Source organism: Heteronotia binoei, chromosome 9 (assembly GCF_032191835.1).
Source record: "Heteronotia binoei isolate CCM8104 ecotype False Entrance Well chromosome 9, APGP_CSIRO_Hbin_v1, whole genome shotgun sequence".
Lineage (NCBI taxonomy): Eukaryota > Metazoa > Chordata > Lepidosauria > Squamata > Gekkonidae > Heteronotia > Heteronotia binoei.
Window position 1 is genome coordinate 18,949,001 of NC_083231.1, and position 1,153,433 is coordinate 20,102,433.

At 44.9% G+C, this 1,153,433-nt stretch overlaps 1 non-coding gene across 1 annotated transcript; it reads left to right on the forward strand.

Moving 5' to 3' along the window:
• The first annotated feature begins 55,943 nt into the window (after positions 1–55,943).
• TRNAP-AGG (transfer RNA proline (anticodon AGG)) lies at positions 55,944–56,010 on the forward strand. The gene has a single exon. It is a non-coding gene; the product is annotated as a tRNA-Pro (tRNA).
• The last annotated feature ends 1,097,423 nt before the right edge of the window (positions 56,011–1,153,433 follow it).

A 1,153,433-nucleotide genomic window follows, 5' to 3' on the forward strand; every position in this document is an offset into this window, starting at 1 on the left:
TTTGTGGATGTGCCCATTGTTTGGTGGGGCTTCCTGGAAGGGTAGTGATAAGGAAACTGGCTGTTGAATGTGATGATTGTTCTGTGTTAATTGCTGGGAGGGTTGGAAGGGGTTTGAAGATAAGGAAACAAACCAATTGCCCTTTCATCACACCCCCTCCAGCCTAGAAATAGCAGCTCTCCAGCAGCCCTGGCCCCACTCAATGCACAGCAGCCAAGAAGGTCTGAGCGCCTGCTCCGGCTGCAACGCCACTGAGGATGTTCTCCGCAGCTGAGAACAAAACATCTGGAAGGAAAACTTTCTCCAGTAGAACACGGCACTTGATCCCGAAAGATCCTACAAACCCTAACATATATATATATATATATATATATATATATAAATGCACATATGTTGAAGTCCTTCCCCTCCCAAGCCCCAGCTTCCCCAGGCTTTACTACCAAATTTCCAGGAAATTCCCAATCGGGAATCAACACTCCTGCTTTCTTCCCTACTCCTCATTGTCTTTCTCAGTAGGAGTAGTTGAAGCACATAGATCCGGGTGGGTAGCTGGGTTGGTCTGAAGCCGTAGAGCAAATTTTGAGTCCTGCGGCACCATTCAGACCAACAAAGTCTGATTTCCAGGTATGAGCTTTTGTGTGGAAGTGTGTGTGCACATGGAAGCTCATACCTTGAATAAATGTATGTTGGCCTTAAAAGGCGCCACAGGACTCGAAATTTGTTGCTGAATGTGCTCCCGTTTTTAGTCCACCATAAGAAGTAGAGCTCAACCCCTAAAACATGTGTGTCAAATGTCTGGCCCATGAGCCAGAACCAGCCTGCCCAGAGCTTTAATCAGGCCTGTGGGGCTTCTTTCTCCCCCCCATCCTCCCTTCACCTTTTGAAGCTTTGAGGCTGCCAAAGTTCCCTGCTCTTTCTGCCTTGCCTTTGCTGCCTGCAGCAGGAAGCAAAGCTGCAAAGATCATGCAGAGTGGATTTTCCATTAAGGTCTCTATGCTGAGATAGATAGTATATCTGTGCCCAGAGACCTTAATGGAAAATCCATTCCATGTTTTCCTTGCAACTTTGTGTTGCAATGTGTTTCAATGGAGTGGAACTCAGTTTCGCTTTTCAGCATTCCTATGGCCAGCTGAAGCTCATGCTTCCTGGAGTTGTATCCTTGCAGATAAAGGGTTGATGCTTTGAGCCAGCTTGTCTCTGCTGAATGGATCTGCAAAACTGGTGCCTAGTGAGCACTGTAACCTGGGAACCCACGGCCAAAAGGGAATATTATACTGGAAGGCCATAGCCAATCTAAGTAGACTTGGAGGGGAGAGACGCTTGTAATGCCCAACCATGTTTTCCCAGGCTCAGAGCACTTTATATTTTTAATTTCTGCTGTGATCCTTCTGCGTTTTCTTGATGTTTTGTTTTTAAAATTGCATTGCTAAATCCCAGTATTCCCCACTTTTCCATTTTAAACAAAATATTGCAAGAGTTTTAAGCATGTTTGCATTTTAAGTTAAAATAATATCATTAATTGTGTTTGTCTGTGTCCTTTATAAAGTTTATAGCCTGGCTACCTGGTAGGGTTGCCAAGTCCAATATCTGGGGACTTTGGGGGTGGAGCCAGGAGACATTGGGGGCGAAGCCAGAAGCAAGGGTGTGACAAGCATAATTGAACTCCAAGGGAGTTCTGGCCATCACATTTAAAGGGACAGCACACCTTTTAAAATGCCTTCCTTCCATAGGAAATAATGGATAGAGACACCTTCTTTTGGGGCTCATAGAATTGGACCCCCTGCTCCAATCTTTTTGAAACTTGGGGGGTATTTTGGGGAGAGGCACTAGATGCTATACTGAAAATTTAGTGCCTCTACCTCAAATAACAGCCCCCCCCAGAGCCCCCGATACCCGCGGATCAATTCCCCATTGTTCCCTATGGGATTCGTTCTCCATAGGGAATAATTGCTCAGTAGACATTCCCCCCCCCCCTGCTTTCTGATGACCCTAAAGGGGGGGGCCTCCAAACCTGGGGATTGGCAACCCTCTCTCTCTCTCTCACACACACACACACACACTTACTGGGTCTGGTTCCTCAACAACGACATCCGAAAAGAACAGGAGCTAGGCTGCTCCCTCCTTCTCTCTCTCTCTCTCTCTCACACACACACACACACACACAGTTGCTCTGAAACGAAAGCAAAACAAGCCGAGGGACTGTGTTCCCATGAAGTACTTCCTGCTCAACCTTTAAAGGCACAGAGACACACGTATTTTGAAACAGGTTTGCAGGTTTCTAAACCTGCCCAAGATCTAGAGCTGCATGGTGGCTGTGGGGGCAGGGCTCCGCCCGTCGGCCAGCTGGCTGGGGGTGGGGGGAAGCCTGTAGAACTGGGGGGAACCTCCATCGGACCTGGGGATTGGGAAGCCTACTACCTGGTATTACATTTTATGACTCACATGGCCTGGCCCCACATAGTCCTATTTATGTCAGATCCAGCCCTTGTAACAATGAGTTTGACACTCCTGCTAAAACACTGATTTAATGTCCCTAAAAGGACAAAAATAGTTTTTTTCCCCCTCTGAAAACACAGTGGCTCCCAAGAGCTCTTTATGCCTATGCAAGATTCCTGGCCAAAACACTGATGACGGGATCACTGATAGCACAATCCTATGTGGAGTTACTCCAGTCTTAAGCCTATTGAAATCAATAGGCTAAGGTTGGCATAACTCTGCATAGGATTACACAATAGCACATGTTGCTTTAGAACCTCATTTTTTTTTTAAAAAAAAACAAGCTAATGTAGAGTTAAATAAAGACTACATAAAAGCCATCACTGGGCACTTGTGGCTGTGGTATGACACTGAGTGGCAGGACAGGAGTGTCGTAGAACGCTGACTGTTTCTGCTTGTGAAATGCTGGAAGGTATAAAGTAGATCAGGGTTAAGAGGATCTACTCAGCAAATTCCTGCGTGTACCCTTTGACTGCTTCATAAAGCATCTCGTGGGCTCATATAGCATCAAGTCCTAAATTTGCAATGTTACGATCTCTAGGAACCCTATTTTGTTTACTGTACTATGAAACGGTCACAGGGAAAGGCTTATGTTAAATGACCAGTGCAGTCTAGGGAGCTACCCTTATCAGGGCAAAGAAAACACGCAAACAAACAGAGGAAAAGGAAAGAACTGCAGCCAAAGTAAGTCTGTTTCTATGATAAATGGAGTCTCCACTGGATGCCACTGTTGTCCTACAAAGCATTGTACCAAATGCAGTTTCTTTGGCAGCAGAAATGTTTCACTTGAAAAATAGAGGATATTTTCTTGACTCAAAATTCCTGCAGGGAACATGTCTGATTGTGATAGAAGGCGCTTCAAAAGGTGAACACTTATTCTTTTAACACAACTCGCATACAAATGGCGCTCATATACCAACGTTTTCTTTTCGTTTTAGCAAGTTCTCAAATTTTTATTTCCAATCTAGATGGCACGTGACTTTATCGTATCTCAATAATAATCTAAGTGTGCCTCTCTCTCTTTTTTTATAAAAATGAAGAGAACAGAACTGCATCTTCTTTTGTTACCACAAATATAATGTCTGTTACTACCAGTATTCCAACCACAGGAATTCATTTGAAATTTAGCTCTACTAATTTCACAGAGAGGCAAGGAAAGCAAACTTCTGGATTTAGAAAAGCTTCTAAGCCTGATTGTTATCCGTTCTGAAAACGTTTTCTAAAAGAATTAAAAATATGCAGGGCTTTTTTTGAGCAGGAATGCACAGGAACGGATTTCCGGCTGTCTTTCCATCAGGGGTGTGGCTTAATATGCAAATGAGTCCCTGCTGGGCTTTTTCTACAAAAAAGCCCTGTGCAAAACAATGGTGATGTCAGGGTGTGTGGCCCAATATGCAAATTAGTTCCTGCTGGGCTTTTTCTACAAAAAAAGCCCTGTGTGAAACAATGGTGATGCCAGAGGGTGAGACCTAATATGCAAATGAGTTCCTGCTGATCTTTTTCTACAAATAAAGCCCTAAAAATATGTAAAGGCATTTTTTTTTAAAAAAAATTGCAATAAAAACACAGACTATCTTCCAATTTGATAAACGTTACAGCATGGCTAGGAATGATTTGGCATAGGGCTCAGTGAAGCACTCTTCTGTCTGACCACACAGCAGGTTACAATGCTCTGGACATAGAATGATCCAGTCACTCTTCTCTCCTGGGTCCCAGCCTACAAATTAATCACGCTTAGAGCATTATCAGCTGGGATGGTGGGTGAAAGCCAGGGAGACACTGATTTCTTCCTGCGTTCTTTGCCACCCTGGCAATGCATGTAGACCATTTAAATAAAGAAATAAATAAAATTGCACTGGAGAAAGCTCCTGATTTGGATGAAGCAACTCCAGGGCGAAAGCATTTTTGGTGCCATACAACAAAAATGAATGTAGAAGATTTAAGAAAATGCAAAGCAAGACAGAAGTGACGGCGGTATGCAATGTAGATGATTACTTTAAAATGTGCACAGAGAAAGAGAGTATCTTCTGCCAAGTGTAGAAAATAGCCCTTTCTCATTATAGCTCCTGTTCCACATGGCTTGTGTCAGAAAAGCCCAGCAGGAGCTCATTGCATATTAGGCTACACACCCTGATACCATCATTGTTTTGCACAAGGCTTTTTTGCAGAAAATCCCACCAGGAGCTTATTTGCATATTAGGCCACACCCGTGGTGCCAAACCAGCTGGAACTGCATTCCTTGCTTAAAAAAAAAAGTGTTTCCAGGGCTGCCCTCTGTTCCCCAAGTATGCTCTTTCCCAGTGAGGTATCTTGCCAAGTGGTTAAATGCACAAATTCTTATTTTGCATTTATACCCCACCCTTCACTTGGCGTCTCATAATAGTTTACAATCTCCTTTCCCTCCCCCTTCCCACAACCGATATCCTGTGAGGTTGATGGGGTTGAGAGAGAGCTCTCCAACAACTGCTCTTGTGAGGAACAGTTCTGAGAGGGTTGTGACTGACCCAAGGTCATATTAACAGGTGCAGATGGAGGATTGAGGAATCAAACCTGGTTCTCTCAGATTAGAGTCCACACTTCTAACCACTACACCAAATATTGCTGGTCTAGTTGCTGGAGGAAGAACTATTGAATCACAGCCAACTTATGGAGACCTGTAAGCTTTGAAAAGAAAGAGACAAACAGATGTGGTTTAGCTATTGCCTGCCTCTGTGTAGCAATCCTAGACTTCCTTGGTGGGCTTCCATAAGAACATAACAGAAGCCACGTTGGATCAGGCCAATGGTCCATCCAGTCCAACACTCGGTGTCACACAGTGGCCAAAAAACCCAAGTGCCACCAGTGGGGGCAGGACACTAGAAGCCCTCCCACTGTGCCCCCCCCCAAGCACTAAGAATACAGAACATCACTGCCCCAGACAAAGTTCCAACAACATGCTGCAGCTAATAGCCACTGATGGACCTCAGCTCCATATGCTTATACAATCCCCTCTTAAACTGTCTATGCTTGTAGCCGCCACCACCTCCTGTGGCAATGAATTCCACGTGTTAATCACCCTTTGGGTGAAGAAGTACTTCCTTTAATCCATTCTAACCGGACTGCTCAGCATTTTTATTGAGTGCCCATGAGTTTTTGTATTGTGAGAAAGAAAGGGAGAAAAGTACTTCTTTCTCTAATCTCTCTCCCATGCTTTATCTTGTAGAGCTCTATCATGTCACCCCGCAGGCGACGTTTCTCCAAGCTAAAGAGCCCCAAGCATTTTAACGTTTCTTCATAGGGAAAATGTTCTAAACCTTTAATCATTCCAGTCACCCTTTTCTGCACTTTTCCCAATGTTATAATATCCTTTTTGAGGTGCGGTGACCAGAATTGGACACAGTACTCCGAATGAGGCCACACAATCGATTTGTACAGGGGCACGATGATACTCCCATTCAAGTTCTGAGCAGGAGCAGCCCTGCTCAGTTCCTGAGATCAGGCTATCCTGGGATACAGAAGTCAGGGCTGGTTACTAAACCCAGTATCCTGTTTTGCATCCCCAAGGCTGTGTTAGATTAATGTTTAACTGACAAATCTGGGATCTCATATTGTCCTCCTTATAAAGGTAAAGGCAGTCTCCTATGCAAGCACCAGTCATTTCTGACTCTGGGGTGACATTGCTTTCACGTTTTCACGGCAGACTTTTTACGGGGTGGTTTGCCATTGCCTTCCCCAGTCATCTACGCTTTCCCCCCAGCAAGCTGGGGACTCATTTTACCGGCCTCGGAAAGAGGGAAGGCTGAGTCGACCTGGAGCTGGCTACCTGAACCAGCTTCCGCTGGGATCAAACTCAGGTTATGAGCAGAGGGCTCTGACTGCAGTACTCAGCTTTACCACTCTGCCCCACGGGGCTCTTTGTCCTCCTTATAGGGACAAGCTAACTGGCATATTTTACAAAATCACTAATTTTTCCCCCAAATGCCCTATCATATTCAGAGAAGCCTCGAAAAGATCGACTCTTTGGATCAGTCAATATCTCTCTGTTACCTCAACATGATGTTATTTTAGTTAAGAGTTTATTTACTTTCCCACTTATTGCTGTAAGCAAAGATAATAAAGACAGTACTTGGCAATAAAGGGACACCTGGAGGGAGAGAAATTGCTTTTAATTTGGTTAGATGCTTTGGAGAATCTCAAATGCTGTTTATTTTAAGATCTATCAGATGTTATTTATCCCAAACGCTCTTTCTTCCAAACAAAATTGGCTATTTGTTGAATCCTCGAGGCTTCAGGCAGACCCCGTTTGCACAAAAGAGAGTGGGTGAAGTAATGGATCCTTCTGTTGGGTTTCCTAACGAAAGACATACCAGGGGCATGCATTCTGATGATGATAATAGCAGCAAAAAGCAGCAGCCTAGTCAACTGATGCTGATAGGAGATTCAGCAACATAAAAGGTATGGGCTGATGCTGAGGAAGGCGAGCATCTACTTGCTCCAAAGGCTAGAAGATGCAGTGATGGAGATCACCAGTGCCTACAAGGTCAAACAAAGGCATCAAGGATAGAAAAGACACCCAGGTGTTGGCCAACAGGTCAGACAACAAATTCCATTTGGATCTGGAACATCTAAAGAAGATCCAGGTGCATCAGGGTCTGAGTCACTCTTAGGGCTTGTGAGTGTCCATCTCAGGACTTTCCCCCCCTTTTGTAGCAGGAACTCCTTTGCATATTAGGTCACACACCCCTGATGTCGCCAATCCGCTTGGAACTTATAGTAGGCCCTGTACTAAGAGCCCTGTAAGCTCTTGGAGGATTGGCTACATCAAGGGGGTGTGGCCTAAGGAGTTCCTTCTACAAAAAGAGCCCTGGTCCATCTAAACACCATACCAAAATATGGGCTGTTGAATGAGAACCATTGGTATTTCAAAGAAGAAGTTACGTGCATATCATAGTGTTCTCTCCCTCTTAAAAAAAGAGAAGAGTATATATGTGAAGAAACAGGCATACACTCCTACTCCCCCAAATGAGCAATATGTTCTGTACAGATCACTCAGCTCTGCAAATCTTTGACATCCACTTTACTCGCCGCTGTGAAAAATGGTGATCACAACAAACTGGAGAAAATTTAACCCTTTGCAAATAAGCTCTTGGTAAAAATGGGTTTGGGAATTCTTCACTGTGGATAAAATTGCTGACAGTTTAGATAATAAACATTACCTGTTAGGTGATTGATGAGCAAATAGTTTCCATTCCTTGAAGCTTCTTTTAACCAGAATCCTATTGCAATTTCTTATATACCACAACAATTTCGTGATATTATAAATTACGGTATATGTAACTGCATTTCATTTGCATGTATATGGACATATCTAAGCTTGAATATGGACTGTAATTGCTCGCCTGTTCTATTTATAGTAATCTGGACTGCAAGATATTACTATTATTTTCTTATGCAAGCATATTCCATTATGAGTATAGTTGTACTTGTTAAAAATCCAGTAACATATCTTACTTAAAAAAATTCTTTTCTGCCTAATGGAATGAATTATAGGCTATTTCTCAGTTCTTAATACCTAGTGTATTATGTACTGGTTTTTTTGTAAAAATTTTTGTTATATACATCCAATGGTCTAAATTGGATTCTTGTCTGTTAGATTTATATTTTATTATATAGTTTCTCTTTGCTCCATTTGTATTGGATTAGATTTAATAAAATACAAATTTATTAAAATTAAAAAAAATGTTCAAATTCTGAAGCCAGACCAAGGCCACACCCTGGAAAGCTGCTCTCATCTTTCCCATATGATCCTATCCCTTTGTTAACCGGATTTGGGGCAGTGCCCCACCCAAGAAACAATCACCAGGCTGGAGGCTTTGTTGTTCAGAGAAAACCATTTTATATTCACTTCTGCAGAAGGAGAGAGACATAGAAATCAAGGCTGCCTCTCTGCCAATTTGGCCAAGCCCCTTGCCTTATAAGACATCCCCGACGTCACACATCCCTATCTCACTCTGAGGCTGTCTGCCATTGGTCAGAGCTCACAGTCTAGCTTCAATGGCCGATTAGGCTGAGGGCTTTAGCCGTATAAGGTAAAAGTTACAAATATCTCCGCCCAGCAACACTTCCTTTTGTCAGAACTTGTAACTTTATCTATATGCTTAGCTAAAATGGTATTCAGTTAGCACAACTGACTCCATATTTGTGAACTTAATTAACCCTGTGATTCTGCATTTCAAACAAACACTAACCACTGAAGGGTGACGGATAAACATTTGCAGGTGCCCTTTGATGTTTCCAGTTCTGACACCTCTTATCTATGCAATGCGCATGATCCAACTGAGTATACAGTTCTAAAAATAATTTTGCCCTAGTGGCTAATTATTTGTACCATATCTTACCCTACTCTTCATGCTAAATATCATAGATTTATAACAGTTTGGCTTGCTTAGTATATAAAAAGAAAAAAAGCATTTTTCTTTTGCAGGCTTAAGAGGCTAATGTATAGGAAAACGAGCAGGGAGGGGGAGTGGTAAGCTGCAATAGGAAATGGCCTAACCACCAAGCCACATCAGGAAGCTAGCAATTCGAAAATAATTCAGCTGTCAGACAGGTGTTGAGGAGAGTGTGGGGGCTTCTAGATTTTCTTTTCTATTGAATAAATGAATGTTATTATTTTCCTATCACCTTCCTAGTGGTTACTAAGGATCCCTTTAGATGTTCCCCTAGAAACTCAGTTATAGCTTCTTTTTCTTTCATTGGTAAACAAATGTCTAAATCCACACATGTGGATTGCCTTAATTAACGCAGCAATGATACAGGTTGCATCCCTTAATCCCTGGATGTGCATCACCTGGGTCGTTGCTTACCACATCTTGTATGCAGTTAACATAGGGCCAGCAAATACTGGGAGCTTTCCAGAGGTAGAGTCTTGAACAATGGCATCACAAATGCCATGTCATCATTTTGAGGTGAGATCTTTAATTTCATTAAAAGCCTGGTGGAAGAGCTCCATCTTACAGGCCCTGCAAAAGTTGAATAAGTCCCTCAGGGCCTAGATCTTCAGTGGGAGCTCATTCCACCAGGTAGGGGCCCAGACCGAAAAGGCCCTGGAACTTGTTGAAGCCAGTTAGGCATCCTTAGAACCAGGGATCACAAGAAGGTGTTGTGCAGCTGACCCAGGGCCTGGCAGAGTTTGTTTGGGGAGAGGCGGTCCTGGAGATATGCAGGCCCCAAGCTGAAAAGGGCCTTAAAGCTAAGGACCAGCACCTTGAAAAGATCCAGTACTTCAGGGGTAGCCAGTGCAGTGCAACACCGGATGCATCTGTGCCTGGATAGGCTTCAATTAGGCTTCCCAATCCCCAGGTCCCAGCGGGGGATCCCCTGTTTTTACAGGCTTCTCCTTGCCCCCAGCCAGCTGGCCGGCGGGGGAAGCCCCACCCCCCACAGTCACCATGTAGTTTTAGAGCTCATGTAGGTCCGTTTTTAAAATATGTGCCTTTAAGGCTGAGCAGGAAGCAGGAAACAGGAAGGGCTTTGGAGAACGGCCCCTCCCTTTGTTTTGCTTTTGTTTTCAGAGCAAGTAAAGTTCTGCAGGAACAAGACCCAGTAAGTATTTGTGTGTGTGAGAGAGGGAGGGGGCAGGGGATTCCCTGGTTTGGAGGCCCTATCTTCACTTTAGAAAGCATGGGGGGAGGGAAATGTCTACTGGGCACTCTATTATTCCCTATGGAGAACGATTCCCATAGGGAATAATGGGGAATTGATCCATGGGTATTGGGGGCTCTGGGGGGGCTATGTTTTGAGGTAGAGGCACCAAATTTTTAGTATAGCATCTAGTGCCTCTCCCCAAAATACCCCCCAAGTTTCAAAACGATTGGACCAGGGGGTCCAATTCTATGAGCCCCAAAAGATGGTGCCCCTATCCTTCATTATTTCCTATAGAAGAAAGGCATTTAAAAAGGTGTGCTGTCCCTTTAAATGTGATGGCCAGAACTCCCTTGGAGTTCAATTATGCTTGTCACACCCTTGTTCCTGGCTCCGCCCCAATGTCTCCTGGCTCCACCCCCAACGTTTCTTGGCTCCGCCCCCAAAGTCCCCAGATATTTCTTGAATTGGACTTGGCAACCCTAGCCTCGATGCTAATAACCAGGCTGCAGCATTCTGCACTCACTGGAGTTTCCGGAGCAGGATCAAGGGTACCTCCACGTAGAGTTGAAAGTTGATGGACCATACACCACCTCCAAAGCTCTAGAACTCCCCCAAATATCTGTGGTCAAGATCATAGAAACTGATGGAATTCCTAGAGCATAGCAGTAACCTGTGACATGGCTTCCAGGATTTCACCCAGAAATTATATCATGGCATCAGGTATGCTATTTTTTCTCTATCATCTATTGGCAATGACTCAGTGGGTGTGATGAGGAGGTGGCAGCGGCTGCAAGAATGGATTGGATAAACATATGGAGCAGAGGTCCAACAGCGGCTATTAGCCACAAGGTATAGATGGAACTCTCTATCTGGGACAAGAGGTGCTCTGTATTTTTGGTGCTTGGAGGGGGCAACAGTGGGAGGGCTTCTAGTGCCTGACCCCACTAGTGGACATCCTGATGGCACCTTTTTTGGCCACTGTGTGACAGAGTGTTGGACTGGATGGGCCATTGGCCTGATCCAGCATGGTTTTTCTTTTGTTCTTATGGCAGCTGGCAACCCTAAATTGATATGCTCATAACTATTTCAACTTTCCAACATGGCATGGACTGTGGGAAAAGCTATAACCATAGAAGTAAGGGACAGTGTAGGTTTAGAAGGATGTACTAACTCTTCTTGGGATTTCACCAAGAATGTTTGTTCTGGAGCAGCATTGGATGAGGACTTATAGCGAATCCATACCAATTCCATAAATAAAAAACCAGCCCTTGGAGGAGACTAAGAGTTGAACAGGACTGTTTGCGCTCCTTGCTCGTGTATGATAAGATCAGATCTATAGCTGATGTATAGTTGAACAAACTAGGTGAATCACGTTCAGTGTCTCTTTCAAGGGCATGGCTTTATATTCACCTGTTTTTGAGTGCGGGCTGAAACCTAGCAGGTCCCTTTAATCAGCAGCTGTAGTATTACTGGTGTATCATTTGCAGTTAGGGATTTAAGAAGCATTGTTCTTCCCAAGTAACCTTTCCATGAATGTAAGAATAAGGAGACGGTTAAGCATGGGCACATTAAATAGGTCTTTTTTCTTTTTTTTTTTTTGCAAGTCTTCTGAATTTTTTAAACCTATTAACTAGACAATATTGTTCCTGCTCGAGATTGCTGACTCTCTCAAAGACATATATTTCCTTTTAATCCCCACAGAATTTCAAGGCAACATGATGCATATTATTATGAATACGGGAAATGTAGCCGCTGAGATCATTAGTCGGTCACATTGAAATTAGATTAAATTCCTGCATTCCACGGGGGAGGCTTTGTTATTCTAACACCTCTTTTTTTAAAAAAAGTGTACATCAGCATTTCCCTTATCCTAAATTTAAATGATATTTTCACTAAAATGTCAGGGATCTTTCTATAACCTGGAAATCTCTTTCTGTGTGTGTGTGTGTGTGTTTGTGTTACAATCTTGCATTTAGATTATCACAAGCAGGGCTTTATTTGTAGCAGGAACTCATTTGCATATTAGGACACACACCTCTGATGTAGCCAATCCTCCAAGAGCTTATAGGGCTCTACTTACAGGGCCTAATGTAAGCTCTTGGAGGATTGGTTACATCAGGGGTGTGTGGCCTAATATGCAAATGAGTTCCTGCTACAAAAAAGGTCCTGATTACAAGGGTGATGCTGCAAGACTCATGGAGGGAATCTCATCCTCCCTTCCTTGCACCATGGCTCCTGGGCAGCACTGACAACAAACCCAGCATGGCTCCCATGCTCCTCCAATGCCACCAACAAGGTGTGTTCTCTGCTCTCGCACATAAACCTATCATTGCATTTTTTTAAGATGTCAAGATTTTTCTGCAAACTTAGGGATTCCTTGGCAATTGGAAGGGGAAGACATGGAAGTAGTGCTAGACTTCACATTCTTGAGATCCAAGATCACTGTAGATGGTGACTGCAGCCATGAAATTAAAAGACGCCTCCTTCTTGGGAGGAAAGCTATGGCAAATTTAGGCAGCATAAAAAAAAAGTAGAGACATCAAACTGCTGACAAAAATCCGTACAGTCAAAGCAATGGTATTTCCAGTAGTAATGTATGGCTGTGAGAGCTGGACCATAAGGAAGGCTGAGCACTGAAGAATAGATGTTTTCGAATTGTGATGCTGGAGAAGACTCTTGAGAGTCCCTTGGACGGCAAGGAGATCAAATGAGTCAATCCTAAAGGAAATCAACCCTGAAAGGTCAGACACTGAAGCTGAAACTCAAATACTTTGGCCACCAAAGAGAAGGGAGCACTCCCTGGAGAAGACCCTGATGCTGGAAAAGACTGAAGGTAAAAGAAGAAGGGGACAACAAAGGATGAGATGGTTAGACAGTGTTATCAATGCAATGAACATGAATTTGAGCGAATTTAGGAGGATGGTGGAAGATAGAAGGGCAGTTGTGATGTGGTCCATGGGGTTGTGAAAAGTTGGACTTGACTATGCGACTGAGCAACAAGTTTTCAGTAACGTCTGTTTGAGGTCAGTGTGGCCCCAATCTACAGATTTAGACATCCGCAGATGGGCGCCACACTTGAGAAATAATATAGATAATACCACAATTGATAGGAAGACTATTCAAGACTTTCAGATAGGCCATGCATTTGTTAGGAAACATCTCCGATCTGAGCTTCTCTCAGAATTAAGCCACAGGGGTCCAGATCAAAAAGCACTCCTCCTTGTTGTCCTCTCTTTTTTACCTCCTTGTTCTTCCATTGATGTGCCAGGCATCAGTCTTCCATGATAGCTTGTAGTCTCTAAGCACCAAAAAAACCCCCATGCAGAAATCATTGGTCTGAGGCCAGTTTTGCAGGAACCCAGCCAAAAAATTCCAAAGTTTTAAACAGTATGTGGTTGCCATCCTCAAGACATATTTCTGAGAGCTTGTCTCATCTTTGCTAACTCTATGCATTTGGGGGGGGGGGGGGTCACCACCAGTGTTCCCTCTAAGCTGAGTTAGTGTGAGCTAGGTCACGTATTTTTAGCCTCCAGCTCACGCATTTTTGTCTTAGCTCAGGAAGGATGACCCCAGAGCACAATAATTTATGCAGTAGCTCACAACTTTAATGCCAGTAGCTCACAAAATAGAATTTTTGCGCAAAAAACTCCGCAGCTTAAAGGGAACATTGATCGTTTGTGACCAACTCCAATCTCTGTTTACATCAATACGCCTAAAGGGGAGGGAGGGAAGCAACAGGGTTTTGCTTTGACCCGGTTTTTAAGAAGTGAGGAGGGAAAACGAAGCTTCTGTTTGCGGGAAAGAGGGAGCTTTCCCCCTGAAGCGTCTCTCTCCCCCCTCAGGTCAGAAGCGCCAGAAAAAGGGGAACAAGAAGAAGCCACATTACCGCAGAGAGCAGCTGAGGCTGAGCCCATCCCCTGGCCCCGGCAGCGGCTGCAGTTTCCTCTTTCTGCCCGGCCACGTCGGCACAGGCTGGGGAGGCGGGAGGGAAGTGCCTCCAGCTCACACATTTTTGTCTTAGCTCAGGAAGGATGACCCCGGAGCACAATAATTTTGGCAGTCGCTCACAACTTCAATGCCAACAGCTCACAAAGTAGAATTTTTGCTCACAAGACTCTGCAGCTTAGAGGGAACATTGGTCCCCACCAAATACTGATTCTGGCTGGCTCAGCATTTCCAAGCAATCAGTACAAATCAACTGCAGCTGGCAGTGTCTCGTACTCCTGCAGCTGTTATCAACTCCAGTCCCAGAATGGCCTCCAACACAAATGTGTTCGAAGAAATGGAGATTAAAAAAAACCTGTTGCTCACCGTAAGCAGTAAAACAGGTAGATAAAAACAGTTTACTCGTTCACAGCCGAGAGACAGTCCAAAGATAGAAGAAGAAGATATTGGATTTATATCCCGCCCTCCACTCCGAAGAATCTCAGAGCGGCTCACAATCTCCTTTACCTTCCTCCCCCACAACAAACACCCTGTGAGGTGGGTGGGGCTGAAGAGGGCTCTCACAGCAGCTGCCCTTTCAAGGACAACCTCTGCCAGAGCTATGGCTGACCCAAGACCATGCTAACAGGTGCAAGTGGAGGAGTGGGGAATCAAACCCGGTTCTCCCAGATAAGAGTCCGCACACTTAACCACTACACCAAACTGGCTCTCAGAAACCTCAGAACTGAGCCAATTCTCAAAAAACGTGAAGTGCTGGAAGTCCATATTCCTATCTGAGCTTATTTGGTTTAATATCCATGGAGGTAGCAATCCTGAGAGTATCTCATCCACATCTATTTTGCCCAGAACATGTACCGCTGTGCCACTAGAATAGTAAATGTCTCTCTCCAGGGCTTTTTAGCTAGAAAGAGCCCAGCAGGAATTCATTTGCATATTAGGCAACACCCCCTAACACCAAGTCAGCTGGAACTACGTTCCTGCTAAAAAAAAAAAAACCTTGGGTGGCACACAAATTGCATACACATGCTGAATACAGCACAAAAAAATCACTCAGCGTGTGTGAAAAGATAAAAAACAAGCATACGCTATACATAGATGGCAGATGCTGTCGTTTCATAGCTACAGGCCTTTCATAACTGACAAAGCAAGGTGTGCACAGTTCCCATCACATGCACTGAGATGCACACACTGGAGGGATCTACATGGCATTGGACACAGCACTATTGTAATCATTCCTCTTATGGATTTTCCTGCTCCAGCTGTAAAATTGAGGAGGTGAATTATTTTGTTGTTCAGTCGCACAGTCATGTTCGACTCTTTGCGACCCCATGGACAAAGTCACGCCAGGCCCTCCTGTCTTCCACCATCCTCCGCTCACATTCATGTCAGTCACATCAGTAATGCTGTCCAGCCATCTCATCTTTTGCCGTCCCCTTCTTCTTTTGCCTTCTGTCTTTCTCAGCATCAGGGTCTTCTCCAGTGAGTGCTCCCTTCTCATTTTGTAGCCAAAGTATTTGAGCTTCAGCTTCAGCACCTGACCTTCCAGGGAACAGTCGGGGTTCATTTCCCTTAGGACTGACTGATTTGATCTTCTTGCAGTCCAAGAGACTTTCAAGATTCTTCTCCAGCACCACAGCTCAAAAGCATCTATTCTTCTGCGCTCGGCCTTCCTTATGGTCCAGCTCTAGGCATTCTCTGCTAGTATCCTCATTTGATGACAAAGTTGTGGTCTGTGCACCACCCTGCAGTTCTGTCTTAAGGGCTGCAGTCACACACACTAAATAATCCACTTTCAATCCACTTTCAGTTCACTTTAGAATTTGATTTCACTGTGTGAACTGGCAAAATCCAGTTGGGAAGTGCATTGGAAGTGGATTATTTAATGTATGTGACTGCGGTCAAGAAGTCTTTTACATTAAAACGGAATGTTCCTTCAAACAGGGCTTTTTTGGTAGCAGGAACTCCTTTGCACATTAGGCCACACACCCCTGATGTAGCCAATTCTCCAAGAGCTTACAGGAGGCCCTGTACTAAGAGTCTAGTAAGATCTTGCAGGATTGGCTACATCAAAGGGGTGTGACCTAATATGCAAAGAAGAAGAAGATATTGGATTTATATCCTGCCCTCCATTCCAAATCTCAGAGTGGCTCACAATCTCCAAATATGCAATATGCAAAGAAGAAGAAGAACTGCAGATTTAAACCCGCCCTTCTCTCTGAATCAGAGACTCAGAGCGGTTTACAATCTCCTTTATCTTCCTCCCCCACAACAGACACCCTGTTAGGTGCGTGGGGCTGAGGGCTTTCACAGCAGCTGCCCTTTCAAGGACAACCTCTGCCAGAGCTATGGCTGACCCAAGGCCATTCCAGCAGGTGCAAGTGGAGGAGTGGGGAATCAAACCCAGTTCTCCCAGATAAGAGTCCGCACACTTAAGCACTACACCAAACTGGCAAAGGAGCTCCTGCTACAAAAAAAGCCCTGCCTTCAGATCTACCACCCCTCAGCTCCTCCAGAAAGGACTGTCAAGCTGCTCTCTGCCCGCACTCTCCTGCTTTCTTTACCAACTGGGCCTTACGACCCCTATGAGATGGTACATCTCTTTCTTCTTTTCCAGGGCTTTTTTTTTGTAGAAAATGTGACATTTAGAAAACGTTTTAAAATCTGGCCTTGCAAAACACTGCCCCTATTTTGTAGAAAAAGCCCAGCAGGGACTCATTTGCATATTAGGCCACTCCCCCTGACATTAAGCCAGCCAGAACTGCATTCCTCTGTGTTCCTGCTCAAAAAAAGCTCTGTTCTTTTCTATCCTTCCTCATATAGTTTCTATGCTTTAAAAAAAAAAAAATCTGGCCGTGCAAAACACTGCCCCCATTTTGGCATTCATTTTCCTTCATAGATAAGCTTTGTTAAAATAGTGTTTGTCTCGTTTTCAGCACCAGTAAAGGGAAGGAAGGACATAAGAACATAAGAGAAGCCATGTTGGATCAGGCCAATGGCCCATCAAGTCCAACACTCTGTGTCACACAGTGGCAAAAAATTTTATATACACACATACACTGTGGCTAATAGCCACTGATGGACCTGTGCTCCATATATTTATCTAAACCCTTCTTGAAGGTGGCTATACTTGTGGCCGCCACCACCTCCTGTGGCAGTGAATTCCACATGTTAATCACCCTTTGGGTGAAGAAGTACTTCCTTTTATCCGTTTTAACCTTTCTGCTCAGCAATTTCATCGAATGCCCACGAGTTCTTGTATTGTGAGAAAGGGAGAAAAGGACTTCTTTCTCTACTTTCTCCATCCCATGCATTATCTTGTAAACCTCTATCATGTCACCCCGCAGTCGACGTTTCTCCAAGCTAAAAGGAGGCTCAAAACAGCTTCTGTAGTCCTCTTTTTCCTCTTGCCCTCTTCTGCTGCCCAGTGGAAACCTGTTTTTTTTTTTTTTTTTGCTGCCTCCACCCAACAGTCTTTCATTTATAACCTTCTAGGATCCAGACAGCCCATAGCTACCAGAGAGAAAAGGTTAGTTTTGAATGATTTCTTACACACACCCATCCACTGTCATTACTCTTAAATGCAAAGATGTCCTGTCTTTAAAAAATGCAGCCATATTTCGCAGCAATGACTGAAGATGCAAGAAAAAAACACTGACAGACTAAACAGGGCTCTTCTTACAGGGCCTACTGTAAGCTCTTGGAGGACTGGCTACATCAGGGGTGTGGCCTATGACGCAAAGGGATTCCTGCTACAGAAAAAGCCCCGAATACAGCCAACAGGAAGAATGAGTCAGTTGCCCTTCTTATGCCATCGCGACACACATTGTCCAAAAGGTAGGTGTGTAAGAGCTGGTGTACACAATGTATGAAGTGGGGTCAAGTTGCTTTTGACTTATCGTGGCCCTGTGAATTAATATCCTCTAAAATATCCTATCGTTAACATCCTTGCTCAGGTCTTGAAAGCTGAGGGCCAGGGCTTCCTTGATCGACTCAACCCATCTTGTGTTGCATCATCTTCTTTTCCTGCCGCCTTCAACTTTTCTTAGCTTTATTGTCTTTTCCAGTGAGCATTGTCTTCTCACAATGTGACCAAAGTATGATAGCCACAGTTTAGTCCTTTTTAGCTTCTATGGAGAGTTTAGGCTTGATTTGATCTTGATTTGGGGAGGAACGGTGGCTCATTGGTAGAGCATCTGCTTGGGAAGCAGAAGGTCCCAGGTTCAATCCCTGGCATCTCCAAAAAAGGGTCCAGGCAAAGAGGTGTGAAAAACCTCAGCTTGAGACCCTGGAGAGCCGCTGCCAGTCTGAGAAGACAATGCTGACTTTGATGGACCAGGGGTCTGATTCAGTATAAAGCAGCTTCATATGTTCATATGATCTAGAACTTGGGTTGCCAGGTCCTCTTGCTGGTCCAGTAGGGGGAATTGGGGAGGTGTTCCAGGGTGGGTGGGGACATTGCAGAAAATCCGCAACATGATGTCATCACTGGAAGTGACATCACCGCATCAGGGATGTCACATGAGGGTACTTTGGTTTTTGGGCAAACTCTATGATATAATTGAGTTTAAACCATATAGTCTGCCCGAAAACCAGAATGTCCCCTGTGTAATGTCCCCAATGAAATGATGTCACATGGTGATGTCCCTGTTTAGGAGAGGGGTTTCCCCTGCTGGCTAGCTGGTCTGTGGCAGGCAGAAGTTCCCGAAACCAGGAGACACTCCCTGCCCCAGTACCCGGGAATCGGCAACCCTACCTGGTACCCACTTATTTGTCTTTTTGACTGTTCATGGTATTTGTAAAACTCTCTGTGGAGAAATGCCATTTTAGTCTATGGTTATTTGGGAAGTCTTTCAGGCTGGTCTCCCAGAAGGCTGCAGGAGGGAAAACCAGTTCCTGGTGGTGGTGGGGGAGAACTGGATTTTATATTGAAGATTTTGGGTGGGAAAGCCCTCAGTGGGTGCGGTCACACTTACCATTAAATCCATCTTTAACGTGTCTTTAACGCGTCTCTCTTATAATCCATTGCATCAGTTCCCCGATCAGACAGCAGTCGGGTTCCCATGCTATCCCATGTTGATCCCGTCGCTGGTCGATCAGAGCACTCCTCTTTTCAATAGACGGCAATCCGTATTAGCGCAGGCGCAGTGATGCGCGCTGTCGCTGTTTGGTTTCGGTAACAGGAAGTTGATTCAGCATTGCGGCGCATGCGCGTTTGCACATCAGACGATTCACGAACGATGGCGCGTTCAAACGCAGAAAATCCGCTCAGGAACCATTGCAAGCGTTCTGAGCCGGATTCAAAGCAGTATCAAAGTAATCCGCGATCAAGACACATCAGCACGGGACTTGCACGAGCTAAACACTGTTTGCAGATGCTGACGTATGGACGACCAGTGAAAATCCGACATGATTCCGGACTCCACTAATGCCAGTAGCGGGATATAATGAACGTCTGACCTCACCCAGTTAAAAGTTGTCAGGGGAAGCTGACAGTTCAGCTTGAGTTGGGCTTTGAGTTCAGTCAGTTGAGTTGGTGAGTCTATCTGTTCTGGATGGTATGGCCAGGGCAAGTATTATATTAGGGAAAGAAGGAGCGTTTTCCCTACTTTTATTTATTTCTTCTGTTCACTATTTTAAAATGCCTGTATATAGTTATAAATTTTAAACAAGTGCTTTGTCTTTTTAAAAGGTAGTCCCTCTGTACCACATAGTTTCCCCAACCTCCTTAGACCATGCTACTGCAAGAGGGGAGTCCAGGGAAGGGGGAAGGCATACAGTTGGCAAGAGTGCCAATCCTCCAGGGGTCTCCCAAAGAAGGACTTTGGTCTCTGTGTTGACCAGGTGCTGGCTTGGCAGAGGACTTTGAGGCCAGGCCTCAGAACTGGCAAGGGGGATTGGGAGTCCTGTTCCTCTCAGTCAGGAACCCCTAAATTGAGCAGGTGGTGGCAGCATGCCCTAGTGGCGGGAAGAAGATAAGCTCCCTTCAGGGGCTGGCAACTCAAAAGGGAGTTGACGGGACCGGGTCTGAAGTCAGAATCAGTCCTGTTCTGCCACACTCCCCTCCAAAACCCTTCCTTTCTGGGATTCTGTAAGCCAGTTTGGTGTAGTGGTTAAGCCAGTTTGGTGTAGTGGTTAAGTGTGTGGACTCTTATCTGGAAGAACTGGTTTTGATTCACCACTCCGCCACGTGAAACTTCTGAGTGACCCTGAGTAAGTCTCATGTTCTTGCAGAGCTGTTCCTCTCAAGTGCAGTTGCTGTCAGAACTCCCTCCGCCCCACCTACCTTATAGGCAGTGTTCCCCCTAAACTGAGTTAGTGTAAGCTAGCTCACAGTTTTTTAGCCTCCAGCTCATGTATTTTTGTCTCAGCTCAGAAAAAAAATGGCCCTCTAGCAAACTAATTTATGCAGCAGCTCACAACTTTAATGCCAATAGCTCACAAACTAGAATTTTTGCTTGCAAAACTCCACAGCTTAGAGGGAACATTGCTCACAGGGTGTCTGCTGCAGGGAGGGGAAGGGAAAGGAGATTGTAAGCTGCTCTGAGAGCCCTCTGGTAGCGAAGGGTGGGTCATCAATCCAATCTCTTCTCTCTTCTTCTTCTCCCCTGCAAATCCATGCACAACAAGCTGCTGGAAACAGTTGCCTGGCTGTACGGAGAGAGCACATACAGGGAAGAACCTAACTAGTTTCTACAGGACAGCTGTTTTCTCTAAACCAGGCGTGAGCGCTGGCATAGGAAGGAAGCTGACATATGAGTCAGAATTCGGGGTCTCTGTGATTCAGCATCATATTCGTTGCCCGGACTCTTTAATCCATCCTCCGCATTTAAAAAACGACTGCCTCTGTGAGCGAAGCTTTGTCGAAAATTGGACTGACGGCTGCTGGGAACACTGTTCCTTCCTGGGATGCAATTGTCTCCAATCGGCTGCTGCCCGGCCTCCGTCGGCTTTAACAAGACTTACGTGAGACTTCCAATCGAGTATAATTGAGGGTGGAAAGCATCTCCTCATTGGAGAAATCAAATTGGTTTTGTAAATCCACCCAAGGGCACTGCAAATAAGCTACTCAGGCACAGGAGGGGAGGAGGATAAAATGCGGCCGACTGCCAGGATGATAAAAAATGTCACTGCCGGGTCCTCTCGAAGGATGGCTGGGAGACAAATGACAAATGCTTGAAAACGGTGAAGGCTGGAGAGGCAATGAGGGCGTCTATCAAGGTCTGGTTCCGGCTGCATTTATAAATTGTTGGGTGCTGTGTTATCATTGCATCCCAGCTGTGATCTCCAGCATAGCAGCCATGGGTGTCATGGCCCACCAATGGCTTTTCTGGTGTGCCCACAATTTCCCCTTCTTTAAAGCTTCTTTTCCCCCAAAGCAAAGAGCTATCCCTGCCCTCCCTGGACCTCACTGAAGCGGAAGGTGCTCCGCAAGAGCCCAGGAGACGCATAACTTTCAGAAGACCGCTACTGGAGCCTTCCAACATTTTGTGACTGGCCCCAGATCCCATGGCAGCCATTTTGTGGTGAGAAGCACTGCTTGTTCCCAAAATCCCGAGTGTCCACATGTTCAACAGGGTTGGGGACCACAGTGCTATATATAGTGCATATTCGTGCAAGATTCATCTCCGCTATCAGCAGGCAGCTGACATTGAGTCAGGAGGCATGCACTTTGCTGCCTAGCCTGTAAATCCATTCTCAGCCTTCTTCTGTGGCATTCCAAGGGTGCACGGGATCCCAGAAAACAATGAGCAGGCAGCTGACCTTTGCCTGCTCAATTAGAGCTGAAGTCACGGCATGCCTACACCTCATTTTCCTGCTGGTTGGCTTCTGCCAATTCGGGGCTGGCTAAAAAGGCTAAACATTTGTCTGGTCTGCACAGGAATATCCTGTTGCAAATGGTTGTCAGTGTAATTGTGTAACAATTTCCAATTATGTGTAGATGCAGCTGCTGTTGATTTCATTTACAGGATCAGCATTGCTGTCAGATGACCATCTAGCCTCTGTTTAAAAACCTCCAAGGAAGGAGAGCCCACTATCTCCTGAGGAAGCCTGTTCCACTGAGGAACTGCTCTAACTGTCAGGAAGTTCTTCCTGATGTTGAGCCAAAAACTCTTCTGATTTAATTTCAACCCATTGGTTCTGGTCTTACCTTCTGGGGTAACAGAAAACAATTCCACACAATCCTTAATATGACAGCCCTGCAAGTGCTTGAAGATGGTGATCATATCACCTCTCAGCTGCCTCCTCTCCAGGCTAAACATACACAGCTCCTTCAGCCTCTCTTCATAGGACTTGGTCTCCAGACTCCTCACTGTCTTCATCACCCTCTTCTGGACCTGTTCCAACTTGTCTATATCCTTCTTAAAATGTGGTGTCCAAAACTGAACACAATACTCCAGGTGAGGGCTTACCAGAGCAAAGTGATATCATCAATTCACGTGATCTGGACACTATACTTCTGTTGCTACAGCCCCAAATTGCATTTGCTTTTTTAGCCACTGCATCGCATTCTTCACTCATGTTCAGCGTATGGCCCACTAAGACCCCTTGATCCTTTCCACACATAGTACTGTCAAGACAAGTCCGCCCCATCCTATAACTATGCACTGGATTTTTTTTCCTACCAAAATGCAGAACTTTACATTTATCCCTGCTAAAATTCATTTTATTGGTTTTAGCTCAGTGTTCCCGTTATTTCATTATTATTCAGTCCTACCTTTCTCCCACACTAACGTAGGGCTCAAGGTGAGTAATAGAGACAATTTTAAAACCAGAGAATATAAACTAAGCACATCACTCCACACACTAAACATTTTTTGTCCCCATGAGTGCCAGCCATATTGTACTAACTGGTTTGTTGGCTTCTGGTGTCAGGTTACAACATCTCTCTAATTTCCAAAGACAACAAAACTAGAGGAATGATAGATCTTAAAGGTGCCACTGGACTCTAACTTTGTTCTAAGGCCAGAAGAAGCTTCAGAAGTCCAGTGCTGTTATGTCAGAGGTCAGGTTTCCAGGAATAAATTAAGGCAGTGTCAGCAGTTCAGCATCTGATGTATGGGTTGTATCCATGCCTCAAAGTGCCTCTTGGGAGGCTTTATAGCCGCAAACCAAGATGCCATGCATCCCAGGAACAATCCTGCAAAGATTCATCTCCACTATTAGCAGGCAGCTGACATTGAGTCAGGAGGCATGCACTTTGCTGCCTAGTCTGTAAATCCATTCTCAGCCTTCTTCTGTGGCATTCCAAGGGTGCCCGGGATCCCAGAAAACAATGAGTAGGCAGCTGACCTTCGCCTGCTCAATTAGAGCTGAAGTCACGGCATGCCTACACCTCATTTTCCTGCTGGTTGGCTTCTGCCAATTCGGGGCTGGCTAAAAAGGCCCTTTGTCCTTTGAAGAGTCCTTAATATTGCTGAGCCCTGTCTAGTCCATGACACATATATCCTCTTAGGGGACCCAGAATTCTGCAGTTCTTCTAGGGTACTGCAGTCTAGGCTGTTGGGAGAAGCAATTCCATCTGAATATAGGCAGGCTCAGGAGCTTTTGCTGAATCTATAGGAAGGGTGTCTTCTGTGCTTCCCAGTTCAGCCTTTCCTGGCAAGCAGTTGCCAGCCTCCAGGTGGGACCTGGAGATCTCCCTGAATTACAGCTGATCTCAAGATGACGCAGATGTGTTCCCCTGGAGAAAATGGCTGCTTTGGAGGGTGGACTCTTTGGCATTATACCCCACCCGAGATCTTTCCCCAAACCCTGCCCTCCCCACGCTCCACCCACAAATCTCCAGTTATTTCTCATCCCAGAGCTGTTAATCCCATCTCCCTTTCCTCTCTTTCCCAGGGAAAAAGCAGCCTTAGTAGCTTCTGCTGGGCTCTGAAGACCACAGGTCTGAGGAGAAGCCACTCCTAAGCCTCATTTCCATGAGGGAAAGTGGTTTTGGGGCCAACCTTTTTATAGCCTTATATGGCCGAGGACCTGCCTACTTGAGGGACCGTCTTTCCCCATATGAACCCCAGAGAGCACCGAGGTCAGTTGGGAAAAATCTAATGACCATCCCTGGGCCGAAGGAGATTAAATACCAGAGCACCAGAGCACGGGCATTCTCGATCGCGGCCCCTACCCTGTGGAACCGACTCCCCGAGGAGGTGCAGGCCCTGCGGAACCTTGAGCAGTTCCGCAGGGCCTGCAAGACCGTCCTTTTTAAGCTTGCACACTCAGACGGCTAGGAAGATCAGTAATTAAGGAGCCGCCATTGTGGTTTGAAGATCTATACCACCGAATACTGTATTTATTGAACTGGTTTTTAATGTTATTAAGTTACTGTTGATGTTTATATTGTTAAATTTAAAGGCTTTTATTGTTATTGTATGTTTTTATAAAATGTTGTTAGCCGCCCTGAGCCTGCCGAGGTGGGGAGGGCGGGATAGAAATAAAATTTATTTTATTTATATATTATATTTTTATATATATAGCCACATCAAACCCAGCTCTCAGTGGAGGTGAGAGGCATAGTTTTGCTGTGACAGCAATCACCTTTGAGGGATAGGCCAAGGATTTCTGGCACATCCACCTGAGGCAGCAATCAGGGACCTGTAGAGGGGCATATACGAGTCACGGCAATTTTGTGATGAAAGGGGGCAGTTAGGAGTTACAGTGGAGATGAGGATTATTACCCCTATCCCAATACTCTCTGAAGAGTCCCATCTAGAAAAGCCCCTTCAGAGTTGTGTGGCCAGGTCACCTACTATAACAGGAGACCTCTTATTAGTCTGGTTCATTTTCTGCTAGCACATGAAGAGGAAAGGTCCCCTGTGCAAGCACTAGCCGTTTCCGACTCTGGGGTGACGTTGCTTTCACAACGTTTTCATGGCAGACTTTTTACAGGGTGGTTTGCCATTGCCTTCCCCAGTCATCTACACTACCCCCCCCCCCCCAGCAAGCTGGGTACTCATTTTACCGACCTCAGAAGGATGGAAGGCTGAGTCAACCTTGAGCCGGCTACCTGAAAACCCAGCCTCTGCTGGGGATTGAACTCAGGTCATGAGCAGAGTTTAGGACTGCAGTACTGCGACTTTAACACTCTGTGCCACGGGGCATGAAGTACCTGTAAAAAACACTGGAAGCAATAATACTATCACACTGTAATTGTGTAAATGAGTTCTTGTTTAGTGCAAAATAAAATAAGACAAGGGAACACATATTGTTTGAAGAGCAGATAGCAGATGTTGAAAGCATCTGTTGATCCATGTTATAGAAAAAAGTACTGTGGCTCTATGTAACATTGGAAGAAAAGGCTGAAGAAGAACTTGATAACCGAAACTGTGAGGATTCCTTTAATAAGGGGTTCCTTATTCTCTCCGTCTAAATCACGAATGGAACGCCAAAAGACTCCACCCATATCTACAGTTTATTTTGAAGAGGCAATTGCCAGTGAGAGACTGATGCAGTGACTTTGTGGGGATTTTCAAACAATACCTGTTCCCTTATTTTATTTTGCACTAAACAAGAACGCATTTACACACTTACAGTGTGATAGTATTATTGCTTCCGGTGTTTTTTGCAGCTCTTTCTGTATACACCAGTCCCAGTTGTTCTAATCAGCACATGAAGTAGAAGCTGGAGAAAATGGGAAATGGGTATGGTGCCCACACAATGGTAGTGTGCTGATGTTACTTTTGGTGAAAACCAAAAGTGAGTTCATGGTGTACTCTAGGATTTGGCAAAACTATGGTTTTACCATAGAGGTGTGTTTTTTGTTGTTGCAAATCCTAGAGTTCTCCATGACATCACTTATGGTTTTCACTGCAAGTGATGGTGCACCAGTCTCCATCTCCTAAATACTCCCAGCTGTGGCCTGATGACCCTGTTTAGAAGCTCTGTTGTTGACAGCAAGGAAGAGGGACTTTTCCATTCTTTCTGTTTGAGGTCTGTTTTGTAGCTTCTCTAGAAAATAAGCCCTCCTTATTTTCTCGTGGAGGTTGTTTCATGATAATGGGGGCAGAACAGAGGAAGGGGGGGGATTTAGATTCTGTCCGTCACTTGGAGCCTCAGAGTGGCTTACAATCTCCTTTCCCTTCCCCTCCCCACAACAGACACCCTGTGAGGTAGGTGGGACTGAGAGAGATCTCCAAGAACTGCTCTTGAGAGGAACAGCTCTGAAAGAGTTATGACTGACCCAAGGTCTTACCAGCAAGTGCAGGTGGAGGAATGGGGAATCAAACCTGGTTCTTCCAGGTTAGAGTCAGTGTACTTAACAAAGAAGGATGTCACAGAAACAGGAGCTGAATGCACCATAGCAGGGAAAATGACTGAGAGCAGCGGCCGGCTAAATGTAACTGTCACAAGGTTCTTACAGGAAGTCACGGTACTTCAGGTGGATGCATCCCAAGTTGTGCATTTAAAACAGTATCTTGAATTGAAACCAGAAATATATTTGCTATCAATGCAGACCTGTAGCCACTGAAGGGGGACTCGTGGGGACCCGGCCTCCCCACCAAAACCCCTCTTTGACCTATATGCCCCCTCCTGGCAGCCCCGCTCTCCCCGCTGCTCTGGCAGCGCAAGCTATCTTTGCTGCCATCGCTCTGGCAGCCCCCGCCGCCCTCTGTGATGCTTCCTCCTCTCTCCCACCCAGTGAAGCGCCAGCTCCTGGGACTCTTTCAAGGCCCCCCCCCTGCAGATCAGCTAATCGGCGGAAAAAGTCATGCTGAGGCTGGCACTCCTATGCATCTGAGGAGGGAAGTGGGGAGGAAGCAGCAGAGGCGGCGGGCGCTTTTTCAATGGCTTTCTGATCTGGAGAGCACCCGAAGGCCGGCATAGGAGGGCCGACCTCGGCCCGGCTTTTCCCACCGATCAGCTGATCGGTAGGGGGCCCTTGAAAGAGCCTCAGGAGCTTGTGCTTCATGGGGTGGGGCGGAGGGGGGAGGCGCCATGGAGGGCAGTGGGGGCCACCAGAGCGGTGGGGAGATCGGGACCATCAGAGCAGTGATGATGGAGAGACTGGGGGCTGCCAGAGTGGGGGCACCGCCATCGGAAATTTTATTCCGTGGACCCCCCCCCTCACCTAAAATTTCCTGGCTACTGGCGTGAAACAATGTAAAGATCTTAATGCAAGGGAACTTCAATCCAGGTAGCTAGACCCAGTTATTCAGTGCTGAATAACTGAACCAACTGAAATGTCCCATTTCTGTTCTGGAAAAAGCCTCACACAGAATGCATTATAATAGTGACACCTTGAGCCTTCTGCTCCATGGATCGCCATGGCCAGGTTGGCTGACTCAAAACAGGGAGGGAACCTCAAGGCATAAAGATTTTCATGGCTCTAATAATATTAGGTTAAATGTAAATATATATATATATATATATATATATATATATATATATATATATATATATATATATATATATATATATATATATATATATATATATATATATATATATATATATATATATATGTACACCATTTGTCTTGGAAGCATAGAAGCTTTACGCTGTTTCCCTGATCCTCCACATTTCCCGGTGAAGGGGAAAATGCTGTTCAAACAAATTACAAAGATCACCTGACTCCAATGGTAACAAGGGAAAGAAATTTTACTTTAAGAATAGATGCACCTCTCACATGACTTGTTCAAGTAGGTACATTTAACTTGTTGTGAAGAGATTTATTTAAAAAAAGGTTAATCTGCTGCAGCTCTAAGCCCAGATCTGAGAGAGAAAGAAGAGGGGGCCTATATAAGATGAAACACAGAAGGCAAGCAACTGCCAAAGAGGCTCAACAGCTAACCAAAGAGGCTCAACAGCTAACCTTTCCCTCCCAGATCCTCTTGCATGCAGAGCTCCGATATCCAACAAATAGAAGGTACATTTCATTGCAAAATGACTATGAACGAAGAAGAAGACTGCAGATTTATATCTCGCCCTTCTCTCTGAATCAGAGACTCAGAGCGGCTCACAATCTCCTATATCGTCTCCCTCCACAACAGACACCCTGTGAGGTGGGTGGGGCTGAAAGGGCTCTCACAGCAGCTGCCCTTTCAAGGACAACTTCTACAAAAGCTATGGCTACCCATGGCCGTTCTGGCAGCTGTAAGTGAAGTGGGGAATCATACCCGGTTTTCCCAGATAAGAGTCCACACACTTAACCACTACACCAAACTGGAAGAGTTCTTTGATCCCGTACCTTTCACCTATCCGTGTGCTGTCGTACTCTGCTTCAGAGGTGGATCTCTGTTATGGCGTACATTCTTATAGTGATAAATGGATCCAACCTGAGGTCTCCTCCCTTTTTCACATAGGGTTTTTCTTCCTGGAGGCATGTTCATACATTTCCGAGGTCAACGGGGCAATCAGTATTACCTCCCCACACACACAAACATTTAGCATTGCAGCTCTGGTTTCCCAGCAACATGCAAGTTATCCCATTAGGGACACCAACTAATGTCATTTGCCCTCTGAGGACAAAGGAAAGGTGGGATAAAGGAACACCTTTAAACAAACAATTTCCTCATGCACTAATGCGGCAGTTTTATTTAAAATTTAATGATTTTTTTTTTTTAAATCTAAGGGTTATATTTTCGCTGCAGCAAGCAAAGGTATACATAATTTATATTTTGTTTATGCGCCTAACAAATGTGTTTTCCAGAGATAAGGTGGGTTCTTTCTAATACCTGTTACTCTTCACACGGCAGAACTTTTTTTTTCCTATGAAAAGAAGTTTACGAGCATTACTTATTATGAATTTCTTATCGAATGCATGTCTCGTTCTTTACCTGGGGGCCTAGCCCCTATCCGGCCTGTGAAATGTGAATGCTTATGCAGTTCGCTTGATGATCGGCAAAGATCAGCAGGCCTTCAGAAAACCTACAAACCCAGCAGGGAACGCTGTATATTAGCACAGAATTGTAGATTTAAACGCCATTACATGAGAACCTCCATTTATTGTTTCTGGATGTTTAGGCACTGTGGGAAGTCGAGCATGAAAGCTCCTGGATACAGGATAGTACGCCTCGTTGCTCATTGCCGGCTTTATCTTTATATGTTTGAGGTGTCGTTTGACATCTAATGTTGAAGGGAAAACTAATCTAACAGACCACTGAATCCGATGGAACAGAATGCTTCGTAGAGGCGACGGTAGTGCTCTGGACTACAAGGTGATGAGGCAGGACGTTTGATTGGACCTCCATGAGAGCTGATCTGTACCTTATGGAGAGTGAAACTGTGGGTTGAGATGGTATGTACCTGTGACGGGGACAGGTGAGAGAGAGAACCCACTTATCAGAGGCCAGGAGGTGCTCCTTGTGAGGAGAACCCTGAGGCATGGCTGAAGCAGAAGGATACACCAGCAGCTCTGAGAAGGCATGACAAACCAAAGGTAGAGCTGGTGAGAACTAACAACTAGGGGTGTGCATTTGGTTCGACCAAACCGAATACAGTCCCGAAAAACAGTTGATTCAGCTGAATTCAGGCTGTATACAGCCGAATCAGATTCTCTGGTCTTATTCGGCTGCTGAATACCCTGATATGGCTGACTGGCCGCCCCACCCATTCCCAGCTGCTGCTAATGGCTGCCAGCTTGGCCTCTCTCCTAGGTTGACCCAGGAGAGAGGCCAAGCTGACGGCCATTAGCAGCAGCAGGGAATAGGTGGAACAGCCAGTCAGCCAAATCGGGGTGCTTGTTAAGGCAAAGGCTTAAAAACAGCAGGAATGGCAAGGGGAGCTTCTGAGCCATGATGAATACCGTCCGCTCCTTCCTTGCACTGTATGCAGGTCCATAGTCAGAATGTTAAATGCTGGGGAGCATGCAAAAAAGACAGGGGGCACTTAGTGGATCCCCTCCCCTGGCCACTGCTACCATGACCCAGGGCACCCGACTCATGATGCCTGACTTTCCATCCTGCCTGCCAGCATCACCACTTGAGTGCCCTTTAAATGGCATGGGAAAGGCAGCGGCTGTTCCTGGATACCTCTCCTATGAAATTTAAATCATGGGAGAGGGAGAGGCGCCCCTCAGCCTCTCAGCGTTTAACACCCCCCCTCCTGTGTTGGTGGCAGGGGAAGAGGTAAGCTTGAGGGCATCTGAGTCAGGGCACCTAGCAGGAAGTCAGGGGGCAGGGCCCCCATAGGCCACCCTGTAGTTACAGGCCTGACTGTATGCCTGAAGGTCCAAGTAAACCAGTTTGGTGTAGTGGTTAAGTGCATGGACTCTTATCTGGGAGAACCAGGTTTGATTCCCCATTCCTCCACTTGCAGCTGCTGGAATGGCCTTGAGTTAGCCATAGCTACCGCAGGAGTTGTCCTTGAAAGGGCAGCTGCTGTGAGAGCCATCTCATCCCCACTCACCTCACAGGGTGTCTGTTGTGGGGAGAAGATATGGGAGATTGTAAGCCGCTCTGAGTCTCTGATTCAGAGAGAAGGGCAGGGTGTAAATCTGCAATTCCTCTTCTTCTTCCTCTTCTTAACATCTGGCTGAACTGACCGTAGAGTCCTGCCACAGTACCACTTAAGATTGTGGGTGAGTAATTTTTTAAAAATTATTATTACGGTGTTCCCTCAATAAAGTAAAGTAGTATATTGAGAAGAGAGGCTCATTCACTCTTTCTCCCTGATGCTGGTTCTCCGTGTGGGTGAAGCTTTTTCTTTTTCTTTAAAAAAAAGTGGGGGGACATGTCAAAACACGGCATCACCGCCGCTATTTCAAGCAGAACAGATTGAGGAACAGACAGAGCTGTGGTGGCAGAGCATCAGCCTTGCATGTAAAAGGCCCTAGGTTCAGTCTCCTCCATCAACAGTTTAAAAAGGAGGAGGTAGTAGGTGCAATAAAAGTTTGCTTCCTGAACTAGTATCAGTCAAAGCAGACATTACCAGTTTTGCTGTACTTGTAAGATTTGGCAAACTTTTTAATATTTCCCCCCCACAAAAAATGGGAAGATAACCAAAACATATAAAGTGGACAGATGGAAATCTTCATCATGCCACTGTGGCCACATATGAGAAAGTAATTTCAAATGTATGAAGGAAGTAAGGTTTTATTATGACAATTGCAATTCTAGAAGCATTTTAAGGTAGATGCTGAACTGATATAATTGAATACGCCTTCCAGTGACGTCAGGGGTATGTGGCATAAGAAGAAGAAGAATTGCAGATTTATACTCCACCCTTCTCTCTGAATCAGAGACTCAGAGTGGCTTACAATCTCCTTTATCTTCTTCCCCCACGACAGAGACTCTGTGAGATGGGTGGGGCTGAGAGAGCTTCCACAGAAGCTGACCTTTCAAGGACAACTCCTACGAGAGCTATGACTGACCCAAGGCCATTCCAGCAGCTGCAAGTGGAGGAGTGGGGAATCACACCCAGTTCTCTCAGATAAGAGTCTATACACAACCACCACCATCACTTAACCATCAAAGAGTCTATACACTTAACCATCAAAATAAAGTGCACAATTGTATCATTTGGAAATCATGCTGCCCCCCACCCCCAACCCGGTCCATGGAAAAATTGTCTTCCACAAAACCGGTCCCTGGTGCCAAAAATGTTGGGGACCGCTGCTTTGGAAGATGGATTCAAGGATAACTCTGCAAGAGCTATGACTGACCCAAGGTCATTCCAGCAGCTGCAAGTGGAGGAGTGGAGAATCAAACCCAGTTCTCCCAGATAAGAGTCCACACACTTAACCACTACACCAAATTATGCAAATGAGTTGTGCCAATGAGTTTCGGCACCCCTTTTTCTACAAAATGACCCCGTTCCTGCCACAAACGTATCATTTCCCCACAGTTATGATCCCTTGCTAGATTTTTATGCTTCAGAGCTTCCAAGAGCTGGAGATTGGGACTCCTCCAGCACCGAGGGTTTTTTTGTTGCTGTTGTGAAAGAACATGTGCATTTTTACCTCACACTGGTATTTGATAAACACACATCCCTGCGCTCGCGGATTATAAACCTGACTGCCTTTATTTATTTATTTAAAAATTGCTTCCTAAACAAGTCCACTCTTGGTCTTTTCAATACTCGATGGCGCTGCTGATTGCACAGTTTTCAGTAATGGGAGGAAAATTACATGTCTCCCAAAATGTGAATTAATGGCATTATGACATTTATGGAACACGTAAAGTGCTTTACACATGTCTAAAAATACGTGACATCGTGAAAGACTTTTATTTTTGTTAAATGTCAGATGGTTGGAAGCAGAAAAACAGCTTTACAAATCTAATGTTGCATCCCTAATAGAAAATGCAATGTAGTTGTTACCTTCAAAACCCCCCATCATTCTTCACATTCAAGAGATGGGGAATCTATATTTTTGAGCCAATGCCCTAGTATATTACAGCCATTTTCGATATGTTGTTAAAGGCAGTTGACCAGAATCCACCCAGTCCACTAAATGTAAAATTTACAAAACAACCATGTACACCCAGCTTCTCTTAACCATAATTAATTGATGTTGTGATACTGAATAGGTGCTTTTTCCCCTTCTCATCTGTTATTTCTTTCAAGAATCCAGCAGTTATTTGTAGGTTGAACTTGATCTTCTGGACCAGAAATGCCAGTGATTGAACCGGGGACTTTTTGCATGCCAAACAGATGCTCTGCCACTGGAACCATAGCCCCTCTTTTGGTTTACCAGGGACAAGCCAGTGGTCCATTACTGGATCACAAACTATATTTATTTTAATATTTATACTCTGCCTTTGCTTTTGGCTTAAGGTAGTTAAGGAAGAAGATCATGGAGATTGTAAGCCACTCTGATTCAGAGAGAAGGATGAAGTATAAATCTGCATTCTCCTCCTCCTTCTCCTTCTTGTTATAACAAATGTAAAATATGAATGTGAGCAATGTATTTTTACCAATGTGTCCAGCAACTCAACAAAGCACCAGGATTGATACTGTACTGTCGATGGAAGCTCAGTTTTACTATACCATAATGAAACCGCATGGCTCACTAGAGATGGATAGACCTGTCAACTGTTCTGTAGTTTTGTCTGCTGATGCTTCCATTGTGGTCCACCGAACCAGGATGTACTTAGAACTTGGTATTTATTTGAGCGTAAACAAAAGCTGTTGTATTATTTCTTGGATCTTCTTCTCCTATAGGACCTGATGTTCCTCTTAAAAATCTCACCTCCAATGGAGCGTTTCAACTTTCAGCTCTCAAAAGTGAGAGTTAGGCAGTGAGAGGTTAATAGGTCAAATCCAGGGCTATCAAAGCCTTCCCCTGCTCTGAGAGAGATGAGACTTCACTAGAACATCAGTAGAAACGTGCTTGATCAGAGCTGTGTTGAATCTAGCTTGGTATCCTGTTTTCATACAGTGGCCAACCACTGTGTTTGTTGCTGGGGGGCCAATAAACAGGGCATAGAGGCCAAGGTCTTGTTGTGATGTTGCTTGTTCCAAACACAAGTGTTTGAAGGTTTACGGCTTCTGAATGTGAAGTTTCCATTTAGTTGTCTTGGCTACCAGCCATTAAGAAACCTCTCCTCTATGAATTTGTCTAACCCTGCTTCTAAAGACGTCTGTGTTTACGGCCATCACTGCATCGACTGGCTGTGAATTCCACAACGTGATTACTCACTGAGTAAAGAGGTACTTCTTTTTGTCTGTGAATTCCACGGTGTGATTACTCGTTGAGTAAGGAGGTACTTCTTTTTGTCTTCCCTAAAGCTGTTGTTAATTGGATGCCCTGAGTTCTAATATTTGGAAGAGAACAAAGAATACCAACTCTATCCACTTTCTCCAACCCATACATAATTGCATAAACCTCCCTAATTTATAAACTTCCCTATTGACATAGTCATTGGTATTCTTAACTCACACCACCAGGTTTTTGCCAGTTAGGTAAATCTGGCAAATTAGTAGCGATGTCAGCTCTGGGTTTGGAAATACCTGGCAATTTGGGACATGGAGCTTGGGGAGGTTTCCTCAACAGATAAGTAGCTGTGGCAAGTCTTCTCTAAAGGCAGACAAGTTAAAAACCATTGCTATAGCCCCTAGAAGGTTATAGAATAAGCTTTAAGTTATTGTCATTTTACTGAGGCCACCTCTGAACACTGCATGTCAGTTATTAAGTTTTCCATTGACAAGACAAGATGCTTTGTCATATTTAATTCTGTTTGCTCTTTATGGATGAGCTCCATGCTCCCATTAAACAATCGAGACGGTATATTATTGGAGACTGATAAAGTAGGCTATTGGATTTTTTTTCTGTGGGATCAAAGGGGATGAAGTGGTAGCTGAGGAGAGAAAATCATGTTCTGTTTCATTTTATCCATTTGTCCTTTATGGAAAGTTGTATTATAAACAGGGGGTTTTTTGTAGCAGGAACCCTTTGCATATTAGGTCACACCTCCCTGATGTAGCCAATCCTCCAAGAGCTTACATGGCTTTTATTTCAGGGCCTACTGTAAGCTCTTGGAAGACTGGTTACATCAAGGGTTCCTGCTACAAAAGGGTTCCTGCAAAGGAGTTCCTGCTACAACCCCCACCCCCCCGAGTATAGAACTGAACAGTGCAATGCAGAAAGTAGAAATACTTTACAGAGAAATGCCACATTTACCCAAAAGAAAGTTGACCCGGAGTATGATGATCCTCTTTTTTTTTTTAAAAAAAAGAGAGAGTCAGTTTGGTGTAGTGATTAAGTGCATGGACTCTTATCTGGGAGAACTGGGTTTGATTCCCCACTCCTTCACTTGCACCTGCTGGAATGCCTTGGGTTAGCCATATCTCTCATAGGAGTTGTTCTTGAAAGGGCAGCTGCTGGGGGAACCGGAAGAGGCAATGGCAAGGTTGGGTGAGTCGTTAGGGTGCTCTCTGATGACCACTCAAATTGTTTGTTTTTCGGGGGGGGGGGGGGGCTCAGATTCCTGTTCCCTCCTACGGGACACCAGGTAGAGTGTCCCAAAGCGGAGAGTTTTTTGTTGGGAAGTTTAGAAAGCCTTGAGGCATTCCAACCTTTTCTGTGCCAAAACATACAATCGCCATCTTGGCAACTCAGTCGGAGCCTCTGGGATTTGAAAGCTACGTGTAAGTGAACTTCTACTTAAAAGTAATTACAATCTGGAGATCTTTATTGTTTTATTGCTGCATGGCTGCTATAAATCTCTAAGTTGAACTCCTACTAAGCTAGATGAAGAGCTGGGATTCTGTACTTGCTGGTGGCTGAAAGGAGGGGGGAGAAGTTTTTCCATCACCCCTCCCCGAAGAAGTGGCTTTCCAACTAATCCCACAGGATTATAATGGTCAGATATTATAAAGTGGAATATGAGATAAAGTGGCAAACAGGTCAGGGACCGCCTATCTGCAGGACCGCCTTTCTCCGTATATTCCCCAGAGAGCACTGCGTTCAGGGACGAAAAATCTACTGTCCATCCCTGGACCAAAAGAAGCCAGGTTGTGTATGACACGAAGCAGGGCTTTCTCGATGGCAGCGCCAGAACTCTGGAACGCTCTCCCGGAGGCCATAAGGGCCCTGCGGGATCTGCCTACGTTCCGCAGGGCCTGTAAGACCGAATTGTTCCGACAGGCCTTCGATATCTAACTGAGAGAGAGCTGCCACTGGACATCATATAGAGCACCATGTAGAGTACTGGTGGTCACCACCGAATTTTCAGAACCGCCTATATTGTATTGTATTAATACAGCACCATGAAATGGTTTAAAATAATTTAAATAATTTAATATGCAATTATGTTTTATTGGTTTTAATGGTAGTAATGTAATGTTGTGAGCCTCCCTGAGTCCGCTTGCGGAGAGGGCGGGATATAAGCTTAATGTAATAAATAAATAAATAAACATTTTAGACAAAGGCTTCAATTCTATTAAGTTTGTTTGGACTAACAGCAGAGCGGAAGGGAGTTTGAGACAGATACTGCAGAGGGGGGAGCCAGTTTGGTGTAGTGGTTAAGTGTGTGGACTCTTATCTGGGAGAACCGGGTTTGATTCCCCACTCCTCCACTTGCACCTGCTGGAATGGCCTTGGGTCAGCCATAGCTCTGGCAGAGGTTGTCCTTGAAAGGGCAGCTGCTGGGAGAGCCCTCTCCAGCCCCACCCACCTCACAGGGTGTTTGTTGTGGGGGAGGAAGGTAAAGGAGATTGTGAGCCGCTCTGAGACTCTTCGGAGTGGAGGGCGGGATATAAATCCAATATCTTCTTCTTCTTCTTCTTCTTCTTCTTCTGTTAATTTTTGCATGCTTCATGTGAACAAAGGCTGATGGTGACCTTATTTGAGAAAAGTTCGGAGGCTGATTTATTGGGATTTAAGTGACTTTAATTTATACAGTGGGGATGATGACCCAGAAGCAGAAATGGTTCATCAAGAAGACTTCAGAGCTACTATGCTTTCACTACAACACGGAATCAGTCTTATAGTTGAGCTGATATCTGATAAGCTGCAAATGCTTTTAGAGGACTGCGAGGATAATGAAAACACGCAGGAGCAGGTCATACCATGAAGTTCAGGACTCTTCTAATGAGCTGGGAAAAATGAGTAGACAAGAGTTGGAAACAGTCCAGAATTTCTCCAAAAAGGTGACGCCATGTGGAGTTTTGGGGCTCTTTAGCTTGGAGAAACGTCGACTGCGGGGTGACATGATACAGGTCTACAAGACTATGCATGGGATGGAGAAGGTAGAGAAAGAAGTACTTTTCTCCCTTTCTCACAATACAAGAACTCGTGGGCATTCAATGAAATTGCTGAGCAGTTAGGTTAGAACGGATAAAAGGAAGTCCTTCACCCAAAGGGTGATTAACATGTGGAATTCACTGCCACAGGAGGTGGTGGTGGCTACAAGCAAAGCCAGCTTCAAGAGGGGGTTAGATAAAAATATGGAGCAGAGGTCCATCAGTGGCTATTAGCCACAGTGTGTGTGTGTGTGTGTGTGTATATATATATATATATATATATATATATATACACACACACATTTTTGGCCACTGTGTGATACAGAGTGTTGGACTGGATGGGCTATTGGCCTGATCCAACATGGCTTCTCTTATGTTCTTATGTTTTGCAGAAGGAAAGGAAACTTCAGCCTGTCAAGATCAACAAAAGGGGGAGTGACTTTGAATTGGCTACTGTGTTTCCCCCAGAACCAAGGAGTGACCCAAGGGGAATGTTTTTTGATTTTACAAAAATCCACAGGTCCTTGACGAGCTTGAAAAGAATCAAGACTTGAAAAACTTTTAAAAGAAAGGATTTTAAGGGTTTTTTTTCCCCTTCTTGGTATATAGCTGATTTTGGTATAAGACAATGGAACTGGTGGGCTTCTCGGGAATGGAAATTTGGATTTTTAGGCTCTGTTATAAACAAAATGCAAGCTTAAATTAAGGGGTTCTCACTATTAGGTGGACAATAAGCTTAAAAGAGGTAAAGGGGTGTCCAAGTTGTTTGATTCGACAATTGTTGGTTTCAAAATTACATGGAAGATGTAATAAATGGGTTTTGTTTTGTCTTTGGAGCTCTTTTTTCCACCCCTCCCTTCAGAGGTATTGTGATATTTAGATATACCTTACTCTTGATAATTATTTTAGATGATTAGAATAACCTTTGAAGTACATACCTCATTCTTAAGGACATATATTAATAAGGAGGATATATGAACTCTATAACTTGGAAGACTTGTTTGTTATTACCAATCAAGATCATTCCCGCCTTTAATCTAGCTAAAAAAAGGTGGGGGGATTCAGCGGAGGTGGGATAACAGTGTTTTTTCTCTTGGGAGAAATATATAAGTTGGGATGGTAGATTAGGGGTTTGTTTGTTTGTTTGTTTACTCTCTCCTTTCTATAAACAATATGATGTTTGGTTATATATTGGCCCTAATAACCCTTAAATAACTCTGAATAATTTTTTATATCTACATATTATTGTTGTCAAATTAGAGTAAGCCCGGAGATTATTTTACTTGATAATGTGAAAGATCTGCTTGCTATTTGCTATTCTCATTTAGCTTTGAAACTCTTTCTTACTACTATAGATAAAGCCAGAGGCTGAAATCAATTTGAGGCCCTTTTCTTTTGGTAGTAGATAAGCCTATATCAGGGGTGTCAAACATACGGCCCGCAGACCAGATCAGGCCCGCAGAGGGCTCCAATCAGGCCCTCCAGCAACTGACTGTCATCTGCTTCATTTTCCCTTGCCTGCTTTTGTCGGTCGCCATTTTGTGTTTCTCCCCGGATAAGCCAGAGCAGCAAAGCAGCCTTTCCCTCAACTAATCACCCTGCAGAGCTACTGAGACAAGCCTCTCTTAGAAACATAGAGTTGGAAGGGTCCTCTAGGGTCATCTAGTCCAACCCGTTGCGCAATGCAGGAAACTCACGAACACCTCCCCCTAAATTCACAGGATCTTCATTGCTGTCAGATGGCCATCTAGCCTCTGTTTAAAAACCTCCAAGGAAGGAGAGCTCACCACCTTCGGAGGAAGCCTCTTCCACTGAGGAATCGCTCTAATGGTCAGGAAGTTCTTCCTAATGTTGAGTCAGAAACTCTATGGATTTAATTTCAACCCATTGGTTCTGGTCCTACCTTCCAGGGCCACAGAAAACAATTTCACACCATCCTCTATATGACAGCCCTTCAAGTACTTGAAGATGGTGATCATATCACCTCTCAGCTGCCTCCTCTCCAGGCTAAACATCCCCAGCTCCTTCAACCTTTCCTCATAGGACTTGGTCTCCAGACCCCTCACTATCTTCGTTGCTGTCCTCTGAACCTGTTCCAGCTTGTCTATATTCTTCTAATAGTTGGAAATATATATCTCTTCTGTATGTCCTTTGCAATGTTCTAAAGTTCCAGTCATTATAGGGCTAACACTGTGCCTGATTCCCTATTGCCCCCATGACCTGGGAAGAAGATACTGACTGCTGTCAATCAAGGTCTAGAAGCAGGAAAACCTGTTTTGTCTGTTTGGTCAGTTAGTCAGGTGACTTCCTTTGTTCAGGCGGAGAGGTCAAGAAGAAGGAGGAAATAGTCTCCATTAAGCACATTATCTTCTAGTGTAAGCATGTAGTTCTATAGTGTTTGTATTTTCACCTCCCAGTACCCTTTCCCTGTAGAAATAAATACGTTTTTGCTTTTTCATGTTAAATGCCTCGCAATGATTATTTGATCCAGTCATCCATCGCACTGTTTGAGATGAAGAAATAGAATTTCAAACAGAATTCCCTAACACTAATGAATGGCTGAGGCTCTTCCCCCTCCTTGTTGTGCTCCCGGGGAAGGAAAGAAAGAGCCAGAGCTTCCTTTGCGCAGTCCCCACCATCAGGAGAGCTACATAGAGTGCTTTTAAGACTAGCAACGTTTCAGTGAAGGTATGAGCTTTTTGCCTTGCTACAGAGAGTGAGAGCAAGAGAGATACGTTGGGCTTGTTATGGGTGCAGTTTTTGATGCAATAATTCATAGCAAGAGGTGACATTTATCAGAGACTAAAACAAAATATTGCAAGCGTGCTAATATTTTAAGCATGTTTTATTTTAATTTTTAAAAAATCTTTAATTGTGTGTCTATGCCCTTTATAAAGTTTATATGCCCGGTACATGGTATTACATTTTATGGCCTGGCCCAATAAGGTCTCATTTATGTCAAATCCGGCCCTCATAACAAATGAGTTTGACACCCCTGGCCCATATGATAGTTTAAGTCCCCCTTCCCCTTTTTTTCCTTTATTTTTTCTTATCTCTTCTCCCTTCTTAAGTACTAAGGATAAATTGACTAGTTTTACAGAAAATTACAAAAGGTCACAAAGACTTTGCAAAATTATTGGTAACACTTAGATTAAAGGTGGATTCTGCATGAACTCCCAAAATAAGTTGATGAGGTAATTTATGATGATTCTTGCCGAGTAAAGTTATATTTTGTTTTAGTAGGAGCTTTAAAAGATATTGTTTATTGAATTTCTGAACTACAAGATGTACTTGCCGTGAATATAACAAGATGATTGATATGATGATATGAAATGAACATTGCACAAGTAGAAATACTACAAGCTTTTGATTCATGTACCTTACCCCTTTCCCTTCCCTTCGATTTCCCTTTTCCCATCCCCTTTTATCTGAAAATTCAATAAATCTATTAAAACAAGCCCCACCTACCTCACAGGGTGTCTTTTGTGGATGGGGGGCGGGGTAAAGGAGATTGTGACTGCTCTGAGATTCAGAGTATATGGGCGGGATATAAATCCAATATCTTCTTCCATATGGTTAAGGGTTTTTTTTATTACTGTAAATAACTGAACTTGCATGGATGTTTAAGATGCCCCCTTCTTTTTCTTGCAAGCCTATGTTGGAGGGGGGGATCTGTTCTTCCTTCTGGGTATATAAGCTACCTATCTACATTAGATCATTTGGTTGCTGACCCCCTTCATCTTGGTGGACTGAAACCACAGATCAAGATGCCAGAATAACATTAAAATCCATTGATTTCCTGTCATTAGTAAATATCAGCACTGATAGCATTCAGAGTATTTAAAGTTTGGGCAGGATTTGGGCTGGATCTCAATTAGTTATCCTGATGCACATTACTAATGTGGACTGGAAAAGTGTACAAGTGTGTAAAATAAAGGGGTTGAGAGAGATCAACCATCTTTGCTACCACCACACAGTCGAAGAAATAGTATGGCTGAAATCAAATCTGCACTGTTAACTGTACTGATGGCCATTTGTTTAGCTTGCAAAATACACAGAGGATGAGATATCTCTAGCATATGCAGGGCTTTTTTGTAGCAGGAACCCTTTCCATATTAGAATACACACCTTTGACGTAGCCAAGAGCTTACTGGGCTTTTAATACAGGGCAACAAGGTGCAGTAATTTGCATGAGAACTGACAGAACTTGAAATTTTTACATATCATTGCTTGCCTCATCTCGTAATTTAAATCCAGGAGGATTGGCTACACCAAGAGGGTGTGGCCTAATATTCAAAGGAGTTCCTGCTACAAAAAAGCCCTGTGCATATGAGTTATCTCTGGGTTGGAAAATAGCTGCAGATTTTGGGGTGGAGCCCCAAGAATTTGGGGAGGGGGGGATTTCAATGGGGTATAATGCCATAGAGTCCACCTTCCAAAGTGACCATTTTCTCCAGGTGAACTAACCTCTGCCCCTGGTCGGTAATCCAGGAGAAAACATGGGGTGTTTTTACACTGACAGTTTGTGACTCTCTATCACCGCATTGGAAACTCACCTTTTACATTACCTAACATTCTCACAACTGTTTGGCATTGTTGCTGCCCGAAGCATCTACATTTCTTTCGGTGAGATGGGTTCTGGTGCTGCTGCTGCAACGTTTTTCTAGAAACAAGTTTTGATCCGGTCATTTCTCTACAGGCATTTCAAACTTGTATTGTAGAAGTTTTCATGCGTTTTAAAAGACTCCTCCAAAAGCCACAACATGCAGTAATTTGCATGAGAACTGACAGCACTTGAAATTTTTACATATCGTTGCTTGCCTCATCTCGTAATTTAAATTTGTATTGTTTTTGCAGTGTTGACACAATTTCCAAGCAATCGTATACATTTAATTAAACATTGGTATTCCAGCTGCCCTCTGACCTGAGACACCCCCCCCCCCAAAAAAAAAAATGAAATGCTTTCAGCAGGCAATATAGAACTTTGGCTACGCAAAACGAGTAGAGTAAATCCACCAATGTAAAAGAAAAATAATTAAAGTGGAATGGAGGCAGGCGATTTGAAGACTCTAAAACTCTGGATCAAACAGAATGTAAAAACACCCATAGAAAAGGTATAACAAAAAAAAGACAGCAGCCTCTCCGTACAACAAGGCTCCAAACACTCTAATACAAGTTCTCTAATAAAAGTTTTTTGTAAACCTTTATACTGTCCCACTTTATTATTCTTGTTTCTAAACTGAAAAGTACCAGACTCTTAAGCCTTTCTTCCTAGGAAAGATTCTCCACCTTTTAAAAAAAAATTCAAACAATTAACAAACCATAAGCAACAATACAAAACAAGTAATTATTTACATTCTGACACATAATACATATTACAATACTTAACACAATACAAAACAGGATGGACTACTTATATCCTTTAGTATAATACATTAACAGTATCTAAGAGTGAGGCATATTCTTCCCTAGTCGATATATAATTTAGGAAGGGATACCATATTGGAACAAAGCTTGAGGTATACGGAACGAATCTTTGAAAAGAATATCATCTGTAATTTTATCCATTATGCAAAATTCACGTGCCGTGTTTAACCATTCAGATTCTATCAATTGTGTATTGCTTTTCCAAGTTTTGGTTATTGTAAACCTAGGTGTAGCTCATAGAATCTCAATCAATCATTTATTGGCTGGCTGGGTATGGTACTTATGGTGGGTGTTTAACAGCACTATATCAGCTTCCAGTGGCATTCAGAATGCTGTCATAATATGCATTTGCTTTAAGACGATAGCCCGAAATGACTGTATAAATTTAGAGTTCCACCAGCTATGCCAATATGATCCTATGTTGATGACATATAATATAGATTTTGTGGAGTGAGATAACACCCTCCTAATAAGAACATAAGAAAAGCCATGTTAGATCAGGCCAATGGCCCATCCAGTCCGACATTCTGTGTCACACAGTGGCCAAAAAACCCCAGATGCCATCAGGAGGCCCACCAGTGGGACCAGGACTACTAGAAGCTCTCCCACTGTGCCCCCCAAGCACCAAGAATACAGAGCATCCCTGCCCCAGACAGAGTTCCAACAATACGCTGTTGCTAATAGCCACAAGAGCCCCATGGTGCAGAGTGTTAAAGCTGTAGTACTGCAGTCCTAAGCTCTGCTTATGACCTGAGTTTGATCCCCAGCAGAAGCTGGGTTCAGGAATCCGGCTTGAGGTTGACTCAGCCTTCCATCCTTCCAAGGTCAGTAAAATGAGTACCCAGCTTGCTGGGGGGGAAATGTAGATGACTGGGGAAGGCAATGGCAAACCACTCCGTAAAAAGTCTGCTGTGAAAACGTTGTGAAAGCAATGTCACCCCAGAGTCGGAAACGACTGGTCGTTGCACGGGGGACCTTTCCTTTCCCAATAGCCATTGATGGACCTCTGCTCTAATCATTTTGGTTGCCCTTTTCTGTACTTTTTTCTAACTGTGCAATGTCCTTTCTGAGATCTGATGACCCAGAACTGTACACAGTATTCCAAATGAGGCCAAACTGTAGATATAAACAGGAGCATTACAGTATTGGCCATTTTATTTTCATTCCTTCTGCTAATAATCCTCAGCACAGCGTTGGACTTTGTCACGCATACAACCTACTGGGTTGACACTTGAGCTATTCACTCTGACCCCAAACTCTCTTTCCCGCTTGATCACTATCAAACCAGTCTTCATTAGCATATATTAAAATTAGGATTGTTTTGTTATCTTGGAAAGTTCACCACCAAAATGTACGTAGGCTTAACGATATGGCTTCCAGTTACTTCTCTTACAGGAAAACAGTTGGTCTCTTTTTAAAATATGTAAGCATCCCTAGACCGATTTCCCACTAGCCTTATGCGGCTCTCACTCTCCTCTTCTCTGCGGGGCTTCCGTTGGATTTCACACTATCTGCCCCAGGGCTGCAACTCGCTCCGCCTCTTTTGCGCAGCAAACGAGATCCTCTAAAAACTCGTTTCTGTTTGCCATGTGAAAAAAGCAAAGCTAGTTGCAGCCCCGGGGCAGATAGTATGAATTCTGACAGAAGCCCCGCGGAGAAGAGGAGTGTGAGAGCGGCATAAGCCTAGTGGGAAATTGGTCCTAGTGTTTGATATAGCAGAGAATCATCTCCAGTTTTGTATTCCTGTGAATGTGAATTTTTTACCACGTCCAACTGGGTTTTTTTTTTTTTGTATTTCCATTCTGCTTTTGCAAATTAAAAAGAGAGAGTTTGTTAGCATGCGTCCTGCATAGTACTCCCTTATTGTACAGCATATATCTTGCTGCTTAACGCGAACAATGAAAAGGCTTTAAGTATCCACTATGACATATATGGAATTATGCACAAAGAAGCAAGGTAGCTTCAGTTTTTTTCTAATCCAAATAAACTCAGAAGCAAGCATCACTTAAAAAATACACAATTTTTTTGCCTATTTGAAATTCCATATAGTTTGTCGCCTACAGAAGCAAAAAAAAAAAAAAAATCACTGTCACTTTAATCATCTTAAGAAAAGCTTTAAAAACATAATGGAAGCATTTCTTGGTTTTTTTCCTCCTGCTTAGGAACCTGTTCACTTAGCAGCCTGGAGGAATGTTATTACGCACAAAGAACCAGGTATATTTACTAGCAAAGACTTTAGGAACACATAATTGAGAACATTTTGAACTCCCCGAGCTTCACAAGTGCAAAATGTTCTGCACATTTTTAAAATATTCCCATAGCACCGTTCTTTTAAAATTTCAAGAGTGCTGTCAGACAAATCTAAGTCAGACGAAGACTGACTTCTCCACAGGGATGACATCTTCTATCATAAATGGTTATAATTTAATATTACTTATGTTAATACCGGGGCGTAGTGATCCCAACTAAAAGGAAAACTGTATTAGACACTGTGTAACCACATAGGTCTGAGGGCCTTCTAATGTAGTTGAATAAGAACAATTATTAGATCAGGATGTGACAGATAATGAACATGTTTCACATAAGGATGGGCATGAACCCACAAACAAACCCTGGTTTGAGCACAAACTGGGCTGGTTCATGGTTCCCAATCCAGGGGTTTGGGAGAATATGGACATATGAAGCTGCCTTGTACTGAATCAGACCCTCGGTCCATCAAAGTCAGTATTGTCTACTCAGACTGGCAGTGGCTCTCCAAGGTCTCAAGCTGAGGTTTTTCATGCCTATTGCCTGGACCCTTTTTAGTTGGAGATGCCGGGGATTGAACCTGGGACCTTCTGCTTACCAAGCAGATGCTCTACCACTGAGCCACCATCCCTCCCCATGTGCCTCTCATGAACCTTCCACGAACCTCCATGGAGGTTCATGAGGTTCAGAGAAGGTTTGTGTGGGCTCCCAAGGCATTTAAATATCTTCAGAACCTGACTGGAAGTGAGTTCCAAAAGTCATTTAAATGCCATCGGAGCCCATCACCAGTCCTGTGGCCCAACCTGAGTGAGCTTCTGGACCAGAAGTAAAATGTCCAACTAGAAGTGAGCTCTGTAGGCATTGACTGAGCTCCCAGAGCAAGTTCCAAAGGCTTTTATAGGCCTTTGGAGCCCACTTCTGGGTGGAGCCTACCCATATAAGGGTATATGAGGCCTATAAAAGCCTTTGGAGCTCAGTCAGACCAGCCTGAACTGGAGGTGGGCTTTGGAGGCATTTAAATGCCTCTCAAGCTCATTTGGGACAGGGCCGAACTCCCAAATTTGACAAACCACGAACCTGTTTATCCAATGGAGGAGTTTGTTGGAGGTTTGGAGTTCCACAAACCTCCAATGAGCCTCCATTTCCCTAGCTCATACACCTCAAGTGAAATTTTGTTTTTTAAAACAATTGTGAATAAGTGTCAGAAGAGGTAAGAAATACCACTTTGTCCCCCCCAGCTGGGTATTTTCCCCTTCTCCAGGCTCAGTTCCTAAAAGCTCTGGCTGTACCTGGATGACATTAGGACCAGCGGTGGAATTCTAGCAGGAGCTCTTTTGCATATTAGGCCACACACACCTGATGTAGCCAATCCTCCAAGAGTTTACAAAAAAGAACCTTCTAAGCTCTTGAAGGATTGGCTACATTGGGGTTTGTGACCTAATATGCAAAGGAGCTCCTGCTAGAATTCCATCCCTGATTAGGACTATAATCTATGAAACAGGTCCCAAGCCCTTCCTGGAGGGTTGTACTAAAGTATGAAGGGCAAGGCAAATTCGTTAATTAGGAAGGTCAAGGACCTTTCCTAGAAGGTGGTCCATGGGGTGATGAAGTTATGGAGAGAAGTACCAGGAATAAGACTGATGGTACCAGGGAACGAGGACTGGTTAGTACAATGAGCAATCCCAAGCAGGTCTACACAGAATTACTCCCAGGAAATTGTTCTTAGGTTTGCAGCCAGTCAAGGAGAAAATAAACAGGAGTCCACTAGAGTCTGAAGAAAAGGGCTCTAGTCCACAAAAACGTGATCTGACAAAATTTGGTTGGTCTTTGAAGGTGCCCCTAGACTTACATAGATTGTTGTACTGTATGGCTACACTTACAGAATTCTAGCCAAGGAGGTGTAACATGGAATGGGTAAGCACAGAATAGAGTCTGTGGTCTACACGGGAAAATGCTTCACTGCATTTTCAACTCTGCTGACAAGATGACAACGATGATATTGGCTTGATACCCCACCTTTCACTCTGAATCTCAGAGCGGCTTACTATCTCCTTTAACTTCTTCTCCCACAACAGACACACCCTGTGAGGTAGGTGGAGCTGAGAGAGCTCTCCCAGAAGCTGCCCTTTCAAGGATAGTTCTGTGAGAGCTATGGCTGACCCAAGGCCATTCCAGCAGCTGCAATATGATGGAAACCACATAGAAACAGGAAAAGGTGGCAACCAATCACAGTGGGAGGAGCAAGGCAAAAATCCCCTAAATTCACTTGGGTCCCTGAAGACAGTGACTTGGCTTAGTGTTTCCCAAGGATTTTTCAAGTTCACTGGTTAATCACCCTGAAAAGTCATAAATAGGCGTGCTTGTAGACTGTGGTGTACAGTTTCCCACAGCTTTCCCCAGATGTCGCTGGAAAAAAGTTACCCTGCAAGCTAAATATCTGGAATGCAGTTAACATATAATTGAATGTAATGGCTGTAGGAGCATTGAGGGGATGCTGGCAAGGAAATGAACAGTGATTTGGATGCTGTCCTTGCCCATTAGCTATAATAGTTCATCTGGGATATTCCTTGTCAGTATCTGTGTCCATCTGCCAGGCTGCAGCTTTCCCTCTTCTGTCGCAGAATACTCTTGAGAAACTCCACCTTACCTCAACTCTCCCTTTAGACAATTTTTCTCTTTGAAAGTAACCCCACATTATGGTTTACTCTTTGAAGTTGTAAGATGTGGCAGGCAATTTAGTGAAAGAAATGACGTAATTGAGCAATCAGGAAGAATCCTGGGATGAAAGTTGATCGCCTTTCTTTACTTTGTTTTATTCTAGAAAAAGCAGGAGGAGGAGGAGGAGCAGAAGAAGAAGAAGAAGAGGAGGAGGTGGTGGAGGAGATTGGATTTATACCCCATCTTTTACTACCCAAAGGAATCTCAGAGCAGTTTACAATCTCCTTCCCTTCATCTTCCCACAACAGTCACCTTGTGAGGTAGGTGGGGCTGAGAAAGCTCTGACAGAAACTGCTCTTGAGAGAACAGCTCTGAGAGAACTGTGACTGACCCCAAGTCACCCAACTGCTACATGTGGAGGAGGAGTGGGGAATCAAACCCAGTTCTCCCAGACTAGAGTCTGCATTCTTAACCACTACACCAAACTGGTTCTCCTAAGACCTTTAAGGACAATAGCTTTTTAGAAGGTTCTACATTGCAGAGAACCAACCAGTGTTTACCAAGTGCCCCTCATCCCAGCCTGGCATCCCTCTGTGACTACCCACCCTTAACTTCACCTACGCCATGGATTAGACCTGATCTACACATGCAAGAAAATGAGAGGGCTAGATTGTAAGTGAAAATCACATCCCCTATATTTTCAAATTCCATGTAGATAGAAAACTAGCGCAGAAAGGTTCTGCCCTTTCTTGGCTTACTATGGTGGTTCTCTATGTACACGGATACATATATATACTTAAGGCAAAGGATCATTAAAAACTGGAATCCCACCACCTGCAGTCTGAAGTGATGCACCTCATTATTCTACCACCTCATTCTCCTGCATGTGTAAACCAGGCCCGAATCTCTTGTGTGAAATGGACCAATGGCAAAGGATTCTGTTGACATTTCCCTCTCTTTCTGGGCCCTGTTGCTTCCATCGTTGACTCCTCTTTTGTACTTCCCACCTAGTGAGCCTTGTTGGTGATAGAGTCATAATAGGCCCATAAGCAGGGCTTTTTTTGTGGCAGGAACTCCTTTGCATATTAGGCCACACACCCCTGATGTAGCCAATCCTTAAAGAGCTTACAGGGCTCTTCTTACAGGGCCTGCTGTAAGCTCCAGGGGGATTGGCTACATCAGGGGTGTGTGGCCTAATATGCAAAGGAGTTCCTGCTACAAAACAAGCCCTGCCTAAGACTTCTTATAGACAGATTCATGGAGGGGAGGTCCATCCATCAGCGGCTTCTAGCCATGGTGACATGTACAGAGATGTTGCCTGAACCTCTGAATAGCAGCAAACCTCTGAATAGCAGTATGAGGAGGCCTTAGACTCTATGCCCTGTTTGTTTGGCCCTTCCAGGCAACTGGTTAGCCACTGTGTGAGCCAGGATGCTGGACTAGATGGACCACTGGTCTGAATCCAGCAAGGCTCTTCTTACCCAGCTGGCTGAGCGTCACACAATCCAATTGTACTGTGGAGTGGTGGTCTCTTTTAGACTGTGATGCTGTTGCAATGTAAGTTACTCTCATGAAAACCACCTTAGAGTCAAGGAATGTGATGAGGATGCCGCTCCTACAAGATGTTACTATTTCATATTGTGGGTGGGGGAATATGCTCTCTCATATGAAAACTTACCCTGCAAAGGGGAATATATCTGGGGGGAAAGAAAGTTCAGCTGAAAGCTTCTCCCCTGGCATTCTGGTTTATATATTCTTTAATATGTGGAAGTAAGAGCCCCGTGGCGCAGAATGGTAAGCTGCAGTACTGCAGTCCAAGCTCTGCTCACGATCTGAGTTCAATCCCAGTGGAAGCTGGGTTCAGGTAGCCAACTGAAGGTTGACTCAGCCTTCCATCCTTCCAAGGTTGGTAAAATGAGTACCCAGCTTGCTGGGGAGGGGCGGTGTAGATGACTGGGAAAGGCAATGGCAAACCACCCCATAAAAAGTCTGCCATGAAAACGTCATGATGTGATGTCACCCCAGAGTCGGAACCCTAGCTAAGAGTTGGAAGCGACTGGTGCTTGCACAGGGGACTGCCTTTACCTTTTAAATATGTGGAAGTACTAAGACATACAATTCCCCTAAATTGCAGTCAACAATGCTTCTCAGAAAGAGCCTCACTTCGTGATTTAGCGGAGGACCATGGCTCATTGGTAGAGTGTCTGCTTGGCATGTTGAAGGTCCCAAATTCAATCCCCAGCATCTCCAGTTAAAATAACCTGACGGCAGGTGATGTGATAGACCTTGGCATAAGACCTTGGATGGCCATTGCCAGTCTGAGTAGACAATAGTGACGTTAGAGGTGGGCTGTGGCTCTGGTAGAGCAGGTCCCAGATTCAATCCATGGCTTCTCCAGTTAACAGAATGCAGTAGTAGGTAATGCAAAAGTCCTCTGCTCGAGTCCCCAGAGAGCTGCTGCCAGTCTGAGTAGACAATACTTTAATGGACCAAGGGTCAGATTTGGTCTAAGGCAGCTCCATGTGCGGTCATTCTGTTGGTTGTGTAGCTTCAGCTCGCAAGTTTAACTAAACTCTTGGTACATGACCAAAACCGCATATGATCATAGTGAAAGGTGTCAGAGCAGATGATCGAAATGCTTGAATTCCTGAATTTGGCTTGTAGTCCTAGTGGGACTTTGCAAAGAGGCAACAATTTTTGAGAACTGCTGTCTCCATGAGTAATTTGCTTACTTATCTTGGTGACACTAATCTCATGAATGGACAAATGCTCTGGCGGTAACGGGGAGTTATTTCGCTGTGCTTGTACTTGGAAAAAAATTGAAAAGGTTCTGTTAGACAGAAGTCAAGCATCAAGGCTTTTGATCCTATGCTGGGGTAACCAGCCAAGCTGGTTGCTTGGAGCTTTTAGATTCAGCCAAGCTTTGAGTGTGGAAAAAAGCAGAAACTACATTCCAGCTGACCATTTTGAGTGAAATAAAATAAGCCTCTTGAGCGTTTGAAACTAAGAGGGTAGGAACCTCTGTTGATGGGCAAATCCATAGCTTTGATGCCTAAATCTCTTAGTGACAGAGAATTTGGTCCTTGTTCTTTTGTCCTCCTCTTGATTCCATGATCGTTGGAAAGTTAAGCACACAGGCAGCTTAGTCATGTTTCTCACTTGTTCTGTTGGCTTTCAAAATATATCACAGAATGATGTCCCCCAAATGCTTCTCCTAAATACTGGGAATACAGTTGCCAACCTCTAGCAGAGTTGCCTGAAGATCTCTTTTTTTTACAACTGATGCCCAGACAACAGAGAAGCAGAAGAAGATGGTGATATTGGATTTATATCCTACCCTTCACTCTGAATCTCAGAGTGGCTCACAATCTCCTTTACCTTCCTCCCACAAAACAAACACCCTGTGGGGTAAATGGGGCTGAGAGCGCTCTCACAGAAGCTGCCTTTTCAAGGACAGCTCTGCCAGAGCTATGGCTGACCCAAGGCCATTCCGGCAGCCGCAAGTGGAGGAGTGCGGAATCAAACCCGGTTCTCCCAGATAAGAGTCCATGCACTTAACCACTACACCAAACTGCCTCAGTATCCCTGCAGAAAAATGGATGCTTTGGAGGGTGAACTTTAAGTCATTGTACCCTGTTGAGGTCCCTCCCCTCTCTGAACACTGCCCTCTCCAGTCTCCATCCCTCAGATCTCCAGATATTTCCCTTCCCAGAGCTGGTAACCTTAACCAAGGATGATAAGGTATGGTGATTTTAAATGGGGAATACTCAGAGGTACATCAGAGTGTGCAGAAAGGGCACCCACTGCATCCCTTTACCAGGTCAAGTGACATGCTCCACTGGTACTTTTGTTCCAGTGAACAATACTCAGTGTGCATGTCTGGAAAAAATGGCTGCTTTGGAGGGTGGACTTTATGGCATTATACCTTGCAGAGGTCCCTCAAATCTCCAGGGTTTTTCCATCCTGCAGCTAGGGAATGTGGAGGAGCAGAGTTCCAGAACCTCTTTGTGGAAAGAAAATTCTTAAAAAATGTTTAAAAATTCATGAGAGGCACCAATGTGTTTCTCCTTCATCTCCCTCTTGAGAGTTCAGGCACCTCCTTCCCCGGGGTGGTGGTGTGGGGTAGTGTGGGAAGCCCTGGTACCTTCCCCATTCTTTGTTTTTTTGAAGAACCATCCCAGGTCAATCTTTTGGTGCTGGATAAATGCTTTGTAGAAATATCAAGAATTATTTGGAGTGGGGGAAGCCCCCATAGCTAATATTTAGTTGTCAGAAGGGCTTTTTTTTTGTGTGTAGCAGGAACTCTTTGCATATTAGGCCACACCCTCCTGATGTAGCCAATCCTCCAAGAGCTTACAAAAAGGAGCCTTGTAAGCTCTTGAAGGATTGGCTACATCAGGAGGGTGTGGCCTAATATGCGAAGGAGTTCCTGCTACCAAAAAAAGCCCTGGTTGTCAGGAGCTAGATCCCCAGGACAACTCAGATGCTCTTTAAATAAAATAGTTTGGTGCTACGTAAAATAAAATAGTTTGGACCTCAGGGTCCAAGAACTATTACAGTTTTTGATGGTCCAGCACAAGATCAACTTGTACATAAGAAATCAGCTGGGATGTTTAAAATGGACCCCTCTTGGAAGGTATATGAACAACGCCAAGCTCAAAACATGTGTACATAAGAAAGACTAACGTAGAGTTTGTGGTGGGGGGGGGGGGAACTGTGATACGAACCCATGAATTTTTGTGTAGCTCACTGGCGTGCATCCCATAAGATTCTGAACTGAAGGGGTTGAATCTAATGGCATTTTTGTTTGCTTTGGTTATTACATGTTCCAGATTCAAGATTTTATTGGCTGTCTCTTTTATAACACACTCTGCCTCAGCATCAGAGGGCTAAAAAAAAAATTGCAAGGAAGTAAATGCATTTCTGCAGATACAGTGGTGATAAGAAAAACCAACTCAACAAGAGGCAAGGAACACAGTGATAGGAAAGAAATAAAATTTCAAGCTTTTGTATCAATAAACCGAGGCTTATCTACTGGAAACCATGATTTCCTATTTTTTGGCTATGAGGTTGAGGGGGGAGGGGAAAAAAAACTTTAAAATGCCCAGCAAGACAAACCTCCACAAAAAGCTGAGGGAATAAAAGTTTCCGCAAGAAGAAACAAGCTCTGCTTCTCAGAAGTCGAAACGCAATTGGGGGCACAGTAGTAGATAGTTCATAATAATTTGGGGGACAAATTGCTTTGAGATTCTGAAATCTCTCAGGGAAACCAGAAGGAACGCTTGTTTCTCAAAATTGATGTGGTGAGTTAAACTCCAGAAAAATTGCAGCCACTTAAAAATAGATCAAGGGCAGAGCTTAAAATCGAGCTAAACTGGAGGATAATGTTTCTGAAACAGCTTTGGAAAAAAAAAATACGAAATGACTTGTAACAAATCTATCGTACGCGCAAACAAAAAAATAATTCACGAACAATGAAAATGCTTCCTCTACAGACACGAATCTCTGCTATATATTTAAAGATTTTTTTTTCGTTAAAAAAAAATCCTGTTAAATATAGCAGAAGAACTTTGGGAATCATTATAAAAGGCAGTGCTATAATAGATTTTGACATGTTAGCGGGATTGGAGAGGTGATCTATTGAATCTTACATCCTACAGTGCCTTCCCGCAGTAGAAATGCACACAATTTGTCTGAAGCTTCCCTTTCTATAAATACAACTGCACGGGTGAAGATATCTCAGCTACAGTCATTTAGAATGTGATACATGTGTACCTGAAGAGTTGTATTCCTGGTTACTCATTGTATGGTACAATTGCTCTCCCAAAGTATGCTAGAATGTATTCCATTGATTACACTGCCCAAGCAAGCACGTTGCTATGACAGATATTTCATTGAGGTCTAGTTCTTGAAAGGTGCAGAGGAAATGGGAAATTAGTGCCTGAATAATACCACTCCAGATTGTACATGGAAGCTCAGAACTTACTTATCCCTCCCTAACATGACGTGAAGACAAAATGGAGGAAGGAGTGATCCCCAACACTGTGTATGCCGATGTGTTTCCAGGGTAGGGTTCCCAAGTTCCCCGCGGCTTCTATGGTACCTTTTGTACCATAAGAGTTTTCCCTCTCAAATGGCTAGAGTGTCTGGGAAAACCGTAGAGTTTGCACAGAAATGCCTAGAGTGGCCAGTGAGTGATGTTGCCAGCGTGATGATGTCACTTCTGGGTGATGTCCTTGTTCCAGCAACGTCGGGGGAGGTTCCCCCCGCCGGTTCAATGTGGGTCGAGAACCTACAGGGCAGAAGAACCTCTGCCCAGGCCGGGGACTTGGCAGTCCTATTCCAGGGACCCAGTTCTTTTTCCCAAAGAAAAGAGTCAATCTTTGCTTTTTTCTACCTCATTAGAGAAGGACATCACCTGTGAGTCCAGGAGTGCCCAATCAGAAAAGGAATTCTTGGCTGGATTCATCCACAGCAACCATTTTATGACTGCAATTGCCTCCCATGGTAGACAGTTTGTGGTAGCACCCACCACATGAAAGAATTTAAAGGGCATAACGCTGACATACAAACCACAACAGTCACATGCCAGCTGGAGAATATTTTAATCTTCCAGAATATTTTATTGTGGACCTAGGAGCGGCAGTCCTCAGAGAAGCTTCAAGGGGAGATTATAATGTGAAAGGTCTCTTGTCTTAAAAACAAGTGCAGGTTGCCACCAAGTGGTGTATAATGCTAAAAGAGCTGCCAGACAATCTTAGGATCTGCTGACTATACTACACACACTTCCATATAATCATTATATGAAAAAGAGGAGCTCACTAGCACAACTCATTTGCATATGCTGCACACCCCTGACATCACCAGAAGGTGTGCTAAATTATATCAGCTCAGCATCTATCTTATAATGCTTCTTGAATTAAAATTAATTAAACCTTAGTCCCATCATACTTTCTGAATTACATTTTTGTATGTGGCCACAGTGGCATGACAAAGATTTCCATCAGAGCCAGTTTGGTGTAGTGGTTAAGTGTGCGGACTCTTATCTGGGAGAACCGGGTTTGATTCCCCACTCCTCCACTTGCACCTGCTGGAATGGCCTTGGGTCAGCCATAGCTCTGGCAGAGGTTGTCCTTGAAAAGGCAGCTGCTGTGAGAGCCCTCTCCAGCCCCACCCACCTCACAGGGTGTCTGTTGTGGGGGAGGAAGATAAAGGAGATTGTGAGCCGCTCTGAGACTCTTCAGAGTGGAGGGTGGGATATAAATCCAATATCTTTTTCATCTGTCTGCTTGATATGTTTGGGTTATTTTCCCAGTTTTTTGTGGAGGGAAATATCAGTTTGTCAAATCTTAAAGTTCAGCAAATTCTCACAGGGGGTTTGAATAATGGAGCCCAGAAGCAAGTATTTGGTGGGACGGCATAAGAAAGAAAGAGCACAATAAACTTTAGAGGTTCCAGAGCTCCACTCCTGTGAGCTCCTGTCCAAAATGAGGCCTGATCCGAGCTTTTTTTTGTAGCAGGGACTCCTTTGCATATTAGGCCCCACCCCCATGATGTAGCCAATCCTCCAAGAGCTTACAGGGCTCTTAGTAAAGGGCCTACTGTAAGCTCCAGGAAGATTGCCTACATCAGGGGTGTGTGGACTAAAATGCAAAGGAGTTCCTGCTACAAAAAAGCCCTGGGCCTGATCATTATTATTACATTAAGCATTATACCTTTGCATCCTGCTTCCTTTCTTTTCAACAGCCCCCACGCCTTCTGTCTGGGATTTGAAGACTCAGGTATCTTGTCTCTGACTTGGTATCTGACAAAGGGAACTTTGACTCTCAAAGCTACCCCCAAAATCTTGTCAGCCTCTAAGATTCTATTGGACTCTAACTAAGTCGGGGAAAGACCTCCAGATGAGCTTTTTGAAAACTCACTGGACAATGCTAGCCTAGATGGGCTAAAAGCCTAGCTCAAAATAAGGCTGCTTCATGGCCATTGTGAGCATCTTGGCAGCTCTACTTTGGAAAAATGTGGTCTTCACAGTTTCTTTTGTCATCACAGAGCCAGAGTGATGCAGTGGTTAGTTGCCAAACTGGGGGCTGGAATGGGGTCTGAATTCCCATTCTGCCATGGAAGCTTGCTAGGTAAACATGGGCCAGTCACTCGCAGCCTAACCTCGTGGAACGCTCTGCTAGAACTTGGTGGAACGCTCTGCCAGAAGACATCAGGGCCCTGCAGGATCTTTTACAGTTTTGCAATGCCTGTAAGGCAGAGATGTTCTGCCAAGCCTTTGCATAAGGACAGCGATGGTTGTCATGTTGGCACTTTTTTCCTCCCCACCCCCTCTTGATGGGGATCCTCCCACCCCTGATGTGATGCAATAACTGAATAAGAGCACTTTAAAGAAGCCAACAGGGTTTTTAATTTTTTATGTAATTGATTTTATATATATATGTATTTTTTTACTGTTGTACATTGCCCTGAGCCTGGCGCTAGTGACAACAACAAACAACCTACCTCACATAGTAGTGGTGGTGAGGCTTAAATGGAAGAATGGAGAACACTGTTATAAGCCATTATAAGTAGAAAGCCCGGTTTAAATCTCTAAGGATGGACATGAACTGGCTCACAAACTGAAGTTCATGATGTCTTTGGGTTGGTTCATGGTTTGCGAATTGGTTAATGGCAAATTTACTGGCATGAACTTTCCACAAACTTTCAAGCTGTTTGTGGTGGTTGGTGAACAGATACATTTGCAGATAAACTGTCTCCACTCAATCTAAATGTTTATCAAACTTCAAAGCAACAGGGAGGCAGAACTTAGATGGCATGTAGAGGAGCATCTGGTGGAGGTCCCCTGCGACTTAATGTCTCCAGCTTGCATAGGATACATTCTGTACACTCCTGAGCCTCCTGAACCTGCACCTGAGGGCAGGGACGGTGGCTCAGTGGTAGAGCATCTGCTTAGGAAGCAGAAGGTCCCAGGTTCAATCCCTGGCATCTCCAAAAAAGGGTCCAGGCAAATAGGTGTGAAAAACCTCAGCTTGAGACCCTGGAGAGCCACTGCCAGTCTGAGAAGACAATACTGACTTTGATGGACCAAAGGTCTGATTCAGTATAAGGCAGCTTCATATATGTTCACCTATTGAAATGACTGGTTGTCATTTTCCCAGAAAGCACTCTCCTGGGGTCACCTTCTTTGCGGGGCTGTAACACAGAGCTTGTAAATGCAATCCTTGTCAAACTTGGAGGGCAGGTAGAAAAGAGTCAGCTTGAGATTTTTTGGGCCTCTAGCACACTGGAGGGCATTCTACTAAGTCAGGGGTGGCCAACGGTAGCTCTCCAGATGTTTTTTGCCTACAACTCCCATCAGCCCCAGCCATTGGCCATGCTGACTGGGGCTGATGGGAGTTGTAGGCAAAAAACATCTGGAGAGCTACCGTTGGCCACCCCTGTACTATGTCACAAACCAACCAGTTCATTTTGCAGCTAAAAGTTCATGGTGGTTCGTGGTTCAAGAAGTGGGCATACTATGAACCATAATCTGAACCACATTTAACTGATTCATGCCCATCCCTATAAATATCTAAATAAAGAAAGAACATGGTTGTCCATGGCTTCATTTCCTATTGCTCAGTTCCTCAGCACTTGAGGACACATGGCTGAATATTTGAAGCAGTGTTATGGTAGTGGTATTTCTTTTTCTGAAATTCACTTTTTTTTAGAGAGAGCCATTGATTCCTCTTATTGCACCTTTGAGAAATCTGTGGGTACAGCTGGTGATACTTATCAAGGTTTCCCTTATTTCTGTGTCTTTTCTGGAGCGGATCCTGATCCTGGTATTTTTGTGGCTGTGGCTAAATTTCTGGCATCAGTGGCTTCTATGCAAGGATGGAAATAGTGGTAATTGAAAGACTGGTTCTGTCCAAAACCACTGGGTCATCAGAATGTTAGATAAAAAAAATTATCTTCTAAAAAGAGACATTTCTCTTTCCTAGCTATTTGATTTCCCTTTGTAGAGAAATCAATGGCTGAAGACAGACGGGCATTCTGGGGTGGCTGGAAGGCAGCCGAAAGCGGGGCAGCTGCAAAAGACCTGTCCGGGAGCCTCCACGTGATCCCCAAAGAGGCAGTCCCATTCTGTCAGGTAGCTGGGCATCTCTAGATGGGGAGGCACCTCAGAAGTTGCTGCTCTGTTTTTTGTAATGGGTTGAGCACTCATGCACACAAGTGTTTTGACCGGCTTGTAAAAGGGAAAAAAGCCGGAAATGGCTCAGGGCGGCTTGGTGCTTCCACAATGCCAAGTTGTCTTGTGTGCATCCTTCCCCTTCTGGACATCGAGAAGGAGACTGGTGGCCGGCCCAAACATTTGCTACCATTTTGGCAATGGTAGTTTTTTTAGCCGGGTGGATCGGCTTGGAAGACTGGATGAGTGCGGGACAGGGACGGGCGGCAGATGTTGCCATCTGGAAGGATTTTTTGGGCTGAATTCAGAGGCATCTCTGCATCGGCCCAAAGTACTGGTCTGTAATCACCATATGTGTCCTTTCCTAACTTCACCACCACTGGGTGGTGCTCTGATGAAACAGGAACATTTGGGCAGAATTGCCTGCCTTTGAACATCTATAGAGTGGAATTCTGAAGTTTAGCAAAACTGCTCTCCCTGCCCCTCCCAGTTTGGTGTAGTGGTTAAGTGTGTGGACTCTTATCTGGGAGAACCGGGTTTGATTCCCCACTCCTCCACTTGCACCTGCTGGCATGGCCTTGGGTCAGCCATAGCTCTGGCAGAGGTTGTCCTTGAAAGGGCAGCTGCTGTGAGAGCCCTCTCTAGCCCCACCCACCTCACAGGGTGTCTGTTGTGGGGGAGGAAGATAAAGGAGATTGTGAGCTGCTCTGAGACTCTTCGGAGTGGAGGGCGGGATATAAATCCAATATCTTCTTCTTCTTCTTCTTCTTCTTCTTCTTCTTCTTCTTCTTCTTCTTCTTCTTCTTCTGTCAGTGTGGACAGGGTTAAGAATGGCAGACTCTATTCAGGAGAACCGGATTTGATTCCCCTCTCTTCCACATGAAGCCTGCTGGGTGACTTTGGGCCAGTCACAGTTCTCTCTGAACTCTTCCATCCCTACCTCTCTCATAAGGTACTTGTTGTGGGGAAAGGAAGGACGAGTCAACATGGTGCAGCAATTAAGAGTGGCAGACTGTTATCTGGAGAACCAGGTTTGATTCTCCACTCCTCCACATCCAGCTGCTGGGTGACCTTGGGCCAGCCAATGTTCTCCCTAAAACCTCTCAGTCCCAACTATCTCACAAGGTGCCTGTTTTGGAGAGAGAAAGGGAAGGAGATTGTAAGCCACTTTTCAGACTCCTTAAGGTAGAGAAAAGCAAGTTATAAAAACCAACTCTTCTTCCCTCTTAGGAAGTTCTCTTTGATGAAATGGAATTAAGAAGATGAAGAGATTGATTTATACCTCACCCTTCACTACCCAAAGGAGTCTCAGAGCAGCTTACAATCTCCTTTCCCTTCCTCTCTCCACAACAGACATCCTGTGAGGTAGGTGGGGCTGAGAGCTCTGCCAGAAACTGCCGTTTCCAGAATAGCTTTTGACAGAGTTATGACTGACCCAAGATCACTCCATCTGGTATACGATCTGGTATTGCTCATTCACGTGCCACCTTTTGCTGGGCATGTGTGTGTGAATCAGCATGCCGATCTTGACTATTTGAGCCTTATATGAAACTTAGCACCCTTCACTCTCTAAATATGCTAGAACATGCTGTCCAGTGGTGTGACAGGGACCTAAATCTGGTTAGGAAGCATAAGGTATAACGGTTAGAGTGTTACACCAGGATCCGGGAGACCCAAGTTTGAATCTACATGCTGTCATAAAAGCTTGTTGCATGATTATCAGCCTATTTCTTTCTTTCAGCTTAACCTACCTCACAGGGCCGTTTTTGTGACAGTAACATGAAGAATAGGAAAACAATAAAACAAATAGAAAGACCTGGCAACCACTATATGATTGGTTAAGTAATACATGAAAAATAGGGGATTAAATAAATTTTCTACAATCTTTATAATCGGGGAGATAATAAGAAAAAGTTCATGTATATAAGATGTATATGATTGGAGAAAGGTACATCAGATAAGAGGTTGACGGGATGTATTGTAATAGTAGCAACCTGCAAGATGTAATTATAAGAAAGATGAAAACATGAACTACAAAAGAGTATTAAGAAAATGTTTGAATTATATAAGAGATGAAGAGGAAGAGCAAATATAAATGTTAATCTTATAAAGAGTATGAAATAGTAGTATTATTTTATCACTTATAATATTAAGTGATAAAATGAAAGAAAAATGTAAATGGAAAAGATATGTGCTCTCCCCCCCAACCCCCTCCTTCCTTTGCCCCCCATGTTCCTTCTTTCCCTCCCCGTAACTGAAAACTTAATAAAAACATTTAAACCGAGAAAATAATGTTGTAAGCTACTCTGAACACAAGTTGGCTACAAAGATCTAAACAAGTAAATAAGAGTATCAATATATAGATCTGAATAAGTAAATAAGGGTGAGGGATCTGGAGACCAAGTTCTATGAGGAAAGGTTAAAGGAGCTGGGCATGTTTAGCCTGGAGAGGAGGTGGCTGAGAGGTGATATGATCACCATCTTCACGTACCTGAAGGGCTGCCATATAGAGGACGATGTGGAATTGTTTTCTGTGGCCCCAGAAGGTCGGACCAGAACCAATGGGTTGAAATTAAATCCAAAGAGTTTCCGGCTCAACATTAGGAAGAACTTCCTGACCGTTTCCTCAGTGGAACAGGCTTCCTCGGTGGAACAGGCGATTCCTCAGTGGAACAGGCTTCCTCGGGAGGTGGTGGGCTCTTCTTCCTTGGAGGTTTTTAAACAGAGATTAGATGGCCATCTGACAGCAATGAAGATCCTGTGAATTTAGGGGGAGGTGTTTGTGAATTTCCTACATTGTGCAGTGGGTTGGACTAGATGACCCTAGAGGTACCTTCCAACTCTATGATTCTATGATTCTATGAAAAGCCCCTCTCCTTCAATATTGTCTCAATGATCTTCTATTCCAAGCAGGGTGCTTTCTCCCACAGCACTGTTGGAGAGCAGATGGCTTCCTTGGTATTTCAGGTGACAGTGGGGTTTCGATAGTGTGAGTATAAACTAAACTGTGCAAGGACAAAATGAGGGCTTCTTTGGAACTGATTGAAATGTCAGGCAGCAGGGTACGAAACACGCAGTATAAATATACCTTGATCAGAGTCGTTTGGTATATCGGCAAAATGATTGCACATCTGAAAAAAAAAAAAACTTTCAAAGGAGTGAGTGAGTTTCTACTCCCAAAACACAGTTTGAGACGTAACCAAAGCGCAGTAGGATTGGGGATTTAAAAAAAAAAATAGCAGCAGTAACCACCCCATGCAGTATCAAAAACTACAGTGGAAAGTCATCTCGATTCCAAAAACAGGGTTGAGATGAATTCTTTGTTTCCTTTAGGATTCCAGGCTTTCACTCCATGTTGCATTCCTATCTTCTTTATTCATGTTTGATGAGAAGAATCTCCAACATTAATTCTGCAATTGGAACTTTTCTGGCTTTCAGATCATTTGTTATGTCAAACTTTCCTCTCTCCGTTACCAATGTGCATCTGCACAACAGGCGTGGGATGCCCTGATTTTCTCAGCAAGCTATTCAGCCCTCAGACTTACCTTGTTCAACACTTGCAAATCAAACTGTGAGCCAATCCGTGATAGTTTGGATTGCATCGAGCAACTCTAATAGCTGGCAAACAGGTTCATAAACTGCCTGCTGGTCAGAAGCCAATACACAGTTGATTGGGAGATCAGGTGAGAATAGGCTGGCTATTTGCCTGCTAGTAGTTGACAAACTTCTGTGCCCACTGTTCTGTTTGGAGCCCTGGTTAGAAGCTCCGAAGCTCATAGAAATCCCAAGGAAACAATATGCATGATCCAGGTTTGCTTACAAGTAGATTTTTAAATAAATCATCAAACTTACAATAATAGCAGGCTTACTTCAATATACTGGGTCTCAAACATACATAGCAAAGCCAGCCCAAACCTGAGACAAGATATATAGCTAAAGCTAAAGATCTTATAGCCTAACTGCTGTCTGCAAGTTAATAATATTGTCATCAAAGCTACATTCTGACACTGAGAGATCTTGCACCTGGTACTCTGGTGGAGCACTCTGGTGGTTTTCTGGTGGAGAAAAACCAATCACCTGTCAAAATAAGAACTCAGGAGACCATGGATGGAAACATTCTCCTGGGAGCATCCTCCCAGCCATCCTCCCAAGTGATTAGAGGTCATGGACTAACAGAACTCCAAAATGGGGCTACAGAGGCTGTACAACTTAATTCTCCTGCCCTCAATAATTTGAGGAACAGGAGAAAAATTATGGTGATTGTGAGGATTTGCTTTTTTTCTTTGGAAGCAGAGCCTGGAGAAGATGGAATTTGGAAGGGGAGGGAGTGTTAGAAGAACAGACTGGCAATGTTTCTTGCTCAGTCCTCCAAGACTACAAACACCATAGAGCAAGCTAGAGAGCTAGGTTCATATCAGCCTCTTTCCTGTCTGGTTCTGCTTTCACTTACCTTCTCTAACCAGTAGAATGTAACTCAGGGAATTTCCTTCCTCCTTGTTCTCCTCCTCCTCCTTCTTCTTCTTCACTGCATTCATCAGGAGGAAAAGCATGGTCACTCTCTTCCTGTTCTGAATTAAGCCTACTATAATCCAAAGCCATCCAGTTAGGTAGAACAGTCACTCTTTCTCTCCACCACAGTTATATGTTATGTTTTCTTTAAATAAATCCACCAGTATTGATTTCTTAACTTAAAGCAAGGCGCTCTGTGGAATTTGTGAGATAGTGTAGTAACCAGTAGACTAGGCCATGCTGCTGTGCTGAAGCTCAGAAGTAGCACTCTGCTAAGTGAAGGTAAGGATGGATGCCTTACCAGTCCAGCCATCCTAAACCAGACCCAACAGGGAGCTCAGTGGGGAGATGATTTCATTCAGTCTACCCTCCAAAAATGCCATTTCCTGCAGGAGAACTGATCTCTGTTGCCTCGTTATCAGTTGTAATTCTGGGAGATCTCCAGCCACCACCTGGAGTTTGGAAACCCTATGTTTACCTGAAGACCCACAGGCTGCTAGAGGAACTAGAGGAGAGATCTAGTTCCTCTAGAGTCCAAGAAGAGACTGGAGGTGACACAAGAGGAAGAGATGAAGGTGGAACCCAATGTGCTGCCATCTTGACCCCTTTTCCCTTGGGCATCTCTTTCTGCCTCCCCCAGACACAGTGTATCTTCCTTGTGCTCCTCACAGGAGACAGCTCCAATAGTTCCTGTAGATTATGGACAGGGTGCCCTTACAACGCTGCAATCTGAAGCACTTCGAGGATGGATGATGCCTGTTTTGCACAGTGCCGGCTGTGTGGAGCCCAGATCCATGGAGGGATTAATATGCATGCTCTGCATGGCTCCCGCCAACAGCCGAACCATGGCATTCTGGACCGGTTGGAGTTTCCGAGTCAATTTTGAGTGCATTACAGTAGTCCAGTCTCAATGTTACTATGGCATTCAAGTGGCCAGGTCACCTGTAACAAGGTAAGGAGCCATCCTATGGCCTAGGCTGAATTAGTAGAGAACAGCTCTGAGAGAACTGTGTCTTGCCTAAGGTCACTCAGCAGTTGCATGGGGAGGAGTGAGGAATCCAACCCTGTTCTCCCCAATTTGAGTCCGCTGGATTAGAGTGGTTAACCACTACACAAAACCAGCAGGATGTAAATAAAAACAACGGGGAGTTTTGAAGGTAAGGCCAAGGAATCTATACCAAAAAGAATATGGCAAACAGAACTTGAGAGAAATTCTGAGAAGAGGAAATGATACATTCTTTGACATGGCATTCAATCCAGTGAACCTTGTCTAGCCTGGGCACTCAGTTATTTTTCAGTTAATGCACATTGGTGGCGGGGGGAAAAAACAAACTTTCTGGTGGATTGTGCCATGAAGTATTTTGCCAGCCTAGAATTTAAGTACTCTTGAGTTTCATATAAAGAGGCAGCCGTAATTTTGATGTCTTCCGTGTTCCTGACTGGCAAACGCACCTGTAAACATATTTTATACGAATTCATTTTGGAAGCGGAATTCTTATTGCCTTTCCCTCAAAATTACATTTTCATCTAATTGGCTTGTGCGCTTGAATGAAAGTAATGTTTTCTGTCAGTATCTTCATTTTTGGGGGGTGGGGGGTGGGGGGAGAAAAGCCCGAGAACGTTTTGAATACGAATTTGATTTGCAATAGAGGATCTAATCTTTGTCAGAAGGCGCTCTCGAAGCCTTGTCAGACAGCTGTGCCTCCCGCGGTCGCCTTTTAGAGCACATTTGGCTGCTTACATCTGATTTAGTTTCCTTTGGAGCATATGTAGCTCCTTGTTTGTATTCAGCTGTGACTTTCATCTTTCACTGTGGAAAGAATGGCCTGCTGTTCCACTCGTTTGTGATGGCGGAAGAGTTTCTGGATGGAGGATTGCCTTTTTTGGTCAAGATCTCCGCTGAGGGCTTCCTATCTCTGCCTCTACGGGGACCCTTCAAAGAATTCGGAAACCACTTAGGGTTTCAAATCTTCTCTTTCTTAGATTTCCTTGGCTCTTTCCCTTTCAGCAGCGGGGCTTTGAATGTTGAAAGGAAGTGTTGCGAAGTGAAAGGAAGCAGATGGCGGATGGAGAGAGGCCTGGAATGTTCTGGCAGATAGAGAATTTCAACAGCAGGAAACAGCATGGTGCGCGTCAGCTGCTCAGGACCCCAGGAGACCAAAACGGACCAGGAAATGTTCTCTGTAGTGGTTTTTATAAGACTGTATCTATGTTGGACATTGTACTTGCTGAAGTTCACACAGCTTGATTAAGTTAAGTGGATACGGATGCACTTCTTAAAGTAACGCCTGGAAGTTTCTTAGGGCAAATGCTTTTCTTGTTTGCTTATTCTGTAAGCATCGTGTATATTGACGATGCTGTAGAAATTATTATTATATATTATTAGCAAAAAATATCAGGCAACCTAAGGCGCATGATCTCTGAGCTTCCATTGGGGACTCATGCCTGGCAGCCAGACAGAGTGCACCTTATACATTATATTTCTCCAGTTTTTAAATGTGGACCTCATTTTGGCCAGGAGCTCACAGGAGCAAAATAACCCAAACATATAAAGCAAATAGATGGAAAAGGGGAAAATAACCAAAACATATAAAACAGGCAGATGGAAATCTGGGGCCACATAGGAGAAAGTAATTTAAATGTATGATGGGAGTAAGGTTTTATTATGACAATTATAATTCATTAAGCATCTTAAGGTAGACGCTGAGCTGATATAACTTAGTGCACCTTCCGGTGATGTCAGGGGTGTGTGGCATATGCAAATGAATTCTGCTAATGAGCTCCAGCACCTCTTTTTCTACAAAATAACCTCTGCATGGAACCCGATCTGTTGATGTAACTTTTCATGTGATGCAATGCACACAAAACACAATTTGGTGTGTGAGCTGGATTGTGCAGTCTTTTATCTGAATGCCTGTTGCTGGGAGACTTTGGCTTGTAAACCTTGGGGTGGGGCATTTGGTTGTCCACTGTTGTCCACAAAATGCCCAACTGGACACACGTTGCATTCTTAACCACTGCCCACCAGCTATATGTAGCACTGCTCACTGTATCCCATTCCATTGTCTGACAAAGTATTTGTTGTTGTTCAGTCGCAAAGTCACGCCAGGCCTTCTTGTCTTCCACCATCCTCCAAAGTCTGCTCAAATTCATGTTAGTTACATCAGTAACGCTGTCCAGCCATCTCATCTTTTGCCGTCCCCTTCTTCTTTTGCCTTCTGTCTTTCCCAGCATCAGGGTCTTCTCCAGTGAGTGCTCCCTTCTCATTTGGTAGCCAAAGTATTTGAGCTTCAGCATCTGACCTTCCAGGGAACAATCTGAATAAACCTTTGTTTGTTGGTCTTAAAGGTGCTATTTTGGACTTCTTCTTTGGGCAGACTTTAGATCTGGTTCACGAGAGCCCTTCTTATACTCCTCACTGTTAACTATAGTTCTGAAGTAGCAACACCATCAAACAAATGACAGCAAATCCAGAAAGCAATTCCCATTGTTCACTTTAACAAGATCTTATTATTATTTTCTTCTTTAGGGCCAGATATGAAGAGCGTTCAAGTCAGCAGAAGCCACTCGAGGGCCTCCATGTGCTTTTGATGAGCTCCTAAATATGTTTCCCCAAGAGCAAGACTCGTCGGCACCAAGAGACCATATTTTGAATTAATTATTTACACCATGCCAGCCCCGTGCATTGCATATTCATGAACAAGCAGGCTTAAGATGGCAGCCTTTCTACCTTCTTCGATGTACTTTCCACAAAAACATTCAGAGGCCCTCATTTTTTTTTTAAATGCCCAGACTTTTCCAGTCTTGATTCAAAGATACTGGCTAATATTTGTTGGGAAGTAAAAATGAAATGCACAGGAGGAAGAAAGACGCAGGCCTGATCAAATCCACCTTGAGCCTTTTTTGTTGAGATGGCAGCTGTAGGTGACCGGAACAGGGGGAGGAGGAACCCGACACAGAATCATTTCTGCGACCAAGTCACATCCCGCTCTCTCTGGAATAAAGGGTCAGTAGCGGCGCTGACATCTCCTCAATTAGGAAGGAGGACACGTCTAGCTTAAGCAGCCTTCCCCATCCTTTGCTTCGGTGAAGGATCTGCTGGCTGCTTCTAATTCGCTGTCAAAAATCTATGCCCTCCGAGACGCTCAGTGAGCAATTAAATGACACTCCTCCCACAGCAGAGTTAGAGGAGACTTGCGTGTCCTCCTTTCCTCTGAATCTCTTTCAGAACCTACTTTTGGAGGCAGGCGCTTAACACACTCTTGGGGAAGAGCAAATTCATTTTCAGATGATCTATTTTCCGTTGTCCATTTTTAAAAAAGAACGTGGCAAGTGGAGAGCTTTTTTGAAATTAAAAAAGCACAGTTTCCAGTAACTTTTTGTCCTTGTTTGTGTGCACGCTTGTGATATTTTGTTGTATATGTGATCTGAATTGTGACTATGATATGGAGTTCTTGCCTGGCTCATTGGAGCTTGTAGGGCTGAGCGTGGGGACTCAGGAACAATAGGCAGTAGGATCCAAATCCCTGCTGCCCTGCTCCAATCACGAGCCCCCTGCTGGTTTGAATGGTCTAATAGCATGCTAGTGCGGGACCTTTGAGTGTATATATAGTTGGCCCCATTGGCCCAGTCTTCAGTGCAGCGCTATACGAAGCTGTACCCGTGGAGCAGAGTGGTAAAGCTGCAGTACTGCAGGCGGAGCCCTCTGTTCACGACTTGAGTTCGATCCCAGTGAAAGCTGGTTCAGGTAGCTGGCTCCAGGTTGACTCAGCCTTCCATCCTTCCGAGGTCGGTAAAATGAGTCCCCAGCTTGCTGGGGAGAAAGTGTAGATGACTGGGGAAGGCAATGGCAAACCACCCCATAAAAAGTCTGCTGTGAAAACATTGTGAAAGCAACGTCACCCCAGAGTCGAAAACGACTGGTGCTTGCACAGGAGACTACCTTTATCTTTACCTTTTTACCTAATAAAAGAAGAAGAAGAAGAAGAAGAAGAAGAAGAAGATATTGGATTTATATCCCGCCCTCCACTCCGAAGAGTCTCAGAGCAGCTCACAATCTCCTTTACCTTCCTCCCCCACAACAGTCACCCTGTGAGGTGGGTGGGGCTGGAGAGGGCTCTCCCAGCAGCTGCCCTTTCAAGGACAACCTCTGCCAGAGCTATGGCTGACCCAAGGCCATGCTAGTAGATGCAAGTGGAGGAGTGGGGAATCAAACCCGGTTCTCCCAGATAAGAGTCCGCACACTTAACCACTACACCAAACCAGCTCTGAGCTATGATCACCACCACCTCGCCTCATCATGGCATGGAACCCACTATATTATATATTTTATGGGTGCCCTCTGTGCAATTTTTTCCCTTCATCATTGGACATGCGGTTCTGCTGCTTTTGGAGTCAAAATGGACGCTGCCTTCTTTTGACTGGGTTGTGTCCAGGTTTCCTGAACCCAGCTCTTGTTCCTTGCCGTCACCCAGCAGCTGCAGGGAATGACATTTTAGAGAGCAGAGGAGTCACAATTCGCCAAGAATTTTGAAGCTTTGCTCTTTCGAAAAATGTATGCTGGTATTATGAAGCTTGTTGAATCTCTTTTTGTGAAACGGGGAATTTAGTACAACCCTGTCGTGTTGCATTTGTGCCTTGCTGCACAGGGCTTTTCCACTAAAGTGATTGTGAAGAAGATTTGGAGCTTTGGACTCTGTTGAAAATTACACCTCTGCCAGAACCCGGACTACTGTGCCGTATCTATGGACGTTTTTTTCGCCTTATTGAAAGGGGGGGGGGGTGCGTGTGGCTTTCGTAAGTTGTGATCAATTTCACTTCATGTCGTCATATGTTTTTTTGCTTATAAATTATTCTTAGTTTCTGCTGTTTTGAGGCTGGTTTTTCATGGAGGTTCTTACCTTTTTCCTGCTCCATTTTTCCGCTTTTCTCTTTTTGGTTACCTTAATCTCCAGTTGGGGGGGCTGGGGATCCCTCTGTTTGGAGGCCCTCCCTTCACGTCAGGGTTATCAGAAAATGGGGGAAGGGGAAGGGAAATATCTGCTAGGCATGCTATTACACCCTATGGAGACTGATTCTCATAGGGTATAATGGAGAATTGATCTGTGGGTATCTGGGACTCTGTGGGGCTGTCTTTTGAGGTAGGGGCACCAATTTTCATCATAACATCTGGCACTTCTCCTCAAAATATCCCCCAAGTTTCAAAAAGATTGGATCAGGGGGTCCGATTCTATGAGCTCCGAAAAGAAGGTGCCCCTATCCATTATTTCCAAAGGAGGGAAGGCATTGAAAAGGTGTGCGGTCCCTTTAAATGTGATCGCCAGCACTCCCTTTGGAGTGCAATCATGCTGGTCACACCCTTGCTTCTGGCTCCAACCCAAAGTGTCCTGGCTCCACCTCCAAAGTCCCCAGATATTTTTTTGTGTCAGACCTGGTAACCCTGTTACCACCCCAAAACATCGACTCCAGCCTCTCAAGGAACTGGGGACTTGGGGTACCCTGGTAAGGCTGCCTCTGAGCAAGTACAAAGGGTGGAGCTGCCAAGTGCTTTATTCCCCCCCTGTCTGTGTGCTTGGAGTACAAGAGCAGCCTCCAGTGTGTGGGCAGGGTTTGAGAAACAGTTGTTCTTAAACAGGAAAGAAGCTTTATCACTAAAGATATAACTAGGGCGCATACATGGAAAATAGTTGTCATAGTTAAAAGATAGTTTAGTTCAGGGGTCGTTTTGTAGAAAAAACAGGTGGCGGAGCTCATCCAGGGATTGTTATACAGCTGCACCTACTATTCAATGGACAAGGTGGTGGAACTCTCAGAAGGAGGAGATGGCACTCTCAGAAAGGTTCAGGAGCTGTGCTCCTGTGAGCTCCCACTGAATCCGAGGCCTGGTTTAGTTTAGTTTATTCACAGCCTAAGCCAGCATTTAAAACAGTAAAAAAGGTAAAGGTAGTCCTCTGTGCAAGCACCAGTCGTTTCCGATTCCGGGGTGACGTTGCTTTCACAACGTTTTCACGGCAGGCTTTTTACGGGGTGGTTTGCCATTGCCTCCCCCAGTCATCTACACTTTCCCCCCAGCAAGCTGGGTACTCATTTTACCGACCTTGGAAGGATGGAAGGCTGAGTCAACCTGAAGCTGGCTACCTGAACCAGCTTCTGCTGGGATCGGTCAGGTCGTGAGCAGAGGGCTCTGACTGGTGTACTGCAGCTTTACAACTCTGTGCCACGGGGCTCTATTAAAACAGTAAAATCATACAAAATTAAAACTGAATGACCATAAAATCATACATAAAAAGACATAAAATACTGTTGTAAAACTACAAATATAACGGAATATGGCAGTTATAGCAAACAGATTGGTAAAGGTGTTTAACCATTTCCTGACTGAATTATTAGAGTTTTCCTTATTCTTGTGGCAAGCCAGACAAATTTTGCTAATTTGTATGCAGCCTCAGGGTTCTTAGTGTCAAGAAGATTCTTAAGGAGTTGCACTTTTTGACTACTGGTAAAAGGTATGGCCGTGGAAAATGGAAGTACTTCGTGAAGATCATTATAAGTCTCACAGTCAAATATGACATGGACTAAAGATTCGCTAACATCATTGCAGCAGGGACAATTCTTCTTGGAATGACACTTTTTTGTATCTCCCCTCCACCACTGCTGAAGGGAGAATGTTCCACCTCAAATGAGTAAACATTCTCCTATATTCCAATTCTTTGCAACCCCATGGACAAAGTCACGCCAGGCCCTCCTGTCTTCCACCAGCCTCCGAAGTCTGCTCAAATTCGTGTTAGTTACATCAGTAATGCTGTCCAGCCATCTCATCTTTTGCCATCCTCTTCTTCTTTTGCCTTCTGTCTTTCCCAGCATCAGGATCTTCTCCAGTGAGTGCTCCCTTCTCATTTGGTGGCCAAAGTATTTGAGCTTCAGCTGCAGCATCTGACCTTCCAGGGAACAGTCTGGGTTGATTTCCCTTAGGACTAACTGATTACGATATGGGGAAACAATTACAAGCCACTCAATTTCGATATCATCCATAACTTACCAACTTGGCCCCCAGTGGAGTGTACAGAAGTAAAGCAGCTCATTGATACTTTGAAGCCAGGAAAAGCCCCGGGCATTGATCTAATTTCACCAGAGCTATTTAAAATGAATGCAGAATTGTGGGCCTGTTTTGGCAGCTTTGTTTACACAAATTCATCAATTGGGGGAAATTCCCAAGGACTGGGGAGAAGCTATCATCATCCCCATATATAAAAAAGGTAACAAAGAAGATCTAAACAACTATAGGCTGATCAGCCTGTTAAGTGTAACAAGCAAGCTGTATGCTAGACACCTTCTGTGGAAACTTAAGAGACTGGCTTGAGAATGGTTTTTGCCTAGGTGAGGAACAGGTTGGTTTCAGAGAAGGTTGTGCCTTATTGAACCACTGCATGCTGTTGGACCACTTGATTGTAAAATATTTCTCAAACTCAAGTGTATCATTATATGCTGCATTTCTAGACCTGAAGTCAGCATTTGACTCCATCTCTAGGACCATCCTATGGGATAAATTAAGGCAGACGGTTAAAAGATAGAGATCTAAGGGGGGGGGGGAATGAAAACATCAGCCTTGCTAAGTTATATTACCAGACAGGTAACTGCAGACCACTTTCCTGTCTGTAAAGGTTGTGTCTATGTATATAATCCCCAGACGGGGGCAGAGGATCCCCTGGTTTGGAGGCCCTCCCCCTGCTTCAGGTTCATCAGAAAGTGAAGGGGGAGGGAAATTTCTGCTAGGACCTCTAGTATTCCCTATGGAGATTGGTTCTCATAGGGTATAATGGAGAATTGATCTGTGGGCTCTTCTTACAGGGCCTACTGTAAGCTCTTGGAGGAATGGCTACGTCAGGGTGTGTGGCTTAATATGCAAAGTGGCTCCTGCTAGAATTTCATCCCTGGTGACCAACCACAGTTATCTGGCACTGTGCACAAGTGAGGGCACTGGTAGAGAAGGGTGAGGGGGAAATTAAAACAGTGGATGATGATGGAGAAAGGAAAAGAGCAGGGGTCGTTTTGTAGAAAAAGAGGTGCCGGAGCTCATTATCACACCTCATTTGCATATGACACACACCCCTGACATCACTGGAAGGTGTACTGAATTATATCAGCTCAGCATCTACCTTCAAATGCTTCTTGAATGATAACCGTCACAATAAAACTTTGCTCCCCTCATTCTTTTTAAATTACTTTCTTCTATGTGGCCCCAGTGGCGTGATGAAGATTTCCATCTGTCTGCTTTATATGTTTGGGTTATTTTCTCAGTTTTTGTGGGGGAAAAGTTTGTCCAATCAGAGAGTTCAGCAAAATTCTCACAGGGGGTTTGAACAATGGAGCCCAGAAACAAGTATTGGGGGGGGGGGGTAAGAAAGAAAGAGCACAATAAAATTTAGAGGTTCTGAAGCTCTGCTCCTGTGAGCTCCTTTTCAAAATGAGGCCTAGAAAAAGACATCAAAACGATGTGAATGTTTTTCAAGCTGAGTATTGTGGCAGCAACTGAGCTCTCTTTTTTCCAAGTAATCTGTAATTGGCTGAGTTTGATTTCAGCAGTTTGGCTGCACTGGACATATAACTCCAAAACGAACATTAAAATTGGAGAGTATATACATATATATTTTTTTAAAAAACTGCCCTAGTTCTAGCATTTCTGCTGAACGTGTGCCTGTGGGCTGAAACAGATTCACGCGTTATCCTGCCCCCCAAGAGATCTTGTGCACATATCTTAAAAATGCTTTTGATGAAAAATTGCAGAAGTGGTCCTTAGAGTCACTGAATAAAAACTGCAACACTGGGGGAAAAGCTTTACTTAGACAGGGGCACTTCTGCAGGTGATAGACCACATGATTTGATTCCTTCACGTATAACCCCTCTCCCCCCTCTTCCATATGGAAAGTCAGACAGCGTAGACTAGCTTTACCCTAAGTAGGGCAAATTCAGATGAGATTAACACCCGTGTGCATTGGGTCTGAGGCACTGAGCCCTCAGCAAGTTTTGTTCCTGCCTGCTGTCCCTCAGAGAGGGTATCTCAATTATCATAGAATCATATAGTTGGAAGGGACCTCTAGGATTATCTAGTACAACCCCCTGCACAATGCAGGAAACCCACAAATACCTACCCCAAATCCATAGGATTTTCATCGCTGTCAGATGGCCATCTAGCCTCTGTTTAAAAACCTCCAAGGAAGGAGAGCCCACCACCTCCCGAGGAATCCTGTTCCACTGAGGAATCGCTCTAACGGTCAGGAAGTTCTTCCTAATGTTGAGCTGGAAACTCTTTGGATTTAATTTCAACCCGTTGGTTCTGGTCCTACCTTCTGGGGCCACAGAAAACAATTCCACATCGTCCTCTATATGGCAGCCCTTCAAGTACTTGAAGATGGTGATCCTATCACCTCTCAGCCGCCTCCTCTCCAGGCTAAACATCCCCACCTCCTTCAACCTTTCCTCATAGGACTTTGTCTCCAGATGCCTCACCATCTTCGTCGCCCTCCTCTGGACCTGTTCCAGCTTGTCTATATCCTTCTTAAAATGTGGTGCCCAAAACTGAACACAATATTCCAGGTGAGTCCTTACCAGAGCAGAGTAAAGCGATACCATCACTTCACGTGATCTGGACACTATCCTTCTGTTGATACAGCCCAAAATTGCTTAGGTCCTAAACATGAACAATCCATTGTGCGTTGGTAGGAATAATCCAGCTCTTCACCTAAGTGAAGTCCAGAAAACGGCCAAAATGGCAGTTCACATTCTAAATTTTTTGAGCCTAGGCCTGTGCAAAGCAGGACAGGGATACTCAGAGGACAGGGCCAGGTCCAGTTTTTGGGAAGCCCTGGGCAAAGGCCCCCTTTCCTCCTCTGCCCTCCATCAGGCAATCGTGCCCTCCTCTGTCCCACTCACTGCATGTCTCCTATCCACTTGTGTGTTGTCCTCATTTTTGCTCACAAGCCCACTGCCCATGCTCACAGCTGCCAGCAACCCTTTCTTCCATGGCAGTGGGCAGCATATATAGCACAGAGCATGGGTGGGGCAGGACAACCAATAGAGTGGGCTAGGGTTGCCAGCCTACAGGTGGTTGCTGGAGATCTCTTGCTATTACAACTGATCTCTAGGTGACAGAGTATGCTTGCCAATCCCCAGGTCCCAGAGGGGGATCTCCCAGTTTTTCAGGCTCCTCCCCACCACCAGCCAGATGGCCCGAGAGGGGGAGCCCCACCCCAACAGCCACCATGTACCTTTAAACCTCAGCGGGTTTAGAAGAGGCTTGCAACTGTTTATGTTTCTGAATGATACATTCAGAATGATACATAGGCCGTTTTCCCACTGAGCTTACCTCGGAGCGACGTCCCTCTTCACCACGCAGCGTCTGCGCGGATTTCCCACCAACTGCTCCGAGGCTGCTCCGAGGAACCAGGAAGTTCCCGACCTTTTGCGTCGCAAATGGAAACAGCTAAAAACCAGTTTACGTTAGCGACGCAAAAGCCGCGACTCTACTTGGTTACTCGGAGCAGCCTCGGAGCAGTTGGTGGGAAATCCGTGCAGACGCTGCGCGGTGAAGAGGGACGTTGCTCCGAGGAAAGCTCAGTGGGAAAACGGCCTATGTGTGCCTTTAAATCGGGCAAGAGGAAAGCTGTTGGGGGGGGGCAGGGCAAGCAGACAGAGCCAAATGGCTCTCAGTTCCTCTGTTTGTTTGGAGTAAAACTCCACACCCTAGGTTGTTCTTTCGTTTTTCTGAAGAAGTTGGTGGAAATACAGTAGATGGTTACATTCAGCAACGTGAGTAAACTGCTCTAGTGAGATCACAAAAGTGTGTGTTTGTTGTGTTTATTTTGGCTGCTTTGTATGTGTTGGGAGAGTGTGTGTGTTCATTTTCATTTAGTGGAAGTTTAGCTGCTTAGCTGCTGGGGGAGGAAATGAAGATGGTACTCAGGGGAACTGTATTGCTGTATGTTTTATTTATTTTAGGGAATGGGAAAGTCTCCCAGATCCACTCTCAAAATCCCCACATATTTTCTGAGTTGGATCTGAGTTGGCAACCCTGCGACAGAGATCAATTCACCTGGATAAAATCGCTGCTTTGGGAAATGGACCCTTTGGTATTATTCCTCAAAATCTGCCCCTCTAAGTCTCCACCCCCAAAATCTTCAGGTATTTCCCAATCCAGAGCTGGCAACCCTAGAGTGGGCAGGGGGGCAAGACGTCAGTCAGCCAGAAACCCTGGGCCTCAACAGCTGTGGAGCTGTAGTTTTAGAGGAAATGCGAGCAAATACCAAATAAAAGGGGGCGGGGACCACTTCCCTCCACCAAATTCATGGGCACGTTTAACTTCAAGAGGGCTGGAGAGAGAACTGAAATTAGAACTGGGACAGCTGTTGACGCTCAATAACAGAGGTTTGAAAAAAGCATACCCCAAACTCCACAATTCAATTGTGTGGAGTAGCAGATCTAAACACCCAGAAAGCAACCCCTATTATCTGTGTAATTCTTTATTAATAAACCTCTTAAAATGAGATTTTGCTGCTGCTTGTTTCTCTCCCTGTCTTATCATGTTCAATTAGCTTGTGAATATTAATGACGTAAATTGCAGGGAGAGCAAAGGCGTTGGGCTGAAGCGATAGGAGCAATCATACAGACAAATGCCGGGGCCAATCAGGAGGAGATTAAACAATCTTTGATAATTGCAAGAGTATTTTCTGAAATGTTTGGTAATGTTGCATCCAATACTTAATATCAATTTGTGCCTTTCTATTAGCTTTTCCATTTATTAGTGGAAATAATGCGCAACGGGAAGGAGAAACAATCCTTAACAAGGTGGCAAAGCCTTCCCTTCAATGTTTTCCAGATTGCCTTAATGTTCCGTTTTGATTCCCCGGTGACACTGCTGTTTTTTTCTTGTGCCCAGACAACTTTGATAATATCCCTGTGCTGTCCCAGTCTTTCCTCATTCCCCCCCCCATTCTTCCCAAAACTAGTTTTTTCCCCATACTTTTTCCCCCATTGCAAAATGAATTTGCAAGACAGCTTCTTGCTTGGAATCGGAACATATTTTCCACCTCATGGATTGCTACCCAAACCCAACCAGAAAGGGTGGGTTTGGACAGTGATTTTTTTAAAAAAACATTTGCATGCCAGTTCTTCAGTTTTTCAGTGCTGGAGGGAGCCTGAAATGAAACAAATAGCAACCCATTTATTTTTCCTCTGCAGTCTGGTCTATCTTAGAAAGAAACACACTCTCTCTGTTTACAAGATAGTTACATTGTGTAATGCAAACTGCATTCACCAAAACCACCTTGAATAGACAATACACTAATGCAGTTACAAAACCATCCCTTGCACAACGTATCTACTGTCCAGGATTCATAATGGTTTATGGTGAGTCCGATGAAAAAATAGAAGACGACGACTGCAGATTTATATCCCGCCCTTCTCTCTGAATCAGAGACTCAGAGAGACTTACAATCTTCTATATCTTCTCCCCCCACAACAGACACCCTGTGAGGTGGGTGGGCTGAGAGGGCTACCACAACAGCTGCCCTTTCAAGGATAACTCCTGCGAGAGCTATGGCTGACCCAAGGCCATTCCAGCAGGTGCAAGTGGAGGAGTGGGGAATCAAACCCGGTTCTCCCAGATAAGAGTCTGCACACTAACATAAGAATATAAGAGAAACCATACTGAATCAGGCCAGTGGCCCATCCAGTCCAACACTCTGTGTCACACAGTGGCCAAAAAAATTATATATATATATACACACACACACACACACACACACACACACTGTGGCTAATAGCCACTGATGGACCTCTGCTCCATATTTTTATCTAACCCCCTCTTGAAGCTGGCTATGCTTGTAGCCACCACCACCTCCTGCGGCAATGAATTCCACATGTTAATCACCCTTTGGGTGAAGAAGTACTTCCTTTTATCTGTTTTAACCTGACTGCTCAGCAATTTCATCGAATGCCCACGAGTTCTTGTATTGTGAGAAAGGGAGAAAAGTACTTCTTTCTCTACTTTCTCCATCCCATGCATTATTTTGTAAACCTCTGTCATGTCACCCCACAGTCGACGTTTCTCCAAGCTAAAGAGCCCCAAGCGTTTCAACCTTTCTTTATAGGGAAAGTGTTCCAAACCTTTAATCATTCTGGTTGCCCTTTTCTGGACTTTTTCCAATGCTACAATATCCTTTTTGAGGTGCGGTGACCAGAATTGCACACAGTACTCCAAATGAGACTGCACCATTGATTTATACAACCCAAAGTATTTCTAGAAGGGAAACTGAACAACTACACCAAGCTGGCTCTACTATCCTTCCTCAAGGGACCGTCTTGTCATATATATCGGAACAGTGCCAAAATTTCCTGGCTTCCTTAATAGGGTTGCCAATCCCCAGGTGGGGGCAGGGGATTCCCTGGTTTGGAGGCCCTCCCCCCGCTTCAGGGTCATCAGAAAGCAGGGGGAGGGGAGGGAAATGTCTGCTGGGAACTCTTGGAGATTTATTCCCATAGAAAATAATGGAGAATTGATCTGCAGGTATCTGGGGCTCTGGGGGGCCCCTGTTTTTTGAGGTAGAGGCACCAAGTTTTCATTACAGCATCTAGTGCCTCTCCCCAAAATATCCCCCAAGTTTCAAAACGATTGGACCAGGGAGGCCAATTCTATGAGCCCCAAAAGAAGGTGCCCTTATCCTTCATTATTTCCTATGGAAGGAAGGCATTGAAAAGGTGTGCCGTCCCTTTTAATGTGATGGTCAGAACTCCCTTTGGAGTTCAATTATGCTTGTCACAGCCTTGATCTTGGCCCCACCCCTAATGTCTCCTGGCTCCACCCCCGAAGTCCCCAGATATTTCTTAAATTGGACTTGGCAACCAAATTCCTTAAGTTTTTATTATTATTATTATTATTATTATTATTATTATTATTATTATTATTATTATTATTATTATTATTATTATTATTATTATTATTATTATTATTATTATTATTATTATTAATGGAACGCCTCTACCAATTCGTATCCAGCAGCAGAATGGATACAAATTAAGTTAGCCTAGATGCTTTGTGCTTTCTTTTAAGATTTATATGTAGGCTTCATTGAAGTAACCATGCCTCCACATGACAACTGGAGATGGGAGGCAATATCTGGCCTTCATAGCACAACTGCATTTCATATTAGTGCAGTTAACTTCCTTTTTTAAAAAAGGGTGTGTGTGTGTGGTGAATAGCCCAGCAGTTTGGGGCCACCTAATCACCTAGTTATGCTTTATGCTGAGTTAGATCAATATTGACTACTTGGACTGGCAGCAGCTCTCCAGAATCTAAGACAGAGGTCTTCCACATTACCTACCACATGACCCTTTTAAGTGGCGATGCCAGGGATTGAACCTGGGAACTTACGCATGCAAAATAGTTACTCTACCACGGAGCCATGGTCCTTGCCCCACTAGGTTGTGACTACGTGCTTTGGCAGATATTACCAAACTGTACAAATCCTAGTAGCATATGTGGAAGTACTGCTTTAGAAGAAGAAGAAGACATTGGATTTATATTCTGCCCTCCACTCAGAGTCTCAGAGCGGCTCACAATCTCCTTTGTTTTCCTCCCTTGCAACAAACACCCTGTGAGGTGGGTGGGGCTGAGAGGGCTCTCACAGCAGCTGCCCTTTCAAGGACAACCTCTGCCAGAGCTATGGCTGACCCAAGGCCATTCCAGCAGGTGCAAGTGGAGGAGTGGGGAATCAAACCCGGTTCTCCCAGATAAGAGTCCGCACACTTAACCACTACACCAAACTGGCTTTTATTGTTGCCATGCAATTGGATAACTCCATAGCACCACAGAGCCCCACCCCTTGAGATTAAGGGCCTGGGGTACAGGGGCATAGCCAAGATTTTAAAAGGAGGGGGGGCTTATTTATTTATTTATCTGAGATTTATATCCCGCCCTTCCCACTAGGTGGCTCAGGCGGCTTACAACATGTAAAATTAACATAAGATATAAAATTAAGCATTAAAATTAACATTACGTAATTTATAGTTAAAAATCTAAACATTTGTTATATACATAAAACATTAAAATCATTCAGCGGTCTTAAGCTACGCTCAATTCAAATTCGATGTTCAGTGTTCAGTACTCTATGCCAGTTGGTTGTGGGCCAGCCGGAAGAGGGCTGTCTTATAGGCCCTGCGGAATTGGGTGAGGTCCTGCTGGGCCCTTACCTCTTCCGGCAGCTGGTTCCACCAGGATGGAGCCATTACGGAGAAGGCCCTGTCCCTTGTAGCTTTCGAACGGGCTTCTTTTGGCCCGGGGACAACCAGGAGGTTTTGAGTTCCCGATCTCAGTGCTCGCTGGGGAACGTGTGGGAAGAGACGGTCCCTCAGGTAGGCAGGTCCTAGGCCATATAGGGCTTTAAAGGTAATAACCAGCACCTTGTACCGAACTCGGTAGGATATTGGCAGCCAGTGCAGAGCCCGAAGTCCCGGCTGAATGTGCTCCCACCTTGGGAGCCCCAATAACAACCGGGCGGCGGCGTTCTGCACCAGCTGCAATTTCCGGGTTCGGCACAGGGGCAGCCCCATGTAGAGGGCATTGCAGTAGTCCAACCTCGAGGTGACCGTAGTATGGATCACCGTTGCTAGATCGTCGCGCTCCAGGAAGGGAGCCAGCTGCCTTGCCCGCCTAAGATGGAAGAATGCGGACTTGGCAGTGGCTGCTATCTGGGCCTCCATTGTTAAGGAAGGCTCCAGAAGTACCCCCAGGCTCTTGACTCTATGCGTCGCAATCAGCGGCGCACCGTCAAAAAACGGAAGTCTGACTTATTAAAAAGTCAGAGGGGTACCCTTTTCCATCCACTGTGGGGATTGCCGCTTCTCAGGAGCTTTTTTCTGGCAAAAAAAGAAGAAAAGCAGGCTGCGCTGGAGGGGGCCCCCTGGAAGTCAGTTGGCCCTGCCCAGAAGTCAGGGGCAGTGCCCCTATAGGTCCCCCATGGCTATGGGCCTGCTAGGGTGCTGGAAGTCAGGGATCCTGTTGTTCTGGGTGACTTTGGTTGGGTGTGTGCTTTAAAAGCCTGAGGTGTTTAGTTACCTTTGTCTAATTTCTGGCAACCTCAACAAAGGTTTAGGCTCCTCGTGGGTCTAGTACACAAGTGGGGCTATCGGAGAACCTTCGTTTCCATTTCACTCTTTTCTTAAAAGCATAACTGTTGCGTTTTTAAAAATCGACTAACTCAACAGAAAATTATACCAGTTAACGTGGATAATTAGAGGAGACCAATTACATGAGTCTATAAAAGGATCTTAGCCTAAGACAAGCAGGTCACAAGCAAGAAGTCCCTTATAAGAAGACGCTCCCAATCAATTCAGCTTCCCATACTTATAGGGTTTTTTTTTTCCTTTAAAAATTTATCTCCTAATAATAGCTAGCATTCCCATTTGATAAAGGTGAACATTCTTGGCTAACTAATTATCTTATAACCTCAAACCTCACAGAAGGTTATCTGTACTTGAAATATGTATAATTGTTCCTTCAATCACACAACTTTTTAATCTTATAGTCTATTTAAAATAGCATTGACAGGTTTACATATAAATATATCTTGGTCAGGGGTGGAATTCTAGCAGGAGCTCCTTTGCATATTAGGCCACGCAACACTGATGTATCCAATCCTCCAAGAGCTTACAAAAAAGAGCCTTGTAAGCTCTTGGAGGATTGGCTACATCAGGGGTGTGTGGCCTAATATGCAAAGGAGCTCCTGCTAGAATTCCACCCCTGTATGTTGGCCCTCAACTAGTAGACCCTCATCTTCTGTGCCTTCACTTCTGTGAAGCTGGACTTTCTTGTCCTTCTCAGAGGCTTCTGCACCTGGGTCTCAACATGTAGTATCTATCAATATGGGTTTAATGGTTTCTAATTTACTCAAGAAGAGCCCTGTGGTGCAGAGTGGTAAGCTGCAGCACTGCAGTCCAAGCTCTGCTCATGACTTAAGTTCAATCCTGGTGGAAGCTGGGTTCAGGCAGCTGGCTGAAGGTTGACTCAACCTTCCATCCTTCTGAGATCAGTAAAATGAGTACCCAGCTTGCTGGGGGTATAGTGTAGATAACTGGGGAAGGCAATGGCAAATAATCCAGTAAAAAAGTCTGTCATGAAAATGGCACGAGTGGCGTCACTCCAGGGGTTGGTAATGACTCAGTGCTTGCACAGGGGACTACCTTTTAGCTTTTAATTGGCTTGAGGCCGTATGATTATGTTCACAAGGTTTACAAGACTCTGCATGGGATACAGAAGGTAGAGAAAGAAGTACTTTTCTCCCTTTCTTACAATACGAGAACTCGTAGCTATTCAATGAAATTGCTGAGCAGTCGGGTTAGAACTGATAAAAGGAAGTACTTCTTCACCCAAAGGGTGATTAACGCATGAAATTCACTGCCACAGGAGGTGGTGATGGCTGCCAGCATAGATAACCTCAAGAGGGAATTGGATAAAGATATGGAGCAGAGGTCCATCAGTGGCTGTTAGCCACAGCGTATTGTTGGAACTCTCTGTCTGGGGCAGTGATGCTCTGTATTTTTGGTGCTTGGGGGGACACAGTGGGAGGGCTTCTAGTGTCCTGGTCCCACTGGTGGACCTCCTGATGGTGCCTGGCTTTTGGGCCACTGTGTGACACAGTGTTGGACTGGATGGGCCATTGGCCTGATCCAACATGACTTCTCTTATGTTCCTTTTTTGTTTCTTGCTCGTCTCCTAGGTTACGCTATTTTAGGTCTCTAAACCCCATATTTAGTTGAGAAGCAACATCAATTCTATGTCTGGTTTGCAGAAATATCCTCTGTGTTCTTTTTGGTCCTGTCCAGCAACTGTCCCCATATATTCCTGGCTACAGTGACTTCAGTGGGCTTTATTGAATGGATGATGAACTAGTACAGACTTGGCCTTTGTTAGTCTTGCCTTATTCTGTGTGTCATGGAGGTTTGCTAGCTATTTTAATATGTCTTTTGGGATTAGGAATCTGACATACTGAAGAGGGGATTGACTATTAGTGCCTTGTACCAAATCAAAGAGAGTGGCATGATTTCTTTTGATACACAAGGCTACTTAGTTTAGTGCAGTCTCTATAGAGGCAGTTTCATTAGAGAAGCTTTCTGAAAAGTGACAGAATAATGCCATTGGGGTATATGATGCTTTCCATATCAGTAATCCCCAGCAGCAAGGGGAGATCTTACAGGATAATAGTTTGGTTAACAAGAAAGTTAACATCTGTAAACCACTGTATGAAAAGCCAGTTAAAGGCACTGTTATAAATAATGTGTTGCACAAAAACAACAGCATGCTGAGATGGTTTTAGGGAAGGACTGTTGTAAAAATTAACATGTACTGGACAATGTTTGAGATATTCAATAGACTTTATCATTTAAGTTAACATTGAATTATCTGTGGCGCAAAGTGGTAAAGCTGTAGTACTGCAGTCCGAGCTCTCTGCTCACAACCTGAGTTCAGACCCAGCGGAAGCTGGGCTCAGGTAGCTGGCTCAAGGTTGACTCAGCTTTCCATCCTTCCGAGGTCAGTAAAATGAGTACCCAGCTTGCTGGGGGGAATGTGTAGATGAGTGGGGAAGGCAATGGGAAACCACCCCGTAAAAAGTCTGTCGTGAAAACGTCGTGATGCGACGTCACCCCAGAGTCGGAAAATGACTGGTGCTTGCACAGGGGACTACCTTTACCTTTAGGACCAATGTTCTCTCTTAGCTGCAGAATCTTGTGAGCAAAAATTCGACTTTGTGAGCGACTGGCATTAAAATTGTGAGCTACTGCATAAATTAGTGTGCTCTGGAGTCATCCTTCCTGAGCTAAGACAAAAATGTGTGAACTGAAGGCTAAAAATCCATAAGCTAGCTCACGCTAACTCAACCTAGAGGCAGGCCCGGCGTGTGGGAGAAGGCGTGGTAGGTGCCACCTTGCCACAGGGGCGGGAGGCAGGGGCAGGTGCCCCCTCCTCATCCCTGCTCGTGCTGACCCTGACTCTGCCATGTTCTTTCTTTGCTCCAATCGCTCAGAACGAAGAAAGAACGAGGCGGCCCCTGCTCAGCTCCCTCCAAAGTGGGCAGGGGGCTGGGCAGGGGGCGCACGGAGCGTTCTTCCTTCACTCCAATCAAACAGTAACGTCAGAATGGGAGAATGATGGTGAGAGTGTCATAAGGTAATAAATGCAGTCTGTTAATTGGTCTATTGCTTGCAAGTCTGGGTTAACAGGCTAGATTTATTGCCTTAAGACACTCTCACCATCATTCTTCCATTTTGACATGTTACTGTTGTATTTGTTTCCCATGCAGATGCTATCCGGACCAAATGTTCTTTCAGTTTGTTAATTTCACTATTTTGCCATTGGATTCTAACTCTGTAGCACTTTGCATTGTTAACCACTGCCCACCAACTATAGGAAGCTCTGCTCGCTGTGCCCCGTTCCATTGTCTGATGAAGTATGCATGCACACGAAAGCTTCCGTTTTGAATAAGACTTTCTAGGTCTTAAAGGTGCTACTGAACTCCTACTTTGTTCTGTTGCTTCAGACCAACACGGCTGCCCACCTGGATCTATTCTCATTCAGCTTTCACCGGGAATGCAAAGCCATCGCAGCTGGCAAACTTTCATGCTCTAGGTCAAGAAGTACTATTCACTTTTATTTATTTATTTATTTATTTATTTATTTATTTATTTATTTATTTATTTATTATTTATATCCCGCCCTTCCCACCAAGTGGCTCAGGGTGGCTCACAACACAAAATCCAACATAAAAATATTAAATTTAAGCATTTAACACAGTTAAAACATTTAAAACATTAAAACATTAGGGATAGCCTAAATCTAGAAAAGCTACACTTAGTTTCCTGTGCCGGTTAGTTATAAGCCAGCTGGAAGAGGGTTGTCTTACAGGCCCTGCGGAACTGCACAAGGTCCCGCAGGGCCCTCACCTCTTCCGGCAGCTGGTTCCACCAGGAAGGAGCCATAACAGAGAAGGCCCTGTCCCTAGTAGATTTTAGGCAGGCTTCCTTTGGCCCAGGGATAGCGAGAAGATTTTGGGTTCCCGATCTCAGTACTCTCTGGGGAACATGTGGGGAGAGACGGTGCTTCAGGTAGGCAGGTCCTAGGCCATATAGGGCTTTAAAGGTAATAACCAGCACCTTGTACCGGACTCGGTATATTATTGTCAGCCAGTGCAGAACCCATCTGGGGACTTCTGAAAATCCTTCATGTCACACAGTTGTTTAGCTTCAGATATAGGAGAAGAACAAGAACAAAGCCCTGCCATCTGGGCACATTGTCTTTAGCAGCAATTTCTTGCTGTAGGATTCAAGCCATCCTTCGAAGCGTGATGAAATGGGCACAAATCACAGTAGATTTTAGAAGAACCTTAAGGGGACAGTGGAGAGACTGCTCGCTGCCAAGTTTCCTCACCTTTCAAAGAGGAAAAAAAGGTGGAAAAGCAGTAACTGCCATCTCACTCTTTAATCAAATTCATGTTCTCGTCCCACCATTGAGATTTTGGGCATAATTTCAGTTCAGTTTGATTTTTCCCAATTGCCAGTCCCGTAATATTGCACCCAAAAGGCCGTGCAACGGTATTACGCACAAGAATGCTTCCGTGATTTAAAACCGCACCCCCGCGCGCACACACATAGCCACTGATCTCCGTTAATCAGAAACAAGTGCAGGTGCTGATGAGGTCGAATTATGCATGCAGATTACCTTGGTGGGTTTGAACTATTTAAATGAAAATGTGGCATTTATCTGCAGCTCATAATTACAATAATTACGGTTCTCCCCGCAGTTGAAAACTGATTTAGAAACCTGATAATCCTCCGATATTAACGGCTTACAAATAGTCAAGAAAACTTGCATCACTTCTTTTTTAATGTTCACATTGTAGGCCAGGTTATTTACAGGAAATACAATAGGCAAAGATCATCGCCGCCTTGCCCAGATCCACTTGCATGAAGGCAGATCTACCTTAACCATCACAATATTTATATTGTCTGTTCATTTTCTTATCTCAGCCCCTTTGGGGTTCTCTTTCATTTGCAGATTGCAAGTAGGTTTGAGGAGGCTGCCTCAAGTTGAATTCCCCTTGGGGAATTTTGCAAATCCCGCAGGCTGAGGGCTTTTTTTGCATAACTCATCATATGTCCCAAGTGTATTCCTGGCAAATGCTCACAGTATAGGATTCTCTGCAGTCTATTCTTCATTTTCTGAAGAGAGCCAGTTTGGTGTAGTGGTTAAGTGTGTGGACTCTTATCTGCAGCCTTCTTCTTCTTCTTCTTCCCAAATTATATAAATGAATCCATTCTTTGGGGAGTATTTAATCAGTTTCTCGATGCGTTGGATTGGGAGGTTCCTGTTTCAAACCATCCATAGCGTTGGATCCGGATAACGTTTCCATGCAATCTCACCCCATTCCCCCCTCATTATACCCCCCCCCTCACATCTGGCTTTTATCCATGCAGGTCCAATGATCCCCCACACAGCCTTGTCCTGGTCAAAATGTACCCCTTCCTTCCATTTTCACCAACAAAAAAGCACGTTGGATCCAACCAATAGTCTCTTAGCTAATGACTAATCAGCAGTTCAATCTTAAACAGAGTACGGACAGCAAGGAGACAGAGAACACAATAAGGATATCATCCAGCCAAAAAGGTTTGACGATGTTCCTGCCAAATTATTGAAGAAAATATTTGAATCAAACATATCTTCCAAAGGCAAAAAAAAAAGTCTCAATTTATGGCAACCCCATAGGGTTTTCAAGACAAGGGACAAATAGAGGTGGTTTGCCATTGCCTACCTCTGTGTTACAGCCCTTGGCTTCTTTGGTGGTCTCCCATCCAAATACTAACTAGGGACAACCTTGATTGGCTTCTGAGATCTTACAAGATCAGGTTAGCCTAGACCAGGGGTGGAGTTCTAGCAGGAGGTCCTTTGCATATTAGTCCATACCCCCCTGATGTAGCCAATCCTCCAAGAGCTTCCAAGGCTCTTTGTCATAAACTCTTGGAGGACTGGCTACATCAGGGGTGTGTGGCCTAATAAGCAAAGGAGCGCCTGCTAGAATTTCACCCCTGGCCTAGACCATCCAGGTCAGGGCATTTGTGTATTTATTGTACACAAAGAAGACTAATGGCAAAATTCGCAATTTGTTTGAATTCTTCTTGGTAAAATAGGGTGTTTACCTAGTTATGAAGAATTTCTAGCTTTCTTCTATGCTGTTTAATATCGCAAGCTGGTTTGATAACACGTCTTTCATTGAAAACTGAGAACAAATGGCAACTTCAAATAAGTTTGACTTTGTTCCTCAAGACGTGAACACAAAGTACGAATGCTTTCTTTTTTGAACGGATGTTTAAGGTTTCATTTCAATACCAGGGTAATGTCTGCCCCAATAACATAAGATTAGCACTTCACAAAAATCTCAATATCTGAAAGTTAAGGCACTTTGAACATTTTGGGAAATGAAAGGGGATTATTGTGGGCAGCTATCTAAAGATGTTATTAGGTAGGATTAAGTCTCTCTCTCTCTTTTTCTTTTGGGCACAACTACTTCGGGTCACAATGTTCCAAATCTTGTGAAGTTACCTGAGGAAATACATAGTGTACTTTGACTGGAAATTCAGCCGTAAGTTAAAATTGGAGCAATGAGGCAGATACCCCTTTCAGTGTAGGTACTTTTCAGTGGCATTAGGACATTATTTGTAGGACATTATGAGAAGGCCAACAATTTGCACAAAACACTGCATGTACTTTTAGCATGCTCCTAAGGACTCCAGAAACTCTCTCCAGAATCCCCTCACCCAACCCAGATCCAAACAAAACATATAAAAGTAAACCACATGACCCACTCAGCTCCATGGACCCTCAGAATGACTAGTTCAGAAAAAGAGGCAGAGAGCCGGTTTGGTGTAGTGGTTAAGTGTGCGGACTCTTATCTGGGAGAACCGGGTTTGATTCCCCACTCCTCCACTTGCACCTGCTAGCATGGCCTTGGGTTGTCCTGGCAGAGGTTGTCCTTGAAAGGGCAGCTGCTGTGAGAGCCCTCTCCAGCCCCATCCACCTTACAGGGTGACTGTTGTGGGGGAGGAAGGTAAAGGAGATTGTGAGCCGCTCTGAGACTCTTCGGAGTGGAGGGCGGGATATAAATCCAATATCTTCTTCTTCTTCTTCTAAAGAGGGCAGGGTACCAGGTAGGAGATATATTCAGGGGTCATATTGTAGAAAAAGAGGTGCTGGGAGCTCATTAGCACAACTTAGTTGCGTATGCCACTTTTGTTGTCGAAAATGCCCAGCAGGAACTCATTTGCATGTTAGGCCACACCCCCTGACACCAAGCCAGCTGGAAATGCGTTCCTGTGCATTCCTGCTAAACCCCTTCCCAAAAAACCCCCCCTCTGCCGCACACCCCTGACATCACCGGCAGGTGTACTAAATTAGATCAGCTCAGCGTCTACCTTAAAATGCTTCTTGGATTATAAGTATCCTAATAAAACCTTACTCCCATCATCGTTTTTAAATGACTTTCTTCTATGTGGCCACAGCGGCACGATGAAGATTTCCATCTGTCTGCTTGTTATATTTTGGTCATTTCCCAATTTTTTTTTGTGGGGAAGAAATATTAGAAATAGGGTTGCCAATCCCCAGGTGGGGGCAGGGGATCCCCTGGTTTGGAGTCGCTCCCCCCGCTTCACGGTCATCAGAAAGCGGGGGGAGGGGAGAGGAGGGAAATGTCTGCTGGGAACTCTATTATTCCCTATGGAAATGTATTCCCATAGGAAATAATGGAGAATTGATCCGCGGGTATTTGGGGCTCTGAGGGCGCTGTTTTTTCAGGTAGAGGCACCAAATTTGCAGTGTAGCATCTGGTGCCTCTCCCCAAAATACCCTCCAAGTTTCAAAAAGATTGGACCAGGAGGTCCAATTCTATGTGACCCAAAATAAAACCCATGAAAACGTTGTGAAAGCAAAGAGTTGAAAATGACTGGTGCTTGCACAGGGGACTACCTTTACCTTTATCATTCATTATTTCCTAAGGAAGGAAGGCATTTAAAAGGTCCCTTTAAATGGGATGGCCAGAACTCCCTTTGGAGTTCAATTATGCTTGTCACAAACTTGCTCCTGGCTCCACCCCCAATGTCTCCTGGCTCCACCCCCAAAGGCTCCTGGCTCCACCCCCAAAGTCCCCAGATATTTCTTAAATTGGACTTGACAACCCTAATTAGAAAGCTCGTCAAATCTTAGAGTTCAGCAAAATTCTCACAGGGGGTTTGAACAATGGAGCCCAGAAGCAAGTATTTTGGGGGACAGTGGGGTAAGAAAGAAAGAGCACAATGAAATTTAAAGGTTCCGGAACTCTGTTGCTGTGAGCTGCTGCCCAAAATGAGACCTGGATATGCTAAATAATTTGGTGGAGTAGATGATTTACAAATCAGGAAGGTGAACTTTACACTTTTTCCTCACTATCTCTTATTCTTTGTTCTGTCTCTGCTCACCATTCTTTCTCCCTACCCTCTTTGCCCTTAACTCCACCTCATGTGCTCTCTTTTCTTTCTTAGTTGGAGCTGTGCAGGGCTTTTTTGTAGCAGGAACTCCTTTGCATATTAGGCCACACCTCCAAGAGCTTATAGCAGGCCCTGTACGAAGAGCCCTGTAAGCTCTTGGAGGATTGACTACATCTGGTGTGTGTGTGTGTGGCCTAATAGGCAAAGGAGTTCCTGCTACAAAAAATCCCCCTGCATATACCTGCAAGCTTGTGTTGTCTGCCAATTTCCATTTTGTATAAAAGCAGCAGTCCTGACTCAAATGTCTCTTTGACGTATCCTTGATGAGAAATGCCAACTGATCCCCATGATTTTACTTTGTATGTACATTCATCTCTAGAGAGAAAATTATGTTCAGGCAAAGCTGACGTTTGTGCCACTAAAGTATCAGTAAAGGTGTGAGAGGGGCGCTGTGGGAAAGATAATCTCAAGAGGTAATTTTTTCCCCCTGAACCAGAAGTTATCAAAAATGAAGAATTTATGTCCGTTAATAGTGGACTCTGTTTTATTTGATTGATTACGGAAATCAATGTTTAAGTGTCACCATTTGAGGGACTGAATGTTCTCTCAGGTTCATGAGGGAACAGCACAATCCCAAGCAGCTTCCCCCCCCCCCCCAAGCAGAAACTATTTTTAAAGGTGGAAGTAAATTAATATGTCATCAGTGAAATAGAATAAGTTTCCCCCTCTCAATCTTTCTATTTTTGATTATTTCCTTGAGCCTAGCCTCCGTATATTTCATTCTTAGCCAGGGAGGTAGCGGCAGGCGATGGTGGACCAACTCTCACGTTCTTCAGCTGCTTTCCATCGTGTGGAAATACTGCATAATCAGTACCGCGTCAGTAAATATTTTGAACTTTGCAAAGCCCAATCCTCCGTGCTTCCTCTTCCACAAAATGGCTTGTGATACGTAATCACAGATGGTCCCTTTTTCCTCCTGTCATCTCGCAAAGTAGGTAGATGTTAAAATGAACATTTGGAAGAACTTCCGAATTATAAGACTGATTCGGTGTTGGAACAAGCAGTCCACACAGGGTTACCCGGTCTTCCTGGGCCCCTGGTAGGGAATGAGGGGGTAGGCAGGGCCGGCTCCTCACTAGGCAAACTAGGCGCTTGCCTAGGGTCCTGGCCCTGGAGGGGCGTCAAATTGGGTGCCCCCACCTTTTGTTGAAAAAAATTCCTTCCCCTCCCTCCCCAAATTGCTGCTGTCTCCCCTCCTTGCTGCCACTTCTCCCTGCTTCCTTCCCCTCCTTCCCTACCTCGATTGCTGCTGTGTTCCCCCTTGCCTTGCCTCCACTTCTCCCCACCTCCTTCCCCACCCCGATCGCTGCGTCTTCCCCCCGTTACCACCGCTTCTCCCGCCTCCCTCCCTGCCCCGATCGCTGCTTCTTCCCCCTGTTGCTGCAGCTTCTCCTTGTCTCCCTCCTCGCCCCGATTGCGACTTCTTCCCCATTGCTGCAGCTTCTCCCCACCTTCCTCCTCACCCCGATCACTGCAGTCTTCCCCCATTGCCGCCGCTTCTCCCCACCTCCTTCCCCGCTCTGATTGCAGCTTCTTCCCCCATTGCTGCTGTTTCTCCTCACCTCCTTTTCCACCTCGATCACTGCTGTCTTCCCCTTTGCCGCTGCTTCTCCCCACTGCTGGGCTGTGAAGGGGCGGCAGGGAGAGTGGGGACAGGGGGACGGCGGATGGCAAGACTGCCTGGGGTGCTGTGAGCCCTTGGCCGGCCCTGGGGGTAGGGTTGCCCAGATCCAGTTTGGGAAACTCCTGGAGATTTGGGGATGGAGCCTGGGGAGGATAGGGACCTCAGTGAGCTGCAACGCCATAGAGTCATCCCTCCAGAACATCCATTTTCTCCAGTGGAACTGATCCCCATCGTCTGGATATGAGTTGCAATTGCAGGGGATCCTTAGGTCAACAGCAGTTATCTGTCAGGGTGTAGATTAGGTCATGGACTGGCTCTTTTGAGCCATTGATGGAAGGCGCTGATGATCATGCATCATTCCCGTGTTTCCCTCGCTGCAGTTCTTTTTGTCCCAGGAAAAGTTGATTTCTGGAATTGTGGGACTCATGAATTGCAAATGTATTTATTTCTTTGATTTGTATCCCGCTCTCCCCCACTATCGTGGGGCTCAGAACAGGTCACAACACGTAATAAGGAAATCAAAGCATAATTAAAACATACAAGTTTAAAACCCCCAACATTTACAGTTTATCAGATGGCTCTGACAACTGTCCCAGGGGAAGGCAGGGAAATCTATATGAGTGGGGATTCTCCTGACTTCACTTGTATGCTTGGCAGTACATTCCCATTATATAGGCCCTGTGGAACTATACCAAGTCCTACAGAGCTTGGATCTCACTTGGAAACTCATTCCACCAAGTTGGGGCCACAGCCAAGGAGAAGAAGATCCTGAATTTATATCCCACCCTCCACTCCGAATCTCAGAGAAGTCACAATCTCCTTTATCTTCCTCCCCCACAACAGACACCCTATGAGGTGGGTGGGGCTGGAGAGGGCTCTCACAGCAGCTGCCCTTTCAAGGACAACCTCTGCCAGGGCTATGGCTGACCCAAGGCCATTCCAGCAGGTGCAAGTGGAGGAGTGGGGAATCAAACCCGGTTCTCCCAGATAAGAGTCCGCACACTTAACCACTACACCAAACTGGCTCTGACTCTAGCTGAAGCCAGGTGAATACCCCTTGGTCCCAGTATTGTCTGTGGGTTCCAGAGCCCTTCTTAAGAAAATTTGGTTACCAGTTCTAACCTATCTGTCAAATCAGAAGGAAATCCCAATGGAAACATATTTGTATTTATGTGTGTCTGTGTGGGTGCTTGCGCACATCTGGAATCATGGTGGCCTCTGGCGACTGACCCCTACTGGGGACCTGGGGGATATTCAGAGAAGTGGCTGAATAAAACCTGCCCAACCACCCAACTGCTGGTATTCCTAGAGGTCTCCCATCCAAGTACTTGCCAGTGTTGACCCTGCTTAGCTTCTGAGATCTTACAAGATCAGGCTTGTCTGGGCCTACCAGGTCAGGGCGACGTGAGGAAGGCTGTTAACAATGTGATGTTTTGGAGGTCACTAATTCATAGGATCACCACCAATCAGAGCTAACTCTATGGCATGTAGTCTATCTGCTCTTTGTACTGACAAAGAAACTCCAAATCTTAACGTGACCAGAGTTGAGAGCCCTTGTGTCTTCTCTCTGCCAGCGTTTTGTTTGCTTCTAGCCAAGGCTGCGAGATTTCAGCATCCTACTCCTCATTATCATTAAATAACAGTAGACTTTTTGTTCTCGGGAGCCAGGAACGGTCTAACAAGCGTCGGCCTCATTATGGGCCATCTCTGTTTTGCTCCTACGAATGGTCTGTTTTGTTTTTCAGCTTCATCCAAAGCCAAAGAGAAGTTAACTCCAGCCCTCCTCCCCTGAGTCTACGGTTTTTCAGTATTCCAATAAATACCATGTGGGAATTGGACCAGCTTCTCTCCCAGGATCAGCAGTCAGCAAGAGCCTCTTAGTCCAGGGAACGTGCGTCTCCACCAGATTGCCAAGAAAGATTAACTGCTGCAGGTAGCACAGCTGCTGGTTCAAACAATTTTGATCTTTTTATATCTTGTGCTCATTTCCATTCCGCGTGGAATTGGCCCGCTTGTTGCAGAGAGCTGCAGGTAGAGCAGCTGCGGATTTAAAAGAGTCCCTTCCCTTCAGATCTTGGGAGCATTGTTTCCGCACAGCATCGGCCCAACAGGTTTTGGGAGAACCCCAAGGAATCTATTTTTCCAAAATACTTTGCTAACCTTTTCAAAACATTAAACATGCTGCTGTTATTCCTCCTCCCCTCCCTCCTTTTTTTGTTTTTCTTCAATGCAATGTTTGCCATATGTCTGCTGCCAAAAAAAAAGGCTCATGGTTTAAGAGGCACAGAATTTGGAAAGACAAAAATCCTTATTTTGCTTTTGTTGTTTAAATCAGGGGTGGCCAACGGTAGCTCTCCAAATGTTTTTTTGCCTACAACTCCCATCAGCCCCAGCCATTGGCCATGCTGGCTGGGGCTGATGGGAGTTGTAGGCAAAAAAAACATCTGGAGAGCCACCTTTGGCCACCCCTGGTTTAAATGTATTAAATTATGTTTTTGGAAAACTTTGTGTGTGTCGCCTGGTTGGTGTACACAGGGCTTTTTTTTTAGCAGGAGCACACAGGCACGGAGTTCTGGCTGGCTTGGTGTCAGGGGGTGTGGCCTAATATGCAAATGAGTTTCTACTGGGTGTTTTCTACAGAAAAGCCCTATGTGAAACAAGGGTGGTGTCAGGGGAAAAAAGGGGAAAGTCCCCTGTGCAAGCACCAGTCGTTTCTGGCTGTGGGGTGACGTTTTCATGGCAGACTTTTTATGGGGTGATTTGCCATTGCCTTCTCCAATCATCTACACTTTCCTCCCAGCAAGCTGGGTACTCATTATACCAACCTCAGAAGGATGGAAGGCTGAGTCAACCTGGAGCTGGCTACCTGAAAACTCAGGTCGTGAGCAGAGCTTAGGACTGCAGTACTGCAGCTTTAACACTCTGTGCCACATGGCTCTGTGATGTCTGGGGGTGTGGCCTAATATGCAAATGAGTTCCTGCTGGGCTTTTTTTTTACTAAGAAAGCCCTGGGTGCACATATTGCGCCATCTGTTTTCCACAGATGGCAGAATTTCTACCCACAGAGCATGACTTTCTCGGCTCTCCCTACAACTGCAGCCTAGGTGGGATCAATACTCCCTCTAAGCTTGTGGAGTCTTGTGAGCGAAAATTCCATTTTGTGAGCTGCTGGCATTAAAGTTGGGAGCTGCTGTGCTCTGGGGTCATCCTTCCTGAGCGAAGACAAGAATATGTGAGCCGGAGGCTAAAAAACTGTGAGCTAGCTCACGCTAACTCGGCTTAGAGGGAACACTGGGTGGAAGCATGAGTCCTTCCCTGCCAAGCCCTGCCCCCTGCCGTCGCTTAGCTGGCTGGTGGAGGGACTTACCAGGAGAAAGAGGAAGGTGATGTTGCCATGGATGCAGGTGATGTTGCCATGGATGCAGCATTGTCACTTCCAGTGCACATATGAACTGACATCATCACACCAGTGACATCCAGGTGATGCTCTGGTATCTGGGCAAAAATGATGGTAGAAGCCATTTTTACAATAGAGCAGGGGTGGCCAACGGTACCTCTCCAGATTTTTTTTTGCCTACAACTCCCATCAGCCCCAGCCATTGGCCATGCTGGCTGGGGCTGATGGGAGTTGTAGGCAAAAAAAAATCTGGAGAGCTACTGTTGGCCACCCCTGCCATAGAGCTTTTTGCCCAAATACCAGAGTGCTGCCACGATATTGCAGTGTGATGAGGTCACTTCCAGTTCACTCTGGAAATGATGTAGCTATGTCATTGAAGACATCATCAAGGCCTCCCTCCCACTTCTGGGAAGTCCCCCATCATCTCCTGCAGTTTGCCAGGAGGGGCCTGGCAACCCTGTGCCTAGGGTTGCCAACCTCCAGGTAGGGCCCGAAGATCTCCTGGAATAACAACTGATCTCCAGACAACAGAAATCAGTTCCCCTGGGAGAAATGGCTTCTTTGGAGGGTGGACTCTATGACATCATACCTGCTGCCTTCCTGCACCTCCCAAACGACTTCTGTCTCCAGGCAGCAATCCCAAAATCTCCAGACATTTCCCAACCCAGTGCTGGCAACCAAGTCTCAAAAATTCTTCAAAAGTTTAAAAATTCATGAGGGGCACCAGTGTATTTCTCCATTTCCCTCTTGAGAGCTCCAGCACCTTTCTTTCCAGGAAAAAAAACAAAGCTCTCCCAGGGGTTATTTTGTAGAAAAATAGGTGGCATTAGCATAACTCATTAGCATATAACACCCACTCAGCCAAAAGCACCTGATGCAAGGAAGGAGAGCCCTGGGTGAGTGAGGCCTGCTTGGGCTGGCTAGAGATCCAGCTCGCCCAAGCAGGCCTCACTCACCTGGGGCTTTCCTAGGCCACCCCCTCCCCCCAAGTCAAAAGGCCAGCAAGCCACCTGCCATCCCAAATCACATAAGAAGTGGAGAAAGGGTGGCATGGGCTTCTCCAGGGGTTAATGAGGGCTGCTGGGGGAGTTGCAAAGGCCTTGGTGGCTGGCTGGCTGCCCGCTCTCCTAAGCCAGGGACTATTATGCAGCTGCACCTACTATTTAATGGACAAAGTAGGTGGGCAGGAAGAGGGGGAATGCTCAGAAAGGTTCAGGAGCTGCACTCCTGTGAGCTCCTGCTGAATCTGAGGCCTGGCTCTGTCCTGTTTAAAGGTTAATCAGAAGGAAAAAAACAAGAGCCAAGTAGCACCTTAAAGACTAACAACATTTGCGGCAGGGTATGAGCTTCTATGAGTCACTGCTTTCTTCTTCAGAAACAGCTTTTTTTTACTGCTACAGAGAGTCTAACATGGCTACTCGTCTTGATCTAAAGGTAAATCGCAACTGGAACCTCTGCAGCTAAACGTTGTTGTTTTCATGTCGAACTTGTAATTGGGAAGATGTTAACATTTCCTAACATCTTTCCGAAATACGCCACCATTGGAATCGCAGAACCTTTTGAAGAGCGCATGATGAGCCTCATAAAAACGATCCATTTTGACAACTGCCTGTCACCCGGTGTGTCTGTGGGGGTGAAACAAATGCATTGGGGGGGGGAGGGGGGAGTCTGCGGTTGAAGCTGCAAAGTTCCAAATAGCTTTTGTGCAAGTGGAAGGATTTGGTCATGATAGAGGCATAAATTTAACAGAGAGCTTTTTTGGCAAGGAGTTCAGCAAACTCTTGTGGGGAATTAATTCTCACCTGATTGATAAAATGGCAGGGAGTTTATTTCAGCAATCTCGTTGCTGGGCTTCATTTATCTCTAGGAAAGAGCAATGTCTCTGTGGCCTGCTCTAGAAATCCATTCTGCCTTTTTTTTTTTAATGCTCTGACCACTGAAACAAAAAAAAAAAATGATGAAATTATTCATCCAAACTGTCACCCCCTCCCCCCCTCCAAGCAAATAACCGATTTAGTGCTTAGGCATTTCAAATACATTTCCCAATCACTCACATTCATTCTCTATGCTAATGGATGACACGATCCAGTTCCTAAAGCTATTTTACCTAGCCCCGTGGAATACTACCAAATTGTAGTAAAGGTCTGAGGGAAAAAGTAAAAAACAATGTTCTCAGCTTATTACAAAGAGATATTTCACGCTAATGCTGTATTTGTTGCTTAAGGTTTTTTTTTTTAAATGCTCTAGCGATTTCATTTTACTTATTTTATTTTATTTATTTAGCAGATTTATATTCTGCTCTCCCCCATGTTAATAATAATAATATAATAATAATAAAATTTTATTTGTATCCCGCCCTCCCCGCCGAGGCGGGCTCATGGCGGCCAACAACATTTCATAAAAATTATACAGAGTTTAAAATCACATTAGCTTTAAAACATTCCAATTAATCGAGTATTATACAAGTTTCCATGTTGGCTCAGGGCAGATCACAGGCATAAAAACAGTTAAAATACAACAATAAAATCAGTACTCTACAATTAAACAACACCACGTAATTTAGTAAAAATATAATACAGGCAGGACGGGTACATTTTGCAGATTAAACACAGTTATCGGCCCAAATGTCATAAATAGTTCAGGTGGTAAGTAATTACTGAGGTGGTAAGTAATTACTGAGGAAGGCAGTAGCAGTCTGGACAATAAGAGAAGAGGACGCCCGCTTGCCTCAATGGAAGCTCCATCTTACAGGCCCTACAGAATGGTAACAAGTCTGGTAGGGCCCAGATCTCCATGGGGAGCTGATTCTACCAGGTCGGGGCCAGGGCCGAAAAAGCCCAGGCCCTGGTTGAAGCAAGACAGATGTCCTTTGGACCAGGGATGGCCAGAAGATGCTGATTGGCAGATCACAACAGTCTTCAGCGCTGTTCTCTGCAGGTTTGTTGTTAAAAGATTTGTTCTACGCAGCCGTGGTTCTGAGGAGACACATAACCAGTTAAACTGTTGAACAAATCAGTCATGACTTAAAACAAGCCAACCCCCCCCCCCCAACCTATTAACAAGATTTAAAAAGACAATACAAACGGCTCAAGGACTAAATGTCAGCAGCTACTAAAAAGCAGAACGATCTGACAGGTCTTGTGGAAGGAACTTTCAAATCTCCTCACGGGTCTCTTTAGGGCTTTTAGTCTCCAGGTGGGGCTGGAGGTCTGCTGGAATTACATCTCCAGATTACAGAGGTCAGCTACCCTGGAGAAGATGGTTGGTTTGAAAGGTGGTCTCTCTTGCTTTATGCCAGCCCCGTAGCTAGGGGCTGTGGGGGGGAGGGGGCACAGGGTAACCGCAAGAAGCTGGAGAGGCAGGGGCTGCCCTTCTCCTTCCCCTTCCGCGTGATTTAAATCATGCAGGAGGGGCTTGTAGAAGCAACAGCCACCCCTCCTGTAAGACTTGGTGATCAGCGGGCCCTTTAAATCAGGGGTGTCAAACTCATTTGTTATGAGGACCAGATCTGACATAAATGAGACCTTTTCAGGCCGGGCCATGTGTGTACCTATTTAAGATTAGGAAGCAGAGAGGAGGCTGCCCAGGGGAATCCCTGCCCCTCCCCAAGAGTCCTGTCACAGCACGGTGTGTGCAGCACCTGGAAGTAATGTACGCACAAGGCATGTTGTGCAGGGACACTGTAGGAATTCCCAGAAAAACTCTAGCAAAAGATTAGCACTTTTGCAAAAAATTTCTTAATTGTTTCTGATAGCTGACACCTTTTGCTCTGAATTATTACATCAAAATCTGAAGACAGTGTCTGTGCTGTAGCAATCTTTACTAGGCTGTTCAGGTGTGCGTCTGTAAGTTGCAAACCTACTTTTGATTTATTGACATTCATAACAGAAATCTCATGGCCAATGTTTTGAGCTTAAGACCTGGGGAAAACATGAAGTGGCTGGGCATTGCGAGCTTTTGTACATAAATTACTTCACGTGCTGGTCAGCCAATAGAGGAAATAGAGGCTTTGCTCTGCAGCTCCTGTGCAGTTCAGCAAGCCTGGCAAAGCAAGCTGTGATGCAGAAAGAAGCAAGAGAGAGAGAAGAAAGCAGATTGCAGCCAGTTGCTCGGGGGCCTGATAGGAGCCCTCTGGGGGCCTGATCCAGCCCTCAGGGCGCACATTTGACACCCCTGGGTTAGGTATTTATAACATTATGCACACTGGGGAAAGAGTGAACAGGGAGAAACTTTTATCTCATTCCCATAATAGTAGAACTCAAGGACATCCACTGAAGCTGGATGGTGGGAGATCCAGGACAGGCAAAAAGAAGTATTACTTTACAGAGGATTCATGGAATTCACTCCCACAAGATGTGGTCACGATTGCTGACTTGGAAAACTTTAAAAGGGAAGTGGAGAAATTCATGGAGGGCTCCTAATCATGATGGATATCTACTTCCTCCAGTTCCAGACATAGTATGTCTCTTAAAATCATTTGCTGGGAAACACAGGCAGGATGCTATATGCAGTCTTCCTGTTTGTTGCTTTCCTAGAGGTAGCTGGTTGGCCGTTCTGTGATTAGAATGCTAGACAAGATGGGCCTTTGGTTTGAATGAGCAAAGCTCTCGGGGTCCCTATAGTGATTTGCCATAAGAGCGAGGTGCTGTTTTAATTTGTGACGCACTATAGTGTCCCACTGCAGGTGGCCAGAGGGTGGTATTGGAGCTACTCACTTAGGAGAGATGACACAAAGGGTCAGTTCTGGGTAGCTCATTGCTTGGATACAGATAGAGCTCTCAAGCTAACTTTTGCACCTTCTATCCTTTTCAGTTTCCCACTCCAGCTACCCTTACATGCCCAGATCCTGTGTTGTTAAATCAAGGAGCCTTCTTGTATTTGAGTGGGGAATCAAGCCAGGTTTGACTCCCCACTCCTCTACATGCAGCTTGCGGGGAGACCTTGGGTCAGTCGAAGTTCTCACAGACCTCTTCTCTCAAGAGCAGTTCTCCAAAGAGCTCTCTCAGCCCTACCTATCTCATAAAGAGTGTGTTGTGGGGAAAGGAAGGAAAGGAGAATCTAAACTGCTCTGAGACCTCGAATGAAGGGCAGGTTATAAATCCTCCAACTCCTCCTTCTAAACAATATGTGAAAACTTGAAAACCTACTTTTTTTCTTGAGGTGTAGACTGGAGCCAAATTTCTTTGAGGACCTTGAACTCATTTAGCTTCTCGCTCAGAAAAAAAAATGTTATATTTAGGAGAAGGGAAATTAAAACCTTAGTTCATGCATTTCTGTGTTGCTACCGATACTGCATTATTCAGTCCCTCCCCCCACCCAAGTCTGTTTCTCCGGCTGCAAGAAAATATTTCATATAATAAATGGGCCATATTTTCTTCGCAAATTGATTATGCCTAAATAAAGTGAGGATTGCATCTATAAATGATGATGTTGTTAAACTCTGGCTTCTCACGATTAAGCAAGGTTACCAAAGAGCTAAGAAAGAGAGGAAATGCGCCCAGTCGCTTTAGGATTTAATTCTTCTTGTTTAAAACAATGCTGAAGCCATAGCCATTTCATCACATTACACTAGCAGAATTGGTGCTTCGAAGCATTTCAGGAAGAGAATGGCTCAGTGGGGTGGTTATTGTTTTAAATGTCTTCAGTACATGGCCTTTCCCCCCCAAATAATTCGGTTTTTTCAAGCTTAGACGAAATTAGATCTTTGTCAATGTATTCTTTTCAGCAAACGCTAATTTCGGGGGTAGGGGTGCGGAACAGCCAAACAAACGGGAAGAAAAGAATTCTCTTTCTTCCATAAGGTATTTTGTGAAGAATCCTAGAACTTTTATTTGCTTATTTCAGCTGCCTGCAAGTCACAACTGCTTTACTCTAGAGTAATTGCATTTTAGAAACTGAGTTAGGAGTAAGTGGGTTGTAGATTGTACCTGGCAGCCACTTGAGAGCATTGAGCTGAGCTACGTTCTTGGCCCAAACCTTACGCTTATGGTGCATCGAAGGTTATGGCGATATAGCCGTGTTGAAAATTTCAACATTTATATGATTTGGCTATTCAGTGGTAAAGGAGGGAATTTTTTTAAAAAAAGTTAAAGGTAGTCCCCTGCACAACCACCAGTTGTTTCCGAGGCAAACTTCTTTACGGGGTGGTTTGCCATTGCCTTCCCCAGTCATCTACACTTTTCCCCCAAGCAAGCTGGGGACTCATTTTACCAACCTCTGAAGGATTGAAGGCTGAGTCAACCTTGAGCCGGCTACCTGAACCAGCATCCACCAGAATCAAACTCAGGTCGTGAGCAGAGAGCTTAGACAGCAGTACTACAGCTTTACCACTCTGCGCCATGGGACTGCCTAAAGAGGGGGGAAATAGGGGCCTGTAAAATCCGCCCTCCTCCCTCATTAACAGATAAGTGCCAGGATTTTGGCTTTTAAATACAAAAGGGTTCTGTACACTCAGTCCTGGCACTGAGACTTCACTGGGGAGTCGTAGTTCCGCATCTTTTTCTGCAATTCCTGATCCAAATATGAGGAAGCCAGTTTAGATGGATCCAGGTTTTTTGTTTTTGTTTTTTTTTTAGCAGGGACTCCTTTGCATATTAGGCCACACCCCCTGATGTAGCCAATCCTCCTGGAGCTTACAGTAGATCCCGTACTAAGAGCCCTGTAAGCTCCAGGAGGATTGGCTACATCAGGGGCGTGTGGCCCGATATGGAAAGGAGTTCCTGCTACAAAAAAAAAAAAAAAGCCTTGGGATACTACTTTGCATCAGGGCATCTGAAGAGTTGAAAAACATTATTTGTATCAAATATTTGTAACATTATTTGTATCTGTTGTGGGGGGGGGGAGATAAAGGAGATTGTGAGCCACTCTGAGTGGAGGGCGGGATATAAATCCAATATCATCATCATAACAAAAAATAAATCTGGGGGCACTATCCAGCCAATAGTAAACACTTTTAAACCCCAGTGGTTTTGATCAGAGGCAAATGATAAACTGCCAGTTCAGTCTGTGCCCTGGTCAGAGCTCCCAATCACGAATGGCTAATTGCCAAGCTGTACAGATGTGTCAGGAAAAAGCATTTGGATGTGCTCTTTTGCAAAATTAGATAGTTTTCTCATATTTGTTGTTCCTGGCACCCTTCCGTTGTTAAAAGGAATAAAGTTAAATGCACAATAATCCTATTTTAAGATTTTTTGAGTTGAGACTTACTCCTTAAGTAACTTTATGCGCCTTTATGATCTATCTATGGTAAGAATGCCAGCTCTGGATTGGAAAATTCATGGAGGTTTTGGGAGTGGAGCCTGAAGAAGGTGGGGTTTGGGGAGAGAAGATTCCTTTATTCGGGTATAATCCCATATAGTCCATCTTTCAAAGCGGCCATTTCTTCAGAAAAACTGATTTTCTTTCTTTCTTTCTTTCTTTCTTTCTTTCTTTCTTTCTTTCTTTCTTTCTTTCTTTCTTTCTTTCTTTCTTTCTTTCTTTCTTTCTTTCTTTCTTTCTTTCTTTCTTTCTTTCTTTCTTCCTTCCTTCCTTCCTTCCTTCCTTCCTTCCTTCCTTCCTTCCTTCCTTCCTTCCTTCCTTCCTTCCTTCCTTCCTTCCTTTCTTTCTTTCTTTCTTTCTTTCTTTCTTTCTTTCTTTCTTTCTTTCTTTCTTTCTTTCTTTCTTTCTTTCTTCAGTTGTAATTCCAGCAGATCTCCAGCCACCATCTGGGGGCTGAAACCTTGAGCTATGGGCTTTCTGAACTGGAAGTGAGCTCATGTTAGGGTTGCCGGGTCTGAATGACAAGCCGGCAGGGGACCTACCGGGATATTCCAGGGGGGGGGGGAAGGGAAGAAATATGCTGCGTCTATGTCAACTCTGGATGACATAGGCATGTGGAAGAGTTTGGGGATGATGCTCTGGTTTGGGGGCAAAACGCTGTGGTTTGAAGCTAATTCTACCATGGAGTTTTGCCCAAAAACCAGAGCATTGCTCCCTCCCCCTGATACCACCAATATGCCTATGTCATTTCCAGGTAGGGTTGCCAGGTCTGACTAAAAAAATATCTGGGGACTTTGAGGGTGGAGCCAAGAGCAAGGTTGTGACAAACACGATTGAACTCCAAAGGGAGTTCAGGCCATCATATTTAAAGGGACTGTGCTCCTTTTAAATGTCTTCCCTCCATTTGGAAATACTGGAGGATAGGGGCACCTTCTTTTGGGGCTCACAGAACTAGAATCCCTGGTCCAATCTATTTTAAACTTGTGGGATGTTTTGAGGAGAGGCATCGGATGCTATGCTGAAAATTTGGTGCCTCCACCTCAAAAAACAGCCCCCAAAGCCCCAGATACCCATGGATTGATTCTCCATTATACTCTATGTGAACCAGTCTCCATAGGGTATAATGGAGTGCCCAGCAGACATTTTCTCCTCCCAGCTTTCTGCTAACCCTTAAGTAGAGGGAAGGCCTCCAAACTGGGGGATCCCCTGCCCCCAACTGGGGATTGGTGACCCTACTTCTGGGTAATGTAGGCATGTCATACTAGCTGGCCAGGGACAGAGGGGGAAGCACTGGAAACTGGGGAATAATGGTAACCCTAGTTCAAGTAGGTCACATTGATGTGATACATGTCTTTTTTTTCCTGGCAATCAAGATTTAATTCAGGGACTACATGTGTGCAAAAATGACCTCAAGCTGCAACATGTATTTGAAGAAGAAGAAGAAGACGTTGGATTTATACCCTGCCCTTCACTCAGAGTCTCGGAATGGCCTACAATCTTCTTCCCGTCCTCTGTCTGCAAAAGACATCCTGTGAGGTAGGTGGAGCTGAGAGAGCTCTGAGAGAACTGCTCTTGAGAGAACAGCTGTTTCAAGAACTGTGACTGACCCAAGGTCCCACCGAAAGTTACATGTGGAGGAGTGGGGAATCAAGCCCAGTTCTCCCAGATTAGAATCTGCTGCCCTTAACCACAACACCAAACTGGCCTCTCTTTAACTTGTTCTTTAGAATCCACCTGTAAATAAATAGATCTTCTTTGTTATTGGCATACAGCTCCTGCCTCAAGTATCTCTGTGTTCTTGCTCACCGCAAAATTTACCTCATGGCAGTGAACCAAATGCCTTTACACCTTCTACCCTCATAATATCTTGTAACTGAGAGGAAGTTTTTCCAGTTCAAAACATATCAGTTTCCCCCCTATCATAAAAGGCTGTTTGGGTCCCTTCAGTTGGTAGCAAAAGCCTGTCACAGTCAGATTATTAGGCAATCATATTTGTGTGGAATTCTTCCATTCTGATGAGCAAATTAAGCATGTCCTAAAATCTTTCCCACTGATATCAAAAGCAACTTCAGGGTGGTTGGACTGAGGTCTATCTAATTTTTCCTTCTGAACTGATTCTGTGTCAAACTACCCACTGTGAAGTCCCTGGATACTTTATTTTAATGGTATATTCATGAATATGTACATTAGATTACTGTTTTTATGACAGCGCTTTTCAGAAAATCATGGCTTCTCTACTTGTGCTCCGAAATGGGCGATACAAAAAATGAAATAAGGTTGTGCTTGAGCCAAGTGTGAAAGTCATGACGTTAGCTGAGAGATATTCAAAGCAGGAAATTAAAAAGGAACCAGAATTTATACAAATCCGTTTCTGTAATCCAGTTTCATGAACGTGAAGGATTACCTCAGTGCTGTTTGTTTTAAAAATGTGATTGATAAGTTTTTCAAATGAACTTCGATGGAAGAGGTTTTAACTTAGATATGAAAAGCAGATTAGAACAAATCTGTTGTTATGCTGAATAATATTTTAGTTGCACAGAATTTAAAATAAAAAAGGGTTATGATCTTTCTAATCCAGTTTTATGAATGCAGATGATGTGGGTTTGGTTTTCTTCCATTGTTTATAAACGGTTTTTCTCCTCCATGGATATCCAAGTTCGAAAGAAACTTACAAAATTGTGGTCCCTTCTCTAATGTGACCAAGAGGCGCTGCCTGTTCATACAGGAGCACCCCAATAGCTAGAGAGAGAGTGGGGCTCCTATTCCTGGAAACAAAATGGAGTCTGATCAGAAACAGGCCAAGGAAATATTCCATTCAAAATGGAGTAGAACCAGCAGTGAGCTTGTTCTGGTCATCAACTAAGGCATCCTCTTGACATGGCCCTCTCCCCCACCCAAACGGAATGCATGAGGACAATGGGGTCTGCTGGTAAGTATGATTCATAACTTAATCCTCAGCTACTGATCAATGGTCTATCCTTCAGGCCCATTACTTCTACTCAGCCTTTTCCATTTACTTCTATGCTAATGCCTACCAAGTTGCTCAAGGTCTTTGTCTACTACACTGATTTCCTTCCTGGGTTCTGAAACCAAACCAGATTAAACCAATCAACTGCATCCTGACCCATCCTTCTAGTAATTACTGTGTAAGCACTATCTATGGTTACCTGGAGATCCATTCAGGTGACCAGAGTCAGCTCTGCTCATTGGCTTGAGGTGAGCACCCAATCAGGTACCCAGCAAAGACCCATCACTGTCCACCACAAGCCAACCCCTTTTCTGGGAGGGCCTCATCCCCTCCAAAGATTATAAACATGAGAGCAAGCCACACTTCTTTGTTCAGTAAGAGCACATGCAACCTTGTTCTAAGTAAGGGATCCCTCAGACACGGCACGATGGCAGTACATGTCTCTATCTTTAATTTCAGCACATCTGGATCAGGTAGTATTACCCTCCTCAATGACCCCTCAATTCCTCTATCAACAACCTCTACCCTTCCTAGCTTCTTGATTGCCTGTATTGTGTATTTGTGCGTGTGAATATACCCTTTTGCATATTTTAAGAAAACATTATAAAATATATTTGCCTTGAGTATTCCTGTTTTGAAAGCCCAACCTCCGTATTATTGAAGAAAAGATCCTTTGCTCCTAATTTGCTCTACCTAGTCTCCATATTGCTAATTTCCCCATTCTAAAAGGAGACTTAAGCATTTCCCATAACACCAACGCAATGTTACATTACAACTGCAACACCAACTGTAATGTTACATTACCACAACAACCTTATGAGGGAGGTTAGGCTAAACAAAAGAGACTAGCCAAAGATCACGCAGAAAGCTTCCATGGCAGAGTGGGGATCTGAACCCAGGTCTCTCATATCGCAGCTCAACCCTCTAACTGCTGTATTATGCTGGTTCTCATATCTGGCTACTTGCTTTATTTTAAATAGCACTTTCAGATTAGATATGGGTCTACATCAGTAAAACAGACTGAAGTAATCCAGCTGAAAGGGAAAATTTTTGTATTTGCTTCCACTTCGCCCCTTTCCTCAGCACCCTCTAAACTGATGGAGCTTTTATTCTGAGCCAAAGCCTTATTAACTTTGTCCATGTTTCTAGGAGAGCCAGTTTGGTGTAGTGGTTAAGTGTGCAGACCCTTATCTGGAAGAACTGGGTTTGATTCCCCACTCCTCCACTTGCACCTGCTGGAATGGCCTTGGGTCAGCCATAGCTCTGGCAGAGGTTGTCCTTGAAAGGGCAGCTGCTGTGAGAGCCCTCTCCAGCCCCACCCACCTCACAGGGTGTCTGTTGTGGGGGTGGAAGGTAAAGGAGATTGTGAGCTGCTCTGAGATTCAGAGTAGAGGGTGGGATATAAATCCAATATCTTCATCTTCTTCTTTTTGCTTCTTTCCCCAAACAGTAGGATCCCTGGGGTCAAAGGGGTTGGTTTTTGCCCTCATCTGTGATGCCACTGAATGTGCATCTTTTGGGGGTCATTTCATAGAAAAAGAGGTGCCGGGGCTCATTAGCATAACTCATTTGCCTATGCCACACACTCCTGACATCACCAGAAGGTGTACTAAATTATATCAACTCAGCAGCTACCTTCAAATGCTTCTTGAATTAGGATAGTCATAATAAAACCTTACTCCCATCATACCTTTTCAATGACTTTCTCCTATGTGGCCACAGTGGCATGACGAAGATTTCCATCTGTCTGCTTTGTATATTTTGGTTATTTCTCCATTTTTTGGGGGTGGGGTGGGGTGGGGGGGAAATATTAAAAAGTTTGCCAAATCTTAGAGTCCAGCAAAATTCTCACAGGGAGGGTTGAACAATAAAGCCCAGAAGCAAGTATTTTTGGGGGGTGGGGGTGGGGGGGGAGGCGGGGAGTGGAAGAAAGAAAGAAAGAGGACAAAATTGAGAGGTTCTAGAACTCTGCTCATGTGAGCTCCTGTACAAAATGGGGCCTGGTGTCTTTATATTGTAATGCACTTCTAGTATTCATTCCCATGAGGGTGGATTAAGTAATGTGCATTGAGGCAAAGTTGCTCAGACTTTAGTGATTCGATTCCATGGAAATATGGTTGCCAATCCCCAGGTGGGGGGCAGGGGATCCCCTGGTTTGGAGGTCCTCATCCCCCTTCAGGGTCATCACAAAGCGGGGGGGGGGGGAGGGAAATGTTTGCTGGGCACTCCATTACTCCCTATGGAGACCAGTTACCATAGGGAATGATGGAGAACTGATCTGAGGGTATCTGGGGCTCTGGAGGGACTGGTTTTTTATGATTGAGGCACCAAATTTTCAGCATAGCATCTGGTGTCTCTCCTCAAAACACACCCCAAGTTTCGAAAAGATTGGACCGGGGGTCCAATTCTATGAGCCCCCAAAGAAGGTGCCCCTATCCTTCATTATTCTCAACGGAGGGAAGGCATTTAAAAGGCGTGCGGTCCCTTTAAATGTGATGGCTAGAACTCCTTTGGAGTTCAATTGTGCTTGTCACACCCTTGCTCCCAACTCCACCCCCAATGTCTCCCGGCTCCAACCCCAAAGTCCCCAGATATTTCTTTAATTGGACTTGGCAACCCTACATGGGAAAAGCTTGTTTTCTACACCCATCATTTACGCATGTCGCATTCAGCATATGTTGCCCGGGGGGGGGGGAGGGAGGAAGAAGCAAACTGGCCCAGCCCTTGGTTTACACGTGATCACATGCACAGACTCCCTTCCTATGACTACAAACAAAAAGCAACACTCCTGATTGCAGAGATGAAAGCTTTTGCACCTACGCTTTCGACATACCCAGGCTTCATGTTTGTGACCAGGCCATGGTGCTTAGGTGGGGGGCAAGGCTTAGTGGATACATGCCCATCTTCCCTCTATGTGCATTGATTTCAATGCACACAGTGCCAGGTGCAGAGGGTTCATTTCCTTTGGTGCGCAAAGCATATAGGCTTTGTGCAATTCTCCTGAGCGCCTCTGCAATTTAACTCCCTCCCATCTACAAACGCGCCACCAGTCACCATGATTGATATGTCATTCGTTGGTCAAATGAAGAAGACATCAATACAGAGAGGGTGCTGTTGAAGGACCCAAGCCATCAAATGTTTATGTGCCAGGGTGGTAGAGAACTTTAAAAACTCCTAGGTGTCTGCTCTGAAATTCAGTAACATAGGCTTGGGTCAGAGATGTGGAGTCCCAACCTTTAACTACAATTCTGAAACCAGGATTGGGTTCGCAGATGATTGCTCAAATCCGGGTCTGCTTCAACAAATGCGGCTTTGATTGTAGGCCAGACACCTCCAGCCAGTGAATAAACAATGGCAGTCCTGGGGAACTAGCCAGGAAGTCTGAGATTGTGGAGTATTCCACAGAAATCATAGTTAATGACTGGGATTAATACAACCAAACTATAGTTTCAGATCATGACAGAAACGAACTAACCAAAGAGCATGGAATAATCCACATTGGGGAAATCCTGTTTGTGATTATCATGGTTTTGCATTGCATCTAAATTGAGCCATGCTGATGTTCAAAGTGGTGTTTTTTTTTTTTTTTTTTTAGGGATGTGACAAAATCCATAATTCTTTGGCTCGGAAAACAGATTTGCTCATAACACTCACATTGAGTCAAATGTCAGTTTTGCATTGGGGTGGGTGGGAGTGGAATCTGAATTGGCTCTCACTGCAAAATGAATTTCTGCACATGTTAAGAATGGGAGGTGTCTATGTCTGCTTTTTTTTGCCCTAGTCACAGATGCTAGTTTTAGCTCATAAAAACTTGCTCTCCAAACCCTCAGTGTGGAATGCATTTGCATAATGCAATTGCATTTCATGCTGAGACTTATGGGAGCAATGTTAAATTTTGCTTGCTTTAAGCAAAAATGAGCAACAAAACAGACTTGCAGTGGATAGAAAATACATAGAGAATCTTTGCATAGGTAAGAACTTTTGGGATAGAGGAAGCAATGTGTTACTTGTGTGGGGGGGTGGTTTCCTGTAATGTCTCTGAGCTTGACCACAGTTCTGTGGAGCTTTAGAAAAGACTCTTACAAAAAAGAGGCATTTGCTTAGCTCTATGCAAGCAGCAGCTTATGAGAATCGTGCCTCAGATTCAGCAGGAGCTCACAGGAGCACAGCTCCTGAACCTTTCTGAGGGTTCCCCCTCTTCATCCCCACCTACCTTGTCCATTGAATGGTAGGTGCAGCTGCATAACAGTCCCTGGATTAGGAGAGCAGGCAGGCAGCCAGTCAGTCGGGGCTTTGACACGCCCCCAGCAGCCCTTGTTAACCCCTGGAGAAGCCCACACCACCCTTTCTCCGCTTCTTATGTGATTTGGAGTGGCGGGTGGCTTGCTGGCCTTTTGACTGTGGGGGAGGGCAGCCAAGGAGAGCCCCAGGTGAGCGAGGCCTGCTTGGGCTGGCTTGATCTCTTGCCAGCTCAAGCAGGCCTCACTTGCCCCGGATTCTCCTTTCTTGCACTGGGTACTTTTGGCTGGGTGGGTGGTGTATGCTAATGAGTTATGCTAATGAGCTGCACCACCTATTTTTCTACAAAAGGACCCCTGATGAGCATCATTGGTTGCTGTGAATTTTGTGGTATATATATTCAACAGTTGAATATGCCAGTTCTGCAAACGGAACAGATCATTGTTTGAAGTGATCAGAGGTGAGCTAATCACTGGATCTGTAGAGGTTAGAACCAAACAAATGCCTACCTACCAGGTTTGCTGTGGGATTCTGAAAAACAGTGCCTTCATGAAAACGCTCTTGATTCAGACAGGTTGGCATTCATTGGATGTTGCTCTGGCCTATTTAGATGGACTCCAAATGGTAGGATTTAAAACCAACAGCAGAGTTTACTTATGACGGAGTAATGATTTGCCATGGTAGAAGACCACAGTAAATACACTGTAAAGGCAAGCTGATACATACAATAACCATTGCAATAGGCCATATCTCTATTCATTTATACAAGCAACCTTCTGTCCTGTTCCATTATACCACAGTTTGGCTGGGCCCAGACTGGCAGTTTGAGGCTACACAGATATGAACCCCAGATGGATTAAGAAATCAAGTCCAGATACGAACATCTGGAGACTGTCCTGCTCCCATACTCACCCTGTTTTCCAGCATTGTAGAAGCGCCCGAAAAAGCTACAACTTCCTGGAAAAAGAAAGGTCCCCTGTGCAAGCACCAGTCATTTCTGACTCTGGGGTGACGTTGCTTTCACGACGTTTTCATGGCAGACTTTTTACGGGGTGGTTTGCCATTGCCTTCCCCAGTCATCTCCACTTTCCCCCCAGCAAGCTGGGGACTCATTTTACCGACCTCGGAAGGATGGAAGGCTGAGTCAACCTCGAGCTGGCTACCTGAACCCAGCTTCCGCTGTGATTGAACTCAGGTCATGAGCAGAGTTTAGGACTGCAGTACTGCAGCTTTAACACTCTGTGCCACAACTTCCTAAAGGGTAGCAAATTGCCAGGGCACTTCCCTGCTGCCTCTCCTGGCTGTCTGAACAGCCGGGGAGTGCCTGGGAAGCACTGCTCAAAGGCTTGAGCAGTCTGACCACTCCTCCAGGGTGCATGAGGACCGTCCCTGTCCCAGCAGTAGGCCCCATGCTGTCTGACCACCCCCAGGCACTTCTCTTTCTGCCAGCTTTCTTTGGGATGGAAGTCTGCGTGCTGCCCCAAGCTGTCAGTCTAGACCCAGCCTTTGAATCCCTTTATAAGAATGTCATCCTGAATATTTCTATTTTGCACATTCTATTAAATGAAAGCAGTGCAGGGGTCCCGGGCGGGTCTCAGATTCAGCAGGAGCTCACAGGAGTGCAACTCCTGAACCTTTCTGACAGCTCCCCCTCTTCCTCCCCACCTACTTTGTCCATGGAATAGTAGGTGCAGCTGCATAACAATTCCTGGATTAGGAGACCAGGCAGCCAGCCAGCCACCAGGGGCTTTGCCACGCCTCCAGCAGCCCTCATTAACCCCTGGAGAAGCCCGTGCCCCCCTTTCCCCACTTAGAATGTGATTTTGGGTGGGGGGTGGTGGCTTGCTGGTCTTTTGACCGGGGGTGGGGGGTGGCCCAGGAGAGCCCCAGGCGGGCGCTAGCCAGCCCAAGCAGGATTCCCTTGCCTGGGGCTCTCCTTTCTTGAATTGTGTTGCTTTTGGCTAGGGTGCGTGGCATTGGCTAATGAGTTACGCTAATGAGCTCTGCCACCTATTTTTCTACAAAATGATGCCTGCATCCAGGCAAGCTGTTCTACAGAGTGGGGACTGCTACAGAGAATGCACATGAACCATCAGTTGCCCATCTTAGCCATTTTTCCACATGGCACATTCGGAAGGCTCAGATCAGTGAAAATGTTGTGGTGGAGCACAGCAGGAGAGGTGATCCTGAAGATACACGGTATGCTTTTCATGTGGCTTGGTGCTGGCTTTAGTGGAAGTCCAAAGAAACATGCAACTCCGATCTATCATTCCCTTAACCAGGGGTGGAATTCTAGCAGGAGCTCCTTTGCATATTAGGCCACACCCCCTGATGTAGCCAGTCCTCCAGGGGGTTACAAGGCTCTTTTTTGTAAGTTCTTGGAGGATTGGCTACATCTGGGGGTGTGGCCTAATATGCAAAGGAGCTCCTGCTAGAATTCCACCCCTGCCATTTCCAGGAATGTCATCCTCAGGGGTAGAATTCTAGCAGGAGCTCATTTGCATATTAAGCCACACCTGCTGATGTAGGCAATCCTCCAAGGGTTTACAAGGCTCCTTTTTATAAGCTCTTGGAGGATTGGCTACATCCGGGGTGTCTGGCCTAATATGCAAAGGATCTCCTGCTAGAATTCCACCCCTGCCCTTAACAAGTATGACCTTCAAACTGTGTGGTGTCTGTATATTTGGTATGGGGAGACAGGAAGTTGTCAGTTGCTATGTCCTGAATACTTTAACTTTTAAATCTTGTATTTTTAACTTAATATGTGAAGGCAAACTGAAGCTGAAAACAACTCTTTAATAATGTATCATCCTTAAACACATTATGGCATGTTAATTGTCAGCAAAATTATTTAATTTAAACATCCACACTTAATGAAGTAAATCAAACAAACAAACAAACAAAATATTCAACCCTGGAGGTGAGATTATGTCAAATGATGAATTCCGATTCAGTAGTTTCACACTTAGCTCTCCCTTTGAAGTTCTTTTCCTGGAGAATGTTGACACATAGAAAAATAACAGTGTTTTCATTTGTGGGTATAAACATTTTAGCATTGCCTGACTATTTTATTGGCCATGAATTACACATATTAGTAGATAAAAGCCTCAGGGGTTATCTATGGATACTGTAACAATTTTTTTAAAGCACTGAGTTGTATGAGAAACTAGTATAATTGCATTTCCATATTTGGAAGGTGTGAGAAAACAGAAACAAATTCTTATTCAGCAGGATGGTTGGGTAGAGTTGGAGGAAAAGCAAGCAAAACTAATCTTCCAATTTTTTAACTCATTCAATCCACTTTTCACTCCTTTTTTTTTTTTTTAATGCACCGTTGGTGTTTGCAAATGTTGATACAGTGTAAACCCCATGTCAAAATAGAACTTGTCTGGGGGAAAATGTCAACAGCACTTAGTGAAACCTGCTGTGTCTATAATAACCCAAAGCCGACTGGGCAGTTAGTATGATAGTGGATCTTCTTTGCCACTCAGTAGGTTTCTACTGTAAGATGGTCTGTCTTTGTGCTGATCATGAAATGATGGTGAAAGACAATCTTTGTAAGAAGGAAAAAAAACCCTGCAGAGCAAAGTGTAGTTTTTTCACTCCTAGAAGCGTTTTTTTTTAAAAAAATCTTATTTAAGAAGACGACGACTGCAGATTTATACCCCACCCTCAGAGACTCAGAGCGGCTTACAATCTCCTATATCTTCTCCCCCCATAACAGACACCCAGTGAGGTGGGTGGGGCTGAGAGGGCTCTCACAGCAGCTGCCCTTTCAAGGACAACTCCTAAGAGAGCTAGGGTTAACCCAAGGCCATTTCAGCAGGTGCAAGTGGAGGAGTGGGGAATCAAACCCAGGTCTCCCAGATAAGTGTCTGCGCACTTAACCACTACACCAAACTGACTCTCTAATGTGGTGTGGTGGCTAAAACTGTTGGGACTAGAATCTTGGAGCCCATGGGTCCAAATAGGCCTTCAGCCGTAAAACAGACTGGGGTTGCGATCAGACACATTAAATAATGCTCTTTAGATCCACTTTCAATGCACTTTCCAACTGGATTTTCCTGTGTGAACTGGCAAAATCCAGTTGGAAAGTGCATTGAAAGAGGATTGAAAGTGCATTATTTAGTGGGTGTGATCGCAGCCTGGGACTAGGTAATATTTGAGAAGCCAGTCATTTTGGATTGGAATCCTCCAGCTTTTGTAGTCAATTTCTACCAATACTCTTTCTTACTGTAACGTCATTTTATGTGGTTGCTGTCCACATGAGCCCCAGGATCCCCAGCATAGACCTTTTAAGGGCTTTTTTTTTTTTTTTTTGGTAGCAAGAACGCCTTTGCATATTAGTCCACACACCCCTGATGTAACCAATCCTCCTGGAGCTTGCAGTAGACCCTATACTAAGAGCCCATCTAAGCTCTTAGAGGATTGGCTGAATAAGAAGGGTGTGGCCTAACATGCAAAGGAGTTCCTGCTACCCAAAAAGCCCTGGTTAAGCCTCAGATGATCAGGGCACCAGAAGCAAGGGCCTCTGGAAATGACTGGAGTGATCAGTTAGGTCAACGGGCCTTGCTATTTTGGTGAGCCCTCTGCTCACGACCTGAGTTCGATCCCAGCGGAAGCTGGTTCACGTAGCTGGCTCCAAGTTGACTCAGCCTTCCGAGGTCGGTATAATGAGTCCCCAGCTTACTGGGGGGAAAGTGTAGAGGACTGGGGAAGGCAATGGCAAACCACCCCTTAAAAAGTTTGCCGTGAAAACATTGTGAAAGCAACGTCACCCCAGAGTCGGAAACAACTGGTGCTTGCACAGGGGACCACCTTTACCTTTTTTATATACTGAATTGTTCTTATTTCTTGGGAATATAGGAGAGGGTGAATGGTGCCTGCTTTGGTCTGGCTGTGTAACAATCATAAGTATTTGTTTCTGCCCAGTGGAGAAGATTGGAGCTGCTTTATCTCATCCCAGAGCCAGCTCAACCTGCTTATTGATTAGGAGGAGAGAGATGTTGGTGTGAACTGCACTGTGATTGCACTGATTGCTTAAAACCGATATAGCTGAGATTTTTGAACATCTAGGTTGGGACAAATGTGCCTAATTGATCTGTCCACACCATCCATGCCACCTTAACTAATATGAGATGTGGCTTAATTGTCTTAATTTTAAACTGTTTTAATTGTTCTTAAACTGTTTTGATTGTTTTATCATGTTGGAAGCCGCCCTGAGCCCACTATGGGAAAGGGCGGCCTATAAATCTACAGAAATAAATCAATAAAAATAAATAAAGGTTAACGCCAGGGGTGGAATTCTAGCAGGAGCTCCTTTGAGTATTAGGCCACACCCCTCTGATGTAACCAATCCTCCAAGAGCTCACAAAACAGACCCTTGTAAGCTCTTGGAGAATTGGCTACATCAGGAGGGTGTGGCCTAATATGCAAAGGAGCTCCTGCTAGAATTCCACCCCTGGTTAACCCTAACACCTTGAATTGGATCTGGAGACTAATTGGTAGTCAGTGCAGCTGCTAAAGAACATGGAGCTGACCATGATGTGCCAGTCAGCTACCTCGCCGTTGCGTTCTCGATCACTTGCAGTTTCTGAAACATTTTCAAGAGTAACCCTCTGTAGAGCATTTTGTAGTAGTCCAGTCTGGAGGTGACCATTGCATGGATCAATGTGGATTGCTTGGGAGCCTGAGGCATGGAATTGCCACACAGTCCAGTTCAAGGAATCATTTCACACTTTTTTGCTGCTAGCGATCCAGTCTTGTCTACTCAGATGGTGAAAAATCAAACGTGTGGTGCATATGCATCCATGAACCAAGCCTGCATTAATTTGATATTACTTTTAGGCCTTTTCCTTTTAGAACATTCTAAGGCTGCGATCACACTCAATAAATAATGCACATTCAATCCACGTTCGGTGCACTTTCAAAATGAATTTGACTGTACGAACTGGCAAAATCCAGTTGGAAAGTGCACTGAAAGTGGAATGAAAGTGCATTATTTAGTGTGTGTGATCGCTGCCTAAGGGTAGCAAAGGCTCATTAAATCTTGTCCTGGGTTGTTGTCTTTTTGGTGTCCCATTAGAAGGATCCACTTTTAGCTGAATGGAGTTGAATGGTTCAACCGAATCACCATTTGACATTCATAGGTTGCGATAACACACACTAAATAATGCACTTTCAATCAGTTTCCCGTACACTTTCCAGCTGGATTTTACTTGTGCGAACTGGCAAAATCCAGTTGGAAAGCGCGCTGAAAGTGGATTGAAAGTGCATTACTGAATGTGTGTGATTGCCGTCTTAAATCTATTTTCCCCTTTTAAAAAGTTCTTTGAAGAGGTTTTTTTTCTGGTAAGTTTCTAAGTCGTTCCTCTCCTAAATCAAGATACATGTTTCAGCTAGCAGGTAGCAGCTGAAGAGCTATGCTGGTTTATCCTTTATAGTTGTTAATGTTTTAATCCAACAGAATACCATTACTCTTTGATGTTTTTTGATTGCTGCTGGAATATACAATGATAACATTTCCTCTGCTGTTTTTATCAATAAAGTACGTACTGCAGCATTTTGTTTATTACTGTTTTATTTATAAGGTGCGCTCTCTCTTGGTTGCACATAATTAATCTGCTAACGATCTACAAGATAGTAACAGCACTCTCCATTTCACTTTAGGGGTGCCTCCCCCCAAACACCACATCCTGCTTCATGAAGCGGGGGTCAAGTCTTGTGCGGTTCATGTGTTTTAGAAGATCTACTGGATGGATATACTGATTCATGAATAGGGTCGCCAAATCCAATTCAAGAAATATCTGGGGACTTTGGGGGTGGAGCAAAGAGACTTTGGGGATGGAGCCAGATTGTGACAAGCATAATTGAAGTCCAAAGGGAGTTCTGGCCATCACATTTAAAGGCACCGCACACCTTTGAAATGCCTTCCAGCCATTGGAATTAATGAAGGATAGGGGCACTTTGTTTGAGGGCTCATAGAATTGGTCCTCCGGGTCCAATCTTTTTGAAACTTGGAGAGTATTTTGGGGAGAGGCATTGGATGCTATGCTGCAAATATGGTGCCTTTACCACAAAAAACAGCCCCCCCAGAGCCCCAGTTACCCACTGATCAATTCTCCATTATACCCTATAGGAATCAGTCTCCCTAGAGAATAATGGAGTGCCCAGCAGACATTCCCCCCCCCTGCTTTCTGGTGACCCTGAAGTGGGGGGAGAGCCTCCAAACTGGGGGATCCCCTGCCCCCACCTGGGAATTGGCAACCCTATTCCACCACATTCTCTTCTTTTAGTTATGATAAGGTTTTCTCTGTTTGAAAGCCAGCATGGTGTAGTGGTTAAGAGCAGAGGACACTAATCTGAAGGACCACGTTTAATTCCCCACTCCACAGGAATCCTGCTGGGTGACCTTGGGCCAGTCACAGTTCTCTCCAAATTCTCTCCACTCCGCCTGTCTCACAAGGCACCCGTTATGGGAAGAGCAGGGCTTCTTTTTTTTGTAGCAGGAACTCCTTTGCATATTAGGCCACACACCCCTGATGTAATGTGTTATGTACTGAATTTACTGATTCAACGCGGCTTCATGCGCTTCCGTTCAACTGTGGGGAAACGTGGGTCCCCTGGACAGATTCGAACTCTGCAAATGAACCAATGAGTGGTTGGGCGTGAAACCCAACCGCAGTGATTTGGCATGGACTCGGGGTTTGTGTGTGTGTGTGTGTGTTCCAGGGTGCATGCATATAAGCAGGGTTCCAGCCCTGCCATGTTACCTTTTAGTATGTAGTAGCAATAAAGCAATGAAGAGCCCCATGACACAGAGTGGTAAGGCTGCAGCACTGCAGTCTGGCCTCTCTGCCCACGACCTGAGTTTGATCCCAGCGGAAGCTGGTTCAAGTAGCCGGCTTGAGTTGACTCAGCCTTCCAGCCTTCCGAGGTTGGTCAAATGAGTCCCCAGCTTGCTGGGGGGAAAGTGTAGATGACTGGGGAAGGCAATGGCAAACCACCCAGTAAAAAGTTTGCCGTGAAAACGTTGTGAAAGCAACGTGTCTCCAGAGTCAGAAATGACTGGTGCTTGCACAGGGGACTACCTTTACCTCTCTCTCTCTCTCTCTCTCTTTTTTTTAGCAATAAAGTGTGTTCTGTGTTGAACTCCGCTGCATCAGACTCACTATATAACATATCCAGTCCTCCAAGAGCTTGCAGTAAGCTCTGTACAAAGAGCCTTGTAAGCGCTTAGAGGATTGGTTACATCAGGGTATGTGTGGCCTAATATGCAAAGGAGCTCCTGCAACAAAAAAAGCCCTGGGGAAGAGGAAAGGAATGAGATTGTAAGCTGCTTTGAGACTTCTTAAGGTAGAGAACACCAGGGTATATAAACTCAGCTTCATCTCTTCTTCCTGTTCTTATTTCTTTTATGTACATGTTTAATGACCTTATTTAACTATTTATTTCCCGTAGAGATTTTGTAGATTCACTTGTAGCGGGGTGTATCAAACCGCACAGTCCCTCTGACGGAACACCGTTTCTGTCCATGGAAAAGGGGGCGGTGATTTCAACAAATTTGCCTCTTTCAGTGCAGTTTCTGGCACTCAGGAACAAAATTTCAGGAGCTTTAGCAAAACAGAAAAGTGGAAAAGACCTGTTCCGTGAAGTCCATGAATGGTTGGATAACCTCAGTATATATATAGATTGTACAGGTTTTATATGCAATGTATATAGTGTTTCTATATATCATAGAACCACTTATTCAAAATCACGAACACACAAATAGAATTACAGAAGGCATATATTTTACAGAAAAAATTCTGTGTGAGTAAACAAAAATAGCGCAAAAAATCAGGAAGCAAAATCCAAATGAGGAAATTTAAGTCTAAACAGCAGGGACGACAATTTCACAGTCTCCCTACTCCTAATACCTCATTTGAAGTGTACTTACTACCTGTGGCATGGATTGTCTTATATCATTGCTATTTGGTGTACACCACTCCTGCTTGTTCATATGGATTATTGAATTCTCCTCCCCCACATTACATACTACTTTGCTTCTAACCTGAAGGGATGCCAATATATAAATTTATACTAGCAGTTCTTCTCTGGAACAAAGCCTGTTCATATGTCACAGTTTAAGATATTTCAATCCTGAATAATACAGTGGGATTGCATGATATGAAGTTAAGAAATAATGTTGGTGAGACTTCACCACTAATCACAGGAATCTGCAAACACTTGGGCAGACTAGAAGTAGTGTTGGGTGACACACATCACAAGCTAGCCGTTTGTGGTGCGTGGTCTTTGGAACGCCATTCTGCGATCCTAAAAACACCACCCTCATTGAACAGATCTACTTAGGAGTGGTCCCTAAAGGAGATTGGCCTGAGTGTTGTAGCTGACTTTTTGGGGTCAGGTTAAAACTTTGTTGTTTTGCAGGGACCTGAAAGCTACACAAGAATTGTTTTCATTGGCTCGGTCCAGGCGGGCAGCTTCGGGCACACTGGAGGCGCCCCAAACTGTGCTGCCCCGAACTGGCAAAAGCCATTGTGCATAGTGAAAATTGAGCAGCGCGCTTGAATTAAGATGTACTAAAAGAAGGACAAGTGGAGCGCAATTAATAAAGCTGGTCGGTGCAGTGAGATGCGATGTGGCAAGACAGAGGATGCCAATAAAGATGCCGCATACTCAAAGAATCCACATCCTTTTGAGAAAGGACCGAAACGGACTTTGCAGGCATTCCATACCGTCAGGGGACAAATATGTAGATAATTTTTGCAAGCACTGCAACTATATTGAAGTCACATGCTCATATAACATCATCACAGCTCTTTTGGAAAATTGTTTGTAACCATTGTTAAGTGTCTGTTATGCTGGCGTTATCAAAAAGCTGCTGTGTAAAATATGGAGGTGTTTATAAAACTGTAAAAAAATTGTATACTATTTCATAGACATAATAATTCGCTAGCACGGTGAGTTTACTTGATAGTGCGGATTTGTTACTCCCGTGGTTCCAGTATTTGTTATTGCTGCCCCAAACTGGAGTTGACAAAGAGGGATGGTGGCTCAGTGGTAGAGCATCTGCTTGGTAAGCAGAAGGTCTCAGGTTCAGTCCCCAACATTGCCAACTGAAAAGGGTCCCGGCAAATAGGCATGAAAAACCTCAGCTTGAGACCCTGGAGAGCCGCTGCCAGTCTGAGAAGACAATACTGACTTTGATGGACCGAGGGTCTGATTCAGTATAAGGCAGTTTCATATGTTCATCAGATGCTCTCGCGCAAGGTGCCTGTATCTCGCACATGGGGGTGCTTCAGTGCAGTCAGACGGTTGTTGCATACCACCCCTTTAGTTTGATTTGAGTTTCTTTTGTCCCTTACATTTTTTTAGTGGTCATGCGCTCATGCTCTCATGACCCAAGACAGGTTTTTTTTTTTTTTTTTAAAGAATACTGGTGAGCTCCTAGAGCGGATTGGTGGGTTCACACCTTCCTTGCGCTCTCCAGTGGTCACATGCCCGGAAAGGCGGATGGCAAAAGAATTAGGAAGTGGTACTTAGGAAGTGGTAGCTTTTTGAGCTGCCTCAGAGCCATCAGAGGAAGGGGTGAGTACAGGAGCCGGACGGGAGGCAGATGTGCACGGTTGGACTAGATTTTTAAGTCCGTCTGCCAGCTGTCCCTGTGTTGGCTTAAACTGCCGGTCTGGATCCAGCCGTTCTCTATTTATTTCTGGATTTTTGGATTTCATGTATTTCATACCATTGTTCTTTTCCAGGTGTTTTTTTTAATGAGCGCTATATTCATTTTTTAATTTATTTTTTCCCCCTGTTTCACTTATGCAGGAGAACTTGTAGATCATTTTGATGGAAAGGCAGCGCACAAATAAATTCGCTAAAATATTGCCAGTCTGAGCTCTATCTGAATGCTCATTAGTAAATAATCATTACTTTGCATCTGCTGGAAATGCTGAGGGGCAAAGCTTGCCTTCAAATGTTATCATGTTATTTATTTCAGCATTTAAAACTTCTAGGTATCACTTTATTTATAAGCAGCAGAATCCCACAACAAAAAAACAACTTTTTTTTTCTTCCAGGCTTGGAAAGAGGGACAAGGTGACTGTTTAGATGTATTATATCTGGACTACAGGAAGTAGGGGGGGTGCTTTAGAGCAGGGGTCCCCAACCACTGGGCTGGGGACCGGTACCAGGTCGTGAGCTGTTTGAGATGGGCCATGCAGCCTCGCCACCCCCCCTCCCGTGGTGCCTCCTCTTTCACTAGTGTTCACCATTTTAAGGCTGTGGAAGAAAAAGTCCCTTCCCCGGCCTTAAAATGGTGAAAATGGGGGTGGGGGGAGGATGTGGCAAGGCTGTGCGGATGGTGACAGTGAAGGAGGAAGGAGGAAAACGGTGGGGGGGAGACGTCGAGGCTGTGCCAGCAGCGAAGGAGGAAGGAGGAAAATGGAGGGAGGAGGAGGCTGCGAGGCTGCATGCGGTAGCGGCGGAGGAAGGAGGAAAATGGAAGGGGGGAGGCAGAGAGGCTGCGTGGACAGCGGCAGCGAAGGAGGGAGGAGGAAACAGAGGGAGGAAAACGAGGGGGGAGGAGGAGGCAGCGAGGCTGTGCGGGGGGCAAAGGAGGGAGGGGGAAACGGGAGGAAAACAGGAGGAGGAGAAGGCAAGGCTGCATGGGGACCAAAGGAGAGAGGAGCAAATGCCGTGGGGGGGGGGGAGATCAAATTGGGTGCCCCACCCTGCCGGCCCTGGGGCCGTGGTTGGCTGGTGGCCCTGGGGCCGGTCCCCAGGGCCAAAAAGGTTGGGGACCACTGCTTTAGAGGCCCAGTGTGAAAAGATACAAATTAAATAAAAGTTTTCTAGGCAGAGTAAGTAAGATTGTGTTATATAGTGCAGGGATTTCAAACATGCAGCCCGAGGGCCAAATCAGGTCCCCAGAGGGCTCCTATCAGCCCCCCAAGCAACTGGCTGTCATCTGCTTCCTTCTCACTCTCTCTTGCTTTCATCTGCATCACAATCTGCTTTGCCAGGCTTGCTTTGCCAGGCACAGGTGCTACAGACCAAATCGCTATTTTCTCCCTTGGCTGAGGCTCCTCCCTTGGGGAGGGAGAGCTTGCTTTGCCAGGCTCTCAGAATTGCACAGCAGAGCTACTGTGTCAAGCTTCTCTTAACAGAGTTTAGTGTAGTGGTTAAGTGTGCGGACTCTTATCTGGGAGAACCGGGTTTGATTCCCCACTCCTCCACTTGCACCAGCTGGAATGGTCTTGGGTCAGCCATAGCTCTGGCAGAGGTTGTCCTTGAAAGGGCAGCTGCTGTGAGAATCCTCTCAGCCCCACCCACCTCACAGGGTGTCTGTTGTGGGGAGGAAGGTAGAGGAGATCGTGAGCTGCTCTGAGACTCTGAGTTTCAGAGTGGAGGATGGGATATAAATCCAATATCTTCTTCTTCCTTCTATTGGCTGAGGCTCCTCCCCCTCCTGATCCCCTGGGGAAGGAAGGAAAGAACCAAAGCTTCCTTTGCCCAGTTCCCTGGATTGCACAGGGGAGATACAAAGAAAGCACCCTTAAGACCAACGAGAGCACCTTTAAGACCAGCATTTTAAGAATGTTTTAAGGGTTTTAAAAATCTTTAATTGTGTTTGTGAGCTTTATAAAGTTTATATCTCTGTTTCCTGGCATTACATTTTATGCCATACATGGCCCGGCCTGACAAGGTCTCATTTATGTCAGATCTGGCTCTCATAACAACTGAGTTTGACACCCCTGGGTTCAGCCAGCTTGAAGTAAGCAGGAACATCTATTGAACAAGAGCAGAACCAAACACAAACAGGCAACACCACTCCTTATGTACATTTGGGCTGAGTTAAACACGCCCCCTTATGTGGGCAGCAATCCACCCTATTGGTCTCTCCAAGATCCTTCATTTGCATTTCCTGAGAGAAATGCCTCACATCCCGATTGGCTGTTTCTAGAGAACAGCCAATTGGAATGTAGGCATCAGGGTCCTGGAGGGCAATGAAGTATGCTTCAAGGTCAACTAACAGACATAACCAGGCAGCAGTCAAAACAACCAATATGCAATATGATCAGTCAATATCCACCCCCCCCCCCCCCCAGCCAATTCAAATAGTTGTAAAGTTCATTATTGCCACAGTGGATCTAAGGCAGGAGATCCTTTCTTTGGGAACTGCTAATGCAATGGGTTATTCTGGGTAGGTGGTTAAAGCTGACACATCACCGGGAATGAGACCATAAACAGTGTGGCACCCTTCAAAGTCAATTGACTTCATAGCACTTTGAAGAGTATGCTTGGGATGCTTTGGCCACCCAATGAGAAGGGAGCACTCCCTGGAGAAGATCCTGATGCTGGGAAAGGCAGAAGGCAAAAGAAGAGGGGGACGGCAAAAGATGAGATGGCTAGACAGCGTTACTGATATAATGAGCATGATTTGAGCAGACTTTGGAGGATGGTGGAAGACAGGAGGGCCTGGCATGATGTTATGTATGTGGATTAATGTATGTACAGTGTGAAATGAAGTGGTGTTCCTGCCTGGCTCATTAGAGCCATAAGGACGGAGCTTGGGGAACTGGGAACAATGGGCAGCAGGATCCAAATACCTGATGCCATGCACCAATCACAGGACCCCGGCCAGTTTGAATGATCCAATAACGTGCTTGCGTGGGAACCCAGAGTTATATATAGTTGAGGCCCCGTTGGCCGGTTTTTCAGTCTTGTTAGTGCAGCCACCTACCATGCTGTACTCAATAAAAAGCTTGTTATCACGACCACCTCGCCTCTTCAATGCCTAAGAACCCACTATATTACATGTGACTTAGTTGCTGGGGTTGCAAAGAGTCAGACTCAACTGCAACTAAGCAACAAAAAATTCCTTGATTAGGGGCTTTTCCTCATTTTTTTTCATCAGTTCCGGCTTCAAACTGTTTCAGTTTAACTTCTGATTTCTACACCCTTTTTTGTGCCTGTAGTTTTTACTTGTTTAATCCCCTCTACCAGTTCTTCCCCTCCCTCCTCCATTTCTTCTGAGATGACATTTTTTCCAGTCTTTTCCTGGAAGCCAATTCTGAGTCGCTTTTTTGCTTATGTGTAACGTTTCTGGTCTTGATGTGACACACAGAGAGAAGAATTGCAGATTTATACCCTGCCCTTCTCTCTGAATCAGAGACTCAGAGCAGCTTACAATCTCCTATATCTTCTCCCCCCCTCAACAGACACCTTGTGAGGTGGATGGGGCTGAGGGAACTCTCCTAGAAGCTGCCCTTTCAAGGACAACCTCTGTGAGAGTTATGGCTGACCCAAGGCCATTCCAGCAGGTGCAAGTGGAGGAGTGGGGAATCAAAGCTGGTTCTCCCACATAAGAGTCTACGCACTTAACCACTGCACCAAACTGGCTACTGTCTGATCCAGATAGTAAGATGGGTAGAAACATGACAACAAAGGAGTATTTTGGCAATGATGTGATTGTACATATGATTTCATTGAGATTCTTTTTGTGTGTGGAATTGTACCAATGCACACGTGTGCTTTAGAAAGCATTACACATGCCTACAGTCATCACAAGTGTTTTGTGAGGGAGGGATATGAATAAACTGAAGGACCTAAAAGCTGAAGCAAAGAAAGCATGCTCAATGCCATGGACAAGAATTGGAAATAAAAAGTGGAACAATGGCAAATGCTTAGTGCATCACTTCCAGGAACAAGATCAGGTAATTCAAACCTCCAAAACTGAAGAGACCAGCTGTGCACTCTGGTATTTCATTTTTCTATGGAGTAATTTTCATGTACTAATGAATGTCGTTCTGGCCATTGTGCATTGCAAATATGCATCACTACGAACTGCTCTGCTCGTATTGTTTCATGTTCACAATGCATTTCAATAAAATGGCAGGGTCAAAGGAAGTTGACAATCAAAAGCTGTAGAGGAATGGCACGGTTCGCTCCAGGGAATTGTCATGAGGTCTGGACCGATTTCCCACTATCCTTAACCCGCTCTCACTCTCCTCTTCTCAGTGGGGCTTCCGTTGGATTTTGCAGAAGCTGCCCCGAGGCTGCAACTTGCTCCGCCTCTTTCACGCAGCAAACAAGATCCTCTAAAACGGGGGTGGCAAACGGTAGCTCTCCAGATGTTTTTTGCCTACAACTCCCATAAGCCCCAGCCAGTATGGCTGATGGCTGGGGCTGATGGGAGTTGTAGGCAAAAAAAATCTGGATCGCTACCGTTGGCCACCCCTGCTCTAAAAAACAGTTCCTGTTTGCCACTTGAAAAAGGCGAAGCAAGTTGCAACTTCGGGGCAAATAGTGTGAAATCCGACGAAAGCCCCACAGCGAAGAAGAGCGTGAAAGTGGCATGAGGCTAGTGGGAAATTGGTCCTAGTAGAATTACTTTAGAATGGAGCTGGAGATCCAGTAGAATTACTTTTGAATTTCAAAATTACTTTTCAAAGTGGCTGTTGATTTTGAGAACATGAATGGTGTGTTTTGACATTATTGCTATTATTTCTATTTGGTTTTGATAGTAGAATCAAAGTTTATGCAGGTGAGGTGATACATATTCACAGTGGGGGGGGGGGTTTGTAGCGGAAACTCTTTTGCATATTAGGCCACACACCCCTGATGTAGCCAATCCTCCAAGAGTTTACAGTAGGCCCTGTAAGAAGAGCCCTGTAAGCTCTTGAAGGATTGGCTATATCAGGGGGTGTGGCCTAATGTGCAAAGGAGTTCCTGCTACAAACCACCCCCCCCTGCATATTCAGATAAAGTTTTAGGGCTACCTCTAAAGCATCTAATGGAAACAAACAGAAAGTAACTAATGGGTGTTGGGATGGAGCTCAAACACAGTTAGTATATTATTTATTCAATATCTACATGTGCCCCCTCACCCAGGTTGCCCAGAGGTACTGGCTGGGTTGTCACCAGTATGTGGATGACACCCAGCTCTATCTGCTGATGGGCAGCCAGTCCGACTCCACTCTGGAAGATCTGTCCACAGCATTGCAAGCTGTGGCAGGGTGGCTCAGGCTGAGTAGACTGAAATTAAATCTGATGAAGACAGAGGTCCTGGACCTGAGTTGCCGCTGTCCAGGACTGGAGGTCCATTTACTGACCTTCAATGGAGCCCAGCTCACGCTGGCGCCCAAGGTTAAAAGCTTAGGGGTGCTCTTGGATCCCTCTTTGGCCCCCTTTTGCTACTGCTAAGTCAGTCTTTCACCATCTGCGAATGGCAAAGCAGTTGGTCCCCTGTCTCGAACGCGACGACTTGGCAACAGTGATCCATGCCACAGTCACCTCGAGACTGGATTACTGTAATGCTCACTAAATGGGGCTGCCCCTGTCCCAAATCCGGCGACTTCAGCTAGTGCAGAACGCTGCAGCCAGGCTGTTAATGGGAGTTCCTCTACGGGAATACATTCAGCCTGTGCTGAAAGCGCTGCACTGGCTACAGATAGGGTACGGAGTCGCTTCAAGGTGCTGGTCATTACCTTTAAAGCCCTATATGGCCAGGGTCCTGCATACCTTAGGGACCGCTTTTCCCTGCACATGCCCCAGCGAGCACTTTGGTCCGGGTCTCAAAACCTGTTGACAGTCCCCAGCATCAGAGAAGTGAGGCTCAAAACAACGAGAGCCAGGACCTTTTCTGTTGCTGCCCCTAGCTGGTGGAATGAGTTGCCGGAGGAGGCTAGGGCCCTGCGAGAACTTTCACAGTTCTGCAGGGCCTGCAAGATGACACTTTTCTGCCAGGCATTTACATGATGGTAACATCTGCAGCAACAGGACTGGCCCATAGGAACACCACCAATGGCGTACCTCACCACGCTGTGGCGATCCTGAGACCCCTGAGTGCAGCTAACCCCCAGAATTTAATCGCTGCCTGAAATCATGACTGTAGCACATACAAATGTTTTAAAATTGCTTTTGTGTTTTTTATTGTTGTTTATTTTATCGGTCACACTAATGCGCTTGTGTCGACCCTTGGTCCGTGAGCCGCCCTGAGCCGCCCTTCCGCAGGGAAGGCGGGCTATAAATTAAATAAATAAATACAGATATCTGGATTGTCCAATTTTGAAAGGCACCGTCTTTGCGTTGTCGTCACCTAGATGCACCACAGCTATAGAAATGGTTTTATTAATTATCTTTATTATAGCATATACATCCAAAACCATGCCATAATATGATTATTATGGTAGTCACTACTAAATCCCCCCCCCCTTTCCATTGATGTAACAATAAACAACGTGGAAAATGAGACAAAACAAAACATATCTGACTTTTCAACCCCAAGGCCTTCAAAGTGATCACAACAATTTTAAAATATAATTTTAGCCTTTTCTCTCTTGATGTACTTTTCCAATAGCTGAAGAAGAGGAGGTGGAGGAGACTGGATTTATACCCTGTCCTTCAGTTGGAGTCTCAGGGTGGCTTACAATCTCCTTTCTGTTCCCCTCCCCACAACAGACACCCTGTGAGGTAGAAGGGGCTGAGAGAGCTCTTTCGAGAACTGCGCTTGAGAGAACAACTCAGAGAGAATTTATGACTCACCAAAGGCTAGCCACCCAAAATAGGGAATCAAACCTGGTCCTCCAGATTAGAACCTGGCACTCTTAACCAAACTGGCTGTCATCAGAGGGCATGGATCTGCAGTGGCTCATCTCCTCTGACATCATATAATTTATCCCTCCATCACTATTACTAGTAGTTAGTAATAGTGATGGAGGGATAAATTATTAGGCCACACACCCCTGATGTAGCCAATCCTCCAAGAACTTACAAGACTCTTAGTACTGCAAGCTCCAAGAGGATTGGCTACATCAGGGGTGTGTGGCCTAATATGCAAAGGAGCGCCTGCTAGAATTCCACCCCTGGTAATCCCCAACATGCTTCCCCTGGGCACAATGGTGCATTCTGATGTTTACGCCAAAGCAAAGAGACATTTTTGGCTTTCCTCTACTTCATCGGAGCCCAAAAAACATCGGAAGACCATGGGAGGCATCACCTTTTCAGTCCCTCTTCAGCTATGGGTCTCCCCATTATAGGAGGGTGCTTGGCTCAGAACCTACAATCATTTTGTGATTGGTTCTGCCTCCTTGGTGGTGAGCCAGTTTGGTGTAGTGGTTAAAGTGCGCAGACTCTTGGAGGAGTGATTCCCCACTCCTCCACTTGCAGCTGCTGGAATGGCCTTGGGTCAGCCATAGCTCTCATAGAAGTTGCCCTTGAAAGGGCAGCTGCTGTGAGAGCCCTCTCAGCCCCACCCACCTCACAGGGTGTCCGTTGTGGGGGGAGAAGATATAGGAGACTGTAATCCGCTCTGAAGGGTGAAGGGTATAAATCTGCAGTCTTCTTTGTGGTGCCCACTACAGATTCTCAAAATTCCAGAAGTGTCTACAGTTTCATCAGTGTTGAGCTGATGAGACTTTTGAGCTCAAAAACATTGTTATCAGGTACACGTCTCCCCAAACTAACCAGTATCTTCTACTAATTCCAGTAGTGGCTTTGGAATGGTGCCTTCCTTTGCTTTTCATCCAAGCACTAGAGATCTTTCCCATAGATGAATGCAAACATCGCTCACCATGTTTATTTCTCATTCACAGATGCTTCTGTCGGATCCAGTCTCAACGCAATACCTGAAATCTAGCCCTAAGACTAATCTTCTACCCCAAGCTCCATTAACTTCAACGGGGAATAATGGCGACGTGATGTTTGTTGTGAAAAGTTTTGCAGGCTGTTTTAATGAGGCTCCAAAAACACATCTGCATGTTATCAATATGCATGAGAACAAATAACTTCAGTCTTTGCATATGTGATGAATATTCACACGGCCATTAAGAAATGAGTTTGAGGCCATTCATTGAAACAATTCTAATTTAACAAAATCATCCTTCTGGTTGTTTCTTAACCTTCTTATCTGAGGAAGCTTCACATCAAGATTACAACAGGCCCTCGATGAATAATAGAGACTGGGTTCACATCTGGAAGTCTTTCTGGAAGGTTTCATTCCTTCCTGTTTTGCAGCACACTAGCCAAACAGACTCAAGATGGACTGGTTTTAATCCACCAGTTCTTTTCTTTTCATTGAGCATATGACTAGCCAGTGCTCTCTTTTTGGAGAAAAAGCTCAGCAGGAGCTCATTTGCATATTAGGCCACACCACCTGGGCTGGGAGCATGTGGCTGTCTCATGGCGGTTCGGGCCAGCCAAAGCCCTGGCCAGCCCAGGTGGAACTGTGTTGTTGTGGACTCCGGCAGGAAAAAAAAAGCCCTGTGATTAGCGTGCATTGAAGTATCTGATTTAGGGTTGCCAAGTCTAATTCAGAAAATATCTGAGGACTGGAGCCAGGAGACTTTGGGATGGAGCCAGACTTTCCCATCCCCAAAATAAATACATAAAAATAAAGCAGTGCAGTTCACCTGAATAGTCGTCATTTCCTCATTGCCCAAAAGCTGCAATTCTAGTAAATGAAAGTGAATACACATAAAGCTGCCAGAATGCATAGAGTTTGCAAGCTCATATTTCACTCGAGCTCAGACACACACACCCTCTTACTGGCTCTACAAAGATTTCTGAAAAGTACAGGGGCTGTGCTTTCTTTCTTTCTTTCTTTCTTTCTTTCTTTCTTTCTTTCTTTCTTTCTTTCTTTCTTTCTTTCTTTCTTTCTTTCTTTCTTTCCTTCTCTCTTTCTCTCTTTCTTTCTCTCTCTCTCTCTCACACACACACACACACACGCACACACACACACTTAACTGGCTATGGATCCTCCACAACGAGGTCTGAAAAGTACGGGGGCTATGCTGCTCTCTTTTTCACACACACACACTTACTTCCTCTGAAATGGAAGCAAAACAAACTGAGGGACTGTGCTCTGATGAGGCTCTGCTGCTGACCCTTCCCCATGAAGTACTTCCTGTTCTTATTTAAAGGCACACACACACACATTTTAAAATGGGACCTATTTGCAGGTTTCTAAACCTGCCAGAGATTTAAAGGTACTGGTGGCTGTGGGGGGTGGGGTTTCCCCCCTGTCAGCCAGCTGGTGGGGGACAGGGTGAAGCCTGTAAAACTGAGGGATCCCCCGCTGGGACCTGGGGATTGGGAAGCCTAATCTGACTTGACTCCGTGAATATTCAGCTGGGTTGGCTTTTGATCTCAATTTGGAATTCATAATGGAATTCCATTGCCTTTGCTGATTGTGAGAAAGATCTTGATGATGAGTCCTGCTAGAAATCTTCCTTGCACTAGATGGCACATTTCTTTGTTGGTCATTTAATTTGAAAGAAATGGGGCTTCTACACAATAGGCTTATTCCAGTCTGATCATGGGCAGACTACTTCCCAATTCAATATTCCTATTTCTCCTGTCCTCCCACATATGCATGTAGATAGTTAATGTGTGGGGCCAGAATAGGGAAAAATGGACACGCTGGTGCTCTTTGAGGGTGCTGCTCTCCCCAGCAGCCAGTTGTATGGTGGCAGCTTGGGGCCCCCGAAATCAGAGGAATTTCCACCCCCGGTGGGAGGCTGGGAACCCTAGGGACTTTCCTCTTTCCCCACCATGAAAAAGTTGGGTGGATCCAACCTAGAGAGCACCCATAACTTCTTCCTACATATCAGTTTGAATAATATTGAATTTACCATCATTCCTTATAAAACAATTTTGTGAGTGTCATGAAGGCTAAGAGTTTCAAGCTAATTGGGAAATGCAAAATTATAAAATGTAAAATTAAGCTGTTGCCTGAGTAGCGCAAAGACGGCTATAACTATGGGCTGTTTTGCTCATGCAACCCAATCCACTTTAATTGACCCAGCGAGGGCATTGACCTTGACAAAATCACAGGAAACAGCTTGTCAGAAAGGCTGTACCTTCGTTGCAGAATTTAACTCATGTGAATTCAAGCATGCTTGTGAAAAAGGCGTCTGACATCACGGCCATCTTGCTCCTCTAGGGAACAATAAAAACATCCTTGTTTCCACATCAGAGTGCTTCTTTGGGCAGCTACAATGCAGCAGGATCTTATTCCAAGTTGCCTTTATTTCATCACCTCTGAAACATTTTGATTGCGATAGCTTTGTCACTGGGAAAGTCTCACACACGTGACTATAGTGAAAATATGTAAGATGAAACAGAGAGAGAAAATGTTGACTTTGGAATGGGTTGCCAGGTCCAACTCAGAAAATATCTGGGGACTTTGGGGGTAGAGGCAGGAGTCTCCCATTCCCTAAAATAAATAAAAATACAGCAGTGCAGATCCCCTAAAGTCTTCATTTCCTCATCCCCCAGCAGCCAAACTTCCACTGAATGAAAGTGAATTCACACACTCTCACAAAGCAACCAAAATAAACACAGTTAGCAAGTACACACTTTTGTAATCTCACTGGGGCAATTTACTCATGCTGCTGAAAATAACCATTTGCTGTTTTTCAACCAACTTCATCAGACTAATAGGAAAATGAAAGAGCAGCCTAGGGGATGGAGTTTTCCTTCAAACTAACTGGGACTGTGGATAGGCCATTGGCCTGATCCAACATGGCTTCTCTTACATCCTTAAGGCCATGGCAGACCACTTCTGCTTCTCACTGGCTTTGAAAACCCCTCGTTGTAAGTCAGCTGTGACTTGACAACACTGAATATACACCATAGGGTGTGTTGCCAATTCTGCATTTAGAAATTCTTGAAAAATTGAAGGTGGAGAATGGGGAGGGAGGAGTTTGCATGGGGAAGGGACCACTGTGCGGCAGGACACCATCCAGTCCATCCTCCATGGCGGCCATTTTCCCCGGGAAAGGATCTTTGTAGTGCGGCTATTAATTGCAATCCCAGGAGCTCTCTAAGTCCCACCTGGAGGTTGACACCCCTAGAAAACAAATTGGGGAGGTATATTAATAATTAAGTTGTCATCTGGGTTTTGTATAGCATGCATATTTCGGGAGACACCAGTTTCTCCCCAATATTGCTTAGGATTCTTGAAAGCTGCTCCAATCCCTTTGGCAAACGAGACAAGTTTTATACAATCCCATTTACTCCTTTGCAATATTTATAAGCAGCCCAGCAGCCCTAAACAGGAAATTTAGAAGACGAAATAATTGTAAAAAATAAATAAATCTGAAACTAGTAAAAGCGAGGGCTGAGGCACTCTTACATATTTAACTTCTGGGTCTACTGTTTATTGTCCTCTGGTGAATGTAAATAATGGGTGAAATAGAAGTATTATATTTCCACTAGATTTTATTGGCCTTGGGGTTGTTTTTACTATTTTTAATTAATAGAAGCGGGCCTTCTGTGGGTCATATGAGCTACAAACAAATGGAGGCTGTCAAGGAAGAAATTAATATATGGGGTTGAATCTAACCAGCTTTTCCACACGTAACAAAAGAGGAGGGGGGTCCCATCTGACCACTGTGGAGGTTCTGCTGAAGACTGTGGGATCTGCATAGACATCGGCCATGTGGGACATAGGCTAGTTTCACACTGTGAAACTGACATGATTTTATCCCATTGCGGAAAAATCCACTTCAGTTTTAACCGTTTCTGGGCTATCAGATAGCCCCTGCTGAAGTGGCAGGATCCTGGCAGCAGTCAATGGTTGCCCATTCACATGACTAGCCCGGCTCAACCACGGACTCCATGCAGAAAGGGTTGTCTTTTTTTAAAAAGGTCCCCATGTGCGCGCTCAATTGGAGAAGCGGAGAAGCGAGAGGGATTTAGGGGAGAGAGGGGTTTAGGGGGAAAAAACCCTGACTGTGCTGGAAACGGCTTGGCGCAATCACACAGCTCTTATTATATGAACATATGAACATATGAAGCTGCCTTCTACTGAATCAGGCCCTCGGTCCATCAAAGTCAGTATTGTCTTCTCAGACTGGCAGCGGCTCTCCAGGGTCTCAAGCTGAGGCTTTTCACACCTATTTGCCTGGACCCTTTTTAGTTGGAGATGCCAGGGATTGAACCTGGGACCTTCTGCTTCCCAAGCAGATGCTCTACCACTGAGCCACCATCCCTCCTTCCGCCTATGAGTTGCGCCAGGGCATTCAGACAGCAGCCAATTATGCGACCTACATGCGATTCAGGGGGGATGCTACTGGGAAAATCCAGGTAGCTTTTTGATGGGGATAGGAGGTGTCTGGAGACGGGGTGGGAACAGGTGCAGCTCGGAAGGCAGATGTGCTTGTGTGATTGTGCACTTTTAATCCGAATGGGAGGCGGGGCTAAATCGGGGCAAATCTCCTGTGTGAAACCACCCATAGTTTCTAATCAAGAGTGGAAATGGCCAAGCTTAGCACAGACAGAAGGTACCTTAAAAAACCCCACCACAGTTCCGCTCAAAAAAGGAACTCAGAAATGCCTAGATTACTGTTTCAGATGAAAGTGGCAACTAGTTCTTATAACTAGACCTGCTATGAGCTAATTGTTTCTTTTCCCACTCACCTTCAGTTACCTTCCCAATCCTATACACCATTAGAAGATGGCAGGGCTTTTTTTTTTGGTAGAAAAAGCCCAGCGGGCACTCATTTGCATATTAGGCCACACCCCCTGACAGCAAGCCAGCCGGAAGTGCATTTCTGTGTGCTCCTGCTTAAACCCCCCCCCCCCAATAAGATGGGGCAGTGAATTCTCCATTAGCTGAAACTTCCAAGTAGTAGGAGACCTTCCAACACCCGCACTCCTGATAAATCTTCATTTTTTTTGCAGTTAAAATACTTTAAGGGCGTTTTCCCACAGAGCTTACCTCAGAGCAACGTCCCTCTTCACCGCGCAGCGTCTGCGCGGATTTCCCACCAACTGCTCCGCATAACCAGGAAGAGCCGCGGCTTTTGCGTTGCTAACGTAAACTGGTTTTTAGCGGTTCACATCTGCGACGCAAAAGGTCTGGCACTTCCTGGTTATGCGGAGCAGTTGGTGGGAAATCCATGCAGATGCTGCACGCTGAAGAGGGACGTCGCTCCGAGGTAAGCTCTGTGGGAAAACGCCTTAAGTCTCAATCTGATCTTTTTCTAGCACAAAACTACTAGGGAAAAGCAGTGGCTCAGGGAAAGAACATCTGCTTGGCATGCAGAAGGCCCTGGGTTTGATCCCTGACACCTACAGTTAAAAAGCCCCAGGAAGTAGGTGAAATTCCTGGCGAGTTGACAGTGAAGCCTAGGCAGGGTGGAGTTTGGGGAGGGGGCTCAGCAAGAATGTGATGCCACAAAGTTCACGCTCCAACGTCCCCATTTTCTTCAGGGGCAACTGATCTCTGTAGTCTGGAAATCAGTTGTAATTCTGGGAGCTTTCCAGGCATCACCTTGAGATCGGCAATCCTGTTTTTGAGCGATAATTTGTCTTCTTGGAGCAAGTTTGAAAGTTACGAGTCAGATGTTTGAGTAGAAGTTTGAATGAAGAGTCAGAAGTTTGAAGCCTGGAAATGGCTGCCTTTGTTGAGCAGGCCCACCGTCACTCCAAAGCTGGCCAATGGCTTCAAAGAATCACAGAGTTGGAAGGGACCTCCAGGGTCATCTAGTCCAACCCCCTGCACAATGTAGGAAACCCACAAAAACCTACCCCACAGTCACAGGATCCTAATTGCTGCCGGATGGCCATCTAGCCTCTGTTTAAAAACTTCCAAGGAAGGAAAGCCCACCTCCCACCGAGGAAGCCTGTTCCACTGAGGAACCGCTCCATGGGCCTTTCTTTTCCTGTGTCATGTGAAGCTGCCTTTTCCTCTGTATTGTATGATATGGGGAGCCATCCAGGGACTGCAGGTCAGATGATGCCCAAATTGAAATATTCCAGTTTTCCATTTTGTAGCTTCAGCAAAAATAAATACATTTCGAAGCCCCTTACTTCTTCTGGCCTCAGTTATCATTGCCTGTACATAACGTGCCAAGAGGTACCCAGCCCTTTCCCCTGATGTGCCACACAAACACTATCAGGTTGAGAAGGGTGCTGCTCAGCAGCAAGGGCCCTTCCTCCCAGCTGTACCCTGTGGCACAACCAGTGATGGGCTGTTCCAGACATGCAGTCCATCACTGCTGATGCCTCAGGTTACTGAGTGATCATCCTTACCTATCATGATCAGCCTGCTTTATCCCGGTCACACAAGCTTAGTTTAACACTCCTTGCTGCTGACTATAATGTCCTCAATCTCAAAATGGCACTCAAAATGGCCACCTTCTCCCTTAGATGCCCTACTCAAAAACGCCACTGATGGAAAGTCATGAAATGGTCAGCCGGAGTTATATTGCCAAGTCCATCTAGCACGTGCCTCTCAAAATTCTGGATACTAGGGTTGCCAAGTCCCTCTGTCACTGTGGTAGGGGACTCCTCTTGTGTGCTTTGTGCACGCGGCACAATGACATCACCTGGAAGTGATGTCATCGCGCTGGGCACATCACACTGGGGATGCTCTAGAATATGCGGTAAAACTTTAGTGCAAATTCTAGAGCGTCCCCAGCATGATGTGCCCAGAGTGATGATGTCACTTCTGGGTGACATCACCATGCAGGGCATGTTGTGCAATGACGGGACTAATTGGGCATATGCCACCACCCCCCCCCCACGAGCCAAAACCAACCTAACACAAGAAAGGAGAACCCTGGGCGAGTGAGGCCTGCGTGGGCTGGCTAGAGATCCAGCCAGCCCAAGCAGGCCTTGATCATCTGGGGCTCTCCTTGGCTGCCCCCCCCCATCAAAAGGCCACCAAGCCACCTGCCACTCAAAATCACATAAGAAGTGAAGAAAGGGTGGTGTGGGCTTCTCCAGGGGTTCATGAGGGCTGCTGGGAGTATGGCAAAGCCCCTGGTGGCTGCCTGGCTGCCTGTTCTCCTAATCTAGGGATTGTTATGCAGCTGCACCTACTATTCAATGGACAAGGTAGGTGGGGAGGAGGAGGGGGCCCCGTCAGAAAGGTTCAGGAGCTGTGCTCCTGTGAGCTCTTGCTGAATTCAAGGCCTGTCTACAAGCATCTGCAACGATTGCTTGGTCATTGTGGTTTAAAAAGCAGATTTGTACATTTACTAGTTTGACTGCTAGTTGCTTTCTACAGACATACCACCTGTGGCATCAAACATAATAATGCCGCAAGGTCACATTAGTAAGCGCAGCACGAGTTTATTATTTCACTGTCAATATTTTGATGAGACGCACTTGTGTTGACTCTGACTAGTCAAAGCCTGTGTGTGGGGTTTTTTTTTCCTTTGAAGGGTCATGGCCTCATTATTTTTTCAGGCACAGCTAATAAAATTAGCCCAGTGCCTTTCCAATGGAAGACGGACCAATTTCAAGTCAATCAGCACACTACAAGTTAATTTTGTATACCCAAGGCCATCAAATGAAAGGACATTTTTCGGCTCTTCTCATATTTATTCCCTTCTCCACTTTTTAAAAAGTTCTGATGACTATAGAGGTGACATATATTTTATGCTTGGCAGATGAAAGGGGACAGCGAAAGGCAAGACGTGCTAATAACACTAAGGGCCGAATGAATCAGAAACGGATTGAGATACTGAGAGGAATCAAGAGGCATACTTCAATCATTTGAGTTTGTCATGACTGAGATTTGTTGGTTGATGCGCTGTCAGAGTTCTGAGACAGGAAAAAGATTTTAGAACAAACAACTGGGTTTTACGGGAGAAGAAGAAAAAAGAACCGAGCAGCGCAGCGATTCACTATAAAGCGAAGGAGAACAATGGTGCTTGCATCAAAGGGAGTAGCAAAGTCGATCAAGCCCTTTGAAACCACATGACTTTCAGAGAGGTATGGATCCGTTTCCCTTTCAAATAGACTGGAACTTCCCTTGTTCAACCTGTCAGTCTGATATATGTGTCTATCCGAGAGGTAGCTTGCAAGTCAAATCTGAGAGGAGATAATAGCACTCAAGGGCGCATTATGGAACGTACTTATGCATCCTTCCATGATTCGTGTTGAGGGTGGAATTCAGGATGATCTCAGCTTACCTAGTTATTTTACCCAGTTATTGTTATTATCCAGGGATCTCGTTATTTGTGCTCAGTTAACAGAATACCAGAGAAATATTGAGAAAATTAGATTTCCATATTCTCTCTGTATGTAGACTTAGATCCAACCTAGTATTTCCACAGTGGAGAGAGCTCAATTTTCGCCAATTCCCACTCCTGTGGTAATCTGCAATGCCCCCCCTAAAATACGGTTCCTGATGGACAGAGGACCATAGGAATATCTTGCAAGGGAGATTAGTCTCCCACGAGAGGGGGAAATCAGCAAAAATCACCCTTCCTCCTTGATCCAATAGACATTTAGGTGGAACTCAAGACATAATTATATGTATTTATATCTCTGTATAAAGAGAGTTGGTGCCTGGCCCAAGATTATCCATTGTTTCCACAGCCTAGAGTGGGGATTTGAAGTTGGGTCTCCAAGATCACATGAACATATGAAGCTGCCTTATCCTGGATCAGCCCCTTGGTTCATCAAAGTCAGTATTGTGTACTCAGATGGACAACAGCTCCCTAGGGACTCAGGCAGCATTCCTACACATCACCTACTTCCAGATCTTTTAACTGGAGATACCAGGGATTCAACCAGGGACCTTCTGCATGCCAAGCAGATGCTCTACCACTGAGCCACAGTCCTTCCTAATCTGACAGGCTAAGCACTATATGACACTGGGATCGATTTCGCACTCACCTTAGGCCGCTGTCATGTTTGTCTTCTCAGTGCGGCGTCCTTCAGATTTCCCACTATCTGCACCGGGGCTGCAGCAAGCATTGCGGTTTTCACACGGCAAACAAAAACTGGTTTTTAGCAGTTTCTGTTTGCCATGCAAAAACTGCAATGTTTGCTGCGGCCCCAGCGCAGATAGTGGGAAATCTGAAGGATGCCACTCTGAGAGGATGAACATGACAGTGAGGTAAGGTGAGCGCAAAATCAGTCCAGTTCTCATTAGAGGTGTGCATTTGGGTTTACCTAAATGGAAAATATGTCCCCAAACTTTTGATCCAACATGGCTTCTCTTATGTTCTTATAGATGGCTTCAAGGGGGGATTGGACAAACATATGGAGCAGAGGTCCTTCGGTAGCTAGTAGTCACAAGGTATAGATGGAACTTTCTGTCTAGGGCAGTGATGCTCTGTATTCTTGGTGCTTGGGGGGCAACAGTGAGAGGGCTTCTAGTGTCCTGGCCCCACTGGTGGACTTCCTGATGGTACCTGGGTGGGGTTTTTTTGGGGCCACTGTGTGACAGAGTGTTGGACTGGATGAGCCATTGGCTTGATCCAACATGGCTTCTCTTATGTTCTTACCTGTATTGGGAATTGTTTTTTTTTTCTTTTGCGAGGGGAATCCTGGATTTTTTTTTTTGGGGGGGGGGGTGATAGTCCTGAACCAAAAAATAAAGAAAAAAATTCACAACCCTATGCCAGTTTGGTGTAGTGGTTAAGTGTGTGAACTATTATCTGGGAGAACTGGGTTTGATTCCCCACTCCTCCACTTGCACCTGCTGGAATGGCCTTGGGTCAGCCATAGCTCTGGCAGAGGTTGTCCTTGAAAGGGCAGCTGCTGTGAGAGTCCTCTCAGCCCCACCTACCTCACAGGGTGTCTGTTGTGGGGGAGGAAGATAAAGGAGATTGCGAGCCGCTCTGAGACTCTGAAATTCAAAGAGGAGGGCGGGATATAAATCCAATTTCTTCTTCATAGAATCATAGAATTCAAAGGGATCTCCAGGGACATCTAGTCCAATCCCCTGCATAATTCTTCTTCTTCTTCTACATATATTAAAATATGTAAAAGAAGAGTGCTGAATATGATTGTGCTTCATGTAAACTCTTAAAAAGGCCTGTAAAGTTCATCACACCTTGGATAAGCTGAGGTATAAACAGCCTTTCCCTGTTGGTTCAGGAGGCTCATGAAGTGTAAATGAACTGGGAGTGGAAATTCACCTAATAAAGCTTGGTGGTTATCCTTCTGTGCAGAGCTTCTCTGCTATTCCCTTTGATTCTAAATCTAGCATTCTCTTTTCTGACTAACAGAGGCCAAGCAACTGATTTACCTGAATAATAGTCTCACTTCATTCTCCTCAATAGATCCCAACCTAGACCATCAGGGCTTCAATCAATTTGTTTTCACCCTGCAGTTTGTAATCAATTTAGTTGATGTATTTGTGCTGGCCATTTCCAACCGAGAGAAACTCAATCTCTCTCCTCTTTGATGTTTTCCCCCAAAAAAGTTTTTAAAAACTGAAGAGAAATATATATGCATGCACTTCTGAACCTGAGTAAAAGTTTTCTTTATACTGTTGTAACCTGCCACAAATACAACATAATATCAACTAGTTAAAAACCCGCTCCGAGGCAGCCCCGGGTTCAGAGTGGTAAAGCTGCAGTGCTGAATTCCAAACTCTCTGCTCATGACCTGAGTTCGATCCCAGCGAAAGCTGTTTCAGGTAGCCGGCCCAAGGTTGACTCAGCCTTCCATCCTTCCGAGGTCGGTAAAATGAGTACCCAGCTTGCTGGGGGAAAAGCAACGGCAAACCACCCCATAAAAAAAAGTCTGCTGTGAAAACGTTGTGAAAGCAATGTCACCCCAGAGTAAAAAACGACTGGTGCTTGCACCTTTACCTTTTTATAAGGACCATAGTTTCTGGACTTTAACCTGTGGGGAAGTGACTAAAATCAACACTAGAACACCATCAATACAGTATGTTAGAATCAATGCTTCCTCTCAGCCAGGGGTGGCCAAACTTGCTTAATGTAAGAGCCACATAAAATAAACATCGGATGTTTGAAAGCTGCAAGACACGAATGTCAGATGTTTGAGAAAAGGAATGACGAAAGGGAGGGAGGGAGGGAGAGAAGAAGGGAGGGAGGAAGGAAAGAAGGGAAGGAGATAGGGAGGAAGAGAGAAAGAGAGGAAGGAAGGAAGGAAGGAAGGAATGGAAGGAGGAAGGGAGGGAGGGAGGGAGGGAGGGAGGGAGGGGGAGGAAGGAAGGAAGGAAGGAAGGAAGGAAGGAAGGAAGGAAGGAAGGAAGGAATGGAGGGAGGGAGGGAGGAAGGAAGGAAGGAAGGAATGGAAGGAGGGAGGGAGGGAGGGAGGAAGGGAGGAAGGGAGGGAGGAAGGAAGGAAGGAAGGAAGGGAGGAAGGAAGGAAGGAAGAGAGAAAGAGAGGAAGGAAGGAAGGAATGGAGGGAGGAAGGAAGGAAGGAAGGAATGGAGGGAGGGAGGAAGGAAGGAACGGAGGGAGGAAGGAAGGAAGGAACGGAGGGAGGAAGGAAGGAAGGAAGGAAGGAATGGAAGGAGGAAGGGAGGGAGGGAAGGAGGAAGGGAGGGAGGGAGGAAGGAAGGAAGAGAGAAAGAGAGGAAGGAAGGAAGGAAGGAAGGAATGGAGGGAGGGAGGAAGGAAGGAAGGAAGGAAGGAAGGAAGGAAGGAAGGAAGGAAGGAAGGAAGGAAGGAAGGAAGGAAGGAAGGAAGGAAGGAAGGGAGGGAGGGAGGGAGGGAGGAAGGTAAAGCAAATAGATGGGGGACATAGGGGGAGGTTTTACACGGAGGCCAACCAGTTGACCTGGAGGGCCAACAAACAGGGCATAGAGATGAAGGCCTTCCCCTGTTTTCATGAATGTGATGAAATCTCTGAGACTTCAGACCACATCATTTGTGGTATTGTACAAGGCTGACAGCCTCAGGCCTTGAAGTTAATCTCTGAAGTCCTGTGTCCCTTAACAGGGACAAATTTGCACGTGAAAATTCACCTATGCATCACTGGAGATTATGCTAGTGTTATGTTACAGCAATCATCCCCAACTGGATACTCCTGTGCATATGAGACAACCCAGTGGAGAATGACTGATTTAGTGCAATAAAAGCACACTCTTCAATGGGGTCTGAATGCATCCTGACTTTAGCTAGCATATGTACATTATGTTTTCTTTGTTAGCATAATTCATGTTAATTAACTGGAATGTTAACATTCGATGGTAAACCATTTTTGCAAATGTATCACAAGTAGAGGTCTGTGGTTCAGCAGTAGAGCGTACAGAAGATCCCAGATTCTACCCTGGTGCCTCTAGTTAAAAGAATCAGATAGGTGATGTCAAAATAAACTCTACCCTGGAGAACCACTGCCAGTTCCAGTGGACAGTTGCAACCCTGATGGGTCAATGGTCTGACTCAACGGTAGAGAACTTTGCATGCAGATAGTCCCAGGTTTCAGTCCCTACTTGGCTTAATTGTTAATCCAGCCCTGCCCTGAACTCTCCAGTTAAAAAGGATCGGATCATAGGTGAAATAAAAGTCCTCTATCTTAGAGCTATTGCCAATGACAGTAGGCAGTACCGACCCTGTCAGGCCAGAAGTCTGATTCAGTATAAGGCAACTTGATGGCTGCTTACAGATGGGCAGTTTGGGGCCCATGGGTGGCATCCCAAATCGGGCAGGCTCAAAAAGAAGCATCTCAAACCGTGCACATGCTCCAGCGCAAGGCACCCCTGTCCCACCCACAGGAGGCCTTGGTGCAGTCAGACGGCTGTAGTGCACCATGCCCTTGGCACGGATTTGTTTCCTTTTTTTCCCAAACATTTTTAGTGGTCATGAGCAGGGCCCTTTTTCCGGCAGGAGCTCCTCTGCATATTAGGCCACGCCCCCTGATGTAGCCAATCCTTTTGGAGGTTACAGTAGGCCCTGTACTAATAGCCCTGTAAGCTCTTGGAGGATTGGCTACATCAGGGGGCATGGCCTGATATGCAGAGAAGCTCCTGCTAGAAAAAGAGCCCTGGTCATGAGCATATGCTCTGGGCAGCTTTTTTTAAAAAAAGAATACCAGTGAGCGCTTACAGCGGATTGGTGGGTTCACGCCACCAATCTGCCTTGCTTGAACGCTTCCATGTCTAGATGCCAAAGAGGCTACTGGCATGTGACTCAGAAATTTGTTTTTTGAGTTGCTCTGAGGATGCCAGAGGACAGGGTGAGTACGGGACAGAGTGGGGGGGAGCAGATGTGCAAGTTTGGATGGGCTTTTCTAGTTGGTTTCTAAGGTGTCTCTGGGTCGCTGTAAACTGCCCATCTGTAAGCACCCAATGTGTACCAAGTCCATATTGCTGCTATAGTATACAACGTACTGGAGTCACTTTGCTATTAGTCTTCCGTACTGGAACCGCTTCACTATTAGAGACCAACAGGGCCTTTTTTTTTGTAGCAGGAACTCCTTTGCATATTAGGCCACGCACCCCTGATGTAGCCAATCCTCCAGGAGCTTACAATAGGCCCTGTAAGAAAAGCCCTGTAAGCTCTTGGAGGATTGGCTACATCAGGGGTGTGTGGCCTAATATGCAAAGGAGTTCCTGCTGCAAAAAAAGTCCTGGAGACCAATCCAATATAAGAAATACAGAGCAGGAGGGTAGCTAACTCTGTGCTCAAGGCAGACCTATGAGTACTCTTGTTTCTTGTCAAGACGTGTCACCAGCTCCTACTGCCTATATCAGCTGAGCCGTCCGCGCTGCCCCTCGGCCATCCATGTTGGGCCTTGTGGCCTGGTTTGGTCTTCGGCTTCCCTCAAAGACGGAACGTTTTGCCTCCAGGCCTCATAATTTAATTTTCCAAAGCAATAAAGAGAGATCCACTTAGTGAGGCTAAACTGAAACTTACTGGCAAGGCCAAAATACTGCTATTGATCATTCTCTCATTTAAATTCAAGACTTGAGGAGCTGCCACCAATCCCTGATTTAAACTTTTAAAACCAAATTATATCGGTTGCTAAGTGATGACACATGCCATGATTCAAAACATTTACAACAGCAATCAGGAATTATAGTTCAGACTACAAATCACGACTGCACATTAAGAGGAAACCGTGATTCATTTGAGTATTAGACTTTGACGATCTAGACATACTTTTCGGTGGTTCTTGCTCATTTTAAAGCGCTGGCTGGGTTCGTTTGGTGAAAACATTTGTCTGATAACTGAACTCCATTTAGGAGTTTTACTCGTAATGTGGTATCATGGATAGAAGCCCTCCAGTGGTGGTAATGGCTGCAAGCAGGCCTCTGAGCCCGCTTCGGTGGGGTAGGGCGGGATATAAATCAAATGAAATGAAATGAAATGAGATTTTGGGTAGGAGCTCACAGGAACAGAGCTCTGGAACGTCTAAATTTTATTGTGCTCTTTCTTTCTTAGCCCCCCCCTCCCCCAAATACTTGCTTCTGGGCTCCATCGTTCAAACCTCCTGTAAGAATTTTGCTGAACTCTTAAGATTTGACAAACTTTCTAATATTTTCCACCCCACCCCAATGGGAAAATAATCAAAACATATCAAGCAGGCAGATGGAACATAAGAACATAAGAGAAGCCATGTTGGATCAGGCCAATAGCCCATCCAGTCCAACACTCTATGTCACACAGTGGCCAAAAAACCCAGGCACCATCAGGAGGTCCATCAGTGGGGCCAGGACACTAGAAGCCCTCCCGCTGTTGCCCCTCCCAAGCACCAAGAATACAGAACATCACTTGCCCCAGACAGAGAGTTTCAACAATATGCTGTGGCTAATATCTCTGGTCCATATATTTATCCAATTCGCTCTTGAAGCTGCCTGTAACCGCCACAACCTCCTGTGGCAGTGAATTCCATGTGTTAATCACTCTTTGGGTGAAGTAGTACTTCTTTTTATCAGTTCTAACCCAACTGCTCAGCAATTTCATTGAATGTCCACGAGTTCTTGTATTGTGAGAAAGGGAGAAAAGTACTTCTTTTTCTACCTTCTTTATCCTATGATGGAAATGTTCATTATGCCCAGGGCTGGCTCCCCATTAGGAAAACTAGGCAGTTTCCTAGGGCGCCGGCAGGGCAGGGGCAGCAAAATTGGCCTCCCCCCGCAACCGCCTAGTTTGCCCCTCCGTGCCTCTTCCTCCCTCCCTTTTCCACCACATGTTAATTTTGAAGCTGGAATGGGCTCTAATGCCGTGTTCTGGCTATCTAAAGCCCCCTCCTGCCTCCTTCTCCCACCTCCCTTCCCTGCTGCATGTTAATTTCAAAGCCCCCCCCCCCAAGCAATTGGAAAAACCGTGCCGCGAGGCCACGCTCCCAGTCTGTCAGAAGCAGCGTCCTGAAAGGGTGGTCCCATGGCTGCTGAGCTGACTCCTCTCGATCCATGAAGTGAGGAGGGGAGGAATCAGCAGCTGCGGGACTGCCTTTTCAGGATGCTGCTCCTGACAGACTGGGAGTGCGGCCCTGCAGCATGTTTTTTTCTGATCGTTTGGGGGGAGGGGCTTTGAAATTAACATGCAGTGGGGAAGGGAGGGAGGAGAAGGAGGCGGGAGGGGGCTTTAGATAGCCGGAACGCGGCACTAGAGCCCGTTCCGACTTTGAAATTAACATGCGGTGGGGAAGGGAGGGAGGAGGAGGTGCGGAGGGGCAAACTAGGCGATTGTGGGGGGAGGCCGATTTTGTCGCCCCTGTGCTGCTGGCGCCCTAGGCAATTGCCTAGTTTGCCTAGTGGGGGAGCCAGCCCTGGGCATAATGAACATTTCCATCATAGAATGTAGAAAAAGAAGTACTTTTCTCCCTTTCTCACAATACAAGAACTCGTGGACATTCAATGAAAAACAGTGGCTCAGGGAAATCTATATACAACTCTCGGTTCCCGCACAAGCATGCTATTGGTTCATTCAAACAGGCAGGGGGCCTGTGATTGGAGTAGGGCAGCAGGTATTTGGATCCTACTGTCCATTGTTCCCAAGTCCCCAAGCTCTGCTCTCCTGGCTCCACTGAGCATGGCTGAACTCTTATACTTCAATCCTATACATAATAGATTTAATATTCTGTGCTTCTGAAAAGCCTCTCTCTTTGGAAGGGAATCGCATTTAATGATTCTCTGTTGTTCATTCACGGCTTCTGTGAAAGAAGAGGCATTTACATTGGCAATGGAGAATCCACAATGGGATTTCCTACACTTTTTCTGGCAGCCTCTCATGGCTGATCTTAACCTCCCCAAACACACCTGAAGGAAAACTCACAATGGGATTTCCTACACTTTTTCTGGCAGCCTCTCATGGCTGATCTTAACCTTCCCAAACACACCTGAAGGGCAGGTGCTATAACTATAGTTATGTCTGGGCTTCCTTCTCTGCTTTGTCCTCGCAACAACCCTGGGAGATAGGATAGGTTGGGGGAAAGACTAACTGACTAAAGATCATCTAGCAATTTTGATGGCAGATTGATGACCTGAACCAAATCTTAGTCCAATAGTCTAACCACTACACCACTGTTATGCTGGGCTTGTTTTCTTGTGCCTTGCTGAATAGCGACTTACTGGGGGGGGGGGGGCATGCCTGGACTTGTTCTCCAAAACCCAGTGGGAGCTTGGAGTTTGGAACAATAGAGCACTAGGATTGTGGAATCTGCAGGCCGATTGGACGGGCTGCTACAGACAGCCAATAGGGTGCCTGGGGTCAGTTTAAACGTTCCAATAGTTTGGGGAGTGGGTAGGGTTTTAGTGTATATAAATCAGGCTGAGGCTTGTGTGTTGCATGTTAGTTTTGCTGGAATCACAATAAAAGGAGCTTATAGTTATGCTTGGCGTTCCTCCTCCTTCCTATCGAACTCAGTATACAGGGCTGGAATTCTAGCAGGAGCTCCTTTGCATATTAGGCCACACACCCCTGATGCAGCCAATCCTCCAAGAGCTCACAAGGCTCTTTTTTGTAAGCTCTTGGAGGATTGGCTACACCAGAGGTGTGTGGCCTAATATGTAAAGGAGCTCCTGCTAGAATTCCACCCCTGCCAGTAGATAATAACTATCATTGTAGTTGGACAGAGAAAACAGCTGCCATGAGAGGATGGTGGAAGTACCATAGCACCAATGTAGGAAAGTTGTTTGGAGGGCTTTTTTTGTAGCAGGAACTCCTTTGAATATTAGGCCACACACCCTGGATGTAGCCAATCCTCCAAGAGCTTACAGGGCTCTTAGTACAGGGCCTATTGTAAGCTCTTGGAGGATTGGCTACATCAGGGGTGTGTGGCATAATATGCAAAGGAGTTCCTGCTACAAAAAAAGCCCTGACTGTTATAATGTCATTATCATGAATGAACCTGGTGAATTTCTTTCTTCATTTTACTTAGTATACAACCACTGTGCAGAATGCTTTCAGTGTTACCCACCCATGTGGTGGTTAGCAATATTTCATTGTGGGAGCTGGTCAGATTATTCCTTTGTTCCCTTATCAGTTTTAGCGGATTAGATCAGCTATTGCTTATGGCTTCATTCTGTCAAACTGGAAGCATCGTCCCGATCAAGACACCTTTTGGCCCCCATCCAGTTGCAAGTTGCTGTGATCCTCACAGTTTTGGATGTAGCCAATCCTCCAAGAGCTTACAAGGCTCTTAGTACAGGGCCTATTGTAAGCTCTTGGAAGACTGGCTACATCAGGGGTGCATGGCCTAATATGCAACGGAGTTCCTGCTACAAAAAAAAAAGCCCTGGTAGTTTGAAAATGTATACCTTCCTATCCAGGTGGCATCCGATCTAGTTTGGACTGCCGACTTTCTGGAGAGATCATAATTAAACAGGGTCGGGGAGGAAAACCTGGAAAGTGGATGACTGAAAGATGTCATGTTGATGGCTCTAGTTTGAAACTTAAGGCCCTGGGGATGCAGTCCAGGACATTCAACAGATGCATCATCTTTGATATGTCAAAGGAGTTTGAATAAGTCATGCTCTGTTATTTCGAGGACGGGCGGCGGAGGCAATAATAACAAAACTCCAGCGTGTCTCTCGGTGCTTATTTCACTTTGAACGATCGCATCAGTTCTGAAAGGGGATCGAGAGGTATAGCCCTTCTCAGCGTCGAGACCAAATAAAGCACTTGAGTTTATCTACACTCCGGGATGTAACAGAAAAACAAAATCGAAAGCTGGTGAGACGAAATAGATGCACCGGCTGAAACGGTTTCTTCAATTAAAAGATGACGGGAAGGATAAAGCAAACTCCTCCAGAACTGGACGATTTGTTGGTGTTGTTTGTTGCCAGGGCTAAGCGATCGAGACTGTAACAGCAGATATAGCTAAAGAAAAAAGTTAAAGTAAGTTAATCAAGTCAGTGGTGGACTGGGATGTTATGAGTAAGGGTGCAGAAGGAAGACTGATTTGAGTTCTAGCAGGACTGGGTTAGAACCAGGCAGCTTTTCCACTTGTGAAAAAGGGAGGAGGGAGTTCCCGTTGATCGTTGAAAAGGGTCTGCTAGAACTGATAGCAGCCCCGTGGCACAGAGTGGTAAAGCTGCAGTACTGCAGTCTGAGCTCTCTGCTCACGACCTGAGTTCGATCCCAGCGGAAGCTGGTTCAGGTAGCCGGCTCCAGGTTGACTCAGCCTTCCATCCTTCCGAGGCCGGTAAAATGAGTACCCAGCTTGCTGGGGGGAAAGTGTAGATGACTGCGGAAGGCAGTGGCAAACCACCCCATATAAAGTCTGCTATGAAAACGTCATTATGTGATGTCACCCCAGAGTTGGAAACGACTCGTGCTTGCACAGGGGACTACCGTTACCTTTAGAACTGATAGGTGCTGCAAAGACAAAAGCCATGCGGGACGGAGGATGTAATGAGGAGGATAATTGGGCAGGATGGAATGGATAAGCTGGCTGGATACGACCCCTGCACATGCACACTTTTCTAGTACTGATGTCCACATGAACCATGCATCGTGCTCACCTGCAATCCCCTTGTCCCTTTTCACAGGCAACAACATGTAAAGTAGTGGGTTCGGATGCTAGAGTGACTTCAGCATAGCTCTTTATTAGTGAAAACACCACTGAAAAAATGCACGTGGCACCCTGCAACTATACACACATAACCCGTCACCAAAACACACTCCCAGAATACAAACCCACCAACAGAAATATCAGGCACTGTGGAATCCCCATTTGCTAGTGTCAAGCAGACAGATTCAATGACGAGTCGAAGTTGCTACAAAGACTACGTTTATTGATAGACCGTTACTTTGGCTCAAGCCTTGGCTTGAGAAGAATGAAACCAATACATTGATACATAAGTTTTAAGGTACACTTCAAAGGGATTCCTACGGGGAGGGGAAGCAGGGGGAGCATTAACACATAAGCTACAAAACTACATACGTTCCCAGGGCGTTATCAGACATTCGGCCTTGTATCACCCAGATGGCGCTTCCTCCGGCAAGAGGATTCATGGGAAGGTGCTGATTGCTTTGCTCTCAGTAATTACCAGTCATAAAACAAAGAAGGGCCAGGAAAGGATAATAAACCAGCAGCATTTGGTTCAGTGTGATCTTACCCAGGCCTGCTTGGGCCAGGCCAGGAACCCATCAGTTATTGATCAGAATCAGTCGAGCTTGACGGCTAGAGCATTAGTCTATAGAGGTTACCTGATTGGCTGACTCTACCAAAGCGGCCAATCTGAGTGCAGCTGCAAGGAGCCTCTCAAACAAAGGGTCTTCACTTGAAGCTCTCAGTACGCTACACAACCCATATGTTTGCTGTCACTTCACGGCAGAGCAGCTCCCACAGCACTAAAGCTGCAAAGGAAGGGAGCCATTGAGGGAGAAATAGACTGCGTGGCTGATTTCCTGGCTGAAATGGAAGAGTGTCTCATTTTGTTTTGCTGGTTTGTTGGCTGCAATACAAACCTTTAAAATGTTCCCCAAGGTTACAGGTCCTCTTGTGGATCAAAAACTAACTAGTTAATAGGAAGCAGAGAGTGAGTATAAATGGGCAGTCTTCACAGTGGAGGACAGTAAGCAGAGGGGTGCCGCAGGGCTCAGTACTGGATCCCATGCTCTTTAACTTGTTCATTAATGATTAGGAGTTTGGAGTAAGCAGTGAAGTGGCCAAGTTTGCAGATGACACTAAATTGTTCAGAGTGGTGAGAACCAGAGAGGATTGTGAGGCACTCCAAAGGGATCTGTCGAGGCTGGGTGAGTGGGCATCAACGTGGCAGATGAGGTTCAATGTGGCCAAGTGCAAAGTAATGCACATTGGGGCCAAGAACCCCAGCTACAAATACAAGTTGATGGGGTGTGAACTGGCAGAGACTGACCAAGAGAGAGAGAGATAACTCACTGAAAATGTCAAGACAGTGTGTGATTGCAATAAAAAAGGCCAACGCCATGCTGGGAATTATTAGGAAGGGAATTGAAAACAAATCAGCCAGTATCATAATGCCCCTGTATAAATCGATGGTGTGGTCTCATTTGGAATACTATGTACAATTCTGGTCACCGCACCTCAAAAAGGATATTATAGCACTGGGAAAAGTCCAGAAAAGGGCAACTAGAATGATTAAAGGTTTGGAACACTTTCCCTATGAAGAAAGGTTAAAATGTTTGGGGCTCTTTAGCTTGGAGAAATGTCAACTGCTGGGTGACATGATAGAGGTTTACAAGATTATGCATGGGATGGAGAAAGTAGAGAAAGAAGTACTTTTCTCCCTTTCTCACAATACAAGAACTCATGGGCATTCAATGAAATTGCTGAGCAGTCGGGTTAGAACGGATAAAAGGAAGTACTTCTTCACCCAAAGGGTGATTAACATGTGGAATTCACTACCACAGGAGGTGGTGGCAGCTACAAGCATAGCCAGCTTCAAGAGTGGTTTGGATAAAAATATGGAGCAGAGGTCCATCAGTAGCTACAATATTTTATTGGAACTGTCTGGGGCAGTGATGCTCTGTATTCTTGGTTCTTGGGGGGAGGGCAAAGTGAAAGGGCTTATAGACCCACTTGTGAATCTTTTGATGGCACTTGGTTTTTGGGGTTTTTTTGCCACTGTGTGACACAGAGGTCGTTTTCGCACTCACCTCCAGCCGGCGCGACCCCCCTCTTCACCGCGCAGGATCTGTGCGGATTTCGCACTAAATGCCGCAGAGCAGCCGGAAGAGCCGGAAACTCTCGGCGTAAAAGCCGCTCAAACGTAAACCGCCAAAAAGCAGTTTCCGTTTGTGCGGCTTTTGCGACGGGAGTTTCCGGCTCTTCCGGCTGCTCCGCGGCATTTAGTGTGAAATCCGCGCAGATCCTGCGCGGTGAAGAGGGGGGTCGCGCCGGCTGGAGGTGAGTGCGAAAACGACCAGAGTGTTGGACTGGATGGGTCATTGGCGTGATCCAACATGGCTTCTCTTATGTTCTTATGTCCTGTCCCAAGCTATGGCTGTCTTGATTGTGGCCACAGGCCATGCTGTCTGTAAAATATTGGGTTCAGTAGGGAAGAACAAGGACTCCCACACCGATTTCACACTAGGCTTGTTCCGGGTGGAGTGCCATTTTGCTCCCGGCGCTTCTCTCTGTTTTCGCACAAGCTGCCCCAGAGCTGCAAGTTGGCTTGCCACTTTTCCGCAGTAGGCAAGATCCTCTTCCAAGTGGTTTCTGCTTGCCGTGGAAAAGTGGCAGGCCAACTTGCAGCTCCGGGACAGCTTGTGCAAAAATAGACAGAAGCGCCGGGAGCAAAAGGACTCTCCCCCTGGAACAAGCCTTAGTGCAAGATCGGTCCCAGAGTTGTGATCAGCATCTTTTACGTAGGCTGTTTTCCCACTGAGCTTACCTCGGAGCGATGTTCCTCTTCACCGCGCAGCGTCTGCGCGGATTTCCCACCAACTGCTCCAAGGCTGCTCCGAGTAACCAAGTAGAGTCGCGGCTTTTGCGTCGCTAATGTAAACTGGTTTTTAGCGGTTTCCATTTGCGACGCAAAAGGTCGGGAACTTCCTGGTTCCTCGGAGCAGCCTCAGAGCAGTTGGTGGGAAATCCACGCAGACGCTGCGCGGAGAAGAGGGACGTCGCTCCGAGGTAAGCTCAGTGGGAAAACGGCCTTAGTGATTCAGCATAGTAAAAACAAGGCAAAACAAGCATGCAAACCTCAGGCTGTGGCCTGAATATATACTGAGAGACTCCACCCTGCTCCCCACCCATAGGTCCATTTAACTGGCCCAATTGCCCCCTATTGGTAGTCCCAGGCAACCTGACCAACCAGGCTGCAGATGTTTCAATCCGGGTGCCCATTGTTCTCAGGGATGAAGCTCACACAGCCTCTACAGTTTAGACATGGACATTACACTGACCCTTGCCATTCACACAGTACCTGTTGAGACTAGCTAAGCAAAAATGGGGCTGGCAAGTTTTGTGAAACATCTTCCTTTTTATTGAGTGACTCCCCCTTCCCAGAGAGCCAGTTTGATGTAGTGGTTAAGTGTGCAGACTCTTATCTGGGAGAACCGAGTTAGATTCCCCACTCCTGCACTTGATGCTGCTGGAAGGGCCTTGGGTTAGCCACATCTCTCGAAGGAGTTGTCCTTGAAAGGTCTTTTTCTAAACCTGAGATCTCTTGATTGTCTATGCCAGGTATTGAACCTGGGAACTTCTGCACAGCAAGCCACAGCCTACTGAATTGGGGGAAGGGGAGCTATACAGTTAAGCTGATTCATTTGTTGGCATTTTCAGGCTGTGATAATAATGATTTGCCCACACAATAAGTGTAAAACATGAAGGTAGCAGTTGCCTTCCTTGCTTTCTCAAATTGGCAGATAGATGAGCAGCTGGACAATCATGCCCACCTGTAAATTATCCCCCCCCCCCAAGTTAATTGGTATGACGTTGTAATGCAATAAAATTCAAGCCTCTGTGTCAAAAAAGAAAGAAAAGGTAAGGTAGTTGGGGAAAGGAAACTGTAAATATGTTGATTAGCATGTAAAATTTTAATGAGATTCTGTTTTGATAACAAAATCTTTGGAATGAGAGAGCTATGTAGCAGCTTCCAGCAAATATTTTGCTTAATTAATGAATTTCAATAATTGATAATAGTATCTAGCACTTAAGCTCCATTACTGAAACCACTTGTATTCTCTGCCTTTTTAAACGAGAGTGCTGTAAAGAAGTGGGGAGGGACGTTGGCTTAGTGGTAGAGAAGAAGAAGAAGAAGAAGAAGAAGAAGAAGAAGAAGAAGAAGAAGAAGAAGAAGAAGAAGAAGAAGAAGAAGAAGATATTGGATTTATATCCCGCCCTCCACTCCAAAGAGTCTCAGAGCGGCTCACAATCTCCTTTACCTTCCTCCCCCACAACAGACAGCCAGTGAGGTGAGTGGGGCTGGAGAGGGCTCTCACAGCAGCTGCCCTTTCAAGGACAACCTCTGCCAGAGCTATGGTTGACGCAAGGCCATTCCAGCAGGTGCAAGTGGAGGAGTGGGGAATCAAACCCGGTTCTCCCAGATAAGAGTCTGCACACTTAACCACTACACCAAACTGGCTCTCTTTGGAAAGCAGAAGGTCCCTGCTTGGGAAGCAGAAGGTCCCAGGTTCAATCCCTGGCATCTCCAAAAAAGGGTCCAGGCAAATAGGTGTGAAAAACCTCAGCTTGAGACCCTGGAGAGCCGCTGCCAGTCTGAGAAGTCAATACTGACTTTGATGGACCAAGGGTCTGATTCAGTATGAGGCAGCTTCATATGTTCAAGTGTGAACTTGTTTAAAAATAATCTCTCTCTCTCTTTCTCTCTCTCTCTCTCTCTCTCAAGGTCCTATAAAACACTTGTAACCAGGCCTCAGATTCAGCAGGAGCACAGCTCCTGAACCTTTCAGAGAGTTCCCCCTCTTCCTGCCCACCTACCCTGTCCATTGAATAGTAGGTGCAGCTGCATAACAATCCCTGGATTAGGAGAACAGGCAGCCAAGCAGCCACCAGGGGCTTTTCCACACCCCCAGCAGACCTCATTAACCCCTGGAGAAGCCCTCACCACCCTTTCTTATGTGATTTGGGGCTACCGGTGGCTTGCTGGCTTTTTGACTGGGGGGAGCGTGGCCCAGGAGAGCCCCAGACCAGCGAGGCCTGCTTGGACTGGCGGATTTTTAGCCAGTACAAACAGGTCTCGCTTGCCCAGGGCTCTCCTTTCTTGCATCAGGTTGCTTTTGACTGGGGGGGGGACATCATATGCTAATGAATTATGCTACTGAGCTCCACCACCTATTTTTCTACCAAATTTCCCCTGCTTGTAACAATCAACCACAACAGCAAATCTAGAGCAACATAACCAAACTTGGGGTGGTGGTGGGTGGGTGTGTGTGGAAATAGAATCATTGCATCATGATTTCGCATTCCATTTCAAATAACGTGATAGATGTTGGGACAGGCCTCTGGTGGTATCCCGTATAATATTTTGGCACTGAGTAGAAATGAGAATTCTTTCAACAGATCTCCTGGAGGTGTAGCTTGCTGGTCATAACTTTGCTGTGGATTGCCTCCAGGTGGAACCTGGAGACCTTCGACTTTTACAACTGATCTCCAGCTGGCAGAGGTCAGCTCCCCTGGAGAAAATACAATATACCCCAGGTCACACAGCATGTTGAGTCCGTGTTAAACTGACCCGGTTCTGTTCCGAATATCTTTGTTCCGGATATTATCGATCAGACTGCCATACTGCAATTCGAATCACTCCGTGGTGAAACCATCTTCTGCCATCTACATGACGGCACCATGCAGTTCTCCCCCCCCCCACTATTATGTGCATGCGCACATTATGCGCACATGCGTATAGGTTAAAACATTATGTGGTTATGCGGTTATGCGCATATCGCTAAGTAGTAAAAAAAATGGCAACCGTAAACCGGATGTCTGAGGCACCTTTTGCTCCGGGACAGCCTTTAGACATCTGGAAGTTGGTTAATATCACAGCAGAACTATCCAGACGGAGAAAACTATGAGGTGAAACTGGAGAACTCAAAAAACATCGCAAAGGAGCAGGTAACAAAATAATCCAGTTCCGAGAAGGATTGAGGGGGGAGCTACCACGAGTTAATACCGGGAGGCAGATGTTGCTATCTGATGAGCCACTTTAAATCCGGAAGGAAACAAATAATAGAAAGGAACAACAAGGTATCTGTACTCTGGAGAGCTGTCAGCAGAGGTTTAGAGCATGCGTTGATTCCGTGCTTGAAACAAAGTATCTGTGGCTCCAGGAAACGGTGAGAGAAGAGGCTGACAAAGTAGTGAACAGAGGGGAATCATGAGGACTCCTTTCTATACAGTCCTTTTTCTCTCCACTATGACATCACGAGCGGAACTATTAAGGACTCCACCCTGCAGCGCGCAACTATGGACGATGTTAAAGCTGGTTCCTGTACCAAAACCTTAGAGTGCATCGATTGGGGGAGTACAGATACTTTATTGTTCCTTTGTATTATTTGTCTATTTTTGCACTAAATCAAATGCATGTACACACACTGAGAGTGTGAATATTTTTATTGTTGACCAGTGGTTACTGTATAAAATCCCCTGAACAAAATGGCTACTTGGAAGGGTGGACTCTACGGCACTGTACCATACTGAGGCCCCTCCCCGAACCCTGTCCTTCCCAGATCTAACCCCAATTCTCCAGGTATTTTCGAAGCCAGACCTGGCAACCCTATGTACCAACTTAAAATGGGTTTCAAAGTCATCCTTCCTACTTCTCTCCTCAGGGAGTCTGAGAACTCTAATTCTGTGATGTGGAGACTATGCTTATCAGCACTCTCACCAGGGGTTGTTTTGTAGAAAAATAGGTGGTGGAGCTAATTAGCATAACTCATTAGCATATGCTGCCCCCCAGCCAAAAGCAACCCAATGCAAAAAAGGAGAGCACTAGGTGAGTGAGGCCTGTTTGGGCTGGCTAGAGATCCAGCCAACCCAAGCAGGCCTCACTCACCTGGGGCTCTCCTTGACCATCCCCCAGTCAAAAAACCAGCAAGCCACCCGCTACCAAAATCACATAGGAAGTGGAGAAAGGGTGGCGCAGGCTTCTCCAGGGGTTAATGAGGGCTGCTGGGGGCGTGGCAAAGCCCCTGGTGGCTGGCTGGCTGGCTGCCTGCTCTCCTAAACCAAGGATTGTTATGCAGCTGTACCTACTATTCAATAGACAAGGTAGGTGGGGAGGAGGAGGGGGAACCCTCAGAAAGGTTCAGGAGCTGTGCTCCTGTGAGCTCCTGCTGAATTCAAGGCCTGCTCTCACCAAATATAAGTTTCTATGACCTTTTGCGGAAAATCATGCTACTTAACTTGCCATTAATCAGCCTGAGTGTGTGATCCAGATGTATCTGTATAGTTCACAAAAGGCAATCCGCACATGCCCTGGATTTTCATCTAGTTTCTGAAGGCATTATGTAGTTTTGCTATAGAGTTATGGAGGTTGCCAGAGTCAGACTATCTCAGCAATGCATGTGATGTCACTTCCAGTTACATGGCAGCAACTGCTGCCTGGGGTGGTGGGGCAGGAGATGCCCCTGTTTCCACCCACTTATCACCACTAACCTGTGTAAGTTGCTTGAACCGCACTTAATAGCAGCTGATGAGGATGTTTAAAGGGTCTGCCCAAGGGAGCCCAGTACACTTGAGCCCTCAGGGGAGAAGTCTTTTCACCGGCCCAGGATTGGGCTCCCTTGTGCGGCCCAGTTTATAGGGTGCAGACTGCAGATGGACTGTTGTGCAGATGTCACATGAGCCAACTGTGTGGTCACACGGACACTCCTAACTAGGGTTGCCAAGTCCAATTTAAGAAATATCTGGGGACTTTGGGGGTGGAGCCAGGAGTCTTTGGGGGTGGAGCCAGGAGACATTGGGGGCGGAGCCGAGAGCAAGGGTGTGACAAGCATAATTGAACTTCAAGGGAGTTCTGGCCATCACATTTAAAGGGACTGCACAAATTTTAAATGCCTTCCTTCCATAGGAAATAATGAAGGATAGGGGCACCTTCTTTTGGGGCTCATAGAATTGGACCCCCTGGTCCAATCTTTTTGAAACTTGGGAGGTATTTTGGGGAGAGGCACTAGATGCTATACTGAAAATCTGGTGCCTCTATCTCAAAACACAGCCCCCCCAGAGCCCCCGATACCCGCGGATCAATTCCCCATCATTCTCTATGGGAATCGTTCATAGAGGTGCATGATGGCTCTGGGGGCGGGGCTTCCCCCGCCGGCCAGCTGGCTGGGGGAGGGGGGAAGCCTGTAAAACTGGGGGATCCCCTTCTGGGACCGGGGGATTGGGAAACCTACTCCTAACTCTTGAGACCTAGTTAATAAAGAGGCCTTTGGCCAAACAGAACGGAGAGTTTGTTTGCTCTGCTACACAAAAGCTTTAATAAAACTCAGACTGTGATCACACAAATGAAATAATGCACTTTCAATCCACTTGCAATGCACTTTGAAATGCACCTGGATTTTACTGTGTGAGCTGGCAAGATCCAGTCAGAAAGTGAATTGAAAGTGGATTGAAAGTGCATTATTTAGTCAGTATGATCACAACCTCAGAGTGTTTTTTCAGTAGCAACCAGGAACATACCTGCACCGCATGTGACAAATGACAATTAGCAAGACTAGTCTAGGGTATAAATATTTCAGTTAATACACAGTGCCTGCTTAATCAGCGGAAGCCAACCTCTACCACGTTTCATTTTGTTCAACTATTTAGTGAAGTATGGGAGAGAATGCAAGGCAAAGGAAACCTTAGACATTAAATATGAAAAGGTTATACTGCATGACATGCTTGTCAGTGAAGTGGAGGACATGTCATGTCAGATCACATCACGCAATGCTTTTCTGCTCCCAAATGATCATCTCCCGCTGCAGGAAGCCTTCCACATCACTGGGCCAAAAGTGCCATTACAGAATGCTGTTTTGGCAGTTTTGAGCTGGATTCTAGTAGTCTTCTGAACTGCAATCATGACTGGATGGTAATTCTAATTCCTGAGTTATTTCTATGGAGGATAAAACTGAGGATGTTTGTAGAAAAAACCCCAGCAGAGACTCATTTGCATATTAGGCCACACCCCTTGACACCAATTAGGCCACACCTCTTGACACCAATTAGGCCACACCCTTCGACATACCTTGAAAGCCAGTTTGGTGTAGTGGTTAAGCTTGCAGAATCTTATCTGGGACAACGGGGTTTGATTCCCCACTCCTCCACTTGCAGCTGCTGGAATGGCCTTGAGTCAGCCATAGCTATCGCAGGAGTTGTCCTTGAAAGGGCAGCTGCTGTGAGAGCCCTTTCAGCCCCACCCATTCCACAGGGTGTCTGTTTCTTCTTCCCAGCCAAAACTGTGTTCCTGAGCATTCCTGCTAAAAAAAAAAAAAAAAAAAAAAGCCCTGATACTGACTACGCTAGGAGACCCCAACCTTATGGAGTTTGTGAACACTTTTGGAATTTTGAGAATGGGCAGTCAGCACTGTGGAAGGGAAGGCAGCATGGTATAGCCCGATCTCACCAGATCTTAGAAGCTCAGCAGGGTCAGTACTTGGAAAAAAGACTGTCAAGGAAAGCACTACAGGGCAAGTCAATGGCAAACCACCTCTGCTTCTCACTTGCCTTGGAAGCCCCTTGCTAGGGTCGCCATAATGTGGGCATGAATTGATCGCACTTATGCTCATAGTTCATAGTGAGCACTGCAAGGGATTGCATCAAACACAAAACGTTGGGAGGCCCCAAGTGCCAATCCTCATCCTACGAACATAAGAGAAGCCATGTTGGATCAGGCCCATGACCCATCCAATCCAACACTCTGTGTCACACATATATCCCCCAGAGAGCACTGTGATCAGGAACAAAAAATCTGTTGTCCGCCCCGGGGCCAAAAGAAGCCAGGGTGTGTGTAATGAGATCTAGGGCTTTTTCGGTGGCAGCACCAGAACTTTGGAACACTCTTCCAGAAGCCATAAGGGCCCTGAGGCATTTGTCTGCGTTCCGCAGGGCCTGTAAGACCAGATTGTTTAAACAGGCTTTTGCTGTTTGATTGAAAAAGGGCTGCCGCCGGACATCTCATAGAATGCTGGTGATCACAGTCGAGAATTCAATACCGCTTATATTGTACCGAAGCAGCGCCGGTGTTGTGTCCTAGGTTCAAATGGAGAACTGTTACTTTTGGAGGGAACTGTTACTTTTGGAGGGAAGCTGAACAAGCCAAGCTTGTACTCCACACCAGGGTTCCAGAGAAGGCCTAAGCGTGCCCAATCAGGGGAAGGATTGAAACATAAGTAGCCAATCAACATCTAGGCTCATACTGTACCCTGATAGGCCCGTAGGCCTCTGTAAATAGCCAATCCATGTACATAGTTAAGGTCCAATCAGAAGGGGGCAAGAATTGTATAAAGGAGCGGGAGGTTTGAATAGAGCTCAGTCTGTGTTGGTGTTCCTGAAGTAAAGCTTGCTGAAATCACTCTCCGCCTCTGGTCTCTTACTGCGTCGACCCCAGTACTTTATAGCCATAGAATGGTTTTAAAACTGAAATAAGTAAATTATGGTTTTATATGTTTTATTGGACTGATTGTATTGTATAGCCGCCCTGAGTCCGCTTGCGGAGAGGGTGGGATACAAATTGAATGTAATAAATAAATAAATAAATAAATAAAAGTGCCATCAACAGTAGCATCTGTTCCTAAATGGACAATCCCTACAGACACAATGGTTATAACTCCTAGGCTCTTCTGAATCATCTTCTGTTCCAATATGGTAGAGATAAGCCAGGACTGACTACTTGCTTTGGGGAAGAGAGGCTTTGGGAAAGAAGGAAGCGGGCAGCAGAAATGGCATTGCTGGGTCCGATGGCATCCTGTAATTTAATTGGATTGGGTTGGATCGGATCGGATTTGATTTGATCTGATTTAATTTTTTAGATTTAGACCCCGGCCTATCCTGCAAGCAGGCTCAAGGCGGCTCACAACAACAAAACGACGGAGTTACAACACCACCATAAAAACAGACATTACACAACAGAAGCAGCACAATAAACAATCTTACAGACATAGGCAGTAAATAGCATGCGGCGGATGACGAGTAGCATAACACAACCCCATAATGGTGAAATGCCAGGGGAAGTGATGACTTTCAAAGGATGTCCACTGGATTAATTGAAAGCCTGGCAGAAGAGCTCCGTCTTACGGGCCCTGCGAAACATTGATAAGTCCTGCGGGACCCGGATCTCCAGCGGGAGCTCATTCCACCAGGTAGGGGCCGGAATCAAAAAGGCCCTGGCCCTTGTTGAAGCCAGCCGGGCATCCTTAGGACCAGGGAGTACGAGAAGATGTTGAGCAGCAGACTTCAGAGCCCGGGGCAGGGGGGTTCATATGGGGAGAGGCAGTCCCGAAGATACGCAGGCCAAGATATTGGATACATTGGTCTCGGCTCAGTAGATATGCAATGAACTTGTTTGTTTATTCATTTTAAAAAGGTATATGCCTCCTCCTCAGAGAATCTGTGCGTGGCAGTTTAGCAAGTACCTATAAAACAGCATAAACCCCATTAAAATTAATAAGAATAAAAAAAGAAATCCCAAGCAGGTCTGTGTAGAATCCCACTGAAGTCTATTCAGTGGGGCTTACTCATAGACAGGGGTGGAATTCTAGCAGGAGCTCTTTTGCATATTAGGCCACACACCCTTGATATAGCCAATCCTCCTAGAGTTTACAAGGCTCTTTTTTGTAAGCTCTTAGAGGATTGGCTACATCAGGGGTGTGTGGCCTGATAGGCAAAGGAGCTCCTGCTAGAATTCCACCCCTGCTCATAGGAAAGTGTTTTGAGGAGTACAGATTAAATATCTTAATCCAATAAGTATTTTTGAGATATGGTGCCTTTCCTCCCTAGCTGGTTTTGACAGTTTGTCTTTTTTTTTTTCCCCTGCTTTGTAATAAAGAAGTTTGTTCATTGCAATGTTGAGATTTGGGGCTGTTTTCTTCATCTCGAGTACATTCATAAGGACATTTCCAAACTATTTATTCTTTTACTAAGGTCAGCCAATCAAGTCTGCACAAAAAAGAGCAGCCTCAACCAGAGGGGCTGCATTCTGCGCGGGCGCTCGAAATAAGCGTAATGACCCGTGACTGAAGATGGATTTTGAGAAATGAATTACGTTTCCTTATGAGATGGCAACTTGGCTCCATTCTGCTGATAAAATGCAATTAATAATCTGTTTCTTCTGTCCTTTGAAAGCCTGAAGTTTTAAATCACGACCTAATTTCAAACGTCCTTGATGTCGCAACCATTTGCATTTTTTGTAAAAAGGAAAGGAAAAAAGCCACACTTTACTCCGACGGAACGCATTTTAAAAATGTACGAAATGTGGCAAAACATTTTTGTATGTACGGCATGCCTTTTTAGAGGATTAACAAAATGAGTCAAAATTACTTCCTTTTAAGCCCTACCAATTTCATGGTCATGCTTAACTACCTCACTGAGAATTCGCAAGACTTTAACTGTGCAATCCTAGGACTTTTTTTTTTTAAGTAAGAATATACAGGAACTCAGTTCTGGCTGGCCTGGTGTCAGGGGTGTGGCCTAACATGTAAATGAGTTCCTGCTAGGCTTTTTCCACAAAAAGCCCTGTGTGAAACAATGGTGATGTCAGGGGTGTGTGGTCTAATATGCAAATAAGTTCATGTGAGCTTTTTCTAAAAAAAAAAAAAATCAAAGGAAGATTAGAAAGAGACTGCTGAATTGCAAACTGACACTAAAGCTCAAAACAATGCATCCACCTGGACTGTATCAAGACCTAGGTTTCCTGTCTCATTACTAATGCTGATTTCCCCAGGCCTACTATCCCTCTGCATATCACACCTAATCCAATCACACCTGCTGTTTTCATTCACCTGCTGTTGCCATTTGCCTGCTAATATAATTTGGCATCTGAAATCACTCCACTTTTCGATAAATAGCTCAGATGGATTCTCATTCTAGCTGTATCTGAAGAAGTGAGAAGTAACTCATGACAGCTCCTACCCTGTCATAATTTTTGTTAGTTTTTATGGTGCTACTGGACTCTTACTCTTTTCTTCTGCTAGAGTCTCCCCTGGGTTAGTTACAGTCAGGGGTGGAATTCTAGCACGAGCTCCTTTGCATATTAGGCTACACACCCCTGATGTAGTCAATCCTCCAAGAGCTTACAAAAAGAGCCTTGCAAACTCTTGGAGGATTGGCTACATCAGGGAGTGTGGCCTAATATGCAAAGGAGCTCCTGCTAGAATCCCACCCTTGGTTACAGTACAAGACTGCAGGGGGAACTGGAAACAGGCTATGTAAGCTCAAAGAATATTATAATTTGTAGTAGGAACTGAACTCTAGCAGCTAGGCTAGTGCAGGGTCGGCCTGTTCACTAGGCAGCCCTAGGTGGCTGCTTGGGGTGCGAACCTGGGGAGAGTGCTGGTTTCACCCTCCCACCTACCCTTGCTTCCGGGACGAGGGAAATAGCCGGCAAAGGCGAGTGCAGCAGCAGCACGCCTGCCCCTCAGAGCATGCCCTGAGGCTGCTGCCGCTTCACCTCATGCGTCAGATGCTGGAGGCAAAGCGATAGCAGCCTCATAGTGTGCTTCGAGGCACAGGCGCAGTGCCGTTGTGCTTGCCATCTCTGAGGACAGGGTGGGGGCGGGGTGCCTGGCCTGGGGTGCCAGGCTTGCGGTGGTTCCATAGAGCCGGTGCTGGGCTAGTGTGATGCCTACTATCCTAGTTTATTTATTTATTTATTTTAGTTTATGGCAATGTCCTCCATGCTCGATAGCACTGAAATGAATCCTACATGGATGGTGTCTTACAGCACCAGTAAAGTCAGATGTATTAATCTGATAATGCTTTTATAGCTTTCATTTCAAAGCAGTGATAGAGTTTTTAATTAAGAGAAAGATGACCCAGTATTGTAAAAAGTTTTTACATCTAAGGCCGGAAATGAGTCCATCAGTTTGAGAAAGATCAATGAGTGCCTGATCTCCTCACTGTTGCTTCAGTACTAGTCTCTCTGCTTACAACCCCACCCCCCACCCCCCCAAAAAAAGAAAAGAAAAACCAAACATACTAAAAAAGGAAACAACAATGACAACAATAAACCCCATTCATTTTTGGAGAAGATATTGGATTTATACCCTGCCCTTCTCTCTGAATCAGAGACTCAGAGTGGCTTACAATCTCCTTTAACTTCTCCCCCCACAACAGATACCCTGTGAGGTGGGTGGGACTGAAAGGGCTCTCACAGCAGCTGCCCTTTCAAGGACAACCTCTGCCAGAGCTATGGCTGACCCAAGGCCGTTCCAGCAGGTGCAAGTGGAGGAGTGGGGAAATCAAACCTGGTTCTCCCAGATAAGAGCCCATGCACTTAACCACTGCAACAAACTGGCTCTCTGGGGCAAAGATGGATAGAATTAGTACCAAACCTTCATTTGCAACCATGGTTAGATGCAGGTAAATGTGATCAGGGGGGGAAAGCATTGGTACAGAGGTAACGCTAAGCATTTAAAGTACAAAAATGAGAGAAGACAAGAGTTCACCAAGGCATGGGGCACTCGCTAGATCTCCAAATTAGGAGGCTGAGCTAATAGTACACAGGGCTTTTTTTGAGCAGGAATACACGGGAATGCAGTTCTGGCTGGCTTGGCACCAGGGGGTGTGGCCTAATATGCAAATGAGTTCCTGCTGGGCTTTTTCTGATAGTACACCTGCTGTGATACAGGTGTACTATCAGAAAAAACCCCCAAAAAACGCTATTCCCAACCTCAATACGTTCATAATTAAATATTAGTGAACCTTGAGAAGTTTACTAAAATGTAGCAAATATTTGTTAAATACTCGTTTCCCTCTCAAGGTTTACTAATCCTGGGTATCCTGGCTTGCAAGGCATCTGTAATTTGAATTCATTGGAAGAGACGCTCTCAACTTCTCAAGAAGTACTCATACCTACAAATCTGTGTGCTTGTGCCCCGTTGCTAAAATCTCTGGTTTGTAAGGTATATTTCTGAGACTTTTACCCTGTCCTTCTCGGCAAGCAGGCCCAGGATAGCTTATGAAATATAATCCAACAATAATGTATCAATCAGTAAAATGGGTCAAGAGATTGCGGTCAAACACATCAAATGCTGCTGTCAGATCCAATAGCAACAGCAGTGCCGGCCCACCTCAACCCGGATGTATCTGGAGGTCATCTGTTAAGGGCTATCAGTGCATTTTCCACCTCATGGCCAGGGTGGACGCCAGACTGAAATGAGTCCAGGATAGAGGAGTCATCCAAGAACATCTGGAGCTGCTCAGCTACTGCTCTCTCAGCTACCTTGCCCAGCAACAGAAACTTCAATACTGGGTGGTAGTTGGCTAGGACCGTAGGGTCCAGAGAAGATTTTTTTTCTCCAAGAGTATTAAAAAGTATTTAAAAGTTAGTCTTCGTATGCAGAAAAGGCAGAGAAAGCTAATGGATTTTAAAACTGACCTATTTCTTGGGAAAACATCATTAGCAAACTCCTTGGCTTCGCACACAGACACACCTAGAATAGAGAGCTGCTAAATTAATTAACCTGAAGAAGGAATCCTTGTACAGGCATGCACACATGCGCAAAGGATTGCATTACTAAAAAAACCCATCTAATTAAAGGGGGAGAAAAAAATCCTTCAGTGTAAACAAAAGTGGGCATTTGTATAAAATTACAAAGGCACCAACCAAAATATAGTACTCAGCATATGAGACTGTGCATGGTGTAGTGGTTAGAGAATAGGATTCAGGTCTGGGAGACCAGCTTTGAATCCCATGAAAACTTGTTAGGTGACTTTGGGCCAGTCACACACTTTCAGACTCATCTGCCTTACAACATGGCTGTGAGGATAAAATGGAGGCGCTGAGAACTAGGTAAGCTGCTTTGGACCCCTGCTGGGTAGAATGGCGGTGTATATATCTACATTGAACAACTGGTCATCCTGGGGGCAGAGAAGATTTTGCTAAAAATGCATTGAGGCTGTTCAGAGAAGGCTCACATGGGCCTTTTGCTATAGATAGAGATATGGGTCAAGAAGAAAATCTGGATTGACTCCATCTCGCAAAAGCAGTTTACATGCGTAGATCCTATTCTTGGTGGATCAGAATTGTCTGTTTTCAAAAAGACAGCACTTAGTAATCTGGTAATGTTGCTTTTATGAGGCTTACTCTTTCAATATCTTTCCAATTGGCTTGCCAGTCCCCAGGTCCAGAAAGGGGATCCCCCAGTTTTGCCAGTTGAAGATCAGTAATAAAAGTATGTTTGTGAGAGGAAGCCAGAGAGCCCTGTCCATCTGTTCATTTTGCATTCCTTTTAGAAGCTGTTTGGGATAGTAAAGAGATAGTAAAAAGGGGGAGGGGGATAGTAAAATGTTAATTGGAACCTGATTATGTGATAGAGGAAAACTCCACCGCCTAGCCCTCTCTCCTTAAGCTGGTTGAAATACAACAGATTGTTACATTCAGCAACTCCAGTGAGTAAAGCTATCTATACTATTGCCCAGGGAAATCAAAAAAAGTGTGGGCATGCAAAATACTTTGGCTGCTTTGTGTGTGTGTGTTGACTTTCATTGTCTTTGTGTGTGTGTGTGTGTTCACTTTCATTTAGCAGCTACTGGGGAACAAAAAAAGGCAAAAAGAGAGAGGAGGAAATGAAGACTGTATTCAGGAGAACTGCACTGCTGTATTTTTGGTTGGGTCTGGAGATCTCCCACTTTTACTACTGATCTCCAGCTGGCAGAGATCAGCCCCACTGAAGAAAATGGCTGCTTTGAAGGGTGGTCTCTAGGGCATTGTACCATGCTGCAGTCCCTCCCCTCCCCAAACTCTACCCTTTCCCAGATCCACACCCAAAGTCTCCAGGTACTTTCCAACCCAGACCTGGCAACCCTACTGCAGGCAGAAGGATCCTAGTTCAATTTCCTGTTAAAAGGGATCATGTTGCACCCTGTGATGATGTGAAAGACTTCTGCCTGAGACCCCAGAAGAATGCAGCTGCCAGTAAAAGCTAAAGGTAGTCCCCTGTGCAAACACCTAGTCGTTACTAACTCAAGGGGTGATATCACATCACGATATTTTCTTGGCAGACTTTTTAAGGGATGGTTTGCCATAGCCTTCCCCAGTAATCATCTACACTTTACCCCCAGCGAGCTGGGCACTCATTTTACCAACCTCGCAAGGATGGAAGGCTGAGTCAACCTCGAGCTGGCTACCTGAATCCACTGGGATTGAACTCAGGTCACGAGCAGAGCTTATACTGCAGTACCCAATTTATAGAAATTACCACTCTGCACCACGCACTCCCTCTGGTGCTAGCATTGACCTCAGTGGATCTGTGTTCTGACTCAGCAAGGCAGCTTCATCTGTTAATGTGTATGTCACCAAAGTCCAACAGAAATTCATCTCATCTTCCTCTCCATGCAGTGAATGTGCGGCGGCAGGTTACAGTAATGATTTAGCAGAGCTTTCCATGGGGATTTTTCCTCTGTGACTGAACCAATGACATGCAGAACAATTTTTTTTTTTTAAATTTGAATTCACCCAATTGAGCCACTGGAAAAATACCATCAGCCAAGCACGCTATCCTCAGTAATGATATTTCTCATTGTTCCCCGAGTTAATCTGCTTGCAGTTTGCTGTTCTTCATAATGATCCCCTCATTTTGCAAAGTACAGCACTAAATATAAATGGCAAGGCCTATACCCATTTATATTACTAATTGGCAGATTTGTTGCCTTATAAATGAAGCTGGCTTATTCTTTCGGACCTCGTTTCCCAAAAAAGAAATGTATTTCATCGGATTAATCAATACGGGTCGCCCGTAATTGCCGGCGCTTGCAAGTTCCAGCCTTTTAATTAATCGATTATCCTGAGAGTAGCCGCTCCATTCTTGACGCTAACGTGCCGCAGCCGGGTTTTGTGAGTAGGTCAGCTGTGTGTGAAACCTAGGAGGTTTGTTCACAGTAGGTGGAAGGCTGCGGGGTGGGGAGGTAGGGGGGAGGTAAATGAACAAACTCTCTTTTTGAGTAGCTCCTTGCAACAGTGGTCCTGTTGAGCCAGCAGAGATCAAAATTGGAAACCTCAGCGCTTGGAGATTGTTCCTCAACTTGCTCGGTGACTCAAAACAAATCAGTTTCTCTAAAAGAGGGCTATTATCTTGATGTGCCATTTGCTGCACAGAGATGTTATAAAGTACATAGAACGGCGAGGTCATTTCGGTGAGTCAGCCGTACGAGTGTTTCAAACCTATAAAGACTCCCAATTTATAGAAATTCACCACTGGACATGGAAGCAGATCTGAGTTACATTCTCCTTTCTTTTTAAAGAATATTTTAATTGTGCAAAAACCTGAAGCTCATTGTCAAGTGTATTTTTTTTTAATTACCAGGACACTGTGTGCCTCTCCTTTCTGCTCACGAGAAAACTTTTTTAAAAAATAAAAACAAATGAGTTCTTAATTTTAAATGCATGTATTTTCTCATGTTGCCTTGCTTACTATTCATTTCTGTGAAGAAGAGCAAGTTACTCCAGGGAGCATTAAAATAGGTCTAAAAAATTAGAATTTTCGAACACATATGTTTAACTGACTTTGAATTGATCAGGAAATGAGAAATGTGGAAGAGAAAACTGCTCAAACGTACTGTTTCTTGCCTCTGCATTTGGTAATTTTTCCTTAAGATCCATTGTTCATTCTTACTCCCATTTATTAAAAACTGAACACTTTCCTAAAGTGTTGAGCTCTCTCTTTATGTTTTCTTCACTGCTGGTTAAAACATATAAAAAAGGTAAAGGTAGTCCCCTGTGCAAGCACCAGTTGTTTTTGATTCTGGGGTGATGTTGCTTTCACAACGTTTTCATGGCAGACTTTTTTTGGGGTGGTTTGCTAGTGCCTTCCCCAGTCATCTACGCTTTCCCCCCAGCAAGCTGGGTACTCATTTTACCAACCTCAGAAGGATGGAAGGCTGAGTCAACCTGGAGCCGGCTACCTAAACCCAGCTTCCGCTGGAATCGAACTCAGGTCGTGAGCAGAGGGCTCCGACTGCAGTACTGCAGCTTTACCACTCTGCGTATAGCTATTAACTAACAGGGTAAGTTACGGTGATGTTTTTGTAAACTGCTATGATTATTATTTTTTTAATCAGATGACTTACGAGAATGGCTCCTTAATAGCTTATGAAAGTGGAATGAGCCAGTCCCATCAGAAATGCATGGAAGATTCACACAAAGGTCAATGGAATTCCCCTTCCCATGTATGTATGCTTTTTGCCAGCAGAAGAAGTCACTATAGGGAATGGGAGACCTGTTCTGCCTCCCATATTGTCACCTCCTTTCCAAATTAGTCATGATTAGAGATGGTCACAAACTGGCTGCCAAACTAAAGTTCATCATGAATTTTGACCGGTTCGTGATGCAATGTTTGCAAACTGAAGAACCACCATGAAGTTTCATTAATTTTGATGCAGTTTTGTGGTGGCTTGTAAACCCCTGCTTTCTTCTCTTCATGAAAAAACTGTTGTTTTCTACTCCTTAGTGAAAAGCCACAGAAAGTAGAAAGCAGGGGTATAAATGGCTCCCAGCCATTTCATCCCCTGCTTTTTGCTCACTACCATGGCTAATCATGACTCAGCTGTTTGCTTAAACCCCTGTTTTCTGCTCCCCATTAAAAGCTGCATGGAGCAGACAGCAGGGGTTTAAATGGCTCCCCGAATTTCACCCATTGCTTTTTGCTCCCTGCAGCTTTTCACAGGGAGCAGAAAGCAATGGTTTATGGCTCCCAGCCATTTAAACCCAAGAGTTCAGTGGTAGGGCTGCCAGTCAGTTCTTTGGTTTAAATGCCCCCAGGGCCTAGGGTACCGCTTGACCTAGGGATGCCATGAGATGCCCCCTCTCCCCATGCCCCACACCCGCTGCCGTCCTGACTTCGCCAAGGCTTCCCAAGGAAGTTGGGGGGGGGCATGGCAGCGAGCATGCTCAGAGCTGAGCGCTAAGCATGCCCACTGCCATTCTGAACTTTGCCAAGGTCCAGAACTTTCTGGACTTTGCTGAGTCTGGGGTGTGGCAGCGAGCACACTCAGAGCCCAGCTCTAAATGTGCCTGCTTGGCAAAGTGGGGGGTGACAGTGACATCATCATGACATCATTGGTGCTCACGCACGAAGCGTGCACAAATATACCAATGGGGGGCAGAGGAATGGGGTTTGGCCAAGGGTGCAGGCACCTTAGCACTGGGCCTGAATGCCCCTCTGCTTTTTGCTCTCTGCGAAAAGCCACAAGAAGCAGAAAGGAGACGTTTAAACTTTAGATGGTTCACAAACCAATCTGAACCAGGGCAGTTCATGAACCAACCTCCCAGTTTGCATCAGTTCATGGACTGAACCACAAAATTGAGGGTTCCTCGTCATGATTGGACTTCCATTCCTGTTAAAGTACAACACACAAAGGTGTTTTTTTTCATTATTCTTTATTATTGAAAATTTTCCATATATTAAAAGAAAACAACTTTAAAAGGGGGGGGGGGAGAAAAAGAAAAAAAAGGAGAACAGGCAAGGAAAAAAACAGAAATATATCTTTAAAAGTTTGAAAAATTCGGAAAGTTTTTTAGTGACAATATCAGATATATTCACTTGTTACAATCACAATTACATGACCAATGTACCAACCATCCTACTTTTCTGATATTTAAAGTTCTCTTCACTCCACAGATAATCAAGTCGCTTTTTCATTTGCATGCAGAAAGTCAATGAGGGGTTTCCAGTTAGGAATAAAGGTAGATAATGTCTTGTCTTTAATAAAAAATGTAAGTTTAGTCATTTCTGCAAATTCCAGAACCTTTAACTGCCATTCTTCTACTGTGGGTATCTTTTTTCCCCCCAGTACAACACACAAAAGTTGGGGGAGGTATGACTTCGTGAAACCCTACGGGGGACCTCTATGCTCAGTTGCTGCATACATGGTGAAAAGCGAATCATTCCCATGGCATATAAGTTTTAAAAGCTGTCAAGAAGTGAGTTGTGAGGGTCTTTTATTCTCCCATGCTTCTGCCTCCTCTCTCTGCTGCTCCTTTCCTCCTCCTTTCTGTTCTCTGCTATAAACAGTAGCATTATACGGAGCTTTTTTTGAGCAGGAACACAGTTCCGGCTGGTTTGGTATTGGGGGTGTGGCCTAATATGCAAATGAGTCCCTGCTGGGCTTTCTCTCCAAAAAACCCTGTGTGAAACAATGGTGACACCAGGGGGTGTGGTCTAATATGCAAATGCATTCCTGATGGGCCTTTTCTTTTCTTTTTGAAAAAAAAGGCCTTGATTATTTATCAGGGTTGCTGAACAACCCCAAATTGGTAAACAATATGAGGAATATATTTACTCACGGTTTATGTGGAAATTACATTGTTTCCAATGGTTTCCTTATATTGTTTATCTAACACACCGGCTCCAGTTGTGTTTATCACAACCCCAAATTGGTGGCTGGGATGTTGCGATGTACTGTCATCAACTCTTGCTCTTTTTGTTGTTGTCGTCATTAATTTTGAGTTTTTTATATCCCCCCCCCCCTGTTTTTAAAGAAAAATCTCCTCAATCTGTGCATAACCCATTGTGAAGACTTTTTGACTCCATACTATTAATCCAGGTTCTGAATGAGATATAAATTTAGAAATTTAAATTTACTTTCTTTACAAATCTGTTACATTTTTGGTATCCCCCCTGTTTTCTGTTTCCCATGAAAAGCACCAAGGAGCTCCAAGGAGCTTGGGGTAGCATATACCATCACTCAGTTTCATGGGAGAAGAGGGATTTGAATTGAGGTCTTCCTGGTCCTAATTCAATACTCTACCCATTATACTGCGCAGCCTGAATATCATTAATGTATACCATGCTGGCTTTTACATGCTTACACCTTGACTTGTGGTGGTGGGAAGTGTCAAGTTGCAACTGAGGGTTTTCAAGCCAAAAGACTTTCGGAGGTGGAGGTGGTTTGCCATTGCTCCCACATCACAACCAATGTTCCCTCTAAGCTGTGGAGTCTTGTGAGCAAAAATTCTACTTTGTGAGCTTTTGGCATTAAAGTTGTGAGCTACTGCATAAATTAGTTTGCTCTGGGGCCATCTTTCCTGAATGAAGACGAAAATGTGTGAGCCGGAGGCTAAAAAACTGTGAGATAGCTCACTCTTAGCTTAGAGAGAACATCACAACCCTAGTATTCCTTGGAGGTCTCTCATTCAACTAGCCAGGGCTGATTCTGCTTAGCTTCCAAGATCTGATGAGATTGATGTAGCTTGGACTATCCGGGTTAAGGTATCCTTTGGCTGCATTCATACAGGAGATTTGGGCTGGCACAGCCACCCCACACCAGTGGGTTAAATGGGCACATTTGTACATGCACATCTGGGCCCCACCGCACACTTGCCCTTACCTTGTCTTCTGATGCCTCCAATTCACTTCAAAATGCCACCAGTTACTTCTTGGGGGCAAATTGCTGAAGCATTTCCCTGGTGTCTTTTCCCGCCATCTGAACAGGGAAGCGCCTGCCATGCACTTGAGTGGTGTGACCACCCCTCTGGGATGTGCGCAGCCTGTGCCCGTCTCAGCAGCCAGGGGTGTACCATCTGAGTGCCCACGGCACCTCAAACTGTGTCAACTTCTTTTTTAAAAAACTGAGAAGCTGCTGCTTGGAGCTTTTCATCTGAATCCAGTCCTTGATTGGGGCAGGTCAATATTAATAGTGACAAAAACTGAGCTTCTGCTCTGTTATGTTATAGAAGGGCTGCATCAGCTATCACCCATCCAGTGGTATGTTGAGGAAGATCAGGGGTGGAATTCTAGCACGAGCTCCTTTGTGTATTAGGCCACACACCCCTTTATGCAGCCAATCCTCCAAGAGCTTACTTCTTCACTCAAAGGGTGATTAACACATGGAATTCACTGCCACAGGAGGTGGCGGCGGCTACAAGCATAGACAGCTTCAAGAGGGGATTGGCTAACCATATGGAGCAGAGGTCCATCAGTGGTTATTAGCCACAGCGTATTGTTGGAACTCTCTATCTATCTGGAGCAATGATACTCTGTATTCTTGGTACTTGGGAGGGGCACAGCGGGAGGGCTTCTAGTGTCCTAGCCCCACTGGTGGACCTCCTGATGGCACTTGTTTTTTTTGGCCACTGTGTGACACAGTGTTGGACTGGATAGGCCATTGGCCTGATCCAACATGGCTTCTCTTATGTTGGAGAATTGGCTACATTCAAGGGGTGTGTGGCCTAATATGCAAAGGAGCTCCTGCTAGAATTCCACCCCTGGGGAAGACCCGATTTAGTGAAGACACCAAAAAAGACCAGTATGAATATGAATTTATGTACCTGATAATATTTGGCTGCCCTTACCAATACAACATCCTTTTCTTGAGAAGTTCTGCCCCCGCATCCCTTATTATCCACATGTGGAAAGGGTTTTTTTTTTATTATGATAGATCTGTGACCTACACCTGAAGTCTGTAATCATACATCTAACAAAGATTGTATAGTATGAGTACTGTTTACGTAGATAAAGGTTTGCTGGGTTTTGACCCTGACACTGAACAAATGGCAAACTGGAAGACCCCTGACTCAGAGGCTATGACAACATTCATGCTTTTCATCTTCGGTAGTATAAATGTTTTTTTTAAAAGGCAATAGACCTGCAACTAGAAATGATTTAAAGTCAATAGGACCGCCTGTTTAACGGCTACGCCATAAAGTACCTCAGCACTTTTATAGGACCTGAGGTGATGTTTGTCTTAATTACTGCTCACAAAAGGAATTTTTAAACAATGTTTTGCTGCCTTTTTAACAGAAAGTAGGAAATAATGAGAAAGTGACCTGAGATGCATACCAAAGGATTAAATTAGTTCATTTGAGTTAATAGGCAATTTGATCCAACCTGGTCGAGGGAGGAAGGTCGATGGCGTGAGGGCAGAGACGCCTCAAGAAGGGACAATTGTAGAAGGCTGATGGGAGGATAACCAGTGGATGAAATGATTTTTGAAAAAGGATTTGACACATTTGTAGAGAATAAGCCAGGACAGCTAAACGGAGCCTTTGTGTTCCCAGGCAGTTGAATAACAGATGTGGGGGACAAGCAACAAGGGGAACGAAATTTGGAAATCTGGGCCAGCTTGGAAAAATATGTTGTTCTCTTTTTAGGTATCTAGAAAAATTCAAAAGAGTGATATATAAACCATATAAAACTAATAAATGACCTTCAGACTGCGATCACACACTCTAAATAATAAACTTTCAATCCACTTTCAATGCACTTTTCAACTGGATTTTGCCAGTTCACACCGTAAAATCCAGTGGTAAAGTGCACTGAATGTGGATTGAAAGCGCATTATCTAGTGTGCGTTATCGGAGCCTCATTGTCCCATTTGTGAATACCGATATGCGTCTTGCTAGATTGGAACCTGAAATGCCTTCATTTGATCCGGTAAAAGACTACTTTCTATGTTATCTTGTTCTGGCTGTATTGAATAATAGAGCGTCAGCAGCAAGCCGCAACGATCTTAGCTCCAGGAAATAACTTCAGGAATCAAGTTCTGCTGCCTTACACTGACACAGTAGGATGCCAACTCCAACCTGGTCTCCAAGCATTAGAACGGCTTGCTGCTGGTTGGCATATTCTCCATGGCTAGTTGCCTGGAACGAGGTGATCCTGGCTGCCATTGTGCTTCCATTTGTGTTTTAGCTCTTCTAGATTCCTTTCCCACCAACTCTCATTCTGAAATACTCACTAGAACCAGAATGTGCTGAAAGGAAGGGTAGTCAACATTCAGGTGGGGGTTACAACGGATCTACAGGTGACAGTGATCATTTCCTTTGGAGATTGTCATGTACTGTGTTTTACTGGGGTTCTTTTTGCCTAAGCTTGAGACAGGCACTCCTTGCAAACCAGGATCCTGAAGCCTGGAAGAACTGACCAATCAGGATACTAGGCATGTAACAACTTGTAACAAAGAGATGCAAATGAAGGATTCTGGAGTGAGACAATAGGAGAAACTGTTGCCAACCAAAGGGGACATGTTCAGCTCAGCCACAGTATATATATTGAGTAGTTGCCTAGGTTGTTTGTGGCTGTTCCTTCTTGCAATAAAGGGTTCTTAGTTGACTCAGAGCTGACTGAACTCACTTTAAGAATATTAAGAAGATATTGGATTTATATCCTGCTTTCCACTCTGAATCTCAGAGCGGTTTACAATCTGCTTTATCTTCCTCCCTCAGAACAGAGACCCTGTGAGGTGGGTGGGGCTGAGAGGACTCTCACAGCAGCTGCCCATTCAAGGATAACCTCCACCAGAGCTATGGCTGACCCAAGGCCATTCCAGCAGGTGCAAGCAGAGGAGTGGGGAATCAAACCTGGTTCTCCCAGATAAGAGTCCGTACACTTCACCACTACACCAAACTGGTTCTCTGTTTACAACAGAGATAATGGCTGCTTTGGAAGGTGGGGTCTATGGCAACATACCTTGCTGATGTTCCTTCCCTCTCCAGGCTTCCCCCTCAGATTAGGTAAGCAGAGATTGCCTGGTTTGTTCTAGGTTGAAATTTTTTTGTCCCTCCTTTTTATGCCCGCACAATGATGTCACTTCCGGGTGATGTCATCCTGCCACTTGCCACAGTGCATGATGGAGCTCTTTGGGGGTGGGGATCCCCTGGTGGCCTGCTCTTTGCTGGTGGGTTGGGGGCCCCAAAACCAGAGGTACCCCTGCCCCAGCAGGAGCTTGAGAAGTCTACCGCTTGCTGTTATTGCCATGATGGCTTTAGAAGTAGAAAAAGCACTAGGCTCACGGCTAGTTACTGCAAAAAATAAAATGATTTATACACAGTAAACGTGAAAAACTAAACCACAGCAACAATTTACATGCACAAAATCTTGCAAATTCACAATGTTGACTCAAATCAAAAGTCATTCCATCGTGCCACTCCAAAGGCAAGAAGCGAACTTCCCAGTGATTTAAAGAGCAATCGCTCTATTTCTTCTCCTCTTTGCTTGTGTGGAGGCAATGGGTACACAGTTCCTAACAACAGATGATGCTTTCCAATACTGTTGTCCCCAAGGTGAAAACTAGTGCAGCGGTGAACCGGTAAACAGTCTGTTTCCCAAAATGCTTTGTCTGGCGCAAACACACTGAATGGGACTAAATTTCTAGTGATGCAATTGCACTAATTTTTTGAGTCAAACCTGCATAGCTGGCGTCTCTGACCACTCAGATGGTTTTAGAAGCATGCACTTTGGTGACAGATCTTTCACATCTGGGAATTTGCACCCTCAGTCCCTCATATCCTCCCTTGTCCTTACATTTTTTCCTGCCATGTACCCAGAAGGCTTTTTGTGTTTTTTCCCCTTTTTATATCAGGGTTGATAGCAAGAAAAAAGAGCCCAGTGGCGCAGAGTGTTAAAGCTGCAGTACTGCAGTCCTAAACTCTGCTCATGACCTGAGTTCGATCCCTGGCAGTGGCTGGGTTTTCAGGTAGCCAGCTCGAGGTTGACTCAGCCTTCCATCCTTCCGAGGTCAGTAAAATGAATACCCAGCTTGCTGGGAGGAAAGCGTAAAAAGACTGGGGAAGGCAATGGCAAACCACCCTGTAAAAAGTCTGCCGTGAAAACGTTGTGAAAGCAACATCACCCCAGAGTCGGAAACGACTGGTGCTTACACAGGGGACCTTTCCTTTTTCCTTTCCTGATAGCAAGAAAAAGACAGTGATGTGGATGGAAACCTTTCAGGCCAAAGCCAAAAATGCTCCATTCCTTCCTAGTATGCTTGGGCTGAATTCTTTCCAAAAAGACTGAAGTGAAGTGTGTTTGGGAAAGGGCATATCGAAGAGGAGGAAACAGGCCAATTACTGCAGGAAGTTGGATGGATGCTCCAGGAAAAATGGACTCCGGTTTGGAAACCAAGGTGGAGAAAAAAGTCCCATGTGAAAGCAGCCACAGTTTGAACGGGGGTGGGTGGGCTGTCTGGTGTCACTAGTCTGCATGTTCAGGTTTTAAAATGCAGCTGCCTCCGACATGTTTCTATTTTTTCTGGAAATTTGTATGTGTAAGCAGAAATGTTTTGGCCTGGAAGGAGAGACTCATGGAATCACAGAGTTGGTTTCTCTGATTCTCCGATTCTAGTGTAGAATGTCAGTTTGGAGACAGGGGTAAACTGGGCTTAAAAGTCTAGTGTGAAATTGGTCTAGAAGTGATATGCCTAGAAGAAACCACGATCAAAGGAATGGTAATGTTTCTTTCAATGATTGTAGATTTCTTCTCATCGAGTCTTCATTAAATAGGATATTGCTCTGTCCAAGCACGTGTCAGGGCTTGGTAGAAGTGAGTGCTCTCCCAGCTGAAGTTGGGAGACAGGTGTGTGTCTCAGTGGGAAGAAATAGCATATTAGATTCTAGCAAAGACCAAAGAGCAGACAGACAGTGCTATGAGTTGCCCATGTTACCTTGGAGATTTCTCTCTTCCTCTCTGGGGATCTGATGTGGGATAGCGGATCTGCTGTCCATAGCAATCTATTGTAAAATGAGTTCACTCAGCTCTTGAGTAAGCAGCAACAGTTTATTCAAGAAGAATGAGTCACAACACAAATGGGCAACATAAAATATATACAGTTGAGCTGAGTTAGACGCCCCGTTAGGTCGGCGGCAATCCTCCCTATTGGTCTCTCCAGGGTCCTTCATTTGCATTACCTAGGAGAATGTCCTGATATCCTGATTGGCCAGTTCTAAGAGAACGGCCATTTGGAATGTAGGCAGGGGTGGAATTCTAGCAGGAGCTCATTTGCATATTAGGCCGCACCCCCTGATGTAGCCAATCCTCCAAGAACTTACAAAAAAGAGCCTTGTAAGCTCTTGGAGGGTTGGCTGCATCAGGGGCATGTGGCCTAATATGTAAAGGAGCTCCTGCTAGAATTCCACCCCTGAATGTAGGCATTGGGATCCTGGAGAGTAATGGAAGCATGATGCAAGCTCAAGCCTACTAACAGTGAACACAGCAAATACATAACACAATCCCTCTTTGTTTCCACTTGTGCTCTACTGGTACATTTGTAAATAGGGCCGGCCCTAGGGCACATGGTGCCTTAGGCAGACCCGCCACCCGCCCCCTCATTGCCCTCTTCTGTAGCACTGTGCCCCTCTGCCTACATAGTGAAGTAGTGTGGGGAGGGCACCCGGGAAGGGAGGTGAATGCACACAAGGCTGGCTTCGCTCTGCCTCCCTTCCAATTGAAAGGGAGGCAGAGCGAAGCCAGCAGCTGTGCAGTGGCTGGCTGGCTTTGCTTTGCCTCTCTGCTGATTGGAAGGGAGGCCAAGTAAAGCTACTGTCTGCTGTGCAACTGGGGCATTTGCCTAGGCCACTGGGAGGGGGGAGCGCCCAATTAATCCCCTCCCAGCCCAGCAAACTAGGCAAATACCTAATTTGCTTAGTGACAAAGCCAGCCCTGTTTGTAAATAAGGTGAATACAATACTACAAAAATACCATAACCATCTAGCGTGCTCTCTTCCAGGGGTGGGATTCTATCAGGAGCTCCTTTGCATATTAGGCCACACACCCCTGATGTAGGCAATCCTCCAAGAGCCTACAAAAAAAAAAAAGAGCCTTGTAAACTCTTGGAGGATTGGCTATATCAGGTGTGTGTGGCCTAATATGCAAAGGAGCTCCTGCAAGAATTCTAACCCTGTTCTTTTCTATAGACTTGGGCACATAGTATGGCTTGACAATCTCACTACTTGGAGAATATTGTGGACTCAAATGTGGACTACACCTGTTCTTGAACTCTAGTGCAATATTGACAGAAGTATTGATCCAGCTAAATCAAAAGGTGCTTATGGAGCATGTCAGTTGTGGCCCGTTACGATTCAGTTGTGTCAAGGGAATTTAAGGACCTTTCTATGCACACAGGAAAGCAGGTGATAGAATTGTGAGTTAATAGGGTGTGTTGAAGGATGGTGTTTTTAAGTTTTTGTTTTTAATTGCTCACCCATGTAAAAAGGGCTGCTGCAACTTCTAGATTCTGGGTCGCGATTTTATTCTCCATGGAGTCAAACGGATACTTACATCTACTGCAAACAAGATTCCTATCAAAGTTCATGGAGCAAATTGGTTGAAAGTTGAATCTGCACTCTAGGAATTTCCCCTTATGATCTGAAAGAACAAGGGCCTTTGGCAGCAGTTTCTTCAATCTTAAATTGTCTGGAAAAACTGGATGCTAGAAGAACCTTGATAAGAGCACACAGAGTGTGCTCACCTTTATACTTAGGTCTAATGTTGTCACAATCTCTTCCAGCTTTTTAAAAATTTCCTGACAGTTCCACACTACAGGCGATTATTTATGCTGGCTAGATTGAATGCCATTCCATCAGGGGAACTATTGGGATGCTTAGACAAGGTGCCTTACTCTGAGAGAGTGTGCCAATGCATTTCTGGCCAAATAGACACCCTTCAACACTATTCATTTGATTGAGACCTGCTTAATGCTACAAGAGATACGTGGATTAAGCCTTATCTCCAGGATACCAGGTGTGAATCGGATAATCTGAGGTTTCTTTTAGCGAGGTGGTTTGCCATTGCCTTCTACATTTTACCCCCAGGAAGCTGGGTACTCATTTTACTGATCTCGGAAGGATAGAAGACTGAGTCAACCTCGAGGTGGCTACCTGAGCCCAGCTTCTGCCAGGTATGAACTCAGGTTGTGAGCAGAGCTTGGACTGCAGTACTGCATCTTACCACTCTGCACCATGGGGCAGTATTATTAAAGCAAAGTAAAAAGGACAAAAGTCTTAAAACGAGCATTTCCCACACCGTGCAACATTTCCACTTGCAGGGAATGATTAATGTAGGGGAACTTTGAGAATTGCAATTCCTCCCATGCAGCCTGAAGTGGTACAGTCCACTCTTCCACCTCAGTATTTTCCCACCTCATTCTACTGTGTGTCTAGACTGGGCCTCACAAAGGCTGTATGGTGGGGTGGGGGAAATTGGAGTGTCTGGCCTAGCCTACATCACTGACAAAAAATTTTGGCAGGCAGGTTTTAATTCAGTCTCATATGTTAATTGTGCTGCTGCGGTTCGGATCTTGATAAATTATCTTCCTCTGAGGGGAAAAGGGAGTCTGAAGTTCTGAACTACTACTTGTAATGAAAAGCAGACCCATTACCATATTGCCTCTTTGGAGTTTCATGATTGTACTTAAGCTTCAGACAGAGATTTATGAAAACGAGAAATATGAGCAATGGATCACAAGCTATCACTCAGCTTCGGTTCCTCCCAGCCCCCCCCCCCCAGCTGTTTGAGGATGCAGTAATTCAGCTGAGGGGAAAAATACTGTAAATAATAAATATAAATCACATACATACCTCAACTATCTTATTAAATATCACCTGCCGTCTTTCTGGGCCTCTGTTTAGTCTAACGTTGATACTTTAAGAATGTGAAGCGGCTCTGGTAGGGTTTCAAGATTTAATTGATCTTAAATAGCGGGTCGAGTAGCCAGATCTTTGGTACATAATGACTGTGATCACACACACTAAGTAATGCACTTTCAATTCACTTTCTGTTGTGTCCTAGGTTCAAATGGAGAACTGTTACTTTTGGAGGGAACTGTTACTTTTGGAGGGAAGCTGAACAAGCCAAGCTTGTACTCCACACCAGGGTTCCAGAGAAGGCCTAAGCATGCCCAATCAGGGGAAGGATTGAAACATAAGTAGCCAATCAACATCTAGGCTCATACTGTACCCTGATAGGCCCTTAGGCCTCTGTAAATAGCCAATCCATGTACATAGTTAAGGTCCAATCAGAAGGGGGCAAGAATTGTATAAAGGAGAGGGAGGTTTGAATAGAGGTCAGTTTGTGTTGGTGTTCCTGAAGTAAAGCTTGCTGAAATCACTCTCCGACTCTGGTCTCTTACTGCGCCGACCCCAGTACTTTACACTGGCGACGAGGATGGGATGCCAGTAAGAACCAGCAACAGAACCAGGAACACGGAAAGGTGGCTAAATCCAAGCCATCTGGGTCCGCACCTCCGCTCTGCGCACACCCCAGCTCGCAAGCCGCCCAGACACGCTGCCAAGAATGGAGGCTCCAGCCAACCTCCTACAGCCCTTTAGCATCGATCGCCCCGAGCTGTGGGACTCGTGGGTCGAAGGCTTCCAGTCATACCTGACCTTCCGGAAGATTACAGAGACTACCATGCAGAGAGCTCTGCTTATCAGTACGTGTGGCACAGAGACCGTGGACTTAGCCAGGGCTCTTCTCCAACCCAGGAAGCTCTCAGAGACGCCGGTGGACGACATCATCAGCGCTCTGGAGAAGTATTTCCAGCCCCAGCCAACCAAGCTCACCCGGCACTGGGACTTCCGACAAAGGACACAGAAGGCAGGCGAAACCACGATGGCGTTCTTGACAAGCCTGCGCCGGGTGGCAAGCCGATGCAGTTTCGCAGACCTCAACGAAGCCCTTCTCGACCAGTTTGTATGGGGCTTGAGGGACGAAAAACTAGTACAAAAACTCCTGTCCCTCTCCGAGTGCGACCTAACAAAGGCAATCGATGTGGCCACCAGCTGGGAGAAGGGCAGATCAGCAGAGCCACGGCTGACAAGACAGGCTGCGGCACACCAGATCAACCCTGAACCATCTACAGAGGACTCAGACGAGGACAAAGCTCTACAAACCGGCTATCGTTCAGCAGGAAGGAAGACCACCCATGCCCCACAGGGCATGAGACACAAGACACCACCTGCATGTGCAAGCTGCGGGGGCCAGCACGAGCGAAAGACCTGCCGATTCCGGAATGCCACCTGTCGACTCTGCAACAAGGAAGGCCACATCGCCTGTGCCTGCAGATCCACATCCCGAGCACGCGTCCCGCAAAGATCTGCGCACTCCGAAGGCCAGCCAGACTTCGAGACCGACGCTCTCCACGCCCACCCATACCCGGTACAGTACCTACCCTCGCCAGTCAGGCCCTCCAAAATCCGGGTCAATGTAGGGATCGGGGGGGGGGGGTGCCCTGCCAAATGGAGGTGGACTCTGGGTCAGCATCATCTATTATAGCGGCAGAGACATTTTTTAAAATCCCCACCAGGCTGAGGCCTCGTCTCAGGGACCCGGGGTTTACCTTAGTGGACTTCCAGAAGAATAAGGTGCCTATCTTGGGAGTGGGCCCGGTCCCAGTCCAATACAAGGAGTTCAAGGGCCAGCTACAAGTGCTAGTGGTCAAGAACCACCTTACAAACCTTTTGGGTCTCGACTGGTTCAAGCCCCTGGGAATAGAGATCAGGGGGGTCAATAAGACTGTAGGAGTGGACTTTAACAAGGTTTGCGAAGAGTTCCCGGCCGTTTTCGATGGCACCTTGGGCTGCTACACGGGTCCCCCGGTTACACTACACCTTGACCCCACAGTGCGGCCTATTAGGCTTAAAGCGCGGCGAGTTCCATTCGCGCTCAAGCCTAAAATTGAGGAGGAACTGGATAAACTGATTGCACAGGGAATACTAGAGCCTGTCACCCACGCAACCTGGGAAACTCCCATCGTGACTCCAGTCAAGCCCAGTGGGGAAGTGCGGATTTGTGCAGACTATAAGTGCACCCTCAACAAGGCTCTTCAGGCCCACGCATACCCTGTGCCTATCGTCAGCCACGTTTTAGCCACCCTAGCCGGCGCAAAATTTTTTGGCAAGTTGGACTTGGCCCAAGCTTACCAACAGCTGCTGGTGGATGAGGCCACGGCCAACGCCCAAACAATTGTGACCCACCGGGGGGCCTTTAGAGTAAAGCGGTTGCAATTTGGCGTGAGTGTGGCTCCGGGGTTGTTCCAGGAACTCATGGACTCTCTTTTAAAAGGACTTCCCGGAGTCACTCCATTCTTCGATGATGTGCTGATCGCTGCAGCCTCGCCTGAAGAATTCGCCGCCCGCCTTAGAGGAGTCCTACAACGTTTTGAAACAGCCGGCCTCAAGGTCAAACGGGAGAAGTGCCTCCTGGGTGTGGATCGGGTGGAATTCCTGGGGCTCTCCATCGATGCCCAGGGGGTCCACCCCTCCGACGCCAAGCTGCGTGCCATCAGAGATGCTCCAGCACCCACCAACAAGCAAGAACTCCAGGCCTTCCTCGGCCTCCTAAACTTTTATCATGCTTTTCTCCCCCACAAGGCAGCGGTGGCCGAACCCCTGCACCGGTTTCTAGACAAGAACCGACCCTGGGCGTGGGGCTGCCAGCATGCTAAAGCCTTCCAGGATATCAAGGGCCTCCTGATGTCCAACTCTGTCCTTGCCCATTTCGACGAGACCCTGCCCTTGGTCCTTGCATGCGACGCATCCCCTTATGGCGTGGGGGCAGTTCTGGGCCACCGACTCCCTGATGGGACCGAAGTCCCTATCGCGTACTACTCGCGGACCCTCTCGTCGGCGGAGCGGAACTACGCCCAAATCGACAAAGAAGGGTTGGCCGTTGTGGCCGGCGTCAAAAAATTTCATGATTACATCTACGGCCGGCCCTTTACCCTCTATACGGACCACAAACCCCTCTTGGGCCTCTTTGCATCAGACCGGCAGACCCCTCAGGTGTTGTCCCCACGGGTCCTCCGTTGGTCCATTTTTCTAGCCGGCTACACTTACACCCTAGTGCATCGCCCGGGCAAGGCAATGGGCCATGCTGACGCCCTGAGCCGCTTGCCCTTGCCTGATGTGGATCCCGATCCAGCCCCGGCTCATCAGATCCTACTGATGGACATGCTTCCGGACAGGCCATTGCTCGCCCGCGACGTTGCTGCCCGCTCCGCTCGTGATCCAGTCCTCTCCCGTGTCTTGGACTGGGTGGGGAGGGGGTGGCCCAAGGGCTCGACTGGGCCGGAATTTACTCCGTTTGCAGCCCGGAAAGACGAACTATCCACCCACAAAGGCTGCCTACTATGGGGCAACAGAGTTGTCATCCCCAAACCCTTGCAAAACCAAGTGCTTAGAGCCCTGCACGAGGCACACCCGGGCATAGTCCGCATGAAGGCTCTCGCACGGAGCTATGTCTGGTGGCCCGGCCTCGATGCAGAAATTGAGGCTTGGGTTAAAAGGTGCCCGACATGCCAGGTGTCAAGGCCTGACCCCCCACGTGGCCCAGTGCAACCATGGGAATCCACCAAAACCCCCTGGTCAAGACTGCATATGGACTTTGCTGGCCCCTTCCATGGGCGGACTCTACTCATACTAGTGGATTCATACTCCAAGTGGTTGGAGGTGGTCCAGGTGCCCTCGCCATCATCGCAGGCGACCATCACGGCTCTGAGGGCCATCTTTGCAACCCACGGGTTGCCGGAGACCATCGTCACCGACAACGGCACAGCATTCACGTCCGCAGTGTTCCAGGACTTCTTAGCCAGGAACCTCATCAAGCACATTCGCTCTGCCCCGTTTCATCCAGCCACCAACGGCCAGGCAGAGCGGATGGTGCGCACGGCAAAGGAGGCCTTGAACCGTCTGGGCCCCTCAGACTGGCCAAAAGACTTGGCGTGTTTCCTAATGGCCTACCGGACCACACTCACCGCCTCCACAGGTCGCAGTCCAGCCGAACTCCTCATGGGCCGCCGCATCACCACCCTGCTGGACAAGCTGCACCCTGACCGAGCCCCAGACAGGCGACCGGCGCCGGAACACCTTAAAGCCCCCAGAGGGTTCTACCCAGGTGAGACAGTGTGGGCACGGAACTATGCCACCACTGGCCCCGCCTGGCTCCCTGGAAAGGTGGACCACGTCACCGGACCGGTCTCCTATGCAGTGACCTTGGAGGGTGGACATCTCCTGAGGCGACACATCGACCAACTCCGTGGTCGCCTGCCTGCCGGGGAGCCAAGGTCAGAGGCTCCAGATCCGGACAACGTAAGTCCCCGTGAGCCTGACACAGAACAGGGTTCCTTAGAGCCCGCTTCGGCCCAGCAGGAGGAGACCCCCGACTGCGCAGCTGAACCCAGGTCTCCCGGGGCCGCCGTCCCAGATGTCTCCAGCTCTGCAGCCGCGGAACCACCAACCGAGTCGGAACGCCCAGTCCCCTCGGAGCTCCGACGCTCGACACGAGACCGCCGCCCTCCGGCATATCTCCAGGACTATGTCACCTGATAGCTGGAACTATGGGGGGAGGGGTGTTGTGTCCTTGGTTCAAATGGAGAACTGTTACTTTTGGAGGGAACTGTTACTTTTGGAGGGAACTGTTACTTTTGGAGGGAAGCTGAACAAGCCAAGCTTGTACTCCACACCAGGGTTCCAGAGAAGGCCTAAGCATGCCCAATCAGGGGAAGGATTGAAACATAAGTAGCCAATCAACATCTAGGCTCATACTGTACCCTGATAGGCCCTTAGGCCTCTGTAAATAGCCAATCCATGTACATAGTTAAGGTCCAATCAGAAGGGGGCAAGAATTGTATAAAGGAGAGGGAGGTTTGAATAGAGGTCAGTTTGTGTTGGTGTTCCTGAAGTAAAGCTTGCTGAAATCACTCTCCGACTCTGGTCTCTTACTGCGCCGACCCCAGTACTTTACACTTTCAGTGCACTTTGTAACTGGATGTTGCCAGCTCACACTGTAAAATCCAGTTGGAAAGTGCATTCAAAGTGCATTGAAAGTGAATTATTGAGTGCGTGTGACAGCAGCCAATCTGTGGCTGTTGAAGTTATTCCATGAGGCTACGGGGTAAAGCATTTCCCCCCGCCCCCCATTGTGTTACTGTAATAGAGGATGAGAAACAAAATATTTATACAGTATGTATCTCATATAGATTAACTCAATATAAGAAGCCACATCCCACAGATTGCAATACCTGAGTAAGACAGAGTAACGATATGGCATTTTGGATGTCATTCATTCATAATGGTCACTACAAGTTGGAAGCATGCATGCAACACGCACACACAAATCTGTGAGATATTTCTCTTCCTTTCTTTCAAGGAGCTGAGGTATATATAGTTTTCCCTTCTATCTTTTATCCTCGCATAGGAGGCTTGTTATGCTGAAAGTCCGTGACTAGCTTAGGATGTATTTCAGAATGAAGACGTGAATCTAGATTTCCAAGCTCTTAGTCTGACAATCAAACTACATAAGAATATAAGAACATAAGTGCCATCAAGAGGTCCACTAGTGGGGCCAGGACACTAGAAGCCCTCCCACTGTGTCCCTCCAAGCACCAAGAATACAGAGCATCACTGCTCCAGACAAAGAGTTCCAACAATACGCTGTGGCTAATAGCCACTGATGGACATCTGTCTGCTCCAGATGTTTATCCAAGCCCCTCTTGAAGCTTTCTATGCTTGTAGCTATAAGAACACTAGACCACCCTGTTTCTTTTAGCCTTCCTTCGATCTGCTTAGTAGGGATGACAGCCTCCAGGTGAAACCTGGGGATCCCTCAGAATTACTCTTCATCTTTAGACCACAGAGATCAATTTGCTGGAGAATATGGCTGCTTTGAAGGATGGGCTGTATGACATTGTACCCTACTGAGGTCCCTGTTCTCCCCAGGCTCTACCTCCAGATCTCCAGGAGTTTCAAAGCCTACAGCTGGCAACCATACCCCTCATTCCCTGCTGCTGGCTTGGGGACACCTAGCAACCCCGTTGTCAATGTGGAGTCCTTTGTCGACCTCCTGCTATATCCACTGCCCCTGCTCACAGATTTTCTTTAAATTACATTGCTGGTGATCAGGGGTTTTTTTGGTTGAAAAAGTCCAGCAGGAACTCATTTGCATATTAGGCCACACCTCCTGACACCAAACCAGCTGGAACTACATTCCTGTGTGTTCCTGTTTTTTTGTTTTGTTTTAAAGCCCTGCTGATGATGATCTCCTTTATTTTAGTTTATTGTGAGGTTCCTTTTCAGAACAAAGGACATAGATTATGTGCCCTGGGTTTACATCCCTGATGTAGCCAATCCTCCAAGAGCTTACAAAAAAGGGGCTTGTAAACTCTTAGAGGATTGGCTACATCAGGGGGTGTGGTCTAATATCCAAAGGAGCTCCTGCTAGACTGCCACCCCTGTTCCTGCCTTTCTCAGTCCCACCCACCTCACAGGGTGTCCGTTGTGGGGGGAGGAAGATAAAGGAGATTGTGAGCCACTCTCAGATTCGGAGTGGAGGGCAGGATATAAATCCAATGTATTATTATTATTATTATTATTATTATTATTATTATTATTATTATTATTATTATTATTATTATTACTACTACTACTACCATTATGACTACTACTACTACTGCATTGTTACATATAATGAAATAATTATACAACTCACAGCCCAGTTGCTAACAGACCGCGGACTGGTCCCAGTCCACGGACCAGGGATTGGGGACCCCTGCTCCAAAGCATCCATTTTCTCCAGGAGACTGGGTCACTGCAGTCTGGAGATTAGTTGTAATTCTGGGGGATCCCCAAGTCCCACTTGGAGGCTGGCATCCCTGCTTTTAAACATAGCCATTGGCATGTGGGTAATAGGTTTGAGTGGCTAACCCAGGGGTGGGGAACATCCATCCCGAGGGTCGTTTATGGCCCTTGAGATCACTTGGTTTGGCCATCAGTGATTGCTGGGCTGAGCTAAGCCACATGGAGGCCTCTACAAAAAAAAGCCCTGAAACTAGGTGTTTTCTAGGGTGGCGGGCCGGGTGTGTGTGTGCCAAGTTAGGCTCTCCCCAAATGGCTTCAAATAGAAAAACAATTATTTGTATTAATTTTGCTGGCCTGAATCATTCTCCCTCAGCAGAGCACTGTTTTTTTTTAAGTTGATAATTTTGTATGGTCCACAAATGATATTATATATATCCAAATGGCCCTTGGCAGAAAAAAGGTTCCCCACCACTGAGGTAACCAGTTTCTTTAAAAAGCAATAATTTTCATGGGAAAAATTCAAACTATTTAAAATTATATTGTTTTAGCAAGCGATTGATTCAGAAGTTCACAGAAAATCACTAGCAGCTTCCTTTTCAGACATATGTTCTTCAGACATATATCTCAGTCGTTTAAATTAACTTAGCCTTAACTGTTTTGTCCAGTAATAGCTTGTAACAGTATTATAAAACCAAAACCAAAGGAATTTCTCAATTAAGTTAGACTTCAGGGCAAATTTCCCTTGACGCCACCCTATTTTTTTTAACTTTAATTACTTCAGCTGCCTGCTCTTCCAACAGATTTGAAACAAAAAAAAGCTGCCCTCCCTTCTTGTAGGGCTACACATTCTACTCTTCCTCTATGAGCCATTTTCAAACCCATAGACTCCTACGCAACAGTTTCAAGATAACAGACAGCCCTATAATACTAAAGGTCTTGCTTCTCTCATTTGTTTTCTTGTTCGTTCTAATTTTGTTCAGGCAGCAGCTAGGTTTGACCCTGCTCTAGTGCCAATAAAACTTTCACCTTCTTACACAGGGCCATTACGGAATCAATCGTTAGTTCAGAAGGCAAACAGTATGCCAACTAAACGTTCCTTAAAGCATCGATAGCCCTGGTGATTTATTATTCTACCATACTGTGAGGGTGGTTATATGATTTTGCCCCCCCCCCCCCCCGTCGGAATGAAGAGGCTGACACAGTGTGTTGGGTATAAAAACCGGGCCGCTTTATTGAAACAAACTTGATCAAACTTATAACTGGCAGGGGTAAGGCCTAGCAGGACAAGCCCTGGGGTCAACCCCCTGACCCCGCCTTGTCCTAGGAGGGCAAGCCACCCTGCCCCCAGCACAAGCCCCCGTATTCTGGCTGGTGCTGAGCGGCTAGGCCCAAAGCCATCCTCCACCTGGGCTAGCATCAATCCCCCATGGAAAGATCTGCCCAGGTGAGGCTTTTCCGTGATCTGCATTCCCCGCACTGAGCTGTACAGCCCATCTGCGGTTCATACAGTCCACCCACACACCTGGTGCTGAGCCATAGGTGCTCCCCTGAAAACACTGTGGCCAACACATCCTCCAGCCTGCGACCGAAACAAAACTCCTACTAAACTCCCTAACACTAGGCAAAAAACAACTCCACATGGGCCAATTCTGTGAAGATGAAAAAATTCCTACCTGGCCCCTAATAAGGCGACCGGTGAAGACCTGTATTGCTGAAGGGGCGGGCGGGCGGGCAGAGAGCCCGAAGCAAACTGCATGCTTCTGTGCGGGGCTGGGGCTTATATAGCCCCGACGCCGCACCCAGAAGAAGCACCCGGATGGACCGGGCTGTCAGTCAGCCGCTCCATCCTTCCGAGCGGCAACAACGGCCCCCAGCCTGAACGCCGGCAATACCGGCTTGGCTGGGAAGGGGCCGGACCTTTTTTTAAAAAATATATATGTTCTAAAACATATTGCACAGCTTACGCACAACACTTTGGAAATAACACAATATCCTAGGCTATCTTCCCGATACGGAGCTGAGGTTGTGTTCTGATTTACACATGGAGCTCCTGTGTTAACAGAGGTTCTTTTGTCCTTTTTAAGAGACAAGACAGACCCAGAACAGTTACTTTTCCATGCATCGAACTTTCTTCTGTACTTAATATGTATTGGAGTGCCAGGAAGAACTGATAGTTCAAACTGTATGTATCGAAAAATTCTTATGACAAAATGCATATACTGTTTCGGGGCTTTTTTTTGGTAGCAGGAACTCATTTGCATATTAGGCCACGCACCCCTGATGTAGCCAATCCTCCAAGAGCTTACAGGGCTCTTAGTACAGGGCCTACTGTAAACTCTTGGAGGATTGGCTACAGCAGGGGTGTGCAGCCTAATATGCAAAGGAGTTCCTGCTACAAAAAAAGCCCTGACTGTTATAATGCCATTATCATGAATGAACCTGGTGAATTTCTTTCTTCATTTTACTTAGTATACAACCACTGTGCAGAATGCTTTCAGTGTTACCCACCCATGTGGTGGTTAGCAATATTTCATTGTGGGCGCTGGTCAGATTATCCCTTTGTTCCCTTATCAGTTTTAGCGGATTAGATCCGCTATTGCTTATGGCTTCATTCTGTCAAACTGGAAGCATCGTCCCGATCAAGACACTTTTTGGCCCCCATCCGGTTGCAAGCTGCTGTGATCCTCACAGTTTTGGATGTAGCCAATCCTCCAAGAGCTTACAAGGCTCTTAGTACAGGGCCTATTGTAAGCTCTTGGAAGATTGGCTACATCAGGGGTGTGTGGCCTCATATGCAATGGAGTTCCTGCTACAAAAAAAAGCCCTGGTTGTTTGAAAACGTACACCTTCCTATCCAGGTGGCATCCGATCTAGTTTTGGCCCCCATCCAATTGCAAGCTGCTGTGATCCTCACAGTGTTTGGCACTACTTGATTATTGATTATCGAATTCCTGTATTCACTGAACCCAAACATCTCCCACTTATGGTGGTGTAATCAAACCCAGGTATATCAGGGTTGCCAGCCCTCCCCCCCCCACTCGGCCACCAATAGGGGCTAGAGTTACCAGATCCAGGTTGGAAAACTGGAGATTTGGAGGTGGAGCCTGTGGAAGATAGGCACGTGCTGATGCTGTTAGATCTGTCGGCCGCGGTGCGGCGGTGCTGATGCTGTTAGATCTGTCGGCCGCGTTCGACACGGTCGACCATCGGCTACTGACCCACCGCCTCGCCGATATAGGGGTGAGGGGGTCTGCCCTACAATGGCTCTCCTCCTTCCTCGAGAATCGGGGACAAAGGGTGGCAATTGGTGGTGAGCGGTCCCGGAGGCACACACTGGATTGTGGAGTGCCTCAAGGGGCAGTTCTCTCACCAATATTATTCAATATCTATATGCGCCCTCTTGCCCAGATTGCCAGGAGATATGGACTTGGGTGCCACCAATATGCAGATGACACCCAACTCTATCTGCTGATGGACGGCCGGCCTGGCTGCGTCCCTGAAAATTTAGACCGGGCCTTGCAGGACATGGCAATGTGGTTGAGGGGGAGCGGGCTGAAATTGAATCCAGCGAAGACAGAAGTCCTTTGTCTGGGTCGGGGCGCCCGGGAAGGGGAAATACCTCTCCCGGTCTTCGACGGGGCGCCACTGAAAGCGGCGCACCGGGTCAGGAGTCTGGGAGTTTTACTGGAGCCTTCTTTATCAATGGAGGCCCAGATTGCAGCCACTTCCAAGTCAGCCTTTTTTCACCTGAGGCGGGCAAGGCAGTTGGCTCCCTTCCTAGAGCGCCAAGACCTGGCAACGGTACTTCACGCAACGGTCACCTCGAGACTGGATTACTGTAATGCCCTCTACATGGGGCTGCCTCTGTACCGAACCCGGAAGCTGCAGCTGGTGCAGAACGCAGCGGCCAGACTGTTGTTGGGGCTCCCTAAATGGGAGCACATACAGCCTGGGCTGCGCGAGCTGCACTGGCTGCCAGTTACATACCGGGTTCGTTACAAAGTGCTGGTCATTACCTTTAAAGCCCTATATGGTCGAGGACCTGTCTACCTTAGGGACCGTCTCTCCCCATACGAACCCCAGAGAGCACTGAGGTCAGCTGGAAAAAACTTGTTGACCACCCCCGGACCGAAAGAGGTGAAGCTGCAATGTACCCGTAACCGGGCCTTCTCCTCTGCAGCCCCGAACCTATGGAACCAACTTCCAGAGGAAATGCGGGCCCTGCGGGACCTTGAACAATTCCGCAGGGCCTGCAAGACCTTCCTCTTCCGACTGGCTTTCGCTGACGAAGAAAGAAATTGCTAATGATTACCGCCATTATAAAAGCACAACTAGCATTAGCACTTTTATCAACTTAATTAAGTGATTTTAAACTTATCAGAATTTTTAATGTTTAATGTTAATGTAACCTTGTCTTTTGTATAAGGGAAACTGAATGATGTTGTTAGCCGCCCTGAGCCTGCTCCGGCGGGGAGGGCGGGATATAAATAAAATTACCTACCTACCTACCTACCACGTCCAGGACTTTTTTTTGTAGTGGAAATTCCTTTGCTAATTAGGCCGCACACCCCTGATGTAGCCAATCCTTCTGGAGCTTACAGTAGGCCCTGTAAGAAGAGCCCTGTAAGCTCTTGGACGATTGGCTACATCAGGTGTGTGTGGCTTAATATGCAAAGGAGTTCCTGTCACAAAAAAAGCCCTGGGCACCACAGTGGGGTGCAATGAACACATGAAACTGCTTTATACTGAATCAGACCCTTGGTCCATCAAGGTCAGTATTGTCTACTCAGATTGGCAGCGGCTCTCCAGGGTCTAAGGAAGAGGTCTTTCACACCACCTACTGCCTGGTCCCTTCAACTGGAGATGCCAGGGACTGAACCTGGGACCTTCTGCATGCCAAGCAGAGGCTCTTCCACTAAGCCACAGCCCCTCCCCTAAGATAGCCATTAGACAACCCTCTAAAGCGTCCATTTTCTCCAGGGGAACTGATCTCTGTGGTCTGAATATAAGCTGTAAGTCTGGGGGATCCTGAATATAAGCTGTAAGTCTGGGGGGATTTTTTTTCCCCCCTGCAGCCACTGTGGCCGGACCTGCCTGTCCCGCATTGGTCTTGTCAGCCACCAGCGAGCCTGCAGCAGACGTGGACTACTGCACCTTTCTTAAATCTTCGTTCGCGAAGTCAAGCCGAGAGAGGGTGATCCTGGGGTCCCACCTGGAGACTGGCATCCCTGGGGTATATATTGCGATGGCAAGATAGATCAGGAACCTATGTCTTGCCTTATGTCATTAATATGTCTAGTATGGCCCCGAGCCTTTTGAGTTGCAATTATTCTGAGTTTCCGTTTTTATTTTGTTGATAAGCAAAGGGCATCCATTCTGCGCAGGGCATATAACATATCTGATGCTAGAAATGCTTGTCTTACATACTGATAAAATAATTGATGACCCACGGCGAGCTGTCGCCTGTGTGTTTAGAAGATAATGTAAGGTGTTTTTACTCCCCTTGCTCTCCAAGCCGGAAGATAGGAAGTAGAAGTTTCCTAATTAATTGTAAGAACCCAAAGAATAGTAGGCAGTTGGTCACTTATAAATAAATGTGTCTGACTCAGCCAAGAGGATTGTTTCTGTTCTGTTTTCCTACTCATTTTAAATCCTTTGAACTTATTAATCTCGAGGGTTGTACAGCAAAAGACTTTACTGCTCTGGTAAACCATAATTTGTGTCACCACGAACAGTAATTACACACACGTTACTCAGTTCAGTAGAGACTAATAATACAATACCTGTCAAATAAGAATAAGCTGCTAGTGATTTCACCTCACATAGATACAAAATGCAATATGAAAGGCATAGAAGTCTGAAGTCAAGGAGAGAAATTACAAATCAAAGTGAAAAATTATAGTTCCCTTCAAATTGCATGCATGTTTTGGGGTTCACTTGGAGGGCGGTTTCACACAGGAGATTTGCCCTGACCTAGCCCCGCCTCCCATTCATATTAAAAGTGCACGACCACACAAGCACATCTGCCCTCCGAGCTGCACCCGTACTCACCCTGTCTCCAGACACCTCCTATCCACATTAAAAAGCTACCTGGATTTTCCCGGTAGCATCCCCTTGAATTGAATGTAGGTCATATAATTTGCTGCTGTCTGAATGCCTTGGGGCGACTCATAAGCGGAAGAGCTGTGTGATCGCACCAAGCCATTTCTGGCAAGGTGGTTTTTTTCCCCCTCACCCCTCTCCGATGTGCGCTTCTCTGCTTCTCCAATTGAGCGCACACACGGGGGGCCTTTTTAAAAAGAGACAGCCCTTTCCGCAGCAGGTCTGTGGTTGAACCGGGCTAGCAGTGTGAATAGGCTAGCCCTGACTGCTGCTGAGATCCTGCTGCTTCTGCAGTATCTGTCTGATTGCTCAGAAATGGTTCAAACTTTAGCCGATTTTTTTCTGAGAACAATAAAATAGTGTCAATTTCACAGTGTGAAACCAGCTGGAGTTGTCAAGAAGCACCAGATTTGGTTTATCTTTCTCTTTCCCTTCCACTTAACATGGGACCCACTTCTCTTTTCCTTGTCTTTGCAAGGGCCACTAAAAACAAGTTTTGGCCTATTACCACAAAAAAGTGAAATGAAGAGGACCACGTCTAATCTCCTCAGACATGCTGTGGAAGAGAAGAAGAAGAAGATATTGGATTTACATCCCACCCTATACTCTGAATTTCAGAGTCTCAGAGCGGTCACAATCTCCTTTACCCCCCCCCCCCCCACAACAGACATCCTGTGAGGTGGGTCGGGCTGAGAGGGCTCTCACAGTAGCTGCCCTTTCAAGGACAACCTCCGCCAGAGCTATGGCTGACCCAAGGCCATTCCAGCAGCTGCAAGTGGAGGAGTGGGGAATCAAACCCAGTTCTCCCAGATAAGAGTCCGTGCACTTAACCACTACACCAAGCTGAGTCTCTTCTGTTATTGGGCCATCCAGCCATTAATCAAGGGTTCTTGATGATTAATCAGTGTGCCTTTAAACACAAAAAGATCCTGCCACATTAAGATTGTGTTAAAGAGCTCTGCCCACATTTCAGGTCATTAGAAGTAGGTCAGTTATACCCCAATAACACAATAGACTTGTTGGGTTTGCCTGCCCAGAGCCACAGATCTGTAATGCTATCAGACAAATATATATGGTGTTTTCCCTTGTATGTCTTTATTTAGAAGTTGTCACAGGGCCCTAAACAACCTACTGTACCCCTTTTACTGCTGCCAAGCCACCAGTGGGAGGGGATCTGATGCCTCTAGGTGCTGTTATGTGTGTGTTTAAAATGGAGCTTTGTGTACTTAGAGTGCTAAAAAATGCAGTTTTTAATCCACTTCAGTGACCGTTTGTAAGTAGATTTTGCCATTTCACAAAGTAAAATCTGGTCGCAAAGTGTATTGAAAATGGCTTGAAAGTGTATTATTTAGTGTGCATAAAAGTGCCCTTGGTGTACTTAGCACAGGTTCTTACTAGACATGATAAGAGTAGCTCCAGGAATTACCAGAAGCTATACGTGTCATTTCCAGAGGTTGCATTTAACAATAATTCTCCCACAATGCTGAAGAAGAGAGCAGTGACTCATGATAGCTCATACCTCACCACAAATTTTGTTAGTCTTTAAGGTATTACTGGATTCCTACTCTGCACCATGGTGCAGAGTGGTAAAGCTGTAGTACTGCAGTCCTAAGCTCTGCTCACGACCTGAGTTCGATCCCAGTGGAAGCTGGTTCAGGTAGCCGGCTCCAGGTTGACTCAGCCATCCTTCCGAGGTTGGTAAAATGAGTTCCCAGCTTGCTGGGGGGGGGGGGAAGTGTAGATGACTGGGGAAGGCAATGCCAAACCACCCCGTAAAAAGTCTCCTGTGAAAATGTTGTGAAAGCAACGTCACCCCAGAGTCGAAAACAACTGGTACTTGCACAGGGGACTACCTTTCACCTTACTCTTTTCTACCACTATGGACAAGCATAACTACTCATCTTGATCTAACCCATACTACTGCACCTTCCAACCCTCCCCCCCCTCCTTTGGCCAGTAAGACATTTCCAGTTCTTCCTTCCTCCTTTGGTCAGTAAGATGACATATTCTGGTTCTCTGTTCCTCCATCCCTTTTTCTAAGCCTGGACAGAAAAGGACCCCATGCCAGAATGTGTCCCCAAAGTACACTTGAGTTGGCCACATTCATGCAGTTACTGAAGTCCCCATAAGAACATAAGAGAAGCCATGTTGGATCAGGCCAATGGCCCATGCAGTCCAACACTATGTGTCACACAGTGGCCAAAAACCCCGGGGTGCCATCAGGAGGTCCATCAGTGGGGCCAGGACACTAGAAGCTCTCCCACTGTTGCCCCTCCCAAGCACCAAGAATACAGAGAATCACTGCCCAAGACAGAGAGTTCCAACAATACACTGTGGCTAATAGCCACTGATGGACCTCTACTCCATATGTTTATCCATCTGCCAAGATATCACATCAAACTCTCTTGTTTGACTGCCGTCAGTTCAGATTCTCTGTGTCAGAGATTCCCTTACAGCCATTGCTGCAGATCTCTAGTAAAGACTTTTTAGTTCGGTTAGAGCACTAGGAAGTCATTGCAAACACTTTCTGGACAGAAGGAATGTGGAGAGTACAGAATGTTTTAGGACAAAACGTTTGCTAAACCTTGCGACCAACTATAGCACCATAGGATGTTCTGATACTCAATAGTCTGATTCAAACTGAACTGGAGAGAAGAGACAATGGGACAAATATTCTGGCAATTTTTCCCCCCATAAGCTTGTGCTAAATCGTAAAATAGGTTTGGAGAAGGAACTTGGGAATTCCTGCTGTTTCTTTTATGAAGTGTCATTTTACTTCTTCCCTTAATCCCCCCCCCCCCCTCACCTCCACAATTTTTATCTTGCATGTTCTTTCTCTGTGCAAGAACAGGAGTATGTCGTTGACCAGGATTTGGGGAAGCTACTTAGAACCTGGGGTGAGGCCGCCGAAATAAATCCATTAAATTTATAGAACAGCACACCGCCCCCCCCCAGGTTTGAGTCACTAACATGCACTGTGCTCTGGATTTCTGATTTTATGTAAAAAGAAGCACTGGAAATGAAATATGTATTTTCTGTCTTTATGAGAATTGTCTGTTGCCAGCTTTCTCTCTTTCTGTAGGAAATTACTGTGAAATATTAAAAACAAGTCCCATGTTCTGTTAAATAACACATTTTTTGTTCTAAGTATTAAATCCTAATACTTTATTATAGATACTTTAATAAGAAATGTTAAGGTACCTTAATCGTTTTTGGTTAAATCCTTGTTTTGAGATTTTTTGAAGGAGGGGAGCATATATTTGAAACTTCCCCTTGTTAAGACTACTCCCAATTAAAGCTTACCTAAATATGCTTTAGTTTCCATGTTAAGGGTGACTACCGTCATCACCTGCGACTCCTTGAGCGCTTTCATCAGCGCTGCCTTCGCACCATCCTCAACATCCACTGGAGTGACTTTGTGACCAACACCGAAGTCCTCAAGCGGGCGGAGGTTACAAGCATTGAGGCACTGCTGTTGAAGACGCAGCTGCGCTGGGCAGGGCATATTTCCAGGATGGAAAACCACCGCCTTCCCAAGATTGCCCTGTATGGCGAACTTCCCACCGGCCATCGAAATAGAAGGGCACCAAAGAAGAGGTACAAGGACTCCTTGAAGAAATCCCTTGGTACCTGTTGCATTAACCATCACCAGTGGTCTGACCTGGCCTCAGATCGCAAAGCATGGAGGCACACCATCCACCAGGCTGTCTCTTCCTTTGAGAACGCACACATAGCTGGTCTTGAGGACAAAAGGAGATTGAGGAAGAATCTCACTGCTACAGTACCAACCCCAAATCAGACTTTTCCCTGCAGCCACTGTGGCCGGACCTGCCTGTCCCGCATTGGTCTTGTCAGCCACCAGCGAGCCTGCAGCAGACGTGGACTACTGCACCTTTCTTAAATCTTCGTTCGCGAAGTCAAGCCGAGAGAAAAAGGGTGACTACATATTTTTTGTGCAATTATAAACATTTCTTGAATATTTCTTGAATCTCTCTTGAATTGCATCAATATTCACTTTTTTCAATTCCTGTTCAGTACTTTCTTTTTTTTTCCTGATTCTTCATCTTCCGCATGATTTTGGCTTTTTACTCCTTCGTACGCATTTGGGAAGTTCAAATGAATATAATGAAGAGAGAAGGCAATTCTTCCTAGATCAGTCAAATGGGTGACCCTGACCTCTCATCGATCAAGCAGTGAGTGGGATGACATCACAGTGCTACAAAGCCAACCAGATTTAGAGCTGTGATCATGTCTTCCACAGCAAAAGGCTGACTTGGAGCAAAAAAGAAGGAACTAGACAATATGTTCCAGAATATCAGTATCTAGATTGGGCCTTAAAAACAGTTTTGTTTTTAAAGCAGGAACACACAGGAACGCAGTTCCGGCTGGCTTGGTGTAATGGGTGTTGCCTAATATGCAAATGAGTTCCTGCTGGGTTTCTTCCATAAAAGAAGGCCTGTGTGAAACAATGGCGACATCAGGGGGTGTGGCCTAATATGCAAATGAGTTCCTGCTGGGTTTCTCCCACAAAAGAAGCCCCGTGTGAAACAATGGCGATATCAGGGGGTGTGGCCTAATATGCAAATGAGTTCCTGCTGGGCTTCTTCTACAAAACAGCTCTTCCCAAATATCTACAAAACGGAAGCTCAGTAATATTGACAAGACATCTAAATATGAACACATGTGATATATAGTATCTAGCTAGATTGCATCTTTAAACTTTATTGCTTTTTTTATCAGAGGAAGTTACACCGTGGACTAGTTGCCCTGTTTGCATTGCGAATAATGGTCTGAGGGGACAGAATTTGGGGTTTCTTCTGAGAAACCAGAGACTTACCCTTCCAAGAGATGCAAAACATAACAGCTCTTCCTCTTTTATATTTTGGTGTGCTGCAGGGTATTGACGTGAAAGTGTTTTTTGCAGCCAAACTACCCAGAAGTAAAATCTGAGGTGAAGGATTCACATTTGAGGATTGTATAAGTTCAAGCACTGAACGTTTGAATCGAACCTTGGGACATTAAGCAGGTGAAGTCCTTGCAGTTTAGAATGATGGATTTTGGAATAATGGACAGGAGTCATTGAACTTTTCCAAACTTCATGGTACGATGCTTGATTGAAGTAGGAGGGGAATAAGTCCCCTGAACATTCATTTCTTTCATAAAACTTTTCTTTTTTTTAATCAAAAAAAATGCTCTCTGGACAGTTCAAAAATGAACATTCGCAGAGGCGTATTAAATGTTCTGGGCTTTGTTTAGAGCTTAAAGCAGCACAAAAGTGATTGGACATAGCCTTGCTGAGTTCATTCTAACTCTAGATGCTCAGTCATGTTATAAAGTACGACATTTTGATTAGTGTGGCAGAATTAGAGATTACCCTTAACTTGAAACCAGAGTTCTGGTTCGAGACATCATGGGAATCTGTATCCCTGTGATACATTTTGTCTCTCTCACAGCTACGTCAAACTGTAACTCACGGTGTGTCACAGTGTGTCCTGTGTGAGAGACAGTTTGGTGTAGTGGTTAAGTGTGTGGACTCTTATCTAGGAGAACCAGGTTTGATTCCCCACTCCTCCACTTGCACCTGCTGGAATAGCCTTGGGTTAGCTGTAGTTCTCATAGGAGTTGTCCTTGAAAGGGCAGCTGCTGTGAGAGCCCTCTCAGCCCCACCCACCTCACAGGGTGTCTGTTGTGGGGAGAGAAGATAAAGGAGATTGTAAGCCGCTCTGAGTCTCTGATTCAGAGAGAAGGGTGGGGTATAAATCTGCAGTTCTTCTTCTTTTTCTTCAAGCTGCTTTGGCCTCATGGCAACCTCTATGGCTTAACAGCCTCCAAAACATTGTGTCATTGACAGCCTTGCTCAGGTCTTGTGAACGGAAGGCCGTGTCTCTGTGTACTGAGTCAGTAACTTGAAATGATCACCAGTTTATCAGCTTCCATTGGCAGTTACTGTGGATCAAGAGTCATTCCGGACTGGGCTTTTTTTTTTTTAAGAAAAAGCTCAGCAGGAACTAATTTGCATATTAGGCCAGACCCATTGACATCACACTTGTTTCACGCAGGGCTTTTTGTTGAAAAAGCCTAGCGGGAGCTCATTTGCATATTAGGCCACACCCTCTGACATCATACTTGTTTCATGCAAGGCTTTTTATAGAAAAAGCCCAGCAGGAACTCATTTGCATTTTAGGCCACACACCCTGACATCACCATTGTTTCACACAGGGCTTTTAAAGGAAAAAAAAGCCCAGCAGGAGCTCATTTGCATACTAGGCCCCACCCCTTGGCATCAAGCCAGCCAGAACTGCATTCCTGTGCATTCCTGCTAAAAAAAAAAAAAAAGCCCTGATTCTGGGTGAACTAGAAAAGCAACCAATGAGTGAACTGTGGCCTTGCTTAGGAAGTATCAGTTCCAGAGATTCACAACAATGGCAGCTGGCAATGCATTGCACGTTGGCTTTGGAGAACAAAAGAGAACAAAACTTTTGCTTTATAGTGTGGCAGAGAGGTAGAAAACTAACAGTGGAGATACAGATCCCCAGTCCACAGATCATGGGTTGAGGTAGAAGAACGGATTTGTGCAGGGCTTTTTTTGTAGCAGGAACTCCTTTGCATATTAGGCCATGCCCCCCTGGTGCAGTCAATCTTCCAAGAGCTTGCAGTAGACCCTGGACTAAGAGCCCTGTAAGCTCCCGGGGGATTGGCTACACCAGGGGTGTGTGGCCTAATATGCAAAGGAGTTCCTGCTACAAAAAAAAGCCCTGCATTTGCAAATTTTGACTGATTGCCAGAATGCAGAGATCAGTTTTCCTGGAGGAAAGGGCAGCTTCGGAAAGTGGGCTGTCACAGATGTCCCTTTTGGGCAGGCTAGACAGGCCAGGAAGCCATCAAGCTATGCCATTACTTCTGTTGCCAGCCTTTAGTACACAAGAAATGGGGGAAAATTGATTAATGGGATTATTCTCCTACAGAATAAATTTTAAAAAAGAGGATCCGAATCACCACGTCTTTTTTTAATTTTTTTGGTTGTTTATTATAAAGGAAAAGGAAAGGAAACGTCCCCTGCACAAGCACCAGTTGTTTCCAACTCTGGGGTGATGTCGTATCATGACGTTTTCACGGCAGACTTTTTACAGGGTGGTTTTGCCATTGCCTTCCCCAGCAAGCTGGGTATTCATTTTACCGACCTCGGAAGGATGGAAGGCTGAGTCAACCTCAAGCCAGCTACCTGAAAATCCAGCTTCCACCGGGGATCGAACTCAGGCCGTGAGCAGAGCTTAGGACCGCAGTACTGCAGCTTTAACACTCTGCGCCACGGGGCCCTCACGTTTTTTTTATAAAAGCATATGTTAAAAATAGATAGCAGGTTTTCAGGGACAAGCATGGCTACAGCAGACTCTCGGGCCTCATTTCAGGCTCTTTGTCTCTCTAGCGGATCCCACTTCTCCTTTAAGCTAAACGTTCGTGAAATCTTTCCACAGGGCTTCACAGAGCACAATGCAAGGATGTTGTCGTGTATGTGGACTTTATGTTTTATGTGTGTGGGTAGTTCTTGCCAGGCTCATTGGAGCCTTTAGGACTGAGCTTGGGGACATGGGAACAATGGGAAGCAGGATCCAAATCTCTGCTTCCCTGGACCAATCACCAGCCCCCTGCTGGTTCAAATGATCCAATGATGTTCTAGCGCGGGAACTTGGGTGTGTATATAGTTGGCGCCGTTGGCCCAGTTTAGCGGTCTCAGTTCAACCATTGCCGTGCTGTCATCACAATAAAGACCTTTAATTCGCCGCAACCAGGGGTGGAATTCTAGCAGGAGCTGCTTTGCATATTAGGCCACACACCCCTGATGTAGCCAATCCTCCAGGAGCTTACAAGGCTCTTTTTTGTAAGCTCTTGGAGGATTGACTACATCGGGGTGTGTGGCCTAATATGCAAAGGAGCTCCTGCTAGAATTCCACCCCTGATTGCAACCAAGTCTCCTCAAGCATTGAACCCACTATTTAACCCAGGGGTCCCCAACCCCTGGTCCATGGACTGGTACTGTTCCATGTCCTGTTAGCAACCGGACCATGATTTGTATAATTATTTTGTTATATATTACAATGTAGTAACAGCAACAACAACAACAACAACAACAATAATACATTGGATTTATATCCCGCCCTCCAGTCCGAAGAGTCTCAGAGCGGCTCACAATCTCCTTTACCTTCCTCCCCCACAACAGACACCCTGTGAGGTAGGTGGGGCTGAGAGGGCTCTCACCACAGCTGCTCTTTCAAGGACAACCTCTGCCAGAGCTATGGCTGACCCAAGGCCATTCCAGCAGCTGCAAGTGGAGGAGTGGGGAATCAAACCTGGTTCCCCCAGATAAGAGTCTGCACCCTTAATCACACACCAAAATAAAGTGCACAATTGTGTCATCCCAAACCATCTCCCCCCACCCGTCCATGGAAAAATGGTCTTCCAGAAAACCAGTCCCTGGTGTCAAAAAGATTGGGGACCACTGATTTAACAGACGTTGTGAGTCGTGACTCCATTCGCATGAATGGCATTGAGTCAGAAGGCCAGTCTTCAGAAAAAGGCACACTGCACAGATACCTGTTCTTCGAAAATGCAGGCGTAGTTTGTCAAGCTGAAGACTGAACTGGGTCTGCCAAAGTTCAATCTGGAAATCCTTTGAGACCTAGCTGGGCTAAATCTGTCACAGGACTCAAGGGCATGATGTCCCACTGAGGTCCCTCCCTTCCCCATACCCTGCCTTCCACAGGCTTCAGCCCAGATCTCCAGGAATTTCCCTACCCAGAGTTATCAACCCTAGATGTCTTAGGATTTTGAGCAATTGCACTTAGATACTGGGCACTTTCACACATGCTAAATAACGCTGTTTCAATACGCTTCAGAGAGCCAGTTTGGTGTAGTGGTTAAGTGTGCGGACTCTTATCTAAGAGAACCGTGTTTGATTCCCCCACTCCTCCACTTGCTCCTGCTGGCATGGCCTTGGGTCAGCCATAGATCTGGCAGAGGTTGTCCTTGAAAGGGCAGCTGCTGTGAGAGCTCTCTCAGCCCCACCCACCTCACAGGGGGGTCTGTTGTGGGGGGAAGAAGATAAAGGAGATTGTAAACAGCTCTGAGACTGATTTAAAGAGAAGGGTGGGGTATTAATCTACAGCAGGAGTGGCCAAACTGCAGCTCAGGAGCCCCATGTGGCTCTTTCACCCATATTGTGTGGCTCTCAAAGCCCCCACCGCCCCACTGGCCAACTTGGAAAAGGCATTTTTGCCTTTAAATCACTTCTCCAAGTCAAGCCAGCCAGCGACTTGTAGAATGTGTTTAAAGTTGTTTTCTTTCCACCTCTGTCTCTCTCCTTCCTTCCTTCCTTCCTTCCTTCCTTCCTTCCTTCCTTCCTTCCTTCCTTCCTTCCTTCCTTCCTTCCTTCCTTCCTTCCCTCCCTCCCTCCCTCCCTCTGACATTCATGTCTTGCCACTCTCTAACATCTGACATTAATTCTGTGTGGCTCTTACATTTAATGTTTAAAGTTGCTTTCTTTCAACCTCCCCCTCTCTCCTCCCTCCTCCATACATTGGCCTCCCTCCCTCCCTCTAACATCTGGCATTCATGTCTTGCAGCTCTCTAACATCTGATGTTAATTCGGGGTGGCTCTGACATAAAGCAAGTTTGGCCACCCCCGATCTCTACTTCAGCAACTGTTTGCAAGTGCACTGTGCCATTTTGCGCAGTAAAATCCACTCACAAAGTGCATTGAAAGTGGGTCGAAAGTGCTTCATTTATTGTGGGTGAAAGTGCCAACTAACACCTCTGCTATTGTTCTAGGATAATTTCATTAATCATGGTCATAACGCAGCAAGAAACGATTGTCCCTCGCAAGCAGATCACTTCATCACCAGGGTTAGGACTGGCGTTTCAACCGTAAACAGTGTGTCCTCCCCGTTCTTTTGTGATTCCGTTGCTATTTATGACTTCTCAGCACAGGTCTAAAAGCCTCTGGCACAAAGTTCCAATTAAATGTGAAGGGCTTCTTTTGCTTTACTGAGGGATATGAGGAAAGGGACCCGCTTCGGAGTCATAAGGCAACAAGGGAATGAGAATTTAAGGGAACATATAACAACTGTACCAGCCGTAAAACAATGAGGCAAGTAAGCCAATTTCCCAGACCTCAAGTATAAAGGTAGAGCTTGACAAGTTTATTCTTTTATGTGTTATCCGATGCCTCCCATGGACTCAAGCTCCGCGGGAAGTGAATTTGACCTCCGGGTGTATTATGTGGGAAACTACAGCTATTCCCAGCCCTAAATCTCTAGTCTGGCAATGGGGCCGAGTGGTCTGGGTCACCCACCAGGACACTCATCATAAATTCAGGCTCAGGAGGGTTCTACATCAGCCCCCCATCCCGCCCCAAGTGGAAGTCTGTAAGTCCTTTTGCCTAAGCATACAGTCCCATTAGCTTCCATCACCAGCTGCATGAAATATCTGAACGTACTGTTTCTCTAGCTGTTAGTATGATTACAACAATAAATGACAATTGGAATTACTTGTATAAAAAGGTAAAGGTAGCCCCCTGTGCAAGCACCAGTCGTTTCTGACTCTGGGGTGATGTCATATCGCAACGTTTTCATGGTAGCCTTTTTATTGAGTGGTTTGCCATTGCCTTCCCCAGCCGGCAAGCTGGGGACTCATTTTACCAACCTTGGAAGGATGGAAGGCTGAGTCAACCTTGAACCAGCTACCTGAACCCAGCTTCCGCTGGGATCGAACTCAGGTCAAAGCACAACAGGAGCATAGCATTGAATTAGGTGTATGCTAGGGTCATCTAGCAGAGTGTGGCAACTGGAGGGGATTTGGGGAGGCAGGGATATGGGGGTGCCATCAGGCCAATGGCATGACTTTGTTTCCGGGGAAAACTCATGACTGACAAGAGTCCTGTGTTGGAACCACCAGAAATGCTGTGGTAAAACCACAGAGTTGCTGGTGATTCCTAGAGAGGACTGACATTGTCACACTTTTACCTAGGGTTGCCAGGTCCAATTCAAGAAATATCTGGGGACTTTGGGGGTGGAAGCTGGAGACATTGGGGGTGGAGCCAGGAGCAAGGATGTGACAAGCACAATTGAACTCCAAAGAAAGTTCCAGCCATCATATTTCAAGGGACCACACACCTTTTAAATCCCTCCATCAAAACAATGAAGGATAGGGGCACCTCCTTTTGGGGCTCATAAAATTGGACCCTGGGTCCAATCCTTTTGAAATTTGCAAACAGATCCCTCCCCCCCCCCTCCCTCCCTCCCTCCCTCCCTTCCTTCCTTCCTTCCTTCCTGTCTTCTGGCTCTCAAACATCTGATATTTATTCTGTATGGCTCTTACGTTAAGCAATTTTGGCCACTGCTGCAATAGAAGAATAATCAATGACAGCAACCTTGCAAGCCAATGTCAGTGATAATGCCTTGGATCCTACCTCTCTGCTGAGCAACATTTGAAGCCTTCCACCAAAGAAAGATCCATGTGAATTGGAAGAAGGTTCCTTAGGCTGAAGAGCTTCCTCCTCCCTGAAGTTCACCAGATGCATGCCAATGACTACAATGCAGTATAGTGCTTGAGCTACAACTGGGGAAACCTGAGTTTGAATTCCCTGCTCTGTCATGAGATTCACTGGATAACCTTGGGTCAGTTGCTCTGTCACAAGCTAATGTACCTCAGAGGAGTTTTGTGCAGATAAAATGAACTATGGGACAAGCCTGTAAACATACAGTATATGTCATTTGGAATTCTTTGAGGGCCTGTCAGAGATCATTTCCACAATAGCAAAATTCCCCAGGTCGATATTTTTAAAAACAGCACAGGGCGGGCTCTGCCACTAGGTGATTGCCTAGGGTGCTGGCCTTCTGGGGCACCAGATTGGGTGCCCCCCTTGTGACTAGGTGACATTATCAGTGAGGGTGGGTGGGGTGCCAGAAATTAGCCTTGCCTGGGTGCCAGATGGTCTAGGGCTGGCCCCAAAACTGCACTTTATGTGAAATTTTCCACTGTAGCTTTTTCCTCACCAGGTGCAAACCCAAAGTTTTCTTCTTCCTACTCTGTATTTTTAGAATACCCAGCTTTAACAAGTCCCAAAAATGCCAGGTAATAAGGAGAAAACTTTGGGTTCGTGCCTGGGGAGGAAAAAATATACTGTGGAAAATCTCACATAACGTGTAGTTTTAACATCAATGAGAGATATAGAATAGAAAAGAGGAAGAAGACTGCAGATTTATACCCCACCCTTCTCTCTGAATCAGAGACTCTGAGCGGCTTACAATTTCCTGTATCTTCTCCCCCCACAACAGACACCCTGTGAGGTGGGTGGGGCTGAGAGCTTTCACAGAAGCTGCCCTTTCAAGGACAACTCTTGCGATAGCTATGGCTAATCCAAGGCCGTTTCAGCAGCTGTAAGTGGAGGAGTGGGGAATCAAACCTGGTTCTCCCAGATAAGAGTCCACACACTTAACCACTACACCAAACTGGCTCTGAAATGAAATGAAGACAACTACAACTGTTCACATTTCCTCTGTGTTTATATTAGTTCTTTGTTTCAAAAACTCTATCTACTAGGCGTTGTACAAACAATCCAGCAGAACACAATCCCTGCCTGCGGGTCTACCATGAGCCCCTTTTGGGGAGGGCGGGATATAAATATGATAAAATAAATAAATAAAGTACCATCTGAATAATTGCAATATATAATTTGGTTTGGTTTTTCATGCAATACTCTCTTTGGGAGCAAGTTGAGGGGAACTTCAGTGGAAACCAGTGAGAAGCTCAGAAGCCTATTTAAGTTATTCAGTCTCTGTTTTACATCAGTTGAAGTTGTCAGTAAAATGTGGATTGTCTCCATTTTAAGTGTATGAGTGACATTCGGGGGAGGCTTATTACTTCTGAAAATGCCAGACCCTTATAACAGCTTACTAAATGTCCCTGCTAGTAGAAAGGTCAAGGTATAAGATGTGACTAATACCACTGTCACCAAGCTCATATATTTCAATGCCATTTTTTATTGTGCCTTTTCTTTGGCATATATTGGATGAAAGGCTCGTGATTTTTCATCCAGTTCAAAAAAAGAGAGAGAGAGAGAGGAGGTAATGGATAGCTCTCATTTGAAGGCACAATACTTTCATTAAAAGCATTTCAGCACTAGATGGATCATACCTATCTCTTCCCTTTCTGTTTCTTTGTGGTGAATTGCTTAGGGAAACTATAATAGTGACAAAGAGAAATTTCCAAACAAGCTAATGTACAGAAGCTTCAGGGTAACTCAAAGTATTTCCCGCACCCCCCCTTCTCCATCTGCACTCAACTGGGTTCTTTTGTTTTTCTTTCTCTCTCAGTAACCCACGTTTCAAGCAAAAGCCCCCTGTGATTGTTCATCACTGTCTCAGATTCTTCTGGCCTTTTTAAATCTTTTTGACGGCACTACCTTCAAGAGAGCCAATTTTACTCAGATGCTCGGTTGGAGTGAGTTGGCCACTTCAAAAGCCTGTGAGTGAAATTCAGATATCCGTCTGCTTCCGTTGGTGTTACAGTGTAGGTTTATTTCCGCAGCGGCTCAAGGGTCCAGGCACAGGGGAGGGGCATTCTGTAACCCAGGGAGGTTTTTTTGTAGCAGGAACCTCTTTGCATATTAGGCCCCACCCCCTGATGTAGCCAATCCTCCTGGAGCTTACAGTAGGCCCTGTATTAAGAGACTTGTAAGGTCTTGGAGGATTGGCTACATAAGAGGGGTGTGGCCTAATATGCAAAGGAGCTCCTGCTACAAGAAAGCACTGCTGTAACCACAAAGCCCTGCTGAAGGGGAGAATGGTGTGGTTCCTTTACTGGAAGGTATTGGTGGAGGGTGGCAAAGATACTGGGGCCACAGCTACACCACCACAAGGTTGTTTACAGGGCTGTTTTTTTTGTAGCCGGAACTCATTTGCATATTAGGCCACACGCCTGATGTCGCCAATCCTCCAAGAGCTTACAGGGCTCTTAGTGTAGGGATACTGTAAGCGCCAGGAGGATGGCGACATCAGGGGTGTGTGGCCCAATATGCAAAGGAGTTCCTGATACAAAAAAAGCCCTGGCTATTTAGCTACTGAATGAGTAACAGAACTGGGTGCCAGGATTGATTATCATCTTCTAAATCCATGCTGTTCAGCATGCCAAAATAAGAGATAAGTCTGTAAGAGAATCTTCTCTAATTGTGGGAAAGTTAACTCTGTGATGCCCATCTACCTCCCCTCATGTATGAAGGTAAGAATTGCTATAAGTTGTTCTAAGCCAGGGGTGGCCAAACTGCAGCTCGGGAGCCACTTGTGGCTCTTTCACACATATTGTGTGGCTCTTGAAACCCTCACTGCCCTATTGGCCAGCTTGGAGAAGGTGGCTTGGAGAATGAATTTAAAGTTGCTTTCTTTCCACCTCTCCCTCCCCCAATCTATTTTCCTTCCTTCCTTCCTTCCTTCCTTCCTTCCTTCCTTCCTTCCTTCCTTCCTTCCTTCCTTCCTTCCTTCCTTCCTTCCTTCCTTCCTTCCTTCCTTCCGGTTCTCAAACATCTGATATTCATATCTTGCAACTCTCAGACATCTGGTGTTTATTCTATGTGGCTCTAACATTAAGCAAGTTTGACCACCCCTGTTCTAAGCACTATACCAATATGTTGTGTATAATTTTTGTGTGTGTGTGACTTCTTCATGATAACAAAATCTTAATAGGCTTACCTGGTGAGTAAGATGCAAACTATTTGTTTTCAAGGAGAATTCTCAAAATCTCACTTAGCTGATCACAAAACCATGCGTAATAATCTATTTTACAATTTCCCCCGGCCTTTTTTTTTTTTTTTGCTGTCACAGGCAGGCTGCTTAAATAGGAGGCCCTAATGGATTCTTAAATAGGAGGCCTTAATGGATTTGGTTTTTCATGTAAAAAGAACCCTTCTGGGTGGTCCATCTAATCTAGCATCTTGTTTCATACAGGTGCCAACCAGTAGTCCTGGGGCGTTTTCGCAACAGACCTTAATCAGCAGCGACGCCCCTCTTCACCGCACAGGATCGGCGCGGATTTCGCACTAATTGCCGCGGAGCACCCAGAAGAGCCGGAAAGTCCCGCGGCTTTTGCGGCGCAAACGGAAACCGCCAAAAACCAGTTTCCATTTGCGCCGCAAAAGCCGCGGGACTTTCCGGCTCTTCCGGGTGCTCCGCGGCAATTAGTGCGAAATCCGCGCTGATCCTGCGCGGTGAAGAGGGGCGTCGCTGCTGATTAAGGTCTGTGCGAAAAACACCCCTGGAGTCCCACCATGGGGTAATAGAGCAAGACCCTGAAGCAGCCACCTGGTTCTGGTACTCAGAGGTTTGCTGCCTCTGGATGTAGAGATTCCTTTTAGTCTTAATGGCTAGTAGCCATCAAAGGGCCCTTCCTTACATAATTTAATTACTAGTTGGGTAAAGAACAAGTTTTAATCCTGAGTCTTAGTGAGAAAGGCATTACTACCTCACCCTCAGTGAGAAACATTATTATCTCACCCTTGGAGAAGGTTCACAATTTGCTTGAGGCCGTTTAAGTACGGTGTAAAAGGAAATACTGGAGGGGAAAAAAGCCACTGTAGAGCCGTCAAAAAAGGGGCGAGGAAGAAGAAAAACCCTCTTATTGCTTTGGACAAGAAGAAAACATTATACATAAAAAAAGAAGCTATTGCCTCCAAGACCAGAGACCAAGGCCCGACTGTAACTTTTACAAGGGCCTTTGTAAGTTAAAAGTTCTTGTTTGCTTGGTCTCCAGAGGAAACGAACAATCCCTTATTTGTCGGTTGGTTCTCTTGCCAGCCCAAGCTGTGGTCCTGACCCTAGGGTGGAAAGAAAATTGCTTAGTGCAAAGGTGTGAGCGTCGCAGAGTGCCAGAGGGCAGCTGTTTTGATTCTATTCTTTTCCCATCCTTCCCCCTTTCTCCTGTCAACATGCCTGCAGCTATGGCCCTTGGCAATAAGCGCCCTGGCCTACAATAGGAGGAAAGTATCATATCATATATTATAGCGCTGACACTTAGCAGTACCACAGTTATCCATTATAATCCTCTTTAATTCTCACTGCAGTAGCATAATGTCTTCTAATACAGCCAGAGAGAAGCCGTGATGGATGAGGAATCGTCTTCGTACTTATTTAAGCGACCCTATTCTGTTCCTGCCTTTGCTTCAGCTCTTATTCTTAGGGAAACAGACGCATTGTGCTCTTTTAATTCCCTATATTACTTTTTATGATTTCTCTCCCTTCTAGTGACTTCAGGCTCACATTTGCCTTCTGCGGGAGGTTGCACACCCAAGTGCATATTTTTATATTATGAAAGTGGGAACACTTAATGTTTGCCAACATAAAATTGCCTCATGATAAAGATGATATTTTGTGAGTTTCCTCAGATCTTGTCCCGGGCTTCCCTTCAATTTTTACATTATATTTTATATAATATATATTTTGTATTTTTATATTATGAAAGTGGGAAACACTTAATGTTTGCCAACATAAAATTACCTCATGATAAAGATGATATTTTGTGAGTTTCCTCAGATCTTGTCCCGGGCTTCCCTTCAGTTTCTGCAGAGGTATCACCTTAGAAGGAATCTCCACATTTTCTGTGAATGTCACTTTAGGTGGATTGTGGAGATACTTTAGGAATATGTAAAATATCTCTGGGAAGTGTTACTAACCTTCATGAAAACTCATGGAAAGTGTTATGTGAGAATAATAATAATAATAATAAATTAATTAATTTGTATCCCACCCTCCCCACTGAAGCAGGCTCAGGGCGGCTCACATAGCATAACATAAAATACAAACATTACAATGTTAAAAGCAAACTGTTTACACAACATATTACAATTCACTTATATATACTATTACATTGAAATCATCTAATTAAAACCATCAAATTCAGTTCCAGGAGATTAGTTTGGTGCTACAGTCTCGTTGTTACTAATCTTACAATTTTTCGTGACGACGGTACAATAGGTTCCACATTAAGAAAAAGCCAGCTGAAAGAGGGTAGTCTTGCAGGCCCTGTGGAACTGGGCAAGGCTCTGCAGGGCCCGCACCTCCTCTGGTAATTGGTTCCACCAATGGGGAGCTGTGATCGAAAAGGCCCTTTCTCTTGTAGCTTTCAGTTTGGCCTCCTTTGGTCCAGGGATTGTCAATAGATTGGCACTACCCAACGCAGTATCAACACCCGTCTCACCGAACACAAGAGACACTGTCGCTTGTTTCAGCCAGAAAAATCAGCTGTAGCTGAACATGCACTTCAAGAAGGAGACCACGTCATCCACTTTGAAAGAACCTACAAATTCATTTTTGCTTTTGGAATAAGCTGGTGACAAATGAAATCTGCCTGAGAAATATGGCTGATCTTCTTGATGCTGTTTTGACATGTGTTGAGACTTTTAAAAAATCCTTCAAAATTTCTCAAATAACATGCAAACTTGCTTTGAACCATGCTTTTGATGGCACTTGACAAATGAGACCACAGCAGAAGATGTAAAAAGTTGTAAGGGTAACTGAGTAATGTAAAAAATGCACTGGGGAGGAAAGAATCTACTACTACTATAAGAGAAATTGCTACACATTCTGTTCTGATGGACAAGAGTTATTTTCATTACAGAGACTAGAGGCACGGCCCTTCCCTCATGTGCTCTAGTCTGTTCTGAAGTCACATTCAAAGTATGTTTTCTGACAGGGATAAGAACTGGCATGTCAGGAAAAGTGTATAAAAGCTGGGATCCAGAACTTATTTAACAAGAAATTTCACAAATCTTGTTAATCCCCTTGGTCTCCTATCAGCCTTCCTCAGATGGTTTTGTTCCTACAAACCCTAAAAGTTGCTTCAAATTTTGATTTAGGCAAAAATTAATATATTGGAAGACCATTTGGTCTGGATAGCATTTTCAGGGGAAACTAATACAAGATAATAAAAGTTGCCTGTTAATTGCTCTTGCTACAAGTCTAGGTAGAACAAAAGGACATGTATTTCCTAGTGATATTCTTGTCCACCTAATTTACATTTTAACATATAACATACATTATAACCATCATTACAAACATAGAGCTTTCATTACCTTTTATTGGTTTCCCCTGCAAATGCTATCCAGATCAAATGATCTTCCAATTTATTACGCTATTTTGCCATTTTATCCTAACTTTGTATCAGTTTACACTCTTAACCCACTCTTAACCCACCAGCTATATATATTTTTGCTTACTGCACCTCATTCCCTCTTCTGAAGAAGTCAGCATGCATACCAAAGCTTACGCTCTGAATAAAACTTGGTTGGTCTTAAAGGTGCTACTTGACTCCTACTCTGTTGATACGTAGTCAGAGCTGGCGCGTGGGAGTCAGTGACCTAGGTGATTGGGCTAGGGCGCCAGTTCCCAAAAGGGGTGGGGGATGGGCGCCCCCTCCCCGCTTGCACCATCCTTGAGCCTCCAACTGGATGCTGAGGGGTCGGAGAAGCTGCCCCGGCTTCTCAGCAGCCAGAAAGAATGGCGCTTCCAGTCTGCAGCGCCCTCTGAACTTGAGAGCACCGAGGAGTGGAAGCGCAGCATGTTCATTCTGGGTGCTGAGGGGTTGGATGAGGTCCCTCAGCCCCTCAGCGCCCAGAAACCAAGTGCCCAACCTGTGGATGATATCATCACGCCCCACGCACATGCTAAAACCTCTTCCCGGGGGTGGATGGGCACGCATTGGGGTTCTGCCTTGGGCGGCAGAACCCCACGCACCAGGCCCGTACGTAGTCTCTCTTAGTTCTTTTCCTGCACAGTGAAAAGCAAACTCTCTTTTCTCGTTGTCATGGTTTTTTTCATGTAAATTTCAGGTAAATTCAGATCTCTCCTCCCTCACACATACGTACACACATGTATAGCAGACAAAAATAGCAGAGAAAAATGGTAAGGCAATAGATCCAATTTTTGGGTTATTCATTCTCTGAGGCTTCCCGAAATTATTCAGTGGCAACTTGCTGTGCACTACATCTTCAAGATTCAATGTACGATTATCTAGGAAAAAAAAAAAATCTCCTGTAGCCTCAGGAATAAATGGTTTGCAGTTAGAACAGAATTAGGTAAGAATGGATTTCTCCTCCCAATCAAATTCAAATACCTGCAGGGATGGGAAATACTGTCTAAGCAGCCTCTCAGGTTGGGGAAACACATTCACAGAGGGTTGAACAAATCACCTCTCTGTTTGGGACTATTTTGGCTGTCAGTAGAAACATCTCCAGCTGTTTTGATTTCAGGTGTTACCTTTAGAGAGCTAATTTCACTTTAAAATCTTCAGCCTTGCCTGTCAGTTTGACATTAGGTGGATTTTGCCCTTTCGGGCTGACATGAAGCAGTCTTCGGTGTCTAAAAATATGTGTGATGGAAGGCAATTGGGTTATCCACACCTCTCCGGAGGGTCAGTTGATGAACATATTTTTTGACATCTTTTCCCCCGTTTTGCTGCTCTTGGTTCGCAAATGAGCGTTCATATTTTCAAACATGTACTGAGTTACGTCTGGATTGCCCATCATGAATCTAATGCCATGGACAGAACTTTCCAAGGCAGATTAGTTAGAGTTGCCAACCTCCAGATGGGAAAACGGAGACCTCACAGGTATGAGTAAGGCATGTAACTTAGAACACTCCATGAGAGCTTTAACTAATGCATATATTGAAAACAAAATTTTCAACCACAGTATTTTTCACATATTAATTTGGAATTATTTTACAGTCCATTTTACAATATACATTTTTTTTTTCCGTTTGTAGGACTACCTGAAGTTCAACGCAGGTGTGATTGCAATTCCCAAACGGATGTGGCTGCAATTGGACTGCTGCTTCCATCCACTTTCAGAGCGAATCCTTCTTCAAGGTATACAGGGATGCAATTTCAGTTTGGCACTGCGCTGCTTATCTCCAAGGATCAAGCATGGCTCCACACTTCTATTTGTCCTTAGCTTCTCTTGAAAGGGCCGCTAAGGACTCTCTGAAAGTGGATGGAAGCAGCAGCCCAGTTGCAGCCACACCAATGTGGGAAGTGCAATCACACCTGCATTGGACTTCAGGAAGTCCTACAAGCAAAGAAAAACACTGTATATTGTAAAATGGACAGTAAAATAATTCCAAAGTAATATGTGAAAAATACCGCGGTTTAAAATGCTGTTTTCAATATATGTATTAGTTAAAGCTCTCACAGAGTGTTCTAAGTTACAAACCTCTGGAGTTTTTATGGAATTGCAACTGCTTTCCAGACTGAAAATAGCAGTCATGTGCTGGAAGATATGGAAGCCTTGTATGGTGGACGCTATACCAGGGATGTCAAACTCCTTTATTACAAGGGCCGGGTCTGACATAAATGGGACTGTGTGGGGCCGGGCTGTGTGTGTCATAAAATGTAATGCCAGGTAGTCAAGATATAAACTTTATAAAGGACACAAATACAATTAAAGAATTAAAAAAATAATACTTAAAATATGCTTAAAACATTAGCACTCTTGCAACATTTTATTTAACAGTCTCTGATTACTGACCCCTCTTGCTCTGTGGAGCCTCGACCAATAGAAGGAAGACAGGCTTGGCTCGGTAGCTCTGCTGTGCGATTGAGAGAGCCTAACAAGGCGAGCTCTCCCTCCCCAAGGGAGGAGCCTCAGCCAATGGAGAAAATAGAAGCTTTACTCTGCAGCTCCTGTGTGATTGAACAAGCCTTGCAAAGCCAGCTGTGATGCAGAGGGAAGCAAGAGAGCGGGAGAAAGAAGCAGATGACAGCCAGTTGCTCGATGGTCATGATAGGACCTCTCAGGCTGTATGTTTGACACCCCTGTTCTATACCATACAGGCTGGCTCTGGGGAGAAATGATTTATCTCAACAAAGAAAAACTAATACTGTTGGTAATAATTTTAGAATATATGCTATTGCTGTTGCTGTTTTACTTATATCGAGGGGTCCTATAATAGGGTTGCCAGCTCTGGGTTGAGAAATACCTGGTGGTTTGAGGTGTGTGTGTGGAGCTTAAGAAGAATGGTGTTTGGGAAGGGGAAAGACTTCAATAGGATACACTGCCATAGAATCCGGTGGCTGATTTTGTTTGTTTATTTAAATTTGTTTATTTAGCTGCCTTTCTTCCTCACAGAATTCAGAGGATAACAGTATGATTTTTTTTAATAAAATAAAATGGAGTATATCAAATAAATAAGACCCAATATTTAAAACCACAATTTGGGATTGTTTTTTTTTTTTTTTTTTTAAAGAGCTTTTTTTTGTAGCAGGAATTCCTTTGCATATTAGGGCCACACTCCCTGATGTAGCCAGTCCTCCTCTTCTTACAGGGCCTACTGTAAGCTCTTGGAGGATTGGCTACATCAGGGGTGTGTGGTCCAATATGCAAAGGAATTCCTGCTACAAAAAAAAAAAGCCCTTGGTTTAATCAAATGCAGTCCTAAGTAACCATCTTCAGCAGCCTCCTAAAGATCACCTAAAGTTCGGAGGTCAGGCACACCTCCCTGAGGTGGTTGTTTCATACTCATGGGGCTGCCACTGAAAAGGCCCTCTCTCATGTACCCACCAAATGAGCTTCTTTGATTGATTGATGGGACAGTCGGGACAACTCATAAGAGGGATACACTAAAACAACCCAGGGCAGTTGTGTGCTGGTGAGCAGGAGTCAGTCACGATTTTGACAAGTTAGGTGTTGTATGTTGAGGGCAGGAAGTTGGTCGCCAGGCAGAAGACGTTGGTGGAAAAGGTACAAAGAGTATGCGCTATGTTCCTGATATGAGCTCTGTCCTGGAGCAGAGAGTCACAAAATTACAACTGTGGATGAATTGCAACATTTTAAAATAGTGTGTGTGACATAGTAAAAAGCTTGCCTGGAGAAGTCCCTCCCCCACATGCACCATTTTAAAAGTGACACCCCACTTCTCTGTGTCTGTTGTTTATACCTAGCTTGTTTTTAATGGAATACAGCAAAGCTCTTGACTATGTGGATCAAGAAGAAGAAGAATGACTTCTATACCCCACCCTTCACTACCTGAAAAAGTCTTGGACCAGCTTACCATCTCCTTCCCTTCTTCTCCCCAAAACAGATACACTGTGAGATAGGTGGGGATAAGAGAGCTCCTCAAGAAGTGCTGTTGAGAGAACTGTGACTGATCCAAAGTCACCCAGCAACTGCATTTGGAGGTGTGGGGAATCAAACCTGCTTCTCCAGACTAAAGTCTACCACTCTTAACCACTACACTGAACTGACTATGGCTGGTATGAAAAAGAGCCTCGTAAGCTCTTGGGGGATTGGCTACACCAGGTGTGTGTGGCCTAAAATGCAAAGGAGCTCCTGCTAGAATTCCTGGCTACCGTTGACTGCGCAAAAGAAAAATAAGTGGGTTCTAGACCAAATCAAGCCTGACCTCTCCCTAAAAGCTAAAATGACTAAACTTAACTAGCATACATTGGTCACATTATGAGAAGACAGGAGCAGGGCCTTTTTCTGAGCCCAGGAACGCAGTTCTGGCTGGCTTGGCACCAGGGGGTGTGGCCTAATATGCAAACGAGTTCCTGAGGGGCTTTTTCTACAAAAGAAAAAAGCCCTGGATAGGAGTCACTGGAAAAATCAATAAAATGAGGAAAAACTGAAGGCAACAGGAAGAGAGGAAGACTGACTCGATAAAAGAACCCACAGCAAGACCTCATTTTAGGCTTCCCAATCCCCAAGTCCCAGAGGGGGATCCCCCGGTTTTACAGGCTTCCCCCCTCCCCCAGCCAGCTGGCCGGCGGGGGAAGCCCCACCCCCAGAGCCATCATGCACCTCCATGAATGATTCCCATAGGGAATGATGGGGAATTGATCTGCGGGTATCAGGGGCTCTGGGGGGGGCTGTTTTTTGAGGTAGAGGCGCCAAATTTTCAGAATAGCATCTAATGCCTCTCCCCAAAATACCCCCCAAGTTTCGAAAGGATTGGACCAGGGGGTCCAATTCTACGAGCCCCAAAAGAAGGTGCCCTTATCTTTCATTATTTTCTATGGAAGGAAGGCATTTTAAAAGGTGTGCTGTCCCTTTAAATGTGATGGCCAGAACTCCCTTGGAGTTCAATTCTGCTTATCACACCCTTGCTTCTGGCTCCGCCCCCAATGTCTCCTGGCTCCACCCCCAAAGTCTCCTGGCTCCACCCCCAAAGTCCCCAGATATTTCTTGAATTGGACTTGGCAACCCTACCTCATTTGTGTTCAGTTTTTAAAAGCAAACGTCTTGTCTCTGTCAGTTTATTTCTTCCCTCAGTTATCTAGGTTTGGGTAAATTTCTCCCCAGGACCAGGTTACATCTTCTTGAATCTTTATGCCTGCTGAAATTCCCCAGGCCAATAGGGAAGGTGCAAAAGTGAGAGGAAAGCCTATGGGGTGAGACTAGTCTTAGGAAACAGTCACAGTCATTCTCCCTCAGCCAAACCTTTGGGCTGTTGTGAAGAGAAAATGAAGAAGGGGAAGATCCAGGGGCTTTTTTTTTTTTTTTTTGAGCAGGATGAAGAAGACTGCAGATTTATACTCCACCCGTCTCTCTGAATCAGAGACTCAGAGTGGCTTACAATCTCCTATATCTTCTCCTCCCACAACAGACACCCTGTGAACGCACAGGAACGCAGTTCCAGCTGGCTTGGTGTCAGGGGATGTGGCCTAATATACAAATGAGTTCCTGCTTGGTCTTTAAAAGCCCTATGGCTTGGCTTGTATTGAAAAGAACGGGAGTTGGCAAGCCTCTCACACATCATAATGTGCAGATGGGGCTATGTTTATATTGGCGATTCAGACCTAATGAATCATCTATATAGACCTAATGTACAGACCTAATGAATCATCTATATAGCCGGCTGATGTTTTTAAATAAATTTCTTCTCTCTCCCCCAGCCCCCATTTTGGTCCACTACCTAGACGTTTCCTTTTTTTCTATTGGGAATCAAGCTTCCTCATAAAGGAGGGGTGTGTGTGTTTGTGTGTGTGTGGGGGGAATAAGCATTGCAATACACACTCATCTTTAGCGCAGGGCCTTGCAATAAATCTAATTAGCATCCAAATTAAATTCTGGGCATTATTATTATATAGTAATGTACTGTACTCTGCTCAGCAATGATTTATTCCAGAAACTGATCAGGAAATGAATCTCTGGTGCCCATTTATATATATATTTGTCTGTGCTCTAATTGTGCACAGGGAAAAAAAATAACAAGCTTCAGTAAAAATAAGGCTGAAAACAGAAAAGTAAGAAAAGGCATTCTTCATTAAGATAAAAAAGGCTCTCTGCAGCTTAGAACGGTGGAAGCCAGAGCATTGTGGTCATTTATCTTCTGTTGAATGCAGCACTTTATCAGCTTCTTTTTGCCCTCTGTTATTTTTTCTTTCTCCCCCCCCTCCCCCATTTTTCTTTCCATTGCATCTAGCAAGCCAACCTCCCTAAGGTATTTGGCCAGCGAGTGAAAAAATAACTTTTGTTCCGCTATCTATCTTGAGGGGAACATTGTCTCCATATCAACTTTACTCCTCTTCTTCACTTGTCCTAGTTCCCCCCCCCCTCCCTTCTTCTTCTTCTTTTTTTCCCTGTCCACTTAGATTGCTGTTAAAAGACACAGCAACAGGTTAAAAGTTGGCTGGTCGCTTCAATGACTGTTTTGGCTGGATTTCACTCTGTGTTGGCTGCTACTAATGATGGACAGAAATAGCATGGTGTCATGAGGAGCAGGATTGCCAGTTCCAGGTTGGGAAATACCTCGGGTTTCTGGAGTGGAGGCTAAGGAGGGCAGGGTTTGAGGAGTGACCTCAGTGAGACATAATTCCATAAAGTCCACCTCCACTGCAGCCATTTTCTCCAGGTGAACTGATCTCTGTAGTCTGGAGATCAGTTGTCATTCTCCAGGCCTGACCCAGGAGGTGGCAACACTATTATGATATCTGAACATGGCGTAAGTTGTATTTGGGGGATGCAGAACTTAGCATGAACAGCCCTCACATTGATAATTTGATGTCTCTTGCAATACTTAGATCTATCTATCTATCTATCTATCTATCTATCTATCTATCTATCTATCTATCTATCTATCTATCTATCTATCTATCTATCTATCTATCTATCTATCTATCTATCTATCTATCATCTATCGCCATCACCATCATAATCATCACCATCATCATCTATCCATCCTATTGATTGATTGATATATTACTCCAGTGCATTCTATCAACAGTGATCAGCAGTGTCTGTACACAACTTGAATTTATTACATGCACAGTTGATCGTTATGGGCCCCACCCACCATGCTGTTCCACTTTTTTTTTAAACCGCTGAGAACATGCCCAGTTTCACCCAGAAGGAGGATGAGGTGGACAGTGGTGGATTTTCAAAACTGAACTGGGAATCTGTGGCTGATTACAGACTGGCACTTTGGGTCAACTCAAGGACGCCTCTGAAGTCGACCCAACAAAAACCGGCTACACGGCAACATCAGCCGGCTGCCACCGTCCCGCACTTACCCCATCCTGAGAGATGATCCACCCGGCTCAAAAAGGGACCACTTTCCAAGTGGTCTCTTTTCTCTGGGGCAGCAGCCAGCTGTCTGGAAGCCCGGAGAGCGCCTTACAAGCACCTGGGGAGCCACGAGTGGGACGAGTGAGCATTCCACACGTTCTCTGGCTGCCCAAGGCCTCCCCTTCTTCCGGCACTGTCCGGAAGCACCGGGGCGCTCTTCTTTCAGCCGACTGTTATCAGCCTGAGATACTCTGTTTTAGGGTTGTCATCCTCCAGATGGGGCCTGGAGATATCCCAGAATTACAACTGATCTCCCAGCTACAGAGATAACTTCCTCTGGAGAACATGGCTGTTTTGGAAGGTGGACTGTGTGGCATCATGCCCCACTGAGTTCCCTCCCCATGCTCCATCTCCAAATTTGCAGGAATTTCCTGACAATCCTATGCTCATCCCCACCCTGCCCTGCCCCAGATTTACAAACTGTTTTTCATTTTTTGTAGCTTAGTCAGTAGTAGGTATGAACCTCAATAGTAGGTATGGACATCAATACTGTGCAAAACTGAACTACTGAAGAGGGCTTTTCCACACAAGTAATAGAGCTGCACTGTACAAAACAGTTTTACAAACTTGCTTGGAAATATTATAAGGGAGTGTTGTCTATACTGCTGTGTATAGGCTTATTGCAAGTAATATCCTATTTATATAATTTCTTTACCACAATGTATCACGTGAATACCCATGCTATGCTTCGGTTCTTCTTGATGGTTCTACTAAAATCCCAATGCACTAGCTATTAAGTGTCCCATATTGTTGATTGCACTGGCTCACTACGCATAATCCAGTTTCAATCCCTGCATGAAAGGTGGACTATAACAATTACATGAATAAGTAAATAAAAACTTAAGAAACTGTGATTGCGGTTCTACGGATGCTTTCCCTGGAAATGCCGATTGTATAGCACTGAATTTGTGTATGCGTAGACTTGCTGTGAGAGTTGGCCATAAGGAAGGCCGAGCACCGAAGAATAGATGCTTTCGAACTGTGCTGTTGAAGAAGACTTGGATGGCGAGGAGATCAAATCAGTCAAGGAAATCAACCCTGACTGTTCCCTGGAAGGTCAGATACTGAAGCTGAAGCTCAAATACTTTGGCCACCAAATGAGAAGGGAGCACTCGCTGGAGAAGATCCCGATGCTGGGAAAGATTGAAGGTAAAAGTAGAAGGGGATGGTAAAAGATGAGATGGTTAGACCACGGTGTCAAACTTGCGGCCCAGGGGCTGAACCAGGCTCTCAGAGGGCCCCTGAGCAACTGCTTCCTTCTCCCTCTTTCTTGCTTCCTTCTGCATCACAGCTTGCCCAGTTACTCAGAAGCTACAGAGCAAAACCTCTATTTTCTCCTTTGGTTGAGGTTTCTCCCTTGGGGAGGAAGGGAGGGAAAGGAAGAGTTTGTTTTTCCAGGCTCTCTCAATCACACAGCAGAGCTACTGAGCCAAGCCTCTCTTTCTTCTATTGGCTGAGGCTCCTCCCCCACCAGTCCCCTGGGGAAGGAAGGAAAGGACCAGAACTTCCTTTGCCCAGTTCCCTGGATCCCAAGGGAGAAATACAAAGAAAGCACCTTTAGAACCAAAAAGTGCTAATGTTTTAAGTTTTTTAAAAAAGTATTTAATTGTCTGTGTTCTTTATAAGGTTTATATCTCTGCTACCTAATCTTAAATAGGTACACACATGGCCTGGCCCAACATGGCCCAGCCCAACCCAACATGGCCCGACCCAACAAGGTCTCATGTATATCAGATCTGGCCCACATAACAAATTAGTTCGACACCTCTGGGTTAGACAGTGTAAACGATGCAACAAACATAAATTTGAGTGAACTTAGGAGGACAGTGGAAGATGGAAGAGCCTGGTGTGATCTGGTTCATGGGGTCATGAAGAATCAAACTCAACAACAACAATGGAACTCTCAACAACCCTCAACAGCAACAAGAAGAAGAAGGCTTGCTTAGGATCATTTCCCATGTGTTTCCCCTTTGGTGGTGTACAATAATGAAGCAGCCGTTCTGTGGCCGTAGCTCAGGGCAGGACACCTCCTTTTTGCAAACAGCCATCAACACTTTTCCCCTTCAGCAGAACAACTTGCTTTTTCCCTTTCAGGTCACCCCTCTCCTGCACTAAAACTTGAAAATTGCTTTTGCCTGCGTTGAGCCTGACTGCGTTTTTCAGCACTATTAATTATGGCAGCTGTACAGCAGGTTTGCAGCCCTGTGATTCATTAAGAGACATGCTGCTTTTCAACAGTGGATAGCTAGTGTCTGTGTCATGTCAGGACACGAGAGGAGTCACCCTCTCGTGACATGATAGAACAGATATATGCTTAAACTCATTTGCACTTTCTGTATGTTCACTTAGAACTTCCAGGAAGTGAGGTTTTTTTTTTTTTTTAAAGTAGATCCTAATTTTCTGGCAGTGTAATAGCTGACATCATGTAGCCTGCTGATGGAGGATACCCTTTTATAGGCTAATGTTGCCAGGTCCAACTCAAGAAATACCTAGGGACTCTGGGGGTGGAGCCAGAAGCAAGGGTGTGACAAGCACTACTGAACTCCAAAGGAAGTTTCCGCCATCACATCACACCTTTTAAATGCCTGTTTGTTGAGAGAGCCAGTTTGGTGCAGTGGTTCAGTGCACAAGCTCTTATCTGGGAGAACCAGGTTCAATTCCCCACTCCTCCACTTGCAGCTGCTGGAATGGCCTTGGGTCAGCCATAGCTCTTGCAGAGTTGTCCTTGAAAAGGCAGCTTCTGTGAGAGTTCTCTCACCCCCTCCCACCTCATAGGGTGCTTGTCATGGGGGAGGAAGGTAAAGGAGATTGTAAGTCACTCTGAGTCTCTGAGATTCAGAGTGAAGGGTGGGATATAAATCCAATATCTTCTTTCTTCCATTTGGAAATAACGAAGTATAGGGGCAACTTCTTTGGGGGCTCATAGAATTGGACCCCCAGTCCAATCTTTTTGAAACTTGGGGGGTGTTTTATTGAGAGGTATTGGATGTTATGCTGAACATTTGATGCCTCTACCTCAAAAAACAGCTCCCCCACCCAGTCACAGATACCCACGGATCAATTATCCACTATACTCTATAGGAATTGTTCTCCATAGGGAATAATGAAGTGCCTAGCAGATCTTTCCCTCTCTGCTCCCTTCGCTTTCTGATTACCCTGAAGTGGGGGGAGGGCCTCCAAACAGGGGGATCCCCTGCCTCCATTTGGGGATTGGCAACCCTATTATAGGTTGTGATCTGGGCATTTTTTGTAACAGGAATGCCTTTGCATATTTGGTCACTCACCCCTGATGCAGCCAATCCTCCAAGAGCTTACAGGGCTCTTAGTACAGGGCCTACTGTAAGCTCCAGGAGGATTGGCTATATCAGGGGCTGTGTAGCCTAACATGCAAAGGAGTTCATGCTACAAAAAAACCCAAACAAACCCTGGTTGTGATCCAAAGCCAGACATAAGTGGGAAACACTTCTGCGCATGCACATGGGGAAATTCATTCCAACAATAGCTCCTCATCTTTCTAGATGAGGGAGTTGAAAACAAGAGTGTGCAAGCAGAAAGTTGTGCATAGTACTTTGGACCCTAGCCATTGTACATTAGTAATAATGGGCAGGGACTACTTTGCATATTAGGCCACGCACTCCTGATGTAGCCAGTCCTCCAAGAGCTTACAGTGCACTAAGTTACAGGGCCTACTGTAAGCTCCAGGAGGATTTGCTATATCAGGGGTGTGTGGGCTAATATGCAAAGGAGTTCCTGCTACAAGAAAAGCCCTGGTAACAGAATACCCTATACCCAGTGCATTCACAATTGCTTCCAGTGTCTGTGTTTTCTGATACTTGGTCAGAGTGTGAGATTTACCATTCCAGTAAATCACGGGTACCATCTTTCAAAGCAGATGCTGATTTGAAGGCAATTACCTTCCCTTTGTATCAAAGTTTTTTGTAATCTATTCTTGGATAGAGAATGCCAGGCATTAAACAATTTCCCGGTAGAGCATCGGCCCGAAGGCAGGAAATACACAGGGCCCTGAAATAGCCCATCAACTCGATATCAACAGATCAGAAGGGCAGGATTTTTCATATCTGCCAGCTTAAACAGAAAAAGGACTTCAAAGGAACAATATTGTTTGATAGGAATTGGAAGGCAGAATTTCCGTCCACCTTTGAAGTTTCTTACAGCATGAGAAAATGCAGACATGCTGAGCTTCTTTTCTGGTGTGACTTCATTTCAGCTCAACAGATAGCCACCATTTTAACAGAAAACACTATACAAAGTTTAACTTCTACATAAACCCATATATATATATATGACTTTTGTTTGTAGCAGGAACTCCTTTGCATAGTACTTCTTTGCCAATCCTCCAAGAGCTTACAGAGCTCTTCTTACAGGGGAATATCCCTGTTATGAAGGGGAATGGCTTCTAGAAAATAGGATCGATCCCTGGTTTGTGTGTAAAGAAGGGTTTGGGGGACCTGTTTGTATATTCCTGCCTTCTAAACTTGTCAGTGAAATGCATGTCAGTGAAATTCAGAAATCTATGCTTGAGTGTTTAAGCAGAAACTGAAAAGAAAGCTTCTCTTTTCAAAGTATTGAAGACCTTGCTGAATAGGAGAAACACTTACTTGTTGGCAACAGATTATTTTGTGTTTGTGTGAAGACATCCTATACCTGATTCCACCTGACCTTTCCTCCTTCAACAAAGCAGGCCAGCTATGTATGGCTCTGCTCAGCTATGTATGGCTTTGCTCACTGTGCTGGATTCCTTGTCTGATGAAGTGTGCTTAAGAGCACATGAAATCTTAAGTTCTAAATAAAAATTGGTTGGTCTTAAAGGTGCAACGACTTCTGCTTTGTTCAGCTGCTTTAGACCAACACGGCTGCCCGCTTGGATCTTTCCTCCTTCAAGTTAAATACGTTTTATTTATTTTCAATTTTCAAAAGCCTCCCATGCAATTTCAAAAGCAGAATATAAGAAGGTGGTTTGGCTCTTCCCTCTGTTCCCTGGACTAGGCCAGCATCAACATATATGAAATAAAGCGACTGGGTGGGACAGTCATGAACTAAAAAATAAGAACAAAAAAAGTTAAAGGGGCTGCTCAGCAAGAAAGAAGACAGAAGGGAAAGTCCTGCATGTGAGGGAGGGAAGAGTGCAAGATTGTCATATCCACTATTATAATTGATCTCTAGATGACCAAGATCAGCTCCCGTTGAGAAAATGACTTTTTTGGAGGATGGACTATACGGTATTATACCCTGCAGAGACCCCCCCTCCCCAAATCCTGCCAGGCTCCACCCCCAAAATCTCCAGATATATGTCAACCCAGAACTGGCAACACTATAGTCTTCTACAGAGTTCAGCTTTCCCCCCAGAGTTTCTAAAGTACATTCTCTCCATGGGATGTGGATGGATATTATTCTTGTCTCTTGAACACACCCATGTAACGGCATCATGACACCATGATGATCACAGCCTATCATTTCACACATTGCAGTTGCTTAGGTACATTTTGAAGTCTTGAGAACATATTAATTAGCACAACTGTTTCCCCCCCCCCCCAAAATATATGTTTAATCAAAAGAACAAAACACCCATTTTGTCTCTTAATTGGTTCAAGATACATTTGTTAAAAGTAAACACAGGAAGAACAAAATATTCGGCAGTGTGTAATAGGTCAGGATGAGGGGATGGATGGACCTAGGACAGTGATCTTGGATATGAGAATGAGGGTGCAAATTTGTGAAATTATTTATTTATTTTATTGTATTTATACCCTGCCCTCCCCTAACAGGCTCAGGACGGCTAAATTATCAGTGAAATGCTAGAAGATATTAAAACAGTTCTTTGTAATCAGTTTCTAACAGAAATCATTTGGACTGAAGCAAGTTAGTGTAATATAACAACATCTAGCCATCGTATACATGTTTCTGAATTGTAGCACCTTGATTAATAATTTATAATGGTTAACTGTTTTATCTAATTTTTAACTTAATTTATAAATGTAATTCAACTGTATTTTAATCTGTTTTATAGTAATGATTGTATTTTATTGTAATCGTGGTTATACCATGTTCTGTGAGCCGCCCTGAGCCGGCCTTTGGCAGGGGAGGGCGGGATATAAAAATAAATTTATTATTATTATTATTATTAGAAGTCTCCTGCTTAGAGATGTAAAATTTCCAGCAATTTTGAAGCCCCTAGATAAAAACCATTGGGAATGGGGTCAGAAAATTTGGGTAAAATGAAACAAATTCCAGCATTTACTTTCTTATTAAACTTAATTATTATTATTATTATTGATTTAACAACATAAAATGCATCATTTGGAACTAGCACAAGGCTGTACTGCTTGGCATATTTATGGAATGCCTTCATCCGAGAGGCTGAAAGTGGAAAAATCGTGTAGTAAACTAAAAAATATTATTTTAAACAGAAAATCTCTCGTATTGCCACATTAGACATGAATATAAGCATGACTGGATATTAAGTTAAACAGCATAACACTGAAAACAAATAACTAAAGACAAGATTTTCATTGAGGCTTAAGTCTGCCAAGTTCCCATGGGGGGTGGGGGATCGCCTGGTTTGATGGGCTCCAACCCACCGGCAGGGATCCCACCCCCAGATGAGTCCTGCCACCCTGCGGTGCAATGACATCACTCAGAAGGGATATGTTGCGCCAGGCACATTGTGTGGAGATGTCTAGGAAAACATCGAAAACTCTATGGTTTTGCATAGAGACTTTTTAGCAATTCTGGGAAAAACTCTATGGTACCATTGAGTCCCCCCAAATTGCTAGAGCGTCCCCACATAAAACCGTAGAGTTTTCTGTGATTTCCTAGAGCATCCCCATGTGACATGCCCAGCATGCTATGTCACTTCCGGGTGATGTTACTGCACCACATGCATGTAGTGTGCACACAAAAAAGTTCTGCAGCGGCAGCCGGAGGAGACTTGGCAACCCTATTGAGGCGGTGGACATCACCTGCTATTAGGCCTCCCTCCCTTCATGCCATTGATTCAAGATCTGGCTACTGCTGAGAGAGAGTTCTTACATTTAGCTTTTTCAGTCTGATTTTTAAGATTTTGCTTGTATTTTTAGCTGTTTATTTTGTAATTCAGTATGCTTTTAACTGTCTTAAGTGTCCGACTTAGTGATGGAACCCGCCCTGAGCCTGCTTTGCAGGAAGAGCAGGATGTAAGTTCAATAAATTAAATTAAATTAAATTCTTTAATAACATATTCATTGAACATAGAGTGCACTACTTACTGCCAAATTATTTGCAGTTAAGCAAAAATATTGCTGAAAACGTTCTATTCCTACGTAGGGATTATCATTATCTAATACTGGAAACGATCAAATAAAAATCTGCACGCTACACATCTGTGGTACTTTTGAATAAGACCGATGATCCATTTGCTAGCTCTGGGTTGGGAAATAACTGGAGATGTTGGGAGTTGAGCCAAGGGATGGCAGGATTTGGGGAGGGGAGGGACCACAGCAGGGCATAATACCATAGAGTTCACCTTCCAAAAGGGCTGGGGAACCGATCTTAGTTGTCTGGTAAATAGCTGCAATAGTGAGAGCTCTCCAGTCGGTTGGCAACCCTCCCATCTGGCCCAACATCCTGTTTCACACTGAAGGCAACCAGATTCCCTGGGAATGTCCTCCACCATCCTGTCTTCAGTGGTACCCTCTGACAACCTGTGACACCTGACAGACATGACTAGGCCTGTCCTAAGCTAATTTGTTAATTCCTTTTTAAAGCCGTGAACATGTGTGGTTGTTGCAATGTGGAATTTGTACATTACTTGCTTGTTATTGATGGCTTTTAGCTTACGTGGTCTTAAAACATACATTCGTGTAAGATAGGTTGGGTCTTTGGGGATGGTGGCTCAGTGGTAGAGCATCTGCTTGGTAAGCAGAAGGTCCCAGGTTTAATCCCCAGCATCTCCAACTAAAAAGGGTCCAGGCAAGTAGGCGTGAAAAACCTCAGCTTGAGACCCTGGAGAGCCAGTCTGAGTAGACAATACCGACTTTGATGGACTGAAGGCCTGATTCAGTATAAGGCAGCTTTTTTGCACGGCAGACAGAAACTGGTTTTTAGAGGTTTCTGTTTGCTGTGAAAAAGTCAAAGCTAGTTGCAGCCCAAGGGCAGAGAGTGTGAAATCAGACAAAAGTCCCGCTGAGAAGAGGAGCGTGAGACCGGCATAAGGCAAGTGGGAAATCGCTCACAGTGTAGTCCTGTGTGGAACCACTCCAGAAAATAGTTCCATGACTTCCTGCGAGGCTTATTCCAAGTCAGATATGCATAAGACTGCAGTCTTTCTTTGGTAGTAAATTCTGTGGCATTCCCAAGCACCATCTCTCAGGAATGCTTTGGTTTTGGAATTCCTGCACTGGACCAGGGGATGAAATCGAGGGGCCTTCAAAACCTCTCCCAGACCAATGATTCTTTGAGGTTCAGTAGAGTTCCAAGTAAGTGTGAATAGGTCTGTAATATCTTAAGTCCAAGGACAACTGCAGTTGTTCAGAGATTGAAAGTGATTATTTCCCCCCCTTTCCTTCAGTGACTAAAGTTCTGTGCTCTCCAAACCACTTCTTCAATCTCTCGAGACAAGCCATCTTTCCTTAATAGCGTGCGCGACTTGCCTTTTGCCACCTCATTCCACTCTCGTATTTTTTTGTGCTGTGTAGCACAAGCTCCTTATCTTTCACCCCTCTGTTGTTTAATACTGATATAATGTATTATGCCACTCAGAGAAATCATTCGCAGTCTCTTTATGACTCTTCTGCATATGATAAATCATTCGGGATGACAGTTTCTTCCAGTTCAGAGCGGGGCTGTCCTCCATCTCTGCCAGCTTTATTGATAACCATCTTGGGACAGAGAGCTGGCTGCTGCCCAGTTCTGGGGGAATCTGAAATAGTTCTAAATGTAAAAATTGTTGTCTGGGAATAAATGCACCGTTTTCTCTTTCTGTTCGAAAGGTGTACTGACATTTAGGCTTCATTTGTTTTGTTTGAACTTTATTTTTATTGGAATTTTATATAGTGCCAGACAAAACACATTTTATATGTGAAAATGCTATAGGGGCAGGGGCGGAATTCTAGCAGGAGCTCTTTTACATATTAGGCCATACCCCCTGATGTAGCCAATCTTCAAAGAGTTTACAAAAAAGAGCCTCGTAAGCTCTTGGAGGATTGGCTACATCGGGGGTACGTGGTCTAATATGCAAAGGAGCTCCTGCTAGAATTCCACCTTTGTATAGGGGTATGTAGACAGTACATGTTCTCAAACCCAGTAAATCCAGCTACCTTTGTATTTGAAGGATAATTCCATTAGTTGAGTACCACTCTTCAAATTTCAGTCATTGGCAAAGTTGCCCGTTAACGTATCCTTCTAGATTAATTTGATATTTTATCATTTCATCCCAGAATCTAAGCTTCAAGGCCATGCTTAGAGATGTCACCTCTTTCCAAATTTCTGCAGGGGTTTTTTGGTAGAAAATGTCTAGCAGGAACTTATTTGCATATTAGGCCACACCCCCATTGTTTCACACAGGGCCTTTTTGTAGAAAAAGCCCAGCAGGAAATTTGCATATTAGGCCACACTCCCTTGACACCAACCCAGCCAGGTTTGTGTTCCTGTGTGTTCAAGCTAAAAATAAAACCCTATAGCTACCTAAGAGGCAAAGGAACATTGTGGGCCTTTCCTTGTCATCAAGAAAAGAATGAAAACGTGCTGGCCTGTGGTTAAATTATGAGAGAGACTGGAGATTTCCAGAGCCATCTTCCAAACTGGTGTTTTTAACACAAAGTATAATGTACCCAGGGGTCCAACTTCCTCCTCTGAGTTAGTTGACTTCCTCCTTTTAGAAGCATGGCTCAAATCTTTTTGCTTATCTTTGGTGGACTGGGAGAACCCTGGTAAGGCTTTGCTTACCACTGCTGGTATTGTGAATTTTTATCACTGAGTTTATTGAATTCTATGTTCACGGGACAATAATTTTATTGTTTTTGTGTGAGGAATTTGCCAGCTTCAGCAACACTAGATATTGCTTGGATGCATGTAATATTTTATTTTGCAATTTTGATACATTGCAGAACAAATGTGGTATATGCTGAGATATTATTTCCTGACGCGGGCTGCCAGCCCCCCCAATCAGCTGGCCAGCAGTGGGATTTACCAGCAGCAGGGGATGGCAACACCACTTCTAGCAGGCACTGGAAGTGACATCAGTGCATTGCTGGTAATGCCAGATACTCTGGTATTTGCACAAAAACTCTGTAAGATTTCACCCCCAAACTAGAACGTTCTGCATTGCTGGCAACTCGCTGACATCGCTTCCTGTGCATGCCAGAAATGATGTCACCATGTTACCCATGGCCTGCCGCTAGGTGATAACCTAGGGCTCTGGCCTTCTAGGGGCACCGAATTGGGTGCCCCCCCCATTTCTCTTGGTGATCTTCTCTGTGCGGGGGCTGCAGTGGGCTGGTGGGGAGGAATCCCTGCCTGACATCACCTGAGTGATGATGTCACTTGGAAGTGACATCATCACACCAGTGATGCTGTGTGCCGGCTGCTCTGGGCGTTTCCAGGAACACTCTGGTTTTTCTGGATGCTCTAGCAATTTGGGAGGAAAATTCTATGGTATCACGGGGGACTTGGCAACCCTACCTAGGGTGCCAGACAGTCGAGGGCCAGCCTTGATGTTTCCAGCCTAGGCCTTCCTAAATTGCCAGTAAGTTCCCCTGTCCCATCACAACATGATTTACATAATAAAATGCAAATTAAAAACCTGCAAGTGAATAGAGAGCCAGTTTGGTGTAGCGGTTAAGTGTGAGGACTCTTATCTGGGAGAACCGGATTTGATTCCCCACTCCTCCACTTGCAGCTGCTGGAATGGCCTGGGGTCAGCCATAGTTCTCACAGAACTGTCATTAAAAAAGGCAGCTTCTGTGAGAGCTCTCTCAGCCTCACCTACCTCACAGGGTGTCTATTGTGGGGAACAGGGGAGGTAAAGGAGATTGTGACTGCTCTGAGACTCTGAGATTCAGAGTATAGGGCAGGATATTAATCCAATATAATAATAATAATCTTCTTCTTCTATAGAATAAAAGTTAATAAGAGAGAAGTGGTTTGCAATGCAATCCTAAACACACACTGTGTTTACGGGGTCCAACCCGGGGGAGCCCTCAACTGGGGATTGGCAATCTTGTTCCCAAGCTCCACCCCCCAATCTCTAGGTGTTTCCCAAGCTGGCAACCCTGCCCCCTCCCAACTCCTGCCAGTGGCTGGGGGACGATCTGGCAGACGAGCTTAGCCCCTTGTTCTGTGTGCCAAAGTAGAGACATTTTCATTCAAGGTAGCATTTTTTGTGAAAATGTGCAGACAAAAAGGCAGGTGCCAGTTGTGCAATTTTGTTGGCAGGCTTTGTTTCAGAAAAGAGATCAGACCCTCCATGTGACATCTGACCACTTTGTTTTTATGATTAAACTCAAGAGGTGCTGTGTTCCAGCGAGGAATTTAAGAAACTGGGGTTATCGTGACCTCAGCACGATAAACACGAGTTCCTAGCACCTCTTCCCCCCAAAGATTAAGTATTTATATAGTTTCAATCATTTCTAAATATGTTATTAAACTACTAAAAAATGTATTAGTTGGAAATATCTCTAGACTTTTAGGAATGCACCAGATCCATATATTACAAACAACAATAACAATGGATCTGACAAGCCGCGATTTAAATGGGATTAATTTCCCCTCAGGGTTTCAGCAGAACCATAAACCAATCAAGTCCTCTTCTCGTGTTATATGATATCGCCCGATTCCAAAGCCCTCCGTGAAATTATTTCCCTGTAAATCACTCCAGCTCATCCATTATGCTGAAGAAATATGATTTTTTTTTCCAGAAGTGAGAAATATAGAAGGCCACAGACTTTCCTCTCACTCCACAGATATCTGTCAGAAGTTCTTTGGCAGCTCCAAGAGCTCCGGAGTTTTGAAAGCAATCAGGTCTTTGAAATGCAGTGAATGAATTTGACAGCATGTACTACAGCAAACAAACTTTTCACAATCAAATTATTTTGCAGGGGCCGAGAGAGAACGCACGCATGGCGTGGTGTTCTGCTTGACTGCTTAATGAGTGTTCCCCTTCCCCGTAACCGCTCTTTTGATGGATGCTTGTTTGAGTTGGCAATACACACACTACACATTTATACCGGCTTGGTTCCACTTTTAATCACCGTGTCTTCATCCAAAATATTTTGGGAATTGTAGTTTTGCCCCCACAGATGGAAGAAAGAGATGGACACAAAGGGTTGGGTAAGTAAAGGGCCACTTTTAACACAAGAACGGCAAGGATACTTAACTCAAATAGTGGCATGGGCAGGGCCAAAGGTCAAAACGACCTTCCCCCTGCCACATAATGGGCGAGCCACCTTTGCCCCTGGGCAGAGCCATCCGAAAATGGCTCATACCCAGTCGACACAGCAAACGGGCTAAGGCCTGGAGTTCCAACCCCCAGCCACAAGTCTGCCAGGGTGGATCAATCCAAGCAAACCCAAGGCAATCAGCATCCTCATTCAACTGGTCTGGGATGATTCAGCATGACCCCCATAAAGAGGGAGAGCTACTGGTGCTCACCAAGACGCATAACATTAACCAAAAAACCTGCCAACACATAAAGTGACCAGCCTATTTAACTGTTCCACCCTAGCCAATTCCACAATCCCTTATACCAGCAGTACAGGGTAGGTGAAAAACACCTCTTCAGATGGCCAATATCAAAAAGGTGAAATTCCTACCCGGCCCCCCTGTAATTAGGGCAACCAGCACCAGCTTGTATTACTTAAAGGGTGGGAGGGTGGGGCAAGCCCATGGAGCTGACAGAGAGGTGGGAGTGGAGCCGGCCATTAAAAGGCCAGCTCCACCCCCAGAGGCTCCCATGATCCCTAGCGCCCCGCCGCTCTTCCTCCTTTTCATGGGGTCAAAGGTGGCTCCCTGATCGCACAGCTGTTTGGCCAGCGATTGGGTGAGGAGCCGTGTTGTGAGGACACTGACAGCCCTATTACGGATCTCCTAGTCTCCTTCACAGAGCTACAACACTCAAGTTTCCTAAGAGAGAAGTAGAATGATGGGTAACTGGCCTGTCTCTTAACTGGCCTGGCTTAGCAAAGTTTGGTGCCTGGCTTCCACACTTCTGAAGATCTTATCTTCAGTTTTCTTCTGCTACAGAAGGAGCCTCGTAATTTGAAGGACATCACTTTAGGGTCGAGGAAGACTTCAACCTATGCTGAGTGGAACAGTGAGATACATGCCACTGATAGGGTTGCCAGTTCTGGGTTGGGGCATACTTGGAGAATTTGAAGGTGGAGATTGGGGAGGGTGGGGTTTGGGGAGGGGAGGGACCTCAACAGCTTACAGTGCCATAGAGTCCACCCACCAAAGGAGCCATTTTCTCCAGGGAAACTGAAATAAAGTGAGTTCAGCCAGCTCTGAATCAACCAAGAACACTTTATTGCATGATGAAACAGTCACAGAAGAACACAGGCAAAATTGCAACTATATACAATCAGGTCATGGTTAATCACGCCCCCCTAGCAGGCAACGGTTACTCCTGTTGGCTCACCCCAGAATCCTTTATTTGTGTTTCTTTGTTACAAGCTGTTACATGCCTAGCATCCTGATTGGCTTATTCCAGAATCCTTCATTTGCATCTCTTTGTTACAAGTTGTTACATGCCTAGCATCCTGATTGGTTCTTCCAGGCTTCAGGATCCTGGTTTGCAAGGAGTGCCTATCTCAAGCTCAGGCAACAAGAACCCAGTGAGATGCAGTACATAACAGGAACTATGTCGGTTGTCTGAAGATCAATTGCAATTGCAGGAGATCTTTAGAGGCCACTTGGAAGTTGTCAACCTTAGCCAATAGTTTTGAAAAGCACGACTTTAAAAATGGCTAGAAGGCTGAGTCATGCTTAAATGAGTAAGGAGTGTGGGAATGGGCACAGAGATAGAAATACTAGAGTTAACACACTTCCCCCTAGTTTTCAGCTTAATTTGGGAAGTCCATCAGTCACTTCCTGATCTGATCACTGGATGTGGCTGGCTCTATTTGCTGCAGCCACCCAAAAGCAGGGTGAGGGAGAGACATGAAATGGTGGGCTCTACCCCCTGACCTTTTTCAGGTTCTACCTTTGGCCCTGCCCTGATCCCAAACTACTTTTAGTTCAACTGTTGCTGATCCTATGTCTGGTAGCTACATGCAGGCCTCATTTTGGGCAGGAGTTCACAGGAGCGGAGCTCCGAAATCTCTAAATTTTATTGAGCGACCGATTGATTGTGCTCTTTCTCCCCCCACCTTCAAATATTTGCTTTTGAGCTCCATTGTTCACACCCTCTTTATGGGGGTCACGCTGTGAGGATTTTGCTGAGATTTGACAAACTTTCTAATATTTTCCCAAACAAAAACAAATGGGGAAATAACCAAAACATGTAAAGCAGACGGATGGAAATCTTCCTCATGCCACTGGGGCCACATTGGAGGCAGTCATTTAAAAAGTATGATGAGATTATAATTCAAGAAGCATTTTGAGGTAGATGCTGAGCTGATATGATTTAGTACACTTTCCGGTGATGTCAGGGGTGGGTGGCAGATACAAATGACTTATGCTAATGAGCTCCGGCACCTCTTTTTCCACTACATGACCCCTGGAGCCTACATGGAGTGAGTAGAGCACTTCTTAGGGAAGCTCTGTTTTCTCTAGAATACTTAGAATAATGACTAATCCAGCATTGTGGCTTCTCTACTGGGGGGGGGGGGGAAGGCAAAACGAGAAGCAATTTATTTTGCTTTGTGCAATGATACATATGCTGTACCAAATAAAAGGATGTAATAATCCTTCAAATGTCGATAAGAATTATTGAAAGGTAAAGGGTTCTGCTATCTGCTCTCTGATATTTTGGGTGCTTTTTTATTAAATTCATGGGAGATAATATTGTCTTCCAGATAACCTGCTTTGCTAGCATTTGTTCCAAAGTTTAATTTCCTAAACTATTCTTTTTCCTGAAAGATAGCAAGGGAAGCTCTCTATAGCTTGGCTTCCCCTTTCATTGCTCACTCTATTGTCTTAAAGCTGGACTAAATGTTACATCCACCATGGGAATGCCACTGAAAATGGCAGCTGTTTCTCAGCCACAAAATCTAGAATGATTGAGAGAGGCAAATAGTTCATTTCTCTATCTCCTCCTACTGGATCGTGACCAAAAGGTTCAGACTGCAGTATTGCAGCTTTACCCCTCTGCGCCATGGGGTAGGGTGGGGTATAAATTGAAGAAATGAATGAATGTCTGCTAAAGAATTAGCTCTGATTTCAGATGGGTTTCTTTCCAGTGGTGAAAACCAGTTCTCATTCTGCAGAACTGTTGTACAAAATGTACTACTTTTGGATTTTACCGCATTAAAGTGTCGTGTAAATGCAGGCGGTAGATTCAAAGGCACATTATTGTTTTGTTGTATTTTGATGGAAAACTCTAGAATTTAAATTTCTGGGTTTCCTGGTTTGGTTTCTAAAGTAGAACCAATTGGAATTCTCCATAGTTCCATTATTAATATTAAAAAAAATGTTTATGCAGTTTGCCTCAATTTTCTTTCAGTTAATTTATGGGTCTCTTCACCTCTGTGTTGCTAATCATATTGACAAAATATTACAACACCCTCCCCAACTGTTCTTGCTATAATCAGGGGTGGAATTTTAGCAGGAGCTCCTTTGCATATTAGGCCACACACCCCTGATGTAGCCAATCCTCCAAGAGCTTACAAAAAAGAGCCTCGTAAGCTCTTGGAGAATTGGCTATGTCAGGGGTATGTGGCCTAATATGCAAAGGAGCTCCTGCTAGAATTTTACCCCTGGCTATAATCATAGCAAGAGTCTCCCTTGTGTGTATTCATGCGGGTTTTTTTTTTTTTGTATGGTGATTTACTGATGCACATGGCTGGCCATAGGCTGCAGTGGAAAACACTATGGAAAAAGATTATTGATCAGAGATTCTAAATTACCTGCAGACAGTGATCGTGGCAACTGGTGGACTGCTTAGCTGTAACTGAATAGCTCAAAGAGGGTCCATTTCTGGAAGAAAGGTGACCACATATGCACAATGCCATTGTCCTTGGTGTAGTTTGGTGTAGTGGTTAAGTGCAGTGATGGTTATCTGGGAGAACCAGGTTTGATTCCCCACTCAGCAGTGGCTCTAGGTGGAATGCCTCCTCTGAAAGCAATGGGGAGCAGCCAAAACACATGTCTTCGCTTCAGAGTGTGCAGTGAGGCTGCTGTAGCTTCGCCCTTGCGTCTGACGCAGCCGACGAAGCAACAGGCGTGTGGCTTTTCCTCACCGCTTTTGCCAGTATTTCCCTTGCCAGAAAGGTGAAGGAGAGTGGAAGGATCAAACCTAGGGTTGCTAAGTCCAATTCAAGAAATATCTGGGGACTTTGGGGGTGGAGCCAGGAGACATTTGGGGTGGAGCCAAGATCAAGGCTGTGACAAGCATAATTGAACTCCAAAGGGAGTTCCGGCCATCACATTTAAAGGGACGGCACACCTTTTCAATGCCTTCCTTCCATAGGAAATAATGAAGGATAGAGGCACCTTCTTTTGGGGCTCATAGAATTGTACCCCCTGGTCAAATCTTCTTGAAACTTTAGAGGTATTTTGGGGAGAGGCACTAGATGCTATACTGAAAATTTGGTGCCTCTACCCCAAAAAACAGCCCCCCCCAGGGCCCCAGATACCCATGGATCAATTCTCCATTATTTTCTATGGGGATAAATCTCCATAGGGAATAACAGAGTTCCCAGCAGACATTTCCCTCCCCTCCCCCCGCTTTTTGATGACCCTGAAGCGGGGGGAGAGCCTCCAAACCTGGGGATCCCCTGCCCCCACCTGGGGATTGGCAACCCTAGTCAAACCAGTGTCCGCCTGAGGCCTACACCAGTACCCTTGCCAGGGTTGCACTCCAGGCAGCCACCTAGGCTGCCTAGTGAAAGAGCTGGCCCTGCCCCCACTGCTCCATATGCACCTGTTAATGTGATCTTGGGTCAGCCACAGGTTCTCTCAAAGCTGTTCTGCTCATGGGCAGTGCTGGGAGAGCTCTCTCAGCCCCACCTACCTCACAGGCAGTGCTCCCTCTAAGCTGTGTTAGTGTGAGTTAGCTCAGTTTTTTAGCCTCTAGCTCACACATTTTTGTCTTAGCTCAGGAAAAATGGCCTCGGAGCAAGCTAACTCACGCAGCAGCTCACAACTTTCATGCCAGTAGCACACAAAGTAGAATTTTTGCCCACAAGACTCCACAGCTTAGAGGGTGCATGAACCCTTACAGGGCTGTTGTAGGGAGGGGAAGGAAAAAGAAGATTGTAAGCTGTTTTGAGACTCCTTTGGGTCATGAAGGGTGGAGTATAAATCCAATCTCTTCTTCTTCTACGACTTTCTTTTCTCATGGCTGACATCCATTGCTTCCAACTTAAAAGGAGGATTATTAAAAGAACATGAAAGTAGTGTCTGATGATCTGTAATGCTACTTATTCTTTTACGCCTCTGTGTACCTTTTGAACTGATTGGTTGGTTGCTCCGGAAAGTTCTTTAAACAAAGGTGCACGGCTCACCGATCACCCTAAGTGATGAAACTTGCAATCAGTTCCTGTGATTGCAAGTGATGCTGCTCCAAATGCTGAAGTGAAAAAGCCACCGCAAGCCAATGCAAACTTCTCTGGAAAGATCAAGTGGCTGTTGAGCAGGTACAGAGCTGCTTAGCATGAAGTCTGAGATGAGCACTGAATGGCAACCCTGAAATGAGCTGGCGAGGGGGTGCAACTTACCGCGGTCAGGCCCTCCCTGATTACCAGAGCAGGGGGGAGTAGGGTTGCTAGATCAGGTTGGAAAACTCATGAAGATTTGGAGGGTGGAGCTTGTGGAGGACAGGGACCTCAGAGGAACAGTGTCATAGAGTTCACCTAGGGCTGCCAAGTCCCCTGCATTCTCTGGTGGGGGACATACATGCGTGTGACAGGATGATGTCACCTGGAAGTGATGTCATCGCACTGGCGACATTGCATACGGCCGCTCTAGGCGTTTCCAGAAAAACTCTATGGTTTTCCTGGACGCTCTAGCAATTTGGGAGGGAAAAGTCTATGGTACAATAGGTACCATAGATTTTTGCCCTCCCAAATTGCTAGATCGTCTGGGGAAACCATAGAGTTTTCCCGGAAACACTAGAGCGTCCACCCATGACATTGCCGGCATGATGATGTCGCCCACAAGTGATGTCATCATGCCAGCAATGTCAGGGGATGTTCCCCCCCACCAGCCCAATGTGGGCTAGAGGGTTGGGAACCTCCAGGGTGGGAGAACCCCCACCCAGCCTGGGGGCTTGTAAGTCCTAACTCCACCCTCCAAAACATCCATTTCCCCCAGGGGAACTGATCTCTGTAGTTTGGAGTTGACCTGTAATTCTAGGAGATCCTGGGCGGAGACTGGCATCCCTGGTTTAACTGGTGTGTAAATGCAGAGCTTATAAAATAAACTGGCTGATTGTGAATGTCTGGCAAAGAAAAGTCTTATTTCTGCCTACTGCTGGAGATTCTTTGAACCTAAGATTTTAGGGCTGGATCTGGGGTAAGGCATGTGCTAGGTCACTGAGCCTAGGCTTTTTTTTTCTCCAGTGGACCAGTCCACAATTTCAAGCAGGGCTCACTTTGTAGCAGGAGCTCCTTTGCACACACCCCTGATGTAGCCAATCCTCCAAAAGCTTACAAAGCTGTTAGTACAGGGCCTACTATAAGCTCTTGGAGAATTGGCTACATCCGGGGGTGGGGTGGCCTAATATGCACAAGAGTTCCTGCTACAAAAAAAGCCCTGATTGTCATGAACAATTCTAAAGCGGGCTGCTGCTAGCCTGGTGGCTCTCTTAATATTTATATGGCTCTGGGTCAGGGGTGGAATTCTAGCATGAGCTCATTTGCATATTAGGCCTCCACTCCCTGATGTAGCCAATCCTCCAAGAGCTTACGAAAAAGCATTGTCTCCCCACCACATCACCAATGTGCCTTCTGGGTGATGTAGGCATGTCTCATTTTCTTGCTTCTTGCCTGTGGGAGGGGTAATTTCTCCCCAGCAGCCAGCTTGCCAGCAGCGGAGAGAGGGAACCACACCTGCACCGGGGGCTCTGGCAACCTTATTACACTTCCTTTCCAGTCTATTTGTAGGGCATTGGGCCACTCGTTACTTTGTTTTTTTAGTTTCCGTGTGAATTGCCAGGAGGGGCAAAAGTCACCCCTGTTGGATCCAGGTTTGTATTAATTAATTAAAAAGGGACTATGAGGAGCATATTGCAAAAAACATAAAGACCAACAATAAAAATTTCTTCAAATATATTAGAAGTAGGAAACCAGCCAGGGAGGCAGTGGGGCCCTTGGATGACCATGGGGTAAAAGGATTACTGAAGGAGGATAGGGAAATGGCTGAGAAGCTGAATGAATATTTTGCCTCCATCTTCACTGTGGAAGATGAGAACTTTTTGCCCGTCCCAGAACCACTAATTTTGGGAGGGGTGTTGAAAGACCTGACTCAGATTGAGGTGACAAAAGAGGAGGTCCTACAACTGATAGACAAATTAAAAACTAATAAGTCACCGGGTCCAGATGGCATACATCCAAGAGTTCTGAAAGAACTCAAAGTTGAACTTGTGGATCTTCTAACAAAAATCTGTAATCTTTCATTGAAATCTGCCTCCGTTCCTGAGGACTGGAAGGTAGCAAATGTCACCCCCATCTTTAAAAAGGGTTCCAGAGGAGATCCGGGAAATTACAGGCCAGTCAGTCTGACTTCAATACCGGGAAAGTTGGTAGAAAGCATTATCAAGGACAGAATGAGTAGGCACATTGATGAACACGGGTTATTGAGGAAGACTCAGCATGGGTTCTGTAAGGGAAAATCTTGCCTCACTAACCTGTTACAGTTCTTTGAAGGGGTGAACAAACATGTGGACAAAGGAGACCTGATAGATGTTGTTTACCTTGACTTCCAGAAAGCTTTTGATAAAGTTCCTCATTAAAGGCTCCTTAGAAAGCTTGAGAGTCATGGAGTAAAAGGACAGGTCCTCTTGTGGATCAAAAACTGGCTGAGTAATAGGAAGCAGAGAGTGAGTATAAATAGGCAGTCTTCGCAGTGGAGGACGTTAAGCAGTGGAGTGCCGCAGGGCTCGGTACTGGGTCCCATGCTCTTTAACTTGTTCATAAATGATGTAGAGTTGGGAGTGAGCAGTGAAGTGGCCAAGTTTGCGGATGACACTAAATTGTTCAGGGTGGTGAGAACCAGAGAGGATTGTGAGGAACTCCAAAGGGATCCATTGAGGCTGGGTGAGTGGGCGTCAACGTGGCAGATGCGGTTCAATGTGGCCAAGTGCAAAGTAATGCACATTGGGGCCAAGAATCCCAGCTACAAATACAAGTTGATGGGGTGTGAACTGGCAGAGACTGACCAAGAGAGAGATCTTGGGGTCGTGGTAGATAACTCACTGAAAATGTCAAGACAGTGTGCGTTTGCAATAAAAAAGGCCAACGCCATGCTGGGAATTATTAGGAAGGGAATTGAAAACAAATCAGCCAGTATCATAATGCCCCTGTATAAATCGATGGTGCGGTCTCATTTGGAGTACTGTGTGCAGTTCTGGTCGCCGTACCTCAAAAAGGATATTATAGCATTGGAGAAAGTCCAGAAAAGGGCAACTAGAATGATTAAAGGGTTGTAACACTTTCCCTATGAAGAAAGGTTGAAACGCGTGGGGCTCTTTAGCTTGGAGAAACGTCGACTGCGGGGTGACATGATAGAGGTTTACAAGATAATGCATGGGATGGAGAAAGTAGAGAAAGAAGTACTTTTCTCCCTTTCTCACAATACAAAAACTCGTGGGCATTCGATGAAATTGCTGAGCAGACAGGTTAAAATGGATAAAAGGAAGTACTTCTTCACCCAAAGGGTGATTAAAATGTGGAATTCACTGCCACAGGAGGTGGTGGCGGCCACAAGCATAGCCACCTTCAAGAGGGGTTTAAATAAAAATATGGAGCAGAGGTCCATCAGTGGCTATTAGCCACAGTGTGTGTGTGTGTGTGTGTGTATATATATATATATATAAATTTGCCACTGTGTGACACAGAGTGTTGGACTGGATGGGCCATTGGCCTGATCTAACATGGCTTCTCTTATGTTCTCTTATTTATATAAAATGAGGCATATTGAAGGCACAGAAATGAATGTATAACACATACACACACACACACACACACATACATATTCATAGCTAATTCTACCACAGAGGTAGAATATATGCTTTTTTAATTTTTTTTTTAAATAAAATCCAGATCCAGCCTTCTTGATTGCTGCCCCCTATTGGTGGAATCAACTGCTGGAAGAAGCTAGGGTAGGGGTGGCCAACGGTAGCTCTCCAGATGTTTTTTGCCTACAACTCCCATCAGCTTCAGCCATTGGCCATGCTGGCTGGGGCTGATGGGAATTGTAGGCAAAAAAAATCTGGAGAGCTACCGCTGGCCACCCCTGAGCTAGGGCCTTGCGGGACCTCGCCCAGTTCCGCAAGGCCTGTAAAACCACTCTATTTCGGCAGGCCTTTAATCTGACATCAAAGGACTGATATGGGGTGTCTGAGATACATCGAATATAGACTGAACGCCATCTGAAGTGAGAAAACATAAGATACAATTAGCACCAGACTGTTTTAATTGTTCTTAACCATTTTAATTGTTTAACTTGTTGTATTGTTCAACTGTTAGATTGTTCTTATTTTGCTGGTTGTGAGCTGCCCTGAGCTTGCTTCGGTGGGGAGGGCGGGATATAAATCCAATAAACCTTAAATGTTATATTTGTATCCCGCCCTCCCCCGATGCACACGAAGCTGCTTTACTTTGAGCCAGAAGAAGAAGAAGAAGATATTGGATTTATACTCCGCCCTTCGCTAGCCAAAGGAAGATGAAGATGATGATGATGATATTGGATTTATATCCCACCCTCCACTCCGAAGAGTCTCAGAGCGGCTCACAATCTCCTTTACCTTCCTCCCCCACAACAGACACCCTGTGAGGTGGGTGGGGCTGGAGAGGGCTCTCACAGCAGCTGCCCTTTCAAGGACAACCTCTGCCAGAGCTATGGCTGACCCAAGGCCATTCCAGCAGGTGCAAGTGGAGGAGTGGGGAATCAAACCCGGTTCTCCCAGATAAGAGTCCACACACTTAACCACTACACCAAACTGGCTCTCCAGAGCCTCAGAGCAGCCTACAATCTCCTTTCCCTTCCCTTCCCCATAGCAGATACTTTGTGAGGTAGGTGGGGCTGAGAGAACTCTCCCAGAACTGCTCTTGAGCAAAACAAACTTGAGATAACTTGTGGCTGACCCAAGGTCACATCAGCAGGTGCAGGTAGAGGAGTGGGGAATCAAACCCGGTTCTCCCAAATAAGAGTCCGTGCACTTAACTGCTACACCAAACTGGTTCTCTTACAACTAGTCTGCCAAGATCAGTATTGTCTGCTCTGACTGGCCTTGATAGACTAGTGGTCTAACTCAGTATAAGGCAACTTGATGTGTTCAACTTAATATAAGGCAGCTTGATGTGTTCACAGGTTATAGGCAGACATATAATGAGAGGAGATATGATCACCATCTTCAAGTACTTGAAGGGCTGTCGTATAGAGGATGGTGTGGAATTGTTTTCTGTGGCCCCAGAAGGTAGGACCAGAATCAATGGGTTGGAATTAAATCAAAAGAATTTCCGACTCAGCATTAGGAAGAACTTCCTGACTGTTAGAGCGATTCCTCAGTGGAACAGGCTTCCTCGGGAGGTGGTGGGCTCTCCTTCCATGGAGGTTTTTCAACAGAGGCTAGATGGCCATCCGACAGCAATGAAGATCCTGTGAATTTAGGGGGAGGTGTTTGTGAGTTTAGAGCGGTTCCTCAGTGGAACAGGCTTCCTCAGGAGGTGGTGGGCTCTCCCTCCTTGGAGGTTTTTCAACAGAGGCTAAATGGCCATCTGACAGCAATGAAGATCCTGTGAACTTAGGGGGAAGTGTTTGTGAGTTTACTGCATTGTGCAGGGGGCTGAACTAGATGACCCGGGTGGTCCCTTCCAACTCTGTGATTCTATAATAGAGAATAACCCCAGGCTTCCTAATTTTCTATTAATTGTCTCATTGTACTTTATTTTGCATGATCTCCCCCTCCTCCCTCCCTCTTGATCTTTCAGTCTTTGAATTCCTAACTGGGGTAGAAACTCTTGTGTGATATTAAAGACAGATGTCTTGATTAAAGCGGGAACTGTTGCAAGTAAGCCGTGCAGGGAGCAGCCTGATTCCCAGAACCCTCTGGGAAAATATGAACAAGGCTTCTTTGAGCATCCAGAGCTCCTCACACCTTTTCATCATAAATTACTCAGGTGTGCCAGATAACAAACAAAGCTCCCGCAATTCCCTTCGCAAATACAATTCCAGATGATATAGCCCTAAAACTAGAACCAAGGCCGCTTGCCCATTTCTTGGCTACTCTTGGCAGATCTGTGCCTAGAACACCACCTTGCCTAAATCAACCACTCTGTATCACTGGAGAGCCAGTTTGGTGTAGTGGTTAAGTGTGCGGACTCTTATCTGGGAGAACCGGGTTTGATTCCCCACTCCTCCACTTGCACCTGCTGGAATGGCCTTGGGTTAGCCATAGCTCTGGCAGAGGTTGTCCTTGAAAGGGCAGCTGCTGTGAGAGCCCTCTCCAGCCCCACCCACCTTACAGGGTGTCTGTTGTGGGGGAGGAAGGTAAAGGAGATTTTGAGCCGCTCTGAGACTCTTCGGAGTGGAGGGCGGGATATAAATGCAATATCTTCATCTACCTCACAGGGTGTCTGTTTGGGGGGGAGGAAGGGAAAGGAGATTGTGAGCCGCTCTGAGACTCTTTGGAGTGGAAGGCGGGATATAAATTCAATATCTTCTTTTTCTTCACAGTCATCTTAGGGATGCTCATGCAGGTGTCTTCTTCTGGGATAGGAAGACTGCACTATCCTATTGCAGCCTGGATCTGGGACTTGAGCCAATGAAGCCCCAGATGGGGAAAAAAAGGCAATAATCAGAAGTTTCTCTACCAGGCAACCAGGTTCTGAGGCCTTGGTCCAATGCCATAGCAGATTCTAGATCTATGCCAAATTAGTCAAATAACAGACTTTCTCTTTCAGCACACGGGTAAATTTGGGCACAGGAAGGCAGCCCCACTCCTCCATCACCTCCAGAACCATCTTCCCTTGACACAAACATGGTGTCAAGAGAAAGGTGGCGTATAATTCCTTTTTTGAGAGCCAGTTTGGTGTAGGGGTTAAGTGTGCAGACTCTTATCTGGGAGAACCAGATTTGATTCTCCACTCCTCCACTTGCAGCTGCTGGAATGGCCTTGGGTCAGCCGTTGCTCTCATAGGAGTTGTCCTTGAAAGGGCAGCTGCTGTAAGAGCTCTCTCAGCCTCACCTACCTCACAGGGTTTCTGTTGTGTGTGTGGGGGAAGGTAAAGGAGATTGTGACTGCTCTGAGACTCTGAGATTCAGAGTATAGGGCAGGATATAAATCCAATTCTTCTTCTTCTTCTTCTTCTTCTTCTTCTTCTTCTTCTTCTTCTTCTTCTTCTTCTTCTTCTTCTTCTTCTTCTTCTTTCCCATTCTACCTTCCTCCCCCAGATTAGCCCTGTATATCCTTTTACTCATACACCTTCTCTTTGCTTCTCCATTCTCCCTTTAGGACTTACTGGCATGATAACTCGCCAGCTCTTCCAAAGAGCACTCTAGTGATAGAGACTCCTTCCTTTACACCTTAACTTCTGCTCCTGTCTGTCCTACTGCATCTTCTGGTCCCAGTTTAGATAAATGCTCATGGGTTAGTCCGCTTGGGATGATCAATAAGACCACAGTTTGGGGTAAAAGTATTTGGGTGACTAGCAAAGTCAAATAGCCTTATACAAGTATTGTGTCAAGTGAATTTATGCCCACCCCCTTCAGTTTCTGTGTTTTTTTTTCATACTGTCTCCCTTTTCTTATTTGTATCTTGCGGATTTGTATCTGGCGGATTTGGGGGACTTGGATTTGAATCCCCACTTCTACCATAGAAACTTTCTGGGTGACCTTGGGCCCATCACAAACACTCAGAATGACTGACTAAACAGGATTGCTGTTGTGAGAACATGCAGGAAGGGGAGAACAGTGTTCAAAGCTGCTTTGAGTCCAATAGTGGGGAGAAAAAAAGGATATAAATAAGCAAACACAAATGTTTCCCTTCCTCCTTTGCTTTGTTCCAAACTTTCTAAGCCAAGCTGAGAGCCTGATTGATAGCTTGTCCTTCCTGCGGAGCAGGTTCAGGGTGAGTTACATCAAAAATTTATACAATCAGCAATTAAAAGCAACTTAAGATTGTCATATATGCTGCTAAAGTTACAGATTAGTTTTAAAACAAATTTACAAACCCTGCCTCAACAGGTCCATCAAAACCTGGATCACTGGAATAGAAGGAAAGGAAAGGTCCTCTGTGCAAGCACCAGTCATTTCCGACTCTGGAGTGACGTTGCTTTCACAACGTTTTCACAGCAGACTTTTAATGGGGTGGTTTGCCATTGCCTTCCCCAGTCATCTACGCTTTCCCCCCAGCAAGCTGGGTACTCATTTTACTGACCTCAGAAGGATGGAAAGCTGAGTCAACCTTTTTTTTTTTTTCTAATATTTTTATAGTTTATTAAATTAATATATTGTGTACAAGCCCGTTACCATACAAAAGAAAAAAGTGTTATTAAAACAGAAGTCGAAGGCAGTGTTTTCACTAATTATATATACATTCAAATTCCATTATCTCTATTCACCATTTAATGCATTCACCTTCACTATTGCATTACAAATTAAACCCATTTATCCTTTTCACTTACACTAAAGGAAAACTCATTAAAGATATTTTATCGATGATGCTTGACACCTTACATAATACTTTACTTCCATACACCTTTAACCGTCTGTATGACCTGCCCCACTAATCTAACTATTTGCTTTGGCATTCCATTCAGCAGCACCATCCAATTATGTAATTTTGATAAATTCCATACTTTCCTAATAAATCCTCCATTTTTGATATTTCTTCCGTTTACGCCAATTTCTCTCTTGGTTATTTAAAACCTCTCTTGGTTTTGAAGTGAAATGCCTAATTATCCATAATATCTCTTTCATTTTTTTTATTTTTCTGACCTCTAGATCCCATAAGTTGCTCCCTTTCCCTTCTCCAAATTGCATCTTTGATCTGTTTCCTTATGTCTCTTGAATGTATTTCTCTAAGTGAACCATTCTTTTTTAAATTTAGAGATTTTAACCTATATATATATATATATATATATATATATATATATATATATATATATATATATATATATATATATATATATATATATATATTCAATTTCCCTCTTGGGTTTTTTTTTTTGTTCTTTTTCCAAAAGCTGAGTCAACCTTGAGCCAGCTACCTGAAAACCCAGCTTCTACTGGGGATTAAACTCAGGTCATGAGCAGAGCTTATGACTGCAATACTGCAGCTTTAACACTCTGCGCCACGGGGCTCTTGGAACAGAAGGACGGAAGGCCTAATTGCAGGTGATGCCCATCGCCTCAACTGAAGGCAGGTTCTGCTGGGCCTGGATCTCCAAAGGGAGCTCATTCCACCTAGTCAAGGTGAGTTGGATGTCTCTGGGGCCGGGAACCACCAGGAGATGTTATGTTGCAGTTCTTAAAGACGTGCAGGGCTCATATGGGAAAAGGTGGTCCCGGAGATATGCTGGCCTGGAGGTATGCTGTTGTGGAGGCAACAGACTAAAAATGCCCTACTCCCCTGTGGTTCATGTTTCAGGCTTTTTGCATGTGTGGAATGCTTTCGCATAATGGTCCTGATTTGGGGGTAACAGTTTTTTTTAATGTCAAAAATGGGAAACTCTGTGGAAATAATCCCCATCCCCGTTTCTCTCTTCCAGGTACACTACGAAATAAAAATTCTTACAGATCTAAAATCTACTGGTTTTGATCCCATGGTGTGAGTGTTGATGCTTCTGCTAGCGAATCTTTCCCAACTTCCCCTTTTGCCAGCAGCCACTGGGACACCGTGGAGCAAAAAGTCACATGACCCAGCTGGCTGCAGTGAAGAGGGTGCAGCGGGCGAAATCAGCTGGAACAAGAAGCCTTGGGAATGGAAGCATCTACAAGCAGTCCTATATATCAGGGGTGGCCAACGGTAGCTCTCCAGATGTTTTTTGCCTACAACTCCCATCAGCCCCAGCCATTGGCCATGCTGGCTGGGGATGATGGGAGTTGTAGGCAAAAAACTTCCGGAGAGCTATTGTTGGCCACCCCTGCTATCTATCCATCTTCATCCATCTTCTCTTTGTCATACACCACCGCCAGATTTGGCATCACTGATGAATATTAAAAGAGCACACACACACACAATACATTTCGGTTTTCTAAAGCTTTGGCAATAAACACTGGGAGAAAATATTGAGATGATTTTCAGCTTTCTGCAAATCACAAAGGAAAGACAGGGGCCACATTGTATGTCGCTCTCCTTTGTGTTTGTGTGTGTTTCTGTGAAAGCAGCGGTCCCATTTAGCTAGGGCTTAGGTCAACATTTGCAGGAGCGGCTACTCATTTAAGCACATCCGTAACCTTAGAAGACATGCGGTTACTCTTTTCATATTAAATACCATTAACTTTACCTTTGTCTCTGTATCTTTCTTTTTCTTTTTTTTCCCAACAGCATAAACTTTATTTTAACTTTAAAGTTTGGTGACAATATTCAAAGCTAGTAATCACAGCAGAAGTAGCTACAATTCTTGTTACAGTTATAATTACATATTCCTTTCAGGAATAAAAACAAAACAAAGGGAAAAAAGAACTATTGCTGTCAATAATTAAAACTAAAGCACAATGTGTATTTCCATCATTATTATCTATATTATTTTTTGTTTTAACCTTTCCAGAATAGCTAAAGTAAAAGAGTTTACACTTAATAGGACTAAAAATATAACATCTTTCTGTACAACATTCGACGTGGCAAAATGTTTTGTTCAGATAAGTAAGTTATCACCAGGTACCATGCAGCAATAAAAAATGTTTCATAATTTTCCGTCAAAGGGGTTTGAGTCTGAACAGAAATCTCAGACATTATGAAATATTCCCACAGCCTTTGTTGCCAAGCTAGGATAGATGGGGGATTTTTATCAATCCAGTGCGCCGCCAGGGTGGTGCGTGCTGCAGATATTAATATATGTACTCTTTCTGAATTTGTCTTATTTTTTCCAGGGTCAGTCCATTTGCCAAGAAGGAAGACTTCAGGTTTTAAAGGTTAGTTTATACTTGCAATAAGTGCTATATGTTGAATGATGTTTTCCCAGAAGTTCTGTCTGTGCTTGCATGACCACCAGCAATGAAAATAGTTGCCTATTTCCCCACACTGTTTGATACAGTTTGAACGTATCCTATTGTGCATGTGGTGAAGTATTTTTGGAGATAAGTACCAATGCATTAGCAGTTTATAGGATTGTAGCCTAATGGTGGAAATTTTAGAGGTATAAGATGGGAAAGACCATATTTCTTTCCAGTCGTTGTCAGAAAATTTTGTGTTACAATCAGTTTGTCATAATCTTTGATATTTTAAGGATGGGGTATGGTCTAAATTGAGCAAAACTTTACACAATCTAGATATGAGCTTAGAATCGTCAGTAGCTAGTGTATGTAATATATTTTCAAACTCTGCTTGAGGTCTGGCTAAGGCATTCTGTGTTAGTGGTATGGAGAAAAAACTTCTGATTTGAAAATAATGTAGCCAAAATAACTTAAGACCAGTTTTTTGTTCTAATTTGTTCTTTTCTAAAAGCTTTCCTTTGCTGAAGAAGTCTATAATTTGTGTAAGTCCAGCTTTATAGCAAGATGTCAGAATATCTGCAGTATGTGTGGGTGACCATTCTTCGTTCAAGTATGAGGACTGAATGGATAGAAAAGCGGTGATTCTATTTCTATATTTGTTCCATATTTTAATAGCAGTATGTAAGTAGCTTTTTGTAAGAGAAGCTTTTGGTTTCAACTTGTTAGCAGGAAGGTTCCATATATAGTCAAATAAATTTAGAGGCCGAATATCATGTGTTTCTATTTGTACCCAACCTAAGGTAGGAGAAGCTAAAACTCTCAATAAGGAGGCTAAATTGGATGACTCATAGTACAGTGCAAGATTTGGTATTTCAAGACCTCCAAACTGTATTGATCTGTAAAGAGTCTTTTGGTTAGTGTGTGGTCTTTTTTTTGCCCATAAAAATTGTAAAAGTTCTTTTTGCCAAAGGTATAGGCATTTCCTGGGGATCTCAATTGGGATGGTCAGAAAAAAGTAAAGAAATCTGGGGAGGATAAAGTGTCTGATAAGATCTAGTCTATCCGTCCAATACAGAGACATAGCATTCCAGTTTTTAATTGAATTTCTAATTTCTGTCTGCAAGGTGCCGAAATTGGCAGAAAATAACTGCGACAGATTTACAGGTATAGTCACCCCTAAATACTTCCAATTTTTTGAAACCCAATTGTAACGAAAAATTGTTTAATATTTTGAATATTAAAGTTTGACATATTAATTGGATATATATCTGATTTTGTTTGACTAAAAGACAGTCCAGAGACTAGGCTAAAATTATGTAATATCGATGTACTTCTGGCAATGTTTGGAGAGACATAAGACAATATCATCAGCACATAAGGATATTTTATGAGAAGTAACATCTATGTCTATTCCTTTAATTAGAGGGTTTGTACGAATTGTCTCAGCCAAAGGTTCTATGGCTATTTCAAAGAGGAGCGAGGATAGGAGACATCCTTGCCTCATACCTCTTTGCAGTGAGATTGATTCAGTAAAATAGCCATTTATTAATAGCTTAGCTGAGAGCTCCTCATATAAAGCGTGGATTGCATTGTTAAACTTAGTTTAACTTAAATTTATTATTAATTTTTATATTATTAATTTATTATTATTAGTGCCAAAACCCATACCAGGTAAAACCATTTTCAAATAGTGGATTTCAACACTATCAAAAGCCTTTGTGGCATCTAGTGATAATAGTAAGGCTTCACGTTGATTAGATTTACAATGCGAAATAATGTTTAAAATGCGACGTATGTTATCAGCAATGTTTCTTTTGTAAATAAAGCCAGTTTGGTCGGGCTTAATATAATCAGGTAATATAACTTTTAATCTGTTTTGTCAAAATTTTTGTAAAAATTTTGTTGACCACATTGAGGAGCGAAATTGGGCAGTTTGAAGCCAGATCTTGACGATCTTTATTTGGTTTTGGAATTGTAATGATATTGGCTTCTGACCAAGATTTTGTCATGGACCCGGACTCTAGAATATTGTTGCATAGAGTTGTTAGGGGACCAACTAGCTCTGCTTTAAAAATTTTATAATACTTGGGAGGGAGGTCATCCCTACCGGGTACAGTATTTGGTGTCAGCTGTTGAATAGATTCAATGACTTCAGTTGTTATAATATATTTTTTTTCCAGCAAGTGAACATGGGTAGGAGTTAGCTTAGGAGTTAGCTTGCTCACTTAAGAAAGTTTTTATTTTAGGTGTCTCAGGTTTTGTGGTGGAATATATCTCTGTGTAGAAATCAGTCATAATTTTGGCCATTTTTTGAGTTTCTGCTTGTTTGGATCCTTCCTTGTCCAGAAGTGAGTATACGTGAGAGGCTTGGCGCTTCTGTTTAACTTTCCACACTAGGTATTTGATTGATCTCGGGGATTTTTTCCAGTACCTGTTTTTAATATACATCAACTGTCTCTGAATTGTTTCAGTTTCCTTATCCTGTAGGAGTTTCTTTTCTGCCTCTAATTTCCTATAAATACGTGAGTTACCAGTTTGTTTATGGAGTAGTTCCAAATGTTTAATTTTTTCTTGTGTTTCCAATATTAATTGTTTCTTTTCTTTTTTCAAGCATATTGCCATAGAAGATACCAAGCCTCTTACGACTCCTTTAGATGCATCCCATAATGTATTTAATGAGAAATCATCTGTGTTATTTTCTTTAAAATAGTTTTGTATGCCTTGGGCAATTTGTTCTTTCATGGTTGTCATCCGATAATTTCCCCCCCTCAAATTTCCAGTGCCTTTCTGTTTGTATTTTTCTAAATGGTTTTAATGTACAAAGGATTGGTGTATGGTCTGACCAAATATTAATGCCAATTTGTATGTCTGATAAAAATTTCATTAAGGATTGGGATAGAATTATGTAATCAATTTGTGTATAAATGTTATGTCTTGCTGAGTAATATGTATAATCTCTCTCATTTTGGTAGGAATAATGCCATACATCATATAGACGATAGCTTTCAAGAAGGGAAGATAAACCTGTATCTGTGTTACCTAAGTTTCGAGGGTTGGACTACCTATGTGTTCTGTCTAAAGCCTTATTGGCTATCAGGTTAAAGTCCCCTCCTAGTATAACATTATCAGTTTGGAAGGCTTGTAGCTGCAATAATGACTGGTTTAGAAATTCCAACTGATTCATATTTGGAGCATATAAAGTTGCGAGTGTTAGAGGAAAGCCTTCCAAACTGCCTTTTACAAAAAGGAATCTACCTTGAGGATCAGAGATGGTGTCTTGTAGCGGATGTGCTTGGCAATTAAAATGGTTACTCCCCTCGATTTTGAGTTCCCAGGGACAAGGAGTTGAGTAACAAACCAGGGGGATTTCAAGACTGGGTGATCGTTAGATTTCAAATGTGTCTCCTGTAGGAACAAAATGTCAGGCTTATCTTTCATAATCTGAGAGAGTACATGTTTTTGTTTGATTTTGTTGTTTAAGCCATGTACATTATAAATAATAACTTTTAAAGGATTCATTTTGCAAGTTAAACACTCTAAATATGCTAATAATCTAGTCACAAAATTCTAGAAATGTGCTATCATATCCTATAAGTATTAAGGTCACCAAATACCCAGTGTAAAACTCTAAGTCTATACTACTAAAATTAACTTCAAAAATATCTATCTAGTTCCTGTTATTGAAATCTTAACTGGTAAGTTCTTATACTAAGCTTCACCTAAGTTTCACACTTATACTTACACTAACCAACAAAATAAAACAGCAGTTATAACACTATTAATACAGCAAAGAAGGCAAGGAAAGAAGAACTTAACCCCCTCCCCTAGCCCCATTCCCCCCTCCCTTTATACTCATAAATCAGGTATTAGGTATTCTTCATTAAAATCAGTTCTGACAGCTTCCACGTCTTCAATTAGAAAGTCAGCAGCAAATGTTCATTCAGTTCATAGGTTTCAGGTCTTTTCCAGGATGGGAATCTTGCATTTCTTCTCTGGGGTAAGTGAGAGCTTCCTCTTAGCTGTTTTCTTCAATAAGTCTGCAGGGACTTCCAAGAGTAGGGCCTTCAACATAGTAATTCCAGAGGCCAGATCCGTGGCTACATATTGTTTGCTAAGGTGTCGCACTTGTAATTTGTACAGCATTGTCCATCTGTATTTTATGTTGGCCTACTGCAGTTTGGTGGTGATTGGCTTCAGTGTTTTCCTGAGAGACAATACATCCTGAGGAAGATCTGGATAAATGGTAATTTTATAGTCCTGGTATTTTAAGTATCCTTTTTCTCTGGCTGTGTTCAGAAGCAAGGATTTGAATCGTGGATCAGGTATCGTAATTAGAATATCTCCAGGGAGCCTTCTGTTAGGAGACTTAGCATTCCCAATGGGATAAGCTTTATGAAGAATTAATGGAGAGTCATCAGTAAGGTTTAATTCTTAGGACAGCCAGGGTGTCAGGAAATCAATTAGATCATTAGAGGCTTCCACCTCCTCTGCAGAACCACACAGTTTAAGGTTATTTTGTCTTACCATGGTCTCAAGCTGAAGAATACGTTCATTTTGCTGAAGGTTTTCATCCTGTAAAGCCATGCCTAAGTTCAAGACCGTGTCTGCAGTTTGTGCAGGGTGTGAGAGATTTAGTAAAGTCCTGTGAACTGGCAGAGACTGACCAAGAGAGAGATCTTGGGGTCATGGTAGATAACTCACTGAAAATGTCAAGACAGTGTGCGGTTGCAATAAAAAAGGCCAACGCCATGCTGGAAATTATTAGGAAGGGAATAATAATAATAATAATAATAATAATAATAATAATAATAATAATAAGTTTTTATTTATATCCCGCCCTCCCCGCTGAGGCAGGCACAGGGCGGCTTACAGAACATGATATGGTATCATGATATAACAATACAGGTAAAATCAATCAGCAATATAAATACAAATATAAATTAATTTTAAAAAGCTAAAAACAATACAGTGGTGCTACAGTCTCTATTTATCCAGGCAGCGTAATATTCATTCTGGTTACGTCTTAAAGGCTTCTTGGAAGAGGGCAGTTTTGCAGGCCCTGCAGAACTGGTTGAGGTCCCGCAGGGCCCGCACCTCCTCCGGCAGCTGATTCCACCATTGGGGCGCTTTTATAGAGAAGGCCAGCTCCCTAGTTGTTTTAAGTTTGGCCTCCTTAGGCCCAGGGATTTCCAAAAGATTTTGTGAACTGGAACGCAGTGTTCTCTGGGGAACATATGGAGAGAGGCGGTCCCTAAGGTAGGCAGGTTCTCGGCCATATAGGGCTTTATAGGTGATAACCAGCACCTTGTAACGAACCTGGTATACAATTGGCAGCCAGTGCAGGTCCCGCAGCCTAGGCCGCACATGTTCCCACCGGGGTAGTCCCACTAGCAGCCTGGCTGCTGCGTTCTGCACTAGCTGTAGTTTCCACGTTCGGTACAGGGGCAGCCCCATGTAGAGGGCATTACAGTAGTCCAATCTCGAGGTGACCGTTGTATGGATCACTGTTGCCAGGTCGCCTCGCTCCAAGAAGGGGGCCAACAGCCTCACCCGTCTAAGATGAAAAAAGGCGGATTTGGCAGTGGCCACTATTTGTGCCTCCATTGTCAAGGAGGACTCCAGTAGCACTCCCAAGCTCCTGACTTCACGCAGTGGTACCAGTGGCATCCCGTCAAAAGCTGGAAGGGGAATCCCTCCTTCCAGGGCGCTGCGGCCTAGGCAGAGGACCTCTGTCTTCGCTGGATTCAATTTCAACCCGCTCAGCCAGTATCATAATGCCCCTGTATAAATCGATGGTGCAGTCTCATTTGGAATACTGTGTGCAATTCTGGTCACCGCACCTCAAAAAGAATATTATAGCATTGGAAAAAGTCCAGAAAAGGGCAATTAGAATGATTAAAAGTTTGGAACACTTTCCCTATGAAGAAAGGTTAAAACGCTTGTGGCTCTTTAGCTTGGAGAAACGTCGACTGCAGGGTGGCATGATTATGCATGGGATGGAGAAAGTAGAGAAATTGCTGGATAAAAGGAAGTACTTCTTCACCCAAAGGGTGATTAACATGTGGAATTCACTGCCACGGGAGGTGGTGGTGGCTACAAGAATAGCCAGCTTCAAGAGGGGATTGGATAAAAATATGGAGCACAGGTCCATATATATATACTGGATGGGCCATTGGCCTGATCCAGTACAGAGTGTTGGACTGGATGGGCCATTGGCCTGATCCAACAAGGCTTCTCTTATGTTCTGTAGCTGATCATTAATGGATTTCAATAATCCAGCCATTTGTGCAGAAAGTTTATCTAACAGAGATATCTCCATGGCCTGAAGTTTGTAAGGTGGCTTGAACGAATTCCTCCAGAGAGGCCTCGTTGTAGACTGTGCTTCCTTCCCTGTCGTCAGGGGAAGCTGCCATTTTTTTTTAATCACTTGTGCTGCAGTCATTACTTTGTGAGGATTTTCTCCCCAGGCTTTAGCCAGTCGTTCTGTCTTCTTGGGGGAAGGCAAGGTTGTTCCCCCAGCTTTTTGCATTGTTCAGGGCTGTAAGAGAACGATTCAACACTGGAACAGGAGGGAAATAGGGCCGCGGGAGTTAGAGCTCTCCTTTCAAGCGTCTGCCATGATCGCCGGCGATGCTTCGCGCCCCCCCCCCCCTTCTCTGTATCTTTCTGAACAGAACAGAGCGAAATGGATGTTGAAGTATCATTCCTGGTGGCTAGTAACAATGAGATACAGAAGGGCTATTTGTCCATTTACAGAATGTAGGCTTAATCTCAAAGAGGCTTTTTAAAAACAACAACAAAAACACCTCTTAACAAGTGGGGGATATTTACTAATAATCAAAGATCCAGGATAGCTTTTTCCTCCTTCACGACAGTACTGAAATCCTGTGAAAGTTGACATTAGTCTTCCTCAAAAATAATTTGTGCATAGTATACAGCAAATGTTTGCAGTGCTAAATATCGAGCTGAGTGAAAACCCTCAATTCTAACGAGGACTGTTTTGCTGGAGATAGGACTGCAGCTGTTGCACTACACCAACAGTACAAAAGTTATTAATTTATGCTATTTATAGATTGCTTTTCTCACTCAGACTCGAGGTGGATGACACAGTGTAAGTCAAGACAGTCGAGAGGAGGGGATCTCCAACATGCACTTTAATAGGTTTTGGATTGCAGAAATTTGAGATAGCTTTTCTTAACTGTTTCAGTCCTGTCACACAGCGTGACTCTGTAAAGTTCCAGGTTGTCCATTTTGCCACTGTACCTAACGCCCAAAGCTAAACTTACTGCATTTGTACCAATAGCAGTTTGGTGTCGTGTAGTGGTTAAGTGCGCAGACTCTTATCTGGGAGAACCGGGTTTGATTCCCCCTCCTCCGCTTGCAGCTGCTGGAATGGCTTTGGGCCAGCCATAGCTCTTGCAGAGCTGTCCTTGAAAGGGCAGCTTCTGTCAGAGCTCTCTCAGCCCCACCCACCTCACAGGGTGTCTGTTGTGGGGGGGGGAAGATAAAGGAGATTGTGAGCCGCTCTGAGATTCAGAGTGGAGGGTGGGATATAAATTCAATATCATCATCATCATCATCACCATCATCAATCATCATCATCTTCTGCTGCTGCTGCAATCTGGGATTTGTACGTTTAGCTATTGTTCTACACTCACGGCACTCATGAAATACTGGTGTGTTCCAGTAAGGTACTTCATATGTTCAGCTATGACTGTGCACCAGCTCTCAGAAGCTTCTTGAGAACACATTGTAATGACTGTCAGGTGACCATCTTTCCCTGATTCTCACGAGAGAGGGAGCCATTCTCCTTCACAATCTCTCTCCAGAGGAACTTAACCACAAGCCTTGTCCATGAAATCAGGAACCTTAGCCAGTGCTGGATACCGATTCTGCATACAACGGGACGTTTTTTTTTTTTAGCAGGAACACACAGAAATGCTGTTCCAGCTGGATTGGGTGTGGCCTAATATACAATGAGTTCCTGCTGGGCTTTTTCTACACAAAAGCCCTGCGTGAAACAATGGTGACATCAGGAGATGTGGCCTAATATGCAAATGAGTTCCTGCTGGGCTTTTTACATGCAAAAAGCCCTGGCATATGGGAGGATCAACGGTACATTATCACTTCCCCCTACACTCATTTGTTTTCCCTGGAAGTAACAACATATTAAAACCAACATATTAAAACTATTTGTTCGGCTCTATCTTCTCTGGCTGTTGGCAGCGAAACGAAAGGATGTGCCAGGAATTTTAACCTATGATTTTTTTTGTATGTTCTACCACTGACCCACTACCTTTCCTTCTACCAACAGGTAGATGCTGAGACCAGTATTTGAATTGCGTATATTACAAATGAACAGAGGAACATATAAATCTGCCTTATTCTGAATCAGACCCTCGGTGCATCAAAGTCAGTATTGTCTACTCAGACTGGAAATGGCTCTCCAGGGTCTCGAGCTGAGTTTTTTCACACCTATTCGTCTGGGCCCTTTTTAGTTGGCGATGCCAGGAATTGAACCTGGGACCTTCTGCTTACCAAGCAGATGCTCTACCACTGAGCCACTGTCCCTCCCTTGGGGACGGTGCTTGGGAAATCCAGTATAGCCAGCAAGGGAGATCAGCCTGATCTTTCAACTAGGGATGGGGGGATGCCCTTTGCTATGATCACCTCTAGTTGTATCTTTGAAAAGGAAACTCACCCCTGTATCACTACCCCTTGAACTGTATCACTGCCCCTTGTCTCACCGATCAAGGAAGCGGTGGATCCACAATGAGAAGCTGAACAGTTCTAAATCAACAACATGCATTGATGGCACGCTGAAAATGTCTCTTAAATTTTTACCTGAAAGCTCTTTAAAGGTATACAGCTCACATGTCAACACTCCTCCTGTGGTGTCCTTACAATGCAGCAAAGCCGCTTCCCTATATTCACTTTCCCCCTCGGTTTTATTTCCATGGGCAGCTTTGACGGGACCTTGATGAGGCTCCATTGTATAGAAGTCTTATCATGGCTGTGCAGCACCTCCTCATTAACATTAGCAGGGCACGCAAGAGAAGTCATGGCAGGAATACGAGCCAGTTATGCAGGAGGCATAACGTTTTATGTTCGGTCTTCAAACTGTTGGATGGGCAGATAATTTTCGTGTTGAAAATGGAGGCAAGCTTCAGGGGGGAGAGGGAAGAGGAAATATTGAGTAATGAAATGGCATGTTGTGCATGAGTAGGCTTTAGAGAGAGGGTCACAGCACTTGAGAAATTAATAAGAATGTAATTGTCTTGTACTAAAATAAAATTTCCAAAATTTCTTTAGATAGGTAACGGTAGCCAGGAGGAAATGCTGGCGGTGTGCTGAGGGCAGGGCTTCGGCCATGGGTTCATGGAGGGTTTTGGTGAGCCACTCCTCCACTTACAGCTGCTGGAATGGCCTTGGGTCAGCCATAGCTTTCACAGAGGTTGTCCTTGAAAGGGCAGCTGCTGTGAGAGCCCTCTCAGCCCCACCCACCTCACAGGGTGTCTGTTGTGGGGGGGGGGGTGAGATATAGGAGATTGTAAGCTGCTCTGAGTCTCTGATTCAGAGAGAAGGGCAGGGTATAAATCTGCATTCTTCTTCTTCTTCTTCAGCATTCAGTACAATCCTCCATGTATAGCGCTCCAATTTAGGGATACCTAAACCACCTTTTGATCTATGAATTCTTTTGTTTCATGATTTCAGGAAGTTAACTGTAGAAGAAAGTGGGAACACTACTAGATTTGACCCAGAGAACGTCTAGTCTAGCATCCTGTTTCTAACAGAGGCTGGCAAGATTCACAAGCAACACACAAACTTTGTAGCTCTCCTTCATAGTTTTTTCACCAGCATTCAGAACATGAAGGTTCCATTTAGTCATTATGTCAGATCTTACATCTGTCATCTAAGCCACTGGTCTTCAACCATGGGTTGGGACTGGGGTCGCTAACTTCCATGTGGGAGCTGGAGGAGAACTTCCGTGTGGGAGCCAGTTTGGTGTGGGAGCCAGTTTGGTGTAGTGGTTAAGTGTGCGGACTCTTATCTGGGAGAACCGGGTTTGATTCCCCACTCCTCCACTTGCACCTGCTGGAATGGCCTTGGGTCAGCCATAGCCCTGGCAGAGGTTGTCCTTGAAAGGGCAGCTGCTGTGAGAGCCCTCTCCAGCCCCACCCACCTCGCAGGGTGTCTGTTGTGGGGGAGAAAGGTAAAGGAGATTGTGAGCCACTCTGAGACTCTTCAGAGTGGAGGGCGGGATATAAATCCAATATCTTCTTCTTCTGGCTAACTGATTTCCAGATGACCTAGATCAGTTCCACTGGCTAAAATAGCTGCCTTGGACGGTGGATTCTATGGCTTCGTAGAAGGCTCCTCCCCTCCCCTCCCTGACCCCAGCCTCCTCAGGTTTCAGCCCCCTCAAACCTCCAGGGCTTTCTAAACCTGGAGCTGGCAATCCTCATTGGGACCCTCTAGGGCAGGGGTGTCGAACTCATTTGTTATGAGGGCCAGATCGGATATAAATGAGACTTTGTCGGGCTGGGCCAGGTGTGACATAAAATGAAATGCCAGGTAGCAGAGATGTAAACTTTATGAAGGACACGGGCAAACACAATTAAAGATTTTAAAAAAACCTTTAGAAACTTTCAAAAAATAAAACATTAGTTGGCCTTAAAGGTATTTTCTTTGTATCTCTCCCATGGGATCCAGGGAACCGGGCAAAGGAAGCTTGGGCTCTTTGCTTCCTTCCCCAGAGGACCAGGAGGGGGAGGAGCCTCAGTCAATAGAAGGAAGAAAGACTTGGCTCAGTAGCTCTGCTGTGTGCTTGAGAGAGCCTGGCAAAGCAAGCTCTCCCTCCCCCTTTCTTCCCCCAGGGAGGAGCCTCAGCCAATGGAGAAAATAGAGGTTTTATTCTGTAGCTCCTGTGCAATTGAGCAAGCATGGCAAAGCAAGCTGTGATGCAGAAGGAAGCAAGAGAGAGGGAGAAGGAAGCAGACAACAGCCAGTTGTTCAGGGGGCTGATAGCAGCCTGATTTAGCCCCCAGGCTGCTTGTTTGACACCCCTGCTCTAGTGGCTTGTGGTACTTCAACTATCAGGTTGTGATTCCCTCTAGAGTTGCCTTTTGGAAGCATCTGCTGTTAGTGCTTATGCACAGAGAACAAGAGTGCCACGGCTATCACTTCTTTTTGCACACCCAAGGAGAAGTCAAGCAAGGTAAATCCATGGTTCCGACCCTTTGCTTGTTCCTCATAAATGCACAGTTCAGTTATTACAACTCCACTTCTCTTCTCCCAAGTAACATTGTGTTGCATCCCCTTTAACATCAATAAAGTTTGAAAATTGAAACAAAACAAAACAAAATGAATCCACAGTTATGTTTCCTGCCCCTGGCTGTCTTGAACTGCTCCCCTAGGTCCAGGCCTTGACATCAGTGAGGTCATATTTCTAGCTCCTCCTCTTCATATCATGTGACTCTGATGCAACATGCTTGCAATCCAATCGCTGTCCTGGGTCTTGAAAGGCCGCTGTTCTGCACTTTTTTTGCTCTCTGAATCGATAGCCATCGCGATGTCTTGTGCTAAGGAATTCCATCAATTCATTACGTGCCGTGTGGAAGTCTGAATATGGTCTGTCATGGATTTTTTGTGTGGATATTTTCAAGACTGAGTTGCTTGTTAATAGGTCTTCTGTGGGTACCAGCAGATTTCTGAAATTGTCTTTAATAAGATTTGGCCAGCGAAGTGGAATGAAGATGTTGCTTGTGTGTGTGTGTGTGCATCTGTATATCTAGATCAGGGCTGGCAAACTGCAGCTTGAAAGCCATATGTGGCTCTTTCACACATGCTGTGTGGCTCTTAAAGCCCCCACTGCTAGCTGGCTTGAAGAAGGCATTTCTTCTCTCTTTAAATCACTTCTCCAAGCCAAGCTAGCTGGTGGCTTGTAGAATGCATTTGAAGTTAAAGTTGCTTTCTTTCCACCTCTCTCCTCCCTTATTTCTGCCTCTCCCTCCATCCCTCCTATTTGCCTTCCTTCCTACCTATCTGACATTCATGTCTTGCGGCTCTCAAACATCTGATGTTTAGTCTATATGGCACTCACGCTAAGCAAGTTTGGCCACCCCTGAACTAGGGCATTTTTTGAGCAGAAATGCACAGGAACGCAGTTCCAGCTGCCTTGGCATCAGGGGGTGTGGCCTAATATGGAAATGAGTTCCTGCTGATCTTTTTCTACCAAAAAAGCCCTGTGTGAAACAATGGTGACATCAGAGGCTATGGCCGAATATCCAAAAGAATTCCTGCTGGGCTTTTTCTACAAAAAAACCCTGTGTGAAACAATGGTGATGTCAAAGAGTGTGGTCTAATATGCAAATGAGTTCCTGCTGGGTTTTTTCCTACAAAAAAGGCCCTGTGAGTTATTAGCAGAATTAGAGGGTTATATAACAAGACACTGTTACAATTGAGTTTTTGCCTACATAGCCACAAACAAGACCATGTCTTTTCTAGCTTCGAATACCCCCCCCTCCCAAAATACTTGATTGAAAAGAAAGTATATCAAAAGCGTGCTGTTGAGATGTCTATGATCTCCATAAATATAGGAATGTTAATGATGAAATTATCAGTTTGACAGCTACATTGTAAATGAATGAATAGATGGAGTCTCTTGAAAGAGTTTTTTTAATTTAGATGGAAAGCAACTATAATACAAAACCTTAAATGTGCACTATTAGATGACATTATCTGCCATGGAACCAGTGAGCTGACAAAATTATATTGTGATTGAATAAAAACTCCAGGATGTCTGTGGGATTTTTTTAGAGAAGTGGGAAAATACAGGCAATTTATAAAGTACCCTGCTCATATAGTTGGTATCTGGACTGGATTTGCATGAATAGCACTCGGCAGGGGTAGAATTCTAGCAGGAGCTCCTTTGCATAATAGGCCCCACACCCCTGATGTAGTCAATCCTCCAAGAGCTTACAAGGCTCTTTTTTGTAAGCTCTTGGAGGATTGGCTATATCAGGGGGGTGCGGCCTAATATGCAAAGGAGCTCCTGCTAGAATTCCACCCCTGCCACTCTGCATGGTTGGTTTCCTTGTCAACCGGACCAAGAATAACCACTCAAATGCAGCCAAACAAAACAGAAAAACTTTACTTGAATGGGAACATGGGCCTTCGTACATCCCACTACCTCGTGGAGTGCTCCCAAGTAATTCAGGGCCCCAGTTCCCAATCAGTTGCCTTGACGATTTATGAGTCATGTTTCAGGGATGACCTTCAGAGTTAGCTTTGGCTGCTGGGACAGGTAGGTGGGGAATATAAGGGGTGTGGCACAGTAGTTCTCCTAGTGCATTGTGGGAACACACTCGAATTCCAAAAGATGACTATAAAGGACTATTAATATTTAATTAATTAAAAGGCAGGTGCTTGTTAAAAGGTAAACCAGGGCTGGGTCCAGACCGGCAGTTTCAGGTGCAGGGGAGCCCATTCAGATGCTCTTTTGCAAAGTGCCCATATCTCACGCAGGAGGCACTTTGATGCAGTCAGACAGTTGTTGCACACCATCCCCATCGTGTGATTTTGGGTTTCTTTTTTTCTTACATTTTACGTTTTTTTTACATTTTCAGTGGCTATGCACTCATGCGCCTAGTTTGCTGCAGTGGTTGGGTATAGAGCCAATTTGGTGTAGTGGCTAAGTGCATGGACTCTTCCACTTGCAGCCGCTGGAATGGCTTTGGGTTAGCCATAGCTTTCATAGGAGTTGTCCTTGAAAGGGCAGCTTCTGTGAAAGCTCTCTCAGCCCCACCCACCTCACAGGGTGTCTGTTGTGGGGGAGAAAGATAAAGGAGATTTTATTTATTTTATCAAAGATTTCAGGTTTTCATGGCTGGTAACATCATTAGGGTTTGTAGAATCTTTCGGGATCAAGTGCCGTGTTCTACTGGAGAAAACTTTCTCCAGTAGAAACGGCACTTGATCCCGAAAGATTCTACAGACCCTAATTTATTTATTTTATTTCAGTATATTTCTTTTCCACCCATTCCCCATAGGACTCAGGGCGGAGTACAACATATGATAAAACAATAAAATGCAATAAAACATTCTATAAACAGACAACTCAACAGCACTCAGATTACCATGTCACTACATATTGCCCAGCCTAGCCGTCTCACATCATGGCAGTTTTTATTCCATTTCCTAGCACAGATGACAGTGCTGACTGGAGAGGCCAACCAGATCAAGAATAGATGTCCGCAGCCTCAGCTAAAAGCCTGGTGGAACAACTCTGTTTTACAGGACCCGCAGAAGACTAATAAGCCAGGTAGGACTTGAATCTCAATAGGGAGCTGATACCACCAGGTCGGGGCCAGGATTGAAAAAGCCCTGGCCCTAGTTGAGGCGAGGCGGGCATCTCTTTGGCCAGGGACAGCCAACAGATGTTGGGAGGCTGAACATAACGACCTCCTGGGCATATATGGAAGGAGACGGTCCCTGTCCTCTGGATTGTAAGCCACTCTGAGTCTCTGATTCAGAGAGAAGGGTGGGGTATAAATCTGCAATGCTTCTTCTTCTTGAAGTTTTGGGGGGTTTTTTGGTTTTTAGTTTAGTTTAGTTTAGTTTTGTTTTTTTTTTTACAAAAAAAGAATACTGGTGAGTGTCTAGAGTGGATTGGCAGGTTCACACCACCAGAAAGGCATAAGAACATAAGAGAAGCCATGTTGGATCAGGCCAATGGCCCATTCAGTCCAACATTCTGTGTCACACAGTGGCCAAAAAATCCCGAAGTGCCATCAGGAGGTTCACAAGTGGGGCTAGAAGCCCTTCCACTTTGCCCCCCCCCCCCCAATCTGGCATCTGGCAGAAGAATTTGCTACCACTTCCTAAGTGGAAGCTTTTTGAGCCACCTCAGAGGTGCCGGAGGACAGGGTGAGTACGGAAGCTGGACAGGTGGCAGATGTGTGCGTTTGGACTTGATTTTTAATCCATATGCAAGCTGTCCCTGAGTCATCTTAAGCTGCCCCCCTGGATCCAGCCCTGGAGTTCCTCCATTAATTCTGTTCTTTTATGCTTGTTGAAGTTCTGCCTGTTCTTCTCTTTAAACTAAAGTTTAATTGGGAGAATTTCTCAAATCGGTTTGGCAACTGAAGTATGTATAGTTTGTTACAGCTTACAATTCTTTTTTGACCTGCCCCCATTCAGTATTATGACCTGCACATGGACCTTGAGAAAGCAATGGAAAAATATGTTCTTGAGTGTTAAGTTTGGTGTAGTGGTAAAGTGCATGGACTCTTATCTGGGAGAACCAGGTTTGATTCCCCACTCCTCCACTTGCACCTGCTGGAATGGCCTTGGGTCAGCCATAGCTCTGGCAGAGGTTGTCCTTAAAAGGGCAGCTGCTGTGAGAGCCCTCTCCAGCCCCACCCACCTCACAGGGTGTCTGTTGTGGGGGGAGAAGGTAAAGGAGATTGTAAGCCGTTCTGAGTCTCTGATTCAGAGAGAAGGGCGGGGTATAAATCTGCAGTTCTTCTTTTTCGTCTATGTGAGCAAGCATTATTTTTGTGCGGAGTTCTAGCAGTGCTCACACATGCATACCAAAGACTATAGTAAACAAACGTGATCCAATTACTAAGAGAGATTTTTAGTCAATAAACATAAATGATTTACTCAAATTCATATGTATCTACTTCTGTGTAAAAACACCACAAATCATTATAAATACAATTCATACCACAAATAAATGTGACAATAATGTCCACACTTTATACAAATATAAATGTATTGGCTTGATCATAGTCATCCAAAATCCTTTCTTAGGTATGGCAAACCCAATGGTATTGAAGGTGAACGTGGTTCCACTTTCAGACTTGCCGTTTAAATGGGAAAATCTCTATTCCAAAACCTCTTTATAGGATCGCCACAAATCCAGAAATGTGGTATTCTAATTGTTCCAATGGTGTCACTATCTGGAGTCAACCATTTCCCTTCTGCTTCCTCAGATACCGGAACAAAAGAACATTTACAATTCACCATCCAACATAAATATCAAACTTCCCATCGAGTCAAAATCTAACCTGGCTTCTTCAGACTGCATACCTTCATGTTAGTGAAACTCCACAGAAAAAGAATGTGGACACAGTGCCATCACATCAAGGTTGCTTTTGTGCTATGTGGAGCGCGTGCTGATAATATTCCCCTGATTGTCACAAAACAGTGAACCTGATGTTTTGTTTATATATTGCTTTATCTAATTGCCATTCTAATTGTACTCAAGTTATTCCCAAACCTCATTTCGAAGTCAAGGTCAACCACAGCAGGCCTTTTCTTCATTTCACTGCCATAATGTCATCAGTGGTACCCTGGAATTTCTTTCCTAGTCTATGTGACTATAGCTTGAATTTTGCTGGAAGGGAGATCCCTTTCCTGCCAGGTCAGCCCTAAGGCAGTGGTGGACTGGCCAGGGTGTCTGCTTGCCCAATGGCAAGTGGGCCCCTGATGAAGTGGGCCCCCTTAAACATTAGACAATATGTTAAAAATGTTAATGACCTTTTAGTAGAAAAGAAAAACTTTGAAGAAACTTTCTCCAGTAGAACACGGCACTTGAGCCCGAAAGATTCTACAAACCCTAATGATGATGCGAGCCGTGAAAACCTGAAATCTTTGATGACCTTTTAGTAGCTTGAAAATATAATAGACGTTTCAGTATCATTACAGTAATGCAACTAAAATTTATGTTGTATTTAGGGTTGCCAGTCTCCAGGTGGGCACAAGGGAGAATCACGGGGAGATAGCAAATCAAACAAAATACCGTGATGTGATTACGAAAACCATTAAAATGCAATAATATATATATCAAAAGTCTTAATTGTACCTTTTCCCCACTTACGTATTTTTGAAAATTTTATTTATTTCTTATAAAAATGAAACGATAGCCTTATAGTTGTGGGTGGGCCCCGTATGTCTCCTGGCAACCAATATTTTTAGACCCAGGCCACCACTACCCTAAGGGTTTTCTTAGGATCTAAGATGTCTTGGGGGTGTAAGAGAGGATTGTGCTTTCAATTTTAATTTAGAAGAAAAAGTGTGCTTCAATCCACGAAAAATTGGAAAAAGACTTCCTGTGCTGAATACTTCCACCCAATAAGAAGGAGATCCAAATCCGGTGCATTTGTTCTACAAATTTAGCTCAGTGCATCAAAATAATAGAGCACCACAGGAAGCCATTATTCGGCTTTATTGTAAATCTATGACTTTTCCGTTCCCGGGTAACCAAAGATGGGACTAGCCATAAAAAAGAACCTATTCCCTAACCACCACTTCATGTTTGATTCAGTAGAAATGTTACAGGCCTCCATATATACACAGAAGTGTTATTTGGAAGACTGGGGCTTGACTAGATTTACTAGAATGACAAAAATCCTGCTTTCTTTTGTCATAGGAGAAAAAATATTCATCCTACAGGACAGGAGGAAAGCCCTGCATAAAGAAAGTGAACTTAAAAATGAAGATTCAGCAGTGAAGTAGAGGCGCTAGGGCAGGAATTATTTTTGTAGTGAAGATGGACTTCTAATTTTTTTTCCGCTGGTGAAAGTGACTAATGGTTGTCTGATGGGATCAGTGAAGATGGCAGTGGCCCTTGTGAGTGATGGGCTCTCCTTCCTTGGAGGTTTTTAAACAGAGGCTAGATGGCCATCTGACAGCAATGCGGATCCTGTGAATTTAGGGGAAGGTATTTGTGAGTTTCCTGCATTGTGCAGGGGGTTGGATTAGATGACCCTGGAGGTCCCTTCCAACTCTATGATTCCCAAAACATATATTATTCTCGGTCATCTATCAATCAGTCAAATCTTTGGGAAGGCGGAAATCAGTGACACTCCCAAGTAATACATTTTTAAGTACCTGAAGCATTAATCTTTGACATTAATCCTTGGCACCGAAGACAAAGCAATTGGGTGTTCGATAAAACCTTCCCCGTTTTCCGATGCAACAAAATCTTGCCAAAAACCAAAGGTTTATGAACTTTTTGCATTTCTTTGAAGGGCTTCTAATTACTGACCAAAATACCACGCAGAGTTGAAATCAATGAACTTCAGCACACTTAATTTTTTTTTTTTGTCTAGGTACTAATGAGCCATTGGAGGATGGTTCATCAAAAAACACTTCAGACCTGAGGAGTCTGTTCATCAGAGCAGTGTAAAGCAGGAGCAGCATACAGAAAAGAGAGAAGGCATTGGGAAATTATGAGTTGTGTTTTACTGCTCTTGATCAAAAACAACGTTCTGTTGTGAATTCACTACTCCCGTGGGTACCTTGTTCAGAATTGACTTCCTGAACTTTCCTTCACTGGCGTTTTGCTCCAGTTTGGCTTCTCAACCACATCGGTTCCCCTCTCCCTTGCTCACGTCTTTGCTTGCTAGTTCTTATTCTTCCATTTTTTTCTTCAAGTTTTCCCTGTGATTTTTAGAGCACTTTTATGGGGAAAGCTCGGGGTGGGGGAATAAGAACATAAGAGAAGCCATGTTGGATCAGGCCAATGGCCCATGCAGTCCAACACTCTGTGTCACACAGTGGCAAAAAAACCCCAAGTGCCATCAGGAGGTCCACCAGTGGGGCCAGGATACTAGAATCCCTCCCACTGTGCTCCCCCAAGCACCAAGAATACAGAGCATCACTGCCCCAGACAGAGAGTTCCAACGATAAGCTGTGGCTAATAGCCATTGATGGACCTCTGCTCCATATACTTATCCAATCCCCTCTTGAAGCTGTCTATGCTTGTAGCCACCACCACTTCCTGCGGCAGGGAATTCCATGTGTTAGGAACATAAGAACATAAGAGAAGCCATGTTAGATCAGGCCAATGGCCCATCCAGTCCAACATTCTGTGTCACACAGCGGCCAAATATATATATATATATATATATATATATATATATATATATATATATATATATATATATATACACACACACACACACACACACATACACACTGTGGCTAATAGCTACTGATGGACCTCTGCTCCATATTTTTATCTAACCCCCTCTTGAAGGTGGCCATGCTTGTGGCCGCCACCACTTCCTGTGGCAGTGAATTCCACATGTTAATCACCCTTTGGGTGAAGAAGTACTTCCTTTTATCCGTTTTAACCTGTCTGCTCAGCAATTTCATCGAATGCCCACGAGTTCTCGTATTGTGAGAAAGGGAGAAAAGTACTTCTTTCTCTACTTTCTCTACTTTCTCTACTTTTCTCTACTTTCTCTACTTTCTCCATCCCATGCATTATCTTGTTAATCACCCTTTGAGTGAAGAAGCACTTCCTTTTACCAGTTCTACTCCGACTGCTCAGCAATTTCAATGAATGTCCCTGAGTTCTCATATTGTGGGAAAGGGAGAAAAGTACCTCTTTCTCTACCTTCTCTATCCCATGCATAATCTTGTAAATTAATGTCACCCCCTCAGTCGACGTTTTTCCAAGCTAAAAGAATATGCAGAGCAACGACTGTGCATAAGGCAATATTGTAAAGATAAGTTCTTAGTTCCTCTTTACCACCTTTACTTCTCTCTGAAACTCAACAATCTGTTCCTCTCCCCACCCCTTAGGAATTCGGAGTCAATCCCATTTTGATCAAAGAGAAATTCAGAGAGAGGAGAGGCAGGAGGGAGGTTTGGAAAATTCCATAAATTCTCATATTCCATAAATTCTCAAAAAACAGGCAATGTCTTTCCAAAACTTCCCCTAGGAGTGCCATCCCAATAAAACAACAGTAGTTGTGTAGTGGTTAAGTGTGCAGACTCTTATCTGGGAGAACCAGGTTTGATTCCCCACTCCTCCACTTGCAGCTGCTGGAATGGCCTTGGGTGAGCCATAGCTCTCGCAGAGCTGTCCTTAAAAGGACAACTTCTGGGAGTGCTCTCTCAGCCCATCTACCTCACTGGGTGTTTGTTGTGGGGGAGGGAGATAAAGTAGATTGTGAGCCACTCTGAGACTCTGAGTGGAGGGTGGAATATAAATCCAATTTCTTTTTTTTTTTTAAAGAGGCTGAAGTTACAAAAAGGTGCACTGGTTTCTCTTCAATGAGAAATGAAACAGATACCAGATACCCTTCTTTCAAAAGAGAAAAAAGAGAATAGGAGGAATCAGCAGGGTGGCCTTCCTCCAAGTAGCCTTCCTCCACCCTCTGGAACTTTCCTCCAATGTTAGTTGCTTTTCCTGCAATGGAGGAGCAACTTAAATTGGGCAAAGGTGTCTTAGATTGGAGGAAAGCTTCAAATTTGTTTCAAAAAGGAAAGGTTGGGTAAAAGTATTTAAATAGATAAATTTTGGTCAGTGGAATGTAAGGACAGGACAGGATCTATGACAGGGGTGGCCAAATTTGCTTAAAGTAAGAGCCACAAGACATGAACTTCGGATGTTTGAGAGCCTTATGAAGTAAGAAGAAGATATTGGATTTATACCCAGCCCTTCACTCTGAATCTCAGAGTGGCTTACAATCTCCTTTACCTCCCTCCCCCACAACAGACACCCTGTGAGGTAGGTGGGGCTGAGAGAGGTTTCACAGAAGCTGCCCTTTTAAGGACAGCTTTGCGAGAGCTATGGCTGACCCAAGGCCATTCCAGCAACTGCAAGTGGAAGAGTGGGGAATCAAACCTGGTTCTCCCAGATAAGAGTCTGCACACTTAACCACTACACCAAACAGGAAGGAAGGAAGGAAGGAAGGAAGGAAGGAAGGAAGGAAGGAAGGAAGGAAGGAAGGAAGGAAGGAAGGAAGGAAGGAAAATATATGAGGAAGGGGGAAGTGGAAAAGAAAGCAACTTTAGCTTTAAATGCATTCTCCAAGCTGCTGGCTGGCTTGGCTTGGAGAGTTGATTTAAAGACAGAAATGTCTTTTCCAAGCCAACCAATGGGGTGGGGTGGGGGACTTGGAGAGCTACACAGTATGTGTGAAAGAGGCTCATGTGGCTCCTGAGTCACAGTTTTGCCACCCCTGACCTATGGCAATAGCCATATCCAATAAAACTGATTTTCAGAAAAAGAAATTTTCCTCCCCATAACTATACTAGGAAAACCTAATGCAGTCAAGATGCCAAGCTGGAATAAAAACCATGTGGAAAAGTCTTCTGTGTTCTGCCTATTTTATTTATTTCTGTGGAAGGTTTGACAAAGTTAATACTGTAGGTAGTTACTACACCTGGATTGGCATCTACGGTATAGAGGAGGTTATTATTGGCCTAACCATCCTATTACATATATTATTGATGCGATGTGTTCAGTCCACTAAAAGTGCTATATTAATGTTGAGTGTTGTGGTAATGTTATTAATAAAAAGGTAAAGGTGGTCCCCTGTGCAAGCACCAGTCGTTTTCGACTCTGGGGTGACGTTGCTTTCACAACGTTTTCACGGCAGACTCTTTACGGGGTGGTTTGCCATTGCCTTCCCCAGTCATCTACACTTTCCCCCTAGCAAGCGGGGTTCTCATTTTACCGACCTTGGAAGGATGGAAGATGAAGAAAACATGAAAATACAATGTTTAAGTGCTATTAAGTTGGTACAGTGTAAAAGATTTTGTTGGAGTTGTTAATTTTTAAATTCTTCCTTTAATAAAGAAAGAAAATGCAAAAAGAAAAAAAGAAAAGAAAGAAAATTTACGGACCTCAGAAGGATGGATGCCTGAGTAAACCTTGAGCCAGCTACCTGAACCCAGCTTCCGCCAGGATTGAACTCAGGCCGTGAGCAGAGAGCTTGGACTGCAGTAGTGCAGCTTTACCACTCTGCGCCATGGGGCTGCCTAATGTTATTAATAGTGATCAAGTATAAGGGAGGAAAATAGCATGAGTCATTCATGAGGCTTCACTCCTTGCATGTAGGTGAGCCATGAAGAGATTCAGGTGGCTGTCACCTTCCCTTTCAAGCTTGAAATTGCTTCAGGCAGATGTCCTATGTCAGAGCAGGTGGAATTTGCCTAAAGCGTATCTTGAAGGTCCAGTCCAGGACAACGCCTGCAGGAATATCAAGGGCAATCAAACAAATTTGATACAATGAGAGAAATTTCTCAGGGGGGAGTCTCCCATGTAGATCAATTGGCACTGAATTTTTGCCTAAGGTAACATTCAAGGCAAATGTGTAGAGAGGGCGGCGTGAATAAACCACCTATGGGTATTCTGAGGGGAGATAAAAGGCTGGTGCAGTATCTCAGGGGCTTTCTCAATTTTCTACACTGAGGGCTCTGGCAGTGATGAGAGGTAAGCGGTTTTCATGTAAGTTTCTGGGCTAGGCTGCCAGTCCCCAGGTGGGATCTTGAAATCGCCTGCTTTTACAAGCGATCTCCAGCTGGCAGAGATCAGCTCTCTTGGATAAATGGCTGCTTTGAAGGGCGGGCTCTATGGCATTGGACCATGCTGCGGCCCTTCCCCACCCCTCCCCAAACCCTGCCCTCTCCCAGATCCAGCCCCAAAGTTTCCAGGTATTTTCCAACACAGACCTGGTAACCCTGCTCTGGGCATACCCAGCTTTAGACTTTGTCACAATTTTATGCAACCATTCCTCGATTTGGGCAAAGATTGTTCTGCTGTTCTTTTAGTTTCACAAACCTCCAAAACCTGGGAGGTTTCTACAGGGATGGACATGAACTGAGGCCTTGCGAACCATGATGAATTCCAGCTCATAATTCAGTTGGCGCCCATCCCTTGTTCAAGCCCCACACTCAGCCACAGAACCTAGTTTGACTTGTCTCCTTGGAGTTGTTGCGAACATAAAACGAAGGGGCAGAAAACCATACAGGCTGCCTGGAGCTTGTAGGAAGAAGGGTAGAGTTCAAAATGTAATTGACGGAAAATCCACTGAACACCGGCTTCTGACGTGCCTCATTGTAAACAGTGTTCTTTCTTATGCAGGCATGGTAAAACTTCCAGGTTGGGTTGAGTGTATCTATTCCATTCACCGAGGTCAGTCAATCCATGTATTTGCATTTGAGTGAAACCAGTTCAATTTCCACATAGACTGAAATTAATTTCGTAAGGCAACTCCAACATTTGCTTAAGTCCCAGACGATCTGATTTCCTCAATAAACAGAGACTCTCCAAAGATGGAGAGATGCAAAGATGCTTATTAACTGGGTATAAGCAAGACATTTAATTCTAAAGCCCGGAAATTGGCTGCCTTACAGTTCCTAATAATCAGAATACATATGAATGTTCGCAGATCCCAATACACTTCTCGTGAAACTAAATCTGCCATGGAGTCCATTAGTCCATACTGATATGCTTACTAATGCCCTGCTCATCCCCAACTCCGAAAAGATTAAAAGTTTCTCTTCCCTCTAATGCTCCCCCAAGCATTAATTTGGTTCTTTGACTGATTTTCTAAAGCTTATAATTGGGCCATCCACAGGAGCTAATCAGCTATCATGGAAATCCAGCCAGATGAAGATTGGAGAGAGGGGTTTATGACTGGAAAGAACAAGATTTTTTTTTAAACTTTCTTTTAATTTTTTTTTTTTAAACAATGAATAGTAAAGCCAGCAATTAAAATGATCACAGCGATTTAACTGTATGGCTTTCAAAGAGCACCGGATTCTTTGCTTAGGGGAAAAAAAAAACCATTGCAAAATCTTAGCAGAGCTGAGAGAAAGCTGCCTAATCCACAGACGATCTTTAGGAGGCACTGCAGTACTGTTAAGTCAGGATTTTTATCTGCATAAATACTGTTTTCTTTAACTACGGAATCAGCTGTTGTAGCAGGAAAAGTCCTGTGTTGTCCAATTAATAGTAAATCATACTCACAAACGAGGTCTGAGGCAAGGTCAGGAAAACAGCTTCTTTATTTAACGTGCATAAGCGCTCTATACACGGGCTCCAGACCCGAGGGTCTGAGCAATGATCACAGTTACCTGCCATCCCTTATAGGGGGCCTCCGCCCACTCACTACCTACTCACTACCTTAAAACATCCATGTTCTCCAGTCCCCTGGGAGGATGCCCACGTCATACTTCAATCACAATTCCGGTTGTTTTTCAGCTCTCTGGGCCCCTCTTGGAGCCTCAACTGGCCCCTTATTTCCATATATAGAAGCATTCTACACACACCCACACATACCTTCTTGCTCCACTTCCAGCACCTGTCATAGTTCCTCTTAGGCTTTTTTCTACTGTTTTCAGCCTGTGGTTTAGAAAGGTCAATGACCCTTCACAGTTCCCTTTCCCTCTCTGCAAGCTAACACTCCCTTGCTACACACTGCTATAGAAGATTATTTCTCAAAAGCACTGTTATTTAATCCTAGCATCGCCAAGCCATACATATTGATTAGGTATTGGTATTGATTCTTGTTCTTATCGATCCACCGCTATATTTCCCCTCTTTCAAACAGAGTTTGAATATTTATCATCACATCCACAAACCTTCATACATACTAAAATCAACCTATTAAAACTAAACATCAAAATCATAGGGGAGTCGTCTCCTGATGCCTGTGGAATCCTGCCATTCCCGGTAGGCCAGGATCCAGAGGGCGTTGCCTGTGGAACCTCACTGCTGCCGGTGAGTGAGGTCCAGAGGTCGGGCTTCAAGCAATCAGGTCTGGGAGCAAGGCTGCACCTAGAAAGCCTATCTAGGAAAACCTTGATTAAAGCTGCATAGCAAAACAATACAAAGTTCAAAACAAGCCTATAATTCAACATAACATTTCTTTCTGGGGCTGGGTTTTCTCATTTTAACAATTTTCCTAAGGGCCTTTCATGCATCACAAATCACAAAGAACTGGATCTTCTCTCTTACTTAAGCATCACAATATATGGCCAAGGCACTGAGCAATGTGTCAAGCTAAAACTAGCTTTGGGCACATTTTGACTACTTACCCCTAGGGACCGTCTTATTTTCTTCTCTTCTTCTGGGGCAAAACAAGTCTTATGCATAGAACTGCTGCCATCAAAGGAAAGTGGCTTCAAAACATTAAAAAAAAATCAAAATAACCCAGAAATTACTCAAAAAGGAACAAAAAGAGTCCCCTCTTTGTAGCTTCACACAGAAACTTAGCAAGTTGGACTTTCTTCCGGACTTTCTTCTGGACCCTCTCCCTGCTGGAGAGGCCCTTGCAGGCTCACACCTCGTTCTGGGACTGGGACAGCTGCTTCTTCCGCGCTTCTACCATTTCCTGGCCATCTCCCTCTGGCGCAATCCGGCTACAGCCTTCAGGCGCGGGACTTCCTCGATGCCAGTCAGTTCCCCTTTGTGGATCTGCTCGATCCTGCTTCGCTGCTGGGCAGCGTTCCTTCTGCCGTTCTCTCTGTCGACATCCAGGAGCTCAGGCATCGCAGACATCAGGACCTTCAGATGACCCTTGGTTTCCTTATCTGGATCAGCCCTTCGGCTAAGGTTTTCTCTCTTATCTTCGGCAGCACTTGCACAGGAAAAAGCTACTGAACCCACGGCTTCCTCTGTGGCCTTTCACTTCTTGGACCAGTTGTTTGGCTTGATGCCCATAGCCTTGCATCTTACTGGCTGAACATCAATCTTCTAACCTCCTTCAGGCTGGACTCAGCTTCCTGCTGCCTTCGCCTGATATCTGGAGCCGACTGTAACTTCGTGGTTGGTGGACAAAATAAATCTGGTGGACTTCACACAGACATCTGGCTTCCGGAGGATCTCTGCTGCCTCACACGCCTTAATGGGTTTGTGCCTGCCGGTAGAGCTTGTTGGCATTGGCTTACTAGGCAGATGGGAGCCTCCCTGTTGGCATCTCACTCGAGTGTTTCCCACTTCCGCAATCTTGGAGGATTATTTCAGGGGCACTCAGCAAGCACTTTAAAAGTCTCTTCTCCCTTGTGTCCAATGAATACCCTGTAGCATGTCATGGGCCAGGAGCTTGGGGGCCCTGGATCTGCTGGAGGGACATCACATGGCTGACGGGGATTTCCTCTGAGAAGGTAAGCTGACCAGAGGCAGGGGACTTGCTTCTGGAGTACTTCTCTCTGGGAGGGCCCATAGATCTGGAACTCTTCAGCTCTTAATCAATAAAGGGGGCGAGGGTGAGGTCTAAGTGGCAAAAGAGGAAGAAGCTGGGAGCCTTGTGTTGGGCTTAAAATCAGCTCCCCATAAGGGGCAGCAGAAACACTGCTCTATGTCTTGGCATCTAATTCCCAGGGGCTTCCTAACCTAAAGTGCCTTGTCCTGAGACTGAGATGCCTGTCCAGGGACAGTATACCCCACAACCATATACTACTTAAAACTACACATTAATGCACTTAAGTCAAATGGGAACCATATCAAAACACAAATGTGACATGATTAATGCTTTTAGGTGCTCTTTCACATGGTCTCACACGGCAGTATTATTGCAATCATAAAACAAAAATAAAGCACAGTTTTCCTGGTTAATAGATAGCATCTGTGGGGTCTCCAGGAATCTCCCCTGGGGCAAAACACATACATTTTGCAAGTTGCTAGGTTCACACTCGCACTTCCCATTTTTCTGAGCGAGGGTTATGCAATACTGCAGAAATATTTCACATCACCCCAACCAGCCTTTATACCCAGCTGCCTGGGGGTGCTGCGAAACCCGTCCGCGGCTTTCCACTGTTCAGCAGACAACTTCTCTGCAATTAGTGCAATTTGAAAAAAATTTCAAGAATTATGTGACCTCTTTGCCTCCAGCTTTCTAGTGTGGGTCAAAACATACCTAATCGTCACACCCCAAGTGAAATTTATAAACGGTTCTCTCTTCCACACAGTGATATATGGGCTTGTAAATTAAAGCTTGAGCCACTTGCTGAGCTCTTCCAGTAATGGTTACACAAGCAAAGGGGCAGAAGCTGCTGTGGCTTACTGACAGATCCACTATCGCTTCAATAGCAAGTATTGTCTCAGGCACACGTCATGCACACATCAAGCATACCAGACAGATATGTCACTTTTAAACCCACAATTTCCCTAGACAATAGACACAAAATTTCCCCCAATAATTCCCTATTGGTGGCAGAAGGGTCGATTTCGTCCCTTCCCCAGACAGACAGGCGAATGACATGTAGGCTCCCCCCCAGCCGCGTTGGTAGGGAACCCTGGTCTGTCAACTTCTCAAGGCAAGCACATCTTCCAGGGCGCTGGTATGGAGAGAACCACTACCCCTGCCAGCGGGCTGTACTAGGGTGCTGCCGGTGCATGCGGGTGGTTAGGCCGCCGGGATGGGCATCAGGCGACCCGTTTGGTCACCTACCCTGTTAGAGAGGTTTTATTACTGCAATCAGACTGTTTCAGGTGAAGGAAATCTATCACGTTGAGCACAAGGTCCTGTACTGTCAGGGCCCTGGGTTCAAGGCTCTCTACTTACACTCCGGAGTCTTCCAAGCAGAGCTGTTTGCCTGTTGCCCCCTCACCGGTCCGAGATTAGGCCATCGGTCAAAGGTCAACTGAAGACAGGGCGGGCAGATGACGGTCAGCCAAAAAGAAGGCTGGGAATTCCTACCGTGGATCTGGTCCTCCCCGCCAACAGCAGCACCTGGCCGGGCTAATCATCAGGGGCTAAAGGCCCCTGTCCCTTCGTGGTCGCCAAATTTATGTAGCAGGAAAAGTCCTGTGTTGTCCAATTAATAGTAAATCATACTCACAAACGAGGTCTGAGGCAAGGTCAGGAAAACAGCTTCTTTATTTAACGTGCATAAGCGCTCTATACACGGGCTCCAGACCCGAGGGTCTGAGCAATGATCACAGTTACCTGCCATCCCTTATAGGGGGCCTCCGCCCACTCACTACCTACTCACTACCTTAAAACATCCATGTTCTCCAGTCCCCTGGGAGGATGCCCACGTCATACTTCAATCACAATTCCGGTTGTTTTTCAGCTCTCTGGGCCCCTCTTGGAGCCTCAACTGGCCCCTTATTTCCATATATAGAAGCATTCTACACACACCCACACATACCTTCTTGCTCCACTTCCAGCACCTGTCATAGTTCCTCTTAGGCTTTTTTCTACTGTTTTCAGCCTGTGGTTTAGAAAGGTCAATGACCCTTCACAGTTCCCTTTCCCTCTCTGCAAGCTAACACTCCCTTGCTACACACTGCTATAGAAGATTATTTCTCAAAAGCACTGTTATTTAATCCTAGCATCGCCAAGCCATACATATTGATTAGGTATTGGTATTGATTCTTGTTCTTATCGATCCACCGCTATACTGTCACTGCTACCTAAATGCAGAGTACCTAGGGCCAGCATGCTTTCTTGATAAAAAGGTGAAGGAGCCCCTAGAAAAAGTGGTGAATTCATTTGCTATTTGGGGCACAACTGGATGCTAAAAAAGACTGCCACAGAACGAAAAATAGATCCAAGCGGGCAGCCGTGTTGGTCTGAAGCAGTTGAACAAAGTAGGAGTCAAGTTGCACCTTTAAGACCAACCAATTTTTATTTAGAATGTAAGCTTTCATGTGCTCTTGAGCACACTTCATCAGACGAGGAATCCAGCACAGTGAGCAAATGTATGGCTTTGCTCACTGTGCTGGATTCCTTGTCTGATGAAGTGTGCTTACGAGCACACGAAAGCTTAAGTTCTAAATAAAAACTGGTTGCTCTTAAAGGTGCAACTTGACTCCTGCTTTGTTCAACAGAACGAAAAGTATACAATAATTTTGGTTAAAAAAATTCGTTTCCATTATCTTTGTTATTAAACCCATTTGCTTTTATTTGCTAAAGTCAGAGTTGAAGCTTCACCCCAGCAGGGGGCTATTAGTGTGAGTGGAAGTGAATTTTCATTTCCTACACCCATGAGCAACTTAAGATATTCTTCTTCATGTGGTTGAAGTTCTAGATCTTAGGGCATCCTGGGAAATATAGCCTCAGGGTGTTTGAGTATTTGATTATAGTAAACATCTTAGGAATCCATTTTGCAATGACTACTGGTCCTTTGGAAATGCCTACAGTGTGTGTGATTTTTTCCCTGCTTGATTATTAGGGATAGGGATGGGCACAAACTGGTTGACAAACTAAAATTTATCATGACTTTTGGCTGGTTTATGGTTCGCAAAGCAATGTTCACAACCTGCAGAACCGCCACGAACTATCACGAATTTTCAGGGAGTTAGCCCCCTGATTTCTGCTCCTTGTGAAAAACAGCTCAGCCAAGCGCCAGCAAGCAGAAAGCTGAGAGACTGGGAGCGTTCTGCTGCTCAGCTGTTTGGTTTAAATGACTCTCTGCTTTCTGTGAGGAGCAGAAGGCAGGGGTTTTAAACTTTAAGTAGCTCATGAAACAATACGCACAGGTTCAGCTTGCAAACCAACCTCCAGGTTTGTAGCGGTTTGTGGTTTGGTTCGTGGTTCAGCCACGAACTATGAACCAAACTGAACTGCAAAACTGTAGTTCCTGCTCACCCCTATGGATTATCCTCTCCATTCTCTGCCTGACCAGGCCTAGTGTGGTCACATTGGCAGTACTGGCTCTGGTCCATACTGTAAGTGGAAGGGGAAAGCTGTCCCCCTAACCTCCTTAAACCAGACAGTGAAGCACCATAATAATGAATGTGGAAGCTGTCGTCAAGTTGCAGCCAACTTATGATGGCCCTGCAAGGTCCCCTAGACAACTTTCAGAGATGGTTTGCTATTGCCAGCCTCTGTGAAGCAACCTTGGACTTCCTTGGTAGTCTCTCATCCAAATACTAACTCAGGCGACCCTGCTTAGCTTCTGAGATCTGATGAGATGGTGCTAGCCTAGGCCATCCAGGTCAGGGCATAAGAACTAATGCTACTGAACATTAGCAACACATTACAATCAAATAGGAAACTAACCTTTGTTAATATTCATTCATACAGTAGCATAATATAACAGTGACAATTGCAAAAAAAATGACATTGTCAGTTCATTTTCTGATCACTTAAATAGCCTTCTCCTTTCTCTATAATATTTACTGCAACCAGGGGTGGAATTCTTGCAGGAGGTCCTTTGCATATTAAGCCACACCCCCTGATGTAGCCAATCCTCCCAGAGCTTACCAAAAACAAGAGCCTTGTGAGCTCTTGGAGGATTGGCTACCTCAGGGGTGTGTGGCCTCATAGGCAAAGGAGCTCCTGCTAGAATTCCACCCCTGACTGCAACAGAACATGTGGTGAGACACTTTAGCATTGCTTTAGGTAGAGAAAAGGCAAAAGTGGGGAAACAGGCAGTACAATTACATCCTTTGTATGTTGTGTTGCAGCAGGCATTGGATATCATCCTATGGATCCATTGCACTAATTGTGACATTTTGCCCAGCTCAGAAAAGCCTTCTTCTGATACAGAGGGCTCTTCAAAGCCTCTTGGGTCAAGGGAACTCTCCATGGACCAGGGGAAAGTGCTGCCATTAGCAAAACAGATGAACAGGATCTAACCAACTAAAGAGAAGAGGGAACTCAGTGACAAAGAGCCGTGTCAGTTCTGTGTCTCTTACAATGTCTAGTTCCACATTTAATAAAGGACAGCTTTCCATGTTAAGCTTTGAAGGTTTTAAAGCCAGGTCTCCTATAACTGGAGGGGAGGGACTGAATCACACACACACACGAAAGTACAGAATACTTGCTTTGCTGGAATGGAACAAAAATCTATCAAATTCATTTTGTTGCTAGTTTGGTAGCCATTGGGAGGGCTTTTTTTGAACAGGAATGCACAGGAATGCAGTTCCGGCTGGCTTGGCTCCAGGGGTATGTGGCCTAATATGCAAATGAGTTCCCGACAGGCTTTTTCTACAAAAAGCCCTATATGAAACAATGGTGACATCAGGGGGTTTGGCCTAATATGCAAATGCGTTCTTGCTGGGTTTTTTCTACCAAAAAAGTCCTGGCCATTGGGTCTGAGAGAAACACATGAAAAGTACTCAGTTGCCATTTTGTGGTGATGCTGGAGGGATTTTTGGGTTGCCCTCATAGCTTCCAGGGGACTGAAAAAAATCCAAGTTTACTCCTCACAGTTTAAAAAAAACCTCTCAATGATACCCCAAGTATAAGAAGTGAAACTCAGGAAAACCAGGATTTTCTTGTCACAGAGGCTTACTCACTGTTAAATCTGCTTTCTTTCACTTTAGGCGGGTGAGGCAGTTGGTCCCCTTCCTGGAGTGCGGTGACCTGGCAGCAGTGATCCATGCAATGGTCACTCGAGGCTGGACTACTGTAATGCCCTCTACTTGGGGCTGCCCCTATGCTGAACCCGGAAACTACAGCTAGTGCAGAACGCGGCAGCCAGGCTCTTATTGGGGCTTCCCAGGTGGGAGCACATACAGCCGGGGCTGTGGGAACTGCACTGGTTGCTAATAGTATATCGGATTCATTACAAGGTGCTGGTTATTACCTTTAAAGCCCTATATGGCCTAGGACCTGCCTACCTTAGGGAGCGTCTCTCCTCATAGGTTCCCCAGAGGGTACTTCATTCAGGATCTCAAAATCTATTGGTAATCCCCGGGCCGAAGGAGGCCAAACTAAAGGTCACCAGAGAGGAGGCCTTCTCGATTGCAGTCCCCACTGGTGGAATCAACTGCCAGAGGAAGTGAGGGCCTTGTGGAACCTTGCCCAGTTCCACAAGGCCTGCAAGACTGCTCTCTTCTGGCTGGCATTTAATTGATGTGGAGCTTATACCGTAGGAAGCTGAAGACATACTGTCGCCACTGGAGAAATATGTATTACCAAAGAGATTAGCACCAAATTAATTTTGATTGTTTTAATTACAGAATGTGTGTTATATGTAATGTAATTTTATAATGTTTTGATCTATTGTTTGTTGTGATTTTATACTGTGAGCCGCCCTGAGCCTGCTTCAGTGGGGAGGGTGGGATATAAATAAAATAAAATAAAAAATGCTCGGCCCCCTACAACATTCTCTCTGATTAATCAATGAAGCTGACGAATGAAATTCCTTTTCATTTTCCTCAGATTTCCTCGAATTCATTTTCCTCAGAAGATTTTATATGCTAGCTTAGAAAAGCTAGTTCCAGCTTGTGTGTTTATCCATCTGCACTGGTAATGGGGTCAGATTAGAAGTCTTTAACAATATATTAGCATGTACTGAGGACTATTGTTATAGTAAATAGATACACATTAGCATATAATTTTCTGGTTTGTCAGTTTGGTTCATGTGTTTAATGGGTACAGCGGCGCTTTATCTAGGGTTTATAATGACCCCAAGTGTTAATTTCTATCAAAATCAGACCCCCTCATACCTTACTAATATGTATATATTTTCAGCTTGAAACTGTCTTGTGGCTTAGAATAATGATCTAAAAATACCAAATTCTTCTCTTAACCTTGAGGTGTTACACAGTCATACTGTGTTTCATGCTCTCCCATTCATTTTAATTGGAGCTGCAGACTCCAGAGGGGTGCTTGTGTTGGGTCTATTGCAGCGAAAAGGGAGGAAAGAAAAGAGTCTTCTGGCATTGTAAAGACTAACAGATTTATTGTAGCAGATTCCAGCCTGCCAAAGATGATGCTACAATAAATCTCATCGTCTTTAAGGTGCCACCGAACACCCTTGCGTTTTCACTGGCGTGTGCCTGACCCCGGTGGTTTTCTAGTGAAGTCTTCCTCTTAAAAATCACATAAACAAACAGTGGCCTGAGGGGTTTAAATACTACAGAATAATAGAAAAAGACACACACTATGAAGTGGAACAGGTCACGGGGCAAAGTTTTAAATATTTTGTCTACTCTGGGCCCAGATAAACAGGATGAGGTCCATACATGTTACCAGGTCTCATTTTGGGCAGGAGCTCACAGGAACGGAGCTCCGGAACCTCTAAATTTTTATTGTCCTCTTCCTTTCTTACCTCCCTCCCCAAATACTTCCTTCTGGGCTCCATTGTTCAACCCCCCTGTGAGAATCTTGCTGAACTCTAAGATTTGACAAACTTTCTAATATATTCCCCCACAAAAAAATGGGAAAATAACCAAAACAAATAAAGCAGACAGAAATTGTCACGCCACTGTGGTCACATAGGAGAAAGTAAGGTGGGAGTAAGGTTTTATTATGACAATTATAATTCAAGAAGCACTTTAAGGTAGATGATGAGCTAGTATCATTTAGTCCATCTTCCAGCGATGTCAGGGGTGTGTGGCATATGCAAATGAGTTAGGCTAATGACCTTTTCCTACAAAATGACCCCTGCATGTTACTTCATGGAGACCTCACAACGGTGCTCAAATGACAGGTGAGTTGACTCTCCTGTCCTCCTTCCTTTTACAATAGAATACCCAAGCTACTGTTTTGGAAGGTGGTAAGGGGGGATGATTTGTCCCCCCCCCCAGCATTTTCAGGTCCATGCCTACAATCCCCAAGAGCTGATTGGGCGCAGAGTCTGGGAGGGGGAGGGATCACCGATGTCATTGTTCCATTCCACTATGCTCTTGGAATCCTCCCACTCTCTATGAATTGGGCCAATTCCTAGAGTGTCGTGGAGGCTGTGCTGTAAAAGTGTCAGCATCATTCCCATCTCCCCGCCCCCTGCTGCTCACTAGATTGAGGGCAGGCATAGGACGCAGGGGTAGGAATTCCCCCACCTGTGGCAGGCACCTGGCCGCAGGACTAGGTTAACAGTTAGGTCAACTAGGCACTGGCCTATGGGTGCCCACACCTTTAGGGGCCTGGGGCCGGCTTTCCCCCTGGTTTCCCTCCTGCTTGCAACCCTCCCAGCCTGCACGCACAGCCAGCAACTGAGAAGCTCTTTGCCCAACTTGCCTGGTACAGCTGCTGCTGGTGTCGTTGCCAAGTTTGCCTCTCTCCGCCTCTCCTCCACAGCATTGTCAGAGGGGCTTTTGAGAAGGTGCCACAGACGGTAGGGCGGGTGCTCCAACTCTGAGATAATCTGCTAGGGGACCCCTGAGATTTTGACTGCCTGGGGTCTCCACAGGGTTTACTCTGGCACTGCCCGGCCACCTAACCCCTATCTCTGTTGAAGAACCTCCCATGGTCCTCCTGCCTGGATCTCTTCACCATGTTTTTTTCCTCACATGCCTGGCTGAGGAAGGTAGTCTAGTCTATACAACTTTACTTGCTCCAGGGACATACTGGCCTTTAAGGCCGCTGGAAAGAGTGGGCTGATGCCTGAGAGGTTACCTCAACCTTGGGCACCCCCCATAAGCTACAGGAGAGGACTGGGTTTGAGTCAGAGGCATGGGGAAGGAGGGATTGCCATAGTAATGAATGTGCCCACCCAGCCTCAATGTTGGATCGGATATATCTGTCCAGTTTCACAATGCCTGGTCGCCCAGACTGGCTGGGCATCTCTTGCTTGGGTGGGGCAGGGCAGGCTCTTCATCTATTCTTTGTCTTTGGGTGTCAGGGCCAAGGCACCCTGGTAGGGTGGATCTTTTTCCAGGGCCATTTCCCCCTCCCCAGACCCCACGCAGTCTGTTCCTGGCTTACTCTTTTGTCCACCTGTTATGATCCTGGGAGGATTATAACATTACTGGTTGCCTGTTTACTTTTTACCAGATACTCCACTGTCCACCAGAGTCTCTTGCCACACCCTCAACATGCCTGATTGCATATGCCAGGTGAGAAGTGCCTCAATAAGTTTTGGATTCTGAAGTACTCTGGTTTACCAAAGAGAGCAGTGCACATTCTTGAACTCTGGGGCAGGGATGAGTAAGAGGGTGCTGGGAAGAGTCTACATCATCTAGCAAGTCATAAAAGGTAGCTTTTGAAGCTTGATATCTGGATGGACGGGGTGGAGTGTTGAGGTAAGGTGAGGCAGTTCTAGTTTGTGTTTAGGTCCCAGGAGAGAAATGGGAAGCAACGGGGACGTTGTCATGTGGCTGTCGTAAGCCAGCTGTGGAATGGTCGAGGGCGACAAAGCTGCTAGCATGGAGCTTGAGTGGACAGTGGGGAGGAGAGGTCTGCGGAAGTCATGATCTTCTGAGGGAACCGGCGCTTGTACAGTTCCTTGATTTTCATCTGGACGGCGGGGCTGCAGCTTTCCTTGAGCAAATGAAGTGCTTTCGTGAGGAGTTCGTGTTTGCGACCGTGCTTGTTCCTTCCTGCATATTCCAGCAGCACCTGCAGCTCAGAAACTCAGAGGCTCATCACCATTTGCTTTAGTTTCACACTGTCCACCATCTTGAATCGCGGGGTACAGGTGCAGCCTTCTTGTTGGCATATTGGTTGATTTGTTCTGCTCTCTCTCTCTCTTTTTAAAGTTATTGTTATGTCAATAAAGGTTTTTGGAATTTGGAGTCTACATGAGCAAGAGGATGTTGGGAAGAGTCTACATCAAATGGCTCATAGAAGCAACACAGAAGAGGACTAGAATCTGCCTGTTTGGACTGGAGACTTTCCCGAGGGAGGGAATAATGGAACTTCTGCTCCAAAAGAAAAACTTTGACCTAGTTTTGCTTTAAGAAAGTTCAGAATAGAGGATGAAAACAATGAAGAGGTTTCTCGAAATCTCACCCTGGAATGAAGAGGCTGGAAGAAGGAGAGATTCCAGGACTGGCCATGATGCGGCAGCTGCAAATGCTATCTTCTCATGGTGTGGAGACCAACTGGCCAAGAAGAGCTTGATTAGAACTGAAGTGATAGTGCAATTAAACAAGCGTAAGACTTGAGGCTGCCTTCTTCTCAAGGTCAGTATTGTATGCTTATGTTTGGCAGTGGCTCTCCAGGGTCTCAGGCTGAGGTCTTTCACATCACCTCCCCCCTGATCCTTCTTATAGATGGAAATGCTGGGGATTGAATCTGGGATTTGTGCACGAAAAGAGAACCCCCTTTCCTATTATGAGATTGTTGTTATCAGGGCTTTTTTTTTTGAGCAGGAACGCACAAGAATGCAGTTCCAGCTGGCTTGGCATCAGGGGGTGTGGCCTAATATGCAAATGAGTTCCTGCTGGGCTTTTTCTACAAAAAAGAGCTCTGGTTGTTGTTCATGCTTTGTATCATCACATATATAATTCCCAAGCACATTCCTGATGGTCGTGCACAGGGGTCGTTTTGTAGAAAAATAGGTGGTGGAGCTCTTCCAGGGATTGTTATGCAGCTGCCCCTACTATTCAATGGACAAGGAGAGAAAGAAGGAGGTGGAACTCTCAGAAAAGTTCAGGAGCTGTGCACCTGTGAGCTCCCACTGAATCTGAGGCCTGGTCATGCATAAATCTGACTCACCATGACCTCAGAGCTACATGAATAATGTGTATCGTATCCTGCCAAAAGAGAATTAGCGTGTGTGGCTTATGAGGACCAAAGAAAAAGATTAACATGGAGCAGAACTGGGTGGTGGGGCTTGCACATTCGTTACTGCCCATGTAATATGACCACTGATTCACACATGTCACTCTCTTCCAGCAAGAGGTCAGAACTTCCATGAAAAAAAACCCAGCAGCTTGTCATTACTGAAAGAGCTGTATGTATAAATCATTGATTGACTAAAGACCCTGAGTCTTCGCAGTTGCTAAGGAGCTTAAAAGACAATTTCATTTGGGGAAGTAGCTTTTCCAGTAAATACCCAATTTTGTTAAGTCACCTCAGGCTTCGACAGGCTAGGTCATGTCATTGTTAAGTATTGGAAGCGATGTGAGGAAGGCATACTAAATAGATCCATAGATGACGAGAACGTCGACTCTAAATTCTGCACCAAAATTTCTGCAAGGGTTGCTAGAGATTCCCTTGGGTGCTTTCTCCATTAATGTAATTCGTTAAGACTGCAATGGCCAGGTCTGATCGGAGCCCTGAATCTGAATGGATACCAGCTTCTCTGACTATGGAACAAAGTGAGTTTGGGTGCAAGAATAGTGGCAGAAGTTTGATTTGAGGATTATACCAATAGAACCATTTGTTGCTGTACTCATGACTATGAGATACTGCCATGGCAGTACCCTTTATGGGATACTGAGTCTGACCACTGGTCTATCAAGGTCAGAGTTAACTATTCATACTGGCAGAGACTGTCCTGCATAACATTCTTTTGCATTGCCTACTGCTTGGTCAAAGCTATGGTATTCCTACTAGTAATGCATGGCTGTGAGAGTTGGACCATAAGGAAGGCCGAGTGCAGAAGAATAGATGCTTTCGAACTGTGGTGCTGGAGAAGACTCTTGAGAGTCCCTTGGACTGCAAGAAGATCAAATCAGTCAGTCCTAAGGGAAATCAACCCAGACTGTTCCTGGAAAGTCAGATGCTGAAGCTGAAGCTCAAATACTTTGGCCACCAAATGAGAGGGGATCTGGAGAAGACCCTGATGCTGGGAAAGACAGAAGGCAAAAGAAGAAGGGGACGGCAAAAGATGAGATGGCTGGACAGCATTCCTGATGTAACTAACACAAATTTGAGCAGACTTCAGAGGATGGTGGAAGACAGGAGGGCCTGGCGTGACTTGGTCCATGGGGTCGCAGAGTCAGACTCGACTGTGCAACTGAACAACAACAAAACTGCCTGGTTCATTTAAGTGGTGATGCTGGGGACCGAACCTGGGTTCTTCTGCATTCAATGCATGCAATCCACCACTGATTGCAATCCTCCTCTACCCCTCTTAGTATTGCTATTGCCGCATATGAATCGGGTAATCGACAATGAACACATTTTGCATTATCATTGTATCGTATGTGGTCAGATTTTTAACTTCAAAAGAACCCAAGAAATAATTGCAAATTCAATCCAGGGTTGAGTGTTCTTGTTTTTTAGTATGTCATTATTTTTTCAAAGCTGCCTTTAGTGATAGGACAATATTAAAAAATAATAATAAAATGGCACTGGTCCTGGAAAAATCTGGCAGCTAAAGTGTAGGGAAAACAAGGGCTCTGCCCTCATCTGCTGAAGAGGAGTGCAGCAAAAAATAAAGTTAATAAAGTGGCTGTTTTCACATGCTTCCACATGCACTAAATAATGCTTTTCAAGCCCCTTTCAATGCACGTTACAACTGGATTTTACTGTGTGAATTGGCAAATATCTATTTGCAAACGGTTGCCGAAGTGGATTGAAACTGCATTATTTAGCATGTGTGAAAGCACCCAGAATGAGTGTGTGCCAAGGTGAAGTCATGGTCAGAGAGCCAAACTAGGATCTAGGAGACATGAGTTCTGATCCCATCCTCCCCACCAACCCATAGAACTTGCTCAACGACTATGAGACTGGGCTAGCCTGGACCATTCAAGTCAGGGCAAATGGCCTATTGGACAGCCTTTTTCTGGAAGGTGTGAGCATAATTCAGGGCAATTGGCCTATTGGACAGCCTTTTTCTGGAAGGTGTGAGCATAATTCAGGGCAAATGGCCTATTAGACAGCCTTTTTCTGGAAGGTGTGAGCAAAATTCAGGGCAAATGGCCTATTGGACAGCCTTTTTCTGGAAGGTGTGAGCATAATTCAGGGCAAATAGCCTATTGGACAGCATTTTTCTGGAAGGCGTGAGCATAATTCTTAGTGTTCCATATACCGATCTGCTTAGCTTAATGTTGTATCAAGGGTCTACCAGCCATATCTTGCAACCAAACTATTAATGTACATATGGCTTGTGGCCATCTATCTATGCCTTTTTATCCCACCTTTTCTCTAAAAGGTTCACGATAATACATATAGTTGTATCCAGGCCTCAGATTCAGCAGGAGCTCACGGGAGCACAGTTCCAACCTTTCTGGCAGTTCCCTCTCTTCCTCCCCACGTACCTTGTCCATTGAATAGTAGGTGTAGCTACTTTCAAGCCCCAAGCAGGCCTTGCTCACCCGGAGCTCTCCTTTCTTGCATCAGGTTGCTTTTGGCTGATGGGGGGGTGGCATATGCTAATGAGTTATGCTAATGAGCTCCACATCTATTTTTCTACAAAATGGCCCCTGGTTGTAGCTCTTTCACTTCCTGGCAACCAGGAGAGGCCATGCTGGGGGAATGAGAACATGGGGGTTAAAACTGGGTAGTTTCTATCAATTCCTAGAGAGGGCAGATGTCTCTTCTGTTTTCCCCAACCCAGAAGTGATGTCATGCAATCACTGACCATGATTGGTTTTAAGATAGGGTTTCCAATCCCCAGGTGGGGACAGGGGATCCCCCGGTTTGGAGGCCCTCCCCCCACTTCAGGGTCATCAGAAAGCAGAGGGAGGGGAGGGAAATGTCTGCTGGGTGCTCATGATTCCCTATGGAGATTTATTCCCATAGAAAATAATCGAGAATTGATCCATGGGTATCTGGGGCTCTGGGGGCCCTGTTTTTTGAGGTAGAGGCACCAAATTTTCAGTATAGTATCTAGTGGCTCTCCCCAAAAGACTCCCTAAGATTCAAAAAGATTGGACCAGGGGGTCCAATTCTATGAGCCCCCAAAGAAGGTGCCCCTATCCTTCATTATTTCCTATGGAAGGAAGGCATTTAAAAGATGTGCAGTCCCTTGAAATGTGATGGCCAAAACTCCCTTTGGAGTTCAATTATGCTTGTCAGACCCTTGCTCCTGGCTCCACCCCAATATCTCCTGGCTCCACCCCCAAAGTCCCCAGATATTTCTTGAATTGGACTTGGCAACCCTATTTTAAGATTATTTTCCTCCTACCAGTAAGAGCAGTGTAGGCAGGGTTTCCACAGCCCTAGTAAACTCTAAAGCAATGACTCTATGCCAGGGCATTTTTTTGTAGCAGGAACTTCTTTGCATATTAGGCCACACACCCCTGATGTAGCCAATCCTCCAAGAGCTTACATTAGGCCCTGTACTAAGCCCTGTAAACTCCTGGAGGATTGGCTTCATCAGGGGCACGTGTCCTAATACGCAAAGGAGTTCCTGCTACAAAAAAAGCCCTGCTCTATGCCATACCATAACACAAAGATAACACTACTGTTCTTTCCATGTAGATAGACCAAATTAATCCGTGACTGTCCTTCTTTTGGCTGCTGTAATGTTTTGTCAGAGACAGGTCTGGACCACTGTGCTGTCAACGGACAAAAAACATTTGTATAGTAATTTTATTGCAGGGTGTGCCATAGATGGGCCAAAGAAAACCCTGGCAACGTGTTCATGAATCTGTTAATGAGAGCCATGTTTTGAGGTAAATTAAAACTGCACTGGCTAAATGATTTATGTACTGTACTGGCTTTCTGCATTGAGTATAAATTAGAAAACAGCAAATGGTTTGCATATTTTGGATTATAAGATCTACCCAAAGCAAACTTCAACCACATGTTCTTATATATATATCCTATATGAAGAAGTTATGAAAGTTAAAAAGTAAGGAATGGCTTGTTTAAGTATATTCACTACTCATGTCACAAAAATCCTTGATTTTTGGTTCCTGGAGCAAACTTTGCATATTTGCATTTGTGGATAAATGTCCCTAACAAACAACAGATTTGCCAGTATTGTTGGCTCTGTTGCTGTTAACTTTGTTTTAAATTTAAATTTCTATGTATTTGTTACACTGATATCCTACCTATTTCCACCATGGAATTTGAATGGTTTTCAAGAAAGTCTGTAATCCAAACACTGACCTCCCATCCACATCTGATGATACCAAGAAGGTTACTATTAAGCAGGGCTTTTTTTGTAGCAGGAACTCCTTTGCATATTAGGCCACACCTTCCTGATATAGCCAATCCTCCAAGACTTTACAGGACTCTTCACACAGGGCCCACTAGGGTTGCCAAGTCCAATTCAAGAAATATATGGGGACTTTGGGGGTGGAGCCAGGAGACATTAGGGGTGGAGCCAAGATCAAGGCTGTGACAAGCATAAATGAACTCCAAGGGAGTTCTGGCCATCACATTTAAAGGAACGGCACATCTTTTCAATGCCTTCCTTCCATAGGAAATAATGAAGGATAGGGGCACCTTCTTTTGGGGCTCATAGAATTGGACCCCCTGGTCCAATTATTTTGAAACTTGGGGGGAATTTTGGGGAGAGACACTAGATGCTATACTAAAAATTTGGTGCCTCTACCCCAAACAACAGCCCTCCCAGAGTCCCAGATACCTGCGGATCAATTCTTCATTATTTCCTATGGGAATAAGTCTCTACAGGGAATAATAGAGTTCCCAGCAGATATTTCCTTCCCCTCCCCCTGCTTTCTGATGACCCTGAAGTGGGGGGAGGGCCTCCAAACCGGGGGATCCCCACCTGGGGATTGGCAACCCTAGGGCCTACTGTAAGCTTCAGGAGGATTGGCTACATCAGGGATGTGTGGCCTAATATGCAAAGAAGTTCCTGCTACCAAAAAAAGGCCCTGCTATTAAGGTTGTCAGATCCAGGATGGGAAAGTCTTGGAGATCTAGTGGTAATGCCTGGGAAGACAAAGACCTCAGTGGAGTACAATGTCCCTCCAAAACATTCATGTTCCCCAGTGAAACTGATCTCTGTAGTCTGAAGCTGTAATTCTGGGGGATCCTGAGGTCCCACCTGGAGGCTGGCATCCCTACTGTCTACCTATATATAATAGTTGGTCACTTCTGTTTCAACGTGTCTGAAAAAGTATGCGTGCACACAAAAGCTTATGCCCAGAATAAAACTTTGTTGGTCCTAAAGATGCCACTAAACTTGAACTTTGTTCTGTCAAACTAGGAGTTGGAGATTTATTATTGCCTTTTGTATTAATTTAGCAGCTGCAGAGTAGTTCATAGAATCTAATAACTGAGCAAGAACCTGAACAATATGTTTGTAATATTTATGTATTTGAGTTATTTTAATTGCTGGGGAGGAGGGGGTGAGTTCTGGCCTGCCAACCAACACACCAGCAGGAAAGTGCTTTCTGGTGGAAACTGGGGGAGGACAGGTCACCCCAGTAAGTCTCTGGACATGCAGATGCCACCTCAAAGAGAAGCAGGTCAGTGGTGGGGCTTGGGGAAGCAAGAGCTGGCAGGAAGTGTCACCCCAGGATGTACACAGAGATGCCATCCCAAGGATAAGCAATAGGACACACACCTCTGGTGTAGCCAATCTCCCAAGAGCTTACAAGGCTCTTAGTAGGGGTGTGCAAAAAAAAAATCAAAAAAAAATATCTGGAATTAATCGGATTCGGAAATATACGGAATACCATATATTTCCAAATACCGGTATTCGGAATAGCTGTATATATGGGAGATATACGGCTATTTCCGAATATACGGCCCAATTATACCCTATGGGCCGTTAAAATCAATGTAAAATAGGGTATTTTGGAAGCCACCTGGAGGGGAAGGGGTTTGAGGGAGAGCCCCCAAATTTGCAGGGGACCTGCAAGGGACTTTTTCCTATGAACCCCCCAAGTCCCAAAAAGATTGGGCCAGGGGTTCCCATTCCAGGGGCACCCAAAGAGGGCACCCCTATCCCACCATTATACCCTATGGGCCATTGAAATCAATGGCAAAATAGAGTATATTGGAAGCCACCTGGAGGGGAGGGGGTTTGAGGGAGAGCCTCCAAACATGCAGGGAACTTGCAGGGGACTCTCCCCTATGAACCTTCCAAGTCTCTAAAAGATTGGGCCAGGGGTTCCCATTCTAGGGGAACCCAAAGAGGGTTCCACTATCCCACCATTATACCCTATGGGCCATTGAACTCGATGGCAAAATAGGGTATAATCAGAGGCTACTGGGGGGCAGGGGAAGTTGAGGGAAAGCCCCCCAAAACTGCATGGAACCCTCAGACTCCGAAAATAGCTCTAGATAAACATGAAATGGACCCACCCCACACAGTCCACACACCAACCAGAGGTAATTAAAAAAAAATGTGACAGAAAGAAACTTAACTTTCAACACCCCCCCCCCCAACAAAAAAAAAAAAAAACAGAACCAGGAAAAGGAACAACAGGACAGGATGCAAAACCAACAGCAACAGATCCAAACAAATCTGAGAAAAGGCCAACAAACTCAACTGTTAAAAAACTGAACTTTTTAACAATAAAAATTAGGCCAAACAGCCCCTCCCACCAAGAACCAGAACCTAAAGAGAAAAGGAACAACAGCAGCACAACATAGCAGCAACAAATCAAACACAGAATACTTTTAAAACAGTAAAAAACTTGACTTTTAGCAATACAGGAACTTTACTAAACCCTCCCCCCAAAAAACCCTTCACCCTAACCCCAAGAAATCCAAGCCACCCAATCTCTTAGGGACTTTGGGGGTTCATAGGGGAGAGTCCCTTGCAAGTCCCCTGCAAGTTTGGGGGCTCTCCCTCAAACCCCCTCCCCTCCAGGCATCTTCCAATATACTCTATTTTGCCATTGATTTCAATGGCCCATAGGGTATAATGGTCTTCTCCAAGCAGGTCAGGCAAGGCTGAGAGACAGCAGCAGCAGTAGCTAAGGCCAAGGGCCAACACAGCACAATCTCTCACACCAACACCAACACAGCAGCAATGGAATGGAGTCCAGTCAGGCAGACTCCTTAAAAGGGTTCTCTGGCCCTACACAGAGCAATTTCAAAAAATACCACTGCTCTGTGATTGGCCAAAGAACAGTAAACAAAAGAACAACAATGTTGCCGATGGCTGGGGGTTTATCCCAGCCATCAGCTACACAACAGCCCTGCAAAGCATGCATTTGCAATGCGTTTTGCAAATGCATGCTTTGGATCGGCTGCTGGGGCTCCTCTCCCCCTCCCTCCCTGATTCCAGGGAGGCTATGGGAGAGGCAGGAAAAGGCTTCCAAAGGCAGGAAAGGAGGCAAGTAGCTTCCCTGAGGCTGCAGAAACTCCTTTCCTGCCTTTTACATTGAGTTCCGCATACTTCCGAATATTGATTCGGAAGTATATGGGGAGCCGTCTAATGGCTTCTAATTGGACTCGGAAGTATATGACGCCGTATACTTCTGAATCAGGGGGTATTCAAGCCGAATCGAATGCACACCTCTAGCTCTTAGTACAGGGCCTACTTTAAGCTTTAGGAGGATTAGGTTACATCAGGGAGGTGTGGCCTAATATGCAAAGGAGTCCCTGCTACAAAAAAACCCCTGCATACTGGATGAACACACATGCACTGCAACATGTGAACTTGGCTCACTTCAGGGGGCCATAGTTCATACAGAGCAAAACAAAATCCATACCCTGCAGTATAGTCTAGAATCCCACCATTTAATTCCATTCCATTCCTTTATTCCGCTTAATGCTGTAGAATCATCCTTGGGTACCTTCCCTCTAAACTGAAGCATGTTTAAGTTAATTTATTTCAGTGGGGAAGTTAAGGGTGTGCTTCACTGTCTCCTGCTGCTTAATGTTGACTGGATCGCACCTTCTGTTTTTCATCATTCAGGCCTTGACTGAATAGATGACACTAGTTAGTTGATTAATGCATGAAAACCACATAGGATTAGAAAGAAGAGGGCAGGAGAGAACTCATTTTCCTGAAGGAGAGATGGCGCCCTATGCACGTGAAATCACTCTGTTTGAAACGATGGCTGTGAATGTCAACGAGACTCTGATTCATTTGACTGCAGAGACTTGGAATGAGAACACAGCAGTGCTTCCGTTTGTTGCAGTGGTTTCTAGACATCTTTTTCACCCTCTTTGTTTTAATCGGCAGCAGCTGCTGACTGCTGCCCCTGTATTACTCCATTGAGCTTGTCCAAAATGGCTGTTCTGTGGTCCTGAAACTGACAAGAGAGATCCAAGGGTACATCTAAAAACAGATTAAATTGTATAATGCTAATTTTTGCTCTTTATTAATATATATATATATATATATATATATATATATATATATATATATATATATATAACAAAACCTATGTGGTCCATATTCAGCTTGTTGTGATACTGTGGAGGCAACTTGAGTGTAAGCATGGCTTGTTTTTTAAAAATTAGGGCCTCCTTAGAAAGGAAACTGAAAGGGTTCGAGCAAAATAGCCATATAAAACATTGGCATAAGAGAATTCACTCTTGAGTATTGCTCTGAATGTCACATTGTACTGGCCTGTTTGTGGTATAATCTGTTTATGATATCTGCTTCCAGTCTGGGAAGGACTTGTGTGTGTGTGTGTGTCTGTTTTGCATTACATCCGTATGTTCGTAACTGGGCCTCATTTTGGGCAGAAGTTCACAGGAGTGGAGCTCCAGAACCTCTAAATTTTATTGAACCAGTTTGGTGTAGTGATTAAGAGCATGGGAGAACCGGGTTTGATTCCCCACTCCTCCACTTGCACCTGCTGGAATGACCTTGGGTTAGCCATAGCTCTGGCAGAGGTTGTCCTTGAAAGGGCAGCTGCTGTGAGAGCCCTCTCATCCCCACCCACCTCACAGAGTGTCTGTGGGGGGAGAAGATAAAGGAGATTGTAAGCCACTCTGAGTCTCTGATTCAGAGAGAAGGGCAGGGTATAAATCTGCAATTCTTCTTCTTCTTCTTCTTCTTCTTCTTCTTCTTCTTCTTCTTCTTCTTCTTCTTCTTCTTCTTCTTCTTCTTCTTCTTTTGTGCTCTTTCTCCCCACCCCATTGATCAGAACCCCTGTGAGAATTTTGCTGAACTCTAAGATTTGACAAACTTTCTAATATCCCCCCCCCCAACAAAAATTGGGAAAATAACCAAAATATATAAAGCAGACAGATGGAAATCTTCATCATGCCACTGTGGCCTCCAGGACCGGATTAACAATTAGGCCAAGTAGCACTGACCTATGGGCCCCCACACCTTTAGGGGCTCTGGGCCAGCTCCCCACCATTTCTACCCTGCTTGCAGCCCTCCCAGGCTGCATGCGCAGCCAGCAACTGAGCTGCTCTTTGCCCGACTTGCCTGGTGCAGCTGCTGCCGGCATTGTCGCCAAGTTTGCCTCTCCCCCACAACTTTGTCAAAGGGGCTTTTGAGAAGGTGCCTGCAAACTGAGGCTGCAGTGGGGGCCACGGGTGGTACAGTGGGGGCACTCTGACTCTGAGATAATTTGCAAGGCCCCCCCCCAAAGATTTTGACTGCCTCAGGGCCTCCACGAGGTTTAATCCGGCCCTGGTGGCCTCAAAAGAGAAAGTAATTTTAAAAGAATGATGGGAGTAAAGTTTTATTGTGACAAATCTAATTCAAGAAGCATTTTAAGGTCGATGCTGAGCTGATATAATTTAATACACCTTCCAGCGATGTCAGAGAGCCCCATGGCACAGAGTGTTAAAGCTGCAGTACTGCAGTCCTAAACTCTGCTCACGGGCTGAGTTCAATTCCTGGTGGAAGGTGGGTTTTCAGGTAGCCGACTTGAGGTTGACTCAGCCTTCCATCCTTCCAAGGTCGGTAAAATGAGTCCCCAGCTTGCTGGGGGGAAAGTGTAGATGGCTGGGGAAGGCAATGGCAAACCACCCCGTAAAAAGTCTGCTGTGAAAGCAACAGCACCCCAGAGTCGGAAACAACTGGTGCTTGCACAGGGGACCTTTCCTTTCCAGTGATGTCAGGGGTGTGTGGCATATGCAAATGAGTTGTGCTAATGAGCTCTGGCACGTCTTTTTCTACAAAATGACCCCTGTTCCTGACAATGAATCCTGTGGAGAGCTACTTCAGTTTGAGCCCACTGAAACTCTGCATAGAACTGCACAATAAAAGAGCTTTTAGTCTTTTCATTGTTAGCTCCCTGTGTGCAATAAGCCACAAACAGTCATGGAGATTCTAAGTGAATTAACTCAGTTTGCGGGAAAATTTTTTTTTGCTGGTATTCTATGTAAAGTGTGACAAAGTGCGGGAAGAGTAGGCTAGAATGCTGGCAACTGGCTTTTATACAGGCGCATGAATTAAGAGTTTGAAGACATGTCATCAATGACTAATAGTCTAGCCCCTTATTATCCTGCACACAGTTTCACTGCTCAGAGCGTTTCTGACAAACAAAAAATAAGCAAGCGCTCGGTGTTGTCTTTCCACAAAGCGATTGGTCCTTATTAGGGTTTGCTAAAACAGTCTCACTTTTTTTTTTCCTTTGCTGCTTCCAGAAACCATTCTCAAGCATGTACCTTTGAAATTTAAGGCAAAAGAGACAATTTCTGCTTCACGTAAATATGGCTAATAACAATAACAAACACTTAGGCCATATCTCATGCTTACAGAGGGCTTAAAGTAGCTTAGGATACATTGTCTTGCTATATCCCTCCTGAGCAGGGCTTTTTTATATAAAAAAACCCAGCAGGAACTCATTTGCATATTAGGCCACACCTCTGGGCAAGGCCAGCAGGCGATCCTGGGAGCTCAATCCAGGGATCATTGGCAAATGGTGGCATGCACCAGGTCAGGGTTGCCAATCTCCAGGTGGGGGGCAGGGAATCCCCCGGTTTGGAGGCCCTCCCCCCGCTTCAGGGTCATCAGAAAGAGGGGGAAGGGGAGCGAAATGTCTGCTGGGCATTCTATTATTCCCTATGGAGACTTATTCCCATAGGAAAAAATGGAGAATTGATCCACAGGTATCTGGGGCTCGGGGGGGGAGTTTTTTGAGGCAGAGGCTCCAAATTTTCAGAATAGCATCCATTGCCTCCCCCCAAAAGACCCCCCCCAAAAATTTCAAAAGGATTGGAAAAAGGGGTTCAATTCTATGAGCCCCCAAAGAAGGTGCCCCTATCCTTCATTATTTCCTATGGAAGGAAGGCATCAAAAAGGTGTGCAGTCCCTTTTAATGTGATGGCCAGAATTCCCTTTGGAGTTCAATTCTGGTTGTCACACCCTTGCTCCACCTCCAATGTCTCTTGGCTCTACCCCCAAAGTCTCCTGGCTCCACCCCCAAAGTCCCCAGATCTTTCTTGAATGGGACTTGGCAACCCTACACAAGGGTGCATGAGCTGCAGAGGCCCCAGGCCACCCATGACCAGTATAGCTGGATATTACTGATGCTACCCCACCCACCCCTCGAGGTGATAGCTACATATGGCTGAAGGCTGCTGGGAGTTCCATGAGGAAGGGAGGTCTGGCCACTGGGTTACATTTGGTAGCAGAACTAGCCCCCCCGATATGTGGAAGAAACTGCCAAAGAATGCCCCCCATGGGCCAATGCAGAGCTTTTTTTGTAGCAGGAACTCCTTTGCCTAAGGCCACACACCCCTGATGTAGGCAATCCTCCTGGAGCTTACAGTAGGCTCTGTCCTAAGAGCCCTGTAAGCTCATGGAAGATTGGCTACATCAGGGGTGTGTGGCCTAATAGGCAAAGGAGTTCCTGCTACAAAAGAAGGCTGGGCCAGGCCAAAGCACAGCTGCCACATGGTGTGCGTGTGACTATGGTGGCAGCCTGGCTACCTGTGAGCTCCAGCAGAGGACCCTCTGCACTTATTTATGGCAGCCAAAGTTTAAAATGGTGTCAGTTTAATGGGGGGAGGGGCATTGGCATGAGGAAACCGAAAATGACATGGAATGAAAGACTTACAGTTAGTCCGCAAAGAGATGTAGGAAAATCAAACAGGGATTTTCGATTTCAAAAACCAGGGGATACGAAATTTAATAGGAGCCTTGATTTTCAAATTAAGTATGTACCCTTTGCTAAACCCGAGCTGCCTGATGTCAGATATTTGATCTGCTTATAGGACCTTTAATTTGCTGTATTTATTTATTTTACACATTTTACACCTTGTCTTTCTGCCCTCATAAGGGCTACTGAGGGAGCAACAGAAGGGGACAGGCAAGTTTTCCTGGGGAGAGAGTTCCAGAGTTTTGGTTCCACTACCAAGAAGGCCTTGTCTCAGGTTGCTATCCTTCTGATTTCAGGACACCCAAAGCAGGGCCTTGGAAGATCATAATAATTAATAATTATGATTGCATGACATTGTGTGTGGTGTAGCCAGGAGATCCAAAGACTGACTGGCAGCCTTAAGTTATCATTCCTTTAGGGTTGTGCACCACTAGGTGGCAAGCTAGACTTCTTTTGGGGGGTGGGCTGAGATAGCTCTATAAGAGCTGCGACTGACCCAGATGGCTTCAAGTGGAGGAGTGCACAATCGAACCCAGTTTTCCAGTTTAGAGTCCCTTGCTCTTGACCACTACACTTTGCCGGCCTTGGAAGATGATTACAGTGGTCGGGTATGTTTATAAGGAAGTTGGTGGCCCTTCACATATGTTGATCCCAAGCCACGTATAGCTTTAAAGATCAACACCAGCCCCTCATTTCTGCCTTAAAATAGATTAGGAGTCAGTATAGATGTGCCAAGTTCTCCAGCAGTTCATGTCAGCGATGTGTCCTTAGGTTCTTACATACTAGATTACTAGAATGATTAAAGGGTTGGTACACTTTCCCTATGAAGAAAGGTTAAAATGCTTGGGACTCTTTAGCTTGGAGAAACATTGACTGAGGGGTGACATGCTAGAGGTTTGCAAGATTATGCATGGGATAGAGAAGGCAGAAAAAGAAGTACTTTTCTCCCTTTCTCACAATACAAGAACTTGTGGACACTCAATGAAATTGCTGAGCAGTTGGGTTAGAATGGATAAAAGAAAGTACTTCTTCACCCAAAGGGTGATTAACACATGAAATTCACTGCCACGGGGGAAGGGGGGGCAGTGTGGCAGCTACATGCATAGATGGCTTCAAGTGGGGATTAGATAAACTATTGGAGCAAAGGTCCATCAGTGGCTATTAGCCACAGGGTATAGATGAAACTCTCTGACTGGAGCAGTGATGCTCTGAATTCTTGCGGGGGGGCAACTGTGGGAGGGCTTTTAGTGTCCTGGCCCACTGATGGACCTCTTGATGGCACCTATTTTGGATTGGATAAACATATGGAAGAGAGGTCCATCGGTGGCTATTAGCCACAGTGTACTGTTGGAACTCTTTGTTTGGGGGACTATTCTTGGTGCTTGGGGGGGGGGCACAGTGGGAGGGCTTCTAGTATCCTTGCCCCCTGGTGGACCTCCTGAGGGCACTTGGGTTTTTTGGTCACTGTGTGACACAGAGTACTTGACTGGATGGGTCATTGGTCTGATTCAACATGGCTTCTCTTATGTTATGTTCTTATTTTTTTTTCCTTCTTCAACACAGCTTAATGAGAAGAATCAATTTCTGAACACAATTCGCATAAGTACAGGTGTGTTCCACTTGTTGCATCGGTTTTGCTTTTAGCATGTAAAGGTGTAGGAAGCGTCTAAGATTACACACCTGTGTACACTTACTTGGGAACAAGCCGCCTTGAACCCAAAGGGGCTTATTTAAAGTTAAATAAGGATTGCCAGGGCTTTTCTTGCAGCAGGAATTCCTTTGCATATTAGGCCACACCCCTCTTATGTAGCCAATCCTCCAAGAGCTTACAGTGCTCTTATTACAAGGCCTACTGTAAGCTCTTGGAGGATTGGCTACATCAGTGGGGTGTGGCCTAATATGCAAAGGAGTTCCTGTTATAAAAAAGCCCTGAGGACTGCTCCCTCCCTTTCTTAGACTTTTGAATCCTGTTGAATACACATCTTGCATAGGCTGAATCTTTCAGGACGTGGTTTGTGGGTCACCCCCCCTCCCGATGAGTAACATAGATGGCTTGAAAATGTGTGATTTTCTCAAGATTTAAAACTCAATTCGAACGTGGGTTGGAATATTCGTTCAAATGTGCAATCTGTCGAAATGGGCTGCGTGCACTGCAGACCTGGATTCACATTTAGATGCACATCGAATTCCTACTCCTGGCTTCTGATCTTGCAGATTACGTGTCAATTTATGGATACTGATCTCTTTTGCTAAATCAAGACAGTATGTGCCCTACCCCCGGTAGTCAAAAATAATATAAAGTTTCGGTAAATTGTTATCTCTGTTCTTTTTAATGATGCCTTTTGACTTTGATAAAATCTACCTTTCACCCTCCCCCCTCCCCAATTCCTCACTGTAACAATCTGACTTTTTGGACCAAAACAACTGGGGGGAAATTTCAAAGCAGGTTGGTAGGGATTTATCTGTTTGACCTCCACTAATGCCTGTGATACCCACAGGGCTAAACCTGAGCTCGTGGCTTTTGAAATTACGCTCCCTGGAGTCGCACTGATGAGCCTGATTATATACATGATACCAGGAGGAAAAGGTAATCACTTCTGTTTAAAAAATGATAGGAATGAACTTTTAATGACAGTCGGAGCTGTTGATCAGGTGCGTGACGCCGCACAGGCAAACCCAGTTTCTTGAGCAGAAACTGGTGGTGAAAGGTGCCTTCAAGTCTCACAGCTGACTAACGGTGACAGCGCAGGGTTTTCAAGGCAATAGATATTCAGAGGTGTTTTGACATTGCCTCTGCGTAGAAGCCCGGAACTTCTCTGGTGGTCTCTCACCCAAATACTAACCAGGGCTGACCCCGTTTAGCTGCTGAGATCTGACGAGTTCAAACTAGGCTGAGTTATCAAGGTCAGGTGGGCAGAAACTGCCCACACAAATGTAATTATCTAGGAATAGCCAGATATCTGGTACATTATAAGGCTTACTGCATATCTGTGGGAATGTACAAAGCCACCTTAAATTGCATCAGGTCATTGTCCTTCTAGGTCACTAATCTGGTTAACATAGGATATGATCAGGCCTTGAAATCAGCAGGAGCTCATAGGAGCACAGCTCCTAAACCTTTCTGACACCCCCCCTCCTACCTACCTTCTCCATTGAATAGCAGGTGCAGCTGCGTAACAATCCCTGGATTAGGAGATTGGGCAGCCAACCAGGCAGCAACCAGGAGCTTTGCCATGCCCCAGCAGCCCTAATTAACCCCTGGAGAAGCCCGAGCCACCCTTTCTCCACTTCTTATGTGATTTTGAGTAGCAAGTGGCTTGCTGGCCTTTTGACTGGGGGGCAGCTCAGGAGAGCCCCAGGTGAGCGAGACCTGCTTGGGCTGGCTGGACCTCCAGCCAGTCCAAGCAGGCCTCGCTCGCCCAGGACTCTCCTTTATTGCGTCAGGTTCCTTTTGGCTGGTGGGGAGCTGGCATATTCTAATGAGTTATGCTAATGAGCTCCACCAGCTATTGTTCTACAAAACAAACCCTGGATATGATACTGTGTAGATCTGTAGGGTTGCCAAGTCCAATTCAAGAAATATCTGGGGACTTTGGGGGTGGAGCCAGGAGACATTAGGGGTGTAGACAAGATCAAGGCTGTGACAAGCATAATTGAACTCCAAAGGGAGTTCTGGCCATCACATTTAAAGGGATGGTACACCTTTTAAATTCCTTCCTTCCATAGGAAATAATGAAGGATAAAGGCACCTTCTTTTGGGGCTCATAGAATTGGACTCCCTGGTCCAATCTTTTTGAAACTTGGGGGGTATTTTGGGAAGAGGCACTAGATGCTATACTGAAAATTTGGTGCCTCTATCCCCAAAACAGCCCCCTCCCAGAGCCCCAGTTATCCACAGATCAATTCTCTATGATTTTCTATGGGAATAAATCTCCATAGGGAATAATAGAGTTCCCAGCAGACATTTCCCTCCCCTCCCCCTGCTTTCTGACGACCCTGAAGTGGGGGGGGGAGAGCCTCCAAATCGGGGGATCCCCTGTCCTCACCTGGGGATTGGCAACCCTAGCCCAGTGTGATCCTTCACCCAATGGGTCGGTGCTGCTGCTCTGCCTGCTACAGTGCCAGGTACCTCAGTCTGAGTGGGAAAGAGAAGGGAGCCTATGCCACCCAGCTCCTTCTCTGGGCATCTCAGCCTGCCACCTCAGCAGTTCCACAGGCCTCAGCCTGGAGGAAATACCCAGTACACTCCTTTTTTGCCTCCCCTCATTCACTGCTCGTCCATTCTTAAGAGGCTGGGAATGAGTCTTCCTCAGCTGACCTCCCCCTTTCTGCCTAAATAGGGCAGTGCAGTCTGTACATGCACTGTGACTGCCCCTGGACTCTTGCAAGGGCCTTCGCTACTACATGAGTCTGGGGGATAACTCTTGCGGTAGCTTCTGTTAGGTTTGGTTTAGGGTGGCTGGACTGGTGGGGCAGCCATCCTTACCTTCACTTAGCAGAGTGCTCTTTCTGAGCTTCAGAGCAGCAGCATAGCCTAGTCTAATGGTTACTACAGTATCTCACAAACTGCACATAAAACCTTGGGGTCATTTTGTAGAAAAAAGGTGCAGGAGCTCAGTAGCATATCTCATTTGCATATGGCCCGGGATCTGTGTGCAGCAGGAAGAGAACTCTCCACTGCAGACCCTGGCTGGAGGTTCAGGAGCTGTGCTCCTGTGAGCTCCTGCTGAATTCAAGCCCTGCTTTAAGTAAAGAAATCATGCTGGTGGATTTATTTAAAGAAAACATAACATATTAGTGTAGTGGAGAGAAAGAGTGACTGAAGTGTTCTAGCTAACTGGATGGCTTTGGACTGTAGTAGGCCACCTGCTTAGTTCAGAGCAGGAGGAGAGACGCCATGCTGTTCCTCCTGACGCATGCAGGGAAGAAGAAGAAGGAAGAGGAGGAAAGAACAAACAGGAAGGAAGTTCCCTGAGTTACATTCTACCCAATTAGAGAGGGTGAGTGATAGAGTAGACAGGAAGTGAACCTAGCTATCTAGCTTGCTCTATGGTGTTTGTAGTCTTGGAGGACTGAGTAAGAGACATAGTCTGTTCTTCTAACAGCTTCCACTAGACCAGCCAGGATACATCCAGGGAGGAGCCAGCATCTATTAGGCTATATCTGACAGATCAGTTGAACTATGTGCCGAATCCTAGGCTACAGTGTAGCTGTCAGTTATAAAATTAGTTCATTTGGGGGTACAATCCAAAATAGGTCTACTTGGATTCCTACTGAGATCTGTGCCATGTAGCTTTCTCCCAAGGTACTGTTTATAACAGGGGTGTCAAACATGCAGTTCAGGGGCCAAATCAGGCTCCCGGAGGGCTCCTATCAGGCCTTCGAACAACTGGCTGTCATCTGCTTCCTTCTCCCTATATCTTGCTTCCTTCTGCATAACAGCTTGCTTTGTAAGGCTTGCTCAATTGCACAGGAGCTACAGAACAAAACCTCTATTTTCTCCATTGACTGAGGCTCCTCCCCTTGGGGAAGGAAGGAAAGAGCCAGAGCTTCCTTCGCCCAGTTCCCTGGATCCCATGGGAGAAATACAAAGAAAGCACCTTTAAGACCAATGAGTGCTAAAGTTTTAAGCATGATTTAAGTTTTAAGATATATATATGTATTTGTCTGCGTTCTTTATAAAATTTATATCTCTGCTACTTAATCTTAAATAGGCTCAGTCCAACCAGACATGGTCCGGCCCAACAAGGTCTCTTTTATGTCAGATCTGGCCCTCATAACAAATGAGTTCAACACTCCAGGTTTATAGTATTACACTATGACTGTACCAAATGCTATGCCCAGGGCCAAATGCTAGAGCTATCCATTTTTAACAGTGTTAAAAATTAGAATGGGATCATCACAGTGCTGTTTTGCAAGTAATATATATTTTTTTAATATTGGCGGAAACGCTCCCTTTATTCACTCCGATGCAGATTTTCTGAAGTCAGGGAGGAGAGGTAATCTGTGTGCCTCTGCACCATTGAACATAATTGCTTTGCAGCACACTTGCATGCTGATTCAGTGTGTTATCGTGTTATCTGCTTCTCGTGAAGTATTCAGGGGCCCTTTATGTAGCTCTGGTTGCAAGGAAGGATTTGCTACAAAGGCTGAAACTATAGTCATAACTGATCCCTGTAGGATGCATGACCCGTGGCTTTTAAAATCAAGTCTTTTAAGTTCTTCAAGACTGTTGTTTCTTTTGGTTGAAGGAAACTCAATATGGTTTTCATCGCTGGTCAAGGCTAAGGTCCTGTTTACCTGAGAGGAACTTACTCCTATACATCATCCTCTATACCAGCGTTTCCCATTTTCAGGGTTGCGACCCGGTAACGGGTCATGGAAGCCTCAATTCCGGGTTGCCAAGGGTGGCCTGACAGGCCCCTTCCCCTCCCCTCTCTGTTTATCTCCAGCACTGCATACCGCACTGTGCTCCAGCCCCTGCCCCCCGCACCACTGCCGCCTATAGCACTCAGAGAGAGCTACAGACACTGCATGCTGTTTTGTTATCCCAGATAGTCTCTTTGTTTTAATGTTGAAAATGTTGATATACATGTCGTGTTCAAGGGCAGACCTGGTACTGATTCACGACAATATGTTTATTTTTCTTATTTTTATGTATTTGGCTGCTGTGTTTGTACTTTGTGAGGTGCAACAACTAGGTCTCAGAGGATGTGGCATATTTTTTATAAATAAAGTGTAGGCCCACCTACACACACAAAGAGCTTTTCCTGCTCTTCTCTGGTCTGGTCAAACAATTTGTGAAATTAGAGAAACCTGAAAAATTGGCTACTAGAGAGAGGGTGGATTATTATTATGCCGAATGCCTTCTTTTCCCCTAGATGTCAGATCCTCTTATAGAATTAATGAGTAGTTTAGTGCAATTTACAATCATGTAATGGGATAGAAGTTGAGACTAATTCCACACAAAATGAATAGATCATGTGCTGAATATTCCAGTGTTAAGATCTGAGGCAATGAATGACAGAAAAGAAGAATTCTAATAGCCTGATGAACACGTTGGCTGTTCACTTTCATAGCACTGGCAGCACCCCCTGCCAAACTGGGATATATACAGGTGGGGGCAGCCTAATTGGTCTGAAGCAACCGAACAAAGTTTGAGTCCAGTGGGAAGTTCACTTGGGAAGTGGTAGCAAATTCGTCTTCCGCACTCCATCTGTCTTTCCGGGAGTCTGACCGCAGGAGTGAGCAAGGGAGGCGGATTGGTGGTGTGCACCCACCAAAGCTCTTTAGGCAACCACCAGTATTATTTTTCTTTTTAATGAGCATGAGCACATGGCCACAAAAAAGGAAGGGAAAAGGAGAAACCCAAGCTGCACTAAGGAGGTGGCGTGCAACAACTGTGTGAACTTGTTGAAGTGCCCCCTGTGTGATATATGAGTACATCATGTGGAAGTGTCTGATCGGGATTTGGCCGCTCTAGTTTGGGGAGGCACAGTTTGGGACGCCACCGGTGCACCCGAAGCTGCCCGGCTATACCCTGCCTAACAGGCTCAACGTAAAAGGAAATTATTAAAGGCCCTAATATAGCCTCCATTTATATTAAAAACATACAGTACACTCAAACGAGGACCTTGTGCAAACCTGACCAGACATGTTTCAGCCATGTGGCCTAACAACAATGGCTCTACATACTGCAAAAATATCACAATACTTGGGTTTTTAAAAAATATCTTGTAAATAAATGTTGATATTTTTAACTGTTCTACATTTTAAACTGATATTCATTTATTTTAACATTGGGCCCATTAATTTGGATTTCATTAGCCTTTTCAGCACTCAATTAATGTTTTTGGGTTTAAGTCCCCCCCTTTTTGTTCTTGTCCACTTTGAGATTTACCCCCCTTCCCCGTGGTTTCTTGAATATGTTAGGCAGATCCAAAGTGTGAACGATTGTACAGGTTTATTGCTAAATCTATTCCTTCCTTCCTTCCTTCCTTCCTTCCTTCCTTCCTTCCTTCCTTCCTTCCTTCCTTCCTTCCTTCCTTCCTTCCTTCCTTCCTTCCTTCCTTCCTTCCTTCCTTCCTTCCTTCCTTCCTTCCTTCCTTCCTCCCTCCCTCCCTCCCTCCCTCCCTCCCTCCCTCCCTCCCTCCCTCCCTCCCTCCCTCCCTCCCTTCCTTCCTTCCTTCCTTCCTTCCTTCCTTCCTTCCTTCCTTCCTTCCTTCCTTCCTTCCTTCCTTCCTTCCTTCCTTCCTTCCTTCCCAAGATGCCTAAACCTAGAGGAAAGGATTTCTGATAACTCAGAGTTTTCCTGTGTACTTTACGAAAGCCAGTAAATTGCTACTTCAAGCAAGTGTGTGCTTAGAGAAATGTCAATCCAACGGCAGTCTCAAGAAATGAAACTGAGGAGAGGGGAATGAAGTGGGGACATTTTGATACACGGCCATATGTCTTTTTGGCTTTGAGATTCTGGATTTCCCCCCTCATCTCTTTGAGACTGCAAGTTATGAAATATCTGAGAAGAGATTTTGGTATTGAGCACCTTCTGGACTCAGCAGCTGATTCAACCACATGAACTCTTATAAAATGCACTTAACATGCTTTTTCATGGAAAACAGATTCTACTAGAGATGATTTTGTGGTTCTCATCTCTGTTGTTTTGACTCGAAATACCATATTTGGACTTTTCTCGCTTCTTCCTTGGGGGAATAAGACGTTAGATTCTTCATTTTTTCTGTCATCCCCTCCCCCCACAACTCTTTTACATAAAATACACACATTTCCAGTGTTGTCAGTCTGTCAGCATTTCAGTTACCTTGTACATGTAAATGATCTGCATTGTAAAATAAGTTCCACATAAACTGTTTACACAATGCAAACATCATGCATAAGCAACACAAACATATAGCAGAGGCCCATCAGTGGTTATTAGCAGCAATGTATTGTTGGAACCTATTGTTGTAAGAGCCCCGTGGCGCAGAGTGGTAAAGGTGCAGTACTGCAGTCGGAGCCCTCTGCTCACGACCTGAGTTCGATCCCAGAGGAAGCTGGTTCAGGTAGCCGGCTCCAGGTTGACTCAGTCTTCCATCCTTCCAAGATCGGTACAATGAGTACCCAGCTTGCTGGGGGGAAAGTGTAGGCAATGGCAAACCACCCCGTAAAAAGTCTGCCATGAAAAGTTGTGAAAGCAACGTCACCCCAGAGTCAAAAACGACTGGTGCTTGCGCAGGGGACTACCTTTACCTTTTTATTGTTGGAACTCTCTGTCTGGGGTATTAATGCTCTGTATTCTTGGTGCTTGCGGGGGGGCGGGGGCAAAGTGGGAGGGCTTCTAGTGTCCTGACCCCACTGATGGACCTCCTGACAGCACCTGGGTTTTTCAGCCACTGTGTGACACAGAATGTTGGACTGGATGGGTCATCAGCCTGATCCAACATGGCTTCTTTTCTGTTCTTATCAAACTGGGAGAACCAGTTTGATGTAGTGGTTGAGAACAGCAGACTGTAATCTGCAGAACTGGGTTTGATTTCCTCACACCTCCACATAAAAGCCTGCTGGGGTGACCTTGGGTCAGCCGCAGCTCTCTCAGAGGTCTCTCAGCCCCACCTACCTCACAGGGTGTCTGTTCTGGGATGAGGGAGGGAAGATGGTTGAAGGCTGCTATGTGTCTTCTTTGGGTAGTGAAGGGCAGGATGTAAAACAAACTCATCCTCCTGACTCACTTTGCAGTGCTGTCGTGAGGCTAATATAGAGGGGAGAGAATCAGGGTGCAATCACACTGGAGATTAGGTGCAGCATTATCCCAGCTCTGAAAAAGCCGGTTCTCTTTCATCCAAGCCCCGGCATCCACATAGTCCCCACTTGTGGCCAGGAGACACTGGCTGCATACGCCAAGAGGAGCCTTCAGATTGCTCATGCATATGTCGGCAGGTTTTTTTTTTAATAACAGGAACTCCTTTACATATTAGGCCATGCCCCCCTGATGCAGCCAATCCTCCTGGAGCTTACAGTAGACCTTGTACTAAGAGCCCTGTAAACTTTTGGAGGATTGGCTACCTCAGATGGGTGTGGCCTAACATGCAAAGTCGCTATGGAGAGGCAGGCCGTAGCAAACCACCTCTGAATGTCTCTTGCCTTAAAAACCCTACAGGATCAAAATAAGTCAGCCATGACTTGATGGCACTTTACACTCAACAAAATAAATATTTTCCCAATTCTCTTGCACCCATATCCAAGGGATTTGAAATTGATTTCCTTTGGCCAGATCATGCCCAGTGTAATTTCTTGTACTCATTGCTCAACTGAACTCATGCTTAAAACCAATTGTACCAGGAAAACAAATTCTTATGATGATGCATATGCTATTTAAGCTCCAAGTTAATTTGGCCTTTTGTGTGTGTGTGTGCAGCATATCAAAACATACCACAAACATGCATCCTTCCAGAGCACATAGGATCAGTCCATAGCCAGCTACCTCTTTTTTTTGGTATGTTTTGTCTTTAAAATTAGTTTCCGAACAGATGGTAAAAGCACTGTTGAAATTAATATGTGCAGAAGAGTGAAATGAGATATACTGCCAATAGTTCTTTGTATGTTTTGCATTTCTATTGCAAATCGCAGCAATCTGATTTTATTGACTGAAACGAAATCTAAGCTATGTCGAGACAAGGGGAAGAAAGGAGGGCTCTGGAGGAAATCAACAAAAGGGGAGCACTGTACAGAAATATAACAGGTCGTGGGGGGGTGGGCAACCCAATCCATACATAAGTGGTGGCCGGCCGTGGCATAGCTGCTGCACTGCTAGTAGACTTCCTGAGGACTTCGGCATGCTGAAGCATGGGGAGGGGAGAGGCGTAGCTTGCCCTGAGGGAGATGGTCACCATGGCAATGCCGCTGGCATAGGCACGCAAGGGAGGCGGAGGTAGCCGGAGGGGAGGGCCAGCCCACCCCCCAGGGGCCAGTCCTGGCGCATGCACCATAGCTCATGACAGTCAGGGATGGGAGAGGCGGCCCCAGAGAAGCTGATAGCCATCCCCAACCTGCTCCCAAACCGAGAATGGAGCCAATGATGGGCAGACCATCAAAGGCAAAGGAGAGATGTCCCACCAACACGGGGAGGGAACAAGAGTGAGGCTGGGCATGTGCGCATGAGAAGCCTGGTTTGGTGGCGAGGCGGGGGTGGGGGTGAGACAGGCCTGCATGGAACCACGGAGAGGCTGTCAATCCCCTCACACCGTTCCACTGTCAGAGACTCTGACAATGGCAGGCAGACAAACAGGATGTACCAAGTGCAGGAGTTCGCTGTCATAGATAGTGGCTAGAATGTGTGTCTGGGAGTGATCAGCCCAGCAGCAGACAACCCCCACCCAGAGACCCCCTGTGATGCCCTGATGCCCCCTGCCATGTGCATGGAACACCTCCCCCGGGGGCCGCAGAACTCAGAGTGCAAGTGCATCAGCCGCAGAACTCTGAGTCCACTTCATCAGCCCCCCCCCTTAGTGCCCTGCACACAACAGCCCTGTGGGGTCAGGTAGGCTGTCAGTCTGGGCAGGCCAAGGGGCGGCACTCTCCTCCCCTGTCCAGCCACGCGGGGGGCAGTGTGGCGGCTCATAGACCGTTCCCCCCCCACAAAACCAAGTCTGCCAAAATGAGAGATCCATTTCTGATTGTTACTGCCTATCCGAGCATTAAAATCACCAAAAATCATGAGCTGAGCAGTATGGAATTTCCTAGACAAAGACGTCACATAGTCAGAAAATTTCTCCCAGACAGCATCAAACTCCAGCTCACCATTAGAAGGGGCTAAATAAACATTAATCATGATTAGGGTCAGTGCTGGGGAGGACAGCAATAAAGCCTGGGCAATTGGCGGGCAAGGATCCAAGAGGATCACCTTAAATGGTAAGCTGGATTTCACCAAAGCAGCCATGCCTGCTTTACTGCGACCTTTAGAGTGAGATCTATAAGCGGGGAGATTAAAAACTTTAAAATCCGTCAGTCTAAAACTGTCTTCTGCCCATGTTTCCTGAAGGAAGACACAATCAAAGGATTTCAAAAAGTCCAAAAAATCTGAGTCATTCGCTTTACTCTTCCACCCAGCAATGTTCCAGGAGATGATGTGGATCTTCCTTGTGGCTTCCCTAGCTGGTAGTCAATCGATAATGGATATCCTTTCTAGAACCCTGGAGTCATCAGTGAAAATACAACCATTATGTTGGGGTGCCCTTGAGCCAGTTAGAGAGAGTTCCATAGACAGATCAATTAAGTCAGCTGATGGGGGACAAGGGGGCAGGGGGTTGCTTGCAGGATCTAGGTTGATTGAAGGAACTGATTTCCCCGGCTCTAAAGACCTTTGCAGCTGCAGCTTAGTACCTTCAAGTCTTATGAGTATCGCCTGTTGATCTTTTGCTGGAAGACTCCCAAATGACTGCAAAAGGTCATCTTCTAATGAAACATTAAGGGGACTATGCGTCACATCCATAGAGGGCTGCACTGATGACTCATTATGCAACTCGGGGTTTGCTTGGGACTGACCAGATCTGGATACCTTAAGACACATTGCAGCCTTATATTTTGCCGCTGAAGATGATGCGTTCTTCAAGAGATGGGGATTACTTCGTGTCCTGACCCCTGCGGACAGGTTAGGCAGCAGAGCATTAGTTTGAGAGTTAATAAAAGATCGAACAGGGAAAACCCCCTTTGACCATAGGTAATTCTTTCGCCTCAGAATTAGTGAAGGAATGTTGGAGGATTGAAAGGTAAGATCTGTTCATTTTAGAACAGATCCCAACAGCCTTCTTGATTGTATGAAAAGAGACCCATATATTTCGTCCTGGACAGCAGTGCTTCTGTCTAAACTCAATCAATTGGGGTTAGAGGTAGATGATTTTTCTACCTCTGAAGAGTCATATTTCTTCAGATGTATTAAACTGAGACTGTGGGAATTGGAGGAAACGAAATTACGGCCAACTCTCCCTTATACTTGCTCTCCAGCTTCCTTAGGTCTTTATGCTTTTTGTGGCAAAATGCCCAATTATCTATCAGACCTAACCACTCCAAGTCATCGCAGGGCATTTATGTTGGCCAGACTAAACGCGTTTCCCTCCAAAGTTTTACAAGGGAGATATCAGCGAGTCCCTTTAGCCGACAGACTTTGCTCCTGTGGAGCGAATACCCCTGACTCAATCCAGCATATATTGCTTGATTGTTCTTTTTACCATAACCTCCGTAAAGATTTATTTGGCAAGCTTTCTTTTTCTCCAGATTTGTCTATTCTGCCACCCTGTTATTATTTATTGAGTGATACTGAGGGGGTGGTTAGTGAGGCTGTGGCAAAATTTCTGGCTGACATCCTTAAATTTAATTCTGACCATGTTTGAATGTATCTGTAAGCTCGGTTTTATTTTGATTTTATCTCCAATGTTTAAATTGTTATATTCTGTGTATTTTTATCTGAATCTATTATGCCATTAAAGGTTTGGTATGGTATGGTAACCAAGTCTGCCCACCCTCCCAGGCATTCAATCGGAGAGGCCACTGACAGAGAGGGGGGGTTGCCCAGGGAACGTGCAGCAGATGACACGCAGAAGAGACAACAGAGGGCACAGCTCAGACTTAAGTTTTCCAGAACAGAGTGCAACAGTCTCCCTGGCACATGTTGGGCAGTCTCACCATGGGCAGGGCTCCATCCTGAGCAGTGGGCAGAAACAGCTGAGGGAGTGTGGGGGGGGCAGTGGAGTGACACTTGCGGAAGCCTCTGTGTTGGAGTCCCACCTGCAAAATGGAGATAGAGATCAAGAGCACCTGCAGGGACGGCGGCTGGAAAAGCAGACTGCGTTTCAGCCAGGGGCTCTCTTAAAGGGACAGTCTCTGACCCACCTTCCTGCAATGGGGCAGCTGCCCCACACACACCCCGTGCTCTGCCAGGGACTGGGAAAGCGGCAGCTTCCCTCCATGTGCTCCTCTCCCTAACAACTGAGTTGTGTAAGGCTAGAGCAGAAGTATTTCTAGGAAGGGGGAGACCACAATTGCGTGCTGGGAAGGGGCTTGTCGGCCCAAGGCGCAAGAGGATTGGTGAGGCAATCACGCTGCTCCCTAAGGGGTTTGCGAGCTTCCGTAGTGGCTTAGGCAACCTTTGGTTTTGGTTTCAACAAGTGCCAATGTGAAATGCCGCTATTTTTGCTGGTGTAACGTTGCGCCTCTCGGGGGGGGGGTCATGGGCCAAACTGCTCAGGAAGCTGCCTAAGCCTGGCCACGCCCCCAACTCCACCCCCTCCTCCACCTGAATGCCGCGCTCTGCCTCACTTCTGCCCATGCTCAGGCGCAGCCCTCAGGCGCCGCTGCCCTTGGGTGGAACGGCGCTCGGGCGGCCCCCCACCCATTTAACTCCCCTCCGCTGTGGCAGCATCAGTCGTACATTGATGCAAACCCTTCCTGTGCCCACGTAGCGGCTCGTCTGCTCGTCCACCCCCCCCCCCCGGATTGTGCTGTTAATTTCTTTTCATAAGATTCATTGTTAGTATACATTAAAACACCTGTACACTCTAATATTCTCTACTGGTTTGCTACTTGGAGACCTGTGAACTTGTTCTAGATGGCCATTCCCAATTTCGGGCAGACGTTAAGACCAATTCAGCACTAGCAGTTGCTCCACCCCCTGGGCACCAGTTGCTGTTTGGGCACATTTTGATCCACATCTTCCTCCAATTTCCCTTGTGGCTTCCTGCTTTTGGTTTTGGGAGTTCCAGAAGCTGCGAGGGAAATTGGAGGGAGCCAGGGAAAACAACTGGTGGGGAACTGATTGCTTATGCCAGAAAAAGCAAAGCCCAGGGCAGAGCAACTGCTGGTGAGGAATCAGTCATAGTCAGTGTAAGAGTTTTGGTTTACCATTGCTGTCTTAGGAAATGTATTCTGAGTTGGGCATAATGCAAGGGAAAGGAATCATGTAGTAAATATGGTTACGGAATAACGGTTACAGTAAAAATGTTGATACATTTGGGGCAGGGATTTTCAAAAGTGGTTAAATGGCAGGAGCACATTCCACGCAGTTTTGCTTGGAGAGGAACATCTGTATGTCTGACACCATAAGCACTGTGCTCCAAGGCAACTTCTGGGGCTTTTTGGGTTGCATGGGATACTGGCCAGACTTGTGGCCACCACGACTGAGTCATGCATCCTAGAATCTATCCAAGGCTTCTTAGTGTACAGTGAAGGAACACTGGCATAGTAAGAGAAGATGTCTTCCAGGATTACTTGTCTGCCATTAATCATCTTCCTGCTGAGGAACACCCCTCATGTCACTAGTCCTGCTCTTCTCAAGTCATAGGCCAGCATGGGAACCTCTACACCGCATTGCCCCAATAAACTTATCAGGAACCACAGGGTTCCCCAGATCAGAATAACTGACCAGAAGAAACCTCCTCTCTCTTTCTCTTGGTGGTGCAGCTTAAGAAGGCAAGGCAGAGAGCCCAGGCATGCCCAAATGCCTTTCTTTCCCTCCCCAAACTTGGAGAAGGAAAGGCAGGCATTTAAACATGCCTCACAACTCTGTTCCTTCCCCCTCGGAGTCTCCCTGCAGCAGCAGAGAAGCTCCAGGAGTGGGAATGAGGCAGGGTAGCTGGGAAAGCAAAGGGAAGGTGGCTGGGAAAGCAAAGGGAAGACTCTTTGCCTCCCCTTCTCCAGCTGCCTTGCTGGAGTAGGGAAGGCAAAGAGCCCAGGAATGCAGGGCCGGCCCTGCCACTAGGCAAACTAAGCAATTGCCTAGGGCGCCAGCCTTCCGGGGACACCGAATGGGGTGCCCCCATGTGACTCGGTGACATTATCAGTACAAGAGGGCACCCGAAGTTAGCCTTGCTTAGGGTGCCAGGCAGTCTAGGGCCAGCCCTATAGGCATATTTAAATCCCCTTGCCTCCCCAAGTTAGTGAAGGAAGTGGGCATCCTACTCCATTGGCTGGCCTTCTTTGCTGTGATACCATTTTTGCTATCATTAACTACTGTATTTTTTAGACCAGTGGTCCCCAACCTTTTTGGCACCAGGGACTGGTTTTGTGGAATTTTTCCACAGACCGGTGGAGGGGCGGGGTTTCGATGGTTTTGGGATGATGCAATTGTGCACTTTATTTTGGTGTGGTGGTTACGTGTGCAGGCTCTTTTTCTGGGAGAACTGGGTTTGATTCCCCACTCCTCCACTTGCAGCTGCTGGAATGGCCTTGGGTCAGCCATAGCTCTTGCAGAGCTGTCCTTGAAAGGGCAGCTTCTGGGAAAGCTCTCTCAACCCCACCCACCTCACAGGGTGTCTGTTGTGGGGGAGGAAGATAAAGGGGATTGTGAGCCACTCTGAGATTCGGAGTGGAGGGTAGGATAAAAAATCCAATGTCTTCTTATTATTAATATTATTACATTGTAATATATAATGAAATAATTATACAACTCACGGCCTGGTTGCTAACAGGCCACAGACCGGTACTGGTCCACGGACCGGGGATTGGGGACTCCTGTTTTAGACCATCAGTATGCTGTAGAATGTGCCTAGCTGAAACCGCCATCTTATAACTTGCTTATAGTTGTATATTACTGCTTTGCATTGCTCTGATTTTAATTGTAAGCTTTAGCTGTTGTTTTATTATGTTGTTATCTGCCCTGAGCCCATTCTGGGAGAGAGCAGAATGGAAATCAACTACAATGAAATAAACATAAATAAATTTAAACATGCCTCGCCACATTGCACCTTCCCTCCCCAAGTCCCCCTACAGCAGTGAGGAGGCTTAGGGATGGAAGGGAAGGCACTCCTCTGATGTAAACTGCTCAGCGCAGCACAGTTTACATAGGAGGAGGCCATTTCAGGCCTCCCTTTCACTGCCCTCAGGAGCAGGTGGAGCAAAAGGAGCATTGAAACAGCTGCCAGGGAGGCATTTAAACTCTACAGCTGACTGGCCAGGGCACGTTGTCGGTCAGCTTCTAGTGTTTGGTACAGCTGAATGAACCCGAATAAAAGCCAAATAAGATTGGCGGGGTGCTCAGCTATACCAGGAACAGAATACAGATGCCCCCCAAATACCAATAAGGTATTTTTCGGGTATTCGTTTGGTTCAGTCATTGCTGAATGCACACCCCTGGCCTTTATGGCCTAAATGTATATAAACTATTATGAACTGCCTTATGTCATTCATAAATTCACTAGACGTTGATGAATAGGCCTGTTTATGCATAACCATTAGAGAAAGTTATGCAGCCTTAATCCAGGTGATGAAAAGCAGAGCAGATTTATTTCTAAAAAGCGTACGACGACAGAGATTTTTAATTCATCTTAATTAAATCTCCTAAATGGTTTCATATCGCTTTGGGAATGAAAGAAGAAAGCAGATATGTTGGCCACAATCCAATGTTTTGTGCACACAGACTATAGATAATCATGTATGCAAGGAGGGAAGGAGACATAGCTCAGCAAGACTGGGGAAGTACGTGTTTTGCCTGAACAAGGTCCCAGGTTCAGTTCTGGGAATCTCCAGTTAAAGCTACCCCAAACCAGATAGCCAGGGAAGACTTCTTCTTGGGACACCACAGCTAGAGCAGAGAGCACAAGGCAAAGCGAACCAACAGCCTCACTCAGAAAGAGATTTGGGGATGCTGATAAGTAGCTCTGCATCCCTGAGAAAACCAGGGCTTTTTTTGTAGCAGGAACTCCATTGTATATTAGGCCACACACCCCTGGTGTAGCCAATCCTTCTGGAGCTTACAGGGCTCTTCATACAGGACCTGCTTTTAGCTCCAGGAGGATTGGCTACATCAGGGGTGTATGCAAAGGAGTTCCTTTCTGCTACAAAAGAAAAAGAAGCCCTGGAGAAGACCTTCAACTTGTATTTGCCAGAGAACAAATTCCCTCCCCCAATCTGGATTGCCAAGTCCAATTCAAGAAATATCTGGGGACTTTGGGGGTGGAGCCAGGAGACATTGGGGGTGGGATCAGGAGCAAGGTTATGACAAGCATAATTGAACTCCAAAGGGAGTTCTGGCCATCACATTAAAGGGACCACACATTTTTAAATGTCTTCCTTCCATTGGCAATAATGAAAGATAAAAAAAAGGTAAAGGTAGTCCCCTGTGCAAGCACCAGTTGTTTTTGACTCTGGGGTGATGTTGCTTTCACAACATTTTCACGGCAGACTTTTTACAGGGTGGTTTGCCATTGCCTTCCGCGGTCATCTACACTTTCCCCCCAGCAAGCTGGGTACTCATTTTACCGATCTCGGAAGGATGGAAGACTAAGTCAACCTGGAGCCGGCTACCTGAACCAGCTTTCACTGGGATTGAACTCAGGTCGTGAGCAGAGGGCTCCGACTGCAGTATTGCAGGTTTAACACTGCGCAACGGGGCTCTTAATGAAAAGTAGGGGCACCTTATTTTGGGGCTCATAGAATTGAACCCCCTGGTCCAGTCTTCTTGAAACTTGGAAAGTGTTTTGAGGAGAGACATTGGATGCTATGCTACAAATATGGTACCTCTACCTCAAAATATAGCCCCCTTCCAGAGTTCCAGATAACCACAGCTCAACTCTCCATTATGCGCTATGGGAATCAGTCTCCATAGGGAATAATTGAGTGCCCAGCAGACATTTCCTCCTCTGGAAACGTCATGGGACATGTACAGGGGGATAGTTATGGGGGTTGGGATGGGATTCAGAGTGGAGAAAGATGAGGGGTGAAATCACTCATCCTTCCATAAGTGCAGCTCCATTAAGAGAATGTGTTGATTCCTCCTCCTTGCTCTTTCCCCCTGTAACCCACCAATCCATACAGCTTATCCCATTACCTCTGGATCAGAAGGGCTTCAGGAATTAAGAGGAATGTCCACAGATTATAGAATGTTGCCCAGTTAGCAGATAATGAGAGCTGAGCTTCAGTCCAAAGGAAACAGAAGTCCCACCGGGTGCACAAAATTACTCTTGTCTGTATAGTAAAGGGCAGTTGGCCTGTTCATGGTTGTTTTGCTTGAACAGTGCTAGTTATAGACAGATGTGGCAATCCACATGCATAGGCTTCTTCTTTGTCAAGATTTTTGCCTATATTTAAAACTGTTTTGCACAAGGTCTTTTTCCCCTATATAAGACCAGGCCTCAGATTCAGCGCAGCTCCTGGACCTTTCTGAGAGTTCCCCCTCTTCCTCCCCACCTGCTTTGCCTATTGAATAGTAGGTGCAGCTGCATAACAGTCCCTGGATTAGGAGAGTGGGCAGCCAACCAGCCACCAGGGGCTTCATCACACCCCCCAGCAGCCCTCATTAACCCCTGGAGAAGCCCGCAACACCCTTTCTCCACTTCTTATGTGATTTTGGGTGGTGAGTGGCTTGCTGGCCTTTTGACTAGCTGGCCCAAGCAGACCTCACTCGCCCAGGGCTCTCCTTTCTTGCATCGGGTTGCTTTTGGCTCGGGCGGGGATATGCTAATGAGTGATGCTAATGAGCTCCACCACCTATTTTTCTACAAAATGACCCCTGTATAAGACTAATCTTGAGCGCTGTTGATTTCTAGAAATATTGCCATATTTTCCGTATGACCATTCTGTGAAGCAGGAACATGTGCAGTTCTCAAATATGATACTAAGGCCGATTCCCCACTAGCCTTGCTCTGGTCTCATGCTCCTTTTTCCTGCGGTGCTTCTACCCGATTTTGCACAAGCTGCCGTGGAGCTGCGGCTTGCCCCGACTCTTTCCCCAAGTTCTCTCTGCGGCTTCAAAGTTCAGTTTTCAAAGAATCCTGCAGCCGCGGAGGGAATTTGGGAAAGAGGCGGGGCAAGTTGCAGCTCCATAGCAGTGTGTGCAAAATTGGGCAGAAGCACCACAGGAAAAAAAGAGCATGAGACCGGAGCAAGGCTAGTGGGGAATCTGTTGGGATTATGTATCTGTTCTGTATGTCCTTTGCAATGTTCTAAAGTTCCAGTCATTATAGGGTTAACCCTGTGCCTGATTCCCTATTGTCTGCATGACCTAGGAAGAAGAGACTGACTGCTGTCAATCAAGATCTAGAAGTGGGAAAACTGGTTTATTTGTTTGGTCAGTTAGTCAGGTGACTTCCTTTGTTCAGGCAGAGAGGTCAAGAAGGAGGAGGAAGTATTGTCCATCAAGCGTGTGTTCTTTGTGTTAACATGTAGTTCTTAGTGTTTGTTGCTTTACCTCCCAGTACCTTTTCCCTGTAGTAATAAAAATGTTTTTTTGCTTTCATGTTAAATGCCTCTCAATGATTATTTGATCCAGCAATCCTTCGAACTGTTTGAGATAAAGAAACAGAATTTCAAACAGAATTCCCTACAGAATCAACCTAAATGTTTAGTTTCTGACATAGGCATGGTCTCTATGGCTTCTGTACCTCTATTTTCTACATGTTTTATAACTATGGTGTGTGTACGTGTGTGGATGTTCCGCAATTGAATGGGTGGGTGAAACATATTTACTTATGAGATAGACTGGGAATAACTGAGTTGTGAGATTGTGGTGGTGAGAATCTGTTTCCCGGCTTTAACTTATTCTTATGTTCATTTCTAGTTTTGTCTGTGGCTTCTGTTTGCGGCTTTTTCACTGCTGGTTCTGTAGATTTATTTGCATTGGATATGCAAGATGTACAGTTTTTATATGAATGTTTATGCTCTTTTATCTATGCTATGAATTTACATCATTTATATGCATAATATGTGTATAGTATATAATGTTGATGTATTAAGATCTGAATAATGTTGGAAAATATGTACATTTTACCAGGGTGTGTGTGTGGAATCAGTGTAATGAAACAGAAAATGTTTTAAAAACAAAGACTCATTGGCTTGAATGGTAGAAGGGAAAAAGTACAATCAGATGAGAGCTTTTCAGACAGACATTTCAGAGAACGTATATATGAACATATATGAAGCTGCCTTATACTGAATCAGACCCTTGGTCCATCAAAGTCAGTATTGTCTTCTCAGACTGGCAGCGGCTCTCCAGGGTCTCAAGCTGAGGTTTTTCACACCTATTTGCCTGGACCCTTTTTTGGAGATGCCGGGGATTGAACCTGGGACCTTCTGCTTCCCAAGCAGATGCTCTACCACTGAGCCACCGTCCCTCCCCAAAGAAGAGCAATTCAAAAGTTTTCCTACTTACATGGCAGACATTACTTCATAATACAGTCACTTAGCAATGCTCATGCATGTATTACCATAATTCATCCACAGTCCTAGTAATTCAAAACACAGAACGCTACCTAGCCAAAACTAAAAAAAATTCTGTCCCATTATTTTCAACAGGAGCAGGGGTGTGATTCTAGCAGGAGCTCCTTTGCATACTAGGCCACACACCCCTGAAATAGACAATCCTCCCAAAGCTTACAAGGCTGTTTTTTTGTAAGCTCTTGGAGGATTTGCTACATCAGAGGTGTGTGGCCTAATATGCAAAGGAGCTCCTGCTAGAATTCCACCCCTGAACAGGAGACATTGAAATAAGTTTAAGGGGAGCTTATTCACTGGTATTACTGAGAAAGAGTTATTTGATGGTGTTCACCATCCCCTTCTACTTCTGCTTCTTTCACATACTACTTTTGTGTTTGTTAAGTCATTTCTGCAGCATTCATCCCAGAAGCAACTCAAAGAGGCGAATGTAAATATGCAGAACCTATGTACTTCTCTTGCAGCGAAATGGCAAAGCGGTCCTGTTCTGGATTTGCATTTTGAATGTTTCAGTTGCATCATTGATGAGTTTTTCACACACTCCACTTTTGGTTGTCAAGCTAGTGAAATCCGTTAAGCGATGGCAGGGGTGTGAAGAGTGTGTCAGGTTATTTTGGTAGCTGTTACATTTGCTGCACATGTTTGTAGGAGGAGAAAAAAGGGGGTGGGGAGGAACCAACCTTCTACTGTGACCCAATGCTGTCTCCTCTGTTTCCTTTTTAAAATATTATAAGAGGTCAACACAGTTTTAAAAAAAATAGTTTGATTAAATGTATTTATGAATCATTGAAAACATGAACTTAACTCTTCATTTTTTCAATGATTCAAGTCAATATCAAGTATGGCTGATTCTTTAAAGAAGTAAAGTATAGCTTTATAGTCTGACCCAAGATTTTAAAAGTGAGATTATCGTGGAAGATCAATATATCTAACCAGGGCTTTTCTTGTAGCAGGAACTCCTTTGCATATTAGGCCACACACCCCTGTTGTAGCCAATCCTCTAAGAGTTTACAGGGCTCTTCTTACAGGGCCTACTGTGAGCTCTTTGAGTATTGACTACATCAGGGGGTGTAGCCTAATATGCAAAGGAGTTCCTACTACAAAAAAGCCCTGTTTCTAAGGATGGAGAGAGAGAGAGAGAGAGAGAGAGAGGATTTCAAAAATGCTATTTGTTCAAAAACAGGATATCACTTAAAATATATTCCTGAATCTCTTCAGGTCTTCTCTCACAAACTCCAGCAGGCTAAAACACTTGCTTTCCCAAATGACAAGCCATCCTTACCCACCTAATATATGATATTTTAGTTTTACTTTATTGTATTCATTTTATCCTGTGTCTACCATCATTCAAAGTGACTTACAATGAATGCATAAAAATACCATCTCAGGCATAGAGTAGCAGTTGCTAAAAATTACTCTCAGCCTTTATATACCATCTATTCATGGATATGAAAACTTAAAAGCAGGCAACCTCTAACCTAAGGAACTTTCCTCCAGCCTTAGAAACCTTCTTCCACCTTCTGAATTTCCTGCATTGTGAGTTTCCTGCATTGTACAGGGGGGTTGGACTAGATGACCTTGGAAGTCCCTTCCAACTTATTCTATTCTATTCTATTCTATTCTATTCTATTCTATTCTATTCTATTCTATTCTATTCTATTCTATTCTATTCTATTCTATTCTATTCTTCCATCGGAAACCAAATTGTACTAATTGAAATGGTATGCCAACAAAGAATAATTGAACCTCTAAAATAGATCCATTGACATGTCAACAAAAAAAGTCTAGGGCTCAATTAGTTCTCATAAAGTTTGTTATAATAGAGTGGACTTTCAAAAGTTATAACACCTCACTACAGAGGGTGCTCTTCATTTGCCTTTTGGAAGTCTGTTCCACAGGGTGTGTGTGTGTGTGTGTGTGGGGTGGGGTTCTAACACAGACAAAGGTTCTTTGACCAGAGGCCATATGTACCACAGGAAAAGAAAGCAACTTTGAAAAACAATAGAGTTGGAATGACCAAACGTGGTGGGCTGGTCTATATAGAGACAAGTGGTCTATCAAATAGGAGATATTGGAGCAAGACTGCTGATGGAGTTGAAACGAGTGCCTGCAACCAAGACCATTATAAATGTCAACATTTCAATCCTGACTTTGCATTCGTATTGTAAATGTAAAATATTGACTAAAATGTGAGTGCTGTAGACTTGGGGGCATCCCTTAAATGTTTCAATTTCAGTAGACAGCCATTAGCTCTCAGATTCCAAACCCTAACACCACAGCGTGTCATTTATAAACTATTATTAGGCACACGATAGCATACTATATTTACCATCATACATTCACTGTCTAAGAGATTTAAATATATAGATCTCTTTGGTCAACACTAGTATGACTGTTGGGGGTACACAAGCAGCCCTGCTAAAGAAGGCATACAGATCAAGGAGAGGGGAAGCTGGCCATGGGCAGAGATGGAAAAACCTGGCCAGACAGGTTATGATTACCAACAGGGGTCATTTTGTAGAAAAATAGGGGGTGGAGCTCATCCAGGGATTGTTATGCAGCTGCACCTACTATTCAATGGACAAGGTGGGGCGGGGAGGAGATGGAACCCTCAGAAAGGTTCAGGAGCTGCTCTCCTGAGAGCTCCTGCTGAATCTGAGGCCTGGTTACCAATGCAGGACTGAGGGGGTCAGAAAACTGTCACAGATATCCATGAAAAGAGAGGCAGTAGTAAAGCATATCTGAGGCATGAGTAGTGAAGCATGGCTTGTCATTTTCCCCAGTACTTCCAAAGAGGTAAGAGAGCCAGATATCGAGGAAAGTCAGGGATAGCAGGAGGAAATGGTGTATAGCAAGGATGGTCAACTGTAGATTTTTTTTGCCTTCAACTCTCATCAACCCCAGCCCCTGGCTGGGGCTGATGGGAGTTGTAGGCAAAAAACATCTGGAGAGCTACCGTTGGCCACCCCGGTGTATAGATTTTCTCCTTTTTTGAACTGAGAGCCCAGATAGGAGTAAGATTAGCCTACGAAAGGATATAGGCCAATTCTACAAAAGTGGCATGCCTCAAGATAACCTTGAGCAGGCTCAGAGACCTAAGAGTGGGTAACTTTTCCAGCACCATATCCATTGTATCAATGATATGTCCCATTTAAGATCAATGAGATTTAAAAGTGCATGATTATGGCTGGAATTTAGCCGCATCTAGAGGTATTTTAAGATACATTATTAGGGGGTGTGCATTACAAAAATCAACCCTGCCTGTTCCCTGGAAGGTCAGATGCTGCAGCTGAAGCTCAAATACTTTGGTCACCAAATGAGAAGGGAGCACTCACTGGAGACGATCCTGATGCTGGGAAAGACAGAAGGCAAAAGAAGAAGGGGACGGAAAAAGATGAGATGGCTGGACAGCGTTACTGATGTAACTAACATGAATTTGAGCAGACTTCGGAGGATGGTGGAAGACAGGAGGGCCTGGTGTGACTTTGTCCATGGGGTCACAAAGAGTCGGACTTGACTGTGCGACTGAACAACAACAACAATTACAAAATTCCAGAGCTGAAGATATACATGGAAATTGTTGGTTCTGTGATTTTCCAGATTTCTAGCACAAATCTAGGATTTGTAGGAATTATGACTCTCCCTTCTTTCTTGTACAATCTATGTTGTTTTTTAATCTTCAGATATTGTTAGCCCGCTGCAGCATGCACTTAATGTTTTTCTTTGATTCTGCTGATTTCCTGGGCAATGGTATTTCTCCCTTCCAGTTGGATGCTTGCAAAGGAGGCACACAGAGCACTTCCAGACATTCAACTTTGGACACAGACACACAGTACTTTCAGACATTCAAGAAGCCACAAAAAGCCACAATTCTTTTTCTTGCCTTCCTTTGTGGGGTAGAGCCCTGTTATCGTTGCAAGTACAGTGGCTGGGAAACTGGGGGCACCTTATTCAGGGATCATAGAATTTGCTTGAAAGTTCTTTAGTGGAAAAGTAGCGCTTAGTCTACTGCAATCTTGTTGTCATTTAGATGAGAAATATCCATGGCAGACTGATGGAAAGGGATAGGGAGAAGGTTTACAAACAAGCCTCTTTCATTTTGTGAAAGGAACAGACCACAACAAGGAAGGAAGGAAGGAAGGAAGGAAGGAAGGAAGGAAGGAAGGAAGGAAGGAAGGAAGGAAGGAAGGAAGGAAGGAAGGAAGGAAGGAAGGAAGGAAGGAAGGAAGGAAGGAAGGAAATAGACCACCACAAGGAAGGATGGCAGATGCGGAGTTTTCAATGGAAATGTATTTTATTGTCATTCAGTCATGTGTAGGAAAATGAAATGAATGCAGACAGGGATCTTTTTAATGACATGGGTGACTGGAACTTTCCTTTTAGGATGCCGTATGGCCACTATTTTAAGAATTAGTAAACAGAAGGGCAGCTATGCAGAGTTGCCAACTTTGGAGGTTAGTAAAATCAAATTCCTTTGTTCAATCTACTTGAAATTTATGAAGTCTTTAGATTAGAGGAAGTATTCTGTGCTAATTTGATGCAATTATCTTTATAAACAGCTGTCCAGACCCTCATATACATTCCCAATTGAAAATAATAGTCCTGAACTAATTTGAATCTTCCACTGGTAACATCCTACTCCAAAATAAGGAATCACAGTAATAGTACCCCTTTCAAGCCCAAATCCTCAACTGTAACAATATCTTTCTTAATGCACACTTCTATATATCATCACAATCTGCTATTTTATAGAAAGGTTTGGAAAACAGATCATCTCTGAATAAGTTTACAAGTCTTGAAAAATTAAAATTCCTTTGCTTCATGTTTCCAATCCCCCAGGCCCTCATTAATTCCAGGCCTATACAGATAATGATGCCAGAGGAAGTTGCCATCACGACTTTTCAAATCACAGGGCTCAAAGATCTGTAACTGATGACTCTCTCTTAACTGACAATTTTAATTTGATATCTCCGAAAGGCAGGGGACCTCTCGAGAGATTTTAATCAAATAGAAACTCGGCTGTCAGTTGATGGGGACGTTTGGCATTTGGCAAGAAATTAGTCATGATTTTCCACAAATAGCCTTTGAAGAGTCCACTGTTGATTTTTTTTATTATTATTATAAGATGAACTTTACAAATAAGAATCTAGGGCAACTCAACGGATGATATTGGAATGTACGTAATGGCATTTAGTTAAACTTTTACTTTCTTATATATTTATTTCATCTTTTGGGATTTTTCCTCTCTGATTTTTTCTCGTCACTTTGATTGAAATACAATTTCTTATTTGTTTGGTGTTTTTTAATTGGTGAAGAACGACAAAAGTTCCTTTCCCAGGTGAGTCTAGAAATGCAAACAATGAAACTGAATTGAAATAAAACAATCTGGAGAAGAAGAAGATGAAGATATTGGATTTATATCCCGCCCTCCACTCCGAAGAGTCTCAGAGCGGCTCACAATCTCCTTTACCTTCCTCCCCCACAACAAACACCCTGTGAGGTGGGTGGGGCTGGAAAGGACTCTCACAGCAGCTGCCCTTTCAAGGACAACCTCTGCCAGAGCTATGGCTGACCCAAGACCATGCCAGCAGGTGCAAGTGGAGGAGTGGGGAATCAAACCCGGTTCTCCCAGATAAGAGTCCGCACACTTAACCACTACACCAATCTGGAGGGCAAGCTAGATGCGACACACCATTGTACACAATATGTTTGTCTTTAATCATCATCATCATCACCACCACCACCATCATTTTATTTATTTATTTATTTTATTACCTTGAATTTTTATCCCGCCCTCTCCACAAGCGGACTCAGGGTGGCTAACAATTAGTTCACATAACTTCGAACAATACATACGATTAAGGCATTTAAAAACATTTTATGGTGCTGTTCAACAACAACCTAGGCGGGATTGTCCTTTACTAACAGTGATCCCGTAGCGGTCGCAATTTCTCAATAGTGTAGGGTGGTAGTCCTCTCCTGGTTGTCAGAACTTGTATCTGTTGTGTATGCTGAGCTGGGTGATATTAGCCTAACCAACTCCATATTGTAACTGTCTACTAATTCTATGTCCTTGTAGTCAGGCCTACTAACCAAATGCTTTGCATTTCAAACAAACTGTAACCACTGAAGGGTGACAGATAGCCTCTGGGAAACATCTGCAGGTGTCCTTTGAAGCTAGCCTGCCAGAGCATCACAGCAGGGCTCCTTCCTCCTCCAGAGAGATAAGGGACCCTGGGAACAGACAACTGTCTCCCAGAGTGTGAGAAATGGTTTTATTGTTTCTGTTACAACTGCATAAAGAATGTATTGATAGCTGAACCCGTTATCAGAGTCAACTTGTACTTTCCCTGAACACAGTTCTCAATAAACGTCTTATACTTTTGCAACAAAGTAATGAGTTTCATCTGAAGTTCTTCAAGTTCTGACACTGGTTTAGGTTCCAAAGGCCTGTCGAAATAACTCAGTTTTGCATATCATCATCATCATCACCACCACCACCACCACCATCATCATCCCAAGGAGACTGTAGGAATTTTGACTGTAGGAATAGAGCTGTAGGAATTTTGACAGGAGGAATAGAGATGTGAGGGTGCTTACTCCTTCCCCTGCTCAACATTTCCTCAACAGTCCTTGTGAATACACATCTGGAATATTGGGGGGGCAGACTGCTGAGGGTGGGGAGAAATGTTGAGTTTTAAAATGCTTGTAGGATTTGAATGTCATGCCACTTGTACTGCTATATTCAAAATTGCATTGTCCTCCCTGGTGGCTTTTCATTAAACAAACTTATTGGAGCTTTCTTTGGCCCCTGTACCAATGGCATACGAGTGTCCATAGAAACATTATCTGTTAGCAGGGTCATTAGAGACAATCCTGAAAGTGGTTATTTGTAATGAAGTTGGCCATTAGATGTGGGTCACATCGACATTCCAGGTAAATATGGTTAAATGAACTGTGTGATGGAAGAAAGCTAATATCACAGACAATGAAGCATAAAATCAATATCCTGGTTAAAAACCAAAGTATTAGCTATCAGAGTTAATTGTTTCTTGGAAAAGAGGTATTTCTCCCTCTTTATATTCTTTACCTGAGCATTTTTCACATATATATAAAAAATAAATATAGAGATAGTAAAATTGCTACACACACATTTAGTTTGAACAGCAACTAAACATTTTATACAGCAGTTTGTAACCTTTACTGTAGAACGAAGTACATTCATATGACCTTAGGACAAGTCCACAAATTACAAATTACTTTCTGACTGGATTCAGGTGGCCAATTTGAGCCAACAGGCACTTCCCCCAGGCGGATTAAAAAGTCAAGGTCAGACAGGCAGAGCTGCCACCCGCTTCACTCTTGCCCTCACCCCATCCTCTGACAGCTCCAAGACAAAGCAAATAGCTACCAGTTGGGAAGTGGTCGCAAAGTCTTCTGCCACATCTCTCCCACTTTCCCTGGCGTCTGACCACAGGAGTGCGTAAGCAAGGCAGATTGGCAGTGTGAATCCACTGTATTCCATTTTTAAACAGAATAGACTGCATGAGTGCATGCCCAACAAAAAATGTAACGGAAAAAAGAAACCCAAACTGCGGTAAGAGGATGGTGTGCAACAACCATGTGAATACTCCAAAGCAACCCCCCCCCCCCCATGTGATACATGGGCACCTCATGTGGGAGTGTGTGATCAGGATTTGTCTGCTCCATTTTGGGGCAGCACGATTTGAGTCACCTCTGAGGTGCAGAGAGCTGCCTGTCTGCACCCAGCCTTTGTTAATTTTTAGAGATATTACTATATTAACTTTTACTGTGTGACTGTTCAGATGTTTTTTTTTTAATTTGCATTCATGTGTGTTGTGTGGTTCACTCTATACCAGATGAACAAATTGGGCAGTCTAACAATCAACTTTGTGCGTTATGAACACTTTTATTGAGAACGAACAAATGTACCAGTTTCTTGATGCTCTATAATGCAAGGGGATATCTCTTAACTATAAACTTTATCACTACCATCTCCTTACCTGTTGCTGCCAGTGGTCCTGGCACCCAAGTGGTAGACTCAGGCTGATTGTGCACTCACCTTGCTCCGGGGCAGGCTTCCGTTTCTGTGTGGAGCAAGCTGGTGATTTCATACCAGCTGCTCCACACCGCCATTTTGCCCAGGGCAACCCATTATTTGCCATGCAGCAGCGTAAACCTGAAAAAAAAAAAACAGGTTTATGTTGCTGCGTGGCAAATCACAGGTTGCCCCGGGGCAAAATGGTGGCATGGAGCGGCTGGTGCAAAATCGCCAGCTTGCTTTGCACAGAAACGGAAGCTTGTCGCTGAACAAGGTGAGTGTGGAATCAGCCTCAATTCATTTTCTTGATGACTATGATGTTTTGTTTTGGAAGAGCAGAATATAAATATATATATTAAAATAAATACATTCCAAAAAAACTTAATTTTTGGCCGGTGGAGATTTAAGGAACAGGGAGGGACAGTTATGGACAGGTTGATGGAGAAGCATGAAGAGAAAAGCAAGATTATAGGGCAGGAAGGTTATGGTTTCCTCCATCCATATGTCTAGGTTGTTTTCCTTGTGGTCTTTGTGACCATGATGGTTTCTCTGATCTGACTCTGGACACAGAAAGTAACCTGCTAGAAAGGAAGAGTGCGGCCTAAAGATTCCAGTTTTAAATACTTGATACCTGCTTCCTTGGCTCTGCTTTAATCCTTATTGCCAGGGGTTGTTTTGTAGAAAAATAGGTGGTGGAGCTCATCCAGGGATTGTTATGCAGCTGCACCTACTATTCAATGGACAAGGTGGGAAGGAGGAGGTGGAACTGTCAGAAAGGTTCAGGAGATGTGCTCCTGTGAGCTCCCACTGAATTCAAGGCCTGCTTAGTGCCCTGAGAATATAGCTGTAATCAAAGAACCTCACCTCACAACTCTCCCTACACAATATGCTTCATTTCACTTCAAAAGAAAAGTCATCTCAAAGCCATACTGCTATGACCAAAGTATATTCTATACCTTTGTGGTGTAGTGGAATAGAAGAAAACAAGATAGTGGCTGAGAATGCAAGTTGAATTCAGATATGCTAAAGACAAGGCGATAAGTTGTAATACAGAACAATACTTATTTGTCAGAATTCTTTCGGGTCCACAAGAAAAGTTAATCTCCAAACTATATGCATATTTACTTCAAATGAAGACACAAGATGAAGTTATAAAGGATTGTTCAATGGGCAAAATTTTTTGATTATAATATTGTATTAGAAGAATGGGAGAGATTGTGGAAGCTTAATGTTAAATTAACTAGGTCAGTAGCCTTCAAAGAAAATCTTTACAAGATGTTTTATAGATGGATATTTGACTCCACAGAAATTGTGTAAGATTTATACTAACATGTCTAACAAATGCTGGAAATGTACTAAACAGATTGGCACCTTTTACCATTTGCCCCCCCAGTTGAAATAAGAGACAGACACAAAGTATTGGGTTTAAACCGGGCCGCTTTATTAAAATCAATTAACCTGTGAACTCGGCAGGGATGAAACCTAACCAGACAAGCCCCTGGGGTCACCCACGGACCCCGCCTTGTCCAAAGGGCGAGCAACCCTGCCCCCAGCACAAACCCGCCGTATTCGGGTTGTAACTGAGCGGCCAGGCCTCAGCCTTTCTCCACCTGGGCTAGCATCGATCCCTCATGGAAAGATCCGCCCCAGGTGAGGCTCACCGTGATCTGCATTCCCCGCACTGAGCCGTTTAGCCCATCTGCGGTTCATACAGACCACACGCACCACAGGTGCTAGGCCATAGGTGCTCCCCTGAAACACTGTGGCCAACACATCCCCGGCTAGCGACCAACTTATAAGCTACCTACAAGACCTAACACTATAAGGCAGTACAAGGTAGGCGAAAAACACCTCCACATGGGCCAATTATGTGGAGATGAAAAAATTCCTACCTGGCCCCCAACAGGGCGACCGGTTGAAACCTGTACTGCCAAGGGAGGGTGGGTGGGCAGAGAGCCAAGAAGACAGCCGCACTCCTTCAGGGCGGGGCCAGGGCTTATATAGCCCTGACGCCACGCCCCTCAACAGTCCCGGATGAGCTTAGATTGACAAGACGCTGTCTTAATTCTTCCGCGGGGGCAAAGGCGGCCCCCAGCCTGAGCGCCGGCTATGCCGGCTTGGCTGGGAAGGACCGAGCCTTGCCCCCCCAGTTAAAATAAGAGACAGACACAAAGTATTGGGTTTAAACCGGGCCGCTTTATTAAAATCAATTAACCTGTGAACTCGGCAGGGATGAAACCTAACCAGACAAGCCCCTGGGGTCACCCACGGACCCCGCCTTGTCCAAAGGGCGAGCAACCCTGCCCCCAGCACAAACCCGCCGTATTCGGGTTGTAACTGAGCGGCCAGGCCTCAGCCTTTCTCCACCTGGGCTAGCATCGATCCCTCATGGAAAGATCCGCCCCAGGTGAGGCTCACCGTGATCTGCATTCCCCGCACTGAGCCGTTTAGCCCATCTGCGGTTCATACAGACCACACGCACCACAGGTGCTAGGCCATAGGTGCTCCCCTGAAACACTGTGGCCAACACATCCCCGGCTAGCGACCAACTTATAAGCTACCTACAAGACCTAACACTATAAGGCAGTACAAGGTAGGCGAAAAACACCTCCACATGGGCCAATTATGTGGAGATGAAAAAATTCCTACCTGGCCCCCAACAGGGCGACCGGTTGAAACCTGTACTGCCAAGGGAGGGTGGGTGGGCAGAGAGCCAAGAAGACAGCCGCACTCCTTCAGGGCGGGGCCAGGGCTTATATAGCCCTGACGCCACGCCCCTCAACAGTCCCGGATGAGCTTAGATTGACAAGACGCTGTCTTAATTCTTCCGCGGGGGCAAAGGCGGCCCCCAGCCTGAGCGCCGGCTATGCCGGCTTGGCTGGGAAGGACCGAGCCTTGCCCCCCCAGTTGAAATAAGAGACAGACACAAAGTATTGGGTTTAAACCGGGCCGCTTTATTAAAATCAATTAACCTGTGAACTCGGCAGGGATGAAACCTAACCAGACAAGCCCCTGGGGTCACCCACGGACCCCGCCTTGTCCAAAGGGCGAGCAACCCTGCCCCCAGCACAAACCCGCCGTATTCGGGTTGTAACTGAGCGGCCAGGCCTCAGCCTTTCTCCACCTGGGCTAGCATCGATCCCTCATGGAAAGATCCGCCCCAGGTGAGGCTCACCATGATCTGCATTCCCCGCACTGAGCCGTTTAGCCCATCTGCGGTTCATACAGACCACACGCACCACAGGTGCTAGGCCATAGGTGCTCCCCTGAAACACTGTGGCCAACACATCCCCGGCCACCGCCAATGCCAAGCCTCTGCTTAGGCATTAGCGCCCCAACGGGCGGCCCAGAGCCGACCGCAAACCCTGCCGAATCTCATCCAAAAAGGCCCGGTTGCCCAATTCTGACAGATGAACCCCATCCGACCGATACAGGTCAGCATCATCGACCCGTATGGCCGGATGAGGGAGGAAAATTCCCAAGCCCTCTTCCATGGCTTTTTGTATTGCCCTATTAGCCTTGCGCCTAGCGCGCTCAATCCCCCCAGGGGAAAGGGCATACCTCCACACCCTGCGTGGCAGAATTGCTGACCACACCAGGATCACCCCAGGCCATCTCCGTTTTATTTCACGGAGATCAGCCAGCGCCTGCTGCGAGAGGGCCTTCCCTCGCAGCATCCCAAGGTCGTTACCACCTAGGTGAACAACCAATATGTGTGGAGGCGGACCAGCCCTTTCCCTGAACAATAAAGGCATAATACCAGGCCACCGCAGGCCTCGCCGACCCAGCCATTCCACGACCGCCCATGCACTGAGGCCCAACTGGGTGCCAACTGACGACCGCCGAGCCTGATGGGCGGCCCAGAAAACCATGCTGTGCCCGCAGATGAGAATATGCCGCCTCTCACCACGAGCCACAGCACCTGTAAGACAAAAGATAGTCAAGCCGGTGAACTCAAACAACAATACAAATAACACCTGATCCTCCGCCCTTTATAGCCCTAAAGGGCGAACGTACGTCTTAAATGCCGACGACCGCCAGCGCCCAATGCGCTGTATAGAAGCTGGCGTATAACCCATTGAAGCCGCCGTGGAGGCAGCTCCAATGCGGAACGAATGGGTTCCAAATTTGACCCCTTTCAAACCTATGGCAGCCAGGGCCCGACTAGTGACCGCCGAGAACTGGTATTTGGTGAGGGGTGAGGCGTCCTCGTGCCGGAAGAAGGGGCCAATCCCCGAGCCCCTAAACTGAATATACTGCCTAATGGCCAACACCGGGCACAGCTCGTGGACTGCACACTCTCCAAGAGTGATGACGGACCCCTTCCTCCATTGATCGGTCTTGGACCGCCGTATCGTCAAAACTACTTCCCCCTGACCTATTTTGACGTCCCCCACCTGGAGCGCCCGCAGTGAAACGTCCGTCTTGGACTGCATCACCAGTTCACTGATCCTTAGGGCACCGAAAAAAGCCACCAACGAGGCCGCATGAAACAAAGCAGCCTCGAATGGGGAAGAACAAATGGCCGGCCAACTACCAAAAAGCCCCTTCAAAACTGAAGGGGAGATGGGCTGCCGGTCATCCACGCGCGGGCCACGCTCCTTGGCCCAACCCTCTAGCATTTTCCTGATCCTAAAATCAGACGTACTATCCGCAAACCCACGGGCTTTGCTAATAAAGGCCAACGCAGCTAGTTGGCCCCTAATAGTCTTTAGCCCTAAGCCCTTCTGCTTCTGATGTACGCTGAATTGCATAAGATGGGCCGTGGGAATCGGCCAGCCATCCTTCAGCGCAGCGGCCCTCCTAAATTCCCAAAATTGAGAGGCCGCCCTATCATAAGCCCTTCTCGTGCTAGGCGCTAAAGCCAACTGAATGGCCCTACCGGCTTCAGCTTCCCAAGCCGCCATAGGTCCAAGGGCATCCGCTCTGGCCGCAAGTCCGCTTCTGGGGCGAGCTGCCGAAAACGCTCCATCTGTAAGCGAGATAGAGCGTCCGCAACCCCATTGCAGACCCCGGGTACATGCCTAGCCGTGAACAAAATGTTCAGCCGGAGGCAACGCAGCGTAAAAGATCTAACCAGGTTCATGACCAGCAGAGACTTTGAAGTTAAGGAGTTGATAACATGTACTACTGCCATGTTATCACACCAAAAGAGCACAGAATGGTTGGCAAGTTGCTCACCCCAGAGCCAAACGGCGACTAGGATAGGGAAAAATTCCAAAAAGGTCAGGTCCCTAGTGAGCCCACTGTCCAACCATTCTGCAGGCCATTGCTCTGCACACCAATGCCCCCTAAAGTACACGCCAAACCCTGTAGATCCGGAGGCGTCGGATGAGATCTGAAGCTCAGCTTCGATCTTTAACTTCTCCCTCCAAAAGGAAACGCCATTGAACGCTTCCAAAAACAACTCCCAAACTTCGAGGTCCGCCCGCATTCCTGCGGTAACCCGGACCCGATGATAAGGGGAACGCAGCTGCCGCATAGCGTCACAAAGACGCCGCAAGAAAGCCCTGCCTGGTGCCACCACTTTGCACGCAAAGTTAAGGTGACCCACCAGCTGTTGCAACTCAAGCAACGAAACCTTGCGCCGGCCCTTCAATGTAGCCAACCGAGCTCTCAGGTCCATTACTTTTGCCTCCGGCAGACGAGAAGACTGTTTGTGGGTGTCTAACTCGATCCCCAGAAAAGTAAGTACCACACTGGGTCCTTCCGTCTTCTCCTGTGCCAAAGGGACCCCCAGCTCGTTGGCCAACTCTTGAAAAGCCCCCAGCAACCTGGCACACTGTCCAGTGCCCGGAGGACCAACCAGAAGGTAGTCATCCAGGTAATGCGCAGTGGCATTGCATCCCGTCCTGTCCTGCAGTGCCCACTCCATAAAGGAACTAAAGCGTTCAAATGCGGCACAGGATACCGAGCAACCCATCGGGAGGGCACGATCCATATAAAATTTGCCCTCGAAGCAAAAACCCAGGAGCTCGAAATCCTCGGGGTGTACTGGCAAGAGACGAAATGCTGACTTAATGTCACATTTCGCCATCTCGGCCCCAATGCCACAACCCCGCACCACTTTGACCGCTTGGTCAAAGGAAGTGTACCGCACCGAACATAGTTCCTCAGGGATGGCGTCATTGACCGACGCCCCTTTGGGGTAGGACAGGTGATGTATGAGGCGATACTCTCCAGGCGCCTTCTTAGGAACCACCCCCAGGGGGGATACCCGCAAGGTTGCCACCGGAGGCGAGTCAAAGGGTCCAAGGACCCTACCCTCCTTACACTCCTTGGCTATCTTTGCACGAACTATATGTTCAAGACCAATCACCGACTTAAGGTTAGGAGCCAAAAAAGGGGCCCTAGGCCCCTGGCAAGGAATCCTAAACCCAAAGGAAAACCCCTCCAACAAATATTGCCCATCGGCCTTGCGCGGGTACCTCCTCAGCAGCTTACTGAGGACCCTCAGCCGAATGGGGCTGGGCCCCTTTTCCAGGGGGCTGCTGACTGTTACCGCCCCCCCCGGGGTGTTTGCCCCAAGGTTTTGGCTTGGACTTGTTACAGGCGGACTGGGCATGAGGCCCACTACACAGTGGGCACTCGTGCTTAAACTTACAAAGCTTCCGGGTGCACACTCCCTTGGAAGAGAACTCCCAACATAGCAGCCGGGGTTGAACCGGCTGGCCCGCCACCGGGCGGGCACCTGCCGCAAGCTGCTGATGTTGTTTTTGGACTAAATGTCCGCTGTCCGACCTGTCACCAGCATTAGGCCTCGCCGGAGACATCAGCTGCAGCCACAGCTGCTGGTTGACTTGGTCCCAAGGCAACCCAGGGTTGACAGCAGCCCTCATACGGAAAGCTTCGTCGTATTGCAGCCATGCTGCACCGACGAAGTCCGTATATGCCCTATAGATAATATCAATATATTGAAAAAGGGCAGCAGCCCGGGCCGGCTGCGCTCTGGCAATAACGCCCGCATAAATTAAAAAGCCAGGCAGCCAGTTTGCCCACGTCCTATCAACTTTACGGCGTTTTAATTTTTCTTTATCCTTCTCGTCGAGCTCATCTTTACTTTTCCTCTCGAGCTCCCTATAGAGAAGGCCGAATACATCCAAATACTCCCCACGCAGAATCTTTTCCCTTGTAGCCCCCGTTAAATGATCCCCCAGAGGCAAAGAGGTGTCTCCAAAAGGGAATGCGTGTATTGGTATACTGGCATAGGGGTTTGGCGGGTAAAACCACCCGCCTCCAAACCCAGCAGGGCACATTCCCTGCGCCTGGGCATATTGCTGCCCTCCCCAAGGCAGGACTCCTTGTGGAGGCGGCCCTGTGGCAGCTGCAGGTGTCGCCACGCCCACCTGCGAAACCGCTGTCTGCAGCCCCGCACTACCTAAACCCGGCCCCTGTGTAACAGAATTCTGGGGGCCCCAGGGCCAGGGCAGCGCAGCCCCCCACTGGGCAGTGGGTGTGCCGTGCTGCCCCACACTCCAAGCCCCTCCGCCCAACCCAGGGGGGAGGGCGGGCATCTGGACCGGTCCCCAGGGCCACCCAAGAGGCTGGTGTGGTGTCAACTTACCCCCAGCTCCAGCAGGAGTTCCGCCACCATCTGGCTTCTGCGGTACACCACCTCCATGGTCGCCGTCGCCCTGCTGTTCACCAGATGGTCCTTCTCCCGGGTCGTCTACGTCGTCCGGCTCCAGCTGCACATCAGACACCGGCGCCCCGCCCTGCAAGGCAGACAGTCGAGCCAGCATCTCTGCCTCAAACGTCATACACGTCGACCGCCCTGAGGCTCGCCGACGCCCTTGCCAAATTGGACCCCCCGCAGCCATCCGCTGCTGTTCCAAGGCTTCCATCTGGGAGATAATGGCCAAACGCACCTGCTCCCCCTGCCCATGTTCTTCAGCTGGGCGCACACGAGGTGCACGCACTGGCTGCTTACCCTTGGGCTTCCCTTGGCCCTTCTTGGGTGCCATAATGCTAACCTGATTGAGATGAAGGCCAGGCACCCCCGCAACCACTATATGAAGGATGGCAAAGCAGAGGTTAACCCACGGAAGCTATACCCTTTTTTTTACAGGCCTTCCCCACACCACAGCTATCAAAGCCCTGGATCAGAGAGGCAATTACCACCTTAGCTCTGAGCCCAGGCCCAGGCCCCCTCCTTAGGGCACCCCACCCAAATGCGTCTTTAACTATCCGCTGCACGCACCGAGGGCCCGGCAATAATTCAAAATGCAGCTCACCGTGCCACAGAAAATGGCCGCCGTAACCGCCACTATGAAATGGCCGCCAAGAATCTTTCCCGCCTAGCGAGCGCTATAAAATGGCCGCCACACGCGCCTCGTGCAACGCACGGGGCCACTTCAGAGCCTCAGGGAAAAAACGGCCGCTACACGCGCCCCGGACCGAGGCCCACTTCGACTGGCCACGGACGTGCTCGCCTAGCGAACAAAAGGCCCCCCAAAATCAGCCGCCGCCAGCGCCAAGAGCCTCCCCCACTCAGCCGCGTTCAGCAGAAGAGAAAGCCCCCGATCAACACCGGCCGCAACGCGCTATAGCCAACGCCTGCGCCCCGCCGACAGCACTCCGATCCCTCGCCGATCCGAGACCCTCCGGCCCAACGACGACGCTTCCACACGCGAGGCTCTCCGTCAGAGAGCCAAGAAGACAGCCGCACTCCTTCAGGGCGGGGCCAGGGCTTATATAGCCCTGACGCCACGCCCCTCAACAGTCCCGGATGAGCTTAGATTGACAAGACGCTGTCTTAATTCTTCCGCGGGGGCAAAGGCGGCCCCCAGCCTGAGCGCCGGCTACGCCGGCTTGGCTGGGAAGGACCGAGCCATGTGGTGGACGTGTGAGATGGTGAAAGACTATTGGAAAATGGTGCATGAAATGTTACAGGAAATTATGAAGACTCAGATCCATTTTAAACCAGAATTATTTTTATTGAACATATTTCCTGAGGACTACTCTAAAGAGATGAGAGATTTGTTGGCACACTTTATCACAGCAGCTAGGATCCTTCTGGCATAGAGATGGAAATCGCAGGAAACTCCCATAAAAATGGACTTGGTGGGAAAAGTTCTAGGTCGTTTTTGCACTCACCTTCCGCCGGTGCGACCCCCCTCTTCACCGCGCAGGATCTGCGGGGATTTCGCACTAAACGCTGCGGAGCAGCCAGAAAAGCCGGAAGCTCCCGTCGCAAAAGCCGCGCAAACGCCAAACTGCTTTTTGGCGGTTTCAGTTTGAGCGGCTTTTGCGCCGGGAGCTTCCGGCTTTTCTGGCTGCTCCGCAGCGTTCAGTGCGAAATCCGCGCAGATCCTGCGTGGTGAAGAGGGGGGTCGCGCCGGCGGAAGGTGAGTGCGAAAACGACCCTAGAGACAACAGAGCTGGACTTTCTATCCCAGCTGATGGCTGGGAAATCTAAAGAAGAAGCAAGACAATATTGGATGAAATTGTACGCTTGGTTGGATACTCAGGACTCTTAAGATTCTCTGGTGTGAACTGACTTCTTTTTGCTTCTCTCCTGTATTTTATATTATAAAAGTTACCTTTACAGGAATAGTTAACATTATTAGATAATATCAAAAGATTTATACTATAAAACTTTAAAATGGAATATACACAGCTTAGGAAAAATAATATGGGACAATCTATGTAAAGAAAATATTGTAGAATTATACTTTTGTTTTATTTTTGAAAGTATTTTATACAAAATAAGGTCAGAATGTATTGTGCTTTTATCTTTCTTTTCCCCTTATTCTTACCCCCCATCTTTTTCTGAAACTAATAAAACTTTTGAAAACTGCGAAGAAAACAAGATATACCAAATCTGGAGTAGATCCCCAACAGTGGTCTGAAATGTGGATCTGGACTTATTGGTGGACCTTGGCATTTGGATGGGAGGAGGAGGAGGAGTGTTTGCAGAACTGCAACCTTGATAGCTTCAAGGATCTTCACATCTCATATTCCCACTGCTGCGGCAGCTAACCATGAATTTGGGACCGTAAAATTCCCCAGAACCTTCTGGAGCTTAGTAGGATCCACAGGCTTCTGTGGGTGGGCTCTTTTGACCAGGTCCATTTCCCAGCAGTGTTTCAGGCCATTTTCTTGTTTGCCTTGAGTAGACCATGATCAGACCAAGCTTTAGGTTGAATCATCAACCACAAAACCATTCTAGTGAATGCTTAGTGAAGACTATTAAATCTTTCATATGTTGTGATATCACAACGGGGGGGGGGGGGGGTAGAAACGTGGCATTTTTCCCATTGGATTGATCAAATGAAGTTGATTTTGTTAAAAAAAAAAAAGATTCAGTCATTGATTCAGTCCCCTGTAGACATAGATTGCTAGCATCTTCGACCGATGATGATGATATTGGATTTATATCCCGCCCTCCACTCCGAAGAGTCTCAGAGCGGCTCACAATCTCCTTTACCTTCCTCCCCCACAACTGACACCCTGTGAGGTGGGTGGGGCTGGAGAGGGCTCTCACAGCAGCTGCCCTTTCAAGGACAACCTCTGCCAGAGCTATGGCTGACCCAAGGCCATTCCAGCAGGTGCAAGCGGAGGAGTGGGGAATCAAACCCGGTTCTCCCAGATAAGAGTCCGCACACTTAACCACTACACCAAACTGGCTCTCCGATGGGCATTAAGAAAGCAGAGCTCGATTCATGAGAGGTCATTGTTGCCTTAGTGGAATCATGCAATGACTAGCTCAAAGATCCTTGAAGGAATTTGGATGAGCATTTTTTCTACTGCAGAACGCAGAAACGAGATTGCTTCATTTCGGAGAGTTGTACGCCAGGATTTGATTAATAGCCTCTGAGTAGCTGACTGTGTTCCTGCTGTCCTACAGCAAGCACCATATGGTACATTATCACTTTCATTATAAACTGCATCTTAGAACACTGACAAGTGCAATCTCTGACAAGCAGGGAAATCATCTAATAGGAGAGAGACCATAATTTGCGGCGGTAGAATTTGCTTGATATCCTAGGGCGTGAGGGCATACTCATGGGCCAAGTGTGTAGTTTTATTCGGTGGCCCCAACATATGCCACAACAGAAAGGAGGTTTTGATGTTGTTCCATACAGTGCTCCAGTGAGACCAGGTAGAAAGTTATTATTTAATCTGTCATAAAAGCAAAAGGCTAGGGAAAGAGTAATAGGACAAAACTTAACACATGGGGGGAATTTAGAGGCAGAAATGAGTTCAAGTTTCTGAACACAGTGCTAGAAAGGAAAACTTTGTGTCAGTTGGTGCTCGTCTCTTCAGATGTGTTCATAGGATTATTTTTAAAATAGTGGGATTTTACCACAAACTGAGAAATCTGTATGGTTCTTCCAAACAGTGAAGACACAGAGGTCAGAGGACAGTGACATGGTCCTTATTCATTAGATCCAAGATACAGTTGTCCTCCCCACCTTGTAGTTCCAGACAGGATCTTAGGACTTCAGGAAAGCCAGTTCCAGGTGCAGAACTCTGCAACAGCTTGATGGCCTGATTCAACAAAAGACTACTTCGTATTTCACCATATGTTGAAGAACAAATACAGGCTTGTTAGTTTTCATTGTCAAAGGAAGGATTTCTTTGGGCATAGATAGTAATATTCCCTGGTTAGCTTGGCTGGTGATGTTAAAGAAATGGGCAGCTTTTTTTCGGAGTGTGTCTGAGGTGCCCTTTAGATGTTAGAGTAATCCTATGAAAACAGCTTCTCCATGAGATCATGGAAGAGTTGAAGAGTCCAACATGGGTGAACCTAACTGCCTAAGTCATAGACATAGGTTCAGAAGCTTATTGTCGGAAAGACAGAATCTTCTTGCTGGGATGTATCCTAGATGGTTTGTCCCTGAGTGGAAGGTTGGTTTGCTGTACTTTGGCTGTTTTTATAGAATTTGCTGTGCTTTGTCTATTCTGCAGAGTTTCTGTTGTTTTGTGATGTCTATCAGGGATCATTTACATCTGGAAAATTGCAAAGGGGAAAGGACCAACCACCATTGCATTTCTCACTCATCACTATGGGTTCCAGAATGAAATTTGAGTCTAGTAGTCAACAAAGCTGAATTCTGGGTATAAATGTTCACTTCTTCAGATATACCCAGAATTAAACTTTGTGGGTCTTAAAGGTGATAATGGACTCAAACTTTGTTCTATTGCTTCAGACCAGGGGTGGCCAAACTGTGGCTCGGGAGCCAATTGTGGCTCTTTCACACTTCATTTAAAGTTAAAGTTGCTTTCTTTCTACCTCTCCCTCTCCTCCCTCCCCATCTATTCTCCTTCCTTCCTTCCTTCCTTCCTTCCTTCCTTCCTTCCTTCCTTCCTTCCTTCCTTCCTTCCTTCCTTCCTTCCTTCCTTCCTTCCTTCCTTCCTTCCTTCCTTCCTTCCTTCCTTCCTTCCTTCCTTCCTTCCTTCCTTCCTCCCTCCCTCCCTTCCTCCCTCCCTCCCTCCCTCCCTCCCTCCCTTCCTTCCTTCCTTCCTTCCTTCCTTCCTTCCTTCCTTCCTTCCTTCCTTCCTTCCTTCCTTCCTTCCTTCCTTCCTTCCTCCCTCCCTCCCTCCCTCCCTCCCTCCCCTTCTTTCCTTCCATCTTGTAGCCAGTGTTCCCTCTAAGCTGAGTTAGTGTGAGCTAGCTCACAGATTTTGAGCCTCCAGCTCACACATTTTTGTCTTAGCTCAGGAAAAATGGACCCAGAGCACTAATCTATGCAATAACGCACAACTTTAATGCCAGTAGCTCACAAAGTAGAATTTTTGCTCACAAAACTCCACAGCTTAGAGGGAACTTTGCTTGTGGTCCTCAAACATCTGACATTTATTCTATGTGGCTCTTACGTTAAGCAAGCTTGGCCACCCTTGCTTCAGACCAACATGGCTACCCATCTGAAACTATGGTTCCAGTTCAAATCCCTACAGCACACTGCATTATACTTTGCATAATGACTGTGTTATACTTTGCATAATAAGATTGGAAAGCAAAGTGTTTCTAACTAGAAAATAATATTCACACAAGGTCAACTAGGACTAATACTTTTGCAGCTGCCTGGGGATGCTTTTTATCCTGTTACAGATGTTTGTTATGCTTTGATGTTCCTTTTTCCGTAGCCGCCTTTTTCTTTCCTTTTTTTCTTCCAGGGGACACTTTTCACAATGCAAAGTTGAAAAGTGCTGTCTGAAAATTTGCAGCGAACATACATTTCCTTCTCTAATAGGATTCTGTTATCATTTGTGAAAGTGGAGCTGGAAAGCAGAGCTCAGAAGGGCAATGATAATTGTTAAAAAAAATTGTTTGATGAACATGGCAGATCTTTTGCACCTCATCATTTAGCCGTGATGGTCACATGCCAGTGATCTAATCCTCCCGACAGTCTTGATTACAAATTTTCCTGCCCAGCATTTTTTAATTGTTGTTTATTTTATTTCATATTTATTTAGCTCTGGTTTTAATTGTTTTAATGATGGGGTTTGGGGCGATTTTAATGGTTGTAAAAATGCGATCTCATTATGAACATATGAAGCATATGAACATATGAAGCTGCCTTCTACTGAACCAGACCCTGGGTCCATCAAAGTCAGTATTGTCTTCTCAGACTGGCAGCGGCTCTCCAGGATCTCAAGCTGATGTTTTACTCACCTATTTGCCTGGACCCTTTTTTGGAGATGCCGGGGATTGAACCTGGGACCTTCTGCTTCCCAAGCAGATGCTCTACCACTGAGCCACCGTCCCTCCCCTGACCAGCAGTGGCTCTCCAGGGTCTCAAGCCGAGGTTTTTCACACCTATTTGCCTGGACCCTTTTTTGGAGATGCCAGGGATTGAACCTGGGACCTTCTGCTTCCCAAGCAGATGCTCTACCACTGAGCCACCGTCCCTCCCAATTGTGTAGGTTTTAATTGGTTAGCTGCCTTGGCGGCCCCTGGAGGACAGAAAAGTGAAGATAAGAACATAAGAGAAGTCATGTTGGATCAGGGCGATGGTCCATCCAGTCCAACACTCTGTGTCACACAGTGGCCAAAAAAAAACAGATGCCATCAGGAGGTCCATCAGTGGGGCCAGGTCAGTAGAAGCCCTCCTATTGTGCAACCCCCCCAGCACCAAGAATACAGAGCATCACTGCCCCAGACAGAGAGTTCCAAGAAGCGGGACATAAAGTCTGTAAAACAAATTAAATAAAAATAAAATTTGAGATTCAAGAAGGATTAGATTGCCTATAGGCTGGAAAGGTTCCAGGTTTTGGGGTCCCCTGCCCAATAGGCCACCAGCCCCTACTTCAGCAAGAGGCACAAATACCCTGAGCAAAGTACCAAATGATCCATCATTGGCTCAGCTGTTCCTCACGGTAATGGTACTAAGCAGCCACTGCCGCTGCTGGCTCCATCATCCTACGCCTTCACTTTGAGTGGGGTGGAGATGGACAGGGATGGGCGCAAACTAGCTCACAAACAAAAGTTTATTACAAATTCTGGCTGCTTTGCAGTTCATGAAGCGATGTTTGTGGAAGCACAACCAGCACGAACATGGCATGAACGTGCTATTTGTGGTGGTTTAGGGTGGTTCATGAATGGCTACATTTCTAAACAGGCTGTCTCTGCTCCATTAAACTGTTTACAAAACTTCAAAGCAACAGGGAGGGCAGAACTCTCTAGCCTAGGAAACACCACTAGGAGCTGTCCAAAGCTTCTGCTGGCTACCAGTAGAGTTCCCGTTCTGCTGTGGGGGATCAGAATGCTCTTTATCAGGGGTGGCCAAACTTGCTTACCATAGGAGCCACATAGAATAAATGTCAAATGTTTGAGAGCTGCAAGATGGACGGAAGGAAGGAAGGAAGGAAGGAAGGAAGGAAGGAAGGAAGGAAGGAGAAGAAGACATTGGATTTATATTCTGCTCTCCACTCAAGAGTCTCAGAGCGGCTCACAATCTCCTTTACCTTCCTCCCCCACAACAGACACTCTGTGAGGTGGGTGGGGCTTAGAGGACTCTCACAGCAGCTGCCCTTTCAAGGACAACCTCTGCCAGAGCTATGGCTGACCCAAGGCCATTCCAAGCAGGTGCAAGTGGAGGAGTGGGGAATCAAACCTGGTTCTCCCAGATAAGAGTCTGCACACTTAACCACTACACCAAACTGGCTGGAAGGAAGGAAGGAAGCTCTGTGGTCTGCGTCTATCTCCTGCATATAGAGCAGAACTATTTTTAACCAGTGGCAGGACTCTCCCCTCCTGGGACCTTGGCCATGCCATGACAGTCCTGCTGGTTGCTCCTGAGGTCTGTCATGAAGTGCACAGTTCTGCCTCGCACTCTGAAGACCTGAGCCTTGACTGTTGCCACTGCAGCTGGTGAAAGGCTATCTCCTCCATGAGGGAGATGAGTTGTCCTGACACATCCATCATCTTGCCAGCTAGGTGAGTGACTGCTTCCTGGGCCCTCCACATAGGCCTTTTGACCTCTTAGATAGTGGCCCACTCATGGCAGCTGAGTGTGGGGAGCCTTTCTGCTCCCCCTCTGTTTCTCTTCTTTCTCCCTCTAGCTGCCACTCTTTCCTTCAGTAGCAACATAGTTGGGTCATGGTGCATCCTTTGCGGGGGCTTGTGCAGGACAGAGAAGGACAAGTGTTGGAGGGTTGCTCCCCTCTGGACATGGGTGTGGCACACCTGGCACTCTGCTACACAGGGCTTACCGTGGAGGGTTCAGAAATGTTTCAAAACTGTGGGCTGCCCCATCCTCTAAATGACTGCTGCCTGTGCCCTCCTCTCCAAAGAGACCTGTAAATCCAATTCTCATCAAACCTGGGGGTGCACATAGAGAGGAGTCAACCAGAGATCCCCAGTGAGCTCCAACATTTCTAGCAAGCTGGGGAGCCTTCCTACAGCATCATAAACCTCATGAACTGAATCTGTTTGTTTATTGTCTAAAAGTTCATGACGGTTCGTGGTTTCCTAACTGGGCATGCCATGAACCAAACTGAACCATTTGCTGCCATTGTCCAAATGCTACAATCTCAGATCCATAATAATGCAGAATTTTGAGGTGAATTTGTAGGTTCCTGCTTGTGGGAACCACCCAAAGAATTTTAATGGCAGCAAAGAGGTGTGTTGTTGCCAGTCAATATTCCATATTTATTACAGTCAAAGACCTGTACGAAGCAAAAAAGACCTCAAAGCAGCTCTCAGATGTACAAGCAGTCAATGAAATCAAGGATCTTCCAAATATTTCCACTTACAAATTACAATGTTACAAAATTTTGCTACTGCATGAATTATAGAGTTATAGACAGGGCTTTTTTTTTTGTAGCAGAAACTCCTTTGCATATTAGGCCACACACCCCGATGTAGCCAATCCCCTTGAAGCTTACAGTAGGCCATGTAAGAAGAGCCCTGTAAGCTCTTGGAGGATTGGCTACATCGGGGGTATGTGGCCTAACATGCAAAGGAGTTCCTGCTACAAAAAAAGCCCTGGTTATAGAGTTATAGAGCTATGTTTATCTTCCAATAGGAATTTCTGAAGTACCTCAGTTTAGATAAAAGTGGGGTAATTAGTTTCAATCTTTCATCTTTCAATCTTTCATCGTCCACAGTGCAGGAGGATATGTGAGACAGTTTCAACTACCTTTTCCGAGCAAAGACAACATTGTTTCTACATTGGCAGATGGGAGACTCTACCAGCTGGTAGGTGTGTTGTTGTTGCTATGACGAGTGGTTGCTTCAGGGGGAAATCAGAAAACTTCTAGTGCTACAGTCAGGTGGTTCTGCAATCCCCCCCCCCATCCCCCCGTGGTGACAACTAGAAATCTATTAGTGATCCCTGGGCCGAGGGAAGCAAGATTGAAATCCACCAAAGAAAAAGCCTTCTTGGTTGCTGTCCCCTATTGCTGGAACTAACTGCTGGAGGAGGTTAGGGCCTTGCGGGACCTTTCCCAGTTCTGCAAGGCCTGCAACTATTCCAGCTAGCCTTTAATTGATCTTGAATTGCCGATATAGTAGTAAGAAACGATACCTAATACGCACTGAACGCCATTGGAAATGAAATGACACCAAATGATATTAGCACCAAACTGTTTTAATTGTTTGATAACTAACCAATGTGGTTGAATGGTTTATTGTGATTTTATTGGTGGTGAGCCACCCTGATCCTGCTTCAACGGGCAGGGCGGGATATAAATCGAATAAATCTAAATTGGAATCTAACTAATGGTTGAAATAATTTGTTCAATACTGATTGCTTTAAAATGCTTTTTAAAAGGAACATCAATAGCTTTTAACATTTGGTGGCTTTAACTCTGGGGTAGTCTCTGTGGAAGAGTCTGGAGTTGGAATGCAGCCGGCAAAAGAAAGGGACACCTGTTTTGGCAGTTGTCTGTTAAAAGTGACATATTTTGTCTGGGAGTTAAGGAAACTGTGACTGATTTCTAGATCAGCGCTCTCCATGGGATCTCGCTTCCTCCCCAAATGCTAAATTGATGCATTTGTAAATAAATAGGTGCTTCCAGACTCAAATTATGCCTTGCTAGCAGTGGAAATGGCATGGGGAAGAGAAATAGTAGGCTGCTGGGAGTTATGATCATATTCAGATTGGCAGATTGATGGGTTTTAAACTCTTAGGTTTAGCAGGTGATTGTATGTGGTGTTCCGGGCCAGGAATGCCATAGGATGGGCCCTTGGAACAAGAAGGCAAGGGTATTAATTCAACCAGAGTGATCAAGGTCCAATCCAAGGTCAATCCGCATAACAAGGCCTGAAGTCCAAGACTTATCCGTGAGCAGGTTCAGGAGCAAGATCAAGCCGGGGTGGAATTTCTTGCAGGAACTCCTTTACATATTAGGCCACACACCCTTGTAAGCTCTTGGAGGACTGGCTACATCATGTGTGTGTGTGGTCTAATATGCAAAGGAGCTCCTGCTAGAATTCCACCCCTGCAGTCAAGGAACAGTCCAACAAGTTACAGGAGTAAGGCAGAATCCAGTGCATTGATTGCAGAGTCAGAGGAATTTTGACTTATTGCTTCCATGCCTAATGGCCTCCTTTGGCTGGTTTTTATAACCCTATGCTTGAAGGTCATGCTTGCAGCCAGCTGCACAGGAGTAATCCTGCAGCTACTCATCTTTGCTATTAGCAAACAGCTGGCATTGGGCCAGGAAGCATGTACTTTGTTGTCTCTCCTGTAGCTCAACCCTTAGCCTCCATCTGTAACATTCTAATGGTATGGATGATACTGATGGGTTGGAAACGACCAACTGAGTTTCACCTGTTGAATAGGGGACATAGGTTGTAACTGGCTCTGCAACAACTGTTGGCTGTGAACCTTGACAAGCCTGCAGCTTGTCTTCCTGTTGGTTGGTTTCTGCTGACACAGAGCTGGCTTCATTTCTATTCATCATGGGAGCATTGGTCCAGATTTCCTGACTTTTTAATTTAAGAGGAAGCCGTATTATTTTTTCAACAACTACATGTTGTTTTGCATAATGAATTATTTTAACAACAACAAAAGTATAAGCTTCTTGAAGGGAAAAAAAGAGAAAGAAATACAGCAATTCAGGCATTACAAAATGTGCAGCACTTACAGCTTTGTTATGAGCAATTCCCCAAAAGTAGTAATCCTCCTATAATTAGAGTAAAATATGATAACATCATCTTGCAGGCGTCTTTTAAGTAAAGAAGTAGATTACTGCCTTATAAAACAGCATGATAACTGACTTACATTATTTCTGCTTCCCTAAAAAAATATGTTTTCAAATAAAATGCATAAAAAATGCACCACAATACATCCACAGTTAAGCATGGGTAACCTTCATGGCAGTCAGCAGATGACTTACGGTTCAATCTTTTGCAGAGTTACTCCAGTCTCAACTAATTGAAATCAAACTGGAGTAGCCTTGTACAGCATGAGGTTGACACTCATTCGCCCCGGGCACCTCTTCAAAGAAGACACGAGACAACAGCTTGGGTTTAACTAGTTTATTCCATTAATTAAACTGATCTGCATCCTAGTTAAATATGCTAACATATTTAAATGGGCAGGCAGCGCTAAGGCAGCCTGCCTGCGGCTGCCTTTGTTGAGCAAACCCACCCTGACTCCAAACGCAGCCAGTATCTTCTGTCGGCTTTGTTTATCGTTGACTGCGCACAATGCGTTGAGAGGTACCCAGCCACATGCCCTCATTTGATGGACCACACAAAGAGGAAGAAGAAGAGCAGAGGGAAGGGACAGTGGCTCAGTAGCAGAACATCTGATTGGTAAGCAGAAGGTCCCAGGTTCAATCCCTGGCATCTCCAACTAAAAAGGGTCCAGGCAAGTAGGCATGAAAAACCTTAGCTTGAGACCCTAGAGAGCCACTGCCAGGCTGAATAGACAATACTGACTTTGATGAACCGAGGGTCTGATTCAGTATAATGCAGCTTCATATGTAAGAGATTGGATTTATACCCCGCCATTCACTCCCTAAAGGAGACAGGAGAGGAAAAGGAAAGGTCCCTGTGCAAGCATTTTCAACTCTGGGGTGACGCTGCTTTCACAACGTTTTCACAGCAGACCTTTTTGCAGGGTGGTTTGCCATTGCCTTCCCCAGTCATTACATTTCCCCCCAGCAAGCTCATTTTACCGATGGAAGGATGGAAGGCTGAGTCAACCGCGAGCCGGCTACCTGAACCAGCTTCCACTGGAATCGAACTCAGGTCATGAGCAAAGCTTAGGACTGCAGTACTGCAGCTTTAACACTGTGCCATGGGACTCTTTCCCAAAGGAGACAGAATGGCTTACAAACCTCCTTTCCCTTCCCCCCTCCCCACAACAGACACCCTGTAAGCTAGGTGGGGCCGAAAGGGCTCTCCAAAATTGCTCTTGAACAGAACAGCCTTGAGAGAACTTGTGGCTGACCCAAGGTCACATCAGCAGGTGCAAGTGGAGGAGTGGGAAATCAAAGCCGGTTCTCCCAGATAAGAGTCCACGCACTTAACCACTACACCAAACTGACACTCACAACCGAGTTCAGAATGATGTCACACAGCCAGTGATGTAGTGTTCTGGAGACACCATCCACCACGTTGGATGTTTCTGGATCATCCCTACATATTGTGATCTGTCCTCTCAGTCCCTACCAACTAGTTATGACATACACAATCAATAACCAGGCCTATTTAACCTCCCTTACCCATCACAAAGCAGGTGGGAAAATTCCTGCTCAACCCCACTGCTGATTGGCTAATCCTGCAATGCCTAATGGGAGGGCAGGTTGGCAGCAGTCAGAAGCAAAAAAGCCTGCTCTGAAGAGGTGTGGCCAAAAGATACACAAAACAATTATACTTCTTAATGGTCTGCCTCAGGCCCATAGCCAGAAAATCTCTGGATCACGTGAGAGGGAAGTAGGGAGGAAGCAGTGGAGGCGGCGGGCACTTTTGCAGGGCTTGCTGGTCTTCCTTTTGCCGCCACCCCAGTGCTAAAGCTCCAGACAGCGTTGGAAAGCTGGCAGAGGAGCGCCAGCCTTCCCGCAGCTTTTCCAGCTGCTCACATGAGATCAGTGGCTGCCAGAGCCACAGAGCAGGGCTGCCAGGTGGGGCCATACTGGTAAGAGGGGGTTTCGATGCAGGGGCTGTGCCCCCTGGGCCGCACTGTGGATATGTGCCTGGTCTGCCTTACTTGTAAACACCCAGTGGAGCTTTGATACTCCTTGGAATTCCAGTGGGCCGGGGCAAACTCCTTCCTGGCATAATTGCCAAGAATTCTATGTCTCACAGTTATCAGGGTTGAAGCGGCCCTCAGCTCTTTGCTTGATCTCCCTCGTAGGCCTATTATTTCTGGGTTGAGAGATTCCTGGGGGGGCAGGGCTTTTTTGTAGAAAAAGCCCAGCAGGAACTCATTTGCATATTAGGCCACACCCCCTGAAATCACCATTGCTGTGCACAGGGCTTTTTGTAGACAAAGCCCAACAGGGACTCATTTACATATTAAGCCACACCCCCTGACACCAAGCCAGCCAGAACTATGTTCCTGTGCATTCCTGTTCAAAAAATGCCCTGCTGGGGGGTATCATTTGCCCAGTTGTCCATCTGCTTCTCCTGTGTTCAGTGCACATATAGTTCCCAAATCAGGCAAAATAGTTCTCAAAATCAGGGGAGCAAAAGCCCATCCTCCCTCTATGCTACAATCCCAATTCAAATAAAGCCCACGGAGCACTTTAAAAATTAGTTTGCCGCAGTCACCGTCTGGTTGCAAGAAAAGCAAATCAGATCAGGGGAAACTGGAACGAATGAGGTTGATGTGGGAGATGAAAGTCAAATACATTACACTGAACAGAGACAGGGGCTGTGATCACACCCACTAAATAACGCACTTTCAATCCAGTTTCAGTGCACTTTCCAACTGCTTTTTTCTGTGTGAATTGTGAATTTCTGTGTGAAAATCTAGTTGGAAAGAGCATTGAAATGGTTGAAAGTTTATTATTTAGTGGGTGTGAAAGGACCCCGGGTTCCCAGGTCCTCCCTGGCAACTAGTGGGGAATGGGGAGGACGGGACTTACTTGGTGAAAGGTTGCTGTTGCTGGTGTCACACAGGAAGTTACATAATCATGCTGTGATGTCCACTTGATGCTCTGGTATTTGGGCAAAAACTCTGGCAAAACCAGCTTCTACCATAGAGTTTTTGCCCAAATACCAGAGCATCACTTGGACGTCACTAGTGTGATGACATCACTTCCTGTGCAATGCCAGCAATGAGGCCTTGGCCTTCTTCTTTCTCCAGTTAAGTCCCTCTGCTGCCCAGCTGATTGGCGGTTGGGGGCAGGGCCTGGTGGGGGGGTGGGCTTCCTTCATTGGTGGATCTGGCAACCCTAGACAGTGAGTGCTTCTGAGTCTGGGTCTTCAGGTGTGGAGGGGCTAAATTTCAGCCATTGAAAGCCATGAGCCTTTGGCATGGGGAGGGATGGTGGCTCAGTGGTAGAGCATCTGCTTGGTAAGCAGAAGATCCTGGGTTCAATCTCCAGCATCTCCAACTAAAAAGGGTCCAGGCAAATAGGTGTGGGGAAAAAAAACACCTCAGCTTGAGACCCTGGAGAGCCACTGCGAGTCTGAGTAGACAATACTGACTTTGATGGACCGAGAGTATAAAGCAGTATAAAGCAGCTTCATATGTAAGAGATTGGATTTATACCCCACCCTTTGCTCTCCAAAGCAGTCTCAGAGTGGCTTACAAATCTCCTTTCCCTTCCCGTCCCCACAGCAGACCCCCTGTGAGGTAAATGGGGCCGAGAGAGCTCTCTTTGAACTGCTCTTGAGCAGAACAGCCTTGATAGAATTTGTGGCTGACCCAAGGTCACATCTTCAGGTGCATGTGAAGAGTGGGGAACCAAACCTGGTTCTCCCACATAAGAGTCCATGCACTTAACCACTTCACCAAACTGACAAACACAACCAGGTTCAGTATAAGGCAGCTTCATATGTTCGTGCAAGTTAAACGTCACAGTTAATTTTTTTTAAAAGACAGAAAGCAAACCGAATCAAGGAGTTCAACTGCTTAGTGTTAAACACACGAGATTGCACCCAGGGCCTCTTCTTCAAGCAGCGAACAAAAGAGAATGGGAATTCTTATTCCAAATGAATATTCCTACCTTTAATAAAACAACAACTAATATTTTGATGCTGAGATTGTGCTCATAAATACCAAGCAAACAGTAATAAATCCATTCTTTCCCCACAGCAGTAGAGAGCTTTGGGGAAGATGAACTGGCAGCAATGAATACTCCAAGATGCCGTAATAAAATGTTTGTAGAGTTTAGAGTCATTGCTTCCCTTATCAACTAATTAAAAAACAACTTGAGGCTAAGCTATCCAATAAATAGGCTGAAGAAACAAACAGAGTGAATGTAAATATATCTTCTCTGGGAATGCCAAAACAAGCGAAGTATCAGTGCTGGGAGAAAGAATGCAAAGGAATTGTGCAGATACTGAATTTTGTTGTGTTTGTTGAAAAGGTTGCTCTTACTTTCCCCCTAAGGGCAGTTTCAGCCCACTTGTTGGTTCATCCAGGTTCATCCTGGATTCTTTTGTTAGAGAGGTTACTCTCGCTGTCCGCCTAAGGGCATTTTCAGCCTACTTGTTGGTTCATCTTTGGAGCTTATTTGCACAGGATTCTGGAAGATCCATAAATATTTCCCCCCCCCTTGAAAAACTGGATGTAAGGGATCCTGATTCAGATCAGAATTGCAGCATATGGAGAAAGGAAGGGCTTAAGCCTGGGGTGGCCAAACTGCAGCTCGAGAGCCACACTTGACACTTTCATATATATTGTGTGGCTCTCAAAGCCTCCACCACCTAGTCAGCTGGCTTGGAGAATATATTTGCCTCTTTAAAACACTTCTCCAGGTCAAGTCAGCTGGCGGCTTGGAGAATGCATTTAAAGTTGCTTTCTTTCCACTCTCCTTCCTTCCTTCCTTCCTTCCTTCCTTCCTTCCTTCCTTCCTTCCTTCCTTCCTTCCTTCCTTCCTTCCTTCCTTCCTCCCTCCCTCCCTCCCTCCCTCCCTTCCTACCTACCTACCTACCTACCTACATATGACGTTCATGTCTTGTGGCTCTCAAACTTCTGATGTTTATGTGGCTCTTATGTTAAGCAAGTTTGGCCTCCCCCGGCTTAAGCCATTCACCCTGTGCCATGTTCATGATCTGAATTGGTCCCTGGAAGCCATTGTTTGCTCAAACATAGCTACATGCACAACTACTTTGTATTTTTGTCCCTACAGGGTAAAGCGAAGCTCCCTGTGGACCATTCAGGTTAGGAAAACGGGATAGTGGGAAGGATTAAACCCTGGTGCCTCTCGCTTACACTTAGCTCTCATTCTGAACTGCTTGCTTCCCTCCTCACATTCGCAAGGAATTTTTAAAAAATAACAGAGGGAGCTCTCTTCTCTGAATTCCCCACATCTGGTATACTTGGTTGCTGGTCTGAAGGTAATTGTAAACAATCCAGCAGTGGGTTCAAAACGTCTCAAAATCTATCCATTTATGTGAAGGTTTCTCACACTTTTTCATTGCGTGTCTCAAAGTTGTTGACATGATAAATGATTGAATGATTATATCATGGCAAAATAAGAGGGGGCATGGCTAAGAGGAAGAGCATCTGCTTGGCATGCAGAAGGCTCCGGGTTCAGTCCTCGGTGTCTCCTTTTCTTTTTTAAAAAAACTTAAAATTTATTTAGCAATACCAAAATTTCAGCCTATATAACAGAGGTATCAAACTCATTCATTACGAGGGCCGGATCTGACATAAATGAGACCTTGTCGGTCCAGTCCATGTGTGTCATAATATGTAATGCCAGGTAGCAGAGACATACATTTTATAAAGGACACAAACGCAATTAAAGATTTTTAAAATAAAACATAATTAATACATTAGCACCTGTTGGTCTTAATTGTGCTTTTTTTATCTCTCCTATGCAATCCAGGGGACTGGGAAAAGGAAGCTCTGGCTCAGGAGGGGGAGGAACCTCAGCCAATAGAAGGAAGAGAGGCTTGGCTCAGTAGCTCTGCTGTGCGATGGAGAGAGCTTGGCAAAGCAAGCTTACCCTCCCCCTCTTCCTCTCCAAGGGAGGGGCCTCAACCAATGGAGGAAAGGGAGGTTTTGCTCTGTAGCTCCTGTGCGATTGAGCAAGCCTTGCAAAGCAAGCTGTGATGCAAAAGGAAGCAAGAGAGAAGGAGAAGGAAGCAGATGACAGCCAGTTGCTCGGTGGCCTGATAGGAAGCCTTTGGGGTCCTGATTCGGCCCCTGGGCCACATGTTTGACACCCCTTCTATATAACAAAATATGTATAAAACAACAGCATAAATCTAGCATGCAAAACATTATAATACAGTACATCATTTACCTTATCTCAAACACAGAGGAGAGTCTATCTTAAAAAACGTTCTAAATAAATCTACCTACTGATTAACAATTCCATCTTTTGAATCGTTCTATTCCATATTCGAGCTAAACTATCTCTATCTGGGGTTTTTTTGGTAAGCAGTCAACATCACCAGAATATAGATCTCCCTTACTTTAAATCCTGATGATCAGGAGCATTGGATTGTTTTCAATGCCTAGCGAAAACTAATCTGACAGCAGCAATTATGCATAAAGCAATTAGTCGCTGATCTCCAGAAAAATCAGGGAGATAGTTCAACAATAATGACTCTGGCTTAGAAGGAATTCATTTTCCCGACGCACATGATGTAATTTCTATCATTTCATTCAAAAAAATTGGAGGTGCACATACATAGCCACCACATATGAAAAAAAAAAAATCTGCCTTATCTTCTTTGCAGAACCAACATTTATCAGTATCAGATTTATAAATCTTTGCCAGCTTCCTGGGGGATAGACCTGGCATCTCCATTTTTCAAGATCAGATAGTGCAAGAGCAGTGTTTTTTCCAAGCTGAGTTTAGTGTGAACTAGCTCAGTTTTTTTAGCCTCCAGCTCACACATTTTTGTCTTGATTCAGGAAAAAATGGCCCCAGAGCAAACTAATTTATGCCGTAGCTCACACCTTTAATCAGGTCTTGAATTCAGCAGGAACTCACAGGAGCACAGCTCCTGAACCTTTCTGACAGCTCCCTCTCTTCCTCCCCATCTACGTTGTCCATTGAATAGTAGGTGCAGCTGCATAACAATCCCTGGATTAGGAGAGCGGGCAGCCAGCCAGCCACCAGAAGTTCTGCCACACTCCCAGCAGCCCTCAATAACCCCTGGATAAGCCCGCACCACCCTTTCTCCAGTTCTTATGTGATTTTGGGTGGCAAGTGGCTTGCTGGCCATTTGACTATGGTGGGGGTAGCCAAAGAGAGCCCCAGGTGAGCAAGGCCTGCTTGGGCTGGCTGGATCTCTAGCCAGCCCAAGCAGGCCTCGCTCGCCCAGGGCTCTCCTTTCTTGTGTCAGGTTGCTTTTGGCTGGTGGAGGGAGGTGGCATATGCTAATCAGTTATGCTAATGAGCTCCACCACCTATTTTTCTACCACGTAATCCCTGCCTTTAATGCCAGTAGCTCACAAAGGAGAATTTTTGCTCACAAGACTCCACAGCTTAGAGGGAACATTGTACAAGAGTCTCTGTCGAACTGGTTGACAGTCCTGACCTTGGCAGATTGCATTTATTCATGAATACTTTTGATTATTTGATCCTGACGCAATGGAGGGATGCTTGACTGTTGTCTGTCATATCTCTGTTGACCGATCATACTTCTCATGGGAGGGTGCCCAGAAGCAGCTGCAGCCCACCCTGTGCCAGTGAAAGGCCCTGCTGATCAGCTGATAGGCAGAGCCTTTATATCTCTCAGGAGGTCGGCGCTTGCTCCGGGGCGCTCTCCGGGGCACCAGCAGAAGCAGCCAGGCCAGCCTCCCCCTCCATTTAAACAGCCTGCTGACCAGCTGGTTCCTCTCCTTCCTTGGATGTTTTTAAACAGAAGCTAGATGGCCATCTGACAGCAATGGTGATTCTGTGAATTAGGCAGATGATGAGAAAGAGGGCAAGAAGGGTGTGTGTGGGGGGAGGTACTTGTGTAGTTTCTGCATTGTGCTGGGGTTTGGACTAGATCAGGGGTGGCCAACGGTAGCTCTCCAGATTTTTTTGCCTACAACTCCCATCAGCCCCAGCCAGCATGGCCAATGGCTGGGGCTGATGGGAGTTGTAGGCAAAAAACATCTGGAGAACTACCATTGGCCACCCCTGGACTAGATGATCCTGGAAGTCCCTTCCACCTCTGTGATTCTATGATCCTTAAATTGCAAATTCATAGAAGTGTATAAACATGGCAATCTGTTCCCCCAGTACTTGCTACAATGGTGGACATTGAGATAAAATTGATTTCTTTTAAAAAAATGTAAACTTGGTCAGTTTGTTGGAAGTCTCTTGGGTTTGGAATTCTATCCAATGAAGAGTCTGGTGGGTGAGGGGCACATATTCATTTGTGAAATCATTTGTGAAATCTCACCAGTTAACCATCACCCAAACTTAAAATCTTTATATAGCTCAGGGACCATCACTTCACCCACTTTGGCTTATTGTTTTCTTACTTGTGAGAGTGGTTCTTCCTGAAGCCCCATCATTTGGCTGGACCAGGCACCGGGTAAATCCTTGAAGTCCCTGAGTGGGAGGGCTTCTAGTGTCCTGGGTCCACTAGTGTGCTTTTTAGCCACTGTGTGACATGGGATGGTTTCACACAGGAGATTAGCCCTGATTTAGCCCCACTTACCATTCAGATTAAAAGTGCAGGATCACACAAGCGCATCTGCCCTCTGAGCCCCACCCATATTTACCCTGTCTCCAGATGCCTCCTATACATATCAAAAAGCTACCTGGATTTTCCAGGCAGCATCCCCCTGAATTGGATGGAGATCGTGTAATCGGCTGCTGTCTGAATGCCCTGGGGTGACTCATAAGCGGAAGAGCTGTGTGATCTCGCCGAGCCATTTCAGGCAAGGTTGGCTTCCCCCCCTCCAACCCCTGTCTGAGGTGCGCTTGTGCGTTTCTCCAGTTGAGCGCACAAACTGATGCCATTTTCTTTTAAAAAAGAACTCTTTCTGCAGTGGATCCATGGTTGAGCTGAGCTAGCAGTGTGAATGGGCAACCACTGACCACTGCTGGGATCCTGCCGCTTCAGCAGTGGCTTTCTGATAGACCAGAAATGGTTCAAACTGAAGCAGGTTTTTTCACAACAGGATAAAATCGTGTCAGTTTCACAGTGCGAAACCAGACACAGAGGGCGTTTTCGCACTGACCTTAATCGGCAGCGACGCCCCTCTTCAGTGCGCAGGATCAGCCTGAATTTTGCACCAATTGCCGCAGAGCACCCGGAAGAGCCGGAAAGTCCCGCCAAAAACCAGTTTCCATTTGCGCCGCAAAAGCCGCGGGACTTTCCGGCTCTTCCGGGTGCTCCGTGGCAATTGGTGCGAAATCTGGGCAGATCCTGTGCGCTGAAGAGAGGCGTCGCTACCGATTAAGGTCAGTGCGAAAACGCCCAGAGTGTTGGACTAGATGGGACATTGGCCTGATCCAACATGACTTGTCTTATGTTCTTATGTTCTCCCAGGTTCAGGATTTAATTTGAACATACATATGAACATATGAAGCTGCCTTATACTGAATCAGACCTTTGGTCCATCAAAGTCAGTATTGTCTTCTCAGACTGGCAGCAGCTCTCCAGGGTCTCAAGCTGAGGTTTTTCACACCTATTTGCCTGGACCCTTTTTTGGAGATGCCAGGGATTGAACCTGGGACCTTCTGCTTCCCAAGCAGATGCTCTACCACTGAGCCACCGTCCCTCCCCCAATTTCCTTTGCTTCTTCCTACAGGTTCCATCAATACATTTTTTTCTATTTTTGTCTTGTGTTCAGCTTGTGGCCTCTGTGTTTATGTGCAGACTCTGAAATATCCCCCTCCTTTTTCTTAACGTTTTGAATTAATTCCAGCCCAGAGAATTTCAGGCAGCAGCATTCAATCCATGCTCCAGACTTCCGTTACCTTCTCATTTACTAAAATGCAACAATCCTTTCTGATAAGGCACAGATAATTATACAATAAGACAAGGCCCTCCTTTTATAAATTAAGTAGTTTTGGGTTATATTGTTCCCTCGGTTTGCATTTGCGAGTCTCGCCAACATTAATGGATGTTTTAGCTCAAGCATAACATGGAGGCATATTCCTTCCACTTCAGGATTTACGCTGCCTGAGTGACATGGCTGGCTTTTGCAGATGTTCACACTATGCTGATCAAAACTCTGCAGGCAGCAAAAATGGCTTGTATGCAGAGATGCAATCATAAAGCATTCTCACAGTCTTCAGTGGTCTCAACAAGCATCTTTGCAATCCTAAGTGGTCTCTACATTGACCTTGGTGTCTGCGTGGAATGTATGTAGAGACCAGGGGTGGTCAAACTTGCTTAATGGAAGGAAGGGCCTTTTCGAGCACACGAGAAAGGGTCTTTTTGATCGCAGGTCCACACTGGTGGAACCAACTACCAGATGACGTGCGGGCCCTGTGGAGTCTTGTTCAATTCCGTAGGGCCTGCAAGACTACCCTTTTCCAACTGGCCTTCACTTAATGTGGATTTTAGTCTACTACATACGGCCATCATAAACTACCGAGGAGAACGCTTAGAACATAGCACTGTAAATATTAGTTTTAATGTTGATGGTTTTAATTATAATGGTTTTAATTAGCAAATTATATATTGTACTGAGATAATGTTTTACATTGTAATTCTGTAATTGTTATATGTTGTGAGCTGCCCTGAGCCTGCTTTGGCGGGGAGGGCGGGATATAAATAAATTATTATTATTATTATTATTATTATGATGATGGAAGGTAGGTCTCATTTATGTCAGATCCAGTTCTCATAACAAATGAGTCCAACACCCCTGATCAAATACATACAGCATTTGTGTATCCATAGATTCTCTGCTACTTGCTGCGTGCATAATTCAGCACATATGAAGCTGCCTTATACTGAATCAGACCTTTGGTCCATCAAAGTCAGTATTGTCTTCTCACATTCATTCAATTTTGTCAGGGCCACCAGGATTCAGTTAGAAGTTGCTTTGAGGGCCAGATCTGCCCCACGGGCCAACGTTTAGCCATTCCTTCTGTAAAGAGTATTATCATCATACATTTAGCCAACTGTCTCATTGCTCGTTCATACCGCTGACTGAAGTCTCTAATTACTGAAGAACTGGTGACTTGTTGCCAAAGAAAGGACTAATTTCTTATTTACATATTAGAAGGAGCCTACAATTTCAAAAGGCCATTTTGATGAAGGCAATACAGTTCGGTAAACACTATTAAATGGCCATCGAGCAGCAGCAATGATTCATGACTTCCTTCATTATCTTTTACTCAATTTAGATCAAGAGATAATTTGATGCATAGAAAATTTAAGGGCAACTTCTGATAACCTCTGAGACATCCTAGTGATTTGCTTTCACAGCAAAGTCAGTGGAAGCAATGAGAAAGAAAGAAAAAAAAAACTGAACCATAATGGTTGCAAGTTATGCAGAGCACAGTAAGTCTTGGCTCATGGGTGCAGGAAAACAATTAAGTCAACAGGACCAAGCAAGTAAAATAAATATGGAGTAGGGTTTTTGTGATTAAGAGCCAGTTTGGTGTAGTGGTTAAGTGTGTGGACTCTTATCTGGGAGAACTGGGCTTGATTCCCCACTCCTCAACTTGCAGCTGCTGGAATGGCCTTGGCTCAGCCATAGCTCTCGTGGGAGTTGTCCTTGAAAGGGCAGCTGCTGTAAGAGCTCTCTCAGCCCCACCTACCTCACAGGATGTCTGTTGTGGGGGGGGGAGGTAAAGGAGATTGTGACCACTCTGAGACTCTTAGATTCAGAGTATAGGGTGGGGTATAAGAACATAAGAGAAGCCATGTTGAATCAGGCCAATGGCCCATCCAGTCCAACACTCTGTGTCACACAGTGGCCAAAAAACCCAAGTGCCATCAGAAGGTCCACCAGTGGGGCTAGAAGATATCTTCAATATTAGAATTCATACAGGAGAGCTTTAATTGTGTAAAGCAGGATTCTCCAACCTTTTTGAGCTTGTTGGGCACCAGTGGAACTTTGACATAATACGGTGGGTGCAGCCATAAAATGGCTGCCACAACTCCCCTTCAGTCACACAGGGAAAGTCTTTGTGCTGTGGTGGCAGCACAAAACCAATCGTATCTCCAATACCCAATGGGAAGACTTGCTGTAAAGCCCCACCTGGCCTTGCTCAATTCCTAAAAGCACTTGGCGAATACCAGGAAAGGCCAAGATGAGTAGCCGTGTATGTCTGGCTCTAGCAGTAGAAAAGAGCAAGTGTCCAGTAGATGTAAGGGTATTTGTGGCAGGGTATGAACTTTCATACGTCACTGGTCACCTTTTTCAGAGACAGCTAGAATGTGAGCCCGTCTGTCCTTGTAACTGGGGAGAAGAGTGATTTCAGATGCCGAATGACAAGTGAATGACATTAGCAGGCGTGATTGAATTAGGTTGGATATGCAGGGGGGTAGTAGGCATGGAGAAATCATCATTAGCAATGAGGCAGGATGAGACAAGTTGGACTAGATGACCCTGGAGGTCCCTTCCAACTCTATTATTCTATGATTCTAAGCCCAAGGGAAATGACAGTAGAGTCCCACTGGTGGTCGCATGCAGTTCACAACTCAAGCCAGTTCAACATATTATTAATGATTCATGCTAAATAATGATACTTCTCTTACACAGGCACTGGGGGGGAGGAGTGACCCTTTTCTTGCTTATAGACAATCTGCTAACCTAAACTAACTTCTCGCCCACCATAATAAACTAAACAGTAACATGGGCCCACCCACCAAAGTTGCAACTAATCAAGATGCCAACTTTGCCCTCGTATAGATCCTGGCAGCACCATCAACAGGACCCAGCAACCTCAGCCATGCCATCTCAGGTTCCTACTCCTGCTCATCCTCTATGTGATTTATGCCCTCAGGTTCCAGCAATGCCCTTCCACTCTCTGCACTGGACAAACAGGTCAGGCCCTACAACAAAGAATAAATGGACATAAATCTGACATTCAGAACCACCACGTTCAAAAAAACAGCGGGAGAATATTTTAACCTTCTTGGATATTCAGTTGTTTACCTAAGAGTAGCAGGGCTCTTGCAAAGGAATCTCACAGGGAGATTAGAAAGAGACTGCTGAATGTCAACTGATAACAAAACTCATAGGGTTTCAATCCCCGGCTGGGGACAGGGGATCCTCTGGTTTGGAGGCCCTCCCCCCATTTCAGTGTCATCAGAGAGCAGCGGGGGGAATGTCTTCTGGGCACTCCATTATTCCCTATGGAGACCGATTCCAATAGGGTATAATGGAGAATTGATCTGCAAGTATCTGGTGCTGTGGGGGGAGGGCTATTTTTTGAGGTAGAGGCACCGTTTTAGCAGCATAGAATCCAGTCCCTTTCCTCAAAACACCCTCCAAGTTTCAAAAAGATTGGACCAGGGAGTCCAATTCTATGAGCCCCAAAAGAAGGTGTAGCACGTAGATTCAGAATTGCTCTAGAACACGGACAGAGTGCCACCTCTGTTGTTGCACCTCTGTTGTTGAGTCTCTTGTTTGGAAGAAGGGGTCTCAGTAAAGATACAACAAAGGTGCCTCTAACCTTCATTATTCCAATGGAGGGAAGGCATTTAAAAGGTGTACAGTCCCTTTAAGTGCGATAGCCAGAACTCCCTTTGGATTTATATCCCGCCCTCCACTCTGAAGAGTCTCAGCTCCTGGCTCCACGCACAAAATCTCCTAGCTCCACCCCCAAAGGCTTCTGGCTCCACCACCAAAGTCCCTAGGTATTTATTGAATTGGACTTGGTAACCCAAGTTGACACTTCTTTCAGAATTAGGGATCCTAACCTCTAATGGTGCCTGGAGCTCTCCCAGAAAATGATGGCCAGAGCTCCCTTTGGAGTTCAATTATGCTTGTCGCAACCTTGCTCTTGGCTCTGCCCCCAATGCCTCCTGGCTCCACCCCCAAAGTCCTCAGATATTTCTTGAATTGGGCCTGGCAACCCTAGAAGCTCAAGACAATGCTTCCTCCAGTTTGGTGTAGTGGTGAAGTGTGCGGACTCTCATTTGGCAGAACCGGGTTTGATTCCCCACTCCTCCACTTGCAGCTGCTGAGATGGCCTTGGGTCAGCCATAGCTCTGGCAGAGGTTGTCCTTGAAAGGGCAGCTGCTGTGAGAGCCCTCTCCAGCCCCACCCACCTCACAGGGTGTCTGTTGTGGGGGAGGGGGAAGGTAAAGGTGATTGTGAGCCGCTCTGAGACTTTTTGGAGTGGAGCGCGGGATATAAATCCAATATCTTCATCTACCTCACAGGGTGTCTGTTGTGGGGGAGGAAGGTAAAGGAGATTGTGAGCCGCTCTGAGACTCTTCAGAGTGGAGGGCGGGATATAAATCCAATATCTTCTTCTTCTTCTTCTTCTTCTTCTTCTTCTTCTTCTTCTTCTTCTTCTTCTTCTTCTTCTTCTTCTTCTTCTTCTTCTTCTTCTTCTTCTTCTTCTTCTTCTTCTTCTTCTTCTTCTTCTTCTTCTTCTTCTCCAGGACTGAATCAAGATCTAGTCTCAGGTCTTACCTAACAACTACCACTTGAGATCTTTTTAAGTGAAAATGCCAGAAACGGAAGATGGGACTATGCACGTCGGAGCCAGAGTCCCACCCTTGAGTGCCGAATCCTGCTTTTTAGTTATAAAACAGACAAACATTGCAATCTCAAGCCCGTCTTGTCATGCTCTGCTTGGATTAAAAAAAAAAAAATCATTCGATGAAATCATTTCTGGTTTTTCAAAGCCGATAAATGTATTAATAATATATTTCAATTAAATTGCATTAATAATAACATTGACAATAATATTATTTTCGTGTCAGTCGCAAGTGAACCATGCCATGGAAGATTATTTGCTGTGCCTGCATGCTTGCCGAAGCAGCCCGACTTTTATAATAATTCATGAGAAATTAATAAGCATTCATAATGAATAAACTTGCGGACAGTTTAATGACTATTCAAAAGCAGTTCATGCACAACAAATCCAAATGTTTATCAAAGATGTTCATAAACTTGTTATATGAGCGTTTAATGAACTGATTAAAACCCTTAATCAGCATTCGTTATGAATTTCCTTTTGACGAGGGCTGCATCCGCCGAGGGGGGTCTTATTGGCCAACTTTTTCAAGGAAAAGAAGTCACCAAGATACTCAGTAGCAAAAAAAGGGGAGGGGGTTTTATTTCATGGCACGATACAATGTAAAAATAACATGAATATCGGATGGGTTGTTTTTTTTTAGTTCAGTCACAGCTGATTTATGGTGGCCAGGCCTCAGATTCAGCAGGAGCTCACAGGAGTGCAGCTCCTGAACCTTTCTGATGGATCCCCCTCTTCCTCCCCACCTACTTTGTCCATTGAATAGTAGAAGCAACTGCATAACAATTCCTGGATTAGGAGAGTGGGCTGCCAGCCAGCCATCAGGGGCTTTGCCACACCCCCAGCAGACCTCATTAACCCCTGGAGAACCCTTTGTCCACTTCTTATGTGATTTTGGGTGGGGGGTGGCTTGCTGGCCTTTGGACTGGGGGGGCGGCCCAGGAGAGCCCCAGGTGAGTGAGGCCTGCTTGGGCTGGCTGGAACTCTAGCCTGTCCAAACAGGCCTAGCTCGCCTGGGGCTCCCCTTTCTTGCATCGGGTTGCTTTTGGCTGGGGGTGGTGGTGGCATATGCTAATGAGTTATGCTTATAAGCTCCACCACCTATTTTTCTACAAAATGATCCCTGATGGTGGCCCATAGGGTGATAACAGACGGGCAGTACGGGGCTGTTGGGAGGTGTCCCAAATTTGGCTGGCTCAAAAAAAGCCATCCCGAAACCTCCACATGCTCCCCAGTGAAGTGCCTGCATCCTGGCTGCCAGGTGGCCGGGGCACCTCCAGACATGGAGGTGCCTCAGAAGCCAGAGCACTCTTTCTTCCCCCAACAAGTTAAGCGCTCATGTGGTCAAAAGTTCCCAACAGTTTTTAAGGGGGGGGGGGGAAGGTGGAAGTGGCTTGAGGTGGCTTGGCACTTTCAGACAGTCAAGTCACCTTGCATCTGCCCTGCCTCTTCCAGATGCCAACGGACAACTGGCTGTCAGTTTAGAAATTTGCTATCACTTTGGAAGTGGTAGCTTTTTGACCTGGCCTGCGGAGGCTGGAGGACAGGGTGAGTGTGGGACAGGTGGCTGATGTTTGTGTGTGGAAGGATTTTTGGGGTCAATTTCAGAGCTATCTCTGAGTCAGCCCAAAGTGCCAGTCTGTAATTGCCCATAGAGCGGTTCTTCACAGTCATGGGTTGGGCTTCTTTTTTCAGCCACGCGGATGCTTGTATCAGCCTGCACCAAAGGAGTTCATGGTGATGGTTCTCACAGCGTGTTGCACATGGGTTGGCGATTTGGAATAATTTATTTACTTATTCAATTCAATTTATATCCCGCCCTCCCCGCCGAGGCTATGACCTTAAGTGCGTTGTCTTGCTGGGTGTTCTCCATGAAGCAGATCTTAGTGGTCCAGGTGTTCTATATGGAGCAGATTGCTAGAGGTGGTCCAGATATTTTTCAGAGACTGTACTAGCCAATGATCTAACTTACAAATGCCTGGTGGAAGAGTGTCATCTTACAGGCCCTGCGGAACTGTACGAGCTCTCGCATGTTCCATGGCAGCCAATTCCCACAACTGGTTAACTCTACACGGATATTTACCAGCTTGTTGGGGGGGGGGGGGAACCACAATCCCTGTATTTAAAAAGATCATACCAATTCAAAGTAACCCAAATCCCATGCTTATAGTGGTAAGAAAGCAAAGATTAAAAATGCAAACCTAGTATAAGTAAAATATAACATTTTGCTGAGCAGAATGAAGTAGACAGGCTGTCTCTTCAGTGAGATATGTCTGTGTTCATCAGGGGTGGAATTCTAGCAGGAGCTGCCTTGCATATTAGGCCACACACCCCTGATATAGCCAGTCCTCCAAGAGCTTACAAAAAAGAGCCTTGTCAGCTCTTGGAGGATTGGCTACATCAGGGGTGTGTGGCCTAATATGCAAAGGAGCTCCTGCTAGAATTCCATTCCTGGTGTTCACCAAAACAAAGATCATGACCTGGCACTGATAAATGAGGACTGCTTCCCCACCACCACTCTCTTGTGAGCTCTGGCTCATGTATCTTGTGTCTTGATGTCTTTAAGGTTGGAGCTGATGTGACACTGGAAGATTCAGATCTTTCCTATTTTCCTTTGTGGGTGCCCCAAAAGTGATACTGGGGGACCCACATGGATTAAAAATCATGCAATATGGCTGTCTGAATTGAAGGGGGGGAAAGAGTGAAACAACCTCTCTGCCTCCTGCATCAGCGAAGCCTCTTGCTCCTGAGAAAGACTTCTTGTGTGGGAGGAAAAGGTGCATAGGATCTGGTCCATTATATTTTCTGTCCCCAGTGCACACGTCTGGCTTCTGTTGAGAAAAGAGCATCATTACTGTTCCAATCCACATCATGGCGTAACTTACAGTAGATGCTGTAGAGCATAAGGTAATGACACGGTGCTACCTGTGAGAGCCAGTTTGGTGTAGTGATAAAGTGCATGGACTCTTATCTGGGAGAACCAGATTTGATTCCCCACTCCTCCACTTGCACCTGCTGGAAAGGCCTTGGGTAAGCCATAGCTCTTGCAAGAGTTGTCCTTGAAAGGGCAGCTTGTGGGAGTGCTCACTCAGCCCCACCCACAGGTTGTCTGTTGTGAGGGAAGAAGATAAAGGAGATTGTAAACCACTCTGAGACTCTGATTCAGAAAGAAGGACGGGGTACAAATCTATGGTCTTCTTGTTTTTGTTGTTCTTGTTGTTCTTGTTCTTCTTCTTCCATTTTAGGCAGAAGTCCTGTGTTGCTGTAACACATAGTCCTTCCCAGGGCTTTTTTGGTAGAGAAAGCCCATCAGGAACTCATTTACACCCTCTGACATCACCATTGTTTCATGCAGGGCTTTTTGGTAGGACCTCATTTGCATATTAGGCCACACCCCCTGGTGCCAAGCCAGCCGGAACTGCGTTCCTGTGATTTCCTGCTCAAAAAAAGCCCTGGTCCTTCTCTAAAAGTAAAGACGGGAGGAAAGTGTAGGTTTTCTGGAAATGAAGTATGGCGATAGAATATTCTGCCTATTTTTCGAACCTGGCATACAAGGTTTAAGTGGAGACCATTCTTTCTCCCGTAAACAAAAATAAATGAATGTAATAAATAAATGTATTAATCATGAGACTTTCAGAAGAGCGAACCAGGATCTGATGTTTCTTGACACCAGCTCATCAGCCATTCCGCTCATTTTAGGAGTCTGGTTCTGCATCTCGTTTAAATTAAAAGGATAAAAAGTCCTTACAGTTACAAATTACATATCATTCATAGTGATTATCATTTCAGCGCCAAGGAGCTGTCCTCTGCAAGTCAAATTTTATTCAAATTACATTCATGACCTGCACAAGAAACTGTATATTAGGTATTTATTATTTAAGATGAGGGCATTTTCATTGGCACTGCAGTGAAAATTGCACTAATCTTAGTTAAAATTCATAAAAAATCATGCTATACAGGGAGAATAATCGACTTGAGGTTCCCCGAAGCAGTAACAAAGGGACCTAGAAAGAAGTTCTTCAGAACAATTCTGCTTTTTCCGGAGGCATGTACAAAGCAAATTAATTAAATGCACTAATTAGTTTATTTACATGCTAGTAATTTGCTTTTGCAGACGCAAATGGAGATGGTGGTATCCAGGTTAAACAAAAAAAAATTACAGGTAATACTTTGGGGACAAAAAGAGAATGGGGCTAACCAAGATGTGTGAGAACATTTTATAACCAAAGGCAAGACTTTTTTTTTTTGTAGCAGGAACTCCTTTGCATATTAGGCCACATCTCCCTGATGTAGCCAATCCTGCAAGAGTTTACAGGGCTCATATTACAGGACCTGCTGTAAGCTCTTGGAGGATTGGCTGCATCAGGGGTGTGTGGCCTAAAATGCAAATAAGTTCCTGCTGCAAAGAAAAAGCCCTGACCAAAGGTAGCTCTTTTTTTTTGCACATAAATCAAAATTTTATTATAGACTCATTATAATTCATACCTATTCCAACGGAATAGTGTACAACAATAACAAATCAAAAACAACAAAACTTAATAACATCTCACCAGAGTTAATATAAATTAAAGTTGATCTATCTCTTTGGAGATTACTTCATGTGTTACCATTCCACACTTCTTAATATGTATATATGTATGTCTATTTATATTTTTTATTATTTTATTTTTTTTTAGTAGAGGAATAATTAAGCTTAACAATACTAAAGGTAGCTTTAAGTGTGCGGACTCTTATCTGGGAGAACCAGGTTGGATTCCCCACTCCTCCATGTGTACCTGCTGGAATGGCCTTGGGACAGCCATAGTTTCTGTAGGAGTTGTCCTTGAAAGGGAAGCTGCTGTAAGAGCTCTCTTAGCCCCACCTACCTCACAGGGTTTCTGTTTTGGGGGCGGGGTAGGTAAAGGAGATTGTGACCGCTCTGAGATTCAGAGTATATGGCAGGATATAAATCCAATATCTTCTTACCAAAGACTTATGGGATAATTTTCATGATTGAGAAGTCCTTTCAATATGGATATTGAGACATATACTAATTTTACTGCTGCAGTTCCTTGCTGGATCTAGGATAGGGTAGGAATGTTTATTAAATTATCTTTCCCACTGTGCAAAATGATAAAACAAAGAAAGCCAAAGCACAGTGAATTAGCTCTCTTTCCTTTAAGAGGTAAGGGTCTTCTTAAGTGGTTAGTGTAATTGGGAATCTCATAATTCCTTCAAGACAAGTTTTTATTATAGCGAAAGTTTTTGTTAACCAGTGTCTGCTTCTCGAAGGGATGGAATAATCTTATTAGTAGGGTGGCCAGTTCCATGTTGGAAAATACCTGGAGACTGGGAGGTGAAGCCTGAGGAGGATGGAGTTTGGAGAGGGGAGGGACTTCAGTGAGGCATCATGCCATGAAGCCCAGCTTCCAAAGAATCCATTTTCTCCAGGTGAACTGATACCACCTGGAGACCAGTTATTATCCCACAAGATCTCTAGCTATGACTTGGAGGTTGACGATGCTACTCACTAGGCAAGTTATAAAGAAATGGTTGTGAAGAGCACCGTGAAATACAGAAAGCAGAGTGTGAAACATGTATTTAGTTAGATATTTATACTGCACTTTTCTCCCCCAATGGGGATTCAAAGTGGCTTACAGCACAGGCTTTTTTTGTAGCAGGAACTCCTTTGGATATTAGGCCACATACCCCTGATGTAGCCAATCCTCCAGGAGCTTACAGTAGACCCTGTAAGAAGAGTCCTTTAAGCTCTTGGGGGATTGGCTAAATCAGGGGTGTGTGGCCTAATATGCAAAGGAGTTCCTGCTGCAAAAAAAGCCCTGCTTACATCATTGTTCATCCTCCATTTTAGCATTGCAACAATAACACAGTGTAGTTTGTTAGTCTGAAAGAGAAAGCAATTAGAAAAACTCCAGTGGCCACCTTAATAAGCACAACACAGCAACTTCTTCCCAGACACCCCCCAGATAGCAGAAGCCCTTGCTATGAATATTAACTCTTTATTAACTGTGTCATTCCTTATAATTTTTACTACAAACATGTTTACTTCAAAGTTCTCAGCATCCCTACTATTTATTCAATTGTCTGGTTGCCAAGGCGATAAGAAAACCAGCCGCACTTTCCAAAGCAAATTAAATCAGGGGGTATAGAAGAGTGAAACTTTGCTTCAAATGGAACTGCAAATATACTGATTTTTGTTAGAAGAGTAACATGGGCTAGTTTTCTCTTTGTGTGTTGGGGACAGAGTTCATTATGTATGCAACAATGTCATCCAAATAGGCAGTCTCCTATTTAATTGGGGGAAATTAGCTTTAGGAGACAGAGCAAGAGCTGAATAACTGGGATTCTCCTCCGATGTGGAGAATCAGTCAGATGTTTAACTGGAAAGGGGTTTTATTAAAATAGGAATAAAGGGCTAAACACATATACACACAAACACATATATACACACATGAGAAACACACAAGCTAGCTAAGAGGAAATCAGGGAGAAGATGGGATAAAGCAATTTCAGGGAAGGCTACAGTTATTAGTCTCGAAGAGTGAGATCCACGGAGGCAGCAGAGAAATGAGCAGTGTTTCACAGAGTGAAGACAAGAGGGCCCAAATGGAATTGGTGGTGTGAGAACACACACAAGCTGTTATGGAGCAGAGTGCCATAATTATAGGGGAAATGCTCCCTGGGGCAGTCTGATGTGTTTGCCCCTCAAACAATAACTTGATGGGTTTGGGGGGTGAATAATGATTTAGGAAGCTTGATGAGTTTACCTGATGTGGACTATAGGTGATAATGGTACTTGATGACCCTCTAAGCACTGGACAGGAAAACCTACCAGGTTTTGTGAATATTGTTAAGTGTTGCTTAATTATGGGAAATGGGTGTGGAGAAGTGAGACTGTGTGTGGGTGGTCCCTGGCTGGCATCCATTTTGTGTCATTTTAGGCCAGGCAGTGCATTCCAGCTTATGATACTGAAGCTGAAATCTATCTATCTATCTATCTATCTATCTATCTATCTATCTATCTATCTATCTATCTATCTATCTATCTATCTATCTATCTATCTATCTATCTATCATCTATCTATCTATCTATCTATCTATCTATCTATCTATCTATCTATCTATCTATCTATCTATCTATCTATCTATCTATCTATTGATCTGTCATCTGCCATCATCTATCTACCTAACTATTGGTGTTTATGAGTTTTCTAACTATAAACTGCTCTCTGAGAGAGGAGAGGTCTGACTGCTAACACCTAACTGCAATTTGTCTGATTTATTAGGTATGGACTGGTGAATAAAAAGAAAACTCCATATTTCTAAAAGAGTGACATTTTTAGTGGTGTGTATATATGACATGTTGATACTCATCAAAATCCCTTTTGCCATTCCTTAAAATTATTATTGACATTGCTCCCAAACAGAAGTTTTTAAACTTGCAGCAAATTTTAGTATTGATTGAAACTGGTGACAGCTTTTGGGGATTTAGCAAATCCCTGAATAAACCTAAGAATATATAAACATACCACTTTATATCAAGACACGTCATTAATCCATCTAAATCAGTATCATCTATTCTGACTGGCAGAGTCCAGGCACAGAAAAAAATATTTCCCAACATTTACCTAACTAGAGATGATGGAGATCGAATTAAAAAACAAACATTCAGTGGGTTGAATCCAACCAACTTTTCCAATGATGAAAAAGAAAGGAAATGGTCCGCTTTGACCTCCAAAAAGGATATGCTGGGCATCAGGAGAACGGCAAGGATACTAGCCATGTAGAACAAGAGTTGTAGCAAACGGGAGTTGTGTGAGATTGAGTGAAAAAGTTGGTTGAATCCAATCTGTTATGTGATTAAGTAAATTACAAAACATGTAAACTGAGTGGTATACTCTGAATTCAAATGAGTCATGTATATGTTGTCTTTATAGGGGTTTTCTTTTTCATGATAAACTAGACCAGGAGTGGCCGAACTTGCTTAATGTAAGAGCCACATAGAATAAACATCAGATGTTTGAGAGCTGCAAGACTTGAACATCAGGAATTTGAGAGCTAGGAGGGAGGAAATAGATTGGAAAAGGGGGGAGGTGGAAAGAAAGCAACTTTAACTTTAAATGCATTCTCCAAGCCAACTGCTAGTGGGGCTGGTGAGGGCTTCGAGAGCCACCAAATATGTGTGAAAAAGCCACATGTGGCTTCCAGGTTTGGCCACTCCTGAACTGGACTATCCTGTGACCTTTCCTTGGCTGAAATTTCAAGGCTTTTATATTTTTACTGCTGCAAATTGCAACAGGTTTGATTTAGAAATCAGTACCTATAATCGTTGGAAGTGAAGAGCTGGATGCTGTCCCCTGCCTCAGCCTCCAGACCACATGGCAAGAGAGTCAGATGGCTAGAGAGGCAGATTCTAGGGCTGATCACAGACCGGCATTTTGGGTTGACTCAGAGACGCCTCAGAAGTTGACCCAAAAAACCCCTTCAGATGGTAACATCTGCTGCCCACTCCTGTCCTGTACTCACCCTGTCATCTAGGCCAATCCACCCGGCTCAAAAAGGCACCCTTTCAAAAGTGGTGCCTTTTCACTGGGGCGCCTCTGAGGTGCCTCCTGGCCAGGAAGCACCTAGAGGGCACCCGGGGAGCTGCAGACAGGACGCATGAGCTTTCCTGATGCTCCCTGGGTGCCCATGGCCCGCCCCTTTCCCCAAGCACTAACCGGAAGCTCTATTTCCAGCCGGCTTTATTTGGGGCAGCTTCAAGCCGTGCCAAACCGGCCGTCTGATGTCACCCTAGGTTTCCTTCCTGTGTTTACTCTTCTGCCACTATCCCTTTGATATGTAGAATGCTACTCTCAGGGAACTTCTTCCTTCCTTCCGTTCTTCCTCTCTCACAACACTTTTCTCCTTGCACACACCAAGAGGTAGAACATGCTGTCTCCATCTTGGCACCATGATGCAGGTAGTCCTCTCAATCTGCACCTATTATAGTAAATTAGATTAGTAAATGATCCCTGTCTCTAAGCTTTCCTATATAGAATGTAGTTCCCAAATAAAGAGACTGTTATTAATCTTCAAACTGATTAATGGTTCTTTATAACTTTTGTAACTTTGCTTGAATACCTGGAACAAAAACACTGCTGCCTGAGTGGTTTAAAGCACTCTGCTAAACTAATCTGGGAACTGGACTAACTATACCTGATATCCCAACAATAATTAGAATTCTGAAATTCCTCAGGGAGGGTTTTTGTAAAATATCACACATTTGGAGGTTCACCATGAGGTAGAATACCTCAGGGATTTTTGTAAGAATAAAAAAAATTCAAAACAATAAGAAAATGTTCCATAGTGGAGAAATTTGAGAGGGAAGTAAAGTTTCCACACATCCACAAGAGTATTAATCAACATCAATCATTTTGGAAAATAAAGGTTTCAAACTCTGAGAGCTCAAACGAAGAGAATTGTAATGAAGCCCACCTTTGGTTGGATATGAAAAGCTGCAAATCTCAACAGCACTTCAGCTCTGGGAAAGCATCGTTGTTTTTCCACATGGCACAGTGCCTGAAATATAATATGTCAGAATGAGTTTTCCTCTGTGTTGTGGAACAAATCTGAAGAAGACAGGCATGTCATTCACTGTATTTCACAGGCAGGGTGAGGAAGACAGTGCAACACAACTGGAAGAGAAGCTAAGGGATGAAAGGTGCAATATTTCTGGGTCCACAGATGAGGATGATCAGAATGAGGGATGGCTGAAAACCAAGTTCAGTGCCAACAGCAACAAATACGTTTGGTACGTCAACATCTGTGACTTATTCAGAAACTAAGGTTATGTGTTTTTTTAATTTTTTTATTTCCTGATGTCTAGGTAAGGAAATGTCTCTAAGTTATAAGTTCTATCCTAACAGAAGGTTGTTGCCTGAACATTCTTTTCATTCCTGGATTCCTTGACGGTCTCTCATTCAAGTCCTAACTAGGGCTGGTTCTGCTTAGCTTCTGAGATCCAGTGAGAGCAGACTAACTTAAGCCGTTCAAATCCTTATGGGCTGCAAATCACAAAGCTGAGCACAGTTCACCAGCCCTGTAACTAGGAATGCTTGAGCACCTGGCTGTCGTTGTTGTTTTTAATTTTAAAATAAACATTTATTAGTGATGAGAAACAGTACATCCATATATCAGACAATAAGGATTTTGGTGCTATATTACTAAAATAGGATGGTAGCATGTAAATAAATTTCATTTGAAACCCGAACAGCCAAGTATTCCTGCCCCACCCAAGAAAAAAATATTGTTTCAAAGATCAACATAGTAAGATTATAAACTACCGTAAGACTTTGAATTTAACAAATCGCATTGATGACTTCCAAAGGAGAAGAATATTGATTCGTGGGGGCAAGGTAATCTAAATATGGGAGCCATACCCTTAAAAAGGAAGATCCATTGAATTCAGAGTTTTGTCGCTTAACCGAATCTGTTATCTTGTCGAGCACTCGCGTTTCCTGGAGTTTAATATGCCAGTTTAAAATAGATAGGGACTTAGCAGATTTCCATTTGGATGCAATTTCTAATCTAAGCACAAAAAAATTCTAGTACCTCAAAAGTTATCAAAGTTTGGTATCTGAAATGGCCATAAATTCAAAACCATGTTCTCAAAATGCATTGGAAAATGTATATGTAGAATATGTGAAATTGCTCCGTGTATTATCTTCCAAAAGGCAAAAATCTCAGGGCATTGCCACCAGCAGTGAAGTTGATCTCCTAATATATTACAGCCTTTCCAGCACATTTTTGAGAGGGAATTGGAGATATGGCACAGTCTGTTAGGGGTAAGATACCACCTAGACCATGTTTTGAATAGCTGAGTTCTGATTTTAATATATATTTTTTTTCAAATTTTAAGATTTTATTGATAAGAGTAAAGAAATCAAAAGAAACAGAAAAACATATATAGAACAAAAATAACAACATTCTCAATCACCCACAAAACAAATCAACACAAACAAGTATAACATCTAACAAACAAAACACCTACCCAGCCATACACGCTGGGAGATGGAAAGGATTAAACATCTACATATTAAACAGAAAGAATGTCCCATATTTACTCAATTCCAGCATCTCTACTTTTAACCCATTTATAAACAGGATCCCATTCCTCTTGACATTTTTGGACATTGCCATTTCTTAATCTTGTAGATAGTAAATCAGATTCTGCGGCAGCCAACAGTTTGTTAATAAACTCATCTCTATTAGGAATTATGTCATTTTTCCAGTACTTAGCTGGGAACTGATTGTTTAGAACAGGGGTATCAAACATGCAGCCTGTGGGCCAAATCAGGCCCCCGGAGGGCTCCTATCAGGCTCGTGAGCAACTCGCTGTCGTCCACTTCCTTCTCTCTCTCTCTTGCTTCCCTCTTGCTTTGCCAGACTTGCTCAATCGCTCAGGAGCTACAGAGCAAAGCCTCTGTTTTCTCCATTGGCTGACCAGCACACGAAGAAACTTATGTAGAAAAGTTCGCAATGCTCAGCCATTTCATATTTTCCTCTGGGTCTTAGGCTCAACGCATTGACCATGAGATTTCTGCAATGAATGTCAAAAGATCAAAAGTACTGATACACACCTGAACACCTGAACAACACCTAAACAGCATACCCAAGGTTGCTACAGCACAGACAATGTCTCCAGATTTTGATGCAATAATTCAGAATAAGAGGTGCCAGTTATCAGAGATAAACAAAATATTGCAAGAGTGCTAATTTTAAGCATGTTTTAAGGGTTTTTTTTAAAAAAAATTAATTGTATGTGTCTATGTCAGGGGTGGCCAAACTGTGACTCGGGAGCCACATGTAGCTCTTTCACACATATTATGTGGCTTTTAAAGCCCCCACCGGCCCATTGGCCACCTAGGAAAAGACATTTGTCTCTTTAAACCAAACCAGCTGGCGATTTGGATAATGCATTTAAAGTTAAAGATGCTTTCTTTCTACCTCTCCCTCCTTCCATCTATTTTCCTCCCTCCCTCCCTTCCTTCCTTCCATCCCTCTTGTGGCTCTCAAACATCTGATATTTATTCTATGTGGCTTTTGTATTAAGCAAGTTTGGCCAGCCCGGTCTATGTCCTTTATAAAGTTTATATCTCTGCTACCTGGCATTACATTTTGTGACACACATGGCCCGGCCCGGCAGAGTCTCATTTATGTCAGATCCAGCCCGCATAACAATTGAGTTCAGCTCCCTGATTTAGAAGCTCAAGCCTGTTTGCCAGGTTAGTTTCTGTGCTTGCAGAAGTAATAAACAGTCTACATTAATCCCTCACAATCTGTCATATATAAATAACCACTTTTTTTTTTTTAGTTCATATTTGGAGTTTATCCGTGTCTGTTCAGCCAGTGTTAATGCCTATTGGTTTGGATCTGCAGCAGTGCCTTGTAACTAGGGTCCACATTGGGCCAGCAGGGGGAACCTCCCCCTGCGTCGCTGGCATGATGTCACCTGGAAGTGACATCATCAAAATGGCTGCATGCACACAGGGCCACTCTAGGTATTTTCAGGAAAACTCTATGGTTTTCCCCAGATGCTCTAGCCATTTGGGAGGTAAAATTCTATGGTACAATAGGTACCATAGAGTTTTAACCTCCCAAATGGCTAGAGTGTCCAGGAAGACCATAGAGTTTTCCTGGAAATGCCTAGAGCGACCCGCATGCTCACTGCCTTTTGATGACGCCACTTCCGTGTGACGCAATGCACACATGCACATGTCCCCCGTCGGGACTTGAAGAGGACTTGGCAACCCTAGTATTTTACCACCCCCTGCCTCATTTGGTCACTTGACCCAATCATCCATGACCTGTAGTGAAATCCATTCCACTCTCTGCACAGATGTTAAAGCAAGAGAGAGGCAAAAGGAAATGAGGACTCTCTGCCATCTCAGCTGCCACATAGTTGCAAAACTGCTCAGCAGCAGACTTGGTGGTTGCCAAACAGCAAAGGCAAAAGATGAGACAATCGAAGGCCCAGTTCATGAGTGAGCTCAACCGATGAAAAAGGCATGTTCTTCCATTGGACATAACCAGTTAGGGTTGCCAGGTCCAATTCAAAAAATATATGGGGGCTTTGGGGGTGGAGCCAAGAGACATTGGGGTGGAGCCAGGAACAAGGTTGTGACAAGCATAAATGAATTCCAAAGGCAGTTCTGGCCTTCGCATCTAAAAGGCCATCTAAATGCCTTCCCTCCATTGGAAATAATGAAGGATAGGGGCACCTTCTTTCAGGGCTCATAGAATTGGACCCCCTGGTCCAATCTTTTTGAAACTTGGAGAGCATTTCGAGGAGAGGCATCAGATGCTATCCTGAAAATTTGGTGCCTCTATCTCAAAAAATAGCACCCCCCCACAGAGCCCCAGATACCCACAGATCAATTCTCTATTATACCATATAGGAATCAGGCTCTATAGGGAATAATGGAATGCCCAGTAGAAATTCCCCTCCCCACTTTCTGATGACCCTGAAGCAGGGGGGAGGGCCTCCAAACCAAGTGATCCCCTGCTCCCACCTGGGGATTCGCAACCCTATAATCAGCGCAGTTTTTGGTACCCCTACACACAACTTGTCAGGCTGCGCTCATACCATCAGCTGTGCAATCCATCAGGCTAAATGTATCCGATCCATAGTTCAATACAGTTTCTGCTTTTGCTGCCTCCTTAAGTCACACAAGTGGCAGGCCGCAGTTCATAGCTGCGGGTTTTTTTTTTAGTAGGACACAGATTTTTCAGGTCTGGCATAAGCATGTTCTGAAAACAGGCATTGCATTCTACAAACAACCCTTTAGTTACCTAAAATCACCCTCTCTAGTTGGCAAAATGCATAACAGGGAACTCAAATGCCCTTTCCTTTTCTCTAGGGAGGATGTACTCCTACCAGCCGATCTGTTAGGGAAGTATTCCAGACTAAATGAAGTAATATATGAAGAGTGCCTTTCAGGGCTGGAAAGTATTCTAGACCCCAGAATGCATCTGGTTCAGGTCTCTAGGGTCTAGTGTACAGGAATGATATAAGTGTGGCTTGAATGCAAATCCACTTCTGGGATTGGAGGTGTTGACAGAATCAGTTGAGGCGGCTAAAAAATGGTCCTTTGAAGACTGATGAAGTTTCATTATTCCAATCAGGCCCGAGTGTCTCCCATGACTGAAAAATATATGAAGCACAGTATAATTAAAAAGCCTTTATGCTTTTCTCAGGATGAATGTAAATATATTAATTGCATTAATTAATACGATGAAGTAATAAATCCGAGAGAGCCTTTCTCGGGGCTAATAGAAACAAATCAAAAAGGTAAAGATTCATCTTTCTCTAGAGGCTGAAGAAATTACATGTCGTTAAAAAGACCCCAGGGCTGAATGAAAGAAATTAAAGTAAGCCATTCTGTACTCCAGATATGATTAGCAATTCTCACATGCAGGTTGGGAAAGATTCCTTCAACTGGTTCAAGAAAAATCCACACATAGAACCAGAATGTGATTCCCTAGTGCATAGTGCATTAGTGACCAAAAATAGATCACTTTGGGATGAATCAATGTATAAGTGTATATGGATAAGTGAACGAATACAGGAATGATGTAAGTGTGGTCTGAATGCAAATCCACTTCTGTGATCGGCGGTGTTGACAGAATCGGTCAAGGCTGCTAAAAAACATAGCACCACTCAGGGCTTTTTTTTTGCAGCAGGAACTCCTTTTCATATTAGGCCACACGCCCCTGATGTAGCCAGTCCTCCAAGAGCTTATTGTAGGCCCTGTAGTAAGAGCTCTGTAAGCTCTTGGAGGATTGGCTACATCAGGGTGTGTGTGGCCTGATATGTAAAGGAGTTCCTGCTGCAAAAAAAAGTCCTGGTGCTACTAATGTGTGTGCTTCCCCTAATAATGTGGTGGCAACCCCCCCCCCCCGGCCGCCATTTTTTTTTTTTGTGCTGTCTAGAAAAACACTTCCAGTCTCAATTTGAAATAACTTTTCCTTGCCTCTCACATTAACTGGGAACAGCAAATAAATAATGCTTTCTGGCATCCGGAGTTTCCCCTCCATTTTTGAAGAATCTGAACAATAAACCTAATCTTTAAAAGATAGGTAGGTGTTTAGAGTTGACGGTCAAAGCAACATTTTAATCAACAAATAAGGTCCTGTTTCAAATATCCCAGATTATGCTCTAATGCACTCAAATTCTTTTGGTTCTTTTTTTAAAAAATAACAGCTACTTCAGGGACTGAAAGTAGTTTATTATCCCCGTTTGAACTTTGTCCTCTCTGCGAAATTTGGCAATGGGGAAATCAACAGCTGCAAATTTTGAGGCTGCTGTTCTCAGAAATACATCACCATCAGGAGCTCAATACTTATCTGTTTGCTTCTGAGTTCAGTTCAAGTGGTGCTTTATTGCCTGTGGCCTGGGATCCACAGACTCCAGGAGCACCTCCTCCAATAGGCTTCTCTCTGACAACTCCACATATCTAGGCCTGCCAATCCCCAGGTCCTAGTGGATGTTTTCCCGCTTTCCCAGGCTCCTTCCCACTCCCAGTCACCATGTGCCTTTCCATCTCCGGAGGCTTCAGACTCTGCTTGGAAAGGCTTCCTCTTGGGATGGTGTATCTGTGTCTTTAAGGCTGAATGGGGGCGCCGGGGGGGGGGGGGACAGGCAGAACAACATGGCTGCTCCCAGTGGCTGTGAAAGCAGCCCAGACCCTCCATTGGTTGCACAATCTTTTCAGAGTTCCTTTGCATAGGAAAGGTAAATTTGAACCTTTGGTTGCTCTGTGTTACTTTGAAGAAGTTGGAAGTTCAGCAACTCATGAGTAGAGATGCCAATCCCCAGGTGGGAGCAGGCCCTCCCCCACTTCAGAGTCGTCAGAAACGAGGGGGGGGGTGTCTGCTGGGCACTTCATTATTCCCTATGGAGATCAATTCTCATAGGGTATAATAGTGAATTGATCTGGGGGTATCTGGGGCTCTGGAGGGGCTTGAGGTAGAGACACCACATTTTCAGCATAGCATCTGATGCCTCTCCGCAAAATGCTCTCCAAGTTTAAAAAAGATTAGACCAGGGGGTCCAATTCTATGAGCCCTGAAAGAAGGTGCCCCTATCCTTCATTATTTCTAATGTAGGGAAGGCATTTAAAAAGTGTGCAGTTCCTTTAAATGTGATGGCCAGAACTCCCTTTGGCGTTCAATTGCACTTGTCACAACTTTGCTTATGGCTCCACCCCAATGTCTCCTGGCTCCACCCCCAAAGTCCCCAGATATTTCTTGAATTGGACTTGGCAACCCTACTCATATCTGAGCTGGGACTTCTGCAAGCAAGTAAAACTGGTGGCCTCTGCCTGGTGGAATAGCTTACCTGAAAGGGACTTCTAATCATGAAGGATGATCCAGAAATGGAAGGTTCTGATTTTTGACCATAATATGGCAAACTATGCGTCAGCATGTCAATGCTGTAATTGTCTTCGCCATCATACATTGAATATTGAACTGAATTTATGTCATTATCTCAACCTTCTGGGGAGCTTAGAGCAGCAAACAAGGTTATCCAGCCTTTTTATTCTTAAAACCAGCCTTTCAGGTAGGTTCAGCTAAAAATGATGGGTCCAACAATACTTGCTGGGGGGGGGGGGGGCGTGTAGATGACTGGGGAAGCCATAAGCAAACCACCTCGTAAAAAGTCTGCCATGAAAACATCGTGAAAGCAACGTCACCCCAGAGTCGGAAACGACTGGTGCTTGCACAGGGGACTACCTTTTACCTTTAACAATACCCCAGGGCTTGATTAACAAGTAGGTATTTAAACACAGGTCTCCTAGTTCTAGTCAGAGGTCCTTTCCACACTTGGACCTCAGCCTGGGTTTTCTCTGAGTTCGACTCACTCACGACCATTTACCTTGCATTTATCTCTGTTTATTATGGGTGATTTCCCACCAGACATTTAATCCTGGTTCAACCCTGTCCTTGAACAGACATCCTATACTGAACTTGGCTTCACCCCTGGTTTTATCTCAGGTTATTTTTTGTTTCTACAGAGGTTGCTCCACTGTTGTCCCATGTTATCACAATGTTGCTTGCCCCAGAGTTTTCTTGCATATTCAGGGTGTGCAGAAGTGTAGAAGAAGGGCAAATTAGCGTAGAAGCATTAACTCAGTTTGGAATCTTTCAGCCCCCTTACCACTCCACCTGCTATTTCACCACTCCACCATCTGGTGGCACATATAAGCTCTTATTTTATATTTCCCCCTTCCTTCCTTTGTCCCCCTTTGATTGTGGAAGAGAGAGCTGAGTGGACAGCATATGTCAACCTGCCAGGATACCTTTTTCTCCCTTTGGGAGGAGGATGCCTTCCCTCATGAAGCTCTCCTACCTTACTTTCTCCTGTGTCAATCCCCAGGGTTTTTGGCTGCTGGGTCCCAAGTCTGGTTGCCCCCAGGTACTCTGGGGGCCCCTCTACCAAACTGAGAAGGTCCCCCCCCCTTGCTCAGTCTCTAGATTCCCTAAAGGAAGAGCTGTTTTTCTCCCCTCTCCTTTCCACCTTCCTGTTTGATGATGACTAGGAGCTCAAACATAGAATTAATAACCCAGAACAGGCAGGCAATTTGAACTGGGACGAATGGTAGTGTAGAAAAAATAATCAGGGATAAATGGAAGGTAAATGGCCCCAAGTCAACCTCTGAAAGAACCCAGTTTTAGGTCCTAGTGGGGAATCACCCCATATACCCAGGACAATTGTGGGTCAAAACTGGGGTGACCTCAATTAAATGTGGAAATGGGGGGGGGGGGATGAGATAAAACAGGAAGAAGAAGATTGCATATTTATGCCCCACCCTTCTCTCTGAATCAGAGACTCAGAGCGGCTTACAATCTCCTATATCTTCTCCCCCCACAACAGACACCCTGTGAGGTGGGTGGGGCTGAGAGGGCTCTCACAGCAGCTGCCCTTTCAAGGACAACCTCTGCCAGACCTATGGCTGACCCAAGGCCATTCCAGCAGCTGCAAGTGGAGGAGTGGGGAATCAAACCCGGTTCTCCCAGATAAGAGTCCGCGCACTTAACCACTACACCAAACTGGCTCTCTCCCCTTTGTTGATGACTAGGAGTGAACTCAAGTGTAGTGTAGTATGTCAGTTCGGAGACAGGGCAGAACGAGAATTAAATGTCTAGTGCGGAAAGGTTAATCCACTCATACCCCATTTGCTCTTTACTCAAATTAGTAAACATGCTTTTCCAAAACTCAGTCAATTGCACTCACTTATTTCTAAATTGTTATTATCATTGTTAGCAAGTACAGTCATAATCAAGACAGAGCCGAGTGGAAGATTAATTTAGGATGCCTTTTTTTAAAAAAAAAATATCCACCAAGTATTGGCAATTTTTTTAATATTCCAACACTCAAGGCAAGTGCCTAGCACTATGTGTGTGTTAATCAGAACGTTCCTGTTGAAATCTTATTATTTTGATTGAGCTTTCCTTCCCTTTCCCTAACTTGATGCACTTGGATGCTTTAAAGAAACCCATTAATCTTATTTTTAAAGGAGGATATTAATATTGATCTGGTTTCTCTGCGGGTCTCTTAAGGCTCTCAGCGCCGCAAGCCGTAGCTATTATTTTATTTCCTACAAACTGTTATACGTTCATTCTTTATCAAGAATGCTAATACCATGCCATCTATTAATGTGCATTTGAAATGTCTAATGCAAGTGTTGGGCACGAATCTAGAGGCTGTATTCAACCATCCATCATAGCACAACAATATGCTATATTATTTTAAACGACCTCTGTGACTTGTACAGGGGTCAGTGGGGTGGAGTAAATCTTTCTTTTACAATTCTTTGATCCTGGAAGTCCCACTGATACTACTTTCATCTTACCAGTACATTGATTTTTGCCTATTGTCTTTAATGCTCTGAACTCTAAAAGCACTTCAGTTCCAAGAGAAAACATCTTTCAGACATCTGAAGGCCTAAATGTATGAACTTTTAAATGTGTATTTTATTTCCCCCCCCCATTTTTTGTTTCAAAAGGATAATTTTTTAACAGAATAGTTTATTATCAGCAGTGTGGTAGTAGATTAAGGAAATTTAGTGACATCTAGTATTAGTATTAAGAGCCTCGTGGCACAGAGTGGTAAAGCTGCAGTACTGCAGTCGGAGACCTCTGCTCACGACCTGAGTTCGATCCCAGAGGAAGCTGGTTTCAGGTAGCCAGCTCAGGTTGACTCAGCCTTCCATCCTTCCGAGGTCAGTAAAATGAGTTCCCAGCTTGCTGGGGGGAAAGTGTAGATGACTGGGGAAGGCAATGGCAAACCACCCCGTAAAAAAAGTCTGCCGTGAAAACGTTGTGAAAGCAACGTCACCCCAGAGTCAGAAACTTCTGGTGCTTGCACAGGGGACTACCTTTACCTTTAGTATTACTTAGCAGACTCTAACAGATATTCAACTGAACATGGACATGGCAACAGGGCATGATGTTACCTGCAGTGTCATTCATTCCCACCCCATTTCCTCACACTGTGAGAGCAAGGAAAAACAGGAGGTTGCCTGGAATGGAGGGTACCCTGAAAGGCCTTGCATTCAGCCAGTCAATACCTGTTGGAAATCCCTGGCCCCAAAGACATCTGCCTAGCTTCAACTAGGGCCAGGGCTTTTTTTGGCCCTGGCCCCGACCTGGTGGAATGAGTTCCCAACAGAGATCAGGGTCTTGTGGGATCTTTTATGGTTCCACAGGGCCTGTAAAACAGAGCTATTGTGTCAGTAGACTTGCCAGTCCCCAGGTCCCAGTGGGGGTTCTCCTGCTTTCCCAGGCTCCCTCCTGCTCCCAGTCAGCTGGTTGGCGGGGGGAAGCCCTGCCCCCACAGCCACCTCTGGAGGCTTCAGACTCCACTTGAAAAGGCTTCCTCTTGGGATGGTGTGCCTATGTCTTTAAGGCTGAATGGGGGCGGGGGGAGGTGCCCCTATCCATTATTTCTAATGTAGGGAAGGCATTTAAAAGGTGTGCAGTTCCTTTAAATGCGATGGCCAGAACTCCCTTTGGAGTTCAATTGTGCTCGTCACAACTTTGGTTATGCCTCCACCCCCAAAGTCTCCTGGCTCCACCCCCAAAGTCCCCAGATATTTCTTGAATTGGATTTGGCCATCCTATCTGTCAGGCTTTCACTGGAGGCAACAGACATTTAGTTATTGTTCTGGATCCTCCTGCTTAAACAGCCTGCTGAACCAACTGATGGCTTGGTTTCGAGAGGGACCTAGACAGCATGAGAATCCACCGATCGGACATGTATTTTTATATCTTCTAAACTGACCAAAGCCATTAGATACTTCTAGAATGCCATATTGGTATTGTTCTGTGGTTTTCATGTATGATGCTTTTAAGTTTTTAAATTGGTTATTGCTAGAAACCTTTATGAGTCTGCTTGCAGGAAGGGTGGGACAAAAATCAAATTAATAAATAATATAATAATAATGACCTGGTAAGCCTCCCTTACCTCGTCACTCACACCTCACTCCCCCAGACCAAAATGGTGGCTGAACTCTCAGAAGAGGACATGCCTTCATGACAGTCCAAGATGTCCAACAGGACATGCACTGCTTGCCATGCTGTTTTTCAAGACACTAGAAAGTGACACTAGAAAGAGTTATCTCCTCTGGTTCCTAGGTGAGGGCAGTGGCAGGAGAGTGCAGACATAGTGGCAGGGGTAACTATTGCTGACATATCACGTATCAAAACACCTTTAGCTTCTTCTGGGGGCTGCGGTGACATCACAAAGAACTTTGGGACAGTCCACCTTCTCCTGGTCAGAGAAAATCACTGAGATCAGAGAGCAAGCTAAGATTTGTATGGCAGGAGGCGTGTGTGCATGTAAGGGCAGATGGAATGAAGAAGAAGAAGATACTGGATTTATATCCTGCCCTATACTCTGAATCTCAAAGTCTCAGAGCAGTCACAATTTCCTTTACCTCCCCCGCCCCGCCCCACCCCAACAGACACTCTGTGAGGTAGAGCTCTTACAGCAGCTGCCCTTTCAAGGACAACTCCTGTGAAAACTATGGCTGACTCAAGGCCATGATCCAGACTGATCCAGAAATTGCTGCGGGTGCAGAATGCGGCGGCTCACCTGCTGACTGCATCACCTTTACTGGTGGGCATTCGGCTGGTGCTCTGCAGTCTGCACTGGCTGCCCATTGAGTACCGGATCCACTTCAAGGTTTTAGTTCTAATGTTTAAAGCCTTATGCGGCCTGGGACCAACATACTTGCAGAACCATCTCTTCCATATATGCCCAGGAGGTCGTTACATTCGGCCTCCCAACATCTGTTGGGATCAAGAGATGCCCGCCTCACCTCAACTAGGGCCAGGGCTCTTTCAGTCCTGGCCCCGACCTGGTGGAATCAGCTCCCTACAGAGATCCGGGCCCTACCTGGCTTATTAGCCTTCCATAGGGCCTGTCAAACAGAGCTGTTCCGCCAGGCTTTTAGATGAGGCTGCGGGCGTCTATTCTTGAACTGGTTGGCCTCCCTGGCCAGCACTATCATCTGTGCTAGGAAATGGAATAAAAACTGCCATGATGTGAGACAGCTAGGCTGGGCAATATGTGATGACATGGTAATCTGAGTGCTGTTGAGTTGTCTGTTTATAGAATGCTTTTATTGTATTTTATTGTTTTATCATATGTTGTACTCCGCCCTGAGCCCTACAGGAAATGGGCGGAATAGAAATATACTAGAATAAATAAATAAAAATGGTGGGCCCAGCAGGAACCCAAGACTGGGACCATGGACTTGATGGGGACGAGTGGAAGCACTGCTGGAAATTCAGACCGTCAGTGCTGTGATCTGGCGTTCAGACCTGTGACTCTGTTACTATGAGCAAAATATGCTGTAAACCACGACTATAACGCCCCATCCCAATGTCTACCTTGGAAAAGAAGCTGGAAAATGATGGAATGTCCAGCTGGAACAGTGGCCACTGGCCTTTGGGGCTTGATACTCCTCCGACATCCCCATTTCATAAAATGCCCTCCCCCCCAATTTTGGCTCAGCGTTCTGCCAAACTGTGCTCATACCATTCAAAGCGCTCAGACAGAATGACAGCCCGTCTCTTAATGAAAATGCCTCTTATCAAAACAAGGCGCTTCTTAAATTTTAAAATGTTTTGTCAGCAAGGGGGTTACAGGGCCTAAGGCAGAGTGGGAGGGGGAGGGGAGGGGAGATGAGAAGGATTATGAGGCGGTGACATCTATCATGCTTCCCACTCCTGAAATAATTCCCCAAAGATAAAAGGAATCTGAGAATGATGTTGGGTGTACTGCGGTGCAGCAGAACCTCAAGGGCACAATAAGCTCAGAACAAGTGCGTTCACTGAAGATCAAATGAGACAATGAATTAGTTTGCATTTTTAACCTCTGACCAAAGCACACAATATCCTGAATACCGCTGCTGTTAATTGGGGAGCTTAAAAGACAAGCTGCAGGAAGCGGGGGAGGGGGAGCTGTTGCCATTGGGAAGACAAAAACCGTCTGATTAATTATGGCATAATCCCTTGCCTATTTAGTCCTTTTGTGTAATTCCCCACCCGCCATTCCAGCACATATTGTTCCTTCGGATATTATTTAAATTCAGGCTCATGAAGTGGGGGATGGGTGGGAAATAGTGTTTAAAAAGTAATTTGGGAAACATTTGAACAGAAACATTACTGAGTTTGTAAAAAGACTGCTCAAATTTGGATACGACTGTTGCAGCAGCCCTCAGAAACGCAGCACCTGTGGACAGGATGCCACTGCAGCTTAAATGATTAGCAGGTTTATAGCAGTTTAACCAACATGGCTTCTCACAAAGAATTCTGGGAACTGTAGTTTGATGAGAGTTTTGACTGTTCTTTTATGCAGTTTGGTCTCGTGCTTTCTCTGAACTAAATTCTGCTTTGTTTAATTGAATTTACTCCATAGTCACTGTGTTTAGGGCTGGGGCCTTTCTTCTTCTTCATTATTGGAAACTCCCTTCTTAAATACAATTACAAGAGTTCCCTATGAAGAGAGAGGAATTACTATTGAACCAGTTGTATTATTATTATTATTATTATTATTATTATTATTATTATTATTATTATTATTATTATTATTATTATTATTATTATTATTATTATTATTATTATTATTATTATTATTATTTTAATTTATATCCTGCCCTCCCTGCCAGAGGCAGGCTCAGGGCAGGTCACAGATTCAGGGTCACACAATTAGATTAGCGTGACCAAACAGGATCAAACAAGAAGAACATAAAAACATAAGAGCAATTATTAAAACATCAACAGGTGCTAGTACAATAGTTTCAGACAACAATTAAAATTCTAATGGTGGTAAGTAGCTAGATGGTCGATATTAGATGTTTTAAGAGGTCCCAGGATCGCCATAGCGTGATAAGATAGATCCGTTGGTAGTATTTATGGGCCAGTCCTGTTGCCGTTATGAAAATGCGTGGCGAAAGAGTGCCGTTTTGCAGGCCCTGTGGAACTGTGAAAGCTCTCGCAGGGGTCTGACCTCCTCCGACAACTCATTCCACCAGCTAGGGGCAGCAACGGAAAAGGCCCTGGTTCTAGTTGATTTAAGCCTCACTTCTCTGATGCTGGGAACTATCAGCAGGTTTTGAGACCCGGACCGAAGTGCTCACTGGGGCATATGCAGGGAAAGGCAGTCCCTAAGGGATGCAGGAACCCTGGTCATATAGGGCTTTAAAGTTGAAGTATGTAGTGCTGGTTTGCCCTTATCAATGGGTGCTTTCACATGGTGACTGTTTGCAAGTGGAATTTGCCATTCTTAGTCAAAATCCTGTTGCAAAGTGTGTTATTTAGTGTGTGTGAATGCACCCAGTGTTCAGAAATGCAGACAGCAGTGTTTGTGGAGAATCACTTATATTCGATAAATCGTAGCATGTCAAATATCATTGAAAACAGTGAAATATATTTGGAGATTTATAAGGTGAATCTTTTATGATTCATATTTCCACCAGTGTTTCAACATCCTTCAGATTTCAGGCATTTACATGTGAACGTCCACAATCACAAAAATCTTGGGAAAGTTGGAATGTTCAGAATGAGAGTAATTGTACCATTCACAACTGAATATTTTCATACTATTTAAAACAAATTGTAGTGTTCTGGGAGCTTCAAACAAAGCCCATTGTTTGGGCTCCTTGCAGCTACACTTAGAGTGGCTGCCCTTGCTGAGCCAGTCAATTAAGTAATATCCATTTGAATGAAGCCCACTGTTTGAGAGGCTCCTTGCAGCTGCACTCAGAGTGGCTGCTCTTGCTGAGCCAACCAATTAGGTAATATCCATTTGAATGAAGCCTATGCAAACGAGGGTTCTGAGCACCTGTTTTTCTGTTGGGTTGTGTATTGCTGGAGGTGTGTTTTGGGTGGAGTTTTGGTGTATATAGTCGCAGCTAGCTATGTGTCTTTTCAATTGGGTTTTTGCTAATAAAAGACCTATGCTGGAATCACTATAGTGGCTGACCCACTCCTTTTCACAAACCAAATTCCATTCCAATTTGTATCTGATGAAGGAAGCTTTTACTAGCAAAAATTTCATGCCCTTAAAAATCTTGTTGGTCTCTAAGGTGATACTGGACTCCTTTCTAGCTGTTCTTCTGCAGACCAACATGGCTACCCTCTGAGACTATCCTGCCAAATCAAATTCTGTATTGTTGGAACTCTCTGTCTGGGGCAGTGATGCTCTGTATTCTTGTGCTTGGAGGGGGCACAGTGGAAGGGCTTCTAGTAGTCCTGACCCCACTGGTGGACTCCCTGATGGCACTTGGGTTTTTTGGTCACTGTGTGACACATAGTGTTGGACTGGATGGATCATTGGCCTGATCCAACATGGCTTCACTTATGATCTTATTGTTCTTATTGTCAACTTGGTTGAACAAGGCTGCTTGATTTCCAGGGTTCCTGGAAAAATGATTTCTAGGTTTTACCATGTGTTCAATAGCAGAAGGGAGAATGCATGGAACAGCTGAGGTAGATTTCAAAATACCTCTGTCTAGAAGAATGAGCAGGGTCCCCCCCCCCCCCCATGATGGTGGAATGGAGTTTTGGAGCCTCTCAATGAAAACCGAATTCTCAAAACATGTTTAAAAGTGAATGTGTTTCTCATTTATTTCCCTCTTGAGAGTTCCGGCGCCTCTTTTTCCAGAAAAAAAGCCCTGAGAATGAGAGAATGGTAGGATTTAATACCTCTAACCCATACTGTTTTAGGGAAGAGAGAAGGACCTTATGGCCTTACAGTGTCAAGATGAGGATGTGTTATAGAAAATGGAAATAATGCAGCAAATTTTCATTAATCAAAAAGAAGAGTAGCTGAAAGAAGCTGGGGAAAGGAATTAAGTACAAGGAAGAGTTTACAACAGATACTCTACATTGTTTCCTAGCCCAAGTGCACCTGATAACACTAGTTTTATGACTTGGTTAATCTTATAGAGGAAACACTTTTCGCCTTTTCTGGAGCCAACAGGTATGAGAGATCCAGTGTACTTTAACATCTGGCCAAAGATGTTCTCTCAGAGAGAAGAGATTGGTGAGCATTCCCAGTTCCTTAGAACGTGTCTTTTTGTTGTCAGTGACAGAAGTCTTTTTTTTTTTTAAATCAATATTCTAGGGTCTACTCATTTGTACCTCACAATTCCAAGGTGTTTCCCTACAGTGCAAACGTATTCAGCCTAGCCTACCGCACAGGATTGTTTTAAGGATACAATAGAGGAGAGGAGAATAAGATAAGCCACTTGGGGTTTTCAGTAGGGAGAAAGGTGAAATAGAAATGAACTAATGAAAAACACACCCTTTTTACTTAATTCTAGGCTGGACATGATAAAAACCTTTCCAGTTAAAAACAATTCCTTCCCATATTAAAATTGCGGATTTATACCCCCCCTTCTCTCTGAATCAGAGACTCTGGCTTATAATCTCCCATATCTTCTTCCCCCACAACAGACACCCTGTGAGGTGGGTGGGGCTGGAGAGGGCTCTCACAGCAGCTGCCCTTTCAAGGACAACCTCTGCCAGGGCTATGGCTGACCCAAGGCCATTTCAGCAGGTGCAAGTGGAGGAGTGGGGAGTCAAACCCGGTTCTCCCAGATAAGAGTTCGCACACTTAACCACTACACAAAACTGGCTCTGAAACTGAAATGCAGTGGATACTTAATCTTTGTGGCAGATCCACTTCAGGTATTAATTCAAATCTGTCTCCTAATAACTCCAGTTGCCTGGCGGAGGAAATAGCGACACAATAGTCAAGTCTGAGGCCACAAGACAGTAAAGGAATCATGCTAATATGCCTATTAATACTCCATGATGGGTCTTTATGAATTATGTGTCATTCATTAGCCAAGATATTAGCTTTTGAGAGGAAGACCTGGTTACCATAATTAGTAGCAATTAAAAGAATTATGTAAGGTATTCTGCCGTTCCTTCCCCCATTCCTTTCAGCACAAGGTCAAGGAGGGAAAAGAATTGCTTAATTAAAATGTACATATGTCAACTGAAATTTGACGCGAGCATATTAATGATTTAATTAACAAAAAGGAAACTTTCTCGCAAACTGACCCAGCTCGTGGGATGTCTCATTGGCATGGGTTTTCAGCTGAGAAGTGAAACTGATTTTGGTGCAGGCACAAAATTTGCAACAAAAATAACTCGGAGCGGTGACAGGGCTGAATAATAAACGGCTTATATTTTGAGAACGCATTGGGCAAAAGAAGTGTGTGCGCCGGGGTGGGGGAGAATACAATTCAACAAGCTGTCAAGCACATCAGAACTTTCACTTGGAGAATTTCCATTTTTTTTAAAAGAGTAATAAAAGCCTGATGCATTTAATGGGGAAAACACTGTGTTTTAAATGAGGTCATCTCACCCAGGGTCTATACGGACACAATCGCTCCAACCCTCTGCTGGGTACCATTCTGAATATTAAACGCCTGTACCTTGAGCAGAATCTGAGGACTGTATTATTTTAGGGATGAAAGTGAACCAGTCTGAACTCCTCTTCCGAATTACAGTTCTTTCTATCAGAGATGGTGCACAGGTAGACTAGAAGCAGTCTCTGAAGTGGCTTTATTCGGTGGTCTTTGTCAGTGTTTAAGAGTGGTAAAAATGCCATTCGTTTTAAGAAAAGGAAATAACGCATTTGGATTATTATTATTATTTATTTATTATTTCTTACTTCAGTTTTCTATCCCGCCCTCTCCGCAAACAGGCTCAGGGCGGCTAACAGTCAATTCAACACAATTTAAAATTACAATTTAAAAAAAGAGTAAAAAATGAACAATTAAAATACATTTCGTGATGCTACTTAAAAGTTCAGTATAGGCAGGATCATGGCTTTCTTTCTTCTGACAGTGGTCCTATAGCGGACATAATTTCTCATAAGTGATGTCGCTCAGCGGTGTGGAATGGCAGTCCTCTCCCATTAGGTATTAAAGGCCTGTTGAAATAATTTAGTTTTACAGGCCCTGCAGAATTGGGAGAGATCCCTCAGGGCCCTTATGGTCTCTGGGAGGGTGTTTCACATTATAGGTGCTGCCACTGAGAAGGCCGCAGCCTGTGTGAAGAACAGTTTGACCTCCCTTAGTCTGAGGATAGATGATAGGTGTTGTGTTCCTGTTCTCTGAGGAACATATGGAGAAAGGTGGTCCCATAGATAGACAGGCCCTTGACCATATAGGACTTTAAAAGTCAGTACCAGCACCTTGAAATGGACTTGGAATACAATACCACCTACTACCAATTGGGGCAGGGACGGTGGCTCAGTGGTAGAGCATCTGCTTGGGAAGCAGAAGGTCCCAGGTTCAATCCCTGGCATCTCCAAAAAAGGGTCCAGGCAAATAGGCGTGAAAAACCTCAGCTTGAGACCCTGGAGAGCCGCTGCCAGTCTGAGAAGACAATACTGACTTTGATGGACCAAGGGTCCGATTCAGTAGAAGGCAGCTTCATATGTTCAAATAGATCAGGGGTGGCCAATGGTAGCTCTCCAGATGTTTTTTGCCTACAACTCCCATCAGCCCCAACCAGCATGGCCAATGGCTGGGGCTGATGTTAGGCAAAAAACATCTGGAGAGCTACTGTTGGCCACTCCTGCAATAGATAGCCAGCTCTTTTAGCACCGGTTAAATATGCTCTCTTCGAGGCTTAAATGGAACAGATTTCCTTTGTCACTTTGTGTTGATTGGTCTCCACTATGTTCCACGCCTCCTGAATTGCAATTATCATTGCATAACTGTATAATGTATGTCACTAATAAAAAGCAAAACAAAGGGAGGGAGGCACCGGCAGGGCGGGGGTGCCAAATTCAGCCTTCTCCCCTTCCTCCTAGGCAAATGCATAGTTTGCCTGCTCCCCAGCCTCCTCCTCCTTCTCCCACCAGGTCAGTTTCAACATCTGGGAACCGGCGGTCGAGCGCCATGCTCCCAGGCTATCTAAAGGCAACCCCCCTGCTGAGCAGTGGGTAAAACCACATGGTGTGCTCACTGTTAGTGCCAGGGCAGGGCAGCAGCAGTGGTTAGGACCACAAAGCCTGAAAGGTTAGGACCACAAAGCCAGAAAGCCACTTCCTGGGAAACTGATTCGCAGGGAGGGCACCTTTAGATAACTCGGGAGCACAGCACTTGACTGTTGGTTCCTGGGCGTTGAAATTGACCTGGAGGGGGAGGGAAGGAGGAGGAGGCACAGGGGGAGGGAGGAGGAGGCACGGGGGGGGAGGTGTGGGAGGCGCGGCACCATGGAGCTGCAGGGGGGCAGTGGCCCGCAAGTGTGCCAAGGGCACCATGTGCCCTAGGGCCGGTCCTGCTAAAAGCATATAAATGTTGACTACACTCATAGGGTGTTTGCTTTGATCCTACATGAATGAAATGTCATAGCTCTATTTGCTTTGTCAGCTTTCTGGATGCCTTCATTCCTCCCCCTTTTGTACATGTATACTTTCATGTCAGTCTTAATAATCTTAAATATAGCCAAATGACTTGTTTTACAGATGATGCCTTCCAATTTTATGTAAACCAGAATTAAAAATAAAAATAAAGGAATTTTCCAAGTGGAAGAAGCATAATTTACAAGCCATCTCCAACAACTGAGGCAATTCCATTTTCTACTGTTTGAATCATTTCCTAGCGTGTTGCTTCACGGAGTATCTATTTCTTCTTAAGCCTGTTTAAAACACTAATATATTTAAAAACCTATTTGTAGATGGCCTAAGAAGTAATCTAATGCATACAAACTCAAGGCTCTCATATTAATTTTCTCAAGACTCTTGAGCACTTTATAGTGCTAATTACATCTATTACTGTGCCATTTGCTTTGAAACAGTGTGTATGTTCCCCCTTCTCAAATCAAAATCCCCAATTTTGCTTAGTAATGAAGAAAGTTCTATTTCAGTAAGCCTCTCTGATCTGGTGACTCTGATTTCATTTAGAAATAATGGGTTTATTGCGGAGAAGGAATAGTGACACATATGTTTAATGCCGATAACTGACTCCGCTTATCAAATACATTCTAATTAAAAGAGCCTTGCATTATAGGATAATATAGGTTCTGTTGGGACACAGTATAGAAAGCATGTGCTTTTGCTAAGTGAGACAGTCATTTTCTAATGGCCGGGAGTTACTGCTCTATAAATCTGCAACAATAATTTACTGTTTCAGGAGGAAGCGGTTATAAGATCTGTGCTGGGAAAGTGACAGTTTTGCTGGCAAGAGGTTCCCTCAGCACCAGCGTTGATATTTACATTAATAATCGCATAATCGTGTAATCGCATAATATTTCACTGTTCTATACTACTGATCACCGAAATTGCTTCTGTAGGTGGCAATTGGTAGTAGGTGCCTGCCAGTAGTAGAAGAAGAAGGAGGAGGAGAAGAAGAAGATATTGGATTTATATCCCACCCTATACTCTGAATCTCAGAGTCTCAGAGTGGTCATAATCTCTTTTACCTTCCTCTCCCGAAACAGACACCCTGTGAGGTGGGTGGGGCAGAGAGGGCTCTCACAGCAGCTGCCCTTTCAAGGACAACCTCTGCCAGAGCTATGGCTGACCCAAGGCCATTCCAGCAGCTGCAAGTGGAGGAGTGGGGAATCAAGCCCGGTTCTCCCAGATAGGTCCGGCCCCTTCCCAGCCGAGCCTGCTTGCAGGCCATAGGCTGGGGGCCGTCTTTGCTCCTCCGGAAGGAGGGAGGGGCAGAAGGATCACCCGATATACGGGTGTTTCGCTGGGCGCGGAGGCGGGGCTATATAAGCCCCGGCTCCCGCCTAATACGCAGTTCTTATTCGGCTCTCTGTGGGAGAGCCACGTTGCCGGTGCTGCTGCAGGGCTAGGCCTGGGCAGCGTTGGGGTCCACGCGCTTGCGGCGGCTGGTTGGATCGGCGCAGCGGGTTGGAGCGGCGCGGCGAGCTTACCGATCAGCTGTTCGGCGGCGGACAGGCGCGCTTGCGGCGGCGAGCGGAGCGGAGCCTCGGGCATCAGCTGTTTGGCGGGGAGGCGTTGCCGGGGAGACGCGCTTGCGGCGGCTGAGTAGAGCGCGAGCGGCTTGTATTTGTTTTAAAGTTGGGGGTGGCCAGGAAGGCGGCGCGAGGCGGCTCCTGTTAAAGGGGCCGGGGCTGTCGGCCGCGCATTTGTTGGTCCCATTTCCCGGGGGTTTTTTCCTTTGGGTGTGGGCCTGCTAGCCCGTTGTTTTGGACCCCCCCCTTGCTTCTTTACTGGAGGACACGGGGCCCAGGGCTTGCGCCTTCTGGTGCCTCCCCCTCTTGTCCTCTTTTCCTTACCCGTGGGTTGTAAGGTCTAAGGGGCAGTGAAAAGCTTGCCTTGGGTGCAGAAGACCATCGGTTATCCCCGCCATAGTACTCAAAGTTTTAGTGCCTGTTGGTGCTGGGGTTTGGCTGTTGGGCCACCCATTGCTAGAGGCTGCATTTCCTCCTACTGTGGGGAGGGGGTTGTGTGGAAGGGGCTTCTGATTGGCCGGTTGACTTCAGCCTGGTTGCAGTGCTGGTCACCCGTGTGGTATGGCTCCTAGGAAGGGACAGGGGAAGTCCAAGGGCAAGCAGCCCGCTCGCCCACCCCGTGGGCGGGGTCAACAAGGAGCTCCAGTGGAAGATCAGGGCCAGAGTGAGCGTGTTCGTCTTGCCATCATCAATCAGTTGGAGGCCCTTGAGCGGGATCAGGTCGCCAGGGGTGCACCCATCTGGGAGGGCCGCCGCCGTGCTACCGGCAGGTCGGCGCGCCTGACCTTTGAAACTGAGTTACTTGCAAGGCTGTCTGCTTTACAGGGTGGGCAGCCGGAGCCCGAAGTGCCCTTGGAACCTGACCAGGAGGAGGACCCAGGTGAAGGCCCGTCAGGTGTGCCATCGGGCGAAGGGGCATCTGGAAGCAGTGTGCCGCTGCCTCCTGGAGGCTCGGGCGGCTCTCTCGGTGATGGTGGTAAGCCTATTACTCTGCCAGTTCCGGGCTGGCCTTGGGGCCCTGCCCAGCCGACCCCTCATTTGCCGGGTACGAGTGGGTTGGGGTGGGGGCCCGGGTGGTTAGGTGCTAGCGAGCAGGTGGGCCCCGCTCAGCCATGGGCTTGGGGTTTTCATACCCCCGGTTTGTTGTCCAACGCAGTTCCTGCCTCTATTATTCAACATGGGGGTGCTGGGGCGCCGCCCGCGGCTCCACCCTCGCTGCCCTCACCTGGCTTTTTGCCTTGGGGTGGTCAGCAGGGGGCACAGTTGCTGGGAACATGGCCTGCGACGCAAGGGGCTGGGTGGTTCTACCCCCCAAACCCCTATGCCAGCATCCCCTTTCATGCTTTTCCTTACGGTGACACCTCTTTGCCATTGGGGGATCATCTGACGCCGACCACGCGTGAGAGAATCCTTCGCGGGGAGTACGTGGACGTTTTTGGTCTCCTGTTTAGAGAGCTGGAGAAGAAAAGCAAAGATGAGCTCGACGACAGGGACAAGGAAAAGCTAAAGCGTAGGAAGATTGACAGGTCCTGGGCAAATTGGTTGCCCGGTTTCCTAATTTATGCTGGGGTTATTGCAAGAGCGCAGCCGGCTAGGGCGGCCGCCCTCTTTCAATACGTAGATATAATTTATAGGGCTTATACGGACTTCGTCGGTGCAGCCTGGCTGCAGTACGACGAAGCCTTCCGGATGCGGGCTGCTGTCAATCCGGCAATGCCGTGGGACCAAATAAACCAGCAGCTGTGGTTGCAGCTGATGGCTCCTGCAAAACCAAACGCTGGAGATAGGTCTGACAGTGGCCACCTAGTGCAGAGATCTCAGCAACAGCAGTCCACCCCAGCGGCCCGCGTTCCCGCGGGCCAGCCGGTTCAAACCCGGTTGTTGTGCTGGGAGTTCGCTTCAAAGGGGGCCTGTCCCAGGAAGCCCTGTAAATTTCGCCATGAATGTCCCCTGTGTAGCGGCCCCCACGCGTTGTCGGCCTGCAGTAGATCTAAGCCGGGAACGGGCGGTAAGCGTCCCGGAAGCGGCGGCGGCGGTTCACAGCCACCTGGAAAAGGGGCCCAGCCCCATCCACCTGCCGGCCCTCAATAGGCTACTGGCCGCATATCCGTGCAGGGCTGATGCTAGCTATTTGCAGGATGGTTTCACGCAGGGGTTTCGGATTCCGTATAGGGGGCGTAGGGCCCCCTTTGTAGCTCCCAACCTTAAATCGGTGGTTGGACTCGAGCATGTTGTTCGGGAGAAAATAGCCAAAGAATGCCAGGAAGGCAGGGTCCTAGGACCCTTTGATGTGCCACCGGTGCCAACACTGCGGGTTTCCCCGCTGGGGGTGGTACCCAAGAAAGCAGCTGGTGAGTATAGGATTATACATCACTTGTCTTATCCCAGGGGAGCTTCGGTGAACGATGCTATCCCGGAGGAACTTTGCTCCGTGCGCTATACTTCTTTTGACCAGGCGGTCAGAGTAGTTCGCGGATGCGGGGTGGGGGCGGAGTTGGCGAAATGCGACATTAAGTCCGCATTTCGACTCTTGCCTGTCCACCCTGACGATTTTGAGTTATTGGGTTTTTCCTTCGAAGGGAAATTCTACATGGACCGGGCTTTGCCAATGGGATGCTCCATTTCGTGTGCAGCGTTCGAGCGATTCAGTTCCTTTTTGGAATGGGCGCTCAGGGTTAGAACGGGGGTTAGCGACACGGCGCATTACCTTGATGACTACCTCTTGGTGGGCCCACCGGGATCGGGTCAATGCGCCAGGTTGTTGCGCTCCTTTCAGGAGTTAGCCCTCGAGCTTGGTGTGCCACTGGCACACGAAAAGACCGAGGGCCCCAGTACGGTCCTTACGTTTTTAGGCATCGAGCTGGATACTATCCAGCAGACATCCCGTTTACCGGGGAATAAGGTCCTTGACCTTAGGAGACGGTTGGCCGCCTTGAAGGGGCAGCACAAAGTTTCCCTCTTAGAATTACAGCAGGTCGTGGGCCACCTTAACTTTGCCTGCAAAGTGGTGGCCCCAGGCAGGGCCTTTTTGCGGCGCTTTTGCGACGCCATGGGCCGGCTGCGCCTCCCCCACCATAGGGTCCGTGTTAATGCTGGAATGAGAGCGGACTTGGAGGTTTGGGAGGATTTCCTTGAGTCCTTCAATGGAGTTTCCTTTTGGAGGGAGGACCTGAAGATTGAGGCGGAGCTTCAGATTTCCTCGGATGCTTCCGGCGCTAGCGGTTTTGGGGTTTATTTTAGGGGCCATTGGTGTGCCGAGCAATGGCCGGCTGATTGGTTGGACAGCGGGCTCTGTAGGGATCTCACGTTTCTAGAATTTTTCCCCATCTTAGTGGCTGTTTGCCTGTGGGGTGAGCAGCTGGCCAACCATTCAGTCCTGTTTTGGTGTGATAACATGGCTGTAGTACATGTCATCAATACCTTAACTTCAAAATCGGCGGCGGTCATGAATCTGGTTAGGTTTTTTACCCTGCGTTGCCTCCGGTTGAACGTTTTGTTCCTGGCTAGGCACGTACCGGGGGTGTGCAATGGTGTGGCGGATGCTCTGTCTCGCCAACAGATGGAGCGTTTCCGGCAGTTGGCCCCAGAGGCAGATTCATGTCCGGCGGAAATGCCCGCGGAGCTCTGGAGGCTTGGGAACAGGAAGCCGGTAGGGCCATTCAGTTGGCGCTAGCACCTAGCACAAGGAAGGCATATGCCAGAGCGACCGCTCAGTTTGGTGAGTTTAGGGGGGCTGTTGCACTCCCGGATTCCTGGCCGATCCCTGTGGAGCACATCATGCAATTTTGCGTGCGCCAAAGGGAAAGAGGCCTGGGGCTAAAAACTATAAGGGGCCAACTGGCAGCGTTGGCCTTTGAAAGCAAAGCCCGCGGCCTCACGGAGCCTACCGGAGACTTTAGGGTCAGGAAGATGCTAGAGGGCTGGGCCCGGGAGCGGGTCCGGCAGGTCGATGACAGACAGCCCATATCCCCGTCAGTCCTTCGTGGATTGTTTGGGGGCTGGGCTAGGGTCTGCTCTTCCCCATTCGAGGCGGCGTTATTCCACGCTGCCTCGCTGTTGGCCTTTTTTGGGGCCCTGCGCGTAAGCGAGCTAGTTGTGCAGTCAAAGACCGACACTTCTGGGAGGGCTCTCCAATCCGGAGATGTAAAAATCACCAATAGTCAGCTGGTTCTGTCGATTCGCAGGTCCAAGACTGATCAGAGGCAGAGGGGAACCGTCATCAAGATCGGCATGTGTGCTTCGCAGGAGCTGTGTCCGGTCAGGGCCGTTCGCCGTTACGCCCAGCTTAGGGGCGAGGCCCAAGGTCCTTTTCTTAGGCATGATGACGGTTCTCCTCTTACCAAATATCAGTTTTGGTCGGTCACAAGTAAGGCCCTGGCCCGCTTGGGCCTTACTGGCGTCAAATTTGGGACGCATTCCTTTCGGATTGGGGCGGCTTCTACAGCTGCTGCTATGGGTTATACGCCTTCTGCCATTCAGCATATCGGCCGATGGCGCTCGGCGGCTTATAAGTCCTATGTTCGCCCCCTAGTCACCTAGCCGGTAGGTGGGGGGGGGGGGGGTCGGTTTATTGTTGGGCATGTTGCTGACTGTTGTTTGTTTTTTCAGGTGCTGTGGCTCGGGGTGAGAGACGGCGGGTTCTCATCTGCGGGCACAGCATGGTCTTTTGGGCTGCCCATTTCTCCAGGCGTTCTCCTGTGGGCACCCAGCTGGGTCTCAGTGAATGGGCCACGGTCGAATGGCTGGGTCGTCGGGGTCTGCGCTGGCCCGGCATCATGCCACTCTTGTTCAGGGAGCGGCGGGCACTACCTCCACACATTCTGGTCGTTCACTTAGGAGGGAACGACTTGGGGCTGCTGCGGGGGAAGGCTCTTTCCCAGCAGGCTTTGGCCGACCTACGTGAAATTCGTCGCAGGTGGCCTGGGGTTGTATTGGTATGGTCGGCAATTTTGCCGCGTAGGGTGTGGAGGTACGCCATCTCGCCGGGTGGAATCGAGCGGGCCAGACGCAAGGCCAATAGGGCCATTCAGAAGGCCATGGAGGGGGGACTGGGAATATACCTCCCTCATCCGGCCATACGGGTCGATCACATCGACCTGTATCGGCCGGACGGTGTCCATTTATCTAATTTGGGCAACCGGGCCTTTTTAGACGAAATTCGGCAGGGGGTGCGGTTGGCTCTGGGCCACCCGGTGGGGCGCTAATGCCTAAGCAGAGGCTTGGCATTGGCGGTGGCTGGATTAGGTTTGGCCACAGGGTTTTCCAGGGGAGCACCTATGGCCTAGCACCTTTGGTGCGGTGCTCTGCAGGAACCGTAGATGGGCTAAACGGCTCAGTACGGTGATGCAGAACACAGGGAGCCTCACCTGGTTGGATCTTTCCATGGGGATCGATGCCAGCCCGGTTGGTGATGGCGTGAGGCCTGGCCGCTCAGTTACAACCCGATTACGGCGGGTTTGTGCTGGGGGCAGGGTGGCTCGCCCTTTGGACAAGGCGGGGTCCAGGTGTTGACCCCAGGGCTTGTCTGGTCTGTTTTCTCTCCCCCTGCCAGTTATATCTGTTAATTATAACAAAGCGGCCCGGTTTTAAACCCAACAACTGTGTCTGCCTCTTCTTTCCGACTGGGGGGGCAAGGTCCGGCCCCTTCCCAGCCGAGCCTGCTTGCAGGCCATAGGCTGGGGGCCGTCTTTGCTCCTCCGGAAGGAGGGAGGGGCAGAAGGATCACCCGATATACGGGTGTTTCGCTGGGCGCGGAGGCGGGGCTATATAAGCCCCGGCTCCCGCCTAATACGCAGTTCTTATTCGGCTCTCTGCCCGCCCACCCTTCCCATTGACAGTACAGGTGTATACCGGTCGCCTTTTGGGGCCAGGTAGGAATTTTTTCACTCCCGCACAATTGGCACATGCTGGGGTGTTTTTCGCCTACCTTGTACTGCCTAGTAGGTTAGGTTTTTTGAGTTCTAGTTTGGTCGCTGGCTGGATTAGGTTTGGCCACAGGGTTTTCCAGGGGAGCACCTATGGCCTAGCACCTTTGGTGCGGTGCTCTGCAGGAACCGTAGATGGGCTAAACGGCTCAGTACGGTGATGCAGAACACAGGGAGCCTCACCTGGTTGGATCTTTCCATGGGGATCGATGCCAGCCCGGTTGGTGATGGCGTGAGGCCTGGCCGCTCAGTTACAACCCGATTACGGCGGGTTTGTGCTGGGGGCAGGGTGGCTCGCCCTTTGGACAAGGCAGGGTCCAGGTGTTGACCCCAGGGCTTGTCTGGTCTGTTTTCTCTCCCCCTGCCAGTTATATCTGTTAATTATAATAAAGCGGCCCGGTTTTAAACCCAACAACTGTGTCTGCCTCTTCTTTCCGACTGGGGGGGCAAAGAGTTCACGCACTTAACCCACCAAACTGGCTCAGTGTGTTTCCTGGTGCCCATTTCCTTATTCTTCAAAGCAAAAAGCAAACCCAGGCTTCCCTCTGCTTCATTGGGACAGGAAGTGATTCAGAGGAGCCCAGGAGGAATTGCCTTCGTGTCTTCAGGAAACTTCCATTCAGAAACAACGGCTTCTGTCATAGGACAGCATTTGGTTTGACACACACACTCCGTGACAGGTCTATCTACTGAGGGGACCCACACAGTCTCCTATGATTGTTGGGAAACCAAGTTTGTTTAAAGCTGTAAACCTTCCCCTCAGTTACCAGGAATTCTTCAAGTAGCAACTGCAGGGCTATTTTTTGTAGCAGGAACTCCTTTGTATATTAGGCCACACACCCCTGATGCAGCCAATCCTCCAAGAGCTTACAATAGACCCTGTACTAAGAGCTCTGTAAGGTCTTTGAGGATTGGCTATATCAGGCGTGTGTGGCCTGATATGCAGAGGAGCTCCGGCTAGAAAAAAAAAGTCCTGAGCGAGTGTATAAGAATAGGTTCGCTGCCATGAGTGAGCAAATAGAATGCAAAGATCACTAAGGCGGAAACTGTGTATAGATGACACACAATATTCATTCATTCATTCATTCATTCATTCATTCATTCATTCATTTATTTATTTTCACGGTGGTTTAAAAGAACAGATGGTCTCCAGGTAGGCAAAGGAGAAACTTGACAGAGGCACCTGCACAGGGCTTTTTTTTTAATAGCAGGAACTCCTTGGCATATTAGGCCACACCCCTCTTATGTAGCCAATCCCCCAATAGTTTACAGGGCTTTTCGTACAAGGCCTACTGTAAGCTCCAGGAGGATTGGTTACATCAGGGGTGTGTATGGCTGCCAAGTTCCTGGGCTGCAGATCACATTGGACCAGCCAGGAGGTCCTCCTCCAACGTCACCAGCCCGATGATGTCACTCGGAAGTGATGTCATTGTGCCGGTGACGCTGCTTTAGGAGCATCTGGGGAAACTCTATGGTTTTCCTGGATGCTCTAGCAATTTATGAGGAAAATGCTATCGCTGGAGGCTGTGGGGGACTTGGCAACCCTAGGGGTGTGTGGCCTAGTATGCAAAGCAGTTCCTGCTGCAAAAAAAGCCCTGCACATACATTTAAGCTAGTTATGGCTTCAGAGAGTAATTTCAGGCATAAACAAGCTTTTACTGTTTGTGTCTACTAAATTGGAAGAATTCCTGCTCGCGAATTTCACCAATCCCCAATAACATTTTGCATTTGGAAATTGCCACACTCCATATTTAAAATCTAAAATATGGAACCCTGAAAAAAAATTGGACTCTTATGATACCAGCTGGCTCACTATTCACTGTGCCTGGATCCCATACTGCTCAGGTAATATTTTAATAGTTGTATAATTTCATTTTTGGGGGGGGGGGGCAAAGGAAAGAACTATATATATTTGGCCGCTGTGTGACACAGAATGTTGGACTGGATGGGCCATTGGCCTGATCTAACATGGCTTCTCTTATGTTCTTATGTTCTTTAACTGCTATAAACACGGAAACAAAGATGCTCTAAATTCAGCCTTCTCCTGTAAAAACTACAAAACAAGTGGTCAAGGAAGAGAAGCCTTAAGAAAAGAGGGAACTCTGTATGAGCTCAGAGGCATTCCTCCGAGTTTGTGTGAAGAAAATGAGCACCAATGAATACTGCGTCTATCACTTAAATAAATATGGAGAGCAATGCAATGGAAAGAATGGCTTCTTTTGAAGCTGGCAAGCATCTCCAAGTATTAGATTAAGTAGAGTTGAAAAGGACTTCCAGGGTCATCTAATCCAACCCCCTGCACAATGCAGGAAACTCACAACTGCCTCCCCCTGCACCCCGGGTGACCCCTGCTCCATGCCCAAAAGAATACAGGTATTGTTGTACCATGAACTCTGCAGTTTTAAAAGATGGAGGTGGGAGGGGGGGGGAACTCATCTTCAGGGAAATAAAATCATAATGCAGGATGAGAAATGAAACCAGCAGCAGAAAGGAGGTCTTTTGCTGAACAGGGTGAAACGTATTCAAGGAAAGAATCAGGAATATACTAAGTATCTTATTGACAGAGAAGGATTACACTGTTTAATTAAAAAGGAAGGGGGGGGTATTAATTCAAGCCATTTATACGTTATCTGGGCAATTGGAATCCCAGTGGGTGGCCTCTAATGCAGATTATATTTGGGGGCCCATTTTGAACAATTCACTGGGAGAATAAAAATGCAAAGAAAGCATGTTACGAATGAGCATACAGGCATCCATCGCACCCCTGCAGGGCCACTTGAAAGAGTTGTGCGGGATGTGCACCTCTCTCGTTCTGCTGAGAGCACTTTTGGTGGAAGCAAACCTGACTTGACTTTCAGAATGTAATTACGAAGGAAAAGGACGTTGCGCTAGATGAACCACTTAAAGCCTCTTGGGGTTTTAAATCAGGAAGGTGTGCAGTCATTGCATTGCTGTCGATGAGATATTTTAAGGCCAACCGCGAAATGAACACTAGTTGGCTTCCTAGCAGCCATCTTGACCAAAGGAGGGGATGACGGGGAAGTAGTGGAGGGGGAAGTGTTATCCACACTCTGTCAAGGTTTCAGGGCTTCACCTTCTCAAGGTCCCTGAGCAAAGCACAACAAATTTCGGTTTCAGGGGTGAGAATCAAGGAAGAAGGCTGCTGGGATTGAACAAGCAGCAGTTTTCTCTTCCCTCTCGCCAAGACCACTTGGCCCCACCCCTTATGTACCTGCCTCACATGTGGCTTTCAACTCACAAGATGGCATCCTCTGTCCCCACCTAGGGTTACAAAGTCTAACTCAGGAAATACCTGGGGACTTTGAGAGCGGGGCCAGGAGACTTTGGGGGTGGAGCCAGGAGACTTTTTATTCCCTAAAATAAATAAATAAATAAATAAAAACAAAAAACACAACAGTGCTTTTCCCCTGAACAGACTTTATTTTGTCATCCCCCAGCAGCTGGCTGCACTTCTGCTTCCACTGTCTCTCACATATACACACATAGATGCACACAGCAGGCAAAATAAACACATTTTGGAAGCACATACTTTCTGCTTTTACTGGGGCAATTTACTCACCATGAGACTCGTTTACTGCTCTATACTCAACAGACTAACACAGGGAAACCACAGCTTACTATTTTAGTGTGAAAATGGCTTCTTAAGGGACTGAAAAACAAATGGAGGTTCTGGGCTCCTTCCCTTCCCTTTCAACAGGCACATTGTTCTGCAGGCTCGCCCCACCCCCATTCAGCCTGGCTCCAAGATTTAAAGGCACATGCACCTTTCTAGAAGGACAAGGAGCTCAATGAGGCTATAGATTCCACTCTGCAAAGCATCTTCCACTCTGAAAAGTTTTCTTCAGGAGAACTGATCTCTTTCATCTGGAGATGAACTGTAATTCAGGGGATCCCTGGGTCTCACCCTAGGTTCAGCCAAGAAAAAGGGGGTTGGAAAAATGGAACTGTGAATTCTGGAATGCAAAGAGGATTAGGCATTTCCCTCTTGGGGAATTATTCTTATCTAGAAGCTCTTCGACTGTATTTAACTAGATAATTCATTCATAATACACGTTAGCTAGGCCTCTCAATAAATAGGTGGCAACCCAAATAAGGGATATTATTCGATTTCTGAAAAAAATGAACAAAAAAACCCAACAACAACAACGGACTCATTTGTGATATGAAAGCTTCTAGCAACAGATGAAGAAATTACTTGAGAAAAGCACTTTTGCAAATGACAGGCTACAATCTGAGGCTGGAAAAAAGGTAAATGGATCGGCAAAGACTGCTGATATAGTCGGAGCATCGCTGTAAAGGTCTCATTCAAACAACCCCAAATTACTCAATGAGTCATGAAACTCAATTGTACAAATGACACCATAGCAAGGAAGGATAACAATCTTTCAGCATCCCACTGAAATTTAATTCACCAAATTGATAGACTGAGCTCCCTTCTCCGTGTAAATAATAGACATCTAGGTCAGTGTAGCAGAAGAACAACTATGGCAGAAGAAAAAAAGGAAAGTGTTTTAAGTTAGGGCATCATTTGGTTCAAATGAGTAAGCAAATACTGACGTTTGGGTTAATTATATGTAGTTCATTCTCCCTGGTTTAAACCAATGCGTCCATTATAAACACATTCAGATTTTGCCTCCTGCCATAGTGGTAGGCACAGGGGTGGAATTCTAGCAGGAGCTCCTTTGCATATTAGGCCACACACCCCTGATGTAGCCAATCCTCCAAGAGCTTACAAGTTCCCTTGTGTGAGGGATGAAGTTTCTGTGAATGTAAGTCCAGTATTGCTAATTTTGCTTTCAAGAGAGAAATAATCCCATGATTTTTTTAAAACAAACAAACAAAACAGAATTGACGTTCAGGTTTTTAAATGTTTAATGTATGATGCCACTGTGAATCGGACTTCTTTTAATAACCACCCTTGCCAAGTTTATGGTGTTTATGCAAAGCCTCTGAGAAGCTTCATACAGACAGTTGATTGTAGGCACCAGTGTTGCAAGTCTCTGTTTCCTTCTGTGCCTGAAAATGAAGGAGGGTTAATAAGAACATAAGAGAAGCCATGTTGGATCAGGCCAATGGCCCATCCAGTCCAACAATCTTTGTCACACAATGGTCAAAAAACCCAGGTGCCATCAGGAGGTCCACCAGTGGGGCCAGGACACTAGAAGCCCTCCCAGAGTTGCCCCCCAAGCACCAAGAATACAGAGCATCACTGCCCCAGACAGAGAGTTCCAACAATACACTGTGGCTAATAGCCACTGATGGACCTCTCTTCCATAGGCTTATCCAATCTCCTCTTGAAGCTGTCTATGCTTGTAGCAGCCACACATCACCACCTCCTGTGGCAGTGAATTCCATGTGTTAATCACCCTTTGGGTGAAGAAGTACTTCCTTTTATCTGTTTTAACCTGACTGCTCAGCAATTTCATTGAATGTCCATGAGTCCTCGTATTGTGAGAAAGGGAGAAAAATACTTCTTTCTCTACTTTCTCTACCCCATGCATAATCTTGTAAACCTCTATCATGTCACCCCTCAGTTGACGTTTTTCTAAGCTGAAGAGCCTCAAGCGTTTTAACCTTTTATTCATAGGGAAAGTGTTGCAACCCTTTAATCATTCTAGTTGCCTTTTTCTGGACTTCATACACACTTTTCTGGCTTTTATACATACAGTTCCCAAAAGTTTAATAACCTTGATCCATAACTCAGACTCTTGGGTTCCTGGTTCATTTCCCAAAGTCCCTGACAAAAATAATCAATAAGGCAGTAATTCAGTCAAAGGAAAACATCCTTTAGTCCCCTTGTTCTGAGTTTTGTAATAACTCAGCAATTTCCCTTTCCAGTTTATTCCCTAAATTCCCTAAATTCCAGTTTGGTGTAGTGGTTAAGTGTGTGGACTCTTATCTGGGAGAACCAGGTTTGATTCCCCACTCCTCCACTTGCACCTGTTGGAATGGCCTTGGGTCAGCCATAGCTCTGGCAGAGGTTGTCCTTGAAAGGGCAGCTGCTGTGTGAGCCCTCTCCAGCCCCACCCACCTCACAGGGTGTCTGTTGTGGGGGAGGAAGGTAAAGGAGATTGTGAGCCGCTCTGAGACTCTTCGGAGTGGAGAGCGGGATATAAATCCAATATCTTCATCATCTTCTTCTTCTTTGCAATAAAATATTTTGAAGTCACCCATTGTATGTCCTGGGAGGCTGAAGTGTTCTCCTACAGGTTTTTCAATCTTGTGATTTTTGATGTCAAATTTGTGTCCATTTATCTTTTGGCGTCATGTTTCTCCTGTTTGTCCTATGTAGAGACCTGAAGGGTATTGTTGGCAGTTTTTTGGCATATACAATGTTAGAAGATAAGCATGTGGATAAGCCTAAGATGGTGTAGTTGATGTTGTTAGGTCCAGTGATTGTGTTGTCTGGTTGTAAGTGGCTGCAAAGTTGGCATCTGGGTTTATTGCAAGCTCCGGTACCAGTACCCACATTCAAATTAGATGTTGTATTATTGTGAGTGAGGAGTTGTTTGAAATTCAGGGGCTGTCTGGGCATAAAAAAGGGTTTGCCCCCCCAGCGCTTGTGAAAGAGAACTGTCATTATCCAGAAGAGGTTGTAAGTTGTTGATGATGCATGGAATTGTTTTGAGTTGTAAGCTGTATATGACCCCTAGTGATGCTCCGTTATTGTCTCTTCGGGGCCTGTCTGTAACAGGTTTTTTTTTCTGGGTACTATTCTGACTTCGCTGTTCTGTTTCTTGACTTTGTCAGGCGGGTACTTTTTCCAAAAAGGTTTGTTGTAGATCCCTCAGGTGAGAATCTCTGTCTGTAGGATTGGAACAGATGTGGCTACAGACAACGGATCATTTCATATGTTTCAGATGGTAGCTGGAAGCATGTTGGTGTGTTTGTCAGTAGGTTTTTGGTATAAGGTAGGGTTGCCAATCCCCAGGTGGGGGCAGGGGATCCCCCGGTTTGGAGGCCCTCTCCCCACTTCAGGGTCGTCAGAAAGAGGGGGGAGGGGAGGGAAATGTCTGCTGGGAACTCTGTTATTCCCTATGGAGATTTATTCCCATAGAAAATAATGGAGAATTGATCTGCGGGTATCTGGGGCTCTGGGGGGGGGGCTGTTTTTTGAGGTAGATGCACCAAATTTTTAGTACAGCATCTAGTGCCTCCCCCCCAAAATATTCCCCAAGTTTCAAAACGATTGGACAAGGGGGTCCAATTCTATGAGCCCCAAAAGAAGGTGCCCTTATCCTTCATTACTTCCTATGGAAGGTGTGCTGTTCCTTTAAATGTGATGGCCAGAACTCCCTTTGGAGTTCAATTATGCTTGTCACAGCCTTGATCTTGGCTCCACCCCAAAGTCTCCTGGCTCCACCCCCAAAGTCCCCAGATATTTCTTAAATTGGACTTGGCAACCCTAGTATAAGGTGATGTCTATGCATCCATTGTGCATTTTTACAATACTGTCCAGAAAATGTATTTCTTGCATAGATTAGTTCGTTGTCAGGTTGATGGTCATTGATGCTTGGTGGGCTCTGCTACCATATAAACCAAGCTAATTATTCCTGTTTGATCCTTAAGCATCTTCATTATGATCCTTAAACATCTTCATTATGCTAGTTTATTGCTAACCCTCTCTATAGGCGTATATATATGGACTGGTAACTTCCAAGCACCGAAGAACAGATGCTTTTGAACTGTGGTGCTGGAGAGGATCGTTGTGAGTTCCTTGGATGGCAAGGAGATCAAATCAGTCAGTCTTAAAAGAAATCAACCCTAACTGTTCCCTGGAAGGTCAGATGCTGAAGCTGAAGCTCAAATACTTTGGCCACCAAATGAGAAGAGAGCACTCACTGGAGAAGATCCTGATGCTGGGAAAGACAGAAGGAAAAGAAGGGGATAGCAAAAGATGAGATGGCTGGACGGTGTTATTAATGTAACAAACATGAATTTGAGCAGACTTCGGAGGGTGGTGGAAGACAGGAGGGCCTGGCGTGACTTTGTCCATGGGGTCGCAAAGAGTCGGACTCGACAGTGCGACTGAACAACAACAACTTCAATTTTATTGACTCTCAAGTGTGTGTGCATACAAAAACTTATACCTTGAATTAAAAAGGAAGTCAAAATAACCTTGAGAAATCAAATGACACAAAATACTGGGGGGGGGGGGGGGGTTGTTGCAGGAAAGACTTTGGCAACTCCAAACAAAATGATGCTGAATTATGTCTCCGCTGTTTTAAGTGCTGCAATTAGGAGCTTCTCAGAGCAGCCTCGGAAATGATACAGTTGTTCAGCTACATTTATTTTGAAATGAAACTTGCTGAGGCATCCCATGCTGAATTATTTCCCAATGCTGTTGACAGAGAGGAGAGCCATCCCTTTGAGCAATCTGAAAACATTGTGACATCGAAAATAAATCCTGTGAATATTTGCCAAGGAAAATTAGGAGAAGGCAAATGCATGTACATCTTTGCTAACGAAATGACAGGCTCATTTGCCATCGAAATCCGACATCAGTCTCTGGGACACTCTTGTCAGGCTGATCGTAAGCCTGGCCTGGGAGTTGTAAATGGATACACGGTAGGCATGTCTGTGGAGTCAGGATCATATCCCCTCCCTCCATAAATTCCAAAGTCTTGTCTTCACAGGCACCTATGAATGCCATCTACAGCCAGGTAATCTGTACGGTGCAAAAAACAGAGGGTGTGCAATCCTAAGAACGCTTTCTTGGGAGGAAATCCCACTGCATAGACCTGCATAGGAATCCGAGCACGTGTGCTTACAGTAGCTCTGTTCCTTTGCAGGCCCCGTGCAGGAAAGGCCTTACAATGCATAGAATCTAACCTAGAGTAAGAATAGCGGTTGCCAGGGTTTTTGTTTGTAGCAGGAACTCCTCTGCATATTAGGCCACACACCCCTGATGTAGCCAATTCTCCAAGAGTTTACAGTAGGCCCTGTAAGAAGAACGCTTTAACCTCTTAGGGGATTGGCTACGTCAGGGGTGTATGGCCTAATATGCAAAGGAGTTCCTGCTACAAAAGAAGCCCTTCTGGGCACAATCCTGAACACTGACACCCCCCCCCTCCCAGGCTTTCTCTAGCTTCAAGAGAGGATTGGATAAGCATATGGAGCAGAGGTCCATCAGTGGCTATTAGCCAGTGTATCGTTGGAACTCTCTGTCTGGGGCAGTGATGCTCTGTACTCTTGGTGCTTTGGGGGGGGGCACAGTGGGAGGGCTTCTATTGTCCTGGCCCCGCTAGTGGACTTCCTGATGGCACTTTTTTGGCCACTGTGTGACAGAGTGTTGGACTGGATGGGCCATTGGCCTGATCCAACATGACTTCTCTTATGTTCTTATGCTCTCTACACCATTTTAAGTTCCCTTCTTCTTTGAGCGTTGAGGGAATAAAGGCTGAATGGCGATGGATTTGGAGTATAGATGTGTCATAAGCAGGCGACCAGGGAGGACGTCTACTGGCTGCCACTTCTCGGTATGGTCTATCTGGGAGGGTCCAGAGCACCCACCCACCCCTGTCTCCCTTCTTAACAAACACCTTCTATCCGTGACAGAAGATGTGAGGACCCAGGCAGTATAACAACAGGCTTATTATAAGTGGGTTGTAAAAACTTGTAGTGCAGTAGTGAATGTGGAAAAAAAACCCCAGTAAAGGTGGTGCAAAGAAATAATAAAAACCAGGGTTTTAATTTTTTTTTTCCAGCAGGAACACACAGGAATGCAGTTCCAGCTGGCTTGGCACCAGGGGGTGTGGCCTAATATGCAAATGAGTCCCTGCTGAGCATTTTCTAAAAAGGAAGCCCTGATGAAAGCCCTAATGCAACTATCTTTACGTTCCCTTCCTCTAATGCCGACAGATTCACCGCTCCTTGGGTGAGGGGACCCTCCTGCTACCTTCTTTCCAGCCCCAGCCTTTCCAGAGAGAGCACTTCTCTGTCTATAGCTAGCCTTTTTATGCTTTCCTCCCAGGCCCCACCCCTCTAGCCTTCACTGGGCAAGTCTTCCCTCCTAAACTTCTGTCCATTCAATCAGGGACAGAAGGGATCCTGGGAAATGTAGATCTGGTTTCTACTCCAATACAAACTTTCCTGGAGCCTGAAGGCCACACTAGGCCTAGGATCATGACAAGATGAAAAAAAATTCTGCTTCTTAGAGAAACAGCATGGAAAATGATAACTAATGCATTCTTATTTATTTATTTATTATTTCATTCGATTTATATCCCGCCCTACCCCACCGAAGCGGGCTCAGGGTGGCTCACAACACAAAAATTCTAACAATAAAATTAAGAATTAAAATACATTAATAATTTACACAATAAAAATAAAACAATTCATTGATGTGCTATCCCATAGTCTTCCTTAGAAGTATTCAGATGCCTGTCAGTTGTATGCCAACTGGAAGAGGACTGTCTTACAGGCCCTGCGGAATTGCCCAAGGTTCCGCAGGGCTCTCACCTCTTCCAGCAGCTGGTTCCACCAGCAAAGGGCTGTGATCAAAAAAGCCCTGTCCCTAGTTGACTTCAGATGGGCCTCCTTTGGCCAGGGGATTGTAAGGAGATTTTGAGAACCCGATCTCAGCACTCTCTGGGGAACATATGGGGAGAGACGGTCCCTAAGGTAGGCAGGTCCTAGGCCATATAGGGCTTTAAAGGTAATGACCAGCACCTTGTACCGAACTCGGTATATTATTGGCAGCCAGTGCAGTCCCCAAAACCCCGGCTGAATGTGCTCCCATCTAGGGAGCCCTAATAACAGCCGGGCGGTGGCGTTCTGCAGTAACTGGCACCTTGGTACAATTCTCCGAATTGTAACTGGAGTTGCCTTAAATCTAGATGTGTGCTGTTTAATGCAAGGTTGGTAGTCAATGAACAGCCCATGATTCAGTCTTGGATGAGTCTCCCTACTTTTTTCTGTGTTATCAAGATCTGGTAAGACTAGACATATTAGCTGCTGATAGTTCCTAATGTGTCTTTTCCAAGTTGACTGAATCCTGCATTCATTTGAATGCAATCTGTACTCATTTGGTCTCTACATAGCAATGGTTGCCTTTTGAATGTCTTAACCTTCTGGCCTCACCCTGTTTACAAAGCACTTTCCCTCTCCTCTTTCTGTCTGAACTGAAAGGAACATCAGGCATCTGATAAAGTGGCCTCTGCCCCACAGAAGGTTATGCAATATCTTTGTTAAGTTGCCACAATAATGGATTCTGCTGCAACTTTTCTGCATTCTCAATTTTTTCCCATACATGTTTTGCTCCTTCTAGTGGTCAGTTCAATACTACACCAGTGTATGTCCAGCATCTCTCCCAAAAGATTTAACTATGCCAGATATAAACTGCTGTAATATCTAGCATTGCCAAGTCCCCTGCAGCCTCCGGTGGAGGACTTTTTTCCCCGCGCGAAAAAAAATTGCTAAGCAGAGACCAAATGAGTACAGATTCCATTTTTCGCGCATGCAACAAACTCTCGTGCCATAGAGGTTTCCTTCCCAAATTGCTAGAGCATCTGGGAAAACCATAGAGTTTTCCCAGAAACACCTAGAGTGGCTGGCAAGTGGTATTGCTGGTGTGAATGACATCACTTCTGGGTGACGTCATTGCACCACCGACATCGGGGGAGGTTCCCCCCGCTGGCCAAATGTGGGCTGGTGGGTTGGGAACCTCCCAGGCGGGAGAACCCCCACCCAGCCTGTGGACTTGGCAGCCCTAGTAATATCAAATGGGTCACTAGAGGAAGCAAAACACATGTAGAACCCTCCCCCACCCAAATCCCCCAAGAAACAGGAATTTACAAGCAAGAGAAATGAGAATGTGGAAAAACCCAAATCTACCTCTCTGGATTTTAAGAACTGAAACATACTTTCTGGATCAACCCTAAATCCTTAAATAAACAAATAAATAATTTGTACATATACTTTGAACATTTCCAAGAGAAGCCTTGTCAGAACTTTTCTTGAACCACATATCCCTCCTCATGCAGAGTTGCCATTGAACATTTCACCCGAAGTAATATTATTTTGAGCTAATGTTCAGATTTCTCTTCAAACAAAATGCTGGAATAATCTCAAAGGCAGAGAACAAGAGTTTTGCTAAAAATTATCACCAGATTTCTCACAGAGGCCCGTTTGAAGTCAATTTGGAGGTAACTCCTGAAGCAAAACATCTGAGAAATTTCAGACAGAGAAATATTTCTCAGAGTCGATTTCACATCCACCTGCTTTACAAACATTCCAAGGAGTATTTCCAAGGCATACATTTGAGGATTGCTGTGGCATAATGGTTAAAAGCTTGTTCTGTCCGTGAGGAAATTCTCGGTTCAAATTTCATTTCTGGAACGACCTCAGTGAAGAGTCTTGGCCAAGCCATTAACTCTGAGTTTCAGCCTTCCCGTCTGTGAGATGTAGATAAAAAAAAGCTGTTGTAGCCTGTTTCTTTTAGCCCAGGAAAACTGCTCTAGTTGGAATCGGTTCTGGCCAATTCTAAATCCTGGAAATTCTTTTGATCCAGTAGCCTGTAAGGGTATAGTTACGGTTGTGTTGTAGCTGCTTTGATGAACATTGAGGAGACCAGGTTCAAATCTCCACTCAGGCATGAAACTTGCTGGATGACCCTGGGCTAGTCACTCTTACTTTATCTTACCTCACTTTAAAAAAAAAAAAAAAAACTTCAGCATTTTTTTTCTCATTACACAACTACTGGGCACTTTCTTTAAATTACCCCAGGATGAAAGGAAATGAAAATGGGACAGAAAAGTGTATCTAAGTCTGAGCTACCATTTCCATATCACAAAATGAAGTCGTAGACAATATTCTCCAATATCAGTGTGGCAAATTTGGAGCTGTCATTTTTACTCACACATCAACTTTGCAACGGGACTGGGAAATCAACTAGTCACGTAGACCATTTGAAAGATTCTTTTTTTTTTTTGTTTCCTGCCTGAAAGAAAATATGATATTAATCCATGGAGAGTCTGGCTCCATGCTGCTTCAAATAAGATTAAAGGGACTCCCTGTGAGGGCAAAGTTCTATTAAGTTTATAAATATTCATGACTATTTCAAAATGTTTAAAGCAGACTGGATTTCACTTAATTGCACATAGAAAGTAATCTTTTAAAAATAATATTGTTAATTAGATTTACAAGTGTGTGTGTTGGTGTGCGTATGAGAATCTTGGGATCTGATGTAAAAATGGACCGTATAATAGAAGACGGTGCCCCACCAGTTACATGGGATTAAAGTGGTTTGTACCTTGGAACCAGGATTGCCGTCATCTCCAAGATTTCATATTATCGTCTTGTCGAGACTGGAGGTTCGGTTATCCATATTTCAGAACTTGTCAACAGAATAAAGACACTGGCTGCAAACCCAAAAGCTAGAGTTGCCAGGTCTGACTCAAAAAATATCTGGGGACTTTGGGGGTGGAGCCAGGGGACTTTGGGGGTGGAGCTGGGAGCAAAGGTGTGACAAGCACAACTGAACTCCAAAGGGAGTTCTGGCCATCACATTTAAAGGAGTCGCATACATTTTAAATGCCTTCCCTCCGTTTGGAGCACAGAGGAATAGATGCTTTTGAGATGTGGTGCTGGAGAAGAATCTTGAGAGTCCCTTGAACTGCAAGAAGGTCAAATCAGTCAGTCCTAAGGGAAATCAACCCAGACTGTTCCCTGGAAGGTCAGATGCTGAAGCTGAAGCTCGAATACTTTGGCCACCAAATGAGAAGAGAGCACTCACTGGAGAAGATCCTGATGCTGGGAAAGACAGAAGGCAAAAGAAGGAGACGGCAAATGATGAGATGGCTGGACTGCATTTCTGATGCAACGAACACAAATTTGAGCAGATTTCAGAGGATGGTGGAAGACAGGCGGACCTGGCGTGACTTTGTCCATGGGGTCGCAAAGAGTCGGACTTGACTGTGTGACTGAACAACAATCTCCATTTGGAATGATGAAGGATGGGGGCTCATAGAATTGGACCCCCTGGTCCAATATTTTTGAAACTGGGGGGTTAGGAGAGGTACAGGAGTCTATGCTGCAAATTTGGTGCCTCTATCTCAAAAAACAGCCCCCCTCCCGAGCCCCAGATCCCCACAGATCAATTCACCATTATACCCTATGGGAATCGGTCTTCATAGGGTATAATGGAGTGCCCAGCAGACATTCCCCTACCTCGCTTTCTGATGTCCCTGAAGAGGGTGGAGGGCCCCCAAATGGGGATTGGCAACCCTGCCAGAAACATTTTCTTGAGAGTAAGCTGCAATGAATAAAAGGAGACTTATTTCCAAGTAAATTTAGGATAGTTCCCTAAAATGTTTCTACCGTAGGATTATTAACATACATTCATTCATTTATTTTTTATTACATTTGTATCCCGCCCTCCCCTGATAGGCTCAGGGCAGCACACAAACAAGGAGTTCCATGGTATTGCAGAATCTACCTCTTCCTGGATTCTAGACGTGTTGCTTTATTTCCCAATATTATAGTAAAATCCACTAGTCAGAGACTGGTAGAAATAGTCCACATACATTCCACAGTTGCACTTAAAAATCTGATCTTCTGGACCCATTTCAATCCAGCTGCAGGCCAGGATTGGAATCACAGACTGCCTGATCATTCACTTCTTTCGAGATCAACAGAAGAAATGTGACCCTGCTAGTTCTGCTGGATAGCTCAGTGGTCTTTGATAGTGGCCTATAGCCGAGGTGGAATTCTAGCAGGAGCTCCCTTTGCATATTAGGCCGCACCCCTTGAGGTAGCCGGTCCTCCAAGAGTTTACGAAAAGGAACCTTGTACGCTTTATATTGCAAGCTGCCTTGAGTTCCACAAGAGAGAAAGGCAGCTAATTAAGGTTTTAATAAATCAAAAGGAATCAAAATCGCTCTCTTCTTTTACTGTGAGTCATAAAAAAGCTAACCAAAAGGGGTGCTCTTAAAATAACATAACTTTTCGTTCTTTAATCCTGAATAAATCCAGGAATAGTCCTTTAAACCTTGCTGGGAATCGTGTCCTGCCCCAAACCCCTCTGTTCAACCATCTACTGAACTAGAGAAAGCGCTCCTGCTTTCAGAAATGTCGACTCCTAACAGTTTCTTGGCAAAGGACAGATAAGCGTGGGCCCTTTGTTCTTGCCAGAGAGTGGATTCTTTTTCAACTAGCTTCAGTTTCTGATGTACTTCTTAAGCATGCGGAAGTGACATGGAGTTCATCTATACAGAGGACCCCAGAGTGCTTGTCCAAAACTCGGCATTTTCCTCCACATAAGTCGATCGGCGAAAAGTTTGAGCTGACCCTTGCAACTGTACCGACTTGATCTGTCACGGTTACCTTGAAGATGCTTAAGAAACTCTTTGTCAAGCCTTTGTATTTGATGAGTTGCCGCCACAACACCTGCAATCTATTCTTAGCCGGTAACACTACAAACCATGCTGCTATGTATCATTACCCGAGCCTGCCTCGCTGGGCAGTCATTCCGTAAAGAGTCATTTTTCGATCCAATGTAGCTGAGAAGCTGAGCAAAGGAAATGGCCCATTTGCTGTCACAGATGCTTAATTCGCTGTCTTGACATTCCAATTGCATCGCCCCATATGACTTTAGAAAGTCAAGGTATGCGCTCAGGAAAATGACACGTTGGAGCTCAAAAAAAGCCCAGCAGAAACTCACGTCCATATTAAACCACACCTCTTGACATCACCATTGTTTCACACAGGGCTTTTTTGTAGGAAAAAAAACAGCAGGAACTCATGTGCCTATTAGGCCACACCCCCTGATGCCAAGCCAACTGAAACTTAATCAGTTCCGTAGAGCCTGCAAAACTGCCCTCTTCCAACTTGCCTTTTAGGGTGGAACCTTGGCAATAATATCAAGCCATCTTTATATATGTACTGAAATTGTAGCACCATTAAGTTATACTGGTTTTTAGACTACTTATTTAACTTAAATTAATTTAATTTAATTTATGAATTGTATTTTAATTGTTATTATTCTGATTTTATTGTTATATCATGGCTTGTACCATGTCTTGTAAGCCGCCCTGAGCCTGCCTCGGCGGGGAGGGTGGGGTATAAATAAAATATTATTATTATTATTATTATTATTATTATTATTATTATTATTATTATTATTATTATTATTATTATTATTATTATTATTATTATTATTATTATCTGTTCCTGTGCATTCCTGCTTAAAAAAAAGTCGTGGTGAAGCTCGTCTTTTTGGAATCAGTTATTACCTGCCTCTGAACGCTTCTTCATGTACAATATCTCATAGATACCCACAGGCCTTGGCATCAGGGGGCATGGCCTAATATGCAAATGTGTTCCTGTTGGGCTTTATTCTACAAAAACCCTTTGTGAAACAATGGTGACATCAAGGGTGTGGCCAAATATGCAAATAAGTTCCCTGCTGGCCTTTTTTTTTTACCAAAAAAAGCCCTGTGTGAAACAATGGTGACATCAAGGGGTGTGGCTTAATATGCAAAGGAGCTTCTGCTAGAATTCCACCCCTGGGTCACCATAAGTTGGCTGTGACTTCATGGCACTTTGCAGCACCACCACAGGAAAAAGCATAACTGAAAGCAAAGTTGCAACATATCTAACAAGAAAAGTAGATTAGACCAATGGTCCTTCTTGTTTTCAACTAGAGATACCACCGAAGTCCCTTAAAGGCTCAGAATATTGCCCTAGAGGTTTAGAAATACAAAGGCAATAACAGACCAAAGTTCTCTTCTGTAATGGACCACACATCCAAGCAGGAAGCAAATTCCTCCTTTTCAGGTTTCGGATTCAGCGGGAGCTCACGGAAGCACAGCTCCTGAAGCTTTCTGAGAGTTCCACTTCCTCCTTCCCACCTTGTCCATTGAATAGTAGGTGCAGCTGCATAACAATCCCTGGATGAGCTCCACTGCCTATTTTTCTACAAAACGACCCCTGCTCCTCCTTCTCCCTTACCTCTTCCTCCTCCTTCCCTCTCTCCTCCCCCTTGGCTTGTCTCTCCTCCCAATTACATTAACTGCTGCCATGGTAGGGTGGCAATACCATCAGATACCACTGATAGCACTGAGATCAATTGCCATTGGGACTACATTTCCCAGGGTTCACCGGGCAGTCTGGATGCTGCCAATAGGGACATGCTCTTGGGAAGGAAGGCATTTGTCACATTCCTATTTTAGGAAGGCATTCTGGATCGTTCAGTTTCCCAATTCCTTTTCAGGATGCTGAACCTGCCCATAGTTTCTGGTTGCTAGGCAATGAAATACTTTATTTTGTTTGATCTGTCCTGAACCTAATGTCAGTCAGTTTTGTTGCTCAACAATAGTTCTAATATTATGAAAGAAAAGGAAATTCCCTTTCCTAACTTTGTGCTACACAATCCTGGTCCCTTGAGCATTGCTTAAGACAGGTGGGACAGAATAGCAGCACAGGAAACATGAATGGTATCCATTAAGGTTGCCAGGTCCAATTCAAGAAATATCTGGGGATTTTGGGGGTGGAGCCAGGAGACAGGTTGTGACAAGCATAATTGAACTCCAAAGGAAACATTTAAAGGGACCTCCATTGGAAATAATGAAGGGGCACCTTCTTTTGGGCCTCATAGAATTGGACCCTGGTCCAATCTTTTTGAAACTTGGGGATATTTTGGGGAGAGGCACTGGATGCCATACTGAAAATTTGGTGCTTCTATCTCAAAAAACAGCTTCCCCAGAGATCCAGATACCCGTGGATCAATTCTCCATTATTTCCTATGGGAATAAGTCTTCATAGAACCCCCCACCTGAGAGAAGAAGACTGTAGATTTATATTCTGTCCTTCTCTCTGAATCAGAGTCTCAGAATGGCTTACAATTTCCTTTATCTTCTTTCCTCACAACAGACACCCAGTGAGGTAGGTGGGGCTGAGAGAGCTCTCACAGCAGCTGCCCTTTCAAAGACAACTCTTACAAGAGCTATGGGTAACCCAAGGCCATTCCAGCAGCCACAAGTGGAGGAGTGGGGAATCAAACCCAGTTCTCCCAGAGCAGCTCACAATCTCCCTTATCTTCCTCCCGCACAACAGATGCCCTATGAGGTGGGTGGGGCTGAGAGAGCTCTCCCAGAAGATGCCCTTTCAAAGACAGCTCTGTGAGAGCTATGGCTGCCCCAAGACCATTCCAGCATGTGCAAGTGGAGGAGTGGGGAATCAAACCTGGTTCTCCCAGATAAGAGTCCACACACTTAACCACTACACCAAACTGTCCTCAGTCTCATCTGGGAATGCTACTGAGTTGCCCAGCGGCACCAGGGTGTTTTAGAATGTCCTATTTCAATTTTGTTTTTTCTTTGCACAAGTCAAGACCATAAACCTTTAATTTTTTACACCTTTTTTTCTGTTTCTGCATGCTGAACTTTTTCTTTTAAACTTTTAAGATTTTGTGTTACGGTGGTATGCAAATGAATAAACAGTATATAAACGGCGGATAATAAACGGCACACAATTCTGTAAATGAAACAAATGGATCGAGGGCATTATCTATAAGAAATGGCTACAATGATAGGGTTGCAATAAGCAATACATGAAAACAACACAACTGAGAAGCAGAAAAAGGGTGCGTGTGTACAACTGGTTTTATCAGAATTTGTTTTTGCTTCCTTTGACATTTGCTTCTTTCCCTTGAACAAGAGCTGTCAAATTCACCTTGAAAGTTTACTGTAGCAAATATTCGGTGTCAGCTCTTAAAGTTTGTCTGTCGCATTAAGAGTTTCCTCCTCGAATCGGACTTCCAGCAAGATAGGAGCGACTGGGAATCTGATGAAACTCGTGACGTGTTCCCATGTACAGGGTTTGTGACCAGGGCTGTCGTAACGCATGGGCCGGATCGGCACTTGCCTATGGGCCACACGAGAATAGGGGCCCCATACCGATTTGGTTGGCAGTGCCAATAAAATCAATAAATATTTATTTTTTTCGACCATTTACATTTTTATTCCTGTGAGTAGTTGTCGTACGGGGCCAGTGCACTGCTTTGCCCGGAGCCCATAATGCTGTTAAGATGGCCCTGTTTGTGACTTATACAATGAATGATTATGAATGTGGCATCTGGAATGATGCCATGGGTTTAGGGTACAGATGCTGCCTCCAAGTAAGACCTGAGGATCTCCCTGAATCATTTCCAGATGACAGAGATCAATTCCCCTGGAGAAAATGGATGCTTTGGATGGTGGGCTCTATGGCATTGTACCCCAGCGAGGTCCCTGTCATTTCCAGGCTTGTATTTGGGGGTTTATGTCAAGTCCTGCAAGTGTCCTACATTTATTGACTGAAAAGCATGACAGGCGAGATGGCTCTTGCTAAAACTGCTTTTGGTGGGCAAAGTCTCTCTACATATACCTGAGGTCCAGCCGTTAAAAGTTTAAAGTTTAAGCACCAAAACTGCACACCAATCCCTCCCCCAATAGTCCAGCATAACATTCCCAAGAGAAACAGGTACAGACACTGACCAGATAAGTCAGCCTTGGCTTGCCTGGCACAGGGCAGAATGTTACTTTATGAATGGTACACAGAGCAGCAGAAAGGTAGCAAACAAGCAAGGCCTTAGGGTTACTACAGGTTACAGCAATATGATATATCAATATGCCAGGAGGCACTCTTGACAGTTTATTCAGCAAGGCCAAACCAAATGCACACCCCCTAGAAGGAGGAGATTGTCTTAAGAGTAACGAAATGGAGATAGACAAGGATCAGCACTTAACAGGAGAGAAGGTGCTGACCTCACCATCCTATTTAATTGTCTTCTTGCTGCCCCCTTCAGGGTCTTCTTCTCTTGGTGTAGTGGTTAAGCGTGTGGACTCTTACCTGGGAGAACCGGGTTTGATTCACCACTCCTCTACTTGCAACTGCTGGAATGGCCTTGGGTTAGCCACAGCTCTCGCAGAGCTGTCCTTGAAAGGCCAGCTTCTGTCAGAGCTCTCTCAGCCACACCCATCTCGCAGGGTATTTATTGTGGGGGAGGAAGATAAAGGAGATTGTGAGCCACTCTGAGACTCTGAGTGGAGGGCGGAATATAAATCCAATGCCACCTCCTCCTCCTCCTTCCATCAGACATTGCCTTTTCCAACAAGGGCTAACATTAGTCATGAAGGTTATAATAGCTGCTGAATCAGAAAGTAAAGTCATTTAATTCTGAGTGCATTTTCCAAATTGTATTATTATTGCCCCATCTAATGGGCACTAATACGTCTGTCTTTTAAACATTAATTCAGAAGCACAACATGAAGAGGAGGATCCAAGTAAACAGCAATGCAAAAATCAAACAACACCTGAGAAGATCCAAGTCTTTTTTTTTAAAAGAAAATATAACTTATGAATAGGAAAACAAAATAATAACCTGCAAACTCTGTTAGCCCTCTGAAGCTTCCTCATTATTTTCAGGGAAAGCAATTGGTCTCCGTTAAATATGACATGAGATTGATCTATTTAAAACTCCACTTCCTCTACACTAGATGGTATCAAAACCTTTAATGGCATAAAACACTAGATGGATGTATTCATTTTCAAAGGCCTGTAAAACTGACGAACCACCAGCACAAATTCAGTCCACCAGCCACATTTTTGACATTGCTGATGATAGTGACACCCCAAATTCACAAGCTGTAGTAAGCTGACAAAAAAGGAAGAAGAAGAAAAAAAGAACAGCAACAGGTATCTACACTGAGGATAAGGGAATTCCTGAGCACCAGTTTGGTGTAGTGGTTAAGTGCGTGGACTCTTGTCTGGGAGAACAAGGTTTGATTCCCCACTCCTCCACTTGCAGCTGCTGGAATGGTCTTGGGTTAGCCATAGCTATGGCAGGAGTTGTCCTTTCAAAGGCAGCTGCTGTGAGAGCCCTCTCAGCCCCACTCACCTCACAGAGTGTCTGTTGTCAGGGAGGAAGATAAAGGAGATTGTGAGCCACTCTGAGACTCTGAGATTCAGAGTGAAGGGCGGGGTATAAATCCTATATCTTCTAGAAAGCCAAGTTGGTGTAGTGGTGAAGTGTGTGGACTCTTATCCGGGAGAACCGGGTTTGATTCCTCACTCCTCCAAAAGCACCTGCTGATGTGACCTTGGATCAGCCACAAGTTCTCTCAAGGCTGTTCTGCTCAAGAGCAGTACTGAAAGAGCTCTCTCAGCCCACCTATGTCGCAGGCTGTCTGTTGTAGGGAGGGGAAGAGAAAGGAGATTTTTAAGATGCTCTAAGACTGTTTCGGCTAGCGAAGGGCAGGGTATAAATCCAATATCCTCCTCCTCCTCCTCCTCCTCCTCCTTCTTCTTCTTCTTCTTCTTCTTCTTCTTCTTCTTCTTCTTCTTCTTCTTCTTCTTCTTCTTCTTCTTCTGTTTCTTTTCACTTTCCCAAATGATAACAAAACAACCAAATCAAAGCCTTGGAGCAATTAAGATAAGCTAAAGTGGTATAATACATTCAAATGCTATTTACATGATCAGCTTTTCTCTAGTACTGTTAACACTCACGGCTGAGTTAAGATTTCCTAAAATGGATACCATTTTCAGTTTTGCTGGGGTGGAAAACAGTTGAAGGGAGACAAATGATACAAAAGTATTCTGTTTCCTTAGAGATTGTCTCCTGCTAGGATAATGACAGAGAGGTATAAAGGCTAGCTTCATCAACATTCTGCGTTCCGCTGAAGACTCCAACCCGATTGTTGTGATGTTGAATGAATTACACTCTGGCTGCCAATTGCAAAGGAGCACTTTTCAAAGAATAATGCAAACTTATCTATTCTTCTCAAGGAAGGATTAAATCTGTTCATTTGATTAGATAAATAATATAAGGTAGGAAGGTAGCATATTATGATAACGTATTATTGTCAGTGGCATGAGCAGCTGCCCCTGGAGTATATATCCCCATTTCCAAATGCCTCGAATCAAAACTACAGAAGAAGAAGAAAAAGAAAAAGACCATAGATTTATACCCCACCTTCTCTCTGAAGCAGAGGCTAGTTTCACACTGTGAAACTGACACAATTTTATCCCAATCCAAAAAAAAAATCAGCTTCAGTTTGAACCATTTGTGGGCTATCAGACAGCCCTGCTGAAGTGACGGGATTCTGGCAGCGCTCAGTGGTTGCCCATTCACACTGCCAGCGTGGCTCAGCCAGGGACTCAATGCAGAAAGGGTTGTCATTTTTAAAAAGGCCCCATGTGCGCTCAATCAGAGAAGCACACCTTGGAGAGGGAAGCAGTAGACAAGGGCACCTTTAAGACCAACTAAGTTTTATTCAGAATGTAAGTTTTGGTATGCTCTTAAGCAGACTGATAATTTTGTATGCTCTTAAACAGATTGATAATTTGCATACTATGCCACACCTCAGACATCACCATAATTTACATACTAGGCCACACCTCTGACATCACCACAATTTACATACTAGGCCACACCTCTGACATCTCCATAATTTGCATACTAGGCCACATCTGTGACATCACCATAATTTAAGTGACACCTCTGCCACACATCTGACATCATAATTTGCATACTAGGCCACACCTCTGACATCACCAAAAGTGGTATAATATCTTTTTTGAGGTGTGGTAACCAGAATTGTACATAGTAAAAAAAAAAGATATTATACCACTTTTGGTGATGTCAGAGGTGTGGCCTAGTATGCAAATTATGGTGATATGTATGGCTATATATTTGTGGACTTTTTCCAATACTAGAATATCTTTTTTGAGGTGTGGTGAACAGAATTGTACAGTGTACAATTCACCACACCTCAAAAAAGATATTCTAGTATTGGAAAAAGTCCACAAATATATAGCCATATATATATAGCCATACATAGCTATCCCATGGTATAGTGCTTAAAGAAAAAAAAAAGAGAGAGAAATAAAGCAAATAGACAGGGAAAAAGACTAACTGAAGAAAGAGAGAGACAGAGACTGAGAGATGGGGAGGTGGGAAATAAGGCAACAGGGAAAAGAAATATTGACAGAAAGAAAGAGTGGGGGAGTGGAAAATAAAGCAAATAGAGAAAAAGAAAGACTGACAGAAAGAAAAAAAATGAATGAATGAATGAATGAATGAATGAATGGGGGAGAGAGGAAGGAAGGGAGGGAGGAAGGATGGAAGGAAGAGGGGAAAGAAAGAGAGGAAAGAAAGCGAATGGGAGCAATTTACCTAAACTCAGCTCAGCTTGGCCTCCTGATCCCCACCATCGTCTCCCATGCTAGCGTGGCTGGGCCTCTTGAGTCTCGCAGGCCAGCACGATGGTGGGAGGCTGCTGCGCAGGCACAGCTGGGCCTCCTGACCCCTGCTGGACAGCATGAGGGCGGAAGGCTGCCACGCACATCTGGCTGAGCCCCTGAAGCTCCCTGGGCTTTGCCAGAATTCTGGTCAAGGCAGCCGGAACACTGCCCATGGCAGCCGGAATGGCATTCCTGTGCATTCCAGCTCAAAAAAAGCCCTGGTTCTATGTCATTCCTTTTGGAAATATTATCACACCATCTTATATATATATAATTGTTTTTCCTCTATTTCTTTCCTCTATAAGATAGGAAAAATCTGCTTCTTCCCCCGCCCCTTGGCAGAAAGACATCTAAAGGTGATTTTGATTAGGGGAAACAGTCTGCAAAGACATACTAGGGTTTTTTTTTCCTTTTTCTTCTTGACCCACTCCTGTTTGGATTGGTTTAGGATCCCTATTGTTGCATTTCAATCTTTGCAAAGGATTTTTAAGAACTCTTTTTGAAAATCTGTGCATGCCTCTTCACATCTCCTCTGGCCCTAAAAGATGTGTGCAATCATATGAAGGGTTAAGGATGGTTTTATTTTCTACCATCCCCCCCCCCCACCTCTTCCCAGCCAGATGAAAGTAATTCAGATGCTATGAAAAGCACAACAGGAGTTTCAGAAACCTGAAGCCTTTTGTCCTTCTGGATTGTAACTGAACTGATTTCTGAGCTGCTGTGTCAGCATTTCTTTTCACCTCACAGAGAGAAGGGAAATAAATCTGCATTATGCTTGGAGGAAAGGACTTTCTTTAAGAACTCTTTCGAGTAACAGGGCAAATTCACCCACTGACTAGACTCCAATAACTTCCCTTTAATTGTCTTGGCAATGCTGAGAAAAGACAGGCAAAGAAAAAAAAAATATTGCAACATGATCCTAGCCGTGTTTACTCAGATAAAAGGCCATTGATTTCAAGCGAATTTTTTTTCCCAAGTAACTCTGTTTTAGGATCATAGCCAGAGGCTACCATCCTAAAATACTTATCTGAAAGTAAACTCTGTTAGAATCAGTAGGCCTTACTTCCATGTAAATGGGTTTTAGGATAAACCCACTTGTCTCTATTTAAAATTTTAGTTGACAAAATTATTCTGCTTTCATGTACATATTTTACAGAGCTCAAAACACTTTTGGGAGGGCAACCTTTTTCACATTCCTCATTAAAATGTTCATGATGATGATATTGGATTTATATCCTGCCCTATGCTCTGAATCTTGGAGTCTCAGAGCAGTCACAATCTCCTTTACCTCCCCCCCACCCAACAGATACCCTGTGAGGTAGGTGGGGCTGAGAGAGGACAACTTCTATGAAAGCTATGGCTGACCCAAGGCCATTCTAGGACAACCTCTATGAAAGCTATGGCTGACCCAAGGCCATTCCAGCAGGTGCAAGTGGAGGAGTGGGGAATCAAATCCGGTTCTCCCAGATAAGAGTCCACACACTTAACCACCTCACCAAACTGGCTCATGTATGCCTTTCAATAGCTTTCATATGCCCTGCAGAGTAATATATGTGGTCCCATTATATCAGGCAGGGCTTTTTCTTTGTAGCAGGAACTCCTTTGCACATTAGGCCACACCCACTGATGTAGCCAATCCTCCAAGAGCTTACAGGGCTCTTAGTACAGGGCCTACTGCAAGCTCCAGGAGGATTGGCTACATCAGGGGTTTGTGGCCTCATATGCAAAGGAGTTCCTGCTACAAAATAAATAAATAAAGCCCTTGATCACATAATGAGAATGCTTTTGTGATCTTGTACCAAATGTGATCACATAACTGGGCATTACTAACAGCTGCCGTGTGGCTGCAAGGAACATAGAGGAGGGGAGAGTGCAAACAAGTGAAAAAGTGTAATGTATAGTTTGGCTCCATGGAAATCCAGGTGAATCCCTGATGATGTGAACCTGAGGATGACCTGGAGAAATAATACATGTAGTTAGTCCCTGAGAAATTTTTGCATGAGAGCCAGTTTGGTGTAGCAGTTAAGTGTACAGACTATTATCTGGGAGAACTGGGTTTGATTCCCCACTCCTCCACTTGCAACTGCTGGAATGACCTTGGGCTAGCCATAGCTATGGCAGGAGTTGTCCTTGAAAGGACAGCTGCTGTGAGAGCCTTCTCAGCCCCACCCACCTCACAGGGTGTCTGTTGTGGGAGGAGAAGATATAGGAGATTGTAAGCAGCTCTGAGTCTCTGATTCAGAGAAAAGGGTGGTGTATAAATCTGCAGTCTTCTTCTTCTCTTTATTGCATTTTTCCCAGTACAGTGACCATATCTTACTAATACTTTGGCAGCAGTTGTATATTTATGTACTAACTTTATACCCTGCCGTTCACCCAATAGGGAGCAAAAACGGCTAATATCATTCTTCCCACCTCCATTTTAATATCTCAGCAACCATGTGAGGTAGATTAGGCCAAGAGGGCATGACTTGGCCCAACGGCACCTGGAAGCTTCCATGGCAGAGGTGGGATTCAAACACAGGTTTCTCAGATACTAATCTTGTAATTTCAGTGGCTCTCGAAAGAATACCTAACACTTTATGCCAATGACACTACCATCCTCTCTTGCACAAGTGCGGGCCTGCAAAGGTATCTGAATGCCTTCTATGACTATTGTAATTGTAATTCACTCTCTATCAGTTATGCCAAATCTAAAGTAGTTGTCTTTTCAAATTGCTGGCATCCACAGATATGGTTTATTGGCAACTCAACAATTGAGCAAACAACATTTTTAAATACTTGGGAATCACTTTTAATCACAAGTTAAACTGGGTTTCACATTGTAACAACACCGTCAACTTGGCTAAATGTTCGGTTGCTCAAATTAAACAGGGTTTTTTTTTTTTTTTTTTTTTTGCAAGGGGCAACCAATTAGTTTCAGCAGCAATTAAGGTGTTTAAACCTAAAACGCTAGCCCAAATTCTCTATGGTATCCCTATATGGATCTCAGCATTTACCAGGAAAGTGGAGGGCATTCAAGCCTCATTCGTTAGACAAATTCTTGTTATCCCAAAATGTGTGTCCTACTTTGCTCTTTGCTCTGAAGTGGGTCAGTCTTTGGTGGAGACAAAAGCCTGGATTGCAGTGTTTAAATTCTGGCTCAAAATTCACTTTAGAACAGATCCTAACAGTCTTCTTGACTGTATGAAAAGAGACCCATATATTTAATCCTGGACAGTCGTGCTTATGTCCAAACTTAACCAGTTGGGGATAGAGGTTGATGATTTTTTTTTACTTCTGATGAGTCATATATCTTTAGATGTATTAAATTGAGACTGTTGGAGTTGGAGGAAACAAAACTATGTCCAACAGACCCTTATATTTGTTCCCCAGCTTCCTTAGGTCTTTATGCTTTCTGCATAAACAAACAAACAAACAAATAAAGCTTTCTGTGGCAAAATGCCCCATTATTTATCAGACTTAACCATTCCAAGTCATCGCAGGGCATTTATGTTGGCTAGACTAAATGCGTTTCCCTCCAAAGTTTTACAAGGGAGATAGGCGACAGACTCTGTTCCTGTGGAGCGAATATTCCCGACTCAATTCAGCATGTATTGCTTGATTGCTCCTTTTATCGTAATCTCCCTAAAGATTTACTTTGCAAGCTTTCTTTCTCGCCAGATTTGTCTATTCTGCCTCCCTATTATTTATTGAACGATACCGAGGGGGAGGTTAGCGAGGCTGTGGCAAAATGTTTGGCTGACATCCTTACATTTAAATCTGACCATGGATGAATGCATCCGTAAGCTTGGTTTCGTTTTGATTTTATCTCCAATGTTTAAATGTTTATATTCTGTGTCTTTTTATTTGCAGCTGTTATGCCCTTAAAGGTTTGGTACGGAATACCTAACACAGAGAGGGCATCAATGCCATGAAACAACAAAGGGATCATCAACAGCAGCAAACAAACCAACCAAGTCAAAAAGACTGGCCAAGAGCACAAAGATCAGCAAGGTTTCTGGGTATGTGTTACATGTTTAAATTAAGCCTCTGGGAATCTTATGCCCTCCTTTTAACCCAGAGCAGACTCTTATTTATTGCAGGATACTTAATGGACATCAATCTGCTATTCTGACGTTTATTACTGTTTTTGTTGTTTCAGCCCAGTGGATACAGGCTGGCAGCCGCTAGGCCAGGCTTGTGATTCTTTTAATCTGCTAAGGGACATTTCCATGATTTGGCATGCTGATTCACTGCCCACTTTCTCTATATTTAGGACTGTTTGCCATTCCATCCCACTGTCTGATGAAGTGTGCTTAGCGCACACGAAAGCTTACGTTCCGAATAAAACTTGGTTGGTCTTAAAGGTGCAACTAGACTCCTACTTTGTTCAACTGCTTCAGACCAACACGGCTGCCCTCTTGGATCTGAAGTCAAAAAGAAACTGTTAACAGCTATACCAGCTCATACCCAATTCACTCCCATAGTAGGTAGTGGCAGCCTGGGTTTGAGAGTTTCCCCCCCGCCCCCAGATAGATTGGACCAATCAAACTGCTCAAACACAGTCTTGCTGATTGAGCACGATAGGGTCACCTGTTGTGCTGCTGCCAGGTCTCATTTTGGGCAGGAGGTCACAGGAGTGGAGCTCCGGAACCTCTAAATTATATTGTGCTCTTTCTTTCTTACCTCTCCCCCCCCAAAAAAAACAACCCCACAACTTGTTTCTGGGCTCCATTGTTCAACACCCCCACGGTGAGAATTTTGCTGCCTTCTAAGATTTGACAAACTTCCTAATATTTCTCCCCACCCCCAAACACAAAAAATGGGGAAATAACCCAAACATATAAAGAACACAGATGGAAATCTTCCTCATGCCACTGAGGCCACATAGGCGAAAGTAATTTAAAAAGTAGCATGGGAGTCAGGTTTCGTGATGACAACGATAACTCAAGAAGCATTTCAAGGTAGATGCTGAGCTGATATAATTTAGTACGCCTTCCGGTGATGCCAGGTGGGTGCGGCATATGCAAATGAGTTGCGATAATGAGCCCCAGCATCTCTTTTTCCATGAAATGACCCCTGCTGCCAGTGTTTGAGAGCGTTTCCTTGGAAGAAAGTCTCATGGTGGTCAAAAGGAAACTTCTTAAGATCAAATCCAATGGGACTCTGCTGTAAAATGTTATTTTAAGATCAGTTTTGGAGTACAACGTCTGTACTTATTTATGCATTTACATTTTATTGACTGATATGCCACTCTACTTTTTATTACACCGGTAAAGGTGTATGGCGCGGTATGAGTTCTATAATCATTGTTAAATCATACTTTTATTTGTTGGTTTTAGAATTTTAATTGAATGAATGCATAAGTTTTTATGTTGTTACCTATCCTGAGCCTTCCTTGGTGGGATGGGCAGGCTATTAATCTCACGGACAAACAAACAAACAAACAAATAAATCCATTCTCTTCATTACCTCAGGGCCAAAGTAGATGACACCATTTATCATGGGTCAAGTTGGAGTTCTCTGGCCTGATCTTCCACACAGCATGATGCTGGAAATTTGTTTCCCCAATTCAGATTGGGACCACTAAAAGGGAGTAGAAAAGACTTTAGACATCCCCCCTTCATTTCCCCAACCCCAAAAGGCTCAGCGAGGACACTACGTGCCCCAATTGGAGGTATCCATACGTACTGATGACCCTCAGTGGTAGCACTTGACCTCAGCTATGTGCTGATCTAAACCTGTTTCTTTCGTTTCACAAATGAAGCCCTTAAGAGTCAAACCTTTATCTCCTCATCCTGATTTCTGTTTTCTTGGCTGTGTTAAAGTGTGACCAAAACACAGGAAACTGTCTTTTCTATTAAAACCAAAAAAAACCCAAAACCAGAATCACTCTACGGTTATACATGTAGGTTCGCTTCATATAACTGAAAATATATCTAGCTTCACCAGGTATTCAGTGTCATACTCAGCTAGGACCCATTATCTTTCATTTATTATGAAAGACAGGACCGGTTCACCCACTAGGCAAAGTAGGCGGTTGCCTAGGGCACTGGGAGGATGGGGCACCAAATCGGGCTCCCCCCCATGGCCCGCCTTCCCTCCATCTCCCCCATCAGAGTGCTCTGTCACCCTCCCCCCATCAGAGTACACCAAGCCATACTGCACCGAGGCTGGGCCCTACCAGCTTCGATGTGGCTGGTGCACCATCTAATGCTTTGAAGCCCACATGGGAGAAGGCTTCGCTCCCCCTTACTTCCAGTTCCAGGAAGGAGGGAGGGAGAAGCCTTATCCCACATGCACTTCAAAGCATTTGATGGTGCGCCAGTTGTATTAAAGCCGGTAAGGCCCCGCCTCAGCACAGTGCAGCACGGAGAGGGTGACGGAGCGTGGCACTGCATTGCAGCGCCGAGAGGAAACGAGGGAAGGTGGGTGATGGCAGGGGGCTGCAGTGGGGGGAGGAGCTGAGCCTCATAGCGCGGGGAGGGTAACAGATCAATGCAACATGTTGCAGCACTGCGAGAGCCGGGGGGCAGTGGGGGGGGGGGGCAGCAGGCAGGAAGCCTGCCTGGGGTGCTATGCGCCCTTGGGCCAGCACTGATGAAAGGACATCTAGAATGAAGAAACAAGTCTGTTGGCATAGTCTCTAATTCTGAAAAAAAAAGAGAGAGAAGAGAATCACATTTTGTAAAAAAAAACCATAGCTTTTCAAACCATTTCATTCTGACTTTCTTTTTTAATAATAATAATAATAATAATAACTTTTTATTTATATCCCGCCCTCCCTGCCGAAGCAGGCTCAGGACAGCTCACAACATATTAGTTCAACACAATACAATACAATACAATAAAATCATATAATTCAATAAATACTACATTATAAAACCATCATTTAAAACAACATTCCAATTAAAATGAACAGTTATGGTGCTAAATTACAGGTTTTTAATAAATTGATGGCGGAATACAACAGCAGCGAATCTATCATTAGCTCAGCATTCAGCGAAGGCCATCTTAAAAAGAGTAGTCTTGCAGGCCCTGCAGAATTGCTCAAGACTCTGCAGGGCCCGTACTTCATCCGGAAGTTAATTCTACAGGTGTGGAGCTGCGATAGAGAAGGCCCGTTCCCTTGCGTTCTTCAATTTGGCCTCCCTCGGCCCAGGGATATTCAGCTGGTTCTTTCCCGCTGACCTCAGCGCTCTCTGGGGTTTGTATGGGGAGAGACGGTCTCTTGAGTAGGCAGCCCCTCGACCATATGAAGTACTCTAAAGGCATTACATGAACATGTTTGAAAAAAAACAACAACACCTTCCTATAGATACACAGGAGCGGTCCTGCCACTTGGCAAATTAGGTGACTGCCTAGGGTGCCAGCCTTCTGGGGGTGCTGAATTGGGTGCTCCCATGTGACTCAGTGATGTTATCAGTATGCGGGGAGGGGGCAGATGTTATCCTTGCCTAGCATGCCAGACAGTCTAGGGCCAGCCCTGGGTGTACATTCAAAGAGCCTTTACATATTGACATACACTGCATATTTTGAAGAATATTTCATCCGTACCTATGCCTTATAGAGTTCAATAAATGCCAAACAAACTTTCCTTTGTGGCATTCATCTCTTAACGGGATGGAAGCAAATTGAACATGCTCTCCTTTAAAAAAGAAAAGAAAAGAAATCAGTACCGTACATTTGGTCAATCAGGATTACTGTCAGCACCTATCCAGACAATCCTGGGAAGATGTTGACAAGCTACGGACATTCATGTGGGCCAAATGTCTGACATTCATTTCCCTCAGACAGTAACTCAGAATAACATATCCCAGAATAAGCACAATGCTTAAACTTTCCAACAACAAAAAACCCTTTAAAGGTTACAGACGTTGGGTTGGATCCAGCCAGCTTTTTCGCTGCTCAAAAAGGGAGGAGGTTATGCTTGGGACCAAGGGACCTGCACAGAAAAAGGTCATGCGAAATGGATTTTGTCGTGAGGAGGGAAACTGGTCGAGGCTGATTGGAAAAGCTGGCAGGATCCAACACACTGTGGATTCTGTTATCTGACAGAACAATGCTATGTAGAATTAGGATGGCTTTAGTCAGTACGGCAAAGCAGGGAAAGTAGTTGAAAGGGTAACTCTGTGCTGATCCGTATGTGATTACATTAGAGTTGGTTCTGGTCCATAAATGCATATCAGCTATCATTGTACTGTTTATCTCCAAAACTTGATTTTCCTGTATGGACAAAACAGTCTAGAAGCAAATGGATTGCTATAATGGTACAACAGGGCAATATACAACAAATACATTGATGCATCCTAGGGATATCAAGTAGTGTATATATCTGTTAATAACTGGCAGCTGAATTATGAATTGAAAGGTATTGGGCTGTCTAGCTTACTACTGTTGAAGGAAGACTTGGCAGAAGGGAGTCATAGAATCCAACCTATTACATGCTAAGTCATGTAAATATTTGCTTTCCTGAAAGTTTAGTGCATATTTGTAACTCTCACATTTCATCATTAGCACATTCTCTACCTTCATATCTTACCTGGACAGGGACCATATAGTGGGATATAACTTAATATACAGTGTTACTTTCATTTAGTTGCTGCCATTACATTCACAGAACACAGTGGTCCATACACTAACTGTTATGTATAAGGTTTATAGTATATGATTCCTTCCAGGCTCATTGGAGCCAAGAGAGCGGAGCCTGGAGACTTGGGAGGAATGAACAGCAGGATCGAAATACCTGCTGCTCTACACCAATCACAGCCTCCCCTGCCTGTTTGAATGAACCAATGGCATGCTTGCGCGGGAACCTGGAGTTGTATATAGGTTTGGCCCATGGACTCATTCACCAGTCTTACAGGAGCAGCCTTCTGCCATGCTGCCCTTAATAAAGAGTTGTTATCACTGTTCTCTCATCTCCTCGATGCTTGAACCCACTATATTATACTAACCCAGTAAGTTTCCAATATGACACCCACTGGCATTATGGTGTCCACCAATTTGTTTCCTGGTACCCACTTAGTTCATCCTCCAAAGCCATTTCCACAAAGCTGTAAGTCAGTTTGGGCTATCCTCCATCTCAGTGGATCCGGGGGTACTTAGAATCCCCAGATATGGCTGCCCACATTGTGTGAGGGTGCTTCATTTAGAAGTTTGTAGTTGCCCCCTCCATTTGATGATGACAAACAATGCCCAGACCATGGGGGTTTAACAACTAACATTTCATTGGAACGCAATGAAACATTTCATTGGAACGCAATGAAACATTTCATTGGAACTGGCCAAGGACCTGTCTACCTTAGGGACCATCTTTCCCCACATGTTCCCCAGAGGGTACTCAGATCTGGATTGCAGAATTTACTGTCAATTCCCGGGTCGAGAGAGGTGAGATTGAAGGCTACCAGAGAAAGAGCCTTCTCAATTGTGGCCCCCCACTGGTGGAACCAAATCCCAGACGATGTAAGGGCCTCGCGGGACCTTGCCCAGTTCCGCAAGGCTTGTAAAACAGCTCTATTTCAACTTGCCTTTAGTTAAATTACAATAGAAGTAGATGCCCAACATCACTGAATTTAATAGTGCCAACACTAGCACCAAAATTGTTTTAGATCACTTTAAATTGTTTTAACTTGTTTTAAATTGTTTGATCGGCAATGATTATTGTTAATTTTAATTATTTGCTATTGTTTTATTGTCTGGGTTTGACTGTTGTTAGCCACCCTGAGCTTGCTTTGGCAAGAGAAATGCGAGAAAGAAATAATGCGAGAAATAAATAAATAAATAATAAACAAACAAACAAACTCAATGAAATGCTGAGAGATGGAAAAAGAACAGCAGCGTTCTGATAAAGAAATTAATCAGAGAAAGCCTGGAAAACAGTGACTAGTAAGGAAATAAGGCACCATCAGACTACTGCGCTCAAAATCAATAAGACGGTCCCAGAGGAAGGATCATAAGGATCCGAAACGAGAACGGACTGGTTTTCCATCATCGTTGGACTGCATTGTACTAAATGAATTTGATATCATCTTATGGACAGTAGTGAAGTTGTGTGCTTCGGATGGTATTTTGTCATTTAAATTTACATTGTATTGTAATACACTGTTGTAATGGAAAGTATTGCAATTATATTTTGATATTATTTTGTAACACAGAGAGTACTTTTTCTATCATTTCCTGGTTGCCCCCACCATGGCAGACATTTTGTGACTGGGCTAATCCCCATGGTATTTTGTGACGGCACCTGCTACCTTTTCTCAAAGTTCCAAAAGTGCCCACCGGCTCGACAAGGTTGAGTGAGGCCCTCTGCACGGACCAGTATCACACAGCTTTTGTGACCTTACATGTGTATTCTGAGCTATGCCCCCTCAAATTAAGAATGAATACTTCAGTAATAGGTAAGCAGAAAGTCCATGTTCTATCCCTTCAGTCTTCTTTCAAGGACTTTTCAGCTGATAGTTGACAGAAGAATAGCCAATAGCAGGGCTATTTTTTGTAGCAGGAACACCTTTGCATATTAGGCCACACCAGGGCTCTTTTTCTATCAGGAGTTCCTCTGCATATTAGGCCATGCCCCCCTGATGTAGCCAATCCTCCAAGAGCTTAGAGGGCTCTTATACAGGGCCTACTGTAAACTCCAGGAGGATTGGCTACAACAGGGGGTGTGGCCTAATATGCAAAGGAGTTCCTGATACAAAAAAAGCCCAGGCCAATAGTGACTGACTAGCATTATAAAATCAAAATTGTGCTAGCCAATTTCAGAACGTACAAGGCGCTTTGCCTTTGAGAGGGAAAGTGTGAGGGGTTGTCTGTCCTTGATAAGTTTATTAGTGGGAAATATAGAAGACAGTTTTCCATTATTAAACCTTGAATATATCCGAGCGTCAGTCTTTGGACCTAACTTCAAACCCCTCCTCTGTCCCCACTGAAACCTGAAATGGTACTGGTAGATATTATGACACTGGGAACATTTCTACTCTAAGGCACTCTTGGTAGTTGACCAGAAAAAAATAAAGTGATAATGTAGCTTTTGTATATTGCCTCCTCATTGTCCTCGTCTCAGACTATGTCAGACATATTTTAGCATTACAAGTTTCAAATGCAACCATAACTATCGAGAGCAGTTGCTGTGGTTGATTGGGTCTTTAAAGAAGTCCATTTCCTCCATCAGTCAGATCACCACAACATCCGGCCTCTTTCAGTTCAGTAACAAAGGAGAACAAAATAGATTTGACAGGGCACTTTGACTGACATAAATTGAAATACATTTATACACGATTAAAGCAAATCCTGGTTTGCCTCTGTGACAGAAGAATAGAAGGATTAATTTATTTGAAATTGATTTTTGTGACTTAATCGTGTTTTTCAAATATGCTAGATGGCCAGCAAAGCTATTTGTTTCTGAAAAAACCACATGTCTGTAACCTCTTCCACCATATTACTGCATTAAGCTATCATCGTTCATAGCATCTGGAGTCAGGGCTGGCTTCAGTATGCCTTCAGGTGCTGGGGACCATAGCTTCTGGCAGGGTTCACTGCTGTAAACTTCTTTATGCCACCCTGTCCTCTTTACGGTTGTCAATCCCCAGTTGGGGGCAGGGGATCCCCCAGTTTGGAGGCCCTCCCCCTGCTTCAGGGTCATCTGAAAGTGTGTGAGACCCTCATCTGAAAATGTCTGCTGGACACTCCATTATTCCCTATGGAGACCAATTCCCATAGGGCAGGGGTCCCCAACCCTTGGTCCATGGACCAGTACCGGTCCATGATCTGTTAGCAACCGGGCCATGAGTTGTATAATTATTTCATTATATATTACAATGTAGTAATAATAATAATAATAATAAGAAGGCATTGGATTTATATCCTGCCCTCCACTCCAAATTTCAGAGTCTCAGAGCAGCTTACAATCTCCTTTATCTTCCTCCCCCACAACAGACACCCTGTGAGATGGTTGGGACTAAGAGAGCTCTCCCCAAAAGCTACCTTTTTAAGGACAACTCCTGCAAGAGCTATGGCTGACCCAAGGCCATTTCAGCAGTTGCAAGTGGAGGAGAGAGGAATCAAACCCGGTTCTCCCAGATAAGAGTCCGGCACTTAACCACCACACCAAACACTTTAGAAATAAAGTGCCCACTTATATTATCCCAAAACCATCGGCCTGCCCCCAGGTCCATGGAAAATTGTTTTCCAGAAAACGGTCCCTGGTGCCAAAAAGGCTGGGGACCACTGCCACAGGGTATAATGGAGAATTGATCCGTGGGTATCTGCGACTCTGAGGGGGGGCTGTTTTTTTGAGGCAGAGGCACCAAATTTTCAATATAGCATCTAGTGACTCTCCTCAAACTACCCCCCAAGTTTAAAAAAAAATGGACCGGGGGGGGTCAAATTCTGTACGCCCCAAAAGAAGGTGCCCCTATCACTCCCTATTTTCAAATGGAGGTAAGGCATTTAAAAGTGTGTGGTCCCTTTAAACATGATGGCCAGAACTCCCTTTGGAGTTCAGCAACCTTGCTCCTGGCTCCACCCCCCAATGTCTCCTGGCTCTACCCCCAAAGTACCCAGATATTTCATGAATCATACTTGGCAACCCTAGACCTCTTACTTGCAAGCTCTCTACTACCTGCGCTCCCAGCTGCGTGAACTGCCCAGCACCGTCCAGGAAAGGAATATGGGCAGTACAGGCAACTATGACCACAGGCTGTGAGAAGGCTAATGAGCACAGCATAGGACACAGGGGTGGGTGGGCAGGAAGGGAGGCACAAGCAGTAGATTTGGCAATAGGCAGAACAGGGGAGGGCCCACAAAATCTAGAACAAGCCCAGACCAAAGTATCCTTGCAGCCATCTTTTTAAACTAGAGAGCCAGTTTGGTGTAGTGGTTAAATGTGCGGACTCTTATCTGGGAGAACTGGGTTTGATTCCTCACTCCTCCACTTCCAGCTGCTGGAATGGCCTTGGGTCAGCCATAGCTCTTGCAGGAATTGTCCTTGAAAGGGCAGCTGCCATGAGAGCTTTCTCAGCCCCACCCACCTCACAGGGTGTCTGTTGTGGGTGGAGGGAGAGAAGATATCGGAGATTGTAAGCTGCTCTGAGTCTCTGATTTAGAGAGAAAAGTGGGGTATAAATCTGCAGTCTTCTTCTTCGACTACTACTACTACTCCCCCCCTTGGTACTTGTAGTAGTAGTAGTAGTCGTCGTTGTCGAAGTCATCATCGTCGTAGTTATCACAGTCGTAACAATTTTTATTATGGCCTACAAGCCATACAAACACAAAACAATCAATGATTAATAACCCACAAAGATCCGAGTTACATAATTCATCCAGATCCACAACCACAAAGTAAAAATTTAAAAACATAACATTTACATATGGGACATTAATTCAGCTTGTATTTTCATAGCAGAAAAAAATTATCTGGTTGACTCCAATCAATAACATTCTTAGCTTCCTTGGATCTTGGGACAATTTATTATTGCCCAATACTGGTTCCAGAAGTTCTGTACGTGCTTGACTGTAATATCTACAGGGTAGTAATATATGCCCCAATGACTCAACCAGATTATCTAAATGGGCAAAACCTATAATTCAAGGAAATATTTTTTGATATCTCCCAAACAACAGCATTGAAGAAAGCATGTTAAATCTCACCAATGAAAACACATGGTGAATATTTTGGAACAGTTAATATTGATAAGTAGCATGCATTCTTATGGGGAAACACCAGGACTAAATCTGAGTATATTGTCAATTATAGGAAAGCTTTACACATTGTACTTACTTGGACTACTTTTAGACTGGGCAGAATCCTTGTCTAGTCAATCATGATCAAACAGGTTTTAGGAATGGCAGGTCAACTAGAGACAATTGTTACATCCTAACCTTTTTTAGCATTCAGATATGTCAAGGCTCTTAGTGGTGTCCTTCATGTGGACTTTTGAAGACTTCCAAGCTGCATTTGATAAATTATGCTGAGAAAAATTGTGGTCGAAACTATGAAGATATAGGGTAGACTCTAGACTTTCATTTCTGCTTGAGCAATGTCATCATCATACTGTGCAACAATGCAAGTTAGTTGCAGTCAGGATGGTCATCTCACCTCGGACATACCTGTTTGGAATGGAGTGCAGCAGGATTGTGTATTGGCTCCCCTGTTATTCAGTTTTATATTAGGGACAAATCCAAGTGGGCAGCCGTGTTGGTCTGCAGCACTTGGACAAAGCAGGAGTCAAGTTGTACTTTTAAGACCAACAAAGTTTTATTCAGAACATAAGCTTTTGTGTGCTAAAAGAACACCAATATTTCAAGCAGAGGATGTTCATGCGCCTAAATTGGGTGCTGAAAAATGTATGGAGATTCAATGATCATTATTTTGTTAACTAAAATAGGATTAAAAAAGAGATTTTCAGGCCTTATTTACTGTAAGTATTGCTCTGATTGCCAATTATCTATAAACTAAAATTATTTCTTTTGGAACTGTCACTCGCCCTTTAACCAACTGGGTGATAGGGGATTATACAATTGAACGAGTTCTTTGCTGATAAACTAAACTGGAACCTGCATATCAGTTTGTGGCTAAGGCCAAAAGGGAAATTGTTTTTTTTTTCCCTTTTACAAAAGGTGCACAGTATATTCCTGCTGTTCTTAAAAGTGTTTACAATTAAGATATTAAACCAGCTCCTACATGCAGCACTGGTGTGAATGCAAGTGCTTACTTTTTTATTGAATTAATTCAATTTAATTTTTTGAGAGTTTTTAAAGTAAATTGGTATACCTTCAACGGCCCTTAGATTAGAAACTGGCCCTATGTCAGTTATAAACTTGACCTGGTTAGCAATCTTTAGATATAAAACCTGATTATGATTTATTAAGGATCAGAACCATTTTCTGTATAGTTAATATTATGGATCCAAGTATCCAATCCTATTTTAATCCAATAGACCAGAAATTAGCTATTGTGGGACTCTCTTGGTGCTTGTAGGGACAATCTGGGTGTATCAACTGGCAGAGGAAGTATAGGAATATGACTCTATAAGTGTGGAAGAATCAATTGGCTCAAGGATCACTATTTCCTGCCTAGATTTCCTCTTATCATCATCACTGATCCCAAGGCTAATTGAGTGTTCCCCATCATTAGAAGAAGTAAAAAGTATTTTCCATCTTTTACTCTTCCTCCAGTACTTTTCTCTTTCTGAGGTGCTTTAGGCAACAGCTGAGAGAGGTGGTAGAAACCATTCTTCTCTCCCCAGAATACACATCATGGCGGATGCGATTGGCTCAAGGAGTGCCATTTTTGGATCAGGCTCTCTGCTTTAATCTAGCAATGCTGCTGCAATGACATCAGATGGTGAGTTTTCAATATAAACTATGCCATTTGGCATGTTACTCTAGTTTTCTTTCCCCCTAAAATCTGTAGAGAGGTAGGATTTTTTTGAGGTGAGAGGTGTTTGTTTGGGGAGCTGGACCACTTGTTAGGTAATTAAGAACATAAGAAGAGCCTTGCTTGATTAGACCAGTAATTCCATCCTGACCAGCATCCTATGTCACACAGCAGCAAACCAGTTCCTCTGGACAACCAACAAGACTGGACTCGTAACCAGAATTTTTGCTTGGGGGGGCATTTAGGAACATTTGAGGGCAGTCGCTAATTAAATTAAAGATAATTAGTGGCTTAGCAGACTTTTCTTCCACTCTGGGGAGACTATGGAGAAATATTCCCAAACAGCTTGTCAGGGTCCTTTCCCTGCCATATCATGGGAAGGGCTTCTTGATGAAAAATAACATGACTACATGCCTTCTGTTTACATGCATGTTTCAAGTATGGTCTTCTTCAAGTATGTCTGCAAAGTCACTATACAATTCAAATGGAAACAAACGCACAATGAATGATTCTCACAGCAGAACAAGCCTTCTGGAACTATCAAAGGCAAGAAGCTGCTCAACTTTGTGGCACACCTTTTGCAATAGGGCTTTTGATTCATAATTTTTTAGACTTTGTAGTTTTTAATCAGTTCCACAGTTATTTTGAAAGAGGGCCTTGCCACCTCCCATCATACAATTCATCAGTAATGGTACCTTTTTGGTGCATGCTCAGTTATGTTACAATGCAACTACGTTGTCATAAAAAGGGCTCACTTGGGAATGGGGGAAAGGCTCTCTAGAGGGTTCATTTTTAAATTAAAGACCAGCAAGAGGCAGGCAGAAGAGCAGGAGTGGCCAAACTTGCTTAACATAAGAGTCTTAGAGAATAAATGTCAGATGACTGAGAGTCACAAGACATGAATGTTCGAGGAAGGAAGGAAGGAAGGAAGGAAGGAAGGAAGGAAGGAAGGAGGGAAGGAGGGAAGGAAGGAAGGAAGGAAGGAAGGAAGGAAGGAAGGAAGGAAGGAAGGAAGGAAGGAAGGAAGGAAGGAAGGAAGGAAGGAAGGAGGATGTGGGAAGGAGAGAGAAGTGGAAAGAAAGCAGCTTTAATGTTAAATGTATTTTTTCAAGCCACCAGCTGGCTTGGCAAAGTGATTTAAAGAGATAAATGCCTTCTCCAAGCTGGCCAATGGGGCATTGGGGGTTTTGAGAGCCACACAATATGTGTCAAAGAGCCACATGTGGCTCCCGAGCCTCAGTTTGGCCACCCCTGCACCAGAGTATTGATGTTTCACAAGAGCCCGGGCAGCACGACAAAGAGGATGGAGTCTGCCTTTCACTCTCCCCTGGGGCATGTTTTTTTTAAATAGGGGGCTTACACGTGACAGAAACATCAGCAAAGTTTAAGTCATACACAGAAAAAGAATCACACTTGGGGAGGAGGGTGTATGTTTTGGGGTGAGTGTGAAAAAGGGGGGGAGGGGGAGAGAGTGTCAGGTGGGAAGCGGAAGGGCTGCTACTGAGGAGCTGTGTTTGGAGGGAAGAGCCCCTCAAGTCGCCCATGGCCTGGCTGTGAGGAGGAGAATGACGAAGAAGAGGGAAATTTTTGTGCGGAAACTTTTGCAAAGTTTGATGCGGGGGATTGCTCTTCTGCAGAAATGGTCTGGGATTAAGCAGAAGGGTAGTATATTTTGTACTTGACTTCAATAAATATTACCATCGATTATTGTCTCTAGTGTCTTCCTCTTTTTTGGGTTACAGTTGCTACGGGCAACAACGTGGACGAGTAAGTCCTTGACTCATGATATGTTTAATAACAGCAATAAAGACTATGAAGCATACTGAAATTCTGAAGGAAACAACTGAATACATGTGTCAAAACACTGAAATACAAAAACTGCACATAAACAGGTTATTCCACAAACAGAATATGGGGAAATAACAACTCGGTGATTGTGTTGACAAACCAGACTCTTTCGTTGTAAATCTCATCTGAGAAACATTTCTAATGTGTTCTAATGTATGCATTGCTAAAATTCATCCTTCCTTCCAAGCTAAAAGTTTATTTCTCCAACTCAAGTATGTTCCGCATGATGTAACGGTTTTAATGTCAGATCAGGAATGGGGAAGCCCTGTTCAAATTTCCACTCAGCCATAAAGCCCACTACACAACTCTGGGCCACTCATTCTTTCTTTGCATAACACACATCATAGTGTTGTTGTGAGGAAAAATCTGGAGAACTGGAAAGGCCAGCACATTGTCTTGAGTTCGTTGGAGAACATAAGAACATAAGAACATAAGAGAAGCCATGTTGGATCAGGCCAACGGCCCATCAAGTCCAACACTCTGTGTCACACAGTGGCAAAAAATTTTATATACACACATACACTGTGGCTAATAGCCACTGATGGACCTGTGCTCCATATTTTTATCTAAACCCTTCTTGAAGGTGGCTATACTTGTGGCCGCCACCACCTCCTGTGACAGTGAATTCCACATGTTAATCACCCTTTGGGTGAAGAAGTACTTCCTTTTATCCATTTTAACTTGTCTGCTCAGCAATTTCATTGAATGCCCACACGTTCTTGTATTGTGAGAAAGGGAGAAAAGTACTTCTTTCTCTACTTTCTCCATCCCATGCATTATCTTGTAAACCTCTATCATGTCACCCCGCAGTCGACGTTTCTCCAAGCTAAAGAGTCCCAAGCGTTTCAACCTTTCTTCATAGGGAAAGTGCTCCAGCCCTTTAATCATTCTAGTTGCCCTTCTCTGGACTTTCTCCAATGCTATAATATCCTTTTTGAGGTGCGGCGACCAAAACTGCACACAGTACTCCAAATGAGACCGCACCATCGATTTATACAGGGGCATTATGATACTGGCTGATTTGTTTTCAATTCCCTTCCTAATAATTCCCAGCATGGCATTGGCCTTTTTTATTGCAAACGCACACTGTCTTGACATTTTCAGTGAGTTATCTACCACGACCCCAAGATCTCTCTCTTGGTCAGTCTCTGCCAGTTCACAACCCATCAACTTGTATTTGTAGCTGGGATTCTTGGCCCCAATGTGCATTACTTTGCACTTGGCCACATTGAACCGCATCTGCCACGTTGACGCCCACTCACCCAGCCTCAACAGATCCCTTTGGAGTTGACTCACAATCCTCTCTGGTTCTCACCACCCTGAACAATTTAGTGTCATCCGCAAACTTGGCCACTTCACTGCTCACTCCCAACTCTAAATCATTTATGAACAAGTTAAAGAGCATGGGACCCAGTACTGAGCCCTGCGGCACCCCACAGGGTAGGATATTGGATTCAGTTTTGAATTGATGATTGGATTGACTACCAGTGCAATCCTAAGCAACGCTACGCCCTTCTAAGCCCATTGAAGTCAATTCCTTAGAAGTAGGGTTGCCAGCCTCCAGGTGGGGCCTGAAAATCTCCTGCTTTTACAAGTGATCTCCAGCTGGCAGAGATCAGCTCCCCTGGAGAAAATGGAAATAACGGAAAAAACCATTGGAAGCAATGAAATTCTCATGGAAACGTGTATAAATACGTCTTAGTGCAAGCTTAAATGAAACCTAAACAAAACAAAACAAAGGAACACTGATATAACAGCGCACCTCGTGGTCTCACTGGATCGCTTCTATATGCGGCTTATGGCTACCCCAGCCCCTCTTCCACCTCAGTTCTTCCTCTTGAATTTTTCCCTCACAACTATGGAACTCAAGGGGTGGGTGTAGTATGGATTTCTCACTACTAGTCTCTTCGGGGGTTTTGTTTTGCTTTCAGATGGATATAACCTCAGTTTGTAGGTAGGGGACCACAGCAGCTTTGATAGCTTTCCCAATATACTGGCACCAGAGAACTTTAAAGTAAACCACAGAAATTTATTAACATACACACACCGTCTTCAGCTGGGGAATGGGAAATATATACATGGGCTATATTGTATCTCAAGCAGTTAACAGTTTCTTCGTAGTTTAGGCTTTATAATATCTAGTTCACTTAGGTCCCTCAGGTTTCACAGATCATACAGCTTTCACTCTCCAACACTATTCTGGGTTGGCCTCTTGGGTATAATGTGCCAAGTCCCTTAAGTCGACTGGTGTCTCTTCTCCCAGCCCTTCAGACTTCTAGACCCACATCTTTCCCTCAACCACCTCTTTAGCTCTTAAGAGAAGTGTCTCTGTGTCTGTGACCTCTCAGGTCTTTTACTGTGACTTTCCTCTAGTCACACACAGCCCCGTGGCTGTCTAAATAGAGTGAACAGTGAGCTTTGCTTCTCTCGAAGACTCTCCTCAGCTACTGTCTCAGCTCCTTCTCAGACCAACTGCTCTCTTCAGCAGTCTCCCTCAGACCTCATCTGACACTAACTGCCCTCAGCCGTTAGCTGTCAATCACTTCTGAGTGTTCCGAGCACTCTGGCCCCCACCCTCAGATCACCTGACGGAGGCTCTATGCGTCCTTAGTTTTCTTGTTAACCCGTTCATTACTGTCACAACTGAGCTTTCAATATATGAAGTTTCCCACAGTTTTTCAGTAGCCCTGTAAATCGGTTTTCTTCGAGTAGACTCAGTTGTAGGTGAATGCTTTTTTCCTCAGTGCCCGACTCCTAACGATGCGGAGAGAGTAAGGAAGGAACCGCTTATGAAAGGGCTCCTCATGGTTTCGATCACTTCGTCAGCCTCCTTCTCCCGATGTTACACGGAGCCTCAGCTCAATTTTTTCAACATGGGTCTACACAAGCTCTCATCAGTTGCTGCTGGCTCTCCCCTGGAGAAAATGGTTACTCTGAAGGGTGGACTATATGGCATTGTACCATGCTGAGACCCTTCCCACCGTCTCCTGAATCCACCCCCAAAGTCTCCAGGTATTTTCCAACACTGACCTGGCAACCCTACTTAGAAGGGCATAACTCTATTTAGGAATAGACTGCAAATCTTGTGGATTAAAATGGTAGCTTTTTAGTTCCTCATTGTAGTAACTGTGCAGTCCCACCTGAGTAATGCGCATGGGTGGGCTTGCTGAGTAGAGGTTTTTGAAGCCAAACGTGAGCCATTTTGCCTTGGAGATTGAACATTTTTTTGAAAGTGTTGTGGGTCCTGTTGCTGAGGCATATAAAAATTCTACAAATATTGGCTAACCCCAGTTTTTAAGGTTCTTTTCAGGCGTCTTCCTCATCGGAAAGATCTTCAATAAATGGAGACTTATGAAACTGAACCTCTCTTAGTGTTGGCAGTGACAAAACTAGGGAAAAGGTGCTCCTCCTAAGCACGCTGGGAAAAGGCAGGAAAGCAGGATGGGGGGGGATGGGAAAGGCACAGCCTCTGGCCTCTGGTTTTGAGCTTCAAAAATCTCTCTGTGGCAGGCCTCCTCATGTGCAGTATCAGGGCTTTTTTTTTTTTTTTGTAGCAGGAACTCCTTTGCCTATTAGGTCACACCCTCCTGATGTAGCCAATCCTCCAAAAGCTTACAGGGCTCTTCTCACTGGGCCTACTGTAAACTCTTGGAGTATTGGCTACATCAGGGGCATGTCGCCTAATGTGTAAATGAGCTCCTGTTACAAAAAAAAGTCCTGGCAGTACTTGTGTGACTTCACAGGTGACTGCTCGGCAAGCAACAGCTATAGGTAAATGCAACTCTGTTTTCCCAAGTAATTGTGACTGTAATGAAACAATTGATATCTATGGAAGATATGGTGATAGAAAAAAGAATTTGAGTGTGTGGATATATTTTCCATTCAAATCAACTGCTTGAGGCAAGAAAAATCCATTTCAAACTAAATTCCTTTTGTGAATTTAACGGACATCTGCTCTAACCTGTTTTGTACAAATACGCATATGTCTATGTATAAGTAATACAAAGAAAGAGAGAGAGAAATCTAACTATATGATTTGCCTCTAGTTTTCCCTGTAAAATTTGCACTCACCTCTGTCTAAGTCATAAAGGGAAGAGTTTAGAGCACCCCTTTATTTTCATTTAACTGACTGGATACAGACGTGCTTTGAAATCAAACGCTAATATCATCAGGGAGATGTTTTGCATTGTGGGATGAAAATTATTTTCACACTTTCAATCCTTCCCTTTGCCTTGATATTGAAGATGCACTCCAGAGAATCAGATAATTCTGATTATTTTACTCTTCGCTACACTCAGAGGTCTCCAAAGACGACACTTATTACTTCAAATGTGAGACACCGCTGCGCGGATGAAATAAGTTTGCAAGTAATAAGAGCAAATTTTCTGTGGCAGTGCAGTGTTTCTCTGAAATGTCCTCTACTCTGTTTGGTTTCTTTTTTTTTTTCCTTTCCCCTTTTTTAATAGACCCAGTAAACCCTAAGAGAAAGGCCAATATACAGTGAATTTGTTGGTAAATCAATTGGCAATTCTTCCTTTGCTAAAGGAAATGAAACTCGAGGAAAATATGCAACAAACTGTTGCAGAATATAAATGTGGAGTGAGGCAGGAAGCATTTTCTTTGAGTTTGGCTTCCTAGATTCTTAGGATTGGGCCCATTGTTATCTTTTGCTTAAGGTAGACCTGATAGTAGACAAGAATGCTCAGTGGTCCTTTGTAGTTAGATTCAGGTGGGTAGTCATGTTGGTCTGAAACCAGTGGACAAAGTTTGAGTCCAGGGGTCCCTTTATGACTAACAAAGTTTTATTCTGGGTGTTGGTCCAAAACTTTAGATCCAGGTGGGCAGCCTGTTAAATACCTGTTAAATTGGATAAACATATGGAGCAGAGGTCCATCAGTGACTATTAGCCACAGTGTATTGTTGGAACTCTTTGTCTGTGGCAGTGATGGTCTGTATTCTTGGTGCTTGGGGGGCGCAGTGGGAGGGCTTCTAGTGTCCTGGCCCCACTGATGGACCTCCTGATGGTGCCTGGTTTTTTTGGCCACTGTGTGATATAGAGTGTTGAACTGGATGGGCCATTGGCCTGATCCAACGTGATTTCTCTTATGTTCTTAAATACATCTTCATTATTCTGTATGCTACTGCCCACACTCTATATGTATGAACCTGTCTTGGCAGTGACAAAATGAGGGGAAAGGTGATTTCGATTTCATTGTGTCTGACAAGGTGCACAAAAGCTCGTATTTTGAATAAACCTTTATTGGTCTTAAAGGTGCCACTGGACTGCAAATTTGGTCTGAAACTTTGTTGGTCATCAAGGAACCACTGGACTCAAACTTTATTTATTTATTTATTTATGATTTATATCCCGCCCTTCCCACAAAGATGGCTCAGGGCGGCTATCCTTTGTAGTGTCACAACCATCTCAACATGACAGCCTGAAGGAGTTGATCAGTTGTTTTTCAAGCTTTCTGCAAACCCCAGTTTGGGGATTGTTTAAAGCAGGATTTGCAGGACTACAAACCTCATGAACTGGTTTAGTTCAGAAATGACCCTCTCTGTTTGGTTCAGGGTTCAATTCATAGCTCAACCATGAACTACGAACCAAACCACATTTTCTTGGTTCATGACCATTCTTACTGGAGAATGAAGAAAATTGATTCTTATAAAATGTGGTGTTGGAGGAGTCCAATTCAAGAAATATCTGGGGAATTTGGAGGTGGAGCCAGGAGGCATTGGTGGTGAGTCAGTAGCAAGGTTGTAACCAGGCCTCAGATTCAGTGGGAGCTCGCAGGAGCTCAGCTCCTGAACCTTTCTGAGAGTTCCTCCTCCTCCTTCTGAGAGTTCCACCTCCTTGTCCATTGAATAGTATGTGCAGTTGCATAACAATCCCTGGATGAGCGCCACCATCTATTTTTCCACAAAACGACCCCTGGTTGCAACAAGCAAAATTGAACTCCAAAGGGAGTTCTGGCCATCACATTTAAAGAGACTGCAAACCTTTTAAATGCCTTCCCTCCATTGGAAATAATGAAGGATGGGGCACCTTCTTTGGGGCTCATTGAATTGGACCCCCTGCTCCAATCTTTTTGAAATTTGGAGGGAGTTTTGAAGAGAGGAACCAGATGCTATGGTGAAAATTTGGTGCCTCTACCTCAAAAAACAGCCCCTTCCCCCCAAGCTAAGCAGAGTCGGCCCTGTTTAGTACTTCAAGGAAGTCCAGGCCTGCTATGTAGAGCCAGACAAAGGCAAACGGCCTCTGTTGGGTCTCTTGCCTTGAAAACTCAATGGGGATGCCATAAACTGGCTGCAACTTCATGGTATTTTCTACACACAAGGGTGGTTGTCCGTATTGTACCCGTGTCATCCAACTTCTCTCAGCTTGATTAGTCAATGCTTATTGAGTGGGAACAGAATGTATGAATGAAAAATACTTTGTGAGAGGCCAGGTTGGCTCAAAGTGTTTTGTCACCCCTTCTTCCTTTGTTCTTCCTTCTTCTTTTCTTAACCACTCTTCTTTCTTCCTCCTGATTATTGTAGTATGGACAAGCACCCCAGTAGCCAGAAATGTTAGGGTGGGGTGGGGCCAAGGGGATAAAATTTTGGGTAGGGGGGGCCTGTGAGTCTTGACTGCTTCTTCCAGTGGCCAGCTGCCCGGCTCCAGCTATCTCTCTCTCTCTCTCTCTCTCTCTCTCTCTCTCTCTCTCTCTCTCACACACACACACACACACACACACAGGCTTTGTCACTCTCTCATGCACTCTCTCTCTTTCTCTCACACACTCGCTGTCACTCTCTCTCTCCTGCTCTCTCGCTTACTCACTTTTGCTGTCACTCTCTCCTCTTGCGCTTTCTCTCTCACTGTCGCTATCCTGCACTCTCTCTCTCTCACTGTCACTCTCTTGTGATCTCTTGCTCTCTTTTGTACTTTTTCATGTGTGGGGGTGGGGGAAGGAATAGCCTGGGAATTGAGGGACTCTGCAGAGGGAAGAGGGGTTTACATAGAGCAGCCTGCCCCCCCGCTCCCCCATAGCTATAGGCCTGTGGACAAGGCAGTAAAGTGAGGTGCCTTAAAAGGGCGTTTATCAATTTATAAATGGCAAGCTAATCCGTCGGTCTGGCCCACCCATCGGTCTGAGCATTTATCAATATATACTATAGGTCTGGTTCAGCACAGATCTGGGCTGCACTCCTGCCTGCTTCTCCCAGAATTCACTGCTGTCTGTTCCCACAGATTAGAGGTAATACCACACAGAGGCTGCTTAGGTGCTATGATGTCCACTGGTGAGGGATTATCCAAGACTTTGGCTTGACCTCCGATACACTTTCCCACAGGTTTGCCCACCAATGCACAAGCGGTCATTGGTTGGCCCACCAAATGAGCAAGAGGTCTGTTGGTTCAGACCTCTTGGCATCTGTTCTTCCCATTCCTGTGTGCCCTTTGCTTGTGACACATCATAATTGGCTGTTTCACGGGTGGCTGCCTTCCATTTGACGGTTTGTAGATCTGGTGAAGCTGAGTCAGTTGACCTTTCTGGTACACTGTCGCTCTCCAGTTCCGCGATTATATGCTTTAAGATGGCTTCATGGTTATAATTATTGCAGGCAATTTTCAAGAGCACAAATGGCACTCAAGGACCCTCCTCGTAACTACTGCATGGACCTTTTGCGGGTTTCTCTCCCCTTTCTGATTGCTGTTAATTGACAGTAGACCCTGTCCTATTGCTTCTTGCGCAACATTTTGATGTTTAATTAAACTGTGGTTTGGGATTCGAGCCTAGAGAGTGCAATATTTCTCTTAGTTTATCACAACTTCATTTCAGAATTATTACAATCCCTCCTCTTGGGAAATTAACTACAAATGATTTTTAAATACTCATTTTTATTCTAAGCGTTTTTTTTTCAATGTTGTTTTTAAATCACAAGCACCTTAATTTTTCTTTTCTTTTTTTTGCCTGATAACAACTGGGTTAAGACAGAAAAACATTGATGAGAAATTATATTCTATTTGAAGAACTTCTTGCTGTTTTAGTAGACCCCTCTCCATGCAAGCAAATAGGTTCAGGAGATAAAATAATGCCAGTGCTGGAATTTTTTTTTTAAAAATCATGCTGTCTGGTATATCTCTTGTACTGCAGTATGAAGAATTGGAGTTCGGCACAACAAAATTCTCTTAGATCGTTACGGTTCGTAAAGAGCCACACTTGCAAGTAGCAACTGAAAGAACCACACAACTACTGTGTGCCTTGTCTACCATCCCACTCACATTGGGGGTGTCATGCTGGGTCATGGCTGCTGCCAGTGGTGGGCAGAAGCCCATGAAATTTGGGGATCCCCACTCCCACCTGGGGACTGACAACCCCTAGGCCTGGGCCTATGTGCCCTTTTATGCTCCTCCCAAGGAATGGGTTGGCTTCTTTGTGAAGTGTGCTGCTGGACTAGATGGACCACTGGTTTCATCCAACAGGGCATCCGACAGCCAGCCAGTTTGGTGTAGTGGTTAAGTATGTAGACTCTTATCTGAGAGGACTGGGTTTGATTCCCCACTCCTCCACTTGCAGCTGCTAGAATGGCCTTGGGTCTGCTATAGCTCTCGCAGAGTTGTCTTTGAAAGGACAGCTTCTGGGAGAGCTCTCTCAGTTCCACCTACCTCGTAGGGTGTTTGTTCTGGGGGAGGAAGGTAAAGGAGATTGTGAGCCACTCTGAGACTCTGAGATTCAGAGAGAAGGACAGGATATAAATCCAATATCATCATCATCTTCTTCTTTTATCTCACAGAGCATGAGAGCTGAAAAACCAGATACACAGCTGCATTTTTTTTACAATGGTCACATCTACCATATCCTAAATCCAACCTGGTTCTTTGGGTAAACATTTAGAAACTCCATATTTTGTACACTAAGTAAATAAATGTATCAAATGAACAAATTATAATAGAAGATTAGTAGCATCCATTTTCACTGAAATTGGCAGGACATTTACTTTGCCTTGAAAATGTAGCCCCCTTTCCTCCTTGTTATGGGACTTATTTTGTGTTTAGGGAAAAAAAAGTAGAAACAACTTATTTGCATATGGAATATTATTTTGCTCTGAGAGATTAAAGCAATTTATTTCAAATCCCTCTAGAAACTGGTACATCAGCTCAGCTAGTCGCCTGTAACATCTGTGAGCATTATCTCTTGGAAAAACCCTACTATACCATCATTATTTGTATGTACACGCACACTTTGCATGGGCATGACAACTGAAAAAGGTGCATTCTATTATGCGCCTTCTAGTAAGCGTCCATGATAAGTTATGTGTTGCAGAAGCTTTAATAGGATGGATGTCAAACCGTATAAATATTTATGGGGAAACACTGATTTTTATACAAATGGGGATATTGCCAGAGATGGGCGTAACTTGTCCTTTAATCTTCATAGGTATTCAAGCTTGCACCACATCTTTGTTCACACTAGCATAGAGTGCAGTTTGCAAAAAGCAGATCCCAATGATGGTTGTGGATGAATTATCATTCAGAGTTTTGCTTAGTCCCCCCCCCTCAAAACTACCAATGAGAATCATTATTGCAATATTCACAAATCTGACCTGTTGCCTATCATGACGCTTTTCCAAAGCAGCAAACGTGTCATTCCCTTCCCTTTTAGGAATAATAACCATATGTATTCACAGAGGCCGTTTTGTAGAAAAATAGGTGGTGGAGCTCATTAGCATAGCTTATTAGCATATGCTGCCACCCCCAGCAGCCAAAAGCAACCTGATGCAAGAAAGGAGAGCCTTGGGCGAGCGACGCCTGCTTGGGCTGGCTAGAGATCATATATGAAGCTGCCTTCTACTGAATCAGACCCTTGGTCCATCAAAGTCAGTATTGCCTTCTCAGACTGGCAGCGGCTCTCCAGGGTCTCAAGCTGAGGTTTTTCACACCTCTTTGCCTGGACCCTTTTTTGAAGATGCCAGGGATTGAACCTGGGACCTTCTGCTTACCAAGCAGATGCTCTACCACTGAGCCACCGTCCCTCCCTATCCAGTCAGCCCAAGCAGGCCTTGCTCACCTGGGGCTCTCCTTGGCCACCCCCATAATCAAAAGGCCAGCAAGCCAACCAAAATCACATAAGAAGTGGAGAAAAGGTAGTTAATGGAGAAAAGAAGTGGAGAAAAGGCTTCACCAGGGGTTAATGAGGGCTGCTGGGTATGTGTTAAAGCTTCAAGTGGGTGGCTGGGTGGCTGCTCTCCTAATCCAGGCATTGTTATGCATCTGCACCTACTATTCAATAGACAAAGTAGGTGGGGAGGAGGAGGGGGAACCCTCAGAAAGGCTCAGGAGATGTGCTCCTGTGAGCTCCTGCTGAATTCAAGGCCTTTGTATTCATGGTGTTCCTAAAAAAAGGTAAAGGTAGTCCCCTGTGCAAGCACCAGTCATTTTTGACTCTGGGGTGATGTTGCTTTCACAACGTTTTCACTGCAGACTTTTTACAGGGTGGTTTGCCATTGCCTTCCCCAGTCATCTACACTTTCCCCCCAGCAAGCTGGGTACTCATTTTACCAACCCCGGAAGGATGGAAGGCTGAGTCAACCTCGAGCCGGCTACCTGAACCAGCTTCCGGTGGGATCGAACTCAGGTCGTGAGCAGAGGGCTTCGACCGCAGTGCTGTGGCTTTACCACTCTGCTGCACATGTTCCTATTGAGCCTTTATTTTTGCAAATGCTGCTGGTGCCCATATACCCATCAATTTAGCCCACCTTACGGAACTGACATATTAGAGGTCCGTTGTGGTTGGGTGAGAGCGTGCTGCACTAGAAAACAGGCCTTCTGGATATAAACTCCTGTCCTTCAATCTTACTTTCCTGATGAGCAAGGGAAACAACCTTCTGCACTAATGTATGGTAAGCATGAAATAGACAGACATTTCACCTAGCATATAAAAGTGCAGAAGAAATCAAAGAAAGGAATGCAGGGCATAGGGCAAGACTAACTGTAATGGTTGGCAGGGCCGGCCCTAGACTGGCTGGCACCCTAGGCAAGGCTAACTTCTGGTGCCCCCTGCACTGATAACGTCACCGTGTCACATGGGGGCACCCAATCCGGTACCCCCTGAAGGCCAGCGCCCAAGGCAATTGCCTAGTTTGCCTAGTGGCAGGACCGGCCCTGTTGGCAGGTTATGAATGACAGGAGAATATGATAATAATAGGATAATAGATTTGGACTGAACATTGAGAGAATTTTTTCCAGTCATGAGCAGGGCTGGCTCTATGGGTCAGAATGCCCCAGGCAGCCTTGCTGCCTGCTGCCCCCGATGGCGCCTTGCTGCATCTGCAGCACTGCCTCCTCCTCCCTTCATGTGTATTTTAATGCCCAGGACCTTGGTAAAGTGCTGTTTTCCAGGGCTCTTGAAAGGTCTTCCCCCCCCCCACTGATCAGCTGATCGGCGGGTAAAACCGCACCGGAGACTGGCGGCTTTTATGCGGCCCCACCGGCGCACTCGCGATCAGCTCGAGGCAGCAGTGGCGTGAAGGATGAGCGTTTTACTGCGGTTCTGGGCATTAAAATAGAGGAAAAGCCCAGGAGGAACTCATTTGCATGTTAGGCCACACCCCCTGACACCAACTGTGTTCCTGCTAAAAAAAAAAAAAGCCCTGCTTGGCGGAACATTTATGCCTTGTAGCCCCTGATGTTACTAGGCAAAGAGCTCCATCAAGTTGGAGCCAGGGCCAAGGAGGCCCTGGATCTAGTTGAGCACAGCCAGATGCACTTTGGGCCAAGGACTTTAATTTAATTTTTTGATTTATACCCTGCCCTATACCACAAGTGGGCTCTGGGCAGCTTACAACATTAAAAAAACCTTACAAAACATCCAACAAAGTACATCCAAACTAGGTGATCTCATAATTACAGAATTGACAAAAACCATGATCCACATCATTGGTACCAAGTCATAGATCACATATAGGCTGTTAATCTTCAGCATAACATAAGCATCAGGTGCTGGGGGGAGCGATGATTTCAGGGGACACCCGCTGGATCGATTAAAAGCCTGGTGGAAGAGCTCCATCTTACAGGCGCTGCAAAACTTGGATAAGTCTCACAGGGCCTGGATCTCCAGCGGGAGCTCATTCCACCAGGAAGGGGCCCAGACCGAAAAGGCCCTGGCAATTGTTGAAGCCAGTCGGGCGTCCTTAGGCCCAAGGATCATGAGAAGATGTTGTGCAGCTGACTTCAGAACCCAGGGGGGCTCATATGGGGAGAGGTGGTCCTGAAGATATGCAGACCCCAGGCCATAAAGGGCCTTAAAGGTAAGGACCAACACCTTGAAACAGATCCGATTACAGTAGATGACGATCTCCTGAGCATAAAGCTCTCTGGGGGACATCCCAGGAGATGTGGATTGGACTAGTGGGTTGGACTTATTTGTTTATTTCGTTCTTTGTTTAATTAGTACAGGGTCCCCAGTGTGGTGCCTGTGGGTGCCATGGCCAATACCTTTTCTGCCATCCAGGTGTTTCTAGAAAGTTGGTAGGGTCAGCTTATTTATTTATTTATTTATTTATTTGTTCGATTTATATCCCGTCCTACCCCACCAAGGCGGGCTCAGGGCAGCTTACAATACAAAAAGCTAACAAAGATCAGTTTAAAATACATTAATAATTATACAATAAAATACATAAAAATACATAAGCTTGGGCTTCTGTCCAGTGAGGCTTCTGTCTGGCCATTGGAAATTTGGCTTTGTGAATTTTTTAATTTTTTAAAAAATGTTGCTTTGGCAGCAGCTGCTACAAGAACATAAAGATATGCACTGTGTCACTGAGGGTAAGCTGCGACAACCATTTTGTGGCTGACCTTGCCTCCTGCAGCAGCCATTTTGTGTTAGCCCTTCCATCTGTGCTCACCATGTTGTGCCAGAATTCCGTAGGGGCCTTTAGGTTCAAAAAGGTTTGAGGCCCATCAGCTATCACAGGGGTGGCAAACGATAGCTCTCCAGATGCTTTTTGCCTACAACTCCCATCAGATGGGAGTTGTAGGCAAAAAAAATCTGGAGAGATACCGTTGGTCACCCCTGAGCTATCACATAAAGATATACACTGAGTGATATCAGAAGGCCAGATTGGGGCAGCTTCAAGCCGCCCCAAATAAAGCTGGCCAGAAATAGAGCGCCCCAGAGCTTCTGGGTAGTGCTCGGGGAAAGGGGCGGGCTGTGGGTACCCAGGGAGTATCAGGAAAGCTCGCACCTCCCATCTGCGGCTCCCTGGGTGCTCTCCAGGCACTTCCCAGCCTTCCAGACAGCTGTGAGGCACCTCAGAGGTGCCCCAGCAAAAAGGCACCACTTTTGAAGTGGTGCCTTTTTGAGCTGAGAGGATTGGCCTAGAGGATGGGGTGAGTATTGGGACAGGGGTGGGCAGCAGATGTTGCCGTCTGGAGGGTTTTTTGGGGTCGATCTCAGAGGTGTCTCTGAGTCAACCCCAAGTGCTGGTCTGTTAGCAGCCATAGTGTCACTGAGGGTAAGCATGTGACAACCATTTTGCGGCTGCCCCTGCCTCCTGCCGCAGCCATTTTGTGTTAGCCATTCCATGGCTGTGCTCACCATGTTATGCCAGAATTCCGTAGGTGCCTTTAGGTTCAAAAAGGTTTGAGACCCATCAGCTATCACATTTCAATCCTGCTCTTCTTCTAAAGGACTTAAGGTGGTACACTCCCCCTTCCCTCAATTTTATCCCTGCCAGAGAGAGGGGCTGGCCTAAGGTGGTGAAGTTTTCACCCAATAAACTTCAGAGGTAGACCACGGCCTTAAACTTTGGTCTCCCAGATCCTATCTCGACATTCTAAGCGCTACGACATGCCTGTTTTTTTTTTAATATGCCCCCTCCTATGGTATCTTGAGAATTCGTAATCACGTTCATGGTCCATCTCAGTTTCAACCAATCACAACCTGTGCCTTAATGATTTTAATGGGAATTCATTTTCTTCTTGTAATTAAGCAAAGATGCAGATCTGAAATGTAAGAAAATAAGAAAAACGCTGTATTCCCTTACCAAGCTTGCAATTTTTTTCCCTGTTAACACTACAGGGTCGTTGACGGTACCCATGAGTCTACCACAGATGCACATTAATTACCCGTTCTCTAATTACTAGGGTACCAATATAACTGTTCAACCATTCATTAAGCTTTCTTCTCAACGTCTCCAAAGCCCGGGGGACACATGCAAGAAGCCTGCAACTCAGCAACATTAATTGAACCCTATTAACTCATAAAATGAATAAAAAGCTTTCGCTATTGATAAAAAAGCCCACTTCATTTAGTCTGCAAAAGCTGCAGTGCGCAGATGAACGTTTCCCATCTGTGTGTGCATTCTAGTTGGCTATCAGGCAATGCAGCTGCTCACCACATTAGCTTCAGCTAAAATCAACAGCGCAAAATAGCCAGGCTATCAGGTTGTACACAAAGGGTAGTTAGTCCTATTAGCCAAGTAAGATCAAGACGCTGAATAAACAAACACGAATCAACTTGGCATGCGGTTGATTACTCCACCAGAAATTTCATGCTGCATTGTAGTTGGGTTGTTGTGCCACCACATTTTCATGAGATTCAAGCTGGACAAACAAGATGGGTTCATGAAAATCCGTACCGTGGACCCTTTTGGTTTTGAATTGGCCACTGTGTGAGCTTCATTTTTAGAAGACCTTCTTAGCAGCAACCATCACTGAATAAAGGGTATCTGTGGACAGTCAGCCACCAACATGATGCATTTATGTGGGCGTGGCGCAGAGTGTTAAAGCTGCAGTCCTGCAGTCCTAAACTCTGCTCATGACCTGAGTTCATTCCCTGGCAGAAGCTGGGTTTTCAGGTAGCCGGCTCGAGGTTGACTCAGCCTTCCATCCTTCCGAGGTCGGTAAAATGAGTACCCAGCTTGCTGGGGGGAAGCGTAGGTGACTGGGGAAGGCAATGGCAAACCACCCTGTAAAAAGTCTGCCATGAAAACGTTCTGAAAGCAACGTTACCCCAGAGTCGGAAATGACTGGTGCTTGCACAGGGGACCTTTCCTTTTTCTAGTGGAAACCATGTTGCATAGCTTTCCTCCAATCTCAAACACATGAAGTCAGACCGTTGTTCTATCAAGGTCATTGTTGTCTATTCTCATGGCTTTTTTTTTGAGTGGGAACACACAGGGATGCAGTTCCAGCTGGCTTTGGGTCAAGGGATGTGGCCTAATATGCAAATGAGTCCCTGATGGGCTTTCCTCACAAAAAGCCTGTGTGAAAAAATGGTGATGTCGGGGTGTGTGGCCTTATATGCAAATGAGTTTCTGCTGGGCTTTTTCTACCAAAAAAGCCCTGTTTATTCTTATTGGCAGCAGCTAGAGCCAGTTTGGTATAGTGGTTAAGTGTGTGGACTCTTATCTGGGAGAATCGGGTTTGATTTGCTACTCCTTCACTTGCAGCTCCTGGAATTGTCTTGAGTCAGCCATAGGTCTCACAGAGCTGTCCTTGAAAGGGCAGCTTCTAGGAGAGCTCTCTCAGCCCCTCCCACCTCACAGGGTGTGTGTTGTGGGGAAGGAAGGCAAAGGAGATTTTAAGCCGCTCTGAGACTCTAAGATTCAGAGCATAGGGTGGGATATAAATCCAATACTGTCGTCTTCTCCTTCTTCTCCTTCTTTTCCTTCTCCTCCTCCTCCTCTCCAGAGTCTTAGGTAGAGGTCTTTTATATCACCTACTGCTTGAGCCGCTTAACTGGAAATCCATGGTTTTTTTATATCACCTACTGGTATCTCCTGCATTCAAAAGCAGATGTTCCACCACTGAACAATGGCCTCTTCCCCTAGGAGTTGGCTATAGTTAATCAGTCGTGACTTAAGATGAAGTCAGGGTGGATAAACAAATCACTTCCATTGCCTTCCCTTGGAACTGGGAAGAGAGCTCTCACCCCTGTTATACTGTCTTGGCACACGGTGTTGGTAGTTTCATTTACTCTGCATGGCAACACATTCACCCTGACTCAACCTTTGTTATATGGAGCTACGCAAGAATAATTAGAATCTATACGAGATGTTATTGAATTTCATGAATATACTATTTCAATGTGAAAGTTCCGCTTTCAGCCATAGTTTCTCCCTGCAGTCATCTTTTTTTTCCCTGGCTTTTCTAATAAGATTTGATAGCGTCTTGTTAATATTAATGCCTGTTTTTTGGTCTCTAATGCATAAAAATGGCGTAAAATAGAGTATAAAATATAAGAGAGGATTGTATACGTTTATTTAGATCTTTCTGTCCTGCTGTTCTCCCCATCAGCGTTATCTAAGCAGCCGTCAAAACGCACACGCACAGGAGAAGAAAAGCATAATTCAGTCAAAGCAACAAAGAAAAAAAAATGCCAAACTAGGAATAAGGCCCATTGTGAAAAGAAATGCAATAGGCCCTAGAAAGTGACTCTGGACAAGTGACCCGGCCTTGGGTACTCAGTGTCCATTCGCTGTGGCGTCATAGCATGATGACGATCAGGGTTTTTTTTTTTTTGAGCAGGGACACACAGGAATGCAGTTCCGGCTGACTTGGTTCAGGGGGTGTGGTCTAACATGCAAATGAGTTCCTGCTGGGCTGTGTGAAACAATGGTGAGGTCCGGGGGTGTGGCCTAATATGCATATGTGTTCGTGCTGGGCTTTTCTATTAAAAAAAAACACCCTGATGATGATCACACAGATGCTGATGCTCAGCGTTCCTTTCTTCTGTATGCATTGTTGCCTCCTTTTCCTGTCGTATTTGGACTTGCAGCATTTAGCATCAGCATTTAGCATCAGCATGTGACGTGATCCGGTGGTTTTTTTTTTTTTTGGCCTGGCATGGTTGTGTTATGGTATACCATACAGTATGAACCTCAAGGTGGCCATTTTCTGTAGGAGAAGTGATCTGACTTCAGTTTTCCATCTCCACCCCCTGCTTGCAGCCTCTACCTAGGGAAAGTACAGTAGACTATTGTCTGATGAAGTGTATGCTTCTAGCACACAAAAGCTTACATTGTGAATAAAACTTTGTTGGTCTTAAAGGTGTTTAGGTTTGCCAGACTCCAGGTTGGACCTGGAGATCTCCTGCTTTTACAACTGATCTCCAGCAGACAGATAAGCTCCTCTGGAGAATATGGCTGCTTTGAAGGGTGGGCTCTATGGCAGTGTACCATGTTGAGGCCTCTCCCCTCTCCAAACCCCTCCCTCTTCTGGATCCACCCCAAAGTCTCCAGGTATTTTCCAACACAGACCTGGCAGCCCTCAAGGTGCTACTGGGCTTCAACTTTGTTGTATTGCCTCAGACCAACACGGCTGCCCACCTGGTCCTCTACCAGCTCATCTATCAAATTGCCAGGGAAAATTGGATCCCACAGAGCATAAATCAGCTTGTTGCCTAAGGAGGGAGGATTTGAATGCTCAGCTGGGTCTTCCCACTGATAGCTAGTGTCAGTCATTGCAGGAACTACAAATCTCAGACTGTGTTGGGTGGGACAACAAAATGGAGAAATAACGAAATATGGAAGGGGAACAAGGACAGACCTTTCTTTCCTCTTGACTGCTTTCCACTGCTGTAACAAGGGAGGGGAGAGGGAATTCCTTCATGGCTCAGTTTTACCCTCCTTGCCAGAGAGGAAGCTGGAGCTGTCCAGAGCCACAAGAGGATGCAACTGGTCAGCATCTGTCAAATTAGGCAGTCCTGGTGGTAGATTGGGATCCCCCTTAAGAACACAGAAGCTAAAATTGAGTGGAGCTACTGCCATTTGGATGCACGTCCTTTTGGAAGAATGGAGTGATGATAGTTGGCATGTCTTTAGATGTTAATCTGTATGCATATCCAGATAGACTGCTTTAAAGGAGACGTTCATTCCTATTCACGTTTGTCCCCAACTTGTCAACCAGCCAGGCCTGGATTAAAGGAAGGAACATCAGCCTAATGGCTTTGGCAAAAGGGACAAGTCCTTTATCTATCTGTCTGTGAACAGACTGACAACCTTTTGGGGAATGGCTGCATGAAAGGGGAAGAGGCGGTGGAGGGGGAGAATGTTTACCCAAAGCCAGCCTGCCCCCCCCCCCGCCACACACACAGCTCTGCAGTCTTGCTCAGCACGCTTTCCCCAAGCTCTACAACTTTTAAAGTTGTATTTAGCTCTTGGAAGTTAATGACTTCTTAAACATCAGGGCAGTCTTTCCTCTGCGAAGTTAATCTTTCAGTGTGTTCTGCTCGAGGACTGAGAAATCTCCAAATCAATCTGTGTCTTTTTTTTTGTAAAGGTTTTTGCCTCCTAACAATACCAAGTCTGTCACTTTCCAGGAAAACACTGGAAGGTTACATGGTTCTAATTGAAACCTGATGGATTTTGCCATCACGACAATTTACCTTCCGTCCACTGGATAGTGAAATTATTAGGAAGAAAACATTGACTTGTTTTCTTCTTTTTAGAATCTCTCTTCTTCCAGAATGGAAGTTAAAGGCAGAGTTACTGACAGGGGTGGAGTTCTAGCAGGAGCTCCTTTGGATATTGGGCCACACAGCCCTGATGTAGCCAATCCTCCAAGAGTTTACAAGGCTCTTTTTTGTCAGCTCTTGGAGGATTGGTTACATTAGGGGGATGTGGCCTAATATGCAAAGGAGCTCCTGCTAGAATTCCACTCCTGGCTACCGATATGAATTAACTTACTCAGAGGGTCACCATTGCAGATGGAGAACATGTGTGTGCACTAAGTGGCATTAAGCCGCTTCCAGTTTATGGCAATTCTATGAATTAATGACCTCCAAAAAGTCTCATTTTAGCTCCTAGGATGAGTTCAGGCTTGGCTTGATCTAGAGATGTGTCTTTTGTTGGTCCATTGTATCCATAAAACACTCTTCCAACACCACATTTCAAACGAATCAAATTTCTTCCTTTCAGCTTTCCTTATCATCCAACCCACACCCATAGTGTGAGCGGGAAGTGGGGGGAAATGACAAATCTTTAAACAGGCGTTCACCAATAACTGAAGTAATGTTTACCGCCAGATTAATAACGGTTACCACAAGTGTTGATTTAGGAATGTTTTAATTATTGATTGATTTTAATGTGAATTTTAATGTGAATTTAATGTTTTTAATACTGTACTGTTTACTTGAAATGCTGTTAGCCACCCTGAGCCTGCTTCGGCGGGGGAGGGCGGGATATAAATAAATAATAATAATAAAAATATAATAGAACATTGAGCCTTAGATTATTGAGTTCTGGGTTGAAATCTCCATTCATCACAGCTTATTGGGTGGTCTTTGGCCAAGTACGGTCTATTCTCCAATTTGAGGGCCATTATGATAAAATTGGAAGGGCAAGGCTATACATCAGGCTCGTGGCTCCCACTGCCCTGTCAGCCAGCTTGGAGAAGGCATCTGTTTCTTTAAATCACATCTTCAAGCCAAGTCAGCCAGCAGCTTGTAGAAGGCATTTAAAGTTAAAGTTGCTTTCTTTCCACCTCTCCCTTCCCCCTGGCCATCTATTTTCCTTCCTTCCTTCCTTCCTTCCTTCCTTCCTTCCTTCCTTCCTTCCTTCCTTCCTTCCTTCCTTCCTTCCTTCCTGCCTGGAAACATATGGAGTTTATGACTGGCAACTCTCAAACATCTGACATGTATTTTATGTGGCTCTTACATTAAGCAAGTTTGTCTAGCCCTGCTATATATGTTACCTTGATGTCTTAGGTGGAAGATGCAGGTCCAAATGGGCAATATGTGATGGAGAGCCAAGATAAGAAGTTAACTGGGTGAGGGACGAGAAGCAGCTGGGCAAGGGACATTGTTATCTAGGTCTATAGCACAAGAGAAAGGGGTCTTCCTCCCTGGTGTTCCTCTGATCCAAAATAGTTATTTCCTAGGTGCTTTAAGTCCTGGAAAGTAAAAAGAGTGTTATTCATTCCATGCTTTCCCCCTTTCTTCCCAGAGCTTACCACAGTCCCATGGGAGTTGTTTCCTATGGGGCAATGGTACAGGGGAAGAGTTATCCCTCCCTCCTTCACTGATATGGCCCATTGATATGCCATTGTAGCTAAATGATATATCTGAGCAAAGCTTTTTTTCAAGCAGGAGCGCACAGGAATGCGTTTCCAGATGGCTTGGCATCAGGGGTGTGGCCTAATATGCAAATGAGTTCCTGCTGGGCTTTTTCTATAAAGAAAGCCCTGAATCTGAGGATCCCTAGTGTCCCATTTAGTCTAGTTCTAAGAATGGGGCAAAAAAAGAGAAAGTGCAATGTGATGCTTTTCCACTACATCCAAATAGATAATCTGGACTAATTAGTTCCATACCAATTAATCTATTAAAATATCTAGGCTCTGATATTTCTGGTTGTCTGATAAAAGTTGTTTTGCAACCTTTAATTTCTGATAGTACAAATGTACGAATTGTGGGTTCTGTTCTTCAAACCAACACCAGCAAACCAGACAGGAAACCTTCAGAGAGCTTTATCTTTTACAGGGTGTATGTGTGTGTGTGTGTGGGGTAGTTTTCTTAATTAGACGGGTTGTTAGAAAACACAAGCATGTGAAAATTAACCCTATCTCTACTGCAAAAACCAGTGCCAAATTTATCAGTGCTCCTACCATTTCTCAACCATATTATAGTAAATAAAATGTAAAGTAAACCAGCTTTCAGGTTACTGTCTTAAACTGCTTTTAGGATCCCCCCCCCCGCCCAAAGCCAGGTCATACACACAGAAATCTCACCTATTCTTTTCTGGGAGTTCCATCCAGAGAAATCTGATTCACTTATCCAGTCCTTGAATTCAGTGGGAGCTCACAGGAGAGCAGCTCCTGAACCTTCCTGAGGGTTCCACCTCCTCCTTCGGAGAGTTCCACCTCCTGGTCCATTGAATAGTATGTGCTGCTGCCTGACAATCCCTGGATGAGCTCCACCACCCATTTGTCTACAAAATGACCCCTGCGCTTATCACATCAGAGCTTTTTTATAGAACAATAACAGCTTTATACTAAATTTCTACTAACTTAAGCATGTGGTTCACTGCTAGATAAATGACTGGTTCTTAACTATTGATGAGATAATCAAACAGGTGCATCTAAGAACGCATCTGATATGAGCTCATTATAATTTCTTTAGCAAGATTCAAAGGCCAAACTTACCCCTTAAATTCTATCACCCCTCTGAGCAGCGCTTGGAAATAATGAAGAAAATTAGGGCTAGTACTCCTCTCGTCCACTGCAAAACAGGATTATATCAAAAGGTAAAAAAAAAAAAATAGTAATAATATTTCTGCAACTGTTTTAACTAGCTGCCAGACATTTTTTTTAAAAAAAAATTATGCAAACAGAGTTCAGCAATATACCTGAACCTTGTATGAGCTCATACTACAGGAAAACATGCATGATCAGTGCAAAAGGTAGTGATGTATTCAAAGTACTGCCGCAAAAGTTTTAGTCAGCGTTCCTCAATCATCTACTGTTCTGGTTTGTGTCCACACATTGACCCCCCCGGCAGACTTCTTTACTGAAAAGGAAGAAGATGAAGAAGAAGAAGATATTGGATTTATATCCTGCCCTTCGTTCCGAAGTGTCTCAGAGCGGCTCACAATCTCCTTTACCTTCCTCCCCCACAACAGACACCCTGTGAGGTGGGTGGGGCTGGAGATGGCTCTCACAACAGCTGCCCTTTCAAGGACAACCTCTGCCAGAGCTATGGCTGACCCAAGGCCATGCTAGCAGGTGCAAGTGGAGGAGTGAGGAATCAAACCCGGTTCTCCCAGATAAGAGTCCGCACACTTAACCACTACACCAAACTGGCTCTTGGTGAATGTATATCTGCAGAAGGTCTGCATATCTGCAGAAGGTCATAATCACAAATCATCATATAAAATGCCATGTGAGTTGGATGCTAAATAGACAATAGCTACTCATGTGATCCAAACGTACCCCCTTCTATAGATTTGAGTTAGTGCAATAGAGGTTTCCAAAAGAAATTCTGTTCATCGAAGGTTATCTGGTTTTTCTGCATTTTGTTGTCCAAGGACCAGCAGTTGGGAGCCTGATGAGATGAAATAATGGAGAGAGAGAAAAAAAAACCATGAACGAATCTCTATTTTAAAAAAGCTAAATAGCCAATTTGCTATCGCTGCCATGGTGTAAAGGCAAGAAAGCTTAATCCTTCCATCCCTACATGGTTCTTGCGTTCTAACTCCCTTCTCATGAGCTGTTACTACTCCTGGCACCCTCTTTTGAGATTTTTCTTTCATTCTGGTATGAATATAGCTGCAACTGGGATGGTTCGAGCTAGCACAATGTCATGGGGGAGAAATGACAAATCCCTTCCACTACCACTGTTCTATGGCTCTAATCCAGGAGTGTCAAACGTGTGGCCCGAGGGCCGAATCAGGCCCCCAGAGGACTCCTATCAGGCCCCCAAGCAACTGGATCCTGTCTGCTTTCTTCTCCCTCTCTCTTGCTTCCTTCTGCATCTCAACTTGCTTTGCAAGGCTTGCTCAATCGCACAGAAGCTACAGAGCAAAACCTTTATTTTCTCTATTGGTTGAGACTCCTCTCTCTCCTGGTCCCCTGGGGAGGGAGGGAAAAAGACAGAGCTTCCTTTGCCCAGTTCCCTGGATCCCATGGGAGAAATACAAAGAAAGCACTTCTAAAATTTTGTTGTTGTTCAGTCGCACAGTCAAGTTCAACTCTTTGCGACCCCATGGACAAAGTCACACCAGGCCCTCCTGTCTTCCACCATTCTCTGAAGTCTGCTCAAATTAGTGCTTGCTACATCAGTAATGCTGTTCAGCCACCTCATCTTTTGCCATCCTCTTCTTCTTTTGCCTTCTGTCTTTCCCAGCATCAGGATCTTCTCCAGTGAGTGCTCCTTTCTCATTTGGTGGCCAAAGTCTTTGAGCTTCAGCTTCAGCATCTGACCTTCCAGGGAACAGGCTGGGTTGATTTCCCTTAGGAGTGACTGATTGGATCTTCTTGCAGTCCAAGGGGCTCTCAAGATTCTTCTCCAGCAGCACAGCTCAAAAAGCCTTTAAGACCTTTAAGATTAACAAGTGCTAATTTTTAAGCATGTTTTAATTTTTTTTGTTAAAAAAAATCTTTAGTCATGTTTGTCTGTGTCCTTTAAAAATGTTTTTTTTTTTTAAATCTCTGCAGTGCTACCTAATCTTAAATCCCTAGTTTGGAAATGCTGGGTTTAGAAGGAAAAAAGAGAAAAAAAAAAACCCTTTTCACTGAGTTTTGCACTGAGCCGTTTTCTAAATAATTTGTTGTCATTTGCAATCTTTAATTTAACAATTAATTAATACAATCATTTAGAAATGTTCTAAAGATGATACAAAACAAATGGAAAACAAATGTAAAAACAGTTGACTAAAATGTGGCATAGCAGCCAAATTCAGATTTTTTTAGAGGAAAAGAAGCTAATGGGGGAAGAATTTAGACTCCTCTAACATCAGAGAACTCCAGAAGAAGCACAAATTGACAGGTTTAGCCAGCCATAGTTGTATTAACTATTTAAAGAATATACATGATTGGGTCTGATCTTATTTCTTACTTTAATATGCATTCAGATTCTCTGTAGGGCAAAGGTGAGTGAAGCAATCACTGTCTATTCTGAAAGTAGAGTTTAAAAAGTGTCATTCATTCATTCTGTTCTGTATTTGTTTCAAAACTTTGCTTCCTAAAGTTTCTTCCAATAATTCATTGCATATTTCTATAAACTTCCTTAGAGCACATGATGGAAATTTAAATGCCTATAAGTGTTGCAATTATGCACCTCTATAGCTCTTCCATAACGGCAATATGCATTGAAATATGCAATCAAGACTGAATGTAATGGAAAACCTTCTCCCAAAAAATTCCAGAACACCCCAATGCAAAACTGGTGAAACAAACACAGAGACTGATTCTGCACTCACCTTACGCCGCTCTCACATTCAGCTTCTCAGCGTGGCTTCCTTCCGATTTCCCACTATCTGACCCGGGGCTGCAGCGAGGATCAGCATTTTCATGCAGCAAACAGAAACTGGTTTTTAGCAGTTTCTGTTTGCTGTGCAAAAATGCCGATCCTTGCTGCAGCCCCGGGGCAGATAGTGGGAAATCGGAAGGAAGCCGCGCTGAGAAGACGAACGTGAGAGCGGCATAAGGTGAGTGTGAAATTGGTCACATACAAGTCCACTGTATGACACGGACTCTTGCAACTGGAATAGTGTATTTCTCACAGGGCTGGTCCTGCCACTAGGCAAACTAGGCCATTGCCTAGGGCGCTGGCCTTCTGGGGGCACCAAATTGGGCGCTCCCCATGTGACTTGGTGACATTATCAGTGTGAGGGGGGGTGGGGTCCCAGAAGTCAGCCTTGCCTAGGGTGCCAGACAGCCTAGGGATAGCCCTGATTCCTCGAAGAATCCCTAAGAGGGATGAAAAATGTAAGTGGGATTTTCTTTGCTCAATTTTGGCCAGTTCTTTTTATTTCAACCTCCATCTCTCATGACTTTTTCTCCATGAAGATCCCAAGGATCACCTCTTCCCTATTTTTAACCAGTGGGAAAGCTGGTTGGATCCAACTCATTAACATCTCTGCCTCAAAGTCAGGGGAGATGCGACGGTTTGAAATTGTTTTATATTTGGGCCAATCTACTGATCCATCCAGCTCAGTCAACAACCTATGTTTTTTTTTTTTCATGAATAAGCCTCATGGGCAGGAAACCATCAGTACTTGATGTTACAAAGAAGCAAAGGATCATGGGTGGGTTGGAAGAGAGCAAGACACTGTCCCAACCAGGGGTGGAATTCTAGCAGGAGCTCCTTTGAGCTCCTGCATCACCCCAGATGTTGCCGATCCTTCAAGAGCTTACAAGGCTCTTTTTGTAAGCTCTTGGAGGATTGGCTACATCAGGAGTGTGTGGCCTAATATGCAAAGGAGCTCCTGCTAGAATTCCACCCCTGGTCCTACCTAACCCTTTCCTCCCTCTCTCCCCCCCCCTCTAATTCTCACATCTTTCACTCATCCTGCTTCCTGACCAGTGGCAGCACTAGGGTGCGGGCACAAAGCCAGCACCCTAGGCAAGGCTCCACCGTCACTCCACCCCTCACACATGAACCTGAGCATGAGTGCAGTGGCCCACCCAGCGAGGCTCCACATCCCATCTGTGCTGGAAGTGGGAGGTGGAGCCACGTTGGCTGGCTGATTCACAGGTTCAGGACATGCTGCTTTGCAGTGTATTTCTTGCACCTCAGAAGCAAGGGCAGGTGGGAAGGCCAAAGCTTGCACCCTCTCCCAGGCCCGCACCCCTAGGCAGCCACCTAATGCTGCCTTACAGACATGCTGGGCCTGTTCCTGACATCTAGAATAAAAACTTCTGGTTAGAATTAGAAAAAAAGGAAGAGTCCTGTAGCACCTTAAAGATGAACCAAAGTTATGGTAGGGTATGAGCTTTCGTGAATCACTGCTCACTTTTTCAGGGAGCATTGACCTTCAGAACTGAAGAATACACTGTACTCTATTCAATGTGCCAGCCCTCATATGAAAGGAATACTCATTTAAAATCAAACAGGGAGATACTTGAAAAGAGCTTCCTTATGGAACACTCTGAAACAGTCATCACTTTTCCTACCAGATGGCTGTCAACTCAGAAATGTCAAACATAATAATTAAAATCTTTATTTTGGAATGCGTTTCACAGTTTGTGCCTGGTGGAAAGTGCTTCGCACCGTGTGAACTTTAAGAGAACGCTGCTGAATATAATTTGTTGTGTTATTTTCATTCATCTCCTTAAGATCTTCATCTCTTTAAGAGTCTTCATCTCACATAATGGCACCCCGGAGTAAAAGAAGGAACTCCCCTACTGGCAGGCTTCTTTTTTTAAAAAAGCCTTGCTAAGCTGTTGGTACGCAACCGGTGTGACCAATAAAATCATGTTGTGTCAGACAACCTGCGCTGAAAAGCAAGTTAAGTGTCAGATTCTGGTCTTCCTTTTAACCCTTGACCCGCAATGTTTCTGCAGCTTCCATCTCTGATGGCAGTGAAAAAATGCTTCTCCCTTTAGAGTTTTTGGTAGCCTCAATAAAACTGTTCTCATCCTAACATTCCTTCAGCATTTCTGGAGTAGTAGAAGAAGAAGACCACAGATTTATACCCCATCCTTCTCTCTGAATCAGTCTCAGAGTGGCTTACAATCTCCTTCCCTCACAACAGATACCCTGTGAGGTGGGTGGGGCTCAGAGAGCTCTCCCAGAAGCTGCCCTTTCAAGGACAGAGTCTCAGAGCAGTCTACAATCTCCTTTCCTTTCCTCCACCACAACTGACACCCAGTGAGGTAGGTGGAGCTGAGAGGGCTCTCACAGAAGCTGCCCTTTCAAGGACAACTCCTATGAGAGCTAAGGCTAACCCAATGTCAAGCATCGGTATTTCGAAATAATCAAGCTTTTGTTATTTGAATCAAAGACTTGTTTTATTGATATTCCTACTTGCTCCAAGGAATGAAACCTTGGAAGTGATACAGAGTTTCACATAGCATAGAGTCTTAAAGGCTACTTCAAAGGCAGAGTTGTAGATAACTTCAAAAGCATAACATAAGAACGCAAATTGCATTGAGGGTTCAAAGGGTACTATCAACTATCCATTTGGTCACTACAGAATAGTAACATCTCCTGGTTCTCACACATTCCCAGATTGCTGATAAGGCTTGTGGATGGGAACCTGAGGGAGAGGCATTTCACTTTACAATTGCAAGGTTACTTGCGTATTCTCAATCATTGAGAGTTGCTAGGTAAGGGGGGGGGGAGAGAGAAGCAACTACTTTCAAAGGGAGAGAAATGGAGGAGAGGGGGGAAGGGTGAAGAATCAAGACATAGTAGTCCAATAATCAGAAATAGCATGCTTGACACCCAAGGCCATTCCAGCAGCTGCAAGTGGAGGAGTGGAGAATCAAATCTGGTTCTCCCAGGTAAGAGTCCTCCCACTTAACCACTACACCAAACTGGCTCACCTACACCAAACTGGCTCAGGCTAAAGTTGCAACTTTAAAGTTAGTCTTTCCCTTTTAACCTGCCATCCCCCACTAGAAACTCATGAATTATCTACTTCCACAGTGGGTTATCAAGAATTATTCTGTTCTACACGTGCTCCCATGAGACTGTATTTCTAAGTTTGGTCACACATTTCAGTAGTGTGACCTTTTCCGTCTTGCTTCAGCCATGGTTGTGGAATACAAAATCTTCTGGGTTACTGGGGAGGGTGTGTGGCTCAGTGGTAGAGCATCTGTTGGGCATGCAGAAGGTCCCAGGTTCAATCCCTGGCAAATCTAGTTAAGGGACCAGGCAGTAAGTGATATGAAAGAACCCCACCTGAGACCCGGGAGAGCTGCTGCCAGTCTGAGTAGACAACACTGACTTTGATGGACCAGTGGTGTGATTTAGTATAAGGCTGCTCCCTGTATATTCAATAGATGATTTTTTTTAGAAGAGGAGGGGAAATTGACTATTCAGAGGTGTACTTTTGATTTCCTGACATGTGATATAATTGCAGGTTGTCTTCCTGGATGATTGTGTGGGAGAGAGCCCGTTTGATGCAGTGGTTAAGTGTACGGACTCTTATCTGGGAGAACAGGGTTTGATTCCCCACTCCTCCACTTGCAGCTGATGGAATGGCCTTGGGCCAGCCTTAGCTCTTGCAGAGCTGCCCTTGTAAAGCAGCTTCTGTGAGAGCTCTCTCAGCCCCACCCACCTCATAAGATGTCTGCTGTGCGGGAAGAAGATAAAGGAGATTGTGAGCCACTCCAAGATTCAGAGTGAAGGGTGGGATATAAATCTAATATCATCATCATCTTCTTCTCTTTCTTTCTTTCTTTCTTTCTTTCTTTCTTTCTTTCTTTCTTTCTTTCTTTCTTTCTTTCTTCCTTCCTTCCTTCCTTCCTTCCTTCCTTCCTTCCTTCCTTCCTTCCTTCCTTCCTTCCTTCCTTCCTTCCTTCTTTCCCCCTGGGGGAAACAGCTGCTTTGGCGAGTGGACACTAGGGCATTATACCCTACTGAGGTCCCTCCCCTCCCCAAAACCCACTCTTCCCAGGCTCTGTCCCAAAATCTTCAGGGTACTTATGAGCCCTTAGGTGGCAACTCTAGTAATAAAATATAGTCTATATTTGCAACGGGGCCTCAATCAAAGGTTTACAGATTGTGGAAGCAGTCTGTAGATTGGCTTCACAAAGTTCAGTCTGGGCTGACCGGTTTATGGATGTTGAATAACTATAAGCAACTCGCAGACTTTTTTGTAGAAAAAGCCCAGCAGGAACTCATTTGCATATTAGGCCACACACCCCTGATGCCACAATTGTTCCACACTGGGCTTTTTGTAGAAAATGCCTGGCAGGAACTCATTTGCATTTTAGGGCCACACCAGCTGATGTCACCGTTGTTTCACGCAGGGCTTTTTCTGGGAAAAGCCCAGCAGGAACTCATTTGCCTATTAGGCCACACCCTCTACCATCAACTGTGTTCCTGTGCATTCCTGCTTAAAACAAAAAGGCCCTGGCAACGTGTAAAATTTAGCACACACACACATTATTGCACAGAGACCAGCCAAATAATGTACAGACAGCTACAAAATGAAGTGAAACGATGCTGAAGTCCCTACCTTTGGGAATCTGTGCATTTGCATACTTACAGATGCTGGCAGATAGCCGGACAGTTTCCTGTGGTGCCAGGGTTAAAATGTGGACTCAGACAGAGAGGACCCAACATATGGGATCCCAGCCACTCTAAATGTTCATTTTAATTTTAGGAGGGGGGGGGGTCATCTTTTTTTTACACTTAATTTTTAAATTAACATTCACATAGAATTTTGCATCATTAATAATAATAAAAATAAAACAAAAACCATTCCATATTAACAATAGAATTGATCAACAGAATCATTAGAATACCAAATCTTTATCCTTTGCAAGTAAAGTACAAATTCCTGGAGGCCCTCCCCCTGCTTCAGGGTCATCAGAAAGCAGGGGGAGGGGAGAGAAATGTCTACTGGCAATTCTATTATTCCCCATGGAGACTTATTCCATAGAAAATAATGGAGAATTGATTCGCAGGTATATGGGGCTCTGGGTGGGGGGGGGGGCTGTGTTTTGAGGTAGATGCACCAAATTTTCTGTATAGCATCCAGTGCCTCTCCTCGAACTACCCTCCAAGTTTCAAAAAGAGCCCAAAAGAAGGTGTCCCTATCCTTCATTATTTCCTATGGAAGGAAGGCATTTATAAGGTATGTGGTCCCTTTTAATGTGATGGCCAGAACTCCCTGTGGTGCTCAATTATGCTTGTCACACCCTGGCTCCTGGCTCCACCCCAACGTCTCCTGGCTCCACCCCCAAAGTCCCCAGATATTTCTTGAATTGGACTTGGCAACCCTAGTGGCACTTAATTTCTGGGACAGCTCAGAGACCCCTCCCTACTATTTGTTAAATAGTTTTGAGGCTGTTTTTTTGTGGAGGTATTTACCTATTTCCTGCCCCACCTGGGGATTGGCAACCCTAGGTGCTGCTTTGAAAGTAGTACCTTTCCGAAGTGGCTTCCTGTTGGGCCAGGATGGGGTGAGCACAGGTTAAGGACAGCACATTTGGATGTGCCTTTTAGATCTCCTTGCCTGCTGTCCCTGGGATGGCTTAAACCACCCATCTGTAACCAGCCCTTGCGTCCCTTTTGGACTTTTTTTTTTTTAAACTGAATTTATGGCATATGGAATATTCGTGAAAATTAGATTATCCTTGCCTGAAGAAATAGGTGTTATCCAGTTGACTGCCTGTCATGTAGGATTCCACATTTATGCAGAGCACCCGTTGAAAGAATTTCCCGTTGTGTGTCTTCATCTCTTCGTGGGACTTATAATATAGTGGGTTCCATGCAATGATGAGGCGAGGTGGTAGTGAACATAGCTCTTTTATTAGTACAGCATGATATAGGGCTGCACTCCAAGACTAACTACTGGGCCAACAGGGCCAACTAAATATACATTCCAGTTTCCCGCGCTAGCATCCTATTGGACCATTCAGACCAGCAGGGGGCCCGGGATTGGAGCAGGGCAGCAGGGATTTGGATCCTACTGCCCGTTTTTCCCGAGTCCCCAAGCTTGGTCCTACAGGTTCCAATGAGCCAGGCAAGAACTCCAAATAATAGACACATTACCAATCACATATATAACAGGACTCTTGTCATTATGGGTTTTGATTGAAGGAGATTCCTCATTGGGAACGAAAAGCGCCCACGTCTTTGCCATTTTGAGACTTGTGACTTCTAGGGTCTTCGCTTCAGTACCTAATTGAGTATTTGTTATAAAGTTTATTTAGCTTAATAAAGTTGTTGAATCACATTCTACCGAATCCGTAGTGATTTTGTCTCAATAATCCATTGGTCATATACCACCTGGAGGTGGGTTGTTTTCCGTCTCCAGCAGTAATAGGGTCGCCAAGTCTAATTCAAGAAATATCTGGGGACTTTGGGGGCGGAGCTGGGAGACACTGGGGGTGGATCCAGGAACAAGGTTGTGACAAACATGATTGAACTCCAAAGGGAGTTCTGGCTATCGCATTTAAAGGAACCACACACCTTTTAAATGCCTTCCCTCCGTTGGAAATAATGAAGGATAGGGGCACCTTCTTTTGGGGGCTCATATACTTGGACCCCCTGGTTCAATCTTTTTGAAACTTTGTGGTCACTATGAAGAGAGGCACCAGATGAAAATTTGGTGCCTTTACCCTCCTCCGCCCCAAAAAAACCCAGCCTCCCCAGAGCCCCAGATAACCACAGATCCATTCTCCATTTTACCTTATGGGAATCAGTCTCCATAGGGAATAATTGAGTGCCCAGCAGACATTTTCCTTCCCTCCCCCTGCTTTCTGATGACCCTGAAGCGGGGAGGGCTTCTAAACTGGGGGATCCCCTGCCCCCGCCTGGGAATTGGCAATCCTAAACACTGTGGGGAAGCAAAATGGCTGATGAGCTGCCTTTGATTGGCTGTGCTTGAAATCCTACATTCTGCCTCTTCAGGTATGTCAAGAAGAAGAAGAAAAAGAAATTGGATTTATATCCCGCCCTCCACTCGGAAGAGTCTCAGAGCGGCTCACAATCTTCTTTACCTTCCTCCCCCACAACAGACACCCTGTGAGGTGGGTGGGGCTGGAGAGGGTTCTCACAGCAGCTGCCCTTTCAAGGACAACCTCTGCCAGAGCTATGGCTGACCCAAGGCCATTCCAGCAGGTGCAAGTGGAGGAGTGGGGAATCAAACCCGGTTCTCCCAGATAAGAGTCCGCACACTTAACCACTACACCAAGCTGGCTCTCTTCAAGGAACACGGGTGACCGCTAAGGTTTTATCTGAATCATTTGACAAATTGTTTTTTGGTTTTTTTATGTGGCGGTGCTCTGGAATAAAAAATAAAAAAAAGCAAGCCTGCCTCAGAGGTGTGTACAAACATGTGACATTTTTAAAGGCTCTATTAAGGCTCCGGCGTGGTCATAAAGCAGCTAGCTGCCGTCTTGGGACCACCGAGGAGATAGATTAGATGGGCTTCTTCCTAACAACATGAACACGACCAGTCAAGAACAAAGCATCCCAAAACCGGTTAATCATTGCACAGTGGCCCTTTATCTCCATTCATTGTTCTCCTCTGCATTGTAGTCACTGTAATTATATTTAAAGACGGGCATATATCTGTTTTGTATTTCTAACTAAGGCAAAACCATTGAATTAAAAAAAAGAAAAGAAAAGCACAGCAGCCGTTCATTACATGAGCAAGGAAAGAGAGAGTAATTAAAACTCCAGAATGCAATCCGGAGAAGTTTAAATACGCTTCGGTGGCCATTCAAATGGTTTCACGTTTAGGACCCTGCCGGCTGACTTGGGAATAAGCGCCAAGGGACTCTGCAGGATTTACTTTGTGGGGGTGAACGTGCTGTTGGGACGTCGCTATAAGACACCGCTGTTCTTAAGGAGCTTTAAGCACCGCAATTTGGGAACCAAGTTACGCAATAAACAACAAGAGCGGTTTTATTCTTGGGACGTGATTATGAGATCCTCCCAAATAAAGCACTTGAAAATTGAACTTTTCTTGCTCACAATGCCCCATTTTCTTTTTTTTTTTTCTCTTAGAGTCAGTCAACCATACCCCCAAACTGCTGAAGAGTTAGCTATTTTAGAATATTTGTTTTTCAAGGATAAGTATTGCATTTTCCATAAAACAGTTGGAGGCATGTATTAACACCCTAAGCAGTCATTCTGGGGCAGGAGGAGGAGGAGGAAGATATTAGATTTATATCCCACCCCTCCACTCCAAATTTCAGAGTATCAGAGTGGCTCACCATCTCCTTTATCTTCTCCCCCACAACAGACACCCTGTGAAGTGGGTGGGGCTGAGAGGACTCTCATAGCAGCTGCTCTTTTAAGGACAATCTCTGCCAGAGCTATGGCTGACCCAAGACCATTCCAGCAGCTGCAAGTGGAGGAGTGGGGAATTAAACCCGGTTCTCCCAGATAAGAGTCCACACACTTAACACTACACCAAACTGGCTAGAAGAAGAAAAGGAGGAGATTGGATTAGTAGCCTTCACTCAGAGTGGTTTACAATCTTTTCCCCTTCCTATCCCCGCAACAGACACCCCTGTGAGGGTAGGTGGGGATGAGAGAGAGCTCTGGGAGAGCTGTGACTGACCCAAGGTCACCCAGCAGGTGCAAGTGGAGGAGTGGGGAATCAAACCCAGTTCTCCAGATTAGAGTCTGTCACTCTTGACCACTACACCAAACTGACTGTCACAATCTGCTTGGAGTCAGAAGCATTTTTTAATTTATCTTTTTAGACATTCTGTACTCTACTTTTCTCTCCCTGTTCGGAGCAAAAGCAGCTGCGCGGCATTAGTTGAAGGGCAAGTGGGGAAGAAACTCTAGGATATGATATTAATCACAGTGTGAGGTTCATAGATCAGCTCTCCTTCACTTACACATGGGGAGAAGGGGCCTATGGGGAGAGCCAGTTTTGGTGTGGAGAGAGCAAGTTTGGTGTAGTGGTTAAATGTGCAGACTCTTATCTGGGAGAACTGGGTTTGATTCCCCACTCCTCCACTTGCACCTGCTAGCATGGCCTTGGTTCAGCCATAGCTTTGGCAGAGGTTGTCCTTGAAAGGGCAGCTGGTGTGAGAGCCTCTCCAGCCCCACCCACCTCACAGGGTGTCTGTTGTGGGGGAGGAAGGTAAAGGAGATTGTGAGCCACTCTGAGACTCTTCGGAGTGGAGGGGTGGGGATATAAATCCAATATCTTCTTCTTCTATCTAAAATCCAGAATGTGCCCCCCATTTGCCCTCAGAGGTGTGAGATGTGCTGCAAAAAGATGCCTGACCACCTATAAATAAGAAGCTCATAAGCTATCTGCTGTCCGTCGTGTCCAGATCCCGTACTCACTCTGTCCTGGAAGATTATCCACCCGGCTCAAAAAGGGGACCACCTGCAAAAGTGGTATCCTTTTGCTAGGGCGGCTCTGACATGACTCCCCGGGCCGTCTGGAAGGCCGGAGATAGCCTGAAGACCGCCCAGGGGAGCCATGAGCTGGACGCGTGAGCATTCTAGATGCTCCCCGGCTGCCCAAGGCCCGCCATATTCCTCGAGCGCCATTCGGAAGCTCCGGGGCGCTTGTTTTCCGGCCAGCTGTATTTGGTGGGGCTGCCAGCCACCAAAGCGGCCGTCTGTTAGCAGCCCACAAGAATTATATTGTTGCTGTTCTAATCACAGCTCTGCAAGCTAGGTCCATATCACCATCTGTCTCTTGTACATGAATCACTGGGGTTGGGAGGTATTAGTTGACCTTAAGCCATGTGCAGGAGGGGAAGGCATTGTGGTATAGCCTGATCTTGTGAGATCTCAGAAGCCAAGCAGGGTCAGTACCTGGAAGGGAGACACAACAAGGAAGACTCTTCAGAGGAAGGCGATGGGTCAACTACCTCTGATTCGCATTTGCCTTTGCAAGCCCCTCACTAAGGGAAGCTAAGCAGGGTTGGTACTTGGCAGGCGAGACCACCAAGAAAGACTCTGCAGAAGAAGGCAATGGCCAACCACCTCGCCTTGAAAGCTCTTTGCTAGGGGAAGCTAAACACGGTTGGTGCTTGGAAAGGGGATCACCAAGGAAGACTCTGTAGAGGAAGTCAATGGCAAACCATTTCTGCTTCTCACTTGTCTTGAAAGCCCCCCATGCTGGGATCACCATAAATTGGCTGTGACATTCAATTCAATTCAATAACTTTTATTGGCATGATATCGAACATAACAAGGAATCGATCCATCCATCAAATGGCAATTTGCAAATACATTAAGCGCTCCCTAGATGCTAAATATAAAAAAATCTGCAACAGTTTCAATTACCAATTGGTTCCAAGTTGACAACAGGAAGACAATTTTATATTTGTCAGGCTTCACTGTTTGCTCACTCAAACAGGGGGCCAATGAGTATGGAGCACAGTTCAGAGTTAAAGTACAGTTTAGGAACACATGTTGTAAGGTTTCTATCTCTGGACATGCACATGTGCACAGTCTGTTAGCAGAGGGTGTTTTATGGAATCTTCCAAGAAGTATTACAGATGGTAACACATTTAACCTAGCTAGCAGATAGACTCTGTGTTGCCAAGGGGCCGTTAGGCAGGTGAGAAATTCAGCCCTATACCCAGGGGGTTAAAACCCCAAACCCAAAGGTGAAATTCAGCCCTATACCTAGGGGGTTAAAACCCCAAACCCAAAAGTGAACACCCAAAGGCTTTCGAGAACCTGCAATTCAATATCCACCAATCTTTGTCTGATCAATAAGAAAGCTGATTTTTCTGTATGCAGAAATAGATCTCCAATATTAATCCTGATTAAATTGGTTTTGTCCTCTATGCGGCACAGCCACATAGAGGACTGAGACTCCATTAACAAGTGAGCAATGAGACTACCATCATCTATGGCTGTGACATGATGGCCCTTTACACACACACACCACATGCTGATATGGCAGATCAGAAATTTCCTTTGATTAGTGATTAAGATCCTTCAGCCTAACTATGTAATCAATATGTTCAAACATCCATTTGAGCAAGTCACCAGGGAGTGCGGATTACTGCAATTCTCTGGCATATAGAAAAATCAAACAAAAAATGTATATAAATGGTGAAGTTACTGAACAGAGTTGTCTCAATTTTTGCTCTGTCTTGTAGAGGGGGAAAAGTCATAATCTGTGCAGTCAGCATAATGAAAACAAACTAGCTGAGTTTCCATAGTCAGGGAATACGTGTTGCTGAATTCTATGCAAGAATGTGGTTAGTAGGAGATAAAGCTGTAAACGGCAGAAATCTCTCCACCTCCAGTCATCGCTGAAAATAAGACGCATAGTAGTTATACAGTTGTATATCCTGTTCAATAAAATGCTGCTCAAGAGATGTATCCAGATACTGTATTTTCTGCAAGGAAGAAATGGAAAAGTAGAAGGCATGTCTGCTACCATTCATTTGTTTGACTTCCAGGAAGTCGACTTATTTTATCCTGGCCCACCTAAATAAAACAAAAGTAACAGTGATGGTGAGGATTTTTTGTGTTCTCCAATGGTTTATTTTTATGCCCTGCTCATACTCCAATGAGGACCCAAAGAACACCATTCTTCCCTCCGCCATTTTATCCTCTCAACAACAATCCAGTGAAGTGAGCTAGGTTGAGAGAGAGAGAGAGAGAGAGAGAGAGACTGGTCTAAGGTGGCCCAACAATTTCTAAGATGACCCAACAAGTGAGTCTCCCAGATGCTAGCCCAACACTCTGGCCTCTGTTGATCTGCCTTTAACATCAGCCTTTTATGTTGTATATGCTGAAGTCAACCTGACGAGGACATGGATGTTTGGAAGTGGAAATTTCCTAGAGAAAAGCTCAGCAATTTAACCAAAAATACTCTGCCGGCTCTCTAACCTTTTAAAGTCACAGTGATTTATGGTGTTCTGCTGAACCTCATGATTACCACATGAAGTAGACTGGAGTGAAAGACAATGGCTGATCTCAGCCTGCCCAGACTTGCAGTGGTTGAGTGTGAATTTGAAGCTGAGAGTCTCCCAAACTGTAATGCAGCACCATAACCACTGCTTTTGAAAACAGGAGGTCCAGTTTGCTTGTGGAAAGTCGAGGTATCCCTTCAGAAAAAAGCCGAGGAATTTGGGAAAGCATGGTTTAAGAAAGGTTAAAGGTCCTCTCTTAAATATGCTACAAGTTGAATTGCAAAAGGGGAAACAATGCTTTAAAAGTATTTCCTACGTTCCTAACAACTACAGCAATTAATTGACTATTGACAATAACAACTATTAACTAGAACTATTCACCATGATAACGAACTGCAGCAATTAATTGTTAACAATAATAACGACAGCAATGCCCACCCCCCCCCCCGCGCATGAAAGGATCCTCTCCTTCTTTTAAAACAAAACTATTTATAACATTATCCATCCTAAAGGCAGAACCTAGTGAGCTGTCTAGAGACAAATCCTGCATGCTCTAAAGATACCACGTTGCCTTAAGCCAACGGCCCCATGGATCAGTGGTAGAGCACATGCCAGTCAATGTAGAAGGTGACAAGTCCAGTATGAAGAAACTCTAACCAAAAAGCTTGGCAGAAGCAAAGAGGGTGTGAACCTCTTGTCTGAAACAATGAAGAACCACTGGGGACATAAATACCAGACAACCATGGAGTGACGCTTTGGCCTCCGTATAAGGCAACTTCTTTATGCTTCCTGCCCCTTCCTGCAGCATCCCTCCGAGTATACATAATGGCTAACATTTAGATCAAGAATTTCAATTATGCAACATTTGGGGTTCCTTGGAAGTCAAAACGGTTTTGCGAGCTCCGAGACGATCTCAGACATATTGACATGCTGCATTATGTAGACATTTGCCACGGAATCAATGGAAGGTGCTATTGAGTGATCTCAATGACCTTATCTAGCACCATGCTAGATGCAGACAGAAAAACAATGCAAGCCATCCATTATAACAAGGGTGAATAACTGGTGTACAACAGCCCATATCTGTCCCCCTCCCCCGGAACAATAAAAATGTACAAGCCTTCTAGCTATTGCGGGAAGAAGGGTGACCCGGATGGCCCAGGCTAGCCTGATCTCATCAAATCTTGGAAGCTAAGTGGGGCTGGCTCTGCTTAGTATTTGGATGGGAGACCATGACCCGAGAAGTCCAGGGTTGCTACACAGAGACAGGGAATGACAATCACATCCATCCAGTTTGATGTAGCGGTTAAGTGTGCAGACTCTTATTTGGGCGAACCGGATTTGATTCCCCACTCCTCCACTTGCAGCTGCTGGAATGGCCTTGGGTCAGCCATAGCTCTTGTAGGAGTTATCTGTTGTGGGGGGAGAAGATATAGGAGATTGTAAGCCGCTCTGAATCTCGGATTCAGAGAGAAGGGCGGGGTATAAATCTGCAGTTTTCATCCAAATACTAGCCAGGCCTGGCCCTGCTTATCTTCCGAGAGCTGACGGCCTCGGTCTATCCTGGGTAGCCCACACTATGAGGATCTTGGCCCATACCCCAAACTTCTTATTTTATATTTCTGGTTTAGAAGAATACTGTTTTTTAAATACAAATCATTGTGTCCCAAGGAAATGACAAAACAAACCACATTTTTTTTAAAAAAACCCAGAGTTTAAGGGTCTTTTTTTTTTTTTAGTCAGTTTGGTGTAGTGGTTAAGTGCACGGACTCTTATCTGGGAGAACCGGGTTTGATTCCCCACTCCTCCACTTGGAGCTGCTGGAATGGCCTTGGGTCAGCCTTAGCTCTCACAGAGGCTGTCCTTGAAAAGGCAACTTCTGGGAGAGCTCTCTCAGCCCCACCCACCTCACAGAGTGTTTGCTGTAGGGGAGGAAGATAAAGAAGATTGTGAGCTGCTCTGAGACTTTGAGATTCGGAGTGGAGGGCGGGATATAAATCCAATATCTTCTTCTTCTTTAAAAAAAAAAGCAAATTTTAAGGGTCCAGTGACTCTTTTCTACTGCTATAAACGGACTAGCACAGCTTCCCAGCTTGATCTATCTCCATGGAATGACTGTGTGCCCTCAATACTCTAAATGTGTGAATCAGCATTCATCTGTATAATTAAATCAACAACAATAACACAACCTGTCCTGCCTCAATGGTGTGAGCTCAGAAAAAAAAATCATTTCTTGGCTTGGGAAGGGACTCATTTCTTCCATAACCTTGACCGAAGGATTTTACATTTGTATATCAGATAATTTGTAAGACAGAATTACCTACTTTAAGTACTCGATAGCCAATTAACACGGTGACCTTACAGTTGTGACATGCTTAGCTGCTGTGAAGAGCGGTGCATTGGATTCAGGATTAAAGGAGAAATCTGATGATGGCTACAGTACATAGAATCCATTAGCACATAGTGCGGCAGTGTGTTTGATTCTTGCCATTTAATTGACTGGAATAATTGCGAGGCGCTCTTTTTTTTCCCTCATAGAATCTTTTTAGACAGTCCTTAAAGATGCGAGCTCACATTTGGCTGGCTTTTCATTCCAATAAAGGACAGCCAAAGCTATTCAATTGGGCTTAATTAGAGACCGCAGGTAATCTCACTGGACTTCATCTCAAGGATATCCTTTGATTTTTTTTTTAACAGACTGGTGTTTTCTTTATCTAAATTTGAAAATTGGATTAAATGTATATTGATTTTTTTTTTGTTCTCAATGCCTACAAGTGCAGCTAAGAAATTAATTCATAGCTGAAGCAGACACTACTGAATGAGCATATATGTATAATTTTAACTAGGATTAGTTACTGCTGATGATCTTGAAATAGTGACCTGGATAATATACACTGAGAGCTGGGTGATGTAGTGCCTAAGAGTGGCAGACTCTAATCTGGAAAAGGGGGTTGGATTCCCACTCCTCCACATGAGACCTTCTAGGTGATCTTGGGTTAGCCACAGAACTTTCTCAGCTCCACCTACCTCAAAAGCTGCCCTTTGTGGGTGGGAGGAAGAGAACATAAGCTGCTTTAAGACTCCTTCCTTAAGTTAAAGAATTTATCATATTTTAGCTGGAGTGGTGTATATTTTTATTTTTATTCACCTGAGTTTAGTAGTTACTGTTATTAGTATTAATACTATAAACCTGAACAGTTTGCATTTGCTGGTTTGTGTTAATGAATAGATTTTATATTTTCTTGTTTTTTAGTATCTATGTTTTTTTCGGTTACCCCTTGCGTTCTGCTGATGGACTGTAATAAACTATTTGAATCAATAGCTGTAGTGGTTAAGAGCACAGACTCTTATCTTGGAGAACAGGGTTTGATTCCCCACTCTTCCACTTGCACCTGCTGGAATGGCCTTTGGTCAGTCATAGCTCTGGCAGAGGTTGTCCTTGAAAGGGCAGCTGCTGTGAGAGCCCTCTCAGCCCCACCCACCTCACAGGAGATTGTGAGCTGCTCTTAGACTCTGAGATTCGGAGTGAGGGAAGGATATAAATTCAATGTCTTCTCCTCCTCCTCCTTCTCTGCTGCTATGCAGCTATGGCTGATTGAGGAAATGGAAGGGAAAACCACCCCTCAAAGCCAGAGGCATTTGGTGATATTCAACCATGATGAATGCTTCAAGTCGAGCTTGCCGATTCATCTGAATAACTAAGAGATCTGTATCTTCTCTTTCATCTTTGTCTTGCCTTCAGATGATGTTCTGAAATTCTGCTGGTTTAGGATTGTGTCAAACAACGTGAGAAATTGCTTGAATTCATAGCTGAAGAATGTCACATTCATTGGCCACATCTCACGCACCTTCAGTGAAATAATACTAGGAAACAGTGAAGATGGCTGGACCACAAAAATCATCAACAGGACCTACCTATATGTGTCCAACCTCTCTTGTAGCAATTGCTCAGGGATCATTCCAAACTAGGTCCAAAAGTGTTGGTTTTGAAATCCACAATTGTTTGTGATCCCTGATTAGCTGGGGTCACATCACTAACATAGCAAGCATTATCCTTATCCTATAATACCTCAGTTCTATTAGTAAACCACCAAATTAGATTGATTACTTAGCACTGGGATGGCATAATGAGAAATACATGATCCCCGATTGCTTGGTGTAAATTATTTGATTTGTTAGATTTATATCTCGCCCTCCCCACCAAAGCAGGCTCAGGGCGGCTCACAGAGAATAAAATCTCAATAAAACATTAATTATACATTTAATGTAGCACAACATTCAGTAATATAACAGTTAAAAAACAGTTATAAACAGTTTGGTGCTAATATTGTTAATCTCCAATGGCATTCAGTGCTCTTAGGTATCCTTTTATTACTATGTCAGGAATTCAGTCAAAGGCTAGCCAGAATAATGTTGTCTTACAGGCCTTGCAGAACAGGGCGAGATCCCGTAAGGCTCTAGCCTCCTCTAGCAGTTGCTTCCACCAATAGGGGGCAGCAATCGAGAAGGCTCTCTCCCTGGTGGATTTTAGTCTTGCCTCCCTCAGCCCAGAGATCGATAGTAGGTTTTTGTGTTCTGAATCTGCGTACTTGCTGAGTACTCGCTGGGGAACATGTGGGGAGAGATGGTCCCTGAGGTAGGCAGGTCCTCGGCCATATATATATATATATTTCCCATTTGGTATTTTCATTCCTTATATGATATTCTTCTATTCTTCTGCTATTTTTCTCTTCCAAACCCTGCTGTTACTGGACTGGATCCAACTTCCCATTGCACAGATTTAAGGGCATTTACATTTTCTCGAGAACAGCAGTTTATTTCCCAGCTTGCCTACCCGCCCCATCAGAACCCCTCTTCCCCCACTTTGTCTCTTATGCTGCACTTGAACATTCACCCCGTGAGGAAACTTTGCAGTATGGAAAAACTGCCTCCTTGGATGGTTAAGGTCCACACCACTGTCAGCGTATGTGGAGGAGCCATGGTTTAATGGTGAAGTACCTGCTTAAAGGTAGTAAGATCCAGTGTTTTCAACCTTGTTTTCTCCAGGTGTTGTCCCTGTACCCTCCGGCACCATCGCTGAAGGCAGCGAATGGGAAATTGTTTTCAAAACAGCTCTCAACTCACAGTAGACCTCAGTTCTCCTCATTATATTTGGAACTTCTCCACATCGCTTTTAGAGAAGCTTAGAGAGGCTTACCACGGTTACGAAACAAGGTTTATAAAACAAAATAAAATAAAGAGGACACAGAGCCTGGCATTAAGCAACCAGAGCCGGATGCCACCTAACCAGAAGTCAAGGGTTCATTCCTCACTATCTCCCATTAAAAGGATTAGGTGGTGGATCATGTGAAAGACCTCCACCTGAGACCATGGAGAGTCGCTGCTCATCAGAGTAAGCAACACTGGCCATGATAGAGCCATGGCTGGATTGGGTAGAAGGCAGCTTTTTTCAGGGGTGGAATTCTAGCAGGAGGTCATTTGCATATTAGGCCACACACCCCTGATGTAGCCAATCCTCCAAGAGCTTACAAGGTTCTTTTTTGTAAGCTCTTGGAGGATTGGCTACATCAGGGGAGTGTGGCCTAATATGCAAATGACCTCCTGCTAGAATTCCACCCCTGGCTTTATGTGTTCATGTTATCTTACAACCTGCGCAAAATGAGTATGTTACCAAATTAAACTACCCAACTAGTAGCCCCCACCTAACCTGCTACCAGTTCTTCAGCCTTCAGTGAATCTTGAAATTGTACTCTGAGTGAGACTAGCAATGCAGTCTTACCCAGAGTTAAAAAGGTAAAGGTAGTCCCCTGTGCAAGCACCAGTCTTTTCGACTCTGCGTTGACATTGCTTTCACAATGTTTTCATGGCAGACTTTTTATGGGGTGGTTTGCCATTGCATTCCCCAGTCATCTACACTTCCCCCCCAGCAAGCTGGGTACTCATTTTACTGACCTCGGAAGGATGGAAGGCTGAGTCAGCCTCGAGCTGGCTACCTGAACCAGCTTTTGCTGGGATCGAACTCAGGTCGTGAGCAGAGGGTTCTGACTGCAGTACTGCAGCTTTACCACTCTGTGCCACGGGGCTCTCAGAGTTACATTTTTCTAATTTGAGGATTGGTTGCACTGTACATCCTTGCAACACCACAAAAACTCAGAACGAAAGCAAGAAACTCTGGAGATAAGCTCCTCTGTACAACAGCCTTTTTCTTTTTTAAATATTTACACTGAGGTTTTACAAAGAATTACATGTGTGGGTACCGGGTTTGATTCCCCACTCCTTCATATGCAGCTGCTGGAGTGACTTTGGGTCAGTCATAACTCTCTCAGAGCTGTTCTCTCAAGTGTAGTTCTCTCAGAGCTCTCTCAGCCCCACCAACCTCACAAGTTGTCTGTTGCGGGGAGGGGAAGGGAAAGGAGGTTGTAAACTGCTCTGAGACTCTGAGTGAAGGGCAGGGTATAAATCCAATCATCTCCTCCTCCCCCTTCTCCTCCTTCTTCATCTGAATGAGTATAGTTCAATTTTCATTTCCTTTTCCATTATTGACTTTCTTTCTGTTTCTCTTCCCATTTGGTTTAGACAGCTATATTTATTTGGTTTGCTCCTGTGATTTAATTTATGCAGTTTTTTGCCATTTTATAAGCTCAGGCTATAACACAATTTTCAGCAGAAGCACTGAATGCAGTAAAGTTTTAATCTGTTTTAATTCCTGGGCATACTAAGTATGGCTCTGAGAAAGCTAAGCAAACAGCCCCATCCATAAATGTAGACATCTTAGGGGGGAAATGAAACCTCTTTTGAAGAGAGATAGGAAGAATTTGTTAAAACATATGAATAAAAACCATTTAGATGCAGGTGAGTCTTCCCAGTGGCTCCCCCTTATAGGAAAATTTATTTCCCCAAGTTTTGAGGTTAGCCTGATTCTTACAGGCCTCCTGGATACATTTGAATACTTCTTTTTGTTGTTAATGATAGCACCATCTCATTTTTCTTCCATCCTTTACGTAAAATAATTTAAATGTTTTAATATTCTTAATGTTCTTGTGTCTTCTTGGAGCGGAAATGGTGACATCAAAATCCAAGCTGACTGCCGCATTTGCCTTAAAGAAGCAGTAGAGGTTTTCCCCACATATGCTTTCAAGAAAAAAGAGGGTACTTATCTAGAATTGCACACTGGACAGTTATGTACGGTAATAACAAATCTTTTGTACCTAAAAAGAGGATGGTGAAGAAAGGTTGAAAGAGCTGGGTATGGTTAGCCTGGAAGGGAGATGATTGAGGGGTGATATGAGAACCATCTTCAAGTGCTTGAAGAACTGAGAAGAAGGAGAAGAAGAAGAAGAATGCAGATTTATACCCTGCTTTTCTCTCTGAATCAGAGACTCAGAGCAGTTTACAATCTCCTATATCTTCTCCCCGCCACAACAGACACCCTGTGAGGTGGGTGGGGCTGAAAAGTCTCTTACAGCAGCTGCCCTTTCAAGGACAACTCCTGTGAGAGCTATGGCTAACCCAAGGCCATTCCAGCAGCTGAAAATGGAGGAGTGGGGAATCAAGCCCAGTTTTCCTAGATAAGAGTCCACAAACTGGCTCTCAATGATATGAGGATGATATGGAGTTGTTTTCCGTTGCCCCAGAAGGTTGGACCAGAACAAACAGGTTGAAATTTAATCAGAAGTGTTTTCGGCTAAACATTAGGAAGAACTTCCTGACAGAGCAGTTCCTCAGTGGAACAAGCTTCCTCAGGAGGTGGTGGAAAGTTTTTAAACAGAGGCTATATGGCCAGCTGACAGCAATGCTGATTCTGTGAACTTAGACAGATCATGAGAGGGAGGACAGGAAGGGCTCCATTGGTACTTATTTCTTGTGGCCCCTTCTTACGTGTCCAGGGAAATGCTGCTCACCACTTTGGGGTCAGGCAGCAGTTTTCCTCTAGGCCAGATTAGCCAGGGATCCAGGAGAGTTTTCTGTTGCCATCCCCTGGGCTTGGAACAGGGGTCACTGGGAGTGTGTGAGGGGGAGGTACTTGTGAATTTCCTGCATTATGCAGGGGGTTGAACGAGATGCCCTTGGAGTTTCCATCCAACTCCACTATTTTATGATCATCTGGCATTCTTTTTGGTAAATATGGTAATTGGTTTAACTCAGGGGTGGCCAACGGTAGCTCTCCAGATGCTTTTTGCCTACAACTCCCATCAGGCCCAGCCATTGGCCATGCTGGCTGATGGGAGTTGATGGAAGTTGTAGACAAAAAAACATCTGGAGAGCTACCATTGGCCACCCGGGGTTTAACCCAGTTTATTTATTTGTTTATGTTCTTTGTAGTCCACCTAGGGCCAGCACGTTCCAGTGAGCCAAGTAGGTGACTGCCTAGGGCACACCAGTACCACAGGGGTGGGTGGCAGTTGACAACTCCCTGCATGCACCCTGCCGCCCGTTCCCCCTGCTGCCATGCTTGCCTTTGTCTCTGCCCATCAGGAATGCTGCAGTTGCGGGCTGGTGGCCGTGGTCATGGAAAGGGGGCACCGGGGACAGTGGGGGCTGTGGCAAGGGAAGGCAGGCTTCTCCAAAGAGCACACAAACTGCTGTCCTGACATTCTCCCCTTCCAGGACCTGTGGTTCAAGCTCTTCTGCTTTAATTTCAGCCTGTTGGTTCTGGTCCGACCTTCTGGGGCAACAGAAAACAGCTCCATATCATCCTCATATCATCAAGAGCCAGTCTGGTGTAGTGGTTAAGTGGGCAGACTCTTATCTGGGAGAACCGGGTTTGATACCCCACTCCTCCACTTGCTGCTGGAATGGCCTTGGGTCAGCCATAGCTCTGGCAGAGGTTGTCCTTGAAAAGGCAGCTTCTGTTAGAGCTCTCTCGGCCCCACCTACCTCACAAGGTGTCTGTCGTGGGGGAGGAAGGTCAAGGAGATTGTGAGCCACTCTGAGACTCTGATTCAGAGAGAAGGGCGGAGTATAAATCTATGGTCTTCTTCATAGCTTTTGTGTTGATGAGATGTGGTCATCTCTAACTAAAACTTTTTTGAGACTTTTTTGAAAGCCACAAAACCATTGCATGATAAATCACTAAAGGGCATAGACAAATATTATTGACAAGTCACGAGATTCAAAGCAACATTCCCAGCTCCAAGCAGCCTGACTCTGGATCGCGTCAGCCGAGAAAGGGAACCGTGCTTTCTCCGTAAAAAGCCGGGGCTGCTTTTGAGAGCAGCTCTTTCGGCAGGCCGCCGCCAATTAAAGCCAAATTGAGAGCCGCCATTGCCAGGGAAAGCAGTTTCATTCTAATGAGCTCCTAAGACTGTTTACATGCCTGGTTGGTTGCTTTAATTTCTTGGTAAAAGAAAAAAAGGGGGGGGGGGTTGGGGGGGGAGAACCGAAAGAAAGCCTCAGATCAAGATGACAAGGAAAGAATCCTTGTTAGCGAAAAGTTTGCGGGAATACGGTTTCCCTTCTGAGATCTTCACCGTTTGTGGAAGTGAAGGGAAAACACATTTTATTCAGCAATAATTGCCGGAGCTCTTGGATGTGTTTGTAAGATATTTTGAAGGCGAAGTTACATCTCTCTGGCTCCTTCCTCTAAGGGAAGCACCGGAAAGTTAAGGCGTCGTTCACATTGATGCGCGCAAAAGAATTGAAAGGACCAATCTTTCCCCACAATGTCAGTTCTTAACAAAGACTATCCGCATAAGTTTGTTGCAGTTGTTTTGAATGGGATGAGAAAAAGAAAAGGAAAATATCTGTAGTGGTGAGCTTATACAAGCAAGCAATGGTACGGAAGTTGATTATGTGCAAATGTCCCCTATGGAATTTTGGGTTTTATAGTCAGGTGGCAAATATTTTCCCATTTCGGTTTGTAGGGGTGGAAACTTACATACCCCTGTTACCTCTCTTTACTTCGCATAGGAGAAGAGTGTAGCTGTATACACTCATTATCTGTCTCAATGTCTTCTCAAATGACGGCTCAGCACTGAATGATCCACACTTGATGCTTTCAGTTTTTGAGATATGCACTGCACTTAAAACCAAAAAAAGTGTGCGCACAACAAACAGGAGGTGAGAGCACAGCTATCCTCAAGGTAATAGAGCTAATATTAGCTGCACCTCGCTGACAAGGTTACACAAAGTGACAACCAGGGGTGGAATTCTAGCAGGAGCTCCTTTGTGTATTAGACCACACACCCCTGGTGTAGCCAATCCTTCAAGAGCTTACAAAGGCTCTTTTTTGTAAGCTCTTGGAGGATTGGCTACATTAGGGGGTGCAGACTAATACGCAAAGGAGCTCCTGCTAGAATCCTCCCCCCACCCCCACCCCTTGGTGACAGCTGGGACAGGAAAGAGGAACTGCACTAGGCACACAGCCCTTTTCAAGGACTCTGAGGGGGTGGCCAATGGCCATCAGTTAGCTCTCTGATGCAAGAAGCTTACAGCAGCAGGAGGAGGAGGAGAAAGAAGGTGAAGGAGAAGGAGAAAGAGAAGAAGGTTTTTATAGCTCTGTTCTTCTTTACTTTAAAGAGTCTCAAAGGGGTTTACAATTACCTTCCCTTCCCCTCCCCACAACAGGCACCATGGGAGGTAGGCGGGAAGGAGAGAGTTTGGAGAGAACTGTGGCTGGTCCAAGGTCACCCAGCCGGTTTCACGTTGAGTAGGAGTGGGGATCCAAACCCGGTTCTTCAGATCAGAGCCTGCTGGTATCTATTGGTCACTGTAGTGGTAGTACGCAAACTGCAAGGAATCCCTGCTATGTGGAAGATCCCTGGACCAACAACCATACCTGGGTAAATTCATCCCAAAGTTTCCTGTCCCACTGGCTGTGTTCATCTTTAACTTCAACATAACGATACTTCCTTTTTTCCAAGATTGGTTTCCAGCCTTTGAAAGACGAACAACAAAATGTTTTTCAGAACTTTGGTATTTCACTTGATAGGAATGTAGAAAGAGGAAAGGTAAAGTAGCAAATATGAAATCGTTGTCATGTTCAGGGGTGTGTGTCCTTTTCTGTTTCTCTTTTAATTCTCGTCTGTTGCTATAATGACCCTTTCCAGTTGGCTCATTTCTTTTCTTTTGATTTGTTTTCCTTTATTTATTTTCATTTGTTTTGATTTGTATTTTACAAGATTATGCATGGGATAGAGAGGCTTACATGATTATGCGTGGGATAGAGAAGACAGAGAAAGAAGTACTTTTCTCCCTCTCCCCCAATACTCATGGACGTTCAATGAAATTGCTGAGTAGTAGGGTTAGAACTGATAAAAGGAAGTACGGTACTTCTTCACCCAAAGGGTGATTAACACGTGGAATTCACTGCCACAGGAGGTGGTGGCAGCTACAAGCATAGCCAGCTTCAAGAGGGGTTTGGATAAAAATATGGAGCAGAGGTCCATCGGTGGCTATTAGCCACAGTGTATTGTTGGAACTCTCTGTCTGGAGCAGTGATGCTCTGTATTCTTGGTGCTTGAGGGGGGCACAATGGGAGGACTTCTAGTGTCCTGGTCCCACTGGTGGACCTCCTGATGGCAATTGGGTTTTTTTTTTTGGCCACTGCGTGACACAGAGTGTTGGACTGGATGGACCATTGGCCTGATCCAACATGGCTTCTCTTATGTTCATATTTGTGTTATTTGTCATCCACTTTCCTCAAGGCAGATTATACAGTACAATTACAAAGAAAAAAATTAAATGACAAAGCATTAGGATGTCATAGCTTTTCTACAGCAATTAAAAATCTTTTGGCACATTTTTTACATTATATATATATATATATATATATATATATATATATATATATACACACACACATATATATATACACACATATATATATATATATATATATATAGGGCCCCACATAAATGCCACTGATGCTGAAGTGATGTAATATAACATTAACATTGTGGAAAGACAGGCACAAGGAAACTGAATATGGCATGAACATAAAAACTCATTGGTTTGATTCCAAAAGTGATAAGATGAATATAAAATGGGGATTTTTGCACTGAAAACAGCAGTGTCATGATCTTGCAAAGCATTCCTAATTTTTCCTGATTCTTGGGAGGGGTGGAGTGTGAAAGAATTATTGCATATTATTCCAATGTAGGCATTGCAATAATATTTACATGTTTACCTTATTAATGGATTTGAGTCAGGATTTCATTACAGCAAACAGATGACTTTTTTTTTTTCCTAGCTGAAATTAAAACGATGTCATATAGCGTCACCTGTATTTATGAACTTGCCTTTGCCTCGTGCGAGAAGTGCTAATTTCCCCCCAAATGTAGAGTAAAACAGCATTTGGCATTTCCCACAATAATTGCGTGGGTTGTGTGCAGTTAGCCCCAAAGAAGAATTTCTGAATTATTGAGGCTTGGAAGAGGTGAACGTAAATGAGCAGCCCTTCAACCTAACCTACCAACCTGTCAGAACTGTGGCTTCAGCAGAGAATCCTTTAACCATGAATAGTTGCCCTTGAAAAACATTCCGAACTATTAGAGAGAACATAGATGAACATCCCTGGGAATTACTGAAGTGGAGGGATTTTTTTTTTCTTTCAAAAATGGAATAAACAGTGCTGGATTAAAGGGAAAAAAAGTTTTACTCTGTACCCTCTAAAAGGTCCATTGGGGTAAAATTGAAGTTCTCTTTAACAAGGTTCAACACTCAGGAAAAAAGAGAGGGGAGAAAGAAAGTTAAGCTGACTTTGCTTCAAAAAGGTTTCTAATGTTTTCCCCAAGTTAACACTTAAAAGTGCTGCAGCGGAAACTTGAGGGGAATTTTAAAAGGTTGGAATTTTCTACATCTTCCTCCTCGCCCCCCCCACCTTTTACAGGATCCTGAAGTTTAACCCCATCTACAAACTGTGGTGCTGTCTCAAAACTGTCTCTTGTAAAAGCAACAAAAGAGATGTAATTCAGCAGGTAGTGCCGTTTCACTGCTCACATCGCTAGGACGGCTCCCAGTTCAGTACAACCACCACCAAATGTATCCCCCCAAAGACAAATTTCACAGCTTCTCCTCGGCAGAATACTTATAGCAGTTCTGAGGGGAAGGTAAAACAATTCTGACAAGATTAGCAGCATTTTTCAGGACTTTTGTAGTTGTGGGTAGAGACTCCCAGAATTGATATTCAATGAATAAATGAGTGGCTTCATGAAATATTTTATTGTAATGCTAAAAGTCAACTGATGCCCTGACAAGCAGAATTGGTGGTGGGGTGTCATGCTTGCGTAGGGGCAAAGTGCTGGTAAGTTGCAGCTGCCTTTAGGTGATCCCATAGGGTTCTCAAAGCAAGAGATGAACAGAGGCTGTTTGTCATTGCCTGCCTCTGGGGGTGACCCTGAACTTTCCTTGGTGGTCTCCCAAATACTAACCAGGGCTGACCCTGCTTAGCTTCCAAGATCTGCTGAGATCATGCTAGTCTTGACCATCCAAGTCAGGGCAAGCAGGAGGGAGAAGAAGGAGAGAAGGAGGAGGAGATTTGATTTATACCCCACCCTTCACTACTCAAAGGAGTCTCAGAGCAGTTTACAATCTCCTTTCCCTTCCCATCCCCACAACAGACACCCTGTGAGGTAGGTGGGGCTGAGAGAGCTCTCCCAGAACTGCTCTGAGAGCAGAACAGCTCTGAGAGAACTTGTGGAACAATATAGTTAACACTGGAAATGTACTTATTATCGCACCAAAGTGTGTACAAACATATATTTTAGTGACAAAGTTCACAACATTTAAACATACAGTCATGTTCTCAGAATAGCAGGGGGTTACAAAACACAATTATGGAAGAAGTTTTACGGTGAAACAGTCCGCATGACTCCATATATAGGCCAAAGCCCGCTTCCTGTGCACGTCTCTATGTCCTGTCATCTTCTGTGCTGCTACCAAGGAATCCAAAAAATTCTACTGGAGAGAGAAAGGGGACCAAACTCCAAGGTCAAATTACAGTTTCATTCCTTGTCCCTTCATCAGCCTGATCTCTCCACAGCCATTGTTTCATGGAGTCACAGAGAAATACTTTCGCTTTTGGATCAATGCATTTCTTTTTTGCTCTGCACTTTTAACGGCATTTCACATTTTGATCCCAACTAAAATCACAAATTATGGCTAGTCTGAAAAATAATACACCCACTTATTGTTTGTGATGTGCTTTCAGAATCCCCAAAGTGTGTTAGCAATCATTACAATAGCCCTGTTAGGTAGTCTTCTGATACTGCACACATTACTGATGAGAGAGAAGAGGCTGGAAAACAGTGGCTTGCCTAGGGTTACCTTAAAAAAAAAAGAATCAAAATCCTGCTTTTCTCCCTAACTGGGGCCCAAAGTGACTGATGGCTTCATTCTCCCCTCATCCTCGCAACAATCTGGTGACTTTGTGAGAAATACTTAGACACTTTGGGGATGGAGCCTGAGGACGGCAGGGTTTGGAGAGGGGAGGTAATTCAAGGGGGTATAATCAGGGCTTGTTTTGTAGAAAAATAGGTGGTGGAGCTCATTAGCATACACCACCTCCCCCCCCCAGCCAAAAGCAACCCGATGCAAGAAAGGAGAGCCCCGGGTGAGTGAGGCCTGCTTGGGCTAGCTAGAGATTCAATGGACAAGGTAGGTGAGAAAGAAGAGGGGGAATCTTCAGAAAGGCTCAGGAGCAGCTCCTGCTGAATCTGAGGCCTGGGTATAATGCCACAGAGTCCACCTTCCAAAATGGCCATTTTCTCCAGTGGAACTGATCTCTGTCATCTGGAGATCCATTGTAAACCCAGAGATCACCAGCTTCAATCTGGAGGGTGGCAACTCTAACTTGTGAGGAACTGTGACAGACCCAAGGTCATTTGGGGGCTTCCATGAAGCAGCAGTGATTTCTAGGTCCTAGGTTGACACAACGACATGGTGGCTGAGGTAAAAGTTGAAATGGAAGCTTCGGGATCGCTAATACCACCACAACCATGGTTTTCTTCACAGAAAAAGCCCAGCAGGGACTCATTTGCATATTAGGCCACTCCCCTTGGTGCCAAGCCAGCTGGAACTGCATTCCTTTGCATCCCTGCTAAAAAGAAAACCTGACCACAACCAACATCTTTTGATATCAAGTATTCATAAGCGCATTTAGACATCTAAGTAAAGATTAAGAGGTTTTACATATGGTAAAAACAGAAGATTTTTTTGTAGCAGGAACTCCTTTGCATATTAGGCTGCACACCCCTGATGAAGCCGGTTCTCCAGGTGCTTACAGGGCTCTTAGTACAGGGCCAACTGCAAGCTACTGAAGAATTGGCTACATCATAGGGTGTGGCCTAATATGCAAAGGAGTTTCTGCTACAAAAAAGCCCTGTATAAAAATAGTCTACTCCAGAGCTTTTTGGTAGAAAAATCATAACAGGAACTCATTTGCCTTTTAGGCCACACCCCCTGACATCGCCATTGTCTCACACAGGGCTTTTCCGTAGAAAAAGCCCAGCATGACCATATTTGCATATTAGGCCACACCCCTGATGCCAAGCCAGCCGGAACTGTGTTCCTGTGCGTTCCTGCTCAAAAAAACCCCCAACAACCCTGGTCTACTCCACATGCATTTTAACTGAACAGCATCAATACAATTAATTTTAAAGCTTTTCCTTACTCTGGCTCTGCTTGAAAGGCACCTCTCTCTCTCTCTCTCTCTCTCTCTCACACACACACACACACACACACAGACACTCATATTCAAAACAGGTGTCAGGGACCAGTTTTTTCATGCCAGGAGTGATAAATGTGTGAAGCAGGCTGTCAGGAAAAGTTGCTGAGGCAAAAACACAGGGGTCATATGAGAAAAATGAGATGCCTTCCGTGGGGAAGTGGAGTACTAAGAATGGATGAACTCGGAAGGAGCGGATGGCCTCTTTCACTCCCCAATGAGTTCTTATGTTCTCTTCTCAGTTGTCTCTCCAGCAATCATTTAATTGAAAAATTTAGGCCAGTTACCGCTCGCTGCCTCAGCAGCAGTCAGAGCGGCTTCATTCCGGACAACAACTGATCTTCCTTGTTCCACAGTTGGACATTAGGATAACATCCTGCAATTTTTACACAGGCACTTGTAATATTTTTATTTTGGCTAAATTGCCTGTCATGTTTGTACACATGCCAGGGGGTCTTACATTACCCTCAAGTCTCATTTGAGCATCGCTTTCCGTGTCATTATGATGTCTGCCTTGATATAAGCGTTAGGCCTGAAACGAGAGGACTGTGGGCCAAACAGTGACAGGGAAAATATTGTGATATATATTTCTTGTCATCTTCCCTAACACCCTCCCTAGCTTGCCAAAGCAGTTAGTAACCTGGGGGTCAAATTGGATTTCAAAGTTGCTTTCTTTGTTTAGATGTGAAAAGTTGCCAGAACTGGTTTATGATTTCAAACACACAGTTCCTCAGCCGATGTGGCACAACTGCTAGACAGCTGGGCGCAAGGAAATCAAGGGTCAAATTATCGATCAGTGAGGACCTTGGAGTTAGGGTGCTGTTGAAAACATTCGCTGGCTCCATTTTCCCCCCTTTCATGTCTGCCTGGGTATTTCATCTGTGTTCTGCATTAAGGTAGTCCTTAAGCAACGAACCAAGGAAGATCCCTTCTTTACACTTGGCTACTTCAGGATGGATTCGGGCTACAATAAGAAAATGGGCCAAAATTGACAATTCTCAATTTAGGGATTGGATATATATTTCCAGATGTGTTGCTAGATCGTTTTCTAATCCTAAAATCTAAAGTAGCCCCTGGTTCAGACTAATCAGATCTGGTCATCTGAGATCCCCATACCTGGTTAATATCTCCAGATTTAACATCAGAACATCCTTCACAACTCTCCACTTTCAGACTATGCGAACAACTCTGTTCTGGTCGATATTCTCACATCTCAACAGAACATTGTTTTTGCATTTGTGGTTCGTCTATAATAGAGAATCTCCCCCATTATATTCTATCCTGTCCACTCTACAATGCCCCAGAATTAAACTTCTGTCTGGAGTACTAACCTCCTTAAAAGCACATTCAAAAACTGAAAAGATTATATTTCTGTTATCTGACAATGATGCTCATGTGTCCTATAGAGTCTCTTTGTTTGACCTTGCAGCTAAGAAGATAAGAGCAAGAGTAATATCAAATGCTGTAACTTCTTGAGGTTGGCCATTCTCGGGAACTTTTAAGGTATTAATTGGGAACTTTGTTGTCCATGTTCTGTTTTGTAAGGCATCTTGGCATTTTCAGTTCCTCAAAGAAAGTGACAAGACAAGCAAAAGGAAGTACCTACTCACTTAAAGAGGTTATGGAATTTACTGCAGGTTTTGGTGATTGCCACTACTTTTGTTGTTGTTCAGTCACACAGTCGAGTCTGACTCTTTGTGACCCCATGGACCAAATCACGCCAGGCCCTCCTGTCTTCCACCATCCTCCAAAGTCTGCTCAAATTCATGTTAGGGGGAAGCAGAAACTCATGTTCTGCTACTGGAAAACTTAAGGTTGGATCAAATCCATGAGGTAAGAAGTTCTCCCCTAAAGTATGCTGGAACAGGGCTGTGTAAGGTTTTAATCTTAAAGACAGTGCTGGATTAAACCCTGTGAAGGCCACTAGGCAGTCAAAATCTCGGGGGCCCCCCTCACAAATTACCTCAGAATCTGAGCCCCTGCCCCACTGCCTATGATCCCTGCTACAGCCTGCAGTCACCTTCATAAAAGCCCCTTTTACTAAGCTGTGGGGGAGAGAGGCAAACTTGGCAATGATGCCAGCAGTGGCCACACCAGGCAAGTCGGGCAAAGAGTGGTTCAGTTGCTGGCTATGTGTGCAGGCTGGGAAAGCTGCAAGTAGGGGGGAAACTGTGAGGGGAAGCTGGCCCATGGCCCTGAAAGGCATGGGACCCATAGGCCAGTGCCTACTTGGCCTAATTGTTAATCTGGCTCTGTTTAAGGATAAAATAATGTCACTCTAATTTGACCTGAAAGTGTACAGGCAAGCAGTCTAGCTCGGCTAGGGATCTGACAGCATCTCTATCACTCCCTGCCCCTTGAATAGGAGCAAAGGCATTGGCGCGATTGATCAGCATTCAAGATGACTTCTGTATATCGTCCTTGAGATTCATTGCATTGTTTTCAATTGCCATGCGTTTTTTTGTAATTTGCGTCTGCATTCATTCAACCATCATCATTAGGTTTTCCTCTTTTATTATGTTTTTTTTAGCATCAGAGAGGACAACGAGTTAGAATAATGTTTTCTCCCATCCTCCTCTCGTGCTCTCTTTCTCTGTTTTTTTTCTGTTAGCTCTTCAGTTTCTTCAGGCATTAGTGGCTAATGAGGATGAACTCGGTTTATGACACAGGGGATTATAAATTCTTGTGGCTGCTCCCCGTTTCTACCTCCAGTGCTTTGGAGCAAAAAGGAAGAAAATAAATGAGGAAGAGCCAACAGCCAAACACATGCCAGGTTCCACTGCCATGTTTGGAATCCATCAGAGGAATTCTCTTTCCATTAATAAGCTCTGGTAGCTGGCTAGAACAGGGGTGTCAAACTCATTTGAGGGCCAGAGCAGACATAAATGAAACCTTGTCGGGCCGGCCCATGCCATGTTGGGCCAGGCTACATGTGTACCTATTTAAGATTAGGTAGCTGAGATATAAACTTTATAAAGGGCACAGGCACCTCCGTTTGACACCTCTGAGCTGAAACATCTTCCTATAGTTGACAAACAATAGTGCTTGTGTACAGCTGCTGGGTTGCGTACCCATAGCCCTGCAAAATAAGATGTCGGCTCACTGACCACAAGTTGTGTGAAGGAAAGTATCTGTCCGGAATATATTTTTTCCCTCTCTCTCCTGTTTCAAAGAGCTTAGAGCAGCATATATGGCTGTAGAACATGGGGTGTCAAACATGTGGCCCGGGGGTTGAATCAGGACCCCAGAAGGCTCCTATCAGGTCCCCGAGTAACTGGCTGTCATCTGCTTCCTTCTCCCTCTCACTTGCTTCCCTCCTGCCTAACAGCTTGCTTTGCAAGGCTTGCTCAATCGCACAGGAGCTGTCTGTGTCCTTTATAAGGTTTATATCTCTGCTACCTAATCTTAAATAGGTACAGACATGGCCCGGTCTAACAAAGTCTCATTTATGTCATATCCGGCCTTCATAACTAATGAGTTTGACACCCTAGCATAGAGAGCCAGCATGGTATAGTGGTTAAGAGCGTTGGACTTTAATCTGGAGAACAGGGTTTGATTTCCTTCACATGCTCCTCCACATGAAGCCTGCCAGGTGGCCTTGGGCCAGTCACAGTTCCCTCAGAACTCTCTCAGCCCCACCCACTGCACAAGATGCCTGCTGTGAGGAGAGGAAGGGAATGTGTTTTTAAACTGCCTTGAGACTCCTTATGATAGAGCAAAGTGGCATATACAAGCCTACACTTCTTCTTCTAGCTTCCTCATTTTACCTTCCCAACAGTCCTGAAGGGTGGGTGAGGCTGAGAGAAAGGGCTTCATCATGGCAGAGTGGAGAAAGCCAAGGCTTTCAGACCCCAACCAAGCTTTCTAAATACTACACTGTGCTGCCTCTGAAGCTCCTTAGCTGAGTGCCCAGCCCTGTAGCCAGAAATTTTGGGGTGGGGGAGCCCAAGGCATAAAAATTTTGAGTGGGAGGGCCATGGGGGTTTGGCTGCTTCTTCCAGCGGCCATCCACCTGGCCCCAGCTCTCTCTCATGCTCTCTGCCTGCCACAGACCTTCCTTCCTGCCTGCGGTCCCGAGAAAGTTGAGCTCGCTTGCTCAGCAGGGTGGGCAGGGTGTGCCCCAGTGGTTCATGGCAGCTGCTACCGAAGGTGCAAGGAGAGCAGGGGGTGGCAAGAATGGTGTGGGAAGAGTGTAGGGAGAGTGGGGGAGTAAAGAACAGGGTGGGAAGAGTCCAGGGAGAGTGGTGGCAGAGAGAACGGGGCTGCGGGGAGAATGGTGGGAAGAGCCCAGGGAGAGCGGCAGCGGCGAGAACAAGAGCCCATGTGCGTGTGACAGCGAGAACAGGGAGATTGACAGTGGCAAGAGCGGCAGAGAAAGGAGGGCCCATACAGGTGGAAGGGGGTGGGGTGGAGTGGCTATGGGCCTGTGAGTGCCTTGACTATAATTTGTTTTACAGAATTCTTCACACAGACACATGGCTGGTGGTTGGGATAGGGAATTGTGGATGCCACACTTGTATCCCCCCTCAGGAAAGAACAAAGCCCTCCTCCTGATTAGTCCTCGCCCTTTAGTTGAAGTGGGGCATGCTGAACCAGACTGTTCAGGAAGAGGGAACTTCAGACAGGCCAAAAAAAAAAAAAAAAAACTGAAACAAAACAACAACAGTACTTCAGAATCTTGAAAAAAAAATGCTGGGCACTCTCAAGTTGTCACCCTCAGTCTTTCAAATTCGTTCAAGCAGGGGTGGAATTCTTGCAGGAGCTCCTTTGCATATTAGGCCATGCACCCCTGAAGTAGCCAATCCTCCAAGATCTTACAAGGCTCTTTTTTGTAAGCTCTTGGAGGATTGGCTATCAGGGGGTGTCTGGCCTAATATGCAAAAGAGTTCCTGCTAGAATTCCACCCCCGACCGTAAGTCTGCTAAGAATTGATGGCACTTCACACACACACCACATGCTGATGTCACGGCAGATCAGAAACTTCCTCAATTCGTAATTATGATTCTTCAGCCTAACGTTGTTATAAATATGTCCAAACAACCGTTTGAGCAAGTCACCAGGGAGCAAGTATTACTGCAATTGTCTGGCATATAGAAAAATATATTTTTAAAAAGTTTATAAATGGTAAGTTACTGAACAGAGTTATCTCATTTTTTTTTCTTTGTCTTGTACGGGGGGAAAAGGTCATGATCTGCGTAGTCAGCAAAATGAAAATGAACTAGCCAAACTCTTGGAGGATTGGCTACATCAGGGGCGTGTGACCTAAATGCAAAGGAGCTCCAGCTAGACCACCCCTGAGTTCAAGCAATCAAGTCATGGAGAGTGATTCCACACACCCCCCTCCCTGTGGCATAGAACTAGAGCTGTGTAGTGTTAGAGAGTTGGAATAGGATCTAGGAGAGCTAGATTTGAATCCTTACCCCTACCATGGAGGTTTGCTAGGTGTCTTTGGGCCAGTCCCACACCCTCAGCCTAACCCACCTCGCAGCCATGCGACAGTAAGCTTAAAGAAGAGAGAATCATGGCACAAAACAGATAAACCAGAAAGCAGAGAGCTGTGAAAACCAATGAACCAAACAATAGACTGAGAATGCATTTTGCTTGCAATATTAATTAACATTAAATACCATGTAATAACGTATATTCCATCATTCAATAAAAGTCAATTTTCCAATTACGTGCTTCATGTGTATCTTAAAGAATATAATCAGACAAAAAATCAGACAAAAGAATATAATCAGACATGCAATTTGTGGTAGTTATCTGTGCAATAATATTGCCTGGTTTAATATTTTTTTTAAGATACATGTGTAGCATGTAGTTTGAAGACTGGCCTGTATTGAATGATAGAATACACATTGTTACATGGCATTTAATGTTATTAAATATTGCAAGTATAATTCATTTTCATAGTTTGATTCATTGCTTTTCATGGTTATGATTTTTTTTTTGTTTATCTAACTTACCTCACAGGGGCTGTTGTGAAGATAAAATGGAGAAGCGGAGTCTGATGTCAATGTTCTGTCTTGTGAGCAAAAATTCTGCTTTGTGAGCTACTGGCATTATAGTTGTGAGTTACTGCATTGATTAATTTGCTCTGGGGCCATTTTTCCTGAGCTAAGACAAAAAATGCGTGAGCTAGCTCACACTAACTCAGCTTAGAGAAAACACAGGTTCTGAGTCCTCTTTGGGGAGGAAGGTGGGGTAAATATGAAGAATGTAAGCTTGTAACTTTCTTTCTGTTTTGATTTCTAAATTTTTACCCCTCCCTGAGATTTTTTTTAAAAAAAATTACTTGCAAGTAATTCTTTCTTGCTAATGTATGCGGTGTGAGATATACTCTCCTGCTTTGAACCGAAGCGTAATTTTCATCATTTGTTTGACAAGGATGTCATCTGGATGGCTTTATATTTTACTGTACGAAACACATCAGTCATTTTAAACTGTGTTAATGTGTTAATTTGTTTTTTTATTATGGGAAACTTAATTCACACGTTGCCAGTTTCATTCGAGAAGATTAATCAGCCTGGATGGGGGAGATAAAAACACACGATCATCCTTTGTAACTTAACATTATTTGCCAGTCCTGAACTTCTTGACCGGATTTAATGTTCATTTAATGTTCATTTGATGCTAAAACTGTGTACTTCTTTCTAATATATTTGGCAATCTTTATGCAGTGTTTATTTCAGGCACAGTAAGTGTTTTTAAGGATGCATTTGCTGTTCCCTTAGCAGAACTTTAGACGCTATTTCTTGTGCTAAACTGTGGGCAGTGGAAACACCTGCAACTGGGCTTTATGGGAGGGGAGCTTCAAAGTTCCTCTACTGGATCAGATTTAAGAAACTGCAATCCATGGTATCTTTAAAAAAATGAAATATTGCTGCTCTTTGAACACGGAGGGAAAAGGGGAGGTCACATTGCTCCTTGAGACAATTTGGTGTAGTGGTTAAGTGTGCGGACTCTTAGAGAGCCAGTTTGGTGTAGTGGTTAAGTGTGCAGACTCTTAGAGAGCCAGTTTGGTGTAGTGGTTAAGTGTGCGGACTCTTAGAGAGCCAGTTTGGTGTAGTGGTTAAGTGTGCGGACTCTTAGAGAGCCAGTTTGGTGTAGTGGTTAAGTGTGCGGACTCTTAGAGAGCCAGTTTGGTGTAGTGGTTAAGTGTGCGGACTCTTAGAGAGCCAGTTTGGTGTAGTGGTTAAGTGTGCGGACTCTTAGAGAGCCAGTTTGGTGTAGTGGTTAAGTGTGCGGACTCTTAGAGAGCCAGTTTGGTGTAGTGGTTAAGTGTGCGGACTCTTAGAGAGCCAGTTTGGTGTAGTGGTTAAGTGTGCGGACTCTTAGAGAGCCTGTTTGGTGTAGTGGTTAAGTGTGCGGACTCTTAGAGAGCCAGTTTGGTGTAGTGGTTAAGTGTGCGGACTCTTAGAGAGCCAGTTTGGTGTAGTGGTTAAGTGTGCGGACTCTTAGAGAGCCAGTTTGGTGTAGTGGTTAAGTGTGCGGACTCTTAGAGAGCCAGTTTGGTGTAGTGGTTAAGTGTGCGGACTCTTAGAGGGCCTGTTTGGTGTAGTGGTTAAGTGTGCGGACTCTTAGAGAGCTTGTTTGGTGTAGTGGTTAAGTGTGCGGACTCTTAGAGAGCCAGTTTGGTGTAGTGGTTAAGTGTGCGGACTCTTAGAGAGCCAGTTTGGTGTAGTGGTTAAGTGTGTGGTTCTGCTGGGCTTAGGCCAAGTGAGCTGACTCATTCGCAGCAACTGTACTGCTGGTCAACATTCGTTTACTGGGACCTTGCCTCTCAGAGAGCCAGTTTGGTGTAGTGGTTAAATGTGTGGACTCTTATCTGGGAGAACTGGGTCTGATTCCCCACTCCTCCACTTGCACCTGCTGGAATGGCCTTGGGTTAGCCATAGCTATGGTAGGAGTTGTCCTCGGAAGGGCAGCTGCTGCGAGAGCCCTCTCAGCCCCACCCACCTCATAGGGTGTCTGTTGTGGAGGGAGAAGATATAGGAGATTGAAGCCACTCTGAGTCTCTGATTCAGAGAGAAGGCCGGGGTATAAATCTGCAGTCTTCTTCTTGAAACAAGGAAAGGGGCTGTGGCTCAACAAGGTCTGCTTCTCAGCATCTTCTCATAGTCCCTGGTCCTAAGGACACCTGGTTGGCTTCAACAAAGGCCTGGACCTTTTCAGTCTGGGCCCTTACCTGGTGGAATGAGCTCCCACTGGAGATCCAGGGCCTGCGGGACTTATCGAGGTTTTGCAGGGCCTGTAACACGGAGTTCTTCCACTAGGCTTTTAATTAATCCAGTGGGCGTCCTTGAAAGTCATCACTTCCCCCAGCATTTCACCATTCTGGTGTTTATGTCATACTGTTAGTCATCAGCCACATGCTGTTGGGTAGTTTTGCTGCCTGTGTCTGTAGGATTGTTTATTGTACTGCTCCAGATTTTGTACTGCTTGTTTTTTTATGATATTATTCTAACTCTGTTTGATTTTACTGTTGCAGGCCGCCCTGGGCCTGCTTGCGGGATAGAGTGGAATAAAAATCCAAAAATTAAATTAAATTAAAGTACTGCTTTGCACACAGAAGATCCCTGGTTCAATCCTGGCCTCTCCAGTTTGAACCATCACATAGGAGGCAGGGCTGGAATTCTAGCAAGAGCTCCTGTGCTTATTAGGCCATACCCCCTGATGTAGCCAATCCTCCAAGAGCTTACAAAAAAGAGCCTTGTAAACTCTTGGAGGATTGGCTCCATCAGTGGGGTATGGCCCAATATACACTCCTGCTAGAATTCCACCCCTGGCAGGAAGTGATGTGGGAGAGAAGGCATTATGCTACAGCCTAATCTTACCTGATCTCAGAAGCTAAGCAGGATGGGTACTTGGAAGAGAGACCTTCAAGGAAGACTCTTCAGAGGAAGTCAACGGCAAACCACCTCTGCTTCTTACTTGCCTTGAAAGCCCCTTGCTGTGGTCACTGCAGGGGCAGACTTCTAGCAGGAGCTCCTTTGCATATTAGGCCACACACCTCTGATGTAGTCAATCCTCCAAGAGCTTACAAGGCTCTTTTTTGTAAGCTCTTGGAGGATTGGCTATCAGGGGGTGTCTGGCCTAATATGCAAAAGAGTTCCTGCTAGAATTCCACCCCTGACCGTAAGTCTGCTAAGAATTGATGGCACTTCACACACACACCATATGCTGATGTCACGGCAGATCAGAAACTTCCTCAATTTGTAATTATGATTCTTCAGCCTAACGTTGTTATCAATATGCCCAAACAACCGTTTGAGCAAGTCACCAGGGAGCAAGTAATACCGCAATTGTCTGGCATATAGAAAAATATAACAAAACACGTTTATAAATGGTAAGTTACTGAACAGAGTTATCTCATTTTTTTTTGTCTTGTACGGAAAAAAAAGGTCATAATCTGTGTAGTCGGCAAAATGACAATGAACTAGCCAAGTTTCCACAGTCAAGGGATACGTGTTACTGAATGTTATGTAGGAAAGTAGATATTAGGAAATAAAGCCGTAAGCTTCAGAAATCTCTCCGCTTTCAGTCCGTCATCTCTTAAAATAAGATGCATAGTAGTGATGCAGTTTGAACATGAATTTGAGTGAACTTAGGAGGACGATGGATGCTAGAAGGGCATGGAGTGATGTGGTCCATGGGGTCTCAAAGAGTCGGACTCAACTGTGTGACTGAACATCAAAGTTATACAGTTGTATATTCTGCTCAATAAAATGCTGCACATGAGATGTATTCAGATAGTGTACTTTTGGCAAGAAATAACTGAGAGAGTGAAAGGAATGGAAGGGTGGCTACTACCATTCATTGTTAGACTTTCAGGAAGTCATCCTATTTTATCCTGGCCCATGTAGATATAATAACAGTAATAATGATGGTGAGGTAATGTCAAAGACCCTGGAGAGACACTGCCAGTCTGATTACACAATAGTGGCCTTGATAGAGGTTGATAGCTACATGTGCTCATATTCAGGGGTAAAATCCAGCCCAGTTTAAGTGAGGATGGGCAAGCCACTTGGTTCTGCTCCAAAGACTTTTCTTCAAGGGGGTGGAATGGATTAATTGTACCACCACTCTTCCAGAATAAAATGCAGAAACTTAAACCAGTTTTGCAATGACGTTTAGAACACAGAATCTATTTTGTGTTGCTGTCTGATTACGCAATAGTGGCCTTGATAGAGGTTGATAGCTGCATGTGCTCATATTCAGGGGTAAAATCCAGCCCAGTTTAAGTGAGGATGGGCAAGCCACTTAGTTCTGCTCCAAAGTCTTTTCTTCAAGGGGATGGAATGGATTAATTGTACCCCACCCGCCACTCTTCCAGAATGGAATGCAGAAACTTAAACCAGTTTTGCAATGACGTTTAGAACACAGAATCTATTTTGTGTTGCTGACTGCGGCTTTGCTAACTTGCCCAGGATTTGGTTTTTAGGGCGCGTTCATACAGAAGTCTGGTTAGGAATTTATAAATTGTGCTGATCTCCATCTGGTTTATTGTAGCTTGTATTCCTTTGCAATTATGTTTTAATTGCATTACGACTTCTGATGTGACACACCCTGAGCAATGCTATGCAGGGGGAGGGCGGGAGAAAAATTCAATAAGAAATAAAGAAATAAAAATACAGAGCAGGTGACGTGGCCCTCTAGAATGGATGGGGGGATGTACATTATTGGCTGCTTTGTGTGTTCTCTGATGTCTTTTGTCAAAATTCTCCTGTTCCAATCTAAAGATGCTTCTTGATTGTTTGATGGTGAGGTAATGTCAAAGACCCTGGAGAGACACTGCCAGTCTGATTACGCCATAGTGGCCTTGAGAGAGGTTGGAACCATCAAACAATGGGAACATCCACAAACCAATTGCCCTTTCATCATACCCCCTCCAGGCTAGAAATAGCAGCTCTCCAGCAGCCCTGGCCCCACTCAATGCACAGCAGCCAAGAAGGTCTGAGCGCCTACTCCGGCTGCAACGCCACTGAGGATGTTCTCCGCAGCTGAGAACGAAATGTCTGGAAGGAAAACTTTCTCCAGTAGAACACGGCACTTGATCCCAAAAGATTCTACAAACCCTAATAAAGATGCTTCTGTTTGGTCAGCGCTCCTTTTTGACCTGGTATTGTACAGGAGTCAGAGTGGTAGATTAAGAATGGAGCGACCCAGGCTCTAATCCTTGCCGTGCTATGAAACTCACTGGTGTGCCTTGGGTTGGTAACTATCTCTCAGGCTAACCTATATAAGAACGTCAGAAGAGCCCTGCTAGTTCAGACCAGTGGTCCATCTAGTCCAGCATCCTGTCTCACACAGTGGCCAGCCAGCTCCTCTGGACAGCCAATAACAGTGCATAGAGGCCAAGGCCTTCCCCTGGTGTTGCCTTCTGGCTCTGGGATTCGGAGGATTAGTGTCTCTGAATGTGGAGGTTCCCCTCAGTCACCATGGCTGGTAACCATTGATAGACTTCTCCGTGAATCTATCTAATCCCCTATTAAAGTTGTTCATTCCTGTGGCCATCGCTACATCCTCTGGCAGCACATTCTACATTTTAGTCACTCTCTGTGTAAAGTAGTAGTTCCTTTTGTCCATCTTGAACCTATTGCCCACCAGTTTCATTGGATGCCCTCAAATTCTAGCACTTTGGGAGAAAATTTATTTTCCAGCCCTGTCCACCTTTTGTATAATTTTATAAACCTCCATCATCTCCCCACCCCCTTAGTTGTCTCTTTTCTGAACTGTAAAGTCGCAGAGCCAGTTTGATGTAGTGGTTAAGTGTGCGGATTCTTATCTGTGAGAACCGGGTTTGATTCCCACTCCTCCACTTGCAGCTGCTGGAATGGCCTTGGGTCAGCCATAGCTCTTGTAGGAGTTGTCCTTGAAAGGGCAGCTTCTGTAAGAGCTCTCTCAGCCCCACCTACCTCACAGGGTATCTGTTTGGGGGGGGAGGTAAGGGAGATTGTGACCGTTCTAAGATTCAGAGTATAGGGCGGGATATAAATCCAATATCATCATCATCATCATCATCATCATCATCATCATCATCTTCTTCTTCTTCTTCTTCTTCTTCTTCTTCTTCTTCTTCTTCTTCTTCTTCTTCTTCTTCTTCTTCTTCTTCTTCTTCTTCTTCTTCTTCCTTTCCTCATCTGCCAAGAAAACTTTTAGCTTTTTAAAATAGTAGTCATTAGTACATTTTGCCTCTTTCCTTAGTTCTAAAGGTGCAGTTCACCCATACTTACTCCTTGCTCATGGACTAGCATCCTTGCTGCTGTCTCACAGATCAGCACCATGGACAGAACTTTCATGCCTACCCAGGCAGCTCATGCACAATGCTTTTCAGTGGAGACAATTCCTATGCTTGTCTGACAATCCCCAAATGATAGATGTGAAAGCAAAGATCAGCCTTTGTATATTGAGAAATGAGCCATTTAGCAGTGATTGCATTTCTACACTGAATGGAGCCATCTTCATTCATTTCTATTGACTTTTAAAGTATCCATTCCAGGAAGCTTAACATGCTGGAATGCCCTGTCATTACAATATATTGCCATTTAAAAATCTCAGAAGTTTGACAGTCCTCAAAAAAACTTGTCTGCATGTTTCAGCCCTGTCTGAAAAGGGTGCCCAAAGACATGTTTTTTTCTTAAGCAGGAAAAAAAAATCTGAATTTCTGAAATTTCATTTCAGATTAAATAATTTCTATGAGAAATTTTGTGAGGATCTGCCTTGAGAAACTGCTTCCCTAACATGATGCTTTAGATATTTTGCCTGGTTTACTCTGTATTTCCTCTTAGACAAAAATCCCATGTTAGCCTAACCCTAAACTTGCTGCAGGCATTCTAGCTATTGAAGATATTAGATTGGATTTATATCCCACCCTATACTCTGAATCTCAAAGTCTCAGAGCAGTCACAATCTCCTTTACCTCCCCCCCCCCAACAGATACCCTGTGAGGTGGGTGGGGCTGAGAGAGCTCTTACAGCAACTGCCCTTTCAAAGACAACTTCTACGAGAGCTATGGCTGACCCAAGGTCATAACAGCAGCTGCAAGTGGTGGAATGGAGAATCAAACCCAGTTCTCTCAGATAAGAGTCTGCATACTTAGCCACTACACCAAACTGGCTGGCTGTTGGATGCCCTGTTGGATGAAACCAGTGGTCCATCTAGTCCAGCAGCACACTTCGAAAAGTCACCAATCTGTTCCTTGGGAGGAGTATAACAGGGCACATAGGCCCAGACCTAGGGTTGTCAGTCCCCAGGTGGGAGCGGGGATCCCCAAATTTCATGGGCTCCTGCCCACCACTGGCAGCAGCCATGTCACAGCATGGTACCCCCAGTGTGATGATGTCATGCAGAAGTGAGGTTATCATGCTGGGGATGTTGTGCATGGTGATGTTGCCCTGGCAACCCTACACAGGCCTTCCATTGAAGACTGCAGATTTATACCCCACCCTTCTCTTTGAATCAGAGACTCAGAGCGTCTTACAATCTCCTATATCTTCTACTCCCACAACAGACACCCTGTGAGGTGGGTGGGGCCGAGAGGGCTCTCACAGCAGCTGCCCTTTCAAGGACAACTCCTGCGATAGCTATGGCTAACCCAAGGCCATTCCAGCAGCCACAAGTGGAGGTGTGGGGAATCAAACCCGGTTCTCCCAGATAAGAGTCTGCACACTTAACCACTACACCAAACTGGCTCTCTGAGAGGCAAGGTCCCAGTAAAAGAATGTTGACCAACAGCACAGTTGCTGCGAATGAGTCAGCTCACTTGGCCTAAGCCCAGTAGAAGCTGTGTGTTACTGGCAGAAAAACAGATATTGCAAACCCGAGGTCAAATGCTGATTCTCAGGAGGCACACCCTCTTGACCTGAAATTATCACTTTGCTTGCAATTAATAAAATTAGATCTATTTCTAATCCATATGCTGTTTTTAGCATTTGTGCAGTCTGCTGCATTTGTCAGACAATGGATGCAAAACTTTAAAAACACTTTCCTTGGAGTAAGCGCCATTAAATAAAATATTCTTAGGACTATTTCTGATGCCATTGAAGATGGTAGCTGCTGTTGGGACGTATTCAGAGTCTGATCACTTTAATGCCTGACTTGGTCTCAACGAAAGTTATCCTATTTGCTGCAATGGACTTGAACTGTTCATAAATGGGAGTATAATCTACAGGACAATGAGCCTAGCAATCAAATACTCATCTGGCAAGTCACCCAGACCCAAATGTATTCCAGCTGAACTGTTTTGTCAAAAATCACAACTTTCCTCCTGAATGAGAAGCCAACCTGAAGATTCCCAACAAACCAATCAATTTTTTCCCCCAGAATCCCACTGTCTGAGACAATAACCAACCTTGCTGGAGGAACTAGGGAGAGAACCTGTCCATCAAATACTCTACTGGTTTTAGCAATCACATTCTTCGTAGCATGCTATTTGCCCCCTCTTCCTACACTGCAATTCCCAAGCAACAATGCACAAATGGGTGTGTTAAGGACCCTCAAATTGCTTCCGACGTACCATGATAAATTAGTGATCTTCAAAATGTCCTATCACTGACAGTCTTGCTCAGTCTTACTCAAAAAATAATTTATTTTAATTTTTAGATTTATATCCTGCCCTGTCCCACAAATTCATGATCTAGATGCAGCTGCCCCCCTTCCCATATAGATCTACCCTCTTTCTTCATAAAATCCACCATGATTTAGTGTCCTCTTGTTGGGTGCCTCATCATCCCATCCCTACTGGCTTGCATCCAAGTGGCTATGGCTCAGTGGTAGATTATCTGATTTAATTTAACTTAATTTTTAGATTTATACCCCGCCCTATCCTGCAAGCAGGCTCAGGGCGGCTCACAACAATAAAACAATACCATCAAAAAAGACATTACAGAACAGGAGCAGCACAGCCAACAATCTTACAGGCATAGGCGGTAAACAGCATGTGGCTGATGGCTAAAAGCCTAGCATAACACCATAATGGTGAAATGCTGGGGGAAGTGATGACTTTCAAGGACACCCGCTGGATTAATTAAAAACCTGGCAGAAGAGCTCCACCCTACAGGCCCTGCAAAACCTTGGTAAGTCCTGCAGGGTCCGGATCTCCAGCAGAAGCTCATTCCACCAGCTAGGGGCATGGACCGAAAAGGCCCTGGCTCTCATTGAAGTCAGACGAGCATCCTTAGGACCAGGGACTATGAGGAGATTTTGAGCTGCGGACCTCAGAGCCTGGGGGGCTGGGGTCATATTACGATATACCACATACTATATTAAGTAAATGCACAAACATGCATATGAAAAAATCAATTGAGAGCTCTCAATAATAATTGATATATCTCCCCGAGTGTTTGTAGATCTCACTTGCAATTGATGATCCAGTTACAATATGAACAGCAAAGAAGTCAATCTGATACTAAATGCCACGTACCAATTTGCATTGGCAAGTCACGCTAAGAATGACATGATTCTAGTAGGGGCGAAAAATGTCGTCAAGTCGCAGCTGACCTATGGAGACCCTGTAGGGTTTTCAAGGCAAGAGACATTCAAAGGTGGCTTGCCATTGCCTGCCTCTGCATAGCAACCCTGGTATTCAGGGGTCATTTTGTAGAAAAATAGGTGGCAGATCTCATTAGCATAACTCATTAGTATACACCACCACCCCCCAGCCAAAAGCAACCCAGCACAACTAAGGAAAGCCCCGGCCGAGTGAGGCCTACTTGGGCTGACTAGAGATCCAGCCAGCCCAAGCAGGCCTCGCTCACCTGGGACTCTCCTGAGCTGCCCCCCAGTCAAAAGGCCAGCAAGCCACCAGCCACCCAAAATCACATAATTAGTGGAGAAAGGGTGGCGTGGGCTTCTCCAGGGGTTAATGAGGGCTGCTGGGGGCATGGCAAAGTCCCTGGTGAGTGGCTAGCTGCCCACTCTCCTAATCCAAGGATTGTTATGCAACTGCACTTACTATTCAATGGATCAGGTAGGTGGGGAGGAGGAGGGGGGACTGTCAGAAAGGTTCAGGAGCTGTGCTCCTGTGATCTCCTGCTGAATCTGAAGCCTGCAGGTATTCTTTTGTGATCGCCTATCCACATACTAACCAAAGCTGACATAAGAACATAAGAGAAGCCATGTTGGATCAGACCAATGGCCCATCCAGTCCAACACTCTGTGTCACACAGTGGCCATAAATGTCTTCATTTTCAGTTTACTCTTTACTATCATGTGACACTTCATTAGCACAGGTTGCTGTCATGTGACATTCTCCCCCTGTAGTCTGACCTAGCACAGGTTTTCCCCATCAGTTTGAACTAGGGCACCAAACCCTGTTTCGGAAACACTGTCACACTGACCCCGCTTAGCTTTCAAGATCTGACACTATCAAGCTAGCCTGGGACATCCAAATAGGGCACATGATTCTCACTAGCAAGGCTTTTTATTTTGTAGCAGGAACTCCTTTGCATATTAGGTCACACACCCCTGATGTAGCCAATCCAAGAGTTTACAGGGCTCTTGGTACAGGGCCCACAGTAAGTTCCAGGAGGACTGGCAACATCAGGAGTGAGTGGCCTAATATGCAAAGGAGTTTCTGCTACAAAAAAGCCCTGTTCAGTAGCCTAATTTACCCCCCCCCCCCAAAAAAAAAACTTCCTGGTTTTATAAATATTATTACATGGAGAAACTTTTAAACTTTGTAAGAAGAAGAAAAAACCCACAGGGAGGCAGTGAAAAGCAGGAGGGAGGGAGGCCTTGCGCAGAACTCCTCACTGTGCTCTTATCCCTCCGCCATCACCGGTAAGCTTGGAATGTCAACACCCAGAATAATATTTGCCTCTGAATTTTTCTCATCATGCACAGAGGATTTTTTCTGTTTCAGCTCTGTCAGGCGAAGAAATGCATTTCGGTGTTGATGAGCGGCAGTGATTAGCAGCCCCCAAAGATACAATGAGGAGAGAGGGTGCAGTGGGACAGATGCAAATGGAAAGGCATGAAATCAGCTTTGGCAGTTACTATTAGCCTGCAGCTATAGCAACACCTTTTCCCCAGCAGGAACCCTTGTAGAGCAAGGAGTCTTAGTAATGACAGGGACGTACCTGGAGAGAATATTAAAAAATATCTGTATGCAGCGTTGTCATTTGATGCTCTCCGCTGAAATGTAGAATGATTTCTCCGGCACAGAAATCTATTAAAATTAATTCAGAAATACCTTAGGGATAGATTTGGTGTCGAAGAATTCTACAAGATGTGCAAATACTTCTGGCTTTGATAAGGGAATTTATTAAAAGCTAAGGAGAAGTAGTAACCAGAAAATTTAAGCTGGCACAAATGTCTCCCACAGTTCAAGGCAGAGCGAAAACATAGTTGCTTTATCTGTTTCTGAAACAGGGTTTGGTAACCTCGTTCGAATTGATGGGGTCAACCGGTGCTAGGTCAGACTACAGGGGAAGAATGTCACAGGATAGTAACCGGTGATAATGAAGTATCATGATAGTAAATAGTAACCTGTGATAATGAAGACAATGTTAGAACTGCCGGGTTATATACCGTTTGGTATTATTGTTACATAGCACCTCTATGTTTTTTACTGTTTTATCATGTTTTATGTTTTTATATTACCATTGAACTGTTAGTCACCTTGAGCCTGCTTTGTTGGGGAGGGCGGGATACAAATCTAATAAAAATAAAAAATAAAAATGATGGCATACTCTTCCACATTAAAAATCCCTGCAGTTAGAAAACAAATATGTTGGAGGGAAGACTAAGCTAAAACCTTTTTTTCTGCCATCTCATTTCCAACATAATGGGATTGTTAGCCAATCCTCCTAGATCTTACAGTAGCATCCACCTTTCTCACTGGGGTGGAATTCTAGCAGGAGTTCCTTTGCTGATTAGGCCTCACCCCCCTGGTATAGCCAATTCTTCAAGAGCTTATAGGGCTTTTCATACAGGGCCTACTGTAAGCTCTTGGAGGATTGGCTACGTCAGGGGTGTGTGGCCTAATATGCAAAGGAGTTCCTGCTAGAATTCCACCGCTTCATACACCCCAGATGTAGTCAATCCTCCTGGAGCTTACAGTAGGCTCTTAAGAGCCCTATAAGCTCTTGGAGGATTGGCTACATCACGGTTGTGTGACCTAATATGCAAAGGAGTTCTTGCTACAAAAAAGCCCTGTTAATACATTTAAATATTTTAAAAATATTATATAATATTTTATATAATAGTATATAATAGTTTATGCAGTATATAAATAATAATTCCACAAAAACATATAATAATTCAAATTATTGTTCAACAAAATGATCATTCAATAAAAATGTATCAACACATTCAACAACAAACATCTGGAGGAGGCCAATCACAGTAACTGAGGGGTATGCCAAAAAGAACAAAAATGTCTTCACCTGCTGGTAAAAAGATAACAGAATGAAACAGGAATGTCCCTGGGAAGAGAATGCTGAAGTAGTCATAACAAGTACTGAAGTCTGCAAACTGTAATGGGAAATTATCAGAGTGAAACCCAACAATGCCCAAAGGGAACACAGTTGGTTTGCTAAGGTGAGCCCATGGCAGAAGAAGAAAAGCTCCACCATCAGGGCTGGATTAACAATTAGGCCAAGTAGGCACTGGCCTATGGGCTATCACACCTTTAGGGGCCCCGTGCCGTCTTTTCCTCCCTCCTTGCAGCCTCCCAGCCTGCACGTGCAGCCAGCAAATGAGCTGCTCTTTGCCCAATTTGCTTGGTGTAGCTGCTGCTGGTGGCATCTCCAAGTTTGCCTCTCTCTGCCTCTCCTTTGCAGCTTTGTCAAAGAGGCTCTTGAGAAGGTGCCTGCAGGCTGCAGTGGGGGCTGTGGGTGTCAGGGTGGGCACTCCAACTCTGAAATAATTTGCGAGGGGGCCCCTGAGATTTCAGTTGCCTAGGGGCCTCTATAGGGTTTAATCTGGCACTGTCCACCATCATCTGTGCTGAGGCCTTCGTAACAGAGGCAGCAGCCATTTCAATGAAATGTGGATAGAAGGGAGATGTAACCCTTTCTTTCCTTGCAGTTTTAATTTCCCCATGGCAAGGCATGGGTACCTGTAAGGTCCAACCTTTACTAGAAAGGTGGTGAGAACATTGCTTTATTCATAAATCCTGGGCTTCCTGCATGCCTCACCCCCATATTTGGAGCTTCATTCTCTGATCATCAAAGCATGGGGGCTGCTGTGGGGAAAGGATCGAGCTAAGATCCTGGGAGATCCATGAGTGGATCTCCTCTGAGCATATTTTATGAGGCCTTTATTTGTATCATAGAAGGATCAATAGTCCATGCACCCCTGATGTAGCCAATCCTCCTAGAGCTTGCAGTAGACCCTGTAAGGAGAGCCCTGTAAGCTCTTGGAGGATTGGCTACATCAGAGGGCTGTGGCCTAAACAGAGCTTTGTTTAAAACATTGTTTGTCTAGAAGGCAAATGCGGTAAGCAGCCCATTCATTCTGTACTTCCTGGTATATATACTTGAATCTGTCTACAGCCGCAGTGCTGTGAGAGTTATCAATAGCATGGATTTATTTAATGGGCCTCCCATTCCCGCGAAAGAAGGAATCTCAGGACTGGCATTGAAATGCTCGATGAAAAGTATCTCTCATTGTTTTTACGGGGAGCAAAACTTATCGCCCATTACCGACTCTGACAGCCGAAGCCTTAAAGTTGCAAAAGAATGGGAAGCATTTTACAAAAGATGCTTGTCACCCAAACCTCTGATTATAGTGAAATGCCTTCCCTTCCAAAACTATGCTCAGCAAGGGGGGGGGGGAATATACTCGGTAATTGCTTTGCCGAGTCATTGAAAGTGCTGAGTTGGCACTGTGGGTTCGGTTAAGAAGCTGAAGGATGTCCTGTGGAATGAAACAGTGCATTTAACAATCTGCCTTCTGAGCTGACAAAGTCATGGAAATTTCACCACTCTGACAAAGCTTGCAGCGAGGAAATGAGCGCTTTGGAATAACAATGGTGTTATAACCTTGGTGTCCCACTGGCATTTTAAATACCATTCCCTTTCAACCCGCTATGCCTCACCACTAAAGGGTCTATAGCAGCTCCTTGGGCTGGAACGAAAAGGTCCTAGCAAACACAAGGATGCTGCTGAAAACGGCAACCCTGCATCTTGCTCTGTGGTAGGTGGCCATCCTACTGGAAGTTTTTAGTCAGTGAAGGGGAGTCTGCTTGTACAGAGTCCCAGCTCTTGCTAAAAGGGGGCGTCTTATGAAGTGAAATCCACCTCTTTTGTTTTCAGTTAGAAAATGAAGCTTATTGATGAAGACTATATGTTAGTTTAATATTTCTTCCAAACCAGGGCTTTTTTGGTAACAGGAACCAGTATTCCCTCTAAGCTGAGTTAGTGTGAACTATCTCACAGTTTAGTAGGCCACCCACCCCTGATGTAGCCAATCCTCCAAAAGCTGGCAGTAGATCCTGTTAGAAGAGCCCTGTAAGCTCTTGGAGGAGTGACTACATCAGAGGGATGTGGCCTAATATGCAAAGGAGTTCCAATTACATAAAAAAGCCTTGTTCTAAACAATTTTTTTTTAATTACAAATACAGCGACCAGAGCTGCTTTATCCTGGAGAACAATGGTATGTGGAGAGAAGGGAGATGTAACCCATTCCTTCCTTGCAGTTTTTCTTCCCCATGGCAAGGCATGGGTACCTGTAAGGGCCAACCTTAATTAGAAAGGTCGTGAGACCATTATTTTATACATAAATATTGGCATGATCAGATACTGGGCTTCCTGCATGACTCACCGCCATATCTGGTGCCTCATTCTCTGATCATCAAAGCATGGGGGCTGTTGTGGGGAAAGGATCAAGCTAAGATCCTGGAGATCCATGAATGGATCTCCTGAGTGTATTTTATGAGGCCCTGATTGATATCACAGCAGGATAAAAAGTCCACTCCAGACTAACCTGGGCTCATCACAGTTTGAAAGGTAGGCTGGGTTGGTCATGGTCAGTAGTTGGATGGGAGACTACCAGGGTTGCTATCCAGAGAAGGTCAATGACAAACTACCTCTGCTCATATCTTGCCTTGAAAATCCATGCCTTGAAAATAACCATGAATCTCTTATGATTTAACAGCACTCAATTGTTATGAATTAGTATCGTGGAGAACACCTATTGGGGAGAGGGATTAAAGTGTTCCCTGCGCCCTTTTCTTGACCAAGACAGTCCTCTGAAACTGTTGGAAATAAGACACAGGTGACATATGGGTAACCAGTTGTGTTCCATCTAATGGGCCAAATGGGATCCTTATGGGATCATTTGAAGTTGTGGAAATGATAGGAAAGGCAGCATTAAACCTTCTGAGGTCCTGATCCCAAATGGATCCCTTGCAGCTGCTATTTACCAAATTAAAGAATCAGAAGACTTGTCTCAGTGTCGAGTTTACCTTGAAGTCACTCTGTCAGGCCCGTAGCCAGAAAATTTCAGGTGGGGGCCCCACAAAATTAAATTTAATGTGGAAGGGTCCCCCACTCTGGTGGTCCCAACTCTCTCTGCCACTATTGCTCTGGTGGCCCCGGATTTCCCCACTGCTCTGGCAGCCCCCACCCCCCTCCGTAGCGCCTCCCCCTCCATCCCTCCAACCCACCCAGAGAAGCGTCGGCTCCTGGGGCTCTTTCAAGGCAGCCCCCCACCAATCAGCGGATTGGTGGGAAAAACTGCGCTGAGGCCAGCAGCTCTGCTGCCTCCTCTCCACTTCCCTCCCACTCCCTCCCCCCAATCTACCAGCCTCAGAACTCTGTCGGCCTTGGAACTCCAGGAGCCAGTGCTTCATCAGGTGGGTGGGAGAGAGGGAGGAGGAGGTAACACAGAGGAGGAGGGGGCTGCCAGAGTGGTGGGGAGATCAGAGAATGCCAGAGAAGTGGCAACAGAGAGAGCCGGGGCCACGAGAGTGACAGGGAGAGCGGGGCCGCCAGGTGGTGCCATATAGGTTGAAAGGGGGTTTGGGTGAAGAGGCCAGCTCCCCGGCCTCCCTGGCTACGGGCCTGCACTCTGTACATGTTCAGAGACATTTTGTTTTCCAACTTTCCATATATATATGTCTCCCCCCTACATTAGAAAGCTCTCCCTCCCCCCTTCCTCCCCAAGGGAGAAGCCTCACCCAATGGAGAAAACAGAGACTTTGCTTTGTAACTCCTGTGCAATTGAGCAAGACTTGAAAAGCAAGCTGTTATGCAGAAGGAAGCAAGAGAGAGAGAGTAGGAAGCAGAGAACAACCTACATAGAACAGCCAGTTGCTCAGGGGGCTGATAGAAGCCCTCCGAGGCCCTGACTCAGCTCCCAGGCTGAATGTTTGACACCCCTGCCATAGGGTTTTCAAGGCAAGAGTCAAATAAAGATGGTTTGCCATTGCCTGCCTCTGCAAAGTAACCTTGGACTTCTGTGATGTTTTCTCATCCAAGTACTTACCAGGACCAACCTTGCTTAGCTTCTGAGATCTAATGAGACCAGACTAATGATCCACTGGCATTTCTGAGAACCAGCACCTCCAGGTCATAGCTACGCCCATGCTGGCTACCATGATTTGTGCAATGGCGGTAACTATTTTTCTTGTTGCAATGTTCCAGCAGATGCCAGCAGCAATATGAATGCTGCTGGGTGCTGGGAAAAATCAAGATATGAATGTTACTTGAAGCTCTCTTGCAGTGAATCATACCATTGATCCATCAAGGTCAGTATGTTCTAATTAGACTGGCACTAGCTGGGTACAGAATCTGGACCCTCTGCATGCCAAGCAGATGCTTGGGTATATATGGAACTCTCTGTCTGGGGCAGTGATGCTCTGTATTCTTGGTGCTTGGGGGGGCAACAGTGGGAGGGCTTCTAGTGTCCTGGCCCCACTGATGAACCTCTTGATGGCACCTGGGTTTTTTGTCCGCTGTGTGACAGAGTGTTGGACTGGATGGACCATTGGCCTGATCCAACATGACTTCTCTTATATTCTTATGCTGCACCACTGAGCAACAGTCCCTGCCACTGTGTGGATGCAGCAGTGGATAAAATGACTGTTTCTTTGTATTTCCAAGCCCTGACCCAACAATATCCCATGGGGACTATGTAGGAACCACAGTTGTTTCGAAAAGCCCCATTAGACAGCCATTCCCGCTTAGGTAAGAGATATCCTCTGAATTTCCTCAAGTCATTCCAAGCCATCTCTTTTCCCCCCCTTCTGTTTTAAAGTCACAACATGGCAACTAATGAAACAGCAGGTCTTGCGGTGACAGATCTTCGTCCAAGCTGCAACATGATTAACAATGAAGGTCATCACAGATGAAGAATTTCACGTTCCTGTTTATCGGGGCTATTTGTTCGAGTCAACAGCACACGGCAAAATAAGTGGCCATTTTGAGACAAATTACCTATCTAAATGAGATGAACAAATGCCACCTCCCATTTAGGGAGCCACTCTGAAATTTGTACTTTGAGTTATTCATTTCCATGAATAGTTTGCGGAAGACGAGCATTCGAGCGACATGTGCCCATTATCCCCCTTAATAGGCCTTGCTGCTTTAAATCTACTAGGAATGCAAATAACTGATAATTCTAGACTCATTAACTAAATCTCCAGTGACTTACTTTGCTTAAATGTTCCAAGGGGGCATGTTTACCACTTCTATTGGGATTGGTGAAATTCCAACCCCCTCCCTGAAAAAACCCCCTGTAAATTAAAGTTCTGCAGAGTGTCATACAATATGCATAATGAAACCCTTGATGTAAATTAAGAAGATTTATATGGCTGCATTCTGCTTACGTTATTCAATCTAAATGCTTCACAGGTTTTTATGAAGCAAATAAAGTGCTGTTTTTCCTTTGAATTCCCTCCTAAATGGTCACCGTGGATTCATTCATACATTGCCTCGTTCACATATTAAAGATGGAATTGTTCTTTCAGGCCATATATCATCGAAAAGTTTTAAAAGCACAGGACAGTGAAGCTGATTTCACTTAGTCATGTTGTCAGGAACACAATAGACTTGCACACTTTTGATCCAGTTCGGCTGTGGAATAATCAATGAAGATTTCAGGTGACGAACCAACATAAGTCAGTTTTGAGCAGAAGGACATACAATTACAATTACTAGAGCCCAGTGTTCCCTCTAAGCAGTGTTCCCTCTAAGCTGAGTTAGCGTCAGCTAGCTCACAGATTTTTAGCCTCCAGTTCACACATTTTTGTCTTAGCTCAGGAAGGATGACCCCAGAGCACACTAATATATGCAGTAGCTCACAACTTTAATGCCAGCAGCTCACAACTTTAATGCCAGTAGCTCACAAAGTAGAATTTTTGCTCACAAGACTCTGCAGCTTAGAAGGATCATTGCTAGAGTGTCTTTAGAATCTAGCTTGTTAACATGATAGAGAATGTGAAAGACATCATTAAATATTATCTTTCCTCCTAACAAGTACTGGTAGCTTTTGGGGTTAAACAGGTAAGTTATTCCACAGGTGCTGCAGAGTTCCATCTTATCCCCCAAGCTATTTAACATATACATGAAGCCACTGGGAGAGGTTGTCCAGAGATCTAGAGTGAAATGCCACCCATATGTGGAAGATACCTAGCTCCGTTTCTCCTTAACATCTAAGCCAGATGGGTCTGTGGAAGTCCTGAAGAGGTGCCTGAAGAAGATGACGGAGTGATCAGGACCAATAAAATGAAGCTTAATCTAGATAAGACTAAGGTGCTGTTGGTCAATGGAGAAACAGTTTGGTGACTGCAGAGCCAGCTCCTCTGAATCTCTGGTAAAGGACTTTTGCAATGTCTTGTACCTGATGCAGTTTAACTGAAGATGCTGGGGATTGAACCTAGGCCCTCCTCTGTGCAAACGGCACTACAAAGCAGATACTCTGCCATGCTACAACACTTTCACTAGTTCTTTGGCAATGCTCTTTGGTGAATGGGCATGTGTATTTTCCTCAACAGCATGCAAGCTGGCTGATATCGCCTTCTCCTCTCCCCAGTCCCTGTTCTTGAGGATACTGTTGAATTCCTGTACTGTAGGAACCTTTTTGTCAAGTAATTGATTTTGAAGGAATCTAGCTTGATTTTTTTTTCACCTGAGGGAAATGTCGTTTCCCCTCACAACTGTTGCGAGTGGCAGTGCTTTCAAGATTTAACAACAAGATAATGAAAGCAGGAGATTGTGATTAAGGGACCAAGGGCAGATGTTGTTTGAGTAATGGGATTTGTCACAACTCTGCCAGAAGACTTTTTAAAAAAAAACAAAAAAAACCCACCCCCACTAACATGACTTATGTCATTAACATTTTTAATGAAAGCTACTGTAGGTGGCTGTGCACACAAATCCTGCTAAGTAAACTCCTGAGAATCAATTCACCAAGTACTTTAATTCCAATTACTTTTGAAGAGCCGCAAAAGCGATAGACCCTGGGAGATGTCACCCAAAAGAATGAATGGTGCATTCTAAGGAGTGCTTCCCTGTGTCTCCTTCCCCTCTTCAACACCATGTTCTACAGTGTACTTTATCTACACTGGCCCGCACTAGGGATGGGGGAGGGGACAGCCACTGATGCCAAATTGATTAAGCTGTTTTGTTCATTGAAGAAACAAAAGCTGTCTGTGGCAAAAATCCTAAATCCAGAAGGTGTAAAAGACAATCGTTCTCCATTGACAGAGATTAAGGCCTATGGATGGAGGAGCAATGTGAGGCAAGCTAAGGACTGGAAAATTGTCTAGATTAAGATCAAGCCTAGAATGAGATCCTAGCAGTTATAGAAGACTAGAGTAGAGAGGACAGAGGTTAAGTGCAGAAGTCAGAAGGGCAAAGCAAGTACTGGGATTACTTATGTTTTTATGCAGTGGTCCATCAGTGGTTCCATCAGGAAAAGCTCCTCCATTAGCATGTCACAGCCTGTGAAACTCCTATAAGGTAATGGCTCAGCCCTACCCCCACCTTCCTGAGCAGATATGAATTACCTGCCTACCATCTTCTTTTCACTTTGACACAGAAAGAATTTAGCCTTCTGTGTTATGCTCTGAGGATGCCAGTCACAGCTGCTGGCAAAATGTCAGGTTCTACAATGCCAAGACCATGGCCACACAGCCCAGAAAATCTGCAATGACTAATCCATCAGTAGTTATTAGCCATGAGATATAAGTGGAACACTGAGTCTGTGTCAGTGATGCTTTGTATTCTTGGTGCTTGGGGCGGAGGCAACAGTGGGAGTGCTTCTGGAGTTCTGGCCCTACTGGTGGACCTCCTAATGGCACCTGGATTTTATCCACTGTGTGACAGAGCGTTGGACAGAATGGGGCATTGGACTGATCCAATATGGCTTCTCTTATGTTCCTGTGACTCTGTGTCACCATTTGGTAAGTACTCAAGGCACAGAAAGAGTCTGAAGAATAGGTTTAGGTACTATAAAATAGGAAGCGAAGCCCCAAGGAACATTATCAGGTCCAAATCCTGAAATGGCTTATCTGGCTTTACGAGTTGCGTAGAATTAATATAAATTAAGCACTGTATGGTCACAACTGATGTATGGCAACCCCTCATGGAATTTTCAGGACAAGAAGTGATCAGAAGTGGTCCTCTGCATAGCTAGGCCGGGTCAGGGAAATGGAGTTGTGGGGTCATGGTGGGCTATCATGATTCCATCCATCTACCGAGATGCCTAATTTATAGAACACCTCTTCCAATTTCTATCTGTCAGCATTCAGTTGCTGAATGTTGAATGCTGATAGATAGAAATTGGTAGAGGTGTTCTATAAATAAATATATAAACAAATGAAAAATACAAGGAAGCCGGGAAATTTTGGCACTTCAAGTCTACTGAACCTATGAATACTGCAAGACAGTCCCTTGAAGAAGGATAGTATATCTGGAATGAAACTGGACCAGTTCTTTTTTTATTGTTGGACTTACTATAAGATCATTCTGGACTTTGGACAGTAGCTATGTTGCACAGTGAACGATTTTTCAATTGCATTAGTGTATGTGAAGTTAAGATGTTTTGTTGTATATAGTTCATACACATTGTTGCTATTTTGTAAAAGGAGAGACTTTCAAGTTGGGCCGGGATGGGGCAATTCAGTCAATTTCATTATTAACAACAACAACTGAGGCTATATTTGGGCCTGTAAGTGCTTTTGATCCCGTAAGTGCTTGATCCCGAAAGACTCTATAAACCCTAATGCTTTTGAACTATTTTGTAATCAATGCATGCTTGATAAATATGTTCTATATTTAGCTGTTTTAATACTGAATCCTTTAATTTGAATTCATTTAACCTTCTAGGATCTGACTTCTTTATTTTGAATTAAGTTTTCTCTTCCCCCTTTTTTGTCCTTTTTGGAAACTTGCTTAAGACATCTTCTTAATGATGCCAACTGTGCATCCCTCCCCAGATCCTCATGATACAAAGGGCTATGCTGAGATTAATACCACCCTTTATTCTACCACATTGGAGTTAACAGAAGTTCACCAGGCAAGCGGCACCAATGCAAGAAGGACTGATTTTCTCTACCCTCTGGAGTCTTAAAGCAACAGTGGGAGGGCTTCTAGTGTCCTGGCCCCACTGATGAACCTCTTGATGGCACCTGGGTTTTTTGTCCGCTGTGTGACAGAGTGTTGGACTGGATGGACCATTGGCCTGATCCAACATGACTTCTCTTATATTCTTATGCTGCACCACTGAGCAACAGTCCCTGCCACTGTGTGGATGCAGCAGTGGATAAAATGACTGTTTCTTTGTATTTCCAAGCCCTGACCCAACAATATCCCATGGGGACTATGTAGGAACCACAGTTGTTTCGAAAAGCCCCATTAGACAGCCATTCCCGCTTAGGTAAGAGATATCCTCTGAATTTCCTCAAGTCATTCCAAGCCATCTCTTTTCCCCCCCTTCTGTTTTAAAGTCACAACATGGCAACTAATGAAACAGCAGGTCTTGCGGTGACAGATCTTCGTCCAAGCTGCAACATGATTAACAATGAAGGTCATCACAGATGAAGAATTTCACGTTCCTGTTTATCGGGGCTATTTGTTCGAGTCAACAGCACACGGCAAAATAAGTGGCCATTTTGAGACAAATTACCTATCTAAATGAGATGAACAAATGCCACCTCCCATTTAGGGAGCCACTCTGAAATTTGTACTTTGAGTTATTCATTTCCATGAATAGTTTGCGGAAGACGAGCATTCGAGCGACATGTGCCCATTATCCCCCTTAATAGGCCTTGCTGCTTTAAATCTACTAGGAATGCAAATAACTGATAATTCTAGACTCATTAACTAAATCTCCAGTGACTTACTTTGCTTAAATGTTCCAAGGGGGCATGTTTACCACTTCTATTGGGATTGGTGAAATTCCAACCCCCTCCCTGAAAAAACCCCCTGTAAATTAAAGTTCTGCAGAGTGTCATACAATATGCATAATGAAACCCTTGATGTAAATTAAGAAGATTTATATGGCTGCATTCTGCTTACGTTATTCAATCTAAATGCTTCACAGGTTTTTATGAAGCAAATAAAGTGCTGTTTTTCCTTTGAATTCCCTCCTAAATGGTCACCGTGGATTCATTCATACATTGCCTCGTTCACATATTAAAGATGGAATTGTTCTTTCAGGCCATATATCATCGAAAAGTTTTAAAAGCACAGGACAGTGAAGCTGATTTCACTTAGTCATGTTGTCAGGAACACAATAGACTTGCACACTTTTGATCCAGTTCGGCTGTGGAATAATCAATGAAGATTTCAGGTGACGAACCAACATAAGTCAGTTTTGAGCAGAAGGACATACAATTACAATTACTAGAGCCCAGTGTTCCCTCTAAGCAGTGTTCCCTCTAAGCTGAGTTAGCGTCAGCTAGCTCACAGATTTTTAGCCTCCAGTTCACACATTTTTGTCTTAGCTCAGGAAGGATGACCCCAGAGCACACTAATATATGCAGTAGCTCACAACTTTAATGCCAGCAGCTCACAACTTTAATGCCAGTAGCTCACAAAGTAGAATTTTTGCTCACAAGACTCTGCAGCTTAGAAGGATCATTGCTAGAGTGTCTTTAGAATCTAGCTTGTTAACATGATAGAGAATGTGAAAGACATCATTAAATATTATCTTTCCTCCTAACAAGTACTGGTAGCTTTTGGGGTTAAACAGGTAAGTTATTCCACAGGTGCTGCAGAGTTCCATCTTATCCCCCAAGCTATTTAACATATACATGAAGCCACTGGGAGAGGTTGTCCAGAGATCTAGAGTGAAATGCCACCCATATGTGGAAGATACCTAGCTCCGTTTCTCCTTAACATCTAAGCCAGATGGGTCTGTGGAAGTCCTGAAGAGGTGCCTGAAGAAGATGACGGAGTGATCAGGACCAATAAAATGAAGCTTAATCTAGATAAGACTAAGGTGCTGTTGGTCAATGGAGAAACAGTTTGGTGACTGCAGAGCCAGCTCCTCTGAATCTCTGGTAAAGGACTTTTGCAATGTCTTGTACCTGATGCAGTTTAACTGAAGATGCTGGGGATTGAACCTAGGCCCTCCTCTGTGCAAACGGCACTACAAAGCAGATACTCTGCCATGCTACAACACTTTCACTAGTTCTTTGGCAATGCTCTTTGGTGAATGGGCATGTGTATTTTCCTCAACAGCATGCAAGCTGGCTGATATCGCCTTCTCCTCTCCCCAGTCCCTGTTCTTGAGGATACTGTTGAATTCCTGTACTGTAGGAACCTTTTTGTCAAGTAATTGATTTTGAAGGAATCTAGCTTGATTTTTTTTTCACCTGAGGGAAATGTCGTTTCCCCTCACAACTGTTGCGAGTGGCAGTGCTTTCAAGATTTAACAACAAGATAATGAAAGCAGGAGATTGTGATTAAGGGACCAAGGGCAGATGTTGTTTGAGTAATGGGATTTGTCACAACTCTGCCAGAAGACTTTTTAAAAAAAAACAAAAAAAACCCACCCCCACTAACATGACTTATGTCATTAACATTTTTAATGAAAGCTACTGTAGGTGGCTGTGCACACAAATCCTGCTAAGTAAACTCCTGAGAATCAATTCACCAAGTACTTTAATTCCAATTACTTTTGAAGAGCCGCAAAAGCGATAGACCCTGGGAGATGTCACCCAAAAGAATGAATGGTGCATTCTAAGGAGTGCTTCCCTGTGTCTCCTTCCCCTCTTCAACACCATGTTCTACAGTGTACTTTATCTACACTGGCCCGCACTAGGGATGGGGGAGGGGACAGCCACTGATGCCAAATTGATTAAGCTGTTTTGTTCATTGAAGAAACAAAAGCTGTCTGTGGCAAAAATCCTAAATCCAGAAGGTGTAAAAGACAATCGTTCTCCATTGACAGAGATTAAGGCCTATGGATGGAGGAGCAATGTGAGGCAAGCTAAGGACTGGAAAATTGTCTAGATTAAGATCAAGCCTAGAATGAGATCCTAGCAGTTATAGAAGACTAGAGTAGAGAGGACAGAGGTTAAGTGCAGAAGTCAGAAGGGCAAAGCAAGTACTGGGATTACTTATGTTTTTATGCAGTGGTCCATCAGTGGTTCCATCAGGAAAAGCTCCTCCATTAGCATGTCACAGCCTGTGAAACTCCTATAAGGTAATGGCTCAGCCCTACCCCCACCTTCCTGAGCAGATATGAATTACCTGCCTACCATCTTCTTTTCACTTTGACACAGAAAGAATTTAGCCTTCTGTGTTATGCTCTGAGGATGCCAGTCACAGCTGCTGGCAAAATGTCAGGTTCTACAATGCCAAGACCATGGCCACACAGCCCAGAAAATCTGCAATGACTAATCCATCAGTAGTTATTAGCCATGAGATATAAGTGGAACACTGAGTCTGTGTCAGTGATGCTTTGTATTCTTGGTGCTTGGGGCGGAGGCAACAGTGGGAGTGCTTCTGGAGTTCTGGCCCTACTGGTGGACCTCCTAATGGCACCTGGATTTTATCCACTGTGTGACAGAGCGTTGGACAGAATGGGGCATTGGACTGATCCAATATGGCTTCTCTTATGTTCCTGTGACTCTGTGTCACCATTTGGTAAGTACTCAAGGCACAGAAAGAGTCTGAAGAATAGGTTTAGGTACTATAAAATAGGAAGCGAAGCCCCAAGGAACATTATCAGGTCCAAATCCTGAAATGGCTTATCTGGCTTTACGAGTTGCGTAGAATTAATATAAATTAAGCACTGTATGGTCACAACTGATGTATGGCAACCCCTCATGGAATTTTCAGGACAAGAAGTGATCAGAAGTGGTCCTCTGCATAGCTAGGCCGGGTCAGGGAAATGGAGTTGTGGGGTCATGGTGGGCTATCATGATTCCATCCATCTACCGAGATGCCTAATTTATAGAACACCTCTTCCAATTTCTATCTGTCAGCATTCAGTTGCTGAATGTTGAATGCTGATAGATAGAAATTGGTAGAGGTGTTCTATAAATAAATATATAAACAAATGAAAAATACAAGGAAGCCGGGAAATTTTGGCACTTCAAGTCTACTGAACCTATGAATACTGCAAGACAGTCCCTTGAAGAAGGATAGTATATCTGGAATGAAACTGGACCAGTTCTTTTTTTATTGTTGGACTTACTATAAGATCATTCTGGACTTTGGACAGTAGCTATGTTGCACAGTGAACGATTTTTCAATTGCATTAGTGTATGTGAAGTTAAGATGTTTTGTTGTATATAGTTCATACACATTGTTGCTATTTTGTAAAAGGAGAGACTTTCAAGTTGGGCCGGGATGGGGCAATTCAGTCAATTTCATTATTAACAACAACAACTGAGGCTATATTTGGGCCTGTAAGTGCTTTTGATCCCGTAAGTGCTTGATCCCGAAAGACTCTATAAACCCTAATGCTTTTGAACTATTTTGTAATCAATGCATGCTTGATAAATATGTTCTATATTTAGCTGTTTTAATACTGAATCCTTTAATTTGAATTCATTTAACCTTCTAGGATCTGACTTCTTTATTTTGAATTAAGTTTTCTCTTCCCCCTTTTTTGTCCTTTTTGGAAACTTGCTTAAGACATCTTCTTAATGATGCCAACTGTGCATCCCTCCCCAGATCCTCATGATACAAAGGGCTATGCTGAGATTAATACCACCCTTTATTCTACCACATTGGAGTTAACAGAAGTTCACCAGGCAAGCGGCACCAATGCAAGAAGGACTGATTTTCTCTACCCTCTGGAGTCTTAAAGTGACTTACAATCTCCTTCCCTTCCTTTTCCCACAACAGGCACCACATGAAGCAGATGGACTGAGAGAGTTCTGAGAGAACTGTGACTGGCCCAAGGTTACCCACCAGGCTTCAGACGGAGGAGTGGGGAATCAAACCCAGTTCTCCAGATTAGAGTCCACTGCTCTGAACCACTACACCATACTGGCTCTCTAGTTCAATTCCTGGTACATCCTAACAGTGAGAAGCTAAAAGAATTCTGGTCAGATGGGCAGCTTCTCAACTATCACATCTGGCTTAAGGTAAAATTGAAGAGAAATGTTGAATGTCTTATCTGGGAGAAACATCTGTAGAGATTTCCAGAGGAGTGTAAAGAATTTCAATACAAATAATCCAGTTTCATGGGAATAGACTGTCCTCTGTCGTGCCCATTCTACCAGGGATATTTGTTATTCTAAATGTAATCGGATATTAATATTGCTTTTTTCAAACATTATGTAATCCATTAGGGAATAGCTTCCCTAGAGAATATGCTTCCAAACAAAGTTTCCATTGCCCAGGGAAGAATGAAATGAAAATTAAACTCTTCCTCACAGATGAACTCCTAAAAAATCCTAAAAAAATGATTTCTTGTGAGTAAATCCCATTAAGATGACCTCAGTAGGATTCTGAATACACCTGCTTAAGATTGCACTGTTAATAGGAACACCAGTTTCCAGAGGGGACCTGGAGTTCCCTCCAGAATTACAGTTCATCTCCAAACTATGGCGATCAGTTCCTCAAGAAAATGGATGCTTCAGAGGGTGGAGCCTATAGCATTATACCCCACTGAAGTCTCTGTCCTCTCCAGGCTCCATTCCAATATACCCTGGAGTTTCCCAATCTGAATCTGTCAACCCTACCTTGCCATCCCTTGCTGGCAGTGGCCAGGGGTGACCTGGCAATCCTAACTGTTAATATCATGTGCATGTGTGATTGTTCTTCCTCTCACAATCCTTTAATTCTTGCATGGAAAAAGAAAATTTGTCAATGTCAAGTTCTGTGAAGTTCTCATTAACTCAAATAAAGCTTTAATTAAATGAGCATCATGTTCACAGTCAAGACATTCTTTATTAGAAGTGACCCAGCAGGGCCAAGCGATACATTTATACCTTATCCCAGCCATTAATCATGTAAGCAACTAGGTGCAAAGCAAGCATGGGGAAATAATTCAAAAGGTATTCTTAGACAGATACACCACCACCACCCCCAATAAGTCTTAGAGTGAGTGCTTTCAAAGGACTCAAAAGTTGCCTCTGACTACACCAGTAACAGATGACCTTTGCAGTTGCACTGCAGCTTTCACCTACAGAGAGGCCTGTCTATAGCCAGGATGGAAAGATTACTGACGCCATTGTTTCAAAGACGTAACACACAGGCTTGTGTATAAAGCAGAGCTACACAGAAGCATTTGATCTAGACCAGGGGTCCCCAACACCTGGGCCATGGACCAGTACCGGTCTATGGCCTGTTAGCAACCGGGTTGCGGAGTGAGGCAGAGACCTTCACCTACTCCTTACTTAAAGATACCCATGCGGGGCAGGGACAGGGTGTGTGCATGGGGGCAGCCTGGGGCAGCAAAACCCTCAGCATCCCCACCCCCACCGGTCCATGGAAAAATTGTCTTCCACAAAACCGGTCCCTGGTGCCAAAAAGGCTGGGGGCCACTGATCTGGACAATCACCAAGCTACACAGGAACATCGGAATTAATAGGTGCATACAACATTGGCAGGAACCAGTTCTTGACAGTAAATAGTGTGTTTTTTGATTAATCCATGCTATATTAGTATAGATTATTTGACTGTTGACTATTATGCATGAACATGGTGATTAAAAAGAAAAAATCAGATGCCTTATGGGAACCGCAGAAAAGTTCAGATACATCAGTTTTGCTTAGTGCTCCCCAATCAGAGGAAGGCAAGTGAGACTACAGTAATGGGGATAGGAAACATTGCACGAGTTAAAAGGGTTACATTTTAAGGGAAATCCCTTACAATTCAAAACTAAGAAATAAAGTGTGCCTGTCCAAAAATGACACACTGCAAGTATTTTTATAGCTTAAGATATTTTGTAGGTATTTTACACAGCCTCTATACAGTTCTTCACACATCAATTGAAATCCTTGACAGTTTGAAGTTAGTTCACTTGAATTTCACAGTGAGGGTAATTGTCAGGAGAGACCAGAGCTAGAATTGGCAAGAATATGAATCCGTGATTCACTTGAGGAAGAAGATAGAACGTTCCACTGGGATTCCATCAGCCTAGAGAGTCCAGTGGTTTCCCTGCCTTAGCAGAAGTATAAATGCTCCTGAATTTATCATGGACTTTACCTGGGCTATGATAATCTTTGAACCTCAAATTTGCTAAACCTTGTGCCCAGTCATGGCAATCTTGTGCCCAGGACTTTTTTTTTTGAAGCAAGAACTCCTGTGCATATTAGGCCACACCCCTCTTATGTAGCCAATCCTCCAAGACCTTACAGGGCTCTTTTTACAGGGCCTACTATAAGTGCTTGGAGGATTGGTTACATCAAGGGTGTGTGCCCTAATATGCAAAGGAGTTCCTGCTACAAGAAAAGCCCTTCTTGTGCCTATTCATGGAAAATTGCAGGGAGCAGAAAGCGGTGGTGGTTTAAATGGTTCTGAGCCATTTAAACCAAACAGCTGAGTGGCGAGAAGCTCCCAGCCACACACTTGTTTCTCCTGATGAGCAGAAAGCAGGGGTAAGCCCCTGCATTCTGCTCGCCATGAACCATCACAAGCCACCATGAACTGAGCCCAAAATTCATGGTAGTTCATCCTGGTTCACAATGAACTTTGGTTCACGAACACTGAGCAGGCCAAAATTTGCGATGAACTTTAGTTCATCAGCCAGTTCATGACCATCCTTAGTCATGAACTTTTAGCTGCTTAACAGAACAGTTTGGTTTAAGTTTGTGAGATATCATGTTCACAGGTGGATCTCCAACTGACTCTTCTCTATCTGCCATCCCAGTTTGGTGAGGACTGGATTTATGGGGTCTGAGTTATAGCCCCCCCCCAAAGAAAGTGATCCAAAAAAGTTCTTTCTGGGGAAATGACTGTCTGACGCTAAAGACACCAGACTCCTTGGGCATGTATCTGTTTTCTTCCTTATTATTGGCCTTGAGTGAGATCCAGAAGGTTCAGTAATGTATAGAATGGATCCTGTGCTTGCTAGAGACATTAAAGTCTCAGGGGACATCCCTCAGATGCTCCTCTAGATGACCTCTAAGTTGTTGAAGTTACGTAAACATTTTCATTGAGTAAAAACAGTCTGTTTGGAAATGTCTTCATTCCCAAACCAGCATGAACCTCCATGAACATCTTGGAAGTTCATAGAAGGGTTATGTTAGCTGATTTGCCATGAACTTGACTTAAAAAAAAAACTAGCTAAAATTCATTACAAACTTTAGTTTCTGAGCCAGTTTATACCTATTCCTAATAAAACACATGCAAGTCCTATGCTTTAAGAATGTCCTAAGTTCAATTCAAAGTGCTGGCTTTAACCTTCTGAACCCCAAAATGGCTGAAGTTCAAAGTACCTGAAGGACCATGTACAGCGATATACGATGTCTATAAAGGAATAGGGTTTTGCTGAAAATCTCTCACTTTGTATGGTAAGGCTAGCAAAACAGTCATTAAAACAAACAAACACTCCTTTACCACCCATAGGCTGAGAAATTCTCTTACTTTGGTGATATGTTTGGTACTATCTTTGTTTATACTAGCTGATTTTTTTAAAAAAAAATCTGCCATGCCAGGAGATTTTTAGACTCTGATAGCCATTGTTTCTTTGGCTTCTGTTGGTGGTTCTACAGGCTTAGCTCTGAGTGCTGTTCTTTTACTGCTTCCTTTTCTTTTACTGCTTTTACTGCTGTTTTATTGTTTCTTTTTTTCCATTACATTTTCTGGTTTGTCTTCAGCACTATCTGTCTGATTTTGTTTCAGCGTTCCCAGCCAAACGATACCAATACCAAACTGCCTTCCAAACATTAACGTAATGGTCACATCTGCATCTACACCAGAGGTTAATATTTCTGGATTCATCTGCATCTTTCGTGAGCCATCGGGGTCATTCTTTGGAATGAAAAAGGTAGGTATCAATCTTTCCAAACAAATAAAATAAACAGGCCCAGAAAAGCTACAGCTATCGTGAACTCATGAAGCTGTGCTATCCTGAATCTGACCATTTGTCTATCAAGGTCAATATTGTCTACGTGGGTCTACAGGTCTCAGGCAGAGGTCTTTTGCCTGGAGATTACAACTAAGATCTTCTGCATGCAAAACTGCCACTGAGCTGTGACCCTTTGCCTGATGCTGTTAACATCTTTTTGCTTCTTATTCTGAAACAAACCAGAATTGAATATGTTGTTTAAAATCATATTCTTTCATATTGGGCAACAGAAAAGTTTTGTTTCCTGAACTGTCACAAGGGTTTCCAGCCAGGAAAATTCATTTTAATGCTCCCAGACGAACTCATATACCAACCTGACTTCTATCTATCTATCTATCTATCTATCTATCTATCTATCTATCTATCTATCTATCTATCTATCTATCTATCTATCTATCTATCTATCTGTCTGTCTGTCTGTCTGTCTGTCTGTCTGTCTGTCTGTCTGTCTGTCTGTCTGTCTGTCTGTCTGTCTGTCTGTCTGTCTGTCTGTCTGTCTGTCTATCTCTCTCTCTCTCTCTCTCTCTCTCTCTCATCATCTCTTCTGACAATGATTCTATGATCGTAGTTCCCAGCAGTGTAAGGTGGCAGTCCTCTCCCAGTTTAGGTGTTGAAGGCCTGTTGAAATAGTTCAGTTTTGCAGGCCCTGTGGAATTGAGAAAGATCCTTCAGGGTCCTTATGGCCTTATGACATAAACACATCAGTGATCAAGCAGATGGTGTGGTTTGAGGCCCATTTTTGCCATTATGTGATGACAGTAAGAAGTTAAATGTATCTAGATGCAGTAGCACATGGGTGGGAGGAAGAAGAGTCATGTTCTACTTTGTCTAGTACTAATTATGTTCTTGAGGTCCCACAATAGCCCAAGTCTGAAAGAAAAGATAGCAAACCTATCCATGGACCCATCATGACTTGTTAGCTCATCAGCTCTTACAAGCTAGGAAGTTTTAAGCCCAGGTTGTACTTATGTGTGATAGGCTTCCCAGGAAAATCCGAATGCTGTTAGACATGAGTGCCAAGACTTCAGCGACAATCTTGTGATGTTAGGGAGCTTTGTCCCACTCTTCTTAACCTGAACAAATGAGGTTGTGACCCCTATTTGAGATGTAGTGGCACAAGGACACAGCCATGCCAAATGACTCAGAAGAGGGTAAGCGAGTTCAGTCCTGAGTTGACAGCCTGATCAGAACTTGGGTCTTGCTCAGTCAAGGCACATTGTCAATCAGCAAGTCACAGACACAAAGGTCTGGTCTGGAGGACGCATGCAGCCAAATGAGATGGTCGACTTGAGTTGAGAGAACAGACTCTTATGAGAAGCTGCAGTTGCCCATATTTAACATATGCAGCTGCCTTATACTGAATCAGACCCTGGGTCGATCAAAGTCAGTGTTGTCAACTCAGACTGGCAGCGGCTCTCCAGTGTCTCAAGCTGAGGTTTTTCACACCTATTTGCCTGGACCCTTTTTAGTTGGAGATTACAGGGATTGAACCTGGGACCTTCTGCTTACCAAGCAGATGCTCTACCACTGAGCTACCGTCCCTTCTGTTGCAGATTTTGGGGATACCGTTTCAAAGCACTCCCAAATGAAGACTTCCTACAGGAAGAAACCAAATGCAGTAGTGACCCTAAAGACTAACTATCCTGAGTCTGACATGCTAGTTTCCTACATACTGTCTTTATTAAATATAGGGGGCTGTTAAAAATGGTAGCCTCCCCTGTAAAGTCTGAAATAGGACATATGAACATATGAAGCTGCCTTATATTGAATCAGACACTCAGTCCATCAAAGTCAATATTGTCTACTCAGACTGGCAGCGGCTCTCCAGGGTCTCAAGCTGAGGTTTTTCACGCCTACTTGCCTGGGCTTTTTTTAGTGATTGAACCTGGGACATTCTGCTTACCAAGCAGATGCTCAACCACTGAGCCACCGTCCCTCCCCAAAGCAGTGTCCATTCTACCAGTGCAGAATTCCCTACTGCCTCAATCACACTTTATTTTGCTGCACGTATAGATCTGACCCATGTGTACAGCATGCAACTCACTGCCTCCACTTCTTGCCTTGCTTCTGGCTGTTTCTACTTTCTTCCTTGCCCAGGTAATCCTTCCTCTGGCCTTTCATGTCTATCATTTCAGTTACTTGTCTCTCTATGCAGAGCTGGCCCTGCCATTAGGCAAACTAGGCAATAGCCTGGGACACCAGGCTTCTGGGGGCACCAAATTGGGTGCCCCCCATGTGACTCTGTGACATTATCATTGCAGGATGTGTGTGTGCCGGAAGTTAGCCTCTGGTGCCAGGCAGTCTAGGGCTGTCCCTGCTCTTATGCAGTGTGATGTAGTGGTTAAAGTGTCACACTAGGATTTGGGAGGCTTGGGTTGGAATCCTCACTCTCTTGGGTGTTGCTATTTGGTCTTAGGCCAGTCACACAGCCTAATCTATCTCAAAGGGTTGTTGTGAGGGTAAATCCCAAGTATTTCCCAAATCCCAGTACCACGTCAGTCAGTCAAAAATTTATTGTGTATTGTCATTGACCATTACAAAACAGAACACGAACAGCAAAGTTCCCCATTAACACCTTAAAAGTTCCCCAGAAAGGCCAACCTCAAGAAGTTACAACCTTTGCAGTACCATGTTGATACTGGTATTAGGGAATATCAGGAAATACTGATGTTTTTCAGATTCAATATATCAATGGGTGACCTCAAAGTTGTTGTTTTACTCCAAAGGAACTTCAAGAACAGAATGGAGAGGGAAATTGCTGCATTACAAGTTATTATGAAACTTGGAATAAACACCTCCCTGGAATTGAACAGGGATATTGGTTTCTTATCTCATTACATGTGCTAAATTCATTCTCACCAAATACATCCACTGTAGTCCAATGTATTTTTCTTTTAGACTAGTGTTATCAGAACAATGTCAGTGATATTATGCAATATAACGGAGTAGAAATGTCTCTGACAGAACTAGTCTTAGAAAAGGATGTTGTTAGCTTAACCCATACTTGGAGGCATATGTCAACTGAATTCTTATGTATTTTTGTGTTAGTATTTGAACAAAGCTTCATTCTACTGGAAAATGTTGTTATTTTAACCCATACTTTAGAGGAGACCAATGGAACATTACAACACTCTTATTTATTACACTTCAGATTTAGGAAACCTAATGACTGACATCAATTCTGATGTTTATTGCCTTTCTGGTTTTTTTCTGCCCAGTCAACAGAAACCGATGATTACCAGACCCCAATGTGATTCTTTTAATCTGCTAAAAACATTCCCACTGTTTTGCATACTAATTCACTGCCTACTGTCTCTATACGTAGGACTGCTAATTCCATCCCATACTATTGTCTGATGAAGTGTGCTTCTAGCATATGAAAGCTTACATTCTGAATCAAGCTTTGTTGGTCTTAAAGGTGCTACTGGATTCCAATTTTGTTCTGTTGCTTCAGGCCAACATGGCTGCCCACCTGGATCTACTTTCTTCCCAGGATATAGGTGGCAGAACGCCCTGAGCATGCACTGGTGTATTTCCTGAAAGCCAGCATGATGTGGTGGCTAAGAGTGGCACTCTAATCGGGAGATCTGGGTTTGATTCCCCACTTCCCATATGAAGCCTACTGGGTGACTTCAGACTGGTCCCAGTTCTCTCAGAACTCTCTCAGCCCCACCTGCCTCACAGGATGCCTGCTGTGGGGAAAGGAAGGGAAGGCAACTGAAAGCCTCTTTGAGAGTCATAGAATCATAGAGTTGGAAGGTACACCATGGTCATCTAGTCCAACCCCCTGAACAATGCAGGGAATTCCCAAATACCTCCCCCTAAGCTCACAGGATCAGCATTGTTGTCAGATGGCCATCTAGACTCTGTTTAAAAAACTTCATGGAAGGAGAGCGCACCACCTCCCAAGGAAGCCAGTTCTACTGAGGCACCGCACTAACTGTCAGGAAGTTCTTCCTAATGTTGAACCCGAAACTCTTCTGATTTAATTTCAACCCATTGGTTCTGGTCCTACCTTCTGGGACCACAGAAAACCATCCATCGGGCAGAGAGAAGTGGGGAATAAAAAAACCCCTCTTCCTTTTCTTTCAGAAAGAGGAATACTCAGGATGAGATGGATTGGCTCAGTAAAGGAAGCCTTCAGCTTGAAAGACTTGAGCGGAGCTATTAAGGATAGGCTATTTTATGGTCCTTAATTCATGGGATACCCATAAGTACATAAGAACTTAGAACATCATGTTTAAGTCCAACACTCTGTGTCACACCAGAGAGCCAGTTTGGTGTAGTGGTTAAGTGTGCGGACTCTTATCTGGGAGAACCGGGTTTGATTCCCCACTCCTCCACTTGCATCTGCTGGCATGGCCTTGGGTCAGCCATAGCTCTGGCAGAGGTTGTCCTTGAAAAGGCAGCTGCTGTGAGAGCCCTCTCCAGCCCCACCCACCTCACAGGGTGTCTGTTGTGGGGGAGGAAGGTCAAGGAGATTGTGAGCCGCTCTGAGACTCTTCGGAGTGGAGGGCGGGATATAAATCCAATATCTTCTTCATCTTCACACAGTGGCCAAAAAACCAGGTGCCATCAGGAGGTTCACCAGTGGGGCCAGGACACTAGAAGCCCTCCCACTGTGCCCCCCAAGCACCAAGAATACTGCCCCAGACAGAGAGTTCCAACTAATAGCCACTGATGAACCTCAGCTCCATATATTTATCCAATCCTCTCTTGAAGCTGTCTATGCTTGCAGCTGCCACCACCTCCTGTGGCTGTGAATTCCATGTGTTAATCACTCTTTGGGTGAAGAAGTACTTCCTTTTATCTGTTCTAACCCTACTACTCAGCAATTTCATTGAATGCCCACGAGTTCTTGTATTGTGAGAAAGGGAGAAAAGGACTTCTTTCTCTACCTTCTCTATCCCGTGCATAATCTTGTAAACCTTGATCATGTCACCCCTCAGTCAATGTTTCTCCAAGCTGAAGAGTCCCAAGTGTTTTAACCTTTCTTCATAGGGAAAGTGTTCCAACCCTTTAATCATTCTAGTTGCCCTTTACTGGACTTTCTCCAATGCTATAATATCTCATATATATAATAAGATATTAAAAATATAATATTTTATCATATTATCAAGTCAGAAGTGATTTGATGGCACATAGAGCATACAAGCATCTGCTTGAGTCGCTTGTGTAATGACCTGGCCTCGATGTAGCCCCAAGTAGAAATATGAAGGGATTTCAATACATGGTTCAAACATGGGGAGGGGGAACTGCACAATGATAATGATAAATGAGTACTTTTACTGCAGACATGAGTTTGTAACATCCAAAAGCACTTGCTTGATTCTCAAAGCAGTAAAGTTACTTACTTTACCCCACTATCCAGTGCACTTCTAATCATGGCTATATCTGTATAAAAAGCTGGGGCAAGGTTGTGCTTTAAAGGGATCCACCAATCAACAGCTTCTGTTATGCCAGGTGTAATGATAGAAGAATCCCTTTAAATGAGGGAAATTGTGCATCAATTATATCAAATGTGTACCGCAGTGCAAACGCTTGCTTGCAGTCCAAGTTAATGACCCAGTGAATTACTAGCAAAGACAGATTTGATTTTAATGTAAAATGTTTGCAACAATTTAAGCTCCACTCATCATATTATGTCTGAATACCTCAAGGCAATCCCAGGGCCATTATTTTAATAGGGTGCCATTGCTGAGTGTCCATTAACTGTCATAGTTTAAGTAATTTCCAGGTATCTTCATTTTAATACGGCACTAAATTACATTGTTGTTAATGGATCTGCATTACCAAAGTGTAAAACTGTATCAAGCGTAGCTTAATTGATATGCATTTCAGTGGCAGATTAAATATGAAAGAAATCAGAGTTTGGAACGATAAGAAAAATATCCCTACATACTTCATTTTGCAATTATTCTGCTCCTGAAGAGAGCAGAGCAGTTAGCAATCTTAACAGTCCCCCCCCCCCTTGTCATTCTCTGGGGGAAGAAAGAATTCAATCCAGGAATCCCAGAAGAAGAAGAAGAAGAAGAGGAAGAGGAAGAGAAGGAGGAGATTGGATTTATACCCCACCCTTCACTACCCAAAGGAGTCTCAGAGTGACTTACAGTTTCCTTTGCCTTCCCCTCTCCACAACATCTAAAGCAGCACTGCATTGAGTTTCCACTGGCTTTCTTCAAAATCTTTTTGGGTTCCCCTGCAGTTGTGCAGTTACCTTTCAAATGCCCTGCTAGGAGCATATTTGCACTTTTCTTCTGGTGTGTGTGTGTGTGTGTGTGAAGTGCCATCAAGTCACAGCCTGTAGGGTTTTCAAGGCAAGAGACATTCATAGGTGGTTTGCCACTGCCTTTCTCTGCATACCAACCATGGACTTCCATGGTGTCCCTTCTAAGTACTAACCAGGGTATGACCCTACACAGCTTCTGAGATCTGACAGCATTTTGGACAAGTCTGGGCTACCCAGGGTGAGTCAGGAGATGCTGTTTCTGGAGCACTCTCAATAATACTGTCTCAACTAAACAATAAAACTTGTAGGCACCCAACCATATCGATATTGATAGACAGTAGATTCAGGGCCGACCAAAGCAAGCATTTATTTGAAGTTCAATTCACAAGTGTCATTTGCTGCCACAGAATATAGTCATGGCCCACTAGTTTAGCTGCCTCTAAAAGGGAATTAGACCAGCTTATGGTGGATGGGACCAATAAAGGCTAACAGCCATGATGACTAAATGAAATCTCCATGACAATAACCCTGTGAGTACAAGAGGAAGCTTTGTCCTCTATGCCCTTCTTGTAAAACTTTCAGACACATCTGGTTGGCCACTGTATGGAACTGGATGCTGAACTAGATAGACCTCTGCTTGATTGAGCAGAGCACCTCTTCTGTTCTTTTAATCTTATGGGGGAAGAGGTTTGTGTGCTAATGAGTGCTCCTTAAATAAAAGATATATGGATTTACCCAATGTTTAGCCTCTACTGTTAAAGCTGTACTTCACAATTGCATCTTATTCAGAGACACGGATGGCCTCCACAAGAAGCAGGATGTAGGTTGGAGTTTTGCAGCCCTAGAATTATACAGCATCCTTTTTTCTGTGATTCATTTATCTCCTTTTTCCTAATACTTTCAAGTACAGTTTAAAACCTCACCCCCCCTTTTTTTTTGTGAGCCAGTTTAATGTAGTGGTTAAGTGCGTGGACACTTATCTGGGAGAACCGGGTGTGATTCCCCACTCCTCCACTTACACCTGCTGGAATGGCCTTGGGTTAGCCATAGCTCTGGCAGAAGTTGTCCTTGAAAGGGCAGCTGTTGTGAGAGCCCTCTCAGTCCCACCCACCTCACAGAGTGTCTGTTGTGGGGGGAGAAGATATAGGAGATTGTAAGCTGCTCTGATTCTCTGATTCAGAGAGAAGGGTGGGGTATAGATCTGCAGTTTTCTTTTAGTGATCTGGATTTTTGTTTTTACTGTGCTGCTTCTGCTTTTAAAACACAATGTTATCTCACAGGGTTCCCTCCCTCCCGTTTGAATTCCAGTTTTATTTTTATTTTTTTTAATAGACCACCGTGAATTCTTTTATGGAAATGCAATACACAAATCCTTTAAATACTGCACAGAAATAATCATTATTTTTTTAGTAAAACCCCATGGGCAAATTTGGGATGAGCAGGAACAAATCATAGCTTACAAAGGAGGCTTGCTTATGAAATTGGTTACTGCTTTGAAATTCCACATATATTTTCCTGAAGCACGAATCACCATTTCACCATGAAATTCCGCTCTATGCAAAATTCAATAGCAAACATTGAGTCCATTTCTCAGTCATCATATTTACCAGAATAGCAACTAAAGCCAACATCTTAAACATCTGTTTTCTCATACATCTCAACTATTATATGTCCATCCAGGGGTCATTTTGTAGAAAAAGTGGTGCCAGAGCTCATTAGTACAACTCATTTGCATATGTCACACCTCCCTGACATCACCGGAAAGAGTACTAAATTATATCAGCTCAGCTTCTACCTCAAAATGCTTCTTGAATTATAACTGTCAGAATAAAACCTTACTCCCCTATCATACTTTTAAAATGACTTTCTCCTATGTGACCACACTGGCATGATGAAGATTTTCATCTGTCTGCATTCTGTGTTTTGGTTATTTTACCATTTTTTGTGGGGGGGAAATATTGGGAAGTTTGTCAGATCTTCAGAGTTCAGCAAAATCCTTCCAGGGGTTTGAACAATGGAGCCCAGGAGCAAGTATTGGGGGGGGCGCGGTTTAAGAAAGATAGTACAATAAAATTTAGAGGTTCCAGAGCTCCTGTGAGCTCCTGCCCCAAATGAGGTCTGCATCCAGGGCGTTTTGGGTAGAAAAAGCCCAGCAGGAACTCATTTGCATATCACGCCTCACACCCCTGGCACCAAGCCAGCCAGAACTGCGTTCCTGTGCGTTCCTGCTCAAAAAATCCCTGTCTGCATCCATCAATGTCAGGATGGCCTTTGAAAATGATGTGCAGGGAAAGAGAGTTTGCAAGTTACTATATTGATATTCGTGGGGCACACCTGGCTGGAGACCATCAGAGCCTTCAGTCATTACTCTAATAACCTTTAGATAGGAAATCAATTCACATGGTACATTTTTTTTTTGCAAGTGTTCCAAATTAAATAGCTCCTAATGAATGTCAATGCCTAAGAAGAGCTGCATTTCCTGGCTGTTCCAGTTGAAGATCTGCTGGAACTTATCATAGTCAAACCATAAAAATAACCACAAAACAATTCAACTGCATATTTATGTTACTGAGTCATTTAATTGACCTGATGAATCAATTAGGATTTAGAATTAATTAAAAAAAAGTTTGCGATGATGCGGGTGCCATTGAGGTGAGGCATTTTCTCTTTATCCATTTATCTGCTTTTCAAAGGGAACCTGTTTGGTGTAGTGGTTAAATATGCGGACACTCCTCTCCTTGCAGCTGCTGGAATGGCCTTGAATCAGCCACAGCTCTGGCAGAGGTTGTCCTTGAAAGGGCAGCTGCTGTGAGAGCCCTCTCAGCCCCACCCACCTCACGGGGTGTCTGTTGTGCGGGGAGAAGATACAGGAGATTGTGAGCTGCTCTGAGACTCTGATTCAGGGAGAAGGGCGGGGTATAAATTTACAGTCTTCTTCTTCTTCTCTTAGTACAGGGGTGGCCAACAGTAGCTCTCCAGATGTTTTTTGCCTACAGCTCCCATCAGCCTCAGCCATTGGCTGGCTGGGGCTGATGGGAGTTGTAGGCAAAAAACGTCTGGAGAGCTACTGTTGGCAACCCCTGCCTTAGTAGATAGGGTTGTCAGATTTGTCTTGAGAAATTCCTGGTGATCTGAGGGTGGAGCTCAGGGATGGGGGGGCTTGGGGTTGGGAAAGATCTCAGTTATGGGGCCCCCACTGCAGAGCAGCCACTTGCTCTAGGGCAGGGGTCATGTTGTAGAAAAAGAGGTACCAGAACTCATTAGCACAACTCATTTGCATGTGCCACTCACACCCCTGTCATCACCGGAAGGTGTACTCAATTATATCAGCTCAGCATCTACCTTAAAATGCTTCTTGAATTTTTAATTGTCATACCAAAACCTTACTGCCATCGTACTTTCAAAATCAGTTTCTCTCATGTGGCCACAGTGGCATGAGGAAGATTTCCATCTGTCTGCTTGATATGTTTGGGTTATTTCCCCATTTTTTTTGTGGAGGGAAATATTAGAAAGTTTGCCAAATCTTAAGAGTTCAGCAAAATTCTCACAGGGGGGGATTGAACAATGGAGCCAGGAAGAAAGAAAGAAAGAAAGAAAGAAAGAAAGAAAGAAAGAAAGAAAGAAAGAAAGAAAGAAAGAAAGAAAGAAAGAAAGAAAGAAAGAAAGAAAGAAAGAAAGAACAATAAAATTTAGAGGTTCTGGAACTCCGTTGCTGTGAGCTCCTACCCAAAATGAGGCCTGCAGAGAAGCAACATTGAATCAACTACTAGAAGAAGCAAAACACATGCAGAAGAGGGAGGGGGACCAAAACCCTAAAGCAGTAGGGATACAGAAGAGACAAAAATGAGAATGAGGAAGAGTCCTCTAAATCCTTTTGTCCATGGGAAGCTCTTCCCTTCCCAAACTCTCCAACTACAATCCCCCCAGAAGTCATACTCGTTAAGGGGACATTTGAGGGACACCTGCCACTTGACCAACTGCTGAGGCCAGAGCAAACATGGTTCTCTTCATGTTAGGAACTAACAGGCCACAAATTTAGCTGTCTGTGACCGAAGGTGTGGTTTCACACAGGAGATTTGCCCTGACCTAGCCCCGCCTCCCATTCAGATTAAAAGTTCATGATCACACAAGCACATCTGCCCTCCAAGCCGCAGCCATTCTCACCCCATCTCCAGATGCCTCCTATCCACATTAAAAAGCTACCTGGATATTCCTGGTAACATCCCCCTGAATCGGATGTAGGTCACATGATCAGCTGCTGTCTGAATGCCCTGGGGCGACTCATAAGCGGAAGAGCTGTGTGATTGTACCCAGGCATTTCCAGCACAGTCGGGGGGGGGGAGGGTTCCCCCTAACCCCTTTCCGAGGACAGCTTGTGTGCTTCTCTGATTGAGTGCACACACGGGGACCTTTTTTAAAAAAGACAACCCTTTCAGCATTGGGTCCATGGTTGAGCCAGGCTAGCAGTGTGAATGGGCAACCACTGACCACTGCCGGGATTCTGCCGCTTCAGCAGGGGCTGTCTGATAGCCCATAAATGGTTCAAACTGAAGCGGACTTTTTTGCAACGGGATAAAATCATGTCAGTTTCACCGTGTGAAACCAGCCAAGCATTCCCATCACCACCTTACTGGAATTTATCTGCTGCATTCCCAGATTGGTCGGGCATGCTGGTGATTTTGTTTATATTTGCCACCAGTGAAGCCACCCCTGAATGTACTGTCTCGCTAGAGCAGTTCTTTGGTGAGTAAATCAGCTCTAGGATGAAGGAGTCTCATGGTTCTAGAGTGGCAGGAAAGCAAAGGTCCCCTGTGCAAGCACCAGTCGTTTTTGACTCTGGGGTGACGTTGCATCATGATGTTTTTACAGCAGACTTTTTTTTTACGGGGTGGTTTGCCATTGCCTTCCCCAGTCATCTACACTTCCCCCCCAGCAAACTGGGTACTCATTTTACCGGCCTCGGAAGGATGGAAGGCTGAGTCAACCTTGAACTGGCTACCTGAATCCGGCTTTTGCCGGAATTGAACTCAGGTCGTGAGCAGAGAGTTCAGACTATAGTACTGCGGCTTTACCACTCTGCGCCACGGGGCTTCCTCAGAGTGGCAGACTAACATATGAATTCCACTCCTCAACTGAGACTGGAAACAGCACTGTTCCAAACAGTAATTGAATACAAAAAAATGATCACATTCTTGGGTTCTGGCCACTGTTCTGGCGGCTGATTAAACAGGGATGAGAAGATAACCCTCTCCCTCCAAGCCATTTCCCCAATAAAAAACATACATTCACATCTTCTATTAGCTTCACATTGCAAAAAACAAAGGCAGGTTTTAATCCGTTTTATGCATCCTTCGCCAAGACCAGTGTAGTTGGCTGAAGCTCATCCAAATGATTTCAGGTTGTATCCAGAGACACACATACCTATTCTATGCTCTCATTTTAAGGTGCAACACATTTCTGGCCTTACAACAAACATTTTCCTTCTGCTTAATGTACACCTCAGGTGTAACCTCTTTGTTTCTCACAAAACCATTTTGTGTAGCAGAGCTCTTCTGATTTGCATAAAATGTACACAATGCAGAAGCTTTTGTCATTTCGCTACATTGAAATTAGCATCACAATTAGTTCCACCATGGCTATTTTTTCCTCAGAAGGAAAGCCAATGCATCATTGTAAACAAGCATTGTTTTGTTCTCTGCCCATGATTTTTTCTTATCTGATTTATTGTGTGTAAACACCTTAAGTTTTTAAGGATAAAAGAATACCAGGGTGCTTTTTAATTCACAGTGTTCTTGAAAATGGATTCAGGTGGGTAGCCATTTTGAGCAGAGGCAGCAGAACAAAGTTCGAGTCCTGCGACACCTTTAAGACCCACAAAGTTTCATTCAAGGGATGAGCTTACATTAGGGTTGCCAAGTCTAATTCAGGAAATACCTGGGGACTTGGGGGTGGAACCAGGAGATTTTGAGGGGTGGAGCCAAGAGCAGGATTGTGACAAGCATAATTGAACTCCAAAGGGAGTTCTGGCCATCACATTGAAACGGACCGCACACCTTTTAAATACCTTCCCTCCATTGGAAATAATGAAGGATAGGGGCACCTTCTTTTGGGGCTCATAGAATTGGACCCTCTGATTCAATACTCTTGAAACTTGGAGGATATTTTGGAGAGAGGCACTGGATGCTACGCTGAAAATTTGGTGCCTCTACCTCAAAACACAGCTGCCCCCTGAGCCTCAGATAAATTCTCCATTATATCCTATGGGAATTAGTCTTCATAGGGAATACTGGAGTGGCCAGCAGACATTCCCTTCCTCTGCTTTCTGATGACCCTGAAGCAGGGGGAGGACCTCCAAACTGGGGGATCCCCTGTCCCCACCTGGGGATTGGCAACCCTAGCTTACATGTGCACTCACACTTCCATATACCCTTCAGGTATCTGAAGAAGTACAAAAGCTGCCCAGCACCAGCATCTCCAACAACTACGCCTCGAATTCAGCAGGAGCTCACAGAAGTGCAGCTCCTGGATCTTTCTGAGGGTTCCCCCTCCTCCTCCCCACCTTGTCCATTGATTAGTAGATGCAGCTGCATAACAACCCCTGGATGAGCTCCACCACCTATTTTTCTGCAAAATGACCCCTTCCAACAACTGCATGAATAATTCTGCCTTTTGCTATGATTCTCAGTTCTGTAGCCTCTTCTTTTATGCCTTCAGTCTTTAATCTACGGATTTTTATAAATCAGAATAAAAATAGATGTGAAAGAATTTTTTTTTTTTTTTAAAAAAAACCTCTATAATGGATGATGCCAAATAAGATAGACCTCATAATACATTTTATTTGCAGGAAGACTTTTGCCCAGAACACCCCAGGGGGTTTCACAAGTACAAATTATGTCTTTGCTAATGAGTCCAAGAGTCAAACATTCTTTCAAATTCAGAATCCATGTAATTTTTCAGAGCAAAGATGCATTTGCTGTTTGGGGGAAAGAGGCTTTTTAAGGAATTGCTTTAAAATGACTTTGCTTAACCGTAGCAGGAGCTTTACAAATATATATTTCTGCACCAAAACTTTTCCATAGAGAATTCAGATTTCCCTAAAACTATTCAAAGCGGGGAGAAAATGTCCAAGCTTTCACTGCAATGCTGAGGGGGTGATTGTGTAAGTTAAAAGAACCATAAACCTATAATTAGCAAAATTATCACCTGCTAAAGAATTCTTATAGAATGACAATCATAATTATATGTTTTTAATCCTCTTGGAGTAAAATGGTTCATTAAGCAAGAAAAGGGGGAAAAGGAAGAAGAAATAATTTTTTGAACTTGTGAGGATGAGTCTTCTGTAAAGAAAAAACCGTCACCAGGAGAATTAGTCAAGGCCTGCTGATGTATGTAAAGTTCATGGAATGTGAAATGGTGTTATTTCTCCATACATTAAAACAATACTTAATGGACTTTGATGCAGTAAAATAAAATAGGTGTTTTCCTTTGATGAGCATGTAAGGAACAAAGAAGCTTTGAAGTCAACTTGTTTGTGTGTATGTGAGCACAAGCATGGTCTACAGGAGTGGAATTCTAGCAGGAGCTCCTTTGCATATTAAGCCGTGACCTCCTGATGTATCCAATCCTCTTGGAGCTTACAGTGGACCCTGTACTAAGAGCCCTGTAAGCTCATGGAGGATTGGCTACATCAGATGGTTGTGACCTATTATGCAAAGGAGCTCCTGCTAGAATTTCACCCCTGGTGGTCTATATCTCTATGGGTGCATTCACACTACACTAAATAATGCAGTTTACAACTGGATTTTTACTGTGTAAGAATAGCAAAAATCCAGTTACAAAACACATTATTTTGTGTAGTGTGAATGGTCCCTATCTCTCTCTGTAGCAGGAAAGCAAACTGACCTGAGGCATGTAACTCTGGAATTTCTGAAAGTATAAATCCACACAGGACTTCACAACTGGGACAATCATAAGAACATAAAAGAAGCCATGTTGGATCAGGCCAATGGCCCATCCAGTCCAACACTCTGTGTCACACAGTGGTAAAAGAAAAAAGGAGGTTCACGAGTGGGGCTAGAAGCCCTTCCACTTTGCCCCCCCCCCACAAGCACCAAGAATACAGAGCATCACTGCCCCAGACAGTTCCAATAATATGCTGTGGCTAATAGCCACTGATGGACCGCTGCTCCATATTTTTATCCAATCCACTCTTGAAGTTGGCTATGCTTGTAGCCACCACCACCTCCTGTGACAGTGAATTCCACATGTTAATCACCCTTTGGGTGAAGAAGTACTTCCTTTTATCTGTTCTAACCCTACTGCTCAGCAATTTCATTTAATGCCCACGAGTTCTTGTATTGTGAGAAAGGGAGAAAAGTACTTCTTTCTCTACCTTCTCCATCCCATGCATAATCTTGTAAACCTCTATCATGTCACCCTGCAGTCGACGTTTCTCCACGCTAAAGAGCCCCAAGCATTTTAACCTTTCTTCATAGGGAAAGTGTGTGTGCTGGTTTGTGTCCATCTCTACTCTTTAGTATCAAACTGGTTTACTTTATGGAGGCCTCTGACACTGAAAATCAAAAGGTCTTTGGCTGGTGTGTGTGCAAATACGCAGGTCCCAATGGGGGGGGGCAGTTCTTTGTCACACCAGTGACTGCACATAACGGTACAAGTTTTACATGAATTTATTACATGTCTCAATCTGCACTTCTATAGTCAGGGCTTTGTTGTGGCAGTACTCTTTGGTACAGAGTACCGGCACTTTTTGGGGGGGCCTTCCAAGTCCTGAGGGAAAACTGGTGGAAATAAGTGCTATCTTAAATATGAATGTCAACATCTTTTCATTGTACAAATTAAGAATTGTCTGCAGTCCTTCACAATTATCTATCTAGTTTTAGAGGGGAGATACAGAACGCTCCCTAAGAATGAGAGGATCTGCCCTTGTAGTGCAGAGGTCATCAAAACTGTGGAACACGTTCTCTTCTCTTCTCATGCCAATTTTACCAGGAGATATGGGCAACGTTAATTAGTCCTTTAATAAGTAGATTTCTGGGCCATTCCATTCTTTCTAATTTTGAGGTCACTTGGAAGTTTCTAATGGGAGTGAACCCATTAGAACCCAATCTCCAACATACATTTGCCCCACCTATACTCCCTCCAGGGAAAAAAAAAACCTGGGGCACAACACCACAAATTGGTAAAAATAATGCACATGCAGTTCCATTTCACAATATGGAGTATTCAGATCAGAATGGTTTATTCTTGGAAGACTTCCTAATGCAACAGAATTTGGAAGGATACCTGAGCCCTGTTCTCCACACAAGAATGTGGTCTGGTGCACAGACCCCAGTTCCAATGTTTATTTCATGATTTTTTTTTCAAGCACAACATGTTTCCATAGCTATATCCCGTTGGTTCTTGTCTTTTGTAAAGAAGGAAATGGCGATGCAAACTATTAGAAATGGAGAACCTGTCTTCAGACCTGTGTATTATTTGAGAGATAATTTACAGGAAACACATCCAAATTCATCTTTTCGGGGCTGTGCTTTTCTCTCTCCTATCAGTGCTTCTCTTTCCTTACTGAAAACTCCTTTGTTCCTTGATAGAGCTGATGCCCTCCTATAAATATATTGCAAGAAAATAGTAATTAATCTGAAAAGAATAGAAAGCTACTCCTATAACAATCATTATAATGAGGATGAGATGTTTTAATTTATGTTCGGCAGAACCTAGCACAGAAAGGAGACTATAATGGTATCATTTTCCTCGGAGTGCGTTCACAGTGAACTTGAAGGGAATTATAGCTATTAACAATGCAAAATTAAATGACTTTTTTCCCCCATGTACTTATTTTAGGTCCAAATGAACCAGGAACCTGAGACAATGCATCGTTAAAGTGCAGAGACACATGTACATTCCAGGAGATGTTTCACTCCACTTCGTACATCAAAAACAAATTAGGATGTTAGCAAACCTTTACCCAAGGGAGCCAGGGCCTCCCACTCAACACACTGCAGCTGTAGTTGTGTGAGTCATACAATAGGAGTCTGTGTTAATTAGCAATTTCTGCATGGGTCCCAGAGGTTGCAAATTAAAGTAAAATAGTGACTGCTACAGTCTCCTAGCCCTGTATAGTAATATTCTTTTTTTTTTTTAAAGGAGGGGAAAAGAGAAAATGAAGATGCGAGTTTAATTTGGTTTGGAAGACTCTGCTAGCGACTTGTGCGGTCTGCTCTTCATGAGCTGTCCTCTTCTAATTAGCATCCCACTTCGAGACCACTTTGCACTGCCGTTCGTGCCTCATGAATCAGGCATTAAACTTGCCACTTAAGGATAACTTAAAGCAAATATTTTACAGTATCTCTCTCCCCCTGCCCAACCTAGTTGTTCTCTATTATGTTAGCCAGGGCTCTTTTTCCAGCAGGAGCTCCTCTGCATGTTAGGCCACACACCCCGATGTAGCCAATCCTCCTGAAGCTTACAGTAGTCCTGTATGATGAGCCCTCTAAGCTCTTAGAGGATTGGCTACATAAGGAGGCATGGCCTAATATGCAGACCAGCACCTGCTAGAAAAAGAGCCCTGACTGTCAGTCATTGCCCTCCTTTCTTCTACATCCCTCCTTTTTCTCTTATGTCTCTTCTGAAAGGCCATTTGCCCCATGGACGGCCTCTCTAGTCCCTTTATTCAACACTAGATCAGTACCCCCAAAGTACTGTGTTTCTCTTTTTGGTATGTTTTCTTACCTAGTTGATTGCCTGCTCATTCCAAGTTTTGCATAATGCCCATAAAACAAATCTCTAAACATGTACTTAAGCATACCCCAAAGTTGGTTTGTAAATAGCCAGTCCCTCTGTGGTCTACTCCACCAAATGGTTCTGTACCTTAATGCAGTCTTCAGAGTCAATTTGGATTCTGCTGTTCTAGACTCTCAGTAACTGGTTCAAAACAACCCTCAGCATTTTAACAAAAAGACTACATTTCTAACAATCATACTATGAGCCAAGGAATGTTATGGGGAGGGGGGGCACACATAAATCCTCAACTAGAATATCCCAGATGTGTGGGGATTGGTTATTCTTATGAACTGCTTTCTGCCCATGCTCAATGGGAACCTTGCAAAGAAATTCATAAACCTTACTTGACTACAGGAAAGTAGTCAAATCTGCACAGATTGAACTACTAGCAGCCTAACATTGGAAAAACCACCTAAACTCTTTGGAGTTTTTTTTCCTGCCGTGTTCAGGAGTTGAGCTGTCATATTTTAAAAACAACTGCTGCAGTTGTGTCTGTTTGACACAGCTGCTCGCCATGAGGTGAAAAAATGACAGCTGCTGATTTCTTTACCTTTTTGGTTTTATTCAAATCTGTTTGGGCTAATCTGGGTTTTTTTTCCCCCTCTGGGCAATTCATATAATTCACGTCCCAACCACCAATGCCCTATTCAATAGGCCAACCACTGAAAAGTTGAGGTAGAGTTGAGCCAGTCTGGGATGACCTATACATGCCCCATGGTTAGGTCATCCCAGACTGGCTCAACTCTACCTCAACATTTTGCCCCCAGAACATTTTGACTGGAATTCATCTCATCATTCTTGCCTAACGCCATCTCGCAGATGTCCTGACTAAGGGAGCACAGAAGACTAATTCATCATGAGCTGAGAAATCACATCCTCTTCCTCTACCCATAACAAGTACCTTGTGACCTAGGTGGGGCTGAGAGTTCAGAAAGAACCGTGACTGGCCCGAGGTCACCCAACAGGCTCCAGGTGGTAGAGGAGTGGGAAATTAAACCCAGTCCTCCAGATTATAGTCTGCTGCTCATAACCGCTATGCTACATCTGCTGGCTCTCAGCAGGCACGGAGAGAAGACAGAGCTTTGTAAAAGAGGGCCTGAGAAGGAGGGAAACTCCATCTAAAGCAACATTTTGGATTTATATCCCACCCTATACTCTGAATCTCAAAGTCTCTGAGCGGTCACAATCTCCTCTACCTTCCCCCCCCCACAACAAACTCCCTGTGAGGTAGGTGGGGCTGAGAGTGCTTTTATAGCAGCTGCTCTTTCTATGAAAGCTATGGCTGACCCAAGGCCATCTCAGCAGGTGCAAGTGGAGGAGTGGGGAATCAAACCCGGTTCTCCCAGATAAGAGTCCGCGCATTTATCCACTACACCAAACTGGCTCTCACCAAACGTTACCCTTTCAGCCCCTCTTGTGTATTTCTTTGTTGGTCACCTCATTATTAAAGCAGTGGCACCTTGAACTGCCTCAAACAATTCAGCTGGGCGAGATTCCATGGACACTATTGAGAAGCAAAAGTGAATGCCGCCGTTCCACATCTTACAATTGCATGGACATGTTTTTAATAAGAAATGACAGGAGGTTCTAGCGACACAGGAATGTGCCCCAAGTCTCATTTCGGTGTCTATAGATAGAGTCACAGCCATCCCCACATCGCTAAGCATTGCCCTCACAAGCAAACCACCTGCCATGTGAAACTTCTAGCATGTTGTTTTTTTTAAATTATGGCTACTGTGGAGAGAAAAAAGTAATGAGGAAAAAGGATGTCAGATGCCTTGTCATTCTGCCCCGGCTCTCTTCTCTGTCAAAACAGGATTTTTTCCCCCATCCTGCAAACAGCACAGGAGAAAAAACTGTAGCCAATATATTTGTCATGAGCCGCGTGGCTATTATCCCAGATGAACCAGTTGGGGAGGTAAGACAGGACTATATGAAAATTACAGGAAGCAGACAATTATCGCTCAGCCCCCTTGTTGGGTACCGACAAGTCCGTACTCCAGGGCTTTTTTTTGTAGCTGGAACTCCGAAGAAGAAGACCACAGATTTATACCCCACCCTTTTCTCTGAATCAGACTGTCAGAGCAACTTACAATCTCCTTTATCTCCTTCCCCCACAACAGACACCCAGTGAGGTGGGTGGGACTGAGAGAGCTCTCACAGCAGCTGCCCTTTCAAGAAGAAGAAGATATTGGATTTATATCCTGCCCTCCACTCTGAAGAGTCTCAGAGCGGCTCACAATCTCCTTTACCTTCCTCTCCCACAACAGACACCCTGCGAGGTGGGTGGGGGCTGGAGAGGGCTCTCACAGCAGCTGCCCTTTCAAGGACAACCTCTGCCAGAGCTATGGCTGACCCAAGGCCATGCTAGCAGGTACAAGTGGAGGAGTGGGGAATCAAACCCGGTTCTCCCAGATAAGAGTCCGCACACTTAACCACTACACGAAACTGGCTCTCCTATGACTGGACAACTCCTATGAGAGCTATGGTTAACCCAAGGCCATTCCAGCAGCTGCAAGTGGAGGAGTGGGGAACCAAACCCTTTTTCTCCCAAATAAGAGTCCACGTACTTAACCACTACACCAAACTGGCTCTCTTTGCATATTAGGCCACATCCTCCTGATGTAGCCAATCCTCCTGGAGCTTACAGTAGGCCCTGTACTAAGAGCTCTTGGAGGATTGGCTACATCAGGGAGGTGTGGCCTAATATGCAAAGGAGTTCCTGCTACAAAAAAAAGCCCTGCTATAGTTCTTCTCTTAGCATGTTATTAGCTTAATTCTTTTGTGGTCATGCAGTCCTGAGGGGGGAAAAAACTTTTTTCAGTTCAGTTGCCTTACTCCGCTGCTGGTATGGTAACAAACAATAATGAACACTGCCTTTAAAGTATTCCTAATAAAAAACATCAGGATAGATGTTTGTGACCCAGCATCATTTTGGAGATGGGGAGACCACATCTTCAAAGGATGTTAGAACACTGAACTCTTTGTTTAGAAAATGAAAATGGATCCCTCATTTTTAATTGCAGCTGATAATGTTTAAAAATTAGGAGTCAAGGCTAAACTTTTGTAACATTTGCATTTCTAATTATCTAGTGGCCCATTTTTACAGCGGATTATAGCGAAACCTAATTGTGTTATTATAACACTGGTGTTCTAGTTTGAGAATTACTTTTTTTTAAAAAAACCCTTGTTTTTGCTGATTTACATACATTTGCATAACTTACACAAATTTATATTTGCTAGGGTTTTTTTATATATTTTTTGTTCTTCTTTCCCCATTCTTATTAACTGCACATAATGACAAACGGCTGAACTAAGCCATTCCATCTGAACCATCAAGCATTTTTATTATTGTGCAATAACGATTTATATAATAAGATGCATACATATTTTTTTCCTAGCCCGATCTATTAAAATGGCACCTCACACAATAGATAAGGGGGGAGGGGGAGAGACAAAGGAGAACAACACTGAATTTCAGTGAAGACTTCAGTTGAAAGCTAATTGCAGGTGATGAAGAGAGATCTAGTACTTCAGATGGAAATCTGAAACTTCAGACGGAAATCTGAAACTTCAGACCAACTTCAGTTAGAATGGACAGAGAAGCCCACTTAACACCTTTTTTGGAGTTATGTAACTGCTAACAGCTTCATAATAACTTTGTTGAGATGATACACAGAAGCTGCATGCAAAATCTGTTGAAATCGGATCCCTTACATGCATGCTGGAGCATTCTTGGGTACAAAGAGCCAGTTTGGTGTAGTGGTTAAGTGCGCAGATTCTTATCTGGGAGAACCAGGTTTGATTCCCCATTCCTCCACTTGCAGCTGCTGGAGAATGCATTTAAAGTTCCTTTCTTTCCACCTCCCCTGTCTATTTGTTGATTTTTTTTTTTTGCCTAATCTGTGTCAAGCTAAAAGAACATTTGGGTCACGTATGCAGTGACAACAAATGTTACAGGCCTAAAATCAATTTCCAAAGCCGTGTATCCATCAGTGGCTATTAGCCACAGCTTATCGTTGAAACTTTCTGTCTGGGGCAGTGATGCTCTGTATTCTTGGTGCTTGGGGGCACAGTGGGAGGGCTTCTAGGCTTCTAGTGTCCTGACCCCACTGGTGAACCTCCTGATGGCACTTGGGTTTTTTTGGCCACTGTGGGACAAAGAGAGTTGGAATGGATGAGCCATTGGCCTGATCCAACATGGCTTATCTTATGTTCTTATGTGTGTTTGTTGGAGGGAGGGAACCAACAGAACTGAATCTGGTTGGGTACTGCATGTCAGGGTATAGAAACGTAGGTGCTGACATTGGAACTCGGTGAACTCCAGTGGGAATATGCCAAAATGGAAAGGTATGGTGTCCCATCTTCTGTGATGCTTCCTGCTAAGTGAATGCCATGACAAGCGAATATTATCCAGTCTGGAGTGCTCTTCTTTTGCGTTTTTAAATGTACAAAGTACGGTAGCTTAGCGGAATATGGGGCAATTATATTTACTTTAACTGGCAATAAAACCATGTATTTCCTTTGAATAATGAGTGGGTTGAGATCAGCTTGATGTAGTGGTTAAGTGGGCGGACTCTTATCTGGGAGAACCGGGTTTGATTCCCCACTCCTCCACTTGCACCTGCTGGAACGGCCTTGAGTTTGCGAAGTGGGACTGGATGGCTCGTTTTGCACACTGAGCTCCTCAAGAGGAGCCCGCCGTACAAACGCCCACCCTGCTCTGCCTCCCTGTGGTGCAGGGAAGCAAAGCAGGGCCGGATGGCTCAGTTTGCACAGCGGGCTCCTCTTGAGGAGCCTGGCTTGCAAATGCTGAGTGCCACTCCTCTTTCCCATGGCACAGGAAAGCAAAGTGGGGTCGGATTGCTTGGTTTGCATGCCAGGCTCCTCTTGAGGAGCCTGGCGTGCAAATGCCCAGCCCTGCTCTGCCTTCCTGTGGCAGGGGGAAGCGAAGTGGGGCTGGATGGCCCAATTTACATGGCAGGCTCTTCTTGAGGAGTCCGGCATGCAAACGCCCAGCCCTGCTTGCTCTACCTCCCAGGGGAACATCTGAGTGGGCGGCTGGCGCGTGGGGAGGGGGTGCCTAGAGGCACCCTGTAGGCCATGTGGCACCCTAGGCAGCCACCTACATGGCCTACTCCCATGCGCCGGCCCTGTGTGCATGTGTATTGACCATCCTACCATTGAGTTGTGTCTAAGTATTCTTCAGGGAAATTAATGGCTGTTGATCAGTTTGGATTGCCATTGTTTTCATGCATGCACATTTTTGGAAAACAAACCAATCCTGATGCAAACCTATTCAGCAGGTATTCAAGTCATTTGGGTGCTGAACTGAACCAACCCAGTGATTGGCTCGGGTCTAAACATCACAGTTGAACAAAGTGGGTTTTGACAGTTAAATGTGTTTGACACAAAATTTGCAGCATCGTAATGTAGAATCATAGAATCATAGAGTTGGAAGGGACCTCCAGGATCATCTAGTCCAGGGGTGGCCAACAGTAGCTCTCCAGATGTTTTTGCCTACAACTCCCATCAGCCCCAGTCATTGGCCATGCTGGCTGGGGCTGATGGGAGTTGTAGGCAAAAAACTTCTGGAGAGCTACCGTTGGCCACCCCTGATCTAGTCCAACCCCCTGCACAATGCAGGAAGCTCACAAATACCTCCCCCTAAATTAATAGGAATCCTCACTGCTGTCAGATGTCATCGATGTCACCAAATCTACCCATGACTACTTCTTGTTATTTAAAGAAGGATACCTGTGTTATACATAGATGAAGTCCCCTTCTTCCCAAACAAAGGACTTCCCCAAACAACAGAGGTGCAGAAGAGTTGATGTGCAGATCTCTTTATTGTTTTTTTCCACGTTAACATGGGAAGGAGAAAACAAACCCTTCACCCCCTCCTCTGTTCTCCTTCGAAATTCTTCCCCATAGTCACATCTCATACCTTCCTGTAAACAAAAGCCAACTTACAGATTGGCTACACTGTCCCCATTTTTGACATTTTGATTACATTCATTGGTCAAATAAACATCCCGCGTCCCAATTTAGAAGCAAAAGATGAATTGATATCACCTGGGGGTCGCTAATCTGGACCTCCATGTCCCACTTCCCATACCTCATATCTGTGTTTTTTTCCCCCTTCCCTGTTCAACTCCAGTGTAGGCCTCTGGCCCAGCTCCAGAAAGTCCAAGAAAAGAGATTTTGCTGTAGCAGGGCGGGGGTGGTGGTGGTGGTGTTGACCTTCTCCCTGAGATAGGCTCCCGGAGGTAGAAAAGATAGTTTACTTTCCACCAAAAGATGTTTACAGAACAAAATGAAGATAACAAGTTTCTGCTAAAGAAGATGCTTCCTCTCATATCTAATATGCTTAGCAAAGATTCTAATAGAGGCCTATTGTCTTTTGTTAGGACTTTGGAACCAAAATCATAGAAAAGGCACTATATACTTTAAGGCAAGTTCTGCAAATATAATGTATTGAGTGTATTGGTAGTAATGGAAATGATAATACTGGGAATATAATGTTCAGGCAGGTTAGTGCAAATAAGGATTATGATCTATGATCAGGATTAGTGCAATTCTATCTGGCACTCTGTCCATGCTCTAATGCAAATCTGAATCTGAGTCCTACACCTGTGAAATTCTCCCCAAGATTTCGAGTTGAGATTTACCCAGCCTTGTTCCAAAATAGTGTTAAAATTGAAAAGGAACAAAAATAACCTTGTGGGGTGGAGGCTGAAGGCATCTTGTTTTCCCTATTTCTGAAGCCCTATATTACTGCATACTTACATACAGCGTTATTGTTCATCAATTGTGAAAAAAAACTGAATCTGTTCAGCAGTGTGGCATTAGTAGCCAGCTTTACAATGCTGCATTTAATAATTAAAGTCAAACAATGGTCCTAGATATTCATCACAATACTGCAGTCACAACAAATCCCTTGAGGTCCTATTGAAGCTGTTATTAAGTAATTTGCCTCAATTGAAATTCAAAGTCATTTTAGGGATTCGTTTTCAAGAAAACATATCAGGAATTCAAAAAAGTTTCGATAAGACCAGAGACATTTTTTTTAGTGGATTAACACTGCATTGTGTTGTTCATTTATTAGATTAATCTTGCAACCTACCTTCCATCACTGAATTAATGATGGTGTACACCAGGGGTGGCCAAACTTGCTTAGCGTAAGAGCCACGTATAATAAACGTCAAATGCTTGTGAGCTGCAAGACGGAAGGAAGGAAGGCAAATAGATAGGGAGGAAGAGATGGAAAGAAAGCAACTTTAAATGCATTCTCCAAGCTGCTGGCTGGCTGGCTTGGCTTGGAGAAGGGATGTAAAGAGACAAATATGTTCTCCAAGCTGGCCAACAGAACAGTGGGGGCTTTGAGAGCCACACAATGTGTGTGAAAGAGCCACATGTGGCTCCCGAGCCACAGTTTGGCCACCCCTGTGTTAGAGTGTGTTGGAGTGTGGATTTGAGTTTGCATTCATACCAGCATAGGTCTAGTGAAAAGGGTCTGTTCCAGGACTTACATATAGCAACAACCTAGACTACTTGGATTTCCAGGGAAGCCGAGAGAGTTTCAGCACTGAAGAACAAAACCTCTCAATGTTGACTTCCTGTTGACTTTGCCCAATTGACACGAATGGGTAAACTATAATCCGCCAGGGTTAAACATTGTCAACTCCCCACTTGACATTTCAGTAAGACATAATATGAATATGAACTGACTTGAGTTGTATTCGTTTAGTCTGTGAGGAATCTGTATAATTGGCATACAAGGTCTTTTGATGTCAGGGAACTAGGTCTTTGTATACTCTTGGGTAGCTCTGGTTAATCAAAGAGACGGAATGTGATGAATCTCCACCCATTTGTGGTGGCTGTGGGGGGGGGGGAATCATATGAAGGAAACAATGTGCAAATGATGTGAAAATGCTGCCTCTGACTTTTTCCCAGTGTTCGACACTTCAAAGAGACAAGTGCAGCTGCTCACCTAGAACAAACACATGTTTACTTCACCATAACATAGGCTGGCCAGCAGCCAGCAGCAGACTAGCTATGTAAATATATTTAGAAGAATCTATTCCAGACACAGAGGAATGGTAGTAGGCAAAGATAATCCTTGGGGTGGTCTGCGAATGAAGTTTATTTACTAAACTGTAGATATTACCATCTGGCCTAGTTTATGCTATCCACGATGTCAAAAAATATATGAAACTTCAGTTGATGGGTGACACCCCTGCCAGTTTGGTTCGTTCTTAAGACACGATCAGGGTACTTTGTTCTCTCATATCAGCTTGTCCACTAGTTAACATCTTCTTCTCAAGGCCTGCTCAGGTTTCCCTTGTCTAGGGAGGTAAGGTCAACCACAGATAGAACTTTTTCACTAGTGGAACCTCCCCCTTGAAATTCATGTGCTTCCCCCATCTGAAGAAACTCCCCCGGGAAACTCATGTGCTTCTCTCATCTGTAGAACCTCCCCCTTGAAACTCATGTGCTTCCCTCATCTGTAGAACCTCCCCCTTGAAACTCATGTGCTTCTCCCATCTGTAGAACCTTCCCATTGAAACTCACATGCTTCCCCCATCTGTAGAATCTCCCCCTTGAAACTCATGTGCAGTACCTCCCCCTTGAAATTCATGCACTTCCCCCACCTGTCGAACCTCACCCTTGAAACTCTTGACTTTAGGCACTTGGTTAAGACATTTTTATTCCCCCGGATTTCAATTGAGTCTCTCACCCACCCCACACACACTTCTGTTCCTTAAAAAAAAAAAAAAACCTCCCCCCCCAAAAAACAACAACAACCTGCCATTGTGCATTTTAGCACCTGGTTTATATCCAGACATGATTTTTGGATTGTTTCTATTACAGATTTGTCAATTTTACAATGCAATCCTAAAATGAGTTATATCCTTCTGAGCGTCAAGCATCGGTATTTCGAATAACCAAGCAATTGTTTAATACAAAAGACTCGTTTTATTGATAATCCGGTACTTGCTCCAAGGTACGATACCTTGGAAGTGATACAGAGTTTCACTTAGTATGGAATCTTAAAGACTACTTCCAAGGCACTAGTGGAGATATCTTCAAAAGCATAACATACATATGTGAATTGCAGGGAAGGTTCAAAGAGTACTATCAACTAACAGTTATGTTACTACAACTTCTCCCGGTTCCCAGACATTCCTGTCTTGCTGATAAGATGTATGGATGGGAACAAGTGGGAGAGGTGCCTCACTTACAGATACAAGGTTACTTGCATATTTTAAATCTTTTCTCTAGCAGTGAGAGGAAAGGTGGTGGGGGGGAAGGAAGCTTTGAAATGCAACTATGAGAAAGAAGAATGTAGAGGCAGAAAGGAAATGGATTCAATCACATACATTGATTCAACACCCAAAAATATCATGCTTGACACTGAGTCCATTTAGTACTGCCCTGTTGGTTATCTTGGGGTTGTCTTGATATTACACAATTACTTTATTGTTTAGTTTTGTTTGCCTTTTACAATTAGATGTTGTTTCCTTGATAGCTGCTAGAGATCTAAGACTATGTGTGTTAAGTGCCACCAGGTCACCTCTGACTTATGGAGTCCCTGCTATGAATTAATGACCTCCAAAACATTGCATCGATAACAGCCTTGTTCAGGTCTTGCAAATGGAGGGCCACGGCTTCCTTTATTGAGTCAATGCATCTCATGTTGGGTTTTCTTCTTTTCCTGCTGCCCTCATCTTTTCCTATGAGCCCCGTGGTGCAGAATGGTAAAGCTGCAATACTGCAGTCCTAAGCTCTGCTCATGACCTGAGTTCAATCCCGGCGGAAGCTGGGTACAGGTAGCCGGCTCCAGGTTGACTCAGCCTTCCATCATTCTGAGGTTGGTAAAATAAGTACCCACCTTGCTGGGGGGAAAGTGTAGATGACTGGGGAAGGCAATGGCAAACCACCCCGTAAAAAGTCTGCCATGAAAATGTTGTGAAAGCAATATCACCCCAGAGTCAGAAATGACTAGTGCTTGCACAGGGGACTACCTTCCCCCCCCCCATCTTTTCCTAGGGTTATTGGCTTTTCCAGTGACTCTTCTGTTCTCATAATGTGACCAATTCAGTCATTTTAGCTTCCTCAATATCCTCAATTCAGTCATTTTAGCTTCTAGTGAGAATTCAGGTTTGATTTGATCTAGAACTCCACTCATTTACCATTTTTTGTCTGGACCCTTTCAGATTTCTTCTCATGTTAGTATATTGTTGTTTTAACACTTGTAGCTTGGCCCACTTTTGCTGCTGATACTCCTAACCAATCTGTTTCTTTGAATGCTATTGTGCTACCTTTCTACATCATTTCGTATGCTATTCATATGTTATTTGTACACAACCGGAGCCAGTTTTATGAGAAACCTTCAGAGCAAGAAAGCAGAAAAAAGGCACATTTTCATCCCCTTAATATATAACCAAAATTCAAATGAGTATTTATAGTCATACCTCCAAGGACTCGTAATGCAAAATAATTCTTAATGGCTGTCGTCTCAGCATTTCTTTCCAAAGCTGAGAATCCAAAATCACCATCGCAATGTAAGGAACCTGGTCATTCAGCCTCAGCTCCTCTGAGGATGCCCCTAAGAGAACTTAAAAAACGCAAAAAAACACCTGGATCCAGTTGGTGATTGGATCTTAACATAAGGGCCGTTTTCCCACTGACCTTACCCCGGAGCGACGCCCCTCTTCACCATGCAGCGTCTGCGCGGATTTCCCACCAACTGCTGCGCAGAACCAGGAAGTGCCGTGGCTTTTGCATCGCAGATGTAAACCGCTAAAAACCAGTTTACATCTGTGATGCAAAAGCCACGGCTCTTCCTGGTTATGCGCAGCAATTGGTGGGAAATCCGCACAGACGCTGCGCGGTGAAGAGGGACGTTGCTCCGGGGTAAGGTCAGTGGGAAAACGGCCAAGGATAACTTCTGCTTGCATTGCTAGTGCACTCCCAGGGAAATACTGATTTACCAATTGACTGCCTACCTTCCTGTGGCACCCAATTTTAAACAGTGGAAGTTTATGTGGTATGGAGAACTACCATCATTCGAAATAGTGAAGAGCAGGGCTTTTTGTTTTGTAGAAGGAACTCCTTTGCATATTAGGCCGCACCACTCTGATGTAGCCAATCCTCTAAGAGCTTATAAGGCTCTTTGTACAGGGCCTACTGTCAGCTCCAGGAGGATTGGCTACATCAGAGGGGTGTGGCCTAATATACAAAGGAGTTCCTACTATGAAAAAAGCCCTGGTAAAGAGTTTATTAAAAGTAAAAAAGGTTTTAACCTTTACTGTCCTTCACAGTCAGAGACCAACATATCTTCAGGACCACCACTCTTGGCATACCTCCCAAAGAGCATTGAGTTCTTCAAATAATAGCACACTGATGGTTTCAGGGCCAAGGGATATTCACCTGGCCTCAACAAGAGCTACAGCATTCTTGGTGGTAGCTCCAGCTTGGTGTAATGCACTTTTGATTAAGGTCTGGTTCAATTCCTTGAACTTGGTTCAATTCCTTATGACCTGTAAAATTGAGATGTACCACCAAGCTCATGGGTGAGACCAGGAGAAGTCCTATTTATATAGTTCTTCCTGCCTCTTCTCCCTGCTTTTATAGTCCTCAGGGACAGTGATAATATTACTATACACCAGGGGTGACCAACGGTAGCTCTCCAGATGTTTTTTGCCTACCATCAGCCCCAGCCAGCATGGCCAATGGCTGGGGCTGATGGGAGTTGTAGGCAAAAAACATCTGGAGAGCTACCATTGGCCACCCCTGCTATACGCCATCTGATTAACTGTTGAGATCTGAATCTGTTATATTTATTTGTTTTAATGGTATTTTAAATGTTTATTATATGCTGTGATCCGCTCTGAGCCCTATGATAGTGAGGGAGAGTGGAATAGAAATTGAAAGAATAAAATTAAATTAAATAACATCTACATACATACTCTGCACAGCAACAGACTGAGCAAGGCATACAAAAGAAAGACCTAAACATGCAATTCCTCTCTCCCTTACTCTGGACATGCCCTAGGTGATCTTGTTCTAAGTCAGGCTCTTTAACTTAGAAGTTACAGGGTTCTAAAAACTACCATTACCTTCATGTTTTTGTCTAGGTAGCCCTTTGTCTGCTCCACATGGCAATGGTGGCCATCAGCTAGAGCTTAGGTGTTGGACCGTCTTCCTCCTGCAAAGAACTGGGAAAAATGGACTTCTCTGTTTGAAAGTATTTTTTTTTTCAGTTTCCCCACTAAAAGTATTCTCCTGGGAAACCTCCAGGGAGATACATTCTATCCCTCCACACACCCCAATTCTCTGGGTCCCATCTAGGGGTAAGACTGCCAGTTAAGGTATGAGCTGACCATTTCATAGCCTCTGTCCAGGAAGGTCATTAGCATTTCCAAAGCTTTGGTGTCTGGTTTATGGTTTATTAGATTTATATCCCGCTCTCCCGACCGAAGCAGGCTCAGGGTGGCTCACAACCAATATGTCACAATAAAACAGTTCATCATTAATTCTGTCCTAATTTAAATTAAAAAAAAAAACCATTAAAACAGTCAAGTGCTAATGTCATTTGATGTCATTTCATTTCCGATGGCGTTCTGTAGTTGTTAGATATCTTTCCCTACTGTTATATTGGTACTTCAGAATCAATTAAAGGCTAGCCAGAATAGTGTTATCTTGCAGGCCTTGCAGAACTGGGTGAGGTCCTGCAAGGTCCCGCAAGGCCCTAACCTCCTCTGGCAACTGGTTCCACCAATAAGGGGCAGCAATCGAGAAGGCCCTCTCTCTGGTGGATTTCAATCTTGCCTCCCTCGGCCCGGGGATCGATAATAGATTTTGGGTTCTGTAAAGTACTGGGGTTGGCGCAGTAAGAGACCAGAGTCGGAGAGTGATTTCAGCAAGCTTTACTTCAGGAACACAAACACAGACTGAGCTCTATTCAAACCTCCCGCTCCTTTATACAATTCTTGCCCCATTCTGATTGGACCTTAACTATGTACATGGATTGGCTATTTACAGAGGCCTAAGGGCCTATCAGGGTACAGTATGAGCCTAGATGTTGATTGGCTACTTATGTTTCAATCCTTCCCCTGATTGGGCACGCTTAGGCCTTCTCTGGAACCCTGGTGTGGAGTACAAGCTTGGCTTGTTCAGCTTCCCTCCAAAAGTAACAGTTCTCCATTTGAACCTAGGACACAACAGGTTCCAAATCTAAGAACCCTCTGGGGAATGTGTGGGGAGAGATGGTCCCTAAGGGAAACAGGTCCCAGCAAGGCTGAAGAGCAAGTGACTTTCCATTTTCTGAGTTCAAACAAAAGAGAGAGAAACTTTTAAAGCTGAATGTGGAGGCTTTATCAAGCCCAGACCTCCATATGAAATGCATTTCTCTAGAGTGGAGAAAGAGATCGAATGTGTGTGGATGACGTGTGGCCACGACTTAGAAATGAAGAGTTCCTCCCTGTTCTGCTATTTAGAAAACTAAAGGCTTGCACCACTGTTACATTTCTGCATCGGAAATGTATTGTTCCTACAGAATCCAGTATTTTAAAAAAATGAATTTTATCTGTGATACAATTTTCTAAGCTTTGTATCACCTTTTTCATGTTCACTTCCATCCATATTTCTATCTCTGAATAATCCATTCTACAATATTACGTTCCAAAGCAAGTTATACATTTATGCAGCACCTTTTTGCCTTTTGGAGCCGGCTGCATCTTATCCGAATGCAAATTTGCTCAGTGACAATAGACCGCCGCAACTGTACGGTCTCGGGAAAATTGTTCATGTTAATGCTGTTTAATAAGCATCTCTCACAAGGACGTTGTGCTGTTTGCTGCAAGCCTTTGTTCTTGGAACAGCTGCGTCAGCATGATGCGCGGTGAAAGAGATGTTGAATGTCACTGCTTATCGAAAGAACTTGTGATCTTCTATAACTCAGGAATAGTCGTTGTTTGGAAATGATGATTTGAAAATCTGGCCTTGAAATGCCTTTGATAAGATGCGAAGAAGCACTCTGAAGTTCTTTTTGTGGATGTCAAATTAATGGGACAGTCGAGTCTTGCACATTTTTAGAGAGTGTTCTATCAATATTGTATGCAGCCAAAAGCAGCAATAATGTGTGTGACCTCTTTTAATTCTTCTGATATATCCCCCTGATAAATCTACCAAAATGTATTTGTTCTAGTGCTCACTCTGATGTTATTTTCCTTTGTTAGGTCAAATCTGTTGGTTTGAATCCAACTCTCGTTACAGCAAGGCATCTGGGAGCTTATCTACCTTACCTCCTGGCATATTTCTGTTGTCCCCCCACCCCTGCTCCCAAGTTAGCTACACTATGTGGGTGAATATAATTTCAGGGAGAATGGACTTAGCCAGGGCTTTTTTTTTGTAGCAGCAACTCCTTTGCATATTAGGCCACACACCCCTGATGTAACCAATCCTCCAAGAGCTTACTGTAGGATCTGTCCTCAGAGCCCTTTAAGCTCTTGGCTTACATGTAGAAAAATAGGTGGTGGAGCTCATCCAGGGACTCTTATGCCGCTGTACCTACTATTCAACGGACAAGGTGGGGAGGAGGAGGGGGAACCCTCAGAAAGGTTCAGGAGCTGTGCTCCTGTGAGCTCCTGCTGCATCCGAGGCCTGGCTACAACAGGGGTGTGTGGCCTAATATGCAAAGGAGTTCCTGCTACAAAAAAAGCCCTGGAGTTAGCAATTCCTACTCGTCATAATGGAACTTCCATGGGCAGAAGTGGTATATCACCAAAAAGTACTATACACCTTGATCATGCCCCCCCCTCCTGAGAAATTTCATTAGTCTTATCCAAGCCTTATCCAAACGCATTCAAGGTGTTTCATTTACAGAGCAAACCCCACACTGATTGCAAGGTTTCCCATCAGGTTAAATCTGGTGACAGCTAATCGCTATCCACCCTGCCCAAGGCCTCTTGTTAGAATGACTGAAGCCCTTTTGAATTCTGTAAAAATTCCCCGCAGCATTTGTCGCATGGGTGGACAAGCACACCACAATACAATGCCTTCAGGATCAGAGTAGATCTTTTTAAAATGATAAGACAAATTAAAATAAAAAAAAATTCTTTGAAGGAAAAGGAAATATACAGTGTGAACCCTTTTCCCCGAAGCTGACTTTTGTACCCAATATTTCTGACCCTTGCATAATAGCCTTTGAGAAAATGGTGTTAAGAGATTTAAAAGCAACTGAAACCTCTTTTAGATCTGGCTGGCGTAATTTAAATATGCAACAGAGGTTAGCGTTAGAGAATTTGCAAAGTGACTTGGGTGTTGTCATAAAATCTGCTGACAAAGGAGGTGCGGTGGTGGTTCAAGATAGGCATGAGTATATGAATGAACTGAAGAACTAGCTGATGAAATGACATATACTCCGTTGCATTCCGACCCCACCAAGCATGTGCAAAATATTATTAGAGTAGTTTTAACAGAAGCTGAATTACTTGGGGTCATTAATAACAAAACTGCAAAATTTTTTACTTAATGACTCTCCTAGAACACCTGTAATGTATACTCTTCCAAAAATGCATAAGGGAATCTTGCCACCTCCAGGAAGACCTATTATTTCGGGTTCAAATTCAGTTTTGGAGCCTTTAGCTAAGTTTGTTGATTTTTATCTTAAGCCATTTGTTGTTCAGATTCCGTCATACATTAAGGATACTAAAGATTTTATATCCAAGATTGAAGGTTTAAATGTCCCGCAGGATGCTTGCATAGTTACTATGGATGTTACATCCTTATATACATCAATACCTTTGGATGAGGCACGAGCAGTGGTAGAAGAACATTTTTTTAATAGACATGATCAAACCCCTGCCACATATTTCCTAATGGAATTGGTGGATATAATTTTTGAAAAGAACTTTTTTAGGTTTGATGAGGACTTTTATTTACAAATCTGTGGGGTGGCTCTGGAGAGCAGTCTGGCTGCTTCTGTTGCCAACTTATCTATGGCTGGACTTGAGAAACAGAATATTTGTAATTCTAGGAATCCCTTTCTTGATGAAGTCCTAATATATTTTAGGTTTATTGATGATTTATTCCTGATTGTTAAAAATCAGCAAGTGGTTGGTCCACTGTTGGAATGGATGAATGGGATACATACCACAATTAAGTTCACAGGCAGAAGTGACAGGTCTGAATTGCCTTTTTTAGATGTAACAGTTTACAAGACTTTTACAAATCAACTGGCAGGACGTCTTTACAGGAAGCCTTAAGATCGGCGTTCCTTTCTCCATTATTGCTCCTTTCATCCTCTACATCTGCGGAGGAGTCTGCCTTATAGTCAGATGTTAAGAATCAAACGTAATTCAACAGAGGTGGGTGATTATAGGAGAAGTAGAAGAAACTTAGCTCAGGATTTCAGAAAACGGGGTTTTTTAGCCCAAGTGATAAATGAGGCTATTAATAAAGCTGATTCTGTAGCCAGAACATGCTTTTGACTACACTCCCCTTTCTTCCAAAATTTGATCAATTATAAATAAACATCGGCATCTGTTGAGTGATGTGCCAGGGTGTAGTAACAGACCATATATAGGACTTCGTAGAACTCATAGCATAAGAGATCTGTTAGTGCGCTCAGACATCAGGCAGAATCATCCAAATAGTAGTATACCTGCAGTTGGAAATTTTCCATGTGGCAGGTGCAAAGTCTGCCCTTTAGCTATGCAGGCTAAAGAATTTGTGCACCCTACAACTGGAATGAAAATCAAGTTGAGACATCTCAGTTCTTGTTTGTCACAGAACGTGATGTATGTGGTTCTGTGTGGCTGTTCAAGAATTTACAAAGGTAATACTACTAGACAAGTAAGGGTCCGGATCCTTGAGCACCAGTCTCGGGTTCATCTCAAAAACATGGAGGCTCCTTTAACGGAACATTATGTATCTGTTAACCATACTGATAGGGATATGAGGTTTTGTGTCTTATATAAATATCAAGGGATCAACAAAACTCAGAATGAAATTCAAAGGATATTACTCAGGGAAGAAGCTGCCCTGATTTTCAAGTTGAATGCATTGGAACCTTTAGGTTTGAATTCAGCTCTGGATTTATCTTGCTTCTTATAATATAGAGCTAATTTGGCAAACAATTTACAGTATTGTTTACAGTAAGGGATATTTAATAATTAGGCTTGGGTTTCCAGCCCTCATGTTAGTAATGTTGTTTTAAAAGTTGTACCAGCTGTTTCCAATTTGTAAAGATAAAAGTAGGCTGTGAGGGAGCATCCTTTGAGGTTTTCTCCGGAGCTAGTGTCCTAAGAATGTTGTATGCTGGAAGTTGGTGAGTTTGATGTCCTGGTTGATTTGTTTTGAGTTGTATTTAGTGTTGAAAGATGTGTTAGAATGATGTGTTAGATTGTGTTGGTTACAGATAAGTGGAATAAGTCTCTCAGAGGAAGACATTTGAAACAGTATTACAGGCTTTACTGTTAGAGGCTTATGATCATCCACTGTATAATAAGCATCTTTAAAGAAATGAAGTTTAAAGCAACGTCTTCACATCATGAATTCTTTGCCGAAGAACAAGAATTATCTGCAGTTGCAACACATTGGACACTGGCACTTTAATTAATGGTTTTCAAGGACTTCAAACTGGATAAGGACTAACTGCGAGCACTTTTGAATATTTATTCTTTGTACTTTATATCTTGTATTTGTGACAATATGCTGTTGTATGTAATGATACGTGAAAACGTGTGAAGCTGAAGTGTTTAATTATCTATTACACTTTTGAAGTATTTTTCACTAATTTTTCATTATTTTTCCACAGTTTTTTGTTGGTGGTTGTCATTCTCTGTGGAACTCTAGGCTTTTCATCAAAGGCATCTGACTGTCTGTTTTTATAGTACAGGGATAGGTAGACCTTCTCCAGCAAGGCTAGTGTTGTTAAGAGCAGGCCTCATTTTGGGCAAGAGTTCACAGGAGCAGAGCTCCAGGGTGTCTATATTTTACCCCCCCCCCCAAAAAAAAAATCCCCTTGCTTCAGGGCTCCATTGTTCAACCTCCCCCGCCCCGGAGAGAATTTTGCTGAACTCTAAGATTTGACAAAATTTCTAATAGCTTACCCTACAAAAAAGTGGAGAAATAACCTAAACAGATGGAAATCTTCATTATGCCACTGTGGCCACATTTGCTGTTGTTGTTCAGACGCACAGTTGAGTCCGACTCTTTGCGACCCCATGAACAAAGTCATGCCAGGTCCTCCTGTCATCCACCATCCTCTGAAATCTGCTCAAATTTGTGTTAGTTACATCAGAAACGCTGTCCAGGCATCTCATATTTTGCTGTCCCCTTCTTTGCTTCTGTCTTTGCTAGCATCAGGATCTTCTCCAGTGAGTGCTCCCTTCTCATTTGGTGGCCAAAGTATTTGAGCTTCAGCTTCAGCATCTGACCTTCCAGGGAACAGGCAGGGTTAATTTCCCTTAAGACTGACTGATTTGATCTTCTTGCAGTCCAAGGGGCTCTCAAGAGTCTTCTCCAGCACCACATCTCAAAAGCATCTATTCTTCTGTGCTCGGCCATCCTTATGGTCCAGCTTTCACAGCCATACATTACTACTGGGAATACCATCGCTTTGACTATATGGACTAGGAGAAAGTAATTTTAAAAGTATGATGGGAGCAGTGTTCCCTTTAAGCTGAGTTAGTGTGAGCTAGCTTACACATTTTTGTCTCAGCTTAGGAAAAATGGACCTAGAGCAAACTAATTGATGCAGTAGCTCACAACTTTAATGCCAGTAGCTTACAACTTTAATGCCAGTAGCTCACAAAGTAGAATGTTTGCTCACAAGACTCCACAGCTTAGAGGGAACATTGGATGGGAGTCAGGTTTTATGATGACAATTCTAATTCGAGAAGCATTTTCAGGTAGATGCTGAGCTGATATAATTTAGTACACCTACTGGTGATGTCAGAGGTGTGTGTCCTATGCAAATGAATTCTGCAAATGAGTTGTGCTGTTGAGCTCCGGCACCTCTTTTTCTACAAAATGACGCCTGGTTAAGAGAAATGATCTTACGTGCTCTTTGCCTAGTTTCTTTCTGAAATCCAACCATGTGGGTTTCCCCCCCTCCTCTTGGGAGTTTGAGTCTGTTGCAAATCAGTTCCATTTTGATCAAAAAGAAGTTTGAAAAGATGGGTGTGGGAAGGGAGGTTCTAAAAAAAAAAACAAAACCGCTCTGTAGATGCTCAGAGTCAGGCAAGGTATTTCTAAATGATCCAATTCTCCTGCTGGAGCACCAGCCTGTGGTGCATAATATTATATGATATGATCATCTTCAAGTACTCGAAGGGCTGTCATAGAGAGGATGGGGTGGAATTGTTTTCTGTGGCCCCAGAAGGTAAGAGCAGAACTAGTGGGTTGAAATTAAATCAAAAGAGTTTCCGGCTCAACATTAGGAAGAACTTCCTGACCGTTAGAGCAGTTCCTCAGTGAAACAGGCTTCCTCGGGAGTTGGTGGGCTCTCCTTCCTTTTCCTTGGAGGTTTTTAAGCACAGGCTAAATGGCCATCTGACAGCAATGAGGATTCTGTAAATTTAGGGGGAGGTGTTGAGGGGTTGTGCAGGGGGTTGGATTAGATGACCCTGGAGGTCCCTTCCAACTCTATGATTCTATAAAACAACTGCCACAGCTGAAGTTTAAAAAGGGTGAACTGATTTCTCTACAAAGTGAAATTGAACAGACCTCTCTCTTTGAAAAGACAAAGAAAGAAATACGTGGGATCAATAGCTAGATAGCAAAAAAAAGTGAAGAGGGGGGAGAAGAAATTCCCCTCCCCTTAATAACACCCGTAACAACATTCTTATATTTCTTGCTCACACACTATAGACAAGCACTCCTGATGCTTTTACTAGGTAGATTTTTTATCTTTATTGCACGAGGCCAAAGGCCACAACAACGTAATGATAGCAGCCTGAGCAAGTACTAAATACTACAGTAAAAAAAAAAAAACACAACAGGGTTCAAAACAACATTAAAATTGTCAAGACCAGGACGCAGTGGAGAATGCAGCACATCGAATGTGAGGCCGAAAGTTCTGCGCGAATCTATTCGGTGATGCATAAAGTGACATCATATAGGTGACAGCACGATCATCATCCGATTAAGAGGCAGATTATTTCGACTGTCACCGAAGGTGAGGCTAGCCTGGCTAAAATGGCCGCAAGGAACTGGCCATAATGAGGGAGATCCTCCAATCCCAGGGCTCCACAGATACATAGTCGCTGAGCAACTCATGTATGCTGATATCATCGTTTGAAAACCGGGTGACAAGGACTTCTCTAAGCTTATGGAAGGTGATGCTAGACAAATAGGAAGCTCTGGTGTGACCCCGCATGAGCAGTTTAAACCATGGGGGGAAATCTAGCTATGACAACGGTTCCCCTAAGGCAGCATCTATATAGACTATCAGATCCCAAGTTTTGAACCCATCCAGAGGGTTATCAGGTATGGGGTAATGCCCCCAAAGCCTTTGATCATTGGCAACCCAAGAGGTGGCTTTCTGGAGCTGGATAAAGCACTTAGAAAGAAAACTAGAAGGAGAATTCTTCATCCCTCCCCCCCCCCCCCACAGTAATTAATCAAGGCAGCATGGGCATGAGCTGTAATGGAAGGGAAACCAGATTCAACTCACAGCAGGGCAGCTGGAGCATCCTAAGACAGGATCAAAATTCTCCTTAGAAAGGATCACCAGGCTAGATCTGATGTTGTTGTAGCAGGTAAATGACGAAGCCCCACACATTGCTTGGTTTGAAATGAGGTATTTTACTTTGACATCAAAGCAGAATTTAGTTGGCTTATGCCCCCAAATGACTAAATTAAAATCGTCAGCCTTCTGACCATTTTTATTCACAACTCAAAACAAGCAGACAAGCCCACAGTCCTTATCTATTCAAATGCCCCACCTCCTGCTTTCCTTCCAGTAATTTCTTGTAGTTTTCCCCTGCTCTGTCCCTCTGTGTTATCAGCAAGAAGCTTCTCAGAGGGGCGTCTTATCTATTTTACAACCTTGGATTCACACCCTTAGCCTGTCTGGTTTTAACTGTTACAGCAGCTTCAAATATTGCATCAGACATTCTCTTCTGAAGGCACAAAAACCATATTTTCATTTATTATTATAGAGGTATTCATAATTATTCAGGGGTCCCTCTTTATTGTCATCCTAACTCCAGATCTTGACCCCACACTGTCAAGAGGTACTCTTTCTATGGTCTAGTTGGTAACCTGCAACTTTTGTACTACGAACCATTCTCTACTGCTCAGTTCTCTTGCCCTGTAGTAACCTTTCTCTCCCAGCTATGCCTGCTCTCCAGGGCCCTTTTTCTATAAGGAGCTCCTCTGCATATTAGGCCACGCCTCCCTGATGTAGCCAATCCCCCTGGAGCTTACAGTAAGCCCTGTCCTAAGAGCCCTCTAAACTCTTGGAAGATTGGCTACATCAGGGAGGCATGGTCTAATATGCAGAGGAGCTCCTGCTAGAAAAAGAGCCCTGCAATTTCAGTCTGTCTTGTAACCATCATGCATCCACTATCATCCTGTGCTAGATACTTCAAGGTCGGGGAGTCTTGTTCACAGAGATAAGTTTGAACCTGCTTCCAAGGGGATGCTTGGTATAATATAGTGGGTTCAACGCTCAGGAGAGATGAGGTTGCCGTTATCATAGTTCTCATAGCATAATAATGGCTGAACTCTAGGACTACTCAATGAGGCCGACTATATACAGCTCAAGGTTCCCATGCTAGGACGTCATTGGATCATTCAAACCAGCAGGGGGCCCGTGATTGGAGCAGGGCAGCAGGGATTTGGATCCTACTACCCATTGATCCCGAGACCCCAAGCTCAGTCCTACAGGCTCCAATAAGCCGGGCAGGAACCCCAGTAACCCATAACATTAATCCACATACATAACACTTGAGAAAGGACTTTGATGGAGAGGGAATGCTTTTTGGTGCCTAACGTTGGAGCGTTCTAACGGTCACCCTTGAGGTATATGTAAGGGGCATTTGCCCACCAAAGCCAGTTTCACCAACGCTCGTCTAGCCTGTCATGCCAATCTCTCAATAAACTGATTTCTTGCATCCAAGAAATCGTTTCATGGAGAAGAACTTACAGGAGTTGACACGCACAGCAGTTGTTTCTAACTACATTTCTACACCACTTTTCTTTGCTATTCAGCAGGGCCCTTTTTGTAGCAGGAACTCCTTTGCGTATTAGGCCACACTCTCCTGATGTAGCGAACCCTCCTGGAGCTTACAGCAGGCCCTGCACTAAGAGCCCTGCAAGCTCTTGGAGGATTGGCTACCTCAGGGGTGTGTGGCCTAATGTGCAAAGGAGCTCCTGCTACAAAAAAAAAACAACAACAAAAAACCCTGCTACTCAGAGTGGTTCACAATAAACTAACCGATTGAAAAAAAAAATCCAGAGATTTGATATGTTAAAACCAGGTCAGGAAGAAATCTGTGTGCACAATATATAGACTTTGTGTCCAAACAATTGCTGTCTGAAATGGGGGAGTGAGGAGGAGGATTATAGCACCATAGGTCCTTCCAGGGCTGGCCCTAGGGCACATGGCGCCCCAGGCAGGATCCCTGCCCACTGCCCCCTTGCCTGCTACCCACCACAACTGCCCTCCCTTCACCGCATCGAGCTCCGTCACGCCCCGCCTCCCCCGACATCGATCAGAGGAGTGCACTGCAATGAGGCTGGGCCTTACTGGCTTCGAGGCGGTTGGCATCGGAGCAGTTTTTGAAGAGAGCACTGGAGGAGGCTTCTCCCCCCTCCTTTCCTGAACCAGAAGTGAGGGGGGAGCGAAGCCTCCTCCAGCTCTGTCTTCAAAAAATACTCAGACGCCAGCTGCCTTGAAGCCGGTAGGGCCCAGCCTTGTCACAGTATGCTCCTCTGATCGCCCGGCAGGGCGGCAGCAGCGGCAGTGGGGGAGAGAGGCAAATTTAAGCATTTGTCTTGGGCACTGGAAGGGGGGGAGTCCAATTCAGTGCCCCCCTCCCATCACCCTAGGCAACTTCCTAGTTTGCCTAGTGGGCAAGCCAGTCCTGGTCCTTCTCTTTTTTCCACCATGGAGTGCTTAGTCTTTTTTTCAGGCTCAGTGCTTCCTTTTTTTGCCTCCCTGGCCTGGCCATGGATCCCTCCTTTTATCTCCCTCCTAGTTCTGGTTCCATCCCCTCTGCCTCCTTTGGGGCCTATCATAACCCTTTCTTTCATTGGCCCAATTTCCCCTGCACCTGGTTTCGGTCCAGTTGGGCCAGCGCTCCCACCCTAGGTGGTTCCACTTGGAAATTTCCCAGCTAGTCCAGAAAGATTCTCTGGTCTGGCTTGGATCAACCGGCAGCTTCTTGGCACTGGTTGATTAACCTGTTTCGGGAGGGAACCCCCAAGGTTGGCTTCTGCTGAGGCCAGTTCACTCTCTACACTTCTGGAATATCTTTTATATTGTCTTCTATATCACAAATTATTTAGGAACATAAGAACGTAAGAGAAGCCATGTTGGATCAGGCCAATGGCTCATCCTGTCCAACGCTCTGTGTCACACAGTGGCCAAAAAAAAAGACACCATCAGGAGGGACATAATCAGGGCCAGGACACTAGAAGCCCTCCCACTGTGCCCCCCTCCCCCAAGATACAGAGCATCACTGCCCCAGACAGAGAGTTCCAACAATAAGCTGTGGCTAATAGCCACTGAGACTGGGGAAGGCAATGGCAAACTACCCCGTAAAAAAGTCTGCTATGAATACGTTGTGAAAGCAACGTCACCCCAGAGTCGGAAACGACTGGTGCTTGCACAGGGGACTACCTTTACCTTTTTAATAGTCACTGATGGACGTCTGCTCCATATGTTTAACCAATCCCATCATGAGTCTGTCTATGCTTGCAGCTGCCACCTCCTACTCTGGCAGTGAATTCCATGTATTAATCACTCTTTGGGTGAAGTACTTTCTTTTATCCGTTCCAGCCCGAGTGCTCAGCAATTTCATTGAATGTCCACGAGTTCTCATTTTGTGAGAAAGGGAGAAAAGTACTTCTTTCTCTACCTTCTCTATCCCATGCATAATTTATGCACTTCCTGGACGAAAGGTGAACCATCTTTTTCTTAGACTTCTTTCCCTGCTCTCCAAATTAGTTCAGTTCAGGTATACAATCCTCACCACAAATTACTGAAAACACTGGGAATGTATCTATGTTTGCTTGAAAATAATTAGAATGCAGCAGTTAACCATTATGGCATGATGTTACCCTATGGAATATGGAACAACATAGGTTTGATCGTAACTGTCAGCTCCAGTGCTTGCTCTGATAGTATTAGAAAGGTTAATGTATATGTCTTTTCTTATTCAAGTACTCTGTAAACTCAAGGGGTGTTCCAATATCACAGTGCACTTCTCTCCAAATGAGAACAGAAGCTAAATTGCTATTGCTAGTGGGACTATTCCTGGGAGTCAGACTCATATCATTTGGTCCAATTACATTTTAAGAAACTGAATCTGCTTCGTGGAAATCACAGCAACCTATGGCTTTGCATGCTGCCAAATCAGTACAAAATAAAAAGAAGTATAAAAATACAGAGTGTTATGCAATTGATAGGTCATGAAAAAACAGAATGCCAACCCTATGGAAAGAATCTCTTGATAATAATGTCAAAAGGAGTGCCAGAAATTGGTAGAAATACTAACTGGATACCAAAGCTGGTTCCCAGGCCCTGCTGTAGAGCCAGTTTGGTGTAGTGGTTAAGCATGCGGACTCTTAACTGAGAGAACCAGGTTTGATTCCCCACTCCTCCACTTGCACTTGCTGGAATGGCCTTGGGTTAGCTATAGCTATCGCGGGAGTTGTCCTTGAAAGGGCAGCTGTTGTGAGAGCCCTCTCAGCCCCACTCACCTCACAGGGCATCTGTTGTGGGCAGGGCCGGATCTAACGGGGGCAGAGGGGGGTGCTTGTCCCAGGCGCCACTGGAGGGGGGGGGACCAAATTGGGTATGGAGTTCATTCTATTTTATGGGTGCATAAGGTAGAATGGGCCCATAGTGGTGCACCATTTTTTAATCCCCCCCCCCCCTCAAAAAACATGTAGATCCGGACCTGGTTGTGGGGGGAGAAGATATAGGAGTTTGTAAGCTGCTCTGAGTCTCTGATTCAGAGAGAAGGACAGGGTATAAATATGAGGTCTTCTTCTGCAGTCATCTTCTGTACATCAAATAGCCAAACGAAAGTGGGCCTCAGACCTTGTCAAGGCAAGCCAGTTCCAGTAACCTTTAATGACATAGCAAGGATAACAGTGCAATACAGTTTGGCAATGTAACGGACAATCTTTTTGTCAAGGTAAGCTCTGAAGCCTCATCATCTCATTTCTGGTTGTTTGTGTGAATGGTAACTCCAGGAACAGGGATGTATGAATTGAGGGTAAACCTTGGAAAGACTGGGATTCCATCTGAAATGCATCTGAGGGACACCTAAATGTTAGCAAGACTGTGACCTGGTGGTAGAACATTGACTCTTGCATGATGAAGGATCCGGTTTCAGTCCTCAGAATCTCAGTTAAAAAGACTGGGGAACAGGTGATATGGAAGACTTCTTCCTGGAATCTTGGTGAGTTGCTTCCAGTCTGGGTAGACAAGACTGACAGTTCTGACTTTGCAGAAACCAGTTTCATGCATTTATTTGCTAGGATGCCACAAAGCTTCCAAGGTGACTCTGGGACAATCTACATTTCTCAGCTTAGCCTACTATAGGGGTATTTGAGGGTAAAATGGTGGTGATGGGGGGTGTAGGGCAAATAACAAATAGACCTGTTACATGATAATGAAGTCAGAAAATAATATAATGCTTAAAAAAAAAACACCCTCTTTTTTCTTTACACAACCACCATCAAGATCCAGGGAAGAAAAGAAGCTAGAAAAAACCTTGGAAATGCTTAAAGATCCTGTTATATTGAAGCCAATTAAGGCACTTGTAAAGTTGATATTTGGGACCCCTGTTGATTTCCCCAGTGCAAGGATTCTCATAATACAGGAGAAAAGGCATTTCTTAAAACATCTATATGCTTCCCTTCAGTTAAAAACCACCTGGCCTATAAAACTCAATGACAGGATCTTCCCCAGGGTGCCATTTTTGGACAAAGAAAATAAAAAAGAGTGCAAGCTCTTTCTTTTCCCTCATTGGAACTTACAGTGCTCTCTCTCTCTCTTTCTCTCTCTCTCTCTCCCCCCCCCCTTCCCATCTGTTTGCCTGGCTCAACTTGGGGCTTCAGTGTGTTTAAAGAAAGTTATAGTGTTTGCCCACCAGAACTCTGCACTCAGCAACCTCCTTTTACTGGAAAGAAGGGGGAAAAAAGGCCAAAAAGAGAGTTGTCCCTAAAACATCTCTTGAAGAAAAACAAAATGTCACCTTTTCAACTGACTGTGATAAAACTTTTCAAGGACTTGTTCAGAGGACGGTATGTTTACTAATGGAAGGAGACAATCAAATCTCATAAAAGTAAGATCTTCAGAATAAATATAAGAAAGGATTCATATTTCTATTCTTTTGAAGCATTCCAAGCCAGATAATGGGTGGTCTTGGATTTTTCTGCCTGTCACCCAACAATCAAGCCTAGCTCTTTTCTTCACAAACGAGACGTAAGTGAGCAGAGACAAACATTTGATGCAGCCTTTGGAGTTATGCATTAACAATAGTTTATAATTTTATTTAAAAAAAAAAAGGATTCCAAATCTTGACAGCATAAAACATCCTGAGGTTTAAAAATACCCCAGATGGCTTTTGAGATCCCCCCCCCCCACACACACACACCTCACCAAAATGTAGCTGGAGGTGGAATAATTGTTTTCTGAGGAGCAAAAGAGATCTCCCTTCAGGCCAGTGCTGCAAGGTTGATTGAACGGATCATAGTTGACTGTGTCAAATGCTGCTGACAAATCAAGTAATATCAGCAGCAGTGACCCACCCTTCCATTCTACTGGAGCTCTTACCCGCCTCCTTTCTGCTGACGGTGACTCCCTGAAGCTAGCAGAAAGGAAGGGAGGGAAGATTTCCCAGGAAGGGACTTCACCCCTTCCATTTAAACCCCTGTTTTATGCTCCCCATGGAAGAAGAAGAAGACTGCAGATTTATACTCAGTCCTTCTCTCTGAATCAGAGAGCGGCTTACAATCGTCTATATCTTCTCCCCCCACAACAGACACCCTGTGAAGTGGGTGGGGCTGCGAGGGCTCTCACAGCAGCTGCCCTTTCAAAGACAACCTCTGCCAGAGCTATGGTTAACCCAAGGCCATTCCAGCAGGTGCAAGTGGGGGAGTGGGGAATCAAACCCGGTTCTCCCAGATAAGAGTCCGCTCACTTAACCACTACACCAAACTGGAAAGACACAAAGTGAAAAGCTGTGGGGAACTGAAAGCAGGATCCAATGGCCTCCAAGCCATTTAACTCAAGCAGCTGAGTCCAACAAAAGTTCAACACAAATTTTGGCCTGTTCGGGGTTTGCGAACCTAAGTTTATAAATTGAATAACTCAGATGGACCACCATGAATCTGGGCACAATTTGTGGTGACTCATAACAGTCTGTGAAAAGCGACAATGAAACAGCTCTTTTCTGCTCTTCACAAACCATTATGAGCCACTATGAATTGTTTGTGCCTAAATTCATGGTAGTTCATCCCATTTATTGAATTCACAAACTTAGGTTCACAAACCCCAAACAGGTCAAAATTTGTGTTGAGCTTTTGTCAGCTGTCCATCCCAGTTCCTGTCCCTCCCTACTTGTGGTGCAGAACCACACTCCTACGGATTGTGAAACATATCTGTGTCATGCCCATACACAGGGCTTCTTCTTCTTCTTTTTTGTAGAATGAGGTTGACAACCCTGCTTATATGTACTGTTCTGCTCTTGTCTATGTCCTCCTGTCCAGTCCTAGTCAATGGGCTTAGGAGGGCGTAGCTCTGTTTAGGATGGCACTTCAGATTAGTTCTGATTCCAGAAACTTGCAAAAGTGTAGGGCAGGTTTCACCCTTAGCACTGTTCTTTAAATGAATGTGGTTATTAAGCCAACCATCATTGCTGAATAAGCCATCCTGTTTGTCATGTTTCCAGCATTGGTAGAGTGACCTATGTACACATTGTCTGGTTTATGTAACACTCCAATAGTTAAAGGAGAAGATTTTCCTACTTTGGCGCCATGAAGCAAGTGTGGTCTCTTGAGACAACCAGGGCCCTTTTTGTAGAAAAAGCCCAGTATGAACTCATTTGCATAATAGGCCACATCCCTGATACCAAGCCAGCCAGAACTATGTTCCTGTGCACTCCTGCTCATAAAACCCCCTGTCTATACATGTCCCCAGGGCTTTTTTGTAGCAGAAACTCCTTTGCATATTAGGCCAGACACCCCTGATGTAGCCAATCCTCCAAGAGCTGGCAGGGCTCTTCATACAGGGCCTACTGTAAGCTATTGGGGGATTGGCTACATCAGGGGTGTGTGGCCTAATATGCAAAAAAGTTTCTGTTACAAAATAAAATAAAATAAAAGCCCTGTATGTCCCTATGTATGGGGGGGAAGGAGAATCACTTATTTCTCCATAGAAGCCATTCCATTTACTCACAGAATTGTGTTTCGCTGAATTACAGCTGCTGCTTGAAAACAACCTTTTTGTAAGCAATGTCTGTAATTCAGCAAAAACACGATTCTTTGCCGTCAGTGCAGCTTATTGATGCACAGAGAGCTTAGGGAAAAGGCAGGCCTGTGCATTTTGCGTGTGTTCTCCACTGAGTTCTCCCTCTAACTTCCCAAATGGACATTTGTGTTAACATTAAAGATCTCCATAATAAGAGTCTCTTTCGTATGGGTCTCAGCTTGGTTAGGTAGATATTGATTGCAAACAGGAGTCCAGTGTGTGTATTCAATCAATGAGCCTTAAAAAACAACAACAACATAATAGTGATTCAAGTCACACTGTTCCCCTGTGTGGGTAGGTATGTGGGATTCCTAATGGTCTTTAATTTGTAGAAAATGTCACCTTTTTAATAGCATGATCTGAACTTCCAAAGGATCAACTGTAGTCAAAACAGGGCTGGCTGTCTGGCACCCTAGACAAGGCTAACGTCTGGTGCACACCCCCCCCCCGCACTGATAACATCACAGAGTCACATGGGGGTTGCCCAATTTGGCGCCCCCAGAAAGCTAACTCCCTAGGCAGTTGCCTAGTTTTTCTAGTGACGGGGCTGGCCCTGACTCAAAGCCCTTTATCGAAGCACAAGCAGGCTTCCATGTAGATTACTTTTTTTCTGAAACGGAAACTTTTGTGACCCCTTTTCTGCACTGAGAAGCCGACTGAGATTGGAGCATTGTGTCATAATCACCCATTACAGAGGAGCGTTCTATTACGATTGCCCTGCACGGCAATAGGGAGGCAAGGCACCTGATTGGACAGCGTTCCCTGCCCCCAGTTTCTATGGAGAGCCGGTTAATTGACAAGTGATTTTGTTGATTAATTTACTGGAACAAAGAGAGCAATGGGGGACAAACGATTTTGTGGCTACTTTGTTTTCTGGTGGGGGGAAAGTGCTGCAAGGCTTTGCAGAACGTGGCTGGCTCTTGTATTTATTTAATTGTCAGAAAGAAAGAGGCAATTTTTTTTAAATAACTGGACTTACCTATTGTCTACAGTTGACAGAGCAGAAAATAATGAGGAAGTATAAGAAAGAAAGAAGAGCCTCGAGTGAAAATATTGTCTAGTCCTCCCCACCAAGAGTCGGATCCATGCGGATTTATTCTTGTACTGCCTTTTGGCAGCCTCCTAATGCATACGGTTCCTGGTGGTATTATTCAGACATACCGAGCTGCAGGCATCTCTAGCTAAGAAGCATCTCTAGACAGAGGGCATCATTTACTGCTGGTTGCATCTCTTCAGCCCTCCAGCCTGCTCCTTTTCTGACAAACAGCTGTGCTCAGTGAACCCTCTGAACATGGGCAATGACACCAGCTTGTTCCGCCCATTCCAACCATTTCCCCCTCTAGTTCAGAGCTGATTGGTGCTCCCCAGCTTAAACAGGACCACTGGTAAAGAATATATGCCACACTGGCTTAATTTAACATTGTCTATTCTTCCTTTCAAGTTTTTTCCTTCTTTTTATAGCAAAAGGTTGTTATCCCTCTACAGTGCTGGTTTATTGGGATGTCTGACTAGCAATAAACCAGATAGATAGACAGACAGAAGATAGATAGATAGATAGATAGATAGATAGATAGATAGATAGATAGATAGATAGATAGATAGATAGATAGATGGCTTTTTTGAGCAGGAACCCAGAGGAACGCAGGCTGGCTTGGAGTCAGGGGTGTGTGGCCTGATATGCAAATGAGGTCCTGATGTTTATTTATTTAATTTATGTATTTATTTTATTTGATTTATATCCCGCCCTACCCCACCGAAGCGGGCTCAGGGCGGCTCACAGCATAAAAGTTCTAATAATAAAATTCAGAATTAAAATACAATAATAAATTACATAGTTAAAAGATTAGTATCCATATCAGTGTGCTATCTATAGACTTCCTTCAGTATTGCGGTGTTTCGGTACCGGTCAGTTATAAGCCAACCGGAAGAGGACTGTCTTACAGGCCCTGCAGAACTGTCCAATATCCCGCAGGGCCCTGACCTCTTCCGGTGACTGGTTCCACCAGCAAGGGGCTGTGATTGAGAAGGCCCTATCCCTGGTTGACTTCAACCGGGCCTCCTTTGGCCCAGGGATTACAAGCAGATTTCGAGAGCTAGATCGCAGTACTCTCTGGGGGATATATGGGAAGAGACGGTCCCTAAGGTAGGCAGGTCCTAGGCCATATAGGGCTTTAAAGGTAATAACTAGCACCTTGTACCCGACTCGGTATATTATTGGCAGCCAGTGCAGTCCCCAAAGGCCTGGCTGAATGTGCTCCCATCTAGGGAGCCCTAATAACAGCCAAGTGGCGGCGTTTTGCACTAGCTGCAACTTCTGGGTTCGACACTGGGGCAGCCCCATGTAGAGGGCATTACAGTAATCCAACCTTGAGGTGACCGTTGCATGGATCACTGTTGCCAGATCGTCCTGCTCCAGGAAGGGAGCCAGCTGGCTCACCCTCCTAAGATGAAAGAATGTGGACTTAGCAGTGGCTGCTACCTGGGCCTCCATAGTTAAGGCAGGCTCAAGTAGTACCCCCAAGCTCTTGCCCCTGTGCGCCACTGTCAGTGGCACACCATCAAGAGCTGGAAGGGGAATTTCCCCTCCCAGACCACGGTGACCCAAGCAAAGGACCTCTGTCTTTGCTGGATTTAGTTTCAACCTACTCAGCCTGAGCCATCTAGCCACAGCTTGTAGTGCCCAGTCCAGGTTTTCTGAAACACAGTCAGGCTGGCCGTCCATGAATAGATAGAGCTGGGTGTCATCAGCATACTGGTGGCAACCCAGCCCATATCTCCGGGCAATCTGGGCAAGGGGGCGCATGTAGATGTTAAACAACATTGGGGAAAGAACTGCCCCCTGAGGCACCCCACAATCAAGTGTGTGCCTCTGGGACAACTCACCCCCAATCACCACCCTTTGTCCCCGACCATCAAGGAACGAGGAGAGCCATGGTAGGGCCAACCCCTGAATCCCCGCGTTGGCGAGACAACAAGTCAGCAGCCGGTGGTCAACCATATTGAACGCTGCCGATAGGTCTAACAACACCAGCACCGCCGAGCCGCCTCGATCCAGATTCTGCTGGAGATCGTCCATCAAAGCGACTAGCACTGTCTCCGTCCCGTGATGGGCTTTTCCCACAAAAAAGTCCTGTGTGAAACAATAGTCATATTCAGAGGGTGTGGCCTAATATGAAAATGAGTTCCTGCTGGGCTTTTTTTTACAAAAAACCACCCTGGATGGCTAGATAGCTAGACCGCTAGAAAGACAGATAATGATTATAAATACACAGACAGACAGACAGACAGATAGATGATAGATGGATGGATGGATGGATGGATGGATGGATGGATGGATGGATGGATGGATGGATGGATGGATGGAGAGAAAGACAGACAGGCACACATACACATGACTGCCAAAACCCCCATAAATTGAGAGAGACAGAGCAGAAAAAAACCTGTTCCAAAGTTAAAACCTTTTATTAAAATTAAAACCATGTTGCAGTTATTGTTAATCATATAACATTCTAGTATGTAACATACAGAATTTATTACATGAAACAGATGCCCAATTAAAGTGCACAATTATTCCTTAAAGAATGCATCCTGATTGCTCTGCCCAAAGACCTATAAGGCGTTTGTCCAGAACAACAAGGGGCAACAATAAAATCTCACATTAAATAACCTTTTCCATCCACAGGAGCTAATGTAACTGTCAGTCAGGTCTGTGATGAACATCGGGAGTATCTGATAAAACACAACCCCTATCATACAGTAAGGCATGAACTTTGACTTTGTCAAAACAATCTATTTATTTCTTTATTTATTTGATCAGATTTATAGCCTGCCCTCCCCTGACAGGCTCAGGCAGCTAACAACAGTTTTAAAACATTAGCAATTAACAAACATCGTATTAAAATAAAATATATAATAAAACATTTCCATACATATTAAAAGTCCAAGACGGCAAGTTTCTAATTTCCATTATATTAATTCAGTGATATTGTTGGTGCTGTAAGGTAATAACCACCTCCTCCCCAACCATTGAAGACGAGTTTGAATAATTCGGTCTTACAGGCCCTGCGGAACTGTGGCAGGTTTCGCAGGGCCCTGATGTTTTCAGGGAGGGCATTCCACAAAGTGGGGGTATTACCGAGAATGCTCTGGCTCTAGTGCTGGACAATCAAGCTTCTTTCAGTCCAGGGATCTTGAGGAGATTTTGAGACCCTGAGCGTAGTGCTCTCTGGGGTACTAGGAGGGTCAAACTATTTATTTAGTCGGCTTATATTCCGTCTTTTCCTGTTTCCCGTTCTGGCATTTCATCAAGTATATCATCTGTACCAGTGAGTCAAGAAGTCAAATACTACATTCCTAACCTAATGTTTAGGCTTTGAAGCTAGTACCAACGATACTGGAAATCGGGGTTTTTTGAGCAGGAATGCACAGGAACGCAGTTCTGGCTGGCTTGATGTCAGGGTGTGTGGCCTAACATGTGAATGAGTTCCTGCTGGGCTTTTTCTACAAAAAAATGCCCTGCTGAAAATATAAATTATATTCTAGGACACAGGTCACTTGCATAGAGGCAGTGCAGCTGTGCTGTAGAGGATCATGGGAGAGAACCAAAGTTTCTAGCAGGGGACAAATGTGAATAAAATGATTGTTTTAAGTCTCCTCACTAAAATTCCACCACAGATGACAATGAAAGCAATACAGTGAATCTCTTTATTCATATTTGTACCTTGCTTTCCTTCCCTGGAACTTAAAGTAACTATATGTCTTTCTCCTGTTTCAGTGAAAAACCTGTTCATTGACTCCCTGTCTTAATTTTATCTATATATCTATTTCTCAGGTATGAGCAGATATCCAGATATTTAAATCTACAGATCAAGCTCACATTGCAGAGTGGAGGAAAGGAGAAAAAATGGGTGGGGGGTATTGACAGAGTAGAGGAGGCAGAGAGAAGGAGTAGGTTGTCAGAGAAGGGGAGGGGGATACATAGAGAGGGAGGTTGGAAGGAGAAAAAGAGGGAACACGGTTGTCAGGGAAAAGGAGAAAGAGGGGTAAAAGTTTATTTGAGCAGGGAGGAGAGGGAAGGAAGTGAAGGCAGGGGGAGAGGCCCCCCAAGTTTCTTGCAGGTCCCCTCTTGTATAGTAAGAAGAACATAAGAATATAAGAGAAGCCATGTTGGATCAGGCCAATGGCCCATCCAGTCCAACAATCTGTGTCACACAGTGGCCAAAACCCCCAGGTGCCATCAGGAGGTCCATCAGTGGGGCCAGCATGCTAGAAGTCCTCACACTGTTGTCCCTCCCAAGCACCAAGAATACAGAGCACCGCTGCCCCAGACAGTTTATTCCAACAATACACTGTGGCTAATAGCCACTGATGGACCTCTGCTCCATATGTTTATCCAATCCCCTCTTGAAGCTTGTAGCCACCACCACCTCCTGTGGCAGTGAATTCCATGTGTTAATTACCCTTTAGGTGAAGAAGTACTTCCTTTTATCAGTTCTAACCCAACTGCTCAGCAATTTCATTTCATTGAGTGCCCACGAGTTCTTGTATTGTGAGAAAGGGAGAAAAGTACTTCTTTCTCTACCTTTTCTATCCCATGCATAATCTTGTATACCTCTATCATGTCGCCCCTCAGTAAATTAGAGTGGAGTAACGTAAGAGGGAAAAAAAAATCCAGGACAGCTCTCCAAAATGGCAACCCCATGTTAAGGTCTTCACTTTCACCTCCTTAATGTGTAGTTCACCTCATCCTATCTCTTGATATCATTACCCTGTGCATTTGTGCACCACCAGAAGACACTTATATGAAATAAATGGAGGAAATGCATGCCGTCGTATCATCAGGTCAAGGAATAAATCAAGCTCCATGCTTAGGAAGGCTCAACAGGGAATATTCATCATTTTTACAACTACCTATAAGCACGTTACAAAGGACAGGGGATTGTGGAAGCCCATGATGATGGTGTCATTTGGATATGCTGGGGGGAATTCTGCTCTGTATAGTTTCATCTTCATTTATTCCCCCCCCCACCATGAAAAAGTCATGCATTTCACTCAAGGGGGAAAATGTTCACTGAATGCACGTGTCCAATTCAGCTCACGCTGCCTATTAAGTCACAGCATTTTGCAGAAATGATATAAACTTTTCTTGTTTAGGTAACGTATAGCAGAGAGGATTCAGCGGATGCAGGAGTGAGCTTTTAAGGCCCTTTGATCCCATCATCACCAATTTAATTCCTACTAATCGTTGGGTTGTGCATGGACTTAAATCTCCCCTGCTCTTATCAGTAGGAATTCCACTTGCATCTCTTTAGCTCATTGTGTATTTAGAGTCGCCTGGTCTGCGTTGGGAAATAGCTGGAGACTTTGTGGTTGGATCCAGCAGAGGGTGGAGTTTGGGGAGGGGAGGGGCCTCAGCATGGCCCAATGCCATAAGAGTCCACCCTTTTGAGCAGCCATTTCCTCCAGAGGAGCTGATCTCTGCCAGCTGGAGAACAGTTGTAAAAGTGACAGATCTCCAGGCCGCATCTGGAGGCTGACGACTGTGTATTTGTTATTTTTTTCCTTTTAAGTTGTTAACTGCCTTAAGGACATAAGATGAGCCCTGCTGGATTAGATCAGTGGTCCACCTAGTTCAGGTCCCTATCTCATTCCATGGCTAAGCTGTTGCCCTGGAGTGCTAACAAACAGAGTACTGAGACCAAGATACTCCCCTGGTGTTGCCTCCTAGCACTGGTATTCAGTGGTTAAATGCTTCTAGTTCTGGAGGTTCCCCTCTGTCACCACAGCTAGTCACTATTGATGAACTTGTGCCCCAGGAATTTAATTCCCTTTGGAAGCTATTTTTTTTTTAACTTCATTTATACCTCACTTTTCTCCCCCAGTGGGAACCTAAAAATGTGTATGATTGGCCCAAGAGCGCCTAGTGAGCATCCATTGCTGAGTAGCAATCTGAACCTGGGTCTCCCAACTGGACCACTACACCACATAAAGAGCCAGTTTGGTGTAGTGGGGTTAAGTGTGTGGACTCTTATCAGGGAGAACAGGGTGTGATTTCCCCACTCCTCCACTTGCACCTGCTGGAATGGCCTTGGGTCAGCCATAGCTCTGGCAGAGGTTGTCCTTGAAAGGGCAGGTGCTGGGAGAGCCCTCTCAGTCCCACTCACCTCACAGGGTGTCTGTTGTGGGGGAGGAAGATAAAGGAGATTGTGAGTCGCTCTGAGATTCAAAGTGGAGGGCTGGGTATAAATCCAATTTCTTCTTCTTCATCATCTTCTTCATTGTTTCTTTATGCTACTACCCATGGCAACGTCCCAAAGTACTCATTGATTAAAATTCACTTTCTTTCCCTAGGCTTGAAAGAGTGATTTTCACCCAAAGAGTGATTAACACATGGAGTTCACTGTCACAAGAGGTGGTGGTGGCTATAAGAGGGGATTGGATAAACATATGGAGCAGAGGTCCATCACTGGCTATTAGCCACAGGGTACAGATGGAACTCTCTGTCTGGGACAAGTGATGCTCTGTATTCTTGGTGCTTGGAGGGGGGACAACAGTGGGAGGGCTTCTAGTGCCCTGGTCCCACTAGTGGACCTCCTGGTGGCACCTGGTTTTTTGGCCACTGTGTGACACAGATTGTTGGACTGGATGGACCATTGGCCTGATCCAACATGACTTCTCTTATGTTCTTAAAGGTGCAGGAAAGTTATCAAACTATGTAAGTAGCCAAGGATTCATTTGATTTCTCAGCTGGTTTTGGGCTTGCGTTTCTCAAAAACAACCACAATGATGAAGCATGAAAAATTGCTTTGGAACACGAAGTTTTAGAAGCAGGTTTTGATATCACTTTATGTTCCCCTGCTTAGAAAAAGCATCCCCAATTCATACTGAGTATCCACAAGTTCCTTGGAACCTAACCATCCCAATTTTCTCCACAAATATGGAAACGGGTCAGTTTTCATCTCATTTGTCAACAGCCTGGCAATCAGACACTCGTTCTTGAACTATTGTTGAATCCACTGTCCCAGCAAGTGTTTCCCCATTATCAGCATTCTCACAGCATCTTTGCAAACTGTACTTCTGAAGATTCAGCTCCCCCAGGAGAGAGACGCTAATGGAGAGAGATCAAGTGCTGAGCGCAGCCTGCCAATAGACGCCGAGAAGATGTACATTTGGAACAACAACCCAGGGGAGACACAATTTGGAGTGCGATCAAATAACACCACATGGTTATTAGGTACCCAAGAGAGGCATATTTTGTTAACAACGTTCAAATTGTCTTATTGTGCTGGTACGGTATCCAAGAAAGTGTTGAGAAAGAAATGAAACATTAGGAGATAAACAGACATTTATTATCTTGGGAGGAGGGGAGGGAAGAAAGAAAGAAACACGCTAAGTTGGGGCTTGCTCTAATATAAGTCGCTAAGCTGTTGATGTTATATTAGTCCCAGATAATAGAACATAAAAAAGACTATGATTCAGCATAGTCTTAAATCGAATGGTCGACATATCTAATCAAACCAAATACAACTGTATTTTCGCAAGACGCAAGTAATACTGAAAAAGCACTCGCTGAAACCAATATGATCAGACCAATTAATTTAACAAGCTTATAAAAGCCAGCCCTGCATTTCACATTTCCCCCTTGAAGGTCAGGGGACAGGAACACAATCCTGTTCCTTGGATCCAAATATTCCACAGGCTCAGGCAATCCCAGTAAAGGCCCTGCTTCTTCACATAGATTTCTTTTAATAAGGGAACTCTCATGTAATGTAGGAATTCTAAGAAAGGGTTAACTGGAAGATCTCAGTGGAGAAACTGGGGGAAACACTCCCAAGGCTAAATGATGTCCAAATACATTATCTTTCTTCTAAGCTATTATTTCCCAGAGACATGGCATCCCAAAGGATAGCCTCCTTCCCCCAATTTCAATACTTTTGTAAATTGCTTTGAACATCAATGTTCTCCCATTCTTTCACAGTGCAGTACATGAGGGCTGGATTAACAATTAGACCAAGTAGGCACTGGCCTATGGGCCCCCATTCCTTTAGGGGCCCCGGGCCGGCTTCTCTCCCTGATTTTCTTCCTGCTTGCAGCCCTGCCAGCCTGCATGCACAGCCAGCAACTGAGCCACTCTTTGCTTGACTTGCCTGGTGTGGCTGATGCCAAGTTTGCCTCTCTCTGCCTCTCCCCCACAGCTTTGTCAAAGGGGCTGTTGAGAAGGTGCGGTCTAGTATGCAAATAATGGTGATGTCATAGGTGTGGCCTAGTATGCAAATGTTGATGATGTCAGAGGTGTGGCCTCGCATACTAATGTGTGGCCTCGCATTCCTGCTGGGCTTTTTCTACAAAAAAAGCCCTGATTGATAGTCACTGAAAGTGGGTTCCGGTTTGACAGCCTGATAAATGAAGAAGATCAGTATTGAAACATCTTGAAATCTAGAGGGGACGTCTTATGAAGGCTGCAAGGATTTCCTGGTCCTTCCTACTTGAAAAAATGTCAGAATTTTTCACGGACTGTATTGGGAACTTTATTTTCTGAAGGAAGGAATTGTTGAAGGCTACTAATCCCTCTTTTGGAAACTGTGGAAGCAAATGATTTGTAATGTATTGTAAATTGTAATTTTTTGGGAGGGAAGGTATGGTGACGTTGTTTATACTGGTATAAAATTATAATAGGATTGAAACAATTGCATTGTTTTTCAGCGGTACTGTTTGTAGCGGTGTTGATTTTTTGCTTGATAGAGAAGCAAGCAAGTGCCAAGAAACACACTGACAGTCAAAGTCAGTCAGAGTTTCAAGACTGGTGGGTTTCTGTCGCAGGACATCATAGCTCCCATGGGTAGAGAATGGGGATATAGTGTTCTACAGCTACGGTATCTACCAAGACAAGACAATTCCTGCATCCATCCATTAAGTGGGTTAGGGTAAGTGTCCATCTGATATTGGACTGAGGTTGGACTGAGGCTATCAGTGATGCTGTCCTAAATCACCTGGGAAAGAAGTATTTCCTGGCTTATAAAATATCATATACTGTAATAAAAGAAGTTCACCCTAAATAAGGATATGACATAGGTAAGCTTCATTACATATCTTCCAATTAAGAGCACAACTGATACGTGCAATTTTGTGCTTCAGATTGTATTAGTTGCCGCAAATAGCTATCCCAAAACAGGCAGAACATTTAAGAATACCATCAGTATGTCTGTACCTCTTTCCCCAAATCACAAAAGGTCATGTTTGGGTGTGCTGCTAAAGTAAGTAATGTCTACTTTTCATGGAAATCAATGAAATAGCAGGATTTAGTCCTCAGCATCCGGCCCCATCACACCTTGGCAAATAGAAGGGGAAGACATGGAAGTAGTGACAGACTTCACATTTCTGGGATCCAAGATCACTGCAGATGGTGACTGTTGCCATGTAATTTAAAGATGTTTGCTTCTTAGGAGGACAGCTATGGTGAACCTGGGCAGTATAATAAAAAGCAGAGACATCACCCTGCCAACAAAAGTCTGTATAGTCAAAGCAATGGCATTCCCAGTAAATGTATGGCTGTGAGAGTTGGACCGTAAGGAAGGCTGAGCACAGAAGAATAGATGCTTTTGAGCTGTGGTGTTGCAGAAGAATCTTGAGAGTCCCTTGGACTGCATGAAGATCAAATCAGTCAGTCCTAAGGGAAATCAACCCTGCCTGTTCCCTGGAAGGTCAGATGCTGAAGCTGAAGCTGAAATACTTTGGCCACCAAATGAGAAGGAAGCACTCACTGGAGAAGACCCTGATGCTGGGAAAGACAGAAGGCAAAAGAAGAAGCGGACAGCAAAAGATGAGATGACTGGACAGCGTTACTGTTGTAACTAACACAAATTTGAGAAGACTTCGGAGGATGGTAGAAGACAGGAGGGCCTGGCGTGACTTTGTCCATGGGGTCGCAAAGAGTCGGACTCGATTGTGCGACTGAACAACAACAAAGTCCTCAAACTAATTTGATTTGAATTAGAGTGACTTTGTGACCAACACTGAAGTCCTCAAGCAGGCAGAGGTTACAAGCATCGAGGCACTGCTGTTGAAGACGCAGTTGCGCTGGGCAGGGCATATTTCCAGGATGGAAAACCACCGCCTTCCCAAGATTGCCCTGTATGGCGAACTTTCCACCGGCCATCGAAATAGAGGGGCACCAAAGAAGAGGTACAAGGACTCCTTGAAGAAATCCCTTGGTACCTGTTGCATCAACCATACCAGTGGTCTGACCTAGCCTCAGATCGCAAAGCATGGAGGCACACCATCCACCAGGCTGTCTCTTCCTTTGAGAACTCACGCATAGCTGGTCTTGAGGACAAAAGGAGATTGAGGAAGAATCGCACTGCTACAGCACCAACCCCAAATCAGACTTTTCCCTGTAGCCACTGTGGCCGGACCTGCCTGTCCTGCATTGGTCTTGTCAGCCACCAGCGAGCCTGCAGCAGACGTGGACTACTGCACCTTTCTTAAATCTTCGTTTGCGAAGTCAAGCCGAGAGAGAGAGAGAGAGACTCCCAAACGGACACCAAGAGCTTTCTGCAAAACAAGGAAACACTTCCAATACCAACTCTCAAGAGATATGGGGAGTTGGGGACTCTATCGCCAGCTCTCTTCTTTGGAAATACTTGCTTTTTTCTCTGAATTGAAGTGTAAGTTAGACAAACCCAACTGGCATTTGAACGTGCTTCCTTTCTGACTTTCACTTTAGGTGTAGCACTCTTCATGCTAACAAGCAAACTTCCACAAGATGGCAGCTTGTAAAAGGAACCAAATAAGTCTCTCTCTCCCTCTGTCACACACACACACACATGATGTGCTTGGCACTATATTGGAGAGGAGATATATATATTTATCCTTTCCATTTTAGATATAGATATACAGTAGATAGATGGATATCTAGGGCTATATAGATAAATATATCTGGAGGAAAAAGGGGACACATTTCCCACATGTCTATTTTCTACTGAAATCAGTGAAACAAAAGTTTACACACACACAAACACACACACAACATCTTTCTTGAAATGCTGTGCTTGGCAGTATATTGGAGAGTTCATGTGTGTGTAGCTCTGTTTATCTCTCTGTGTGTACACATACAAGCACATTGTAAGGAGGCATGCCGCACCACTGATAGATCACCCAATAGCCTCTCAATGAGCACTTGTCCATCCCCAACGCCCCTTAAGACAGCCATCAGCCCCTCCAGAGAGCACCACAGATGCTGCTGGCCCTTCTGTGCACTGAGAAAGAATCCCTCCACTCATGACAGGTCTTCAGGTGCTACAGTTCAATCACTGCCCACATGAAAGAGAGGATGGGGGATGAGCTGCACTGGCCACAGGCCCATGCCTGGATCCCTGCCAAAGGACCTTAGTTCCCTGCATCCCCAAGAGCTGCAGTGGCCATAGCACCTGGGACCTGAGGTAGCTTCCCACCTCCCTCACCAATACTATCCCCAACCTCCACCACCCCATCCTTCTCCTCTGAAAACATTAAGTCCAGCTGCATTGGGTTGCCACCATCGGGGGGACCATGTGATGCCCAGCATCAGGAGGACAACTCTCCCAGCTGCAATGGCTCATCATGAAAATGGCCCATGAAATCAGCAGTGAACATTAGGGCACTGTGGTCCTCCATCCCATCACTGACCTCCACCTTCTCCACCCTTAGCACAATGGGATGGATAGTTGGGTTGTTGTTGGCTGCCAGGTCTTCAGTGCAACATCCTACTGGGGCAGATGGGACGTCCACAATGGTGCAGACTCTGCCCTCCTTTGTCCTTGAGGCTAGTGTAACTTTCCACCACTGACAGGGGTGCAGGCATTCCTGGGCTGAAGCAGTTTAGGGAGCCAACTACCTCCTGCCATGCCCCCTGGCTCATCCACTTCCATGCCAGCACTGGGACCTACGGCACTGGCCGACCAACAGGCAGCCATTGTGGGGCTGCAACACCAGTGGAGTGTAGCAGGGTAGCACTGGGGTGCTGCACAAGCATCACTCTAACTTATGATGGCATATCTCCAAGCTATACCAGCATAACAATTCGTCAGTGCTCCCCCATATGTTTGGATTGCAGGTGGGTAGCTGTGTTGTTCTGAAGCAATAGAACGAAACCAATGACACTCTTAAGGCCATAACATTTTTATTCAGGGTGTAAGCTTTCATGGGCACACACACTTTGCCAGACAATGGAACGGAATACAGTCAACAGTGCTACAGTTGCAGTGATAGTTTCCTTCTTAGCTATGGTTCCTGACAGCTGGAAAAAGAGGGCATCCAGCAGCTGGGGGGGAAAAAAACCCACAACTGAATGCAGGAAAAAAAAATACAATGACCAATTTTTGAGCAAATGCAAGAGGTTCAAGGTCTCTATTTCTGGATTTCCCTCCGTCTTGCCTAGACAATTGCAAATCCCAGAATCCCTTTGGTAGTCTCATCATGCTCTTTGCAATGAAATCTCAAATGGGGCCAATGTTTATTTCCAACATAGATCATGCGAGCAAAACAAATCTATTTCCCTGACAAGTTGTCAAAGCAGAACTATCGTCGTGTAATTCAAATGTACACGCTATACCGGATCAAAACGACGCTCAATTTAAAAGTGGCTCTCTTCTGCTTCCTGTCTGACATCAATAACTTTTTACAGGTGATACGTCACTCATAATTTCACATGCACACAATCCCATCCTACCCAGGTTTCCCCACACGTACATTTTGCTAATTCGAAGCAACTTTCCCCCAAGCATATGCACTCTTGGCACTGTCACAGCCTGTCCCACTGAAGTCAGTGAGGCCTGTTCTCAAGTCAATTACCAATTGCACAATAGCGGTTGCCTCCACCCCCAGGCTTCTACTTTCCCTGGGTCAAGTGATCAATTCCCCACCAGTTGTGGTGTGGTTGCGCTTTGACCTGTGGCTGATTCTGTGGACTTAGGCAGATCATGAGAAAGATGACAGGAAGGGCTTCATCAGTGCTTAGTTCTTGCGACCCTTTCTTACAAGCCCAGGGAAATGCTGATTGCCGCTTTGGGGTCAGTCAGCAATTGTTCTCCAGGCCATTCTGGCAAGGGATCCTGGAGGTTTTTGCCACCTTTGGGGCATGGACCAGGGGTCACTGAGGATGTATGTGTGTGGAAAGGAAAGGTCCCCTGTGCAAGCACCAGAGGTTTCTGACTCTCGGGTGACGTTGCTTTCACAATGTTTTCACGGCAGACTTTTTACGGGGTGGTTTGCCATTGCCTTCCCCAGTCATCTACACTTTCCCCCCAGCAAGCTGGGTACTCATTTTACCGACCTCGGAAGGATGGAAGGCTGCGTCAATCTCTAGCCGGCTACTTGAAAACCCAGCTTCAGCTGGGGGTCAAACTCAGGTTGTGAGCAGAGCTTAGGACTGCAGTACTGCAGCTTTAGCACTCTGTGCCACGGGACTCTGTATGTGTGTGGGGGGGAGGCATTCTAGACGTTCCTGCATTTTGCAGGGGGTTGGACTAGATGACCCTGGAGGCCCCTTCCAACTCTATGATTCTATCATAGGACTCTAGCCAAAGGCTTTCAACTCAAGAGAGAAGCACCTCCTCTACAGAGCCTTCCTTGGTGGTCTCCCATTCATGTACCGACCACTCTTCCCTCTAAATTGAGTTAGTGTGAGCTAGCTCACCATTTTTTAGCCTCTCACGTTTCTGTCTTAGCTCAGGAAAAATGGCCCTGGAGCAAACGAATGTATGCAATCGCTCGCAACTTTAATGCCAATAGCTCACAAGACTTTACAGCTTAGAGGGAGTATTGGTACTGACCCTGTTTAGCTTCTGAGATCAGACATGACCAGGCTATTGCATGCCACTTTCCCACTTTCTTAGTAACTCTAACTAAAAATACATGTGCAAAGGGACGGTGGCTCAGTGGTAGAGCGTCTGCTTGGGAAGCAGAAGGTCCCAGGTTCAATCCCCGGCATCTCCAACTAAAAGGGTCCAGGCAAATAGGTGTGAAAAACCTCAGCTTGAGACCCTGGAGAGTCGCTGCCAGTCTGAGTAGACAAGACTGACTTTGATGGACTGAGGGTCTGATTCAGTATAAGGCAGCTTTGTATGTTCAAAAACAAGAAGTTTATTTCCACTGTTGTTAAGATAAAAGCCAGTGTGCTGTTATATTTTTAGGCTTCTTTTACTCTTGCTGATGTCCTGCCCTTATAAAGACCCAAGAGGCTAACCTTCAGATATTCGACATGCAGGGCAGAGTCTCTTCTCTAATATCAAGAACACATAGAGACTAAAGAGTGGCATACACCCAGGGCAGAAGTGCTGTTATCATGCATCCTGTAGCGAGACATAGTTCGTTAAACAGTATATCAGCAGATGAAAGGATAGGGATGTGCAGGAAACTTATCTTCAAAGACATCTACCCGTATAAGACAATGACCCTCTACAAAAATAAACAGCGCAATAAGTCAGCAAGGGATACCAATTAACCAGAAAGCAAATCCGTTCCTCTCTGAGATGCTCGATCACACAGGGATTCAGTTAACAGCACATCTGCAGGTTGCAACTGGCATTGACAAATGCTCAATCTGTTTTCAGTTTGCACAAGTTCAATTATGGAAAAGAGCCACTGGTGCGTGTACAGCCTTTGACTGCTTTCCCGCGACATCCCTCTTTGGCCACCGCCATTGTTCCCCTTTGCTTTTATACACAAATTATGAAAATTTTCATCGTTAGAGACTGAAAGAAGCAAGATACCCGCCTGCTTGATGGCTTGGTGATTGTTAACAGCAAAGGCAGCAAACTGGATCTGGAGCAATTAGCACATTAGCATCCTCACCAGTGTTCCCTCTAAGCTGCAGGATCTTGGGAGCAAAAAATTCTACTTGGTGAGCTACTGGCATTAAAGTTGAGAGCTACTGCATAAATGAGTGTGCTCTGGGGCCATCCTTCCTGAGCTAAGACAAAAATGTGTGAGCTGGAGGCTAAAAATCTGTGAGCCTAGCTCACATTAACTCAGCTTGGAAGGAACACTGATCCTCACAGTGCCTTACGGGAGCTGAACCTTATTCGCTAAGGCACAACTTGCCCACGACTTCCAAGCACACGACGTGGCATATGCAGGAAAGCCTAGGGGAGAAGCTACGGCGCAGGCACACTGCTGCTTGATGGTGGTGTTCAATCTGAACGTTCACTGCTGCTTGATGGTGGTGCTCAATCTGAACGCCAAACGAAAACATCACCGTGATCTAGGGAGGACCTCATCTTGCACATAAACAAGCAACTCAGTCACGGGACGTTCAAATGTCAGTTGCGGCCATGTCCACGTTTGCCACATCAGTGTCGACAGAGGGGTGACATGATAGAGGTTTACAAGATTATGCATGGGATAGAGGAAGAAGTACTTTTCTCCCTTTCTCACAATACGAGAACTCGTTCAATGAAATTGCTGAGCATTTGGGTTAGAATGGATAAAAAGAAGTACTTCTTCACCTAAAGGATGATTAAAACATAGAATTCACTGCCACAAGAGGTGGTGGCAACGTAGACAGCTTCAAGGAGGGACTGGATAAACATATGGAGCAGAGGTCCATCAGTGGCTATTAGCCGCAGCATATTGTTGGAACTCTGTCTGGGGCAGTGATGCTCTCTATTCTTGGTGCTCAGGGGGCGGGGCACACTGGGAAGGCTTCTAGTGTCCTGGCTCCACTGATGGACCTCCTGGCCTCTTGGCCACTGTGTGACACAGAGTGTTGGACTGGATGAGCCATTGGCCTGATCAAACATGGCTTCTCTTATGTTCTTATGTTTTTATCATGACGTGCAGAAATCAGCAGGTCTGGCTTTTCAGAGTTTATATCTCTCTGCCAGACATCAGGCATTTTGAGTTTTAGATGATGGGCAAATAATTTGTTATTAAATACTGGGTTCAAGATGCATTGCAGTGAAACAGCTCTGCTTTATATAGGTAAAGGTAAAGATAGTCCCCTGTGCAAGCACCAGTTGTTTGCAACTCTGGGGTGACGTTGCTTTCATAACATTTCCACGGCAGACTTTTTACAGGGTGGTTTGCCATTGCCTTCCCCAGTCATCTACACTTTCTCCCCAGCAAGCTGGGGACTTATTTTACCGACCTCGGAAGGATGGAAGGCTGAGTCAACCTGAGCCGGCTCCCTGAACCAGCTTCCGCTGGGATCGAACTCAGGTCGTGAGCAAAGGGCTCCGACTGCAGTACTGCAGCTTTACCACTCTGCGCCACGGGGCTTTCTATAGTGAAATCAGCAAAAAGACTGGTTTCAAGCGCCAACCGCCCTGCTTATATACATGCAAATGACCCCATCCTAAACCCATCAACTCTTAACTACAGGTACAAGTACTGGCCCATCGACTTCTGACTGGCCACCTCCCAGAGTCCAGGTGGCTATTGTTCTGGAGCCTCAAGCTCAGCAATGTCTCTGGTGCCACAACCCTGAACATTCCTGTTATGTATGTGGACTCAAGTGAAGACTTTGGGTTTTCCTGCCTGGCTCATTGGAACAATGGGCTGCAGAATCCAAATCTCTGCTGCCCTGGACCAATCACAAGCCCCTGCTGGTTTGAATGACCCAATAACGTGCTTGCGCGGGAACCCAGGGATGTATATAACTTTGGCCCTGTTGGCCCAGTTTTCAGCCTTGTAGAGCAGCCACCCACTATGCTGTACCTAATAAAGAGCTTGCTATCACTTATTCTTTTACTCATCGATGCACAGAACCCACTATATAATAATTCCAGTTCCAATACGTAACATTTGTCTTACAAAGTTCTTGCAGAGTGCTTTTGTGGTGGTGGTCATCTAATTATCACTAAGTGGCATTTCTTCCTTTCCCCCCCTCCCATATACATATTTATTTAGTTACATACGTATTTGTTTATATCCCACCTTCGGAATGCAGAGCAGATCTTCACCACTCTCTTTCTCTGTCTGCCTGCCTGTCTCTGTTTGTCTCTGTCTCTCTCTGGCTGGGTACAGATAGGCAGCTTGGGGGCGGCAGCCTCCCATTGTAGAAGAAAGCCAGCATAGTGGAAAGTGCCGGGGAAGCAGACAATACATGACCTGCTACCAAAACAGTGACAGGCTGAACACGCCCTGGAGGAGCAGTCAAACCACTCAAGAAGAAGAAGAAGATGATATTGAATTTATATCCCACCCTCCACTCCGAATCTCAGAGTGGCTCACCATCTCCTTTATCTTCCTCCCCCACAACAGACACCCTGTGAGGTGGGTGGGGCCGAGAGGACTCTCACAGCAGCTGCCCTTTCCAGGACTTATTATTGGGACTTCTTAGGAAGGGAATTGAAATTAATCAGCCAGTATCATAATGCCCCTGTATAAATCGATGGTGCGGTCTCCTTTGGAATACTGTGTACAATTCTGGTCATCACACCTCAAAAAGAATATTATAGCATTGGGAAAAAATCCAGAAAAGGGCAACTAGAATGATGAAAGGGTTGGAACACTTTCCCTATGAAGAAAGGTTAAAACGCTTGGGGCTCTTTAGCTTGGAGAAACGTCAACTGTGGGGTGACATGATAGAGGTTTACAAGATTATTCATGGGATGGAGAAAGTAGAGAAATAAGTACTTTTCTCCCTTTCTCACAATACAAGAACTCGTGGGCATTCAATGAAATTGCTGAGCAGTCAGGTTAGAATGGATAAAAGGAAGTACTTCGTCACCCAAAGGGTGATTAACATGTGGAATTCACTGCCACAGGACGTGGTGGCGGCTACAAGCATAACCAGCTTCAAGAGGGGTTTGGATAAAAATATGAAGCAGAGGTCCATCAGTGGCTATTAGCCACAGCATATTATTGGAACTGTCTGGGGCAGTGATGCCCTGTATTCTTGGTGCTTTGGGTGGGGGGCAAAGTGGAAGGGCTTCTAGCCCCACTTGTGAACCTCCTTTTTTTTTTTTTTTTTTTGCTATTGTGTGACACAGAGTGTTGGACTGGATGGGCCATTGGCCTGATCCAACATGGCTTCTCATATATTCTTATGTTCTTAAGGACAACCTCTGCCAGAGCTATGGCTGACCCAAGGCCATTCCAGCAGCTGCAAGTGGATGAGTGGGGAATCAAACCCGGTTCTCCCAGATAAGAGTCCATACACTTCACCACTACACCAAACTGGCTCTCACTGGCTCTCAAGCACATGAGTGACACTTCCCTGGCACTCCCCAGCTTATCAGATGGCTGGAAAAGGTGCCTCAGAAGTGCTTTAGCAATTTGCTACCACTTACTACCTTTTAGCTTTTTGAAGTGGCAGAGTGACGGTGGAGGACAAGGTAAGGGCAGGAGCAAGGAGGGACCCTGATATGCACATTTGAATGCACCATTTAAATGAGGACATGGGCCATTCCTGTGTCAGCCCAAATTGGCTGTCTGAATTCAGCCCCCCCCCCCCCCCGCTCTGTCAGGAAATCTTCTTGTTGGCCCAAAGCTATGTTTCAGAGGCCAAGAGCCCTTTGCCCCATGACATTGGCCTTATGTGCCTGTAATAGGAGAGAGACAAATGCTCAGCTTGCATCTTCCAAGCTGGAAGCCTTGGAGTACTGTGTACAATTCTGGTCACTGCACCTCAAAAAGGATATTATAGCACTGGAAAAAATGCAGAAAAGGGCAACTAGAATGATTAAAGGGTTGGAACACTTTCCCTATGAAGAAAGGTTAAAACGCTTGGAGCTCTTTAATTTGGAGAAACATCGACTGATGGGTGACATGACAGAGATTTAAAAGATTATGTATGGGACAGAGAAGGTAGAGAAAGAAGTACTTTTCTCCATTTCTCACAATATGAAAACTCGTGAACATTCAATTAAATGGGTGAGCAGTCAAGTTAGAACTGATAAAAGGAAGTACTTCTTCACCCAAAGGGTGATTAACACATGGAATTCACTGCCACAGGAGGTGGTGGCAGCTACAAGCATAGACAGCTTCAAGAGGGGACTGGATAAGCATATGGAGCAGAGATCCATCAGTGGCTATTAGTGGAACTCTCTGTCTGGGGTAGTGATGCTCTGTATTCTTGGTGCTTGGGGGGGGGCACAATGGGAGAGCTTCTAGCCCCACTGGTGGACCTCCGACAGCACTTGGGTTTTTGGCAACTGTGTGACACAGAGTGTTGGACTGGATGGGCCATTGGCCAGATCCAACATGGCTTCTCTTATGTTCTTATGTGAAGGACCAAAGTGTAGGAATGTGTTCAAATAGACACTCTTTATCTGGGTCGGGAAGATTAGATGGAACATCCAGACTGAAAGCCGATTGCCATGATATAGGGCAGGGGTGGCCAACGGTAGGTCTCCAGATGTTTTTTGCCTACAACTCCCATCAGCCCCAGCCATTGGCCATGATGGCTGGGGCTGATGGGAGTTGTAGGCAAAAAAACATCTGGAGAGCTACCGTTGGCCATCCCTGATATAGGGTTTTCTTAAAATGGAATAAAATTGCAAAATAAAAAAATAATAAGGTGAACATATGAACATATGAAGCTGCCTTATACTGAATCAGACTTTTGGTCCATCAAAGTCAGTATTGTCTTCTCAGACTGGCAGCGGCTCTCCAGGGTCTCAATCTGAGATTTTTCACACCTATTTGCCTGAACCCTTCTTTGGAGATGCCAGGGATTGAACCTGGGACCTTCTGCTTCCCAAGCAGATGCTCTACCTCTGAGCCACCGTCCTTCCCCAAGGTCTGAAAGTAGGGTAGGTTTTTCAATTAGGCTTGTTTGTTGTTGTTTCTTCTGGTGTTAACTCAATGATCCCTCTTTCCTGCCTCCCATAATAGAATCACTATAAAGCCATAGTTTCCAGTGATTCCTAGAGCAACCCTTTGTTATTTCTGGATTGTACCCAGAAGAGGCAAAGCAACATTGGTGGCATCACTGATGTCTCACCCCTATCTTCCCATTCCTCAACCTTGCTAATTAGTTGTATGTGAATACTGTCAGTGTTAAGTTGCTTTAAGGGAACTATAACTGCTGAGTCATTGTTATGCAACTAGGCTATACAGGGGAGATTAAAGTCACGAGAGTAACAGGTGCAGCTAATGGCACAATCAGTGTTAGGATTGGATGGCTGCACTATAATAGTGAAAGCCTTGCTCTCAGCATTTGTGGGTGATAAGAAGGAGCAGAAGGACGTGCGTGAGTGAGGAGGAACATCTTGACTGAAATACTGTTACTCTGGAGGATTGCATGGCTATTGATGTAATGTATGGACTGGATTCTTGACTTCTCTTCTTGGATATTGGCTTGGTACTGTATATTGGAAGGACTGCTTTATGAACCATTGGAGTGTCTGTGACTGCCTCTTACGTCTTAACCCAAAATACAACTGTTTACTGGCTGTTTGGAGTTTTGTCTCTTTATCACAGTTTCTGGAGTGCACTCTACAGTTTGCTCATACAGGGGAACTCCCCACGCATTCAAACTCTGTCAAATACTTGTTTATTTTATCTGATGTGTCCTCAGTGATCTTTGAGTATTTAGTGAGAGTAAAAAAAAAAAAATTCTTTTTGACCTCACAGCGACCCTTTCACACTGACTAGTCAGTCATTCTACCCAATATAACTAAACTATTCTAGTCTTTAAGTTAAACTAAGAAGACTGTAGATTTATACCCCACCCTTCTCTCTGAATCAGAGTCTCAGAGCAGCTTACAATCTCTTTATCTTCTCTCCGCCCCCCGTAACAGACACCCTGTGAGGTGGGTGGGGCTGAGAGAGCTCTCCCAGAAGCCACCCTTTCAAGGACAACTCTTGTCAGAGCTATGGCTGACCCAAGGCCATTCCAGCAACTTCAAGTGGAGTAGTGGGGAATCAAACTCGGTTCTTCCAGATAAACATCCGCACACTTAACCACTACACCAAACTGGTTGATTTCAGGAATACACACATGGTGACTAAGAGAAGCCAAAAGCCACATTCTTACTGCTTGAGGCTAAAAATATTTTTTAAAGTAGAAACTGAGTTTCTTGGAGCAAGTCTAGGATAACGGAGAGACTTGAACAATAAGTGTAGCTAGAGAAGCGGACAAAGAGGAAAATCGCCCATCATCTGTCTCTGAAACATTAATTTGCTACTGAGAAGTGTATCAATTGTAAAACTGATGTCAAAGGAGTGAAAAACGGATCCAAATAGTCCAACAGATACAAAAGAAACTACCAACCTCAGTAAATGAAGGGGTGTGTGTGTGTTCACGATAGGTACATACTTCTCCTTTCTCTGTTTTATTCTCACACAACAGAATGTGAGGAAGCTGAGGCTGACTACATGTGAATGTACTTCTCCCTCAGAACCACTGTCTCCCCGAGTCACTAATTAGAGTGGGGACAGTGACTGATAGCTTTTTCCCCCCACCATAAGGGGAAAAGGGTTAATTTTGGGTGTCCTTACAACTGAGCTCCTCGTTCCAATCCTGTTTGAACTTTGGGGTTTAGTGGGGGAGAGGCACCTGAAACAGCCCTGCAAATTTGGTACCTCTCCCTCAAACTCCTTACCCCCCAGAGTCAATTTTCCCACTCTAATTAGAGTGGAAAACTTGATTGATTGCTTTTTTTCCCATCATGGGGGAAAAGGGCAATTTTGGGTGCCATTAGAATTGAACCTCCCCTGGCCTAAACTTTTTGAAATTTGGGGGTTCTGTGGGGAAGAGGCCCCTGCTGCAGCCCTGTAATGTTGGGGCCTCTCTCTCAAACCCCCAGCTCCCCAGCAGCCATTCATTATGCCCTATTTTGCCATTGACTTCAATGGCCCATAGAGAATAATGGTGGTGCCCCTGGAATTGGTCCCCCTGATCCACCTTTTTGAAACTTGGGCGTATGTTGGGGGAGAGGCTCCGGCAGCTACCCTGAAGTTTTGGGGCTTCTACCTCAAACCTTCTGCTCCCCAGTTACAATTCATTATACCCTATTTTGCCATTGACTTTAATTGCCCATAGGGTGTAATGGGGCTGTATATTCAGGAATATTCAGCCCTGTGGCGCAGAGTGGTAAAGCTGCAGTACTGCAGTCCTAAACTCTGCTCACGGCCTGATTTTGATCCCGGCAGAAGGTGGGTTCAGGTAGCGGGCTGGAGGTTGACTCATCCTTCCATCCTTCCGAGGTCATTAAAATGAGTACCCAGCTTGCTGGGGGTAAAGGGTAGATGACTGGGGAAGGCAACGGCAAACCACCCCGTAAAAAAGTCTGCCGTGAAAATGTTGTGAAAGCAACATCACCCCAGAGTCGGAAACGACTGGTGCTTGCACAGGGGTCTACCTTGACCTTTTTTAAAATATTCGGGAATAGCCAAATAGCTCACGTATTTTTGGGAATAGCCAAATGTGGTATTTAGGGATAGTCGACTCTCTCAAATATCTTGCCGCTGAATGATTCTGAATCTGGATTTTACTGGATTTTTTCTTTGCACACCCCTATTATAGAATATAGGGAGCTATATTGGATCCTGAAATAATCACAATATGTTATACATATATTATAAAACCCATTTTCTCATGAAATATTCTCATGTTATTATGCTAATATTAATATATCATGTCTTTGCTAAACTGCTCTTCTTACATCCTTGAACATTGAATAAGAAATATCTTCAGTATTCATATTACTAAAACTGCCCATATATTGTGTATTTGGGTAATTATAACAAGCTTATTTAATATACGTTTCTCCCCTTTCCCCCTTCTACACCCTTACTGAAAATTTAAAATAAAAATTTAGTAGGCAGATTGGGGTCCATGTCAAATGGGGGAATTCAAAATGTTGAAAACCAGATGATCAGGCATGGGCTTCCACTTTTGAAGCCATTAGTCATAAGTATGAGTGTTGAGCAGAGCTTAATTTAATATGACTCTTTTTTTTTTAAAAAAAAATACACTTTTATTGAGAAGCTCTTGTATCCTTACATTCCATCAAAAGGAATTACAGTTCAAAAGCAATTTCAAAATCACACAAAGATAGTTACAGGTTAAAAACAGAGCCAAACACAAGCATCCAAGCAAAGGAGGTGTTCAAGAGGCACTGTTCAGTCATACCTAAACCAATCTTTCAAAAATATAGCCAGTCTTTAAAAATAGAATTAGAGAAGATTACATCATTTCCCACAATAAACTGTATCACCTGAGCTTTGGTAATCATCACTTGGTGGAGATGATAATATAACTCGATCAGACTTTAAGGATTTGTCCTTCATTGACTCTGTAACTGTTACTACTAAACTGTTAGGCAGGGCTGTGTTACCCCACCATATTGCAGACAAGGCAAGGTAGAGTGAGGCTGGAGCTCTTCAGAGGTTGGAACTCTCTTCTTGAGAGAGCCAGTTTGTGTAGAGAGAGACAGTCTGGTGTAGTGGTTAAGTGTGCAGACTGTTACCTGGGAGAACTGAGTTTGATTCCCCTCTCCTCCACTTGCACCTGCTAGCATGGCCTCAGGTCAGCCATAGCTCTGGCAGAGGTTGTCCTTGAAAGGGCAGCTGCTGTGAGAGTCCTCTCAGCCCCCCCCACCTCACAGAGTGTCTGTTGAGGAGGAGGAAGATAAAGGAGATTATGAGTCACTCTGAGACTCTGAGATTCGGAGTGGAGGGTAGCATAGAAATCCCATGTCTTCTTCTTCAGATGGCAGCCTCTGTCTATGGCACAGATGAACTCTGAACCATCAGCATGCTTATTCACCATTTAATCTCTTGGTGGATAGCTCAGGACTGTATTTTTTTGTACAGAACAATGAGTATGTGATCGTTATTATTTCACATTGGTTCTTGCTGGGTGGGGTTCAGAGGACTCTCACAGCAGCTGCCCTTTCTAGGACAACCTCTGCCAGGGCTATGGTTGACTCAAGGTCATTCCAGCAGCTGGAAGTGGAGGAGTGGGGAATCAAACCTGGTTCTCCCAGATAAGTGTCTGCCCACTTAACTACTACACCAAACTGGGTGTTTTATATCCATATATACCATCATTTTTGCTGCTAGAGAAGAAGTACCATTTTGGAGGGGTGGTGACAGTTGGTTATGACACATAAAGCTGGCTGACTGACTTGCATGTATGCAAGAGGTGTTGCAGTTCATCAGACCCCACAGATCGTGCTCGGTTTTTGCTACACTATTTTGTTCCTACACAATTTAGTTCCTTGTGTGGTTTTACAGCAGCATTTCCCTGTACAAAGGCACAACTTGCCTTGATGAAAGATTGCAGACAAGCAGTCTTCATTTGACTGAATGAGTTCTTGGAGATTCTTTTTGTGCCGTGTTTTTTTTTAATGTGCAGATTTGCACATAATTGGCTCCACTTTGAAAACAAGACCAGACCAATGGACTTCCCTGATTCAAAACTACGTTAGTATAAAATCTGAAAATTCTGAGAGCCAGTGTGTTGTAGTGGTTAAAAGTGGTGGGCTAATCTGGAGAACAGGTGACCTACTGGGTGACCTAAGGACCAATCACAGTTCTCTCAGAACTCTGTTGGCCCCACGTACCGCGCAAGGTGCCTATAGTGTGGAGAGGAAGGGAAGGTGATTGTAAGTAGGTTCCTAACCCACTGGCCCACATTGGGCCAGTGAGGGGAATCTCCCCCAACATCGCTGGCATGATGACATCACTCGGAAGTGACGTCATCACAGTGGTGACACGGCAGCCACTCTAGGAGTTTCTGGGAAAACTCTATGGTTTTTCCAGATGCTCTATGGTACATTAGGTACCATAGAGTTTTTCCGCTCCCAAATGACTAGAGCAGAGAAAGTCCCCCGCTGGACTTAGAGAAAAGTGGGGTACAAAAAGCAACTCTTCTTCACATCCCAAGTATTTTCTGTAGAAGATGCCTGTTCATTTTTGGAAAGTCTGATCTCAAACATCGATACCTAGATACCCTTTCTTCCTGTTGGCCAAGGCATGGCACAATAAAAACTCAATTCCAATCTTCAGCATCCACATAGCTTCAGAACGCATTTAGCAACACAAATAGGATGAATCAGGTCACCAGCCCTCCGCATCAGAGGAGAAGCACAACAGTTAGGGGAGGGAGGGAAGCAAAGTTTAAAAGGGAATGGACCATGGAGAGACAGAAATGATGTTAAAAGGGTTGCCGGGATACATTTTAAAACGGCAGTAGGCAAAATTGTCCTCGCTTTATTCAATACAGAAAGGCTTTCTGCCGTCACAGTAACAATTACACAAGGGTTACTAGAATAACAGCTGGCAGCATGGCAGAAAAGAAAATCGGATCTATTCTCAGCAGTTCTTTGGGTCAATGTAACAATGCCTTTCTGTTCAAGTACCCAACTCATCAGCTGCCTACAGTTTGGAAGGCTGAAAAAAAGGGACTGGTGTCCCATGCTATGTGCTTTCTACATGGTGCCCAGACTTCAAATAGAAAGTTTAAAAAAAAAACAGGCATAAAGGACTTGGGCATTTTTGCAAACGATAGAATGGCTGTGAAAATGCTCAGTAGGTAACATACAGGCTTGTGGCGGCTGGGGTGGGGGGAGAACCCTGGAGAATATGCCGATAAAAATAACTTTACTGACACACATTGTTCATAAGAACATAAGAGAAGCCATGTTGGATCAGGCCAATGGCTCATCCAGTCCAACAGAAAAAGACCAGCAGGAACTCATTTGCATATTAGGCCACACACCCCTAACACTACCATTGTTTCACACAGGGTTTTTTGTAGAAAAAGCCCAGCAGGAACTCATTTACATATTAGGCCACACCCTCTGACACCAAATCAGCTGGAACTGCATTTCTGCTCCCCCCAAAAAAAGGCCTGGGCCACACACCCTGACACCAAGCCAGCTGCAACTGTGTTCCTGTTCAAAGAAGAGCCCTGCTTGGATCCAACCAATTATATAACTTCTTGAATTAGGGCCCGCTCTGTAGATTTCCATTTCCCTGCTCCTAGCAGGCCACACCTTCAATCGTCCATCTTTGATATGTTAAGAGGAAGAAAAAGGTGGGAGGAAACAGCATCTGTGGTGATGCTCTAAGAATTTCCCTTAGTCTCAGTGGTCTTTACCATAGAGATTAGAGGGAATTCCTAGCACAACGCCCAGAAGTGGTGTCATAGCAACCTGAAATTCCACCTTCCCCTCCAAAAATATCCTTACGTTCACCAACACAGGCCTGTGAACACAACTACTCTGCTGTCTCCAGAGAGTGATTCCACATTTCTGATCTTCAAACAAAAATAGATAATTTTTAACAGATTTAATCTGTTTGAGCTGATTAGTACATAATTATTACCAATGGTCCTGTTTGTAAACAAATCAGTGTTTTCCCCCCTTCTCTCAAAGATATTTTTACAACAATATGAGGGATACAGAGAATACAGAAGTTTTGTCTTCTGCAAACAAATGCTGCGTATTCAACGGTTGCCAACCTCCTGGCGGTAGCTGAAGATCTCCTGGGGTTACAACTGAATTCCAGTGGATGGAAATAATTTCACCTGGAAAAAAAATGGCCACTTTGGAAGGTCTTAAGAAAGGGATTAACAACACAACCCTAAACAGAGTTATGCAGGGCTGCCAATCCCCAGGTCAAGGCAGGGGATCCCTCGGTTTGGAGGCCCTACCCCCACTTCAGAGTCATCAAAAAGTGGGAGGGGTGGTGGTGGAAATATCTGCTGGACACTCCATTATTCCCTATGGAGATCGATTCCCATAGGGTACAATGGAAAATTGATTCATGGGTATCTGGGGCTCTGGAGGGGCTGATTTTTGAGTTAGAGGCACCAAAATATCAGCATTGCATCTGGCGCCTCTCCTCCAAACGGCCGCCAAGTTTCAAAGAGATTGGACCAGGTGGTCTAATTCTATGAGCCCCCACATAAGGTGCCCCTGTCCCTCATTATTCCAAATGGAGGCAAGGCATTTAAAAGGAGTGCGGTCCCTTTAAATGTGATGGCTAGAACTCCCTTTGGAGTTCAATTGTGCTTGCCACACCCTCGCTCCTGGCTTCACTCCCAAAGTCCCCAGATATTTCTTGAGTCAGACTTGGCAACCCTAGAGTTATGCCTTTCTAAAGCCATTGATGTCAAAGGATGTAGAAGCGTATAACTATGCTTAGAGCTGCACTGTAGGTTATCCAAGATCCGGATATTAAAGTGCATGCAAAACTTGAGCAAAATATTTTTTTTTTAAACAAACAAAAAAAATCAACCAGGAGATTTTTTTTTTTTTTTGTAAAAGAACTCTTGATTGTAAATTATCTTGCGATCTCCATCTGTCTTTGTGGGATGTAGCACCGAGCAAAAATCTATTAATATCTATCGTATAGCCTTTTGCAGACTTAATATGCAGCTTGCACAATTTCACTCCTTTATTTCAAGTTCCTCTGCTTGCCTTTTAAAGTGATTAATACTCAGAGCCGAGGAAACATTGATTTAATAAAAGCATGTGCGTGCGAGGGGGGGCTGTCAGTTATATACAGCTAAAAGCATGGGTTTTTTTATAAGAAAACAATAATAACAATAAAAGATAAAATGATAGCAAAGTGTGCCTCTGAGCGTAACATTCAATCTAGCCTTTTTAAAATAAAGTAAAATGAATTCAGACGCACATTTATAGACTTGTTGCAAGTGGGAAAAATGTGCCAGTAATAAGTCAGTAAGCAATGGTAAATTGCTCAAAGAACAGGATGCACAATGTATTTCTTTGGGATATAGGCTAGGATTGCACTCACTAAATAATGCACTTCCAATGCACTTTCCAACTGGATTTTACTTGTGTGAACTGGCAAGATCCTATTGGAAAGCGCATTGAAAGTGGATTGAAAGTGCGTTATTTAGGCTGATTCCGCACTAACCTTGCTCCGTACCAGGCGTCCGTTTCTCTCCGGAGCAAGCTGGCGATTTTGCACCAGTTGCTCACACCACCATTTTGTGCAGGGAAAACTCGCAATTTGCTAAGCCGCAGCGTGAACTTGTTTTTCCAGGTTTATACTGCAGCGTGGCAAATCGTGGGTTTTCCCTGCACAAAATGGTGCTGCGGAGCAACTGGTACGAAATCGCCAGCTTGCTCTGTAGAGAAACGGAAGCCTGGCGCAAAGCAAGTGCGGATCAGCCAGAGTGTGTGTAATCGCAGCCTTATTAGTGAAAGAAGCAGGTCCATGTGCTTTTTTTTCATCAGAACAGGACACACTCCAGATCTTTTCTGTAAACAACAACAGAGATCCAGAAGAACCACAGGCTTTCATTAAGTCTGCATCCCCTCCCTCTCTAAGAGATGAGACACTTGACAGCCAATGCAAACCACGTTTGTTTGCTTTTTTAAAAAAAATCTTACCCTGTTGTGTATGTGGACCTGAATGAAGACTCTGGTGTGTGTTCCTACCTGGCTCATTGGAGCCATAAGGACCGAGCTTGGGGACTCAGGAACAACGGACAGTAGGATCTAAATACCTGTTGCCATGATCCAATCACGAGCCCCTGACTGGTTTGAATGACCCAATAGTGTGCCAGCATGGGAACCTTGATGTGTATATAGTTGGCCCCGGGGGCCCAGATCCTCAGTCTTAGAGTGCAACCTTATACTATGCTGTACTTAATAAAGAGCTATGATCAGTACCATTCGCCTCTTCATTGCATTGAACCCACTATATTATATACCAGGGGTGACCAAACTGTGGCTCAGGAGCCACATGTGGCTCTTTCACACATATTGTGTGACTCTCAAAGCCCCCACTGCTGCCCCCCCCATCAGCCAGCTTGGAAAAGGCATTTGTCTCTTTAAATCACTTCTCCAAGTCAAGCCAGCCAGCGACTTGGAGAATGAATTTAAAGTTGAAGTTGCTTTCTTTCCACCTCTTCCCCCTCTATTTGCTTTCTTTCCACCTTTCCTTCCTTCCTGTCTAGCGGCTCTCAAACATATGACGTTCATGTTTTGCAGCTCTCATACATTGGATGTTTATTCTCTGTGGCTCTTACGTTAAGCAACTTTGGCCACTCCTGTTATATACTTTTTAATTTATTTTGTGTGGAGAAAGGCTTGCCGTTACAACCTTGTCAACTCTGAAAGTTAAAACCCCAAAACAAATGTAATGTGCTATACATTTATTTAGTTAGCGACACTTCCTGGGAAAGTACTTTTTTTGTCTTCCTCCAAAGGAATTTGATCATTTCCATTTCTTCACTTTTTGTCTCAGTACTACCTCTGCGCTTTCATCCTTGTCCAGAAAACAGCCATTTTTTTCTCCTGTCAGAAATATTTTTTCTTCACCCAGGAGTCAAAGACCCTGACCAAAGCTTCTTAAGAGTTCAGTCTTCATGGAAACAGACATACAAAATGGCAGACAAGTACAGCTGCGAGCTTCAAAGAAATCGAGAGTTTAGAGAAATTGATATCCTCAGTAGAGAATGGTTTGGACTAGAGTTGGAAAATAGCTAGTGTCAAAATGAAGATAACCCATACCCCGGAACAACTGTGTTAATTAGAGTCTCCATCTACAAATATTGTACTTATACAAGTCTCTTTTGGCTTGGTAAGATGTACAAAACTGACTTTTTATTACTTTATTTGTAGCATTTAAATAGAAGATGAAGAAGACATTGGATTTATATTCCGCCCTCCACTCAAGAGTATCAGAGCAGCTCACAATCTCCATTATTTCCCTCCCCCGCAACAGGCACCCTGTGAGGTAGGTGGGGCTGAGAAGACTCACAGCAGCTGCTCTTTCAAGGACAACCTCTGCCAGCGCTATGGCTGACCCAAGGCCGTGCCAGCAGGTGCAAGTGGAGGAGTGGGGAATCAAACCTCGATCTCCCAGATAAGAGTCCGCACACTTAATCACTACACCAGACTGGCTCTCTCACCAAACCCTAGAGGTCCCTTCCAACTCTTTGATTCTATGATTCCATGTCCGAGGAGAAGGAGGAGAACAAGAAGGGGGAGAAGAAGGAGAAGAAGGTGGAGGAGGAGAAGAAGAAGGAGGAGAAATAGGTTCATAAGCTGGTAGTGGAACGGGCTGTTCAAGTTGCAGCAGGTTTATGGCAACCCCATAGGGTTTTCAAGGCAAGAGATGTTCAGTGGCAATTTACCATTCCCTGCCTCTGTGTAACATCCCAGGACTTCCTTGGTGGTCTTCCAGTTTCTGAGATCTTACAGCATTGGACAAGCCTGGGCCATCCAGATCAGGGCACTTGGAAGAAGAAGAAGAAGGTGCTGCTGCTGGTGGTGGTGCTGGTGATGCTTAATCTATCTCTAAGGATTGTTGTGAGGATAAAATGGAAGAGAGAGAAACTATGTACATCATGCTGAACTTCTTCTTCTTCTTCTTCTTCTTCTTCTTCTTCTTCATCATCATCATCATCATCACCTGCTGGATTGTCCTTGGGTCAGCCATAGCTCTCACAGATGTTGTCCTTGAAAGGGCAGCTTCTGTGAGAACACTCTCAGTCCCACCTACCCCACAGGGTGTCTGTTGTGGGGGAGGAAGGTCAAGGAGACTGTGAGCTGCTCTGAGATTTGGGGTGGAGAGCAGGATATAAATCCATCATCATCATCATGGTGAAGCTGAGAGATAGAGGCTGCCACAGGTTCATTCAACGAGCTTCATGGCAGGATATGGGTTTGAACTTGGATCTCAGAGACTTGGCAAGAGACTGGACATAAATATTTTAATAATACCTCTGGTTCATAACTATCCACATCCTTCACTTCATTCTCTTTTCATTGCGTGATTGCTGTCTCCTCAGACAACACACTGTGCACATGTTGAGACCAATGTATGGAGAAATGGGCATGTGGAGGAACTATAGAAAACTATAGAAAAAAATCTTTACCCAGGACTACTTCTACAAATGATCAGATCATGTTAAAGTCAACAAATATCTATTTGCTGAATAAACAGTTCACAGAGGGTGGGCAGCAGAGTTGTTTTTGCCAGTGCAGGGCCAGATTAACAGGGATAAATGTAAAGTTCTGCATTTAGGTAGGAAAAATCCAATGCATGGTTATAGAATGGGGGAGACATGTCTTAGCAGTAGTATGTGCAAAAAGGATCTAGGGGTCTTAGTGGATCATACGCTGAACATGAGTCAACTGTGTGATGCGGTGGCTAAAAAGGCAAATGCAATTTTCGGCTGTATCAACAGAAGTATAGTGTCCAGATCACATGATGTGATGGTATCGCTTTACTCTGCTCTGGTAAGACCTCATCTGGAGTATTGTGTTCAAGTTTTGGGCACCACATTTTAAGAAGGATATAGACAAGCTGGAACAGGTCCAGAGGAGGGCAACAAAGATGGTGAGGGGTCTGAAGACCAAGTCCTATGAGGAAAGCTTGAAGGAGCTGGGGATGTTTAGCCTGGAGAGTGGCTGAGAGGTGATATGATCACCATCTTCAAGTACTTGAAGGACTGTCATATAGAGGATGGTGTGGAATTATTTTCTGTGGCCCCGGAAGGTAGAACCAGAACCAATGGGTTGAACATTAGGAAGAACGTCCTGACTGTTAGAATGATTCCTCAGTGGAACAGGCTTCCTTGGGAAGTGGTGGGCTCTCCTTCCTTGGAGGTTTTTAAACAGAGGCTAGATGGCCATCCGACAGCAATGAAGATTCTGTGAATTTAGGGGGAGGTGTTTGTGAGTTTCCTGCATTGTGCAGATGTTGGACTAAATGACCCTAGAGGTCTCTTCCAACTCTATGATTCTATGATTCCATGTCCGAGGAGGAGGAGAACAAGAAGGGGGAAAAGAAGGAGGAGGAGAAGGAGGAGAAGGAGAAAGAGAAGAAGAAGGAGATGATGATAGCTCTAGGGAAAAAAGCACAAAAGAAAAAAGCCCAAAGAAAAAAACCCACTGACATAAATGTTCACATTAAGAAAGCCCCCATGGAAACATGCCCCCATGGAAATAAACCCACATTGAAAGAAGCCCACATGGAAAGAAGCCCACATGGAATAAAGTCCTCTAAAGAAGAAAAACCTGTGTGGAACCAGCTCTTAAGAGACAAAGACCGATTTCCCACTCACCTTATGCCACTCTCACGCTCCTCTTCTCAGCGGGGCTTCCATCCGATTTCACACTATCTGCCCCAGGGCTGCAACTCACTTCCGTGCAGCAAACAGAAACCTCTAAAAACCAGTTTCTGTTTGCCGTGTAAAAAAGACGAAGTAGCGGCAGCCCCGGGCCAGATAGTGTGAAATCGGATAGTGTGTAACCGCTGAGGAGCGTGAGAGCAACGTAAGGCGAGTGGGAAACCAGTCAAAGTGAATCCAGAGAACACACAACATCTATTGTAAATTTCTCCAGGCATTTGGTGAAGTACAACGATGGTTGTCTATCTGATTGGCACTCCTGCATTCTCTGCCTCTCCTGCCCCTGCAAAGCAGTGACATCCCCGGCAGCTTTCCCACCATGTGATTGGCATTACTGTATCACAGGGGTGGCCAACGGTAGCTCTCCAGATGTTTTTTTTGCCTACAACTCCCATCAGCCCCAGCCAGCATCACCAATGGTTGGGGCTGATGGGAGTTGTAGGCAAAAAACATCTGGAGAGCTACCGTTGGCCACCCCTGCTGTATTGTATGATCATAAACTTTTATTGTATTTTATGCGTATTTTGACGTATACCGCCCTGAGCTCTGCCCTTTGGGGGAGGGTGGTTCAACAACTGAAATAAACAAATATATAAATTTGGACAAAAGAAACGAGTTATCGCACAAAAATCTCCCTTGACATGGTGCTCACTCCTGCCTGGTATTTTTATATTCTCACTTCCAGCTAATTTCTCTTTCAGTCTTTCTGTTGACTCTAGAGTAAGAAACTTACATCTCTTAAAAACAAACAAAAATCTACTGTGTTGGTTTTTTTTTTTGCTCCTTTGTGAAAGTTGGAATTCAAAGTACCTAGTTCGGTGCCCAATGCCAACACTTATAACAATGCTTAAAAGGCCTAAATAGTGTACTTTTTGCATTAAGTGCTTTGAGACCATATTTTGCCAGGATCACAATTGGTATAAAATTGTGTTCCGTTGTAAGCCCCTGAGGTGTTTCTTTTATATCTTGTGGACAAATCCTATGGAATTATGTGTGTGTGTGTGGGGGGGGGGGGGCGGGGATGCTAGCAAGTCTGATGCTCTTTGAGACCAGATAAGGATTTTCCTTTGGGACACAACAACCCTAGAAATGTCCTCATAAACGACTGATGAACTAAGAGAAGGATCTTAGGCAGGTATTCAAAGGGTATGTTCTGAAATATTATTTGTCAAGGAATTTTTCTCTCTTGACGTTTTTGCAGAGATGCAAAACAACTTCTAGCCTTCAAATCACATCCAAGCTCAACAAAACCATCCACAGTAAAAACATATTGGAGGAACCCCTTTGCAAATAAATATCACTGAAATCTTTCCGGAAGACCAAGCTTTTGCAACTTTCAGCAAAGAAGAAAAAAAATGTTGTTGTTTTTTGGGGGAGGGGGCATAGATAGCAAGAGCTGAGGGAGGAGGATAAATAAGATTTTTGTTCCAAAATCTGCAATAGTAAAAAAAAAAAAAAACACCTTATGAATGAAAAATAAATAAATAAAAATGAAGCATTTTCTCTTTCAGAATGAGTGGAATAGTTCTGAAATCAGGGTTCAAAAATAATATGGTTACCATCTTTCACAAAGATTAATACATCTTAGATTCAGACCTTACTAATCTTAGGGCTTTTTTGGTAGAAAAGGTCCAGCAGGAACTCATCTGCATATTGGACCACACCCCCTGACATCACCATTGTTTTACAGAGGGTTTTTTTTGTAGAAAAAGCCCAGCAGGAATGCATTTGCATATTAGATCACACCCCTTAACCTCAAGCATGGTATGGAGAAAGTAGAGAATGCATGGTATGGAGAATGCATGGCATGGAGAAAGTAGAGAAATGTAGAGTAATGCATGGTATGGAGAAAGTAGAGAAAGAAGTCCTTTTCTCCCTTTCTCACAATACAAGAACTCATGGGCATTCAATGAAATTGCTGAGCAGACAGGTTAAAACGGATAAAAGGAAGTACCGTACTTCTTCACCCAAAGGGTGATTAACATGTGGAATTCACTGCCACAGGAGGTGGTGGCAGCCACAAGCATAGCCAGCTTCAAGAGGGGTTTAGATAAAAATATGGAGCAGAGTCCATCGGTGGCTATTAGCCACAGTGTGTGTGTGTATATTGTATATATAAAAATTTTTTGCCACTGTGTGACACAGAGTGTTGGACTGGATGGGCATTGGCCTGATCTAACATGGCTTCTCTTATGTTCTTATGTTTAAGTCAGATGAAACTGTGTTCCTGTGCATTCCTACTCAGAAAAAGCCCTAAATAATCACACTTGGCTTGATTTTGAGATGGTTCTCGCTCAGGATTCATAATCCTTTCTCCATACATTTTTATTTTTTTTAAATAAAGAATGCAGATGCTATGGTTGTGAATGTAAAGATAAAAAAGCCACATCAGTCACAAGAGGTACCATCATTGTCACCATCAAATGAATTTCCTCATCCCAGCTGAAGCTGAGCTCTGGGTGATGCACAACAATAAAATCTGTACAACAATAATTAAAACCAAGGCCATTGGTGTAAAAACTGAGTAATAAAATACATTTTTTGCATTATTTTTGCACCATTGCCCTTGGTCTTATTATTTTTTAAAAATCTCTTTGTGCATTTAAGACAGAGACAGATGTAGGAGGAAAGGAGTTATCATAGCCTGCCAATTAAAGTTCTTTTCTCAAGCCTTGCTCGCACCGGTTGAGGTGGATGGTGACCTGGGACCAGCATTGGTGCTGAGGAGCCAGCACGAGACCAGCACCCCAGCCCAGGTGCCCCCACTGCCCCTCGCCTCCTCGGTGAGGGCAAGCTCGACAGCGGGCACCACGAGGCTTCTGGGCTTAGTGCGCACACACGTGCACATGCCATCACTCCACCCCTCGCGTTTGTGCTTTGACACAGCAGAGCAGTTCCTTTTGTGATCCTATTCTGGGTCTTCTTGGGCATTCATGAGCTCTTCCACAGCAACTGATGAACTACCAGTTGGAGACCCCCTAAGATGAAGACCCTGGTCTCATCACATGTTCTTGGTCATCCACTGGGCAACATAGTTGTATGTCTCTAACACTGTGTAATAATCCGTTATGAACCTGTGAGCTTCCTCACAAGATCTCGACTACTCCCGAGTCCCATTGAGCTCTGCACTTTTCTGGATGACATTTATTAAATCAAATTGTATTTCCAGCAATTGTATTTTTTTTTCCTGTCTGATCCTGCTGCTCAATGCTATTAGCCAAGAAGCAACCCAGAGGGAAATTACCACAAACGCAGCAAGCAACAGTCAAAACCTAAGGATGCTTGCAAATTGGACTTTGAGTTGGCACATTCTCAGCGTCAATCATTAGCCATAGTTACTAATAATCTCAAGTATATGGGGGGGTGGAGTGTGTTAAGGCCAACTGTTTTCTGTTGGTTCCTAACAATATATGGATTGGCTCCAGTCAGCGTCTTTGCTCAGGCTTGCTCAGCTCTCCTCCTTATCACAGCCCCCTCTCAGGTGGCTTTTGTCCATGCAGGACCCATGATCCTTAACATAGCCTTTTTGGTGGTCACTTCCTCCCCTTTCCTGCAGCTGAAAGGCCAGTAGGATCTAACCTAGGGTTGTCAACCTCTGGTGCGGCCTGGGGATCTTCCAGAATTAAAACCGGTCTCCAGACTTCAGAGATAGAATCATACAATCATAGAGTTGGAAGGGACCTCCAGGGTCATGGAGTCCAACACCATGCACAATGCAGGAAATTCACAAATACCTTCCCCTAAGTCTACAGGATCAGCATTGCAAATCCCTGCAAAAAACCACCAGTTTTGGAGAGTGGACCTCAGACTGAGGTCCCTCCCTTCCCCAAACACTGCCCTCACCAGGACCCACCCCCAAATCTCTGGGAATTTCCCAACCCAAAGGAGGCAACCCTAATCTAGTTGTCCTTGACCAGGGCTAGGGTATTTTCTTTCCTGGCCTCAGCTTTGTAGAACTCTCTGCCAGATGACATCAGGGCCCTGTGGAACCTTATGCTATTCTGCAGGGCCTGTAAGGCAGAGATATTCTGCCAGGCTTTTGGTTGAGGGCAGGAATGGTTTGCTACTTGACTGGCATCTTCATCTCTTATTCCCTTCCAGCCGCTGCCAGCATGATGCCCTGGTAGTACAAAATGCAGAAAAACTAATAGGGCGCCATATGAGATTTTAATCAATATATTGTGATGTTTGGAACCAATATATTGTATTAATGTATGTTATACATTGCCCAGAGCCTGGCATGAGCTGGGGTGGAGTGAAGTAACAATAACAACAATAACCACCACCACCACCACCAACATCATCATCATCCAAGCCTATGTCTTCAAGGTAGGCATTTGTGAAGAGAGATTGGCTTAGTACTCCTGCCACCCGCACAAAACAAATCTTTTTGCAGAAGACATCTAAAATCCACAACACTCAATGGAGGGGCAGGACTGTACCCCAAATCCCCATCTTTTGGTCACAAAGTTGAAGCACAAACAGAACCTATCTCGTTGTCCCCGGGCCAAAGGAAGCCCGCTTGAAATCTACCAGGGACAGGGCTTTCTCTGTAATGGCCTCTTCCTGGTGGAACCAGCTGCTGGAAGAGGTGAGGGCCCTGCGGGACCTTGCTCAGTTCCGCAGGGCCTGTAAGATAACCCTCTTCCAGCTGGCCTATAACTAACCAGCATAGTAAATTGAGTGTAGTTCTATTAGATTTCTGCTATGTTTTAATGTTTTTAACTGTGTAAAATGCTTAATTTAATATTTTTATGTTAGATTTTATGTGCTGTGAGCCGCCCTGAGCCACCTTGGTGGGAAGGGTGGGATATAAATCATAACTAAACTAAAACCTATATAAGTGGATATAAAATGGTTACTTTGGAAGGTGGACTCTGGGGCATTGTACTCTACCGCTCTCCCCAGGCTCCATCACCAGATCTCTAAGAGTTTCCCAGCTTGAACTGGCAACCCCATCCCATCCAGTGGGGACCTGAAAACCCTACCCTACACTGCTTGTTGTGCTTGCATATCCACATCCATCCTCCTTGTTTCCTTCATCCCAGCTCTTAAAGTGATAGAAGGTTTGAAGAAGAAGACGACATTCGATTTATATTCTGCCCTCCACTCAGAGTCTGAGAGCGGCTCACAATCTCCTTTATCTTCCTCCCCACACAACAGACACTCCCCCCCCCACAACAGACACCCTGTGAGGTGGGTGGGGCTGAGAGGACTCTCACAGCAGCTGCCCTTTCAAGGACAACCTCTGCCAGAGCTATGGCTGACCCATATCATGTTCCAGTTGACTGTAGAGTTGCCAGATCCTCCTAGCCACTGCTGGGTGATGAGGGGGAGAGTTGCCAGTCCCAGCTTGGGAAACTCCTGGAGATTTGAGGGTGGGGAGAACAGAGATCTCAGTTGGGTACAACGCCACTGGGTCCACATTCCATTTTCTCGAAGGGAACTGGTCTCTGAATTCTGAAGATGAGCTGTAATTCCAGGGGATCCTCAGGTCCCACCTGGAACCTGCGCTCCCAAGTTCATTGTGATGTCTGAGTACAGGCACCCAGGCAAACTGGAGTCGGTTTTCTCATAGGTTTGCCAAGTCCAATTTAAGAAATATCTGGGGACTTTGGGGGTGGAGCCAGGAGACTTTGGGGGTGGAGCCAGGAGACATTAGGGGTGGAGCCAAGATCAAGGCTGTGACAAGCATAATTGAACTCCAAAGGGAGTTCTGGTCATCACATTTAAAGGGACGGCACACCTTTTCAATGCCTTCCTTCCATAGGAAATAATGAAGGATAGGGGCATCTTCTTTTGGGGCTCATAGAATTGGACCCCCTAGTCCAATAGTTTTGAAACTTGGGGGATACTTTGGGGAGAGGCACCAGATGCTGTACGGAAAATTTGGTGCCTTTACATAAAAAAACAGCCCCCCTAGAGCCCCAGATACCCGTGGATCAATTCTCCATGATTTTCTATGGGAATAAATCTCCATAGGGAATAATAGAGTTCCCAGCAGACATTTCCCTCCCCTTCCCCCGCTTTCTGATGACCCTGAAGCGGGGGGAGGGCCTCCAAACCGGGGGATCCCCTACCCCCACCTGGGGATTGGCAACCCTATTTTCTCACCACAAACTGAGGAGCTAAAGTAACATGAAGCTGAAGTTTAGAATCCCAGCTTGTGCAGTAGTAAAATCGAGTCCGCCGCTGCATTTTGACTTAAGGTAAACTGGAACCTGACTCAAGGCCTTCCATATCTTTCCACTGCCATGGAAGAGAGCTAGGGAACAAGCAAGTCAGGTGCATGGTCACAACAACAAGCAGTGGTTTGTGCCTACCATGGAGAAATTTCTGTTCACTGTGAGACATCTGAATGCAGGACATTGGTGAATCCACTGAGAATACAGGCATACTTTGAAAGCTGTTGTTAGGAAAGGAAAGGTCCCCTGTGCGAGCATCAGTCACTTCCAACTCTGGGGTGACGTTGCTTTCACAACATTTTCATGGCAGACTTTTTACAGGGTGGTTTGCCGTTGCCTTCCCCAGTCATCTATACTTTCCCCCCAGCAAGCTGGGTACTCATTTTAGAAACTTTGGAAGGATGGAAGGCTGAGTCAACCTGGATCCGGCTACCTGAAAACCCAGCTTCCACCGGGGATCCAACTCAGGTCATGAGCAGAGCTTAGGACTGCAGCTTTAACATTCTGTCCCACAGGGTTAACGTTGTTAACAATACCCTAAATCCAAACTGCTTAGGCCTTCACACCTTACAATCAAACCCTGAACTGAGTTCAGAAACAAACCAGGAGCCTTAATGCTGTTCTTATTGTACTCAAAAGTGCCCGTCTCAAATTTGGCTTCCCAAGCTTCTGCGGTAGAGTTGCCAAGTCCAATTCAAGAAATATCTGGGGACTTTGGGGGTGGAGCCAGGAGACTTTGGGGGCGGAGCCAGGAGACATTGGGGGCGGAGCCAGGAGCAAGGCTGTGACAAGCATAAATGAACTCCAAGGGAGTTCCAGCCATCACATTTAAAGGGATGGCACACCTTTTCAAGTCCTTCCTTCCATAGGAAATAATGAAGGATAGGGGCACCTTCTTTTGGGGCTCATAGAATTGGACCCCCCGGTCCAATCATTTTGAAACTTGGGGGGTACTTTGGGGACAGGTACTAGATACTATACTGAAAATTTGGTGCCTCTAACTCAAAAAACAGCTCCCCCAGAGTCCCCAAAACCTCCAGATCAATTCCCCATTATACCCTATGAGAATTGATCTCCACATAGGGAATAATGAAGTGCTCAGCAGACGTTTCCCTCCCCACCCCCCCCACCCCGTTTCTGGTGACTCTGAAGCGAGGGATTGGCCTCTCTACTCACGAGTTGCTGCCAACTTCTTCAAAGTAACACAAACACACCATCCCAAGAGGAAGCCTTTCGATCGGAGACTGAAGCCTCAGGAGGTGGAAAGGCACACGGTCCTCTGGGGGTGGGGCTTCCCCCTGCCGGCCAACTGACTGGGGGTGGGAAGGAGTCTGGGAAAGCAGAACCCCCACTGGGACCTGGGGATTGGCAAGCCTATCCTGCGGGGGGGGGCAGGGGTTCCCCCGGTTTCAGGCCCCCAACCTGCCAGCACATAGTGGGTCTCCAAGGGGATACTCTGCCCCAAAGAGCTCTGTTGTGTGGCATGCACAATGTGATGGAGTCACCCGGAAGTGGCATCGTTGCACCAGACACATTGTGTGGGGATGCTCTAGAAATCTGGGTTTGTGCAGGGACACCCTATCAATTTTGGGGAACACTCCACAGGGGTGTCGAACTCATTTGTTATGAGGGCTGGGTCTGACACAAATGAGACCTTGTTGGGCTAGGCCATGTCAGGCCAGGTCATGTGTGTAGCTCTTTAAGATTAGGTGGCAGATATATAAACTTTATAAAGGATACCAACAAACACAATTAAAGATGAAAAAAAACCCCTTAAAATAAAACATGCTTAATACATTAGCTCTCTTTGGACTTAAAGGTACTTTACTTGGGATCCAAGGAACTGGGCAAAGAAAGCTCTGACTCGTTCCTTCCTTCTGCAGGGGATCAGGAGAGGAAGGAGCCTCAACCCATAGAAGGGAGAGAGGCTTGGCTCAGTAGCTCTGCTGTGCGATTGAGAGAGCCTGGCAAAGCAAGCCCTCCTTTCCTCCCCTTCCTCTCCAAGGGAGAAAATAGAGGTTTTGCTCTATAGCTCCTGAGCAATTCAGCAAGCCTTGCAAAGCAAGCTGTGATGCTGAAGGAAGCAAGAGAGAGGGAGAAGGAAGCAGATGGCACCCAGTTGCTTGGGGGCCTGATAGGAGCCCTCCAGGGCCTGATTCAGCCCCCGGCCATATGTCTGACACCCCTGCTCTATAGTGCCATAAAGATTTCCCCAAATTTGCTAGATCATCCCTATATGAAACCATAGAGTTTTCCCTGAATTGCTAGAGCATCCAGAGTGATGTGCCCAGTGTGACATTACTTCCGGGTGATGTCATCACTCCACGTGCGTGAAAATAGCCCCTGCTGGCAACCCTACCTCAAGTGGATCTCTGTGCAAGGGTAAAGTCACTTCTATGCATGTGACTTGTATTGAAAATGTCTGCTAGAGCAAATTCTCTTTGAAGCAAACGCCTCTATCAAATCCCAACATTCTTGGCATTTATACATAATCAGCCCTGGAGATACCCCTTTAAATTTGCCGCATAAATCGCAGATTTAAAAATACAGAACATAATAAAATATGATGTTCCAGGCTCTCTATTAAATTGCATTGACTTGAACTATAATAGTAATATATATTTTTAAAAACCTCACCACAGTAATTTACCTATTGCTTTCCTGAGAGTTAATGAGTATTCTGGGTATGAAATTCGCCAACAACATTTCAGAACAGCTTGAACGAACATATTTTATGCGATAAACCAAATGTAAGTCACAAAACTCAGTGATTTTAATTTAAAATTCTTTGCCTCATTTCCATACATGTTAATTTTTCACCAGTAAATCTCTTTTAACTGATTATGAGGCTAGCAGTGAACATGGCCCGTAAATAATTGTGTATTCTATATTTTAGAATAATTTTCTTTAATTAGGGGAAGAAGTCACCCTCAGTCTACTGAGGAAAAATGTATATGCTGTAGTACAGAATCAAGTTGCAGATTTCTTAGCAGATGCCTGTGGCAGATGAAGAAAGTAAGGTTTTTATACCTTGCTTTTCTCTACCTTAGTTGTCTCAAAGCAGGAGAACCTTTGAGACCAACAAATTTGCACCTTTGAGCACCTTTGAGACCAACAAATTTGCACCTTTAAGACCAACAAAGTTTTATTGGGAACATATGCTTTGTGTGCTCTCTAAGCACACTTCATCAGATGAGGGGATCAGATATTGTGGGCTGAAATACATGCAGTTTGTTGTTTAAGAGTGCAAACTGGCCGTGGTCACATGATAAAACCGTGTGGCTTGGCCATTTGGTCTGGATAGCCATAAAAGGTAATAAAGTTCCCTGCCAATTGGTGGTTTTGCAAATCACAGAAGGACATGTGTTTCCTAGTTGAAGGCTACCTAATTTACTTATCAGCATCAATCTACACATTATAAACATTATTCTAGTCTGCCATTAGAAAACAAGACTACATAAAATGAAAATGGGTTAGGTATATGTAATGAGATGTGAAGATATGAAGCTGCCTTATACTGAATCAGACCTTTGGTCCATCAAAGTCAGTATTATCTTCTCAGATTGGCAGCGGCTCTTTCTCCAGGGTCTCAAGCTGAGGTTTTTCACACCTATTTGCCTGGACCCTTTTTTGGAGATGCCGGGGATTGAACCTGGGACCTTCTGCTTCCCAAGAAGATGCTCTACCACTGAGCCACCATCCTTCCCCGAATAGCCAATATCCCTTATTTGAGTATGTCAATATAAAACATTATTCTGATACACTATTATAAAAGAGAAATACATTGGAATACTTGTATGAGAGTGGGTTTAGCATACGTAATGAGATAAGTCTCAAAGTGACTTAAAATCACATTCCCTTTCCCTCCACAACAGGCACCTTGTGAAGTAGGTGGGGCTGACAGTTTGGAGAAAGCTGCGACTGATCCAAGGTCTCCCAGAAGGCTTCAAGTAGAGGAATGGGGAGTCAAACCTGGTTCTCCTGATTAGGGCCCGCCACCCTTAACCACTACACCATGCTGAGGTGGTCAAACTGGCTAGAAGCTTAGCCTTTCTCCTGTAAGTCTGATGAGTTATTAAAGATCTCCTTGTTTCTTTAGGGATTTCTGAGAACCTCTGGAGCCCTGACCATAGGTTCTCAGGTGGTAGTTGTGTTGGCCTGAAGCAGCAGAACAAAGTTTGAGTCCAGTGGTATCTTTAAGGTCAATAAAGTTTTATTCTGCGTATAAGCTTTGTCAGGGCCATCTTAATAGCATTATGGACCCTGGGCAAAGCAGTGTACTGGGCCCTTATGACAACTACTCATAGGAATAAAAATGTAAATGGTTATTAGTACTGTATCATACACAGATTCGTATGGGAACCCTATGCTCGTGGGGCCCATGGGCAAATGCCCATCAGGCCCATGCATTAAGACAGCCCTGGGTGTGTATAAGCTTTGTGTACGGCCCAAGCCCCCTGGGGGCAGCAGCAGGAAGCAGTATGCCCAGCTAGGCCTGTGACTGGGGACTGCTGGACATCTTTGCTTAAATAGAGAGGAGGGGCTTGGGAGAACCACTAATGGGGAGAGATAAGGGAGCAGGGATGAGAATAAAAGGAGGGAAGGGGGTAAATGAGGAGCTAGAGGTGGAGCTGGAGCCGGGAGCCAACCAGAGAGAGAAAAAAACAGTGGACAAGGGACCGACCAGGATGAACTAGCCAAAAGGGGTGAAAGGGTGACGTAAACTGACCCACCACCCAGGGAAGGACCCTGAGGCCACTGAGGTGACGCCTGTGGCGGGGCCTCCCAATTAGGTGGGGTGTGACACTCCCAAATTTGGAAAACAAAAAGAAAAGCAGGGGGTTCAGTGATTATTTTCAAGTGAACATTCACAGGGGCACAACCCTCTTTCATCTCCATGTTAGTACAAACTTGTAATTCTCATTCCACCGAAAGCCCAGGAAGAAGATGATCTTCCGTATTCTGCTCATAGTCCTTTTCACACCCACTTAGGTTAAATATGTTTAATGGTTTTATGATAACGCTCAAGCGCTTCCATTCAGACCGCATGGTCTAGATTTCCCCCACTTCCCTAATAGTTGGAGCTAAAGTAAAGAGCTTGATTGCAAAATTAACTCAGGGGGTTTTATATTCTCGGATATGAACATTTTATTTGCAGCAACACAAGCCATTTGCAGATTCCCAGCTGTGAATTTTTCCATACACCAATGCAATAATCAAAGCTTACTGACAACTAATAACGAATTGATTAATTTATTATCAGGCTGAGCCCTGGTCATTCAAGCATGCAGTTCCTGAAACTAGCAGATTAATTCTATCTTTATGAGCTCCCGTTAGGCCTTAGGGTCTGTTGCTCGCACCACTGAGCATTATCCTAAACCCAGTACATCAACAGACTAACGGATGTATGGGGTTAATGCGCAAATTGGGGATGTCTTCTCTTCAATCATAATACCACTAAGAAAACATTTCAACGTGTTCTAGGACACCAGCCATTTACAGGCAGATGTCAGTGAACAAAAATAAGACTTTATGGTATAGATCAATTGGATTTATTTTCTTTTTTCTCTTTAAAGCAGGTTCTGAGCATTTAAAATAATTTATATACAGTTTTGGATTTCTTTTCTTTTCTCTTTAAAGCAGGTGCTGAGCATTTAAAATAATTTATGTACAGTTTTCCTCCCCATGTTTTAACTTCCTGGATTGGAATTAAAGTAGAGATAAATTGCATTTAATTTCATAAGTCCCTTTTTAGCCTGAGAAGCCTTATGGTAGCAAAAATTACACTGGTAACACTGTATGTATCTTTAATTTCTTGATAATATTTTTTTTTGTGGGGGTGGGGGGAGAACAGGGGAAAAAATCAGGGATGACATCTCCTCTCTCAATTTTTGACTTGCAAATTTTCTTGGGCAAATTAAATCCACAATATAGCTGACAGTCATGCCTCCCTACAAAATTTAGAGACAAAACAACTAAAATGGCTATAGTGACCAACTAACTATGCATATTCATTGAATACAGCCCATAGGAAACTTAAATATACAATTCCCAAACAATACAATTCCAACAAAGGAGTCCCGATGTGCAGGGAGTTGACTTGGTTACTCCACCTTCGATTGAAGCAACTTGATGACACCACACATAGAGACACACAATGCAGGAAACTCACAAATACATCTTCATAAATTCACAGGATCTTCATTGCTGTCAGACGGCCATCTAGCCTCTGTTTAAAAACCTCCAGGGAAGGAGAGCCCACCACCTCCTGAGGAAGCCTGTTCCACTGAGGAACCGCTCTAACAGTCAGGAAGTTCTTCCTAATGTTGAGCCAGAAACTCTTTTGATTTAATTTCAACCTATTGGCTCTGGACCTGCCTTCTGGGGTTACAGAAAACAATTCCGCAAGCGTCTAGATGACAGCCCAAGTACTTGAAGATGGTGATCATATCACCTCTCAGCCACTCTCCAGGCTAAACATCCCCAGCTCCTTCAAGCTATCCTCATAGGGCTTGGTCTCCAGACCCCTCACCATCTTCGTCGCCCTCCTCTGGACCCATTCCAACTTGTCTTTATCCTTCTTAAAATGTGGTGCCCAAAACTGAACACAATACTCCAGGTGAGGTCTTACCAGAGCAGAGTAAAGCGACATCATCACTTCACGTGATCTGAACACTATACTTCTTTTGATACAGCCCAAAATTACATTTGCCTTTTTAGCCACCATATCACAAACCACCCCCCCCCCCTGACTATTAGAATATACAAGTGGGAACTCACAAGAAATTTGATCCTGTCAACTTTTTCACTCTACCTTGGCCAGTTCCCTTCCTTATTATAACCCCAGTTCCACATGACTTTCCTCCAGAGCTGGATTAACAATTAAGCCAAGCAGGCACTAGCCTATGGGCCCCCACACCTTTAGGGGCCCTGGGCTGGCTCTCCCCCTGGTTTCCCCCCTGCTTGCAGCCCTCCCAGCCTTCATGTGCAGCCCGTTACTGAGCTGCTCTTTGCCCGACTTGCCTGGTGCGGCTGCTGCTGGCAGCGTCACCAAGTTTGCTTCTCTCTGCCTCTCCCCCGCAGCTTTGTCAAAGGGGCTTTTGAGAAGGTGCCCGAAGGCTGCAGCAGGTGCTGTGGGTGGTGGGGTGGGTGCTCAGACTCTGAGATCATTTGCAAGGGGGCCTCCAAGGTTTTGACTGCCTAGGGGCCTCCACAGGGTTTACTCCGTCATTGCTTTCCTCCATGTAATCCCCATGATCTTCAGTGTAGCCTTTTAGTGTTCAAAGGGGACCCCTTAATACCCTTTTCACCTGTGGAAAATTTGGTTGGATCCAACCAAAAAAGCATCAGACTAAAGCGCTAGAATTTCCCATTTGATGTAGTACTCCACGTTACAATGTCAAAACTTCAAAGAAAAATTACAGATTTGGGGTTTTTTTTTAAAGTGGCGGGACATTTTGTGAATATTCGTTTTAGACTCGAGCACCTACTCCACCGCCCTGACTTAGATAGCCCAGGTTAACCTGATCTCGTCAGATCTTGGAAGCTAAACAGGGTCTGCCTTGACTGGTATTTGGATGGGAGACTTTTAAGGATGACCTCTGCATGATACAGAGGCAGGCAATGGCAAGGCACCCCTGAGACCTTTCTTGCCTTAAAAACAAGCCTAGCTTGCCACCTAGTGTTTGCATCGTGCTGAAAGCGCTAGAACTTCTGGCTGTCAGACAATCTTAGGATCTCCTGGGAATACTACACCTAGTGCCAGATGCTAATTGCCATTGTTACCTGCTCAGCCGTAGAGGAATGCAAGTGTAATGTGAGTTATGCAGCAAATACGATGGATGGAATCATTAGTTACACTTTTGCTAAATATACCAGAGGCAACATAACTTTTACAAAGAGATTGTTTAAGGGCAGAGTACTTACTCGGTCGGCATGCATTCCAAGCAGAATTGGGAAGCAGCAGCTGGCGCGCACTGATAAGTAATTGACCCTGAGCAAAGACTTTAACTTGTGTCTCCTTATCTTTCCCCCATAACATAGGACTTGAGACAATGTATTAGGCTCAGAGTTCCGGCAACTGCAGATCTGTTTACGGTTTTGCTGACTGAATATAGCACCCCACGTAGAATCTGACTGGAGACCCTGACAAAGTCTCTGGAAATAGGTATCGTGGGGTTAGGCGCTAGAGTCACTGGGGATGTTGACCGCTGAAGTCTTATTGGTTGTCCTCAGTAGAACTGCAACCCTTATTCTGAATGGGGGAAGAATTAATAACGGAGAGGTATCTATTTACAACCTCAAGCAGTGATCGGTGAATTGCCTTCTTCAGGATTGATTCTGTGATACTTTTTTTTTTTGTCAAGGCAGTATTTCACAAGTGTCCAAGTTACCAGGAGTGCTCATTATGAGGAGCTGAACATTAATTTAAAGTTAGAATGGGGGTATTAGATTCAAAGCATTGCACTAAGGGAGGCTTTCAGATCTGTCAGCCTGGTAATACAACTCAGAATCTCGGTCCTCCTTTGTGGGAAGCAGGGGTGGAATTCTAGCAGGAGCTCCTTTGCATATTAGGCCGCACCCGCCTAATGCAGCCAAACCTCCAAGAGCTTACAAGGCTCTTTTTTATAAGCTCTTGAAGGATTGGCTACATCAGGGGTGTGTGGCCTAATATGCAAAGGAACTCCTGCTAGAATTCCACCCCCGGTGGGAAGCCTTTATTTTTGCACCATTCTCTTTCTCCAAGCTGATTTTTCCCCCCATTAATAAAACTCTTAAATGGAGATGGATCAAGATGGGTTGCTGTTTTAGTCCGTCTGTAGCAGCAGAAAAGAGCAAGAGTCTTGTAACACCTTAAACACTAACACAATTTGTGGCAGGGAATGAGTTTTCATGAGTCACTGCTCACTTCTTGAGATACATTTTAAACCCCTGCTTTCTGTTCCCCGTGGGGGTTTTTTGTAGGAAGCCAAAAGCAGAGTTTAAATGGCAAGGAGCCAATTACACCAAACAGCTGAGCAGCAGTCCTGCGGCTTAGCTATTTGGAAACCCCTGCTTTCTGCTCCACACGGAACAGAAAGCAGGGGTTAAAACTTCCAGTGGCTCACTAACTATCAACTGGGTTACTTGCAAACCAGCCTCCTGGTTCGTATGGATTTGTGGTTCAGTTCACGATTCAGCCACAAACCGCGAGCCTCAAACCATGAACATAAGAACATAAGAACATAAGAGAAGCCATGTTAGATCAGGCCAATGGCCCATCCAGTCCAACATTCTGTGTCACACAGCGGCCAAATATATACACACACACACACACACACACACTGTGGCTAATAGCCACTGATGGACCTCTGCTCCATATTTTTATCAACCCCTTCTTGAAGGTGGCTATGCTTGTGGACGCCACCACCTCCTGTGGCAGTGAATTCCACATGTTAATCACCCTTTGGGTGAAAAAGTACTTCCTTTTATCCGTTTTAACCTGTCTGCTCAGCAATTTCATCGAATGCCCACGAGTTCTTGTATTGTGAGAAAGGGAGAAAAGTACTTCTTTCTCTACTTTCTCCATCCCATGCATTATCTTGTAAACTTCTATCATGTCACCCCTCAGTCGACGTTTTTCATGAAACAAACCACAAAGCAATGCAGTTCATGCCCATCCCAAGCAATTCTCCCTCTAAGCTGTGAAGTCTTGTGAGCAAAAATGCTACTTTGTGAATCAGTGACATTAGAGTTGTGAGCTACTGCTCTGGGGCCATCCTTCTTGAGCTAAGACAAAAACTATGTGAGCTGCAGGCTTAAAAAGGCAGGGCAATTCTGAGAGGCAAAATGGACCATAGGGAAAGTTGAAATACCTCCACAAATTCATACACACAGAGCTGCATTTCACAGAGTGGATGAAGCTGCCCTGTAATGAATCAAAGTCAGTATTGTCTAATCAGGCTGGCAATAGCATTCCAGGGTGTCAGGGAGAGGTCTTGAATATCACCTATTGCTTAGTCCTTTTAACTGGAGATGCCAGGGTGGAACCTGGGACCTTTTGGCCAGATTGACAATGTTGTCCAGCGGGCATTTTTTCAGCTGCACTGAGTCAGACAGCTAGCCCTCTATCAGTCTTGCCCTGACCTTGCCACAGTAATCCATGCAACAGTCCCCTCCAGGCTGAATTACTGTAACTCGCTTTACCTAGGGCTACCCTTGCGACTGACCTGGAAGCTCCAACTGGTGCAAAACGTAGTAATGAAAGTCCTTACAGGAACTCCACAGAGGGCACTCATACATCCAGTGCTGCATGGATTGCATTGGTTGCCAGTGGAGCACCAGATCAGATTCAAAGTCTTGGTGCTTACCTTTAATGGCCAGGGAACCACATATCTTTGGGATCACCTCTCCCGGTATGTCCCCCGAAGGACATTAAGATCAGTGGAGAAGAAGAAGAAGAAGACTGCAGATTTATACCCCGCCCTTCTCTCTGAATCAGAGACTCAGAGCGGCTTACAATCTCCTATATCTTCTCCCCTCACAACAGACACCCTGTGAGGTGGGTGGGGCTGAGAGAGCTCTCCCAGAAGCTGCCCTTTCAAGGACAACTTCTGCAAGAGCTATGGGTGACCGGAAGCCATTCCAGCAGCTGCAAGTGGAGGAGTGGGGAATCAAACCCGGTTCTCCCAGATAAGAGTCCACACACTTAACCACTACACCAAACTGGCTCTCAGAATCCTGGCCCCAAAGATATCCAGTTGTCCTTGACCAGGGCTAGGGCCTTCTCTGCCCCGGCCTCTGCCTGGTGGAACTCTCTGATCTATTAAAGTTTCGCAGGCCATGTAAGGCAGAGATGTTCTGCCGGGTCTTTGGTTGAGGCCGGCGATGGTTCTCCACATCTGCCTAGCACCCCCTCCCCAGTGACGGAATGCTACCGACGCGAGCGCTGCCACCTTGTTTTAAAACGTTTCAGTGTTTCTGAATGTTTTCAATACTGCATTTTAAAGTTTCCGACTGATTATAGATTGCATTGGGCCAAATTGTTGTAAACTGCCCTGAGCCGTGCGCAAGGGAGGAAGGGCGGTCCAAAAAACCCAATTAAATACATATTAAGGAATAAATTTTGCATGCCACGCAGAGGCTCTTCCGCCGAGCAACAGCCTCGCTCCACTGTGCCTGTGTCTCCTGCACCTTGCCTAGCTCAGGTCATAACCTTAAGCTTCGTCTTGTTGCATCAAATCTAAGTTGCCGGCAGGAACTCGTTTGGCTTCTGATTTTGTCCCAGCGTAGACCTCCCTGCGCATTCTCAGGTGTCAGACCATCCACCTGCTGCAAGTTTGCCCTTTGATTTCCAAGTCATTAAAAAGAAGCACCGGTGTGTTGTTTCTATTCTTTTTCTCCCGCAAACAACTTTTGTGCCAGCGGTATGACAGCTTTCAAAACGTCAGCCCTTCCAAACGCAGCCCTTCATTTAACTTATCTTCCCATGCTGTCTGGTTTGTTGAATTTTACTGAGACTTTTTGGTTGTTTGTTGGTTTAAAATTAAGCGTATGGCCTTTGCTGTTGTGTCTCTTTCTTGAGTTAGGATTCCAGGTTTCATCACTTGTTCTATCAAGGCATCTTTCTTGTTCACGTTCTCCAACTTGTATTTTCCTAGGGATAGGGAGGGAAGGCAGCATGGCATAGCCTTGTCGGATCTTGGAATTGGCCTTGGATGGGGAATCGTCCTTGGATAGGGAACACCACCAAGGAAAGCTCTGCAGAGGAAGGCAATGGCAAACCACCTTGGTTTCTCACTTGCCTTGCAAGCTCCTTGCTGGGGTCACCATAAGCCATAGATGGGAGACCACCAAGGAAGGCTCTGCAGAGGAAGGCAATGGCAAACCACCTCGGCTTCTCACTCGCCTTGCAAGCTCCTTGCTGGGGTCACCATAAGCCTTGGATGGGAGACCACCAAGGAAGGCTCTGCAGAGGAAAGCAATGGCAAACCACCTCTGCTTCTCTGAAAGCCCCTTGCTGGGATCACCATAAGCCTTGGATGGAAGACCACCAAGGAAGGCTCTGCTGAGGAATGCAATGGCAAACCACCTCGGCTTCTCACTCGCCTTGCAAGCTCCTTGCTGGGGTCACCATAAGCCTTGGATGGGAGACCACCAAGGAAGGCTCTGCAGAGGAAGGCAATGGCAAACCACCTCTGCTTCTCACTCGCCTTGCAAGCTCCTTGCTGGGGTCACCATAAGCCTTGGATGGGAGACCATCAAGGATGGCTCTGCAGAGGAAAGCAATGGCAAACCACCTCTGCTTCTCTGAAAGCTCCTTGCTGGGATCACCATAAGCCTTGGATGGGAGACCACCAAGGAAGGCTCTGCTGAGGAAGGCAATGGCAAACCACCTCTGTTTCTCATTTGCCTTGTAAGCTCCTTGCTGGGGTCACCATAAGCCATGGATGGGAGACCACCAAGGAAGGCTCTGCAGAGGAAGGCAATGGCAAATCACCTCTGCATCGCACTTGCTTTGAAAGCCCCTTGCTGGGGTCAGCATAAGCCTTGGATGGGAGACCACCAAGGAAGGCTCTGCAGAGGAAGGCAATGACAAACCACCTCTGCTTCTCACTCGCTTTGAAAGCTAGAGCTGCTAGAACAGCAGTCAACAACAGCATGGATTTCCTTAGGGAGAATAGTTTCATTTCACTAAAGATCCCAATTCTGAATACTGTTTTAAAATATCACAGTGATTTCCATGTATATCTTTGGTTCGGGTATTTCATTATGCACCCCCCTAAGAGGAGGAGGAAGAGGTGGAGGAGTTTGGATTTATACTCTGCCCTTCACTTGGAGTCACAGACCGGCTTACAATCTCCTTTCCCTTCCCAAAACAGTCACCCTGTGAGGTAGGTGGGACCGAGAGAGCCCTGACAGAAACTTCTTTTGAGAGAACAGCTCTGAGAGAACTTGTGACTGATCCAAGGCAATGCCAGCAGCTTCATAATGGACTGAGAAAATAAACCCAGTTCTCCCAGATTAGATTCTGTACTCTTAACAACTACACCAAACTGGCTTTCCAAAATCTCCCAACAATTGGCACACATCCACCCAGGTGCATATTATATGAATCTTCAAAGCTAGTTTAGCTATAAATGCCATTGGAGAAAAAGAAGAGAGCTACTGGCTTCAGAGGATACTTTACAATATCAGGATATTCAAATTCTTTTATTAAGTGTTTTGCTTTATGACTGGATTCAGATGGGAGATTTGGGGTGACACAGCCACCCCAAAAACCCATATCAAAATGGTGTGTTTACACATACACAGGGGTCATTTTGTAGAAAAGTAGGTGGTGGAGCTCATCCAGGGATTGTTATACAGCTGCAGCTATTATTCAATACACAAGGTGAGAAGGAGGTGGTGGAACTCTCAGAAAGGTTCAGGAGATGTGCTCCTGTGAGCTCCTGCTGAATCCGAGGCCTGAACATACACATCTGGGCCCCACCTTGCTCCCACCCTTACCTCGTCGTCCACCACCTCTCTGCCACTTCAAAAAGCCACCAAGTACTAACTGGTGGCAAATCTCTGAAGCACTTGCATGTCACCTTTTCTGGCTATCTGAAAGGCCAGGGTGCACCAGGGAAGCACTGCCCAAGCGCATGAGTGGTGTGATCAGTCTTCCGGGGTGCATGCAGCCCATCCCTCTCCCAGCAGCCAGTCATATGCTGTCTGAGCACCCTGGGTTCGAGAAACAGTGCTAGGTTTTTTCTGAGCTGGGAGAGTGCCGCCCTAAGCTGCCAGTCTGAACGCAGCCTACAACACCCTATCAAAATTACAGCATGCAGTGAGTATATCTGAAAGTTTAACCAGTACTTTTTTCAATTTTATATGTGCGGAGTGTGAAAACCCATTTTTCCTGCCAGAGACAAAAGTCCTGTCATCACTTTTTTGAGATGTTCCACAGGTGGGATAAGAAAGGGCTATAGGTCAGTACTTGGCAGGTAAAGAAAAATCTTCACAGACATATTTCTTGGCAAAGAAAGTGTATTTTGATTTTACTAAATTGTAGGCTACTCAAGGCTGCAAATTTAACTTTCATTTCTCTAAGCTTGTCAAAAATGTGGAGATCTTTTTTTTTTTTGTCTGCTAAAATGTAGTTGGGTTCGTAAACAGAACAGCTTATATACCTCTCATTATGGAATGCCACTCAAGCTTTCTCAGCCAGTTGCTGTAATCTCTGCAGTGTATGCCCATGCCTTCTGAAGAAAGATGGGTGACAGGTGATGGACCATTACTTGTGGGATGAGGGAAACATATACACATGAGACATGCATCAGTGCAACTGTCATTTTTCAACGTGGCTCAAATCCATACAATAGCCTGAGACTAAGGGTACAATCAGATAAGCACTTGGATCCATTGTTGTTGCTCTTTCCAAATGGATTTGAAGGGCTTGATCCGGCAGCAACATCTGGCTCCCATCCTGCAGTTATCAGCCTCCCATGCCCATCCCCAACTTTCCCAACATCGCAGAAAATCCAGTCTTTATGGATTTTATCTGGTTTCACAGTTTGGTGTAGTATTTAAGTGTGTGGACTCCTATCTGGGAGAACGGGGTCTGATTCCCCACTCCTCCACTTGCAGCTGTTGGAATGGCCTTGGGTCAGCCATAGCTCTCACAGAGTTGTCCTTGAAAGGGCAGCTTCTGGGAGAGTTTTCTCAGCCCCATCTACCTCACAGGGTGACTGTTGTGGGAGGGGAAGGAAGGTAAAGGAGATTGTGAACTGCTCTGAGACTCTGAAATTCAGAGTGGAGGGTGGGATGCAAATCCAATGCCTTCTATCCGTTTCACAGTGTTTCTGCAGATGTCTGATCACTCTTTTACAGGGTGAAGCTTTTTGGGAAGTCAGATCACTCACTTACTATTTCATCGCTACTCCCCCTCCTGAGTTACAATGTGTGCGTAGCAAAACACTACTTTTTCCAATTTAAATGTTATTGATTTTTTTTAACTTAACTGACATAACAAACATAAGGGTTTCATTCCAAGCATTACAAACAATTAGCATGTGAGATCAACATATGTATCCATAAGACAACATTCAAACAAAGTTACAAAGAAAGTCACATGTTAATATATTGATGACTCCATCTTTATCAAATTGACATTTTAGGTTTCCTGAACAATCAATGAAAAGCTAATGATCCTTACTCTAATATCAGTATTTAAACTTCAGATAAGAGATAGAATAAACACATTTGTATAATACTGATAAGGCATAGAATAAACACATTTATGTAAACAACTATATATTATAATCTGATCGATTAGGTAGAACATTTAAGAAAACCAATAACTGAATCCCAATAGTATTACATATAGTTAGTTTTCGATAGTAAAGAGTCTCCTAAAAAGAATACATTTTGAGTAATCTGAGACATAGTTAACGTTTCCCATATTCTATCATACCACATTTCGAGTGTAAGTTTAGCTGAATCTTTCCAGCAAGAGGGAATGGTATGTCTGGCAGCTGTTAGTAGCTGGGAAATAAAATCTCTCTTGGATTTTAGCATTGAGATATTTGGCCAGTGACCTAAAAGCAGAAATTTCAGTCCTGCAAAACACTACTTGTGGATTTTGTTGCCCTCTCTCCCATCTGTTCCATTCCCCCCTTCCCTCCCCCTACCTGGAGAGAGCTCCCTTTTCCCTCTGAAGCTGCCACCTTGTCCATTCTTTCCCTGAACTAAGGTGGCTGTGTGTGAGAAGTAGGTAGCAAGGTACGCATAGATGCATATTCACACCTCTCTCTGTCTCTCTCGCGCACACAGGAACGTCTCAAAAATCTGTTCTGTCTCATCAGCTTTAAAACATTTGAAAGATAGAATTTATCAAATACACGGTTTTAAGAACACCCACCCCCCATTTTGAGCTACATATCTCAGTAGCCTCCTCCAGCAATCCCATTGGCCACCAGGCACCACCATTCTGCCAGGAGTTTGAAGCTCTGCTTCCTGTAAGCTCTTATGTGCATGCTCAAAAGACAAATGATAAAGAAATGCCTACCATTCCACTCCATGACCGCTCTGTCTGATCAATCAACCAATGGGTGAAAGCGCATTGAAGCATGCTAAAGGGGGAAGAGGTCTGATCAAATCTCTCTGTTACAAAAAAAAACAAACACATCTGGATCAATCAGAAGTGAGGCCACACAGGATCAAACCGCACATCTGATCGCAGCCTAAGAATGAAAATCCTTCTCCACCTTTTACTTTTTAGAGTTGCTATTGAGTTTGAGTTCCACACCTGGCTTAAAGAAATGCACCTAATCTGGAGAATGAGACCTGTACAAACAGCTGTAAGGGATCTGCTAGCAAAGTACTGCTCCAAGTCTGGGAGGAACCTGAGACTCTAGGCAGTGTGTAAGTTGTGAAGAGGTATATGAGGAGGAATAGTGGAAATATCAGAGCTGGAGAATTAGTAAAGTCACCAAAGTAATAGCAAGCAATTATAAAATAACTAATGCTATTAGCCCACTAGAATGAAACAAATATTCCAAGCATCCATTTGGTCCATGAAATATACTTCTCCAGAGGAGGAGGCTATAGAGTAAGAGACTAAAGTAGCGCCTTCAGCTACTGAACACATCCAGGCAGGAAATCTGAGTCCTATGGCCACAAAAGCTCATCCCGGAATAAATATTGTCAGTCATTAAGATACTGCTGGAGGTCCACCAGTGGCTATTAACCACAGTGTATGGAACTCTCTGTCTGGGGCAATGATGCTCTGTATTCTTGGTGCATGATGGGGAACAGTGGGAGGGCTTCTAGTGCCCTGGCCCCACTGATGGACCTCGTGGCACCTGTTTTTTTAGCCACTGTGTGACAGTGTTGGACTGGATGGGCCATTGGCCTGATCCAACATGATTTATCTTATGTTCTTATGACTTCTATTTTGTTACAATAGACCAGGCCTCAGATTCAGTGGGAGCTCACTGGAACACAGCTCCTGCACCTTTCTGAGAGTTCCACCTCCTCCTTCCAAGAGTTCCACCTCCTTGTCCATTGAATAGTATGTGCAGCTGCATAACAATCCCTGGATGAGCTCCACCACCTGTTTTTCTACAAAATGATCGCTGCAACAGACTAATGCAGCTACCCATTGGAATTATTATGTTCAGCAAGTCTTGGCAGCCAATAATCCACAAAGTAATGCATTTGAAAAGTGAAGACTTGTGGCAGGTCTGAACCCGTGACTTCACTACTCACAAGACAGGAGAAGCCTTAAGCAGACAAAACATCTGCTTGAGGATGGATTCTGTGCTGACTTCATAAAAACTTTTCCACTGGTAAAAAAAAAAAAAAAGAGATATCCCTTTGGTTTTCTTTTTAAAGGTCTATGCTGGGGACCTGGTGTGGCAGAGCCTTAAAAAGGAGGGGAGTTAGATGATATTGAACAAAAACGTTAGTTGAACCCAAACTTCTCATTCCAGCTGCTCTTAGAAACTGAGGCCCATGGTGGGTCAGGCAGTACCGAAGTATCTGAAGTCAAGGCAGGTAGCTGGGGGGTCAGAAGTCAGCAACCGATTCATAAAGCACAGAAGAAATTTCATCTTCAGATAAATCAAGGTCATACATTCATGGAGTCGGTTGAAGGAGAGGCCAGGACATAATCAAGGTCAGGGAAGGGATCAAAATCTACAGGGCAGTCTGTGGCACAGGCAAAACGTGAGGTCAGACAGAGGCCCATAATTAGGACCACCAGAGTGAGTACAGTGCCTACGCCACTAACAGGTAATTCAGACTGAAATTACAGGATACAAATGTACAAAATAGATTAAACTGTAAGTTTGCATGAGAGAATGGATTGGAATGCATGCTTTGTGCCATAGATAGCAATGGGGATGTCAACTGGATCTGGATCAAGCATATGTAGCAGAAGCTCCTCTGCATATTAGGCCACGCCCCCCTGATGTAGCCAATCCTCCTGGAGCTTACAGTAGGCCCTGCACTAAGAGCCCTCGAAGCTCTTGGAGGATTGGCTACAGGGGGTGTGGCCTAATATGCAGAGGAGCTCCTGCCAGAAAAAGAGCCCTGTGTACAGGTATCATGTGTTTATCCACTTGAGATCAGTGTTCCCTCTAAGCTGAGTTAGTGTGAGCTAGCTCACAATTTGTTAGCCTCCGGCTCACACATTTTTTGTCTCAGCTCAGGAAAAAAATGGCCCCAGAGCAAACTAATTTATGCAGTAGCTCATAACTTTAATGCCAGTAGCTCACAAAGTAGAATTTTTCCTCACAAGACTCCACAGCTTAGAGGAAACCTTGCTCGGGATGTGTCCAGGTCAGTATGCACAAAAATGTGCCGCATGCGTGGAGCTTTTTGCAAAAGCAAGTCCAGAGTATTTTGTCTGTGACATCAAGAATCTGAAAACCACTGTCTTTCATAGTTAGAAATTCATAATTGGCTCAACAAAACCAACCAATGCTTTCCAAAGTGAAGCATAAGCTGTTATGCTGTGTTCTGTATATTCTGCAGAGGGAAGTGATGAACATTATGAGGATGGATTGAAGTTCTGCAAGTTTCTCCAACCGTCTTTGAGATCAGCAAAGTACCAATTCAAGTATTCCCACAGGCGTCTGTCTCAAATCACAGTGTTCGATCCCTGCCTAGTGAGTTATACCAACTCCTGATCGAATCTGAGAGGGATGGCCCTTTCCCCCTTATATTTTGTGCTCGTTTAGCTTGGCATGCTACTAAAGCATGGTAGGATTGAGCCGAATCTATCCATCTCTTCTTCTCAATAATTTAATTTATAGCATTTTATTTCCCTGGAGTGATTCAATTTCAAAGACAACTGCACAAATGTTTTCTTAGCTAGAGGGAAACTCCGACTGCAGAGGAAAGGAAAGAACCCTTTGTGTTTTCTCAGTGCACTGTGTGCATAGCCAGCACACGTTTTCTCTGTTTATTTTCCCCAGTCTTTACTTCTGCTGTGTCCCTTATTACTGGTTCTCTCCAATGCAAAATTGATAAGATGCGTATTAGGCACAAAACTTCCAGCCTACTGTGTTGAAAATTAGACTAAATCCCTTTGCTCATGTGAAACTGGCATGATAAAAAGAAAGGACATCGTCTCATCCGGTAACCCGCGGTTGTTGCAGACCCTTTATTACCATAAGAAAGGTTATCCTGATTGCAGACATCTCAACATTTCACATTCCAATAAGACCACAAAAGCTAACCATCTGCCTGCACAGGGAAGATGGTAGCTCAGTGGTAGAACATCTGCTTAGTAAGCAGAAGGTCCCAGGTTCAATCCCTGGCATCTCCAACTTAAAAGGGTCCAGGCAAATAGGTGTGAAAAACCTCAGCTTGAGACCTTGGAGAGCTGCTGCCAGTCTGAGTAGATAATACTGACTTTGATGGACCAAGGATCTGATTCAGTATAAGGCAGTTTCATATGTTCATAAGTTCACAGATCTACATCAATCGTTTCAACATGGTGACGAATGATCATTTACATGTTAGACCTTCAAACAATAGTTCTTCTTCATTAAGGTAACTATCAGAGACCTGTTAATGACATCCATAGGGTCATTAGTTCTTAAACAAATCTACCTCCAGAATTCCAGATGGTCTCATCCAGCTCTTTCAGGTAGATGTTAAATAGCACAGAGGACCATGTTAATGCCCTGTGAATTGTCTCAAGCAAAAAATTACACGGAATTTGAGCAGCAGTCCCCCAACCACTTTTTGGAATCCCTTCACCAAAGAAGTGTAGAACCTCTGAAAAATAGTATCTTCATTTTCAGTTTCCACATCAGAAAAATGCCATGGTCAATGGTGTCAATTTCTGCTAACAGAAAAAGAGAGCCTAAGGTGGCTGCTCCAAGAAATCTGATTGGTTAGCATCAGCTGAGCAGAGAAAGACTTGAGAACTGAATGCTGAGGAGAAATTCTGTTTGATTTCAGCCCTAGCTGAGAAAAGTTGAATACTGACAGTGCCTGAATTCAGCTCTGTCTGAAAGCAGTTTAACACAGATGGAGTACTAGGGACAGGGCTTTTTTTTCTGTGGGGACATGGTGGAATGGAGTTTCAGAACCTCTTTGTGGAAACAAAATTCTCAAAAAAGTTTAAAAGTTCACGAGGGGCACCTGTATGTTTCTTCTTCATTTCTTTCTTGAGAGTTTCAGCACCTCTTTTTCCAGAAAAAAAGCTCTGACTAGGGAAACTGGCAAGGAAGAGTGGGTAGTTAGGGGAAGACTCCCATTTAGCTTAAGGAAAGAGGGTAAATCTTCTAGTAAGAGAAGTACCCAGTCAAAACAGAGGGATAGTACTGAAGAGTGGAGAGTTCCCTGGTTTGGTGTGGTTGGAGACTGCCTTTTGAAACCTAAAGGGTCAATAAAGCTCAAGAAGAGTGCTGGTATGTTTAGTGAAGAAATTTGAGTACTGGATAAGTATCCGAGCATTCTGGACACACACACACATGCAAACACACAAATTCAGTGAATACTCAAATAAAGTATACTGGAGTATTTGGAAGACACTGAAACAAAACAAATCATCTTAAATATTCTAAGTTATTGTGAAAAGCTTAAGAAACTCTCAATAGCCTGAAACATATGAACTGAAGTCTGCACATGTATTGATTTACCTCAGAATTCTATAGTGAGTTATCTCAGAAATTTTACCCTTAGTTTAACTTGACCTTTCCTCCTTTATGTTGAATAAAATATTTTGTTATTTTTGAATGTTAGAAAACCCTGAGTGCTTTTTCAGTTGTTTAAACTGAATTTAAGTTCAGTTGTTTAGATTTCAGTTGCTCTTCCCTCAGGTTACTGGGCTGAGCCAGTAGTAAAATATCATACTGTGACAGGGTGGGACAGCCAGTGTCCTTCAGGAAAGAAGAAAACAGATAATTAGGGTGGTTCAGTCACAAAGGGAAAGAAAAACAGAGGGAAAATCTTGCCTCTGAGGGAGGGAAGTTGGTGGGTGTGGCCAGCATGCCCTGTGGGATTTAATGCAGTTTTACAGGGCTTGCAAGGCAGAGATGTTCTGCCAGGCTTTTGGTTGAGTGCCTTCTGGCGTTCCCTCTCCCTCCTCCTCTCCTCCTGCCTCTTTTACATCTTCTTGTGGGGCAGAGACATAATTAGAATCTGATATGTTAAACGGCGCCTGGGAATGTTTTTATTAACATATTATTTATATTGTTCTGTTATTCATGAATGTTTTTATCATTATGTTGTTCACCACCCTGAGCTGTGTGCACTCAGGGGGCGGGCAGTCTACAAATTTGAAAAATAAATAGTCTCTGATAGAGAATGTTGCTTCTTAGCACCTGCTATCTGAAATCCTTTCAACTAGAAATGCCAGAGATTGAATCTGAGACGGTCTGCCTACCATGTCTGTGCTCTGCTTTCTGCAACCTAATCTGTATGGTGGATATTCCCAATGTTCAACAGGAAGACTGCTGACACCCTTTTATATCAATGCTATATGAAGTTCCTGAAAAAAAAAAAATCTGGCCTTTAAAAGTACTGAGGCCTGAATTATTGAGAGTGACATTTCCAAAGCAATTCCTTACATTATACAAAATACTAAGAACAAGAAAATGTTTGTCCTGATCTCAGTATGTGTGATTTTCCTCCCCTGTAATGAGTCCACTTACATGTTATATCATGTATGTAGATGTTATAGATGTAGACAATTCATGATTGTCTGTAAAACAACTGCACAAGGCCAGATTCCAACAGGACTGTAACAAATGAAACAGTTCTGATGAAGAAATTGAAACAGTGTCTTGGTAGAATGTCAATTCTTATACCAGGGATGGCCAAACTGTGGCTTTCACACATATTGTGCAGCTCTCAAAGCCCCTACCACCCTGTTGGTCAGCTTGGAGAAGGCATTTGTCTCTTTAAATCCGATGCCTTAGAAAATGTGTTTAAAGTTAAAGTTGCTTTCTTCCCACCTCTCCTCTCCTCCCTCCCTCCCTCCCTCCCTCCCTCCCTCCCTTCCTTCCTTCCTTCCTTCCTTCCTTCCTTCCTTCCTTCCTTCCTTCCTTCCTTCCTCCCTCCCTCCCTCCCTCCCTCATTCCTTCCTTCCTTCCTTCCTTCCTTCCTTCCTTCCTTCCTTCCTTCCTTCCTTCCTTCCTTCCTTCTTTCCTTCCTTCCTTCCTTCCTTCCTCCCTTCCTCCCTCCCTCCCTCCTTCCTTCCTTCCTTCCTTCCTTCCTTCCTTCCTTCCTTCCTTCCTTCCTTCCTTCCTTCCTTCCTTCCTTCCTTCCTTCCTTCCTTCCTTCCTTCCTTCCTGTCTCAGACAGCTGACATTTATTCTATGTGGCTCTTACATTACACAAGTTTGGCCACCCCTCAATTGTTATACTTTACTGCATCATGCGCTGTATTTAGGGGTAGTTTGCACTGTACTGTTTGCAGCATATATATTAAGAATTTGGTTGTACACAATTAAGGATTGTGAATTAGCTATTCTTTTCTTTTATTTTTGTGTAGCCTCTAGTATTTACTACTTTTTGTGACATTCCAATCTCAGTCATAAGGCCCATTAGCATTGGAAGTCTGGAATGTCACAATCAAAGTTATGAATGCGGATAGGAGAAAATAGGCTTGCCAAATCCCAGGTCCCAGTGGAGAAAATTACAGTGCATTCTTAAGCAAAGTTACACCCTTCTAAACCTGTGGACTTCAACAGACTGGGGGCAACTCTGTTTAGTATCATGTGGTTATGTGTGTACTTAACTCTCCCACCGAGATAAGTGAGGCATCAAGATCTAGCACTCCAGCATTCCTCAAAACAAATCTGATTTAAGAACAGTTCCCAATTAGAATTAAGACGATCTCCGAAGGAGGGCCAATCATTTGCAATCCCTGGTGTTCAGTCGTGATAGGTCATCCGACAAAATCCCATTTGACAGAACCCTCTCAGTTGCTGACAGCTATACTTCTTGATTTATTTCACACCTGCCTATTGACCTGTTTGCCACAGGTCAAGGAAATGTCGTATGGGTGCTTGAAAATTACCACCTGTCATTTCTTTTTGGATGGGGCAATTGCTGAGAAAAGGGAAAGAAAAGGATTCCAAGTCCCCTTTAAGTCTCCATTATAGATAAATCCACTGACCTTTTGGTATCACTACATTTAGCAAAACAATTACATTGAACAATACCAACAACACAAAGGCCAAATTGAAGCAGATGAATTTCCTTTCACGCAGCAGCAATCTCTTAGAGATGTTTGGCTTCCCACCAACACCTGCCACCGACCTGCTCTTTCTTCCTGAATCAAGCAACAATTTCAGTGCCGGGAGTTAAAACTCGACTCTTACAGAACAAAACGTTACGCGCACTGGGGAGACCAATCAACATTCCAGTTAAGCCAAATAGATGTAGACTTATTGGCCCCATCGACCGAGTTGAGATTGAATTGGTTGCAGGTAAATTGCTTGGCTAAACTGTGGGGAGCTGAGAGTGACCAAATGCTGGTGCTGAGCCTGAATTTTTACCTGAAATGGTGATTCAAGGGGTTCAGGAGTTTCTGGCGATCCTTAGAACATTATCAGTGCTTTCTCTGCTTGTTCATTTGAAAGGCAGTGTACGTTGCAATCAATTTACCCCTGCATTGTGCAGCTGCAATGGTTTGTTCCAAAGCCAGTTCCCATGGGCCTTAAAAGGCCAGGCCAGTGCCTTATGTGGAATGAGTATGTACACACACACACACACAAATAATGCACCAGAATGTTCCACCATGTGAAGTGGTTTCATGGAAACCATTTAGGAACTCTTAAGTAGACAAGTCAACTTTGGACGTATTGACTGAAAGCAGAGTGCAAGTTCAAAAAGCACTCATCTATGTAAACTTTTGAGATGAATTCAGATGCTGTTAGGCAAGAGCATCCAAGGAGTTTCCAGAGAAGTCAATGAACATTAATTATTCCTAATAGACCAAGTTGTTCTGCCAGGCTTTTGGATGAGGCAGCGGGCATCCACTTGTTAGATTGGTTGGCCTCCCCTGCGGTACCACACTGCTGTACCATCTCACTCCACCATCCTGCTGAACCATCCTGCTGTACTATTAACTAGCTATTGTAATTGACTTTATTGTAGTTTTATTGTAATTTTATTATTATCTATATTGATGTACTCTGCCCTGAGCCCTCATGGGGGAATGGGTGGAATAATAATAATAACAACAACAACAACAACAACAACAATAATAATAATAATAATAATAACAGCAGCAGCAGCACTTGAGATGCACATAGTAGGGATGGGCACGAACTTGGAAAATAGTGGTTCATGTTGGTTCATTTGATTGCATGGACCATGAACTTATACAAACCACCATTTTCCCAAACTGGTTTGCTGTTTGTTTGGTTTGGGAGGTGATAGAACATCCCCCCTCCACTGTATTTTAATGTCTTCCTTTTTTTCTAATGGCAAACTATAACGAATGTTACAAACTCTTGAGAAACCATGCCCTCTATTGAAACTAACAAAGCCAGAATGCTACCTAGATTTATGGCACTTCGCACCTACAACAGCAGTCTGCTTTTTATCACCCTCCAGTGTTGTTTCAACCCTGCTTTGTTCTAACACTAACAAACACAGATCCCTATTCGTGATTCTTTTAATCTGCTAAAAACATTCCCATGATTCCACATACCGACTCACTGCCCACTTATATTAAGAATTGCTGCTTGCCATTCCCGTTTTGTCTGATGAAGTCTACTTAAGAGCATACGAAAGCTTACATTCTGAATAAAACTTAGTTGGTCTTAAAGGTCCAACTTGTCTGCTGCTTTGTTCTATTGCTTCAGACCAACACGGCTGCCTACTGGGATCTATCCCTCTGACAAGTCAGAGGTGCCAAACTCACAGGGAGTGAGTTCAGCGGGCTCTCTCCACCCACCCTACACGTCTGGGGAAGATTGGATTTGGGATGTCCAAGTTATAGCCCCTCAAAGCAGGTGCCCCCAGAAAAGCTCACCTCTAGCTTCAGGTTTGGTCCCTTAAACCACAAGGAACACCTTCCTTCAAAGTCTCTCCTAAATTAGCCAGGCAGCAAACTATTCTTCTGCTCTCATAAGAACGAACTCTTCTCTCTTTGTGCTGCAAACCACCAGAACCTCCACAGGAAAAAAGGCAGTTTGTTTTTGGATTCCAGAATGACATGATCAAATGAACCAGTTCAAAATGAACCATGAACTGGCCCAGTTTGTGCTCAAATGACAGTTTGCTTTTCGGTTTGTGCCCATCCCTATATTGAATTCATTCCTGCAAGAAGGCATGCATTAGAAGAAGAAGATGAAGATATTGGATTTATATCCCGCCCTCCACTCCGAAGAGTCTCAGAGCGCCTCACAATCTCCTTTACCTTCCTCCCCCACAACAGACACCCTGTGAGGTGGGTGGGGCTGGAGAGGGCTCTCACAGCAGCTGCCCTTTCAAGGACAACTTCTACAAGAGCTATGGCTGACCCAAGGCCATGCCAGCAGGTGCAAGTGGAGGAGTGGGGAATCAAACCCGGTTGTCCCAGATAAGAGTCCGCATACTTAACCACTACACCAAACTGGCTCTGGGATATCTGTCCAAGTTTAGAATGGTAGGAACATCTTGTTTTATGTAGCTCCATGGCAGAAGAAGAGGAGGAGGAGGAGAAGAAGAAAAAGAAGAAGAAGATCTCTTCAAATAATTCATTGGGTATTAAGGAGAAAACATCTTGCCTAACAATTCATTCAGCTTCCCACTTACAGGACATTATTGCAGAGGAGTTTGAAGAGAACACAACTTCCCTGTATTCTACAACAGCACTGCCTATCAACTTAGATCCCTTTATAAAGGGACACTGCCTTAATTGAATTGTTACAAGTACAGAACCTCTCCTTTAGAGCAGCATTGCTGGGAATAAAGGCGCATGATACAAGCAGGTCCAGATGGTGCTAGGAGGAGAACTTCAACAGAAGAGTATTCACAGGCCTCTCAACAAATGGTTCAAAGACATCACATGCAGCATATATATAAGCAAGCTCCCACCCAATAGTTCAGTCAAGTTAATAATAGGAAAATATGGAAGAAAATATGGTAGTGGACGTACCATGGCTCTCGACTACAAAATGGAGCAAAAATAAAGGGCATTGAATTTGAGACAAATTAAGGAGTACAAACTCAAAACAAGGATTGAAGGTGGAGGTGAATTTGAGTTTGAGGCCACCTTCTATGCCAGCTAATTTGGCTGACATCCATTACCCTTTCCCAAAACCTTTGAAGTGCCCGCAACCTCAGCAAGGTTGAGGATCTCAGTCTAGACCAGGGGTGGCCAAACTGGCTCTTGAAGCCCCCACCATTCTGTCAGCCAGCTTGGAGAAGGCATTTCTCTCTTTAAATGCATTCTCCAAGCCAAGCCAGCCAGTGGCTTGGAGAATGCACTTAACATTAAAGTTATTTTCTTTCCACTCCTTCCTTCCTGTCTTGCGGTGGCTCTCAAACATCTGACATTCATGTTTTGCAGCACTCAAACATCTGATGTTTGGTCTATGCGGCTCTTAGGTTAGGCAAGTTTGGCCACCCCTGGTCTAGACCTAGCTGTGCTATGTCCATTCACTTCTTGTTGCACCTTTCTGTTCCACATCCCTGTTCCTTGTCCAATTCATTCTTGCCAACAGTGCAGAGCTCCAATCCTTTCCTCTTATTGTTCTTTTCTGCAGATGTGCCTTTAAGTCTTGCTTTTCTCACTACATCTACTTTCATTTTCCACTATCTCTCCTACAGCCCCCCTAGCACTTATATTTCCCCCAGTGTATTTCCTAGGGTTGCCAGCCTCCTGGTGGGGCCTGGGGATCTTCCACTTTTACAACTGATCTTCAACTGGCAGAGATCAGCTCCCCCATAGAACATGGTTGCTTTGAAGGATGGGCTCTATGGCATTGCACCATGCTGAGCCTCCTCCCCTCCCTAAGCCCCGCCCTCTCCCGGATCGACTCCTAAAGTCTCCAGGTATTTTCCAAATCAGCCCTGGCAACCCTAGTATTTCTTTAAACTGGAGAGCCAGTTTGGTATAGTGGTGAAGTGTGCGGGCTCTTATCTGGGAGAACCGGGTTTAATTCCCCGCTCCTCCACTTGCACCTGCTAGTATGGGCTTGGGTAAGCCATAGCTCTGGCAGAGGTTGTCCTTGAAAGGGCAGCTGCTGTGAGAGCCCTCTCCAGCCCCACCCACCTCACAGGGTGTCTGTTGTGGGGGAGGAAGGTAAAGGAGATTGTGAGCCGCTCTGAGACTCTTCGGAGTGGAGGGCAGGATATAAATCCAATATCTTCTTCTTCTTTAAATTTCATAAGAACAATTTAGAATCAGAGCTCTCTCCTCTCATGCCCCCTTTTTGACTCATTTTCTATAATATAGTGGGTTCAATACAATGAAGAAGCCAGGTGGTAGTGATCATAGCTCTTTATTAGGTACAGCATAGTATAGGGCTGCACTCTAAGACTGGAGAACTGGGCCAACTGAGCCAACTATATACAACTCAGGGTTCCCTTGCAAGCACACCATTGGATCATTCAACCCAGCAGGGGGGCCGTGATTGGAGCAGGGATTTGGATCCTACTGCCCATTGTTCCCGAGTCCCCAAGCTCAGTCCTTATGGCTCCAATGAGCCAGGCAGGAACACCCATTGTAGTCTTCACTTAGGTCATCGTACACAACATTTTCTTAACCTCATTTTCCAACATCCTTATTTCAGCCTTTTAGCCACCGAGCTTCCTGTCCCTTAGGTTTTCTACAGCCATCGTCCCAGTCTTCAGCCTTTCCTCACGCCGAGTGCTAATCACAGCCAATCCGACGACTCTCTCTTCCCTCACAGGGGCAGCACTGCAAAGTAATTAGTTCCCGGGGAAACGGAACACTCCATGCCACCACGCGGGCTCAGCCAATCAGTGTCAGAAGCTTTTCCGATACAAGTGCAGCGCGATATAGATAAGCATATATCATTTGGATAATAAAAAAGGTAAAACTGACAGCACAAAGAGCCTTCCAAAATAATTGTACTTGAGTTTGGATGGTGGAATATTATTAAGGCCATAAGATGAAGAACAGACAGACTGGAAAGCTGCGGCATTTGTTCACATCATGATGTTAGATTTCTAACAAAAGCAAATAAATCTTTGTTTAAAATTCTGGGCATGTTCAGCCCAAAGTTATGAGATCAGGATATTCTAAATGCTCTGAAAATGTACATGATAACAGACATCTTCAAGAAGAGGCAAGGCTGCAGAGATTCCAGGCTGGGGATCAATATATGCAATAGACTGCCTCGGGCAAAGAACTTGACCAAAATCAATGGGGCTCATCTATATGCTGCCTCGAGTCCTCTACGCAGCTGTGGGGTGATACAAAAATATGAATGAAGTCATGTCAGCCAGGCCAAACGACAGTTCCTTTTTAAAAACAAAAAATGATAAGGGGAGGGACGGTGGCTCAGTGGTAGAGCATCTACTTGGGAAGCAGAAGGTCCCAGTTTCAATCCCCGGCATCTCCAAAAAAGGGTCCAGACAAATAGGTGTGAAAAACCTCAGCTTGAGACCCTGGAGAGCCGCTGCCAGTCTGAGGAGACAATACTGACTTTGATGGACCAAGGGTCTGATTCAGTATAAGGCAGCGTCATATGCCCATATTCAAAATCCCAAGTTATACAGAGCTTTGTTGAACGAAGCAGTATCAAGTAGATCAATGCCACACGCAACAAAAATTCTACTGTGCGTAAAGTACTGCAGCATATATAACCTTGCAGCACATATTATTTAGCATTTAAGATAAAGTCCAGTTTGCCGATAAATAAATAAACAAATAACCAACCAACCAACCAATGAGGAATAAGTGAATTGATAATTAACTGCAATACCGCAGTCGGAGCCATCTGCTCATGACCTGAGTTCGATCCCCGGAGGAAGCTGGGTTTTCAGGTAGCCGGCTCAGGTTGACTCAGCCTTCCATCCTTCCGAGGTCAGTAAAATGAATATCCAGTTTGCTGGGGGGAAAGTGGAGATGACTGGGGAAGGCAATGGCAAACCACCCCGTCAAAAGTCTGCCGTGAAAACATTGCGAAAGCGGTGTCACTCCAGAGTTGGAAACGACTGGTGCTTGCACAAGCGACTACCTTTACCTTTTAAATTGAGAACTGGGCCAGAGTTTTTGATGCTTAAGTTAAGAATATTGCCTTGCTCCACCCCAAGCCAAACGAAAGGGAATGCTTAAATAAAAAGAGAAAGAGGAGATGGCGTAAGTTAGAAAGAATTATAGTGAGAGAAAATGAAGATATTGCAAGTTTGTGCCTATGAAGCTGACTTTGAGCCAAACAGGTACGAAAAAACAAAATAGAACAAGGAGATAATTAGCAGTAAATATGCATCAAGCAGGAGTGAAATACCTAACCACATTCCCCGCCCCCCCCCCCCCCCTTTATACCTTTCGCATACAGATGCAGGTTTTCTGTGTTGGCAAAGATCTGGAAAACAGGTTTGCAGGGAAGAAAGCAATAGTTGAGGGAAGAGTCGAAATTCTTGCCTTGACCTGGAGAGTCCAGGCAAGCCCAATATCGTCAGATCTCGTAAGGCAAGAAGGGTCAATTCTGGCAAGTACTTGGATGGAAAACCTCCTTGAAATCCTAGTAGTTGGGAGGCGGGACAGGGTTTATTCAGCTACCTCTCTGAATAGCCTTCAGGCTCCAATATGGGTCAGTCACCAGAAGTCAATATGACTTCCATGTGCAGACGCACTCACATACGCACAAAATACAAAAAGAAAAGAAGAAGACATTCTCATTTGCTGCACTGCTCAGCAGCAGTTGGGCAGAGATTCCAGTCCCCAGTCCTGGGTCTACAATTCTGAGTAGGGAGGGCTTTTTTGGTAGCAGGAATCATTTGCATATTAGGCCACACACCCCTGATGTAGAAGAAGAAGAAGAAGATTTATATCCCGCCCTCCACTCCGAAGAGTCTCAGAGCGGCTCACAATCTCCTTTATCTCCCTCCCTCACAACAGACACCCTGTGAGGTGGGTGGGGCTGAGAGGGCTCTTACAGCAGGTGCCCTTTCAAGGACAACTTCTGCCAGAGCTATGGCTGACCCAAGGCCATGCCAGCAGGTGCAAGTGGAGGAGTGGGGAATCAAACCTGGTACTCCCAGATAAGAGTCCACACACTTAACCACTACACCAAACTCATGGAGCTTACAATAGGCCCTGTAATGAGAGCCCTGTAAGCTCTTGGAGGATTGGTTACATCAGGGGTGTGTGGCCTAATATGCAAAGGAGTTCCTGCTGCAAAAAAGTCCTGTGAGTAGGCATGAGCAGATTCTTGCAGCTCTGTCCTGCTTGTGATGTGTTCCTTCCCCACTCCTAAGGATTCAAACCAAAGGTCCTGTGACAAAGTTCATGAATGTTGGGCTTTCCCACATGTTCACTTCCCTCACTTTTGTGTTCCTCCACGTTTGTTACGCCAGGCATAAAGCAATGTAATATTGCATCGACAATTAGAGGGAGCAAAAACACGAAAAAGCATGGAGGATTTTTTTTTTTTAAACAAAGGAGCAAACTGGTGTTATCTCACAATGTATGCACTTTGGCAAATGCTTTCCCAAGACTAGATTCCTAAGGTTTAGGTAACCTTAGAACTTTCCAGGAAGCACATTTGTCAAGATGACTACACTGGGAATCCACATAAGGACTTAAACACTTCTCTTTTTGTTCTGTGTTCCGTTCCAGTCCTTAGTCTCAGCAGAAAATGGGCAAACCAACGCTTGGTTGGGTTGCTCATTTGGTGGAACAGGGTTTGGCCTGATGAGCCATCCTAGTGATTGGGGAAGCAAGATCTGCTTGTGAAACCTGATCCAACTGGATCTTCCAATCCCAGCAAAGCATGGATCTCTGCCATTTTGGGGAGAGGGGCATTTCTTATGGGGCAAAATGCATGCTTCAGATTTTACAAACCATTGACATTTAGACCCATGAGCTACAGGATGAAAATAATGAGCTATAAGTTACACTCACAGGTCACATAGTTCATGCAAACTGATGTCTCCTTTGAGTACAAAAAAGCTAACCGTGACCCCGGCATAATGGGCCTGTATTGTTTATATGCATTTAGGAAGCTAAATTTTGAACTAAGAAAACCGTTCCTGTAACATTCCAAACCATCCTATTTTCTACTAGTTTTGCTTTCTGTTTGTCTAAGTAAACAGTCCTGAACAGCCATTAATAGCCCAAGCTCATTAAAGCTTAGAAGATAAACAGCGTTGGCCATGGATTGCACTCTGATGGAAAACCACAAAGGAATACCAAGGCAGAAGAAGACAAAGGCAAACCACCTCTGCTCATCCCTTGCCTTGAACACCCTGTAAAGGGTCTCCATAAACCACTTGTGACTTGATGACATTCAAGGGTGGAATTCTAACAGGAGCTCCTTTGCGTATTAGGCCACACACCCCTGATGTAGCCAATCCTCCAAGAGCTTAGAAGGCTCTTTTTTGTAAGCTCTTGAAGGATTGGTTACATTAGAGGGGTGTGGCCTAATATGAAAAGGAGCTCCTGCTAGAATTCCACCCTTTGATGACATTTAATTATTGCTCTGACCTGGGAGGCCCAGACTAGCCTGATCTTATCAGATCTTGGAAGTTATGCAAAGTTGATTGTGGTTAGTACTTGGATGGGACATTATTAAGGAAGTACAGAGTTGCTGCACAGAGATAGGCAATGGCAAACCACCTCTCTTTGACTCTTATCTTGAAACCTATAGAGTTGACAGGTTGACTGTGACTTGATGGCATTTTCCATTGCCACTGAGTAAAGATGATTCTCTAGAAAAGATGCACACTTTTGGTATGGGGATGGAATTGTCCTCAATGTACTTGATTTTATACACGTATGCCATACCTCATCTAGTTTCTGGTTCTCAGCAGTGAGTAATTATTATTATTGCACCCCACAATCCTGTCTAAAGCATAATTGCACTTAAATTATTCACAGGATCATAAATGATCAGTTACCCAATTTCATTTTGAGACCTTTCTTTTTTATTTTTTGACAAAATGTTGAGCTGTGAATTTGAATATGCACCAATAAAATCAACACAGGTGATTCACTGGATGGAGAAATCTAATTGCATTTACTTCTGCGGTAAAAGGATCGTAGATCACAGAGGGTGGGGGAGAAATCATGGGCTTTGGTATTAGGTAAGAAATAAAGAAACGTGCTAATCTGAATTCTATTAGCATCAATGCTTCAAGGGTACCATGCTAAATTGGGAAAGAAGGTACATTATCTGTTAAAGCAGTTATGTTATCTGTTAAATCACATTTGTTGTCTTGCTTAAAACTTTCTCACATTCGTTATTTTGTTTAATACTGCCCATCCTTAAATTATTATCCTGACTGGGTCCAGACCGGCAGCTTCCGGTGCACCGGAAGCATCCCAAACCAGGCTGGTTTAAAACGCTTCTGGGCTTCAAACCCCCTGTGAGAATTTTGCTGAACTCTTAAGAGTTGACCCACTTTCTAATAGTTCTTCCCCACAACAAAAGGAAAATAACCAAAACATATCAGGCGGACAGATGGAAATCTTCAACATGCCACTGTGGCCACCTAGGAGAAAGTAATTTTAAAAGTATGATGGGAATAAAGTTTTATTAAGAACATAGGAACATAAGAGAAGCCATGCTGGATCAGGCCCACCCCGGCCCATTCTGTCCAACACTGTGTCACACAGGGGCTGAAAAAAACAGGTACCATCAGGAGGTCCATTAGTGGGGCCAGGAAACTAAAAGCCCTCCCACTGCCCCCCCTCCACCAAGCACCAAAAATATGGAGCATCACTTGCCCGAGACAGAGAGTTCCAACAACACACTGTGGCTAATAGTCACTGACGGACCTCTGCTCTGGAGAGCCAGTTTGGTGTAGTGGTTAAGTGTGCGGACTCTTATCTGGGAGAACTGTGTTTGATTCCCCACTCCTCCACTTGCAGCTGCTGGAATGGCCTTGGGTCAGCCATAGCCCTGGTAGAGGTTGTCCTTGAAAGGGCAGCTTCTGTGAGAGCCCTCTCCAGCCCCACCCACCTCACAGGGTGTCTGTTGTGGGGGAGGAAGATAAAGGAGATTGTGAGCCGCTCTGAGACTCTTCGGAGTGGAGGGCGGGATATAAATCCAATATCTTCATCTTCTTCATCTTCTATGTTTATTATGATGTATCGTGCAAAAAGCATTTTAAGGTAGATGCTGAGCTGATATAAATTTAGTATACCTGGTGATGTCAGGGGTGTGTGGCATATGTTAACAAGTTCTGCAAATGGGTTGTGCTAAATGAGCTCCTGCACCTCTTTTTCTACAACATGACTCCTGACTATAAATATACATTTATGGGGTCAGGACTGGCACTAACTGACCAGGAGAGCGATCCTGGAGTCATGGTAGATAACTCACTGGAAATGTCCACTCAGTGTACAACTGCAATTTTAAAAAAGGCAAATGCTATGCTGAGGATTATTAGGAAGGGGACTGAAAAGCAGGAGAGGAATTCTAGCAGAAGCTTCTTTGCATATTTGGCCACGCCCCCTGATGCAGCCAGTCCACCAAGAGCTTACAATGCTGATCACAAATTTGTAAGCTAAAAACAAATCAGTCAGACCAATAAATCTATGGTCCAGCTTCATTTGGAATACTGTGTACAGTTTTGGTCACTGCACCTCAAAGACCTATATTACAGTATTGGAAAAAGTCTAGAAAAGGGCACCTAAAATGATTAAGTATTCCCTGATGGTCAGCTCTCTTCCAGTTTCCCACTAAAGGAGTAAAACAGGGCTGTGTTCTTGCCCCTTATCTCTTTAATCTGTTTCTGAATGACTTGAATCAACATATGTCCGCTGTGGGTGGCCATCCTCCCTTCTTAGAACAATTAGCCTTTACTGCTATATGCTGACGACACCGTTATTCTTTCACGTACCAGAATTGGCCTCCGAAAATACTTGAAAGCATTTCACCGATACTGCAGATTGAATCAACTGGTAATTAATAACGAAAAATCAAAAATCCTGGTCTTTTCAAAGAGCTGTCACCTATTTAAATGATGCATTGGTACAGAAGAAATCAAACAAGCGAAGACTTACAAGTGTCTGGGAATTACCTTTAACTGCAACCTTAGATGGTCAATGCATGGTAATAGATCTGTAAGTTTAGTAAAATGTTCTCTGGCGCAAATTAAAAAGTTTTATTTCTTAGGAGGTAACCAGTTCATTCCAGCAACTCTGAGAAAATTTGCAATGCCAAAATCCTTCCTCAGTTGCTATATGGCATACCTTTGTGGATTGGAACTTTTAGTCCATGCGTGGAGAATGTGCAATCATCATTCTTTCATCAGATTTCAGGTGCTCCCAAAATGTGTCCCTTACTCATCCATTTGTGCAGAGCTTGTTTACATCTTCTAGAAACCAGAGCCTGGATTATGGCTTTTAAGTTCTGGTTAAAAATTCATTTCAGAACAGATTCAGGTAGTTTATTGTACTACCTGAGGAAAGACAGGCACAACATTACTTGGCTCTCTGCATTTACCCACACACTACAAAAACCTGGTATTTAGGTGGACACTCTGTTCTTATGTGATAAACTATATATTTTAAGAACAATCCAACTAAGGCTCATGGATCACGAATACAAAAAAAAAATGTTCCCCTCACATCCCCCCATTTGCTTTGCAGCCAATCTAGGTATACTCCAAAGACATGGGAAGAGACCCCATTATTTTTTTTTACTTTAGATTCCCCATTTCTGGCATGTTTAAATGCCTTCCCATCAACAGTTCTCTTTGGTAGGTTTAGACAGATACCTCTCCAAAATAGATTATGTCCATGTGAATTAGGAGACCTTGATTCTATATCCCATATTATTTTAGAATGTCCTTTCCTGGCCTCACAACGTAGACAATTTTTAGCTGAATATCTCCAACATAATGTATTTACTAAAAGGGAAACTCTAATCTAATTTTTAAAAGATGTTGATCCCCACATTACTACATGTGTTGTGAATATCTTAGTAGAAGTCTATAAAATTAAATCTAGGCATACTACTGTATTTTAATTGCTGGGTGTCTACTCTTGATTAGTATTATTGGCTGCTATTTTAATTGTTTGCTTTTTGTAATGTTCTTACTATACTTCAGGCCTTTGTACCTACTTTTGATTGTGAATCATTATTGCTTTTATGCCAATAAAGGTCTGAACTGAACTGAACAGAACCGATAAAGGGGATGAGCCATCTTCTCTTATGAAGAAAGGTTAAAGAGGTTAGGGCTTTTCAGCTAGGAGGAACAATGATTGAGGGGTGACCTGATGGGGTTTTACAAAAATATGCATGGGATAGAAAAGGTAGAGCAAGAACTACTTTCCTCTCACACAATACAACAACTCGTGGCTCTCAATGAAACTAATGAGCAGTAAACGTAGAACAAATAAAAGGAAATACTTCTTTCACCCAAGGAGTAATTAACATAAGGAATTCACTGCTGCAAGAAGCTGTGGCAGCTATAAACATAGACAGCTTCGAAGGAGGACAAGATACACATTTGGAGCAGAGGTCCATGAGTGGCTATTAGCCACAAGGTATAGATGGAATGCTATGTCTGGAACAGTGATGCTCTGTATTCTTGGTGCTTGGGTGGACAATACTGAGAGGCCTTCTAGATCTTCTGACGGTCCAGGGTGACACAAAATGTCGGACTGGATGAGCCATTGGCCTGATCCAAAATGGCTTCTGTGATATTCCTATATTCCTCATCAAGGTTGAAAAAGAACGGAAACATGGAGTGGTTGAAGGAAGAACGGAAACATGGAGTGGTTGAAGGAAGAACAGGGTAGGATGGTGTTGAAGTTAACACTGCTGACAGCTGTGGCAGGGAGCTGACAACACACTCCCTTCGCAATAGCTCAATGCCAAAGCTCTTCACTCGTAACAAACAAGCAGCGCTAGCGCATCTTATGAGCGTAGACAAGCCAGGACGATGATGCTAGGCAAGATGTTCAACAAGCAACTGAACTTGACAAGCATCAGCAAGGTCAGAGAATAAGATACAGCAAGATGAGAGCCAAGCAGAAACCCTGATCATGACAAAAGCAACATGAAACCTTACGATGGGATATAAAATTCCATTGGATGCAGCTAAGCCATGTATTACAGAGTTATACACTCAGTAAAAAGAATGGTGTTTATTGTCTATCGCTTGCACAAGGGCTGCTTCACACATGTGCACACACATAAACAAGCACAGAGACACTTGTTCATGTGTTATGCAGCCAAAATCAATGGCTTCCAGTCACATCGGATTGAATTAGCGCAAGCTGAATCAGTTAGGTTCATCACGCATCTAGAGTCAATCAGAAGCATCACGTGTACATTCAGTCAGTTCACTTTGGGGGAATTCTTCCAAATATGGATCTTCTTATGACCTAAGAAAAACCAGTTCATCATACCATGGGGGACTCTTTCACTCACTCAGACCGCCTCCCCCTCTCCACAACTCTGTCCCAGAGAGTCAGTGTTACAGGTGGGTTTGGCAGTCAGAGTTCACCACCCATCTTGCCCCTTCAAAAGCAGAGAGCCATGACCATTTCACATCCCAGGTCCTCTCTCTCACTCACAGAGAGACACCACTAGATAGGGCAGGGGTGGCCAACGGTAGCTCTCCAGATGTTTTTTGCCTACAACTCCCATCAGCCCTAGCCAGCATGGCTGATGGCTGGGGCAGATGTGAGTTGTAGGCAAAAAACATCTGGAGAGCTACCATTGGCCACCTCTGAGATAGGGTATCCCAGTCCCTTTTAACAATCAACTCTCATCCAGATATGTGATTTTGGGCGGTGGGTGGCTTGCTGGCCGTTTGACTGGGGGTGGGTGCGGAGAGTGGCAAAGGAGAGCCCCAGGTGAGTAAGGCCTGCTTGGGTTGGCTGGATCCCTAGCCAGTCCAAGCAGGCTTCACTCGCCTGGAGCTCTCCTTTCTTGCATTTGGTTGCTTTTGGCTAAAGGGGCGGTGGCATATGCTAATGAGTTATGCTAATGAGCTCTACCACCTATTTTTCTACAAAACAACCCCCGGGTGTACATAATATCTATCTATCTATCTATCTATCTATCTATCTATCTATCTATCTATCTATCTATCTATCTATCTATCTATCTATCTATCTATCTATCTATCTATCTATCCATCCCACCCTTCTTTCAAGGAGCCCAGAATAATAATATGGTTCTTTCTTTCCCAATTTTATCTTCACAACAATCTGTGCAAGTAGGTTAGGCTGAAACTGTGTGACAGAAGTGAAGTGGTTGCATGAATTGTCTCCAAGAAAGCCATCATAGCTGTGGCTCATGAGTCAAATCTCTTGCTCTTTTAGTATCCTGGAGCTCTCACTTTTTAAATATATTTGTGAAGGAAATAAAGACTTCCTTTTTGCTTCCCCCCGTTTGCCTGAGCCAAGATTGCTTCAGTGGCAGCAATTCTACTTCATTAATTTCCACACAGCTTCTTTTTTTGTCTCTCTCCCCCCATCCTGATTTCTTCTCTCGCCTTGAATTGTAATCAACTTGGCCAATGACGTCACGCCTTTGTTTCCTTCTCATTCTTTGCTCTCTACCTATCCTCGAAATCGGCCTGAAACTATACATACCCTGCTGAGCAGCAAAGCTTTCTGCACAACATGTAACCCCGGCAGCTTTATACACTTCTTCAATTAATATGCTCGCACTTTTAAATATAATAAGCGCAATATGCCATTAGCACTTTTTTCCCCCATCCAACTATTCATCATCAGGAGTTGGCCACTTCAACCGACTCTCTCTGGGGGAAGAGGCATGAGTCCCATTAACCAGTCTTCATTTCCATGTAAGAATACGATGCCAAATATTTATTGAAACTTGGACAGACGAGGGAAATTTACATTTGGGCAACCCACACGATTTTGCCTTGTTAGGAAGGCACTTTAGCTCCTGGGCTACCTCCAAAAATTACCATGCGATAGAGGCTTTTCAGAGTCTTTAATTTTTGCATCCAAGTGAACCATATGTCAAGTACATAGATTTCCAGCTGATGTAACAGGGAGGAGGGGGGGGGGCACCTCCAATACTCCTTCTTTGTCAGAGAAAAATGCAATCGTGATGTGTCCAGTCCCGGAGTTTTAATATTTCAAACACCTGCTCTTTCATTGTGCCGTTGCCAAGAAGGAATGAATGCAAAGCCATTGTCAATTGTTTCATTGTACTTTCTCTCAATCTGGACAGCTGTCTTATACCCCCTGAAAGGGGACTGCAACCGATTGGCTCAGAACCTCTCCATCCCATGTGAATATTATTGTCTGCCATTTAATTTCCCTGAAGTTCAAGAACCCTACTGCAGATACCTGGTCCGATATATCAGCATGTTTTCTCTCTCAGCATGTTTTCTCTCAGGTGCAGTGGAGGAAGAAAGGGGTCCAAAACCTGAGCCAGACTGATGGGACAATTTTTATTGTGATCTCTCAGGTCTCGGCGGAGATATTTATTTACAGTCACAACCACAGGATCAAGCTAGGGTTTGAATCCGAAATGAAAAATAGTCCCCTGAGCAATGCTCCCTCTAAGCTGGGGAGTCTTGTGAGGAAAAATTCGACTTCGTGAGCTACTGGCGTTAAAGCTGTGAACTGCTACATAAATTAGTTTGCTCTGGGGCCATCCTTCCTGAGCTAAGACAAAAATGTGTGAGTTGGAGGCTAAAAATGCTGTGAGCTAGCTCACACTTACTCAGCTTAGAGGGAACACTGATCCTGGATATACTCACTGACTTTGATCCAAAAAAACCCACATTTTCATAGAGATACGTCATCGTTGTTGTCATCATCATCAATCATTTCTTTCTTTATTTAATTTCTACTCCACCTCACATGTAGGCTCAGGGAGGCTTACCACATAAAACCATCTGACAATTAAACAAACAAAAAAGAAGAGCAATGACAGTAGATGACAGCAACAGATGATAATAAAAACCCATGCCTCATGTCCGGCAAGGAATAGCAGAAGCCCCAAGTGACTCCAGTGCCCAAATAATATCCAAAACAACAAGGTCACTGAGAGGAGGGCCATAGACAGGGGAGGCCAGGATGGTTGAACATCTGCCACCTCAATCAAAGACCTGGCAGAACAGCTCTGTTTTATAGGTCATCACCTATACATCTGATAGCAACATATTTAGATATCAGATATCTGTGCAGGATTTTTTTGCATATTAGGCCACATATTAGGCTTTGCAAACACAGCTGGAGGCTTGCATTCTTATCTCACTCACTCTGTCTTGCCTCATGATGTGGCCAATCCTCTTCGTACTTCGTAGGCTCTTCGTACTGGGCCTACTGTAAGCTCCAGGAGGATTGGCTACACCAGGGGTGTGTAGCCTAATATACAAAGGAGTTCCTGCTTGTGCAAAAAGCCCTGCATCCGTGGATATCTAAATCCGCAGATTGGGGCCATGCCTTGGCCAAGCCAAGCCCTGTATGAGGCAGGTGGCAGTGCCCAGCCCAGCTGAGCCTTGCATGAGGCAAGGCAGAGTGAGTGAGATAAGAATGCACAAACAGCAAGCCTCCAGCTCTGTTTGCAAAGCCGCCCAAACTTCGTTTATCTCTCAATGCAGAAAATGATTATCTTGGACCAAGTGGACGACTGAAGTTAAATTATTGAATTTTCCAGAAATTTAGATCAACCAATGCATAATTGTTGTTTCTAGTCTGATGGGTGCCCTTGAAGTTTTTATCTGTATCTTTTAGAAACAGAGCTTGTGGGTGTTCAATAACTATGGCTGCTTGCCTGATCTTGCGTAGAGATAAGTTTATCAGGACACGGAGGCAGTCTGGCGCTTCCATACGTTTTTAAGAGTCAGATTTAATGCCTCCCTTCATCGGCGTGACCCGACACTAGAAACGGGTAGCATCTGCTTTTCTATTTTCTCAGTTTAACAAATTATTAATACATCATGGGAGGCAATTTGGAATAGGAGTCATCCTTCAGGTGCCACCTGGACCATCATCCAGATAGCTAAGAACAGATGGGCACCCTTCTGGTACCTACCTACATCTCACACGGCTTCCTCAGTCTTTATTTTTCAGAGTACCAGTTCTTCATTGCTCCTGGAGTTAATGTTTCTTGGGAGCTGGGAGGTGTCTGTTCTCTTGCGCTTGAGGTAGCATTTTGTGAACTTGCCACAAAATGTCATCTGTTCAGTGTTGCACAAATAGGAACCTGCAGAAACGTTCTCACCAGCTAGCTGACATCGCTGAAGGCTCGCCTCTTCCAGTTGTAGGGCTGTACCCATTTAGTCTGCAATGGCCTATTCCACATTCATTTTAAAATAAGAGAGGCTCTTGTTCCTTGAGGTAAAGATGTAAAAGGGAAAGCATCATGGTCAGGCCTTGAATTCAGCAGGAGCTCACAGGAGCGCAGGTCCTGAACTTTTTTGATGCCCCCCTCCTCTTACCTACCTTGTCCATTGAATAGTAGGTGCAGCTGCATAACAATCCCTGGTTGAGCGCCACCACCTATTTCTCTACAAAATTCAGCCCATACCCCACCGCGCCGCAATAGCGGCCATAGGCGGGGAGGCTGCGGTTGCCTCCTTGAAGGAGGAGGAGACTGCTGGCTCTTTCCTGGGCATCCAGGACTTAGTAGAGGGTGGAGCGCTGGGACTATAAGAGTCCCAGCCCCGCCCTGAGCCACGCAGTTGTTTTCGTGGCTCTCGGCCTGCCCACCCACCCTTCAGCAGTACAGGTTTAACCGGTCGCCTTATTAGGGGCCAGGTAGGAATTTTTTCACGCTCACCTTATTGGCTCGTGGTGAGGTGTTTTTCGCCTACCTTGTACTGCTTTTTAGAGAGGGATAGTTGGTTGCAGTTGGTTAAGCGTTGGCAGAATGAGCAAGGGGTTACGGAAGCCCAGGGGAGCACCCAGGGCACTGCACCAGTTGGGTGCAAGCAATCGGCAGGAGCGGCAGATGGGCTCTACGGCTCAATGTCGCAGAATGCCGATTGTGTGATCCCTCCCCACAAGACTGGCTCTTCCTGGGTAATTATGCCAGTGTGGGGTAGGATGATCTGGCCTGGCCGGCCTGCCATGAGCCAAATCTGTGGCTCAGGTCAGGGGCAGGGTGGCTCGCTCATACATGGACAAGGAAGGGTCATGGGATGACCCCGGGGCTTGTCCGGTTTCTGGTAACCCTTGCTGTGCTAGTTACAGTTTGGTTAGGTTTAATAAAAGGCCCATTTTTACCAACTTTATGTTGTCAGTCTCTTCATTCCGACCTTGGGGGGGCAACAACCTCTGATCACGTTACTTTCCTTGCTTTCTAGTGTGTGTGTGGAGAAGCTAATGTGTTGTACTAATTCTGAATGGAGCATAAGACTATTGCCTTAGACAGGGCTTTATTATTATTATTATGATTTGTAGCAGGAGCTCCTTTGCATATTAGGCCACACACCCCTGATGTAGCCAATCCTCCTGGAGCTTACAGTAGGCCCTGTACTAAGAGCCCTCTAAACTCTTGGAGGATTGGCTACATTAGGGGTGTGTGGCCTAATATGCAAAGGAGTCCCTGCTACAAAAACAAAAAAACCAAAAACAAAGCCCTGGGTTTAGGGTTGACAACCTTCAAGTGGGACTAGTAATCTCCCTGGGATGAAAAGAGATCTCCAGAGAGCAAACATTGGTTCACCTGGAGAAAATGGCCACACTGGGAGAACTCTGTGGCTTTATACCTCACTGAATACCCTCCCCTCTACATACCTTGTCTTTCTCAGGCTCCACCCCTAAAATCTCCAGATATTTCCTAACCCAGAGCTGACAACCATATGGGGCTTACTGCTTCAGGCCGGTATGGCTTGGCTACACTAGATTTGGGGATTGAGCAAGAGAGCTGCCCTGCCAAGCCAAATGGATTGGCATGCTGACACTCAGTGTGGGCACCAGGCATTGCACGCAACTGCAATACTTGACACAGAACCAGGAATGTTTCCAAAATACTCTCCCTTGGTATTGCTATGGGAGTAGAAGTTAATTTTCAAGGAAGAGGTAGTCTTGTACAGTAAATGAAGCCTATGAGATGGGAAGCATTTTCAGTTGTTCATTATAGCCTAGGGGTCCCTGATCTGGTACCCAGTGTTCTATGGTGGCCTCCTTCTCCTTTCCAGGTGGCCACCATGTGCTTTCAGAAAGCGGGCAGGGCCAGGTGGAACTTTTGCCCTGCTAGGCTTCTGATTGGCAGCTGCCACCATGCACGAGGATCTTCACAGGGTGACTGAAGGTAAGTAGCAGCAGCAGCCATTTTGTGGCTGTGCCCGCCATGCTATCTTAGAATTCCAAAGGTGCCCACAGGCTCAAAAAGGTTATAGCCCTTATGTCACCTGAAGGCTGTTGTAGGTGTAACATTCTCTGCTGAAATGTGCTTTGTTGCTGTTTTGATGCTGTTTCTTGTCCCTTTGGGGTGGTTTTATTGCCACAAAGGGGCGAGAAGCAGTATTGCTGCATCAATAAAGCACATTTATTTTATGTTTTATCATTTAATCAATGAATTCAGGACTTTTAAAATCAGGAATGCACAGTTCTGGCTAGCTTGGCGTCAGGAATGTGGCCTAATACACAAATGAGTTCCTGCTGGGTTTCTTCCTACAAAAAGCCCTGTGTGAAACAATGGTGACACCAGGAGGTGTAGCCTAATATGCAAATGAGTTCTTGCTGGATTTTTTCTACAAAAAAGCCCTGTGTGAAACAATGGTGACATCAGGGGGTGTGGCCTAATATGCAAATAAGTCCGTACTGGGCTTTTTCTACAAACAAAGCTCTGAATGGTTTATAATTTGTTAGCTGTTTCAAGACAGCCTCTAAAGAGGCAGCCTTTAAATATTCTAAACACTTCATAAATAAGTAAAGTGTCTGGTTCAAACCTAATTGTTGCCCAAAGCTCACAAGGTAGACTTAAACAAGGCTTAGTCTGCCATGAGAGCCATTGTAGCATAGCAGTTACAGTGCTGGACTGAGATCTGGAAGAACATAAGAGAAGCCATTTTGGATCAGGCTAATGGCCCATCCAGTCCAACATTTTGTGTCACACAGTGGCCAAAAAAAACAAAGTGCCATCAGGAGGTCCACCAGTGGGGCTAGGGCACTAGAAGACCTTAAAGGCCCAGGCTTGTATCTCCACTTTGTTATGGAAGCTGGCTGGTTGACCTTGGTCCAGTTACTTCTCCTCCACGAACCTATCTAACCCACTCTGTGTTACTGCTTTGGAAGCACGTGGCTGCCTTCCTCTGCTGGCCATCTCAGGCGGAGCTGCGCTGCGGTGGGCTCTGGCACAAAAAAGCCGTGGAATCTAGTCAACCTCCAGTGGATTGAAAGACAAAAGGAAATAATTTCCTTCCCTTGTTTAATGATCTAGCCAACACAAGTATTGCTGGATGCTGTTTGTGCCAAGTCGTCCTATTTGTGCCACATCGCCCATAACTTTAGCTAAATCAAGCCAAATCGGGAGGCTAAAGACACCTTTAGGGGAAACTCCACATTAACTGCCAGGAAGGGTGTTACCATTCCCTGTGGACTCTGTAAGCCTGACAATGATTTTGCGAGATAAGGGCCCACTCCATTGCTGTGAGCCAGCCTGTATTCCTCTATTGTATATTACAAACAACATGCTCGAGTTCAAGACTAGGCCCAACATAAGGCTGGCTATAATTTACTGTATTTAAAGTGCCTCATTTTTTTCAAGAGTGTTCTAGGGGAGTGGAAATCCAGAGAAATTGCAAGTTTGAGTGTTTACACCTGACTGCTGATAATAACAGGGCTCAGCAATTATAGAGAACATTCCAAGAATTCCAGGGTCCTTCCTATGCATTATCTCAGCGACATTTACAACAGCCCAGTAAGGCAGAACAGTATTATCATTGCCTGTGCCAGATGGGGTTGGGGGCTGAGGCTGTGATAACAAAGGCTTGCCTCAAGACGCCTGGCGAGTTAATGGCTGAGTCAAAGTGAAACCTGGGTCTTTCCCCGCCGACGCTCTTAGCTATTGTGTTAGCCCAGTGTACAAACACTCAGTGAAATCTAATTACCTAAAATTACAGTGCAACAACTTTGTTTAATACTGGGTAGCCAGAAGTTCCGGTTTCTAAAAGCGATCGGGCAAAGAGTTTGTCCAAAGGGGCGTAGGTGGTTAGCACTGTAGGATCTTCTTTGGTCTTTGTCAGGGCTGGAATTCTAGCAGACGCTCCTTTGGATATTAGGCCACCCCACCCCCCGATGTAGCCAATCCTCCAAGAGTTTACAAGGCTCTTTTTTCTAAGCTCTTGGAGGATTGGCTACATTAGGGGTGTGTGGCCTAATATGCAAAGGAGCTCCTGCTAGAATTCCACCCCTGGTCCTTATCAAGAGGCGGTGATGCTTTCAGTAGCTTAGACAGCCTCCAGTATCCTCAAGTCAATGCCGCTTTGCCAAAGATCCCTTTATCTGCATTTGACCTTTTCATTCTGTGCAATGATATAATAGGTTTTCCAGTCTCTAGGTGAGGCATGGAGTTATAGGGTTGTCAACAAGTTGGGAAATACCTGGAGATCTTGGGCGGGGGGGGGGGGGGTCGAGCCTCAGAAGAACGGAGTTTAGGGCATAATGACATAGAGTCCAACTTCCAAAGTGGCCAGTTTTCTCCGGGTGAAGAGATTTCTGTTGCCTGGAGATCAGTTGCCATCATGGGAGATCTCCGGCCACCACCTGGAGACTGCAACACTACCTGGAGATCTTCTGGAATGACAATTGAATTCCAGACTCCAGTGATTAGTGCCCAGCATCCTATGGCAATTTGCCTGGAAGCAGACCGGCAGCCTATTGAACAGTATCTCTCGCTCAGGGCCGGATTAACAATTAGGCCAAGTAGGCACTGGCCTATGGGCCCCCATATCTTTAGGTGCCCTGGGCCAGCTTCCTTCCCAATTCCCCCCTTCTTGCAGCCCTCCCAGCCTGCATATGCAGCCAGCAACTGAGCCGCTCTTGCCTGGTGTCATTGCCAAGTTTGCCCTCTCTGCCTCTCCCCTGCAGCTTTGTCAAAGGGGCTTTTGAGAAGGTGGCTGCAGAGGGGGCCATGGGTGGTGGGGCAGGCACTCTGAGATAATTTGCACGGGGGACCCTGAGATTTTGACTGCCTAGGGGCCTCCACAGGGTGTAATCCGGCACTGCTCTCGGTGTACTCCCATGCTCCATGCTGTGCTCTTCAGTCTTCTCCTAATGATGCCCTCCCATTGCAGCCTCCGAGTGCAGAGAGCTATTATCCCCAGGGCTTTTTCTGAGCAGGAACGCACAAGAATGCAGTTCCGGCTGGCTTGGCATCAGGGGGCGTGGCTTCATGCGCAAATGAGTTCCTGCTGGGCCTTTTCTATTTAAAAAGCCCTGTGTGAAATAGTGGTGACATCAGGGAATGTGGCCTAATATGCAAATGAGTTCCTGCTGGGCTTTTTCTACGAAAAAACCACCCCAGGTTAAAACCAAAATAACATAGCGAACTCCCCCTGTTACCAACCCTGGTGAAAACTAAGATAAAATAGCAAACTACATTCAGGGATGAAAGAGACGTACGAAAGGAGACAGCCATTCAAATATGTGGGTCTGAAATCATGAAGGGCTTTAAAGCTTATAACCAGCACCATACTAATGTGAAATAACAACACACTGCTACCGCAATGCAGTTTTTACAACCCTTTGTGATTCCGTTCAATCAAATATATCATCATTAATATAATGCCGATACCAGTGCAACCTGGATTCTACTTAGCCTTAACATTTATATGCTACCCAAATTGACATAAGGTGCAATCTTATCTTGGACATTATCATTCCAGTATTGAATAGACATAGACCATTTCTCCACAAATCTGTCAGGAATGGCTAGCTCTCATGAGCTCCTATATGTTTTATTTTATCCTTAGTAATGTTTTCCATATTTTGAAGCACTATTCCTTCGTATTCAACAAATAAGTGTATTTTCCATCTCATCGCTATATGCATTTTAGCTGTCGTACATTTCCAAATCTATTTCCAAAGCTCTCTCTTCTAAATAACATAACAGTACTACCTTAGCACTAAACGGTAAGCCATTATTTTGGTATCTGCCGCGTTTGCTTACTCCTTGAGAGTTCTGTAGAATAATCAGCCGCATTTTCCCTTGCGTATAATCCCCGATCTGGAGCCTGAGCTGGTCAGATCTGTGAAGCTAAGCAGGGTTGGTGTGGTGGTTAAGTGTGCAGACTCTTATCTGGGAGAACCAGGTTTGATTCCTCATTTCTCCACTTGTAGCTGCTGGAATGGCCTTGGGTTAGCCATAGCTCTCACAGGAGTTGTCCTTGAAGCCACTGGCGTAGGGAGGGGGGGCGGGGGGGGAAGATCACCCCAGGTCTGGGGGATCTGGGGGGCCCCCGCATTGCCAAGGGGGGTCCCTCCCCTCCCCGGCAGGGCTCCGGAGTGTCGCGCAGACCTTCCGGCCACAGTCCCAGCTCAGGGCGGGGGAAGCGGCGTCCAACGCTCGCCTGCTCGAGGCTTCTCCTGCTGCTCCACGTGCCGCGGGCAGCAGCAGGAAGCAGAAGGCGGCGGTGGGCAGCAGGAGGAGGAGGAGGCGGCGGCGGCAGCGTTGCGCGCCCAGTGGCCGCATCCCCACGCTCGGCAGCAGCGCCCCGGAGCTCTCCAGCCCCCTCAACTCCCAGGCGCTGACGACTCAGCCGCTCCTGGCCCCGGCCGCGGCGGTGCGCCAGAAAGAGGAACTTCGGGCGTGCGTGAGGCAGGCTGCGGGGGCGGAGGGATGTGGGGAGGGCCGCGCGCCGCTTGGCGTCTTAAGGCAGGGAAGCCCCTCCCCTCCCCCTCCCCTCCCCCTCCCCTCCGCCACACACATAGGGGGGCCCACATAAATCTTGCGCCCCAGGCCCCCAAAGCCCTAGCTACGCCCCTGCTTGAAGCGGCAGCTGCTGTGAGAGTCCTCTCAGCCCCACCTACCTCACAGGGTGTCTATTGTGGGGGGAAAAGATATAGGAGATTGTAAGCCGCTCTGAGTCTCTGATTCAGAGAGAAGGGCGGGGTATAAATCTGCAATTCTTCTTATCTGGGAGAACCAGGTTTGATTCCCCACTCCTCCACTTACAGCTGCTGGAATGGCCTTGGGTCAGCCATAGCTCTGGCAGAGGTTGTCCTTGAAAGGGCAGCTCCTGGGAGAGCCCTCTCAGCCCCACCTACCTCACAGGGTGTCTATTGTGGGGGGAGAAGATATAGGAGATTGTAAGCCACTCTGAGTCTCTGATTCAGAGAGAAGGGCGGGGTATAAATCTGCAATTCTTCTTCTTATCTGGGAGAACCGGGTTTGATTCCCCACTCCTCCACTTACAGCTGCTGGAATAGCCTTGGGTTAGCCATAGCTATCACAGGAGTTGTCCTTGAAAGGGCAGCTGCTGTGAGAGCCCTCTCAGCCCCACCTACCTCACAGGGTGTCTGTTGTGGGGGGAGAAGATATAGGAGATTGAAAGCCGCTCTGAGTCTCTGATTCAGAGAGAAGGGTGAGGTATAAATCTGCAGTCGTCGTCTTCTTAATATTTGGATAGGAAACCACCAAGGAAGTTCAGGGTTGCTATGCAGAGGCAGGCAATGGCTCAGCCACCTCCGTTCATCTCTTGCTTCCAAAACCCCATGAGGTGGTCATAAGTCAGCAAAAATACCACAAATTGTTCTGCAGGGTCTTCTGTTGACTTAAAATTCTGCTTCTCCTTTGTTAACAAGGAAAACATTCTCTCTTTTTGTTCCTTAGCCAGAATTCTTGCTAATACTTTTGAGGGTTAGACCTAATTTAATAGATTGAATACCAAACTCAAATGTTTTTGCTTCATAATATCTAGTGTTCACTCGATTTTATATGCTCTCTCCATCTCAAGCTGTAGTTTCAAGGACTTGATTCTTTACATTATCTGAGGATATTTAGCTGCTTTTGTGCTCTCTGCTTTACTAATCTGATCGATCGTTTTAGTCTCTTGCTTTGTGCATTTTGGGTTTTTTTTAGCTCTGCGGCATTTTAAAAATTTAAAACAATCTTCTTACTGTTTGCTGCAACCAGAATAATATACCAATATGAACTTCTAGGGTTATATTGAACTAGAAAAAATCATCAAGTCCCATTTGGATATTATATCTAATTTCTTTATTCTGGAGAATTCAAGCTTTCTAATTTCTGTTCGCTAAAGCAGGAGCCCCCAACCCCTGGACTCTGGACCAGTACTGGTCCATGGCCTGTTAGCAACCAGGTCATGAGTTGCATAACTATTTCATTATACATTGCAATGTAGTAATAATAGTAAGAAGAAGACATTGGATTTATATCCTGCCCTCCACTCTGGATTTCAGAGTCTCAGACCAGCTCACAATCTCCTTTGCCTTCCTCCCCCACAACAGACACCCTGTGAGGTGAGTGGGGCTGAGAGAGCTCTCACAGAAGCTGTCCTTTCAAGGACAACCTCTGCCAGAGCTCTGGCTGACCCAAGGCCATTCCAGCAGCTGCAAGTGGAGAAGTGGGGAATCAAACCCGGTTCTCCCGCATAAGAGTCCACACGCTTAACTACCCCACACTAATAGAAATAAAGTGCACAATTGTATCATCCCAAAACCATCCTCCCTCCAGTCCATGGAAAAATTGTCTTCTAAAAAACCGGTCCCTATTGCCAAAAAGGTTGGGGACCACTGGGCTAAAGTACTTTACCCCCAAATATGACAATTAGATTGTAATCAGGGCATGATATGTATCCAGCATAGTTTTGATCTTTAATACTTGAACCTTGCCCATAATATGAAAATATTACTGATGGCAGAGAGGGAGGAGCTGTTATTGAATAGGAGTTGTTTGGTGGGGAGAAGAATGCATAATATCTTTACCCAAGGTGTAATATCCATCAAGCATCTTCCGGATCTTCCATAACTGTGGATCTTCCAGATATTCCATTACTGTTTTAAGTAAAAAAGTTTAACTTTACCATCTTGCTTAGATTGATTTAATAGATGGAATATCCTATTGAACTCGCCTCCAATAATGCCATGTCCTATCTTAAATGCCTCACTCTCTTTAAACAGACTTGTATAATGAGTACCCAGCTTGCTGGGAGGGAAAATGTAGATGACTGTGGAAGGCAATGGCAAACCACCTCGTAAAAAGTTTGCTGTGGAAACGTGAAAGCAACGTCAGCCCAGAGTCGGAAACGACTGGCGCTTGCACAGGGGACTACCTTTCTCTTTTTCCACATGCATACCATCAACATAAATGGTGTACGTCTGACCAAAAAAAAAGATATATTTAATCATCAGACAGTTACCCAAATAAACTTTGAGTGAATCTTGCTTGATTACTATAGGATTTGTCAACAAGCATGCATCACCTTCCCCAAGAAGTGTACAAAAAGAAAGTATCTTTTGGATTTGGGTATACTGAACCTGAAAGATATTGGTATTTTTCAATATTCCTGAATCCCAATACTGCTATGGTATTCAGATTCAGGATTTTTTTTTTAATCCTGATTTCCCCCTTCCCCCCCGCCACCAGCTCCATTATAACCTATGGGGACTAACGACTATAATCCAGGATATCTGGGACTTGAGGGGGAGGGCTGCTGTTTGAAGTAGAGACACCAATTTTTCCGCATAGTTCAGGATGCTTTTTTTCAGTTTAAAAATATTGGACAACGGGATCCAATTCTATGCACCCCCCCCCCCCAAGAAGGTGACCCCATTCTCAATTGGTTTCAATGGAATTAAAAAAATGTGTTTAAAGGGATCATGATCCTTTAAATGCCTTCTACAAACCACGAGAGAACTCTGAAGGCATTTAAAGGACTTGCAGTCCCTTTAAACGCTTCCAAGCAGTAAGTTCAGAAGGCATTTAAAAGGACTCCAGTCCCTTTAAATGCCCCTTAATTTCAATTATCTAGCAGTCCTGAGAAATCCAGAAGCAACCCGATGCAAGAAAGAAGAGCCCCGGGCGAGTGAATGATTCAGCCAGCCCAAGCAGGCCTTGCTTGCCTGGGGCTTCCCTGGGCTCCCCCCCCCCCCACACACACAGTCAAAAGGCCAGCAAGCCACCCACCACCCAAAATCACATAAGAAGTGGAGAAAGGATGGTGCAGGCTTCTCCAGGGGGTTAATAAGGGCTGCTGGGGGCATGGCAAAACCCCTGGTTGGCTGGCTGCCTGCCTGCTCTCCTAATCCAGGGATTGTTATGCAGCTGCACCTACCATTCAATGGACAAGGTAGGTGGGGAGGAGGAGGGGGAACCCTCAGAAAGGTTCAGGAGCTGTGCTCTTGTGAGCTGACGCTGAATCTGAGGCCAGGTGATCATGCTAATGTTTTTCTTCAGTCTTTCCCTGCCGGTTTTCCATCTCTTCAGATTCACATTTGAAGATTGATTTTTTCCTGCTTTTTGAATTTCTCTTTTGCATACGCACTGAACTGCTACAGCAGGCTCAAGGAGATGTGTACTCTGAGGGTCTGTGCATTTCAGGACTTTCATTTATGGCTTTTAATCAGGCCCTAGCAGTGTGGCCTTCTTTTCTGCCCAGTGCTTTGAAAATAAATGGTTGTTCTTTCCTCAACTAGTACATATGCAATTACAACCCGTACTAAAAACGGATATACCTTGAATAAAACTTGATGGGTCTTAAAGGTGCCACCGGACTCAAACTTCGTTCCAGTCCTTATGGAAGATATTCTTATTTATTATCCCCACTAATTAAAATTCTGTACCTTAAGCATTTAACATTCATTACCTTCCACCCCTTCATTAAATAATAAACCCACATTCCAAAACTTAGTTCAACGCGATACAGCGAATTAACATTAAACGAGCCAGACATTAATTATAGAACACTACCCAATTGCCAAAGAGCCGACAATATGCTGACAGATCAAGACACATTCATTAACTGAAAACTCTCAGCCCCAAAATCCGATTCGTGAAGTCCTAGAAAGACGAGTTGCCAGTTCGTACTCATCAATCTCGAAGCCTTCAGTCTTCATTTCTTATAGGACTTATAGCGAGGGTTACACCATGACAGAGGCTTCAGATGGAAACTGCCTCTGCCCTCAGTGTAGCCGCCCTGAGCATCTTTGGGTAATAACAGATGGGCAGTTCGGGGCGACTCAGAGATGCCTCAGAAGCCGACCCTCAAAATCCTTGCAAATGTGAACATCTCCTGCCCAACCCCATCCCATACTCACCCCATCCTCCAGCGGCCTCAGAGTGGCTCAATAAGCTACCATTGTTGAAGTGGTAGCAAATTTTTGAGCTGCACACGAGCCGTCTCTTCGGTATCTGGACAGGGAAGTGAGCAAGCAAGGTGCCTTGGCAGTGTGAAACCACCAAGCTGCCCCAAGGCATCTCTACCTTTTTTTTGGGGGGGGGGGATTAAAACTCGCCAGAGCGCTTGAGCGCTTGAGCGCATGAGCACATGTTCGCTTGACTCACTGGGGGAGAAAAAGAGCAGTCCGGCTTCTGACGGGCCCCCAGTCTGATCGTGCCAAGTTGCCTCGCAGACAGAATGGGGTCACCTTGCTGGAGAGCGTGTGGAGGATTTGGGAAGACTCTTTTTGGGCTGGCCAATTTGGGACACCTCCAATCCGCCCCAAAATGCCCTTCTATTATCACCATATATGTAGATAATTCTACGCATGCAAGCTGTACCCATCTCAACAAGAATTATTCCCAAATATGCATGCTTAGGATAGAAGGCCTATGTGATGTCATCGCTACTTTATGTCCTTGCCTGGACCAGGGTCTGCCACATTCTGCCACATTTAAATGTCCCAGAGGCTTAAGTGAAATAGCAGCATTTGCACCTCCCCCCCCCCATTCCAACCCCAGTCGTCTTATTCTTGTTCCTTCCTACTTTCTGCTATTTTTTTTTAAAAAAGAATTCTACTGGCCACTGTCTGAGTGATCTCATCTCTTGCTGTTAAGGGCTATTAAACAGAGGCTGAGATCATACATGCAAAATAGAGTAATAAAATCATAGAGTTGGAAGGTACCTCCAGGGTCATCTAGTCCAACCCCCTGCACAATGCAGAAACTTCACAAATACCTCCCCCCATACCCTCTTCCTGACCTCCTTCTCATGATCTGCCTAATTCACAGAGTCAGCTTTGCTGCCAGATGGCCATCTAGCTGCTGTTTAAAAACCTCTAAGAAAGGAGAGCCCACCACCTCCCGAGGAAGCCTGTTCCACTGAGGAAACGCTCTAACTGTCAGGAAGTTCTTCCTGAAGTTTAGCCAAAAACTGTTTTGGTTTAATTTCAACCCATTGGTTCTGCTCTGACCTTCTGGGGCCACAGAAAACAATTCTGCACCATCATCTAGATGACAGCCCTTCAAGTACTTGAAGACGGCAATCATATCACCTCTCAGTCATCTTCTCTCCAGGCTAAGCATAACAAGCTCCTTCAACCTTTCTTCATAAGACTTGGTCTCCAGACCCCTCACCATCTGCATTGCCTTCCTCTTGTCCACTTTCAATGCACTCTCAAACTGGATTTTGCCAGTTGGAAAGTGCCTTGACAGTGAATTGAAACTGCATTATTTCACATGTATGTTCGAAACCAGAGACTTGTGTTAACAGCACAGGAATGGGGCAATTAAAAAAAAATCCCAGTTGTCTGGGATCCAGACAAAGAAAAATCCTCTTTAGCCACTAGGTCGGGGGTGTCAAACATGCAGTCTGGGGGTCAGATCACGCCCCAGAGGGTTCTTATCAGGCCCATGAGCAAGTCTGCTTTCTTCTCCATTTTGCTTTCTTCTGCATAACAGCTTGCTTTGCCAGGCTTGCTCAATTGCACAGGACTTACAGAGCAAGGCCTCTATTTTCTCCATTGGCTGAGGCTCCTCCCTTGGAGATGAAGGCAGGCAGGGAGAGCTTGCTTTGCCAGGCTCTCTCAATTGCACAGGAGAGCTACTGAGCCAAGCCTCTTTTCCTTGTATTGGCTAGGGCTCTGCCTCCTCCTCCTCCCCTGGAAGGGAGGGGAAAAGGCAGAACTTTCTTTCCAGTTCCCTCCATCACACAGGAGAGATACAAAATCTTTAATTATGTTTGTCTCTGTCCTTTATAATAGTTTATATCTTCACTATTGTTGCCCATAGATGAAGTCCCCTTCTTCCCAAACAAAGGACTTCCCGAACGACAGAGGCGCAGAAGAGTTGATGTGCAAATCTCTTTTATTGTTTTTTCACACTAATGTGGGGAGGAGAAAACAAACCAGACACCCTGTTCTCCTCTGTTCTCCTCCGAAATTCTTCCCCACAGTCACAGCATCTTATACCTTCCGGAAAACAAAGACCAGCTCACAGATTGGCTACACCGATCTTCGCCTTTGATGTTAGAAGGGAGAGATGAATAGATATCACCCGTGGGCCGCTAATTTGGACCCTCCATGCCCCACTTCCCCATACTCCCATCTGCGGTTTCACCCCCTTCCCTGTGCGACTCCAGTACAGACCTCCTGGCCCAATTGCAGGATGAGTAAGCGCAGATCTCCTACTGTAGCAGAGAGATTTGACCTTCTCCAAGAGATAGGCTCCTGGTGACTCCCGGAGGTAGAAAGATAGCTTACTCTCCACCGAAAGATGTTTACAGAACAAAATGAAGATAACGAGTCTCTGCTAAAGGGGAGACTTCCTCTCGTATCTAACAGTAGCCCATTGTCCTTGGTTACGACTGTGGAACCAAAATCATAGAAAAGGTGAGCTCCGCAAATATAACCCTCCAAACATGATACTCTGAACACATATATAATACTTTGTTAAGTCAGGTTAGTGCAAATGATCAAGATTAGTGCAATTCTATTTGGCACTCTGTCCATGCTCTAATGCAAACCTGAATCTACGTCCAACACTACCTTGCATTGCAATCTATGACACACATGACCCGGCTCGGCAAGGTCTTATTTATGTCAGATCCGGCCCTCACAACAAATGAGTTTGACACCCCTGTTCTATGTTGTATTAGATGAAACTGAATATATTTCAAAGGAAAAAAAAACCAGCTTAGTTCTCCAGAATAAGGGGACATGAGCAGGGCCCTCAGCCCCTATCCTTCAACAAGCGTGAACATCAAGTACTGCAGCTTTACTAGTTTTGTGATGTGCATCCAATACAATTTTAATTCAGGAAAGGTTTCTTTGGGTTGGTTAACACAGAGAATCATAAGTGAGCTGCCATGCCAGAAGAAGCATCCAGATGACTGCAGCAGTCATCCCAACAGCTGCTACCAGCATCTTGCCGAGAGCTGCCTCATAGCCTTCTTCTGCTTGCCGAGAGCTGCCTCCAAGCCTTCTCACAGCGCCGCCATCTGCTCATTCATCCACCGATCTTCCAACGGAAACAAAGGAGTCAATGTGACATCCCTGTCACCGCAGGGGTTGCACGAGCTGCGGCTGCGAGGTGAAAAAAACAACAACCACCACCTCCGATGCTGCCAGAAAGCGAGACAGACTTTGCGGCAGCGCACAAAAAAGAGCAAGAAGAAATGGTCCATAGGCACCTGAAGCACCTGTCTAAACCGCCGGCGACTGCCATCACCCGAAAATTTCAGGCACATCTTCATCCCGGGAGAATAAACCATGCCAAATTTGATAACAAAAAGCCCAGCGACTGGGATCAAACCGCACCAAAGCCACGAAAGCCGCTTGTTGAGTTATTGAGGGCTTAGGCACTCCCTCCAACTTTATTTAATAGTATTTTTTTTTTGTATTGAATTCTAATCACCAAGCTACTTATGTCCCATCTGCTAAGCTGCTTAGGAAATGAACAGCGTGCTTCCGAAGCACATGCGCCGAGAAGAAACTGTCAATTGTCCATTAGAGGATTATTCTTTTGTGGCGGTTGTCATTAGCCCCACCATTCTCTGGTTCCTTGCTAAGTAATGTGACATTTCAAAGTCAATAGATTTTTTTCCATTGTGCGTTACGTGCACTCCAGTTCGTTTGTTTTCAAGCAGGATCGAAAAGAAATAGCTTGATTTGGAGAGTCGTTGCGGCATGCCTGCGAAATGTCCAAATAACAAACATTAGGGAAGGTGGGAAATCTCGGTACCTTTTCTTCCCAGACAAATGAAAGCTTAAGTATGGGACCTTGGCAGTTTTCAGAAATAAGACAGCTGGTTTAGTGTGTGGATTATGTTAAATCTGAATTCATGGAGTCAACTGTGGAGCTTTGGCGTATGATCAAGACCCTATTTTTACTCGAGTCTTTTGACGCACTGGTATGAGAGAGGTACAACGCGTCCCCTTCTTCCCCTGACATTGGCAGTCGTTCTGCTACATAGACCAAAGCATGGGGGAAATCAAGGCAAAAGTGTAAGACTTCCCTTTCCAAAGTAAAGAGCAAACCTAGAGAGACAGACACATACACACACGAGACAGAACAGTGTTAAGAGCAGGGCTTTTTTTATAGCAGGAACTCCTTTGCATATTAGGCCACACACCCCTGATGTAGCCAATCCTCCTGGAGCTTACAATAGGCCTTGTACTAAGAGCCCTGTAAACTCTTGGAGGACTGGCTACATCCTGGCCCATAGCTAATCAGGGGCCCACAGGGCATGGCCCCCTGACAGTTTGGGGGCCCTCACCCCCGGACTGCCCCTCTTCCTCCTGCATGATTTAAATTTTATGGGAGGGGCACTCAGGAGCAGCAGCTGTCCCTCACATGAGCCCAAATCAGCTGATTGGTAGGGTCCAAATCATGCAGGAAGTGTGGCAGGAGCAGTCACTAATCTCCTGCATGATTTAAATGGCTCCCCTTCCCCCGTGGCCCCTTGCTACGGGGCTGGCTACATCAGGGGCAAAGCTTGAATTCAGCAGGCACTCACAGGAGCACAACTTGGTGTAGAGAGCCAGTTTGGTGTAGTGGTTAAGTGTGCGGACTCTTATCTTGGAGAACCAGGTTTGATTCCCCACTCCTCCACTTGCAGCTGCTGGAATGGCCTTGGGTTAGCCATAGCTGTAGCAGGAGTTGTCCTTGAAAGGGCAGCTTCTGTGAGAGCCCTCTTGTGTTGTGGGGAGGAAGATAAAGGAGATTGTAAGCTGCCCTCTTGTGTTGCGGGGAGGAAGATAAAGGAGATTGTAAGCTGCCCTCTTGTGTTGTGGGGAGGAAGATAAAGGAGATTGTAAACTGCCCTCTTGTGTTGCGGGGAGGAAGATAAAGGAGATTGTAAGCTGCACTGAGTTTCTGATTCAGAGAGAAGGACGGGGTATAAATCTGTCGTCTTCCTCTTCTTCCTGAACCTCCAGCCACGTTCTCTCCCTGCTGCATATAGATCCTGGGGCATATGCAAATGAGATATGCTACTGAGCTCCTGCACCTTTTTTTTTTTACCAAATGACCCCTGATCAAGGGCATATGTACTAATATGCAAAGGAGTTCCTGCTACAAAAAAGCCCTCGTTAAGAGAGAATTAGGTCATTGCCACATGAGATAGAACCACTGCCTCTGAGCAAAAGCAAGCACCAATAATGCATGGCAGCCCCTTTCCAGTGGGGGTTTATGCTGCTCTTCAACTGCCAAGGCTGGCCCTAACCCACCACATGCTCCCCTCCCCTCCCGAAGGGCAGGTTAGGAACAGATCAACAGATTTCCCAGATCAAATTATAAATCCAAGGTTGTGCCATTTATTCCAGCATTTCTGTCTAGAGATGGGCACAGGGCCGGCCCTGCCACTTGGCAAACTAGGTGACAGCCTAGGGTGGCAGCCTTCTGGGAGCGCTGAATTGGGATTTTCATTTTCCCCACAAGTCATCTGTTTTTGAAAATTGGTTATCAGTGGGGGTGGGAGCGCCAGAAGTTATCCCTGCTCACCTGAGGCACCAAAAACCCTGGCACTGCCGCTGTTTTGAGCTCTAGTGTGGCAGAGAACTTTTGGATGTGCTGCCAACTTAAGCGATGTCCTTGAATATGAGACCTTTTGGATGATTGGGTATACCTACGAAGAACCCACAGGGAAACCCCACCTCTGTTTCCACTTGTTCCTTTGTTTTACACTGAAAAAAGAGAGACATATTTCAAGTTAATGTCCACAGATTAGGGTCCTTCCTCCCTCCCTCCCGACAAACGAAATAATGTCCATGGGAGCCTATCCAAATGGCAGACATCGTCACTCAACTGTTTCTTTAAGCCAATTTGCTTTATCATCTGAAGGAATGTTTTCAAGCAAGTTATGCCTAATGCAAATCTTCAGATACCTATTCATTGTCTAGCAATATAGCCAACCTCCAATGATGCTAATGTGTGTTGTGAACCAAAGAGAGTCCAGGCTATTAGGAACAGATGAAATCTTCGTTGTAAGCTCCAATTCCTCTGGCTTTAAATTAGGATACATTCTAACTGGGCACGTATATATGTTTGGCTGAAGTTAATTTAAATTTAGACATACCGTTTAGCAGATGGCTTTACCTGTACAATACACCGGAAAAAATCTGTCCCCAAAGAAGAAACTTTAAATTAGTTGTCATGCTATTCTAGCATCTGTGGATTACGGTGCAGGGACCTTTATAATAATTTAAAGCACAGAGGTAACGTGCAGCTCTTATTAGAAATGCTAGCAAGAATTACAAAACAAACCCTAAAAGTTTGAGAAATAAATTCTGCGTATCTCATTTTGAAGCAACAACTGCTAGGTGGTTTCTAAATTCAAGCCAAGGGGCTTATTAGAGGGTTGGAGGTCATGCATGGTGAGTATGACAATCCTCTGTGTTGCTATGCCACTTCCAGGGAAAGCCTAGTAGTAATGCAGGTACTTCTAGCCAGGGGTCATTTTGTAGAAAAATAGGTGATGGAGCTCATTAGCATAATTAATTAGCATATGTCGCCCTCCCCAGCCAAAAGCAACCAGATGCAAGAAAGGAGAGCCCTGGGTGAGTGAGGCCTGATTGGGCTGGCTAGAGATCCAGCCAGCCCAAGCAGGTCTCGCTCACCTGGGGCTCTCCTGGGCCACTGCCCCCAGTCAAAAGGCCAGCAAGCCGCCCATTGCCCAAAATCACTTAAGAAGTGGAGAAAGGGTGATGTGGGCTTCTCTAGGGGCCAATGAGGGCTGCTGGGGGCATGGCAAAGCCCCTGGCTGGCTGCCTGCCTGCTCCCCTAATCCAGGGATTCTTTTGCAACCGCACCTCCTATTCAATGGACAAGGTAAGTAAGTAAGTAAGTAAAATTTTATTTATATCCCGCCCTCCCCCGCCAAAGCAGGCTCAGGGCGGCTAACAACAACAGAAAATAACAATACATTAATAAAACATTAAATCAGCCTTAAAACCAATTAATACATTAAATTAAGAACCGTTACTAATCTAATAGCATTAAATTAACTCTAACCGTAATATTATCATTTGACGCTATGCCTATCAGTTGGTATTGATGGCGGATCTCCGGACTGGACGATTTTGATGTTTCTTTGTTATGCACTTATAGTTCAGCTATTCATAAACGCCAGTTTAAAGAGGGTGGTCTTGCAGGCCCTGCGGAACTGATCAAGGTTCCGCAGGGCCCGCACCTCCTCTGGGAGCTGATTCCAAAGGTATGGGGCCGCGGAAGAAAAGGCCCGTGTGCGGGTATTCTGGAGTTTAATTTCTTTTGGCCCAGGGGTAGTCAATCTGTTTTTTCCTACTGACCTCAGTGCTCTCTGGGGCTCGTACGGGGAGAGACGGTCCCTCAGGTAGGTCAGTCCTTGGCCATATAGGGCTTTAAAGGTAATGACCAGCACTTTGTACTGGACCCGGTATACAATCGGCAGCCAGTGCAGTCCGCGTAGCCCCAGCCGTATATGCTCCCATCTTGGGAGACCAAGCAACAGCCTGGCCGCCGCATTCTGCACTAGCTGTAACTTCCGGGTCTGGCACAGAGGCAGCCCCATGTAGAGGGCGTTACAGTAGTTCAATCTTGAGGTGACCGTCGCATGGATCACCGTTGCTAGGTCCTGACGCTCTAGGAAAGGGGCCAGCTGCCTCGCCCGCCTCAGATGGAAAAATGCTGACTTGGCAGTGGCTGTTATCTGGGCCTCCATTGATAGTGAAGGTTCCAGTAAAACACCCAAACTCTTCACCGTCAACGGTCGGGAGAGATATTTCCTTCCCCAGAGTGCCACGGCCCTCACAGAGAATCTCTGTCTTCGCTGGGTTCAACTTCAGGTAGGTGGGGAGGAAGAGGGGGAACTGTCAGAAAGGTTCAGGAGCTATGCTGCTGTGAGCTCCTGCTGAATCTGAGGCCTGCTTCTAGTTATTTCTGGAAACTAGAGTTTCCCATGGAAGTGATGCAGTGGTATAGATGACATCACCAGTTTGGTGTAATGGTTAAGAGCAGAGGACTCTATCCTTGAGAACCAGGTTTGATTCCCCATTCCTCCACATAAAGCCAGCTAGGTGATCTTGGGTTAATCACAGCTCTCTCAAAGTTCTCGCCACCCCATCTGCTTCCCAAGGTACCTACTGTGGGGAGAAGAAAGGAATGTGACTGTAAGCTACTTTGAGATGGGGTATAAAACCAACTCTTTCTCTTCTTCACCTTAACAATTCCCGCCCCCCCCCCCCGACCAGGCCTGGAAGACCTAGTTGGTTTCAGCCTTTAAAACCCTCCAGGGCTTGGGTGGGGGCACATAGGACCTTCACCAACTCAATTCTTAAAACCCAGTGTTCAGCTGAGGTCCCCCTCAGTTAGGGTTTCCAAGTCCAATTCAAGAAATACCTGGGGACTTTGGAGGTGGAGCCAGGAGATATTGGGGTGGAGCCAGAGGCAAGGTTGTGACAAGCATAACTGAACTCCAAAGGGAGTTCTGGCCATCATATTTAAAGGGACAGCACACCTTTTAAATGCCTTCCCTCTACTGGAAATAATGAAGGACAGGGGCACCTTCTTTGGGGGCTCATAAAATTGGAACCCCTGGTCCAATCTTTTTGAAACTTGGAGAGTGTTTTGAGGAGAGGCACCAGATGCTATGCTGCAAATTGATGCCTCTACCTCAAAAAACAGGTGGTCCCCAGAGCCCCAGATATTCACAGATCAATTCTCCATTATACCCTATGGAAATCGGTCTCCATAGGGAATAAGGAGTGCCCAGCAAACATTTCCCTCCCACTTTCTGATGAACCTGAAGGGGGGGAGGGCCTCCAAACCAGGGGATTCCCTGCCCCCACCTGGGGATTGGCAACCCTACCCTCAGTCATCATGGCTAGTAGCCAATCTCTAACTACGATAAAGATACCCACCTTGTCAAAGGGATTTGGTTTCTGAAGCCAAAAAAAAGACTGAGAGCAATGTCTCCTGGCCATTATGGTTAAGGAGTAGAAGGAAACAAAATGGCACCCAACAGCATGACAATCCAGGAAAAAAACCTTTTTCATGCACAAGGCGTATGTATTTCACAGAAGCCACCAATAGGCTTCGGTGGGAAAATAAAACAAAACATGCAAGCTCTAGATACGAAAACATCTTGCACATACATCCTCACACATTCCTTTGAAGATTATTCTTGAAGTGATTCCAGAAAGCTTCCTGCCTACTGTCTTTCACCACTGTTTGAGAACTTCCGAAATAACTCTGGAAACCTATCCTCTATTTCCCACCCACCCCCACCCCCTTCACAACTGGAAAGGGCTGACAAATGAAAATGCTTAGACAAAGATAACAAAATGCCAAATATCTATCTACTTCGTATGGCTTCTCATTGTTCTTTCTAACTAAAATATAAGGAACTAGACCACATTTGAATGGGGTTGTGAAAATCAATCACAAACATGTAAAATTTCACAGGTGAAAGAGTGGTAGGCCTGCTAGTCTAATGAAAGAGGAAATGTCTTCATCTAGTCTGTATTTTGGAGCCAAGGAAGAATTAAAAGCTTTCTAGGCTCAGAAAAGTAATTACATTCAAAGGTCACATGATACAAAGTGTCTACTCTACCTGCACTGCTATCGCATAATCTTAGTAAGGTTTCTTAAGATCCTTCCCTTGCAAAACTCTAGATGGTAAGGTGTTAAGGCATGACAACATTATATGACAATGATAAATTCCCTGTTTCGGGAATTTTCTATTATTTCCATGTTTGAGAAATGGGGGTTTTTTTGTAGAAAAGGCCAGCAGGAACTTGTTTGCATATTAGGCCACACCCACTGATGCCACCATTGTTTCACACAGAGCTTTTTTTAAAAAAAAGCCCAACAGGAACTCATTTGCCTATTAGGCCACACCCCCTGATGCCAAGCCAGCTGGAACTGTTGAGAAATATACATGTTTTGAAGATGGATCTGGACAGTTTTTTCCGCTGGTGAAAATGGGAGGAAGGGGGTTCCCTTTGACCAGCTAACAAGTCTATGAGGTGGATCATGGGACCTAAATGGATGAAAGTCATACTAAATGCTGGTTGTAGAAAGCAAAAGAATGCAGTAAGATTGAGTTGGCTGCAGCTACCTCTTTGTATTGCTTGTACATGGATATATGTTAAAAAAAAACCCCTTTTCTTATCCTTTGCAATTTACCTTCCTCAAAACACTTTTTTACTTCAATATGCCTGTTTTTTTTGTTTTTTTTAAATAACACTTTGCTAATCTAAGATATAGGGAAGGCAGCATGGTACTGACCGATCTCTTCAGGTCCCAGAAGTTAAGCAGGGTTGGTACTTGGAAGGAAAACTATCTCTGCTTCTCACTTGTCTTGAAAGCCCCTTGCTGGGGTCACCATGAGTCGATTGTAACTTGATGACACTTTGCACATGCAATCTAATATCCAAACTAGAGCCAGTGTTGGATAGCTGGGACTGGGATTTTTTTTTTTTATTCCATTAAATTTCTCCACAAAGGAGTCAAGTGAAGGAATCTGGAGCAGGACTAGCACTGAATGAGACAGGAAGCGGTTACCCTGGTCTGCACTCACTCCTTTCCTAATGTGAACAGTCCTCCTGTTTCTATAAGCAAGGAAAAGCAAATTAGAGCAGACATTGCCACTTCGGGACCTTATTTGCACTGCAGGAAAGCTTCAGGGAAGAAGTTAAGCCCATTTATTCAGGACTATGGTCCGAATCAGGGGTGGAATTCTAGCAGGAGCATCTTTGTATATTAGGCTACACCAGGCCTGTAGCTACGAGGGGGCCTGTGGGGGCCCAGCCCCCTGACTGCTAGGCAGGGCCCCTAACCAGCCTCCAGTGCCTCGGCTGCATCCTTCTCCATTCTGACATCATCATACACCGTTGCTTCTGCTTGCTTAGGGGCCGGAAGAATTCTCTGACCCCTCAGCAAACAGAAAAGTGGGGCACTTGCGGAGCCCAGGACTGAAACTTAAGCTCCCTGTTGCTTCTGCTTGCCTAGGGGCTGGAAGAAATCTCTGACCCCTCAACAAGCAGAAACAACGAGGCACTTTCGGAGCCCAGGACTGAAAGTTAAGCTCCACATTGGGCTGACACTGGGCTAGAGGGCGCCTGCAGGAAGAGCCATTCTGGTCCTCTAGTGGAGTGGTGGGGGTAGGGGGCGGATGGCTCCATTGCAGATAGGGCAGGGTAGGGTAGGCTGGCGCACAAAAGTGGAGGTCCCGGCTGCAGTCCGGGGCTGGGGATCAGTGGAGAGGTGATGTTCACCTGCAGGGGTCTTCTGGCCTGGTCTTGCTGGCCACCCGAGCGAGGGTGGGAACTGCGCTTGGGCAGCCTTGGCTCGCCCTCCAACAGGCAGAAATCCAAATTGGAGGTCTTGTAGCCCCAGAAGTCAGTTGCGACTTGGTGGCGCCTTCCACCCCCACTCCCCTTGCCTAGCTGGATCATGCTACAGGTAAGGGCAGGAGACCGTGCGGCATGTATCTAAACCTCTGAGTGGCTCCCCACCAGAGCTGCTGGAAGAGGGGTGGAAAGGGATCACATTGGGGCAGCTGTGGGGAGGGGAGGCTGTATGGTAGCGAGCAGGCAGCTTTCCACCTCAGCGGTGGTAGGAGAGAAGGCCATGGAGGTTGGGGCCACTATGTGCCCTCTGAAAAAAATCAGGGCCCCCCAATTCTTCAAATCCTGGCTACGGGTCTGGGCTACACCCCCTTGATGTAACCAATCCTCCTGGAGCTTAAAAAAAGTATATTGTAAGCTCTTGGAGGGTTGGCTACATCGGTGTGTGTGTGTGTGTGTGGCCTAATATGCAAAGGAGCTCCTGCAAGAATTCCACCCCTGTTCCAAATTCAAATCAGTTTCTACCCCCAATGTTATTCATGGAAGTTCAAGGAGAAGAGAGGTCCACAAATTTTTGTCTAATTTGGGCATAATGGAAACTCTCTCATATCTCCCAACATTGCCCAAACATGTCACCTGAGGAAGAAACACCAAAACTTAGCTTAAGTCAAAACTGACTGAAAACACCGAACAGTAAGGAAATCACTCCCGAGGAATGTTGTTACTCTTCCAAAATTCGCACTTCCACTGACATTTCATGGGTCTTTTACCAGATAAGGAAACCCTACTTCTGTTTTTAATTCAGAGGACATTTGTGTAGCATGAAAGCTCTAAGTGCTATTATGCAACTCAGCTCCGAAGTATCCTCTGGGGTCCAGTGCGTATGAGTAAGCTCACCTCTCTTGATAGTCAGCATGCAGTAGACTCTGACAGCTACGACAATAGGTAGGGTTATCAAACTCCAGGTTGTGGTTGGAGATCTCTGCGGATTACCACTTATCTCTGGAAAACAGAGATCATACAATCATAGAGTTGAAGAGTTGGAAGGGACCTCCAGCGTCCTCTAGTCCAACCCCCCCCCCCCGCACAACTCAGGAAACTCACAAACACCTCCCCCTAAATTCACAGGATCTTCATTGCTGTCAGATGGCCATTTAGCCTTTGTCGAAAAACCTCCAAGGAGGGAAAGCCCACCACCTCCCGAGGAAGCCTGTTCCACTGAGGAACCGCTCTAACGGTCAGGAAGTTCTTCCAAATGTTGAGCCGGAAACTCTTTTGATTTAATTTCACCCCACTGGTTCTGGTCCAACCTTCTGGGACCACAGAAAACAATTCCACCCCATCCTCTGCATGAAAACCCTTCAAGTCCTTGAAGATGGTGATCCTATCAACTCTCAGCTCGCATTGGAAGATGGCCTTTATGCCATTACACCCCACTGAAGTCCCTCCCTCTCCAAACCCCACCTTCCTTGTGCTCAACCCCCAAAATCTCCAGGGATTTCCTAACCCAGAGCTGACAACCATAACAATAGGCTTCTTTATTGCTTCCAGTGGAGAAGACACTTGCACACACTGGCAATCGCAACCAACACACACTGAACTACAACAAAGGCTGCATTCAGACCTGACACAGCCACCCCCGGGACCATAGCCAAAGCTAACACAGCCAGGACCATAGCCAAAGCTAATAGCCAGACCTGACACAGCCACCTAGACTGGGACCATAGCCAAAGCTAACTTCTGGGGCCGCCCTGCACTGATAACATCACTGGGTCACATGGGGGATACCTAATTTGGCACCCCCGTAAGGCTGGCGCCCTAGGCAATTCCCTAGTTTGCCTAGCGGCAGGGCCGACTTTGACCACCCCAGCCCTGGTTATAAAACACACATTTACACATGCACCCACCTTGTTTCCTGCTGCCACAATTCTGCCTCAAAAAGCCACTGGGTACTTCCCAATAGAAAAAGGCTGGAGTGCTTGCATGGCACATTTCTGGGCTGTTTGAATGGGCATGCACCATCTGCTCATGGCTGAGCGCCTTAAACTGCACCAGCTCTTTTTCAAGCCGAGAGGCAGCCTCTGTGAGCTGCCCATCTGAATCCAGCCTCAGTGAGATCCATCTCATTCATGCCTTGGGGGGGAAAACAGAAACTAGTTTGTGAGGGACTCACTTAAAGGCACACACACACATATGCTCACAATCTCTGCTGTATGCTCAACCTCGGCTCCCCTTTGGAGTAAGTTTCCACTATCCATTCGAGGAGTTTCCTGACTTTGGCAATAGCATTTGAACTTGAAATTGGACCGCCATCCTTCAGAGAGCCAAGATCATCCTTTGGCAGAATGGGAATGACACCTGTCATCTCCTAGATCAATCTTAAAACAACACTGTCAGAGGGAAACTAGCGAAGAGGTGACTAACGACCGGTGACAAATACTTGCCATGGTATTTCAACATCTAATTAGGAATGTTGTCCCAGCGAGTGGCGTCTCTTCTTTGTAAAGCTGCATGAGAAGTTGTTCTCTGCCTTAATACAAAGTCCTGCAGTTGACAGATGAGGAGCAAGAGATGCCTCTGAGGTTAGCATGCAGCTGCCCGGAACAGGTAAGAAATGATTAAATGTCTGCAGCGCCAGCAGGAAGGAAGTTCTCTGACTAATTCTAGCGAGATTTCATCCCATCGTTCTTTACCATTATTAAAGAACAGGCTTGTATATGTGATACCTTCTCTCTAAATGGGGCAATTAAAGGATTCGAGGTTGCTTTTAATGAAAAGACAAAGATTCCCACATGCTATTGTCTAGCAAACTTAAGCAGCAAATAAAATGTCTAAAATGCTATAATTCCATCCGTATGATCAGCGGTGCCTCTAGAGAAAGCTGGTAGGGTAGTTAACGGTGTCAGGAGCAGAGAGTAGGTGTTTTGGGAACTTTGATAGATGATAGGAACTGCGCTTCTCAATTTGGCAAATGTTGGTTTGTAAGTCGTCACATTTGTCACATAACAAAGACTACCTTCTTCCGCATCCTGAATTTAATTAGAAGAGTTAAGGTGGACTTTTGACATTCGTGACTGGTCTGTTGCTTGAGCCTCTTGTAAATTCGCATAAGGAAGAAAAGATCTTGGAGGGAGGGGAGGATAACAGGCTTCAGAAACGTTAATTTCTGCTATAAGCAGGGCTCATTTTGTAGCAGGAGCTCCTTTGCATATTAGGCCACACACCCCTGATGTAGCCAATCCTCCAAGAGCTTACAGGGCTCTTCTTACAGGGCATATTGTAAGCTCTTGGAGGATTGGCTACATCAGGAGTGTGTGGCCTAATATGCAAAGGAGCTCTTGCTACAAATTGAGCCCTGACTATAAGCATAAAAATTGCATGGCTATAATATTTTCCATCTCCCTTAGAGGAACTATTCCTTAGAATATTTAGAGTCATATAGGGTTGCCAATCCCCAGGTGGAGGCAGGGGATCTCCCAGTTTGGAGACCCTCCCCCCGCTTCAGGGTCGTCAGAAAGCAGGGGGAGGGGAGGGAAATGTCTGCTGGGAACTCTGTTATTCCCTATGGAGATTTATTCCCATAGAAAATCATGGAGAATTGATCTGCAGGTATCCAGGGCTTGGGGGGGGGGTCTGTTTTTTGGGGTAGAGGAACCAAATGTTCAGTATAGCATCTAGTGCCTCTCGCCAAAATACCCCCCCCCCCAAGTTTCAAAAAGATTGGACCAGGGGGTCCAATTCTGTGAGCCCCAAAAGAAGGTGCCCATATCCTTCATTATTTCCTATGGAAGGAAGACATTGAAAAGGTGTGCCGTCCCTTTAAATGTGATGACCAGAACTCCCTTTGGAGTTCAATTATGCTTGTCACAGCCTTGATCTTGGCTCCACCCCTAATGTATCCTGGCTCCACCCCCAAAGTCTTCTGGCTCCACCCCCAAAGTCCCCAGATATTTCTTGAATTGGACTTGGCAACCCTAGAGTCATAAGACTAGCAGAATAGTTCGGACAGGCCCCACAGTCTCCAAAGGCTAGAACAGGAGCCTTTTTCACATGTTATGCTGAACACATGTATGTCCTGCCTGTAAGTGCATATATCTGTTTGTAAGACCTGACCTGGCATTACAAGCCATGGCTAGATGGCTCAGGCTGAGTAGGTTGAAGCTAAATCCAGCGAAGACAGAGGTCCTTTGCTTGGGTCGCCGTGGTCTGGGAAGGAAAATTCCCCTCCCGGCTTTTGACGGTGTGCCACTGACAGTGGTGCACAGGGTCAAGAGCTTGGGGGTACTATTGGAGCCTGCCTTAACTATGAAGGCTCAAAGAGCAGCCACTGCGAAGTCCGCATTTTTTCATCTTAGGCGGGCAAGGCAGTTGGCTCCTTTCCTGGAGCAGGACGATCTGGCAACAGTTATCCATGCAACGGTCACCTCAAGGTTGGACTACTGTAATGCCCTCTACAAGGGGCTGCCCATGTGCTGAACCCGGAAGTTGCAGCTAGTGCAGAACATCGCCGCTCGGCTGTTATTAGGGCTCCCTAGACGGGAGCACATTCAACCAGGGCTCCGGGGACTGCACTGGCTGCCAATAATATACCGAGTTCGGTACAAGGTGCTGGTTATTACCTTTAAAGCCCTATATGGCCTAGGACCTGCCTACCTTAGGGACCGTCTCTTCCCATATGCTCCCCAGAGAGTGCTGCGATCCGGCTCTCAAAATCTGCTTGTAATCCCCAGGCCAAAGGAGGCCCGGCTGAAGTCAACTAGGGATACGGCCTTCTCAATTTCAGCCCCTTGCTGTTGGAACCAGTTACCGGAGGAGGTCAGGGCCCTGTGGGACTTTGGACAGTTCCACAGGGCCTGTAAGACTGTCCTCTTCCGGTTGGCTTATAACTGACCAGCATTGAAATATTCTGAAGGAAGATTGGAAGATAGCACACTGACATTGATCGATTGATTTTAGTTGTTTTAACTATGTAAATTATTATGTATTCTAATTTTTAGACCCTATTGTTAGAATTTCTGTGTTGTGAGCCGCTCTGAGCCTGCCTCTGTGGGGTAGGGCAGGATATAAATGAAATGAAATGAAAAATGTAAGAATGAACACCTGTTAATTTAACCCAGGGGTGTCAAACATGCAGTTTGGGGGCTGGATCAGGCCCCTGGAGATCTCCTATCAGGCCTCCAAGCAACTGGCTGTCACCTACTTCCTTCTTTCTCTCTCTTGCTTCCTTCTTCATCACAGCTTGCTTTCCAAGGCTTGCTCAATTGCACAGGAGCTACAGAGCAAAGCCTCTACTTTCTCCATTGGCTGAAGCTCCTCCCTTGGGAAGGAAGGGGGGAGGAATAGCTTGCTTTGCCAGGCTCTCACAATTGCACAGCAGAGCTACTGAGACAAGCCTCTTTTCCTCCTATTGGCTGAAACTCCCCCCCCAGGTCCCCTGGGGAAAGAAGGAAAGAGCCACAGCTTCCTTTGCCCAGTTCCTTGGATCCCGTGGGAGAAATACAAAGAAAGCATCTTTAAGACCAATAAGTGCTAACGTTTTAGGCATGTTTTAAGTTTTTCAAATAATATGTGTGTGTTTGTCTGTGTTCTTAATAAAATATATATCTCTGCTACCTAATCTTAAATAGGTTCACACGTGGCCCGGCTCGACATGGCTTGGTCCAACCCGACATGGCCCGGCCCAACAAGGTCTCATTTATGTCAGATCCAGCCCTCATAACAAATGAGTTCGGCACCACTGATTTAAGCAATTAATCAGAGACAAGTACTTGGATGAAAGGGCTTGCATCAGATATTCAGCTGTACATGTGTTAACTCTAACATGAGAACTACAGTGGTTGCCAGTTCTGAGTTGGGAAATATTGGATGGGTTTTTTTTTGGGGGGGGGGGTAGAGCCTGAGGAGGGCACGGTTGGAGAGAAGAGAGACTTATAATGCCATACAGTCCATCTTCCGAAGTGGCCATTTTCTCCAGGTGAACCAATCTCTGTTGTCTGAAGATCAGTTCTAATCCCAGGAGATCTCAAACTACCACTTGGAGAGTGGAACCCTCAGACTTAGTGCAGTCAAGAACAATTAAGTGCCTTTATGTGGACCTAGTGACCAGAGCTACTATCGGCAGCAGAATAGGGTGAGAGATTCCTAAAATGGCGGAGTGTACTGTACCTAGGGCTTTCTTTTTTTGTAGCAGGAACTCCTTTGCATATTAGGCCACACGCCCCTGATGTAACCAATCCTCCAAGAGTTTACAGGGCTCTTAGTACAGGGCCTGCTGTAATCTCTTGGAAGTTTGGCTACATTCGGGGGATGTGACCTCATATGCAAAGGAGTTCCTGCTACAAAAAAAGCCCTGACTGTACCAGTAAGACTTCAGTTTGAAGGACACCAATTTGAAGGAGAGCCAGTTTGGTGCAGTGGTTAAGTGTGTGAACTCTTAGCTGGGAGAACCGGGTTTGATTCCCCACTCCTCCACTTGCACCTGCTAGCATAGTCTTGGGTCACCCATAGCTCTAGCAGAGATTGTCCTTGAAAGGGCAGCTGCTGTGGGAGTCCTCTCAGCCCCACTCATCTGACAGGGTGTTTGTTTTGGGGGAGGAAGATAAAGAAGATTGTGAGCCGCTCTGAGATTCTGAGTGGAGGGTGGAATATAAATCCAATGTCTTCTTCTTAAATTCTCCAGCACATAAATATTCTCTGCAAAAGTAGGAATGTTCTCTCACAAACGAAGAGCAATTTTAGTTCAACTCTCCTCTAGTCTGATAATTTCTACCTGGAAACCACACCGTCTTGTTACAGCCAACTTAGTGACTCCAGCAAGGGATTCCTAAGGCAAATGAGAAGCAGGGGTGGTTTGCCATGGAAAGTACTAAAGGCTGGACTAAAATCCTGGTCTATATTTTTTAAAGCACTTGACTGTTTATTCATTCCTGAAGGAAGAACGTTTCAGTTCATGGCCCAGTGCATTTTCAAAGGAAGGTAAACTTTCAGAGTTTGAGCCTTTATTCAGACTCTGTTTATATTGCTCCCTTTCCTGTCATTCACACGTCAGATTGCAAATGGACCATAGACGGCATACAATGGAGAAGTTTCAAAGCTTCGTATTCCTTTTTTGATGAAATTATTTAAGAAACGTAGAAGGACCTAAACAGGAGGAAGGCTACTTTGATGTTATTGTAAACTGCCATGAGCCACAAGCAAAGGTGCGATATAAACACTATAATAAATACACAGAGTGAATAAAAAAACCTTTCATCTAGCATATATGTTTTAAATAATGTATTATCCTATTAAAACACAGCTGCTATAGTCTATTTGAAATCTCACCTTTGAAACTGAAGCTCAGCTGATGTCTTTATTGGTTTTGTGGAAATATAAAATTCCAGTGTCTGCAGATAAACAATACCAAAGCTTTAATACGAAGAATAAATAAAATAACATTAGAAGATATTGAAGAAGATATTGGATTTATATCCCGCCCTCCACTCCGAAGAGTCTCAGAGCGGCTCACAATCTCCTTTACCTTCCTCCCCCACAACAGACACCCTGTGAGGTGGGTGGGGCTGGAGAGGGCTCTCACAGCAGCTGCCCTTTCAAGGACAACCTCTGCCAGAGCTATGGCTGACCCAAGGCCATTCCAGCAGGTGCAAGTGGAGGAGTGGGGAATCAAACCCGGTTCTCCCAGATAAGAGTCCGCACACTTAACCACTACACCAAACTGGCTCTCCTTCAAACATTAGAAACCACAGCATTCAAAAATCAGTGGGGGGACGTGCTAACCTTCCAAGACATTCCGTTGCTGACCTAAGAGGAGCAGTTCGCTTACAAAATAATTTTGAAGGGGGATTACAAAGAGAGACTGCTGAATTGTAACTGGTACTGAAGCGCAAGACAATGCATCCACCTGGAATTAATCAAGACCTAGGTTTCCTGGGTTTTTTTCCCGTGTTTTAGGAGTTACAGGTTGCTTTTATTATGCTTTGCTTGCCCTGTTATTCTTGTCACAGCTTAGGTGGTTTTGGTCATTGAGGTGGGTACTGCCTGTGTGCCTGCCTGCCCCTTTTTGGGGACTCTCTTAAAGGTTCTTGGGTTTGGAGCTACTCAGTTGAATGCCCAGCTCAGGGGCTGCCAGCTAGCTTCCACCACCAGTTGGTGAGGGGACCATACGCCAGCCAGTGCCCATATGGATCCTGAGTCTTTCCACTCCATGGCTGTATCCCCCAGCAGTCAGGCTTGGGGTATGGTTTTCAGGAGGCAAGTGGGTTGCCTAAATGCTGCACCAATGTTCTTTTGGCTGTATTCAGAAGAAGAAGCCTGCAGATTTATACCCCACCCTTCTCTCTGAATCAGAGACTAAGAGCGGCTTACAATCTCCTATATCTTCTCCCCCCACAACAGACACCCTGTGAGGTGGGTGGGGCTGAGATAGGGTTGCCAAGTCCAATTCAAGAAATATCTGGGGACTTTGGGGTGGAGCCAGGAGACTTTGGGGGTGGAACCAGGTGTGACAAGCATACTTGAACTTCAAGGGAGTTCTGGCCATCACACTTAAAGGGACCCCACATCTTTTAAATCCCTTCCCTCCATAGGAAATAATGAAGGATAGGGGCACTTTCTTTTGGGGTTCACAGAATTAGACCCCCAGGTCCAATCTTTTTGAAACTTGGGGGGTATTTTGGGGAGAGGTACTGGATGCTATGCTGCAAATCTGATGCATCTACCTCAAAAAACAGCTCCCCTAGAGCCCCAAATACCCGTGGATCAATTCTCCATTATTTCCTATGAGAATAAGTCTCCATAGGGAATAACAGAGTTCCTTCCCCTCTCCCCATTTTCTCTCTCTCACTCACACACACGCTTAACTGTCTCTGGTGCAAGTGGGCAGCCATGTTGGTCTGAGGCAGTAGAACAAAGCAGGAGTCTCTGGTGCCTCCACAACGAGGTCTGGAAAGTACAGGGGCTACGCTGCTCTTTTACACACACACTCACTTGTCAGAAACAAAAGCAAAACGAACAGAGGGGCTGCACTCTGACAAGGCCTGCTGTTGCTAACCCTTCCCCATGAAGTACTTCCTGCTCCAATTTAAAGGCACACACCCATTTTAAAACCGAACCTGTTTGCAGGTCCTGCCCAAGATCTAGAGGTACATGGTGGCTGTGGGGGAGGTGCTTCCCCCACCGGCCAGCTGGCTGGGGGCGGGGGGAAGCCTGTAAAACTGGGGAATCCCCCGCTGGGACTTGGGGATTGGGAAGCCTTGGCTGAGAGAGCCCTCCCAGAAGCTGCCCTTTCAAGGACAACTCCTGCGAGAGCTATGGCTGACCCAAGGCCCATCCAGCAGCTGCAAGTGGAGGAGTGGGGAATCAAACCCGGTTCTCCCAGATAAGAGTCCGCGCACTTCACCACTACACCAAACGGGCTCTCTGTGATCAGGGCTGGCTCTGCCACTAGGCAAAGTAGGTAATTGCCTAGGGCGCTGGCCTTCTGGAGGCATCAAATTGGGTGCCCTCTCTCGTGACTCTGTAGCGTTATCAGTGCAAGGAGGGGCAGCAGAAGTTAGCCTTGCATAGGGTGCCGGACAGTCTAGGGCTGGCCCTGGCTGTGACCATAGTTTCACCAGATATTGATGTCTGTAATTTCCTTCTGCAGCTTTTCCCATTATCCTTCCTGAGCCTGCACAATCAACATCGTCCATTAATTGGCTTTTGAAACGGCTAGGGTTGCCAAGTCCAATTTAAGAAATATCTGGGGACTTTGGGGGTGGATCCAGGAGACTTTGGGGGTGGAGCCAGGAGACGTTAAGGTGAAGCCAAGATCAAGGCTGTGACAAGCATAATTGAACTCCAAAGGGAGTTCTGGCCATCACATTTAAAAGGACGGCACACCTTTGCAATGCCTTTCTTCCAGAGGAAGTAATGAAGGATAGGGGCACCTTCTTTTGTGGCTCATAGAATTGGACCCCCTGGTCCAATCGTTTTGAAACTTGGAGGATATTTTGGGGAGAGGCACTAGATGCTGTACTGAAAATTTGGTGCCTCTACCTCAAAAAACAGCCCCCTCAGAGCCCCAGATACCCGCAGAACAATTATCCATTATTTTCTATGGGAATAAATCTCCATAGGGAATAACAGGTCGTTTTCGCACTCACCTTCAGCCGGCGCGACCCCCCTCTTCACCGCGCAGGATCTGCGCGGATTTCACACTAAATGCCGCGGAGCAGCCGGAAGAGCCGGAAACTCCCATCGCAAAAGCCGCGCAAACGGACACTGCTTTTTGGCGGTTTACGTTTGAGTGGCTTTTGCGCCGGGAGTTTCCGGCTCTTCCGGCTGCTCCGCGGCATTTAGTGCGAAATCCGCGCAGATCCTGCGCGGTGAAAAGGGGGGTCACGCCAGCTGAAGGTGAGTGCGAAAACGCCCACAGAGTTCCCAGCAGACATTTCCCTTCCCTCCCCCCGCTTTCTGACGACCCTAAAGCGGGGGGAGGGCCTCCAAACCGGGGGATCCCCTGCTCCCACCTGGGGATTGGCAACCCTAAAAACGGCATCAAATCCTTTCCCCTAATGCAACACCTTTGGTTTTGTTAATAGCCAGGGTGAAGTGCAGCAAATACCCAACGTTCTCCATTAAGTTTGCTTGTTTTAAGGGGGAAAGTTAGAGATGCAAAACAAAAACAAACAAACAAACATCTGCAGCGAAGCCTCGACAATCTAGAGAAGAACTCTAAATTCAGAAAGCATATATAGAAACATGAAATAAAATATGGCCTTTCAAAGTGCAGGGCCGTTGCAGGATCCCTAATTAAAGCACAAAGCAGAACTTGGGGAAACGGCCGTACATCATGCCTAACTTTCCCTTTTATCACTGTATTTTTCACTCCCTTTCAGCCAGAATCTGAAACAACAAGCTGTCAGAATAAAGACTGACTCCTTGCACTAAAGAGAAATTGATGCAAGGGTTGATCTAATAACGTGACACTCCACTGTTATTTTCTCAGGCTTTATGGAAGACTTTGGGCTTTGGTTTAGATAAAGTTCTTGCAATTAAGGATTTAACTTTGTGCTTTCTTGTGTGCTAAAATCGTTCCACTGCTTCATAACCAGTGGAGGACAGGAAGTACATAAAGCCATGATTTTTTCCCCCCAGTTTGTACAGTTAAAACATCTGTGTCCCACTTTTTTTGACGTTAAAAGTGGCTTGTAATCTGAATACAGATTTCAGCAGCACTAAAAGCCCATGCAATTGTGGTTGTCTTGGATTTACAATAATTATATGGCCGGTCTATCCTTCCTAAGATTCAGTGATATTGGTTTGTGGTTTCGCCACTCTAAGAATAATGATGTTTTAGATTATATCCTGGAATTGCAGTCACCCATGAGTTTACATGATTGTTAAACTTCATAATCATGTAATTTTTAATCTACGTTTTATGTACCACATGTTTCATTTTCTCTTGTCTATCTAAAAGCCAATGTGCTTCCTCAAATAAGGAAAATTAAACTACCAAAGAAATCAAAGAGATGTTGATTTAACAGTTAACTGATGTTGCAGCGAAAATATAAAACTGACAAACAGAGGGGAAATGGAAACAGTTGGCCAAAAGCAGCCTGCAAATGAAGCTACCCTGAGGAATTCAGACTCGTGCTAAAATATAAACTCAGAGCAAAGCAAACACAATGGAAGAAGAGAAACAATAACTTTTGATCTAGTGGCTCAAACTGCATAGAAGATCTCAAGTGCTCCTTGTGGAGAAGAGAATATTAGAAATGTGGCATCACCGCTGAGAAGATGTAACCCAATCAACTGCCTCACTTTAGAAGAAGGGGGCATTGGAAAAAAAAGAAGCTCAGAAGATTTCAATTATAGTGTTATGGATTGATTGGGAATAGCCAGGTGCAGTTGATAAAATTGGCATTGCTCCCAGTTCTACGTTTTCCTTGATATTTTTTTTAGAAGCATGTCCAGCAAATTTTGAAATATGAGGCTGATTTATACTGTTAGACCATTGGAGTCCAGTAGCACCTTTAAGACCAACAAAGTTTTATTCTGTCGCTTCAGACTAACATGGCTGTCCACCTGGATCTATCTGTTAGACCACCAATTCACTGTCTGTGGCCAATTTTGACTGGCTCCTGGGGGTGTCCAACACATTTGTCATGAGGACTGGATTTGACATAAATGAGACCGTCATAAAATGTAATGCCAGGGAGCAGAGGTATAAACACGGACAAACACAATTAAAGATTTTTAAAAACTTAAAATAAAACATGCTTAAAACGTCAGCACTCCGTCTTAAAGGTATCTCTCCTATGGCAGGGGTGGCCAACGGTAGCTCTCCAGATGTTTTTTTGCCTACAACTCCCATCAGCCCCAGCCAGCATGGCCAACGGCTGGGGCTGATGGGAGTTGTAGGCAAAAACATCTGGAGAGCTACCGTTGGCAACCTCTGTCCTATGGGATCCAGGGAGCTGGACAAAGGAAGTTCTGGCTCTTTCCTTCCTTTCCCAGGGGACCAGGAGGGGGAAGAACCTCAACCAATAGAAGGAAGAGAGGCTTGACTCAGTAGCTCTGCTGTGTGGGAGACCAAATTGAACTGTAATAACACACAAATAAAGAACAATTTTCATTAATGTCTATGATGACAGAATCTTGTTATATTTTTACACAATATTATTGCCTCTTAACGGTGTGATTGAGAGAGCTGGGCAAAGCAAGCTCTCTCCCTACCCCTTCATCCCCAAGAGAGGAGCCTCAGCCAATGAAGAAAATAGAGGTTTTGCTCTGTAGCTCCTGTGCGATTGAACAAACCTGGCAAAGCAAGCTGTGATGCAGAAGGAAGCAAGAGAGAGGGAGAAGGAAGCAGATATCAACTAGTTGCTCAGGGGGCTGATAGAAGCCCTCTGGGGGCCTGATTTGACCCCCAGGCCACATGTTTGACACCCGTGCTCTAAATACCTTTCTCAAAACCTGTTACCCAAGATCCTTAAACCCGTGCTAAAGGCAATAGCTCACACATTACAATACAATGTCGTGCAAGCTGCAAAGTATTGTAATGTGTGAGCAATTGCCTTTCGCACGGGTTCCAAAGCTAAAAGAAAGCAGCCAGTGGGAGGTGAACGAAACACAGAACTGAACCTAGGACCTGTGTAGCCTCCACACCTGTCAGACTTCGGTTTGCTACCCATAGGAGGAATCATATACAAGCGTGGTTCTGTCTACGTCTTTCAAGCAAAGGAGAATTGAGACAGTGGACTGTAAAGTACTACCTTACAAGAGTGATGTGAAATAACATTCTGCTTTTGAAAGTGCTACCTTACAAGAGTGGTGTGAAATAAATTTTTGATTTTTCTATGGACATTTAATGAATTTCGGCTTGTGATGATAATAATATAATTGCACCATTATGAAAGAAATTTCTTAAGTATTTATTTGCAACATAAAAACGCAGTGGTTTATTTCTAGTGTTTGCTAGTCAGTACACTGCAGTTTTCGGTTTTCCCACCTGTAAATTGGCAACCCTAGCCTCTACAGGTGTTTCTTGGATGGTCCTAGTCTGGTCAAATGAAGATAGGCCCTCGTTAGTTTTCCGTATGCTCCATTTCATTTACAAATGGGAAACAAAATGGCTTTGTGCCATGGATGTTGTCACCATTGTTTTCTCCAGCTGCTTCAAGTGGCATGGAAGCAGTCAGTTTCCTCCCTCTCCTCTTCACTCCAGTATGTTAATTCTTGGAACATGGTCTGTTTCCTGAGGCATTTTTGGCAGGCACAAAAGTCATTCTGCTACAGTTTGCCTTGAAATATATCTATATTGTTCTGATAACCACAAAACAATAACCCCCCCCCCCCCGAACAGATATTTTCAAGTTTTGCTCAGGTAGCCTTTTTTTTTTGTCTATACTGAGCCCCGCTGGGATGCTGAAATCGCAGCCATTCCAACGATGCTGCCATAAGGACTAGTTTTTCATATCTTTATTAAGGAGGCGTGCCTATGTGCTTTTTGTTTCTTCTGCGTGGGTGAAAGCCTTTTGAGTTTGCCCGTTTTTGTGGCTGACATTTGGGGTGCATTTGATTCTTCCCTGTGTCACCGGGGCAAAAACAATATTTAAAAAACCTGACGGGCAGAACTTGTGAAACCAAAAAACAGAGAATGGGGTTAAACAAAGACTTACAGATGTAATGCACATGGAAGAGAAGCAAAATTATAATAGAGATTATTATTATCTGGAAACCGCATGGGCGAGGAATTCAACGGGCTTGAATCTTCTTAAGGAGGCCATGAATAAAGGGAACCTGTTCAATTTGTTATTATTTCGATCAAGAGTGGCCAAACTTGCTTAATGTAAGAGCCGCGCAGAATAAACATCAGATGCTTGAGAGCCGCAAGACATGAATGTCAGATGCTTGAGAGCCACAAGGGAGGGAGGAAGGCAGGCAGGAAGGAAATAGATGGGGAAGGGAGGATGGAGGGAGAGGTGGAAATAATGCAACTTTAATTGCACTCTCCAAGCTGCCAGCTGCTTGGCTTGGAGAAATGTTTTAAAGAGACAAATACCTTCTCCAAGCCAACTGATGGTGCAGTGGGAACTTCAAGAGCCACACAAGGGGTGCGGTCACACCTCACATTAAAAGCGTGTGCGTAGCGCTCAAATTTGAACAGCTGAATATTGATTCGATGCAGGGCCATTCAGACGAGCATCCAAGAATGCGACTCATTCTGTTGTTGAGCGTTCAGACATCCAATACTATCATGCTCTTTTCTTGGAGCATGCGTGATCAGGTGGTGATTTCTGGGAGAGGGGGGGTCCATTGAACATGCGCCCAACTGTTTGGAGGTGGGAAATCAAATGTTACTTCAGTGTGGGGGGGGGGAAGTTTCCAGAAATCCTCCACATTGAAAAAAAGAGACTTTTTCCTGTTCTAAATAGTGGGATAATGTTCCCCCCACCCCTCCGATCCTGTGTTGATTGGAGAAGCAGAAGCGTCACCTCAGATTCCTGGATGATCTGGCAATGCGCATGTCTGCTGGGGCTTTTTTTTTTTTTTTAAAGTTGAGAGGCAGTATCGCGCGTGAGCTGTCCAAACAGGAAAAAGCCAATCTTGTGCAGCTTTTTTGAAAAAGGACCGCACTTTATGTGCTGTCAAATTAATGCGCCATAGATGCGTGGCAAGCCGGGATGACACTGGAATACGCTCGATTGCCAGATGTGGATGTCTGAATGAACACATTTAATCCGTCAGCGAGATGGAGCTGTATCGCCACTAATGGTACGTCTAGCTGCACCCTATATGTGTGAAAGAGCCGCATGTGGCTCCCAAGCCACAGTTTGGCCACTCCTGATCGACATCATCTCTTATCTAAAGGATGAAATATATCTCCAGGGACAATGGAACTCTTTGCCGCCCCAAAACAGTGAGAGAGAACCATGAGAGAACACTGGGAGGGGACCATGAGGTGACCTTTAACTCATGCTGCTGTTGCCCAGCTCCAGCCCTTGGAGGCAGGAGGTAATGACATAAGTGGTAGGGTCGTACACCCATGATATTGCTTTATACTGAGCCAGACTATTGGTCTATCAAGCTTAGCAGGGCCTTTTTTGTAGCAGGAACTCCTTTGCAGATTAGACCACACCCTCCTGATGTAGCCAATCCTCCAAGAGCTTACAGCGCTCTTCTTACGGGGCCTACTGTAAGCTTTTGAAGGATTTGCTACATCAGGGGGGTGTAGCTGAGTATGCGAAGGTGTTTCTGCTACAAAAAAAAAAAAGCCCTAAAGCTTAGTATTGTCACCAGCAGCAGCTCCTCAAGGTCTTTGACTTTATCTGCTACCTGCTCCTTTTACCTGGACATGCCAGGGACTGAACCGGGGACCTCCTGAAGGTCAAGCAGTTGCTCGGCCAGTAAGCCCTTGCCTTGCTTCCTCCCCACTTGTGCCCCCATCAGCACTAAGGTGGACTTCTGCCGCCCATTGTAGCCATGCAGCGGTGACACCATGCAACCCACTGTGAAATCTCAGCACAAAAGAATGAAAGAGAACAACGGTGGGTGTATTTGTAGGCCACTTTCAATCTACTTCTTGTGTAACCAAAGGTTATGTAGAGTGAAATCCTACTTAGAATTGTGTATCTGGCAGGTTAAGCAGAATCCTGGAGTAGAAGTTTTTCTGTTGGGGATAGACTTAGGGCACGGGTAGCCAAACTGTGGCTCGGGAGCTACATGTGGCTCTTTCACACCTATTGTGTGGCTCTCGAAGCTCCCACCACCACCCCGCTAGCTGACTTGGAGAAGGCATTTGTCTGTTTAAATCACTTCTCCAAGCCAAGCCAGCTGGTGGCTTGGACAGTGCATTTAAAGTTGCTTTCTTTCCACCTCTCTCTCCTTCTCCCGTCTATTTGCCTGCCTTCCTTTCTTGCAGTCCTCAAATATCTGATGTTCATACCTTGTGGCTCTCAGACATCTGATGTTTATTCTATGTGGCTCTTATGTTAAGCAAGTTTGGCCACACCTGGTCTAAGGACTATGATGCTACCAGGAAGGTAATGGATTTTCTATGAATCTGCAGAATTTATGATCCTAAAATCACTGGGGGGGGGGAGGGCTGTGTGTGTGTGTGTGTGTGTGTGTGTTAATCAATGGAATGCTCTTTCTCATCTCTCTCCTCATTTCTAATAACAGTTGCTGTCGAACAAAAGATGCTGCAACGCAATGAATAGTTATCAGAAGTGTCTGTACACTTATATTTACCGCTCCATTCAAAAATCCTCAAATAAATGCATTTCAAAACTCTTGATTGCATTCAGTTTAACTCAGCAATTACATTAATTGCAAATCTTTACCTCACACTGAAATAAATATTTTGTTAACTCTTGGGGAGTGTGGTCAAACTACAGAAGCAGTCTTCACAGATGCTGGAATAAAGCACGCAAAATTTACAAAGGCGTAAATTAATACTTTGCGGGGGGGGGCAGGGGAATCTAAAAACCTCAGGGAACGATAGAGCCCAGCATTATACAGACCACGAGTGAGAACAACCCAGGCACTCCCAAACTAGCAGGAGTGCCAAAATTAATAACTCCCCGATTCACTGTATAAATGTGCTCAGCTCATAATGCTCAGCTGTATGATGAACTGAGTGCCATTCTCCCCCAGTCATTCTTCCCTAGCTCGGAATGTTAACGGAGATATGCACAATCAGCATTCAGAGGAGACCCAGAGCTGAAAACCACCTGCTTTGAACGTCTGTGTAGAAATTCTTTAATGTTAACCCCTTGCCCTCAGTAAAACTCTCTTTGATTGCTATGAACTAAGGTTGTAAATTAGGGGGCGAGAAGAGCTTGAGGCTACAGAAAGGGAAGGGGTTTCTTCCACAGCTTGGAAATGCTGGATTTAAAGGACCAGAGCTTTGCAACTGGGATTTTCGGATGATCTTTCCCCCAACCGCTTTAATAATTAATTATGCAACAAATGACACAATCGTGCAACACTACGATTAACTGGGTGGGGGGAGCACAAAAGGGTAAAAATGAAAGCTCAAATGATTGCTCGCCATAACGAGCATGTCGGGACTGTAAAGAAGGGAATTAATATTGGGTGGAATTCAGGAAAGTACTGGAACTTGTGCAGCATTAAAGAATCCATAAAGAAATGAAAATTAACGGGTCCGTGCAACATCTGTTTTATGAGACAGCCCTCTTGCTGAATGCTCGTTGAAAAAACTCATAAACAATTTTAATCTGATTTCAATCCTTGCTCCAAACCCTTCAGTAAATTATAAGCAATTCTGAAGTTCATTTTACAATGATGTTACTGAAGACATATGCTGTCTCAACTTCAAACCATATGTGGAACACAGGAAGCGACAGTCACCTGTTTTAGAGACTTTCAATAATAATAATAATAATAATAATAATAATAATAACAATAATAACAATAATAATAATAATAATAATAATAATAATAATAATAATAATAATAATAATAATAATAAATTTTATTTCTATCCCGCCCTCCCCGCCTCGGCAGGCTCAGGGCGGCTAACAACATTTTATGAAAACATACAATAATGGATAAAAGCCTTTAAATTTAACAATATAAATTTAACAATATACAACATTAACAATAAACTTAATAACATTAAAACCAGTCTAATAAATACAGTTATTCGGCGTTATAGATCTTCCAACCGCATTGGCGGATCTTAGTAACCGATCTTCCTAGCAGTCCACGTGTGCAAGTTTAAAAAGGACGGTCTTGCAGATAAAGATTACTGATACCGATTTCTCACTAGGAGTTGCTCTGCTCTGCTTTCTGCTTTCCATGGCTCAAGTGATCAATTCCCCACCAGATGTGGCGTGGGCATATTTTGATCCCTGGCTCCTTCCAATTTCCCTTGCAACTTCTTGCTCTTTTTTTTCTTTTGGAGATCTGTAAGCTGTGAGAAAAGTTGGAGGGAGTGGCGGATCAGAATGCGCTTGCACAGCAATTGGTGGGGGATTTCCGCTTGAGCCAGGAAAAGCAAAAGCCCAAGGATGGAGCAACAGCTGGTGAGGAATTGGTCTGAGATAATGTACAGAAAACCTGTAGGGTAAGTGTGGTTTAATTTGAATGTCACAAAAGAAGAACGTTTGGAAGGGAGTGCACAAAGACAGATGCAGAGATGAGCCTATCAGTAATGTCCTACTTCCAAGAGGATTCCGCCTCTGTTGTCTAAGTGGGCTTGAATAATGACCTTGATTTCCTCTTGGTGCTAATGACTCAGCATATGTATAGCTTTTGTAACTGTCTCTTTGTTACAGGTGGGTGTCTGACCTTTAGTTGCCTTGAGTTCTTTGAGGGGACAGTCGTCAGGTCACTCCCACTTTTCTCTTTCATGCTTGTGAGCAGCTCCTATCTAGGAAGCCTGATTTGTTTCCTCTCGCTACTAGATGCCAGGTGAGACATGACCTAACTCATCTAGAAAGTGCAATAGCTTGATTAATGATTTCTTGACTTGTAGCCACAAATTAGGGTATAGGATGCTTAGTTTTAACTATGTATCTCATCTTGAGGTCTGGCTAAATTTTGCTGAGCGTGTGTGCATTCAAAACCCAACGGATGGGAGATGGGTCTGCTATTTCTGTAAGCTTGAATATTGCTTATTAAAATCTTGTAAGCAGACTTGGGTCCTGCATATAATTTCCTTGGGATTTCTGTGAACCTGGAGTTCCTGGCCAGAGCCCCAAATAGCATGACCCACCCTTTAGAAAATTAATTCAGCTGTATTTTTACATGTTCTTTGCCTCATGTATTTTCCACCATTTGACAAATCCTAAAATGGCTATCAAGAGCTAGAAGTAGTCCTCACCAATGCTGAATGGAATAATTACTTTTTATTGGTTCTCCTTGCAGGGGAGGGAACTGTGGCTTAGTGGTAGAGCATCTTGCTTGGCAGACAGAAGGCCCCAGGTTTGATCCCTGGCAACTACAACTGAAAAAAAGGACTCAGTGTTAGGTGATGTAGTAGGTTAATGTGGAAGACCTCTGCTTGAGACCACTACCAAACTGAGTAGACAATATGGTGGACCAACAGTCCGATTCAGTATAAGGCACCTTCATGGGTCCTTTGAGTTCTCCCCACCCTCACTGCCCCCTTTCCTGTTACTTAGGAACATAAGAGAAGCCATGTTGGATCAGGCCAGTGGCCCATCCAGTCCAACTCTCTGTCATACAGTGGCAAAAAAAAGTGCCATCAGGAGGTCCACCAGTGGGGCCAGGACACTAGGAGCCCTCCCACTGCTGCTCACCCAAGCACCAAGAAAAAAGAGCATCATGTGCCCCAGACAGAGAGTTCCATCTATACCTTGTGGCTAATAGCCACTGATGGACCTCTTGGAATATGCTTATCCAATCCCCTCTTGAGGTGCCTATGCTTGTAGCTGCCATCACCACCTGTAGCAGTGAATTCCACATGTTAATCACCCTTTGGGTGAAGAAGTACTTCCTTTTATCCGTTCTAACCTGACTGCTCAGCAATTTCATTGAGTGTCCACGAGTTCTTGTACTGTGAGAAAGGGAGAAAAGTACTTCTTTTTCTACCTTCTCTATTCCATGCATAATCTTGTAAACCTGTATCATGTCACCCCTCAGTCGACGTTTCTCCAAGCTAAAGAATCATAGAGCTAGAAGGGACCTCCAGGGTCATTTAGTCCAACCCCCTGCATAATGCAGGAAACTGAGCCCCAAGCTCAGAGCCCCAAGCGTTTTAACCTTTCTTCATAGGGAAAGTGTTTTAACCCTTTAATCGTTCTAGTTGCCCTTTTCTGCTTGAATTGTAACTTGGATAGATACTGTGCATCTGATTCTCAAAAGCTTATGCTGGAAGAAATGTTGCTAGTCTTTAAAGTGCCATTGCCATTTAATAAATAATAGTGGGATGGATTGCACAAACCTGTTCTGCCACAAGGTGGTCCCCCTGATACAACTTAAAGAATGTTGGAGTTTTCAAGGGGAGCGAAGAGTGCATGTGTTCCTAGTTTATACACCAATGTCATTTTCTATCCCACAGTTCATAGGAAATGGCGTATTCCTAGGAACTGCCAGAATCAGTGCCTTAGTTGTACTCTGGTTCCCAACACCCCCCCCCCCCCAAAATCTGCCACATGCAAACAGTACAATTATGTTTTTAGAGAGGGAGTGGAAAATCCGGAGGAGGACTCTCAGTTGTCTGGAAGGTGATAAAACACATGTTACAAGCTTCCTTTATGATGTCGTACAAGGCCACAGCGGCAGAAACAATTTTAACTGACACAGAAAGGCAGCCACCTCGTTCCCTTTCTATGTTCTCCGGATGATAAAAAGGAGGCCTGATTGTGCCTCATGATCATTTGCAAATCTTTATGAGCAGAACAATAACAGGCTAGCGAGTCGAAGCTGAAGTGCCCCCTTTTTTCCTCTCCTGTGCATAACATGGAACGTAGAATTTATTCACAAAAAATGACAACTAACATTCAAGAGACTGTCATTTTAAGGGAGTAGCGATTTTGTTTACACGCGTTAACAACACACAAGCAGAGAGGCTGAAACGGCAAAGATATGATTCAGTATGCGCGATCTGACCTGGGGGCGGGATCCAATGGCGACGGTTGGCCTTGGCATGCTGGATACATGTCCAGAGCTAGGCCACAGGTTGGCCAGGGGGCTTTGTCTGTCCCCCCCACCCCCTATTTTAGGAGAAGAAGAAGACTGCAGGTTTATACCTCAGAGACTGAGAGCAGCTTACAATCTCCTGCATCCTCTCCCCCCACAACAGACACCCTGTGAGGTGGGTGGGGCTGAGAGAGCTCTCACAGCAGCTGCCCTTTCAAGGACAACCTCTGCCAGAGATATGGCTGACCCAAGGCCATTCCAGCAGGTGCAAGTGGAGGAGTGGGGAATCAAACCCGGTTCTCCCAGATAAGAGTCCGCACACTTAACCACTACACCAGACTTACAGAGAACTTGTGATTACACTTGTAGGCACGGAACACCTTGTCCGTAATAATATGTGAAAGTACATACGGAAGTATGAGCATGAATGTTGAAAATGGCCATCCTGTTGTGACCATCCAATGAAGAAGAAGACGACTTTGGATTTGTATCCCGCCCTCCACTCCAAAGAGTCTCAGAGTGGCTCACAATCTCCTTTACCTTCCCTCCCCCACAACAGGCACCCTGTGAGGTAGATGAAGATATTAGATTTATATCCCGCCCTCCACTCCGAAGAGTCTCAGAGCGGCTCACAATCTCCTCTACCTCCCCCCCCCCAACAACAGACATCCTGTGAGGTGGGTGGGGCTGGAGAGGGCTCTCACAGCAGCTGCCCTTTCAAGGACAACTCTTGCAAGAGCTATGGCTGACCCAAGGCCATGCTAGCAGGTGCAAGTGGAGGCGTGGGGAATCAAACCCTGTTCTCCCAGAGAAGAGTCCGCACACTTAACCACTACACCAAACTGGCTTTCTGACAATGACAATGGAAATTTCTCAAAGAAGAGGAACACATTGCATATGAAAGTGAAATATTCGTGAAGCTGATGTTTCAGCATGCGCTAGAATAGTATCAGGGCCACCCCTGCCGCTAGGCAGACTAGGTGATTGCCTAGAGCGCTGGTCTTCTGGGGGTGAAAAATTCAGTGCCCCCCATGTGACTTGATGGCATTATCAGTGTGGGGTGGGGTACCAGAAGTTAGCCTTGCCTAGGGTGACAGACAGTGTAGTGCCAGCCCTGCCCCATTCCAACTCTATGATTCTATGGGCGTTTTCGCACTTACCTTAAGCCGGAGCGACGTCCCTCTTCACCGCGCAGCGTCTGCACGGTTTTTGCACTAATTGCTCTGGAGCACCTGGAAAAGCTGCAAAGTCCCGTGGCTTTTGCGGCGCAAATGTAAACTGCCAAAAACCAGTTTACATTTGCGCCGCAAAAGCCGCGGAACTTTGTGGCTCTCCAGGTGCTCCGGAACAATTAGTGCAAAAACCGTGCAGACGCTGCGCGGTGAAGAGGGACATCGCTCCGGCTTAAGGTAAGTGCGAAAACGCCCTATGATTCCAATTATCAAATGGCAATAAAATAAAAACAAAAATAACATAGCCAGTATCTAAACTTGAGGACCCTGGTCAAACGGCCTTCTTTTCTCCTCTCCGTTAACATTGCCAACATAGGACTATCTAGATTTAAATGGAAAAGCAAATCAAACTGCATTAGCAATTATTAACATACAAAAGTCACAAGTACAAGAAATAAACTAGCACGACACAGATGTTAGATTACGTTTCCTGAATTCGCCAATAGCAAAGGCCTTAAACAATTGCTTGAAGTTTATGAAGTGCTTGAAGTATTGAGAGAATCGACAGGGATACGAACAGATTAAAGCCTGGCTCTTGCAATGTTTTTCGTTCTAAGTGGGAAATGCATGACCAAACTCTTTCAAAGTCAAAGTGCGAAATGTTTTCCCTCCGAGGTGCAATATTATCATCTGAGCAGCTACCGAGGTTTGTACCTTTTCTGCTTCAGAAAGAGAGGCACGGATGCAACTACGCAAAGTCTCCCCAAAACAATGGTGCATAGAGATAGATCCCAAGGGAGCAACCGTGTTGGTCTGAAGCAGTAGAACAAAGTAGGAGTCAAGTCCCCTTTTTGACTAACGAAGTTTTATTCAGAACATAAGCTTTCATGTGCTCCAAGCACACTTCATCATACGAGGAATCAGGTACAGTGAGCAGAGCTACATAGGCAGTGGTTTAGAATGCAAAATGGTACCAATTGAAAATCCAATGACAATCTGTACCCTTTTGCATTCTAAACCACTGCTTACCAGCTATATGTAGCTCTGCTCACTGAACATAAGAGAAGCCATGTTGGATCAGGCCAATGGCCCATCCAGCCCAATACTCTGGGTCACACAGGGGCCAAAAACAAACAAACAAAAAACCCCAAGTGCCATCAGGAGGTTTACAAGCGGGGCTAGAAACCCTTCCACTTTGCCCTTCCCCTCCCAAAGCACCAAGAATACAGAGCATCACTGCCCCAGACAGAGAGTTCCAAAAATATGCAGTGGCTAATAGCCACCGATGGGCCTCTGCTCCATATGTTGATCCAATCCCCTCTTGAAGCTGACTATGCTTGTAGCTGCCACCACCTCCTGTACCTGATGTGTCGTCTGATGAAGTGTGCTTAGAGCACATGAAAGCTTACATTCTGAACAAAACGTTGTGTTGGTCTTAAAGGTGCCACTTGACTCCTACCTTGTTCTAATGGTGTATAGGTTACAGCTAATAACAAACCACTTTTGTCTGTTACTTTCATTTGTTCTCTGAGTAGAAAAGGTCAGACAGCTTGTCATTATAGCTCTGCTGCCTAATATGCAGGAGCTCCTTTGCATGTTAGGCCTTGCCCCCTGATGTTGCCACCCCACACTGATGGAGCTTACAGTAGGCCCTGCACTAAGAGCCCTCTAAGCTCTTGGAGGATTGGCTATATCAGGGGGGCATGGCCTAATATGCAGAGGAGCTCCTGCTAGAAAAAGAGCCCTGCTGCTGAGAGAGAGGAGCCTGACCAATACGCATTTTCCCCACCTATCTGGAATGGCATTCCAAACCAGGTAACATTTACAGTATGGCTCACACAAGCGCGTCCTCGCTCAGTGCCCACAGCCTGAAATAGTGACGTGCAAAGGCCAGTAACAGATACAGCAGTGCTCCATCAGCATGCACAACTTCATGTTGTTCAACAGTCATTTCACACGTTCACATGTCGTTAAGGAAGTGTCATATAAAACAACAAGAACTTTAGCAATGTTGCATGTGTGAGCCAACGGTCTCTTGCGGAGACGTGGGAGTTACCTTGATCAATCCACACGTTTAAGCGTAGACTGTGATAGTTTGTGCGAATTTTACAGCTTTGGGGCATTCTGACTCTAATATCATATGGGTAAAAATCTTTTTCACAGTGTAAGCAAAGTGCTGAAGAGCAAGTTTGGTGCAGTGGTTAAGAACACGGGTGGAATTCTAGCAGGAGCTCCTTTGCATATGAGGCCACACACCCCTGATGTAGCCAATCCTCCTAGAGCTTACAAAAAAGAGCCTTGTAATCTCTAAAAGGATTGGCTACATCAGGGGTGTGTAGCAAAGGAGCTCCTGCTAGAATTCCACCCCGGGTTAAGAACATGTACTCTAATCTGGGATAACTGGGATTGATTCTGCACTCTTACACATGTGGCTGTTGGTGTGACCTTAGGTCAGTCAGAAGTTCTCTCAGAGCTGTTCTCTCAAGGGCAGTTCTTGAAAGAGCTCATAGGGTATCTGTTGTGGGGAGAGGAAGGGAAGAAAAGTGCTCTGAGACTTCGAGTGAAGGGCGGGGAACAAATCCAATCTCTTCTCTTTTTTTTCTGATGGAAGTATGGTTGCCAACTCCGGATTGGGGAATTTCTGGAGTTTTGAGGGCAGAGCCTGGAGACAATGGGATTTGGGGAGGGAAGGGACCTCTGAGGGGTACAAATGTCGTAGAAGCCACTTTTCAAAGCTGCCCTTTTCTCCAATGACTCTGTGATCGGTAGTCTGGAGATTAATTATAATTCTAGGACATCTCCAGGCTGGCAACTTTAGATAGAAGAGGCTGAAAGTCTGTCTCAGAGGTATGCAATCCCTGGCATGCATGTGGAATAGAGCCACACCTGACCATTTCACTTGGCAAGCAGGGCCAGGTCTCCACCCAAGGGGCAAGGTAAACTGTTACCAAAAAGACAACACCACTAGAGAGCCAGTTTGGTGTAGTGGTTAAGTGCACGGACACTTATCTGGGAGAACCGGGTTTGATTCCCCACTCCTCCACTTGCACCTGCTGGAATGGCCTTGGGTTAGCCATAACTCTCATAGGAGTTGTCCTTGAAAGGGCAGCTGCTGTGAGAGCTCTCTCAGCCCCACCTACCTCACACGGTGTCTGTTGTGGGGAAAGGAGATAAAGGAGATTGTAAACTGCTCTGAGACTCTGATTCAGAGAGAAGAGGGTATAAATCTAGAGTCTTCTTCTTTGACTCAGCTTTAGGCTTGCCAGCCCCCAGCTCCCAGTGGGGGATCCCCCAGTTTTGCAGGCTCCTCCCCACTGCCAACCAGCTGGCCAATGGGTGGAAGCCCCACCCCAGCTGCCATCATGTGCCTTTAAACCTTGGCAAGCTTAAAAGAACCTTGCAAACTGCTTGTGTTTTGGACTGTGTGAAGTCTCCTTAGGCTAAAAGAAGGCTACTAGGAGGATGGTTGGATCAACCCCAGTGCCTCCTTTTGTCTACTTGAATCTACTGTCAACCAGGTTTCATAGAATGACCTTGAGTTCTAGTATTATAGGGGATGGAGAAATTTCACTCTATCCACATCATATACAGGGATGAAATTCTAGCAGGAGCTCATTTGCATATCAGGCCACACCCACTTGATGTAGCCAATTCTCCTAGAGTTTACAAAAAAGAGCCTTGTAAGCTCTTGGAGAAGTGGCTACATCAGGGGTGTGTGGCCTAATATGCAAAGGAGTTCCTGCTAGAATTCCACCCCTGCTCATGTATAATTTTATTGACCTCTAACATGTTAACTTTCAGTCATTTTCCTCTCTCTCTTTTGTAAAATAAAATGTCACTGATGTTTTATCTGTACCGCCTAGGAATAAAATTAGTTCTGGGGAAAATCTGAGAGCAACAGGCAAATTTAAAACGTTTTGGCCATGTATGCACTGAACAGCATTTAATTTAAATTTAATAGGGTACCAAGTGCTTGTTAAATAGAAATCTGATGACTAAATTTATTTATTAGTACTTAGCAAGTATTCTAATAAACTGTCATCTTGTTATATAGTTTGTAAACCTCAATAAGGGGAGAGTGACACTCCCATATAAAGTGAGAAGAAAGAATATTTTCACAAGAATAATTCCGTAATCATAAACGATATTGCAATTAAAATGTAATTGCATGGTCTTGCAAGTAAAACTATTTCAAGGATGTTGATTAAACTCAGAATATAGGGCTCCCCATAAAAGACTTTGTTACCAAAACCTTTAAATTCCTTGGAGCAGAATTTCAGGGGAGTTGGGGTCTCCAGCACAAGAAAAGAAGAAGTCCCATTGTGTGAGCTTCAATTCCACTTCTGTAAATTTCATCAAAAGCCTTCTGTGTAAGTATGTACACACGCTGTATGCAGGGTTTTTTTCTTTTCTTTTGTAGCAGGAACTCCTTTGCCATGGCCGGATTATATGGCCTGGGACCTGTCTATATTTGGGACCACCTTTCCCCATATGTACCTCAGAGAGCACTACATTTGGGGTCCCAAAATCTTCTTAAGATCACCGGACCGAAAGAAGTTTGATTATCTGTCACCAGAGCCAGAGTGTTCTCGGTAATAAACCCTGCTCTGAGGAATGCCCTCCCCAAAGACATCAGGGCCCTGCGGGATCTGTCGCAGTTCTGCACGGCCTGTAAGACCAAATTGTTTAAACTTGCTTTCGACGGCTAAGGGGAGGTGCCTATAATTCCACAGAACCAGCAATCTCATTGAATGGAAAGAGCCGAAATCAGAAACATCGGAATAATCAGGATTTCAATGTGCATCTTGGACGTAATGATAATAAAATTGATGGAAATGATTTTACTGTATATCTTGTTTTAAATTTTATGTTTGTTTTTAACTGTTGTGAGCCGCCCTGAGCCCGTTAGAGGAGGGCGGGATATAAATTTGATAAAATAAATAAATAAAATAAATAGGCCAAGTAGGCATCGGCCTATGAGCCCCCGTGTCTCTAGGGGCCCCGGGCCGGCTTTTCTCCTCCAGTTTCCCCCCTGCTTGCAGCCCTCCCAGCCTGCACACGCAGCCAGCAACTGAGCCGCTCTTTGCCCAACTTGCCTGGTACAACTGCTGCTGGAGGCATCGCCAAGTTTGCCTCTCTCTGCCTCTCCCCACAGCTTTGTCAAAGGGGCTTTTGAGAAGGTGTCTGCAGGCTGCAGTGGGGGTGGGGGGGCAGGCACTCTGAGTTAATTTGCAAGGAGGCCCCCGAGATTTCAACTGCCTAGGGGCCTCCACAGGGTTTAATCCAACACTGTCCTTTGCATATTAGGCCACACACCCCTGATGTATCCAATCCTCCTGGAGCTTACAGTAGGCCCTGTAAGAAGAGTCCTATAAGCTCTTGGAGGATTGGCTGCATCAGGGGTGTGTGGCCTAATATGCAAATAAGTTCCTGCTACCAACCCCCCCCCCCCGTATGTATAAATGCCATGCCTTGGATCCATGAGCGTGCAATTGGAAATATAAATGGATTTAGTGTCATTCCACTCAAGGGAGCTGTTGTGCAAAACCTAGCACGTTCCTTTCTCTATCTTAGAGTGACCAAGAATCAGTTGCACGACTTCTTGCACAAATTGAAAACTGGTTCAGGGTACATGATATTTAACTTAGCACAAGGGGTGAGCATAATCCCCCCCCAAAAAAAAATACTTGTGCAAGGATCAAAGTGCATGCAGAAATCATGTGGATTCAAGCCCACAAGTATTGTGTATTTTGTGTTGCTCACCAAACACTGAAAATGAATATTCAGCACAAGTGGTATTACCAAGCAGACTGCAAAAAAACAACAACAACCAAAAACAGACAATGGAAACTCTTCATAAAAAATATAAGTGAATACAGAAAGAAGCCGTGTTGCAAACTTCAACTCATCCCTGATAAGAATAGGGATGTTTTGAGGCAGCAGCTATTTTGGAATGACCAAAGTGAATAGTTGAAAAACACAATAGGAGGAAAATGGTTCCAGCAATGCCAATTAGAAGAAGAAAGGTGGGAGACCTGTAAGCATCCAGGGTCGGCACGTAGAAGTAGGCCAAGTAGGCGGTGACCTGGGGCACCACCTGGACTAGGGGTGCCGGGTGGCGCCCCCTCTCCTCACACACTGCACCTGCTGCCTTCCCAACCTCGCCAAGGTTTCCTGAGCCTCAGCAAAGTGGGAGGGGTGGGTGGCAGCGAGCACGCTCAGAGCCCAGCTGGTGCCCCTTCTCTTCACACACTGCACCCACTGCCTTCCCAACCTTGCCGAGGCTTCCTGCCGTCCGGGTGCAGCTTGGCCTGCCCTGTGCCCAGTCCTCTCCCACTTCAGAGGAAGCCAGTAAGAAGTCTTTCCAGCTTCCTTTGAAGTGGGAGAAAGCCAGGCACAGGAGTGGGCAAAGAGCTCATGGTTCACGCTCTCCCGATGACATCACTTCCAGTGACATCATCGAGCAGAGTGTGCTTCATGCGCACGGACCACTTGGGTGGTGGAGGAGCAGGGGTCGGCCCGGGGTGCTAGAACCTCTCGTGCCGGGCCTGCAAGCATCTGCAGGGGACATCTCAGTTTCCCCATCATTTCCATTTTTCTTCCTTGAAAGCTCCCATGTTAATTTTAAAATTGGAATGTTTTTAGGTGAATGTGTTTTTAAAATTCATTGTATAATTTTTTTTGTATGGATTAAGATGTTGTTAGCTGCCCTGAGCCTGCTTCGGAGGGGAGGGCGGGATATAAATAAAATGTTATTATTGTATTATTATTATCATAGCCTCTCCCTTTTCCCTGCTCCTTAAAATCCACCAGCCAGCCTACCTTTATCTCCCCTCAGTTTTCTCTTCTTCCCTCCTCCCAGCAGCCTCTTGTGCTTCCACATTTAAAAAAACCCATGAAATAAATTTCAAGCACCCTTTGAATTCTTGCAGGAGTTTCGCTTGAGTACGGTTGCCCACAATACTCTCTCTAAGCTGTGGAGTCTTATGAGCAAAAATTCTACTTTTTGAGCTACGGGCATTAAAAGTTGTGAGCTACTGCATACATTAACTTGCTCTGAGGTCATTTTTTCCTGAACTAAGACAAACATGTGTGAGCTAAAGAACTGTGAGCTAGCTCACACTAACTCAGATTAGAGGGAATACTGGATGCCCAAATATAATGATAGTTGTGGTAGCAATTTAGATCTCAGCTTAATAAACATCATTTTGATTGATTTCTTTTACCTTGCCACAGAACTTCTAAACTTCTTCTCACACACCTGAAGAGGGCCATACAAAGTTGCTTTAGATCAGGGATGGCCAAACTGTGGTTTGGGAGCCACATGGGGCTCTTCCACACATATTGTGTAGCTCTTGAGGCCACCACTACCCCGTTGGCTGGCTTGGTGGAGGCATTTCTCTCTTTAAATCACTTCTCCAAGGCAAGCCATACAGCATCTTGAAGAATACATTTAAAGTTGCTTTCTTTCCACCTCTATCCCCATCTATTTTCCTTCCTTCCTTCCTTCCTTCCTTCCTTCCTTCCTTCCTTCCTTCCTTCCTTCCTTCCTTCCTTCCTTCCTTCCTTCCTTCCTTCCTTCCTTCCTTCCTCCCTCCCTCCCTCCCTCCCTCCCTCCCTCCCTCCCTCCCTCCCTTCCTTCCTTCCTTCCTTCCTTCCTTCCTTCCTTCCTTCCTTCCTTCCTTCCTTCCTCCCTCCCTCCCTCCCTCCCTCCCTCCCTCCCTCCCTCCCTCCCTCCTGTCTTGTGGCTTTCAAAGATCTGGCATTTATTCTATATGGCTCTTACATTAAGCAAGGTTGGCCACCCCTGCCGTAGATCAAATTCGCTGGCAACTTAAGAATCGCCCAGCTACCTCCTCCCATAAAATGCTGCGGATCTTAGTGAACTCCTTGTGAAGTCCTTCAAAATTCCTACAGGTCAATTATTTTCACCTGAGCAGGGTCCTAACAATGTGTTACTATGCTATATTAGAATTGTCCGTGCCAACTTTACTTGAAAGGAACCAATAGCACTTTCTTGCTTTGATGTACATTTAGGGAATACGAACTACTTAGAAATGCAACTAATTCCCAGGACTGTATATGTCTCATTTAGGCACAAACAAATCTCCCCTCTATGCCCAGCTCTGTAAATCATTACAGAAAAGTGAGGGTCCTCACCGCTCCGTTTGAAGCAACAAACAGCCATTACATATCAATGCCAGTATACAAATATGCCACTGATCTTCTGGTCCTTGATAGGATGTCAGCCTCTCAGTATTGGTATTTGCATAAACAGCTGGAGCTTTCCTGGACCTCGTTCTGTCATGTAGCTGGATGGTTTCCTGATAGCTGGATGGTTTCCTGATAGCTGGATGGTTTCCTGATAGCTTGTACTTCATCGTATCTCCAATGAGCCCGCTTGCTTGCTGTGATCGCCCCGACAACTTCATATTCTTGGAAATGTACAAAACCCCCAGTCACATTTTAATTTAAGCAGATTTAGAGATAAGTGGAGTGGTGAATTGGCGGCACCAGGACAAGCTCGCCGTGGCTGCATACTCATCAGTTGCTGATGCTCTGGGAGCCCTCCTTATTCCTTGTGAGCCAAGCTATTATGAAAGTCTGGGCCATGCAGAGTGTCGGTGGGGAGGGGGGCAATGGGAAGATGGGAGGAAGGAACAGGAAGACACAGGCATTTTATTTATTTATTTATTGTGTAACCTGAAGGAAGCCTGACACATGGAAAGGGCCTCAGAGAGGGAAGCCATGATCCAGAGGGAGTGTCTGAGCTAAAATTATGCCAGAAAACAGTGGATGGCACCATCTTTCTTGGCTCTTCGTTCTGGTGAGCACTGCTGTTCCTCATCTCTGCCATTTTCAATCTGAAAATATCTACTTCTATGTTTGATCTGTTGGAAGTGGAAGACTTTGTGTTGTCTCCTTAGCCTCAGACTTCAGAGGAGGACTACAGGAGAGTGAGAGAGATAGATAAGTTAGGACACTAAGCATCCTTTCCTTCTCTCTCTGATGCTATCCCTTTGATGTGTAGATTACTACTTTTAGGAGAAACCTTCTGGCTCTCACCGCTCTCCACACTTTGCTAGACTTGTCCATTTTGCCATCATCAGAACAGGATGTCATCTATCTATCTATCTATCTATCTATCTATCTATCTATCTATCTATCTGTCTGTCTGTCTGTCTGTCTGTCTGTCTGTCTGTCTGTCTGTCTGTCTGTCTGTCTGTCTGTCTGTCTGTCTGTCTGTCTGTCTGTCTGTCTGTCTGTCTGTCTGCCTGCCTGTCTGTCTGTCTGCCTGCCTGCCTGCCTGCCTGCCTATCATCTAAATCAATAGATGATAGATAGATAGATAGATAGATAGATAGATAGATAGATAGATAGATAGATAGATGGATAGATGGATAGATGGATAGACGGATAGACCGACAGACCGACAGACCGACAGACAGACAGACAGACAGACAGACAGACAGACAGACAGACAGACAGACAGACAGACAGACAGACAGACAGACAGACAGACAGACAGACAGACAGATAGATAGATAGATAGATAGATAGATAGATAGATAGATAGATAGATAGATAGATAGATAGATAGATAGATAGATAGATACTATGTCAGGATTGATGGGGAGCTGAATGCATTCTCTCCCTAGGTTGTACAATCCTGCCAAATATAGCGGGTATCCCAGAGAGTTGATTTTTTTTTTTTAGTGACTTGTTCTCTCTCTCTGAAGGTTATTAATCAAGATGTCCTTTAAACTCAGCAGCACCACACCGAAAACTGTTTTCTGTACAAAATCCTGCCAATCTTTTCTGGCTGCTTTAATTACCCCGAGACCCAAGTGTGCACAATTTACTGTTATTTTTGTGCAATAAATGTCATTTTGCATTTAGACAAATAAAGATTAAATGCAAAGGATCGATGGATGCTAATATTATTGGTAGAGAGGACTGCTTAGATTGCTGTAATTTGTTCAGAGTTATTGCTTTATTGAAAAACACCATTCCTGGAAATTTTAATGACTCATGCCGATTTCCCAAATGGCCCCACATAAACGATGCCTTGTCTTTCCCCATTCACGTTAATGACAGCCCTAAACCCAATCTGTAGCTGTGTATTTGATAAAGCAAGCAAACAGCAGCAATTTGTTGCAGAAGAAAGATGACCGGTTCATATTTTCCCAACCTCCACTGGGGCAATTCTTGAACTGAGTTTTGAGATGTTTCTGCAAAAGAGGCTGAAGTTTGGTGAGAGTGGTTAAGTTTGGTGTAGTGGTTAAGTGTGCGGACTCTTATCTGTTGTGGGGGAAGGACATTGTAAGCTGCTCTGAGTCTCTGATTCAGAGAGAATGGCGGGGTATAAATCTGCAGTTTTCTTCTTCTAAATTTACCTTGTTGGGTGCATCTGCTGTTCTGTGAAGTGAGGGGACATCATGCAGCATTGATCCCAGCTCTGGTGACTAAAGGGAACCTCCATGTTCAGAGGCGATCTCTGAATCCCAGTGCGAGGCAACAACAGTGGAACAACCGTAGAAGGCCTTGGTAGTGTTGCCAATCCCCAGTTGGAGTCAGGGGATCCCCTGGTTTGGGGGCCTTCCCCCTGCTTCAGGGCCATCAGAAAGCATAGGGGGCTGGAGGGAAATGTCTGCTGGGCACTCCATTATTCCCTGTGAAGACTGATTCCCACAGGGTATAATGGAGAATTGAGCCATGGTTATCTGGGGCTCTGGGGGCTATTTTTTTAGGTAGAGGCACTAAATTTGTAGCATAGCATCCAATGCCTCCCTTCAAAACACCCTCCAAGTTTCAAAAGAATTGGACCAGGGGATCCTATTCTATGAACCCCAAAAGAAGGTGCCCCTATCCATTATTTCCAATGGAGGGAAGGCATTTAAAAGGTGTGCACTCCCTTCAAATAGAATGGCCAGAACTCCCTCTGGAGTTCAATTATGTTTGTCACAACCTTGCTCCTGGCTCCACCCCCAAAGTCCCCAGATATTTCTAGAATTGAACTTCGCAACCCTAGGCCTTGGCCTCTATGCCCAGAGGAATGGGTTGTCTGAGACAAGATGCTGGATTAAATGGACCACCGGTCTGATCCAGCAGGGCTCTTCTGTCCTTATGCCCATGCTCACCAACCTGTATTTTTCTGAACTGGAGCCTGGTTCCCAGATCAGAACCTGAAATGACGTTGACCAAGAGTTAGGAAAAGGCAAGCTCCAAGGAGAGCAATGATGCATGCAGGTTCAAAAGCAGCATTTACAACCTAACCTGGCAAATTTTAAAAGCAGACATCCCATGATGATCTAGGGGAGAGCATCCCACATCAGCAGCTAGGATTGCCAACTCCAGGTGGGGAAATTCCTGGAGATTTGGGGCAAAGCTTATAGAACAGGGGTGTCTAAATTTGCTTAAGAGCCACATAGAATAAATGTCAGATGTCTGAGAGCCACGAGGGAGGGAGGAAGGCAGGCAGGCAGGCAAATATATTGGTGAGAGAAGGGGAAGAGAGAGGTGGAAAGAAAGCAACTTTAACTTTAACTTTTGGAAAAGGCTTCCAAAGGCAGGAAAGGTGGCAAGCAGCTTCCCTGAGGCTGCAGAAGCTCCTTTCCTGCCTTTTACATTGAGTTTCGTATACTTCCGAATATTGATTCAAAAGTATATGGGGAGCCGTATACGGCTCCTGTATAACAGCCTTCTAATTGGATTCGGAAGTATTAGGCACCATATACTTCTGAATAAGGGGGTATTCGGTGGTCTATTCGGTTTGGCCAAACTGAATGCACACCCCTAATCTCTGTAGTCTGGATATCACTGGTAATTCTGGGAGATCTCCAGGTTCCACCTGGATGCTGACAAGAGAAAAGGTTATATGAGGAATAAGTTAATAGACTGAAGTTTATAGCTGCATGCATAAGTGTCACATCTGTGTGTAAATTAACTTTCTCTTCTGCTGGCTGAAATGCAAAAATCCAATAAACTGTTAATAAAAATGGAAAGGTCATATGTAAATACCAGAGATCTTTGAAAATGAACCAGAAAGTGTGATGGTTTGCATTTGAAAAAAAAAGAAAAGAAACCCAAACATGTACTGTAATGTTTGGCTTGAGCTTTGTGTGTGTGTGAAATGTTTGTTCTGGGGGGGGAGGGGAGAAGGAACCATCCAAATCCCTTCCAATCCAGAATGAAGGGCAACTGGCTGTTTTCTGGAGAGTTCAGGAGACCTGTGTTACTTACGGTTGCCAAGTCCCCTGCAGCCTCTGATGGGGGACTGTTTTCGTGCGCGTGGAGCACATGTGGCACAATGACATCGTTCGCAGTGACGCTATCAAGCCAGTGATGTTGTGCGCCGGCCACTCTAGGAGCTTCTGGGAAAACTCTATGTTTTTCCTGGACACTCTAGCAATTTGGGAGGGAAAACTCTATACAGCCGGTGGGTTGGGAACCTCCAGAGTGGGGGAACCCCCTGCCGGCCCAGGAACTTGGCAGCCCTAGTATTACTTCATTCAAAAGTGTTTAAATGCAGAACTTCCAAAATAATCTGTTGGCATTCCTAAGGACCTATGGGGATTGCTTTGCTTCTTGTGAATGGTGGACTCCCATAACCCTCAGAGGAAGGGTAAGATGAAAGTGTAATATATAAAAACTGACCTCAAAATTTCACTGTTACATTTTGTATCAACTCCAGTCCCCGAGCTTATCACCTTTGACTACAGTGTGGGCAGACTTTACCAACTCCAGGTTCCCAAACAGGATATCCAATGTCAGTGAGATGAAAAGGATGATATGTGCCCGACAGTGATCATGTTTTGGTGGGTTCCAGGGAGAGATGTGCAAAGGCCCCCTAATCTTATTGTAACTTTGCTTCCCTCAAAATTCCTGGCATTTTGCCTTCATATTTGCTTTGCCATTTTCTTACTGGTGGAATTATGGTTGCCAAGTCTAACTCAAGAAATATCTCAGGACTTTGGGGGTGGAGCCAGGAGAAATGTGACAAGCATAATTGAACTCCAAAGAGAGTTCTGGCCATCACATTTAAAGGGACCAGGCTCCTTTTAAATGCCTTCCCTCCATTGGAAATAATGAAGGATAGGGGCACCCTTGTATGGGAGCTCATAGAATTAGGCCCCTCAGTCCATTTTTTTTTTTTGAAACATGGAGAGACTTTTGAGGAGAGGTGTTGGATGCTATGCTCAAAATTTGGTGCCTCTACCTCAAAACACAGCCCCCCTCCCCAGAGCCCCAGATACCTGCAGATCAATTTCTGGAATTGGTCTCCATAGGGAAAAATGGAGTGCCCAGCAGATATTTCCCTCCCCTCCCCCGCTTTCCGATGACCCTGAAGCAGGCGGAGGGCCTCCTAACTGGGGGATCCCCCACCTGGGGATTGGCAACTCTATGTGGAATGCAATATTAACTCTATTGTTATACTAATGAGCTATCCTTTTTGTGAGGATACTTGTAGTTCGTAGGAAAGTGGTACTTTAAGATGTTGTTTTTCTTTGACCTTGCCACATCTAGTTTCCCTACCCCCCCCTGCAGCTTTCAGACATTTTTAAGTAAAACCTCTTGGAAGTAAATGAAAAAAACCCTTCAAAGCAGTGGGAAGCACCACTGGTTTAAAGCAGAACAGTTGCCTTAGTAATTTTGTTTTAACCTTTAAGACAATTAGCTTTGGGCAACTAAGCAGACTCAAAGCTTTGAACAGCCTAAATAAGACTATTTAAAGGATAATTATATTCAAAGAAGGTTTCAGCGCTAACATATTTCCCCTCATAAACAGAAAAGGCTCCAGAACCAACTCTGATTGATCTGTGTGTATGTGTGTGTGTGTGTGAGGATAAACCACTTTTTGAAAGACTCTAAGCTTTGAGTTTAACCTCTTAAGACTGCCTCCACCTGCAGGTTCTACAACATTTCATTTGGTTCTGTGGAATCGTTTACCAAGATTTTGGTTTGGGTCAAGATCCAAGATAGCCAGTGTGGTGTAGCGGTTATGAGTGATAGACTCTAATATGGAGAACCAGTTTCTGATTCCCCTCTCCTTCTCATTTAGTCTGCTGGGTGACTTTGGGCCAGTCACAGTTTCTTCAGAACTCTCTCAGCCCCACCTATCTCACAGGGTATCTGTTGTGGAGAGAAGAAAAAAGAAAAGAAGAAAGGAAGGCAACTGTAACAGCTTGGAGACTCCATGAGGTAGAAAAAAAGTGGATATAAAAACCTAAGCCGTTTTCGCACACAGCTTACCTCGCAGTCACAATCCTGTTCCCTCCGTAGCATACGGTCGGATTTCCCACCATCTGCGCCGGAATTACAGGAAGTGCCGTGGCTTTTGCGTAGCAAACGTAAACTGGGTTTTAGTAGTTTACGTTTGCTGCGCAAAAGCTGCGGCACTTCGGCGCAGATGGTGGGAAATCTGACCAGACGCTGCAGAGGAAACAGGATTGTGACTGCAAGGTAAGCTGTGTGAGAAAACGGTCCTACTCTTCTTCATGTAGCTTCTCGAAAGGTCCACTGGGAGAGTGGGTGACTGACAATGGTCTTTTAACTTTCCAAAACAACCAAAGCAGCCAAGTTGGACAGGGCCAGCCCTAGACCGTCTGGCACCCTAGGCGGGGCCAACTTCTGGCACCCCATGCTGATAACATCACTGAGTTATATGGGGGCGCCCAATTTGGCACCCCCAGAAGGCCGGTGCCCTCGGCAATCGTCTAGTTTGTCTAGTAGTGGTCCTAACTGTAAATCATGTCACTTCCCAAGCAACTGGAAATTCTGTGCCTCTGTACCAGCTCAGCCAATCGGCATCAGAGGTTTTGCCACCACAGAACAATAGTGTTGATGATTATTTGGCAACTTCCCTTCCGGGCAATAGTCCTTCAGTGCCACTAGTTTGATTTCCCTTCATTTCTTTTGTTCACCTTAATACATGCCTCAGCGGGGGTGGGGGAGAAACGCTCCTGAACATTTTTAAAGTCCTGCCATGGTTTAAAATTGACATGCTTTATAACAGGTTTTTTTTTTTTTTGTCTCTGTTGGCACTTTCTCAAAGGTTGAGGGCAGCTTTTGCACTGTACCCAAAAAAAAAAAAAATTCAGATAATACCCAGAATTTCTGCTCATTTGCCCTTTGCAAACAGGTTATTATGTTGCACAGCTGAGCTTGTGGTGACAATAACTGCCATGTGGCAGGTGTTCCGTAATGCCGCAAAATAAAATCCCTTTGGGGAAGTGAAGTATTCTCTTAAATGTCAATACCTTTCTGGCAGTTCCAGCGTTTGCATGATGATAAATACAGCAATTACCGCCATTGAATTGTGCATAAAATAACCTAATTCCAAAGCTCAAATTAACCCCCAGATTGGTCGGTGGCGGGAAAAGCAATCCGAAAGGTACTTCTCCCCTCTCAAAAGAATGGCATCTTTTCGAATGCGGCCTGTGTCATAGTTTCAGAGAGAAAGAGAAAATGAAAGCCACAAAAATGCGTACATAACACACACAAAAGGAACAGAACGCACTGGAGGTATCGCTGGATTTTTCCAAAGGATAATTTGAAGGCAAATGTGGAGTTTCTTCCAATGAAGTTCACAGAAAGTGAAATAAAAGTACCTGCAAGGATTGTTTTGTAGAAAAATATAGGTGCTGGAGCTCATTAGGATAACTCATAGCATATGCCGTCCCTCCCCCCCCCCCAGCCAAAAGCAACCTGATGCAAGAAAGGAGAGCCCTGGGCAAGCAAGGCCTGCTTGGGCTGGCTGGATCTCTAGCCAGCCCAAGCAGGCCTTGCTCGCCCAGGGCTCTCCTGGGCTGCCCCCTTAGTCAAAAGGCCAGCGAGCCACCCACTACCCAAAATCACATAAGTGGAGAAGGGGTGATGTGAGCATCTCCATGGGTTAATAAGGGCTGCTGGGTCATGGCAAAGCCCCTGGTGACTGGCTGGCTGCCCACTCTCCTGATCCAGGGATTGTTATGCAGCTGCACCTAATATTCAATGGATAAGGTAGATGTGGAGGAAGAGGGAAACCGTCAGGAAGGTTCAGGAGCTGTGCTCTTGTGGGCTCCTGCTGAATTTGAAGCTTGAGTACCTGTACCCTTGTGAATACATAGCTAAAAACGCACAATAGGATGGGGGGAGGGGGAAAGCCCATAGGGCTTTGGAATAATATAGCATCTAGCTAGCAGATCCTATGCACACACACAGTTTGCTCCAAACTACAGATTCCAATGTGTGTTTAGTTGATAAAATGGTTGGGACAGGGGTGGCCAAACTTGTTCAGCATAAGAGAGCCACAAACAGGGGTCGTTTTGTAGAAAAATAGTAGTAGGCTGCACCTACTACTCAGTGGACAAGGTGGGAAGGAGGAGGTGGAACACTCAGAAAGAGAGCCAGTTTGGTGTAGTGGTTAAGTGTGCACACTCTTATCTTGGAGAACCGGGTTTGATTCCCACTCCTCCACTTGCACCTGCTAGCATGGCCTTGGGTCAGCCATAGCTCTGGCAGAGGTTGTCCTTGAAAGGGCAGCTGCTGTGAGAACCCTCTCCAGCCCCACCCACCTCACAGGGTGTCTGTTGTGGGGGAGGAAGGGAAAGGAGATCGTGAGCCGCTCTGATACTCTTTGGAGTGGAGGGCGGGATATAAATCCAATATCTTCATCTACCTCACAGGGTGTCTGTTGTGGGGGAGGAAGGGAAAGGAAATTGTGAGCCGCTCTGAGACTCTTCGGAGTGGAGGGTGGGATATAAATCCAATATATTCGAAGGTTCAGGAGCTGCGCTTCTGTGAGCTCCTGCTGAATCCGAAGCCTGACGACAAAGAATAAATGTCAGACATTTGAGAGCTGCAAAACATGGAGAGAGAAAGGAAGGAAGGAAGGAAGGAAGGAAGGAAGGAAGGAAGGAAGGAAGGAAGGAAGGAAGGAAGGAAGGAAGGAAGGAAGGAAGGAAGGAAGGAAGGAAGGAAGGAAGGAAGGGAGGGAGGGAGGGAGGGAGGGAGGAAAATAGATGGGGAGGAGGGGGAGAGGTTGAAAGCATGCAACTTTAAATGCATTTTCCAAGCCACTGGATTTAATGAAACAAATGCCTTTTCCAGGCTGACCAACAGGGCGGAAGGGGCTTTGATAGCTGCACAATATATGTGAAAGAGCCACATGTAGCTCCTGGGCTGCAGTTTGGCCACCTCTGAGTTAGGATTATGTTTTGTGACTTTTCGTGTGATGTCCAGCTTGTCCTTAGGCCTCCTGATTTGGGCACCTTGAATTATATTGGCCAAGTCTCAGGTAACATCCCACTTAACAGTCTATCCTGTGCCAGTGTTAACAGAGCAGAGCAGTTACTGGACGTGGCAGTTACAACTCAATGCAACCATCATGCAGAATTCTAGAATGGTTCAGTGGGAGGTGGAGTGTAGCTGTGTTGATCTGAAGCAGCAGAACAAAGCCCAGTGGTACCTTAAAAACTTTGTTGGTCTTAAAGGTGTCACTGAGCCTATTCTCAGCCTTCAACAGAAGTACAGTGTCCAGATCACGTGAAGTGATGGTATCGCTTTACTCTGCTCTGGTAAGACCTCATCTGGAGTTCAGTTTTGGGCACCACATTTTAAGGAGGATATAGACAAGCTGGAATGGGTCCAGAGGAGGGCAATGAAGATGGTGAGGGGTCTGGAGACCAAATCCTATGAAGACAGGTTGAAGGAGCTGGGCATGTTTAGCCTGGAGAGGAGGCGGCTGAGAAGTGATAGGATCACCATCTTCAAATACTTGAAGGGCTATAATATAGAGGATGGTGTGGAATTGTTTTCTGTGGCCCCGGAAGGTAGGACCAGAACCAAAAGAGTTTCCAGCTCAACATTAGGAAGAACTTCCTGACCACTAGCACGGTTCCTCAGTGGAACAGGCTTCCTCAGGAGGTGGTGGGCTCTCCTTCCTTGGAGGTTTTTTAAACAGAGGCTAGATGGCCATCTGACAGCAATGGGGATCCTGTGAATTTAGGGGGAGGTATTTGTGAGTTTCCTGCATTGTGCAGGGAGTTGGACTAGATGACCCTGGAGGTCCTTTCCAACTCTATGATTCAGCCAGAAGAATCTTTAGTTCTCATATATAGAGATCTTTTCTTCTGATCAGGACTAGATGAGGCATAAGAAACAAAATGAGAAAACATGAATCACCACTGCCTTCCGCATGGTTATTATATTGACAAAACAGAGCTTCCTTCTCAAGAGCTTGCAGTAGAGAGACTCCACGAGAGATTAAAGGGAATATCACTTTTTTCATATCTGATTTACTCATGGCATTTAAAATGATGCTGGCTTCACTTGAGTCTGAGCCGCGCCTTGCAGAACTGATCCGGAATATTAACAATGTGGCTGATTCCTATGAGTAAAAATTTAAAAGAGAGGAGGGGAGACCCTTCTCAAAGTGTTAGGCGATCCTACTGATGTGATGCTTGGCCAGATGAGAAGGGAGTTAAGGACTCCAGCCAAATAAGCCAGCAAAAGAGAAACACTGTGAAGGTGATTCCATGCTTGTCACATCAATTAACCCATTAATCAGCACTAATGTGGAACCATTTCTATACCAACAACATCCCTTTTTGTGTCTGAGTATTGTTGGAACTCACTTTCCGGGGCAGCGATGCTCTGTATTCTTGGTACTTGGGAGGGGGCACAGTGAGCCCCACTGGTGGACCTCCTGATGGCACTTGGGTTTTTTGGTCCACTGTGTGACACAGAGTGTTGGACTGGATGGGCCATTGGCCTGATCCAACATGTCTTCTCTTATGTTCTTATGTTCTTATATTCTTGGGAGGTTAACGCGAAAAGGATGTTCTGAGCCTTCATTCCCTTCCCTCAAAAAAGAAGATGATATTGGATTTATATCCCCACCCTCTACTCTGAATATCAGTCTCAGAGCAGCTCACAATTTCCTTTGCCTTCCTCTCCCTTAACAAACACCCAATGAAGTAGGTGGGGCTGAGAGAGCTCTCACAGAAGCTGTCCTTTCAAGGACAGCTCTGCGAGAGGTATGGCTGACCCAAGGCCATTCCAGCAGCTCTAAGTGGAGGAGTGGAGAATCAAACTCAGTTCTCCAAGATAAGAGTCCGCACACTTAACCACTACACCAAACTGGATGAGAATGTTTGATAAAGATATGGAATCCTAAACAGTTATATCCTTCTAAGTCCGCTGAAGTCCTTAGACCGGGAAGAGTGTAGTTCTGTTTAGAAGAAGAAGAAGATGAAGATATTGGATTTATATCCCGCCCTCCACTCCGAAGAGTCCCAGAGCGACTCACAATCTCCTTTACCTTCCTTTAGGAGTTTACTGTTCATCTCCATTTGTATTTTGTAAAATAAATTGGGATTTGGGATAGATATAATGTGGAAAAGTAACAAAAACAGTTGTAAAAGCTATTATAATTGAATTAGGGGTCATTTTATAGAAAAATAGGTGGTGGAGCTCATCCAGGGATTGTTATGCAGCTGCGCCTACTATTCAATGGACAGGGTGTGGAGGAGGAGGGGGAGCCCTCAGAAAGGTTCAGGAGCTGTGCTCCTGTGGGCTCCCAATGTATCCAAGGCCTGAGCTGAATGTATTTTCATAATTGTACATTTTTTTAGAAAATTATATATTTAAAAAAAAGCGGCAGCCATGTTATGAAAAGGTTTGAAAAAAAAGATCAGTTTTGGCCAGTGTGGAAAACCTGATGTCCTTTGACAAGGGTGGGGAAGAAATCCTGTGTCTTGTGCCCAATCGCTTGACATGTGAAAAAACAGACACTTCCAGAGAAAACCCTGCAAAGATTATTTCCCCCCAAAATCAAGCGAGTTCATAAAGATTTTTCTCGCAGCTCATAAGCAGTCCCAGGCAACTCATTTGGAAGTGACTTCTCCAAAACACGAAATAAATATTAAGTATTATCATTGTTGAAACTCTGATTGAAAATGGTTGAATGCCGGGCAGTTAATTGCGGACAGAAATTTTACGAAGTGGTATAGCCTGGATGCAAAATATGCAAACTCACCTTTCTTCCCTTATTAGCATTTGCTATAAAGATACAAAGATAGTGACGAATGTGTTATTTTGGGGGGAGGGGGTGGCACTGAATTTCAGAAGACATTCACTGAAGAGGGGAAATAAAGCTGCCGTTATCTTCGTGTCTGTAGGTGGAGATATGAGACCATATTTCAATGATAACTTTTTTTCTTTATTTATTTTGCTTACACATCGCCTTTTCGTCACCTCTGCAGAGATCTTAGCCGGGAAAGGAATTGATTTGGAACTATTTCGTTTGGGTGTGTCAGCCTAACCTGTCCGAAACCACAAAGAACTGAACGTTAGCAAGGATTTCATGCATCCGCAGATGTACTTCCATGTAACTATGTGACAAGATGAAGCCCCCCCCCAAAAAAAGGGGGGGGCTTACACAGAAGACAATATGTAAATATTGGTGTTCAGCCTTTTTGCAATATAGGGCTGGCCCTAGACTGGCACTCTAGGCTAAGCTAACTGCTGGCACCCCCCCTCCAGGAATTGATAATGTCACTGAGTCACATGGGGCACCCACTTTGACATTCCCAAAAGGCTGGTGCCCTAGGTGACCACCTAGTTCGCTTAGTGGCAGGGCCGGAATGTGCAAAAAGAGTGGCTAGATTCAGATCCTTCCTTGTTTCTAAAGCCTGAGTCATTCTGTTCTGCAAAGAATAAAGCTAGACATGTTAGGAAAGTAATCCAATAAGCCCTCACCTGGATAGCCCAGGTGAGCCTGATCTCATCCCATCTTGGAAGCTAAGCTGTGCCCACTCTAGCAAGTACTTGGACGGGGGACTTCCTTGGGACACCAGAAGTCAGGAAGAGAAGGGGAGGCTTTATTCAGCCACCTCTCTGAATATCCTCTAGGCTCCCTCAGGGGTCAGTCACCAGAAGCCGCCATGACTTCTAGCTGCACACATGCACTCAACAATCACACATGCACATAAAACTATAAAAATAGGAGGAAAGTGATCCAATAGTCACTCCCCCTCCCATACTATACCAGTTCCTTGAAACGCTCAAGAAATTGTACCCCTCATTCAAGGGACTGTTTCTCCCATATTTGAGGCAGATAGGAGGCAGCAGCCCTATGATCTAACAAACAGATTTCTGCAGTGTGGAGGTCCCTGTGGCTTAAACCCTATGGAGATCCCTAGGAAGTCAAAATATTGGGGGGGGGGGGGTTGCAAATTGTCTCTGAGTCGGACCACTCCCCACCACCCCTACTGCAACCTGCAGGCACCTCCTCAAAATCCCCTTTCGACAAAATTGTGCGGGAGAGGCAGAGAGAGGCGAACTTGGCAATGGCACCACCAGCAGCCGCACCAGGCAAGTTGGGCAAAGAGCGGCTCAGTTGCTGGCTGCACTTACAGGCTGGGAGGGCTGCAAGCAGGGGAGAAACTGGGTAGGGGAGCCGCCCGGGACCCCTAAAGGTGTGGAGGCCCATAGGCCAGTGCCTAGTTGTTAATCCGGCTCTGGATTTCTGATTTATAATCGGTTCTCTATAGGAAAGGCATGCTGTCTGCCTGGTACAACCTACATGGTGCAGGGAAAGGAGAGTTACAACCTAGGTCTTTTTCGGTGCCAGTTCACTGCCACCTGCTGTCTGTGTGTGGTCTGGAAGGAGAATCTCTATCTACCTGCCTGCCTGCCTTTCTTCTATCCAAAGCAATGCCTCTTCTCTGTCTGCCTAGCAAACGCACAACTTCAGGTAACAACATCACTTAGGTGGACAGCGTTATATAGGTTCGGAAACACCTCCCAAGCCACTGTGTATAATTCTGGCCCTCACAGCTTTTTTTTTTTTTTTTAAAGATATTACAAAGCTGGAAGAAAAATGCAGAAGAGGCCAGCAAAGATGAAGAGGTTGGAGCTTAGGGATGCCAACCTGCAGGTAGGACCTGGAGATCCCCCAGAATTACAATTCAGACTTGACTGGCGAGCCAGCATCTCATTGGCCAGCACTCCTGCCTCTTATGCTTGTACCAAATCTAGCCTATTATACTTGTACCAAATCTTAGACTCCACATCATTTGAGACAGTGGGAGTGAGGACGTAGCCGGAAGGTGTATGATGCAGCCGCCTGCAGAAACTAAGCAGGTAGCAGTCTGTCCCATACATGCCGAGGTTACACTAGCCCTGATAAGAGATTTTACTCTTAGGCCTAAACTGGAAGGTACGGTACATATTTGCAATAGTATCATTTGCTTCATATGTACCGTAATTGCTGCTGGCCCAAGGCCAGATATATCTGTAGCCTTCCAAAATTGTGTCATTCCTTTCCATATTGGAACCTTCCATCTTGGGTCCTACTACTTGTTTCTTGACTTATAAGGGTAACTGGGACTTTGTTGTTTTTGACTTCTGAAGAAGAGCGCTGCAGGCTGAAATGTGTCAGGTCAGGTACGTATCTTTCACGTGCATTTGTCGCTGCAATGATTTTATGAGGCTTCATTGTGGCTCCTACAGGGTTTTTATATTTTTGTAATAAACGTGTGTACTTTGTGTATAACTATTTTTTTTTTTAACCTTTGGCCCCTTAGTATTCAAAACTGCCTCTGGAGGTTTTAGAAGTCTGTCCCATGCCTGCATGGCGGCAACGGAGATCTTCATCTGAGAGAGTCTCCATGGGATTTCTTTACATTTTTGCATTGAGAAGTGGATAGACTCGATGGCCTGTGTGGCCCCTTCCCAATCTTATGATGCTGTGAAATCCTTGAGTACCCTGACTGCTGATCCAAGATCTGAGGGCAGCACACCAAAAGACAAATGAAGGAATGGTATGAAGTCCCCTGGTATCTACACCCACTGTCCTCCTGACCCGCACTGCACAGAACCTTACTTGTCCCGCAGGCTCCCTATGCCTGTACCAAAATCTTAGAATCCTGTAAAATTTGAGACAGTGGCAATAAGGATGTAACAGGTGCCTGATGCAGCTACTTGCAGCAGCTGAGCAAACAGATGCTTGTCCCATACCTGGATGGGACATCTCCAAGAAAGACACATGCTTTTGTAAATCCCTGCAGTGAACAATAGTAGGCCAGATGGCCTGTTCGGCTCCTTCTAAGTCTTATGAGTCTATGAAATCCCCGAGTACCATAACTGGTGATCCAAGCTATTAGGCTAGTATACCAGAAGACAAACCAAGGGACACTATGAAGTTCCATGGTGTCTCCACCCCCGTTCCCACCTACCAGTATTGAAGAAAGCCTTACTTGTACAGTCTTCCCATAGATTGAAAGGATCCCTAGCCTCCTATCTGTCTCCCTGGTAACTGAGTAAGAGGGCTTCTTCCTCTCCCCCCTGCAACATATGGTAATTGATCCTGGCAAACATACAGCCCTATTTGCCCTTAAAAAGAATGCCGCAGCACCTAGAAGACGATGTCCGTCAAAGCTGTCGGCACTATCATATGAACAGCTAGAAATATGGAACATTTTAATTGACCACTGTTCATTGACTCTATATGCCCTTTCTGTCCTCCACTCAACAAGCATTTAGCTATCACCGTATTTAGCTATCACCAGCCTTCTTATAGGCATGGATTAGTACTTCAAATTTAATACAGGTTTGATGCTCCAATTGCTATTATATCCTGCCTTCCTGGTCTCCCAACTCCTACCTGTTTGCCTTGCAGTCCTCACTCAAGGTGCGGGGGGTGGGTACAACTGTGGGTGCTGTACGCTAACGACTGACACTTGTCACACCACCAAAGTCAGTGTGTGGGGGAACTGTTTCCATCCCAGCCACCCACAGCAGGCCACCATGGTGTGATGCTGCAGAAGACCTGATGGGTCCGGACTTGCCTAGGCCTACCCACCAAAACACTGTCAAATCTAGCCTGCTATAGCAGCTTCTTGTGGCTGCTGAAGCTCCACTGTGTAGTAGCTTCTGGTCCCTGCTCCAACCTCCTCCGATCTCCCCTTTGACATTTAAGAACCTGCTTCAAACATGGTGATCAAAAGTGTACATTAAAGTCCATAAAATTGTCCTTATACACCTCAATGGCCGAGGACCTGTCTACCTTAGGGACCGCCTCTCCCCATATATTCCCCAGAGAGCACTGAGATCTAGCTCCCCAAATCTCTTAAAAATCCCTGGACCAAGGGAGGCCAAACTGAAAACAACTCGAGAGCAGGCGTTCTCAGTAACGGCTCCCCATTGGTGGAATCAACTACCAGCCGAGGTTCGAGCCCGGCGGGACTATAATCAGTTCCGCAGGGCATGTAAAACTATCCTTTTTCAAATGGCCTACAAGATTGAATCCTGAAATAACATCCAGCCATCTGATATACATCGTTTTGTATTATAGCACCTTATCTGTTGTGGTTTTAATTAATAATCTATTTATTTCATGTATTTTATTGTATTTTATCGTATAATGTATTTACTGTAATTCATGGCACTTTCCATGTCTGTGAGCTGCCCTGAGCCTGCCTTGGCGGAGAGGGCGGGATATAAATAATAATAATAATAATAATAATAATAATAATAATAATAATAATAATAATAATTATTATTATTATTATTATTATTATTATTATTATTATTATTATTATTATTATTATTATTATTATTATTATTATTTCAATGCTGTACAGAAAAGTTTGATTTTGTTTCAATAAACACTACATTAATCCATCGTATTGTACTTTTGATAGCCAACTGAAAAGTTTTGTATTCTGTAGATATATGCAACCGGCAGGCCTCTTGTAATAAGCTTATGTCTACCTTACAAACCACAGTTTGTAAAGATGCATTTCCACCGGATGAGCAGGAAGCGGGGTGGGGTGGGAGAGAAAGTGCAAGATATGCTTCCACAAATCATCGGCACCTCTAGCTGGCTGCTGCTGCTGCCAGCCTCCCCTTGCCCCGTAGCTGCCTGTCCATTGTATTGCCCCCACCAAGAGCCCTCCCCCAGCTAGTAATCGTCCAAACCTTGCCTGACCGAGCAGGCGCCTCGCCATGAGGTCCTCGCTTCTCCGCCAAGCGTGCAGCTCCATCCTCTTTGGAGCTTGCGCTGCACGAAACTGATGCTGAAGGGGTGGCTAATGCCAGACTTGATTGGTGAGCCAGCATCTCATTGGCCAGCACTCCTGCGCTGAGCTCCAATTGGTTTCTCCAGCCTTGTGTTTCCCTCAAGGAGATGGGGGCGCCGGCCAAATACTCACATAATTTTGATGCCCAAGTCTGTATGGATGAAGATTCAGTCATTTCCCATTTTAGTGCAAGAGCTTGCCTTGCTTGCCACCCTGTCGGGAAGGGCCAGGTGGCTTCTCTCTTGTTGCCAGCCTGCCTCCCTCATTCGGCAGTGGCGGCAGTGAGAAGAGGCAGATTCCCACATTGCCTGCCTCTTGTCACCTGCTGTTTATATTTGTGAGCTTCCCCAGCACAGCTTGGTTCACTTGTGAGGAGAGGGTAGGGGCGGGAGGGGGCCCTCAGTGCCCGTGAAAGCCAGATGCTATCTTAGGTGGCTGCCTACCTGACCTTCTCTGACCTACCTGTCTGGGGCGAGTGATGCTCTGTGATACATCAGTTTAGCGTAGTGGTTAAGTGGGCGGACTCTCATCTGGGAGAACTGGGTTTGATTCCCCACTCCTCCACTTGCGGCTGTTGGAATGGCTGTGGGTTAGCCATAGCTATTGCAGGAGTTGTCCTCGAAAAGGCAGCTGCTGTGAGAGCCCTCTCAGCCCCACCTACCTCACAGGGTGTCTGTTGTGGGGGGAGAAGATATAGGAGATTGTAAGCCGCTCTGAGTCTCTGATTCAGAGAAGGGCGGGTTATAAATCTGCAGTCTTCTTCTTCTTCTTCCTGCTAGGGAGGGACAACAGTGTGAGGTCTTCTAGTGTCCTGGCCCCACTGATGGACCTCCTGATGGCACCTGTATTTTTTGGCTAATGTGTGACACAGAGTGTTGGACTGGATGGGCCATTGGCCTTATCCAACATGACTTCTCTTATGTTCTTATGTGCTCAGACCTGATTCTGAAACAGGTGGAATAGTTTCCAATGCATCCGTTCCAGTTTTGGAAACAAGACCAAATAATTTGGAAACTGTAAAATCCATGGAGAAATGTGGATGGGGAGAATTTTGGAAGCCTGCCTAATCTATACAGGAAGGAAGGGGGGCTCTTTTTCAAGCAGTAGGTTCCAGGCTCAGAAGGACACTTGTATGATACTTTAATAAAGTAAAAGAGGCTGTGGACTATGCTACTGTGTACAGTATATACTACCAGATGCTCCATGTATTACCGTACTGTATAATGCCTACATTGTTTAGCATGCAATGTTAATACACTTCTGTTTCCATTTGGTTTTGGATTTCTGCAATCCTAATCCTATTACTCGGTTCCTGGATGCCCTAAACTGTTGATTGCATTGCCTTACACTATGCAATCTTCTTTGGGTCTCAGTGAGAAAGGTATACTATAAATAATGTAAATAAATTAAATTGGATAAGAGGCTTATCCTAGGAATCACGCTTTCAGCCTGGTGAAATCCCACTTATTTAAAAGAGGAACAAAGACATGCTTCAGCGGTATCCACCTCCGTGCACGATGATGTTCTTATAAACTTCCTCCCTGCTTGTCATTTCGCTAATATCAACCGTTTCTGAATCTAGAAGGTTTTTATGGTTATTTACATCCATGGGTTCTCTTACTTTGATGGCGAATATCTGGGGGCAAAGAACATAGGGTAGGATCATACTGGGAATTTGGTGCGGCAGTGTCCCAGCTTTGAAAAAAAGCCAGCTCTCTTTGACGTGAGCTGCAGCAATCTCAGAGCCCCCACCCTGCTGCCAGGAGAGGCACAGGTCACTCACGCTCAATAGGAGCATACAAACAGCTCCTGAGAAGAAGAAGATAATGGATTTATATCCCACCCTATACTCTGAATCTCAGAGCGGCTCACAATCTCCTTTACCTTCCTTCCTCACAACAAACACCCTGTGAGGTGGGTGGGGCTGGAGAGGACAACCTTTCAAGGACAACCTCTGCCAGAGCTATGGCTGACCCAAGGCCATTCCAGCAGGTGTTAAGTGGAGGAGTGGGGAATCAAACCCGGTTCCCACAAATAAGAGTCAGTATAGTGGTCAGTATCAGTCTACTTATTGTCATGAGCCCTGACGAGGAGGAGCTGGAAGGGTTAACGGACCTGGAAGAGTTGCCAGCCAGTTCCTCAGCTGAACAAACAGCAGCTGGCCCATCAATCACTCTCCAGGCACCAGTGTCAGCTGTTGACGATCAATCTCCTCTGAGCTCTCCTCCTCCCATCTCAAGAGTTCAAGGCAGGCTTCGGAATGAACTTTCAGAGCGAAGACATGAGGCCCACTGATGCTCCAGATCTCTCAGCCCTGAGTTCTAGCAGAGTCACTGACACCCAGGGAGCAGGCTGAATGAGACTCCCATATAGCTCCCACCCAAAACCTGGTAACCTTGTGGAAGCAACAAGACTATTCTCTGGCTTGCATCCATGCTCCTTCCTGATTTCTGATCCTGACCTGCTTGATTTCCTTGGCACCCTGACCTTTTGGCTTTTGGACATTGACTTCTGATTCCAGTTTGTGATTCTGCATTGGTGACTTGGCTCCTGCTTGACTTCCTGGACTTTGACCTTGGACTGGCTTTGGACTCCTGCCTGCCTGCACCCTGAGAAAGTGACACTTATCTGGGAAGCCTAGGCTAAAAAACCACAGTCTACAACTGAAATGTGCTGGGTGAACAGTCTGGAAGCACACTTTCAGTCTAATTTGCCTTACTGGCTTGTTATTTCTCATTCAAATAGTTCACATTGCTTTCCTACTGAGAAAGACTGGATAATGAAGGCATGAATAGAGGGGAGGCAAATCCAGTTGCATCCAGGACATAATGAGCCAACAAAGCACTCTCTCTCTCTTCCCCCCCCCCCCCTCCATAGCAAGGCAAAAAGCTTAGACCTTGAGTAAAACTTTGTTGGCCTTCAAGGTGCTTTGTATCTCTCCTGTGCAATCAAGGGAACTGGGCAAAGGAAGCTCTTGCTCTTTCCCTCCCTCCCCAGGGGACAAGGAGGGGGAGGAGCCTCAGCCAATAGAAGAGAGAGAGGCTTTGCTCTGTAGCTCCTGTGTCAGTGAGCAAGCCTGACAAAGCAAGCTGTGACACAGAAGGAAGCAAGAGAGGGAGAGGAAGCAGCCAACAATGAGTTGCTAGCAGGCCTTACAGGTGCCCTCTGGCCCCACGGGCCACATATTTGGCACCCCTGGGTTATACTGTACTGAATGAACAATTAGATGCAACCAGTATTTCAGTTTCACTTGCAACTGATTGTAGAAATGGAATTATTCAACACTGGATAAAAGGTCTTAGCATGGAAGCTCCTGCTTCCCCACAAATGCAAGTAACATGTAACTTTTAGCATGTCAGCATTTAGCATTTGCAACATTCATATCTCGATATTTAGTGTCTTTACCAGGAGGCAAGCCCCTGTGATTTCAGTGGGATTTATCTCCCAGCAACTGCACTTTCAAATCAGCGCTGTAAAGTAAAATTCACCCCCCCTCTCCGGGCAGAATTTTTAGAGCTTATGACTTTGAAAGGTTGAAATTCTGTTTCATATTAAATGTTAGAAGGTTGGCAATAGACTGTCGTAAGGTAAACTTTCACTCATAAAGTGAATTGTTTGATCAGATACTGGATAAATGGTTATGTCAGATGATAAACTGGGTCACTAAAGCCCAGTTTGATAAGAATTGGCACTTAACTTCAAAGCTTTTTTAGAGCAACTTATCTTGGTAGCAGATTTATCTGGGAACCAGGGCTCAGTCCGGAGGTGGAAGGACCCAGAGATATAGCCAAAGCAGGCCACCTTTGGATTTTCGAAAGGTCATATGAGGGTCTACAGGTAGGAGACCAGGTTTAATATTTAGAGCCGCTTTCGAAAATGCAACTTGTTTGGGGCCAGCGAATAACCTAGCCTGGGAAAGTTCTCTGCAAGCTATGGCTTTATATTGTCTGAAGTTATTTTTTTTTTATTTATCTTCGATTTATATCCTGCCCATTCCAAAACGGACTCAGGGCGGCTAACAGTCATAATAAAACCAGCATCTCAATTACAGGTATAAAACGGTAAAAACATAAACAATTGACAATTTAAAACAAAGCATTGGTGCTGTACAGAATCTTAAATCATAGTCAGATTGGATTGTATTAGATCTTCTATTTATCTGTCAGTGGTCCTTCTGGCGGAATTGCTCAGCAGCATAAAAGCGGAAGTCTTCTCCCACTAGTTACTATATAAGTTATGTGATGAGGGCCACTCAGGTGAGGCCTGATGATGCAGGGGAGGTTGCAAACTAGGTGGCAAGGTTGGCTGCAAGGGGTCTAGATCCCACGGCTAGCCTTAGACTGTCTGGCACCATAGGTAAGGCTAATGTTTGATTCCCCCCCCCCACACACACACACACTGATAGCATCACCCAATTTGGCACACCCAGAAGCCCAGTGCCTAAAGCAATTGCCTAGTTTGCCTAGCGGCAGGGTCGACCCTGCTAGATCCTCTCTGTCTTTACAAAATCATGGTTTCCATTCGTACAAGGGAGATGTAAAATAAAAATTGGGACTTTTCAGCAGAAATGAACAACTGGAAATCATCAGTTATCTCACTCTCACCTAATCTGCAATATGGAGATACTATTTTGACCTAACTTTTAGGGTTGCTGAAATACAAATGAACATGTGTCGGTCTGTAATCTATCTATTGCTTCAGTATGAACACACTCAAGAGCTTAGTAATTTCCATGCAGTAGGGTTTTTTTTTAAATAAAGTATAAACATTTTGATCAATTTATTCAGCAACCCATGAGTTAATGTTCTGCTTCTACCATTATTCTAACAGCTATCTCTTTAAAATTTCCTAAATGAAAGCACTGGCAGAAAATGTTCTCTTTATGCCAATCGTTTCCCTGGATCTCAACACAACCGGAATTTGAAAGTACATTTTGAGTGAATTGGTAAACATTCAAATATAAGTTTGAGACTTCTAGAATTCTCAGGGGGCTTTATTTGCTAGAGACCTGGAACACAGAAATGATGCGGTTACTTTGTTTCTTCTCCTTCCCTTAAGATAAGCTCAATTGATGTGCATTGTTCAAGTTACATTTAAATTTGAAATGAATTGAAAATAACAAGCTGCAATGAAGGTAGAACCAGACATAGCTTGGAATTCTGGATATTTGCTAAGGATCTGTAAATATATCACCCTACCATAGTATTTATGTATTCATGGTCATTGATAAAAAAGCACTCTTAATTATGATTGTCTGCTTAGTTGTAACAAAGCTCTTTGTTATGCAGTGTTAATCCAATGTGCAGGGGTGCCTATGCAGATCAGAAAATAAAACACTTCACAGAAAAAAGAAAGAAAGAAAGAAAGAAAGAAAGAAAGAAAGAAAGAAAGAAAGAAAGAAAGAAAGAAAGAAAGAAAGAAAGAAAGAAGGAAGGAATCTTGATGCAATCACCATATATCCAATTCCAGATTTGTTCCCAGAATGTCAATCAAGAAATCTACAGAATGTGGCAGTTGGATCTGGAGTTCTTCTAGAATTACAATTTATCTCCAGACTAGAGATATTAGTTCCTTTGGAGAAAATAGCCACTGTGGAGGGTGTGAGGTTTTGCCAAGTAACAGTCAGGTAGACTTCTGTCTATGAAAGCATAGGTGAAGCTTTATTGATATATTACTAGTTCAGACCTTTCCATACAGACATCTTGCAGGAAGTGAAATCAAAACCTACAGACAGTATTAAATACTTTCAGGAAAGTGTGGGCTCCCCCCTCCCCCAAACTTTAAAGACTTAACTCTTGAAACAATTCACAGTGAACTCATCTCCTTATCTCGGCCTTTCCAGCCTTGGTCTCCAGATGGTGTAAAGGAAGGAGTGGGGAGACCCAGCATTCCCAGGCAGCCCTTAATGCATGAAACAAAATAACCTTGCACCAACCATTCTTTTTTTTTTTCCTTTTATATTTTTTATTAGCAAAACCACATTATATTACATCAGCATAGCATCTTCATACCAGTCTTCATACATAATCAATTTGTCTACTTTAAATCCTACTTAACTGAACCCCATAATTAATTTATCTTACTTAACAAAAAAAAAAAAAAAAGAGCGTGGAGATGCCTTTCAACATCCATTCTTACATCATTCTGTTATATACTCCTTTCTTATCATTAACTCGCTTCTCCCATTTATTTCAGAAACTTTTTCCCTCTCCTTCATTCCTTCCCTTTGTGTTTCTTACTAACCCATCTATATAATTTCTCCCATTTACTACTCGCCGCTATCTTGGTCACCCCTTTCAAAAGGGCTGACAGTATATCCGCTTCAGCAGCCTGAAGAACTTTATCAACCAATTCTTCTAAATTCTCCAAAATTTGGCAAGTAAAATTCTAGCAGCCGTGAGGCAGTAGACTGTCAAATGTAGATCTTCTTTAGGTACCTTATTTGTAATCAAAGATAATAACATAACCTCAGGTTTAAATTGAAAATCAAAATATAACACTTCCTTCAAAAATTCATATGCTCTCACCCAAAACTTCTTTACGACATTGCACAACCACCATGAATGATAAAACGTACCGATATACCTGGTATTCAAGAAAGTAAATAATAAACCTTCTGGTATAAGCCATTTGTACATTATTTCTTTCTCCTGTAGCAGCATTGCTAGTTTCATATACTCTTTTCTTTTACTTCTTATCATCCAAGGAGTTTCTCTCATAATTTTAGTTCATACCCCTTTAATTATAAGGGGTTGTTCTCTCGTTTCCCTCCATACTTTCTCTTTTATCCCTTTACGTAGAAATTTAAGATGAATTTCCCTGGGAAGATCATTCTTTTTTGCATATAGAGAATTCACCCTATATATATAATCAAATTCCTTTTCTACCTCAAATTTTTCCATCTCCAATATAGACATCAAAGCTTCCCCCAGTAAATGTATCAAATCCTCATTTTTTTCTTCCGGGACATTCAAAAATCTTAAAATATAATCTGCATTCCCCATCTCTATCTTAGCCATTTCCTCTGTTAGCTCTAACTGTTTTGCTTCTATTATACCCACACACTGATCAGTTTTTGTTAATTTCTCTTCTATTGATTTCGTTGTTCTAACCAACTCCATTATGTCCTTTTTTGTGTCTCTTGAGCGACAGTCAAAACCCTCTAATTTGTCAGCCAACCCATTCATCTGCTCACTTAATGTTTTCTGCACTTGATTTAATGCTTCCATAAATGTCATCTGAAATTCTTTAAGTGTCTCTTGCGATAATGTTGCCCCAACTGATTTAGGTTGTCCTGGAGAGAATTTGGTTTTAGTTTGTTGTGACATCTTACCTTATGAATTTTTGGGGTATTAATTAGTGCCAAAAATAAAAGCTAATTCTAACTATTAATTATCTTCTGCACACTATTTGTCTAACACATAACACATAAGAAAAATATACCCTCTAACTAAACTGCTATTTATGTTTGCTGCCAATCCTTCCACCCACTCATTAACCTTAAAAGAAAAAAATATATATATAAGCATCAGGTATCCGTATTCCCTTGTAACACAGTTTCCCTATTATAAACTATAATAAATGAATAAATAATCTTTAAACACTTCTTCAATGTCTTCAGTATCTTCAATGAGTCCACACCCAACTTTCAGTCTACGTCGCCTCTTGTACTCTCCACTCCACTCCTTCAACTCCTACAACTCTGTCCGTTCCCTACTCCAGTTCTCCAGATCTTCAACCCTTTATGCCTCACAATCCACACACTCCACCCAATCTCTCCACTCTATCTTCCTCTCCGTTTTCACCTCGCCGCCTTCCACTCATCCAAATCCCGTTCTTCCGTCTTCCATCTTCAATTTTCACGTTACTAACACCCTCTACTCCAATAACTCAGTCCTCACACCAGATCTTCACCTCCATCCCAATCACCTTTCAATAACAACAAAGCACGCTGGGCGACTCCCAGGTTGTAGAACAAAAAAGAAGAGTGGCCGGGTAGAGAAAATAAAAAAAATAAAACAGCAAACGTGGAGGCTCAGTTCCAGCCCGATCAGCCACACCCAAAACCGCATCCAAGACCCTTCAGTTTCAATTTTTCCCCCACTTCTTCCTTCTTTCCTTCTTTAAGTCCTTTCCTTAGTAGAGAGTCATATTTGACTGGGGGTCTTGGTATATAAAAAAAAGAAAATACAAAAATAACCCCTCACCGCCTGCCACCATCCACCTCTGTGTTCCGGAGGCCGGGGCTATTTCGTCCAGAGACGCTCAAAGACTTTGGGGCAAAGGTAAGAAGAGAAGCAAAGCCAGGAGTCGAGACTTCCAGCGCACTTCCCTCACCCCTTCTGCTAACTCTGCTCCCCAACTGGAGACTTGTATGGACCCGAGGGTCCCCCGAAAGTCGTTGTTCAGCCCGTCTCAAGAGAGCCTCCTGAGACGCAGCTGCTTTGCCCCGCCAAGAAACTGGGAAATCACACCAACCATTCTAATAACAGTACATGTGGCCCCATAATATACTAAATAGAAAGACAGTGGTACTTATGTTGTACTAGGAGTAAGGCCTGTTGTGAAGAAAAATACAATGGGCTCTAGAAGGAGGCTTTGGGCAAGTGTCCGCCACCCTTGCTGTCTTCCCACCCACCCAAGTGAAGGCATTGACCACCCCCCCTGCAAGGGAAGCTGATCTCTGCCATCTAGAGAGCAATTGTAAATCTGAGTGATCTCCATTGATTTCCCAGGAGGAAATGGCATTGTCACTGTCTGAGGTCCAATCCCTCCTCAAACCCCACCACCTCCAGGCCCCACCCCTTAAATCTCAAGGAATTTCCTAGCCTGGAGTTGGCAACCCTATCTCCTTTCCTTTATCTGTCCCTCTCATTTTGACTTTCCATCGCCTTCCCCCTCCTTTCCATCGCCTTCCCCCCTGCAGCTTCTACATAGGAAGTGACAATCTTTCTTCACAGTAGGGAGAGGCAAAGCAGTTTGCATCATATGTCCTCCTCAAACTCTACCACAGAATCTCCAGGAATGTCCCACCAACTTGGAAACTGCCTCTCCCCAGCCTTGCTATCTTCCCTCCCACACAAGTGAAGGCATTCACTCCCTTTCACTTCAAGGGGAGCTGATCTCTGCCATCTATCTGGATAGCAGTTGTAATTCTAAGAGATATTCAGCCATCACCTGGAGATTGGTAACAGTGGTTCCCCAAGAGGAAAGGCCTGTAGTGGTACCTTAGGAATTTCCCACAAACCTGGAAAGGTATCACTAAAGGCCTCTGGGCAAGTGCCCCCCCCCCAGATTTGCTGACTTCCCACCCACTCAGGTGAAGGCAATCACTCCTCCCACCTCAAGTGGACCTGATCGCTGCTATCTGGAATTTACTAACCTGGAGTTGGCAACCCTGCAGCATCTAGATAGGAAGGGGACAGTCTTTTTTTCACAGTGCGGGGTGTGTTTATGACCAAAGCAGCTTACATCATTCTCCTCATTCCTCTCCCCCATTTGATCTGAACAACAACCCTGTGAGGCTTCTTTATCTTCTCAGGCAACCATCCTGAGGTGAGGCTGAAGGGAGTGGGGGAGGAAGGAGTGAAAGACAGCAAAGATGGGACAGCCATGCCCTCTGGGGTGGTACCAGGCTCCCTGGCTATTGCAGTGGCCTTTGGAGGCTGCGTGTGCTGGGAGGCCATCTGTGTGGGCTGTTGATAGGGCCTTTTGTGAGGCCGCAGGAGCTCTGCAGCCCTTTCTGAGGCCGGCTGACAGAGAAGAGCTAAGAGATGTGGCTGTCTCTGAGGTAAGACTGCTTCTGGCAGTTTGTTCAACATTCCTGGGTCTGAGTTGGAGGGGCAGGGAAGTCAGTCAATGGGAGCCCCATCTTAAATCAGGAGTGAAACACAGCTCAAAGAAAAATCCTGGAAACATCCCTGAATGGGGAAATCTGCTCATCATTGAAGGACCTTTCCCCTCCAAGCACCTGACATATCCCAATATGAAGATGGGTAGAGTGCATTTGGAGGCATATCCGTTCCATATTTCAAAGCATTCCTGCTCCTCCTCCTGCTTTTACCGATTTTTGAATGATCTTTATAGATGTGGAATGACACTTCTTGAAGCCTTCTAAATCGGGTTTCCAACCTCCCACTGGGGGTGGGGTTTCCCCCCTTTTCAGGGCTTCCAACCCTCCAGCACAGGATTGGCCAGTGGGAGGAGCTTCAGCCCCAAAGAGCTCCATCAGCGCCCATCATGCCTAGCACAATGATATCACCCAGACGTGACGCAATCACACTAGGCACATCACTCGGGGTCACTCTAGCATTTTCACTAAAAACTCTATGGCACCATAGAGGTTTTTTTTTTTTACCAAAATGCTAGTGTCCCCATGTGACGTGCTGGGCATGATTACGGCACTTCCGGGTGACACGTGTACTTTGCGCATGCGAGGACAGTCCCCTTGCCTGCAGCCAGGTACGACCTGGCAACCCTACTTCTAAAGTTTTCAGAATTATTACACTTCAGAACTTGATTTCATTGAGGGGTTGTATAACAAATCCTATAGATGGAAGCCTTCGATTCCTGATGAGTTAACATTCAACCAGCTCAAAGCTTCTTTTTTTTGTTCCTTTTAAGATTTTCCTGAAAGGCAGAATATATTAAAAACAAACAAACAAAAGCCTTGCATCAGTCGGGTACTTATGAAATGATCCATCTTGACAGCTCAAGAACGCGGCTTTTCCTTCCGCCAATAAAGCGAGGATCGGAAGAGCCAAGAGGTGACGTGAAGACATATAAAAATAATTAAAGGCGGAAAATAGCTTCCATATTAGCGATAGATTAAAGAGATTATTGTCATAGAATGCGTGGGCGTGAAGGGGCCAAAAGATCGATATCGTCTATGCTGTAAAAATTGTGGGTGGGAGGAGTTCCAGCAAAAAGAAAAAAAAAGACAGAGAAAAACTCAAAGGGAAAAGGACGGCGCATTACAGCTGATAAACAGATGTGGGAGGGAAATTCCTAAAGATTTAGGAGCCCAAAGAGGGTGGGGCTTGGGGACAGGAGGGACCTCAGAGAATTATGTGGAGGAATGGGGAAAAACCCAGTTCTCCCAGATTAGAGCCTGCCTCTCTTAACCACTGGCTGTCTTAATTAATGCATGTAGACAACTGGCTCTCTAATTGATGTACTGTATGTGGAAAACAGCAGTGTCTAACCCAGGGATGGCCAAACTTGCTTAACATAAGAGCCTCACAGAATAAATGTCAGATGACGGAGAGCTGCAAAGCATGAACATCAGATGCTGGAGAGAAGGAAGGAAGGAAGGAAGGAAGGAAGGAAGGAAGGAAGGAAGGAAGGAAGGAAGGAAGGAAGGAAGGAAGGAAGGAAGGAAGGAAGGAAGGAAGGAAGGAAGGGAGGGAGGGAGGGAGGGAGGGAGGGAGGGAGGGAGGGAGGGAGGAAGGGAGGAAGGGAGGAAGATGGGGGAGGGAGGAGAGGTGGAAAGAAAGCAATTTTAACTTTAAATAGCTAGAACTTCTGGGTGTCAGACAGTTGTAAGATCACCTGGCTACTCTACACACATCAAAGTTAAAACCTGGCTTGGAGAAGTAATTTAAGGAGAGAAATGCCTTCTCCAAGCTGACTGATGAGGCAGTGGCTTTGAGAGCCACACAATATGTGTGAAAGAGCCACATGTGGCTCCTGAGCCACAGTTTGGCCACTCCTGGTCTAACCCAAAGAGCTCTGCTATAGATCTGACCACTGTGATTGCTAACAGCAAACTTTCATTTTTGCAGAAGTCAAATTCTCCTGAGTGTATTCTGAAACCACAAAGGATCAGTCCCCACCCCCCTCCCCTAAGCTTTGCAGTGTTCTTCCACTTCTGGGTTTTGTTTTGTTTTATCCTTTACTGAGAGTTTTCTGCAGATTGGTTGGTTGAATTAACTCGTAAGCAGTAATGGGAAAAGATAACATTAAGCAGCAAAGGTGAACAGTATTAAATTTAACAGTTGGCTTTTTACTAGTGAACTGAAAACTCATTATAAGCATTCTCTAGAGCTTTGGATATTCTGTGTACAGTTTTTTAAGGGGCCACTTTGTTCCTATTTATTGTACTATCTAGACATTTTATGATTGTTATTTATAGTTTAAGTATGCAATGACCATCGGAATGTAGTGCTATTATGAATTAATGAACAGTAAAACAAATCAGTGAAGAAAGATATCATACTTTGCTCTAGGGTTGCCAAGTCCAATTCAAGAAATATCTGGGGACTTTGGGGGTGGAGCCAGGAGACTTTGGGGGTGGAGCCAGGAGACATTAGGGGTAGAGCCAAGATCAAGGCTGTGACAACCCTGAAGGGGGGGGAGGGCCTCCAAACCGGGGGATCCCCTGCCCCCACCTGGGGATTGGCAACCCTACCGGCCAGCAGGGAAGGCGAGGAGGCAGCCAGGCCAATCTTTCCCAATCTCCTCGCCTCAAACAGCGGCCCCCAACACATTCGATCCCCTCCCTTGCAACTCGTAAGCAGTAATGGGAAAAGATAACATTAAGCAAACCGGGGCCTCCAAACCGGGGGATCCCCTGCCCCCACCTGGGGATTGGCAACCCTACCGGCCAGCAGGGAAGGCGAGGAGGCAGCCAGGCCAATCTTTCCCAATCTCCTCGCCTCAAACAGCGGCCCCCAACACATTCGATCCCCTCCCTTGCAACTCGTAAGCAGTAATGGGAAAAGATAACATTAAGGGGCGTTGCCAAGCAACCCTGTGAGGAGGGCGGGCGAGGAGGGGAGGAGTTGAGGCGTACCAGGGCGGAGAGGAGGGATTGCTGCTGCTCTCTCAGGTTTACCTGGGCTCGGAGGGCTGGTGACTGGGCAGCTTGGCTCTGGGGGTGGTGGGTGGTGGCGGCGTGACATCTCCCCTTCTTCTTCCGGGGCCTCCCCGCGGGCTCAAGCCTCGGTCTAGCGAAGGCGGTGGCGATTCCACTACTGCTGCGCGCGCACACCACCACGACAGCAGCCTCCTCCTTTTTATTCCCCCTCCTTTTGCCTTTCTCAACACCGCCCCTCCCCTTCCTTCTGCCTCCTCCTCCTCCCGCCACGGCTCAGTTCAGCGCCGCCGCCTCCTTCTCCGGCGGAGAAGCGAAGCGCGTCCCCCTTGCTCCTCAAGCGTTGCTGCTCAGGATCCTAGAAGGACCCAGATTCGGGGCTCGCCACGCTTCTCCATAGCTGCTCCTCAGGCTGAGCCCATCTCGGAGGAGCAGCTACGGAGAAGAGGCAGCAGCAGTGCAGTGGCATCGCCCGCTCCTTGGCGCCGTTTTCCCCCTTCCCCCGCTTCCATTTTTGGGGGGTGCGGGGGAAGAAGCTGGAAAAACTGGGGTCCCCCGCCAGGGTGGGAGGGTTGGGAAGCCTACTTTGCTCACACTGTGCAGCGACAAGAAGAGTCACTAGAAAAGATACTAATGCAAGGGCAAGTTGAAGGCAGAGGGAAAAGAGGAAGACCCAGGCCTTGAATTCAGCAGGAGCTCACAGTGGTGCAGCTCCTGAACCTTTCTGCTGGCCCCTCCTCCTCCCTGCCCACCTTGTCCATTGAATAGTAGGTGCAGCTGCATAACAATCCCTGGATAAGGAGAGCTGAAGTCAGTCAGCCATCAGGAGCTTTGCGACCCACCCCCACCCCCCACAGCAGCCCTCATTAACTCCTGGAGAAGCCCGCAGCACCCTTTCTCCACTTCTTGTGTGATTTTGGGTGGCTGGTGGCTTGCTGGCCTTTTGACTGTGAGGGGAGTGGTCAAAGGAGAGCCCCCGGTAAGCAAGGCCTGCTTGGGCTGCCTAGAGCTCTAGACAGCCCAAGTAGGCCTCACTCGCCTGGGGCTCTCCTTTCTTGCATCGGGTTGCTTTTAGCTGGTGGTGGGTGGCATATGCTAATGAATTATGATAATGAGGTCCACCACCTATTTTTCTACAAAGACCTTGGAAAGACCCAACATGAGATGGATTGACTCAGACAAGGAAGCTACGAGCCTCATTTTCCAGGACCTGAGAACAGCTGTTGATGATAGGATGTTTCAGAGAACACTGATTTATGGGATCAAATCAGCAGCAACTTGACAGCACTTAACACGCACAAAGGTAAATGACTTATGGACTGGTGGTTTCAAACAGTGCTTTTGGAAACCAGAGGGTTTCCTGGAAGTTTCTCAAGATCATCAGAGGTCCCTCAGTAAGAAGTAGCGTTGCCAGCAACCAGAAAGAAAAAAAGATGTCCTGCCCCATTAAGAAACACTTAATGAGTTTTTAATGCCCACAATTACTGATCTTCATTCACAATGCAGTTTTAAGGGTGTTGGGTGCATTCTAGGATGCATCTCAGTTCATTCGGGGCAATGGGAAAATGGTTGATGTATCAGGAGGGTATGCAGTGCAGGGAGGTGAGGTTTCCTGTTTTAGCCTCCCACCAGCTCTCCCCAGTTAAGCTATAGAGTTGGGCCAAATGCTAAAGCATTGCCCTCCATGTGCTATGAGTTCTGGGTCTCACCAGAATTGACCTCACTGCATTGCTGGTGACATCACAACAGGTTTGGTTAGACCCCTCCACCTGAAAGATGCTGCCTATCAGAAAGCACACAGCGTGTTCCTTAAAAAGTTGATCCAGAATTCCCAACTCTACAAGGAGTTCTTCAGAAGACTAGGAAATAGGGAGAAGTTGCTTGCCATGAAGAGCTTCACTTGCCCATTTCTACACAGTAAGTCTCCATTAAAGAGGCAAGACGTTTTTGTTTTTTTCTCCAGGTGCTTAGCAGCTAGTGGAAAGCATGAGACCTCAGGCAAGAAAGAGAGTGGTTTGGAAGAATGGAAGCAAAATGGGAAGGACAGAGCTTGAAATGAGGAGGCAAACCAGAAAGAAACGGAAGAATTTTTTTCACTGATTTGAAATAAGCAGCCTGATGTTCAACAGCAGACCTAGACAGCTAGCATTATGCAGTACTTAGATGTTGGATGAGGTTAGGCTTACGAGCCCCTGGTCGGGTTGGGGTGGATCCCCTGGTTTCAGGGGCTTCTCTTCACTGCAGATCAGCTGGCAGGTGGAAGAAGCCCCTTCCCTAACCAGGGAAGTGACCTAATCACAGAAGGGACATTGTTTGGGGATGCTCTGGCACTTGGGCAAACCCCATAAGAGTTTCATCCAAATACCAGAGTGCCCCCCTCATGATGTCACTTCCAGGTGACATCATTGCATCAGGGACGTCAAGCAGCACCTCTAGAATGCCCCCCACCAAAGTCCTCTGCTGGGACAGAGGTAAGACCTGGCAACCCTTGATGAGGATATGGGAGTCCCAAGGTCATATCCCCACTTTGTCATGGAAGCTTGTGGAGTTATCGTGAGCCAGTCACTCTAATTCAGTCCAATCAATCTCTAGGTTTGTCAAGCAGTGCCTAGCAATCGGCGGGAGAAAAACTGAAAAGAAATATAAGGCCTTGTCTACTAGCAGGAAGTTCTGACCATAGAGTCCCTTGCTATTCCTAGAGCTACCTGAAAGTGACCAGGGGAAATCTAGGCATCACCAGGATATTTCTTCTTCTCAGAAGAACACAACAAATGTATTAATCGCCTTGGCAACCCAACAAGTGTCATGGCAATGCTTTGTCTCCCAGGAGGAGATGTTGATGAAAGTGGCAAGGCAAAGGATTGGGGGTAGCAGGTGGAATAGACAGGAAGTTCCTGCCCCTACAAAACCACTGGCTAAGGCAGTCATCTCGATTTACCTAATGGCAGAACCACACCTGCCCATAGAGAGGAGTGTAATGTTCCCAGGCCTGCGGAGGTCCCTATCTCCCTCTCTTCACACCTCCTGTCACTTGGAGCAAGCCAGTAGAACTGCCAACCTCCAAGTGACAGGCCAGTTTGGTCTCTGGGTTGCACCCTTCTGAAGCCCATCCAAAAAACCTCCGGCCAACCAGAGTGTGCTTTAGGTTTAACTCTCAGGATTGGGGGGTGGGGGCAAAACAACACAACAACAACTTGTTCTGGAATCTGGTGACAACTTCCATAGTGTCAAAGTCAAAGTATTTTATTGTTGTAGCCATAGGACATAACAACCCAACAAACCCCCCAAAGTATACAGTTTACTTCTAGCCATAAAAATTAAAGCATTAAAAAAATAGTAAAATACAGAACTATGAACAAGATTTAAAACATAAATAATAAAAGAATGTGACAGAATGAGACTATAACTTGGCCAAAATATCACTTGGTATGGGTGGCTGTGGTTATCTTCTTCCTTATTTTTGTTGCTAAAAAGATGAAAGTAGCCACCTTAAGGGTAGCATCTGGAATGGCATCAGCCAATAAAAATTTAATACATTCCTCTTCTGATTTAAACTTTGTGAGAAATTGATTCAGCAGTTTATTTCAAATGGGCTCATAGAAAGGACAGGATAGAATACAATGAGCAATATCTTCTATCTGATTGGTACCACAAATGTTGACATACTGATAGTGGGAGATTTTAATGCCAGAGTGGGGCAAGATATTAGCAAATTCACTCAAAAGGAACAAGTTTTTACAGAGGGCCTTTGGTTCCTCCCTTGGTCCTCTCTGGATTTAACCCTGAACAAACGCAGTGTTCTCCTTTTAAAAATGGCTTTTAGATTTGGTTTGTACAGTCATCTCTCACAGTGGCTATCTTCAAAAGCATATATTGAGTTTCATAAACTCTCCTTTTAGAATTGTCAGCTTCCAGGGGATTGTCCTAGAGAGAACCGTGCACAAAAGCTACACAATTACACAATCTTGATACTTTTTCAATATGCTAATTATTTCCACTGATAAACTCCAAAATGCAAAAAACATTCAATTTTACACAAAAGTTGAAACACATCAATAAACAATAGCAAATTCAGTCCGAGTACTTCAAGAGTTCACAGTCACTGTTGCTGTTATCGTGTACTCTACCCTCGCAGTGCTGGAAAACTTGCTGACAATTCCAATGATAAAATTATGAAGAATTGAAGGATGACATGCCTCCTAGGTAACTTACGCGTGTTTCAGTGATGTCCTTCATCTGATCACAACCACTCATACATTTGGTATGCCACTCTGATGCTTCATCTGATCACAACCACTCATACAATGCTCAAGTGATTAACATTGCAGCTAGTCTGACTATTGCTCCGATGGCATACACGGTTCTCTGTTGGAGCAATAGACTGTGGACTCTCAAAGTACTCGGATTGAATTTGCTATTTTGTTTTATGTGCTTTAACTTTTGTGTAAAATTGTGTGCTTTTTTTGCATTTCAGAATGTGGAAGTAGGCGGGATAGGTGGCTGCCTAGGGTGCCACCCCACCTTGGGGGCACTGCTGGGCACCCCCTCTCTCTCCTGATGAGCTGGGCCCAGGGCTTGCGTACCACACTCCTTGCAGGAGCATGATACACAAACATCGACTGTCCCCACCCCTGATCAGGCTTCCTGCAAAGCAAGAAGCCTGAGCAGGATGGGGGGCTTGCATACCGCACTCCTTGCAGGAGTGTGATACAGAAGTGTCGGCTCTCCCATCCCTGGTCTGCTTGATGACATCCGCGCATGTGTGATTTTATTTCCCGAGGGAGCTGGGGGGGGGGAACTGCGCAGGGGTCTGCCTTGAGTGGCAGCACCCCTAGGGCCGGCCCTGGATGAGCCACTAGGCTGGGTTTTAAGGCCAGAGGTACCCCAGCAGTGGTTGCTTGATGAATTGGCCCTCATGCTGTTATCTGAAGCAAGGAAAACCATGCTATCCTTGAAGGATAAAAAGACAACTAATAAAGAAGGATGCGAATGGCTCTGCTCTCCAGGGGGCAGAACAAAATGGTTACTGTAGAACATGTAAAAAAAAAAAATTAATATCCTTTGACCCTTAAGAAAACCAGTTAACTCTAGGTCTGAACTTGTATCTGTAGAAATAAAGCAAAAACAGTTTGACTGTCATACAGCCACTACTAGGAAAGCACCATATATATATTTACTACCCAACGCCTGAGTTCTAGAATAGACGAATAAGCTGTTTTTGCAGGGGCTATTAGGCCCCTTTCTCTTCAAGCTAAAAGTAGGCAGTATCAACATTATGGCTATTAGTGTGTTTCCATCAAGGTCTCCATCTTCTTTTCCAGTTTCTGCCCCCTCTAACTTCCCAAAGCTCTACCTGCCAAAATCCATGTCAGCCAGTAGTAAATTGGCCCAGAAGTGCAATCACCATTTTAGCTAATAAGGTTATAATGACCTTATCTGCCATTATACTTTGTAGCTTGGCAGAAGTGTCATAGCAGCAGGTGGATTGAGATCGCCTTCTAACAAGCTATCATCAGTGCAGTCATAGCGTGTTAATGCACAAATTACTACCCAGCATCCCCTGCTTATTCCGCAATCGCTTTCCCAAGTTGGGATACTTGTTTATGGGGTGTTGTTTGTCTAGTCCGGGAATTCGGACAAAAGCTGGAAACTGAAATATTAGCAAAGCTATGCATTTTATTAACGAACCAGCGGAACGTGCACAAAGCATAGACATTGGGTTTTATGAGCTTTTATGTGGCCAAAAGGCTGATGCTGCTGTCTTGGAAGCAAGTATTCTCCATCAGTGCACCCAGGGGTCATTTTGCAGAAAAGGAGGTGCCTGAGCTCATTAGCACAACTCATTTGCATATTCCACACACCCCTGACATCACTGGGAAGTGTATTAAATCATAGCAGCTTCTTGAATTAGAATTGTCATAATAAAGCCTTACTTCCACCCTACATATTAAATTACTTTCTCCTGTGCGGCCGCAGTGGCATGAGGAAGATTTCCATCTGTCTGTTTATGTTTTGGTTATTTCCTCATTTTTTATGGGGGGAAATATTAGAAAGCAGGGCTTTTTTTTTTGAGCAGGAACGCACAGGGACGCAATTCGGGCTGGCTTGGCATCAGGAGGTGTGGCCTAATAGGCAAATGAGTCCCCACTAGGCTTTTTCTGCACAAAAGCCCTGTATGAAACAATGGTGATGTCAGGCGATGTGGCCTAATATGCACATGAGTTCCTGTTGGGCTTTTTCTACAAAAAAAGCCCTGTTAGAAAGTATGTCCAGTCTTGAAGTTCGGTAGAATTCTCACAGGGGGCTTGAACAATGGAGCCCAGAAGCAAATACTTGGTGTCGGGGTGGGGGGGTAGGAAAGAAAGAGCACAATAAAATTGAGAGGTTCTGGAGCTCTGCTCCTGTGAGCTCCTGCCCAAACTGAGGCCTGAGTACACCACTGGACAGATCTTACTACTTTAGCTATCTTTGAATTAGGATACCTCCGCAGACTGTTACAATGAGATCTGTACCAAAAGATTAGGACTATTAATACAGAAAAGTTTGCACAGTTGGTTCATAATATAAATCAAGGACACAAATCCAATATGCATAAGCTACAGAATTCCTTTCCTTTTATGTGTATTGATTTTATTTTGCTGAGGTTTTTTGGTCTAGATAGTTGTATTGTTCAAAATAATCATTCAATAAATACAGTATTTCTTTTAAAAGCTGCTGGTACACTAGACAGCTTGGGAAAAGAGATATCTAGGGGTGCTTTTACACTGACCATTTGTGATTCGCTATCACCACATTGGAAACTCACCTTTTACATTATCTAACATTCTCACAACTGTTTTGCATTGTTGCTACCCTAAGCATCTACATTTGTTTTGGTGAGATGAGTTCTGGCGCTGCTGCTGCTGCAATGTTTCTTTTTTAAAACTAGTTTTGATCTGGTCATTTCTCTACAGGCATTTCAAACTTATATTGTAGATGTTTTCATGCATTTTAAAAGACTCCTCCAAAAGCCACGAGGTGCAGAAATCCAGCAATGACCGCCTCTGTCACAAAATTCTGTGCAACAGCCTATAAAATCCATCAGTTGCTTTTGTTACAGGGGTTTATGAAAATAACTACTATATTACTGTCTATTTATGGCCAGTTTGGTATAGTGGTTGTGTGCGGACTCTTATCTGGGAGAACAGGTTTGATTCCCCACTCCTCCACTTGCAGCTGCTGGAATGGCCTTGGGTCAGCCATAGCTCTGGCAGAGGTTGTCCTTGAAAGGGCAGCTGCTGTGAGAGTCCTCTCAGCCCCACCTACCTCACAGGGTGTCTGTTGTGGGGGAGGAAGATAAAGGAGATTGTGAGCCGCTTTGAGACTCAGAGTGGAGAGCAGGATATAAATCCAGTATCATCTTATTATTATTATATTATCATCTATTTTTAATTCTGGGTTTTTTATCAATAACTTTGTAGTGTTTTATTTATGCCGTGGCGCGGAGTGTTAAAGCTGTAGTACTGCAGTCCTAAGCTCTGCTCACAACCTGAGTTTGATCCCCAGTGGAAACTGGGTTTTTAGGTAGCCGGCTCGAGGTTGACTCAGCCTTCCATCCTTCCAAGGTCGGTAAAATGAGTACCCAGCTTGCTGCGGGAAAGTGTAGATGACTGGGGAAGGCAGTGGCAAACCACCCCATAAAAAGTCTGCTGTGAAAATGTTGTGAAAACAATATCACCCTAGAATAGGAAACGATTGGTGCTTGCGCACGGGACCTTTCCTTTCCTTGACCATACAATAAATTAATTACCCTAAGGCAGAATGGTAAAGTAAAAGAAGTATATTAAACCAGAATCAGATACTATGGTTTAGCTATGGTTTTCAGTGATATCTTAATTCCAGCTTATTTCCCAGTGCCACCATTGCTGTAGTAAAGAACTTTTCATTTCTTTTATTATTAAGCTCATATGACCAAAGATCTTAAGAGAGCCAGTTTGGTGTAGTGTTATGAGAGGCGGACTCTAATTGGGAGAACCAGGTTTGATTCCCCCACTCCTCCACGTGCAGCTGTTGTGTGACCTTGGGTCAGTCACAGTTCTCTCAGAGCTGTTCTCTCAAGAGCAGTTCTTGGAAGAACTCTCTCATCCCCACCCACCTCACAGAGTGTCTATTGTGGAAGAGGAGGGGAAGGAGACTGTAAGCTGCTCTGAGACTCTGAGTGAAGGGTGCGATATAAATCCAAATCTTCTTCTTGCGTAATACCAATGCATCGCAGCAGAGCAAAACAGACAAAGCCGGTGCAACATAGCGAAATACGAAAGAACGGACAAGAAGGTAAAATACAAAAATAAGTAAATAAAATAAAATACATAGATCACATAAGAAGGCTAAAAGGTATTGGAGGATAAGCTATAACAGTGGACCTATACTACTTACTCATCAGGTCAGCGAACTCATGTTAGCATTTCAAGGAAATCACTGCTGTCACGTACTTTGGAACAGACTGAGTTATTTCTGGGTCATAATTTGCTAAGAATAGAGATATCATCCAGGACCCGACTGGAAGCTATTATCTAGACAATGCAGGGGCCCTGGGAACAGTCCATTGATCACAAAATAGCAAAAGATGATCTACCATCCCCAGGGCTTTTTTTTTGTTTTTTTAGAAAAAGCCCAACAGGAAGAAGAAGATGATATTGGATTTATATCCCGCCCTCCACTCCGAATCTCAGAGTCTCAGAGCGGCTTGCAATCTCCTTTATCTTCCTCCCCTACAACAGACACCCTGAGAGAACTCTCACAGCAGCTGCCCTTTCAAGGACAACTCCTGCGAGACCTATGACTGACCCAAGGCCATTCCAGCAGCTGCAAGTGAAGGAGTGGGGAATCAAACCCGGTTCTCCCAGGAACTTATCTGCACATTAGGTCACACCCCCTGATGTCACCCTTGTTTCATACTGGGCTTTTTTTGGTAGAGAAATCCCAACAGGAAATCATTTGCATATTAGGCCTCACACACACCCCGACATCACCCTTGTTTCACACTGGGCTTTTTTTTTTTTGTAGCGAAATCCCAGCAAGAACTCATTTGCATATTAGGCCCTGATGCCAAGCCAGCTGGGACTGTGTTATTGTGAGTTCCTGCTAAAAAAAAAAAAAAAAGGCCCTGACCATGTAATGCACCAGACACACAGCCATAAAAATGCTCTGCAAATGGAATTTTAGCAAAGGGTCCTCACAGTTTTTCAGTCAGCCAGGACATTCAGTCTGGCAAACAGAAAAAGCTCACCTTTGGATAGAAGATACTGGATCGCAATACAGAATTGGATTTGCATGGAAAACAGTAAGGCTGCCAAGTCCCCAGTCCGGGCAGGGAATCTCCTACCCAGAAGGTTCTCAACCTGTGGGCCCACATGGGCATGATGATGTCACCCAGAAGTAACTTCATCAAAATGGTGGCACCCATGTGGGGCTGCTCTAGGTGGTTCCAGGAAAACTCTATGGTTTTCCCGGACGCTGTAGCTATTTGGGAGGTAAAACTCTAGGGTACAATAGGTACCGTAGAGTTTTAACCTCCCAAATGGCTACAGCGTCCGGGAAAACCATAGAGTTTTTTCGGAAATGCCTAGAGTGGCCCACCCATGGACGCCACCATTTTGATGACGTCACTTCTGGGTGACGTTATTTCGCACACGAATGTCCCTCGCCGGGGGATGAAGAGGACTTGGCAACCCTAGAAAGCAGTGGCGGACTGGCCAGGGTGTCAGCTTGCCCAATGGCAAGTGGGCCCCTTCAACATTAGACAATACGTTAAAAAATGTTAATGGCCATTTAGTAGCTTGAAAATATAACAGAAGTTCCAGTATTATTACGCTAATGCAACTAAAATTTATGTTGCATTTAAGATTGCCAGCCTTCCTCGTGGGGCCTGGAGATCTCCCACTTTTACAACTGATCTCCAGCTGGCCGAGATCAGCTCCCCTGGAGAAAATGCAATCTGGATTGACATGTAGTATTTGCTGTATACTGCCAGTGATATGTACAATATATGTGCATTGTAATTACTAAATATATACTGTGTATTTATTTTGCAAAAGTTTTAATTGTACCTTTCCCCCACATGCGTTTTCTGAAAATTTTATTTCTTCCTTACAAATATGAAACAATAACCTTATAGTTGTGGGTGGGCCCCCTTTGTCTCCCGGCAACCGATATTTTTAGACCCAGTCCGCCGCTGTGGGAAAGGGCAAGGATGACACAGCCAGCAAAGCAGGAGTTAAGTGAGTTTCAAGGAGCCAGATCAGAGCAGAAATAAATGGCAACTTTCCCTTAGGTTTCAACCAAGCTGCAGTGTGCATCTATTCACCTGTGGCATCTGCTGGATTGTGGCCAGGGAATTTTTTTTTTTTAGGAATGCACTGCTACTGAGTGAAGCTCACTGTGATTTCTTGTTTGCTATCCAAGACAGAGATATATTCCTCATAAAGCACTACAGGAATAAATAACCAATGCGAAGCAGAGCATTTGATCAGAACAGGCAGCTTCAAAAGGCAAGGTGGCAAATGCTAAAAGAATCCCATAAGGAGATGTGTTTAAGATGGCAGCCCAAAAGATAAGGAAAAGTAGAGCTGAGGAGTTTCCACTCCCTACAAAACTGTTGTGTCTAAAGAACTTCACATGATGCTCACTTTCTGAAAAGACAAGAACTTGTGGGCACTCAATGAAATTAACGAGCAGTAGGCTTAGAACCCCGTAGCGCAGAGCGGTATTGCAGTCCTAAGCTCTGCTCACAACCTGAGTTCGAACTCGGCGGAAGCTGGGTTCAGGTAGCCGGCTCAAGGTTCACTCAGCCTTCCATCCTTCCGAGGTCGGTAAAATGAGTCCCCGGCTTGTTGGGGGAAAAGTGTAGATGACTGGGGAAGGCAAGGGCAAACCAACCCATAAAAAGTCTGCCGTAAAAACTTTGTGAACGCAATGCCACCGCAGAGTCGAAAACGACTGGTGCTTGCACAGAGGACTACCTTTACCTTTTAGACTTAGAACAGCTAAAAGGAAGCACGTCTTCCCCCAAAGTGTCATTAACACCTGGAATTCATTGGTGCAGGAAGTGGTGGCAGCTACAAACATAGACAGCTGCAAGAGGGGATTGGATATGGAGCTGAGGTCGATGAGCGGCTATTAGCCACAATGTATAGACGGGGACACTCTGTGTGGTGCAGTAATGCTCTTGTTTATGGATTAGTTAAGGGCTGAAAGGCCAGAAATGCTAGACCTGCCCTTTGACCAATTCTCACTTGAGCAAAGGCTGAAAATAAATGTGATGTAGAATGACCCAGAGTGAGGGCTTATTTATACATTCAAGCAGGGCTGGAATTCTAGCAGGAGCTCCGTTGCATATTAGGCCACACACCCCTGATGTAGCCAACCCTCCAAGAGCTTACAAAAAAGAGTCTTGTAAGTTTCTGGAGGACTGGCTGTGTGTGGCCTAATATGCAAAGGAGCTCCTGCTAGAATTCCAGCCCTGCATTTAAGGTACTTTTAGTCCACTTTCCCCCCACCGTGATGGCTAACAGTGATGATCTAAAATACATATGCATCCAACAGTGGGGTGAATCCATAATACAATTACAAATATAATGGAAACATGAGATTAATTAATTCATTAATTTACAATTGAGTCCATCCTTCTTTCTCCTGCCAAAGAAGACCCAAGGCGCTTTACGATTTAAGTCACATCCAACAGTACAAGACAATACAACAGAAACAGCATTTATAAATCTCTCAGGCAGAGGCTCTTCAGGTTAGGATTAGCATTAGGCCGCATTGTTTAACAGACCTAAGACACACAGGACTTCGTATCAGACTCCAACCAATATGTCCTATCTAATGTTATTGATAGCTACACAAAAGCCTTGGAAACCGAAAGACTCTGCTTTACTGACCTCCTGCTGTTTCCCCTGATTTCTTTAAGCTCCAAAGAGTTTTTCACTTAGGAGCTTGAAGCCTTTTCAGTCCCCACCCCCCACACCTTCTCCCTCCCGGCATGCCTGTCCACCCCCCATTGCCAGCAGCGGCTCTACTGGTTCTTTGTTCTGATGCTGAGGCACCGACTTAGAGATGGTTGTCATTTTGACAACCGCATTGCATTCCTAGAAACACACGTGTGTGTGTGTGGGGGGGGAGGTTGATTCTTTTTTTGCCACAGAGGTGAACAGGAAAGTGGTTATTCTGTGACAACATTACTGATAAGAGAAAAGTGAGTGGAAATAAAGAGCAATGCCTCTTTTGTGTGTGTACGTGCAGTGTGGTTATATGCGATATGGCAGAAAGGCATTGCTTGACTGCCCAAGCTATTCAGGTGTGTGTGTGTGTATATATATATATATATATATATATATGATTTAGATGAATGCTGACCCATTCCTTCCTCTAATATAAATGGACAAAGAAATGACAGCTTTCAGTTATACCCATGCACGAAACGCAGCTCATGCAGCCTTTCCTTACATTTGATAGACTCTACTAAAAATAGACCAAGCATGATATCTCACTGAAGCCTTTAAAAAAATGGCAATAACCGGTGTCTTCCCAGAATTTCTCCAAAGGAATGGCGTAGCTATTTCTTTCTGCTTGTTGCCATTCTACACTTGGAAGCACTGGACGAGGGAGCCGAAAAATATTTGTGGGACTTTGTTGTTAAGCTCAAATGGCTGGGGATTTTTTTTTGTTTTTTTCTGAAGGAAAATGAGGAACAGCGCAGTGGTATGGCCCCTGATCATCTTTGTCACTCTCAACTGCACAGCCTTTTTGAAGGGAGGTGTCCTGAACTGCGCACAATCCTGACCAATGCAGTCTAAAGAAGGGCTATGATATCTTGTGATCTGATATGTATTTCTAATATGTATTGCTCTTTTAGAACAGTGTATCAGAATATTGGGGGGGTTTTTTGTATTGACATACTCAAATAAGCGATATTGGCTATTTATCTTATTACATATACTAACCCATCCTCCACTGTATTTTAATGTATTCCTTTTTTCTCTAATGGCAAACGATAATGATGTTATAACCTCTTGAGTAACTATGCCCTCTATTTAAACCCAAAACTAACAAAGCCAGAATGTTACCCAGATTTATGGCACTTCACACCTATGACATCAGCCTGCTTTTTAACATCCTCCACTGTTGTTTCAGCCCAGTTAACAACACTAACTAACAAACACAGACCCCAATTTGTGATTCTTTTAATCTGCTAAAAACATTCCTATGATTCTACATACCAACCCACTGCCCACTTATATTAAGAACTGCTGCTTGCCATTCCATTTTTGTCTGATGAAGTCTGCTTAGAGCATACGAAAGCTTACATTCTGAATAAAACTTCGTTGGTCTTAAAGATGCCACTTGTCTATTGCTTTGTTCTATTGCGATTTCAATGTCCTGCCTCTGTTGATACACCCTGGTTTCGTACCACATTAGCCTTTTTTGCCGCTGTATTACACTTGCGGCTCATGTTTAGCTTACAGAACACCTGTAACCCAAGATGTAGTTGACAATACACTGCTACACACTGCTACTCCTGTATGTTGGCTTGTCAAATAAAGCTGATGGGAATATTTGTCTTCTCTAATGAGAGGCTTAGATTGCGTTGGATCAAGAAATTTTCTGGGGTTCAATGGCCCTTTCAGTTCTACCTTCTACACCCCACTGAGCCTGGCAGCTGTGAGCGTAACTGCAGCCTTGGCAGTCTTTACTGGATCGGTCCTCCAGCTGTTCATGAGGCTGTGCAAAGGCTTCCTCAGCCTTGTCAGCCAGAGTTGATTTCACGACAACCTGCTCTTCATTTCGTTTGACCTCTGGAGGCATAAAAAATCCATCCCTAACCATACGAGGAACTAATCGCTGTGAAGATCAAAAGTCATATTGCAGTGGTAAGTTTATGATGAACATATATCTCAAAATCATTTTTTTTTTAAAAAAAAAATAGCACATGCGGTATGGAGGAAAATATATATGACATACAACTAGAAACAGCATAAGAACACAAGAAGAGCCCCGTTGGATCAGACCAGTGGTCCATTTAGTCCAGCATCTTGTCTCACACAGTGGCCAATCAGCTCTTCCGGAGGGCCAATAATGGGACAAAATCTGAAACCTTGTTCGATGTTGCCTGCTGGCACTGGGATTCAGAGAGTGACCACCTTTGAATGTGGAGGTTCCCTTTGGTCGCCACGGCTCATAGCCGCTAACGGACTTCTCCTCCATGAAGCTATCTAATTCCCTTTTAAAGCTACCTTTGACTGTGGCTATCAGTACATCCTCCAGCAGCAAATGCCACATTTGAATTATTCTCTGTGTGAAGAAGTGTGTATTTCATTTTGCCTGCTCATCAACTTAACTGGAGGATTTTGTGAATCTAAAACATTTCAGGGGACAAGCAGATTTCCCCTTGGAAGTTCTCCCATTCTTCCTTAACTCCTTTTTAACTAGGAGAATTTCTAAAAAAAAATAATAATAAGAAAAAAAATCAGAATTAGGGGAGAGATGGTGGCTCAGTGGTAGAGCATCTGCTGAGTAAGCAGAAGGTCCCGGGTTCAATCCCTGGCATCTCCAACTAAAAAGGGTCCAGGTAAATAGGTGTGAAAAAGCTCAGCTTGAGAACCTGCCAGTCTGAGTAGACAATACTGATTTTGATGGACCGAGGGCTGATTCAGTAAACGGCAGCTTCATAAAATTGATCCATGTGCAGTTTGCAGGGATCATTTTGTAGAAAAAGAGGTGCTGAAGCTCATGTGTGGAACTTATTTGCATACGACACACACCCCTGACATCACTGGAAGGTGTACTAAATTACGGTATATCAGCTCAGCATCTACCTAAAAATGCTTCAAATTATAATTGCCATAATAAAACTTTACTTCCATCATACTGTTTAAATTACTAAAATTACACAGTGGCATAATGAAGATTTTTCTCTGTCTGCTTTATATGTTTTGGTTATTTCCCCATTTTTGTGGGGGGGGGCAGAAATATTAGAAAGTTTGTCAAATCTTAGAATTCAACAAAATTCTCGCAGGAGGTTTGAATAATAGAGCTCAGAAGCATTTTTTTTTTTAAATGAGGGGGAGGGAAATAAAGTGCACAATGAGCTCCTGCCCAAAATGAGGTCTGGCAGTTTTATATCTCCTTTCAATTCCTTTGCATGTTTTCCTTCTTTTTTTTTTAAAGTTAACCTTTATTCAGTTTAATTGACAAACATTTTTGTATGCACTTCAGTAAAATGGAGAAAGAGAACACTATGGGCGTTTTCGCACTCACCTTCAGCTGGCGCGACCCCCCCCCTCTTCACCGCGCTTTTTGGCGGTTTACGTTTGAGCGGCTTTTGCGCCGGGAGCTTCCGGCTCTTCCGGCTGCTCCGCGGCATTTAGTGCGAAATCCGCGCAGATCCTGCGCGGTGAAGAGGGGGGTCGTGCTGGCTGAAGGTGAGTGCGAAAACGCCCTATATGATTGATATCCAGCTCTTTTGCATATTAGGCCACACACCCCATGATGTAGCCAATCCTCCAAGAGCTTACAGGGCTATTTTTGTAAGCTCCTCGAGGATTGGCTACATCAAGGGGGCGTGGCCTAATATGCAAAGAAGCTCTTGCTAGAATTCCACCCCTGATTATTACTCTGCCCAAATCAGCCTGGATTCAGCCCCATGAAGATCAATTTTCTTTCTGAGTAACACTTTACTGATACTCATATTTTGGTTTTCATAGAGAAATTATATCTTGGGTTTTATCATCTCCTGATGAAAGCCTTGTCATCAGTCAGTCTTTACTGCATCAGTGAATAATAAGTTATTATTATTATAATAATAACTCATTGAAAATGTCAAGACAGTGAGAAACTGCAATAAAAAAGGCCAACACCATGCTGGGAATTATTAGGAAGGGAATTGAAAACAAATCAGCTAGTATCATAATGTCCCTGTATAAATCGATGGTGCGGTCTCATTTGGAATACTGTGTGCAGTTCTGGTCACCGCACCACAAAAAAGATATTATAGCATCGGAAAAAGTGCAGAAAAGGGCAACTAGAATGATTAAAGGATTGGAACACTTTCCCCGTGAAGCAACGTTAAAATGCTTGGGGCTCTTTAGCTTGGAGAAATGTCAACTGTGGGGTGACATGATAGAGGTTTACAAGATTATGCATGGGATGGAGAAAGTAGAGAAAGAAGTACTTTTATCCCTTTCTCACAATACGAGAACTCATGGACATTCAATGAAATTGTTGTGCAGTTGGGTTAAAACTGATAAAAGGCAGTATTTCTTCACCCAAAGGATGATTAACATGTGGAATTCATTGCCACAGGAGGTGGTGACGGTTGTCAGCATAGACAACTTCAAGAGGGGATTGGATAAGCATATGGAGCAGAGGTCCATCAGTGGCAATTAGCCACTGGAGCAGTGATGCTCTGTATTCTTGGTGCTTTGGCGGGGGGGGGGGCAGTTGGATGGCTTCTAGTGTCCTGGCCCCACAGGTGGACCTCTTGATGGTGCCTGGGTTTTTTTGACCACTGCGTGACGCAGAGTGTTGGGCTGGATGGGCCATTGGCCTGATCCACTGGCTTCTCTTATGTTCTTAAGAAGAGAAGAAGAAAAGATTGGATTTATACCCCACCCATCACTACCTGAAAGAGTCCCAAAATGGCTTACCAATCTCCTTTTCCTTCCCCTCCCCACAGCAGACACCCTGTGAGGTAGGTGGAGCAGACAGCTCTGACAGAAACAGCTCTTTCCAGAACAGCTCTGACAGAGTTATGACTGACCCAAGATCACATCAGCAGTTGCATGTAGAGAAGTGGGGAGTCAAAGCCAGTACTCCCAGATAAGAGTCCGTGCACTTATCCACTACACCAAACTGGCTCTCATGATGACATGTAGGGCAGTTTTACACTTAACACTGGATTGTACACCCTGATATCATGTCCTGTCTGGGTTTTTCAGTTACCTGTACTTTCAGTCCCCTGATTTTGTACTGCTTATCGTATACCATCTCCAATTAAATTGCGTCAACACAGCATGACCATTTTTGTCATCATAGTTATTGTCTTAAATGTGTCAAAGGGAGGATTTTTGTGCCTCTAGCTTTGTTCTAGTTTGCTTCACCTCTTCTCACCTCTCTGTCTTTTCATTCTTGCTCCTGGAAGATTCTCTGACATGGTATGACCTTACACATCTGATCATGCTTCATTTATGAAATCAATTCAGTAAAAAAAAGAAAAAGTGATCTCTTCCTACCTAGAAACTGTCGATGCATTCGGCATACACCGTTTAAACCTTTTTTTTTTTTAAATAAAATTAAAAATTGTTGCAATGAAACAAACAATGGTTGAACAATGGTTGATGGAAATGTTTGCCTTATTGGGGTATTTGTTTAATATAGCAGAGTTTGCCCAGTTGTAGAAGCGTGATACTGAGTGCAGCAAATAAATCTCTCCAGGGCTTTTTTTTGTAGCAGGAACTCTTTTGCATATTAGGCCACACCCCCTGATGTCGCCTATCCTCCAAGAGTTTACAGTAGGCCCTGTAAGCTCTCGGAGGATTGGCTACATCAGGGGTGTGTGGCCTAATATGCAAAGGAGTTCCTGCTACAAAAAAAGCCTGGAATGTCCCAAGAAGTATATTGCAAACAACTACAACTACTACTACCACAACTCCAATATTTACTGTTTTATTCTGAGTTTCACATGTAATTTATGTTATTGATATGACTTTATTTCCTACCTGCTTTAATTCTTTAATAAAACTCTTTGGAAACGGGGGGAAAAGTCCATTGAAGGCAGTGAGCCTACATATGTATGTAAGTGCTGTCATGTAAGTACTGATGTTGTTGGACCTATCGGCAGCGTTCGATACGGTCGACCATCAGTTACTTGCCCGCCGCCTCGCCGACGTGGGGATTCAGGGGTTGGCCTTGCAATGGCTTTCCTCTTTCCTTGAAGGTCGGGGACAGAGGGTCGCGATTGGGGATGAGCTGTCCCGGAGGCACTCGCTTGATTGCGGGGTGCCTCAGGGTGCGGTTCTTTCCCCGATGTTATTTAACATCTACATGCGTCCCCTCGCCCAGATTGCCTGAAGGTACGGGCTGGGTTGTCACCAGTATGCTGATGACACCCAGCTTTATCTGCTTATGGACGGCCGGCCGGTCTCCGCCCCACAAAATCTGGACCGGGCGCTACAGGCTGTGGCTGGGTGGCTCAAACAGAGCGGGCTGAGGCTAAACTCAGCGAAGACAGAGGTCCTTTGCTTGGGCCGTCGTGGCCCAGGGGGGAAATACCCCTTCCGGTTTTTGACGGTGCGCCGCTGATGGCGGCGCACAGGGTCAAGAGCCTGGGGGTACTTCTGGAGCCTTCCTTAACTATGGAGGCCCAGATAGCAGCCACTGCCAAGTCCGCATTCTTCCATCTTAGGCGGGCTAGACAGCTGGCTCCCTTCCTGGAACGCGACGATCTAGCAACGGTGATCCATGCTACGGTCACCTCGAGGCTGGACTACTGCAATGCCCTCTACATGGGGCTGCCCCTGTGTCGAACCCGGAAATTGCAGCTGGTGCAGAACGCCGCCGCCCGGTTGTTATTGGGGCTCCCAAGGTGGGAGCACATTCAGCCGGGACTTTGGGCGCTGCACTGGCTGCCAATATCCTACCGAGTTCGATACAAGGTGCTGGTTATTACCTTTAAAGCCCTATATGGTCTAGGACCTGCCTACCTGAGGGACCGTCTCTCCCCGCATGTTCCCCAGAGAGCACTGAGATCGGGATCTCAAAATCTTTTGGTTGTCCCCGGGCCAAAGGAGGCCCGCTTGAAGATCACAAGAGACCGGGCCTTCTCTGTAATGGCTCCATTTTGGTGGAACCAGCTGCCGGAGGAGGTAAGGGCCCTGCGGGATCTCACCCAATTCCGCAGGGCCTGTAAGACAGTCCTCTTCCGGCTGGCCCACAACTAACGGCCCTGTATACCGACTACTGAATGCTGTATATTGTATACTGAATTTTTATCTGAAGCTGAATAGAGTGTAGCTCCACGACTGCTGGCTGTTTTAATGATGTATAGTTATAACAAATGTCTGATTTTAATTATATATTGTGAAATGCTAATTTAAAGTGTAATTTTATATTTTTATGTTAGTTTTATATATGTTGTAAGCCGCCCTGAGCCACTCGGTGGGAAGGGCGGGATATAAATCCCAGATAAATAAATAAATAAATAAAATAAAGCTTGACTAATGTATGGTGACCTGAGTGCAGGGCTTTCAAGGCCTTCCCCTGCAGAGCCTTCCTTTTAAGTACCGAACTTGCTTAGCTTCTGTGATCTGACTACCCTCCCTACAGTGGGCCGGGAAGGGTATAATTCTGCTTAGCAAGGCTCTGAGTCTTTTTGTAGCAGGAGCTCCTTTGCATATTAGGTCACACCTCCTGGATGTAGCCAATCCTCCAAGAGCGTACAGTAGGCCCTGTAAGAAGAGTCCTGTAAGCTCTTGGAGGATTGGCTGCATCAAGGAGGTGTGGCCTAATCTGCAAAGGAGCTCCTGCTACAAAAAAGAGCCCTGCTGCTTAGGGCTGCACCACTTGTCACTCGGTGAGACCAAAGAGCAAACCTTTGAGCTTTTGTATTAGCATACGGTCCACAAAAGGAGCCCTGTGGCATAGAGTGGTAAGCTGCAGTACTGCAGTCCAAGCTCCGCTCACAACCTGAGTTCGATCCCGGTGGAAGCTGGGTTCAGGTAGCCGGTTCAATGTTGACTCATCCTTCTGTCCTTCCAAGGTTGGTAAAATGAATATCCAGATTGCTGGGGGTAAAGTGTAGGTGACAAACCACCCCATAAAAGTCTGTCAAGAAAACGTCCTGATGTGATGTCACCCCATGGGTTGGTAACGATCTGGTGCTTGCACGGTGGACTACCCATACCTTTTCTTTTCTTTTTTATGGGTCACAAAAAGCTGAACAGTCAAAAGTCCAAGCTTTCAGAAAAGAAAGGAACAGCCAGTGGAAGCCTGGAAGGAATTATGACAATCTTCAAATAGTTTTAGAGTGTCTGGTGTCCATAAGCAGCCATGACAGAGGCAATGCTTTCAGAACTTTAAAGAGTATATACCTGTTCTGAATAGTAATTTGATCTCTCTTAGCAAGCTGGTCCTGCAGTGCTAATAGGAATAAAAAGCACTCATTTGTGTGTGTGTGTGTGTGATTAAAATCTTCTGAAGCTGACTCTTAATGCACACAATGAGGAGATCTATGGAATTCACAAGCACCTGTTTTTACATAGACCCTTTTAGACCAGAGCATACTTTCAGGTTCAAGGGGGGGGGGGGGGATTGGCAAGGATTTGAAAGGAAATTTGTGCAGGTGTTCTCAGCCAGGTGCCTTCCACGAAGATAGAGAAAATGACCAATATTGAGCATTAATTGAATAGACGACTAAGGAGCACACCGGGAGATTTTTTTTTAAAAAAATATATTAGTTACCTTTAACTTCAGTGGCAGCAAAAGTCTTAGAAACTATTTTGGGAGATCAGATGAAGGGGTCCTTTGAAAAGCTCAGCTTGATTAAGAAAAAAAACAAGAAAAGAAGGCCAGGCACCGCTCACATGATGGGCATCATTTAACGGTCTTGCTAAAGCAATCTAAGAAGAAGGATTTAAACTATTCTGAAAACATTAGGCCAAATTTCCAGTTAAAGTCTAATGTTAAAAAGTCTAATTTAAATGGAAAGAAACATGGGTTTGGCCCAAGAGCTTATGCCAAACGGGTTCTAATAAATCTGTAATTTTAAGGACAATTTCCCGTGAATAAATCACATTGTTAAACATGGGATTTGCTTCTGAGTAGAACTGCTTAGGAATGCTTCCCCAAGAGAGCAAGCAACAACTCAGGAAATCCCAGTTCCTTTCTTGGCCAGACTCCTCGTGCTGTGTCCCTGTTTAGTTGTTGTTGTTCAGTCACACAGTCGAGTCCAACTCTTTGCGACCCCATGGACCAAGTCACGCCAGGCCCTCCTGTCTTCCACCATCCTCAAATTCACCATGCTCAAATTCATGTTAGTTACATCAGTAATGCTGTCCAGCCATCTCATCTTTTGCTGTCCGCTTCTTCTTTTGCCTTCTGTCTTTCCAGCATCAGGGTCTTCTCCAATGAGTGCTCCCTTCTCATTTGGTGGCCAAAGTATTTGAGCTTCAGCATCTGACCTTCCAGGGAACACTCAGAGTTGATTTTCCTTGGACTGACTGATTTGATCTTCTGGCAGTCTAAGGGACTCTCAAGATTTTTCTCCAGCACCACAGCTCAAAAGCATTTATTCTTCTGCACTTGGTCTTCCTTATGGTCCAACTCTCACAGCCATATATTACTACTGGGAATACCATCACTTTGACTATATAGACTTTTGTTGGCAGGGTGATGTCTCTACTTTTTATTATACTGCCTAGGTTCACCATAGCTGTCCTCCCAAGGAGCAAATGCCTTTTAATTTCATGACTACAGTCCCCACCTGCAGTGATCTTGGATCCCAAGTGTAAGCCAAATTGCCCTCTAAAGAGGTTGGGGAAATAATAGGTGGGCAACTATGGCTCAAAGGGATCTAGAATCTATGTATACAGGATTCGACTTCCAGAAATTCTTACTAAATTTACTACGGACTCTAAGTAAAACAATTATGCTTTTATTACAGAAAACTATAGAACACACATACAAGATAATGGATACATCCAGCATACGTGCAGACCTAATAAAAATAGAGAGAAATACACAGAAGTAACACAAGGATGGACCAACAGAGTGATAATTACCAATAGTAGTCTTCGAAGAAGGCTCCAATGGTGACGAATGAGGGAGATGGGGGAAGGGACCCTCAACTGATCAGGTATCGCGGGCGTATCTAAACAGCAGGACTAGGGTACTGTCAGATGCACAAGTGCAGAATGTTGGGTCAGAGGTTATAAAGCCTACCTTGAACCCTAAGGGGATAGGAGGTTCAGGGGCGGATGACAAGTGGTCAGATGGTACATGATGCTGACCCACATGATACATTACCTCAGAAAAGGGGAGGCTCTGAAGGGACCGCAGGGGCTGGACTTGTGTGGTGGCCAGTGGCCAGTCTATTCTGGGTACCTGATTGGATGCCCATATCCAGCCAATGAGCGGACCTGGCCATGGTTACCTGATTAGGTTTCTAGGTAACAATGGGCAGGGGGAGGCTCCAGTGTGACAGTTGAGGGGATTAAAACAAGCTATACAAACTTATCTAAAAGTGACAATAGGTAGCCGAATTGATAACTAAGGTGACGCCCGATCTACACAATCGCTCTGGCTCTGGTTGAAGCTGTTCTTCCTCTTCTTTACTCCTCTGCTGGCACCACCCTTTGTCTTGGGTTCCGTTGGACAAAAGCTTAGGCAGTCTGGCAGGATCGACGCCTAAGATAAGCTTGATTGCCTTATGCAGAAGTTGAAGCCGCTGTTGGATATGTGAGTCTCTTGCTTTGCGGTAATGGAGACCAGAAAACAAGATGGATTCTGGTGGTGTTAGCCTTTGGTTCTCAGAACCATGTTGGAAGGTGCTTTCCTTAATGGCTCATGGCTGTGTGGCTTCTTCCACTGCAATGACCGAGGCAGTGCATGCACGGAGTGGCTGGAAACTCGTCTGTAGTTTTGGCTAACACCCATCCAGAGAAGTAGAATGCTGCTGCAAAGCTGAAACTTATAGTATCCACACAAGCCTTAGAAACCATGGGCAAAGCCCACTTCTTAGAGCAGATGTGTGCGAGTCATAACTCCAGGCACCCTGGCAACCAGGCTGGTGATCATGATGTCCATTTATATGAAAAGTAGGGAGCTTTTTCTTACACAGGAATGCAAAGTCTGTCATACTTCCATGTCTTCCCCTTCTATTTGCCAAGGGGTGATGGGGCCAGATGCCATGATCTTAGTTTTTTTTGATATTGAGTTTCAAGCCTACTTTTGTGCTCTTCTCTTTCACCCTCAACAAGATGTTCTTTGGGTCCTCTGACATGATGACATCATTTTCAGGTGATGTCTTTATATTGGAGTCATTGTGTGATGATGTCCCTGTTTAGGGGTGGGGTTTTCCCTACTGACCAGCTGATCCATAGTGGAGAGGAGCCCCCAAAGCTGGAAGATCTCATGCTGGCAACCCTAATTCCACTTATTGTCAATAAGGTAAAGGAGTGTCTGTTATGATAATGACTAACATTTTTGGGAAAGGGAGACAAATCCTACTATTACCAGAAACAATTACAGAACTCAGTTGGGGATGATGGACTAATATTAAAAGTGTCCTAGTTTGCCATTTCAAGTCACCAAAGTGCAGTTGGAAGTAATTACTTAGTGACATCTGTTAATGTTTGCACAGCATTGTTTTATGTTCGTAATTAATTTTTACGTCCTTCGTTGCTTCATTATTAAAGATGTTAAATAAACCAATAATTTACTTGATATAAGTTATAGACTGCAATCTATAAAACCATTGCCCTAGAGAAGAACTGGAGCAGTCCCATCAAAGCTCCTGGGCCCCGTCCAAGTCCAGGGTGGTACACAGGTTCTGATCCACAGCTGGTCACTTGTAGAACATGGTTGTGGATGCTGAGATCAGGTGTGCTGGGGTCATGATTTAAACCACAAGAGCCAGTTCGGTGTAGTGGTGAAGTGTGTGGACTCTTATCTCAGACAACCGGGTTTGATTCCCCACTCCTCAGCTTGCAGCTGCTGGAATGGCCTTGGGTCAGCCATAGGTTTTGCAGAGGTTGTCCTTGAGAGGGCAGCTGCTGTAAGAGCTTTCTCGGATCCACCTACCTCACAGGGTGTTTGTTGTGGGGGAGGAAGGTAAAGGAGATTGTGAGCCGCTCTGAGACTCTGAGATTCAGAGTGAAGGGCAGGATACAAATCCAATGTCTCCTCCTCCTCCTTCACCTTTAACTCTTCTCTGTGTGATTTAAGTGATGTATGTTTGCAATTATAATTAAGGCAACAAAGAAAAAAGACAGGCAGCTCATATTTTGCCTATCTTTTAAAACAGCAAATTACATAGTGGGAAAGGGTCATTTCCAGTCAATGAAAAGAAGAGTTGAACAGTCTGTTTCCCCAGCCTTAATGTATGTCAACAGAGTGATAAGCTGCTTTAAAATTAATCAATAGAAACATTTTAAACGTCTTTAAAAAAAAAAAACACCCTAATTTTAAAACATAGTATCCAAGCTATAAGTAGTAGTTCTCCTCTGTTCTGTGCTTGTCAGATCTTACCTACAGTCCTAGGTCCATTCTTCCACTACACCCTTCCCTTATAACTTTTCACTTGTAGGTTCTACCCTTTAAGGAAGATGTTGACAAATTGGACCGAGTTGCAACGAGGGAAACTAAAGAGGTTGTGGGTCTAAAAAACAAGTCCTATGAGGAACTGAGTACGCTTAGCCTGCAGAAGTTACTACTAAGGTGGAGGGAGGGATGCAATAACACTGGGGTTGCCAGCTCCAGGTTAGGAAATACCTGGAGATTTAGGGGGTGGAGCTTGGGAAGGGTGGGTGTGGACCAGGAGGGGCTTCATCAGTGTAGAATAGGCTTCCCAATCCCCAGGTCCCAGAGGGGGATCCCCCGGTTTTACAGGCTTCCCCCCTCCCCCAGTCAGCTGGCAGGCGGGGGAAGCCCCGCCCCCAGGGCCATCATGCACCTCTATGAATGATTCCCATAGGGAATGATGGGGAATTGATCCACGGGTATTGGGGGCTCTGGGGGGCCTGTTTTTTGAGATAGAGGCACCAAATTTTCAGTATAGCATCTAGTGCCTCTCCCCAAAATACCTCCCAAGTTTCAAAAAGATTGGACCAGGGGGTCCAATTCTATGAGCCCCAAAAGAAGGTGCCCCTATCCTTCATTATTTCCTATGGAAGGAAGGCATTTAAAAATTTGTGCAGTCCCTTTAAATGTGATGGCCAGAACTCCCTTGAAGTTCAATTATGCTTGTCACACCCTTGCACTTGGCTCCGCCCACAATGTCTCCTGGCTCCACCCCCAAAGACTCCTGGCTCCACCCCCAAAGTCCCCAGATATTTCTTAAATTGGACTTGGCAACCCTAGTGTAGAATGCCATAGAGTCCACTCTCCAAAGCAGCCATTTTTTAAGAGAGCTAGTTTGGTGTAGTGGTGACTCTTATCTGGGAGAACTGGGTTTGATTCCCCACTCCTCCACTTACAGCTGCTGGAATGGCCTTGGGTTAGCCATAGCTACCGCAGGAGTTATCCTTGAAAGCCCTCTCAGGAGTTGTCCTGAGAGCCCTCTCAGCTCCACCCACCTCACAGGGTGTCTGTTGTGGGGGGAGAAGATATAGGAGATGGTAAGCCGCTCTGAGATTCCGATTCAGAGAGAAGGGCAGAGTATAAATCTGCAGTCTTCTTCTTTTAGGTGGACTGATCTTGGTTGTCCGGAGATTGATTGTAATAGCAGGAAATCTCCAGGAGCTACCTGTAGGTTGGAAACCCTAGATAGCTCCTTTCAATAACCTAAAGGCCTGTCACATTAGAAGAGAATGAAGGTTTGTTCTCAGCTGCTCCAGAGAGTAAGACTAGATTTAACAGAAGTAAGTGACAATAGGAAGATATATTCTGGTTGAATATTTCTTCCTAAGGGTAAGAGACAATTGACAATAGAACCAACGATCTAGGAGTGTGACTGGGCTCTCCTTTGCTGAAGGTCTTCCAGCAGAGGATGGATATTTATCTCTTCTGGACATTTTAACTTTGGGTTTCTTGTATTGTTATGGGTTGGATACGGTAGCCTATTATGCCCTTCCAGTTCTGTAACTCTGTGAAGTTCCATTTGTGATTTTCTTTCCACAAGCATTTCTTAAAGTTTTTTTTTTTAACGTTACAAAATAAATATCAGTCATTTAATTTTCATTTAATTACAAAATAAATATCAGTCATTTAATTTTCTACCATCACCATTACCTACCGAGTTTCCATTATCTACAGGGCCACTTGTAAATTGTTGAAATAAGAGGTGGAAATTGCCTTGACTTGGATAGCCCAGGCTAGTTCAGTCTCATCACATCTTGCTAGCTAAGCAGGGATTCTCCAGGCCAATATTTGAATGGGAGACCTCCAAGGAATTGGGGTTGGAACATAAGAACATAAGAGAAGCCATGTTGGAGCAGGCCAATGACCCATACAGTCCAACACTCTGTGTCACACAGTGGCCAAAACCTCAGGTGCTATCAGGAGGTCCATCAGTGGGACCAGGATACTAGAAGCCCTCCCACTGTTGCCCCCCCTCCAAACACCAAGATCAGATCAGCCTGCCTCTTCTAATACTGCTCCTCAGGGCCTTCAAAACCCACCACCTGAGATGTCTGCCTCACTCTATGATTCCATTGCAATCAATTATACTCTATGATGCTATTACAATCAATCTCCAGACAACCAAGATCAGTCCACCTAGAAAAAAAATGGCAGCTTTGGATAGTGGGAGGGCTTCTAGTGTCCTGGCCCCACTGGTGGACCTCCTGATGGTGCCTGATTTTTGGCCTGAGTGTTGGACTGGATGGGCCATTGGCCTGATCCAACATGGCTTCTCTTATGTCCTTATTCTATGAATAGCAGGGTTGTTGATGCAGAGGCGGGCAATGACAAACCACCTCCGAACATCTCTTGCCATAAAAACCCTACGGGGTCACTGTAAATCAGCTGTGACTTAGCACCACTTTCCACCACCCCCAAGAGGTGAAAATTAACTTTTGTTTTTTGAATGTACAGATATTTAGTTGTCTTTAGAGATTCCAAATCTGAGCATCGCATTCATGGGAAAGCAAAACTTTTTACTTTGATCGAAAGAAGGTTCATAAGACAATTCTGCTTTTTTGGGGGGGGGGGGTTTGCAAAGCCAATGCCGCTGCCTCCAAGGGTCATACATATTTAACAAGTGATCTGCTGTATAATTTCACAGACAAATATAACTCTCGGTCTTGTGCCATTTTGGCAGCAAGGCATTTAGCTCCGTCAGCAGTTGTAAATTTCTAAACACCAGCGAGAGAGAACTGAATTCAATCTTTTATGTGCCTTGGGACACGTCCAAACCTTTCTGATTTCCCTCTGTAATCCCACTGACTGGGAGCAGGTGTGCCTTAAAGTGATAAGAATTCATCAAGGCCCGATTGTTATCATTTTGACTGCTCCTTCTTAACTTCTTCCTGTTGTGCACACCTGGCCCCAGAGGCCTCACGTAGTCTTTAGAGCAGGCGAGCGCCAACTGTGAAGTATATTCTTTCTTCCTTCAAAAAAAAAAAAAAGTGTAACAGATAAAATGAAATCATTGTATAAATGGCAAGCGGTGGATGGAACAATGGAACCAATCTCACACGAGATGTGGAGAGCCACCTGATTTTGTGGGTAGCCATATCTTTGGATATGTTTTGAAATTAGGGATAACCAGCCTCCAGGTGGGTCCTGGGGATGTCCCAGAATTACAGCTCATCTCCACACTACAGAGATGAGTGTCCCTAGATGCTTAGGAAGGCGGTTTCTATGGCATTGTACCCCATTGAGTAGTACAATGTCCTCCCCAGCCTCCATCGCCAAATCTTCAGGAGTTTCCTAACCTGGAACTGTCAACACTACCTACCTATGCCAGGGCAACATCACAACGGAATAGAATAAATGGTAATTGTCTATCTAAAATCAGAGCTTAGCTTCCTGAACAATATTCTCATGCATGGGAGAGTTCTATCTGGAGTGTAGGAGAAGGAGATGGAGAAAAAGAAGAAGACCATAGATTTATACCCCACCCTTCTCTCTGAATCAGAGTCTCAAAGTGACTTACAATCTCCTTTATCTTCTTCCTCCACAACAGATGCCCTGTGAGATGGGTGGGACTGAGAGAGCTTCCCTTTCAAGGACAACTCTTGCATGAGCTATGGTTGACCCAAGGCCATTCCAAACAGCTCAAGTGGAGGAGTGGAGAATCAAAGCTAGTTCTCCCAGGTAAAAGTCCACACACTTAACCACTATACCCTACTGGCTCTACACCAAAGCATGTAAAACCCACCACTTGAGATTCCTTCTGCCTTACATGGCTTCAACCATGGCTGAATGAGAGAGGATGTAGTAGAGAGAGTGCCAGTTTGGTGTAGTGGTTAAGTGTGCGGGCTCTTATCTGGGAGAACCGTGTTTGATTCCCCACTCCTCCACTTGCACCTGCTGGAATGGCCTTGGGTCAGCCATAGCTCTGGCAGAGGTTGTCCTTGAAAGGACAGCTGCTGTGAGCACCCTCTCAGCCCCACCCACCTCATAGGGTGTCTGTTGTAGGGGAGGAAGATAAAGGAGATTGTGAGCCACTCTGAGATTCGGAGTGGAGGGCGGGATATAAATCCAATATCTTCTTCTTCTCTCACTGTACCACTTAAGACCAAAGGTTCACAAAAACGGCAGATTTCAACTGGCCTTCCTCCTAACAGCAGGATTTCTGTGTCCAGAGTGTGTGCCCAATGGAAAAGTGTTTCATAATATTCCCATCAGCCAACGATGTGATATTCCACAAGAGCTGACCCAGATGATTCTTCCTCTCACGCAGTGTGGCTATCGGTTTTCAATAGACACCGCTTATCAAAAGGACATTAGATATTCAAAGACACATTATATACTTGTGGTTATACATAAAAAAGAGTCATTCAACGGTAAGCGGTTGCACTGAGAACAGAAAGAGCTCTGCTGCTGCAGAGGACCGATTCATTTCAGTGGCACGTGTACATTACATTATGTCAATGCATTGTGGGTCAGCTAGGCCTGCCTCCTCTGTTGCTCCTCAGAGCCTCCAAAACTCACCACTTGAGGTGTCTCCTGCCTTACCTGGCTTCACCAAGGCTGAATGAGAGAGGATGAAGTTGGGGACAGATCAGGGGAGCCTGATATCCTGAAGAGAAATTAAAAAAAAAAAATCTCATGTCCATATATGCCTGTTTGGGTGCAACAGTGGTGAGGCTGTTCCATTGTGATCCGGACCTGCTGGAATGCTTTGTCTGAAGAGACTCATGATAATGATGATAATGATATTGGATTTATATCCCGCCCTCCACTCCGAAGAGTCTCAGAGCGGCTCACAATCTCCTTTACCTTCCTCCCCCACAACAGACACCCTGTGAGGTGGGTGGGGCTGGAGAGGGCTCTCACAGCAGCTGCCCTTTCAAGGACAACCTCTGCCAGAGCTATGGCTGACCCAAGGCCATCTCAGCAGGTGCAAGTGGAGGAGTGGGGAATCAAACCTGGTTCTCCCAGATAAGAGTCCGCACACTTAACCACTACACCAAACTGGTCAGGGACCTGCCTATCTACGGGACCGCCTTTCCCCATATATCCCCCAGAGAGCACTGCGATCAGGGACAAAAAATCTGCTGTCCGCCCCTGGCCCAAAAGAAGCCAGGCTATCCGCAACAAGATCTAGGGCCTTCTCGGTGGCAGCACCAGAACTCTGGAACACCCTCCCAGAAGCTATAAGGGCCCTGCGGGATTTGTCGGCGTTCCGCAGGGCCTGTAAGACCGAACTGTTTAGGCAGGCTTTTCTGGTTGACTGAAAATGGGCTGCCACCGGACATCCTACAGAAGCTGGTGGTCATAGTCAGAACCTAATACCGCCAGACTAGACTGAGATAGCGTAATAGTTTTTAACCTATAAATGTATTATGGTTTTATATGTTTTTATGGAATTGATTGTTTTTATGATATTGTAAGCCGCCCTGAGTCCGCTTGCGGAGAGGGCGGGATATAAATATAAAGTAATAAATAAATAAATAAAATAAATACACCAAACTGGCTCTCCTGCCCAGGGGTGGAATTCTAGCAGGAGCTCCTTTGCATATTAGGCCGCACGCCCCTGATGTAGCCAATCCTCCAAGAGCTTACAAGGTTCTTTTGTGTAAGTTCTTGGAGGACTGGCTACATCACGGGGGTGCAGCCTAATATGCAAAGGAGCTCCTGCTAGAATTCTACTCCTGCTCATGCCCTGTCGGAACCTATGACAATATGTCCAATTGGCATGTTTCATGCAAAGTAGGGGAGGAACTATGTCTTCCATTGCAGTAGGGCAAATTACATTTAAAAAAAAAAAAAGAATTCCCTAGGTTGTGCTAGGGATGCCATCCTCCTGATGGGACCTGGGAATTACAGCTTATCTGTAGACTACAGAAATCAGGTTTGTTTTTTGGGGGTGGGAATGGATATCCGCATTCTGCAGTGCACGTAAAACAGAGTTAAACCACCAGGTAATCCACTGATGTGATTTCGGTGGACTGTATACCAGTACTGTCAAATTGTTTTACTGCCAAAGTGTCAATTTACCGCATGCTGTGTTTTTAACAGGGCTTTATTGAAACCATGGGTTTGTTATCATCAGGGGTGGAATTCTAGCAGGAGCTCCTTTGAATATTAGGCTACACACCCCTGATGTAGCCAGTCCTCCAAGAGCTTACAAGGCTCTTTTTTGTAAGCTCTTGGAGGATTGGCTACATCAGGGGTGTGTGGTCTAATATGCAAAGGAGCTCTTGCTAGAATTCCACCCCTGATTATCATTATTGTTACTGAACTGTCATGCTGTTAGTCACCCGAGCCCTATTCTGGGGGAGGGATAAAAATCCAAATAAACACCCTGGTCTTAGCAGGTATACATTCTCCATTTTCCAGGAATGTATAGTGTGAGATCAAATCAGTCAGTCCTAAGGGAAATCAACCCAGACGGTTCCCTGGAAGGTCAGATGCTGAAGCTGAACCTCAAATACTTTGGCCACCAAATGAGAAGGGAGCACTCCCTGGAGAAGATCCTGATGCTGGGAAAGAAAGAAGGCAAAAGAAGAAGAGGACGGCAAAAGATGAGATGGCTGGACAGCGTTACTGATGTAACAAACACGAATTTGAGCAGACTTCGGAGGATGGTGGAAGACAGGAGGGCCTGGCGTGACTTTGTCCATGGGGTCACAAAGAGTCAGACTCGACTGTGAGACTAAATAACAACAAAATAGTGTGAGATCCAAGACAGATCTGGGCCCCAGAAGACTTGACTTTCCCCTGCCTTCCAAACAACCAGGACCTCCGTAAGTTTGCAGGTATTTACTATAGAACCATAGAGGACCATGTATATGTATGTCATTTTTACTGTGCCCTTCCTCCGAGGTTCTCAGGGTACATCAGTTTCCCCTCCTCTATTTTGCCAAGCAACCCCTTGGAGGTAGGCTGGGCTTCAAGGCACAATTGGATTTGACCTAACTGAAAAGAAGGGGAAAGAAAATCCAATCCTCCCCAAAGATAGATAAGCTAAAACAGAAGGTTTGGGGGGGGGGGGATTGTGAATCTACAATCTGTAAATAGATTCAAGAAAAAAATGCAGTTTTAATGAATCTCACTAAACATCACTTTCAAGATAATATCACTCAGAATAAAACCACTAAATAGGTAATCCACATAGCAATACAAATAACAGCTAACCACAAATGTGTCAACAAGCGTATTCCATAGTAATACAGATTTTTAAAAAGTGCTCAAGCAAAATTGCCTTCCTCAGTAGTCACCAGTGTTCCTTCTAAGCTGAGTTAACATGAGCTAGCTCACAATTTTTTTTAGCTTCTAGCTCACACATTTTTGTCTCCACTCAGGAAAACTGGCCCCAGAGCAAACAAATTTATGCAGTAGCAGCTCACAACTTTAATGCTGGTAGCTCACATAGTAGAATTTTTGCTCACAAGACTCCACAACTTACAGGGAACATTGGGAGTCACCAAACAATACATAAGAAATCCTTAGATACAATATATTAGAAACATGCATGCACTGCCCTTACCTAAGAACATTCCTGATTAGGCAAAACAATTGAAACCCACAACAATATGTTCAATTGGAATATTTCATGCAAAGTAAGGGACGAACTATGACCGATTTCGCACACAGCTTACCCCGCGGTCATGTTCCTCTTCTCTGCGCAGCGTCCGTCGGATTTCCCACTATCTGCGCCGGAGTTACAGGAAGTGCCACAGCTTTTGCATAGAAAACATAACCTGGGTTTTAGTGGTTTATGTTTGCTATGCGAAAGCCGCAACACTTCCTGTAACTCCGGCGCAGAGAAGAGGAACGTGACGGCAGGGTAAGCTGTGTGCGAAATCGGTATATGTCTTCCACTGCATTAGGACAAATTACATTTTTTAAAAGTATTCCCTAAGGTGCACAAAGGATGCCAGCCTTTTGATGGGACCTGCTGAACCCCTGGAATTATGGCTCATCTGTAGACTACAGAAATCAGTTTTGTTGGGAAAATGGATGCTTTGGAGGGTGGAGTCTATGGCATTGTACCTCACTGAGGTCCCTGTCCTCCCCAGGCTCCAGGCTCCATCCTCCAAATCCCCAGGACTTTCCCAATTCTACCCACCCAGCCTCCACTGGTGGCCAAGAGAGACCTGGCAACCTGAGGTTGCATACTGGAGATCCTAATCCCATCTTTATTTTCAAAGGGAGATGGACAACATGCACCAGTCTTTGCAAGTGGCAACTTGGCTTGCAAGTTTAGGGTTACCATATTTTGAAAAGCAAGAAAGAGGCCATGTTTCCCAATTGACTACTTCAAACAGGTGATCGCTATGACAAATCTCATTTTAAATACTTCTGCTATTTAATACCTCTACTCAGGTTTTCTTTTTCTTTTTTTTTTGCAGCAGGAACTCCTTTGCATATTAGGCCAGACACCCCTGAGTTATCCAATCCTCCAAGAGCTTACAGTAGGCCCTGTAAGAAGAGCTCTTATGTTGGAGAATTGGCTACACTCAAGGGGTGTGTGGCCTAATATGCAAAGGCGTTCCTGCTACAAAAAAAAAAGCCCTGTCCCTACTATTTAAAAATAAGACATCTGGTAAACCTAGACAAGTTTTTAAAAAAGCACTTGTCCATTTTTTTCCTTTTCCTTTTCAACAAACACTGCCTTGGTGGATCAGCTGTGGTCCATGTGATGCTAACAAAGACCAATCGTGTTTTGTATGAAGCTTCTATGCATGGAACGTTGTGACCGCCCTGCTGCATTGTTTGTTGGTAGCATCCACCCATCAGAAACAAACTGGCCCGGATCATGGAGGCTCACCTTGGGTTTGTTGCGGCTTGAGAGGTCTATTTCTCGAGACAACATCTTTTCCTTTTGGAACACCATCTGAGCCCAGGGCCTTCGCCATGTACGGCGTTAATGAATTCCTTTGGTTTAATTCTGCATTGTCTTCCTTTGATCTCTCCGGAGCATTTTCTCTTTCACAGAAAACAAAAAAACCCTACATTTCCCCCCCTTTCCGCTTTGTGACCTTTGACTTCCTTCGTTCCAAGGGCATTTCAATTTCAGAGCAGCAGCCACAACAGCGGCAGGAGGACTGGAGGTGTTAGCAGCAGGTATTTTGCCGGAGTTGCTTTGAAGAATATTTCGGTAATGAAAGGGATAATTGGGGCTCCCTACCTACGCTGTAATTGAAAACCTTGCATTGCGCCTTTTCCATTTAACTTTATTGCTTGAGTTCAAATCGTTGCGCAGTTGAGAAAGCAGGACCGGAATAATCTAATGCTTTCGGTTTGGTCCCCCTCCCTCCTTCTCTGACCATTCATTCCCTGGTTTGAAACACTGCATGACAATGAAATAGGAACAGCAATAAGAGACATTCTTTTTACAGCAGTTCAAGAGAACCATAATTATCAATTCCATTCCTGAGCATTTATTGCTCGCTAAAATACTATTTGCTTATTATGGGCTGGGCAGTGAGATGATCCCTGCTGAAGTGGTAACCTAGGAATGGATTGACAGCAACGATCCTAGTAATTGTCGGTGACTCACCGTCTGACTGCCTTTTAATGCTACTGGCGACCAAAAGGATTAACCAGCTAACAATATGTTTGGGCCTTAGCTTGGGGTCATAATGCTTTCATTATAGGCAGCGGACCCATTATGAGTTTAGGGCCACCAACTGGTTTAGACATTTAAACTGACATTTAATGCCAGAGAAGGCATGAAAGGTGGGGCCCATGGAAGTGCATGGATGTGAGGTGGGCGCTTCAGAGCCAGTTTGGTGTAGTGGTTAAGTGTGAAGACTCTAATCTGGGAGAACCGGGTTTGATTACTCACTCCTCCACTTGCAGCTGCTGGAATGGCCTTTGGTCAGCCATTGCTCTCATAGGAGTTGTCCTTGAAAGGGCAGCTGCTGTGAGAGTCCTCTCAGCCCCACCTACCTCATAGGGTGTCTGCTGTGGGGGGAGAAGATACAGGAAATTGTAAGCCGCTCTGAGTCTCTGATTCAGAGAGAAGGGTGGGGTATATATCTGCAGTCTTCTTCCTCTTCTCTTCTTCTTCAGTTTGTAGTTCAGCAGAATTTTTTTTGTGCTGCACTTATGAGCTCAAAAACAAAAGAAAAGGATGATACTTTCTTAGGAGCGGGTTCCAGTATCTGTTATGTATTGTATCTCACTGGGTTCTTGTTGCCTGAGCTTGAGACAGGCACTCCTTGCAAACCAGGATCCCTCTGTCGGTGTACCATAGAGTTTTTACCACGAATCCTAGAGCATCCCCAGCACAATGTGTTCTGTGTGATGATGTCACTTCTGGGTGATGTCATCATTCAGGGCACGTCACACAATGACAGGGCTCTTTGGGGGTGGGGATCCCTCTGGTGGCCAGCTCTGTGCTGGCAGGTTGGGGCCCCCCAAACTGAGGGATCCCCCGCCTCAGGTGGGAGTCTGACAGTCCTAGCCTAGAGTCATTTAATGGGACATGTACTCCTAGACTTTGTGATAAATTACCATTCTGTAGTTTGGCCACTAGATGAGACTATCATTTCTAGTTGCAATTAGTTTGCTCCTTCTCGGCAGAGCTTACAAAAAAGAGCCTTGTCAGCTCTTGGAGGATTGGCTACATCATATGAACATATGAAGCTGCCTTCTACTGAATCAGACATTCGGTCCATCAAAGTCAGTATTGTCTACTCAGATTGGCAGCGGCTCTTCAGGGTTTCAAGCTGAGGTTTTTCACACCTATTTGCCTGGACCCTTTTTAGTTGGAGATGCCGGGGATTGAACCTGGGACCTTCTGCTTACCAAGCAGATGCTCTACCACTGAGCCACCGTCCCTCCCTTGGGGGGGGGGCATGGCCTAATATGCAGAGGAGCTCATGCTAGAATTCCACCCCTGATGGTGACAAAAAAAAATCTGACAGGTAGAATTTACTGATCTTGCCCTCCCCCTGCATACTCTGAAGCTGGGAAGGAATAGCTGGTGACCTTCGAGGGGACAGGTAGGAATTTATGGGCTGCATTCATGAAGTGGCACGTGAGCAGGTTTTATTCACCTGCTCTGCACTGCTGGTGGTTTGAATTTTAAAAGAAAGACCTGGTCATTTCATTGGCTGGCTAGTTCCTAATTAGGTGATGTAGGTTAGTGGGAACAGTGCAGGGGAGGTAGGAGAAACTTAGCGCCAGACATTGGTGAGCGTGCTGAGGGCTGGTGAAAGAAGGATTCCTAAGGATGCCACACATTTCAAGATGTTCAGGGGATGGGCTTTCAAGAGTCAAAGGTGTCTTTGTTAGACCCCAGGGAGCTTTGACTCTCAAAAACTTCTACCCTGGAAATCTTGCTGGTTTTTAAAATGCTACTGGCCTAGGTCTCCTGCCAGGTCTCCACGATGCCCTAGCAGGGAGCCTTCCAAAAGCGGGGCAGAGCTCTGCCCTCAAACAGCGACATCACGCGGTGACATCCCAGATGCCCTGTGGAAATGATGCTATCATGTTGGGGATGTCAAGTGTCCATGCACTGGTTTGAGGGCAAAGCTCTATGATAAAATTGGCCTCAGACCGTACAGTTTTGCCCCCAAATTAGAGCGTCACTGCATGATGTTCCCAACATGATGATGTCATTTCTGTGTGACATCACTGCATTGAGGGCATTGCCACAGGATGCCAGTGGGGGCAGGGTTTTCCCCGCTGGCTGTTGGCAGGCAGAAGCCCCGAAATCAGGGAATCCCCCGCCCTCATCTGGAAAATGGGAACCCTATACTGGACTCAGATCTTACTGCAGATCAGCATAGCCACCCACCTGAAACTATCCACAGATTTCAAGGTTTGCATATCCTTAAATTCTGCATCACTGTTATAAGCCTCTGCATCACTGTTATAATCCTCAGGGATATTTTTTTTTGTAGCAGGAACTCCTTTGCATGTTAGGCCACACCCCTCTTACGTAGCCAATCCTCCAAGAGCTTACAGAGCTCTTCTTACAGGGCCTACTATAAGCTCTTGGACAATTGGCTACATCAGAAGCGTGTGGCCTAATATGAAAAGGAGTTCCTGCTACACAAAAAGCCCTGCTAAGCACCGTTCTACAATTAGCATTATTACTCTTGATGGATTTATTGATGGAGATTGGACATTTGAATCAGACCTTGGGTCACGTTTGTCTCTTGTTAGCCACTTAAACCCCATATCTTTCTTGCATTTGATCTGCTATTTTCATTGTCTTTGAAATCCACACTGGACAGTAGTACTGTAATTAAAAAAAAAAAAAGTGCTGTAACTCAGCAAGTCTTTGATATCGAAAACGAAATGGTCCTTTCAGTCAATGTTGTAGAAGTTATTTTTATCAGCTGAAGAGTCCCAACTTCATTCTCTGGGACATTGTTCTAATGTATCTCTTAAACTTTATTACACTGCAAAGAATAGCGGGAGGGGGGGGACTTTATACGTGGTAAACCCTTGGCACACGTGGCATGACCCTTCTGTTCTTTATCCTTGGACTTTGTGCGTTATGCCTGCTGTATACCAATCTAGGCTTGGGCAATGAAATCATAGTCGTTACTCAACCCAACAAAGCGGGATTTGAGAATCCATTTCAGCAGGCAGTCATAGGAAGAGGTTAAAAGGCCCCTGACCCCCATCACCCCTTTGAATGCTTGCATTCAGAGACCTATCACTTCAGAATGGTAGCTGCCAGCGGACATGACAAAATAAGACTTCTCATCTCTCTAAATGAGGCCAGAATGGATGTCTTCTGCCAGAATAATTGAGCGGCAGGCAAATTGCCAGCCACTCAGGACGCTGGAGCTTCAATATGTTCGGCAGGCTGTTTGTTAGGCCAGAATTTGAGTGACAAGCAGGGTATTGCGGCTGTTTGCTCCTTCTCGGCAGGGTTTTGGCTGGACCAAAACAGACGGGGCATGAGTTCTCGGTTTGGATCTCAGTTGTGGATGCTGCAATTAAATGTGACACTTTCATCAAATGTTCATGTGAAATTGTCTCATCTTACAGTGTGTTTTGGGAGGGGGGGGGTGCTAATCTGATATTCACAATATTTTGCATGTGCAAATGCTAAGAGTCTGTACCATCTTCTGTGGCTGTTAAAGGCAATGACAGTTTACCCAGATCTGACACAAGATTCACTTGGGGAAAAAAACCCATCCCCACACAAAAAAATACTGTAATTTTACAAATGTTGTAATTATGACATTGTCTAGTTTGGATGTGGTTTGTAACTTTTTTTTTTTTTTAAGGTTGTAAGCCTCCCCGAGCTCACTTGCGGGATAGGGCGGGGCATAAATCAAAATTAAATTAAGCTACAAATTAAATTGAATTGAATTAAAAAGTGAGCCAGCTGAGGCGTATAAAACATCTTTAAAGAAATCCCAGTGCTTTTCATGGTTGTTTAGATGTCACTACTTTCATAAAATAATAGCGTATCATAGTGTTGGAAGGGGTCACCCAGGGAATCTAGTCCAACCCTTGGATCAGTGCGGAATCAGCTGGAAGCATCCCTAACAAGTGTTTGTCCAGCCACTGCCTGAAGACAGCCAGTGAGGGGGAGCTCACCAGCTCCATAGGCAGCTGATTCCACTCCTGAACAACTCTGATGGTAATCCCCCTCCCAAATATTTAGCTGGTAGCCTTCTGCCCAAGCTTTAAACCCATTATTATAAGTCCTGTCCTCTGCTGCCAACAGGAACAGTAACCTCTAAAGTAAATCTGTCCTTTTTTATTTTCGGAGGCATTTGCACTGAAATTTCTTTTTTATTAATTGAAGACTGATCAAACTTTGCTTCCAAAGGAGCTCGGTGGGAATCTCTCCAGGCGAGGAAAGCCGTATTGATAATGAAATTTAGTTATGTTTCCCTGCGCTGGTGTGATCTTCAGATAGGTGGGCAGACAAGTAAAGCAGCGTCATATATTGGCTGAAATGCTATTTTTTGATTGGAGAGAACCAAGCTCAAAGCTCACTTGCCACGATGTTCACTGGTTGACCTCAAGTCAGGCATCTCTCAGGTTAACTTGCCTCATAAAGATGTTGCAGGAAAGGTGGGATAAATGAATTGACAGATATACAGACAAACTCATCATCGTTCCTTGTCCCCAGGAACTGGTGGGTTCCTTGGGGACAGAGATGGATTATAACAGGGGTGTTACGTTTGTTATGAGGGCTGGATCGTATATAAATGAGACCTTGTTGGGCTGGCCATGTGTGTCATAAAATGTAATGCCAGGCAGCAGAGATACAAACTTTATAGAAGACACAGACAAACACAAAGATTTTTTTTTTTAAAAAAATTAAAATAAAACATGCTTAAAACATTAGCACTTGTTGGTTTTAATGGTGCTTTCTTTGTAACTCTCCCGTGCAATCCAGGGAACTGATCAAAGGAAGCTCAGGCTCTTTCCTTCCTCCTCTGGGGGACCAGGAGTGGGAGGAACCTCAGCCAATAGAAGGAAGAGAGGCTTGGCTTAGTAGCTCTGCCATGTGATTGAGAATGTCTGGCAAAGCAAGCTAACCCTCTCCACGTCCTCCCCAAGGGAAGAGCCTCAGCCAGTGGAGAAAATAGAGGCTTTGCTGTGTAGCTCCTGTGTGATTGAGCAAGCCTGGCAAAGCAAGCTGTGATGTAGGGGGGGGGGAGAGAAAGAGGGAGGGAGAAGGAAGCAGACAACAGCCAGTTGCTTGGGGGCCTGATATAAGCCCTCCAGGGGCTTGATTTGCACCCCCTCCCCCCCCGGCTGGATGTTTGATACCCCTGCATGTTGTTGGCCTGTCCATGCTTTGTTTAAAGGGCCTCATAGCATTAGCAGCATCATTATCAGCAATAGCAAAGTAATTTAGTCATCTTTAGTCTTTCTTTTATTATATAGAGGCCTTTCATATTTTGGGGCCCTAAATTGTAGTTTATTTTGCTTGCGCATTAATCCCGCTCTCTCTGGGAACTCTGCAACCTCAACGACACCAGTGGGAGAACGTCATACCCAGGAGACTCGATTCTGAAAAACAGACTTGATTCTGGAAACGGAGTTGCTTGGGTAGTTGTGAGCATTTCATGTGTTCCCGTATGACATTGTGTCTGGCTGTCATCTGCCACTATGCAACTGTCCCTCAGTTAGCCAATGAAGCTTAAAAAGTTCAGATTGTTAGACCACCCTCGCCATTGCTGGGTAAAACTTTTTTGATCCAAACACCATTGGGTTGAGAGTTAAGCAAGGGATGCTAAACGCTTTTGGCATCTCAATCGAAAATATATTTATTTGCACGGCATTTCAGTAGAATTCACTTCCAAATAAGGGGTCAGGATTACAGACTAAGGAGGGAAAATCAATTGAACTTTCAGTCAATTTAGGGCCATTTAATGACAAGTAATAACAGAGTTGAGCCTTTCAAAGGTTTTCCCATCTCAAATGTGATGGAGAGCTCATCAGCTTGATACACGCACACACACACACACACACATATATTCCTATCTGTGTATTAAGTCTGAGATGGAAACATTCTGAATTAATTATGAAGCTGTCTTGTTTAGGAATTCCATTCTTGGGGGGAAGGAAACTAAATTCCACTCCTTTCAACATGGGGGAATTAAGGGGGGGGGGGGACATCTACTGTGTATCTGACCTTGGGGCTGAAAATTCTTGTCCACAAATGGAGGCTGCAGTCTGATTGCCCTTCAAATGGGCATTTTGCCTATTGCCCCCCCCCAGTCGGAATGAAAAGGCTGACACAGTGTGTTGGATAAAAACCCGGGCCGCTTTATTGAAACATAACTTGAACGAATAAGGATGGCAAGAGGTATAGGCCTACAAGAACAAGCCCTGGGGTCAAAACACTGGACCCCGCCTTGTCCTAGAAGGGCGAGCCACCCTGCCCTTAGCACGAGGCCAATACCATCTAACTGGTGCTGAGCGGCCAGGCTCAAACTCCGCCTCCACCTCTGTCGGCATCAATCACTCAGGAAAGATCCGCCCCGGTGAGAGCCAGTTTGGTGTAATGGTTAAGTGTGTGGACTCTTATCTGGGAGAACCAGGTTTGATTCCCCACTCCTCCACTTGCACCTGCTAGCATGGCCTTGGGTCAGCCATAGCTCTGGCAAAGGTTGTCCTTGAAAGGGCAGCTGCTGTGAGAGCCCTCTCCAGCCCCACCCACCTCACAGGGTGTCTGTTGTGGGGGAGGAAGGTAAAGGAGATTGTGAGCCGCTCTGAGACTCTTCGGAGTGGAGGGCGGGATAGAAATCCAATATCTTCTTCCAAAAAAAATATATATCTTCTTTGTCGTGATCTGCACTCCCAGCATTGAGCCGTGTAGCCCATCTACCGTTCATACAGACCACTTGCACCCACTGGTGCAGAGCCATAGGTGCTCCCCTGAAAAGACTGTAGCCAACACCTCATCCTGCCAAGCGACCAAATCCACCAAACTTCACCCCAAACTCCCTACACTATCAAGCAGTACAAGGTAGGCAAAAAACAAATTCACATAGGCCAATTCTGTGAAAATGAAAAAATTCCTACCTGGCCCCCTAATAAGGCGACCGGTAAAACCTGTACTGCATAGGGCGGGTGGGTGGGCCGAGAGCTACGAGAGAACTGCTCAACACAGGCGGGAGCCGGGGCTTTATAGCCCCGACACCACGCCCCCTCCTCCAACTCCCGGATGGCTGGGAAGCCAGCATCAGCCTCCCTCCTTCCGGGAGCGCAAAGCACGGCCCCCAGCCTATAACTGGTGTTGCCAGTGCGGCTGGGAAGGGGCCGATTTGTTCTTGTTTCCATATGTGGAATAGATTGGTTCTGCTCGTTCTATATGCCGTTACTGATGGTAGGTCGGTTTGCTATCCAAAATATATGCATTTATACACATACTGTAGTATCAAGTAAAGCGGAGATTTACCCAGAAACAACCAGCATTGAAAAATGCTCCAAGCACAGACCAATATACTGTGGCTAATACTGTGGCTGCCATGTTTTTGTGGCTGCCATGATTGTTTTGTTTTGTTTTTTTAAGTAAGGGGACAAAGGAGGGATATTAACAAGAATGGGGGGAAATAGAAAGGTGATAAGCTGACAGGGAATGGAAGGGGTAGATTTATGGAGAAGGGTGGGTGGCAAACAGGGTAGGTTGACAGAAAAGGAGAGGGGTAGATGGACAGAGAAGGGGAGGGGACAGAGCTTTTTTGTAGTAGGAACTCCTTTACATATTAAGCCACACACCCCTGATGTAGCCAATCATCCACAAGCTTACAGTAGGTCCTGTAAGAAGAGTCCTGTAAGCTCCAGGAAGATTGGCTATATCAGGGGGACATGGCTTAATATGCAAAGGAGTTCCAGCTACAAAAATGCTTCGGGTGGGGAGCAAAAGAGATGGGGTAGTGACAAAAAAGGGGAAGGGAGAAAGAGGGGGAAGATTGTCAGAGAAGGAGAGGGGGGGGGAAAGAGAGGTGAGGGAGATTGACAGAAGGGGAGTGAGAAAGAAAGACAGGAAGATTATTAGAGAAGGGGAAAGAGGGAAATAAGCAAAGGGGGGGGGGGATGGAACTTCCTCAGAAGTGTCTTGTGGGTCCCCACTTGTTAAACATAAAAATACAACACACACAGTATTTACATGGCAAACCACCATAATATTCCTTTAAGAACTGAATTATTAAAGACGAGAAATGGCAGTATGAACAGAGGGAGTAGGGTTGCCAAGTCCAATTCAAGAAATATCTGGGGACTTTGGGGGTGGAGCCAGGAGACTTTGGGGGTGGAGCCAGGAGACATGGGGGGGTGAAGCCAGGAACAAGGGTGTGAGAAGCATAATTGAACTCCAAGGGAGTTCTGGCCATCACATTTAAAGGGGCAGCACACCTTTTCAAATGCCTTTCTTCCATAGGAAATAATGGATAGGGGCACCATATTTTGGGGCTCATAGAATTGGACCGCCTTGTCCAATCGTTTTGAAACTTGGGGGGGGGTATTTTGGGGAGAGGCACTAGATGCTATACTAAAAATTTGGTGACTTTACCTCAAAAAATTGCCCCCCCCCCAGAGCCCCCAATACCCACTGATCAATTCCCCATTATTCCCTATGGGAATCATTCTCCATAGGGAATAATAGAGTGCCCAGTAGACATTTCCCTCCCCCCTCACACTTTCTAAAGCAAGGGGAGGGCCTCCAAACCAGGGAATCCCCTGCCTCCTCCCTCTCTCTCACACACAAATACTTACTGGGTCTAGTTCCTGCAGAACTTTACTCCCTCTGAAAACGAAAGCAAAAGAAAGGGAGGGGCTGTTCTCTGAGGAAACTGTTACTGACCCTTTCCCATGAAGCCCTTCCTTTTCCCTACTTCCTGCTCAGCCTTAAAGGTACACATTTTAAAAACTGTTTGCAGGTTTCTAAACCTGCAGGAGCTCTAAATCTACAGAATGACTGTTGGGGTGGGCCCCCCCCCCCCCGCTGGCCAGCTGGCTGGGGGCGGGGAGAAGCCTGTCAAAATGGGGGATCCCCCGCTGGGACCTGGAGATTGGGAAGCCTAAGAGGGAGTAATATGTTCTTCACCCCAGACCTCCTGTCAGCTGTTATAGTAATGGAACACCATTTACTTTGGAATTAATCCTAATTTCCTTTGGTATCAATGGAAGGGGGAGAAATCCTGACCTATTGATTCCATGTACGCTTTTAGAAAAAAAAAATCAACTGCTACTGAATCATGCCAAGAATTAAGTTAAATTGCTATAATTCAATTGTTGTTCAACAGAACTATGTCAGTAGTTTCCCTAAAACGTCTCATCTATTCAAGGGGTTTTGTTATGGAAGCTATTGGGGATGCTCCCACATTTACTCCTACCCCCAGCCAGAACCCAGGAAAGAACCCTAAGTCCTGGTTGAGTGAAAAGTATTTTCAGAATGGGAGCAGCAGGGGTGGAATTCTAGCAGGAGCTCCTTTGCATATTAGGCCACACACCCCTGATGTAGCCAATCCTCCAAGAGCTTACAAAAAAGAACCTTGAAAGCTCTTGGAGGATTGGCTATATCAGGGGTGTGTGGCCTCATATGCAAAGGAGCTCCTGCTAGAATTCCACCCCTGAGGAGCAGGAATATATCCAAAAGCCCTGACCCGCAATGATCTGCTCAACTGCCATGGGAAATTGGTAATGTTTTGATGGATGGCTCTTCCTGACATGAACAAGGCATGAGAGGAAGCTTTCTAGATTGCCCTGAGCCATCAGTCGGATTCTCTAGGATGCTCTGTCATATATGTGCCTGTCACTTCTGTTGCAGTGATTAGGAAAATGCCAATTTTGTGCCATGCAGAAGATGTGAAGCCTGTGAACATCCTAATAGAAGAAGAGCGGGTTTTTATATCTGCTTTTCTATAACTTAAGAAGTCTCAAAGATGGCAATCACATTCACTTCCTCTCCTCACAACAGGCATCTTGTGAAGGTAATGGAGCTGAGAAAGTTTACCTCAGAACTGTGACTGGCCTAAGGGTACCCAGCAGGCTTCAGGTGGAGGCACAGGGAATCAAACCTGGTTCTCCAGATTTCTCTAAGGTAAAGTTTTCTCTGAGGTAAAACCATACACAAGGCATCCTAAACATGTAACACGCTTTCAAATAATGGGCTGGATCCAACCAGCTTTCCACTGCTGGAAAGGAGAAGATGGGCTCATCTTTATCACCCAAAACTGTGTGCTGGAGACCATGTGACCTGCATGGACAAAAGCCATGTGGGAATGTTGAAGGAAGTAGTAAAGTAAGGCAAATGGGTGATCTTGAGTGAAAAGTCTGGCTGGATCCAACCCAGTTGGTTGAATAAGGGTAACAGACTATATATTGTGCTAAATATTGCCCCATTTACTGAAACATGATATGGAGCTCCTGGCCCAGGAACTAAAGCTGATGTGGTATATAATGTCTGCTATGTTGAACTTGGATCATGAGACTTAGGTTGAAACCCTCTCTCCACCATGAAGCTAACTAGGTGACTTTGGGCTATTCAGTTGCCTTGAAGATCAAATGGAGGAGGTGGACATCAATACACAACATCCCAACATTTGGAGGGAAAATGGGATAAAAGGTATAAATGGAGGGTACTGCAGGCTGAATCTCAGATTTTGGTCACAGCAGTCTGATTTCTCTCCCCCACCCCTCCCAGTGTGCAAGAATGGCCGTTTGGTGCACTGGGAGCAACATCCTCATTCTACTTGGTCAACACCCCTCCCCAACACACAGAAGAAAGGAAGGGAATAGGGTTGCCGGGTCCTTCCTGGGATAGGGATGGAAGGGATAGAAGGAGTAGGGTGTCCAGGTTGGGAAACTCCTGGTGATTTGGGGATGGAACCAAGGGAGAACAGGGGGGGGGGGGGTACAGTGCCACAGAGTTGACACTCCAAAACATCCATTTTCTCCAGGGGGAGCTGCTCTCTGTAGTTTGGAGATGAGACGTAACTCTGGGGGATCCCCAGGTTCCACCTGGAGGCAGCCATGTAGCCAGGAATTTTTAAGTCAGCAGGCATATAAATTTCTTAGTGGTCACAGGCTAATTAAATGGTGCTTTCACACACGCTAAATAACACACTTTCAATCCACTTTCAGTGCATTTCGCAATGGGATTTTACTGTGTGAAATGGCAAAATCCACTTGCAAAGTGCCACTGAAGTGGATTGAAAGTATGTTATTCAGCATGTGTGAAAGTGCCAAAAGTTAGTGCGTTGTGGGAGCAGGCCCTGAAAGGCCCCATTGCAGTTATGGGCCTGCCTGGAGGTGAGGATCCCTAGTAGGGAATGGATTCTGTTACATAGCTGGCAATCCATCTGCATTCTGGAACTTCATCCATGGCTAGGAACTCATTGAATCCTATCTATTTCTGTACTTATTGAGGGTTTTTCTATAATAGAAAGTCCTTTTTGGCCCATTAATATGGAAGAATCATAACAGATTATCCCCGAGCAACTGACCTCCTGAATTTCTTCCCACCGAAATTGGTTTGTTTCATGACATTCAGGATGCAATCGTCTACGTCGTATTTTTCACAGCAGGGTGGTTTATGACTGCATCCTGTAAATTACTGTGCAAATCCATGCCCATAAAACGCTGTAAAATATTATACATTATGAATGAGGAACCAGAAATTCAATTAAAAACATTGCTACATAAAATACAACAATATCAAATCCGGCAGAGGGAAATTCACTTAAAAATTTAACGCGGGAAGAATTATGGCTCTGAGAAAAGGATTTTATTTGTTCAGATAAAAATCATTCTTATAAATAAAAAGTAATGCAAGGGGTGCACGTAACTCACAAATGCCATAAATCATGAATAAAATTAACATTTGATTTCCACAAATTCGTATTGGCACTGTTCTTTCCTCTGCTATCTGTCTTGGACTAATCACAGCGTACCTGAGGGACCCTTTTTTGCCTCTTTTCAGTTCATAAGGCTTACATTTTTGGTGACGCCAGGTGATGAAGTACGTGCCAGAATTATTGTAGGGTATTTGTCAGTAATATTAGATCCGGTGACTTGTAATTCTGCCCGGTATTCTCTGAGGTGATTAATCATACCTTCTTAGTTTAGTTTAGTGACTAATTTGCATTGTCAGAGACTTACAGCCCTCAGGTTCGCACGTGACAAGGTGAGCCATACACTCATCTACTTAGTCGAAAATAAAGCTCTTTCCCAAGTCAGTAGTTTTCAAACTGTGTTCTGAGGAATCCTACGATTGCTCAGGCCTATACGTTTGCCTCTGTCAAATGAGTCCATATAAAGAAACACCAGAGCTTTTTTTGAACAGGAACACACAGAAACACAGTTCTGGCTGGCTTGGCATCAGGGGGGTGGCCTAATATGCAAATGAGTTCCTGTTGGGCTTTTTCTACCCCCCCTAAAAAAAAGCCCTGGAACACACACACACACACAAACCCAGTCCTCAGTATGAACTGGCTCTGATTTACAAGCACACGGAGGCCCAACAACCAACTTGTCTTCACAGATTTATATGAGTCTCTGTCTTGCTTCATGACAGCCAGTTTGGTGTAGTGGTTAAGTGAGCGGACTCTTATCTGGGAGAACCGGGTTTGATTCCCCACTCCTCCGCTTGCACCTGCTGGAATGGCCTTGGGTTAGCCATAGCTCTGGCAGAGGTTGTCCTTAAAAGAGCAGCTGCTATGAGAGCCCTCTCAGCCTCACCCGCCTCACAGGGTGTCTGTTGTGGAGGGAGAATATATAGGAGATTGTAAGCCGCTCTGAGTCTCTGATTCAGAGAGGAGGGCGGGGTATAAATCTGCTCTCCTTCTCCTTCTTCTTCTCCTCCTTCTTCAATAAACTCCTCAGAGCTACACTCATGCTGGGACATGTCCCTCAAATGTGTTTTCAATATCAGTTTTGAGCCTTGGGACAATACGAATAAATGACTGGGGCTCACAACACATGGAGAGTTCTTTTCTTTCACCGGTGAGTAACCACAATCTGACACACGCTTGGAACTCCTTGGCAAAGTCTCTATATTGGACTTTCTATATAATCAATGAATATATACCTTGGGCTCACACATTCCTTCTGGGATCAGGATCTTCATTATTAGACCTGTGGCAAACTGGGACCGATTTCCCACTAGCCTTGTCCCGGTTTCATGCTCCCCTTCTCTGTGGGGCTTCCATTGGATTTCGCACCAGCTGCCCCGAGGCTGCAACTCGCTCTGCCTCTTTTGCACGGCAAGCAGAAACCGGTTTTTAGAGGAGCTTGCTTGCTGCATGAAAGACAATGCAAGAGAGAATCACGGACAAGGAAGCAATAAAAAATGAGGAACAAAATCCGCGAAAAAAATCACTAATGACACTCATTCACTTGTTAGAATTAATTGTACAAAATTTTATTATAAAGTTCATCAACAATTCATCAAAATTCTTAGAAAAAAAGTTCCTTAAAGTAGCCACAGAGCTATAAATTGATTGGGACAGAACAAAGTGCTAGGGAAAATACAAAGTCCATATTTCATATATTCCAGACTGAGTAGACGTTCCAAACGATCCTCAACGTGGATAGCAGCATATTCTACATGTTTCGATGTGATGTCATCTTCATCCAGGTGGGAAAGGTTTGAACAGTCATCAGGCTCTCAGGTTCTTTACTTTAAAGGTAAAGGCAGTCCCCTGTGCAAGCACCAGTCATTTTCGACTCTGGGGTGAAGTTGCTTTCACAACGTTTTCACAGCAGACTTTTCACGGGGTGGTTTGCCATTGCCTTCCCCAGTCATCTAAACTCCCCCTCCCAGCAAGCTGAGTACTCATTTTACCGACCTCGGAAGGATGGAAGGCTGAGTCAACCTGGAGCCAGCTACCTGAACCCAGCTTCCACTGGGATCGAACTCAGGTTGTGAGCAGAGGGCTCTGACTGAAGGACTGCAGCTTTACCACTCTGCGCCAAGGGGCTCTTCTTTTTACTTTACAGAGTGACTAACACAATGTCCTCTGTGGCTACTTTAAAGAACTTTTTTCTAGGAATTTTGATGAATTGTTTATGAACTTTATACTAAAACTGTGTACAATTAATTCTAACAAAGTGTATGAGTGTCATTCGTAATTTTTTCATGGATTTTGTTCTTTGTTTTTGATTGCTGCGTGGAAGAGGCTGCGTGAGTTTCAGCCCCACGGCAGCTTGTGCGAAATTGGAAAGAAGCCCTGGGGAGAAGAAGAAAGTGAGACTGGGACAAGGCTAGTGGGGAATTGGTCTAGCTCAGGGGTGGCCAACGGTAGCTCTCCAGATGTTTTTGGCCTACAACTCCCATCAGCCCCAACCATTGGCCATGTTGGCTGAGGCTGATGGGAGTTGTAGGCAAAAAACATCTGGAGAGCTACCGTTGGCCACCCCTGGTCTAGCTGATACAGGAGGACTTCCCAAAAGGTTCAGTTGTGGTAAAAGGCCAAGCAACTCTCCATGCTTTGGACATTTTTAAATGTGCATCTCTAATAGGCTGTGGCATCTTTGGGACTGCTCTTTTGCATCTTTTATAGTGGCAGGTTTTAGGGGTTTAGGAAAATGCGGCTAGGGGAGGACTGTGAAGCATCCCCCTTTTGGGGAATTTTGGGGTCTGGCATGATCGACCTTGAGGTTTGGAGACCCGGGTTTGGAGAATGCAGACTGTCCAGGAGGCTCGGCTAGAGGGTGCCTTTCTGCCGAGACGTGCGTCTGGGCCCTCTGGTGCGGGCCTCCCTGCTGGGCCTGCCTGGAGGGAGCTGAGTTGCTCAGCTCTGGCTGGGGGGCTGGGTCTCTCACCCGTTAATGGCAGGGGAGCGGTCACGGTGACCCCTAGCCCTGGCCAGGCCGCTGGTGGGGTGCCCTTGCTGTTCATGTTGTGAGTTAATAAAGTGGCCCAATTTTATTCCAATGCATTGTGTCCGACTCTTTATTCCGACCTTGGTGGGCAAAGGATTTTATCTTACAATGACTGGCAATTGGTTTTTTTTTTTGTGTGTGTGTGTGTGTTTAGGAAATATTGAAAGGTATCAGATCAAGCCTCTGTTATGGGCTGCTGTGTATCTAGTTGTGACTGTTCCCTTCCAATTAGAAGGGTTTCACTTTTTTATTTAGTACTTCCATTTTAATAGATTTGTAATGGCCTCCTGTGGTTTTCTAAGACAATTTTTAAAACTTAAAGTATAAGATTCTGTGTGCAAGCACACTTTCTCAGATAAAAAAAGGTAGTCCCCTGTCCAAGAACCAATCGTTTCCGACTCTGGGATGACGTCACATCACAATGTTTTCACGGCAGACTTTTTGCGGGGTGGTTTGCCATTGTCTTCCCCGGTCATTCACACTTTCCCCCCAGCAAGCTGGTTACTCACTTTTACGGACCACAGAAGGATGGAAGGCTGAGTCAACCTTGAGCCAGCTACCTGAACCCAGCTTCCGCTGGGATCGAACTCAGGTCGTGAGCAGAGAACTTGGACTGCAGTACTGCAGCTTTACCACTCTGTGCCATGGGGCTCTTCTTCCTCAGATACATTGCAATTAAATAATGCAGGTGCCCAAGTTCATACAGTAAATCAGTTTTCCTCAAATATTACACGCCAGTAGGGGTGGGTTGGTAACCAGAAAGAGTTGATTGGAGTCAATACGCATAAGTAACAGAGGTAAAAACACAGTCAAGATTGGAATAACACATTTGCCAGAACATGTAAAAAGGCAGCAAGGTGACATTTAGATAATAATGGAATTGTTTAAAAAAATGTGTGAGAACCAAGTTTAGGTCCAGTCACCCCTTTAAGACCAACACAGTGTATCAACAAGAATTGAGTGATTTAGCTTGGGCAGTGAGATGAGAACCTAATATCTCTGTTGGGCCCTGGGTGTTCCGTTGCCCTGAATTTTGTAATGAGTGTAATAATGATTGTAATTCAGTAATCTGTTCCAGTCTGTTTTGGAAATGATGTTGGAGTAAAACAGGTTGCTCAGCTTTGTGAATCTTGATTTCAGATTTTGTGTCCATTCATCTTTTGGTATACCCAGGCCACAAGGTTGGAGTCAATGGGTTCACAAGGCCAGTGGGTTCAGCTGCTGGGCAGTAACTGGTAGGGCTGTGCCACTGGGCTGGTCACTATTAGACTTGCACAGAGCTCTGCTGCTTGGCATCAGTGCATCCAATGCACTGTATCTGTGCTGTGGTCCTTGCAGAAAGCACCCCCCGCCCCCTAGGTTTGTAATTCAGAGAGATTCTCAGATTTGGTCCTGGGGGTGACACTGGCACTGGCATAGTGGCACTTGTTCTGCTGGGCACAAAGCATTATTATGCTCCTGCAAATCTTCATCGCAGTTGACTTTCCACTGCAGAGATTCTCTAGGAGAATCTGACTGCTGCCTGTGTTTGCAAGTTTTTCCCATCATAGGAGACAATGGGAAAAGGGGGCCCCATAGAATGGGAACCCCTGGTCCAATCTTTTTGGAACTTGGGGGTTCCTTGGAGGAGAGGCTCCTGAAGCTAGACAGCAAATTTGGTGCCTCTCCCACAAACCCACTCCTCCTCAGTGTCAATTTTCCCACCATAGGGAAATTGGCACCTTTCCCCCCGCCTTAGGAAAGCATGGGGGATAGGGGCAGTCTTTTGGGTGCCCATAGAACTGGACCCTCCGGTCCAGTCTTTTTGGAACTTGGGAGTTCTGGGTGGGAGAGGCTTTTGCAGCTGCCCTGCAGATTTGGGGCATTTCCCTCAAACCCTGTTTGTAACTATGCACTTTTCCCCATCAAAGTCTGACAGCAGTTAACTATAAACCTGGCAGTGAGATTCAAACTTTTTATTTTGATCCTATCCAAAGCCAGGATGGTCAAATCCCTGCTACCCTGCGAGGGAAGGTGGGGGGTCTTCTTTCATCCATAAAGGAGAAATCTTATGTTATAGCAAATTGTTCATCAGATCCCTGGAACAGATATCTGATGGTCAGAACTCTGGTTTCCTGGTTCCCCTGTTGCACTTGGCAGGCTTTTTCTCCTTGCTAAGCTGGCTCCTCATACTTCTTTTAAGAACATAAGAGAAGCCATGTTGGATCAGGCCAGTGGCCCATCCAGTCCAACACTCTGTGTCACATAAGAACATAAGAGAAGCCATGTTGGATCAGGCCAGTGGCCCATCCAGTCCAACACTCTGTGTCACATAAGAACATAAGAGAAGCCATGTTGGATCAGGCCAGTGGCCCATCCAGTCCAACACTCTGTGTCACAGAAGAACATAAGAGAAGCCATGTTGGATCAGGCCAGTGGCCCATCCAGTCCAACACTCTGTGTCACAGAAGAATATAAGAGAAGCCATGTTGGATCAGGCCAGTGGCCCATCCAGTCCAAAAGTCTGTGTCACACAGTGGCCCCCCAAAAAAGTTACCATCAGGAGGTCCATCAGTGGGGCTAGGACCAGGACCAAATCTACATGATTTTTGAGGGAGGGGGCAAAATTAAAAAAAAAATGATACTCCCTTTGGGCCCATTCTATCCTTTTGGCCCATAGAATAGAATAGACTTCATACCCAATTTGGTGCCCCCCCTCTGGTGGCACCCAGGGCAAGCGCCCCCTCTGCCTCTCTCTAAATCTGGCCCTGACCAGGACACTAGAAGCCCTCCCACTGTTCCTCCCCAGCACCAAGAATACAGAGCATCACTACCCCAAACAGAGAGTTCCATCAACACGCTGTGGCTAATAGCCGCTGATGGACTTCTGCTGCGTAGGTTTATTCCAATCCCCACTTGCTTGTAGCCTATGCCTGTAGCCACCCCCCTCTCCCCCGTGTTCTCTTTGGAGCTCAGCTGTGTTTTGCCCTGGACCCCTCCATACCACAAGCCCAGGATTTCAGTTCATAAAATTTCCCTAAAACTTCCTGATTTCCTCCATCCTACCTTATACAAGTGTGCCCTCATGCTGGTGTGTGCGCACACGGCTACTTAGGGAATTAGTTCTCAAGGGACCATTGTAGGTTCTTTTCATTTTTATTTATTTTATCTCGTAGACGATAAAATTATTTTGTTCCGTGTTTACAATCATACTCTCCCGCATTCCCTTTCTTCAACATTTTATTTTGGGTACCACTTCCAAGATCCACCCTGGAATACATACAAGGCTGGCCCCTAGACTGTCTGGCACCGTAGGCAAGGTTAACTTCCGGCACCACCTCCACTGCACTGATAACATCACCGAGTCACGTGGCCAGGAACAAATCTGGTGCCCCCAGAAGGCCAGCGCCCTAGGCAATCGCCTAGTTTCCCTAGTGTCAGGGCCAGCCCTGTATTCATAGACCAAGGCCCTACATTATTCCTTTCCGGAAACCTTTTTTAAAGTAATGTTCCCTTCTCTGGGTCCCGTTTGGGTAACAAGATTTTCAAATAATTTTTAAAAAGCAATCACGTCCCCCCTCAGCCTCCTCCAGAAAGAACATTCTCAACACCTTCAGCCTTTCCTCATAGGTCTCGGCCTCCAGGCCTGCGATCGTGTTCTTTCTGGCATCCGTTCCATTCTCTCCACATCCTTTTGGAAGTGAGTCCTCCAGAACTGCACATAGTAGTGTTCCCTCTAAGCTGAGTTAATGTGAGCTAGCTCACAGATTTTTAGCCTCCAGCTCACACATTTTTGTCTTAGCTCAGGAAGGATGACCCCAGAGCACAATAATCGATGCAGCAGCTCACAGCTTTCGTGCCAGTAGCTCCAACTTTAATGCTGATAGCTCACAAAGTAGGATTTTTGCTCACAAGACTCTGCAGCTTAGAGGGAACATTGACTAGGACACCTTGGGATTTAAGCGCTTATGTTTACCACTGACTTGTGATAGCTGGCAAACTTCTGCTCATGCCATTGAGTCTACCCTCCAAAACAGCCATTTCCTCTAGTGGAGCTGATCTCTGCCGGTTGGAGATCAGTTGTAAAAGCGGGAGATCTCCAGGCCCCATGTGGAGGCCGGCAACCCTCAATCTGAAAGTGATCGCTCCGTTTGAATACCTGGTTTCTTTTTGTACAGTGTTTTAATGATTTGCACATCAGTCCTGTACACAATAAAACCCAAATGGCTTCTTTAACTATTGCAAACTTTTTATATGCCACCCTTTCAGGGATCTGCTTGGGGCAGCTCATAAGATAATATGGGATAAAATTATATTTAAAAAAATATGCACCATTCTATAAATTAGCAAACCATTAAAAAAACTGCCCATAAAAACCAGAAGAGCAAACGCATGGGTGCGGTCACACGTACCATTAGTGGCGACACAGCTCCGTCTCGCTGATGGATTAAATATGTTCGTCCAGACATCCACATCTGGCAATCGAGCGTCATCCAGGGTCATTCCAACTTGCTGTGGATCAGTGCCACATTAATTTGACAGCGCAGAAAGTCCGGCCCTTTTTCAAAAAAGCAGCACAAGATCGGCTTTTTCCACGTGCAATACTGCCCCTTGGAATGTTTACTGCTCCTCCCACCTTTTTTTTTTTTAAAAGCGCCCCAGCAGACATGCGCATTGCCAGATCATCCGGGAATCTGAGGTGACGCTTCTGCTTCTCCAATCAACACAGGATCGGAGTGTGGGGGGGACGTTATCCCACTATTCAGAACAGGGGAAAAAAATCTCTTTTTTTTTCAATGTGGAGGATTTCCAGATATCATTGTCACTGCCAATTTCTAGGAAACTAATTCCTGGTATTTCCTTGGTTTAAATCGGCAATGTTAATTCCGGAAACTTTCCCCCTTCCCCCCTGCCTCTAAAGCAACGTTTGATTTCCCACCTCCAAACAGTTGGGTGCATGTTCAATGGACCCCCCCCTCCCAGAAATCACCATCTGATCACGCATGCTCCAAGAAAAGGGCATGATAGTATTGGATGTCTGATCGCTCAACAACAGAATGAGTCGCATTTTTGGATGCTCGTCTGAACAACCCTGCATCGAATCAATATTCAGCGGTTCAAATTTGAGCGCTACACACACGCTTTTAATGTGACGTGTGATCACACCCCATGTGATGATAAAACCATCATACCAAAAAAAATCTTGACTTCTACCAAGACTGCATTTTTTTTACAAAGCTTTATCAATGGCTACATGTGCATCAAAAATGTAGTAGACTGAAGGAGCTGAACGCTGTGGCAAACCTGGCATGCACAGAGATAAATTCAGGATTTTAAAAATCACAGAATGATGAATAATTCCTATTAGTCGCATGCAATCACTCCTCTGAGCAAATCAGTTTCCTCATAAATTGGAGCAGCACTCTCAAACAACTGGAAACAGTTCACTTCTTATCAAGTACTTGCATTTGTTTTCAGTCATATTCCTAATGGTTTATAGATGCACATTCTTGCCCCGCTTTGCATCAGCTATCTTCTTCCTCCTTCATTTGCTGTGTGCTCAATTCAGTTGCCAGAAAAATAAATTAACATGCATGCAAAACGCTTTCTTGGTTGCCTCACTTCGGCCAGGGGAGAAAATGGCATGGTTTATCCCAGGGGTCATATTGTAGAAAAATAGGTGGTAGAGCTCATTAGCATAACTCATTAGCATATGCTGCCCCCCCTCCAGCCAAAAGCAACCCGATGCGAGAAAGGAGAGCCCTGGGCAAGTGAGGCCTGTTTGGGCTGGCTAAACAGCCAGCAGCCCAAGAAGGACTCGCTTGCCTGAGGCTCTCCTGGGCTGCCACCCCCCAGTCAAAAGGCCAGCAAGCTACCCGCCACCCAAAATCACATAAGAAGTGGAGAAAGGGTGGTGTGGGCTTCTCCAGGGGTTAATGAGGGCTGTTGGGTTGTGGTAAAACCCCTGGTGGCTGGCTGGCTGCCTGCTCTCCTACTCCAAGGATTGTTATGCAGCTGCACCTACTATTCAATGGACAAGGTAGGTGGGGAGGAAGAGGGGGAACCCTCAGAAAGGTTCAGGAGCTGTGCTCCCGTGTGCTCCTGCTGAATTTGAGGCCTGGTTTATCCCTTCCTTCTGGTTCAGTCTTCTCCTTTGCCCACTCAGATCATCTTGTACTACTAGAGTTGCCAAGTCCACCCTGGCCACTGGTGGGGAATGGAGGATAGAATTGCCAGCTCCTGGAGATTTGAGAATGGAGCCTAGGGAAGACAGGGACTTCATTGGGGTACAATGCCATGTAGTCCACCTTCCAAAACTTCCATTTTCACCAGGGGAACTGATCTCTGTAGTCTGGTGATGAGCTGTGATTTCAGGGGATTCCCAGGCATTTCTATGTACTACAGATGGATCATGTAAATACAAGCAATGATTTGCTCAGCTGCTGTTGCCCAGCTTGGAGGGGGGGTATCTTGGGAGATCAAACAGATGGACTCTCCCATCATGCAGGCTTTTGAACCTTATGATGGAACTTGTGGTGTAGTGTCACAGCAAAAGACTGAATTAAAAGATGCTTTTAAAACTACCACAATAACAACATTCTGTCCAAATGGAAGGGAATATTCCCAGCTTCACAAGTGATAATGCTAACATTTTGTACTTATTAAAAGATGCTGATCCTATTTGTTTTGGGGGAGAACAAACAAACAAAAGAAGGAATGAATATATGATTTGCAAAGCTCCAGATACCAGATTCTATATTTCACTTGTCTCTTCCAATGAAAGTTACCATGAAAGTTATTTTCATACTAGTAATAAGGCCCATTATGCAGAGAAATACAATGAGCACTAGACATTTGCTGCGAGTGAGTGTTGTGGCCTGGGAGGGGGGTGGGGAGGGAAGGGAAAGATAGCGGGAGAAGAAGACGACAACATTGGATTTATATTCCGCCCTCCATTCAAGAGTCTCAGAGCAGCTCACAATCTCCTTTATCTCCCTCCCCCACAACAGACACCCTGTGAGGTGGGTGGGGCTGAGAGGACTCTCACAGCAGCTGCCCTTTCAAGGACAACCTCTGCCAGAGCTATGGCTGACCCAAGGCCATTCCAGCAGGTGTAAGTGGAGGAGTGGGGAATCAAACCTGGTTCTCACAGATAAGAGTCTGCACACTTAACCACTACACCAAACTGGCTCTGGGAGGCAAAATATGTTGAGAAGGCAGCTGTTGGGAAGGGAAATGAAGAATGTGGGGAAATGTGGGGTAGACCATCAGAGAAAGGGGATAGATTGAGAAAGAAGGGATGGGGCAAAATAGCTCTGGGTAGATTGCTTTCCATCTCCTTCTCCCTCTCTGCAGCTTCTACCTAGGAAAAGTACAGTCTCTCTCTGCAGTGGGAACCAAAGCAGCTTACATCATTCTCCTCTCCCCCTTTTGATCTGCACAACAACCCTGTGAGGCAGGTTAGGCTGAAAGTCTATAACTGGTTTGAAATCACCCAGTCAGCTTCCACAGCAAGAACATGGGTCTGGAAGACCCTGGTCTGAAGAGACTTTCTTTATGTCATCTATGAAGCAGTGCTAATTGAGGGAAGGATTTCTGTGGTAGTTTCCCTCCTCCTCCCCTCCTCACCAATCAAGGGAAGGCTTTCATTATCTCGGGGAAACAGTACAGATACATGAGGAAAGCACAGGAGACAGCACAGATATATAAGGAAACATTACTTTGAAAATTAACCAAAAAATGGGAATAAAAGTTTTCATGTTATATTACTTTTGGGTAGTGGATATGTTGGGTTCAAGTGCCACATTGGTTGTGAAGCTCACTGAATCATGCTTGGCTAGTCACTTCCTCTTTTAGCCTGACATAGCTCAGAGGGATATTATGAAGATAAAATGGAGGAGGGAGAGTAAAGGAAGGAAGAATGAAAAGTGGTCAAGGAAGCAAAATGCGCTGGTTTTCCATTGCACAACATGGTGGTGGTAGCTGTAACTTCCCAGCAAATTTTAATATCATTTCTTCTTCATGGAAAACAGAAAAAAACATTTTGTGGTAAGTAAAACTCGGATTCCTCTTTGTAAAAGAGAACTCTTAACTATTTCAGAAGATCACTTTTAAAAAATATAATGCATTCAGTCATATTATTTCTAACACATTCTGCATTTTGAAGGCCTACATTGGAGTCTAAGAACACCTTCAAGATTAACAAAATTTATTTCTGCATGACCTTTCATGAGTCCGAAGCAGAGGTGGAATTCTAGCAGGAGCTCCTTTGCATATTAGGCCACACACCCCTGATGTAGCCAATCGTCCAAGAGCTTACAAGGCTCTTTTTTGTAAGCTCTTGGAAGATTGGCTACATCAGGGGTGTGTGGCCTAATATGGAAAGGTGCTCCTGCTATAATTCCACCCCTGGTCAGAAGTCACTTCCTCAGATACATAGAAGTGTATATCCACCAGGCATGTTGAAATAACCAGCAAAAGAGGAGGTATAAAAAGAAAGGTCAATATATAAACAGGATCCAATCAAACGAGAAATTAGTCCACCCAGAGCAGATGCAAGATACTTCTAGCCAACAACAGCTGAATAGAACAAACATCAAGACTAATGCATGATGGAATAAGACAGTAGAACAAATTAGCACATGTAAAAAGTGGCACAGGTAAGATATTAGAACCTATAATGAGAAGAACCTAAAGTTCCTGCTAAGCTCCGGAAGACAGATTAGTAACAGTCTTACAAATGCTTTGCTGATGTTTAGCACTATTCAATAAAATGGGACTTACTGTTGAGTACATCTGCTTAAGATTGCTCATATTGTCTTGAATTTGTGAATTAATTTTAATTCAGCATTTTTACATTGTATTTTACTTGTTAGGTTTTTGGGGAGGAGGAGAATAATGTTTAAGGTTGTATCTTGTTTTGCTTTCCTCTAGGTTAGTAGAGATGCTCTGTAGAAAGCCAGAACAGGGACCTGAGATCTGTTAGAGGGGTTACACTCACCTAGAAAAAGTCACGTTCACAGCTTGGGAGTGTTGTTTATCACAGTAGTCCTTTAGAAAACCAGGTGGTTGAGAGATTTCACTCAGCTTTAGCTGGAATATCAGTTGTGTGTGCTACAGGTTTAGCCTGATCAAATCATAGTGATCCATGCCTTAGTTACATCTAGAATGGACTACTGTAATGCACTCTTCTTGGGGCTACCCTTGAAGAGGGTTTTGGAAACTTCAGCTAGACTGCTGGTTGGGACCAGTTACCAGGATCACGTGACTCCAATTCTACAGCAATTACACTGATCTCTGATCCACTCCTGAGCCTAATTCGAGTTGTTGGTTTTGACCTTTAAAGCCCTACATGGCGTTGGGTTGGCTTATCAGAAGGACTGTCTTTTCTCATATATTCCTGCCTGGGAATTAAGTTCACAAGAGGCCATCTTGAGTGTCCCCACAACCACAAAATCTCCCCTGGTGAGTAAATGAGAGAAGACCTTTTCAGTGGCAGCCCCATGTTTGTGGAAGACTCCCTCCATGGAGGCTTTCTTCATTTTCAATCTTTAAGAGGCCTTCCTCATTTTCAGTCTTTAGGAGGCAGGTGGAGGTAGTTTTTTACACGATGGCATTTGATTATTCTAACTCTTCTGCCTGGTTTTTAAGTTAGCGGGTTCATCAATTTTACTGTGTTTTATTGCGACTTACAATGTAAGTTGCCTTGAGTTGCTCTAAGATAAATAAATGTTTTAAATAAATAATAAATGGGTTTAATGGAACAACCCTTGAGGTCTTTGCAGAAGGGGCAGCATAAAGGTATGACCAACAAATCATAGATATGGGGTACTCATTCTTATCTGAGCCAGAAAGATGACCCCATAAACATGTCCCAAATGAAGAATAATTGCCATATTGACTTGGAATGGCATTTGACTTTCTTTCTCTGTTTGAATTTGTTTGTGTGGTTTTTTTAGTTGTACTGGGAATAGCACCACACTTGTTTCCTCCCTTTTTAAATTTAGTAATACTGTATCACTAAATTCTCAACTATATCCCAGCCACTAGGACTTAGCAATTTTTTTTTTATTGGGAGCTCAAGGCAATCGCATCCTGCTTCAAAATGAAAAAGCGAGTCCAAATGAAAACCACTTCCCTCATTAGTGGTGAGGAATGTCCGTGCAGCAACATAAAACAGAAAACGTTGCATGCTACAACTTGTTTTTTTCTGACAAAAAAACAAGCGTAGCTCAGTGTGATAAATATTCCCTATTTGTTTAAAACATTTCTTCCCCGTTGATTCGATTTGTGCAGAACATTGGAACCGGGGGTTATGTTTGTTATTCCATGGGCTTCAGGGAATGGGTAGGTGTTTTGACCTTAAAACATGATGAAATTGCTCAGCCTTACCTTATACGGCCTCCTGAGAGCTCAACGTTGCAACACCACGGATTGAAGCTGCAAGGAATTTTGATTTATGAAAGCAAAAGAGCCTGGAGTAACACAGCAGATCAGCAGAACTTGAGGATGGCTTAGATCTTTAAACTGATTTCAGAAACGACAGACCCCAGATTTAAAAGGGGCAGCAGAAAAGTGCACTACTTACTTGGAGTTTATAAATAATTTCCCCCAAAGGGTGCATTTGTTCTTGGAGTTTATACATAATTTCCCCCAAACTGCATTTGTTCTTAAGGTAGAAAATCTGTTTTCCAGATTTTCTACCTTAAGGGAATTCTTTCCACAGTCTGCCATAGACTGGCATGGAAGAATAGAACAAATCACATAGTACCCTTGTGTCCCAGGGAACACAAAAATTTCAACAGGGGGGGGGCAGATTCTCTGCAGGCTCCAGTAACTGCTGGGTCAGTAGTAATGAAAGCCAGCTTGAGTACCAACTACAGAACACACACTGATCCAAACTGTGGAATCCTGGAACTCAGAGTCAATACCCTATGCAAAAGATGATTCTCCAAGATGATCCAGAAAGCCCCAAAGATAGACATACTAGTAAGCCTGATTGGAGGAGTACCCTTCATGCAAGAAGGGATGGCCTTCTAGCTTCCAAACGAGTTGTCCTTGCAGATAATCAGGGTTGACCCACTGATATACTTGGAAAGAGAAAATACAGACCCATTTGTAATTCCCTAGATCTTGGAGATGAAACAATTATTCCTGACCAGCTTCTGTGTGTTCTGCTTTGTACTCTGGTTGAAGAGCTCCCCTACAGTATGGAGAAGAAGATGAAGATATTGGATTTATATCCCGCCCTCCACTCCGAAGAGTCTCAGAGCAGCTCACAATCTCCTTTACCGTCCTCCCCCCACAACAGACATCCTGTGAGGTGGGGCTGGAGAGGGCTCTCACAGCAGCTGCCCTTTCAAGGACAACCTCTGCCAGAGCTATGGCTGACCCAAGGCCATGCCAGCAGATGCAAGTGGAGGAGTGGGGAATCAAACCCGATTCTCCCATGGCATTCTTGTAAACGTATGGATAAAGTGCTGTTAAGTCACAGCCAGTTTAAGGTGATCCTATAGGGTTTTCAAGGAAAGACACTAACAGAGCATGTTTGTCATTGCCTGCCTTTGCATAACAACCCTAGAATTCATAAGAACATAAGAGAAGCCATGTTGGTTCAAGCCAATGACCTATTCAGTCCAACACCCTGTCACATAGTAACCAAAAAACGAAACAAAAAAAACCCCAGGTGCCATTAAAAGGTCCATCAGTGAAGCCAGGACACTAGAAGTCCTCCCACTGTCTCCACCCCCAAGCACCAAGAATACAGAGCATCACTACCCCAGACAGAGAGTTCCATATATACCTTGTGGCTATTAGCCGCTGATGGACCTCTGCTCCATATGTTTATCCAATCCCCTCTTGAAGCCATCTATGCATGTAGCTGCTGCCACCTGCTGTGGCAGTGAATTCTATGTGTTAATCATCCTTTGGGTGAAGAACCTGACTGCCCATTAGTTTTATTGAGTGTTCTTGTATTGTGAGAAAGGGAGAAAAGTACTTCTTTCTCTGCCTTCTCTATCCCATGCATAACCTTGGTGGTCTCCCATCCGAGTGCTAACCAGGGCTGACCCTGTTTAGCTTCCAAGATCTGTTGAGATCGGGATAGCCTAGGCCTTCCTACCTGCTTTATATTGGAAGACTTAGCCTGAGCATTTCTTGGACTAAACCTGAAAGGCTACTACCAAGGCCAAAACAGGGCTAAAACAGGGACACCTCTAATCTTTGCGCTGCTGCTCCATGCAATGGACCTTGTGGCAGGGTTACAGCACAGTGGCTTCCCTAAGCCGTGGTGTGCTGTGAGGATCCTGTATGACTCCTCTCACCCAGGTTCCAGAATCCCCACATCTGGCAGTACTATAAAATATTCCAGGTCAGAATGAGACCAGGTCAGAAGAGGCCCACCAGTGGGGCTAGAAGCCCTTCCACTGTGCCACGCCCCCCAAGCACAAGAATACAGAGCATCACTACCCCAGACAGAGAGTTCCAACAATGAGCTGTGGCTAATAGCCACTGATGGACCTCTGTTCCATATGCTTATCCATTCTGAGAGTGCTGAGGGGGACTACTAGGGAAAAGGCTTGGCCTCCATATAGTTTGTTGGCCCTCAAGGGCAGCTGGTTGGCCACTATGTGAAACAGGATGCTGAACGAGATGAATTACAGATCTGATCCAGCAGGGCTCATCTTATGTTTTTGCCCTCTCCTCCCTCGTTTCATTAGTTCAATGGCACTATTTTTATCCTTCTCAGGTTGGAAAGGATATCATTTTCCAACCCAAAAATGTCTTAGTACAATGACTCTAGTCTTCACCAGTGAATACACCATAGTCCCCTGTCAAACTTCTCTTCCCTGTTAACCTTTAACTTTTCTCCCTATGAACTGTCACATTTTCTTACCTTGAGCCTACTGGGCAGGAAGTTATCAGAAAAGAATGCTAATGAAAACTGCTGCCTTTTTACTTAATGCATTTCTGTCCCACAAACTGTCCGGCTAGAGAAGTGCCCAAGGTCTCTTCAAAAATGGAAGATGCAAAGCAATGCAAATATTAATTTCAAAAATAGCAATATACAGAGGAATTATTTGTCCTCCATTTAAAAAACAACAACTGTGCAACATGCTCACAGCAATGTGTTACAGACATATTTAAAGGCTTCTTCAAAATATGCAGAATCACAAACCGGAATCAGAAGTCAATGTCCAAAAGCCAAAAGGTCAGGGTGCCAAGAAAATCAAGTAGGTCAGGATCAGGGAGGAGCGTGCATGCAAGCCAGAGAATAGACTTGTTGCTTCCACAAGATTACCAGGTCCTGGGTGGGAGCTATATGGGAGTCTCAATCAGCCTGCTCCCTGGGTGGCAGTGATTCTGCTAGAACTCAGGGCTGAGACACCTGAAGCATCGGCATGCCTCATGTCTTCACTCTGAAAGTTCTTTCTGGAGCCTGCTTCGAACTCTTGAGATGGGAGGAGGAGAGCTTGGAGGAGATTGATCATCAACAGCTGACACTGGTGCCTGGAGAGTGATTGATGAGCCAGCTGCTGTTTGTTCAGCTAAGGAACTGGCTGGCAACTCTTCCAGGTCTGTTAACCCTTCCAGCTCCTCCTCGTCAGGCCTCATGACAGAAGCTGAACAAAAGTGAACATAAGAACATAAGAGAAGCCATGTTGGATCAGGCCAATGGCTCATCCAGTCCAACACTCTGTGTCACACAGTGGCCAGAAATTTTATATATATATATATACACACACACATACATACATACACGCACACACACTGTGGCTAATAGCCACTGTTGGACCTCTGCTCCATATTTTTATCTAACCCCCTCTTGAAGCTGGTTATGCTTGTAGCTGCTACCACCTCCTGTGGCAGTGAATTCCACATGTTAATCACCCTTTGGGTGAAGAAGTACTTCTTTTTATCCGTTCTAAACTTCTAACATGTCACCCTGCAGTCGACGTTTCTCCAAGCTAAAGTGCCCCAAGTGTTTTAACCTTTCTTCATAGGGAAAGGGTTCTAACCCTTTAATCATTCTAGTTGCCCTTTTCTGGACTTTTTCCAATGCTATAATATCCTTTTTGAGGTGGGGTGACCAGAATTGCACACAGTATTCCATATGAGACCACACCATCGATTTATACAGGGGCATTATGATACTGGCTGATTTGTTTTTAATTCCCTTCCTAATAATTCCCAGCACTTATTGCAATCGCACACTGTCTTGACATTTTCAGTGAGTTATCTACCATGACCCCAAGATCTCTCTCTTGGTCAGTCTCTGCCAGTTCACACCCCATCAACTTGTATTTGTAGCTGGGATTTTTGGCCGCAGTGTGCATTACTTTGCACTTGGCCACATTGAACCTCATCTGCCACGTTGACGCCCACTCTCCCAGCCTCAACAGATCCCTTTGGAGTTCCTCACAATCCTCTCTGGTTCTCACCACCCTGAACAATTTAGTGTCATCCGCAAACTTGGCCACTTCACTGCTTACTCTCAACTCCAAATCATTAATGAACTAGTTAAAAAGCCCTGCAGCACTCCACTGCTTACCATCCTCATCTGCGAAGACTGCCCATTTATACTCACTCTCTGCTTCCTATTAATTAGCCAGTTTTTGATCCACAAGAGGACCTGTCCTTTTACTCCATGATTCTCGAGCTTACTAAGGAGCCTTTGATAAGGAACTTTAACAAAAGCTTTCTGGAAGTCAAGGTAAACAATATCTATCAGGTCTCCTTTGTCCACATGTTTGTTCACCCCCTCAAAGAAATGTAACAGGTTAGTGAGGCAAGATCTTCCCTTGCAGAACCCATGCTGAGTCTTCCTCAATAACTCGTGTTCATCAATGTGCCTACTCATTCTGTCCTTGATAATGGTTTCTACCAACTTTCCCAGTATTGAAGTCAGACTGACTGGCCTGTAGTTTCCCAGATCTCCTCTGGAACCCTTTTTTAAAGATGAGGGTGACATTTGCTACCTTCCAGTCCTCAGGAACGGAGGCAGATTTCAATGAAAGATTACATATTTTTGTCAGAAGATCCACAAGTTCAACTTGGAGTTCTTTCAGAACTCTTGGATGTATGCCATCCAGACCTGGTGACTTATTAGTTTTTAATTCATCTATTAGTTGTAGGACCTCCTCTCTTGTCACCTCAATCTGACTCAGGCCTTTCAACACCCCTTCCAAAATAAGTGGTTCTGGAGCAGGCAAACACTTCTCATCTTCCACAGTGACGACGGAGGCAAAAAAAATGCATTCAGTTTCTCAGCCATTTCCCTATCCTTCAGTAATCCTTTTACCCCTTGGTCATCCAAGGGCCCCATTGCCTCCCTGGCTGGTTTCCTGCTTCTAATATATTTGAAGAAATTTTTATTGTTGGTCTTTATGTTTTTTGCAATATGCTCCTCATAGTCCCTTTTTGCCTGCCTGATCACAGTCTTGCATTTGATTTGCCACATCCTGTTTTCCCTTTATTAATCTCATTTGGACTAGCTTTCCACCGCTTAAAGGAGTCCTTCTTACCTTTTATAGCTTCCATTACTCTGTTTGTTAACCATGCAGGCCTTTTCTTATACCTGTTTGTGCTTTTCCTAACTTGTGGTATATATTTTATCTGAGCGTCTAGGATTGTAGTTTTAAATAGCCTCCAAACTTCCCCAAGGGTTTTGACTGTATTTACCTTTCCTTTCAATTTCCTCTTCACATGCCTCCTCATCTCAGAGAATTTACCCTCTTTAAAGTTAAATGTGGTTGTGCCGGTCTTTTGGGGCAACTCTATTTATACAAACGGTGAAATCAATAATGTTATGGTCACTGCTCCCAAGCGGTGTGATCACTTTTACATCTCTCACCAAGTCTTGGGCATTACTTAGGACCAAATCCAGGATCGCCCCACCCCTGGTAAGTAAGCAATTTTTGAAAAATTCAGCAGTGGCAATTTCACCTTGTGGATGGGCTATGAACTGAAGCAGCAGGCAATCAAGCATCCCTTGCTATTTCCTTGAATCCATTTATGTATATATTTTCTTACTTCCTTAGACTCAAGGTGGCCGACAACTGAAGGACAATTTGCAAGACCCGGTAAACTCAGCCAATAGAAGGAAGAGAGGCTTGGCTCAGTAGCTCTGCTGTGTGACTGAGAGAGCTTGGCAAAGCAAGCTATTCCTCCCCACCACTTCCTCCCCAAGGAAGGAGCCTCAGCCAATGGAGGAAACATTGCTCTGTAGCTTCTGTGCAACTGAGTGAGCCTGGCAAAGCAAGCTGTGATGCAGAAGGAAGAAAGAGAGAGGGAGAAGGAGGCAGGTGACAACCTATCAGACTTGGGGGCCTGACAGGAGCCCTCTGGGGCCTGATTCGGTCCCTGGGTTGCATGTTTGACACCCTTGTTCTAACTCTTTTGGGCAAGCTAGACTTGTTGGTGGGCTGAGAGAGTTCTGAGAGAACTGTCACTTTCCCAGGATCACCCAGGTAGCTTCATGTGGAGGAGTAGGGAATCAAACCCAGTTCTCCAGATTAGAGTCCTGCTGATCTTAACCATCACACCAAACTGGCTCCCCGGACCAAACATAACTGGCACAGGAGAATATATTGAATCATGAACCCTGGCTTTCTTGTAGTAACATCACCTATACAAAAAAATGAAAGTCTGTGCTTGCCTTTCTGAAAAATGAATTCCATACGTCATTCATGCTTCCAGATCTTTAAGGGAGAATTAATTGGTATGAATCATTTTGGTAATGCTCTTGTAATCATTGCAGGTCTATAGCATACTTAGTGAATAATCAGAATAGCTAGCATTAGACTCTTCAAGGCACTATGTAGATATTAACACATAAATAACACAGCAGGCACCATCGTCTCAAGGCTCTAAGGTTATGTGATTTTTTTTTTAAAAAAGACTGTTAATATAGAGTCTCTTAAAGCAGGGGTGGCCAACGGTAGCTCTCCAGATGTTTTTTGCCTACAACTTCCATCAGCCCATGGCTGGGGCTGATGGGAGTTGTAGGCAAAAAAAAAAAAAACATTTGGCGAGTTACCATTGGCCACCCCTGTCTTAAAGAAATGATCCCAAACCAAGATTAGACTAAGTAACAGTATTTCCCAGACTGATTTATTGAAAGTATTTTATTGATTCAAGGTTTTAACTCTAATTATGCTCAAGTCTCTACTAATGCCGGTTTGGAATCTTTCTTCTCCACTAAATAGCAATTGTAGTTACAAAATATAATCAAGTTTTTAGCATTCCTCTCCTTCAGTTAGTGCTTAGGGCACTTCGCAAATCACAAGAAAACCCACCTGTTTCTGGGATGTAGATAACATTACCAAGTCAGTAACATAAAGTTAGTGGTGCTGCTGATGTCTGCAACTGCTAGAATCGGAATAGTGATTCTGGTGGCCCGTAATCCCAGTCTCTGTGTTGGGCATTATGAACTGAATTTTCTTCTCGAGTTCAGACTGTAATTTGAGAAGAACGAACCCCTCCCTACTTCTCCATTGCCCAACCCACTTTGCTGTAACTATGTCTCTGACAGGGGTGATGGCAAAAGTCTCTTTGTCTCCTTATCCCTTCTCTTATTGAATGCTGCTGAGGGATGGGCATGAACCACGGTTCGAGCATGAACCAGACTGGTTTGTGGTTCCTGAACCAGGGGTTCAAGAGAACATGCATCCCATGAACCCTCCATGAACCTCCATGAAAGTTCGTCAGGTTCAGGGAAGGTTTGTGTAGGCATTGCTGCTCCATCAGTGTCCCAGAAACTAGAAGTCATATAAATGATGTTTCCCAAGGACTTCTGACACCTGGAGCACTGAGGGAGAAGGCAGAAAGAGCGAGTGCTTGCCATTACCATGGTACCTTCAGTCATACAAATGAGTTTAAGGACATTTAGGATTGGAAGCTCATTGAAGAGTTAATAGAGGGATCCCAGAACCCTCTGGTACTCAGCATGATATCACTGGGTGCACCACAAGATTTCAAAAGTTGTTAAGCAAACCTGGGAAAACACAAGTCGTGTTTTGTAGGAAAACAGCTCACTTCAGTGAATCCAGTTCCTAATTATACACAGACATTTCCTCCCCCCCACCCCCAATTATCACTATGTAAATTTCAAGAAAGAAAGAAAGAAAGAAAGAAAGAAAGAAAGAAAGAAAGAAAGAAAGAAAGAAAGAAAGAAAGAAAGAAAGAAAGAAAGAAAGAAAGAAAGAAAGAAGGAAAGACAACAGGGCATCCCATAAAAGATCCTTAAGACAAACATATTTTTTGTATTTAGAACTAAGATTGATGAAGTCATTAAGACGTGGTGAAAATTCAAATACTAATGGATGTCTCATAAAGTTGATTTGTACAGTTCTGACTAAACATGCCTAACAAAAGAGGTCCTTGGGTAGCTTCTCTATAGGTTTTTTTTTTTTAACTGGAGATGCTAAGAATTTATCCTGAGACGTTGTGCATGCGTACACCCACCAGTATTCCCTCTAAGTTGAGGTAGTGTGAGCTAGCTCACAGTTTTTTAGCTTCCAGCTCACACATTTTTGTCTTAGCTCAGGAAAAATGGCCCCAGAGCAAACAAATATATGCAGTATGAGGGCTAATTTATGCAGTGTGAGGGCAACAGTGTGAGAGCTTCTAGTGTCCTGGCCCCACTAATGGACCTTCTGATGGCACTGGTTTTTTTGGCCACTGTGTGACACAGTGTTGGACTGGATGTGCCTTTGGCCTGATTCAACATGGCTTCTCTTATGTTCTCTCAGTAGCTCACAACTTTATGCCAGTAGCTCACAAAGTAGAACTTTTGCTCACAAGTCTCCACAGCTTAGAGGACTGAATCCTCCTTTGGACTGAATGATTCAGAGGGAGGAAAAATCTTTATGCAGGTCAGTTACTTAAGGCCTGGTGTATAGAGTGCAGCCAATTATAAGCTCTCAGTTGTAAGACAATCAGGCGCCGCAATCTGCCAAACCCACCCCTTTAGAAGGTAGATTATCAATAGCATGGTAATATAGTGCACTGACATGTCTTCTTCTTCTTCTTCCTTTGACTTCCATCTACCACTTTTAAATTGCATTTTGAACATTTGATTGAAAACACACACAAAGCAATCCTGTGTAGGAATAATAGGCTGCATGTATCTGGACTTCGGAGAGCTGGAGCTGATAATAGAACAACAATAACAGCTCTGCTGTCTCACTTCCCCTTGACGTTTAGATGCTCATTCACTGGCACAGTAGAAGTTGCTGGCGTTGCTTGCCCTTTCACGATACAAATAACATCTGAAGATTTTAGTCTGTTTGGAAGTTTTTAATGTCATGGTTGCTCATCATGCAGGCAAGGGGCTGGATCAGCCAGCTTTTTTCACTCTATCTCACCTAGTTCCTTTCCTTACTACAGTATTTATTCCACACTAGGAAGAAAAATGCCATGGGCTCTAGAAAGAGGAACTGGGTGAGTGCCCCCCACCCGTGCTGTCTTCCCACCCAAGTGATGACATTCACTCCCCCCACACACACACCTCAAGGGCAACTGATTTTTACGATCTGGAGAGCAGTTCTAATTCTGAGTGATCGCCAGCCCCTACCTAGAGATTGGCAACAGTGCTTCCCCAGAAGGAAATGGCTGGTTTAGAGGATGCAGTGTATGGCACTATGTTTCTGAGGTCCCATCCCTCCTCAAACCCTACCCTCTCCAGGCTCCACCCCTTAAATCTCCAGAAATTTCCTAACCTGGAATTGGCAACCCTATCTCCTTCCCTTTATCTGCCCCTCTGACATCAGCTTTCCATTGCCTCCCCCCTCCCTGCAGCCTCTACCTAGGAAAAGGATAGTCTTTCTCCACAGTAGGGGGGAACCAAAGCAGCTTACATCATTCTCCTCTCCCCTCTTTGATCTGTACAACAAACCTGTGAGATGGGTTAAGCTGAAAGTCTGTGACTGGTCTGAAATCACCCAGTCAGCTTCCACAGCAAGAACCTGGGTCTGGCAGACTCCTCTCTGAAGCCCTAACTCCTAAGCCCTCCTCAAATTCTACCACAGAATCTCCAGGAAATTCCCATCAACCTGGGACTGGCAGCCATAGTCAGGACTGGGTCCAGTGAGTTCTCCATCAGAGACCTTTAGTTATACCTTTCAGACCAGCAGTCTCTCTCTGATGTTGTCGGTCTTAAGCACACGACTTAGATCTCTCTCTGTCTCTTGCTTTCCCTCCCTATCTCACTCTCTATATCTGGTCTGCTGCTATGGGACATTACCCCCCCCATCTCTGGAGAGGGAGGAGCCCTCAGCCAATCAAGGGAAGACTTTCTCAGGCTCTTTCCCTCCTCCTCCTCCCCCTCAGCCAATCAAGAGAAGGCTTTTTCTGGCTCTTTCCCTCCTCCTCAATCAATCAAGAGAAGGCTTTCTCTGGCTCGTTCCCTCTTCCTCCCTCTCTCAGCCAATTGAGAGAAGGGTTTCTTTCTCTCCTCTGCATAGCAGTGCAACAGGTGGCTCAGCCAATGGGAGAGTGGGGAGAGCCAGCGACTGTCAGAACCAAAGTTGGTTGCCTTTAACTGACAGAATCAGCTTGGCTGGCTAACAACAGCCACTCAAGTGGGACAGAGGAGCAAACTCAACCAGTGGCATACAAGTACTCTTGACCGATTGTTCGATGGGCCAAAAGTTGATGTAGCACATCTCCAACTAACAGAAGAGCTGTTTTGCCAAGATAGAAGGATTTTTTATATCTATAGGATCGTCTTTGTCCATGTAGGTCCCATGATCTCTAGTGGAGTCTTTTTGGTGGTCAAAGAAGATCCAATTCTCCCTTTTTCACCAGCAGAAAAATTGGTTGAATTCAATCCAATATCTGTTCCCCTTGAAGGTGCATTTTCCTGGTGACTGACAGCCTTACAAGATACAAGATAGCCTTAGCCAGATCTTGTACCTTGCATCCAGTTTTGCTCCTGCCCAATTGGCACACTTGATTTCTCTTCCCCAGTGTCATAGCTGAGTCATTAAAGTGACCAACTTTTCAAGTTCAGAGCTCTCACAGCTTGTCCGGTCTTTACAAGAGAATGTATCATTTTAATGATCTGCTGTGGATACGCTGCCGGTCTTTTATTCCTAGTCTGTCATAACTGCAAGAACTGATTACAAGATTCCCAAATGAGTCTGTCACAGTAAAGCACCTGAAGACATCAAAACAGTAAGTCTCAACACAAAACATAAAATATTAGTATTCTTTCTGTTTAACAATATACCTTACAAGTCAGAGGTGGTGGCAGTGCCCCAAGACACAGTGGTGTGGGACGGAGGAGAAAGCACACGCACCACACATTTTTTGGTGCAGAGTCTTGTCCTACTGAACATTCAGATCCGGTGAGCTCTGCATACCGGTGGGTAATTCAACATCCCTGTTGCAGGACGGAATCAAATCTTCCCTCATTCTATGGAAGTTTTCCAGATGACAAGGAACAATACAAGGTTCCAACAATAGCCACAGCATATTGTTGGAACTCTCTATGTGGGGCAGTGATGCTCTGTATTCTTGGTGCTTGGGGGGACACAGTGGGAGGGCTTCTAGCCCCACTGGTGGACCTCCTGATGGCACTTTTTTTTGGGGGGGGGGCACTAAGTGACACAGAGTGTTAGACCGGATGGGCTATTGGCCTGATTCAATATGGCTTCTCTTATGTTCTTATGGCAGCCCAGCTTCGCTGTTCATCCTTGTCCCGAATCATGGAAAAAAAAAAATCAGATCTGAGTCTCCATTTTTCCAATACAATAAAAGCTAAGGTCTATGAAATGAAACTTATCTTTTGCTGTGCAGTGTAAACCGAAAATAACCGATCCCAAAGCATCAGCCTAACTTTGGGTTTGTTTTCATAAGCTTTATTTTGCTTCCCCGGGGTCCTGATTTTCTGCCTATTCCACATCTCCATTAACATTAACAGCCCTGCTGCTTGTGGGACCAAACTCTGCGATTCAGGAGTGCGCCTGCTGTTCTGATGGTCGGGGAGCTGCCAGGAGAGAAGCCGAAGGAAGGCGGTCTGAGTTAAAAAGGAGTGCCGTGCAGGAAAAGAGACCTACAGCAAGGGAAATGATACTTTTTTTTTTTAAGGACCAAAAAAGTCATTAAAACCCTGGAAGGAAGCCATTGGAATTCAAGCAATAACTCAATCAGCAAGAAACTACACAGGAAAGAAGAAACAGACGCTGTAGCTTCAATCTCTGGAGGAAATTTCACAAGAGGGGTTTGAGCGCTTCTCAGTACATGAAACTCATAATACTGGAAAGGTGAGGAGTTTTGAAATTCAGATCTGGGGAAAAAAATCTTAATTTAGGGGTGGGCACATTGTGAATCAGTCATGGTCCCCCCCCCCCCCCTTATGGACCATCTGTTATCTTTCTGCAATCTTTCAGTCTCATACTCATGAAATCTACTGCTCAAATGCCTACAGAATGAGATATGTTTAAACAGATACTCTGAAAGAGTCCTTCTGACTTCTCTTTATTGTCACTTGTTACAAGAAGCCCTCTTTGGTTATTACTTCCTCCCACGGCCTTTTTTTTGGTAGAAAAGACCCAGCAGGAACTCATTTGCACATTAGGCCACACCCCTGATTCCACCATTGTTTGACACAGGGCTTTTTTGTAGAAAAAGTCCAGCAGGGACTCATTTGCATATTAAGCCACACCCCTGGCACCAGCCGAAATTACGTTCCTGCTCAAAAAAAAAAAAGCCTTGCTCCACTGGCAAGGAACACATAGCAGAAGCTGGAAAGGACATAACATAGGAACATAAAAGAAGCCATGTTGGATCAGTCCAATGGCCCATCCAGTCCAACACTCTGTGTCACACAGTGGCCAAAAAAACCCCCCACCCAAATGCCATCAGGAGGTTCACAAGTGGGGCTAGAAGCCCTTCCCCTTTGCCCCCCCCGCAAGCACCAAGAATACAGAGCATCACTGCCCCAGACGAAGAGTTCCAACAATAAGCTGTGGCTAATAGCCACTGCTGGACCTCTGCTCCATATGCTTATCCAATCCCCTTTTGAAGCTGGCTATGCTTGTAGCTGCCACCACCTCCTGTGGCAGTGAATTCCACATGTTAATCACCCTTTGGGTGAAGAAGTACTTCCTTTTATCCGTTCTAACCCGACTGCTCAGCACCCTGAACCATTTGGTGTCATCTGCAAACTTGGCCACTTCACTGCTTACTCCCAACTCCAAATCATTTATGAACAAGATAAAGAGCATGGGACCCAGTACTGAGCCCTGTGGCACCCCACTGCTTACCATTTTCCACTGCGAAGATTGCTCATTTATACTCACTCTCTGTTTCCTATTATTTAGCCAGTTTTTGAACCACAAGAGGACTTGTCCTTTTACTCCATGACTCTCAAGCAGCGGCATCACTAGGGCGGGGCCAAGGGGGCCATCGGCCCTCCCCCAGAGCATTCTCATTGGCCCCAGGCCCAGGCCCTGACCCATGACCCCCCCCCCCAACAGGAAGTACATGCATACAAACCTGATAATTCATTCCCAGCAAACTCAGGCCGATTTCCTACTCACCTTAAACCGGTCTCACATTCCTCTTCTCAGTGGGGCTTCCTTCCAATTTCACGCTATCTGCCCCAGGGCTGCAAGTAACCTCCAAAACCCAGTTTCTGTTTGCCGCACAAAAATGCCGATGTTACTGCAGCCCTGGGGCAGATAGTGTGAAATCGGAAGGAAGCCCCACTGAGAAGAGGAATGTGAGAGTGGGAAATCAGTCCCAGTTATGGTGAGTGGGAAATCAGTCCCAGTTAAAGCATCTCAGAAAGCTGTCCTAGGAAGACCTCTCTCGAAGGCAACGGAGAGCTGCTGCCAGTCAAAACAGAGAACAGTTGACTGGACCAATGATCAAACAGAGTAAGGCAAGTTTGTATCTTTAGCTTAATGTCTAATCTGCGCCCCAGTTGGGTCCCAGACCTTCCTGGGGATATTGAATCACTGTAGGACTGAATGTCAATGAGGCAGCTGAGTCAAGGCATCTGACTGAGGGGCAGGCGAGTTCCCCAGAAGTGGTCCTAAATGTCAGGCAGATGGAGAGAGATGGTGGAAAGGGCCTGCAGAGGGAGGAAATGAAGCAGGAAATGAAGTCAAGAACCACAGAGAGCTAATCAAAACACAGCACTGGAACCCTTTTCCTACAAAGCCTTGAATTAAGATGACAGGATATTTAATTACACAGAATAGTATTGCAATAAATGTATTGCATAGATTATAATTATTAAATACTAGGTACCGAATTCATCAACCACCATGGATGCTGATTTATTAGGCAGGCAAGTAAGTCTTCCTGTTTGACTCTTTAAGTCACAGTCCTCAAGGTCAAGCCAATGAAAAGTCACCCATCCACAACCTTGTTTAGTCATTAACCTCAGCTAATGAACCAATATGCTGGGGTCCTTAGACCTGAGGGTCCTTGGGGAAGTTTCTTCTCTGCACTCCGATGAAAATCAGGCTATGCAGAGTTCTTGGCATAAAAAAATATTTATGGGAACAATGGGGAATCTACATAACGGCAAGGAAGGCTAGTGTAGTGTTACTGGGAGCTTCAAATGAAGACCCTTTGTTGGGAAGGCTCCTTACAGCTACACTCAGAGTGGCCGCCCTTGCTGAGCCAGCCAAGCATGTAATATCCATTGGAATGAAGCCCATTGTTTAAGACGCTCCTTGCAGCTACAATCAGAGTGGCTACCCTTGCTGAACCAGCCAAGTAGGTAATATCCATGTGAATGATATCATTATTGAATGATATCAGTAATGATATCCATGTGAAGCCCATGAAAACTATGGTTCCAAGCGCCTGTATTTCGGTTGGGTTATTTATTGCTGGAGGTGTGTTTTGGGTGGAGTTTCTGGGTATATAGTTGTGGCTAGCCATGTGTGTTTTCAGTTGGGTTTTCACTAATAAAAGAGCTATCTGTAATCATTACAGCATCTGACCCATTACTTTTCAGCTAGCATAAATGATATTGTGGGGGTGGAGCAATGCAATCAGTGGGACTTAAAAAGGATGTGGATTTTCAAAGATATATGGTGGCTCACATCCTGAATTTGTCTTCCTCAAGACTGGATGTTGTCACTCACCCCTCTTTAAAAAATGTGGATCAATGACCCCAGAGCTGGCACGTCCATTAGGCAGCCTCAGGCAGCTGCCTGGAGCACAGCCCCGGGGGGAGGGCACCGGTTAGGCCCTCCAGTCCACCCTCGGCTCTGAGGTGAGGGAAATAGCAAGCTCGGCGGCAACTGCCTCAGCACACATGCTTGCTGCTCACTCCGTCCCTTCCAAGCACAGACATGAGGGATGGAGACCCAGTGCGCACACACACACACACACACACACACACACTGAGCCTGGAAGCCCAGTGGCAGCTGCCACTGAGCTTGCCCTGGCCGAGGAGGCAAGGGGCGACAGGGAAGTCTGGCCTGGGGCACCAGCCTTGTGCGGGCTCTTTAGCACTGGTGCTGAATGACTGAGCCTAGATTCATTCAAGTTGTTTTATGTCTGTGTTAACAGAGTACCATTCGGGACTGATTCACTACCTGGGCTATCCAAGGCTGACCCCTACTAAAGTACATGTTCTTCATTTTATGATAAGTATCATAATTTTTCAGTTGAAAAAAACCAATTGTGTGGAAGGTTAATGAGAAATTTCACAAATTCTTTCTGGATGATTCCATCGCTCCCTCCATCAAAATGGTTCTGAGAAGCCACCTCCCAATTGGCCTCAGATTTCAGGTTCAGTTGAATGAATGACAACATGGAACTGAGGAGAATCTCTTCCTTCCTCAGAATAGACAAAAGATACCTGTGATGATCCACAAAATAATATCCTCTTTCCTTACAAGGACCAATGAACACACCGCATGACAACATGCTAGTTTTTTAGTTCCCCAGAACTCTTGGTCAAACTGTTTCATGATACATTGTAACAGAACTGTCTATGTTCTTGGTCTCTGTCCCCAGGGCATTTCCCAGATCCAATGGAAATTCTTTTGATTTCCCTCAGAATTCTTACAATTTCTTCCCTCAGAGCTGGTTGATCCAAATCTGCTTTGAATTTCCCTTTTGTTGAATTTCAGCAACAAGAAGCCTAACATCCCCCCCCCCCCCCAAATTGGATGGTTGTTTACTGGCAAGACAATGACACCTTTTTTATTTGTGAAGCACTAAAATCTCTCATTCCTTGACAGCGGTGAAATACAGTGAGTGGTTCAGACCTTAACATTAAGAGCTAATCAGAGTGCCTTGACCACAGCTGACACTTATTCAAAGACCACCATCAAGCAGCATGAGGGAAGGCTTGGTCCTTGACCTTGTTGTGATGCTATCACAAAGCAGAGTTGAGGGCAATTATGTAATGTTAAACCCTACCCTTATAGCTGGCATTAAAACTGTCTTTAGAAGTGAACTGGGGGCAGGGGTAGAGTTGGTTTTATACACTTCAAATGAAGTGTATAAGCTTTGGTGGAAAGTCTGCTGATATGTTCTTTTTCAAAGCCACCTATCACAATTTCCAATCTCTTTTGGAGATTTATTTTTTTGGGGAGGGGGGGAGAATGCAACCTGAATTTCCCAAAGCTCAGGAAGATGCAGTCTCTTCCAGTGTCACCAGCCTTCTGCACCAAAAATGTTCCTTCTTTCCATGTTCTCTTTCCCCTACACCGGGGGGTGGAATTCTAGCAGGAGCTCCTTTGCATATTAGGTCACACCTCCCTGATGTAGCCAATCCTCCTGGAACTTACAAAAAAGAGCCATGTAAGCTCTTGGAGGATTGGCTACATCAGGCGTGTGTGGCCTAATATGCGAAGGAGCTCCTGCTAGAATTCCACCCCTGCCCTAAACTAAGAGAAGAAAAATGGTGGACAAGAGACCCAGAGAAAGTTGAAGGCTTTCCTTGTTTCATGTTTACTACCATGGAAGCTTTTGAGCATGGTGCTGAGTGGGAGGCATTTTTGCAAATGCAACAGAACCAAAGCCAGAGCAGAGAATCACAGCAGAACAAATTCAAGCAACGAATGGTAGATTTTGCCAGCATGGTGCAAAGTTAAAAAAAAATATGAATGGAACACAAAGACTGCAGAAAAGAAAAAGGGAAACTCTCTTGAAACTGAGAGACACACTTGAAACTGCAGTACAAACTCTCTGCTCACAACCAGAGTTTGATCCCGGGGGAATCTCAGAGAGGCCTGAGAGGAACAGAACAGAGCAGCTCTGATAAGCTGAGACAGCTGGAGAAGTTGCTAAGAATTTCTGCGTTTTGAAAGACTTCATTCTGAGGCTTGGGTGACTGCTGAAAAGGCTGAGTTGTGATAGATGGGGAACTGCTGTACGTTTGGGTGAGTGGGCTAAAGGTGAAAGTGATTGATCGTGCCTTTGGCGCGAGCCGAAGGGCGAGAGCTAAAGGGCTCTTGGCCTGTGGCTCTTTGCCTGGGGGCTTCCTAAGGACCAGGAACCCAGATCCCTGATTTCCTTGTTCTCCCAATAAGGTAAGTTGACCTTCCAGAAGGGGAGCCACGTAAACAACAGCATTTAAAGAGGACTGTATATTTAATATATATATCATGAAGGTAGAATGCCAGCAGGGGGGTGGGGGCTTTCCAGTGTTTTGCACTGAGTGTCACATGTATGACTATCTGCCCACAGGACAGAAGTCTTGGGTGTGTGCTCGATGCAAGGAGCTCCTGGTCCTCAGGGAACGAGTTCGTACCCTTGAGGCCGAGGTGACTGCCCTGGAGAAGCAGAGACGGTCAGTTAGGCAATTGGGGAAGACTCTTGGGGGCGTATTAGATGAGCCCCACTCTGAATGTGGCAGCCCCGTTGCTGCCAGAGAGCGTGAGGGTCTAGAGGGAACAGGGCACCTTGCTGAGGATAAGGGGAATGCGCCCTCAGAAGGGACCTCTTCCTCGGTTGGTGAGCGGCTATCCTTTCGCACCAAGGAACCATCCCTGGGCAGGGGGAGAGGGGGGGTCTTGGTAGTTGGTGATTCGATCCTTAGGCAAGTAGACAGCTGGGTGGCGAAACCGCGTATTGACCGTATGGTGACTTGCCTGCCTGGTGCGAAGGTAGCGGACATTACGCGTGTAGTAGATAGGCTGATAGACAGTGCTGGGGAGGAGCCTGTGGTCATGGTGCATGTTGGCACCAACGATGTGGGGAAATGCAGTCGTGAGGTCCTGGAGGAGAAATTTAGGCTGCTAGGTGGGAGACTTAAGGCCAGGACCTCCAAGGTGGCCTTCTCGGAAGTGCTACCTGTTCCACGTGCAGGGCAGGAGAGACAGGCACAAATTAGAAGTCTCAATGTGTGGATGAGACGATGGTGTAAGGAGGAAGGGTTTAAGTTTGTTAGGCACTGGGATGCTTTCTGGAACAAGCCGGAGCTGTACAAAAGAGACGGTCTCCACTTGTCTCCGGATGGAACCAGGCTGCTGGCTCTTAAAATCAAAAAGGTGGCAGAGCAGTTTTTAAACTAAATCTTGGGGGAAAGCCGACAGGAGATGGAATGTCTCTGGTTCGGGAGGACTCGTCTCAAAGAGATGAAGGGTTGGCTTCTATTTTTCTACCGAGTAACGGATCAGAGTTGTCCACTGTGATGGTGACAAACAGTATGGACTGTCTGCTAGAGTCTCGAGGCGGCAGGAGAGAGGTGGCGGGCCTAGCTTGCTTGGGAAATTATAAATGTTTGTATGCAAATGCTAGAAGTGTCCGAAGTAAAATTGGTGAATTGGAATGTTTAGTGTTGGGAGAAAACATAGACATTCTGGGAATTTCAGAAACTTGGTGGAATGAGGAGAATCAGTGGGACACGGTGATTCCTGGATATAAGTTATATCGGAAGGATAGAGAGGGAAGGGTTGGAGGTGGGGTGGCTCTGTATGTCGGAGAGGATATACGGTCCAGTAAGACTGAGGTCAGAGAATTAGATTCCCTTTTAGAAATGCTTTGGGTTGAAATAGAGGGCCCAAAAGGAAATTTAACTATGGGAGTTTGTTATCGCCCACCAAATCAAAAGAGAGAGGACGATTATAATATGATGGAGGGATTAAAGATAGCGGCTAAACGTAAAAACTGTGTCGTAATAGGTGATTTTAACTACCCGCAGATTGATTGGGTCAATATGTGTTCTGGTCGAGGGAAAGAGATTGAGTTTCTTGATGCTCTCAATGACTGTGCTATGGAGCAGATGGTCTCAGAACCTACCAGGGGTGGGGCGATCCTGGATCTGGTCCTAAGTAATGCCCAAGACTTGGTGAGAGACGTAAAAGTGATTGCGCCGCTTGGGAACAGTGACCATAATGTTATTGATTTCACCATTTGTATAAATAGGGAGTTGCCCAAAAAGACCGCCACAACCACATTTAACTTTAAAAGGGGTAAATTCTCTGAGATGAGGAGGCATGTGAGGAGGAAACTGAAAGGAAAGGTAAATACGGTCAAAACCCTTGGGGAAGCTTGGAGACTATTTAAAACTATAATCCTAGAAGCTCAGATAAAATGCATACCACAAGTTAGGAAAGGCACAAACAGGTATAAGAAGAGGCCAGCATGGTTAACAAACAAAGTAATGGAAGCTGTAAAAGGTAAGAAGGACTCCTTTAAGCGGTGGAAAACCAGTCCAAGTGAGATTAATAAAAGGGAACACAGGCAGTGGCAAATCAAATGCAAGACTGTGATCAGGCAGGCAAAAAGGGACTATGAGGAGCATATTGCAAAAAACATAAAGACCAACAATAAAAATTTCTTCAAATATATTAGAAGTAGGAAACCAGCCAGGGAAGCAGTGGGGCCCTTAGATGACCATGGGGTAAAAGGATTACTGAAGGAGGATGGGGAAATGGCTGAGAAGCTGAATGCATTTTTTTGCCTCGGTCTTCACCGTGGAAGATGAGAAGTGTTTGCCCGCCCCAGAACCACTAATATTGGAAGGGGTGTTGAAAGACCTGAGTCAGATTGAGGTGACAAAAGAGGAGGTCCTACAACTGATAGGCAAATTAAAAACTAATAAGTCACCGGGTCCGGATGGCATACATCCGAGAGTTCTGAAAGAACTCAAAGTTGAACTTGTGGATCTTCTAACAAAAATCTGTAATCTTTCATTGAAATCTGCCTCCGTTCCTGAGGACTGGAAGGTAGCAAATGTCACCCCCATCTTTAAAAAGGGTTCCAGAGGAGATCCGGGAAATTACAGGCCAGTCAGTCTGACTTCAATACCGGGAAAGTTGGTAGAAACCATTATCAAGGACAGAATGAGTAGGCACATTGATGAACACGGGTTATTGAGGAAGACTCAGCATGGGTTCTGCAAGGGAAGATCTTGCCTCACTAACCTGTTACATTTCTTTGAGGGGGTGAACAAACATGTGGACAAAGGAGACCCGATAGATGTTGTTTACCTTGACTTCCAGAAAGCTTTTGATAAAGTTCCTCATCAAAGGCTCCTTAGAAAGCTTGAGAGTCATGGAGTAAAAGGACAGGTCCTCTTGTGGATCAAAAACTGGCTGAGTAATAGGAAGCAGAGAGTGAGTATAAATGGGCAGTCTTAGATAAAAATATGGAGCAGAGGTCCATCAGTGGCTATTAGCCACAGTGTGTGTGTGTATATATATATATATATATATATATATATATATATATATATATATATATATATATATATATATATATATATATATATATATATATATTTGGCCGCTGTGTGACACAGAATGTTGGACTGGATGGGCCATTGGCCTGATCTAACATGGCTTCTCTTATGTTCTTATGTTCTTATGAATCTGGGTTCAAGTATTTTATTTTTATTTTATTCAATTTGTATCCCGCCCTACCCCACCGAGGCGGGCTCAGGGCGGCTACAAGTAGCTGGCTCAAGGTTGACTCAGCCTTCCATCCTTCCGCGGTCGGTAAAATGAGTACCCAGCTTGCTGGGGGGAAAGTGTAGATGACTGGGGAAGGCAATGGCAAACTACCCTGTAAAAAGTCTGCCAAGAAAACATTGTGATGTGACATCACCCCATGGGTCAGTAATGAATTGGTGCTTGCGCAGGGGATTACTTTTGCACTCAGCATAGAGATACCACCATGTTTAAATTGTTTCTGTGTTACTGTATACTTGAACTCAGAGTTTGGCTCTGAATGTTATATAAACTTTGAGTCCCATTTCTGTGATCCCTTTTAAACACGCCCTCCCCTGCGATCAGGAGTATCTAACAAGAAGCCCAGGCCTTTAATGAGTATTACATTTTATAAGCATGCGTTATCTCATCCTGACAGTCCATGACATTGAAGGATTAACAGATTATTAAATCAATGAAACTCATCATTGGGGTAGAGACTATTTGGGGAAAAATGTTATATTCATTAATGCAGGGCGTTTATTGTACTGGCATTTATCACAACAAACCAATTAGCTATTAATGTACATGTCACAAGTATTAATATGAGATTTGTGCGGCAATTCACCATTGATTGGTTGAGCCATCATTACAAAGTGCCTTTTGAATGGTACACAGTAGCCGTCTAAACAATGAGCGTGCTAAATTGCATGTCTGCAAAAGAAGAGTCTTTTATCTATGGATGGGCCCTCATATTAATCGAGTTCCATATTTCCGGACTTTGGGAAATCTGTTGCGGATCAAAAGAGGAAATTAAAACAGGAGGTTCATTGCAAACTTTGTTGATATAGCCCTGGATTGTGAAATTTTAGCAGTCCAAGACTGGTTCAGATCTTCCCCAGAAGGTCTCCAAAGCAACCATTTCTAAAAAGACAAAGGTAGTCCTCCTGTGCAAGCAGCAGTTGTTTCCAACTCTGGAGTGACGTCGCATCACGACGTTTTCATGGCAGACTTTTAACAAGGTGGTTTGCCATTGCCTTCCCCAGTCATCTACGCTTTCTCCCCAGCAAGCTGGGTACTCATTTTACCAACCACGGAAGGATGGAAGGCTGAGTCAAACTGGAGCCGGCTACCTGAACCAGCTTCCACTGGGATCGAACTCAGGTCGTGAGCAGAGCTTAGGACTGCAGTACTACAGCTTTACCACTCTGCGCCATGGTGCAGAGTAGGAATCCAGTAATACCTTAAAGACTAACAAAATTTGTGGTGAGGTATGAGCTATCATGAGTCACTGCTCTCTTCTTCAGCATCAAACAAACAAACACAACTGAATTCATTTTAACACATCCAAGCAGCCTGGAGAACTCTCCGTTGATCTAATTGCAACTAGGACAGAAGCCAAGACGGCTGATGAGTGAGCATAACTACTGGAAAGCAGAGGTGTTTTATCAATTTATTTTTTAAAAAAATGAAAACAAAAGTGAAAGGACTGCTTTGGTTCACTTCTTTCTACTTAGGAGTAAAAGTCAAAGAAGCTGTAAAGCGCTCTCAAGATATTATAGGGTGCAATCATCATTTGCGCGAACCAATGAGCTGCTTGACATTGATCTCAGAGCACTGTGGCTTACGGCCAGCATGAGACAGCAAATCCATCTTTGCTGCCTTTCCTTGAAAGCATATTGTATCATTATCTAATCCTTCTGGTGTTGAGCTTGGATGCCTAGCCTTCTTGCAAACTTATGTCTTATAAATTTGGAATCCTCTTTGAGTTATTACTTTGCACTGAACCAAAAGAATGCTGACTGACCTTAAATTCATTTTTTCCCTATTATGGAAAGAAGCTTGTGTTCATCTAAGAAACTCACTTATATTTTTTTTTAAAAGCACATGACAAATCCATGGTGGTTTTGTTTTGTTTTTTTACCGTGCAGAAAGCACTAGTGATCCATTGTATTTAATTTTGAGAAGAAAGCTTAAGAATATCATGTCTAGACACACATATGCAAAGCAAGATTAACTTTGAATAGCAGTTCTATAAGTATAACTGAATCAAGGCCATGCAAAATGAACAGTAAGCTTCTCGAAACTATTGGATATATTTTTATACACGCGCATTCAGAACTTCAACAGATTCCCTTTGCCTATTAATCACACGGAATTCTAAAGACATTTCCCAGGGGGAAATTAAAATATTCTGCTACAATTATTTGATTTTGTAACAATTGACAGGCATGCTGGTAACAGTAACAAAAAGTCAAATTACTAGACTATTTGTTGCATTTTGTTTATTGCATTCAGTTGAGCATTTTAAGCACACGTAGGGAATAAATACTATTGGAATTCAGTAGGACTTTTGCTTCTGGGGAAACATTTTTTCCCAGTGTGCTTTTCCCAACATTGTGGACCAATACATCAGCATTATAGACCAAGGGTGTCAAACATGCAGTTGGGGGCTGAATCAGGCCCCTGGAGGGCTGTTATCAAACTCCCAAGCAATTGGCTGTCATCTGCTTCCTTCTCCCTCTCTCTTCCTTCCTTCTGCATAATAGCTTGCTTTGCAAGGCTTGCTCAATTGCACAGGAGCTACAGAGCAAAACCTCTATTTTCTCCATTGGCTGAGGGTCCTCCCTTGGGGAGAAGGGGGGAGGGAGAGCTTGCTTTGCCAGGCTCTTCTAATTGCACACCAGAGCTACTGAGCCAAGCCTCTCTTCCTTCTGTTGGCTGAGTCTTCTCCCCCCACCACCACCACCCAGTCCCCTAGGGAAGGAAGGAAAGAGCCAGAGCTTCCTTTGCCCAATTCCTTGGATCCCATGGGAGAAATACAAAGAAAACATCTTTAAGACCAATGAATGCTAACATTTTAAGCATGTTTTATTTTTTTTAAAAAAATAGAGATTTGTGTTTGTCTGTGTCCTTTATAAAGCTGATATCTCTATTACTTAATCTTAAATAGGTACACACATGTCCTGGCCCAACATGGCTTGGCCCAACCCGTCATGACCTGGCTTAACAAGATCTCCTTTATGTCACATCCGGCCCTCATAACAAATGAGTTTGACATCCCTGTATAGACCTACAAATGGATAACCAGTGTTCCCTCTAAGCTGAGTTAGTGTGAATTAGGTCCCAGTTGTTTAGCCTCTGCCTCACATATTTTTGTCTTATCTCAGGAAGGATGGCTCCAGAGCAAACTAATTTATGCAGTAGCCAAATTGCTCATGAATGCCAGTAGCTCATGAAGTAGGATTTTGGCTCACAAGACTCCACAGCTTAGAGGGAGAATCGTGGGTAACCATGAGAAACTTGAGGGAAAATTTCCTTACTGGTCCCTGCTTACTCCTCCAGCCTTCACACCACCTTTTTCTACACCTCCTTCCACTGCCTCAGTCTCTGACCTCTTTCCTTCAACACCCTCCTTCCTTCCCTCCCTTTATGCCAACATTGGTCCCCACCTCCCCCTAACCCTCCCACTGCCCCCTCTTTCCTTGGTCCCACTTCCCTGTCACCTTTTCCTCCTCCTCTTTGTCACTATGAGGAAAAGAAGGAGGTGCACAGAGGAAGCAAATTTTGAGCACCAACCATGTTTGATCTAGGTGGGAGGCCGCAACTGGCTGTAAACTCCCTCCCAACCCAAACGCTGTTGGCACCCTGGACCTGCCACCACCTTCTCCAATGCCACTGTGATACCCATTGATTTGGCGTACTAGACTGGCCTCAGCTCCCCTTGCAGGCATTGCCAACATAAGAACATAAGAGAAGCCATATTGGATCAGGCCAATGGCCCATTCAGTCCAACACTCTATCACACATTGGCCAAAAAACCCAAGTGCCATCAGAAGGTCCACCAGTGGGGCCAGGGCACTGGGGTCAGCACTCAGAACCTGCCACCCCTTCCATCCATCTTCTTCTCTCCCCACCCCCGCCAGCAACCCTCTTCCCATCCAATGCATCCTGCAACCCACAAGATGGCATCATGAGATCTCATTTTTCCTTTAAAGTGGGATATTTCTAAATCCCTTTGCACACACACACACCCTACACTCTATTTCAGATTTCAGAACTCCTGCCCCAGGGAGTTCACCCAGGTTTCTTGAAAAATCACCCTTACACTGCTCTGTTCTGTTGATGATGATTATTTTTCGTCACCTGCATTTTTTGGGGCCATGTTCAGAATTAGATATAATCATTGTATCACTGACCCATATAGCTGGATCTTTCAGCCATTTTATGGGAAGGGCGGGATATAAGTCATAGAATAAATAAATAAATAAATAAGTAGTTCATAGAGGTTGTTGAATCATGGCCCCCAGTCGCATCAGCAGGTGCAAGTGGAGGAGTGGGGAATCAAACCCGGCTCTCCCAGATAAGAGTCCACTCACTTCACCACTTCACCAAACTGGCTTTCAAAATGGAAGCTGCCTCCCAATAGAAACTTCTACTTGCCTTTTCTCTGTCTCCTGTGGCCAGCTCCTACCTCCACCAGTCAAAGTTTTGTGAGGTACCACTGGTGAGGTAAGAACTTTGGCTCCTTCTCATCCCGCCATATTTGTGTCCAATAGCACCTTAGAGACCAACAAGATTTTGGTGGTGTGCAGGGGTGGAATTCTAGCAGGAGCGCCTTTGCATATTAGGCCACACCCCCCTGAGATAGTCAATCCTCCAAGGGCTTACAAAAAGGAACCTTGTAAGCTCTTGGGGGGATTGGCTACATCATGGGGGGGGTGGCATAATATGCAAAGGAGCTCCTGCTAGAATCCCATCCCTGGTGGTATGAACTTTCGAGAGCCAAAGGTCCCTTCATTAGATATGTTCAGTGTCCGAAGAAGGGAGCTATGAGTGTTGAAAGATCATGCCCCCAAAATCTTGTTTGTCTAAGATGGACGCAACTCTAGTTCTTCTACTGCAGACCAGCAAGACTACCCTTAGAAGCTTCCTGTCATATGATTTCCATGCCACTGTGACTGCCTGTCTCATAATCATGAAGCTATGTTATTTTCTGTCACATACCTGCAGTTTAAAGGGACTGTTGCTACTACTTAGATGTTAGATCTGGAAAGGTATAAAGACCACTGCATTATATGTTTGTGTGCTGTATGTTGCACATTTACCCTTCATATAAAAGCCACTTTTGGCAGCCACAATACAAATGCATCTGCAAACAGCAAAAAGTAAAGAATCGAAAATATTAAAAGGAGCAAAAGGGGACTAGTAGAACAGCAAAACAGACAACACAATACTTTGAGGATTTAAAGGCATTGGGTTTAGGATTGCCAAGTCCCCTCCTGGACATTGGCAGGGATAGGGGCAGGGGTGGGATTCTAGCAGGAGCTCCTTTGCATATTAGGCCACACACCCCTGATGTAGCCAATCCTCCAAGAGCTTACAAAAAAGAGACTTGTAAGCTCTTGGAGGATTGGCTACATCAGGGGTGTGTGGCCTAATATGCCAGATCCAGTTTGGAAAACTCTAGGAGAGCTGGGGATGGAGCCTGGAGAGGACAAGGACCACTGTGGGGTGCAATGCCATAGAGTCCACCCTCCAAAGCATCCATTTTCTCCAGGGGAATTGATCTCTATAGTTTGGAGATGAACTGTAATTCCAGGGGATCCCCAGGTTTCACCAGGAGGCTGACATCCTTAATTAGGGTTGGAGCCAACATGCTTTTTCATGGGTGAAAATAGGGGGATCACTACAAAGGCTACTAGGGATCATTGGACCTGCCTGGAAAAAAAAAGCTATGTATGGCAATGGCTGTAATAAGGAAGGAGCATGGGTAAGAAAGAGTGAAGAAGTTGCCTGGATCCAATTCATTAGGAGCTATCTCTAGATATGAATCCTGTCATAAATAAAAAAAGAAAGTTTTCAAGAATAGCTTTGGGCACAGGAGAGGAGGAGGAAGAGAAGCAGAAGAAGAAGCACAAGAAGCTGAAGAGGAGGAAGAAGAAGAGGTGGCTTTTTGGTGTAGTGGTTAAGTGCGTAGACTCTTATCTGGGAGAACCGGGTTTGATTCCCCACTCCTCCACATGCACCTGCTGGAATGGCCTTGGGTCAGCCATAGCTCTCACAAAGCTGTCCTTGAAAGGGCAGCCTCTGTGAGAGCTCTGTTAGCCACACCCACCTCACAAGGTGTCTGTTGTGGGGAAGGAAGTTAAAGGAGATTGTGACCGCTCTTGCGACTCTGAGATTCAGAGTGAAGAGTGGGATATAAATCCAATATCATCATCATCTTCTTCTTCTTCTTCTTCTTTTATATCCCACTTTTCTCTATCTCTAGGGGTCTCAAAGTAGCTTACAATTGCATTCTCTTCCTCTCCCCACAACAAGCACCTTGTAAGGTGGGAGTTATGAGAAGACTGTGAAAGGGCCAGAGTGTGCAGCTGGCTTCATGTGGAGAAACGGAGAATCCAACCTGGTTCTCCAGATGAGAGTCCACTGCTGTTAACTGCTACACCACACTGCTACTTGAGATTTCACTGGAGGCGGGGCAGGAGATCTTGGGAGGTCAAGTTCTGAGGAATGCTGCTCTTGGATCAACAAGATTAAATTGAGAGAGGAAACCCCTAATCACTCGTGGCTGTTGTGTTTGCTTTTTATTGTTCATATTAACTCCGGCAACGTAATCAATGGAAGTCAAAAGCAGTCCCTCCTTTATCAACAACGCAATTTTGGGTCTACGGCTGGCGCATCAAGGGCCACTTAATTATTTTAAACAACAATCGCTGTGGGTCGAACCAGAGGGCTCGATAGAAGCAGAAGGACTCTTCTGGAAACGAATGTTCTGAAACACAGGAAATCCTCCATGTGGCACTCAAGCTGGGCTCCTTAATGCTATTAAAAGATGGAGATGTATTGGCACAGTTATTCTCATCACGGCACTGAAGACCGAGCAGAAAACACTCTGAGAGTAGATTTATTTCCAGCCTCCCTTCATGTGAAACATTTTAAGCATATCTGGCAATTTCTAGTCGAGCAAGTCATTTGCATGATACATAAAAGTCCCCGTTCTATTAGAGGAAAGGAGACAATAAGAGTTATGGTTATTACGGGATAACCTTACTTCTGGGGATTTGAAGCACTTAATGGAGCCGCACCTTCTGTTTTGTGATGCTTCAGGTGTCTGATTGATGGATCGTCTACCCTGCACCCTACATAACACTTATGAAATACATATGAAAGTAATAAAACACCCATGGAGAGGAAGCATTTGGAAATGGCGAATTACAGACTTTTTGATGATATTTGTTTTATGTTATAGCCTCAAAACATCTGGGCTGAATGCCGACTGTGTGGATGTTGCCTTTCGTTCCATCACAAGGAGGTGCATTGAAGTTGCATTTAAGCCGTCAAGTCACACAAGGTGAAACATAAAAGAAACTGGAAACGTACATTAGCAACATAGATTGCCGTGTTTAATCACACCTTGAAAGGAGATGGAGATGACAAAGAGATTGCATCTGTATCCAAATCCCTTGTAATAGCCTTAATTTGCTTTTTGTTTTGAATGCAATTTGAATAATTGATACAACTCATCGGCAGCAGTATGTCGGGGTAGGGGTAGGGGACGCCAATCCTCACGAATGCGCACACGCGCACATCCATGCGTGGAATAAGCCAGTGTCAAAGGCAGCCCATGAATTCAGCAGGAGCTCACACAAGCACAGCTCCTGAACCTTTCTGATGATGGTCCCCCCTCCTCCTTCCCACCTTATCTACTGAATAGTAAGCGCAGCTGCATAACAATTCCTGGATGAGCTCCACCACCTATTTTTCTACAAAACAACCCCTGGACAAAGGCCCTGTGCTTTTGAACACCACATACCGCTGTGGGATTGCTTTAGAAAGTGGAGAATAGATTCCACAACCTTGCGGTTGTATGTAATGGCCATTGCACAGAGTCTATGAACAGAGGCTGGAGCCAGACATAGCAACAATTACAGCGTTGCTGCCCAAAAGGGTAGGGTTGCCAGGTCCAACTAAGGAAGCATCTGGGGACCTTGGGGGTGGAACCAGGAGCAAGGCTGTGATAAGCACAATTGAACTCCAAAGGGAGTTCTGGCCATCAAATTTAAAGGCACCGTGCTTCTATTAAATGCCTTCCTTTCATTGGAAATAATGAAAGATGGGGACACCTCCTTTGGGGCTCATAGGATTGGACTCCCTGATCAAATCTTGTTTGAAACTTGGAGAGTTTTTTGAGGAGAGTCGTCAAATGCTATGCTGAAAATTTGGTGCTTCTACCTCAAAATACAGCCCTCCCAGAGCCCCAGTCATCCGTGGGTTAATTCCCCATTACCAGTCATTCAAAAAATTAGAGCCCCAGATATTCACGCAGCAATTCTCCTTTATACCCTATGAGGACTGGCCTCCATAGCGTATGATGGAGTGTCCAGCAGACATTCAACTCCCCGCACACACTTTCTGATTATCCTGTAGTGGGTGGAGGGCCTCCAGAGGATCCCCTGCCTCCAGCTGGGGATTCAATATCAATAGAGAATCACAGATAAATGACTAGCAAGGAAGCCCCTAAGGGTTCTGTGGTTAAATTTAAAAGACATGACAGGAAAGGAAAGGTCCCCTGTGCAAGCACCAGTCGTTTCCGACTCTGGGGTGATGTTGCTTTCACAACGTTTTCGCGGCAGATGTTTTACATGGTGGTTTGCCCTTGCCTTCCCCAGTCATCTACGCTTTCCCCGCAGCAAGCTGGGTACTCATTTTACCGACCTCAGAAGGATGGAAGGCTGAGTCAACCTCGAGCCGGCTACCTGAAAACCCAGCTTCTGCCGGGGGATCAAGCTCAGGTCGTGAGCAGAGCTTAGGACTGCAGTACTGCAGCTTTAACACTCTGCGGCACGGGGCTTTTGAACAACAACACTAAAAGGAAGGTAAAAACTGTTATTGGGAGTATGCCAGGAAAAAAAAAATCAATTGTTGTCAAATTCATCTGCCTCACTCATAGAGGGAGACAGATGAAACTCTCTAAGTAGGGAGTTCAGAAATTTTGGTGCACAACAGAGTTTTCTTGGATCGCCACCCATCTAGCTTCAGATGACAGGGACAATCAAAGCAGAGCTTCCAAGGATGACTAGAGACACAGATAAGTTCACATGGGAGGAGGCAGTCCTCAAAGTGTGTTGATTCCAGGCCATGCAGGACTTTAAAGGTCCATACCTGTCAAGTCAGCAGATTCAATAACGAGTCATTGTTGATACAAAGAAACTAGTTTATTGATACTGTTACTTGAGGCTAGGCCAGTTTTGAAAGACTGAAGAACATACAGTAGATATCAGCATATAAGGGATACTTCAAAGGAATTCCTATGGGGCGGGGTTTATGCAGGGAACATTCGCACATTCGTTCTCAGGCCTGCTTTGGCCTTGATCGTAGTAGACCCACAGAGAGTGCATCACAGTAATCTAATCTAAATGTTAGAAGGGCATGTATCACAGTGCCAAGATCTTTTCGGTTCAGGAACAGGCATCACTGGCTTACCAGCTGAAGCTGCTGAAAGGCACCCCTGGCCGCTGCTGCCACCTATTTATCCCCTTTGATTCAATCCTCCTTCGAGTTAGATCAGGGATGTGCATTCAGAAAATAACCAAAATGTGATATGTAGGTATCCTGTCTGTTAACCTCAAGTAGGCTGTGGCTTACTGGAAGAGTCTCTGCTTTGAATACAGAAGATCCCAAGTTCAATCTCTGGAATCTCCATTTAAAATGACCAGGTAGTAGGTATGAGAAGGCCTCTACCTGAGACCCTGGAGAGTCATTGCTAGACTGTGTAGACAGTACTGACCATGATGAACCAATGGTCTAATTTGGTATAAGGCAGCTTCATGTGTTCAGAAACTTAACAAACCCAGAGTTTAAGTTAATGTGTTAACTTTCCTGCACACTTAGAACCATAGAATTATAGAGCTGGAAGGGATCCCCAGGGTCATCTAGTCCGACCCCCTACACAATGCAGGAAATTCGCAAATAACTTCCCCTAAATTCACAGGATCAGTATTGCTGTCAGATGGCCATCTAGTCTCTGTTTAGAAACCTCCAAGGAAGGAGAGCCCACCACCTCCCGAAGAAGGTGTCATTGCCAGAGGTCGTTTTGTAGAAAAACAGATGGTGGAGTGCATTAGCATAACTCATTAGCATATGCCCCCCCAGCCAAAAGCAACCCAATGAAAGAAAGGAGAGCCCTGGGCGAGCAAGGCCTGCTTGGGCTGGCTAGAGATCCACGTGTGAATCAAAAGACCAGCAAGCCACCTGCCACTCAAAATCACATAAGAAGTGGGAAAAGAGTGGCGTGGACTTCTCCAGGAGTTAATGAGGGCTGCTGGGGGCATGGCAAAACCCCTCGTGGCTGGTTGGCTGCCCACTCTCCTAATCCAAGCATTGTTATGCAGCTGCACCTGCTATTCAATGGACAATGTAGATGTGGAAGAAGAGGGGGGAACCCTCAAAAAGGTTCAGGAGCTGCGCTCCTGTGAGCTCCTGTTGAATCTGAGGCCTGGTTGTTACACACTTCTTGTTTTAAAAAAAGTCCTACTGCTGTTCTGATAGCTGAATCCTGTGTGGGAGTTTGCATGTGAAGTCTGCCCGCAGTGATTTCCAGGAGGCCAATGCAGAAGAAGGAACTTAACTCCCGCACAGCTGCCAGTCGCAGAAGGCAAGGGCGCTAATTCTGTGGGATGACTCAAGATCATACGCAGTGGCGAAAGGTCTGCTGCTGGATGGCTTCATGATTCAAGGGCAAGAAGCCATGCACTGGAAGGCTCCTTTGTTGTGGTTCCATTTGGATTGAAGAGAACAGCGGCAGCAATTTTATGAAGAGCAAAGGTCAAGGAGTCAGGCCTTTTATCATTTGTGTGGTGATGGAAGACAAATCAGAGCAAAGCTATAGACATCACCAGAAAAAACAGCCAGCTCTGGCCAAAGTTGGTCCTTATCTGAAAGTCAGAGGACAGCTAGTATCGTGTAGTGGTTAGTGGTTATACGGCTGGAGTAAGATCTGGAAGATCCAGGGTTCAGATTCCCACACTTCCATGGAAGCTTGCTGTATGGCCTGAGGAGAGTCTTTCAGCTTAATCTAGGGTTGTTATTGTGAGGATAAAATGGAGCTGGGGGGAAAGGATGATGTTTTGGCTCTTGCATAGGAGTCCTGTGGCACAGAGTGATAAACTGCAGTACTGCAGTCCAAGCTCTGCTCACAACCTGAGTTTGATCCTGGCAGAAGCTGGGTTCAGTTAGCCGGCTCAGGGTTGACTCAGCTTTCCATCCCTCTGAAGTCGGTAAAACGAGTACCCAGCTTGCTGGGGTGGGGTGGGGGGAACTGGAGATGACTGGGGAAAGCAATGACAAACCACCTTGTAAAAAGTCTGCTGTGTAAACATTGTGATTCAACGTCACCAGGACCAGAACTACATGTTTTTTTGAGGGGGGGGGGGGAATTAAAAAATTACGCCCCCTTATGGGCCATTCTATTTTATGGTCCCATAGAATACAATGGACTCCATACTAATTTGGTGCCCCCCCTCCGTTGATGCCCAGGGCAAGCACCCCCCTCTGCCCCCCCTAGATCCGGCTGTGGACCTCACCCCAAAGTCAGAAACAACTGGTGCTTGCACAGGGGACTACCTTTACCTTTACCTTTTTTTGACTCCTGTGACAGCCACCTACTTTCAGACTTGGAACTTCAAAGTAAAATGGACCATCATTTGTAGCAAGATTAATCCATTTATTTGAGAACTAGTGGTCTGGGGTAGAAGCAGATTGAGATTGATACAGTTGGGAGCAAGGCACAGCATTTTAACCTCTAACATCAAAACTAAACAATAAAATCATTCTCACACTTTTGGGAGGCAATCGCCGGTTCCCATACCTCCTTATCTCTTTCCCAAGGAAGGAACCCTGCTGGTTACCTTGGGACATGCTATCTTCAAAGGCCTGTTACATTTGTTACAGTTGGTAGTACTATGCAAAGAATTCCCCAGGGAGTTAGTTGCTGTTACAAAAGCGTTTGAAATGCAAACCTTTTTTCTCAGTGTTAGTGACATCATTCAAGATGGAGTTAGTTCGGGCAAGGGGACATAGATGGTTAAGGCTCATTTAAACAGTTAAGTTACAATGTCTGACACCTACACCTTCAAGAGAACTTCAGCGTATTATACTAAAACTTCTCTCTCCCTTTTCAAAGAGGTATTCTATGGAACCTATTTAAGGCTTTATTTCAATGGCTGTAGAATAGCAGGATCCCTGTTGTGAGGTAAATCATACTTTCTCTCCCCCCTCCCCCTCCCAAGGACACTGACTCTCTTGAGGTGGGATTTTTTTTAAAAAAAAGAACAAAAGTAGTGTTTTATTTTTTTTCTTAAAACAGTTAAACTGATTAAATAATCACATGCACAGTGAACAGGTTACAATGCAAAGCCTGGAGTGAGGTAAATATATTCTCCACAGGTTACAGGGTCAGAAATTGTATTTATTTATTATTATTTATTTATTACTTCTGGTTTATAACCCGCCTTCCTCAAGAATGGGCTCAGGGCATCCCTACCGACTTTGGAGGGATGGAAGGCTGAGTCAACCCTGAGCCGGCTACCTGGATCCAGCTTCTGCCAGGATCAAACTCAGGTTGTGAGCAGAGCTTGGACTGCAGTACTGCAGCTTACCACTCTATGCCATGGGGCTCCTATGCAAGAGCCAAAGCATCATCCTTTCCCCTCAGCTTCAATTGTAAAATTACAAACAAACAAAAACCATACAGCATTAAAACATCAGATTAAATTAATTAAAATACCTTGTTTCTGGATTTCCCCCCCCCACTCTAGAATTATTTTGACATACTGCCCGTAGAGTCATCAGAACAATGCTTGCACCAACCAGAAGTGGATAAGACTGCACCAAACTGACATTATCACAAGGCATCAAAGCCCAATTAAAGGCATCCATATAAAGGAGGTGGCCAGAAACCCAAGAGAGACAATTGCAGAGAGGCACGTGAGTCAAGAGAGTTCCCTGGCTACAGTAGCCAAGCAGTAGAGACCTCTCAATGACCTTCATTACCACATAAGATAAGAAAATGGCCAATGGGAGGACCACTGTGTGCTCCAGATACCCAGTATCTGGTTAACCCAGGACTGAGAACCAAGGAATGTGTGATGTAACAACCTTTCTTCCCTTGGTATTTGGGCATTAACATGACTTGTGATGTTCTAAGCACCAGAATGCCACATCCCCCCCCCCCTACAGTTGACGGTACAATGCTTGATGGCTGTAAAATGTGAGAGGTTGATCTTCAGATTTGATAATTCGCTTGGTGAACATCACATTTTTTTTATTTTATTTATTAAAAGATTTGTAGTAGTGAGGTAGTTTGTGGCTGTGCAGTACCTGTGTTGCTTCCTAGTCGTACTGGTGTGTCGTGTTGCCTTCGTTTGTGTGGGCATGGTACTGTACTGTTATTAATTTAACAAAATGTATAACCCCTCATGAAATCCACGAGGGCAGCTAACAGATTAAAACATGCCTAATCAAATTCCATTTTAAAACCATTGAAACTAACAATAAGCACGTCATTAAAACAATTTAAATAATTTAAACTAAAATACATGCAAAACATTAAAACAACAATCAAAGTTTGGGTAGGAAGGAGGGATCATTGAGGAGGTGCCAAATGAAACAAACGCACTGACAGAAGATGCCAATAGAAAGGAAGAGAAAGGTCTCCTTGGGGAGGGAGTTCCAGGGATTTGGTGCCACAACCAAGAAGGTCCTCTCTCAGATTGTCTCCTGCCTAATCTAAGAAGGCCAGAACACCCAAAAGCAGGGCTTTGGAATGTGTTTGGCATGGAAGCCAAGCATGCTTGCATGTGTACCGTGCTCAGCGAAAAGCCCCCCAGTAAACTCCAGTGAGCCATTTGGCAAGATCTTGATACAATCATCAATAAATCAAAGGAAAGTTTATGAGTGGTGATCAGGAGGCCCATCAAACACAAGAGTTCAAGCATCCTTGGCTAAGCATGGACTCCCACTGAGCTTGGGTACCTGGCAGGCAACTAGCCTAGAGCTAGGGACTTGCTGTCTCAGGTCATGGAGAACGAAGCAGCAGGTTTCCTCTGAATGCATCAGTGCCATAATCAAAGATCTGTGTCAGTGAAGCCTTATCCCAATAAAGTAAAATGTAGTTCATGGGTGTCAAACATGTGGCCTGGGGGCCGAATCAGGCCCATGGAGGGCTCCTATTAGGCCCCTGAGTAACTGGCTCTTGTCCGCTTCCCTTCTCTCTCTCTCTTGCTTCCTTCTGCATCTCAACTTGCTTTGCAAGGCTTGCACAATCAGACAGGAGCTACAGAGCAAAACCTCTATTTCCTCCATTGGTTGAGGCTCCTCTGCCTCCTGGTCCCCTGGGGAGAGAGGAAAGAGCCAGAGCTTCCTTTGCCCAGTTCCCTGGATCCCTTGAGAGAAATACAAAGAAAGCACCTTTAAGACCAACAAGTGCTCATGTTTTAAGCATGTTTTATTTTAAGGTTCCCCCCCCCAAAAAAAAATAAATCTTTAATCGTGTTTGTCTGTGTCCTTTAAAAAGTTTATATCTCTGCTACCTAATCTTAAATAGGTACACACATGGTCTGACCCAACACGGCCCAGCCCGGCCCGACTAGGTCTCATTTATGTCCACTCCGGCCCTCATGACAAATGAGTTTGACGCCCCTGCATTACATGGTAGATGTGGAAGAGTTTCAAGGAGTGTTTTCAGAGCCGTGATCTTCAGCTGATATCTGGTGGTTTTCAGAAAATGAGTAACAAGCTCTTCAATAGTCTCAGTTGAATTGTTAATATGAGTTGGTAGGCGGCTGTGCAATAAGACTCTGTAGGCAGCTGGGTAATGGTATGATTTAATCTCCTCCACAGAAAATTACATTGATTGTCTATGTATTGTTGGAGTAATGTTTGTGGGGTTGTTTAAAGTGAGTTTAAAATATCCGCCCTACCTTGGAGGGTTAATTCATACAAGTCTGATCTTGTGAAGAGCGGTTGGTCTCTGTGCGACTAGAGGCAGAGAGCTGGTATAAAAGTTCAAGTGGCCACTATAAACCAGATTCATTAATTGAAGAAGATAGAAGATATTGGTTTTATATCCCGCCTTATACTTGGAATCTCAGAGCGGTCACAATCTCCTTTACCTTCCCCCCACCTCCCCACAACAGGCACCCTGTGAGTTAGTTGGGGCTGAGAGAGCTTTTACAGCAGCTGCCCTTTCAAGGACAACTCCTGGGAAAGCTATGGCTGACCCAAGGCTATTCCAGCAGGTGCAAGTGGAGAAGGGGGCACTCTAGCACTTGGGGGGAAACTCCCCCCTCTAGCCAGTCCTGATTATCATAGAGTTTCCCCAAAAATGCTAGCGTGTCCCCCTGTGATATGCCCAGTACAATAACATCACTTCTGGGTGACATCAATGTGCCAGGCATGATGTAGTGTGCTGGTGCTCTTCAGGGGTTGGGCTCCCCCCTCTAACCAGTCCTGTGATGGCTGTTTGGAGACCCCAAAATCTGGGGGAATCCCCATCCCCAGGGGGAGTCTGGGAACCCTACCCCAGGGGATCTTTCTTGGCCTTCACATATGAGCTTCTCTGCTTTTAATGACTTAGGCTGGTATCTGCCCTGTATACATTTTTACAGACTTAATATGAGAAGCATTTCATCTCCAGCTCCCCCTCAGAAAAGACGTGTAGGAAAGTGGCCAGAAGAGAACTAAAGACCCATATTTTGTGAACAGTGTGATGCTAGGCTGAAATGAACTATCACCTTCACACTTGACCTCAGGCCAGGAGCTGGTCACTTTATCATAGGCTCACCCTGAGGTAGGGTTGTCAAGTCTTACATGGCTCGGGACAGGGGGATCTTCCTTGTGTGTGTGAAGCACATTATGTGATGATGTCACCCAGAAGTGACATTATCATGCCAGGCACATCACGGGGGGGGGGGGGCAGTCTAGCACTTGGGGGGAAACTCTATGATTATCATAGAGTTTCCCCCCAAGTGCTAGAGTGTCCTCCCTGTGATATGCCCAGTACAATAACATCACTTCTGGGTGACATCATTGTGCCAGGCACAATGTGGTGTGCTGGTGCACTTCAGGGATTGGGCTCCCCCCTCTAGCCAGTCCTATGATGGCTGGTTGGAGACCCCAAAATCTGGGGAACCCTCATTCCCAGTGGGAGGCTGGGAACCCTACCCCAGGGGATCTTCCTTGGCCTACCCATATGAACTTCTCTCTCTTTTCTGCAGTCCCCTTGTGCTCCTTTCACACCTCCATGCCAGGTGTCAGGTTCACTCAACATTCTGACCTCAACCTGGCTCTTCCCCATGTGTACCAGTCTTTGTTCACTTCTTCCTTGGTCAAGCCTTCTGTACTGTGGCTGGCATCTCGTCTGCCAACACTTCTCCTTCTCCCCTCACTTCCCCCCTGTTCTCCTGCTGGCAGACAGATGCAGGGGCCATCACTGTGGCCTCCAGCTCCTCCACTTTCCCAGCTGGCCTTCTCTTCCTGCACCCTTCTGACCTTGGAGACCTACCTCCATTCTCCTCCTCCCTACCAGCTCCTTTTTTTGTCTATAATGCTGTGCCTCGCCCAGGAGAGCCCACTTTCTCAACAGATTCTGAGGGCTCCCTCTGTCCTGCCCATCTCTCTCGCTAGATGGCTGACATGCCCTGAAGCTGCTCAGGCTTTGCAGATACACCCAGATGGCCACACGAACCTCATGTAAACTTAAGCTTTCCATGGTAGGGCCATTTCTCATGTAACATTTGGGGCCTGTTCAGACACACAGTTTAATCAGTTGTTGCTGCTGTTTCTCATCGGATTAAAAGTGGATGATCAGTAGTCAATTCCGGTAGTCAATAATTGTGCCCCCCCTCCAATCCTTCTCCAAACCGGATTATTTTGTTACCTGTTCCTTTGCAGTGTTTTCTTAGTTGTCTGGTTACACCTCATAGTTTCCTCTGTCTGAATAGTTCTGGTACAATATTAACTAACTTCCGGATGTCTGAAGTCTGTCCCGGAGCAAATGGAGCCTCAGACATCCAGTTTACGGTCACCTTTTTTTTTTTTACTACTTAGCAATATGTGCATAACCGCATATAAAATAAAATGTTTTCTGATCTATGCACATGTCTGGAGATAGTGTTTATGGACTTCTGTGCATAATAGTGTGTGGGGGGGGACAGAACTGCACGGTGCTGTTGTGTGGACAGGACCGGATCTACATGTTTTTTGAGGGCAGCAAAATTAAAAAATGGTGCCCCCTTATGGGCCCATAGAATAGAATGGACTCCATACCCAATTTGGCACTCTCCCCTCCAGTGGCATTCAGGGCAAGCACCCCCCTCTGCCCCCCCTAGATCCGGCCCTGTGTGTGGAAGGCAGAGGACAATTTCACAGCAGAGTAATGCAAATTGCATTATGGCAGTCTGGTCACTAATATCCAGAGCAAGGATATTAGGGGAAGAACTGGGTCAGTTTAACATGGACTCAACACGCTGTGTGAACAAGCCATTTGTGTACCTAAAACCATAAGATGCACATTTATTCTACAAGCATGTTTGAGAGAGATGTGGGTCAGATGATCTGTTCTGCTACCAGCGATTCATTCCTTTGGAGCAAGAGCCCTTGCTCAGGAATAAGAGACTCTTCTGCTAAAAATCAGGGGAAGGTAGCTCACTGGAGGAAGCCACCACCATTGTTAGAAGAACAGATCCACTGAATCTCAACTTTATGCTTTGTACATGTACACTTATAACGTGGATTGCTTGAATGTCCCAGTCCAATGTATACTGATGGGGGAATCTGAGATGTCTTGGTTCTTTATAAAAGTTTATAGTTTATATCCTTTATAAAGTTATATTTATTATATACTGCCAGCTAAACTGACTGAAATAACTCACAAAAATGGCAAAAAACCATTTCATAGGTTATCTCCCATGCCATATTTGTTTCACCTAGAAGACCATGAATACAGAAGAATATTCTCCCTTATGAGATGGGACACCCTCCCTTCTGCAGTTACAGAGGGTAGATACAGGAAAATCCCCTATGAAGCTGGTGTATGCCCTTGCTGCAATGATGGCATAGAGTCATTCGTTCATGTCTTTTATGATTGCAAGGTGTACAATAAGCATAGAGAATCCCTCCAGTCTTCCATGATTACTCCCCCTACTAGCAGTCAAAAATTATGCCAACTTGAACTCCTGTAGGGCAGATATCATGCAGTTACTTTTAAAACAGCTAAATTTGGTTGGTTTGTCTTTAGGACGAGAAAATTACTAGTAGCCTAAAATGCTGGAGTAAATTTTTTTAATGGCCATTTCTGTATATTTTCTAATTTTAATAGCGTTATAAATGAGAAGGGAGCACTCACTGGAGAAGACAGAAGGCAAAAGAAGAAGGGGATGGCAAAAGATGAGATGGCTGGACAGTGTTACTGATGTAACAAACATGAATTTGAGCAGACTTCGGAAGCTGGTGGAAGAAGGAGGGCCTGGCTTGGCTTTGTCCATGGGGTTGCAAAGAGTCGGACTCGACTGTGCGATTGAACAACAGCAAACTTTTATCATGTTTTACAGATAGTTCTTATGGATATGTATAGTTATTCCTTTTGTTTAAGATGTTGGCTTTTGCTGTAAATAAAATCTATCTATATGTCCACTACCTGGCGTTTCATTTTATGACTCACATGGCCCAGCCCGATAAGGTCTCATTTATGTCAGATCTGGCCCTCATGACGCATGAGTTCGACACCCCTATTGGGTTTGCCTATGTTCAAGGAGTCCAACTATTTCTGCCAGAATTCATTTTTGAAATCCAGGGTTGGCTAATGTTATGAATGCCTATTGAATGTTTTATGCCTGTTGCCTGCCTACCATGTTTTGTTCTTTAGCGCTTTCCCAATAGATTGTAATGTCTCTTGACATGTGGTGGAGGACAATGCCTGGGAGAGCAAACAATTGATTCTTTTCCTCTGTATCAAAGCTCTTATTTGCCTGTTCCAGAGAAAACGTAGAGGTAACTGCATATTTTCCACCTTCAGGGAACATAACAATTCCTCCTTCCCCCTTTGGGGCACATAACAATTTATCAGTTATTTATTGATGGCTTCTTAAAGTTTTATAATCCTGAATTTCTGCTTCACAAAAGTCCTCAAGACACATAAAGTAAAACAAATGTAAAACAAAACCGGAGTGTCAGAGGATTCAAAGAGCATGTGGGAAAGTCTTTCTAACTTTATACTGTGGGAGTCGTTTTAAACAATCTCACTTGTGGTAGAGTTAAGCTTGATGACATCTGACAGGAAAACACAATGGATTCCTGGAGAATTGTCAAAGTATTGTTTTACATTGTCACTTCCCACCGAGTATGAGTATGTTAAGAATTCACATAACCTGTTCACTTCAGTAAAATGTCTCCCATCCGTGACTTGCCCTCACCTACATACACATCTATTTTAAGGTTTTCCTGAAATGTATAAAAGCATCAGTTCAGGTGACTTTCACCCTCACCTACTCTGAGCAATATCTTGTTGAACTGTCAGCTACCCTGAAACAGGGTGTGGTATTCTCGCCATCGCCTGAAGAAACATTTTAAATAATGCTCTCTCATCCATTGCTCCAGACATGGGGAGTTTTTACACTCAAGGGGCTTTTTGAGCAGGAATGCACAGGAACACAGTTCTGGCTGGCTGGTGTCAGGAAAGGTAGTCTAATATGCAAATAAGTCCTTGAAGGGTTTTTTCTACAAAAAAGTCCTGTTTACTCTTAGACCATTTTCGCACATAGCTTACCACGGGGTCACATTCCTGTTCTCTCTGCAGCGTCCGTCGGATTTCCCACTATCTGCGCCAAAATTACAGGAAGTGCCGCAGCTTTTGCGTAGCAAACGTAAACTGCTAAAACCCAGCTTACGTTTGCTACGCAAAAGCCGCGGCACTTCCTGTAACTCTGGCGCAGATAATGGGAAATCTGACAGATGCTGAGGAGAGAACAGGAACGTGACCGCGTGGTAAGCTGGGTGCGAAAACGGCCTTATATTTTAAAGAAGCAAAAAGAAGTCTTGTGTTTCTCTGTTCAACTCAAAACATGATGTTTCTAATGATCGCTTTTGTACCTCGTTCCAGAGAAAGAGGAACTGACCTCATTCAAAGGTGGTGTGAAAGTATATTTTATCCATTTACGTTATTTCTGTCGTAATTCAGTTCCATGATTTTGCATGCTGATTCACTGCCCACTTTCTCTATATTTAGGACTGCTTGCCATTCCATCCTACTGTCTGATGAAGAGTGCTTAGAGCGCACGAAAGCTTCCGTTCTGAATAAAACGTTGTTGGTCTTAAAGGTGCTACTTGACTCTGCTTTCTTCTACGGCTTCAGACCAACATGCTGCCCACCTGGATCTATCTCTGTGTTGGCAGTGGTGCAGTGAAGAACAACTTCTTCCATCAGAGAAAGACTTCTTCAATGGAGCAAATCTCCACGGGGGAGGGGGGGCTCTGAGAATGTCTTTCTTTCCATTGGAGAAAAGCTGCCTCTATCGATCTAAGCAAAAGGGAGTACTAAGATCCAACTGAATAAAGTCCCACATAAAGTCGAGGATTGACATTGTCACCCACCTGCAAATTGCTTGGTAAGGAGACATGATTTAAACAGTTCCATTCCGTGCAATCAGAGATCCTTGGCAGAATGCCGGGTGGTAAAACGGCTGTTCCTTCTCATTTTCCAAGAATGATAAAATTGATAGTTGAAGATAAAAGAGAATTTTCCATAAAGCGATCGAAAATGCTGATCACATATTCCGCCAGCTTCAGCTACCTTGGAAGGCCACAGGCTGAGGGAGCTCAGCAAAATGACTCTTTCTGTCAACTTTGAGTCCGGCGGCGCCTTTAAGACCAACAGTACTTAAGTACATCACCCAAAGGGTGATTAACACATGGAATTCACTGCCACAGGAGGTAGTGGCAGCTACAAGCATAGACAGCTTCAAGAGCAGATCGGATAAACATACGGAGCAGAGGTGCATCAGTGGCTATTAGCCACAACTCTCTGTTTGGGGCAGTGATGCTCTGTATTCTTGGTGCTTGTGGGGGGGCACAGTGGGAGGGCTTCTAGTGTCCAGGCCCCACTGGTGGATCTCCTGATGGCACTTGGGTTTTTTGGCCACTGTGTGACACAGAGTGTTGGACTGGATCGGCCACTGGCCTGATCCAACATGGCTTCTCTTATGTTCTTAACAAAGTTTTATTCAAGGAATAAGTTTCAATGTGCAAGCACACTTCTTCAGTTTTTGGGTATTTGAAGAAGCATGCATGCACATGAAAGCTTATACTTTGCATAAAACTTTGTTGGTGTTGTGTATAAACAATTTTATTGGTAACATATGGTAGCAAATCTATATCAATATATTTACTTAAAAAAAATTATCTACCCCATATCTTACTTTCCCCCCACACCTCCCCCCGTTATTTGACCCCCGCCAGTGTTATTTACTTAAAAAACCCCACAAATATTAAAGGTACCCTTAACTATTAAAAAAAAACAAAACCAAAAGTTATATTCTTCTTTTAAAACTTAATCATTATCCAAAATTGCCCAGTGTCCTTTTATTTTCCACTCTTTTTCTACGTATCTTCTGAACTTCTTCCACTCTATCTTAAAAAATTCCAAATCATAGTCTCTTAATATTCTTGTTAATTTGTCCATTTCACTCCATGTCATAACTTTTATAATCCAATCCCATTTCTCTGGTATTTTTTCTTGCTTCCACAACTGCGCATACAATGTCCTAGCGGCTGAGAGCAAGTACCAGATTAAAGTTCTATCTTCTTTTGGAAATGTTTCCATTTGTAGTCCCAACAGAAAAGTCTCTGCAACTTTGTTAAACTCATATCCCAAGATCTTAGAAATCTCTTGCTGAATCATCTGCCAAAACATTTTAGCTCTTTCACAAGTCCACCACATATGGTAGAAAGAACCTTCATGCTTTTTACATTTCTAACATCTGTCTGGCATCTTATTATTCATCTTTGCCAATTTTTTAGGAGTTATATACCATCTATACATCATCTTAAAACAATTTTCTTTAATACTTTGACATGTTGCGAGTTTCATAGAGTTCTTCCACAGATATTCCCAAGATTCCATCTTTATTTCTTTATTTACATTAATTGCCCATTTAATCATTTGAGATTTCACTACTTCATCTTCTGTAGACTATTGTAAAAGTAATTTGTATACTTTTGAAATTAGTTTATCGTTGTCTCCAAGCAGAACTTTTTCCATTTCTGTTTGCTCTTTTCTTATTCCTTCAGTTTTAATGTCATTCTCTACCAAGCTCTTTATTTGTTGCATTTGAAACCAATCATATTTGTGACTCAATTCTTCAGCAGCTTTCAGTTCTGTTTTCCCACTTTGTATTTTTAACAATTGATTATATGACAGCCACTTTTCTTCACCTATCTCAGCCGTTATCTTTATTACTTCAGCTGGCACTATCCGTAAAGGTCTTCTCTCGTCTCCATATTTCTTGTATTTTGTCCATGTATTTAATAAATTGCTTCTTATATAATGGTGAGAGAAAAGCCCATCCATCCTCCTTTTTCCATAATACAAATATGCATGCCAGCCAAATTTATTTCCGTGACCTTCCCGCACTAGAAGTTTTTTGTTTAACAGCGTTATCCATTCTTTTATCCACACTAAACAAACTGCTTCATGATGTAATTTTAAATCCGGTAATTGAAATTCGCCTCTCTCTTTTGCATCTGACAGAATTTTCATTTTAATCCTTGGCTTCTTCCCAGCCCGCACAAAATCTGAAATTTTCCTATGCCATTTATCAAATTGTTTGGCATTCTTCACAATAGGAATAGTTTAGAATAAATACATTATCCTTGGTTGAATATTCATTTTAATTGCACCTATTCTGCCCAGCAATGACAGATTAAGTTTATTCCATTTTAGCATATCTTCATCCATTTTATGCCATAACTTCTCATAATTATTTTTAAACAGATCGGTATTTTTCATTGTTATCTCCACCCCTAGATACTTTACCTTAGAGGTGACTTCACAACCCGTTAGTCTCTAATTCTTGTTGTCTATTCATCTGCATATTTTTACACAGAATTTTAGATTTTTTTTTCTATTTATTGAAAGTCCCGCCAACTCCCCATATTCTTGTATTTTAGTTAACAGCAAAGGTGTAGCTTGTATGGGGTTTTCATTTATAAACATTATATCATCAGCAAACGCTTTGTATTTGTAAGTATATCCTTTTATTCGTAAACCTTGTATCTCTTTTTCTTCTTGAATCTGCATCAATAAAATTTCAAGAGTCATTATAAACAACAGTGGTGGAAGTGGACAACCTTGTCTAGTACCTTTGCTAATTTTCATTTCTTCTATAAGATCTGCATTAACACACAACCTTGCCTTTTGTTCGGAGTATATTGCTTTTATCATTCTTATAAAACTTTCTCCCAACTCCATTTTTTCCATTACCGTGAACATAAAGTCCCAGCTTAAATTGTCAAATGCTTTCTCTGCATCTGCAAAGAATAATGCTACTTCTTTATCTGGATGTCTTTCATAATATTCTACAATATTTACAACAGTCCTAATATTGTCTCTTATTTGTCTTTTGGGAAGAAACCCTGCTTGATCTTCCTTTATAAAATTTATCAAATATTGTTTGAGCCGTTCTGCCAAGATTCTTGTAAATATTTTAAAATCATTATTTAATAACAAAATTGGTCTGTAATTTTTTACATTCATGGCATCTCTATCTTCTTTAAGTATCAACGAAATAACAGCTTCTTTCCATGTATTTGGTACTTTCCCTTTTATTCTTATTATATTCATCAACTTCTGCAATTTTGGTATTAATTCATCCTTAAAAGTTTTAAAATATTTAGCTGTATATCCATCTGGCCCAGGAGCGTTTCCATTTTCCATTGTGTTGATTGCTGCTTCAATTTCTATCTTTTCAATTGGATCATTCAAAACTTTTCTCATATTTTCAGTTAGGGGTTCTATTTTTGACTTTTGTAAATATTCATCCATCTTCTCTTTCTTTATTTTAACACCTTTAAACAGTTTGGCATAGTACTTGAAAAATTCTCTTTTTATTCCCTCTTGAGTAACCACTTCTCTTCCATCTACCAAAATTCTGTTAATAATTCTATTTTCTCTCTTTTTCTTCAATTGCCAAGCCAAATTCTTTCCCGGTTTATTTGCTCTCTCAAAGGATTTCTGCTGAAGTCTTTTCAAACTCCATTCCACTTCTTTATTCAACAAATGTCTCAATTGAGTTTGTAGTATTGTAATTTCCCTTAAAAATTTCTTTTTCCCTGGTCTTTTTCTCAACTCCCCTTCCTTTTTCTTTATTTCATTTTGAATGTCCAACAACTGTTTTTTCTTTTCTTCTCTTGTCTTTATTGTTCAAAATAATCAACACTCCTCTCATTACTGCTTTATAAGCATCCCAGACCATCTGAAAATCAATATCTTCTTTATCATTCACTTGGAAAAAAGCTTTAGTTTCTTTTTCTAGATATGTCACTGTTTCTTTATTCTGTAGCAAATCTTCATTCAATCTCCATCTTCTCAATTTCTTGGACAATTTTGTAATCCATATTATTGGGTTATGGTCAGCCCCTATTTTAGGTAAAATCTCTATCTTCTTTGTTATAAGACTTAAGTCTTTAGTTCCCCACAGCATGTCAATTCTAGAAAAAGTTTTGTGTCTTGCTGAAAAAAAAAGTATAATCCCGCACTTCAGGATTAAATTTCCTCCATATATCTTCTAGATTTTCTTGTTTAGCCAATTCAAAGAAAGACTTTGGCAATTTCCCTTCTTTTTATCATTTTTTTTCCCTCCAGATCTATCCAATGAGTTCTTAACTGTTCCATTGAAGTCTCCCATTAACAATACTTGATCATAGGTCAGTTCATCAAATTGTTGTGTAATGTCTTTGAAAAAAGCATCCTTTGCACCGTTAGGCGCATACAATCCCAATAACAACGTTTTTTTTCCCATTTAATATTGTCTCCACTGCTACAAATCTTCCGTCCTTATCTTTAAACACTAATTTTGGCTCCAATTCTTGTTTGATATATAAAACCACTCCTCTTTTCTTCTGTTCAGCTAGTGAAAAAAATTCTACTCCCAATTGTTTGTTCCATAAAAATTTATGATCCTTTTGTTTAATATGTACTTCTTGCAAACAAATTATATTACAGTTTTGTTTCTTAATCCAATGAAATGTTGCCCTTCTTTTTTGTGGTGAATTTAGTCCATTAACATTCCAAGACAATAATTTGTAATCCATCATGGTGCAAATTCTTTATTTTCTTCAAAAAATCTACGCAACTCCTGAGCATTTGTAAGTGTTACTCTTTTCCCCTGGAGTTCAAAGCTCAAACCTTCAGGTATAATCCATCTGTACCTCGTGCCATTGTCGCTCAATTTTTCTGTCAGCTTTTTATATGTTATCCTTATTTATCACTTGCCTTGGCAACTCCTTCATGATTCTCACTTTACTGCCTCCCACTATCAGTGCCTTTTCAAAAATTTTATTCATGATCCTTCCCACCATTTCCTTTGTCATATATCTTATAACAACACCTCTTGGTAGATTATTTTTCTTGGCAAAAAGTGAATTCACTCTGTACATACAGTCATACATATTTTTAGTCTCTTCAGGATCTTCCTCTAAAAATTCTGCAATTATTTTTATTATATATCCTTTCAAGTCACCATCCTCCACTTCAGGTACCCCTCTCAGACGTATCTGGGTTTCCATCAATTTGCAGTCATGAATTGTCACTTTTTCTTGAATTTTCAACAAGGTGGAATCATATACTTTCATTTTCCTTTCTACTTCCTGCACTTTCTTAGATGTTTCCCCAGCTTCCTTTCTGAGATCTTCCATATCTTTTTAAATCTCTGCAATAATTTCTTCTTTCGATTCATCTATCATCTTCCTCACCCCTCTCATCATTCTGGCTTCCATCGCGTCCAATTGTTCCTGCATCTTCTCCAATGAAAGAGCCCTAGTTCGGGGCTGCTTGGCTTCAAACATTTAAAAACACCAAAAATTTTAACCTCACAGATTTCGGGTTTAACTGTCAGGTTCAAAAGATTGGGGCTTACTTTTTATAATAAACTTAGTTTCGCCTTCCTCAGAGCTTCCTAGACCAAGATATAAATTTTTAAATCTTTTAAACCCTTCAAAAAACAACGAAATTTTAGATCTCACCAATTTTCATTTTGACTATCAGATTCAAAAGAGTAGGACTTGCCCTTTATGGCAAGCCCAATTTCACCATCCTCTGAGCTCCCAAAGTCCAGATATTTATTTTTAAAGTTTTTAAATTTTCCAAAATGGCGGCCGCAACTTTTTATTACTTTTTACAATTTCTTTTCCCTTTTAGAAGTTTCTGAGGACCGCACAAATAATATGACCAATAGTACTTATCTTCTTACCCTTTTTTTCAGTTGATTCCAACAATTTATAATGTCCCGAATTCTTTTTATAACAATGTTTTTAATTTAGCCTCCCAGCAATGGCCGCCGATGTTTCTCAATGGTATATATTCCTAGAGTAGGTTTTCTTTCCACTACTTCCTGTTTTTGTTGCCACAAAGTCTTATTCATACTAGTAAGGAGATCTCACGATACATGACATATTTCCTGTCTTGCTCAGATGTGCTGCAGGTCTGTTCCAGTATGACGATGTTGCTTTTTCTTCCAAAACCGCAAGTAGACAAAACAATAAATTCTTTCCCACTTTTTAGCAGTTTTTAAAACTGTCCTTTATATTTATAAAATCCAAATTTCACCTCTTCCTTCCCTCTTCTTCCAAGCTCTCTATATTGTCTCTTCCCACCTTTTAACTTTGTCCCTTTAAGCTATAAATAGCTCCGGAATGAAAAAAAAAATCTTCTGTACCTTTTCTTCCAATTATCCAAGTTTCCACTGGTCTTTCAAAGCTTTAGATGTTTAGCAATATCCAAGAAAGTTAGGATCCTGACGAGCTTATGTCAAATAAATGACTCTGGGCACTTCTGCAGACGATGACTATGCAACTTCCCCTGAGACCCCTCAAAGAAGTCCCCCCCGGGGCTCCCTTTTAGCCGAGGTAAATCTCATTAAAGTTTTCCATGCATGTCTTGGACTAATCTCTGACTGAGAAAAGTAGGCAGTAGGCATTAATTTGCCTTCCACTACCCCGAACAAAAGTTCCAGCCTGCTCCCGTTATGAGAGACAGCTCAGCTCAACATTTTCCTCCCCCGGAAGTCCAAAACTTTGTTGGTGTTAAAAGTGCCACTGGACTAAAACTTCTACTACTACAGACCAATACGGCTACCCACCTGAATCTATCTTCCTGTCAAGTGAAGTGCGGCTGCATCCTGCACAGAAGGAATGTGAAATGGAGGGAAAAGCAATATCGGCAGGGCACTCAATGAAATTGCTGAGCAGTCGTGTTAGAACGGATAAAAGAAAGTACTTCTTCACCCAAAGGGTAATTAACACATGGAATTCACTGCCACTGGTGCAATTCACATAGCCACTGATGGACCCCTGCTCCATATGTTTACCCAATCTCCTCTTGAAGCTGGCTATGCTTGTAGCTGCCGCCACCACCTGTGGCAGTGAATTCCATGACTTAAACACCCTTTGGGTGAAGAATGGAGTGGATAGGAAGGTGGTCCTTCAGGTATGCTGGCCTCAAGGTGTACAGTGCTTTAAAAGTCAGTGCCAGCACCTGGAACTGGGCCTGAAAGCATAGCCAGCTTCATGAGGGGATTGCGTAAACATACGGAGCAGGGGTCCATCAGTGGCTATTAGCCACAGCTAATTGTTGGAACTCTGTCTGGGGCAAGTGATGCTCCATATTCTTGGTGCTTGGGGGGAGGCAACAGTGGGTGGGCTTCTAGTGTCCTGACCCACTAGTGGACCTCCTGATAGTCCCTGCTTTTGGACCACTGTGTGACACTGGCCTGATCCAACATGGCTTCTCTTATGTTCTTAAAGGCATCAGGTTTAGGATTGCCAAGTCCCCCCTGGATATTGGTGGGGATAGGAGGGTAGGGTTGCCAGATCCAGTTTGGAAAACTCTAGGAGAGTTGGAGATGGAGCCTGAAGAGGACAAGGACCACTGTGGGGTGCAATGCCATAGAGTCCACCCTCCAAAATATCCATTTTCTCTTGGGGAATTGATCTCTATGGTTTGGAGACAAACTGTAAATCCAGGGGATCCCTAGGTTTCACCAGGAGGCTGGCATCCTTAATTACATGCTTTTTCATGGGTGAAAGTGGGGGGGGGGCACTACAAAGGCTACTAGGGATCATTGGACCTGCATGGAAAAAGCTATGTATGGCAATGGCTGCATCCTCTCCCCACAATTAGCAATGCTGCTTTCAGAATATTTCAGAATATTTATTTATTATATTAATGAATTGCCAAATCCCAGGGGTGGAATTCTAGCAAGAGTTCCTTTGCATATTAGGCCACACACCTCATAATGTAGCCAATCCTCCAAGAGCTTACAAGGCTCTTTTTTTGTAAGCTCTTGGAGGATTGGCTACATCAGGGGGTGTGGCCGAATATGCAAAGGAGCTCTTGCTAGAATTCCACCCCTGGGATTTGGCAATTCATTAATATAATAAATAAATATTCTGAAAGCAGCATTGCTAATTGTGGGGAGAGGACGCAGGCATTGACACTTCCTCCATCTGTTTGCACCCTGCAGATGTCTCAGCAATGGTCCGGTGTGGGAGGGGGGGTTAGCATGCTCATGTGTCCCCTTCCCCATGTGTTGCCAGTGCATCTGTACATGGCTAGTAACTTCCTGTTTACCAGTAGAACATTGCATTACCAGTTTGCTGCAAATGCTTGCCTCCCCTTACCACCCTTCCCTTTTATAAACCTATCTTAGTGCAATGCTTTCACTTCATTCAGAGAGAGCCCCGTGTTAAAGTTGCAGTACTGCAGTCCTAACTGCTGCTCATGACCTGAGTTCAATCCCTGGCAGAAGCTGGGTTTTCAGGTAGCCAGCTTGAGGTTGACTCAGTTTTCCATCCTTCCGCGGTCGGTAAAATGAGCCCCCAGCTTGCTGGGGGGAAAGTGTAGATGACTGGGGAAGGCAATGGCAACCCACCCCATAAAAAGTTTGCCGTGAAAACATTGTGAAAGCCACGTCACCCCAGAGTCGGAAACGACTGCTTGCACAGAGGACCTTTCCTTTTCCTTCACTTCATTGCTGGACAAGGCAACTTTTCCTCTTGCCACTCTAACCTTATGAAAATTGCCTTTCAGGCAAGGGAGAGAAAAAGCGCTGGTGGTGCTTTTTTGTCTTTAGGCAGCAGCTGTAAAGGAGGCCTCATTTGCCCCGGTCACATCAGCAGCCGCAGCAGGCGCCTTCTGCAGGACCTCCCAGGAAGTGGGGAAGATCTTTGCCAAAAAGCAGGCTCAGAAGGATCCCGTTGACACACAAACTGACTTGGAAAATTAACTTCTGGAGTCTCCTGTTTGCTTTGGTCAGCAGCTGGCAGAGGTCCATCCGCAGCAAGAGGTCCCGAGAAAAAAAGCCCAAGTCATGAAAAAGGAAACGAGAAAGGGGAGAAGATGGTTCGCGTAACTTATGTTCAGATGCTGAGACGAATTTTTGGTAATGCATTAGAACCGGACTTTGTGCACACATAAAACAGAGGAGAGGGATTAAGACAAGGTTACCAAACTGGGAGACTGTGCCACTGAGGTCTCTGAGAGCTCCTCAGGCTCCACTTCCAAATCTCCAGGAGTTTCCCAACTTGGATCTGGCAGCAATAGATCCAGGCAACCCGAGAGCCAGTTGGTGTAGTGGTTAAGTGGGCTGACTTATTTGGGGGAACCAGGTTAGATTCCCTACATCTCCACATCCAACTGCTAGAGTGACCTTGGGTCAGCCACAAGTTCTCTCAAAGCTGTTCTGCTCAAAAGCTGTTTCTCTCAGAGCTCTCTCAGCCCCACCTACCTCACAGGGTGTCTGTTGCGGGGAAAGGAAGAGGAAGGAGATTGTAAGCCATTTTGAGACTCCTTTGGTTAGTGAAGGGTGGGGTGTAAATCCAATCTCCTCCTCCTTCTCCTCCTCTTCTTCTTCTTCTTCTTTCTCAACCTCTGCAGGTGTCTAGAGGGGACCAAGCAGCCCTAACTGCTTTCCACCATCAGCAGTTTTGACATCCTCTCAACTATATTGCGTGCCTCAGAATAAACAACGACCATCATTTGTGACTGGAAAGGATCATGTCACGATTATTTAATTCCCAAACTGGCTTTCAGGTTTACATCACTTTGTGGGAAATAGCCACACCTTTATGTCTTCAGTCAATCTGTGTCAGCTGACATTCGATGAAACGCTTAGCCCCATTTTACCAAGCTTTAGTAAAGTTTAATTAAAGGCTAACATTTAAGACCCATGAGAAAGCGAAATCCCATTTCTCAGGACTGCAGGCATGCTATTCCGTGTTTTATTTGGTCATATACAATGCCTATAAACATATACCTTCCCATGACTATTCGTTGTCAAGTGGACCTTGGTTTCTAGGGGAATCCTTCCACAGCACGCTCGGCAATAATACATTCTCTATGAGAAAGGAATATAAAAAATGCAATGAAATTATTGAAAGCAAAGGACTATAGGAAACGATTTTTTTTTAACCTATAAAGTTCTTGATTGCGAGTGCCGAAATTGTGGAAATCATAAATAATACTGGCTTTTATGTTATGCATTGAGTACATTTTATAGGCTCAAATGGAATACAATAAGAAAACAATAAAGTTCTTCCTGGATAGTCCATAAGTTATGGAATAAATTTTACTTCCTGAGCAGGGAAGGGAAGAGGGAAGGAACACTTTTAATAGCCGCCCTGTCTTGCTGAAGATTCCCTCGCTTCCTTTGGGCATGGCTGGAGGATGGGCTGGTTCTAGGGTTGCCTGCCCCCCCCCTGGATACTGAAGGGGGGAATGGGGGCAGGGTTGCCAGATCCAAGTTGGAGAAACTCTTGGAGATTATATTGATATTTATGATATTGGATTTGTATCCCACCCGTCACTCCGAATCTCAGAGTCTCAGAGCAGCTCACAATCTCCTTTACCCTCCTCCTCCACAACAAACACCCTGGTGAGGCTGAGAGAGCTCTCCCAGAAGCTGCCCTTTCAAGGACAACTCCTACGAAAACTATGGCTGACCCAAGGCCATTCCAGCAGCTGCAAGTGGAGAAGTGGGAAATCAAACTCGGTTCTCCTAGATAAGAGTCCACACACCGAACCACTACGCCAAACTGGTAGGGATAGAGTCTGGAAAGGACAGGGACCTCAGTGGGGTAAAGTGCCATGGAGTCCAAAGCATCCGTGTTCTCCAGGGGAACTGATCTCTGTAGTCTGGAGATGAGCTGGGAGTGGTCCTCGCCCATTCGAAAAGGACTGAAGATTATTTTGTCAGGATCTTGTTTTTAAACTGGCCTCCTGTCGTCATATGCCTCCCTTCCCCACTTGCTGTTGCTTGCAGCTGTTAATATCCATTCAGCAGCTTGATGGATGTGCGTTTCACATCTCTGAAGAAATGAGCTATGACTCACAAAACTTATGGTGGAATAAATGACATTAGTCTCTAAAACACCATTGTCCTTGCCTGGATGGTCATGACTAGCCTGATCTTGCAGACTTCAGAAGCTAAGAAGTGTAAGCCTTGGTTAGTACTTGGATGGGAAACCATCAAAGAAGTCCATGGTCATTACTCAGAGACAGGCAATGACAAATCTCCTTTGTTCATCTCTCACCGTGAAAACACTACAGGTCACCTTAAGTTGGCTGCAACTTGACGGCACTTCACACACACTCAAAGTACCATTGGACTCCAGTTTTCGTTCACTTTACTAAGTTCCATTAGAAGAAACCATATTGTCCAGCAGAATTATGGACCCGTTCAGGTAGACTCAGTGGCCCCCCCAAAGAAAACCAAGAACAGTTGGCCTTCTGGGATTTGGAGTCCCCTGTGGGGAGAAGGTGAGGGGTATAGAATCATAGAGTTGGAAGGGGTTATACATGCCATCTAGTCAAACCCCTTGTTCAATGGAGGATAAGCCTAGAGCATCCCTGACAAGTGTCTGTCCAGCTGCTGGTTAAAGATTGACAGTGAAGGGCAGCTCACCACCTCCTTAGGTAGCTGATTGCGCTGTTGAACAACTCTTGTCATTAAAAAGTTTTTCCTAATATCCAGTCGATACCCCCTTCCCTTAATTTAAACTTATTATTGCAAGATCTCTCCTCTGCTGCCAACAGGGACGTCAGTCTAAACAAATGAACAAAATAATGAATGCATTATTGATCTAAGAAATATTCATTTATGTTGTTGGCCTACACTTGCAGTTTTACTGAGCTCATGGTGTGAAATAGCCTTGGCTTCTTGTAGAATTCCCAAGTAGTGTTTGTATGAAAGTCAGATAGAACCTTCAAAAGCAGTGAGTCTTCAAACTTAGTTCGGTGCAGTGGTTAAGTGTGCGGACTCTTATCTGGGAGGGCGGGGTTTGATTCCCCACTCCTCCACTTGCAGCTGCTGGAGTGGCCTTGGGTCAGCCATAACTCTGGCAGAGGTTGTCCTTGAAATGGCAGTAACTGTGAGAGCTTTCTCAGCCCCATCCACCTCACAGGGTGTCTGTCGTGGGGGGAGAAGATAAAGGAGATTGTAAGCCATTCTGAGACTCTCATTCAGAAAGAAAGGCAGAATATAAATCCACAGTCTTCTCCTTCTCCTTCTTCTTCTGCTGCTGCCGCCGCTGCACATGGGCATAAACTGGTTTGTGACATTGATGCCTACATCTGCTATGATTTTGCAAGGGTTACATCATGTACTTGCATGGTACATACCGATGCTGCTGCCTTTTACTGAGTCAGACCCCTGGTCTATCATGGTCAGTACGGTCTCCTCTGACTGGTAGTGGCTCTACGGGATATTAGGCTGAGATCTTCCATATCACTTGCCCCTCTTTGACTGGTGATGCCAGGGGTTGGATGTGAGAGCAGAGTATTTGCTCTACCACTGAGCCCCAGCCCCTCCAATGTCTTCTTTGGATATCACATAATGGCCAGAGAAGCTACTTGCTGTGGAAACTGATGAGCCAAATGGAACTTGCTTCTTTTTTTTTTTTCATTTTACAGTACAATGGTAGTAAAAAAGCAAAATGGCTTATTTATTTTTCAAACAATGTTGAATGAAACAGCTTATTTGAGTAATCAATAAGACAGCTGGAAAGACCATTTTCCGCGACTCAATGAAAATCCAAGGTGGAGCTGGAGGGCTTTTTCACACAACCTGGTCATTATCTTCCCATAAATGGTAGCTGTTGAAGCTATTGTGAACCACAAAAAATATCTCTATATAAACGTATTCATGAGAATAATTACGCTTTCACTTACTTGAATGGCAAAGGACAACTTGTACACTAATGTTTATACAATTACGATTTTCAATACCAATATTTTCCTAGCATACAAACATCTAAAAAATGTATCGAGCTATAAAAAACGTGATCTTTTTTCAAGTCAGCATGAAGACTACTTCTGATTGAGACTGTGGATTGCTCTGTGCGCCAGTGCCATCTTAATTGTAGTTACACCCTTCTATTGAAGTAATTGGGCTTTGAAGAGTAAATTATCTTGAGGTGGCACTGCAAGCAGTTGATGGCTAGTTCTGGTACCATGATTAATGCCAGACTATAAGGAGGGAGAGAAGAGCCCCGTGGCACAGAGTGGTAAAGCTGCAATACTGCAGTCCAAGCCCTCTGGTCACGACCTGGGTTGGATCCCCGCGGAAGCTGGGTTCAGGTAGCCGGCTTGAGGTTGACTCAGCCTTCCATCCTTCCGAGGTCAGTAAAATGAGTACCCAGCTTGCTGGGGGGGAGAAAGTGTAGATGACTGGGGAAGGCAATGGCAAATCACCCCATAAAAAGTCTGCCATAAAAAAGGTTGTGAAAGCAACATCACTCCAGAATCGGAAACAATCGATGCTTGCACAGGGGACTACCTTTGCCTTTATAAGGAGGGAACCATGAAGTTCACTGGGTGACCTTGGGCTGGTCATGCTTTAGCATTCAACCCTTCCTTTGAGGGTTGGTTTGAGGATCAAATATGAGGATTAATCATGCAAGCTGCCCCGACTTCCTTGGAAGAAAGTAGGATACAAATGAAACGGATAGATAAACTCAGGGCTTTCTTTGTAGAAAAAGCCCAGCAGGAGCTCATAGATTTCACATAGGTTTTTTTAGAAAAAGTCAGCAGGAACTCATTTGCATATCAGGCAACACCCCCTGATGCCTAGCCAGCTGAAACTGCATTCCTGTGCATTTCCTGATCAAAAAAAGCTCTGGATAAACTTATAATCAACTATGACCTAAACGTAGGTTTACAGAGGGCTTTTCTTTGTAGAAAAAGCCCAGCAGGAACTAATTTGCATATTAGGCCACACCCACTGATACCAAGCCAGCTGGAAGTGCACTCCTGCTCAAAAAATAAAAGCCCTGGGTTTACATACTTAAGGAAAAGCAGAACCACTAGGATATACTCCAACAAATTTTGGTGGAAAGATGAGTCTAGGTTTAACAAGGACCAAGTGATACTGAAGACCTTTTAGCAAAGTAGATAACCATGCTTCTGGAATGAACCTGGACAATACTAGCAAACAACCGATCATGGACTGCTTCCACAAATTCTTCTGCCCCAACCAGCCTTGATTCTGACAAAACAGAAGTGCTGCATGTGGGAGGAAGGTTTGGTCCAGGAACTGAGATCCCCTGTGTTCTATGGGATTGCCCTTCCCCCCCCCCCCAAAGAAGCGGGTCAGTAGCTTGGGGGTGTTGGCAGGCTTGGAGCGCCTATTGGATGAGCTGATGACAACATTGGCCAATCACATTTCATCAGCTTTGGCCTCTCCTGGGCAATGGAAAGATGGCATTGTGGTGCATGCCCTGGTGACATCTAGATTATACTTCTGTGATGTATGTGATGTGAAGAGCTGTCTTTGAAGAGTGTTGGGAGCTCAGATTGGTAACAAATGCTTAGGCCAGAATGAAGTATAGGATGGGCCATAAAGACCATATCACTTCAGTCTTGTTCCACCTACACTAATTCCCAATTTGCTTCTGAGTCCAATTCAAGGTGCCGGTATTGACCTTTAAAGCTCTATATGGGGCTAACATACTTTAAGGACCACCTACCCCAATATGAACCTACTAGAGTTGTTGAGTCTGACCTGGCAACCAACAGAGGATTGGGGGGAAGGGACTTACCAGGAGAAAAAGAAAGACCCTGTCCACATTGCTAGCATTGCACAGGAAGTGATGTCATCGTGCCAGTGACCTCTAGATGGCACTCTGGTAATTGGACAAAAAACTCTGGTAAAACTGGCTTCTACCATAGAGTTTTTGCTGATATATACCAGAACATCACCTGGAAGTCACTGGCATGATAGCATCACTTTCTGTATGATGCCAGGGATGTAGCCTAGGCCTTCTTTCTACTGGTAAGTCCCCCTGCTGACCAGCTAATCAGTGGCTGAGAGGCAGAGCTTGGTGGTTGTGGAACCCTGTCTCCACCAGGAGGTTTGGCAACCCTAGATCCTACCCAACTGCTATGGTCATCTTCAGATGCTCTGTTTCTGACAAGGGGCATCCCGAGAAAAAGATCTCTCAAATTTTGGCATCAGAATTATGTAAGCCCTTTCCAGCGATACTCATTTGTTTCCTTCTATCACTGTCTTCCACTAGTGGGTGAAGGCTTTCCTATTTTGTTCAGAAGAAGAAGAAGAATTGTGGATTTATACCCCACCCTTCTCTCTGAATCAGAGACTGATAGCGGCTTACAGTCTCCTATATCTTCTCCCCCCACAACAGACACCCTGTGAGGTGGGTGGGGTTGAGAGAGCTCTCACAGCAGCTGCCCTTCCAAGGACAACCTCTGCCAGAGCTATGGCTAACCCAAGGCCATTCCAGCAGGTGCAAGTGGAGGAGTGGGGAATCAAACCCTGTTCCCCCAGATAAGAGTCTGCACACTTCACCACTACACCAAACTGGCTCAGCATTCCCTGGCAGCACAATCCTATACAGAATTACTCCAATCTATCCCATTTTTTGGTTTATATGTTTATCAGTAGGTGTTTATGTACTTTCCTTTTGTACCATTAGACCAGGCATGTCAAACATGCAGTTCAGGGGCTGAATCAGGCCCCCAAGCAATTGGCTGTCATCTGCTTCCTTCTCCCTCTCTCTTGCTTTCTTCTGCATAATAGTTTGCTTTGCAAGACTTGCTCGATTGCACAGGAGCTAAAGAGCAAAACCTCTATTTTCTCCATTGGCTGAGGTTCCTCCATTAGGGAGGAAGGGGAGAGGAATAGCTTGCTTTGCCAGGCTCGCTCAGTTGCAGAGCAGAGCTACCGAGCCAGGCCTCTCTTCCTTCTATTGGCTGAGGCTTCTCCCCTTCCCAGTCCCCCAGGGAGGGAAGGAAAGAGCCAGAGCTTCCTTTGCCCAGTTCCCTGAATCCCATGGGAGAAATACAAAGAAAGCATCTTTAAGACCAACGAGTGCTAACGTTTTAAGCATCTTTTAAGTTTTTAAAAATATATATTTGTGTTTGTCTGTGCTCTTTATAAAATTTATATCTCTCCTACCTAGTCTTATCTATGTACACACATGGCCCGGCCCGACATGGCTCGTCCCAACCAACATAGCCTGGCCCAACAAGGTCTCATTTATGTCAGATCCGGCCCTCATAACAGATGAGTTCGACACCCCTGTATTGGACGCTGATTGATTCACTGATCTTGAGCAGCAGAAGACCCTTATTGTGTTTCTGCGGTGATATCTTGTTGAATTATTGTTTATGGTTTAATAGACAATCACATCTCAAAATTTCTGCCTGTTTGCTGCCTTGGGGACCCAGAATGAGATCTTTAGGACCCTGGGGAAAGGCAGCATTAAGATGTCTGAAATAAAAGAATAAAGGAAGTTGACGTACATAAGATCAAAGTTAAGAGCCCAGTGGCACTTTTAAGGCCAGCAAAGTTTGATCCAAACTTGATAAAACTCTTAAAGATGCCACTGGGCTCAGGCTTTGTTCTTCCGCTTCAAATCAACATGGCTCCCCACTTGATTCTATCTTGGCACACATAAGATATTCAACCAGATTCTAATATAGTTCTTCCCCTCTATAGAAATCTTTAGCTATCCCTTTTGGGGGAGGGAATAAAAACCTTTATTAAGTACCGCTTTGAAAATGTCTCGAATGCTGCGCTGAAGAAAAGAGTCGAATCGCTCTGAGAACTGACCTAACCTATCTGAGTTTCCTCCTTCCATCAGAGGTCTATGACCCTGCCTTTCTTCATCTGTGGTGGCACCCAAATGAACTCCTTTCCCACAAGACAGGATCATAGAGCTTATTGAGCCATTCAGTGACTGTTTGGTCCTGGCGGAAAAAGAATCCCCCATGATTATCCTATTAGTCTGATGAGGACTCTGTGGTGCTCTTGAGCCTACTTTTAGCAGCCTTTGAAAGAAGGAGACAAACGTTTTGCTACCACTGACCCAAATTGATTAATCTATGTTCAAAATTAGGCACTGGATAACTGAATACAAATGTGATACTTGCGTCTTTTTTTTTAGGATGGTGGGTGGTGTACTAGACCCATTGTTGTCCAACTATTTTCCAGGAAGACCATGGGGATCTTCTTCAAAAAGCTTTTCTAGAAGAAGAAGAAGAAGAAGATATCCTGCCCTCCACTCCAAATCTCAAAGTCTCAGAGCAGCTCACAATCTCCTTTATCTTTCTCCCCCACAACAGACACTCTGTGAGGTGAGTGGGGCTGAGAAAGCTCTCACAGCAGCTGCCCTTTCAAGGACAACCTCTGTGAGAGTTATGGCTGACCCAAGGCCATTCCAGCAGCTGCAAGTGGAGGAGTGGAAGATCAAACCCAGTTCTCCCAGCTAAGAGTCGGCACACTTTACCACTACATCAAACTGCTTCTTCTCGGAAGTCCACCTCTCTCTCTCTCTCCCCCTCTCATCTATTTATCTATCTTCTAGCTATAATCGATCTATTTATATTTCTGTTGTGACTGGGTAGGACAGCCATAGACAAACAAATAAGAAAAAAAATAAAGGGGCTGCTCAGCAAGAAAGAAAACAAAAGGGAAAATCCTCATAAAGGCTGAGCTTGCTTAGCTTCTGAGATCTGATGAGATCAGACTAGCCTGGGCCATCTAGGTTACACTGCCTCCAATATAGCATATGACCACTGCGATTTTTCCAGTTGCATTGTTGCTTGGGTTTCCAACCTGTTGATGAATGGCAAAGCATCTAACTGAATATGATGAGAATATTATCAATTATTTGGTAAGTAATAATGATGATGATCATTTATGAGTGACTGGGAAAATGTACTATATTAATCTTAGTGAAGCACTTTGAGCAAATCATTATCGAAGACTCTATGGAAATAAAAGTGCTAATTGATTTTAATGGATATTCACAAAACGGAGAGGCAGCTTGCATCGTATTTCAGTGAACTCCCTGCTGTTTCAAATCCTCTTCTACTTTGGGATGGAAGAGTATATCTGTAGGGCATGGTGAGTTCAATGTCTTTCCATGATGAAATCTGATGATCCTTGGTGAGGAAATACTCAGTGGTGGAGAGATTGCAGCAAATTATTGTCTTGGAAGTCTTTCAAAGCGATTGCATTGAATGGTGATATAAATGCATACAGTCAAATTATAAAGATTGGCTCACTTAAAACAAAACGTGTCAGAATAATGCATTAACCTGAAGCTCTGTGTGCCTCATGGAACAGCCAGACAGAACATTCTGTCTGGAACCATTATACTAAAGTGATTCGTATGAGTCACTCGCAGGTGGTAGAACCCTGCTTCAGGTGATCCTGCCATCTAAATCTAGACAGGTTTCAGGTGAATAAGAACATAAGATAAACCATGTTGGATCAGGCCAATGGCCCATCTAGTCCAACACTCTGTGTCACACAGAGGCCAAAAAAAACCAGGTGCCATAAGGAGGTCTATCAGTGGGGCCTCTAGGAGCCCTCCCACTGTTGCCCTTTCCTTGCACCAAGAATACAGAGCACCACTGTCCCAGACAGAGAGTTCCAACAATATGCTGTGGCTAATAGCCACTGATGGACCTCTACTCCATATGTTTAGCCAATCGCCTGTCTATGCTTGTAGCTGCCACCACCTCCTGTGGCAGTGAATTCCATGAGTTAATCACCCTTTGGGTGAAGAATGGAGTGGATGGGAGGGTGGTCCTTCAGGTATGCTGGCCTCAAAGCGTTCAGGGCTTTAAAAGTCAATGCCAGCACCTGGAACTGGGCCTGAAAGCAAATTCAGAGCCCATACTAGATGGATTAAGATAAGAGTGATATTCTCCCTGCTTCTGTCTCTTCTCCATATCATGCTTTGATTGGGACCTGCTTTGTTTGATACTGTGTCCATTCATTCTCAGTTATTCTACTTTTATATGTTTACTTGGGCAAAATCTGAGCTGGTGCTACTGGGAGACAACATATCATAGAGTGCATTTGCGTATGGACATCTTTGGTGGTACTCAGATATCATTACATACCTTGGAATACTGATCTCTAGAGATATTACATATATGATTATGCTAAATTTCAACAAGGCGATTGCTGATATATCTTTGGATTTGGACAGACAGGCAACAATAAACTTGTCTTTATGGGGCAAAGTGAATGCACTCAAAATTAATATTATACCTAGGATCATTTATGCTTCATGTGCAATTCCTTTTTGTATACTCTGAATATATATTTATAAAAAATGATACTTCAGTTCAGAAATTTATATGGGGATATTTACTGACTCAGATTCCTTTACCTGAATACCTTCCACCATAGTTATACCCCACCCTTCACTCAGAGCAGCTTACAATCTCCTTTCCCTTCCCCTCCCTACAACAAACACCTTGTGAGATAGGTGGGGCTGAGAGCGCTCTCCCAGAACTGGTCTTGAGATAACGGCTTTGCAAGAACTGTGGCTGGCCCAAGGTCATACCAACAGGTGCATGTGAAGGAGTGGGGAATCAAACCTACTTCTCCCAGATTAGAGTCTGCACACCTAACCACTCCACCAACTGGCTCACTAGTAGAATCTATGGCACTGGAGAGGGAATTCCAAAGTTTTGGTGTCACAACCAAGAAAGCCCTTTCCTAGGTTGCCACCCAGCTGGTGGAGGCAACTAAAGCAGGCCCTCCAATTATGAGGAGACAGGAAGGTTTATATTGGGAAGGTGGTTCTTAAAGTATGTTGGTCCCAGGCCATAGATGGCCTTAAAGGCCATCAATACCAGCACCTTTTTTTTTTCAATTTTAAATAAATTTATTAATATTAATATAACAATAACAATCCAACACATAACTGGGAGCCAGTGAATATGGGACAAGACTGGAGTGGTATAGTCCCTTCGACCCATTGCAGTCAACAATCTGGTTGCAGCATTCTGGTCGCAGAGCCAGTTTGGCGTAGTGGTTAAGTGTGCAGACTCCTATCTGGGAGAACCAGGTTTGATTCCCCACTCCTCCACTTGCACCTGCCGGAATGGCCTTGGGTCAGCCATAGCTCTCGTAGGAGTTGTCCTTGAAAGGGCAGCATCTGGGAGAGCTCTCTCAACCCCACTCACCTCACAGGGTGTCTGCAGTGGGGGAGGAAGATAAAGGAGCTTGTGAGCTGCTCTGAGACTCTGAGATTTGGAGTGGAGGGTGGGATATAAATCCAATATCATCATCATCTTCTTCTTCTGTATCAACTGTTCCAGATAGTTTGCAAGGGCAGCCCTACAGGGAGTGCATTCCAGTAATCTAATCTCGATGTTACCAAGGCATACACCACAGTGGATTTTTTCAGCCTAGGAAGGGCCACAGCTGGTAAATCACTCAAACAAAAATCAGATGGTTCAGAAGAAGTAAAAGGGACCCCTAGCCACTGTTGCCACAAGTCTATTCAGAAGGAGGTTTCAGTCCAGGAGCAGCCTCAAGCTTTGAACAGGTTCCTTTAGGAGAAGCGCAGCCCCATCCAGAACGGGTCATAACCCATTTTCTGGGTCAGACCTTTCCCTAACCAATAGCACCTCTGTTTTGTTGGGATTCAGTTCAGCTTGTTAGCCCTCATCCACTCCAAAAGAGCCTTCAGGCAACTGTTCACAGTTTCCATGGCCTTCCTGGGATCTTCCGGTAGTAGGGAAAAGAGCTGAGTATCATCTGAATATTGCTGGCAACTCAGCCTATATCTCCAGATGACTCTTCTCACAGCTTTACAAAGATGATGAAAAGCATGAGGGATAAGATGGAAGCCCAGGGGCAGAACAGCAGTCCCCCAGCACCACATGCTGAAACCTATCCTTGAGTTAGGACCAGAACCACAGCATAACAGTGCCTTCCAGTCCCAGTCCCAAAAAGTCAATCCAGCGGTCAGTTAGAACTGATAAAAGGAAGTACTTCTTTACCCAAAGGATGATTAACACATGGAATTCACTGCCACAGGAGATGGTGGTGGCTACAAGCATAGACAGCTTCAAGAGGGGATTGGATAAACATATGGACCAAAGGTCCATCAGTAGCTATTAGCCACAGCTTATCATTGTAACTCTCTGTCTGAGGCAGTGAGGCTGTGTTCTTGGTGCTTGTGGGGCACTGTGGGAGGGTTTTTGGTATCCTGGCCCCAATGATGGACCTCCTGATGGCACCTTAGTTTTTTTGGCCACTGTGTGACACAGAGTGTTGAACTGGATGAGCCACTGGCCTGATCCAACATGGCTTCTCTTATCTTCTTAAGGATACCATGAGTGATGGTATCGGAAGCCACTGAAAGGTTCAGGAGAATGAACAGCATCACATTCATCTCCCATCTCTGTCTCCCAGTGTATGGGAGATAGACCTCCATCAGGACACTTCAATCTCATAATGAGGACTGAACCAAAGTGAAATGGATCCAAAGAATCTGCTTTGTTCAGGAAACCCTGAAGTTGGGCAGACTCCACTCTTTCAATCACGCTGTTGAAGCCTGGTACATCTGAGACCAGACAGTAGTCATTTGGCTATCCTGGGTCCAGAGCAGTGTTCCCTCACTGGCTCACAGATTTTTAGCCTCCAGCTCACACATTTTTGTCTTAGCTCAGGAAAGATGACCACAGAGCACACTAATTTATGCAGTAGCTCACAACTTTAATGCCAGTAGCTCACAAAGTAAATTTTTGGCTCACAAGACTCTGCAGCTTAGAGGAAACATTGGTCCAGAGTAGGTTTCTTTAGGAGTGGCCCACTTCAAGGCAGGAGAGACCACCCCCTCTCTATGGGAGACATTTACTGTCTCTTGGGCCCAGTCTGCCATCCCGTCTCGGTAGATTAAGCAATCAGGAGGGGGCAAGAGTCGTACAAGCAGGTGGTAGGTCTCAAACTTCTGAGCATCCTGTCCACATCCTTGGACTGCACAAGGTGAAAGGTATTTCACACAACTGAACGAATTGGCACTCTAGAACCAACTGATCCTGTCACTGCTAATGTGTTTAGCAAAGTGCTTAGCAATGTGATTGTAGCGGGCTACAGAGCAGTCTACCTCCTTCCGGTGGCCAGAAGTCAATGATACACAGTGCCATCCTAAGTAGAGTTCCACCCATCCAAGTCCACAGAAGTCAATGGGTTTTGAAAGCTCTGACTCTGTTTAGTATTGCAGTGTTAACTAGTTCTTTGTCTCTGCGCTACACACTTAGATGCTTAGCTTACTGTTTGGTGAGAGCAAGTTTGGTGTAGCGGTTGAGTGTACTCTTATCTGGGAGAACCGGGTTTGATTCCCCACTCCTCCACTTGCAGCTGCTGGAATGGCCTTGGGTTGGCCATAGATCTCATAGGATTTTTCCTTGAAAGGGCAGCTGCTGTAAGAGCTCTCTCAGCCCCACCTACCTCACAGGGTGTCTGCTGCGGGGGAGGAAGGTAAAGGAGATTGTGACTGCTCTGAGATTGATATTTAGAGTATAGGGCGGGATATAAATCCAATATCATCATCATCTTCTTCTTATATTGCGACCTGGTTTTAAGACACTCCCTCAAATCCCTTCTGGGAGAAAGAGAATGCAAAATTGTGAGCAAATATGTAAATAAATATGTATATTATGTCTATAATGACCCGAGTGAAATTCGAATTGAGAGGAACTCGACTATTACTAGGCATGAGTACTCAAATGTCTTCTTACAACCAAATTACTTAGGAGAGAATTTATCTTTAAATGGGAGCCGTGTATTGTTTTAGTATGGATTTCTCCTTAGAAAAACAGCTCATGAGTCAAAGCAATATTCTAGCTAAGCTAACCATGATCATTGCTCTTCTTTATAAACACCAGGAGATCTTAGTCATTTTAGTAGAGCAAGGTCTTCATTTAGACATATGCAATAAATGCAAGGATGGCTTTTTTCATGTACTGAATGGGTTATTTTCTCTTTGTCCAAGTAAAAAGAATATCCAATGATCAGTTAGCTTAATATACTTTCACATCTCAGTAGGTGCTGTATTTTCTTTTGAACGCTCAAATGAATAATTAAACCTTATATATTTAGCAAGCAACCTATTATATATCTTTCTTTCTTTTTTTTTAAAGAACAAATCATCATCTTGCTGGAAGACAATCTCACTTTGCTGCCATTTGATTCATGATACCAAGCACTTTAAATAATTCCCTTTGAATATCAGTGTGGTGCTTGTGTTATGTTGAAGTGAGAAGGTTCCCAGCTGGGGAGAAATTTGGATATCAGATACTTAAAAAAAAAAAAAAAGTACGCAGTTTGTTATTGGAACACACACAGATGCAATAATTACAAGAGAAGCAGCTTCCAAGGAAGACATCTTAGAGCGTTGTGAAGGAAGGAAGGAAGGAAGCAATTACTGTTCATTATCTCCAAGCCCGTAAGAGCTCCGTCCAAAGTAATATCTTCCAACACAGGAATGATACAGCAGAAAGGTCCAAGCTGAGAGCCCTCAAAAGGTTGAGGAGGGGTTGTCATGGCCAATGGCTACCGAAGGACTTATTGCTTATGTTGGTGGTGTGAATTTAACCTGCATATCAGGACCATGCATAGGGTTGGATCCAACCAGGCTTCCCACTGGTCGGAATTCCCACATATTTTGAACCTCAAAAGAGCTATGCTGGGGATCATGGGACTAGGGATATGTGTTTGGTTATATGAAGCCCAAATATATTTACAAAAAAGATACCTTATTGGTATTTTCTCTAGCTATATTCACATTTCCAAATTGTATCTGGGATTTTCTATGATACCAGGAAAGGGTTCCAGAAAAACTTGGAAATATTTGGGATTAGCTGTGAATATTGAGAGTGTATGAGGGCTCTATTTTTCCCCCTGTGTGTCTGTGTCTTCCTGGGCTTGGTGTCACCTTGCCATGTTGGTTTTGCTTTGAGCTTGTCCTTTTAAATTGACTTCTGTCTAAGGCTTCAAAAAGCATCCTTGAGGGATATTTCCAGTCACTTCTTCTTAACACGCCCCCCCCCCCAGCAATGGCATGACAGTGACAGTGAATCAGATCAAGTAACATATCTGCATTCTCAAAGCTGGATGCCAACATCTGGTAATCTTCTCCTGTCTCCAGAACCCCACCCAGTCCCCTGTATTAATGTACAAATCCATTGTACACAAACCCATACTTCCTGTCTCCTCCCTCAAAGTTGTTGTTGTTGTTCAGTCGCACAGTCGAGACTGACTCTTTGCAACCCCATGGACCAAGTCACGCCAGGCCCTCCTGTCTTCCACCATCCTTCGAAGTCTGCTCAAATTCGTGTTTGTTACATCAGTAACACTGTCCAGCCATCTCATCTTTTGCCGTCCCCTTCTTCTTTTGCCTTCTGTCTTTCCCAGCATCAGGATTTTCTCCAGTGAGTGCTCCTTTCTCATTTGGTGGCCAAAGTATTTGAGCTTCAGCTTCAGCATCTGATCTTCCAGGGAACAGTCCCTCAAAGTACTGAGGTAAAATTAATCTAAAACATTAAACCATTACAATCCAGTTTAACACCCATCAGGAACCCATTCCCACCTTTTGTCTAAAACTGGGCATCTATTCCATTCACTCTGGAAAGTCCATCAATGATTGTTAAACCCATTACATCCCAGGAGGGAAGATGTCCCCTCAAAATCCTGCAAAAACTGAGAGCAAACCCTACCCCAGTGTGCATTCTGAGGGTGCCTACACAGATTCCACCCTCCTTCTTAGCATGGCATGCTGGCCATTCATGCTCCCTTCTACATGGATGTCTGCACATCTGGAAAGGCAGTATCATCCCATAGCTGCTCCCAATCTTCTCTTATTTTCTTAGTCCTTGATAGTGTGCGTTTTTTTTTTTTTTAGCAGGAACACACAGGTACGCAGTTCTGGCTGGCTTGGCATCAGGGGGTTGGGCTTAATATGCTAACGAATTCCTATGTGAAACAATGGTGACATAAGGGGTGTGGCCTAATATGCAAATGAGTACCTGCTGGGCTTTTTCTGCCCCAAAAGCCCTGGCTGCATGTATACTTTGTTTAAATGTAATTGTAAACCAGCATATTTTTCTAGTAAAATTCTTTACTTTTAAAATACTTTTAAATCTTCTTACTAAACTTGGTGTGTGATTTCTGTACCCTCCTGGCTTCCTCTGTCTCATAGCTAACTTCCCCAACGTTGAGACTGGGTCATTTTGGGTAACAGTGTCACCAGACTCAAACTTTGTTCTATTACTATGGAGGTTAGGCTTAAGAACATTTAGGGAAACATTTGAAGAATTTGCTGTAAAATGTGCTCTAAAAACCATACGTTAAGACATTCAGAATGTTACAGTAAAATAATGGTGACGAGAGCCAGTTTGGTGTAGTGGTTAAGTGTGCGGACTCTTATCTGGGAGAACTGGGTTTGATTCCCCACTCCTCCACTTGCACCTGTTAGCATGGCCTTGGGTCAGCCATAGCTCTGGCAGAGGTTGTCCTTGAAAGGGCAGCTGCTGTGAGAGCCCTCTCCAGCCCCACCCACCTCACAGGGTGTCTGTTGTGGGGGAGGAAGGTAAAGGAGATTGTGAGCCGCTCTGAGACTCTTCGGAGTGGAGGGCGGGATATAAATCCAATATATTCTTCTTCTTCTTCTTCTTCTTCTTCTTCTTCTTCTTCTTCTTCTTCTTCTTCTTCTTCTTCTTCTTCTTCTCAAGAAAGACTGCAAACGAGTCAAGCACACAAACAAGTTATCATTGGCATATACATACGGAGTCATAAGCAAAGTAGCAATTTATAAGGCACACTGCGCTGATAAATGGTGCGGCGGATCTATAGTTAAGTCACATATTTTTGTTTATCCCATAACCTTAAGAATTATTCAATTGGGTCTTGACCCTGAAGATTATATCAGTTGTTTGTGCAAAAAAGGAGGTCAGCAAAAGCACGTAATTAATACTTATCTGGGATTTACGGTAAGCCAAAAACAGCCAGACATTTTAAGCAAGATGAACACTAGCTGAGACTATGCTGTAAATCTTGATAATAACTTAAATTACCAGTAGATTAATGTGCATATTAAGTAAATTCATAATAATGTATTTTCTTCTCTTAGTAAATAAAGAAACTTTTGTTTTTAACTTTTGGATGCAACCCAGATTCCATTATACTGAATCACAAAATTTATATTTGGTGATGGAAGCTGGATTTTTATTTTATTTTTAAAAAATGGCCATTTCCAATGGTATGGTTAAACAATTTGATTAAGGAAGGAGTGATTTGGGCTAATTGGACACAAGGTTTAACAAGGCATCTCTAAAATCCAGATTCCTTATGCAATACCATTTTGTATTGCTGGGGTGCGGTCACACGTCACATTAAAAGCGGATGTATAGTGCTCAAATTTGAACCGCAGAATATTGATTTGATGCAGGGCCGATCAGACAAGCATCCAAGAATGTGACTCATTCTGTTGTTGAGCGATCAGACATCCAATACTATCACGCTCTTTTCTTGGCGCATGCGTGATCAGATGGTGATTTCTGGGAGGGGGGGGGTCCATTGAACATGCGCCCAACTGTTTGGAGGTGGGAAATCAAATATTGCTTCAGAGGCGGCGGGAGGGGGGGAGTTTCCGGAATTAACATTGCCAATTCAAACCAGGGAACTGCCAGGAATTACTTTCCTAGAAATTGGCAGTGACAATGATATCTGGAAATCCTCCACATTAAAAAAAAGATTTTTTTTTTTCCTGTTCTGAATAGTGGGATAACATTCCCCCCCGCCCCCTCCAATCCTGTGTTGATTGGAGAAGCAGAAGCGTCACCTCAGATTCCCGGATGATCTGGCAATGCACATGTCTGCTGGGGCTTTTTTTCTAAAGGTGGGAGGGGCAGTAAACATTCCAAGGGGCAGTATCGTGCGTGAACTGTCCAAACAGGAAAAAACCGATCTTGCACCGCTTTTTTTGAAAAAGGGCTGGACTTTCTGTGCTATCAAATTAATGTGGCATTGATCCGCAGCAAGTCAGGATGACCCTGGATGACACTCGATTGCCAGATGTGGATATCTGGATGAACGTATTTAATCCGTCAGCAAGACAGAGCTGTGTCGCCACTAATGGTACATCTGACTGCACCTCTGGTATTCCTCTCCAAAAGCAATTTGTGATCTGTCTAAACCCAGAAATGCAAACTGTCTAAGGAAAACAAACAACTAAAAAATCCTCCAAACTGTTTTTTTTTTGAGAGAGAGAGAGAGAGAGCTGCCAGTGTCTACAAGAAATTGGTGTCTTACAAAATGTCCCCTCTGTCCCTATGACCACTATGGGCAAAATCGACATTCATTCTGAGACTTTGTATCCATTCAGTGAGTCATCTCCGTTGGTCTTTTAATTAAATAAAGGAGGTTAATTGCTGTAGAAACTGCTTGCCGAGCCACCTTCAGTACAAACATTTGGAAAGTTGGATGTCTCTGACCTGAACCACTAGCTCAGCACACTTCTCCCTCCAACCTCAACTGGTTTCAGTGCTAGAATCTAACTGGACAAACATCATTCTATTCATGTGAAAGTTTGTATTGGAAGTCCCCCAAAGAGCATTATGCTCAAGGGATGAAAGATCCACTGGCAATCCCAGGCCCAAAGAGAATTTGCCTGACCTCAACCAGAGCCAGGGCCCTTTTTTGACCTGGTTCCAGCCTGGTGGAGCATTCTTCTGGGTGAGACCTGGACTCTGCGGGACCTAATGGGAGGGAGGGAGAAAGGAAGGAAGGAGGGGGAGGGAGGGAGGGAGGGAGGGAGGAAGGAAGGAAGGAAGGAGGGAGAGGGAGGGGGAAGGAAGGGAGGGAGGGAGGGAGGAAAGAAGGAAGGGAGGACAGAAGGAGGGGAGGGAGGGGAAGAAGGAAGGAAGGAAGGAAGGAAGGAAGGAAGGAAGGAAGGAAGGAAGGAAGGAAGGAAGGAAGGAAGGAAGGAAGGAAGGAAGGAAGGAAGGAAGGAAGGAAGGAAGGAAGGAAGGAAGGAAGGAACTTAAAATGCATCATCCAAGCCCTTGGCTAGCTTGGAGAAGTAATTTAAAGAGACAATGTTTTCTTCAAGATGGCCAACAGGATGGGGTGGGGTTTTTGAGAGCCACACAATATTTGTGAAAGAACCATATGTGGCTCCCAAGCCATCGTTTGGCCACCCCTAAGTTAGATCTTCATGTTTACTGGCGGAAAGCCCATTAAAGGGGTGAACACCATGAATGCGGGGAATGTTATTAATTTATTTATTAGTGTTAACTTTTAGGCACCCCTCCATTGAAAAGCAGGGCTCCGGGTGACATACATAAGTGATAAAACTACAACTCTTACAAAGATGTTTCAGAATTCAATAATACATAAAATGCAACTCTGGCAGCCTAAGCCAAGCGGATGGCAATAATCCCTGGGATATCATTGCCTCATAGAGCAGATGGCAGAATCTTCCAGATGCCAACATTTCACACTAGGTCTGCTAACACTAAGGCTGCCAACCTCCAGGTGGGCCCTGAAGATCTCCTGGAATTTCAGCTTAGTCTTGAGCTACTTGCATTGATGTGATGATGATGGTGGTGGCGGTAATGATGATGGATTTATACCCCGCCCTTCACTATGAACCGCAGAGTCTCAGAGTGGCTTACAATCTCTTTTACTTTCTTGCCCCACAACAGACACCCTGTGAAGTAGGTGGGGCTGAGAGAGCTCTCCCAGAAGCTGCCCTTTCAAGGACAGCTCTGAGAGACCTATGGCTGACCCAAGGCCATCCCAGCAACTGCAAGTGGAGGAGTGGGGAATCAAACCCGGTTCTCCCGGATAAGAGTCTGTGCACTTAAACCACTACACCAAACTGGCTCTCATTTGATCTCTCTTTCTCTGTACTGTCCAAGTATTCTAATTCCTGAGATTCAGGAGTGAAAGAAAATTGCATTGGTTGCTTTCTAATGGAGGATGTGTGTGTGTGTGTGAAGTGTTTTGGCTTTCTTTGCCACGTACATCAGGGGGTCAAGGAGCAGGCCCACCCCCATTACCAGAGCTGCCCCCACACTTACCTAGGAGCTGCAGGATGCTCACTTGGGAAACCACCATGCAAGCGAAGCGAATGGTTCCTAGGCGACTTTGCTCATCTAGTTGTTTATTTCCAATTGACTCAGTTTTTATGCCATTACTAGCTGACCTAGATCCTCCGTTGCTTCAAAATTACACAAGTGGCAACCCTTTCAAAGACAAACAAATGCACTCTTAGCTCGCTCTCGACGACGGCAGGCTTGGCGTACATTATAGCACAAATATAACTCATGCTTTATTTAGGAAACCTGATGTCTTTCTTTATTATGGAGTGTCTGAGATCTGCCTGGGTGACAAATGAACTGCTTCGATTGGACTGCTTGAAGCCACGGTGAGGTGCATGCTTCTCTTGCTGAGTGAAGCAGGGAAACAACTTGCTTCCACCGGAACTGATTCAAAGCATTCCAGCTCCTTGGATCTATGTTTATTATCTGCTTGAGTGCCCGTGTTCAGCAGGGAACTCTGCATAACGTTGCCGGCGAGTGCAAGGGAGATGAAGAAAAGGAGAATGTCATCCACCTGGCATTTATTTATTTGTTTATATCTATTTACTTGAGATTTGTATGCCGCCCACTCCACAAGCGGACTCTGGGCGGCTAACAATCATGGTAAAAACAATTCAAATCACAATTAGAAGAAGACATTGGATTTATATCCCGCCCTCCACTTAAGAGTCGCAGAGCGGCTCACAATCTCCTTTCTCTTCTTCCCCCATAACAGACACCCTGTGAGGTGAGTGGGGCTGGAGAGGGCTCTCACAGCAGCTACCCTTCCAAGGACAACCTCTGCCAGAACTATGGCTGACCCAAGGCCATTCCAAGCAGGTGCAAGTGGAGGAGTGGGGAATCAAACCCGGTTCTCCCAGATAAGAGTCCACGCACTTAACCGCTACACCAAACTGGTATAGAATAAAAAAATAAAAACATATATAAACAATTTAAAAACTACAGGTGCTATAAAAGAGATTTCATAACAAAGGCATGCTCAGTTCTCTCTTCCCTTTGTTACGCTATTAGCGCTCTTACAGATGATATTGTTCAGTGACATAACAGTGGCAGCCTCCTCCCACATTAGTTGTTGAAGGCCTGTCAAAAAAAGTGCAGTTTTGTAGACCCTGCGGAATTGGGAAAGGACCCGCAGGGCTCTCGTGGCCTCTGGGAGAGCATTCCATAACATCGGTGCTGTCAGACGATGGGATCTCAAATTAACCAGACCTTGAATTGTTGCGGAGTTAGGCTTTATTTGATAATCCATAGGCATCAGTACGAAGAAAATTGAGACTGATACTTTGTAGCGGTACAGAGCACACTTTAAGCGGAGTACATCAAAGGGTATTACACAAAGCCACAATTCTAAACATTACTAAACTAAGGTGCGAAGGTTCACACAGTCTCTCTCTCTTATCTTATCGTTACGGTTAGTCTTCCGGGGATGGCCAAGCGGCTGTCCCTGGAGGCACTTTATCTTCAAAGGGGAATTCTAGCCTTTGTTAGTATCAAGGGGAAGAAATGTTCACACCAAGCATTAGCAACCGTTTACAACTCTCTACTTTGATATGCAAGGCCTTTCTCATGGTTAGTAACAGCGTTTCAAGGTGGCAGCAGTTCAGCTAAGCATTTTATTTCAGGAAAAGTTGCATTGTCTGACAGGTGCTGCCACTGAGAAGGCCCTGGCCCGTGTAGAGCTTAGTCTGGCCTCCCTTGGTCCAGGGATGGATAACAGATTTTTCCCTCCTGAACACAGTGCTCTCTGAGGTATATAGAGGGAAAGGTGGTCCCTTAGGTACCCAAACAACCTGATTCCTCCTTTTTCCATAGCCATCATCAAATGATCATGTCTATGAGAGGAGATCACTCCTTTCCTGTGCCGGGTGGTTCCACCAACTTTTTACTCTCTTCTCTATCTTTGCAGCAGGGGTCAATTTGTGGAAAAAGATGTGCTGGAGCTCATTAGCACAACTCATTTGCATCACATTTGCAGATGCCATCATCACCCCTACCATAATTCAGCTGGACTGAACTATATCAGCTCAGCAACTACCTAAAAATGCTTCTTGAATTATAATTGTCATCATAAAACCTGACTCCCATCATACTTTTTCAGTTACTTTCTCCTATGTGACCACAGTGGCACAATGAAGATTTCCATCTGTCTACTTTATATGTTTTGGTTATTTTTCCTTTTGTGTGTGTGTGTGTGGGGGGGAATATTAGAAAGTTTGCCAAATCTTAGTTCAGCAAAATTCTCACAGGGTGTTTGAACAATAGAGTCCAGAAGCAAGTGTTCGGGGAGGGGGGGTGTTGTAAGAAAGAAAGAGCACAATAACATTTAGAGCAGGGGTGTCAAACATGCAGTTCAGAGGCTGAATCAGGCCCCCAGAGGGCTCCTATCAGGCCCCCATACAAATGGCTGTCATCTGCTTCCTTCTTTCTGTATCTTGCTTCCTTCTGCATAACAGCTGGCTTTGCAAGGCTTGCAAAATTGCACAGGAGCTACAGAGCAAAACCTCTATTTTCTCCATTGGCTGAGGCTCCTCCCTTGGGGAGGAAGGGGGGGGGAGGAATAGCTTGCTTTGCCAGGCTCTGTCAATGGTACAGCAGAGCTACTGAGCCAAACCTTTCTTCCTTCTATTGACTGAGGCTCCTCCCTCCAGTGCCCTGGGGAAGGAAGGAAAGAACCAGAGCTTCCTTTGCCCAGTTCCCCGGATCCCATGGGAGAAATACAAAGAAAGCATCTTTAAGGCCAATGAGTGCTAAGCATGTTTTAAGTTTTTTAAAAATATATTTGTATTTGTCTGTGTTCTTGATAAAATTTCCAGACCAAATTCTAGTGAATTGGAAATAGGCTGTGAGGCTTTTGCGAACTACTTTGCGGACAAGATTGCATCACTCCGTCTCGACCTCCCCGTCAACTTTGAGACAGTTAACACAACCGAGGCCCCAAGCACGTCTTCGGATTATACCCTGGACTGTTTCAGCCCCCTCAGCCTGGAGGAAGTCGACAGGATCCTCTCATCTGCCCGCCCAACAACTTGTAAACTGGACCCATGCCCTTCCTGGCTTATTAAATCTTGCCAGGGGGATCTCAGATATCCTATACGGGATATCATAAACAGATCCCTAACGGAAGGGCTTTTCCCAGCGCCACTTAAAGAGGCTGTGGTCCGCCCCCTCCTAAAAAAACCATCTCTAGACCCGGCCCAATTGGCACACTATAGGCTGGTCTCAAACTTGCCCTTCTTGGGCAAACTTATTGAGAGGGCAGTGGCGAGGCAGTTGCAGACTTTCCTGGAGGACGCTTCCGTCCTTGACCCACTTCAGTCCGGCTTTCGCCCGGGTCATGGGACGGAGACGGTGTTGGTTGCCCTGGTGGATGACCTCCAAAGGCATCTGGATCGGGGTGGCTCGGCGGTACTGATGTTGTTGGACCTATCGGCGGCATTCGATACGGCCGACCATCAGTTGCTGACTTGCCGCCTCGCCGACGCGGGGATCCAGGGGCTAGCCTTGCAGTGGCTTTCCTCTTTCCTTGAAGGTCGGGGACAAAGGGTCGCGATTGGGGGGGAGCTATCCCAGAGGCGTTCACTTAATTGTGGGGTGCCCCAGGGAGCGGTTCTCTCCCCGATGCTGTCTATATGCGACCTCTTGCCCAGATTGCCCGGAGGTACGGGCTGGGGTGCCACCAGTATGCTGATGACACCCAGCTCTATCTACTTATGGACGGCCGACCGGTCTGCGCCCCAGAGAACCTAGATCAGGCATTACAGGCCGTGGCTGAGTGGCTCAGACTGAGTGGACTGACACTGAATCCTGCGAAGACAGAGGTCCTTTGTTTGGGCCGTCGGGGGCCGAAGGGTGAAATCCCCCTGCCAACTTTTGACGGTGTACTGCTGAGGCCGGCGGACAGGGTCAAAAGCCTTGGGGTGCTATTGGAGCCATCCCTAAAGATGGAGGCTCAGATAGCAGCCACTGCCAAGTCCGCATTTTTTCATCTTAGACGGGCAAGGCAGTTGGCCCCCTTCCTGGACCCCGACGACCTAGCAACAGTGATCCACGCTACGGTCACCTCGAGGTTGGATTACTGCAATGCCCTCTACATGGGGCTGCCCCTGTGCCGGACCCGGAAATTGCAGCTGGTGCAGAATGCCGCGGCCCAGCTGTTATTGGGCCTCCCAAGATAGGGACACATTCGGCCGGGTCTTCGGGCTCTGCACTGGCTTCCAATAACATACCGGGTCCGGTACAAGGTGCTGGTCATTACCTTTAAAGCCCTATATGGCCTGGGACCTGCCTACCTGAGGGACCGTCTCTCCCCACACGTTCCCCAGAGAGTACTGAGGTCTGGCACCCAAAATCTCCTTAATATCCCCGGGCCCAAGGAAGTGCGTCTCAAGACAACTCGAGACAGGGCCTTTTCTACAATGGCCCCTATGTGGTGGAACCAGCTACTGGAAGAGGTGAGGGCCCTGCGGGATCTTACTCAGTTCCGCAGGGCCTGTAAGACGACCCTCTTCCGGTTAGCTTACGCCTGACTGGACTAATGTAGCTCTCTAGATATCTGTGATTACCGTATAGTTAATACTAGTTTTAAGGTTTTTAGGTTTTTAAATGTTTGATTTAAATGTAACTATCTTATTCCGATTTTATTGTTTTATTGTTTGTTGTAAGCCGCCCTGAGCCACTCGTGGGAAGGGCGGGATATAAATCCCGGAATAAATAAATAAATAAATAAATATATCTGCTAACCTTAAATAGGTACACACATGGCTTGGCCCAAATAGGTACACACATGGTTCAGCCCAACCCGACATGGCCCAGTCCCTCAAGGTCTCATTTATGTCAGATCTGGCCCTCATAACAAATGAGTTTGACACCCCTGCTCTAGAGCCCCAGATACCCATTGATCAGTTCTCCATTATGGATATCAGTCTCCATAGTCTATAATGAAGTGCCCAGCAGACATTTCCCTCCCCACCCCTTACTTTCTGATAACCCTGAAGTGGGGGGAGAGCCTCCAAAAGCAGGGTCTGGCCCAACAAGGTCTCATTTAAGTCAGTTCGGGCCCTTGTAAGAAATGAGTTCGACACCCCTGATTTAGAGGTGCTGGAGCTCCGCTCCTGTGAGCCCCTGACCAAAATGAGGCCTGCTTTGCTTAGTGATCACCCACTTGTGAGCTCTTAGAAAATAATCTTTTTTGGTTTTTTTTCATAAAAATTGATTATGTTGATTAATGTATTTGTTATTTATGTTGATATGTTGTTATGTTGTAGTATTGAATAAAAAGAATTCTTATGAGCTCTTCGAAAATAATCTAAGGGACGAGGAGGGACGGTGGCTCAGTGGTAGAGCATCTGCTTGGGAAGCAGAAGGTCCCAGGTTCAATCCCTGGCATCTCCAAAAAAGGGTCCAGGCAAATAGGTGTGAAAAACCTCAGCTTGAGACCCTGGAGAGCCACTGCCAGTCTGAGAAGACAATACTGACTTTGATGGACCAAAGGTCTGATTCAGTATAAGGCAGCTTCATATGTTCATATGTTCAATCTCTCCATTTTTCAAGCTGCCCCAGGACTCCAAAATGACAAATTGTAAACCCAGGGGGAAAAAAAATTAACAATTGTATCAGATGGATCACTGCTTTGAAATGTAAAGACTGATTATAGATAGAATGAGGGATAAAGTAGGGATGCCAGCCTCCAGGTGGGGCCTAGGGATCTCCTGGAATTACAGGTCATCTCCAGACCACAGAGATCAGATCTCCTGGAGAAAATGGCTGTTTTGGAGGGTGGATGTGACGGCATTCTACCCCACTGAGGTCTTCCCCAGTCACTATCCTCAAATCTCCAGGAGTTTCCCAACCTGAATCTGGCAACCCTATACCCTCTGCTGCTGACCAGGGCGAAATCTGGCAACCCTATACCCTCTGCTGCTGACCAGGGCGAAATCTGGCAACCCTAAAGTGAGGGACATTGGTCTTTGTTACTACACCACTAAACCAAACTGGCACAGAGAGAGAGAGAGAGAGAGAGCAAACTGGCTAAAAGTCATCTCCCAGACTCTAAGCAGACATGCTAATCGCTACCTCACAGCCTCTGTTGCTTCTTTAAGCTTCATAATTGACCTTTACGGCAAAGTTGGCTTTGGTATTTCTGGTACCCAAAAATGAAGTCTCGAAACTTTTATTTTGTGGCTGTGTTATCTCCACCCGTACGCTTTGGAATTTTTGTTGGGGGGAAAAAAAAGAATGTTATTCTTCCATCTCCTACTTCGCCGGGACTCGATTGGGATGATAAGCTGCAATGTGCTGTTGTATGCATATGCGAATTCATCTGCCCAGGAACAGATGCATGCTGTGAGGACTGGGCCTTCGAGATAAATCTGCTTATTAGCTCCACGCTGCGCGAGCCACCGCCGTGATCACTCCGGAGTTAAGACCACAGTTTCAAAAAGCACACACGGCAAATTGGAGTGTATTCATCCTTCAAATGCCAAGGCAGCTGTCTCATCTCATTAGGATTTTAGAAAGTTTATGTGCATACTTTATCAATAAGCACAAGGAGATTTGCATGAAATGGTGATCCACGAGTTTTGTTGCATCCAAGAGGCTACTGTTGGGGGGGCGGGATACTGAAGATAACTAACATCCTATATTGGAGAAGAAGAAGAAGACATGAACATATATGAACATATGAAGCTGCCTTCTACTGAATTAGACCCCTGGTCCATCAAAGTCAGTCTTGTCTACTCAGACTGGCAGCGGCTCTCCAGGGTCTCAAGCTGAGGTTTTTCACACCTATTTGCCTGGACCCTTTTTAGTTGGAGATGCTGGGGATTGAACCTGGGACCTTCTGCTTACCAAGCAGATGCTCTACCACAGAGTCACCGTCCCTCCCCGATATTAAGATGATGATATTAGATTTATATCCCACCCTCCACTCAGAGTCTCAGAGCGTTCACAATCTCCTTTATCTTCCTCCCCCACAATAAACACTGTGAGGTGGGTGGGGCTGAGAAGACTCTCACAACAGTTGTTCTTTCATGGACAACCTTTGCCAGATCACTGCTTTGAAACGTAAAGACTGATTATAGGCAGAGTGAGGGATAAAGTGGGGATGCCAGCCTCCAGGTGGGGCCTTAGGATCTCCTGGGATTACAGGTCATCTCCAGACCACAGAGATCAGACCCCTTGGAGAAAATGGCTGTTTTGGAGAGTGGATTTGGCAACATTCTACCCCACTGAGGTCTTCCCCAGACTCCATCCTCAAATCTCCAGGCCATTCCAGCAGGTGCAAGTAGAAGGAGTGGGGAATCAAACCCGGTTCTTCCAGATAGGAGTCCGCACACTTAACTGCTATACCAGACTGGCTCTAAATTGGGCTGGGTTGTGTTGTTGGGCCAAGCTCTTTCCTCAGGTGTGTGTAAGGGGTGGGGGGGGGGTCAGCTATGAATCCACCTATTGCTGACAGAAATTTCCTTCACTCCTCCCACTTTTGTCCTTTTATTGATGAGTTTGACATGGCTACCTCTTTCTAGTGATTTTGACCCAGCCACCTTCTCTTGCTTCTTTCTGACAGGGCACAGAAAGAGTGACAGTGAGTGTTTTCTGTGGAGGCAGCTTCTAACCTTGATTAGTGTCTGATGAGAACCACTAGAAACAACTAAACTCCCTTAAAAACTGTATTTGGCCTTATTGCCATTCCCCGCTAGATTATCACAAACTGTCATCATAATCATCATCACATTTTATTTGTATCCCGCCCTCCCCGCCGAAGCAGGCTCAGGGCGGCTAACAACAAGGATTCAATACATACATTGTACAATATAACATTTTAACTACAATTATTTAAAATCTATTAAAATTCTAAAAACAATACAATTAATATTTTTGTGCTATTACCCAGATGGCAAGTTTTACTTAGCAGTTCTACTCAGTGAAGGCCATTCAAAACAGGATGGTTTTGCAGGCCCTGCGGAACTGTTCAAAGTCCCACAGGGCCCGCATTTCTTCTGGAAGATGATTCCATAGTTGTGGAGGGGAAAGGGGAGTTCACCAGTGTTAAATGAGCATACAACATCACTTCTGGTTTAACTAGAAAGTTATGGGTGACTCCTAGAGCATTGCTTCAACATAATGATGTTACTCTTGATGTTTAAGTGACATCATGGCTGGTGTGATGTTGGCACACCAGTTCCTGCCCCTGTATTCCCTCCCGCAAGTAGCCAGATACAACTGACAATCCTACTTATGGCCAATCGTTCACTCTCAGCTTACCGCACCTCATAAAATGGTTGTGAGACAAAAAGGGGAGAACATTGTAAGCTGGATTTGGTCCCCAACTGAAGAGAAAAGCAGAGAACAATATCTAGATACATAAATAAATTAACTTAAAGTTCATCAAGGAAGCAACCATTTTGCATCCAATCGATCTGTCAGTTGATCTCGAATCAAGGCTAAGAAGTCTAGTCCCTTATTCATGGGTGGATAAGAAGAGGTCATATTTAGGGATAAATACCCCAAAGGACATTAAGGCTTTAATGAAATTCACCTATGATGAGTTGCTAAAGGAAGTTCAAGCATTTATAAGTAAAATGGGGCAGAATCAACCTTGCTTGGCATGAAAGAAACATGAGTATCAAGTGTGTTATTCTTTCTAATTCTTTATATTTATCCTGGGCTATTCCAATAGAAATATCAGAACAAAAAAAATTGAATAAATGGCAACAAATCTTAAATTGATGTATTTGGAGTAATGCTTGGCCAGGGATAAATTTTTCAATGATGTGTAGACATATCGAGCAGGGATGGGTTCAAATATTCAATCTAAGAATCTGTTATTATGTAGCTAACCTTGCCCAAACCATTAAAACGATTAGGACTAATCTGGTAGAAGCATAGCCACTAATCTGGTACAAGCATAGCCACCTTCAAGAAGGGGTTAGATAAAAATATGGAGCAGAGGTCCATCAGTGGCTATTAGCCACAGTGTGTGTGTGTGTGTGTGTGTATGTATATATATATATATATATATATATATATATATATATATATATATATATATATATATATATATATATATATTTGGCCGCTGTGTGACACAGAATGTTGGACTGGATGGGCCATTGGCCTGATCTAACATGGCTTCTCTTATGTTCTTATGTTCTTAAGCTTGAATCAGTATCAGGGGTCATTTTGCAGAAAAACAGGTGGTGGAGCTCATCCAGGGATTGTTATGCAGCTGCACCTACTATTCAATGGACAAGGAGGTGGAACTCTCAGAAGGAGGAGGCGGAACTCTCAGAAAGGTTCAGGAGCTGCGGGGTGACATGATAGAGGTTTACAAGATAATGCATGGGATGGAGAAAGTAGAGAAAGAAGTACTTTTCTCCCTTTCTCACAATACAAGAACTCGTGGGCATTCGATGAAATTGCTGAGCAGACAGGTTAAAACGGATAAAAGGAAGTACTTCTTCACCCAAAGGGTGATTAACATGTGGAATTCACTGCCACAGGAGGTGGTGGCGGCCACAAGTATAGCCACCTTCAAGAAGGGTTTAGATAAAAATATGGAGCACAGGTCCATCAGTGGCTATTAGCCACAGTGTATGTGTGTATATACAATTTTTTGCCACTGTGTGACACAGAGTGTTGGACTTGATGGGCCGTTGGCCTGATCCAACATGGCTTCTCTTATGTTCTTATGTTCTCCTGTGAGCTCCCACTGAATCTGAGGCCTGATCAGTATTGAACAAGAGTATGTTATTCTCTTCTCTTTGAGAGGAACTTTCTGATCTAAACGGCAGAAGAGATCATATTCTATACCGGCGAATCCCTTCCTGAAAAACTCATTAAGAATATGAGATGAGCTACTGGGTGACTTTTGGCCAGTCACATTTCTCTCTGAACTGTCTCAGTCCCACCTACCTCACAAGGCCTGTTTTGGAAAGAGGAAGGGGACACAATTGTAAGCCACTTTGAGGTTCCCTAGGACAGAGAAAAGCTGGGTACAAAAACTTTCCTTTGAATTGCTAGTTCTGCTTTGAAACGGCAGTTCTTTGCACTCATCAATAATTTCCATTGACTCCTTTCGCATTTATTTAATTACTTTCCCATTAAATGTTTTCCCCCTCCTCCTCCTAAGCGTTTTCAGTATCTATGCAATCAAAATCCTACGCTGCAGAGAAACAGGCTACCCACCTCTTCCTTGACCTTTAAATATTAAAAGATAAGCAAAAGTCTCTTGAAAGTGAGATTTAGAACATCAGAGGCGTGGGAGGTTCCCCCCCAAACTTTCATTAAAACATTCTGTCTTCCTGAAGCAGGGTTGCCGTTGCATGCAAGAGCTATGAATAAAATCAATAGCAAACTGCAGATTCTGCCAGAAGAGAACTTAACAAATGTTAATGTTCTACACAATTATAGACAAGCGCCTAAAAAATGAATTGGAAGGGTGTGGAAAGCGATAAGGAGAAATCACACAAAGTCGCTCCATTGGGATTTGCTAGCGAACCAGCAAAGGGCAAGTGGGTGGTGTCTGGTTCGTACTGTAATGCTATATAGGCTGCAGATACAACTGAACATGACATTACTGGAGCTGGTGTCAGGGAAACAACACCTTGGCCAGAAGCAGTATGCTTCTACGTGCTGCATGGGGTAGTGGTTAAGAGCAGTGGGCTCTAATCTGGAGAAGGGGGTTTGATTCCCCACTCCTCCTCCACATGAAGCCTGCTGGGTGACTTTGAGCCAGTCACAGTTCTCTCAGAATTCTCTCCACCCTTCCAAGTGCCGCATTGCTTTTGGCTGGTGGGGGGGGGGGGCAGCATATGCTAATGAGTTATGCTAATGAGCTCCATCACTTATTTTTCTACAAAACAACCCCTGGGAATCAAACCTGGTTGTCCTAGACTAGAGCCCACATTCCTAACCACTGCACCAAACGGGTGTAGTTGTTAAAAAGATGGACACACAAACACACACATACACAGAAAGGCGACATGCCCTCTAAAAATAGAGGTAACTCGAGGGCTTTTTTTGAGCTGGAACGCAGTTCTGGCTGGCTTGAAGTCAGGGGTGTGTGGCCTAATATGCAAATTAATTCCTGCTGAGCTTTTTCTATTAAAAAGCCTAGAGTGAAACAATGGTGATGTCAGGGGGTGTGGCCTACTATGCAAATGAGTTCCTGCTGGGCTTTTTTCTACAAAATCCTGGGTGACCCTATAGTAGATTGACAGACAAACTGACCTTCAAAAGCCTTCAGTATGAAGGAGTTTCTTCCATTTCTTGTTTTGCTAAACGAAGGTTGGTGCGGGAAAGGCCTTTGAAAGCCACGTGTCTTTCACTCACAGCCTGCAATAACACTAGTCATGCCAGGATACTTCTTTAATGGCAATAATCCTTAAGCACTACAGCTCCTAATTACTGGAGCAGCAGTGGACCTTAATGCATGATTGCATCTTCTGAGAACAACAAAAAAAAATGGTTGGTGGCTCAGCTATCTATAGTTCCAATTAGGGTTGCCAATCCACAGGTGGGGGCAGGGGATCCCCCAGTTTGGAGACCCTCCCCCCGCTTCAGGGTCGTCAGAAAGCGGGGGGAGAGGAGGGAAATGTCTGCTGGGAACTCTGTTATTCCCTATGGAGATTTATTCCCATAGAAAATCATGGATAATTGATCTGCGGTTATCTGGGGCTCTGGGGGGGCTGTTTTGGGGGGTAGAGGCACCAAATTTTCAGTACAGCATCTAGTGCCTCTCCCCAAAACACCCCCCAAGTTTCAAAAAGATTGGACCAGGGGGTCCAATTCTATGAGCTCCAAAAGAAGGTGCCCCTATCCTTCATTATTTCCTATGGAAGGAAGGCATTGAAAAAGTATGCCATCCCTTTAAATGTGATGGCCAGAACTCCCTTTGGAGTTCAATTATGCTTGTCACAGCCTTGATCTTGGCTCCACCCCTAATGTCTCCTGGTTCCACCCCCAAAGTCCCCAGACATTTCATAAATTGGACTTGGCAACCCTAATCCTTAAGCACTACAGCTCCTAATTACTGGAGCAGCAGTGGACCTTAATGCATGATTGCATCTTCTGAGAACAAAAAAAAAAAAAAAAGGTTGGTGGCTCAGCTATCTATAGTTCCAATGATGAACATCAGGCCTGGATGTTCTGTCCCTTAGAGGTGACAATTATCTCTGCAAGAGACCCATCTAACAACTTGCACCCTGCCAAAGAATATTCATATACACACTGCCAGAGCTTTAATAATTTCAAATAATCTAATCATGGATTCAAGGTTTCATTTCGTTCCCTGTTGATGTGTGTGTGTGTGTGTTTCTAAATGGCCATAATCACATACTGGTAGGGAGGGGCAGTGCTGGATTAAAACCTGTGGAGGCCCCTAGGCAGTCAAAACCTCAGGGGCCCCTTGCAAATTATTTCAGAGTCGGAGCACCCACCCCACACCACCAGTGTTCCCTCTATGCTGAGTTAGAGTGAGCTAGGTCACAGATTTTTTAGCCTCCAGCTCACACATTTTTTCTCTGAGCTCAGGAAGGATGACCTAAGAGCACGCTCATTGATGCAGTAGCTCACAACTTTAATGCCAGGAGCTTACAACTTTAATCGGGGGGCCCTTTTGTAGAAAAACAGGTGGTGGAGCTCATTCAGGGATTGTTATGCAGCTGCACCTACCGTTCAATGATCAAGGTGGGAAGGAGGAGGTGGAACTCTCAGAAAGGTTCAGGAGCTGTGCTCCTGTGAGCTCCTGCTGAATCCGAGGCCTGACAATGTAAGTAGCTCACAAAGCAGAATTTTTGCTCACAAGACTCTGCAATTTAGAGTAGGCTTACCAATCCCCAGGTCCCAGCAGGGGTTCTTCCGCTTTCCCAGTCTCCTTCCCACCCCCAGTCAGCTGGCCAGTGGGGGGAAGCCCCGCCCCCAAAGTCACCATGTGATTTTTTCCCCTCCCCTTCCTCTTGGAATGGGGTGTCTGTGTTACTTGGAAGAAGTTGGCTGCAACTCGTGAGTAGAGAGGCCAAGCCCTCATATCGGAGTTGCCAGAAAACAGGGGAGGGGAGGAATGTCTGCTGAGCACTTCATTATTCCCTATGTGGAGATTGATTCTCATAGGGTATAATGGGAAATTGATCTGGAGGTTTCAGGGGCTCTGGGGTAGCTGTTTTTTGAGGTAGAGGCACCAAATTTTCAGTATAGTATCTAGTGCCTCTCCCCAAAGTACCCCCCCCCCAAGTTTCAAAATGATTGGTCCAGGGGGTCCAATTCTATGAGCCCCAAAAGAAGGTGCCCCTATCCTTCGTTATTTCCTATGGAAGGAAGACATTTAAAAAGACGTGCTGTCCTTTTAAATGTGATGGCCAGAACTCCTTTGGAGTTCAATTATGCTTGTCACACCCTTGTTCCTGGCTCCGCCCCCAATGTATCCTGGCTCCACCCCCAAAGTCCCCAGACATTTCTTGAATACGACTTGGCAATCCTAACTTCGAGGAAACATTGTCCACCACCCATGGCCCCTGCTGCAGCCTGTAGGCACCTTCTCAAAAGCGCCTTTGACAAAGCTGTGGGGAAGAGGCAGAGAGAGGCACACTTGGCAATAGGGTTGCCAATCCCCAGGTGGGGGCAGGGGATCCCCCGGTTTGGAGGCCCTCCCCCCACTTGAGTCGTCAGAAAGCAGAGGGGGAGGGGAGGTAAATGTCTGCCGGGAACTCTGTTATTCCCTATGGAGATTTATTCCCATAGAAAATCATGGAGAATTGATCCACGGGTATCTGGGGCTCTGGGGGGGCTGTTTTTTGAGGTAGAGGCACCAAAATTTCAGTATAGCATCTAGTGCCTCTCCCCAAAATATTCCCTAAGTTTCAAAACGATTGGACCAGGGGGTCCAATTCTATGAGCCCCCAAAGAAGGTGCCCCTATCCTTCATTATTTCCTATGGAAGGAAGGCATTGAAAAGGTGTGCCGTCCCTTTAAATGTGATGGCCAGAACTCCCTTTGAAGTTCAATTATGCTTGTCACAGCCTTGATCTTGGCTCCACCCCTAATGTCTCCTGGCTCCACCCCCAAAGTCCCCAGATATTTCTTAAATTGGACTTGGCAACCCTACTTGGCAACGATGCCAGCAGCAGCCGCACCAGGCAAGTGGGGCAAAGAGCAGCTCAGTTGCTGGCTACACGTGCAGTCTGGGGGGGCTGCGAGTGGGGGAGGGGACTGGGGGGGAAGCCGGCCCAGAGGGCCTAAAGGTATGAGGGCCCATAGGTCAGTGCCTACTTGGCTTAATTGCTAATCCAGCCCTGGGGATGGCTTCCTCCTAGGAATCTTTGCAGAGAAGATCTGATTTAAATCAAATTGATTTAAGGCAGGATTTAACGCACGAGGCTGGAAGACCTCATCATGGCTTTCTGCATAAAAGTGCATTCTTGCTAGCTGCTGTAACCTTGGTGCATAGTCCTTAGAGCTCAGAGACGGATGCGGATTTCATTCTTTGAAGTGACTGCACACGGTACATTTTGAAACAACCAGGGCTTTGTTTGTAGGGAAAACCCAGCAGGAATTCATTTGCATATTAGGCCACACACCCCTGATGTCACCATTGTTTTGCTCAGGGCCTTTTGTAGAAAAAGCCTAGCAGGAACTTATTTGCATATTAGGCCACACCCCCTGACGCCAAGGCAGGCAGGACTGTGTTCCTGCTCAAATAAAGCCCCGGAAAGGACGATAAAAATTTTTGTATTTAGATGTATGGGTATATCTTGGAAATGAATGCTTGGTTGGAGCATGGTGGAGGACCCCAATGATGGTATGGTAGACACCAAATCAATGAAAGTTATACCCAAAGATTCTGAAATGTACAGCTCAGACAGTTTCACTTCTGTTTCTCCTGCCTGGACCTCCCTAGACATGGCATTGCACCGTGCCCAATCAAGGCACCTGCTCACTCGATGAAGTGAGAATTTCCCGCCCCCCAAAAGCATCCTTGCGCAAACAAAAAAAGGAGCTACGAAATGAGCAGTCATCTCCAAGTCACCTGCAGAGCTCCTCCAACCGGGATTTTTTTCTGCATTTGGCATTCCTTCCAAAACACAGGTCCTCACAGCAGTGCTTATTTTAACAGAAATTCTGTTTCTTCAGGCAGCTTCTGAACAGTGACATTGAACAGATGCTGAGCATGAAAGTAAGAGGAAAGCATGATGGATGCGAGAAGATGCATCCCGTAATCTTCCATCTAATTAACTCTTTCATAACACTCCACTATAATATGTGTCCTAACAGAGAACACCTTTTCTACCTTCTCTCATAGTAGATGGCAGTTGCACTGCCCTCAATGTTTATCTATAGCAGAAGTGGCCTTGCTTAACATAACAGCCATATAGAATAAACGCCAGATGTTTGAGAACCATAAAACATGAATGTCAGATGTTAAAGAGAAGGAAGGAAGGAAGGAAGGAAGGAAGGAAGGAAGGAAGGAAGGAAGGAAGGAAGGAAGGAAGGAAGGAAGGAAGGAAGGAAGGAAGGAAGGAGAGGGGGAAAGAAAGCAACTTTAATTTTAAATGCATTCTCCAAGCTGCTGACTGGCTTGGCTTGGAGAAGTGATTTAAAGAGACAAATGCCTTCTCCAAGCCGGCTGATGGGGGATGGGGTGGAGGCTTTGAGAGCCACATAATATGTGTGAAAGAGCCACATGTGGCTCCCGAGCCACAGTTTGGCCACCTCTGATCTGTAGGGACAGGCAGAAGAAAATCTTGAAAATTCTTTAAAAAAAAATGAGTGTTCCATTCCAGTGGGATTGTCAACTCAAGGTGGGGCCTGAAAATCTTCCAGAAATAAAAAATGATCTTCAGACTGCAGAGAATGGTGCTTCTGGAGCAAATGGCTCCTTCGAAGGGTGGACTCTACGGCAGGGGTGGCCAACGGTAGCTCTCCAGATGTTTTTGCCTACAACTCCCATCAGCCCCAGCCAGCATGGCCAATGGCTGGGGCTGATGGGAGTTGTAGGCAAAAAACATCTGGAGAGCTACTGTCGGCCACCCCTGCTCTATCGCATTATGCCCTACTGAGGACCCTCGCTTCTTCCAACAGCCTTCCTCAGGGGTGGAGCCAGGAGTAAGGCTGTGGCAAGCATAATTAAACTCCAAAGGGAATTCTGACCGTCACATGTAAAGGGACCGTACACCTTCCCTCCACTTGGAAATAATGAAGGATAGGGGCATCTTCTTTTGAGGCTCATAGAATTGGACCTCCTGATCCAATCCTTTTGAAACTTGGGGAGGGGGGGAGGTTTGAGGATAGGCACTGGATGTTATGCTGAAATTCTGGTGCCTCTACCTTAAAAAGCAGCCCCAGATACCCACAGATCGATTCTCCATTATACCCTATGGGGACTAGTCTCCATAGGCTATAATGGAGTCCCAAATGAACATTTCCTCCTAACCCCCCACTTTCTGATAACCCTGAAGAAGGGGGAGGGCCTCCAAACTGGGAGATCCCTGCCCCCAACTGGGGATTAGTCAAAACAATGGACTGCAGTGTGGAGAATTCGAATAAAAAATACACTGCTCCAGGCATAACAGCACAACAATAAGAGTAATTTAGTGGTAGCCTAACCAGTCATACACAACAAAGCACACAAATTCCAAATGTAATTCCGAATATACTGTATATTGTTTTAATACCTTCTATTTTGTAGTTTTTATCTGCTGGTAGTCCTTGGGCCAAAGGAGGCCCGCCTAAAATCCACCAGGGATCGGGCCTTCTCAACAGCGGCACCTTACTGGTGGAACCAGCTGCCAGAGGAGGTGCGGGCCCTGCGGGACCTAGGGCAGTTCCGCAGGGCCTGCAAGACAGCCCTCTTCCGGCAGGCCTATAACACCTAACTGATACTTGGATGGAACATCTTTGGATGGAACAAAATGCTCTTATAGACCGCTGGCTTTATTTTATCTTGTTTTATTAACTATGCTTTTATTGTATCTGTAAATGTTTTAAATGGAACTGTATGAATCATTATGTTGTGAGCCGCCCTGAGACACTTCGGTGAGAAGGGCGGGATATAAGTCCATTAAATAAATAAATAAATAAATAAATTATTGGTTGTTAGCTGCCCTGAGCCCATAATGGGGAGGGTGGGATATGAATGAATGAATGAATGGATGGATGGATGGATGGATGGATGGATGGATGAATATACAAATTCCAGAAATGTATTCCAAATATATGGGCAAATATATGAACAACAATGGGTCAATCCAAAGTGCACGATTTCAAATCTTCATCAGGTCCAAAGATGAATGGTTAAATATATAGTCTTGGTATTACTTTGAAATGGAACCTTTAACCTGGACTCCAGAGAGCTTAGAATCTCAATGACTGTTATCACTTTTGGAGTGGGGCCAAAGCAGACTCCAAAGAGTTTGCAATCTTACATACACGTTTTTTTCTTTTTTTAGCAGAAACGCACAGGAACACAGTTCCAGCTGGCTTGGCGTCAGGGGTGTGGTCTAATATGCAAATGAGTTCCTGCTGGGCTTTTCTACAAAAACATTGTGTGGAACAATGGTGATTTCAGGGGGTGTGGCCTAATATTCAAATGAGTTCCTGCTGGGCTTTTTCTACAAAAAAGGCTCTGCTTATATATACAAGAACTTCCGTTTGTATGGGAATCACCGCCAACCTTCACCCATAGCCAAAGCCTACACTAATTACACAGGGAAAGTTTCTCAGTCATTCCACCTCCACCCCCCCAGTTTGGCTTATTAAAAACTTGTAAAAATGGTTTTATTCATTCATTCCTTTATTCAGGGGAGTTTACACACCACGTAGGCTTTTTTGACAAACTAATAGACTATGCTAATATAACACTAATAGACATACACAAGAAAAGAGAGAATTCAGCAGCACGTTAGGAAAAGGCAAAGACTGAAAACGTCAAAATAAAAATGAAGACAGCCACAGAATCCCGGCATGTTTAACTAGTTACTGAATTAATGGCAGTAGCACGAATTTTTAGTGCAGCTGAGATATATTTGGCAACTGCCAGAGTAAAGGGGTTTCAAAGATCCTCTTTCAGTCAACAGAGATTATGCAGCCTTCCTTGTTGGGGCTTTCCCTGGTGTTCTTGCTTATTTCACCACCTGCTTCGATGTTTCTGCCAATGCAATCTTTATTCCTCCTGCTCCTATCTTAAAGTAGATACTAGCCCAGGACAACCCAAATTAAAACTCCTTTTATGCTTCATAGTTATCCCCCTACCAATGTTGGTTTCCCACTATAAATACCCCTCCCTTTAAGGCTCACTTTTGCACACAACTGTATCATCTCCCCCTCCTGAAACACTCTTGAGCGCTTGCCCAGTTTGATTGTCTCTAAATTCCTGCTTATTCCTACAATTGTTTTTTTTTAAATGACTGGACCTTGGATATTCCTCCACACAATTCCCCCCCCCCCCAAGAAAAAGGGGATATGTGAGAGTTAGCCCAACACACATAAATGATAGGTAAAAGGAAAGCACTGAGATGTAGCAAGTCTACAAACCTGTTGACACGTAACACCCAACACAGCCTTGTATGTATGTATGTAAGAGCCCCATGGCACAGAGTGGTAAAGCTGCAGTACTGCAGTCCAAGCTCTCTGCAATCCCTGTGGAAGCTGGGTTCAGGTAGCCGGCTGAAGGTTGACTCAGCCTTCCATCCTTCTGAGATTGGTAAAATGAGTACCCATCCCGTAAAAAAGTCTGCCGTGAAAACGCGATGGGATGTCACCGAGTCAAAAATGACAGGTGCTTGCACAGGGGATTACCTTTACCTTTTAGGAATAAGACCCATTGTGAGGAAAAATACAATGGCTCTAGAAAGAGGGTCTGGGTGAGTGCCACCCACCCCTGCTACTTCCCATCCACCTACCCAGGTGAAGGCATTCACTCCCTCCCACCCTTGGTACCTTCCTACCCACCACCCACCCACCAACTTCCCATCCTAATGGGATGATTTGCATGCAGTGTTGCCTGTTCCAAATTGGAAAATACCTGGATTTCAATGGGGTAGAGATACCATAGAGTCCCCCTTCCAAAACAGCCATTTTCTCCTGGTAAACTGTAGCTTGGAGAATCCTTGTGAACCTGGGAGGTTGCGAGGCCCTACCTGGAGGTTTTTCAGTCTTTTGCATAGGGCAATTGCCGGTAAATCCTAAGCGGTTTTTGGATACAGGATAGGCACAGTTCTGGCCTGCTTAAAATCATACACTTAAGTGGTTTTGAGCTAAGTTGCTGTCAAAAGAATGACTTGCTTGAAATTAAAATTAAAATGTACAATTAATTATAAAGAGAATAAGAGCGCTGGCCATCGAAAGAACAGCTTGCCTTTAGTATATTGCAGAGAGCTATAGGCCAGCAAACTCCAGAAGGCTTGTGCTTCTGGCTAAATGAATAAGTTTGGACTGGCTCAAGCTCCTATATTGGATGGATGGATGGATGCATGGATGGATGCATGGATGGATGGATGGATAGATAGATGATAGATAGATGATAGATGGATGGATGGATGGATGGATGGATAGATGGATGGATGGATAGATAGATAGATAGATAGATAGATAGATAGATAGATAGATAGATAGATAGATAGATAGATAGATAGATAGATAGATAGATAGATACTTAAGTGTCATTGAGTGGTAAGTTTTTTACAACCATATATAAAAAATTTTAAAAAATTCATTTCCATTCAGCTTTGTGGTATCTCTTGTTGTTATTATCTTGGTCTATTCCAGAATGAAAGAGAAGATGTTGCAGAAGAACATTAACATTTGGTTGGTACTAGAGGCTGTTAACCCTGGAAGAAATATAGAAAGGATTACTCCCGAAAAAGTCTATTGACGAAATGAGCCTACATCCGGGTGCTCATAGGATTTATTTATTTATTTATTTTTGTAATATGGGAATGTTAGAATTGGAACTCTGTTACAATATGAAGTATTAAAATATATGAAGGTTTTTAAATGGTTTTGTTAAACGTTGCAAGTTGACATATCACAGTAGTTGTTTAACTTTCATTGCTTGTCCCACCTGGAGGTCGGCAACCCTACTTGCATGGCCCATGAAAGCTCAAGCACCACAGGTTTAAGATTAATTTCCCCCCATCTTTACTTTGATGCTGAGCGCAAAGACACAGCAGTGCTTTGGCACACGCTTCCCACTAGCTGGGCTTTTGAAAGCAGCCCCCGATAGTCCGAAACCCGGCATTGCCAGCACCTGGCCTTTCACAAGCTTGCCTGACCTCACATCTGTCTCTGGCTTTTTTTTTTTTTTGGACAGAATCTATTCCCACGCTCACCTGTCATCCATTGAGTATCAAGTAACATCAAGACTACAGAGGGATCGAGTGACACGGCTGCGCAAATGAAACCGGCCCAATCCCTCAATTATGGTACAGTTTTATTAAATTTAAAAAGCAACCAAAGATCATGATGCCTTCTTCCCAAACGAAGCCGCTTTCTCCTTTCATTCCATGATTACTTATTCAAACTGAGCGGCTGCTGTGCGCTTTAACAGCAGAAATCCCGTGTTGAGGCATTTCATGTTCGCTCTTCCGAGCGGCAGTTGACTGTACTCAACTCCCCGAGGAATAATTAATATCTCTGCCTAGATTGTCTTTGGCAGCTGAAAGACTGTTTCTCACGTGGCATCTGAGGCTATTATCTCGCACAGGTGTCGCTGAAGCAAAAAGGTCCACCTGTTCCAGTTAGCTGACGCGCAAGACTGACGCCCCCCAGGGACTTGGAGAACATCATTTGAGAAGCCTGCTCTCCATCACCTGGTACATATTTCCAAATTGTTAATGGTCTCATTAGGCATATTATGGAGGATGGCCCACTTTATTAACTGCGCCTTCTTCCTACGTGAGACGGTCTTCCAGAACTCTCCCTTCGGATTCTTGAAGATGAAGAAGATTCATCGTCTGTTGCCTGGATATCTGAATGTCAGCTATGGAACAATGTCTTCCCCCCCACACACACACACATACGATCCATAAGAATTGGATACGTTCTTTCCACCTTGCACCTGTTTTTCTACATTCCTTCTGCTTACTGGTGTGACCATTCTCACTTTCTTTGCTGGATATTTGAATACCAGTTATGCAGCAATGCCCCCCCCAAAAAAACCCCCCAAAAACACCCTCTTCCTCTCTTCAGGAGAGACAGTTTGGTATTGTGGTTAAGTCAAGACTCTAATCTGGGGGAAATATGGAGCAGAGGTCCATCAGTGGCTATTAACCACAGTGTGTGTGTGTGTGTGTGTGTGTATATACAAAAAAAATTTGCCACTGTGTGACACAGAGTGTTGGACTGGATGGGCCATTGGCCTGATCTAACATGGCTTCTCTTATGTTCTTATGATTCCCCATTCCTCTACACAAAGCCAATTGGGTCAGCCACAGTTCTCGGCAGCAGAAAATAAATTTAACATTCACACCTTACATGTGTTAATACATATATTGTGCAAGAATAAGAACATAAGAGAAACCATGTGGGATCAGGCCAATGGCCCATCCAGTCCAACATTCTGTGTCACACAGTGGCCAAAAAAATCAGGTGCCATCAGTGGCCAAAAAAATCAGGTGCCACTACAAGCCCTCCCACTGTGCCCCCTCAAGCACCAAGAATACAGAGCATCACTGCCCCAGACAGAGAGTTCCAACAATACATTGTGGCTAACAGCCGCTGATGGACCTCTGCTCCATATGTTTATCCAATCCCCTCTTAAAGTTGTCTATGCTTGCAGCCGCCACCACTTCCTGTGGCAGTGAATTCCATGTGTTAATCACCCTTTAGGTGAAGAAGCACTTCCTTTTATCCGTTCTAACCCAACTACTCAGCAATTTCATTGAACATCCACAAGTTCTTGTATTGTGAGAAAGGGAGAAAAGAATCAAAATACAATTCAGTACATAGTATCAGTTATCCTGGAATGCCGTGTCTGTTTCTTTAATGCAACTCAAAATTCAGTAAGGGTTCAGAAATTGCCATGCAATTCACAATATAGTAACTTGTGCTGATATAGCCTCAATGATGTTTTAGTCTTTCCTCCAAACCCCCAATGTGGGAAATGGTTGCATAGGAATCCAAACATCTAAAGAGAGAATGTGGGACCATTCTCCTAGGACTTCATGGTTTCAATTCTTCTTCAGCCTTTTCTCTCACAAATAGTGTTTTCTGGAGCCCTGTAGAAAGTTCCGTGTATAGATCAATGCAATCAACTTCCTCTTTCTATTTCTGGCTCTATTTTATTTTCTGGGGCATTGTTTTTTTTTTGTATATACTATGTCTATACATCAGAACCCGTATTATTGTAACAGTTCTCAGCAGAGCTGTTCCGCTCAGTTTGGTGCAGTGGTTAAGTGTGGAGTTTGGTATAGAGGTTAAGTCCACTCAATTTGGTGCAGTGGTTGCGTGGGAGAACCAAATTTGATCCCCCACTCCTCCACTTGCACCTGCTGGAATGGCCTTGGGCAAGCCATAGCTATCGCAGGAGTTGTCTTTGAAAGGGCAGCTGCTGTGAGAGCCCTCTTAGCCCCACTCACCTCACAGGGTGTGAGGGGAGAAGATATAGGAGATTGTAAACCGCTCTGACTCTCTGTTTGAGAGAGAAGGGTGGGGTATAAATCTGCAGTCTTCTTCAAGAGCAGTTCTTGAAGAACTCTCTCAGCCCCACTTACAGTGTGTCTATTGCAGGGAGAGGAAGGGACGGAGATTGTAAGTCACTCTGAGATTCCAATATAAATCCAATCTCTTCTCTTATTCTTATTCTTTTCAGTCTTCATCTGTGACATTTCATTTTAGGAATTAACAGTGCAATCCCGAGCAGAATCGTAGTGAAGTCAATGGGTTTAGAAAGGTGTAATGCCGTTCAGGATTGTGCCTTCTCTGATAATAACATTCCCTTAAATTATCTTCCATGGCTACTGAGTTGCAAAACCCTAATCTAAAATTTGATGGAAGAAGAACATCAGGAAGAAGCAACAAAAAGTGTTTATTGCCCCTTGATCTTTGAGAAATGGGGAGGTATAGAGGGCATGAATGGAGGTGATTGAAGTTCAAATCCTTTCTCAGCTGTGGTGCTTGCTTGGCAACCTTGGGCCAGTCACTATTTCTCAGCTTTGCATACTTCGCATGAATATTGTGGGAAGAGATTAGGATAAGCGCATAGAAATTGAAATTCCTGGGTATCATGCATACATAATTAAAAAAAAATGAAATTGAGACATGGGGAAAATGATTTCCAAACGTAAAATACATTTCTTTCTCAAGCTTTTGAAAAAATAAAAATGAAAAGTTGCTAAAGATTTTTTTTTTTTTAATTTAGAAAAGTCATCTGGTTGCTTTGCATTGGGCGAACAGTAGAAACACTCTGAAATTCCTCTGTGCTTAACAAAACTATTTACAAATACTACTATTAATAATAATCAGGGGAAGTCCAAGGCAAAACATAGGGAAAGGTAAGTTATCATAAATCAGTGGTGATAAAGCATTATGTACACACATATATGAACATATGAAGCTGCCTTATACTGAATCAGACCCCCCCTCGGTCCATCAAAGTCAGTATTGTCTTCTCAGACTGGCAGTGGCTCTCCAGGGTCTCAAGCTGAGGTTTTTCTCACCTTTTTGCCTGGACCCTTTTTTGGAGATGCCGGGGATTGAACCTGGGACCTTCTGCTTCCCAAGCAGATGCTCTACCGCTGAGCCACCGTCCCTCCCCATACATCCTGTGGCACCTTAGCGGCCAATGAAAGCAGGGCTTTTTTTGTAGCAGAAACTCCTTTGCGTATGAGGCTACACATACTAAATAATACATTCTAGATCATAGATAATAAATTCTACCAAAAAAGCCCACTTCATTAGATGTCAGAAATGTGCCCTACGTTGGTGCACATATTAATGCATCTACAAATTAAAAAAAAAAATACAAACTAAACACATGATTTGGATCAGAGTCATGTGGAAGGGCATGGTGGCTCTTGGAAGTTCTGGCCTTTTTTAGCTCCATCTTGGTCAGCTCCCCTCCATATTGCAGCCCCTGTTCCACATGACTTTTGCCCAGGCAGGTTCCATAATCCCCAGTAAAGCATCTTTTGGTAGTCAAAATGAGTAACCGGGGGGGGGGGGAGCAAAAAAGCCAACAGGAACTAATTTGCATATTAGGCCATACCCCCTGACATCACCAGAAGTGACATCACCTGTTCAGTAGGCTATTTTCCACATATTGACACAGAACAGTATGGTGCCATCAGCTGCATTTCATGGATATGTGTTCTCACACAGCTTAATGAGAGACCTTGTTTTACACACCCCCAAACATGGCTGGGGAGAGAGACCCATGTGCAGCAGAGCGGGCAGCAGCAGGCCCACCTTCTTCCATGAGGGGGTGCTCGTGGGTGGCTCCACGTCTCTCACTCTTTACACGAGCCCATTGGAGGCTGGATGCAAAAAACAAAACCTATTGTGTTAAGAAACAATTGACAACTTCCAAAAATCAATACATTGTATTATAGAAAATATCCAGACCGAATACCATAGATGATCCTGTATGCGCTGGGAGAGATATTGGTCTGAGGACCTTTTCAGAGCTGGCTTATGAAGAAGCTGTAAAGGCAGCGGAATGCACTTCAAACCGGTGGTTGCATGAAAGAAAGAATTTCTCCTTTGAAACCGACGCCATGGAGGGACTCCGTTTGAACTTTACACTTGAGTCTTAGCACCTCTTACAGACTGTATGAAGATTGTTTCGGAGTCATCCTTTGATAATGTTTATATGGGATTGTTCTTTGTTCTTTAATGTCTGAATAATGGTATTGGGTCTGGATATTTTCTATAATACAATGTATTAATTTTTGGAAGTTGTCAATTGTTTCTTAATGCAATAGGGTTGTTGTTTTTTTTTTTGCATCTTCGCTTATATTGTGTTGCCATTGTTTAATTGCATTGGAGGCTGGAGGCAGCAGAGAGGACGGAGAGCACTGTCTGGAACACTTCACTGCCTAGTGCCTTCCCTTTGCCAGAGATCTTTTTTTTTTTTTTTGAGCTGCAACCCTGGCCAAGCCAGCCAGAACTGCGTTTCTGTGCGTTCCTGCTCAAAAAGAGCCCTGATTAACCCTCATCCTCTCCGTTTTACCAGCAGAAAGGCTGACGGGATCCAACCTGATGTTTGACCCACTTGTGCATCTGCGGATGGAGAGTTCCCCACACAGATCTGTTGAGGTAGATGCTAGCCCTCGAAAGCTTATGCCACAATGAACCCAATCTTCTTCAAAGTGCCGCAACTCCCCCTTTTTGCTTTCTTCCCTGATAAAGTTCTTCTCATCACTTGGCAACAGGGCAAGGTCAGGTCATATTTTAGCTCTGAGTCTTGGCACTTCTGTCTGTGGGCTGTTGAGTAGCAGACAACAGCAAACCTCGTCAAATCAAGCCCAATCAAAGCTGTCTTTTGGTTAGAGGTGCAAACGTGCTGCACGGAGGCACATTTATATTCTGTGAGTGTGAATGAAATATGACAAGGATGCTTTTGTCTCTCTCTCTGCGTGTGTGAGGGTTTTTTTTTTTTTTTTGCTTTGTGGCTCTGAGGTAGCAATATGTCTCAGAGGGGGGTGGGCAGGGAGAGAAAAAATAAACCTGCCCGAAAACGTAGCACTTGGAGATTCCATCAACTCATTTCTTTAAATGTAATTGCGTTCCTAATCAGATTATGTATTTTCAAGCCTCCATACAGGCCTGGGTCCTCAGGCTAGCTACTTTCTCATCCCCCCCCCCCTTCCCTTCAAGAGAGGAAATTCAACTTCCTGCCATTTCTTAAGCGCAAGGCCGCTTTTTTTTTTTTTTTTGCATGCTTCAGCATTCAAAGATGAATAATCAAGTTGAAAACTTCACTTTGCTGCTGAATTCTCCAGCAAAGCAAGGTGACCTTCTGTCAGTTTCCATTAAAAGGATCCACCTCAGGATGTCTCACACAACTACATATGAATGCTAAATCTTATTTAAAAGAGACAGGAGACACTAGGATTATGATTCCCGTGTTGTACCACTCCGCTGTGCGCTGGGCATTAGTGCTGGGCTACACTAATTCAAAGAACAGTTGGATTGTGATTTTGGAAAGCGGGACTCAATTTCATCTCTGCTGCAAACCCATTGCCTAAAGCGAGTCCCTCGGTCTCAGTTTCCCATCTGTACTAAAGGGGACAAGGTGTGCTTCCCATGTGTAATAAAGGGGGCAAAAAGAAGGACAACATGGCTGGGTACAGGTTGAAAACTTCACGTGCATCAGAGGAGTTCCAAACTGTGCCACCCCCAAAAGGAGGGCAATTTCACAATATTTCTAATAGGCAAGGCTGCTATTAGGAATATTTCCCTTAAGTGCTTTGGAATCAAATAGAGTGCCTCACTTGAACACTTGGACTTATTCACACAATTAATTAATTAGACCCACAAAATATACAGGGTGGACATAAACCTATGATGGCATAGTTTGGTACATGCCTTTGCTATCTGGGGTTCACTGAGGAAGAAGTCATCGGAACGAGGGATTCTCTAGAATCCTTGTGTGGACTAGGACTTCATATTGGACTTCTCATGGACTTGATGGTTTCCATTTGCAAACTAATGAGTGTGAACTTATAAAAGGACCTTGTGAATTAATTTCTGTGTTTATTGGACTTTACGTACTTTGTCCGTTGCTTTCATGCTCCATGTTAAGAGGCAATAATATTGTGTAAAACTATAACAAGATTCTGTCATCGTTGACATTTATTTGTGTGCTATTACAGCTGACAGTGCGTTGGTTCTATTTGGTCTTTCATGCTGTAATCCTTAAATATTTTTATCTCTCAATTGCACATTCTCTCTACGGAGCCAAGCCTTTCTTCCTTCTTCTGGCTGAGGCTCCTCTCCCTCCTGGTCCCCTGGGGAAGGAAGGAAAGAGCCAGAGCTTCCTTTACCCAGTTCCCCGAATCCCTGGGAGAGATACAAAGAAAGCACCTTTAAGGCCCACAAGGGCTAATGTTTTAAGCATATTTTATTTAAATTTATATATGTGCGCTTGTGTATGGATGTACGTGTGTGTGTGTAATTGTGTTTGTCTGTGTCCTTTGTCTGCTACCTAATCCTAAATAGGTACACACATGGCCCAGTCTGACATGGCCCAGCCCCACAATGTCAGATCTGACTCTCGCAACAAATGAGTTTGATACCCCTGGTTTAAGGAGGCAGGACATAAGGCAATTAGTGCCTCAGCCTACAATCACCTAACCATACCACTACTCCTGACCTCCTCCTGATTTCAATTTGATTTTCTTTTAAAGTGAAATTTTAACAGCTGGTCTGGTCTCAGGGATGAGATTCCTCAGCTATGATGTGCCTAGCAACAAGGCTGTAATGGCAGCTAAAGATTAAGCCATCATGACAATTAGGAACAATCAGGGCTCTCTTTTTGTATATTCCTTTGCATATTAGGCCATATGGCCCCGATGTAGCCAATCCTCCAAGAGTTTACAGGGCCTACTGAAATCTCTTGGAAGATTAGCTATGCCAGAGGTGTGTGGCCTAATATGCAAAGGAGTTCCTGATATATAGCCCTGGAAACAATTATGCAGGAATAGACATTCACAAAGCCATTCACAGTTTTAAAGTGCAGAGCACACCATAAAAATAAGAAACCAGCATAGTTCTTTCAAAAAGGAAGTTATCTTGGGACCACCTATAGCTAGTGATAAAGTGCCCACAAGTTTCTGAACCAACTTGAATAGCAAAGGGCATGGTAATTAATGCTCCCTCTAAGTTGTGGAGTCTTGTGAGCATAAATTCTACTACATGAGCTACTGGCTTAAAAACTGTGATCTATTGCATCAATTAGTTTGCTCTGGGGAGATTTCTCCAGAGTTGAGACAAAAATGTGTGAGCCAGAGGCTAAAAAACTGTGAGCTAGCTCACACCAAGAAGACAACGACATTGGATTTATATTCCACCTTCCACTCAAGAGTCTCAGAGTGGCTCACAATCTCCTTTATCTTCCTCCTTCACAACAGACACCCTGTGAGGTGGGTGGGGCTGAGAGGACTCTCACAGCAGCTGCCCTTTCAAGGACAACTCCTGCGAGAGCTATGGCTGACCCAAGACCATTCCAGCAGCTGCGAGTGGCGGAGTGGGGAATCAAACCCAGTTCTCCCAGATAAGAGTCCGCACACTTAACCACTACACCAAAGTGGCTCTCAACTCAGCTCAGAGGGAACACTGATGATAATACACACCAAGGGGATTAGACCAGAACTATATTGGCAGTGGGACTTAATGCCTCAGTCTTGGAAACTTACAAACAAAAAGACTAGTCGCTTAATTTGCCAGATGGTCAAGTTTCTGGCCTGACTCCCACAAACGCCAGAAGCTTCCTGATGGAATACGAGTAGGATCACACTACAAAAAGGAGAGAAGTGTTTAGAGGGTTAATTCTGTTCTGAAATGCTCAGCCAGTATCATAATGCTGCTGTAAAAATCGATGGTGCGACCTCATTTGAAATACTGTGTACACTTCTGGTCACTGCAGCTCAAAAAAAAAAAAGATATTATAGCATTGGAAACAGTTCAGGAAAGAGCAACTAGAATGATTAAGGGGGTGGTACACTTTCCCTACGAAGAAAGGTTAAAGAGGCTAGGGCTCCTTTAGCTTGGAGAAATGATGACTGAGGGGTGAGATGATCGAGGTTTACGAAATTATGCAGGGGGTCAGAGAAGGTAGAGAAAGAACGACTTTTCTCTCTTTCTAACAAAAGAAGAACGCATGGAGCAGCGAATGAAATTGATGAGCAGCAGGTTCAGAACAGATAAAAGGAAGAACTTTTTCACCCAGAGGACAATTAACGCATGGGATTCACTGCCACTGGAGGTGGTGGCAGCTACAAGCATAGGCAGCTTCAAGTGGGGACTAGATAAATATATGAAGCAGAGGTCCATCAGTGGCTATTAGCAATGAGGTATAGATGGAACGCTATGTCTGGGGCAGTGATACATTGTATTCTTGGCACTTGGGGGGCAAACGTGGGAGGGTTTCTGGAGTCTGACCCTTCTGGTGGACCTCCTGATAGCACTGTGTGACACAGAGTGTTGGACTGGATGGACTGTTGGCCTGATCCAACATGGCTGATCTTATGTTCCTATGTTCTAATACAGGGCTCGTTTTGTAGAAAAATAGGTGGTGGATCTCATCCAGGGATTGTTATGTAGCTGCACCTACTATTCAATGGACAAGGAGGAGGAACTCTCAGAAAGGTTCAGGAGCTGTGCTCCTGTGAGCTCACTGAATCCGAGGCCTGTTCAAATAGATAGGATATATATGCTATCTAGCAACTTATTGGGCTTTTCTAGTTTCTGTTTTGCTTGTTCAACTTGCTCTGTCTGCTACAGACTAAGGGAGATCTCCACTTTTGCTTTTTCTCCAAATGTGGATCTGTGGTGTATCAGTTGTTTTGACTGCTGGTTTGTTATGTCTGTTAGTTGACCTTGAAGGACACTTCATTGCCCTCCAGGATCCTGATGCCTACATTACGATTGGCTGTTCTTTTAGAACCAGCCAATTGGGATGCAAGGCATTTCTTTCAGGAAATGCAAATGAAGGATCCTGGAGAGACCAATAGGGTGGATTGCTGCTCACATAAGGGGATGTGTTTAACTCAGGCCAAATGGATATAAGGAGTGATGTTGCCTGTTTGTGTTCAGTTCTGCTTTTGTTCAATAAATGTACCTCAAGCTGGCTGAACTCACTATATAATAGAATCCTTAAAGTTCTGTGGGTTTGAAAGCTAAGTCAAGACTTTTACTTCTTGGGGGGGGGGGGGAGTCTCCGGCCTGGACTCTGCCATTTGTTGAGACCACAGACATTATTTTTGCAGGATGCTTGAAAAAACAGCTTTGCCAGTTGCAGTATCACTCCATGTGGAAACCTGGACATGATGTCATGACCACAACACTCTAGGAATCCTTCAAATGCCATAGAGACATGGGGCTGTGACATCATTTTTAGCCTTTCACAGGAAGTGACGCTGCAACAGACACAACACTCCCCCTCCATATTCCTCTTAGGAAAGCCATAGCTGGGTCACAGGGAAAGAGAATGCCCACCAACACCAGGTAAGTGGTAACCAGTGTTCCTTCTAGTTAGTGTGAGCTAGGTCACAGTTTTCCTTCTAGTTAGTGTGAGCTAGGCCTCTGGCTCACACATTTTTGTCCTAGCTCACAAAAAAAATGACCCCAGAACAAACTCATTTATTCGGTACCTCACAACTTTAATGCTAGTAGCTCACAGCTTTAATACTAGTAGCTCACAAAGTAGAATTCCTGCTCACAAGACTCCACAGCTTGGAGGGAACATTGGTGGCAACCCTGTGTTAAATGCAACATGTCAGAGATCATCCTTCACATTATTATCTTAAGTCAACATTATTTGCATTGTGCAAAACAGCATAAACACCATTAATAAAAAGCCCTTCCCTGGTGCTTCTTTATGAAATCTTTTCATTTAACAAACTTTCTACAAAACTCCAGCATTTTCTTCGGTTGTTTATTAGACTTTCCTTATCAAGAAATCTTCATAAACAACCAAAGGTTACTTTCTTTATCTGAATGAAATCTGGCAGGCTTCATCTTTTCAAAGATTGACAGTTTATAAACTTTTTTTTTTCATTTTAACAAGAAGACGGCAAACCCTATCTCCTGTAACGGTCTCGGTCTCTCTTTTTTTGCGACGTGATCCAATACTTTAAAATAACTATAATCAGTAAACATTCTTGTATGTTTCAAGTGAAACTCAAGTATTTTCAACCACACAGCTACAGAACTTCATATGTAGAATTCCTCCTCACGGCTTTCCAACTATGCACACATAGGGTTGCCAGGTGGGGTGCAATGCCATAAAGTTCACTCTCCAAAGCATCCATTTTCTCCAAGGAAACTGATCTTTGTAGTCTGGAAATTAGATGTGATTCTGGAACTGATTACTCACTAGCAGTCACTCCACCCCCAGGCTTCTGCTTTTCTCAGATCAAGTGATTGTTTCCCCACCAGTCACTGTGTGGCCACATTTTGACTTGTGACTCCCTCCAATTTCTCTTGCAGCTTCCGAATCAAATCCCCAGGCTGTGAGGGAAATTGGAGGGAGCCGTGGATCAAAATGTGCCCAAGCAGTGACTGGTGGGGAATTGATCACTTGATCTGAAGAAAGCAGAAGCCCAGAGGTGGAGTGACTGCTAGTCAGTAGCGATGGGCACAGACCTGAACACCGAACAAAATCTGGCCCGGACTTTACCTTGTTCAAGGTTCGGACAGTTCAGTTCAAAAGTCACATGTTCAGACCAGGAAGTCTCTGAACTCTTGCCCATTTCGGAACCTCTTGTGCACTCTTGGCAAAGAAACTCCACCCATGGAGTTTCATGCTGAAAAGTTGGTATAAGTGGGATATTTCCAGCCATTGAGGGACCAATAGCGACAGTCTGAAGCTGACATGGAAGCCTGATTTCCAATGACAGGCATCGATCTGACTTAGAACATAAGAACATAAGAGAAGCCATGTTGGATCAGGCCAACGGCCCATCAAGTCCAACACTCTGTGTCACACAGTGGCAAAGAAATTTATATACACACATACACTGTGGCTAATAGCCACCGATGGACCTGTGGATGTGGGGTGTGTGTGTGTGTATATATAATCACTGGAGGCACATTCCTGTCCTCTGTTTGCGTCTGGTTTTTGCAAGTCTTGATCTCCTTGCGTGTGAAAGAATATCTTTTGGTGGACCGAGGGAGGGAATTACTGGGGTGGGTGGAGACACCTGTTGAATCTCCTGGCCTCTATACAAACTGTCAGAGTAAAGCATCACCTCTTTCTTTTTTCTCCTTTCCTTGCATTCAGAGCTACATTCCTCCCCCCCACACACCCCTTTTTCTTTGCTGTGAGAAGTGAGAAACATGGATAGATTTTTTTTTTCTATTAAAACATGTTTTTGATTTGATTTGGGGGTGGACTGTTCACTTTTGTGGGTTCTGAAAACCACCCTTTCTCTGCATGCTGGCTGTGGGATCCCCTTTCTGCTCCTCCAAAAAGCACCCCATTTCTTCCTGCATTGCTTGAGTCTCTGCCTGGAGGGTATCCTCTCTCCTCTCCCACTCAGGCATCCAAACTACCTACAGATTTCTGGGGGGTTTGGCTAACTGCCCTCTTCCCTGGCTGTGGGGTCCCCTTTCTGCTCCTCCAAAAAGCACTTGTTTCTTCCTGCGTTGCTTGAGTCTCTGCCTGGGAGATTTCCTCTCTCCTCTCCCACTCAGGCACCCAAACTATCTACAGATTTCTGGGGGGCTTGGCTTACTGTCCTCTTCCCTGGCTGTGGGGTACCCTTTCTGCTCCTCCAAAAAAGCATCCTTCTTCCTCTGCCACATATTCCCACACATTCCCTTAGCTAGTCCACCAGTGCCCCCTCCCACAGCTGTGCAATGAGTCCCAGTTGCCAGACTTGGTTGTCCTTGTCACCTTCCCAGGTAGGATGGAAGGCTTGGCCCCAATCAGTTATCATGTTGCCAGGGCTGGGTGGCTGGTCCCAGGAAGACACAGCCACCTGCAGCCATGTGGGTGGTCCCTGGGGAGGTACTCTGGGAGTCTGATGCCTGTAGCTTAACCAGGTCCACACTGTAGTGTCTCAAAATGGCACAGGACAACTCCCCGAAAAACAGTTTCCTGGAGACACCTTGCTTGGTGGTCTGCTACTTGGATCCTCCCAAATCTGACATGCATATAACATGTGGGCCATGTGGAGGGTCACCCCAGGGAGGAATTGTGCGTGTTGAAGGCCTCTAGCTCACCCAGGTCAGTTTTTGTCACTCCTGAACCAGCAGAGATGATATCCTTTTGAAAAGCATTGCACTGAATTACCTTTTTTTAGGGGTCTGTAACTCAGCCCTTCAAAGTCCAATGTGGACCAAACTTGGTGGGTACATTGAAGAAAGTGATCTGGAGACAACCTGCCATTTTGGAGCCTCAAAGCCCTGTGTGTGACTTTTTAAAAACCGGACTGGTTTGTGAACCAAGCTGTGGTTCGGTTTATGAACTGGTCCAGGAACCGGTCCAGTTCTGTTCATGAACCGAACCAGCATTTTCTGGTCTTTGCCCATCTGTACTAGTGAGGAATTGGTCTGGGAAATTCCTGGGTTTTATCTAGAGGCTGACCTCTCTACTAATATCAGCTCTAACTTTCCCTAAATATTCAAGGGTGGGCATGTTAGTTTTAATGATAGATAGATAGATAGATAGATAGATAGATAGATAGATAGATAGATAGATAGATAGATAGATAGATAGATAGATAGATAGATAGATAGATAGATAGATAGATAGATAAAATCAGACTGTGGGTTGGATCTAAACGAAACATTTCTTATGGAAACTTCCTGTTTCTCCACTCCCACAGCAACTCACTGATCTCTACAGAATGCTGCTTGCCCATGCTTCTTATAGGAGCATTCATCAATAAAGATTATGCATGAGCAAGGCAAGGGTACAAAGCAGTGTTCCCTCTAAGCTGAGCTAGCATGAGCTAGCTCACAGGTTTTTAGCCTCCAGCTCACACATTTTTGTCTTAGATCAGGAAAGATGACCCCAGAGCACACTAATTTATGCAGCAGCTCACAACTTTAATACCGGTAGCTCACAATTTTAATGCCGGTAGCTCACAAAGTAGAATTTTTGCTCACAAGACTCTGCAGCTTAGAGGGAACATTGGTACAAAGCAAAGTTATTTATTTGCACATACCACTGGACTGGAACAGTTAAATTTTTGAATGTGTTTTCTCTTTTGCTTCTCAGGTTTCATCCATCTATCAGATATTTGAGGACAGCTTCTCTGCTGTTTCTGACGGGTGTTACATTTATTTATTTTAAAATTTATATCTACCCTTTCTCCTGATCAATGTTTAGGTTGACATTGCAATCCTAAACAGCATGGCACTGTTCTAATCGATAAACTTCAAAGAGAAATTCTTGTTTACCACTGTGTTGTCCAACCATAGTTGTCTTAGAATGCTTGCTTTCTCTGTCAGTTTATGTCTGTTTTCTCTTTCTCTCTAAATGTGTGTGTGTGTTTGATACAGCCCTCTTTCTCCAAAATTGCACTCAGATGGATATTTTCTGCAAGATATCCCATACACATCAGGGGTAGAATATCATGAACTAAGGACCAGGTTTGCGCTATGATGGTGGAGGTGGAAAAAGCCATGTAGAGGCACCATTTTTCAGGTGGGGTTTGGAGATCTCTCACGATTGCACCAGATCTCCATACAATAGAGATCACCAGGGGTGGAATTCTAGCAGGAGTTCATTTGCATATTAGGCCACACCCCCTGATGTAGCCACTCCTCAAAGAGCTTACAAGGCTCTTTTTTGTAAGCTCTTGGAGGATTGGCTACATCAGGGATGTGTGGCCTAATATGCAAAGGAGCTCCTGCTAGAATTCCACCCCTGGAGATCACTCCCTCTGGAAAAAATGGCTGCATTGGAGGGTGAACTCTATGGCATTGTTCTCTACTGGGGTCCCTGCCTTCCCTAAACCCAGGCTCCACTGTTAACACATCTCCAGGGATTCCCCACCCCAGAGATGGCAACCCTCCCAGAAGTGTTTGTAAGATGCATCTGTCAAGTCACTAAGTGTCTTCAAATAAAGAGGCTCTCCATGTTTATAGCTAAGCTTTTAATAGAAGATCATACTAGGTACTCACAACATTGGATCAGTGTTGGAACTTACCAGTTTATTTTAGTGACGCTAGGGGGAGGGAATGTGTAAATGCCCTTTGAGGCTACAGCTAAATAAGCTCATGATATCTTTAATTTATTCCGATGGGACCATGGTACTACGATGGTGGAGGTGGAAAAACCCATCAAGTCACAGCTGATTTATTGAAACCCTTTGGGGTTTTCAAGGCAAGAGACATTCAGAGGGGGTTTACAGTTGCCTACCTCTGCGTCATGACCTTGATATTCCTTGTGGGTCCCCAGGGCTTTTTTTTTAGCAGGAATGCACAGGAATGCAGTTCCAGTTGGCTTGGCATCGGGGGTCTAATATGAAAATGATTTCCCGCTGGACTTTTTCTACCAAAAAAAGCTCTGGAGGTCTCCCATCCAAATACTAGCTAGGGACAACCCTGCCTAGCTTAGGGTTGCCAAATCCCTCTGCCGCTGTGGTGGGGGACTGTTCCTTTGCACGTGTATTGTGGGTGCGGCATGATGTCATCTGGAAGTGGCATCATCGTGCTGGGGACGTCATGCTGGGGACACTCTAGGACTCATGATAAAACTCTACGGTACCACATTCCCAGTATTTTCTATGGCAGGGGTGGCCAACAGTAGCTCTGCAGATGTTTTTTTTTCCCCTACAACTCCCATCAGCCCCAGCCAGCATGGCCAATGGCTGGGGCTGATGGGAGTTGTAGGCAAAAACATCTGGAGAGCTACCGTTGGCCACCCCTGCTCTATGGTACTATTTTTATGGTATCATATTCCCAAATTTCTTAATGGCCCGCTCAGGTACACAAGTGAGCACTTGAAACTGCAGTTGTCAATTCAGGGCTTCCTGTGTCTCCTTTTAAATAAAATGAAGGCTATTATAAGGCTCAATCACTGATCCCTGGTGTTGAGACCTAAGTATCTCAGCTTGGTTACCCACTAGTCACCAAATTAAAGTGTTCTTTTAAATAATCTTCATTACCAAAAGGACAACCGTGGTCATTGTTTGCTGATTTAGTTTTCCCATGTAGGAACATTGTTGCTAAGGTTAAAAAAAAGTGAGTAAAATAGTAGCTAATCATTTGGACAGCAATTATTGGGGATATTTAACGCAAATGTCTTAGACCCTCTCTTGAAAGCTGAAGTTCCCTATTTTTAGCAGCCTCTTGATTAGAAATTGTATCTGAATAATGATTTCATTGTTTAAGGGGTGACATTTCCATCTTAAATTTTTCAGAGAACTTGTGATTACACTTGTAGGCGCCAAACACCTCACCTATAATAATACGTGAAACATACATACACAAGTATGAGCATGAATGTTGAAAATGGCCATCCTGTCATGACCATCCCCTGAAAAAGGACACTTCTCGAAGAAGGGGAACACGTTGAATATGAAAGTGAAGTATTCGTAAAGCTGCTGTTTCCGCATGAGCCAGAATGGTATCAGGGCCAGCTCTGCCACGAGGCAAAGTAGGCAATTGTCCTAGGGCACCCGCCTTTTGGGGGTGCCAAATTGGGCACCCCCATGTAGGGTTGCCAATCCCCAGGTGGGGGCAGGGGATCCCCCGGTTTGGAGACCCTCCCCCCGCTTCAGGGTCGTCAGAAAGCGGGGGAGGGGAGGGAAATGTCTGCTGGGAACTCTATTATTCCCTATGGAGATTTATTCCCATAGAAAATCATGGAGAATTGATCTGCGGGTATCTGGGGCTCTGGGGGGGCTGTTTTTTGGGGCAGAGGCACCAAATTTCCAGTACAGCATCTAGTGCCTCTCCCCAAAATACCCCCAAAGTTTCAAAACAATTGGACCACGGGGTCCAATTCTATGAGCCCCAAAAGAAGGTGCCCCTATCCTTCATTATTTCCTATGGAAGGAAGACATTTAAAAAGGTGTGCTGTCCCTTTATAATGGCCAGAACTCCCTTGGAGTTCAATTATGCTTGTCATACCCTTGCTCTTGGCTCCGCCCCAATGTCTCCTGGCTCCACCCCCAAAGTCTCCTGGCTCCTCCCCCAAAGTCCCCAGATATTTCTTGAATTGGACTTGGCAACCCTACCCCCATGTGACATTATCAGTGCAGAGGGGGGCACCAGAAGTTAGCTTTGCCAAGGGTGCCAGACAGTCTAGGGCTGGCCCTGAATAGTATAGTGATCAAAGTCTTGGCCTATGATCTGGGAGACTCAGACAATCAGAGTCTCAGAGCGGCTTACGATCTCCTTTATCTCCTTCCCCCACAACAGACACAGGGTGGGTGGGGCTGAGAGAGCTCTCCCAAAAGCTGCCCTTTCAAGGACAACTCCTGCAAGAGCTATGGCTAGCCCAAGGGCATTCCAGTAAGCCGCTCTGAGCTGCTCTGATTGTCTGAGTCTTCAGTCTGCTGCAGAAGCTCTCTGGGAGGCCTTGGCCCAGTTGCTCTCTCCTGGCCTAACCTACTTCCAGGGCTGTAAGAATAAATGTCAGAAGGAGAGAAAGAGGTTGTAAGCTGCTTTGGATCCCCATTGGGGAGAAAAGCGAGGCACAAATGTCAGTTTGAGACCCAGTTTGGTGTAGTGGTTAAGTGTGCGAACTCTTAACTGGGAGAATCAGGTTTGATTTCCCACTCCTCCACTTGCAGTTAGTGGAATGGCCTTGGGTTAGCCATAGCTCTTGTAGGAGTTGTCCTTGAAAGGGCAGCTTTTGGGAGCGCTCTCTCAGCCCTACCCACCCTGTGTCTGTTGTGGGGGAAGGGGATAAAGGAGATTGTAAGCCGCTCTGAGACTGATTCAGAGAGAAGGGCAGGGTATAAATCTGCAGTCTTCTTCTTCTTCTTCTTCTTCTTCTTCTTCTTCTTCTACTTGAATAAAGAAAGTCACCGATGAGACTTAGCAACTGTTAAGTGTTGACCAAGTGCATCTGAATGGGCCATTATGGAATGACTGACAGTGACTGATTTTTTCCTCTCTCTTTCCTCAAAGTAATGCCTATTCGCTCACAGTTGGAAGTCACTGTGGCCCGGCTCTCCCATGCATGAGTTTCACCAAATTGCTCTTTATTTAATTGCTATATGTATTTAGTAATGCAGGTGAAGGTATGAACTGACTCCCTTGAAGGAGAGAGAGGCTTCTGGGGGGCTACCAGCTTTTATCAACTGGTCCTTGAAGGTGGCATAGCCTGCTGTCTCACTGGAGCTCTTGGTTCTTACCAGGGGTGGAATTCTAGCAGGAGCTCCTTTGCATATTAGACTATACACCCCTGATGTAGCCAATCCTTCAAGAGCTTACAAGGCTCTTTTTTGTAAGCTCTTGGAGGATTGGCTACAGCAGGGGTGTGTGGCCTAATATGGAAAGGAGCTCCTGCTAGAATTCCACCCCTGGTTCTTCCACAGGTACCTGGTCTTCTAAAACAGGTGCTCAAGCTAAGATGCAACCTGAAGGGTTCTTGCTCTCTGTCTCTGATAACCTGTAGTAGAAAGCAGAATCCTGCCTCCTGTAAGTGGAGTAAAGCTGAACCTGGGCCTCCATTTTTATACAGGATAGAGTGCGGGGATAGACCTTTCTGCTGACTGTTTTATACCAGGTGAAATCTGATTGTCTCTGTATTCTTGTTTTGTTCAGAGGCAGGTGAGAACTGGTCCCTGAGCTTGCTTGTCCTATCTGGATCCAGGTGAAAGCTGGTTATTGATGCACCTACTAGCTGGAGCAGAACGGGGAGGGGGAAGATGCCATGATATGTAAGGACACATCAATCTCCAGTTCTGACATTTATATCATTGTGATGGCGTTCCTCTCAATTTGAACTCCAACAGGCGACAGACATATAACGAAGCTTCTTATTGAAATATTTACAAATCTATATAGGACCAAAAAAAAAAAAAAAAATGGGGGGTTTATAATAGATGTAAATTGACCCAAAGCTTAAAAATGTTCATGATGCCTCTTTCAGTGAAACCGTATATCATAGTCAAAGGCATGCATGTTGACTAACGTTTCCATTGTTTGTCTCCCAAATTTGGTCCCAAAAGTACAGATGTCTATCCCTGATCAGAGCTACCATAAAATAAATCTGTAACAGTTTATGTTACAGATTCCAATATTTTGGGGTTAAGCTCCACCTCTCCTGCATTCCTTTGTCAGAGTGGACTTCTATACCCTTCCCCTTGCATAAGACTATGGCAGTACCCTTGCACTTCCTAGTTTGTAGCTTGCATCGCCAATCATGACTGACCCCACCATATTTGACTGGCCCCTCCCAGGGCATAAGATATTCTAGGGTTTGGTGTTGTTCCCCCGCCCCCCGCAATCTTAATGCTTATTCCTGTTATCCAAAACTTGCTCCTAAACTCACAGTCATCCCTCATGGATGTAACCCTATCAGTAGGCATAGAAACCAGCAGCTGCTTCTGAATAACCAGAAGTTCTGCATTTTGTTTTGATTTGGAGCCACAAAGCTCCAGAAAACATCGGTGCACCCAGGGTTGTTTTTTTTTTTTCCGTAGCAGGAACTCCTTTGCATATTAGGCCACACACCCCTGTTATAACCAATCGTTCCAGAGTTTACAGGGCTCTTTGTACAGGGCCTACTGTAAGCTCCAGCAGGACTGGCGACATCACGGGGGTGTGGCCTAATATGCAAAGGAGTTTCTGCTACAAAAAAAAGCCCTGGGTGCACCAACAATTTAAACAGCCATCCTACACGCTATCTGTAGTCCTCAGAGATGTCATCCTTAAGGGGTCGTGTGAACCGGGACCAATGTACAGTCTCCATATCTAGAGAAATCAAGTGATGTTCATGCTTGCCTGAGCCTTCCAGTAATAAATAGAAGAAGAAGATATTGGATTTATAACCCGTCCTATACTCTGAATCTCAGCGTCTCAGAGCAGTCACAATCTCCTCTACCTCCCTCCCTCACAACAGACACCCTGTGAGGTAGGTGGAGCTGAGAGAGCTTTCGCAGCAGTTGTCCTTTCAACTCCTGTGAAAGCTATGGCTGACCCAAGGCCATTCCAGCAGGTGCAAGTGGAGGAGTGGGGAATCAAACCCGGTTCTCCCAGATAAGAGTCTGCGCACTTCACCACTACACCAAACTGGCTCTCAAATGTTTACTAAGTCCACCTGAAGGATGGCTGTATGCCATTCTACAGTTTTAATAAAGCCGCCCTGTTAACTGGAACGCAACTTCTGCAAAACACCCACATCCTCATTTGAATGCTGCATGCATCTCATCCCAATGACTTTGGTCAGAAATGCAGAATAACAACATCCAACAGCAGGGGGAGCTCTAACACAAGCTGGAGCTAATCAACGACGGGGTGATGGAGGACAACAGACCTGGGGAAAATCTCTCCGAATGAATGGAATCAGCACGTTTTGAAAGGGACGGCAAACTGCCATGATGTGAGACGGCTAAGCTGGGCGATATGTGATGACGTGGTAATCTGAGTGCTGTTGAATTGTCTGTTTGTAGAATGCTTTTATTGTATTTTATTGTTTTGTCATATGTTGTGCTCCATCCTGAGCCCTACGGGGAATGGGCGGAATAGGAATATACTAAAATAAATAAGGAAATAAAGAAATGATAAAAGAGGTGCCTGAAACCAAGAAGGATGTCAAAATAATGGCAGCCATATAATAGAGAGCCAGTTTGGTGTAGTGGTTAAGTGTGAGAACTCTTATCTGGGAGAACTGGGTTTGATTCCCCACTCCTCCACTTGCACCTGCTGGAATGGCCTTGGGTCAGCCATAGCTCTGGCAGAGGTTGTCCTTGAAAGGGCAGCTGCTGTTAGAGCCCTCTCCAGTCCCACCCACCTCACAGGGTGTCTGTTGTGGGGGAGGAAGGTAAAGGAGATTGTGAGCCGCTCTGAGACTCTTCGGAGCGGAGGGCGGGATATAAATCCAATATCTTCTTCTTCTAATATATGCTGGTTACCCTACACACTGTGTAGCTGCTTAAATCTCATTGATTTAAATAGGATTTCCACAGGATATCTATGCAGCCTAAGTCGGAGAAAAAAGCAAAATGTGACTGCTTTCCAGCAGGAAGGAAGTAGGATCTCAGGGTGGACAAATGAATGCTGGAAAAGATCCCAGCGACGGTTGCAGTTCTATTTCATGCCAGCTTTGTCTTCAAATAACACTCAAGCAATATGAACACAGGATTTAACTTTGGAAATAACCCTTGGGATACATTTACTCAATGAAATTGCTGAGCAGCTGGGTTAGAACAGATAAAAGGAAGTACTTCTTCACCCAAAAGATGATTAACGCATGGAATTCACTGCCACAGGAGGTGGTGGCAGCTACAAGCATAGGCAACTTCAAGAGGGGATTGGATAAACTTATCAAGCTGAGGTTCATTAGTGGCTATTAGCCATAAGGAATAGATGGAACTCTTTGTCTGGGGCACGTGATGCTCTGTATTCCTGGTACTTGGGGGGCAACAGTGGGAGGGCTTCTAGTGTCCTGGCTCCACTGGTGGGCCTCCTGATGGCACCTCTTTTTTTTTTTTTTGCCACAGTGTGACAGAATGTTGGACTGGATGGGGCATTGGCCTGATCCAACATGGCTTCTCTTATGTTCTTATGTTCTTACTACCCCAGGTTTTGGAGGTGTGTTGGCGGAAAGCATAGAAAGTGGTTGTACAAAATGCCTGTCCTCCTTGTAGGAGATTGTCTCGAGTACAGTAGTAAACAATGTCCCCAAAGTAATCATGGGTTGAATCCTTTGCTCTTCCTCCCATGCCTCAAAAATGTCTCAACAATGGCCTTCTGCGCTCTCCATTGGATGAAAAGAACAGTCTCCATGTCAAGGAACACATGGACAAAAACCTGACATTAAAAGCTGCAACATTCAGAAAAAAAATTAACATTTCAGGTCATTATTTTGCTGATCTAAATTCCGCAAAAAGAATTTCAACAGGAGAATTTGAGTTGCAGTTCATCAAAGGAGTTTCACTTGCATGCATGCATGCGCGCGAGCGCACACCCACCCACACCCGTCTTAACAAGTACCTTGATTTTCTTACTCCCTGGGAGTGCTAATATTTTAGCATACCCCATCTATCACAGAAGCTAATGAATTCTATTTCAATTAATTAATTAATTCAATTGCCATTAATTTCATCTATACTGCTGTACTTTCCCAATCGGAACCGTTTATGATCCTTTTTTTTTTTTTTAGTTTGCACTTTCCTAGAGGTGCCCAGCATGAACTTTCCATGAATGTCAATGTTGTTTGTGGAGGTCCATGCCGGTTATGAGCAGATACATTCCCATTCTTCACTCAAAATGTTCTCAAAACCTCAAAGCAACAACTTGGAGACCAAGTAGAGGAGCACCTGGCCCCAGAGCAGACTAATGGAAGCAGTAGCTCACAGCTTTAATGCCAGTAGCTCACAAAGTAGAATTTTTGCTCACAAGACTCCACAGTTTAGAGGGAGTATTGAGTGTAAGTTAGACTGACAGATGACTGGTCCATGGACTATTTCCCTAGCCCCACTGATATGTGAGACCCCAGTAATAATAGAACGGTTGATTCAACGTTTAAGAACAACATTATCAGTTGCTGATTTGCAATGTTAGGTCACTTCAAGAGGTGCCCTTCTTTGAATGCTGATATTTGCACGTATTACACGTATATGAAATATAGGTTCAGGTGGGTAGCTGTGTTAGTCTGAAGCAACAGGACAAAGTTAGAGTCGGGGCTTTTTTTTTGCAGCAGGAGTTCCTTTGCATATTAGGCCACACACCCCTGATGTAGCCAATCCTCCTGGAGCTTACAGTAGGCCATGTACTAAGAGCCCTGTAAGCACTTGGAGGATTGGCTACATCAGGGGTGTGTGGCCTAATATGCAAAGGAGCTCCTGTTACAAAAAAAAGCCCTGGTTAGAGTCCAGTGGCACCTATAAAACCAACAATGTTTAATTCTGGGTATAACCTTTGGTGTGGGTGTTGGTCTTAAAGGTGCCACTGGGCTCAAGGAAAAGGAAAGGTCCCCTGTGCAAGCACCAGTCTTTTCCAACTCTGGGGTGACGTTGCTTTCACAATGTTTTCACGGCAGACTTTTTATGGGGTGGTTTGCCATTGCCTTCCCCAGTCATCTACACTTTCCTCCCAGCAAGCTGGGTACTCATTTTACCGACCTCAGAAGGATGGAAGGCTGAGTCAACCTCGAGCTGGCTACCTGAAAACCCAGCTTCCGCCGGGGATTGAACTCAGGTCGTGAGCAGAGTTTAAGACTGCAGTACTGCAGCTTTAACACACTGCACCACTGGGCTCAAACTTTATACTAAATATGTCACACAGCACAAATCCCGTTGCCTCTTCTCTCAGTGATACTACATCGCAGCATCTAAAACAAGTGCTCCTTTTTTTTTCTTTTCTTTTTAGTAAAGCTCCAATGTCTAAGCTTTTTAGGACAAACATTAATTATATTATTCTAGCTTTCGGCAGTTTTACACCTGTTCTTGATTAAATGCCAACAACAAAAAACAAAAACTGCAGACTCAGTCATACCACAAAAATAGAAGACCTTCCCCCCCTCCCATTGATATTATTTAAGCTCCTCCAGAAGTGCATTTTAAAATTGTCTGGAGGATGCATAAATAATGACAGGTGGAGGGGGAGGGTGTGTGGAATCATTAGCCAAGGGTGTCGAACTCATTTGCTATGAGGGCTGGATCTAACATAAATGAGACCTTGACACTTTTCGCACTTACGCCGCTGCCACGTTCCTCTTCTCTTCGGATTTCTCACTATCCGTTCCGGGGCTGCAGCAAGCCTTGCAGTTTTTGCGTGGCAAACATAAACCGCTAAAAACTAGTTTCCGTTTGCTGGGTGAAAACCGCGATGTTTGCTGAAGGCCCAGAGCAGATAGTGGGAAATCTGAAGAACGCCGTGCTGAGAAGAGGAACGTGACCGCGGCGTAAAGTGAGTGCGAAAACGGTCCTTGTTGGGCCGGGCCATGTCGGGTTGGGCCGAGCCAGGTCGGGCTGGGCCATGTGTGTACCTATTTAAGATTAGGTAGCAGAGATATACATTTTGTAAAGGACACAGACAAACACAGATATATTTTTAAAAAACTTAAAACATGCTTAAAATGTTACCACTCGTTGGTCTTAAAGATGCTCTTTTTTTTTATTTCTCCCATGAGATTCAAGGAACTGGGCAAATGAAGCTCTGGCTCTTTCCTTCCTTCCCCAGGGGCCTGGGGGGGGGGGGGAGCCTCAGTCAATAGAGGGAACATAAGAACATAAGAGAAGCCATGTTGGATCATAAGAACATAAGAGAAGCCATGTTGGATCAGGCCAATGGCCCATCCAGTCCAACACTCTGTATCACACAGTGGCCAAAAAATTTATTTATATATATATATATATATATATATATATATATATATATATATATATATATATATATATATATATATAAATTAGCCATATATATATATATATATATTAGCCACAGTGTGTGTGTGTGTGTGTGTGTATACACACACACACTGTGGCTAATAGCCACTGATGGACCTCTGCTCCATATTTTTATCTAACCCCCTCTTGAAGCTGGCTATGCTTGTAGCTGCCACCACCTCTTGTGGCAGTGAATTCCACATGTTAATCACCCTTTGGATGAAGAAGTACCTCCTTTTATCTGTTCTAACCCGACTGCTCAGGGGGAGGGGTGGGCTCCCTCTTGGGTATCCTGCCCCCCCAGGGAAAGTGTATGCGCAATACATAGCCTCTCCTTCCCAGTGTAGTGAACGCCGCGTGGTCACTGTCCGGCTATGCCTGGCAGATGGTCACTGCAATGGCCTCTCCTGCATTACTGCATCCGTGGCAACACCTTCTCGCTGGTCCCTCCCCGTTTCTCACAGAGTTTGCCACATCATGGTGCGACCGAATGTCCGGCGGTATAACTGGATGGGCAGGCTGGGCTCACCAACCTCGTCAGCCAAGAGAAGGAAAACTCTAACATCAAACCCGGGCAGATAGAGCTCGTTAATGTAACACCACCTGGAGGACTTGCTGCCGGCGTCCCAGCTTACTGGGCCATGGCAGATGACCCCAAGGTGAAAGGGTGGAGCCAGTACTGCGCACACTGTGCCTCACCTAAAAATTCCTCTGCACAGGCCTGAAGGGCATATCCACATCCACAGCCCACAACACACCAAGTCCTGCAGCGATGGGCAAGGGGCGAAACGGCAGGTGGAAGATGCCACTGGAAGCCGCAGTCCCGATCCTGCACGTAAGCGGTTCAGGGTATTGGTTGCCTGATGCTGACCCGGAGACGAAAGCATCTTTCGGCAGTACCCTGAATGACCAAGCAGCCTTATCTAGGGACAGCACTGCTTACTCCATATGGAGAGGGGCCTAGAAAAGGTGGCCTAAACAAAGCTCGTCTCCCCCACCCCAGTTGGCTAGCCGCGGTCAACGGGCATCCTTACTTGCGGTCAAAAAATAACAACAAAGAAAAGGCATGCACCTGCCTCACAAAGTGTGCAAAGACTTAAGCTTGCGTGTTGGAACATCAGAACCATGCTTGACGCAGTAGACAGTGGTCGCCCTGAACGGCGCTCTGCTCTAGTTGCCCACGAACTTCTCAGGTTGAATATTGACATAGCAGCTCTCAGTGAGGTCCGTTTCCCTGAGGAAGGTAGTCTTCAAGAACAGGGTGCTGGCTATACCCTCTACTGGTCGGGTAAGTCAAAGGCTGAGAGCCGCCTTTCTGGCGTTGGCTTCATGGTCAGGAACTCCATTGCCTCCAAACTCAAAAACCTGCCAACACGTCACTCAGATCGCATCATGTCCATGCGCCTCCCACTTCAAAACAAGCAGCATGCAACACTCTTCAGTGTGTATGCCCCAACTCTTCAAGCAGATCCTGCAGAAAAGAACAAGTTCTATGATGATCTACGCAACCTCGTACGGAAGACCCCTACAGAGGACAAGGTGATCATCCTTGGCGACTTCAATGCCAGAGTAGGTAAAGACTCGGAAGCCTGGAAAGGAGTACTTGGCAAACACGGCATTGGCAACTGCAATGATAACGGGCGCCTCCTGCTAGAACTCTGCACGGAGCACCAGTTCACCATCACCAACACTATCTTTCAGCAGAAGAACAGCCTGAAGACAACCTGGATGCACCCACGGTCCAAGCACTGGCACCTTATCGACTACATTCTGGTGCGCCAGAGAGACCTTTGAGATGTCTTACACACCCAAGTAATGCCCAGTGCGGAATGTCATACGGATCATCGTCTTGTACGCTGCAATCTCTGTCTTCACTTTAAACCCACACCAAGGAGAGGAGGTATCCCTCAAAGGAAGCTTCAGGTTGGCAGCCTTCAGTCAGCTGAAGTTAAAGCTGCCTTCCAGGCAAAACTCCAGTCAAGAATTGAGGACCCCAGTTGTCCCACAGACCCTTCTCCAGAAGCACTCTGGGAACACCTAAAAACTACCATCCTGTTGACCTCTGAAGAAGTCCTCGGGTTCTCCACAAGGAAAAACAAGGACTGGTTTGACGAGAACAATCAAGAGATCCAAGAATTACTAGCGAAAAAGAGATCTGCCTACCAAGCACATCTTGCTCAGCCCTCCTGTCCCGGGAAAAAAGCAATCTTTCGCGCTGCATGTAGCAACCTCCAGCGCAAGCTTCGAGACATTCAGAATGAGTGGTGGACCAAGCTTGCAGAGAGAACCCAGCTGTGTGCAGACACTGGTGATTTAAGAAGGTTCTACGAAGCCCTGAAGGCAGTATATGGCCCATCATATCAGGCTCAGAGTCCCATGCGTAGTGCAGACGGCCAAGTGCTCCTCACAGACAAGGCATCCATACTGAACCAGTGGTCGGAGTATTTTCAGGCTCTCTTCAGTGCCAACCACGTAGTTCAAGATTCAGCAATCCACCTCACCCCACTTCAACTAGTGAAAACAGAGTTGGATGAGATCCCCACCCTAGAAGAGACTGTTAAAGCCATCAAGCAACTGAAAAGTGGCAAGGCAGCGGGAGTTGATGGAATCCCACCAGAGATCTGGAAGCATGGGGGCACAGTACTACATAGCACACTTCACAAAGTACTTGTCACCTGCTGGGAACAAGGCAAACTACCACAGGACTTTCGCGATGCAATCATCATCACTCTATACAAGAACAAAGGAGAAAAGTCAGACTGCTCCAACTACCGGGGGATAACTCTGCTCTCCATCGCAGGCAAAATCCTTGCCAGAATACTCCTGAACAGACTGGTGCCCACCATTGCAGAAGAACTCCTCCCAGAGAGTCAGTGCGGCTTCAGAGCTAACAGGAGCACCACCGACATGGTATTTGTTCTCAGGCAGCTCCAAGAGAAATGCAGGGAACAGAACAAGGGTCTATATGTGACGTTTGTCAACCTTACCAAAGCTTTCGATACCGTTAGCAGGAAAGGCCTGTGGCAAATCTTGGAACATTTAGGATGTCCCCCGAGGTTCCTCAGCATGATCATCCAGCTACATGAAGACCAGCGAGGCCAAGTCAGACACTGCAATGACCTCTTGGAGCCCTTCCCAATAGGCACAGGTGTAAAGCAAGGCTGCGTTCTTGCGCCAACTCTCTTTACGATCTTCTTTAGCATGATGCTTCAAAGAGCCGCAGTAGATCTAGATGATGACGATGGTGTCTACATCCGCTATCGCACCGATGGCAGCCTGTTCAACCTGAGGCGACTAAAGGCTCACTCCAAGACAATGGAAAAACTCATCCAAGAGCTACTATTTGCTGATGATGCTGCACTTGTCTCCCACTCGGTATCAGCTCTGCAGCATATGTCGTCCTGCTTTGCAGAGGCTGCCAAGCTATTCGGCCTAGAAGTTAGTCTGAAGAAGACAGAAGTTCTCCACCAGCCTGCACCCCAGGAAGATTATCACCCCCCCTGTATCACTGTGGGTGAATCAGTACTGAAGACAGTCCAGCAGTTCAGCTACCTGGGGTGCATCATCTCCTCAGATGCCAAGATTGACAAGGAGATCGACAACAGGCTGGCAAAGGCAAACCGTGCATTTGGCCGACTGCACAAAAGAGTGTGGAGCAACAAGCACCTGAAAAAAGGCACAAAGATCAATGTTTACAAAGCGGTTGTGATGACAACCCTCATCTACGGCTCCGAATCGTGGGTTTTATACCGTCATCACCTGCGACTCCTTGAGCGCTTTCATCAGCGCTGCCTTCGCACCATCCTCAACATCCACTGGAGTGACTTTGTGACCAACACTGAAGTCCTCAAGAGGGCGGCGGTTACAAGCATCGAAGCACTGCTGTTGAAGACGCAGCTGTGCTGGGCAGGGCATATTTCTAGGATGGAAAACCACTGCCTTCCCAAGATCACTCTGTATGGCGAACTTTCCACCGGCCATCGAAATAGAGGGGCACCAAAGAAGAGGTACAAGGACTCCTTGAAGAAATCCCTTGGCACCTGTCGCATCAACCATCACCAGTGGTCTGACCTAGCCTCAGATCGCAAAGCATGGAGTCACACCATCCACCAGGCTGTCTCTTCCTTTGAGAACGCACGCATAGCTGGTCTTGAGGACAAAAGGAGATTGAGGAAGAATCGCACTGCTACAGCACCAACCCCAAATCAGACCTTTCCCTACAGCCACTGTGGCCGGATCTGCCTGTCCCGCATTGGTCTTGTCAGCCACCAGTGAGCATGCAGCAGGCGTGGACTACTGCACCCTTCTTAAATCTTTGTTCACGAAGTCAAGCCAAGAGAGAGAGAGAGAGACCCGACTGCTCAGCAATTTCATTGAATGCCCACAAGTTTTTGTATTGTGAGAAAGAAAAAAAAGGACTTCTTTCTCGACTTTCTCCATCCCATGCATAATCTTGTAAACCTCTATCATGTCACCCTGCAGTCGACGTTTCTCCAAGCTAAAGAGCCCCAAGCACCTTAACCTTTCTTCATAGGGAAAGTGTTCCAAACCTGTAAGGAAGGCTTGGCTCAGTAGCTCTGCTGTGCAATTTAGCAAGCCTTGCAAAGCAAGCTGTTATGCAGAAGGAAGCAAGATATAGGGAGAAGAAAGCAGATGTCAGCCAGTTGTTCAAGGGCCTGACAGGAGCCCTCTGAGAACATGATTTGGCCCCAAACTGCATGCTCAACACCCGTCGCTTAGAGGACATATTGCTATCCACCGCTGAAATCTTCAGCCTGGCCACCATACTCACAACAGTGGCATAACACTCCAAAAGCAAATATTTCAAGGTATGAGAAAAAAAGTGGGTCCCCAGATTTATTACAGCGGGGGAAAGTATAGTTACTATTTCTTAAAAGTTTTGGAAATACAAACTCCGCATGTGATGAAGTTTCCCATATTCTAGACAAGCCAACGGAGTCAGTCTCACCAACCTTCTCTCCCACACAAATGCTTTTGAATATTTGTAAGATGAAGTGGTAAATAGATTCCTTGTTTCTCAACAAAATTTGGTGAGCTGCAATTTCGTTCAAGCAGCGAGCAGAGAATTTAGAACAGAACCGAGTGAATCATTCTTGAATGATTCTGCCATCTAGCTGAAAGAATAAAAAAACAAATCAGTCTGCCTAATAAAATCGTTCGGTGTTCTGCTGTTATGAAGCTTCAGCACTCGAAGACCTGTCATTTTTTTTTCTTTAAAAAAGACCTAAGTTGGAAGACTGGTGACAGAAACAAAGTTTATGGAACTTGAATGGCAGCCATTTCCAAGTTTCTTTGCTATCCCTTCATGCCCTAAGTTTACCCACAAGGCATAAACTTTCCTTATGCTTCTCTATTTGTGCAGATTTATGCACAATCATGCATTTTTTTTTCAAATTAGCATTTAGGGCAGAGGTGTCAAACATGTGGCCCGAGGTCCGAATCAGGCCCCTAGAGGGCTCCTATCAGACCCTGAACAATTGGCTGTCATCTGCTTCCATCTCCCTCCCTCTTGCTTACTTCTGCATAACAGCTTGCTTTTCAAGACTTGCTCAATCACACAGGAGCTACAGAACAAAGCATTTATTTTCTCCATTGGCTGAGGCTTCTCCTTAGGGAGGAAGGGGGAAGGGAGAGCTTGCTTTGCCAGGCTCTCTCAACCGCACAGCAGAGCTACTGAGCCAAGCCTCTCTTCTTTCTTTTGGTTGATGCTCCACCCCCTCCTGGTCCCCTGGGGAAGGAAGGAAAGAGCCAGAGCTTCCTTTGCCCAGTTCCCTAGATCCCATGGGAGAGATACAAAGAAAGCACCATTAAGAGCAAAAAGTGCTAATGTTTCAAGCATGCTTTATTTTAAGGGTTTTTTTTAAAAAAAGTGTTTGTCCATGTCCTTTATAAAGTTTATATCTGGCATGACGTTTTATGACACACATGGACCGGCCCGACAAGGTCTCATTTATGTCAGATCCGGCCCTCATAACAAATGAGTTTGACATTCCTGTGGAGTCTTGCAAGCAAAAATTCAGCTTTGTGAGCTACTGGCATTAAAGTTGTGACCTGCTGCATAAATTAGTTTGCTCTGGGGCCATTTTTCCTGAGCTAAGACAAAAATGTGTGTACCAGAGGCTAAAAAACCCCTGTGAGCTCACTCACACTAACTCAGCTAAGAGGGAATGTAGGTGGATACTGAGGAGGGTGGAGTTTGGTGAGTGGAGCGACTTCAGTGGGGTGTAAGGCCACAAAGTCCATCTTCCAAAGCAGCCATTTTCTCCAGGTGAACTGATCTCTGTTGCCTGGAGGCCAGTTGTAAAATCTCCAGCTACCACCTGGAAGTTGGCAATCTAGTTGTGAGTGTTTCTTTGGGAGGGACAGTTAGGAACAGAGCAACCTCCCATGAAGAGACATCATGCTTATGAGAAGGGGTGGAATTCTAGCAGAAGCTCCTTTGCATATTAGGCCACACACCCCTGATGCAGCCAATCCTCCAAGAGCTTATAAAAAAGAGCCTTGTAAGCTCTTGGAGGATTGGCTACATTGGGGTGTGTGGCCTAATATGCAAATGAGCTCCTGCTAGAATTCTACCCCTGCTTATGAGGATGGTGATTCAGCTGAGATGAACATAGCTGGTAGGCAGTTATGTATTCTGGGGCACTGCCTACCAGCTATGTATGGCTCTGCTCACTGTGCCGGATTCCTCGTCCGATGAAGTGTGCTTAGAGAGCACACGAAAGCTTACATTCTGAATAAAACTAAGTTGGTCTTAAAGGTGCAACCGACTCCGATATAAATTTATGTGCGCTGTTAGTGGTTACTCCAGCCTAAGCCCACTGAATTCCATTGGTTTAGACTGGAGTGACTCTGCATTGGATTATCCTGACGCTCACCTTTTTCACAAGTATATTATGTGTTTTATGGAGCTTTCCCCAGCATTTCATACCACCGCAGGAGTGCCAAACATTCCACTTTGAATTGGTGCTGTGACCCAGGATACTGTCGACTCGGCAAGAACTGCTTTGCAAAGATTAGCTGATACATGCTCTCCTCTCCCCAGATAAGCTAAATATTTAATGTCTGAAAGTTAAGCAACCTTATGAGGCGAGTGACACTGCCAGAAAGCTTCTGGCATGTAAAAGAGGAGATGGAAATGCTGTTGCTGTTTCAATAAATAATGGGGGGTGGGGAGGGGTGACTGATAAATGACTCTCCAGACATTTGGGCCTGTTTTAAAAATAAAATGAGAACAATTATACATTATGGAGCCTGAGCCCTCACCTCTGGCAATTATTAGATTGAGAGATCAGTTTTCAAAATTTTAGTTACAATTTTTTTAAAAAAAATAATAACAAAAAACACCCCAAGGATTCCAGAAGTCATTACTAATGCTTTCCGTTACAGTCCTTTCTCAGACCTGTTTTTCCTCAACTCCCAGTAATCAAGAGGATTCTTGATCCAGTTTCGAAATGATTCGTCTTCTGACTGGAAACAAGAAGGGAAGGATGAGGAGAAATGGACCCAGTATCAATAATGGACTGCCTGTGTGGGAAAATAAGCAAACAAAATGGGAAGAGGAGGAGGGAGAGGGAAAGGGAGGAGAGAAGAGGAAGATAAGAAGAGGAAGAAGAAAATAAAAGGAAGAAGGAGGAGGAGGAGAAGGAAGAGAAGAAGGAGAAGAAGAAGAAAAAGAAAAAGAGAAAAAGAGGAGAGAAGAATAAGAGAAGAAGAAAGGAAGAAGAAGAGTTGGTTTTATACCCTGCCCCTCAGAGTCTCAGAGTGGCACACAATCACCTTCCCTTCCTCTCCCCTCAACAAACATCCTGTGAAGTAAGTGGGGCTGACAGAGTTCAGAGAGAACTGCTCTTGAAGGAACAGCTCTGAGGGAGCTGTAACTGACCCAAGGTCACCCAGCTGACTGCATGTGAAGGAGTGGAGACTCAAACCCAGTTCTCCAGGTTAGAGACTGCCACTTTTAACCACTGCACCAAACTGGGAGTGGATTGGTCACATATGCTCTGTGCTGGGCTGAAATGCCAAGGCCATAATTTTCCTGATTGCTGGACACCGCAAGGGCTTATCAGGGAAGGGGGCAGGTGTTTCTTTCTTAAAAAAATTATTTCCAAAATCCTGCCTTCTAACAATGTACATCTGTCATCATCTAGAGCTGTAACGTTGCTGTTGAGCAACTTAGACACGCACATATCAACTTGGTATTTTTTTCCATGCTATGTATTCTTGCCTTTATACAGGAGTGGAATTCTAGCAGGAAATCCTTTGCATATTAGGCCACACACCCCTGATGTAGCCAATCCTCCAAGAGCTTACAAAAAAGAGCCTTGTAAGCTCTTGGAGGATTGGCTACATTCAGGGGGTGTGGTCTAATATGCAAATAAACTCCTGATAGAATTCCACCCCTGCCTTTATATACACTGTGATCCTATTTTGTTGAGCTTCTTTCCCCCACTCTCACTAGGCTGGTTCTAGTCCCGCAGCCCTTTCCCCCCTGGCACTTCTGTCCGATTTAGCAGAAGCTGCCATGGGGCTGTGACTCGCCCCGCCTCTTTCCTGCAGCGAGCAGAAACTGGTTTTCAGAGGATCTTGCTTGCTATGGGAAAGAGGTGGGGCAAGTCACAGTCCTGTGGCAGCTTATGCAAAATCAGACAGAAGTGCTGGGGGAGAAAGGGCTCTGAGACCCGGACAAGCCCTAGTGAGAAATCACTCCCCCTTTATACATTATACAGCCAGTTTTGTGTAGTGGTTAAGCGTGCAGACTCTTATCTGAGAGAACCGGGTTCGATTCCCCACTCCTCCACTTGCATCTTCTGGCATGGCCTTGGGTCAGTCATAGCTCTGGCAGAGGTTGTCCTTGAAAGGGCAGCTGCTGTGAAAGCCCTCTCAGCCCCACCCACCTCACAGGGTGTCTGTTGTGGGGGAGGAAGGGAAAGGAGATTGTGAGCCGCTCTGAGTCTGATTCAGAGAGAAGGGCGGGGTATAAATCTGCAATTCTTCTTCTTCTTCTTCTTCTTCTTCTTCTTCTTCTTCTTCTTCTTCTTTCTGATGCTCCTATAATTGATTGCAAAAAAAAATATTAGATCAAAGGTCTCACTCTGTGTTCTGTTTTTGGTTGTTTGTATTTCTCTCTGTGTGTGTCTGTCAGTCTGTCTGTACCTGGAAATCATGGTGACTAACCTCTACAGGAGACCTGGAGGATATTCTGAGAGGTGGTTGAATAAAACCTAGCCCTGCCCTCCCTGCTTCTGGTATTCCCTTGCAACCTCTGTTATTCCAAGGAGGTCTCCCATTCATGTTCTTGTCAGAGTTGACCCTTCTTAGCTTCTGAGTTCTGAAGAGACTGGGCTTTCCTGGGCTATCTAGGTCAGGTCTGGGTTGTGGCTTTTTGATAACCTCCAGCCTGACAAGCCCCATTTTGGGCACAGGCCGATTCCCCTTTATTTGGTCTTGAACAGGATTTGCAGCTAGAGCTCTCAGGTGAAGGACCCCAGACCGTGGGACTGACCTATTCCACATTGGTAAAAGTTTATTCTCACCTTGGAAAGGTCTTATTCTCCAAGTCAGTGTCTGGGACCCTGAGTGGTAAGGGTCATGTTTCCTCATTTCTCCTAAATCTTCCAAAAGGGTTTCTCAAGGTAGTGCCAGTTTAAGGTCCAGATTCGCCCTTGGACAACACTAATTCTATTTGTGCTGATCATGAGGAAGTTTCTTTCCTTTAATTGTTAACTTATTTGACCAATGGTCTTAAGCTCAGGATAAAACAAGACAGTAAGTACAAAACAAATTACAAATAAAGAGGACTAGTTCAATAAAATTCAAAGTTAATTGCCCCAGGGTTTCCCTCAGGGAAGATGATAGAATTGTACAGTTCAGATAGGGGCAAATACTTGCCCTGAGGTATTCACTGACCAGATTAATCCAGCTGTCAGGTAAACTGGAATTCCTATATTTATGAAAATCCCTCTCTTGATTTCCACTGGACATACTTGCCATTGGGGTTCACTGAAAGCCCTTCTATATTCTGTCAAGTTTTAAAAGCTGCCAGTGACTTTTTTGTTCCACCCTTTGGTTCTGCTACAGACTAATTTTTTGATGATATTCTCATTGCTTCCCCAAATGAGGATGTCTGTCATTCAGATTCTGTTTCTCACCTGGCCCATTTACCTCAGCAGGGGCACAAGATCCCAAAGTCAAAGCCACAGTGGGTTATCCCTTCTGTTAAATATTTGGGTCACATCTCCATAGATCTAACTATCACTTAAGACAGGATCCAAGCTTTTCCACAAAAGAAGTGCCAGCTCAGATAGTTCCTGGGAATGGTAGGCTACATAAGACAACGTATTTCCTCCTTCGCTGCTGTTGCCAAACCTCTTCAGGTCCTACTTCATGATGACATTCCTGAATTTTTCCTCTCACTCTCCCAAAACGCTTTGCACTTTCAATTCCCTCGAAAAGACTATGACCAGTTTGGTGCACTCTTATGAGGGACAACTGGGTTTGATTCCCCACTCCTCCACTTGCAGCTGCTGAAATGGCCTTCGGCCAGCCTAGCTCTCACAGAGCTGTTCCTCTCAAGAGTAGGTTCTGTCAGAGTTCTTTCAGCCCCACCTACCTCACAGGGTGTCTGTTGTGGGGGAGGAAGCTAAAGGAGATTGTAAACTGCTCTGAGACTCTGAGATTCAGAGTGAAGGGTTGGGTATAAATCCAATATCATTGGATTTATACCAGTTTGGTGTAGTGGTTAAGTGTGCGGACTCTTATCTGGGAGAACCGGGTTTGATTCCCCACTACTCCACTTGCACCTGCTGGAATGGCCTTGGGTCAGCCATAGCTCTGGCAGAGGTTGTCCTTGAAAGGGCAGCTGCTGTGAGAGCCCTCTCCAGCCCCACCCACCTTACAGGGTGTCTGTTGTGGGGGAGGAAGGTAAAGGAGATTGTGAGCCGCTCTGAGACTCTTCGGAGTGGAGGGCGGGATATAAATCCAATATCTTCATCTACCTCACAGGTTGTCTGTTGTGGGGGAGGAAGGTCAAGGAGATTGTGAGCCGCTCTGAGACTCTTCGGAGTGGAGGGCGGGATATAAATCCAATATCTTCTTCTTCATCATCTCCTCCTCCTTCTCCTCCTGCCCTAGCCCATCAGTCTTTTCTGTCATGAAAATTATGGTGTTGCTAGTAGTCTTCTGCCAACCCCTGGGAAATCAAATGTGACCTATTGCTTATTTTTCGGTTCTTCCAGCTCCTGTTGTTGCTGGCCTCCCCCCTTGTCTCAGAGCCATAGCTGCAACTGCTGTCTTGGTTTCCAAAAGCATCAGCCTCACTTTGGGCCAGCCTTTTGTTCTGCATGTGCCCCCAATGCTGTCGCTTCCCTCTGTTCTAAGCACCAGATCCAGCACTTTTCAGTTCAACGCCAAACACGGTATGAAAATTCTGCACGGACACTGGTCTGAAATGGCCTGAGGTTCTGCCTTTTGTGCGTTTGTTGTTTATGACCAAAATAAGGGTCTTCCAGCCTTGATGTAAGGCCAACCATTTTTATACTTTATTAGGGGCTTATATTCTCTTTTTTAATAGAATAAGGTCAAGTGGATGGATCTGTGAGCTTGCGCATTTAAATAAATGATGTTTGGATCGAATATGGTCTCTACACTTCTTATCGAACCAGGTGTTTTTCTGTTCCGCCCTATAAATCATAGACGGTTTAGAGCAGATTGGCATAAAAAAGATCTAAGATGTTGGATAATAATTCTATCATTCTGGAGATGTGATCTTGCTTTCCTTTTTCAGAGTAGCTCCAGAGCAGAGGTGGCCAAACTGCAGATCGGGAGCCACATGTGACACTGTGTGGCTCTTGAAACCTTCACTGCCCCATCAGCTGGCTTGGAGAAGGCATTTATCTTTTTAAATTCCTCCTCCAAGCTATGCCAGCTGGCAGCTTGGAGGATGCATTTTTAAGTTAAGAGAGGAGGTCCTACAACCCCCCCCCCTCCCTCCGTCCTTCCGGCTCTCAAGCATCTGACATTCATACCTTGTGGCTCTCAGATATCTGACATTTGTTCTGTACAGGTATGACCACCCTTGCTCTAGAGCAGAGGTATCAAACTCATTTGTTATGAGGGACAGATCTGACTTAAATGAGATCTTGAGGGACTGGGCCATGTCGGGTTGGGTGAAGCCATGTTGGGCTGGGCCATGTGTGTACCTATTTAAGATAAGGTAGCAGAGATATAAATTTTATAAAGAACACAGAGAAACCCAAATATACATATTTTAAAGCGTTAGCACTCATTGGTCTTAAAGGTGCTTTCTTTGTATTTTTCCCATGGGATCCAGGAAACTGAGTACATAAGAGAAGCCATGTTGGATCAGGCCAATGGCCCATCCAGTTCAACACTCTGTGCCACTGATGGACCTCTGCTCCATATTTTTATCTAACCCCCTCTTGAAGCTGGCTATGCTTGTAGCCGCCACCACTTCCTGTGGCAGTACCTCCTTTTATCCATTCTAACCCGATTGCTCAGCAATTTCATTGAATGCCCACGAGTTCTTGTATTGTGAGAAAGGGAGAAAAGGACTTCTTTCTCTACCTTCTCCATCCCATGCATAATCTTGTAAACCTCTATCATTTCACCCTGCAGTCGACGTTTCTCCAAGCTAAAGAGCCCCAAGCATTTTAACCTTTCTTCATAGGGACAGTGTTCCAAACCTTTAATCATTCTAGTTGCCCTTTTCTGCATTTTTTCCAATGCTATAATATCCTTTTTGAGATGCGGTGACCAGAATTGCACACAGTATTCCAAATGAGACCACACCATCGATTTATACAGGGGCATTATGATACTGGCTGATTTGTTTTCAGTTCCCTTCCTAATAATTCCCAGCATGGTGTTGGCCTTTTTTATTGCAATCACACACTGTCTTGACATTTTCAGAGAGTTATCTACCACGACCCCAAGATCTCTCTCTTGGTCAGTCTCTGCCAGTTCACACCCCATCAACTTGTATTTGTAGCTGGGATTCTTGGCCCCAATGTGCATTACTTTGCACTTGGCCACATTGAACCTCATCTGCCACGTTGACGCCCACTCACCCAGCCTCATCAGATCCCTTTGGAGTTCCTCACAATCCTCTCTGGTTCTCACCACATTGAACAATTTAGTGTCATCTGCAAACTTGGCCACTTCACTGCTTACTCTCAACTCCAAATCATTTATGAACAAGTTAAAGAGCATGGGACCCAGTACTGAGCCCTGCGGCACTCCACTGCTTACCGTCCTCCACTGCGAAGACTGCTTATTTATACTCACAATCTGCTTCCTATTAATTAGCCAGGTTTTGATCCACAAGAGGACCTGTCCTTTTACTCCATGACTCTCGAGCTTACTAAGGAGTCTTTGATGAGGAACTTTATCAAAAGCTTTCTGGAAGTCAAGGTAAACAATATCTATCGGGTCTTCTTTGTCCACATGTTTGTTCACCCCCTCAAAGAAATGCAGCAGGTTAGTGAGGCAAGATCTTCCCTTACAGAACCCATGCTGAGTCTTCCTCAGTAACTTGTGTTCATCAATGTGCCTACTCATTCTGTCCTTGATAATGGTTTCTACCAACTTTCCCAATATTGAAGTCAGACTGACTGGCCAGTAGTTTTCCGGATCTCCTCTGGAACCCTTTTTAAAAATGGGGGTGACATTTGCTACCTTCCAGTCCTCAGGAACGGAGGCAGATTTCAATGAAAGATTACATATTTTTGGCAGAAGATTCACAAGTTCAACTTTTGAGTTCTTTCAGAACTCTTGGATGTATGCCATCTGAACCTGGTGACTTATTAGTTTTTAATTCGTCTATCAGTTGTAGGACCTCCTCTCTTGTCACCTCAATCTGACTCAGGTCTTTCAACACCCCTTCCAATATAAGTTGTTCTGGAGCAGGCAAACACTTCTCATCTTCCACAGTGAAGACGGATGCAAAAAATGCATTCAGCTTCTCAGCCATTTCCCTATCCTCCTTCAGTAATCCTTTGAAAGGAAGCTCTGGCTCTTTCCTTCTTTCCCAGGGGAACCAGGAGGGAGAGGAGCCTCAGACAATAGAGAAAATAGAGGTTTTGCTCTGTAGCTGCTGTGCAATTGAGCAAGCCTGGCAAAGCAAGCTGTTATGCAGAAGGAAGCAAGAGAGAGGGAGAAGGAAGCAGATGACAGCCAGTTGCTCAGGGGCCTGATAGGAGCCCTCCAGGGGCCTGATTTGGCCCCTGAACTGCATGTTTGACACTCCTGCTATAGAGAGACAGGCAAGTGATTGAAGGACACCCTGCCGGTTCCTACTGACATTCTGTGTCACAGCATTCATCCTGGAGTTAAGAAGCACCAGAGAAAGTATCGCCTGCCACCATGGTCAGAAGGCCCATTCAAAGTATTGTTGACAACTAGCACAGCTGTCCTAGACAAAAAGCAACAGAATTGGATCTATGCCCCCCATGTTAAGAAAATAACTGCTCCTCATCCTGATTGGACAGCAACACCTACAGGCTAATAGAGAGTGCAAATTTCCCATGGGCATAATAATCCCACAGCCTATAAGGTGAGCCTTGTGCCTTTTGACTGCTGGAACCTGATGTACGTGAAGGAGCTTGTCCTGCCTATAAGAAGTAGCCTTTGAAACAGTGACATCCTTTAGGAAGATCCCTCACTCCAGAAGATGAAGAACAAGAGTTAAGAGGGCTTCCAAGTGAAAGTTTTGGGCCAGAATTGTGTGACAGGTGAACTGTACCCATCGGCCCTTGTCTTGTTGTCTTCGTATTAGTTGTATTCATGCTCATTCTTTTGCTTAAGGGACAGTATCAAAGGGAAGCACTTTGTGTTTCATGACTGGATCCTAGTCACACATTATTTCTAGAGCAAAGTTAGAGTCTAATGGCATCTTTAAGACCAACAATGTTTTATTCAGGCTAAACTATTGTGTGCAGGCAATGAAATAGACAGACAATGAAACAGAATACAGGGAACGCCACTACATGTAAGTAGTAGACAGTGAGTTAGCATGCAAAATAGTGAAAATGTTTTTAACAGATTAAATGAATATCAAGTTGGTCTCTGGTTATTGTGGTGGGGGCGGGACACAGCAAAGGCAATAAACATGTCAGAATTGGAGATTGATGGTGAGAATCTACATCACAAGTTTATTTAATTGTAAAGAGCAATAAATTTAGAATGTGTTATCGTGATCCATTGGTTTCCTCTCAAGCATTGGTAAAACTAATGACATCTTTCTCTTAGAGGTGTTTCTGTCTACCTAATTTCATTCTAATGCACAGCATAGCATTACAATACAAAGAAAGAAATATATTAGAATACAGTAGATGTATAACTCTATTTGGTGAAAATGCCCTTTGGTTCTGTACAAAGGACAAGCAGGTCAAACCCTACACCCTACATCTATCCATTGTCAAGCATACATGTTATTCCTAATATAAAGCTGTATTGTTTACCCTCTGACTCTGCTGGTGCATAGCAAAGCTATGTAACCCATTCTCTAGTTCACACCTCTTGTAACAAATGCAGGAATGCCAGCTTTGAAGATAGTGCCTCCCCAGGACAATTCCCAGGCCTGAGCCTGGGACCCAGGATGTTACTAACCGCAAAAGATGGCTGAACCCATAATTGTAGCTTTTCACATGCCTATGTTACAATTCCTAGCAATCTCTAGTATCTCTTTGATGTATCCCTTAAAGCCAGCTGCTATGTGTTATACTGTATCACTTTCAACCTGTTCCTTCCATGGGCACAATGGATTATCAATAAAATAAAATTGTATCCAATTCATCACTTGGTTCTTTTGAAACTCCATGCTTGACATCCATTAGATCAGTTGGCCTCCCCTGCTGTACTATCCTACTGTGCTGATTTGCTGTCCTGTCTATTTTATTATATTGTTCTGCTGGACTATTCTGTTGTAGTGAATATTGTAATTGGTTGTTGTTGTTATTGTTATGCTGCTGTGATTTTATTATTTAAGTTGGACTCCGCCCTGAGCCCCTAAGGGGGAATGGGTGGAATATAAATAAAATAATAATAATAATAATAATAATAATAATAATAATAATAATAATAATAATAATAATAATAATAATAATAATAATAATAATAATAATAATAATACACCAAAAGATACATGGACACAAATCTGACATCAGGAATCACAAAACTGTGAAACCTGTAGGAGAACACTTCAGCCTTCCAGGACATTCAACGGGTGACCTCAAAGTAGCTTACACTGCAAAGGAATGCAAACAGAATAGAAAGTGAAATGGCTGAATTACAGATTATTACAACACTTGAAACAAACTCCTCTCCAGGACTCAACAGGGATATTGGCTTTTATCTCATTACATATTCTAAACCCATTTTCATCTACTCCCATTTTCATCTTCTCCTTTTTCTATTGCTTTTAAGCAATCCCATATTGGATATTGGATTTATATTCCGCCCTACACTCCAAATCTCAGAGTTTCAGAATGGCTCACAATCTCCTTTATCTTCCTCCCTCACAACAGACACTCTGTGAGGTGGGTGTGGCTGAGAAGGCTCTCACAGCAGCTGCCCTTTCAAGGACAACCTTTTCCAGAGCTATGGCTGACCCAAGGCCATTCCAGCAGTTGCAAGTGGAAGAGTGGGGAATCAAACCCAGTTCTCCCAGATAAGAGTTCACACACTTAACCACTACACCAGTCTGGCTCTCACTTAACCACTACACCAAACCGGTGTGTAAGTGTTTATGCACTATTGGAAAGCAGACTTAATTTTTTTAAAACAGTTTCTTTCCCACCCTCTCTGTGGTGACTGCACAGTGGAAGTCTGATTGCTCAACCACAGGGTGAGGTAGGATTAGGATGGTGTGTAAGATTGCATTTCTCCAGGACAAAGAGTTCCAGAGAAATCAGAGGCATGGCCAAGCCTGTAGTCTGACCATCCCATCCATCTGGCCCTTCAGAGCCTTCCTTCTCCTGCAGTATCTCTGCTGCTTGCTTTGGGCTTGGGTCAGGTATGCCAACCTGCTGTTGCTCAGAGGAGTCCTCTACATCCTGGAGCAGAGTGAAAATGGTGGCTGAATCTAACTCTCTGTTTTCTACAGGATAAAAGCAAACTGTTGCAAGAAACAGTCCTGAAAAGTGGGAGAGTGAGACGGGAGGTCAAAATTCTGAAAATATTCTGATGGGAGAGTATTTTGAAGTGGGAATCTGGCTTTTAACAAACCTCCCCCCCAATTATGTCATGCTAGCATTTTTTTTTTAATTGATGGGGTTGCTCCAAGTGACCAGTTTAGGAATAATCAAGGGGATTTTCTTTGTTTACAAGCTGACAAATTCTCCATTATTATCCATTGACTGAGCTTTCTTTCTCTGCTGTCGGCATGGTGTTTCAGATTAATTTGCTATTTCCATTGTTTTGCATATGGATCTCCACTCTCTCTAACATTGCCAAGTATAAAGTAGGCGACAGTTTCCTGTTGGTCACACAAATACAAGACTGAAGAGCACAAGTTAATCAATCCAAGGGCATTTGCCGTTGGGTTGAAGTAACTGAAGGATTATTTATTCCAAAATTATTAGCACGTCTGCTCTGAATGCTATGTGATTAAAAGGCTATTGAGGAACTGCTCTGTGTATGCATACATCATTGTCCTATTTGCATAACCGTGAAACGAAACACCAGCCTCTTACAGCGTTATCACCGGAGAGCTTATTCTTTGCAGCCACACCTTGTGGCCCAATATGCAAAGGAGCCCCTGCTAGAATTCCACTCGTGACCACTCCGCTCCAACCAGTTCCCCTTTTTACTACAGTATCTATCCCATTTGGCTTTCCTCTATGCTGGTTCCGTGATCCACAGGACAGCCTTTTTGGTGGGGACCATTTCTTCCATTGTTACCAATGGAAAAGAAGAAGATTGCAGATTTATACCCCACCCTTCTCTCTGAATCAGAGACTCAGAGCGGCTTACAATCTCCTATATCTCCTCCCCGCACAACAAACACCCTGTGAGGTGAGTGGGGCTGAGAGGGCTCCCACAGCAGCTCTCACTTTCAAGGACAACTCCTGCAATAGCTATGGCTGACCCAAGACCATTCCAGCAGCTGTAAGTGGAGGAGTGAAGAATCAAACCCTGTTCTCCCAGATAAGAGTCCGCACACTTAACCACTACACCAAACTGGCTCTCAGTTGGTTGAATCCAACTCTGAGAGTATGGGTTCTATCCAAACAGCTTTTCTTCTGGTGTAAAAAAGGAGAAGAGAATCCCCCTTCACTACTAAAAAGGCTTTGCTGTGTATCACAGGTCCTGCAGGAACAAAAGCCTTGAGGGATGGGAACTATAGCAAGAAGGGAATTAGGGTGAGATTGAATTGAAAAGTTGGATGGATCCAACCCTATCAATGAAAGATGCATGACTGGGATGCTATTTATGGTAGGCATTTGCAGAATGGGAAGCAATTTTTGCTGATTCTCCTCTCTCAGCTGCATGTTCTCCACTTTAACTCCTATGATATTCCTCGGGGGTCCTTTGGGAAGAAGGGATAGGGAAGAAAGTCACAGTTGATGCCAGTGCATCTCTGCTCACACTGTATAGGATTCAAATCTATATTTTTAAATAACCCAAATTTGTGGAAATGGGAACATATATAATGTGGAGCTCATGAATGTATATGAATGTTTAAGAATGGACTTCTGGTATTTATCACAGGAAACACTGTTACAACGCAAGCCTGCCTCTGGAAAGTGTGTTACAGATCTGAAATGCCTTTTTTAGTATTCACATATTCTAAACAATATGGAATCATTTTTTTTTTCCTTTGCAAAGACAGGTACCATTTTTCATTAGTTATTTCCATATATTGTACTGAATCTATTCCGATCTTGCAGGTCCAAATATATATCACTTTGGGTTTCATGATGGGAGGAAAGCTGGCAGCACCACACAGGATGCTGATTGGGCAGTGGGGATAAAGTCTGTATCTTATTGCTGCCGCAAACGTCTTAGGTTAGCGTACTTGCGCTTACGTTGGCTCAAATCCATTGGTTTCTACAAGACTTGGCTGTTTTCAGTAGTGAATTATGTCAGTACTAGGGAAAAGGCCCATTGTGAGAGAAATACAACAGGCTCTGGAAAGAGGTTGAGGTCGATGAATGTCCCTTTCAGGAGAGGTGGGCTTTTTGCCTCAATGATGGAACAAAATTAGAGTCCAGCGGCATGTCAGACCAAGGAAGTGTTGTTTGGTATGATTATGGGCAATCACAGTTCTTCAGATACTAAGGTGCCAGTGGACTGTAAGCATGAGAAGAAGTGTGTGTCAGCACAGAAACTCAAACCTTCAATAAAGTGTTAGTGACCTCAAAGATGCCAGTGGAGGCTTTGTTACATTGCTGCTGACCAACACCACCATCCCACCTGCCTCTACTCTGCAAGACCCAGGTTCTTTGACTGAATGCTTGGTAGGACTGAAGGTAGGAAATGTTGAATACCAGTGGCTTAGGGGATGGAAATGAGGTATCTTTGGTGTGTGTGTGTCTATAGGCATGTATGTGAAGCATCAATGAAGAGATCCAGTTCTTCAGTGGGCCCAATTATCACAAAGGGATTGACTGTTAAGCATGAAGTGACCCTGAGTTTCTTTAGGGAGACTCTGTTCTGGTCTGTTGTGATGGTAGGCTGCTGGTTCTGTGGAGGGGAGGGTCAGTGGAATGATGTTGCTGGGCTTCAAGGACTTCAGGTGTCAATATTGCATAGTGACTCCCCCTCCCCTGGAAAGCACAGTTTTTGGCACTTCCCCCCCCCTCTCTCCCGTCCTCCCTTAGTCAAGAAGGGCACCTTTTCTGGGTGCTCACCCACTTCATTATCCAGCCGGGTGGAGAAGCGGGAGGCAGGAGAAGTAGGTCGCTGCCTCAATTGGTGTAGATAGGGTTGCCAAGTCCAATTCAAGAAATATCTGGAGACTTTGGGGGTGGAGCCAGGAGACTTTGGGAGTGGAGCCAGGAGGCATTAGGGGTGAAGCAAAGATCAAGGCTATGACAAGCATAATTGAACTCCAAAGGGAGTTCTGGCCATCACATTTAAAGGGACCTTTTCAATTCCTTCCTTCCATAGGAAATCATGAAGGATAGGGGCACCTTCTTTTGGGGCTCATAGATTGGTCCAATCTTTTTGAAACTTGGGGGGGTATTTTGGGGAGAGGCACTAGATGCTATACTGAAAATTTGGTGCCTCTACCCCAAAAAACAGCCTTCCCAGAGCCCCAGGTACCTGTGGATCAATTCTCCATGATTTTCTATGGGAACAAATCTCCATAGGGAACAACAGAGTTCCCAGCAGACATTTCCCCCCCCCCCCCCCCGCTTTCTGATGACCCTGAAGCGGGGGGAGGGCCTCCAAACCGGGGGATCCCCTGACCCCACCTGGGGATTGGCAACCCTAGGTGTAGAACTGACAGAGAAAGTGCCCTGAGGAGAGATGACTGTGAGATGGTTAGTCCCGAGAGGGAAGGGCAGCAACGGAGGGTAAAATTGGATGGGTACACAACTGACAGAGAAAGCATCCTGAGGAGAGATGGTGTGTGACGGTTAGTCCTGAGGCAGAAGGGTAGCAGTGGATGATGAAATTGAATGGGCATTTGGAAGGAGGGAGAGGACAGTGGTGGTCTGGTGGGTTCAGAAGCCATCGGTGCTATCTCCTGAAGCCATGGATGATGCAGGGAGGGAGGGAAGGCAGGAAACTATGCAGAGCAGGGTAGGGGCCAGCAACATTGGCTGTCTGAACAGTGTAGGAGTGGTAGAGGTGAATCTCCTACAGCAAGAAGTGATCTCCTACAGTAGTCTAGATATAGGAGGTCCTTCTCTGGAGATACCGGTATTTGGGCAGGTTTTTCGTGCCTGTGGTGGCAGTGGCTGGGGGAAAGGAGAGGGCCCAACCAATGGCATGCAAATTCTGTTGACTGGTGGTTCACAGGCCAATGGCTGATGTGGTACGCACCAGAGCCAATGGGAGAGCCGGAAGGTGCCAGCACGCAGGGGTTTTATATATATAAGTGGTCTGCGAATGACAGCTTCAGTTCTGAGAAGATATTGACTTTCAGAGTTAGTGGAAATACTGTAGCGGAGAATACAAATAAGCTTTTAAGCCAAATGCTAAGCAACTAACTTGTTTCAATAATTGTTTTGAGCAGTGAGTATCCAACTGTGTTCCAAGGAAACTGCGGGTTCCTCTGAAGCTTATCAAATATTCTTCAATGAGAAAAACCATAATGCTGGATTAAGAACCACTGGTGCACCGTTACTCATCTTCCCATCCAATGAAGTGACATGTTCAGCTCACATTGTATGAGAACACAGCTCAACAAACTATGCTGATATCCCTGTTTGGATTAACGCCATTTAAGCCACTTGGCCTCCCATTGTTGTAACATAATGAATGGCCCTAAGCCCTCTGACAAGGATGTTGGAAACATTAGGACTTACTTCCAGGTAAGAGCTCCAGCCCATCTGTATCTCTGTTTATTAATGTATTTAAAAACTAGCCTTCTTCCTTTCCAAATTTGCTCATGCCATCTGACAAGCAAGATGATAACATTAGAATAAAACAAACCAACAAAGTTGATCTGAAAGTTCACAGACCAGAAGCCAGCATAATCCAAACAATGAAACAGCAGCTTTTGCTGTCCAAAATTCTCAGCCAGATGCCCTTTGAAAAATAACAGCTTTACAAACTCATTGAAATAATAGAAGTCGGGGGGAAAGGGAGCTGGTCCTCCTCCAGCAAACTTAACTATTTCATGGGGTCTGTCCCTGAAAAGGATCAGGCCAATTAAGGCCAACGGAACTTGACAAGTGGTCACACATGCTAAATAATGCAGTTTCAATCCACTTCAGAAAATGACCTGCTCCGTCTCCAACCTGGGCTGGTTCACCATTCCTTGGGCAACCTGGTGGACCACGGCTTCCCGCAGCTTGCCATATTGATGCCGAACTTAGAGCAGACACCTGAATGGCATAGCCTGCTGCAGCCCAGAACTTCTGAGCTCACGTGATCTGCCAGCCTCAGCCACTCTGGCAGCCAGGATTACAGGTGTGCACCACTTCAGAAACTGTTTGAAAGTGGATGCTGCCATCTCACACAGCAAAATCCAGTTGGGAAGTGCCTTGAAAGTGGATTGAAAGTACACTATTTAGTGTGCGTAAGTACTAGTTGAAACATATAATCCAACCACCCTTACGAAGATAGGTCGTAGATTTTTAAGGGCTTTAAATATAAGAATTAGCACTGTTCTGACTCCAGGAGCAATGTCAAGAAGTATCTTCAAGTGTACCCTGGAGTCTGAACCTGGAGCATAAGAACTAGAGTGCAAGAATTGGAGCCATCAAGAGTTGGAGCCATCAAGAGTTGGAGCCTTGAGAACAGCTTGATTCATTAAGACTGCCCTCCAAGGCCAAGGCTCAGATAGACTCAGAGTCCCTACCTGCTCTGGAAGCAGCACCTGGGACTCATCTTGTCAAGACTAGACTGAGTCAGAATCCTGCAAAGGACATCAACTGTACTGAAACCATAGTCTGACCCAAGAGATGGAATATAGGCTACATGTCTGGCATTGCATTCCCTCTAGGTTGCTTCTGAACAGGCCTGTGGTCTTCACTGCTTCTGCCAGGTGGTGACAGAGCCTGAAGCCTGATGATCCAAGACCTGGCCCTGCTGTAACAGAACTGTCACTGATTCTGGAACATTAACTGGGTCTCCTAGTGGTGGCTTCTCCATTGTAGGCTCTTGGCACATGATCTCTGGATCTGGGGGCTCCAGGACTTCCAGTAGTGAGACTCTTGTCTGCAGGCTCTTGAGGCATGGCCTGGTAGGGTTGCCAATCCCCAGGTGGGGGCAGGGGATCCCCCGGTTTGGAGACCCTCCCCCCACTTCAGGGTCGTCAGAAAGCGGGAGGAGGGGAGGGAAATGTCTGCTGGCAACTCTGTTATTCCCTAGGGAGATTTATTCCCATAGAAAATCATGGAGAATTGATCCGCGGGTATCTGGGGCTCTGGGGGGGCTGTTTTTTGGGATAAAGGCACCAAATCTTCAGTATAGCATCTAATGCTTCTCCCCAAAATACCCTCCAAGTTTCAAAAAGATTGGACCAGGGGGTCCAATTCTGTGAGCCCCAAAAGAAGGTGCCCCTATCCATTATTTCCTATGGAAGGAAGGAATTGAAAAGGTGTGCTGTCCCTTTAAATGTGATGGCCAGAACTCCCTTTGGAGTTCAATTATGCTTGTCACAGCCTTGATCTTGGCTCCACCCCTAATGTCTCCTGGCTCCACCCCCAAAGTCCCCAGATATTTCTTGAATTGGACTTGGCAACCCTATGACCTGGGAGCCACAAACTCTGGGTCTGAGGGAAATTTTATGGTGCTGGGGATTCCTTGGGCTTTCTGATCTGCCTCCAAAAGAATCCTCTCTGTTTGTTGAGGTCATCCAGGTCTTCCTTTGATAAGTCAGAGTCTGGCTCAGTAGGGGTCATGGCAAGCAAACGGAACTGAGCACATAGAACAGACAGGATACCAATGAAGTTGTTTACATAGTGGCATAATGTATTCACAGCTGCTATCAATAGCCAAGTAGCCATATTTTATATCACTTCATTTCCAAGAGCCCTTCAAGGAAGGCCCCAAAGTAGAAGTAGAATGAAGCAAACAAGAAGTTCCAGATACATCACTTAACAAGGCAAGGTTGTCAGTGTTTAGAATGGAGAGCCATGTATGAACTGTGGAAAGATGATGAAAGTCAGGTCTTGTTACCAAACCCACTTATTCTTCCAGCCAGGGGTGGAATTCTAGCAGGAGTTCCTTTGCATATTAGGCTACCCGTCCCCCCGCCCCCCCCCCCCCCACAATGTAGTCAATCCTCCAAGAGCTTACAAAAAAGAGCCTTGTAAGCTCTTGGAGGATTGGCTACATTGGGGGTGTGGCCTAATATGTAAAAGAGCTCCTGCTAGAATTTCACTCCTGCTTCCAGCAACAGAGCTTGATCAAGGCATATTCCTAAACTTGTTACACAAGCAGGAATAACTATATGTCTAGTCTCTAGAGATAGCTTTACCTTTTTATCTAGTGTCCTGAGTCTACCTTCTCAACCAGGATGACCTTCACCCTGTCTGGATTCAATTGCAGCAAGTTCACACTCATCCATTTGTTCATTATGAGTACTAATCCCCATGAGACCAATGAAGCAAGTCTAAGAGAGGTGCTTAGCAATTACTAACTTTCTGGATTGGAATTAAATTCAAGTACTTGTGTGTGTCTCTCAGTAGCAACAGTGCAGAAAGTCATCTGAATTTTAAATGGATGCCTTCGCGGTGGGCGCACAAGTGGCAAATTGCAAACACGCTTCATGACAACAATTGTGTCACAATGCTACCATGCACGTGTGAACAAAAATATAAAGGGGGGTTCCTCCTCCTGTGCAAAGCTTGCTGGGGGGAAAAGCTGCCTTGCTGTGGAACATGCTTGAGGTTACAGCTCCTCAAGATTCACAGGAAACAGTGTGGGAAACAACCTAGTGCAGAACTGATAGATCCAACTCGTGGCATCCTACCATGAGCCTTCAGGGGGCTAAATGACAACTGTGGAAATGGTCCATGTCAGACCTGTAGCTATAGTGGGGCCCGGGGGGAAGGCAGGCCACTCAATTCAACCTCCCCTTTCCATCTGTATGGCCCCTCCATTGGAGGGCCTCCAATTTGCCCCCTTTATGCATGGCCACACACTGCTGCTCTGAAGAAGTGTAGCATTGCTCGAGAGGGAGACGAGGTCTACCATTTTTTTTTGTAAGTAACCCCCACCCCAAAACTTCCTGATGCAGTTTGTGATCTAGGTAGTGAGCACTATTAAGTAGGGCTGCCAAGCCCCCAGGCCAGGCGGTGGTTCTCCTGCCCTGGAGGTTCCCAACCCACCAGCCCACATTGAGCCGGGAGGCAGAACCTCCCCCAACATTGCTGGCGCGATGATGCCATCGGAAGTGACGTCATTGCACCGGTGACACTGCATGCCAGCCACTCTAGTGTTTCCTGGAAAATGATTTTCCCAGATGCTAGCAATTTGGGATGGAAAACTCTATGGTACAATAGGTACTATAGAGTTTTTCCCTCCCAAATTGCTAGGGTGCCCGGAGGCTGTGGGGGATTTGGCAACCCTACCGTGAAGTCCTGCTTGTAGCTCTCGAAGTCAGATGTCATTTTGGCCCCCACAGCTCCCCCACCTAAGATTTTCTCCCCTGCCCCCCCCTAAAATTTTCTCCCCTGCCCCCCCCCCCCCCTAAAATTTCTGGCTTCGGACCTAGTCTGTGTGTTCTCACTAATTTTAGGCAGACATCTTTCTCTGTGTGTCTCTGTCTTTCTCATTTCCTATTACCAAAATCTATGAAAATACCAAAGTGATGAAGGGGCTAGAGCATTTTACTAGGACTGTACACATGGCTTCCAGCTTTAGGTTGGGAAAGGCCTGGAGATTTGGAGGTTGAGCCTGGGGAGATAGGGGTTTAAGGAGGGGAGGGGCCTCAGTGGAGTATAATACCATGGAGTCTACCCTCAATTTTCTGCAGAGGAATGAGACTCTGCCATCTGGTGATCAGTGGTGATTCTGGAATGGCAACCATAACCTTAAGTGTTATAATAATATAATAATAATAGATTTTATTTGTATCCCGCCCTCCCCGCCTAGGCGGCTCAGGGCGGCTAACAACATTTTATGCATTTACATTGATAGATAAAAACTTTAAATTTAACAATTAAAATTAAACATATAAAAACCAGTTAATTGAATTAAAATACATAATTTAAGTTAAGTTAAATATATCTGGCAGCAATAAAGATATTCTGGCACTGGTTCTGCCAGTTTAAATAGTTCCATAGTAATATAGATGGCGGTTCATTATTCAGAGTAATTCAGCAGTCAATATCAATATACGCTTGTTTTAAAAGGACATCTTGCAGGCCCTGCGGAACTGGTCAAGGTTCCGCAGGGCCCGCACTTCCTCCGGAAGCTGGTTCCACAGTGCAGGGGCTGCAACTGAAAACGCCCGTGCTCTGGTGTTTTGGAGCTTGACCTCTCTCGGCCCAGGGATAGTCATTTTGTTTTTTCCAACTGACCTCAGTGCCCTCTGGGGTTCATATGGGGAGAGACGGTCCCTTAGGTAGGCTGGTCCTCGGCCATATAAGGCTTTAAAGGTAATGACCAACACTTTGTACTGTACTCGGTATGTAATTGGCAGCCAGTGCAGTCCGCGCATCCCCGGCCGCATGTGCTCCCGTTTCGAGAGCCCCAATAGTAGCCTGGCCGACGTGTTCTGCACTAGCTGCAACTTCCGAACATAACCAAGTTATGGTTCTGGTTTGGGAGGGAATTGAAAAGTTTGTAATAGAAGAAGATATTGGATTTATATTCCACCCTATATTCTGAATCTCAGAGCAGTCATAATCTCCTTTACCCCACCCCCCACAACAGACACCCTGTGAGGTAGCTGGGGCTGAGAGAACTCTTACAGCAGCTGCCCTTTCAAGGACAACTTCTACGAGAGCTATGGCTGACCCAAGGCCATTCCAGCAGCTGCAAGTGGAGGAGTGGGGAATCAAACCCAGTTCTCCCAGATAAGAGTCCATGCACTTAACCACTACACCAAACTGGATCACTACAACAACAACATTTTATTTATATCCCGCCCTCCCCGCCGAAGCAGGCTCAGGGCGGCTAACAGCATTTCATACAATAAGTTATACAATGGGTATTAAAAACAACATTAATCTTAAAACATTCTAGTTATAAGTCAAAAATCAACACCAAACAAAGCTTGCTAAGGAATAATCGAAATATAATGCACTTCAATGCTTTTTTCACCTTGACTGGTAATATGGAAATAGATGTGCAGAAAATAAAAGTGTAGAGAAGGACTGTGAAAAAGAAAACATTTAGATTCTCTTATTTGTCCACATAAATCTGTAGGCATATACTGTATATGGAACCCATCTAAACCGTTTTCCTATTCTAATCAACATTTTGAGAAACATCACTCATGCAATCAAAAGGTTTTTTACTTTTGTCAGATTTCTAACAGGAGCTGTACCTCAGTGGGGCTAGAATGATGGTTCCTTTTAAGTGAAAAAGGCTGAGGAACTTTGAGGAATGGCAGACCAGGTTCTCAAGAGACTATGGGAATGATACTAACAGGTCTACTTAGAAGTCTCATTTCATTCAATGGTCTTGCTATCAAGAAAACACCGTTAGAGTTGCAGCCTGTCACTCTCTACCTTTCCGCTAGATTTTGTCCAAAGTGAAATTCAGAATTAAATTGGGGCTGACTCTTCAAATGTATCTCAGAAATGGAGGCAAGCCAGATAAGTTATTAAAAGATTAGACAAATGGGTATTCAACGCATTCCTGGCTAGGAACCCCCACATTTTTCTTGCACTTCAAGACAAATTGATTCACAGTTCGGTGGAAAGTGCTGTCAAGCTGCAGTCAATTTGTAATGACCTTGTAGGGTTTTTAAGGCAAAAGAAACACAGGTGGTTTGCTTTTGCCTACCTCTGTATAGAAACCCTGCACTTCCTTGGTGGTCTCCCATCCAAGTACTAACCAGGGATCACCCAGCTTAGCTTCCTGAATCTGATTAGATCAGACTAGTCCCGGTCATCCAGCTCATTTCACTTTCTTATTTTGACATGTATAATTTCAATTTTTCCAATCTTAATCCAGTTTCTTTAGACTACCCACATGATTCCAGCAGGAGTTCATCAGGGCTTCTAGTGTCCTGGCCCCACAAGTGGACCTCCTGATGAGACCTGGGTTTTGGACCACTGTGTGACACAGAGTGTTGGACTGGATGGGCTATTGGCCTGATCCAACATGGCTTCTCTTATGTTCTCATGTGCTAGCACTGTCCAAATTCACCTTAAATTTATTTCTGATCCAAAAAAAAATGAAAGTTTATTCTGAACTGGCATGTCTCAGGTAATTTCAGATGATGTGCCACATGTTATTTATCACAGAAAATAACATTTGCCTTCTCTGTGTTTCTTCCCAAATTTTTGGCACTGCAGAATCATAACAGTTCAGGAGTATCTTGGAATTCCCCTGATTTATGACAGGGCTTCACAATGTTTTACTACATCACTGCATAATTTTGCTTTTGCTATCTGCTGAGTAAGCATCTGTTAGATGTCATGATTGATTCAGCTGATTATAAAATGTCTACCAGAAAATAGCTTCCATGGTGGCTTGGTCCAATCTCAAAATATTGGGAGGTCCCTCAATGGAAGTTATTGTTTCAAAATGGGTATTTCTCTTCAGCAGGGCTTTTTTGGTAGAAAAAGTCCAGCAGGGACTCATTTGCATATTAGGCCACACCCCTTGATGTCACCACTGTTTCACACAAGGCTTTTTTGTAGAAAAAGCCCAGCAGGGACTCTTTTGCATATTAGGCCACCCCCTGACACAAAGCCAGCCGGAACTGCATTCCTGTGCATTCATTCCTGCTCAAAAAAAGCCCTGCTCTTCAGACACAGAAGTAATATCTCCTGAGCTCTTCTGAAGTATCTCCTACTCCCATGCAGTGGAGAAAAACAAGGATTGTCTCTTAGCTTAAGAAAATAGTTGTTTAGGAGAAGGAGGGAGTGGGCACCAGAAAACACATCAGTGTATATCATGGTATCCATTGGCATAACATTGGGAACTACTAAGAACATATGAGAAGCCATGTTGGATCAGCACAGTGGCCCATCCAGTCCAACACTCTGTCACACAGTGGCCAATATATGTATGTGTGTATACATACACACACACACATATGCATACATACATATACACACATACACACACACATACTGTGGCTAATAGCCACTGCTGGACCTCTGCTCCATATTTTTATCCAATCCCCTCTTAAAGCTGGCCATGCTTGTGGCCGCCACCACCTCCTGTGGCAGTGAATTCCACATGTTAATCACCCTTTGGGTGAAGAAGTACTTCCTTTTATCCATTTTAACCTGACTGCTCAGCAATTTCATTAAATGCCCACGAGTTCTTGTATTGTGAGAAAGGGGAAAAAGTACTTCTTTCTCTACTAAGTTAGAGTTTTCAGACTACGATTGGGAAGAAAAAGCTAGCTGACCTTGGGTCAGTTACACTGGCTCAGCCTAAACTATGTAATATGGTTATTGTGGGGTGGGGAGGTGGGGAAATATATGACATGGAGGAATGTGGAATAAATTGTTCATGTGAACCGTCATGTGTCTGGCATTCTCAGTGTAGAGTGAGCTGCTGGATGATCTTAGGAGACCCCCTGAGGAAAAAGCCATACATTACTGTTACTCTTTTCCTGTTGTTGTTTTCTTCATACGGTTGTTCTAATGTAGGGTTATTTTAAAATTTATTTAAAATGCTTTATGGTTATTTTAAAATGCATTTTAATTGTGTCCTGCTTAGAATTGGGTCACCTTTTGATACCAAACAGGATGGACACACACGCACAAAATAATTGCGTGAACAAATCACACGGAGGGTGTTAATACAAAAATTAAGTTGGGGGAAAGAAGGGTTATGGCTTAGTCTTCATTTTTGCCTCCTCTGATCTATTTAATACTTGTTTTCCCCCCCTTTCATATCTCACCTTTGGGAGGCTGACACATTCATCCAGATCAGCAGATGTTAATCTTGTTCCATTTCCCATCTCCTCTTGCGCTGTCGTTCTTTCCCTATAATAACAGGCCTGCTCATTCTTCATCTGTCATCTTTTAAACCCCTTGTCCTCTATAGCACTGTCATCCTAACTTTGACTCCCCGAGTTCTAATTGCTTTACTGCCTATCAAGCTGTCCTTAATTCCTTACGTCTTCTTCTTATGGACCTGTTCCTGCTAAAGTCTCCAACTGTTCTGCCCTTTGTCTCTTCCTTGATTTGAATGTCTACATGATAACTGAATAAATGCATTTTTAAAGTCAAGCAATTTTTTTTTAACAAGGGCACATAAAGGAAACAGGGTTTTACAATTAAGTGAAGTGTACTTATTTTTTCTATATATTTTTATTTTTGGAAACAAAGTAATAGTATAGAGGGGATACAAAAAGGAAAAGAGCATTGCCAGCTTCAAGAGTGAATTGGATCAACAAAGGGAGCAGAGGTCCATCAGTGGCAATTAGCCACAGTGTATTCTTGGAACGCTCTGTCTGGGGCAAGTGATTCTCTGTATTCTTGGTGCTTTTGGGGGAGGGGTGCACAGTGGGAGGGCTTCTAGTGTCCTGGTCCCACTGATGGACCTCCTGATGGCAACTGGGGTTTTTTGGCCACTGTGTGTACAGAGTGTTGGACTGGATGGGCCGTTGGACTGGATCCAACATGACTTCTCTTATGTTCTTATGTTATGTTCTTATGAGGGATTATATAACATAATTGTATATATGAACAATAATTATATATATGCAGATTGTATAAAACAGAAAATATTTCTCCCCAACACCCCCTTCATTATAAATTTTAAAACATTTTCTATAAAATACAGTGGTCCTTACTTCTGCTGGAGTATTTTTATACTCAACATTTTAAATTTCATAACTGATCTATTTCACAAAATGGAAATTAGGTATCTGTCAAGCTTAGAAGAATGGGAAAATAAACTTGCCTACTATGCAGCAATGCAAATATGAAAACCAGAAAGGTTCGCGGTTGTAAATTACTGGCAACGTATTCAAACTATTAAAGTGTATAATTCAAAAAGTCTTAAAATATATTTTGCACAAAGCTGATAACATCAATTTACACAAGTGAATTCCTATGACATCAAATTGACACTGCAAAAACCCGGCAAACCGGGAAAACTCAAATCATCAGTCCAAGATATATCAAATTCCACCACAATCATTTCCACACTTTATGAGGCAATCATAATGCTATTTTTCAGAGATTGTCAGTGGCGCAAGAGCTAAACCCCAATTCCATGAGTTGATCACGGGGCCGCACGCTGGAGCCGGCCGTTTCACACTGAATGGTTTCATCAGATGTTCAAAACAGGGTCTTGCAGTATTTCATATCTAAACATAAGCATTACAAACCATACAATTTTGGGCTTATATACAAATAGTGAATTCTTAAAAAAAATAATAAGACTTACATTCATTAATCAATACATTCAACATTCCGAGTCAAGATTGCTGGCTCCTCCCAGGAAGTCCAGAAAGAACGCCCCGGAGTCTCACACTCTAAAAGATCTTAATTGTGCACAGCTGCAAACAAGCTGCTACAGGTTTAAAGGTACAGTAACACAGTACATATGTACAAAAATTTATTACCATCACAAGAAGAGCAATTAGTTGGAAAACATCAAAATCATGAATTATAAATAACAAGAAAAATCCAAACTGACATTAAGACCATTGGGAGCCAGGGTGCCTAATTTAAAGAACCAAAAAGTCTCTTCTTTAAGCAACACCTTGCGTACATCCTGTTTGAGACCAACCCTCCCGTCATATCTCTATAAAACAAAAAATCAAAAATCCTCCACCCCGTGGCCCATCTCGGTGAAATGGCCCACGAGAAGAGCATGAGGCATGGATAAACAAACACGACATTTGTGCTCAAGGACCCTAGTTCTCACTTGGCGTGTGGTACTTCCCACATACCATTTTGGACACGAGCAGGACACGCAGTATACCACCTGTTGATGCTGCAATTGCTGAAATGGTTCAGGGTGACTTTCACCCCGCTGGGACTCCAAAATTCCTTCCCCTGCCAAGATGGATGGCAAACCGAGCAGCCAGAGCATTTAAAGTGCCCAATAGCACTACTAGCTCTGGCCTCCTCCATTTCCACCCTAGCCTTAACTAAATGACCCCACAGGCTCCTTGTTCATCTAAAGCCCACAAGGGGCTTATTCTCACATCCTGGCACATCAGGTAATAAATGCCAATGTTTGTATATGTCCCTCTGAATGGATTCAGATAACGCAGTATAATCAAAAACACATGTGAGCCAACTCTGGTTATTGTCCCTGTTATGTTTGGATCTGAGTGATGTGGCCCATTAATGCATAGGTATCTGCTCTCTAAAATTCTGCATCCATTTAATCGTACATTTTAAATTTTTTCTTCTTCCAACTGAAATAATAATTTATATATCCATCATAGCAAATGTTTTCTTTTTTATAATCAGCTGTTCAAACTTAGTCACCTTTCTTAGAGCTCTACCTTCTGTGTTGATGATCTTATTTAGTCTTGAAGCTGGTTGATAATATAACAACCATTGAATGTTGATTCCTTCATCTCTGTTATCTTGCCAGGACTTGATTTCCCCATGAGCATTTACCATATTCCTGTAAGTTAAAAAACAAACAAACACATTTTTATCTCCTGTGTTCTCATCATCTACTGGGGACATGAGCAGAGAATTTTGAGGCCTCACTCAATAAATTCTGTCTTGTAAACCATATTCTCAAAAGTCCATCTCTGATTTTGTGATTTTATGAAAAGAAAGCCCTGACTGTAATATTTATTGAATTGTTATTGTTTTAATTCCACCCCCCCCCCCTCCATGTTCTGAAGTAAACGTGATCAGGTTGTCTTTTAGATAGTTTCTTATTCCTTTTTCTGAGACAGACTTCTTTTTGTATACTCCTGAAAGAACATTGATAAATTGTTCTTGTGTTTCTTTTTCTGCATATGTATTGAGTGCGTAGAGGAGATGGAAGGGCTATTCTGGCTGTGACTGCTAAGCCTTATGGCCCATTGTGTTTCCCCTGAATCCTGAAGAGGTCCCCACTGAGCAACCCAGGCTGCCAAACCAATAGGTATCCAGTTTGAAGTAACCCTCCATTGCTGATATCTTGGGGTGCATACCAACTCTAAATCCTCTCGACCCATGCTGTTCCTACCTTCCCAGTTAGGGCCTAACCAGTTTTACCATGCCTATATATATATATATATCACTCCTCCAGACCATGAGTTTTCTGCTCAGTAGCATAAGAGAAAAGTCACAGTTTTGCCTGACTAGAGTGACAGGGGACTCGTTCTTTTTCTTTTCCCATGGATTAATGTGTTTTGTGCCCGTCTTTAGTTCAATGCTATATTCAAATAAGGAAGATTGATGATTCAATCTTCTCAAATACATGTTCAAGAACCAAACAAACTTTGCTCACGACAACATTTGCTCACGATGATCTTTGAGTGGAGCACGACATACAAGTGCATTGACTAGGCCTAATATATACCACTCCTCCAGACCAAGAAAAAAGGCTTCCCTCTTGGGCAATTTGAGAGAAACCCCAAAAATTCCTGTTCTGGTGACCAGCTAACCTCACATGGTCTCAAAAGAGGTAGGGAGGGTAGGCAACTCACATGGTGCTGGACTTAAGACAGAGACAGCAGCCACCAAGCCTGGCTGGCATGCCAGTCTCCCTATTGACTGGCTTTCCCTCATGTGGCTCTCCCCAACAAGGAGGTGGAGGCGGGCAAATACCACTGTTTGTTTCATCTGGTGAGCACCTGTCATTTCAGCATTTCCAAATATTGGAATATGTTTTGAGGTAATGTCCTCCCTTTAAAATTATTTGATCTGTCCTTCTTTGGATCTCATACTCCACTCATGTCTCCAAAGATCATGATATCTTCATCTTAACATTTTAACATTCTTTGGAAAAAATGTAAAAAAAAATAACTAGCATCATTTGGCACATATATTGTTGTTATCATGCACATCTTGACTTCCAGAAATCTAATTTTTAAAATTAGACATCTTCCATCTGAATGTCTTAGTTTTTCTAAAACATCTATTTGTGGGTTACTTATAAAAAAATGGTTACTCCACAGTTTTTGTTTTGAGGTGAGGCAAGATATAATTTACCTAATCTTTAATTATTTAAAATATGTTCATCTTCCTTCATGTGAGTTTCTTGTAGGCATAAAATATATGTGCTTTGCTTTTTAAGGTGATTATAAATTTATATGTTTCAATGTTATATATGTTATATAAGATTATATGTTTCAAAGAGGACTAAGGACTGGTCATTTCAAGTGACAAGATGCCACCAAGACAACAGTAATATCATTTGGGTATAAGCTAACTAAATTATACAAAAAATAACTTGAATTGGATTTTACTCTGATGGAAATCTACACATAGCTGGGGCTTAAAAGTAACACTTTCATAAAAATGGGGGGGGGGAGAAGACAAATTGAAATCACTATTAGAGAAAATAAGAAAAAAGAGAAGGATCTTTAAGTGCAATTATTCTCTGAGAAGTGAATTTATTGAAAATGACAGGAATTGCTGTTTTAAAGGAATGGATGATCTGTCAAAGAATCTGAAGCTTTAATAGTCATTATGTGAGCACAGAGTTTCCACCAAATATCACCTAGGGATGCAACTGAATTTTGTGACTGCTCTGGTTTGAATCAAGAGTTCCTTTTGCAATGCTTTAATGATTTGAGATGAAAATTTAGAAGTTAAATTTCCTAATCCTATGATTTGAACTAGCTGGCAGGTGGGGGGGGGGGGACTGTGATCAATTTATACCTTTTGTCCATCGTTTGGGCATGAAAAGTAACACTGTCTATGTCATGAGCGTGTGTGCTAATCCTGATGCACACTTTACTAGCACAACAGATGCTAATTGACCATTCCTTTATAAAGTGGATGATTTAAAACATTCAGCAGATAATAGTTCAATATGGGCTAATTGTTCAGAGCTAGTCCCCTGATAGCCCTGATGACTACCCATGTGACCTGAAAGAAGATAGTCTCTTGTAACTAAATACGTGTGTATGAAATACCAGCAAGTTTTGAATTTGGAAAAGGGGAGTTGCTGTAAATTGGCTGAAGCATCTTGGATTATACGATCTCTCTATCTCTCTCTGTTTAAATATTTATATCCAGCTTTTCTCTCCTAGAAAACTAGGGTCATAGAGTCTCACAGATTAAACAAATCTCAAGGCAAGCATGAGGAGACAACATCAAGCAAAGACCTCAGCATTTATGACCTGAGAGCCACTGTGGTATAATGGTTAAGTGGAATTCTAGCAGGAGCTCCTTTGCATATTAGGCCACACCCCCTTGATGTAGCCAATCCTCCAAGAGCTTACAAAAAAAGAGCCTTGTAAGCTCTTGGAGGATTGACTACATCAGGGGTGTGTGGCCTAATATGCAAAGGAGCTCCTGCTAGAATTCCACCCCTGGTTAAGAACAGCAGCCTCTAATCTGAAGACTGCTATATGGAATTGGGGTTAGGAAAAAGAATCGAAGGAACTGGTCTTCTGGGAGTAAGGTAAGAGAGAGCTCAACTAAACAAAAGGTCCAAACAATAAGAATAACTACATAAGAACAACATCACACAAAGAGGCAACTGACTCACCGCTGTAATTGAAAAGGGTATGGCGTACACTTTACTCATTTTACGTAAAAGCAGGAAACCTCCACCCTGCACACATATTTTAAAAGTAGATTTACAACCAGACTTTTAACCTTGATATCCTATCTAGGTGTTGGTTATTGAAACTCACGAATTTTACGGAGTGATCTGCATTGCTGTGTGTGTTAAGTGCTGTGAAGTTGCTTTTGACTTACAGCAACCCTATGAATTAATGTCCTCCAAAACACCCTAGTAAAAAACAAATGGAGTGACAGTGTAAGACAATACAAATAATGTAATAAACCCGACCCTAGGCATCTCAAGAATAATCACTTGCACAAGTAATATAGTTCTGCCCACTCAGTCCCAGACGGGAGTTCTTTATTACTCCGTTTCACAATTTCTTCAGTGGTGTAAGCTACAACAGAACAATATCCATAGTTAATAAATACTTTAAAATACATTCTATGATAATAATTTCATATCAATTTCATTTATAGGCTGACCTTCAATCAAATAATATCTGGACACAATGTTGTATTTTTAAATCAATATTCCAATCTCTACAAAAAAACCACTAAATGAATTATAATTTCATACAATAAATATGATGCATATAAACAATTTCCAATAAACTATTTTATACAATACCTTTATTCTGTTTCAATTTCTTTTATTTCATGTACTAAAAATAAGCAATAAGCAAGATAATTATTACAATGGAATACCTTTCTTTACCTTAAAATATATATTCAAATATTTTATTCAAGCCGTATGTGCTCACCAATCTATTATGTAGCCTCACACTCTACATGGAATCAAGCCTTCAATCTGTTTGCATCTTAGCCCGATTGCAAATTGCTCCCATTAATATACTGAAACTTCTCTCAGTGTTTAAAGGAACCACATGTCAATTACAAAAAAAACCCAGCTGAAATCAATTTGTTGATTCAATCCGTGGGGAATCAAAGTTTGTAAGCAATGCATGTAAAAAGATTCTCTTCTCAAAAAGTGTGGAACGAATATTCTTTCTATTATATCGATGATGCTGAACTGTCTCTAAAATCAAGAATCTAAAACTTTCCGGCGCATGGTTTTTTTCATTAAAGTGGCTCACAAGAGCCGTTTCCGTCACACTCCTTCTAATAGTGGATTTATATTCTATTAACCATGTTCTTATACATCTTGTGGACATGCCGACATATTTAAGACCGCATATGCATATTAATAAATAAACACACCCTTTGGTTACACATGTATATAACTCCTCAAGTTCCTTGTCAAACTTAAGCTCTGGTAATGTAACTTTGTTTGTAATTCACACCTGTGCGCAAATAAAGATGCTGAGCAGTACTCTTAAAAAAAAGTAAATCTCAGTTTGTACCTAATGTCACTATTCCCGCTATACAAGTGTTTGAAGAGTTAGCGATGGCCGAAATTGGGGAATTAGAAAGACAGCAGGTGAGTGTACGAAATAATTTGACTATGCAAGAAATGCGGATTTTAAAAAAATATTACAGAGGATGAATCCATAATTATTAAACCGGCTGATAAAGGTGGGGGGATTGTAGTTTTGAACTTTTCAGATTATGACCTGGAGGTTAGATGTCAATTGGGAGATAACAGATCTTATACCCCCTTAAATGGGGATCCCACAGATAAATTTTCTAGAATCATAAGAATGTGTATTCATGAGGGGTTATATATGGGATATATTTCACAAAAAAACGGCGGATTTCTTGAGTAATGAATTTCCCAGAGTGCCCATCTTTTACATCTTACCCAAAATTCACAAAAGAGGGATGCCACCTCCAGGGCACCCTGTAGTATCTGGGTGTGGTTCAGTTCTGGAACCACTACCACAATACATAGATTTATTAATTAAGCCTAAGGTTCAAGAGATACCTGAGATCTTAAAGGATTAAATCTCTACACATTTTATTAAAGAAATAGAAGGATGCATATAGATGAGGACACAGTATTAATGAGTCTTGATGTAAATGCTCTCTACACTGCATTCCCCATGAGGAGGCAAGAGTAGTATTAGAAGAAACATTGAGGGAAAGACCTGATCCTTTACCACCTACATATTTTTTACTTGAATTAATTGATATTGTGTTGAAAAATAATTATTTTAGGTATGGAGATGAGTTCTACTTACAAACACAGGGGATTGCTATGGGGAGTCCTTTTGCTCCAAATGTGGCCAATTTATGTATGTCCCATTTGAAAAATCTAAAATTATACATGTTAGTAATCCATATTATATATATATGTATGTGTGTATATATATATATATATATATATATTTAAAGGAGATTCCTGGATGATATTTTTATACTTTATAAAAATGATGGCAACATAAAATTGTTTTTTGAATGGTTAAATTCAATTCATAATGCTATAAAATTTTCAGGGGAACATAATGAATCATGCATTAATTTTTTAGATACTGAGGTCTTTATAACCACAGAGAAGAAATTGGCAGTCAGCTTCCGGAGTTGGAGCATAATGAGCTGATCTGTTTCTCTTAGGAGGAACAGACCGAGATCTTTGTTTTGGACATAAAAGGCACTTTTAATGCCTGCTGTCTACATTTTCCAGCAAAGGAAATTGTCTAGGACGTGCATATATCACTTGAGGGGATTCACTTTGACTGGCGAGAGATCCCAGGAGGGGTCTGTTTTCAGCTTTGAAGGTTCCCCTGGTGAGAGTTTGCATTCCACCATCTACAAAGAATCTCTGGAGTCATTAAGTTGACATAAACTCATTAAGGTTTCAGCTTCCTATGGCCTATAATAACATCAGAAGACTGAGTGGACGGTAAAATTTAATGATTAACGTCGTTAAGATAAAGATTCTTATCTTTCACTTCGAAACTAATTTAAGACAGTTTAAAAAAAGTTTTAAGATCCAGAGCTATTGGTTAATAATAATAATAATTTTTTATTTATATCCCGCCCTCCCCGCCAAGGCAGGTTCAGAGCAGCTTACAAAGGCATGATATAGAAATATCATGTTACGACAATAAAACAAGATAGTACAGTCAATAAACAAGATAATACAATTAAATACAATATATAAATTAAACATTAAAATAATTAATCTAAAAACAGTATAGCTTAATGGTGCTACAATCTCAGTGTGTACAAAATGGCTTGATATTTTTTCTAGGTTTCATCTTAAAAGGCTAGTTGGAAGAGGGTGGTTTTTCAAGCCCCAAGGAACTGATTAAGATCCCGTAGGGCCCGCACCTCCTCTGGTAGCTGGTTCCACCATTGGGGTGCCTTTATAGAAAAGGCCTGCTCCCTAGTTGTTTTTAGTTTGGCCTCCTTAGGCCCAGGGATTTCCAGAAGATTTTGTGAACTAGATCACAGTGCTCTCTGGGGAACATATGAAGAGAGGCGGTCCCTAAGGTAGGCAGGTCCTCGGCCATATAGGGCTTTAAAGGTAATAACCAGCACCTTGTAATTAACTCGGTATACAACTGGCAGCCAGTGCAGTTCCTGCATCCTAGGCCGCACATGTTCCCACCGAGGTAGTCCCACTAGCAGTCTGGCTGCTGCATTCTGCACTAGCTGCAGTTTCCAAGTTTGGTACTGGGCAGCCCCATGTAGAGGGCATTACAGTAGTCTAACCTCGAGGTGACCGTCGCATGGATCACTGTTGCCAGGTCACCGCGCTCTAGGAAGGGGGCCAGCTGCCTCGCCCGCCTAAGGTGGAAAAAGGCGGATTTGGCAGTGGCTGCTATCTGGGCTTCCATTGTCAAGGAAGACTCCAGTAGCACTCCCAACCTCCTGACCTTGTGCACTGGTACCAATGGCACCCCGTCAAAAGCTGGAAGGAAGATCCCTCCTTCCGAACCGCCGCGGCCTAGACAAAGGACCTCTGTCTTCACTGGATTCAGTTTCAGCCCGCTCAGCTTAATCCAATCTGCCATGGCTTGCAACACCTGGTCCAAATTTACAGGGACGTCGCCAGTTCGGCCACCCATCAATAGATAGAGCTGGGTGTCATCAGCATATTGGTTACAGTATGAAATTAAAGAGAAGTGGAAGGGAGTGAAAGTGGAAGTTTTGGAATTAAGGGAAAGCAAAAAATGCAGATAAATACTCGCTGTTGAAAATTCCTGTGGCTTCAGGAAAACCCCCAGTCAAAACAACTGCAGTCTCTTATTACAAAGCAGGAAGTGACATGTGCTTAAAATATCACGAGATTTACAACCAGTGAGTATGGGACTTCATTGTCAGAGAGTCAGGAAGTAATTGCTGAGAGAAAGAGGAACTTCTAAACATCCAGGTATTTTCAAGAACCAGAAACCATAGAGAAACATCGGAGGCCATTACAGAAAGGTCAAAGGTTTTTTATAAAATACAGTGAAACTGGACTGTAATAATACTCATAATCAACATAAATCATTCCTAAAAGGAGAAACAATCTGGACTATATATTTGGAAATGAAAAATAAGCCCTAGGGGGAAAAGGAAAAGTTTTTTTTTAAAAGTGAGGCTTGGAAATATTGTGACTGTCATTTTGGAAATTTAAAAACTTTGAAAATTAATTTCTCAAGCCAGGGAGCTCTGAGGACGGCGATTTTGGGCTTGCTGGAAAGGGCATGCTCTAATCTATTAAATGCAACTATCAGATTGTGGATTGGTGAGATCAATTTGAACTCCATTACTTGCAATGGGCAGGCAGTAATATCAGACCAGAAGTTGGGATTAAGAGCTACAAGGGCAAGAGCCTCCTCATTGGCAGAAGGAAAAATGTCTAAACAAGGGCAGGATGAACTGGGTGCTATGGAAGCAAGACTTTTAAAAGCAATGAAGGATTTAATAACAGGAAGTGAAAAGAAACTCACTAAGGAAATAATTAAAGAAATAAATTCAAGTGCTGAAGAAGTAAAGAAGGATATTAAAAAAGAAATTGATGAACTGAGAAAAGAGTCTCAAGCAACAGCGAAAAAGACTAAAGAGATTGAAGAAAAGATAAAAGATCAAGATGCTACCATTAAAACGATGCAGGATAAAGCAATACTACAGGATTGCAAGCTGATGGAGAACATGATACGTCTAAGAGGAGTACCTGAGACTGACCAAGAGGATCTAAAGAAATATATTGCTACAATATTGGCTGATTTTATGGGAGATGACCCTGTGGAGATGGGATGTTTGTGTGATTATGTCTACTGGGACAATTCAGAATTTGCCAGAAAGCGCAAGCTACCCAGGGATGTGGTAGTGAAGTTTACCACAGGAGATGTGGTAGGAAGGATCTTAAGTAAGCAATTTGAAAGTCCATTGGTGGTGGAGGAAGCAGAGTGCAGATGATGAAGGAACTGCCGAGGAAAGTCATCACTGTCAGAAAACAATTCAAGAAATTGACAGACAAGTTGAGAGACAAGGATATAAGATACAGATGGATTTTACCTGAAGGTCTTAGCTTTGAATATAAAAGACTGAGGAAGACCATAGTGCACATGCAAGGCATGAGTGAATTTTCGGCAGACAATAAAGAATTTGAGGATACAAAATAATTGAAAAATCATTATGGATTATAAATTAATTTCTTGGAATGTAAATGGACTTAAATCACCTCAAAAAAGAAAAGCAATTTTTAATTGGATTAAAAAGCAGAAATGTAATATAGTATGTTTACAAGAAGTACATATTAAGCAATTGGATTACAAATTTTTGTGGAATAAGGCTCTGGGGGAAGAATTTTTTTCATTAGCTAAAGAAAAAAAAGGGAGTGGTCTTTTATATTAAAAAAGAATTGGAGCCAAAATTGGTTTTTAAAGACAATGAAGGCAGATACATTGCTGTGGAGGTGTTTATGAACAAAAAAAGAGACATTGTTGTTGGGACTATATGCCCCTAATGGGGCAAAAGATGCTTTTTTTAAAGACTTTCAGCAACAACTTGATCAAATGACTTATGAACAGGTAATATTAATGGGAGATTTCAATGGAACAATTAAGAACTCTCTGGATAGATCGGGAAACAAAAAGAAAAAAAGATTGTAAGCTGCCAAAGTCTTTTTTTGAAATAATAAAGCAAGAATTTGGAAGGCATCTGGAGAAAGTTTAATCCTAATGTACGTGACTATACTTTTTTTTCAGCAAGGCATGATTCCTTCTCAAGAATTGATATGATATGGACTACGAAGGATTTGGGACTTATTACTAATAAAATAGAGATTCTTCCGAAAATAGGTGCAGACCACAATCCATTAATGTGGTCAGCAAAGGGAAGGAGAAAGAGAGGCAGATGGAGACTAAATGAAGAACTGTTGTTAAAAGCTGAAGTAGTGAAATCTCTTGAAAAAGAGACCAAAGCTTTCTTGCAGGCTAATGAAGACCAAGAGGTTATTATTCAGACTGTAGAGTTGCTGCCACAATTGAGCTTTGAGAATGTTTAATTTAATTTAATTTAATTTTTAGGTTTATACCCCGCCCTTTCCTGTAAGCAGGCTCAGGATGGCTCACAACAATAAAACAACAGATTTAAAACAATACCATAAAAACAGACATTACAAAACAGGAGCAGCACAATAAACAATCTTACAGACATAGGTAGTAAACAGCATGTGGCCGATGGCTAGTAGCATAACATAACACCATCAAGGTGAAATGCTGGGGGAAGTGATGACTTTCAGAAGACGTCCGCTGGATTAATTAAAAGCCTGGTGGAAGAGGCCCTGTGAAACCTCGCTAAGTCTTACAGGCCCTTTGAAACCTCAATAAGTCCAGCAGGGCCTGGATCTCCAGCGGGAGCTCATTTCACCAGGTAGGGGCCCTGACCGAAAAGGCCCTGGCCCTCATTGAAGCTAACCAGGTGTTCTTAGGACCAGGGACTATGAGAAGATGTTGAGCAGGAGACCTCAGAGCCCGGGGAGTTCATATGGGGAGAGCCGGTCCCAAAGATATGGGACTGTAAAGGGCCTTAAAGTTAGGGCCCAACACCTTGAACCTTGAACACCTTGTTATTCCATGATGCCCCCTCTTACTATATCTCATGGGTTGCTGGCATAAGAAAATAAGAGAAAGTGACCCTGGTAAGTGTGCCAATCAGGAGAAAAGAACATGACACAGCAATGCCAGTTTTGGTGGAAACTATGTAATGACCCCTGTGGTTTCACACTTTGTAATGCATGAAAGGCCCTAATGTGGGGGACCTAATACTGAAGTAGTCCTGTTGGCTAAATCTTGGGGGGAATGTCTCACTGGTCATGGAAGGGAATATTGATTTTAGCCAAAAGAAAGGCTTATTTTATAGCACTGAGCAACCAAAAAACTGTACACATCCCTTTGGACAATGAAAGAAAAAGTAATTTGGTTAAAAAGGTAAAGGTAGTCTCCTTTGGTTAAAAAGGTAAAGGAAGCACCAGTCATTTCCGACTCTGGGGTGACGTTGCATCACAACGTTTTCACGGCAGACTTTTTAACGGGGAGGTTTGCCATTGCCTGCCCCAGTCATCTCCACTTCCCCCCCAGCAGGCTGGGTACTCATTTTACCGACCTCGGAAGGATGGAAGGCTGAGTCAACCTTGAGCTGGCTACCTGAACCCAGCTTCCACCAGGATCGAACTCAGGTCACGAGCAGAGAGCTCGAACTGCAGTACTGCAGCTTTACCACTCTGCGCCACGGGGATCCTTTAATTTGGTTTGCAATGTTTTAATATTTGGGAGAGGTGCTGTAAAAATATGACCGATGTTTCCATTCTGCTCCTTGGGTTGTAGTGCTTTTACATGTTTATGTTACAGGTTTTAATAAAAAAAAGACAAGATAACTCTAGGTAATCTTTTGAGCTTGAAAAATGAATAACTGAAGCAACCGCTGCCTTTGAGACAGTGTCAAACAGTTCTAGTAACTGATTTAAAACACACACACACACACACACACACCAGAGACAACCCTGGGTAAGGAACAGATCAGAGCTGTTACCCTCATCAAATTATCTAATGATAAGATTTCTTCAGGGCATGTAGTATTCCTAACACTTTCAACATATTCACAGCTCTTTTAACAACTCCATCTCATCTTTAATAATTCTCCTTGTGTTAGGAAAACATTACCAGGGGACTAAGGCTTTTTCACATCTATATATGTAACAAAAAAAACATGTTCCGCAAAGGGCGAGATCTTGGATATCACACAAAATTGACAGACTTCAATATAAGTAGGAATGTTCAAATTGCTACCTGTTCAGCCCCTCTTCTGGTCATGTGCAAGAAGGCAATTTTTCATTGAGCAGTTCAAGCCTGTTCATTGGACTACTTATGTATTCAAAAAGTATGGCACAATCAGCAGCATTTCACTCCTATGAGTTCTGTGATGGACAGTAAATGGTTAACGCTGCAACCTAGTCTAAGAACCTTGAGTGACAGAGAACTCAAATTGAATTCTTCAGTTGAGAGTGTCAGTTAGGAGTTGGCAGTTAAAAGTGAGAGAGCAAAACAGATTGTGGGATGATCAAGATGGATCCTGAGTTAGGGAAAGGGGACACATAGCTCATTCCTGTCCAGACTGAGGGAAATAACTCATTGAAGATGTGTATAATTGTATGTGGCGTACCTCAGGGGGTGGTTCTCTCCCCAGTGCTGTTTAACATCTACATGCACCCCCTTGCCCAGATTGTCCAGAAATATGGGCTGGGTTGTCACCAGTATGTGGATGACACCCAGCTCTATCTATTGATGGAAAGCCAGTCCAGCTGTGCCCTGGAAGATCTGGACCTGGAATTGCAAGCCATAGTGAAATGGCTCAGGCAGAGTCGACTGAAATTGAATCCTGTGAAGACAGAGGTCATAGTGATCTGTGTAGAGAGATCCCTCTGCCAGCCTTTGATGGGATGCTTATGGTGCCAGCTCCAAGGGTCAAGAGTTTGGGGGTGCTCCTGGAGCCTTCACTGACTATGGAGGCCCAGGGAGCAGCCACTGCCAAATTCACTTTAGGGGGATAAGACAGCTGGCTCTGTACCTGGAGCATGATGGCCAGTCACCTTAAGATTAGACTACTGTAATGCCCTCTACTTGGGGCCGCCCTTGACTTAAATTCGGAGGCTGCAACTGGTGCAAAACGCAACAGCCAGGTTGCTAATGGAGCTACCTGTACTGGAGCACATTTAACCTACACTGGAAATGTTACACTGGTTGCCTGTAGCATTCCAGATCCACTTCAAGGTGCTGGTCATAACCTTTAAATCCCTATATGGCCTGGGACCTGTCTACCTTCAGAACTGCCTCTCATCATATGTACCCCAGAGAGCACTACTTTCAGGGTCCCAAAATCTTCTTAAGATTCCCGGACTGAAAGAAGTTTGATTGTCGACCACCAGAGCCAAAGCATTCTCAGTAATAGTCCTCGCTCTGTGGAATGCCCTCCCTGAAAACATCAGGGCCCTGTGGGACCTGCCACAGTTCTGCAGGGCCTGTAAGACAGAACTGCTCAAACTTGCTTTTAACAGTTAAGGGGAGGTGGCTATTATTCCACAGCACTGACTATCTCACTGAACTAACATAACTGAAACAGGAAACATCAGAATAACTAGAACATCAATGTGCATCTTGGACTTTTATTTATTTATTTGGTTGGTTGGTTGGTTCATTTATAGCCCACCCTTTCCCAAACAGGCTCAAGGCAGATCACATACAAACCCCCCCCCCAGTCACATACAATAAAACCAATAAATATAATTAAAACAACAGCATTACATCAACATTAAATAACTAAGGCGGGCGGCACATAGTGCAAATTTAACAACAGAATTTTTTTTTTGTTTATTTTGTTTTAAATATTTTATGATGTTTTTATTTGTTGTTAGCCGCCCTTATCCTGTTAAGGGAGGACTGGATATAAATCCGATTAAATAAATGAATTAATATAAGGGAGGGGGGGCTAGAACTTGTGTACATGTTCCTGCCTTCATCAACTTTAGTGTCTTTGAGACCAAGAAGCTTATACTTGTTTATGTAATCAGAGACTGTCAAGAAATCTCTCTCCTCAAGTTTTAATGAGCCCGCTTCGGTGGGGTAGGGCGGGATATATATCGAATGAAATAAAATAAATAAACTTAGTTCTGCTCAGGGTCTCAGTTAATTATTCCCAGCATTCCACAATTACAAAGGGCGCATTTATACATCAGGCTCCAACTGGGATATATTTATTCACTTTGCTATGTTTTCCCCTGGAATTAAATCCAAACAAGTGGTGACCATATAAATGAAGCTTGTTATTGCTATCTTTTCAGGGCTTATTTTTAGCAGGAACTCCTTTGCATATTTGGCCATACCCCCTGAAGTAGCCAATCCTCCTGGAGCTTACAGTAGGCCCTGTACTAAGAGCCTGTAAGCTCTTGGAGGACTGACTGCATCACGGGTGTGTGGCCTAATATGCAAAGGAGTTCCTGCTACAAAAAAGCCCTGTGCCTGGTCCTGTGCATTTTCATTATTTTGTATGCTAATTTGCTACTCGCCTGCTACCTATATGCATGGACTGGTAACTGCCATGTCACTGTATCTGAAGAATATAATGTAAAGTTAATATAATGAGCTAAGATTAACTTGTAAATCTTATAAACCTTATTATTTAAACTTTGAGAGAAGAACTAAGGAAGAAGATGAAGAAAACATGATGATATAATGTTTAAGCGATATTAAGTTTGTATAGTGTAAAATATTTTGTTGAAGTTATTTTTTTAAATGATTCCTTTAATAAATAAAGAAAATCCAGAAGAAGAAGTCTGCATGCACACGAAAGCTTATACCTTGAATACAAGGTGTCACTGGACTTAACTTTTGTTCTATTGCTTCAACATGGCTACCTACCTGAATCTAGCTGAACATCAAGAAGACAAAAGTAATGACTACTGGGGAATCACACAGCTTTATAGTTGAAAATGAAGAAATTGAAATTGAGATATTCTATTCCTTGGCTCCATCATCAACCCAAACGGAGACTGCAACCAAGAAATCAGAAGGAAATTGAGACTGGGGAGGACAGCCATGAAGGGGCCAGAGAAAATTCTTAAGAGTAAGGATGTGTCTTTGGAAGCTAAGATCAAGATAATTCATGCCCTACTGTTCCCCATCACTGTGAAAGGGTGTGAAAGTTGGACAATGGAAAAAAGCTGGCAGGAAGAAAGTAGATTCCTTGGAAATCTGGTGTTGGATGAGAGTTTTACGGATACTGTGGACCACCAAAAAAGACACATCAGAAGATTCTAAATCAAATCAAGCCTGAATACTCCCTAGATACTAAAATGAATGAACTGCAGCTATAATGCCTTGGTCACTTTGTGAGATGACAAGAGTCATTGGAAAAGACAATACTACTAAGAAAAGTTGAAGGAAGCAGAGAAAGACTCATTGTGAGGTGGACTGGCTTGGTGAAGGAAGCCACGGCTCTCAGTCTGAAAGACCTAAGGAAGACTGTTGATGATCAGTTGTTTTGGAGGACATCAATTTATAAGGTCACCAGAAGTCAGAAGCAACTTGACAGCACTTAAGACGCACACTGTGGGAGGGCTTCTAGTGTCCTGGCCCCACTTATGGACCTCCAGATGGTGCCTGGTTTTTTGGCCACTGTGTGACACAGTGTTCGACTGGATGGTCCATTGGCCTGGTCCAACATGGCTTCTCTTATGCTCTTACCAGAGGTGGAATTCTAGCAGGAGCTCCTTTGCATATTAGGCCACATCCCTCTGATGTAGCCAATCCTCCAAGAGCTTACAAGGCTCTTTTTTGTAAGCTCTTGGAGGATTAGTTACATCAGGGGTGTGTTTAGTGTTGGTGTTTAGTGTGTGGTCTCTTGAGACTCAAAGGAATAAAGTCTGCACACAGCTGCTGTTAGGCAAACTATATACTATATTTATTTACAGATATTTACACAGACTAACAAAGTGCTCCACATATACAACCACCATTCATCCACCACATGTAGCACTGGGTTACAATACATCTATACAGTTCAGCACAGTTCATTATCCAATCAGCTTAATGCTGAGTCATTATACTCTTCCCCCTTACATCATCCTATCTGATGCAATCTGGAAGACTTCCAGCTGTCAACTATCATTTAGATCATCTACTGTCCTGTAGATCATTGCAGCTCTAGCTGTGGTCTAATGACTGTATACTCTGACACTTACCAGAGGTGGAATTCTAGCAGGAGCTCCTTCACATATTAGGCCACATCCCTCTGATGTAGCCAATCCTCCAAGAGCTTACAAGGCTCTTTTTTGTAAGCTCTTGGAGGATTAGCTACATCAGGGGTGTGTGGCTTAATATGCAAAGGAGCTCCTGCTAGAATTCCATCCCTGGTTCTTACACAAATGAATGTCAGTCAGCAATTAGAAACAAACTTTTATTTAATTTTTTTCAAGCACTTTACTATTTGGTATTCATTCAAGATTGTGCTATGGGTAAGGTTATTTTCCGCATGCATGTTTTTGCACAGGACTTTCAGAGTCATAAATAGCACCCCCTGCGTCATTTTAATGACTTGACCTGATCTCGATCCCACACATCTCTAGGGGAGAAATCCGTTTCACTTACTGTGCAGATGCAAGGCAGAAGGGGGGGGAAAGCCACAATCACAGCTGCTATGCAGCTGAAAAGACTTTGGAGAGTTGTTAGAAGCAAGCGTCAGTGAGGTGAGATCTGACGTTCATGGTGGCTGTTATGTATGTGAGTCAATATTGATATCAATGGTGTCCCTGCCTGGCTCACTGGAGCCTGAAGGACTGAGCTTGGGTACTTGGGAACAATGGGCCGTAGGATCCAAATCCATACTGCCCTGCTCCAATCACAGACCCTCTGCTGGTTTGAATGACCCAATAACATGCTTGTGCAGGAACCCAGCGAGCCCCGTTCTCCAGTCTTGTTAGTGCAGCCACCTACCATGCTGTACTCAATAAAGAGCTTGTTATCGCTACCGCCTCACCTCATCCATGCATAAAATCCACTATATTACAGTGGCTGACAAATCCTGGAGAGCCCAGGCAAGCCTGATCTTGTCAGATCTTGGAAGCTAAGCAGGGCCAGCTGTGGCAAGTACTTCGATGGGAGATCTCCTTCTTGGAATACCAGAACCAGGAGGGCAGGGACAGCCTTTATTCAGCCACCTCTCTGAATATCCTCCATGCCCTAGTAGTGGTCAGTCACCATAGCTTGCCATGACTTCCAGGTGCATACATGTGCATGTGCATACACCAGGGTTGCCAATGCCCAGGTGGGGGCGGGGGATCCCCCGGTTTGGAGACCCTCCCCCCACTTCAGGGTTGTTAGAAAGCGGGGGGAGGGGAGGGAAATGTCTGCTGGGAACTCTATTATTCCCTATGGAGATTTATTCCCATAGAAAATCATGGAAAATTGATTTGTGGGTATCTGAGGGTCTGGGGGGCTGTTTTGGGGGGTAGAGGCACCAAACTTTCAGTAAAGCATCTAGTGCCTCTCCCAAAAATACACCCCAAGTTTCAAAAAGTTTGGACCAGGGGGTCCATATCTATGAGCCCCCAAAGAAGGTTCACCTATCCTTCATTATTTCCTATTGAAGGAAGGCATTAAAAAGGTGTGCCGTCCCTTTAAATGTGATGGCCAGATCTCCCTTGGAGTTCAATTATGCTTGTCACAGCCTTGATCTTGGCTCCACTCCTAATGTCTCCTGGCTCTACCCCCAATGTCTCCGGGCTCCACCCCCAAAGTCCCCAGATATTTCTTGAATTGGACTTGGCAACCCTAGCATACACACACACACACAATACAAAATAACAAAAAAAGAAGAAAGAAGAGAGAGAGAGAGAGTGGCTGACAAATATAGTATATTTGCAACAAGGCTTGTGGCAATCTTAGATATAAGTAGAACAAAGCAGAGTCAAGTAGTACCTTTAACATCAACAAAGTTTTATTCAAAATTGAAGCTTTCGTGTGCTCTAAGCACACTTCATCAGACAGTAGGATGGAATGGCAAGCAGCCTTAAATATAGAGAGAGTGGGCAGTGAATCAGCATGTCAAATAATGGAAATGTCCTTAGCAGATTAAAAAAATCACAAGCCAGGGCCTAGCGACAGCCAGCCTGTGTCCACTGGGCTAAAACAACAGAAACAATAATAAACGCCAGAATAGCAGATTGATGTCCATTAAGCATCCTGCAATAAATAAGAGTCTGCCCCAGGTTAAAAGGAGGGCATGAAATTCTCAGAGGCTTAATTTAAACATGTAGGAAAGGAAAGGTCCCCTGTGCAAGCATCAGTCGTTTCCAACTCTGGGGTGATGTTGCTTTCGCAACGTTTTCACAGCAGACTTTTTATGGGGTGGTTTGCCATTGCCTTCCCCAGTCATCTACACTTTCCTCCCAGCAAGCTGGGGACTCATTTTACTGACCTTGGAAAGATGGAAGGCTGAGTCAACCTCGAGCCAGCTACCTGAAAACCCAGCAACTGCCGGGGATCGAACTCAGGTTGTGAGCAGAGCTTAGGACTGCAGTACTGCAGTTTTAACACTCATGTAATACACAATAAACATGTAACACGCATATAAAAACATCATTCTAGTTTGGCATTTTAAAAAAATGCATTAAAATAGTGGATTAGTATATGTAATGAGATAAACAGCCAATGTCCCTTATTTGAGCATGCCAATACAAAAAACATTTTTCTGATACACTATTCTAAAAGAGAAATACATTGAAATACTGTGGATATATAGCTATACTATATATCCACAGCTATATAGCTATACTTGGTGAAAGTGGGTTTACAGCACAATCCGGGGGGGGGGGGAAGTCTTTTGGGAGCAGATAAGCTGCTACGTGAGCACAGGAAGGGTTTGCACCGATGTACGACCAGCTATGCCACAGCAGAGGGGAGGTACGTGGGTGGGGGGCTGCCCGAGTGCCGTTCCGTCCGAGGGCAGTGGCGCCTGAGGGCTGCGCCTGAGCATTGGCAGAAGTGAGGTGGAGCACAGCATTCAGGCGGAGGAGGGGGTGGAGTTGGGGGCACGGCCAGGCTTAAGCAGCATCCTGAGCAGTTTGGCCCATGACACCCCCCCACTCCGAGAGGCGCAACATTACACCAGCAAAAATAGCAGCGTGTCCCATAGGCACTCGTTGAAACCAAAAACAAAGGTCACCTCCGCCGCTGCGGAAGCTCACAAACCCCTTAGGGAGTGGCGTGATTGCCTTGCCAATCCCCTCATGCCTCGGGCTGATAAGCCCCCTTCCCAGCACCCAATTGCGGTCTCCCCCCTTCTAGAAATACTTCCGCTCTGACCTTGCACAACTCAGTTGTAAGCAAGAGGGGCATGTGATGGGAAGTTCTGCTGGCAAGCTCCCAGCCATACAGACTTAGAGTGAGGGACAGGCAGGCACGTTGGTGATGGGTTTTGCACTGCGCGGTTGCTTTGACAGTATCTTTGACTTGCAAAGGGCTAATTGCTCTTGTTTCCAGGTCTCCACAGGTTCTGGGCTCCCGGAGGCTCTGCAAGCGAGGACTGTCGCCCCTGGCTGGGTAAGTTGCACTATCCCCCCCCCCCAGCCTCCCCTTCCCCTCGCTCTTGACCGCTTGGTGTGTGAGCATCTATGGCACTTGAACTAGGCAATGGGCTCTGGCAAGGGGCATTTGCTGACCCCGCTCCCCTGTGCTGCCGCCTGCTCCCATCCCTTGGTCTGCCCTCTGCCACGTTCTCAACCCCTAGCAGGGCATGGGGGGTGTGGCAGCTGCCCCATTGCGGGGTGGTGGGTCAGATACTGTCCCTTTAAGAGAGTGCCCGCTCTTCCAGCTGCTGCCCCTGCAGGTGCTTTTGATCTCTATCTCCATTTTGCAGGTGGGACTCTAACACAGAGGCTTCCGCGTGCGTCGCTCCACCGCCCCCCCCACTCCCTCAACTATTTCTGCCCGCCGCTTGGAATCGAGCCCCGCCTACGGTGAGACTGCCCAGCATGTGCCAGGGAGACTGTTGCATTCTGTTCTGGAAAAATAAAGTCTGAGCTGTGCCCTCTGTTGTCTCTCCTGCTTGGCAACTGCTGCACGTTCCCTGGGCAACCCCCTTCCTCTGTCAGTGGCCTCTCCGAGGGAATGCCTGGGAGGGTGGGCAGACTTGTTTTTTTGGGAGGGAATGGTCTATGAGCTGCCACGCTGCCCCCCACGTGCTGCCCCTCAGCCTGCCCGGGCTGACAGCCTACCCGACCCCACAGGGCAGTTGTGCGCAGGACATTAAGGGGGGGGGGCTGATGAAGTGGACTCAGAGTTCTGCGGCTGATGCACTCGCACTCTGAGTTCTGCAGCCCCCAGGGGAGGTGTTCCATGCACATGGCAGGAGGCGTCAGGGCAACACAGGGGGTCTCTGGGTGGGGGGTGTCTGCTGCTGGGCTGCTCACTCCCAGACACACATTCTGGCCGCTGTCTATGACAGCGAACTCCTGCACTTGGTACTTCCTGCTTGTCTGCCTGCCATTGGCAGAGACTCTGACAGCGGGAGGGTGTGAGGGGATTGATGGCTTCTCCGTCGTCCCGTGTGGGCCTGTCTCACCCCCACCCCCACCTCGCCACCAAGCCAGGCTTTTCGTGCATGCATGTCCAGCCTCACTCCTGTTCCCTCCCCATGTTGGTGGAACGTCTCTCCTTTGCCTTTGATGGTCTGCCCATCATTGGCTCCATTCTCTGTTCGGGGGCGGGTTGGTGATGGCTATCAGCCTCTCTTGGGCCACCTCTCCCCATCCCTGACTATCATAAGCCACGGCACATGCACCAGGACTGGTCAATGGGAGGGGTGGGCTGGCCCTCCCCTCCGGCTGCCTCTGCTTCCCTTGCATGCCTATGCCAGCAGCATTGCCATGGTGACCATCTCCCTCATGGCAAGCTACACCTCTCCCCTCCCCATGCTCCGGCGTGCTAAAGTCCTCAGGAAGTCCACTAGCGGCGCGGCAGCTACTCCACTGCTGGCCGCCACTTATGTCTGGATTGGGCTGCCCGTATATGTAATGAGATAAAAATCCAATATCCCTGTTCAGTCCTGGGGAGGTGTTTGTTCCAAGTTTAATAATAATTTGTAATTAAGCAATTTCCCTCTCCATTCTGTTTTTGAAATTCCTTTGCAGCAAAACAGCAACTTTGAGGTCACTCATTGAATGTTTTGGAAAGTTAAAATGTTTTCCTATTGGTTTCTCAGTTTTGTGATTCCTGATGTCAGATTTGTGTCCATTTATCCTTTGTCATAAGTTTTGTCCTGTTTGCACTAACTAGATTGAAAGAAAAATTTGCCATAACATGAACCATGTTATCTAACCCTTGTGTTTTATCTAATCAAGGGGTTCCAACATATTTGCAATGTAGTAATTTGACTTCATTTTATTTTTGACTCCATTATCCCCCCACCATAGATTTTATCCATGAACATAAAATCTAGGGAGGGGGTATCCATGTTTTTTGAGAGCCAGTTCGATGTAGTGGTTAAGTATGTGTGCTCTTGTTTGGGAGAACCAGATTTGATTCCCCACTCCTCCACTTGCAGCTGCTGGAATGGCCTTGGGTTAGCCAAAGCTCTCACAAGAGATGTCCTTGAAAGAGCAGCTTCTGGGAGAGCTCTCTCAGCCCCATCTACCTCACAGGGTGTCTGTTGTGGGGGAAGAAGATAAAGGAGATTGTAAGCCGCTTTGAGACTGATTCAGAGAGAAGGGCGGGGTATAAATCTACAGTCTTCTTTTTTATTATGCAAATTATACATGTAAAATAATTGTAATGAATGGTCAATTAGAGGGATTACCACCAATTGTGTTGGAATGGGGATATGGTGAGGCATGAATAGGTCAACTTTTCTGAGCCTCTGGGTACATTTAGAATTCTGACATGACTTCTGGGTGCTGCAACAAAATGGCTGCCACAGAAGGCGGAACCAGCCACAAAATGATAGTCACAGCTTAATTTCAATAACACAGTGCAGATCCTTCTGCTGTGGTGGCAACTGCTATCAAAGCAACATTTTATAAAAAAAAGTCTGCACAGCCAATCAAATCCCCAGTAGTCAATCAGAAGCCTGATTGGGTGAAAGCCTTCCCAAATTGGCACATGGCAGGCACCAGAAAAGGTGTCATTGGGCACTGTGGAGACCATGATGGAATACCTGGAGTAGGTCTTTGTGCGCTACAAAGTAGAGTTCAGTTTCTACACTGTCACTTGTCTATTCAGAAATGTCAGTAACCTTATCAAATACCCTGCAAGAACCTGGCTATTTCTCTTCAGGGCAAATTCACTGGTTCTTCCATTTTTCCTTCTTTGGCAAAATGCATGTTCCAAGTGAAGAATCACAGCTCACCTCCCGCCATCTCTTCAGCCACCTGATTATCTCATTCAGCTTCATTGAAATTCTTCTCCGGCATATTGCTCTGAAAGTTATTTCCTCCACACACCCCCAATAGAATGCACTTTAATTAAGGTTAGATGCAACCAGCGTAATTAATAATCTGAAGATTAATTGCTAAATCATGATTAGGAGATGGCTACTAGAAAAGGTTGTAAATTAAGTCTTAACAGCAAAAGCAGCAAGTGATTAGCTCTACTTTCTTTTTTTGGAAAAGATACAAAGGGGGAAGAAAGGGAAGTCAGATAAAGAAGAAAGTTTGGGGTGTGGTGGCTGGAAGAGATGGATAGTATGCATTAAAATGATATAGAGAATACAGAACTGGGAAACTGGTCATAGCTATGTGCATGCTGGGGCTGGAGTGTGGAAGGAACAGATGATCAGTTGATACCAGGGCTTCTTTTGTAGCAGGAACTCCTTTGTATATTAGGCCACACACCCTGGTGTAGCCAGTCCTCCTGGAGCTTACAGTAGGCCCTGTACTAAGAGCCTTGCAAGCTCCTGGAGGATTGGCTGCATCAGGGGTGTGTGGCCTAATATGCAAAGGAGTTCCTGCTACAAAAAAGCCCTGGTTGACACTACTAGACAGAACATGTTATCTTGGCCATTCTCAATACAACTTTGTTGGTCTTAAAGGTGCTACTGGACTCCAAACTAACACGGTTGCCCAGAAGTGTTGCCTCTAAGCTGAGTTAGCATGAGCTAGCTCACAGATTTTTAGCCTCCAGCTCACACCTTTTTGTCTTCGCTCAAGAAGGATGACCCCCAGAGCACACTAATTCATGCAGTAGCTCACAACTTTAATGCCAGTAGCTCACAAAGTAGAATTTTTGCTCAAAATACTCTGCAGCTTAGACGGAACATTGCTGCCCAGTTATATTTTAGTGGATGGGATCTTTCTGCATACATGTACATAATTTTACACTAAGCATTATTATCGGAGTTTTCTGCCTCGGTGAAAATTGTTGGGAGACTTTTCTCAGCCCACTGTATTCTGTACACTTTTACTGTAAAATAGTTCACAGTGATTTAAAATAGGATGCCCTTCCACCATTCAGTTAAACATACACAAGGGAAAACACACACACACGCACACACAAATAGCAATTCTATCTATCTAGTACTGCTCATACAGCTATTGCCCTAAGCAAAAGTTAGAACCAAAAATGATTTTAAAAGATTTTACTCAGTATTGTTTCTCTTATATCTGATTACTGCGCCTATGAATTTTACCACTAAGAGGGCGACACGATCATTTGTATCTGATAGTAGCCATGACATCTGGGCTTGCACATTTAGCAGTTCTTGATTTTTAAGCAAAAGGGTGACTCAATTAGCCCTCAACTCATTTCATATAGGGCACTCCATAATCATATGGTTGAGAGTTTTGATTTTATCATGTGAACATCTGCATGTTCTATTAGATGATGATGCTCTGTTATATCTGCCTTCCAAAACCATTGAGGGATGACATTCATTCTTGCCAAGGCAAAAGCTCTTCATAGATTTGGGATTGTCAACTGTTAAAAATATTTTGGCAGTTGCATTGGCAGGGCAATTCCCAAAAGGATTGTTGAACATACCTTACACGCCCTAAGAGACATACTTGTGAGATCCAACTTCTTTACACACTTTTTAAAAATTTATCTTATAATGCCTTTGGTTTCTGTATTCTTAATCATATTGTTTGCTATTCCTTGGCATTTCATTTTCTTTCCCACTCGTTGATCCCATTGGTTATAATGTTTATCTGCCTGGATAAGCCCAAGTAGAGTAGATCCTTCCTCAGATTTTAAAACTTTTACTTTGAAGAGAAATGCTTTAATCCAAGCCCTAGTTTCTATTGATAATTTGCCTAGCTCCATTCTCAGTGCTATGCCCGAGACATATCTGGGAGTGGTCAACAGAAGTTGGATAAAGTTGTACTCCATTGTATCTATTTGTTCAGAAGAGGCCTGGATCCAAATTTCTGCTCCATACAAGATGGGCTGTGACACAAATAGCAGTTAATGAGAATGAAGATATTAAAGTAAAAAAAAATGAAATGAAATGAAAAAGCAACCATTAAAATGGCTCTTACAACCTGTCCGCGTCAGCCATCAGACCCCTCCTCTCGCTTGAGGTGGTTTACAGTTTAGAGAGGCAGAAACACCCTCCTTAAAATATCATCTCAAAAACCTTAAGTGCAGGTTAAAAATTCTCTTTTGACCTACAGAAAGGTTATGCTAGGAACCATGGGAAGTGCATGGACAAAAGCCACATGGAATGAGGATTTCATCGAGGAGTTGGAATTAGGTAACATTGAACAAAATAAATAGCAAGATCAAACCCACAGTTTGTTAAAACAAACAAACAAACAAACCCTCTATCAATTTGGGGGAGATGATTAGTCAACGGCTTTTCCTTAAAAAAAAAAAAAAAAACACTGTCTCAATCAATTTCCTGAAAGCCATCAATGGCCAGTTTATCTGCCCAGTCCATATTTTTGTATATGGGTATTCTGGGTTGGATCTAGCCCCCCTCTTTTTTACTGATCCTCTCACCTAATTCCTTTTCTTATGACAAACCCCCTTCCTTATGGTTTTGTCTATACAGGTACCATGATGCCCAGTGCAGCTTTTTTGGTGGTCAAAGGAGACCCCTCCTTCATCCTTTCTTTTTCACCAATGGAAAAGTTGGTTGGCTCCAACCCATCTTTCAAAAAGGAACACAACAGCAGGAAATTTTGAACATATGTTCTGTCTCCCCATTGTTCCAATCTGGTTCACCCCATGCCAACATCTCCCATCATCCACCTTGGTCACGTCAAACCCTCCCCTAGACTTTGCTCACTGATCCATCTCAGGGCTCATCCTTCTGACAAAGTATTCAAAGATCACAAGTAGGCAACTAGGGTTGTGAAATACCTGGAGATTTTCGAGATGAAGCCTGAAGAGGCCATGGGGAGGAGAAGGACTTCAGTGGGATCTAATGCCATTGAGTCCACCATCCAAAGCAGCCATTTGGGATCATCCAAAGGTGGATGATCTCTGTCGTCTGGAGATCAGTTTTAATCCCAAGAGATCTCCAGCCTCTGCCTGAAAACTGGCAACACTATTGGCAGCCCTATTCATAACCATCTTCTCTCAGCATTCAGTTTACTAGAAAGGGCAGGCAGTAGTTCACAGGATGTACATCTAGTTCCAACTCTGTCTGGAAGTCATCACTTTTGGTTTGATGCAAGATTAGAACCCAAAGGAACGGTGGCTCAGTGGTAGAGTATTTGCTTAGGAAGCAGAAGGTCCCAGATTCAATCCCTGGCATCTCCAAAAAAGAGTCCAGGCAAATAGGTGTGAAAATTGTGTGTTCTTTTCAAACATGTGTTATGTACAAGCATAACTAAGTTTTGCTACTACAAATAAGGAAACTATCCAAACTAGCCTTCTTCTATGTGCTAAACCGTGCACGTACATATCTTTATTTATTTTTGGCATTATATAATTTTTGTTACATGGCTCCAAGAGCACTGTAACAACTGAAGTCAACACAGAGCTAAGCAGTACAGAAATACCCTTGTGGGTCTGTAAAACTCACTGAGCAATGGGTCCGTAGAGCTTACAATAAATGAAACTACAGCAATAGAATCATAGAGTTGGAAGGGACCTCCAGGGTCATCTAGTCCAACCCCCTGCACAATGCAGGAAACTCACAAATACCTCCCCCTAAATTCACAGGATCTTTATTGCTGTCAGATGGCCATCTCGTTTCTGTTTAAAAACCTCCAAGGAAGGAGAGCCCACCACCTCCCAAGGAAGCCTGTTCCACTGAGGAATCTCTCTAACTGTCAGAAAGTTCTTCCTAATGTTCAGTTCAGCAGGAAACTCTTTTGATTTAATTTAAATTTAAATAGACTCAAGTACTTTTAAAAAATCATAAGTTCTATAAATACAGAACTGAACTGAAATATGAAATATATGAAATACAAAACTGCCTTATACTGAATCAGACCCTCGATCCATCAAAGTCAGTATTGTCTACTCAGACTGGCAGTGGCTCTCCAGGGTCTCAAGCTGAGGTTTTTCATGGCTATTTGCCTGGACCCTTTTTAGTTGGAGATGCCGGGGATTGAACCTGGGACCTTCTGCTTACCAAGCAGATGCTCTGTCACTGAGCCACCAACCCTCCCATGTCATTGCTTTTATCGTAAGAGTTGCAAACAGCATTCAGGAGGCTTGAGCTTGCCCCAGCAAATGAAGGTGACTTCCTAGAATATGGATTCTGGTAACTCTGACGTTATTATACATTATAGCTTATAAATGATTATCTTAATCAAAGCTCCCAAAATGTGCAATTACTCATGCCACCTCTTTGACAGCTGATGATCTATGGGGTGATACAATTCTTCATAACAAAAGAACCAGTAAACATTATGCTTGATATAGAGTTAACATTGGGTCTGTTTCCACAAGGGGTTCCACATTTCCATGGTGCATTTTCACGCCGAACAAAAACTTGCCTCAAATGTGTGTAGTTGCCGCAGAATGTAAGGCACGTAGCCACCATCTTGTCCTCCTCCAAGCTTTTCATTTGCTAAAACCAGGCCTCAGATTCAGCAGGAGTTCACAGGAGCACAGCTCCAGAACCTTTCTGAGGGTTCCCCCTCTTCCTCCCCACCTTTTCAAGGCAACAGATGTTCAGAGGTGGTCTGTCATTGCTTGCCTCTGCGTCATGACCCCGGTATTCTTTGAAGGTCTTCCGTCCAATTACTAGTTGGGGTTTACCTTGCTTAGCTTTCAAGATTTGGTGAGATCAGGCTAGCCTGAGCTATCCAGGTCAAGACAGGAATTTCCAATGGATTTTTTAAAAAAAGAGTAAGTAGCTATGAGAGATTACAGTTCAGCTTGAAGTCAGCTTAGAGAGGAGTTAAACTTATCTCTTTCAGATTTCCTCAACTTCATTTGACTCTTTGGAGATGTTATTTGCCTCACGTCATGGGGAATATGGGATTAGATGTTTCCAGTCTACTTCTTGAGGTTGAGGTTCCTTGCGTTTTTAAGCTGAGCACCAGCTTCAGTGCACTACACACAACTCTTGGCACCTTACACCTACCTTGATCAATTCTGGACCATATGGCATACAATAAGACACCGGATGCAATCTGTATGTCCTTGATTAGGACATAAGACTGTAGAATAAGAGGCCTCAAGAATATCTTTAAGCCTTTGTCACTTCATTCAATTTTATTGTGGTCCAGCATTCTTCTATTGTTTTATTGTATTCTGTATTATGAGCCAATATGTGTACTCTCTTTTCTGACCTCTGAAGAAGACCAGTTTAGGTCGAAACGCGTCAGGTCAAGTTAAGTGTGTTCCCATTGTGATTTTATGATTGTACATAGGATAGAGGCTAATGATGAGCCCCTAAATGGTTTCTATAAGAAATACATGTACATTGGTTTATGATTTATTTTACAGTTTGTTTTTAATGTTTGGCCCTTTAATTGCATATTAACCTTTCAGGTCTTTTACATACACACATATAGCCATACCATAGTCCTTATAGCGATCAGAGCTCTCCACAGCTTTTATCTGCTACTTTTTAAAAAAAATGAACATGTATTCATGGATATCCTCGTGTAATATCTTGTTAGACCTCCAAGTTACAATGAAGGTTTCTCATATATCTTGCAAATCAATGATATTAGCAGGAATAACAAGAATAAAAATCCGAAACAATGAGCTCAAATTTATGTTCATGTATTAGCTTAAGGGGTCATAGAATCATAGAGTCAGAAGGGAGCTCCACGGCCATCTAGATCAACCCCCTGCATAATGCAGGAAATTTGCAAATACTCCTCCCCCCTATATATATATGTCTACACTAAACCCTTGTCAGTGTGAAAGTGACCCCCTTTCCATTCCAAGCCTAAACCAACACTTGAGCATGATGGAGAAAACCTACCTTCAACCACTTCTCAGTCCTAAACCTTTCTAGCTTTGATCAAGGAACATGATAACACCCTTACCCCCATTTTGGTGAGGTTGAAAGCTTGGAAGGATTGTTGAGAATTCATATAGATTGAAATAATAAAGTGTATTGATGTGATTCAAATCAAGGTTTGGACAGGACAATCAACAGACACAATTAGTCAAATATCTAGACATGGGATCAAGATCCTGAGGTTGGGATCCAAGTGTCCAGGCAGTGAGGAACCCAATATTGAGAAAGCAACCAAGACAGACGATGGGTGTATAGAACCAAGGCTTCTCTGCTCACAAGACAAGGGTAGTCATCATGGACAGGCAAAAATATATTTTGGGAACAGATTCTGGTTCCAGTTAGACAGCAGGAGGCTAGATGTGTTTCTTTCGAGTTCTGGAAAAAAAAATGGAAGGTCAAAGAGAGTGAGCTAGACACACTTTCTGACTATCCAATTAATAGGCAATTAATCAGCCATGAAAGAGCATTTCAAGGGCCTCAGATTACTTCCACATAAGGAAACAGTGGGTCTCACTACTTGCTATACTTGCTCTGCACAGGGATTTGTAGTCAGATGTCAGATGCAAGCTTGGGACTCATTTCTCAAACAAATGGGGGTCCATGTGGGATCAGGACATGAAAAAATGGGGGAAATGGGCTTCTGCCTTCCCTTCATGGCATTTCCCCAATGCAACATGGTGCAGGGGACACTACCTGGTTGCTACTAGCTGAACATGTAAACCCTTGATGGAAAAAGTAGTGTCTTGTAGGGAAGTTTGGAGAAGAAGTAGAAACCCCCTCCAGCCCAGGTACAAACTGGGGCCCTGCATGCTTGAGAATTCAGATCCTAATTCAGAACTCACACCTGGACCAATTCCACACCTGGGCTTCTGGTTTCATCAGATCAAGGGATCGATCCCCCATCAGTTGCTGCACGGGTGCATTTTGACCCACGGCTCCCTTCAATTCTCCCCGTGTCTTTTTAATCTCTAAAAAAGCCAGATTAGGAAGGCCCGGGGAGAACTGGAGGAAGCCATGGGTTAGAATGCTCCCATGCAGCAACTGGTGGGGAATCCATCCCTTGATCTGACAAAAGCAGAAGCCCGAAGGGTGGAGCAACTGTGACTGTGGAATCGGTCCTGATGTATGACTAAAAGATGCCACATGTATTCATGGAGGACAAGAATAAAATATAATGTGCAGTTATGCCTAGAGTGGAAATCTCCAAATTGGAGAGAGTGTGTTTGAAGAAAGTCTTGGACTGACTAATCACTTGTGGCTTTGGAGGACAATTCAGACAACCTTAGTTCAATTACTGGATCATCAGAAACATGGTGGCAGCTTAAGGGGTGCACAAAGGTTACCCCACCTGCCATCACCTCCTGCCATCTGCCACCTCTTATCCCCCACATTCCCTTCCCCAGCCTTTCTCACTCCCCGTCGACCAGCCAGAACAGCTAATTCTCCTCCCTTTCTTATTTTCCAAGCCTCTTCTAGTGTCCTGCCCCCACTGATGGACCTGCTAATGGCACCTGGTTTTTTTGGCCACCGAATGTTGAACTGGATGGGCCGTTGGCCTGATCCAACATGGCTTCTCTTATGGTCTCTTTAGACAGCATGGCAAGGTGCACATGCCCAGGAGGGCTTCCCAAAGCCTATGTGGTCTGCAGTGGCCCTAACTAGTTCTGCAGATCACATATATGAACTGCTCATAGCGTGCACTCAAATCCACTGAAGGATGTTGGACTTTTAAATTATCTGGCTTACTTTACAGTTGATATCCCCATATCCCTATAGGGCCCCACTATTAGAGATGTGCAATCTCTCTTGAGCAATCTTTCTCAAAATTCTATAAATTTTCCTGGACAATCTTACCATTGTTTTCTATTAGCAAAGCCTCTCAAATTAATTCCACTGGGGGGGGGGGGGATTCAGGGGCATCTAGAGATGTACAAAAATATCCAGAGAAATATCCTAATCTTACAAAGATCCTTTTGACTTCCTTGCATTACCTGAGCTAGACTCTCCAGATTTGCCTTGAAATTCACTTAGGAAAGTGGTTGCTAATTCTGTTAATAATGAAACCCCCATGAAAGGAAACATATTCCCCTCTTTCAAATCTTGCTTTATCCATTGTGCCCTGCAGTTGTGCCCTAAATCTTGCTTTATCCATTGTGCCTTGCTTTATCCATTCTGCCCTTTATCCATTGTGCCATGCGAGTATCTAGAGAAATAAAATCCAGAATATCTATATAAATAAGATAGAAGATGACTGAAGCAAAAATTAGTCTTCGAATTTGTTAGTACAGCCTGATGATAAATTACCTTGTTTGTTAACAACCATATTCTGGTAGGATCATATACTCAACCAATTAATTCAGGTAATTGTTTCCAACCAAAAAAAAAAAAAAAAAGATGAGACATATATCAGTGCTAAATGAGTTTCATAAAATACCTGGCACAAATTAATCAGCTGAAGAACTGATCCAAAACATTTTGCCACTCTACTGATCTGTGAAGTGTTGCGGTCTTCAGGACGTTGATATAGTGCCTAAAACCGTTCTCCTGTGTCCATTAACAGTTAAAATGCCCATTATTAGTCCGCCTAGAACTATAAAGCACTAGCCATAAACTGAAGGGAGGATATCTTATCCTGTACAAGTGGTCTATAATAAATAGTGAATACAGATAAATGCCGCGCTAGACTCAAGACCAGAAAGATCACAGTGTAAATTCACATTCTTTGGATAAGCCCAGGCCTAATTTTGGGCAGGAGTTCACAGGAGCGGAGCTCCAGAACCTCTAAATTTTACTGTGTTATTTCTTCCTTACCCACCCACCCCCCCAAAAAAAAAACTTGCTTCTGAGCTTCATTGTTCAACCCACCTGTGAGAATTTTGCTGCGCTGTAAGATCTGACAAACTTTCTAATATTTCCCCCCCACCACCAAAAAATGGGAAAATAAGCAAAACATACAAAGCAGACACTGTGGCCATATAGAAGAAAGTAATTTTAAAAGTATGATGGGAGTAAGGTTATCATGCACATAGTGTGACATGTGAGGCTGGTGCTCTGTCTGGATAACTTTTCAAACTATAGCTTTGAAAAGGAAGAATGACCAGAATCAGGTCTCTGTGCAGAATATTCACATCATACATTATGTTATGTGCAGGGCCGGCATGAGGGAGTAGGTGGCTGCCTAGGTTGCTACCCTGCCTGGGGGAACCACCAGACGCCACCTTACTCCCCTACAATCTTTGGAGGCTTCCTTAGAAGCCTCCAAAGAGTGCGGCGTTTTACCGGCGCCCGGCTGCTTTCAACCCCAAAGTGGTGGGGCACCGTTAAAACACCACGCTCTCCAAAGAGCACAGTGTTTTAGTGGCGCCCCACTACTTTCTGGTTGAAAGCGGTCAAGAGGTTCCCTCATGGAAAGGTGCTGCTTGGGCGCTTTCATCCAGAAAGTGAAAGTGGCTGGGTGCAGCTAAAATGCCGTGCTCTTTGGAGAGCGTGGTGTTTTAGCAGTGCCCTGCCACTTTCGGGTTGAAAGCAGCCAAGTAGCGCCTTTCCAGTAGCGCCTTACTCGGCCACTTTCAACCCGAAAGCAGTAGGGCACTGCTAAAAAGCCTCACTCTTCGGAGGCTTCAAAAGAAGCCTCTGAAGAGCCAGGTTGCCCTGCACAACGATGTCACTTTGTGACACCATCCTGTTGCACATGCGCTTCGCATGCGAGTAAAATAACCAGGGCGGGGAGGTGCTGCACAGGGGTCTGCTGGGGCTGGTTATGTGCTTGGTGCAGTAGTTCATTTACTTTGTTTAGTTTAGGTATATCCCTCCTTCGTCCCCAGTGGGATCCAGAGTGGCTTACATCATTCTCCTCTACTCCATTTTATCCTCACAGCATTCCCATAAGGAAGGCTAGGCAGAGTAGTTGCCAGTCTAAGGTCACCTAGCAAGCTTCCACAGCAGACAGGGGGAATCTCAACCTAAGTCTACCCGATCCAACTCAGACACATTACATGCTACACCGTGCTCATGGAAGGGACTGAAGAGGGTGGATGGCAAGAGGCCTTGAATTCAGCAGGAGCTCACAGGAGTGCAGCTCCTGAACCTTTCTGATGGTTCCACCTACCTTGTCCACTGAACAGTAGATGCAGCTGCAGAACAATCCCTGGATTAGGAGAGCGGGCAGCCAGCCAGCCACCAGGAGCTTTGCCACATCCCCAGCAGCCCTCATTAACCCCATGGAGAAGCCCGCACCACCCTTTCTCCACTTTTTATGTGATTTAGGGCAGCGGGCGGCTTGCTGGTCTTTTGACTGTGGGGGAGGGGGGGTGGCCGAGGAGAGCCCCAGGTCAGCAAGGCCTGCTTGGGCTGGCTGGATCTCTAGCCAGCGCAAGGAAGCCTCGCTCGCCCGGGGCTCTCCTTTTTTGCATTGGGTTGCTTTTGGCTGTTGGGGGGGGGTGGCATATGCTAGTGAGTTATACTAATGAGTTATACTACCTCATTTTCTACAAAATGACCCCTGAACATAAATACGTTTGTTTATGCAGAATGCAAACCGGATTGTTCACTTAAGGCTCTAGGAAAATACCCATTGCCCCAGTAACCTCAGCCCTTACGGCAGTGGGAAAGAGGCCATCCAGAGTACACAGCCTACACAATCATGGGGGAAGGGAGTACTTGACAGCATGAATTGCTATGACTTTTGAGAATATGTACCATGTGGGATGAAGTCTCAGCTACATTTTGAAATATGTTTAGGCCCAGGGCTTTTTGCTTTTTTTTTTTGTCGCAGGGACTCCTTTGCATATTAGGCTACACGCCCCTGATGTAGCCAATCCGCCAAGAGTTTACAGTAGGCCTGTAATTTGAGCCCCATGATGCAGAGTGGTAAACTGCAGCATTGCAGTCCAAGCTCTGCTCGTGATCTGAGTTCAATCCCAGCGGAAGCTGGGTTCAGGTAGTCAGCTCTAGGTTGACTCAGCTTTCCAGCCTTCCGAGGTCGGTAAAATGAGTACCCAGCTTGCTGGGGGTAAAGTGTACATGACTGGGGGAAGCAATGGCAAACCACCCCATAAAAAAGTCTACCATAAAAATGTGATGCAATGTCACCCCAGAGTCAGAGTTTCAAGAGGGGAATAGATAAGCACATGGAGCAGAGGTCCATCAGTGGCTATTAGCCACAGCTTATTGTTGGAATACAGTGATGCTCTGTATTCTTGTGGTTGGGGGCGGGCACAGTGGAAAGGCTTCTAGTCCCACTGGTGGATCTCTTGATGGCACTTGGGTTTTTTGGCCACTGTGTGACAGAGTGTTGGACTGGATGGACCATTGGCCTGATCCAACATGGCTTTTCTTATGTTCTTAGTCAGAAACAGCTGATGCTTGCACAGGGGACTACTTTTACATTTATGCTCTTGGAGGATTGGCTATATCAGGGGTGTGTGGCCTAATATGCAAAGGAGTCCCTGCTACAAAAACAAACCAAAACAAAAACCTGTTCAGGCCACATCGAAAATTCCACTTGGAAGACAACAGATAGCTTTATTCATCCACAAATAAATAAATAAATAATTTGCAATATGCCAACACTGACATTCTCCGTGTAAATGGCTAATGCATTTGGAAATTACACTAGATCCCTCTTAATGCAATGTAAATGGTTAATGCATTGAAAATGACATTAAATCACTCAACATTTTTTAAAATATTTGAACTATTCACCTACTTGGCTATAAGAACTGGCACAAGGTTCTGCAGAAATCTTCGCAGCTCCTTTGTCGGATGTACACAAAGCCCACCTGAAGTAGTAACTGAAACGGATCACACCAGACAGCAGGTACCAGTTGCCTTGTTTACAAAAGCAGTATATCTAAAGCTTGCACTAAAGACCTTAGGCACTCCATGGAATAGAAAGGTGGAGCACACATCATCTAAGTTATCATCTTCATTAAGGGGCAAGACATCTGATCCATTCACTTGTTATGAGCTAAACTGTAATTTTGTTATTGATGCTGTTAGCTGCCTTGGGAAATAAAGGCAAGGTATGAAGTGCATAAATAAATAGCCAGCTAAAAACAAAACAGCGCCGCATATATTTTTTTTAAAAAATCTAGCATGTCATGAAGGATGAAAAGCTACCGCTCTACCAGGGATGCTTCTAAAATTGGGAGCTGGTATGATGTAGTGGTTAAGAGTTGTGGACTCTAATCTGGAGAACTGGGTTTGATCCCCCCCCCCCTCCAAATGAACCCAGCTGAGTGATCTTGGGTCAGTTACAGTTATCTTAGAACTCTCTCAGCCCCACCTACCTCACAGGGTGCCTGCTGTAGGGAGAGAAAGGGAAGACAATTAAATCACTTGTGTGTTCCTATCGATTTGGGTGTTTTCCTCCCTGCTCTACATGTGTTTTGCTTCCTCTAGTGATTGATTCTATATTACATTACTTTATCTTGGGTGTCTCTCCCTGAGGTATAATATCGAATCAACCAGAAGCAAAACGTGTGCAGAAAATGAGAAAAGACCTTGGATGGGAAACTACCAAGGAAATTTCAGGCTGCTATGCCCCATGGCGTGGTAAAGCTGCAGTACTGCTGCTCCGAGCTCTGCTCACAACCTGAGTTCAATTCCAGTGGAAGCTGGGTTCAGATAGTTGACTCAAGGTTGATTCAGCCTTCCATCCTTCCGAGGTCGGTAAAATGAGTACCCAGCTTGCTGGGGGGAAAGGGTAGGTGACTGGGGAAGGCAATGGCAAACAAACCCTGTAAAATGTCTGCCAAGAAAACATCATGATGTGACATCACCCCATGGTTTTTTGTAGCAGGGACTCATTTGCATATTAGGCCACGCACCACTGATATAGCCAATCCTCCAAGAGCTTACAAAAAAGAGCCTTGTAAGCTCTTGGAGGATTGGCTACATCAGGGGTGTGTGGCCTAATATGCAAAGGAGCTCCTGCTAGAATTCCACCCCTGTATCTTGGCCCTCAGCTAGTAGACCCTCATCTTCTATGCCTTCACTTCTGTGAAGCTGGACTTTCTTGTCTTTCTCAGAGGCTTCTGCACCTGGGTCTCAACATGTAGTATCTATCAATATGGGTTTAATGGTTTCTAATTTACTCAAGAAGATCCCTGTGGCGCAGAGTGGTAAGCTGCAGTACTGCAGTCCAAGCTCTGCTCATGACTTAAGTTCAATCCTGGTGGAAGCTGGGTTCAGGTAGCTGGCTCAAGGTTGACTCAACCTTCCATTCTTCTGAGATTGGTAAAATGAGTGCCCAGCTTGCTGAGGGTAAAGTGTAGATGACTGGGGAAGGCAATGGCAAAACACCCCATAAAATGTCTGCAAAGAAAACATTGTGCTGCAATGGGACTGCCAAGCCCCCAGTCTGGGCAGGGGTTCTCCCACCTGGGAGGTCTCCAACCCGCCGACCCACACTGGGCTGGCAGGGGGAACCTCCTTCAACATCACCAGCACAATTATGTCACTTGCATGTTGCGCGCTGGCCGCTCTAGGTGTTTGTAGAAAACTCTATGGTTTTCCCAGACGCTCTAGCAATTTGGGAGGGAAAACTCTACGGTACAATAGGTACCATAGAGTTTTTACCTCCCAAAATGCTAAAGCATCCGGGAAGAAGAAGAAGAATTGTAGATTTATATCCCCCCCTTCTCTCTGAATCAGAGACTCAGAGTGGCTCCCAATCTCCTATATCTTCTCCGCCCACATCAGACACCCTGTGAGGTGAGTGGGGCTGAGAGGGCTCTCATAGCAGCTGCCCTTTCAAGGACAACCTCTGTCAGAGCTATGGCTAACCCAAGGCCATTCCAGCAGGTGCAAGTGGAGGAGTGGGGAATCAAACCCGGTTCTCCCGGATGAGAGTTCATGCTCTTAACCACTACACCAAACTGGCTCTTTCCATGGAAAGCCATAGAGTTTCCTTGGAAACTCATAGAGCAGCTGGTATGCAACGTCACCGGTGCGATGATGTCACTTGCAGGTGATGTCATCGCACCATACACACTTTGCGCACATGAAACAAGTCACCCACCGGAGGCTGGGAAGGATTTGGCAACCCTATGTTGCAACGTCACCCCATGGGTTGATAACGATGCAGTGCTTGCACAGGGGCTGCAGAGGAAGGCAATGGCAAACCACCTCTGAATACCTCTCGACTTGAAAACCCTAAGGAGTCATGAAAAACCAGCTATGAGTTGATGGGTGGCGGGGGAACTCCTTTACCTTAATCCCAATTCAGTAGTGTTTAAGTTCCTTGGGGTTGGTCCCATGGGTCTCTTCCCCTAACTGTGGTGTTATCCTCCAATATAAGGGAACCCTCCCTCGTCGCAAGAGATTCTTGCCTAACTACTCAGTTATCAAAAGAAAGGAAAAAAATCCAACCAATCCCTTTTTTGCAAGGAAAGAGGAAAAATTTACACCTCTCATTACCTCAACAGTAAAAGAAATCTCTGTGTTACTTAGTATTGGTTGTGGAGAAACGCCATCTGAGAGTGTTGGTGCTTCATCCAAAAAGGCAGGGATCAGTAAATCCATTCAGCCGGCTTTGTAGCCTTCCCCTCACTCCCCCCCTCCCTTCCAGAGCCAAACCAACAACGCTAGGGGGAAAGTCTCCTAGAGAGGCAGGAAGGGCTGTTGTTCTTGCCATGTGTTAGGCAGGAAGAGAGGGCAGAGTTGGAAGCCAGCGCTCGAGCGAGCATGTGGTGAGCAATGGAGGCTCCTGCCGGGGAGGCCCCCCAGGCAGGCAGACTAAGTAAGTAATTCAAAAAGGGCAGGGCATGTTTAGATCAGGGCCAACCGGATGCGTTTATAATCAACTTTTCTTTGTTATGCTGTTTGCTGTGCTGTGCTGGGCTGTGTTAACTTTTTAAAGGCAACTGTTTTTGTTTTGCTTTTCTTCCCCTATATTTTTCTCTTTTAAATAAATGTTTTTTCTGTTTTAAATACTGGCAGTCAATCTCTGTACCACCTAGATCCCCAGACCGCTTTAGACCACGCTGTGTTGAGAAGGGGGCCCCGGGGAAGGGGGAAGGCATGCAGCTGGATAAGGTGCCAATCCTCCAGGGGTGCCCCAAGGAAGTGCTGAGGTCTCTGTGAAACCCAAGTACAGGGTGGCAGAGGACCTTGAGGCCTGGCCTCATAGCTGGAGAGGGGGATTGGGAGTCCTGTTCCTCTCAATCTGAACCCCAGGACTGAGCAGGTGGTGGCAGCGAGCCCAAGGGGCAGGAGGAGAAATAGCTCCCTCCAGGAGTTGGCGACTCAATAGGGAGCTGACGGGACAGGGCCTGAAGGCAGAATCGGGCCGGTTCCGTCACACTTGGCGGCAGCGGTGGGATAAGAACAAACAGAGAACTTGATTGGCCAAGCATTTTTGTTTTTTGATACGTGCAAGCACCCAGAAGAAGCAACAGCGGTTTGGTTTTATTTTCGGGTCAACTGGAGTAGGGAAAGTTTAGTTAGTTAGGATGGAGCGTGCTAAGAGGCTGGAAATCCTGGAGATGACAAAGCCACAGCTCCAGGAAGAGTGTGCAAAGCACAAGCTGGAGTGTGACAACATGACTGTAGTAGATATGCAAGACCTCCTGTTGGAGTATCATCAGCATGCAGGGGCACTTGCAAAAGTGTTCCCCACCCAGTCAGAAGAACTCTTGTGGCTACGGTTGGAACTGGCAAGAATACGTACCAAGGCGTACCAAGAGCGCAGACAGGAGGAACGAGAGAGGGAGGAAAGACAAAGAGAGAGAGAGCTGAGACAAGCAGAGATCCGCAGACGGGAACAGGAAGAGCAACGTCGCCATGAGCTGGAGGTGCTACGTCTGGAAGCTGAACTAAGCAAAGAGATCCAAGTCACCCCCAAGGACTTTGCAGTGTACCAAGAGGGAGAAGACCCCTCCATATACCTCTCCAACTTTGAGAGGGCAGCCAAACAGTGGGGGATTGCAGAGGAGGACTATATGTCTTACCTCTGTAGCAACCTGACTGGAGAACTTTCAGCCATCTATCACAGCATGCCTATGGAAGATGGGGGGATAACTTTTGCAGGCTATAAAGCCACTGTATTTAAAAAGTTTAAACTGGGGCCAGACCACTCCCGAAAGCAGTTCAGGGGTTTGGGTCCACAAGAAGGTAAATCCTATTCTGAATGTGGGGTAATGAAGGAACAAACAGTTCCAGTGTTATTGGGCCGGGATTTGGTGGTTGGCCAGTACTCTATCAAGGCTGTACCCCGCAGCCAAACCCTCAGAGGAAAGTGGGTTGAGGAAGGCAACTTTAAGGAAGCCACCTCACCACCAACCAGGGAGGGGGAAATAACCCAGGTTACTGAGGACGAAGAGAGGGCAGTCACCCAGGAGGGGGAGGACCAGCCTGTCTCAAGCCCTGGAGGAGGGTGTTCCCAAGGGGAAGAGGGGTGTAGCTTTCCCCAAGTGCAGCAAGAGGCTGTGGATGTTCCTAGCGAGGAAGGGAACCTGTCTAGCGTAAAGGATGTGCAAGCTGAAGAGACCGAGGTGGAGGGTGGAGATTTCACAGGAGGTTCTGAGAGCAGCAAGGCTAATGTGGGCTCAGAGGAGCACATAGCTGAAGGCTTGGGGGAACGGGAGCGGTTCCAGAAGGGGGTCCGGAGCGGCCTTAGGTTGGAACCGGTTCACCAAGTGGCTGTGGATCAGGAAGTGGGATCGTCCGAGACGCTCTCAAAACAGGTCGTCTTGAAGCAGGGCAGACAGGAATCCTGGGAAGCTGTGGAACCTTCCAGGCAAGAAGGGGGTCAGTTGGGTAGTGCTGAAAAACCAACCGAGGGGACTGAGAACCCAAGCCAAACCCTCAGGGGAAGGTGGGGGGAGGAAGGCAACTTTAGGGAAGCCACCTCACCACCAACCAGGGAGGGGGAGGACCAGCCTGTCTCAAGCCCTGCAGGAGGGTGTGCCCAATGGGAAGAGGGGTGCCAATTTCCGCAAGGGCAGCAGGATGCTGAGGAGTCTTCCAGGCAGGAAGAAGCCCAGTTGGTTGACACTGAAAAACCAACTGAGGGGGCGGAGAACCCAGATCAAACTTTGGCTGAGTGTTCTGGAAACAGTGGGACTAGGGGTGGCTTGAAGGAACAGATGGTAGGAAGTCTGGGGGAGCCAGAAATGTTCCTGTCTGAGGTTCAAAGTGACCCTAGGCTGGAAGCACGGTGTGATGTGGCAAGGGACCAGAAAGTGGAGTTCTCAGAAGTTGAGACAGGGGATAGGGTGATGCTTTCCCTGCCACTTCATACTGGTGAACGGAAAGTGGAATGGGAGGGACCCCGTATGATTGTGGATGACCTGGGCGATGCTACTTATGTGGGGGCTATGGAGAAAATGGGAAAGGCAGTTAAAGTGGTGCAGGTGAATGTACCACAGCCAGTCTCTGCGAGGTCCATGGTGTTGCCCATAGGTAGGAAGGAAGGAGACAAAAAGAAGCTGGGACAGCAATTGTTTGCAGCACCAGAGGTAGTTTTCTGGGAGGACAGAGTGGACAGAGGGAACATTCCACCAATGAGGGATAAAGAAGAAGCAACTGTGTGGGAACTGGGCAGTTTCCAACCTCATATGTGGGGCCAGGAATTTCCTCCTTTGATGGACCACTCACCCCAGCAACAGCAGCAACGGAGGGAGAGCACCAAACTCCAGAGGTGGTCCTGGGAGATGGAGGAGTACATCTTAAAGACTGGACATTCCTGCTGCATGCAGCCATGCAACGTTTTGTCCAGAAAGGACATGGGCACCTAGGGTGCTGGACTTTGTGTATTATTGGAGAAATACCGGAATGTTTGTGAAATATTTTGGTTAACGGGTTTCTCCTTGTTTGTTTGGATTCTGCTACGGGGTCACCTCTGTAGGAGGCAACCCCTCCGGCTCAGAATTTAAGGAGGGGGACGTGTGGAGAAACGCCATCTGAGAGTGTTGGTGCTTCATCCAAAAAGGCAGGGATCAGTAAATCCATTCAGCCGGCTTTGTAGCCTTCCCCTCACTCCCCCCCTCCCTTCCAGAGCCAAACCAACAACGCTAGGGGGAAAGTCTCCTAGAGAGGCAGGAAGGGCTGTTGTTCTTGCCATGTGTTAGGCAGGAAGAGAGGGCAGAGTTGGAAGCCAGCGCTCGAGCGAGCATGTGGTGAGCAATGGAGGCTCCTGCCGGGGAGGCCCCCCAGGCAGGCAGACTAAGTAAGTAATTCAAAAAGGGCAGGGCATGTTTAGATCAGGGCCAACCGGATGCGTTTATAATCAACTTTTCTTTGTTATGCTGTTTGCTGTGCTGTGCTGGGCTGTGTTAACTTTTTAAAGGCAACTGTTTTTGTTTTGCTTTTCTTCCCCTATATTTTTCTCTTTTAAATAAATGTTTTTTCTGTTTTAAATACTGGCAGTCAATCTCTGTACCACCTAGATCCCCAGACCGCTTTAGACCACGCTGTGTTGAGAAGGGGGCCCCGGGGAAGGGGGAAGGCATGCAGCTGGATAAGGTGCCAATCCTCCAGGGGTGCCCCAAGGAAGTGCTGAGGTCTCTGTGAAACCCAAGTACAGGGTGGCAGAGGACCTTGAGGCCTGGCCTCATAGCTGGAGAGGGGGATTGGGAGTCCTGTTCCTCTCAATCTGAACCCCAGGACTGAGCAGGTGGTGGCAGCGAGCCCAAGGGGCAGGAGGAGAAATAGCTCCCTCCAGGAGTTGGCGACTCAATAGGGAGCTGACGGGACAGGGCCTGAAGGCAGAATCGGGCCGGTTCCGTCACATTGGTTTCTTTGTCCAACTTGTAAGCCCCTTAAAGAAAGAGTCTCACTCCTCCAAAGCACAAATTTGTAGCGATGGCAATACTAGTTTAATTACACGTTATAAAATTCTATTGGCTGTAGCCTGATTCTTGCTCTGCATGCGTTGGACCCAGACGCAAACAGAGAATGTCCCTTTCCATCACTGTCTCATTAAACTGCTGAATATAATCTGTAAGAATCACTAGAGTAATTCAGCTAAATATGATAGAACATTTGCACTGAATGCCTGTATAGCATGAATGCAGTTTCTGCATCACAAGGACATTGCTGTTTCCTCCCGTTGTCTAATATACAAATATAAAATACCAATGAAACCCTGAATCTAGTCTGCCATGAAAAATATGGGGAAACTGCAGCTACTCCACATTCCACAGGTTATTATGACCTCTGATAACTTGCCATGCCAATATTTTTGTCTGTAATGAAATAGGAAAATTCTAAATCGTTTTGTTGCTTCCTGTGTATTTTTACAAGGGGAGAAATGGAAAGAGTGACAACAGAAAAAAAAATTATGGTAAGGACACAAAAGTTATTTTGCTTCAGGGAGACTGAGAGTACAACATCTTAAACAGTCATAAATGTACACTCTGGAATTTAAAAGAAGGCTTTTAAATGTTTAGTAATGGACAATGGTTTCTGTTGGTGGAGCAATTAGCACAGCAACGATTCACAACCTGATTAAAGAAAAGATATTTAGGGACTCGTATAAAGGTAAAGGTAGTCCCCTGTGCAAGCACCAGTCGTTTCTGGCTCTGGGGTGACGTAGCAGCACGATGTTTTCATGGCAGACTTTTTACGGGGTGGTTTTCCATTGCCTTCCCCAGTCATCTACACTAATATAATAATAATACACTATACTAATAATAAGGGGCTAATATACTTGATAAGAAAGAGAGGAGACTGAGATAAGTTCCTAACTACATCTCTATTAAGAGACAGGGTAAATTGAGTGTAGCACTTCTGAGAAGAAGGGGGGGGGGGGTTGCCCTAAGAGTAAGGTTGTCAGAACCCGGGTCTGGCCAGGGGATCCTCCGATCTTTGGGGCGCCAATCCACCACTAGCCAGCTGGTAATCAGAGAGTTTCAGCCAAAATGCTAGAGCGTTGATGTGCAATGTCCCTGGCAGGGTGACATCACTTCTGTGCGACTTCATTGCACCAATGACATCACATGCAGTGACATCAAACCTCCCCCCCCCAAAAAAAAGAAAAAACAAACAAACACTCAGACAGGTTCTTCACCTCCAGGATAATCGGACCTACCTAAGAGAAGCAATCTGGAGACAGACAAGGACTAACAACACAAGAGAGAAGGTGCTCACCTTTTCCCTCCTTCTTGCTGCCCCTCTCAGGGTCTTCTTCTCTTCTTTGCACACGAGACATTGTCTTTTCCAACAGTTTCTTTCTTTTTTTAAAACAAAACAAAACAAAACAATTTTATTAGTAACATATGGCAACAAAATTATTTCTTAAATCTTAATAACTTCTTTTATCTACCCCATATATTACTTTCTACCACCCCTCCCCCCGTTACTTGACCCCCGCCGGTGTTATTTACTTAAAATGCTAATATTCAAAGGTCCCCTTAACTATTAAACAAAAACTTATATTCTTCTTCTTCTTCTAAAACTTAATAGTTATCAAAAGTTGTCCAGTCCTTTTATTTTCCACTCTTTTTCTACATATCTTCTAAACTTTTTCCATTCCATCTTAAAAAAACTTCTAAATCATAGTCTCTTAAATGTTCTTGTTAATTTGTCCATTTCACTCCATGTCATAACTTTTACAATCCAATCCCATTTCTCTGGTATTTTTTCTTGCTTCCACAACTGTGCATACAATGTCCTAGCAGCTGAAAGCAAGTACCAAATTACAGTTCTATCTTCTTTTGGAATTTTTTCCATTTGTAATTCCAACAGAAAAGTCTCTGCAACTTTCTTAAATTCATATCCCAAGATCTAAAAATTTCTTGCTGAATCATCTGCCAATACTTTTTCGCCCTTTCACAAGTCCACCACATATGGTAGAAAGATCCTTCATGTTTTTTACATTTCCAACATCTATCTGGCATCTTATTATCCATCTTTGCCAATTTTTTAGGAGTCATGTACCATCTGTACATCATTTTAAAACAGTTTTTCCAACAGTTTCTAATCTAGGTTTCAGGGAACCAAACATCTATGAGAAGTTTCTTATAGGAAAACTAGTCACTTCAGAGGAGCTTCCATTAAAAGCAAGCAAGCAAACCAACCAACTTTGTTCTACGCCAGCACAATGTAGTGTGGTTAGAGTGCCAGAATGGTATCTGGGAAAGGCAGGTCGAAATGAATGGAAGTCTGCTGTCAGCCTAGCCTTCCTCAAAAGGGTTAAGAGAATACAGTAAGACTAAGCAAACTGATGGTATCATTTTACTCTGCTCTGGTAAGACCTCACCTGGAGTATTGTGTTCAGTTTTGGGCACCACATTTTAAGGAGGATATAGACAACTTGGAATAGGTCCAGAGGAGGGTGATGAAGATGGTGCGGGGTCTGGAGATCAAGTCCTATGAAGAAAGGTTGAAGGAGCTGGGCATTTTTAGCCTGGAGAGGAGGCGGCTGAGAGGTGATATGATATGATCACCATCTTCAAGTACTTGTAGAGGATGGTGTGGAATTGTTTTCTGTGGCCCCAGAAGGTAGGACCAGAACCAATGGGTTGAAAATTAAATCAAAAGAGTTTCTGGCTCAACATTAGGAAGAACTTCCTGACCGTTAGAGTAGCTCCTAAGTGGAACAGGCTTCCTCAGGAGGTGGTGGGCGCTCCTTCCTTGGAGGTTTTTAAACAGAGGCTAGATAGTCGTCTAACAAGACGAAGATCCTGTGAATTTAGGGGGCGGTATTTGTGAGTTTCCTGCATTGTGCAGGGGGTTGGACTACATGACTCTGGAGGTCCTTTCCAACTCTATGATTCTAATAAACCTTAAGAGCAGAGATGATGTTGTAAGCTCCTTCGAAGAGAAACACAGATTTTTTAACAGTAGATTCCTAGCAGCAGGGCTGGCTCGCTCACTAGGCAAACTAGGTAGTTGCCCAGGGCATCGGCAGGGTGGGGGCACCGAATTCGGTCTCCCCCCTAGGCAAATGCCTAGTTTGCCCAACCTGTGCCTCCTCCTCCCTCCTCCCCCCCAAGTCAATTTCAATGTTTGGAAGAGTGACTGAGTGCCACTCCCGGCTGTGTAAAGGTGCCCCTGTCGATCAGCTGATTGGCAGGTAAAACCGTGCTGTATGCTCACTCAGCACCTGGGCAGGCCAGCAGTAGCTCAAACGAACCATGTCCAAAAAGGGTACCATGGCTGCTCCCTCTTCCACACTTCCTTCCCATCCAAAAAGTGCAGAGCAGCCGCTGCGTCCTTTCCGGATGCAGTTTGTTCGAGCTGCCACTGGCCTGCCCAGGTGCTGAGTGAGCATGCAGCATGGTTTTACCCGCTGATCAGCTGATCGGCAGGGGGCGCCTTTACACAGCCCGGAGTGGTGCTCCATCACCCTTCCGGACATTGAAATCAACCTGGGGTAGGGAAGGGAGGAGGAGGAGGGGCGGCAGGCCACCCAGTTTGCCTAGGGCATGCAACCTTGGGCCGGTGCTCCCTAGCAGAGTTACACCCTTCATGTCAATTGACATTAGTTCTCTTTAGGAGTGCACGATACATATTTTGATAGAATATAGAGAATCCTTCCTTCATGTGAAGCTACAGAGGATCAGGCTTTGGGCATGCCTTTAATCACAGCACAGTTGCTTAATTCAGGCTGCTTGTTCCTCCTTCTAACGCCCTTTGTGGCCAGGGACCTCCATCTCCGAAAGCCTGCTGCTCCCTGTCTGAACCCATGCAACAGCTCATTAGGTCCTAACAACCTCCTCGCAGAGGTGCAAAGTACATGTTACGAGTTGGTTCTGGGGAGGAAGGGCTCTGGGGGAAAGTTTATTTTTTATTTTTTATTTATTTATCTGAGATTTATATCCCGCCCTTCCCACTAGGTGGCTCAGGGCGGCTTACAGCATGTAAAACTAACATAAAATATAAATTAAACATTAAAATTAACATTACATAATTTATAGTTAAAAATCTAAACATTTGTTATATACATAAAACATTAAAATCATTCAGTGGTCTTAAGCTACACTCAATTCAAATTCGATGTTCAGTGTTCAGAACTCAGTGCCAGTCAGTTGTGGGCCAGCCGGAAGAGGGCTGTCTTACAGGCCCTGCAGAATTGGGTAAGGTCCCGCGGGGCCCTTACCTCTTCCGGCAGCTGGTTCCACCAAGATGGAGCCATTACGGAAAAGGCCCTGTCCCTTGTAGCTTTCAAACGGGCTTCTTTTACCTTTCCTGGAAAGATCCTGTCCTTCCCCCCATCCCCGTAGGTGAGTGCTGTTTCCAGTCTTGACTTCTCACATTTGTATTCTTGGCTGCTGTGGGAGTTTTTGTAAGAAAGCCAATATTTGAAAAAAAATATTTGAAAAAAAATGGCAAAAATATTCAAGATCTCTTACCTCACACTCCAGTGAACCCCTAGGTTTCTCACAATCACCCTCTCTGAGAGGTGGCGAGAAGCTCTCCTCCTGTATTGTGATACCTAGAATACCTGCATCATCTCAGGAACAAAAAGCCCAAATGATGGATAGATGCAAGAGATCTAGAGAACTACAAATCCCAAAGTTCTTTGCCGTTGCAACATCCTAGCTTTCCTGGTTAAGGGAGGGAAGAAAAAGGATGGAAAGAAGTTGCTGGCATTGCCTAATCACAGGGCTTTTTTGGTAGAAAAAAGGCCCAGCAGGAGCTCATTTGCATATTAGGCCACACCCCCTGACATTATGATTGTTTCGCAGAGCATTTTTGTAGAAAAAGACCAGCAGGAACATAAGAACATAAGAGAAGCCATGTTGGATCAGGCCAATGGCCCATCCAGTCCAACACTCTGTGTCACGCAGTGGCCAATATATGTTTGTGTGTGTGTACACACACACACACACACATATATATACTGTAGCTAATAGCCACTGATGGACCTGTGCTCCATATTTTTATCCAATCCCCTCTTAAAGCTGGCTATGCTTGTAGCCGCCACCACCTCCTGTGACAGTGAATTCCACATGTCAATCACCCTTTGAGTGAAGAAGTACTTCCTTTTATCCATCTAACCCCACTGCTCAGCAATTTTATTGAATGCCCACGAGTTCTTGTATTGTGAGAAAGGGAGAAAAGTACTTCTTTCTCTACTTTCTCCATCCCATGCATAATCTCGTAAACCTCTATCATGTCACCCCGCAGTCATACCATGCCATCCCACAGGAACTCATTTGCATATTAGGCCACACACCCCTGACATCACCATTGTTTCTCACAGGGCTTTTTTTGTAGAAAAAGCCCAGCAGGAACTCATTGATTTCATTTGATTTGATTTATTAGATGTACATCCTGCCTGAAGCAGGCTCAGGGCGGCTCACAGAAATAAAATCGCAATAAAATTTTAATTATACATTTAAAATCATACAACATTCAGTAATATAACAGTTAAAAACAGTTTGGTGCTGATATTGTTCATCTCCCATGGCATTCAGCGCTCTTTGGTATCCTTTTACTACTATATCAGAAATTCAGTCATAGGCTAGCCGGAATAATGTTGTCTTACGAGCCTTGCGGAACTGGGTGAGGTTCCACTAGACTCTAGCCTCCTCCGGTAGTTGGTTCCACCAATCGGGGGCAATGATTGAGAAGGCTCTCAAAAGAAGCCCTGCTTAATCACAGATTACACTTGGGAAGGAAAGAGTGAGATGAAAAGGGACAGAAGACTGGAGTTAAAAGCCAACTCTAATAAGAGGCCAGACCCCAACATGGAAAGGTCCACATTATATTGAGGTAGAGAATTTCAAATCGGGGGGGATTTCTTTTCTGATATCCCTCAACGTGATCGGCCCCATAGCTAATTCATGAGCTTCTGCCTTTAAAAAAGCCGCATAGGTATGCCAATCTGGTGAAATGTATAGGGTCATCGCTTTTACAGTCTAAAATCTGAACAGTGCAGGTCATAGTATGCTGGGCATATACCTGAAATCTGAGGAAGTGAACCACTGAGAGCTTGTCTCCTGCCACAAATCTTGTTTTTTTCTTTTCTTTAGGGTGCTGCTAGACTTTTGCTTTTTCTACTCCAGCAGACAAATTAACATGGCTGCCCATCTTGATTTATACCAAAGAAGCCAAACTTGGTTAATGTAAAAGCCACATAGAATAAATGTCAGATGTTTGAGAGCCACAGGGCATGGATGTCAGATGTTTGGGAGAAGGAAGTAAGGATAGATGGAAGGAAGGAAAATAGATGGGAGAAGGGGAGGTAGAAAGAAAGCAACTTTAACTTTACATGCATTCTCAAAGTCACTGGCTGGCTTGACTTGGCTAGGTAATTGAAAGAGAGAAATACCTTCTTCAAGCTGGCTGGGGCAGTGGGGCTCCAAAAGCCACACAATATGTGTGAAAGAGCCACAGTTTGGCCACCCTCAATCCGTACACATGACAGTTTCACATCCAAAACTGTGCTAAATAGCAATTTACAAGCCTTCCCCCCTTCCCTTCTGAGACTGGCAATGTAATTCCAATAAAGCTTTATGCTAGGTATAAGTACGCAAAGGCTTATACCCAGAATAAAACCTCGTTGGTTTTAGAACTGCCACTGGACTCAGACTCGTTCTGCTTCAAACCAACGCGGCTACCCATCTGAGCGTAATCCTAAACAGTTACCCCTTCTGAGCCCACTGTCTGCTGTCACTGCAATCGTAAACAACAAACGTACTTAAAAGTAAATCCCACTGAATTTGGTGGGATTTACTCCCTACGAGGTATGTTTAAGATTGCAGTCTCATGCATAATTTAGTCAGAAGAAGTTTGGGTTTTTAATAAAACATATACTGAAATGTGATCTGAAATCGGCACAGTAAACTTATCTTGCCTACAAGGATATCACTTTAGTTATACTGTAATAATGGCTAAGGATTGTATATTTCATATTAAAATCCCAAGCCTACAGTTCTGATACATATCAAAATTGGTTATCTTGTTAAGACACAGTTGCTGAAATGGCCCTGTGTTTTCCGTAACTCCGCATGTTTCTTCCATCACTTTTCAGATACACATTTTGACTTTGAATTCTTCTCAAGAGCAACCATCGTCTCTGCAAGTGGTTCTGGCCAATATTTGGCTGCCAATCATTCTGTCTTTACGGAGTACATCAAAGTAGATCTTAGGAGATAGTAAGTTCTGACACAAAAATGACACTACTTGAATGAGCGGCCTCCCTATATTGCTGAACGACTCCAGAAAATCTTATCCTTTAAGAATATAGAATTACTATAAATTGCAGAGTTAAGTATTATTTCATCTATTTATCTATCCCCCCATTTTCTTTACTGAAATTCCACAACTAGTATTAAAGTATTAATAAAGTACTATTAAAGTGTCAGAAATAAATTGTACTGTAAGCTCTTTTAAACTGATTCACATATTCTTTTATTCTGTATATAGGTCACACTTCATGCCTTTTGTTAAATGAAACATTTTAAATGATTCTTCATATGCACTAAAAAGCATTTTTGGTTAGGAACAGAATATGAACACCAGCAGCAGCAGCAACAACAATAAAAATAATAGTATTATTAGGGTTTGTAGAATCTTTCGGGCTCAAGTGCCCCCTCCAGCCTAGAAATAGCAGCTCTCCAGCAGCCCTGGCCTCACTCAATGCACAGCAGCCAAGAAGGTCAGAGCACCTGCTCCGGCTGCAACGCCACTGAGGATGTTTTCCGCAGCTGAGAACGAAACGTCTGGAAGAAAAACTTTCTCCAGTAGAACACGGCACTTGAGCCCGAAAGATTCTACAAACCCTAATGATGTTGCCAGCCGTGAAAACCTGAAATCTTTGATAAAAATAATAGTGTTTTGTAGCGGGAATTCCTTTGCATATTAGGCCACACCTCCCTCATGCAGCTAATCCTCCTGGAGCTTACACTCGGCCCTGTACTAAAAGCCTTGTGAGCTCTTGGAGCATTGGTTACATCAGGGGTATGTGGCTTAATATGCAAATGAGTTCCTGCTACAAAAAAAAGCCATCATCATCATCCTATACCAAACTTGTTTCCAGTACTGGGCAATGCTCCTCTCTTGGGAACAAATATATATTTCACCTTTGGACTGTCAGATATGTAGAACAAAGTACCATACCAACCTGACCAGTGTTCACCAGTTAAGAACTGCATCTCTCATACCTTGCTGCTAAACCCACAGGGTAGACCAGAGACAATAATCTGTGAGTGCTCAGTGGCTCAGTGGTAGAGCATCTGCTTGGGAAGCAGAAGGTCCCAGGTTCAATCCCTGGCATCTCCAAAAAAGGGTCCAGGCAAATAGGTGTGAAAAACCTCAGTTTGAGACCCTGGAGAGCCGCTGCCAGTCTGAGAAGACAATACTGACTTTGATGGACCAAGGGTCTGATTCAGTATAAGGCAGCTTCATATGTTCATATGCTGGCATTTCCACTTTGGAATGTCCTCGCTGCTGTTTGCCTAATTTATTTATTTATTTATTATTTGTTCGTTTGTTTGTTTAGTAGATTTATAGTCCACCCTCTCCCAGAATGGGCTCAGGGCGGATCACAAGCACAATAAAACAGTAAAGCAATAAAAACCCAACAATAAAACCATGAAACAACCAAAGAACAATCAAAATCTAATTCTGAAATCGATCCCAGAATGCAGATGAAAAATTACACATAGTTAGACCATGTGGAAGAAGGGAGATTTTTTTCGACAAACTTGAACATGCCTGGACTAGTTTGCAGAAAGTTCTAACCAAAGTTCAGCCAGATCTCTAAAACAGCCAGGATTGTCAAAATTGAGATTTTGTAATCTCAGCTGCCATTCTAGCGGTTGTCTAACAGCTCTCATAAACAATGTTCCAGTTGAGGCAGGGATGAAGAGTGAATGGAGAGGATGAAGGGAAGCTGAAGATATTCCTGCATGCCCCCTCCCAATAAGTTTCCTGCACCTGAGATTCTCTGGTCTTCTAAACTCAAATGTGGGAATGAATCCATCCATTTTGGTATCAAGGCAGGATGTCTTGAACATATGAAGCTGCCTTATACTGAATCAGACTGACAGTAGCTCTCCAGGGTCTCAAGCTGAGGTTTTTCATGCCTACTTGCCCGGACCCTTTTTAGTTGGAGATGCCAGGGATTGAACCTGGGACCTTCTGCTTCCCAAGCAGATGCTCTACCACTGAGCCACCATCCCTCCCCTAGGGCATGTATTCTGCCAGGTGCTTTCAAAAAGAAATAGCTTTTGACTGCCTGAAAATGAATGGGGAACACCAATCAAGGATCTTTTGTGCGACTCTCTCTAAAGGCCCTTCCACCCCATGGCCATGAGTTTGCAGGATAATAATGAAAACTCTGAAGGCCTTGGGAGATCAAAATCCCAAGAAGGGCCATCAGCCCACCTCCTGACCATTGTCAGCCTGTCTGAGTCACACCTACCACCCACATGAAATCAGTCATCTGCAACCAGACACGTCTTTTGGTCCCCATTGCTTTACCCGGGCACTCTTTCCTGGTACCCCACTGCAAAAGAAAGTTCAAACTGTTCTATCTAGGGCTTTTTTGTAGCAGGAACTCCTTTGCATATTAGGCCACACACCCCTGATGTAGCCAATCCTCCTGGAGCTTACAGTAGGCCCTGTAATAAAAGGCTGCACCCTCAAAATCTCCATGAATTTCCCAACCCAGAGTTGGGAGCCTCAGTGGCAATCCTAACAGTAGAAGAAGGGACCTTTGATCCTGGGCCTCCATGAATGCTGCTGCTTGGAGAAGAGCAGCGGGGCTCAGCTTCTCTCAGCATATTATTTGGCATTCAGGTAAGAATGTCAGAGGTGCAGGAACTTTGATGATCAGAGCTTTGAACAACTGTGTGGAGGGTGCATTAATAAGGGAGGAAATTAAAATCTGTTTAACCCAAGTTTTGTGCCTTATTTTTACGTGATGGTGGAAATCTGGAGGAGGAAAGCCACCTAGCTTCTTCAAGAGTTCTTTGAACTATAGAAGGTATCAAAAAGGTAAAGGTAGTCCCCTGCGCAAGCACCGAGTCATTGCCGACCCATGGGGTGATGTCACATCATGATGCTTTCTTGGCAGACTTTTTACAGAGTGGTTTGCCATCCCCAGACATCTACACTTTCCCCCCAGCAAACTGGGGACTCATTTTACTGACCTCGGAAGGATGGAAGGCTGAGGCAACCTTGAGCCGGCTACTTGAACCCAGCTTCTGCCAGGATCAAACTCAGGTCATGAGCACAACTTGGACTGCAATACTGCAATACTGCAGCTTACCACTCTGAGCCACGGGGCTCTATCGAGGGTGTTAGCAAGTTAATATTTGTAACTAGATCTCCAAGTAGAGGAAGATTTCTGCTCTCTCTCTCTCTCTCTCTCTCTCTCTCTCATAAGAACATAAGAGAAGCCATGTTAGATCAGGCCAATGGCCCATCCAGTCCAACACTCTGTGTCACACAGTGGCCAAATATATATATTCATCAGAGATCCATCAGTGGAAATATGGAGCAGAGATCCATCAGTGGATATATATATACGCGAGTTCTTGTATTGTGAGAAAGGGAGAAAAGTACTTCTTTCTCTACTTTCTCCATCCCATGCATTACCTTGTAAACCTCTATCATGTCACCCCGCAGTCGACGTTTCTCCAAGCTAAAGAGTCCCAAGCGTTTCAACCTTTCTTCATAGGGAAAGTGTTCCAGCCCTTTAATCATTCTAGTTGCCCTTTTCTGGACTTTCTCCAATGCTATAATGTCCTCTCTGTTGTCCACATCTTCTACTTTTGGGCCTCCCAATCCAAGAACAAATTCACCTTGTCGGAGTAGCAGGTTGGGAATCAAAATGTTCTTTCTGAAAGGCCTGGCAGCGTTTCTGTTTATAATCCTCGATTTATTTTTATTTATTTATTCATCTTTGACTCGCGAACCATTGTTTCAAAACACATTGGGACGGATGCTTTGCACATAAATGGGAATCGCACTGTCAGGTATTGTCAAATGTTCAAAAAAAATATTATCTACTCTGTAGTCAGCATAAGGGATTCGCTGCATCGGGAGGTCAAAGACAAGCGTGGTAGCTGGGATAGTACAGTGCTGGAGAATTTCTATGCCAGTTGGTATTTGTGGATATGAATTCTAAAACAGGGATAAATACATTCCACGCTTCCAAGCAGAAATGCATCACCTGTGGACCAGTAAGTGTTTAATCTCCTCACATGCAAGACAGTTAACTGAGCTGACGTTCGTAAAAGCATCCTGAATTGGGAAGGTGACTAAGCAATCTAAACTCCGCAGAAGTTCAGGGAAAGAGCGAGGATACAACTTGCCTTCATTTGATCAAGGAACACTGAGGGCTGAGTGTGCTGAGTATCAGTCTGTAGCAAGCAGAGAAAGCTTGCGTTTTAGCCAGCCCCTACTGAGTCCTTTTCAGATGTTACATACAATCCTTTATTTGGGGAGCCTACACATCACATAAGAGAACAGAGGAACAGAAGAGAAGCCACGTTGGATCAGGACAATGGCCCAGTCCAACACTCTGTGTCACGCAGTGGTGAGCAAAACCAGGTGCCATCAGGGGTCCATCAGTGGGGTCAGAACACGAGAAGATAGAAGATATTGGATTTATATCCCGCCCTCCACTCCGAAGAGTCTCAGAGTGGCTCACAATCTCCTTTACCTTCCTCCCCCACAACAGACACCCTGTGAGGTGGGTGGGGCTGAGAGGGCTCTCACAGCAGCTGCCCTTTCAAGGACAACCTCTGCCAGAGCTATGGCTGACCCAAGGCCATGCCAGCAGCTGCAAGTGGAGGAGTGGGGAATCAAACTCGGTTCTCCCAGATAGGAGTCTGCACACTTAACCACTACACCAAAATGGCTCTCCACTAGAAGCCCTCCCACAGTGCCCTCCCAAACACCAAGGATATAGAGCATCACTGCCCTAGACAGAGAGTTCCAACAATACGTTGTTACTAATAGCCACTGATGGACCTCTGCTCCTTGTGCTATTGTGATATGTGCAGTCCTGTAGCCAGGATTTCGAAGGCCGGGGGGTATATAAATGAAATGGGGCACTTTGCAGCTCCTTGCTCTCCTGCTCCCCCTGCCACCACAGTAACACAGGGTGCTGTACCTTCTCTCTCTCCCTCTCCGCACACATAGTGGTTCCTCTCGAGGCATCCACCATGATTTAAATTGCAGGATGGGAAAAGGAGATGACTGGGCAATTACTGTTGCCTCCACCACCCTAGATTCTCAAGGCAGGGATGAGTGAGATGTGCATGTGCACACAGAAGTGCATGGAAAACAGGGAAGGGTGTTAGCCTAGGATTGCGGAACAAGTCCGAGCTCGCATCCGATGCCCAAGTCTATTCATTCGTTCATTGCCCTTCTTTTGTCAATGACAGTCAAGGTGAGATTCAATGACCTCACCAGGCAGGCTGGATGGAAGCCATCACAGATAATGCTCAGGTATAAGCAGTCGCTTCTCTCACTCATTTGCAGGGTGGCATCTTCAGAAAGGCTTTACTCAGATGAACAAAACGGCTTCCATGGAGCATATTAGGAAAGATGATGCTCAGGGCCTGCTAGAGATGTAAAATTTCCAGAAATTTTGAAGCTCGGAAGAAAAAAAAGCCTGTTTTTTTCTGTCTTTTTCGGAAAAAAACCCTAAATTTTCGAAAAAATTGAAAAAAAAATGCTACATAAGCACTCCCCCCCCCCCCTTTTCCAGATTGAAAGTCATTCTGTTACGTTAGGAACATTAGATATGACTTTGGACAATTTCACTTGGCATAAAATTATCACAACTAGCATATTAAAAATATAGTGTATCCAAATAATTATTACAAACAGAATTTACTTTTTAAATCATATCCATTTGCAATTGTAATAAATGGAGCAATGATCTGAACTATTTACTAGTTTCTGGGGAATAGACCAAAAAAAAAAAAAACCCTCCACAAAACGATTTTTAAAAATCCAGGAGTAACAATGATTCATATTTCCTCTCCACAGTATTAAATAGAAATAAAAAAACCCCTCATTCTCATAAAAAAAGAATTGAAGAGGGGGGAAGTGTATAGAAGGGAGTGTAGGACTACGTTTCAATGAAATGGGCATGACCTAGGACTTGCTTGTCCTCAGTGCACAGAAATTAGAATAATCTGATACCAAACATATTTTTTAGAAATGATATCCTGGGGACATCACAACCAAGCTGAACCACTCTCTTCCAGCTGGAGTCTCCAAACCAACTTCAACAGAAGCTCTGGCTCTTTTCCTTCCTTCCCTGGGGACCAGGAGGGGGAGGAGCATCAGCCAATAGATGGAAGAGAGGCTTGGCTCAGTAGCCCTGCTGTGCAATTGAGAGAGCCTAGCAAAGCAAACTGTCTCCCTACCCCTTCCCCTCCCCAAGAGAGAAGCTTCAGCAATATTTGAACACCTTGCCTTAAAATATTTTATTCATCATGTTAAAATAAAACATTCCATTATCAATTGCTTTTCTTTTCTTCAATTTTTCAGAAAAAAACAAAAAGGCTTCAGGAAAAAAAATGGAAAAAACCTGTTTCCCCCCAAAAAATTATTCCATTCCCCCCCCCTGGCTTTCACATTTCTAGGGCTGGCCCTGCCATTAGGCAAACTAGATGATTGCCTAGGATGCTGACCTTCTGGAAGCACCAAGTTGGGCACCCCACTTAAATTTCAATTGCAGGATGTTGGGATATTATCAGTGTGTGTGTGGGGGGGGGGCATCAGAAGTTAGCCTTGTCTAGGGTGTCGGACAGTCTAGGTCCGGCCCTGATACTGCTGCAGATATATGGATCATTGACCATGAAGGCTTTTTCATGGGATAACCAGTATGTGGCTGGCCTTGAACAAGAAAGATAAACAGTGACCAGCAGAGCAACTGCACAATAGGGATCATTTCATCCCTGATAGCTGGGATTAGTCTGTTGCCTGTTGTTCTGGATATCGGGGTCATTGAATTAGATCAAATTATCATGGTGGATGCTCCAGGGTCTTTGGGGAAAATGGCTTCCTGGAGATGGGCATTTGCATAATTGACGAGGGAGCTGCCTTTACGTTCCCTTTAGGCCTTCAGTGTGACTTACTGTCCTTTTGATATCAGTTTGATGCCAATTCCTGCTTTAATTGCTAGACCCATAACCAGACGCACACATGTACAGGATTCAAAAACAGGGGGTCCCCAACCGGGGTGGGGTGGGGGTTTCCTGGGGACATCATAGCCAAGCTGAGCCACTCTCTTCCAGCTAGAGTCTCCAAACTAACTTCAACAGCAAACTCTCGTGGAGCGGGTTCAAGCCACAAGGTGGTCTTGGATCCATGTTGCTGAGATCAGCTGGGCCAAGGTAGTGCCATGTTGCACAAATAAGGGCAACTGCACATATTGAACGTACAGCCTTGTTGCATGTGAATGCAAACTCAGAAAAACCCAGTAGTCAAGATGGGCATAGTGAAGGGCTACGTGCATAGTAAATATATGTTGTTGCTCTTGCTCGCATAACGTTGCAGCCACATGGCGGTATGCGTTCATAGAATCATAGAGTTGGAAAGGGTCATACACATTATCTAGTAAAAAAAACCCTGAACAATGCAGGATCAGCCTAGAGCAGGGGTATCAATCTCATTTGTTATGAGGGCCAGATATGACACAAATGAGACCTTGTCATGCCAGGCTAGGTGTGCCATAAAATGTAATGCCAGGTAGCAGAGATATAAACTTTATAAAGGACAAAGACAAAGACAATAAAATATTTTTTTTTTAAAAAAAAACCCCTTAAAATGCTTAAAACATTAGTGCTAATTGGTCTTAATGGTGTTTTCTTCAAGGAAATGGGCAAAGGAAGCTCTGGCTCTTTTCATTCCTTCCCTGGGGACCAGGAGGGGGAGGAGCATCAGCCAATAGATGGAAGAGAGGCTTGGCTCAGTAGCTCTGCTGTGCAATTGAGAGAGCCTAGCAAAGCAAACGGTCTCCCTACCCCTTCCCCTCCCCAAGAGAAAAGCTTCAGCAAATGGAGAAAATAGAGGTTTTGCTCTGTAGCTCCTGGGCGATTGAGCAAGCAAGCTGCGATGCAGGCTGGCAAAGCAAGCTGCGATGCAGAAGGAAGCAAGAGAGAGGGAGAAGGAAGTAGATGACAGCCAGTTGCTCAGAGGCCTGATAGGAGCCCTCAGGGGGCTGATTTGGCCCTTGGGCCACATGTTTGACACCCCTGGCTTAGAGCATCCCTGACATTCCATGATACAAGTGGTTAGTAGCATCCTGATACACAGGGGTGGAATTCTTGCAGGAGCTCCTTTGCATATTAGGCCACACACCCCTGATGCAGCCAATCCTCCAAGAGCTTACAAAAAAGAGCCTTGTAAGCTCTTGGAGGATTGGCTACATCAGGGGAGTGTGGCCTAATATGCAAAGGAGCTCCTGCTAGAATTCCACCCCTTCTGATACATATGGCTTAAAAAGGAATCCTGTCTCTGCTATAAAATAATCCTTTCAGCATCCCCTAAGTGGGGAAGGAAGAAAACATCTAGTCCCAAACAAAAAGAGTGCAACAGCATATAATATTCTGATAACCTCCACAGATAGGACCCAAATGCTGATGGCGTTATAACAAAGCTGTACTTGTCTTTATAATTCCCAGCTATCAGCAAATTCCTTATAATTTCCGGTGATGAAACCAATGCAAGGGAAAGAAATGACACCCGCTTTGCAACCGAGACATGATAACAATGCGGCCGCGATGCGCCAGCAAATAAAATATTTATATCAGCTGCAGTCATTTAAGAGGCAATAGGTCGACTGCATTATATCTCTGCAGGAAGTATTGAGTAATGATCTGTGTCAAGATGACATTATTGGATTTCAGCCTTCCACCCGATCATCTTCGGCAGGAAAAGAAAGAAACCGGTTGACCGAATCATTTGGACTTGCCTTTAGACCTTATTTAACCGAAGGGCTGCAAATGTACTTAGAAATGAACCACATAATAGGCCTCTTTCTTTCATCCACAATGAATCCATGAGCTTCTTTTGAAATCTACAACCCTCTGTGAAGTGTAGACCAATACGGGCATTCTTAAATTTGTCCTTAGGAATAACACATCAATATTTTTAAGAAAAATGGGCTTTCCAATATTAAACAGAGTCATGGCGTGGAGTGTTAAAGCTGCAGTACTGCAGTCCTAAGCTCTGCTCACGACCTGAGTTGGATCCCCGATGGAAGCTGGGTTTTCAGGTAGCTGGCTCAAGGTTGACTCGGCCTTCCATCCTGTTGTGGGGGAGGAAGGTAAAGGAGATTGTGAGCCACTTTGAGACTCTTCGGAGTGGAGGACGGGATATAAATCCAATATCATCATCATCTTCTTCTTTTCTACAAAAAAACCTTTGTAAAATAATGGTGATACCGGGGGGTGGGGGGTGGGGTGGTCTAATATGCAAATAAGTTCCTGCTGGGTTTTTACTACAAAAAAAAGCCCTGGCAAAAACCATTTTTTGCTAGCTCTTCTCTTCCATGTCTCGCAGGTTCCTCAAGTTAAACAATACTGGGTTAGAACCAATGTTCTCTCTAAGCTGCAGAGTCTTGTGAGCAAAAAATTATACTTTGTGAGCTACTGGCCTTCAAGTTGTGAGCTGTTGCATAAATCATTGTGCTCGGGGGCCATTTTTCCTGAGCGAAGACAAAAAATGTGTGAGCTGGAGGCTAAAAATCTGTGGGCTAGCTCACACTAAATCAGCTTAGAGGAACACTGGTTAGAACCCAGGCCTTGAATTCAGCAGGAGCTCACAGGAGCACAGCTCCGGAACCTTTCTGATGGTTCCCCCTCCTCCTACCTTGTTCATTGAATAGTAGGTGCAGCTGCATAACAATCCCTGGATGAGCTCCACCACCCATTTTTCTACAAAATGACCTCTGTTAGAACCAAAGATCATTTTCCACTGGTGGAAACAACTTCCAGCCAGCTTACGTTCTGAATAAAACTTGGTTGGTCTTAAAGATGACACTTGACTCCTGCTTTGTTCAGCCAGCATAATAGTGAGCCCATGAAGTTTCCCTGAATCCTGCTTCTAAGGGCTAGGAAGGATTTCCCAAAACAGTATGGGTGAACTGGGTTCTGCAATGAGAGTGAGGAATGAGCAGACATTATCCTTCTTCTGTTGTCTGAAAAAGACCCTTGGATCCAGCCTCTTAGCATGGCTGTTAGCAAAGACATGGCCATTTGTGTCCCCAATAGGAGGTAGGGCTAGAGGTTGCAGTGGTCGAGCTGCCTTAGACCATTTCCCATGTAACTATCTTTTCTACTCAGACCGGCAGAAGCTTTCCAGGTTCTCGGATTGGTATTCAAACTCCTTTGAATGGAAAATGCCAGGGGTTGAGCCCAGGGCCTTTCGCATGGACCCCTGACATGCTCCCAGTTGCACAGAGGCAAAAATCACTCGACACAGAACTGATTTTAACCGGTAAGCAAAGTGTCAATGCAATTTTAATGGGCACTCAGATCTGCAGGCAAGGAGCATTGCAAGCATGGCCCTCCTCACCATTTGTGTGTTGCAATTTCACTTCTTTATCTCAGATCTCAGGAGTTGGCTACAGTGACCCGTGCAGTGGTCACTACCAGATTGGATTGGATGGTCACTACCAGGGCGGATTGTTGTAGCTGCTCAAGAGCAGTTCTGGGGAGCTCTCTTAATCCCACCTAAGGTTGTGGGTGTCTGTTGTGGGGAGAGGAAGGGAAAGGAGATCATAAACTGCTCTGAGACTCCTTTGGGTAGTGAAAGGTTGGGTGTAACTCCAATCTCCTCCTCCTCCTCCTCTTCTTCTTCTTCCTCCTCCGCCTCCTCGCTTTATGTGGGGCTATCGATGAACTTATCCTGGAAACTGCAGCTAGCACAGAATACAGAAGCACAGGTGTTGACAGCTACATCTATGTGGGTGTGCATTCAGCCAGTGCCGTGCCAACTGTACCAGCTGCTAACAGAGTACTGGATCCAGGCTAACTTTCAAAGCCCCTATGCAGCCAGGAACCCAAGTATCTTTCAGGACCACCTCTCCCCCTATGTGCCGCACAGAGCCTCATTCTTCAGCGATCAACTTTTTTTTTTTTAGCTGTTCCCAGTCTGAAGGACATTCGATTAGCCTCAGCTAAGACCCTGCCCCCTTTTTGCCAGTAGTTTGTGAGGGGGAAATGGTATAGCTGCATTGGACTACCTGAGCAGGGTGAAATTCATCGTTTAGCATCGTTGTTTAGCAACAGGCAAGTTCAAGATCTAACACCTTAAACAGAATCAACATGTTGATAAACAGCAAACAGCACCTCATTGCTTGCAGAAAGAATACCCTGGTTGTCATGTCACTGGAAACAGAAACGTTACATCTTGACTGCCTTTGCGAATCCCACAGCACACACAAGAGCTGAAAATAACCACGTCCCATCCCTAAGAGTGGCGATTTTACAACAGTGGCGCTAGGATGGCTACATTTTGAATACAGGCAAGCATTCATAATTAAACACCGTCTAGTTTCCAATAGGGCAAATGGATAAAATCACAGGTTGAAAATGAAATTATGCTACTCAAAACAACATTCTCCGTCGACCTTAAATGAGATTTCCCCAGCATCTTCAATATCATTTAATTCTGAAATGCTGTTCCTTCTTGTGATCTAAAGTGCCAACAGTATTAAAATTCCTCACAGTACGATCTGCAAAAACTGAGATACAGATTAGGAATTTCCCCTCTCCTGAGAAAGCTCACTCCAAAAGCCAACTTCAGATACCTCAGATGTGTCCCCTGAACAGGGACTACCAAATTCACTTCAAATTTTGCTTTGGGTGAAATGTGGTGACTCTAAGGCGAGGCCTTTGCCTCAACTGAAGCACCATAACGAGTCCATATAATTAGGGAATTCTAGCAGGAGCTCCTTTGCATATTAGACTACAACTCCCTGGTGTAGCCAGTCCTCCAAGAGCTTACAAAAAAAGGGCCTTGCAAGCTCTTGGAGGATTGGCTGCATCAGGGGTGTGTGGCCAAATATGCAAAGGAGCTCCTGCTAGAATTTCACCCCTGAATATAATTCATTTGGCCAGCTAAATGAATAGCCGTATGTTGGGTTGTATCCCACTGAAGAACCTCTTGACGGGGAAGGCTCATTGAGCCTTAGAAAAGCAACACCACTGGTGGATCTGATTAGGGTTGTCCCTGCCACTAGGCAAACCAGGTGATTGCCTAAAGTGCCGGCCTTCTGGGGGCACCAAATTGGGCACCCCCATGTGACTCGGTGATGGTATCAGTACAGGAAGTGGGGTGCCGGAAGTTAGGCTTGCCTAGTGTGCCAAATAGTCTAGGGCCAGCCTTGGTTCTGATCCACGGGATCTACAGGACCACCTTGGGGTTTACAAAGAAGTCCCACAGCCAGTCTATCATTCATGTTCTCTTGATACCATACAGGGTGAACCAGGGTAGCTGCAAGCTTAAGGGTGGTTGTTGTGGAAAGAGTAATAATGATCTTCCACAGAAAGTTCACACTGCAGGTGTTTCAAGGGACTGTGAGCTCTTTAAACAGCTTTGGAATCCTCCAAGCCATGGTGTTGCATGGCTTGGAGAAGCCATTTAAAGGGACTGCAATCCCTTTAAATTCCTTCCCCCCCTGCCCCACCACTGAAATCTTTAAAGGATGGGGGCACTTTCTTTGGAGTTTGATGTAGTGGTTAAGTGTGTGGACTTTTATCTGGGAGAACCGGGTTTGAGTCCCCACTACTCCACTTGCACCTGCTGGAATGCCTCTGGGTTAGCCTTAGCTATCGCAGGAGTTGTCCTTGAAAAGGCAGTTGCTGTGAGAGCCCTCTCAGTCCCACCCATCTCACAGGGTGCCTGTTGTGGGGGGAGAAGATATAGGAGATTGTAAGCTGCTCTGAATCTCTGATTCAGAGAGAAGGGCAGGATATAAATCTGCAGTCTTCTTCTTTGGGGACCACATAATTGGACCCCCTGGTACAATTTTTTTAAACTTGGGAGGGAGGGAGTAGAGGTGAGGCACCAGCAGCAATGCTGCAAATTTGGTGCCTCTACCTCAAAAAGCAGCACCCCAAGCCTCAGATACTCCTGGATGGATTCTCTATTATACACTATGAGGACCACCGGCTATAATGATCCCCACAGGGTATAATGGAGCTGGCGGGGGGGGGAATATTTCCCAAATCTGAATATCATACTGGTATAAGGATTTGGGTATATTAGGAAATACCAATATTTTCAGGGTTCAATATACCTGAACCGGAAAAAATACCGGTTTTTTGTTTTTTGCACACTCCTACTGCAGTCCGAGCTCTCTGCTCACAACCTAATTTGATCCCAGCGGAAGCTGGGTTCAGGGAGCCAGCTCAAGCTTGACTCAGCCTTCCATCCTTCCAAGGTCGGTAAAATGAGTCCCCAGCTTGCTGGGGGGGGGGAATGTAGATGACTGGGGAAGGCAATGGCAAACCACCCTGTAAAAAAAAGTCTGCCATGAAAACATCATGATGCGACATCACCCCAGATTTGGAAATGACTGGTGCTTGCGCAGGGGACTACCTTTACCTTTTTAATATTAGGAAATACCAATGTTTTCAGGGTTCAATATACCTGAACCCGAAAAATACCACTTTTTTTCTTTCTTCAACACCCCTAGGCCTAGACAAACCACCCCGTCAAAAGTCTGCCGTGAAAATGTTGTGAAAGCAACATCACCCCAGAGTCGGAAATGACTGGTGCTTGCACAGGGGGCTACCTTTATCTTTTTTTAGGCCTAGAGATCTCCTTCTTTTACAGCTGATTTCCAGACTATAGAGATCAGTTGCCCTGGAGAAAATGGCTACTTTGAAGAGTGGACTCCATGGCACTGCACCATGCTGGGGACTCTCCACTCTCCAAACCCCAGCATCTCCAATCTCCATCCCAAAAATCTCCAGGTATTTCCCAACCCAGAGCTGCAACCCTCCAGAATACTAGTCACCCTCTTTGGTACTGCAGCTGTTCCAGAGAGACGGCTGAACCCCCCTCATATTATTGGGAAATGTCTTTTCGTACATCCTCCACTTGCACCTGCTGGAATGCCCTTGAGTTATGTGTAGCAGGAACAGGGTGGGATGGTGGCTCAGTGGTAGAGCATCTGCTTGGTAAACAGAAGGTCCCAGGTTCAATCCCCGGCATCTCCAACTAAAAAGGGTCCAGACAAATAGGCGTGAGAAACCTCAGCTTGAGACCCTGGAGAGCTGCTGCCAGTCTGAGTAGACAATACTGACTTGATGGACTGAGGGTCTGATTCAGTAGAAGGCAGCTTCACATGTTTATATATATATATATATATATATTAGATCACACATCCCTGATGTAGCCAATCCTCCAAGAGTTTACAGGGCTCTTAGTCCAGGGCCTAATGTATGCTCTTGGAGGATTGGCTACAACAAAGGGGTGTGGCCTAATATGCAAAGGAGTTCCTGCTACAAGAAAAGCCCTGCACCTTACCTTCTGTATGGGAATCAATGCACAGTATTCAAAGAGAACTGACTGGTCAAATTAAATACTAGTTCTTTTAAGCAAGAATATACTTTCTCTTTCAGAATGCTTTATCATTACTACATAATGGTTCTGACCTTTCATATATTGATTTTGCTATCTTTTATGTCATACAGTCTCATGCCATTTAATTTTATTGTGTTTGCACAACAATTACCAATGGCCTGGAGATCAAATATAGCTATATTGTATTTTAAAAATCTTTTTAGTCAGCTTAATTAAAACAGAATGTTATGGAATAACCAGTAATCAGAGCAGGCGACAAATGTTCCCTTAAAAGGTAATAGCCATCTATTTTTTAAAAAAATCACTTTGACTGAAAACTAAAGGTGAGTGTATTACTTGTTTCTGACTCTTTATTGTTCTGTAATCACACTTTGTCTTGTATTCTACTCTTTATAAATATGCAGTTTAATTAGAATAAGTTCTAGAAATCAAGTGAAGCATCAGAATAGGCACAAATTGCTTTCAACCTTCAGTGCTTTCCCCTTCTCTACATTACTTCTGAGTAGGGGTCATTTTGTAGAAAAAGAGGTGCCAGAGTTCTTTAGCACAACTCATTTGCATTGCTCATTGTCATGAGCCCTGACGAGGAGGAGCTGGAAGGGTTAACAGACCTGGAAGAGTTGGCAGCCAGTTCCTCAGCTGAACAAACAGCAGCTGGCCCATCAATCACTCTCCAGGCACCAGTGTCAGCTGTTGACAATCAATCTCCTCCAAGCTCTCCTCTTCCCATCTCAAGAGTTCGAAGCAGGCTCCAGAAAGAACTTTCAGAGCGAAGACATGAGGCACACCGATGCTTCAGGTCTCTCAGCCCTGAGTTCTAGCAGAGTCACTGCCACCCAGGGAGCAGGCTGATTGAGACTCCCATATAGCTCCCACCCAGGACCTGGTAACTTTGTGGAAGCAACAAGTCTATTCTCTGGCATGCATCCACGCTCCTTCCTGATCCTGACCTGCTTGATTTCCTTGGCACCCTGACCTTGTGGCTTTTGGACATTGACTTTTGCTTCCAGTTTGTGATTCTGCATTGGTGACTTGGCTCCTGCTTGACTTCCTGGACTTTGACCTTGGACTGGCTTTGGACTCCTGCCTGCCTGCACCCTGAGAACGTGACACTCATTTGCATTTGCCACACACCCCTGACATCACTGGAAGGTGTACTAAATTAGATCAGCTCAGCATCTACCTTAAAATGCTTCTTAAATTATAATTGTGACAATAAAACCTTACTCTCATCATACTTTTTAAATTACTTTCTCCTACGTGGTCACACTGGCATGATAAAGATTTCCATCTGTCTGCTTTATATGTTTTGGTTATTTTCCCATTTGTTTTTTGTGGGGGAAAATATTAGAAAATTTGTCCAATCTTAGAGTTCAGCAGAATTCTCATAGAGGGGGTTGAACAACAGAGCCCAGAAGCAAGTATTGGGGGTGGGGGGATAGGCTTCCCAATCCCCAGGTCCCAGTGGGGGATCCCCTGTTTTTACAATCTTTCCCTCACCCCCCACAGTCAACATGAAGTTTTAGAGCTCCTGCAGGTTTAGAAACCTGCAAAAAGGTCTGTGTGCCTTTAAGACTGAGCAGGAAACAGGAAGGGCTCCATGGGAAAGGGTAATTAACAGTTTTGTAGGAGAACGGCCCCTCCCTTTCTTTTGCTTTCATTTTCAGAGCAAGTAAAGTTCTGCAAGAACAAGACCCAGTAAGTATTTGTGTGTGTGAGAGAGGGAGGGGGCAGGGAATTCCCTGGTTTGGAGGCCCTCCCCCCCGCTTTAGAAAGTGTGGGGGGGGGAGGCAAATGTCTACTGGGCACTCTATTATTCCCTGTGGAGAACGATTCCCATAGGGCATAATGGGGAATTGATCAACGGGTATTGGGGGCTCTGGGGGGGGCTGTGTTTTGAGGTAGAAGCGCCAAATTTTTAGTATAGCATCTAGTGCCTCTGCCCAAAATACCCCCCAAGTTTCAAAACGATTGGACCAGGGGGTCCAATTCTATGAGCCCCAAGAAATGGTGCCCCTATCCTTCATTATTTCCTATGGAAGAAAGGCATTTAAAAATGTATGCTGTCCCTTTAAACTCCCTTGGAGTTCAGTTATGCTTGTCACACTCTTGTTCTTGTCTCCACCCCAATGTCTCCTGGATCCACCCCCAAAGTCTCCTGGCTCCGCCCCCAAAGTCCCCAGATATTTCTTGAATTGGACTTGGCAACCCTAGGGAGGGGGGGGGGAGAAAGAGCACAATAAAATTTAGGTTCCGGAGCTCTGTTCCTGTGAGCGCCTGCCCAAAATGAGGCCTTGCTTCTGAGAATTCATATATAACACAACACTGCAAAAAACCCTAATAATCTGTACAGTCACAATGGGATGGCTTTTCTTTTCTTTTTTTGTACTGTTTTTCTTTTGCTTGCATACATTCCTGAATGTTACTAAGGCATCAGAATCAAAGATTCTTGATTGTGTGTCGTTTTACTGACAGTATTGCAATTTGTGCCACTTGCCTCTGCCGTTGGAAAGTGGTGGAGTGACTCAGCATGCTTGGACACTGGGGGGCACTATGCCACTCTAAATGTATATAAGTGTTACCTCCTCGAATGGGATACCACTCTTTGACCGACTTCCCACTAGTCTTATGCCACTCTCACTCTCCTCTTCTCCATGCGGCTTCTGTCGGATTTCACACTATCTGCCCCGGGGCTGCAACTAGCTTCACCTTTTTTGTGCAGCAAACAGAAATTGCTTTTTTTAGAGGATCTTGTTTGCTGCGTGAAAGAGGCGGAGCGAGTTGCAGCCCCCGGGGCAGCTTGTGCGAAATCCATCAGAAGCCCCAGTGAGGAGAGCAAGAGTGGGGTAAGGCTAGTAGGAAATCGGTCTCAGTCTTAGCCCGGGAGCTGCCCTCTGACCCCTTTGCCATTGCACTCTCTACACATGGCCTTCCATGGAGATGTTTGTCTCCTGTAAAGACAATGCCCTCCTACTCCCACACACATGATGCCAGATTAGCTGACCATTAGTGATAGGGAAAGTTCTCTTTTAGATGAAGCTTTTTTCCTCCTCCTTTGACTGCAAGCTGAATGTGAACCGGATCTATGGGAAGAAATGTATGCTTATCTCCTTTGCAAAATACTTCTTGGGAGATTTATTTACTGCACTCAGTATCGCACTCAGATGACTGGGCAAACTCTGTTATATTACCAACTATCTCAATAGAAAGTAATATAGATTTTTTAAAAAATACAATTGTGCGATAATGCTTTGTTCAGGGTGGGGGTTTTTTGTTTGTTTTTTTAAAGGTACCCGTGCATATTAGTAATGCAGAGAGGTGGAAAGGCACACATAAAAGGAAGCAAGGATATAAATTCAGGGAAGAACTATTGTTTCATTGTTTTCGCAGAAGCAGTGTTTTTTTTTGTAGCAGGAACTCCTTTGCATATTAGGCCCCACCCCCCAATGTAGCCAATCCTCCTGGAGCTTACAGTAGGCCCTGTACTAAGAGCCCTGTAAGCTCTTGGAGGATTGGCTACATCAGGGGTGTGTGGCCTAATATGCAAAGGAGTTCCTGCTACAAAAAAAAGCCCTTCACAGAAGTATTTTCATATATCGCAGGCATCGCTTACTGTTTTAGGAAAGGCATTCTTCCTTCTCTTGCATAGGCAAGAATGCCTCTTTTGAGATGCTGCAACACATGTATGTGTTACCTGAATAAAGGTTAAAATGCTTGGGGCTCTTTAGCTTGGAGAAACGTCGACTGCGGGGTGACATGCTAGAGGTTTACGAGATTATGCATGGGATAGAGAAAGCAGATAAAGAAGTCCTTTTCTCCCTTTCTCACAATACAAGAACTTGTGGGCATTCAATGAAATTGCTGAGCAGTCAGGTTAAAACAGATACAAGGAAGTACTTCTTCACCCGAAGGGTGATTAACATGTGGAATTCACTGCCACAGGAGGTGGTGGTGGCTACAAGCATAGCCAGCTTCAAGAGGGGATTGGATAAAAATATGGAGCAGAGGTCCATCAGTGGCTATTAGCCACAGTGTGTGTGTGTGTATTTTGGCCACTGTGTGATACAGAGTGTTGGATTGGATGGGCCATTGGCCTGATCCAACATGGCTTCTCTTATGTTCTTATATAAAAAACAAAAACAAAAAGCCCAAACCTTAAGAATGATTATTTTACTTAAATGGAATTTTATGTAGATTGCATCAAGAATTAATACAATGACAATTTTTTAATACAATGACAATTTTTTAAAGCCAGTTCTAGTGCATGTGGCTTATGCCTGCTAGCGTCACAAGAAAGGTGCATGTATATGTATAAGAAAGGCTCTGGCCTCCTCACTAACTCTTAGGGGACATCAGTGGCTGTGGAAACTGAAGCTCAACCATCCAGGGTAGCTTGGATTGTCTGTACCCTCTCTGCTCTTCTCTCATTTGCACTTACATGGAGCATCAAGACTTTCCAGGGGAGAGAGGGAGGCTCAGGCTTCATTGCTGGCAACATGGCGACACTACTTCTGCATGCACCGGAAGTGATGTCATCACATCACTGATGTCTAGGTGACACTCCGGTATTTCAACAACAAAAGCTCTTTGCCGTACATTTTTTTGCCCAAGTGCCAAAGCATCACTATGATGTTGCCATGGGATGACTTAACTTCTAGTACATGTCCCAAGTAATGTAGACACATTGCTGTCACTTCAGGTAACCCCTCCCCATCCCCCACTAGTTGCCTGGAGGGACCAGGCAACCCTAGGGAGAAGTCAACCAGACTATTCCACCCTCTCCCCTTTCCCACTCATTTATATTTGCCTCCCTACATATCTGGACTTTCATGCTCTGAGAAAGGAAGGCTGCCAGCCTGTCTCTGGCAATCTGTGGGAGCCTGGGCAGATAGAGACTGAATTAAATGTCCTCGTACATCACCACGATGTCACTTCTGGCTACAAATTCGGAAGTGATGTCTCCATATTGCACAAAGCTCAAGGAATTCCCCAGATCTTTATGGTAAAAACCCTCAAGTTCTGTGGAAGCTCCAAATGTGTTGCAATCTTTGGTGATGTCACTTCCTGATTTTCAACCAGAAACGACTTTGTTCATGCTACTTATCTGAACATAGGGTTGCCAATCCCCAGGTGGGGGCAGGGGATTCCCTGGTTTGGAGGCCCTCCCCTTGCTTCAAGGTCATCAGAAAGTCGAGGGGGGAGGGAAATGTCTGCTGGGCACTCCATTATTCCCTATGGAGACCAATTCCCATAGGGTATAAAGGAGAATTGATCTACCGGGAGCTCTAGAGGGGAGCTGTTTTTTTTAAGTAGAAGCACCACATTTTCAACATTGCATCTAGTGCCTCTTCCCAAAATACCCTCCAAGTTTCGAAAGGATTGAACCAGGGGGTCCAATTCTATGATCCCCAAAAGAAGGTGCCCCTATCCATCATCATTAAATGGAGGGAAGTCATTTAAAAGGTGTGCAGTCCTTTTAAATGTGATTGCCAGAACTCCCTTTGGAATTCAGTAATGCTTGTCACAACCTTGCTCCTGGATCTACTCCCAATGTCTCCTGGCTCCACCCCCAAAGTCCCCAGATATTTCTTGAATTAAGACTTGGCAACCCTAAAAAAAGGATAACATAAGAACATAAGAGAAGCCATGTTGGATCAGGCCAATGGTCCATCCAGCCCAACACTCTGTGTCACACAGTGGCCAATATATGTGTGTGTGTGTGTATATGCATACACACACACACACAAGGAAGGATTGCACTCAGAAAAGCTCCTGCTTCAGTCGTTTTAAGACAGGGATAATTAGAGGTGATGTATGGATTGTACAAGCTTTCCTTGTAGCCGATAGGTTAGACTTTGTTAATTTCTGCTTTGAACATTACTTTGTTAATATAATTCAATAACTGGGAAGCACTGTTGGAACTAGACTAATCAAAGACTAATCTAAACAATGTCCATAAATACCTATGCCGAATAGAATTATTTACAACATGGGGGAGCCGTCAGAAGCCTTCAGATCTCCCGACTATTCTAATGCATTGCTGTCTCATTTCATTTGCCAGGACTTAGTAGACATCGGTGAACTGATCTTCCTGTGACAGGATCATCCCTGTTGGTATTTTTGTGCATTCCACTTTCAGTCAATAATTGCACCAATTTAGTGACTTTAGTGTGGTGCTGGAGAAGACTCTTGAGAGTCCCTTGGACAGCAAGAAGATCAAATCAGTCAGTCCTAAGGGAAATTAACCCTGACTGTTCTCTGGAAGGTCAGATGCTGAAGCTCTAATACTTTGGCCACCAAATGAGAAGGGAACACTCACTAGAGAAGATCGTGATGCTGGGAAAAGGAGGCAAAAGAAGAAGGGGACAACAAAAGATGAGATGGCTGGACAGCGTTACTGATGTAATTAACATACATTTGAGCAGAATTTGGAGGATGGTGGAAGACAGGAGGGCCTGGCGTGACTTGGTCCATGAAATCGCAAAGAGTCGGACTCGACTGTGTGACGGAACAACAAAGTGACTTTGGAATGATTCTATATAAGCGCGAGTTTTGGGTGTGCATGATCTACAGCAAGGCCAAAACTGTCAGACAGGGTCTATCTATACATAATAATAGCAGTTGGATGAGACAGATGAGGGTGGGGTAAGTGTAGGGATAGGCTACATCCCCCTCCCCAACTCCCTACTATCACGGGCAGCTTGTCTTCTATCCAGAAGAAGGGTAGAATGTCAGACAAGATGGCCTTCAAGAGACAGCTTCAAGAGGGGATTGGATAATAATATGGAGCAGAGGTCCATCAGTGGCTATTAGCCACAGTGTATTGTTGGAACTCTCTGTCTGGGGCAGTGATGCTCTGTATTCTTGGTGCTTGGCGGGGGGACAGTGGGAGGGCTTCTAGTGTCCTGGCTCCACTGGTGGACCTCCTGATGGCACTTGTGTTTTTTTTTTGGGGGGGGGGGTTGGCCCCTGTGTGACACAGAGGGCGTTTTCGCACTGACCTTAATCGGCAGCGAAGCCCCTCTTCTCCACGCAGGATCTGCACGGATTTCGCACTAATTGCTGCGGAGCACCCGGAAGAGCCGGAAAGTCCTGCGGCTTTTGCGGCGCAAATGGAAACCGCCAAAAACCAGTTTCCATTTGCGCCGCAAAAGCCGCGGGACTTTCCGGCTCTTCCGGGTGCTCCGCGGCAATTAGTGCGAAATCCGCGAAGATCCTGCGCGGTGAAGAGGGGCTTCGCTGCCGATTAAGGTCAGTGCGAAAACGCCCAGAGTGTTGGACTGGATGGGCCATTGGCCTGATCCAACATGGCTTCTCTTATGTTCTTATGCCCAAAGGTAAAAAATAAAATAAAAGGAACGCAGTGAGATAAGACTTATAGGCTGGGTACAGACGGCCATCTCTGAGTGCACCAGAGGCATACCAGATTTTGTTGCCCCAAACTGGAACGGCTGAACCCTGATCAAACACTCCTGCAAGACGTGCCTGTATATTGCTGTTGGGGGGGAGCTTTGGCAGATTCACACGGTCATTGCGTGCCATTCCCTTAGCGCAGTTTGAGTTTCTTTTTTCCCCGTTACATTTTTAGTTGCCGTGCATTCATGTGCTCTGGGCAGTTGGGTTTTTTTAAAGAATACCAGTGAAACCCTAGAGCAGATTGGTGGGCTCACACTGCCAATCATCTCGCGTGCGCACTCCCATTTTCAGGCACCCAGAAAGACGGATGAATTTGCTACCATTTCCTGAATTTGCAAAAAAAATCGCTACCACTTCCTGAGTTCTTTGAGTTCTCTGAGAGCATTCTCAGCCCCACCTCCCTCACGGGGTGTCTGTTGTGGGGAAGGGAAGGGAAAAGAAATTGGAAGCCGTTCTGAGACTCCAAGTGAAGGGTGGGGTATAAATCCAATCTCTTCTTATTTTTTTTCTACTTGTGCATTAAATAATCAGGATTTTCAAGGAAGGGTGCTGTCATTGTCATAGTCAGGGGTGGAATTCTAGCAGGAGCTCCTTTGCATGTTAGGCAGCCAATCCTCCAAGAGCTTACAAAAAAGAGCCTTGTAAGCTCTTGGAGGATTGGCTACATCCGGGGTATGTGACTTAATATGCAAAGGAGCTCCTGCTAGAATTCCACCCCTGTATCTTGGCCCTCAACTAGTAGACCCTCATCTTATTATTTGTGCATGCTTGTATTGATATATCACGACTGCACTTTAAAAAAGCACTAACGTGCAGAAACATAAACCTGCCATTGAAACGATAGGTTTAGCAAGTTCCCTACTTCCCAACTTTCATTAAAAAAAAAAAGTCTCTGTGTCCTTCCATCCTGAGGATATAAGGAAAAAGGCAAATATCCACAAGAGAAATTGCTTGAGACTTACTTTAAAAAAACAACAGAAAAGAAAAGAAAGAAAGCTGGGAATTCAGAGCACTCGCTAAGATTATCCTAACAATGCTATATCAAACTATCAGTATTTCTGTGGCTCTTTAAAAAAATAAAAAATTAAACCATTCATCTGGTTGGGTGATGACAGCTATCCAGGGCTCTTTTTGTAGCAGGAGCTCCTCTGCATTAGGCCACTCCCCGTGATGTAGCCAATCCTCCAAGATCTTACAGGGCTCTTAGTACAGAACCTACTGTAAGCTCCAGGAGAATTGGCTACATCGAGGGGGGGGGGGGCATGGCCTAATGTGCAGAGGAGCTCCTGTTACAAAAAGAGCCCTGCAACTATCCAATCATTAAAAAGTGGGGCGGAGTTGTCTGGGAATGGGTGAGACAAAGAAAACAAAAAGCTTCCAGGAAAAGTACAACATAAAAGTGATATCGAAAGAACTGGAATTTAAAAAAAAATGTGGGGGAATCAAAGCAAAAACTAAAGACACAAAAACACACACAGAAGTCAGGGGATAAACCAAAGCAGCCCCAAACCTTCTTTAAAAAATGCCTTGACAGGCATGCAGATTCTGGGAATTCATCTGATCCTTTATTAGAAGACTGTTGCCGCTCATCTGTGTTGAGCATGTTACAAAGCAAATCCTTACAATCAATAGGCACTAGTTCATCTAAAACAATGCTTTTAAAAGCTCTATGGCTCGTAAGACAGCGTGCACTGGTACTTAAATTAAAGAAGGCAGTCCCCAGTGTGCTATTAATGCAGTATCTGTGCCTGGGTGATCCAGAGATGTTGGCATTTGGTTTTGTTCCCTTGGAAAAGCTCATTATGGTTTTTGTTTTGTTTTTTGCAAAGCGTCGTGCAGTCATATCAACGGTGCCCTTGTAATTACAAAAGAAAACAATTTGCAACCACAAAGTTTCCATCAGCTATTCTTTGGCATGATGTGAGTTGGGAGGGGGTAGGGGGGGCTCAGCCATCCATGCTAATGCAGTGCAGATCGCAAAGCAGTTTTCTGTCTAGACCAATGCTTTTAATATAGCTGCTTGGATTCACCTAGGTAGTGTGAAACTCAAGTGGAAACAGTGTAGGGTTGCCAAGTCCCCCACAGACTTGCAAGTGATGTCATTGCGCCAGCGACATTGTGCACCAGCTGTTCTAGGAGCTTCCAAGAAAACTTTCCGGTTTCCCCGGCCGCTCTAGCAATTTGGGAGGGAAAACTCTATGGTACAATAGGTACCATAGAGTTTTCCCTCCCAAGTTGCTAGAGCGTCCAGAAAAAAAAACAGAGTTTACCCAAAAGCTCCTAGAGTGGCCATCACGCAACATCACTGCGAGTGATGGCATTGTGCTGGCGACATTGAGGGAGGATCCCCCCTACCGGCCCAATGCAAGCCGGAAGGTTGGTAACCTCTGGGGTGGGGAAAACCCTGCCTGACCCAGGAACTTTGAAACCAAGCAAAAACTGCGAAATGATTAACGAAAAAGCTCAATACAGAACTTAATAATCTTATTGCAAAATATTTTAAAGACAAAAACTTATTAACTAAATAACAATTACTTAAAGATATACAACACAAGAAATCATAATATCAAAAATTCATCCTAATTACAATCAAGTAACAATCCACAATGCTATCAAAGTTTCATGATTTCATTTATTCAAGTCCTTTTAATAACGTCAGTTTCCAACTTCTTAAAATCTCACGACGATTCACCCGTTTCGACGGGCTGAATTGAAGTGCTGGTGCTCCAGATATAATTCCACAGGAAAAGTTTCTGTTTTCAAGATGCTTATTCAGTCTTGCCAAACTTCAGGCTTCCAATATTCATACAAGAACTTTTCAAATGTGAAGTTGAAGTGGGTATACAGCAAGCCTCTGACATGAATGTGCCCTAACTTCTGTTTCCGGGAAAAACAGAGAGGCATATCCCACTTTATGTATCTTATCACCTGTCACTTGTGCACAGCACTCGAGCACAGAGAAAATCTCACACGTTTTTGTCTTAGCTCAGGAAGCAAACTAATTTATGCATTAACTCACAACTTTAATGCTGGTAGCTCACAAAGCAGAATTTTTGCTCACAGGGCTCCACAGCTTAGAGGAAGTATTGGGTGCCAATACATGTCTTAAGGTTTATCTTTGAATCTGAAAGGTAAGATTCAAACCTATTACATTTCCTCTACCATGATCTGGATTGTCCAGGCTAGCTTGATCTCATTAAAATCCAAAAGTGAAGCCAGGGGTGGCCAACGGTAGCTCTCCAGATGTTTTTTGCCTACAACTCCAATCAGCCCCAGCCATTGGCCATGCTGGCTGGGGCTGATGGGAGTTGTAGGCAAAAAAACATCTGGAGAGCTACCGTTGGCCACCCCTGAGCTAAGCCAAAAGCTAGTACTTGGATAAGGGACCACCAAGGAAATTCAGGGGTGCTATGCAGAGGGAGGCAATAGCAACCTCCTCTGAATGTCTCTTGCCTTGAGAAACCTAAGGGATTGCCATAAGTCAGCTGTGACTTGGTGGCAAAAAGAAAAGTCCTCTACAACCCTCTCACTGGAGGTGTTGCAGATGCTCAGGGGTGTTTCATGGTCAATGCTTTCAGTCTAAGACCCAGGGGAAAACATGAAATGGCCGGGCATTGCGAGCTTTCGTACATAAATTGCTTCATGTGCTGGGCAGCCAATGGAGAAATTGAGCGAGCCTGGCAAAGCAAGCAGAAGGAAGGGAGAGAGAGAGAAAAAGAAGGAAGCAGATAACAGTGAGTTGCTCACGGACCTGATTGGAGCCCTCCAGGGGCCTGATCTGGCCCTCAGACCGCATGTTTGACACCCCTCTAAGGTCTTGTTAAGGGCTGTGCTGAAAAAGGGGACACGCTAACCAAAGATTTCATACATTAATCAAATGAACAAACACCCTCTGGTAATATCTTCTGCAACTATGAAAGAGGGCAAGATTGTCTACAGATTTTGTACGCCGTAATCCTTGTTTGAAACAGGTGTGAACAGTGGGGGGGGCGGGGGGGGAATGTGCCTCCAATGTTGAGACTGTTGATCTGACAACTGAATATTTTGCTGTGCCATGGTAAAACAGGGAGCACTGACACAGGCCTCCATCCTCTTCCCCTTTCAATACGAAATTATCAGCTTTGATCTGGGAGCTAATTGACTACATGGTGTCAAGACACGGCCATGTTCCTCTGTGATCCCTGACTGGCTGCAACCATGTAGTAAAGGGTGGTGGTGGGTGGGATGCATCCTAAAGTATGGCACCAAAGGACTTGTAATCTAAGCCACAAAGATGTGTGAGAAGTCATATAATACAGGAAGGAGGAGAAGACTGCAGATTTATACCCTGCCTTTCTCTCTGAATCAGAGACTCAGAGCGGTTTACAATCTCCTATATCTTCTCCCCCCACAGCGGACACCCTGTGAGGTAGGCGGGGCTGCAAGACCTCTCACAGCAGCTGCCCTTTCAAGGACAAGTCCTGCGATAGCTATGGCTGACCCAAGGCCATTCCAGCAGCTGCCAGTGGAGGAGTGGGGAATCAAACCCGGTTCTCCTAGATAAGAGTCTGCATACTTAACCACTACACCAAACTGGAGAGAACTTTTGGCACCTTCTAAGGCACTTTTTTTTTTTTTTTGCCAAGAAAACATTTCTGGGTAACATTTCCATGAAGAACTAGCATTGGTCATTAAAGAAAACATAGTGAGATATGCCATTCTTTACTGCTCCTAATAATCCCTCTAAACTGTGGAGTCTTGGGAGCAAAAATTGCGCTCTGTGAGCTACCGACATTAAAATTGTGAGCTAATGCACATATTAGTTTTCTCTGGGGCCATTTTTCCTGAGCTAAGACAAAAAATGTGTGAGCTGGAGACTAAAAGATCTGTGAGCTAGCTCACACTAACTCAACTTAGAGGGAACAATCTGTAAGATGCACATTCTGTTTCAAATGAGACCAATCAGGGGCGGAATTCTAGCAGGAGTTCCTTTGCATATTAGGACACACACCCCTGATGTAGCCAATCCTCCAAGAGCTTACCAAAAAGAGCCTCGTATGTATGTGGCCTGATATGCAAAGGAGCTCCTGCTAGAATTCCAGCCCTGGGACCAATATTCAATTTCCTCCATCCTCTCATATTATCATGGATGTGGGGTTTGGGGGGGGGTGTTATTCTGGGTTTCTTTCTTTCTTTTATTTGCATCGATCTAGAATTGAGGGCTTCCTTGCATCAAGGTACAGTAGATGTTCAAGTGCTCACTGCTCCAGTTCGGCTGGATTGATGTGGCGCTCAAGGCAACAAAGTGTCTTTGGGAATCTCTTTCATGTGGGAGGTGGGGTTCCCCCCCCCTCCCCATAGTTGATATCTATATCTGTAGTTGATATCTGTAGCTCTTGGACTTCCTTCAATCACATAATACATAAGCTGCAGGTTATCGCCATATGCCACGAACCATTTTTCTCCTATTGAAAGATATATATTTTGAGTATGATGGGGATATGAGAAAAGCAGCCACACTTTTCTGCCATCGTTGCGTTTGTACACTGTAAACCAGTGTCGCTCTTCTGGGTTTTCAGAGGCCTTTTGGAATCTGACCTTCAGGAGACAGTGGACTGCTTGGTGGGCCATTGTGATGGTACTAACTCAGCACTTTCTGCATAAAATCTGGTGTTGTCGTTGCCATTGTTGCTGTTGCTGTTGTTTTGTTATTGTTGCTTTGTTGTCATTATTGTTATCATCGTCATCATTTTATTACTACTACTATTACCATTGCTGCTGCTGTTGTTAATTAGGTTTTTATTTAGGTATGTATTTAACTTTGTTTGCTTTAATGATGTATGTTTTTTTGGGGGGGGGCAATTTTCATTGTGTTCAAATGTTTATGGGTCTGTTTTCATATGTTACCCCCCCCCCTTCGTGACCCTTGTGAAGGGAGAAAGGTAGGATGCAAAATGTTGTAGGTAAATAGCGTTTCCGTTACCGGATATTCGAGTTGAGTTGATCATAAGGACACAGCTGTGGATGTGTATATAGGCATAAGGAAGAAAACTTGCCTTGGCAACCATTTTCTTTAATTTTGTTTGAACTATGCAGGGTCTGCACAGTGTGTACTCACCGATGCTGACATGATGACAAGCCTGTAACGCTTTGATTGAAACACGGGGTTTAAAATAGCACTGCCCTCCAGCCACGAATTGATGCGATCAGCAAGAAACAGTGTATACAGGGGATTCAGTTGCTACTGCTATTATCTTACTGGATGTAACTAGCTGTTGCAGAATACAAGAAAAATGCGACTAGAATCAGCCACAAAGGGTGGCAGGGAGACAAAAGAAAAGCCCCACCTGGGAACATCACAATTTGCTTATGACTGGTGACAAATCATTATGTACATCCAAGGCTTTTTTTGAGCAGGAACGTACAGAGATACAGTTCCGGCTGGCGTGATGCCAGGGGATGTGACCTAATATGCAAATGAGTTCCTGCTGGGTTTTCCCTGGGAAAAAACCCTGCGTGACACAATGGTGATGTCAGGGTGTGTGGCCTAATATGCAAATGAGTTCCTGCTGGGCTGTTTCTACATCCCTACATTTTAGAATCCTGCAAAGCAAATACTTTTAAGGTTGAACAATTGTGGGGGGAGAGACTCTAGCCTTGGGAACCAACATATTTCCTAATCCCCCCAATAAGAATATGGTTGTTCAGATATGGAGTGCCTAATTTGCTTTGGTGTCATTCAGGGCTTTTTTTTTTTTTTTTGAGCAGGAACACACAGGAATGCTGGCTGGCTTGGCATCAGGGGGTGTGGCCTAATATGCAAATGAATTCCTGCTGGGATTTTTCTACCATAAAAAAGTCCTGGTGTCATTTATTATTTTTACAGTTTATTTTTTTCCCCCTTTTCTCGGGACAGACAATTGGGCAATTCTTACAAGTCAGGGATCACAATAATACTTAGCTAATGTGACCTGGCTCTCTTTGGACAGCTGTCTCTGGTTTGGGGAATTTCTGGAGATTTGGGGCTGAAGCTTGGGGATGGTGGAGTTTGGGGAGGGAAGGGAGATCGGTAGGGATGGAATGCCATAGAGCCTGCCCGCCAATCAGGGTTGCCAGGTCCCCTTGTGCTGGTGGGGGGATTGGGGAGGCATTCTGGGACATCCCTGACATGAAGATGTCATATAGGTGATGTCATCGCACTGGGGACATCGCATGGCCATGCTCTGGGTTTTACCCCCAAACCAGAGCGTCGCCATGCGACATCTGTGACATGATGACATCACTTCCTTTTAGGACAAGGCTCGTTTGCAACCCTGCAGCATCTCCTCGCCTCTTCCAGTGCCCTCCTTTCCAGCCCAGCCACTGCTTTCCTATCAGCACTGATGTTTTCTTTTATATTTTTTAACCCAAATATTCCTTAAGGAGGAAGGAATTACAAATCCCTACACTTCCCATAATTCACGTTGGCGGAAGGCTATGGTTGCCAGCTCCGGATTGACTTTGAGGGGGAGTCTGCCAATGTTACGGTTTGGGGAGGAGAAGAACTTCAGTGGGATCTAATGCCATAGAGTCTACAGGGCTTATTTTGCAGAAAAAGAGGTGTCAGAGCTTATTGGCATACCTCATTTGCATATGCCACATGCCCCTGGCATCACCGGAAGGTGTACTAAATTATATCAGCTCAGCATCTACCTTAAAATGCTTCTTGAAGGATAATGGTCATCATAAAACCTGACTCCCATCATACTTTTTCAATGACTTTCTCCTATTTGGCCACAGTGGCATGAGGAAGATTTCCATCTGTCTGCCTACTGTGGCAGTGAATTCCATGTGATAATCGCCCTTTGGGTGAAGAAGTACTTCCTTTTATTTGTTCTAACCCAACTGCTCAGCAATTCATTGAATGTCCACACATTTTCATATTGTGAGAAAGGCAGAAAAGTGATTCTTTCTCTAACTTCTCTATCCCATGCATAATCTTGTAATTCTCTATCATGTCACCCCTCAGTTGACGTTTCTCCAAGCTAAAGAGCCCTTTCTTCCTAGGGAAAGTGTTCCAACCTTTTAATCATTCTAGTTGCCCTTTCCTTCCAGTTTGGTGTAGTGGTGAAGTGTGCAGACTCTTATCTGGGAGAACCGGGTTTGATTCACCACTCCTTCACTTGCACCTGCTGGGATGGCCTTGGGTCTGCCATAGCTCCGGCAGAGGTTGTCCTTGAAAGGGCAGCTGCTGTGAGAGCCCTCTCAGCCCCACCCAACTCACAGGGTGTCTGTTGTGGGGGAGGAAGGTAAAGGAGATTGTGAGCCGCTCTGAGACTCTTCGGAGTGGAGGGCGGGATATAAATCCAATATCTTCTTCTTCTTCTTTTTTCCAATAGATATTATAGCATTGGGGAAAGTGCGGAAAAGGGCAACTAGAATGATTATAGGGTTAGAACACTTTCTCTATGAAGAAAGGTTTAAAAGATTGGGATTTTTTAGCTTGGAGAAACGTTGACAGAGGGGTGACATGACAGAGGTTTACAAGATTATGGTTTTGATTATCTTCCCTTTTTTGTGTGGGGAAAAATATCAGAAAGTTTGTCAAATCTTAAAGTTCAGCAAAATTCTTACAGGGGGTTTGAACAATGGAGCCCAGAAGCAAGTGTTGGAGGGGGGGAAAGAAAGAAAGAGCACAATAAAATATAGAGGATCTGGAGTTCCGCTTTTGTGAGCTCCTGGCCACAATGAGGCCTGGAGTCTACCATCCAAGGCAGCCATTTTCTCCAGACAAACTGGTCTCTGTGCCTTAGAGAGCAGTTGTAATCTCAGGAGCTCTCCAATCACCACTTGGTGATCAGCAGGCTTCAGATTCAATGGGAGGTCACAGGAACACAGTTCCTGAACCTTTCTGAGAGTTCCACCTCCTTTCTGAGAGTTCCACCTCCTTCTCCATTGAATAGTATGTGCAGCTGCATAACAATCCCTGAGTGAACTCCACCACCTATTTTTCTACAAAATGACCGCTGGCAATCGGCAGCCCTACAGAAGGCAATTAGCATGCAAGAGAATGGAGCCTGCTAAGTTTGGGAATGTCTAGGAAAGCTAAGGGGGAAATTTCAGAGATTACGGGAACTGTTTGCAATTAACAAAATTGCATGTAACTCATTTGAATGATCTTTAGAATACTATGAAGCGTGTTTTGTATCGGTTTGCTTTGATTTCTTATTTAATGGAACGTAATATTGTACCTCAGAATTTATTTTACAAGAAACTGATTTATTTTTGATCTTGAACTAACTTTGTTTATTCTGCTGTACTGACTGCTTGACCTTGTAGTTGTCATTAACGTTAGACTGATCCTGTCTTTGTAAAATGTATGGACATGTCATCGCTGTATTGATAAACGTTCAATGAAGTTTGTTTATAATTTTTTTAAAAAAAGGATGGCTGAGGGGAAAAGGATAAAAGGATAACAGATGCACGAGTTGGTTTGTGTGAATCAAGGCAACATTTAGAATGGAACTCGGCACTGCTTATAATAGCCCAGACGGAACCTACCTCCATATTTTCAGATTCATCTCTATACCTACCCAAAAGTGGAGAACTGAGCTCGCCTATTCGGAATTTTAACTTCCCACATCTTTATGGAACATTTTCACTTAACGCTTTCCCAAAGCCTGGAGCATAAGGCAAAATTCTCACAAACTTTCTCATCCTTCCTCAAGACTGAGGCGGAGATGAAAAGCCACCAAATACGCTTTTCACCCATCTCAGCTTCATTCCTTTTTATTATTTTTCTAAGGAATCCTTTGAAAATCTGTTCCTGTGGCATTATTACTATTTTTTACCTCGCTGACAATGCCTCTCCCCATTCCACCACCCAGAGGGCATCTAGTAAAGTGCCTTTGCTGTGGAAAGATTTTGCTTGTGGTCTTGTTTTTCGTTTCGGAAAAGAATGTGTCGCTGTCTTTCACGCGATGTGTCTGCTTCTTTCCAAGTCTCCAGGGAGGCATCCTGGGAATACGCTCTCTTTTATCTGTTATTTCCCCTTATTATCCTTAAAAGGCCTACTGTTGATAGCAGCCATTACAGATGCTGAGCTATACCAAGGACAGCTAATGGGGGGGAAAAATGTTGAGCCCCACTGTTTTTGACGTTTCTAGCATGTCGAATTCTTGTGTATGTGACTCTATGTTTCAAGGTGCGGTTCAAGGTGGGCTCATTGGAGCCCTGAGGACTGAGCTTGGGGAGAAGGTAAAGGAGATTGTGACTGCTCTGAGACGCTGAGATTCAGAGTATAGGGTGGGATATAAACCCAATATCTTCTTCTTTGATTGTCTCCCATCCAAATACTATCCAGAGCTGACCCTGCTTAGCTTCCAAGCTCTGATGAGATCACGCTAGTCTCGGCCATCCAGGTCAGAGCTTGGACGGGAGACCACCAAAGAAGATCAGGTTTCCTATATAGAAGAAGGCAAGGACAAACCACCTCTACTCTTCTCTTGTCTTGAAAACCCCATTAAGGGATTACCCGATGGCACTTAATTAATATCAATAGCTGTAAAGGCTCCTCCTGTTAAAAAAAAATGATAAAACAATCACGATTCAGATCATCAATCAATCAAGGCCAGTCTTGTCTACTTTGACTGGCAGCAGCTTTAGAAGTTCTCAGGGAGAGATCTGTCACATCTCCTGCTAACAGTAGTTCTTTTTGACAGATTAAACTACATTCTGACTTCCTGGTGTTTGGGGGGACAAGCAGTGGGAGGGTTTCTAGTGTCCTGGCCCCACTGATGGACCTCCTGATGGCACCTGGTTCTTGGCCACTGTGTGACACAGAGTGTTGGACTAGATGGGCCATTAGCCTGATCCAACATGGCTTCTCTTATGTTCTTGTAGCTGCAGCCCATCTCACAATTGCTTCAGCTTGGAAATCCCCATCCCCTCCCTCCATATCAGTCTGGTATGACAAGATCTGGGACCAATTCATAATGCACAAAATGTTAATGGTTGTGAATCATAATTACACTGATTCAGGAAGAATTTATAATAAATTTATTTCTATCTGGGCCCCTGTATTAAATTTCATGTTAAAACCAGAATTTCCTTCCTTTCAATCGCTCCTATCACTCTTGGTTATTTTTTAAATTTACATATGACCTGAAAACTCCACTTATGAGTGACGCATCTCAATAACTCACCTTTATACTTACTTTGTCTTTCACATGGTAGTAGTTACAATATATATCCTGAGTATCGTAATCTCTGTAATGATATCTGTTTGCTTTACTTTTTATTGCATTTATTAATATTTTAAAATAAAGTATGTATTGTTAAACAAAAAGTATGGGGATGATGGACAGTTGTTTCTATTATGTAATTACAGCTACATAAATTACAGTGTAATTACAGTGTATTTTGAGTATTTGCTTGAAGATTTCAGTAGGAGCTTTGCTGCATCAAGGAAGCTTTGAATGTTACGTCTTCCATTTATTATGATGAGTGACTCCCATGCCTGAGAACATAAGCAAAGATTCTGTGACAGTGGCCTACAGGTGATTTATTTCTTTGCCCATGGTAGTTCTTGGTTGGGGACCATCACAGGAGCTGGTGGTGGCTACAAGCATAGACAGCTTCATGAGGGGATTGGATAAGAATATGGAGCAGAGGTCCATCAGTCGCTATTAGCCACAGCGTATTGTTGGAACTCTCTTTCTGGGGCAGTGATGCTCTATATTCTTGGTGCTTGGGGGAGCACAGCAGGAGAGCTTCTATTGTCCTGGCCCCGCTGATGGCACCTGGTTTTTTTTGGCCACTGTGTGACACAGAATGTTGGACCGGATGAGCCATTGGCCTGATCCAATATGGCTTCTCTTATGTTCTTAAGACCAAGGTTGCTATACAGGGGAAGGCAATGACAAACCACCTCTGGTCAACTCAGAGGTCTCACGATATTCTAGGAGACACATCTCACAATATTCTGGAAGCTTCATGTTCAAAACATTTATAACTTCTGTTTAACGTGGATCTAGGGACCAGAATCGTTTTTTCACCAGAAAAATAGAAGAGGCAGAAAAAGCTGTTTCTTCCCATAGCCCATTTTGTAAGAATACTACAGGGGAAAACAAACATTAGGCTTGGATCCTAAGCGCTGAAATCAATGGATCACTTCCAAGGAAGGGTCGTCATGTTAGGATATAGACAGACCTATTGTTTTTACTGCAGGAGAAGTGGTTTGAAAACACATCTGCAGCTCTGAACACAAATGCTTCAGAAGAGTATAGTCCCCATATTGTTTCTACCCCCGCTAAAAAGTAATGTTTGCTTCTGCAAGGCTTGCTCTAGTTTTATCCTTCCAGTAAGTAGGGTCAAAACGGCATTCTGAATGTGCCCCGTGCAAATCTGTAACTTGGACACCGCTCCTTGATCCCATCCACATAATTGCATGAATAATGGAAGGACATTTTCATATCTCTTAGGCAATATCATAAATAGGGCATCTCATTAGCTTTCTTTCGATGTCTGGTTTTTGTATGCCAACTTTTTGCAACCAACTTGAGCCAAGAGGTAAGTGGGATAGAAATATTTAGATGAATGCATGGATAGATGGATGGATTAATATGGTATTGGTTTTGTCCTTTAAAGCCATGTATGGCTTGATACCAGGTTATCTGAAGAACTGTCTTCTCCCATTCGTTTCTGCCCAGGGAATTAAAATCAAAGAGAGAAGGTCCTCCTGACTAACCCACCAATCAAAGGAGCTAATCTGTTGGGAACACAAGAGAGGGCCTTTTTAGTGGTAGCCCCCAGTTATGGAATTACATCCTCAGGGAGGTGCACCTGGCCACCTGACTTTCAGTCTTTAGGAGACATTTAAAGACCATTTTATTTAGGACAGCATTGATTAATTTAGTTTCAGATTGTTGGCTGTCAAATTGTGATTTAAAAATTGCATTTCTAAAAGTATTTTTATGGTTCTTGTTTTGCTTACATTGTAAGTTGCCTGGGTTTCTGTAAGGTAGGAAGGTAGCTAATGTTGCATTTTATATATATATATATATATATATATATATATATATATATATATATATATATATATATATATATATATATATATATATATATATATATATATATATATATATATATATGTATATATATGTATGTATGTATGTATGTATGTATGTATGTATGTCATGGGAACAAATGTTGCCAGCTATCCTTCTGGTACCTATGGCTACCATTTTGTGTGAAGAGAGTGACATACATATTTTCTAGCAAGAAGAAGAAGAGGCTTGATTTATACCCCACCCTTCACTACCCGAAGGAATCTCAGAGCAGCTTTCAATCTCCTTTCCTTTTCCCTCCCCACAACAGAAACCCTGTGAGGTAGGTGGAGCTGAGAGAGCTCTCAGAAACTGCTCTTGAGAGGAACAGCTCTGCGAGAACTTGCGACTGACTCAAGGTCACCTCAGCAGGTACATGTGGATGAGCGGGGAATCAAACCTGGTTCTCCCAAATAAGAGTCCACTGTCCTAACCACTACACCAAACTGGTTCTCTGGATGCTTACTGTCATCTCTCAACCTAACCTCCTTTGAAGGGGTAATGATAAATCACGTAGATCTGGCATGTGAGGTACAAATAAGTGACAAATTTTCTTTGACGATGGGAAATTTTTTACTCAGATACACTTGTTGGATCTCTTGTCCTTCCACTGTGAACTTCATTTTAGAAGTAAACTGTACTTTTCTCATATCCCCTTCTTTGCTGAATTTCCCAGTCACTTTCTGTCAGGTGGAAACACACACATCAGCTAGACTGCATTGCATTCAAGGCGATAATTCAATCACAAGATTTTGTAGAACCTGCACAGTTTATAAAAAGCACCATCTCCTGAGACTGAAATACAATCCTGTAGCTGTACATATATAACAGAATGAGTATTTCCATTTCCTCTGAGATGATCACCTGTATGTTAGACCCAAGTAAGGCTCATTTATTCAGACAGTATTTTACAAAATACTTGCGTATTTAGATGAATGTTGTATACTGGCTCTTTCTGGGTTGAAGAAGCAACAGAGGCAATTGCCACATCAACGTCCCTTTTTAAGAATCCAGTGGCACCTTTAAGACCAACAAATTTTTATTCGAGACAGGGCTTTTTTTGTAGCAGGAACTCCTTTGCATATTAGACCACACACCCCTGATGTAGCCAATCCTCCAAGAGCTTACAGGACTCTAAGTGCTGGGCTTACTGGAAGCTCCAGGAGGATTGGCTACATCAGAGGGGTGGGGCCTAATATGCAAAGGAGTTCCAGCTACAAAAAAAGCCTTGATTCGATGTATAAGCTGTTGTGTGCTGCTGGGTTTGAACAGCTACCTGAATCTATCCCTTCCAAAGACATTTTAACCATACCCTTTTTGTCAATAAAACCAAGTCAGAGAGGGCAACAATAAAAACCTATTTAAAAACCCAACACAGCAAGGGAGAAACCCAGAGAACAAAGAACAGCCCCTTCACAAACCACAGTAGCCAGAAATGTTATAAATGATATTCAGAACAACTAAACTTTTATTGAGTGCTGAAAATAAAGCAGATGGAGACCTACAGTAGTCTTTTGAGAGGCATTGAAGAATCTAAGCACTGCTACATGAAAAAGCCCCACTACCGAGGATCCTTCTATCAACATTCTGGTATCCAACTCAAGTATAGAAAATGGGCTTGCAAAGAGAGTGAGAGATGGGGAACCGCCCATGAGTGCCCTCTCCTGGGAGAAGCTGGGCCTGCAGCGGCCTGCTCTGCAGCCATGTGGCTCTCTCTCTCTCACGCCATGTTGAGGGAGGGGGCGGGGGGTGCGAAAAAAAGTGTCTCATTGGGCTGTGTGAGAACGCACATCCAGAAAATGCAGCTGATGGCGCTGTCCTGTCCTGTGTCAATATGTGGGAAGTAACCTACTGAACGGGTGACGTCACTTCCAGTGCCATCAGGGTGTGTGGCCTAAATTGCAAATGAGTTCCTGCTGGGCTTTTTCTACAAACGAAAGTGGTGCCACTAATTAGATTTCAAGTTGTAGAATCAATCAGCTATTCCTACAGTTTAGCAGTAAGTAAACAGAAAACGGTCTGCCTCTCACCCCCTCCATTCCTACCGTTGTTAGGAGAAATTGTGGTTAGGCTTAGAGCAATCTGACAAAACAGCCTGTAGTAATAGCAGTTTACAAAATTTATATCGTGCCTTTGTTCCCCTACAAGGGCCACGAAGGCGGTTAACATTTTAAAGCACACATGATAAATATCAAATTTTAAAAGCATTGAAATCAACTTCCTCAGCATGCCTCATTAAATCAAAGATATATATAAAAAACCAGCGATTAAAGAACTGCTCTGCAATAGAGTTGCCAAGACCAACTCAACAAATATCTGGGGACTTTGGGGGTGGAGCCAGGAGCAAGGGTGTGCCAAGCATGAGTGAACTCCAAAAGGAGTTCTGGCAGTCACATTTAAAAAGGACCGAGCTCCTTTTAAATGCCTTCCTTCCATAGGAAATAATGGGAGGAAAGAGGCACCTTCTTTGGAGGCTCAAAGAATTGAACCCCTTGATCCAATCTTTTTTTGAAACTGGGGGGATATTTTGAGGAGAGGCACCAAATGCTATGTTGAAATTTTGGTGCCTCTACCTCAAAAAAGCACCCCTCTGGAGTCACAGATCAATTATCCATTATACCCTATGGGAATTGGTCTCTGTAGGGTATAATGGAGTGCCCAGCAGACATTTCCCTCCCCTCCCCCAAACACTTTCTGATAACCCTGAAGTGAGGGAAGGGCCTCCAAACCAGGGGACAATGTGTCCTCAACTGGGGATTGGCAACCCTAGTCTGGAAAGAAGGCTCACCTAACGAATGCCAAACAAGCATCATCCAGTTTGCATATTAATTCAGAGAAATGGCAAGAAAGCATGACAAAGTGCCAAAACGCCTCCAGAAGCTTAGAAGCAGGACTCGTTTTGGGCAGGAGCTCACAGTAGCCAGTCCTCCTGGAGCTCACAGTAGCCAGTCCTCCTGGAGCTCACAGTAGTGCAATCCTCCTGTAAGCTCTTGGAAGATTAGCTGTATCTGGGGGCCATGGCCTAATACACAAAGGAGTCCCTGTGAAAGAAAGAAAGAAAGAAAGAAAGAAAGAAAGAAAGAAAGAAAGAAAGAAAGAAAGAAAGAAAGAAAGAAAGAAAGGAAGGAAGGAAGGAAGGAAGGAAGGAAGGAAGGAAGGAAGGAAGGAAGGAAGGAAGGAAGGAAGGAAGGAAGGAAGGAAGGAAGTGGATAGAAATCTTCAGTATGCCACTATGGCCACATAGGAGAAAGATGCTGAGCTGATATAATTTCTTACACCTTCCAGTGATGTCATATGGCATATGCAAATGAGTTATACAAATGAATTGTGCTAATGAGCTTGGCACCTCTTTTTCTGTGAAATGACCCCTCCCGGCTGTACCACCCACAATGGCATACAACAGCAACAATGTTCTTATAAATTCGTTGACTTCAGTAGAATTGGAACATAAGAAGAACCCTGATGGATCAAGCCGATGGTCCATCCAGTCCAGCATCCTGTATCACACAGTGGCCAAAGAGTTACCCTAGAGGGCCAAAAATGAGGCACAGAGGGTGTAACTGTTTAGCAGGGGTAGGATTCAAGCAGGAGCTCCCTTGCATATTAGGCCACACACCCCTGATGTAGCCAATCCTTCAAGAGCTTACAAAAAAGAACTTTGCAAGCTCTTGGAGGATTGTCTACATCAGGGAGATGTGGCCTAATACGCAAAGGTGCTCCTTCTAGAATTCCACCCCTGCTGTTTAGAATTACACTGTAAAGCTGCAAGCCTTTAAAAAAAGAAGACATGTACTGAAAAGTAATTCCCATTGAATTCAGTGGAATTTACTTTAGGATTGCACTGTCAATCTCTAGATTGCTATGAGAGCAATCTTAAATAGTTAGAAGTCCCATTTTATTCATTGGGCTTACTCCCTGGAAAGTGATTTTTTTTTAGGAATGCAGCCTTTGAAGCTTAACATATACCAAAGATAGAATTTCTTTCAAAGAATTCATCTCCAATAAAGTAACCACTGCAAGATATTTAGTCAAGATAATGGAGACTGATGAAAATTCCAATTATTAAAGAGTAGATAGATAAAGCATTGGAATATGCTTCCATGGCAAAAAATAACTAATTACATTTCTTGTGAAGGGAAACTTCCAAAAATAGAATGTATTTGCAAGAAACTGGATGCTTTTTATTAAATTCAATAATGATGATCAATTATATTTTCAAGAAAAAATATCATTTTAATATGTTATGAATTCAATATGTAATGGATTTTGTATGTTATATACTTAGGGTCACGGCTATAGTTATCAAATTATTTACCTTAATTGAACAATAAAGAGACAATAATATACAAAGGGAATTTAGATATTTTTAATAACCCTATTTATAATTTCAAAAAAATGCCCCCGGTCAAGCAACCTATCTTACAGAAAGAAAACATAGACAGGGTGTTCAAAAGACTTAACGTTTGTTTGTTTTTGTAAAATATTTAATGATAGAGACACATCAAAAAATGAGAATTTAAAAAGCACCCCAAATTCAGAGCAGTTCACTCCAATATGAGATTAGCTGTTCCAAATCTGGCCCTGTTGCATATTTGACATGAAATTCTATAATGCAATTCTATAATACAAGAACTTTCATGGTCAACTCATTTCCATTCCCTCACAACATACCCTTTCCCTTTCCTGAAAGCCCCTATAGCACTGTTTCCCATTTGCAGAGTTGGGACCCGGTACCGGGCCATGGAAGCCTCACTACTGGGTCACAAGAAAAGCCAAAGCTAACCCCACCCCCAGCAAAGCATGACCTCTGCTCTGCTTCCTTCCTTCCCCTGTCTGTGTTGTGCAGAGAAAAGCTATCCTTGAAGACTGACACAGGCTGCAAAGCCTGAACTCCATTTGGCTTCCTTCCCCCATCTCTCTGTTGTGCAGATAAAAGCTAGCCTTGAAGACTGATGCAGGCTGCAAAGCCTGAGCTCCATTTGGCTTCCTTCCTTCCCCCATCTCTGTGTTGTGCAGAGAGGAGCTGGGCTGCCTCTCTTCCTGTAGATATTAAAAAGGATGAAAGAAATTCAGTGGCTAAATATCTACACAACAGGTTGCTTTTAAAGGCATGGGAAATACAGCCGGTAAAAAGCTGCAAGCCCCTCATAAATATCCTTTTTATAACGTTAAATTAAATTCTAATTTATAACGTTAAATTAATTCATTAATTGCAATACAATTCTCTGCTACCTTTCACAGCAATTTCCCAGTGTTTCAGTCAAGGAAAAGTTTGAAAAATAGCTGTCAAAAGATTTTCTTGAAACCAAGCAAGCTTGGTTGTAGCTTGAGGCAGGGTTCCAGTAGTAGCAGCTGAAGGAAGGGCCTACTAAATGTGTCAGCATATTTTGAGGTACAGCAGCTGCCAGGGCCCAGTGTGGGTGGTACACAGCACTGGCATTCCTGATGGCAATGGCAACAGCACTTCCAACTGCATACACTGGCCAGTGCTGTTGAGGAAAGGGTGTGTAGGTAGTGCAGGCCATTGAACATGGGCATTAGGAGTGCTTGCAAGCTGGAGAAGGACTCACAAACACAAAGGTGCATGCAGGTGTGAGGATGGAAAGAGAGGACCCTGGGAATGTATGAAAAAGTTGCAGACCACCCACTTTCCACCCCCATTATGGCTCAGTCTGAGTTTCAGAGAGATTTTTCTGAAAATGAAGTTACTTTAGAAGAAGAGGCAGGTTTGGGGGAGTGCCCTGGAAATGACATCACAGGAAAAGGTGGAGTTTTGGTTTTGGTGGAGTTTTGGTTCAGTGTGCCCTGGAAGTGACATCACTTGGCCCTTTATCTGGAAGTGACACCACAGGAAATGACATAATTCCTTCCTCCAGCTCCACCCCCAAAGTCTCTTGGCTCCACCCCTGAATTATAGTGGGCCACGAAGGAGAAGAGTAAAAATAACCAGACCATGGGAAAGAAAAGTTTGGGAAACCCTGCCCTATAGCCTCCCCCTGTATACTGTCTCCTTCTCTCCTTTCCACCCACCAGTCAGCCTAATCTTTAACTTCACCTGTCTTCACTCATCCTTCCTTTTCCAACCCTCATCAGTAGGGATGGGCACAAACTGGCTCATGTGCCAAAATTCGGCACAAATTGAGGTGGTTTGGAGCCCCTGAACCAGGGGTGGCCAGACAGTAGCTCAGGAGCCCCTTGTGGCTCTTTTGCACACATTGTGTGGCTCCCAAAGCCCCCACTGCTCCATTGGCCAGTCTGGAGAATGCATTCAAAGTTAAAGTTGCTTTCTTTCCACCTCTCACTCTCCAAAATCTATTTGCTTTCCTTCCTTCCTTTCTTGCGGCTCTCAAAGGTATGAGGTTCATGTCTTGCTGATCTCAAATATCTGATGTTCATGCCTTGAGGCTCTCAAACATGTGAGGTTTATTTTATGTGGCTCTTACATTAAGTAAGTTTGGCCGCCCGTGTCCTGAATGAATGTTTGGGGAAGTCACGTTCCCTGAACATTTACCAGACTTTTATCTAGTTCAGCTTTTCAGATAGGGTTGCCAAACCCCTGGTCCGTGTGGGGCTTCCCCCACCCGGGAGGTTTCCAACCTGCAGGCCCACATTGAACCAGCAGGGGAAACCTCCCCCTATGTCACTGGTGTGATGACGTCACCTAGAAGTGATGTCATCGTGCCGGTGACTGTGTGCAGCAGCTGCTCTAGGTGTTTCCAGGAAAACTCTACGGTTTTCCTGGATGCTGTAGCCTTTTGGAATGGAAAATTCTATGGTACAATAGGTACCATAGGGTTTTTTCCCTCCCCAATGGCTAGAGTATCTGGGAAAACCATAGAGCGTCCGGGAAAACCATAGAGAGAAAGTCCCTCGCTCCAGGACGCAGAGGACTTGGCAACCCTATTTTTAGACCATATAAACCTAACTGCTGAATGGCATGGGTCCACAGCTGACCTGTTAGGTTTAAATGGTTGAAAGGTCTGCCCAGCTATTAGGGTGAAGTGGCTGCAAGTCATTAAATCCGTTTTGCTCACCCTGCTTTGAAGCAGGGGGGGAGAAAAGCCAATGGGTTAAATGACTGCCAGCTGTTAGTTTAGCAGCATGGAAGGCAAAGAAATTTGCATTGCAGAGATTCCTGGACTATGATATTATCCTGCTAAATAAAGCTGTCTCCTTATCTTCTGTTTTCTTAAGAATACATTCAGTATCAATTGCATTTTCATCTTTGGCTGGATGTCAGTGTACTTTTCCAGTCAGGAAATCCCCATTCAGCAGCAGAAACACGATCTCAGCAGGCAACATTATCATTTAATGACAAGCATTAACTTTTTCACAGTCCCTTAGGTAGACTTCCCACTCTGCATCTGCAGTTCCGGCATTACTCACATGGTCAACATTGTGTTGCCATTTCTGGTTTGGGTTAGTTCCTTTCACCCTCCGCCTGATTCCTTTGTGGCTGGACGTTACTTAAAAGGATCAGAGTTGTACCAAGGAATTGTACTCGCATTGGTTCCACACCAATTGAGTGTGTAGCAGATAGAGTTGTCAGACTTGGGCTGAGGGTAGCTTGGAGAGGGTGGGGTTTGGGGAGGGGAGGAATCTCAGCATGGCTGCCAAGCCCCCGGGCTGGGCAAGGGTTCTCCATACAAACCTAACTGCTGGTGGGGGGACCTCCCCCAATGTTGCCGGTGCAATGATGTCACCCACGAGTAACATTAGTGCACCAGCACATGCTGGTCACTCTAGGCATTTCCAGGAAAACTCTATGTTTTTTTCTGGATGCTCTAACATTTTTGGGGAGGAAACTCTATGGTACAATAGGTACCATAGAGTTTTTACCTCCCAAAATGCTAGAGCATTTGGGAAAACCATAGAGTTTTCCCAGAAATGCCTAGAGTGGCCAGCACTTGACATCACCAGCAGGATGATGTCACTCGTGGGTGATGTCACTGTGTCACACGCACTTCACACGCATGAAAACAGTCCTCTGCCAGAGGCCACGGGGGACTTGACAACCCTAATTTCAGCCATAGATACCACTATCCCAAAGCAGCCATTTTCTAAGATCTGTCTTCTGCAGGGCTTTTTTTTTTTTTTTTTTGTAGTAGGAACTCCTTGACATATTAGGCCACACACCCCTGATGCAGCCAATCCTCCAAGAGCTTACAGGGCTCTTAGTACAGGGCCTACTGAAAGGTCTTGGAGGATTGGTTGCATTGGGGTGTGTGGCCTAATATGCAAAGCAGTTCCTGCTCCAAAAAAAAAGCCCTGGTCATCTGGAAATCTGTTATTATTCTAGGAGATCTCCAGACCCCACCTAAGGACATAAGAAGTGCCCTGCTGGATCAAACCAGGAGTCCATCTAGTCCAGCATCCTGTCTCACGCAGTGGCCATGCATTGCTCTGGAAGGCCTGAAGGCTGACAGACGACCCAGGACGTTGACTTCAAGAACACTATACATAACCAGCTGGAGACAATTTCAGGGAGTCAGAGAGAGAAAAAGTCTGCCAGAGGTATTGACAAACTTAAATAAGGGCTATTGGTTATCTCATTTCATATGCTAAAACCATCTTCCACTATATTCTAATGTATTCCTGTTTGTATTGGCAAATTGGAAGGTTGTTTATAATGTATGCTGCATGTTAAAAAGTAAATTAGGTGGACAGGAACACCTCTGGGAAAAGTGAGTTCTCACTGGCTGGTTTAACCCATTCTTGAGGAGCAATAGCTCAATTAACAGTCTGCATCTATTGCCTTGGGACACTCCCACCATCATTCTCCAATTCTGACATGTTTCCTGCCTTTGTTGTTTCCTCCCCCTTTTGTTGTTCCATGCAAAAGCTATCCAGACTAGGACCCTTTTTTCTGGCAGGAGATCCTCTGCATATTAGGCCACTCCCCCCTGATGTAGCCAACCCTCCAAGAGCTTAGAGGGCTCTTCGTACAGGGCCTACTGTAAGCTCTAGGAGGATTGGCTTCATCAGGGGGCATGGTCTAATATGCAGAGGAGCTCCTGCTGGAAAAAGAGCCTTGCTCCAGACCAAACTTGGTACTCTTTCAATTTGTTAATTTCAACATTTTCCCTATTGGATTCTAAGTTTGTACTGCTTTGCATGCTTAACCACTGCCCACCAGCTATATGTAGCACTGCTCACTGTACCTCATTCCGTTGTCTGATGAAGCGTGCATGCACACAAAAGCTTACATCCTGAATAAACCTTTGTTGGTCTTAAAGGTGCTCTTTCACACATATTGTGTGGCTCTTGGACCCCCACTGCCCCATTGGTCAGCTTGAAGAGGACATCTGACTCTTTTGGAGAATGAATTTAAAGTTAAAGTAGCTTTCTTTCAACCACCCCCTTCCTTCCGTCTCTCAACCATCTGATGTTCATGTCTTGTGGCCAGGGCTTTTTTTGTAGCAGGAACTCCTTTGCATATAAGGCCACACCTCCCTGATGTAGTCAATCCTCCAAGAGCTTACAGGGCTCTTTGTATAGGGCCTAGGGTTGCCAAGTCCAATATCTGGGGACTTTGGGGGTGGAGCCAGGAGTCATTGGGGGCAGAGCCAAGAGCAAGGGTGTGACAAGCATAATTGAACTTCAAGGGAGTTCTGGCCATCACATTTCAAGGGACTGCACATTTTTTTTAAATGCCTTCCTTCCATAGGAAATAATGAAGGATGGGGCACCTTCTTTTGGGGCTCATAGAATTGGACCCCCTGGTCCAATCTTTTTGAAACTTGGGGGGTATTTTGGGGAGAGGCACTAGATGCTATACTGAAAATTTGGTGCCTCTATCTCAAAAAACAGCCCCCCCCCCCCAGAGCCCCTGATACCCACAGATCAATTCCCCATCATTCCATATGGGAATCGTTCATGGAGGTGCATAATGGCTATAGGGGTGGGGCTTTCCCCGCCGTCCAGCTGGCTGGAGGAGGGGGGAAGCCTGTAAAACCAGGGGATCCCCCTCTAGGACCTGGGGATTGGGAAGCCTAACAGGGTCTACTGTAAGCTCCACGAGGATTGGCTACATCCGGGGTGTGCGGCCTAATATGTGAAGGAGTTCCCGCTACCAAAAAAGTCCTGTTTGAGGTTCTCAAACATCTTACGTTTATTCTACGTGGCTCTTACATTAAGCAAGTTTGGCCACCCCTTCTTCAGACCAACATGACTGCCCAGCTGGATCTGCCAGAGGTATGCTTGGTCCTACTTAGGGTTGCCAATCCCCAGGTGAGGGCAGGGGATCCCCCGGTTTGGAGGCCCTCCCCCCGCTTCAGGGTCATCAGAAAGCAGGGGGAGGGGAGGGAAATGTCTTCTGGGAACTCTATTATTCCCTATGGAGATTTATTCCCATAGAAAATCATGGAGAATTGATCTGCAGGTATCTGGGTTTTTTTGGGGTAGAGGCACCGAATTTTCAGTATAGCATCTAGTGCCTCTCCCCAAAATACCCCCAAAGTTTCAAAAAGATTGGACCAGGGGGTCCAATTTTGTGGGCTTTAAAAGAAGGTGCCCCTATCCATTATTTCGTATGGAAGGAAGGCATTGAAAAGGTGTGCCGTCCCTTTAAATGTGATGGCCAAAACTCCCTTTGGAGTTCAATTATGCTTATCACAGCATTGATCTTGGCTCCACCCCAATGCCTCCTGGCTCCACCCCCAAAGTCTCCTGGCTCTACCCCCAAAGTCCCCAGATATTTCTTGAATTGGACTTGGCAACCCTAGTCCTACTGGTATGAAGAGCCGAAGTCTTACAACAATTGGGGAAGCTCCTGAAGAACAAAGCGTGAGAGAAGAAGGAAAACCCTGAACATTAGGAAGTGGGTGGGTAGGAGAAAGGGCAAGAACTGATGGCTGTAACAAGATTGCTCCCATATGTTCCTCTATGAGTCACAGAGGTGTTGTTGTTGAGCTGTCTTGAAGCAAAGTAACCTTTTGTGTCTTGCATTCCACTCCTTTGCCTTATCCTCTCCTGTTTGCACACGGAACATTAAAAAATGATTATCATCTAAGATATATTTGCGTATTTTATTTTTCTACTTGGAATGGTGAGGCAAGTCTTAAGAAGCATCAATATTAATCCTGTTCTCTTTTTCGTAAGAAATGTAATTAGTTCAAATGAAAGTCAAGGGAACCTGCACGCAAGATAACAAGCATCACCGCTAACAGTGTCCTGTAGCAACGGCTTGCATAATGATCTTTTATGTGCTTTCTAAATATTTCATGCACAATCAAATACTTAAATCCATTATTATTAATATCACACAGTCTGGCATTCAAGGTTAACGAAAAGTGCAAAGACAGTAATATGGTATGGATAGATTCTTCCTCTATTAAGGCGAGAATCAAATCTGCAAAGCGAATGCCCTCTTCTAACAAAACCACATCCCCGTGTAACCCATCTGTATTGTGACAATTGCCTTCCTCCAAGATTTTTACCCACCTCATGTTCATTCAGTCCTATAGCCGGAGATGTTCGCATTGTGCTCCCTCCTTGATGGTAACGCTTGAAAGATAAAGACTTGCACAGCGATGAATAACTAAGTATGCACGTGGCTATACACTTGGATTAGGGCTTTCCATCCCCCCCTGGAAAAAAGTGGTGCCGGAATTCTCATGAGGGAAATGAAGGAGAAAAACAGGGCTGCCCCTCATGGACTTTTAAACTTTCTTTCTTTCTTTCTTTCTTTCTTTCTTTCTTTCTTTCTTTCTTTCTTTCTTTCTTTCTTTCTTTCTTTCTTTCTTTCTTTCTTTCTTTTTTTTTTACAATTTTGTTTCCATTAAGAGTTTCCGGAATTCTGTTCCACCACATTCCCCCACAAAAAAGGGGGTGGAGGGTGGGGATAATGATTTCTAAAAAGAAATTAGCAAAGACTGGAGAAAGTTATTTCAGGAACAGGCTCCAGCAGCTCCACTGAAATTTTGGTGTCAGTAGCTTTCAAAAAGCCTTTCCAGCCCACCCCCCCCCCCCGGAGAAAGATTCCCCATAGGCAACAATGGAGCCAAAAGATATTATAATTCCTGGTGGGGGGGAGGGAACTGGATCCAAATACCAAACAGGTATTTTGAACCTGGGAAACCAGGAATACCAACACTATTTGGCTCCTTGATATTCAGATCTTTGCTATGCAAATCCTTCCTTCCTCCCTCCCTCCCTCCCTTGCACCCTTTTTCCTTCCCTCCCTCCCTCCCTCCCTCTCTTCCTCCCTCCCTCCCTTCCTTCCTCCCTTCTCTCCTCCCTCCCTCCTTCCTTCCTTCCTTGCTTCCTTCCTCCCTCCCTCCCTCTTTCCCTTCCTTGCACCCTTTCTCCTTCCCTCCCTTCCACCCTCCCTCCCTCCCTCCCTCCCTCCCTCCCTTCCTTCCTTCCTTCCTTCCTTCCTTCCTTCCTTCCTTCCTTCCTCCCTCCCTCCCTCCCTCCCTCCCTCCCTCCCTTCCTTGTACCCTTCCTCCCTCCCTTCCTCCCTTCCACCCTCCCTCCCTCCCTTCCTCCCTTCCACCCTCCCTCCCTTCCTTGCACCCTTCCTCCCTCCCTTCCACCCTCCCTCTCTCCCTCCCTTCCTTCCTCCCTTCCACCCTCCCTCCCTTGCACCCTTTCTCCCTCTCTTCCTTCCTTCCTTCCTTCCTTCCTTCCTCCCTCCCTCCCTCCCTTCCTTGCACCCTTTCTCCCTCCCTCCTTTTCTCCCTCCCTCCCTCCCTTCCTCCCTTCCACCCTCCCTCCCTTGCACCCTTTCTCCCTCTCTTCCTTCCTTCCTTCCTTCCTTCCTTCCTTCCTTCCTTCCTTCCTTCCTTCCTTCCTTCCTTCCTTCCTTCCTTCCTTCCTTCCTTCCTTCCTCCCTCCCTTCCTCCCTTCATTTTGGAGCTGCACATCCCTAGATGAGAAGCAGCCACTGTGTCTACTCTGGCTAACAAGTACAGAAGCTGCTCCTTGCTTCTAGTCAGCCCCTCCTCTTCCAATTGTTGTTGTTGTCTTTTTTGTTGACGATGATGATAGAATCATAGAGTTGGAAGGAACCTCCAGGGTCATCTAGTCCAACCCCCTGCACAATGCAGGAAACTCACAAACACCTCTCCCTAAATTCACAGGATCTTCATTGCTGGCCCTCTAGCCTCTGTTTAAAAACCTCCAAGGAAGGAGAGCCCACCTCCTCCTGAGGAAGCGTGTTCCACTGAGGAACTGCTCTAATGGTCAGGAAGTTCTTCCTAATGTTGAGCCAGAAACTCTTTTTATTTAATTTCAACCCATTGGTTCTGGTCCTACCTTCTGGGACCACAGAAAACAATTCCACACCATCCTCTATATCAGGGGTGGCCAACGGTAGCTCTCCAGATTTTTTTTTGCCTACAACTCCCAGCAGCCCCAGCCATTGACCATGCTGGCTGGGGCTGATGGGAGTTGTAGGCAAAAACATCTAGAGAGCTACCATTGGCCACCCCTGCTCTATATGATGCTGCTGATGATGATATTCTGGAAATTACTCTTGATGGGTCATGCATCCTTCTGAGGGGGATTATGAAATGTAAAGGCTTTGACTTTGATCCCATGGATTTATTCATTCATTCATTACTAACAGCAGTACACTCATCAAATGCAGGAAGAGGCTGTTTCACTAGCACTGAATGGGCCAATAATGATCTTCAAATCTGCAGAAAGACAAAAAGGCTCAACAGACAGGCCTGTTCCTCTCCTGAGTATTCATTATTAGTTGTTCTGCTGTTTCATTTAAGTGTAATCTTGGGTGTGTAAAGTGCCATGAGGTTGCAGCTAACTTTTGAGAGCCAGTTTGGTGTAGTGGTTAAGTCCGCGGACTCTTATCTGGGAGAATTGGATTTGATTCCCCACTGCTTCACTTGCACCTGCTGGAATGGCCTTGGGTCAGCCATAGCTTTCACATGAGTTGTCCTTGAAAGAGCAGCTGCTATAAGAGCTCTCTCAGCCCCACCTACCTCACAGAGTGTCTGTTGTGAAGGGGGGGAGGTAAAGGAGATTTTGACCCCTCTGAGTCTCTGAGATTCAGAGTGGAGGGTGGGATATAAATCCAATATCTTCTTCTTTTGGTGACCCCTGGTGGGGATTTGAAGGCAAGTAAGAAGCAAAGGTAGTTTGCCATTGCCTTTCTCTGCAAAGTCTTCCTTGGTGGTCCCCCATCCAGGTATTGAATTAGCTTAGCTTCCAAGAGTGGGCTTTCACATCCTCATTGTAATCTTACACTCCCAAAATGTAAACACACACTCCCAAAATGTAAACATCTGATAATGGTGCAAAACCTTTGAGAAATGGTTTTAGATGTTCACCATCTAAGGAAGGCTGCAGAAGCCCTGAACTTATGCTCGAAGCCTGCAAAAGATACAGGAGTTAAAATGGCCCAGGAACCAATAAAGCCTTACACGGCCTGGGACCAACATACCTGCGGGACTGTCTCCTTCCATATATGCCCAGGAGGTCGTTACGTTCAGCCTCCCAACAACCCCTGCCCGTTACTGTGCATGGGTATGAAAGCTGGACAATGAAGAAAGAATGATCACTGGAACGTCTGAAATATGGACTGATTCCTCGCTAGCCTTGCTGCAGTCTCGCACTCCTTTCCCCCTCGGTGCTTCTGCCTGATTTTGCACACACTGCCTCAGAGCTGCAACTTGCCCCACCTCTTTCCCACGTTCTCTCCATGGCTTCAAAATTCGGTTGTCAGAGAATCCTATAGTCGTGGAGAGAATTTGGATAACAGGCGAGGCAAGTCACAGCTCTGAGGCAGTTTGTGCAAAATCGGGCAGAAGCACCACGGGGAAAACAGGAGCGCGAGACCACAGCAAGGCTAGTGGGGAATTGGCCATGGTATTGGAAGCATGTTTTATGGATACTGTGAACAGCCTCAAAGACAAATAATCGGGTTCTAGATCAAATCAAGCCTGAATTCTCCCTAGAAGTCAAAATGACTAATCTGAGAGGATCATATTTTGGTCACATTATGAGAAGACAAGAGTCACTGGAAAAGAAGGACCGTCTCCTTCCATATATGCCCAGGAGGTCGTTATGTTCGGCCTCCCAACATCTGTTGGCCATCCCCGGCCCAAGAGATGCCTGCCTTGCCTCAACTAGGGCCTGGGCTTTTTCGGTCCTGGCCCCGATCTGGTGGAATCAGCTCCCTACAGAGATCCGGGCCCTACCTGGCTTAGTAGCCTTCCGTAGGGTCTGTAAAATAGAGCTGTTCCGACAGACTTTTAGTTGAGGCTGCAGGCATCTATTCTTGATCTGGTTGGCCTCCCCTATCGGCACTGTCACCTGTGTTACAAAATGGATTATCATCTGCCATCTCTGTGAGATATCATGATGTGAGACAGCCAGGCTGGGCAATATGTGATGATACGGTAAACTTCTCAGAGTGCTGTTGAGTTGCCTGTTTTTAAAATATTTTTATTGTATTTTATTGGTTTTTCATATGCTGTACTCCACCATGAGCCCTATGGGAAATGGGCGGAATAGAAATATACTAAAATTAAAATAAAATAAGGACAGAGTTCCAACCAACTAATTGGAGCTGAATACTGAGTAGCGGAGATAGTGTCGGTTTAGCCATGACAGCTGAGAGTTGTCAGTATGAGCTGAGAGTTGAGAACAGGGAAAATGTATAAGGAGAAAGATTTTTCATTAAGTCCCCTTATATTGTTCAGCTAACCAAGTCTAAAAATGTTACGGAGTTACAGCAGGCTGTGATTATTTATAATGGTTTAACCGGTGTGAAACAAAGTGGTTATTTATGCCTGCCCAGAAGGAGTTTCTTGGCATGTAAAGTTTATAAGCTTTCAGCTCTCACTTCCAACGCTATGTCAGTTGAGTTTGGGTTGTACCAGATAAACCTTGATCCCCGTCCTCTCTTAAAAGAAAACTTCTTCTTCTCTCTCTCTCTCTCAAATTTACCTCATCACTTAGTTGTCAGCCACAAGACTATGTGAACTTCTTAGCTGAACCAAATTATGTCTCTGAACATTATTTCTGCTTGTATCCCCAATGCCATACAGCAGGGGATTTTTGTCAAAAAAGTCCAGCAGGAACTCATTTGCACATTCGGCCCTGATGTCACCATTGTTTCACACAGGACTTTTTGGTAGAAAAAGCTCGGCAGGAACTCATTTGCATCATAGGCCACACCCACTGATGCCAAGCCAGCCAGAACAGGGTTCCTGTGCATTCCTGCTTAGAAAAAGTCCTGCCATATGGGAAGTAGGAAAGTAATAAACCAGAGGTGATATCTGGTGAAGTGAAATGTGGGGATAAGCAAAAGTGCTGAATGGCCATCCCTAACCTGTTGCTATTATACCCCGCAGCTTTTTTACAACAAATTTCCTGATCAGACATCCCTCCATCCTTCAGTTCTAAGCAGTGTTGGTCTCGTCGTTGGTTGATCAGAGGGCTCAACCGGACCTCATTTTTTGAGATGGCATTCCGCACTCATGCAAGCACAGTACTGTGGAATATCGTGCTTGGCTTTTCTTTAAAAAAAAAAAAAGTGCCAGCAAAAGTGGGCAATCTGCCCCCCCCAATTTAAACACCGGCCAGAGAGGGAAAGCCCAAAAGTTCTCTTTGCTGTCTCTCCGCCTGGTGGGGAGACAGCAATGGTGGGTGATCTTCCTCCCCCCCCATTTAAACACCCCACCGTGGTGCTTAAATGGGGGGGAGCACGGCAACTCCCTTTGTTGTCTCTTCCTCCCCCCCCCCCCCATTTAGGAAAGGTCCCCTGTGCAAGCACCAGTCGTTGTTGACTCTGGGGTGACGCTGCTTTCCCAAAGTTTTCACAGCAGACTTTTTACAGGATGGTTTGCCATTGCCTTCCCCGGTCATTACACTTTCCCCCCAGCAAGCTGGGTACTCATTTGACCGACCTCGGAAGGTTGGAAGGCTGAGTCAACAATTGCTGGCGCAATGATATCATTTGGAGTGGGCTCTCGCAGGGAAGCGGATGTGCGCTTGCGAAGAGTCGGCTATAATGGTGTGTTCAAACATAAAAAGTATGCGTGGGAGTCGTCAGAAGCATTCTCGGTCTGGATTTAATGTACTATCAAAAAAGTCCGCATCCCAGTCATGGCAGTGCGGGACACGAATGAGCCAACGACCATTGCCAGATGCTGATGTTTGGACAACCGCATAAAATCCGATATGCAACTGGCTTTCACCCATGCCCATCTCGTCAATTAATGTGCGTCTGACCTCAGCCATAGTCACAGAGTCTTCAGCAACACATGGCCAGTACTACTTTAACCAGAGGTGCCTAATAAGTATTCCTTCTCTCTCATTATTTATCCTCTGTACTGAAGTATTAGAAATCTTTATTAGACCTAATAACCAAGCATAAGAAAAAAATCTACTGATCATTAAGTCAATTAACTTTGTATGCCGATAACATTGCACATAATCTCAGGGAACTAACGTAATGGCATTTATTGGTTTTAGGATACAAATTAACAGAGCACAAATTTGAATTAGATATGTTAGAGCTGTCAAGTTGCAGCGGGCTAATGGTGACCCCAGCAAGAGGCTATCAAAGCCAGTGAGAAGTGGAGGTGGTTGGCCATTGCCTTCTTCTGCAGAGTCTTCCTTGATGGTCTCCCATCCAAGTACTGACCCTGCTTAGCTTCCAAGATCTAACAAAACCGGGCTACGCCATCCTGCCTTCCCTCCCAAATCTTAACGAGCGGGGTTAAATCTTAAATCAGCCACTCAAGAGCAATACTCCTCTAAGCTGTGGAGTCTTGGGAACAAAAACTCAACTTTGTGAGCTACTGGATTAAAGTTGTGAATGAGTGATTTGGCTACTGCATTTATTAGTTTGCTCGGGAGCCATCCTTCCTGAGCGAAGATAAAACTCTGTGAGTTGGAGGCTAAAAAACTCTGTGAGTTGGAGGCCAGCTCACACTAACTCAGCGTAGAGGGAACACTGCTTAAGAGACTACAGGACTCTTTCAAGAATTTCATAGATCAAAATAGTCAGGGCCTTTTTTTGTAGAAAAAGCCCAGCAGGAGCTCATTTTGGATATTAGGCCACATCCCCTGAGCAATACTCCCTCTAAGCTGTGGAGTCTCGTGAGCGAAAATTCTACTTTGTGAGCTGCTTGGCATTAAAGTTGTGAGCTGCTGCATGAATTAGCTTCCTCTGGAGCCATTTTTTCCTGAGCTAGGACAAAAATGTGTGAGCTGGAGACTACAAACCTGTGAACTAGCTCACACTAACTCAGCTTAGAGGGAACCCTGCCCCTGAAATCACCATTGTTTTTCACAGGGCCTTTTTTGGTAGAAAAAGCTTAGCAGGAACTCATTTGAATATTAGGCCACACCCCTGATGCCAAGCCAGCCAGACTTGCATTCCTGTGTGTCGATGCTAAACAAAAAAACAACAACATAAACAAACCCTGAAATAGTTAAGTAGAAGATGAGTTTGAAGAACTCTTAAATTTAAGTTATATTCTGGTAATTAAAAATACAGAGAAAGAAATGCAAAATTACAACAGTGAAGATAGTGGTATTACTACCAGATTTCCCCCCTTCTTTCTGTACTTCCCATACATTTTCCCATGAGTGTATGAAGACAATGGGATAATGTAATATTAGAAACATATTAATGGGAAGATCAAAAATTGCTTTGGAGGTATTATAGAAGAATTGGAAAACAGAGATGAGTATTCCCAAAGTGTCAATTTATTATTTGGCTTCACAAGTTGGGGCTATTGCCAATTGGTGTATTAAAAGGCCATTAAAATTCTGGCAGCTCCAGGAGCAGTAGAAGGTGGACGTTCCATTATGTGCACTTTTATAGTTCAAATAAGCAAGATATGAATGCTATTTTTTGGATTTACAAAATCTGGCAAACCGGGTGAGGATGAAATACATATTGACATCCAATAAATATTCATTGACTTCTTTCCTTTCCAATGAAAAATAAATCCTCAATTAATTGGGAGAGGAGAGGCCTTAGGATTGGAACGTTCCTTATAAAAGAACAATTGAAGCAATATGACGGTGTATCAACAAATGAATGGAGTTATAGCGAAAAAAGCAACTGAGTATGACCCTACCTAAACCATGCTAAACCATCAGGGCAAGGAGATGTTCAGAGGTGGTTTGCCATTCCCTGGACTTCCTTGGAGGTCTTCCATCTAAGTGCTAACTAGTGTCAAGCTTGCTTGGCTTCCAAAATCTGACAAGATCAGGCTAGCCTGCTTAACCCCTAACAGGGCAGTATATCCCAGTTGGAACAGGAATCTATTACTGGATTTCTTAAATAAATAAATAGTTGATTAGATTCCTTACTAGCAGTTGCTCTACCTCTGGGCCTCTGTTCTCCTCAGCTCAGGTGATCAATTCCCCACCAGTTACCAGGTGACTCACACAGTATAGACCAGCTTCATCATTGCTCTGAGTCTTGCCTATTCCAGTTCCAGGTTAGGAAGCGCATGGAGATTTGGGGGTAGAGTCTGGGGAAGACAGGGACCTCTGTAGGGTCGAATGCCATAAGAACCACTCTCCAAAGCATCCATTTTCTCCAAGGAAACTGATCTCTATAGCTTGGGAATTAAGAGGGATGAGTATAAATCACATTTTTGTGGTTTGGTTTGCCTTGTGTTTTGAGGCTGAACATAGAAAGGTGTGACATCATGTCCATGTTTTCCCAGAAATGACATCACACCATCACCAATGGCCATCTCCTGCCCTTAGTCTACCCAAGTAATATATATACTAGGGGATGGTTTGCATCAATTTTTTGGGATTACAAATAGGGTATTCAGCCCTGGATTATAAAACTACATTTGCCTAGAAGATATTTGAAAGCCAAGGTGGTGAGCAGCCTGGTTTTTTAATTAATGCGGAAGGAAATTTTTGAACAGTGAGCTGTGGTCTGTTGTTTTGTCTACTGAATATCAGTTGGGCTAAATGTTGTGTTTGCTAGCAGCTTTAGTGTTGTTTTGGCTATCACAAACTACTGAGAGAAGATAGCATCCTGAGGTTTGGGTTTTTTTAGAAATATTTGGCAGCAAGAGAGCTACTTGGAGAAGATTATTCTTTCCCAAAAGCAGAACACAGAAATTTATGTATACTAGGGCTTAATATATGCTAAAAAATAGTACTGTAGAGATGAGCAAAACCATCAGTTCCATCATGGCAGCCAGTTTGGTGTAGCGGTTAAGTGCACGGATTCATCTGGAAGAACTGGGTTTGATTCCCTACTCCTCCACATACACCTGCTGAGGTGACCTTGGGTCAGCCACAAATTCTCTCCAAGGTGTTCTGCTCAAGAGCAGTTCTGGGAGAGCTCTCTTAGCTCCACCTACCTCACAGGGCATCTGTTGTGGGGAGGGGAAGGGAAAAGAGATTATAAGCCATCCTGAGACTCCTTCAGGTAGTGAAGAGCGGGGTATAAATCCAGTCTCCTCCTCCTCTTCCTCTTCCGCTTCCTCTTCTTTTCACTGTCTATTGCAGGGGTGGCCAACGGTAGCTCTCCAGATGTTTTTTGCCTACAACTTCCATCAGCCCCAGCCAGCATGGCCAATGGCTGGGACCGATGGGAGTTGTAGGCAAAAAATCTGGAGAGCTACCATTGGCCACCCCGGTCTATAGATTCTTTTTTTTTTTAAACCTTGCTTTATAGAACAAAGTACTGAACACACAAGACTCCCCCTCCCCCAAACTTAACTCTTATATTATATTGGTAAGATCTGATGAAGTTGCAGAAATGGTGAGTGGTTTGCAATTCCGAAACCTAATTAGGAAGAAAAATGTTTCTGGGGATAGCCAAGACCGTCTTCCGTCCCAGCTTCTTAATCTAGTCCTAAAAATATACGGGTTGGGGCAAACGAACCGATTTTGTTAGTTTCTCTAATAGCAGGCACTTCATCAACTGACAAAAGAAAAGCCTCAGTGGGTACACCTCTTCAAAAATCTGGGACAATTTACATGTAATTTCAGGAAGCAGCAGGCTTACCCAGCTGGAGAAAAATAATAATAAAATGACTTCCTGTAATCAAAAAAAGTCTCAAAGCTTCCTCTCGCTCTTCTCTCTTTCTTTTTGTGATTAAAATGAAATGCGTTACTTGAAGTCTTGTTTTAGTAATTACCTCTCGCTAATCCGGTGCATTTTTTGGCCTTCGGGTGACCCCATGACGGCCTCCATCTTTGAAACAAAATGGATTTCAGAATATGACCCTGTACAGTTTTGCCATCACAAATGGTCACTTTTGCTGAGACTGCAGTGATACAGCATCGGGTGACTGTTGCACATTCCATGAAGAATATGTAACTGCTAGTAGCTGTAAGCACTAGGAAAGCTGAACACTGTTAATACTGAAAGAAATTTTTGTGAGTATTTTTTTTGTGTGGCCATTTTCTCCAGGTTTGTGACAAGGACAGGCTGCAGAGGGAAACCACTCACCAGAGGTTCTGCCTTGTGAGGAGAGCCTGAGGCATGGCTAGAAGCAAAAGGGTTCACAAAGAGCTCTGAGACGCCTGCTCAGGCAAGGCAGGGCAAGTAGGGTTGCCAAGACGTGCACACATGGTGTGATGATGTCACCCGGAAGTGATGTCATCACACCAGGCACATCGCATGGGGGACATTCTAGGAATCCATAGAATTTTATTGTGATTCCTAGAGCATCCCTCATGTGATGTGCCTACTGTGATGACATCACTTCTGGATAACACCACACATGGGGGGACATTCCAGGAATCTGTAGAGTTTTACCGTGATTCCTAGAGCATCCCTTGTGTGATGTGACTTGGGTGATGATGTCACTTCTGGGTGAGATCATTGTGCCACACGCACCATAGTGACAGGGCTCTTTGAGGGTAGGAATCCCCCCTGGTGACCTCCTCCCTGCCAACGGGTTGGAGACCTCCAAAACCAGGGGATCCCCGCCCCAGTGGGAACTTGACAGCCTTAAGGGAAAGAAAGTCACAGGTGGAGGTGGTGAGGGCTACCAACTCTGGAGAAAGGCTAGCCTAGCAGCAATTAGCAGCAGCTGGGAGTTGGTGGGGCAGCTAGGGTTGCCAGATACAAGGGTAGAAAATGCCTGCAGTTTGGAGTGGGGAGTGGAGCCTGAGGGTGGCGGGATTTGGGGAGAGGAGAGACTTCAATGGGGTATAATGCCATAGAATCCACCATCCGAAGTAGCCATTTTCTCCAGGTGAACAGAATTCTCTTGCCTTATAATCAGTTGTAATCCCAGGAAATCTCCATACACACTTGGAGGTTGGAGACCCTGAGAACAGAAGCTCAGCCAAGCCATTAGAGCAAGGCTTAAAATGCAGCAGCCCAATAGTCATGGTGATGACTAATGCAGTAGTAAGGGGAGCAGTAAGTATGAGGAGGATAGGGTTCAGTAGGGTAGGGTAGGGTGGGGTTAACTGGATGGATGATGGTCTGAATAAATGGTTTACAGAACTGACTGGAGAGCCTGACATGTGATTGCAGTTTGATGTAATGGTGAAGTGCACAGACTCTTATCTGGGAGAACCGGGTTTGAATCCCCACTCCTCCACTTGCAACTGCTGGAATGGCCTTGGGTCAGCCATAGCTCTGGCAAGAGTTGTCCTTGAAAGGGCAGCTGCTGTGAGAGCCCTCTCAGCCCCACCCACCTCACAGGGTGTCTGTTGTGGGGGGAGAAGATAAAGGAGATTGTGAGCTGCTCTGAGTCGCTGATTCAGAGAGAAGGGTGAGGTATAAATCTGCAATCTTTCAAGGAAAAGGACCAATGGACTCGAGACTTGTACCCAGCGGGCTATGGGCTGCTGTGTTACAGATTGCCTGGGAAATGTCCAGTCCTGCCACCTTGTCCAAATGGGTTATTAAAACAGAATAGCCCTCCCACCATATGGTTATGAAAACATGCTTTATATTGAATCAGACCTTTGGTCCATCCAAGTCATTATAATTTATGCAGACTAGCCGTGGCTCTCCTGAATCTTCATATTTTCATATCCTCTAATAGCTGGTCCTTTTAACTGAAGGTGCTGGGAGCTGGTCATGGGACCATCTGCATGCCAAGCAGATGCTCTACCGCTGAGCCAAACTCCCTCCAAATTCTAGGCATCATCTCAGAACGAGCCAATGTTTGAAGCCAGTGTTCCACTTCCTCTGAGAGCTGCAGCATCATCCACATTATGTCAGGTTATCAGGGAAAGTCACCTGCTGCTTCTAGGGGTCTGCTGCCTCTTGAGCCTACGTACAACAGGGGCTAAGGTGCTGAACTAGGACCCGTTTCCCACTAGCCTTACGCCGCTCTCACGCTCCTCTTCTCTGTGGGGGTTCCGTCGGATTTCACACTATCTGCCCTGGGCTGCAACTAGCTTCACATTTTTTATGAGGCAAACAGAAACCTCTAAACACCAGGCGAAGCTAGTTGCAGCCCCGGTGCAGATAGTGCAAAATCCAATTGAACCCCCGCAGAGAAGAGGCGAGTGAGAGCGGTGTAAGGCTAGTGGGAAATCGCTCTCTGATTATGGAGACACCAGTTGAAATGATGCTGCCTGGGTGAACGTGGCCAATCTCCCAGTGTAACCTACCTACCTTGCAGACTCGTCGGGATTCTAAAATAGAAAAGCTGAAAAGTAAACTTGCTGCCTTGTGTCCTTTGGAAGAATGATGAGATTTTTTAAATAGGTGACAGACTCTGATGGAATAACACCAATGTGTGATGTCTACTGGAGCGTTATAAATCAGTAAGTACGCTAAATATTTTAATGCACAGTTACATTATTATGGATGTTCTAAAGCAAAAGTACATGGCAGTATGCTTGGTAGATCGCTGGCTTTTGTGTTTTGCACAGATGGACTGGGTAGTAGCAGGGCTTATTTGGTCGCAGGAACTCCTTTGAATATTAGGCCACATACCCCTGATGTAGCCAATCCTCCAAGAGCTTACAGGGTTCTTAGTACAGGGCCTACTGTAAGCTGCAAAAGGATTGCCCACATCGGGGGGGTGTGTTCTAGTATGCTAAGGAGTTCCTGCTACCAAAAAAAAAAAAAAAAAGCCCTGGGTAATAGAACTAGTTGTTATAAGACATAAGGGCTGAAAATTGCAACCTTCTGAGTTGTGCCCCATGTCTTCTCATCACATATGACACAACACAGTATGGAGATGTAATTATGCTGCTCCTTGCCTTGCCAGTCAGTCTTTGGCATGGATAAGTAGTGAGGAAATGCTTAAACATAAGAACCTAGGATGGAGAAAGTCTGAGACCAAGTGAGCTAAATGTAAACACTCAGGGCTTTTTTTTTTAGCAGAAACACACAGGAAAAAGTTCCAGCTGCCTTGGCGCCAGGAGGTTGCCAAGTCCTCTTCATCCCCCAGTGGGGGACATTCATGTGCGTGATGTGTGCGCATGCACGAAATTGTGTCACCCGGAAGTGATGTCATCAATATGGCAGTGCACTGTGAGGGGCTGCTCTAGGCATTTCTGGGAAAACACTATGGTTTTCCCGGATGCTCTAACCATTTGGAAGGTTAAAACTTTATGGTACCTATTGTACCATAGAGTTTTACCTCCCAAATGGCTAGAGCATCCAGGAAAACCATAGAGTTTTCCCAGAAATGCTTACAGCGGCCCCACATGGGCACCACCATTTTGATAATGTCAATTCCGGGTGACATCATCGCACCAGCAATGCAGGGGGACGTTCCCCACCCGGACCGGGGGCTTGGCAGCCCTAGGTGTGGCCTAACATTTAAATGAGGTCCTGTTAAGTTTCTTCTACAAAAAGCCCTGTGTGAAACAATGGTGATGTCAGGGGGGGTGGCCTAATATGCAAAGGAGCTCCTGCTAGAATTGCACTCCTGGTTTTATGAATTGTAATGGCTTAACAGAACAGCTCTGTATGCCTATGGCATCTTCTTTGGAGTAATTTGGGACTTGCTGCTGCACCATATTTAATCTCCATCATTCTTCTTTATGCGGATTGTGGATATTTATGCCTGCTTAAGTGTATCTTTTCTTTAAATGTATGAGCATTGCTGTGTTTATGAACACATGTCTTGTATAATTTCCACAGTGTCAGTTAACATTCCCTGTTTCTGTAGTCGTGACTCATAATATTTACTTCTGTGAAGATAACACAAGGGTTTATTATTGAAATAAGGCAAGACAACATAAGATAGGAAATTAAAAGCATAGCTTTTTTATTATACAGTATAAGAAAGTATGTATGTTTTGTTATTTTGTTGGGGAGGGACCGTGGCTCAGTGGTAGAGCGTCTGCTTGGCAAGCAGGAGGTCCCAGGTTCAATCCCTGGCATCTCCAAAAAAGGGTCCAGGCAAAGAGGTGTGGAAAAACTTCAGCTTGAGACCCTGGAGAACCGCTGCCAGTCTGAGAAGACAATACTGTCTTTGATGGACCCAGGGTCTGATTCAGTATAAGGCAGCTTCATATGTTCATATGTACAGTTTCCAACTCAGCGTTTCTCCTGCTTTCTGTAATTGACACAGGATTTTTTTTTGAGCAGGAGCTCTTTTGCATATTAGGCCACACCCCTGGGGTAGTCAATCCTCCTGGAGCTTACAGTGGGACCTGTGCTAAGAGTCCTGTAAGTGTTTGGAGGATTTGCTAAATCAGGGGTGTGTGGCCTAATATGCAAAGGAGTTCCTGCTACAAAAAAGGCCCTGAATTGACATGGAAGAAGAAGACCATAGATTTATACCCCACCCTTCTCTCTGAAGCAGAGTCTCAGAGTGGCTTACAATCTCCTTTATCTCCTTCCCCCACAACAGACACCCTGTGAGGTAGGCAGGGCTGAGAGAGCTCTCCCAGAAGCTTCCTTTTCAAGGACAACTCTTGTGAGAGCTATGGCTGACCCAAGGCCATTCCAGCAGCTGCAAGTGGAGGAGTAGGGAATCAAACCTGGTTCTTCCAGATAAGAATCTGCACACTTAACCACTACACCAAACTGGCATCTGCTGAACATCGCAATTATCTGTTGCAGGTCTAATTTAAGATCAACAGTGCCAACCTGCCTTGATCCAACTGCTTGCAGAGACTGTCTATGAGGGTGAGCAGGGTGAGCAGAACTGTCTCCATCTTGTGGCCTGGGTGGAAGCAGGACAGGAATGGGTCCAAGGTTGATGTGTCCTCCAAGAATCTCTGGAGCTGTTCTGGCTGCCGCCGCCCTCTCAATAACATTGCCTTGAAATGAAAGATTCAAAACGGGGTAGTAATTGGAAAAATAAAATTAGCCTCTGCATGTTGACTGAATGCATGAAGATGGAGAATTGGCATGACTACACTGGACCTACTCCTAGCCTCTGCACAACCACAAGCTCATAAGGTGCCCACATGTGAAGACAGTGTTTGTGCGATTGCTCCCTCCCTGCTTTCCCATCATTGCTGATCACAGAGAGGGAGCATACATGTGGACACAGCCTCTGTGTGTAGGTAGGCACCATAATCAAGAGCTGGTGGATCTTTAGAGGCAGGGGCCCGCTCTTCTTCTCCATGTTTTCAGTCAACACATGGAAGGGTTGTGGGTACGGGGCAATTTTAAGTCATGAGACCAATTTTGCACAAGACTTTTAATCCTGGTTTAGCCCTGTCCCCAAGGTGACAGTCTACACTAAAATGATAGCATAGAGCCATAGAGTTGGTTTCTCTGAGGGTGGGATGGTGGCTCAGGGGTAGAGCATCTGCTTGGTAAGCGGAAGGTCCCAGATTCAATCCACGGCATCTCAAAAAAAAAAAAAAAAGGGTCCAGGCAAATAGGCATGAAAAACCTCAGCTTGAGACCCTGGAGAGCCGCTGCCAGTCTGAGTAGACAATACTGACTTTGATGGACCGAGGGTCTGATTCAGTAGAAGGCAGCTTCTTATGTTCATATGTTGTTCTGATTCTAGTGTAGAATGTCAGTTTGGGGACAGAGTTAAAGCAGGATTAAAGGTCTAGTGTGAAACTGGTCTCAGTAGTCTATTGGTCTGCTGAGACCAGTTTCGCACTGGACTTCTAATCCTGCTAAAATGATAGAATCATAGAGCCATAGAGTTGGTTTCTCTGAGGGTGTGATGGTAGAGCATCTGCTTGGTAGACTATTGGTAGAATGCTCAGTAGACTATTGGTTTACTGAGGTTTTTTTTGTCTGAATGCAGCCACTCTTCAGGGCCTCAGGTGGAGGTCTTTTACATCACTTTTGCATCACCAGATACTTTCTTCTGGGGATGCAAGGGACTGAACCTGAGGTGTTCAAAGCGAAAGCTGTGCCTCTGAGCCATAGCCCCTTTCCACTGAAGCATCGGTTCTCCTGCCCATTCATAATTAAGCCTTCTCCACAGTGTTATGATGCCTCAGAAAAGAGAACCCGTTTGGTTTAGCAATAAGGTCATGGACTCTTATCTGGGAGAACCAGGTTGGATTCCCCACTCCTCCACATGCACCTGCCGATGTGACCTTGAGGCAGTTACGAGTTCTCGCAGAGCTGTTCCTCTCAAGAGCAATTTCTGTCAGAGCTCTCTCAACCCCAGTTACCTCACAGGATGTCTGTTGTGGGGAGGAGAAGGGAAGGAGATTGTAAGCTGCTCTGAGACTCCTTCCAGTGGTGAAGAGCAGGGTACAAATTCAGTCTCCTCCTCCTCTTCTTCTTCTGAGAACATTTTCCCTCTATGTTCAGAGTTAAAGCACAAACATTTCAGTTCAATAACTCCCTTTTCGATAAAACATGGGAAACATTAACTATTTCCATTTCCAAAGCCAGCCATAGTAAGCAACATTGACTGTGACTAATTATATGTGTCTAACTTTACGTTTCTCATTTAATGATTACAAATGCACAAAAAAAGCGTCAAATGCTTCATTCATGCCACAGCGGAACAAAAGATTAAACATTGACGTGCTACATTTTCTCCTCTCGCAATTCGAGGAGACAATGAGCTGAAAGACAGCACGCATCGTAGAAGAAGGTATGATCAGATCTGAGCTGCAAGGAAGAAAGCTCTTCAATGGACAAAGAACTGACGTGAAAACATTCTGAATGGATTTAATTCCAGTGGACATGACATCTGTCCGACAGAGAAAAGAACAAATGTAACCGAGCAACAGGTTAAACAACTGCTGCATAAATCAAATGTGAAATGGTTTGCTGTGCATCACATCTACAATGGTACTCATTTAGACTGTGAAAATCAAAAGCGAACATAAGAGAAGCCATGTTGGATCAGACCAGTGGCCCATCTAGTCCAACACTCTGTCACAAAGTGGCAAAAAACCCCAACCCAGGTGCCATCAGGAGGTCCACCAGTGGGGCCAGGACACTAGAAGCCCTCTCACTGCTGCTCCCCCAGCACCAAGAATACAGAGTTATTACATAGAATCATAGAGTTGGAAGGGGCCATACAGGCCATCTAATCCAACCCCCTGATCAATGCAGGATCATCTTAAGGCATCTCTGACAAGTGTTCATCCAGCCACAGCCTGAAGACTCCCAGTGAGAGGGACATCCCCAGATCCATAGTCAATTCCAATGTTGAACTATTTTCACTGTAACCTCACACACACCCAGTATCCAGCAGGTACCCTTTCTGCTTATTTAAACCCATTATTAGGAGTCCTGTCTTCTGCTGCCGACAGGATCAACTCTTCCTGCCCTCTTCTAGGTGACAGCCTTTCAAATCCTAAAAAAAAAAGCAGTTATGACCCCCTCAACCTCCTCTCTTCCAGACTTTCCTCATAGCACTTGTCATCCAGGCCCGTGATCATCCTTTGTTGCTCTCTTCTGCACCTACTCCATTTGGTATCTGCCATGTGGCATGTTGACAATTTAAGAAGAAGAAGATATTGGATTTATATCCCGCCCTCCACTCCGAATCTCAGAGCGGCTCACAATCTCCTTTACCTTCCTCCCCCACAACAGACACCCTGTGAGGTGGGTGGGGCTGAGGGAGCTCTCACAGCAGCTGCCCTTTCAAGGACAACCTCTGCCAGAGCTATGGCTGACCCAAGGCCATTCCAGCAGGTGCAAGTGGAGGAGTGGGAATCAAACCCCACTGAATCAAGGAGTGAGGAATCAAACCCCAGTGAATAATGGCTCAGTGGTAGAACATCTGCTTGGTAAAGTCCCAGGTTTAATCCCTGGCATCTCCAACTATTAAAAAAGGGTCCAGGCAAGTAGATGTGAAAAACCTCAGCTTGAGACCCTGGAGAGCCGCTGCCGGTCTGAGTAGACAGTACTGACTTTGATGGACCGAGGGTCTGTTCATGTCTAGAGCCTTTTTGAAACGAGGTCTCCACAACGGCACACAGTACTCCAGGTTTGGAGTACTTCTGACCAAAGCAGCCCTACCTGCCTAGCTTCCAAACATGGTAATGTTCAAATAACATGATGCATACATTTCATTCAATTAAAGCCTATGTAGTTCATAATTAAGAGGGAGCAAAACTGAAATGAAGCAGTAGATTCCATTTTCTTTACGCATTAGTTCAGGGGTGGAATTCTAGCAGGAGCTCCTTTGCATATTAAGCCACACCCCCTGATTTAGCCAATCCTTCAAGAGCTTACAAAAAAGGAGCCTCGTAAGCTCTTGGAGGATTGGCTACATCAGGGGTGTGTGGCCTAATATGCAAAGGAGCTCTTGCTAGAATTCCACCCCCGCATTAGTTCATCAATTGATAGGTGACTCCATGGAACCCCTTTTCACAACCAAGTTCATCTAGAGCAAAATGAAAGCAAATTTGGAGATTTCCTTAGATGAAACATCTAAAGAAGTTGGAGGGAGGTCTAAAATGTTCTGATAAGCTGTGTAATTTCTTGGGAAGAAGTAGAAGAAGACTGCAGATTTATATCCCGCCCTTCTCTCTGAATCAGAGACTCAGAGGGACTTACAATCTTCTATATCTTCTCCCCCCACAACAGACACCCTGAGAGGTAGGTGGGGCTGAGAGGGCTCTTACAGCAGCTGCCCTTTCAAGGCCAACTCCTGTGATAGCTATGGCTGACCCAAGGCCATTCCAGCAGGTGCGAATTGAGGAGTGGAGAATCAAACCTGGTTCTCCCAGGTAAGAATCCACACACTTAACCGCTACAAACTGGCTCTGATGTAGAGAAAGTTTCATGTGTTATTATGGTTAAATTTCATTGCCCCCCCATTCGGAATAAAGAGACATACAACAAGTTGGGATGAAGGGCCACTTTATTTAATTAAATGGCAATGGGGAAAAAACATGGGGCCAGGATGGGCCAGGGGTCAACACCAAGACCACCTCCCCAACCTGAAACAGGGCGAGCCACAGGCCCCGAGATTGAGCCGACCCAACGGCTCAAAACCGGCCGGCCAGGCACAAGATCCAGTCCGCATGAGCTCCACCCTCCCCGTGCCGTACAGCCTGGGCTGTGGACAACTCCCTAATGACTGGATCACCAGGCTTCCCTGGAGCAACCTTGCGCCGTACAGCATAGGTTCCCCAGGTAGGCCCTGCACCCCCAAAGGTGCGTTGCCATGTGCGCTCACCGAAATGCCCCCAATAGAACATGTCCCCAAGGGTAAACCTGCCAGTGACCACCTGTGAACAGCACCGCCAAAACCAATTGCCAACACACCTCCAGCAGTGTAAGGTAGGCGAAAACACTCCCAAACAGGCCAATCGCTTGGGAGCGAAAAATTCCTACCTGGCCCCGCAATGGCGACCAGCCTGTGCCTACACTGCCTGAAGGGCGGGCGGGCGGGCCGACGAACACCTGAATCAAACTGCGCCACAAGGGGACGGGCCAGCCTGTATAAGGCTGCCCGCCCACAAGCAGCGGAGTAAACCACTGTCTCCCATCCTGCAGGGGAGGCAATGGACGGCCCCCAGCCTAAGGCGGCCGATGGGTCGCTCGGCTGGGAAGTGCCGAATTGCCCCCCCATTCGGAATAAAGAGACATACAACAAGTTGGGATGAAGGGCCACTTTATTTAATTAAATGGCAATGGGGAAAAAACATGGGGCCAGGATGGGCCAGGGGTCAACACCAAGACCACCTCCCCAACCTGAAACAGGGCGAGCCACAGGCCTCGAGATTGAGCCGACCCAACGGCTCAAAACCGGCCAGCCAGACACAAGATCCAGTCCGCATGAGCTCCACCCTCCCCGTGCCGTACAGCCTGGGCTGTGGACAACTCCCTAATGACTGGATCACCAGGCTTCCCTGGAGCAACCTTGCGCCATACAGCATAGGTTCCCCAGGTAGGCCCTGCACCCCCAAAGGTGCGTTGCCATGTGCGCTCACCGAAATGCCCCCAATAGAACATGTCCCCAAGGGTAAACCTGCCAAGGACAGCGCCAAGCCTCTGCTTAGGCGACTGACCCCCCACAAGACAGGACATGTTCTAACCCATGCCTAAGGTCGGCCAAAAAGACCTCATTGCCCTTCCTTGATAAGTGGACCCCATCAGGCCTGTACAGTTCTGCACGTTTGGCCCGGATAGATGGATGCGGAATGTACTTTCCCAAACCCGCCTCCGTGGCGATACGCAAGGCTCTGTTAGCCTTCATCCTCGCCCGCTCCAAGCCCTCAGGGTCCCAAGCTGCCCGCCACACCCGGCGCGGCAACATGGCCGACCACAGGACGAGGACGCCAGGCCACCTGCGCTTTATCAGGGTGATGTCATCCCGGGCCTGAATTGATAGGGCCTTACCCTTGACTAGGCCCAGATCATTCTCCCCCAGGTGAATCACCAAGATATGCGGGGGCAGGCCCCTCCTCTCCTTGAACAAAAGTGAGAGGAGTCCTGCCCACCTCATTCCACGCCGGCCTTGCCACTCAATCGTGGCCTGCTCACTCAGGCCCAACTGAGATCCTCCTGGCATCCGACGTGCCTGATGTGCCGCCCAGAAGACGATACTGTGGCCGCAAATGAGGATCCTCCTCCTTTCCCGGCCAGCCACAGCACCTAAGAATAAACAGTAAATTCAACAATATTAATCAACCAACATAACCAAGAACACATTGCGTACTTACGGCACCAGGGGGCGAATGTAAGATCTGAAGGCCCGGGACCTCCAACGGCCCACCCGGCGAATAGCATCGCCTTCGTATCCCATAGCCGTGGCGGTAGAAGCCGCGCCTATGCGGAAGGAGTGGGTACCAAACCTCACCCCACCAAGTCCCAACTTTTTTAAAGCCCGGGAAGTGACGGCCCAAAACTGAAACCGGGAAAGAGGGGAGTAGTCTTCATGGCAGAATAACAAGCCGTTAGACTGACCACGCATGTCCAAATACAACTCCAAAGCCCGCACCGGGCATAACTCCTCGTCCGCACAAGGGCCCAGGGTGATAACGCACCCCCTCTGTTTCTGGTCAGTTTTGGACCTGCGAACTCGGATGACAGCCTGCCCCCCAACCAAACTGACGTCACCCAGCATCAGGGCCCTACCGGAAACGTCGTTGCGCGAGCAGGCCACCAACTCTGAGACCCTCAATGCCCCAAAAAATGCAGTTAACGCCGCTGCATGAAAAAGTGCCTGCTCGAAACTGGACCCACAAACTGCTACCCATGCGGCATGAAGACCCCGCAATATCGATGGGGATATTGGGACCCTATTGTCAACCTGGCGGCCCGCCTCGCGGGCCCACCCCTCTAACATTTTGGCAATGCGGAAGTCCTTGGTATACTCTAGGTACCCTTTGGATCTGCTGGCGAAGGCCAAGCCCGCCAGTTGGCCCTTGATAGACTTAACTGACAGGCCGCGTTCCTTCTGAAACACGCAATATTGTAACAAATGCTCAACTGGGGCCGGCCAACACGCCTCTAGTCCGGCACCTGCTCTGAACATGGAAAACTGCTTTGACGCCCGGTCATATGCCCTCCTTGTACTGGGTGCAACCGCGAGTTGAATGGCCCGTGTCACTTCTTCCCTCCAATTCGCCACAGCTCCGCGGGCATTGGCACAGGACAACTGTCGGCCTCCGGGGCGAGTTGACGGAACCGCTCCATCTGTTGGCGAGACAGGGCGTCCGCCACTCCGTTATTAGACCCCGGAACGTGCCGGGCGGCAAAAAGCACATTCAGTTCAAGACAGCGCAAAGTAAAACGCCTAACCAAACCCATAACGGGGGGGGGACCTAGACGTAAGGTTATTGACAACATGCACCACCGCTATGTTGTCGCACCAAAAGTGCACCGTATGATTAGCCAAGTCCCTCCCCCAAATGAAAACGGCTACAACAATCGGAAAAAACTCCAAAAATGCTAAGTTGCGGATCAAATCGGAGGAGCGCCATTCAGCCGGCCACGGTTCGGCGCACCACTGGCCCCGAAAATAAACTCCAAACCCGGAAGAGCCTGCCGCATCTGAAACAATTTGCAGTTCGGCCTCTAGCAACATGACCTCCCGCCAAAAAGACGTCCCGTTGTAGTGGTGGAGGAAAGACTCCCACACCTCCAGGTCCTCACGCATCCTCCGAGTTACACGCGTAACATGGTGAGGCGAGCGCAACGCGGTCATGCCGTCGCAAAATTGCCTCAAAAAGGCTCTACCGGGAGCAACCACCTTGCATGCGAAGTTCTAGTGGCCGACTAGCTGTTGCAGCTCGACCAACGAAACTTTCCTCCTCCCCTTCATGGCAGTCACCATTTCCCGCATATTGCGCAGCTTATCCGGGGGCAGTCGCGAAGCCTGCTGGATGGTGTCCAATTCTATACCTAAGAAAGTTAAAACCGTCGCAGGGCCCTCCGTTTTCTCTGGGGCCAGAGGCACACCCAAGTCCGCCGCCAGCCGCTCAAACGACCGCAACAAGTGAGCACATTGGCCAGAACCCGCGGGGCCAACAAACAAAAAATCATCAAGATAATGTGCTGTGTCGCGCAGGCCCGTCCTAAACTGCAGTGCCCACTCCAGAAACGAACTAAAACGCTCAAAGGCGGAACAAGATACGGAACATCCCATAGGGAGGGCCCTATCCATATAGAAACTACCCTCGAAACAAAAACCCAACAATTCGAAGTCCTCCGGGTGCACGGGAAGCAAACGAAAGGCAGACTTGATGTCACATTTGGCGACCTCCGCGCCAAGCCCACAATGCCGCACTATACGTACTGCCCGATCAAAGGAGGTGTACCTAACTGAGCAAAGCTCGTCGGGGATGGCATCATTAACCGACTGGCCCCTTGGGTATGACAAATGATGTATCAGCCGGTACTCCCCCTTTGCCTTCTTAGGTACCACCCCTAACGGGGAGACCCTCAAATTAGGCACTGGCGGCTCGGCAAAGGGGCCCAAGACCCTGCCCTCTGCACATTCCTTCCGAATCTTGTTTCTCACCACGTGTTCTAACCCCTTAACCGACCTCAAATTAGAACACATAAAGGGGGTACGAGGACCTTGGTATGGAATCTGAAACCCAAATTCAAAACCTTCCAACAAATAACGCTTATCCTCCAAACGTGGATAATAACGTAAAAACTCAGTGAGAACCGCTATCCTGTTGGGGCTGGGACCCTTTTCCAGGCGGCTGATTAGAGCCTCCGGGCCGCTTGAAACCCCCTCTCTGCTTGGACTTACTGCATGCCGTGAAAGCATGAGGACCTCCGCACACCGGGCATTCGTGCCGGTACCTGCAGAACTTCCGAGAGCACGCCCCCTGGGAGGTAAACTCCCAACAAAGCAGCCGAGGTTGAACCGACTGCCCCGCGGGCGCGCGGGTACCGGCAGGATGACTGGCTTTCTGGACGATGTGGCCGCTGTCTGATCTCTCGCCTGCGTTAGGCTTAGCAGGAGCCATAAGCTGTAGCCAGAGCTGCTGGCTGATCTGATCCCAAGGTAGATTGGGATTCACAGCGGCCCTCATCCGGAAGGCCTCGTCATACTGGAGCCATGCCCCACCCACAAAATCACTGTAGGCGCGATAAATAATATCGCAATATTGAAACAGCGGGGCCGCACGCCAGGGCTGAGCCCTGGCAATCACACCCGCATAAATTAAAAACCCTGGCAACCAATTAGACCAGGACCGATCAATTTTTCTCTTTCTAAGCTTCTCCTTATCCTTTTCGTCCATTTCCTCCTTCGGCTTTTTCTCTAACTCTCTAAACAGCAGACTAAAAACGTCCACATACTCGCCTTTCAATATCTTTTCTCTAGTAGCCGCCGTAAGGTGATCGCCTAGCGGTAAGGCCGAATCGCCAAAAGGAATGGCATGGAAAGGAACTGAAGCATAGGCGAAAGAGGGGTGGGCGGGAAACCCCAACCCTCCCCACTGTTGCGCGTGCCACGGAACTGCGGGTGACAAAGCTAACTGGGAGCCCCAGGGAAGGGCGCCACCGCCTAAAGGGTTCGAAACACCCCCAGCAACATTAGGCTGGCCCCCTGCTATGGCTGACGATGCCAACGCAGACACCGAACCTGCTTGTCCTGGCATTCCGGGCAGGAGAGGTGGCCACACCACCTGGGACTGCTGGCCCAACGGGGCACCCCCTACGGGGCATTGGAAACCCAGCCCTTGTGCTGGCACAGTTGAACCCGCCCCAGGTCCTACCACAGGGCCCCAAGGGCCCCAAGGCCACGCCCCACCACGAGGCTGCAATGGACACCTACCTTCCTCCTGATGTGAAACCACCGCCACCTCCTCAGGCTCATGCCCTTGTTCCTCTTCCGGCGTCACCTGGTCTGACGTCTCACTGCTCCCAGCACCCTGTAGGGCAGATAAACGCGCCAGAACCTCCTTTTGAAATGCAATGGTCGCCGCCCTGCCGCCGCCCGTTAAACCTGACACGCGCCGCGAAGGGCCTGCAACACCCTTTTCGCCCTCCAATGCAGCCAAGCTTTCAAGAATAGCCAGGCGCGTGCTGGCGTCATCCCAATCATCACTAGGGGGCTCAGCAGGAACTGGCCGTTTTGCAGGCTTTTTAGCCGGCTGTTTCCCCTTTGAGGGGCCCTGGCCCTTCTTTGGCCCCATCTCTCACTAATTGATGCACGCCCACTGCAGCTGGACGTGGAGCTATGCAACCCCCTTTTACCCAGCCGTCTGCACCACCCCCACTGCTCAGCGCTGTAATATACAAAGCAAGAAATTCACTCCTATCTATTCAACTGGCAGCCGCTCTACCAGGGTCTTGAGCTGAGGTTTTTTTTTTGTTTTTTTTTTTTGCCTGGACCCCTTCAGAGTTGGTGATGCCGGGGATTAAACCTGTGACCTTCTGCTTACCAAGCAGGTGCTCACACCCTGAGCCACCGTCCTCCCCTACCAATTAAACAGAGGAGTCTGAGGCCCCCAGCTCCCTACAATACCATGCCCCAATAGCGCCTGCTACAAGGTGAAGGGGAGGGGGGCTGCTGGGGTGTCGATCGATAAGAGGCCTCCAAAAACAAGTGGGGGGGGCGTTAGGGCCGCTAAAGCCCCCTCTGCGACCTCCCAGCAATACTCCCTGCGGAAAAAACCGCGCCGCCGATCCAGCCGCCGCCCGAAGCTCCGACGATCTTCAGCTGGCCTCTCCCCGCCTCCCGGCTTCCCGCGCCGATCAGGGCCGCGCCCTTAAAACAGCCACGGGCTCCGGAGGCGAGCGCAACGCGCCGCTCCGAGGCCTTTCGCCGCAGCCACCGTCTTCCCCTCGACGTCCACGGACAGCTCTGGCTGTCAATCAACTCGACGACGACGCGAGCCAGAGCCGTCGAAAGGGAAGCTCTCCACGCTCCGCAGCAAGCAGGGCCCGCAACCAACGAACCCACTCAGCCACGCACAATCGTGGCTGCACCGACGAACACCTGAATCAAACTGCGCCACAAGGGGATGGGCCAGCCTGTATAAGGCTGCCCGCCCACAAGCAGCGGAGTAAACCACTGTCTCCCATCCTGCAGGGGAGGCAATGGACGGCCCCCAGCCTAAGGCGGCCGATGGGTCGCTCGGCTGGGAAGTGCCGAATTAATTCTATTTTATGGCTTAACTTAGTTCTGAATACAGCGGGGAGGTTGGAGAGTCAGCCAACATTTTAGAAAGTCGGGATGTGAACCCACATCTCAAATGCATCATTTTATGGTGTCCTCACTCAGATAACATGGTTTTTTTTAAAACAAAAATATGCTGTTGCATTTATGCCAGGAAGAAGATCGAGATTATCTGCCGCAATTTTCTATTTCTTAATGAATTCAGGACTTCCCATTCAGAAGGCAGTGTGCCAGAGCTGAGCATTTATTCTTCCTCCATGTTTCGTGCAAGACAGTGTACTTTTCAGTTAAATCTTTATGTGCATAGCCCGCTGGCAATTTGGCTGCACCCCTCTAATTAAAGTTAATGGGGGGAGAAATATCCTGACTGACTCTCGAAAGTTAACAGGAGTTTTATTACTGTCTTCAGCAGAATCAGGTTCTCACCCAAGGCTTCGCAGATGAACTGATACAACATCGCGGTGTGAAGCCCAGCATGTATTCAATGTGTCTTTTACAACTGCCTGCAAAAATTATTTTCACACACTGTTTATTCTGCACATTGACAAACAGTGAGACTGAGAGGAATCCGTACAATGTGTGTAATAATACTCCCCCCCCAAAAAAAAAATCAGGGAAAATGCCAACTCAGAAAGGAATTTTGGCAAGCTTAGGAGTGTAGACTTATATATTAATATGAAAGGAAAGGAAAGATCCCCTGTGCAAGCACCAGTTGTTTCCGACTCTGGAGTGACGTTGCTTTCACAATGTTTTCACGGCAGACTTTTTATGGAGTGGTTTGCCATTGCCTTCCCCAGTCATCCACACTTCCCCCCCCCCCCAGCAAGCTGGGTACTCATTTTACCAATCTTAGAAGGATGGAAGACTGAGTCAACCTCAAGCTACCTGAAAACGCAGCTTCCGCCGGGGATTGAACTCGGGTCGTGAGCAGAGCTTAGTACTGCAATACTGCAGCTTTAACACTCTGCGCCACGGGGCTCTTATATTAATATGGGGTGGAATTCTAGCAGGAGCTCCTTTGCATATTAGGCATATTAAGAAGCTGATGTAGCCAATCCTCCTATAATATAGTGGGTTTTAAGCATTGAAGAGGCGAGGTGGTAGTGAATAACAGCTCTTTATTAGGTACAGCATTGTAAGTGGCTGCGCTCTAAGATTGCAGAACTGGGCCCCCAGGGCCAACTATATACAATTCAGGGTTCCCGCGCAAGCACGTTATTGGGTCATTCTAACTGGCGGGGACTTGTGATTGGTGTAGGGCAGTAGTGATTTGGATCCTACTGCCCATTGTTCCCAAGTCCCCAAGCTCTATTTGTATGGCTCCGATGAGCAAGGCAGGAACACCTAATTCAGTCCTCTATAGAGTCTGCACACACAGCACCTCCCTTGTAAGCTCTTGGAGGATTGGCTACAATCAGGGGTGTGTGGCCTAATATGCAAAGGAGCTCCTGCTAGAATTCCTTACAGGGCTCTTCTTACAGGGCCTGCTGTAAGCTCCAGGAGGATTGGCTACATCAGGGATGTGTGGCCTAATATGCAAAGGAGCTCCTGCTAGAATTCCATCCCTGAATATGAACTTTGCTCTGAGGAGGAACAGAAGACATGTCTATGACCCGAGAACCCAAAATCAAAATGAGAGGAGAGACAGAGAAAGAGAAAGAGAGTACAGGTAGAGGACTGGAGGAAAGCCAAGGGTAGCACGGCTTAAATAAACCCAGACCTGAATGGAAAACCCTGACCTGGATGACTCAGGCTAGCCTGCTCTCATTAGATCTCAGAAGCTAAGCAGGGTTAGTACATACAGGGCTTTTTTTGTAGTGGGATCTCCTTTGCCTATTAGGCCACACCCCCTGATGTAGTCAATCCTCCAAGAGCTTACAGTAGGCAACGTACTAAGCAGAAGAAGAAGTTATTGGACTTATATCCCGCCCTCCACTCCGAATCTCAGAGTCTCAGAGCAGCTCACAATCTCCTTTATCTTTCTCCCCCACAACAGACACCCTGTGAGGTGGTTGGGGCTGAGAGGACTCTCACAGCAGTTGCTCTTACAAGGACAACCTCTGCCAGAGCTATGGCTGACCCAAGGCCATTGCAGCAGCTGCAAGTGGAGGAGTGAGGAATCAAACTTGGTTCTCCCAAATAAGAGTCTGCAGACTTAACCACTACATCATACTGACTCTCTAAGAGCCCTGTAAGCTCTTGGAGGATTGGCTACATCAGGGGTGTGTGGCCTAATACGCAAAGGAGTTCCTGCTACAAAAAAAGCCCTGAGTACATCAATGAGGAAATTGCCCTTTATTGTTTTATCTATTCTGATATTTAATTGTTGATTGTACTGTTTTAGCAGGTTGGGATCTGCCCAGAGTCCTTATGGGAAAGGGCGGACTATAAATGTACAAAATAAATAAATAAAATAATGATGTAGTGAAGTATCCAGTTTTTAAAGGGGAAAGAAAGGCGGCCCTTCTGAAGTGGTAGCTTTTTGAGGCACAATTGGGATGCCTACGGATAAGGCTAGTGAAGGAGTGGGACGGCAGGCAGATGTATGCATTTGGACATGCTTTTTTTTTATATGCCCAGGTCCCATCCCTGTGCTACCTTAAACTGCTGGTCTGGATTCAGCCTGGAGGTTGTACATAAGCACTTCAGCAGGGTAAAGGGGATAGAGTCAAAGGAGTGAGGATCACAAACATGATTATATTAAAATACAGGGTGGGGTGAGGGAGGGCTAGAAAACTTTATGGAAAGGATATTGTACTGGCTGCAGAAAGGGTCAGGAAGCCATAGAAGGCATTTGAGGGAATGTTGCACGGTCTGAGTAGTGCGAATGGTTCTCGTATGGCGGTTCTCAATGAACCTGAAGGCCCTGAGGTGGGATAAGAGAAGAACATAGCAATAATCAAGTCAGGAGAAGAACAGAATATGAACAAGGGTTTGGGCCAATGGGATGGAAGCTGTATCTATCTGTTCACACCCTATTCACAAATGAAGACACCCTCAACCATGATCAAGGATGTTCACCTTTTAGGTCCTTCAAAAATAAAAGTGTTTTGGAGGGTATGGTAAAGGAAATCTGCGAATATTAAGAGGTGCTTAACCAAAGATGTTATAATCTCTGAATGTCAAAATTACCTTTAAAAACCCTTGAACAGAGCCTGCCTATCTATCTATCTATCTATCTATCTATCTATCTATCTATCTATCTATCTATCTATCTATCTATCTATCTATCTATCTTCTTCTTCTTCTTCTTCTTCTTCATCATCATCATCATCACCATCTCCATCACCATCATCATCATCATCATCATCATCATCATCTCTCTCTCTCTATCGCCTTATGCTCACATCTCTTCTCGGTATGAAGGTCTGTGACAGTATGGTATGGGTTAACAGGAAACCAAAGAAAACTGAAGACACACAGAGCCTGCGTCAGGTGACCTGAGGGTGGGGGCCAGAGTGCTCGGAACTCTCAGTGAGATTGTCAGCTAATGGCTGAGGAGAGAGTTAGCGTCGGACAGGGTCTGAGAGAGTTGGTCTTTGAGAGAGCTGAGACAGTGGCTGAGGAGAGAAGAAAAGCTGACTGCTAGCTCTATAAAAACAGCAAGGAGCTGTGTGTGACTAAAAGGAAGAGTCACCGTGAAGACCTGAATGGTCACAGACACATAATTACATCTCAAGAACTAGAGAGGTGGTTGAGGGAATATATGTGGGTCTGGAAGTCTGAAGGGCTGGGAGTAGAGGCTCCAGTCGACTTATGAGAGACTTGGCACAGTATACCCAAGAGGCCAGCCTATACTAGTGTTGGAGAGTGTATGATATAGGAACTGTGAACCTGAGAGACCTAAGAAAGAAAACATATTCTAAAGCCTGAAACAACTGAGCAACTTGTTAACTGTATGAGAAACTTTATAGCCCATGTAAATATCACCCATATCCCCAGTTTAAGACTTTGTGTTTAAAATAAATATCTGTGGTTTACATTAAAGTTCTCTGGTGCCTTTAATTTGGGAAAACTGTCAAAGCTGCTGTGGTCCCCTACGAATTAGAATTATATATCTATCTGAAAACAAAAACCCCGAAGAGACTAGAAGAGGGAAATCCATATCATACCCACCCCTTTGAGTTCTATAGTCCTGAGGTGAAAGTTTTTAAAGGAAGAAGAGAGGAGGAAGAGGGGCTGGGGTAGCCATAAACAGCACACAGAAGCGATCCAGGGAGACTGTGAGGCAGGTGCTGTTATAAGGTCATTGGCTGATCTTGCACTGAGCACTTGTGCTGTATGGTAGATGAGCTATGAGCCAGGAGCCATGGTGGAATGTGCCACCAAGTCACAGCCAATTTACGGCAACCCCACAAAGGCAAGAGACAAACAGAGGCAGTTTTCTGTTGTGTGCTTCCAGGAGTACCTGGTCCAAATCTCCCTTTAGCCATGAACTCACTAGGTGGTCTTACCCAAACCACCCTCTTGCAGCCTCAGACCCACCTACTACCAATTCTGTAGTCTGAGGGAGAAGGCCACATTTAAAGGTTTTAAAGGTTACCCACATATAATGCGCTTTGATGACATGTATTATTACCTGAATCTCGATAGGGTTCCAACAAGTGTCTTCCCATTGGAGTATTTTACTACCAGAAGACAATTCAATTAAACAGAGACAACATCAATTTATTGGCATGTCTGTTGGAAGAGACCAATTGGAACATCTGCTTGTCTCCCCCTTCAGTATGTAATTATTTCCAGAATTATATTTGCTAGTATTTTGTCCAATCCAGTTTTCCAAAACATTTAAAGCAATTATTATCATTCAGAAGACAATCTGAAGAACGGGTCTTTGCTGTCCTGGTTAAGAATAGCATTCTGGCAATGTCATACTCGCTACTCCATTTGTCACCGCAAGGAAGCTCGCGCAGGGGATTATGAGAGGAGCCTTCTGCAAGGTTAAAGATTTCAATTAACAATTTGAGAACATCACCAAAGTATGAATTATAGCGAAACGTTTGATGGAAATTAACACTTGCTCTTTCACGCGCCGTGATGCATGACAACGTAGACAATGAACGATAGCTCCTCATCCTTCATTACCGATGCCATGCGCACAATAGATCAGTTGACATTAAATTGTTTATCTTAATGACATGGAAACTCTGGGTAGATAGATACTGACTTTCAGAAGGAAGCCTTAGAAATACCGGGCAGTGACGGAGCATCTCTTCTTACTGTATCCTTATCTGTCAACAACAGCATAATGTTCACAGAGTTCTTGGCATTCTCTAGAACAGGGGTGTCAAACGTGTGTCCCTAGGGCTGAATCAGGGCCCTGGGGGCTTTTATCAGGTCTGTAAGCAACTCATTGTCATCTGCTTCCTTCATTCTCACTTGCTTCCTTCTGTACCACAGCTTGCTTTGCCAGGCTTGCTCAATTGCACAGGAGCTACAGAACTACAGAGCAAAGCCTCTATTTTCTGCACTGGCTTACCAGCACATTAAGCAACTTATGTACAAAAGCTCACAATACCCAGCCATTTCATGTTTTCCTCTGGGTCTTAGGCTCAAAGCATTGGCCATGACATTTCTGTAATGAATGCCAATAAATCATAAGTAGGTTTGCAACTTACAGACACACACCTGAACAAAACCTGAACAGCATAGTCAAGATTGCTACAGCACAGACATTGTCTCAGAAGGGTGGAAGGCTGAGTCTACCTTGAGCTGGCTACCTGAACCGGGCTTCTGCCAGGATCAAACTCACGTCCTGAGCAGAGAGCTCAGACTGCAATACTGCAGTTTTACCACTCTGTGCCACGGGGCTCTTTTTATTAGATTTATTAGATTCATGCTTGCTTACTAATGCACAGGTCTGAATGATCTCATTCTAGCCACAGAAAAGAATATCTGCACAAGATTATGGTCACATTGTTAAAAAGCCCGAGTTTGTATTGGAATATTGGCTAACATAGCAGAGTTTGCCCAGCTGCTGAAGTCTGATACTGAGTGCAGTCAATAAATCTCCCAAGAAGTATATTGCAAGAAAGGTAAAGTTACATTTATTCAAGCAGATCCCATTCCCATTCAGGTTGCAATCAAAAAAAGAGGAAGAAGCCTGATCGAAAGGGTACTTTCCCTATCACAAATGACCAGTTTGTCTGACATCGTGTGTGTGGGAGTGTGAGGGCTCTGTAGCTACAGGAGAGACCTGCAGAGATTTGTTTCTCTATGGAAGGCCATGTGAGAAAGTGAGAGGACAAAGGAGGAGAAGGAAGGCTCAGAGGGTGGCTCTCAGGTTAAGATAAAGATAGGCCTCTCATTCCAGGAGATAAAACCTATAGACTCTTAGAGTGTTGTAGCACCACTCCCCCCTTCACCATGATATCCAGCAATGCTGAGTTGCCTATTCCAACAGTTTGCAACATAGGAAGAAACAGAAAGGAGAGTTGGGATAGACACACAAAGAGGTGGTTCTTTAGGGGCTGGGTTAGTTGTCAGCGGTTCCAACTAAAGTGAACACACAAAAACGAAGACGACTGCAGATTTATACCCCACCCTTCTCTCTGAATCAGAGTCTCAGAGCGGCTTACAATCTACTTTATCTTCCCCCACAACAGACACCCTGTGAGGTGGGTGGGGCTGAGAGAGCTCTTCCAGAAGTTGTCCTTTCAAGGCCAACTCTGTGAGAGCTATGGCTGACCCAAGGTCATCCCAGCAGCTGTAAGTAGAGGAGTGGGGAAGCAAACCCAGTTCTCCCAGATAAGAATCTGCACACTTAACCACTACACTAAACTGGACACAGTTAGGGACATAGCTGGAAGGGGGTAACACTTGTCCCTATCACAGTCAATATGTCCCAGTGATGGAGGGCAGAGTAAGTGTTATCCCTATTGTGACAACAGAGCACTGTTTTGCTTTCTCCCATAAAATGGCAGAAAGTCTGGAAATTGGAGGGTGGTACAGAGTGGTAAAACTGCAGTACTGCAATCTGAGCTCTCTGCTCACAACCTGAGTTCAAGGTTGACTCAGCCTTCCATCCTTCCGAAGTCGGTAAAATGAGTACTCAGCTTGCTGCGGGGAAAGCGTCAGTGACTGAGGAAGGCAATGGCAAACCACCCCATAAAAAGTCTGCTGTGAAAATGTCATGACGTGACGTTACCCCAGAGTCGGAGACCTGGTGCTTGCACAGGAGACTACCTTTACCTTTTTGAAATAAATAAATAACGGGTGGTCCTGTGACTGAGAATCCAGATCTGAATTATCCATGTGATTATTATTATTATATAATTATCCAATTATGCAATTTCTGGGTGATGGTGGTGGGGCTATTTATTATTATGTTATGCTTTGTATGGGTTAAATATTCATAGTGGGAGGGAAGGTGGCATGGTATAACCCAATCTTCTCAAATGTTGGTAGCACTTGAAAGGGAGACCACCAAGAAAGACAAAGGCAATGGCCAACCACCTCTGCTTCCGACTTGCCTTGAAAGTCTCACTTGCCTTCAGTGTTGGTTTCTGCTCGATGGCTCTTATGGATACATGCAAATAATCAAAGTTTTGCTGAAGTGTTTGTGTTCCAGTCCAGACAGACAAAAAGCCCTTGAGGGACAATGTGTCCTTTCAATGCTCTTCACCAACCAAATCCTTCAGATGCACTTAAGAATCCCTCAGATCTCCTGTCTCTGTAGGGATCTCAAATTCACCTCGCATTTGGTTTTGAGATGGATGCTTTCAGCGAAGTTTCTGAATTGTGTTCGCCACACATTCAATTCGGTGTTGATATTTCTCTTCAGCCTCCGTCATTCACCTCTCCTTTTTCCCAAGCATGGATTTTCTTTTTATTCTTCATTTGGCAGTTGCTGAGTAAATGCTGCAGGTGAAGGCCTAATGATGTCTGGGTTGCTTTTCTTTTATCTCGGCTTGATGCTTAGATACAGCGCTGACAATAAAAGCCTATTTCAGAAATGCAATACGGCGGTCTCGTCTGGAAAAAGGAAAAAAAGAAAAGAAAAGCACTTCAAAACACAGACGGTGCACTAATACCTCCCTTTGTCAGACACAGACACACAGTCATTCACTTAACCTCAATTCTCCCTGCCCTCCACTTACAGACATCACTCAAACACTCCTGTTTCCCGGCTTCTTCTATGGGTTCAGACACACATTACACACAGCTGGGAATGTCTTTTACCCAATGTGTTTTATTGCATTTGAAAAGCAACCTGGAGATTGCTGCTGGAAGTGGGAGACTGGTGAAGAAGAAGAAGACTGCAGATTTATTACCCCCCCCCCCCATCTCTCTGAATCAGAGACTCAGAGCAATCTCCTATAACTTCTCCCCCCACAGAAGACACCCTGTGAGGTGGGAGAGGCTGAGTGGACTTTCACAGTAGCTGCCCTTTCAAGGACAACTCCTGCGATAGCTATGGCTGATCCAAGACCATTCCAGGAGCTCCAAGTGGAGGAGTGGGGAATCAAACCCGGTTCTCTCAGATAAGAGTCCACACACTTAAACATTGCATCAAAGTGGCTCTCTGAGGGGCGGACTGCTTCACCATTTCTCTCTAAGCCCTTTGTCTGCTCAGAATCATTCCCTCCCCAAATACCCTTTTGCCCACCTGGGGGGGGGGGGAGGGGAAAGACACAAGATTGCAAAAATACTGCAGCTTTGCAAGACTTCTGCAGGTTTTCACAGCTTAAAGCTATAGAATTGGCCAGCTGCTCCAGGACATCTAGGGATGGAGGAATAAGCAGCAATGCATGGTTCACTGGATCCTGGAGCGGTGCCAAATTAAACCCTGTGGAGCTCCTTGGCAGTCAAAATCTCAGGGGGCTCCTTGCAAATTATCTCAGAGCGCCTGCCCCACCATCCCTGCTGCAGCCTGTGGGCAGCTTCTTAAAGGCCCCTTTGACAAAGCTGTGGGGGAGAGACAGAGAGAGGCAAATGTGGTGACGATGCTAGCAGCAGCCTCACCAGGCAAACTGGGAAAAGAGTGGCTCAGCCGCTGGCTGCACATGCAGGCTCTGAGGTAGGGTTGCCAAGTCCAATTCAAGAAATATCTGGGGACTTTGGGGGTGGAACCAGGAGACTTTGGGGGGTGGAGCCAGGAGACACTGGGGCGGAGCCAGGAACAAGGGTGTGGCAAGCATAATTGAACTCCAAGGGAGTTCTGGCCATCACATTTAAAGGGACAGCACACCTTTTTAAATGCCTTCCTTCCACAGGAAATAATGAAGGATAGGGGCACCTTCTTTGGGGCCTCATAGAATTGGACCCCCTGATCCAATCGTTTTGAAACTTGAGGGGTACTTTGGGGAGAGGCAATAGATACTATACTGAAAATTTGGTGCCTCTACCTAAAAAAACAGCTCCCCCAGAGCCCCCGAAACCTCCAGATCAATTCCCCCTTATACCCTATGAGAATTGATCTCCACATAGGGAATAATGAAGTGCTCAGCAGACGTTTCCCTCTCCCCCCCCCTTTTCTGGTGACTCTGAAGCGAGGGATTGGCCTCTCTACTCACGAGTTGCTGCCAACTTCTTCAAAGTAACACAGACACACCATCCCAAGAGGAAGCCTTTCCATCGGAGACTGAAGCCTCGGGAGGTGGAAAGGCACATGGTCCTCTGGGGGCTGGTCTTCCCCCCACCGGCCAGCTGACTGGGGGTGGGAAGGAGTCTGGGAAAGCGGAAGAACCCCTGCTGGAACCTGGGGATTGGCAAGTCTACTCTGAGAGCTGCAAGCACAGGGAAAACTGGGGTGGGGGAGCCAGCGTGGGTCCCCTAAAGCCACGAGAGTCCTTAGGCCAGGGTCTACTTGGCCTAATTGTTAATCCAACCCTGTCCCAGAGAATAGGGAAGGGCCTCCTTTGGGGTGGGACAAAATCAGTGGGAGGTGATCCTGACCGGCATGGTGGGGAAAGTGATGAGAGGTTGTACTGCTTGGCAAATGAAACAAGTAGGATTTGTCCCTTTCATTTCTTAAGCAATCACACCCAGTTTAGTGTAGTGGTTAAGTGCGCTGACTTTTACCTGGGAGAACTGGGTTTGATTCCTCACTCCTCCACTTGCACCTGCTGGAATGCCTTGGGTCAGCCATAGCTTTCACAGGAGTTGTCCTTGAAAGGGCAGCTGCTGTAAGAGCTCCCTCAGCCCCACCTACCTCACAGGTTGTCTGCTGTGGGGGGAGAAGATACAGGAGATTGTAAGCCGCTCTGAGTCTCTGATTCAGAGAGAAGGATGGGGCATAAATATGCAGTCTTCTATATTTTTCATCACTCTTGCACAGCTTATGTATATAAACCATTTTTATACAGGTCACATACCAAAACATTTTTTTAAGTATATATTTATGAGTAAGCATTTGCACAAGGAAAGAGAGAATAATGTAAAACCAAAGAGTCTTGAATTCATTTCTCACAAAGGAAGAACAAAATTGACGCAGAGATATGAGAATGAAGCCAGCAAGCCTGCAAAAATTATCTCGTCCTTAGCTTCAATTTCACGTCTCCCTTGTGCAAATGGAGCCTGTGATTCTTTATTTTCCCATCATTTCCTGTTTCCTGGCACTAAATCCTTTCCCCATAAAATGCATGCATTTTCCATGGGAATTTTTTTTGTATATATAAATCAGAAATATACGTTATACATGTACAATCTAAATGACACAGACTTTACATATAAATTGCATTTAAAAACTGTGGAAAGGTAGGTATGTAATAGAAATGGATCTACGATACCAACGAGAGGTAGAGAACTGGATATACTAACTTATAGAGATTAATCCCCTCCCCTCTAGCTTGCTTATGTGTGTGATATTTCAGCTTCAACAGGTTCCTCATTATAACATGACTTACATAGCAATGACCATGTTAGAGTATAATTTCCACAGCCCTCTAGGTTAGTCCTGCTTTTAATAATTCAGTAGCAACATTCTGTCACTAACATGAATGACAGCAGAATTGTGGGGCAATTTCACACCCATTTACTTATGAAGCTTTTTTCTCCATTCCATACCTATTGCTAGAGAATTGATCTTCACCATATGACTCCCATGTGTAGAGGGATAGCTGCCTGGACTGCAGAAGAAGGAGGAGAAGGGGGGCATTGGATTTACACCCCACCCTTCACTACCTGACTGTGTCTCAGATTGGCTGACAATCTCCTTTCACTTACCATCTCCACAACAGACACTCAATGAGGTAGGTGGGGCTGAGAGAGCACTCCTAGAACTGCTCTTGAGCAGAACAGCTCTGTGAGAACTTGTGGCTGACCCAAGGTCACATCAGCAGGTGCATGTGGAGGAGTGCGGAATCAAACCCAGTTCTCCCAGATAAGAGTCCGAGCACATGACAACTACAACACTAGAACAAAAGAGCACCAGAAAACAACCTCTAAATATTACAGGGTGTTCCAGAAAAGAGAGTCGCGAACAAACTGTGAAACAAACACAGCAGTTCAATGCAAAATTCCTCCCGTCTAAGTCTAGGGGTTCCAATAGGCTTAGACTAGAGAGATTCTGCAGAGGAATTCTTTATTTATAGTTTGACTTGTATATCACTCTTCCCTGAATTCACAGAGCTCTGGGCAGTTAACAACAAAGTATACCATTTAAAACCAAGTTAAAATAGTTAAAATGATACCAGAATGGTGCCAATTAGGCATACAATATGCATTACTATCCTGCAGTAAGTGGGGAAAAGCAGAGTGGGGGAGGGGAAGAGAGTGCCAGGTAGGATGGTAAAAAGGTGACGGTGGTCCCCTGTGCAAGCACCCGTCGTTTCCGACTCTGGGGTGACATCAAATCATGACTTTTTCATGGCAGACTTTTTACGGGGTGGTTTGCCATTGCCTTCCCCAGCCATCTACACTTCCCCCTCCAGCAAGCTGGGTACTCATTTTACTGACCTTGGAAGGATGGAAGGTAGAGTCAGCCTTGAGCCGGCTACCTGAACTCAGCGTCCGCCGGGATTCAACTCAGGTCATGAGCAGAGAGCTCAAACTGCAGTACTGCAGCTTTACCACTCTGCTTTGAGCAGGAGCACATAGGAACATAGTTCCGGCTGGCTTGCCATCAGGGGGAGTCGCCAAATATGCAAATCAATTCCTGCTGGGCTTTTTTCAAAAAAAAAACCCTGTGTGAAACGTTGGTGATGTCAGGGGGTGTGGTCTAATATGCAAATCAGTTACTGCTGCACTTTTTCTACCAAAAAAAAAAAAAAAAGCCCTGATGGTACGCATTGCTGGCCTCAGCCCAAAGCCTGTCAGACTGCATTTGAAAAGACAATGTCTGGTGTACAAAGAAGAGAAGAACTCCCTGAAGGGAAGCAAGAAGATAATTAGATAGGACAGTAAGGACAGCACCTTCTCTTCTATTAAGTGATATTTTTGGCTCCAGAATACAACTCTCAGGGCAATTTCCTCCTTCAGGGAAGTGCCAAATTCCCCCGCTCTCAGTAGAGATGGAGTTGAGAACCTATCTCTGCCTCTCCTCTTTCCTATCAAGCAGGAGTGGAAATCTAGCAGGAACTCCTTTGCGTATTAGGCCACACCCCCTGATGTAGCCAATCCTTCTGGAGCTTACAAAAAGCTCTTGTAAGCTCTTGGAGGATTGGCTACATCAGGGGGTATGGCCTAATATGCAAAGGAGCTCCTGCTAGGATTCCACCTCTGCTATCAAGTGCGTTAATTCTTAAATCAATTTGTATCTACCCTTTAATCAGGTTGTGCACTGTTGCTGGGTTGATTACTCTGCCAGTGGATTGCACTTGCCCTGTAGCAAACAACACTTGCTGCAATTCTGTCATTTGACTTTTTCCCCCCAGCCGAACCAGAACTGAGGAGCACTAGAATGTATTGACATAGGAATAAAGGGGGAAGGAATTGAGAAAATTCACTTAGTGAATTTTCATAAACACTAAATAACAATCCACTCTTAATGTGTTCTGTGATTTGATTTTACTGTGTGAAATGGTAGAATCCACTTGCAAATGGTCACTGAAGTGGATCAAAACTGTTATTCAGCATGTGTTTTGGTGTGGTTTTTTTACATGATGAAATTTTGTATATTGTTAAATTGACCTTTGGAAGCAAATATAATGTTGACATTCATGGTTACAATTGTTTTTATACTCAAAGATTTAAGGTTTTTACTTTTTCCTTGTTTTCTTTCTCTCCGTGGTTGTGACTTTTTTTTTTTTTTTTTAAAAGGTAAAGCTGTATTTAACAAGACTGTGTCAAATTGACCTTATTCTGTGCTTGGAGAAACAGAGCTTTGTGTGATAGCTTCTCTCTGGATCTCTGAGACAAGTCCTTCGATTAGAACTTGGCAATGTAAATTATGGGACTATTTCATTATGTATAAAATCACATCCTATGTTAAACTTGCTGAATCAGTCCCTCAAGAAGCTAAATTGATTGCAATTTGGTATCACATTATTAATTACCTTACTGAAAATGAAGTTATTCCAAATAATCATATCTATAAAAATGTTATATCTCTGATTACTACTATTTTAATTTAATTTTGTGCTGTGTTTCAGATTATTTACTTTATGCAAGTAGTAAACTGTGCACTTTTATTGTGGTTTATGTTATATTTAAGGTTCTAATTTGTATCCTGTTTTATATTCAATAAAAAATGTGTTCTTTGGGGGGGGAAGTAGAGGGGAGTTAAAGAAGACACAAATCTCTCTAAAGGACTGGAAGATGGTGATGATGAGCGGCTCACAATCTCCTTTATCTTCCTCCCCCCCCCCAACAGACACCCTGTGAGGTGGGTGGGGCTGAGAGGCCTCTCACAGCAGCTGCCCTTTCAAGGACAACCTCTGCCAGAGATATGGCTGACCCAAGGCCATTCCAGCAGGTACAAGTGCAGGAGTGGGGAATTAAACCCGGTTCTCCCAGATAAGAGTCCACTTACATTACCACTACACCAAACTGACTCTCAAGATGTGGTACTAAGGAAGGTTGCATAGAAGTGAGGAGGAAGCATTTTTTCAGTGCTGTGTCACTGGCAGAGGGGCCTCTTTACCAAATCAATAGGAGGTTAGAGAGAACCAGGAAGAAGGAGTCAGATGACACTAGGGCTTTGTGGCATCGAACGCTTACAATAATGGTTCCAGCTCCTTACAGCTATCCTTTGCAAAGCGAGACTTCACGGCCTTCATGGTGACTGGAGCTACAGAGTGCAAGAAGCAGTTATCTCTCTTTCAGTGACTGATTCCTCACTAGCCTTTGTCCCAGGCTCATGCTACTTTTCCCTGTGGCTCTTCTGCCCGATTTTGTGCATGCTGCCGCAGGGCTGTGACTTGCCCCACCTCTTTCCTAAGTTCCCCCCGCCGCTTCAGGATCCTGGTTTTCAGAGAATCCTGAAGCCACAGAGGTATCTTGGGGAAGAGGGCAAATCATGGCCTCGCAGCAGTGTGTGCAAAATCAGATGGAGGAGTCATGTGGGGGGAAGCATGGAATCGGGACAAAGGCTAGTGAGCAGGGCTCTTTTTCTAGCAGGAGCTCCTATGCTGAGCAGACAGGTTAAAACAGATAAAAGGAAGTACTTCTTCACCCAAAGGGTGATTAACATGTCGAATTCACTGCCACAGGAGGTGGCGGCGGCCACAAGTATAGCCACCTTCAAGAGGGGTTTAGATAAAAATATGGAGCACAGGTCCATCAGTGGCTATTAGCCACAGTGTGTGTGTATATATAAATTTTTTTGCCACTGTGTGACACAGAGTGTTTGACTGGATGGGCTGTTGGCCTGATCCAACATGACTTCTCTTATGTTCTTATGAATATTAGGCCATGCCCCCCTGCAGTAGCCAGTCCTCCAAGAGCCTGGATGAGCTCCACCACCCTGACTCCATGACCCCTAAAAATCTCCAAACATCTCTATTGGCAGAACTGCTCCCCCATCCCTTCTTCTTTTTGCATGTTTGATTTTTACCATATAAAGAAAAATGACAAGATTGACCAGTAGCAGCAAACATGGGGGATAAGCTGCAAAGCATATCATTAATGTATAACTTCTTTTATCTTTGGAATCTCCCCCCCCCCAGTTGACTATGATTGTTAGGGGTCATGGAGTCAGGGTGGTAGAGCTCATCCAGGGATTGTTATGCAGCTGCGCCTACTATTCAATGGACAAGGTGGGAAGGAGGAGAGGGGACCATCAGAAAGGTTCAAGAGATGTGCTCCTGTGAGCTCCTGTTGAATTCGAGACCTGCATGGAGTAGTCTGACAGGCACTTTCACACATGCTGAATAACAGCCACCCACTCTGATTCCAGCCTCAGGAGACATCCAATGCCAGGACTTTTTTTGTAGCAGGAACTCATTTGCATGTTAGGCCACACACTCCTGTTGTAGCCAATCCTCCAAGAGCTTACAGGGCCTACTGAAAGCTCCAGGACGACTAGCAACATCAGGGGGTGTGGCCTAATATGCAAATGAGTTCCTGCTAAAAAAAAAAGCCCTGTCCAATGCCCAGCTCTTTTGCAGGCTGCCTTCTGAAGACAGAGTTCCATATTAGAGTGAAGAGCTGCAGAACACATGACACAAAGACTGATTTCTCACTAGCGGGGCTCTTTTTCTAGCAGGAGCTCCTCTGCATATCAGACCATGCCCCCCTGATGTAGCCAATCCTCCTGAAGCTTTCAGTAGGCCCTGTACTAAGAGCTCTCGAAGCTCTTGGAGGACTGGCTACTTCAGGGGGGCGTGGCCTAATATTCATAGGAGCTCCTGCTAGAAAAAGAGCCCTGCTCACTAGCCTATGAATAGATTTTTTCAAGCTGACAGGGTAAGAGAAAAACAAGGGCTTAGAGAATTACCAGAATTAAAAGACATGTATTTGTAGATACTCTATACCCCACGGAGAATCAGGCAAATTTTATATATATATGAGACAGCTAGTCCATGCTCCTAGGGGTCTGGCTTACACAGAATCAAGCAAATGAACAAAACATGAGATTCAGTCACACCTGCGCTGAGCTGAGCCGCTGTACTGAAATCATCCTGTGTAAATATAATTACATAGCAAATTTAATAAATACTAGTGGGGTTCTCAAATCAACATTTGTAGATTTGCAAATTATACGATGTGAATGCTTCATACACACTGAGTGGCAGATTTCAACATTTACAGAGCTAAGGATGATTATTTGGTGGATAATGGTTATAAATTGCTTTCCCCCAAAAGCGGCACACCATCTTGTATCAATTAAGAGCCTTATTTCCCCCCCCCCCCACATAAGGCTTCTCTTTGCCGTTTCAGCTCCACAAAAGAAAGAGAGGAAAATATTATTTTCTTGAGTGACGAACTCTTAGGATGCTCTCATGAGTTACAAATGAGGTGTTTGATAGTGGGGAATTAGTAAATATTTTGTTCCGCTGCTGACGTGTGCTTAAAGTAAAGTATTTAATTAACACATAAAACAGTTATTGCTGCTCTAGCTGTAATAATTGCCAATAATTGCTTTGTGGAATTAAATAGTTTCCATAAGCAGAAAGAGCAATGGAAGCTGAAATAGAGAAAGTTTCTAATATTTTTTTAGCCATTATTCTTCCCATGAAATTGCTGATAGCTTATCACATTTCTGTCATGTTATTCCTCTAAGAAGCTCAGACCGCCATTCCGTTTCACCCTCACAAAGTTAATTAGGTTGAGACATACATAACAAGAAGAAGAAGAGGAGGAGAAGGAGGAAGAGAAAGAAGGTGACAATGTTGGATTTATATCCCACCCTCCATTCTGAATCTCAGAGTCTCAGAGCAGCTCACAATCTCCTTTATCTTTCTTCCCCCACAACAAACACCCTGTGAAGTAGGTGGAGCTGGGTGAGCTCTCCCAGAAACTGCCCTTTCAAGGACAAGCTCTGCGTGAACTATGGCTGACCCAAGGCCATTCCAGCAGCTGCAAGTGGAGGAGTGAGGAATCAAACCCGGTTCTCCCATATAAGAATCCACTCACTTAACCACTATACCAAACTAGTAGAAATCTCTTGATCAACTCATGGTTGAATGGACACGTGAACTCTGGTCCACTTTAATTATATTACTCTACTCTACGTTTTTGTAGATGTGAATTGTGTGATTCCATTTTGGCACTGAAACTTGGTCTTTCGCCACAGTACAATTTCTATGAAATCACTGACTAAGTACACAAAATAACTCTCTCTCTGTCTCTCTCCCTCTCTGTCTCTCTGAAACTTTTGCTTGGGAAGTGATTCTGGACTCACATTGCTCCGGGGCAGGCTTCTGTTTCCGTCTGGAACAAGCTGGTGATTTCACACCAGCTGCTCCATGCCGCCATTTTGTCCCGGGGCCACCCACAATTTGCCACGCAGCAGCATAAACCTGTTTTTTTTTTTTTCCCCCTGGCTGCCTCTGAAACGGGAGAGGGCCAGGCTGAGTGTTCACGTGAAATGCGTGCAGCCCAAAGACTCCATGGAGGGGGGGGGGGGAGTTCAGCCTGAGGTGTGAAAACCTCTAGTGCTGGGCCTGTTCAGACCAACATGGCTACCCACCTGAATCTATCTTGAATCTCCCTGTGATTTCTAGAGCTAGCCTATGTCATTTCCTGTATTTTTAAAAACCAGAAATGACATATGTCACAACTGGCACTGCTAGTTGTTGTTGTTGTTGTTATTATTATTATTATCCCATCAATGTTCAGAGCAATGGAGGGCAACAGGAGTGGGGGCAGGGTACAAAATGTTGCTTTGTAAGCCTCCTTGGGCAAGTGCCCTGGAGAGGTATCGTTAACATTTTCTAAATGATTAACACACGAATGTATGTCCGTAAACGTGTGAGAGAAGTGGATTTCCATGGCTGGTCACAGTTTGAGGCCTTTAAGTTTCTGCAATACATCATTAATTTTAATCTGAAGATTGGATCTCATGCCCAGAGCCATCACTCAGCAATCTTCTGCCTTGGAACATTGATATTCAAGGGTCACAAGACCTAGACAGATGAATAACCATTGAGGAGCGGGGGATGTGCAAAATTTATCTCCTGTTTCTTGCATTACTGGAGCAGATGCTGGAGAAAAGATGGGTGATTTTTACCACTTCCTCCTTCCTTAGAGCAATCTGCTGACCCCTGTGGATTTTTACCCCCATGGATTCCACAAGCCCTTACCCCCATGGGTTTCACAAGTCCTTACCCCCATGGGTTCCACAAGCCCTTACCCCCATGGGTTTCACAAGTCCTTACCCCCATGGGTTCCACAAGTCCTTACCTCCATGGGTTCCACAAGCCCTTACCCCCATGGGTTCCACAAGCCCTTACCCCCATGGGTTTCACAAGTCCTTACCCCCATGGGTTCCACAAGTCCTTACCTCCATGGGTTCCACAAGCCCTTACCCCCATGGGTTTCACAAGTCCTTACCCCCATGGGTTCCACAAGTCCTTACCTCCATGGGTTCCACAAGCCCTTACCCCCATGGGTTTCACAAGTCCTTACCCCCATGGGTTCCACAAGTCCTTACCCCCATGGGTTCCACAAGCCCAGGAATCAACTTCTCCAGGCTGGGTAGAAATTACTGGTAGAGTTGCAAACTCTGGGTTGGGAAATACCAGGAGATTTTTTGGGGGGTGGGGCCCGAGTAGGGCAGGGTTTGGTGAGGGTCTTCTTTGAGGGTATAATTCCATACACCTTTCAAATTCCATCTGCCTTCCAAAGTGGCCATTTTATCCAGTTGAACACATCTGTGTCATCTGGACATCAAGACCGCTGCCTCTTCTGAAGCAGGTGGTGGCATTTGCCAGTCCCCCCCCCCATCTCCTTGAAGGAAGTGCAAGGCTGGGGGAAACCAATTGGGGCTCAGCGTGGGAGTGCTGGCCAATGAGATATTGGCTCGCCAGCCAGGTTTGGCATCAGCCACTCCTTCAGCATCAGTTTGGTGCAGCACAAGCTCCCCACCCACCCCTGACCCCTGTGGATCACGTGGGGCTGAGCAGGAATATTTTGGGCCTCACTCAGATTTGCAGGGAAGGAAGCCTTTTTTCGCCTGCTCCGCATAGTCAAAAGGGGTGAGGGGTGAATAGGCCTGGCAAAGCTGGATAGGCCCTAACTGGGAAGGCAGGAAAGCATGGGTTGAAGGGATTTTGAGTTGGAAAGCACCCTGAGATATCAGCTATAGGGGGGGTCCTCAAACTGGGTACCTATGGGCTTTGCACTCAGGGGGCCTCTTCGGGGTTGGGGAGCATATTATGAGCCGTAAGGCTTAGCAGTCATAGGCCGGAATGTGCACTCCTTCCCCTCTACACACTATTGTGCGGGCTGTGATGAGTAAGGTCTGGAGGGATCCCAGGCCTGGCTCTGAGCCGGGGTGGGTTTGCCCTGTTAGGACATATGAACATATATGAACATATGAAGCTGCCTTATACGGAATCAGACTTTTGGTCCATCAAAGTCAGTATTGTCTTCTCAGACTGGCAGTGGCTCTCCAGGGTCTCAAGCTAAGGTTTTTCACACCTATTTGCCTGGACCCTTTTTTGGAGATGCCAGGGGTTGAACCTGGGACCTTCTGCTTGCCAAGCAGATGCTCTATCACTGAGCCACCGTCCCTCCCCAAGGACACTTGCTCTGCAAGCACAATACAACCCGTGCTTTAATGTGCTGCAGATCAGCTTATGATCTGGTTCAGAAGCTACCTGAACCCAGCTTCTGCCAGGATCAAACTCAGGTCATGAGAAGAGTTTGGACTGCAGCACTGCAGCTTACCACTCTGTGCCACGGGGCTCCTATCACCATCATATAACTGAGACTAAAGTTCTCTTTCTCACCTAGGCTGTCTTTCTATACAGTATCTGAGACTAAAATTCTCTTCCCCGCCTAGGCCACCTTACTCTACAGTATCTTTTCTGGTGGATTATTCTACAGATTGTTGGTGCTGAGGGAGAGAAGGGGCATGTCAGGACCTGGATGTGAAGATCCATATTACTTCATGTACAAAAGTCCAGAGTCTCCTTCCCTACCACACTTGGTACTGAGCCCTGGTTCCTAGATTTATATTATTATGAATCACAGATAAATTTATTAAGAAAAAAACTGCTGCAAGCCACTCTGAGCTCATGGACAGAACGGGCTATCCATCATATAACACAACTCAGGTCTGTCCTTTCAATCAAATGCAGCAAGATGGCTGAATTTTACTACTTGCAACCCGAGCACTTTCTTCGCATTCCTAGAAACAGCTGGACAGTATTTTTTTTTAGAAAATAATAAATGATCTGAGAGCTATGATTTATCCGAAGAGTTCGGGGATCTGCATTGATGAAAAACGAGCTAGTGGAACACTCGGAGCCTACAGCGTCTTACACGTTGAGAGGTGTGTTGGGGGACAAACAGCCTGTTCCTCCCAACCCTGTATTGTTATTCACAACATAAGCAATATATCGCTATGCATTTTTCAGAGATACATCCTTGCTACAATAGATCATAAATACTTCCTTGTCAGGAGTCCTCCATTGTGTAGGGAGAAACTAACAAGACGCGGTGAGACTCTGACAAGTGTTTTGACGTGGGAGAATTATCAATCAGAGCTTCTCGTTCTCTTGCAAAACTCATCTGCCTCCCTAAACAAATCCTGTTTTAAATTAGTCGGTGAAGAACTGAAGGGGAATTCGCAAATATATGTAGCAGATTCTGGGCTGTGATTCGTTCACTGTAAGGGTCAGCGTAAAGATAAAGCCAGTCCCCTTGCAAGTACCAGTCATTTCCGACTCTGGCATGACATTGGATCATGTTGTTTTCATGGAAGTTTGCCATTGCCTTCCCCAGTCATCTACATTTACCCCCAGCAAGCTGGGTACTCATTTTACTGACCTTGGAAGGATGGAAGGCTGAGTCAACCTGGAGCCAACTATCTGAGCCCAGATTCCACCAGGATTGAACTTAGGTCATGAGCAGAGCTTGGACTGCAGTACTGCAGCTTTACCACTCTGTGCCATGGGGCTCCTATAGGGTCAGCTTACATGTTACTAGTTACGTTTCTTATTTTGAAAAAAACACAAGGTAAACTCCTTTCTCCTGGGAGCCAGTTTGGTGTAGTGGTTAAGTGTGTGGACTCTTTTCTGGGAGAACCGAGTTTGATTCCCCACTTCTCCACTTGCACCTCCTGGAATGGTCTTGGGTCAGCCATAGCTCTGGCAGGGTTGTCCTTGATAGGGCAGCTGCTGTGAGTGTCCTCTCAGCCCCACCCACCTCATGGGGTGTCTGTTGCGGGGGAGGAAGATAAAGGAGATTGTGAACCACTCTGAGATTCAGAGTGGAGGGGGGATATAAATCCAATATCATCATCATCATTTTAGCCTTAGAACCCTGTGAGGTTAGGCTGAGAGACAGTGGCTGGCTTGAAGAGTCACCCAATGAGCTTCATGGGCAAGTAGGGATTTGAATCCAGATCTTCCTCGTTCAACTCTTGACTCACTACCTCAAGCTTGTTTCCTCAATCAACACAAATAGCCCCCTTCAGTTAGTATATCCAGGGGTGTCACCGCAACCTGGTTAGTCCTGAGGAATCCTGACACAAAAAGCCTAAAGTGCCCTGAGCTCGGTGGCCATCTTGAACAAAATAGATGTCAGTCAGTGAAAGACCCTGACTCTATATGCCATTTTCTGCCGGCGACCAATGAAGTCGTGGATCCATACCAACCCTAAAGCTTCCACAAGTACTGCTTGAATCTGTTGACTGGAATAGGTCAGAAAAGCCTTGGGTTACATTCGTTTGAAAAAACGCTAACCACAGGTTCTGTTTGGGAACAGTTAAGCACAGATAGCGAAAATGAGAACTCAATGCCACTCAAACAGCTTTTGAACGTCTTGATTTGGTGCATGTGGGGGAGGCCTTTTCAAAGTAATTCTCACTGTGATTTTTCTTTACAAGCAGGAGACATTTCATAGAAAAAGAGGTGTCAGATCTCATTAGCACAACTTATTTACATAACACACTTGCATATGCCACACACCGTGACATCACCAGAAGGTGGACTAAATTATATCAGCTCAGCATCTACCTTAAAATGCTTCTTGAATTATAATTGTCCTAATAAAACCTTACTCCCTTCATACTTTTTAAAATTACTTTCTCCTATGTGGCTACAGTAACATGATGAACATTTCCATCTGTCTGCTTTATATGTTTTGGTTATTTCCCCATTTTTAGAATCATAGAGTTGGAAGGGACCTTCAGGATCATCTAGTCCGACCACCTGCACAGTGCAGGAAATTCACAAATACCTCCCCCTAAATTCATAGGATCTGCACTGCTATCAGATGACCATCCAGCCTCTGTTTAAAAATCTCCAAAGAAGGAGAGCCCACCACCTCCCGAGGAAGCCTGTTCCACTGAGGAACTGCTCTAACGTTCAGCTGGAAACTCTTTTGATTTAATTTCAATCCATTGGTTCTGGTCCTACCGTTGTGTTTTTCAGGACTGGAAGCCATGTTCTATTCATTTTTAAATGAATAGGGCAGGGGTGGCCAATGGTAGCTCTCCAGATGTTTTTTGCCTACAACTCCCATCAGCCCCAGCCAGCATGGCCAATGACTGGGGCTGATGGGAGTTGTAGGCAAAAAACATCTGCAGAGTTACCGTTGCCACCCCTGGAATAGGGCATGGCTTCCAGTCCTGAAAAAACACAAGATGCCCTACAGTTTACAGCAGCACTACAGATGATGAAGAAGAAGAAGATATTGGATTTATATCCCGCCCTCCACTCCGAAGAGTCTCAGAGTGGCTCACAATCTCCTTTATCTCCCTCCCCCACAACAGACACCCTGTGAGGTGGGTGGGGCTGGAGAGGGCTCTCCCAGCAGCTGCCCTTTCAAGGACAACCTCTGCCAGAGCTATGGCTGACCCAAGGCCATTCCAGCAGGTGCAAGTGGAGGAGTGGGGAATCAAACCCAGTTCTCCCAGATAAGAGTCCGCACACTTAACCACTACACCAAAGATTAGGATTTCAATAGCCAATCCATATACAAAAGAACCCCCTCAGGTAAGCTCCTCCATTAGCATTGAAGCTCCCACAAGATAATGACTCAGCCCTACCCCACCTGCCTGAGTAGATATAAATTACCTGCCTACCAACTTCTTCTCAATTTGACCCAGAGAGAACTCCAGTTTTCTGGGTTACACATTTGAGGATGCCAGTCACAGTTGCTGGCATCTCATAATGCCAAGACCACGGCCACACAGCCCGGAAAATCTATAACAGCCAATGGACTCTGGCCGTGAAAACCTTCAACAACATAATTTTTTTTTCCTGGTAAAGAGTACATATTTTCAATGTTATTTGCATGCCAGTAGATCAACATTATACACCTTATGTATACAGTACCTATACATGTCTTATAGTATATTATAAATATTGCCTAAAACAAACTATAGAGCATATGCACAAAACATAAGTAATTCTAAAACAGAAACAGCAAAAAATGGAGAATTAAAAATGCTGACAAAAACATAAACAAATATGGAAAGAAACAAAACAGGGAACATTTGTGCAACCCTAATTATATTTGAGAGTAACAGCATGAAGTAATCTACTGTGCAATCTTAAACAGAGTTATAGCCTTATAAACTTGGAGTACTTATTCAGATGCTCCCAAACTGAAACTAGCTGCTTGGGGTCCTTTCAGGAACATCCAGAATAGCCAAGGTTTCCAAAATTCCAGAAGTAACGATCATTTATGTCTTTGAATTTTAGGAAACTTTTAGATGGAGGAGGAGGGACCAAAGGCAGGGAGGGAAGGAGAGAGAGGCACCACCCCTGGCCCCCAACTGGTCCATGACCCAATTTAAAGGGCCTTTATTTTCAATGGGAAGACTCAGCTGCCAAACTCCAAAGAGCAGGTCTACCAGCCATTGAAAATAATGGCTTTTAACTTTTAAAAGGCCACTCTCCTGAACATGACAGATAGTGTTGCCAGTCTCCACACAGGACTGCATTGTGACTTTCGTGGGCCTCCCCCGCTACTATAATGAGATCGATATTAAAATTATTTTGATGTAACTTCAACATTTTTTTTCTTTCTTTCAGACAAAATTTAATAGATTCTCATGGGCCCTAAACATGCGAGATGTGAAAGAAAAACAAATGATGTGAATCAAAACATTTTCTTTAGCCCTAAAAATCCATTCCTTTTCTTCTGATTTTAAAAGAAATTCAAACGTTTTTTGCAGACCCCTACAAGTATTGTGGGCCCTAGACACGGTGCCTACTGTGCCCAAAGGATAAGACAACCCTTCTTCCACATGGATTTCTCTTGATGCGACTACCCACATTTGCTAAGCTCCCTCCCCTCTCCAAATTCTGTCCTCCCCAAGCTCCAACCCCTCAAATTTCCAGGATCTTCCCAGCCCCAAGCTGGCTACCTTGGCAGCAGCCAGCCTTTGTGTAGACTCCCTCTCCCCCACAGGTAGGGTTGCCAGGTCTTACCTGGCTGCCGGTGAGTGACCTTTTTGCTCACACATAGCATGCGCGGCATGATGATGTCACCTGGAAGTGACATCATCACTCCGGGCATGTCAAGCTTTAGCATTCAGGCAAAAACTCTATGGTACCATAGAGTTTTTGGCACCATACTCTATGACACCATAGAGGGGGTTTTTTACCCAAATGCTAGAGCATCTCAAAAACAATGTGCCTGCTGTGATGATGTCACTTCAGGGTGACATCATCATGCCGGGCATATTAGGCGATGATGGAGCTCTTCGGGGGCAGGCCCCTCCCCACTGACCATCTCTATGCCAGCAGGTAGGAGGCCCCAAAATTGGGGGAACCTCCAGCCGGGGGTGGGGGAATGGAAATCCCATCCACAGGCAGGAGTAGTGAGGGAGGAGTAGGATTGCCAGCTCCAGCTTGGGGAGTACCAACAAAGTTTTATTCTTGGCATAAGCTTTCATGTGAAGAAGTGTGCATACACGTGATCGCTTATACCCAGAAGAAAACGTCGTTAGTCTTAAACGTGCCGCTGGACTCAAACTTTGTTCTGCTGCTTCCAACCAACGTGTCCTCCTGAAATTTCGGCATGATACAAATCATGCCATTTAAAATAGCCTGATCAAAAATTAAAGGGAATGATTTGAAGTACACTGCACACCCTTATTCTAAACTCATCATATTCAAGGGTGCAGCTACAAGGCTTAGAAGGGTGTAACTGTGCTTAGGATAGAACAGCCACTGACATGTATTCCAGTATATGACAATCATGAGGCTAGATAAATTATGCCCGCATTTTCTGATTTCTTTGTTATTAGCAGACTATGACTTGAAAGCATTTTCCTTATTTTGTAGCTATACTCATGTGCTCTCTGGCAAATTAGCTCTGGGAGTTTTAATGCACAATATATAATGACTTCCCTTAAGATCTGTCCAGCAGTGAAAGACATCGTTTTAAAAAAAAATATTTCCCCAGTACAATTTTAAAACAGGTCTTTAGTGCTCTGCTGACTGGTTTATTAGCTTGCACTGTTAATTAGTTGAAAGTAAAAATCTCCCAGCAACCAAGGCACGGTCACTTACAACTTTGCTCATTAGCGAGTGTAAAGCTTTTCCTGTTTCAGTTCTGGAAGTTTTATATACCATTTCTTAAGTTAAGATTACTGCATGCCGAAAACTTTTAATGGGCATTAATTACTGTTAAAGTATGGAATTTTGCAGGTAAACATAATCAACATTTTAATTCAAGCTGCAACTTTTATTATAGTGTTTTGATGATATTGCAGGTGGCAGGTTGGCTTAGGCTGAGTGGGCTGAAGTTAAATCCAACGAAGACAGAGGTCCTTTGCTTGGGCCGCGGTGCCCGGGAAGGGAAATCCCCTTACCGGTTTTTGACGGTGTGCTGCTGAAAGCTGCCCATAGGGTCAAGAGCTTGGGGGTTCTTCTGGAGCCTTCATTATCAATGGAGGCACAGATAGCGGCCGCTGCCAAGTCTGCATTTTTTCATCTCCGACGGGCGAAGCAGTTGGCCCCCTTCCTGGAGCGCCGGGACCTAGCAACGGTGTCCATGCTACGGTCACCTCGAGACTGGATTACTGCAATGCCCTCTACATGGGGCTGCCCTTGTGCCGGACTCGGCGACTGCAGCTGGTGCAGAACGCGGCGGCTAGGCTGTTGTTGGGGCTCCCAAGATGGGAGCACATACGGCCAGGACTGCGTGGACTGCACTGGCTGCCAGTGGTATACCGAGTCCGTTACAAAGTGCTGGTTATTACCTTTAAAGCCCTATATGGCCGAGGACCTGCCTACCTGAGGGACCGTCTCTCCCCATATGAGCCCCAGAGAGCGCTGAGGTCAGCTGGAAAGAACCAGCTGAATATCCCTGGGCCAAGGGAGGCCAGATTGAAGGCCACCCGGGACCGGGCCTTCTCCATTGCAGCTCCACTGCTGTGGAATCAACTCCCAGAAGAGGTACGGGCCCTACGATGTTTAGATCAATTCCGCAGGGCCTGTAAGACCTACCTCTTCAAAATAGCCTTCAACTAATGCCGAGCCAAGAAAGTACCGCCAGATATGTTTTTTAGCTACTGAACCTTACTGAAGACCTAATGTTATAGCACCACTATGTTAATGTTAATTTTAATATAACTTGTAAATTGTTTTAATGATGATTTTATAATTATAATTGTTGATGTATATTATATTTTTATGCTGTGAGCCGCCCTGAGCCTGCCCTGGCGAGGAGGGCGGGATACAAATAAAAAGTATTATTATTATTATTATTATTATTATTATTATTATTATTATTATTATTATTATTATTATTATTATTATTATTATTTCTTTTAGGCAAAAAAAAGAGCAAGGGGAGACAGATTTGTTGGGGGTAAACAGGAAGGTGGTATGAAGACTGGTAGCAGTTTTATTGACAATAGACAGGGAGCAGGCAGAATTAAACCTGTCGGCACACCTAGGTAAACGAATAGCAAAAAGGAATCCAGCTGAGTGCTACTGAACTGGCTTTCTGGAATAGATTGGGGGTGTTGCAAGTTCTGCTTCAGTATACAGTCGGGTTGCCAGCTCTGAGTCAGGAAATATCTAGAGATTTGGGGGGTAGAGCTTGAGAAAGTCAGGGTTTGGGGAGGGGAGGGACTTCAATAGGGTATAATGCCATCGAGCCCCCCTTTCAAAGCGGCAAAATTCATCCAGGTGCACTGAGCTCTGTCCCCTGGAGAATGGCCCTGAGAACAGACCAAAGAAGATGAAGGAGAAAGTGGAGAGGGAAAACAGAAGGAAAACCATGTACAGAAAATGAAATAAAAACATATTCTAAATCCTACCTCTTATAGTCTCTTCCTTGCTTCAAGCTACAAAAGTAGGTTTTGTAATATGCCTGTTTTGCATGGAGTCACTGAATCGGGATGACTCAAGGCACCAATGTTTTAGATTTGAATCGAGGATTAAGGCCGTAATCCCAAACACATTTACCTGGGAGTAAGCCCTACTGAACATAGTGGGACTTGCTTCTGCATAGTTATGCACATTAGTGTGCTGTAAAACCAATAGCGCATTTTGCCACTCCTGTGTTCTTGAAATGTTCTTTTTTTTAGCAGTATATTGATGGATGTTATGACTTTCTGGTAACCATCCTTGGGAAACTGCAATCCCTTTTCCAACTGTTAGGAGTGCCTTACAACAATCTTGGTAGAAGAAAACTAAGAATTGACATTCTATAGGTTGAATGTCTTCTACATAAATATCTAGGGTTGCCAAGTCCAACTCAATAAATATCTGGGGACTTTGGGGTAGGAGCCAGGAGTCTTTGGGGGTGGTGCCAGGAGATATTTGGGGGTGGAGCCAGGAGCAAGGGTGTGACAAGCACAACTGAACTCCAAAATGAGTTCTGGCCACCACCACATTTAAAAGGACTATGCTCCTTTTAAATACCTTCCTTCCATAGGAAATAATGAAGCATAGGGGCACTATTTTGGGGGACTCATAGAATTGTACCCCCTGGTCCAATCTTTTTGAAACTTGGGAAGTGTTTTGAGGATAGGCACCAGATGCTATGCTGAAATTTTGGTTCCTCTACCTAAAACAACAGCCTCTCTGGAACCCCAGATATCCGCAGATCAATTCTCCATTATACCCTATGGGAATTGGTCTCCATAGAGTATAACAGAGTGCCCAGCAGACATCCCCCCACCCCACTTTCTGACGACCCTGAAGCAGAGGGAGGGCCTCCAAACTGGGAGATCCCCTTCCCCCACCCGGGGATTGGTAACCCTATAACTGTCCTAAAATGCTTGTGATGTGGAAAAAAATAATAATATATTTTTAAAATCTCAAGTCAATTCTGGAGTCAGGAAAAGGAGATTCAGGCTTCCTTTAAAACATTGGCTTCTTACGAAAAAGAAAAATCCCTGACAGACTTCAATTAGTAAGTTATCTGGGTGCCTTGTAAACACACTATATCAAAAGATTAGAAGGATGTTGGTGAAGTCCCTTCATAATGCATCACCATCCGGGGGAAACGAAGAGAACATCATCTCGGGGCAGATGTTATTGTTCCACAAACTGCTGTTGACAAATGCGCTGCTAATGGCCGCGGCAAATTATTTGTCATTTTCAAAGGTTCTTTGATACCGTCTGGAGACCTCTGCTATATTTCATATTGATTAAAGGCTGTCACGGACAACATTTATAAAGTTCACATGTATCAAAATTGTTCCTGTCCGGTTCTGATGTTCTTTGGCTTATCGCGTCCATTCCTCCCACAGGCAATTTTTTTTTTTGACATCTTTCAATGTGTTAGGCAAGCCATACCCAAGGCATGTAAACAAACTGAATAAATCTTATGGTCTGGATCTTTCCAATAAGTGCTGGCAGAATCAGTATAGGTCTGCTGTGCTCTTGTTCCCCACCTAGTTGTCAGCGTAGCTGCTGGGAATGCCCTCAAAGAGCATTTTCTGGATCTATGTGAACTCATGTAGCAAGGATGAAACGGTCATGGGAACTTGCAAGGGAAAGGCTCCCAGGTTAGAGTACTCACTAGGCACCAATTCTCCGGTCCATTCAGCAGAGACAAGCTGGTTTAAAAGCACCAACCCTTTATTTGCAAGGATACAACTCCAGGAAGCAACAGCTTCAGATTGCTGTAGGAATGCTGCAAAGTGAAATTGAACTCCACTCCATTGAAACACATTGCAGCCCAGACAATTGCAAGGAAAACACGGAATGGATTTTCCGTTAAGGTCTCTGGGCCCAGGTATCCATTCCACATTTTCTTTGCAGCCACTTTCCATTCCTCTTTCTTTTGATTTTTTTTTTTTGAAATAATGTTTATTTAAGCTTATGCTTTATGTACACTGCCAAATAATTTCCTTTATTAGCTCATATGACCAAAGATCTTAAGCTCAACCAGAATGTATCAATTTCTTTGCAGTTTTGCAAGCCCGAAAGTGCTTAAACCCATGAGATTAAACCAGCTCACACAAATATAAATGGGGAACAGACCGTTCTATTGTAATGTATAAAATGAATGCATCACAGCCACAACCAAGATACCAAGAAAGACCATCCAGACCTGTTCACATTCCTTGCATGTTGTCTTCCCGCCACTATTTGTACAGCCTGAGATACTTTAATATCTCTTCCTTCCTTTCCTGACATGTGCATTCTCTCTAGCTGTTTAGTTCCCATGATATTTTCCTCTGTTCACTCATGCATCTACTTTTTTTTTTTGTCTTTCATTACTTTGGATTCCTTTTCCGAGTCTTTCGCCTGAGTGGAATTAATTTCGTAGTTGCGCGTGTGTGCTTAATTCCTTACTGATGCAAGCAGAGTATACAGTTGGTCTAGTGGTTAAGCGTGTGGACTCTTACCTGGGAGAACTGGGTTTGATTCCTCACTCCTCCACTTGCACCTGCTGGAATGGCCTTGGGTCAGCCATAGCTTTCACAGGAGTTGTCCTTGAAAGGGCAGCTGCTGTAAAAAAGCTCCCTCAGGCCAACCTACCTCACAGGGTGTCTGTTGTGGGGGGCGAAGGTAGAGGAGGCTGTGACCACTCTGAGACTCTGAGATTCAGAGTATAGGGCGGGATAGAAATCCAAGATCTTCAATATCTTCTTTGTAGCCATCGTATAACGCTATCAGAAGCCCCTCCGCAAATGAAATGCTTCAGATCGGCACCGAAAAACTGCAGGATGACATGAGAAATGGTAACTACATATGGAATGTTGTTTTGCTACCCCAATAACACTGGCCTATTAATGGATGTAAAACCTCAGGAGAGCCTCTTTCTGTTGCAATAACTAACAGGCTTTCTGGGTCATTAAATGCATTTTTCTAATCCATTTCCCTCACAAGCAAAAAAAAAGCACGCACACACACACACAGACACACACAAAACCTTACCGTTAGGATGCAGCTATTACCGTTAGAGTGCAGCTATTTGCACACATAGATACAGGCTACAGTTTTAAGGAAAGCAAGAGCAAAGAATTTCTTTAAGGTTGGTTTGGCAATATTTTAAAGACTAGAATAGTAGTGGCTTAGTTACTGTGTGAATGGACTGGTGTAGAGACAGAATTAGGAGCCCTATGGCACAGAGTGATAAAGCTCCACGCTCTCTGCTCAGTCACGACCTGAGTTCAATCTCAGCAGAAGCTGGATTCAGGTATCCCACTCAAAGTTGACTCAGCCTTCCATCCTTTCGAGATTGGTAAAATGAGTCCCCAGCTTGCTGGGGGGAAAGTGCAGATGATGGGGAAGGCAGTGGCAAACCACCCCATAAAAAGTCTGCCGTGAAAACGACGTGATGCGACATCACCCCAGAGCCAGAAATAACTGGTGCTTGCACAGGGGACTACCTTTAGCTTTAGATACAGGGTTAACATTGGAAGGATTTCTGTCCACTGAAGTGGGATTTCCCAGCCTCGTGTCCTTCTGCAGCCTAAAATGCCCCAAAATGTTACTGCTGGGGGGTGGGGAATCCTTAGGAAATCATTGAGGGGAATCAGAGGTCTGCCATTGGAGGAGGGAATCAGTGAAACCCCTTTGCATGTACATAAAAGGTAAAGGTAGTCCCCTGCGCAAGCACCGAGTTGTTACCAACCCAAGGAGTGATGTCACATCACAATGTTTTCTTGGCAGACTTTTTGTTATGGGGTGGTTTGCTACTGCTTCCTTGGTCAGATACACTTTGCCCCCAGAAAGCTGGGTACTCATTTTACCGACCTTGGAAGGTTGGAAGGCTGAGTCAACCTTGAACCAACTACCTGAACCCAGTTTTCGCTGGGATCAAACTCAGGTTGTGAGTAGAGCTTGGACTGCAGTACTGCAGCTTACCACTCTGTGCCATGGGGCTCCCTGCATGTATATAACCAACTTTTAATATATGGACACAGCTTGTACATAGGCTAGTGTAGTGCGCTGTAGTGGACTAAATGTTATATGATACTAATAATAATAATAATAATAATAATAATAATAATAATAATAATAATAATAATAATAATAATAATAATAATAATAATAATAATAATAATAATAATAATAATAATAATAATAATTTTTTATTTATACCCCGCCCTCCCCGCCAAGGCAGGCTCAGGGCGGCTTATAGAGCATGATACAGTATCATGGTATAACAACAACAGATAAAATCAATCAACAGTATAAATACAATATATAAATTAATATTAAAAATAAGCTAAAACAATACAATGGTGCTACAGTCTCTTGTGATAGGGGTGGCCAACGGTAGCTCTCCAGATGTTTTTGTCTACAACTCCCATCAGCCCCAGCCAGCATGGCCAATGGCTGGGACTGATGGGAGTTGTAGGCAAAAAACATCTGGAGAGCTACTGTTGGCCACCCCTGTTATATGAGGATTGAAGGGTGAAAATAAAGCTGAGGCTTTTCCATGTTCTCATTTTCTCCATGTGTAAGTTCCTGGATCCTTGGAGAGGATCCGTTCTGCACATGTTTTGCTCTCTCTAGTGGTCGATTCAATATTACATAGATTTATGTCTGGCATAATAACTTGCAGTTATCTGCAGGGAGACATGCTGGGTATAAACCAGTGTATTTCTTTTACTTATTTCTTTTATTATATTTATATCCTGCCCTCCCCTAACAGGCTCAGGGCAGCTAACACCAATTAAAACAACATCAAATTACATTATTACAGTAAAATCGCAATAAATTATTAAAACATCTCAAACATATACAATTTTAATCCCTAGATGGTGTTGTTATTAGAGAAGAAGAAGAATCACATATTTACGCCCCGCCCTTCTCTCTGAATCAGAGACTCAGAGCGACTTACAATCTCCCATGTCTTCTCCCCCCACAACAGACACCCTGTGAGATAGGTCGGGCTGAGAGAGCTCTTACAGCAGCTTCCCTTTCAAGGACAACCTCTGCCAGAGCTATGGCTGACCCAAGGCCATTCCAGCAGGTACAAGTGGAGAAGTGGGGAATCAAACCTGGTTCTCCCAGATAAGGGTCGGCACACTTCACCACTACACCAAACTGGCTCTCTTCTTAATTAGCACCGTTTGTTGTTGTTGTTGTTCAGTCACACAGTCGAGTCCGACTCTTTGCGACCCCATGGACAAAGTCACCGTTTACTGTGATGTTATTAGGTGTTATTGAGCGCATTGCATTTCTATTTGGGTCGGATTAAGATATTAATGCTGTGGGGTGATGAAATACTGGATGCCTCCATTAGGTGTTAAAAGCCCGCTTAAACTTCTGTCTTACAGGCCCTGCAGAATTGTGGCAAGTCCCACAGGGCCCTGTTGTTTTCAGGGAGAACATTCTGAAGGGTAGGGGCTGCCACCAAGAACACTCTTGCCCTGGTGGTGGACAGCAGAACATCCTTTGGTCTGGGGATCACTAAAAGGTTTTGTGAGCTTCATCATAGTGCTCTCTGGGGCTCATGTGGGGAATGGCGGTCACATTGACCACTAGAGGGAGAAAATGCAAGCAGAACAGAACACCCCTAAAGAAACAAGAATTTACAAGGGAGGAAAATGAAAATATGGGAAAGCCTCTTGGATTCACAGCTCTGCTCAACCAGGAAATATGTTGCACTAAGGACTACAAAATATATAATGGGTATGGGAAGATGCACATGTGAAGCATACAGCCAGCTTTTCAGGAACAATCCTGCAAAGATTTATCTCCAGTCTCTGCAGGCAGCTGGCATTGAGCAGTGAGGCGTGCACTCTGCTGCCTAGCCTGTAAATCCATTCCTGTGGCATTCCAAGGGTGCAGGTGATCCCAGAAAACAACGGGCAGGTGGCTGACCTTCACCTGCTGAATTAGAGCTTGAAGGTGGAAGTGATTTTGAACTAGGGCTGCCAAGCCCCAGGTGGGGATTCTCCCACCCTGGAGGTTCCCAATCTGCCAGCCCACATTGGCTGGCGGGAGGAACCTCCCCTGAGTCACCTGCACGATGACTTCACCCGGAAGTGACATCATCATGCTGGCGATGCCGTGCGCTGGCCATTCTAGGCATTTTCAGGAAAACTCTATGTTTTTCCCAGATGCTCTAGCAATTTGGGAGAGAAAACTCTATGGTGCAATAGGTACCATAGAGTTTTTCCCTCCCGAATCACTAGAGCATCCAGGAAAACCATAGAGTTTTCCCAGAAATGCCTAGAGCAGCTGGATGTGGCATTGCTGGTGCAATGATGTCACTTCCGGGTGACATCATTGCGCTGTGCATGCATTGCAGGTGCGAAAAAATTCCCCTGCCAGAGGTCACGGGGGACTTGGCAACCCTATTCTGAACCAACTCTCAGCTAAAAGTCAGGGCATGCCTGCATCTCATTTCCCTGCTGGTCAGCTTCTGTCAACTCTGGGCTGGCTACACATAGCCCCATCCTCCTCTAAGGAATCTTCACTGACTGGTCCATGACAAGGAGCCTTCCTCAGTACAAGAGGACTGAAACAGGGAAAGCTCCTTCTGTCAAAGGAAAGCTCCAAGATGGATCCATGGGACTCAATCCATAATGAGCAAAGTGACCCACAACAATATTTAACCATTCAACGGAATGACACAAAGCATCTACAAACCTACAGATTTTTTCCGCAATTTAAAACTGTGACATTATGATTTGTGACACTGACAATCTAAAAAAGTTTCCCTTGAGGACTTATCAATGCCTTTCGCTTTCCCTTACCTTTCCTGTCATTATGAGGTGGTGGCTGAAGATCTCCTCGCATTACAACAAATTACAATGGATCTCCCAGCGACAGAGTTCACCTGGAGAAAATGGACCCTTTGGAAGGTGGGACTCTCTGGCATTATACCACATTAAAGTCTCTCCCTTCCCCAGATCTACCTGCCAGCTGAAGACACGCTTCATGCCCATTTTACTAAGCTTATTCCGCAATCAATACATTGGCCTTGACGGTGGCACAAGACTTCTGTTTGTTTTTACTCCCTTCCAAGTATATTTTCCAATAAATATTTCAGAACCCTTTTAACTTCCCAGTTGCAATCTGGTCAGCCTAGGGCTGCCAGTTGTGGATTGGGAAATGCCTGGCAATTTTGGGAGTTGTTGTGTATGTGAACAGAGGTGTGTATATTTTATGGTGTTCCTGCCTAGCTCATTGGAGCCTGTAGGACTGAACTTGGGGACTTGGGAACAATGGGCAATAGGATCCAAATCCCTGCTACCCTGCTCCAATCACGGGCCCCCTGCTGGTTTGAATGACCCAATGGCATGCTGTCACGGGAACCCTGAGTTGTGTATAGTTGGCTCTGTTGGCCCAGTTCACCCGTCTTAGAGTGCAGCCCTATACTAGAGCTATGATCACCACCACCTCCCTTCTTCCTTGCGTTGAACCCACTATATTATAGGAGTGGAGTCTGGGGAGGGAAGGGTTGGAAAATACCCCTCAATTAGGTATAATGTCATAGAGGCCACACACCAAAGCAGTCATTTTCACCAGGGGAACTGGGGATCTCTGCCGCCTAGAGATCAGTTCTAATTCCTGGAGATTTCTGGACACACTTGGAGGCTGGCAATCCTCGTTTGCATTAGCACATTCTGTTGGAACTCAGTCCTAAAATGGCTGACTGACTCCATCTTAGTAATAGTAAATGTTGTTTCTGTAATGTCATGCTGAGTCATGCTGCATCATGGCCCAGCTGTTACCTGTTATTGAGGTAAGGTGGAAAGACCTCACCTGTAATTAGGCTTTGTGCTGACTCACAGAGCTGATGCAACCTCTGGTGAGCTTGCATGATTGATGTGTGTGTTTAGGGAAGCTCAGTGAGCTTGCTCTGCCTGCCTGTAAGGATTGTGGGTACTGTGAGACTCACTGTCTGGGTGGCAGCAAACACTGCTGGTGTTGGATCCTATGCTACTGTGCTTGGATCGTGCTGTGTATACTTACTGGTGTATACTGTTATCTCCTGAAGTGTGTACTGATTACTGTGTATGACCTTGGCCTGGCAACAACTCTGAATATTGGATGCTATCCTGGTAAATATATTCTAACATTGCATACAGTTGTCTCTCTTGTCTATTAATTCCTGTGTTTGCCTGTCCCTCTACTTCAGCTCTTCTGCCGCGTGCAAAATTCTCTAACACATTTGATCTGGAGTCACGCTAGAATTTCAAAATCGGGTCCCAAAAATCCCAAACGCTCTCGACGTTCTTTCTTCCGGTAACTGAACTTTCCTATTGGCTGAGTTGTAATAAAGGCTAGAGGTCTTTTTCCCCTGGGTCACAAAGCGAATATAATTACCCAGGAAAATCATTGTCATGCAAGTTGTTCAAGGTGCTGGGGGGGTCTAATTTATAAATAATCATCAGTGTTCCAATTTTTGCCAGAACTATTAGCTGTTTCTATTTGCCTTAATTCTCTTCATTTAATTACAGGTAAAGGGCTGCTGGTGTTTAAGAAGCCAGCAATAGCTATTCTTATCACAACACGCAGACATGCAGCTTTTAATCAGCAAGAAAGGAGGAAAATAAACAGCCCGTTTAATTTATAGTGTGCTTGATAATTTCTTCAGCTGAAACCAAGCAGGCTGCTGGGTTGGGGGATCTGAAAGTAGGCGTGGGAGAACTGTTGTGCCACGTCTGATAAAGGGGGCGAGTCTTACTGAAATGGTTTTGGTTTCTAACCCCAGCCAGTCCAATCCCTCAGGCTGATAAATGCCTCCAAATTTATTTCAAATGTTACTTTAGGTGCTACAGGTCTGTTCTCTACCCATTGGAAGCAGAGGAGGAGGAGGAAGAAGAAGAAGTTGGATTGATACCCTGCCCTTCACAACCCAAAGGTTTACAATCTCCTTTCCCTTCCCCTCCCCACAACAGACACTGTGAGGTAAGGGGGCTGAGAGAGCTCTCCCAGAATTGCTCTTGAGCAGAACAGCCTTGAGAGGACTTGTGGCTGACCCAAGGTCACCTCAGCAGGTGCATGTAGAGAAGTAGGGAATCAAACCAGGTTCTCCCAGATTAGAGTCTGCTCACTTAACCACTACACCAATCTGGATCTCAAAAGTGGCTTACAATCTCCATTCCCTTCCTCTCCTCACAACAGTCACCTCGTGAAATAGGTGGGTCTGAGAGAGTTCTGAGAGAACTGTGGCTGGGCCAAGGTCACCCAGCAGCCTTCATGAGGAGGAGTGGGGAATCAAACCCTGTTGTCCAGGGTAGCATCAGCCATTCATAACCACTACATAGTGCTGGTTTTTAGACCTTCTTCTTAAGGTTCAACAGGGCATGACAAAGAAGAAGAAGAAGAAGAAGATATTGGATTTATATCCCGCCCTCCGCTCCGAAGAGTCTCAGAGCGGCTCACAATCTCTTTTACCTTCCTCCCCCACAACAGTCACCCTGTGAGGTGGGTGGGGCTGGAGAGGGCTCTCACAGCAGCTGCCCTTTCAAGGACAACTTCTGCCAGGGCTATGGCTGACCCAAGGCCATTCCAGCAGGTGCAAGTGGAGGAGTGGGGAATCAAACCCGGTTCTCCCAGATAAGAGTCCGCACACTTAACCACTACACCAAACTGGCATGGAATAGTGCAGGTTTCTAATACATAGATAGGAATCTTTGTCAAGCACACTGAGATCTCTAAGGATGATCATTGTTTGACTGGGAGGGGGGTAAGGATTAATACCTCTTAGCACAGGTTCTTATTTCAGGCTTGGATCCGCGGGCTGCAATCACACACATTAAATGATGCACTTGCAATCCATTGTCCATGCACTTTCCAACTGGATTTTACTGTGTGAACTGGCAAAATCCAGTTGAAAAGAGCATTGGGAGTGGATTGAAAGTGCATTATTTCGTGTGTGTGATTGCAGCCATAGGGTGCTTAAAGACCTTCAGCTTCAGAAGAAGAAGAAGAAGAAGATATTGGATTTATATCCCGCCCTCCACTCCGAAGAGTCTCAGAGCGGCTCACAATCTCCTTTCCCTTCCTCCCCCACAACAGACACCCTGCGAGGTGGGTGGGGCTGAAAGGGCTCTCACAGCAGCTGCCCTTTCAAGGACAACCTCTGCCAGACCTATGGCTGACCCAAGGCCATGCCAGCAGGTGCAAGTGGAGGAGTTGGGAATCAAACCCGGTTCTCCCAGATAAGAGTCCGCACACTTAACCACTACACCAAACTGGATCTCCTTTAATTGGTTCTGAATTGTTGATTGCTCTCAAATACAGTACAGACACTGGCCAACAATAAGGGTGCAAAACACCAAAAAGAATATGTTGTTATCAAGCTTACCTGAAAGAAAGGTGACTTATGGGTGTAAGACAACCATCCCCCTGTCATAAAATATTATAGACAAAAAGTCTGTTACGTAATATGGAAATGTAAGATGAGACCTCTTTCTTCTTGACTGCACACCTGGGGGCGGGGGTGGATCTCTAATCTTCCTTTTGAACCACAGAAGGGGCAAAGTATATTTCTGGGTAGGCAGGCTCAACAGAGATGTAAAGAAATTTGAAGAAAAACGAAGTACTGGGTTCAGTACTTTGGCTGCGTTCAGACAGGCGGTTTAAGGCACCCCAGGGATGGCAGGTGAGTGCTCCCCCCAAAAAGTGTGCCCAAACTATGCCTGCACCAGCCCTGCCATGTGACACTGCTGCTGGTGCCACATGACCCAGTGTCATGTAGCCTGGGGTGGCTGGGCTGGTTCAGGTGCAGTGAGGCCACCGTTGCCCAGCTCATAGCAGCCTCTTTAGAGTCTTGTTGTATATGAGGATCTAAGTGAAGACAGGCGTTCCTGCCTCGCTCATCGGATCCATTAGGACTGAGCTTGGGGACTTGGGAACAATGGGCAGTAGGATCCAAATCCCTGCTGCCCTGGTCCAACCAGAAGCCCCCTGCTGGTTTGAATGATCCAATAACGAGCTTGCACGGAAACCCTGAGTTATATCTAGTTGGCCCCATTGGCCCAGTTCTCCAGTCTTTTAGTGCAGCCCTATACTATGCTGTACTTAATAAAGAGCTAGGATCACTACCACCTCACTTCCTTCTTGTGTCAAATCCACTATATCATGTCTGCTGGAGTCAGGGCCAGCCCTCGATTGCCTGGCACCCTAGACAAGGCTAACCCTACACTGATAACATCACCAATCACATGGGTGCACCTAATTCAGTGGCCTCAGAAGGCTAGAGCCCTAGGCAATCACCTAATTTGCCCAATGGCAGGGCCAGCCCTGGCTGGAGTGAGTGAGCCCTGCTGGAATGTATTATTATTATTTTTTAATAATAATTTTGTGACATCAGAAGCCACATCCCACCGGATCCCTCTCTGACTTCTCCACTGAAAATTTCCTGTCTGTGGGCTTGTTAACAATCTATCTTGAACAGAATGACGCATCTATTTTAGACTGGACCTGGGACTGCGCTTTGAAATTAAGTGCAAAAGTTCGAGAACACTTCCCTCGTTACTCCTTGCCTCATTTTCCCAGTGTCCACACTGAGCATTTTGTGGAGCAGCGAACCAAATAATTTCTGCAAGAGTGGCTTCATAGTGCCCATTTTCTTTTTATGTTGTTTATGAGCATCATTTAATTGTACTGAAACAGAACCCCCCCCCCTCCACTTTTGAATTTCTGTGCGTGTTTGCAATTCTCCCATGTCAACATGCAGTCTTCGTGGACTGCACTTATTTATTTATTTGTTCGATTTATATCCCACCCTACCCCACCAAAGCGGGCTCAGGGCGGCTTACAACACAGAATGCTAACAGTAAATCAGTTTAAAATACATTAATGATTATACAATAAAATACATAAAAATACATAAAACACACATCAATATACTCTTCCTTAAGTCAGTTCTTCAAGTATTCCAGTGTTCAAATATTCTGATGTTCATAAGTTTAAATATTCAGGCATCCCAGTATCGGTCAGTTGTATGCCAACCGGAAGAGGGCTGTTTTACAGGCCCTGTGGAACTGTTCAAGGTTCCGCAGGGCCCTCACCTCCTCTGGGGGCTGGTTCCACCAACAGGGGGCTGCAATCGAAAAGGCCCTGTCTCTGGTCGCTTTCAGACAGGCCTCCTTTGGCCCAGGGATTATGAAGCTATGAAGCTTCAGAATCATTCTCAGCAGCCTTTCCCCAGTTTTTGTACCCTCTCTTAGTAAATACATTTTCACCAGTACAGGCATTGTTTTTAGTGAAATGGCGACAAGCAAAGCAAAATGTGGCATTTTCTATCATACTATATTCTAACCAGGAGTAGAATTTGTAACATGCTGGACTGAAATGTTTCTAGGATCAGCCATATTTGTTGCTGGGAAATGTTTTTTTAGCACTGGCTAAATCGGAATTTCTTCTTTAGACTCTGCAATGTCTTTAGGGCCATGTAGTTGATTCACAAAATCAATCAACGAACCGAGATCAGGGAACACTTTCTTCTTACGAATTACCGGTATGTCATTTGCAAAATTCGGATTCAGTACTACTGTATCAATTCTTCCCAGTCGATTTCAGATTCATTGACTCTTTTGTGTTTCCATGACATCAGGCCGTCTCCTTTCTTTTGCTGGTTTTGCGAAGACAAAATTACATAGCACATTCCTAAGCAAACCCAAAAAAGAACCACATATCAATGCAACAGTCTAGCAGAAATTAACAGAAACTACTCCAATTTGGAATGAAAGTTACCTTTAGATGCAAACAAGGCCAGCCCTAAACTGCCTGGAATGCTAGTCAACGCTAACTTCTGCTGCACTGATAGTCTCACAAGAGTTTACAAGGCTCTTAGTACAAGGCGTACCATAAGCTCCAGCAGGATTGGCTACATCAGGGGTTGTGGCCTAATATGCAAAGGAGTTCCTGTTACAAAAAAAAAAAAGCCCTGCCAAGGAGGGTTCAGAAAAAATCAACACAGGCTCTAATCTGCCCCCATCTTTAGCAATCCCCCTTGCCACTTTCCAGGATTGACCCTGACCTGTTGGCATTTTGTAGTGTATGACCACAGTACCAGCTTAAGAGCTGCAGGTGAACCATCAAAATCCTACATCAATAATATGTGGCTGCTCTTGTACATGAGGAATTTGCCCTTCCTTCAAACGACAGGTGTCCAGCAATGGGAGGGCAACTAGGGTGGCAAGGTCCATATTTCGGGTGGCACTGCTTCCCCGGGCACCACTCCTGCTTGGGATGAATAAAGCAAATTGTCAAGGATTCTCCTTGCCACGAGCACTTCCATATTGATCCAGAGTGTTGCAACGCTGTCCTTAAGTTGCTAGAATAGCCCACTAGCTAATCAGATATGTCTGTGAAACTTACAAGAAGCCTTTTCTCACCCTGAGGTATGTGCAGGGCTGGCTCTAGACTGTCCGGCACCCTAAGCAAGGCTAACTTCCGGTGTCCCCCCTGCACTGATAACCTCACTGAGTCACATGGGGGCGCCCAACTTGGTGCCCTCAGAGAACTGGCGCCCTAGGCAATTACCTAGTTTGCCTAGTGACAGGGCCAGCCCTGGGTATGTGGTAAGTGCTGGTATCAAGGTCAACTACTCTCAGAGACTATCGCTTTTGGCTGCAGCTGGCTTCAACTGGAACTTGAGCTGGTGGGAGGGGGAGGGTAATGTTTCATTCGTAGAAAAAAAAGACACGTTTTGCTCACATGAGTAACGGTCTGGATAAGCTCATATATCTGACTGTCTGTACCTGTTTTCACTATATTTTATTGTATTCTTTTTTCTTCTTTTTTTTTCTAATGGCAAACTAGAATGACGTTTACATGTTAAAGAGTAAATTAGGTGGACAAGAACATCACTGTCCAATGTATTTCTCTTTTAGCTGTATTGACATATGCAAATAGGGATACTGGCTGTTTTTCTCATTACATATACTAAACCCACCTTCCACCATATTTTAATGTATTTTTCTTTTAACGGCAAACTATATGTATGTTACATGTTAAAAGGTAAATTAGTTGGATGGGGAAAACTTCTGAGAAAGAAATGCCCTCCTTTTGGCCCAGGCTTACACAATAGAGGGATTAACAGACATTCTTACATTTTGACACATGACTGTTTTATTGCTTTCTCATACTCATGCTACCCAGATCAAAGATTTGCTCAATGTGTTAATTTTACTAATCTGTCATTGGATCTTAAATTTGTACCATTTTGCACTCCAAACCACTGCCTACCAGCTATATGTAGCTCTGCTCATTGTACCTGATTTCTCATCTGATGAAGTGCGCTTGGAGCACATGAAAGCTTACGTTCTGAATAAAACTTGGTTGGTTCTTAAAGGTACACTTGACTCCTACTTTGTTCTACTGCTTCAGACCAACACAGCTGCCCACTTGGATCTGCCTGTACCTGTATCTTTACTTCTACCAAGATGTAATCTTGTCTGTAACATCTTCATGAAGTCCAGTACTACACCACCCCACAGCATTAATGTCTTAACCCGACCCAAACAGGAATGCAAGGTGCTCAATAACATCCAATAACATCGCAGTAAACAGCACTAATCAAGCAGTAATAACAGCGCCGTCTAGGGAATCAAAATGGTATATGTTTGAGATGTTTTAATAACTTCTTGTGATTTTATTGTAATAATATAATTTTATGTTGTTTTATTTGATGTTAGCCACCCTGAGCCCGTCAGGGGAGGGTGGGATACAAATATAATAAAATCAATCAATCAATCAATCAATCAATCAATTCAGCGAATAAAGCTAGCTATGATTCAGCAAACATAGAGGTTGTCATTAGGGTTCCCAAGTCCAACCCCAGAAATATCTGGGGACTTTGGGGGTGGAGCCAGGAAACTTTGGGGGTGGAACCAGGAGACACTGGGGTGGAGCTAGGGGGGAGGGGGGAAATGGCGAGCCACCCCATCTCGGAGCGGGTGAGGCCACTGCCGCCTCTTCTCCACTCGCCGTGGCTGCTCCTCCGAGATGGGCTCAGGCTGAGCCCATCTTGGAGGAGCAGCCACGGCAAGCGGAAAAGAGGTGGCAGCGGCGTGGCGGCCTCTGGAGTGGAATCGGAGGGGGGGTGGAGGCGGGCCAGGGGCATGGCGAGCCACGAGTCCAGGTCCTAGAAGGGCCCGGATTCGCGGCTTGCCATGCTCCTGGCCTGCCTCGCCCTCCCCTGCGCTGCTGCTGCCTCTTGGCTGCTCCTCCGAGATGGGCTCAGCCTGGGCTCATCTCGGAGGAGCAGCTGCGGTGAGTGGGGAGGGGGCGGCAGTGGCGCGGCGGCCTCGCCCCCTCCGGGATGCGGCGGCTCGCCATGCTCTCCGGCGCCGTTTCCCCCTCCTCCTGCTTCTGTTTTTTGGGGGGGAGCGGGGGAAGAGGGTGGAAATCCTGGGGTCCCCCGCCAGGGCGGGAGGGTTGGGAAGCCTAGTTGTCATTGATGAAGACTGTGCAGCACTTGACACAAGTACCTCAGCATGCTCCAAGTATTTGTGTCACTGAAACATTCTCCCAGTTGTACAGAGGCTGCTTGTGAGTAAACAGAGACCACACCAATGGGGGGAGATTTGAAAGGCTCCTAATGGGTTAATATTTGTGCAGGCTAAGAGGGAAAAAAAAGAATAAGCATTGTAGATTTATTTGCAGGGGTGTCCCTTTCTGCAACCACCCTCACTGTAAGCTTAACTTAATTTCAGTATCAAACAGAAAAAAAAAAACGTTCTAAATGTTTATAACCTCAGACTAAAACTAAGCTGGTTTAAAAAAAAATAGTTTTTCCCCTTTTCTCTACTCCCCCCCCAAAAAAAATATACCGATGGGCTTATGTCAGAGAAATGTTCATGGTATGCCACATTCCGTCCCCCCCCTCCCCGCCCACCATTGAAACATGTCAGCTTCTGCTTTGTAGATTAACACACAAAAGCCCAGCAGATTTTCCAAGGCAGAACTCCTGTGCCTTGCGGAAGGAAAAGACAGAATTATGTTGCCATCACCGGTGAAATACGCACCTGGCTCGGCTGTTTTTTCATGTTGTCGATTATGGACTTGCCGTCCCTTTCAGGCTGTATTTTTAACACGCAGGCCCCTTTTCATTCTAGAATCTCATTTTGTGCCTGGAAGAATGTTCACTGATTGCTATTTTTTTTTTCCCCCACAGAAAGAATCTCAAGATATTCTTTGCCACTGCCTGCCTTCTATAACTTATGAACTGCCTTCCATTCTCTTTTGACTGCCACCTGTGTTTCTTCTTGCTCCAGATTGCTTCGCCTGAGTTCCAAAGGAGGCATTTGGGGGATGTTCGATCACCCGCAGGTTTAGTTTGCAGCCAGACTACAAGTTGCCCTCGACGCTGCACTTTTGGCAAAGTGTTTGCCTGTATTCCCTTGCACAGAACAATCCACACAGGCAGGTCTCGGATACAAGGGGAGCTCACAGGAGTACAGCTCCTGAACCTTTCTGAGAGTTTCACTTCCTCCTTCTGAGTGTTCCACCTCCTTGTCCATTGAATAGTATGTACAGCAGCATAACAATCCCTGAATGAGCTCCACCACCTATTTTTTCTACAAAATGACCCCTGCACACGGGCATGTCATACTGCTCCCACCTCCACTGCTGCCTGTCTATCTACTGCTGACCACCTTCTTTAAGTGCACCTGACATTAACATCTGCCCCCACGTTGCTTGTGTTCCAGTTTTTGTGGTGGAGTGTGCAACCTCTTATCTGGGAGAACCGGGTTTGATTCCCCACTCCTCTACTTGCAGCTGCTGGAATGGCCTTGGGTCAGCCATAGCTCTCGTAGGAGTTGCCCTTGAAAGGGCAGCTGCTGTGAGAGCCCTCTCAGTCCCACCCACCTCACAGGGTGTCTGTTGTGGGGGGAGAAGATAAAGGAGATTGTAAGCCGCTCTCTGATTTAAAGAGAAGGGTGGGGTATAAATCTGCAACTCTTCTTCTCCTCCTCCTTCTTTCTTCTTCTTCTTCCACAACTTGTGACTTGCTGGTGGTACCTGGCTTTCATCCAGCTCAGCTCTCTACTATTAGGGCCAGGTTTTTTTCTGTAATTGCTCTGTATTTGTGGAATGGGTGCCTTATCAGAGTACACTCATGTCCTGCAGGACTCAGTTAAGTTCTGCAAGGTGTTTAAAACCGAATTGTTTCACCAGGCTCTCATTTGATTGGGTTTCTATCACCCCACCTCTGCTCAGCTCTGGTTATTTCTCCCCTCTAGTCTCCAGGGGGGGTGGGGCTTCCAATTTTTGATACTGACATTGTTAGATTTTTTATACTGATTTTATTGTTATTTGCATTTGTTTTGAATTATGATAGCAGATATGGTATGAAGAAGAAGAGGAGGAGGAAGAGATTGGACTCCTCCACTAGCCGAAGTGAGTCTCAGAGCTACATACAATCTTCTTTCCCTTCCCCTCCCCACAACAGACACTTTGTGAGGTAGGCAGCGGTGGAATTCTAGCTGGAGCTCCTTTGCATATTAAGCCACACCCCCGTGATGTAGCCAATCCTCCAATCCTTGGGTTAGCCATAGCTCTCGTAGGAGTTGTCCTTGAAAGGCTCTTGTCAGCTCTTGGAGGATTGGCTACACCAGGGGTGTACAGCCTAATATGCAAAGGAGCTCCTGCTAGAATTCCACCCCTGGAGGTAGGTAGCGCTAAGAGAGTTTTCCGAGAACTGCTCTTGAGCAGAACAGCCTTGAGAAAACTTGTGGCTGACTCAAGGCCACTCCAGCAGGTGCAAGTGGAGGAGTGGGGAATCAAACCCGGTTCTCCCAGATAAGAATCCATGCACTTAACCACTACCCAAACTGTTTAAATCATGTTATTCTATATTGTTATTAGCTGTCTCAAGTCACTTTTGCTGTAGGAGAGAAGGAGTATAAATTGGACAAGCAAACAAATAAAGCTGCCCAGTTCAACATTAATGACAAAGGTAGGTGAATTGTCCAGAGCTATGAAATTTTACGCATCCATGCTTTCAAACTGGTTCATGGGAATTGTGGGGAAACATCCTCCAGTGTTTTTTCAGCCCTTCTTCGTCTTAACACTAACAAACACACATCCCTATTTGTGATTCTTTTAATCTGCGAAAAACATTCCCAAGGTTCTACACTGCCCACTTATATTAAGAATCGCTGCTTCCATTCCCATTTTGTCTGGTGAAGTCTGCTTAAGAGCACACGAAAGCTTACATTCCGAATAAAACTTAGTTGGTCTTAAAGGTGCACTTGTCTACTGCTTTGACCTACCAGATCTTGTGCTTGTTCACAGAAAAAGCAATCAAAGACTGACAGCAGATGGGTCGGTACGGGGCAGCTTCAAGCCGCCCTGAAAAGAGAAGACTGGAAATAGAGTGCCCCTGAGCTTTCAGAAGGCACTTGGGAAAGGAGAGGGCCATGGGCATCCAGGGAGCATCTGGAATGCTCATGCATCCCATCCACAGCTCCCCGGGCACTCTCTGGGCACTTCCAAGCCTTCCAGATTGCTGGGAACGTGCCTTGGAGGTGCCCAGTGAAAAGGCACCTCTTTTCAAGCCGGCTCCCAGCAAGTTGAGGGCAGAACGGGGGCAGATGTGCGCATGTGGACACACTTTATTGGCCTGCCTGCCTCCCATCTCTGGGGTGGCTTTAAATGCCCGTCTGTTCTCACCCAAAGTTTTCAGATCAGAAATAATCTAGACATGCATTTTTTTCCCACTGCCTCATAGGTTCTGTAGTTAATTTCAAGGGACAATCTATCATTCTCTAGGCAACTGCATGGCTCTCTTACTTCATCCTGATGAAAAGTTCTTTCAACTGGCTGCAATACGTAAGTCACAGACATGGATAATTTATCAAGGTATGGCTTGTCCCTGACCCTAGTAGCATACAGAGGGTGGAGGGGAATGTAGGAAAACCTATAAAATATGAGAGGCACAGGTTTTTTTTTTTGTAGCAGGAACTCCTTTGCATATTAAGCTACACCCTTCTGATGTAGCCAATCCTCCAAGAGCTTAGAGTAGGCCCTGTAAGAAGAGCCCTGCAAACTCTTGGAGGATTGGCTACATCAGGGGGGAGTAGCCTAATATGCAAAGGAGTTCCTGCTACAAAAAAAGAAGACCTGGAAAGGCAGTTTTCAGGTTAAATGCCATTAACTGCCCAGGTTTAAAGCTGACCAGCAGAGTTTTCAACTCAAGCTTCAAATAAACAGTAAGGAGGATGTTCAAGCTCATGTGTAAACGAAATTGCAGCTTCAGTCATATAAGTTGCAATGCTAAGGGCACTTTCCTGGGAATAAATCCCATTGAATAACATGGAACTTTCTTCTGAGTAGACCTCATTGTTTCCTAAGTCGGAGACCGATTTTGCACTCACCTTACGCCGCTCTCACGTTCGTCTTCTCAGCGCGACTTCTTTCCGATTTCACACTATCTGCGCAGCGGCTGCAGCAAGCATTGGCGGTTTTGCGCAGCAAACAAACTGGTTTTTAGCGGTTTCTGTTTGCTGTGCGAAAACACTGACGCTTGCTGCAACCCCAGGGCAGGTAGTGTGAAATTGGAAGGAAGCCCCGCTGAGAAGACAAACATGAGAGTGGCTTACGGTGAGTGCAACACTGGTCTCAGACTTAGGGAACAATGAGGTCTACTCAGAAGAAAGTTCCATGTTATTTGATGGGATTTATTCCCAGGAAAGTGCGAGATCAGTCTGAATGTTGATCTATTTCATGTAAAATCCACAGCAACCTAGGGATTTCTGGGTCAAACCAGACCTGTGTACCCACAATTCTGTTTAGCTCCACCCCACCTCACCCCATTCACTCCTTCAGAACATGTTGATGATGTTGGCAAATGCAATTGTTGAGTGATACAGTCCTTTGCTCTCCCTATTCTTCACCTCCACTGTAATAGCTGTTAGCTTTTGGGGACAATCTAATGCCTCAAAATGCGGAACAACTGCTTCTGACACAGACTGATAAATGGTTTTTAAAAATCAATAACCATGTTATGTAGACCCTGTATTTATACTCATGGAATTTCTTACAGTTGTCATTGTATAAGTATCTACTTCAGCATTTTTCTCTTCTCGGGGAATATTGCTTGTTTTTCTGCCAGCCAATTCGTCATACATGGTTGACGTTCAGACCATCTCACTTTCAGGAATAATGTGGTTGTCAAAGCCGAACAAGGAAGCATTCTGGGCACATTTCAAGTCACTCCGTAATGATGCTGAAATTATATGTGGGGAAACTCAAATGTAGTCTTCTTGAAATTCAGTTGTCTCCTCCTATGGGCCTATTTAAACTGCTCCAGCTACCAACCATGTCCCGATTGGCAGAAAGACAAAGGGTCTATCGCCACCTTCTCCAGCTAAAAGGATTTGGTAATAGGTGATGTTAAAGACCTTGACCTGAGAACCTGGAATCTAAGTAGACAGCACTGACCTTGATTCACTATAAGGCATAAGAACCAGTGGCGTAGCTAGGGCTTTGGGGGCCCGGGGCCCAAGATTTATGTGGGCCCCCCTATGTGTGTGCACGCCTCCAGAAACAGGATATGATGTCACTTCCGGTGATGTCACTTCCGCAAGATGGCCACCACTTGCGAGGGAGCCCTGCTGTAAACAGGAAGTGATGTAACTTCCTTTTTTTGTTTCCTCTTCTGGGCACCACTGAGCCCCTTTTGTCCTTCCTGTGACATAATGAAATAGCCTACACACAGAAAACAAGAACTAGGCATCACTTTTTTGTGTCGCTGCTTTGTTTTGCAAATATAAAAGAAGACTTGGAGGTCGGATAGCCCACAATTTTCTCAGCATTGGAAACCACCTTGCTCCAGTTTGGAGATCCAGTTTTGTGTAGTGGTTAAGTGTGCGGACTCTTATCTGGGAGAACCGGGTTGGATTCCCCACTCCTCCACTTGCACCTGCTGGAATGGCCTTGGGTCAGCCATAGCCCTGGCAGAGGTTGTCCTTGAAAGGGCAGATGCTGTGAGAGCCCTCTCAGCCCCACGCACCTCACAGGGTGTCTGTTGTGGGGGAGGAAGGGAAAGGAGATTGTGAGCCGCTTTGAGACTCTTCGGAGTGGAGGGCAGGATATAAATCCAATATCTTCATCTTCTTCATCATCTTCCAGTGGGAAGCAGATGTTGGAGAGCCGGAAAAAAGGAACCGCCTCTGCCTCTCCTTTTCTCCTCCTACCCAGAACTGTACAAATGCCCGAGAGCAACACAAGACACAAGGCGGGCAGGCAAATAAATGGGAGGAGGGAGAGGTGGAAAGAAAGCAACTTTAACTTTAGACACATTCTCCGAGCCACCAACTGGCTTGGAGAAGTGATTGAAAGAGAGCAATGCCTTCTCCAAGCGGGCCAACAAGGCAGTGGGAGCTTCAAGAGCCACCCAAGACATGTCAAAGAGCCACCCCCGGCTTAGAGGAAACCCTGCCAGTAACCCAGACACTGAAATCGGATTCACTGCGGCGTCGGATCCGATGAAGGGCTCTGAGCAAGTTGGGGGCTTGGATCCCAGGAACTCTCACTGGGAAGTGCCGGTGGCGCTCCTGGCCGCCGGCTCGGAAGCATCCACCGCGCCACGCGTCTCCCTCCTCCTAAACTCGAACTTCTGGCTTCCCCTCCCAGGAAAGTTGGCAAGCGGCACCGCAGGGCTCCTCCCCAGCGCCCGGCTCTATCCCAGTTTTCAAAGGATCTCCAACGAGACTAATGTTTTTGTTTTTTTAAGAAAAACCCCTCATTAATCATCCATAAAATTACAACAAATTCAATGAGTAGCCTTCAAAGGGACAGCAGGAGCATGAAGCAGATCAGAAATAAATTTAAAAACCAACAGTCATGAAAAACTTGGGAGAATAATATCTTCTTAGCGCGGTGCTAAAAAGCCTTGAAGGCCCTGTTTGGATGGAAAGATGGCCTAGACGTGATTTAAATAAAATAATAAATCAATAAAGCTGATGGGATGGGGTTTCGCTCACCGGGAGGTACTGGACAATAGATACTTAGCTGTTTAGCTTCTTACCCACTTATCTTCCAAGAGCTGTTTTGAGTGGGCTAGCCTGGGCTATCCAGCCTTTTAAGGGCCAAGTAAGATTTTTTGGGTCTTCTTCCAAACGGGCCAGAAGGGGGATCTTTTCCCCCCACATGCTTCATGTTATGAGTAGGAGGAGCTGGATCATAATAGAAAGTCCTGGTATTCTGACCACTTATGATCTAAGAAGATTGGCAGGAGCACATGGAGCGGGGCGAGCCGGCGCAGGTACCGTATTCCCCCGCCGCGACGAGCAGCCCCAAAGGGCGGGGGGGGGGTCCCGAGCCGGGCGCTGCATCCTCCTGTATATGCAGCATCCTCCTGTATATATTTCTGGCCCCACCAGTCTAATCTACCGGCAGTGACCTCCTTACAACTTACAGAGGTGGTTTGCCATGGCCTGCTTCTGCATAACTACTCTGGGCTTCACTGGTGGTCTCCCATTCAAGCACAAAGCAGGGCACAGCATTTTAGCTTCTGAGATTTGACAAGACTGGGTTAGCTTCTCAACCAGCCAGGGCAGGCCAAACGTCTTGGAGACTGTCCCACTAACATGCTCAACCCGTCCTTGTTCAGGGTGGTGAGAACCAGAGAGGATTGTGAGGAACTTCAAAGGGATCTGTTGAGGCTGGGTGAGTGGGCGTCAACGTGGCAGATGAGGTTCAATGTGCCCAAGTGCAAAGTAATGCACATTGGGGCCAAGAATCCCAGCTACAAATACAAGTTGATGGGGTGTGAACTGGCAGAGACTGACCAAAGAGAGAGATCTTGGGGTCGTGGTAGATAACTCACTAAAAATGTCAAGACAGTGTGCGATTGCAATAAAAAAGGCCAGCGCCATGCTGGAAATTATTAGGAAGGGAATTGAAAACAAATCAGCCAGTATCATAATGCCCCTGTATAAATCGATGGTGTGGTCTCATTTGGAATACTATGTGCAATTCTGGTCACCGCACCTCAAAAAGGATATTATAGCATTGGAAGAAGTGCAGAAAAGGGCAACTAGAATGATGAATGGGTTGGAACATTTTCCCTATGAAGAAAGGTTAAAACGCTTGGGGCTCTTTAGCTTGGAGAAACATCGACTGCAGGGGGACATGATAGAGATTTACAAGATTATGCATGGGATGGAGAAGGTAGAGAAAGAAGTCCTTTTCTCCCTTTCTCACAATACAAGAACTCGTGGGCATTCAATGAAATTGCTGAGCAGTTGGTTTAGAACGGATAAAAGGAGGTACTTCTTTACCCAAAGGGTGATTAACATGTGGAATTCACTGCCACAGGAGGTGGTAGCAGCTGCAAGCATAGGCAGCTTCAAGAGGGGGTTAGATAAAAATATGGAGCAGAGGTCCATCAGTGGCTATTAGCCACAGTGTGTATGTGTGTGTGTGTATATTGGCCACTGTGTGACACAAAGTGTTGGACTGGATGGGTCATTGGCCTGATCCAGCATGGCTTCGCTTATGTTCTTGTGTTCTTATCAGTGGCGTAGGGAGGGGGGGGCGGGTCGCCCCAGGTCTGGGGCGTCTGGGGGGCCCCTTGGCAATGCCAAGGGGCCCCTCAGAAGCCGGCTGCCTAGCGTCCCCGCCGCCGCCACTCAAGTTGCTGGCGTCCCCGCCTCCGCCATCCGACCGCCTCCCGGCCCAGCCCGCCTCCGTTCTCTCGCCCCCCCCGGCGAGTGCCAAAAGCGGCGCGCCCCCGGGCGCCGGCCCGAGATGCCCGACGGAGCGACGATGCTGCACTGCAGCGAGGAAGCGGAGTGGCGGGGAGGGGAGGGACCCAGAGAGCCCAGCTGCCTCCTGCCGCCGCCTTCATGCTCCTCGGCCGGGACAGTCTCCAGATGTTCATGTCTGAATGTTCCATTTTGATGCATCTGGGGGCCATTCCTGTGTCACCTCAAACTGCCTGTCTAGACCCAGCCTTAGAGGGGTTCCTCAGTGGAACAGGCTTCCTCAGGAGGTGGTGGGGTCTCCTTCTTTGGAGATTTTTAAACAGAGGCTAGATGACCATCTGACAGCAATGCTGATTCTGTGAACTTGAGCATCAGTGGAGTTGCATCAGAGCTTAGTTCTCATTACCCCTTCTTACACGCCTAAGGAAATGCTATTTGTCACTTTGGGGAAAGGCAGCAATTTTTCTCCAGGCCAGTTTGGCAGGGAATCCTGGAGAGGTGGTCTTCTTCTTCTTCTTCCTCTTCTTTTTCTTCTTCTTCTTCTCTTTCTCCTCCTCTTCTGGCCTCGGAGCAGGGGTGACTGAGGAGTATGGGAGGAGGTACTTGTGAATGTCCTGCATTGTGCAGGGGGGTTGGACTAAATGGCCCTGGAGGTCCCTTTCAATTCTATGATTCTATGATTTGTTGTTTACAGAAGAGGCACAAGTTTGCACTAATGTCCTTAAAATATCAGTACTTTGGTCTACTTAAATCATTCCCTGGGTTAGATCCAACCTGCACTTCTGCAGGTGAAAAAAGGAGGTGAGGGTCCTCTCTGATCCATTTAAAAAAAGGGTTTACGGGAGGTCATGTGAATAGACTAAGACCAGGTAGGATGGGAGCTATAGTGAAAAGGGGAAATATGGCTGTGCAAAAAAGCCATGCTTGCAGCAAGCGCCAGGATCGCTCCCTCCGCCCTCCAATCCCAGCGCTTGCTTTAAGCATCAGAGCTGGAGCCAGGCAGACAGGCACAGAGAAAGCGCGCCGCCCCCTCCACAGCCGGCGCTCGCGAAGCGCTGGGTTTGTGGAGGGGGCAGCGTGGAGCGATCCCAGCACTTGCTGGAAGAAGCTTGAGCCAGGCAGGCAGGCGTGGGGGAAGCCCCAGGATCAGAGGCGGAGGCAGCGGATCGCCCCCCAGGAGGAAGGTGCGTCCTATGGTCCGGAGCGCCTTATGGTCCGAAAAATACAATAATTTTCTGGGAACAGCAAAAAAAAAAAAAAGAAATAAAAAGAAAAAAAAAACAAAGCCTAACTATACATCTGAAGATGTTAAACCCAAGCAAGCCTACAAACAGATGTCTCTGAATCATTCATTAAAATTGGCCACTTATTACAGCATAGCATTTTTATAGCAAGTGTGAATTTGCATTTAGAATGCCAAATGATAGTACCAATTTAAAACATCACATTGATGGATAGTGGAAAAAAAGTTTTGTTTTTTTAAAAAAGACAATTTAAGCATAAACCATTGATAAATCCATGCCAAATGATTAGACCCAATCTGAGCTCATTTTTTTATTTTCAACCCCATTTTTTTCCTGTCAGTGAACATAAGAACATAAGAGAAGCCATGTTGGATCAGGCCAACGGCCTATCAAGTCCAACACTCTGTGTCACACAGTGGCAAAAAATGTTATATACACACATACACTGTGGCTAATAGCCACTGATGGACCTCTGCTCCATATTTTTATCTAAACCCCTCTTGAAGGTGGCTATACTTATGGCCGCCACCACCTCCTGTGGCAGTGAATTCCACATGTTAATCACCCTTTGGGTGAAGAAGTACTTCCTTTTATCTGTTTTTAACCTGTCTGCTCAGCAATTTCATCGAATGCCCACGAGTTCTTGTATTGTGAGAAAGGGAGAAAAGTACTTCTTTCTCTACTTTCTCCATTCCATGCATTATCTTGTAAACCTCTATCATGTCACCCCGCATTCGACGTTTCTCCAAGCTAAAGAGTCCCAAGCGTTTCAACCTTTCTTCATAGGGAAAGTGCTCCAGCCCTTTAATCATTCTAGTTGCCCTTCTCTGCACCTTCTCTAAAGCTATAATATCCTTTTTGAGGTGCGGCGACCAGAACTGCACACAGTACTCCAAATGAGACCGCACCATCGATTTATACAGGGGCATTATGATACTGGCTGATTTGTTTTCAATTCCCTTCCTAATAATTCCCAGCATGGCATTGGCCTTTTTTAGTGAAACTATTTTTTTTTAAAATGTCACTGTAGAACTATTATGTGTTTCTGTTGCTCTATTTGAATGTTAACCAATGAAAGCAAAGACCCAAAAAGACACTGGTATATCTAAAAGACTAACATATGTATTGAAAAGACTTTACGGAACATCAGATGTATGAGGTGAAACCACAGTCAGAATATCTAGCAGAGGGGAAGGGGAAAAAAATGTGAAAAGTGAGCTGAAAAATCATAAAATGCAACATATATAACCAGGGGTGGAATTCTAGCAGGAACTCCTTTGCATATTAGTCCACACACCCCTGATGTAGCCAATCCTCCAAGAGCTTACAAGGCTCTTTTTTTGTAAGCTCCAGGAGGATTGGCTACATCAAGGGGGTATGGCCTAATATGAAAAGGAACTCCACCCCTGGATACAACCCAAGTTTTGCTTTGCAAAACTCCAAAGTATATAGAATAAGCACAATGATAATTCACAATAGCTTGTAGCCAGTCAATCCATTCTACAAAGTTCAAAGCCTTCTTCCAGCCTAAGCAGCTTTCCTTCAGAGCCAGTTTGGTGTAGTGGTTAAATGTGCGGACTCTTATCCGGCAGAACCAGGTTTGATTCCCCACTCCTCCACTTGCACCTGCTGGAATGGCCTTGGGTCAGCCATAGCTCTGGCAGAGGTTATCCTTGAAATGGCAGCTGTCGTGAGAGCTCTCTCAGCCCCAACCACCTCACAGGGTGTCTGTTGTGGGGGGGAAAGACATGGGAGACCAATCTGTGTCTTTGATTGCAGAGAGAAGGGCGTGGTTTAAATCTGCAGTTCTTCTTCTTCTTCATCTTAAGTGATTTTTTTTCCACTGCTGCAAGTACTTTTCCCAGCGAGTCACAGCTGACTTAAGGCGACTGCATAGAGTTTTCCAAGCAAGAGTTGTTCAGAGGTGGTTTGTCATTGTCATTCACAACCCTGCAATTCCTTGGTGGGCTCCCATTCAAATACTAGCTAGGATGAACTCTGCTTAACTTTCAAGATCTGGCAAGATTGTTCTGTCCTAGGCTATCCACATCAGGGGTCATAAGGGTTCGAGAATGCAGAAATTTGGCTGGATTATTCCTATTCATTGGACCGGGCCCGTTGGAAGGGCTGGAAAGAATGGAGTCTGCTTTTCCTTGTTTTCAGATCTTTAATAGATTTGCACATTCAAATAAGTTTATTGCATTTATTTAAGTTTATTACATTTATCATACGTTTATGACATTTTATTATAAGTTTATTGCATTTATTATTACATCAGAACAACGTCCTTGCGAATTCAGTCAGTACTTCCGAAGGAGCAAAAAGGATATTTTAAACCAAGCATGTACATCTTGAGGCAAGCTTCAACTCAGAAGTGTCAGTCATGTGAGAGACGAGTGTCACTTCCTCTTCCTCCTCCTCCTCCTCCTCTGACATTGTGTGTAGTATAGCCAGGAGATCCTAAAAATGTATGGAGCCAGAAGTTCTAGCTCTTTTAGCATTATGCACCACTAGGTGGCAAGCGAGACCTGCTTTTAAGACAAGAGATGTTTCAGAGGTGGCTTGCCGTTGCCTGCCTCTACACCACAACCCTGGTATTCCCTGGACGTTGCCGTTCCAAATACTAGCCTGCTTAGCTTCCAAGAGCTGATGAGATCAGGCTATCCTGGGCTATCGAGGTCAGGGCTACTTTCTGCTTTTAAAGGGGGCCAACATCAGAGCTTTTTTTGTAACAGGGGCTCCTTTGCATATTAGGCCCCACACCCCTGATGTAGCCAGTCCTCCTGGAGCTTACAGGGCTCTTAGTACAGGGCCTAATGTACATCAGATGGCTACATCAGATGGTGTGGCCTAATATGCAAAGAAGACTCCAGATTTATATCCTGCCCTTCTCTCTAAATCAGAGACTCAGAGCAGCTTACAATTTCCTTTATCTTCTTTCCCACAACAGACACCCTGTGAGGTGGGTGAGGCTGAGAGAGCTCTTAAAGCAGCTGCCCTTTCAAGGATAACTCTTGCGATTGCTACAGCTAACCCAAGGCCATTCCAGCAGCTGCAAGTGGAGGAGTGGGGAATCAAACCCAGTTCTCCCAGATAAGAGTCTGCACACTTGACCACTACACCAAACTGGCTCTCCTGCTAAAAAAGAAAAGAAAAGAAAAGAAAAGAAAAGAAAAGAAGGAAGGAAGGAAGGAAGGAAGGAAGGAAGGAAGGAAGGAAGAAAGAAGAAAGAAAGAAAGAAAGAAAGAAAGAAAGAAAGAAAGAAAGAAAGAAAGAAAGAAAGAAAGAAAGAAAGGAAGGAAGGAAGGAAGGAAGGAAGGAAGGAAGGAAGGAAGGAAGGAAGGAAGGAAGGGGAGGGACGGTGGCTCAGTGGTTGAGCATCTGCTTGGGAAGCAGAAGGTCCCAGGTTCAATCCCCGGCATCTCCAAAAAAGGGTCCAGGCAAATAGGTGTGAAAAACCTCAGCTTGAGACCCTGGAGAGCCGCTGCCAGTCTGAGAAGACAATACTGACTTTGATGGACCAAGGGTCTGATTCAGTATAAGGCAGCTTCATATGTTCATATGTAGAAAGAAAGAAAGAAAGAAAGAAAGAAAGAAAGAAAGAAAGAAAGAAAGAAAGAAAGAAAGAAAGAAAGAAAGAAAGAAAGAAAGAAAGAAAGAAAGAAAGAAAGAAAGATAGATCCCCGGCAAACATTATTTTAATACATATACTTTTTTAAAATTCAGTTCTTTTAAAAGCATGTACATTTGAAAAAATTAATCTGGGAGCACCTTTCCAACTGCTTGTCAGGTTTGTAATGATTAACTTAATCCATTAATGTGTTAATGTTCCAGCCCTCCTTGTTTTACATTGGGAGAACAAAATGAGAAAGGATGGCAATATTGCTGGCTGATGTTAGGAAAGGATGTAACACACTCATTATGAAGTTGAGTGTTAACCTCCTGGAAATGGACAACCTCAAGGTCTGAAAAGGGGGCTCACATTAACTGAGTAAGCACTGAAGAAAATGCATTCCCTGACACTACCCGCCAGCAGGAATGATCAATGGCAGCCACTGCTAGCAGTGAAAGATGTTTCTTATTATCAAGATGGGAGGAAAGAGTGCAGGTCAGCCCTTTGCTCCATAGCTCACCAACAGCACCCAAATGGGATGACTCTTGATTAAGACAGAAAGCTGGATTAGAATTGCCAGCTCTGAGTTAGGAAATACCGGAAAAATTTAGGGGTGGGGCCTGAGGAGGGTTGGGTTTTGGGGAGGGAAGAGACTTCATTACCATAGAGTCCACCTTCCAAAGTGGCCATTTTGTTCAGGTGAACTGATCTCTGTTGCCTGGAATTCGGTTATTGTATCAGGAGATCTTCAGCCACTCCCTGGAGGTTGGGGCAAAGAAGGAACACGGAAAGTAGAAGACTGGGAGAAAACCGTGTTACAAGTGAAAAAATTACCAACATTAAATCAGTTACTCACAAGAAGTACTGATTACACATTGCTTATTATTAATAATGTCAGTGTATGCTTTCTTCAATGTAAAGTGATTTTTCTAGACATTATTAATAATAGGCAATGTGTAATCAGTACTTCCTGTGAGTAATGTGTAATCAGTACTTCTCATGAGTAACAGTGATTTAATGTTGGTAATTTTTCACTTGTAACATGGTTTTCCCCCAGACTACTACCTGGAGGTTGGCAACCCTAGGCTGTTGAAAATTGGCAATTTTCCACAATTCCCCCTTTCCATTGCAAGCCCCCATCACGGTTTTCAATAAATCCCCCATTTCCTGGAAACAGCACTTCCATGGAGAAAAAGTGACTGTTGTCGGAGGGGAGATGTTCCTTCCAAATGATGGGAAATTTAGTGCTGCTCCAATCACTAAGGAGGGGGATATGATGGACAGAAGGGAATCTGCTGGTCCATGTCTGAGTTTCCTCAGAGTGATGGCCTTCAAGTGCCAGGGGCAGGCCTAATTTGGGCAGGAGCTCACAGGAGCAGAGCTCTGGAACATCTAAATTTCATTGTGGTCATTCTTTCTTCTCCCCCCTCCCCCCAAAAAACCCCCCCTTGTTTTTGGGTTCTATTGTTCAACCCCTGTGAGAATTTTGCTAAGATTTGACAAACTTTCTAATATTGTTCCTCACCAAGAAAGAAAGAAAGAAAGAAAGAAAGAAAGAAAGAAAGAAAGAAAGAAAGAAAGAAAGAAAGAAAGAAAGAAAGAAGAAAGAAAGAACCAAAACATATAAGCAGGCAGATGAAATCTTTATCATGTCACTATGACCACACAGGAAAAACTAATTGAAAAAGTATGATAGGAGTAAGGTTTTATTATGACAAATCTAGTTTAAGGTTGATTTTAAGATAGATGCTGAGCTGATGTAATTTCGCCTACCTTCAGGTGATGCCAGGGGTGTGTGACATATGCAAATGAGTTGTGCTAATGAGCTCTGCCACCTCTTTTTCTACAAACGACCCCTGGCTGTGGATGTTTGTGAGGGGATGACCACGGTTTATTGCCACATGTGACGCAAAGCTGGAACGAATCTACCCCCTGTACCCAGTTTTCCATTTGGCTTCCGACAATTTCTTCAGTAGCCAATCAGCATTTGATGGTGTGTGACAGATGGCATGTAGTGACAGCCCAGCATTAAAGCTGCATCCAATAGCTGAAACGTCTGGGATGTTCAACGTTATCTGAACTTTATTAATTCACTCAGAAAACATTCGGCTAGACTAGATTTTTTTTTTTAAAAAGGAAATTGTTTCCGTTCCATTTTCCCCTCAGAAATTTCCCTCAGCTGTAAATTGCCGACTGGCAACAATTGGAGACCCACTGCTAAATCTGGCTTCCTAAAGGCTAAACTATGTTACATTTTGTGGCTAATTGTGTTGAGGTTCTCCAGACCCGACATGCTTTCCCTGAAGTCACACAGCAGCTGTGGGTAAAGGCATTTTGAAAGTCCACGGGATCCCAGTTCTGCTTGGCACCGCTTCTAGTTTCCCTTCCATGGCATTTTCCAGAGTCTGAACATCCCCAGCAGGGAGTGATTTGCATAACTTTGGAGCTGCTTGTTGAGTATTCTGAGTGTGCGCAGCTCCAAAGCTATGCAAATAACTTCCTTCTGGGGCCATTTTGGCTTGGGGAAATGCTGTGGAGGGCAAGGCGGGAGTCTCTTCTCTTCTCACACGGGCGCTTCTAAGCAGAATTGTGCTTCAGTTTATTTTATTTTATTAAAAAAAAAAAAAACACCTTTCCCCACAGCTGCTGTGTGGGACTGCAGGAAAAGCATGTTGCAGCCAGGGAAGCCCAATCAACTTGTCTCTTCCCCACAATGTAAAATGCATTTTTTGCCCTAAATCCATGCCCACACACGTGTGAGCTTCATACAAGTGTGACTCAGTATATAATGTTATTCCATGTAGGTCAAATGATGTATCGAAATGGTTTCCAGTAGTGGCATAATACTTTCGGATGGGTTCCAGCTTCCATGAATGACAGCAGAAGGACCTATGCTGAAGAGATCAGATAGCCTCTGGCTGCTTAGTGGATATTGAGGGTATGAGCTAGTATTCCAGGGGGTTCAATTCAGACTCCAAGGGACTGACATGTTGCCTCCTGTAGTGTACTGGGAGCTTCAAATGAAGACCATTGGTTGGAGAGGCTCCTTGCAGCTACATTCAGAGCGACTGACCTTGCTGAGCCAGCCAATTAGGTAATATCCATTCAAATGAAACCCATTCAAATGAAACCCATGCAAATGAGGGTCTGAGTGCCTGTTGGGTTGCTTATTGCTGGAGGTGTGTTTGGGGTGGTTTCTGCGTATAGAGTTTCAGCTAGCTGCATGTGTTTTCAGTTGGGTTTTCTGCTAATAAAAGAGCTATGCTGGAATCATTACTTTTCATAAACTGTTCTCAGTCTGTTAAATTTTCCTCAGTCAGGGCTAAACTGTTCCAGTTCTCTGATAGAGCTAAACTGTGTTCTCTTCAGCAGTTAGTTCCCAAGAATTTCTGCTCAACTGATGCTAACCAATCAAATCCCTTTGAGCAGCCTGCCATTCAAGGCTCTCTGGGTCTGTGAGGCATTAAACCTTCAGAGTCCTTCATATGTTTACTCAGCACACTCCATCACAGGAGGCAACACATTTTTCCCCATGCAGAAACATCCACACATGCATATCAACAGCCTGTAGTAGAGGGCCAGTTTGGTGTAGTGGTTAAGTGTGCGGACTCTTATCTGGGAGAACCGGGTTTGATTCCCCACTCCTCCACTTGCAGCTGCTGCAATGGCCTTGGGTCAGCCATAGTTCTTGCAAGAGTTGTCCTTGAAAAGGCAGCTTCTGAGAGAGCTCTCTCAGCTGCACCCACCTCACAGGGTGGGGGAAGAAGATAAAGGAGATTATAAACCTCTCTGAGACTCTGATTCAGAGACAAGGGTGGGGTATAAATCTACGATCTTCTTCTTCATGGAAGGTTTATACACAGAAACAACCCAAAACACACCTCCAGCAATAAACAACCCAATAGAAAAATAGGCACTCGGAACCCTCATTTGCATGGGCTTCATTCAGATGGATATCACTTAATTGGCTGGGTCAGCAAGGGTGGCCACTCTGAATGCAGCTGCAAGGAGCCTCTCCAAAAAAGGGTCTTCATTTGAAGCTCCCAGTACACTACAGTTTAACATGTCTTATTGAGGTCTGGGAAGGTTGGCAAGGAGGACTGGGCAAACAGTTGAAAGAAAATTGCACCGGAGAAGGTCAAAGCCCCTTCTCCCTGTGCATCAATGTCCTGATCCAAATTGGGGCATCTAGTGTTGCCAAACTCCAAGGTGGCCAGAGATCCCCTGGGATTACAACTGATCTCCTGGTGGCAGAGATCAGTTCACCTGGAGAAAATGTTCACTTTGGAAGGTGGAGTCTATGGTATTAAACCCATTTAAGTCCCTCCCCTCCTGAACTCTGCCCTCCTTTGTCTCCATCCTCAGAATCTCCAGGCATTTTCCTGAATTAAAACTGGCAACCCCGTAATAACCTGAAAATTTAAATCTTATCCAGAAACTCTGAGCACATTTGCTTGACAGTCCTGCGGTAGACCAGGGCATGAATCCTGTCGTTGGGCTCCCTGAGAACTGGCCAGACTATCCCAATATCATTTCATGAAAAACAATAACAACAATAACAAAACTTTAGAAAAGAGCAAGAGTCCATTAACACCTTAAAGGCTAACAAAATTTGTGTCTGGAGTGAGCAGTGAAAGCTCATGAAAGCTTCTACCCAGTGTTTCCTCTAAACTGAGTTAGCGCGAGCTAGCTCAAAGATCTTTAGCCTCCGGCTCACACATTTTTGTCTTAGCTCCAGAAAAATGGTCCCAGAACAAACTAATTGATGCAGTAGCTTACAACTTTCATGCCAGTAGCTCACAAAGTAGAATTTTTGCTCACAAGACTCTGCAGCTTAGAGGGAATGTTGCTCCCACCCTGCCACAAATTTCATTTGTCATTAAAGTGCTACTGGACTCTTACTCTTTACTTCTGCTACATGCAGATTAACATGGCTACCCAGGGCTTTTTTTGTAGCAAGAACACCTTTGCATATTAGGCCCCACCTCCCTGATGTAGCCAATCCTCCAAGAGCTTACAGGGCTCTTCGTACAGGGCCTACTGATGGGCTACATCAGGGGTGTGCGGCCTAATATGCAAAGGAGTTCCTGCTACAAAAAAAGCCCTGTAGGTACTAACCCTGCTTCGCTTCTGAGATCTAGTGAGATCAGGCTAGCCTGAGTAGTCCATGTCAAGGTTCTCCATTCAGGTCTGGGTTTATTTAAGCTGTGCTAGCCTCGACTTTCCTTTGTTCCTCTACCTGTACTTTCTCTCTGTCTCTCCTCTGATTTTGATTTTAGGCTCTCAGGTCAAAGACTCATCTTCTGCTCCTCCTTGGAGTAACCTTAATCTTAATAAATAAGTCTACTCTCCTAAACTAGCCAAAATTCCTTTTTGAATTGGCATTTCCCCTGATTTGGGGGATATTATTATACACATTGTATGGATTCTTCTCTGTCTCGCTGTGGCTACCCATCTTGATCTTTAAAAAAAAAAGAGTTTTGTTGTTGTTATATTTCTGGATCTAGGTTTTTTAGCTTGGATCCAATAAGACAATTTTGCAGAGTAGGCTTCAAAAAAGGGGATTCTCCTGCTTCTCTGTCCTGCTGCAGCCCCCCGGAGCTCTGCTCCTGGTGATCAGTGGATGCTCAGGAGCTGGAGAGGGGGCAAAATAGGGGTCAGCTAGGTTTGCCAGCCTCCAGGTGGGTCCAGGAGACCTGCTTTTACAACTGATCTCCAGCTGGCAGAGATCAGCTCCCCTGGAGAAAACGGCTGCTTTGAAGGGTGGACTCGATGGCATTGGACCATGCTGAGGCCCCTCCCCTCCCCAAACCCCACCCTCTCGCAGCTCCATCCCCAAAGTCTCCAGGTATTTTCCAACACTGATCTGGTAGCAGTGGAAGGGGCAATCCCTGCTGCCCTCCTCTCCAAAGACAAAAGTGATCCTAAATCATTGGGACCGTGTGGCTGGATACAAACCTGCATTGATAAGGGACAGCTTAGATTTATTTATTTATTTATTAAAAAATGAAGACTGCAGATTTATACTCCGCCCTTCTCTCTGAGTCAGAGACTCAGAGCGGTTTACAATCCCCTATATCTTCTCCCCCCACAACAGACACCCTGTGAGGTGGGTGGGGCTGGAGAGGGCTCTCACAGCAGCTGCCCTTTCAAGGACAACCTCTGCCAGAGCTCTGGCTGACCCAAGGCCATTCCAGCAGGTGCAAGTGGAGGAGTGGGGAATCAAACCCTGTTCTCCCAGATAAGAGTCCCTGCACCTAACCACTACACCAAACTGAGAATCACAAGTGTCAGAACATACCGCAGTATATAAGTGTGCATAAATTTACACTTGGACTGTGAAAGAGCACCAGAGCAAAATTTGCCACTTCCCCAAATTGTCTGTAGCAATCCTTTAAAAAAGTCAAGAAAACATCGCCATTGGCTGCCCAAAATAGCTTTAGGCTTTGGCAAAGCTAATATTGCTATATATCAAATACTAATAAACTTGCTGTGGTTTGCTAGTAGATTAAATTACAACACTACATTACTGCGATATTGTAATGCAGTGGCAAAATAGCATTACGAAGTACAATATTAAGTTGCAAACTTTGTTATGACAGCCGGGCCGGCAGAATAAAAAGAAAACCGATGCTTTGATTCCAAAATAAAATGCAAACTTTACAAAAGGCTATGCGTGGATTTTAAAAAGAAAAGAAATATAACATTTTTTTCCCCCGGAACAGTTTTTCACTTCTCTGATCCAAAGCAGACTCTCCACTATTGCTGCTGTGAAAAATGGAAAGAAGCAGGGGTTGTTTTCTAAAAGAAAAAAAAAAGGTGCAGGAGCTCAGTAGCATATCTCATTTGCATTTGGCCCAGGATTTATGTACAGTGGGGAGAGACCTCGCCACTGCATGCAGATCCTGGCTGGAGGTTCAGGAGCTGTGCTCTTGTGAGCTCCTGCTGAATTCAAGGTCTGGAAAGGAGGAAAGGAGCCATGATTCAGTGGCAGGCCATCTGAACTGCATGCAGAAGGTTCTGGGCTCAAGCTTCAATGTCACTATTTAAAAACGTTAGGTAGTAGTAGACTATTTGAAAAACCTTTGCCTGAGATCCTGGAGTGTGTGCAGGTTATGTGCCACTGAGTCTCTTCTGAGGACCCTGTGAATTAATTACCCCCCCCCCCCCCAAATGTCCTATTATTAACAGCCTTGCTCGGATCTTGAGGTCTGTGGTTTCCTTGATTGAGTTGATTAATCTCTTGTTGGGTCTTTCTCTTTTCCTTCTGCCTTCCCCTTTTCCTAGCATTGTTGTCTTTGCCTGTGAGTCTCGTCTACTTATGATGTGACCAAACTATGATAAGCCTCATTGTCAAGGCCCCTTGCCATGTTAACGCTGTAGTCTATCTCTGTGCTGTTCTGAAACACCGGCTATGCTGCTGGGAAATGAAAGTATGTGGGCCTTCTAAACAGTCTCTGTCTCTCAAGGTCGTCACTATCTGTTAGAATATTGTGCTAGCCGTTTCAAAGTGCAAGAGTGTCTGCTTGGCAACAATTTACAGTTTTGAACTTATCTCACGCCAGAAAGTTGGGTGCGCGTGTAACGGCTGTTTTCCTATATTTATGCATTCCCAGGCCTCCTGCCTTAATTTCTTGTAAGACAGCTATCCTATCAGCTATCTTACAGCTTATTGTAAGACAGCTATCCTGTCTTACAATAAACGCTAATCCTAAAGAAATGGAGAGTCGCTATTATTGAAGATAGCTGTAGACCTGACACTTAGTTTAGTCGTTTTGGCTTCTAGGGAGAATTCAGGCTTGATTTGGTCTAGAACCCACTGATTTGTCATTTTGGTGGTCCACAGTATCTGTAACTCTCTCTTCCAACGTCACATTTCAAGTGAATCCACTTTCTTCCTGTCAGCTTTCTTCATTGTCCAGCTCCCACACCCTGGCGAGCTGCTGCTTAATCCGATTAGACAACAAGGTGTAAGGCAGCTTCTCTGGTTCATGTTGGGTTACCAATGCTTATCAACAATGAATGGATTCACAAAGATTTGGGAATAATACTAACTCCTGAGGTCACCATCAGCCTCTTCCCTCCCCAGGAGAAATTTGGGCAAAGTATTGGGATATTTATCAAGAGCCCCATGGCACAGAGTGGTAAAGCTGCAGCATTGTAGTCCAAGTTCTCTGCTCATGACCTGAGTTTGATCCCAGCAGAAGTTGGTTCAGGTAGCCGGCTCAAGAATGACTCAGCCTTCCATCCTTCCAAGGTCAGTAAAATAAGTACCCAGCTTGCTGGGGGGGGGGGGGGAGTGTAGATGACTGGGGAAGGCAATGGCAAACCACCCTGTAAAAAAAGAGTCTGCCGTGAAAACATTGCGATGTGAAGTCACCCTAGAGTCGGAAACGACTGCTGCTTGCACAGGGGACTATCTTTACCTTTTTATTGGGATATTTGGTTAATATACCAGAGTTTTGCTCGGTCATAGAAGTGTGATACTGAATGCAGTAAATTAATCTCCCAAGAAGTATATTGCAAAAAAAGTGAACTTACATTTCTTCAAGTAGATCCAGTTCACATATAGGTCACAGTCAAGAGAAGATAAGGAAACTTAATCATAAATGGCCCGCTTGTCTGACATCATGTGTGTGGGAGTATGAGGATATTGTCTCTACAGAGCCATGTGTCTCCATGGAAAGCCATGTGCAGCAAGTGAGGCGACAAAGGAAAGAGGTGAGATCAGAGGGCAGCTTCCAGGTTAGGACAAAGAGAAACTTCCCATTCAAGGAGATAACACCTGTGCAAACACCAATTCCCCACTAGCCTTATGCGGCTCTCACTCTCCTCTTCTCTTTGGGGCTTCCATTGGATTTCACACTATCTGCCCCTGGGCTGCAACTTACTTTGCCTTTTTTGCGCAGCAAATAGAAACTGGATTTTAGAGGATCCCGTTTGCTGTACGAAAGAGGCAGAGTGAATTGCAGCCCCGGGGCAGATAGTGTGAAATCCAACAGAAGCCCCGCAGAGAAGAGGAGAGTTAGAGCAGCAAAAGGCTAGTGGGAAATCAATGTTAGAGTGACGTGCCATCTACCAATATCCCGGCATGGTGGGTTGCTTACACCAGCACAAAGGTACAGTCCTGGCAAGGAATCCCTAATGTGATCAATTTGGGGCTATATGGGTGACAGCTCAGACAGAGAAGGGAACAGCCACCCCCTTTCCCTGCTTCTCCTTCCTTCCTTTTCCCTTTCCTGGCTCCTCATATGCTGATCTGGCAATACCTGTGTGATTCCAAATTATATCCGATGAATGTATTTCTCAGGATTCCTGACATATGCCCAGTCTTCACCTGCTGACTAGGTTGCCACAAGAGCAGCTACAACCACAACAGCCCCCTTCAAGGTTCATGCAGTTGGGGAAAGGAAAGAAAGATGCAAGGGATGGAGTTCATTCCTGACTCAGACATGTAATCTAGGCCAGAGAAAAACCCACAACCATAACACATGCCTTCATATTGGTATAAGCATAGTAAGTAACTTAAAGGTAAAGGTAATCCCCTGTGCAAGCACCGGGTCATTACCGACCCATGGGGTGATGTCACATCACAATGTTCTTGGCAGACTTTTTGTTATGGGGTGCTTTGCTATTGCCTTCCGCAGTCATCTACACTTTCCCCCCGGCAAGCTGGGTACTCATGTTACCAACCTTGGAAGGGTTGAAGCTTGAGTCAACCTTGAGCAGGCTACCTGAACATAGCTTCCGCCAGGATCGAATTCAGGTCGTGAGCAGAGCTTGGACTGTAGTGGTGCAGCTTACCACTCTGTGCCATGGGGTTCCAAGTAACTTAGACATACATTTTTAATCCAGGGAACAGGAGTTTCAGCGGCATCTCTAATTTATAAACACAATGATTATGAGTTTCTGAGCTATCATTAATCCACATTTTTAGGACTGACAAGCAGATGCTTCAAATAAGTTCTACACACTGATGCTGATTTCCTTGTTCTTGGATGATCACTGAAGGAGAATACAAAGGGACCTGAATAACCTTAGACCATTTGGGCAACAGTTTAAAGGCTCCGACTAAGCATGAAGAAAATAGACCATACCTTCTTAAGTCAGTTTCAGGTGTCCTTGTTTATCATGTTTAACTGTTCATGAAAGCAGATTCCGGTGGGTGGCTCTTTTGCTTAAAAGAGGGAAGGTGGGGTCAGGCAGGTCTTCCACTATAGCAGGGGACCTCTTGGCCTGGGGCTCCTTTTCCTGCTACCATTGGGCAGGCTGGCAGAAAAAAAATGGAGGGGGTTATAGAACCAGAAATGATGTCTGTGAGTGATGTCACTGTGTCCACCCATCACTCTAGGATTCACCACAAACTCTATGGTTTAACCATAGAGTTCAGAGAGTATCTTACAGCTTTGCCCTAATTAATGATGTCACCTCTGGTTCTGTACTAGAAGTGACATCATATGCTGGCACAATGCCAATGAGCTTGACCCCACCCCTAAAATACTTCCAATGGGGTAAGTTTGCCTGACTGAGCCTGGCAGCCAGCGGAAAGGTTGAGGGCAGAGACATGAGGGTGCAACACTATGTCCCTATATCACTTAGTAACATAGTGATGCAGCTGATGTTGCCTGTTTTTATTTGTATTATGCTGCTTAGAGCAGCAGTGGATGATAGGATCTGATGGCGGAAGATGCCCCACTTTGATTGGGGAGTGTCAAACCTATGCTGGGAAGTCAGATCCGTAGACACCAGCCTTCCTGCATGACTCTAAGTGGCTGAGTATCTGTATGAATGGTTTTTGATTGTCCCTGAATTATATGTGCCTGAAGAAGCCTTTGGGAAACAGCTTGGTATATGCTAGCAATCCGTTGCGTTCTGATATGTGGGGATGATTGGGGGCGTTTTCACACTGACCTTAATCGGCAGCGACGTCCCTCTTCACCGCGCAGGATCTGCGCGGATTTCGCACCAATTGCTGCGGAGCACCCGGAAGAGCCGCAAAGTCCCGCGGCTTTTGCGGCACAAATGTAAACCGCCAAAAACCAGTTCACATTTGCGCCACAAAAGCCGCGGGACTTTGCGGCTCTTCCGGGTGCTCCGCAGCAATTGGTGCAAAAACCGCGCAGATCCTGTGCGGTGAAGAGGGACGTTGCTGCCGATTAAGGTCAGTGCAAAAACGCCCAGAGACTTTTTTCATTGACTTCCACATGAGCAAGCAGAAATAATCAAGCTTTTCCATGAACTTGACTTTTTGGGTTATAAACTGATGTAAGGTATCCCTTGGTCTTTCCATACGTAAACGCTATTCTTGAGCCTGTGAGTTTGTTTGTTTTTTGCAGAGGCCTACTATATAGCTTTTGCTGATAAATGTTGTATATTCACACTTTTGTAAGAAACACACACATTTTGTATATATTCTTTATTATTACAGAACAATATTTACAGCATTTTTGGCCATGAGCTTTTGCTTTTTTTTCTTTCTGGGAAGTCAGCTATGACAGTTAACCATCAGGAAGGGTTTTTATTGTTGTTGTTCTGGGAAATCACTCAATGGACAATGAGTTAAATCTCAGTGCTGTGGTCCCCAGTTCATATGTCTGTCTCCACAGCTGTTTTAGGACCAAAGTCCATGTTACAACTTCTAATAAGAGATCCTTAGTGTAACCTGCAGTTTGTCCCACAGCTCAAGACAGGAATCAGGAGAATGAAGAGGCTAGCACAGTATATTTGGTAAAATGGGCCCTTTTATTGAACATAACTTTAATGTATCTGAAATGGCAAGGGTTACCAGAAGCTGGACAAGCCTCGGGGTCATCCCCTGACCCTTCCTTGTCCAGTTGTGAGTGAGCCACCCTGCCCCTGTCATGAGCCACCGATTTGGCTCCTGGCAGGCCGTCCAGGCAAGATCATCCTACCCCACAGTGGCATAATCACCCAGGAAGAGCCAGTCTTGTGGGAAGGGATCACACAATTGGCATTATGCAACACTGAGCAGTGGAGCCCATCTGCCGCTCATGCCGATCGCTTGCACTCAACTGGTGCAGTGCCCTGTGTGCTCACCTGGGCTTCCGTAACCCCTTGCTCATTCTGCCACCGCCAATGCCAAGCCTCTGCTTAGGCATTAGCACCCCACCAGGCAGCCCAGAGCTGCCCGAAGTCCTTGCCGTAGATCATGTAAAAAGGCCCCATTACCATCCTCTGAAAGATGCACACAATCAGGTCTATACAACCCGACACAGTCAGCACGAATGGACGGGTGAGGCAGAAAATTCCCCAAACCCCCATCCAATGCCTTTTGCAGGGCCCGATTGGCCTTCCTCCTAGCACTTTCAATACCCGCCGGGTCCCAAGCCCCCCTCCAGACATGACGAGGCAGAATGGCAAACCACACCAGACGGACCCCAGGCCACCTGCGTGTGTTGGCCTGCAGATCCGCCACTGCCTGAAGAGAAAGGGCCTTCCCCTTCATCCACCGAAGGTCATTCCCCCCAAGATGTATGACCAATATGTTGGGAGGAGGCCCACTCCTCTCCCGAAATAAGAGAGGCAGTAGCCCAGGCCACCAAAGCCCCCGGCAACCCTGCTACTCTACCAAAGCCCATTCACTGACCCCCAGTCCCCCAAAATTGGCTCCCAATAACTAGACCAACACAGCAGAGCAGGCCACTCACCCAGGTCCTGTGCTGCCCAAAAGGGGCTCCCACACAGCTACCAACAACTCCCCCCCCCCAACAAACAACAAACAAAGCAACCGGCCAACCAAGATGCGGCCGCGCTGAATCCTGCTCCCCCCGCCGCTTCAACAACACTGCCTTGCCCTCACCACGCATTGCCCGTCCCGGCTCTTGGCCCAGAGAATGAAGCCGCCGCATGCACTCTCTTCGCCGAGAGCCACAGAGAACTGCATGGCTTCAGGGCAGGGTCGGGACTCTTATAGTCCTGACACCTGCCCTCCAGTGAGTCCTGGATGCCCGGGAAAATGGATCAGCCTCCTCCTCCAACAAGGAGGCAAACACAGCCCCCCAGCCTACAGCCGCTGTTGCGGCAAGGCCAGAGAGGGGCTGAAATAGTTGAAATTTGTTCCACCAACCTGGCAAGAAATGATTGCCTTCTGTCTGTGGTGCATAGTTCTAACTGAAATTAATATCTATCACCACCAGTTTTGAAGGCCTTATTTATTGACTATCTCTGAAGTAAACAAGAGGAAGAAAATCTGATGCATGACTTGTGGAGTAAGCCTAGTTTTTTTTCTGGTGTCCAATAAAGGTGAGGAGTGCCTGGACATGTCCGGAGAGGGATTTCTGTTTCATAATTTGCCATCTCATGCTGAATGTAATTTACTTTTTGTGGAGGATGCCATGCACTCATGCTTGGTCTGCAAATGCATTAAGGGAGAAGTGTGTATTGAAAGCACCAACCTCTCTGACTCCGGAGGTGCCCTGCTCAGCTCGCTGAAGTCTCCAGTTGGCCTTTACACATCAGTAAGCTGAAAAGAAGAGTCATGGATGCACTGTGTCAGAATGACAATGACTATGGATTTCAAAATTAATCTGTCAACACTTGGCAGGTATTAACATGTACGTACAGATCTAGGCAGCATACAAGTAGTCATGAAACAGCCCTGAATAACCGGAAAAAGTTGATGCAAACAATGTCTTGTTATGAACGATGGTCCAGCCAAAGGCCTTGTGGTGGTGCATCTGCTTTACATGCAGAAGGTCCTGGGTTCGATCTCCAGTTAGAAGGGCCAGCAATGAGGTGATGTGTAAGACCTCAGCCCAAGAATCCGGAGATCTGGTGCCTGTCAGAGGACAGTACTGATCCTGATAGACCAGGAACCTGACTCAAGACAAGGCTGGTTCATAATGAGTTATACATCCAGAGGCTGCAGACACAGCCCTTTTAAATATCTGAAATAAATCTTTGCAACAACTAATACAAAAGCAAAAACAAAAAAAAGGGGGGGGGGATAAGATTTTATTGGAGTCTGTCTATGCATGATCAAATGTTTCTCGCTTCCTCTGAAAAATCATTTAATCGTTTTCTCAATTGTGCCCTCTCAGCCATGGACCATATTTTTAGTAATAACCCTTTTTACATATTTGAGAAATTATTTGCCAATACTATTAGTTAAGAGAGTCTAAACCACTTTCAAAACTTTACTTCCATTTCTAACACACCAGCACAATAACCACAGAATCGATTGGGATCACATATCCTGTTACATCTCTAGTCATTTTTCTGCCTTTCCTCCACATATTCCAGATCTTATGACAAGGCCTTACCAGCATCGATGATCATCTACATTTCTCAAACTTCATTTCCACTGTTCTGTGATCATATTACTAATCTGTCCCAACCTTGCTGGTGTTTCATACCATCCACCCACCCTTATATATTTACAGCAAAACTCTCAAAATGATATTTCTTAACACTACTAGTGATGGGCACGAACCGGCTCCTAAAGAAAAGTTCAGCATGAATTTTTGCTGGCTTATGGTTTGCAAAGGAATGTTCATGGAAGGGTATTCGGCCCGAATATTTCATGAGTTTTGGTGCTGGTCATGGCTGTTTGTGAATGGATACATTTCCAGACAGACTGTCTCTACTCAATTAAAATGATACAGGAGAGCCAGTTTGGTGTACTGGTTAAGTGTGCGGACTCTTATCTGGGAGAACCGGGTTTAATTCCCCACTCCTCCACTTGCACCTGCTAGTATGGCCTTGGGTCAGCCATAGCTCTGGCAGAGGTTGTCCTTGAAAGGGCAGCTGCTGTGAGAGCCCTCTCAGCCCCACCCACCTCACAGGGTGTCTTGTTGTGGGGGAGGAAGGTAAAGGAGATTGTGAGCCGCTCTGAGACTCTTTGGAGTGGAGGGTGGGATATAAATCCAATATCTTCTTCTTCTACTACTTTGTATCACATGGCAGTGATGTTTTGTGCCGTGTGGTCTGAATCCATTCCCTCCACTTTGTAGCCCAGTGGCAGGGCTGTCCCCTCCTGGGTCCTGGGCTGTCTACTGACTGCTCTGCTGGCTGCTTCAGAGATCTGCTGTGAAGTGCACGATTCTGCCTTGCACTCTGGAGACCTGAACCTTGACCATCACCACTGCAACTGGTGAAAGGCTACATCCTCCATATTTATTTATTTGAGATTTATATCCCGCCCTTCCCACGAATGGCTCAGGGCGGATAAGGAAAAAGGAAAAGGGTTGGACATCCCTTGACCATCACCACTGCAACTGGTGAAAGGCTACATCCTCCATAAGGGAAAAGGGTTGGACATCCACAGCAATCAGCTCAATGATGAGGCAAGTGACTGCTTCCTGAGTCCTCCACATAGTTCGTTTGACTTCTTGGAGGTGGCCTGCCTTAATGTTCCACACATGGCAGCCTGAGTTCAGGGAGCCTTTCTTGGAAGGTCTCCTGGTCTCCTCCACTTCTCCCTACTGAGAGAGAATGGACTTCTTCTTTCTCCACTGGCTGCCACTTTTTCCTCCAGCAGCAACATGGCTGGGTGCTTCCGGAGAACCAGTTTGGTGTAGTGGTTAAGTGTGCGGACTCTTATCTGGGAGAACCGGGTTTGATTCCCCACTCCTCCACTTGCACCTGCTAGCATGGCCTTGGGTCAGCCATAGCTCTGGCAGAGGTTGTCCTTGAAAGGGCAGCTGCTGTGAGAGCCCTCTCAGCCCCACCCACCTCACAGGGTTCTGTTGTGGGGGAGGAAGGTAAAGGAGATTGTGAGCCGCTCTGAGACTCTTCGGAGTGGAGGGCGGGATATAAATCCAATATCTTCTTCTTCTTTGCAGGAACCTACAGAAGAGGACAAATGTTGTGGCAGGTATGCACCCCTCCAGACATGGGTGTGGCATATCTGGCACTCAGAAAAACAGGGGTCATGGGGGAGGGGAAGGAAATGTTTTCAAACTGTGGCCCTAGGATTGGAGACAGTAGGCAGAACTGACTGGTTTTTTTTCCTTCTCATCACGCTGTGCATGGACTTGAGTACCGCTAAGAAATAGTCCATAAATATTTCCCAGACTTTCTGGTTTAAGAACCAAGACCACACTTCCTATGAGAGATGCAATTCCTACAATGCAGAATTGATCCAAGGTCTCCAGACAGACCTGCACAGCAAGAATGGGGAGAAAAAATATTTGTGGGGAAGAAGAAGATATTGGATTTATATCCTGCCCTCCACTCCGAAGAGTCTCAGAGCAGCTCACAATCTCCTTTCCCTTCCTCCCCCACCTCCCCTGTGAGGTGGGTGGGACTGGAGAGGGCTCTCACAGCAGCTGCCCTTTCAAGGACAACCTCTGCCAGAGCTATGGCTGACCCAAGGCCATGCTAACAGGTGCAAGTGGAAGAGTGGAGAATCAAACCTGGTTCTCCCAGATAAGAGTCCGCACACTTAACCAGTACACCAAACTGGCTCTTTCAACTCACCCAACTCACTTTCAAAGGATCCTGCTAAGTTAGTTATTATATTGATATGGCAGTTGGATTAGTTTAAATGTTTGTTGGATTGCAAACCTGTGAGACCCAGAGAGGTCTTAAAATATGGTATTGAAAGCTACCCTCCTCCCAAACATTTTTGCAGTTTTGTATTGCAGGAGCTGAAGAAAAAAAAAATCCCACTCCCTCTCTCTCTCTCTCTCTCTCTTTTGTTTGGTAGCTGTGTATCAACAGTTCTTTTAATAGTTATTTGCTAACAAACAAGCAAAAAAACAAACAAACCAACCCTCAAATCTTTTGCTAACATAAATCCCACTAGCCCTGCAAAAATTAGGCTAAATCCTTTCACCATTGGTATACATCTAATTGCATCATATTTGATGCATGCTGAAACAAATGTCATTAAACTGTTACATTATACCAAACAGAAAACAAGTAATTCCCAGCAGCCCAGACAAATGGAGGTTGATTATATTCTACGAGCAAATGTATGAAATGTGTACCGTTTGATGCACGCTCCGCCAAATCAAACCCGCCCTCCCCCCCGGATCAAATTGTCGATTCAGAAGGACAAAATGCAGCCATTTATAAATTCAAGGAGCTCAAGAAAAATTACTCCCGTCATTCATCAGAGTACAAGTAATCAAACGTGTAGATTATTCATAGTGCATATTTCCCAATCAGATGCCACTGAACCAATCTTTTGGTTCAGAATACATGCTGAATATTCCTGAAAGCAGACCCTAAATCTGGAATTAAGATGTATTCTAATATTAACAGTAATTGAAAGAACCAATTAAATTGCTAATTTAATACTAAGAACATTTATTTTGGTAGATTATGTGGTAGCATGAGGGAAATGCCATTTTCTTGGAGAGGCAGTCGAGGATCTGCCTAAAGCAATGGGTGACATTTGCACCACCGTAAGAAGATCGTAGATTTATACCCCGCCCTTCTCTCTGAATCAGAGTCTCAGAATGGCTTACCATCTCCTTTATCTTCTTCCCTCACAACAGACACCTTATGAGGCAGGTGGGGTTGTCCTCTTTCAAGGACAACTCCTATGAGAGCTATGGCTGACCCAAGGCCATTCCAGTAGCTGCAAGAGGAGGAGTGGGGAATCAAAGCCTGTTCTCCCAGATAAGAGTCCACACACTGAACCACTACATCAAACTGGCTCTCCAGAATCCAACACTGAAATTTTCATCAACTGCAGAATTTCTTTGTGGAATCTGTTCACTCATTCAGCTTCCAGTTAGATATCTAGATAACATACCCATGGACAGCTAGATCCAAGTTTGGTAGCACCTTCGAGACCAACAAGAAATTCAGGGTATAAACCTTCAAGAGTCAAAGTTCCCTTCATCGGACATTAGTAGAAATGGAGATCTGAGTCCTTTTATTCTAGTCATGCATGGTACTTTTGCACCCTACAAGCATCCTTTACAACATCTATACCATCAGGGCTTTCTTTGTAGCAGGAACTCCTTTGCATATTAGGCCACACACCCCTAATGTAACCAATCCTCCTGGAGCTTACAGTAGACCCTGTACTAAGAGCCCTGTAAGCCCTTGGAGGATTGGCTACATCAGGGGTGTGTGGCCTAATACGCAAAGGAGTTCCTGATGCAAAAAAGCCCTGCCAACCATGTCCTGACTAGAATAAAAGTCGCTACTTGATGAGTCTCTGACCATATTAAACAGATTGATTGATTGATTGAATGATTGATTGATTGAGTGAATAAGAGTCATTTGCTCCAAGAGAACTGATCTTTGTTGTCTAGACTTCAGTGGTAATTCCAGGTTATCTGGTGAATATAATAAAACAATGTTTGGAGGAAGAAGAAGAAGATGAAGAAGAAGATATTGGATTTATATCCCGCCCTCCACTCCGAAGAGTCTCAGAGTGGCTCACAATCTCCTTTACCTTCCTCCCCCACAACAGGCACCCTGTGACTGAAGGGTGAGAGCCAACCAACTGAAACTTAATCCAGATTAGCATGGAAACATTGTGAATTAGCTGTAAAGGTATACAGCCAAACTCTGGGTGGGTTTACTATCCCTGAAGAAAATTTCACCGTCTGAGCATGATCTTAATTTCTTTGCCCTTGGTTAAGCAGGTGACAGAAGTATTGAGATATCTCCTTTGTGTGTGTTTTTGATCTGAACACAAGCGGACTTCTAGCATGGACCTTTGCAAAGGTCTTCTTGGAAGCTACCTTTAAACCATGAAACTGTCTTCCTCCACAGCATGATTGAGTGTCTTTTTATAAGGTTTCCAGCATCTTCTAAAATCTATTTTGGAAGACCATGAGCAGAAGAGAATTGATATAGAGTATATCATTGTGAATATGCAAGAATTTTGCAAGGGTGAAATGTCTTAGTCACACCTTAAAATGCAGTAGGATGCATCTCCAGTGATACCTGCTTCATTAGTGCCCATCCCATTTACGGATCAGGGTGGAAAGTGGGGGGGAATAAATAAACAGCTGCAATCTATGACTCCATCACATTCAAAATAGCACTACCACATTGCAGAAATTTCTTACTCGTGGAAAATCAATCCGCCCACCCCAACCTTTTCTCTGCTAAAAAGCATTCACCAGATTGCATTAAGGTTCAGTGACTTCCGCCTTCATTAATTTCCACTTGATATTAGAAGCAAACAAACCGGCAAAGGTTCGATTCGCTTCAGAGGTTTGGTTAAAAACGTTCCGACTTTGCCATCCATCCATTCCGTTCATTTATATAAGTCTTTTTTCAGTCTATTAAAGATCTAATCACAGAAGTCCCCTACTAAAGAGAACTCTCATATCCATGTACAGCTGTGCAGCTACCGCTCTAAACTTACCCTGGCTGCTTTTTTGGAAATAAAATAAAATAAATAAAAAGCCGATTGGGCCATGGGGAGCATGCAGCCATATGGCACATGAGAAAATTGTTCTCTGCATTTGTATTTGATATACTTCCGTGCCAAATGAAAGGAATGGTGAACTATACACATAGCGCTTCTCTCTTATACAGCCTCATATTATTCTTTCAGACAGAGTTGGAAGCGACCAACTGGCATTTGTTCACTGACGTTTTCATCTCTCTGAAACTAACCTGCTGATTTGGCAAGGGGGCTCGCAAATAATAATAATGATAACAATAATAATATGGGGCCAGTTTGGTGTAGTGGTTAAGAGCAGCAGACTCAAATCTGGAGAACTGGGCTTGATTCCTCACTCCTTCGCATGCAGCTGCTGGGTGATCTTGGGTCAGTCACAATTCTCTCAGAGCAGTTCTCTTGGAGCTCTCTCAGCCCCACCTACCTCACAGGGTGTCTGCTGTGGGAAAAGAAAGGCGAGGGGATTGTAAACCACTCTGAGACGCCAAATGGAGGGCGGAGTATAAATCTAATCTCCTCCTCCTCTTCTTCTAGCACACCTTTAAACACCATTAAAACCAAACAAAAACACATCATTGAAACAATTAAAAGTAAGCTAAAAACTTACTGTGCAATAAAATACACATACATAAGAACAACAGTTAAAATATAGGAGGGGAGGGAGGGATCAGTGTGGGGATGCTGGATGAAATAAGAAAGTATCTACTCTTGAAAAGGCAAATAAGTCGGCTGTTATTTGCTTATTTAATTGTGCACTCCATTTACCAACTAATGGTAAGTGTAGCAACTTATATTGTTCCCCTCTTCTCTGGTTAACCCTCATAATAACATTTTGAAGTGGAGCCCAGCAAATTCTCAGGGCAGAGTGGCAATTTGAACATGGGTCACCCAGATCCTAGTCTGGTTCTCTCCACGACACTCACCTCCCTAGGGAAGCCCACCTGTCTGTCTCCCCCGCAACCAGTATGGCATTTACGAAAACTTATGAAGGAGAGTAAGGCTGGTTCTAATGCAGTGTGTTCTGTGCTTGCTGATTGTTATTCTGATTAACTGCTTTAATATTTGCTTTTAAGGTTGCTTATGGTGAATGCCATTGTGATATTGGTTAGGGACTGTAAACTGTTTTGAAGGCCTAGGGGTGCTGTTGAACGGGGTGTAAATTTAAAATACATACAACACAATCCTAACTATGCTTATTTGGATATAAGTCCCAAAGATTTTAATGGGACTTGCAGGCCATTTGTGCATATGTTTACTTAGAAATTAGTCCCACAAAGTTTTACCAGTTTGTTTTGTAATTTCCAAGGAAGTAAATCTCTGGAATTTTCTTAGATGGCTGATCCCATTGTGGTATTGTTGTTCTTTATTAACATTGCATTTTATCGCCCTGTATTTGGAATAGGGTTCCCAAGTCACCTTCGGTGGGGGACTTTTTTTGCATGCACATTGCATGCGGGGTGCAGTGATGTCACTGAGAAGTGATGTCATAGCACTGGCAATGTTGCTCGTTGGCCGCTCTAGGCATTTCCGGGAAAACTCTATGGTTTTCCCAGATGCTCTAACAATTTGGGAGGAAAAACTCTATGGTACCATTTGTAGCAGCTCCCGCCAACCACAATCCATACCGGCCAATGGCCTGACCCATTTTCCTGGAACATGGGGAAAGTGCCACAATTGGGAGAAAGGTGCTCAGAAAAGCCACAGGTAGTATGTCACAGAGCCACTGAGGAAGTAAATGTTCAGTCTGAGCAAGCAGTGAAGCCTACAAAAATAAAGAACTACAGGCCTAATATGCAAAGGAATGCTGAAAGGAGGCTGATAAGAGTTTCAAAAAGTGTAGCAAGATTTCTTGACAGTGTGGGGTCAGCCCCCATCTATTATTAACGTGATAAATCGGAGTAATCTACCTGCGGAATTCAACTGTTTTTTAACTAACTGATTGTGTTTGTCTGAATCACCACTGGGCACCCTCCTCCACATCTTATCAGCATCTGTCCTTTCAATAATTTATGGAATGACCTTTAAATAAAACAATTTAATGAGACCAAACCGTGATTAATGCTACTTTAATTCCAAACCAAGTTCGTTTTGGGTTCTTTGAATGAGCCATTAGACATTTGTAGTGATCAAAATGGCGAGTTTTTAATCTTCAATTCCTTATTTTCTTCTCGTTCAATTTTTTACAAATCCCATCGGGATGTTTGATCACTGACTTGCATTAATATTGCAAATGAGATGCCCAAAGCTTCCTCTTCGATCCCAAACTTTTTGTTAAATTCAGTTTGGAAAAGGTCTACAACCCAAGACCCTACAGCGCTCAATCTCAACTATAAATGCACCAAAAGTCATTGAGGAGTGCCTGAGATTTGTTCAACTAATAATGGAATCTCACATCCAAGTCATGTTTATGATAATACGTGGGGCTCTATAAGGCTGGGTCTGGGTAGCTGGCTCAAGGTTGACTCAGTCTTCCATCTTTCCGTGGTCAGTACTCAGAGCAGTTTACAATCTCATTTAACTTCTTCCCCCACAACAAACACCCTGTGAGGTAGGTGGGGCGGAGAGAGCTCTCACAGCAGCTGCCCTTTCAAGGACAACTCCTGCGGGAGCTATGGCTGACCCAAGGCCATCCCAGCAGCTCCCAGATAAGAATCTGCACACTTAACCACTACACCAAACTGGCATTTAACCACTACACCAAGCTGGGATGTTGGTAGGGTGGCTGGTCTGCACCTATCCTGTCCAAGGTTTGGGAAACTGGCATCATGGTGGCAGGGGGCAGACATGACAGGGGAAGCAGCAGTGATTCTGAGGCTCCATCCTGATTGTTGCCCAGGGTCCTACAATCACTAAGACCACCCCTGGTTTCTGAATCATCTTCATGGGCACAGGGCATAAAACTCATTGCAACAGTCCAACTCCAATGGATAACCATGTTTCTCAATCTAGCGCAGCAACTGGGGAATCTACAAAGCTGGTTATGTCCTAAAGAGAAGACTGGCACTTCCGAAGTGTGCATCTGCTCCTTAAAGAGGAGTACAACCTTTTCCAGAACTAGGGTTGCCAAGTCCAATTCAAGAAATATCTGGGGACTTTGGGGGTGGAGCCAGGAGACTTTGGGGGTAGAGCCAAGATCAAGGCTGTGACAAGCATAATTGAACTCCAAAGGGAGTTCTGGCCATCACATTTAAAGGGACGGCACACCTTTTCGATGCCTTCCTTCCATAGGAAATAATGAAGGATAGGGGCACCTTCTTTTGGGGCTCATAGAATTGGACCCCCTGGTCTAATCTTTTTGAAACTTGGGGGGCATTTTGGGGAGAGGCACTAGATGCTATACTGAAAATTCAGTGCCTCTCCCCCAAAAAACAGCCCCCCCCAGAGCCCCAGATACCCACGGATCAATTCTCCATGATTTTCTATGGGAATAAATCTCAATAGGGAATAATAGAGTTCCCAGCAGACATTTCCCTCCCCTCCCCTTCTGACGACCCTGAAGCGGGGGGAGGGCCTCCAAACCGGGGGATCCCCTGCCCCCACCTGGGGATTGGCAAACCTATCCAGAACAGGTAGACTCTAATAAACCATGCTTGACTTGATCAAGCAGCAGCATTTCATTCTTATCTGAGTTGAGCTTTGGTTTATCAATTGCAGATTTATACCTTGCCCTTCTCTCTGAATCAGAGCAGCTTGCAATCTCTTTTTCCCCACAACAGACACCCTGTGGGGTGGGTGGGGCTCAGAGGGCTCTCACAGAAGCTGCCCTTTTAAGGACATCACCCAAGGCCATTCCGGAAGCTGCAAGTGGAGGAGCGGGGAACTTTGTCAAGTCCACTGCTACTGGTAGACAAAGAGGAAGGAGGAGGAGGAGAAGGAGAAGGAGGAGGAGATTAGATTTATACCCTGCCCTTCACTACCCAGAGGAGCCTCAGAGCAGCTTACAATCTCCTTTCCCTTCCCCTCCCCACAACAGAGGTAGGTGGGGCTGAGAGATCGTTCCCAGAACTGCTCTTGAGCAGAACACCTTTGAGAGAACTTGTGGCTGATCCAAGGTCTTTGATGGAGTAAGCCACTCAGCATGTCTGGACGTAGGGAAGGGTGCTAGTACATAACTCTAAGTGGTTATTGGGGGGGGGGGGCATGGTAGTTCATCACTCAAAGTGATTACAGGTGCTATCTTCTTGAATGGGATGCCTCTCTTTGTCTTAACCTGGGGCCTGCCAGCTGGCCCTTCCTCTCTTTCTCTCTTTTTCTCTCTCACTCTCCATAGGGCCTTCCATGAGGAAAGGCTGAAGGAGCCGGGCATGTTCAGCCTGGAGAGGCGGCGACTGAGAGGTGATACGATCACCATCTTCAAGGACTTGAAGGGCTGTCCTATAGAGGATGGGGTAGAATTGTTTTCTGTGGCCCCAGAAGGTAGGACCAGAACCAATGGGTTGAAATTAAAACAAAAGAGTTTCCGACTCAACATTAGGAAGAACTTCCTGACTGTTAGAGCGATTCCTCAGTGGAACAGGCTTCCTCGGGAGGTGGTGGGCTCTCCTTCCTTGGAGGTTTTTAAACAGAGGCTAAATGGCCATCTGACAGCGATGAAGATCCTGTGAATTCGGGGTAGGGATTTGTGGCTTTCCTGCATTGTGCAGGGGGTTGGACTAGATGACCCTGGAGTTCCTTCCAACTCTATGATTCTACGATTCTATGATGACATACATCTGTGCAGGCCTCTTCTGTAGAGGCAATGTAATGTACTGAGAACCGAGACGGTTTGAAGGCAACATAGTTTATTCAGTAGCACATTACAAGAGAGAGAACACGTGGGCCGGGCCCCGCTTATATACATTACCTGGAACAGCCCCCTCATCCGACCAGGCCAATCCTGGTCGGTCAAATCTTCCCGCCACAGATCTTGGTGGGCGGGGCGTCTGGCGAGCTTCATCCGGGGACCCAGGGGTCGCCTTCAGTAGCGGTCGCCATGCGGCCTGACCACTTATGTTCAATACATAACAGGCAATGTCCTCATACTCCTACACACACGATGCTGGATTAGCTGGCCATTTGCAATAGGGAAAGAACTCTTTAGGTTAGGCTTCTTCCTCTTCTTTTGACTGCAACCTGAATGTGAACTGGGTCTACATGAATAAATGCAAGCTTACCTGTTTTTGCAATATACTTCTCTGGAGATGTATTTATTGCACTCAGTATCACGGTCCTATGACAGGGCAAAACCCTCTGCCGTATTAACCAAATATCCCAATAGACCTATGGTGACCCTGCAGGGCTTTAAGGACTAGAGACATCAGAAGATGGTTCACCGTTGTCTGCCCCTGCGTAACAGCCCTGGACTTCCTTGATGGCCTCTCATCAGAGCTGCCCTTGCTCAGCAGTCAAGATCTGATAAGATCAGTATAACCTGGACCATTTAGGTCAGGGCACTTAAGCAAAATAGTTACCCCTAACTGCTATACCCCTAAAGGTGGATTTGAGAGATAATACAGGATTCGGAGCCCAGTGGAGCAGAGCGGTGAGCTGCAGTACTGCAGTCCAAGCTCTGCTCATGACTGGAGTTTGATCCCGGTGGAAGCTGGGTTCAGGTAGCTGGCTCAAGGTTGACTCAGCCTGCCATCCTTCTGAGGTCAGTAAAGTGAGTCCCCTGCTTGCTTGGGGTAAAATGTCGACAATTGGAGAAGGCAATGGCAAACCACCCCGTAAAAAGACTGCCAAGAAAATGTTATGATGTGACATCGCTTCATGGATCGGTAATGACTCAGTGCTTGCACAGTGCTTGCATCTTTATCTTTTACCTTTACTCGAGGGTGGAATTCTAGCAGGAGCTCCTTTGCATATTAGGCCACACACCCCTGATGTAGCCAATCCTCCAAGAGCTTACAAGGCTCTTTTTTATAAGGTCTTGGAGGATTGGCTACATCAGGGGTGTGGCCTAATAGGCAAAGAAGCTCCTGATGGAATTCCACCCCTGATGATGAAGAGGAGAAGAAGGAGGAGGAAGAGAGATAGAATTCTAGCAGAGCTCCTTTGCCTATTAGGCCACACACCCCTGATGTAGCCAATCCTCCAAGAGCTTACAAGGTTCTTTTGTCAGCTCTTGGAGGATTGGCTACATCAGGGGTGTGTGGCCTAATATGCAAAGGAGCTTTTGCTAGAATTCCACCTTTGCCTTTACAGGATATTAAACTTTTGCACTGTGCTGTGGAAAAGAGGCCTCTTAACACAGCAATTCTAAGCACTCTCCCCCTTCCAAGAGCACTGAAGCCCAAGGACTTAGAAGGCTTTAACTCTGCTCAGGATGGCACCATAAATGCTGCAAAGCAAAAGATGATTTCATTATTCTTGGTAAGCTTGAGTTGCTCAGCCAGGCAGCAAGAGAGGTGATTATGCAGGGTCGTTGAATTCTTCAAACATGCATTACCTCTGCTGGAAAATGTGACTCAAAAATCCAGATTCTCCAACATGAAATGAGACACACAGGCTCGGCTGAGACTGGCATTTTGAGCTGGCACCCAGATAGGCTGCAAGCAGCGCAAAAAAGCAAGACCAAACATGGACATCCGCCTCCCGTCCTGCTCCCGCCCCCAACCCATCTGTGGGCAGTTCAAGTAGCACTGCAAAAAGCAGCCACCTTGGAAGTGGTAGCTTTTTGTGGTGAGACTGGGACAGCCTGAGAGTGGGATGGGCAGCAGATGGGCACGTTTGGTCATATTTTTTTGCTTTGCCCATGTCCTGTCCGTGTGCTGGCTCAAAATGCTGGTCTGGACCCAGCCACATTTTTGTATGGAGTGAAAATAGGATGAAGGTTTCTGCCCACATCCGGTCATGTGTCCTTTTGCTGTGGCTTCCACTGTGCCTGGGGTGGGTTTGATTTTGTAAATCAAGAAGAAGAAGAAGACATTAGATTTATATTCCACCCTCCACTCAAGAGTCTCAGAGTGGCTCACAATCTCCTTTACCTTCCTCCCCCACAACAAACACCCTGTGAGGTGGGTGGGGCTCAGAGAGCTCTCCCAGAAGTTGCTTTTTCAAGGACAGCCTCTGCCAGAGCTATGGCTGACCCAAGGCCATTCCAGCAGCTGCAAGTGGAGGAGTGGGGAATCAAACCCAATTCTCCCAGATAAGGGTCCGCTCACTTAACCACTACACCAAACTGGTTCTCACCAAACTTGCTCTAAATCAAGAAGCTTCATCAGACTGGCTGGAGGGCACTCATTTTTTTCCACACCTGATCCTAGCACTAATTTCACTGCTGATCTTTTGGAAGTGTCTTCTTTGGAAACTGGCACAGAATGGACAAGATCGAACAGAAACAGAAGGGGTTGGGTGGTCTGTTGGACAGAACGTCTGACCTTCTTTGCATCCACTTGTGTGGGTTTTAGCTCCCGTCCTCACCGCCTATCACCGTCTTCCTCTAACTGTTATTCCATTTCCTGTCTCTAGCCTCACCAATGAGAAAACGGCAGCTGAAAGCAAGGAGACACTTAGATTATAAAAGGAGAGAAGAAAAGGTTAAGTTATGAAATGCAAACACACACACAAAAAAGTGAAGACGAGTTTTTTTAAAAAAAGTTTCTGCTCTACTCAGAGGGCCTTCGTGATAATATAATAATAAGCTCCATAGCAACCAATTGTGCCATCACTGAAAGAGGATTAGGAGAACTTCAAGTGAGAGAAATTCACAGCAGGAGAGAACCTACTCACAGCAAGCAAGGCTCTCACACTCATGCAAATATGTTAGACTCTGTAATAAAATTAGAAGGGGGGGTGCCAAATTGTATGAAAAGGGATCTGCCTGTTTCGCCTCTCACCACATCCTTTATTGTAAAAAGAAAAGGAAAGGTCCCCTGTGCAAGCACCAGTCGTTTCCAACTCTGGATGATGTTGCTTTCACAATGTTTTCAGGGCAGACTTTTTACGAGGTGGCTTGCCATTGCCTTCCGCAGTCATCTACACTCTCCTCCCAGCAAGCTTGGTACTCATTTGACTGACCTCAGAAGGATGGAAGGTTGAGTCAGCCTCGAGCCAGCTACCTGAAAACCCAGCTTCCACTGAGGATCAAACTCAGGTCGTGAGCAGAGCTTAGGACTGCAGTACTGCAGCTTTAACACTCTGCACCACGGGGCTTTATTGACCAGAGTTTAATTCTTCCCTTAGCCATGCTACACCAATTTTTATGAAAGTAAAATACATTTTTGCTAAAATCATTCCTCGAGGTGGATGGGGAATGCTATATATACATTACCCCAGTTAGAGGTTCAACTTTAATGGCATTTATTTGTTTTGAAGATCAGGTTTTGATGCCGAAATCCGATCTCTGGATTTGACAACCCTGTTCCAATAGAAAGCTGACACAAACGTTCAGAACATGCCAGTTTTAATTGGCCTAATGAATTAAGTTACATTGAATGGATTAAACATCTTCTTTTTGCGATGTCAACTGCAACACGCTGACGCTCTGACACAATCAGAATTTGACACCTACTTCACGTCAGATGGTTCACTGTCTGTTGTATGTTAAGACAATAATTGACGGCATTATGATACTTAGAGGAAGATAGTTTTGAACCACAGTCATAGTTATTCAAATGTCTGTAAATCTTACTTTGTGGAAAATATATAAGTGAAAATTGCAAATAATTCTGAAAGTCCTTGGGGGAATTTATAAAGTGGGTGCGTATGTGTGTGCATGTTTTACACACACCAAAATTTTCTGACTTGCCTTTGGCCGTCAGAAGCATTACACATTTTCTAATGTCTCAGTGAATATTTCGCACAGCCATTCTTAATTTGCTCCGGTGCTTTGAATGTCCTTCCTAAACTCCTTTGGGAGCTGGGCTCTGGAAACCGGCATACCTCAAGTACTTGAAGGGCTGGTATGGAGTTGTTTTCTGCTGCCCCAGGAGGCTGGACCAGAACCAACAGGTTGCAAGTCAATCAAAAGAGCTTTCAGCTAAAAATTAGGAAGAATTTCCTGACGGAGTGGTTCCTCAGTGGAACGGGCTTCCTCAGGAGGTGGTGGGCTCTCCTGCTTTGGAGGTTTTGAAACAGAAGCTAGATGGACATCTAACAGCAATGCTGATTCTGTGAACTTAGGCAGCTCATGAGAGGGAAGGCAGGAAATGTAGCATCAGTGCTTAGTTCTTGTGGCCATTTCTTACATATCAGGGTGTGTGGCCTAATATGCAAATGAGTTCCTGCTGGGCTTTTTCTACCCAAAAAGTCCTATTTCTTCCTATTCATGCCAGCAGCCCTAATGCTTTATGTTTTTAGGTTGTGTTCTGCTTCACGGAGTTTTATTCACTAATTTTCTTTTTCTATTTGTTTCTTTATCATTTTTTTTTTAAAAAAACCCTGTTAATTATAAGTCTGTTTTAGATGCTCATTTCGTTTCCCCCCCTTACAAAGAAATGCTCCCCCCCGGGAGGTTTGAGATGAGCCAAACGTCCAAGTTTCATTTTAAAAGGTTTTTTCCCCCCTCAAGGAGGGACCAGCTGGGTGGGGGGAGTCTGTACAATGGCTTTCCAGGCTCACCTCAGCTACTTCTTAAAAAATGCTAATAGGGATAGCTAGAGATAATGGGTGGGTCAGACTCTTCCCAATCTCCAAGCTGGGAACAGAGACTTGGAAGGATTAAATCTAGAAAGTCTTCAAGAAGGAGAATTGTAGAGATGTCCAGGAAAAGACTCTTTGACTTGAAGAAGAAGAAGAAATTGGATTTATATCCGGCCCTCCACTCCGAATCTCAGTCTCAGAGCAGCTCACAATCTATATCTTCTCCCCCCACACCAGACACCCTGTGAGGTGGGTGGGGCTGAGGGCTCTCACAGCAGCTGCCCTTTCAAGGACAACCTCTGTCAGAGCTATGGCTGGCCCAAGGCCATTCCAGCAGGTGCAAGTGGAGAAGTGGGGAATCAAACCCAGTTCTCCCAGATAAGAGTCCGCAAATTTAACCACTACACCAAACTGGCTCAGTGGGGGGAGAAACAGATATGATAAAAGCTCCTTGCAACAGGAAGGAGATCACTTTTTCTAGGATGCTCCATCCATGAGATGACACAGACCTCTCCTCTGGGAAGGAAGACATTTTTTACCATGTCCTGGCCTAAAGAACTGAAGGGAACATCAAGATAATGGTTACTGCGTAGACATCTAGATCTTTTAAGATAAGGAATCCATCCTATATTCTAACATCTGCTAGGGCATGTATGGAGAGAGGATCTGTGTTTTACCTATTTCTTTTGCAGGTGGTGGCTGTGAGCTATCCAAGAGTGAAAGAAAAGTCTCTCCGGGTTTTGGGATAAAAGTTAGGCAGACAGGGTAGAATGGGGCTGGCAAAGAAGACATCGATGGGTACCACCCTCTCTATGTCAGGTCCCAAAGGATTGCAATTAGATTTCAGGTGGTGATTGAGATCTTTCTCTATCAGGGCAGGTGCGTAAATTGGTGGTGGAAAGAAATAGTTTGTGTTATCACTCTGATTTGTTGGGCATCCTCATCCCCTACATATAACTAAAATACATAGAAAAAAATCAGGACCCTATTTATGTATAATGGCATATCCTGACCTATTTTTTTTTTTTTCACTTAAAATCCCCTCTATGATGTTTTCCAATACAGGCCTTTTAGGAATTTTGGAATTTACTTGACAAGAGCTTGTAGCAATCTAATGAGAAAGCCCTTGCAGTAGAAGGCAGAAAAAGATGGTAAAGTCCCTGTTAATTGATCTAGAAATCCTTTTAGACCAGAAGGCAGGTTATATTCAAAACTTAAACCACTCTCTCCTGCAGCAAATGAATGAAATAACCACTTTGAGAGACAGCGAGACCAATGAAGACATTGAAGAAGACATTGGATTTATATTCCGCCCTCCACTCAAGAGTCTCAGAGCAGCTTACAATCTCCTTTACCTTCCTCCCCCACAACAGACAAGCTGTGAGGTGGGTGGGGCTGAGAGGACTCTTACAGCAGCTGCCCTTTCAAGGACAACCTCTGCCAGAGCTATGGCTGACCCAAGGCCATTCCAAACAAGTGCAAGTGGAGGAGTAGGGAATCAAACCTGTTGCTCCCAGATAAGAGACCGCACACTTAACCGTTACACCAAACTGGCTCTCTGATAAAGAGAAGGAAGTGGGCAAAATAGATTTTCAGGAGGAAAGCTTGCTAAATACCTTCAGTCATCTTCAAGTGAAGGAACACCAATATATTTAGCAAAAATTAGGAAAATTGCAGCAGACATTTGCAGGGATTATGGAGCCCCAGTGAGATTTATTTTCTGTATTAGGTAGACTGTATGAGCCCCATGACGCAGAGTGGTAAACTGCGGTACTGCAGTCCAAGCTCTACTCATGACCTGAGTTCGATCTCAGCGGAAGCTGGGTTCAGGTAGCCGAGTCAAGGTTGACTCAGCCTTCTATCCTTCTGAGGTCGGTAAAATGAGTACCCAGCCTGGTGGAGGTAAAGTGCAGATGACTGGAGAAGGCAATGGCAAACCACCCCGTAAAAAGTCTGCCGTGAAAATGTCCTGATGTGATGTCACCCCATGGGGCAGTAACAACCTGATGCTTGCACAGGGGACCACCTTTACCTTACCTTTTGCAGAGATTAGGCAAAGTGATATTAATATTAATGAAAATTCCAGCCCTCCCCCCCCCCCCCAATGATCTGTTGGAAGACCAAAGCACAACCCAAGTAATTAGAACATAGGAAAATAATGGCTCTGATGTTGAGAAAGCACAGGAATCCTGCAGGGAAAGTCCAGAAGAGTCTCAGATGTTAGAATTCTCCTTGATCATCATATTGTTTTCTTAGATGCGGCCAATAATGTTGGACTTAAAAATCAACCTAATTCCATATTAAAGGTGTGCTCATGGAATGTTGCAGGGATGGGCTAATAAGTACAATTCCTTTGAGGTTAGAGAATATCTAACTCAATTCAATATTATATTATTCTAATACCAAATTAGATTCTTAATATTGAAGAAACATGGACTACTGATATTTTTCTCTCTAGTTATGTCTCCTTTTGCTTATTGGCAAAAATGTATGGCCGAAAAGGGAGAGCTAGTCTTGTTTCCTCCTCCCTAACAGTAAATGAAAAAGAGCACCGTGGCACAGAGTGGTAAAGCTGCAGTACTGCAGTTTGAGCTCTCTGCTCACAACTTGAGTTTGATCCCGGCAGAAGCTGGGTTCAAGTAGCCAGCTCAAGGTTGACTCAGCCTTCCATCCTTCCGAGGTCGGTAAAATGAGTACCCGGCTTGCTGTGGGGAAAGTGTAGATGACTGGAGAAGGCAATGGCAAACCACCCCGTAAAAAATATGCCGTGAAAACCTCGTGAAAGCAATGTCACCGAGAGTCAGAAACGACTGGTGCTTGCACAGGGGACTATATTTACCTTTTTAACAGTAAGTGTGTCAAAGTTGAAACTCTGTTAATCTTTGGCTATGACAAGGGAAATACAAATGGAAAATAATACATTTATAATAATCATAGAAAGTCTGCCAAGAAAATGTTGTGATGTAACATCACCCCATGGGTCAGTAACGACTCGGTGCTTGCACAGGGGGACTACCTTTAGCTTTTTAAGTATAACTCAATGAAATCAAAATTAGATGGCAGTGGAAAACTATACCAAAATGCATGCAATGAATTCTCTAAGGCCAATTGAATCAGCACTGGTGATTTTAATGCAAGATTGGGTAGTATTACTCAAGCGATCGGATATAGGTAGAAGGGGGTAATGGGATTGATTGGACAAACAATATGGTTACTGAAAGATTTACAAATGAAGAAGTTGCTAAAATCAGGGTTGAGGAACAGGTTAACAAGGGCCGCTGCTGCTGTTAGGCGGCCGTAGGCGGCCGCCGGGAGCACAGAGCCAGGAAAAGGGCACCAGTTTGGGCCCTCCCACCCTCCCTCACTTCTGAGCGGATGGAAATAGTTCACTCGGAAGCAAGGCTCCCGGTCTCCATATGTGCGCCACCACTGCATTACAGACGCAAAAGGCAAAGCAGCGGCGGGCAGCCTCCTGAGAGATCAGGAGCCTTGCTGCCACTGCACTCACCCTTGCTGGTGCTGGCAGTGGGGCAGCAACTGCAGCTTCACCATGGGGGGGGGGGCGCAGCTGTGCGGGCAGCCTGGGGTGGCAAAACCCCCAGCGCTGTCTCTGAGCCTGGCATAGATAATTTTGCAGAGTTTGCATGCACTAAGCCAAAGGCAGGGGGCAGGGCAGCATTATTGATTATATAAGCTTAACATTTGCATGAAATACTGGAGGGCAAAGAGTTGAAGCTTGAAAAACAACAACAATAGAAGTAGTGTATGAAACCTAAAAAAAAAGAACTGCAAATCAATCTATAGCAAAGGACAAAAAAATGGCTTTTCTCAAAGTATAAACATCCTCCTGGGGTATCATATACAGTTTTTCATACATATAAAGTGCCAAATGTCTGGGCCCATTTCACTCCAAGTGCAGGCAATCTCTTTTGTACGGGGTCAAATTGTCCCCAAATGTTCCCCAGTGCCTAACAAATCTTAATCGGTCCACCCACAATCACCAGTAATCTTTTCCTTTGTAGCTGGCTTTGCATGGGAAACAGGAAACATTTCAGAGGAAGTTATCTTGGAAGGTCTGGGCTCATAAAAGGAAGGGTAATGGGGAATATAACAACTTACAGAGAGAAGGAAAAAAAATGAACACAGAAGGAGATGACCAGTGGGGGAAAAGGACCATGAAATACACAGATTCAGAAGATAACCAGGGGGAGAAAGGGGTGCTATGATGCACTGATGTTCTCAACTCCTATAGCTTCATAGTCAATCTTCACAGTCTATTTATTGGTTCATTTATTTATTTATAATAGCTCCGTGGTGCAGAGTGGTAAAGCTGCAGTACTGCAGTCCTAAGTTCTGCTCACAACCTGAGTTCGGTCCCTGGCGGAAGCTGGGTTTTCAGGTAGCCAGCTCGAGGTTGATTCTGCCTTCCATCCTTCCGAGGTCCGTCAAATGAGTACTCAGCTTGCTGGGGGTGGGGGGGAGTGTAGATGATTGGGGAAAGCAATGGCAAACCACTCCGTAAAAAGTTTGCTGTGAAAACGTTGTGAAAGCAACATCACCACAAAGTCGGAAATGACTGGTGCTTGCATAGGGGACCTTTTCTTTCTTTCTTTCTTTCTTTCTTTCTTTCTTTCTTTCTTTCTTTCTTTCTTTCTTTCTTTCTTTCTTTCTTTCTTTCTTTCTTTCTTTCTTTCTTTCTTTCTTTTCCCATGTTTTCCTCCAACAGGCTTACCCAAGGCTTACCTTCTCCTCCCTTTTACCCTCACAACAATGCTGTGAGGTAGGTTAGGCCAAAAGTGTGCAACTGGCCCAAGGTCACGCAGGAAGCTTCCAAGGCAAAATAGGGATCTGAGCCTTGGGCTAGTTTCTCACTGTGAAACTGACATGATTTTATCCTGTTGCAAAAAAATCCGCTTCAGTTTGAACTGTTTCTGGGCTATCAGACAGCCCCTGCTGAAGTGGCAGGATCCCTGCAGCGGTTCGTGGCTGTCCATTCACACGGCTAGCCCAGTTCAACCACGGACCCAATGCAGAAAGAGTTGTCTTTTTTAAAAAGGCCCCCGTGTGTGCACGCAATCGGAGAAGTGGATAAGCTCACCTCGGAGGGGGGGTGGTAAACCCAACCTTACCGGAAACAGCTCAGCGTGATCACACAGCTTTTCCACTTATGAGTCGCTTCAGGGTATTCAGACAGTAACCGATTATGCGACCTACATCTGATTCAGGGGGATGATACCGGGAAAACCCAGGTAGCTTTTTGATGCGGATAGGAAATGTCTGGAGACGGGGTGAGAGCGGGTGCATCTCAGAGGGCAGATGTGCCTATGTGATTGTGCACTTTTAATCCGAATGGGAGGTGGGGCTAGGTTGGGGCAAATCTCCTGTGTGAAACCACCCTTGGTCTCTCAGATCCAGCTGTAACCATTGCACCTCATCGGCTCCAATGTTCCTAAGAGCTTATTTAAAGTAAAGGTAAAGGTAGTCCCCTGTGTAAGCACCAGTCGTTTTCAACTCTGGGGTGACATTGCTTTCACAACGTTTTCACGGCAGACTTTTGACGGGGTGGTTTGCCATTGCCTTCCCCAGTCATCTACGCTTCCCCCCCCAGCAAGCTGGGTACTCATTTTACCGACCTCGGAAGGATGGAAGGCTGAGTCAACCTTCAGCCGGCTACCTGAACCAGCTTTCGCTGGGATCGAACAGAGGGCTCCGACTGCAGTATTGCAGCTTTACCACTCTGTGCCACGGGGCTCTTAAGAGCTTATTTACAATCTCCTATATGCAGGATCCTGGGTCCTTGTCCGTAGAATGGTAGGAAGGACTAAGCTTCCATGGCAAACTAGGAATTTTTGCATCTCCCAGATCCTACTCCAACACTCTAATTGCTATGCCGTGCTAGCACTCTACATAATAGATTAGGCCAAATTGGCCAGTTATGCAGCCAGGCAGATAACCAATGGATTCAAAGGAAGAGCCAGTATGTCATGTGGTCAGGGAAATAAGACCTCTTCTCTATTCCTCTCATGGTCCCAGGGTGGTGTTCGCAGATATTCAAACTCCTTCTGGACTGCACCATTTCTTTTTCTTTTCAGAGATTTTAATTTGATTCTAAAGGACAGGGAAACAAAGAAAAAAGAGTAAACAATGAATGAAATAAATTATAAATATACATAGAGATCCCCTCTTTTGCAATTGCATTTTCCGTGCAGCTTATACAGACACTTACAATGCATTTGATTATTGTCATACTGCAAGAAAGAAGGAGGTGGCCTCTTCCAGGCTGCCTTTTAAGAAGAAGAAGATATTGGATTTATATCCCGCCCTCCACTCCGAAGAGTCTCAGAGCGGCTCACAATCTCCTTTATCTTCCTCCCCCACAACAGACACCCTGTGAGGTGAGTGGGGCTGGAGAGGGCTCTCACAGCAGCTGCCCTTTCAAGGACAACCTCTGCCAGGGCTATGGCCGACCCAAGGCCATGCTAGCAGGTGCAAGTGGAGGAGTGGGGAATCAAACCCAGTTCTCCCAGATAAGAGTCCGCACACTTAACCACTACACCAAACTGGCTCTCTTTTAAGTGAGAGGTGGTGGCCCGAGTGTTCATTCTTTGCATGTGAGAGTAGAGTCCTTGGGGGGGCGGGTGTAGGTTCTGCCTGGGGTGCCAGAACCCCTAGTGCTGGGCTTGTTTCTGACACAGGAGGGAGTTCCTCTAGATTGTTCCTGTAGATTGTTCCTGTTGGGGCGAAGAATTCTAGTATCTTTATCTTCCACACTTGCCAGATTTCTAAGCGCTGGGGATTTTTGGTATGGGAAAATATTCCACTACATGAGTTCTCCGCGGTCTGAAATGGTACAGCCCAGGCAGTTTTACCGATGAGAATACGGCTTAAGTATGTCCTTAGAGATGATTTACTTGATTTTTCCAGAGGCAGTCGTGAAGAGAAATAAATTTCCTACCTGATGTTATAAAGAATTTAGCTTCATTTGAGGCATTAAAGTCTCGAAATGTTCTGAACTGTCAGCCCTGATTATGATAACCGGTTTGGGAAGGCAACGTAACATGACAGTTAGCGTAACTAGGTGTGACATGTCATCCCCATAATACATCAAGTTTAATGAAAAGAGCTCTTTTTTTTTTTTATCTCAGCCCGCTCCAACATTTTTTTTTATTATTTCATAAATTTTCATCCTACCTAATGTATCTATAAGCAATAATAAAGTGTGAGGGTTATACAATGTAATGACATGCTTCAAGACAAGCATCGAAAGCAGAAGACCAAAATCCAAGGAAGTTCAAAGTACCAAACAAAGTAGGCTTCTAATATGCTGTCAGGTCTACTATATGCAACTGCTCTGACACTGTTTTTTTTTTTTTTTTGCATGCTTGCACACCTGAATAGGAGTCTATCATTTTTTTTCCCCCAGACACAGATGACCTTAGACAGTTAGGTGCCTGAGGCACAAAACTACAAATGCTCGATATTAAAAATAGAACAATCAATGCAATAATTGACAATTAGCTGCCCTTTCATGTACCCCCTGTCAAGTACTCTTGCCATTTTCGGGTTACTGCAGACTGACTTGCTTCTTTGTTATGGGAATATGGGGGGCGGGGTATAGACTGTGCCTGCCTTGCTCTGTCTGTGTAACAGTTATAAGTGTTTGTTTCTACCCTGTGGAGAGGTTTGGAGCTGTCTTCTCAAGGCCGTCTTATCTCATCCCAAAGCTAGCTTGAAATGCTTAGCCGCCCTGAGCCACCTTCGTGGGAAGGGCGGGATATAAATCATAAATAAATAAATAAATAAAAATTATCAGAAGAAGAAGAAGAAATTGGATTTATATCCTGCCCTGTACTCTGAATCTCAGAGTCACAGAGTGGTCACAATCTCCTTTACCTTCCCTCCCCCCCCACAACAGACACCCTGTGAGGTAGGTGGGGCTGAGAGAGCAGCTGCCCTTTCAAGGACAACTCCTACGAAAGGTATGGATGACCCAAGGCCATTCCAGCAGGTTCAAGTGGGGAATCAAACCCAGTTTTCCCAGATAAGAGCCCGCACACTTAACCACTACACCAAACTGGCACTCGTGGAAGAGGAGAGGGAGGGGAGAAGTGTTAACATGAACCAATTTGTATTGCTTTATGTGGGCTTTTGCTTTGTATAATCTGGCAGGCTGCATAACGACCCAGAGAGGGTATAAAACTCTCACCACCCCTCAGGTGAGCCAGATCTGACAGAGATGTGTATTACTACGGACTCTATCCCTCAATAAAGCCAACCTTCTGACAACCCTGGAGGTCTATTTTAATTGAGGACAGTCCCAGAGCTGACACCCTCTCTCCCCAATTCTCTTCTTTAGGGCCAACTTTGCTGCATTTGCTAATGAATGGTGAACTCTATCACTCTCAAGTTCATCAGCACCCAACCTCTGTAGCTGACGGAAGAAGAAGACTGCAGATTTATATCCCACCCTTCTCTCTTAGTCAGAGACTCAGAGCGGCTTACAATCTCCTATATCTTCTCCCCCCACAACAGGCACCCTGGGAGGTGGGTGGGAATGAGAGGGCTCTCACAGCAGCTGCCCTTTCAAGGACAACTCCTTCAAGAGTTATGGCTGACCCAAGGCCATTCCAGCAGGTGCAAGCGGAGGAGTAGGGAATCAAACCCGGTTCTCCCAGATCAGAATCCGCACACTTAACCACTACCCCAAAGAGGCTCTCTTCTTCAAACTGAAGACAGACAGAGATTAACTTGCTGTGAACCACTACACCTCCCAGTCCAGAGCAGAATCATATGGAAGACAGCAGCATTGTGCCTGGCATTAAGAGAGGAAATCAACAGTGAGACTTCTTCTGTAGTTAGGTCATACTCTGGATTAGGGTTATACCTGGAGATTTGGGAGATGGAGCCAAGAGAAAGTGGGGTTTGGGGCATGGATGGATCTCAGCAGGATATATTGCCATAGAGGTCATCCTCCAAAACAGCCTTTTCCTCCAAAGGAACAGATTTTGGCCATCTGGAGATCAACTGTGATTGTGAGAGATCTCCCGGTGCCACCTGGAGGTTAAGCAACCCCAAAAAGAAGACACGGATAAGATGGCAAGGATATAACCCAAAGGTTCTGTGATAAACCAGCCTCACAACCTCTTAAATATGATAAATTATAATAAGCAATTCTTATAAGAGATAACGAAATCAATTTACAAAGTGAATTCAGAAGGAATATTTCAAATACTACAAACATCACGAGGAATGTAAATGATGTGTCAAAAACCGATTTCACAAGAGAAAGTCCAAAATATCATATAGAGTATATCTTCAAATGATCCTTATAAAGTTCAGGTAGTCAATTTGAATCTTCCGGGTTTGCTGCTTAGCACAAATGTCCTCCAGATGTGCAGCTATGCACAAACAGATCCTTAATGTGATGAGGCGGTACTCCAATGTCCTCATTTCACAGGAGCTTTGTCCAGCTTCATATTCATATAAAGCCATGGCAAGAATTCTTCAAAGCTAGAATTAAGGAGCATCCAACCAAGTAGATTCTGTACATCAAAGATCCTGCATGGTAAAATTGTTAGAGTGTTGGCCTAAGAGCTGGGAGACCAAAGCACCCTTCATTATAAGAAGTAGCAAGCTTTCAATGCCATGTTGGATCAGTCCAATGGCCCATCCAGTTCAACACTCTGTCACACAGAGGCCAAAAAAAACAGGTGCCATCAGGAGGTCCACCAGTAGGAGCCAGGACACTAGAAGCCCTCCCACTGTTGCCCCCCCCACAAGCTCCTATGCTCCATATATCTATCCAGTCTCCTCTTGAAGCTGTCTAAGCTTGTAGCTGCCACCACCTCCTGAAGCAGTGAATTCCATGTGTTAATCACTTTTTGGGTGAAGATGTACTTCATTTCATCCATTCTAACTTGACTGCTCAGCAATTTCATTGAGTGCCCACAAGTTCTTGTATTGTGAGAAAGGGAGAAAAGGACTTCTTTATCTACTTCTGTATCCCATGCATAATCTTGCAAACCCCTATCATGTGACCCCCTCAGTTGTCATTTTGCCAAGCTAAAGAGCCCCAAGTGCTGTAACCTTTCTTCATAGGGGAAGTGTTCTGACCAATTAATCATTCTAGTTGCCCAGCACATGGAAGGCTAGCTCTAGAGATGTTCCATTGGAGTCTAGCATAGAGCTTCTGTGTATTCTGCTCTACATGCTACTGTCTAAACTAGCGATGCTAGCATCCAGGTGGGACCCAGGGATCCACTGAAATTACAACTCATCTCCAAATTACAAAAATCAGTTCCCTGAAAAAAACAGACATTTTGGAGGATGGATTCTAGGGCATTGTATCCCAGTGAGGTCCCTGTCTTCTCCAGGCTCCACCCCCAAATCTCCAGGGTTTCCTCAACCTACAGTTAGTAACCCTAGGCTAAGCCCAGGGCTGCATCCACATATCATTGGATGTCTTGTCAACATTGCAGTATTGTAGTCGTTCACCTCTAGGATTGTCTCGTTCACACGAGAAAATCCATTTATGAACTATTGCTATAGCAAAACAATAGAGCAATAATTAATAATGTGTCATAGTGAATAGAGTCAAAGTGATGGTATTCCCAGTAGTAATGTATGGCTGTGAGAACTGGACCATAAGGAAGGTCGAGCGCAGGAGAATAGATGCTTGTGAGCTGTGGTGTTGGAGAAGACTCTTGAGAGTCCCTTGGACTGCAAGAAGATCAAATCAGTCAATCCTAAGGGAAATCAACCCTGACTGTTCCCTGGAAGGTCAGATGCTGAAGCTGAAGCTCAAATACTTGGGCCACCAAATGAGAAGGGAGCACTCCCTGGAGAAGATCCTGATGCTGGGAAAGACAGAGGGCAAAAGAAGAAGGGGACAGCAAAAAATGAGATGGCTGGATAGCGTTACTAATGTAACTAACACAAATCTCAGCTCATTCACTTGTTCATCTTCCAACATTACATATGCCATTAAATGCCAACAATGCCCTTCAGTTCTCTACTCAGGACAAACAGGACAAACCCTATGCCAAAGGATAGATGGACATAAATCTGACATCAGGAATTACAGAACTGAGAAACCTGTTGGAGTACACTTTAACCTTCCTGAGCATTCAATGGGTGACCTCAAAGTGGTTGCTATACTGCAAAGGAACTTCAAGAACAGAATGGAGAGAGAAATTGCTGAATTACAAATTATCATGAAACTTGGAACAAACACCTCCCCAGGAATGAACAGGGATATTGATTTTTTTTTTTCTCATTACATATGCTAAACCAACTCTTACTGAGAATAGCTGTGCATCCACAGTGTTCCAATGTATTTCTCTTTTAGAACAGTGTATCAGAATAATGTTTTTGTGTGTGTTGACATGCTCAAATGAGTGATGTGAGCTGTTTGTCTAATTACATATACCCACCTTCCACTATATTTTAATGCACCCTGTTTTTCTAATGGCTAACTAATATGTATTGCTCTTTTAGAACAGTGTATCAGAATATTGGGGGGTTGTTTTTGTTTTTTGTTTTTTTGTATTGACATACTCAAATGGGGGATATTGGCTGTTTGTCTTATTCCATATACTAACCCATCCTCCACTGTATTTTAATGTATTCCGTTTTTTCTAATGGCAAATGATAAAGGATGTTATATCCTCTTGAGAAGCCATGCCCTCTATTTAAACTAACAAAGCCAGAATGTTATGTAGATTTATGGCACTTCACACCTACAACAGCAATCTGCTTTTTATCATCCTCCAATGTTGTTTCAGCCCTGCTTTGTTCTAACACTAACTAACAAACACAGATGCCCATTTGTGATTCTTTTAATCTGCTAAAAACGTTCCCATGATTCTACATACCAATTCACTGCCCACTTATATTAAGAATTGCTGCTTGCCATTCCAATTTTGTCTGATGAAGTCTGCTTAGAGCATACAAAAGCTTACATTCTGAATAAATCTTAGTTGGTCTTAAAAGTGCCACTTGTCTACTGCTTTGAACAAATTTGAGCAGACTTCAGAGGATGGTAGAAGACAGGAGGGCCTGGGGTAACTTTGTCCATGGGGTCATAGAATCATAGAGTTGGTAGGGACCTCTAGGATCATCTAGTCCAACCTCCTGCACAATGCAGGAAACTCACAAGCACCTCCCCCCAAATTCACAGGATCTTCATTGCTGTCAGATGGCCATCCAGCCTCTGTTTAAAAACCTTCAAGGAAGGAGAGCCTACCACCTCCCAAGGAAACCTGTTCCACTGAGGAATCGCTCTAACAGTCAGGAAGTTCTTCCTAATGTTGAGCTGGAAACTCTTTTGATTTCATTTCCACCCATTGGTTCTGGTCCTACCTTCCGGAGCCACAGAAAACAATTCCACACCATCCTCTCTATGACAGCCCTTCAAGTACTTGAAGATGGTGATCATATCACCTCTCAGCCACCTCCTCTCCAGGCTAAACATCCCCAGCTCCTTCAACTTTTCCTCATAGGACTTGGTCTCCAGACCCCTCACCAACTTCGTCACCCTCCTCTGGACCCGTTCCAGCTTGTCTATATCCTTCTTAAAATGTGGTGCCCAAAAGTGAACACAATACCAGAGGTCTTACCAGAGCAGAGCAAAGTGATACCATCACATCACGTGATCTGGACACCATATATCTGTTGATACAGCCCGAAATTGCATTTGTCTTTTTAGTCACTGCATCACATTGTTGTTCAGTGTATTATCCACTAAGACCCATAGTTCCATTTTGCACATATTACTGCTAAGGCAAGTCTCCCCCATCCTATAACCATGCACCGGATTTTTCCTACCTAAATGCAGAACTTTACAATTACATTATTCACAAAGAGTCGGAATCGACTGTGCGAAGGAACAACAACGTAGTGAATACGGGGGGCTGCACTTCAGATTATTGCCCATCTCATAACTAAAATTCATTAATAATTGGATTTCAGACATGACACGTTGGTACACAGTTGGAAAAACAAGTCTTTTAAAAGAAATAATGGCACTGGCTAACATTTAAACACATCTCTCTGCTGTGCGGATTTTATTTTCTCTCCCTAAATATATTCCATTTGCCCAAATGTCAGTGTTTAAAGATAAGCTGAGTTTCGATGGTACTATTAATATGCAACCTTTCCACCAGAAATATTCAACGTGCAACGTACACGGCATCTGGACCTTGGAATTGAATTTTTGGAGTTTGTCATGCTTTTTTAGAATTATACGTGGATCAGTAATCAGGGCACAGAAACTGTCATTTGTGCTGCACACAAATTTAATAAACACATTAATTATGGAAAGGATATTTCTCGAGCCAATGCAAGGGTCACCAGTCTCTAGAACATTTTTTTTTTGCCTTCCTTGACTTAGGGAAACAGAAACACCATTAACAGTTTCTGTTCTCCAGAATGGTATTTGAACTTTCGAAGAAAAATCAGGAGTGTTGGGTAGAAGAAGAAGATATTGGATTTATATCCCGCCCTCCACTCCGAAGAGTCTCAGAGCGGCTCACAGTCTCCTTTCCCTTCCTCCCCCACAACAGACACCCTGTGAGGTGGGTGGGGCTGGAGAGGGCTCTCACAGCAGCTGCCCTTTCAAGGACAACCTCTGCCAGAGCTATGGCTGGCCCAAGGCCATTCCAGCAGGTGTAAGTGGAAGAGTGGGGAATCAAACCCGGTTCTCCCAGATAAGAGTCTGTACACTTCACCACTACACCAAAGCAGCTCTCCTATGACTGGACAACTCCTACGATAGCTAAGAGTCCACATACTTAACCACTACACCAAACTGGCTCTCCATACTGGCTCTTCCAGTATGGAAGGGACAGGACAAGGAAAGAACTCAGTGGGGAGGAGCCAACCAATTTCTCCACTCAGCCTGGCTCAATTTCCCTCCTTATTACCGCCCCTGTTTTCTATTGCTTTTTGTCCATGCAAGTCCAAGTATACTCAACATAACCTTACCCAGTGATCAAAAGGGGAGCCCAGGGCCATAGCCAGCAAGGGGGCACAGAGGCAGTGCCCCCTCTAGAATCTGCAGCACTCCCACCCAATCTTCCCTTTCACTGAGGGATTAGGAGGGATTGGGTGGAGGGCTGCCCCTGTGCCCCCTCGTTGGCTACAGCCCCACGGAAGAAGAAGAAGACTGAAGATTTATACCCCGCCCTTCTCTCTGAATCAGAGCCTCAGAGTGGCTTACAATCTCATATATCTTCTCCCCCCACAGCAGACACCCTGTGAGGTGGGTGGGGGCTGAGAGGGCTCTCTCACAGCAACTGCCCTTTCAAGGACAACTCCCGTGATAGCTATGGCTGACTCAAGGCCATTTCAGCAGCTGTAAGTGGGGGAGTGGGGAATCAAGCTTGGTTCACCCAGATAAGAGTCCGCACACTTAACCACTACACCAAAATGGCTCTTTCTTTCATTTCCCATCAGCACAAAAGCTAGTTGGAGCCACCCCAGTATACCTGAAAGCAAACTGTGTGATCAAAGTAGAAAAAACCTTAGTTTCATCAAAACAATACTCAGAATTTGCGAGAGGAGATTACCCATTTGGTGGACGAGACTAGAAGGATTAATTAATTAAACCAGATGGTGATGGCGATACAGATAATAAGAGAACTCTTGTGGGAACCTCATAGGAAACCAGACAAGGTAAGATTCTGGAATCTTCTTTTTATCAAGTATTTAATGTGTGGTGTATTTTAGATTTTACTACATGTGCCGTTGGCAGTTATATATTTGTTTCTACTATGTGCATTAGGAAGATAACAGGATCCCACAGAATAAGTCAATAATTAATCAGTTTCTAACCTATATACATTTTGGGTTAAAACTACACCTTTGTGCTTCTCCCCAGTCACATATCTTTACACTCTCTGGGGTTTTTCTGCAGGTGTTTTACTTACTCTAGTGGTTGATTCAATATTACATTTTTTGGGGGGGGTCTGGCATTAACTCTCCCCCCCTGCAGTTTAAATCTGCAGCGAGGTATGCTGGACATGAAGGGATACAAATCAACCACTAGAGCAGGGTTCGCCAAACTTGCTTAATGTAAGAGACAAATAGAATAAACAACAGATGTTTGAGAGCTGCAAGACAGGAAGGAAGGAAGGAAGGAAGGAAGGAAGGAAGGAAGGAAGGAAGGAAGGAAGGAAGGAAGGAAGGAAGGAAGGAAGGTGTTGAATGCCTCTGTACAACAGAAGGAAGGAAGGAAGGAAGGAAGGAAGGAAGGAAGGAAGGAAGGAAGGAAGGAAGGAAGGAAGGAAGGAAGGAAGGAAGGAAGGAAGGAAGGAAGGTGTTGGATGCCTCTGTACAATGGAAGGAAGGAAGGTGTTGGAAGCCTCTGTACAACAGAAGGAAGGAAGGAAGGAAGGAAGGAAGGAAGGAAGGAAGGAAGGAAGGAAGGAAGGAAGGAAGGAAGGAAGGAAGGAAGGAAGGAAGGTGTTGGATGCCTCTGTACAACAGAAGGAAGGAAGGAATATAGATAAGTGGAGGTGAAAGAAAGCAACTTTAACTTTAAATGAATTCTCCAAGCTGATGGCTGGCTTGGCTTCAAGAAGTAATTTAAAGGGACAAATGCCTTCTTCATAGCAGCCATTGGGGCAGTGGAGGCTTCAAGAGCCACACAATATGTGCGAAAGAGCCACATGTGGCTCCTGGGCCACAGTTTGGCCACCCCTGCACTAGAGGGAGCAAAACATAGTAGTGTGGAACAGGGAAAAAAAATACCCTGAAACAACAGGAACACACAAGCAAGGAAAATGAAGCCCTGAGTCAATGTATACCTAGACTGAGTTCACATACTCCCAGTTCCCAGCTCTTCTAACTTGGACTGCTCCAAATATTCCCTCTTCTGTGTCCATTTTTTTTAAACTGAAAACTCCTCATGGTAGCATCATTCATCCATTTGTTATATTATGCATATTAAAAAGCTAAAAGGTAAAAGGCAGTCCCCTGCGCAAACACCGAGTCGTCACCAACCCATGGGGTGATGTTTTCACATCAGGACGTTTTCTTGGCAGTCTTTTATGGGGTGGTTTGCCATTGCTTCCCCCAGTCATCTACACTTTTCCCCCAGCAAACTGGGTACTTATTTTACCGACCTCAGAAGGACAGAAGAACATAAGAGAAGCCATGTTGGATCAGGCCAGCGGCCCATCCAGTCCAACACTCTGTGTCACATAGTGACCAAAAAAAAAGGAGGTTCACAAGTGGGACTAGAAGCCCTTCCACTTTGCCCCACACCACCCAAAGCACCAAGAATACAGAGCAACACTGCCACAGACAGTTCCAATAATATGCTGTGGCTAATAGCCACTGATGGACCTCTGCTCCATATTTTTATCCAAACCCCTCTTGAAGCTGGCTATGCTTGTAGCCGCCACCACGTCCTGTGACAGTGAATTCCACATGTTAATCACCCTTTGGGTGAAGAAGTACTTCCTTTTATCCATTGTAACCTGACTGCTCAGCAATTTCATCGAATGTCCACGAGTTCTTGTATTGTGAGAAAGGGAGAAAAGTACTTCTTTCTCTACCTTCTCCATCCCATGCATAATCTTGTAAACCTCCATCATGTCACCCCACAGTCGACGTTTCTCCAAGCTAAAGAGCCCCAAGTGTTTTAACCTTTCTTCATAGGGAAAGTGTTCCAACCCTTTCATCATTCTAGTTGCCCTTTTCTGGACTTTTTCCAGTGCTATAATATTCGTTTTGTGGTGTGGTGACCAGAATTGTACACAATATTCCAAATGAGACCGCACCATCAATTTTTACAGGGGCATTATGATACTGGCTGATTTGTTATCAATTCCCTTCCTAATAATTCCCAGCATGGCGTTGGCCTTTTTTATTGCAAACGCACACTGTATTGACATTTTCAGTGAGTTATCTACCACAACCCCAAGATCTCTCTCTTGGTCAGTTTCTGCCAGTTCACAACCCATCAACTTGTATTTGTAGCTGGGATTTTTGGCCCCAATGTGCATTACTTTGTACTTGGCCACACTGTACATCTGCCACATTGTACATCTGCCACGTTGATGCCCACTCTCCCAGCCTCCCTTTGAAGTGCCTCACAATCCTCTCTGTTCTCACCATCCTGAACAATTTAGTGTCGTCTGCAAACTTAGCCACTTCACTGCTTACTCCCAACTCCAAATCATTAATGAACAAGTTAAAGAGCAGGGGACCCAGTACTGAGCTCTGCGGCACCCCACTGCTTACCGTCCTCCACTGCAAAGACTGCCCATTTATACTCACTCTCTGCTTCCTATTAATTAGCCACTTTTTGATCCACAAGAGGATCTGTCCTTTTACTCCATGACTCTTGAGCTTACTAAGAAGCTTTGATGAGGAACTTTATCAAAAGCTTTCTGAAGTCAAGGTAAACAATATCTATTGGGTCCCCTTTGTCCACATGTTTGTTCACCCCCTCAAAGAAATGTAACAGGTTAGTGAGGCAAGATCTTCCCTTACAGAACCCATGCTGAGTCTTCCTCAATAACTTGTGTTCATCAATGTGCCTACTCATTCTGTCCTTGATAATGGTTTCTACCATCTTTCCTGGTATTGAAGTCAGATTGACTGGCCTGTAATTTCTTGTATCTCCTCTGGAACCCTTTTTAAGATGGGGGTGACATTTGCTACCTTTCAGTCCTCAGGAACGGAGGCAGATTTCAATGAAAGATTACATATTTTTGTCAGCAGATCCACAAGTTCACCTTTGAGTTCTTTCAGAACTCTTGGATGTATGCCATCCGGACCTGGTGACTTATTATTTTTTAATTCATCTATCAGTTGTAGAACCTCCTTTCTTGTCATCTCAATCTGACTCAGTTCTTTTAACACCCCTTCCAAAATTAGCAGTTCTGGACGGGGCAAACACTTCTCATCTTCCACGGTGAAGACGGAGGCAAAAAATGCATTCAGCTTCTCAGCCATTTCCCTATCCTCCTTCAGTAATCCTTTGACCCCTTGGTCATCCAAGGGCCCCACTGCCTCTCTGGCTGGTTTCCTGCTTCTAATATATTTGAAGAAATGTTTATTGTTGGTCTTTATGTTTTTTTTTGCAATATGCTCCTCATGGTCCCTTTTTGCCTGCTTGATCACAGTCTTCATTTGATTTGCCACAGCCTGTGTTCCCTTTTATTAATCTCACATAGACTAGCTTTCCACCTCTTAAAGGAATCCTCCTTACCTTTTACAGCTTCCATTACTTTCTTATAC